The 1,153,433-nt window shown below is 45.1% G+C and overlaps 1 protein-coding gene across 2 annotated transcripts; it reads right to left on the bottom strand.

Annotated features, from left to right (window-relative positions):
- Positions 1-16,313: 16,313 nt before the first annotated feature.
- Positions 16,314-837,917, bottom strand: KCNQ4 (potassium voltage-gated channel subfamily Q member 4). 2 transcript variants are annotated; one of them, XM_085648482.1, is made up of 15 exons: positions 836,005-837,917; positions 346,324-346,414; positions 225,805-225,931; positions 207,605-207,780; positions 206,837-206,962; positions 205,964-206,074; positions 161,134-161,229; positions 153,958-154,046; positions 148,850-149,011; positions 143,157-143,204; positions 83,941-84,158; positions 77,734-77,836; positions 40,663-40,794; positions 28,442-28,580; positions 16,314-16,880 (listed from the first exon to the last, which is right to left on the bottom strand). In XM_085648482.1, exons 1-15 carry the CDS (start codon positions 836,301-836,303, stop codon positions 16,662-16,664), a joined length of 2,136 nt encoding a protein of 711 aa, XP_085504608.1. In that variant the 5' UTR covers positions 836,304-837,917; the 3' UTR covers positions 16,314-16,661. The 2 variants fall into 2 exon arrangements, with proteins under 2 accessions (XP_085504608.1, XP_085504609.1); XM_085648483.1 differs by lacking the exon at positions 143,157-143,204 and having other exon boundaries at positions 16,527-16,880.
- Positions 837,918-1,153,433: the final 315,516 nt, after the last annotated feature.

Consider the following 1,153,433-nt stretch of genomic DNA (forward strand, 5'->3'; position numbering starts at 1 on the left):
CTCCTGACTAGAGGGAAACATTTGTCAGTGGTCTATGTTTTTACTGTATTTTTTATTTACATCCTACAGAGTCACCACCAGACTCTATATAAAGCAAAAGTACAGGTGCACCACACATTAATTGCAAAAGCTAAGAGAATAGAAGTATAATCTGTATACAATGCAGATATTATTTAAGATTTCTTTTTATTCCAATTTTCTTTTAAAAACGTGATCATCAACATAAGTTTTTTCACAGTGATACAGCCACAGCCGACGCATTTCGTCCTACTAGAGGACTTCTTCAGGGCGTTGATAACTTAAGTAGGTCAATCACCACAAAGAGGAAGAGTCAAAGGAATGACCAACTGTCTATATATATTTCCCTATCTAGGTCATGGTTATCCAAAATGCTCAAAATCAAATGTTTAAGCAGCGTTCCTCACGGTCATAGATGTTAGAAAGAGACAGAAAGCAAGGATGTCAATTGGATTAGATGAAAGGGCACCGTCGATTACGCAAGATAATGCGAAAGCGGGAGGGGATTACACCTGGTTTGGTCGGTACTGAATTATAAGCACCATATCACCATCCCCAAAACAGTATCCTGCAGACCCAAGCCTTGTCAGTTTCAATGCAAACTATATATGCAAGTATAGAAGTTGACAGCCGATATTAGACTGATCCAAAGTCTCCAAAACGCCAATCGTCGCGGCAGAAAGAACTCTACTACTTTTGACACTGTTATTTAGGTGGAGTTAGCACTTTTCTATACATATACGCACACCTGATAATATGGTAATATTCTTTACCATGAGACTCTTCTCTTGACCCCCTTGTGTGACCCCTTATTTTACAAATTCCATTGGCTTCCCATAAGGAACATAGCCTGCATCTCGGCTTTGAGCAACAGCATTCTAGTGCCCCCAGCTCTTGACGTAAGGGACACACCCACTAGGCCTCTACTTTCACTGTGGGGCTCGAGCATCAGTCTTTCAGTGAGCACTACTCATCCTGTTGTAGACACGCCCACCGCCAGCTGAGACAGCCGGCGCTGACCCACCTGGAAGATGCAGAGCTACCGTCTCACCTTGGATGCAGTACACCTGCCAGATGTTCTTAAACTCGCTGTCGAGACTATACATTTGCTGCACTTTTGCAAAAACTGTGAATTTTGTCCAATTTGCTTCCCCGATGCAGATCTAGCTCTGTGTTGGCATCCTTGCATCCTGATAGGTCGCTGTGACCTAAAATTCAGAAGGGTGTGGAACCTATTTCTTGCATGTATATCCACCTATCCTTTACTATGGGATCCATGACCCGATGACTTTATCTTGCATGTGTTAGTATGGATTGTGTTGTGGCAGAACACACATTTTTTATAGTGCTATGTTGTGGGGGGGGTGCTCACGCTTGATTTTAATAACACTTTCACCAGGAGTTTTTAACCTTGTACATTCAAATATACACTTTTTCATTTTATTTATAATGCAATAATCCTAAATTAAGCGCTTTATTTGTACATCACTCAACAACAATGGTAAGATGTCAGCTGGCACTGTATCATCCACGCACTGAGTGGGGCTTTGAGTTATAGAGCTCCTCACTCTATTGAGAAGACTAGGTCACATCATATATTATTGGGCATGATAAAAATACCAATAGACCGCTCCATGGCTACGTAATGCATTAAACATGTTGACTCGTTACATAGACCATAGTTCAACAGTTGGTCTATGAGTGACAGATGTGCACTCTCACTTGCAGAGACAGGGACCATTATATCCTATGTTCCTCTGCCTTCTTTTTAAGCTCAACATCAACCAGGGATTTCACATTAAATATTTTGGCAGCATCTGGTTGACAGTTGATTTTTTTTCCACACCATTCACCAATCTTCTCATATTGTAGGACACACCATTCTTTGTCCCACAGTGCTCAATCGGTGTATTTATTAAAAGATCTCTGACAAAGAGCCCTCTCGCGGGGCTCACCAGGAATTGCAGCGCCGGCCTGATGAGGAGCACCACCTAATGATGAAGCATGTCACCTTTGGGTGAGTGAGAACAACTGTTCTATAAAGCACATGCTTCTCAAGGTATCTGCACTCAGCGAGGGATAACTTTTCTGGGGCTGAATCACCTCTGAAGAGTAGACTGATATTTGACTTCTATTATTAAAGGTAAACAATGTGTTTGCACAAAGGTTTGCATAACTATTGCTCATCTGTTCGACCCCATTAGTTTGTTTGATAAAAAGTGTGGCCATCAAGTTGGATTATTGAAAGCAAAATCAGGTCTGCCACTGTACTAAAAAGCATTTATATCTCAGAGTCTGTTTCTGGAAGAAAGCGTGCGGAGCAGGCACTTAATCAGATGCCAGAAAAGATGTATCAAATGTGCTTCGCGGACTAGGTACACTTATTTAATTTTGTTTTCGATAATTTACATAGGGGCCTATGCATCAACAATGCCATTTGCGATTCCTTATTAGCGAAAAATAAGGAATCGCTAATAAGGAATAGCAAAAGGCTATGCATGTAGGAATCGCTATTCAAATAGCGATTCCTTAATATTCCTTATTACCGAATCGGTAATACCGAATCGGTAATAAGGAATACCTACCCATTCATTCCTATGGGCTTGGAGGCCCATAGGAATGAATGTAAAGCCAGTCTGTATTAGCGATTCGGTATTACCGAATCGCTAATAGCGGGAGCACTTTCAAGGGTGCCAGGGTGTCAAAAGGACACCCTGTTGCACCCCTGAAAATGAAATGTGCACATATGTTGCACACACACATGCTCTAAGGGCATGTGTGTGCGCAACATGAAACTTTGAAAAATGCACAAAAGTGCATTTTTCAAAGTTTTTGCAAATTACCATGCAGTTCATCTTCATGGTAATTTGCTCCCCCTATTAGCGAAATGGCTAATTTTTTAACTTTGATGCATTGCATTTAAGGAATCTCACTTTGGGATTCCTTAAATGCAATCGCTATTTAAGGAATCGGTATTTAAGGAATCCCTATTTAAAGAATCGCTATTTAAGGATTCCTTAAATAGCGATTTCTGCTTTTGGGTTGATGCATTGGGATTGGGTATTTTTTCCTTAATACCGGGAGCTATTACCGAATCGGTATTTTACCGACTGGATTTTGGGTTGATGCATGAGGCTGATAGTGTGTGCATCAAAGTACTTTAACAAATACACATTTAAATTGGTTCAGTAATGATGTCAAAAAGTGACAATAAATTATATATATGTTTGGGGCCATTGTCTGCTCCTGCAGATGTTTTCCCACATTGGAAACATTTCTTCATAGTGCTGCTGCTTTTCCTTTGAGGAACATTGGCTGCTGCAAAAATAAAATGCTGGGAAATGAGACTGCAAACCCAGGGACCCAGGGATAGTGGCCTGCTGTCCCTTGCATCCCTGTGTTTGTAGCCAATGTCCATTGGTTGTAAATAGTAATCAGTCTAATGAATATTCTTTAGACAGGTTGTTCTGTGACTCCCTGTCACTGAACATTTTGTTATGAGACATATTAGTACATCACTTAATATCTTTTTGATCCCATGAATCATCGGGCTATCTTTATAATTATGTAGATGACTGATATCTTCAAAAGATGAAATAAAAGTCTTGAGCAGAGAAGCAAATCTAGTCAGACTTCACTAATAGTAATATTTTAGAAAATAGCATACATACACATTTTTTTGGGGTGACCCACAGGTTCTCACTCTATTTAATGACTTTATTTATTGGTACAACCTTTTGAAAATCTGACTTAGAGGAAACTGTCCACATTCAGGAAGACATGCAACATTTGAAATGTTAATTACATCTGTTTTGTGAACAGTGCAGAAGATTCACATGGTCTGGATACTCCTGCATCTAGTGTTGTACTTAGACGTTTGCAAGTTGTTTTTCTTCTAAGGAGTCTTTTGAGTCACGAGGTATATACTGACTCCTCCCTTATCTGGTAATGCACATGGGCAGCAACTCCATGTTAGATTGTTTTTCGCACAGCCAGTGAGAGTACCATGGAGTGGTGAGTACAGAGAGTGAGGTGCTTGTGTATCGCAACAGGAGCTTAAGTAGTAAGGAAAAGAAATCTGTGATCACATTCACTCACATCAGGGGAGGAGTGTGGATGACAAGATTTTACAGAGCCACACGCTGCAAAAAGATGCTAACAGGGTAAGTCACAATTTCCGTACATAGGATGTGTTGTCATAGATACACATGCTCTGCATAGACTGTAAACAGTACCCTCCTACAAGCAGTGGCTAGAGTGTGGATGATGTAGATGTCTGAAATAAGGTCCTGGCCAACCATAGTCTGTTGTCTAGTGAGTTCATCTACACAGTAGTGATTGGAGAACATGTTTGGGGTTTACCAGGGCCCTGCTTTATGTATGTCTTCTAGGGGCATATTCCCTAGGAAGGCCATAGTTGCAGTCTTCTTCTGTGTAGAGTGTGCCCTGGGAGTAAAAGGAAGGGATCTTTTGGCTTTGTTATAGCATGTTTGACTACACGTAACTAGCCAAGTAGCAATACCTTCTTTGAATATAGGCAGACCCTGGTGAGGCTTTGTAAAGGTCACAAAAAGTTGACCTATGGAAAGGCTTAGCCCTGTCAATGTAATACACAAAAGTGCATTTAACATCCAGACTGTGTAGTACTCTCTGTGCTGCTGATTCTGGTTGGGGAAAGTAGACTGGAAGATCGATTGTCTGGTTAAGGTGGAACGGGGATACTACTTTGGGCAGGAATTTAGGGTTGGTTCTCACTACTAGCCAGTACTTATGTGTCTGAATGAAGATGCCCTAAAATGTGAGTGTTTCCAATTTCCTTATGCATCTGAGAGAGGTAATTGCAGCCAGAAAAGCCACTGTCTAGGAGAGGTACCGGAGAGGGCAAAGGTTTAGCGGTTTTAAAGTGGCCACATGAGTGAGTTGAGGACTACATAGAGGTTTCACACTGGAGCAGGGAACTCTGGGGGGTGACTCAATCAATGTGTTAACCAAAGGTATGTGGAAGATGGAGAAGTGCACTCTATCTTGCCTGTAAGCTGCTACGGCAGCAAAGTGAAGGTGTATAGAAGTGTAAGGTATGTCTGACTATTGGAGATGGATTACATAGCAAGTGATACCCAGGCAGCAGGTTGAAGGGGGTACAGGTGTGCAGCAATGCCGGAATGCAGTAGTGGACATATCTCTTCCACTTGGCTCTGTAACATCCTTGTGTAGTTGGTCTACAGGCTTCGCGCAAGATGTCCATGCATTCTTGTGGGAGATGTAGGTAACTGAACTCTAGGACCCCAGGTACAAGAACGCTAAATTGACTTCCTTGGGGTCTGGATGTCTGATATGGCATTGGTCCTGGTGAGAAGGTCCGGCATGTTGAGGAGCTCCTCATGGGGACATTTGGACATTTTGCGGACTGACAAATACTATGTTCCCAGGTGGGGGCTGCAAAGATGGAGGTCTGAAATGTATGCAGCTTCTTCCGCACTATGAATTAACTAAGTGGAAAAGGTGGAAAGCCTAAGCAAATATCCCTGGCCATTTCATTAATAGTCTATTGCCCAGGGGCTGTAAGTGTGGGTACCTGAAGGCAAAGCTTGGTCATTTTGAGTTTTTGGGGGTTGCAAATAGATCGATTTGTGGAGTACCCCAGCAGTGGAAGTAGCTGTGAAGGACTTGTGGGTGGAGTTCCTATTCGTGGACTTGATGGTGCATCCTGCTGAGCAAGTATGAAAGTGTGTTGTTCATTCCTGGAAGGTACTCCACCATCAGATGAATAGTGCCAATTGCCAAATGGTCTAAGCTAGCAAGGAGAGGGAGAGTATGAGTGCTGCATTACTTTTGCTGGTAGTGCATGCTGGCCACTTTGTCCATCCTCACTACTACCTAGCAATTGCTAGCATCTCAACTAGTTGATGTGGAACTCGTGTTGTTGTGGGGCCTACAGTGCCTGTACGGTAGCATGACTGGGATGTTCTTCCTAGCTGAGAGATGTCTGTGGCAATAGTGAACTGCATTGTTGGGTATAGAAAAAGGCCTTTCCTGCTACAGGTTGTTGCTGTTCCGCCACTGCAGAGAGCAATAACACTGGCCTTTACCAACACTAAATTCTCAAATGGACCCAATGCTTATGACCATTGTGTAGAGAGTTGCACTTTCACAATGGATGCAGTTGTAGCTGGGCATGGGCACTACAGCAATGCATGAGGCCAGGAGGTGCATAACAGTTCTGACTAGCAGGCAACGATTTGACGGAAAAGCTAAGGCCTTTTTGCTGGCTGGGATAGACCTTGCCTGTGACTAAGTTTAGTGTTGACAGTGGGAATGGTTGTATCTGCAGTAGTAATAAATGTGACTTGGTGATGTTGAATGTGAGCCCAAGGCTGTGGAGGAGGATGATGGTTGCCTTGGTGTGAGATAAGCACTGAGGCTTGCTTACGCTCTTGAAACACATGTAACATTTGTGGATGGGATGGGTTGGAATGTGAAAGTAGGCGTCCTTGAGCTTTAACACCATTATGAAGGTTAACATGTGGAGGTGTTCTGACAGGATGATGAGTGGCCTGAGGTACAGTATGGGACTGGGGAAGAGGAAGTAGAGAGAGAGTAAACCCCCTTTGCCCTGATGATAGAGTGAACTCTATATCCACCTTTTGAAGGAGTGTTTTGACCTCTTCCTCCAGGAGTCTATGCTGAAACTGAGTTTGTAGCTTGGGATGTTAGGGGTGGGTGTAAGCAGTTCCAGGCAGCAACCATGGTGAACCACTGCTAAGGCCCATTTGTCGAATGTGGTTTCCTATCAATGTGGGAGCAAATGCTGTAGTCTCCCAACAACAGGTGGCATGTGATCAGAAAGGGGGCGGAGGAGTCAATGTTTGGTTTTGGAGGCCCCTTGACAGAGCCGCCTCTGCTCCTACCTCTGGTGTTATTATCCCTGTTGGCACCCCTACCATAGCCTTGTAGAGTGTACTGCTGGTAAACATTCGGCTGTTTTCTCTAATAGGAAGAGAAGTCGGTTTTGAACCGGTACTGCATTGGTGCCACCAAAAGGAGCATCAAGGGATGGAAGTCTGGAGGGCATCAATGGGTTTTGCAGTGTCAGTGTGTTTTTTTCTCTCTAGCATTTGGCCAACCTGGGGCCTGAAACGGTGTTCCCTATCAAAGGACAGGTTGAGCAAATGAAGATGAACTTTAGGCTTAAAAACCCTTAAGATTAAGACACTAATGTTGACACACTGAACAGCGATATCCACAGCATCCTAGGTGCATCTGATGGTGGAATTTGATATGCTTCTACCTTTTGCCACTAAGTCCTCTCCTCTCTACTTAAACTCATCGGGCAGTTTTTTAATGAGATCACTAATTCTCTGTCATACCTGGAAAGTAGGTCGACAGAGTTGGTGACTCTTCGGTGAGTGGTGGCCTCACTTTACACTGCAACACTGAGTTTTTGTATCTCTTTATTGGACTGGGAGCATAGCATGTTTACATGCACCTTGGAGACCCAATGAATGTGGGATAACTTGACCTCTGATGTATGAAGGATCATAGAAGGAGGGTTTATATTTTTTATCTACCCTATGTGTACCCACCCTGGTCTTGACTGGTTACTTGAATGTGTCTGTAGCCGACAATAACATCCCCTTAAACATGGACAGGAATTGCATTGTCCACTCTGATTTCTATAAGGTTTCCACAAGAAAATTGTCCTCCTCATGGAGAACATACATATCGACCTTGTGGAAAGCAGCAGCCCTGTGGATGACCTCATTGGTAGGTGGTTGTGTCATCTGGAGGTGACAACCTAACTGGATAATCATCCAAGTCTGGACCCTCTGTGAGATGGACCTTATAGCTGTTCCACAGGTCTTCCGTGGGCACTGGGTCAAATGGTGTGTCTTCAGGGTCACCTGAGTGAAGGGGGAAGCCCTGTTTGTGAAAGGGATGATGGAAATCCTCTGCTGAATATGGAAGTGGTGAAGTGTAGGGTGGTGGAGGTGGTGGAGGAGGGGACCAAATGGGATAGGGCTAGTGTCTCTGTCCATGCGTTTGTTGTGTTTTGGCACCTGGGGATGCTCCAAGGCAAATTTCTCCTCAAATGTAGGCTTTCTCTTGCGAGGCAAAGTCCCTACCAGTGATGGAGGCAGTCTTGCATAAATCTTACTGGTGTGGGGAAGAATAAGGAAACGTTTATATCTTGCATCCAATTCTTTCTGAAGCCATTGGAGAATAGGCCGAGTCATTTAAGGGAGTCTTTAGCGCCAATGGCTTGGGTGCCAATGTGGGTCTCAGATCCGATGGTGTCTTTGATGCTGATGGCTTGGGCACTGATGGTGGTTTTGGAACCAAAGGTTTTTTGGGCACTGATTACATTTTTTACACCTGTATCGGTGCCCAAGTGGAGGCTGGCTTCAGTGCCCGTGTCAGGATGATCTTTAGCCTCAGAAGCGCATTTGGGCACAAAGGGGTTGTGCTCTTGGGCGAGTGTTGCTTCGGTTCTATGGCTTTCCATCAATGCCGATCGGTGCCAGGGAGCAGTGGGGTCCAAGAGGACTGAGTCTTTGCCAAAGGACTTGACAAGCCAACCCACTTGAGGGAGGTGTCAGCCTTGACTCGAAGGCTTTTGGGAGACCTGATATGCGATTCAATTTCAGCCATACTCATGCTCTGCACCAAGCCCTTTATTCAGGATCCTAAAGGCACAGAGTTGCTGGGAGCTTGGTGGTCTTCAGGTTTGGAATCAGAACAGCAGGAGAAGACGGCTGCTGGACTAGGTGATGCTTGATGGTGAGAAAGGTCTGGGGAAGGACAAACAGAAGGTCAGACAGGACTGGCATGTGTTGTCCTCAAGGTCAGGACACAGATAAAGGTTACACACCTGGTGGTAATCAGGCCATGGAAACTTCGCATTACACTGAGGACGGTTTTGAAAGGGCATCCATTCAATCACCTTGTGTACATTCTCCGCATAAAAGCACGTTGGCCTTCATTAAGAACAAGGTGCACAAGGCCCTGGCGAGGCTGTAGGCCCCAGGATGTGTGGAGTCGATGCTGATCAGTCTCTGGAAAGTAACAGTTGGAGGAGAAGGCAACAGAGGCTGTTTTCCAAATCAGATATCAGAGTCAAGGAATAGACCAGCTGGGCCTGAACGAATGCAAAGAAACTTGTAGAACTCAGAGCCCCGGCTGTGCATGCCCAAACCCAATGGCGAAAAAATCATCTAACGTGGATTCAATGCCTGTGGGCATTTTCAGCTAAAGGGGGAGTCACTATATGCCATGTGACTCAAAAGAATGATTTAAAGAAAAACAACTTGCAAATGTCCACACCCAACACTAGATGACAGAAGTATGCAGAGCATGTGCATATACAGCAATACATGCTACAAACATTATTTTCTTCCGTATCCTCAAATGGCACAACCTCGCAGGCTTATGCCTCTAGAACAGCTGACTTGGCGATGAAAATAGAGAATCATCAGAATGCAGATACAAAGATAATCCAGTTTATTATTAAGAACTATGGGCTACATGTACGCAGGTTTCATTTTGCGATTTCCTAACAGCAAATGTTTGCGATTCGCTATATGAAATTACACCCATGTACAAATGTGTCTTTGACACATTTAGCAATTCCAAATGGGGTTGCAATTGACATACCTCATTAATATTCATGAGGTAGGGCACAATTTGTGGCCCATCGGTAATTGCTAATAATACAGGGGTGGTGGCCTGCTGGGAACAATTGACCACTATGTCTGTGTTTGCTTTTAAATAAAGCAACGTTTTTTTTAAATGCAGCCATTTTCTTTTAAGGAAAACGGGATGCATTTCAAAAAGAAAAATGAAACATTTCAGTTTCATTTTTAAGAGGAGGCAGTTGACAACGCTTCCTCCTGCTTGAAAAATACTTTTCGTTCCCTCTCCTACTCCCCCATTTCCTCCCTCACCTCCTACCTCAAGTACTAGTCACCACATACATTTACAACCTATTTAAAGCAGGTGTAAATGTATGTGGATAAACCCTTAGAACTGGCCATTCAACAGAATCAGTGCTGCTCCACACATCAGAAACTCTAAAATTGGCTTTGGATCAAGGCAAGAATGCAGTACTGGTTCTGTTGGATTTATCTGCGGCGTTTGACACGGTTTCCCACGCTGTTCTGCTTGATAGACTCGCTACCAATGGCATTAACAACTAGGCACTAGCATGGTTTTCGTCTTTTTTAGAAAACAGACGTAGCATTGTTACCCTCGGTCATTACAAGTCGGTAGAAAAACAGCTTCTGTCGGGGTCCCCCAGGGCTCTTCCCTGAGCCCGACACTCTTCAATTTATATATGACCCCATTACTTGTCTTGATTGACTCCTTTGATGTTGAGGCTATTACATATGCAGATGACACACAGATCATCCTCACTTTGGATATAAATTCCACCAGATACGAAGAAAAATTCTACCACTGCCTAACGGCTGTCATGAATTGGATGAAACTCAATCATCTGAAATGTAACAGCCAAAAAACTGAAATTATGCTGTTCGAGAAAACTAATCTTTTCATGCCCAGTCAGTGGTGGCCTGAAAATATGGTCCCTCCACCCAACACTGCCGATACAGCTCGGAACCTAGGAATTTTATTTGACCATTCTTTATCGTTTCATAGTCAAGCATTAGCCGTAGCAGGCACGTGCTTCTACACCATAACAATTCTGAGAACGTTTTTGGACCTATTGCCTTTGCATGCTAGGAAATCTGTTGCGGTAGCTCTAGTGCTTTCACCGCTGGACTATTGTAACAGCTTGTATGCAGGGGCAAATAAATCTATTATAAAGAAGTTACAAGTGGTCCAGAACGCAGCAGCCAGGCTGGTGCTTAGGCTCCCCAGAGGATCCTCTTCCTCAGTAGCACTTCAACACCTACATTGGCTGCCTATACATAAAAGAATTTAGTTCAAAATCTTAACAATTATCTATAAAGCTATTAAAGCATTAGGGCCGACATATCTTCGAACTAGAATTCGGCCCTACACTACACAGCGCCTTTTGCGATCATCCTCAGCATACTATCTGAAAGTCCCTAGTTACCGACTGAAAACAAAAGGGAGAAAAACCATAGCGGTTCTGGGTACAAAAGCCTGGAACAGCTTGCCGCTCCAGTTGAGATTGGCACAATCAGAATGCCTCTTTAGGAAGCTTCTAAAAACATGGATGTTTTCTGTCCCTGATAGCACTGTATTCTCCTTGATATGATAATAGATAGGGACTCATAGCCCAACTCGTTTCTCACCTCTACTCACTACTGCCTCTGTTCTTTTCTCATGGTCCGTTAGCGCCAAGATGCTCCTTGGACTGAACGTAGCGCTTTACAAATAAACTAATTCATTCATTCATTCAATAGCGAATTCCATGTGGGTTTAAACACTGAAACAACGGCCTCACACAGTATTTCCCAATTCCATGGGGTTTAAGTCCTAAATGCAAAGTACTGGGTGGATTTACTACATGCTAATGGTAAATCTGTATTTAAATTTACTGTGAAGTAAATCCGGCCAAATACCGTGCAACTCGTAATTGGGGACCAAGTTGATCCTCAGCACCCCACAATTGCAACAGTCTGGTTGAACATTACACTGTCTCGAAAAAAAGTTACACAATAACTCAAATATTCAAAGCTACGCATTTATTCATCATGGACATTTCTTTTGTCATTTCTTGATGCAAAGGTCGTTGATTTTGAAAATGCTGTCCCTCCAGCAGTTTTACCTTGGTCTGTCCTTCAATTCCATCTTCATCCGCCATACGTACACTCGTCAAAGAAAATATCATTACAACATTTATTGACTAATTTTCCCACTCGCACTCACTCACGCCAATAAACAATCTGAGGAAACCAAAAACGAATCTGAGTCTTTCAACCTTCTACTGAAAATTTTAATGAAACCAATAAGTTAATAAGTTAATAAAGTTATTAAAGTGAGGTACTGGACTGACAAAATCAGAAACAAGTTGCATCATTAATCAAGTTTAGAGTTTTTAGGTTTTGTTTTTGTTCTTCTTTCTCAGTTTGGTGAAGGCATTCCCTGCCTTCGCTCAACACACAGGTAAGACATGGCAGACGGAACCTGGACGGAAGACTTGGTTAGTGAGTTACCTCCTACGATGCAGTCAGTGCAAAATGGGGGAATTAGGGACCTACAAGTGAGGGCACTGTTGGATGCATAATGCGCGTGGTCCATGCATAGAACATGCAAGGCATTCCCATATGGCAGGCGGGCATGGCTCCCACAAGGCATGCAATAATCTGTGTCGTGAGGTGACAGGCAGGCAGAGTGGGACAAAGGGACACCAGTCCCGCTCCATCCCACCGTCTTAAGACGTCATCACGTAGCTCCTTCAATAGGTGAGATGAGGAAAAGTAAATGAGGGTTGTTAGTTGTTTGCCCTCTCAGTCTTCACCTGAGTGGTGATCATAGATAAAGGGTCTTATAGTGTTTCCCTCCCTGAAAAAGGTCTCCACAGGGTTATTCTCTCCCACTTCGAATTGTGGTGGTCAGATTTGACTGTCAGTGTGGTCAACCATAGATCAAAGAAGGCTACCAGAAAAGGTAATAGGCAGAAGAGCTACAATGAATTGAGCAGAATGGAATGATTTAATACATGTGATTCACCTGGTGAGTTTCACAGATTTTCACCTGTGTATGTTCACGATTCCCCTTGTTACACCTATTCTGACCTCAGTCAGATCCAGGACAAGGTTAGAGTTTGAAGCTGGGAGTAACATGAGTGGTCCGGTAGGGCTCTAGTCCAGAATATGGTGGGTTGGCTGCTAGCCATGGGTTGCAAGCCTCATGCATGGAGGGAGACGTATGTCAGTCCGCAGCTAGATTGGGTGTCCGTAAGACTACTGATTATCAAGAATCCAATTGGCGTTTTCTCGCTAGTGCTACTCATGCTGTCTGGTTTTAAACGATTCAATGAACTCCTGATAAACACATGGGACTGAGTCATAGAGTTTTATAGCTGATTGTTGGGAGTGAGTAATGAGAATATTTCAGATTTTACAAAAAAAATCCCAAATTTAAAACTCGGCCCTTCAATATACGGCTGTCTTTCAACACAAGGCTCCCTACTCATGGACTTAAGAATACCTGGCCCTTCCAAAAGGAATTACATGACATCCCAGACCATGGGATTCCTTTGTCATTCCTTGACCAGCCACAGGTGTGTAAGTCAAGGTTAGGAGTCCCTAGAAGATTCTGGAGGTTTCATCTCCAAAGCTGTGTCCACCTTGCAATTCTTCTCCTGACCTTCAGTCCAGAAGTCCACTCTAGAGCAGTAAATTGTCTCTATAGCTGAATCTGCTTCGAATGCCTCAGTTTATTTTCCAAACTGCAGTGATGTCCCCCAAAAGATGCAGTCTAGCTCAGAAGTAGCAGTCATTCTATCTAGATTCTGTCTGTCCTGAGAGCTGTAGTCCATCTTCAGACCAACCGTCTGTCTGCTGACAACAGATTTGCTGTCTGCCATTTCTTACATGATATCAGATCAGAAACCTTGCAGGAACCTTTAGCAGAGAAGCTGTTAAGCACCTTTCACCTGGGAGGACACAGCATCTCACACAGAGCAGTCCGAGGAGCCTGTGACTGATGGCGATGCCTCTAGTATATAATAGATGGACAGCATTGCCTGCGGCATTGTGTTCCTGGGAATTGGCAGAGGCCACTTGTGTGGTTCAATTCTCAAAGCAATTAAGATCTGATGATGTTGAATCCCTAAAAGAAAATGGACATTTGAGAAGGACAGATGGGGACTCGCCCGGTACCATGCTCTTACAAACAGGAATCATTTTTCATAATTGGACTGGCCTATAGGTATACTATGCGGGTATAATCCCGGCTATAGTGGACGTCAGGGAAATGCTTCGAAGTATCTAGATGTCTCTTGTCGTGGAGCTTCATTCACTCGACTAAATCTCATGGCCTACTTCAGAGGTAGGTTTTGCTGTAGGTATGGCCAAGACAGGAAGGGCACTGTTGTGCTGAACTAACCTGCCATCCGGTAATATGCACCAGATACCACATTGTGGGTATGAGGTTTAAGAGGACGAGGAAGGGATTCATCTAACAGATGAATGAATCAAGCTGAATGTCTGGTTGTCAGGTCCTTTCAATCTGTTTTCGGTCTCAATATCACTTTCTGTCCATATGATTTCAATGACAGTAACTCAAATTGATTGACATGATTTTCTCTTCGCATTTTCAATTCAGCAATTATTTCAAATAATTTCGAATTGATTAAAATAATTATGTCACTATCAAGTTGTTTTCAATTATCAGATTTTGTCAGATTTGTTGGCTCTTTCTGTAAATATTTGTAATGATTCTTACGTTACTTCAACTAGATTTTGTGATTCTGCCACTGCTTGCCTTTCTGGTTTTGTAGAGCTGTTGCTCTTTTCTGAGCCTTTGGCTGTGATTTGTATTCATTAAACTCTATCTTGTTCGATTCGGCTCCTTTGTCTGTGGGGCTGTTACCATGACATTCTGAGGTACAATTCTGTAATTCCATCATTTGCCTTGTCAACGAGGGACATCAGGAGGTCAAAACACTGGGGTTATGTGTTTGAGGGAGTTAGCAGCTTTGGCAAGGAGTGAGAAACTAGACAGTGGGTGAAAACGTGTGTGCAAATACTTTCCCTGCTAGACCCGAGACTTTTGGTGAACTTGCTCGGGGAAAGAAATGTCTGGAACCCTCAAAGCACTCTAGAACATGAAAGGCTGAGGCTCGTGCATAGTTAGCAGTAAAAGAGTCGACTACAAAGGTAATATTTTTACCCAGAATTACTGGTTCATTTGTATTGACAGGCGATCCCGGGCAGAGTCACTCAATTCCCCTTCATGGCCAGGGATGCACTGGACAATTTTATAAACCCTTTTGATTCCTTTTCTGAAACGAAGAGTGCCTCATTCCATGAGAAAAGCTTCCGGCACTAGGGATAACATGCCTCTAGTGGAACTTCGGGACAAGCAGAGCCCTAGTCCTGTCTTGAATGACCTGCAGACCAAGCAGTCTTGCTGGTTTACATTTTTAAATCTGACATGGTGAAGATCACCCTGAGAAATTATTCATGGTGAACAGTTTATGCAGAACCAAGAAAGTTACCGCAGTCAGGGTCATTTAAGACAGGCCAGGCTGCTGCTACTGACAATCCTCCTTGCCACAGTGTTTTCAGTTTTGTTTCCTTTGCATGAGTAGATGGTTAAACATTTCAGTTGTTGTTTGCACCTAACACGCCCCGGTGATCGAGGTCTTCTAGCGCATGGACTTGGTCAGAACCCCTGCTTTTATTTATAGTATCCCACCTAGAGTGGTGTAAGCCCACATCATTAAGGTTATTCCTCCACAGCCTCTCACCCTCCTGTCCCCAGACCACCTTGAGGTTTGAAACATGGATGATGAATATACACACAGAGACGAAGACAGGAGGTCACCTGCTTAGCAAAGCACACCTCACAACCATGAAAACACATTCATTTATGTTGCAATGCCCCTTGGTTTTGCTTTGGGGGGTAAAACTTGCATAGCTAAGGATCTCAGCTCTAGTTCCCCAGCGCCCCAACTCACACCGGGTATAGAGCTTATGGCTGCTCCTGAGTGCATAGTGCAGTGGACGTACCGGTATTTTGGGGAGTGACAGGAATCATTTACATTCCTCCAACCACGGTACATTGTGCTTCTCCCATGCCCAATTCCTCCATCCCTCCCTAAAAAACCATCAATATTTGTGCTGTTCTCACCACAGATTTCCAGATGCGCTAGTTGCCGGCTGCAGAGCAGACCAGCAAGTGCACCTGCCCGCAGGACACAGAAAAAGCAAGCAAACAAATGGAGAGATTCCACAGTTCTCTCACATCTAGTCCCTGTTTCGTGCAAAAAAAAACCTTCTCGTGCACAAATGCCACAGAGATGAGCTTGCATCAGCAAATTCTCTGATACTCAAGAACAAATAGTTCACTTTTTTTGAGGCACTTTCAAAGCGGCTTTTAACAGAGTAGAGTGGGCCATGCGCAGAGCTTCTGCTCGCGTTTGTTCATTAACTTCAAGTCTTTTCAAGTACTGGTTTTCACTGCTCTGCCTTGCAGAGAGCGAGGTGCACACACTGTACATTTTGTGCAGAGAACTTTTATTCAATCGACTACCAAGGAGATGATGTCTTTCATGTAGCCAAGTCGTGGTTGCATGCCACTCTGTTCTTCAACATTGAGAACACGTCTTGGACAATTTCCATAGATTTTCTTTTCTTCTTCTGAGGAGCCCCCTCAAACCTCTGTAATTTATGGAAAATGTTTTCAGTAACTCAGCCTGGAGACATCATACTCCAAGGAATCACCATGAGGGACGTCTGCTCACCCAGTACCAACATCTCTCAGGCATGCCATCTGGACTTGTAGATTTCCTTCAATGTTTTATGAGCATTCAGTAATGTTACATTCTTTTCAATAAATATACCCTTCTCTTGTTGTTTCGATCAGGCAGACGTGTTCATTTCTTCCCGAGTGAAGGAGTTTTAGGGAAGCAAGGGGGCCAGACTGCTATCAGCTAGCAGTTTTCAGTCATTAAAAGTGTGCCACATTCTTCTACTTAGCTGGACACCTCAGTCCATGTTTGCACTGGCAGAGCGTGAGAAGTTTAAGGTTTGGGCTGACATGGAGATATCAGCATGGTCTCCAGGGCTCTGATAGTCTGACGTGAGGTCTTGATCAATCAGTGGTATTTGAAGGGTTGCCAGTGTGAAGGAGCTGACAGATCCTTTCCGTAAGCACTGGCTATAGAAGCCCAGTAACAGGTCCAGCTTGTGTTCTATGGACTGCACCTACAGGGAGAAAAATTAGAACTGTTGACAAATGTTGAAAAGTCTGCAGGGCTGAAGCATCAAACAAAAAATGTAGATATCTTTTATAATTTGTCCATCATTTTAATCATGCATTTGCTCTTTTAGGGCAAAGGAACAGGCTACTTACAAAATCCACAACCTATTATAACCCCACTGAAGTGTTAGATCAAGCCATAATGTACTTATAGATTAGGCACACCTTAAATACATGAAATATGGAGGCGGGGCCACGTAGTCTCGAAGTCAGTACTGCTCTGAAATACACTTACCCTCTCCCTTTTCTAAAAAAACACAGGTACCTTCTCTTGAGAAAAAATCAGAAAACTGTATTGGCAATATAAGAATTAAAACCACTTCCAAACAACAGCAAGACTGCAGAAGAAGCACTGGAAAGAGGACTCTTTCCATCAGGGAGTGAGACAGCCCCATCTAAACGTGCCATTTGCCTTATGAACCTATGAGTCACTTACATGACTCATTATGATTTGGTTTATTAGGGTAACAATTCTATATATTTATAGTTTGCTCTGCCGTGGGTATAATGCTAAATGGCACACAATAAATGAATAATTCTCTAGCCACTGAAAAAATCAAAGGTTACAGGGACATTATAGTTAGGCTTACATTTTACCCGCACAAAACCATAGAAATTCAGCAGTTATAGTCACCTGAGCTATCTATAACGTACACCCCGCTATGCGCTACTTATGACCTCACATATTACATCACTCATGACAGGATCAGTGACATCACAGGTGACATCTCAAATGACATCACTGATGACATCATCCAATGAGTGAAAATGTTTCGTAAATGTTACGGACACTGAAAGATGTACAGTAAGCTCCTGTATAAGTTTTATTACTATTTTGTTTGTACTACTAATGAGTGATACTATTTCTAATATATGTCATCTGAGCGACTGTGAGACCATATGTAGCTGTGTGAGTACCTGTATGGGTCTGTGACTAGGTGTGAGAATGTTTGTATGGGTGAATAAGTGGGTGTGTGAGTTGCTGTAAGGGGGTGAGAGTGGGTGTGTGAGTGGCTGTTTGGGTGGATGTGTGTGTAAGTAGCGGTTTGGGTGAGTGAGCGGGCGTGTGAGATGTTGTATGGTTGGGTGAGTGACTGTGTAAATGGCTCTATGAAAAAAAGAGTGGCTGTGTGAGTGGCTCTATTAGTGGGTGAGTGGGTGTTTGAGTACCCAGTGGCTTCGTAGGTCAGTGTTTGGCTGTTTGAGTCAGTGTTTGGTTAAGTAAGTTGGTGCATGAGTGGCTGTATTAGAGATTCAGTGTCTGTATGGGTGAGTGTGCAGTGTGTAAGTAGTTGTATGGATGAGTGAATATGTTTGTAAGTAGTTGTTTGGGTGTGTGAGAGGGTGTATGAGTAGTTGTATGGGGGAGTGCATGACTGTGCTCAGAGGTTGTAAGGGTGAGTGAATGGCTGTGTGAGTGATTGTATAGTTGAAGAAGTGTGTGGCTGTGTGAGATGTTGTTTGGGTGAGTGAGTGAGTGTCTGTGTCAGTGCCTGTTTAGGTGAGTGAGTGAGTGTTTGAGTGGCTTTACAGTTGAGTGAGTGGGTGTGTCAGTGGTTGTATGGGTCTGTCAATGGGTATGTGAGTATTTGTGTGGGTGTGTTAGTGGGTGTATGAGAGGTTATATGGGGGTGCGAGTATGTGTGTGAGTGGTTCTGTGGATGATGTCATCAGTGATGTCATTTGAGATGTAATCAGTGATGTTACTGACCCTGTCATGAGTGGTGTGATATGTGAGTTCAAAAAGCAGTGCATTGCCGGCTGTACATTATAGTTAGCTCAGGTAACTATAGCTGTTGAATTTCTATGGTTTTGAAAGACTGAAATGTGAGCCTAACTATACCGTCCTTGTAACCTTTGTTTTTTTCAATGAATTTCAAAGGTTTTTAAAAAAATGTATTCTCTTAAATGTATTAAATGTTTAACTTTCATTTTTCTTATTTTTTTTAGAAAAATTCAAACCTTTCCAGTAAATTTATTATAACAACACCTTTTTTGGGGGGGCTAAAGTGGGGGGGGGGTTGTGTTTTATTGTTTATATCTACATTTAAAGAATATATTATAATATAATTATATAGTTGTCATTATTTAGGACTTTTTTGTATTTCTACTTTTTTGGGGGATTTCAAATTGTATTCTTTTCCATTTATAGTTTCTTCGTTTTTTTTATTTGTGCAGTTTTAATTTTTTAAAATATATTATTTAAATGTGTTCTAAGAAAAAAATCAGAAAATTGTGAAAGTTTTTGGAGATAAATATGTAGTTATTTTTATAATTTTCTCTACAATTTTTGAGGTCCGCAGGTTCTTCTGTGGTACCAAAACTGAGTCTGGACCGCAAGAACTCTATGATTTCCTATTCCGATCAGGTGATTGGGAATCTTTGATATTTCACAAAAGTAAATTCTTTATATAGCGTTCACTATTTTGGTGCTTAAAATTAATGGAGACATATTTGAGGTCAATAACTTTTGAAAATACATTTCATTATACGATTACTCACTTAATTTACATTTTTTGCGACCTCACAAATCTGCCGAAGGGCACCACAGATACACACAATTACACAGTGAAACCTGCTCATTTCAATGGCCACATAGGGATCACACCTTTTTATGAATAATAGCACACCCAAAACCTGTTATTTGTATTTGGGCAGTTAGGGAGTAGGAAATTCAAATTGATATCTGTATGGGTATAGGTATGGTAGGAGTGGGTGTGAGATGGGTATGTATGTAATCAGTATGGCTGTATCAGTATGTAAGTGGGTGTGAGAGTGTCCGATTAGGTACATAAGTAGATGTGAAAGTTTCTGTATCAGTATGTAAGTGGGTGTGTGAGTGTCTGTATGGGTATGTGAGTCGGTGTGAGTGTCTGTGTGTGACTGGGTGTGAGGTTATGTGTGGATGTAAGAGTGTCTGTATGGGATATGAGTGGGTGTGAGAGTGCTTGTAAGGGTGTGTCAATGAGTGTGTATGGGTGTGAGAGGATGTAAGAGAATATATATATATATATATATATATATATATATATATATATATATATATATATATATATATATATATATATATATATTCACTCGAACTTCGAAGGCTTACGCAAACTTGTTTCCAACAACAAAGCACAGACCACAAGGTATACCAGCAAAGGTTTTATTCTTTCTTCCCCTCGACCTCTACAGCCATGACGTGTTTCAGCCCGGAGGGGCCTTGATCACATGACACGCTCTGTCAGGTGATTGGTTTTTTTCTAGCTTTTTTTTCTCTTTTTTTCTTTCTTTTTTTACGCAGTGCTTTCAACAGTGCTTTATCACGTGCTTAATAGTGCAAGTGCTTGTATCACCTTATAAACATAAATAAATAATTAATGTTGGCAGGAAAAATAATTATGTGTTTAAAACAACTGTTAAAACACGTTATAAATAACTAAAATTGTTTACAATGCAGGCAAATTAAATAAATATTTCAATTTTGTTAAAATGACGTATTTTAGTCACATAACATATTGGTAAGTTTGCAATTGGAGTGTTGTCTGCATAAATGCACTGAAAGTGACTGGCCGTTGGATTGTTAAAAGCGAAGTAAAATTGCAGTATAAATACTAAGGGCCCGATTCACAGAACTAACTTAAGACAAAATCCTAAACTTACTACCATTTTTGTATTCACAGAAAGCACTTACTCATTTTGGTATTCACAGAAGGCACTTACTCATTTCGGTATTCACAGAAGTTAGGAGTCCTAACTTTAGGACTCCTAAATGCCTTCTGTGAATACCGAAAGTCTTAAAATTAGGATTTTTCTCAGTTTAGTAGTAGTACAGTTAGGACTCCTAACTTTAGGACTCCTAAATGCCTTCTGTGAATACCGAAAGTCTTAAAATTAGGATTTTTCTCAATTTAGTAATAGTAAAGTTAGGACTCCTAACTTTAGGACTCGTAAATGCCTTCTGTGAATACCGAAAGCCTTAAAATAAGGATTTTTCTCAGTTTAGTAGTAGTATAGTTAGGACTCCTAAACTGAGAAAAATCCTAATTTTAAGACTTTCGGTATTCACAGAAGGCATTTAGGAGTCCTAAAGTTAGGACTCCTAACTTCTGTGAATACCGAAGTGAGTAAGTGTCTTTTGTGAATACCAAAATGAGTAAGTGCCTTCTGTGAATACCAAAATGGTAGTAAGTTTAGGATTTTGTCTGAAGTTAGTTCTGTGAATCGGGCCCTTTAACTTCAAACCAACAATTCAATAGCCCCTCCAATAGAATTGCAAAGTATACTTATTCAGAAACAAGATGTTACATAATAATTTGCTAAACGGTTTCCTGTCTTTAAAGTACATTAATAAAGTGCAAGTGCCAATTACTGTATAAGATCCCTGAATTTAATAAAAGTGATAATGATAAAACCGTATAAAATACCTATAAAAAACCTCTAAAATCACCCCTATGTGCAAAATAGTAACATAATAAAATTTAGCGGTGTTGGCGGCGGATATGTCTGCTGGATGATTAACATGTGCTGACTATTGTCTAGAAGTGTCATACATCCAGTATCCTATAGGATTGTATCTATTCAGATAACATAGCAAAGTATATGCTACTTAAAGGCATGTATGCAGCTCCTCAGTTGCGTTGAGACCTCTGGGATGTTTTGTATCTAAATTTAGAATGTATTTAGTTTCCATGAGTCTCAACTCTTTTTGTCTGTTTCCCCCTCTCTTGTTATACGGAATAGAATCAATTAAAAAGTAGGTAAGGCCAGTTGGATCAGCGTTGTGTGTCTCATTAAAGTGTCTAGCTACTGGATATAGCTGATCCCTGTTTTTGATTGCTCTTATGTGCTGCAGTCTCCGCTTGTGCGCTTGTAAAATGGTACTGCCAAAATATTTGAGACCACAGGGACACTGCAACACATAAATCACATATTCTGATTTACAGTTCAGGGCTTTAGTAATTAATTTTTCATCATCATTGAAAGGCGATGTGTAAGATGTCTGGTTAAGACCATGTTTGCATGCTTTGCAAACCTTACATCTGAAAAAACCCTTTCTTTGGGCTAGCCAAGTGTTAGTGTTGGTACTGGCAGGGTCATTTTGTACTAAAATATCCTTCATAGATGAAGCCCTACTATATGTGATAGCTGTTTTTTTTTGTCAAAGTATGACCTATGATAGGGTCACTTAAGACCAACGGCCAGTTTTTAGTAATCAATTTTTTGATTTCTTTGTCATGTTTGCTAAATTGGATGATGAATCTGAAAGTATCCTCTTGTTCATTCATCCTATATTTAGCATTTGGTGCAAGCAAAGATTCCCTGGACTTGCTTCTACTTTTAAGAATAGCATTGTCTAGACATTTAGTAGTGTAGCCCCTTTCCTGGAATCTTTTTTTGCTGTTGTCTTGTTCCTTGAAGAGGTCATTGTCATTGCTACAGATGCGTCTCAGCCTAAGCATCTCACCATAAGGAATACTATTGATGAGATGCCTAGGGTGAGCACTGCCCGCATGCAGCGTGGTGTTGCCTGCCGTCGGCTTCCTGTGTAGCCTGGTCTCAATTTTCCCATTTTGGATATAGACTTCAACATCTAGAAAGTTTACATTTGTCTCACTGATAGATGCCGTGAACTCTAGATTCAGAGCATTGTTATTTAGTTGACTCAGGAACTCTTCTGCTTCTGCTTCTGTCTTTGACCCCTCCCAAATTATGAAAAGGTTGTCTATATATCTCCACCAAACTTTGATGTTTTTAGTTACATACTTATTGTATTGATTGGGGAGGACCAGCTCTTCCCACCAACCCATGTGGAGACAGGCGTAGCTGGGGGAAAAACTGGGCCTCATTGATACACCTCACAATTGTTGGTACAGGATATTTTGGAACAAGAAATAATTGTTTTTTAAACGAAATTCCACCATATTAACAATCATAGTGCTATGTTCACTGTATTAGTATCCTTTTTTAGCCAAATAAAAATCAATAGCCTTTAAACCATCTCTATGATTGATTGGCGTATATAGAGATGTAACGTCTGCATTTTGCGATGCAGGGCACACTACTTAAATTCGTTTTATTTATTTAATTGTTTACTTACCTGCAATTATCCATATTCCGGTTTTTAGAACCCCCCACACTGCCCCTCCCCCGCCCCGTCTTTCGGCCCCATGTAACTCCCTCCACGGGCCGCGGCTGGTCAATGGTGACCAGCGCTGCAAAATGAAATAAAGTCCTTTTTAATTTACCGTAATGTGTGCAGCTCAATCCTTTCTCCAGTAGAGAGGTTCTTCGCGATATATATATATATATATATATATATATATTACCTACTGGTGGTCGCCAGTAGGTAGTTATAGTTAGGACCTATTATCCATAGGAAAATCGTAACATTCTATTCCCAATAACTTTGGAGCCGTTTGACGAATCTTTGCAGAATTTTCAAAACTAATGGCACGTTCCAGTCAGCTCCTATCCTGAAAGTTTGGGGGAGATTAGTCAAGCGGGGGCCGAGAAAAAAGGGGGGTCCTAAAACGCATTTTCCGCATGATATTTCCCATAGGAAATTTAAGACATGGCTACAGCCCGAACTGCTGAATGGAATTACACCAAATTTTGCAAAAAGGTAGCCCTTGGTTCAGAAAGTGCCCTTTTTTTAAATGGTGTAAATCCGTTCAGTAGTTCCTGAGAAATTCAAAAAATAGTGGTGAAAAAATCATTTTCACATAGGAAAGTTTAGACACTGTTATAGCAAAAACTGATGAACGGATTTACACTAAATTTGGCAAAAAGGTGCCGCTTGGCTCAGAAAGCGACCTTTTTAAAAATGGTGTAAATCCGTTCAGTAGTTTTTGACAAATAATGAATTAAAGATAGTGATATCTAGAGGCACGGAGGATCCGCGCACCCTCCCGATCACGAGCTTCATGCTAATTGGATGTCAACACTTCAATCCAGGAAGTGTTGGCAGCCATCTTGTGCCTCGGTAGAACCGACGCACAAGAAAAAAACAAACGCGCAAACACGAAAAGGGGGCAGGGTAGAATAACCCTGACCCCCTAGGCCTGATCAGGGGGTCCCACAGGGACAAATCGCGGGATGCACGGAGGCTCCGCGGATCCAGCCACGAAAATAAAAAAAACAAAGAGCGGGCTCCCGCGCTTCGTTTAAATAAAGCCCCCGGGTGGACCAGGTCCTGGGGACAGAAAAAACAAAGTGTGGGTGGGACCCCAATCCGCCCCACACTGCCCTGGGGACCGCCACCCCCTGGGCCTTTGCAGAAAGATTTGCGGAGGGCACATGGCCCCCCAGGAACCCCAGGGACCGCCACCTTCCAGGGCTTTGATTTTTTGTGGGGGGGCATCCAAGCCCCCCAGGCCCCGGGGACCGCCACCACCGGGGCTTTTATTAATACATTTGTGGGGGACCACACAGCCCCCTCTGCCCCGGGGCTCTTTTAAAAAAAAATATTCCTGTGTGGGGGGGCTCGAGCCCCCACACACACCCGGGGACCGCCACCTCCCCGGGGCTCTAATTATTAAAATTGGGGGGTCCGTGATGGACCCCAAGCCCTGGGGACCACCACCCCCTGGGGATTTGCAAATGGTGGAAGGGAGTGCCCACCCCGGGGACACCTGCTGTTTGCTATGGCAGGGCGGGAGTCTCGTGGCTCCCGCTCTGTCATAGCACACTCTGCTTTGGTTTCCCTGCTCTCTCTTCCAAAAACCACAGCCGATTGCTTTTCCACACGGGGAGCTGTATCTTAGCAGCTCCCCATGTGGAAAAGCAATGCCGGCTCTCGCACGAGGCAGGGAGCCGGCGGGACCGTGGGGGGATTGGGGACCCCTCCATGATCCCCAACGGAGAGGGCCAGCCCGGGGGATGGGGTCCCCGGGGCTAGAAGTGGCCCGGGAGGGGGGCCACGCAGCCCCCCTCCTCAAAAAAAAAGCAAAGCCCGGCCCCGGGGGATGGGGTCCCCGGGGCCATAAATGGCCTGAGGAGGGGGGGCAATGCCCCCTCCAAATAAATTAAAAAGAAAAACTGGCCATTCCCCGGGGGATGGGGTCCCGGGGCCGATTATGGCCTCGGGAGCGGGGCCACGTGGCCCCCTTCCAATTTTTTTCACAAAGAAATAATAAAATAGGGGTCAGGCCCTGGAGGATGGGATCCCCAGGGCCAATAGAATAGGAAAAGAAGGGGGGCCACACAGCCTCCCTTCTTAAAAATAAAAATTTTAAAAAAAGACCAACATCGTGCGGGAGGCCCCGCCCCCCCGGCAGCACCCTGCAAACGCACCCCCTGGCACGTGTGCAGATGGGGAACTAATTCCCCTTGAATACTGGGGGTCCCTGGGGGCCAACTAGCCCACCAGGTACGTCCAGTATGCACCAGGGAGGTGCGTTGCAGAGAGGTGTTCAGAGGCCAAGCCCCTTTTTACACCTCTCTGCAACGCAGCTCTGTGGTGCTTAATGGAGGTACCTGGTGGGCTAGTTGCACCACAGGGACCCTCAGGATTCAAGGGGAGTTAATCCCCCAACTTAAAACACGCCACGGGGCGCGTTTGCACAGTGGTGAAGGGAGGGGTAGGGGCCTGAGGTGACATGTGTGCAAACACGCCCTGTGGCGCGTTTTCAGTTGGGGAATTAATTCCTCTTCAATCCTGAGGTCCCCTGGGGGCCAACAATCCCACCAGGTACCTCCAGTAAGCGCCACGAAGCTGTGTTGCAGTGTTGTAAAAAGGGGCGTGGCCTCTGAACATCAGTGATGTCACTGACCATGTCATGAGTGATGTAACATGTGACGTCATCAGCAGTGCATTGCGGGGGTGCGAGTTATAGTTAGCTGAACTAACTATAACGGGGGAATTTCAATGGTTTTGTACAAGTCAAATGTCCAACTAACTATAACGCCCCTGAAACCTATGGCTTTTTCAGTGAATATATATATATATAACACGCGGCGGGTGCCTCTGGGCGGGGGGTGGGTCTGCCAATGTTACACAACAACTACGACAAAGATTCTCGGAGCACTCTCAGGTGTTCAGGTGAGATTTATTTCAGTACATGCATTTCGGCATCGGCCTTCATCAGTACAAAATAAATCCATGGTTTCAACACAGGGTGTGGTTTGTTTAAATATAGTAATATCTTTCCCTATTGGAGGGGCTTCTGACAACTCAATTGGTGGCATCTCTTTCATCGAGGGTGTGTTTTCCAGGGAACAGAAAGGTAATGTCCCACAATGCAACATTCGCTTCCATTCATTGTGTCCCAATCAGTAATTTTTCTTTTACCATTTTTCTGTTCCCTTCCATCTCGCTGCCACTTCAGTCATTCCCTTCATCTCTCACTTGCTGTGTCTATGTCCCTCGCCTGCTGCGTATGGATTTCACAGGACCGCCGCAGGTGTCTCTCACATGGCAGAGCACCATGGATTTGTATAATCCACGTCCTTTCGATCGGCGGTGATCCTGCTGGCAGCAGTTCAGACGGCAAACATAAAACAATTCCTTGCTTCACCCATACCACGAACACGCGGCGGGTGTCTCCGGGCGGGGGGTGGGTCCGCCAATGTTACACAACAACTACGACAAAGATTCTCTGAGAACGCTCGGGAGTTCAGTTGAGATTTATTCCAGTAAATGCATTTCGGCATCGGCCTTCATCAGTACAAAATAAATCCATGGTTTCAACTAAGGGTGGGCGTAGTGGGCGTAGTGGGGCTACGTGAAGCAGCACGTAGTGTGCCCAAATCTACGCACACTACGCGCTTCGCGTAGCCCCACTACGTGCCACCCACCTCCCGCCCGCCCTTCTTTTAAATAATATAAGCATTGAAAAATAAATTAAAATAAGTCGACTTACCCGTAAGCGCGGCGTCTCCGGGGCTCCCTCTTTCTGTTTCTAATTTCTTCTGGCAAATGCGCATGCACGGACGCCCGCGCATGCGCATTTCTCGCGAGAAATGCGCATGCGCGGGTGTCCGCGCATGCGCATTTGCCAGAAGAAATTAGAAACAGAAAGAAGGAGCCCCGGAGACGCCGCGCTTACGGGTAAGTCGACTTATTTTAATTTATTTTTCAATGCTTATATTATTTAAAAGAAGGGCGGGCGGGAGGTGGGTGGCGGGTGGCAAGCAGCTACGCTTCGCCCTCGGCGTGTGCGTAGCGCTGCCCTGCTTCGCCTACTTCGGAAAGTGCGAAGCAGGCAGCGCTACGTACACTACGTGGGCGAAGCGTAGTGCTACGCCCGGGGTTAGTTTCAACACAGCATGTGGTTTGTTTAAATACAGTAATATATAAATATATATATATATATATATAAATATATATACATGTATCCCATACCGAGATCCGTGGATTTATACAGGGGTCACGCTGTGCCCTGGAATGGATCTGGGGGTTTTGCGAGTGACCCAAAAAAAGTTTTGGGGAATTTTGCTGCCCATTAAACATGCTTTCACCTCATTTATAAAATACACAAGGGGCCAAGAAAGCTCTCACCTAACCCCTTCAATTAGTATGCAAGCAACTTTTCAGCCCTAGGGACCGTTTCCTGAGATATAGAATGGCGGCCGCAACTTTTCTGTGAAGGTGTGGCCAACCAATCAGGACCTTGCTTTGGAGCACAGAGGCGTGGAACCCCCGCAGATGGTTTCACAGAGGATCTGCGTCCTACATACACAAAATTCGATTTTTAGTTAATATCTCAAAAACTACTTAATGGATTTACATCAAATCACAAAAAGCACGCATTCTGGACAAAAGGTTGCTTTCTGCTAAATTTGGTGTAATTCCGTCCAGAGGTTCGGGCTGTTGCCGTGTCTAAAATCTCTATGGGAATTAACACGGGGAAAATAAATTTTAGGACCCCCCCTTTTTCTCAGACCCTGCTTGACAGATCACCACAAAACTTTCAATACAGCAGCTGTACTGAGAGTTAAACTAATTTTTAAAGTTTCAAGAAGATTTGTCAAATGGCACCAAAGTTATTGCCAAAACAAAAAAACACTTTTCCTATGGAAAGTAGGTCCTAACTATAACTGCCTATTGGCAACCGCCAGTAGGTAATAATGACTCCACCACATCTTCTTCATTAGAGTCTTTGTAATTTGTGTATGATATGTATGCACCTTCTGCTCACCAGCAACCTCTGGACAGGAAAAGGAAGGTGAAAACAGGGAGCCATTAAGGGCAAGAACAAAGAGGTGGTAGGCCATTACTGGCAGCAATAGGTAGGGGGCTGAGTTACCAAGAGAAGCAGCTAGAAGAGGAAGCACTTCAAGTGACGTCAAGGACAGGGTAAAAGATGAAATAGGAAGCCTGGCTTGAAGTTCAGAAGAGTGAAGAAAGGCAAAGGCAATGATGAAAGATTCATGAAGATCACTTGTGTGAAGTGGCCCAGAGTGTACACCTGATTATGGGAGGACAGGACAGAAGGACAAAAGTAGATCAAGCGAGGGGTCTTGTCTTTCTCCCCATGTGACGCTTGCACCCATTCCCTTGACGTCACCTCATACTCACTTGCTTCTCCACTTTCACCACTCGCCCCATCATGCTCAGCTCATCAGCAGCATCCATATCTGTAGGTGCTGCCTTATCGCCCTTTTCACGTGACTTCTTATCGATGGCAATTGGTCCCCTTCCGATGATCTGGTCCACTCTAAACAACCACCAAAAAGCAAGCAACTTATTACTTGAATTGATTCATTCATTATTACATATATGGTGCACATTATGATAATGCCTCTTGGCACTGATGACACAGTAGTACTAAATGGTACCTGTTTTGTAGAATGATGGGCAGATGTGATCCCCATCAAAAGTCCATCCTTTAACTTCCCTGATAAACACTTCTTGGCAGCAGGTACTAACAATGAGTACCTATGCTTATTCATCTCATCAACCTTCATAATAAATGTTTTGTCTCTGGCAATGTCATATGATAATAATACATTTTAAAAATAGTCATTTGTGAGACAGAGGCATTCATATTGCACAAGTCTGTCTCCTATTTGTACTACACTCTTCCTCAGAAACTCATAAATGCTACATTTTCTCGAGTTGACCTTTTTACTAGTCATACTAAGTATTATGTTCTCCTCTTATTTACCTTATGAATGCAGAAAGCACTGGGCATCCTAGTACTGGAAAAATATTCACTGGATTCTGACCGCCAGAGAATAGTGACCTAATCCCCAAATTCGCCATTCTGGGTAAGATTGTAGAGATCACTGCTATGACTAATCTACTATTATCCAGTGTATAATAAACTATCACATAGATGCCAGTCCTGATTACAATCCTTTATTGTGCTGAAACTATATCTTCCTTTAGTCTTGATAAGCTACTTTCAGCACACAGTGCTGTGGACCCCAGAGTGACCTAAAGGGCTAGTCTGCTGAACTCCTGCTCTGAGCCTCAGGGACATAAAAGGCTCCCCAACAGCTACTGGTTCCAGCTGCCGCAAGTTCTTGACCCCAAGTGATGACTCTCAGGTCCTGGACCCTTGGTGTGGCTCACAGGCTCTTGAAATCAAGCTTTTGGGCACTTTGCGACCACAAACGGACCTGTTTGCACCAAGACCATACTGCTTGCACCAAACATCAGAAGGAGACGCCGGTAGCACATCTCTTCACACACCAGCATCGACAGCACGCAGAGGACAGCCAATGCGAAGCTCCTGCCCGCTCGCCTAAGATGCCCGGCCTGCCCTTCGCACCATGCTGACTACAGCCTGCGACTCTCTCCTTGCTCCCCACGAAACTCTCCGACGTGAACGGGGCTCTTGGTACAAAAGTTGAGAAGGTAAAACTTCAGCTGGACTAATTTGGGACTGTATCTGACCTGCGATTCTTTGCGGTTAGTCTAAACTCTTGACTCAGCCACGATTGGTGTTTTCTGCTTTTAGGTGCTATTTTTCACTTTAGTTGAAAAAAATTTATAACTCAGTCCCACCGATTGGATTTTGTCATTTTTGTCTTGTTTTATTTACATTTTGCTCTATTTTCCTAATGTGGTGAGGGATCTTTTGTGTGGTGTTTTCACAGTGTTACTGTTTGAAGTGTTGCACAAATATTTACACATTGTTTCTAAGTTAAGCCTGCCTGCTCTGTGCCAAGCTACGAGGGGGTTGAGCACAGGTAAATTTGGGGTTTGCTTGTGCCTTACCCTGACTAGGATTATAGCTGCTACTCAATCAGAGCTCACATCCCAGTCAACCAGCAAGCCATTTCCTAACAGACATGAAGAATTATTGCATTTTTGCAGATAGTAGGATTGTTTATTACTTACAAAATCACTTGAGAAGATTCCTAAGCATTTCCAAGCCTACCTCTGTCTCTGCTAGAGTTTCTGACCCTAGGTAATAGTGTCTAGTGAATATGTGGGCTGATCTCCATGTAGCAGCTCTGCAGATATCAAAGATGGGTAAATTCCTAATCCAACCCGTAGTAGCTGCTTTTCTTCTAGTGGAATAGGCCTTGGGTTTACCAGTTAAGGGCCTATTTGCTAGTTGATAACATATTATCGATTTACATGCTCCTAAGTGTCTTGCGATGGATTGTTGAAGTAGCTGGTACTTGTCAAATGAGACTGCAATTAACAAATAACTGTTTTGTTTTTCTGATGCTCTTATATTTGTCCAAGTAAAATCTGAACACTCACCTCAGGGAACATCTAGGCTAGGGTAGACAGGTTAAGAAAACAGGTCAGGAGAGTGATGGTTTGATTGATGTGGAAATAAGACACTTCTTTTGGTAAGAAAGAGGGTTGAGCTCCAAATACAACCCTATCAAAGTGAAAAATAGGACAAGAGTCTTCTGTTGACAAAGCCTGTAATTCAATGACCCTTTTTGCAGACTTAATTGAATTCAAAATATCAGTGTTACATGAAGGATGCTGCAATGTAGCTCTAAATGTGAGTTCAAATAGGGGCCCATTAATATATACACTATTAACTTAAGTTCCCAAGGTGGATATGGTCTTTTTACTGGTGAATAGACTTTCTTGAGTCCTTGTAGAAAAAAAAAAAATTTAAGATCAAGAACTTTGTTTTACAGTAAGTACTTTTTGAGATTAGATTTTTTCAAGTTCGTAAAATAACTCACTTTTGTGCGCAATTATCCACCATTGAAGTCAGCTGGAGAAAACAGAAAAAGACATATAAAATCATACAGTTGGATTTTGAGGTTCACTTCCAGGATTCAGGTAAGTAACATGGCCAGGCCCAATGTTTCACAAAAGGATTCTTAAGAGCATGGGTGCTGAGGTCGTTGGTAGCTGGCGCACCACGAAGAATGGGACCACCTGAAAACACCCTGCACAAGGAGACCTAAAGGTAAGTCTGAGGGGCCCCACTCGTGGGAGTAGGTCACAAGGGCCTCAGGACCACAGGACCACAGGAGCACAGCTCTCCCAGGCCGGACAGGCTGTATGCAGAGCAGATAGGTAAGCTGGGTGGCGTGCATCAAGATGTCCTTGCGGACAGGGGCAGGCAGCTTGAAGAGACGATTTCAGGACAGCTGAGCCACTCATGAAGTGAGTGTCAGGGGTTTCAATGTCCCTTGACAGGTGCTTGCTTCCTGGGCAGTTGGAGTCCGAATTGGATTCTTTGTCTCAGTGGATGCTGAAGAGGGTCTGGTACGTCAGGTATTGGTGCGGCACAGCTCTGGTAGAACCTGGTGCCTCCACACTTGAAGGGGATACAGATTTGATCACACTGGGCTGGTATTGCTGGGGAGCAGCAAGTCGGGAAACTGAATTCTGCAGGTTCAGAGCCTGCAGACTATGGGGGAGTAGTATTTCCACTCCAAAAGTGTTCTTTGGTGATTTGTCATAGGCTGCAGGGTTCCAAGGTTCTTGGAGGCCTCACAGTTGCAGGATGAGCCAGCACAACACGAGTGTCAAGTCCTTATGCAGCAGGCAGGGGTTGGTGTCAATTTTCTGCAGTAGGGCTTCAGTCCTCAGGTCAGCAGCTATTTTAGTCCTTATCTTCTTTGTGTCCATTGAATCTAAGTTGTAAGGTCCAGGGATGCCACCTAAATACTAACTTTAGGGTGTTAAAGGAGGTGACAGGCAGTAGCCAATGGCTACCTACCTTTAGGGTGTCTATACCCTCTCAGTGACCACTTCCTGTGGGAAGAGGCACTACCCTGCCTATAATTGGCTAGTTCCCTCTCATATCAAGATGGTGGAAAATTAAGAGTGGGCTCCACATCAACTGCCCCACCTTAGGTATGGTGCTGGCTGCATGGGGACCTACCTCCTAATTGAACTGATTTTCCCACCTGTCCTCCCGCAAATTGTGGAGCAGGTCAGGGTTGTTGGCATCTTCCACTATCTGGAGATGCCTGGGTCGCCTTTCAAAGGCAGCATCACCTTTGACACTTCCCCCATTGGACTGTCTTCCTGGGGGAGGTGTGAGGCATGTCCACCTACAGCAGGCTTTGTTCCTGGCCTCTGAGAGCGCTGGCTCTCTCCCCATGAGGTCGGAAACATGTCTGGTGGAGGCAGGCTCGCTAAGACTAGTCAGAGACCACACAAGTGCTTGGTAGGTTTTCAGGGGACCTTCTAAGGTGTCCCCTGTGAGCATTTATTAATAAAAACCAACACTGGAATCCATGAGGATTTATTAAGACAAGATGGTTGGTATCAAATATCTTAAGGTACTGTGAAGCTATCATGGAGCTAGAAAACCCGTAATGACAAGTATCCAGCACATGCACTCTTTATGGCTTTCCTGTGCACTTACAATATCAAAGAATGGCTCAGCCATTGCAGGGTCATATTTGCTAATGTAGATATGTCCACACATGGGATACAGTGCACCCTGCCTTAGGGCTGTAAGGCCTACAGTAGGGATCACTTACTTATACCTCATGTAGTGTATGGGGGCATGGCACACTGGGCTGTGTGGCATGTTGACTCTTCGGTTTTCTCTGCACCAAGACACGCAGCCTGCATTGGCAGTTTGCATGGTCTTGATCAGGGGTCTCTGGGGTGGCACAATTTGTGCTGCAGCTCCAGTGGACCCTCTTCAGTCCCAATGCCTTAGGTACCAGGAGTGCTATTTGCTAGGGACTTACAAGGGTTGCTGAAGTTGTGTCAATCGTGGTACGGTTTTAGGCAAAGAACACTGGTACTGGGAACCTGGTCAGCAAGGACCCAGCACACCTCCATCAAAGTTGCATCAAAACACAGGCTAAAAGTGTGTGTGGGAGGTACTGCAACAAGAAACCAGTTCCTCACAACTACAATCTGTCTTGCAATCTTTTTTTGAAAATGAACTCCTTTCAAGAGATTTTTTCCGGTCATACCATCATGTTAGTAATGTTGAGATTGCTATTATTCTGTGAATGTCCTCCTAATGTCCTCTCTTTTGGGACCATTTGTCCTTGAGACTAGATATATGCAGGATTCCATGGATCTTAAGAGTGATGCAACCTGGCAAGCTGATGGTTTGGGATTACTTCTTAGATGATGACATTTTTCTAGACTAGATGACACTATCTCCTCCAAAGGACATACACTTTCATTTTTTGTGTCTACTTTGACCCCCAAAGCATGTGAGACACTGGACTGGCTTCTGTATTGATGAGTCCATGGGGATTTGTGAGCCAAGCTTATTTAGCAGATTTGCAGTCGTTTGGAAGTCCTTTTCTGCTTGTATTTGAATACTTGACTGAAGGCCATTCATCATAATATGGGTAAGCAAATGTTTTTCTTTTTCTTTTGTGGGCTCAAACAACTTCCATACATTTTGAGACTGTTCTGGAAGTGTACTCGTAATTACTTTCTCTCACTGTGAATCATGTCTGTGATAAATTGAGACTTGAAAGTGAAAATAGGTATCATGGAGATTTATAGAACAAAACAAAATCATCCTCTTTTATATGCAGGAAAAGTTGGTGTAGTGTGAGCATCCAGAATTTTTCCTTGAGGATGATGGTGTTCACCAACATTAAGTCTAGAATCAGTTGAAATTGTTGTTACTGACCTTTCTTTAGTACCAAGAAGTATCTTCAGTGCACTTCTTTGATTTTTGATTCCAAGTGGCAGTGCAGGGACAGAATATCGCCAGACAAATTCTCGTGGTCAAGAATATCGATTTTAGGTAAGTAATATTGATTTAATCAATATTGAAGTGTTTAATATCATTTGCAAAAATATAGTTGTTAAAAAGATCGATTTTTTATTAATGTTATGTATTTTAGTATATATTTTATATGTGTGTGATGTTTATTTTTTTGTATAAGAATTGTTTGCATTTTTATTATATGTGTTAAAAGTTTAGTAATTCTTAATTTTTTTATTTGAATTTTGCTTTTTAGTTCCGTAGCGGGTTGTGGGTTTATAAGGGAATAGGGTGGGAAGTAATTTAATTATATAAAGTGTATTGAATAATTTTTATGTATTAATATTTGTTTAATCATGATGTTATAGTGTTAAATGTGTAAATTAATTTATTATTGATTATTTAATAATTAGTTGTTAATTAATTTAAATGAATTAATTAGTAACTAATGATGGTAATTAAGTAATTAATTTTAGGTGTGTGTTGTGGTGTTTATAGGTGTAAATGGTGAGAAGTAATTTATTTTTACTGAAGAATTATTAATTAGTTGTTAATTCGTTTTATTTAATTATTTAGTCATTAATTATGGTAATTGTGTAATTCATTTTAGGTGTGTGATGTGGTGTTTATAGGTGTAAATGGTGGGAAGGGTGGGAAGTAATTTATTGTGTTGTGGATATTATAGTGTCAAAGAATGTGTACTCAATGAATGTTTATTATCTTTTTTTATTAATAATGTGTTTAATTAATTATTAATTATGTTAATTATGGAAATACATTTAAATAAAAATGTTGAAGTCTTTTTCATTGGTGTGGTGTTATAGGGTAGGAAATAATATAAATACAATTATGTTTTAAATAATTTGTTTGTTTGTTAATATTTGCTCCTTTTAAATAAACATTGTTTATAAATGTATTTATTAATTTATTTTATATAATATTTGTACCTTTTTGTGATATGTAATTAACATTATGATATCTGTTCTTTTTATATGTTTAATATATTTAATCGTCTATTTTAAAATATTGTTTATTTATTTTTACATTTATTTAATTTTTTCAATTGTTTAGATGTTATCAGTAATTTTTGTTTCTCTGCTATCCAACACTTTCCCTACTGTTGCACTCACTGGGTTGGAAATAGTAATTTTTACCCCTCCGCTATCCAATACTTTCCCTACTGTTTCACTCATTGGAGTGAGTATAATAATTTGTACCTCTCCGCTATCCAGCACTTTCCCTACTTTTACACTTACTGGAGCAGGAATAATAATTTTTACCTCTCCTCTACCCAGCACTTTCCCTACTGTTGTACTCATTGGAGTGGGAATAGTAATTTTTACCCCTTCGCTATCTAATACTTTCCCTTCTGTTGCACTCACTGGAGTGGGAATTGTAATTTTTACCCCTCTGCTATCCAAAACATTCCTTACTGTTGCACTCACTGGAGTGGGAATAGTAATTTTACCCATCCGCTATCTAGCACTTTCCCTACTGTTGCACTCACTGGAGTGGGAATAGACATTTTTACCCCTCCGCTGTTCAATACTTTCCCTACTGTTGCACTCACTGGAGTGGGAATAGTAATTTTTACCCTTCCGCTAGCCAATACTTTCCTTACTGTTGCACTCACTGGAGTGGGAATAGTAATTTTTACCCTTCCGCTAGCCAATACTTTCCTTACTGTTGCACTCACTGTAGTGGGAATAGTAATTTTTACCCGCTCCGCTATCCAACACTTTCCCTACTGTTGCACAGTTTGGTGCCGATTCCGATCCGGGTCGACCGAGTCGGATCCAGACTGTGTTCCGACCGAGCCGGAGTCTTGCAGTCCGACCGATCGAGTACGATGCGGCCGTATGCTGCCGGACTCGGTTCGGTCAGACTCCCATAGAAGTCAATGGGAGCCGGTCGTACAACGCGTACATGGGCTCCCATTGACTGAATGGGTACGTCTCGCACAAGGGCGCCCCCTACAGTGGGTACGCATCGGTGCCGTACGCACCGTACATGCCTGTGTTGGGGTACCCTTGGGTCTCCCCCTGTGTCCGAGTAGTAGGGCTATGGGTGACAGGGGTCCGACGCGGCCCCCCAAAGGCAACCACCCGGACGTTTTGCGAGCCGGACACTCCGGCTCGCCCCGGCTGTCCGACGCGTGCATCGTACTGGCTCGGTCGTAAATCGCATCCATTGCACGCCACGGTTAGCTTACGACCGAGACGTACGGAGCGGTTCGGACCCGGAAACGACTCGGTCGGTGAATTTCACATAGCTCGCATCGTACTTGCTCGCTCGTACAGCTGTACGAGTTGGGTGGAAAACACGCGTACGGCTCGTAGTTTCCCTTCCGACCCAGATCGGATTCGGTCCCTTTGTAGTGGGAATATTATTTTTTACCCCTTCGCTAACAGCACTTTACCTACTGTTGCAATCACTGGAGTGGGAAAAGTAATTTTTAATCCTCCGCTATCCAACATTTTCCCTACTGTTGCACTCACTGGAGTTGGAATAGTAAATGTCATTCTTCTGCTATCCAACATTTACCCTACTTTTGCACTCACTGGAGTGGGAATAGTAAATTTTACCCCTCCGCTATACATCACTTTCCCGACTGTCGCACTCTTTGGAGTGGTAATAATCATTTTTACCCCTCCGCTATCCAACGCTTTCCCTACAGTTGCATTCACTGGAGTTGGAATAGTAAATTTTATTATTTCGCTTTCCAAAATTTTCCCTACTGTTGTATTTATTGTATTGCAAATGAACGTTTTAAATTTGTTTTAATAGTTTCATGTTTTAATTAATTATAGAATATCTATTTAAATTTTAAATCATTGATATATGTCTATATTTTATTTTTATATAATTTAAAAGTTTAAAATTTACATAAATATAATAGTTAATACATTATTTTAAAGTAAATATATGTATATGTATATATTAATGTTTGCGTATTTTTTATTACGTTTATTTTTTATATTTAGTTAAAATGTATATTACATGTAATTTATTTTGTTAAAGATCATATTCATATTTTATATATTTAATATATATTATTTTATTGATTTATATTTTTTAATCAATATTTTTTACATCTATATTTTTTACTTCGATATTTTGGATTCAATATTTTTGTACTTACCCTTTTAAGTATAGGGAGTCGATATTTTGCATTCTATATTTTTTTTTGATATTTTTTACATCGACGTTTTTAGCATCGATATTCTATGAGTAAACCCAAGGGGCATTAGCTATTGCACGCTTTGCTAATAGTATGCATAACTCCTTTGTTAATGTTGGATTGTAACGAGCTATTGAAGACTTCGGTGTGACAGGTGGTGAAATTACCATTAAGCATATATAGTATCCCTTCAAGATCTTGTTTATGACCCATTTGTCTGCGGTGATTAGCTTCCACTGTTCCAGGTGAGACATCACCGCTCCTCCTACTGGAGTGGGTAACTCAGGAGGGGTGTTGGAGCCTCATTGTAGATTTACAGAGGAATTTCCTCTCTGGAATTAGACTTTTTGGATGGGTGGCTTACATGTTTCTCATGATACTGCTGTCTTTGACCCTGCTCTTAATATTGTTTAGACTGATATGACCATCTCAGGGACTATGCCCTCTGATGAAAGTTTCACCTTTCCACGGCCAAACTGAGAACGCAAACCGGCCCTGGCAATTAAGTTGGACCGGCCATGTGGGGTGGGGGGCTGGATGCTAGTGGGAAACACTGCTGCTGTTTTTGTTTTTTTGTTACAGGGGGGCGATATTGTAGCACTGCTGCAAAACCGGCCCCCAGTAACAAAAAATTGGCCCCACCTCTCCCAAACCAGACCCCACCCTTCCGTCCCACAGGGAAAACACCCGGTGCCCGCTACAGCCAGTCCGGCCCTGCACCTCATGTATGTGTCTGTATTGCTGAATGAAAAACGTTTTTGTCTTCTAGGCCAACAGCATTTAGTTTCTCTGCTTCATTGTTTAGGTGTGTTGTCTGAAAAGGGCAGATTTGCTATTTTGTGTTGCACATCTGGTTTTCGGGATGATAATCGAAGCCATGAATTCCTCCTCTAAGTGATGTCATGGCAGTATCCTGTAGCGACTAATTCTGGGGAGTGCACTGTAGAACTTATTACTCCGTTTGAGATCAAAAAGGCTTCCCACATTATTACTATAAAGTCTTGTTGCCGATGTTTTGGCACAACAGGAAGTAAAGACTGCATGGCATCCCATATTTCTCATTGGTATCTCTCAAGCAGTGCTGTTTTACTGTCATTTTTTAAACAAGCAGATGCAGGGCCACCCATCATTTTGCCGGTGGAATATATCCTCATGCTTTCCCTTTCTGGTGTTACAGATGTCTCGTGGGTAGAAGCATATTCTTTTCAGACCAATGAACAATGACTGAATCCAGTTTCAGGTCTGTCTTTAAAAAAACTGGATCTTCTTGCGGAGGTCTGTACTTTTTCAGTAGGCATGGTGCTACTGCCTTGACTGAAGCACAACGGAGACCGATGGTTGAGGAATTTCTAATGGAATTTTAAGTTTAACAGCTCCTCTTGCCAGTACTTCCTGAAAGTCAAGATTTCATCCCTTGGTGATACTCTGAGCAGAGACTTAGAAGGTGACGTAGATGTGTAAGATGTACGAGACACATCTGTGAAAGAATTAGGTCGGGATTTGGTATATGATCTTGTTTGTCTACCGACAGGAGAACATTAAGGTGGGTTTGTTTTGCTCCTTGTAGATTCTTGTGGGGAAGTAGGCTTGCATTTTCTAATTGGAGACATGGAAGTTGCTTTTGATGATTTCATTGGTGGAGAAAGGTCAAGGGGCAGTAAAGGTGTCTGAACCAGATCCTCAAATGGTATGATTGCCTGTAATGGTTGATAAGGTATAGAAGCTGAACCAGGGAATGTAGCCGTTTACAAATGACAAAAAGATGATATGTTTCCTCTCGCTGTCTCTTTTTTTGGTGAAGACTAAGGATGTTTATCCAAAGTCTATCTGAGTGACTCAGAATGGTTCAAGGAAGGTGATAAAGACCAGACTGCAGGTGGTTCAGGTGGAAAAAAGATCCTTCTCTGTCTCCCCAACATTGACTATGAGGTGGTAGATGTCGATCTTGGTATTTTTCGATGGTGTTAGTGTGTGTCACCATTGATTCTGGTGCTTTCACCGTTGGTAAATATGACATCTTGAAACAGGTCTTATCACTGGAGATTTTGTCACTGATGGTGTGACTGATGATGATTAAGTCCGATGCTTCAAAGAGAACAAAGATTATGGGTTTCGCAACACTGACCTTGAGTGTCTCGACGTCATGTATCGATGGTGATGACGAGGCGACAACGACGGCGAACATAATGGCACTGATGCACTCAACAGTAATGTCAACGCTTCTGTTGCAGCTTGTCTGTGACAATGGGAATGGTGGGGGCATCTGTCTTAGCCACATAATTTTCTCGCACTGAATCTTCCCCTGAGGGAGTCCTTGTCGGGAGGAGGCAGACTTGTTGAAGCAGGCTGGGAGGCTGATCTTTCTAGACTTCGTTTTATCTTTCCTGCCTCTGCCTCTTAATCTGATGCCTTCTTAGTCTTTTAAAGTTCCCTTTGACTGTTATTTTAGCAAATGTTAAATTCCTTGACAGAGTGTAATGGGGAGGGATACTGCCCAAAGCTTATGAAAGTCAGTAACTGCCTTTTTTCTCCCACATGAGGGACACTTTGAGAAAAGAGCACATTCTGACTAATCAATCTTGACAGGATGAGCAGTAAACTGGTACACTCAATGGAAGATGCAACAAGACGTCGAGTGGAACAGTAGAACAGTAAATATTAATATTCTCACTGGATAAAAGAAGCTTAGAGGTGTGAAATCCTCACAGTTGTCCAGTGATCCATGTCTCACAAGCCAGAAGAAAAACTGGTCCCGGGAGGCAACTATCACTACAAGGTATTGTGGGAAGGGGTGCCTCCCAGGTTCTTAGAGAGACAAGCTCCTATTATCTCTACCTGCATTGTAAGTCTATATGGCTGCGTGTGTACCCTAATGCATACATTGTTACTAGAAAATCTTGTATTTTGGATCCTGCAGCGCAGTCTTTTTTAACCTATATGACAACTTTATGAGCACATTCAGGAAACAAATATGCCTCTGATAGACTTCCACTATATTTTCATTATTACATTCATGGACATAGACATTATTTACTGTGGTTTCCATGGAAGAAAACTATGCAAAAAGGTTTCCAGAGTCCACATAAAACAGGAGAATTTTCAAGCATTAATGACTTTTAATGAAGAGCCTACAGTGCAGAGCCATGTAATATCTTTGTGATTTCATCATCTAATGTTTACTTGATTGTTAAAATATATTTGACTGTTTTACTTTGTGTTAGTGTCTATTTTTGAACATGTACAGTGTAGAGACAATACACGATTTCTAAAATATTATTTTAGCAAGAGATAAATAAATGTACAGCAGAGAAAGATCTATTCTCTGCTTCACCTCATAGTTAAAATGGATCCTTCCTGAAGAGAATGAGTATGTCAAGTGAAAAAGCAGACCACTTTCGCCAGGATTATTTACAGGTCCAGGGACCCTTTTTCCACAATGATGACCTTGGGATAACTCCTTCACCCACCATCCTACAACTGAACACCCACCGGCACTGCAGGCTTTTGATGCGCCCCAGCATGTCCAAGTGTCCAGCGGAGTACTGCTCGATCACATCCTTCACATCATAGGGTCGCAGGGTCTCCTTAAACTTCCTCTTTGCCACCAGGAACTTGAGGATCCTACAGGAACATAACATCTCCTATTAGTAGGTTTAAGTCATATGCTTGGAATCAGTAAGACAAAAGTCTATGTTATTGACTGCAAAGAGGGGGCATCAACAAATAATCTGCAACTGTGCATACCCATGCAGGACATATCCACTGATACCGTGCATGCCGACACCCCAGGTAGTATTGTTGATGCATATCTGCATGTCTACACTGGACATTTGTGCTGCTGCCCAGCATGACCATGCAGAATGTTGTACTATTGAAGCAACACTGCATGTCTATACAGAGAATCTGTGTGTCTACTGACAATGGCCACTCTTTACATCTGTGCGGCCTCAAATGCACTTGTCCATGCAGGGTTGCCGTTTGACTTCTACTACTGAATATGAAGACAATGACCTTCGAGCAGATAACATTTGCAGAGCTTTAACATGAATTCTTGTGATCTATTATTGCGGCTGCCTAGATTTAAGCCTGTATTTGATGACACATTGCTCTTGGTGATGACATTACTAGATTACTGCGGTACATTAGTAAAAAAAAAGAAGCTATGATGACGTACACGTCACCCATGCCACCTGTCATGTTTGACCAAGATTTCCTCTTGGGATGGTCGCACAATGATGCACACAAAGAACAGCAAAAATGAGGAGAAGCAAAGCATTTCTCCTCGTTTCCCCATGTTAAGACCAGGTTTTCCCTGGTCTTAATTTTGGCGCTGCCTCCTATTTCCGCCACCCTTGTAAATTGGGGGCAGTGTCAAAATCAATGGGTGTTGCGAGGGAACGCCCACCGCAATACTCATTGCCCATCCCTTTCACACTAAGTATAGTGTGAAAGGGTGCCTTATTTGCAAGGCGGCGTTAAGCCACGTTAAATGGCTTACGGCCGCCTTGTGAATAAGGCGTAGCCCCTATTGCCACGTCCCTGTGGCGATAGGGGCTTGTAAATATTCCCCCATGTCTTCAGCTGTGGTGCCTGCAGACGTCATAGGGTGGCCGCTGCAAGAATCGCCAGCAAACCCCCCCCCTCCCCCCCTCTGACATATGGCCTTCGTGGTGCCTCTGCAGCAGGAACCGCAACAGGCGGCAAAATGTCTAGGTATGCTACTGGTCTTGAGTCAATTGGACTGAGTCTATAGGTAAACAAGAAGCTCAGGATTAGTCTAGAACTCCACTGCAGGAAAGTGGGACTCAGGTACAAAGGCAAGTCCTCCAGAGTTTTGTTCTGGCTGCGCGGTTCTATATATTTGGTTGAAAATGAAATACAAAACCAAGAACAGTTTAAAACAAAGTCTAGATTTACCATGAAAGTTAAAAAAAAAAAAAGAAATTGTTTTAAAAGAAAAAATGTGTGCACTACATTGAATTCCAGTTAGGACTCATAGTTTTATCATCAAAAAGGGGAAAAAGGGAAAAAGACAAAAGGATAGAGAGGCAGGTTAGTAAAGTTTTAAGAATATGAACGTGTGTATGGGTTGAGGTGTGTGGGGAGGATTTTGATCATGTTTCTGACCCAAATGCCAAAAATGGAGCGGGAGGGATGTGGATCTAAGGTGGGAGTAGAAGCAACACATATTATTATAGAGTTTTATATTTTACAGAGTTTTATATAGCGTGAACTTGACCCGAATCAGGAATCAGAGCGCTTTACATAGCACCAGTTGCATTACATGAGGACACATTCATTTTTAGGTCTCGCCTGAGACAGCGCTTTAGCGCTGCACTCGCGAGAGCTTTTGTAAATGGGGGATCTGGAAGTGCAAACGAGTGCTTTCAGGCCTCCAAATACAGTGCATGTGCGCCGGCCGGGCGCGCGCACCATTTGGAGGCCTGAAAGCACTTGTTTGCTTTCACTTTCGCGGGCCGCACGGCCGCTTTGATGTTTGATCGCGATCACTTTCACACAGTGCATGTGCTCTGGGCGCGCGCACCATTTGGCAGCCTGCGTGTACATTTCGCGGGCGCTTTGATGTTCTCAGTGAGCCGCGCGGCCACTGCGAACATCAAAGCGCCCGCGAAATATACATGCCATTTGCCACCCCCTCCCTTATCCCACTTCCTGCTTGTCTTGTTTGACAGGCATCTTCACTTGCTTTTTCGAGTACCCTTGAAGGGAGTGATGCAACGTGTTGATAAAGTAACTTCTTGCGTAACTCGTGCTAGCACTGGCCTCCATCTGCCATAGGTCCCTTTGATGGTACTAAAGTGGTATTTTTCCAACACATTACAGCGTTGGTTTAGGCTTTTCATTCATTTATTCAGTCCAGCTCTGGTCTCCAGCTATGCATGCTACTTACACAAACAAGCATTTGCATTGCAATAGGTCTCGCAGTTACACGAGTTAAAGCTATTGGCATTGTAAATGACAATGCCAATAGGCATTGTTATTTGCAATGTCAATAGCTCAAACTCGCGTAAATGCGAGACCTAATGCATTGCAAATGCTTGTTTTGTTAGGCACGGGGAGATTAAGTGATTTGCCCAGAATCACAGGATGATCAGCATCATTGCCGAGACTCGAACCCAGTTCCCCAGAATCGAGGTCGACCGCCCTAGCCGTTAGGCCAACTACTCTCCCCGATTGACAAACATATGGGTAAAAAAACAGAAAAGAGAGCAAGAAGTTCGGGGGTAAGCTAACCTCCAGAAGAGCATTTAAAAAAACAAAAGTGAAACATCAGCCAGTGACAGGCCGGTGAGGGATGTGGGTATAAAGGGGAAAAGGATAATCCTTGTTAAAAAAAAATACTGAGAACCGCTTCTGGAGATACCTTAAAAACATGTACAAAGCAATTTCATAAACTAAAAAAACTTTATATGAAAAATGATCAATTCCATGTTTTCTATGAAATTAAATACAACACTCTGGCGGGCAGTGATGCCTCAGTTCTCATTAAAACAGCAAATGAAAGGGCTGACCGTTTAATCTTACGAGAACCATGGCAAGTAGGTATGGCATATAAAAAAATTACCACAGCAAATCTCTTTATTTTACAGAAGCCACTGTCTTATTATTACCATAAACATTATTTATGCTGAAATAATTAGCAATTTTGGGGTATAGCATATTAAAAATACTCCTCTAACGAAAGAGAACCAATTGTATTAAATATGTTAAAATGTTTTACTTAACAAACATCTCTTGCAATGCACCTCAATTATTTCCGATAGCACCCTCCACCGTTCCGAAACTGGGATGTCAATACAGGTCTACCACTGAACCTCAAACCTTACCTACAGCACCATCTGAAACAGTAATCTCCTCCCCCAATGTACTTGAATCCTGGCATCCCCTCCCCACTAATAATCTAGTACTAGGGCACACACACAGCTCTGTCAATGGACTTCATTCCTGAACTGCAGCACCTGCTGCTAATTCAGCACTGTGACCCAAATGTAGCTTCAGCAATGCACATCAATCCTTGGAGCCACTCACAGCTCTACCAATGCACCTCAATCCTGACCGGCAGCTCTCAATATTAATACAGCCTTCAAGCCTACACATAGCATGGCAATGCACATCCATCCTTACCTGGAGCACTGGCTGCAACTCCAGTGCTTGGACCCACTCAAAGCTCTGCCAATGCACCTCAATACTAATGTGCAACACCCACTGCTAATACAATGCTGCCAATGCACCTCAATCCTGACGTTCAGCATCCACTGTTGGAGAGTACTGGGACCCACACACAGCTCTCCCTATGCATCTCAATCCTGACTGGCAGCATCCATTGATGGAGAGCACTGGGACCCACACACAGCTGGGACCCTCATACAGGTCTGCCAATGCACCTCAATCCTGACCGGCAGCATTCAATATTAATACAGTCTTCAAGCCTACACATAGCATGGCAATGCACATCCATCCTTACCTGGAGAACTGGCTGCATATCCAGTGCTTGGACCGACTCAAAGCTCTGCCAATGCATCTCAATACTAATGTGAAACACCCACTGTTAATACAATGCTTCCAATGCACCTCAATCCAGACCTGCAGCATCCACTGTTTGAGAGTACTCGGACCCACATACAGCTCTGCCAATGCACCTCAATCCTGATCTGCAGCATCCTCTGTTGGAGAGTACTGGGACCCACACACAGCTCTGCCTATGCACCTCATATCTGACCTGCAGCATCCACTGTTGGAGAGTACTGGGGCCCACACACAGCTCTGCCAATGCACCTCATATCTGACCTGTCGCATCCATTGTTGGAGAGTACTGTAACCCACACACAGCTCTATCAATCAGGGGCGTAACACAGGCCCCCGCATCCCCCGCAGTGCAAGGGGGCCTCAAGCTCCAGGGGCCCCCCTCAGCCATGCTATTCGGCTGGGGAGATCCTGATAGAGTCCATGAGGGGGCCCCTCCACGTACCTTGCAGGGGGCCCCTCAATTATCGTTACGCCACTGCTATCAATGCGCCTCATATCTGACCTGCAGCATCCACTGTTGGAGAGTACTGTGACCCACACACAGCTCTGCCAATGCACCTCAACCTTGACCTGCAGCATTGAATATTAATACAGTCTTCAAGTCTACATGTAGCATGGCAATGCACATCCATCCTTACCTGGAGCACTGGCTGCAAATCCAGTGCTTGGACATACTCACAGCTCTGCCAATGCATCTCAATACTGATGTGTAACACCCACTGCTAATGCAATGCTGCCAATGCACCTCAATCCTGACCTGCAGCTTCCACTGTTGGAGAGTACTGGGACCAGCACACAGCTCTGCCAATGCACCTCATACCTGACCTGCAGCATCCACTGTTGGAGAGTACTGTGACCCACACACAGCTCTATCAATGCACCTCAATCCTGACTAGCAGCATCCACAGTTGGAGAGTACTTTGACCCACACACAGCTCTATCAATGCGCCTCAATCCTGACCGGCAGCATCCACTGTTGATGAGTACTGGGACCCACACACAGCTCTGCCAATGCACCTCATATCTGACCTGCAGCATCCACTGTTAGAGGGTACTGTGACCCACACACAGCTCTATCAATGTGCCTCAATCCTGACTGGCAGCATTCAATGTTAATACAGCCTTCAAGCCTACACATAGCATGGCACTGCACATCCATCCGTACCTGGAGCACTGGCTGCAAATCCAGTGCTTGGACCCACTCACAGCTCTGCCAATGCACCTCAATACTGATGTGTACCACCCACTGCGAATACAATGCTGCCAATGCACCTCAATCCTGACCTGTATCATCTACTGTTGAAGAGTACTGGGCCCACACCCGGCTCTGCCTATGCACCTCAATCCTGACCGGCAGCATCCATTGTTGGAGAGCACTGGGACCCACACACAGCTCTGTCAATGCACCATAATACTGCCCTGTATCATCCACTGTTGAAGAGTAATGGACCCACAAACAGCTCTGCCAATACATTTCATATCTCACCGGCAGCATCCACTGTTGGAGAGTACTGGAACTCACACAAAGCTCTGCCAATGCAGCTCATATCTCACCTGTCTCATCCACTGTTGGAGAGTACTGGAACTCACGCAAAGCTCTGCCAATGCAGCTCATATCTCACCTGTCTCATCCACTGTTGGAGAGTACTGGAACCCACGCAAAGCTCTGCCAATGCACCTCAATCTTGACCGGCAGCATCCATTGTTGGAGAGCACTGGGACCCACACACGGCTCTGACAATGCACCTCATATCTGACTGGCAGCATCCACTGTTGGAGAGTACTGGGACCCACACACAGCTCTGCCAATGCACCTCAATCCTGACCTGCAGCATCCGCTGTTGGAGAGTACTGGGACCCGAACACAGCCCTGCCAATGCACCTCATATCTGACCTGCAGCATCCACTGTTGGAGAGTAGTGGGACCCACGCAAAGCTCTGCCAATGCACCTCATATCTCACCTGTCTCATCCATTGTTGGAGAGCACTGGGACACACACACAGCTCTGTCAATGCACCATAATACTGCCCTGTATCATCCACTGTTGGAGAGTACTGTGGCCCACACACAGCTCTGCCAAAGCACCTAATATCTGACCTGCAGCATCCACTGTTGGAGAGTACTAGAACCTACACAAAGCTCTGCCAATGCACCTCAAGACTGATGTGTACCACCCACTGCGAATACAATGCTGCCAATGCACCTCAATCCTGACCTGTATTATCCACTGTTGAAGAGTACTGGACCCACACCCAGCTCTGCCTATGCACCTCAATCCTGACCAGCAGCATCCATTGTTGGAGAGCACTGGGACCCACACACAGCTCTGTCAATGCACCATAATACTGCCCTGTATCATCCACAGTTGAAGAGTACTGGACCTACACACAGCTCTGCCAATGCACCTCATATCTCACCTGTCTCATCCACTGTTGGAGAGTACTGGAACCCACGCAAAGCTCTGCCAATGCACCTCAATCTTGACCGGCAGCATCCATTGTTGGAGAGCACTGGGGCCCACACACAGCTCTGCCAATGCACCATAATACTGCCCTGTATCATCCACTGTTGGAGAGTACTGTGACCCACACACAGCTCTATCAATCCGCCTCAAATCTGACCTACAGCATCCACTGTTGGAGAGTACTGGAACCCAAGCAAAGCTCTACCAATGCACCTCAATCCTGACCTGCAGTATCCGCTGTTGGAGAGTACTGGGACCCGCACACAGCCCTGCCAATGCACCTCATATCTGACCTGCAGCATCCACTGTTGGAGAGTACTGGAACCCACACACAACTCTGCCAATGCACCTCATATCTGACCTGCAGCATCCACTGTTGGAGAGTACTGGGACCCACACACAACTCTGCCAATGCACCTCAATCCTGACCTGCAGCATCCGCTGTTGGAGAGTACTGGGACCCGCACACAGCCCTGCCAATGCACCTCATATCTGACCTGCAGCATCCACTGTTGGAGAGTACTGGAACCCACGCACAGCTCTGCCAATGCACCTCAATCCTGACCTGCAGCATCCACTGTTGGAGAGTACTGGGACCCGCACACAGCCCTGCCAATGCACCTCATATCTTACCTGCAGCATCCACTGTTGGAGAGTACTGGGACCCGCACACAGCCCTGCCAATGCACCTCATATCTGACCTGCAGCATCCACTGTTGGAGAGTACTGAAACCCATGCAAAGCTCTGCCAATGCACCTCATATCTCACCTGTCTCATCCACTGTTGGAGAGTACTGGAACCCACGCAAAGCTCTGCCAATGCACCTCATATCTCACCTGTCTCATCCACTGTTGAAGAGTACTGGACCCACACCCAGCTCTGCCTATGCACCTCAATCCTGACCGGCAGCATCCACTGTTGGAGAGTACTGGAACCCACGCAAAGCTCTGCCAATGAACCTCAATCGTGACCGGCAGCATCCATTATTGGAGAGCACTGGGACCCACACACAGCTCTGTCAATGCACCATAATACTGCCCTGTATCATCCACTGTTGAAGAGTACTGGACCCAAACACAGCTCTGCCAAAGCACCTCATATCTGACCGGCAGCATCCAATGTTGGAGAGTACTGGACCCACACACAGCTCTATCAATCCACCTCAAATCTGACCTACAGCATCCACTGTTGGAGAGTACTGGAACCCACGCAAAGCTCTGCCAATGCACCTCAATCCTGACCTGCAACATCCGCTGTTGGAGAGCACTGGGACCCACACACAGCCCTGCCAATGCACCTCATATCTGAACTGCAGCATCCACTGTTGGAGAGTACACACGACTCGAACCCTTATAGAGAGCAGAACCCTTATCTACTAACTAGGTAGACTCTCATTATATTTGGCCATATATCATAGGCAATTTTGTCCTGATTGCATATAACACTTATGGTCTACAACACAACCAATTTCCCTTGGTCTTCCATGTTCAGGGGGACAACAAAAGATCGCATTTATTCAGAACAGAAACAGAAATATACTTCTACCAGCAGCATTGTAGAAGGCGACTACAGAAGCCCACGCTCCAATTAGGAAACGTGAAGTGATCCCTATAAAGGATCGTCAATATTATCCCAGGGGCGATTTTACATACCCTCTGGTTCTGGCAGACAAATTTTATGTCTTGATAAAGGTGATTATAAGAAGGAGTTATCACCGAAACGCGTCAACGCAACCTAAAGCGTATAATTCAAGTCTCCAACACCATAATAGATACGCTGATTTGGTAGTGATACTACTCTGGTGTCATTAGAGCGGAGAAAGAATATACAAACCTGTATCCAACAAATGTGTGTTGTAACTGTTCTGTCTGCTTGTAATTGTGCAGGTCGCAATTATATATATTGTCTCAATTTTATCTTGTTTTAGTTCAGGGATTTAGTCTAGTTATCCCTAATGACTGTTTTTTAATATATTCAAATAAATGAACTTTTAACTTTTCCATATTTTGTTGTATGTATTTGTTAAGTTATAAGGCACATTATTTTATACCTGTTTTTATTTGTGCCTTAAGGGAACCCTTTCTCTTACCTAGGGAGTGTACTGGAACCCACGCTAAGCTCTGCCAATGCACCTCATATCTCACCTGTCTCATCCACTGTTGGAGATTACTGGAACCCACGCAAAGCTCTGCCAATGCACCTCAATCTTGACCGGCAGCATCTATTGTTGGAGAGCACTGGGACCCACACACAGCTCTGCCAATGCACCATAATACTGCCCTGTATCATCCACTGTTGGAGAGTACTGTGACCCACACACAGCTCTGCCAATGCACCATAATACTGCCCTGTATCATCCACTGTTGGAGAGTACTGTGACCCACACACAGCTCTGCCAAAGCACCTCATATCTGACCGGCAGCATCCACTGTTGGAGAGTCCTGGAACCCACACACAGCTCTGCCAATGCACCATAATACTGCCCTGTATCATCCACTATTGGAGAGTACTGTGACCCACACACAGCTCTGCCAATGCACCATAATACTACCCTGTATCATCCACTGTTGGAGAGTACTGTGACCCACACACAGCTCTGCCAATGCACCATAATACTGCCCTGTATCATCCACTGTTGGAGAGTACTGTGACCCACACACAGCTCTGCCAAAGCACCTCATATCTGACCGGCAGCATCCACTGTTGGAGAGTACTGGAACCCACGCAAAGCTCTGACAATGCAGCTCATATCTGACTGGCAGCATCCACTGTTGGAGAGTACTGTGACCCACACACAGCTCTGCCAATGCACCTCATATCTGACCTGCAGCATCCACTGTTGGAGAGTACTGGAACCCAAGCAAAGCTCTGCCAATGCACCTCAATCCTGGCCTGCAGCATCCGCTGTTGGAGAGCACTGGGACCCGCACACAGTCCTGCCAATGCACCTCATATCTGACCTGCAGCATCCACTGTTGGAGAGTACTGGGACCCACACACAGCTCTGCCAATGCACCTCAATCCTGACCGGCATCCTCCATTATTAGTACAGTCTACTTCAAGCCCACACATAGCATGGCAATGCACAGCCATTCTGATTTGCAGCTCCTTTCAGTTGTCCAGAATTGCCCCCTTCACCACACACATACAGCTCTGCCAGAACACATCAGTGCTTCGTCCCCCTCCACCCCCATTTCTCTGTAGAAATCCCCGATTGTACATAGTGTGCACTGGTGCTGTCAGGGGCCTGCCACTGACACTGTAGGGAGAGGGGTGCCTATAATTAGTTTTGCATCACCAGCTTGTGTCTAGTAATTAGCTTGGTGCTGGCAGGACAAGGGGCGTGGGGAGGCAGCTCATTATAGCGTCACGGCGCACAATGATGGATAGCCTCCAGGCGCCTCGTCAGCAAACTCAAACACAGCAAAAAAGGTGTCCTTTGTTGCAGGAAACGCTATCTGAGGCGAGCAGGTTTCGGAGGCCCGTCAGGGAATTCCACGAACCTCTCCCCAGCTCCCTCTCAGATTTTTAGCTCATGTTAAGTGGCAGTAATTAGCCATGCAAAGAGCAACTTGCTGACACGGCGCTGTGCCAGCAATAGATGCATATTTCCCACGAACACACACACACAACTGACACCAAATTGCCAGCCTCTCCAACGAGACCAATGTTTGAATGGGCACTAATCTGTACTCCACTCCAGCGACGGTACTGGTGGGCAAGCATTACCTGTGTATAGTGTAAGGAGCCCTCAAAGGCACGCAGCATGAGGAACTGCCTCAAGTGTGCAGTGTAGGAAGTTGACATATTTGGTAGCTGAAAAACATGACACTGATAGCAGTGTGAGGTGCTGGCACTGGAGGGCAGTGTACTGTGCCAGCATTGATGTGTAGTGTGAGGAGCTGGCAGGCACTGGTGCACATCTGAGCAGCTACCGGATGTGGACATTGTGAGAATACTACACTGGTGTGCAATCGTATATTGCAATGCAGAATTGATACAGTGCTGCACACGTTATGGGGCAATGATGCTCATTTTCAGATGGGTAGCCGCGACACCACAGAAGAGTGGGTGGTTGGCAGGGTGTTGCATTTGTTGTGATCCTAAGTGGGAAACATTTTGGTGTCATTCACAAATGACAAGGCAGGTACTCTTATTTTGCCTTGGGGTGCAGAGTGATGGAGAAGGAGGCGCAATAGACAGGTGTGGAAATGTCACTGTACTTACCTAGCGGTTATAATTTATTCTGCGGGTTCCATGTCATGTTTTACACTTTCTGTAATGCTAGAGGCGGGGGAAATAAATGTACGTGGGCGGTCTGTGTTATCAATAGTCCAATTGGGGAGTGAGCACGGGAAAAAATGTATAGACGGCTGCACAGCACTAACATAGTCAAAGGGGCAGAGGGTTCTTTATGCGTCTGAACCACAAAAGTGGGATAGTCAGAGAAGTTTGAGTAATCCATATGGCAATATGTACAGGGCAGAGATGCTGTTAAATAATTACAATGATGCCAGGAATGGAAGGAGGTCTCACGAGCAGTTGCCATGCACCTGATTTGCCTCGCAATGTAAGCATGTAAAGTCAAAAGAGAGCAATGGGTTAAAGTTTGGTTTAACCTGAACTAGTAGCGAGAATCAGCAGTTAAAACTGTCACTTTTTACTGGAGCAGACCATCAGGATTCAACGAATTGTAGTCCATTATTCACTTATGATATTCAGGAATCTTGTTTGACACAACTGGCCCTCGACATGCCTCCTACTACTTATTCTCTTTAAGGGTTACTACTTCTCAAATGCCTATGGGCATTCATTGTCCTGATGAAAACCCTCTAAAAAGAATCCTTAGGTCGAAACATCAATAATTGTCCCAATTGACCATCTTTAGAGTCACCCTTTGAGGATTTACCTGAGCCTTTATTCCTAAATTCATCTAGAGTCTTGCAGGGTATGAAGTTGTTGCCAGCCACTTGCCTTTATCTTTATTCCGTGCTGCACTTCCACACATTCAGTTCTGCACGCCTGACACACCTGAGCATTGCACCGTCACCTACCCTGTCACTTGAATAACTTTTTTAGAATATAAAAGGTTGAGGGCAATAATGAAGCCCTGACAATTTTTGGCTGGTTTGACTGGCATTGGGGAGAGGCCCAGCTCCAGAGACCCCCAAGAAGATGTCGACTCAATTGACTGTTGTCCAAAGAGCATTACTTCTTTTTTGTCACTATTACATTTAAGGCAGTTCAGGACTTCTTTTTGTAATCTGGGTTTAACTTTCTCTCTGCGTTGTTCAGTTATTTATACAGAGGTTTACACTGTGTTTCACATGTTTCTGGTGTCACCAATGGTGGGGTGGGAAGTGCTGAATTTGAGCCGGTTGTTGTAGGTGGAGCCCACCTTCAATCGATTTTGGTAAACGGTACTTATTTTTCCTCATCACACTTTGACCCAGCAGAAGTGAGATAAAAACATAAATGAGAGAAAGGAGGAAACAAAAGAAAAACAGTGACATTGATAGACAGCTGAGAAGCAAAAAGAACCTGAAAGAGTGAGATAAAGGGGTAGGGAGTGTCTGGTGGTGGATGAGAAAGGCACAACTCGGATTCAAGACTTTCCAGCCATGGTACTCAACACCCCCGACGTAGTACCAGCAGGGACTTTTGAGAAAAAAGTTGAATCCCTGCGCAAATTCTTTTACAACTTAAGCACTGGTTTTCCATATAGAAAGAAGTCCTGAACTGCCTTAAATGTAATAGAGACAAAAAAGAAGTAGTGCTCTTTGGACAACAGTCAATTGAATGGACATCTTCTTGGGGGTCTCTGGAGCTGGGCCTCTCCCCATTGCCAGTCAAATCAGCCAAACATCGGCAGGGCTTCATTATTGCCCTGAACCTTATATCTTCTAAACAAGTTAATCAAGTCACAGATTTCTGCGTATCTCCTTTGAGAATGCTCAGAAACAGGCATAGGAGGAAAGAGCCATTTTTCCTTGGGTCACATACACATTGAGCAAATGGGCTAACCATGATTAACAGCCTGCTGTCCTCCATCCACAGTCAACAATGTATCCATTAAACCACATATTTTTCCTATGCTTCATAAATGTATTCTGTCCTTCTACATGCCTTTGGTTAAGAGTTTTCCACTTTATTATCCACTGGTCTACTGTGACTACCTTTCGCTTCCTCCTGTTTTGGAGGTGAGCATTTCAACAGCAAATGCCATCTAAACCATGGTCTACTCCCCTTTACACCTTGGCCTGTGCAGCTGACCTCCCAAATCCTGAGTATTTCTGTCCTTAACACCTTGGCTTTTGGAATTCAATGCCCTAGATCCTGTGGATGTCTGCACTCTCTGGGGCTTATTTACAAGCCCAGTGCACCACCAGAACGTCACTTCTATTGACATTGCAGGGGTGCACTGGGCTCACCCTTATCTACGAGGGCATTGCCTCACTCTGCAATGGGAAGGCATGCACTGGGCATTACGGGGCTTGTTCCCATGAAACACCTATGGCATTTGACACACTCCCAGGTTGACAACATGCTGTAAACCTGGGAATGCATCTAAAGCCTATGCCTCGCCAGGGTGGTGGAAGGGTAGGTTTGTGTGTGGGAAGGTGTGCCTTCCCCCACAAAACAACCTGATTTCAAATGCAGACACCCCTGCTCCATGGTACGAGGGTGCCTGCATTGGTGCATGGCAGCCATTTGTGCGCAAGCGCAGTGGAAGAGTACCGCAGTGCATAGATACGGCACATTCATGCCCTTTTCTTTTGACATAGGGCATCGCAGCAGGAAGGCTTGCAGTGCTGCCCTACGCCAAACTGTTGTAAATAAGCCCCTCTATATTTTCCTTTTGAGAGCAACTTCTATATCCCAGACATTCTCCACCATCCCAGCATGTCTCCAAATCTTCAAGAACGTCGGAAAATTGTCAAGTGTGTGGGTGAATTACATCCAATGCCTGCATCTACAGATCACACTACACGTTTATGAACTTTTTTGCATCTGATATATTTTGAAAAGTCCCCCAACTTTTAACTTTGCAAAAAATTGAACGTTTCCCAATTTTCCTTCCCAAATGCAATGATTTTTCAAAGAGAGAATGGTCATTAAATAGAACTAGCTATGCCAAACATTATGTATTTGATTCAGGCTACAAGTCTACAATGGGCATACTTACATGCTGGAAATTTAATATGTGCTTTTTCTCTGGAAGTTTAAATTTTGCAGAGATTTACCATCCACAATGTAAAGAAAAAGCCTCGCCAAACTAGGACAGCTCTAAAATAGCACAGAATTTGTCTTTAGGTATGGGTTTTTTCAGCCCATATGTCTACAGACCTACTGCTTCCAATATAGTAAGAGAGAGATTTGAGCCTACCAAGTTCTACCATTGGCTTGCTTCATCAGCCCCTTTCAGCCATTGGTTTGAGACTTTGTCAATCACGTCTTGGCTCAGCCCAGTTGAATATTCATCTCTCAACTAGGGATATTTGCTGTGTGAATGTAACCTTCCACCTCCTCTTGAGTGCTTACACTAAACCTCGCAAACAAATATTTTACAACCACAGCCCTCTCAGGTCCACTCCAGTTGGCTTTAACATGCTTATTTATGCAGCATATATTATCATATTAAACCCAAGCCTATTAGCTTTGTCAGTGCTTGTTTCTTCAGTGCTTTATTTTCCTCTCCTTCCAATTTCCTCATTTAGGAATGGGAAGAGTGCGGTTATACAGAATATTTTTTATCCTATATATTATAAGGTTTGAAACTCGTAAAAAAAAACATTCTTCCACATATATTTTACTAGATTTTATCTGGTGCAGTTGGTGCTGGAAGAAATGTTTTGTGTGTGCTAAAATTCCCCACAATATGTAAACTCGATCAAAGTGAGAGTCTGTTTTAGGCAGACCATTCCTCTGCAGAAAAACATTTTCAGTGAGGAATAAGTATATAATATGCATTGCATATTGATGAAAACAGACTCTTACGCGTATGTCCTGAACGGAAAAACTTTGCAAACTACGTGAAATTGCAAAGTTTTCCAGAGGCCTTCCCGAAAATAGCAACAAAAAACTACCCCTAATCTACACCATCCATTCTAAGCTCTCAGTAACTGTACCGCAATGAGTCGCCTCGAGGTCAAATTGGTTAGGCCAGAAAAGCAGGTGACGATTGGCTCCTAGTCCCTCCCAATTCTCTTGAGGTGAAGAACATTCAAAGGGGCCCTTAGACAAGCGCCTACTATCCTACGGCGGCGATAGAGTCAATGCCTCTTCCACCGAGGTTCTTCTTGTGACGTCATCAGGACACCGTTGCCGCTTACTTTCTCAGCAAAAGAGGAGAGTGTGATAAATAGGCGTCAAGCACGTGCTGCTCGCTCACGCCGCTCTTCCAGGTGTGATGGATACTCTAGGGGGATTTTAGGCAGTCTCTCTGCGTCAGCTCCCGGGCAACAGGAAGGCAAGTGTGCAAGGCCAGCAATTCCTTTATTTTGTGCAATATCGCAATATAGACCTGCCAAAATGTTCACGGTGTGAGACGGGGGCGGGGGCTTGGAGGTGCAGGGTTTAGTGCCCAGCACAGCATGAGGCCCTTCTACCAGCTTCCAGTCGATATAACATGCTTCTAATGTACTAGGGGGGTTTCATACAATCATACCCCCAATTGGACTGTCAGGTGGCGCCTCTTTGCAGAGTGGTTGAGAAAGGGGGCAGGGCCTCTGGCGACTACCCCAAAACTGGCCTTTATTTTTTATTGGGGGACGGACGCTGCCCCCTCTGGGCCCATTTGGGTAACGGGGACCCCATACCCTGGGTCCAGCCTTTTTGCAATTGGGGATGTGCGGCCCCATTTCCCAGGCTCATTTTGGCCCTGTGTACCCTATTGCATGGGGCCCGTGTATTAACCGTAGGTGCTCCCATGGCACCCAGTCTGCATTGGAACTGCCGTTGGAGCCTGAAGGCTCACCCGGTCCCTGCCGGCTCCACGTCTCCTGCATAAGCCGGTATTACTTTCAGTCACCGGGAGTTGCTAAACATGCGGCTCCCTGTGTCTGAAAGCAATTTGTCTGTTTCCTTGCTCGCTTGAGAGAAGGAAGGGATCAGACGAATTCTCTGCTTACAGCAAGTGAGAGCATTTCTCCGCCCTCGCTTGCTGGAAGTGGATTGTTTGCTGTGACTTGGAAAGAGCAGTTAAAGCTCCCGCCAAGCCACAGCAAACAGGTATGTCCGGGGGTGGGTCCCCCGGGAAATAGCAGGAACTGATCCCGAGGGGTGGCTGTCCCCAGGGCCATATATGGCTTCATGACGGGGGCTCCGTGGCTCCTCTCCAATGTAAAACTTTGCCCTGGGTGGTGGCGGTCCCCTGGCTGTGGGGGTCCCGGATGCCCCGGTGAGGTAGTGGTACATGGGGCCCCACATGGGCCCCCCTGAAAAGTATTTCACATTTGGCCTTGGGAGGTGGTGGTCCCCAGGGCTCAGGGGTTTGCCCTCATGGGAAACCCCTGCATAAATGAAAAACAGTGCTCCAGGGAGGTGGCGGTCCCTGGGTCTTTTATAAGCCTGAGGAGGGGGGCACCAGTGCGCCCCCCTCCTTTTTATACCTCTTCATCCCCCAGGACCTGGTCCACCTAGATGCTAAAGATTGTAGAAGTGCAGGAGCCCGTGCTTCTTTTTTTAACATTATTCAGTGGGAACTGCCGATCCAGCTTGACTCCACTCCTGCTAAAAATGTTTTTAAAAATGCTTTTAGGCCCCGGTGGAGTCCCTGTGGGACCACCCAAGAGGTCTAGTGGGTCACGGTATTCCTACCCTGCCCCCGTCTCTTTTTTAAAAATGTTTTTGTGGGACTAGGCTGAAGCCTAGCCCCAAGATGGCTGCCAACACATCCTGGTTTGAAGTGTTGGCAGCCAATGAGATCTCAGCAGGAGATGGCCTTCGCGTCTCTTTATATACAAATTTGAATTTCTTCTAATAACTTCGCAACTACTGAACGGATTTACACCAAATTACAAACAGGCACTTCCCTGGACCACTATCTACCTTCCTGCCAAATTAGGTCTAATTCTGTTCGGCAGTCCGGGCTGTAGCTGTGTCTAAAGTTCCTATGGGCATTAACATGGGGAAAATGTGTTTTGGGACCCCCTTTCTTTTGGGCCCCCGCTTGATGGATCACCACGAAACTCTCAAGACAGCAGCTGATGTGAGCGTCGTATTAGTTTCGAAAATTTCTTATACATATATAACTATACCTTGTGAATTTCTGTGGTCTTTTTTAGTTTAAAACGTTAATGTTGTCACTGACATATTCATCTAACTGTAATGTTACTTTAACCTTTGTTTCTTTCAGTTGATATATATGTGTAAATATATATATATTTGTTTTTTCAGTTAACATATATATTTATATATATAAATATATATATTAATTAAAAAAAACAAAGGTTAAAGTAACATTGTAGGTAGATGAATATGTCAGTGACAATAACAAAGTTTTGAACTAAAAAAGAACGCAGAAATTAAACTTGCGCCCCCGTCATGCACTGCTTATGACCTCACCTTTTACATCACTCATGAAATCTCCTATGACATCATTTATAACATCACTCATGACATCTCAAATTACAACATTGCTGACATCATTGATGACAACCTCCAATGAGTGCGTTAGTTTGTTTTATAGTTTACATAGAGGTGAGTAAAACCCATATTACTTTTCTACCTAATTTTGTACAGCCTATGTCCAGCTAATGGGTGTAAGTGTTTAGAAAATGCATATGTTCCTAATGCATCATAGGTGTGTAGAGGTATTGAACACTGTTGGAAGTGGCCCTTTAGACTGTGCTTTCCCTTGACGTTTTTCTTTTCTCCTTCTCAGTTTTCTGCTGATCTGGATGCTAACCGTAGGACTTTGAGCATTTTTGACTCTGATGTGCAGTGCCAAATCGCTGTGCCCGTCATATACACACTGGTGATTGGTGTATATATGATTTGCTGATATGAGTTCGCTGTAAGCCCCTTGTCAAGGGGTAATACATATACCCAGGGCATGTATCTCAATTGCTCCGCACTGGTTGTGCATGAACGGAGGGAACTCATCGATTGTGGCACAGGTTTGCCCTGGTGGGGGCTGTGTGCACAGGTTACTATTACTCGAGTTGGCATTTAAAAAGCTATGTACCAAGGTTTAGCATGTCTCTTGCTATATCAGAGTTCTCCATGGGGATAGGGTGCAGTGCAGGCAAGAAGTAGGCTGGGTGCGGGTTACATGAAAGTGTCATGAATGGCACAAGGTGGTAAATTCGGCACAACAGGGCCTGCTTATCGCATGGGACTAGCATTGGGGTATGTAGGGAAAGTCTATCGAGCAGTATTCCCTATGGGTAGAATAGTAGCAGTATAGTGTTTGGTATTAATGAGTTCATAATGGCGAATCCTCTCGGGTAGTGCAAGTGGGTTTGAAATTACGGTGATGGAAATGTCACTTTGGGAAAATGGACATTTCGATGCTCGTGGCTCCGTGTGCCTGTCGGCCTGTCTCCAAATTAATATTTGGGTGCGGGGGGACAGCTACATCTGTGCATTCCTGATAGAAGGCCAGAACCTAGGGGCTCAAGGGAAACTGCAGACCTCTGCTTCTGAGGTGCCTTCTGGGACAGTTACGTAGGGGTAGAATTGGCACCTGCATTCCAAGGGGCAGATTCTTGGCCCCACTAAACAGAGATCAAACCTCCCTGGGTAGGATGGTAGATAGGACAATATTTAGCGAGGGCCTGTGCTTTTCAAAGGTGTCCTTTTGTACAGATCGTATCTTCAAAGGCCAATGTGGGTATAACTGCTGGGGCTCTGGCCTCTGAAAGTAGAGACGCTTTTGTATTTGAAACCCTACTATGCTGGTTTAATGCTGGGACAGCAACATGAGGAATCATTGGGCAGGAGGGACTGTAACTGGACTATCTGTAGACTTGTGGTGGCCTGGAGCTTGCCCTGCTCCTTTAAGGGGACAATCACTTGATGGATTTTGCCTGGAAGTTCCAGGCCTGCAGCTAAGTGCCAACTGTCGTGGCCTGGGTCCCTAAGTACTCTCCAAGGGCCGGTGATCTAGCCTTCTGTCCACGAGATCTCAGTGACACAAAGGATCTCACCGTCTTTACGAGATCATAAGGCCCACACTGGGTGGGGTGGAAACAGGTGGAAGTGATCGTGGTTGGGACCAAGACCATCCTGACATACACAATCATCACGCTGTGCAGAGGAGTATGTGCATAAAAATCAGCAGCCACCTGAGGTGCCAGGATGTGAGGAGTTCGAGGAAAGTTGGGAAGGCTTGCAGAGTTAAAGGGACCCGTAATTGCAACCAGGGGACCTGTGCTAGCTTGCGCTCCAGAGTGTGTGGTGTCCAATGGGTATTGGGGAAACCTGAGCCGGGAGCTGAGTCTGTCTTTGGCCTAAAGATTGGGAGGATGACAGTGCCTGACATCGAGACCTCTGTCCGAGATTGTTGGTTTCCTCTCCCTGTACCCACTGCTTTGTTGTGGAGAACACTGTGACGATGCCCAAAGGATTTTGTGTGCCTTGCGGGCTGACTGTCGGGGCTACGGCAGATCACACCTCTGCTTGAGAGGAAAACATTTTCCAGATTTGGAAGTGCGTCAGCATCCTCGGTCATAACATTTTGCCTATGGGGGCATAGCGATCCAGCAATCGTTCAGGTGCCACTGGGTGCCATAAGGTCTAATCCTGATGGACAAAACCAAGTAAATGTTTCTTTCTGTGTTAGGTGTTTTCAAGTGTCTAGTCCACGGGGCGCCAGCAGGAGCAACGTGTATCATTGGCTGGTGCCGTTTGGACGTCTCCATTGCTTGGACGCCGAGGTCCCTTCTCGGACTAATCCCGATGTTTGATAACTTGAAGAAACTACTCTAAGCCCCGTGGACTGATCCCGTTGTTTGGCAACCAACCTGCCTACACTGAGAACCTATCCCGTTGTTTGGCTGTTTACGATTCTACTCTAAGTCCAATTTCTAATATTGCGGAATTAACCACCGCCGGATGCCCTTCCGTTATTTAACATAATGCCCCCGTTGATGGCTGCACTTTAAACAAAACTGGACCATTTTATCATTCCCATTGGCCTTCATTTCTCTGTTGTCAGCCACAGACAATTGGTGACCCCCTTCTAACTGTGACGGACCTTATATAATTGATCCACCATTCCCTGCAATTAACTTTGAAGTGGTTTTTGACCACGGACACAGGTATTTAGAATATTGCAATAACCATAGTCCTGATGATGACCTCAACTTATGGAGGTTGAAACGTCGTCGACCAGACAACATTATTTACGGCTAACCACAGGGTCCTGTGAGACCTTCATGTTTATATGTAAATTACCGACTGTATATAACTCTCCTTGACCTTGAATTTATTTAAATCATTTCGCCGTACCGTGTTGTCACTTCCACACTTTTTGTCACTGCGCCGTTCACTTTTTCACTTTTTTGTCAGTGCATATGTGTTAGTTATGGTTATTTTGAATTGTATATACCTTTTGTGTATCTAATTATTAAATCTGTTCTTTCTCCACCTTGGATCTCTCTTAATTCTGCCCTTCCCTCGATTGAATCGTGTATTGATTGGTCCCTTTATTCATTTTCCCTGTTGAGACATTGTTTTTTGTTATTACGTATACCCGGTCTCAACTGGGTTAACGGGCTTGCTCCTGTTTTTCTTGTAGAATGACTGAGGGGCTGGTCATCGAGGCGTAGTCAAAGACCTGTGACTTTTTTACCTTTCTACTAGTGGGAAAGTTCGACAATTGCGTATAACTGTAAAGTGTATATCCAGTGTGTGTTTCATTTTGATTTCAATGGAGAAGTTTGACAATTGCACATAACTGTAAAGTATATATAGAATGTGTATCTCGTTTTTATTTCGGTGTGTGTAATACAAAGACAAGTGTCACCTGGAGGCAGCCAACCCCCACACTGCTAACGGCCTTTGGCCATGCGTGGCATTGGGTTGACTTCAGAGTCTGACTTGCCTCCAGGCCCTCTGCCCAAACACCCAGCATGCAGCCAAACTAAAGTGGCTGCACAGCAAGGGGTTAGTAACAGTATGGCCTGTGGCCACGCCCTGTGACCAACCCACCCAGAGGAAGCAAAGCCCCCTGCAGCCAGCAAATCCCACGCTGCACACAGCATTTCATAGTGTGCAGAGTGGGGTTTGCTGACGGCAGCCACCCTGAGGCAGTCAACCCTTATGCTGCGCATGGCCTTTGGTCATGCGTGGCATGGGGATGGCTGCAAGGTCTAGCTAGCGACCAGGCCCTGTCACAATCACTAGGCCTGGGCGGTAAATTCCGTTCCGCTCGCGGAATTTGGGTAATTTCGCGTTCCGCAGAGAACGCAGAATTGCCCAAAATTCTGCATCCCGCAGCGTCACGGAATTTTTTGCCTGTTCGCGTTCTCAAAATGCGTGTTCACAAGATATTTCCCCCCGAGCACGCAAACAGCGTTCCCGAATTGGAAAAAAGCATCGCGAACAAGCAATTCCGCGTGTTTGCAGAATTTCTGTATGCTCGCTGAGATTTTTTACCGTTTCACGGAGCTTCACTTAGCGCGACTACGCAAATTCCACCCACCACTAACAATTACCCACCAGGCAGCTAATCCCATGTGGCTGACAGCCTTGGTGTGTGTGGCGTATGGTTGGCCTTCGGGCCCCGGGAAACCCATCCACCAGGGTCAGATCATATATATTAAGACGAGGGAGCATGTAGCCTTCCTTCTGAGCCTTAATTGGCCCTAGAGACACCATCGCCCGGAGCGAAATTCAAATAAAAAGGGGAGGGAGCCCCCACATCGAGCCTTAAAAGGCCAGAGGAACCCCATCCCCTGTGGCCAAATCAATTCAACAGGGGAGGGGCGTGCAGCCCCCCTCCCCAAAACTTCTTGGGCCCCTGGGATCCTATCTCTAGAGGCCAAATTCTATGGGGAGAGGGGCGTGCATCCCCTTCCAGAACCTTAATATGCCCTGGGGACCTTATCCCCTAGTGCCAAATGCAAGATAAAATGGGAGGGGGGAGCTGCATGGACCCACTTTCTGGGCCTCATTTACCCCGGGGGCACCATCGCAGGGGGATCAAAGCCAATAAAAAAGAGGAGGGGCCACTTGTCCCCACTCCCCGAGCCTCCATAGCCCCTGGGGCCAAAGCCAATTAAAAGGGGAGGGAGGCCTCGTGGCCTTCCTCCTGAGCCTTATTAGGCCTTGCTAACCCCATTCCCCTGGTCAATTACATAATTAAGAGGAGGGGGGGCATGTGTCCTCCTAGTCCGAGCCTTCTTGGGCCCTGGGGACATACAGCCCCCTCCCCGTGCCTTAATAGGCGTTTTTTAAAAGGGGAGCCTCCCAGAGCCTATTTTGGCTCTAGAGACCCTATCCCCCAGGGCCTACATTAATTATAGGTTGGTGCCCTGGTGCCTACCTGGGGCACCCACCAACCACCATGTTGGGGGCCTTACGTGAAGCCCCAGTCAGCAGTGCTCCCGCCCAGTGGGAGCTGTATTCTGCTTGCTCCATCTGGGCAGGACCAATATCGATATGGGCAGGGAAACAGAACACAAGTCTTTTTCCAGAAGCAGGAGCATCTTTAAATCTGTGCCAGCTGGGAGCAGACTTACGTGTTTCCTCCAGTTTGGTGGGAGATTTAAAAATGCTCCTACCAGATGGGAGCAAACACATGTCTCCCTGCCCATGCTAGTGAAAGTAGGGAAACTACTGTGTCACAGGGGTGGGCTCCCTGGGAGAGTCATTGAGCCAGTCCCAGGCGATGTGGTCCTGGGGCCTATAAAGGCTCAGGGATGAGAGGCAATGCCCTCCCTCCCTTTTAATTAATGTGATGCCCCCATGAGATGGGCCCCTGGGGCCTTGTTAAGACTCGGAGAGGGGGGCCTCCACTTTTTATGAAAAATCTCTTTGGGGATGGGGTCCCCAGAGCCTTTCAAGGCTCAGGGAGGGGGCTGCACAGCCCAACTCCCATTTTCTTTCCATTTCGGCCCCAGAGGATGAGATCCCCGGGGCCAAGAAAGACTCAGGGCTGGGGGCTGCTCGCCCTCTTCCCCTTAATTGATATACATGGCCATGGGGTCCCACATATTTAATAAAGAGAATGGTGGCCACCATTTTCTTTTTTTGTTTTTGCCACAATCCCATGAGAGTCCCACAGGATCATGGCAAGTGCATATAAAAGAAGCAAACAGTATGGCAATACTTAGCAGATGATGAGCACTTGTAAAAACAATAAATAAACAACTACAAAAAATGGAAAGTGGGACGGAGAGTGTAATGGAGAAACACTGGAGACCGGGGAGGGGAGTAAAAAGACAGCTCGTGGCAGGGCACAAAAACAAGCAGATGAGAGAGCATGGAAACATTTGCACTACACTGGAGTGTTAATTGTAAACTAAAGAAAGAGTCCCATCAAGTTAGAATTAGAAAGATGCATCTCATCCATTCAGAACACTCAGACCAAAATGCTCCTGAGGAGGACAAACAGAAGAAAAGAGATGAAAGCCATTGTATCAAAAACACACACCTAAGAAAGACAACACAGCGATTCGCCATGAGCAAGGAGCTGACACAAAGCGAACACTAAGTATATGATATGTGCTGGAAACAAGTCTTACAAAAAGTCATCTAAAGCTGTTAACGTGAACAATGAAAGATGGTGCAAATACCCTATACCCTGATGATCCTTACAGAATGAAAACTGTGTAAACACCCCTCATGCCTGAAAGGATGATGAGAAGAAAAAAATATGTCAGTGTAGTATTTTGTGCAAATGCCACTCTGAGACCACCTTTGGAAGATAGACTGCTCTATCTCATGACACACCGGTTTGCTAAGCAAAAGTGGAAGAAAGATGTACATGGCACAGATACAGCTTGTATACTTTGAATGATGTGGTGATGCCTACTAAAACACAGTGGGCCAGATGTAAGTAGCATTTTACCTGTCGCAAACGGCTGATCAGGCCATTTGCGACCAGTAAAATGTATTTTTCTATGTACCAACCACATTTTGCGAGTTGGTACCCTATTACTGACTCATAAAATTGGGCTTGCGATTTGCTATTAGGAAGGGGCGTATAAAGGGTGTCCCTTCCTAATAGTGAGTCGCATTGGCATGTATGAATGTTTTGCGAACGGGAATGCAGTTGCAAAACATTTGCCGATTACCACCAATTTCAAATTAGTTGGGGCCCCTTCCTCTTTGTGAATGAGGGTGCCAAAATGTTTTCAGAGTAGACAGTGTTCCCACGGACCACTGCCCACTTACCAAAAATGAAGAGAAAACTTTTCATTTTTCTTTTAGAATGCATTGTGGTTTCTTTTAAGGAAAACGGACTGCATTTTGAAAAAAACCTGCTTTATTTAAATACCAGTCACAGACATGATGGTCTGCTGACCCCAGCAGGTCACCATCCATGTGATTGAAGCCATTCCAAAAGGGTTGCAAGTTGAAACCTGCCTCTTGAATATTAATGAGACAGCTCCATTGAGATCCGCAAACAGCGTCTGAGACATTTTTGGACATCAGGTTTTGTGACTCGCAAATTGCGAGTCGCTAAAAATCACAATTTGTGAGTTGCAAAATCTGACAGTCATACATGTGGCCCAGTGTTCAATGTGTGTAGTTTTAACTTAATAGATTGATTGTTCTTAAATGTAGCTTGTATCAGGAATAAAAAAATCGATTTAAGGTCATAGTGGGATAAAAAGACACCATTGGATGATATGTGTCTTCGACCACTGTCGAAGTAAAGAGGGGACTTTAATTCGCAACTCTTTCAGGGAAGGCTTGAAGTGTGAGACTGAATCAGTATGTTCTTTCAGTGTACCTGATTTAGGCAATGCTTAGCCAAGGAAAAGATGAAATCATGAATGGGCAGAACTCCACGTGAGATGGGGTTAATAGAGATGTGTACAATTATGTAATGTTTTGTAATGACATTCTGTGAAATTCCATGAACATTTTGAAAAGTTACTTTTTTATGTTGAAATGTGGTTTCAAAACACAAATATAAAAATCTCCTCCATCAGTGGCGGACGACAGAATTGGTAACCGGGCACAAACCAAAAAACACAACATCTACCACCTTGCCAGAGAGAAACAACCCAGCTACGGGACACTTCTTCATCGACATGTAAGCTAGACAGTCCTGGAGTATACAGCTTCCACTACTGTTGATACAGAAGTCAGTCTGAACAGAAGCCAAATGAACTTGAAGGAAGGAGGTGAAAAGAAGTAAAATATTAGGGGATCAGATGGAAATCAGTAGGTCTGAGTACCAGGATTTAGTTTCCCAGTGTAATAAAATTCAGTCCACAGTGTAGAATCTAACTTTATGCAGAACCAAAAGAAGAATGGGATTTGTGGTGGACATACAATGAAGCTGTAATTCCAGTCCTGAAACAAATGAACAATCAGGACCCCCTTGAGAGGAGATTTGAGCAAGCAAATTTACTTGAGAGGCAAAGAGGCTCATGATTTTAGTAAAGCCTCTACAGCAGCTCCTGTATTAGCTTGAATGGGAGTATGCTCAACAATCATCACAAGCAGTGTCTGAGCTGGTAAAGGAAGCGCCACTTCTTGAGTGATCATCCAGTTCCACAGGTTCATGGTTCTGTTGTGAAGAAGAACCTACACTTTGTCTCTTGATGATAAGTTACTGTATTGTGGAATTGTTATTGAGGCCCCGCACTACTGTTCCCTGCACAAAAAGAAAGAAGACTGCTTGGGCTAAGAATTCAACCAAAGTTCAGGGAAGTTTTTATGATACTGACTTCTCAGAAGTCCTCAGATGGAGAGAACATTGAGAAGACTTCCTTAACCAAGGTGAGTGGTGTCAAGGATTGTTTTATCTATGCCCATGTTTGACAGGCGATTTCCATTGTATATAAGCTCTCAGGTCATTATCACTGTATTTCCACATGTATTTCCACATGTATGCCTGGGAGACCAACTTCAGCAGTTATAAATTCCCATACTTGGCTCCAGTGGCACAACAATCACTGATCCTGAGGTGAATTTGAGAAACACAGAGTAGGCAGAAGGCCATACAGCCAAAGAAAGCAGAGCTCTTTCAGATCCACCTCTCAATCAAAAGATTGAGCACTCAATGGAGTACACACTCTTGTGCAGGAGAACAGATTCCCCTCTACCATATCTCAGACTGTTCAATAATCCAAACCCGCTGACATGTTAGTGGTAATACTTGAGAATGTGGTTTGATAATGCCAGCTTGTGAATTTGTGTACAGCACCAGTGATGATAATCAGCAACAAAGAAAGAAGAACTCACTTTGAACAACCTGTTGTTCAGGTAAAGCCAGACATCATCATGGATGTGACTTTGGTGAACCCTGTCTTTGTTATGGTGAGGTCAAAAGGAAAGGTAGTGAACCAATTGTGTTCTTTTTCCAGGGCAACTTGAGAAAACCCTTGGGTAGGGTTTCATTTAGCTCTAGCCATCTTAGAGCTTCAGGTACACTAACTGGCCCAGAGTTGAAATTTCTGAATCATATGCACAAGAGTCACCATTTTAAAGCTGTCCTTGGAGGGAACCTGATCAAGCAAATCAAACTACGTTACATTGGCAGGTTCATCCCTTTTCTCTCTACTCAGCATTGAAAAAAACTCTAATATCAGATCACAAACAATTCTCTAGGTAGAACTGATTCAATGGCCTAATTCTGGAGCAATGTATGAAGCACTTTCAAGAAGCTCTTCTGAATGGAGGCAAGGGGAAGCTTTTTCAAGAAATTAAATAACTAACTTTGTTGTATTAGCTGCAGGTCATATGGGCCCAAAGACACTTCCTTCCAAGCTCTATGAAAGTAAGACACCTGTCTGCCATCATGGAGCAATGGTGTCATTTGCACCACCAAAGATAATGTCCAGTAGAAAGCCTTAATAAAGTTCCAGATGGCTGTTTATGTCATTCAGTCAAGCCCCCAATAACCACTGCTGTTCACGGAGAGTACACAGTAGAATTCAGAGTCCAGAGTGAAAGGTAAAAACTTTTGAAAACTATCAAGCTCAAGTAAAAGAGTTGCTTATATACACCCATGCATATGTTGAGGTTAGTCCGGTGTAGAATTTTAGGACAGTTCTCACAGCACCTTTAACAACTTGTTTAGCAGACAGCCCACATGAATAGTGCACAGGTCCACGTTTCCTAGTGAAGATTTTACTGGCCAAGCTGTTTTGCCTTTTGACTCCCTGGTGAGGTGTACTGAAGAGAAGGTATCCAGTTTAATTTTGGCTGAGAAGGAAGGAACCACTAAAGTACAGTGTGCCATTAGAAAGTCTGGTACTCTAACATCTTGCCTCCATTAGTAGAGGCAGAAGCTTCATTAGATCACAAGAGATCTCAGAGCATAGTTGGATTACAAGTGTGAGAACACAGGAAAAAACACGCATCCAGGGAAAGCACACAGGATGGTGGAGAGAGGAATCAATATCCAGGGGCAGAGAGACAGCAGAGAAGGAGGACATGTAGCAGAGTGGAATTTGTCCTTCAAGCGAGCACAGAGTCAACAGAGAAGAAAAAGTACAGCCTCACTAATTAGGCGCAAGCCCAACACCCTGAGCCACAGTAGTACGCTCATGGGGTGAGAGCCTCATTTCTTGGAGCACAGTCTCATTCTTGGACATCCTCAATAATTATTAACAGTCTTACAACAGGGATTTTGGTACACAGACTTATTCATTGTTTTTAAGTATTACGTTTTCTTGGATCACAGCCTCACTTCCTCATTGAAATTATCACATCTTACCAGAGGCTGTTCCAAACAATATTATCACATATGGAAAGAATGTGCTACAAATCGAGGGATACACGTGGATCCCTGCCCCTTACCGCAGTGGTAACTGGAGGTCGAGATTAGAGCATTTGGTATCTGACTGGTGATGTGGGTGGGTAGATGGGAAGCTGGGTGGGTGGTGTGGTTCATGTCGTATATTGGTCATGGTAGGCAGTGGTGCTGTGGAGGGATGCGCTATTTTGTTGTTTCTTTAGTATTTTGTACTGAGAGACGCTATCAGGGGGAGGTGCAACACTGCTTGAGGGATCCTGGATCTGTATGTGTATTAGCGCGTGTGCGAACGGAGCCTATCTATAGCAACCACTGCCTTTTGATGTCTACAGAAGTTTAATAAAAAGTTTCTGGAAAACAAATTGTCACATCTTGGTACACAATCTCTCTCATTGTCTCACTTATTTAGTGAGAGTCCCCAAGAATTAGAAGTTAGAAGGTATACAGAGCCAAAATGAAACACCGGAAAGGAGTGAGTGCTCGCTGGGTCTTAGGTGTGGATGAAATGCATGATTTATGTGATTATTGTGAAAATGACGTTTTATGCATGAAATGCATTAGGCTGATCATTTGAATGAGAACTGAATGCAATGGCACACCTCTTGCACAAATGTCATGTGAGATTCAGCCAGGTGTCTGATTCATGTAGAAACAACACATATCAGTTTTACAGCTCCCACAAGCAATTTTCTCTTTAAACAAGTCTTTTGATGGTGAAACTTATGCAAAAAACATTTCCACCCCAGTAGAAAATTATGTAAACTAGAAAGCACACAACCGCGAACTATGCAAACTTACATTACCATTATATAAATGTAATTTGGGTCTAAGTAACGTTTACATGCACTATGAAAGCAAAGCTGATATGCGACTCAAAGTAAAATTTATACTAACAATTCCATATTTTATAGACGTGCAATTTCTAATATGTCACTCTAATCAGCAATTGTACAGTTTTTAACACTGTTGTGTACTTTTAATACTTTATCGCTCCTCCCCCTTCCTACTACAATTCTTCATAAATAAAACCACATCTACCTTGAACAGGGCTATGATCCCATTACCTGTGTCAATCACTTCTGCACTGGCATCCCACCTTTTGATTCATGCCTCACTACCTCTAGATAAACTCATGAAACTATAGAAGCACTACAGTTGCTATCCCACATTGTGGCAATTGTAATTCTAGGAACCCCATAGGCTCACCACTCCTAGCTGGACCACATATTGAGGCCCATTCAGAAACTGCTTTTTGTAGCAGGTAAAGTAGTACTCACATACTACAATAAGCTATTCAGAAACCTATATACTGAGACCTTCACCTCTCTTATCTTTTCAATGCAATGCAGAGATCGCCGCCAAAGTGGTGGAGATCTCACACGTAAGCCTATGATTTAGGTGTAAATGTCAGAATGAAAAGGAAGAGTTGCTGGAAAATGGGAAAAACCTACTACTAAATGGTGGGGTGTTTATTTATTTATTTAAGAAGTTTTATATAGCGCTAGCCTGACCCTAGGGTATCAGAGCGCTCTACAGCAGATACATTGCAGAGATTCACAAAACACAAAGGAAGTTGAGAGGAATAAGGAAGGGTTTATTAATGTGTAGGTAGGGAGGGCTTTAAAGAGGGACGTTCCAATACAAACACCTACCCTTTAGAGTTAAGGCAATAGTTATTCAAAAACCATGCTTATAAAGTTACTACAGCTCAAAAAGTCACGAAACAGTAGTAAATGTACTCCAGCCCAGCCTTGGAGTAAGTGTAGCACAAGACATTGTCACTCACAGTTACTGGAACACAGTCTCATTGAAAATATTGAAGGCAGGGAGATAATATAACACTCAATAGGAAATAATTTTAAGTAAATTAAATTATTTTTAGTTTCAAATCAAAACTTCTTTCTTTCTCTCTCTCTATCTCTCTCTCACTCTATCTCTCAATAGAATAAATGTGATTTTTTATAAAAATGAAAAATGCAGATTTGATCAAAATTAATTTAAAATTAATACAAAAACACAACGTTTGATTAAATTTACTTCATATTAATGAAATGTTAAAATCCTACTGAGTTTAAAAAACATTTTTGATTAAAAATAATATTTCTAAATTAAATTAATGTGTATTATATATTTAAATATTTTATAAGAATTTGATGACTTAATGTGCTGGAACATTTTAATTTATTAGTTCTAGGTTAATAATTATTTTCAATTAATTTACATTTTAATTTTACAATAAAATGTTTTTTTCCCCAAAAATAATTATTGCTTTCTCCTATACTTTACCATAGTGAGATACCCACCCTGTGGTTGGGAGCTCTGCATACATATGAAAAGTTACTAGTAGTAACTTTAACTTCAGAAATTCAGTAATATGTATGTACACACATTGAACTGCAGAGAAGGAGACATGTAGGTTTATACTTAAGTGCACATGTACACTTGGAGAATTTGCCAGTGAAAAAGTGTAGACTCGCATCTAGGTGGAGGAGAAGATTCACATGTGAGTAAATGTACACCTGTAAATTTTCCTTTGTGAAAACAAAGGCACCACAGTACATAATCTGTGCTGTGCACTCATTAACGGGCACCAGCACTAATTTGTGATTTCTTGGAGCTATGTGCTGGTGGAGTCACAAGGTTACTACAAGGTAAAGCCATCTGGTATCTCAGAGCCAGATTTGGGTGCACAATTACACAGTTCACCACAAAGTGTCTCTCTCTGTGCTGTTGTGCTCTTCCAAGGAGGTGGCGAGCTCTCTTTCCCTTAGTTCCTGCGTAACAATTCCAGCGTCTTGACTGGAATGATCTGTTGCAAACACCAAACAGGGTACCCTAGCTGTCATAAAAGATTTGAACTGTCCACTAGCAAATAAACTAATGCAACAAAGAGATTGCCGTTTAATGGTAAGCCAATTTTCTTTTGTAATGTTTGCCATTGGAACATTACACAAACAAAAAATGTATCTATTTAAAATCACAAGATAACATAAAATCCAATCATTTCGTAAGGACACCCCCAAAATAAGCCAATGCTGGATCAAATAAAGACAGCCCTGACATGAAGAGCCTTAAGCGGCGACCTCTCCTGACCACCCACCATATCTAATGAAAATATGGATACTAGTGAAAGAGCACAAGAATTAAAGCCAGGCACAAAATATTCCAGGGACAGTATGTATAAGCATATATCTATGTTCACAACTATTTTAGCCACTTGTAAATCTATTGATTTCGTCTAAAAAGCTGTAGCAATGGAATTTGACTGTCACTTTGAAAGCCATAGCAGAAAATTATCTAAAGAGCCATGTGACTACAGCACAATTCATAGCCATTTCATCTCTAGTTAAGAACCCTAACCTAGCCATAAATGAGACAATCATACGGGGAAAAGTGCCCGACTTGAATACCATGACTATATATCAAATGCTTTAAGGCAGTTGAATGACATCAATTGCAACAGCCTAGTCACGTTCAACCTACTCGCTAAACCACATTAGGGAAGTTTATGGAAGGCCAATATTTTCAGGGGTGGATTCAATATGCTCCATGGTGGGAATATAATGACTCAAGCCTATGACAACTAATGAACGACCTACCATGTCACAACAGAACACAAAGGATATTCTCTCAAAACCACAAGACATCCAATGGCAATCTGACTATCTCGTGGCTACAATTGACATAGTGCGCCTCTACAGTCCACACCTTAATCATAGAGCTGGAACGGAAGCAACATGAAAGGCCCTAGCAACAAGATCTGCAAACTATTTTGAGAGCAACAAAATGATCCTGGAAATGTTAGAATTCTGCCTGATGAATAATATCTTCTCCGTCAACCAGGAAATCTACCTTCAAATAAAACAGACACCTTATGGGAGCAAAATGTGCATCTCAGTATGCTTGTCTCTTCATGGGACAGGCATAGATAAGATGGGTCTAGGATGACAAAATCCAAGAATATACAGCACAAAATATTTGGCAAAATGTCTAAATACTTGAACAATACAAGGAAAATATTTACAAAACAACTTAAACGTCAAACTCACCTCCCATATCTATAAAACAAAGGTTCTTTTTTTTGACCTGGCCATACATATTGAAGACAACACTCCATAGAAAACCTAACCAGTGTATATCATGACCTACTCCTGTCTCACTCCTCAGGCACCTCCTTTGTAAATACTGCTTTCTTTGTCACACCTGGGTATACTCTGCATGCTGGCCAGTACAGTACCTCCCAGTTGCGTCTGGCACCAATCGGGGGTAGGGGGAAATGAAAAAAACATACCTGATTGCCGCATCTCTCCTCCGTTGTCCCTCCGTCGTCTCTCCCGGCCAGAAAAGGAAGCAGGAAGCACTAGGCTCACCATAGCCGATCACAACACTGTAACGCTGCATTGTGATTGGTCTGCGCGCCGTAGTTCGGCGCTCAGACAGGCAGTGGGAGCCTGGGTATGTTCTCCACCTAGGCTGTAATCCATCCTGGGTAGTGAACATGCAAAGTGTGCATGACTGTTTGGCCAGCTCGAGACTGTCGGACAAACATTCATGCACTTGGAGTGAGCAAACTATTCCTCTCCCTGCTCCTGTGTGGGTAGCCCAGCCCCACCCCACCTGCAAAGCTGTCGAAACAGGAAAACATAAATAATAACATTGAGTTATTATCATTTTATGTTTTCTTTATTTCACTGCTGCAAGCAGTGGAGCGACACTCCTGCGCCTTGGCGAAGGAGCCACCACTGGTACATTCTGGATGAATCCGGTAGGGTGTTTGCGTAACATAATCAGAGCTTCTGCATGCCACTGGCTGCTCAACTGATGCCCCGTGGTAGTCTCTACAGGACATTTAAAACAGATGACAGAAGCCAGCGTATGGAGGAGTCTGTTTTTCTGTTGCTCATTGTAGCTGTCAATGAAAAGATTTTTGAATAATATGCAGACAGTGGAACTTTTTTGGGGAGATGCATGACTGATATGATGGATATGATTGTGCCCATCCGAGAATATAGGGACTTTTGATAGGACTTCTTTACCAAGTTCTGCGTGAAGGTGACGTCCTGAATACAGCTATGATTTTTGGCATTGTGTGAGAGAGCCTGTGTTTTTGGAGCATAGATGCGATAATGTTACGGAGTGGGTCACCATTCAGTCACAGACCACCTCACCATCTTTGGCTGAGACACAGAGAGTGGAACATCATCCAAGGAACCTTTGCCATCTTCCTCTTCCTGCTCTCTCCTCTCGGAGCATCAGGACCATGCGGGTAAGAGCAGTGGGGTCGGGATGGGGTGGGGGAGGAGGGTTCGACAGACGCCCAGAAATAATTATTTTTTCCTCGTCGTCTGTTGAAATCCGCCCCACCCGGGCCCCATCGTTCGTACCTGCATGGGCTGCTCCTGTCTTCAATTCCTTAACCTACTAATCACATTCCTTCCACAGCATTGCCCCACTGATACTATGAGGCTCAGGAGCACAAGAGGTCTACTATTTTGCGGCCACCAAGTCAATTGGCTTGACCTGTGGAGCATTTACCCTAGCCGGCTGCAAATTGAACAGAACGAGGGGTTGTTATTTTGTAGCTCCTGAGTTAACACTGTAAGTCACTTTATCCTGGCCCCTTGTGTCTAACGTGTCCCCATGGGTCCTTTTCTTTTTGCAAATGGGTAAGAGCTACAAGCCATTTACTCTGGATTTACTAAACCAAGCAGAGCCACTCAAGGTAAATCGGGCTTAACCCCTCGTGTTGCTTTGCGTCACCTTGCATGATGCCAGGGCAATGCAAGTGATTGATAAGTCTGGCCGATGGTTTGCAGTCTGTCTAACACCGATACTTCTCTCATGACAAAGAGATGAATGTTACTGTTGGAGTGGGGCCTCAGGCCATAGTCTGCTTGATTTGGGACTGGTCACAGTTGTTTGTCTCATTTTGCCTAGAGCCTTTGTGGGTATGCACACCTGATTGTGGCTGTGGCAGCCTGCACCCTGTACATGCCTGACGATTTCCCCTATAGTGTTCCAGGGCAGAATCGAAAGTTCACTATTTATTTATTTATACATTTCTGAAGCACGCGGCTACCCAATAGGATGATCTGGCCTTGAGGGCTCGGAGGAAGCTGACTGTCATGGAAATGCTATTAATGACTGACTGGAACAAATAGGTTTTGAGTTGATGATGTAATGAGAGATGATAAAAAATAAAGTGCAGGGAAAAGAGCTGAGCAGTGCAATGGCTTGCAGTCAGGCAGGAAAAGAGTTGCCTTCCCCTACGAGCTCAGGAAGTCTGAAGACACTGAAGGAGAAAGGAGTTCATGGAACGAGGCAATCTTGGAAACATAGTGTAGCAGCCTCCCATGGAGACAGGAACAACCCGCTCCATGGAGTGCATGAGTGCCCTGGCGAGAGTATCTTTAGTAATGGGAAGCCAATGCGGGATGTCCAGATGATAAGAGATGGGAGTGATCACAGGAAGACTGACAGTGAGACAGCTGCAGGATTTTGCATCAGAGGAATGTGTTTAAGAATGAAGTTAGGAGAGCCTAGAAGGAGGGAGTAGCAGTAGTCTAGTTCGGAAAATATGAAACTTTGAATGACTTCTTGATGGAGAGAGATACGAGGAAGATAAAGGACCTTCCTAAGTGCTTTGGTGATAAAGAAGCAGGCGGGTGGAAATTCATTGACATGATTCTTGAGGGAAGTGAAAAATCAAAAGAATGCCTGGATTATATGCTGAGGCGCTGATAGGCGAGGACCCAGTTTCGAAAGCCATCAAGTGGAACTCCAGATGTTGAGCTCGTTATGAAGGATACGAACTTCATTTATTCTGCCATCATCTCCACTGGGTTAGCAATCAGCCATAACACAGCCGTGCCGTCCCTGATTCTGCTGTGAGTCTCGCGCAGTTTGCCCTTGAATGTGACTGCAGGTGGGTGTTGTCTGCATAAACCATGAAAGAGAACCTAAAGACACGAATTATTTGGGCAAGATGGACCCTATGTAGACGGAAGAGGTAGGTCTTAGTGTGGAGCTCTGCGGGAGACCACAGGCCACGCAACGAAATGAAAAGCGAAAAGACAGATGGCAAACGGCCTGGGAACTATTGGCAAGGAAAGATGTAAACTAGGCCAGGGCCAGTGCTTAATTTTAGCTGGTGGTTTCCGGTGCTCAGCACGGCACTTAATTGGTCTCCGGTGCTCAGCAGTTAGTTGTTTACAGCACACTTATGACAGTCTACCACATGGTGGCACTGTTCATCTAAGTTAGAGATGAGCAGAACGACAGTTGTTTATGAATATAATATGCATTACAAATGACTAATCTTCCACAGTCATTCCTTTAGCTTTGAAGACCTGGAATAATCTGACGCATCGCACGTGCAGAGAGAGGGTTAGTAGTTGTTTTGGCAGCGATAACAGGGGCGATGGGTGGTGCAAGCTGGAGTGGCCTCCTGGTCATTATTTTACAAATTAAGCACTGGTCAGGGCTGAATTGCAGGCACCTAGTGTCGACAAAATTGCGGATTAGTATGTGATGTGCGACCACGTCAAGGCGGCACTGAGAGCCAAGAGGATCATGCACACTTTTTTGTCCATGGAAAGACCAAGATCATCAGTGACGGCCAGAAGAGCAGAATCTGTTTCATGTAGAGGACGAAACCCTGACTGCACTTCAAGAAGTGTGCGGCTGCTTTCAATGAAATGCAAAAGTTACTTGTTGGTCACGGATTCAAACATTTTATGAGGGAAATGGGAGAATTTAGGCATTTCAGAGGGGAGTTGAGATGCACCCACTGCTCTCATGGCACTATACGAATTTTAAATGTAATTTTTCCCCTTACTTATTTCATTTAAAAATGCTAACCATTAGTCCCAGTTAAACTATTTATTCATTTGAAATATATGTGACGGTCTAATCTAATGTTGTTATTTAGCCTGAGTGTTTGGTGATGCAGTAGCTTGTTTTCGTTGTTTATTGTAACACATACGTCCTAGTTCTGACCTGGTTGAGAAAGACTTGTGCATCCGGCATGGAGCTGTGACAGTAGCACCCTTCCACTATAGTTCTGCGGCACCCTTACACTATAGTTCTGCGGCACCCTTTCACTATAGTTCTGCGGCACCCTTACACTATAGTTCTGCGGCACTCTTACACTATAGTTCTGCTGCACCCTTACACTATAGTTCTGCTGCACCCTTACACTAGAGTTCTGCGGCACCCTTCCACTATAGTTCTGCGGCACCCTTACACTATAGTTCTGCTGCACCCTTCCCCTATAGTTCTGTGGCACCCTTCCACTATAGTTCTGCTGCACCCTTACACTATAGTTCTGCTGCACCCTTACACTATAGTTCTGCGGCACCCTTCCACTATAGTTCTGCGGCACTCTTACACTATAGTTCTGCTGCACCTTTACACTATAGTTCTGCGGCACTCTTACACTATAGTTCTGTGGCACCCTTACACTATAGTTCTGCAGCACCCTTACACTATAGTTCTGCGGCACCCTCACACTATAGTTCTGCTGCACCCTTAAACTATAGTTCTGCGGCACCCTTACACTATAGTTCTGTGGCACCCTGCGGCACCCTTACACTATAGTTCTGCAGCACCCTTCCACTATAGTTCTGAGGCACCCTTCCACTATAGTTCTGCGGCACCCTTACACTATAGTTCTGCAGCACCCTTACACTATATTTCTGCGGCACCCTTACACTATAGTTCTGCGGCACTCTTACACTATAGTTCTGCTGCACCCTTCCACTATAGTTCTGCGGCACCCTGCGGCACCCTTACACTATAGTTCTGTGGCACCTTTACATTATAGTTCTGCGGCACCCTTACACTATAGTTCTGCGGCACCCTTACACTATAGTTCTGCGGCACCCTTACACTATAGTTCTGCAGCACCCTTACACTATAGTTCTGCTGGACCCTTACACTATAGTTCTGTGGCACCCTTCCACTATAGTTCTGCGGCACCCTTTCGCTATAGTTCTGCGGCACCCTTCCACTATAGTTCTGCGGCACCCTTTCACTATAGTTCTGCGGCACCTTTCCACTATAGTTCTGCGGCACCCTTTCACTATAGGCCTGCAGCATCACTGACCTGGGGAAACTCTTACAATCAGCATCTTTGCCATATGTGATCAATGTAGCCGACTGGCTGCGCTGTGTTTGTAGAACCTCTTACTGGACACGCAGGCATCAAATGGCTGCTGTTTTAACTCTCACGGTGACAAGCAGCCTAGCCAAATGTGTGATGACTGTCGGAGCTGCTCCAGGGCCTGCTGCCACATCTGCAGAAGACGGGGGCATGTATAATACTCTGCTTACGCTCCCTATCGTTGGCCTCAACAGTGCCAGTAAATACAGTGAAAGTTATTCAAAGTGCTTCTGTGAGATTCTAGGCACTCGTAGCATGGCTGAAGTAAAACACTGGAACTGTGACCTTATTACAACCATCCATGCCTGCTAGGAATGAAACCAATGGAACACTTACATCTGGATAATGTTTTATGTACAGCAAGGGTGACAGAGCAGCCATTTTGGATCAGGCTTTGTTCATCGGCATGAGGTATGTCCTGCTGTAAGCAACAGGAATGTGTAGTGTAAGATGCGTTCTACTGACCCGCCTTCATATTGATACACATGGCACTCACCTCACAGCTCGGATGAGGGTCTTCACTGTTGGCATGATGTCTTCCACGGTGAGGTCACTGTGGTACCCCTTTTCATCCACACTGTCTTCGCCAGTGCCCTCAACTAATCACAGAAAACAAGCGTTAGAATATCCTTCCAGGGAAAGAAATGGTTATTATCCCTCTCCCTAGAGAAGATGCGATCCTGTGGCTAACACGGAAACAGCAACAACGCCAGGGGATCTCCATGACTAAAGGGGGATCCTGAGTGAACCAGCTCATCTATTTTAAGTTCACTTTTCTGATGCAAATGTTTCATGGGCTAAAATAGCAGGACATTGGCATACTGTAGGCAGCAACACAGTAGATACAAATTGCTTGGATTTTAGGAAAAAGACTCGGGGGCATATTTATCAATATGTCGCGCAGCAAGTTACCTTACTGCATTGTGCTGTGTGACAGGGCAGGTGTGCGTTGTATTTTACATAATACAGCGCATTCCTGCCTTTTCCGAGCGCTGGTACACAATGTGCTGAATAGTGCCAATGCAGGTCCTCTTGCCCCATGGTGCAAGGGTGCCTGTGTTGTAAGCAAGATTGTTGTTTTACAAGAAGGGACACCTTCTTGCACAAAAACAATCCGCTGAGACATTTTCATCTTTCTGTGTTTGCATATGGTGCATTCCCAATTTTTCCGCTTATGGTAAATCTGGGAATGCGCCAAAATCCATAGGTGTAGCAAGAGACACACACACCACCCATGGAACACATCCCGGGGACAGTAACGCAATGCGGGGAGAAGTGTAGTCAGTATTTCATGGGGCCTAGTGCAAGGAAGGAAATGGACTGCCTGGTGCTGTGAAATACAGCAATAATCAAGGCCCTATTGCCTCTCGGCTCCGGTGCCACTGCACCTGCGGCACCAATGGAAGCTACACCCCTGCCTGTGATATAGTTTCTGATGATCGCCAGCTGCTCTAAATTAATAGGCCCAGGGACGTGATGCATGCCTCTGCAGACTCTGTGGGGGGGGGGGGGAAGGGGTGGCTCCACTCTTCAGGGAGCCCAAGAGCAATGAATATCTGTGAGATGTGGGAGACTCAGGGGCCCTCACAACAGTCTGCAGGGGGGCCCCATCATTTTCTGTTATGGCCTTGGGCGCTCCGAACATACTGACTTTCGGCTGTGTAGGTTGCTTCTTCACAAATGTATCAAACTCAGAGAAGTGAAAAGCGTTCAAGGAATCTGTTTCTGTGTAAAAGTGTGAGGGTATCGAACGGCCTTATAATCACATACATGGGCTCAGATGTACGCCTCTGTGCCCGTGCAACTGTACAAATGTACAGACACTGAACGTGTTTCCGTATTATGGGCTGTGTTTGAGATACGCCTCTGTCTGTGAGCAGGTACTCGTGTTCATGGGCAGGTTACTACGTCAGTGTGGTGGTGTGCGTGGGGGTAGAGGTATTCATAGGGACCGGAGGTCATATAACTGCCGGTGGGAGTACAGCCACGTCTCTGGATCTAGAACCAGCCTGTGAGTGTGTTCATGCACGTGCGTCCGTGGGTATGCGCTGCTGTCTGTGGGCAGATGCTGGTGGCTGTATGTCAGTGCATTTGTATACAACGATGCGTGTGCACCTATGCCTACTGGCACACATCTATGTCAATGTGACAGAAAAGTGGCGTAATAACCAGAGCTTCTTTTCAAAATCGGACGAATACTTTTAACAGGAACTATATTAAACCAAAAGAAAAAAAAAATAGAGTTACTGTGGGGGCTGCTCTCTGTCAAACCACTGCTTTACTGATGTGTCCCGAATAGAGCAGTATGCAGCACCGTACCACCAGGTGGAGCTCTGGGATTGTTATTGCCTGGCTCGACGAAGGGACTTAAATCAAAAATACAGTTTTACAACAAATTAATAAGTGGCACAAAGAAATTTTAAACGTCAACAAAAATGCATATTTGTAAGTTTATTTTTTACTTGCCTGAATAGAGTCCCATTAAGAATGCGAAATATATTCTGCTTGGGCAAAGGACCCTGACGCACTAAATTGCTAACGTGCCTGTCCTAAACTTCTTATATGAATAAAGTGCCAAGGGCTAAAGTGCTAGATGGCGGTCATGCATTGATCACTATCAAAGAATTTCCAAATTTTAGTGAACTTTTGCATTGCCCCAACTCTTTTGACGTAAGCCTCTTCAAACCTTCTTGTCCTTCGCATTTTATTCACCCATGCGTCAGGGTCCTTTGCCCAAGCAGAATGTCCACAAATCAAGGGAAAAATACATCTTTAATGGGTGAGCAAAGGTAAATTATAACATCTATAACATAAGGATGTCTATATTCGCAATATTAAAGCAATATTAAAGCACTTTGCACTATTAGCACTTTATTGAAACTGCGACTGCAGAAACGATAGCTCTCGGCACTTTCATGTTATTTATTTAAGCTAGAACGTTTGGATACTGTGGAGTAGCAGGGCTGTCTTAAAATGGTTAAAACGTTTATCCGGGATCAGGGGGCAAAGTATAATAACAAAAATAATTACAAGCTTCCGGTCATCACTGCTATATTTTTTAACATCTAGTCCTGTTTTGCACCTTAGAAATTAAGGGGCATATTATCAAGACAGGCAATAATGGGCTTGATATTATGCTCTATGGAATTCCAATTGAAGCCCATGTTAGACGTCCTTCACATTTAACATGGGCTTCAATTGGAATTCCATAGAGCATATTATCAAGCCCATTATCGCCGTTTTAGCGGCAGTTTTCTGCCGCTAAACCAGCGTTAATTGTTAACGCCGTCCTTGATAATATGCCCCTAAGTTACTTGGAACATTATTCTTTTTTCTCTTCTGCTTTCTATCAATATTAATATCAATACTATTGTTAAATGTTATTGATCAAAGCATTTTACTAGATTTCGCTTGATGTTTTTAAAAAAAACTGTTTTATTCCTGATCATTGATTATTGTAAATTGTTTAAAATGCCCATCTGTTCTGCACAATAGAAAAAAAGCGAAATATATTTTTGCTCCTTTGCAAAATATTATACTTCACCTTTTCATAAGTAGGATGTAAAATAATACTACTTGAAAATCTCAACCTGAGGGATGTTCCTGTGGATATTTACCATTTTACACAGGGTTATTTACCCACTTTGGTGGGTATGTTCTTATTTCTTCGAGTACCTACTATGCATAGGTGCCTATAGGGGGCTTTGTATTTGTTGCTGAAAGTACAAGTATTTGGGTGTGTACCTAAGACCATGAGCATGCACCAGTATGCGAATGTAACATTTCAGTGTTGTGGTCTGTACCTCTGGTGTCCATTCATGTGGTTGTAACTATAAATGCATGTAAAAGTATGACATGGGATGCGGGCCAGAGTTATAAGTACTCACCGAGTTTAATTTATGCACTCAATCCATTACTTTTTTTAGAATCTGAGTACGAAATTATCATTGCATTATTTCAAGTCTACACTGCTACATAGGATTTTCTGTTCAAATCTCATCAGCAGACTTACAGGAAGTGCAAGCTGCTGGACTGCAGGATATGATGAGGACAGGTGATAGAGCAGTAAAAACAAGTTTCCGATTGACAGCAGCAGGACTTTGAGGATGCTGACGAGGAATGTCATTTAAGTGTGAATGTTGTCAGAACTGCATAGTCCCTCACTCGTCCACCTATATGCTGCTCTCAGTGAGTGAAGGACCCGCTCCGTAGACCTGTCTGTAACCCACATGTTACTCTTGTCTTTACTGTAAGCAATTAAACATTGTGCTAGTCATCCTGCTGAATCTGTGCTGCTGGGAATGGAAGATTGTGCTTACTGGCTTCTGTGAGAGACGAAAGCTTGCTTCGCTACTGCCGTGCTGTACTTGTAGAAGCAAGCGTTCCCTGCTGCTGCATGAGTTGTGTGTGATGGGGAAAGGCTGCACTGTTGCTTCCCTGGTTGTACTTGTTGTGTGAAGGCGGGACACTGTTTCTACCCAAGGTGTTTTATTAAGAAGGCGAGGAGGTTCCATTGCTGTTCCCCATCATATGAACCAACTGTGAATTGAATGAATGCCCTTGCATAATATTCCCTGTGAGCCAGGGACGGTTTCACAATGTTTGATTCTCGATACTCAGACCGAGGAAGGTGCCTCGTTTCAAAGGAGCTTTATGAAAGCGCGGAAGCATGTTGATGTAAAAGAGCAGCGCGGTGCACTGCTCGGCCACTCTGGTTCTATTTCGTGGTATGGAGACACCAAGACACAATTTTAATAAAGGTTTGGACATTTTTCGAAGGGAGAACATAAATGTCGATATAAGAGACATAACCTCATCCAAACTATGGACCCAATAACTAGAAGTCTATACACCCAATGGGCTGTAGTACTCACTGATGCCTCCATGTGCTGGGTGTGGAACCCATTGATGAAAATAACACACTAGGGGGCATATTATCGAGAAACGGCGTTAAGAATTCCAATAGAAGCCCAGGGTCTGGTGTGAACATGGGATTCTATTGGAATCCCCAAGGACATGTTATCAAGCCCATTATCACCACTTTAGCAGCAGTTTTCTGCCGCTAAAGCAGCGATCATTTTAACGCCGTGCTTGATAATTAGCCCCTAGGTTAGTGATGGTTTGTCATCTTATGTGAGAACATGATTGTATGGTAATTTAACACGACTAGCTGTTCCTTCTAGGGTTGTAGTACATCTTGTATGTTAACGTATGCCTATGGAAAGCAATAAACAGTCTTAACTCCTCTCGTCCCTTAGCTCCCGTGTTGTATCTATTCTGTTTCAGGGAGAGACCCGTGCAATGCTCCTCCTGCTGCTGCCACCTGTGCTTACTCATTCTTTGTGTTAGGGAACATTGTACTGCTGCCGCCCCTTCTTAACTCTTTGTTGAATAGCTTGGTATATACATTTCCAATACATAAAATACAAAACGATTTGCAGTGCCAATGTTTGTTTTAGTGCATGAGGTGAATAAAAGAGTGCACCCTCACAAAATATTTGAGAATAGTTAACTGCTGAAAAAAGCATGTTTTTTTAAATGGACTTCATGACTTGGTAACAATTCAAAACCGAGCTGAGCAGTGGCTTTGTGTCATGTAAAACACCCTCAGCCAATTCAGGCGTTTTAGCCAACAGCGCTGTGCATACTGTTTTTATGAGCGCATAATGACTATTTTAAAAGCAAAACTACAAGCCCTACAATGCAACACGCTGTTGACTGAAAAGGCAGGGATGGCTGACAGTATCATACGTCATAGTGCCATTGCGCAGACTTGTGAAATGTGAAATGTAATCTAGTTCCTGGCGTTCTGTCTTTCTCCTAGTACATACAAGCACTTGGAATGGGTTCTCAATAACGTCTCCTTTTCGGTAATAGCCCTGCCCAGAGAGTAGTGAAGCCGGGCAGAATGCATAATTTACATCGAGAACTATGTGTATGAAGAACAAAGCTATTTTTATCTAATAGCAATTTAACTGTTTTAACTTTTTTAAGAACACATGAATTTTTGCAAATATGTAATTGTTATCTTATCATGATTTTATTGTATTATCTGAAATTTGTATTGCAATGGTTTTAAGTAACTATGCAAATGTAATACAAATTCAAATTCAAATTCAAGTCTTTTTCCTAGTAGGCCATCAAGAGGTAAACACCCAGTGGCTGAGAGAGCTAAGGCAGACTTCCAAGTGCAGAGCTAGTGGGCTAACATTAACACTCACTGGAATAACAAATCTGTGTATAACAATTCGAGCAAAAGAGGGCTAAATATGTACCGGGCTCTCCTCTTTTCCAGAGCCTATCCTCGGCCTACAGGTAGGTGTTTTTTAGATGGAGAACCTTTCGATGTGCCCTTATGGAACAATTGTAGTGCTGCAGATGCTGCCCCACGAGGGCCCCCAGGGTTACAACATGTCAGGGGCAGTCATTTTCTGTACTGAGAGGATATGATACAGACCTTCGGGAGCTGGACTGTCCTTTTTAGGTTGTGGACTACACTGATTTGCATATAATTCATCTCTGTCTGGAGTGGTCTAGGTAAGCAAAAAAAATATAGGCACCCAATGAAACCCAGAGTTTATAATTGGCTGGGATTAATTCATGCACTGGACCTATCAGTTTTGGTATTAAATGGGTGCATGGCGCCATGTCTGAACAGGCATATTGTAACCTCTCCCTTGCATCTCTCCCTTGCATGCCTCACCATCCGCTTGCGGCCGGGACTTGAGCCGAAGCGATGCTCGGAATCGGGTCCGGTCATTGAAGCTCCAGCTCTTCTGCACCTTGGTGGAGTTGGTGGCCTCGGTCATGTTCTCGGCGGTGGGGGAGTGGCGCACATTTGGGGCTAGGTACTGCTTCCCGCGAATCCCCTGCCTCTGCGAGCTGCTCATCCGGAGCCGGTCCTTCAGGCCGATCTTACTGCTAGTAGAAGGGCAAAAGGAGACAGGTAAGTACCAAGGGAAACTTTTGACGGGGGTGGGGAAGGAGTATCTGGAGAACGAAAAGTACCGCGGGGCAGATATAAAAAGAAGAGTAAGACATAGACAACACTTGACACATCACAAAAAACACGCAAGGGCCGGCGCTGAAGAAGTGAGACACACAGGTGCGAGGGTCTTGCCTGTCCCATCGGAAAGGAGTTCTCCGGGCTTGAAGAACAGGTCGCCTTTCTGGGATTTTAATTATTACTTCAAGCATAAGCCACAAAATAGAAAGAAGAAAAAAAGATAACATGCTGTCGCCTAAACATGGCTGCCTAATACCTGCAATACAAATCTAAAAATTTTAAAAATGAACTTTCGCATTTAATCTTAATCAAACACAGTAAAGGGCTGTCCCTAGCAGGCAAGTCAATTCACAAGAAGTAAAGAAACCCTTTCTTAGTTTTAATACACATCTGAGCAAAATATAATTCTTACTTGTAAAAACAAAATATATTATTGCATACATGGACGTGGGAGATTTAAAATAAAAAATCGAGAGAATGAAAATTCCCCATTGACTTCTATTGTAGAAAACGCAATTTCAGGTGGGAAACAGCTAAAATAAAGCCATTTCTGGCTTGAAAAATCGGTAGTCTCCTGCCTGAATCAGATCTATTGGCATGTATGCTATTGGCTTTGAATTACTGTAACCTGAAGACATATTTTAAAAAGACATTCAAAAACAAAAGTATGGCTAAAAAAAAGATATAAAACTGAAAAAAGTTGGCATACCAGCACTAGATCTGAAGCCCACTTTTTTAAAGTGTACCTGTGAGCAAGAAAATGCTGTCACTCACAGTACAAAAGAGCCTATGGCTGAAGTGGAGAAAAATGTGACTGACAGTACTTAACCAGACTCACTAATGAAGAGGAATGACTCAAAGCCCTTATGTGCTGATTACGATGTCGGTCTGAAAGGCTCCGAACGGCATTTGGATTTTCCAACTGCGTGTCGGAACCTATGTTTCCGACCGACTTGGAAACATTTCCAACTGACCGATTTTGATGGAAAGGTAACCATTTGGTCTTTTTGACTCTGTTACGACCGGCATTCGGACACTTCAAGTTGGTCAGAGCTGATTTGTTCAGGTCTATGGACCGCATTTCCGACCAACATATTACAATGTCGGATTAGGACAACCTTTCTGAATCGGTCCATCTGACACGAAACAGCTGTCGGAAACTGACTTTGGGGACCCGTAGCATGCCCCCCTTCAACCTGAGGCCTCTGGTTGGGACCTTGGGGGTACCCATGTGACCCCTCTTTACAACTATTCACAGTGTGGCCGGCACCATGGGGTGCCTGCCACAAGGTGCAAAGTTTTCCGCAACCATCCCTTTTTTCAATGGGAGTCTGTGTTGCCGGTCAAAACACAGGCTCCCATTGAAGTCAATGGTAGTCTGATCGAACGGTGTTCGGAAACATTGTAGTCAGTCGGTCAGAATCCCCGACCCCGAGTCAGTCAGAAACGATTCCCACAAGGAGTCGGTCGGAATGCTTTCTGATCGACATTGTATTAAGTCCCTTAATATTTGAATATATGCAATTTTTTTACCAAGGATGGCACATTTGCAGTAAATGTGTACAGCAAGTAGCAGGTAATTACGTGGTATAATGGTGAAATTCCAGGAATTTTACGTAACAAGCATAACAAAAAATTCCCTAACTAAGCAAATTACACCAGTGTAATGTAAAATTGCCTACGTCTACTTGGGACATGCCATGAGACAGGCCCGTGTTTTGCTTGCTTCAGTCTTCCACACCCTGTACAGTTCAGCTCATGTACATCCATCCTTTTATACCATTTTTTAATACACTATTGTAGCCCCAAAGCTGCTTCAGAACTCTGCAGGGTAGGGAATTGAATAAGAAAGTGAGGGGAGAACAATGTCAGCAGAGACAGCCCCTCGGCAAGCCATTGTCCTCTGCTTGGGAAGAAGTCGTCTTTAAACTATTCTAAAGGCCAGCCAAAAAAGATGCGTTTTCAGAACTTTTTAAAATCCTGGACAATCTGATTTTCATGATAAAGTAGAGAAAGTGTAGCTGGGACGAGTTGGTGCTGACTCAAGCCGCCTGACATGGATTTTATTTTCCACAAGCCGCTTTAACCCCCCATTGCTCATACAAAACGTGTTGTTACCCTCATAGCAAGATATGCTGTTATTCCCATGTGCCTGATGGGCTTTCAGCACCCTAAAGCCACAGCAATGCTGATGAGGAGCTTTAAAAATGTCCAATTCATACCTAGCTCTCCTGACACCTTGTTCCCACCCCTTTCATATTTTAGTGGAAACGTTTCTTCGCAATGTTACTGCCTCCTTTTTTCTACTCCACATGTGACTTTTTAGCTAACATTTTTTGCTCTCATTTGACAAGCTTTTCAGTGGTGACAACAGCAACAAGCATTTGCAATGCAATAGGTCTCGCATTTGTGAAAGTTTGAGCTATTGGCATTGTAAATGTTAATGTTTTTAACTTACTTTTTTTTGCACTGCAGTAACGAAACAGGTAATGCTATTTACATGCAAATGTTTAGTAAAAGTGAGCTGTTAATAAATAAAGGCGCGCTGCCATGCTGTGTTGAGAGGTGGGGGTGGTCTGCTTTGGAGGAAATTCCACAAATAACACTGCAAGCAGACGAATAAAAAGTGAAAGCGGCGCTTTGCACGACCATGCTGTGTCGGAGGTGGGAGGGGTGTGCTTTTGAGGCAAGGCAAAAACTGAAAAGACATATCTGCGCAGTCAATTGATAAATAAAGGTGTACTGTGAGCGCTGTTCGATACTGTGTGGTAGGTTGGAGGGATCTAATTTTGAGGCAAGGCAAAAAAAAAAGAATACGGATGTTGTTAATAAATAAATAAAGGTGGACTGCGAGCGCTGCACAATGCTGTTTCGGAGGTGGGAGGGGTGTGCTTTACAGGCAAGTCAGGAAAAAAAATTCATACAAGCGCCGTTAATAAATAAATAAAGGCACACAGCAAATGCTGCTTGATGCTGTGTTGAAAGGTTGGGCCGTGCTGCTTATGGGGCAAGGCAAGACAAATAAGCATACAGACGCCGTCAAAAAGTAAATAGATAAAGGCGCACGGTGAGCGTTGTTCGATGCTTTGACGGAGGTAGAAGGGGTGTGTTTGATCATTAAGTCTTAATCTTGTATGGCCACATACCTTTGTTTATATGCGTTCGTTACGTGATATTTCGGCTAAAGTTTGATTAACCATGGGGAGTGGAGGGATGTTGTAGTGTATAGTACGTTAAGGTATTAGGCATACATTCTAGGGATTGAGATGTGTTGGAGTAGAATGTTTATGGGCAGTTTGAAGGGGGAGGCGGTTCAGGTGCCCGAGTCGCTTTCAATAATCCGCTACTTACCTGATTTTTGTGTCCAACATCCCTTCACTACACATAACCCAACAGAAACATTCTGAAGGGAATTCTTCCTTGAATTTACTTTTTTGTTTACGTTTTCTAAGTTTTTGCTGTCTTTTTTAACCGGCCAGGACATGAAAATCCACGTCAGGCTGGTAAATTACTAGCTAGGTGGGAACCGTAAACATTCCAAGGAAGGACGAAAACAACCTGACAGCTCCCCTAATGTATGTATCTTCCTTTATAAATTTGTATCCAGCATATTTTTCCCAAAATTAAATAGATTTTTTAAACAACCGAGAAAATGCAGTTCCGATAATCATTATCACAAACGTAAACACTGAAAATGCACGTGAAAGGACGCAGCTTGGTCGATAAGCCTAACTCGTAGATGGGCTGATTCTGTCTTTTGACGCCAGGGAACTTTACTTCATTTACATTGCACTGGATCATGCCAAACGCTGCAAGGGACCGGGAGTGGCGACTGCGAAACCCCCAACAGACGCTATCATGGAGGAGAATTACATAGACGAGGAATACAGCCTCGGATCAAGCTGAGAAGCAAAAAGGGAAGCGGAGGGTGAAAGGGCGAAGTGCAGCAGAAAATGACATACTTACGATGAAAGTAAAAGATCGGATGGTTCTCGGGCAGCTGGTGTGGCTTGAATGAATCAAAGTACACTTAGTCTGACCCTACCTTTGTATCGTATACATACCAGAATACAAATCCTTCACGTGTGTCACTGTCTTCTGACCCCCCAAGGACTAGCACACTGTCTCTATGTGACGGAAAGGCTTGACTTCGTTCTAACCGCAGGTTTCCTCGCTAAACTGTCAGCCAGTATGTAGCGTTAATATCCCATTCCCAGCACATGTTTTGTTGGGTCGCCTCCAGTACGAGGTTTCACTTCCCTGGCAGACGGTGTTCTCAATGTGTTTGTTCGGAACATGAAGAGGAAACAGAACAAGTCAGTTCCCATTCCCCCTTCACTCCACAGATGGCTAATGAAACAAGCACGGAATCGAAACCAGTAGTGTGCGTGCACCACAGAGGAGCAGGGGGTGAGGGAGCACGGCAGCGATGACAACACGCGCTGCTGCACATAACAGACACGAATGGGAAAGGGCGGAGCAAAGGCGGGGCATGCACCCACCTTTGCCCAATTGCGTGCTGGCTTTTTTTTTAAAAAGCACGCAAAAGCCAATGGCAGCCGGCGAAAGCAAAAGCCCACGCACGAGCGTTTGCTCAGCTTTCTGAACCCCCTACATGAGGTCTCGCTCGGCGCGAGCATGGCTGCAGACTGCAACGCTAGGCACGAGACCTAAAAAGTATGTTCTGAGTACATCACCATCATGTAGAGTCCTGGTAATTACACCTTAAAACAAATGTGAGATGCCGCCTTCACTCCCACAGGCATCCATAAGTTGATATATATTGATGGTAAAAAGCACAACAAGATCCTTAGGTGCTGGTGTCTCTCGCTTATTAAAGATGCTTTGATTTCTCAAACTTCGCATCTTTGGACGTTTTCTTTTCCTACAAAATTTGGTTTAAGTTGCACAAACATGACAATATTTGGGGTTTTTTTCAGCAAAATATTAGCTTTTTTATTCTGTAAAAAGTGAATCTCTATTTTCACCATTAAAAGACATTCAATCCAAACTAACATCTTAGATAACATTGTCAGCCGTTTTTTCCCCCCTAACATTTCAAACTTGTAATTACTTACTGAGCCTATACCGTGCTCCACTGCTGCCTTTGTGTATGTTTATGCCATAAAAATACCACATATATAAAGAAACTATTTTTTTAAAACTTCTATTTAAATGGTATACCTAAAAAATGGAGGGCTTATTTTCTGGATCACGACTATTTGCACTCGCTTGACATAACAGGGTTGGATTGGGATCAAAAATAGGCCCCAGTACCGTAAAAAGAAAGTGGTACATATTTGTGGATTGCACCTTTTCGCAAAATACTGCTTCAGTGTGACTGTAAGTAATGTATTCTTCTTCGATTAATTAAAATCATTACATGTCTAAAAACTGTATGTTTGCAATTACATGTAAAAGAAAATGACAGTGAGTACAACCGGCACATTGCTAATAAAACTTGTAAAAGAATGTTGTCAATAATATTTCACAAATAGGGTCGTGACGCCCTCTAAACCAAGTAAAAAAAATTTTTTTTAAATAAGGTAAAAATTAGTTCAGATGGTTTTAGCACCTTTGAGCATGAATGGGAGCATTGAGGATTGTGGAAGGAGTCGAATAAAGTGCAGAGTGAAAGCTGGTGGGGATTTTTGCTGCTTGGGGTTCAGGCTGCTTAGCAGATGGGCATGTCAGAATATTTTAATCTAAACGGGATCGACGGCAAATCCCCAGTAGGCGATAATCGCTAAGATGGTGGCAGAGGCTGGTAGCGGCGCGGCTGGCAAGATGGAGAGCGCGGGGCCTCATGGCCTTGGGGAGCACTGCGTATAGCCCTTGAAGTTGAGAATGCTAGTTGAGTGCTCTCCTGAAAACTGAGTGCCGATCATATGGTGTACAGCCAGGAGCTAATGTCATCCTGCAGCGGCTTCAGTGAGTGAAAGTTGAATAGAGTTCGTAAATTTCCTCAGTCTGGCTAGGGTATTAGGCATGAGAAGCATTGGTCCGAGGCCTCCTTGCAGCTTTTGACACCGTTAGACCAAAACAAAGGGAGAAGGGGCAGCAACACAGCAAATGAAGCCAGGATTCTATGTGGCAGTTGCATAGCCCGCATGAGATTGCCTCCTCTCGATGGACCCAGGTAGGATTAAAGTCTGAGATTGGCAAAGCGATGAGCCTCATATAGAGAATTTTCCTGCAAGCCTAGGCTGAAAGTGCATGTTGAAAATAGAGCTGTGCTTTCCCCAGGGTGTAAGGTGCATCCAATATCTCAGTAGTGGGGCTGGCACAAAGTTTTCGATGTCCTGTTCAAACAAGATTATCACCTGCCTGTTCACAGCTTTGTTCCAGGCTGAGAATGTAATTTCTTGGGTATGCATGCTGGCTGCCCTGATCTCCAGTAATTGCCCTTGCTAGCCATGTTTGCAAAGGAAAGCCCTCCTCAAAGATCGTTTTCAGGTGGTGTTTGAGGAAGGTCTCTGGGGCCCGCAGGACCCTGAGATAATACTTCATCAAGTCCCCTTGACAAACAAGGTCTGGGCTCCCTGGGCCCAACCCCAGTCTCTGCCCCGTTCTTCTGGCTTGCAGAGGGGCTTTCTTATATGCCTTTATCTGAGAATCCATTAGGAATCTGTTGATGGCACCAGGAAAGGACTTGTGGCCTTAGTTGAGAGCCTTAGTTGAGAGCCAAGATCAATTTTACCCTCAAGGCCGTCAGCCTGGGCCCGGCAGTTGAGATTTGTAGGCAATTACTTAGACACTTCAGTATATGATTGACACAGGTAAACTTAGTTCTTAGGTGAACTGCCGGTAAAACGAAAAGCTACCTTCTCATTTTTGAAGATTTTGTAGTGGTCCGTGGGACCACTGTCTGCTCTTTTAAAAAGTTGGCGCCCACATTCAGTTGGGGACACTTTCCCATTTGCGAATGGGTTACCACCAACTTGAAGTTAGTGGTAACTGCGAATGTTTTGCGACCGCTTTCCCACACAAAACTTCTTATCAGTGCTACTTAGTATTAGGAAGGGACGCCCAAAATGCGTTCCTTCCTAATACTGAACCGCAAAAGCAAAATGCGCTTCTGTAACAGAGTCGCATTTTGCCTTCTGTACATGGCTAAATGCATTTTACCAGTTGCAAACGGCCTGATGGGTCAATTGCGGCTGGTAAAATTATTTGTACATCTAGCCCTAGGTGGCTTGTGCTAGATCAGTGATGGTCTCTCATTATGAGTCAACTATAAATGCGCGTCCTCTGGGGGTGGGCACAGTGTTTCATTCCACCCGTGGAATTGGCAGAATTTGGCGCCTCTGCATTACTCTTCTAATGCATAGTTCTGGCCAAATTCCACCAGTCGCTGAATGGTGGTATTTTTTTTCCTGTGAGGCCCCAGAAATACTAGCTGGCGAGTAGGTTTAGTGTCCCTAGTGCAATTTGCGAACGCAGGCGGTCGTGAGTGGTCACGGTCAAAGGGTTGCTTCACGAGTACATTTGCTGCAGATTGAGGCTATTTTCTACTCGAGCACCTGCAGTAAAATTGACTCGAATGGCCGTGCGCTCTTGGTGTCGTTTGCACTCACTTTTCAGCACTGCTCATGCTACTGCCTCTAAATTGCAGTGAGAGCAGCCCGACGTGCATATTGTCCACCCAGTGGAGGAACTCGCAGAGTTTTTATGTAACTCCATGAGTTCTGCGCACCCCTGGTCTCCTCATCTTTTCCTTGGTGCATGATTTCACCTCACACGATGGTGCTTATTTTGCGATATCTTTGATTACCTGTGGCAGGAAGTGCCAACCAAGAGACCACCTGCAACCCTGTCTCTCGTCAGACAGGTAGTGCCTTATAAAATGCCTTTGTCTGTCAAAGCACCTCTGCTCTCTTGTGATGCTCTAGTTGGGTAACTCCTGATCGCTCTCTGAACATAGAAATATCATGAGAGATTTCCAGCTATGAGTTCTGTGTCCCACGTGATGCTTCTTCGGGAAACATTCATTACCACGCGGGCATTGCATCGCAATGCTTTTACATTGCGGGTAATACAACGCAAGTCGTTACAACGACTTGCGCTGGATGGCGCTCTAACCTTAGGAATAGTATGGTTTACTATTCCAACACCTTCCCTACTGTACATAGACTGGTGTTGGAATAGTAAATCATACTATTCCTAAATCCAGCGTCGTCCAACGCAAGTCGTTGTAACGACTTGCGTTGTAAAAACTACGATGTAATGTTTCGCGATCATTTTGATCGCGTTGTAACGTCACATATTCCGTTACTTCTAGGCCTAAGTGTGAATCTGCTCATGCCTTGAAGCATCAGTTTCCCTTGCAGTTATGTCTTTTAAAAAATTCGCAAACCCAAGAAGTGTTGAAGTCCACCCTCCACCGCTTCAAGGCTTTTGCCAACCATTATTGTTGTCAGGGAGGAAAGCGGACTGCCCATTTCGGAAAGCCGACACTTTCACCACAGGCACGGTTATCTGAAAGGAAGGCTGGACTTGGGCAGAGTTAGTTGCATAACTGGCAGAATCTGACTTCTAATTGACTCTGCCCCAACTCGCCACCTACCTGTCTAACAAAGGGCACAGTCTGTTGTGAAATCTCAAACTTTCACTATTGGTCAAACTATCTTATATCCAAGGGGCCACATTACTGATGCAGCTCTAAGTACGAGACAGGTGCTTGACCCCTGGGCTTCATAAACGTCATCAGGCTGGAGAAACAAATACTGTCCTGTTATTACAATATTTCCTGTCTGGCGGAGGCACTGTGATGTCTGGGAACCGAACCCCTTGGTAAGCAGAAAATGTACCCTACCCAGCCAGTTCCTTCCTATTACAAGAAGAAAATTATGCATGTGAAAAGGTAATAGGTCTCGCGTTAATGTGCTTACACAAGCAAACACAAGCATGGCCACGTGCTGTTTGCACGTGTGCGCACACTAAATCCAACCCTTTTGGTTTTGGCAATGTTCGTTTTTCGACTCCTACAACAGTTAATGAATCATGAATGGCGCCCTTTCAGACAAACTCACATACACACCCTCACTCAAAGACTGTGGGAACTGCTAATTTATGCACAGAGCCGTCACATACAGTGGAATGCGCATGTCCATTAACACATGCATGTCTCTTTTATATTGTAGTGTGTAAACATTCATCTAATAATGTACTTTCCTGTTTATTCATTCAATATCAATAAAAATCAGACACACATGCATAACCACATGCCCTTAATTCACACTTAACATAAATGTGCATTTGTTTACATACGCTTTTCATACACATGTTCAGATAGGAGGGTAGCTAACACATTGCTATTAACATAATCAATAAAGTGGCAAGGTGTGTACATGAGCATACAGGCTCTACCTGCCAGGATGTGTACAGTCGCACAGATGCACCAGCTATGCGCGCACACACACACAGCAAGGAAGCCATACAGTGCACACTCGCATGCAGCTACAACATACACACACAATCCAAGACCAGAGATGGAGTGTACACGTTCACGCAATCGTGTACACACACGTACACATCTATAGAGAGTCAACAGATATACAGGCAATCCACATACGTTTTCATGCAGCCAACACATATGTGCACACACATTAGAAGACACTGTACACTTCCATGCAATCACAACAACCAGAATGTACCAACAAATATATGCATGGATAATCAACACAAATAACGACAATTATAACTTCTTATATGAGACCGCATCTCCTCCCTCGCCTCTGTGAGAGAGCCAGGGATGTGCAGGCAGGAAGCACTGCACTGTCTATGCTGTTTGAGAAAGGACTACTTTGCCTCCTATCACCAATGCAAAATGAAAAAGCGAAAATGTGCACAGCTGCGAAATTACATGGGTGGATTAAAAATGTGAAGGGCACATCAGAGAAACAATGGCGGATGAGGCTTCCATCAAACAAGACCATGATTGCAGAAGGCTGACTTCAAACCCCTGCTATATGTTTCTGTTTGTGTTATCATGAGTTGATGGCCTTAGGTCAGGCACACAGCATAAGCTGTCGGTAGCCAGACCTAAAGACAGGTGTAACCTCAGTTGGGGGGCTGGTGGGGAACGGTTGTATGGAGACATTATACCCTATGTGCAAAGAGGTAGAGAGACTTACCACCCAATGTACAAAGAACTGCAGTAGGATCTTCATAGTCATCAATGTCAGGAAATGTTTTTAATGCCATCTTTAAGAAGAATGAGAATCCAACCCCACTTTTAGGTGAAAGAGGGCTGATGAAAAGCCATATCTGATTTCTTACCAATATGCTTTGCATAGATTCATACAAAATATAATTGTACAATACAGAAAAGTGAAATATATGCACGTTCACTTAAATCCTAAGTAATTGCGACTCAATCTGGAACGCATGCCGTTTCCCAAATTTCCTTGAGAGTGATATTGGGAAGGAGATATACGATGTATTTATGGGAATATAAAGCGTCATTCACAAAAAGTAATGTTTTCTATTTCTAAATAGCGCATAATGCTGATTCATTATTTAGAAGTCACAAAATGTTATGCACTATGAATCAATCAATCAGCCATTCAATCAATCAGTATTTGTATGGCGCTACTTGTCACCCATGAGGGTATTCAGGCGCTGAGTTACAGGGCTCAGTCAAAAATACAGGTCTAGAGTCTCAAGTCTCATCCTTAAATCCGCCAGAGATTCTTAAAATGTCCGGTTCTCATGTATGAAGAATGCATTTGGTAAAAGGGGGACACAATTCACAATTCATGCACAGACTTTTACCAAATTAATTTTTATTTTGTGGACTAGCCTATGTACTTATAGGTGGGTTTACAAAATACAGAACACTAGTGGCTTGCAATTCGGCATATCTCTTTAATATGCATGAGGTAGGTTGCAATGAACTACAATTGGCTACAATCACACGAATGGTGGCCTGCTGGGGTCAGCAGACCACAACATTTGTGGTGGCTTTTCAATAAAGCAATCTTTTCTTTTCAGATGTAACTTCTTTCTCTAAAAAGAAAAAAGGGATGTGTTTAAAAAAATGAATATTTTACAATCATTTTTTATTAGTAAGCAATTGGACTGTTGGCCAGGACCTACTCCAAAAAATATTTTTGTAAGTATTTGCAAAAACAGAAAGGCTCCATTGGAGACCCTGGCCTTTTGCGGATGGGTAACCACCTCCTTTGAGTTGGTGGTAAAATATTAGTGTTTAATGACCAAATTTCAGTCACAATACATTAATACATACTATAAGGAATCAGTATTTGGAAGGGACGCCCTTAGCTTGCTCGATCCAAACAGTGATTCCTTTTCTTTTCTAACATTTTATTGCATTTTCAACAAGGAAAGAAAAGATAGGAAAATAAATTATAGCCATACAGTGTGGTACAACCAGACATGAATGACAGTACCAATCCAAAAGCATGACTAGACATAGATGGCACGTAAAATATTAAATGCATTTCAGGTTACATAAGTACCACTCGTATGCAAAGAAATTGAATATTGAAAATTAACAGAAAAACGTACACATTAACCGCCACCCACCCCCATCTAAACTGCCATCCTGAGTCCACGTCTCTGATGAAATGGTATAATAATGGGTGAGGTCCACCTGTGTCAGTAGGTGAGTAAAGGGATTACCATATGTCTTGCATAATTATCAGAGGGGAATGACAGGTGACAGAGTCATGAAGATATTGTCTCCACTGTGCAGAAAGTGATCAGGAGGCATCCGAATATTGAAATTTAAATTGCTCCAGTAGATCATCCCACAACATTGCAATAGGTTGTTTGCACAGCCCACAATACTCCTCCTTGCACAAGGCGTAACTTTCCCCTGGGCTCCAACAGCATACTTCCTAGTGCTAGCTCGCGGCAAGGGGCGCACTAGTATATTTCCAGGGGCATGTAATCTGGCATTTAGCAAGAAGAAGAAACAGTGATTCCTAATCGTTTCTTAAACCCATTTAACAATTTGGAAATCCTTTTCTGAATGTTAACTGAGTTTTGAGCATTTAAAAAAGGGTTTTAGTATTTACAGATTGGTTGGCCTGCATTTAATATATTGCATGAAAGCACAAGCTTTGGCACCAAAGCCTTCTACTGTGCCGGCGGGAAGGGCCATCTGCTCTACTCACTCACTTGGCACCTGAGGTAGACGGTGTACTTAGCATGATGTTTCTCCGGAGAAGTGTCTCCTTAGCATAACACTTCTCTTAGAGGCCCCTAAATCTACTCCCAGAGATATAAGAGAAGACCAAATGAACTGAATACTGTAGAAAGTGAACTAGGCCTTCGCAGGTGTTTCCCTCTACAATCTTTCACTTCCATATTCTTAAATAGTGCTTAAAGTTTCCTGAGTAAAAAGCATTTGAAAAATAAATCATGCAATACATATAAATTGAAATCATCAAATTCAATGTAGAGTTTTGAGATACTTTAAAAGATGTGTTTGCCTTTTCTCCAGTGTTTTGAAATGTTTTTTACGTTGACTTTTTCTAAACAATACTATTGGACCGAGCGGTTTCCAGCTGCATGGGACACATCGAAGCCAGTTGGAATCTCCCATTCTAGATAGGATGAGTATGATACACATGTCTGATAACCTGTGCTCACCGTTGGGTAGCTTGGCACAGAACAATCAAGCTTATCCTCAGGGTCAATGTGTAAAGTATTGGCACAAGACCACCCTCACAACACACTGTGTACGCTACAAAAAGACTCCACATTGTATGTATAAAACACTGGTCTTTATACTACACACACACACATATCGAAATCAACATGATATATACATTGAAATCTTAATGATCTGCACATATGATATATATACTTTATAGTTATATGCCAGCGTCAACCTTTCCAATTAGCAGCAGAACAGCATTATCCTACATGCCCTATTCAGAGGTAATCCCACAAACACAACATTCTCAATATTGCATACTCCCACAATTGCAATAGTCAAGACATCACAGGAGTTTAACTATGCCCCGTGATCCAGCCACTCAGTCACTCAACTACTCCAGCCAATGATACAAATTGAGCCTGCTGGCGCCACGTTAATTAGATTGATGGAACCACTTAAAATGGAAAGAAACAGTTACTTAGTTTTGTCCTTCCAGATTAGAACTCCAGGTGTCCGACGACACCTGCACGAGTGCGGGATCTATACCCCCTCAAAGACAAAAGGTTGTAACCCAGGAAGCTGGTGAACTTCCAAGTCTGGAGAAATGTTTCCCCTCCAGTGGAGGTGCAAGTTGCTTTAGCTCCCGAGAACCGGCTGTAGGTGCCCAAAAGGCATGACAAAACCCCTTGGGCCCTGTCATGATGTTCTCCACAACAAAGTACCTTGTGGCGTGGGTCCAGGGAGACGGAGCCAGCAACCTCAGATGGAGGCCGCAATGTCAGGCACTGTCGTCTTTCCGATCTGGAGGTTGAAGACAGTCTCAGCTCCCAGTTCAGCTCCCCCAACACCCTTCGGACACCACACATACCGGAGTGCAAGCTAGAATAGGTCCCCTGGTTGCAAGCACGGGTCCCTCGGACTCTGCAAGCTTCCTCCACACTCCACAAAATTCTCACATCCCAGCACCTCAGGTGGGCTGCTGTTCTTTACAAGCACACTCCTCTGCACTGTGTGTTGTGATGATGGTGTACACCAGGACGGTCCTTATCTCAACTGACGATCACTCCCATTCATTTCCACCACACATCTGCACAGGCCTTACGATCTTGTGGAAACGGGGAGATCCTTTGTGTCCCTGGGATCTCATGGACAGGGGGCCAGCCAACTAGCCCTTGAAAAGTCCCTGGGGACCCAGGTTATGACATTTGGCACTAGCTGCAAGCCAGCAACATACAGGAAAAAATACCAAGTGATAGTCTCCTTCCTGGAGCACGACAAGCTCCAGGCCACCAAAAGCCTGCGGATAATCCAGCTGCAGTCCCTCTTGCCCTAATCATTCCGTAAGTCTATGACCCAGCATCGAACCAGCAGAGTATGGTTCCAAATCCAAAAGTGTCTCTAACTTCTGAGGTAGAGCCCCAGTAGTTATACCCACGATGGCCTTTGTAGATGCAATCAGTTCAAACGGCCACCTTTGAAATGCACTTGCCCTCTCCAAATTCATTCCTGTCTGCCATCCTACCCTGCGAGGTTAGATCACTATCTTTAGAGGGGCCAAGACCCCGTCTCTTGGAATGCAGGTGCCAATCCCACCCCCACGTAACCATCCAAGAGAGGCCCTTCAGTGTCAGAGTTACTCGGTTTTCCTTAAGCCCCTAGTTTATGGCCTTTTATCAGGAATGCACAGATGTAGCTGTCCCCCCAGCACCCGGATCTGAATTGAAGACAGGCTGACAGGCACACAGAGCCCTGAGCATCAAAATGCTCACTTTTCCACAATCCATAATGAATGAATACACTCGCACTACCGGAGAAGATTCGCCATTACTAACTTAGACCTGGCATCATTGGCGTGGGTTTCCCCTGTATTTTTGCCTTTGCCTCCTGTGTTTTTGCTGTGTGTTGGACTTCGTTTTGCGGGTCATAGGTGTTTGGGCACTTTGCCACTGTTGTTCAGTGCCAACGTGCAAGTGCTCCCTTTGTAAATTGTTGTTATGAATTGGTGATTCCATGATTGGCTGATTTGATTTACTAGGCAGTCCCTAGTACAGTGCACTGTGTGTGCCCATGGCCTGTAAATCAAATGCTCCTAGTGGGCCTGCAGCACTGATTGTGCCACCCACATAAGCAACCTGTAAATGTAGATCAGGCCGGCAATAACAGAGAATGTGTGCAGTCCAGTACTGCAATGTCGAGCCATTTGCCAGGCCCTAACCTTCCCTTTTCTTACATTCATAACTGCACCTGGGAACCAGATAGGAAAATAAAGTTTAGCGTGCCTGAACTCAGAATGTTAAAATGCATCTTTTTGTGGGGGTGATTTTTACATTCTTTGTTCCTCTGCTATGGGGTGTATTGACTGTCTGGCTTTGGAGTTACAGGGGCTTGGGATGTGCAGTTTGTCCAGAGAGTCTGGATGAGTCAGCGCTAGGCTGAATAGGCCTGGTCTGCATTTGGAGCGCTGGAAGGAGTAACACCTGCAGAAGAGTACTGTTAGACCTGGCATCTTTGGCGTGGTTTCCCCTGACTGTTTGCCACTACCTCCTGTATTTGTGACGCTGTGCTGGATTTCATTTTTGCTGGTTTAGATGCTTTGGGCACTTTGCCACTGCTGATCAGTGTCAAAGTGCAAGTGCTCCCTAGGTAAATTGTTATATTGATTGGTTATCCCTGATTGGCATATTTGTTTCACCTGTCAGCCCCTAGTAAAGTGCACTGAGTGTGCCAGGGCTGGTGATTCAAATGCTACTACTGGGCCTGCAGCACTGATTGTGCCACCCACAGGAGTAGCCCTAAAATGGTGTCACAGGCCTGCCACTGCAGTGCCTGGGTGCAGTTGCTAACTGCCATGCTGACCTGACCAGTGGCCACACTGGCCAGGCCTAACCCTTCCCTTTCTGTACACATTGGACACCCCTATGGAAGGCCCTAGGTACCCCCCTGGGCAGGGTGCAGTGTATGTGAAAGGTAGAGCATGTATTGGTGTAGGTGACATGCTCTGGTAGCGAATTACAGCCATTTTCGTTTTTCACTATTGAAAGGCTATCTTGCCCATGGGCTATAATGGGGAATGCTGAGTATAATGTTTACCTGCATATCTTCCCATAGGAGCAAGATAGAAAGCTAAAGTCTGGTATCCCTGAATTCAGAATTTAATAACACATCTTTTAGGAAGGATTGTTTTTAAATCCCGTGTGTGAAAACAGCACTTTTAGAAGGTGGCTGTTTTCCTTTTCTGCCCTTTCTGTGTGCCTTGGCCTGTTTGTGAATTGACTGTCTGGTTTGTGAGTGACAGGGACAGGGGTGGCTCACAGAGGCTGGATGAGTCAGCCCAAGGCTGAATAGGGACATTCCCCTGTAGATGGGTGGGAGGAGTAGCACCTGGGCCTGAATAGGGCTGTGCCTGCCTTCCACAATGCTGGCTGCACCCCTGCAGGGCGGCTGACGACCCTGCCCCTCTCTCTCAAAGGAAAGAAGAAAGCAAGTAAACAGAGTGCTCCAGGACTGGCCAGAACTTGTTCTGACTAGACTAAAGCCCCTCTGCCTTCAGAGGACAAAGGATTTTGGAGTATAAGTATTGGGACCCAGACTACAGAAAATTAGATCATCCTGGAATTAAGAAGGAACCTCTGCCAAGGAGAAAGCTGGAAGACTGAAGAGAAAGGACTGTCCTGCTGTGTGTTTGTGGGCTTACCTGCAGTTGCTTTGCTGCCAAGGAGAGGGGAAGGACTTTGCTGTTGCTGTGTCTCCTGTTAAGAAGTCCCAGTAACAAAAGGACTTCACCCCCAGCTTCCCCCTGAACTCTGCTGAGTGAATTCTGCCCTTCCTAGAGTGTTTGATCCAATTGTGGGACTTCTGGAAGCTGTGCCTGCTGTTGGGAAGCTGAACAAGAAGAAAGAAGCAAAGGATCTACACTTTTTCACGCACAGCCGGCTTAGCGAGAAAATTTCCTTCGCTCCGCTTGTTAGCGGGCAGAATTTTATCGCTGCAAACATGGTCGCAGAGCCTGCTGCCCCTGAGCCGGATCATCGCTGGTGAAATCGTCGCCCCGCTCGTTAGCGGGCCGAATTTTGTTGCTGCGAACATCGTCGCAGAGCCAGCCCAGATACCCGCTCCGCTCGTTAGCGGGCAGAATTTTATCGCTGTGAACATCGTCGCAGAGCCTGCCGCCGCTGGGTGAGATCGTCGCAGAGCCAACCAAGATCATCGCACCGTTCGTTAGCGTGGCAAATTTTATCGCTGCGATCATTGTCGCAGAGCCAGCCAAAATCATCGCACCCCTCGTCAGCAGGCAGAATTTTATTGCTGCGAATATCGTCGCATAGCCAACCCAGATCATCGCTAGTGAAATTGTCGCCCCGCTCATTAGCGGGCCGAATTTTGTTGCATCGTGCCTTAGCGAGTACATTTCTACCGGAAAAGCTACGCCTTGGAATCCATACAAGTATCACCTCACTCCCCATACAGATCGGATTCGTCGCCTATGCCCGCTGCGTGCAGCGGGGTTGCCGCCTCGCCTCCCCAGGCTCTCAGGACTGACGCGGTTGCTTGTTTTTCGACACCTGAGCGCCGCTAAGAACTTTTATCGCATCACCAGGTACTGTTGGCTAAAATTGACGCTAAGGTGAATGATTTTGTCGCTAAGCTAAGAACTCTTTCTGAAACCATATTCTTGAACTGTGTATGTTGGATTTTTGTCGTTTTGGTCTTGTGTAGTTTATATAAAAGTACTTTATTTATCTACACTGGTGTGGAGTCCATTTGTGGTGTTTTCACTGTGTTACTGTGAGTGTTGGTACAAATACTTTACACATTGCCTTTGATAAGCCTGTCTGCTCGTGCCAAGCTACCAAGGGGGTGAGCAGGGGTTATCTAAAGAGTGTATCCCCCTTACCCTGACTAGAACTAAGGGTCCCTATTTGGACAGTGGCAGCCGCGGTCAGTAGTAAGAGGACCTGCAGGGAGGTGACGTGGGGAGGGGGAGGGGCAGGCTGGGGGTAGGAAACTATGGATTACGGAAGTTTACAGGTAAGTTAACATATAAATTATTAAAACGAATTTCGTTGCGTGCACTGCATCGCATTTGGGGATGCAGTGCACGCAACGAAATTTGTTTTATTAATTCATATGTTTACTTACCTGTAAACCTCAGTAATCCATAGTTTACTACCCCCCACCCTGCCCCTCCCCCTCCCCACGTCACCGCCCTGCAGGTCCTCCTACTACCGACCGCGGCTGGACAGTGGTACCTACCTCTGCTAACTAGAGACCCCCAGATCTAACATTGGTGGTCACAGGTGAGGATTTGAACTTGTATTTGTACTTGACCCACAGTAATTGGTGTACATCACTAGTTTAAGTGCAGACCACTACGCAACCACATACTGTATTTTTGCTTCTATTTTTGAATAACTCTTCAAGAGCATCATGTCTCAGAAGGCAACAAGTGAGAGGGCAGAATTGGAGTTTTCCATTGAGGATCTGTATTCATACAAAGCTGAAGAGCTCAAGCAATTCTGCAAAGACCTTGGTTGCCCTGTGAAAAGCAGATCTAGAAAGGATGTGCTACAGAAAGCCTTGAAGGCCTGGTGGGAGGCCCAAGATGGAAATAATGCAAATAGGGGGGATGGTTTTGAACCCCACGATTTGCCTGTGAGCAACCCAGGCTCAAGACCTGGCAGCACCTGTTCCAGTAGGGGTCTCACTCCAGAGGAGTTAGAGGAGAATCAAAGAGTGAGAAACCATGAATTGGAAATAATGAGAATGAAAATGAGGCAATTAGAATTAGAGAAAAAAAGGCGGTGGAGGAGAAGAAATTGCTTCAGGCTCATGAGTTGAGCATGAGAGAACTGGATTTCAAGGCCAAGCAGGCGGAGTCCGGTTCCAATGGTGGCAGTGCACAGCCAGTGCAGGGGGGTAAAGTACATATCCCCAAGGATTTGGTACAGAATTATAATAGGAGTGAGGATATCTATGCCTGGTTTACCTCATATGAGATTGCGTTGAGAATGACTGGTGTGCCTGAACAGCATTGGGGGGCGGGCCTGTGGAAACATTTTGAGGCTTCTGGGAGGAGTGCTCTATAGCCCTTAGAATTAGCAGATACCATGACCTATCCCAATATGAAGGAGGCCCTATGTCTCAGGTATGGACTTACTCCAGAACAGTATAGACTGCAGTTTAGGAACTCCAAGAAGAAAGAGTCTGAGACTTGGATGGAGTGTGTAAATCTGTACTCACGTGCACTGGAAGGTTGGATGAAGGGCAGCAAAGTAACTGATTATAAGGGGTTGTTGCATTTAATTAGTTGGGAGCACTTGAGTAGTCTATGTGTTCCAGAGCTGCGTCAGCATCTTTTAGACAGCAAGCTGACGGACCCCATTGAGCTTGCTAAGGAGGCGGACCGCTGGACCAGTACCAGGGTCCACAGATGAATTGCGGGTACCATGGCCAAAGGTGGGCAGGGTCCCCAGCAAAAGAGTGGGGGAACAAGGGTAACCAAAAGGAGTTCTCTCAAGGGCCCCAAAACAGTTCCCAGGGAAAGGAGTCCCAACGCCCCAAGCCCAAACCGACCTGGCCCCCTAGGGGCAGGCGGGACCCCAGGGGCCCACCTACCTGCTATCACTGCAATGAGGTGGGACACATTGCCCCCAAGTGCCCCAAGAAACCTCCAGCACCCACTGGTGCTCCTAAACCGGGTGTAGTGAGTGTAGCTTTGGGGGAGGATTTAATTTCTAGTGAAGGGGCAGAACCAGCAGTTATGACCCTTGTCTCTTTAGGAGACCAAGAGATGGTCCAGGAAACCTACCTGCCCGATAACACTAAGAAATACGGGCAGTGGGTGACCATCAATGGGAGGAGGGTGGAGGCTCTGAGAGACACAGGAGCCAGCGTGACATCCGTGAGGTGTCAGTGGGTGTCTGAAGAGCAGGTAATTCCCAATGTGCTTCACCGAGTAGTTGCAGCTGACAACTTGGTGCACCTCTGTAAGGTGGCGCAAGTTCCCTTTGAGTGGAGGGGGGTCTCAGGTCTCTTGAAGGTTGTTGTGAGTCTATCCATGCCTGTAGACTGTCTGCTAGGTAATGACCTGGAGAGTCCCAGATGGAAGGAGGTGGAACGCCAGGCTCACATGGAGATGTTGGGTTTGCCTGAGTGGATCTGTGTGACCACTCGGTCTATGGCAGCCAGTCGGGGTGATTCAGCAGACCTGGAGCCTGAAACAGTGGCCCAGGAACCTGCCCAGAGAGGAAGGAGCAGAGGGCGTGGGAAACCAGCCCCCGCCGTTCCCACGGTCCAGGAAGGAGCAGAACCTGAGGGGGATGCCCTGGGACCTACACGGGAACAGGTGGCCGAACTGGGGGCGCTACCTGAGCTGACCCATTGGCAGCAAGAGGGTGGTCCCTCCAGGGAGGAGTTCTGCAAGGCGCAGAAGGAATGCCCTTCTCTCATTGGTGTGCGGCAGCAGGCTGCAGACCAGGCAGCAGGTGGAGAGTCCAAGGATCATCTCATTTACTGGGAAGATGGGTTACTTTATCGTGAGTCTAAGGTCGCTGAGCCCGGTGCAGCCCATGTGCTGGTGGTACCCGAGCACTTCAGGACCTTCCTAATGGGTCTGGCTCATGACATGCCTCTCGCAGGACATCTGGGGCAAGACAAGACCTTCCAAAGGCTTGTCACCCACTTATTCTGGCACCAGATGAAGAAGCACGTTGGTACATTCTGTAGGTCTTGCCAGACTTGTCAGGCAAGTGGTAAGAGCGGAGGAAAGTGCAAGGCACCCCTCCAACCCTTTTCTGTGGTGAGCACCCCTTTTGAGCGGGTGGGCATCGACATTGTGGGGCCACTGGACCCCAAGACAGCCTTAGGCAACAGGTTCATCCTGGTCTTGGTGGACCATGCCACCCGGTACCCGGAAGCTGTCCCTCTCAGGACAATCACAGCGCCCGTGGTGGGCCGTGCATTGATGGGGATCTTTTCCCGTGTGGGGTTCCCCAGAGAGGTGGTCTCTGACCAGGGTACCAACTTCATCTCTAGGTACATGAAGTCTCTGTGGAAGGAGTGTTGGCTAACTTATAAGTTCACCACTCCTTACCACCCTCAAGGAAACGGGTTGGTTGAAAGGTTCAACCGAACTCTGAAAGGTATGATTATGGGCCTAGCGGAGCCCATGAGACGGAAGTGGGACGTCTTTTTACCATGCCTGTTGTTTGCCTTCAGGGAGGTGCCTCAGAAGTCCTTAGGGTTCAGTCCTTTTGAGCTTCTGTATGGCCACCCTGTTAGAGGACCTCTCACTCTGGTGAAGGAGGGGTGGGAGAAATCCCCCGGGAAACCCCCCAGGATGTGTTCAGCTATATGCTGGCCTTCCGCAACCAGAGTACCAGACACTGCGCTTCAGTAAGCTCGCCCAAGAGAACATAGAAGCCAGCCAGGAAGAAATGAAAAGATGGTACGACCAGAATACCACTCTGGTCGAATTTCAACCTGGGCAGAAAGTGTGGGTGATGGCGCCAGTGGAGCCTTGTGCGCTCCAAGACAAGTGGACTGGGCCATATGAGGTGGTGGAGCGCAAGGGCAAAGTAACCTACCTGGTTAACTTGCAGACTCCCAGGCAGCCCCTAGGGGTCTTACATGTGAACTGCCTCAACCCCCACTTCGAGAGGTCTGATGTAACCATGCTCCTAGCTACAGATGCTGGAATGGAAGAGGACAGTGACCCTCTTCCTGACCTCCTGGCAGCCAAGGAGCAAGACGGGTCAGTGGATGGTGTGGTCCTCTCGCCCACCCTGACCCTAGAACAGCAGAGGGACTGTCGCCAGGTGTTGGGTCAGTTTTCCTCCCTGTTCTCCCTGACCCCAGGTGTCACCAACTGGTGCGTCCATGATGTGGACACTGGAGAAAGTCTACCTGTAAAGCAGAAATTCTACAGGGTAACTGACAAGGTCAGGGCCAGCATCAAGGAAGAGGGGTAATTGAGCCCTCCAGCAGCCCCTGGGCAAGCCCAGTGGTTTTAGTTCCAAAAGCTGCTGCGCCCGGTGCCACCCCAGAACTACGGTTTTGTGTGGACTACCGTGGGCTAAATGCGGTCACCAAGACTGACGCACACCCAATCCCCAGAGCTGATGAGCTTGTGGATCGGTTGGGAGCTGCCCAGTACCTCAGTACGTTTGATTTAACATCTGGGTACTGGCAGATTGCCTTAACTGAGGGGGCCCAAGAGAGGTCTGCCTTTTCAACGCCAGATGGGCACTTCCAGTTCCGAGTTATGCCCTTTGGGTTGAAGAACGCCCCTGCCATATTCCAGAGACTGCTCAACCAGGTACTGTCCGAGCTGTAGGAATTTAGCGCCGCATACCTGGATGACATTGCTGTGTTCAGCTTCACGTGGGAGGAACACTTGCAACACCTCTGTGAAGTGTTGAAGGCTCTGCAGAGGGCAGGCCTCACTATCAAGGCCAGTAGGTGCCAGATAGGGCAGGGTTCTGTGGTGTACTTGGGACACCAGGTAGGGAGCGGCCAGGTGGCGCCCCTCCAAGCGAAGATTGATACCATCCTGGCTTGGGAGCCCCCAAAGACCCAGACAGAGGTGGGAGCCTTCATAGGACTCACCGGGTATTAGTGCCGATTTGTCAAGGGATATGGCACCATTGTTGCCCCCTTGACGGAGCTGACTTCAAGGAAGCAGCCCAGGAGAGTGAATTGGACCGATGCCTGTCAAACTGCTTTTGATGCCCTGAAAACAGCCATGTGCACGGCACCGGTGCTCAAGGCGCCTGATTTCTCCAGTGAGTTTGTAGTGCAGACAGACGCTTCAGAGCATGGTGTGGGAGCGGTACTCTCACAGATCAACGACGAGGGCTTGGACCAACCTGTAGCTTTCATTAGTAGGAGGCTACTTACCAGTGACAAGAGGTGGAGTGTGATTGAAAGGGAAGCTTTTGCTGTGGTCTGGGCTCTGAAGAAGCTGAGGCCCTACTTGTTTGGGACTCACTTCCGGGTTCAGACAGACCACAGGCTCCTCAGATGGTTAATGCAGATGAGGGGTGAGAACCCAAAACTGTTGAGGTGGTCCATCTCCCTACAGGGAATGGACTTTACGGGGGAACACCGTCCCGGTACAGAACACGCCAACGCTGATGGTCAGTCCAGGTTTTTCCGCCTTAGCGATGAGAACTCCCAAGAGGGTGGGTAGTTCTCCCAACTTTCAGCTGGAGGGGACACGTGTTAGACCTGGCATCTTTGGCGTGGTTTCCCCTGACTTTTTGCCTCTACCTCCTGTATTTTTGACGCTGTGCTGGATTTCGTTTTTGCTGGTTTAGATGCTTTGGGCACTTTGCCACTGCTGATCAGTGTCAAAGTGCAAGTGCTCCCTAGGGAAATTGTTATATTGATTGGTTATCCCTGATTGGCATATTTGTTTCACCTGTCAGCCCCTAGTAAAGTGCACTGAGTGTGCCAGGGCTGGTGATTCAAATGCTACTAGTGGGCCTGCAGCACTGATTGTGCCACTCACAGGAGTAGCCCTAAAATGGTGTCACAGGCCTGCCACTGCAGTGCCTGGGTGCAGTTGCTAACTGCCATGCTGACCTGACCAGTGTCCACACTGGCCAGGCCTAACCCTTCCCTTTCTGTACACATTGGACACCCCTATGGAAGGCCCTAGGTACCCCCCTGGGCAGGGTGCAGTGTATGTGAAAGGTAGAGCATGTATTGGTGTAGGTGACATGCTCTGGTAGTGAATTACATCCATTTTCGTTTTTCACTATTGAAAGGGTATCTTGCCCATAGGCTATAATGGGGAATGCTGAGTTTAATGTTTACCTGCATATCTTACCATAGGAGCAAGATAGAAAGCTAAAGTCTGGTATCCCTGAATTCAGAATTTAATAACACATCTTTTAGGAAGGATGGTTTTTAAATCCTGTGTGTGAAAACAGCACTTTTAGAAGGTGGCTGTTTTCCTTTTCTGCCCTTTCTGTGTGCCTTGGCCTGTTTGTGAATTGACTATCTGGTTTGTGAGTGACAGGGACAGGGGTGGCTCCCAGAGGCTGGATGAGTCAGCCCAGGGCTGAATAAGGAAATTCCCCTGTAGATGGGTGGGCGGAGTAGCACCTGGGCCTGAATAGGGCTGCACCTGCCTCCGCAATGCTGGCTCCACCCCCTGCTGGGCGGCTGACGACCCTGCTCCTCTCTCTCAAAGTAAAGAAGAAACCAAGTAAACAGAGTGCTCCAGGACTGGCCAGAACTGGTTCTGACTAGGCCAAGGCCCCTCTGCCTTCAGTGGACAAAGGATTTTGGAGTATAAGTATTGGGACCCAGACTACAGAAAATTAGATCATCCTGGAATCAAGAAGGAACCTCTGCCAAGGAGAAAGCTGGAAGACTGAAGAGAAAGGACTGTCCTGCTGTGTGTTTGTGGGCTTACCTGCAGTTGCTTTGCTGCCAAGGAGAGGGGAAGGACTTTGCTGTTGCTGTGTCCCCTTGCTTGAAGAGAGCTCCAAGGGCCTGAGAAGAGCTGGCCTCCTGTTAAGAAGTCCCAGGAACAAAAGGACTTCACCCCCAGCTTCCCCCTGAACTCTGCTGAGTGAATTCTGCCCTTCCTAGAGTGCTTGATCCAATTGTGGGGCCTCTGGAAGTTGTGCCTGCTGTTGGGAAGCTGACCAAGAAGAAAGAAGCAAAGGATCTACACTTTTTCACGCACAGCCGGCCTAGCGAGAAAATTTCCGTCGCTCCGCTAGTTAGCGGACAGAAATTTATCGCTGCGAACATCGTTGCAGAGCCTGCTGCCGCTGAGCTGGATCATCGCTGGTGAAATCGTCGCCCCGCTCGTTAGCGGGGCAAATTTTCCAGCCCAGATCCCCGCTCCGCTCGTTAGTGGGCAGAATTTTATCGCTGTGAACATCGTCGCAGAGCCTGCCGCCGCTGGGTGAGATCGTCGCAGAGCCAACCAAGATCATCGCACCGCTCGTTAGCGTGCCGAATTTTATCGCTGCGAACATCATTGCAGAGCCAGCCAAAATCATCGCACCGCTCGTCAGTGGGCAGAATTTTATCGCTGCGAATATCGTTGCAGAGCAAACCCAGATCATCGCTGGTGAAATTGTCGCCCCGCTCGTTAGCAGGCCGAATTTTGTCGCATCGTGCCTTAGCGAGTAAATTTCTACCGGAGAAGCTACGCCTTGGAATCCATACAAGAATCGCCTCACTCCCCATACAGACTGGATTCGTCGCCCACGCCCGCTGCGTGCAACGGGGTTGCCGCCTCGCCTCCCCAGGGTCTCAGGACTGAGCGCCGCTAAGAACTTTTATCGAATCACCAGGTACTGTTGGCTAAAATTGACGCTGAGGTGAATGATTTTGTCGCTAAGCTAAGAACGAGCAGACAGGCTTATCCCAAAGTCTTGTGTAGTTTATATTAAAGTACTTTATTTATCTACACTGGTGTGGAGTCCCTTTGTGGTGTTTTCACTGTGTTACTGTGAGTGTTGGTACAAATACTTTACACATTGCCTTTGATAAGCCTGTCTGCTCGTGCCAAGCTACCAAGGGGGTGAGCAGGGGTTATCTAAAGAGTGTATCCCCCTTACCCTGACTAGAAGTAAGGGTCCCTATTTGGACAGTGGTACCTACTTCTGCCAACTAGAGACCCCCAGATCTAACAAGTAGCAATCCAGGCACTAATTTCTTCACGCCTGGATTACAGCAACTCTCTATACACTGGCTCCCCTAAAGCAGTTCAAAACAGGCTTCAATTGCAGCAAAACGCCACAGCCAGAACAAGAAACTGCCTTCCCATGGAACATAGAACTAAATATAAGGCACTGTGTCTGACTCGCAGGACAATAATGGCACTTGAGGGGAGAATAATGAGGAACATGCAAGATCTGCCGACTTTGGAGCTGGGGAACCAGGTTCGAGCCTGGGAGTCGGCTCAGCATCCTTTGATTCTGGGCAAATCACTTAATCTCCCCGTGCCTACAAAAATGAATGTGTCCTTGGGTAACATAACTGGTGGTAATGCAAAGCACTCCAAACCTTTGGCCTAGTTTGCGCTATATAAATCTGCAAAGAGAAGTGTGAGCAACTTTCACTGGTGGGCAATGCGAGCTTCTGGCACAGGTGGGATGCGTGAGCTGCTGGCCCTTGTGAGAAGTGTGAGGAGCTGGCACTGGTGGGCAGTCGAAATAGTCCACACTGGTGGGGCTTCAAGCTCAAGCTCCAGCAATGTCAAACTGGCATCTTCAAAATACAAAAATCCCTTCCAATGTTCACACTAACGATGTGCTGTTCTACGCAAGAAGACTAGAAGAAATCACATAACCGGAATGAAATTCGTGCACTCGTGACAGCACAGCAACACTAAAGAGCACTCCATGCCTTGTTCTCAGCATCACTTCAGGAGGAACTGGATGTCACTTCGTGTTTTTAAATCTGAGATCCTTTTACACCGTTTTTTATAAAATCCTCTCGTCTTCAAACTTTCAGGTCCGTCCAGGTAGCTTCACTGATCTCAACGTAGGCAGACCTGGTATCTGATTTCGGACAGTTGATTTCTAATATTTCGTCCCAAAAGCAGTTGACTTGTACACTTTTGTATATTTTTTGAGGAGTTTTGAATTTATGGGGTGACCTCATAAGCAGTGTCCGTTTCCTAAAAATAATTAGTTCCAGAACAAGGGTTTTTCCTTTTGATGTAGGATTGGTTTTCATGGTGTGGAATCCCTTGAGCCAAGAGCCATGTCTGATCTGGAGAGCACTGTGACACGATAAACAATGAGGCAATCTTCCTTCCACAGAGTCCATTATCTTCTTCATAAAAATGCAGATGCATCCCGCTAGTAGCGTTAAAAATGAACTTTTCTGCGGGAATCTTTTTTTTTTTAAGAATCATATACATACATGTTAAGTTATGTTATGTTATCAGTGCTTTTATAACACGCTAATCACTTGTGAGAGTATCCAGGCACTCTGTAGCAGGTCTGTAAGGCAAGCCCTAGGGGCTTACTGGAAAAGCCTGACTGCAGCTTCTTGCAAAAGTCAAGAAGAGAGGAGAAGGCTCTGATGAGCCATACATAGTAATAACAATTAGCACGTCTGGAAACTTCATTCAAGTCATGAAAGACTTCCAAGAAATGAGCATGGGTGCATTCTGCCATACAGTCTAAGTCCTAAGATAGCCAGACCTTCCTACTCACAAGGCGCCACCGTGTGTCACCAGATATCAGCTCTCTTCAGTAAGTCACTGAGTGAAAAGCTGATATCACATGGTGGGAGACAATTAACTGGAAACGCCTTCAGAGTTCTCCACATAATTGAATAGAGGCTCTGCTCAGCCGATGTCCATTACAGTGTAGGAAACCTCCCTGAGAATGATATCGGAGGCAGACTCGCATGGTTTGCTTTTTTTCTGGTGACGGAGCGGGCAATGGGCCGGGTTAAAGTACCGCAGGTTGTTTTCGGCACAAAGCACTCCCACTCCACGGCCAGACACCTTATTTATTTATTTATTTAGGGGTTTATAATCGGCTCCGAGGAGTATCTCTGCACTTTTGTGGAGGCATATCAACTGTACAGCGAAGGCTGTGTTTTTTTTTTTTATTAAAAGCAGAACAAAGTGATTTTAAGTAATTTCCTAAAAACTAAATGATTTGAGCATTCTCTTAGAAAAAGGGGAAGTTCGTTTCAGTATTTCGGTCCGAGGTATGATAGAGATTTCCCTCCTAATCTCGCTCTCCTAATTCTAGGGACCGTCAGTAGATGTTTGGTGCTGGAACGTAAAGATCTCGGGGGTGGTAGAGAATTAATTTTTCTGACAGATAGCTGGGACCGAGATTGAATAGTGCTTTGTGGATGGCACACCTCCTTACACGATTAACATTTTCACAAGTTGGAAGAGGTGGATACTAGCTCCTTGGGGAAATAGTAAATTGGTAACACTACGGGTGAAGGCAGTGAAGATTGGGGCCCAAAGTACACTCAAGAGTACACCCAGTGACAGTACTTAATTTAAGCCGGTGGTTTACAGTGCTTGACACTGACACTTAGCTGTCAACACCGGCACATATGACAGCTGCCACATCGTGGCACCGTTTGTGTAATTTAGAGATGAGCAGAACAACAGTTGTTTATTCATTTAATATACACCAAAAACAACTAATACCTGCAGCCCAAGCCATTCTTATAGCTTTGGGGGCCTCGAACACTCTGGATTGTCACACTTGTAGCAGTTTGATGGTTAGTAGCTGTGTTGGTACTGTCATTGCCAGTGCTGGAAGGGGCAATGGGTGGTGCAAGCTGTGGTGGCCTTGACGAGCGCCCTGGCCCTTATGTTTTTTACAAATTAAACATTGCCCTATGGACACTAGGCTCAACAGAAATTAATGCTTATTATAGAAAACTGGTTGCAACACTCAAGATCTATCTTCAGGAGAAGCAACACATCTCAGGTCAAAATCACAACAAATCAATAAAGGAGGCAACAAATTATCCTTGTAGCTAAAGAAGATCTTCATATACCAGAGGCTGAGAGTCTGCATGGACATAAAATACCAGAAACGTGGTACTTGGATGTCTAATCAAAAGCAGGTAGGTCAACCTACCGAGGAACTCAAATACAGTCACAAAGCAAAACGAAACCTGGACTGTATAGAAATGAGATGCACTTCCTCATTCACCACCCCAAATATGAGGACACTGTGCAGGGCCGGCCCTAAATCAGATTGACTGGGAAAGCGCCTTGGGCGGAACAAAAATGTTGTGTTTGTTGTGGGGGTGGTAGGAGGTTGTTACGTTGTGAAGGCAAGAGGCGTGAGGAAAATGGGAGGAGGGCAGGGGGTTGATGGGGTGAGAAAAATTACTCTGTGGTGAATTATGGGCTGATGACACGTCTTTAACAGGATCCGATTGAGACCAAGTGGGATCGATGAACTACTGTTTGCATGGCATTAAGTCAGGTAGCTCCCTGCTGCGCCCCCCAGAATATTGGCACCCCAGGCCTGCGCCCAGCTTGCCCATGCCCAAGGCCAGCCCTGAAACTGTGAACTGCGACAATGGGGAACTCTCTACAGGAGCACAGACTTCTCAACGCTTGGAGATGATCACAGGATCTCAAAGAAATCCAGAATTAGCAGAAAAGGCAGCAGAAAACTTGTCAGCGTGAGACATTTAAAAACACGTGTCAAACCGTGGGCTATGTTTGCATGCTAGCTAAATGATGCTCGCCGCTGACATTTGTGGTGCTCTCAAGGTGATGATAAATCTCAGCAAAACAGACTAAGGGCCTGATTAATATCTTGGCAGACGGGTTACTCCATCACAAGAGTGACAGATATACCGTCCACCAAAATATAAATCCTATAGGATATAATGGGTTTTATATTGGGGCTGATGGGATATCCGTCTCTGTTGTGAAGGAGTAACCCGTCTGCCAAGATCTAAATAAGTCCCATAGTCTACCATCCGTCCAAGGTCAGTCCATCGAGTATCATTAAATTGGGTTATAGTAACCTCTGTTATTTACAGTGCTTAGAAACAGTAGAAGTATTATCATCAGCAAACCTATTAAGCTTCGACAAAGACTCAAGGTGAAATTAAAGAATGCAGAGTGGCCAGTGGGAAGAGTGCATGCAGTTTAGACATGCTGTACTACGAGTGTATTGAAGAGGAGTAGATGCCAATCCCTGCCTCCGCGGACACCTGAACACCTTAATCTTTTCTCGTAGCGCCCCCAGGTGGGCATAAAGCCAAAGCTAACAAAAAGAGTTTGTTCAACGAGCAATCAAGCAACATGTATTTGTGTCACTTGTTTGCTCGGGCTGTATTATTGCACCGTTGACAACTCCCCACCCTCCCATATGCACAGCTTCCCCTTCCCCAGAGGGCTTATAGAACAATCTCCTGCTCAGCCTTTCTCTTTCTGCCAGGGAGGCAGTTTTCTTCAGTCCCGACCAGGTAAATAGTGCCCGGAGGCACCCGCTTCCCAGCCTCTGCCTCTGCTTCCTACTCAGAGAAAAAATAACAATTGCAGCCCAAAACGAGCACATTTCACATCATTAACAGCTGCACATTTGCTTTTTTGTAGCTCTTTATTTTGACTGCATCAGCGCTCCGTTAGAGGCCGGGAGGAGGGGGCAATCTCATAGAAACACAAAAATAAAGATAATCGAGGGGAAAGCGGGTGGGGGCGCCAGGCCACGCAGTCTGCATTTACCGGCAGCTTAGTGGCGCAGAGCACGAGTGGAGTGTTAGGGAGTAAGTTGAGGAACAGAGAGAGGGAGAAGAGAGAACAATACAGCGGTAGTAAGAGAAGTCAGAGAGAGAGTTAAAGAAGAGAGGGGTACAGTAGAAGAGGGGACAGTGGAAAAAGGACTACTGTAATTGACGATAAACAACCTGGCTCTTAGTCATCAGATACAATCGCTCTGCGACATTGTGGACAAACGCAAGTTACTATGCATTGCACTACGGGGAGGCTACGGCCCAAAAAGACACTCAATTCAACAGTTAAAGAGGGAGCAGAGATATAGTGCCTTGGGTTTTCCAAAGACCCCCTAATGTCCTTTGACAACGAGACTGTGGTGATCCAGTAGTCGATTTGAGCTACTCTGGGCAATTTAACCGCACTTACCCTTCATCCACCACCTCATAATGGAATAAAAACACCGAACTCCGGGGCATATCAACAACAACCGGCGATAATTATATCTAAGCGCACTTAGCGCTAGGATAATTATCGCCGGCTAGCGTGAATTTATATCGCTGAGATAGCGTGCTATTAGCAACGCTTATCTCAATAGCGATAAAAATCCTCACGCTAACAGGCTAACGTGAGATTATCGCTGGGAAACCCAGCGATAATCTCACGTTACCTTGTTGATAGGGACAGGCAAACTTAGCCATGATATCCTCCTTCCATAGGATATCATGGCTAAGTCAGAAAAATACCAGACGTAAAAAAGCAGCGTTAACCGCGGTTAGCGCTGCTTTTTTTGTCTCTAACAGGGTTAGCGACATTCTTGATAATAGGAGAAATGTCGCTTAGCGACATTTCTCCTATTATTTTACTCTGGAACGCCCCCTTTGCATCTCATTAGAGATGCAAGGGGAAGCGTAGAGTAAAAGGGTGCTAACATGCAAATTTGCATGTTAGCACCCTGTTGTTGATAGGGCGCTAGTTTTATCTCTGCTTTTTTGGCTTTTAAAGCCAAAAAAGCAGCGATAAAGCCCTTGTTGATATGCCCCTCCGAGAGGCCCCCTGTTCAGGAATATTACAAAGACCCTTAACACCTCATCCTCATGCAGGGTGTAAACTTCACGGCCCACAAACTTGCAACTACAATGCCTCTCTTGAAGAAGCCAGGAACAGACTCCACAGTAATCATCTAATGGCCATTTCCCATAAACATTCCAGAGTTAAGTTCCTTTCTTCACTTCCTGAAGACCCACAAAGACAAATCAGGAGTAATGTATCCACCACATGCCAAAAATCACCATTCTCTAGACAACCAGCCAGGCACCCAACTTAATTTCATCAAAGGAAGTGGTGTCCTGCCCACACATGAGGTCAGCATGGAAAAACGCACATGATCTGGTAAATCCTTGGAAGGCGCTGGAACCCATCCTTATCTGCAAATACCTGGCACACGAATCTTCCCAGATCTGTAGATCATCTCTCCAAACATTCCAAATGCAGTAGTGCCTAGGTGTGAAGACCCAGGAAAAACGACACAGCTAGATAAAGCATGTGACACAATGGAGGTTTGTGGCATTGATGCCAGGTAACTACATCCAACACTACCACAAGGATATGAGCTTCTGACAATCACCTGGAATTTAGTTGAAGAGGGAAGACGTAGCATTTTCCAGCATTAATTAGGTAGAGATATTTGACAAATATCACGATAGCCACCAGAAAGACAGGAACCATTATATTCTATAGAATTTAAGCAAAACGTAGACAATGCTCACAATTAGTCAAAACGCCATTACTTCATCATTGAACAGATAATACATAAACGCATTGGTGAATTTACTGTTGAATTACTACACGTGGTATGACTCCTGTATGCTTTTGTAAAAAAATTCCTTTGAGAATGTGCTATACCCACACAATTTCCATGAATATCTCTCTGAGTTCCATCAAATCACTGTCTCAGAAACACAAATCTCTAAGTGCCCTCTCTCACTAGACCAACAAACGCTACATTATTCTGTAGAGCAAGTCTTTCTCCATGAAGAAAGAATTAAAATACTTCCACAACTAACATGACAACTTGACTAAAAACTGGGGAACAACCTTTACAACGCAACTTTTACAACGCACTACACTTACAACGCATTTTTTACAACGCAACATCCACTACAACGCATTCCATTACATAGCATGACACTACAACGCATTTTTAAAAACCACCTTTACAACGCATTCCATTACATCGCATACTACCTTTACAACGCATACCATTACAACGCATAATATTACACTACACTATCCAACACTTACCCTACTGTTGCACCCCCTGGAGTTAGAATAGTAATTTTTACCCCTATACTATCCAACACTTACCCTACTGTTGCACCCCCTGGAGTTAGAATAGTAATTTTTACCCCTATACTATCCAACACTTACCCTACTGTTGCACCCCCTGGAGTTAGAATAGTAATTTTTACCCCTATACTATCCAACACTTACCCTACTGTTGCACCCCCTGGAGTTAGACTAGTAATTTTTATCCCTATACTATCCAACACTTACCCTACTGTTGCACCCCCTGGAGTTAGACTAGTAATTTTTACCCCTATACTATCCAACACTTACCCTACTGTTGCACCCCCTGGAGTTAGAATAGTAATTTTTACCCCTATACTATAAAACACTTACCCTACTGTTGCACCCCCTGGAGTTAGAATAGTAATTTTTACCCCTATACTATCCAACACTTTCCCTACTGTTGCACCCCCTGGAGTTAGAATAGTAATTTTTACCCCTATACTATCCAACACTTACCCTACTGTTGCACCCCCTGGAGTTAGAATAGCAATTTTTACCCCTAAACTATCCAACACTTACCCTACTGTTGCACCCCCTGGAGTTAGAATAGCAATTTTTACCCCTATACTATCCAACACCTACCCTACTGTTGCACCCCCTGGAGTTAGAATAGTAATTTTTACCCCTATACTCTCCAACACTTACCCTACTGTTGCACCCCCTGGAGTTAGAATAGTAATTTTTACCCCTATACTATTCAATACTTACCTTAAATGCAATTTAAAATTATGCGTTGTAATGGTATGCGTTGTAAAGGTAGTATGCGATGTAATGGAATGCGTTGTAAAGGTAGTTTTTTAAAATGCGTTGTAGTGTCATGCTATGTAATGGAATGCGTTGTAGTGGATGTTGCATTGTAAAAAATGCGTTGTAAGTGCATGCGTTGTAAAAGTGTGCGTTGTAACGACATACATCCCTAAAAACTGCATGGCTATGAATACTCCTTATGAGTGACATTATTACGAATATTATTAAGCACCCAATAAAATGAGTACAATAAAACCAATATCAAATATGCAATCTGCACAATATTTCAATAACAGCCACGAGAATAATATTACAAATACGTGGCACTGTGTGAAACAGCATGACACATTTATGTTGGACTAGATGGCTAACTCCCCTGACTAAGGGACTGATATAGAATTTGGCAGACAGGTTTATCCATCACAAACGTGACAGAAATCCTGGCTATTTTTACATATGCATTATGTCCTATGGCACTTTGAATAAGGCAGACAGGTTTTAGTCATGTTTGTGAGAGGATAACCAATCAGTCAAATTTTAAATAAGGCCCCCACTGAGTAGCGTACTATATATCCAAAAGCACTTCAGACTCTCATCAGCTATAGGGACTACATAAATGCCAGTACCTCAACACCACAGTGGCACATCAAACTCGTTGAAGGCAGGGCCATTTCTAGGTGTTTTGCTGCCCTAGGCGAGAATTGAAAGATGCCGTCCCCTCCATTTTACAATTATCACTCTGTCCCCCTGTCATCCAGGCCTCTGCAGTTTCTCACTCTCTATACACTTTCATTCTTTCTCTTCCAACAAAATCGTTTAGCACTTGTTAGAAGGTGGTTCTGACACTATGGCCCGCCTAGATTTTTCGCTTTTTGAGCACCTAATTGTTGAGCTTTTACTGTGGGGGAGCCTCATAAGTTGGGACTCACCCACAGTGAACTCAGGATGTAAGAGACTGCATGGGGATTTTACTGGTGTTCCCCTGACTTGACCAGGCCACTGTTCAGCAGCTGGAGTAAGAGACACTGGGCTGGTTACAAGCAGACACCTGTGTACATGCGTGTGCACACCTGTACGGGCTGCGCAGGGGAGATTCCTAGCATGCGCAGTCCAGGAGCAGCTACAAAGTGAATGGTGTGGCAGGACTTATGCAATAGTGGGTGGTGACATGGAATAGGCTTTATACACTGGAAAGAAATATGCCAGGGAAAGTCAGTGTGTCTTACTGTTTTTTCACTTCATTATTCCCCTATGGGACTGTGGAACCAGGGGCTAGATTAACTTCCATTAGGCCTACAGATTCCAGACACGCACTTAAGTCCAATGTAGCAAATGTGAAAAGAAGTATTCTGCAGAGTCCAAAGTCATATTTGTTCTGCTTTTGGGTCATCCAGAACTGTCATATTTCTCTGAACCAGCCATGACCAGACCCAGGCTGAGGGCTGACCTCAGCTGGATGGATTGATAAACTTTCTTCCACAAGCTAGGGCCTCCTCTCCACGAAGAGAAGATGGGTGGGGCTCTAGGCCAATCCATCAACTGCTGTTGCTGGGTGCCAATCACCAGGCTGCACCAAGGAGGGAAGGCAACGTGGGCGGAAGGGGCTTCAGACATGTGGCCAGAGACACTGGACGACGCCATTTTGAACAAGCCCATAGGCTAGACAAGAAGGAGGGAGCAGGGGTAGGGACGTGATGTGTCGCTGTTTGATAGGACCAACAGAGACTTCCTGCCAGCCCCCTACTCAACTTTTAAAAAGTGCTTGCACAGGAAGAGAAGCTCTCTCTGGGGTGTGGTCTGCTGAGGCTGAAGGTGCTGGAGCCTGGCGCAATGGGCAGTTGGAAGGAGAGACTCCCTGACTGCCCACAGGACCCTATAAGCACCAGAAGAAGAGCCCAGGTCTGGTGCACAGAAGCAGGGGCCTCTGCGCAGGGAGAAGAGAGGCCCAGAAGGAGAGCCTGGCGAAAGGCTGGCGCAGGGAGCCAGTGAAGACAGCACACTGCTGAATCTACCCTCTCATAGACCCAGAGGACAGAGGAGAGTGTTCCCAGTGGCTGGGGCTGGTAAATAGGAGCATGAAGCGCCCCATAATGCCTCGCCAGGCATTTGGAAATCTCCCGTTATGGTGCTTTGTGGCCCCCAGAGGAGGGGGGTCACCCTCACTTGTGAAAAGGTGCTGGGGGGAGCTGCTGGAGAAGCGCAGTCTTTCCCCCCCCCCCCATCACGAAGAAATCTGCCGTTTTGGTGCTTTGTGGCCCCCAGAGGAGGGGTGTCACCCTCACTTGTGAAAAGGTGCTGGGGGAGCTGCTGGAGAAGCGCAGTCTTCCCCCCCCAGGCACAAAAAAGGTCCCACCCTGTGTGTCATGGGGACCTAAAGGAAACTACCCCTCAAGGGTTCAGCTGGCATTTAAAGACATTCTAGGCTGGAACTTTTGTTCTACAGCTGAGGGTGTGTGGAGAAGTGCATCATGAAGTGAAGGGCTGAGTTGGGGATGTGTGAAGAAGTGCATCCCCTGGAGGTGAAGTGGTGTAATTGCACCGAAATGCATTTACTATTGGTTATTTCTTTTTAGGTGGACTGAAAGTCACATGTGTAAAGTGAAGTACCTGTGTAAGGTGATGTTAAGCTAAACTGAGTTATGTTGCTGGACCTTCCTGCTAGGGGGTCTGGCTGTATTTACGTAATCCCATGCTTTTACCTGTGATTCCTTTTAAAGTGAAGAGGTGCACTGCAGGAGAAGTGTAGTTGCCAGGAGTACTTCTTTTGAAGGGACTGTAAGTCACATGTGTAAGGAGATGTCATAAGCCAAGTGGGGTTATGTTGCCAGACAGTCCTGCTAGGGTGTCTGGCTGTATATGCGTAATCCTGTGATTTTATCTGTGATGCCGTTAGGGGCTGTAATTGCAATGCATTCAAATGATCAACCAAGGTGATGAGTACTGTCATTCTAAAGTGTGCGTAATCATGGATTCTTGCTGCTGCGCTTAGGTGAAGACCCCAGACTGCTAGCCCTTAAGTATAGAGGTGCATGCTTTATGGTCAGTAGAAGATGCTCAGTCAGGGTCATGTGTCACCAAAGCAGGTTTACCCCTTTTTAATGCTTGTTGAGGTAATGGGGTGGGTCGCCATTGGTATGGTGCCAGTGCGCAGGGCCCTCGCTCCAGGTTATGTTCAACTAACTGCATTGGGGGCAAGTTGATGTGCATACATGGGAGTGGTGGTACTAGACCCCACACACCCTGCGGGAGGGGTGAAGATGTTATGCAATGTCACAAAGTAATTCCAACAGCTTATGTATATTTGTACATTGGTGCATAGTATTGAGTAGTGTGTGTGTTTAATAAATGTACTCTTACTTTTATAAAGCAAAGTACAGACTGGACAATCAATTATTGAGTGTTATTTTTGCGCACCTGCAAATGGCGATTACTAGCCCACACCACCTCCCTTGAGTAAGCCTCAGACTGCTCTGCAACGCTACCCTCTGAGAGTCAGGCGCTACAATTGGGTGTTTGGTTCCCAGTGAAGGACAAATGTAGTCATGTTATTTGTGCAGGCCTCACAGATGCTGCCTCGTTTTCCAACAGCACTCTTTGAGAACTTCAACTGCAAGTTACAGTGGCAACTCTGCTTGTTTTGCTGCAGAGTAGACTGCCCTGGTGACTGACCTATCCCTATACCAGGCTGTCATCTCATCATCTTCCATCTCATCAAAGGGTGAGCTCAGGAGCCTCTCTGACCTCACTCGATCCTGTGACATGATGTGAGAGGGTACAGAGAAAAATCTAGAAGTGAAAAACTGAACTCTGGGCAGTGAAGTCAGACAGATGTCAGCTTTCAGTTACCTGCCTCAGAGCCTGAGCCTGGAAGTTACTGCATGCTGCCCGAGGGTCCATGCAACAGCAGCTGAGGAGCAGTAGTGGACTGATGTTGGCAGCTGAAGCCAGGGAAGTTGGAGAAAAAAACTGCCTATGTGTGAGAGAGACTGTGAGTGCATGTGCGTGTGTTTGTGTGTGATAGTGTGTATGTAAATGTAAATGTAAATGTATGTATCTTGTAAAGCGCACTGCTGCCCTGAGGCGTCGTGGCCCTGTAGATATGAGAGACAGAGAGAGAGAGAATGTGTGTCTGTGTGAACATGTGCGCACGTGTGTTTGTGAGTGGAAATGACACATTTCTGTGAACATGTGCGCACGTGTGTTTGTGAGTGGAAATGACACATTTCTGACAATGGCATATGTAAAGTAGTTCTTGGCAAAATTCTGGCACTGGCATGCTAGATGTAATTGTTAACATGAAGGAATACACCCAATTCATATTAGGTGCACCAATTGACATAAACAGTGTATCCACTGCACATTTTGTATAAATGGAGTCCACGCCTGGGGAGCGTCAGGCTGCACTGGCTTGGCACACCAATGGCTATTGATCAAATCAGTGTAAAATCTGACCCCATATCATTCAGAATATTCCCAGTGGAGAATCTCCCTGAGCCCTTATAGCAGAAGTCTATGAATATGATTGAAACCTGCACTGCTACCATCAATGCTGTTCCTGATCGCTGTGACTTTTGTACATAGTTGTGCCTTTTCATGTGGTGCTGTGGCTGGTATTGAGGCAGTAACTGGACATTGGGGCTGTAATTGGACAGCATAGCACAGTCATCTGGATATATATGCCCAGGGGTATATGATAGCCACATCCTTGTTATAATTGCAGATCTATTGGAATATGTATAATAACTCTAACAGACTTGTACCTCCTTTGGCATTTTTGTTATTTTATTGACCAGGGATTTAATTTTGCTCTTCAGACCATAAGTTGCCGCTTATTGCTCACCTGCTGCTGAGCCAACATATGCCAGGTCTCATTCATATTTTATGCAGAGGTTAGTAGGGAGGTCGTCAAGGCACTGGCTGTTTATTAAAGAAGGCCATGGCTCCTTAGCCGATGCGGTACATCTTAATTGAAGCGGAACGTGTAGTACCGAGTTCAGTTGGCACCTCCCTAGGGCCATGAAAATAGAATTTGAAGCTATTATCTTTATCGAATCCGACGCTGTCTTGATACGGCACCTTTAGTTCCCTCCTGGGACCACTGTTATTTTTTTCCGATTCCGTCCACTGGAGCCGACTGCCCCCAAATAGCAGCGTTTATTCGGAGTGTCAGAGCTGTGATGAGCCAAACCATAATTTCAGAGACACCAAAGATAAACAACAGTAACACAAATGGATTGTTGCTCTCCCTTTACTTTAGAAACATCTTTGGGGTGACAAGACGGGCTGGTATAAATTTCTCTTCCACGGCATCCCTAAGCTGTTGCAAGAAAGTGACAGGCGATCTCAAACTCCTGTTTTTTGCCGCCCTCCCCCTTCTGCTGCTCCCTAGTCTTGCCTAATGGCAGAAACGGCCCTGGTTGAAGGTTAGCAAGCTGCTCTGATTTTCCTTGATCTCTCACAGCAGCTTCAACACCATCGGACTTACCACTAATCAAAATTAACAAACCATTCATGAAGTATAGAAGTATTTTAAAATGGAATAGTTTCCTCTTCTGTGGCCAAACTCAAAAAGTTTGAATGTAGCTTATAGGATTATCCTCACCCGTATTACACTGTGGTGTTTCTCTAAGTTCTTCACTCTCCCCGCTAATGTGTCATAACATGCTCCTCAAGTCTCACTTCTGAGTTCAATGAAACATCCATCTCCAGATGTGCGTTAATAACACTCAAATCCATATCCATTAAGAAAATAACTGAGTGTCTGTTCTTTATCAACATCTACTTAGTTCACATCCAGCAAGTGATGAGAGAAAGAGTCCTATGCCAAAACAGAGACAAAACTGGAACTCTAGTCTGAGGAGGTCATTACACCGCTTCACACCTTTCCAGCTGGCTAGCAAGCCAACAACTTGCTTCCTCCACTACTCAGAAAGCTGCATACTTGGTGATCATCTTTGATTTGGTCCTCTCAGTCACCCCAAAAATCAATGCTGTGGCTACGAGTGTCAACATGTAACTCTCCTTACACACTGGCCATCTGTCCATCAGATGGAGCTACCAAGATGTCTCATCATGAGATGCCTAAACATGATCTGTAATATTGGCCACCCAAGGCCTCTTAAGATTTTGGGAACGTTGATGGCACACACTCGCACGTACACACACACACACACACGCACACACACACACGCACACACACACACTTTAACATTCATTCTCTACCCACTCGCAGCCCTGCTCCCAGCCTTTACATTAACTCACAGGAACAGTTTCGAGGAAATGAATTTCACATATTTAAATAAGACTATTTCCATGTACTTGAATTTACTACAGCTAGGAACAGTTAGAGATCTTTATGTTTGAGCAATTTCTTTCTTCACTGTTACTTATTTTTACTATTATTGCTATGTTTTAGTCAACTGCCGTGTACGGAACATTGTTGTTTTGTGCTCTATAAACCCTCAGCAAGATTTGCATGGCACAAAAATCAAAACAGATAAATAAATGAATAAAAATACTCTCGGGAATTGGGCGGCTGTGTAGAGATTCAGAAGTCTGTGTACACGGATTGGGAACAGACACCAATCATCTCTACCAGGCTTCCTAAAAAGAAATGTAATTATCGCTGCACTCAACAAAACTAATTCTGTAAAACTTCAAGACTGGATTAACTCTACCCAGCCCTCTGGCAATTGCAGACACCAGTGATCACTAGGAAATGTCAATACACAAGTTATGGCATCAGAAATGTGCCCGCCTGTGACATTTCAAAAGATGGTAGACAACAGTCTATATTTTATGTTTTTATCGAGCATGTGCCCGAGTTGCTTCCGAATTTTAGACCTTGTTTGAAACCATTGTTTCGCGAGCATGGCAGCTGGGTTTCTGGCCTGCGGCCTCAACTAAAAGCATTTCTGTGGTGAGAAGCAATGTTCTCATTTGTTACCAATTACCAGGACGCTGCACATTGTCATTGAACTCGCGGCTGAGAAGCAAACACTGGTGGGTTGCAGCAGAGACAGCCAACCACCACCCAGAGAGAGCTTCCAGCGCGAGGGCAGTGTGCTTCCTGGGTGACAAATCCTGCTCGCTCGTGCGCGCGCTGGATGCACATTAGAAGGTGCGCCCTGAGCAGCCGCTCTGCCAAGCTGGAGGGACGCCAGGTAAACAGCTCGCAGGAGGGGCTAAGTGACATTAAAGAAGCCTGGCCTGAGCGCCTACGACCATCAGTTTGCTAGGAAAGAGTGCGTCACAGACTTGCAATGATGTACCTGCAACGATTTCTCGACAAAAAATGGTTTCGTTATGGCTAATCGAGTTTCATCATCCTCCGAGAATATACTCAAATTTGCCAATCTGCCTTTTACGCTATGAACATAGCACTGATCGCAGGTTTAAGGTCCTTGTGTAAGTACACATATTCTTGTGCAATTTTGCTATGATTTTGCGTAATTAGGCAACCACAACTAATTATGCAAGTTATGCCCACCACTACTTTAGAGTAGAAATAGCTCAATAAGAATCACTGAAATTAAATATTTTCTCCCCAAATCAGCCTTCTAACATTATTTTTCATGACTTTTTGTGCACAGAGAAAGGTTACTTGAGATACTGGCGCATTTTATTCCATGCAATGTACGTAATTTCACAAGAATTTCATATATATTATGGGAAGAAATATAATAAATTTCACACAGTACTAATCATAACTTGCAGAAGTCCAGCTTAAAAGAAGAAGAAACAGTATGACAACTGGAGATCTAAATGTGTGCATGAATATACATGGCATAACCTGGAGGAATATATTGAGGAAACGTAATGACTCTAAATGAGCCCCCTTGCAGCTGGAATGGAGAAACTAACGACATCATGTAGAGATTAGGATGGGCACATTATGTTCTTGAGAGAGTATTTGTTCAGGGATCAATTCAAAGTCTCAGACCAGATTCTCGAAAGGAGCGACAGACTCAACAGTGGGGGAGGAGGACAGGTAAATAACATTTAAAACAGAAGCACCAATCAGGGAGCAGGCAATTAGACCCTTGTTCTGAATTTTTAAAAATCAGTCATTCCCCATTTTGACATACAAAGCTCAGAATAGTGAGATGAGATCGCTCTTGAGCAAAAACAAAACATTATTTGTATCACGACACTCAGAACGTTGTTGTTAGTGTACAAATGTACATGAAGTAGGATTGAGTGAAGTGGTGTCGAAAGTAGCAATTCTTTGGATCACTGTTGAAGAAGTGAAGAAAGGACTGGTTGGGCTGATGACAGGCTCTGGGCAGTGCGTTCCACAGATCACGGAATAAATGATGGCATTTAAAAATGCTTCCTATTCTCCTTAAATTAAGGTTACTTACATTAAGGTAACTTAAATGTTGTTCTATTTTATATATACTCTCAATATATAAGTGAATTTGTGGTAGTGAGTTCATTATGATGTACCTGTTATATTTTGTGTATAATACTTTTCTATGGTATTATTATAGGATATACATATATTTTTCTTTTTCTCTCCCTCCCCCCTTCTTCTCCCCTCTCCTCTTTTTCTTCTTTCCTTATTATATATAGCCTATTTTCTATTTGTATTGCTTCTATATGCTAGGTTGTATTATTGATGTATCTTCTGCTTATATTCAATAAACTTTCTTTAAACTTAATAAAAATGCTTCCTATCTAGTAATGGTCTTCAGGAGCTGGTACTAATGCGGGTATACAACAGACAAGGTTCCAGGGCTGTCTTGCAGCGGGAGGAGGGTCTAGTTTTAAACTGATGGGGAAGAGTGCTCCACAAGGCAGGGCCTGCAATAGGGAAAGCTCTGCAACCACTTCCTTTAAGCTTGTACCTGTGGACAGTAAAGAGAACAAGGTGCTGACTATGCAAAGCACAACTAGGGACATCAGACTTGACTACCTGATGTAAATAGTACAGGCCCAGGCGATGACAGCAAATAAATATTCATGAGGCTAGTTTATAACTAAGCCTTTCAGCAACGAGGAGCCAATATAAGGAGTTTTTACAAGAGATATTTAATCCCACTATCTGAGATCTGCTATGGTATACACAGTAGCATTTTGGATCTGAGTTCCTTTAGACACTTGGTCACCGCCGTGAAGACAGCGGCACTAGTCAACCCTAGAACTGATCCCAGCCTACCAAGGTCTTGAATTTTAATGAGAGTAGATTTTTTGCTTAACCGGTCGAAATAAATTCTCACTGCTTTGCATATTTTTGGCCCCAGGACATCCCAGAATTGATTGCAAATTCTAGTTTCTTTACCTTGGAGGCGAAAGCTAGGGTCTGGTTCAAGAGATCAGGAATATGCATTGCTCTTAGGGAACCTAAAAATGTTCTCACAAGAAATGACAATTTCGGTTTTTAATATTATATCGTACTTGATCTAATGCTTCCATCTATGGACCCTAGATAGAATGTCTTGCAGAAAATAAAGGGCATTGTGATTATTCTTGGACACCCCAGTATACATTTGTGCATCTCCTGTAAGCTCTGGACTCTATTGGAGAATCAGTGAAGGGATGAAACAGGAGTTCAATGTGGCTTTTAGACAGAACTAGAGATAAGGGAAAGCTTTGAGGATCCCCAAACACCATTGAGGCTCTTGGGGAAGGCAGAAATTATCCTAAACACACTCTCTAATATCCATGTTGTCAGAAAAAGGACCTAAACCAGCAGTCAGTGGGCACGCCTGGGCCATCTCCCTTGATCATGTGAAGTAATATGTGATGGTTCACAATATCAAACCCTTCAGATAGGTCCAGCGTGACAAGAGCCAGGCCGGTTCTTCATCTGCCCATCTCAAAGTGTTTGTTCATACCTTAACAATGCCTTCTCTGTCGGATAAAGGAACATTTGTTACTGCATTAAGGCTCATGTAGCTGCTGGACCACAATTTCTCCAATACTTGTCCAGTACAGGTAAATTGGTGGTCAGCTTTGAATTTGCAAGCAAGGCTGAGTCGAGGTCAGGTTTTTTTTAAGCGCAGGGATAGTGATGCTGTCTTTGAGTCTGGGTGGCATGAACGCTTCCTCGAATGACTGGCATGCTAGGATCTTGATGAAAGGGGCACAACCAGCGGCAAAACCTTTCCAGAGCCAGGCTGGCACTGGACCCACAGGTGAATCAGTGGGTTTAAGCCTGCTGAGGATGCTTTCAATGTCTTTTAAACTAGGCGTAGAGAGATGGAAAGAGGAAAATGGAATCCGGGGAACAGTAACAGAAACCCTAACAAATGAAGCCTTATCAGCTGCCCCCCGTTTAAAGGTATTTTTTTTTAAATGAGTTAGAACGACCGAAGTCAGCGCCTTTCAAAGCTGCTTGGCAGAGGTAACTGACAGCTAGCTGAAGCATGGTGATACAGCTTATTTTATAAGGTTACATTAGGTGCTGGACGTATTTGTATTTTTAGATATTTCGTTTGTTCAGAAGGGTTTAGTGACCTTGATTTTATAGAGAATATTCACTTTGTCATATTAAATGAAATCTTCACTAGTCTTATGTTTTCTCCATTTGTTCCCAAGTCTGTGCTTTATGGTTTTAACCATTTTAGTTATATATTAAACCATGGAGTGGTATGAGATTATAGCCTGGAATTTTGGTCTCGAAAATTTGAGGTGAGCAGAGTATTGCAAGAAGGCCCCAAATCCTTAATGAGAACTTTATAAGATAAAGCAACATTTTTCAGTTGTATCAATAAACTCGAAAGAGGACTGTTTAGGACTGCCGGGTTAATGCCTCTGATCGCCTCAACATTTGGAATTTAGGAGACGGCAAGGGATGGGGATGAAAAAAACATGTAGAAGGAATTCATAATAACGGGGTCATTCAGATCACATGGGATACTTTCCTCACAAATGCATTAACATGTTTTAAATAAGACTGCATCAAACATATGACTTTTGCAATGAGGTGGTTCAGAGATTATTACTGTAAACCCAAGACCCTCTGCGTAGTTAGAGACCTTGAGGAGAGGTAGATAGGCCATCCCAGATCCTGAGCGCTGGTACTTTGCGGCGCAGGCCCCTTATGCCAACTATTGGATCTTCCCAAAATATCCGCTCACCTCCTGATTGAGAGGAACCAGGTGGATAGCGACTGCCTATACATTATACTCACGGTTTCGCTACCACGGCCATTAAATACATAGAGTCTGTGCAATGTACTAGCACGGCGATGTGGTTCTTGGCAAGGCATGCTGGGCTATGGCTAATTTATTCCCCGGCTACGCCACTCCTTGAAAATCCATCTCTAACCCCAACAATGGACAGGTTTACTTGTGCATTGTTGCGACGTTTGGGTATTCTCACTGTTTATCTAACAAATTAGGGAGTTACTGTTCCTATCAGGCAAGGAATGTAAGGTGGGACGCGAGGTAGGAATGCTAGGGATTACTTCTTGGTGCCCTCACACATTGCTGGGGATGTCATGATTTATCATAGGGCATGCACCTCGTAGGACCAGCGTTGTAATAGTCTACGGGCCCCATGAAGTGCTGCTTGAGAGGAGATGTTTTTATTGGTTTGCTGTATGATGAATTGAACGTACTTACGGGCGCCAAGCGTATGTGAGGTGGAGTGAATGTGTGTAGTTAAGTGAGGGCTGTTAAAACTGGCTAAGAGATACCCAATTCGAATTTAAAATGGTGGCTATCTTTGCAAAGTAAAAAAAAACATGATAAGGTTAGGGCTACTGTAGGCAGATGATGTACCTCGGTTGTCTAAAACAGTGAGTGTGGTCAGGTTGACATGTTTTGCATCAGGTAGCCCAAAAGGATTCACAACACTTCTTTAGGACCTAAAAGAAAGGTTATGTGTAGCCGTACCCCACACCTAACATGTGTTGATTAGTATTGGTATTTCCCTAGAAGATATCTGGTTCAAGGAGAGTAAAACCGAACCGTCCACCCCTCTGAATTGGTCAGGATTGTCCTCTAAGTCAAGAGGCAGAGGTTAACGCACAGCTGCTAAGTGGTGTTGGAGTGGGGGGCGCATATAACCAACCCAAGGACCCTTACAATATACGTAGTTTGAAGAGCATTAAAAACTCACAATTTTTGCTGGCACTATGATGTCAAGGGGTGTACATTTTTTTTTATAAGTAACTCATTCACTCACTCCTCTCCTCCTCTTCCAAAAGGCCTATCGTCATGTAAAATCAGATACCCAGGAACCATTATGTTGGAAGTGGCCCCACCACTACCGACCTGGGTCAAAAATCAGACAGGAAGATGATCAGACTTATTTAGAGGTATTAAGCCATCTACCGTGCGCTTTGCAGTTGAGTGTGAATTCAGTAACAAGCAGTAGAGCTCCCTTGTAACTGTGGTGGCAACAGAGATGTAAGACCACAGTGTCCTTACCCACGGTACAAGAATCACTGTGTTTATAAAACACATGCAGTTGTCCCAGAGGAGATACCACTCAGGTTCCAATAAGTTTGCTTCCTTAAGGCCCACACCCTTCAAAAGGACAGGCCATTCTGTTCTTTTCAAAATGCCACAATCCTTTGCCTACTCTATCACTGGAAAGCGAATATACCTAGTAAAATATACTTTACATTCAATACCTTCTCTGGTAAAGCAAGCTGGAGTTCAAATTCTTCTCAGGATGACTCCCAAGGAGGACAGCCAAGCTTCAACCTTCAACAAACTACACAAGAAAACTAACAAAAAACACAAATGCATGGGGGAGGAGGCGGCTCCTGAACATGTGCGATGACATCAGCACATCTGAGCGTGCAGAGCGGGTTAGGACACTGGACATTCCTCCTCCAGACCACAAAGAGTGCTGGGAGCGGTAGTACGTACTCCTAGTGTGGTATCAGTCAGGTTATGTCCGCAGTCTCTGCCTGATGTTACCCCTGGCGTGGGTGATGTCAGCCAGGTGCCTCGCACTATTGTTTCCACTGGGCAGCACTGTAATTCTTCCGCATGGAAAACCAGTTTGCTACACATTACAGTTGAGGCCATTGTGCTGACAGATGCTCTTCTATAAAAAGCAACACAGGAACACATTTTTTTAATGAGAAATCCACTTTGTACAGGGCATGACCACAAGAGTGTTAAGTTTGAGGTTATTACAACATAAGGATGAAGGTATGCTTGCGGGATTATTGTTTTGAAAACGAGAAACACCATTGGAAGAAGAAATTTAATAGTGGAGGGCCTTTGGTAACTGTGTTCTGTGTTACATGCATTAGGTCCTTGCTGAGAGCTGCAGTTTTGATAGCCGTTGACTTCCTGTAGTGACCAGGAAAATACCAATGCCATCCGTAAACTACCCTCTACGTGGTGAGTCAGGATATTTCATTGGCCCCTGAAAAGCTGATGTACAAAAGGAAGAATCAGCCACATGTCAGTCAGGTGATGGTGACTCAGTGAGGCTAGTGGGCCAAGCTTACACAGAGCTGGCCTGGCAACCGGGCCCTTCGGGGCGCTGGCAGGGTGGGGGCCAGTTTCACTGCCATAGGGGGTGGTTTTGTTGCTGGGGACCTGCCGGCCACAGTCCTACTTGATGCGCTTCCAAATCAAAAATAAATAAATAAATAAGGGGCACATTATCAAGGACGGCGATAAAAGTATCGCCAGTTTTGCGGCAGAAAACTGCCGCTAAAGCGCAGATAATGGGTTTGATAATATGCCCTGGAGTATTCCAATAGAAGCCCGTGTTCACACCAGAACATGGACTTCTATTGGAATTCTCAAGGGCATATTATCAAGCCCATTATCGCCGCTTTAGCGGCAGTTTTCTGCCACTAAACCGGCGATAATTTTTAACGCCGTCCTTGATAATATGCCCCCAAATGATTTTCAAGTGTTCTTTAAAACCATTTTTTTGCACTGTTTATTTCGAATAAAACGCCCAGTAGCTAGTCCAGCCATGCTTGTTAATGCGACTGCACTACTACAATCTGCTGACGTTTAGAAGGCACTGCTGTGTATGAAAAGTGACAGTTTCGCTATCACAGTGTGGTACCAGAATGCTCTAAACAGAAAATCATCTTACATAAATGTTGTGTCCTAAATATCATTCATAAATATCTCCTAATAGGAGTTAATAGAAATCTACACCCAATGGGACACTGTAAATGACATTTAGAACTATTTATATCAGACGATATTTCTGACGATAATATTGTGATATAAAACCCTTGTCACTCAAGTCTGCCTCTGTGTTTTTTATCAATATTGTTCAGGAACAAGAGAAAGTACACATTTCATTAACTGCAAATCTTTGAATCATTGCAGGAAAAGAAAGAACGGTTCACCAATCTGTGCATGGCTAGCTAAAAAACGGACGTAGAGGTACCTATGCTGGACCACAGAAAGATCAGAATTAGTTGTAAGAAAAATTACGTGTCTCTGCTTCTAATGCCACATTACTCAAGTAATTAAAGGCCTATTACACAGAGTGTTCTGCTACGATAAGGTAAACATTTAGAAGCCCTCAGCAACTATGAGCGGGAGTCAACCCACTAGTGTTAGCATTAACAACGCCCTAAATCCATCTACAAAACAATCATTTTGTAAAAGAGATCTCTTACTCACAGATCATCGCAGTAGCATGCTTCATCATAGAGTTCTTCCCGATACTAAAATGTATCACGACATGCTTACAGCCTTGACCACAATGTAGCACTGATGTGATGGGAGGGATCTTGAAATATAAAATTGTCTACATGGTACCTACCCTAGTCTCGAATTTTAATATGGGCCTGTGTAGCAAGATTAACAAGCATTGGCATAGCCAATAGGTCTCGCTTTTGGGACCTTACAAGTATTTAGCTATGCAGCACAATATCCTTGGTGCAACAACTTTAACTGTCGCATGGTTAAACACTTATAAGGTCCCAAAGGCGAGACCTATTGGCTATGCCAATGCTTGTTTTTTCAGACAGGCTTGCCCAGGGTGGGGGGTCTTATCTGGAGGGAGAGAAGGGACAGATAACAGTGCTGTGTGCTCACTTGTCAGCGCCAGGCTCAATGGGAGCCGCAGCCGGGCCTTAATGACCCACACAAGAGGCCATTAAAGGCTGCGGATCGAGGTGACGGAAAAGCTACACAAATGATGCTTTTATGGAGGCATTTTGAGCCACTGCACAAGACAGGCAATGGGCAGAGAGGGGTTATCATCATACAGGCGCACAGGAAGTGAATGGAAACCGGGGAGATACAGGAGAGAGGGGATGACTAGAAGCGCATTGGAAACAGCCGGAGGCACAAGGGAAGTGTGGGCGAGACCACTGGAGGCACAATGGAAGTGCGAGACCACTAGAGAGAGAGAGGCACAGGGCAAACGCAACCATCACACTAGGCATACGGGGGAATAGGGGATATCTGAGGCAAAGGGTAAATGCAGGAGAGGTCACTGGAGGTACAATTAACAGCAAAGGTCATAGGTGACACGGGGGAATAACAATGGCGCTCACTGAAGGTACAGGAGAAATCAAGAGGATGACGGAAAAATCCAGGCGAAATCACTGGATGCACGGGAGAACCAGCAGAGATCGCAGGGGCGCGAGGGAAGACCAAACGAGACAATCGTAGGAGGGGGAATCATTGAAGGTACAGGGGAAAAGCAGGAGGGAACCCCGAAACATGGGGTTGATCGATAGAGACAGAGGGAGAGATGGCGTAGGAGCCTACAGGGAAACAGTAGGAATGACAGGGGAACACAGGCGCGCTCTCCGGTGGCGCGAGGGGACACTCGATGACGGTGCAGGGCAAATAACAGACCCCACCCAGGGGCTTAGGTGAGATTGGATTAAAAAATAGGGGGTCGGAGAGACGGTTGGCAGCTGGGAAGCGGCAGCAACTGCCGGTAAGAATGTGTGCAAGAAATCTGGTAAAGTGTGGAAATGTGGCACATGTAGAGGGCGAGAGAGGATCAGCAGTGAATGAATGAGGGGGCGGAGAGGAGGCTCTGAGGGAGAGAGACGGCTAAAGGCCAAGAGGAAAGCCAGATGGCGCGGCGCGTGAAGTTGCTGGTGTGAAAGAGCAGCAGGGAAGGGGGAGGAGAGGAGGCTCTGAGGGAGAGCGACGGCTAAAGGCCAAGAGGAAAGCCAGATGGCGATTGCGCGCGTGCACACGCGCGTCACCGCAAGTGCTAGGCCAGCAAAAGCATGTGGTAGCACTTTGACAACCCACTTACTAAATGTCTCACCTGAGACAGCGCATGCGTTGGCTCAGACGAGACCTAAAAACAGGAAGTGATAGCTTCGAGGATCTATTACTCAAACAACTATTTTAGTTTATATGTTTCAGACACCTTTTTCGCCAACTCATGTGGCTTTCCTTTAACCCGTTCAAATCCCCAGGTTCCCCAGAATCTTTATGTAGTCATTTATTTGACCAAATGCATGGACTTCTTGTGATCGTATCACTCTCTCGCTCCTAAGGGTGCCAGAGATGGGCATGCCTTGTGGTCACACATTCATCAAAGGATCATGTCCTCTGGTCCACCTAGTTTCTTTCTCCAGCCTGGTGGGTTGACTCCCTGTCTTCATTGTTGATGTAACACTGGGAAGCTGATTCAACCCATGTAAATACTGCTTCTCCACTCCTGTAAATTGATTTAGCTAAGCCTATTTAGAGGCCATCCTACGGATCACTAAACACCACAGCTTAACCCTCTCATCCTCCCTTGTTTACTGTTCGAGATTTGTGGAGAGCTCTACAGATTCAGCAGCCATAGGGGAACGCTCCCTTTATAGAGCTCAAATATTATCAGCTTTTTCACTTATAAACACCCTTTTTACAGGTGATTCGGATTTCTGCACGGTCCATCCTCTCTTAAAGGTACATATTGTGTTATAAACAAAGAGGAAATCTTGCACAGTTGTTTGGAAGTCTGCATACACACACATCATCTTTGTCCTCTAAATCATGGATCTAACAGCCTTGATAAAAGGTAAAAGACTGTATATACACGAGAAATGTGTTTCGTCTCGCTACAGGGCAGAAAAAAATGTTACTTACATGTAAAAAGTGAGTTTTCAGCTGGATATCTGTGACATTCCTTTGCCTTATTCTGCCATTTAATGGTTGGTTTCAGATTCGTCTATGAAAGTTTTCATAAAGGAATAGCTCTTTATGGTTTTTAAAGCCTTCAGTTCTGCCATTGTTGCATCATCTACTCTATTTAGCATCCAAGAGAAATTGGCTCCTTTCTCAATTATTTTGGATAAACACTAGGAGTTCAATAATTTGATGTATATGGAAGTCCAAAATTAGTTTTGGAAACATAGGATGTATTCCTGTGAAACAACAGTCAACATGACAGTCACTCTTACACCTTATCCGCATTTCAGGAGTATCATTGTGCTTGAGTATCACGGGGAATACATGAGGCTCTCAAATGTATGCTGGTCTATAGACCCCGGCCGCAGCGCCCATCTCTTTGTAGGAAACTGATACCCATACTCTTGCTTGCACCATATGTTGCTCATTTTGGTTCTGAAATATTTTTTGTCAGAAATGACTTTAAGGCTGCACAGCTTTGCTGCTGGTGAGTTATTATAGGACAATTGATGCACAGTCTATTCTTATCTCCCCCAGGGATGCTTTAGATGAGAGCCTAGTCATAACAATTATATCAAGAAACAAAATCCACAATTACTTTCAGTAATCGCTGCCGAAACTGGATCTGATTGTCAAGACCTCTGTTCACGGCAAAGTCAGAATCCTGCCAGATCAGCTCAAACTAGTCTTTGAAGGGGTCTGCTGCTCTCAAACCCCATATCCATTTTTTTACAAATCCAATTTTTTCACAGCTACTTCAGTTTTGGACCAAATGTGATAGTCGTCAAATGAATATGAATATGGCCTGGCGGTCAGCATCTCGTCATTCGTCACAAGGTGTTTTGATTTCTCATCCACCTGAGTAGACACATACTCCATGGGGCATCTTTTCTTTTAGGGAAAGCTTTCATATCTAATTCTCGATCCAGGCATTAAATGGCAGGATTTTGCAGAAGATAATAGTGCAACAGAGTTGCACTCATAAAAACACAGCAGGGTATGCATGCCTATCTGAAAATGTATAGCTCAAACAGCATTACAAAAAAAACATATTGCGTTTACAAAACCTACAGTGCTGGTAGAAGACGCCATTTTCTTCCCATGTCAGTTGCTGGGAACATGCACGCATCCTCTTGACTGTGCTTGCAGGTGAGATAGTGTTTGTATGACAGTCTGCTCAAAATTCCTTAAGGACAGGAGGCAGGTTTTTTCAAATGGAGCATACGAAAGTCAGTTAAAATTAAAGCTTAAAGGGTGTGCCATAATTTTGTAAATGAGATACACAGTGAAAGGGTACATTCTAGAAGAAAACAATCTAAATAGGCAGATAGATGGCAGAAAGAAGGCTGTCAGGCACACATTATCTCAACCACACACTTTAAGAATGGGTCACCTAGTAATTCCCCACGCATAAACACTGTCAGGGTAAGGAAGGAACCATTGCTAGTCGTACTTGGATTGCAGGGATATTTGGAATTCCGAATAATGATAAAAAAGCACTGCTAGAACCCCCATTCACAGTCAACTCTCTGATGACATCATGATTTGTCTCACATGAAGGCGCCCCTGCTGGAGAGAATCAGCAATAGTCTTAATTTTTTAAGCCACAACGTTTTAAAAATTTGAGGCTGAGGTCCAGAAGATAACAAATTTGTAGCTCAATAAATGAGATGCAAAGGCACCTGCGACTAACCCGAGACCACAACCACTGTCCCCCAGTTGGGAACTAGAGCTCGATGCGACAGGTCCTGGTGCATACACTGGAACCATGCCACGTTCAATACTGTGATATCATAAGTGTTTTACAATACGACATGCAGAACAACAAACTATGATGTCATCATAGAGGGCTTGCACCATATTTCAGGGTCTTGACAGATAATAAGGAACAGCCAAAACAAGATTTTGCAATAGTATTACAATTATTGACACTCTGGGGATATTCAGAGTTCGGGTTCTCCAAACAGAAGCAACACATTGGTTGGAGTGGACCACTGTTATTTACAGGAGTTTATTCTCATGTGGCACAATAGGAAATGGAGTGAGCCAATAGTTAGGAGGGCGGGCTGCAATCCAATTTACTATTGGCACCACTCTGAAAACGGACTCTTGCCAGCTGGAGAGCAAGCAATTCTCCAGAAAACCTAGACATTCCGAGACACGCCGGGTCCCGGAAGGGCAAGACATGCAGCCCCCATCATTTTGTACAAGATCCCAGTGTGCTATACCTTGATCTCCAGCCGGCGTGAATCCGGAAGAAATTCCGCTTACTATTAAAGATCTGGCTAAAAGAAGCCAAGAGCAAGATACAAAGAGGTTAGTGCCATAGGTGGTCACACAGATTTTGATTAACTTAGCAGTGACTCTTTTCTTACACTTGATTAAAATTCAACAGCGATGTACAAGAGCTGCTGAAATGTGGTGGAAGTCAACAGCTGCTGGGCATGTTAAGCAATGGGTTGTATGTAATGAAGGAAGAATGTAGCTGAGAGACAATCACATTTAAAAACCCAGAGTTTACTATCCACACCATAGTTTGTCAAACAACATAGAAATGCTGGAGCTCAATGGAGTTGTGGAAGGGATGGTATCTATAGATGTTAAATTCATGTGGGAAATTATATTTATGGGCTCCCATCACTTTTCAGCAGCTAGAACAACATTGAATTTCTGCTCTGTAGAATGCTGTCTCCAGAGGTGTGTTGTAATGTATTGAGATTTCTGCAAGGACTAAGAATCTTGCGAGCAGGACTCATTGATAACACATAAAACGTTGGAGTTGATTGGGGGAGAAATGAGGCAGAAAGTGTAGGAGAGATTGATGAGTGAGATGGAATGCAGATGATGCTGTGTGAATAGAAAGAGCATCTTCAAAATCAGTTTACCCGGCTAGGTCCTTGAGCGGTAGAGTATAACAGATGACCAAGCTTAGACACTTGGTTGGCTTGATCGGAAGGTGGGAGCAGGAGTGACAGGGTGGAGACTGAGAGGCAAGGTTAGAACAAGAAGGCCATAAGGCATGTCCTGGAGAGGGTAGGAAATCAAATTGGGGAGTCCCGGTGTAAGAATTAGGGCTCAACAGAGATTAAGAATTTGAGGTAGTTTAGGGGGTAAGATCAAGGTAGCCTGCAAGAGGAACTCTAGCTGGCTGTACGAGACTGACATCTATCATCGGACATAAGAAGTTTCTGCCCTCTGATATGTCAACCAGCTGTATTACACTGATTGATACATATAACTGCTGGGCCAAATAGCTGAAGAGACAGTGGCACAAATTAGAGTGGGGACACATACTTACACTCCACTTCATTTTCCTCTTGTGTGAGAGGGGTGTGTGTAATTCCAGAGAAATGGGAGACTAGCAGCCCCCTCTGGAAGTGTCTGCAGTCAGATCCATAACCAGCTGTTTCTCCCTCATCAAACCCATACAACCGGGGAGGAGGGGCATGTAGCCGAAGAGGGAGAGAGAGTGAATGCCAGTGGAATTGGGCTGGGAAAATTCAAGGATGTCTGGTGGAGAGATTCCAAGCCCACCTCGTCCTCTGACAGTGTCTGCACTCAGACCTCACCCGGTTCCCTCACCCTGATCAATACATTCACCTGTGGGGCCCACCAGCTACAGACAGAGTTGCCATGAATTAAGGCTCACATGCCTAGCTACTATCCCCCTCTAGTTCCCTTTGTGCTCTGAACTCTCTGAAGTTTCATGATTGAGTTAAATTCAATGTATTAAAGAAATATAATCATATCGCACACGTCATTCTTTTGCTACTAGCTATGGTATATTAGCATCGATTGCAGACAGTGATAGGTACCAGCACTTCTAATGATACAGTACACAACACACTCTTCTATAAAAGTGTTGCTAAAGACCCAGCATCATGCAAGACTTGGACACTCCATGTCTATTCTTTGTTCCTCCTGGCATGAACTTCAATTACGTAACAACACTCTGGAGATCAGGCACAAAATGTCTATATCAGCAAATTGCCTTACTACAGGCATCCCTTCCCTAGGCAGGTGTACACTGTGGATCTGAGAAAAGATGTTCTCGTTCAAGTCAAAGGTTTTCGCTGGTGCAGTTATCTATAGTCACTCTGTGGGATAGGCGGTGGAGCTGCCACGGCAAGTTCTGGCTCCCAACCAAGAACAAAGAGCTGTGATATATATCTTGAACTAGGTTAAGTTTCCTCGGATGTCCTCTGTCATACTGCTGTACTACAGAGAATGCTTTGCCTCCTAATGTCAGATCACACGCTATCCTCAACAAATTGCCTTCAGTGCATCTATTCAGGGAGACAACATAACGCAATGCGTAAACATTATCCCCCTTCACGCCGTGTAGCCTTGTTGGGATTCTGTCCTTTATGCAGAAATCCAGTACAATATCCTGCTTGTGCAGAACGTGGATCATATCATATGCCATACACCTCAGACTCCATTCGGCCACACATATAACAGCCAGAATCAAAATATTTTCTACCCAGAAGTGCAAAACAGTATTCACTAATCAATTCTACAAACTGTGGTTATAAGGGATATGCAGTTGTCTTTAACTCATTGCTCTGAATTAATTAAAAGTAACTTTTTTGTTCATGTAGGCAAGCAAGTTGTATGGCTTGAGGGCTGCAAAATCAAAGTCAATAGATCCCCCCACCAGCGTATTGCAAAGCAAATAGATACTCCCGCAGTGAAATCTTCCACCATCACACGTATGAAGTACGAAACTTGGGAAACTCCTGCAATGATGCTGAGATCACATCTGCCTTAAAAAAAAATCGCAAAATGCCAGTTCAATTGAATTGTGTAAGTATTAACTTACTTTCATTAGGTACAATTGCATTTCCTTGGTGCATTTCTTATTATTAATAAAACAACGCCTGCCTCATTTGTACATCTCACTGAGTGCAACAAATATTAACAACTATTCATCTTCTTTTATTGAAATTTCACAATGTAGATGCATTTTTCTTTCATTACTTACTTTATTTCTTATTACTTATGTGTCCACATTTTTCCTTATGAAAAACACAATGAGATCCTCTTTATTATTTACCAATATTAACTAAATACTTTCAAATACCTTTAAAGATACATTTACTACTAAGAACACAATTTCAGCCTCATCTAGTCTGTTTACACTCCCATTTGTCATTATTAACAGGTTAGTTCTTGAAAATCGGCATTGACCTACCACTTAAAAACTAATGATGTAGATCACAAATGATGACTTTCTACGATCAAAGACCTTCACAGGGATCATGAACTATGGAGGCCAGCAGACCAGCAAGTCTGTGATTGCCTCACAATAAGGCAAAGGTTTATTTTTAATGTAGCCCATATCACTTAAGGAAAGAGTACGGGTTTTATAAATACACGTTTTCTTTTTTTTCTTTTTTGTTGAAGCATTGGTTCCATGGACCATTGCCTACTCTTCAACAAACTTTTTTTCACATTCATAAAGGGGAAGGGATCCCAAGGGGCAACCCTTCCCTTTTGCAAAAGGCTCACTTTGAGGTTGCAAAACATTGATACACTACATACCAATTTGGTAAATGAAGAACGCCATTTATCTGAGCTCACTGAAGGAATGACTTGAGTCCTTCCCTAGTAAGTTTGAGGACACTTATCTGAGACTTTTGCTGTACCTAGAATAAAATATTATGAATAAAGCAAACTGCATTGTATCATGTGAAAAGCACCACTGGGATGTATCTCATAACCATGGATTTTTTTAAATCTGCGCATTTGAAATGAAGTGAAAAATGTCCATTATTGTGGATGTAATGTTGCAGCCTGATCTCAGAGGGCCTGTCTTGCAAATTGCTTAATTGGTTTCCGAGGTGTAAATTGCTTAATTCCTGTTTTGATTACATAATAAGGAGACTGCATGAGAGCTCTTTAAATCAGGTGCCTGGAGTCTGAGAGGACCACTTATCGGCAACCACATCCTGTGGGGGATACGGGGAGCCGCCGTGACCGCCGGCGCTTCCACTGCTCAACCAGCTGACAGCAGCAGAGACTATAAGAACCAAAAGTACAGATTGAAGAACCACACCCAAGGCCAAGCCAGTTCACAGATTTTGGAAACTGTTCCAGCTGTATCCACTCTTGCAGTTTAGCCAGGAAGCATTGAAGATTGACTATCATACCCTGGCATCGGCGCGATTAAGCGTGGTTGGTTCTAGGAACATATCGTTAACAAAGGAAACCAACTCTATTCATTCTCTCAAATTGCTCTTATATAGAAGGGTTGCCTACAACATGCACCTTCCAGATACAAAATTGGTATCTATATGCAATCCCATTTTTGGAGTTGGAAAAACATTTGTGACTCCTATAAATGGATTACTACATAAGAAACAGCATTTTAATAGTCACAAATGCACAACTGGAGGATTTGCGGCAGTTAAAAAACTTAGTACAACTGCCCCCAGTTCCCTTTTGTTAAAATTCCTTATTGCACACTGTCATTTTATTATTAGCACAATTAATTCACCCTCATAATTATCTTTCAATAAATTCAGATAAACTAAACAAGTTTTCACTCAAAATGTTCAGCCTATTCTGTTTTGTTACTTGAAATGTTCAACTTTATTCATGCTAATGAAATAAATCGGCGTTTTTGTTGCTTTGATACTTTTAAGTGCAAAAGGTAAAAAAAAGTAGCGTGTTTGATTTTTCTTAACAACGGCAGTTATCTGTACTTATTGGAGGAGTGCTTCCCTTGTAAGTAAGTTTCAGGGAATTTATCTGAGACTTTTGCTGTAGCTAGAATAACATACTATGAGCAAAGCAAACTGCATTGTACCTGGTTATCATTTTATCTGCGCATGTGAAATAAAGTGCAAATTGTTCATTATTATGGACGCAATAGTGCATTTGCAGCCTGATCTCAGAGGGCCTGTCTTGCAAATTGCTTAATTGGTTTCCGAGGTGTAAATTGCTTGTTAATTCATGTTTTGATTACATAATAAGGAGACTTCATGAGAGCTCTTTAAATCAGGTGCCTGGAGTCTGAGAGGACCACTTATCGGCAACCACATCCTGAGGGGGATGCGGGGAGCCGCCGTGACCGCCGGCGCTTCCTTGACTGGCCAACCAGCTGACAGCAGCAGAGACTATAAAAACTAAAAGTACAGATTGAAGAAGCACACCCAAGGCCAAGCCAGTTCACAGACCATGGAAACTGTTCCAACTGTACCCACTCTTGCAGTTTAGCCAGGACGCATTGAAGATTGACAATCACACCCTGGCATTGGCGCGATTAAGCGTGGTTGGTTCTAGGAACAGTAGTTAACAAAGGAAACCAACTCTACTCTTTCTCCCAAACTGCTTTTTTCATCAAAATAACCCAAATTCTGACTAAAAAGAACTACGGATCCAGTGCCTTTTTGTGGATGATTTTTAATGCACTATGGAAAATAAATCAGAATTCTTTGCTTTTTTTAGATGTTTTCCAGGCTGAAGTGCTGGCAGAGTTGCACTTGTCAAAAAGCTATGTGCTACTGTGCTGTTCCTTGTGAGGTAGAAGCACTCAAGCTGCACTAGCATACTGAAAGCATAGACACAGCATCAGTGTAGAAAGAAAATGGGTTGAATATTATAGATCTAAAGGAACAGGCAGAAAACTGGAATACACCTTTTATTTCAGTTATCACCTAAACATGCAGGAACATTTAGGATTTTACCACATTTAAATGGGCGACACTGTTGCGATTTACAGGGAGAGTAAACGTAGCTAATGAAAAATACTCTTAAATTCTACCAGGTTCCTTTTGACAGCACCTTCTTGGTTACTTCTATGACAAGCAACGGAATTGGGTGAACAGATTTCTAGTAAAAGTGAGAAATTCCCTGATAGGTTGTAGACTCTCACATGCCAGAAAGGCAGGAGCAGAGTCAGTCAAAATAAGGTATATGTGAGTGACTATGCGTTAGGTTTCACAGTGTATTGGAATATTTAACCTACTGGTAAATCATCTGATCTCACTGGAAAGTAGAAAATTCTGAATCTCGTTCACCATCAACATATGAGAATTACCTAGCGGTGGGTTGCCTAACAAAATGGGCCGCTATATCCTACCCCTCTCCATGAGCCAGTGTGACATCCATTTTAGGAGTGCTGCTACTTAGAGCACTCAACACAAAACAACATTGGCAGGCACGACACCCTTCTGCATTTATGTGAGTGTGGATGAGTATTTCATTCTCGTTGGATACTAATAGACACGTCATCAACATCACTTAGGGAAATGCATGGAGTCTAGGTAAGTCGCTTCTAAGATAGAACAGATGAGGGGTGCAGAAAATAACCCCCAGATTAAAAATCTATGGTTCAAAAGTAATAAAGCTAAGCAAAGAGTTAAATAAGAGAAACTATGCACATATATAGCATAGTTTTCAAATTTCGGCTAAACTAATTTTTATTTCAAAAATTGCTCTTTCCCTAATTTTATTCTCTTGCCATGATTGCTGTTTTTCTTTCATATTTTTAGAATTCTTGTAAAACATATCTGTGTGATTCTAATCCAAGTTCTGCATTGTTTTCTATCACCAGTGTTCTAGGAAGGTCATGGTGCGTGCTTGCTTCTACAAGACAATGTCCCCAAGCACCTATAGCCATGCCACAGATTAAAGAGAGTGAGTTTGGACAAGATAATTTTTCATGGAGTCTTCAGAGTTTTCGCGATTTAGGAATAGGAATGGCCTAATATTGAAATCAACACAATGATCCTTACAGCATCTAAGCACAAAATACAGTACGACAAACCATTAAGAAACAATAGCACAGATGAGAAAAACAGAAAAGCGCAGATTTGAACTAGAAACAGGGTTAAAAGAGACTAGCTGTTTAGAGATTATTTAAGAAACCCTCTCTGTGCTTTGGGTCAGTTATATATTGACAATGGATCATGGAAAGGTGACATATGTGCAAATGATGGGTTACCTGAGACGCAGCCAGCGGTCGGAGGCATCTTCCTTCTCTCGATGGCTTCTGGTGCCAAAGTGTAAATGTGGTGAAGAATGACCAACGCATGGAGAGGGTGGAAGGAAATGGAAGAGCCAAGAGAGAGAAAGAGAAGCAGATGACAGCAATGACAATGGTGAGTGAAGAGGGCATCAATGCAAGAAAGGAGTGAAGAGATACATGTGCTCTTTATAAAACTTGATTCCCACGATGTCTAACCTCTGAAGTCAGAAGAGTAAACTTCTTCAGATTCATGAGGATAAATTAAAAGTGAAATTCTTTCATAAATGTCAACAATCTACTTTTTCTCAGAAGGCATCAAAATGAACATTGGAATAACTCTAGTTTTAGAGCCTTGTTGTTGTGATGTCAACAGGAAATAGACAGAGACACATGCAATAGTTGGGTGCTTATTTTTAAAGGGGGAGTAACCTGCGTAATTTTGTGTTGGACAATCATGGAAAATTACCTACAAAATTCAAAAGATTATAATCCAATTACATATAAAGAGTACTTCTGTGTTTAGCGTTATTTCTTAGCACAAAAAGTGTCCCTTTGCATCCAAAATGGACATGAGGGTGCATTTTTGCGTTAAGTGCAACAGAATAGCGGCTGCTCGCACTGGCTAAATGTGCTGTTGGTGTAAGATTTTCCCACAACAAAGAAATAGGTCTAAATTAAGCAGGACATGAACAGTGAGCGTGAGCAGCTGCTCGAGGTTGCTAAATATGCTCTCACTGTAGGATTGTTTCTCCCAAATTAGGAATAATCTAATAATTTTCAGTAATTCTGCGTCAAAGAGTAACATAGAATTACCAAAATTACTCTGATTAATTCGGCATAATCAAAATTCTGCCCAGAGCTGCTTATTTTCTCTCTATAAATATTAGGTGAAAGGATGGTGAGGTGGTATGGCTGGAACACAGAGGGAAAAAATGTTTTGATATTGTTTAATATGTGTTCAAATATAGACTGAAGGAAATTGTTGAATGCGGAACGGGCAACATAGTGGCCAGCTTTATCTAGATGCCAGATCCATTAGTTTCCAGAACACTTAGGTTGAATCACGGATTTTACTTTCTTTTTCTAAATAAAAGTCGTGGCAATTTCGGAATGGTGAGTGGAATTAAATGTGCATGTACTCCTGTAGTTTCAAAGAAAGAACAGTTTGTCTTTCAACAAAAGAAGAGCCCTCACTGTATCTGAAGACAAAAGGACAAATTTGGAAGAGATGCAAGCTCATTTTTTACCAGATGGCAATCAAGATGAATGAGTGGGAGAAATAAGCTATTATATTATAATTAGGGTTCTCAGTTTTATGGTATTTATATTTTTGTAATTTCTATCTGTATTTATCCATATTTATTTTTTGCTAATTTTACTTTTATTTATCCATATTTATTATAGGGTTTGTGAAAAAGTGAAGCTGAAATATGTATATTTCTGTATTTATTTATCAAGTTAATGTACACTCGTGCCTGAACGCATGTAAACACTCAGATGATGAACTATGCAATTAGCAATAGATTTGCACAACCTTGATAGTAAAAGGTGCAAGATGTCTTATGTTTAAGGCTCTTTACTAAAGTTCCTTTATGTTTTTATCTCCCTTGCCTGTCAATCCACACAGCTTTTGGCCTGGCAGTCATGACTGACAGTATTCAGAATCACTCAAAAACAACCCAACGTCCGTTTTTATCCACATTTGAAAACAAATACCTTCATGATAAAATTCATTAAAAAATTTCAACACAGAAAAAAAAAATAATAATAAAATACAGACAGGAAAATAAATGGTTGTCTGTCTGTATGTTTCTGTAAAAATACTTAGAAACGGAAAGCAGGGAGCCTTAATGATAATGACTTAGTGGTATAATATTAGATGACCACTTTTGATGTGAAACTTTTATGACATGTATGACGAAAGAAAGTAAGAAAGAAAGAGTGGGTGAATCAAAGTAGACCTTCTTTGGGGGAGTCCACAAACTGCTGTCTTTAGAAGAATGTCACTCTAAAGGCACGTGATGTGACAATTCTGAAGCTATCAAAAACCTCTGTCACCAAATTTTCCAAAGTAATTTTCCATGTGTGTCATTTGTCCTCTTTTATAAACAGACGTTGACTCTTTTAAAGTGTTTGTGGTGCAAAATGCCACAAGAAGTGCCATGGTGGCCATGGATATAGTCAAAATGGATCATGACTGCAAACCCTGCTTCTTTGTTTCCTTTGGCGAAAAGTTGGAATGGCAAATACTTAAAAGGCTTCAGGTGCTGCTCTTCTCAGCAGTACTAGGATACCTGACTGCTTTGGTGAGCAAGGTAATGAGATCTACAGCATTGCCCTTTTGGAGACTTAGCTCATCAGTGGTATAACTTTACTTTTCCTTATAATAGGCAGCCGCGATCCGTGCAGGTAGCAGCGGTGGGGCCGTGTAAGGGGGATTCCGAGGGACGATGTGGAGGGGAAATTAATTATTTATTTAATTTTCCCTCTGCATGGTCCATCGGAATCCCCCCTTTGCACGGCCTCACCGCTGCTACCTGCCTGAACCGCGGCTGATAATAGGATTATTCCCATTTCGAGACTGCATCACAGTCTTTCGTACTGTGATTTTAAATATTGTGGTCTATTTTCCGTTTCTTCAGCATTGCCTTCCCCCTTATATCACTTACAAATGAATCCATTTTGTTCCTGTTAAAAATATGGTGTGGGGCTAAGTCAAGATACGCGAGCGGACTAACTTTAGTACCTTGGGCAGACTATTCAAATTGCACATTTAAAAATTCCAAACAGGCTCTGCAGTTTAAAATTGCATATAGCGACTACTTTTTCGTGGACCTATCCTCATTTTTATCCTCCTGATAATTATTTAACTAATTTTAACCCAAATAAAAATACCATACCAGCAGAGCAAGAAGACGTTTTCTGCAAATTCAGTACAAACTAAACCAACGGGAGTCTAAAAATGTTGGTTTGCAGACACCACCTGGTGCTTGTTTTCAAGTTTCAAAGCACCGCCTTTATCAAGCATCAACTAAAATGTTATCAGCCTCTTAGGTCGTGTGTCCTGGAGGGTAATGGGAGGATTCACGCGAGACCTGGAAAAGGATGGAGGGCCTAACTCCACTCTTCACATTCAGGCAGAGCACTTGGCAGAGAATGACACCTGTCTAGCCACATATTACAATTTTTATTAGTGCTCTCTTAATTAAACCACTCACCATTGGCACTCGATTAACTTGGGAAAACCATGTAAGGTTAGCTGATGGTCTGAATGATGCCACTATGGAAAATTCAAAGCCCATTCATTAGAGGTTCCTCAGACGTAAGTTCCCATGGGATCTTTCAATAGTCCTGCTGTCTTGGTCCAGAACTCCTTTACTTTGTTGTCCCTAGGTGGCTTGGCATAGTATGCCCAGATAGTACTTGTGTTTTCATAATTTGCCTTTATTGAAGTGTTTGTCTTGCTCCGTCTAACCGCATAGAGCATACAATGCTGCCTCAAGTTGTTTCCTAGCTATTACAGCTCTCATTTCTATGTCTTCCTTGGCATGAGCAGGGGCACCTTGGGATATGAGTCACTATGAACCGGGGGGGTTTCCCAAGGAGATAGCCTCTATGATCAAGAGGTATATCGCTCAGTTGGGAGGATAACCAGATGATGATACTGATCACAAAGGTAATTGATGGAAATCCAATCTCTGTCTAAGGGTCCCTTGTGTTGGTCTTGTCTTTTCATAATACTCCCGTTCTTCACTTTTTTCTTTTGCATTTGGTGGCACATTTTTTGAGACCCCCGGTTCATTATGTATTTGTTATGTAGTATTTGGGGAAAAGAACTGAGGCAGGTCGTTAAAATATCCCTTTGACCCTAAATTCTCTGGTTGTTTATGATATGAGTCACTATAGCAGAATGTAAGGCTTTCACTGAGGGTCCACTGTATGTGGTGTTCTGCCTGCTCTGCTACTTCAGCCAAAAGACACACCAATTAGAAGTGCTGAGCATCTGCCTCCTTCATTGTGGGTCTCCAATGGCTGCAGAATGTAAAGCAAACCACCGAAGACATAACCATCTGCTTTACCCTTCACGGGAGTACACGACTTACCGGTCATTTCAAAATATAAAGTCATTTTTACTAAACCCTCTTTTGCCACTAAGGAAACTCTGTGTTTCAAATGTGTGATCACCATAAAGCTAGGTGGGGTGAGACCTCTGGTAAGGCTGGCGAACACAGATTTAAATGCTAATTACTCAAGATATAGTAAAGATTTGCTATTCTGTCCTCGATTTCCAGGCGATTTCAAAGACAACATATGCATATATATTTAAATTAAATAATATTCAATTGAAAGCAAAATTATATAAATAAAAATTAGAGGAATATATTGCATCGAAAGTACACTGTCAGGGTCGAAATTACGCCTATGGATAGTTAGGATTAGGTTCAGAGTTTCAATAAAGGTTACGGTCAATGATAAAGTTAGGGGAGAATCACGGGGGGGTAGGCAAAGACGGGCTGGTGCTAGAGTCGGAATCAACATCAATGTATGGGCTAGTTTTAGGGTCGGGCAGGATAAGGATTGTTGTAACAGTTAGGGGCAAGGTTTTGAGAGTCTGGATAAGGGTTAGATCTAAGGTAGGGCTAGGGCGTGTTATGGATTAGAAGAAAGGCCTTATTAAAGTTGGAGTTAGATGAGTGGGTGGAGAAAGGTTAGACTTACAAATACGGTCTGAGTGTGATAAGGGTTAGGCACTGGACTAGTATGGAAGGTTTGGCTAGGGTGTGGTGCAGGGGTAGGTTTCAGGTAGATAAACACACGCTTGAGAAAAGTATACAGAGCATTATTAAAGAGAGTGGATGAAAAACTGAAAATCTAGAACGTTTTTTAGTGGAAAAAGTTTTCACTGAAAAGGAACTCAAGGTATAACAAAATCTACGTTTTTTATTAAATTGGCTTTCAATGTAATAGTTTCTCTGAAATGTTATTTCTCAGCTAAGTAATGAGATGAAATTACATACAGGTACTGGTTTTTATGATTGTGAGGATGTAATATGGAAATGGTGGTCTATGTTAGGCCTGCAAGACTCAAAGATAGTGACAGCAAAACCATGTCCATTGACGTGGGTTGATGGTCCAGGATCGGTTGTGTCCCACGGAACCTTCTGGAACAATATCAATACATACAGGAGCACTGAGAAGGCCAACACCCTACTCAAAGAAGCTGGAGAAGAGACTACATCCTACGATACATTGATTGATGGAGACGTTGAGCACTTCATTTAGTGACACTCCACAAAGGAAAGGGAAATCCAAAGTTCTTTGACATACATGGATAAAGGAGACAACAAAGTACTCAGTGGACAACAAGTTGCGCACTTAAGGAAGCATACGATTCCCAACAAGGGACATACTTTGACACAGGAGAGACAGGGAGTTCGAGTGATTGTGACTCTTACTCAGAGGAGACAAGAGTGCCTGGAAGACAACGGCACTACAGACACGGAGAGAGTCCAGAGGCCATGACACATGCAGAGGGGCACAATACAGGACTTACACAGACACGGCACTAGAAGTTTCAGGCAGGAGGAGAGTGGTAGGGTGAAGACAGGTCCAGCGGCCAATGCCAAAGTAGGGCTAACACTCACAACAGAGCAACGGGAATGCCCTACCTTTCCCCCGCACCGGGTGCAGGGGCACCAGGCCTCTGTGCGGAGGAGAGCGAGTGATAGTGCGGAGGCGCCTCGTTCATTCTCCTCACCTCGCAGTTCCTAAGCCCCCCGTTGCGAGCACGGCTCGTAGCATGCACAGACTCAAACAGCAGCACCAGCTCTCTAGATGGGATTCAAATACATGCACAGAAATTAAACCTCCAAAGGAATGGATGGAATGAGAAATAAAACCATACAGGTGTGCATTATGGGCAGCTGTTTAAAGACACAGTATTCCACAGAACTTCGACCATGCTAGTGTCAAGAGGACAAGTTTTTCAGGTCCCTCCCACCATCCTGGATATTTGATCTCTCACTCGCTGGAATAATGCTGAGGCAGTACCACAATAAAAAAGCAATAGATGAGTGTTTTGGGGGGGACCTTCCTATTCGGGTTCCTAATTTTCATTTTTGAGCGTTTTTCCAACTTTTCCCCCAATTTATATATTTTAGAAGAAACAAGACCTGCACCTCTTTCTCGGTATTGGAATTTCGGGCTGTGCCAGGATAGTTTCTCAATGGAAAATAACAGTAATATGCAATACTAAGCCTATTATGGTTTAAAAAGGCAGAGTTTATTTCGAAAACATATGGTGGTCCATAATGTATTTGCTGATTGCGCTCACTATGGACTTGGCATAAAACCAGTGACTGGCTCCAGTCATACCCCAGCGTTGCACCATTGATAGAGCACACTCTGGCTTCCCTCATGCTGGACACCGGGAGCCTTTGTGTACCTCTCTCCTTCTCCTCAGTGTATGCTGGACTCCGCTCATCTTTATGCACCAGCCAAGCCGATGCGATGGGATTACCTTTGGATGAAGGTTTGCCAGGAGCAGAGATGCCATCCAAGAGGCAGGGCATTGGTAATAGGAATTAAAGTCACTTGGATCTCAAGGACCAGCCACCCCCAAACTAAGGGATATCTCTTCCAATTACAAACTCTTCGCTCACAGTGACCGCTTTTTGGAAGCAAATGTAACTATCCGTGGAAAGGCTTATAAATGTGACCTGACGTTGTGGTCTTGATGCTTTCAGGTAATATTTATGGAATGATTAGTGTAGGCAAACTACACCTCCAACCACTTCGATTCATGGCTGCGCTGCTAACTAAGAGAGAATGCTGTTTGCCCAAGATCAATCAGAGCGCTAGACTCGGATTCTTGACTCCAGCATCGAGAGGACATGGACCACCTCTCGCCTGGACATGGGTTGCCTTGACGTCTCCCAAGGGGCACGATTCTACAAGTGTCAGGCAATGCTATCCTTCCCTGCGTGGTCCCAGTGCACATAGGTGCTGTAAAGGATGAGGCGAGGCACGAGAGCAGCATTTAAACTTGTGTTTAAGCCTCAGATTCTCACTGCCCCTGTACCATCAGTATTCCATGTTGTCTGCATACGAAACACGCATGATCACCTTTCCACCAAGCATGGGAGATTCAGTCCTCTCTTACTTTTCCCACAGAGGAGACAATATTTGCCACACACAGAATATTTGTTCATGTGGTATTTTCCTTAAAACTGTATGTCTTACCATGTTGTTTTCTTAGTTCACCTTTTACCACGTTGGACCCTACCGTCTCAATGTGACATGACCAACTACTGGCAAAACATTTCTACTTTAGGTTGCAGTAAAAAACATATCTGACAAATCTATGCTACCACAACTCCAAAGTTATCCTGCACAGCCTACTGGATGTTATCCTGCACAGCCCGCTATCACTGCAATGTGATCTGAGCAAAGTTTATCTACAAATTATATATGCCGGGTTCCCACGAGGCACTGTACAAACTGCATAACACAACGACTTCCGGAATACTGTTTCTTTAAAATGGACACTCACCAGGGCAAGCTGCAAATAAATACACAAGAACACAGAACAAAAATCATATGTAAAAAGTGTAAGATGAAGGGCACTTGGTAAATGTTGGAACCACACAGTGCGATTGAAGAACCACCAGCCTCGAACTAGGCATATGCTTTACTCATGTCCTTGGGACCAAGGATGGGCAAAGCTACGGTTGAGACAAATTGAACCTATGTGTAGGAAGTGAAGGGGGAACATTATTTCAGGGCAACCTTGGATACAAGATCTTGCTCAATGACACAGGAACATTTCAAATAAAACAGCAGATACTATCATGAAATGTATAGACAAATATCATGCATAGGAATATATCACATGTCGAGGACAATATGACAAAACATAGGCAAGAAAAAATAAGACCCAATATATGAGAACATATTCAGAAAATGTCAGGAATGTATCATGCTATAAGCACCTTACGAGAAAATATCGCGCAATATAGGAAAGGAATTCCTACAGTGTTTGGGAAATGCTTCCAATGTGCGATGATGTCAAATGATGCACGGAGCTCAGTGTCAGAGAAATGTAGTATAATACCAGAAACATTTCAAGAAAATGTAATTTTTGAAGTGGACATGTCAAATACTGTATTTGATATTGTTATTTCGTGTGTGCGGAAATATAATAATTCCAATGGAAAAGCAAAGAATACATAGTGAACTCACATCATGTTGAGAAACAGTACATGAATATTAGAAATAGGCTGCACTCTGGGGAAGTTTTTGACAATGTGCTGAAAAAGTGGTTCAATTTATGGGAAACACAATTGCATGGTTCGGAGAAATTCACATATTTTGTTTGGAGAAAACCACAAAGTATGACAAATTGTCACGCAATGCACTTGAAAATGTCATGCGTGCCCAGGAAAATGCCACTTAATATTTAGTAAAATGTGAACGTGTAGACAAATGTCATACAGACACATACCATATTTTTATGAGGCTGTGATATATGAGAAATATCATCTAATGCACTCACAAAGTAAAGCAATGTATTTTTAAATGTTCCATGGTGCGTTAGAAAGTACCAAACTATATACATTAGAAATCATATAAAATATCACTGCACTAAATATTGATTGTCACTATGTGTAGCAAGTAGCCAAAACATGCATTTAAGTTTACTGGAACTGGACCTGCAATTTATGACATTGGACGTGACCTTCACGTTGAAAAAAGCTTTACTTTGACTTGGCAAATATCTGAGCCTCATAAAGCACAAAGATGAAACCCTGGGTGTAGAACTCAAAAGGAGTGCAGGGAGTCCCTTTTAAAGGGCTGTTTCCCTCACCCACCCGTACGTGGCATGCTTCATCATAGGGTAACCTTCTCGCACCGCAAACCTAGGCGCAGTGCGGGCTACAACCCCCTCACTGAGAGGGAGGAGCTCAGGGATGTTTTAGATGTAGAGAAGAGATATCATAAAACCTTAAGATGAGCAGGGTGTGGAGGGAATGAAAGAAAGTGAAAAGTGAGCTAAAACTATCTCCCTGGTATGTCAAAACAAATTTTAATAGGACACCCAGAGGTCAGGATTATAAAGATTGAGCTATAACAGGGAAATTTGACCTGTCATAAACTACTAGTGCCTCCACACCCTGCTCATCTTAAGGTTTTAGGATACCCCTTCTCTACATCTTAAAAAATCCCTGAGCTCCTCCCTATCAGTGAGGGGGTTGTAGCCTGCACTGCGACTAGGTTCGCGGTGCGAGGATGTTACCCTGTGAGGAAGCATGCCACTTACAGGTGGGTGAGGGAAACCGTCTTTTAAAAGGGGCTCCCCGCACTCCTTTTGAGTTCTAGGCCCACGGTTTCATCTTTGCGCTTTGTGACGCTTTGTGATTATTTAGAGGGGAGTCGAACCCTGCTGGTCTTTAAACCCATCACGCCTTATTTGTGTGTTTAAAGTATCTCAGCCCCACAATGTCAATATAGGGGATTTACTAATCTATATCATATCCTAGCAATATGGGTTCTAGATACATGCCAAGATCATGGCATGACGAACTTATGGTCCTGTTAATGGAAATGTTTTACGAATGAGAAGGTGTATCTCTGTAATGGTTGTTTGTGTTATGGATATGCATCGAACAAATTATCTAACTTACTCAGATTTCACAAGAAGAAAATCATCAAAATGTGTAGAAAAAAGTCGCACAATGTATGAGAAAATATGGTTTAAAGAATGCGAAAATATGATCCATAAGAAAACTTTAAGTACTGTATAAAAAAAAAGTGGTAGGGGTGGCAGTATGGGGAAATTTCACATAATGAAAATGATTTAAAAAAATAACAATGCCTTTCAAATGTCACACGGTGTAATGTCACACATTGCATGGGAGATATATATAGATATCTCAAATGAAACATTGTATAGGGAAGTGTCATCATAGTGTTGTATTTGGAAAATTGGCACATAAGATATACATTTAATTGTTTTGTATATGAAATAAGTAAGAAAATGTGTAGCATAGAGAAAAATGTAAAGCAATACAAATGTTTACAAATGTATACGTGTGAATTTATTTGCAGCAACAATAGCTTTAATTCCATGATATTTTCATATAGGATTGTGAAATGTATAAGCAAATGCAAAATAACGTGGTAATGGGAAAATATCAGTGACTTTAAACAGAACCGCAATGATGGCGCTAAACACAACTCAAACAATGAAAATCCAGATTGGTTTTTTAATGTGTGTCAACCCAGAGAAGCAGTTTGTAAAATCCAGATAATGTAATGCTCTATAATTGGTTCGGCTAGAAGACCCTTAAATTCTAATTCACAGCCCAGGAATAAGGTCAATGAATGAGCTTTTGGATTGGGGTTGTGTCTCGGCAATCGGTGACTTCAATCGCACTGTGGTCCACCAGTGTTGAATCCATCCCCAACTCCATGTTATTTCCAAGGCAAAATCATCAATGAGGAATGATTTGCAATGGCATGGATCTTAGGGAGTGAGCAGCACAGGGGATGGAGGGTACCAATGAGATTCCTTTTAGGTAAATCTTTTTCATTCTGCCAGCAGCAGAAATGCAAGTCTGAGTCAGCAAGCTGCTTTAGGTATGATGGAAGATGTGTCCATCAACAGTGGGCAGCATGGAGGAGGCTGTATTAGGTCCCTCCCCGATATCTTTGGTATGCGGTACATTTGCCCTCCGCAGACTGTTCCCGCAAGCTCATGGCCTGCCCGGACACCTACCTGAAGGATGGTAGGATGCTGTCATAGTAGTACCACGTAGCGGTCAGATAGGCTCGGCTAACATCTGTTGAATACAAGCGCCAGGCAGCCTGCCAAAAGCAGAAGAAGAGGGGAGGGTTAAAGAGGGCAGATATCAAACACATTTCATTTTTTTTTAAATATCAAAACACTGAAATAGTTTCAAAACTAGGAGTGCTACGCAAGCAGCCAGGAAGAGAGACTTCAACCCTCACTTCATTTTACATGAGGGGGATGTCCCGAGCCAGCACTAACAAGACTCAAACTCACAATAAATAAATGACAACTCCAATAGTCCCCTCCTCCTACACCCCAGTCCTCATCTTGTGCGCCAGGTTCCCTTCCAAAATTATCTACAATATTCCACTTTATAGCCCTTATTGCAGAGTGGACTATTTCGCGCTATTTGAGGACATTTTCTCCCTCACACCCGTTATTCACTGCTGGTTACTCGAAATACCCTTAGCCACGCAGGGCATGTGATTTCCCAATTCACTGAGGCCACACACATCTTGAATATGTTTGTATATGATGCCTACTCTGAATAGTATTAAAAGGACCAATGACCCAATAATATGTTTAGCACTTGCTGCTGACATCTGTGTATTCCCATCTAGTCAAAGATTCAATTTCTTACAATGTCACAAAATGGCAAAAGCGGTAGCAAAAGAAAAGTCATATAGAAAATCAGTTATTAATATTATTCATCAACCACGAGAAAAAAACGTATTGCTCTGAATAAAAAGATCCAAATAACTATAACAGAAGGAAGAGGCCCCTGCTAGACCAGTAGCAACTCGACTGAGGGCCCGCACTGCCTCAACAGTTCTATTCCTGCCAATCAGAATGGCCGACAGACAAGGACTTATCTGGCAGGGGAGGCATCTCTTAGCAGATCTGCCAGCAAAGGCAGGCATCCCTACAGCAAACACCTGAATAGAGGAGAGGAGCCTTCCTACCAACACGAGACTGGCGAGAGACTGAATGCCCATGGTAATCACTTCCCTGGGACAGTGGTCATGTCAGGGCAGAAAGCACACCATCCTAGGAGAGAGAACGGGAACTATGTGCAGGACCACGTGAATTATGCAATTTTGTTTCTGTGGCATTTTCCACATAATTTGAAACTTACTGCACTCACTACATTATCCACCATCTGCGTCATAATTTGCACAATTTGCAGACTGCGAGAAAAGCATTGGCGTCTACGTCAATTGGATCAAAAGTTATTAAAAGAAAGTGCCACACACTGCAGTAGCAGACCTATTGCAGATATCAACTCGTCAACTTTCAGCTGCATATTGTTGTCTTCAGTTGATAAAAAGGGTCCTAATTAGGTAAAATGTTTGCCAGAACCTGTGGGATTAAAATGAGAAAATATAACTAAACTAGAGTGACACAGAGTCTGCCGATTTATGCTGCAAAGCTGCCTTTTCGTCACATTATGTGTCCTTCTTTTGCTGCATAGTACTAGTGTGCCTCGCTAGGGACTGGGTAAAGAGCAGGGCAGAAGGAGACGCGAGAGACCCGCAGTACAGAGGTGGGAAGGTGAAGTGTGGTCTGGAAGCTGGGCACAGAGCCTGATAGGAAGGGACCTGTGACCTGGCTCAATCTGCAGGGGCTGGAAAGGTGGCTGAGGGCAGGGAGCAGGGAAGGATAAAAGCTGGTCAGGTGTGGATTTGACTGAGAACTGGGCAGAGTGGCTGAGAGTTGGGTACAAAGTGGCCATGTGGTAGGCAGCCAGGTCTGGATTGGTCAAATGGAATTCTGGTATTTCCCCAGTTGGCTAAGGGGCTGCCTTTACAGCTGAATTGGCTTCCACAGCCCTAACTCAACAGCGCTTAGCGCATATATATTGGAATAATTCTGCTGTAATATACAGAATTTAGGCCCATTTTGTTTCTAAAACTGTCTTTCTGGGGAACATACCCAACCCCACTGGAGAGGGCAAGGTTTCCTTGCTACGTTCCCCCGCACAGTCCGATGAGGGCTGATTTGAAACCTTGTTCCTATAGGTTTTGGCTTCCAGGGTGGCTTTGTCCCGCAGACATCTGTCAGCTCGTTACAGAGGGCGTAGATGGAGAGATGGCTGTGAGGGTGGGGACTGATAACTGGGTACAGAGGGGCCAGATTGACTGGGTACAGATAAACTGGCGACCTTGAGCTGAGCACAGAGCTTGAGAGAGAAGAGGATGCTGTGAGCTGGGGTCGCAGACGGAGCTCTGGACCCCTGAAGTCCGATTCGACCCCAGTTTCTCTGTGAAAAGATGCAGAGAAATCGTCTTAACAGAAGAAGAAAACTTCCTTCCCTTCAAGCGAGAAGTGGAAGAGCCATTATTTGGCCCCAGCCCGCCTGGAAGAGGCCGACGACTCGACACCCACGTGCCTCCTTCCAGAAACATCCATTACGGCCTCCTGCTTGGTGGGACTGGAGGTGTTTCCAGGCAGACCGGGCTGCCTCCTCAATACACCCCCTCCATCAGATCCAGGAAAGCTCCCTTTCTCGTCAATAAAGCAGGCCCTAACTTTGAGCGTTGGAGTGATAAATCGGCGGCCACCGCTGCTGTTTGGGAACGAAAACAAACACTGTCCCATGGCAACCTGCGGGAGCATCCTCGGTGCCCATACACCGCGCGCGCCGGCCTACGGCTCCACCTGCCAGCGAGGGTGCACGCGCAAATATCAATAACAAAATGTTATGCATACAGTGCTTACTTACTGCTGCGTGCTTAAAGCTCCGAAGCACTTTCACTAAGTGGTGGTGGGTGAACAACTTTACCATAAGACGCTACTTCAATTCAGTTAATGTTTAAACACAAACTCTAGATGTTCCTGCTTCGAAATACAGCAATGTGACATGAAATACGGACTACTCCAGGAACTACATAAAAGAGAAAAGATGAACAGGTGTTGGAACTAGGGTGACGTCACCACCTCATAAAGTTGACTTCTTACGAGGCCTTTCCTACCAACAGGATATGGTCTTTTATAAGGGACCCTGTACTATTTCACAGAGTCGAGCGTTCTCATCACAATCGCTCGGAAAAATTGTAACTAGCTATTGGAACTTTAAATATAACATTTCAAAACCTCCGTTAACTAAACACAGACCTCCAGGATATTGTGACATAGATTAGCAAATTTAGCAGCACAGAAACTTGGAATTTAGCTACATTTTGGGGCAATTGACTTTTGCTACGGTTACACATTGCCTCTGAGTTGTCTGCTCTGCGCCATAGCTGCCGGGGTTGAGCTCACGTTTAATGAGATCCTTTAGTGGTTCACCTTGACAAGGATTGTGATTATTACTCAAGGTGGGTCCTTACCCCCCTCAACTAATACGCCAGTTTCTTACAGTCCTGTTTTGGGTGTAGAGTGGCAGAATGGGGGATAGGGTTGTGGGCGGTGGTGTGGTGGAGGGGGCACTGCTGTCTTGGGCAGGTGATAGAGGATTGGGGCCCCGCTGCAGGCTCCACTTCATTTTGTGTGACAATGTGGTGGAGGGCCTTGGGTGGGAGAGGGTTTACAGCAGCCCACTGCAGCCCCAACTTACTATTGGGCAGGTGGTTGTGTGGTGGAAGGGACAGTAGCGCCTTCGGTGGGGTGATGGTGGCGTGACTTGGGTGGCATCCAAAGCTTGCACACAACTGAACACGGAAAGAAACACTGCTTCTGAAATCTGCTCATATCATGAACAAAGAAACAAGGTCTGTACATCCATCCCACACCAAAAATACTGAAAGAAAGAAGACCTCTGTAATCTGCCATAAGAATAGAAACTGGGCATGTGCACGAATTTTTATTGACTAAGGGAAAAAAGTTCGCACCTTTCAACTTCGAGTTCCTATTTGTGTGTGTGTGTTTTTTTTTTAATCGATTTGTATTTTGTAAGAACAAACGACAAGTACCTATGACAGTCTGGAGATTCAAGGAAGTTTCTTGTTTCCAATAACAGGTGTTCATGCCTCCATTTTATTTAGTTCTTGATCATCATCAAAACTCTGCAAACTACCTACAGAAAAGCGGTTTCTAGCTTTAAAATTCTTGCCATAAGGGAATGTATTTCTGTCTGAACTCCCATACTGATCCTATAATATTCAAATACAGAGGTGATTAAATTGTATCAACTACTGAGGCGAGCATGTCCTAACACTGCATACATTGGTCCTATATATTTTCTTTCAAAATCTAAAATTGCAGAGACAGGCTATCCGCTTTGTGCTTTCATCAAAGGCACCATTGACGGCCCCAGGAGGGACAGAATAACATTCAGACATATTAATCCACATTTGTTAAGCGCAAACAATCACCCGTAAGGGTCTCTAGGCGCTGGGGCCGTCGGGAAGATTAAGCAAGCTATTGACCAGAGTCACATGGTGCTGGGCTTATCTGCCGCCAGCGCCGGGGATCGAACCGTGATCCCCAGATTCCAGAGTCAGTCGCCCTGGCCGCGGCGCCACACCTCTTTATAAAATGTGTTGGCAAGGGTCCGAAAAATGCTGTATTCGCTAGTACCCTTCTTCTGATATACAATTTTCAGAAACCTAGCACTTAACTATTGTATAATTTAATCATCAAATGTCTTGAGTAAAGGAGAGAACCCAAGCACAAGGAGAGGATGTGGTGTAGCAGCCAGAGCTGCTGACTTTGGAACTGAGGAACCGGATTTGATGTCAGCTCAACAAACACACTGTGATTGTGGGCAAATCACTTAATCTCCCGGTGCCTAAAAACTAAATTAATGTGTCCTTGTGTAATGTAACTGGTGCTCATGTAAAGAGCTCCAATACCTAGAGAAGAAAGGAAATAATCTGATTAAAATAGCATGCTAACACTAACTACTAATCCATCATCATGGGTGAAATGCAGCAAGGATATAGTGATAGAAGACTGAGTGAGTGTGCCACTCAGTGTACAAAACTTTGAATGATTCATTCCGCAACTTAGGGGAGAGAGAAAAGAATGTAATTGTGAAACTGTATTCTTTGTTTGTTTGGGAAAAGTGAGAGGGTCAGATGCTGGGAAGGAAGTTAAGCAAAAGGGAGAAGGAAGGCTATGAAGGTACAGAAGGAAAATGGAGAAAGGTGGCAAAATCAAGAACCTGAGAAGAGAGGAATAACAGGAAGGAAATGAGGAAAGGTGAACAACAGCATTGTATCTCTGCCCTCCAAGTTAGCCTTGTCACTCTCTAAAAATCTAAAATGTTTAAAAAAGATTGGGGCAAATAAATCATCCGCAAAAAAGTATCGTCTTCCCTGGGGAAATGATGCTGATGCTAATTTAATGTTAAATGATTGGTGCATTTACCCTCGTTTGGCAACAGGATTCTTTTTGCAGCTAGTGCCGTGTCAATGCCTGGGTCCAGACAAGAGAGGCAGCCTCAATGCACTGACATACCAGCCGATTCACTTGTATAATTCTTAATAGCACCATCTTAAATGTGCTCAGCTCGGGCTACACTAAACTCTTACTGTCACTCGCTCGCACTAGCAAAGGCCACTTGCACTTATACATTTTCAGCTACCGGTGCTTTGTCAAAGTCAAGAGGTGAGAATGTGGCGTAACGGCCAGAGCTGCTGACATGATTTGACATGAGGAACCAGGTCTGAGTCTCTGTGTCGGCTTCACAAACATTCTCTGATTCTGAGCATATCACTTAATCTCCTCGTGCCTAAAATCAAAATAAACATGTCCTTGTGTAATGTAACTGGTGCTCATGTAAAACGCTCCAATACCTTCAGGTCGAGTCTGCGCTATTTGATACGAGTGGTGTGGTGCTGGGCAGCCGCTCGCACCAATGGTTCGTAAAGGTTTTAATACCTTTGTCAATATCTCGCACTATTGATATTTTAACTGTCAAAGGCAACATACCTAAAACATAAGTGAAACGGGGCACTATAATCATTTTCACTGCCTGTACTCTACCCCAAAAAGACAAGTTAAAATGGGACAATTTTTCATACTCTGACTTCGTTTTGGCAATAAGTGGATCTAAGTTATCTTGAATCATGCGTTCTAAACCTGTGTTGATGTAAATACCTAAATACTTCAGGCGGTCCACTTTCCATTGAAAATTATAGCCCAAAATAGCTGCTTTTGTTGTACCCCTGGACAATGGTAGAGCTTCATTCTTATTCCAATTAACTTTGTAGCCAGAAATGATCGAGAAGCGAGAAATGGTAGACATGAGTCTAGGGAGTGAAGTAGGCAGATCAGTAAGTGTGAGCAATATGTCATCTGCATAAAGAAGAATTTTTGAGATCCCTGCTGGTGTAGGAATGGCTGCTATTTGTGAACACTGTCTTATTGCCGCAGCCAGCGGTTCAAGTGCAAGAAGGAACAAAACTTCAGCTTCTTGTTATCGATAAAGCATCCGGGGTCCTTTTGCCTGCATGTTGCAAGGACCCTTTTACTGCAGCTCCCTCCCTACTCTCTGGCTAGTCATCACTTCTTGGGCACCATTGTAGAAAACCATAAATTTTCACCTGATGAAGATCAAATAGCTGATGACTTCTTTTGTTACACTCTCATATTCCTTAGCCTGACTCTTATTCACCTAGTACCACACCAGGAAATATGTTATTGGTGTATAAGTAAATTTGACAATTACTTAGTGTACGTCATGTTGTTTCATTCGTCCCTGATCATCTTGGTTATCTATCTTTGGATGGAACAACCAACCCACCTATGGCGGACCTCCCGTTTCTTACCATGTAGAACATTTAGATGAACTTCAACCTACAATAACTGCCTTCGGAACCAATGTTGAGCCACTGTGGCCGAGCGGCCCTTGTTCAAAGTGTTTCTGTGGATCATCACTGTCTGCATATAATACGCAATGCATTTACCCCCCTGCACATGAACTCGGCTTACCAGCCACATTCCGGGCACCTATGACAAGCACTTTCTCTCAAAGTATCTAAAACTGGAGGTGAAATACTAGTGTGTCCAGAACCAGACTCAACATATTGAGGAAACGTACTCGCAAGACAGCGTAAAGTAGTGACAGTGTTACTCTATGATCTTTTTTTTTACACGTTTTCAATCCTGCAGAAGATAAACCAGCCAGGCAACCCCAGCAGACACAAATATATGCACCCTGCCAGCTTCTGCCATCTGAAAAAGGCAGCACTTGGCCTTCTTACACTCGCCACTCACCTGTATGAGGTTCGCTGCCGGGGTTCTCCTCTTCTCAAAGTGTTTCTGCCGGTGCTGTTCCTGTACCTTCAGGGCAAAGCCGGAACCCAGAATCCCCTAAAACAGGTGGAAGAGAGACTCAGGGTTAGCTGGTGCTTGGTATGTGCGGTGCTTTCTGTGGAGTATGAGCCCAGTCACGGCACTGTGCTCCAAGATGTGTTGGAATTTGCTAGATGCTCGAAATATTTGTTGATCTTTTCATCATCGATATGTAGATAAATGTGCAGAGTAACCGTGTTCCCATCTCAAGTGAAAACTTGGTTAAGTACACAGCTGGGGATGTGGTAAAGTAGTACTACAAAGCAATACCAACTACACACAGCTATTAGCTATCAGCCAGTCCCTACTTGCTCCTGATGTGCAACAATAGACTTCACTTTGTCTTCAGTGAGGCCTTTACTTTCATACACTTCAGTTCTTTTCCTGCACCAATCTGAACATTTCTGATAGAATCTGAGCAGAACGATAGCTTTCATGAGTCTCCAACAAGTCAACAACTGGAGCCCCGTTGACCAGAAGCACACTTTTCCTGGGATGCGATCTCTGGGGCAGATTTACAAGCCCCTTGCGACACTTTTACGACGCCGTTGCGTCACTTTTGTGATGCAGCGGCGGCGTAAACCATGCGCCACATTGCAACTTATTTACAACGTGACGCATCTAGGCAGATTCGTCAGGTTGTGAAGCCCTGCGCCACATAAAACCTGCGTCAGGTTTCATGTGGGCGTTCTGTCGCAGGGAGGGCGTTCCCTCGCAGGAAAGCCCCGTAAAACTGACTCAGTGAAATCTACAAAATTTCACTGAGTCAGTTTTACGATGCTGCTGCGTCAAATCCTTACGCCTGCTTGAAGCAGGCATAAGGAGTGACGCACCACGTGAAGTATGGGTGGCCCCTGTGCATTGCAGGAGTTGCGTCACGCTTGCGACTCCAGCAATGCGCCGCCCATACGCCACAAGATGCGTCACGCATCTTCCCCTCCTTGCACCATGGTGCGCCGCATTGTAAATGCGACGCATCCGTGGTGGCGCAAGGGGGGGATTACGTGACGCATCTGTTCTGGCGCATCACTGCTGATTTGCAGAGATGCACCAGAAGTTGTAAATTGCCCCTCTGTGTTTAACATGCGCCCTCATAAATAGACGGATGAAATTCAGAATTCACTAAATAGGTCAAAATGTAAAAACGCAAGGAGACTGTGTACGAGCCCCGAGCTATAAAACCCTTCCTTAATGCAGAATTTGAAAGGATTCACTTCAAATTCGAAGTGTGTGAGGGAAGTTTGCAGATGTATGACTATAATTTTTTTTCTTACCATTCCAAAATCAGAAGGGAAGGTGAGAGGGAAGGGAATGAAATGAGGGAAGGAATGTGGGACAGGGGGAGAAACGAATAAAGTAAGAAAGACGTGAGGGAGGAATGGAGGGAGTAAAGAAAGAGGAAGAGCAGCAGTTGAGTAGGAGAACAAACATTGGCAATGCTAATAAGCTTGGCAAATAACTGAAAATGCCTTTTCAAGTCACTGATAATTGTAGGCACTCAATAAGTCTTCATACACGCACTGTCATCATCCTTGCACTCATACATCAATTGATCCACCCAGTGGCACATTCTTGCATTCACCAATTAACCTAGCCACTTTAAAATAGACACACAAACTTAATAAGCTCATGGAAGATAAATTAAAAGAACAAAATAAAAAATAAAAAATAAAACACAACCTATAATTAGCTAACGTGCTTCCAATACAAAAATAAAATGACAAATTGCATAGTGTATTTTTGTTTTATCGTTTCAACATAGCTGAAACGTTTGGGAGCAATTTACCGTCCATCTTGTAGTGGTAAAATGAATGATACACCATGAAGTACAGATATGGATGTTCTGTAACCATTGTGCTTGGTGGCCATCCTCAAATGCTGAAGAGTGCAGTGTGTCACTGTCACAATGTTTCTAAATACTGTGGCTTCTAAATATTGTGGCTTTTCTATAATGATAGACAATGGACAAAGTTGGCAGTCCAGTTTAGAAATATTGGCCGCAGAGGAAGCTGCACACTGCAGATAAAAGGAGCAGGAAGCGAACAGCCAGGTAAGATTGTCTAAGGTTATGTAGAAGGCGCGTAGAAGAAAAAGGAACAGAAAATACAAATTTAAAGGGGGCATTTAAAAGGCAAAAATTGAAAAAATAAAAGTAAGGCACCAGGTCAGACAAAGAATTACACTAATTTTCAGGTGGCTGTGCACGTGAACAGATAAAATCCTATACTTCACAGGGCAATAAAACCAATGGCAGAAATGGTTGAGCCCATTTCCCAATGTAGTATGCCATCATTTTGGGAACCAGAATGTGATTGACACTCCAACAGACAGAATAGGGATGACCAAATGACTCTCTGGTCCAGATGTACGTAGATAGCATTTTACGATTCCCTAATTGCGAATCACAAGGATTCGTAATTAGGAAATCTCAAAATGCAATGTATGAAGGTGTATAGTACACCTTTTACGATTCCTAGGGGATCGCAAATGACCTACCTCATAAATATTAATGAGGTAGGGCACATTTTGCAACCCCCTATGAATCGCAAAAATCACGGGGATGGTGGCCTGCTGAGATCAGCAGACCACCATGTCCGTGATTGCTTTTCAATAAAGCAATTTTTTTTTATAAAGCAGCCAGTTTTCCTTAAAGGAAAACGAGATGCTTTACAAAATGAAAAATGAAAGATTTCTTTTCATTTTTTAAGAGCAAGCAGTGATCCGTGGGACCACTGCCTGCTCTTAAAAATGGTTTCAAAAACATTCACAAAGGGGAAGGGGTCCCTTATGGACCTCTTCCCATTTGCGAAATGGGTTACCACCTACTTGAAGTCGGTGGTAAAATGTGAATGTTTTGCGACCGCAATTGCGGTCACAAAACATTCATACATACCAATGCGATTCGGTATTAGGTAGTGACGCCCTAAACACGCCCCTTCCTAATACTGAATCCGAAACCCATTTTGCGATCCGGTAACAGGTTTCCGAATCGCAAAATTAGGTTTGCTGCATCGGAAATGCAATTTTTGCATTTGCAAACGGGCAGGTTCTGTGAATCTGCCTGTTTGCGAACAAAAAAACGCTTGATACATCTGCACCTTTATATATCTATATGAATGTAGACGTTTTTAAAGTTGTTTTTATTAAAAGCGCCTGGCAGATAGCTACAATGACCAGGCCCTTCTAAGAAGATCTAGCTAGGGTTATCAAATTGCAAATCTTCTTCTCAGTGAGTTTGTCAAAGAAAGTAACCAACATCAAAAACCTTGCTTGCTAGAGTAATCTGTGTGATTTCATGTAACTAAATGCCTGCCTACCGACACCAACACAGAGTAACATCAACCCCCTCTAAAAGGCCTGTTGGTGGTAATATATGATTTTCATAAAAGATTATTCAAACTTGTTGTCTTTGTAATTTTTCATAGTAAACAGATCAGGCCTACAGCATCTGACATAACCAATGAAGCCAATAGCCATGATCAACTGGCTCATCTCCACAAACAACTCTGGCCTACGATAATGTGCAGGAGCATTCCTACAAGGCAACCATCAAGTATACAGTCATAAAATCAGAAATATCTATGCAACTAAAGTTGCCAAAAACAATATCCAACCTCTACCTCAGAAGGATTCTCATAATACAGACCTTCAACCACCAGAGATTTGCAAAGACAAAACCAACTTCGGATCATTTGCCCATTATAGTCATTTATGAGAAACCATGACCGCAATACCGATCTACAGGCTTTAACATGGTGCAAAAACAATCGCCCTTAAAGCCTATTAGCTGTTTTTAAAATCAATTTTATTAATTTTGTGCTTGACTGACATGCAGCACAAACAGTTTAGAGGTCGAGTGTATCACTTTTGACTTGGTCAATAAAGACATGATCCGCACTGTAGCACTCAACAAACCAGCACAGAAAAGCAAACAAGGCATAGCCGAGGTCAAGGTCTCTGCATAGTTTATCATCCGAGGGGAAGCATTCAAACTGAGTTTATCATGCTAACTTATGAGCACCTTCAAGTGGATAACAGATCATCTTGGTGTGGTATGGGGATTGAGTTAGAGCCCAATGGGGGTTCGAGGAGGCGTGGCTCGTCCACCGTCATGGTCAGAAAATAGATAAATGAATAGTACACCGCCAAGCTCTGCGGAAGTGCTAAACTGAGAGTCTATGCACGCGCGCCTTCTCAATTCGAGGCAATTTCTCACAGTACTATTATGGAGACCTAGGAGGGTCTGTAATCTTTGTTGGTCTTAGGTGTTACAATCATTGCTTCCCACATTGAGCGATTCACTCCCCCTTGCTTATCGCTGCGATGTAGAAAGGGTGTAGTCTATTTGAACATTTCTCATGTCCCAGAATATATTGATGGAGACAGAGGTGATTTCCAGGATATACCCACCTGCCTCTTAGTAAGGAGCCATGCGAAGCCTGCACATCTATTTCCAGACTCTGAATCCTACACTTTTTCATACAAGCCCTATATAGTCACCGCCAGTCACTTCGCGCGCCATGTTCTGAAGCGACTCCCAGTATAGAGTAAGTTCCGGGTACCTCCTGAACATGGGAGCAATATCCCCTCCAGGCTGATGGAATCCAGGACACTCGTTTGAGCCAGTGGGGCATTTATTTTCTGTGCAATTTATGATGTTTGATGTGCTATGCAAAGCATTTTACATTGAATCAGTTTGAATCATGCATTGCTCGAGACATTTGATGGATATTAAAGCATCATAGCCCATTCTTTCATGTCAATCATGTTATCACAGTTCCTTTAGAGGAGAGGTGACTATCTTAGATTGTTGTATAATACAATGACATTAGGATGTAACAGCTTTCCTGGCTCTGCCATATGTTAGTATATTTTACAAAGGGCCCTGCGTGATGGTTCTGCATTCCCCTTCTTCTAGGTGGATTTTATTTGTCTGGTTAATGCGTTCTATGTTAAAAATTGACTTACAAGCACTTGCGTGTTCCATTGTAGTTAGTAAGACATTAGTAATTTATCATTACCATACAAGCCACCATGTGTGTTTATGTTGGCACAGTTCCAGCTGTCTCTGCCCAATGTCACCCCTATGTTACGTAAGCTGAAGTATATCCACAAGGGAAGTTCAGGGGAGTATGCTGTTTCTGTTTCAGTTCGAATAAGTATTTTTTTCCAGCAGTGTTTGGCTATATCAAGTAATTTCTATCATTGTTGTGATTTGATTCTAGTGTTCATTACTTCACATGCCAGTGTTTCTCTAACCCCATGGAGTCCCATGTATGCCACCTCTGTGTGAGTTCCCCATCCACCTGGCTACCCGCTGCGACTGCGCTGCCAGATAGTAAGATTCATGGTCAGGGGCCGCCACACGTCTCACCCTTCGATCACTGGCAGTTACACAGTGCCCCCTTGATCCTTTGGTCGCCTCATATCAGGTCTAACAGCAATCCATTTATTTCCCTCAAGATCCTGCCAGGCAATACCACTGGACATTTGCAAAGAAGTAAAAGAGGCGAGCAGGATGGCCATTTGGGGTGTAGGGTATTCTAGGTTATTTTTCTGCACCCTTCACAGGCATCCAGTGCTACATTCAAAATTGCACAATGCATATGCTCTTAGTGCTCTTCCCTCTATCCACCCTTTTAGTACCATCGTGTTATGATGATAACTCCTACAGCCTCTAGGTTTTACAATGAACATGAGTTGACCCTTCAAGTGCATACATTGATACTACTAAATTCTGCAATGCTTATTCCCATAGGGCTGCAGTATATATTCGGATCAGTATACTTCTGGGGCGGGCAACACCGGTATATTCAGGATGCAATCTCATCTGCTGTCATCCACGTTACATGTGCACTATGGGCTCATTCTTCTCTCGAATCCTCCTAATCAGTTCCAGCTAATCAGTCAGGGTTTGAGTCCCGAAATGGTGATTGCACCAGGTCCCACTGACTAGCAGTATTTAGTACAATCTGTTTTACTATTTGTCTGGAGGACTTCAGTTGTCAATAGTTTTTCTTCTTCTTCTTCTTTGACCTTCGTGGTCTCTGGGCAGACATTTGGGCACTGTTTTGCCATGACCCAAAGGCCACTGTGTGGATAAATTCCTTGCCTTGCTTGGTTTGGAGAATAGGAGCGCTTTGTCATCCAGTATGTTAAATTTTTAGGAAAAATCAATATGTATTTAAGATCTAGCTAGCAAAGTCACTGCTTGGACAGCAGCCTCAGTATGGATAGGAAAAAAGAAGATTCTTAATTGTTTATTGTTCGTGAGCTCATCCTTCTGGCCAACTGGAGGATAGCATCTTTTTTGGCTGTAATTGAATAGCCAGAATATTACCGGTCATGTCAGTGCACCCAAGGAAATGCAGTGAAAGATCTTGTGGTGCTATCTTGTCAAATATTTAATTTTCCACAGGATGGTGACCATACTGTGGGCTTCTGCTCGTTCAGGTAGACCCACAATTCATATATTGTTGGGGTAGGATTGCCCCACCTCATGTTAAAGGCCTGGTGGCCTTAAAACATTAATTTCACAATAAATGTAAGGCCTACTGCTTTTGTCATAATGTTTCATAATAAACAGATCAGACCTATGGCAGCTGACATAACGTTTCCCAAAAGAACCAATCAAGCTGACATCCGTGTCCCTTGTCCCTTTCTATCTCTGCGTGGATGGCACTGTGCTAATCCTATGCTTAAAGACTTTGATAGAAAAGCAGACATTTGAGGTGAGCAGATCTAGAGTGTCGGTGGTGTTGAGAGTGCTCTATACAGGAGCTGCTTTCGACCTAAACTTGAGAACTACCCAGAGTTCTCTGCTTCATTTTTTGCATAATTCATGTGTCACTCTATGCCTCAAAGGGTATTGTTTTGATTTATACTGGGTGCTCCCTTGTGTCTGGACAAAGCTATATCTCTCTAAAGAGCTCTAAGTAGAGCGAAACACTGTGTCTGTGGTTGCTTTTACTCATTTCAGGTTGGCTTGGTTGGTATTGTACCAATTCACAGCTGTAATACTGTACCTGGAGTAGTAATTGGCTTTTTTCCTTTTACAGCTCGGCATGGACAGCACTGTGCTAGTCCTATGCTTAAAGACTTTGCTGTAGAAGTGGCAAAAGACTTTGTCCCTTTCTATCTCGGCGTGGATGGCACTGTGCTAATCCTATGCTTAAAGACTTTGATAGAAAAGAAGACATTTGAGTTGAGCAGATCTAGAGTGTTGTTGGTGTTGAGAGTGCTCTATACAGGAGCTGCTTTCGACCTAAACTTGAGAACTACCCAGAGTTCTCTGCTTCATTTATGCATAATTCATGCATCACTCTATGCCTCAAAGGGTATTCTTTTGATGTATATATATATATATATTCACTGAAAAAACCATGGGTTTCACACACGTTATAGTTAGGAATTAGCATTTAAAAAACCTTAGAAATTCACTGAAAAAACCATAGGTTTCACACACGTTATAGTTAGGAATTAGCATTTAAAAAACCTTAGAAATTCAGTGAAAAAACCATAGGTTTCACACATGTTATAGTTAGCTGGACATTTTACTCGTAAAAAACCAATGAAATTGCCCCGTTATAGTTAGTTCAGCTAACTATAACTCGCGCGCCCGCAATGCACTGCTGATGACGTCACATATTACATCACTCATGACATGGTCAGTGACATCACTCATGACATCACTGATGACATCTCAAATGACATCACTGATGACATCACTGATGACATCATCCTTGTGATAGAGTGGCAGACCTCCTCTCACCTTAATATAAGCTTTGATACACACATTCAAAAATAGAGACTAAAAATTTCAAAACAATGGACATACCAATACCAGTTACAACAACCTCTTCAGTAATTCTAAGATCCACATACACATCCACTCATTCACCAACAGTCCTATACAGTCACTCATACATGTACTCACTCATCATATGTACTCATACATCTATACATCCTGTTACACAATGCCACTCATCCATAGAGTTACTCACACACATAGTCACTCATGCTAATAAAGAATAAAACATACATTTACTTGCATATACAGTAATACACACACCACCATACTTACTTCTACGGAAACTTACACATACTTAGTCTTTTAAACAATCACTTATAGAAACACATACTTATTCATACAGGAACTCTTTCAATCTCTCCCTCTCACATATACTCACATATATACACCAATAGTCACATATACTAGTTAAAAACATATGTAGTTACTCCTGAAGACACTATTGAGACAGTCATTCACTCACTAACACACCCATACACACACTCATCCACCCATACAGTCCTGCACACATGCTGTCTTCAACACATACAAACAGTGAGTCACTCATTCATGCATCTATGCACTACGTAATACCCCCCACCGTACCATACAGACACTCAGACTGATACTCAAAAAAACAACTAATAACCTATATAGACACCCATGTAGCTACTCACCAACCCATGCAGCCACTTATACACAAAGTGAGAGATACACTTAATCAGTCAGTAACACAATCAATTTTTCAAAAACAAATCATCCATTTAGACACTTATATACCCATTTATTCTTCCATCGACCTTGAGATACACATATATAAAACATATTTAATTTTCAGAAAAACACACATTCACTGGATGATGTCATCAGTGATGTCATCAGTGATGTCATTTGAGATGTCATCAGTGATGTCATGAGTGATGTCACTGACCATGTCATGAGTGATGTAATATGTGACGTCATCAGCAGTGCATTGCGGGCGCGCGAGTTATAGTTAGCTGAACTAACTATAACGGGGCAATTTCATTGGTTTTTTACGAGTAAAATGTCCAGCTAACTATAACATGTGTGAAACCTATGGTTTTTTCACTGAATTTCTAAGGTTTTTTAAATGCTAATTCCTAACTATAACGTGTGTGAAACCTATGGTTTTTTCAGTGAATTTCTAAGGTTTTTTAAATGCTAATTCCTAACTATAACGTGTGTGAAACCCATGGTTTTTTCAGTGAATTTGCAAGGTTTTTTAAATGCTAATTCCTAACTATAACGTGTGTGAAACCCATGGTTTTTTCAGTGAATTTGCAAGGTTTTTTAAATGCTATTTTTTTTTTTTATTCTTCATTTTTTTCAAACATATTTTTAATTTAATTTTCTTATCTTTTATAAAGACTATGCTTAAATTTTTAAAATCCTTAAATATTTTTTTTATATATATTTTTTAAAATAAACATGTAAAATTTATTTCCAGTTTTTTTTTTTTTTTTTTTTTTTTTTTTTATAGTACGCGTACCGTAAGCTCACGGTAAGCGTACGGTTTACGCAACGCCCGTAATCTATCTACGCTGCTTGCGTATAGTTACGTACTTTGCGTAGCCGCGCGTACTGCGCGTGGGACGCGTGCGCGCTTACGCAACACGCGTACGTTACGCGGAAGTGCCGGGGAGTGACTGTTATGCGCATGCGCGCAAGCGCGTGTCTTTTTTACGCGCACGCGTACTTTTTGCCGTAAGCGTACCGTAAGCGTACGGTAGGTCATGTGATCTTGAAACACAACTTTTGATTGGTTGAAACTACTTTCAGTTCTAGAACTCTCCTACACCACACCCATTCCCCTCATTTCTGCTTGTGATCCCTTGGGAGAAGGAGCTGGTTTGTCTTTGGGATACGATGGCAGAACAGCAGAGCTCTTCTGAGAGTGAGGCTAGCACCAGCAGCACTGTCTTGAGGCAGAGAGCGAGGAAAGTAAAGCCTTCTTATGTTTGGGATTATTTTACTTTTCCAGAAGGCCAGCAAAAGGTGAATGCACCCTTAGTTACTTGCAAGCTGTGTAAGCGTGTACTTTCTAGAGGTAATCCTAACAGGAAGTATTCCTTTGGGAATCACACCATGAAGAGACACCTCCAGGAAGTACACAGAAGGACACATGGTCATCTTTTTGGAGGTAACTCTTCAGAAAGACGAGCCAGTACATCCACAGCAGCTCAGCCTGGACCATCACCTGCAGGGCAGACTCCTTCTTCTGCAGGTCAGGTGAGCCCTTCATCTGTGGGGGGAGAATCTCCTTTTGCTGGCCCTCTGGAAATTAACCCTCGGTTTGCGAGGGTTGAAGTACGGTGCGCCACTTGTCACGATCTAATTACTTATAGGGAGACCAGTGTTTCCCTGGTGAACAGTAAAATAGATCAGCACACTTTTCGTACCGTCTAATATTCCCAATCTTTCTTTCCTCTGTCCCTGCATGAACACAACGGTTCTTTTAAGAGCCAACCTTATCTTTCATCTTTTTTTTACATATGTTTTTAAAAACTTTTTTTTATTTTTTTTTACCGTACGCGTACGGTAAGCGTACCTTTTTTTTATTTTTTAAAAAAAACACTAAAAATCATTTATCACATTACAAGGTCCTTGAGAGACTACAATTATTATTATTGACTTACCATACTCACTCAAAAAAATATTTATTCATTTGTTTTTAAAAAAAATAGTTTTTAAAATGGTTGTAGTTTCCAAAAATTTTCTATATCGATCTGAAAAAAAAGAAAAAAGTATTAATATTTTTAAACCATTTTATAATACAGTACACATATTTACATTGCTACACTCCAGCAAGGGCAACCAGCCTTAGTGATGCTGAATGTATTTGCATTACAGACTTAAACCTGAAAACCCCACTCGCTTCTAATTACTGTGCATGACTATACATGGCAAGCACATGGGTGTGTGCTAAGCCTCTGCTTCTTCCCCCAAAAATTCGCTCCCCTTTTCCATCTACTGCAACTGTGAAATCACCAGAGCAAGACGCAATAAATCTCTGCCTATAATTCTTCTATGCACACAGAGTCATGTTTTCACATTAGTGCCAAAACGAAATTTCTTTGCCAATTTGAAAGCACACTTACTGCTCTTTTTTTTTCGGGCCAAGTGAAAATCTCTTTTTACAATTTGAAATCACTTTTACAGACTGACACATTCTGAAACCTTTTTTTTAAATTTATTTAAATGCACATGTCCAAGCTGTTTTTTTTTCAGAGCACCACCGTGTGTATTCTCTGTGACTGCCTACACTCCAGCAGGGGCAACCAGCCTTACTGATGCTGAATGTATTTGCATTACAGACTTAAACCTGAAAACCCCACTCGCTTCTAATTACTGTGCATGACTATACATGGCAAGCACATGGGTGTGTGCTAAGCCTCTGCTTCTTCCCCCAAAAATTCGCTCCCCCTTTCCATCTACTGCAACTGTGAAATCACCAGAGCAAGACACAATAAATCTCTGCCTATAATTCTTCTATGCACACAGAGTCATGTTTTCACATTAGTGCCAAAACGAAATTTCTTTGCCAATTTGAAAGCACACTTAATGCTCTTTTTTTTTCGGGCCAAGTGAAAATCACTTTTACAGACTGACACATTATGAAACCACCATGTGTAACTACAACAAAAACAATTCCCATTTCTATTATTCATTTCTTAAGTTACCACATACATCCCCTCTCAAACTGTAAACTCACCTTTAAAATTAGTTAGTTGTGAAAGAAATGTGACACTCAAACAGCAGATTATCAGAGCCAGGATCTCTGTTGTGTTCACCTCTCTCCTCTCAGCAGAACCAGATAATGGCAAACTTTCCCTCTATTTTTCCACACATATACATGTAAGTTTCAAATCTCAGTGCTTCCCCCTTTTTTTCAAATGTAATGACACATTTCTATTGGTTGAAAACCAACCCTTTTCCAAAAGTACCCTTCCCCCAACTTGACTTCTGCCTAGTACCCTTCCCCCAACTTGACTTCTGCCTGCTACCATAGCAACAGCTCATGGAACACTGCTGTGTGCAGTTAGGTCAGAAGTTCGACACACAATGTTTCAATTCCACAGAGCAAGAGTGCTTGACTTTTCAAACCTAACAGCAAATCCATAGTACTGTTCTTTGGTTACACATTTTTTTGTACCAATACAAAACATGCTTCTATTAATTTTCACATACAGCCTAGTTTTTTTTCTAGAATGGTATGAAACAGCCAATCAGTTCTTTTTGTTTTGTAAAAAATATGTATGCCTCCATTTCCAAACTGTCTTTCTTTTCATATTGCCATTCTACTGAAAGACACCTCCTGAGTGCATCCAGTTCTCCTTTGAAGATGTTCACAGTGTGGATTGTAGGGCACAGCTATGTCTTCTGGAGTGAAAAGTTTGCAGAGAAAACAGATATGGTGAGAGACCTTGCTTTGCCAAATGTAGACATTAAATGGATTGGTCAGAGAGGGTTAAAGTGGCACCAATTGATGCCATTGGTGAAATCCTTCATTCAAATCCAACACCCTGACCTCATAATAGTGCACTGTGGTGGCAATGACCTAGGCACTTTGACTGGGGTAGGTCTGGAAATGCTTATGAAGGACACCTTTGCACAACTGTTTACACTTTTCCCTAAAACTGCCTTTGTGTTTTCGAACATATGCCAAAGGCAAAAATGGAACTGGTCCAATCATTTCTGTCCACAGATTGACAAAGCAAGAAAGCACGTCAACAAATCTGTTTCTGCTTTCCTCCGTGACTATGGTATGGGTGCCATTTACCACAACAACTTGCGTTACGACATGCAAGACATTTATAGAGGAGATGGTGTGCACTTCAATGATGAAGGGAACAGAGTCTTCCTCTTGAACCTTAGACTCTGCATCGGTACTTACTTGTAGGTACCACTAAAAAAATGACTCCATAAACACAACAGCTCTTTTTAGAGCTCCCTAATTTCTAAACTCTTAAATCTGATTTTCATTTATTTATTATTTTTTTTTTTACCGTACGCTTACCGTAAGCTCACCGTACGCGTACCCCGTGATTTTTTTTAAAATCAATAAATGTTTTTTTTTTACTTTTCTGTCCTTCTTTGACCCCCTTACAATTGTTAGGGGGTCTGTAACTCTCCTCATTGCCCCCTTTCCTTGTTTTCACTCTTTTTTTTCAGAGTGAAATACACAAAATGGCGGCCGCCGCTTCCTGGTTTCGGCCGATTCGAATGTTTACTAAGATCTAAGAGCCAATCAGAATCGCGCTCGCGCACGCCACCGTACGCTTACCGTAAGCGTACGGTAAGCGTACCGTAAGCGGGCTCAGATATATATATTGATTTAAAGGCTATTTTCTCAGAATCTACTGAACAGATTTACACCAAACCTACAAAAGGCACTTCCTTGACCTAGGGACTACCTCTCTGCCAAATTTTGAGTAATTCTGTTCAGCCGTTCGGGCTGTAGCTCGTTCTAAAGGTCCTATGGAAAAATGCATGGGAAAAACGCGTTTTGGGACCCCCCTTTTATCTCAGCCCCCGCTTGACGGATCCCCCCGAGACTTTCAGGGTAGGAGCGGAGCGTAGCGCCCCACCTATTTTGAGAAATTCGCGAGGATTCGTCGACCGGCGCCAAAGTTATTCAAAATAGAATGTTGAGGTTTTCCTATGGAAACGTGGTCCTAACTATAACTACCTACTGGCGACCGCCAGTAGGTAATATATATATATATATATATGCCGTATTCAAAGCTTTATTCGAGGAATATACTCATAAAAGCACAAACATACATTTAAAATACATCACATTAAAAATGTTCCTATTTATACATACTGTTAAAACAGTTGTGCATACATAAACAATAAAAATCTTGGTGTACATTTACACAGAGATTACTTGTTACCCCAGTTATATTACATTAATAGAAATTGCCCTCCGTCTAATGGACCATGCCCACCCCAGATACTTTGCTGTACCCAGAACAATAGGCATATCAGTGGTGGTGCAAATAATTCATAGCGCCTCAACACCCCTGGTTGTCCCTAGATTTCTACAAACAGGAGCTAACCAAACTCTTCTCGGGGTGGCATAAGCTTTACACAGGAATAGAAAGTGACCTATATTTTCCTCAGTTGCACCACAAACCGGGCAGCACGAGGTGGTTTAACTCCTCCACCTACCCGTCAGTGATCTCAGAGGAAGGGCACCTGATCTTAACTGGAAGAAAAGCTTCCTATCCCCTGGGTTAGTAATACTGTCCCAGTATAATTCCAATACAGGACACAGTTTGGTTTCTAAGAAACGCCCCGCCATTGTGTCTGATCTCGTTCTACTCCAGAGTCTGCCATCTATCCAGTCCCAATATAAGCTTTTAATTATGTTTTTACTTGGAAAGGGTTCCCCAGATGGATTATCCCATAGATTGGAGAGGCCGAGGTCACCTAGAGCAGTCCTAAGATTTTTTAACCAGACTATTTTATGAAAGGTGTCAGCTTTAATTATGGCAAGGAACCCCTTTGCATAATGCCGTATCTCTGGGATAGTCCAGAGGCGTCTCCAATAGAGAATCGGGCGCAATCGCGCTCGGTCACTAACTGATCTTCTCCCTAAATCAAGAACAAGCGGGATTAATGGTGTACTCTGAGGGAGACCCGTGATTCCCCTGAGGAACCTATTCTCCGATATTTGCAAGGGGAGAAGCCTCTCGAAACCCCACAGCTCAGCCCCATATAGGGCCGACCCAATAGCCTTGGCATCATATACTGCCAGGACTGGTTTTATAGGCTTTGATTTAGACTTTTTGTGTTCCACCCTAAGTGCCCCCGAAATTTGTTGATGCCTCAGGACCACCTTTTCTATATGTTGAGACCATTTTAGATTGTTTGCTATCTGCACCCCAAGGTAGGTAAATACAGTAACCACCTCAAGCTCACAGTTATTCAGAAGTATTTTAGGCCGGGGTCTACGTTTTGGTGAGAAGGCCATCAGCTTGGTCTTGCCCATGTTAACTTCCAGGCCATGTTCCCCACAGAAAAGATCGAAGATGTTTAAAGCTCGCTGCAAGCCAGCCGGTGTTTTAGACAAAATCAGCGTATCGTCGGCGAACATCAGGATCGGAACCCTGAGGCCCGCCAACGAGGGTGCATCGACACTGGCATCCAGCATCTGAGCCACAATTCCGTTAATAAATAGGGAAAAAAGCAGGGGGGCCATAGCGCACCCCTGTCGTACTCCGCGTTCAATCGGAAAGTCGGCAGATGATTCACCATTCATACCCCACTGAACTTTGGCGAAATTACACTCATGCAGCCTCATTATCAGAGTGAGTAACTCAGCCGGAAGGCCAATTTCGCTCAGAACTGCCCAGAGCTTTCTCCTCGGTACCAGGTCGAAAGCAGCCCGCAAGTCGACAAAGGCAACATACAGGCTGCCCTCGCCGAGCACCACCGTCCCCCACTGCAGCAGAGCAAAACGAAACACCTGGTCGACTGTGCTTGTAGCCCGCCGAAAACCAGCCTGATAAGGGGACAGGGCGTTGTTCTCATCTACCCAGTCCATTAGTCGATTTACCACCATTCTCCCTACCACTTTTTGGATAGTGGCAATCAAACTTATCGGCCTATAATTGGCCGGGAGGGACCGATCCCCTTTTTTATATATGGGTATAATATTTGCTCCCTTCCATAACTCTGGGACTGCCGTTCCCTTCGCAATAGCATTTCCCAAAAGGAATACATACCTAACCCACCTCGCCTTATCATTTATAAAAACATCAGAGGGTATCCCATCTAGACCCGGGGCCCTTCCCCCTTGGGCAGAGCATATTGCAACTTCAGTTTCTTTAAGGGAAAATAAATTCCCAGTGGGGAATACAGCTGAAATTACTTCCACATCCTTAAACTCGGTAATCTCAGCATATTGGGGTTTGAAATAATCCACCCAGGCACCCTCAGCGACATTATTGTCGGGTTTATTTGGAGTTCCACCTCTACCCCACTTGACAATATTCAAAAATAACCTGGAATCCTTAGCCCCCGAGGCCTCCTTTAGTTCTACCCAATACTTTTCGTCCCATGTTTTTTTTGCTAGCGATAGGCTAACCTTGTAGTGCTTCCTAGCCTCGCTAATCGCTGCCCTGTCCCTATTCCTGATTGCTCTTCCCAAGCTTAGCCTGGCTTCCCTGCACTGATGATTGAACCATCTAGCTGGTTTGGGTGGTTGTTTCCTATTTATCTTGCGGGACCTCAAGAAATGCGGTTTTAAAAGGGAAAAGAGTTTATTGTGTATGTCCGTTATTTCCCTAGAACCTGGGATTACGGGGTTTGCAGCCTCCATAGCAGCGATTGCAGTATCCACCTCGGAACTTATAAAGTCCATAGATTCTGCATTCGCCAATACACTCGGCCAGTTAAGTCTGCGCATGTCATTAGCCATGATAGGCATTGGGCCGTCACTTAATTGTGGGTTCCCTGATATGGCCATCCACCAGTTATGGGTCACACAGAGGGGATTGTGGTCACTTTCCAGTCTACCCTCGATTTTCATGTCACATACCAACTGCCACAAATTGCGGCTGCAAAGGACATAGTCTATCCGACTTTGGTTATGACCATTGTCGAATGTACAGGCACCTTCCCTATCGCCCTTCATCCTCCCATTTAGGGCTCTCAACCCATGTTCCAGGCAAATGGCATTCAGTTGTAATATATCTTTCGTCCACCGCTTCACAGGAGCCAGATTTAAAGTCGGAACACCCCATTGCGTATCCTCCTCTTGCCCTAAGGGATCATCCGAACTATCCAATGGTTCGAAAGTCCTATTTAGGTCACCAGCTACTACAACTTTGTTACCCAGGGAATGCGATTGCAAAAAAGTGGACAAAGCCTCTAGAATGGGTGAACTCCCAGTGGTACTGCCCCTGGCATAGATGTTGTATATATCTATCCCTCCCCACTTTTCTGAGGCTATTCTTAGCATTTGGATGTCCTTACAACCCAAATCCACCACTTTGATTGTTATTTGAAGACATTGCCTTATCCAGATTGTAAGGCCTCCCATCGGTCGACCCCTAGCGCCTCTACTGGCCGGGATTGAAAAATGTAAGTAACCAGGAAGAAATATAGGATCACAAGCCCATGTCTCCTGGAATAAACAAACTTCAAAGCCATTGACGAAATCCATCCAGTTTTGGGACATCAACTTGCTACTCAGCCCCGCGATGTTCCATGAAAAAAACTTCCCTAGACTGGGGCCGTCTATATATATATATATATATCCAAAACACAGTCTCCAAGCTAAGGAGCCCCCGACCCTGCAGGGCGGCCTCTGACAACAGGCATGGAGCAGCCTGTCAATTCATCATCCGATAAACACCACAAAGAGGCCCAATGCTGGAGTTAAAAGCATTTATTCACTGGCATAGCAGCAAAAGGGATTCCCTATGTCCTTACGCGTTTCGGCGTCTTTTTGCCTTGATCACAGGTGGGGATCATTAGTTGCAAAGTGCATGCATGCGCGCTTTAATAACTCTAGGGTCACATGTCTGTTGTTAAAAAATACAGTTCCCATGGTGCATTTCGCTGGTGTTAAAATAAAGTGCACAGAGTCATAGTGAATCCATTTTCTTTCAGCAATGTTAAAGTTAATTTATATTGCGTGCGTCCATGACAAAGTGGATAGTATTCACTCACACAGGCATGAATTTCAAATCCTTACATAGTGCTTGTATTCCATGTTGGCCTTGTGAAAAATATGAACAAGTTACTCACCTTCAGTAACGCATTATCTGGTTGAGACTCTATCTAGCTGCAGATTCCTTACCTTTGAATTTTCCAGGCGTGAGGCTGGATCCGGCAGCTTTTGCTGCGCAATACCCCTTGCGCGCGCCGTTGTGTGGCTTCATTAGGCTCCGCGTGACGTCGTTGATAGAGTCAGTTATGATGTTGCTGTACCTATATAGGTGCAATCCAGGCACGCTGATGTCAGCAGTTTTTGTTTTTTCCAAGCCAGAAGTGCAGAGCCACAAAGCAACTGACGTAGTTGTGTGCAAACCTAGGGCCCTGAAAAGGGAAGTAACCCTTGTCCTACAAAATTAGTCAGCAAAGCAGGGAGGCATGGGTCGGGCTGTAAGGAATCTGCAGCTAGATAGAGTCTCTACCAGATGATCTGTTACCGAACATAAGTAACTTGTTCATCTGATAGAGGCTTTTAGCTGTAGATTCCTTCCCTTTAAATTAGATACCCAAGCCATCCCATCCAGGCGGTGGGTTGCAGACCAATCCCATACACTAGGAAGTCCTGCAGGACTGAATGGGCAAAATGCCCGTCCCTGCTGGCCTGATTTTCCAGGCAGTAGTGTTTTGCAAACATGTGCAAAGATGCCCACATTGCCCCCTGGTAGATGTCCAGGACTGACACCCCAAGGGAAGGCCGTAGTCGCAGCCTTTTCCCTGGTGGAATGGGCCCTCAATCCCTCAGAGGGTTGCTTCTTGGCCGGGGCATAGCTGATATTAATGCAGAGAACAACTCTGGTCCTTTTCTGCACTGCCCGCCCCTTCTTAGCTCCCAAGTACCCCACAAAAAGTTGGTCATCCACCGTGAAGTCTTTTGTGCAATCAAGGTAGAACCACACCCTTTTTGGATCCAGTCGATGGAGACACTCCTCTCCCTTAGAGGGATGCAGGGGAGCAAAGAAGGTGGGCCAAGTGATGGATTGACCCAGATGGAATGGGGTCACAACCTTAGGCAAGAAAGATGTACGGGTGCGAAGCACCATTTTGTCCGGAGAAGACATCGTGTAGGGAGGTGTACAAGACAACGCCTGAAAATCAGTCACCCTCCGGGCAGATGTAATCATCACTAAAAGGGATGGTATGCAGCTGGAGGGGACATTTGGGTAGAGACTCGAAGGGAACAGGCATAAGATAAGTATGGACCAAACTAAGGTCCAACTGCAGCATAACAAAGGTGTTGGCGTAAACATGTGCACCGGCGCCTTTAAAACCTATTTACAATTGCAGACTTGAAAAGAGAGGGTTGGTCTGACAGCCGCAAAAAAGCAGACAGAGCAGAAAGATAACCCTTGAGAGTTCCCAAAGCACAGCCCTGTTAGGTAAGGGATAGAATGAATAAAAGAACAGTGGAAAGAGAAGCAGAAAGAGGGTCGATAGACCTTTCTGTACAGTATTATATACATTTCTCCCAATGACAGGTGGATACTGTCCTAGTGGAGGGCCGCCAAAGTAATTTTGCATACTTAGGGAGGAAGGTCAAAAGCCATTAACTGCTGATGCTCAATCTCCACATATGGAGGTGCAGAGTTGACAGGTTCGGGTGGAGAACCTCCTTCCGAAGGGGCAGACTGATCGGAGGATCGATTCTCATCTCCAGAAGCTCTGAATATCAGACTCTCCTTGCCTAGTCCGAAGCCACAAGGATGACTTGGGCCCGGTCGCTCTTGATTTTCTTTAGGACCTTGGGCAGGAGTGGTATGGGTGGAAAGGCATACAGCAGGCCTGACCTCCACTTGCCGCGAAAGGCTTCGCCAAGCAATAGCCGCCTTTGGAACTACAGCGCACAGTACTGCTGACACTGCACATTCTCTCCGGAGGCAAACATATCTAACCAACATTCTTCCCACTGATGAAAGAGACCTTGTGCCACCTCCGACTGGAGACGCTATTCGTGATCCACTAGGCATCGACAGCTGAGTTTGTCCGCCCTGACATTCAGAGAACCTGCCAGGTGTTGAACCACAAGGGTTATGCCCTGCTTTTCCAGCTATGCACTAACTTCCCCTTGACAGAGGGAAGAAATGCCTTCAATGCCAACTGAATCGCTCGAAGCTCCAACAAATTGATTTGGAGCCCCTACTCCGGCGGAGACAAGTGTCCCCTGATCTCCACCTCTCCCAGATTGCTGCCCCATCACAGAAGTGATGCATCTGCCATGACTGTGAGCTCTGGTTGGGGAAGGGAGAGGTGTCTGCTGTTGACCCAATCGTGGTTCATCAACCACCACTGCAGATCTCTCACAGTTCCTTCTGAGATCTGTCCCACAATGGTGAGATTTCCTCGATGCTGTGCCCATTGGAACTTCAGGTACCACTGCAGAGTCTGCATATGCCAAATGGCATGATTTACCAACAGGATGCAGGAGGCCATGAGGCCCAACAGTATCAGAGTCAGTCTGACCAAAATCCAGGATAGAGGCAGAAACATCGGAATCATAACCTGAATATCCTGGACTCGTTCTCGGGCGGATAGGCCTGAAACTGTGTTGAGAACAGCTCTGATGAAAGGGAGCATCTGAGAAGGAGTCAGGTGTATATACATATACACACACACACACAAACATACACACATATATATATTTTAAATATATGTATTTCTGTGTTTTAGTTAGGACCACGTTTCCACAGGAAATTAATTTTTGGGTTTACTATTAACTTTGGTGTTGTTCGATTCACAACTTTTCCCCCCAAATATATCTCTTCCACCTTAGCTCCTTCCTGGAAAGTTTTGGAGTGATCCATCAAGCAGGTGCTGAGAAAAAGGGGGGCGTCCCAAAATGTGTTTTCTCCATGCAGGTTTCCATAGGCACTTTAGCTACAGCCAAAATGGCTGAAGAAAATTACACCAAATTTGGCAAAAAGCTGATCTATACCCGGAAAGTGTTCTTTTTGTGATTTGGTATAAGTCCATTGAGCAGTTTTTGATAAATTCAGGTTCAAATTTTGTAAATATCTGGGAGTGCCCATATGATTTGATTGACAGGCAGCAGCTTTTTTTGCCAATAGCTTTGATGCCAAGTGACATATCGTCACAAAACATTCCCAAACCAAAGTTCATCCACCTCAGTTCTTTCCAGAAAAGTTTTTGGGGTGATCTATCAAGCAGGGGCTAAGAAAAATGGAGAGCCCTAAAATGCAATTTCCCCATGCAATGTCCATATTGAATTTTAGACAGCGCTGCAGCAAAACGGCTGAACGGCATTACACCAAAGTTGGCAGAAAGTTAGATCTTTACCCATATTTTTTGTGATTTGGTGTAAATCTGTCCAGTAGTGCTTGAGAAATTAAGGTTAAAAATGTATAGATAGCTGGATGGTTCAGTACTCAAGAGTCTCGCGAGAATCCCCTGGGCACTCAACTTTAAATAATGGAGTGATCTGATTAGCTAGGAGGGCCTATTTTCCCATTGGCCAGGCCATCTCCTTCTCACAGGAGAAAGAGGCTTCCGCGAGCCCCACAACAGCACACTCTCTGATTGGCTGGAAGCAACATGAACAGAAATATTGCAACTTCCATTACATTATTGAGGGACTCGTTCCCTGTGTCCTGAAAGTTAAAAATAATTATGGTATAAGAGGGTAGGAGAGGGATCCTCTGAAACACTAGTCCTTGTGGGGGGAAAACATGAGGGGCAAATTAAAAAATATGCTTTTTTATGACGCCGAGATCCCACAAGAGTCTCTTGGAGCCTGCCTGACTCCATGTGCTACAGAAAGTATTCACCAGTGAACAGGCAGGCGTGCTGGCCCTAGAGAGACTTACATGAGAGTCACAGGAGATTGAGATTTTTTTTTTTTTTAAGGATTGCGCACAGCAGGGATTTGGCCAAACTCGTATCATTGCGTGGCAGGGGACTGACCACTCACAGGGGGTTGGGCGCAAACCCACACCATGTCTTGCCAAATGCTGCAAACAGCGGGCACTTGGCATAGTTACAATGGCATTAAAATCCTACTTTAAGTTTAAAAAAAATAGAAAATCACTACAAAGGGTTAAAGTGACGTTACAGTTTGGTATGGTAATAATATCTCACTTTACATTAAAGAAAAACCTTACAAATACACTTTAAAAAAACAAGTTTAAAGTGTTGTTATAGTTAGGTGAAAATGACAGTTAAAGTCTATCATTTTAAAATGAAAAACAAAACCACTGAAATTCACTAGTTTATACTTAACAGTTATACTTAACAGAAGAAACTAGAACTCATGCTCTCGACATGCACTGCTTATGACCTTACAGATTACAACACTTATGAAATGTTGTATGACATCGTAGATAATCATCATAGATAATATGAGTGATGGCATCTAAAATGGCATAACTGATGCACAACACAATTCAATGTAGGGGGCGTGAGTTATAGTTTCTTCAGTTAACTATAACTTGTGAATTTTGCATACATATGTGTGTGTGTGCATTTATATATTATGTTATGATATGATATGGTTTCTGATAACTTTTGTATAGTATGGTATTCTATGGTATGGTATGGCATGGCATGGCCTGGCCTATCATTATATATATAGTATGGTATGTCCTGTCATTGCGTAGCATGGTATGGTTTTACCTGTAGAGTATGGTATGGCCTGTCATTATTTTAGAATGGTATGATATGGTATGATATGGTATGGCCTATCATTGAACAGTATGGCATGGTATGGTATTTTATAGTATGGTATGGTATGTCATTGTGGAGTATGGTTTGGTATCATTATAGTATGTCCTGCCATTGCACAGTATGGTATAGTATTGTGTGGGATGGCCTGTTATATGGTATATTGTGTTATGGTATGATACGGTATAGCATGTCATTGTAAGGTTTGGTGTCATTGTGTACTATGGGATGGCATTGTCTCATATTTTATGGTATGGTATGGTATGGGTTCTGATTGAATAGTATGGTATGGAATGGTACTGCTTGCCATTGTATAGAATGTATAGTATAGTATAGTATGGAATACCCTGCCATTGTATAGTGTGGTATAGAATGGTATGGTTTGCCATGGTATAGTATGTATGGTATGGTACTGTATAGTAACGTATGGTACGGTAAACTATGATACGGTCTGTCAATTTAGGTTATGGTATGATATGGTACACATTAGTATGTAATGTATGCCTTGTCACTGTACAATATAGTATATTATGATATAGTAATCCCTGTCATTGTATAGTATGGTATGTTATGGCCTGCCATTTTGAAGTATGGTATGGTATAGCCTGACACTTTATATTATGGCCTGTCAGTGTATTGTATGGTATGATATGGTTTATCATGGCATGGCCTTTCATTGTATAGTATGGTACGACCTGTCTTTGTATAGTATGGTATGGTATAGTATGGCCTGTCATTATATGTTATGGTATTTTATGTTATAGTATGGTGTAGTATGGTATGGTATGTTAACACATTATATGGTATGGTATGATATGGTACAGATTCATATTGCATGGCTCGTCATTGTTCAGTATAGAATATTATGGTATGGTATGCCCTGTCACTGTATAGTATGGTTTGTTATGGTATGGTCTGTTATTGTATAGTATGGTATGGTATAGCCTGTCACTTTCTATAATGGCTTGTCATTGTACAGTATAGTATGGTATCCTCTGTCATTATATGGTATGGCCTGTCATTGTATAGTATGGTATGGTATAGTATGGCCTGTAACTATATGGTACTGTATAAAATGCTGCAGCAACACATGGTATGGTATGGTTTGATATGGTACAGATTGGTATGGTATGGCCCGTCATTGTACAGTATAGAATATACAATACAGTATAGAATATTATGTTATGCCCTGTCACTCTGTAGTACGGTATGGTATAGCGTGCCACTTTAAATTTATGACCTGTCGTTGTACAGTATGGAATGGTATGGTCTGTCATGGTATGGTGTGGCCTGTCATTGTATAGTATGGTATTACCTGTCTTTATATAGGATGGTATGGTATCGTATTGCCTGGTATGGTATGGCCTTTCATTGTATGGTATGGTATCGTATGGTATGGTAAGGCCTGTTATTGTATAGTATGGTACCATATTGCATAGTATGGTATTGTATGGTCTGTTAATGCACAGTAAGGTATGGTATGGTATGCTATGGTATGGTATAATATGGTATGGTATGGAATGTTTATGGCTTGTAATTGTATACGTTGGTTTGTTATGGTATTGTATGGTATGTAATAGCATGGCCTGTTATTGCATAGTAATGCACAATATGTTATGGTATGGTATAGTATGATATGGTGTAGTATGGCCTGCCATTGAATAGTAATGTATGATATGGTACGTATGGTATTGTGTGGTCTGGTATGGCATGGTAATGTATCATATGGCATGGTACAATATGGCCTATCATTGTGTGGTATGGTATGATAGGGCATGGTTAATATAGTATGGCATGGTATGGTAATGTATGGAGTGTCATTGTATAATACGGTATGGTAATGTGTTGGCCTGTTATTGTATGGCATGGCATGGTATGGTATGGCAGGGTACTTCCTGTCATTGTGTGGTATGGTATGGTATCGTATTGTAAGGTATCATATGGCATGGTACAATATGGCCTATCATTGTACGGTATGATATGGTTGGTATGGTATGGTATGGTATTGGCTGTCACTGAATAATATGATAAATGCCTTCAATGCCAACTGAATCGCTCGAAGCTCCAACAAATTGATTTGGAGCCCCTACTCCGGCGGAGACAAGTGTCCCCTGATCTCCACCTCTCCCAGATTGCTGCCCCATCACAGAAGTGATGCATCTGCCATGACTGTGAGCTCTGGTTGGGGAAGGGAGAGGTGTCTGCTGTTGACCCAATCGTGGTTCATCAACCACCACTGCCACGGCCTGTCATTCTATGGTATGAAAGAAAAGGTATGTATGGTTTGTCAAGGTATGGTATGTTATGGATTGGTATTGGATGGTATGGTATGGATTGGTATGGTATGGCCTATCATTGTACAATATAGTATATTATGGTATTGTATGCCATGTTATTGTTTAGATTGGTTTGTTATGGCATAGCCTGTCATTGTCTAGTATGGCATGGTAGATCCTGTGAATTATTTTATGGCTTGCCATTGTACAGTATTGTGTGGTATAGTATGGTATGCCATTGTATACTATGGTATGGTGTGTTATGGTGTGGTGTGGTGTGGTATGGTGTGGTATGGGTATAGTATGGAATGGCCTGCCACTGCACGGTATGGTATGGTATCTCATTAAATAGCTTGTCTTGGTATGGTATGGCCTGTCATTATATAGTATGGTATGTTACGGTTTGTCATTGCATAGTATGATATGGTATAGTGTTGTCTGTCATTGCATAGTAACGTGTGATATGGCATGGTATGGTATGTCCTGTCTTTGTTTAGTATGGTATGGAATGAGCTGTCATTGTATAGTATGATATGGTTTTGTGTGGCAAGTCCTTTTATAGCATGGTATTTTCGGTGAGTATGTGTATAGTATGGTATGGAACAATATGGAAGTTCCTGCCTTTGTATTGTATGTTATGATATGGCATGTCATTGTATAGTATCCAATAGTATGGCCTGTTATTGTAGTATGGTGTGGCATGGAATGGTATGCCATTGTATAGTATGGTATGGTCTGTCATTGCATAGTAATGTATGGTATGGTACGGCACGGTATAGTATGTATGGTATGATACATATAGTATGGTTGGCCAACTATTGCATATTAATGTCTGGTATGGTATGGTATGGCACTGTCTGTCATTGTATAGTATGGGATGGGATGGGATGAGGTAGTACAGTCTGTCACTGCATAGCATGGCATGGTATGGTATGATCTGTCATTCTTCTCTGTAAGGACAAACCAGCTGTGCTCCCATGGTCCTGAGGCCCTTGCAACCTGCTCGTTCAAGTGGGACCCCTCAGATTTACCTTTAAATACCCTAGTGCAGTGTGTTGTCAGGGTGCCCACTTTTTCGTAGCGCACAAGCTACCAACGACTTCAGCACCCTGCTCCCGGACGAATCTGGGACACTCTCGAAAATCGCTAGTGGAACATTGGGCCTGGCCTTGCCACCTACCTAAATCCCAAAGACGTACCTCAAAATTCAACTGTATGATTTTATATGCAGTTTTCTATTAGCTCCCATTGACTTAAATGATGCGTACTTGCTCACAAAGTGATTTATTTTGCGAACTTGAAAAATTCATATCTTTGAAAAGTAATTACTGTAGAATCAACTTATCAATTAGAAAAATTATATAAAAATTGGTGTTATTACTATACATTTCTCACAGATTTATTCTTGAGTGTGTGTATCGTTCATTGCCTCTCTGAATACAACAAATGCTTAGTACTACCGTCCGATAAGCCTAACTGCTCGCCCACACTACCACAAATAGAAAGTTATCTATTTTTGCCTCTATATACCAATCTGGGTCTCACTGGACTCTCGGCACAGTGTACTTTACTTCAATTCACTATATTGAAAGCCAGCTCCCTACAACAGCACTCTCAGAGGCGAGGAACAACACTTGCTCTGTGTGGAGGTGCTTCACACCTACCCCAGGCCAAGATGGCCTTCTAGGGAGGGAAGCTTCAAACGCAATGCTGCCTTTGAAATATGACCCAGGCAGCTCCAGCTAGTGAAGGATGCCAACCCCCCGTCCTGCTCCACATTTGGCAGGAGGAGAGGTGGGAAAATTAGTTAAATTAGGAGGCCAGCTAACGCCTCCCTAAAGAGGGGCCGGTGATGTGGAGCCTACTTTCCATTCCTCTCCATCTTGAGTTAAGAGGGAATTAGCCAATTAGGGTCAAAGTAGTGCCCTTTCCCACAGGAAGTGGTCACCTAGAGGGTGTAGACACCCTAAAGGTAGGTAGTCCATTGGCTATTGCCTGTCACCCCTATTAACACCCCTAAAAAAAGTATTTAGGTGGAATCCCTGGACCCTGAACTTGAGATTCGACACATACAAAGAAGATATGGACAAAGAACAGCTGTTGACCCGAGAACAGAAGACCTGCTGTAGACTTTTGGCACAAAATCCTACCTGCTGCTTCCAGGACTCAACATTCTGTGTGTGCTGTCTCGTCCTGCTGCTGTGAGGTCCCCAGGAACCAGGAAGCACCCCCAGCCCTTCACTAATTGCCATAGAACTCAGTTGAGTTAGAGGAACTCCTCCCCTGCAGTCCGCAGGCATCGAACCCACAGACTCTGATTTACCAACTTGCAGCTCCCCAGTGACGGAGACCACACTACCTCAAATAGAGCTTTAGTATTATCTACATTTGCCTCTGTTTACCAATCTGGGTCTCACAGGACTCTGCACAGTTTACTTCATTTTAGTGCACTGTATAGAGAGCCAGCTTCCTACACTGCAGTGCTTCGTCATGTTGCTGGGCCATGCACCAAACTTCAAAAACATTGACAGGGTTCCTGCCAATACTTTAAGGAATGACAGCCTGCATGGCAGCCCTTTCTGAATTGGGCGGGTGGTCCCTCCGTAAGGGTGAAGGAGTAATTTACTCCATCTCCCTCACTGAGAAAGAGGCTGCTCAGGAAACTTCCAGGGGGCATATTATCAAGCACGGCTTTAAAATTATCGCCGCTTTAGTGGCAGAAAACTGCCGCTAAAGCGGTGATAATGGGCTTGATAATATGCAGCAGAGAATTCCAATAGAAGCCCATGTTGACACCAGAGCATGGGCTTCTATCGGAATTCTCAAGGGCATATTATCAAGCCCATTATCGCCGCTTTAGCAGCAGTTTTTCGCCGCTAACGCGGCGATAATTTTAATGCCGTGTCTTGGTAATATGCCCCTAAATAAGGTGCGAAGGGAGGAAAGAAGGAAGAGCAAGAAGGGGAAAGGCCAAAGGGAGGAGAAAGTTAGGGATGAAGCAATAAACATACCAGTCTGTTCCCTTTACCATATATTCCTATGTGGCTCCCAGATGTTTATGCCTTCCACCTACAAATTTTGTTAAGACTGAAAAAATACTCGTGAGATTCAAACCTGAGAGTCCTTTCCATGGAAATGAAGCCAGTCTCTAATGCAGTCAGTTCTGCTGCTCCTCATAAAACTGTCTGGTTGAGATGTAAATATAGTGCTATCAAATTAGGAACACAGGGTCAATCCATCAGCCCTCCTAAAAGTTGAGTTAGCACTAAGTAGCGATAGAGAGCCAAATAATACAGAGGAAGATTGGAACAGAGATCACAAGGAGAATTAACACTGATTTAGTCAGCTGGAGTGCCATAAATCGAACATTACATAGTCTCGTGGAATTCTGGGAAACAGCCTCACTAGTTTGGAATTCTGCGGCCATAAAAAGTAACAGATATGATGCAATCTCAGACTTTTTTCCTGAAACGATTTACTGAAGTTTACAAAAGTAACATGCAGGTCTCTGAAACGTGTCACTTAATTCCAAAAACAGGGTCTTAAATGTCACTGTCACAAACTGACTCACATAACCCATTCTTTCTCAAAGACTTTTCTCTTCTAGCGCTCTCCCACACACATTTTATTTCTCACACAGACCACCCTCGTACGCAAATGCAGAGAGCTATCTCGTGTGCACAAAAGTGCAACGTCGCTTACATGGAGTGGTATCTTTAGATTTCTAAGACAAAATGTACTCTCTCTTAAGCACAAGCATGCAAGTGATAAACTTTTCTTTTTTCACACGAGCTCATAGGTGCTTTCTCTTACACGCATAGAGAGCGGCTTTCAGGCACACACACACACACACACACGGGCAGAGACGGGTATTTTTCAGGCGCACGCCACTCTCTTATAAACACTGTCTTCACTCTTACAAGCAACCACACCTGCCACCTCTCAGACATGTGCGCTCATTACACTTGCTTAATGTGCTCTCTCATGTATGTTTCTCACAGAACAATGAGCCCCTCTCACACAATCACGCACAGTGGTCTCTTACAGACACCCTGACACGCCTGAGGTACTCTTCTTCACCTTGTAATGTTAGACTCCATGTTCTCTTTACATCACACTGCACTCTCAGAAACAGGATACTCAATCTCTTACAACCCCCACCCCGCGGAAACGGCGCTCTCTTTCAAGCTTGTCTAATGTGTTCTCCTCTCATTCTCTCTATCTCTCTGTTTCATTCACATGTACGTGCACTGTGTTCTTGCATCAAACAAGTCGCTCACGTTTACGCATGGCTGGGCGCGCCAACCAATTAAGAGGGAGAGAGCGAGAGACAGCCAAGATTCTTGCTCGGCTCCTAGAGCCTTTGCACGAGCCGAGTCATGAAAACGTTTGCAATGTAAATCATACAACAAACATCACGTATATTAAATATAAGATAACCTCTCAATTTAAAAAAAATTGTATTTCTTTAACATGTGGAAGCTTTCATAATTATACCTCACATTATAGCATTGCATTGAGAAGAACTTATTAAAAGTGATAGTTTTTAAACATAAATCATTAGTGAATTAAAAAGAGAAGACAGTTGTCTTGTAAGCCGTGCATGTGGCCCAGTTTTTTATCCAACAGCATTGTCTGTTAAATCAAGCAATAGATTTTCGTACAACTGGTATTCTGAACTCACATATTTGATAGTGCTTCCATACACGATAGTGAAGAAAAAGGAGTTTTGATTAAATAACATATTTTCTAACATCATTTAATTTAAATGGGGAAGCCACGATTTATCAAGGTTTTCTGGTTTCTCTTTGTACAAATCAGCCACTAAATGGGTATCTACTTGTCTTTCCTTTTTTATTTTAACACTTTGTTTTCACCTCTTTGTTTTTTCTGCAGTTTTTATGAAGCACAAACTCGACCCGGAGGTATTGGAGAGCTTTGGACGATTATCAGGTATATTTCAAAGTTCACATTCATTTTTTTGTAGGCACAGGAGATTACATCATTTGCCCAGAATCACAGGATGTTGAGCTGACACTAAGACTTGAACCTGGTTCCCCAGTTTCAAAATCGGCAGCTCTGGACGCAATGCCAGATCCTGGGTAGAGAAACCGTGGCAGGCAGAAGCCCATGAAAGTTTGACTCGTTATAGGCTTGAGCTTCCAACAGGACCTCAAGCTGAGCTAGAGCCGGGCTTCAGGCTCGAGCTTTCAGTGGCTCGCCAACTAGGGGTTTGGGAGGCATCCGGCCATAGTGCAGTGTGCCCCTTGGAAGCATTGGGGGAGGTGGTACAGTACAGGTGAATGTTCTGGGTTTGGGCTATGTGGGCTTCCTGGGTATTTTTTCTATTATATCCTCACTCATCTTGGGCTATAAGCCAACATTTTGCTCGTGGTGACCTGGTGGCTGGCAGAAATAGGTGTAGGGGAAAAGGTTTGAGTGCATCATGGAGGGGAAGACAAAGTGGTGCAGGCGTTGCGCTTGCTATACGAGCCAAGACGACTTGACGACTCGGGGGCAGGCTCTGGCAGTCCAACAAGCAGAGCCCCTAACCAGGTGGTGGCCATGGTTTGGGATTGCCCCCATCTGACAGGATGGTGGGGAGTGCGGGGGCAGCAGGTGAACCAGAGACAGTGGGTCGCTTTCGAATGCAGAAAGCAGCTCCAAAGTTGAGGGTGTGGAACCCGGTACTGTTGGCTACTGTGGGAGTGGAGGGACACGGAGAGCAGCAGAGGACCTCTGCTCTTTTATGGGGGGAAGGCCGCACTAGTGTTTTCAGTTCAGCAGGTGTGGTGGGTGGTGTCAGGCTGCCCCTACTGAGACCCAGAAGGGAGGCACAGGCCTAGCTTCCACAGGGCTCACGTACTCTGCGAAACAGAAAAGCAGGAGTGGGGGGAGTCGATCAGAGGGTGTGCAGGGCCCAGAAGGCCATTAGGCTAGTGCTGCCAGTGCAACAGCAGGGCAGGCGGGCGAGCTTGCAGGAGCTAATGGAGAGAATTGTGGGGGGGCAGGTCTGCAGGGAATGTCCCTAGAAAAAAAGGCTAGATTTCTTGGGCCCCAAAGGGCCTGGTGGCAGAATGGGAGAGGATGCCCTGGTGTGGGGGGTGGGGCAGAGGAGATCGGAGAGAAGCAGGGGATTTCCTTTTCTCAAAGGGTCATAACATGGGAGAAGGGGAGGACATGGAGAAGGGGCCCACCTCTGCAGTTGTGGTGGGAATGTAAGAGTAGTGTAACTAAGAGGGGGTAGGAATGACAGTCAAGGGGTGTGGGGGTCCAGGGAAAGAGCTGCCAGAGGATCATCAGGCAGTGGTGATGAGACAGCCCCAGTGGGCCTATTCACGGTCGGGAGGAGAAAGGGGGAAATGCCAGCAGTGAGGGGGGGGGACATAAAGGGAGGTGGGTGCCAGATGGAGGCATGCTAGACTAGGTCTGGCAGGTAGACAATCAAAGCGAAGTGATCCTGGTTGGTTGCTGGGCCACAGGCAGCTTGAGGCACGGGGCGTGGTAGGTGAGGTTGGAGAACTCACTCAAGAGAAAGCCAGGGGCAATCACACCAGACTACTCTTTTCCTTTTCAGGCAACAGGAGTTGGCACAGTGGCGGACTCGGATCGGCACAGTGTGGCATGGATACTCCAGAGAAGAACTGGGGCACTGTGTGGCAAGCAGGACGGTGTCATGGGATAAGGCGTTCACTGACAGAGGAAGGTCCGGTAAGGCCTCGTTGGTGCAACAAGTGGGAAGGCTCAGGGCGGTCTCCGGCAAGCAGAGGTACGGGTCAGGAAGACCTGCATCAATAGCACACTCAGGGGAGTTTGTAGCGGTCCCTTGGGACAGTTTGGACCTTTTTTCAGTACCCACAGCCATGGCAAGGAGGTCGCAGCAAGGCATATTTGGCTCCAGTTGGGTGATGGATGATAGCGTTGCAGGGAATAGAGTGCTGACCTGTGAAGAGGAAAGTTTGAAAGAAGGTGAGATAGCAGACAATGCGGTGTGGTTGGAGGCAGAATGGAGGTGATGGCAGCAACACTCACTGGGGGGAGATGTCTGATAAACTTTCCTATTGTTTTTCAGGGTGCTGTTGAAAAGAAGATGGTGTCCGTCAATGTGCAATGGCGATGGAGAGGTGGCTAGTACGTAGGCTTCAGAGCGGGCGCTGACCTTGACGCCAGGTAAGCAAGGGTGGGGGTGTGCATGGCACTACCATGGTCTCCAAAGGTGTGAATGCACTGGTGGAGCAAGAGCAGTGGTGTGAGGTTGCAGAAGGGCCTCATGTAAAAGACAAGGGGGATGGCATGGAAGAGCATCTACAGGGGGACCTCCCACAGATACGAGCAGGACAGATGAAGGGTCCTTGTAAGGCAGTAAAGGCTGGTGTCCCTCCAGCACCGCATGAACTAGGGTCAAATATCAGCTAGGGACCCCTGGAGACAGTACCAGTGTTGGGGCTGGCAAGGACAACTTTAAGGGCGGTATGGGAGAGACAATGGAGGGAAAGGAGAGTAACGAGTGGAAGATTAAGAAGCTGACCTACATGGTCATGACAAAGCCATTATGGGTGCATTTGATGCTGGCCAAGAATAAGAAGATATGGAAAGGGGAGTGTTGTGTAGTTTCTACTAATCCGTAGGAATGCGCATTGTTAAACTAAGGGCTTGATGTCAAGATTGATTCCAGACACCTCTGCAGGATATGTGGGCCTATAAACCAGCTAGCTCACACTGCCACTGTACGCCCCCCTACCCTATCAGGGAGTGAACAGTTTCTGGCAACCACTGAACATGACAACCCTGATTCCTCAGGAATTGCGGAAACTGTACAGAACCTTTTGCTTAGTTACTCGCGCTTACTTGTTTTCAGATAAATATCCAGAGAATACATAGTGGGACGTTTTCAATAATATTTATTGAACCAATGTTATTCTTGCATAAAATACGTGTGCTGCAATGATTAAGACACAGGAGCAAATAAAGGAGATTGCAAGCACCAAAAGATTGATCAGTAGATACATTTCTACCATAGTGCTGAAGCAATGAATATAGGCAGGCATATAGGTAATATGGTAATCTAACGTACTCCTACGATGCGGACCCTACTCTAATTGTACCTTGAGTGTGTGTAGGTTTAGAGCCAAGAATCCCCCCTAGGGACGATCCAACCCCCAATACCTGAGTGGATAGAGTGAGGGCCCCAATCTCGGTCTCGAGTTGGACACCCCTCACGGAATGTCAGACCGGAGCATGGTGATTTCTCGGCATGCAGGCACCTTCGGTGTCAGCAGAAGTGCCTCCTCTACCAATCTATTGAGTTGCCTATTATTAATAATAAAAAGCATACTTTGCGATGTGCGCGCAAGATTAGTGATGTTATGGATATGTAGATAGCGCTGTCGCTCCGTGGATGAAGATAGGACGACTTTTGTACCTAGTGCGTAGAGAAGTCTAGTACCTGATGTTCAGGGCATCGTGATAATGTTGAAGCTGGGTGTATAAGCAAAGTTGTTTCAGAGAAACTAATCCAATATTGTCATGCATGCAAATGTGTGCAAAAGGCCACCGCTAAAATGTTTTTTCCTAGGACAATATAAGGAATATGCTGCCTTGCTCCAACTTGGATATGTTTGAATTATTACACAGGGAGCTCAGGGGTAAGGAGGAGTCGAAGGAAGAAGGATACAAGCTGTCTAAGAGGCCTAGGGTACCAGTGAGCATTGAAAATTGGACAGTGGAATTCTTGATGTATGCTAGTGTTTACTGTGAAAAGTTCCTGAAGTGGAGCATCGCTGTGTTAAGATATATAGACATCATCTGGAAGTCAAAATAACCTATGGTGGATATGCCTGGGCACAGTATGATGATTAATTTTGGTCTTGGAGGGCTCTTGTTGCAGAGGCCAAATGGGGGGAGATCTATTCAGATTTGTGGCAACACATGATGTGGCCCTCAAAGTTTGGGAAAAACATTTTTAATGGTAGCTGTTTTTCCCTTGTATGCAGGCCCTTTCAGGGCTTCCCCACCCAGGGACGGGTGGGAACACTAGTGACATTAGGGGTGTGCAACTGGGGAATGCTGAGATTTCAACAAAGGGATACGCACTAGAGAAGAGAATACTGTAAGTTCAGGCATGAGTGTTCAAAGTGTGCAGGTAGGCATGCAGTTTTATACTGGGGTGGGTCTGTGGGAGGAGCCCAAGGGGGACACACAGGTCAGTGGCAACAGCAGCCTTGGGGACAACCGCAGCAGGCAGGTAACAGTGGGAGGTGTGGGGGGCACAGGGCCTGGCTGGAAAGGTTCTTACACCGGTTAGTTTGGACAGGCTGGAGTACTGGTTGTAGTTTTATGATCAGGATGGTGATACCAGGGTAATCCAGGAGGGGTTTAGTTGGAGGTTCAAGGGTGAGATAGTGGGTGGATAATCTGAAATCAGTCCAAAACATTATTCAGTGAACATGGAAGCACGGCTTCCAGTGGACAAAAAGTTGACAATGCAGTTGGTGTGGGATACCATGCTGCCATAGGGTAAGGTATGCGTGAAGGACATACAGGGGCTACTGAGTCATTTGAACTTTGCTTATAGAGTGGTGAGGGCAGGCAGGAGTTTTTGTCAGTGACTTAATTGTCACTGTCAGAGTTGTCATTACCCCATCACCATTTGAGGTTGTCAGGGAGGGGACAGAGGGTCTGCATATGTTGCATTTTTTCCTTAATTCAATGGCATTCCCGTGCTCAGTTCGGGGGAGGCAGTGTGGGACATACAGATTTTCTCTGATGCAGTGGATAGCATGGGTTTGGGTTTGTATTGGTAGGGACGTTGGTGTGCTGAGGAGTGGCCAGCGGAATAGAAGAACGGGGGCATTAGTATTGCTTTTTGGGACTTTTTTCTGCTGGTAGTCGCTGTCACTCTTTGGGGAGCTGAGTTGTCCCATCAGAAAGTGACTTTCAGGATAGACAACATGGCAGCGGTGCACATTCTGAACGGGTAGTCTGGCAGGGATACCCAGGTGTTGAAGTTCTTATGAGTTTTTGTGCTGGGTTGTTTGAAACATGATATTCTGTTCAGGGAACAACATGTTCCGGGGGTGGACAATGACACTGCTGATGCTTTGTCTCGTTCACAGGGGAGTGATTCCAGGGGCTGACCACGGAAGTGGACAGAGTCAAGACACCAATGCCGGAGGAGCTCTGGACTGTAGGAAACAGAGGAGGTTACAGTAGGTGTTATAGTCTTTGACTGTGTCCACATGGAGTTCGGACACTCAGGCTAGTGTGGAATTTCTGGAATCAGGTGCTCAGCGTAGGGTGTCTGGGTGGCAGAGAACTGAACATTTGGTTCAGTTCCTTTTGTCACTGAGAGAGAAGGGGTTGTCAGTGGTTACCACTGCAGAAAATTTAGCAGGCATAGAGTTCATGGGGAAGCTATGCACCATCGGCAGGGAATAGACTGTTGGAAGGCTTGGCCAGGTAAAGTGGACCGGTGGGTCCTAGAAGGGAGCCGTTGACCTAGCTATTATTGAGCAAGGCCATTTAGATCCATGGGCATCAATGAAACAGATTTGTTTATGGGGATGTTCTTTGTGACCTTTAGACTGTCTGATTTGTTGGGAGGGAGAGGGTGTACTGGGATGCCATGGAGTGATCTGGTGGGAGGTGAGGCCCTGCTGGGGGTATGGTTATGCAAGTCAGACAGATCAGATGGCGGCAGGATGGAGGGGAGATAGGCTGTGGGCCCAAGGGGGCCAGAATGGTGAGGGGATATGTCATTACAGGGCGGGCTGGATGTGACGGCATTTCGGCTGCTCCCGGTTTTGCGGAAAGTTCGGGCCCTGACGGGGGTGTCGGCGAGTGATTATGGGACACACTCTTTTCGGATTGGAGTGGCCACAGAGGTAGCTAGGAGAGATTGGAACCGTGAGAACATTATGCAGTTGGGGTGGTGGTCCTCTGATTGTTACAGGAGATATGCGAGAACAGGGGGTGATAACTTGAGATCGAGGTTGCCTTACTCTTTCTGGTATTTAATGTTTTGTTTTGGTATAGGTTCGGTTCTGGGCCTAGAATGCGACGAGCTATCTATTTGGATCATGGGTAATTCTTTTGTCAAGTGGGCAGAGAGATAACTGGCGAAAAGGGGTCATGGGGCCAATTTGGGTTTTGATTCTCGGCTGTTTCCCATTAGTTGGAATGGCACGGGGGTATGCGGTGGAAAAGTTTGTTGACGTGTCTGAACAAGTTGTTGAAGGGCATGAGATGCCTGGATGTTGGTATGGCATGGAGGTATGCAATGGAAAGGTTTGTTGACATGTCTGAACAAGTTGTTGAAGGGCAAGAGGTGTCCGGATGTTCTGGTGACTCATCTGGGTGAAAAGAATGTAGTGGTTGAAAAGGGTTTGGCACTGTTGCGAGCTATGAAGACAGATTTGAGAGAGATTAAACCACAGGGGGCATGGCTTTGTACCTGTTGCAAATTGAAGAGGTGTTGGCTAAGGCCTGAAACATATAAATGATACAGCGCTCAAGGGAGGTGGGCAGGAAAAGCCCAGGGTTGGGCTTTTTCCTGAGTGGCACTTGGCTGAGAAGTTGGCATGGGTTTTGCTACATTTATTGTTGTTGCCATTGGCGTACTACACTGAAAGGGAGGCTGGGAACAGGCTCACATCTGGATGGGCCAGGATGTGAAAGATTACACTATAGTACGTTTGTTTAGTTAGATGTTAATAGATGCAGTGATAAGAGGTAGGGTAGGTTATAGGTCTAATGGTAAGTTGTTGCATAGTGAAGCATTAGTTATGTAAGGCAGAAGGCCGAGGAAAAATGTGTGATGTGCACCTGTTTCGATAAAAGTGGCCTTTTTAACACAAACCTGGATGTGCTGTTACTCTCTCACCCAATAGGGGTTTGTGGGGCAGTCAACCACGGGGAGGTATGCCCCCGGGGAGGATTGGGGAGGTGGTACAGTCCAGGTTAATTTTCTGGGTTTGGGCTATGTGGGCTACTTGGGCGTATTTTCTTGCTATAGCGTCACTCATCTTGGGCTACAAGACACTGTTTTGCTTGTGGTGACCTGAAGGCTGTCAGGGACAGGTGTAGAGAAAAAAATTCCCTCACACTATACCCCTCACCCCACATAAGCAAATCTGGGTCTGGGGTTTGTTTTCCCGAGGAAAGCCTTTTCTGTTTTCATGCAAGGGTGCTTTTCATTGGAATGGGTGTGCAGGAGTTTCAACATGATGTATAGGTGTCGCTTTGAGACAGGTGGGGTAGGTCAAGAAGTTAGCATGGGTTTAGCTAAGTTTATTGCTGTTTCCATCAGCGAACCAGGCTGATAGGGAGGCTGTGAAAAAGGTCACATTTGGACAGGGCAGGAAGTGGAATATTACACTTTAGCAAGTTAGTTTAGTTAGATAGTAATGGATGCAGTGATAAGAGGTAGGATTGGTTAAAGGTCACAATTGCAGAGTTGGGGGGAGGACATTTAGGGGTGGGGGTAAGGAAACGTATAGGTTAAGTTGTTGTATAGTGAGGCATTAGTTTTGTAAGGTGGAATTCCTAAGAAAAATGTGTGATGTGCAGCTGTGTCCATAAAAGTGACATTTTTAACACAAACCTAGGTCAGTAGTCCATGACGTTCCTCTCTCACCCAAAACTACTTTGAAAAGCAGGCAGTGTGCTCTCATAGGCGCGCTTACCCTTTAACTCATACACATGGTATTTTTCTCTCTTAGATGGCACGCTTGCACACGGTGTTATGTCACACACACTTTCTTTTTTCGAGCTCGGGTACTCTGTTATTTCTCTACCTCAGTCATACCGTGCTTTCTCTCTCACACAAGCACTGTTTTCCTCTCTTATAGGAGAGCAGGGTTGTGTCCCTCTCACTTGCACACACGGAGACTGAGTGTTTTTGTGGGATAGACATTCCTACCGCAGACCAGTCCGGCGCATGCAGCGGCAGTGATGGCACCCACAGGCGCACGTTCTCACACGTAGTCTATTCATGGCCCGCTTTATCTCGGATAAATTAGTGCGATGTCCTTGGTGGGACACCATAGTCTGTTGCCATGGAAATGCTTGGGAAGTCTCAGGATGAGGGATGAGATATAATATTTCTTTGGAATGGTAACGTTCGCTAGAGGCAGCTGGCACGGCCTGAACAAGGCACCGCTCTCAATGCACCCACCCTCCCGAAATAGGCAATGCACGCTGAGAAAACACAGTAAAAGTTATGTTTCCGTCGCTGTGATTATTTTTGGATGTCAGCGTCTGTACGTGCAGTCAGTCTTTTCCTTATTTATACTAGTATGTGTTTCAGGCTTGGACTAGAGGTGATTCAAGAGTCGATGCCCGTGAACGTGAGCAAACAGAGACAGGCGGTGGGCACTGCCCACGGGCACTGTGCCAGTGAAGGGGAGAGCGGTGATCCTCGCGGGCAAATGTCCATGTGCGGGGGAGGGAGGATCCTGCGTAGGCATCAGTCAGTGAGTGATCCTGGGCAGAGAGAAGTTATCACAGCCACATATGAAGAAGTGAGACACATGGGAAGTAGAAGTGGGAGGGAGCCGAGACATAAGTCAGCGCCCCTCGGCACAGACTGTGCATCTGGACCAGAGAGTGAAACCCTGGACCACTTAAGAGAGATTACACCCCAGCGTGCCCTTGTCCAATGATGGGGACAGCTTTATACCAGTCGGTGCCTTTCAGCAGATAGAGCGCGGAGGGACCAGTGGGTGCCACTGTCTCTGGGCTACTGATGGAGAGCCGAGTCCCGAGGGTGGAGGGAGACGGCTCCTGTATACTTGGCGGTGCCCTGGTCAACTCAGAGAATGGAGAGAACAGACGACACCTGGGGTCAAATGAAACAGGTGAAAAACTTGCCAGTCTCCTTAGGCACAGGGCACCGGACCAGTGAGTGAGCACGGGAACTGTTAAAACGCAGAGATACCACCAAATACCACATAAATACAAAACCAGTCAGTGAACCGGGGCAGCTAAAGTGTACATGTAGCCGTGAGTACGTCTCCGGGCCACCAAGAGAGAGCCACATTGCTGCCCAATGTCTCGAGGCCCAAAATGGAGAGAATTAACCTACCAGCCAGCCTCCTGCGGGGAAGTTAAAGTTCTAGAAAACTTCGCTTCTGCTAGAGATGGAAGGCATAAGGCGCTGTCAGAGGGAGAGGCCTTTGAAGCATCCACTGTTTCTTGGAGAGAACTGTCTGTGACATTAAAACAAATACCACAAAATGAATTTTACGTACGAAAAATATGTAAATATGTTGTAGTATGTACAACTGCTTCTTTTCACAGTGCCATATGAGTGGGCCGTGACTGCCTCTGAGCCGTAATGAAACAGCTCTATGAAGTGCCCATGGTGGCAAAAGCTGTCCCTGCTCAGTGTACAGCACAACAAGGAAATGTTGCTGTACAGCTATTGATCATCAGTTCACCAGTGAAACACATAAAAGGTCTCTTAATGTGCAGCACAACAAGGGAATGTTGCTGTACAGCTGTCGAACATCAATTCTCCTGTGAAGCACATAGAAGAGTCATGGTTATGCCCAGATGTGTGTCCTGTGCTCACTGTGCCACTGGAACCAAGTTGCATCTGGCTGAAGAAGCCCAAATAGGCCGAAGGTGGTCTTGGATTGCTTATGTTCCAGTTCAGTGAGAACTCTACTTAGAAGTTCAGACTGGACTGTTTCTATTGGAGCAGGACCAAGGGTAATTAGCATATAACTAGGTCTAATTTGAAGTGGCATGGCAAGCAAAACAAGCACTGGCATAGCCAATAGGTCTCACCTTTGGGACCTTATAAGTGTTTAGCCATGCAACAGTTGATGTTGTTGCAGGAAGGATATTGTGCTGCATAACTAAATACTTATAAGGTCCCAAAGGCGAGACCTATTGGCTATGCCAATGCTTGTTTTTTAAAATATCCAGTGGCCTTTGGCTGCACCCTGTGGAATATAACACACGCCCATCATGCCTGTTAAGTGGATTTTTTATCTACCAAAAAGTACTTCCACTGGAATGCATGAGTAACTCTTTTACTTCAGAAAAAGTACATATATTCATCACGCCACTTGACGTATTCCATTCTTTATGTCCTTTACTTTTTTTGCCACTGCTTTCCTCTCAACATTGGCAGAACCAATAGGAAAGTCTTTACTATAATAAAAAAAATGTGCATGCAAAACACTTACGCAGCATTTTTAAAATGATTGTCCTTCCAATGCGTTGACACGGTTAAGCCAGATCTGTTGGCTTTGCCAATGTTTGTTTACGGTGCGATAGTTGATCTCCCTGCTGTATTCTCCAAAAGCGCTCGTGCCTAGTCTGATTCTTTGACTTTATTATTGTAAATATTACAGATTGGTTGATTACAGTGGATTTTGAAACTTGTTACACCTGCTGCTGGGAGAGACGTCATTAAGGTGCTATTTGGAATGCACAACAACCCTGGCCCTATTGCGGTGGGAAAACTGTCCTTTTACCAGCCTGAACCTTTCACAGCAAAGACCGCAGCTAGGAGTTTGAGTATATGCTGAGGCAAGAAAACGAAGGAGGGGGGTGGGACACACATGCTGTTCCCTGAAACTGGATTTTTGGTGTGTAAATACACTGAGATTAAGGAATATGTGTATCCAGCTCCCGGGAACATCTGCGCATTAGAAAAAGAAATGTGGGGTAAAAAAAAGAATGTTTTACCGACAGCAGTCCTCATCCGCAAATTTCATCAGCCAAATTCTAGTGTGTGTGATTAGACTAACTGTGATTGGGAAAATCCTGGTGGAGGCAGACGTCTTCAAGGGGAGGAACCAGTTTGTTTTCAAATAAAAGGGCAGCAAATCAGTACAAAACATATACACAAAACCTGCTTAAACAATGCTCGGAATTATTGGGGAGTAGGGGGGGGCGGCGGGAGGACGAAAGTGCATTTGTCCAAAATGGACAAGCTTTCTATTCCCAGGATGGGCAAGGGTTATTCCGGGTGAGGGAACATCTGTTTTACTCTACAAAGTTGGCACCGAGAGCCGAGGAACTGAATCCAGCTTGAATGTGCTGAATGAATCGCCATGAGCGAGCAGCCTACCAAAGCGGGCTCCTTGGAGCCCGAAAGCCGACTTCAGGCCGCAGCCTCCCTCCTGCTCTTTGCTGGGAAGCTGCCTCGTCGCCCAGATAAGAAGGATTCACAGGGTGGAGGAGCATCTAAAAGTTACTGAGACCAACAATATGGAATAAAAGTGCAAACGTCTGAAAACATTTGCTAACTCAGTTGAGATGTAATGGGAGAATGGGAGAGCGCAAGGCGAGTGGGTTCCATATTGGCAGATAAAAAAAAAAGACGGCAAAAGTGAAAGCAGGGGTGAGCGCGCGCAGCCCACCGACAAACACGAGATTGGTGCGCGCGCAGCACCGCCAAAAGTGAAAGTAATCACGCTCCAGATGACACCTCGGGCGCTGAAAGCTGTGCACATTCACACTCGCGTGAACGCAAGCTTTAGGCCAGCAAAAGCTGGTGGGTAGCACTTTGAAAACCCACTTACTAAATGTCTCGTCTGAGACAGCGCATGCGCTGACTCAGGCGAGACCTAAAAAATGAGGAGTTGGAATGCTAGCCCGAGCGATTATCAGTGGTTAGACTATTTGGAAGTATTGCTCCTATCACCTTTAGTGTGTTTGCATGTAAAAGTCACCACAGGGTTTAGCACACATTGCTGTAATGCCATTAAACATCAATTTGCATGTGAAACATGCAACATTGGAAAAAGGGTGAAATTAGGTGGGGCGATCAACATATTATGTTAATTAATGACAAATAGGATAAAGATCTGCTTCTACAGAGCCTTGGCCAACATGGCTATGAAACACAGCACTTTCTCTGGATTCACGTGTTGTCTCCATGTTGGATGCTCATAGCTATGAAACGATCTCTATTAACTTGAACAATAGCCAAGCTTTTTAGACTGAACTTGGGAAAAACTTTAAAAAAAAATCTCTATTACTAAATTTCATCCTTTTTGCATATCTTAAGTGGGATCAGGGACTGACTTTAAAGACTGGCTTGGTGGAAAATACTAGGCTAGCAAAACTTTGCAAAGAAACCAGACCCCCAACTGCTAACTCTGTGACCCTTCTTACCCTCCCTCGACGAGTCTGCATCTTGTGTACCAGGATGCAGACGTTCCTTGCTGGGGGTCCTTGTTCTCAACCTAAGGTCATTATGAGGTGGGACACAGCTACGATTCCATGACCACCATGCTCTTCTCACTTGTTATACAAGTAGTTACCCCTTGACAATATGACAATTTCCTTAGGCAAGGGACCTCTGAGGATGAGTGGGGTTGACATGTGGGTGCATACTTTAAACCAACCCCATGCCCCGCTACATCCTAGCAACAAAGTAATGAAGCAGCCTGAAACAACCCAACTTGGTTTTGAGAATTAAACATTCTCAGACTATATGTATTTCCTAAAAGAAACATAAGCAAGATTGTTTGACATTAACACACTTTAAAATATTTACAGCAAGTAGATTGAATATCCATATCAATACAGGGCTAGACATTAAATTTCCTATCTGAAATTTCTCAAAATCATGGTTAACCACGGGTTGGCCCTTCAAACACCATTCTCTTGAAAATGTAACCTGCTTCACTCTCTCCCAGATTCCCCCAAAAGTCTTTACTAAGTACTTGACAAGGCAATCACAGCCACTCCCCATAATTTAGGGCCATCTGGTAAGCTGGATGAAGAACCATGCCAGAGCAACACAAAATGCAATCTCACTGGCACCCATTAGAAGAGAGACCTGGGGCAACCATTCTATGTATTGGTGTAAGTATCATTTCCTGAATCACCCCTTGGCAGTGTTAAAGAAGCACCAGTAGAGAGCCATGGTTGGTTACTGTAGCATCCAAACCCCAGTCCTCTTCCACAATGCTGCTCCACTACCCCTAACTGAGGAAATAATTATCTCCTAATCTAGGATTCTACCGAGTTTTTAGAGTCAGATGCCAAGGGGCATACCTGCCCTATGGCCAACCATCAATTTTTCTCCTTAAATACGACAAAACAGTGCAGAAGACTCCAATAATACACACTTAAAAGTCACACTTATACAACAAAAGCCCAGTTAGAGGAATTGGTCAGTAAAGACAAAGAGACCATTGTCCAGCCGAAAATCCAAACAGGAAGGCAGCACGTGACAACATGGGTCGAGGAGGCAGCAGCAGCCAGCAGCAGGCAGCAGTTCAGCAGTGGGTCAGCAATGTGCCCCTGATTCAGCCCTCCCAGCTCAAACACTGATTGCCTCAGGCTGTGCTACTGCGCCTGGTTGACCCTGTGCCCATCGTGCAGCCAATCAGGCAGGAATGAGTTTGTTTGTGGAGTTTGCCTCTCGCCCACCATCTCCCATTGAAAGTTAGAATATTCACTCTCATTGGAAAGAACTGCCATTGGGCCATGCTGCTGGTCCCCGCAAAACACTGGTGGCTCCAACATGAAGAACCCTGTGTTCAACCCTGGAATAAAATCTTGACATTACTCCTGAGAGTTAGTGAGAAACAAAGAGAGAGAGAGACAAGAGTGGAAGGAGACAGAGACAAATTGAGAGAGAGAACATAAAGAAGATGAGAGAGGGAAAGAGGGGGAAGAACTAGGAAAAGAGAGACAAAAAGATGAGAAAGAAAGGAATTGAGAGGAGCATGAGAAGGAGAGAGGGGGTGTGGTTAGTCTAGTTATCACATGATGATTCCACACAATTCTCATATTATTTAGTTGACGTAGCTGACATTTTTGTAACTAATGTCAAACACTTCTGAAACTACTCAGATTGGAGTCTCAAAGCACAGTTCTCTGTGCCATGGTGCCTACATATGAATGAGCAATGCTGAGTGACATCTTGAGCTGCAGCATACAGCTGGTACCATATGGACGCCATCAGGGCCTGCTGTCCCACTTAACCATCAGACAAAGCTACCATGTGTGAGATCACTTTTGAAGGCTGTTGCACAAGCCTACATGTTAGAGCATCATAAGACACCTGGAGGAGATGTACTCCCATGGGCAGTGGGGTAGGGGGTCAGCCTGATGCCACAGTAGGGTGGTATTTTTTCAGGTTCTTCACCCTCTTTGCAGATGAACCAATCATGGGAAAATATTGTGGTCGTTTATCCCAGAGACGATTTAAGGCATGAGAAAAGTGGGCAATTGCCAGCCCCCCCCCTACTTTGCAAGGAGCCCCCTGTGACAACATAGGCATCATAGGGTCTAAATTAGCAAAAAATGGGTAATACATGTCAAAGTTGTCCCAAACAGGTGCCCCCAAAATATCTCTTGCCCGAGGCCGCCAAAATTCTTAAGGGATCACAGGTTTATCCAGCTAAAAACTATCTGGTTCACCTGATGATTTTTACCATTTTCATTAGGTTTGACGGTCCTGAAAAAAAGAAGTTAGGATAGTTTTTCTGTGGTTACAATCTTGCTGTGCATAAATAGAGACAATTACATTGTTGCATCCGGACAGCCAAGCAATAAGTTTACATGTATGAATACAGGGTCACGCAATACTTTGATACATTCGCAATCACCTTACCTTGACTGTGCCACCTGGCGGTATCTGGTTTACTAAGGGATATTGGTAACTAGTAGAGCAAGTAAGCCACTAACCAGCGGCTAAGGGATCAGTAAAGGCCAGGCCACGTGTGCCTCTGCTCAGCTGTTCTCTCCAATATTAGAAGGACGTGAGAGAGAGGGCTATAAAATAAGCATGTGTGCCTTGGTAGAGTTTACAGCCCGGCTCAGTCCTGGAAGGGGGGACAGGAAGATACTGAGCCCATCACTGCTGCCATGACACCAGAGATATGAGACTCCAGGGAACAACCTTGGGCAGATAACGATAAAAATCATTAAGTGTTGCCTCTGATGTCTGCCCATTCCCAGGCCCAGTAGCATGAGACAGAGAAGCCACAAGCCCCTTGGTGAATGAGATGCATGAGAGAAAGGGCAACAGACGGCATGGGAAGTGGGCAGATGCTCTGACAGGCACAGAGAAGGGCATGGAGTATATGCCCGCTAATGCCACTGAACCTCCGGTCTCTTCTCTCACTGGGCTAGAAGGGTACCTGTGACAGATACAGTAGCCTGGCCTTGAAACCCCAGTTAAACAGGAGCCAGACACTTGCGCCCCTATCCACACGAGGGCCAGCCCCCAGCTTTCAATGGCCTATTTCATGGGTACATTTCACAGCAGCAGTAACTGAGTTATACTCACGGCAGGAAGAGCAAAGAAAGAAATGCCCAGAAGGGCAAAGCCAGCCGCTAGCACTCTGCCCAGCCATGTCCGGGGGGTCTTGTCACCGTACCCAATAGTGGTCAACGTGATCTGCCGTGTGAGACAAAAGAGCAGTGAGCCAGGTCTCCCCACCAAGAACAACCACACAGAACAGCAGCACCCCCTGGAAACCCTACATCGGTGCAACAATTCCATCTGTCCATGGGTCGAACTGGTGACCTTCAATTGTGTGAAATCAGACCTCCACGAGCTTGTCAAATATTCCCCAACCCCCTGTAAGTCAAGCAGAATGCGGCTTCCACCTCCCATCGCACACAGCAGGTCTGCTGGTATCATTGGCTCTTTGTGCCTGAGTGCCTTGTACCTGCTCCAATGGTTGATGCAACGACTCAGACTCAAAGAGCTCCCTCAAGTGCCTTCGCTTTCAGTTTTCAGAAGGAAGAAGTACTAATGCGATTGGGAGAGTACCCCAAAAAATGTATATACCATACTTTGGGCATTTTGGGTTCACTTTTCATGGCACCGGTAGGCCGAGGCAATATCTCTCTGCTCTTTCCAGGGAATGGTGCTGCTTCAACAAGAGAGCTGGACGCTAACAAGAGAGAAGGTAACACAACTGTACAGCACATAAAGTGATGCGTAGAGCCAAGCCCAGAGCCACGCGTTGCCGCACTAACGCACAGTGGCATGACGACAAAGGTAAACATTAAGACAGTGGCATGGTGGAGCAGGAGGTAAAGTTTCGGACCTGGTGGTCGTGCTAAATTGTGAGGGGGTGGCATGCCGGGAAGGGCAACTCTGAGCGAAGCATGGCATCCAGGTGTGAGAATAATGCCCAAAATGTGAACTTACTGTACCCCACCACAGTGAGTCCGCGTAGGTGGCGAAGTCTTGATTGGCATCCTTTTCTGCCAGGTAGACGAGGAAGGAAGCAAAGATGAGCACCAGGAAGCCGATGTACCAAGCTGTGATTAACTCCTGCAGGGAGCAAAGGGCAGAGGTTGCAGCAAGAAGAGTGGTGCAGCTCACATTGTGCCATTCGATAGATGAACACCGCAGGAAGCAGTGCTGCTATCGATATGCCACCACCCACTATCTCCAAGTAAGTGACAGTACAGCCTAAGGGTCTTGTCCATGCAGTGTGGCCCCTAGGAGTCCATATTGTACCACTGACTGCCTCCGCCCTCCAGTATCTCAGCGAGTGCAATGCTCTGACTAGTGCAAGCTTCTGATTGGCTCTTAGCTGTTGCTTGACTGCTGGTCCCCTGCATCTCCATCAATGTTGTTGAGCAGATTCGTCTTCCCCACACCTAACTCCATCCAACCTACCACACCTTTTCGATTCTCAAACAATCCGGTGCCTAGAAAGCCCCCAAATGTTTTGCGCTGCTTTCCCAGCACGAGCCACATTGTGGAGATGGCACACTGCCATCCTCTGCGCGGTGGCGCGCGTTCAAGTCTTCCCCCTCCCCCTCCCCCTCCTCCTCCAAGCCCAAAGCTCCGCGCTCACCCAGTGTTGGCCCTCGCCTGCTGTGAATATCCACGCCCCCTCTCACTCTCACCCATGTTGTTTAGTGGAAAGACTGCACCAGTGTGAACGTGTGACGGCTCACCCCTCACCTTACTGTGCGCATAGACGACAGAGCCGAGCAGCTTCCACGTGCCACCTCGCCGGTCCATGCGCACCATGCGCAGGATCTGTAAGAACCGCATGCTACGGAGGGCCGACGTGGCGAAGATGTTCCCCTGCGTGCCAGCGGCGATGACGGCCAGCGAGGCGATGAAGACGATGAAGTCTGCAAGGAAAGAAGAGCGGGGATAAGGATTCGTACTTCGGCGTAGAAACAGGGTGGCAGAGGGCGTGATGCACAGGGAGGCAAGGCAGTACGTGAAAGAATGAGTGGGTGGATACGAGTGAATTGTAAATTCAGTGAGTGAGCCCAGCGGCTGGAGGGGTTTAGTCAATACCTTTGTGTGAGGTAACTTTTTCACTCCATATCTGATTTATGCTTTCACTATTCAACTTAAGTTTTCTTTTTTTAAAGTATTTATTTATTTCTGGTTAATAAAAAACAAAGGTATATCAAACCTAGAACGGCTATTTTGCAAACATTACATTCAGTTGACACATACAGAATAATATGTGAGTGTATGGACAAACATACTCAAGGGTAGGGTAATGGGGGGGGGGGAGCTTCAGGATGATGACAAATTCGTGGACAGTGATAGCAACGAAGGGGTAACACCTGTAAAGGAGGTCCATCGGATGAGCGGGTACGTGGTTGACACTGGGACAAGAACAGATGCATTAGCCAAACACGTCTTCCAAGGCATCAGAGCCCAAAGTCAAGAGCTATGTAGGAAGGGGTGCCCAAATGTCTTTAGACCTAGAAGTTGGCGACTGAAATGATGCTCAGAGTTCACAAGTGGTATCACAGTACGTCATGTCCTTTAGCCAGTCATCGGTGGTAGGCGTTCTACTGCCACCCCATAAGATGGCGATGCGCTGCCTGGCTAACAACAAAGCCATGGCGGTGAATTGTCTGAGGGCAGGAGTCAATGGTTTAACATGCCCTAAAAGTGCCATGAGTAATTTGGGGTCAACAGTATGTTCTAACATAGTAGAAATCAATGCAAATATAGCCCCCAATATGCATGACTAACAGTACAGTTCCAAGCTACATGTACAAAGTCAGCATTGTCTGCACACAGTTGAGGCAGGGATGTGAGCGTGAGGGGTCTAAGTGCTCTAGAGCCTTCGTAGTGGTGTTTGTTCGATGAAGGTTATTTATAGTGAAACAGTTTGTGCCTACCGTTAGTGGATACTAGTTTGGTTTGTGTGCATCAGTAGTGCCAGGTTTTGACTGGGACGGCGTACCCCAGTTCGAGTTCCCACACTGCCTGTGATGTGAGTGCACGCATTGGCTTTTGTGCTGAGCAGGATTTGTAAAGGCAGGAAACCAATTGGTACTTTTAGTGGTGGATATCACTAAATTTAGGGGAGGGAATTTAGCCGGTTCCCAGGGTTAAGAGGGCAGTATTTTGCATACAGTGCCGTGGAGGCGGAGGCAGACAAATCTGTCCCTGTAAGAAGCGGCCCCGGCAGCCTCGGCTGCAGTGTGCTTGTCCACTTTGCCATTTGTGAATAGATCTCCCATGGTGAGTAGCTGGTGAGTCGAAAGTGTGCGCGGTAACAGTGTCCCTTGGGTAATCGGTAGCCACGGATTATTTATGAGGCAGATGTCCAGGGAGTATAAGAGGTCAGTGCCCAGATACCTACGAGGCTTGGACCACTCCCAGCATGTCGAAGAGTGTGTATATTTGAGAGTTCACTCGGCAGTCCCTGGGGCAGAATCAAGGATAGTGGGTGCTGCTCCACCTGGTCCTACTCCGGTCACAGGTAGGGAAGTCTGGCATCCCTTGGTGATACCAGTAGTAGGAGAAGTGCCAGTGTCCTAACAAATAATTAAATCAGGGATCTGGAACACCAAAACAACCTTTGGCATACAGGAGGGTCAGCTTTTTTCTGAGATGTCAGCCTGCCCTTATAAGACGAGTCAGAAGGCTGCACAAGGTAGTAAAGGAGGGGTTGGTTAATGCAATTGGGATGTTTAAGAACTGATATAGGAAGCGTGGGAGCACTATCATCTTAATGAAAGCAATACGCCCTACAATAGATAGTGGCATCCGGATCCATCCGTCAATCTGAGCAATGAGTCAGTCAATTGCAAGGCCATAGTTTTGGCATTTCACTTCTTCCTTCTGTCAGTGTATTCTTCCTTCTGACTGAGGTATTTAGGAGGGTCAATACATCAGCAAAGAGGGTATTCAAGAGCACATGGGACAAAGTGGTCCATGAGTGGAAAGAGGTCAGATTTGCTAAAATTTATGGAAAGACTGGAAAGAGCCTGATATTGTATTATTTCTCGGAGGATGGGGGGAGGTGTGTGGGGAGGTCCCATACAAATAAGAGGATATCATCAGCATATACCGGTGCCAAGAGTGGCCATTTGTGAAATTGTAACAGTCTGTGCATATGGCATTCTTGCAGATGCAGGATCAGGGGATCCAGGGCTATAATATAAAGGAAAGGGGCACCCTTGACGAGTGCCTCTGGAAAGGACATCAGTGAGTTGATCGTTCACTTTCCGACAGGCCGTAGGACCAGCAAATAGAAGCATAATGAGGCTACGGAAGCCTCTGTTTTTTTCCAATTTAGTTAGGGTCGCCCTCAGTAATGACCATTCCAGAGAATCAAACAGTTTTTCACCGTCAAGGAGGGGAACCACAGCTGGGAGAGTCAGGGAGTATGTTTCAGGACCGCAAATATAGTAAATAAATATAATACAGAGATTAATGGCAGTGAAGTGGGGAGATTATTTGCCCCATGAGCAGGGCCAGGTGTGTTGCAATGAATTTAGCTAGTATTTTGTTGTCGTAATTGAGGAGGGTCAAGGGCCTGTATGAGGTGCAGAGGGGGGCTGCTATACCAGGCTTAAGGAGGAGAGTGATGAAAGCTTCATGTAAGGTAGGTGGGAGAATGCCATCCTCAAAGGCCTCAGCATGGACCTCTACAAGGTTTAAATGCCTTGTATAAGTTACCTTTGAGCCCATCTAGGCGAGGGGCCTTGCACTCTCCCAAGGAGTCAATTGCCTCTGTAATTTCCTCATGTGTGATGGGGATTCCAAAAATTGTTGCTGTCTAACCGTTAGTCATACCATTGCTACCTCGGCTTGGTAAGCACCAATCGACTCAGTTTTTCCCGATGACCGCGTGGTATATAATTTCAGGTAATAAGTTAGGAACATCTGGACCATACTGGTGCTGTCTACAATGGTCGTGCCTCCCTCAGTAAGAAGACTTGTAATGTAGGTGCTTTGGTAGTTAGGGTGTAGGATCCGCGTTAGGGTGCGGCCTGGTCTTTCACCCTCTCCATAGCGGCGGGCACAAGCTTATTTACCTAAATAGGCCAGTTCATGGTCAGCTAGGTCTCAAAATTCCTGTAGCAGAATCAAGCTCCTATGCAACTGGGGGCTTGCGTGCCATCTATTGTGGCAGAGTCAATGAATTGTAGTTCCCTCTCCACTCGCGTCAGGGAATTGAGGATACTCTACAGAACCCCTGCGTGTTTAGATATGCATACATCTTAAATATAGGCCTTAAAGGGCTTCCACAGTGTAGCAGTTTTGGGGACAGAGCAGCCATAATTTAGTTTGAAATACTTGTTAATGGCGTCTAAGAGTTTGGATTTAAATACGGCCCGTGGAGTGCATATTCTGGGAAACGTCACTGTCAGGGTGTTCAATGTTCAGTGTGGACCGAACAAGGGCATGGTCAGATAGGGTGCGTTGCATATGCGTCACATCTGCTAACCAGAGGAGGGCACTCCGAGACATGAACCAGTAATCTATATGGGTCCAAGTATCATGTGGAGCTGAATATAACGTGTACCCCTTGGTGTGTGGATGTTGGCTGAACCAGGCGTCAATATGTTGGTACGTGTCAATAATATCTTGGAGTGCGTGCAAGGAGCAAGGTTTTGTAATAGTGATGGGGCTGGTTAAGTACATGGACAGGTGATGAGCTATATTAAAATCGTCCGCCATCAGAACCAGGTCTGTCTTTAGGCATCCTATCAGGATGGAGAGGAAGTGGTAGAATTTGAGGGTGTCAGTGTTAGGTGCGTAAATGTTTATGAGCAGCACCGCTATGCCGATCAGTGTACCAGAGACAAGTACATATCTACCAACACTGTCGGCAATATGGTCGTTGTTTGTGAACAGGAGAGTTTTATGGATTAGGATACACACCCCTTGAGGGTAAGAGGTATAATAGGGGAAAAAATGGTTAGAGTCCCAAGTGGATGCAAATCTGCAATCATCTCGAGAAGAGAGAGAGGTGGGTTTCCTGAATGAATGCCAGTTTTATGTAATGCCTGTGGAGATCGATTATCACCTGTTTTTCTTTCCTAAGGTTATTGAAGCCTCAAATGTTCCAGTTTATGTACGTAAAGTCTAAGTCCCAGGTGCCCTTAGGGTGGTGGACCGCATGCTGTGTTAGGGAATATCGGTATATATGTGCCAAAACTGTGCAGGTTCAGGATGTAGTGTAGAAACAGCAGCATATAAACCAAAAACAACAATACAACAATAACCCTTCTCCCCTCCCACACCAGTAATACCAAGAACTGGGGAGTCCCAGTCAAACATAGATTGAACAAGAAATCAAACACTCAGATGTACACCTCAGAGGGGTGGCAACGCTTCAGGGGGGTAATACCCGCTCTGAGTTGTTGAAGATCATTAGTGACAGTGGTCCGTAGCTGTTGTTTAGATATGGCAGGCACATGTGGAGAGATGACAGTTCACAACAAAGTAAAGAGTTGAGTTCAGTAGCCTTTCAAACAGTGACAGTTCAAGATGTCATGGTGTAGATTACCTCAGTCTGGTGGGTCATGTAGGAATGCAGAGGCAATAGCAGTAGGCAAGCTATTTGGAGTCCTGTGTCGTGAGGAACCACTGCCTCTGCCATGTTGTTTATAAAACTGGACCACCTCCGCAGGATTTGTGAATCTCTGATGCCGATCATTGACCTCTACACGAAGGTGCACCGGGTATAGCATTTGTTCTTTTGACCTTGCTTTCGAAGGGTGTTTTTAAACATCAGATAATTTGCATCTTGCACAGCAAGTGTAAAGTCCAGGATCAGGGACAGTGTTGAGTCCTGGAATTAAAGGAGGCCAAACTCTCAGGCCAAGTGAAGCGCTGTGTCCCTGTCCTTGAAATTGAAGACAGGTGCTAAAATTGGGCATGGGGGAGGCCTAGCAGGGGCGTGGGCCCAATGACCTGTGTGCTCTTTCCACCACAAAAGTATCAGTGAAATACTGGTGGCTGAAGAGATCGGTAAGTAGTTCCTCCACAAAGATGTCTCGGTATCCCATGTTGGTGGATTCGGTTACGCCTATGATACGAAGGTGATTTCGCCTAGATCTGGCTTCAAGGTCTTCATTTGGTGGTTGTGAGCAGGCGTTTTCCCTTTTCCAGGTGCTTTGCGATGCTGGAAGCATCATCCTCCGTGTCAGAGATTCTACATTCTGCCTCATCTAGACGAGTAGTATGGCAATCCTGGTGTTCCCCCATACTGTCTACGCGGCTGCTGAGGGTGTCAAAGCAAGTGTTGATTGACTGAAACCTGGAATGCAACTCCACCAGGATGGCTTATGGCCATCGAAAGATATAGTAGCAGAGGCTGTATGGGGATGCTTGTCTGTGTCAGATAAGGAGTGTTGACGCCTGGGACCCCTGATTAGGTCAGACACCAGCTTCTTTTGTTTGGGGTCGCTGCGTCCCATTTTGCATGACTGATGAAGAACTGAGAGGGTGGGGCTCTAGATGGTATTCCTTCTCAGGCCAATGGGTGTCAGTGCTCTAGGATGAATCGTGAGGTAGGTCTCAGTTCGAGTCAGAGGGCGCGCAATGTGAACACAGGGCAGTATACAAAGTAATGCAGTATGCAGTAGTCCATCTATGTGTGACACCCTTATTGGCACTCAGACAGGTCTTCCATTGTTTATGGACAGTGAAAAGTCAGCACTGTGGTCTACTTCTCAGGGGTGGAGGGGAGATGCCATGTGTATACTGATAATTCACTGCATGATCATTGCATCAAATCCTATTGTGATTCCAACGACTGTTCTGTGGATACCTTAGGAAAATGCATTCCTTTTTTTTAAGGGGGTTTGATAGGAATATATTGCATGTAAATTATGTGAATACCAGCACACAGGGAAGAAGAGAAAGAAAAAGAACAAGCATTGGCGAAGCCAATATGTCTCACCTTAGGGACTTTGCCAATGATTTTTAGCCATACGCCCCAATGATAAACAACTTTAAATGGATGCAATACAGGGGTGCAGGTCGGGGGAGGGGCATCATGAGGAACATGGGAGAGGGGAAGTGACATGGAGAAAGCAGGTGGCGGAAAGCAGGCAAAACAGGGAGATAGTAAATTTGCGTACTGGGGGAAGCATGCTGGAAAAAGACAGCAACATGGAGTGGGTGGGGTAGAAGCAAATATGAGAGAATCCAATGAGCAGGGAAGTACACGAGGGCAAACTCAACATGGAGGGGGTAGGAGGAACCCATGGGTGACAGAGAGCATCATGGTGTGCAGGGAAGAGAAGTAAACAAGGGAGGCCATTGGAAAACACATGCACTCACATGGAGTGCTTAATCAAAAAGAAAAAAAGCAAACTATGAAAGGATAGACACAACACAATCAAAATAGATGATAAAGAGTCTATGTCCATGGGAGGAAAAAACACAAAACTGATAAGCTGACACATGAATAAGATGCAGGCAAATGAGAATGACAGGAAAGACAACCAATGAAATGAAGTGAGTGGCACCCAAGCTCCTGTATGTTCTTGCAAGTCCACAATATATTTCGCAGCAGGCAGGAAATGTGCTGTCTAGTAGTCGAAACTTAAAAACGCAAATTGTTCTGGCGACGTAGTTTATCGAACTATACGTTGTGGGTTAAAGGAAATAGGCTATTAACAGAATGTACCAAGCAGAGAGTTAGAGGCAAGGATGGAAACCCAGGCATACAGAATAGATGATCTGTGTGGAACGACTTTATAAGCAAAAAAAAAAATATGTATGTACATACATTTATTGAAAAAATAATGAGTAAGAAGCAAAAATGCTTATATATGCAATTCCGATACCTCTTCACGTGTGGGAAAACCATTTATCACAGCTGCGATCATTAGCAGGAATAGGTTAGATAGGAGTCTCAGTGTGCGGAGAATTCCAACCAGCCTTGGACTATGATGCTCTTTGGCACCATGAATTAACAATCTGAGCCCCTAATTTCGAGTTGGTCAGGAACTGTGCCTTATAAGACCATCAAGGGGGAATAGAATTACCAACTATTGCTGTTTTACCTGCAGGCAGTTTAAATGGGCAGTTCCAACGGTGTATGTCAAAAATGGGGATAACCAACAACGTAACTGTACCAAATGGTTAAAACATGTGTTTTCTTACTTTTCATAATTGTTTCCCCACAAAAATGGCTATGGTTGTACCTGGAAAAATGTGTGTGCTTAAATATATTGCATTTAACAGCAGTTTGCGTTGAACTCAAAATGTAAAAATTGGCATAAATACGGTCTCATTCACAGGGGCACTCAGAATGACCACTGAACAGTGTTTATAGAGACACACCAGCTAACTTCTTTAAAATGCTTATTGCACCTTTTCTGAACTTTAATATTCCCGGTCTATGCCCAATCCTATTGTGGTAACTGTCTCAACAAATAAGAAGTGTTTAATTGAAGGTTTAACTGTCCTGTAAAAAAGGAAACTAAGGGGGTGATTATGATGGCGGACGGACTTGAGTCTGTCCGCCATCGTCACGGGAATCAGGACCACCTGGCCATATGGCGGCAGTCCCGCACATGCAATTATGATGCGACCCCCACTGTGGCGGTCGCATTGTGCATGTTTACCATTGAGGCGGGTGCTGCTGGCTGCAGCACCCGCGCAATGGCAAAAAAGCATGTTGTGCATTTCCCTGCACTACGTGGCAGGCACCACTCAGTGCCTGCCCCCTGGTGCAGGGAACTCCAAGTGCACAATTGCATTACCACTGCACAAAGGGGGGCCGCAACGGGTCCCCAAAGTCAATCTCCGCCAACATTTGAATGGCAGAAGAACTGCCATTCAAAGGCTGGCGGAATGTAGCATCCTAATGTTGCGGATGGTGCCTGTTATGGTGGCCGGGTCCAACAGGCAATCGTAGTGATTGCCTGTGTCGGACCCGTGGTGGACAGGCTTGCCGTCCGCCAGCAGTCCGCCCGCCATCCTTATCTGGCGGGAGGAGAATGGTCGCACAATGGCGGTGAACCCACCACCAGCAGGCTGCCTGTGGCAGATTCACTGTCATCATAATCACCCCCTAAGTTATGGAACAGGCTGCTACTGAACATAAGAATTATTGAGAATCATCATTTTTTAGGAAAATTGAGAAAACCTATGTTTAATTGACTCTGCTAGACTTGTGGATGGCAAGCCTTGTTCGTTTACTGCTTTTGTAGGTGATTTCAGAGCCAGGGAGTATCAAGGATAACTGGACGCTTCAGTTTCCTTCTACATTGCGTGAGGAAAAGGTGACGCTTTCCATTAACCACATTGTCATCCAGTATCCTATACCACCTGTGAAAGGATTCTTGTGTCTCCTCAAGAGGGTACCAATTAGTAGGAAAAAAAAATAAAAGTAAAAAAAAAAAAAAACCTTAGCAATTCGATAATGCTTGACTGTAAAATTAGATTTATGTTGCAGAGGATAAACCAGGCACCAAACTCCCCTGATATCTGAAATAGGCGAAGAGCCAAGAAAAATAAAAAAAATGTAATCCAGCTACACAAAGCAAAATTCAGGGACAAAAAATGGAGAACAAGGGTGGGGGGGGGGGTTTGACTCCCGAGCAACATGGCCGCAGCTTGAGCGATCTCCGGCTGTCCGCAACCATTTCCCCCAGTATATCCGTCTTTAAATCCGTTGGTTGCTGCTGTGTCTCCTGGGTTGGCTCAGCTTAGTCCCAGGAGAATCTGACAAGACCCCTGTCTGATGAAAGGTGACGGCTGCTAGACAATAAGTGGCAGGGGCCTCCGTCGTGTATCGCGTCCCAGGCCTAGAGTCGGGAAGAGCCCGCTGGTGTGCCCACATGGATGGACCCTGGGAGATCTAAGCTGCTGTCACAAAAAGGGTGTGAGGTGCCTGGGTTGAGCAGGCCGGGTACCGGGGCACTCCCCAGTGCAGATCCAGCCAAAGCAGCACAAGTGAAGGCCTGCTGCGCTGAGCCCTGGTGGAGAAGGACAGAGCCTGCTGCAGCACCATGATGACCCTCCCCGCCCATCATGACCTGGTGAGGTTTAGTTGAGTGGCGGGGCCTTAAATAACAAAGGGAGGCAGACCTGAGATACAGGCCTGGGCCGAGCGTGACGACTAACCCCCGACAGCCTGCTCCCAGTGCACACAGGGACCGCTAGAAAGACTTGGAGACACCGGGTACTCGGATCAGAGTCCGCCCCTGATGAAACAAGGTACCTTTTAATCCATCTGTTCTTGAGCCATTTTAATCCTATCTAAAAAAAAATAAGCAGGTGCAACCAGTCTACCAGAAGGAACTACAGCTTGGTCATGAGTAAGGGATGTCTCAGGATAATGAGCACCAGCCAACTTATAAGAGAGACTATTTGGAATCACTATTGGAAGACCAATGGCTCGAACTCTGAACAACTGCAATAGCATTTGACCTCTTGAGTTGGAAATGTTTATTTTATATTATGGGCAAATTACGGTTACCATTGTAACTCATTAGGTCAATATAGGCCTTATACAGGGAGCAAGGGCACAATTGATTATTATCAATGCACAAGGAAGGGAAAAAGTGTTGGAGTGAAGCACCCAGCAGGGGTGTCCTCTCTCCCCATTATCATATGCTATGTTTATTCAACCATTGGCCCAAGCCCTGCGTCAAAGCAGACCACTTTTAACAACCATTTCAGGGACTTCTGTAATTAAGTTAAATGCAGACGATGCTGCGCAGTATTTAACACTCACAGTGGATTACATAAACAGGGTCCTGCAAATAATTAAGGACTTCAAATTGTTGGAAGGTTATAAGATAAATGAGGCTAGGACAGAATTGTACTCCTTAATGTCTCCTTAAAATTTATCCAGACTCTTTTCAAAAGGAATTATAGAATGGGTCTAAGAGATATTTAGCTATATATCTCTCTGACAGACAAGAAGATTTTCTTTATGATAATTACAACCCAGTTCTAATGAAGGAGGAAAATCTTTTGGAAATTTGGTGGCAGTTTCCACTTTCGATGTTTGGTAAGATTGATCTCATTAAAATGTTGATTCTTTGTTTGTTATTATTTCTTTTTCTTGCTGTTTCGAGTAGATTAGAAAGTCCTTTTTCCAAGGGTGGGCAGAATTGGCGGAATTTGATTCTGTGGAATTCCATAGAATTCCATTAAAATTCCATGAGATTCTGTGGAATTCACTGATGGAGCAGAGAGGGTGAATTTGGCGCTATTGTCTTAGGGCAAAATGCACCCTCACATCTAAAAACGGATGCGAGGATGCATTTTGTGCTAAGAAATCATGCTGTCAAATACCAAATGCACTGCAGTGTATTCCCCTTGGTGCCCATACATACTCTGTAGTAATCACTACAGAGAATGTAATGGCTCCAAGGGTGATGCGCTGTTAGTGCATTGGTATTTTGCACTGCAGTGTATACCCCTTGGTGCACTTAGATACTCTGCAGTAATCAATGCAGAATATGTAAGGACGCCTTTACATACTCTGCAGTGGTTACTTCAGAGTATGTTAGGGCACCAAGATGTATGCACTGCTGTACATAACTTATGGCGCCCTAACATGCTCAGAGTATATATGTTTTATAAACTCTCAGTATGTAACGGTGTTGAGCGGTAGGCACAGTAGTGCAGTCAGTGGTTTCTAAACAAGGCCAGAAGAGGGAGCTGTTGCTCTATATTTAAAAATCACTGCAGATTAAAGTTTAATCTGCAGAAGTTTTCAAACATAGAGGGACTGTTCCCTCATCCAGTCTATTTAAAAAGCAAATACTGCAGATTAATTCCACCAGCAGAGTAGTCCACCGCATTACAAGAGTAACATGGAATTACTAAATTCCTCCAATTCTGCAAGCAGAAATAAAAATTTCGCCCACCCCTAGTTTTTTTCGGCAAATTGGATCCAATGTTACGTTCATTTGTGAGGGAACCAGAAACACCCCCGAGTTAAACCGAGTATTTTACAGTTGCCCAAGAGCAAGTGCGGATTCGGACTCCCAGATTGATGGCATTATTATCTGGCATCCTTAGCATTACTGCTACACCATCAGTCAGTTGAGTCTTTTTGTTTTGATAATTCGGTTCTCCTCCAGATGTCGAAACCCCTGAATATCAATGATTTATCCTGGTGTGTGAAACCCCCAAACTTCCAAAAAAAGAGAGAGACAAAAAGCTAAACGCCGTTAAGCTTTCACAGTTTTCTGTCACCTGGCTTATCTAAAGTGATTGTGCATAATGTGCAGATTTAAACATAAAGTAAATTTGGGACTTTTTTGTAGGCTCCAGTTTTAAGTCTTCACAGATGCTGTTTTTGAGTGAAACGCTCCACAGCCAGTAGCACTATTTTATGTACACCCAAATAAGAGCAATCCTAGGTAAAAATGATAATATGAAGATTTTTTTAAAGATTTTCTATGGATGGGCATGTGTTGAAAAGGGCTTGTCAGGGTAAAAGATTTCCTTTTTTAGATTGTGATTTATGATCTACAGATACATTTCTCTTGGGAGAGTAATTTATTAGATATATGCCTTCACCGATATGGTATGATACTGTAATCACCTTTTCTAAAAAAAAAAAATACAGAAAAATAGAATTATTCTATATTAAAAATGCTCAATTTGGCTACAATAAGCCATTGTTAACTCATTGCCTTCCTTCATACAGAAAAGATGAGAAGCACCTTCTAAATCAAGCTTCGTGAAGATGCATTTTCTTTGTGTAGACACCAACATGTTCTTAATTAGAGACAAAAGATATTGGTACTTAATTGTAATTTCATTTAAACCTCTATAATAAATCCGAAGACGCAAAGCCTGATCTCTCTTGGGTACAAACAACAAAGGTACCTGAGCTAGTGAAGATGGCAGAATGAACACATTTTGAAAGTTCTCCTCAAGTAAGCCTTCAGTAGCTCCTTCTTTTTTCTGTAAAGTAATAAATATGTCAAAAACGCACAAAAGCACCAGATTCAATTTGAATGGAGCAATAATTTTTCCTACTGGGGGAGTGAGATGACTTCCTTCAAGATGTAAAGACACTTGAGTGACTCTGTCCTATTCAGTGTATGATTTAGGTGTGGAAGAGCTGGGATTTCAGGGCTTTATTCATTGCCTAAACATGTTTGGGTCAGTGGGAAGGTCTTTGCCCTGCAATAAGAGTTAGTCTGTGTGTGTTATTGAATTAATGAATTCTGAATATAATAGCTAAACTTAAAACCATCTAAAACCTGTTTTTTTATGCTAGACCGGGCAGAGAGGGTGGAAGGAGTTAAGTATGTCAGGGTTCATAATCTGGACATAGCCTTAAATCTTCACTAAAACCTTCTCAATAGTTGCTTAAGCTAAAATATGTGATTTTTCATTCAGAAACAAAGTTCTCTTTAAGCAGCTATATTTAGATGAACAGTGGAGCTTGCTAGTGCGAACAAAGCTTATTCTTCGATGTTCTTGGAAAGCTTTTACACATCTGAAGTTCACTGTCAATTTGGCACATTTATTGTTTGTTATCAATGCAGTGATGACCAGGGTCAACATTCTCTAAAGGTCAAAGGGTTGATGCTTCTCAGTACTCGCCACAGTGTAATGCCGGTATCTAAGATCACACTGTGCATGACAGTGGAAGCGCCAGGAGTTTATTCTGTTGACTAAGAGCAAGCCACCAGACTACACCTGCACATGGCATCTGTGCAGTGATGCCTGCCTAAAAAAAAGAATTCTCACCTTAAAATAAGTGGGACAACTGACTAAGCTACGACCGTGGTTGTGTTTTTATTCATTATTTCTGCTCTGTACCTCCTGTGCATGCCAGTCCTCTTTGTGGGCCGTTTTTGCTGTTCTTGAGGTGCGGTGAAAGGCCCTACTATGCAACGTCACTAGCTGGTTCAATCATTTCCTGGGCCCAACGGCTTTCATCATGGTACCCGGCCAAGCCTCCTCATAGCGGGGCCCACGTTGCTGCTGACTGCCATGCCTGGCAGGTGGTCACTCCAGTGTCCAGTTAGTCGCTCCATTATTCCAGTCTGGTAATCTCTCAGAGGTCCTCTTCTTCTTCCACTGTTGCATTCATTCTGGAAGAGACAGCACCAGGCCCGGAGCCCTGCTGAGTGGTCTTTGATGTGCGTGGATTCTGGCACCATCTTGTCTATTCACTGCATTGCTCTTTGATCCAGTAAAATGTCTTGATGTTGTATTAGCAAGAAGTGCCCGGGGCCTCAACCTGTAAGCAGCATTTATCCTCACAAACCTTGAATTTTAGCATTCTTGGAGAGTAGAAATAAACTTCAAATGTCCACTGCCACTTAGTTTATCTAACACAGACACTGACTTTTGCTTTTCTCACACAATACTGGATAGTGCCATTTTTCTGGAATAAAATCAGCTATTTTCAAATTTACCTAGATGGTTTATTGTGTTGTGGCTTCTTGCTTGCATTTGCATTTGCTTCAGTGCTAGTTCAGTGCATGCAGCCGTGGCACACATCCGCTTACACGGTTGTCCTCCTTAGGAAAAATTACGCATAAAATGTGATTGGAAAAACAAAAAATACGTGAACGCGTGTATCTCTTTAATGTCGGAGTATGCGAAATTAATTTTGCGTAAAAAAAATCGAGCAGGCCTTCGTTCAACCCATGAATCCCTGCACCCTTGTAGTAAATCTTGTTTCAAATAGCGAAACACATGTTCAGCCTGAAGATGCAAACATACAACTTTTGTTCTCCGTTTAAGTCTTCTCTTCAGATGTCTTTCGTTGGGGCTTTTTTAAAATGAAGCCATAGTTAGACTTGTTTCTGTCATAAGTTTTTTAATCTGTGCTTCTGCGTTCAAATTTTCTGAGCAGTAGACATATAACCCTCAGCAGTCAAACTGCAAGTTGCATGCATAACAGCAACGTATATTGCCTTATTATTCATATCTAGTATGTAAAATATGTTATGACTTGTTGTTTTATATTATGCTAGCAACCCTAGTACATTATAGCGCCGTGTGCATCCCACAGGCTGTTTCTGAGCGCATGTATGCAAACCACATAGCTTTATCTCACAGAGAGGCAGGGCCCTCTCGAGGGTAGCGCTTCTTACTGTCGGCTCCACTCCACCTAACTGCACGAGGCCTGCGGTGCGTGCCACGATTTACCTCTCCACACCGGAATCTGCTGGAACGTCGCACCGTCATCCTAGGGGACATCCTTCAGTAAGCGGCGCAAGCCCAGTGCTCTATTCTGGCACCACCGTACCACTACGGGAGGGTACCGAATGCTCCCCTCTGGCACCAACGTACCACTACGGGAGGGTACCGAAGGCTGCGAGGTGGGGGTAAATCCCTCCCGTCATGAGAAGCGTACACTCTGGGGAGAAGGGCTCGGAAGTTGCTGAAATGCCTGTTTTTGTGTTTTCTCCCTAAGCAGGTTTAATACAGATAATTCATTACTCTGACAGCACCGGCTCCACGGTGTGCGCACGTGGCCTCCGCCAGCAAACACTGCCCTGCCTCAAACATGCCCCCTCCCCACACCGAAGCAAGACAAAGAGGGGAATGGCTGCCTTACACACCTGGTTAGGCTGGGAGGGGTGGAGAATGAGGGGGGGCTGGATGATGGACTCGCTCGGGGAGGGAATGAGGGTCTCAGAGGACACAAACATCTGTCTGCATCAGCCACCACTACAGTAAGCATTTCTGAAGAATAGAAGGTCAGTGCTGGGAGGAGGCACGCTGGAGGGGGCGAGAAGGGGACAAAGAAGGGATGGGGCAAAGACAGAAGGATATGAAGAGAGAGAGATGGGGGCACGAATAGAAGAGGTGGAGAGAGAGAAATGGATGGGACGCATGAATTGGGAGAGACTGGGGGAGAGACAGCATGGTACGTAAGGGAGAAGGGAAACGGGCAACTCTGAATTCAAAGAGAGCAAAAGAAAGATGTAGCAAGCAACACACATATACACAAGAGACTGAAAAGAAAAGCAGAGACAGAAAAGAGTAAGAGTGAATGGACAAATGCCTGATTATTCAATTTTAAACGATAAAACTGCCTAGGAGAGTCTATCCAGACTAAGATGCAGTGCCTAATGTGTAGAAAAGCAAGCGCCAGGCCCTTCTCAGGAGGCCACCAGTAGCGGTCCGTGGAGGGAGTTCGGTGGGGCAGTGAGGTGGGGCGAGGGAGGGGCGGGGTGGGGAAATGTAAACACCGGAATATGGATGAACGGAGGTAAGTACACATTTAAATAAATAAAACTAATTTTGTGTCCCCCTCTGTTCGTTCTTAGAGCTACTTATCCCACGACTTCCACTATCTTCCACTGTATATCCCACAGTGTCTTAATATGGGTGAGCATTCTTTGTTATTTTCCTGAATATAATACCCCCTTATACTGTGACGGAGTAGTGACCATTGGCTTACTACTTTGCAGGTTGTTCTATCGGCCCTAAGGAAGGCCCCGCAGAAGGTATTGAACCACCTCGTCCACATGGGGTCGCAACGTCGACTTTTTTCGTACTAAAGCGACCTGTACTATATACGTCTGAGCCTAGTGGTGGATAAGCTCATTACTGAATTACACTACCACAACTTGTTGGCCTCATTACTCATTTTCATGTACTTTGCTAGACAGGTCATATCTTTTAACATTGTAAATATTGTATAGGACCTATACCTTATGGTTTTTCCTTACTATTCTTTCACTTCACTCGCACACCCTTGAGCACTTTATGTCACATTATCAACTATGGAGCAACCTTTGCTATATCATGTACTGTAATTGGAATGATACATGTCTACATAAACTGTGTATCGATAACCAAGTTCAACCTGGTCATTTTGAGTTATTGAATTCGGGGCTCGTAAATATCGGGGTTCTGTTGCACCCTCATGATTATTGGCAGTTGGAATTTTGGTTCATGTATCAATATAAAATGCCAGCAATCAAGAGAGATTGAGCCAGTCCAACACAATTTTTTCCTGGGCCTTTATGCAGGCAGCACAGGGCTCAGTGAAAATATGATCAAATGAGATAGGACAGCAACAATTTTGGAGGAGTACAGAACAAAAAAAACAAGATGCTACCAACAACAGGTGCTTGTGTTCTGGTCATTCATGTTGTTCCCATGCCCCGGTAGTAAGATTTTTAAGTGATTGGTCGTTATTCACAAGACCAAGTTAATTTTCCAGAATATCGTATAACAAGTGTAAAGCAAAATCTCAGAAATTATGATAGATTATGGTTTTTTAACTCGAATTTCTCCCGGGCCTTATGTAGACAGTGCAGTGTTCAGAGTAAACATGTTCAAATGAGGTCAGTAGCGATTTCGGAAGTGAACAGAGTTTGCCACAATATTTATGAGGAAGATGCGAAACTGGCTAGAGGGGGAGAGACTCTAAACTGTATATAATTTTGCATTTGTTAGGTCTGAAAAAAGATCCTGAGATTCTAGTTTGACCAATTGCATATGGATGGCAGTTCGACCCTAGCAGAATAGGCCTCGAGTCCTTATCAGGACTTGGGTAGAATTGGAATTGGTAATGTAGCCAAACAGTCAGCATCCATGCTAAAATCAAAATGAGATTACAACTTAAAAGTGGTCTAATTGGCGGGCGGCATGACAGTTCCCGCTGCGGGGCCTCTTTCAAAGATGGTGATGCCTTTGAAAAAGGCACCGCAATGGGAATGCCACACAAGGTTCCTGCACTGCATGAACTTGAAAGTGATTGCTGTGCAGGAACTGGTGTGCATGCACACAGAGGGGCGGGGCGGACTAGTAACGCAGGCACTCGAGAAATAACTGAAGGGCCGGTAGCCGAGTTCCAGCTGTGGGCTGCTAGGATGCCGCCAGTGGCCCAATGGGTGCCTGAGTGGCCTTTCTAGAGGCAGATGTGTGGAGGTATCACTCCCTTTCTCTCGTTGGGCCGGCCCATTAATGTATGCTGATTGAGCGGGGGCAAAGGGGCTGAGCAGAAGTGGTCTCACTTGCATTCATGTGTGGCTCAGCAGTGTGAACTAATCTGTGCATTTTTTTTCTAGGTGAAGTTAATAAAACATGCCTCCCCACCCCCTTTCTTTTCAAGAAACTTCGCTGAAGCAGTGTTTTGCGGAAAGGCAATACGCAAATGTGGGCCATTTTTTGGGGTGTGCCCGGGCGGATTTTTTATCCCAATCCACCCCTTCAGGGGGGCACATGTAGTGCCCCCTGTGTGCATCCACATGCGGAGGAGACACAGGGGTTGCTTCCTCTCCGACACAGTGTACATGAAGTCAGAACTTCCATGACACCAACGGCAGAGAGGAAAATCGTAATAAACTTGGTGGGAGTAGGCGGTCCCACCAAGCATATTGTGGCTTTAGAACCACCGTGCCACATCCAGGGAACAGAGGTTCCCTGTCTGCGTAGGCGGTCCCATGCCAGCCGACCACCCAAGTCATAATGGACTGCCACGCATCCACAAGTTTGCTCCGACTGCCAGACTCGTAATTAGGCCCTTAAGGTTCAGCAGCCATTTTAGAGCCCTCCTGCAATCATAAAGGTCAAAAGAGAAGCAAGATGGCAGGAGACCAATATAATTTACATATAAAGAAAGAATATCGTATTCTTATTTGCGGAATTGTCTTACATCATGAGAAAAGTCTTCTTGTTCTGCAAATAAAAAATTCCCAATACATTCCAATGAACAAAAAATACCTCACCTTATAAAGGGAAAAGCATTTAGAGAAAGGGAAATTTAAAGATATGCAGAGAGAAAGAGAATGAAAGATTGCGGATGAGAGAGAGAGAGTGGAAAAAAGAGAAAAGTAAGTAATAAGTAAAAAAAGAGGAACATATGGAGGGAAAACATATATTCTTGGCAAGTAAAGGGGAAGTGAAACAGATATTTATAAGGGGGAAAATGAAGGAATACAAACATTGACTTCGCAGTTATTTTATGGTTCTGTTTTTACCTATGACACAGAATGGTTTTCTGGCAAACCGGAGGCGGCCCTGCCAACCTCTGTACCGGCAGCAGCAACCGGCAGCCCACACTCGGATGATGTACTCCATGCCGAAGACCACGATCATGACATACTCCTGTTGCAAAACAGAAAGACAAAAAAGACACAAGGAAGGTTAGCAAAGTTAGTGCAATTTAGAAAAAAATAAAACGCATTCTAGGTTAGTTGAGAATAGAACGCGTCAGTTCCAGGATATAAACAAATAGGAATATGTGGATTCCTGCGTACCAGATCTACATTATGGGTTTACAAGTAAATCTGAATGGTAGAGAGTAGCAAAGTTTGAGGCTCGATAGAGACCAGCTGGCAGTAAATTCTAGGTTTTGAGGCACATCCAGGGAAGGACTCCACATGCTTGCTGCTTTCAGAATTCCTAGCTTTTTGGTTGCTGGATGTTCATTTTACAATTATGTTTCGGCTGAAGTAAATGTTGACTTTTCCCCCACACAGCGGTGGAAGTTGTGGTTTACGGCTATGAAGACAAGAAAGATCCCATGAGACCCCAACATAGGCACACTAGGATTGCAATACCAAAGGGGATGATGGACGGAGCGTTTGAGCAAATCAAACACTCACCCCCAGTCAACTGATCTGGGTTTAATCCATCATCATTCTTTAGCTCACTCCACCACCCCAGTTCAGACATGGCCATATGCAAATCAGTCTGACCCTGTGCCTCATAGGAACAGTCCAGCCTGAACTGCCAAGCCATGTCTTCCCTGGACCGGAATCAAGCATCCTGGGACCAGTTTCGGGTTCATAACACTCATCAGCCAGGCTATCTTGAATCCAGTGGCAAAGTGAGCAAGGGACCCATGTCTGGGCATACCCTGCCAACTTAGGGCGAACAAAGCGATACCAAGCGATTCCAAACTGGAATGGCATGGTGAGCAAAAAAGCGATGGATTTAGGCCCAGATCTCTGTACTGGGGTGAATGTATGACATTGTTCTGCATTCTGTCCATCAATAGTTCTTTTTGCATTTGTCACCCCGAGTGGGACGGGTATGCTCAGACGTGAGTCCCGTGCACTCCATGCCACTGGAATCAAGCTATCCTGGCTGAAGAGGGGTGAAACCCTGAAACCGGTCCTAGGATGCTTGTTTCCAGTCCAGGGAGGACCTGGCCTGGCAGTTCGGGCTGGACTGTTCCCATTGGGCACAGGGTCAAGACTGATTTGCATATGGCTGGATCCAAACTGGAATGGCAAGGTGAGCAAAAAAACGATGGATTTAGGCACAGATCTCTGTACTGGGGTGAATGTATGACATTGTTCTGCATTCTGTCCATCAATAGTTCTTTTTGCATTTGTCACCCCAAGTGGGATGGGTGTGCTCAGACGTGAGTCCCGTGCTCTCCATGCCACTGGAATCAAGCTATCCTGACTGAAGAGGGGGGTGAAACCCTAAAACAGGTCCTAGGATGCTTGTTTCCAGTCCAGGGAGGACCTGGCCTGGCAGTTCGGGCTGGACTGTTCCCATTGGGCACAGGGTCAAGACTGATTTGCATATGGCTGGGTCCAAACTGGAATGGCATGGTGAGCAAAAAAACGATGGATTTAGGCCCAGATCTCTGTACTGGGGTGAATGTATGACATTGTTCTGCATTCTGTCCATCAATAGTTCTTTTTGCATTTGTCACCCCAAGTGGGATGGGTGTGCTCAGACGTGAGTCCCGTGCTCTCCATGCCACTGGAATCAAGCTATCCTGACTGAAGAGGGGGGTGAAACTCTAAAACAGGTCCTAGGATGCTTGTTTCCAGTCCAGGGAGGACCTGGCCTGCCAGTTCGGGCTGGACTGTTCCCATTGGGCACAGGGTCAAGACTGATTTGCATATGGCTGGGTCCAAACTGGAATGGCATGGTGAGCAAAAAAACGATGGATTTAGGCCCAGATCTCTGTACTGGGGTGAATGTATGACATTGTTCTGCATTCTGTCCATCAATAGTTCTTTTTGCATTTGTCACCCCAAGTGGGATGGGTGTGCTCAGACGTGAGTCCCGTGCTCTCCATGCCACTGGAATCAAGCTATCCTGACTGAAGAGGGGGGTGAAACCCTAAAACAGGTCCTAGGATGCTTGTTTCCAGTCCAGGGAGGACCTGGCCTGGCAGTTCGGGCTGGACTGTTCCCATTGGGAACAGGGTCAAGACTGATTTGCATATGGCTGGGTCCAAACTGGAATGGCATGGTGAGCAAAAAAACGATGTATTTAGGCCCAGATCTCTGTACTGGGATGAATGTATGACATTGTTCTGCATTCTGTCCATCAATAGTTCTTCTTGCATTTGTCACCCCGAGTGGGACGGGTATGCTCAGACGTGAGTCTCGTGCTCTCCATGCCACTGGAATCAAGCTATCCTGGCTGAAGAGGGGTGAAACCCCGAAACTGGTCCTAGGATGCTTGTTTCCAGTCCAGGGAGGACCTGGCCTGGCAGTTCGGGCTGGACTGTTCCCATTGGGCACAGGGTCAAGAATGATTTGCATATAGCTGGGTCCAAACTGGAATGGCATGGTGAGCAAAAAAACGATGGATTTAGGCCCACATCTCTGTACTGGGATGAATGTATGACATTGTTCTGCATTCTGTCCATCAATAGTTCCTTTTGCATTTGTCACCCCGAGTGGGACAGGTATGCTCAGATATGAGTCCCGTGCTCTCCATGCCACTGGAATCAAGCTATCCTGGCTGAAGATGGGTGAAACCCCGAAACCGGTCCTAGGATGCTTGTTTCGAGTCCAGGGCGGACCTGGCCTGGCAGTTCGGGCTGGACTCTTCCCATTGGGCACAGGGTCAAGACTGATTTGCATATGGTTGGGTACAAACTGGAATGCATGGTGAGCAAAATAACGATGGAGTTAGGCCCAGATCTCTGTACTGGGGTGGTTGTATGACCACCAAGGACCAGCTAACCGCCGCCCTTGCCCAGAGCTCACCCACAGACCCAACCGACCCCCGACGCCGCAGCCCACAAAACCAAACAATGGATCAACGACTGCGCCAACACCCTCCCCCCGCTCAAGAACCCCCCAACACCCACACCAGCAAGAGAGCCAGCTGGTTCACCGAAGACCTCCAGGCCTCCAAGCGAACCTCCCGAAAACTAGAAAAAAACTGGACCCGCGAAAGAACACCGCGAAAGAACACCGGAAAGCTACACAGCCCACAGGAACGCCACCCGCCGACATCACCAACTCATCAGATCCGCCAAAAAGTCTGCCTTCAGAGACCGCATCAACAACAACGCACACAACAGCAAAGAGCTCTTGAGCATCGCTCCAACCCCAGCTCCAGCACCAATGACATCCCACCATCACAAGAACTGTGCGACTCGCTGGCCACCTTCTTCCACAGCAAGATCGCAGATATCCACGACAGCTTTGACGCCGTCACCAACCCCGACAACAGCCGACACCCCCGCTCCCACGACCACCACCTGCACCAACCGCCTGCTCGCCTGGACCAACATCAACGACGACGACACCATCAAGATCATGAACACCATCCACTCCGGATCCCCGGAAGATCCCTGCCCACACCACATTTTCAACAAAGCCAGTAGGACCATCGCACCCCACCTTCGGAAACCCATCAACATCTCCTTCGAGACAGCGACCTTCCCGGAGAGCTGGAAGCACGCAGAGATTCCTTACTAAAGAAACCCAAGGCAGACCCCAAGGACCTCAAGAGCTCCCGACCCATCTCCCTCCTCCCGTTCCCAGCGAAGGTCATCGAAAAGGCTGTCAACAAACAACTGACCAGATTCCTCGAAGAGAACAACATCCTGGACCCATCCCAGTGAGGGTTCCGCAGCAACCACAGCACCGAAACTGCCCTCATCGCCGCCACCGACGACATCAGGATCATGCTCGACAACGGAGAAACCACGGCCCTGATCCTCCTGGTCCTATCAGCCGCCTTCGACACAGTCTGCCACCACACACTAAGAGCACACCTCCACGACTCCGGAATCCAAGAGAAGGCCCTGGACTGGACCACCTCCTTCCTCTCCGGAAGAACCCAGAGCGTCCGCCTGCCCCCCTTCCGCTCCAAAGCCACCGAGATCATCTGCGGCGTACCCCAAGGCTCATCTCTCAGCCCGACGTTATTCAATGTCTACATGGCACCACTCGCCCACGTCGCCCGACTGCACGACCTAAACATCATCTCCTACGCCAACGACACCCAGCTGATCCTCTCTCTCACCAAGGACCCCCACACCGCCAAAACCAACCTCCACGAAGGAATGAAAGCCGTTGCCGACTGGATGAGGAACAGCTGACTGAAGCTGAACTCGGACAAGACGGAGGTCCTCATCCTCGGCTCCACCCCTCGGACTAGGATGACTCCTGGTGGCCGACGGCACAAGGAGCACCCCCTACACCCACCAACCACGCACGAAACCTAGGGGTCATCCTCAACTCCACACTCTCCATGACAAAGCAGATCAACGCCGTCTCCTCCTCCTGCTTCAACACCCTCCGCATGCTTCGCAGGATCTTCAAGTGGATCCCCACCGAAACTAGAAGGACGGTCACCCAGGCCCTCATCAGCAGCAGACTGGACTACGGCAACGCACTCTATGCAGGAGCCCCGGCCAAACTCCTGAAACGACTCCAACGCATCCAGAACGCCTCCGCTCGCCTGATCCTGGACATCCCCGCCGCAGCCACATCACACCCCACCTGAAAGACCTGCACTGGCTCCCCATCAACAACAGGATAACCTTCAAGCTCCTCACCCACGCACACAAGGCACTCCACGACACCGGACCAGCGTACCTCAACAGCTGACTCAGCCTCTACACCCCCACCCGCCAGCTCCGCTCCGCAGACCATGCCCTCGCCACCATCCCCCGCATCCGAAGAGTGACCGCCGGCGGCAGATCATTCTCCCACCTCACCGCCAAGACGTGGAACACCCTCCCCATCCGCCTACAGCAGACCGAAGACCTTCTATCCTTCAGGAGACTCCTCAAGACCTGGCTCTTCGAACAGTAGCAGCATCCCCCCCCTAGCGCCTTGAGACCCTCACTGGTATGTAGTGCGCTTTACAAATGCTATGATTGATTGATTGATTGAATGACATTGTTCTGCATTCTGTCCATCAATAGTTCTTTTTGCATTTGTCATCCTGAGTGGGACGGGTATGCTCAGACGTGAGTCCGTGCTCTCCATGCCACTGGAATCAAGCTATCCTGGCTGAAGAGGGGTGAAACCCCGAAACCGGTCCTAGGATGCTTGTTTCCAGTCCAGTGAGGACCTGGCCTGGCAGTTCGGGCTGGACTGTTCCCATTGGGCACAGGGTCAAGACTGATTCGCATATCGCTGGGTCCAAACTGGAATGGCATGGTGAACAAAAAAATGATGGATTTAGGCCCAGATCTCTGCCCTGGGGTGAATGTATGACATTGTTCTGCATGCTGCCCATCAATAGTTCTTTTTGCATTTGTCATCCCGAGTGGGATGGGAATGCTCAGACGTGAGTCCCGTGCTCTCTATTCCACTGGAATCAAGCTATCCTGGCTGAAGAGGGATGAAACCCCGAAACCCGTCCTAGGATGCTTGTTTCCAGTCCAGGGAGGACCTGGCCTGGCAGGTTGGGCTGGACTGTTCCCATTGGGCACAGGGTCAAGACTGATTTGCATATGGCTGAGTCCAAACTGGAATGGCATGGTGAGCAAAAAAACGATGGATTTAGGCCCAGATCTCTGTACTGGGGTGAATGTATGACATTGTTCTGCATTCTGTCCATCAATAGTTTTTTTTACACTAGGATTGCGGCAATGCTGCAGCTTGTAATTGAATTTTGAAGGGGAGGTGTCAATGCACTATATTTTGGCGAGCACCTGCATTTGGAATGCTCAGGAAATGCCATAGTAAATCCTAGAAAGGATTACCACCTACTCTACTGCAAGAGGGCACTCGTGGGGATGTATTGACAATGTAGCTTAAACAGCTGTGTCCTTTTCACTTTATTGTAACGTTAGCCTAAGACAGAATGTGTGGTCGAAAATAAAGCTCGACAGCAAAGGTAAAGGAGAAAGTAGGGGCATGAGCTTGACTACCATATGAGTGTAGGCAGTCACCCAGCAGTGGGCATGAGCGTTGCCCTGATTTTTATTCTGAGATCCTCTAGCCAGTGCCGGACTGGCTATAGCGGGCACCGGGCATTTCCTGGTAGACCCCAGGGTGGGGGCCGTTTTTGTTACAGGGACATTTTTTCAGCATAGCTGCAATATCAACCCCTGTAATCAAAATCGGCCGAAAGGGGCCCTGGCAAACAGCTCAGCCGCACCCCCACCTCCCCGGAGGGCTGGCCGAGCACTCTGCCAGGGATGGTTTTTGTTCCCAGTCCGGCCCTGCCTCTAGACCAGCCCACTAGCTCCATTCCACTCTGGACAAGCCAGGGATGGAACCAGAGCTGGAGAAGAGAGACCAGAGCAAGGGTAAGATCACAGGCCAAGACAGCATGAAAGGAGTGAGCTAGAGAAGAGAGACTAGCCACAACGGTAAGCTCACAGGCCAAGACAACATGAAAGTAGTGAGCTAGAGAAGAGAGACCAGCCTACAAGGGTAAGCTGACAGACCAAAACAGCATGAAAGGAGTGAGAAAGAAAACCGAGATCAGCCACAAGGCTAGGCTCACACGCCAAGACAGCATGACAGGAGTGAGCAAGAGAAGAGAGGCCAGCAGCTCACAGGCCAAGACAGCTTGAAAGGAGTAAGCTAGAGAAGAGAGACCAGCCACAAGGGTAGTCTCACAGGCCAAGACAGCATGAAAGGAGAGGTGTGGCGCAGCGGCATGGGAAAGTGCACATGGGAGAGGTGTGGCGCAGAGGCCAGAGCAGCTGCCTCGGAGCATGGGGCTCACAGTTCGACCCCCTGGGCCGGCAGCAGCACAGCTTAATCTCATGTGACTCTGGGTAATAGCTCACTTATTCTCCCCGACGGCCCCAGTGCCTTGAAACCTTAAGGGGTGATATGTTCGCGCTCTACAAATATGAATTATTATGGAGAGTTGGCTCAGCAGATCCATCAGTATTGTAATATAAAAGTGCCTCCGAGCACTACAGCTTATTAGCCATTTTCTTCAACATTTGTGAAGTAAAGAGCAACATTCAGCCCCACTATTGTAAACTTTCCTCTGGGAGCTTCAGAGGTATGAACTCCTATATAGCCGCTGTAGGGTGGATTCACTCTCCTCCTCAAAGGAGGTTTTCTGGTCTCACTGATTTCAAGGGGGGGACGGGGACATTTATGAGTAGCGACACATTTGCCTATTTTGTTGCAGATAGCTTTGGGATATCTAGCACGGAAATCTTCTTTATCTGTTCATTCAATGTAGGATTCCTGGTGCAGATGATCTCCTTAGGTTGCTCTGGTGTACTCTCGTACCCAAGCTATCTATGATGACTTAAAGTAGCTCCACAACAGGGCTAACAAACATGGGGAATGGAGCAGAACGCTGTGGGACAATGTTTCGAGCCAGCGTAGGAGTCTATTATTTTGTCCTTAATCTTGACTAGCAGGAAGGAATGTTATGGGAATATAAAAATCTAGTCCACTCTACAGAAATTGCCTAAGTGACCCACTGTTGCACTGATTAAGACCCAATGCTCTACAGATGCGAAATCCATACAGAAATCAGGCAGAGGTAGGAGGAAGGTGTCACCAATTCCATCTTAGAGAAACCAAACATCCACAATGCTCACGCTGCATCCTAAAGCGTTGGTTTGGCCTAAAGGGCAATCAGGCAAGGCCCAAAGGGCTGATGTGACAGGTCAGTGTGTGGGATGTTTTTCTTGTTGCCTGTGCACCTGTTTTTTTACTGATGACTTCCCTGATATTACTATAAACTTTGGTTGCAGAAAAGGGAACGCCTGTAATTTCACTTACCGTGCAAAAATACTATTGACAGTGTCTTCACAAGTTCAAATTTGCCCCGATTTGCACAATATGGGCCAGTTTTTTAGCTTTTGGAATCTCTAATGGGGGGCACATATTTTGGTTCCAGGCCTATTAACATGTCCCAGTCCCACCCTGTGCACCAATATCCTAAACTGTTTGTTGTGAGTATAATGTAATACTATCCTGATTCCCTACGGAGCATCAAGGGCCCTTCATCAGCCACGAAGCTGATGAACAGTCTTCATTTGCTGGCCAATCCGGGAGTGAGTGCACATACATGTCCTCGGAATGTGAAGAGACGCAAGCTACTAATGTCGGTAAATTCTAAGGAGTGGGCGGTTTGTGCTGAGGGGGTACCTATTCAACAATGTGGCTGTCCTGGTACTTGGTACTACAGTGTGATTGCCCTAGTCAATGGTGGGCCAAGAGGGTGTGCCAGCAGCTTGTGTATTTGGTGGCCATAGTGTTGACCATTTATTCTAAGCCAGTGGTTCCCAATTTGTGGTCCGGGAACCCCTGGGGGTCTGCGACTACTTCAAAAATTAAAAGCTAAAGACTAAATTAGTATCCTCAGATTGATTTGTGGGAGCAGTGCAAGTGCATCAAACAGAACATAGTATGGATGATGAGTGTCCTCAATTGAATATAGAAAAGCTCAAACCTTCATATTGAAATTAAAATTGAGATGTTTTTTTAAATGGATATGTGTTTGCAAAAAATATGTAATCATTTGTGTATTTGTTTGAATGTGTTTTTTCTGCATTTTTTGTGTATTGTTTTGCTGTTCAAATCATCAACAATGCTTAGGCTGAGGGAGGAGCCTAGCGCGCAACCAAGATGGCCGCGTAGGTGCGAGGCTCCCGAGGACCTCCGCGACCTCCTGAATAAATCCTGGAAATATCCTGTCCTTGTTAAGGGGACTGTGTCGGGGAACCCGAGCTGAGGCACTACCCGTTTTTTGGGCTCGAATCGGACCCCGAACACCGGTGGGAACATCGACTGAAGGTTGCGGCCTTCTCCTCGCCGCCCCCCCGGATTGGAGTAGTGGCGCGATCCGGGGACAAGGTGAATAACAGCGGCGAGCGGGGCTGGGCGACTCGCGCACCCCGCACTTTCACTTTCGCTTTTGCGCCCTCCTTGCTCTCTGGCGAGGTCGGGCTGCGGAGCGGGGTGCGGTGGTGTGGCCTTGTCCAGGTGCCCAGCTGGCCCGCCGGCGGTGGGTCGACCCGCGGCTCTGTGGTCGCCCCCTTGACACCCGTGATCTGGTGTGACGGCCCGTTTGGAGATCTTGGCGCGACGGTGGAAGGGCCAGCATGGCCACCAAACAAGATGGCGACCGGGCGAAGGTGAAGACGACCCGCCGTGGCACGGCGCACCAGGCCAATAGTATGGACCGCTACACGCTCCAAAAGGGTTCTCCGGAGACAACGCGGTCATCCCCGGTGGGACCGACGGAGACACCTGCCCATCCAGTGGATCTAACCCTCCGGGACGTCATGGGCGCCATCGCTGAACTGAAGGCCTCAGTGGACCAGCGTTTTGATACCTTGTCGCAAAAAATTGACTCGGTCCTGGTGGATGTGGGCCTTGTGAGGGCGGACTTGTCAAAGACGAACGACCGAGTCGATTCCCTGACCCACACCACAACGAGCCTCACGACTGACGTGGTGGCCCTCCAGAAGGAGGTGCGCCGGCTTGGCCAGGCGAGCGCCCTGATGGACCGGCGACTGGAGGATTCCGAGGGTCGCGCCCGGAGGAATAATATCCGCATTATTGGTGTGCCGGAGGGACGTGAGGCGGAGGCGGCGGATCTCTTCGTGGAAGACTTGATCCTGACCCATCTCCAGCCCCGGGGGCTGAGTAAGTTTTTTGCGGTGGAACGTGCCCACCGGGTCCCCGGGGGCCGCCCTAAGACCGGTGCCCCGCCGCGGCCCCTTATTGCCCGAATCTTTAATTTTCGGGACCGAGATGCCATCCTCCAGACCTCCAGGCAACAGGGACCGGTCAGGTTGGACAACATGGACGTAAACTTCTACCCAGACTTTACCCCGGCAGTCCAGAAGCAGCGGCAGAGCTTTATTGGCATCAAACGTCGTTTAAGGGACCTAAATCTTAAGTACTCAATGCTCTTCCCGGCTAAGCTGCGGGTGGAGGTGGATGGTCGCACGCACTTCTTCGACCGGCCCGAGGCGGCTGGGGACTGGTTGGACACCTTGCCTGGGGATCGGGGCCGGGGGGGTGGGGGGAGCGCAGCTGGCGAGGAGGGCCCGCTGGATCAGAATTGAGGGGTGACTGTATTGCCTTACTCGGGACATTGTTCCTTCACCACATACTGCTTCTGTAGGTTCCCCTCCCATGGAGGTCATGTGGGGTCTGCTGGGGGCTTCCCTCCTCCTCTGGGGGACTAGTTAGTATTTAGCTATGGGGCGACAGGCACACTGCACTTTGGGGGGGCTGTCTGGGCTCATGCAGGGGTGCAGGGAGGGGGGAGTTTTGTTGGGACCGGGGGGTGGGGGGGGTGTGTTGTTTGTTCGTACCGCAAGGCAATCCTGCAACTGTTTTGTTGTCTTTAGACTGCTCGGTGGGGGACGACCGATTGTTTCGACGTATGATGGGGGGTAGGGACTTGACTGTGTTGTCATGGAATGTTAACGGCCTGGGGGATAGGATTAAGCGTGGTGTGGTCCTGCAGTATTTAAAACGTATTTCCCCAGATGTTGTCTTTCTGCAAGAGACGCACCTTATAGGTAACACCTTTCATGCAATGAATCGGAGGGGATATCGTTTGGCGGCCCACTCTGGCTTCACCTCAGGCTCGCGGGGGGTGGGTATTATGGTTAGGAACTCGCTCCCGTTGGAGATTGATGAGGTGCACCACGATGAGAGGGGACGTTACACTGCTCTGGCGGGACGTATGGAGGGTAGAGTGTTCAGTTTTGTGTCGGTGTACGTCCCGCCTGGGCTACAGGCCACTACATTTGCGGACCTGGGGCGCCTCCTTCTGGAACTTCCGAGTGGCCTATTGGTGGTTGGAGGGGACTTTAATGCGGTTGTTTCTGGATCTATGGATCGCCATCCCCCTAGGGACCTCCCCCGGGCACAGGCGTGGCTGCCTGGCCTTTTAGACACACTGGGCCTGGTGGATTGTTGGCGCTTAAAGCATCCCGTATTGCAACAATACACCTTCCACTCGGGGGCCCATGGTAGTCTTTCGCGGCTTGATTACATCCTTGTCCCAGCGGCCCATGCGGGGAGGGTGGGAGAGGTGCGCCATCTGGCACGGGGTATTTCAGACCACTCCCCATTGTTGTTGCATTTCGATGTCTTCCCGAGGGGGGATGGCAGGGTGGCCCCGATTAACGCCTGGTATCTGCGCGACCCCACCATTCGTGCCGACTTGATCACATCCTTGCAGCGCTATTTTGAGGAGAATGTGGGGTCGGTCCCATCTGCCATCTCCCTATGGGAGGCTTTCAAAGTGGTTCTTAGAGGGGAGGCCCTCTCCTTTATTGCCAGTGCCCGGCGGCGTGAGCGGGAGGAGGTGACCCGGGTGGAGGCCGAGATTGCGGAATTGGAGGGTGACCTGGGGAACGGGGTAACAGACGCCAAGTTACATGTTCTGCAGTTAAAGCAGGCGGCCTACCGGGCCCTCGTCACGGAGGCGGCCAGGGGCCTTGGTAGAGAGCAGCAGGGGCGCTTGTATGATGTGGGTGATAAGGCCGGTAAATTGATTGCGTGGTTGGATAAGAGAGAGAGAGCGAGCCGAGTGGTGCCTTTGATTGAGAGTGTGGATGGTGCGTGTGCCACGGAGCCGGAAGCCATTGTCTCCTGTTTCGCGGATTATTTCCGCGGAGTCTACTCCCCTGCTTCTCCCTGTTCGGAGGCGGACTCCCGTGCCCTGCTTCGGGATATTGCACTCCCCTCCCTTACGGCGGAAGACAGAGATTCGCTGGACGTCCCTCCCACCTCGGACGAAATTGCCTCGGCTATTCGCTCGATTTCATCCGGCAAGGCCATGGGCCCCAATGGCATTCCCATTGAGCTATATAAGTTACGCCCGGATGTGCTGGCACCCCACCTGCGAGCGATGTTCCTCGCGGCCCACTCGCGGGGCTCCCTCCCGCCGGACCAGCGTCTGGCCACAATTGTGGTAATCCACAAGGAGGGGAAGCCCCGTGAACGGGTCACATCCTATCGGCCGATTTCGCTTTTGAACGCGGAGCCCAAAATCCTCGCCAAGGTGTTGGCTAACCGGTTGGTTGGCGTGGTGGGCGATTTGGTCCATCAAGACCAATCGGGCTTTATCCCACACCGCAATACGGCTCTTAATCTACGGCGCTTGCACGGCGTGCTCGCGCGTGTCCCATTTGTGCGGGAGCCAGCCATCTTGGCGTCCTTGGACGCCACCATGGCGTTTGATACGCTCGAATGGCCATATCTCTGGGCGATGCTCGCGAAGTTTGGGTTCGGCCCGGGTTTCATCAGCTGGGTCAAATTACTATATTCGGGCCCGATGGCGCAGGTGGTGGTGAACGGGCGTGTGTCGACCCCGTTCGCGCTGGGGCGGGGCACGCGACAGGGTTGTCCCCTGTCGCCTCTTCTGTTCGCCCTGGCCCTGGAGCCCCTGGCGGAGTGGCTGCGGTGGCACCCTTCCATCCGTGGTCTCCGCTGGACCCCCGAGCACGAGGACCGCGTGTCCCTCTACGCGGACGATATCCTTTTGTATCTCGCCTCCCCGCGCAAGTCCCTGATCGTCCTAGTTGATGTTTTGCGCTCCTTCGGTCGCAACTCAGGCCTAGTCATTAACTGGGCGAAATCCTGCGTCTACGTGCTTTCCGGGGAGGCTCCGGTCCTGCCGCGGGACTGCCCGATCCAGATTGCCTCCCAGGGTTTCCGGTACTTGGGTATATATATCACTCTTGACCCGGAGGCCCGCTATGAGCGGAATCTGCTGCCCCCTCTCCAGCGTTTGAAGGAGGATGTGGTGCGCTGGCGGCGTCTCCCGCTCTCGCCGCTCGGTCGAGCGGCCTTGTTTAAAATGATGTCCTTGCCGCGCTTCCTCTACGCCCTCCAGAACACTATGGATATGGTCCCGGCACGCTACTTTCGTGAGGTGGAGGGCCTTCAGCGGCGCCTGTTCTGGGACGGGAGGCCGCGTATTGCTCTGGCTAAACTGACGCTCCCGTGGTACGATGGAGGGGTCGCCCTCCCGGACATTAAACGGTATTACTGGGCCTCCCAGCTAGCTGCAATTAATCATGGCCTTTACGGGCCCGCCCTGAACCCGGCATTCGAGATGGACAAGATGCTCCTGCCCGGTGGCGATTACAATCGAGCGCTGTACTCTGGCGCGCCTGACTCCCGTCTGACGGGACCGACGCGTGTAATGGTGCGGGTTTGGCACGCGGCTAATGCAGCTATGGGGTGGAAGGACCGTTTGACCCGGGCGTCTCCACTGTATGCCTCTGAGAGACTGGGCTCCCTGTGGACATCGAAGGGCTTCGAGAAGTGGGACACGATCGGAATCAGCACAGTGGGGGATCTCTGGACGAGGGGGGGATTCAAAACTTTTGAGACGCTGCAGGCGGAGTTCCAGCTGCAGGGCAGTGAGTACTTTCGGTACCTGCAGGTCCGCCATGCGCTGGGCTCCGTCTTCCCGGATGTTGCATCCATTCCGGAGTCTTCCCCCCTGGAGGACAGAGTGCTGGATGGCCATGTCCCGGACAGCACGATCTCCCTCATATACAAGAAGCTGATTAATGATAGATCGTGCCTGTTAACTAGTCTACGCGAGGCTTGGGTGGCCGACGGGCTGGAGCTGGACGACGAGGATTGGATGTCCGCGGTGGCCTCTCCGAAAGAGGTGGCCATCCCGGCTCGCCTTCGTTTCGTCCAGCTCAAGATTCTTCACCGGGTCTACGTGACGGGGCCGAGGCTTCTACGTATGGGTTTTGCCATGGACGGACTGTGTAAGCGTGGCTGTGGTGCGTTGGCGACTTTTATGCATATACTGTGGGAGTGCCCGAAGGTGGAGCGATTCTGGCGTGGTGTGCATGAGGTCCTGCGTGTGGTCACGCGTGTAGCGCTGCTGCCCGAAGCGAGGAGGTGCTTGTTGAATGTATGGGAACCGAATGACTACTCGGTTCCGCAGACGCGGTGGGTGACTCTGGGATACATGATAGCGAAACGTGATATTGCTCAATTGTGGGGATCCCAGAGGCCCCCTGCGGTGTCGGCCTGGAAAGAGCACATGGATTGGTGTATGTTCCGTGAAAGGGTGGTGTATGTGGCGAGGGGTAAGCCTGGGGCGTGGGTGAAAATCTGGGGCCCCTGGAACGCCTACCGTGGGGGCATTTGTGAGCCACCACAGCTGCCGGCTGCCTCGCCTGCTCCGTCTCCCTAGCTGGACCCTCTTGCTCGGCCGCGGGCACGCGGCCCCCCAGTCCTTGATCTCCTCCCATCCCCCTCTTCAGATCTTTCCTGCCAGTCTGGATCCCCCACTATGGAGCAAGTGTTGTCATCTTGAATCTCGGGTTGCCTTGCGGTTGTGGTTTTTTGTTGATGTTGTTAGTCCTTAAAATGAAACCGTACTCTGTGGCAGGACGCCGTGAGGCCTGCACCGTTGATTACTCCTGTGTTTCTACTGTACACCGCTGAGAGACCTTTACTGTCTGTATGTACTATATTTGTGATGCTTTAGCGGCCGGCCGTGCGGTTGTAGGCCCATACCTGTAACCTTTTTATGGATGCAATAAACGGTTTCAAAAAAAAAAAAAAAAAAAAAAAAAAACAATGCTTAGGCTGGGACCCCCAGCTAGCATTCATGACTCAGTGGGGGGTTCCCCGGATTTCAATAATGATTCAAGGGGCAGGGGGGCCTGGGTTCCAGTAATGGTTAATTGGGCGACCTGAAAAGTCAAAACGTTGAGAACCACTGTGGTATGAAGTTAAAGTTAGTGCAAGTGTGGTCTTGAGTTAGAGGGGCTGGCACAGCACGACTAAGCCAGAACTGACAGTATTGAGACCCAGTACTGCCTGCACATTTCAATACTGTCCCATAATAAACCCAATGAAATAGCACTCACTGAGAGTAAACAGACTTTACAACGAAAGATGAATCACGCATACCATTACAACGAAGGCTTTATCAAACATGCATCTTTATGTCACAAGCTTTTACAACGCAGGATTTCACAATGAATATGCATTTATCATGCATTCCTTCACAACAAATTTTGTTGTAAAGGGATGAATGGTAAAGGCATATGTATTTTATATATAAGTAAGAACAACTCTTTAGCGAATGCGAAATATAAAAGGCCCGAGTTGGTTAAGATGAAAACTGATAAGTGAGGTCTTTGCACTTGCATACTGAAATATGTTAGGACACTAAAAAGAATGTAATTTTCTCACAAAATACCAGTCAATCGAGAATCTTTCCACCTAAACAAAACTTTTCCAAATTACTGATAATCTCATAGACGGTATACATGGATATGATGGCAGTGTGTGGTCCCACATTAAGAACCAGAAGGGATTCCTTTTGTGTCACTCACTCTTTCTGCCAGTCACACACACTAATTTATGTTTTGGATGAGTAGATAGATACCAATCACCCTTTACCCCAATGTCTCCACTCACTAGCTCATAAATCAAATTTTTAATCATGATAAAGAAATCCCATAATTAAAATTAGATTGTGTTTTGTCTCGAATTATTCTTAGTACACATACCCTCTCCCCTCATTCTACTCACACTTGCACACCACATGCAGACCTCACTCTTCACGTCGGCTAAAAAGAAAAGAACTTCAGTAAACAGCCCCATTGAGGGACCATTGCGCATTGCAGCGCCAACCCGAAGAGGAGCTGCCTGATGATGAAGCATGACACCCCTTGGGGTGTGTGAGTGCCCTTGCTCCTAAAAGGAGCACTCCCCTGGACTATCCTGGTCTAACCAGGAGACCTAGACTCCCTTAACCCCTTCGCTGCGGCGCGAATTCCACCGCAGCGCTGGGGGGGTTTGGGGTGAGCGCGGCGCCGCCATGCTCATGACGGAACTACGCCGTCATGAGTCACGGGCGAGCTGTGCTCATGACGGCGTGGTTCCGTCATGACTCCACCCACTTGCGCTGATCGCCTGCACAGGCGGGGAAACAGCGCCGCGTGGGCGGAGCGGCCGCCAACGGCCGCAGCATGACGGAATCACTCCGTCATGAGCACACGGCGCCCGTGGCTCATGACGGAGTGGTTCCATCAGAAGCATGCAAGGGGCTAAAGGAACTGCACTCTCCTAATTTCTTGGTTCATTTCTCATACCAGCATCAACTTTTTGCATATTAACAAGGATCTACACATATGCACTTCACTCCAGCTCTGTAGCACCACATGCTTCTCTGCTAATGTGAACAGACCACAGCTCTGCTAGTGTACCTCAACCGTCAATTCCCAGCTCCTGCCTATTAAATGACAAGCCCCACTTGCATTAGCTTCCTGGTCGAAATCTTTTGCTAACAGACAGAAAGTAATCTGATTAGGGCCTTCATAGCCCCCCAGATATTCTAATTTGCCTCTGAATATCAGGCTCTGCTTGACTTGCAGTAATTTCTTCAATCAATAATGTCATGTTTATTAAATCTGAAATAATGTGTTTACTGTGCAGTCTGCAAAAAAAAAAATACAAATCCGGAGACAGGCACGGCTCGGCACCATGACAGCTTTTAACACCACAGGATGAGTGAGCGAGTGCTGGTGTGGGTGATCATATTACCATCTGCACTAAGAAGTCAACATAAGTATTAATTTATGGAAGCAAGCAGGGTGAGACATGCCTATAGTGGAAACTGGCAGTGCCCGAAGGGCTGGCATAACATGTCAGTGTGTGGGCCATTGTTTTATGTTTTTGGGCCTATTTTATGGTCCGCTGGGCTGGTTTTTACTGTTGATTTCCCTGGTTTTTAAACAAACATTGCCTGAAGCAAGCACAAATCCATGCAGTCTTCAGTACCTTGCAAGGTCACAAGCAAGCCAGTCAAGAGGATGGTAAAAAGGCTACTGTCCAGGAGAGGGGGAAAAACAAGATGGACCAGGAAAGCCATGAAGGTGGGCAAGTCAACAAATTAACAGGGAATGTCGAACCAGAGCCAAGCCAACGGTCTGGCTCGGATCTTAGAGTCGGTACACGAGCCAAGCCCTGAAAATATGTGCCATGTTAATAATACAACAACCCATGTAAAATAGGACAACGTCTCTTCTAAGTTCAAAAAACTGTATTTCTTTAACATGTGAAAGCTTTGATAATAATAGGGCACATTTTAGCACTGTACTGAGAAGTACTTTTTAAAAGTGATAGCTGTGTACAACAGGTAGACGGAAATCTCTTCTAAAGTGCTTTCATACCTGATAATGACTAAACATGTGGAGATTTGCCTAAAATCAAATGATGTTGAGCCGGCACCGGCACTCGAACCTGGTTCCCAAATTCTATAGTCAGCAGGTTTGGCCAAAACACCTCGGCTTGCTATGGGCTTGAGGTTCCAACAGGGCCTCGAGCTGAGCAAGGCCAACCTCCAGGTTAGAGCCTGGCTCGAGGTTTCAGTGGCTCACCCACAGCTAGAAAAACATGAAACAAGAGGCATGCAAATGAGGTTGATAACAAAGGCAACAGTAGGCAGGCTCTAAGCCTGTGTAGATTCGCAGACCCAAAAAACGGAAACTCAGCAAAAGCCATCAATTGCCTAATAGAGCTAAAAGATAAAACAGACTTGTGGAGTGTTGCTATGCGAAATAAAAGAATGCATAACATTACACAAAGTCTTACTGAAATACCAGCTGTTGGCCCTTCTATCAAATGAAACATAAGCAAATTGCCAGTTATTTTGTCTGAGAAACTATGGTGTCAACACTGCATGGTCTCACTGTATAAAACATAAGTAGCAAATTAATGGCGTAGCAATGGAAACTAATGAGAGTCATGGAAACTGGTCCCTTCACCCTGGGTTGAATATGAAAGACTGCTTTAATGGGGGCTGGAGTGGATTCACTCCGAACCTGGTGCTGCCGCTCCATTGATTATTACGCAGCAGAGTCAGGGGTTTGAGACTAGAGTGCGCTGGACAAATTCTCACACACGCGGTTTCCCTCCGCGCGCGCGTGCGCACCTTCATGCATAACGGATGATGCTGCCTCTTGCCGTCTCCCAGAGGGATTGGCTTGATGTTCCGTGGCAGCAGCGGCCGTCGGTGCGTCGGAACTCTAATTGAAGTGTCTGCTCATTAGTCGAGACTTTGAGCGATGGTGATTGACGTAATCAAATTTCCTTTTTTTTCGGTCGTTACTGTTTGTTTTTAAGTTTCTTTATTTCTGGTGGCACGTTCACGCTGTGTGTGTGATTTCGTCCCTAGAAGCTGAAGACGCATTCGCGCATGCGCAAGGCAGCCCACCCTCATTAACCACTGTGGCACGCTGCCCACCCTGCCACGCGCTTCCGCTGAGTCTGCGAGTGTGCTTTTAACTGGGTTCTGCTCCAGCTCTGTCACAGCTGAGGGCAGGAGCCGCTAACAAGGCGTCCGCAGAGTGCACCCCATGCTTCATGGCGCTATTAGACTTTGAGGACGAGCCTACCACCGTCGGAGTAGGGTGACCAACTGACATGGGTGCAAATTCAGGACAGTGAGTGTAAAAATTCAGGACAAGGGGTCAAAATTCAGGACAAAAATTCAGGACAGGAGGTCAAAATTCAGGACAAAAGGTACGTTTTACACACACATCAGAGAAGGTTGCGCAATAGTATATAAGTAAGTAAATAGACAACTACTAAAGTACAAGTGAAAGTAAGTTTATATTTGGTTGAGACAATTGTGCACTTCATGGTTTGTCAGTGTGCGCGCAGCTGTAAGCAAATGTGCAGGTCTTTTTGTGATAACGAAACCGCCCCCACCTTTCCAGCTCCCAGAGAAAACGTCCAATGCCCGGTTCGGCCAGTCCGGCCTTGATACCACCCTCCAATGGCGCTCCTCATCTTCACATAGACCCTCTCTCACGTGTATTTAATTTCTTTTATAGTGCTACTCATCCCAAGTATGTGGGGCAGAGTGTTGGAGTGCGTTACAACACACACATATTATATAGAGACAATCACTCATATAAATGTGAGTGTCAATGTATAGGAAATGTTGCTTAAGATAATGGGGCTTACAATGTGTAATCATACTTTCATCCATCATTCAGTCTTTCACCATTCATTCTGTCCTTCCATCTATGTGCCCATCCATGTCCATATTCATCCATTTACAAGCCTATCCATCACGTATCCTTCCATCCATCATTTCACTCATCCATCCCTCAATCCACCCTTTTACTCATCCATTCATCCACCCTTTCACCCTATCCATCTGTACACTCATCCATCCACTCTCCCACCCATCCATCCATCCATCCATTCACTCATCCATCCAGCCATTTACCTATCCAGCCATCCTTTCGCTTACTTATTCATCCATCCAGTCACTCAACCTTCTACCCATTCACCCATTCAATCATTCATTTATCCATCCCCCTTTCTCTTTCAAATCCCCTTTCACTTAGCCATCAATCCTTCCATCCACCCACCCATCCATCTACTCATCCACTCATGAATCCATCCATTGAACCTATCATTCATCCATCCTTTCACTTATCCATCCATCCTTTCTCAACAATCCACCATTTCACTCCTTCACTCATCTATCCATCCTTTTGTCCATCTACCCGCCCTTTCACTCACTCATCCAGCCGTACATCCACCCTTTCACTCATCCGTCCATCCATTCACCCTTTCACTTATCAATTCATCAATTCACCCTTTCACTTATCAATTCATCAATCCATCCACCATTTCACTCATCCATCCACCCATTCTCTCACTCGTCATCCATCCTTTCACTCATCCATCAATCCATCATTTCACGCATCTATCCACCCATCCCTCCACCCATCCCTTCATTTACTTATTCACTCACCTTTTCACATTAATTATGAGACCCATCAGGAACTCCACCCTCGCTGTAGTTCCTAAAGCAAGGGGTGGGGTGGGGCAGGGTTCACTATGCCCCTGCACTTAGGCAATCTGAAAAAGTGGAAGGCATGAGTCATGCATGATGCACAGTGCCTGGACGTGGGGCGACTTTGACATGGTGTTGTTTCCAGAGCTTTAAGTGGGATGTAAAAACTATGGGGGTCTCTCCAAAAGGGTGTTTAATGTAATAAAATGCGTGGCTTTAAACACAAACTAAAAATCAGTGCTTAAAATAATGTGCCGCTCGACTGGTATTTTTGTTGCTTGTGTCATTGCATCCAGATATATAATACAACAAGTGACGTTACACTTAGAACAAGTAACGTTACACCTACAACAAGCCAGAACTATTGGCTTTGTCAATGGTTGTTAGTTGCATAAAAGTAAAAAGCAGCAACCATGGCTGCTATACTATAACTATAATCCTTTCCTTTGATCTTCTTTCACTGCCTTCCTTCATTAACTGGATTCTCACCTAGCAGCAGCATGGGCGTTTTTGCACTTCCAGGTGACAGAATGCCCTGCCCTGGACCGAGGCTGGAGGAGGCCACCACATGCTGTGCCAGCCCAGACTGCCCCATTGTCATTCTGTATGTGGCAACCAGCCCCACACAGAATGACAATGGGCGGTGTGGGGCTGCTCTTGTACTCGGAGGAGTGCGAGGCGGCCCCATCAGGGGGCTGAGGCCTCGCAGGGGAACAGATCTGTTTCCTGGAATGCCTAAAATTACGGACAAAAGGCGTCCGTAAAAAGGATCCTCACGGACAACGGACGTGAGATCCAATTTACGGACTGTCCGTGAAATTTACGGACGGTTGGTCACCCTACGTCGGAGGCGACGTTGAATGCTTGCTGAATCACTTTTTATGAGGAACACTAGCAAAAATTCAGTATTCCTGATGTATGAATACATTTCAGCACATTCTGCTAAAAGCAAAAGATGGGCAGTGATATTGTTGCCTTGAGGGAAAAGGTTTTGCGTGAACGATCTGTAGCAAACAGCAGTGATTAATGCAGTGGGTGCAAGGTGCAGCCATCAAGATTGACAGTGGTGTAAGGCAAAATGAAAGAGCCCCCTGCGGAAGGTACGAGGGGCCCCTGCCACTCCTATACTCTACAGATATTCATCTGCCTTCGACTGAACGGGACTGGGGGGCCCTTGAAGTGTTTGCAGGGGTTGCCTCACATCCCTGCAAATCCCTGCCTGTGGCACCCTGTGCGACAATATTTGTTGGCGCCCCCCAATGACCACATCTACCATGGATTGCCTCTCCACCACCATTTAACAGTGCTCCTCAAGTCTCTATAACCATTCTCTCTCAGACTGATTTAGTTTCATAGTGCCACTCATACCAATGTCAGGTGTCAGAGCACTTTAAATCACACACACATTGGCACAGACCCAAATGAACCCTTTTTACAAGTTTAGGATGTTGAAAGACAGTGCAAAAAGGCATATAGCGCTAGTAGTTTGCATGCAGCTCTTTGATGACAGTTAATAGCTCACTATGCTATATTAGGATTTTAACTTATAAACTGTAACAAAAGTAACAAAGGATTCTTGGGACACAAGCAGTAAACCCACTGACCTATTTATATTATATGTACTTTGTGATCTGTATGGTACACATTCTTTGCAATAGGCACATTAACCCACTGCACTACCTTAGGATGAGTTAAAACTTTCACTAGACAAACCTACGATCTCTCTCCAGCAGGAACATTAATCGCTGGATCTTGATGTTTTTATTGATGGCTGAAAATTGCTGGAAGCAAGGAACGCCGCAGCACGTGCTTTTAAAACAAAAATATGCTTGCAAACAGGGCGCCTCCACCCCAAGTCAACGACCGGTGTGGTGGCCCTTATTGCACCGCCCTAGAGCCGGCCCTGCTGCCAATGGCCTGGTGTAGTTGAGAAACAATCATGCTTGGTGACAACGCAGTGATCAAAGTGAGGAAGCTGAAGGCACAGACTGATCACAGCCTAAATGCCAACATAGCAGCAGAGAAGAGGGCAGCTAGCCACACGCTCACAACTCACAGAGGGCACACATTCAGCACACCACATTGCACCCAACACTCTCCACGTGGATGCCTGCACCACCATGAGTCGCGAGAGAGGTAGAGGTTAGCAAGGGTACACATTGGAGAAACAAAGAGTGGGGCCTGTAACTTCCAAGTGTCCCCAGTAGGTCCACGTGTACTTGCCTGGATTGTAAAGTTATTCACAGCACCTGCTGCGTGGGAAGTGTTTCATACTGTGGCCAAATCTGAGCATCCTCAGCATTGCACACACAAATTAGAACACCTATAAAATACTAAAACAGGAGCAAAATGTAATAGCTGCAGAACAACTTAATAGGTATTTGATTTATTGTCTAACTGATATATCACAGTTGTCTGTTATTCACCCAGACAGTAATCTGCACAAGTAATTACATTTCATGGGTTACATTAAGCTACATCCAAAACATTTGTATGCATGTGTTATTTAAAGAGCGCAAACCTAGTCAAAAAAGCAGTTGAGTGGTGTACATGGTGAAAGACAAGCATTAAACTCAACGAGTAATAGGAGCAGAAGCTGTGCTGTGGACAGTTAATGCATTGTGATGTAGAGTTCTAAAATGTAAGCACAACTATTTTTTTCATAGAGCACAGATGTTGCCCACGTCACCACCCTTGTCTTGCTTAATCCAAGGCAGTGCCCTATCAATGTGGAAATGTAATCCCTCAGTCATTTGTAACTTGTAGCACGCTAATTTAAACAATCAGGAACAGAAAACTAAATACTTCAGTTATACAGTAATCAAGAACCATTTAAATATATAACTATCCAGTAAAAACTTGAAAACACCAGTCAACTCTAGCTTAAAGAATGTGCATATTAAGTGTAATTTCCTTAGGTTAAATAAAGTCAGTTTTATAAGAACCTTAAATAGTTACAAATGGGTAGTTTAATGGGGTGAAACAGGTTATGTTTATAGAAAATATGTCCTTTCCTTTTATCTCTATTCCGTGCTTATGTTTTTAGCAAGCTTTTATATTTTTTTCTTTATCTTCTTCAAAGAAAAAAAATCACATACACAAGAAACATGAAACATACACCTTTAAAATCAACCATAAAGCACACAAACAGAGAAAGAGGACGATCATATTTTGAAATAAACAATAAAATTACACTAGGTATTCAGATACTTTAAAATTTAGCTTTTAACTTCCATCAGCAGCTCTGGGCTTATACCACGCTTCTTAAAATTATATTTGCAAGAATCACATGGTTTAAATTTCGACAGAGTTGTGTGTTTTGTGCTTGGTCATTTGATTTGATTATTTATATAGCTCATAACACAATGTAAGTGATTGCTAGAGACTTTAGTAGCAATACATGTTTTTACAACACACACAAGTTTTCATCCTATTAACCCATGCAGGCAAAACACGGAGACAGCGAGTGCACGTTCAACCCTGATAAGCTTCTGACTATTGACAGATATTTTTTATTACCCGACATAATAGCACTCATTTTATCAACCTCGAGAGGCTGAGTGGAATGGCTGGGATATGAACTTGTGACCATGAGATCAAATACAAGTCCCGGGAGTGGATTAATTATTAGTCTTAATGAGTCATCAGGCCCAGTTTTGAAGTCACATGACACAATAAGCCGCTTCACATAAATGCTGCAGTTTCTGGACTGCTTAACACAGTTGTTATTATTCCTTAGTAAAGGTTTCTCCGTCTTCCTTTAAGATTTGTTTGTCCACACCAGCAAAGTTTGCTTTGAATATGGAAACGAGTGGAAACTAGTCCGATTTCTGGAAACGAGTATGTGGGAAACTGGGTTCTTGTTGCAGTACCCTCCCCCACTTTGTGCCTGTTTTTTCAGGCTACTTTGACTGCGGTGTACTGGGTCCATGCTAACCAGGTTAACAGTACCAGTGTTCTTTCCCTAAAACCATACCACAATTGTCACAACTTCAGCAACCCTTATAAGTCCCATGTAAATGATAACCGTGGTACCTGGGGCATTGGGACTGAAGAGGGTCCACTAGGGCTACAGCACAAATTGTTCCACCGTAGGGACCCCCTCACCAAGACCATGCAAACTGCTATTGTAGGCTGCGTGCCATGGAGCAGAGAAACTGCAGAGTCCACATGAGGTATAGGCTAGTCAACCCTACTGTAGGCCTTACTGCCCTAAGGCAGGGTGCACTATGTCACATGTGGGGTCATACCTGCCTGAGCAGATATGACTCTACAATATGTAAGTCCATTATTGGAAACTCTTAGTGCACAGGGAAGCCATATAGTGTATACAGGTTGGACACATGTCATTAAGAGTTCCCCAGCACCATGATGGCTTCACTGTAGCCAGAGATGTTTGGTACCAAACATCTCATATTAATAAATCCACACTGATGCCAGTGTTCGATGTATTAATAAATTAACACAGAGGGCACCTTAGAGGGCCCACTGAAAACCTACTAAGCACTTGCGTGGTCTCTGACTAGTCTTAGCCAGCCTGCCTCCACCAGACACGTTTTTGACCTTATGGGGTGAGAGCTTATGGGCAAGAAGCTTCAAAGGCTGTTTTTGAAACGCAACCCAGGCATCGCCAGATAGTGGAGGATGTTAACTCCCCATCCTGCTCCACTTTTGGTAGGAGGACAAATGGGAATATAAGTTAGATTACGAGATGGGCCCACATTCTGCCAGCACTACCCCTAGGATGGAACAGGTGGTGTCAACCCCACTTTTCAGTTCCCCCCATCTTGTTATAGTGGGATCCAATTTGTGTCAGGGATGTGTAGACACTGTAAAGGTAGGAGGCCCATTGGCTACTGTCTGTCTCCCTCTGTAACACCCCTAAATGTAGTATTTAGGTGGCACCTTGGACCCTGAACTTTAGATTCAACGGGCCTAAGAAAAAAACAGACAAAGAAGAGCTGCTGAACCGAGAACAGATGACCTGCTGCAGAATTTTTGCATGAAACCCTGCCTGCTGCCTTAAGGACTCAACCATTGTGGTGTAGAAGTTGAAGTTAAAAGCATTTATAGAGCGCACTGTGACCGGGCGGTTTCCTGGCGCTGGAGATTACTAGAGACGGAGTAAGAGAGGTTAAGTGGAGGGGAACGCCTGGGCGAACAAGTGAGTCTTGAGCGCTTTCCGGAAGAGGAGGTAGGAGGGGATTAATCGGATAGTTAGAGGAAGACTATTCCAGAAGCGAGGGGCCAGGAAAGAGAATCTGGTACCACCTGTTCGAGATTTGCGAAATCGGGGAACAGTGAGGAGAGCCTGACTGGAGGAGCGAAGATGGCGGCTGGGGAGGTAATGAGAGATCATGGAATTGACGAAGAGAGGGGCTGTGCGAGCACGAGCCATAAAAACTATACATCCCATTTTGAAAAGGGTGCGAAATAAAATAGGAAGCCAGTGAAGGGTTTTTAGGAGGGGAGAAGAGTGGTGGAATTTGGGAAGTTGATAAATTAGGCGAGCCGCCTGATTCTGAATAGTCTGAAGGCGCCGTAGCTCATAGGCAGGAATGCCAGCATAGAGGCAATTCCCATAGTCTAACCGGGAAAGGACCATGGCTAAGATAATGATTTTGAGGGCATCGAAAGTAAAGAAACGGCAAATCTTACGGATGATCCGCAGGGATAAGAAGCAGGAGGATACTACGGAGATGATCTGAGGATGCATGGAAAGGTCCTGGCTGATTTTGATCCCGAGGGTTCTAACTGATGTTGAAGGAGCCGGAGGGGGATCAAAGCTGGCAGGCCAATAAGCAGATGACCAGGGGCTTGAAGAGCCGCCAGTTAAGATCAGCTCAGTTTTGTCAGGATTGAGTTTCAACTGGTTGTGGGTCATCCAATCAGAAATAAATGTGAGAGTGGTTTGAAATTTGGAGAGAGAATCAGTGGAGGAGGAGAGATTAAAGATAAGTTGGAGGTCGTCCGCTTAGTTGTAAACGGATACCTCCATTCTAAGCAGAGAAACAATAAGAGGGTAGATGTAAAGGTTGAAAAGAAGGGGAGAAAGAGAGGAGCCCTGGGGGACCCCACAGGAAATTGGGCGAAACGGAGCAGAGAAACCAGAGAGCTGGACAGCCTGAGACCGGCCTTGAAGGAATGACGTGAGCCATGAGAGGGTGGTGCCCTGGATGCCCGCCGCCCTGACACGGTTCAAAAGGATGGAATGATCGACCGTGTCAAAGGCAGCGGACAAATCCAGGAGCACCAGAGCTTGGGGGCAGTTGGAGTCCGTTTTACTCTTCAGCTCGTCAAGGACAGAAAGGACCACAGTTTCGGTTGAATGAGCCGGGCGAAAGCCCGCCTGATGGGAGGCCAGTAGCTGGTTGTCCTCAATGTAGGTTGACAGGCAGGTGGTTACATGGCTTTCTAGGATCTTGCCTAAGTATGGGAGCAAAGAAATCGGCAAAGAAATGTGCTGACTCCTGCTGCTGTGAAGCCTCGACAAACTGCAGATGCCCTCCAGTACTTTGGAAATCGCAAGAGAAATCCCTTGGAGTACAGGAACTACTCCCCTGCAGACCCCTAACCTACAGTGTCCAGCCTATTGACTTGCATCTCCCCTGCCCGATGGATGCTGCAGCCACCCAGGAAGAAGTACGCGTGTTCTGGGAGGTTAACTCTGTCTTCCCACTGAGTGGGAAGACACAAGGAACTACTGGAGCCATACCAAACCTATCCACGGAGTACCGGACCACCTGCGACCAACACCAAGAAAAAGAGTCTTATCTGGACTTCCACAGCCCAGGAAGCAAGCTACCATCAAGGGACATCAAGACCCCTGAGACCCACTATGTGAGTGGCCCAGCTGTCTGGAAATTGTCCCTGCAATCTGCCTGCCCCTAACCACAAAGACCATCTTGACGCACAGAGCCCAGCTGACCTATCTACTCTGCACCCAGCCCGCCTGGCCTGGGTACTGACGAACCAGCTGTGCTTCAATGGACCTCAGGCCCTTGCGACCCAATACCTTATTTAGGGTATCCTGGACTTAGCTGTAAGTCCTCCTGTGCAGCCTATTTTTAGGTGCCCCCCTTCTTTATAGCGCACCAGATACCTCAGCACCCTGCTCCTGGCTGAATCCAGGATGCTCCCGATGATCCACTGGTGGAACATTGGACCTTGGCCTGCTTCTACCCTAAACCTAGAAGGTGAATCCCTAGAACCGACTACGGTTTTATATTCATTTATGTGTTTTTCTCCATAGACTTTCATTGTGTGTAACTGTGCACAATACTGAATTCTTTTTTGTACTTTGAAAAATCATAACTAAAAAAGTATGTACTTACCTGTGAAGGAAGTTCTTGGTCTAAAAAATTATATAAAAATCAGTGTATTTTTGCAAATTGGTCTCGGATTTATTCTTGAGTGTGTGTCTCAATTATTGCCTCTGTGAGGACAACAAATGATATCACTACCCTCTGATAAGCCAAACTGCTCACCCCCACTACCACAAATAGAGCGTTAGTATTATCTACTTTTGCCTCTGTGTACCAATCTGGGACCCACTGGACTCGCTGCACAGTGTACTTGGTTTTAGTACACTATATAGAGAGCCAGTTTCCTACAGACTGAGCTTAAAAAAAAGAAAATGGGTATGTGTTGTCTTAAATTAGAAGTTATTAAATTATGTTACCATCCTTTTGCTGGGGGAGAGACACAATATATATCTGTAATGCATGGATTTTCATTGTTATTTTGAATTTCTTAGGTCACGGTATGGTATTGTTTGTTCAACCATTATCTGCCTGGTCTTAGGCAAACTAAGAGTCAGTAGGATTCTTAAGGACTGCTTACCTCTGTGGGATATAATACTTGGCATCGCTCCATTTCTAATTAATCTCAATCCTTTTAGATATGATACCTGAAGCACGAAGCGAGAGAGAAGTCATGTGCCAAGCATCGCTATTTGAATGTCTTATATGCTTATTGAAGTGCTAGTGCCATAACCATTTGCAGTATTTGAACCATGTGTGGACAATATCCTCTCCTCCTGAGGTACAGAGAAATAATTAAGCAGAGCAGGTGCTGGTAGACAGCCTGCCTCAGCTTAAACTCAAAAGTAGACAATGTATGATCTGCCCATTCTTTACCTAAGATTGGAGGTTTTAAAATCTAGTTAACACATTTCCACTTATATCACAGAGTACATTTCATAATCTCCAAAATTGAAAATTGAAACCATGTTTCAATTTTACTAATTTCCTAGTTGCAACCTCTCTTCAACTTGCCCTACTTTACATTATAATACAGTATTCTACTGGGATCATCGATACAGAAATTGGATGGATGATGAAGAACATGGAGAACATATTAAAGGTGGCACATAAAAAAAGATATTGGCAGGGTTATACATAAATCTAATAATGAATTAATCATTTGAGTTGTTTTATCCTGCCCCCTATGTCCATAGGAGAAGTTTGTTTCCCAGAGAAGTCCACAATACTCAAGCATCTTCCGCATCCCAATGTTGTTTATCTTGGGTGAATACCCTAAATGTTGACCAACTCAACTTCTTTCCTAATCTTTGCAAGAACCTATCAGTTCTATTTGTATTCAGGTCTCATATCTGAAAATAAATGGATAGTGTTCCACCCAATAGAAGTCTCCTCTTATATCTTGCTGCTCTTATTCCTTCGGTTCTGATCATGGCATATAAACAGTGTGCCTTCCCATGCATGCTGTATTTGCCTCTTGAAAGTGTTTAACAACAAGCAAGTGCATCAAATCAGTGATCTTCTTTCTCACGAATGTTCCCAGATCTCTTCCATCTGCTCGGGGGGAACCCCAATTTCCAGATATTGCCAGCTCTCAGTTTATTCTCATATATTTCCATACGAATATCCATGGTAACCTGCTTCTTCATTAGAGCACGGTTATTAAAATGGAGGATAGTTATAATTTATTTCTATGGTCTGAAGCTTGGTGTAAATTTTGATCACTCTCCGATCTATTTCACCTTGACCACTCTCCCTTTACGTTTTATGGCCATATCAATTTATATATTCAGCACGGAAGTGTTTCACTCTGTTTTTTGTAGCTCCTCCCATTATGCTTGCTTTGATGATGAAAGCCTTCGCGGAGAGGGCAGCTCCTCTTTGCTGTCTCTCAATGTACCCTCTTGTGGGGTGAAGAAGAGAGCATTGCTCTTCCCCTTATTTGCTTTTTGGTCTAGTGCCCATATTTAAAATGGATTGTAAATGACTGTCTTCAAATAACTGTTGGCTAATCCGTATTTTTACCCCCACTCTCCAGAAGAAAATGAGAGTGAGTTGAAATAAGGGACGTAAAGATTATGTGTTGAATTGATGTCGACTCCCTTTGCCAAATCCAGAGGAAATTGAACTTCTGTTCTTAAAGTTGAGAGAATCGTTCTTGCCCCTTTAGCTATACATTGTCTTAACTTTTATCTCCATTCGCCTGTATCTGATATGGCTACAGCAGTCTGTGGTTTGGTCCAGCCTACTCCTGCCCAGCGAAAACAACAGTTGATGGACAGAATGCAGAACAATGTTATACATTCACCCCAGTATAGAGATCTGGGCCTAAATCCATCGTTTTTTTGCTCACCATGCCGTTCCAGTTTGAACCCAGCCATATGCAAATCAGTCTTGACCCTGTGCCTCATGGGTACAGTCCAGCCCGAACTGCCAAGCCAGATCCTCCCTGGACTGGAAACAAGCATCCTAGGACCGGTTTCAGGGTTTCACCCCTCTTCAGCCAGGATAGCTTGATTCCAGTGGCATGGAGAGCAAGGGACCCACGTCTGGGCATACCCTTCCCACTCGGGGTGACAAATGCAAAAACAACAGTTGATGGAAAGAATGCAGAACAATGTCATACATTCACCCCAGTACAGAGATCTGGGCCTAAATCCATTGTGTTTTTTGCTCACCATACCGTTCCAGTTTGAACCCAGCCATATGCAAATCCATCTTGACCCTGTGCCTCATGGGTACAGTCCAGCCCGAACTGCCAAGCCAGGACCTCCCTGGACTGGAAACAAGCATCCTAGGACCGGTTTTGGGGTTTCACCCCTCTTCAGCCAGGGTAGCTTGATTCCAGTGGCATGGAGAGAAAAGGACCCACGTCTGGGCATACCCTTCCCAATCGGGGTGACAAATGCAAAAACAACAGTTGATGGACAGAATGCAGAACAATGTCATACATTCACCCCAGTACAGAAATCTGGGCCTAAATCCATCATTTTTTTGCTCACCATGCCGTTCCAGTTTGAACCCAGCCATATGCAAATCAGTCTTGACCCTGTGCCTCATGGGTACAGTCCAGCCCGAACTGCCAAGTCAGGTCCTCCCTGGACTGGAAACAAGCATCCTAGGACCGGTTTCACCCCTCTTCAGCCAGGATAGCTTGATTCCAGTGGCATGGAGAGCAAGGGACCCACGTCTGGGGCATACCCTTCCCACTCGGGCTGACAAATGCAAAAACAACAGTTGATGGACAGAATGCAGAACAATGTCATACATTCACCCCAGTACAGAGATCTGGGCCTAAATCCATCGTTCTTTTGCTCACCATGCCGTTCCAGTTTGAACCCAGCCATATGCAAATCAGCCACAATTCACTGGTGTTAGTACGTTTTTAACTTAAAACGTCTGGTAAATTTTCTCTGCAAATCACTAATGGCATGAATAGTGCATCACAGTTCCTCCCTGCCCAGGCCTCTCCATTCTCATCTTCACTCCCAGGCCACCACCTTACACAAGATAGAGGCTGAAGGAATATCACTTCACCAATATCATATCACATAATGCGCATATGATACACAGCTCTTATTATCCTATGAGCGAGGAGCTGATATAGTAAAGCAGGCTTTTTCAGCCTGCATAGAAGAAGGGATGGAATGGATGAGAATTAATCATGCTTACTACAGCACATGCCCACAGCATCTGTGTGCCAGAATGCAGCAATATTATTGAGCAAGAGTGCTTTGTTCAAGTGATGCTCTGTTGATGGTCGTCACTCGCTTTAAGGGGGTTAGGTTAGGAGGGTCATTTTTTTGGTATGAGTCGCAAAAGCTTGGAATCATTTACCATTTCAACTTAGGGATCTGCAGAACGAAAAAGGCTTTTGAAAAAAGCTACAAATACATGCTTTTAGGGGATAATGTTTCCTCGCTTGCTGAGGTTTCCTGTTAGATTGGCGCCAGGACACTCCCCGAATACCTGCGTGCTTTATAAGCTCTTCATTAAGGAGCTAATTATGATGCCTGATACCGTCTCGGTCCTGGGACCGACTGACATCTGATTGTCGGTCTCGACCGCCTTATGAGGATGCGACCAAACATTGTTCAGTCAAATTCCTACATTTCCCTATGGAAGCATGCATTACGGCTGTAAAACGGCCGTAATACATGCTCCCATAGGGAAATGAGAGGTGCTGTTCCTCCCTGCACCCGCGGCAGGCAGTTTAAGCTGGCTGACACGGGGTGCATGGATCAACAGGGGTGGTGCCCCCTCAGCCCCCAATCGGAGGCCGAGCACCCAAAGGCACCCTCCTGGGGGGGCACCAAACAAGCTTTCTGACATGGTTTCCATGTCAGACAGGCCGGCGTGGAAACCATGCCGGACACCCCGCATCAATAATCTCAAGGGCGGAAAGGCCGGCCCTTTGGGATTACGAGCCGGTTCCGACTGCCTTCGGAAGCCAGCCGGCATGACCGGCCGGTTTAGTTTCTGACCACAGCATTGCAATGCGGCGGTCGGAAAGTAAACTGAAGGGCCAGTTACGATGCGGCCCAGAAGGCTACGACCGTCGTTCGGAGCCTTTATGGGCCACATTATAATCGGCCCCTTATTCTTCATTCACCAACGCCACCCTTAGCTGATGGCACACAGGCACTGCAAGCCCACCTTGCTCTACCACCAAGGCACTGCAACTGGCCTCACAGTCAATAACATAAGCATTCAAATGCTGTTCCTTCTAGGCATGTCACACTGCCTGACGTAGCCGAATATGCCTGGTCTCTCAAAGGATCTATTTCTCTAGGGCTTTGCACCATAAGAAATGTCTAGCATCCAACAGGCAGTAGAGAAAAAAACATGACTTTACTGGAATTTCTGGAATTTTAAAGCAAATGCATGGTTGGGCAGCAAAATATGTTTTCTGCTCACCAGGCCCATAGGCAGACTAAGCGCAGATTTTTCTGATCAGCTGTGTGCACGAGTTATGACGACAAAACAATGTACTGGAAAACTCTGCTGTGCCGTACAGGGACGAAGGGCATCGGCGATTTCTCAAACCCCAAAAGAATGACAAATGTTACCACTAACTAAACCTCGGCTTCATGTCACAAGGGCTCAGAAGACAAATATCAAAGAGAGATTTATGTGGCCTGGATAATCCCAAAGGCGTCGGGCTGACAGAACAAATCGCTAAACCTGAAGGTGGCCTCAGATCACGGGTCTCCAGCCAACATTCTGTCGAAAAAGGCCCGACGTGCACTGCCTGGCGGTTGTGGAGAGAGCTGTGAGAGAACAAAGGACCACCAGGCTCCTCCAAATAAGCTCGCTTTTTACCACTCATCCAAATAGCACCTCCTTAGCACATGCGAGCCTAGCGCGCCAGACCCGACCCAGCCCTGAGGGTGCCAACCTCTTGAGTCACCTGCAATGACCTGCACCTGCAGAGACCCTGTGACATGCATCCAAGACTCTGGATGTCCATTGTGCCTAGCTAGAGACAACGCCTTCTGAGCCCCTGGTACAACAATTCATTTAATTTCTTTAGGTTTGCGGTGGGCTTTTCCTGCCCCGTTCAAGCTCACCATGTGACCTTGGAAGGGTGCACATTGGGGCAACTTGTACAGTTTCAGAGGGGAGGTACGGAAAGCAGACTTTCGCAACTTTTACCTTTCCACGCTAACTCATAGCCCATTCAGGAACATACATTTGTGTGTCCCTCGTCTGCCACTTTCTAAATCAAGCTAATTAATACCAAAGATGCCAAAAACGTTAGGCTTAAGGAAACAAGGGGCATATTAACAAGGCGGCGAAATGAAATTCTCGCCGCTTTTGCGTCCGTTTTCGGGTGAAAAGCGGCGATAATTTCATCGCCTTATCAGCAAAGACACGCTATCGCGTGTCTTGCTGACTTAGCGCCCGCTTGCAGCACGCCTCCGATCGCATCGCTAATGAGATGCAAAGGAGGCGTGCCTGACAAGACTCCCTTGGGAAAATATCGCGAAGGCAGCTTCGCGATACTAACAAGGGGGGGTAGCGATTTTTAAAATCGCGTTAAGTATGCCTTAACGCAGGAATTTAACGTCTGTTAAATTCCTGACTAAGGCATACTTAACATGGGGGGTGGATTTTGTGGCTAAGACCACAGGCCCTATCATCTAGGATAACGCCGTTTTCCACCATGTAAAACGGCGATATCCCAACTATCTCTGGAATTTTTATCACCTCGGCGATGCGCGTTGTTAAAACCGCGCAAACCGGGCGATAAATTCCAGAGATAGCCGGCGATAAATATGCAAGCGCTAAGCGCGCTTTGCGATATTTATCGCCGGCCCTTGTTAATATGCCCCCAAATACTGCAATAGTCACATCTTAAATAGTGGCATGGTTTAGTCTGTTTCTGAAAGCATACCAACTTGGAAAAGATGAGAACTAAATCCAAAAGAAGCACATGATTTGGCCAAGATCACACAGTTAGGTGAAAGAGAAAAATCTGGATTACAACTGAGTTATCTGGATTCAGTAGCTTCACCACAATGTCATGGCGACTTATTTAGGGCGATATTAATATAAACAAGAAAACGGTCTACCTGCTAAAATAATATAATCTGTCCAATATCTTGGTAAATACAGGTTAAAAAAACGTTCTTCAACAGCAAATGCATATCGTTAAGAGTTTATGTGTTTATTTATTTTTTGCCTTGTTACAACACGGGCCATTACTCCACATGCCTTTACTCTCCAAGCATTACAACACATTGACGTTTACTACGCATTGTAATACTACAGGCGTTACAACGCATGACTCTACCCTGCATTGTAAAGCTTGGGAGTACCGTAGTACCAAACATTTATCAAAAATATATGTTAAACAAATAAAAATACACTGTAGTACCTAATGTTTTATAAATATAGCGTACTACAGTGCATTTCCTATACTTACCATATTTAAATATGAACAAGAAAGTCTGCGCAATACTGTGGTAATATCTAGAAATTACTACTCTACTTAATATATATTTTTTTAAATGCGCAGTTCTCACTAAATTGCTGGGAATTTTTTTTTTTTTATTTATAAATACATTTTTCTACCTGTTACCACATTAATAAACTGGCAATAGGTAGTGAACAACAATACATCTACTACTGACCTGTATCTAACACCGTAAACCAGAACGCAGCGAAATGCAAAACGTAGCCAGACTGTGCTCAAAATGACATGCTGCCTTTTACCTTTGATAAACACAGCCATTAGCCAATCACATACTCACTTCTTATCCGCATGTACCATGGTATACCGCAAACTTACCGCTGTATACCGTGCACAATATATAACTGCATTTTTTATACTTATATCTTTAACACTACTAACATGTGTCAAACATACTATCATAAATTAATATTTACACCCCACAATGTATATTCCAGACACATTACAACTGTATACATTCACTTGCTTTCACTCTACGTCATTTTCAATTACCAATCTCCACTCTATGACACCCCACTCTATGCCACTACACACTACACTATTACACTCTACGTCACTCAACTCTATGTCACTTCACTGTAACCCACTCCACTCTACTCTAATCCACTGTATGCTACTGCACTCTTCTCCAATCTACTCTACGCCACTCCACTCTTCACTACTTCACTGTATGTTATTACACTCTACATCACTCTATTCTATCACACTATGCCACTCTTCTGTACATCCCTCCAGTCTATGCTACTCCCCTGTATGCTGTTCCACTGTACACAACTCCAATCTACAACACTACAGTTAACACTATTCTACTATATGCCACTCTTCTGTATGCCACTTCACTGTACACCACTCCACTCTACGACAATCCATTGTGTACTATTACACTGTACACTACTCCATTCTAGGTCATTCCACTCTATTCCAGCCCACTCTATGTCACTACACTCTATGCTACTTCACTTTACACTATTCGAATGTACAACACTCCACCTTACACCACTTTACTCCACGCTACTCCACTATATGTTGCTGCACTCCGTAGCACTACACTGGATGCCAGAAATCCTATGTTATTCCACTGTAGACTACTCCACCGTATGCCACTCAACTTTATTCCACTGCACTCTATGCTAATCCACTGCATGCCACTACACTGTACCTCACTCCACTCTATGCCAGTCCACTATACACCACTCCACTCTATACCACTCAGCTCTATGCCACTCCACACTACACCAATCCATTCTGCGCTGTTCGATTGTATACCAGTCCATTTTATCACACGCCACTCCATGCCACTGCACTGTACACCACTCCACTGTACACTATTTGCTTCATGCCACTCTACTGTACAACACTTCAGTCTGCCTCTACACTCTACACCTCTGCACTCTACATCAATCTACTCTAAACTATTACTCTGTACACAACTCCAGCGTATGATACTCCACTCTATGCTTTCCCACTCTATGCTACTGCACTCTACATCACTCCACTCTACACCACAGTACTACATGCTGTTCGTTTGTATATCATTCCACTTTATGCTACGTCACTTAACACTACTCTACACCACTCCACTTCACTCCAGCCTATGCCACTCCACTCTAAGCTACTCCACTCTATGCTTTTCCACTCTATGCAACTCCACTCTCCCCACTACACTCTGTGCTATTCCATTCTACGCTCATCTAATGTATGCCATTCCACTAAATACTATTCCACTCTATACCACTCCCCTGTACACCACTCCACTATACGGTATTCCACGCTATGATACTAAACTCTATGCTATTCTGCTGCATGCCACAATAATATACCTCACTCCACTGTATGCCGCTGCTACTCCACTGTGTGTTATTACACTGTACCACACTCCAGTTCTACTCCACTCCACTCTTCACTACTCCACAGTACATTATTCTACTGTGCGTCCCTCTACTCAATGCCACTACTCTCTACAAAACTCAACTGTATGCTATTTCACTCTATGCCACTACCCTCTATGCCACTCCACTGTACTTCACTTCGTTGTACGCTACGCCACTATAACATATTTCACTGTACACAACTACACTCTACTCTATTCATCTGCATGTCTCTCCACTCTACCCCACTCCTATGTACTCGCTTCCACTGTAGGCTACTCCATTGTACCCCACTGCATTCTAAGACAGTTCACGGTACACCACTCCACTGTACGCTATTCCAATCTACACCACTCAAGACCATGACACTCCAGTGTATGCCTCTCCACTGTATGCCACTCCACTGTATGCTATTTCAGTGTATAGTAATGTGCTGTACACTATTCCAATATGTGCAACTCCACTCTACACACCTCCCCTGTACGCCACTCCAGTGTATGCTATTCCACTCTATACCACTCTACTCTATACCACTCTATTCTTTGCCACTCCCCCATATGCCACTCCACTTTATGCTATTCCACTGTACGCCACTCCACTCTGTGCCTCTCCACAATGCGCTAATCCACTATAGGCCACTCCAGTCTATGACACTCCACTGTACGCTAATCTACTCTACACTGTTACACTGTATGCAACTTCACTCTACACCACTCCATTTCATGCTATTTCAGTGTTCCCTACTCTACTGTACACCACTCCAGTATATGCCACTACAGTGTATGCCACATGACTGTACACTACTCCACGTTATGCTATTCCACTCTACAGCAGCGCGGTGTACGCCACTCAAATCTATGCTATTCCACTGAATGCCACTCCAATCTACATCGCTCCAATATCCTGCTATTTCACTTTAAAGCACTCTATTGTATGCCACTCCACTGTACTCCACTCCACTGTATATAATTCCACTTTACACAAATCCACTGTACACAAATACAGTCAATGACACTCCACTATATGTAACTCCACTGTACACTACTCTACGCCACTCCAGTGTACATCATTCCACTATATGACACTCTACTGTATGCTATTCCATTGAACACCACTCCACTCCACGACACTCAACTCTACACTATTCCACTCTATGTCACTCGCCTGTACGCTGCGTCACTCAACAGCACTTTATGGCACTACATTTGACAACATTATATGGTACTCCACTGTACCACACTGTACCCAACTCTACTCTATCTCACTCCACTGTACAGCACTCTACTCCACTCTATGCAACTACACTATGCTCTACACTACGACAGTTTAACACACTCTACAACACAGCATACCACGCCACTGTATGAGACAAAACTCCACTCTACAACATTCTACTCCACTGTATGCTGTACCACTGCAGTATACTACACTCCAAAGCACTCTATTATAATCAGCGGAACTCCACTATATGGCACTTTAGTCCTCTCTATGCTACACCACTCTACTCAACTACACTATGCAAGAGTTTAGCCCACTGTATCCTGCCCCACTCTACAACACTCTACAATACATTATCAAACAGCCCTGTACAACACTCTACTATAGTCTATGCCAGTGTACAACACCGTACTACACTGTATGCCCCTACACTGCACTGTACAGGACTCTACTCCACTCTATGCCATTCTACAACACTCCACTCAAATCCATGTACCTCGACAACACTGCCCGCCACACCACAGCACTCCACTCCACAACACTACAGTCAACAATAGTCCACTGTGCGGAACTCAACTGTACTGCGCGATACACCACTCAACTCTACAACACCCCTCTACACTCTACAATACTTCACTTCACTATATAACACACCACGCCACTCCACTATATAAAACGTCTCGCCACTACACCCAACACCACTCCACTCTACTGCACTCCACTGTATTCCACTCCACATTAAACTCTATGACAGTTCAGTGAACAACACTGTTCTTTATTACAGTGTATGACACTGCACTTAACCACACTCAAATAAATGGCACTCAACACTATGAACTCAAACACATTTTTGTTTGAAAAATAAAAACTATTTGCATTTAATGCAAAAAACAAAGGTTAAAACTAAGTAGGAGTTAGGAAAACGTTATTTATTCTATATATACAAATACCACAAAAGAGGAGACGAAAAAGTTATAGTTATAACTTACATTTCAAATGTATTCACCACTAGATATAACTTACATTTTGAATTTACACACCACCTTCAATTTACTATATGTCGCAAACCTCTGTACACATTTTTCTCACATTAATTGCAACACTACATTGACTACACTAGTTAATGCAGTGTGGCTAGTGAATTGAAAGCTCTGTGTAGGGAGGTGCACAAGAATGGAGTGTCGTGGAGAGGAGTGTCATCAACTGAAGTGTTACCGAGTGGAGTATTGTTGAGTAGGGTGTAGTATAATGACGAAGAGTGGAGTAGAGTCTTGTAGAGTAGAGTTGCACAGAGTGGAGTAGAGTGGATTGACATCGAGTTGAGTGTCATAGAGTAGAGTGGATGAGAGTGTTGTAGAGTGAGTGTCGTAGAGTGTTATAGAGTTGAGTGTTGTAGAGTGGAGAGTGATCAAGGATGAGTGTCAGCAGAAACGCATTTGATGTGGTAGGAATAAAGAGAATCTGCACATAATCTCACCCGCTGTGTCATCGACGTCCTTGAAGGCTTTTGAGGGGGAAAGGAGCGATATATATATATATATATATATATATAAATATTTTTCAGCTCCCCATAAATTAGAAACGACCAGCACTCGCGTTACTATAAATCTATTGCAGATTTATATGGCGAAAAGAAACCTACACAACAAACACGTTTCGGCAATCCTGCCTTCGTCTAAGGGTGGGCATAGTGGGCATTGTGGGGCTACATGAAGCAGCGCGTAGTGTGCCCAAATCTACACACACTCGTGCGCTCCTCGTAGCCCCACTACGCACCGCCCGCCTCCCGCCCACCTTCCTTTTAAATAATACCCTGCATGTTAAATAATTAAAAGTAAAGAGACTTACCTGAAGGGCGTCGTCTCCGGGGCTCCCTCTTCCTCGTTTCCAACTTATTGTGACAAATACGCATGCGTGGACGCCCGCGCATGCACATTTCTCGCAAGAAATGCGCATGCGTGGGCGTCCGCGCATGCGCATTTATCACAAGAAGTTGAAAACGAGGAAGAGGGAGCCCCGGAGACGCCGCGCTTCAGGTAAGTCTCTTTACTTTTAATTATTTAATATGCAAGATATGATTTAAAAGGAGGGCGGGCGGGAGGCGGGTTGCGGGCGGCAGGCAGCTACGCTTCGCCCTGGTGTGTGCGTAGCGCTGCCTGCTTCGCCTACTTCAAAAACTGCGAAGCAGGCAGCGCTACGTACACTATGTGGGCGAAGCGTAGTGTAACGCCCAGGGTTACCTTCGTCACTGTCGGCGGCCCCATCATCATAACGACCTTTAAACACATGATTCTTACATTAATTAGAAAACGGACAAATACAAACACAATTCTGTGGGCTCCATCTTAGAACATGTTATGGGACACAGTTTTAGACTCTCAGAAACTCCATTACTCGTTAAGATACGCAGTTCATTCAATGAATCATCTCATAAATGCAATCAAAATTAGAGAGTGTAAATAAATTGAATTCAAACGCATCCTATGTGCAACATTTACATTATATACATTAACTGCAATATTGCTATGTACATATTTACACGGTCATTATTATTCTTGCGCCTAGTACGGACCTAAAAACTTAATATTGCCCTGGATGGGCAAATGAATGACTCATGTTGTCAAAATTGATAAGATCCGACTGTGGAGAATAGTTGATATTACACTCCCCTCTCCTAATCCTTAGCATGTCGTACATGGTTTATATACCGCCCTGAATGGGCCTATTGTTGTCAAACAGGATGACACGCTTGCTCCAGTCCCTTCAATACGTTCAATGATTGCCCCAACTAACCGGATAGAGCAGTTACGTCCCTAAATGTACGGCGAGTTCCTCCCACTATTCAAGCCTCCTGGAAATTTGCATTGGAGGTCAATAATGAATCTAGATTCAAGCCTCCTGAGTCTCTTCTACCTGTCCCCTCCTCTAACACCTCTGGGGACATGGTCTAGGCAGTGAAACTGCAGCAACGATCTATCCCTCATATGGTGGCTGGCAAAATGCCGCACCACCAGATAGTTCGTATCATTGGTGGAAATGGCCCTTTGATGTTCCAGGAACCTCATTTTCACCTGGTTGATGGTGCTTCCCACATATCTGAGGTTGCACGGGCAAGTCAGGCATAATACCACATCTGTGGTACTACACGTCATAAATTTAGTAATCTTCTTCACTGTTTTCATCCTGGGCACCTCATATGCCAAGACCCTTTTACTGGTGGCACAAGTCCTGCATTTCCCACAGGGAAAGGAGCCCCGTAGATCACCCAAACCTTGCTGTTGCTTCACTTCCCCCAAGTGACTTTCTACTAGATGGTCTTTGATGGATCTCGATCTCCTGAAAGTGATACCTGGTCTCTCGGGTAGATCTTTCCCGATGACCACATCTGATTTAACAATGCGCCAGTTCCTGTACATGATTGCCCTTACCTCACTAGCCTCATTCGAATACCGGGTAATCATTCTGAAGTTGTTGGTCTCTACACTCTTCTTACTTTTACTCGCCCCCTGAATGAGGACAGTTCTTTTCATTGTGAGTGCCTTCAGATGAACTGCCTGTAGTGTTTTCGTCGAGTAACCTCTCACTCTAAAGCGACCCAAGCGACCCAAGCTCTGAGATGCCGCTTCTAGATAATATTCTGGCCTAGAGCTATTCCTCTTGATCCTCAAGAGCTCCCCATAGGGGATGCTTTGGATCAAATTCAGCGGGAGACTACTCGTTCCATGACGGACCGAGTTGCCCGCTGTCTCTTTTCTATACAATGCTGTATGCAATTTGTTGGCACTTACAAAGACTCTTAGGTCCAAGAAGGTAACTTGTGAGGTGCTCATTTCCCCTGTAAACTCCAGGTTAAGATTATTCTCATTGAGGCTAGAGACATACTGTTTGGCTGATTCCATCGGCCTTCTCCAAATTATGGAAGAGGTCGTCGATGTAGCGTCTCCAGCATACAACATGCTCCACCCACTCTTCTGCCGTTTTGGCCCAGGCCACCTACTTCTCCCACCAGCCAATGAAAAGATTTGCATAACTGGGGGCGAAGCAGGAGCCTATTGCCGTGCCCTGCATCTGTCTGAACCGCAGGTCCTGGAAAAGAAAGATGTTATTCTTTAAACAAAAATGAATAAACTCTTCCAGCATTTTGCTGTGTTCCAGGAACTTAAGGGGCCTCCCCCTCAAGAAGAATCTTACTGCTTCCAGCATATATATATATATATATATATATATATATATATATATATATATATAGAGAGAGTTTAAAAATATATTTTAATGATCTTTTTAAATCGATCTATCTAGCTATGTATCTGTCTGTCTCTGTCTATCTATCTAGCTATGTATCTGTCTGTCTGTCTCTGTCTGTCTGTCTGTCTGTCTGTCTATCTATCTATCTATCTATCTATCTATCTATCTATCTATCTATCTATCTATAGCTATAAATTACCTGCTGGCGGTCACCAGTAGGTAGTTATAGTTAGGAAAAGCTTTTTTTGACTTGCCAATAACTTTGGCACTGGTTGATGAATCTTCACAAAATTTCCCCCTAAAAAGTGTGTCAGTGATTCTCGGTGCGCATGCACATTTTTGGGGTGATCCGTCAAGCTAGGGCAGAGAAAAAGGGGTGGTCAAAAAGGTGAGAGCAGCTTCAGGATTGGCCTGAGTGCCCTCAATTTGCGCTCCAGGACAGACTGTGAGTCTGTGCCTGTTCTCCCCAGCAGCGTTGCTGGGTTGGAGAGAACTTTAACTGCGCACGATGGTTTGGCTGGCCAGAAACGGCTGGCTAAACCGTCAAGGCAGTGTACATACCACTCCTCTCAGTGCCTATTGTCACTATGGCCCCACCCCCAAGCTTCCGGAAAGGAAAATAAAACAATAATAAAACGGGTTTTAAACCCGTTTTATTATCCTTTTATTTTTCATGATTTGGAGGGTGCTGGCGGGGGGGTGGGGGGGGAACGATCCTCCACCATAGGAGGAGCCGCCCCTGCGAACCGCTGGATGGAATTACACCAAATTTGGAGGAAGATAGATTTTGGTACTCAGACCACGCTTTCAGTTATCCAGTGTAAATCCGTTCAGTAGTTATTGAGAAATTTAAGGGAAAGTAAATAATGATATTTGTGGCTGTGGCTAATTCATGACGATATCGCGATTAATGGCGAATGCACATGCCAACTGGAATGCCGTGATTAGCTGGCCGTAACCTGAGCAGAGAGTTGCGGCTGCCATTTTCCCTTATTGTAATAGTCTGAAACCAAATCACAGTAAGTGGCATAAGGGGTCACGTTGCATGTGCTCTGAACCCATAAGTGGAATATAGGGGTGTTTGAGGAACCTCTTATGATTATAATATGTTGAAAAAAGGAGTTTTTTCCCCAGTCGTGATATTCGCAAATTTGTAGCGACAGTTAGCACACCTCTGTGTAATGTCACAAAGAGTTTGCGAACATCAATTAAAAAAATACAAAAAAATAAATGTTTATACACCCACCATCAGTCTCACTTGGGCACTCACACGTCCACTCACAGATGCACTCAGACACTCTCACACCTACTAACAAACCCACTCAGGCACTCATACACCCACTCACAGAACCATTCAAACACTCTCACACCCACTCACAGACCCCTGCAACCACTCACACAGCCTCTCACAGACCCACTCAGAGACTAACACATCCACTCACAGACCCATTCAGAAACTCATGCACTCACTCACAGACTCATGGAGGCACTCACAATCTCACTCAGAGTCCCACCAACAGTGATTTGGACACTCAGGCACCCACTCAGATGCCCACTTAGACACTCACTCACCCACTCACAGACCCACTCAGACACTAGCAAACCCACTCACACACCCAATGAGACATTTATGCAGCCACTCCCACTTCCACACAGACATGTACATACCCACTCATACACCCATTGAGACACTCAAGCATTCACTCACACACCCAGTGAGACATTCATGCACTCACTCACTGTCAAAGGTTACAGCCAGGTTACACTTAGGAAATACAATTAAAAAACCTTACAAATTCACTTATAAAACCAAAAGGTATAGTGACATTATTGTTAGGATTTTTTTTTTTTAACTTAGAAATTACTGAAAAAAAGAAAGATTAAAGGGACGTTATAGTTAGGCTCACATTTCACTCATAGAAAACCAGAGAAAATCAGCAGTCATAGTTACCTGAGCTAACTATAACGTACGCCCCATAATGCACTGCTTATGACCTCACATATTACATCACACATGACATGGTCAGGGACATCACTGAGGACTTCACTGATGACATGTCAAATAACATCACTCATGACATCACTGATTACATCATCCAGTGAGTGTAAATATTTTGTAAATGTTTCTGAGACTTATAGATATATAGGAAGCTACTGCATAAGTTACATTAATATACTTTCTAAACTAGTTATGACTGCTATTGTTTCTAACATATGTCATCTGACAGGGTATGTGACTGTCGTTATCAGTGCAAGAGTGGGTGTCTAAGTGCGGTATGTGTGTGACACATAGGTGTTTGTTATGACCCAAATTTATTCTCACCCAGGTGTCAGAGTTGAGTGGTTGGATGCCAAACAATAGAATGTAATGTCTCCCCCATGAAGGCAGTCAGGATGTGGAGTGTGCTCCCCTCTGATCAATGCACATCATGTGTCCCACGAACTTTGACACTTGGAAACAATTTGGCAAAATGGTGCTTTTAAAAACACAATTTTCCAAACACATTGGCTTTAAGGGAATACATTTCACAGTTGATTCTGGAGCAAACTGTTCAAACTTTTGAGGAACTGGCACAACTATTAGTGCAACAGCATATCCTGTATACATGTGTGAGAAAATTGTTCACCTGACAAATACTGGATGCACACCTCATAGTTTGTGGTACATGAGATGCAGTGCCTGCCTGATAAAGCACGTTTCAGCCAAAGAAATTCTCATCATTAGATTTATGTCAAAAGACATAACATCAAAGTAAAAAACCATAAAGGCAATGCCCTGCGCGACACAGTTTAACTATTCAGTTCCAGACTGCTACTAATAATCGAATGGTGCTGCTCAAATACTCCATATTATCATAAGTGGAAGGGTTGTCAATTACCTGCTGTAGCCCAACACCAGAAACCAGTGGCTCAAATTAAGCACTATTCCATTGTCAAGGTTGTTCAATCTGACAGAATCCTCCTCAAATAGACCAGGCAAGCAGGGCAATCCAGGTGCATGCCAGACCCAGCCTGTAGCAACTCTGTGACACACAGAAAGACCAGATAAAGGAGCTACACAAGGCCCATAACCGGACATGTCGGACTGGTAGAAAAACTAGGGGTGTGCAAAATGCAGGTAATGTGCCTTTGCTGAGTTATGTGAAATTTTGATAACATTATGCCAAATTACGCGTAATTGCATGAAATCTGAAACGAGCAATTTTTGCTAAATTTTAGCATGAAATGCATCATAGATCTGAGGCAGATGGGGACAGGGTTGGATAAGTATTTATTCACATAGCATGGTGCTTTAAATTGTACACGAAGTTCAATCGTCCACCAATAAAGATCGAAGAGCAGGCTGGCAGTGGAGGTAAACTTGGGGGGTGTAGTAGGAGTCTTGCAGTTGCATTTTGCACAACCTGAAGCCGCTTAAGCAGGTCCCTCAAAATGCCTGGGTACAAAATGATAGCATAATCCAGCCTGGCAATGATCAAGGCTTGGATTACGGTCGTTTGGGGTGAGGGAGGAAGACATCCCATAATGTTCATCAGCCATCTTAAAAAAAAAAAACAGGTGGGTGCAACTGCAGTACTTTGGTGACTCGTTGTCAACCTGTCAGTAAGCCGAACCCCTACATTCTTGACCACAGGTACTGTAGTCGGAATAGTACCCATAGCCTCAGGCCCTAGATGAGATTCAACACAGGGGGGGAGGTTGCCCACCAACAGAAATTCCCTCTTATCCCCATTCAGCTGAAGGGAGTTAGCTTTCATCTCGGATGAAATTTGTTTAAGACAGCTGTTCAGGGCCTATGCACTACAATTCTACTGAGATGACAGGGAGACCAGAATCTGGGTGTTGTCAGTGTATGAAAATAGTGTGAGACCACAGTTTTCTACAATATCTGCAAGTTGCCTTATATAGAAATTGAAAAGGGTTATACTAAGGGTGTATCCCTGAGGAACACCAGATGATAAAGGCATTGGACGGTGCTGATGAGTGTGTAACTGGAAAACGCAGTCCTGCAGGAAAGGGCCTAACCAAGACAAGGCCTTCCCCTGTAACCCCATCACCTCAAAAATTTGGGGATGAGTGTTGTAGCTAACTGTGTTAAATGCAGCACTAAGTTCTAAGAGAATTAATGCTGCAGTACCATCATTGTCTAATTGATGTCTTAGATATTCAGTGAAGCTGAGAAGAGCTGACTCCATGCTATGGCCTGCTTTGAACCCTGATTGTGAGGGGTGGAGCAAGCCAATTAGTTCCGTGTACAACGTGAACTGTTTATTCATGTGCTTTTCCAGAACTTTGGCCAGAGTAGGCAAAAGAGAGTTTGGCCTATATTTAGACCAGGTGAGTGGATCAAGATTTGGCTTTTTCAGCAGGGGCATGACCATTGAGAGCTTCCATGATTTTAGGACAATACCTTCTGAGAGTGATTCATCAAGAAGCTGAGTGAGCAGATCTAGAAATTGTAGAGCGAGCTTGCAAAACACCAGAGGTGGACAGGGGTCCAGAGGTGAGCCTGATTTGTTGGCGATGAGATGCGAAGAGATAGTCAGGAGATCCTGGGCCTGAAAAGAACTCATCGAGCAAGGCATGGAAGGATGTACCTGATGGCAATTAGGGTCCAGTAAAGAGGTGAAAGCGGCCTGAATGTCCCCAACTTTATTTCAAAAGAAGGTAGCTAACTCGTTGTACTGAGGTTGTGAGAAGGGGACAACTGGAGCAATGTTCGTGGGATCTGACAATGTTTTCACTCCGTGAAAAAGGGTTTTAGGGTAATTTTGAGAAGAAGTTATTTTTTCAGAAAAGCAAGACACTCTAGCTGACCGACAATTTTTATGATAGATTTTTAAAGCCAGCTTAAACTTCTGTTTGTCCTCTTTATGGTAGGTTTGGTGCCAGACTCTTTCCAAGAATATACAGACCTTTTAACTTTCATGCAAGACATCATTAATCCAAGGGGCAGGGGGAGGATTCTGTGATGCTTCCTGCTCGTAGTGGGAATTAAAGAGTCGAGCGAAGGACCTAATTCAATTGTCAATAATGGGTGAGTCAAATTCCACGGAGTTGCACAATGTCGGCCAATTAGATTCTAAAGTGGAATTCAGAGCAGTAACATTAAGTCTCAAACAACTCCTGCCAAAGAAGACAGGCTGAACCACCAGCGAATGGGGCACCAACGGGATAAGGAGGCAAAAAGGAACAGCTAAATTATCGGACCAAGATAAGGGAATTGGCTGGCTAGCCCGCAGGCTTTTCAGGTTAGAGAATAGGAGGTCAAGCAGATGTACAGCCTCAAGAGTGGGAGCATTATTAATATGCTGGACATCGAGAGCCATAAATTCCTCAATCACAGAGGAGGCAGTTTTACAGGACAGATTGTCAAAATGAATGTTAAAATGACCAAGAATGGTGAAATTTACATATTTTAAGATAAACGGAGACATCGGTAAGGCCAGGTCTCCAGTCAGTTACCTACAGATCCAGGATGGCAATATTTTAGGGCACTAGACATGGTAAAGTTGTTAGATAGAGACAGGGAGAACAAAAAAGCATCACATTCAGGAATTATGAGTTTGTCCATTTTTCATACGCATTGTTCTTTAGAAATAATTGCGATACCTCCACCGTTTCTATCCAGGCAATCCATTCAGAGTATGTGATATTCCGAGGCAGTGCAGCAACAATGTCCAGCACTGAGGCCGCATCTAGCCAAGTTTCTGTTACCGAAACAGCGTCAGGGCCACGATCAGTTAAAAGATTAAAGATATCATATAGATGTTTCTCTAGTGAGCGACAATAGATATTGAAAAACACCAGTCAAAGCTCAGCTCCCTCTTGACAGTGCCTTTAGAGGGTAGGCAATGGCAATTGATCTGTGCAATAGGTGCTGAATGAGGATCAGCTGTCATAAAACACTCCCACCTCCTCCGTGTCTGTATTCCAAGAGGAGAGACAAGCTCCTGGTGTTTTGGATGAAGGACAAGTAGGTGGGAGACAAAGTAAACCACCCTACCTGATGAAAATGGACCAGCATTTCTGGCCCCTGGTCCCATTCGGGGGCGCGGATGGGTACAGATAGGCTTGCCTTTGACACACGCCCACTGCGCATCTATACCATGGCAGCAATTAAATAGGCTGACCGGAAGCAAGGAAAAGGGCTGCGAAATGCTAGAGTGCTAACCGCTCTGTGAAATGGCCCCACAAGATGGCCGCAGGGTGATTTGTATCCCTTCAAAGACAAACTGTTTGCCAACAAATTACACAGCAGGTTTTAAGTAAATTCTACTTCAATTTCCCCTATTCAGTTTGCACATAAACAAAGAACTCAATTTCAAGATTATTTTTTAATATAGCGCAATGTCAAAAAGATCGAGAAATGGCTCTGTAAAAGGCGACAGGCACTGCTTGTATATCGGTCCTGCCCGCGCAACGGCTGCGATTAAAAAGGCTGCCCGGAATCAAGGAAAAGGGCTGAGATGCTATAGAGCTAAATGTTCTGTGAAATGGCCCAACAAGATGGCCGCCGGGTGATCTGTATTCTCCCCCCAAAGACACATTCTTTCCCAACAGATTTAACAACAGGCTTTAAGTAAATTCAACTTCAATCTCCCCTATTCATTTGCACATAAACAACGTACACAGTTTCAAGGTTTTTAAAAAAATACGGCAATATTAAAAAGATCGAGAAATAGCCCTGAAAGATGCCACATGTACCGACATAACAATCATAATGTCAAATTTTTGTAATTACATGAGATTACGGTGGCGTAAGCCGTTTTAGTTTCCAATGTGATTTCAGAAGGTCATGATAATGTCATATGTCCCGTGCAGGCCCATTGTCGTTTTCCCTATGTTAGCATGAGCATGCTGCTGGCTCCTCCGTGTTTGCACACGTTACTATATATTGCCACTCTGTACTTTCACACAGAACATGCTGTTGTTTTTGCATTCTGTTCTTTCCTGTAATTTAGTCTGAATACCGAAGATAAGGTCCGACAACAATGCCCCCTGTTAATCTGTTTTGGTCAGGCTCTAGCACCTAGACAAAACACACAAGTGCAGCTGTTGTTTGGGAACACATACTCTTTGTCATATAGGTATGCACAGACATACAAATACACACTTGGAGAGAAAGTTAACGCAGAAGAGATCACGACTACACCTGGGATGAAGAACTTTCATCTGTGCATGCTAAATTATGGGGTCCGCTGCAAACACCCAGAGATCTTTTGTAGTTATTCTACCCTGTCTAATACCATAACAGCTCCTTCTAAGATTTATGGATTATTTACTATGCTGACCGTATTTGTGTTAGGCATCTTCTTACTTATTGTGGCACGTATACTACGTACTAGAGCACAATAGTTAAAATAAATATTTTAAAATGTTCTCGTGTCTCTGTCAGATCTTATTGTGGACAAGTACGAGAAAGGGTGTGTTCTGTCACCGCAATTCCTGGGAGAGTTAGGCGTGTTATGTCCTGGGGTGTCTAATCACGTGTTCGTCTGTGAGTGAGTAGGAGGGCAAGTGAGATACGATAGCTAGTCAGTCTGGTGCTCATGGGTACTAAGGTGGTGGGATGACTCAGTCCCTGCCTACTAAGGTTCTATGGTCTCAAGTACAGTTCTGTGATTTCGCAGAATCCCTGCAACATGGCGCCACCAGTGTTTGGTCTGCTACTTATTTGCGAAATCCCTGAGTAGCACTTGCGCTTGTCCACAGTACCATCACACCATTTCCCGGAGACATTCGTGGTGTGGGGGCTTTGCCTCCTCAGTTTGTAGGGATTACCTATTGCTGTAGGCCTTTCAAGCTACTGTTTGAATCCCTTCCATCTCTATGTGGTTCAACCTGTTGCGATTCTGGCTCATTGCCACGCAGCAGTTACTCAACACTTGTTACAGCATGTAGTCCCTGATGCAGGGTCTCCTGTTATTTTTGTAGTCGAAGCGGACCCTGCGTACCGCTTCAAAGTTTTTTACCCCTGGGTTATGTTTATCGCTGTTGATGCTATCATAATACTTTTCATTCTTATTCCGTGGCCAATGTTCCTGTGGGTTTTCGCCCATATGCGATCATTGAGCTTCCTCTTACGGCCTAGGAGCACCAAATTTGGTTTAATGGAGCCCTTCCCCAACCTGGGGCTATGCCTCCTGTGCAGGCTCTGCAGGAATGAAGGATTGTTATTAGCTCTCATAATATAAATTCTGTTTGGGCAAACGTCCCCTTAACCGTGAAGACTTTCCGTTTTGGGTTGCTCAAACAAAATTGATCAGCTTGATGCTGTTTTTCCCCCTACGGGTCCTCTGGAAAAGCATCGGATTCTTACCATGTGTTTGCCTAGTGGTCTGTTCCCCCCCTTGGCTGACTGCAACAGCTGGGGAACAGTGTTTGCTACAGTGTATACACTCGATGAGCATTTTTCTGAACGTTCTCAAACATGTACCGAATGAACATGGGGCAGGTTCTGCCTTAGATTTGGGGAGGAAGCTACTAGTTAATCATTCCGGTGGTCTTCAAAATGATTCTTTCTAATGTTAAAAGGGAGGCAGCGTCCTTGATTATATGACAGCGACTTTCCACAGTGGCTGAAGTTGACCAAGTGAGTGAGTTGCCTGTTATTATTTCTGATGTTTATACATCTTTGGGTCATAATAGTTTGGGGTCCAGACCATCTGCACAATCTTTGGGCAAACCTCCTCCTGAAAATGATAGTCATCTGTTTTTTCCTAAGAAGTCTTGGGATAAATCTAGGCAACAACAACAGAAGCCACCACCATCAGACGCTTCCGAGCGATGATATGATTTGTGTGATTCCACTTAAATTAAGACTCCGGAACGTTTTCAGGTTCTTGATCCTCGTTCTCCTCATTCCTTTCAGGAATCATCTGATCAACAGTATGACAGAGGCGGACAAGGCAAGTCCATACAGCCCAAGCGGGACACGCAACACTCTTTTAATGCAAAACTCGGTTACTCTCCTCGACTGATCGGTGGAATTCACCATAGTGTGCCAGACACTTCGCCAGTTTCTGGAGGCGAGAGCAACTGACACCTTTGTTACAGTTGAGACTGCGGATACCCACGTTATACCCCCTGATTGCCTTTATCATTTAGACATTCAGATTGAAGGTGATATTTAACGTACCATTAAGGCTATTTTTTGGGACAATTTGACTTCCTCTTATGACATTTTGTTGGTGGAGGCCTTTGCTCCTACTTATCCACGTGGGGAAGATGTAATCCTGCCTTCCTTTTCGCATCTCGTCCCTGATGACACGAAGCATACTTATGCTTTTGAATGGGCCCTTGCTTTGGCCTGTGCCTTATACCACAAATAGGCTGTTTGGGATAAGGATACTCCGATAAATGTTATTCCAATATGTCCACCCCTCAACTGCAGCGTCAAGATCCAATTAAATGTGATGCTAAAGCATCTGTTAGAGACATTCTTACTCAGCTGGAGTATCAGAATGTAATGAACACTTGACATGGCAAAGGCATTGGGAGCATCTTCAGGAGCCCCAGGGCATTCAGGGGTTACTGGGCTCATATTGTAATTTTTACTGCTGATGTTCTGGGGCTTAACCTTATTAATGCAGCTAAAAACGAGGGCCAAGCACACTCCTGTAGCAAATGAACCTGAGAATGGCATGTAAAGCAGTCCAGGGCTGCCTCAGTGAGGTGGTGTGGGGTTAGAGATGCAGAACTCAATGAAACCTCTAATAACAAGTAATAAATCACTAACTAGCCAGAAGCCTAATTTGCAAAATAAAATACCTTACTACTAACAAACAATGCAATTACATTACATAATCATAAGAGAACATTGTAAGCAATATACCAATGTATTTTAGTAATCACAGTAATCTGTGGGACAATCTAACTGGCAGTCTAGGGTAATGCTCTTTAGCTCTTAGCCCTCCAGGAGGAATCTCAGGAAGCGCTCTGTAGGATAATCTTGTGCCTTTGTTTGCCTTTCTGCCTAAAAGTTCTAGTTTCTAGTCCCAAAAACTCAATAATTCCTCCCCATCTTTTAAGACACAATGACACAATGTGTTTCTGTCCTTGATAGTGGTTTGCACAAGCTGGGCCAGCATCTCTTCATTAGTCAGCAGTCTCACAATTGCAGGTGCATGTGCCATGCATGAACTCACTTGTTCTTCACCTGAAATCAGTTGACATTGGTTGAGGTCCATGGCAGACAAGCCGGCACATGCTAAGCCAGGGGAACGTAGGCAGCACCAGTACCTGTGTTGGAGCAGCTGTGTGGCAATTGTGCTCCTTGCTCCTGGGTGAGTCGTGCTCCTCAGGTTTTTTCTTCGGCCCAGACGATAGCTCCCAACTCAAACAGGGTTAGGGCCCCACACCATTTGCAATGGTATGTCAAGCAAAGTTCTATGTCCTTTTCTGTAAATAGGGGTGCCACCTTTATGGCACAGCTCAGTGCAGTCCAGCCACTCACTACGATTGTTGGTGAACACCTCTTACTTCTAGGCACTAGCCTCTAATGGTGGATTTGACTATCAACCCATTAAGCACTTCATTTGTGAATTCTTCATGATGGCCCCTGACCTCGGGCACTTCCATAAGACAGCTATAGGTGATCTTGGGTCACCCGGACCTCACACGTTATCGTGAGCAGTGCAGGTCTTCCCCGGGCTCCAGCAGCCATAGCAGTTTGCCACATCCTCAGCACCTTTGCTGTTCTCCTGCAAGTCTTCATTCAATGTCCTTCCTCAGCAGGTGCTCTGCTCCTATCCTCAAGGTAGGCTCCCAGAGCAGCTTCTTCTGACAGACTGTCAAACTTCCCCAGGTTCTGGTTCTGGCAAGGGGAGTTGGTGGTGGATACACCAACCCCAGAGCACAAAACTGTTTGTTGGTTACCACTGGTGTTGAACTATGAATTTTGGTAGAAAAATCTTGGGACAGCAGATGGAAGGTTCTGCTCCATCTTTCAAAGTAAGTAAGAACAGTCAGTTATGAGACCAGTTCTGGGCAATTCTGGATTCTTGCTAATTGCACTCAGACTGCACAAGCCAAAGTCATTGTCACAAACTGAGATTAGGAAGGCGGGATGGAGCTGGGAGTCTCCTCTCAGATACCAATAACGAAGGTACAAAAGAAAGGGAGGCTGTCTCATTTAACTACCTATCAATGTGTGGTGGGTTCACCTTACAGAGAGCAATGGGCCAGGAAAGAGGAGGAATACCCTATGCTTCAAGGGGGGATGTTGTCTCCTCATCACAGCTCCCAAAAGTCTTATCCACTGTAAAAGGATCCCTGGAATGTCTTAGAGAATTCACGAAATATATATCTGCTCTGTGGGCTCCAACCCCTAACTTCATTACCAAAATTAATACCAGTGTGGCTGAGGCTACACATATGCTCCACACATTCACCTTCTACACAGACAGACACACAAATACAAAATTGAAGTCGCACATGGATGGGTACAAACCTGGTTGCAGGCGATTGGCAGACAACTTTAAAAAAAGGTGGGAGAGGCAGTAGCCAATTCTAACCAAGAGGCACAGGTAAAAGGCATGCCTGCCCACTAAAATTGGTTCAGCTGCCACCAATGGCAGTCATCTATAGCCCAACGAACTCACAGTGATCACTCTTGATAAGGAGTGTGCACATGGAGTGCCCATGCAAACCACAGAGTCATGCCCTGGGTCTCAATTCATGTCACAAAATATTTCCAGTGCACCTGCATAATCTTTGTGTATGCTGAGGAGGGATGAAAAAGCTACTGTTTGCTATGATGAATTTGAGATAGGGGTGCGAAATCTCCAGAGCCATACGGGGGACCTTTCTCTGCCCCAACATGGCTGGTGCTGGTTTAACTGATAGTAGTAGAGTAAAGGCCTTTTTATCCGCATCTTGCACTGGGAGACTACCTATTGGCTTTCACCATTTAAATATATGTAGTTTGTAATACACAAACCCCTTTATGTGAGTGGGAGTGGTATCTAATAGGAGAGATTGCATGATAAAGTTTAGGGACAGCTATAATCAAGGCCACTGGAATTATGAGATCCGGCCGCTATAGCATTTTCTGCATAATTATTGATTTGCTGCACTTGCCACGTAATCAATTCTGTGCTGCAAAATATGCATAGTTTAACAATACATCTTTTTTCTATCTCAATAAGATCAAAAGTAGGCCTGGGTAAAATTTAAATTAAGTCAACGTCCTTCGTGTAATTTCAGGAGTTCTGTGTTGTGCTATTTACGTGAAATTACAACATTTATGCCATTATCCACCTTCACTTAATTACGTGCCATTCATAATAAAAATTGACGTCAAATGCACTCTTTGCTGTAAAAATGTACTCCAAATGCATGGGAACAACTGAACACAAGCATTTTATTGTTCGCAATGCTTTTGGTTTTTTTATACTATTTTTTGGCGCTAGCCGTGTTCTTGTATCAAAATTTGATGGAAGGATGCATTATGCACTAAAATATAGTGTCAAATGCCAGACTTGCATTTGCAGAATTATCTTTAAATTCATGTCATTTTGCAAATTCCTGAAATTAAGTAAAAGCAAATTATGTCAACTTCACGCTCCCCTAATCAAATGTTACTAAAATGCTGCCATGCATGTGGGTGCTCAGCATAAGACCCTTCGCAAAGGTTAACTGGTAATCTTTTACTTGCTGATTGCTCTACGTAGGTCTAAACCTGATACGAATATGGTATAACTTGCCCAGATAGTGTTAACGTGAACGTGTGGAAAAGACAAAATAATCAGGGCAACTGAAATTACGCAATTATTCTGCCGCGGCCTTTTCCTGCATTATTATGAAGATGCTACACTTGCCACATAATCCATCAGCTGCTACATAAATTGTAGATTTTAACAAAAGTAATTTTGTTTCTAGCTCAAATTGTTCACATCCCCTTAAAGGAGCAGGATGATATCTTTGCGTTCGATGGGTCTGGCCTGTTCCAGCAGGTCAGCCTACTTTGCCTATTTATTTTTATACCCAGCTGTATCATGAGGGTGGTGTCACTGATGCCTTGTGACATCATTTAGTGAGTCAAGTACCGAGAAGAGAAGTAATTACAAAGTGCTGAGTTATTAGGAGAGTTTTGAGTACATTTTTGAAGGTGAGTAAGTAGCACGCACCAGAGGTTGGACGAGGTAACTGAAAGAACAGCTTCCAGTGTAATTAAGTTTGCGTCTGGGGTCACAGCCTGGTGGGTTTTCACAGAGCACTTTGGTAGCAGTGTAGAAGGTTTGCGGATTTTCAAGAGAGGATGTGTTTCTGATAACTCGCACTTAAAACAGGGTTTATATTTCATAGCAGGACAGTTTAGTTGGAAGAGGGAAAGGGAGGCCTTACTCCAGTGCACGAGGTGTTGATTTGTATGGCTGCGTTGTTGTCGGTCAAATGCGTCTGATGGTCAGAGTTTCTTTGACGGGGTAAGAAAGCATTACAGAAATCATTACAGTAGTCCAAATTTCATAGTACATGGGCCTGTGTGGCACGTCTGGAATTGGTACAGCAGGGAAAAAGTTGTTTAGTTTACTCAGCGACTTTGATGTGCTGATATAGTATCCTTCTCCCCAGGGTCGGAGTGGCCCATAGGCAGGGCCTCTGGAATTATGCGAATGTGTGGCAATTTTTGCATCAATATAGATTTGCAGCATTTTGCCATGTAGACCATCATCTGCTGCATAATCTGCAGATTTTAACGAGAAAAAAAATTCTACCTCAAACGGTTCAAAATTTACTAAAAATGCAGCGACACGTGTTGCTTCCTAGTGGAAGGCCCTTTGCATAGCTGCATGGGTCACCTTTCTGTAGCTTATTGCTATATTTTGGTGCTAATGAAGGGCAACCAATGCCCAGAAAGTGTTACCAAGATTACCAAGCATTAGCAAAGCCAATAGATCTTGACAATGCCTGAGCTATTGGCCTTGTCAATGTGAATGTCTTTACTCATGTTGTCTAGCAGCACATCTGCTGTTTAGCATGGCTGAAAGTCCCCGGAACCCCAGAATCACAGGATGTTGAACTAACACTGAGTCTCTTGGCCCCCCCTCCACGTTGAGTTTATAGTCCTGCCCCTCCTAACACAATAGAACTATTACGTTGCTTGCACTGGCTTCATCATAGCACATTTTTTAGTTACTTCAGCCATACTGAACAGCAGATGTGCTGCTAGAAAGCATGGCTATAAGATATTCACGTTGACAAGGTCAATAGCTTGGTCATTGACAAGATCTATTGAGTTTGCCAATGCTTATATGGTGTTGACAGGGTCTTGCTGAACAAATGTGGAAGTGATAGTGAGAAATAGTTGAGGAGCTTTGAAGTGAAGTGAAGATGTGGCAAGGGACCTGGGAAACCAGGTTAAAATCTTGGGTCAGCTGAACAGTTTGTGATTCTGGGCAAATTAATTATGCTTCCCCCTGCATACGACAATAAATGTATCATTGTGTAATGTAACTGGTGAGCACTTAAAGTGCTCAAATACTAGTGGCTGGTGTTAGCACTATGACAAGATGGTGGATGGAACAAGTGCTCCAATATCATTGGATCGTGAAAAAAAAAAAATAAAGGTAGCAGCAACGAGGGAGTTACTGGGGGATTGATCAAGCAGAGGGGGATGGAGAGATGGGCAAGCAATGACAGGAGAGGGCTGGCGGAAGCAACAATGAAGGGGGAAAATACCTTAATTTAAGAAATGCACTCATTTATGTACACACTCATGCATTTTAGCGGTATGTATGTATGTGCGCTAGGGAGATGGCCTGAAAACACAAGTACTCCTTTGAAGTGCTTGAAAATAAAGACAAAAATAGCTCAGGAAATTGGGAGCAGTGTAAAGAGACATATACTTGGTCTATGCACTAAGGGAACGCAAAAGACAAGAAGAGGGCATGACGTTGACATGCCATGACGATTGGCATCAAAGAAAATTAGAGTGACGCTAAAGTTTGCCAATGGTAGGAGACAGGCAGCATGTAAGCTCACAGATAGAACACAACATGTCTTTTCAAGACAGTGCATGCGCTGTCTAGCCGAGACCTAAAAACAATAGATTTTGCACAAGTGAAACCTACTGGCTTTGCCAATGCTTGCTGTCTTTAAAGACAGAGAGATTAAGTATTGTATCCATAAACACAAAAAGTGGAACTGAGGCCAAAGCTAGGGAGATGATATTGCATCCTTTCGGGAGAGGATGTGGCGTAATGGCCAGAGCTGCCAACTATGGGGATGGGATAGCGGGTTTGAGCTTGGTTGTTTGCTTAACATCCTTGATTTTGGGCAAATCACTTAATCTTGCCATGCCTACAAAATTGAATGTGTCCATGTGAAAAGTAACTGGTGCTACTGTAAAGCACTTCAATACTTTCAGGTGTTGGCGCAATATAAAACTGCAGAAAAAAGTACCCAGTGCCAAAATAAAGCGTTTTAATACCTTCGGGTGGAGTTGGCGTTATATAAAAAACCACACAAAATAAGTAAATGGTGCTAATGTAAAGCGATTCAATACCTTCTAGTGGTGTTGGTGCAATATAAAACTGGACAAAAGAAAGTAACTTGTGCTTATGTAAAGCGCTCCAATACCTTTGTGTGGTGTTGGTGCTACATAAAACTGCACAACAACCATTTGGAAAACAGTCAGTGGAGGAGGGGATCTGTGCAACGGAGTTCAGCTGGGGCAAGCGGCAATGGCGGGAGGTGGACCGACAACCCACAGCGAATGCAGGCAGCCACGGAGAGAGTAAGGGCCTGATTTCAAGTTTGACAGTGCAGGGTCGGGACTGCCCCACCACAGCAACACCAAACCTGCATGAGAACCGCCCACCCTTTATTGACTTTTTTTGTCATTGGTGGGCATTTTCTTTGTCATTTCCAAGGCGGTGTCTATAAAATAGGCACTGTTATAGGAACGTCAACGGAAGTTCCAGCATGGCATGGACTGAAAAGTCCATGTGGTGCCGGAACATCTGCACATGCAGACAGGGGCGCACATGTTGTGCCCCCCTGTGTACATCCACAAGGCATGAGGAACAAGGGGGTCCTGCAGGGCCCCCTTTCTTTCCTCAGGCCACTGTTTTCATGAAGGGATGACCTCCATGAAATAAGTGGCAGTGATGAAAGTCGCTATATGCTTAGTGGAATCGCGGCAGTCCTGCCAAGCATATAGATACCTCTGGACGGCCAACACCTCGAGGGAACGGCGGTTCCCTGGTGGAGTCGGTGGTCCCAGAGCAGCACGACTACTAGGGTCATAATGTGGCAGCCGCAAGACCACCACTTTTGCAACACAACAAGTCTGTGTAATCGGGTCCTAAGTTTTTTGGCAGTAATCACAAAATGTGGAACTGAGGCCGAAGCTAAGGAGACAATTTGGAGCTTCTTGGAAGAGGATGTGGCGTAAGGGCAAGAGCTGCCGACTATGGAGCTGGGAAACCAGGCTTGAGTTTTGTCGTCAGCTTAACATCCTTGATTCTGGGTGAATCACTTAATTTGCCATAAATGAATGTGTAAAGTAACTGGTGATAACATAAGTTGTTCCAAGTGCTGTTTGGAGCTATATAAACTGCACAAAAAAGTAACTACTGCTAATGTAAAGAGCTTCTCTACCTTCGAGTGGTGTTGGTGCTACATAAAACTCACGAAAAAACCAGTAAGAATCACAGTCTAAGGCTGGTTTACAGTAGTGAACACGAGGAAATACATCAGCAACCACATTAAAAGGACTACTTTTGCCATGGGCACTGAGGGGCCGGGAGACCTTAACGGCATCAATACTCAACCTTGCTCCTTTGAAGCAAATTCAAGTTAAGCAACAATGTTGCACTTAAACACTTCACCGTGATTTCAGAAAAAGTAATAAAGTGTGTGTAGGAGAGTAGGATCTACTTAACATGGGTACCCCCACTTTTTGCTGGGATTTTACTGTTTTTCGACCTTAGTCTGGCTGTGGCCCTGCTAATCAGGACCCCATCCTAGCTGCTTCCTCTCTAAAATGGTTTCCATGTACATTAGGCACATCTCTAATTGGATTCTGGAGTGACTTATAAGTCCCTAGTATATGGTATACTATGTATACTATTGGTGTCAAACACTTTGGAATACTACCCCCCTGCCAGTTCTGGCGGCGGGGGTAGCATTCCACCCTTCTAGAGGGAGAGACATATACACACTGGCAGGCGCGGCTGGTGACATTTGAAATTAGTGGGGCGTAAAGGTTTGGGATGAGTGGCTGTTGGTGTGCTCGCACGGCGAGCAAGCCCAACCGTCATAAGGTAGAACCCCCCCTCTGCCAAGATCGAACTTAGGCCCTGGCAGCAATGCAGAGCAAAGACAGTCTTAAACATGGAGGCCAACATTACTAGTACCAGCAAAACTGCAAGCAAGCCCACTGACATGCCAAGGAACACAACGCAGCAAGTTGCATGAAATGCCCGACGTTGTACCCTGAATAGGTCTGGTTTCACTCTGAATGTTGCCTTCTAGCCCATGGGGTGCTCTATGTGGGCTCTGCAGGAATCAAAGCTGCAAAGCGTACCACGGAGAGCAGGGCCACGTGAGACTTTCAGGAACCGACAGATTGCACCGCATCCTGACTGAGCCTAGCATCCATCGAGCCCTCAGCCCCCCTCAATCCGGTGCCAGGTGTGCACGATTCGTTCGAAATATTGGGGAGCTGTTGTAGCGCCAGCGCCACCCTCAACTTCCAACATTGGGCTGACATACACAATCCCAGAATGGAAAGGGCGTCTGGTCAGTGTCCACAGAAATGACTCCAGACAAATTAGCATCAGAAATATGGGATAAAGTTACAAATAACACCCCGTCTCGGCGCAAACAGAAAGTTCAGCCACATGCACAGAAAGGAGGGATATAAACTGTGTCAGCAAACATCTATAACTTACCCAAGTGTTAACTCTAAACATGTACTCAACAGCTAAACACGCAGTGGTCTCTGTGTCTGACACAGCGAGGGTCAGAACTCTAAATCAGCCCCTATATCTTTTTTTCAAACGTGAGGAGGAATATTTATGAAAAGATCTGATAACATTTACAGAATGAAAGAAGCCAACATCATTTTGACGCATTTAAACGTCCCTGTCAGGACAGGATAGCCCAGCACTGCCGAGGCGCTAACCCGGCCAGATTATCCAGCCAAACCTGACCAACCCCAACCCAGCCAAACCACCCTAAAATTAAAAAACACTTACCTGACCAGTGACCGCCTCTCCTCCTGGCCCGCGTTGGCGCCTCTCTGCCCCTTCAAACGGTCCGGAACACCACGTGACGCAAGTGACTGCCACCCGGCCCTCAGCCAATCCTGGCGCTGCAGCAGCGCCAGGATTGGCTGACGGCACCGCCTACTCCTCGCCCGCCGCCTGCCCATTAGGAGACCGAGGGGCTCCTAATGGGCATGCGTAAGGCAGCAAAAACACAAGTACGCATGACTGGGCACGGAGTAAAAATTAAGCTCCATGCCCACTCATGCGCACTTGTGCTGCCTTTCCCAAAGGCGTGTGACAATGATGTCAGTCAACATGACGCCGGACCGCCCACGGTCCGACGTCATGCTGACTGACATTCACAGAGGAGGGAGAGCTGCGGGAGCGGGCGCGGGCGGGGGGGCTAAGGCCCCCACGCCCCAATGGACGCACCGCCGCTGCACACTGGTCTAACTGGTAAAGACTTTCTAGAGCCCTGGCATCACAAAATGGATGCCACTGCCACAGACACGGGTCTGGCCTCTTGCTGCTGACCGAAACTCTGGCAGGGGAGGCCTGGACAATAGGTTTCCTGTCACAAGGAGGTGTAACCACCGCCCGAGACAGGCAGATGTGTATTGGGGCTGGGCGGGAGCACTCTCTGGTGCTTTGAAGTCCTGCACTGGGGGCACACTTAGTGTCCCAGTGCATAGTCCAGTTCAAACCGGTTGCAGGGGCTACCTGCCCTGCTCTGGTGCGAAACTGGACAAAGGAAATGGGCGTAACCACCCCTCTTTCCAAACCCTCCCATAGGTGGGTCCCCAGAGTATGTCCAACCCCCTATCTTAGTATAAGTATAGGAACCCAGTCCTTGAGACTTTGGATTACCCTGGACGAAACTCTGCAACATATATTCTGGACCTTCGACTTTCTATTTCGACTATACGACTGAAGAAATCTCCCTTGGGGTCAAGGAGTGACTCCCCTGCTTGGCAAGCACCAAAGAAGCAACTGTCCGGTCTGCAACTCTGAAGCTACCACCGGACGGCGAAGTCTTTGCATCACCAGAGGTGGATTTCCAGTCCACAGCAAAGCCGAGGCCCGTGGCTATCGTGGGTGACGTGGAACCGTGACCCCTGGACACCGTAAACTTTTGCCGGTACATCATCTGCCTGGTCTTCCTCGAAGTTGTGCTTTGGGCTCCGAGTAGCCCCAGCCTTGAACACCAACTGCACCGAAGATCTCTGGCCTCCACTCCACGAGTGACCCGTGGGCCAGTTTCCAGTGCGATTGCTTGAGGCTCCTTCACGATCGCTAGCCCGTTGGCTAGCGGGTCCCCACGAAGGCAACTCCTTTTCTGCTTGGGCTTTCCTGGTTGCTCCAGACGTGCCCTGACTTACCTTTGCTGGGTGAGTCACCCAGACCTTGCTGGTCTGCACCGACGTCCTTCTTCTATTTCTACTTGACTTGCCGTTGCCAAGGCTTGTTGGGTCCATTCTGGTTGCAGACACCGCAGCACTCGACAGACTTCGTGGGACAGCTCAAATCCAGCTCCTGGTTGTTGTCGGCGCCTCCTGGACCTCGTGGCTGAAAAGTCAAGACACCCGTCAACTCACCTGAAGCACCCGACATCTGTGGGCATTGGACTATTGTGCCCTTGGTCACTGGTAAGTGACCCAGACTCTGTCCCCTCTGCTTTCAGGTTCCTTCCATTCTCGATCCAGGCTTGGATCTCTTTGGACACTTCTCTTCACGGCAGCAGCACTTCTTTGCCAGCTTCCATTGAAAACAACGCCGCGACCCGACACCAAAAGACACCTATGCACCCGGCTTCCCTGGGTGAGATAACTCGAGTCATCCGGTGCTCCCGTGGGTGTTGGCCCTAGACACCTCTAAGTCCAAAAGGGTTTGCTTGTAGTCGTCCTCTAAGTGTCCTTAACTTGTAATTTTCCAACCGCGACTTTCCCATAGAAGTTAACGGCGATTCGCGCCTGTGTTCTAACACTGCACGTGTCCCCCGTGGGTCCCGTACGTCACTACCTTGGGTGGTTCCTTGGGGCCCAAGCACTTCTAAAGGCTCTAGGCCTTGTGTCTAGTTCAGCCGTGGTTCTTATACCACTTCATTGGTATATAATTTGGTACGCCCCTAGGGCCCAAACGTGTATATGTGCTTTTACTGTTGAATACTGACTTGTAACTTAAGTACTTCGAACTCCAGCCTCATAAAGAGACTAGAGGGGTGTGTTTTATCTTAAATACATATATTTTGAATATATACCTGGTGTGGTTGTCCTTTCATTTGGTTATTCAAGAGATTATAGACTGGTAAAACAAGCTGCTTTACATTCCTCCAAGACTTAGCCTGAAGGCTGCTCTCCATAGCTACCACTAGGATAGCTTTCAATAAAGGTTGTCTTTAACCTATCACCATAAGGGGTTGTTTGGACTGGTACAAGGTGCCCACTGTAATTAGTGGACAGCATATACCAGGCCAACTTCTCACAGTGTCCCAACAGGAGAAAGTTGAAGAAATAGAGTCCCACCCTATGAAATGAGAATCAACAAGGTGAGATAATAACAGTTAAGTCATTTTGCACAGGAAAAACGTGGATATGCAATTACAGCAGAAGACACAGGTACTTTAGAAACTCTGACATGCCCTGTGATAATGCACACCTGATTCACTTAAGGTCTGATTTTGCAGCTATACATACCATTGCTGAACGACCACATATGGTGTAAACATGCACACACCTAGCCAACATGGTGAAAATAAACAGAGACTACACGTGTGCCAAGTAATAGCAGCCGTGCACACATGCTCCAAATCAGATTGTCAGGTGTACACTAACAGGACATTAAAACGAAGAACACCACAACTCACTAGAATGAAACAGACTACAATGGTGGTTTAAAGCAGTGACAGGGTCCGGGGGGATTTGTGGACAGGGTAAGCACTGGCAGGTGCAAGGCAGCAAGCAGCGACAGAAGGGAGGAGGTGGTGGAAACAAAAAGCAGCAACGATGGGAAAAGCAGTGACGGGAGGGGGTGATCTGAGGGTGTCGCATGAGAGCGGGTGGGAGGAGACAGAGTTAGTAAAAGCATGAGCATTGTGTATGGAAGAAAAATGTAGGTTGTAGGAAAGTGCCTCTTTTGACATGGTTAGCCCCCACATTTTGCCTGGTGCATGATGTGATTTCAACTGAAAGTGCATGGAGGTCCTGCCAATCAGGTCCCCAGTGCCATATCTCTTTCCCTAAAACTGTACCACAGTTGGCACACCTTCAGCAACCTCTGTAAGTCCCTAATTAGTGGTACCCTTGGTACCTAGAGCATTGGGACTTAAGAGGGTCACTAGGGCTCCAGCACCAATTGTGCCACCGTAGAGGCCCCATACCAAGATAATGCACATTGTCATTGCAGGCTGCGTGTCTTGGTGCTGAGAAAGCTGAAGAGTCGACATGGCACACATCCCTGTGTGGGATGTATGACATTACAACGCGTGTCATTACAGCGTGTGCAGTTAGATCGCATGCGTTACAACTCATGCGATGTTACAACGCTATGCCATTACAACGCAAGTCTTTACATCGACTTGCACTAGATGGCATGCTAACATTAGAAAAGTGTAATTTTCTATTCCAACTCCAGTCCACGTAACAGTAGGGAAGGTGTTGGGATAGTAAACTAGCTATTTGTAATGTTAGCACGCCATCTAGCGCAAGTCGATGTAAAGACTTGCGCTGAAATGGCATTGCGTTGTAACATCGCATGCGTTGTAACGCATGCGATGTAAAAGCTGCGTGTGGTAAAAACCGCGTTGTAATGGCTGTTCCCCCCCTGTGTGTCATGCCCACAGGCACCGCATGAGGTATAGGTAAGTCACCCCTACTGCAATAAGGCAGGGTGCACTATATCCCATGTGTGGACATATCTGCATGAGCAGATTTGATCCTACAATATATGAGTTCATTCTTAGACATTGTAAGTGCACAGGGAAGCCTTAGAGAGTGCATGGGCTGGACACTTATCATTACAAGTTTCACAGCTGCATGAAGGCTTCACTGTACCCTAGGATGTTTGGTACCAAATATCTTGTATGAATAAATCCTCACTGATGCCAGAATTGGATTTATTAATAAATGCACACAGAGAGCACCATAGAGGGTCCCCTGAAAACCTACCAAACACTGGTGCTGTCTCTGACTAGTCTTAGCCAGCCTGCCACCACCAGACATGTTTCTGACCATGGGGTGAGAGCCTACCATCTCAGAGGCCAGGAACAAAACCTGCTCTGGACGGAGTCACCTTTGAAATGCAACACAGGCATTTCTAGATAGTGAAAGATGCCCACCCTGCTGTCCTGCTCCCCATTCGGCAGAAGGACAGGCTGGAAAATTAGTTAGATGAAGGGGTGGGTCCCCATTTAGCTAGTACCACCCTTTAGGTGGGACAGGTGATGTTGACTTCACTTTTCAGTTTGCTCATTCTTATTTAAGAGGGAATTAGCCAATTAGGGTCAGGGTTGAGTCCACTCCCCAAAGGAAGTGATCACATAGAGGGTGTAGACACTCTAAAGCAGGTAGCCAATTGGCTACTACCTGTCTCCCCGAAACACCCTTAAAATTTAGTATTTAGATGGCATCCCTGAACATGCAAACTTTAGATTTGATACAAAGAAGACACAGACAAAGAAAAGCTGCTGACCCGTGAACGGAGTACCTGCTGCAGAAATTTGAGCACAAACCCCTGCCTGCTGCCTCAAGGACTCGACAATCATGGTGTGCTGTCTTGCCCTGCTGCTGTGAGACCTCCAAGAACCCCAGACCACCTCAGCCCTTTGCCAATTGTCAGAGAGCGCCCTTGGAGTAGAGGAACTACTCCCCTGCAGTCCGCAGTCACCAAACCCGTAGAGCCTGGTTTACCGACTTGCTGCTCCCTGGTGACTCTGACGCAGAAACCAAGAAAGAAGAGGTACATCAGCTCTGGAGGGTCAGATCTGGCCCCCCTGCGTGAGAGTACACCAGGACCTACGTGAGCTGTGCGGTAGCAATACCTGAGGTACCAGACCACCTGCAACTGACACCGAGATGGAGGGTCCAAACTGGACTTCAACTGCCCAGGAACTAAGCACCCATTGAGGGACATCGAGACCCCTGAGACCCACTTTGTGAGTGGCCCAACTGTCTGGAAATCGTTTCTACAACCTGCTTGCACTTAAATGCAAAAACTGCCTTGACGCAGAGCCTGCTTGACCTATGCACTTATCATCCAGCCCGCCCGGCCTGGGTACCAATGAACCAGCAGTGCTCCCATGGTCCTTAGGCCATTGTGACCCGACCCTTTTTTGGGGTCCCACAGACTTACCTGTAAGTCCCCCTGTGCCCCCTTCTTCATTGCGTGCCAGCTACCAACGACCTCAGCACCCTGCTCCCAGCCAAATCTGGGACAACCCTGATGATCTTCTGGATTAACATTGGACCTTGGCCTTATGCTACCCTTAACTCCGAAGCTGAACCTTGAAAACCGACTGAACAATATTATATGCATTAGTGAATATTCTCCCATAGGTCATCATTGTGCGTGAGTGCGCACAACTGTGAATTATTTATCGAACTTTGAAAATTAATATCTTAAAACGTATTTGCTCTAGAATAAAGTTCTTGCTGTTAAAAATCATAAAAAATTGTGTTATTTTTTCAAATTGGTCTTGGATTTATGGTTGCTTCTCTGAACACAACAAATGCTTAGCACTACCCTCTGATAAGCCTAACTGCTCTCCCACACTACCACAAATACAGCATTAGTATTATCTATTTTTGCCCTGTGTACCAATTTGGGACCCATTGGACTCTACACAGTGTACTTCATTTTAGTACACTATATAGAGCCAGCTTCCTACATAGGTCCTCAAATGGTTTTAGAAACAGGAGCAGGGGACATTTACAAGCACTTGGTCTATGCTCCGGGGTGAGGCCTAAACACAAGAAGAGGCATACCCATGCATGCCAGGGACAAATGGTGACAAAGAATATGAAACAGATGATGAACTGAGCAAATGGGAAGCCTGTGGGTGGGCTGAAACCCAGAGATTAAACACAACACGTCTCTTTGAGGCATCTCCTTTTCTTGACGCATAGGTTACTCAATTCTGCTGCATAATTTGGCCCTCTACTGCTGCATAATTCCAAAGGCCAGGAAGGCTGGTCTGACAGGTTAGTGCATAGACCACTTTTTGGGCTGTTTGTGGGACCAGAGGGATTTTTTTTACTGTTGTTTTTCCTAATATTACCACAAGCATTTCCTGCAACAGACAAAAATGCATGCACTCGCCATACTTTGTAAACCACCTATTCAATGTGTTTGTACAAGCTCAAAACAGCCCGAATTGCAAATGTGGGCCACTTTTTTAGCTATCTGATTTGCTAAAGTGGGCACTTTTATTTTGGTTCCCGGGCTTATATTCTGTCCAGGTCTAACTCTGCTTCTGTCCTTCGTATGTGGGAGATAAAGAAAAGTTGGGTTTCAAAGAGAACACACCAAGAATCTGCCTGCTGACCGACTGCAATGGAAGAAGGTACTGAAAGAAGCTTTTGCTGCAGTAATCTTGTTGCATGAACCAATCATTAGAAATTTTCTTAAGCCATTAAGACATAGGCAAAGAGAATATGTCTGTGGTTGAATGGTATTAAGCAATGAGACCAACAGCTTCAAGTCTTTGAAGCAACAGACTAGGGATTACTGATTAAATTGGGTTGCCTATATTATCTGACCAATCAAAGCACATCACTGTTCAATCCAAATCAGTGCTGTTGAATCTGAAAGAAGTTGCTTTGGACCATGGTGTTAAATGAGGTAGAAAGGTCTAAGAAGGGGCGTATTGAGTACCACAAGTGACAATGTCTGTGTGCTCCACAGGAGCTGAAACACAACTAGGGTCATCCCAGAACATACTGCGCATAGACTTCTGATCTCTACTAGCACAATCATAGGTTTCTTGAAGACTGGGGACCGAACCTATCCAAGAAAAGTCCCCACAAGAAACTGCCTAATCATTCAACAGATGGACTGACACAGGGGACCGAATGAAGACTGCTAGACTTGACATGCTTGGCATAGTTGCTCCTGACTTTTTGCCTCTACCGTCTGTATTTTTTAAATGTGTGATGGATTTCATTTTTACTGGCTTAAATGCTTTGGGCACTTTGCCACTGCTGATCAGTGTCAAAGTGCAAGTGCTCCCTGTGTAAATTGTTATCATGATTGGTTATCCCTGATTGGCATATTTGATTTACTGGTAAGCCCCCAGTAAAGTGCACTGAGTGTGCCTAAGACTTTTAAATCAAATGCTGCTAGTGGGCCGGCGGCACTGATTGCGCCACCCACACATGTAGCCTTCCAAATGTAACTCAGACCTGCCATTGCAGTGTCTGTGCATGCAGTTTGTAACTGCCATATCGACCTGGCTATTGCACCCACTTGCCAGACCCTAACCCTCCCTTTTCCTACATGTAAGGCACCCCTCAGGTGGGCCCAAGGTACCCCCATGGGCAGGGTACAGTGTATGTAAAAGGTAGGACATGTACTGGTGTGCATGACATGTCCTGATTAACCTTGGGCGGACAACTACGCTACGCTCGCGAAGTTTGCGTAGTTTGTGCTACTTCGCGCTACGCGAATTGCGTGTAGCACAGTGTAAAATCACGTAGCGTAGTTGCCATTTTTTGCTCGCTCGCGGTCCTCAACGTCAAGTTGGCGACCACGACCAAATGACATCCCGGCGAGACTTTTTCCTTGTTCGCAATCAGCAACATCAAGTTGCCAATCGCGAGCATGGAAAATAAACCTCCCGGCGAGATTCTCAACGCTGGGAGGTCAGGTTTCTCATTGCGAGTGGTCGCGTATGCTCGCGACAGCTCATGATGAGAAACTACTAGTCCGCGTTGAGAAAGCTGCTGCTCGAGTGAAAATCTACTCGAGCGGCAGAAAACGACAGCGTGCACTGTGCAAGATGCCGTTTTCAATGATTGCACGGTGTGGACAAGCATCCGGCACTGTGCAATCATCGCGAACAGCGCACTATGCAGTTCGCGTAGTGCTACGCGTATCTAGCGTAGTGCAAAGTGCACTTCGCGTAGTTACGCGTAGCGCTACTACGCCCAGGGTTAGTCCTGATAGTGAAATACTACTAATTTCATTTTTCACTACTGAAAGGCTATCTGTCCTATTAGCTAACATGGGTTTACTTTGTAACATCTTACAAGTATAACTTCCCATTGAGACAAGATAGACAAATGGAGTTTAGGCTCTCAGAACGCAGAATTGAATAACATCTTTTTATGGAGATGGTTTTAAAACTGTGTGTTTGAAAATGTCACTTTTAGAAAGTAGACTTTTCTTTATTTAACCACTCTGTGTGCCTCTGCTGGTTTGTGTATTGACTGTCTGGTTTTGGAGTGGGTTGTGCATTCACTGTAGGCAGCCACCGGGAGGGTTGAGGTGTGTCCTGCCTTTCTTGGGTGACACAGAGCTGAGCTGAATAGACCTTGGCTGCATTTAGAGTGGTGGGACGAGTTTCACTAACATCTGAATAGGCAGTGTCTCCTCTGCACTTTGCTATCTCCTCCTCCTGTAGTGATGCTGCACTAAAGAGGACAAAACTGGTTTGGACTGGGCTCAGGGACTCTGGCCACAAAAGGGGCAGATACAAAATGGGGTATAAGTAGTGGACCTTAAACCCCAGAGAATTAGATCACTTCTGGGCTCAAGAGGAACTTTTTACCAAGGTGGAGCGCTGGAGAGCTGTAAGGAGGAGTACTGCCCCTTTGTAGTGTGCTTGCTGGGTTGACCTGCAGTTGCTGCTTCTGCCAAAGAAGAGGACAAAGACTGGAACTTTCCTGAGAACCTGCTTGAGGAAGAATCTCCTAGGTCTTGTGTGTGCTGGCCTCCTCTCCTGAAGTCTCAGGGACACAAAGACTTCACCACCAGCTTCCCTGAACTTTACTGCTGGGAGCGCTGACCTGCCGCGGGGGCTGTTCCAGTTATGGGTCTCTGGAGGTTGTTCCTGCTGTTGAGATTTGGAAGAATCTTAAAGATGCACCGAGGCTAGCCGCACCGCTCATGAAGTGCATGACACACTGCCCCACCTGCACCGCAGCTCCGACGCCCTTTGACGCCTGCAGTTATTGGCCTTGCTGACGCCGGCGCTCGCACCGACGCCGTCAGTGCCTACATCCCATTGTCGCGGAGCTGATAACCGATGAGGGTGACTTCAAGAAACTCTGCGATTCGCATCCCCTCACTAGATCCGATGCCTCACCGCTGTCTTCTCCTGTGCTGGACGCGACACATTGCCTCCTCGTGGACACAACACCTCCCCTCACCCGTGGCAACCAGGGAACCGGCCTCGCCCTCGACACCGAGGCCTCACCTCCACGATGCTGTGCATCATCCATAGACTTTGTTTGCCAAGGTCCTGTTGTTTGGGGCCCATGTATCTCCATGCCCGATGTGGCGCACATCTCCGTCAGCGGCATACTTTGGATTTATGCCTGTCACGATGTGGTAATAGTCACAGGTGGAGCTATTTGTTTCTTCAAGTCATATTTCTGCAAGTAACTGTTTTTAAGTGCTATTTTGATATATGTATGTTTTGTCGTTTTGGTTTTGTTTGGTTTAAATAAAGATACTTTATTTTTCTAAACTGGTGTGGTTTCCATTTGTGGTGTTTTCACTGTGTTACTCTTTGTTTTGAGTACAAATACTTTACACATTGCCTTTGGGATAAGTCTGTCTGCCAGTGCTAAGCTACCAAGGGGGTGAGCAGGAGTTATCTAAAGTGTGTATCACCCCTATCCTGACTAGAAACAAGGGATCCTACTTGGACAATGATACATACCTTGCCAACTAGAGAACCCCATTTCTAACAAAGACGGGCTTATAAGCGCACCAATCTGCATCCAACTCGCCTCCAACTGCGCGAATGTCTTGATCATTACCAAGTTCCTACTCACTGGCGTGTACTAAGGTTTCTACACACAGGCACGTTTTGCTACTACAAATCCCTCAAATAAATACATTTAACTTTTTGGAAAGATGAAGGAGGCCGAGGAGCTGTTGGGGATCACTGGGGGACACAATCAGAGAATGAACCATTGCTCAACTGTGGGACTTGGTCCATGCACATAAGAGATGTTTTTAATGGATTTGATCTGCTTGGCTCTCTGGTGAGTGGACTATGGCAGCGAAAGGCATACTTATAGAGGATGTTAATTGTTAGTGATTAAGGGGGCACAGCAATGGCATATTGGTTGTTGAACGAGATTTTGATATGGATTTTGTTTGGTGATCTTTGAGAATAGGAGGTGTGGCACAGCAAGGTCAACGAATACACTAATAAAATTGTTCTGATTTTAATCTTTGATTTTGTTTATGTAAATAAGGTGCCAGTATTAATGTTGATTTTAGTCGATTTCTAATTTGTGGAGAGTGATTCTTTTTATTTATGTTTGAATGTATTATTTTCTAGTGTTGTATTTAAAGCATTTTTTTCTTGACTCTGAAGCTTTTAAGAAACCGACAATAAAGTTATTTATAACTTTATATGACTTTATGACACCATCAATAAAGTCACTAAAGCATTATGCGTGGAGGGAGACTGGGGGAAAAGGGGTTAGAGTGGAGCAGCTAAGTTAACTGCAAAACTCTATGGTTCTTAGGTTTTAGATCAAAACTATAACCACCCTAAAACCTTTTTTAAGATAGCTCAGGATATGATTTAGCACAGAACTATAACACCCCTTAATGAAAGCTTTTGCAGACAATTTCTTGGGTTTTGTCTTTAACCAGCTGCATGTATCTACAGTATTTCTATAGAAATACTGTAGATACATGCACACATGCAGCTATTCAGATATATTTTGCTGAGTGTAACTTTAACCTAGATTTACGGAGGACAACAGAAACAGCTAAATCAACAGCATCACTGGTGACATTACATCACCATTCACATCACTGATAAAATCACTGATACGGCAAATTATTACTCTTATCTATGTCAGTGGGAACACAGAACTCTACCTTGCTGTGCATCCAGAGTTTGTTAGGGCAGTTAAAGGCTGTGTCTTACAAGCTATGGCACAGGGGATTTAGGACAGGGTGAGCCGGAATGCTAAACCCAATGACCAGAGCAACCTGAATAAGGACAAATGGAACTACCAGATGTACTCTTTGCACAGAGGAATGGGGAGAATGGTTTAAACAAAGGCCATTACTGAAACCTGTGCCACTTCCAACTAATACTGGTCGGCGGGCTGAGCTGAAAACCAAACCTGTGCCCAGAACCAACTGTGACACATGAATGCTGAACCCTATGGTCTCTGAATGAAGGTTGAATAGACACTTAAGGTGGCTAAAGTCAACTTTTTATCTTTATTTTTAACCTTTTGTTTATGTAAATAAAGTGCCAGCATTAATGTTGATTTTAGTCGATTTGCTAATTTGTAGAGAATGATTCTTTTTATTCTTGTTTGAATGTACTGTTTTCTAGTGTTGTATTTAAAGCATTTTTTCTTGACTCTGAAGGTCTCACTTGAACTTCAGGCATATTGCGCACTTCTGCTATCAAATTGTTCTCTATGTACAAAGCAAACGTGTTGATACACAAACATTCGTACCATGAAATGAACATTACATATTAAAATATTTAACATTTATGTAATAATGTAATCTGAGCTTAGCCTTTCTCATCACCTTCAAGAACTGTGTTTAAAAATAATTACTTTGGATTAGTACAATTTCCGTATTTCTCTCCATTGAGTTCATAGCAGTTTTAATATTGTATCAGTGGTTCAGAGCATTTAATGCTTTTCTTGGAGCCATTGATGGACTTAAGTTTAAACCAGAGAAGAAAACATGGTTGTTAGAACAATTTTTATGTTTTGAAGGCGACAACGTTTTTACATATCTACCTACTCTCATATCAGAGAAGGAAGATTAAAGAAATTGTTGAGTATGAGGAAGCAGTAAAAAGACTAGAAGAGCAGTTCTGCAAAGCTCCCTGCTTATTTGGGAGAAGACACACATTATTCTCTAGAGAACAGACTGTGACAGAAACAGCAGATATATATGTGGCATTGTTATGTGTTCTGACAGCCACTTAAGAGTTTGGAAACTTAACGAGAAGCTCAAAAGGGAGCAGCTGGCTACCTATTGCTACAACAAAAAGATCCAAGAAAGATTGCCTACCTTACCTCTCAAAGAAGCAATATACATAGTCAATAGAATTCAAGATGTAAAAGAATCACCCAAGAAACTCAACAAGAACACTGAGAAAACTGTTCTCATTGTCAAAGCGAACAAGAATACTGCAATTAACTGTGATGACTAGGAGATATTTTTCACTTAAAACAATGCCAGGCTCTTGGAAAGAAGTGTGCTAAATGCAGGGTTACATGCCATTTAGCCAGATTGTGTCCTATGACTATAAGGAGAAATAGTGTGAACGTTGTTAGCTGAGCTACAAAACAAAAACTAACCAACTAAATAGATAATTTGCCTAGATTGAATGAACATAATTTTCTGAAATCTAAAGATTCCATTGAAAATGTCATCATTTGTGAAGTAGAAGTCCCTTTAATAACTCATTCCAGTTCCAAGATCACTATCATATCACGGAATAGATTTAAGAACAGAAATCTTAATGTGATTTTATTTAGGCTTGAGCGGAGTTCGCGGAGTTCCACGTAGTGACCAAAAAACTCCACTTTGCTACACGGAGGTCTGCAAGGGGCTGAGTGCATTAGGTTGTGCCGTTTGCACTGATTTTTAGCACCGGATATATATCCCGCACTGGAATATCAGCGCGAATGGCACCATGCACAGCTCAAGAGGGAACTGCTTCTTTCTGCCACTTGAGTAGATGTTCTACTTGAGTGGCAGCATCCTCAAAGCGAACAGAAGGTTCCTCATTGTGAGCGGTAGCAGCCATCCGCGACCGCCCACATTGGGAAATCTCGCCATGAGGTGGTTAGGAGTAAGATTTTCCTTGCTCGCCAACTTAACGTTGGGGAGCGCGAGCAAGGAAAAAATTCTGCTCCACGTAGCAGAGTATTTCATAACTACCCGCACTATGAAGTGCACGGAGTGGGAAAAAACTACGCATTCTCTGTGAGCGGAGCAGAATTTCATGTTCAGGCCTAATTTTATCACCTTCTGTCATTACACCCCAAGAGTATAATGGGGAATAAATTGACTTGGACGGTTCTTTTGAAACAGTTGTAAACTTTAAGGGCCAGAGGTAGAAGATAAAGTTTGTGTTTCAAAATAGATCAGACATTCTTGGTTGGCATCACCAATGTTATTTGGGGATTGTTCTCAAACAGAGATGTGCTTAACAGTTTTAAGTGTGGAATAGAGTAATGTGCAAGTGAATGTGAGCATTGAAATGAAAGAACATGGAATTATATTTTAAGAGAAACTTGGTTAAGTACAAAAGATAAGTTGTGAAAGTTACTTTCCTAGCTTTGCAGTGAACAAGTAATTGAGCCTGTGGAGTCCTCCTACTGATTCTGTCCCATAGGTGTGACAGGAAAAAATATGGTGAGTTAAGAATGTGCATAGACAACAGAAATTGAAATAAGGCCATTTAGGACGATGGACACCCCTGCCCAATTGAAGAGATAAGTGATATCATAACAGGAGCCATTATTATTCCAAAACTCAACATGGGCTCTACCTATAGCCAAGTACTTTTAGCCAAAGAGTCAAGATATCTTACTGCTTTTATAACTCTTTGTGGGGTGTTTCAAATTCATAGGATGTCTTTTGCTGCAGCTGTTTTTCAAAATGTCATAAGGGATGTCTTCAAAGGTCTTGTAGTTGTGCTTGTGTTCCAGGATGACATCTTAGTGTATGGAAAAGATTATAATGAAAATTTTGCTAGTTTGAATGTGGTACTTCTGGCCTTTTAGGAAAACAGGTTAAGGTTAAGGAAAGATAAACACACATTTGGAGTACATGAAGTAGAATATCTTGGACATGTTTTTTCAGGCAAAGGCATTGCCCATTGGCCAGGATTGCTCAAGGCAATTGAGGAGGTACCTACTGCAGAAAACAAGGAACAGTTAGACGCTTTTCTAGGCATGTGTGTGTGTGTATATTTTTTGCAAAATTCCTTCAGAAATTTGCCACAAAAGCAGAGTTCCTACTTGTTTTGTTAATAAATGCAAACTTTGTATGTATTAGTTTGCAAGAGGTAGGTTTTAAAAGAAATAAGAGAGAACTTTCCAATTCCCCTTTGCTCAGCTCATCTATACCAGGATCATCGTTAACTATTACTGTTGATCCCAGGAGCATTGGTTTGGGGATGTAGATTTGTCTCAAAGAAATGGTATGCCTGAATGCATTGTTGAGTTGGCCTCCTGTACTCTCAGGCCACACGAGCAGTCATATTCAGTTATTGAACGTGACATGCTTGCATGTACATGGGCAGTTGAGCGTATTGAGGATTATGTGTAGGGGGCAAAATTTCGCTTATGTACTGACCATAAACCATTGGAACCTATCTTAAGTGATGCCAATATTCATTCTGCTAAGTCCTCTCCTAGGTTGATATGGTTGAGTGTCACATTACTGGAATATCATTTCCATGTGGAATACTTGCCTGGTGGTATAAACAAGAAGGCAGATTGTCCTTCTCATCCTCCATGGTCAGGTGATGATAAGAAGAATATGATAGATGAACAGCAAGATGTGGACTGTCTTGTAGCAAATATAGTATGGAATGGGGAGAACTCTGTCAGTGAAAGCGAATAGAGAAATGCTCTTGCTCAAGATAATGCACTGACAGGAGTCATGAAGTACATGACAAATATATAGCTTAGAGAGGGGAATCTTTCTGTAGAGCTTCAGCCTTTCAGCACAGTATGGACTGAGTTATCGGTTCAGGCAGGGTTGTTGTTTAGAGCAGACAAATTAATTCCTCCAGGTGATATCGAAGATAAATTACTATTTACTATCTTAAACAAGTCATAGTGGTTATCTAGGTATGACTCTCAATAAGAAGAGACCAATGGAGACATATTGGGGCCAGGAAGGGACAGAGATGTAGATGTAGAGAGGTTTGCTGACTGGTGTGTTATCTGTGTGTGCAATGATAAAATTCTTAAATATATCTTCCCACCAATAAAGAAGGTAGGCCAGAAAGAGTGATGAACAGACTCATCTCTGATTTTTTAGACTATTTAAAGTTTTTTCTGATATTTAATAGATTGCTATTTCCCTGCTTATTCACCTATACAAGCAGTTAAGAAATGTGTCCAAGAGACTAACACTAAAACTGTGAATAAATTACTCACTGATGTGTTTGCCAGAGGCTATCCTTCCGAGCTAATTTCCGACAGCTGTGTTTCTGTTTGTCTCATAAAAAAATCCAAGACTTTTTGTGCAGTGTGGGTATTAACCCAAGAGATGCAGTTGGTATGACCCCATTACAATAGTAAGGTTGAGAGGGCAAATAGACTCATAATTGAGTGTATTAGAGAACCGATAATTGAGGGTGTGGATGCTGGAGATGTTGTTCATTCAATATAATGGTCATACTGCAACACTTCTCACAGTGTTACAGGTGTTTTACCTTTTGTAGATCTGAGTGGCAGAATAAATTCACCAAGACCTTCTGAGGCCAGCTTGACTAAGTAGATCACCTAAGGCTACAGTTTACAACAAGCATTTGTAATATCTCAGTAGTATTCCCTCCAAGACTCATCTCCATTAAGAAAAGACTAATGAAAGGTATAATCACAGTAGAAGAACCAAGGCCCTGTGCTTTGAAAAGGGCAATTGGGTTTGGGTGAGTTTGCCAGATTCAAAAGTACCGAAGAAGTAAATGATATTTGACTTGTCATACCAGGTTGAAGAATCGAGTGCAGATAGCTGTGCTGTGAAATTTACTAATAGACAATGGTTGAATGGTGTGTGTGTGGTAAAGGGTATTAAAATTCTAAAGTTGTTGTTGCATTTTCCAAGAGGCATCAACAATAGTACCAAGTTATCCTATGATAATTATCCATGTAAAAAATCTATCTACAACCTTCCAAGGAGATACAAAGATTTTGTTCTGGGTTACATTTTTATTAATATTTTCCTATTATCTTTAATTTTGACAATTGCTTATATATATATATATATATATATATATATATATATATATATATATTACCTACTGGCGGTCGCCAGTAGGTAGTTATAGTTAGGACCACGTTTCCATAGGAAATCCGCAACATTCTATGTTGAATAACTTTTGCGCCGGTCGACGAATCCTTGCGAATTTTTCAAAATAGGTGGGGCGCTACGCTCCGCTCCTACCCTGAAAGTCTCGGGGGGATTCCTCAAGCGGGGGCTGAGATAAAAGGAGGGTCCCAAAACGCGTTTTTCCCATGCATTTTTCCATAGGACCTTTAGACACAGCTACAGCCCGAACGGCTGAACAGAATTACTTGAAATTTGGCAGAGAGGTAGTCCTCAGGTCAAGGAAGTGCCTTTTGTGGTGTAAATCTGTTCAGTAGATTCTGAGAAAATAGCCTTTAAATCTCTATATATATCTGAGCCAGCTTACGGTGCGCTTATGGTGCGCTTACCGTACGCGTACGGTGGCGTGCGCGAGCGCGATTCTGATTGGCCCTTAGATCTTAGTAAACATTTGAATCGGTCGAAACCAGGAAGCGGCGGCCGCCATTTTCTCTCTCGCACTCTGAGGGGGGAGCTGATAAACAAATGCCAAAAACATATAAAGGGGCTGTTTAGACAGCGCCCATGCACATAATCATATTAGTTGAGTCTTCAAAGATCCCCCAAGGCAAAAAACGGTAATTTTTTATTTTTCGAAAATATCGCCGATTACGCTTACCGTACGCTTACCGTACGCGTACGGTAAAAAATAAAAAAAAATAAAAATCCACACTCTCTCCACCCCGTGTGCAAATGGTGGCTGAAGGCCACCATTTGTGCATGGCTTATAAGAGCACAGCATTTCCCAAAAAAATTTCAACAGATTACCTATCACAAGGAAGCGCATAATATGTCCTCCATGTGCGCACGGTGCGCGAAGCGCATCGTGCGTACATGGCCCATCTAGCGTAACGTGGGCACGCGGTGCGCGTAGCGCACCGCGTGCCCACCGTGCGTGCACGGCACTAACTGCGTAACTGCGTAAAGCGAAGCGCACCGCGTGCTCACTGTGCGTGCACGGTGCGCGAAGCGCACCGTGCGCGCATGGAACGAACTTCGTTAAGTGGGCGCACACGCCACGAATGGCGTAAAGTAACTTAGCATTTAAAAAACCGTACAAATTCACTGAAAAAACCATAGGTTTCACACACGTTATAGTTAGGAATTAGCATTTAAAAAACCTTGCAAATTCCCTGAAAAAATTTTACTGATAAAAAACCAATGAAATTCCCCCGTTATAGTTAGTGCAGGAAACTATAACTCACGCGACCGCAATCTTCTGCTGATGACATATGTGTCTTTATGAAAAAAAAATATTTGTAATATATGTATAGCTAAAAATTTATGGAAGAAGACATGGGCAAATAAGTGTCTAAATACAGTATTAGCATCAGCAGAGGATTGCGGTCGCGTGAGTTATAGTTTCCTGCACTAACTATAACGGGGGAATTTCATTGGTTTTTTATCAGTAAAATTTCCGCTAACTATAACATGTGTGAAACCTATGGTTTTTTCAGTGAATATATATATATATATATTACCTACTGGCGGTCGCCAGTAGGTAGTTATAGTTAGGACCACGTTTCCATAGGAAATCCGCAACATTCTATTTTGAATAACTTTGGCGCCGGTCGACGAATCCTCGCGAATTTCTCAAAATAGGTGGGGCGCTACGCTACGCTCCTACCCTGAAAGTCTCGGGGGGATTCGTCAAGCGGGGGCTGAGATAAAAGGGGGGTCCCAAAACGCATTTTTCCCATGCATTTTTTATATATATATATATATATATATTCACTGAAAAAACCATGGGTTTCACACACGTTATAGTTAGGAATTAGCATTTAAAAAACCTTAGAAATTCAGTGAAAAAACCATAGGTTTCACACATGTTATAGTTAGCTGGACATTTTACTCGTAAAAAACCAATGAAATTGCCCCGTTATAGTTAGTTCAGCTAACTATAACTCGCACGCGCCCGCAATGCACTGCTGATGACGTCACATATTACATCACTCATGACATGGTCAGTGACATCACTCATGACATCACTGATGACATCTCAAATGACATCACTGATGACATCATCCAGTGAATGTGTGTTTTTCTGAAAATTAAATATGTTTTATATATGTATATCTCAAGGTCGATGGAAGAATAAATGGGTATATAAGTGTCTAAATGGATGATTTGTTTTTGAAAAATTGATTGTGTAACTGACTGATTAAGTGTATCATAGTGAATACATGGCTTAGTGAGTAATGTTTAAATATGTAAATATCTGTATCAGTCTCTCACTTTGTGTATAAGTGGCTGCATGGGTTGGTGAGTAGCTACATGGGTGTCTATATAGGTTATTAGTTGGTTTTTTGAGTGTCAGTCTGAGTGTCTGCATGGTTCGGTGGGGGGTATTATGTAGTGCATAGGTGCATGAATGAGTCACTCACTGTTTGTATGTGTTGAAGACAGCATGTGTGCAGGACTGTATGGGTGGATGAGTGTGTGTATGGGTGTGTTAGTGAGTGAATGACTGTCTCAATAGTGTCTTTATGAGTAACTACATATGTTTTAAACTAGTATATGTGACTATTGGTGTATATAAGTGAGTATATGTGAGAGTGAGAGATTGAAAGAGTTCCTGTATGAATATGTATGTGTTTCTATAAGTGATTGTTTAAAAGACTAAGTATGTGTAAGTTTCCGTAGAAGTAAGTGTGGTGGTGTGTGTATAACTGTATATGCAAGTAAAAGTATGTTTGATTCTTTATTAGTATGAGTGACTATGTGTGTGAGTAACTCTATGGATGAGTGGCATTGTGTAACTGGATGTGTAGGTGTATGAGTACATATGATGAGTGAGTACATGTATGAGTGACTGTATAGGACTGTTGGTGAATGAGTGAATGTATATGTGAATCTTAGAATTACTGAAGAGGTTGTTGTAACTGGTATTGGTATGTCCATTGTTTTAAAAATTTTAGTCTCTATTATTGAATGTGTGTTTCAAAGGTTATATTAGGGTGAGAGGAGGTCTGCCACTCTATCACAAGGATGATGTCATCAGTGATGTCATTTGAGATGTCATCAGTGATGTCATGAGTGATGTCACTGACCATGTCATGAGTGATGTAATATGTGACGTCATCAGCAGTGCATTGCGGGCGCGTGCGAGTTATAGTTAGCTGAACTAACTATAACGGGGCAATTTCATTGGTTTTTTACGAGTAAAATGTCCAGCTAACTATAACATGTGTGAAACCTATGGTTTTTTCACTGAATTTCTAAGGTTTTTTAAATGCTAATTCCTAACTATAACGTGTGTGAAACCCATGGTTTTTTCAGTGAATTTGCAAGGTTTTTTAAATGCTAATTCCTAACTATAACGTGTGTGAAACCTATGGTTTTTTCAGTGAATTTGCAAGGTTTTTTAAATGCTAATCCCTAAATATTTCGTTTTTGAAACCTATGTTTTTTTCTGAGATTTTGTATGGTTTTTTATATGCTAAGTTATGTATTTTTAATTAAAGATATTTTTTTTTATTTAAATAAAATTACTTTATATTCATTTATATATTATCTGTATTTTTTTTTTAATTATTTTTTTAAATAATTCAATTTGTTTTTTTTTTTTTTATAATTTTTTTAATTATTTAATGTCCTCTTTTTTTTTTTATTTTTTTTTATTTATAAATTCTTGGGGTGCGCGCTCTGAGCGCGCACCTAGTACTATTTCGTATGTTTTTTATGAATTCCGGCGTACGTTATTTACGTACGCAAATATACTTATTGGTGCGCGCTGGGAGCGCGCACCCAGTACGTATGCGTACGTACGTACGCATGCGTCCTACGCCCTCGACGCGGTTTACTTCCGCATACGCTAAAATTACACGCAATAACGGTCGCGTATACGCGTGTTAAACGTATGCGCGCTAGGTGCGCGTATATGACGTATGCACCTGCGCGTTTACGCGTTCGTGCATACGTCATCACGGAGTGCGCGCACGGAGCTTGCGCAGTGCGCGCACCTCGGGTTTATACATAATAAAACAACATTTCTTATTGGTTATCATTACTTTCAGTTTCTAATTGTTTCAATACCACACCCAATCCCCTCATGGCAAGTCATGTGATCAAGAATCATCACTTTTGATTGGATTGAAGTACTTTCAGTTCCAGATTCTTCCCAAACCACACCTACTCCCCTCATTATTAGTTCTGATTCCTTTGGAGAAGGAGCTATTCTGTTGTTGAGAGACAATGGCTGAACAGCAACCTACTTCAGACAGTGACCAGGACACTCTTGAGAGGCAGAGGAACAGGAAGCAGAAAGACAGCTTTGTATGGCAGTTTTTTACTTTTCCTGAGAATGAGAAAAAGGTAAATGCACCAAAAGTTACATGTGTACTTTGTAAAAAAGTCTTATCTCGTGGGAATCCTAACAAGAAATATTCTTTTAGCATTCACACTATGTTGAGACATGTTTACAAAATGCACCCAGCATCTTATCGTCGAGCTTCTGGAGAAAACCCTCCACCTGCTCAGCCGACGACATCAGCAGCAGCTCAGCCGAGCACATCTTCGGTAGCTCAGGGGAGCACTTCAGCTGCGATGGTGCCTTCACCTGTTTCTTTACCTCTTGTTGGTCCACCTTGTTTGGCGAGGTTGTCTACACGGTGCACTGATTGCGGTTCTCTTATTTCTGTGGGGGAGACCAGTCTTGATCTCCTTCAGAGAAAATTTGATGCGCATTCATGCACTAGGCCATAGATGTTTTTTCTTTTTTTGCGTTTTTCTCTTCCTGTTTCCCTCCATTAACTCAAGGGCTCTTTTAAGAGCCACTTATAAACTTAACCAAACAAATTTTTTTTTTGAAAATTTTTTAAAAATTTTTTTTGAGGTGCGCGCACCCTGCGCGCACCCAAGGTTTTTTTTTTTTTTTTTTTTGAGAGACTCCCCCTTTTTCCTACTAATGCAACTGTGAAATCACCAGAGCAAAACGCAACAAATCTCTTCCTGTAATTCCTATTTGCACACAGAGTCATGTTTTCACATTAGTCACAAAACGAAAAATCTTTGCCAATTTGAATGCACACTTACTGCTCTTTTTTGTTGGCAAGTGAAAATCACTTTTACAGACTGACACATTATGAATCCACTTTTCAGATTTTTTTAAATGCACATGTCCAGACTGCTTTTTCAGACCACAAACCATGTGTATGCTGGGTGACTGCCTACACTCCAGCAAGGGCAACCAGCCTTAGTGATGCTGAATGTATTTGCATTACAGACTGAAACCTCAAAACCCCACAGCACATTATCAGAGCCAGGACCTCTGTTCTCTACACCTCTCTCCACTCAGCAGAACCAGATAATGGCAATCTTTCCCTCTATTTTTCCACACATATACATGTTAATTTCAAATCTCACTGCTTCCCCCTTTTTTTCAAATGTAATCACACATTTCTATTGCTTGAAAACCAACCCTTTTCCAAAAGTACCCTTCCCCCTACTTCACTTCTGCCTAGTTCCCTTCCCCCAACTTGACTTCTGCCTGCTACCATAGCAACAGCTCATGGAACACTGCTGTGTGGAGTTAGGTCAGAAGTTCGCCACACAATGTTTCAATTCCACAGAGCAAGAGTGCTTGACTTTTCAAACCTTACAGCAAATCCATAGTACTGTTCTTTGGTAACACATTTTTCTGAACCAATACAAAACATGCTTCTATTATTTTACACATACAGCCTAGTTTTTAGTGTAGAATGGTATGAAACAGCCAATCAGTTCTTTTTTTTTTTATAAAAAATATGTATGCCTCCATTTCCAAACTGTCTTTCATTTCTTTTTACCATTCTACTGAATTACACCTCCTGAGTGCATCCAGATCTCCTTTGAAGATGTTCACAGTGTGGATTGTAGGACACAGCTATGTCTTCTGGAGTGAAAAATTTGCAGAGAAAAGAGGTATGGTGAGAGACCTTGCTTTGCCAAATGTAGACATCAAGTGGATTGGTCAGAGAGGGTTAAAGTGGCACCAATTAATGCCTTTGGTGAAAACCTTTCAACATCTCCCACAGCCTAACCTTATTATTGTGCACCGTGGTGGTAATGATCTAGGCACTTTAACTGGGGTAGGTTTGGAAATGCTTATTAAGGACACCTTTGTGCAATTGATGTCGCTTTTTCCACAAACTGCCTTTGTATATTCTAACATATGCCAAAGGCAAAAGTGGAACTGGTCCAACCAATTTTGTCCGCAGATTGACAAAGCAAGGAAGCACATCAACAAATCTATTTCTGCTTTCCTCAGAGACTATGGTATGGGTTCCATTTACCACAACAACTTGCGTTACGACATGCAAGACATTTATAGAGGAGATGGTGTGCACTTCAATGATGAAGGGAACAGAGTCTTCCTCTTGAACCTCAGACTCTGCGTCGGTACTTACTTGTAGGTACCGAAAAACAAACAATAAACACAAGGGCTCTTTTTAGAGCCACCTTATATCTAAACACTTAAATGCAATTTTTTTTAAATTTCTTTTATTTTTATTTTTTTCCGGGTGCGCGCATGGTGCGCGCACTCGGCGATATTTTTTTACAAAATATTATTCTTTTTTTTTGCCCTACAAGGTCCTACTTTGACCCCCTTACAATGCCTACTGGGTCTATTTCTACCCACTCTGCCCCCTTTTCAAGTGCTCCCCCTTTGTTTATCACCCCCTCTTTATGCGATAGCCAAAATGGCGGCCGCCGCTTCCTGACTTCCACCGATTCGAATGTTTACTAAGATCTAACAACCAATCAGAATTGCGCTCGCGCACGGCAAGGTGCGCGCACCCAGCGCGCACTCTGCGTGCTTACAGATATATATTGATTCAAAGGCTATTTTCTCAGAATCTACTGAACAGATTTACACCAAACCTACAAAAGGCACTTCCTTGACCTAGGGACTACCTCTCTGCCAAATTTCTAGTAATTCTGTTCAGCCGTTCGGGCTGTAGCTCGTTCTAAAGGTCCTATGGAAAAATGCATGGGAAAAACGCGTTTTGGGACCCCCCTTTTATCTCAGCCCCCGCTTGACGAATCCCCCCGAGACTTTCAGGGTAGGAGCGGAGCGTAGCGCCCCACCTATTTTGAGAAATTCGCGAGGATTCATCGACCGGCGCCAAAGTTATTCAAAATAGAATGTTGAGGTTTTCCTATGGAAAAGGGGTCCTAACTATAACTACCTACTGGCGACCGCCAGTAGGTAATATATATACACATATATATATATATATATATATATATATATATATATATATATACGCGTGCCTTCACGTGGGCTGGTGGGAGGAGCAGGTCCTCAAGCACACACACAGTTCTGTCTATCATGATCATGTTCTCACATGGATGCGTTATATTGATGCCGTTTTTATTGTATGGAAAGGAGATCAACAAAGTGCAATTGAATTTGTCAAAAATATAAATATTAATCATGAAAATGTAAAATTTACGTCTAATATAAACACACAACAAGCAGATTTTTTAGATGTTAAAATTTATATACATGAAGGACAAATAGCTACTACTCTGCACAGAAAAATCACTGCTGGGAATTCTACTCTACATGCCAGCAGTGCTCACCCCAGACATGTCATCAACAACATCCCATACGGAGAGCTTCTAAGACTCAAACGTATCTGTAGCACGGAGGAGGATTTGTCATATTGCACTACACAGGCCCTAAATAGGTTTAAAGCCAGAGGTTACAAAGATGCCATTCTAAAACAGGCAATGACAAAAATGAAAACTAAACCTACAGAGGCATTACTAGACACTAATCCCTCATTCACACAAGCAACAGACTCAGAAGCCAAGGGCATGGAAGGCACTCCTAGATTTGTCACAACTTTTAATCGCCAAGAAAGGAAAATTAGATCCATCATTACACAAAGCTGGCCAATACTCTTGACTGATGGGGTTTTAGCCCCCAGATTACCTACAGTTCCAACCATCCCCTATAAGAAAGGACCCTCAATAACCAATCACAACACTGCAATTAAGTTTTGTGATTGGTCTCTGTGCAGTGGATCGGTGCTCAGATGGGTACTAGGAGGGTTTGCATGTTCCTCACTAACCTGTGTAATGCAGCTTGCTGGGGGACTTGCAAAATGCGCAAGACTGCTTGAGGCTGCCCGAGACTGCCAGCCAAGCAGTCCTGCGCACTTCAGGAGTGAAAATCACTCCTTTCCCTACTCCGCCAGCCCAGCCCTGTCCTGCTCGAGAGCCACTGAATTATATAGGAAAAATAAAATGATAATAACAAAAGGTATGATCATTTTATTTTTCCTTTTGTACAGTGGGGTGATGCCACTCCGCCTTAGCGGAGGAGCCACCACTGATGTTGCTACTGCTGGGCGCTCAGGTCTTGTTCTTCTGCTTCTCAATATAAAACATTTTAGGCAGTCATGTTATCATGTGTAATCTGATCCTGAGTCGAAAGAGTAAGATATCAAAAGGAAAAAAGAAAGGTGGGAAAGTCAGGTCCTGTTCACCTTTGTACTCTGCTTAGAGGTGGTTGCGCCCCGTGCAACAATGTTAGTGTGCATCAATGGCTTACTTCTCAATGATTCACTCACAAAATGATCTCTATGATAAAAGCAGTAACCTACTGAGTTACCAACATTCAATGCAAATCTGTGATCTGCACGTTGTACTTTGCAAAAGGCACATTAACCCGCTGTGCTACTTTATTTACAGCAGTACTCAGACTGTCAGGAGACATCCTCAGTTGTATCCCGTGTTGTGGCACCCCATCAGCTTTAACAGAAGTATACTTTTGTGCTTTTTTCTTTGAATTCAATGATCCAGCTCCAAATGGTAAATTAAAAGAGAAACAATACACCCACGTCATTTTGTAGTCGAGCACATTCGATGTGTGTGCGGCTACACAATAACACAGGTGGGCACCTACATTCTTTTTTTTCAATTCTTTGAAACATGCTATGCAGCATCCGAGTTGCTGTTCAACATTGCCAAAAACCATTGCCAAAGCCAATAGGTCCCAAAGGTGTGATCAATTGGCTTTGCCAATGCTTATTCAGTGAGCCACTTTTCTCAAGACGTCAATATTAGAGAAGTGATACCAAAGGGGATGATGGACGGAGTGCTTGAGCAAATCAAACACTCACCCCCAGTCAACTGATCTGGGTTTAATCCATCATCATTCTTTAGCTCACTCCACCACCCCAGTTCAGACATGGCCATATGCAAATCAGTCTGACCCTGTGCCTCATGGGAACAGTCCAGCCCGAACTGCCAAGCCATGTCTTCCCTGGACCGGAAACAAGCATCCTGGGACTGGTTTCGGGTTCATAACCCTCATCAGCCAGGCTATCTTGAATCCAGTGGCAAAGTGAGCAAGGGATCCATGTCTGGGTATACCCTGCCAACATAGGGCCAACAAAGAGATACCAAAGGGGATGATGGACGGAGCGCTTGAGCAAATCAAACACTCACCCCCAGTCAACTGATCTGCGTTTAATCCATCATCATTCTTTAGCTCACTCCACCACCCTAGTTCAGACATGGCCATATGCAAATCAGTCTGACCCTGTGCCTCATGAGAACAGTCCGGCCCGAACTGCCAAGCCATGTCTTCCCTGGACCGGAAACAAGCATCCTGGGACCGGTTTCGGGTTCATAACCCTCATCAGCCAGGCTATCTTGAAGCCAGTGGCAAAGTGAGCAAGGGACCCACGTCTGGGCATACCCTGCCAACTTAGGGCGAACAAAGCGATACCATTGGTGATGATGGACGGAGCGCTTGAGCAAATCAAACACTCACCCCAGTCAACTGATCTGGGTTTAATCCATCATCATTCTTTAGCTCACTCCACCACCCCAGTTCAGACATGGCAAATCAAACATTCACCCCCAGTCAACTGATCTGGGTTTAATCCATCAATTGTTGTTTTTCCATTTGTCACCCCGAGTGGGACAGGTATGCTCAGACATGAGTCCCGTGCTCTCCATGCCACTGGAATCAAGCTATCCTGGCTGAAGAGGGGGTGAAACCCCAAACCGGTCCTAGGATGCTTGTTTCCAGTTCAGGGAGGACCTGGCTTGGCAGTTCGGGCTGGACTGTTCCCATGAGGCACAGGGTCAAGACTGATTTGTAGGCCTGGGCAAAAATTTCGTTCCGTTCGCGGAAATTGCGATAATTTGACATTTTTGCGTTCCGCGGAGAGCGCGAAAATGTCAAAAATTCCGGTTTCCGCAGCTTGGCGATAATTTGTTTCTTGCTCGCGCTGTAAAATGATACATTCTCGCGCGCGCGCGATCGCCTTACCTGAATCCCTGCGTTCGCCGACAAGTTTTCTTGATCCGGTCGCGTTCTCCATGAGATGTTGTATTGTTTTTAGCCATTTGCGCTGTCTCGCGACAGTTCGCGCCCGCAGTGACGTCATGCGTCGCGCGATCACGTCTTTCTTCTCGCGATCATGCACCGCGAGAACAACTCAAAACAAGATGGCCGCGCCCGCAAGCAACCACATGGGTAAGTTGGCGACCCGCAACCATGCAGAAAATCTCGCGAACATGCCGGAAAAAAACTTCCGCATCTTTGCGATATTTCTGCTTGTTTGCGATAATTTTAAACATTCTCGCGATAATTTGCGAAGGTTAATTCCGCAAATTCCGCCCACCCCTACTGATTTGCATATGGCTGGGTTCAAACTGGAATGGCATGGTGGGTAAAAAAAAGATAGATTTAGGCCCAGATCTCTGTACTGGGGTGAATGTATGACATTGTTCTGCATTCTGTCCATCAGTTGTTGTTTTTGCATTTGTCACCCCGAGTGTGACGGGTATGCTCAGACGTGAGTCCCATGCTCTCCATGCCACTGGAATCAAGCTATCCTGGCTGAAGAGGGGTGAAATCCTGAAACCGGTGCTAGGATGCTTGTTTCAAGTTCAGGGAGGACCTGGCTTGGCAGTTCGGGCTGGACTGTTCCCATGAGGCACAGGGTCAAGATTGATTTGCATATGGCTGGGTTCAAACTGGAATGGCATGGTGAGCAAAAAACGTATGGATTTAGGCCCATATCTCTGTACTGGGGTGAATGTACGACATTTTTCAGCATTCTGTCCATCAATTGTTGTTTTTGCATTTGTCACCCCGAGTGGGACGGGTATGCTCAGACGTGAGTCCCGTGCTCTCCATGCCACTGGAATCAAGCTATCCTGGCTGAAGAGGGGTGAAACCCCGAAACTGGTCCTAGGATGCTTGTTTCCAGTCCATGGAGGACCTGGCTTGGCAGTTTGGGCTGTACTGTTCCCATGAGGCACAGGGTCAAGACTGATTTGCATATGGCTGGGTTCAAACTGGAATGACATGGTGAGCAAAAAAACGATGGATTTAGGCCCAGATCTCTGTACTGGGGTGGATGTATGACATTGTTCTGCATTCTGTCCATCAATTGTTGTTTTTGCATTTGTCACCCCGAGTGGGATGGGTATGCTCAGACGTGAGTCCCGTGCTCTCCATGCCACTGGAATCAAGATATCCTGGTTGAAGAGGGGTAAAACCCCGAAACCGGTCCTAGGATGCTTGTTTCCAGTCCAGGGAGGACCTGGCTTGGCAGTTCAGGCTGGACTGTTCCCATGAGGCACACGGTCAAGACTGATTTGCATATGGCTGGGTTCAAACTGGAATGGCATGGTGAGCAAACAAACAATGGATTTAGGCCCAGATCTCTGTACTGGGGTGAATGTAAGACATTGCTCTGCATTCTGTCCATCAATTGTTGTTTTTGCATTTGTCCACCCGAGTGGGACGGGTATGCTCAGACGTGAGTCCCGTGCTCTCCATGCCACTGGAATCAAACTATCCTGGCTGAAGAGGGATGAAACCCCCAAACCAGTCCTCGGATGCTTGTTTCCAGTCCAGGGAGGACCTGGCATGGCAGTTCGGGCTGGACTGTTCCCATGAGGCACAGGGTCAAGACTGATTTGCATATGGCTGGGTTCAAACTGGAATGGCATGGCGAGCAAAAAAACGATGGATTTAGGCCCAGATCTCTGTACTGGGGTGAATGTAAGACATTGTTCTGCATTCTGTCCATCAATTGTTGTTTTTGCATTAGTCACCCTGAGTGGGACGGGTATGCTCAGACGTGAGTCCCGTGCTCTCCATGCCACTGGAATCAAGCTATCCTGGCTGAAGTGGGGTGAAACCCCAAAACCGGTCCTCTGATGCTTGTTTCCAGTCCAGGGAGGACCTGGCTTGGCAGTTCGGGCTGGACTGTTCCCATGAGGCACAGGGTCAAGACTGATTTGCATATGGCTGGGTTCAAACTGCAATGGCATGGTGAGCAAAAAAAGGATGGATTTAGGCCCAGATCTCTGTACTGGGGTGAATGTATGACATTGTTCTGCATTCTGTCCATCAACTGTTGTTCTTGCAGCAACAATTGTATAACATGAAGTAAGCCATTCGAAAAGGTCTTCCATTATTTTGATATGGTACCAACTGGTGATGATGTGTATGCATGACGAAAAGCACCCCCTACACATGCTGTTAACATGTCATAAGTGGTACAACTTCACTTATGAAAATGATTTTAAAATACAGAAATGCCTTCACGCCATGAGTATAAACTAATCACTCATTCACTTCGTAACAGTGCTTTTTTGATGTGTGGTTTTTTTGTGTAAGGATGTTTTGGGCCATGATTTCAATGATTTACTTATTTCGCAGTGAGTCAATCTTTGGGTACTACCTACCCACCACCAGCGGGGGGCAAACTATTGGCTGCGAGAACAGTACATTTATACTCAAGTGCAGAAATGTGGAAGCAAAAATGCATTTCGCCTAGTGTGACAAAAATCCTAGAACCACCTATGTTGGGTCCTATTCTGTATACCCTCCTGAGTCGGGTTGCATCTTCTGAGTGCCCGTGTTACCAATCTGAAAATGTCTTCTGTGTGCGCCAGTTGCTAAACTGAATACACTGAGGTCTCAGTGCCTGGCTCGAGACAGATATCTTAGGGTAGATAATGAAGCTGTGGGACGGTTCTTCTTTGAATACGTATGCACTTCGTAAAGAACATTCTTATCAAAAAGCGTCTTATGAGTTCTTGGCATAGTGCCTTTTAGGTCTCGCCTAGGCAGCACATGCGCTGTCTATTTGAGACATGCTGTGTCTAATCTGCGGGGTTTCACCACACCACTGCTTATCATTCGTTGTTTCCTGTGCCTTTCTAAATTCCTTTTTTAGGTCTCGCCTGACCCAGCGCATGCGCTGGTCTGGCGAGACTTATTGAGAGGGCTCCAAAAAGTGCTACCAGGCCAGCTTGGAGCTACAGTGCATGTGCGCGCGCGCGCCGCGCTTTACCGCGATTACTTTCACTTTAGCGGCCGCACGGCCGCTTTGATGTTTGATCGTGATCGCGACCACTTTTACTTTCGCGGCCGCACGGCCGCTGTGCATAACCAATAGGTCTCGCTTTTGGGACCTTATAAGGTCCTAAAGGCGAGACCTATTGGCTATGCCAATGCTTGTTTTCTTTGGTGAAACACTGCTATTTGTCCCACCTTGGGGTGTGTTTTTCCCTCTCATGGAAACTGCCCATATGACGTGTACTCCTTTGTTTATTTATGGTTTTATTGAGGCCCTCTTTTTTAGGTCTCGGCCTGGCAAAAGCAGCGCATGCGCTGCTCTGCCATGCAGAGACCTTTTGGAATCTATACGGTTCCAGCGTGCATGCGGGGAGAGTAATGAGACAGAAGATGTGCACGCGGGGATTGGATGCTTTACTGGTGGAGTGATACACTGGGAACTTTTTTTTTCGCCGCCAGTAAAGGCAGTCCCCACGTGCACTTATGTCCGTCCAATGGCGGGCCACACTTGTTATTTTTCGCCACCCTTAATGGTGCAGCTAAAGTCATCTGCTTCGAAGTGACATTTTGTTTCTTTCCCCTTTCAAGTTGGAACTTCTTATTTCAAGTGGCATTACCTCATACTGCAGCGCGCATGACTCAACTCGCTGCAAAATTATAAGCTCTGATATTTTTTGAAGAGCTTGTGCGCGTGCGCGTCTGCGTGCCCAAGCTTATATGCGTGTCAGCGTGCGCCGCTTGCAAACGCCCCTGCCTGCAACATGTCACTCGTGTGCTCACCTTCCCCAGGATTTGTGTATTGCCCTCTTATCTCGCGGAAGTGCAGGATGCCTCAAGCTCGGCACTTGTTCATCCAGCACCTTTCGTTGCCTGTTTGCTTTGTCCACCGGCTCAAGCACGCTCTAAGTAAATCCGCAAAATAAATAAATAACATGCTGACCAGTGTCTAACTCTGACATGCAAGGGGTGGTGAACAACCCAGCAGAAAATAGGGTGCCCTACTTGTGGTGGTGTTCACTGCATGGGCCGTGTGGTAGTGAAGTGATCCTAACAAGTGCCAGGCCGAACCTATTTAAAGAGAGAACAGAGCTTATAGAGCTTACGACAACCTTAACAGTACCTGCCAGTTTATTCTGCGTTCTAAAATCTATTCATGAAGCTTCCAAAATAAATGAAAGGGAAAAACTACAAATCCCTCAATGCGCCTGGTTGCTGTTAGACTTTAGATTTGTTTTGTAACTTACCTTTGGGCTAGTGTTGTAACCCAGGTAGTTGGGCGTGGTTGAGAAACGGAGGCCTGAGTTTGCACCGTTGCACCCTGCAGCGCTGCCAGACCCAGAACAGTTCATCTTCATTCATGGGGCATGCGGGGAGAATTCTTAAAAAATTGTTTTGTCTCTTCTGGACTGAAGGCTGGCGAGGAACTAGGACAGAGGTAAAGGCAGATGCACGGAGAGGGCATTGCTCGGACATCGTGTCCTCTGTTCCTTCCTGCTGTACTAGGAGGTGACTGAGTACAGTACAGCCTTGCAGGAGTGGGTGGAGTTTGCCTCCTGCCCTCCCCCGTGCCCTATCCCTTACTTCTTGTTTTTGGTAGCGGGTACAGCCGGGACAGGCGTCTGTTTACACCTCTGCATCCACATCCTCCTCAGTCCTCGCGCCTCCATTCTCCTCAGCTGCTTCCCTGGGACGGTCTAAGGGGTGGGGCTCCTCCTTAACTCACACACTCTACATCCCCTGCCCGGAACTTCGTTCTGGAGTGAAGTATACCTCGGTGGCCATCCACTTTTGAAAACAACAAACAACGTGGCTACTTCAAGTTCTCAAACCAGTAAGGATCGTGATTCTTCTTAACAGCTAGGTAAGGGGGTATCTACCGACCTTCATTGTGCTGTGGTCTTCACCAGTGTGTAGTGTTATTGCAGTTTTTTAAGTGTTTCTTTAAATCGGACAGGTACTGTTCATGGTTGGTATTATACATAGCGCCGCAACGGGAACTGTGTGCTATCGTGAGCAGCACCGTCTCCAGTCTATTCTCTTGGGGGTATCAATGCTCTAGAAGCCTTCTCGAGTTCCTAGGTGCATGAACTAGTGTAATATCCAGTTAACGTTTGCTTTGCATTTTGTGACTTGTGGGCTTGATTTCATAACGCGATAAACAGGTCTACAGTTCCAGAAAAGAAGGGCGCTTGGATTAGAGGTCTCGGTGAGGGAGTGGGCTGCACCACCCCATGAATAATCTGGAAGGCGTTTAAAAGGAAAATTAGCAAAAAATAAATGCATTTCAATTTGATGTTTTTCTTTAGAGGTCACAGACCGCCTTCCCCACTAACAAATCGTTGCTTATTTATTTTAACATGGATCTATATTTACTTTCCCTTTCTCACTTTTGTCTGTAGATCCTAACTACAGTGAGGCGTGTTTACAGGGCGTGTGAAACTAGACTGCACGCACCAGTGTATTTTTAATTCCAACTAATAGCAATTACTGTTTTTTAGGTCTCGGCCTGACGTAAGCAGCGCATGCACTGCTCTGGTCATACGAGGCTTCTTGGAATCGATATGATTCCAGAAGCCTCGTCCCAGCTCCGCCTTCAGCTTTCATTTGTGCGCGTCATTTGGCGTTACTAATTATGCCAAAGGCAGTGCAATGATTGCACCGAAGGGCTGTCAATCCCTCCTTGTTGCCACACTGTCTCCTTTTAGCCACGCCCACCGGGATTGGATATTTGACCCGCGGAGTTACACTATGGCCTTTAATTACTGGGGAAGCACTATTTTTTCCCCTTCCTTCTGTCTCTCTCAGAGACACAGCTGCTTCTTTAACAGTGCATGCCCCTTTCTCGATTTCCTCCTTTTAAATGTACCATGCAAAACGACTATTTATGAAAAATGTTAGCCTATAAACACAGCGATATGGAGCATGGGAAAACGTCATTCTTTGCATCCCTCTAAAACAGCGCGGAAACTGAAGAACCCTGCGTTCATTACAATGTTGCAATATTGCGTTACGTAAAAATGGAATGTAATTAACATAGAGTACATCGTGTTCGGTGTTTCCGAAAATGTCAATAGACAGGTTACCCTTCTAACGTAAAACATGCAGCCCGTTAGCGCTGCGAACTGTCCCAGTGTCCTTGACTTTTTGAGAAGTAAACGACGGCAAGAACCGTGTGATCTTCTTTGAGTTTAGGCGCTAGATTCTAGGGAAGTACTTTTTGGTTTTACGAAAACTTTACGTCCGATTCGGTAATTCTCACTCACCAACTTTTTTACTTTTTTATGAACCAAACTCCTATATCTCCCAACCAACAGAACAAAAACCCTGGGTGTATACCTCAATCTATTTGCTGTCCCTAAATTTCCATTTGATTCTAGGCCCATCTGGTTGTCTCTACCATCTCCCTCTCTCTCCTGCGTCATTACCCTCTCCTCCCAATCTCGCCATCTTCTCTCTCCACCTCTTTTCTACAAGTTCTCTCATAATCTTTTCCTTTTCCCCAACTCTGCTCTTTTCGCTCGCTCCAATTTTTTTATCGCCCCATTTCTGTCTATCTGTCCTTTCTCTCCCCATCTGTCCCTTCTCTATTCCTACTCTAACCCCACTCCTCTTCCTCTGCCCCCCTCAGCCCCTCCCCCCCAAGTATTGCAGCATAGACAGCTTCAGGTCTCTGGGTCTGGTGCCTTCTCGGTGTCAGCCCTGGGGGTGGGTGAGGGGAGTCCCCCCTCCAAGTGCATCAAAATCATCAGCATATAATGAACCTCTCTTTACCAACAAGCACGAGCAGTCTCGGGTGACAGCTGATGCGGGCAGGGATCTGCTCTCGGCCCCGGCAGGGCCTGTTGAGAGGGGGCGTTACCTTACACTAGGAGAGGAGGTGAAAGTGACACCACCCCCCTTCTCTCCCCTTGTCTCCCCCCTCACCTCTGTCTCTCCATACCTCTGTCTCTCCTTACCTCCACTTCTAACTCCCTTCCACCTCTGTCTCTCCTCACCTCCACCTCTGTCTGCCCCCCTCCACCACTATTTCTCCCCATCCTCCACCTCTGCCTCTCCGCCCTCCACCAGTGTGTCTCCCCATCCTCTACTTCTGACTCCCCCTCCACCGTCTCTCCCCATCCTCCCCCTCTGTCTACCCTCTGTCTACCCTCACTCTCCACCACTGTCTCTCCCCATCCTCCACCTCTGTCTCTCCACACCTCCACATCTGTCTGGCCTCACCTCCACCTTGATCTCTCCTCACTCTCCACCTCTGTCTCTACTCACCTCCACCTCTATCTCTCCTCACCTCCACATCTGTCTGGCCTCACCTCCACCTCTGTCTCTCCTAACCCTCCACCTCGGTCTCTCCTCACCCTCCACCTCGGTCTCTACTCACCCTCCACCTCAGTCTCTCGCTCCTCACCCTCCACCTCGGTCTCTCCTCACCCTCCACCTCGGTCTCTCCTCACCCTCACCTCTGTCTCTCCTCACCCTCCACCTCGGTCTCTCCTCACCCTCCACCTCTGTCTCTCCTCACCTCCACCATGGTCTCTCCTCACCCTCCACCTCGGTCTCTCCTCACCCTCACCTCTGTCTCTCCTCACCCTCCACCTCACCTCTCCTCACCTCCACCTCTGTCTCGCCTCACGTTCACCTGTCTCTGCTCACCTCTGTCTCTCTACTCACCTCCACCTCGCCTCACCTCCACCTCTGTCTCTCCTCACCCTCCACCTCTGTCTCTCCTCACCCTCCACAGTGGTCTCTCCTCACCCTCCACAGCGGTCTCTCCTCACCCTCCATCTCTCCTCACCCTTCATCTCTCCTCACCCTCCACCTCTGTTTCTCATGTTAGCATCCACAGCTGGGTCCTAACTGGGACTGAATTATTGTGCAAGTTGCTCATCCACCTACATCTGGGCAATGCCAGTCAGTAACAAGCATTGGCAAAGCCAATTAGTCTCGCCTAGACAAGATTAATTGGCTTTTGTCAATGTGATTTTCATCCATGTTGCACAGCTGCTGATCTAAACGTTGGGTGACGTGGAGCATTGTTGCATCATAGCGCTTTTTAAAATCACTTTCAGACATGCTTGTATAGCAGCTACTGTACAACATGGCAAAACAATCATTGAAAATGCAATAGGTCTCGCCTTTGATTAAGTTAAAGCCATTTGCTTTGCTATACAATACCATTAGCAAAGTAAATGGCTTTAACTTAATCAAAGGTGAGACCTATTGAATTTTCAATGCTTGTTTCTTTAGGCTTGCCTCGTATTTTTGCACATAGTTTACTGAATTGCTCCCATGGTATTTATTGCGAGCCCCCAGTCGCTCTCCTTCCCATCCTGCCACCCGTGCCATTTACTGTGAGCCTCTGGTCAGAAGTAAATTGCTTCCCAGCCATTTATTACTTCTTTGCAGTTTTTTTTTTATATAGCCAAATTTGACCAGTAGGTATTGGAGTGCTTTACATGAGCACTAGTTAAGTTACACAGGGACACATTCCTTTTTGGTAGGCAGGGGGTGATTACGTGATTCAGTATTATGCCTGAGTGTGTGAAGTCAAGGCTGCTCTCGTCACCTTCCTTGATGCCTGCATGACCCCGGGTGCTATGGAGTCCCAGATGCTGCGCGGTTACATTGCAGCATGCCGGGCAAGTTCTTGTCTGGGCCCCGCCCTGATGCAGGCTGCACTGGTGCAACTGCGAGAGGAGCAGCCCTCGGAGCCCTTGCATTTCCTGGTGGAGCTCTTCGGGGCATGGACCAGGGAGGGCTGGAGGTGCCCAGGACTAGGTGAGCGCTGTGGTACCTGCGGCTGGTGCCTTGCACTCGGCGGTGAGGGGGCTGAGGTGTGAGAAGAGCCCAGGTGTAGCAGCCCCAGAGCATGCATTAGTTCCAGTAGCTTCTTAGGGGCGCAATGGGACATGCAGCATCAACGCATAGCTTGGAATATGTGTGTGAGAAGCACAGCTGGGATAAAACTTGTCAACTTGTCAGAGAACAAACGTTTTGTAATATTTTCATAAATTAATACTTTGCTTGTGAAACACCGTCCCAGTCTAGATACTTTATAATGGTAGCCGTCGTGGTAAATCATGACACCCGTCCTTCCAGTCCATTAATGGCAATAAGATTTTCCCTTTGTCTAAGCTACACTGACTCATGTTTCTAAAACGACGAAATATACTTGTCTTCTCTTTAGCAAACTGCAGGTTCGCTATATGTTATCTCTTCTGTATGATGCAGCAGCTCTATGAATTCCATGAACTGCATGCCAGCAAAAGCACAGTTAAGACGTCTAGCATGTGCTTGCGGTATGCAGGTGTCCCGTCAGAGGTATTAAGAGCTATATAAATGCAAAAACCATACTATGCAAATGAGAGGACATGAAGGTGGGCTTGGTGTTTCTGAGAAAAAGGTGTCTGAGAAGGGATGTGAAGCGTTCTGAGTGAGTAGTGCAAAATGTTGCCTTATTTTATTTCAGAGGATGCATTTCTGTATATCGAAGTGGGGTTTTTCTTCCAGCATTGATGAGTGAAGCTAGTTTATTGTTGTATTTGCGTTCTGCAATTCCTTTTGGTTCTTCTGTCATTGTGGTATTTGTTGCTTTCGTAACGTGTTTTTTTAATCTAATTTATTATTTGGGATTTGTTTTACTTACGATACGGAGTCTGTTAGGATATAGTTTGTAATAGTTTCCAATTTGAGTAAAGGTTCCCATATATAGAATTTGGGAAAATCACTTTATATTTACAAGCCAACAAATCCACATATGCCGGTCACATCAACCATCACGCTTTTTAGAGCTATGCTAATTTTCTCTAACTGGAGCCTAGCTGTCTCCTTTCTCAACACAGCTACAAAGTATTCAACTTTCTCACTTTACTCTAGACTCTTTGTCGTTATATTGGTGTTGTTTAGGGGTAAATATGTTGCTGCTGATGGTTTCAAAGGTTAGATGAGTACTTTGAATCCTTTTGGTTATGTTCACCATGGAGACTGACTGTGATGCGTTTACGCCTTTTTTAGGTCTCGCCTGAGCCAGCGCATGCGCTGGTCTGTGAGACATTTAGTAAGTGGATTTTCAAAGTGCTACCAGAGGCTTTTCCAGGCCTCAAGATTGTGTTCACAAGCGCGTGCATGAGCGCAGCCGCCATCTGTCTTTCCTCCGTCACGGATGATCACTTTCACTTTCGCGCATGCTTCTTTCCTCCGTCACGGGTGATCACTTTCACTTTCGCGCATGCTGTCTGAGTGCATAGCAATGATGGCCACTTTTATATCCAGCCCGACAACGCACTGCCTCTTTAAAGCAGCGCTTTAGCGTGGCGTCCACCCTCCCTTTTGGATTTTAAATATTATTTGTTTTACGCGGCCCAGCATCCGCGCTTCAGCATTGGTGGCCACGTGTTATATGCAGCCCCGGGGACGCTGCACTTGTTATTATTTTCAGCGTGCCATGCACACATTCACAATGGCAGGAATGCACCTTTCTTTCTGCGTGGTTCGCTTTTTTCAGGTGCAGCCACAAAGAGCAGAGGCAGCGTCGGCTCCTTCATATGTGAGGAGGTAGGCGGGGCGTAATGCAGCTCTTTTCGCTCCCTCAATTGCAATGCAAAAGGTTTTGTTTCCAAGATGGCGTCTTCCCAGCTCATCAGCACTGTTGCAGATGGCTTTCCTTGAGGTATCCAGTTGTCCTGGTAAGTGTGGGAATCTCCCTTCTGCTCGAGTGAATGGTGTCACTGCCTTCTGTCAAACTGGGTGCGCGAACCATGTCACCTCGATGTTAACTTTTTTCTTTTAGGCCGTTCTCTCGTCACGTTCATTCAGACAGTCTCCTCATTTCCTCTTACCCAATATTTTGACTTGCGTGTACCGAGCTTCTGCCGGTCCAAATGTTTGTAGATCATTTTACATTGAGTTTGCAAAAAGTTCAATCATAAAATCAAACAAACAAAAAAGTAAATGACGTGGGTTTATGCTGGCCACGTTCCCGGGGAGGGTAACACGGATTACTTTCATTCTTTACAGCTTCCCCCAAGAGCGCTATATAAAACCTTCCGACAGACTACAAATATATTTTGCATTCCTGCTCGCAAGAAGCTCCTCTTAGGCCAGGTATAAAACACTAGCAAACGCCCCTGATAATTAACCCCTTCCCTCCTACCTCTCCAAACAAATGAAACAAGCATTGGCATAGCCAATAGGTCTCACCTTTGGGACCTTGTAATTAAAAGAAAACTGAAGTGTAAGACTTCACGTTTACATTTACTGCATCCGAAATACGAAGTAAATGTAAACGTGAAGTCTTATACTTACTTACAAGGTCCCAAAAGCGAGACCTATTGGCTATGCCAACCCTTGTTTAAAATTGAAAGTGAGAAGCTTGCCGCATGACTTATGGAGTAACGGAAAAAGTTTGAATACTTTGTAGTTGTGTTTAAAAAGGCAAAAGATACCCTCTTTGACAGAGGAAATTAGCATAGCTAAAAAGATGGCTATCAGTGCTGGAACCAGCATATGGCCCTTTTGTTGGCATTAAATGCTTCGTTAATTGCCCTAAATTACCTTTTGTGAAGCTTTCTACTGTCCCTGGAACCTAGTTAGAAAGCTAGCAAGTTTGCTAATGTTGGTATGAAGCCACCCTTGCTGTTTTTATTGTTAATTTATGTTAAACATACTATTTGATACAGAAAGAATTACATGATTGTTTTTGGCAACAGTAAAGCAACAAATGACCTGGGTGTGGCCTAATGCTGTCACTGTAGGGGCCTGTGTTCAACCTCATGGTCACAAGTTCAAATCCTGGTGGATAACTCAGCCTTTCATCCTTCTGAGGTCGATAAAATGAGTACCATTGAGTTGGGCAACAATAAAGATCTGTTATTCAGTGCCAAGATACCTGTGGGGGAATGTGCGCTTTACAAATACACGTTATGATTGTGTTTCCTTCAGCAATAAAAAAAATAAATATTTCAAACAAGTCCAATGCTAAGAAAAGTTGTATGAAGATTTTGCGACACATGATGCGCTAAGACACTGTTTAATGAAATATACTTATGAATGCTTAAACTTCAAGTGACAACTACTTCTCATTTTCATATATTAAATGACACGTCACATATTTATTAACATCTCCCTCGTATAACTAATTAAAGGTATGTTATAGGAATTTTGCTGAATTCAAGCTTATCGTTTTTATACTGTCAAGTAATGAGCAGCATAACTGTGATGCCATATAGTAACACAAGGTCCAAAAATGTCCTTTTCTGTGCCTTTTGGCATGATTGTTTGCTTTTATTAGATGCTATAGTTAAGGACGTTTTTCTCCTGAAGCTGTCCATGTAAATAACACAGCATTATATTGAATCATTCTCACTTACCTGCCAGGACAGAGAGAGGTTGTTTGAAACAGACTATTACGATGATTGGACTGCTGCTACCAAAGGACAGAAGGGTCGGATGTAAATAGAGTTACTTCTTAGTCTGCCTCTTATTTATTTTATTATGTTTTTGGGCGAAATTTGTGAACATGTGAAAAGTAATGGCTACAGCTGACGACCTTGGAGTTGGGGGAACCAAGTTCGAATCTCCACGTCGGCATAACATCCTGTGATTAGGGGCAAATCACTTATTACTTTCTAGCTGCCTATTCTTTCTCCATCTTCCTTTCTATACTTTCCCTCCATTCGTGCAGTCTTTCCTTTCCTCCTCTCCTTGCAGTCTTATTTCCAATATGTTTCTTTGTTTCTTTCCTTCATATCTTCTCTTCTTTCTTCATTTCCTCCCTCCTCACTTTGTTTTTCATTCTCTCCTGCGTAACTCTTTTCTTTCTTTTGCCCTTCTCTTCAGCCCCATACTCCAACACCATAGAATACTACTCCACACCATACTACATAATACCACTATAAACCATGACACATAATCCCACACAACCCCACACAAATCATTGCCACACAATTCTGCACCACACAACATAATCACATTCCACATAATACCACTAAGCATAACATAATTACACTACACATAATTACACTCTACTCAATACAACATAAATGCACCCACACATAAGTGCATTCTATGCCACATAGCATTCTATGCCACATAGCAGCAATACACATAAATGAACGACACACCATGACACAGAATTCAAGTAAATATAATTTCATTAAACTGCACACTATTCCACACCACACAATTGAACTCTGCACATTTCAAATACACACCACATAATTCAACACCAAACCACACATTTCAAATACACACATTTCCACAACACACACATACCTCCAATACACACCACATATTTCCACATCATGCCACAAAATGTAACAACACACCACATAAATCAACTCCACAACATGCCACTACACACAATACCACATAATTAACTCCATAACGCACATTCTCACTGTAATTCCAATACACTTAATACAGTTTCATTACTATTGACACAATTCCACGCCATACAATTCCACAACAAGCAATTCCAATACAACACATCTCTCCCTAGAACTTCTACCAACACTGTAATCTCTCCACCACATACCAACTTCCCCTCTCACCTTTCTCTCTTACACTCACACTACTCACTCTCATCTTGCAATACCACTGCCCTCTCTCATGCCTCCCTCACACTACCTGTCTCCTCTCTATTCTGCCTCCTCACACATACTACCTTTCTGTACCTCCTCTTGCTGAGCACTAGTCCACCTCTCGCCTCACCTCCTTTAGGTGCCTCTTCCACTTGTCTCTCTATCTCCCTCTCATACTCTTTCTCATAGATCTCTCTCTCTCACACACTATACCCGCCTCTCTCATGTGGTTAGCTTCAGGTCTTCAAGCATAGTTTCTATTTCATAACTTTTCAAAGTTTCCGTCCCTCAAACCCATGCTCTCCTCCTCTTCTTAGAGTGACTTCTGTGCAAACAAAATCTCCCTCTTTATGCGTCTATGGTCTGCTCTCCCCTTCTTTCTCACATACTATTTCTGCTCCTCTGTCTCAGGTTTATTAACTGCTTTCTACACAAACTACCTATCCCTTTCATTCTTCCTTTCTATTTATTCTCTGCAGCTCTCACCACTATCTATTCACTATGTCACATAATTCCACTACACAATGCACTACACAATACACAATTCCACACCACACAGTTCCACAACAAACAATTCCAAAACAACCCATATAATTCCACTCCGCATCACATGAATCCACTACACTCAAAAAAAAAACCACATAGGTAAAAAACATTATCGTTTACGATGCCAATAGCTCTAACTCTCACAAACACAAGACCTATTGCATTGCAAATGCTTGTTTCTACTGCCAACCATGCTGCACAGCAGCTGTGATGATATACAAGATGTCTAAAACAAATTAGGCGAGACCTATTGGCTTTGTGAACGCTTATTTTTTATTGGATTGGTGGGTTGATGGATGGCTGGAAAAAGAGTAGAAAGAGTGAAGGAGAGATTAAGAGATACAGAGAAAAGCAGACGGGTTTGGTTTCCTGGGTGTCAGCATTGTGTTTTCTCTGCATTGTAACTTTACACAAACAATTCTCTTTTTGCTTACTGGCTGAAAAGTCACCAGCATTTCTTAATTTATTCTGCTTCTCCTGTACAGGAATCCTGACGTCGGCCGTTTCTGCCAGATCGAGAACACTGCATTTTTTTGGTTTCGAGGAGGTGTGTGGGGGGGTGATGATGTTTTTTTTCATGATTTTAAGAGAAATTGTTCGTTCTTCAAAATACCCACTATTCAAGCACCGAAAACCCTCTCTTTAACAAGCATTGGCAAAGCCAATGGGTCGCGCCTATGCAAGATCTATTGCTAATGTGTTTTAGCCATGTTGTACACCAACGTGGCTGCTGTTCAACATGGTTAAAAGTTAGTGGCGCAGAGTAGAGTGGCAGATGTAGCCATCCCTTGATTGAATGTGGAGGAAAAGGCAATTTTTGAAGAGGACATAATGAAAGAAGAGGTCCTTGCAGCACTACAATGCCAGAAAGCAGCTAAAATGCCGGGTGGCAATGGCCTTCTGGCTGAATTTTATCATAAATATGCAGATGTGATGGTTGATAAATTACTGGTGGGGTTCCAGGAGGTGCTCCACTTTGGACGTGTTCCAGAAATCATGCGTGAGGCCCTCAACGTACTTGTACCAAAACCGGGCAAAGATCTGGTGGAGGTGTCATCCTGGAAACCAATCTTGCTACTGAATGTAGATGTCACAACACTGAGTGGACTTTTGATTACCCGATTGCTCCCCTATTTTCCTGCCCTGATTCATGATGATCAGTGTGGCTTCATCTCGCAGAGTAGCACCATGTAGAATCTGCACAGGCAGTTCGATCTCATCCACACTCTGAACCTGCGCGAGGATTCATACACATTGCTGTTCCTTGATATTGAGTAAGCATTCGATTCGGACACATAGGAATACCTTTGGCCCATGCTGACGAAGGTGGGATAGGACCCAATTATATCTCGTGAATTAGACCATGGTACGCTGAGCCAATCATTAGGGTTCAGATGGGTGGTATTGTATCTGCGAGTTTTCAGCTTCGTTGTTGTACCAGGCGGGGCTGTCCCTTATAGCCCCTGTTGTTTGTCCTACTATTGGAGCCTCTGGTGGTGCTGCTGTGCCATACGTTGGAACTCTGGAGGATTCAGGTTGGTGACACTGCACATGTGGTGTCTCTATATGCAGACGAGGCCCTTGTGTACCTGCACAACCCAGAGGATTCAGTTCAGATGCTGCTGGGAGCTTTGAAGGACTTAAGCGCGGTGTCGGGGCTACGGCTGAATCCTCACAAATCACATATTTTAATGTTGGGGGGCCTGTCTGAGACGAACCCTAGTATGCTTCTAATGGTTGGACTGTTGTGTGGTAACAAAGGGATATAATATTTGGGTATCAGGATTGCCTTGGAGAAACAACATTTCTTAGATCTTAATATAGGAAGAGTCCTGGAGGGCCTACATGCGTCAGTACAGTCTGGAGAGACCTGTCTCTCCCGCTAATGGGCAAGGCGTCACTAGTTAAGATGGTGGTGCTACTGCGTTGTTTATATACTGTGCAGAGTACATTTTATGAAATCTCCAGGAGATATTTCTAAGAGTTGGATAGTTTGGTCACAGACCTCCTGTGGGCCACCAAAAGGTAATGAATAGGCCTTGCCATGTTGAAGCAGACATGGGAATGGGGAGGTAATGAACTTCCTAATTTGGAACTTTATTACTTTGAAGCCCACCTCCAACATACAGTCCATTGGCTGGATGAGGGGGATTATTGGGAGAAGAGACTCCTGTAAGGCACTCATGGGGTTTGCATGCTTCTTGAGCTGCTCATGTGTGATAGAGGAGCGCCAATGACGAGGCCATTCATGATCCGGCATTTGAGCCAAATTTGGGATCGGACAGTTATGAGGGAACTTCGTCTCGGAGTAATACAAGCGCGATATGCCAATCTGAGCATTGCGGCCATTCACAGCCATTACGGAGGTGATGTTGGTACAGAAGTGGCATGACAGTGGGTGTGACATCCTGGGTGATGTATATCTCGGGTGGCAAGTGCATTATGCACTAAGATGCGATGGATTTGTTCATGTTTGGGCCAGGGCAATACTTACAGTATGCCAAGATATCGGCTACAGAGCATGACATTTGGCCTTGTTTTCGAGATGAGGCTCTACCCTCACAGACACTGACCAGATTATTGAACATGTTTGGAGGTTGTAGATTAATATCACATGTATACCGGGCACTCTGTGACGATCTGCCAAGGATCATCCCTAGGATACATGAGAAATAGGAGGAGATGCTGGGTGAGGTCCTTCCTGCTCAGGATTGGGACAGAGTATATTTGGGGGTTTGTACCATGAGCACTAATGCACAATTTAAGCTCATACAATATAACTACACACACCTGGTGTACCTCTCACCCCAGACACTACACATTATTTACCCCACTCGGTCATACACGTATCCACATTGTGTAGCTCCGGAGACAAAGTTTGTGCATATTATGTGGAGTTGCCCCCAATGGTGTCCTATTGGGGGGGAAGTGTTTCGGAATTAGAACAAGGCTACAGGATGGGCGGTTCTGTATGGCCTGCAGGAAGTACTGCTGGGTCGGATTCCTGCCCTGTCAGGGAAAAAGCTTAGCTGCAAATTTCTGATGCTGGGCCTGGTGCTGGCTAAGTTGTGGATCGCTATCAGGTGGATGGGAGCTCATCCTCCCAAGTATGCTGAATGGGTACAAGACATGTCTGAATGAGCAGTAGCTGAGGAAGTCAGAATGAAGCATGTCAGATGTGATGAGCAATTGGAGGATCACTAGGCAGCATGGATGAAGATACTGACAGATCTCCAGAGTGATGAGGTGGCTGTGGTTGGCACTGGCAGTCCGGCATAAGGTACAGCACATTATGAGTATACCACAGGTAATATATTGTGTGTTGGATAATCATGTCATAAGTTGTGCACTCCCAAATCTTGTGGGTAGCTCTAGGCTGTCAATGGCACTGCAACTGACTTTAGTGCCAACAATGGGACATGTTTCAGTTCTTACTGTCACATTTTCAGTAGTCTCAATTGAGCGCAATAGATGATTACATAGTGGGAGGTGCTCAGGGGAAGCTCAAGGTAGATGTACGTCATCTTTCGCTTCCAGGTTCCTAATGTAAAGGTCTAAAGTCATAACCTTGTCTCCACTATGTCTATGGTACTACGCAAGGACATATGATTCAGCTTTTGATCATTTTAACAAGATGTGGTACCAGCGGCTATGTGAAATTTCCAGGACATTGAAATCTGCTGCTTGAAGATTATAAATGCTAAATAAATTAATCTGTGCAGGTATTTATCTTCCCTAGCACTGAGCCTACTGCCCAACAAACATGAGTCCGGAGTCGCCAAGACTACGCAATCAACTAACACGGAGGTGGCCCGTATTATCTCCTTCCAAGCCTGCCTGACCACTGGGCACTACCAAACCATGTGGAAAAAACCCACTTTAGGTATGCTGCACCTGGGATCCCTGGAGAGGGAATTTGGGTACATGCATGTCATATGTCGTGGTGTGAGATACGTCTGGTGTAGGAAATTAAATAGCATGTAGCGAAATTGTGGGTTGCGTGAGACCCCTTTTAACTGGTGCAAGGCTTGGGACCATTGCTTATCTGAGAAATGCATCTGAAAGTTCAGCGTCCGGAGTTCACAGACACTGGTGTCCAGTTTGTGGTGATGCTCAAACAAGGCAGGGTAAAGGACCATTATACATTTCTGCATTCCTCCATGTGACAGTGTCATGTGTAATGCTAATGATGTGAGTGGTTCGGCCCTGCCCCCATTGTGATCGCCAGTTGCATGGCATTGTACATAAAATAGTGACCTGCAGATATACCGCAGGTAGCCATTAGCTTCTGAGAGGACTTTAATGCACCCTCCATGAAGAGATCCACATTCATTCTATTCCTGCCTCCCTCCAGCGGGCTTTAACATGGTGATGGCCAACTCCTAGGAGAGCTACCAAATGGGAATCAATAGCAAGTTTGTGGGTGTGGTTTGTTACTGCGTATATATTTGTGCCAGCTTTGGCGTGCTAGTCTCATTTGGTGGGTCTTGTGTGAATGGTGTAGCCTGGGGCTCGATAGCCTGGTGTATATATGTGCTCTGTTGAATAGATGTTAAATGATGGTAGTCCCCGGCTGGCACATTGGGCACTGCAATTGAGCCGCCTCTTTGTCGCATATTATTGTTTGTTTGTAGTTGGGGGCATCAAGCCCCCCTCCTGCATTGGCACTCGCTGTCACCACCTCCTCTCTCCTCTGCATCCGGCGTGAGTCCTAGGCCCCGTGGCCTCCCCCGTTGTTCATGCCACTAGGCTCGCGAAGGAATCACTGGGCCCCAAACATGCTCCTGTGGTGGGGTGAACATCTGCTGGGCATCCACCTGCACCTTTTTAAGCAGGGTAGGCTGCAGCAGGTCCTCAACTGAAGTGAAAGCAGAGATAGATAAAATGAAAATAAATACAAACAGCACCTGTTTGGTATGTTCTTATGTCTTATGTGATTTGCCCTAATTAGGCCTCATGAGTCCAAATGGGTGAGGAGGGATGCCTGTAGTCACACTTTCCTCAAGGCTACTCCCTTGCTCCGGGATTAACCATTCGCCCGTGGCTCCGGTCCGGAGCCACTTGGAGAAAAATTTGACAACTATGAGTAGTAACAGGGATTAACCCCCTTATGTGCTGATGAAAAGCCTTGGAGTAGGACTTGAAACTAGTCGACCAGAGACACTAAGGGACATTTATCCCAGGAGTCTCTCACCATTCCCATTTTTTTAACCATATCGACTAGCGGATCCAATAAAAAATCTTTTCCCCACTAGCCAGATATTTTTAACTTAGTCTTTGTATAGAAACAAACCACCACTCCAATATTGATGCAATCAGTGTAGGTGCATAGGCAAAAACACTAGCAGTGGTTCCACGTATCATTCAGTCGTAGCACACTCCTTTACATAACAGGTTAGTTAAGAAATCTATGATGAAGCATGCCGCCAAGGCTAAGGGTCATTATAGTCTTTTTCACTACAAGGTTGACACTACATTCCCATTACCTAAGAGGGACTCCTTTTGTTTACTTGCTATAATGTTCTGGAGGATGAGTCTAACTCCCCCCTTTTTGATGTTCTGATTTACGGTAGCAGCCAAATATTGGAGTGATCACAAAAGTGTAGGCGTCTAGGTAAAGATAAAACCGTAGTGTAGAACTAGCCATAATGAGAGTGACAAGGTATGAAGCACTTTTCTAGATATTTGTTCTAGTTTTACTCGCAGTGGTGCCTTGGTTAACTGTATTTTAATTTTTTTACGATAGAGGTCGGGCCTCTGTCTTGGTCCGATAGAGTTAACAAGCTGCACTCCTATATACCATAATGATAAGTATTTTTTTTCTGGAAGGATTCTGTTTTAATAATGGATGTTGGCCTGTACAATAGTTTATGTTTTTAGTTAATCTATCATTAAATAAATACAATTCCGTTGGCAGAATTGTTCTTTGAGTTCATCAGTATTGAATTTTTCTTAATAAAAATATAAATTGTATATTCTTCATATAAATCTTGCAGCAAGATTAATAATCTCATATAATTCTGCAAATTATTCAAAGTAAAGTACAGCATTCAAGCACACGGGGGGCCGGGGGTAGTAAACTCCGGCTCACAGCCGACCTGAGTAATGTAATAAATAAATCAAATTTCATTGAGCGTGCTGAAACGCCAAATGGCGATGCAGCGCGCACAATGCAATTTGTTTTATTTATTTACATTTCAATGGTCGGCGGTGAGCCGGAGTTTACTACTCCCCACCCTGCCGCTCCACTGCCACGCCCACCGCCCCGCAGAACTCCCTCCAGGAGCCGCTACTGGTTATGCAGCATCTCTGGTCACACTTGTGCTGCTTCCAAGCACTACTTAGGCAATTGTTACGATTAGTAAGATTAATAATGCTTGATGTATTGGCCTCAAAAGGATAAAAAGCCTTGTTGATCTTATCGGGATTCACAATGAAAAATATTTTTGTTAAAAATATCGTTGTTTTATTTGGTGTTATGTATTTTAGTGTGTATTTTTAATGTATGTGTTCTATTTTTTGGGGGAAGTATTGCATTTGTTTTTAATATATGTGTTACATTTTTAGAAGTTACAGATTTTTTTTTAAGTAAATTTTGCGTTTTAGATCCATAGTGGGATATGGGTTTATAGCGGAATAGGGTGGGAAGTGATTTAATTATAATAAATGTAATAATACTTTTTAGAAGTTATTGATGTTTTTTAATTAGATTTTGTGTTCTTGTTCCGTAGTGGGCTGTGGTTTTATAGGGGAAAAGGGTAGGAAGTAATTTAATTATAATTAATTAATACTTTTTAATAATGTTGAGGTATTTAATATTTTATATTATTAATTGCGTCAATTCATTCATGATTAATTAGTTATTAATTGGTTGTTAATAATAAATATTTGGTAAATATCTTAATTGTGTTATTTTTTTAGGGGCGGGTTGTGGGTTTTTAGGGGAATAGGGTGGGAAGTAATTTAATTATAATTAATTAATATTTTTTGTTACTTAATAACTAAGTATCTAAGATTTTATATTGTTAATTGTGGTAATTAAGTTGTTATAAATTAGTTAGTAATTGGTTGTTAATTATTAATAATTAATTGGTATACATGTTAATTGTGTAATTTTTTTAGGAGCGGGTTGTGGGATTATAGGGGAGTAGGGTGGGAAGTATTTTAATAATAATTAATTAATCAATATGTTTTAATATTTAATTTTTACGTATTTCATATTTGATTTTGTTAATTGGGGTAAATAATGTATTCTTAATTATTTATTAATTGTTATTTTTTATTAATTATGTCATTTGTGTTATTTGTTTTAAGAGCGGGTTGTGGGTTGATAGGGGAGTAGGCAGGAAACTAATTTAATTTTAAAATATTTATTAAAATGTATTTTATAAAATGTATTTTATAAAATGTATTTTCTGTTGTTTTTTAGTGTTATTTGTGTGAATTAATTTATTATTGATTGTTTTTCAATTGTTTGTTAATTATTATTAATTAATTAATTGTTAATTAATTATGTTAATTGTGTTATGTTTTACTACATTGGTGGTGTTATTTATAGGAGATATGGTGGCAGGTAAATAATTTAGAATCAATTCATTGTTTGTTAATTAATGTTAATTATTTTGCTGGAGTGGGAATAGTAAATTATCCCCCTCCGCTATCCAACACTTTCTCTACTGTTGCACTCGCTGGAGTGGAAGTAGTACATTTTACCCCTACGCTATCCAACACTTTCCCTACTGTTGTACTTGGAGTGGGAAAAGTAATTTTATCCCCTGGGCACTGGAGAAGAAGTCCTTCCCAGAGATTTAAACTTTTTAATATGTAGTACTATGAAATACACTTTTTCCTCTAGTTTCGGTAGTTTTTTAATTTTGTTGTAACATCACAATATTATCACATCCCTTTTTCAAGGACTTCAATTCCCAGAATGCAATGTCTAGGGTGAGTTTGTTTCACAAATCCCAAAATACTTTAATCCCATTGCATTTCGGCCTTTGGCAAGACACCTGGTACCAACAAAAGAGTGGTACTTCCATGGGCAACTGTGCCGCACCGTCGTATGCAAACATCTTCATGAATCGCTTTGAAGAAGATAATATCTTGACTGAACAAACATGGAAAACACACCTGAAATTATTTTTGAGATTCATTGACGATATATTCATACTATGGAAAGGTAACACAACAACACTTGAAGAACAACTCAACAAACTCAACCAGATTGATCAACGGATTCAATTCACATATGAAATACAGCAAAACACCATCAAATTCTTGGATGTGAAAATCACCAAAACACCCACTGGATTTGAAACTGATTTATATAGAAAGGAAACTGACAGAAACAATTCTCTCCTCTTTGAAAGCTTTCACCCCAGCCTCTTAAACAACATCTACCATATACACAACTGTTAAGAGTAAAAAGAATTGTGTCCAACCTGGAGAGAAAAGAGGAACAAATAAATAATATGTTACCCAGATTCAAAGCACGTGGATACCCTGATCAAGTATTGGCGGAGGCTAAAAATCGAAGTTCATTAAAAACTAGGGAAGAATTACTTACACCTCGAAAGGAGCAGGTTAAGGAGCGAACCACAGTGGTCTCAAGATACTCCACGATGAGTGCCCCATATAAAAAAATCATCCAAAAACATTGGTCTATTCTGAGAGTCGAACAAGATTTCAACCATATTTTTGATCAAGAACCCATTTTTGCATACACCCGGAGTAAAAACGTAGGTGAAATATTAAAAAGCACTGTCCATTTACCAGCACAAACTACAAATAAAGGCACTATCCCCTGTTGGAATTGTAACAACTGTAACAACATCATGAAGTGATCATACATCACCCACCCAATGAAAGGATATAAAATCAAATTAAAGGTGAACTCCACATGCGATACATCCAATGTGGTATATATGTTAAAATGCCCGTATTGAAAACCTTACATTGGTCACACGGAAAGGAAAATCAAAACATTCATGAATGAACACAAAAGCAATATAAGGGTCAAACAAGCAAAATCAACAGTTGCACAGCATTTTGTTGAAGCCGGCCCCAACATCAGCCAATTAAAGTCTGAGTCTTGGAAATGATAGACAAGCAAGAAGGAAGGGACAATCATAACTTTTTGTTACAACGTGAAAACTATTGGATTAGTCATCTGAACTCTTCGAAGCCCAACGGGATGAATGAACATATGGAATTCCAGTGTTACTTATAAGACGGCACCCACTATTATAAGTGTACCATTTGAGTATCTGTCCAATTCCATAGAGTGACATCATAATTTTTTTCTTTCATGCTTTTTGCTCTTTCAGCAATTATATCTGTTTTTATTACCGCATCGGGACTGTGTAATTTAAATGACTGGTTTCTTTACAACTTCATCGAGACATCATTAGATACAGGTTTTTATTAAGAGTCGGTACAGTGTGAGATATATGGCAGTTTCGATTTCACCATGCGAATCTTTCTACTCTCACTATTTTCTTCACTGTAATTCTTATAGCACTTTGCAACTTTATTTAGACACCATCAGACACAACGTCTTCTTTCTATTTCCATTTCACTCCAAGTGAACGTCAACGTCATTTAAAACCGTACATCCGGGTCGGTCACACTAACCAACTTCACCGCGAAGAACGGTAATTGCATGAACGACGAGCAGATCCGTGTTTCTCACAACTCATATGGGTGTGAAGTTTGTTAACAACATTTAACTATCGGCACCATTAGTCAATTGAGACCGTGGATTAATGTAGAGTACTCTCCACTGTTCTTGGCATGTTATTAATGGCACCATTATCCTTACTTACTATGTCACTATTTTCTGGTTTTTATACACGCTTTTACGGGCAGTCGTTTTCTGTCAGATCGATGCACCAGTGGTCACGCGTATCAGAGAATAACGGCATGTGACACTCCTTCTATTACTCACGGAGTGATTTGTTCACACACATCATTGAGCATCTAGCATGATACTCACTGTCCTTTTCGTGTCACTCTTGGGCTACGATTGTTTATATCCTGATAATCAAAGGCATTCTTCTGTATGAATAGACCTAAACTAGGCAATATTTAATTTGCAGATGATCCCCAGGCGAAGGCCAAGGGCCGTTTTGGGATTTGTGAAACAAACTCACCCGAGACATTGCATTCTGGGAATTGAAGTCCTTAAAAAAGGGATGTGATAAATTATAATATTGTGATGTTACAACAATATTAAAAAATACCGAAACCAACGGAAGAAGTGTGTTTCATTGAACTACATATTGAAAAGTTGAAACCTTTGGGAAGGACTTCTTCTTCAGTGCCCGGAGGACATACTCCATGTATATGGGGATGCAACCTAATTGATATTCATTACACTCTGTTCCGAGAGTGATACCCTGGAGCACGGAACACCCTTACAACTCTTCTACACCAGTGGCTGTGCAAATTCTGATTCCTGTATACTGAAAGTAATTTTATCCCCACCACTATCCAACACTTTCCCTACTGTTGCACTCTCTGGAGTGGCAATAGTAATTGTAACCCCTCCGCTATCCAACACTTTCCCTACTGTTGCAATCCCAGGAGTGGGAATAGTAAATTATCCCCCCCCCCCCGCTATTCAGCACTTTCCCTTCTGTTTTACCTGCTGGAGTGGGAATAGTAAATTATTCCCCTCCGCTATCCAACACTTTCCCTACTCTTGCACTCGCTGGAGTGGGAATAGTAATTTTATCCCCTCCGCTATCCAACACTTTTCCTACTATTGAACTTGCTGGAGTAGGAATATTAATTTTATCCCCTCCGCTATCCAAAACTTCCCTACTGTTGCACTCGCTGGAGTGGGAATAGTAATTTTTACCCCTAGCTATCCAACACTTTCTCTACTGTTGCACTCCCTGGAGTGGGAACAGTAAATTATTCCCCTCCGCTATCCAACACTTTCCTTATTGTTGCACTCCCTGGAGTGGGAATAGGAATTTTTACCCCTACGCTATCCAATACTTTACTTACTGTTGCACTCCCTGAAGTGGGAATAGTAAATTATTCCCCTCGCTATCCGACACTTTCCCTATTGTTGCACTCTCTGGAGTGGAAATAGTAAATTTTACCCCTACGCTACCCAACACTTTCCCTACTGTTGCACTTCCTTGAGGGGAATTAGTAATTTTATCCCCTTCGCTATCCAACATTTGCGCTACTGTTGCAGTTAATGAAGTGTCAAATGAAATTGTAAAAAAATATAAATATTTTAATATTTTAATTTAGTCTATATATAAAACGAATTTGGTTGCGCGTGCTGCATCTCATTTTGCGATGCAGCGCGCGCAAAGGAATTCGTTTTATTTATTTAAATGTGTGTATACCTCCGTTCATCCATATTCCGGTGTTTACATTTCCCCAATCTGCCCCTCCCCGTCCCACCTCACTGCCCCACCGAACTCCCTCCACGGACCGCTACTGGCTGGGCCACAGATTTATATGAACAGGGATCACTGTCTACCTATCTATTGCAGCCATTGAACAAAGACATGGCAACACACCTGGGACTGAGATTTGGTTTACTCTCGGAAGATTAAAAGGGATACAAGTAGACTATGTAGACTGTGTGAGGCTGATGTTGAATCACTAGTGCATATTACTTGTATCTGCAAACCGCTTCTTCCATATAAGGAGATACTGGTTGCGCCCTCTACTGCAAACACTAAGGGGTCTATTATGATGTAGGGCGGATCCCCACCGCCCGCATGGCAGTGGTGATCTGCCCTACATCATACCCCACCCGCCACCCATTTCCCCCCCACCATATTAGTATGGCGGGGGGGACCCCGGCGGATGGAGAGACCGTCCGCCGTTTTTCCGCCGGTCGACCGGGTGGAAAAGGGTCTGGATATGGTGGCAATGTCTGCTAGACACCGCCATCCATATTAGCATGGGAGCGGGAAGCAGCCTTTCCCTGGCGGCATTGCTGCCATGGAAAGGCATGCAGATTTTGCTTTCGGGGGCCCGTTGCGGGCCCCCAGGGTATTGGGGGTGTGAGGGTGCACATGGGGGGTACCTATGGTAACCCCCTACATTGGCATGGACAAGGTGGGAGGCACCACACGGTGCCTGTCACCTTGTGCATGCCAATGAACAACGTGCATTCCCAGCATTGTGGTGGGAGGGGGTGTGAGCACCGCCCGCCACAATGCTGGGAATAGAGGATGCCACCACCACGATAGCGGTGGCACCCTGATTGCAGATGCGGGACCGTCGCACCACTGGCGGCCGGTCCCAGCATCGCTAGGGTGGCGGGCGGACTAAAGTCCGCCCGCCATTCTCATAGGCCCCTAGGTATACGCACGTGCAATGAAGCAATACTTTGCTCCTTTGCTTCTTTTTGCACTTTTATATAGCGCAAACTCGACCCAAAGGAATCAGAGCGCTTTACATGACCACCAGTTGCGTTGCAGGTGGACACATTCATTTTAGGCACAGGGAGATTAAGTGATTTGCCCAGTATCACAGGGTGCTTGAGCCTTCTGCCAAACTCGAACCTGGCTCCCCAACCTCAAAGCTTACCACTCTGGCTGTTAAGCCACATCCTCTTTCGAAGACTCCGCTCAGCTATAAGCATGCTTTGTGAATTTTTTCAGGATAGCGACTCAAATGCTGCTAGCAGTCACAGAAGATCGCCAAGGAACGACCTAAAATAACAGCAGTCAAGCATTGCTCGGTGGATAAACATTGCGAGTCAGCAGCACAATAAACTTTGTCTAAATACTGTGACTGCACGGACCTCTAGCCCCTTTCCATCACTAGCGGATTCTATCACATTTGGGGCTCCAACTGGGAGCAGCGCTGGTTGAGCGACTAATTATGGTGAGCTGCTAGTACATTGCACTTCACAAACCTAGAGGGACACCGAAGAAACGAGTCATTGCATTGAACGCTCAGACCTTTAGTACTATTGAGACCCTAACGGGGAGCATCGCTGGCAGAGAAAATAAACAGGGCGAGCTATGAGCATAACACAGTTTATAAGCTCAGAGTGACCCCGGATCAATGACTTTTCATAGCAAACACTCAGACGTTTATTTTATATACTGTGCGTCCTAACAGGGAGCATCTCTAGTTAATAGTCCAAAGAGGGGCACCGGATATGTAGGGGTAAACCAGGAATAGACATTTAAGACATAAATGGAGCCTTTCGCAGCAATATCCACAACTACTGCCGAAAACTGCTTTTGGTGTCTACAGTGTAAGGGACGTAATTTTATTAATTATTCAGTTTTTTGTCAAGATTGTAATGATTTTAAATAATGGTACATTACATTCTTTCAATCTTTGTTATCACTTCACAGATACTGAAGAGAGGCATGCTTTTGACTTTGTACAGTCCCTGCATTTACACATATGCATGCACTGTAAAAATGCCAGATGTGTTGGTCTTGTAATGATGACATTCAAAGCGTTGATCTTTAAACATGGTTTATTACAATATTCCAACACACATGAAATCAGCTCAGTGTGGTGAACCGGGAGGAGCGTCCGGTCACAGAGGTCATCAGCTGTCTGGCAACATTCCAAGACGCTCAGCTGATGACAGAAGGCAGAGGGGGTAAGGGAAGAGAGGAGGGACAAAAAGGAGAGAGAGAATGCAACACATCTTCCTCTTTACAGAAAGGAAAGGAAAACAGAAGGCATAGTTAATTACATACAAAATCACTGAGTTTTCTTGGTGGAACAACAAGTCGTCCCAATCTGGTTCTTTGGGGTACGTAACCATCATTGATTGTCAAACGCCCATCAGAGCGCATGGAGGAAGCCCGCTGAGTGACTTGGTAATGACCAACATCTTCATCATCCTCCCAGTAATCCCACATCTTTCCCTTTAAACCATAGGGAGCATGACTGCAATGTGTATCATTAGATTCTTGTCTGTCATCGGAACAAGGAAACGAGGGACTACCAGGTTTGCATGCAGATATCCTAGAGAAGTGCCACACTCTACCATCACTCAATAAGGCTGAATTGCAAAACACCTTGTTTACAGTGAGGAGTTTGGACAACTTGTTGTGCCCTTTGGTTGTTAACCCATTTCTTTTTGACACGTACGGCATCACCCACACGTAAATGTACAGGTTTGCAGCCATGTCTTTTGTCATTGCGAGCTTTGCACTCTCCTTGTGTTTTTTCTAAACGGTGTCTCACTTGGTAGGGTAACCAATCAACTCTTTTGGTAGCAGATAACCAACCCACATTGTCCTTTGTCATGGGAGTTCTCCCTCTCAGAAGTTCAAATGGGCTGTGACCTGTGCCGTTGCATGGTGTAATGCGGTATGCCCACAATGCTTTGAACATTTCATTCTTCCACACCAAGTTGTTGTTGTTGGCTAGCTGGATAATGGTTTTCATAACCCTGTTGAAGCGTTCTATGGCGCCATTACCAGCAGGGTGATATACAGATGTGGTCTTGGGGGTAATTTTGTGACTATTTAAGTAGGTAACAAATAAATCTGAGGTGAATTGGGGGCCATTGTCACTGACAATACATTTGGGCAAACCCTCCCTAATGAATACCTCATCAAGAAATTTCACTATGCTGTGAGCATCCGTTTTGTCTACAAACCCAATTTCTGGCCATTTAGAGAAATGGTCAATTAGTACAATGGCAAAAACTTGCTCCTTTGCATGCGTGGGTTCGTATCCCATCCTCGTCGCCATGTTTGTAATGATGACATTCAAAACGTTTATCTTTAAACGTGGTAGTATAATATTCCAACACAGATGAAATCAGGTCAGTGGGGTGAACTGGGAGGAGCGTCCGGTCATAGCGGTCATCAGCTGTCGTCTGGCAACATTCCAGAACGCTCAGCTGATGACAGAAGGGAGAGGGGGTAAGGGAAGACAGGAGGGACAAAAAGGTGTGAGAGAACGCAACATGTCTGTCCCAGTATTTATACAAATAACCATTTAAATATAACTATTTTGTTTTATTTCTTTTATAGTGCGACTCATCCAAATCCAGGGTGTCAGGAGTGCTATTTATCACACTACACATTATACCTTGACAATAAATCATATATATGTAAATCAATGTGGAGGATGTGTTACATAAGACAGTGAGGGTTACAAGGTGTAGGAGTCACAAGTCTTTAATCGCTCACTGTGCAATATTAGAAGGAGTTCAATTTAAGGATCTCCATGTTAAAAGCAGTAATTGACTTACCTATCTACATATAATAAAAATCTATTATCTGTGTGTCACATTATGTGCTTTGAAGGTGACATAATAACCCTCTATGCTACTTTGATTCAAAACTGGGACTAGATAAAACACAGATCTCTCAAGCAAGTGCATTAACCTCCAGAGTTATCTTAACATTATTATTACTCCCTGAGATCCACTGAGCACACAAAGATCTATGCAGCAGGTGCCTTGAACTCATACGATATTTTAAAATGCAGACTTTGCAACCAATTAAGCAGAACAGATTCGTTGAGGCCTTTCTGCTTGTTGCCAATTTCTTTGTGGTAGAGTTTTAAAAAATAAATGTGTAAATTGAGGCACAGATTTTGTGTTAGGGTACTGTCACTTTTTGGGCACAACTCCGATACAAAATCTCATTTGTTAAATATTGTAATGCACTCAAATGTACTCATGATAGATCTGCTAAACATAAGTGTGAGGTCTTAAGAGCTGATGCCATTTCTTGTGAAGTTGTCTCCATTGATGTCGGGTTGTGATGCGACTTCCTGTGATGCCACAAACGATGTCAATCAATCAATCAGCATTTGTGTAGCGTAGCACTGTCACCCCTAGGGGTATCTGGGTGCTGTGGGTGTGACGTCTCGCCAAAACGCCAGGGCAAGATTAACGACCATAGAGTCCAAACTACATTCTGCCCTCCCGGCACATCACCATCAACACCGCACCAGGTGACGCTTCCATAGCGACACCTGGACTTCATGGCAGACTAGTCAACACGCATACTCGGCTCCTGCCTACATGCACATGCCTGCCATAAGTGTGAATATGTGTGACAACACGGGATGCCGACCCCCCCCCCCGGTACACATATCACTGTCATATATATGTACTTAATTATATAACCACATAGCTGTGGGCAATTTAACAGAATGCACACAGAAATAATGGAGCACTGTTAATGGTGATAAAGTTGGAGACAAGATTTTTGGAGACAAAGTATGTCACTATTGGTTAAGCATTATCGCTATTAAGATTACTTGACACCCCATTGATTCTGTATCCCCGTTTTCTTAAGCTTTTTGATGCATATGTGTCATTATACATTTTATCGTCAATGTGATACAATGTAATGACATTGTACTTTTTACTTTTTCTGAAAATCAATAAAAATAATCCAACAATAAAAAGGAAGGCAGGCTTACTGGCTTTGTTCATTGATATATAGTTTGGGGCACTCTGCATGCCTGCAGCAAGCAGTGCCAGTGGGATAAGTGGTCTGTGTCAGTGAGAGAAGTAGTTGGTGTACCCTAAAAAAAGTGGGTATCTGTGTGTATACATGTATTACCTACTGGCGGTTGTCTGTAGGTAGTTATAGGTAGAAACTAGTTTCCATAGGAAAAGCGTTTTTTGATTTGCTAATGGCTTTGGTGTCGTTTGACGAATCTTCGCGAAATTCTCCAAAACAAAAGTCTATCCAGGTCAGCTCCTATCCTGAACGTTTGGGGGTGAGTCATCAAGCGGGGGCTGAGAAAAAAGGGGGATCCCAAAACCCATTTTTTGTGTGTTAATTTCCATAGGAAATTTTTCAGACAGGCTACAGTCTGAACTGCTGAACGGAATTACACCAAATTAGGAAAAAAGGTAGTGCTTTTTTCAGAAAGCAACCTTTTTTTTAGATGGTGTAAATCCATTCAGTAGTTGCTGAGAAATTCATAAAATAAGAGTAAAAAAATCAATTTCCCATAGGAAACTTTATGCAAGGCTACAGTCCGAACTGCTGAATGGAATTACCCCCAATTTGGCAAAAAGGTAATGCTTGGTTCAGAAAGCGACCTTTTTTTAAAATGGTGTAAATCCGTTCAGCAGTTGCTGAGAAATTCAAAAAATTAAAGTTTCGATATCTATGGCCGCGTGGATTCAGAAATCCTCCCGACCACGAGCTTTATTCTAATTGGCTGTCAACACTCCAAACCAGGAAGTGTTGGCAGTCATCGAACCGAGTCACAAGAAAACATAGAATTAAGAATGAAAAACAAGAAAAGAGGGCAGGGTAAAAACACCCTGACCCCTAGGCCTGCTTAGGGGGTCCCACAAGGACCCCCAGGCCAAAAAAAAGCTTTTTTGTCTTTTTAAATCGGCCGAATTCGTGCTGGGTGCAAAAATCCGGACCGAAAATATAAGCCCGCGCTTCATTTTCAAAAAGCCCCTGGGTGGGCCAGGTCCCGGGGGCACTAATAAATGATGTTGCGGGGGCCCGCGGGGGCACGCGCAGCCCCGGGGACCACCACCTCCCCGGGGCTTATTAAATGAAATGCGGGGGGCAAGCAGCCCCCCCGTAGCCCTGGGGACCGCCACCTCCCAGGGGCTTTCAAAAGAAATGTGTGGGGTTCCCAACCCCCCACGCTGCTCCGGGGACCGCCACCTCCCCAGAACATTTATCTAAATTGGCTGGGGTGCCTCGCGGGCCCCTCCCAGCCCCGGGGACCGCCACCTCCCCGGGTCTAAAAAAAAATAATTAGTGTGGGGGGCTCAAGCCCCCCCACACTGCCCCGGGGACCACCACCTCCCCGGGACACTTAATATTGAAATATGGGGGTCCGTAGCAGACCCCTGTGGACCACCACCTCCCCGGGGCTTCACACATGTTGGGAGGGGGGCCGCGCGGGCTCCTACTGCAGCCCTCGATGGCCCTGGGGACCGCCTCCTTCCTGGGGTTAAAAAAGAATAATTAGTGTGGGGGGCTCAAGCCCTCCCACACTGCCCTGAGGACCACCACCTCCCCAGGGCACTTAATATTGAAATATTGGGGTCCGTAGCCGACCCCCGGGGACCACCACCTCCCCGGGGCTTCACACATGTTGGGAAGGGGGCTGCGCGGCCCCCCTCCCGGAGCCCTCAATGGCCCTGGGGACCACCACCCCCCAGGGCCGCCTCCTGCAGTATCCCGGGGTGCCCACCCCCGAAACACTGCTGTTTGCTATGACAGGGCGGGAGCCGTGCGGCTCCCACCCTGTCATAGCAAACACTGGTTTCGATTTTGTAAGCGAGAGCAGGTTTCCTGCTCTCGCTTACAAAATCCAAACCAGATTGCTTTTCCACAAGGGGAGCTGCATGTTAGCTCGTGTGGAAAAGCAATGCCAGCTCCCGCAGGAGGCGGGGAGCCGGGAGGGACTGTGGGGGCATTGGGGCTCCCCCACGGTCCCCAACAGAGTGGCCAGGCCCCGGGGGATGGGGTCCCCGGGGCTAGAAGTGGCCCGGGAGGGGGGCTGTATGGGTTAATGAGTGGATGTGTGTGTACACCTAGGAATCAGTCAGTGCGTATTTAGTAACTGGTATTGGTGTGTCTATTGTTTTAAAAATGGGAGTCTGTATTTTAGAGTGGGTGTATCAAAGGTTATATTAGGGTGTGAGGAGGTACATCAGATTTTCACATGGATGATGTCATCAGTGATGTCATTTGAGATGTCATCAGTGATGTCATCAGTGATGTCACTGACCATGTCATGAATGATGTAATATGTGACGTCATCAGCAGTGCATTGCGGGGGCGCGAGTTATAGTTAGCTGAACTAACTATAACGGCCGAATTTCTTTGGTTTTGTACGAGTGAAATGTCTAACTAACTATAACGTGCCTGAAACCTATTTTATATATATCCAGTTCAACTGCTTTCTTTATCAGCTCCTCCTCGACTAAAGCAGGTGCGGACCACAAAGTAAGTGCTTTAGGTATTTATTTTGCATCGGCCATACCGCGCTTTGGTCCAGCCGGACCTTGATCACATGACAACGCCTCTGATTTTTTACAACCTTTTTAAAGTGACTTGTGCTCATTGCCATTGGCGGTAGCTAATAGACATAGAGGACATACTGTTTTGTAAAGTTTTTTGTGTAATACAATACAGTACTTATTCCTGTAGTGTTAAAATCACACCCGCATTATTAAATATTTTTCTAGATCATGATTTGAAATGTTAAATACATATGACTTATCAATGGGGATCAATATTTTAAAGTCCATTTACATATACACATGAGTGTTAAATGAATCAGTGCATGAGACATTAAAACAGTACTAAATATTAAATACCATAAAAAATATGTATATAATTCTCATATTTTGAATTTCAATGTTTAGAATAGTTTAAATACATAAATAAATATTCATTTAAAAATTCTTTTAAATTATTTTTAAGGAAGCCTAGTATGGTAATATGAACATATATATATATATATATATATACACACGTGTGTGTTTTATTTTTTTTATGACCTAAGAATGGCATCTAAGGTTGAGGTGGGACCCTGGATGTGTTGCCTACTGTACTTGGTTGGTAGACGGTTTAAGAAGGTTATTAAGAGCAGAACATGAGAAGCTGAACCTGTGCTCTGGAGGTGTCGGCAGAAAGAACCCTAGGCAAGGGACCAGCTGCAGTGAATTAGGAAGGGAGCATGTTAAATTTAACAAAACTCCTCTTTCGATCTTCTGTTGGACTGCCAAGATTGGATTATTGCATGAGCTGCACCACAGCCGCTCTAAAATTTCATTACTACTTTTTTGCCATTGGATAATACAGTTTGAATATTAACATTTAAAAATATTTACCATTTAGTTTATTTGTGTAAGAAATTAAACTGTTCTTTCACCCGATCACCAAAGAGGCAGCAGCCTTGCTTGCATAATGGTACATGGTAATCTCCATTTCCGCACACATCTCAGAATACTGTGCACAAAGACACTGCATTGCCGCTAACCAAACAAAAATAATTAGAGGGAACGTTGGTGGGCGGTAATGAACATGAGTTAAGGGCTCCTCCTTACCAGTATTAAGAGTCCCTCGTTGGCCAGGTGCTGATGCTCTGGGATGGTGGAGAAGACGGACAGCACCAAGCAGCTGAAGACCAAGATGAATCTGAGGAGGAAAAGAAGAAGGGGAGGTTAGGAGAAGGCAGTTTGTGGAATACTCAGTGTCCAAGGTGACCTTATATCAGATTTTTCCAAATTGAAATACCCTGGTATTCTGCCACCAAATGATTATTTTCTCCTGCCTGACTAGTCTCTGAAGTAAGCTGGAGTTAAGGGGTAACACCAAAACTATATTCAATTACCTTTAACACCCCGCAGTTATGTGGACCCTCTCGATGTGACCAGACTGGCATTATATTGTGTTGCTACTGAGAAACTTGTAGGTAGCAACATGCAACTATGAGGTCACATACAAGACTCGTCATAGAAGCCATGTCAGTGACATAGCAGTAGGACTAAAGGGGGTTGCTCCTCATGGAGCAGGTGATACTGGTACATTCTCTGCCCATTCTGACCAGTCCCTAGCGACATGATGGTACACTGACTTGACATGTGTTGTGGATACAAAGGATGCTGCAAGGTGGGGTGGTTGAGATACGAGGATATATTCTGGATACAGATAGGAGCGGACTCTTCTCTTGGCCGGCTCAAGACAAAACAGTTGTTAGGGCCAACCGCCTCCCCACATTTGAAAGCCCTCCCACATTCTAACACTCTATTCTTCTCCAGCCCTCGAGGCGCATAGGCGTCCCCGAGGTAAACAGGGCACATGTCCACCTCACTGAGGGCGTGAAGGGCGTGAGCCCAACATAACACATCCCTTTGAAATCATGAGGGGAAGGCCTCCCGGAAGCAAGATGGTACCTTCTTGGTTGAGAGAGTGGGTAACTAGAGGTGGTACTCCGTTTCCTGAGCTGACGAATGATGTGGTTTCAAAGGGAAGAATTGCTGAAGGTGACTGAGTCAAAATCAGGTCTGGTTCCACTGTTAAGGGGCTTTCCAAACTTAAAGGTCCTTACAAGGTTTTGCGCGTGTTTGAATTCTATGTCATTCTGGAGAATGGTGATTGCTGGAATTGGCGCAGAGTTGCTTTATATCAAAGGGGAGGTGACTGTGTGGTAAAGGAGGAGAGGAGGTGTGGTGCTTACATGTTCATGGAAGATGTGGAGTTTGGCGCCTGTGGTCAAAGAGACCAGGCTCCTGCTGTGCCAGGTGAAGCTGCGCTGCCCATGGGCTGTACTGAGAAAGGTGCTACTGTCTGGGAAAGTGTGTGGAGAAGTGTGGTTCAATTGTTAGAGCGGCAGACCCTGATGCAGAGGTCTGGCCCGGGACCAGGGTTCAATTCCAGCCTTGGCGGGTCATGGCGGGTCTTGGGCTCATAATTCCTCTGACCTGATTTCTCGCCTCGGTGCCTATTCTAATCATGGGTCCCACGCTGCAACTCTGGGCAATAGCTTGCTTAATCTCCACAATGGCCCCAACAGCGCTGGGATGCCTGGCTTCACCCTGAGGATGCCCAGGAGTGGACATTTCACAGGGAAAAACCAGGAAGGGTTCCCTAGCGGTATGAGTACAGCGCCGGGAAACCCCGAAATGGGGTAGCTGTGCACTATATAAGTACAAACACACAATCTGATAGTGGTGCAACCACCCCGGATGTCAGAGTTCGTAGACCACCAGTGAATTTAAAGGACTCTGGGGGTGATTACGGTGGCGGGCAGACTCGAGTCTGCCCGCCATTGTATTGGTGCCTGGGACCACCCACCTGTAAGACGCCACTCTCGCAGCACGCATTATGATGCGACCGCCACCGTTGCGGTCGCATCATGCTAGGGTAACATTGTGAGTCGCCACTCTCGCAGCACGCATTATGATGCGACCGCCACCGTGGCGGTCGCATCATGCTAGGTTAACATTGTGGTGGGTGCTGCTGGCTGCAGCACCTGCCGCAATGCTAAAACAGCATGTTGTGCATTTCCCTGCACTACGTGGCAGACACCATGCACCACCACTTCCCCCCAAAACAAGGGGGGCCTGCAACGGGACCCTGAAACCAATCCCGCCAGCCTTTCCATGGCGGTTTCACTGTCATGGAAAGGCTGGCTACAGCCAGCATTGTGATTTGGTGGACGGTGCCTGCTAGGCACCGCCACCATATTACAGATGCTGACCACTCTGCCAGGCAGTCAGTACAATTGCCTCTCGTGAAAGCGTGGTGGGTGGTCTTTGCGACCACTGCAGTCCCCCCACCATTGTAATTTGGCGGGCGGAAAATTGCTGTCAGATGGCGGAGGGCCCACGAGCGCACGGCTGGCAGTGGCGGGCCTTCCGCGTTTGTTATCCCCCCCTATGGTTCTTAAACTATGCATCTACCCTTTGTAGGGCAGGCTTATTTTGTGTATTGTTGCTCCATGAAATTTGCTTTTAATTTCATCTTTATATTTACACCTGTTTTGTTCATCTCACCATATTCTTTATTTTCCTTTCTCTTTTGTATTCCTGGATATCCTTCCTTGCTTTCTCTTACTTTCCTTTGTTCTTCTTTTGGTTCACAGTTTTTGTTTTTAAACGAAAGGGGGGGTGTTATGTTGGGCTCACGCCCTTCACGCCCTCGGTTTGGTGGACACGTGCCCAAGGTTAGAAAACACTACACATATAGAGACGTGTGGTTTTGATGCAACCTGGAAACCAGGAGACGCTGCACACAGTACTACAGGGAAAATGAAATGGTGTGCCTTTGGTGTTTTGGGCACCTGCTCTGCCTTAGCCCATCAGCCCCAAAATGCTGATTTACTTCATCATGATTCTTAAGGCTAAAACACCAATCCATACCTATGAACCTGTGGATATTATGATGTCATAGGGAAACATAATGGAGACATAAAGTGGTTTTGGTGCTGTGAGAGAGAATACTATGGAGTGGCCTAGCTTTCACTAGTGCAAGCAGGTTCAGTAGCACCGGGGCCCTGAATGCGAGGGGTCCATTACACCTCAATTGTAGCTGTTTCACTACAAAACCACGTAAATGGAAAGCCCATTTTCAAGTTTGCATAAAGGCCCGTGACACCTTTGCTATGCCTGATGCTATTATTAATTCTATCGGTTTCTACTGGTGTGTGGTAATGTAAGTCGTTTTCCCTCTTGTTCTTTCTTTTCCATATCTCCTGCCCGCTATAGTGCTTTGATGCAGTCTAAAGGCGGCACCAAGCGCCATATATACTGAGGTTAGCAGGTCTGTACAATGAAAGCAGCTAATAGTCACTTGAAGCAAAGTTACACTAAAGTGACCTGTGCCCGGTGTTAGGAGAGCATTCTGAGCAGTTGTGAAGCACCCACGGTGGCAGGGGCTCAAGGGCCGTTCAACAGGTCAGAGTCAGAATTTGTTTAGGGCCTAGGGGACACCAAGTCTAGTTAGGTTAATTCGGCTCCACTACCAGCATTGCACAACATTTTAGTGGATGCTACCTTAGAAAAACAAAATGTTGTAACTACAATACTAGTCTAAGCTTGTTCAGCTCCAGCCATTGGTCCTGTCACCAAACTTCCCCAACCCAAGGCCGCAGCATGAATAATGTGCGCCTGTGCCAGTAATGGTTTCTGCACAGTCTCAGCCCATTTCTGATTTATCTGTCTGGTCATCAGTTTGCGCACATGCCCTCTGTTGTGATAGGCACAATGCTCACACTACACTTTTCGAGTTAGTGAACATATTTTGAAGTTGTTCCTAACTGAAAATATGGGGGAAACTGTGTCTTGCTTTTTTTTATCATAATCTCAGTTTAAAAAAAAGCTTTATTAAATGTGTACTAACTAATACAAAAATGTAATCTGCACTTCTACACTGACCACATCAGAGGGCTGTGATTATGCACATAAATGAGAGATAAGTGATTGCACCGAGGTGCGCAAGTTAATTAAGCGCATGAACACTTTGCCCTTAAAGACACTGAAGGAGGCGGGAGGTGGAACATATGAAGGAAGTCTGTTCCATGGTGCGACTGTGCGCGACTTAAAATAGTGCTTCAAACCCTTTTCTTCCAGTTATAGTGAGGATTACAATTCCTTCTTTGATGTTCTATGGTCAAATGCGCTCTCATTCATCTCGGGACACCCCATTTATACACCCCCCCATACAAGCCCAAGCATCCCCGCAGTCTCTTAGCTGTGCACACTCACCATGCACGTCAGAGCCTCGCAAAGTTTGCAATTATTGGTCTACATATGGCTTATGGAGTTATCAGCTTTTCCTATGACTATGCACTCATGTAGTTTTCTCTTATGAGTGTTAGTCTCCCGCTCACTAGCATTTTTTATGCAAGTGCATTCCTTGTTTAGGTTTTCTAGTGACTACTCTGAAACTATTTATATGTGGCAAGCATTTTATGTTATACAGGTGAGCATATACTTAGCTTTTCCTGGTGAGTAACATCAACGGCTTTGCCCCACAATAATGATTTTTAAATATCATCCAGCAGAAATATCATTACTAAAATATGACTACTAATCTTACTTGAAAGTCAGTATATAGTATCTATGCCAGTATAAATTTAAAAAACTTAACTCCACATCTATGTACCTTGGACTGGATAGATAGATAGATAGATAGATAGATAGATAGATAGGTAGGTAGGTAGGTAGGCAGGCAGGTAGGTAGATAGATAGATAGATAGATAGATAGGTAGGTAGGTAGGTAGGCAGGCAGGCAGGTAGATAGATAGATAGATAGATAGATAGATAGATAGATAGATAGATAGATAGATAGATAGATAGATAGATAGATAGATAGATAGATAGATAGATAGATAGATAGATAGATAGATAGATAGATAGATAGATAGATAGATAGATAGATAGATAGATAGACATGATACAAATATCCCATATATATATATAATACATATATACATATATATATATATGTATACATACATATATATATATATATACATATATATATATATATATTCACTGAAAAAACCATAGGTTTCACACATGTTATAGTTATCTGGACATTTCACTCGTAGAAAACCAATGAAATTCCCCCGTAATAGTTAGTTCAGCTAACTATAACTCGCGCGCCCGCAATCCACTGCTGATGACGTCACATATTACATCACTCATGACATGGTCAGTGACATCACTGATGACATCTCAAATGACATCACTGATGACATCACTGATGACATCATCCATTGAGTATGTGTTTCTAAACAATTTTAATATGTTTAATATATATAGGGAAAGGCCTGTTGAAGAATGAGTGGGTGTACAAGTGTGTAAATGGATGATTTTCTGTGGTGCGTAACTAACTCTATAAGTGAGTCATTAAATGTATCTTACTGCAGACTAGTGACTAAACTGTGTAAATGTCTGTATGTTTCTGTATATTGGTGTATAAGTGGCTGCATGGTTTTTTGTGAATACCTATATGAGTGTCTATATGAGTTATTGATTGCTTGTCTGAGTATCTGTATGGGTTTCTGAGTGTTTGTGTGGGTAGGGTGTGTGTGACTCTATGCATAAATGTGTGAGTGGGTGATTCTATGGGTGCATGGTTTTAAGAGTGCATCTGTGATGGACTGAATGGTTGAGTGAGTGTATGTATGGGTGTGTTAGGGATTGAATGTATATCTCAGTGGTACATTTGTGACTAACTACATATGTGAAAGGCAGTATATGTGCGTGTAAGAGTATATAAGTGGGTAGATGTGAGAGTGTGTGATTGTGAGAGTGACTGTATGGATGTGTGTGTGCTTGCATCAATGATTCTATAAGAGCGTAAGAATGTGATACTATTTTTATGTGTAAGTGAACTTGAGTGTGTATAACCACATAGGTGAGTAAATGGGAGTGTGATTATTTGCATGACTGAGTAGGTGTGAGAGTACCTCTATGGATCATTGGTAGTGTGTGAGTGTCTATATAGGTGTATAAATGCATATGATAGTTTTGTATGTTGTGACTGTAAGTATGAGTGACTGTACAGGTGAATGAGTGGAGGTGTATGTAGACCTAAGAGTTAATAAGTGGCTATGTAGTTATTGGTATTGCAGTATGTATGGTTTTGAGAATGGAACTCTTACATTTTGAGTCGGTGTATCAAAGGTTATATTAGGGTGTGAGAAGATGTGGTAATTTATCACATAGATGACGTCATCAGTGATGTCATCAGTGATGTCATTTGAGATGTCATCAGTGATGTCTTGAGTGATGTCACTGACCATGTCATGAGTGATGTAATATGTGACGTCATCAGCAGTGGATTGCGGGCGCGCGAGTTATAGTTAGCTGCACTAACTATAACGGGGGAATTTCATTGGTTTTTTACGAGTGAAATGTCCAGCTAACTATAACATGTGTGAAACCTATGGTTTTTTCAGTGAATTTGCAAGGTTTTTTAAATGCTAATTCCTAACTGTAACGTGTGTGAAACCTATGGTTTTTAAGTGAATTTGCAAGGTTTTTTAAATGCTAATTTATGAATGTATTTTTATATTTTTTAAATATTTATTTTACAATAAGCTATCTATATATATAGTTATAGATTAACTTTTTCCTGTAATATGGAATGGCTCAGTTTTTCTTTTTTTTAAATTTGGATAGAGTTGAACAGCATAGTTAATATATTCTATAAACTTATAAACACTTTAAGGGTTTTTGTCCGTGCGCCCATGGTGCACGCACGGTGCGTGCACGGTGCACGCATGCGTACGTACTACGTGTGCGCATGCGTACGTGCTCCACGTGCGCATGCGTACGTCGTGCGTGCTCCGTACGCGTGTGCTCCATACGCGTGTGCTCCGTACGCGCATGCGCACGTGCTCCATACGCGCATGTGTGCGTACTCCGTGTGCGTACGTGCATGCGCGAGTGCTCCGTACGCGCATGCGTGCATGTTCCGTGCGCGTATGCGCATGCGTGCGTGCTCCGTACGCGCATGCGTGCGTGCTCTGTGCGCGCACCGTGCGTGCACCCTGCACGCACGGCAAGTCATGTGATTTAGAAACAACACTTTTCATTGGTTTATAGTAGTTTCAGTTCCAGAAACTTCCAACACCACACCCACTCCCCTCATTATTACTTCTGATTCCCTGGGAGAAGGAGCTGAGCAGCTTTTCCAGTACTCCAGTACTTGAGAATGGCAGAGCAGCAGTCATCTTCTGGGAGTGAGCAGGAGACCCTTGTGAGACAGAGACAGAGGAAACAGAAAGACTCTTTTATATGGCAATTTTTTACATTTCCACAGGTGCGCGCCCGGTGCGCGGCTATAGATATTTATGTGCTTTTAACTGCAATTTTCTCAGGAACTACTGAACAGATTGACACCATATGTGCAAAAGGCACATGCCTGACCTGAGGACTACCTCTTTGCCAAATTTCAAGTAAATCTGTTCAGCCGTTCGAGCTGTACCTTCGACTAAAGGTCCTATGGGAAAATGCATGGGGAAAACGCGTTTTGGGACGCCCCTTTTTTCTCGGCCCCCGCTTGACGAATCACCCCGAGACTTTCAGGGTAGGAGCTGAGCGGAGCGCCCCATTAGTTTTGAAAATTTCGCGAGGATTCGTCAGCCGGTGCCAAAGTTATTCAAAATAGAATTTTCAGATTTCCTATGGAAACATGGTCCTAACTATAACTATCTACTGGCGACCGCCAGCTACTGGCGGTTGCCAGTAGATAGTTATAGCCCGAACGGCTGAACAGAATTACTTGAAATTTGCCAGAGAGGTAGTCCTCAGGTCAGGCATGTGCCTTTTGCATATATGGAGTCAATCTGTACAGTAGTTCCTGACAAAATTGCAGTTAAAAGTACATAAATATCTATATGCGCGCACTGTTCGCGCACCCTTACGTGCGCAAGCGTAATTCTGATTGGTGGTTACATGTCAGTCAACGTTCGAATTGGTCAAAATCAGGAAGTGTCAGCCGCCATTTTGTTTGTTTTGGGTGCGACACTGAAAAAGAGGTGGTGAACGTGAAAAGGGGGCAGGGTAGAGAGTTCCTGACCCCCTAGCCTTTGTCAGGGGGTCCCTGAAGGACCCCGAAGGGTGAAAAAATATATATATATATATTTTTTAAATCGCGGGCTGCGCGCACGGTGTGCGCACGATGAAAAACCTTAAAAAAATATATATAATAATACATACATAACTTAGCATTTAAAAAAACGTACAAATTCACTTAAAAAACCATAGGTTTCACACACGTTATAGTTAGGAATTAGCATTTAAAGAACCTTGCAAATTCACTTAAAAAACCATAGGTTTCACACATGTTATAGTTAGGTGGACATTTCACTCGTAAAAAAATCCAATGAAATTCCCCCGTTATAGTTAGTTCAGCTAACTATAACTCGCTCGCCCGCAATCCACTGCTGATGACATCACATATTACATCACTCATGACATGGTCAGTGACATCACTCATGACATCACCGATGACATCTCAAATGACATCACTGATGACATCACTGATGACGTCATCTATGTGATAAATTAGGTGGACATTTCACTTGTAAAAAACCAATGAAATTACCCCGTTATAGTTAGTTCAGATAACTATAACTCGCGCGACCGCCACTCTATCACAAGGATGATGTCATCAGTGATGTCATGAGTGATGCCACTGACCATGTCATGAGTGATGTAATATGTTACGTCATGAGCAGTGGATTGCGGGCGCGCGAGTTATAGTTATCTGAACTAACTATAACGGGGGAATTTCATTGGTTTTTTACAAGTGAAATGTCCACCTAACTATAACATTTGTGAAACCTATGGTTTTTTAAGTGAATATATATATATATATATATATATATATATCTTCAATGTACATTTTTGTGGATTTAAGAAGAGTGGAGCACACCTCTCTCCGAATTATGAATTGTGAGTTTTTTAGAATAACACATACTTTGTGAGGAAAACATACTATGCCTCTTTGCAGGTCTCTATTTACAGAGTCATGTAGAGACTACAGAGAGAGACCATGTTACAAGCCAGTGATTGGACTTGGGAGCGCACCAGTGTAAGCATGTAGTGTACTTCAGTGTGAGGGGAGAGTACCTGGATGAAGATTTCTCACCTACCTGGAAGCCTTGTTTCCACCAAAATGGTGGTTTCTGTGCTCTGATATACAGTTCATCCCTCAAAGCGTGACTTTCTGTCCATTTTTCCTTCCGAACCAAAAGTACTGATGAAAGCTTTTCCTCAAAGCAGTCAGATGGTACCTTCTGGTGAAAGTACACTGCACCCTCAAAGACAACCAGCATCCCTATTACAAAATATAAAATTGTGTCATCTGAGAAACGAGAGAAGGGAGATGTCTGTTAAAGATATCAGGCCTGCCATAGGAACAGTAAGAATCTTCTCAGAGGCATGAGTTCTTGCCGTCCCAGACAGTAAGAGTCACTCGTTTCCACCCTCAGAAACATGAAGAGAGTCTCCTCAAAGAAGTCAGCTTTTGCCCTCACTGGAGGTGAGTGTATCCTACAAGACTTTCATTCCTTCCCTTAGACACAGCGAATGTCTCCTTAAAGACGTTCATCCCTGTATTCTGAGACATAAATATACTTCTACTAGGGTGAGCAAAATGTGTGTTTTTTGCTTTCACCTAATTATGAAACATTTTGGAGAAATGAATGTCAAATTATGCGGAATTATGTTTGAAATACAAATGCATTATTTAGTGCTATATTTGAACACAGAATGCTTTCTGCTAAAAACAAAAACAGCACGAAAACTCAAATGGTGGAATCGACAGCTGCTTGTGTTTGGGTTGTTCATGTTGTACCCGCACCCCAGTTGTATAATTTTGCCACAAACGGCAGGATAATGTCAGAATGTGGCATAGTAGCATAATTTGAGGAATTAAACGTAAAAGAATAATGCCAAATTCCTGACATTACACAAATTATGCTGCTTTATTTTAAATGCCACCCAGGCCTAGTTTCTAGCCCGAAGACAGGGAGTGTCTCCTCACAGACATCAGGTCTTCCTTTGGGGTCTGCTAGAACTTCTTCAGACTGTGAGCGCATCTTCCCGAAGTTGACAGTCCTGGCTTTCAGACTCAGCAGTGATTTAAACGGGCCCGCACTTTTAGGTTCTGAGTACATGCACGCTTAATTTGAAAGGTAGAGTACCAGCACTCCTCCGCGGGGGGCAGTACTTTTATTCGGAGAGCAATAGCGCTTCCAGGCAGGTAGTATTTTTACTTCCAGGCAGGTAGTATTTTAAATGGGAGAGCACCGGCACTTCTCTACAGAGGTGCAATACTTTTATTGAGAGAGTTCCGGCACTTCTCCGTAGTAAACATATACTCTGGGACAGAGTTCCTGCTCTTGTACATTTCCATTTCAAGCACTGAGATCCAGCCTCTCCCCGCAGACATACAGTTCTCTCCCCCTGTCCAGCACCTCCAGTTTTTACCTCACGAGGCGGCACGTGCTCATACCGTGCTGCACAAATAAGAGTTAAACGCTACAAGATGTTTCTCATTTCAGCACCTCCGGTGGGAAAAGCCTCTGAGATGAGTGCAGTAATATTAGTGATGACTGCGCAGCACTGTGGGGCCCTGGGGTAAGCTGCCGCGGGGAGTCGCATCACCTGACAGAAAACTGCTGCGCGGAGGCCTTCTCTGCGCGTGGTCAGAGCTGGGGGAGGGGTCTGGCGGAAGTGCCCGGGTTAGAATACGATGGCGACGGCGGAGGGCTTCTACGAAAACAGGCGACGCCAACCTCGCACTTTCAGCCTCTACCACAGCAGCCCCGAGGGTCAGAACAAGGTCTGACCAAATTTAAAATAACTTATTTGGCATCACGTTTCACACTACCCGGAACCTGGGTTTATACACACTCTACAGACTACACCATAAATGAATGAATACATAAATGAAAGAATGAATGAATAAAGGAATGAATAAATTAATGGATGAATGAATGAATTATGTTATTCCTGGTTGTACGTACGTCGAACGTGTATCTGTCATAATGTGCATCACCAACCAAAAAGCATGCTACTGGTTTAAATAACGTTGGAATGGAGAGAAATAAAATGAATCCTGTTTGATGCAAGTCTGTGACCCACAGGTAAGCCACCATAATTATGTGCAATGTTCTGATCCCTAAAAGCTTCATCACTCCATTCAGTAAAAAATAAGAACCAAAAGATAAATATTACTAAAATTAAAACCATTAAAATTAAAACCGTTACTAAACCAAAAGACTTCTGTCAGTCTTTTACTTTGAAATGCAGCATTGATACAGCCCTCAAAATCCACCATGTCACCCCTCAAACCCATGCTGCTTTAAGCCTCAAAAATACTATCTTTATTAAAAAAGAAGAAAAAAAACAATGTTTGACAACGACATTCCTGAGGTGAAAGAGCTACAATGGCGTCCAATTGAAGCTCAAGTCAGTTTCAGATTGGTTTGCCTCATTTCCAATGCGATTCAACTTAAACGCCCAGAACGCTCCAAGACGATCTCTGGTGCAATGAACACAGTGAGGAGTGGCGATCATTAGAGAGTGGGAACAAAGAAATTAAATTTTCCATTCAGCTCCATCAGAATCATTTTGAGGGGCAGCTCGAGCTCAAGTGTGAAGAAGACCTGCTTTAAAATAAGATTACACTCTCCCGTTCACACACTTTCTTGCCAACAAATCACTAGGCACGCACATCTGTTTCACGTGCCACTTTTCTTTCTCCTTGTGATCCTAAAAATCCTGTCTAGCTGATTTCTCAACAGTTCAACTTATTCCCCCTTAGTTCTTCTTTTCGCCTACCCGAAATCTCTTTTCTCGTTTTACCCTGTTTCCTATCCATGTAATTGGTTGCTTTCGACTCTCGAGGTCTACCAGTAGGATTGACCTGGCAGTGAAGACTGAAACTTTCATCCTGCTCAGTTGGATAAAAGAAGCAGCACTGAATAGAGTATATTTGAAGCTCTACTATACGACAACAGCTACAATTGCAAGTGTCACGTTTGCTGAAATATTTTCATAAACAACGTCAATAGAAAGTTTTAGCCACAGCATAGTTATGCACCGGGAGCAGCACCCCTAACAAGTGGGGTCAGCAGTGATAGAAACTGATACGGTGGGATTATACTGAAAACACAAAGACAGAATACTGTGCAGTTATAAGTAGACTGAGCGTGTGTGTTCTTGGCAAACATACTAAATTCAATTGTATCCAACTAAATATAGGTACTCTGATGTGCCACAAGCCCCATCTTGCACACATGCAGAGGTTCATGTCTGTCACTGCTGCTTCTAGGAATGTACACGACACGAGGTGCATTTCTGGCAGATGCTCAGATGAAGAAGCATTGTCGAAGCCAATGGGTCTTGTAATGTGAGAGATATTGGCTTAACCAATTTCTTTTAGCCATGTTGTACAACAGCATGGCTAAAAGTTTGTGACATGGTGTATCACGTAGAGTAGAGTGGCATAGAGGAGAATGGCATACAAGCGAGTAGAGTGGAATGGTGTGGAGTGGAGTGGCATCGAGTAGTGTGAAGTGGAGTAAAGTGGAGTGGAATGGAATAGAGTGGAGTGGTGTAGGGTACATTGGCATAGAGTGGAGTGTCATAGAGTACAGTGACATAAAGTACAGTGGTTTAGAGTAAAGTAGTGTACAGTAGAGAGGTGCATAGTAGAGTGGCATATGTGTAGAGTGGCGTAGAGCAGTGTAGTGTGGAGTGGAGTGGTGTAGAGTGTCGTAGAGTGGCATTGTGTGGAGTGGAGTGGAGTGGTGTGGAGTGTTTTAGAATGGATTGGAGTGGAGTAGAGTGGCATAGAGTGGCATTGCATGGAGTGGAGCAGTGTTGAGTGTTGAAGAATGGAGTAGAGTGGTATAGAGTGGTGTGGAGTAGAGTGGCATTGCTTAGATTGGCATAGAGTGCAGTGCCATAGAGTGTCCTATACTAGGGTGCATAGAGTGGGGTAAAGTGGTGTACAGTGCTGTGGAGTAGAGTGGAGTGTGGCATAGAGTATAACAGCATAGAATGGAGTAGAGTGGAGTGGAGTGGCGTAGACTGGAGGGAAGTAGAGTGTCAGAGGGTAGAGTGCCATAGAGTGGCATTGTGTGGCATAGAGTAGAGTGGCATGGTGTGGAGTGGAGTGGTGGAGAGTAGCGTAGTATAGAGTGGTGTAGAATAGAGTGGCATAGAGTGGGGTGACAAAGAATGGGATGGAGTGAAGTAGAGTGGTGTGATGTGGAGTAGAGGGATGTGGAGTGGCATAGAGTGGGGTTGACTGGAGCGCCATAGAGTAGAGTGGTGTAGAGTAAAGTGGCATAGAGTGGAGTGTCATAGAATGGAGTGGAGTAGAGCGGCATGGCGCGGGTAGACTAGAGTGGTGTAGTGTTGAATGAAGTGATGTATGGTAGAGTGGCTTAGAGTAGAGTGGCGTAGAGTGGAATGGTTTAGAGTAGTGTACAGGGGAGTAGCTTAGATTAGAGTGACTTTGAGTAGTACAACTGTGGGCGTAAGTAAATTAAGTGTCAAGTAATTAAAAAAAAACATAAATAAGAAGCTGTTTGCCTGTGTTAAAAGTAGAAAAGCACATTACACATCCTGGAATAATACCGAAATGCTTATAGCATTAAAAACAAGCATTCCAGTCTACGCCACTCTACTCTAAGCCACTTTACCATGCAACAGTTGCATAACTAAATACTTATAAGGTCCCAAAAGCGAGACCTATTGGCTATGCCAATGCTTATTTCTGTTTATTACTGCTCTGTAGTAATGGCGGCACCCGTGCTTCAGCTTAAACATCTTAAGCTAAAGTCGGGTGCCGAGATTGCTTCAAAAGTAAAGAATTGTCCATTTCTTTACTTTTGAAGCAATTTCAGCACCCGACTTTAGCCTAAGATATTTCAGCTAAAGCACGGGTGCCGCCATTACAACATAGAAGTAATAAACAGAAAAAGCAAGCGCCCGCTTCAAGAAATGACTGCCGTGGCGGGGGACAAATGCTACCGCCGGCCACAGCTTGCAGTGCATGTGCGCGAGTGGTGCGCGGGCAGCAGTAATCACACCATATGGCGCCTCTGCTCAAGCGCATGTCTCCGCACATGCACTGCAAGCTGTGGCAGGCAGTAGCATTTTTTTAAGCCCTTACTTTAAGTCTCGCCAGACCAGCGCAAGCGCTGTGTCAGGCGACATCTAAAACTACTGCATTGCAAAAAGACAAGTAAGAACAAATGTACTTGGTCCATGTTACAGAGAAGAGCTAACACATGAAAAGAAGGGAAGACTAGGGGACCTAAGCAATTCAAAGATTGAAAATGAGAGTAACAATGAAAAAAAACAAATGATATGTTGTTGGTGGGTTGTAAGCCCACTGAATTGTAAACATGCGCAATGTCGGCCAGACCTAGAAATTGGGCTCCCAAAACTTGTAAACACTAAAATCACATGTGCTTTTTAAAGACCATTCCACAGATTGGTGAAAACCTTGTGGTTACAAAGCTATCAACAAAAGTTGTTTATCTACAGGACTGTTGAACAGTACATTTGACTCAAAGAACCTGTCTAAAACATGTCAATTCGAGGATAATGAACGGGATAGACTTCACACAAAAAATATGCTTTGGGAAATTTCGTAGCATATTCCTACTGCAGATACACAAAGGCAGTAGTAACGGGTCACCACTTTCTAAAGAAGTATGTAGATCCCTAAACTTACCGAAGACTGGTGTAGTTCACTTTGCTCACCCTACGTTCCATTTAGTCAGATGTCCCATCCAGTATCAACAGGAAGTTATTCTGTAGAGTAGCCTGTTTCCACACTGTCTCCTGAGTGGCACCAGGTAAACATAATAGCTGCAGTTTATTAAACACACAAAAAGTTGTAAGGTAGATCACATGCAACTTTGCCCATTCCTAGTTACGGCTGAAGTCTGAAGCTTGAAATGCCTGGTTTTACCTCATCGTGGCCCTAATTCCAAGTTGCACAGTACTGGGGCGACTGTAAAATCACATGTGATTTCAACATTTCTGGATGGTAAAATTGACTAAGTACCGTGCAATTACAGTTTGAGCCCCACCAAATTGTGAATTTCTGTGTGGGACCACTTTTCAAGCAGAAAGCCACATGGAATACACCATAGCACCATCATGGCAAAGGTCCCCCCACACAAAGCATGAATGCCCGCAAATAAATACACACCACACAAGTTTATACTTGGGAAAAAACTGCTGCAGGTTTATTACATACAACGTTATGTAATCTGGTGGGTTAGCTTACGGGCGATCCAAGAACAGGCAGCCTTCTCGCCACCTGCCTGCCTGATGAGCCTAGCAGCACCGTGACAAACCAATTTGTACTGCACCTTCTGGTGATCCCCTTCCCGGATCACCTGACCACCCTAGGTCCATTATACTCACGCCCATTCTGGCCGTAGCGTAGCTAGGCAAGCCCCCGGTTGCTCAGGCCCACAACCGCCCGAAGGACTAACGGGGCGCCAACATAGAATCCGTGAACCTCCCATGAGGCTTCTGGGTTCGGCTCTGGCACCCGTGTGTGCCGCGCAGAGGTACCGTTCTGTACCCGTATGCTTCCAGATCGCCCTGTAACTCTGCCACAGCCGTGGAGGCGGCCAACCGTCGCCGCCGGGGCCCTCCACCAACTGCTCTAGTCTATTACCTGCAACCCTTTAGTGCTAGCGCCTCCTCCAAGTCTAACAAGAACAAGTCCATCTCCACTGGAGTGAGGTGTACTCTGTCAGCTTCGAAGTATCCTTTGACCCTTTCCTGAATCATTTTGTGTCTGATGAATCCCAGGCCCCTCTGCTGAGTGAACTTGCGCATGGAGCTGTTCATCCGTCTCCTGGACCGCTCCATCGCCTCGCCAGACTTAGCACCCTGCCAGACCCTACGTGGCACAATCTCTGACCACCAGAGTTCGCACTGACCTAAGCGCTTGCTCAGTTCCCCCAAGTCAGTCTTCATAGCATGCAGGAGAAAGGTCCTCCCAGATGCAGTCAAGTCATTGCCCCCCCAGGTGGATCACCAAAAAATAGGCGGGGCACCAGTAGCGGCCCGTGGATGGAGTTCGTGGGGCAGTGAGGCAAGGCGGGGGAGGGGCAGGGTGGGGAAATGTAAACACCGGAATATGGATGAACGGAGGTAAGTACACATTTAAATAAATAAAACAAATTCCATTGTTCGCGCTGCATCGCAAAATGCGATGCAGCGCGCGCAACGAAATTGGTCAGGTGGAAAGGTGCAAATCTGTCTAATATTGGAAATACCAAGTCTGAATCTGCACGTAATCACCAATCACTGCATGTTATTGGTAATTCCAATGTGGTATCTCGTAAATACTCGGTGTTGGTGCAAGAATAGCACGCAATAAGAGTGATACTGCAGCCGGTATTACCAGACCCTCTGTACCAAGCCACTCTCTGTGTCCATATCGGGAGTGCTTACAATTAGGATAAATCATAAATGTGGACATTTACCCTTTTTCTGACACCACGATGAGACACATGGTATTCCAACAAATGGCCATAAAGTGGATGTATTTATCTACAGCCATCAAGAAGGTCTCATAGTTCTCATGGGAGTAATCCTGCCAAGTTCCTTTGAAGGCCATAGTAGGGGCGGGCGAGGGCTTCTGGGAACTGCTGGGCGATACGTTTGGGCAAGAACTGGAAAGAATTACTATGCATGATGCTTTTAATGCTGACACTCGGGTAGGATGAGACACTGAAGTCAGAGTCATGGCCACACGATTCCCCCCCCCCCAAATTATTAACCATTTGATTTTTAATCTTTAACAATTTGTGCACCTTAGTGCAAATAACCTTAAGGACACTACAACTCATGCCGTGACATAACATACATTCTAATTGGGCCATCAACACACTTGAAATGTGGAGCAGCAGAACGCATATGGAGAGGGGAAGCATTTTTGTAAAGTATTTTGAGTGAAGAAATGGAACCCAGTGTGACATGTTATAAACAAGACAACCTCGTCATCACGTAGGATGTTAATAATGTCATCACACATCATGTGTGGCCGCCAACTGAAATTGGGGCAATATTTATTAAAAATCGTAACAGTATTGATTTTTTTTATGTATCGGCAGCACATAGCTGAAAATCAATGTAAATAGTTATGATTCTCTCTGCACATTGGCAGCGCGTAACAGGAATATAATACTTTGTTTTCATTTTGAGAATTTGAGAATTGACAACCCCATGAACTCTAAACGAAAGCGGCTGCCTGACATTGGAGCTTGGAGCAACTGAAAACATCGAGTGTTCATGTGAAGTGTACCCAGAGAAAGAAAAAGTAGGCCCTTTTGTAGTTGCTATAATGGGACAAGAGTAAGGGTACAAGTAATAGTGTTGTGCTCCGTGTGAGTGAACAATGTAGAAAAAGGAGGGACAAATAAGAAAGATTAACCACTTGGAAACAGGGGTTTTTAAAGGACATTGAACAAAACAAATGTAAAGCAATGAGTTGGCTGTAAGCCCGCAAAGTATATTCAACATGTCCTCAAGAAACAGCTCAAGCGCTGCCTAGGCTCACCCTAAAAAGTAAAAATTGCGCCTGTGCGGCAAGCTGGTTGGTTGTTTTAGGAAAACGAAACAAAGTCATTGTGCACACTTACAAGCTGTGAAGAACTGGATAAGTGTAATCAGGGCATAGAATTCCAAGATCCACTGTGGAATCCTCCTTTACGGGCTTTGGTCCTCGGTAAAGCAGTGCCAAGCAGGAAGCTAATAGTGCATGAGCCAGATTCAGGTCTGTCATTCCACTGCAGATGGACAGTTACAGGTAAGAACTGTACAAGAGTAAGCAATGGAACATGGGCTAAGTGTTAAAAGCCTGGCCTGCTGGCTTTTCCACTTCTTCTATAAAACAGGGAGTGTTAGGTAGCCAGGGTCAAATATCCATTATGCCAGCGTAATCTCAGGTAAATTCAGTAACTTCCGTTATGAATGTTACGTGAAATTCCACGAATTATACTATTATGCAACATTGTGTAATTATTTGCCATTCATAGAAAATTAAATATGAGTACATGGGAAAAATGTGAATGGCCAGAATGCAAGTGGCTTCTGTTCAGGCATCTGTATCTTTGGTGCTATTTTTTTGCTCAAAATCGGTCCTTGTATCCAAACTGGAAGTGAGGACTTAGTCGGTAAACTGTAGTATCAAATGCTGATTTTGCATATCAAGTAATTAAAAGCAATTTTCCAGAAATACAGCTAGTCTTGAGCTGCTACAACTGTCCATTCACTGCAGCAGTGCAGTTAGCACAGAACCCATACCAGGCTCATCCCAGGGAGGGAAGAGGGGGCAGCACTTTTTGACTAAGGCATATCTCTACTTTTTCAATAAATACTTAAAAAATAAAAATTCAAGCCTGACCTGATCCTCTGTAGTGCAGAAAAACTGACAACAGCAGTAGGTGGCGATGCTAAGCATGTTTTCGTTTTACCTAGTGTAGACTTCAAATGCCAAAGCGAGACCCTTGAAAGTTACTCCTCCACAGCCCCACAACAGATACTGGCAAGGTCGTTCTGTATATTTACCACCGGCAGTGGCGCCTTTCAGCAGAGCCCTCCTTCTTGTAAGCTTTAATTGTTGGGAAAATGGGAGTGTAAGGTGAGGTGGGGCAAAAGAAAGTAGAAAAACAGACTTCAAAAGATTGTTTAGTAAACTTTTCTTTAGAGGCATATTGGAGGGAGATAGCTGCAGGCTGCTCCTGCGCCCTTCTGAAGGTTGGCATCCCTGGTGTGGGCCCAGGAGTGGGCCCAGTTCATCCATGCTAAAGGCCAAACTTGCCTGTCAGAATTTCGAATAAACCCTAGGTGGCTGCAAGGCTGTCGCTCACAGGTATGAGGCAATAGTGTAGTTAGTGACCACTGACACAATATAGAGGTAAACAATATTGCTAAACACCAATATCATGTCAAAACTGTTTGCCAAAATATTTTGTCATTCCTTCATAAGACTTCCTGATTATTCTTTCGAGTTTCTCTGGCACACTGTAGTGGCAAAGGAGTTTCAGTGTCTCTCTGCCCATACTGTTGAATGCCTTCTCAAAGTCAATTACGTTGACGTAGAGGGGGGAGTACCACTCCATTGACTGCTCAATTATGATGCACGGTGTTGTCATCTGGTCTGTGCAGGATATTTCTTTGTGGAAGCAGGTCAGTGACAGGGTAGTGTCATAGACAAACAAGGCGGCACAGACACCGACGTCAAGGCAGGAATCAGAAGATCTGGCGCTCCAAGGACCTACCAGTGCAAACCAAGATCAAGTTTTTAACACCAATATAAAATCAGTCCTTCCGTATGGAGCAGAAACGTGAAGGACAACAGTGACCACAACCACTGAAGTCTAGACCTTAATTAACAACTGTCTGAGGACAATCCTCCTTATCCACTGGCGAAACACCATCAGCAACAACAACCTACAGCCGATGACTTTCCAACTCCCTCTCATGAAGAAATCATGAAAAGATGCTGGGACTGGATCGGTCACACCCTCTGCAAGCCCGCATCAAACACCACTAGGTAAGCTCTGAAAGGAACCCTCGAGGGAAAAGGAAAAGAGGAAAGCCAAGAAACACCTGGTTCCGAGGCCTCGAGGCTGACTGCAGGAAGATGGGTTACACTTAGAGTCAGATTGAAGAAAAACCCAGGACAGAGATGGCTGGAGAGCCCTGGTTGATGGACTATATCCCAAGTGGGGTACTAGGCATAAGTAAGTAAAATATCATGTCCCTACACTTATAATGGTAAGTACAAAACTATTGGAAATAAAATATCTATTCACAATAATATTGTCCAAAAACATGCAAAACTATAGGTTTTTAAACATTTTATATATAGTTTAAAGCCAGTGTTTGAAGTGAAGCATCCTGACTAGAGGCCTCTTGAATTGCAGAGTGGCAATGCTCTTTATCCTTTGTCTATTTGGGCATGTGCTTGCAAGATAGTTGTGTTACTGCCTTCACTGCAGTAAATAGTCGGTGATATGTGCACCTTGATCACATGATCACAAAGTTGGCAACTAATTACAAATAAACTAACTTGCTACACACTCCAATGCTAAAGGAAAATATATTGATTAGTGCAATAATAACGTTTGGGGTTGACTATGTAGCAAGACAGAGCTAGAAGGTTCTGTTTTTCTTTAGGCACGGTATATGTGCAATTTCATGAAAGTTCCAGGACATTTAGCAACATTTTAAAGAGGAATGTAATCGAATTTTGTACACTCATAATTGTGGTTCTGTATTCCTTTTAATGTGTAGTTTTCAGCTTATATGTATTCATGTACTTTTCTTTTTATAAAATCCATGCTCTCCTTGGGCCTGCATTTATTAAGACTTTTTGAATTGTTTTAAAGGTGCTTTAAATATCTAAACCCTCTTGAACTCCTTGATTAAGTTTTAAAAAAATCCAAAAATATATCCTCTCACTGTGGTTTTTGAGGTCTACAAGGAGCTTCCCAGCATCCATCTGACAAACCTTGGAGAACTGATTCCTCAGCACATATACAACACCCAAATATAGCTTAACATCTCCATGAAAGTTGACATCAACCGAATCAAGTTATGCCTCATTCTCATCCAGTCATAGTTTAGTTTACTGAGTGCATCCTCTTCACCAACAGCACTAAGAGCCCTGATGTAGTTGAGGATGTAAAGGATACCCGAAATGCATACATCTCTATGTTTTGATCACAGACTACAATTTCTCCTTCATGGCCCACATTATCAAGTATGTGAAAATTGCATGGCACCAGAGCTTGCCCCTATTAAATAAATGAAACCATACATCGCTGGGCAAACATGTTGACATCATAGTCACCTAGCTCCGCCAGGTCTCCTGTAGATCCAAGGAAGCATGTCCCCCACATCACCACAAGATTGCTTTAAAGCTTGAAAGCATATGATTGTTTCACCCAAACCTGGCAGTGCTCCAGTGGCCCCATCTATAAACCTGAATTGGTGTCAAAACTTGGTGCATCACCTTCACAGTAGCAACAAACAGAATACCATACTAAAGAGATGGAAAGCACAATATATCAGAAGCACAAGTGTAACACACAAAGTCATGACATTGTAAGATTAGAAATCAAAAGGTGAATCAGGTATAAAAAACAAGAAGGCGAGCCTTGTGGGGATATGAACGTAGGATCATAATTCAACTCCTTTCCTAGATCAAGCTTGCTACTTCTCTCCTCCACTGACGGAAGAAGCCAAAAGCCCACTAATTTGCATCTCATCGACTGTTGTTAAAGTCTAGGGGTGGGCGGCAAACTCCACTCCACCAGCGAAATTTGCACAGTTTTGCTACTCCACACTCTGTGTAGAGCACGGAGTTTGGTAAACACTCCACCAACTGCCAGTGGAGCAGAGTTTACCGGAGATCGCCGCTTACCCAAACTATTTTGCACATTTATACAAACTGTTTGGCATTGCTGAACAGGAGCATATATTGCACTGCACTGTGTGCTGCAGGTTACACTCAGTTTAGCATTGCTAAACAGCACCAGAAATTGCACTGCTCTGTGTGCTGCAGGTTACATTACATGCTGTTTGGAATTGCTTGCACAGCATCATGCGCTGCACCTCAGCTGTTGGCAATGACAGTAATGCCTTCAGTTGAAGTGCTGTAGGCATTGGCTGCGCTGTCTCTGTGCTGAAGTGCTGTAATTGGACAGTGTCATTATGTCTGTGCCTTACTTGCACCGTGGGAGGCACTCTTTACTGCTGCTGTGCTGCTGGTCAGAGGGCTTACATGGGACTCAACAAATGAGTCATAAACATCATATGCACATGCAGACTCACTCCACTTCTGAGAATTTCGGGATTATGTGCAGCAGTCTAGGATTGGCTAATTTGCTGCTAATTCTCTAATCCTAGGTCACCTTCCATAGTAAAAGTTCCTTCCACACTCAGAATGTATTCAGATTAGCAGCCAAGATCTTTGCTGTCTTGTGGCCTGTAAGTGTTGAAATATGGATGGGTTGTGGAAGTTGCAGGCGGGATGCAACCTTATCCTAGACGTGTAGTGATTGATATAGTACTTCCACATCCACAAGAGCTGAAGTGCAGAGTCGGCATATGTAACTTTGTGAGTATCCTCAACGCGCAGACAGTGATGCGTGACAGGGCCTGCATAGGAAGTCTAGTGACTGAGAGCCAGAGCCCACCATGAAAAGAATCAAGAAGCCCTCTTGATCCACAAGACGAATGTGGTCTATAACGGACACAGGAGAAGTGCCACACCGATGCAGAAGCCGTATACTCTATACCTAAACCACGGCATTGGTGCACCGAGGAGTTGTACACCTATTTGAGGGTGCAGGGCTTTCAGGAGTTCAAGGGGTTGTTAAGAGGTGAGCAGGTAACTTGTGGCATTAATTATGTTATTATTATGTTGCATTACTTGTGTTCCACCAATTTTAGATTTCCTTTCCAAGATGGTTGGGTTGGTGTGTCTTAGTTGTCTCAGTCAGTCGTTCACACACTAGGAAGTAACATTTGACCCAGGCAGAGACAGTCTTGTGTCCACGCAAATTCTAAAGTGCAGCGATCACAACAGCTTCACACTTTAAAATTGGGTTGACACTAGAGTGGAATACAGCAATACTCCACCTGCTCACTAAACTCCGAGGAATTTGGTAGAGTTTTTCGGCAACTCCGTGGAATTCCGCAGAGTGAAAATCCACGAGAACTGCCCTGTCATATTAAAGACCGTCAGGCTCCTCTCAGCCATTGGGCTCACCAAGAAGGTGTTGCTCGAAAATGAATTTACCTTGAAAGAATAAAGGGCAAGAGGCATTTGGAAAACAGTAACAGTTAGTTTAATTAAACACAGTGGCTGGATGAGCAAGCAACAAAGTCGGGGTCTAAAGACTGTTTCAAGGTACATTGTTTTGGATGTTTTATGATACATTTACAAAATGCAACAAAGCAATGTGTGCATTCTTTTTAGAACATGAATCTGGGCCTAGTAACAGAGTCATAAATCTGGTCACTTGATAAGAAATGCAGGGGGGTCTCGACCCTGCATGGAAACAATGCTGTGCTAGTGGGTACGTGTCCAGATGTCTGACATGGGGAGTGCATTTGCAGCATGTAGTGTGCATGCTGTGTTCTGATTCACTGATTGTTCCTAACTTAGTGTGGCATCTGACTTCAAGGTGTTTTGGGAACACATGCCCCTCCGGCTATATGTGTTTTATTCTGGGCCAATCTGCTGAGACTATTGTGGTGTTGTTGCCTATCTGTGGGATCGTTCCGGTTTTCCTGTGCGCTCGTTCGTCTAAGGGTTACATGTCGCCCCACCTGGGATCTGTCAATCAGTTGCTTCAGGCCTAGGTCGCAGCACCTCCCTGACCACGTATTTCTGATTCGGGTTGGCGGGGGGAGGTCATATCGTGCGAGTTCAACAATTGAGATGCGAGTTCGTTATTATACGAACATATATCATGGTGTATATCAACACCATAATTATCAATATTAATTAAAGGCAAGATCTTCTCACAATCCCCATCCTGCATCATGCCTCTTCTCTACCACATACTCCACTCACATACAGTGAGTGACGCAGTCACTCTGGAATACATAACAAAGGCATCAAAGTTAGTTTGAGAAGTGTGTCAGCACCAAATTCTCAAGACGTACGGCTGTAAATGGCCTTACTTCTAGCCACTATTCTTCTGAAGCCTATCAGTAATGTTGTGCACAGCATCTTTGCAAATTAGTGTCACCTTGGAAGTTCTTACCATGGTTGTGAGTGTATGTACAAAACATGGTGGCTGGCAGTTCTAGTTCGATAGTGTTTACTCTCTTAATGTAGGAATGATGAAGAGTTGCAAAAGACAGCCCCATGGACACTGTATTTTGAAAAGATTTAATTTATTAAGGAAAGTGGTGAGTGAAGACATAGTCCTGTCAGCCGCGGACTGTGCAGGTAAGAGCGGTGGGACAGTGGGTCCGAGTTGGGGGGGATTCGACATTCGACCATGAGGGAAAATTAAATAAATTATTATTTTTTCCTCGTCGTCGTCTGTCGATATCCCCCTTTTACCCAGGCCCAACACAACACCCTTCTTACCTGCACGGGCTGCGGCTGAGTTCTGAGTAGTCCCTTGGAGATGGTGTTTTTTTATTGACTTTCTGTTAGTATGAGGGTTGTCACGTACAGGTTGACGTAGGGAACTCCAAAAAGATGACAATGAGCCATTAGGATAAACTTCCCCATCAAACCAATTTTATTCCCCTTAAAAGGAAACTGAAATGTTGTACCCACAGAGGAAATCTAAAATTATTTCCAAATAGGAAACCGAGCTAACGCCTCCAATATGAAATCCAAAATATGATATCAATATGAAATTAAATGCACGTCCCCATTTAGAAACTGAAAATAAGTGACCATTAGAAAATATAAACATTTATATCTTCAAAGTGAGTATTGTGTACATAAATCACAAAATTTGATGAAAGCCAGAAATTAACTTAAACACTGGGCAGAGTTAGACCCTAAAATTGTTTATATTTCTGTTCTTCCGTCGCTGCCCGCAGAGGGATATTAAAAAACGACCCCACACAGACGTCACCAGAGCTGCCCGTCCCAAGTCAGATCTTTGTAATGCAAATACTGACAATTCTCTGTTCAGCAATCCCCACTGAACGCCACCCGTGAGTATCTCTTACTCAGTACTGCTGAGCACAAACAAAAATTAAAACTAGCCTCTGCTTGCCAGCTCAGTAAACTTCCAAAGTTGGGCAGTGTTTTAAATATTTGATGAAGAGATACACACCCGGCTCCCATGAGGGAAATGATGAAAGAACGAGAGGCCAAGACGCTGGGGCCTGTATTACTATTCTAACTGGGGGAGGCAGCTGAGATACTGGAACGGCTGGGCCTGTATTTAAGCAATAATGATGGGGAGACATCGAGGGGCTTGGCTTGTGAAACCCCATCGTGAGGGGGAGTGGCTGAGTCACTAGGTGGAGAGGAGCCTATATTAGAGCCATAGTGATTGGAGGGTGTCAGATGCAGGGAGGGTTGGGGTTTGTATTAAAGCTCCAATGATATGGGGGGCTTGCAGAACCCTCTGAGACACTGGAAGAGTTTGAGCCTGTGTTAAAGTCATAATGATGAGGGAGGACAGTAGTACAGATAGGAAGAAGAAAGATGAGAGGAAAAAGAGGAACTGGAAATATACTGGCACAATTTCACGTAACTTTCGTCATTTGACGTTACAAGTGTTTGTAGAAATGCCTAAGATCATGACATTATGACAACACGTAATTGAGACTTAGGGGCATATTTACAAGGTCTGGCGCATCTCTGCAAATCAGCAGGGATGAGCCAGAACACTTGCGACAGGCAAAACCACCCGCGCGCCACCACTGATGCGCCGCATTTATAATGCGGCACGCCATGGCGCACGGATGGGTAGATGCCTGTCGCATCCACTGTCGTAAAGGTGGCGCATTGCTGGAGTCGCGTCGCAAGCGTGATGCGGCTCCAGCAAGGCTCAGGGGAGCCCTATGCCTAACATGCTGCGTCACTCCTTGCGCCTGCTTCAAGCAGGCGCAGGGTTTTGACGCAGCATGGCCATAAAAGTGACTCAGTGAAATCTTTTAGATTTCAGTGCGTCACGTTTACAAGGCGTACCTGCGAGGGAACACCCACCCTGCACCGTAACGCCCACATGAAACCTGACGCAGGTTTCATGTGGCGCAGGGCTTTACAACCTGACGCATCTCCCTAGATGCGTCACGTTGTAAATAGGGCGCAACGTGTGCAGCCGCGGCCCGTGGAGGGAGTTCCGTGGGGCGGTAAGGCGGGGCGGTGGAGGGGCAGTGTGGGGGGTTCTAAAAACCGGAATATGGATAATTGCAGGTAAGTAAACAATTAAATAAATAAAACGAATTTCGTAGCACGCGCTGCATCGCAAAATGCGATGCAGCGCGCGCTACAAAATTCGTTTTATTTATTTAATTGTTTACTTACCTGCAATTATCCATATTCCAGTTTTTAGAACCCCCCACACTGCCCCTCCCCTGCCTTACCGCCCCACGGAACTCCCTCCACGGGCCGCGGCTGCACGTGGCGCAAGGTTTACGCCGCCACTGCATCACAGAAGCGACGCAACGGTGGCGCAAATGAGGCGCAAGGGGCTTGTAAATCTGCCCCGTAGTTGGAGTAAAAATTGCATTGTGGAAGCACAGGAAGAACGCAAATGAACCAAATGCGAGGGGTTGTGTTTTCACGACATGTCTGATTTTGCGCTCTTTTTTTTTTTAGCACAAAATGCGTTCTTGAAACAAAAATGTACGCAAGAACGCATTTCGGTTTGAAAAATAGTGCAAAATGCAGAAGCTGGCATTTCTTGTAATAAAGCATAATTTCACATATTTGTAGGGAATGTTGTTGGATTTCTGCAAAGGAACTTATGCAAATTATTTCCCAGTACAAAGGAGAAGGACAGAGGAAGAGAGACAATGGGGCCACAGATGATAGTAAAGAGATTTGAGGGGAATGAATGCATGAAACACAGAAAAAGAAAGGGAATGGTGGAAAATACGGGACAAAGGAAGATTATCAGAAAAAATGTTAGTGAAAAAAGCATAACAAAAGTAATACAAGAAGTGCAGAAGTTGATGGCAAATAATTTTTAGACCAAGAGCTAAAGAGCTCGAAAACTGTGGCTGACAATAAAAGAAATGGAGGAATACACTAGGAAGGTAAACAGGAGGGTAATGTATGACAATAGTATGTCAAAGAGGAAGAGACATTGGGAGCGGCAAGAAGAAATGATATCACAAGAGACAGGAACAGAAAGTGACATGAACTTGGGGAAAAAGAAGGGCAGAGGTATGGAACTAAAGCCTCCTTCAGAACCTCCACGTGCTCACAAAAGGAATGAAGAGAGTTTCAGAGATCTCATAAATCCCTGGCTATTAAAATCAGAATGTAAATACTGCGAAAGTCCTCTCCTTTAAGATTTTGGTGAGGACATCCAAGAAGTGCTCGCTTCGCAGACGGTAGGTCAGGAATCTCACAAGTAATTCTTCATCGTAGAATATTTTGAAAAAGAAAAATGTAAGCAGGCAGGGTGGCATTTATGGACGTTGATTTTGAGATGTTTTCTGGGATGATTACATTATGTGTTTCAAAAATGCAAGAAGTTTTGAAGCTTTCAGCAGGACGTAAACCATCAGGTGTATCACTCTTTGAGTAATGGCCCGGTGTATTTAAACGTACACAAATGAGCTTTGAGATAGCATCCTTTTACGTTAAATCTTAAGTATATAACATCACTCTGGAGCAATCGCATTTCATAAACATTGATAGAACACAATTTCTAATCACATCAAAAGTGAATAATTTCCTCCCACTGTCATCTCGTATTTGAAAGGCTCACAGATATTCAGCTTACAGCTTTCCCACAAGTAGCAATATGTGCTTTGGGATTTTAACAATCATTCTATGTGTAATTGTAATTATTGTATGCACAATGTTTCAGCATATTGCACTCTTACTATGGGGGCTTGTGTATAATGTCCTTTGATAAGAATGTTTATCTGATTTTTGCTAAAGGACTGTCTGTATAAATGATGTTTATTTAATAAAATATGCAATAATGCTGGGTAAGTTAAAGCACATTTGGTACACTGGAGGCCTGTAGTGCATGTGTTGAGCTTACAAGACATGAAGGCCCTCATTACAAGTGGCCCATTCATTCCGACGGGTACAGTCACCAGGCTCAGGACTTGGCTCAGTTTTGGGCACAGGTCATCAAAGCATACCAGCAATGAAGGTGAGAATGCATTACCACCTTTGTATGTGCACATGAGACTCTTCTCCACTCCTGTTTGAGCACCCCATGTGATTTCGTTAGTTACTGTCCTATGAAAGGATTAGTAAATACAGAGTGATGCAACACAGCGCATAGCATTGTCCTGCGTTCAGTAAGTGTTATATGGATGGTCATGGGAATTCCCATGCATCCACTGATGTATTTTGACACAAACCCCAATTTAAAAAGATTTGGAAACCTGGGCTTGTGCCAAAATGGTTTGCCTATCTGACAGAGGCATAACAAGGAGAAATAACTGTATTTCTTCTTGTTACTTCCTCTTTCCATGTGTGCTAAATTCTGCAGCACATATAGAAAGAGGAATAAGTCTCTAATGATTGTTTTTGTGTAGGAACACAAAACAACCCTGCCTGTAACACAGGAACCCCTGCACTCTGATGCTACGGTACCTACGTTGGCAGTCCACTGTGCCACATCGCAGAGAGAGAGCAGAAATGCTCCATATCTTTGTAAATATGGAGAATTTCTTATCTCTCCTTTTCCTGCAATGCAAAGCAGCAAGTTACCTTGCTGTGCCACTTTGTGTGAAATAATAGTAAATGTGCCGCTTAGTGTACTACTCGAAATGTATGTGTAGTTCAAAGAGTGGCGAATGCACCCATATGTAGGGATATCTTTACAAGTTCAGATTTACTGTTTACTTTGTGAATATAATTTCTAAAAGGGCAAGCAAATACACAAAAAATAATATATTCTTCCCTCCCTGAATCGAGTTCTCTTTTGGAAAGGGCTGCGAAATTACACCTGTTTTATAAGGGTTGTGTTTGCATGCTTGGGACTAGTTTCCACTACAGACGTCTGCCCAGAGCTCACAAGAACTGTAAAGAAAATTAGAGGTCGATTCAGTTCTGGCTTTCCTGGTGTAACCTACTGTCACACTTCCTTGTTTCTGTTCTCATTAGTCATCAGTCATAGCTCAAAACTGTTATCAAAGGCAACTTCAAGTTGCAGACAAAAAAACAAAAATCAATAAGACATAAAATGCAAAAAGTAAAAATGTACAGTTAATTACTATAACAGGTCGAAATTCTTATAGGCTTATACCGTGTACAAGATGAACCAAAAACAACAATCAGCAACGGGACGTTAACAGACAGTAATCCTGGTGGAAGGTACTTATTTTTATGCTTTTTAAACCTGAGAGGGATGCGTGTGCTTTGAAACTGGAACTGACCTCATTGCCCCAGCACTGCCAAGCATTAACTCTTTTGGACTTGGCCCTTTTTGCAGGGTTATGCCCAAACTTTTTGCTTCTTCCTCCTATTTTTTCCTGACCTGTTGCTGTTGGTTTTAGGACTCTGGGCACTTTACCACTGCTAATCAGTGTAAATTGTTATTATTATTGGTTCTCCCTGATTGGCATATTTTGATTTACTGGTCAGTCCCTAATAATGTACACTGGGTGTACCAGGGCTGGTAAATCAAATACTACTAGTAGGCCTGCAGCACTAATTGTGACACCCACATAAGTAGCCCTTAAAAGATGTCTCTGGCCAGCCACTGCAGTGCCTGTGTGCAGTTTGCTATCTGCCATGTCGACTTGGCAAGTGCACCCACTTGCCAGGCTTTAACCTTCCCTTACATATAGGACACCCTTATGGTAACATAACATAACAGGTGTATTTGTAAAGCGCACGATTACCCGTAGGTGTCCTGGTGCTGAATAACAGATGTTTATTGTTACCCAACTAAATGGTACTCATTTTATCGACCTCAGATGGATGAAAGGCTGAGTGGACCCGCCGGGATTTGAACCTGTGACCATGAGGTTGAACACAGGCCCCTTTAGTCCACTGAGCCACCAGACCCGGCAAGGTGCCCCTCTGGGCAGAGTGCAGTGTATGTGAAAGGTAGGACATGTACTGATGTGTTGAACATGTCCTGATTGTGAAATACTGCCAATTTTGTTTTTCACTATCGAAAGGCTAACTTGCCCATTTAGGACAGAATGGGGAATGCTTTGTAAGATTTTAGAAGAATATCTTCCCAGGGGATAAGATAGAAAATTTAATTTTAGGCTTTCTGAACTCAGAATTTAATGACACATCTTTTACTAAAGATGGTGTTTAAATTGTGGGTTTGAAAATGCCACTTTTAGAAAATAGTCATTTTCATGTTTAACCATTCTGGGTGCCTCTGCCTGTTTGTTTATTGACTGTCTGGTTTTCGAGTGAAATGGGCTGGGGTGGTGCACTCTCTCAGACAGCCACCGGGGGGGGGGGTTGATGTGTGTCCTGCCTTTCCTTAATGAGTCAGGGCTGGGATGAATAGACCTGGGCTGTATTCAGAGTAGGGGGAGGAGTTCTCACTAGCACCTGAATAGGCCCGTATTTGTACTTGTCGTATTTGTATGCCTACCTACTGTGATACATTGAAATGCCAATAAAATGTGTGTTTTTTTTTTTAAGTTACTTTATTTTTCTAAACAGGTGTGGTGTCCATTTGAGGTGTTGTCACTGTGTTACTGTGAGTGTTGTTACAAATACTTTACACATTGCCTTTGGGATCAGCCTGTCTGCTTGTACCAAGCTACCAAGGGTGTGAGCAGGGGATATCTAAAGTGTTTATTCCCCTTACTCTGACTAGAAGCAAGGGTCCCTATTTGGACAAAGGTACCTACCTCTGCCAACTAGAGACCCCCATTTCTAACAAACTTCCTTCCCCAGGCTCCAATTTATTCAAAGTTCACTCACCGCCTGTGCTCTAGGAGGGTGGAAGGTTGCCCAGAGTCACAACAGACACCGCATGCCCACCCCACCCACCCTCGGATCGGATACTCTGAGCAGCTTCTGATGGGGATTTGGGTGGAATATGATTTTAAAGACACTGCGCTGCTCTCAACTTTAGACATATGTTGAGATGCCATGACAAAATACCCGCAATGCATCAGAATGTATGTCAAGGTAGGACTGAGCTGAGGCATTTCTACGTTTGAAGTATTTTGAACGGATATATGTATGTATATATATATAGGAAGAAAAGCCCTAGAACAACTGTGTATGTAGGTATATATATTTATATATACCTACATACACAGTTGTTCTAGGGCTTTTCTTCCTTCCCGAAATAAAGATTCCGAAATAGACACAAAAACAAGTGGACTGAATGTAAATATAGGGCATATAAAGGGTCGATTTGAAAAGAACACAGAGCATCTATTTTAATGATAACGGTGCTTGTTCTCAGAGAACCTGCAGGGTACGCAGACAGGCTGGTGCCTTTGAGATGCCGCTAAGTCTGTGGGGAGCCAATTGTATGCCAGCAGTATACTATATGACCAACACCCTCCCCCCATTGCCTAGCAACACTAGTGGCTTATAAGAATTCTTCTGTATCATAATGTTCTGATTGGTCTTTTGCATCTGGGAGCAGTCGGTTAGTTGAGCCATTATCAAAAGTGTGGAAGGAGAAGAGGTGGAGGTAGCCCTGCCACAATGTTTGGACCAACACGTGGCACACGCAGTACCCTCTAAACTCTCTGACCTTTCTGTCTAAGGAGGAGTTAGACTTTCAACAGTGAGACCACTCAATCTATTTCTGAGCGTTTATGGAGATTGCTATTAGCCTGAGGGGGCTTGCTCACTTTCAGTCCCAAAACAGGACATATAGGGAGAATCCCTTAGCCCCCCCCCCCCACCTTGGATTCCTCAATATTCACTGGCATAGATAGCAAGTTAGAAGACTTTTTATCTGGTTTGGCTTAACTCACCCTGTATAGCCAGGCAACCACCCAAGTGTCGAGTACAGCTGCAGGCAGTGAGGGTGCATTGCAACACCAGTGACAAATATGCCTCTGTGAGGGAAGAGGCGGTGAACAGAGGCTTCTGATGTTAAAATAGATCAGGAATATGAATCTGTCCAAAAGAGTGGGCAGGGTCAGTAACCTGGTAAGAAATGGTAGCAGAACTTGGAACGTGGCTAGGGAGAAATTAGAAAGCCTGGAACACTGTCTAAAAGTGCTTACGGAACCTGTAACCTTGTTAGTAACAGACCTGGAAATCTGGAAGCTGGGCAAAAAGAAACCTCAGTTAATCGAATTTGTTGAAATGCTCTGACCCTGGTCAGAAAGGGACCAGGGATTCTGCAACCTGATTAGGAGCAGAGCCAGAGCTTGGAACCTGGTAACATACGAGCAGAAAGCCTGGAACCTGCTCAGAAAATGACCACAGAGCCAAGAACCGATAGCCAATATAAGGTTTAGTGAAGAGGGAGGAGCAAGTCTTAGAGGAGTAACAGTTTGGTGGACAGAGAGTAGTTAAAACACTCAGGGGCAGATCTATGAGGAAGTGCCGCAGCGTGGCACCACAAGCCCTTCGGCTGCGCCACACTGCGGCACTTCTGAAGCACAGGGATGCGACATATTTACAAGAATGTGTCGCACCTCTGTGCTTCCCCCTGCACTGGTGCATAAACGGCAGCCATGCGCTGGTGCAGGCACCCTTGCACCATGGTGCAAGGATGCCTGCGTCGTGGGGAGATAGTTTTTGTGCAGGAAGGGGCACTTTCCTGCACAAAAACAATCACTACAGGCATTTTCCTCTTTCAATGCGTGCTGTAGAATGCAGCATGCAGGGCCGGACAGGCCGTAGCGGGCACTGGGTAATCCACCGGTGCGCCGCATGGGTGGGAGCCGGTTTTGGGACCCTGGGGTCCGTTTTTGTTACAGGGCCGTTTTTGCAGCGTAGCTGCAAAATCGGCTCTGTAACAAAATCGGCCGAAAACCGGCCCTGACAAAGGGCTCGGCGGCACCCCCAAGCCCCGAGGGAGGTGGGGGGGGGGCGGCCGAGCACTTTGCCAGGGCCGGTTTTGGTTCCCAGTCCGGCCCTGGCAGCACGCATTGAAAGAGGAAAAAACGAGGAGAAATGAAAACATTTAGGGTGGCATAGCATTCAGATGCATCTCCAGATTTACGATTTCTCGTAAATCTGGAGATGTGTCTTGCTCCATGGGTGTTGCGTGGGAACACCCACAGCAACACCAATGGAATGCCCCTTCAACTCAAAGTGCTGCGTGTGAAGGGGCCGTATTTACAAGGAGAGGAAAAGTCATGCAGGGTGGCTTTTCCTCTCTTTGTAAATATGGAGGAGCCCCGTGCGCCACCAGTACGTCATGAAAAGTGACGTACTGGTGGCTCATGGGGCTTGTAAATCTGCCCCATAGAATTGACAGTAGTACACACTCATTTAGCTATTGTGATGAAGGGAAACAGGAAGAATTTCTGTCTTGCAGGGACACCAAAGTGGTCCCATTAGAATGTTATTTTTGTGCCAGATTGGCTCAGTAAATGTTGGAGTGGTTAGAGAGAAAGGGGGAAATGGTGCAGCTCAGGCGATTGAGCAAATCCTTAACTTCAGAAAGAAGCAATTGAGGATTCCCAATGAAGCTACGATCGCTTAATTTGAGGGTTCGAAATCCTCCCAACCAGAGGCATAGGTTATGGGGATCTCCACAACACTCCTCCCAAAAGAAAGAGCAGAGGCCACATAGGGGAACAGTGGAAGCTTTCTTTATTCAAATTGCTCGGCGAATGCATTTTGGCCTGTTCCGGCCTTCGTCAGCGCCATGATATTTCAGGAGGCTTTGCGCTGTGCATTTTAAAATCATCTTGCCACACTACGATTGGTGAATGTCCGCTCTACCCCTTTGATGATGTGCTCACCATTCACAGTTCACGCATTTCTTGTGGACCATGATTCCCAGGATGCATCTTGTGGCTCCCAGGTAAGTTATGAGGATAAATCAGAAATCAAGATCTGGACACAATTTTTCTTCAAGAAGCAATCTTGATGCAAAAGGGCCAGTTCCACATTAAGCTCTTCATGATTCAAGATATTAGAACCAAAGAGTATCAAGATGTTTGTGTCAGAAAGAGGTTGGAATTATGGAGACTAGGATGCTGGCAGTTAATGTGACAGGTTAGTGGTCTAATGGTTTAACACAGTAGTAGGAATTAGATTACCGTTGATTGTTGCTTCTGGGTCTGCGCTAGTACATCTGCACACGAAATCTAGTAATTCACTGCTCACAGCCTTGGAACTACAATTCCCTGTGATTTTTCACTACTTCTTAAAGTTTCTCACCTTTTCGTCCTACATGTTTTTTTCTTTCCCCTTTGCTTGTCCCTCAGTTTCTCTTTCCTCCTGCTTAGTAAGACAGGTTGTGTGGCTGTGTGCTGTCTCCACTTCTTCCCTCTGCTGATAGTGGCTTTCGTCTGGTTGTTGGGAATGTCTTCTGCAGTGATAATCACAGCCTTATCAGTGGAAGTACCAAGAATCGGAAAATTGTGTTGCTTCTGCTATTTCCTCAGCGTGCAGGGCAGTGAAATGTGATTATTACCTGAGTTTTGGGGTACTGTGTTACAACGACTATGAATTTACCCCTTGAACACCGTCCGCCACGAGGAAGGGGTCTTGATACCATCACGCCATTAGTCTAGATATGAGAGACAGTGGAGCAGCTGTGTTACCTTTCCCTCTCTCTCTCCCTTCCCAATCTCACTTTGCTGTCCTCTGTGTTGGATGTGTATATCGGTGACACAACAGAGTAGGAAGGATAGATTTGCATCACATCACAATAACCTGGTTCCTGACAATTTGAGCCGTCAGTTGAACTAATTGCTCATTTGAGAAAACTTTGAATATAAGAACAGATTGGCATCAGTGAAGTAAAATGTTCATGACACTTACATAGAGGCCTAGCACCAAGCTCCATCCTGCACAGGTGTCGGTACATTAAGTCAATCCGTGTCTGGCAGGGCTGAGCCCTGGCAAGCTAAAACAAACATTGGCAAAGACGTTGTGTCTGAGTTTGATTCATTAATGCATGCATCATTATCTTATTAGAGCGAGACACATTGAAGGGAGCCAACAGGAGACAACATTGAGGGCTATAATTGTAAAGGAATCCCTTGTTCAGTTCAATGCAAGCACTTAAGTGGAGGAGGAAGGATACACCCAAAAAGCCAATAGCATTAGGGACGGGAATAAATAACCGTCAGAGTTGAGCCAAGACTCGATTGACAAATCCTCAAGGCAATGGCTAGAAGAGGCTGGCTGAAAAAAGCCAATGCTGAATTGGGTGAACCCAAAGCCAGCAACTGTATACTGTTATGCAAGAGATCTGCTTAAACAGTTGAGTTGTCAAAACCCAAACCTAAACAAGCATTGGAAAAATCAATAGGCCTCACCTTTGTAACCTTTTTGCTTTGCCAATAGTTTTTAGCCATGCTGCACAGCATCCGGAATGCAGTGCACAGTGGTTAAGTTAAAAAAAACACAAAAGCCTTTGACGTGGCCGCCCGTGTCATTTAGTAGCTGCCAAACCATGCACGTGCATTCCTACAACAGGATGCAGGACCATTTTAATTTGTTACCAATTCAAGCTGGATCGGTAACTACAAATAAAATAAAACGCTTGAAAGTACTTTTTCATTTTTGAAGCAGGAGAGCGGGAAAAGCAGCAGCATCCAGGGTGGAGAATCAGGGATGGATTGGGATTCAAACTCGCCCCGGGCACGCTAAAAAAAGTGGCTCACATTTGCATATTGCCTCTCCTCAAAACACTGCTTCGGCAACATTTTATTAAAAAAGGGGGGGATACAAAAAAATGCACAGATTCTTTTACACTGGTGACTGAAAACAAGTGAGGCCACTTCTGCTCAGGCCCCCTGCCCTGCTAGGTATGCATACATTAATGGGCCGGCCCAGCGAGAGCAAGGGATTGACACCTCTGCCTGTTGCTAAACGGGAGGTAATGAGCGCCCATCTGCCTCCAGAAAGGCCACTCAGACACCCGCTGGGCCGCTGGCTGTATCCGAACAACAGCGACACTGCCCAAATATGCCCCCCCAGACTGCTCCAAAAAGCAGCCCACAGTTGGAACTCGGCACCGGCCCCTCGGGCATTGCCCGAGTGCCGTGTTACCAATCCGACACTGTGGAGAATGGGACAACAGTGAAGCAACATGGAGAGGGTGAGGAATCAGCGCTGAAGCAACGCGGGAAGGAACATGAAAGCAACTGGGAGGGGGCTGGAGGGGACAGAAAAGCAACAGAGTGGGAGGGAGGCAGCAAAAGCAAACATTGGGGTTGGAAGAAAGCAACACTGAGAGCACGGGTGGAGGAAGCAATGGGGAGACGCACACAGGCAAGTGCAAGAGGGAGATGGGGAGAAGCAGGCAGGCAACAGCGAGCAACATGAAGTACAGGGGGTGAGAGCTCACGGGGGAGGCACCACACACGCATGTGACCTCTAAAGCAGTGCTCCACACAAAAAAAGAAAGTATTGCTCGAAAAGCAAGCAGTGGAAGCAGCGGTGCCAGCCAAGCAAAGACATTGTTAATAGGCAAAGCTCCATGAGACGGACAAACACAAAATTGACAAGCAGGCGCACCAATAAAAAGAAAGCAAATGAGAGTGATAAGAACCAATGGTAAACAAACGGCTGGCTCCAAGTCTCTATTTTATTGGTAAGTCACAGTATGCGTGGCTGAAGACAGCACGTGTTGTGTAGTATGTTCGACCTAAGAACAGACATTGTTCTAGAATATTGTGGGATCCCTATTTCTGTCCTTATCAGGATGAAGAAAAACACCTAGCTGCTGCACGCTGGAGCCACAACACAATGTAATGAAAGTTGTGGTGCGTGGTCAGTGTCGATTACCTCTGGCATCTCATGGGCTAAGATGCCATTTCATTTTCATTCCAAATGACTAACCCTGTTGTCTACTCTTGTACTCTCCAAGAGTAGGTATTGTAAGCCACCAGGGAGCTACTTACTTTTACGTTTACGCCATCAATTGTTTTCTGGGTTATGGTGCTAGATAATGGCGCTATATATAAGGCTGTTAAATAAATGACTTCTTATGCCACACCACTAATAAAGCCCCGCCTTTCTCGTCCAACTCCGCCAACCGCGGAAGAACTAATACCTGTTCCATCTTCGGGGTACGGGCGTCTGGCAGGGTACAGATTTCTACTTTGCCGTACCCTGAACTAGGGCCCAGCAGCCAGCCACAGAAACGCCTCGCGCGCAGACGGTGAAGCCTGCTTTCTTACATAAGCATTTCCGGAGGGAAAAGCAAATAAATGAAAGTAAAGCCACCTGAAACGTATCTCCAAATGTCCTAAAATACCTTTCTTTCGCCTGACGCAGCAGGTCTAAATTTGGAATGTCCCGGCTCGTGCGGCGCGGTCATGTGATCCCAGGCAAAGGGCCAGCCATCCATCTAGTGCCAAGCACTCCCGCATGGGGGTGCAAGAATTGAAGCACCGCACAGCTCTGCTTCTACGCTCGCTGCGGAGCGAGGAGCCCCTCCCTCACACCTGAGGCTGCAACCCTCCCCCTGGATTCTACTATAAGGCCGACAATGTATGCCATGCGTCTCTCCCCATACTCTCTCTCTCAGTAACCCATCCGTTCTTTTAGCTCTCAGTCATCCATCCATCTCTCCTTTCGATTCTCCCCCAGCATTGCCTGGATTTCTCTCCTTCACTCTCTCAATACTCGAACTATTATTACTCTCACCACCTCTAACGCTCTTTCTTCATATTCGCTTTTCTATCTCTCAATAATACAACAATCTCTCTCTCTCTCTCATTAAGTCATCCGTTTATAACTCCACCTCTCCGACCCCCGTCTTTTCTCCTTACTCCATCTCCCTGCTTTCCCTCTGACCCCTTTCCATCTGACCCCCTCTCTCTTTCTCGCATCTCTACATCAATCTCTTCCTTTCCCTCTCATTATTCGACCCCTCTCCCCTTCTCCATTGCTCAATCAGTAGCACCTCTTCTTTCCCTTTCCTGCATCTCCCTTCCTTTCTCTGATTCCGAGTACAGAGCTCGGGATCAGAGGCTCCATCGCCCCCCCCTACCCCCCCCCCCCCACACACACACACACCGCTCCCCGCGGGAAGCAAGGCTGGGCATGTAGAGGTTCACACCCAGTCCAAGGTGTGGACCTCTGCAAAGTGCTTGCACTATCAGTCCATAGGCCTAGTGCAGCAAGGGATGGCAGTGCATTAGCAGTGGTGCCTTGGCCGAGCCAACCCGCGATCACCAAGGTTCGAACTGGCACGTATTTATCTCAACTGACGCAGGCTCCAGCTGCGCTCTGTGTGGAGCACAGGTGGCTATGTGCATACAACTTCCAGCGCAACTCGCAATCTTAATAAAACTTCTTATTAAAAGCAAGCTGTGCTCAGTATCAGCCTCAGGGCTGTGAATCGTGACTGCCAGTAAAAAGTAAACATGGAAGCTGGCTTGATTTCTTTCATTTCCCAACAAAGGGAGAGTTGACAGTGTAAACATAACTACACTGGATGAGCGCGCAGGGCGGATCTGTGGATTTGTGTAATCTTTCTAGATTCATTAATCACAGGGCCGACCCAGCCGTGGTTACAGTTTCCCCTCCATGGCTCCCAGGAGCAGGGTTCTACCACAAACCAAAAGACAGGAGGAACCCAGGAGCATTTTCTTAAGAGTCACTTTAGCTATCTCGAAGGTCAGCAGGCCAGTGACTTGGACGCCAGCAAGGCAATCCGTTCCTCATGCCCACCCTGTTGTAAAAGTGAGCTGGTGACACAATCATGATTTTGTTTATAAGGATTTTTAAAATCCACCAATCCGAGTTACAGATTTCCCAAAATAATACCAAATTAGGACTGCGTCATTCGAGGATCCTGTGCTCATAGCACCTCATGCAGCATAAAGAGTGACAGAATTTTGGGAACTGGGCCCCATTTAAGCCAAGACAGGCATAATTTCAGAATGGTGTATGTGGAGGGGTGTCGGTTCCGACAAGCAAGAATGACCAATTCCTCTCAACCCGTTGGAATAAGGAATTGTTGGAGTCAACGCGTTCACTGTCTCCAGGCCATACAAAGCGTCTGGTAGCTCATCCTCTGCAACAGGCTACTTCTCCTGGGGAGCGGGCGCGCGCTTGCACCAGGCTTGCTTCCCACCATGGAAGGACAGAGAGAAGCTTCCAGGTCTAGAGTGTGGGGATTCTCTTCATCCAAAAGGAATCGCTGCAGGAGTCATTGTCTTCTTTTTGTCAGTGGAAAGGAACTGTTGTTTTAATTGAAGCCAATTAAAATTTGAAGTTGATTTTAACCCTGATTCCTCATATATCATCCTCTAACTGTTATGAATATTAAATCTGTTTTGTCTGGATGTAAAGTTCCTTGTCTAACAACAATTTTGAATTATATATTTTTTTACTCCCCACCTCCTCTTGTTGGTTTAATGAAAACAGTGATTATGATGTACTAGCTATGACCACGCTCGTACCTTTTTACAAAGAGCTGGCGCTGGCACAGTGGTAGACTAGAGCTCATAAGTGGCCTGTTGTGCTCCATTTAGGTCCTGCCGGGAGGATACCTCATGACTTGATAGTGAGTTGCATGGGAGCGTGTATGAAAGCGGGAGCATGGTAATTTTCTATATCTTCTTACATTGGGTGGTATGTTAGTGCTAAACAAAAACTAGGCAGAGTGACATTTTTATTACATTATTGTTGCAAAGTGACTGTTTTTTGGGTGCTCACCACCAGTTTTTAATTTTTGGTGTATTCACCTGCTGATAATTTTGAACTTTAACACTGGGACATTGCTATCCAGTGCCCAGTATATGTGATCCGACCTATAAAACAAAGTTGAAATTGGCTTAACAGCCCTTTTGCCATATTTAATTTTACTATAAGGCCATTGTATCAGTTGTAAAAACTACCCATAAAGCATCGAAAATTAAATGTTAAACGTGGACTGAAGCACTATATCGTCCCATTCCTAAAGCACAATATTGAGTCAATTTCTGACTCTGAATACATGACACAGACATCCATGGAGGCCTGGTCCCATGCAGCCTTCACCCTCTCATATTTGCAGACAGACCTGTAAGAATACATTTTTTTAAAGGCCTAAAAAGCTACTTTTAAGTGGCAAGTAAGTCACTCCAAAAATTAAGTTATTCAATATCTTTTTCTGTCTTTAAAAATCCGATTACTGGGTAAAGTCATTTTTTCTAACTAATGAAGAAATAGAACTTTCAGAAAAGTTATATTTACTTGCCTGAACCACTATAGACTAAATAGCCTCGGTCTGCAGCAAGTGGCCAGCCCTCCCTGTAACGAAACGTGGAATTCCTTCCATGTGCTGCACAATAGACCACTTTGATTGACAAGTAGACCTGAATCGGCAGTGATGACCTATATGAGCACAACAGAATATTCAGGGTGTTGTCACAACAGTGTCAAATCCTACATGGAAGGCTGAGGCACATGCAACACGTTTGCACCCTTGAAAGGGATGAAGCAGGGCCAGATCACAATTCTTCTGTACCCCCTGCCTGGTTACTGATCGACCCTACTTTGTCTTAGTACATTTCTGTCTCATTTTCCGTTGTGGGTGCAGGGCCTACTTCAAGTTGGGTTTTAAAGTTAGAGGAGAGAGGAAACTAGAAACCGCCATAGGTCACTCTCCTACACACCACTAGCTCTCAAAGCCTAAGTTTAGTGCGGCTAAAGACTTTACTATCTTGGATTTGCTGTGACGCATTGCATTTTGGGCCTATTTGCAGGAAGGTAAACACGAACTACTGAAAAGTAGGTAGGCCACAGCCTGGGAACAATTACTCCATTGCTCAAACAGAGGATATATGAGTGTCTTAGAATGTCTCCCTCTAACATCCTGGTAAACTCCACAAAGGGAAAGGATGTGGTCTCACAGTGAGACTGCCGACCTTGGAGCTGGGAAACCAAGGCTCGAGCCCTTGGTTCGACTCCACATCCTGTGATTCTGAGCAAATCACGTAATCTCCCCGTGCCTATCAAAATAAAAAAATGAATGTACCCTTGTGTAACGCAACTGGTGCTCATGTTAAGCGCTCCAATACCTTCAGGTCGAGTTCACACTATATAAATCTGCAACAACAAAAAAAAGCTGATCCCTAACCTAGCCTCCCTTAGAAAACTGCTGGACTTGTGAAAGGATATGAGACAGACTGAACCTACTGCACTTTACATCTGTGACTTATGAGAAGGACCTCATGAGGTTGGACCCCCTTCCACTTGAACTCCAAGAATAGAAAGAGATCCAAGGATCATAAAGCAGATCCCATGGGTGGTACTAGGGACATAAAAAAGCTGAAGAGAACATTCCTATGAAGAATCCAAGTAGACCAGTGGCAAATGGATCAGGACTGGACTTTGCTGTTAGCCTCTGCTGAACATCCTGAGGGGCCTAGAACTCTGTTCCTGTGATTGTTTGGGATCTAGAAGAAAGTTTAGAAACTTTTGAAAACTTTTTCCGCAGAGCTCCTGTGCTTCAGCGGGACCCACAGGAAAAAAAATCTGACTGGCAATTCCACAGCAACAAACTGGATTTTAGCTTTGTCCCTTAGAGAGATATTCACACCTCTGGAAAAAATGACTAAGACCCATTAAGAGAAGTACTTTAAAAGGCACATTTCTTCTTCCCCTTTTGTCTTCAAAAATCTCCCATAGCAACTTTTTGGCATCCTTTGATTGCATGTATTAGTTCTGTTACAAGCTCTCAAGTAAGTGGTTCTATCATTTGACAATTGATTGTAGGTAATATGCCTCTGTATACATTATTTTATTAATGTTTATTTTTTTTATGTTACTCCTCCCCTTTCTTTCCCCCCTCCTCAATTACATATAGCGTCTTCTCAGGCTCATATATACTAGGAGTCCTGATGATGATCCCGTCTCAATAGAGATCAAAACGCCATTCACTTACTGGGTGAATCCAATGAAGTTTATGTCTTAACTTGTTCTCTGCATCGTCTATTACGAACATTTTGCGATATACAACTATTTTTCTATATCACATGTGTGATTCACTCTGCCGAGCACCAAACACAAACACTTTTGCACTTCACTGTACATTGTGGTTTATTGCTGAATGAAAATTTGTAAAGATATATGATTATTTAATCATAAGAAATAATGATTATTTGATTTCCTTTACATTTTGTTGGCATTAGAGATAAATGTTCCCTCCTTTAATTGACACCCCAAGTTCTTAGTGCTTTAAGGGCTTCCCTTGTTTTAAGTGTAGGCTAAGTGCAACCACAAGATTGCCAGGGTTTGTCATTTTCTGACTACTCCTCCAAGGTAACCCCTTTCTTCCCTAATCACCAAACAAAACAAAAAAACAGGCACGTCTATTATGTCAGACTTCACTCCACCATACTCAAAGGAAGACTGCAATAATGAACTTTTAAATGGCCCCTCAATTTTGAACTGAAACCGCAATATCATCCGCAACACCAAAAAACAACTTACTGGAACTGTTAGAAAAATGTCTGAAGAAATATATTTGTATGCAACTCCTGGTAAAAATACTAACAGAATACCTTCGGGCAGACACAATTCCCCTACGACTTCAAGTAAAAAATATTCCAGGTAGATTCACCTAGGCTAAGAAAACAGGTTTCAGTCACATTTGAGTCACACAATCAAGACACTGGATGGTCTTGGGCATTGACAGAGCTCTAAAGCACTTCAAAAAGCTACTAGAAGAAATCAAAGATTTAGAGAGACAGATCAGAGACTCAGATCTGACAACTGACACCAAAGCCACTCTTGAGAAAATGAACAAAATAATAATTGTGTTTGACAGGATTGAACAAGAAAAAAAAACAAGAAAGACATAGATTGAGAAGACTCACCCAGGCCTCATGGAAGACTTCTATACTAACAGAAGTTTCTTTTAACACTTAACAAAATTGTCAGTGAGGTAGGATGAATAGATTAAAAAAAGTTGTGTCTTTTTCTGACACTTCTAAAGAGTCAAGTGACAGAACTGACTCACTGGAAGGTAATAGCAGTGATACCACACACAAGGGTTTTTTGAGAGAAGTCAGTCTTGCAGACCAAGACGAGGAAGAGGCAGAGGACAGAGAAGGGTTTATGATACACTGGGGCAATGACAGACTAGACACACGTTCTACCAGTGGGGACCACCTCAGTAACTCAGATAATGGATTTAATTCCATTTCAAAACACAGAGAGGCTTGCAGGCATACAAATCCCAGATAGACACACACTAAACCAATCTTTAAAATATCCTCACAAAATATGTCATCAAGAGAGGTAGCCCTTCTAAGTAAAGGCTTTTCATTTGTGCCTACAGAAAGGCTCAATTCTTTGAAACTTACAACTGAATAAATACGATTTTTCCAACATATACAGGTTGGACATTTTTTAATTATCATCCCACAAATTAAAAAACAGATGCTATTGGACTTAGACTCCTTTAAGCATTCTCAAATTCCTCTAATCCTCTAATACCACTCCAGCAGACATTCTCACCTCTGAGAAGTTGGTCCTTTAGGGCATTGCCTACTTACAGAAAGAACATCTTTTTACCCCTTACAATATCACACTCCAGGAAAGGATGGCTCTGTTTAGTTAAAAAACTGTATCCAAAATCGTCATTAAACCTGCTGACAAGGGGGCGTGGCCAAGATGGCGGGGTGAGCGGACGCTTCCTCCCGTAGCTCCTCCGGCCCGGCCGAGCTTGAGCCCTTTTCTTACGCTTTTCTCCCCCCGCTGAGGCTCAGCGTGTGAGAGGAGCGTGGCGGAGCACCTGGTGCGCACATTGTTGCCGCTTTGGTTCGGATCGCCTCGGGGAAAGTCCCCCAAAAGGTCCGATCGAGTTCGAAGAGCGACGGAGGCCTGGGAGGCGGAGTGCATCGGAGTGCTGTCCGCGCGCCTCGGCTGGGCCTGGTGCTGAAAGTTGCGATCTGGAGGGAATCTGGCCCGTCGCTCGACGGAGGGTGAAGGAGCCGCGGGAGGGGACCCGACGGTGCGGGAGACTTAGGACGGGCACTTTGGCACTCAGTCTGGTGTCGGCGACACTTCGCACTGCGGGGCCCCTGTCCCTTGACCGAAGTACGGCGGACTTTCTGATGGGGGCGGCCCGTCTGGGCCCTTGCGTGTGACAGACTGGAACCGGTGGCGGAACCTCTTTGATTGCTGTGCGTTTTGGGGGCCCCGGCGGTGTCGCCGGGCCTGGTCGTTCTGCCTTGCCCCGCCCTGCCGCCATCTTGTCCCCGAGAGATCAGTGGTGTTGGCCTTCACTGGAGCCCTTGCTGGTGGATGTATGTGATCGCCGCTGCTGCCGGGCTGACTTTCTGGGGGATGTGCTGAAGAGGAGCCCCCCACTGTAGTTTCCAATGCTGTCTCGGATGGGCACCCGCGGCTGGCGGTGACCGGAAGGGACCACTATTTTGTCACCTGTGACGCAGCGATTCTGCTTGTGGGGGGACACCCACGTCGAGCGCTTGCCAGCAGCTGGGCATCCCTAGGGCGGCTGGACCTGTGCCCGACCGCAGTGCTTGCGATGTCTGGAAGAGGCGGCTCGAAGAAGGGGGACCGCACCCTGCCGGACATGCTTGGCAGGGCCCAGCAACTGCGGGACAGAACACAGCCTTCGCCGGGGTCCTCCCGGGCCTCGGCGGATGTGACTGGGGGGGAGCCACCCGTCACGAGGACCTTTATGGAGGAACTGTTCAGCTCCCTCAGGGAGGACTTCCAGACACTGAAGCGGGAGGTGGCCAGCGAGGTCCGGGAAGTGCGCAGGGAAGTGGAGGGCCTTGGCGAGCGCGTGGAAACGGTGGAGACGGAGGCCCAGCGCCGGGAGGAGGAGATAGTCCATCTTCAACAGGACGTTCTCCGCCTCCGGGAGCAGTGTGTTGAGCTCCAGGCCCACTCTGAGGACCTTGAGAACAGATCACGGAGGAACAACATTCGAGTGCGTGGTGTGCCGACTGCAGACGAGGGGTCCGATCTGGGGGGCTACCTGCGGGACCTGTTCCGAGAGATACTGGGGGAAGCTGCGGACTTCCCCATTAGCATTGATAGGGCACATAGGGTTGGCCGGCAGCGCCAGTCATCGGCACCTCCACCGGACATTTTGGCCTTCCTGCCCGACTTCCCGCTGAAGGAACGCATCATGACTGAGGCCCGCAGGAAACAGCCCCTGACTTTCCGGGAGCGGCCGGTGGCGCTTTACCAGGACCTCTCCGCCATCACGCTGCAGAAACGCAGGTCCTTCAGGATTGCCACTGACTTTTTGCGCGAACACGAGACGCCGTACTCTTGGGGACATCCCTTCCGCCTGATCTTCCGGTGGAATGGGGTGCTACACCAGCTACGCTCCTTGCAGGACATTTGTGGAGTCCTGGGGCTTACGGCGGCGGAGGAGGAAGGAGCTACACCGTCGTGGAGGCCCTCGGAGAGACGGAGCCGGCGGAGGTCGACGGGGCGACGATCAGCGGCCAGCGCAGGGCGTCCTGATTCCCCTACCATCAGGGCGGACATGGCCGATGCTTTGAGGGCGGCGGCCAGGGACTCGGCCGGCTCCACCGGCGTGGCCTTTACGGCCTAACACTCACTCCGGGGGGAGATGCCTTTAGCTTCTTTAACTGCTGGGTACGGGGCGGGGGGGTCGGGGGGGAGCAGATGGAGGTGAGTGGCTGGACGTCCACTTCGTTCTTTTCTACGGACTTGCCCGTTTTGGGGCTTGACTGGGACAATGGGGTGTTTGAGTTTGCGTTTGGCTAGTTGCCAGGGTTGTGTTTTGGGTGGGTGTAGGGGTTGTTCTGGGGTTGGGGAGGTCCCGTCCGAGGTTGTCCATGCCCACGCTTGGTCTGTTTTGGCTTGTCCCGCGCGGCTGCCCCGCGTGCCCTACCCGCTGATCCACTGCCCATTGCACGACGTTCCCGATCCCCGAGAGGAATGTCGGCCCTAAAGGTGGTGACCCTTAATGTTCAGGGTCTGAATAACCCCGTGAAGCGCAGAGCGATCTTATCTTTGCTGGAGGGGACGCAGGCGGACATTTGCCTTTTGCAAGAGACCCACTTATTGTCCCGGGACTGCCATAGGCTGCGCTCTGCTAAGTTCCCTACCCAGTTCTTCTCCTCTGCAGCGAACAAGACGGCGGGGGTAGCCATTCTTCTAGCGAGCTCCTTTAGGGGGAGGTTTTGTATAAGTGTGCTGAACAGAAGGGGAGGCTTCTGGCGTATCGCATGCGCTTAGGAGGCATAGCGTTTACGGTCGGCTCCGTTTATAGCCCAAACGACCACCAAGAACGTTTCCTAGACTCCGTGTTGGTGGATGTCACTGCTTCTCCCGACCGCCACGTCATTTTGGGGGGAGACCTTAATATTGTCTTCGATTCTGTGATGGACAGATCGGCGCAGCGCTTCCCGCAGACGGGGGAACTGTCCCAGGCTGTGAAGGCCCGGATTACGGAAATGGATTTACACGACCTTTGGCGCTCCATGCACCCCACGGATAGGGACTACTCTTACTTTTCACACGCACACCGCACCTACTCATGGCTGGACTACCTTCTGGTGAGCGGACCGATGCGTGCTGCTGCCACGGCGGCGGACATCGGGGTCCTGACCCTGTCTGACCATTCACCAGTCACCGGCGTTTTCCAGTGGCCGGCGGCCTCCCCCTCTCGGGGGGTGTGGCGCCTCCGGGATACCCTTTTACACAAAAAGTCTGTAGTGCAGCGCATTGGAGAGGTCATACAGGACTACCTAACTCACAATAGCAACACCGACACTTCGCAGGCGACACAGTGGGCGGCATTGAAGGCAGTCCTCCGGGGGGAATTTATCTCTATCTCCGCAGCCGAAAATAGGGAGCGGCAACGGAAGAGGGACGAGCTGACCGTTCAGGTCCGGGAGCTTGAGCAGGTCCACCGCCGCACGGGGGCGCCCAGGGTGTGGAGGCAGTTGAAGGCTGCGAGGAAGCTCCTGTCGGCACTGGATCTGGATAGGGCGGAGTATGCCGCCCTGCGCTTGAAACATGCCTTCTACACTGGGGGGACAAATGTGGCAGGCTCTTGGCACACCGGCTCCGGGTCACGCAGCAGCGTGGCGTCGTGAAGGAACTGGTGGGCACGGACGGGGTGGCCGTCTCCGGGGACGCAGACGTAGCGGAATCTTTCCGCGGCTTCTACGAGGCGTTGTATGCTGAGGAGCCCTCCTCGCCACGGGATGCCACAGACTACCTGGAGTCGGTGACCCTTCCGGTGCTGGATCCGGTTCAGGCGGACCACCTGGAGCGAGATATCCATGTTGAGGAGGTGATTTCTGCTATCGCGCGGCTGAAGCATGGTAAGGCCCCGGGCCCGGACGGGTACACGTAGTTGTTTTACAAGACTTTTTGCACGGCGGTGGCCCCTGTCCTTACTCGGCTATTTAATTCCTTTTCCGAACCGGGAGCCATCCCACCGGACCTCCTGAGGGCGACGGTCGCGGTAATCCCGAAACCTGGGAAGGACCGGGCCCTCTGCGGTTCGTATCGACCCATCTCGCTTTTAAATGTCGACCTCAAGTTGTATACAGGGATTCTAGCGTCCCGGCTGGGTCCGCACCTCCCCGGATTGGTGGAGGCGGACCAGGCTGGCTTTGTGCCCGGCAGACAGACGGTTGACAACACCAAGCGGGTGACGCATGTTCTGGAGAAGGCCTCGCGGATCCCGGGGGAGTGGATGTTGCTGTCCGTTGATGCGGAGAAGGCCTTTGACAGAGTTCACTGGCCGTATCTCGAGCTGGTTCTCAAGAAATTGGGAATCGGGGATAGGTTCCGCACCATGGTATTCAACTGTTATAAGCATCCTTCGGCGTCGGTACGGGTCAACGGGTGTAGCTCCGGCGGATTTGCCATCGAACGCGGCACGAGGCAGGGCTGCCCCCTCTCGCCGCTCTTGTTTGCCCTCTACATGGAGCCGTTTGCTCAGAGGATTCGCGATAACCCGGACGCTATTGGGGTCCGGATGGGCCAGTATGTCCACACTGTCAGTCTTTACGCGGACGATGTCCTGTTGACCTTGGACGACCCTAGGAGGTCGCTGCCTGCTTGCCTCCGGGAACTGGACGCCTTTGCCTGTGCGGCCGGCTTCAAAATGAATATGAGCAAGTCAGTGGCGTTAGACGTGTCCCTGGCTGCGGACACCAGGAGGGACCTTCAGCGACTCTTCCCCATGCAGTGGTCCTCATCCACGGTGCCATACCTGGGGATTCTGCTGGCGCCCACATTGCCGGAGATGGTAACGGCCAATTATGCCTCCCTCAGCAGGAAGATCAAGGAGGAGCTTGGCCGCTGGAGCAAGGGCCTACTGTCCTGGTTGGGGCGAATCGCGGCGGTTAAGATGACGGTGTTGCCCCAGATAATGTATCTTTTCCGGGCCCTCCCTCTCCAGCCCCCGGTGGGCTGGATACGACAAATGCAGGCTGACATCTCCCGCTTTGTGTGGCAGGGCCGCAAGCCACGAATGAAGAGGGTCCTCTCCACGCTTGCTCCGGAGGCGGGGGGTCTCGGTATTCCGGACCTCCGTAAGTACTTTCAGGCGGCACAGCTGCGTTATCTGGTGGAGTGGAGCAGGTGGGAGTCCGACAAACACTGGCTCTTTCAAGACCAGGCAGTGGCGGGCCGCACCTTACAAGAGGTTCCATTCTTGCGCCGCGCGCATCGCCCCCCTAACCTTTACGCTTCTTTCGTTACGCGGGTCCCCCTGCGGGTGTGGGATGCAGTCTGTGAGGCTCAGGGCCTCACCACCTTCCCTTCGCCGTTCACACCCATAGTGGGCAACCCGGACTTTTCCCCAGGGATGGAGCCGGGAGTTTTCTCCCATTGGGTGCAGGTGGGCTGCAGGGCGCTCTTCCAGGTCTATGGCCCGGAGGGAGTGATTCCTTTTCAGCAACTCCGCCAGGAGTTCGGCCTGACGGAGCTGGACAGATTGCGCTACATGCAGGTTCGGCATTGGGCCCTCCAGCCCCAAGTGCGTGACACCGCCGCTCGTCAAATTACACCGTATGAGAGGTGGCTGGCCACCCGGACATCCGACGCTAAGCTAATTACCGATCTGTATAAGTACCTACAACCCCCGCCGTTTCACTATTACAACCCGGGGAGGCAGCGCTGGCACAGGGAATTGGGTAGGACACTCAGCCACAAGGAATGGGACAAAATTGCGTATCGGGCGCGGCACTCTGCGTACCACACGGGCCTTACGGAGACCTTTACCAAGGTGTCCACTTATTGGTACTACACCCCGGAGAGACTGTATGAAATGCATGAACACACTGACAAGGGGTGCTGGCGGGGCTGCGGGCAGGAGGGTACCCTCTCACACATTCTTTGGGGTTGCCCCGTGCTGACCGCTTACTGGAAGGAAGTTTTGGACGAGGTGGATAAGCACTTTGGGATAGAGCTGCCGCGCTTCCCGGCGTATGTCCTGCTGGGCCTCCCCAATGACCTAATGTACCCACTGAAGTCCCGCAGGGGCAGGCAGATCGCGATTGCGCTGGGGTCTGCGGTCCAGAACATCCTTATCCACTGGCGCGCCACCACTGTCCCCTCCATCACGGGCTGGTTGCATAGGCTTTGGCATGTGCTGGGAATGGAGAAGCTGTCGCTTACGGTGGCGGGGGAGATAGACCAATTTGAAGAGCTGTGGCAACCCTTTCTAGCGCTGCTGTCCACCGAATTCCGGGAGCTCACCTGCCCGAGGTATCTTAGGCCTCTCAGGTTGACGCCGCCGGTGATCCCGGCGGACTAGATCACATGTGAGACGGGGCCCTCCGGGGGGGGGGGGGGGGTGCGGGGCCTTTTGGTGAGGACTAATCTGGAGCGGGACCATAGGACGGGGGGGGTGGGATATTGTTTTTTCTTTCTTACTTTCTTTAATGGGGGGCTTGGGGATGGGGGGGGGGGTGGATTGTGCCTCGTTGAGTTGATGCTGGCTTTCATTGCTCAGATTTGGGGTGTTGGATATGCACGCAGGGATTCCACAGATTGCATTTTTAGCCTTTCATTTATTGTGCTTTTCCCCTGGCCCATCGAGCTATCCATCGCCAACCCTCTTGAGTTGCCCCCTTTTTCTCTGATTGTATTATATGTACCCTAACCTCCTATCCCCCTCCCCCATGGTTTGTTTTGTTTCAATAAAAACGTTTTAAACATAAACCTGCTGACAAGGGGGCAGAATTGCAGTTCAAGATAGAACTAGCTATACATTAGCTTTCCGCCACCAGCTATTCAATACTAAACACTATAGGACACTCTCTAAGGCCTGCACCAAGGAGATCCTTAGATCACCCTTGAAGGGAAGGAATCAGTATTTTTAGCCAAAATGAATTCCTCTTTCTTAAGAACAAAAACCCACATACTCCGGTGTTCCATAATTTGCCCAAACTTCATAAGAATAAAGACTCTCCTCACTACTGTCAACCCATGAGAATCACTTCACTTGATCACTGCATAATTGTTTCTTTTGATGGAAGTTGCGCACTTGACACGTCACATGATCACTAATGCTTCCTAATCTTAATATGACCTTCTGTTGATAGACTTCTATTGGGGCATGTAATCATGGACCCGAACGATGTCTTGTATGCAATAGCATGGGTTTCCACAGGTTCAAGTGGTTCACTTGAACTGTGTTCTTTTTTGAAAACTTGTCACAGTGGGTGTCTGCCAAAGGCTTTAATTGTCTCATACCCACTATGCTCATAATATGTATCCTGTATGTTTCTTAGCCCTGAAGAAGTCGCTGTTTACTCATTTGGATGCAACGAAACACGTGTTGGCTAAGGCTTTGAACGAAAGTGCTCACGAGAGGAACTATAAATCCAGGATATAAATCAAGCAGTGGATGAAGAGTGTCTTTTACATTGTCATTAATTTGTTCTGTATACTAGGAGAGTGTGCAGAGGAATTTTGTGTTTTCTGTTAGTGGTTTACCACAGTTTAGGGAGAGGGGTGGTTCTCCCTACCCCTTTGTACCGCATTTGCACATAACTACACCCAAATAGTGCCTGCGTACTGCCTATGAGTGCTATTATCCTACCAAACAACCACTGAACGTGTAACATCTCCACGGTAGACCAATTGTGTCTGGTTGTGGGTCTATATAAGAATCATCTGGTCAGTATCTAGATTGCTTTATTAAAGAAGTTGCTGCCTTCACAGAGAGTTGAGGGCTACTATGGATTTCTTTTACTTAGTTGAGGATCAGCTCTTTGATGTGACCACTTCCGTATTGGTGACGTTAGACATAGAGTCACTAAACACAAACATCCATCAGAACGATGGAAAAGAGGTCACTCATAAACACCTCAATACAAGACCCAGACCACATCAAGTTCCTACTTCATTCACTATTGAAGATATCCCTCACTAAGAATTTTTTCATGTTCAAAAATGAGTTTTTTGCTACTGATAAAGGATACCTCAAAGTGAGCTGTCTTTGGCACAAAGTTTGCGGTCGTGTTTATGGATGACCTTATAAAAAAGGGAAAAAAGTACCCCCTAAGAAAATTGTTGGTTAGTCTAGGAACAGGGGGAAAAAAACAAAGTAATGGGCAAGAATTCACACTTGACCTATATGCTTTCCAAGCTAAGCTCTCAGCGCCTAATAGTCTCGACCAACAATCACTTTGATATAAAATTGCTTTATTTTCATTTGAAATCATCTTTTCATAGTTCATTTTTCAATCTTGTATGTTTCAACTCAGCAGACATAAATACAAAAGATTCACAATTTCATACATGATATATATATATATCATGTATGAAATTGTGAATCTTTTGTATTTATGTCTGTATATATATATATATAAATATATATATATATAAACTTAATGATGAACAGAACAGAAATTATTGTATACTGAAAAATACAAAAATTAAAGCACAACATAGACTGTACATATCCCCAAATCTACACTCACTCACTCACTCACTATTTCTGACTACATACTAACACATTCACACTACAATCTAGAATTGAATTGAATTGAATATTTTTTAATTTGAGTACACATACACATCATAGTGAATCCAAGATTATTCTTTTTATTGTTTTGAACCGGGATTCTCCAAAATACAGTCGACGTACGTTTATGTGGTATCAAAAATTAGGGAACCACCTTCATCAGGACCACACAAAATGTATCTCAAAATATGTTGAGACAAAAGGGGGAAATCAATCTTTCCGATTTGTTTTTGCCGAAGCGCCACCTGCACAAATTCTTTTTGTATAATAGGGGACGCATGGGTGTGTATTTCGTCCAATGCCCTTTTTTTAGATACTAAGTTAAATCCTGTGGATATCCATCCATTAAAGGTACATCTTAGTCTGTTTTAATAGATGCCTATCGATTGTCCGAACTAAAGGAGAGGAGATGCCTCTGCCTATTCCAACTCTTTATCTTGTCCCTGTAGCGAGAGAAAAGTGGGGCTGACGCACACCAGCCCCAGCACACCACTGTTGTGCATGAAGCGCCTCCCAAGAAAAATGGATGACCTTATATCTCAAATTATTTTGGCCCAATCCAATCCCTTTCTTGACCACATTCTATTGTGGAAACAGTTCATAGATGATATGTTCATGATTTGGCATTTATCCCCGACACTGTTGCAAGCCTTCCATCGTTGGCTCAATCAAAATTCCCACTATCTCAGATACCCTATACAACATAGTGACAGTGAATTGGATTTTTCAAGACCTCTGAGTGAAGGATGAAGATGGAAAGTTATGCACAACCCTCTTCCGTAAGCCCACAGACAGAAACACATTACAAGAATACTCTAGTCATCACCCCAGATCCTCAAACGACTTTTTACCTACAACCAATTTTTAAAGATCTAGCGTAATTGTACCCATAACAAATATTTCTTTAAGGAGGCTCAAACATTGGCACATACACTATTAAATAGGGGTTACCCCAAACAGCAGAGTAGACAATCCCTTAAAAGAGCCAGGTACTGCATAAGAGAGTCTCTAATGGTAACCAAGTCTAAAAGAAAACCCTAGGAGAATGATATGCATCACACCAATTTCTTCAGTCATTAACATTGTTACAAGAAGTATTAAAAAGCACTGGCATATCCTAAGAGCAGGGGACCTTGCACTGGAGACATCAATGTTTGTCTTTAAAACAGCAAAAACCTTGAAATACCATTTGGTCCGGCTGTATTACCAAGTAACAATACCCCCGTACTATTACTGTCCTCTGGGGAGTCCCTCTATTGCTGGGACACTATAAATGCAGCCACTCACGTGTCTGTCCCTTTATGATTTAGAGAGAGGAGTGCTCACTAGGAGTAGGTGGAACTCACTGAGTTTTACTCTGTATATTTCTGTGCAGTTACACAAAAACTCAGTGAGATTTCACGGAGTTCTGTGAGAGGCGGAATTTCAGCACACAGTAATGCTTGCACTGATTTTTAGCAATGTGAGCTTGTTCTGCGCTGTGAAATCAGCATGAATGGCACCACGCATGGCACCAAATGCAAATAGTGGCGACGCAAAAGTGCAATCAACGCAAAAAACAAATTCCAAAACGAGGAGAGGTGGGAGGAGAGGTAAAGGAAAAGGTAACAAAAGGAAGACAGACAGAGCAGGAGAAAATGACATTGAGACCAAAAAAACCATGAGTGCAGCTCACGAAAGAAATTATGATATTACAACTTTGTTTGATGCCAGTGTGGAATATTCGAAGTTGGAAATTATTAATTTATCGAAAAGATCTATAGATGTTGATGAGCACAGTCTATTATGTAAAGGTTTGGGATTTTGTCCCACACAATCAGGAGATTTATCAGATGTACATATTGATTTGTTTAAATTCATAAGAACACTAAAATTAAAGGAGTACTTTAGAGATCAAAGATATGGTGTGTCTGTTGATGGAGAGAGTAGAGAACTGGTTACACATAGCATCGAGGATGTTCGGAACATACAATGTCTCCTTTCTATTGAGGCAGGGGTTGAAAGGTAGATGGAATCTCTCTTACAAGATCTTGATATCTCAGAAAATATCGATATAGATAGTCGATTAAGACCTAAGACCAAGTTTGTACCTATTATGGGCTACCTTCCAAATATTGACAAATTTCATGAAAAGGTGACCGAAGATCCATACAAGTTAGAGAAATCTGAGAAATAATTGAAACAAGATAAGCTGAATTTGACTAGAAGTGAAAGAGAGGCATTGAAGAGGCTAGAGAACGATATTGATATAGTTATCAGGAAAGCCGATAAAGGCAACAATGTCGTTATAATGAACAAAGCTGATTATATGGGAGAAATAGATTGACAGCTAAGTGATCAGACATGTTATGAAGTATTGAAAGGTAACCCCATAACTGAACTCGCCTCACAGATAAATCTCAGACTTGGAGAATGGAAAGAAATATGTCTCCTAAGCGATCTAGATTCCTAAAGGTGAGCAATCCACGCTTTCCTTGTATCAATATACTACCTAAAACACACAAGAAAGCAAAATTCCCACCAGGAAGACCGATAATTTCGGGAGTAGGTTCACCTACCGAAAAAATGTCTGAGCTCGTTGACCAAAAATTACAAAGGTACATGTTCAACTTACCATCATTCTTAAAAGATAGTAAAGATGTGCTGTCTAAATTGAAGGATTTTGCTTGGTCAGATGAGCTCTTATTTGTCACTTGGGATGTTGTTAGCCTTTACACCTGTATTGAGCATAAATTTGGTCTTTTGGCAATACAGTCTTTTTAGACAAAGATGGAGCTGATATCTTTGAGCACAACAGGATGATCTTAAATATGATGGAACTGATATTGACAACTAATGTTTTTCTTCATGATGTCAAGTGGTATCGGCAGCTGCGCGGTACAGCAATGGGCACCAAATTTGCCCCTTCATACGCATGCCTATTTATGGGATGGTTCGAGGGGTTCCATGCATGGGGCTGAGATGCCTCCCCTTGGACACAGCATATAGTGTTCTGGGGGAGGTATATAGACGACATCATATGCTTCTGGTCTGGTTCCGAAAATTGTCTACAAGAATATTTTCATTATCTTAATGATAATTCGTACAATGTTACGTTCACAATGACTTACAACAGAGATAAAATAGATTTTTGGGACTTACATCTGTATGTGAAAGATGGAACAGTACAAAGTGCTTTATATCAAAAAGAGACGTCTTGTAATGGAGTACTCCATGCCACGAGCGCTCATTCGAGATCTGTTATTAAGAATATCCCTTATGGAGAGATGGTAAGGGTAAGAAGGAATTGCTCAGAAACAACAGTCTTTGAAAAAAATATTTCAGAGACCAGCACTAGTATTTTTGCAAAGAGGATATGATAAAGGACATGTGAAATCAGCTATTTCAAGAGCACATCAACTAAGTCGAGACTCCACATTGGAGATATGTACTACGAAGAGGCAAACTCATAATGAGAAACCTTGATTTATAACTAAGTACACCTCACACAGTAATAGGATTTTTAGAATCCTGAAAAATAGCTGGCATATGTTGCTGGAAATACCCGCTTTTAAAATGACTCTTACCAAAAATCCAAGTGTCACCTATAAGAAAGGGACAACACTGAAAGATAGACTATGCCCTAGTTATGTGACCTCATCAAGAAATCCTGTAACATGGTTACCTACAAAACCGGTGGGATTTTTCACATGTAGCTCCTGCAACATGTGTGATTTTGGTAAGAACAAGACGAAGGAATTTGTTTTTAACACTCAGAAACAATATAGGATTAGAGAATTCATTAATTGTAAAACCTGTTACGTGGTATATATTTTGCGTTGTACATGCAACCAAATATACGTAGGAAGAACAACAAGAAGCTTAAAACTGAGAATTCAAGAGCACAGAAGAGCCATAGTTGGGGGGGACCCTAGGTACCCTATCGCCGAGCATTATAAAAACACTCATGCTAATGACCATACTTTTTGGTTTTTTGGAATTGAACATGTGGCAGCATGTAAAAGAGCAGGTGACAGAGCACTCACCTTGAGGCAACAAGAGGCTAAATGGATTTGTAGATTACAAGCAATTAAATATGGCCAAAACACCGACAATGAATTTCATTATTTTTTAAATTAAGATACATTATAACCAAGTAATTGTCTAGACAATGTCTTGTCTCTTGCTGAGTTGAATTAAGTAGATGCTCAGTTTAGTATCTGCTTTTATTATAAACTTGTCTAGAAATAACTTAATCTACTAATGATTGTGCTTGTCCTATTGTTGTCCTCTAAAAATACATTAATAACCTGTGCGAAGTTGATTGTACAAAATTTATAATTAAATGTAATGCTAGTAGATTGCTGCCTTATCCAATCTGATAGCACGAAACGTGGGGCTGTTTTATGAGTGTTAAGCTACTACTGCTTACTTCAAATAGAGCCAAAATGAACTACTCCCTCATGGGAGTCTAATGTTTGTGCTTGTCTTCAACGTTGCCTTTTTAATTAGTCCATATATAGGGCATTATATTTACAGTCTCATTAGCGGAATACTATTTTACTTGAACTGGCACAAAATTGTGTGGCTATCAAGTGTCACTTTGCTGGCTTGGCCAGCTTTACGCGTCAATTATAGTGGTATGGAGTCATTTCCTCATAGACATTTTTATTTTATATAACAATATAGTCCGCTCTGCTAACATGAATATATTTCATCTAATACTAGTTATACGAACCCTAGTTTGATGTTTACAATTACCATTTGTGATTTTTTGAATTTACATCTCTAAAGGTATATTCACTCTTCTTCCTCCTCATTAATCAATGACCTGTCAATGCCTAAATAGAGGCTTATCAATGAAATTATGTTTGTTTTTATATATGCTGAAAAGACATTTCAAAATGGCCGATTTTTTACTTGCAAAGAGCGTTTACCGTATAGCTGATATTATTATATCGGCTTATACTTTTAAGGTTTAAATTACCTCTTTCTTTACCCAAATATTCAATTTTTTCCGTTACTGTAGGATCATAGGATTAAATATTACATTTTGTGAGTCTCGTTATATGTAAAACAGACATCTCTAAATTGCCGATCTTTCAGTCGTAAATTGCGCTAAACGTATTGTTTATATTACTACACTGGTATATATTCTTACGTTCTGATCACTTTTTCATTTTAATAATCATCTATATGATATTGGATGAATATATGATCTAATACTATATTCTGCGGGTCTCTATATATTTGAATTACAGATATTCCAAAATGGCCGAATCTTTTTACAAATGATCTTCCATATCAGCGAGGCTGTCTCAATGTGAACGTCTCTTCTCTATGATGTCATTCAGCATGCGTCTAAGACTTGAGACCAGGTGCTTCTAATTTTGACAACATAGACGAGTTGTATTTAAACAGCGCCAAACGGTCATGGTGTTTGTCGGTAAATCGGAGAGTGAGAAGGAATCGCTTATCAAGGTATTTTTTTTAAATAGAAGTTTAGTTACTTGTTCCGCTTGTTAAAGTACGTATTTAGGGGTGAAATAGTCTTAAATATTTCAGAGTGTCAAGTTACACTTGTGTTGTTATGTTGGGAAATCTTGTCTCTACCATTAATGTATCTATATATTTTTACTCTCGTTGCGTGTTTTGGTATTGCTCAAAGTGGTTATTAAAGCCCTTTAAGAATTAAAAAAGGATGACCCTTCCTCTATCGGTCAGTATATTATGCGTTCGTTTTATTAATTAGTATAATAAGTTTTAAGGTTACTGTTTATTAAATATTTTAGACTGTCATGTTATATTTGAGTTTTCATCTTGGGAAACCAAGACTTTATTATACATGCATCTATATATTTTCATTTCCGGTGAGGGTTTTTGGTACTGCTTAATGTGGTTACTAATGCCCTTCAAGAATTAAAATTGAATAACGCTTTCTTTATCGGTCAGTATATTTTGCGCTCGTTCTATTAACTTGTATAATATTAAGCTTGTGGTTATTGTTTAGTGTATAATATGCATGTCCAAATTAACTCTTAATTTTAGTTTGGATATCGATTGACAATTCCTGTATACTTACCTGTTATAAGAGATATTGATAATAACTTATTCGGTTCATAGGATGAATTTGATTACGTTATATGTACATAGTAACAAATTCATGCCTCTTTTCCATCTATCTTGTTACACTAGCCATTTCCATGCTACAAATGTTTCTTTATGAATCTGTATATATGTATACAGAGGTTTCAGATAGCGATTTGCTGATTAGATATTTTATTATATAGTATTTTAGGTGAATAATCAATGCTTCGCATTTATCAAACTGAGCGACTATCAATGCAAATTAGCAACTCCATTAAAACTTGTAGGAGCTATTCAACAGGTGAGACCTAAGCTAACAATTTAAAGTGGTATAATCTATTAAAAAACTGGGTTATGCACTGTTTCTGTTTATTGCTAAAAATGAATTCTTTGGGTTTTCTGCTCGGTCTCTCTTTGAAACGGTTATCGTTTTCGGACTTTATGATTCTCATATTTCTTTTTCTGTGTCAATATGTGGAGATGAGAGAATAAATTTCATTATTTCTAAATTATAATAAATGCTGAATTGTTATATAATTTTTATCTAACATACCCACAATATTATGATTGAGTATTTTCTTCTTTTTAATTTCAGATTTTTATCATAAATCTGATAGTCCAATTTACAAAGGGCTTTTCATCATTAAAATGAATCAATGGTTCTTTATATATATCTAAACCATCACCGACCGACGTCTAAAGGTGAGATATGTAGAGTTATATGATTTAATTGACATGTGCCGCTAAAATTTGGGTCTTGCTTATTTGGTTTCTTTTGCCTCACATTTCAGTTAATTTGGATCTCTTATACATCGGGTATGAGATGCCGTCCATCTTTCACTCTCGAATCACCAATATAAAGTTTGAACTTGACTTGCTATCAATTCAAGGTGAGACAGTAGTCTTTATTTTGAGTTCTAGCTTTAGTAAATAAAGTTAGATTTTTTCAAATTTTTTACAAACTTGTCAAGAAGAACATTGAAGAATGTATGGTGTCTTGTGTATACTATGACTCTTTCTTTGTGCAGTTTAGAATACCTTTAAAACAATTGAGTACTATTTGTATAATATTTTAAATTTTTGTAAACATGCGTTAGTCCGTAATTTTTAATTAGTGTTATAAAAATGTTTTTTCTATTTGTTGCAGCCCTGAAGAAGTTCCGTTAAAACTGTCTTTACAGGAACAAAACGCGTTGGCTGTTGTTGTGTATCTATCATCTATGAAATAAAAGTCTAACAAAGAAAAAGAGAAATATTTTGGACTCTCTATTCTATGTTTGGTGCACCTTCATTTGTTTTAAATACATTGACAGATCTGTTTACAGAGGCACCATCAGGTGAAGGGTGCTGGAGCTTTAGTGCATAAACAGCCCGATAAGGCAGCAGCATTATAAAAGTGAGGTGCTACCATTTATGTCCGTCACCTTTTAGTTCTTTTTTTATATCAAATAGTGGCGACCGCCCACATTGAGAAATCACGGGTGGGCTTGTCTTAGCCCGCAATTTTTCTCGCTCGCCAACTTAATGTTAAAAACTCTACCACGTGGTGGTTCACAGAGTTTTTTCAGAGCTCTGTGCTCCAGCTAGAACGCGGATTGGGCAATACTCTGCAAACTAATCCATCAAAGCAGAGTTTACTGCCCACCCCTGGTTCTCATATGACGATAAGAGGATTGTTTGGAAGAATTTTTAGATTCCAGCAACATAGAATATGCTATTCCCTGTCCATGCAGACTGGCTTATATATGCCAGACGACACAGAAATGAACATTAGAATCTGTCAAATCACAATAGATTCCGATGGAACATCCTTTATGCGCCTCTTGTTGAGCACTTTTCGGCAATGCACCACGCGGAAAATGACATACATTGGCAGATGATTTCTGTCCTCTCAACACCCCACTCCAAGAGGAAGCAACGTCAATTAAATTCTGAACAAGGATGAATTGAAATGGATACTTTGACTGAACACAATAAACTCTGAAACTCTGGACTAAACAGGATGGGGGACTGGACTATACTACTTTAACTCCTGCTGGATTGAGACTGTACCTGCTCTCCTTTTTCAAATTAAATTTCTGTGGTGCTTCGCTAAGACTTTACTTTTTCTTAATGCCTTTTTTATTCAATCGCTCAACCACATGAATAGGACATGCCACTTTTAATAGCAAATGCCTTTCTTTTTAAAATTATGCTCTTTTTTGTTCTTTCTGCTTTTGTGTGTGCTCCCCCACTACCAACTTTACACCAATAACAGAGTCTCTATTAAATCCCCTCTTTCTTTGTTTACCGTTTATTATGCTGTTGTGTCTGCTCCATACTAGCTCTACTGCAATAATGCAGTCTCTACTATATACTAACTTTTTCATCTTCCACTGTTTTTTTGATATAACCCCTTTTGTCTGGTTTTCAATGGTTCCTCCATTAAATCAGAATTACTGCCTCAACTTTATTTTGCCAAACTTGCTCCAATAACACTAAGATGGCTGCCCTGTTGGGTTTGGGTATTTGAGGAGAGTCATCTTTCTTTGTTTTTCCTTTCTTATGGCTGTCATTTTAACTACTTGACTTTGGTTTAATGGCCGAAATGCCTTTTCACACATTGTTGGTTTCTCCTTTTGGGAGAAGGTGCACCATGACCAAGCGCCTACCAGCTGTGTGGGCTGCTGAAGCTATGCCTGAACTTCTACCCACTCAGTGGTTGATTCAGATATCTCTTGAGGGAGTAATTTATTCCCACCTGCACCCCATGGTTTTTGCCTTGGTCCTTAACTGAGATTGTGCTACTGACAACATTTTGCCCATAATCATCCTGCCCTTTTCGGGCCAGCGCTTCAACTGAGCCAAAACACTACTGATTCAAGTATTTATTTGTCTATGCTCCTTAGATTCCCCCTCACTGGCAGTAGTTTACCATGCCCATTACTTCTCCCCTTTTTTCTTCATAGATCTTCCACAGCAATTTGTTGGCATCCTCTGAAAGTAGTGCTAATTTTGTTACATGCTCTCAAGTGAGTGGTTGTATATAATGATGGTTGACTATATACAATGTGCCTTTGGGTATATTATTTTATTCATGTTTCCTTTTTTCTATGTGACCCCTCCTATTTATTCTCCTCCCCAATTACATATAGCACTTTACCGGGCTCAAATATATTAGGAGTCCTGATAAAATTCCTGTCTTCTATAGGGATCAAAACGCCATCAATTAATTAGGTGAACCAAATTGAATTTGTATATTAACTAGTTCTCTAAGTCATCTATTCAGAAAGCTTTGTGATACACAACTATTTTTCTATACCACATGAGTGAATCCATTTCCGGAACACCAAACCAGACACTTTTAAACCTCACTGCACATTGTGATTTATTGTTGGATCAACAGTTGCAAATATATACACTTATTTAGTTATAAAAATAGTGACTATATTTAATTTCCATTATATTTTGTTGGTATTAGGGATTGTTGTTCTCTCTTCCTTACCTGACACCCCAGGTCCTTAATAATCATAGAGTTTCCCTTGTTTTTTAATATAAGTCCCTTTCTGAGTCTCAAAAACTCAAGAGCGCCAGAAGAACCAATCTGCTTCAGGTATCTGGCCTTTGTTACTACTGCAGTGGCTAAAATTTCACTTGTGTCCTGCACGGAAAATACTTTCCTTCTCAAAACTGGACAAGGTCCCATTCTGCATTGGGACTTGGAAAGCATTGCAACATTTTCATTCAAGAAAGTACCAAGCTCCCTTTCTGCTGTTGGACTACAAAACTTTTTTGAACTTTTTGACTTCCAGACTTTCACCGGGACCATTTCACTAAGAGCCAAATTCTGATTTTTGGCAGAGCAGCGGCCGCCCACAGGACTTTTAAGTAGTCTGGTAGGCGGGCAGCGTGATGATCCTGCAGCAGAGCCTCTTTCAAAGGCAGTGGTGCCTTTGAAAAGGCACCAAAATAGGACTTCACAACAAGATTGTTTCACAATATGGACTCGAAAGGAACCTATGTGCATGCACAGAGGGGGGCATATATTATGCCCCCATGTGTGCATGTACATGCAGTGGAGGCACAGGGGGCCCGTAGGACCCCTTTGTTTCCTCTGCCAGTGGAACCGGAATGAAAACCCTGGTGAAGAGGAAACTCGTAATATGTTTGGTGGGACCTCGCAAAGCAACGCTGTGCGGACCTTGTATTAAGGACATAAGGTACAACTCCCAGCGGGCCAAACTCTGTTCTATCCTTGGTCTGCACTCCGTTGCACCCAGTGTTAACGTTTGACTTTGTCCCAGCCCAGTTTGACCAGATACTCACAGTTGGCTCTTTCTGCTTCTTTGCGAATTTTCATTAAAGATTTTAAAAATTCATAACTCTGATTCTTTTGACTGGAGTTAATTCATTTTGGTGTCATTTTATGTATTATAATTTACTCTATTTTTGTAAACTAGTGTGGGGTTTTTCTTGTGTTGTGTTTTCACTTTATTACTGTTTGAGTGCTGCATACATACTTTACACATTGTGACTAAGTTAAGTTAGACTGCGTTTGTGCCAAGCTACCAGAGAGTTAAGCACAGGTTAATTTAGTGACTTTTTGTGGTTTCTTTAATTCTTTAAAAAATCATATCTCTGGTTCCCCTTATTAGATTTTTGTCTCATTTTCCTCATAAAATCACACCCTTTATTTTAAATTTGGTTGTGGAGTTTTATTGTGTTTTGTGTGACTTTTTCTACTGCTTATGCACTACTTACATTCTTTACACATTGCCTTTAATTTGAGCCTGAATGCTTTGTGTTACATTTCCAGGGATTTTACCAACCCTTAGCAAACACTTCAGTAAAGGCACCTGCAAACTGTTCACGGCAGCAACTCCCTTCACCTTGATAGGCAGCTCTTGACAGATCTCTGCTCCGGTCAGCGAAAGAAGCCTTGTCTCGTTTGGCAGGAATTCACCTCAGCAGAACATGATACTTATCCCCACCTTGTGGTTTAGGCAAAAAAAAACCACGAGGAAAATGTTAATAGGTGCAGATTTGTGAAGTGTACTGCCATTGCCAAGAGCACAAGAGAAACCGAGGAGCGTCCTCGCTACTTAAGCTCACGGCACACAGGCAGGATTGCATGAGACTGTGCATAAACTTAGGTAGCACACACTTCATACTGCATTGTCTCCTAAATAATTGATGATATTAACTATCACCTAACTCACTGGTCCTTAGTTGCAAAATCTAAAAGGGCAAATGTCTGAGTCAGGCCTTGCCTGGATTGGAGCTGGTAGGTTACAGCTCAGCAGTCAGCCCTTACCGCGATGAATTGTCTTTAAAATAAAAGGCACCCAAAGTGGTAGTCTGCCCTCGCTCACCACCAAATAACCACAACTAATAATTCAAACTTTGGTCAAAGTGCACCAGTCCCAAAGACTGATGCTTCCTTAAAACTTGCAGATTAAGTATGCAAGCCTAGCACAGTTCTTTAAATCCAATCTATAGTGCTGATAGACTTAGCTTACTGCAGATGGCAGCTATCTTGATTACACCTTACTATATCTCTCATCTTAAGCTCAATAACACTCAAAAGCTGCAATCAGTCTATCTCGACACTTTATTGACTTTGAATAATCCCTCACAACATCCATGTCATCTCATAGTCACTGACAGCTTCCATCCCATCTTGCAATAACTAACAGCTTACACCACATACCATATTTGCTGAGAATCCCCACCCTCACACTTGCTGCTTTCATCACATCTGACAGTCACTCAGAACTTCAAGTATTCTATGCTCCTGTCCCTGTGTACTTGTATGCAGGGGCCTAACTGTCGAAGAGCTTGGGGTGCGACCCCCTAAAATAAATATATTATTGACTTGCTATTTCGGTCTGGGTGCTTTGTGTCGGGTCTGCTATGTCTGTGTCAGTTTTTCTTGTCATCCTGCTTTCACTAAGAGGGTTTAACCAGTTTATTTTTTTGGATCAGGAGCTAAAAAAGTTCTAAGCACATATTTACAAAGAGTTTGCATTTGCGTAGCGTCACTTTTTTGATGCAGCCCAGATGCAGACTCCTTTTTGATATTTACAAAGCACGCAAATGTTTACGAGGCCTCACAATGCTCTGCGTGGTGTTACTTTGAGCAAGGCAGGCATTCCATGGGTGGTGCATGGGCGTTTCCATCTATGGATTTGACGCAAATCCATATTTTAGTGACATGAATCTGTGCCAAATTATGCTCTTATCCTGAGGCTGGAGTAACGAGGAGGAATATCGTTGTTATTTCCTCTTTGCATGTGCACTGCATTCTGCAAGCTAAAAAGCCTCCAACGTTAGTAGCTGTGCAGAAAGGTACCCTTCTTACACAAAAACTATCCTGACCATAATGCAGACACCTTTACACCAGGGCACAAGGATGCCTATGTTGGCACAAGGTTCCAGCATATGGAGAGAGCAGTACTATGCCATTTCTTTTGAGATGGCTGTTCTGCTCTCTTCGGGTGATGCAACGGAGTGCAGCAAGTTTGCTTGCTGCAGTGCTTTGTGCCACTTCTTTGTAAATATGCCCCTTAGTGAGTGGTTTACCAAAAAGGTAGCAAATCTGCACCCATAGAACACTCCTTGAATGAATGCAAATTTACTAAACATTGGCAGTGGCAGACTAGGAAAGCTACAAGTCTTAGAATTCCAGGCATACCACTGGCAATCAAATAGCCAAAGGTTGATGGGATGAATGCTTGCAAATAGTCTTAACCACTGGCAATCTCTCAGGGTAGCATTCTAAACCACTGTTTTCACCCACTGTACCACTCTAGACAGAGGCCCTGATTTAGGATTTAGCAGACAGAGTGACAGAGGACGTTAACTTTTACCTGCCCACCAAATTTAGAGAAGTTGGCCAGCCCGGTGAACATCTCTATACATTGGCAGAAACCGTTGTCATGCTGGTTTCCACTAATGTAGTGAAAGTTTAACGGACGGCTACGTCAAACATGACAGCAGGCCTTCAAACTTTGTCAAAGTTTTTTATTTTTCTCAAAAACAAACTCAAAAGTGGAAGTTTGTTTTGAAAAGGAAAAACGAATGACCCCACACTAGTTTTCTTCCATGATATGAGAGCCATTTTTATTTTTTTTACTGTTCCTAACTGCCAGGATATACCTGACGATGACACTAGTAAAAATAATCTGACCATCCACACTAAATAGGGTGAACAGTCTGATGGATGCCTTACTTCTGATGGCACCTGCTCTCTTGGGCTGTCGGAGGAACTTTTATATTGGCAGAGTAAGTTTGACTCATTCTGCATTGAACGTATGATCTGCCTGACTCAGAATTGGGTGGGTGAACCTTGAATTTGGCAACTGATTACTCTGTCGCAACAGAGTTCCTGTTCCCCAAACTCTAAATCAGCCTATGAGCCCCACCAAATGCGAATCAGTACTAACCCTGCTTCCGAAAACAGTCCATCCCGAATCTTGTACACTTCATACATTCACCCAGTGGCCCTCTACTTTTTAGTTGGAAAATTTGAGATTCACCCATCTCCGACCCCTGAATCTCACTGACTAAGCTACGGCCCTGCTAGTGTGCCTACGGGCCTGTTTGCCGAAACGTCTGTGCACCTGCGCATCCTTGTATATGTCTGTGTGCCAGTGTGTCTGCACCCCATGTTCATGTCTTGCTATACCTGTGGGGCCATGTTTCTGCACATCCAAGGGTGCTCCCGTCTCTGCATTAGGCTTCTGTGTCTCCATGACCTGCTTTCATGAATTCAGATGGACGGAACTAAATGCTAGCTCCCCAAACTTTCATCAACATTTAAAAAGTGGAGAAAACTTCAGTTCTTACTTTCTTTATTTTCCAAAGACAGTAGAAACAGACTCCGGTGATTTTTTTAAGGATGACTGCACTTTCGGTAAATACGCCTCGCATGAATACAGTAGGAGACTTGTTTGAGCATAAAGTGTCTCTTTGTGAGATATTTTCTGCAAGAAAGCATCTTGAGCAACGTGAAAATAAATCAGGAATAACATGACTTATGCCCACGTAATTAAAATTTCTCTTCACTCAGTTTGCCCTAAATGTTGAAATCATGGAGGAGTGCTATGTTGTACATGCTCCTGCTGCAGTAAACATGTTTTGATAAAGTGTGCTACTTCATCTTGTACTATACCAAATGCCTAAATAAAGGAGGCACTCGATACTGTCCTTAGAACACGTGTAAAGTCCTCTCCTCTTAGGTAACTGGTCCTAACAAGGGAATGTACCACAACTTGTTCATCCAGACACTCGATTCTAGCACCCCAAAGTACTGGCCACCAGTAAGGAAAGTCCTCTTTTGGATCAAAAATGTGACACTCCTATGTAGCTGCACAGATGAAGACCTTAGTAGAATCCTTCGATCAGAAGAGTTTCCTACCAGGCTACAGTACCGAATCCACAACACTAAAGAGACCATAGGTTTCATAATAATGAGAATAGCTACCAAAGTTACAGATGGTCACTCATAAATGCTGCACTGAGGAGGGAGAGTTACCTGACATCCTTCTGCATTCACTCCACATTGTTTAATCCTTGGATAACTGAACTTGAATCTTTTGAGGGATTTGAGGTTCTTTAGTCTCTCTTCTAATATTTACATATATGTAGGCTTCACCAGTCTCACACTATATACTGCCCAACGTATCACTGTCAACGACATAAAATGTATATATGTTTTTACAATCCTTCTTTACTATACAAAATATTAGGTCATGAGTGATGTAATATGTGAGATCATAAACACAGCATTGCGGGGGCATAAGTTATAGTTAGCTCAGGCAACTATAACTGATGAATTTCTATGGTTTTGTACGAAAGGAATCTGAGCCTAACTATAATGTCCCTGTACCTTTGTTTTTTTTCACCGAATTTCTACAGTTTTTTAATTTTGTAATCGTAACTGTAACCTGTCACCTTTGAGAGTGGGTGTTTGAGTGGCTGTGTGGGTCTGTAAGTGGGCCTGTGAGTGCCTATCTGAGAGTGAGTGGGTGTGTGATTGCCTGTGTGGCTCTGTGTGTGGTCTGTGAGTGGGTTTGTAAGTTCCAGTGTGTGTCTGTGAGTGACTGTGTGAGTGCTTGTGTGGATCTGTGAGTGCCTTTGTGAGTGTCGGGGTGGGTGTGTGAGTGACTGTGTTACTCTGTGAGTTGGTCTGTGAGGTCCTGTTTGGTCTGTGAGAGAATGTGTGAGTGACTGTGTATGTTTGTGAGTGGGTGTGTGGGTGGTGCTATGCATTTTGGGCATTTGCATACTTAGGGTATTTCAAAAGAAGAATCATGGACTCTGCTCACAGCGGGAGACGATGAGAAAGAAATTAATCATCACAGGCACCCCAGATCAGATTGCGCTCCAATAGATCAACAATGCAATCACTTCCATTAAGGATTTCAGACTGTTTTTTGTTGTGGTTTTTTTAACTGTATTTTTATTTTCCATCTGCTGCAGAAATGTAAAACATATACATAACAATAAAAACAAATTGCACTTACACCATACATGTTTGCTTGGTTTACTCATTTCTGGTGACCATCTAAGCAACGTGTTACATAACTAAATCAGAATTACCGCCACAACCCCAGCATAAATTGGAATTAAACTGTATCCCCCAAATCACTCCCCCCCATATCTCCTAGATTCAACAAGCTCATTTTAGTCTGGTGTCAGTGTTATGGCCGTTTAAGGATTTCAGATTGTTTTTCAACATGGAATACAAAAGGAAACACACTTGCTTTGCTTTAGCCAAGAGCAAGAAGGTAGGATTGTTTCTGCTTTACTGAAGTTGGGCTTCCACTGGGGCACCTGCTATGTTTATGTGTGTAAATGCTTCCCATTGAGGTTCTATTTCTGTGAAATGCGCACCAAGGTCTGAACGAAACCTCATTTTTTCCAAGAAGAGTCCCTCAGTTTTGCCGAAAATGTCTACCCAACTGGAGTAATTTCATCTGGTTAATTAGTAAGTCCTACCTCGTTGGAAAAATGTCTTGTGCATATTCTGCAGCTGCATAAAGGACCACGAGGAAATGTTTCCAGTGACCTTGTGTGCATGTAATTTTAGCAATGTGATTGTTCCTCGTGCATCTTCAGCCAATAATCTATAATTAAAAAAATAGACAGAAGGGGCTGTGTGGACTCCCCCCTGGTACCACCACCTCCCCAAGGGCAGGCCCTTGAAAAACAAAGGAGGGGGGCCTGGTTGACCACTCCTGGAGCCAAATGTGGCCTTGGGGAGTAAGGTATTTAAACATCTCTCACTAGAATAAGCATATCACATGTGTATTTAAATATCATTCTCATAGCCGTTCTTGTATTTATAGTACTGGGGCAATTAAACGCCTCTCCCATATCCCATCTCTCACTCCTTTAGTGTATTTATATCACTGGGGTATATAAACATCTTTCTCATATCCTTTTCTTAGCTCCTCTAACTATTTTTATATCACTATAGTATTTAAACATCTCTCCCTCTAATTCCCCTTTCTTTCCCCTCCAGTATTTATACATCACTGAGGTATTTCCAGGTCTTTCTCATAGCTGATGACTGGCTCCTTTACTTGCATTCATAAAATTTAGATTTTTAGATGTTTTTGTCAAACTCTCCCCCCCCCCTCGCTCCTCTACTAAAATGATATAATTTGGGTATTAAACGTCTGTTCCTAGCTCCTCTCCATAACCCTTCCTCTATGTGTATACTACTAAGGTTTTAAAAATGCATCTACATTAACTCTTACCAGTCCGTTGTATTTTTATCATTCTGGTATTTATGATGCCCCTTTCAGGACACTTCTCTCCCACCTATACTGTATTTACTCACTTTCTGTTTTCTACAGCCCCTCATACCTTTCATACACATTCCTTGCCTCTCTCCATGAGAGTTCACTTATGCCATCTTGGGAGCTCCCTCCGGATAATTCAGCAAACTACCTTCATCCATCTTGAGATATGGTCTACACCAGTGAGTATAATACTCTGGGTGTGGCCTCGTTAATGAGTTAAACAGTGGTTAGGCAACACTCTTTTCTGGTTTGTTAACCCGTTGCCTGTGTTCAGCAATGCTCCACTGGCTCCCGCTCAGCCTTTTTACTCTGTGAATATTGAGGTCACAACATTTGGGAAACTCCTGGTGTCTCTTCTGTGGAATGGCGGCCAATAGTCTTTCTACATCTTGACAATCTGCCGATGTGCAATATGCACAATTTGAAATATGTAAAGCTTAGCTGGAATCCCGCTCTATAGTATATTCTACAATTAATCTTGTCAACAGTCAAAGCTATATTTTAGGGTTTAAAAGCTTCCTTATTGATAATAGTCTTCACAATTGAGACATTTTTATGGCATGTCCATTTCGTGATAATTTACTACCGGCATTGTATCTAGAGCTTGTACTAGACATACGCATGCAAAACCGTGAGACTACTCAAAATCAATTGAAGCTGTGTCACATCCTATACAAGCTCAAAACATATTTTTTATAGAAAAAGCAGAGCTTCTATCTTTGGCACACCCCTTCCATCATATCATAAAATCCCTTGCATATTTCGTAACCACTCTATATCTGTCACTTTTGATCAATAATCAGTTCCACCATGTCTTAAAATCAAAAATATCTTCTGTCACATTGTGTGATCGCCTATTGTATAAACTATAATAATTTCCATCAAATCATGTAATCAGTAGGGGTGTGCTAATTGTCCTATTGCATAATTGCCAGAAATTTCGGAAACATGATTCCAAATTAATCGTAGCTTCGTAAAATGCTAAACTGTCCTTTGTTCCTGTGAAATGCGTCCTCGCGTCCACTCTGGATGTGAGGATGCATTTAGTGCTAAAAAAAATAGTTGTGCAAAAAAACAAAAACACTGTGAACAGCGGCTTGCTTTCTGTTGTTCGTGTTGTTCCTGTTGTTCCTATGCATTCACAATACATTTTTACCACGAACAGCACGCAATTACACAGTGTGGCGTAAAAGCTGAACTTTGCACAACGAGAGTTATGCAGAATTATGCTAATGATGATGACGTTACGGAAATTTTGCTCAGGCCTAGTAATCAGTCACTTCTTCCATGGCATGTTGCAACCACTCTAGATACCTTCCACATTTTAGAAATGCATCCTCATGTTAAAATCATTCAATGTTTTTTTCACATCACATGAACCCTCTAACACCAGCCAGACAATCAGACAGCTCTTTCATCTGTTCATGTAATTTTGTTACCTTTAAACTCTTATTCTACATTAATGGATGTCAACTAACAGAAATCAGCTTAATCAGTTGCTGCTTCTGGCTTGCTCTTTGGTTTATGCCTTTTCCGCCCCATGTCTTAGTGATCATGGAGGGAATGATATGCAGAGATGGCAAATAGACTAGAAAGGGGTCTTTTTAAAGTTTTTATTTCCTTAGTTGTTTTTCTCCTAACTCTTCTCCACTTCTCCCTGAGCTATAAATAGGAGGCTCTTGGGAGATTAAGGGCGGGACACTGAATCAATACTGTGATGCACTGGGGGTCAAAGGCATGTGTGGAGTCAAGTCCACTGTCTCAGGCATGACAGCGACTGAGCTTCTACGGCCATACCTTTCTGTAACTGAACACCGTGGTCTCATTGTACAATTGCTATAATCCTTTGTTCCAATTCACAATGGCCCCGTTCTTCCTTCGCCTTTATGCAACTCTTTAAGCTAACTTCTCCATATTTAATCATTCAGCCTTTATTTCAAAACTTAGTCTAAGTCCACTGTTATGTCTCGCTATTACCGTATAGTGCCCCCATTAGTTCTTGAATGGTCACTTTAATCATTAAATCACCATAATGCTTACATAAAGTATTTGTAGATCTCTCTCCACGTTTAACATAACAATGCAGTAACCGCCCTTTCTCACTCTAACAAAACAGGTACCTCTCCAATTACACACTGACTGTACTAGTGATAAGTATTTATTTGTATTTCGAAGTGTTTGTACAACTGAATATCGACCCCGAGAATATTGTGGTACAAGAATATTGAGGACAGAATATCAAGGGCCGAAATATCAAAAGGTAAGTGCACATAGAGATGTATAGATTTACTATTCCTAATTCCACATCTGCATACCTTGATGATATAGTATATGTATATATATATATAGTGAGAGAGATAGAGAGAGATAGAGAGATCCATCCAAAGTGCATATGTGGCTTTAGGTATAGAAAATGTACATTTATTTCCCTGTAGATATTTTATTTTTCATACTTTGTCCTTAATATTGTGTTCCATCAATATTCTGGTGTCAATATCCAGGGGGCAAACTTTTAGTTAATTTATTGAATGCACGTACACCAAAATTCCATGGCACTGCCTATATCTTTACCTTCCACATTATTCAGCACTCCACTGCCTTTCAGGGTTATCAGTGATTTACAAATTCCACTTACATACCGAAAAGAATATAAGGTTATGGCTAAGTGTTATGGGAGGCCAGATCGACAGGGAGGCATCCTTTGATGATCACATTGGCATTATTATAAACCCTCTATATACATAAAATATTGATCACAATATTGCTTTGTTGACTTGACGACTCCCTGATGTTTACAGAGGAATTCTCGAACAATTTGGGTCTCATTCCAAGTTTCGGGGAAATGCTGATTCGGGGACAAATGGCAGTTTGCACCTTAATTGGAATGTCAAGATTTGCTGGAATTATCAAACCCTGGAAGTGTTTTGCCCAACTTAATATAGACCAGGTTAAAATTCTGTCAGGATTAGTGTGGGTTTAAAACCACACCAATCCAAAATGCTAACCTTGGAACTAGGAGAAAACGTGGTATTAGTGTATTATTCCACAGTTTGAGGTAAAACACTCAGATTTATGTCACAATATGGTGCTAGAAGAATATTGAATTTTGTGGTGTTGGTATTTACATTTGGGCCATTTGTATCATTTTTTATAATAAAGTAGGCAAGTAACAGGGGAGGAATGTAGTGTTTTTAAAGAGCATGGAAGAATTAAGAATAACTAAAACAGTATTGGTCTAATTGTTTTGTTGCCATAGATTACTGTGGTAGAAACAAATCCAACTTTTAACCACTTTAAAAAAGTTAATTAACGTTTGAAACTGTAACAGTAAGTGTGGCTTTTATAATAAAAATGTATAAACAGCACCATAAATTATATACGGAATACTAAATGACTCAAAGTTGTTTCAAAGTATTCTAGTGGTCTATATTGCTTTTTTACTTTTAACTTCCTGGCAAATTAAAAAAGAGTTATTACACATATTGATTATACCATTATTTTTAAATGTTATAACATTGAAATTGTTACTCAACATATTTAGAAAAGTATTTAGAATTCAAATACACTAACTTCAAACAGTGAGGACTTATACTATATGGCAAAATCTAGCACCTATGGGGCAGTATTTCCCAATATTTGAATTTTTTCGCTTTTTGATATAATTTGCCCCCCCATAACTGTAAAAGCCTCAATTAGGATAATAGATATCTGCCTTATACTTTCAATCAATCAATCAGGGTACTTGTAAAGCGCGCTACTTACCCGTGAGGGTCTCAAGGCGCTGGGGGGGGGGGGGGGGGGGGTGCCGCTACTGCTCGAAGAGCCAGGGCTTGAGGAGTCTTCTGAAGGCGAGTAGGTCTTGGGTCTGTCGTAGGTGGGTTGGGAGGGTGTTCCAGGTCTTGGTGGCGAGGTAGGAGAAGGATCTGCCGCCAGCGGTAATACGTTGGATGGGTGGGACAGCTGCAAGGGTGACGCTGGCGGAGCGGAGCTGGCGGGTGGGGGTGTAGAAGCTGAGTCTGCTGTTCAGGTAGGCTGGTCCGGCGTTGTGGAGTGCTTTGTGTGCATGGGTGAGGAGCTTGAAGGTGATCCTCTTGTCGATGGGGAGCCAGTGCAGGTCTCTCAGGAGGGGGGTGATGTGGCTGCAGCGGGGGGCGTTGACGATCAGTCGGGCGGAGGCATTTTGGATATGTTGTAGCTGCCGTTGGTGTTTGGCTGGGATTCCTGCATAGAGTGCGTTGCCGTAGTCCAGTCTGCTGCTGACGAGGGCCTGAGTCACTGTTCTTCTTGTTTCGGTCGGGATCCACTTGTAGATCCGGGGGAGCGTGTGTAGGGTGTTGTAGCAGGAGGAGACGGCGTTGACCTGCTTGGACATGGAGAGGGAGGAGTCGAGGATGAATCCTAGGTTGCGTGCGTGGTCGGTGGGTGTCGGTGCTGTCCCCAGAGCGGTCGGCCACCAGGGGTCGTCCCAGGCTGAGGGGGTGGGTCCGAGGATGAGGACCTCCGTCTTGTCCGAGTTCAGTTTCAGACGACTGCTCCTCATCCAGTCGACGATTGCCTTCATACCTTCGTGGATGTTGGTTTTGGCGGTGTGAGGGTCCTTGGTGAGGGAGAGGATGAGCTGGGTCTCGTCGGCGTAGGAGATGATGTTGAGGTTGTGGTGGCGGGCCACTTGTGCGATGGGGGCCATGTAGATGTTGAACAGCGTCGGGCTGAGGGATGAGCCCTGGGGGACGCCGCAGATGATGTCGGTGGCTTCTGACCGGAAAGGTGGGAGGCGGATGCTCTGGGTCAACATTTGCCAACATTTATCTGGCTTGGTATGCCAATAATATAATTTGCATAACACAGATTATTTACTGTGTTCCTGATTTTATACTTGCTCATCGGTTCCTGGAAGTCTAATAATATAGTGCATGCTTCACATTCTATAATTATATTAGAAGCTTCTATTTCATCTTAATTTCACTCAGAATTGTCATCACTTCATCTATGCCCTCAGAACTTTTATCTCCTCCTGTGCACACATCACAGAGGTTGAATTTCTTTGATTTAGACCTCAACTGAGGTCAACAAATACATGTTTAGAGAATGATAAAACAGTTATATTATTCGATATTAAAACAATTTTTTTTAAACTTATATAAGTTATGACAAGTAAATTAATCTGACGGAGATTTACAAAACTCAATTATATTTCTTGCAGATCTGAGGTTATGTTTGAAACAAATAGGCCTTATATGCTGGCACTGGGCGTTTACCAGAATCAGGTTTGGACAAATTAATAACATATGTACAAGATCCTGCCATCCTCCATTACATAAATCGCAAGTTTCTATAGTATTATCCGATTATTCCCATTTGAAAGTCACGGTCTTTAAGGGTAGGATCTCTAGCCTTATTAAAATTATGATACGCGTGACCCTATGCTCTAGTGAAAAACGTATATACTTTTGTGCTGTTTTATATTGGAGGCTATCTGCAAAGTGTGTATAGTGTTTTAACCGAGAACAATAATCTAAATCTAGCTCATAGCTTAATCTTGACGTCAGGTTCTTTAGATATAGCTTCAGTTGTAAGGGGGTAATAGATTTCAATAGTGCAATCGTGCAACCAGACTGAATTAATGCAGTATTTAAGTCCCTTTTAAAAGTGTGCTGGGCTGCATCTTCTCTGAAAGTTTCCGATTTCAGGACATACCTTATGGTCCCTTGGTCGGCATGTAAAAGATTATAGGCCCAGCGGAGTATATTTGTAATAGCTTTTGCATGCAAGCTGTCTATAGATAGCTCTAGGCGAACAGGTACTGACTGATTGACTCTTAACAATTTACGTAGCAGAGTACCTTCTTTCACATTCAGTCGGTGCCATGCCTTAATCGGGATATATTCCAGAGCATATAATAAAATAGACAGTATCTTTGAACGATAGACCTCAAGCATATGAGCAAAGTGTCTATGACCTAAAGAGGAATAAAATCTCAATAGTCCACCAATGTGGACTTCAGCCTTTAGGCTGATGTGTCCAAGGTGGGGCAAATTTTGTAAGGTCTGAGTGAAGATTCTCCCCAGGTATACATATTCCTTGACAACCTTGACACTACCAGCCTGATTCATAAAAGACCTCCGCACTCATGGCTGAGGCCTCGCAGTAGTTGCATGGGGGTCGCACTTGTGGCAGAACCTCTGAACTGCAGTTACTCATTGCGGAGGTCCACAACGAGTGTTCAGCCCCCGCAATGAGTGCAGGCCCTCCACTACGAGTGTGGGCTCCCGCCTTCAGTGTGGCAGCCCTTTGTGAATAGGGCCCTCAGTTGTTGCTTTACTTGTAATCATCACTAAGGGCTTCTATCTCATCGTATAATCTTTATGAGTTTATCTGATGTGTTAAACTCACTCAGTTGTTGTATTACATCTTATAATCACTCAGAGTGCCTATCTCTTCTTATATTCACTCAGATTTTCCATGAAGTCTTATGCACACTCAGCTGCCGCATTACATCTTATAATCATTTAGAGCTTCTATCTCATATTATACTCATTAAGAGTGTATTTGATGTCTTATACTCTCTCAGTTGTTTTATTCAATCCTGTAATCACTCAGAGTGCCTATCTCTTCTTATATTCACTCAGATTTTCCATGAAGTCTTATGCACACTCAGCTGCCGCATTACATCTTATAATCATTTAGAGCTTCTATCTCATATTATACTCATTAAGAGTGTATTTGATGTCTTATACTCTCTCAGTTTTTTATTACATCTTATAATCACTCAGAGTGCCAATCTCTTCTTATAGTCACTCAGATTTTCCATGAAGTCTTATGCACACTCAGCTGCCGCATTACATCTTATAATCATTTAGAGCTTCTATCTCATATTATACTCATTAAGAGTGTATTTGATGTCTTATACTCTCTCAGTTGTTTTATTACATCTTATAATCACTCAGAGTGCCAATCTCTTCTTATAGTCACTCAGATTTTCCATGAAGTCTTATGCACACTCAGCTGCTGCATTACATCTTGTAATCATTCAGAGCTTCTATCTCATGTTATACTCATTAGGAGTGTATTTGATGTCTTAAACTCTCTCAGTAGGTTCCTTACATCTTAAACGGACTATGAGCTTCTATGAAGTCCTATACACACATTCGGTTGTTGCATTACATCATATAATCCTTCTATCTCATTTTATACCCACTCAGAGCTTCTGTTATGTCTTATAATCACTTGGGTGTTGCATTGCCTATTACATTTACTCACAGTCACATATGATAATCACACAGAACTTTATCAGATTTGCAATCACGTAAAACCCATACAGACACTTTTTAAAATTAGTTTGCACCATGTAGCTTTCCTCCAAGAGTATATTTCGGAATGTTATGGGTTTCACAAATATCGCAATAATTACTCATGAAAATGTGTGAAAATCATAGATTTCCTTGAGGGCCTCTGATGCATCGCAATGACTTGCACTGATGCCCAGCAGGAGGACAGTCCACATGAGTAAAGAACGCGTCCATGGGCATTTCATTTTCTAAAGCATATTGAATATGGCTGGGGGGCAATCCTATACCCATGCTAGTACACGTTTTACTCTAGCTTTTTGCAGTACTTTCCTAAGTACCCCATAACACATCACTCCTCTCTTTTTCACTCCTCAGTAAGGCATACGTTTTCCAAGTCTAAAAGTGTACTTTGCCAAATTAGCAAGTGGGGGTTCACTTGCAAAGTGTTCAAATAGTTTTTGTTTTGTTATCAGAACTTGAATTTTTTTAATAGCAGTTCAACTGTGCAAGATATTTAGTCAATTGGACCCACAGAGCTTCCATCTCATTTTGTAGGGAATGATTGCTTGTATGGAGTTTTACAACTCAGAAATTCGATCATATCCTATAATCAATACACATTTGAGCTCTGATTATGAGGGGGTTGTTGACAAGGTGTTATCTATCCCACCTCATAAATAATGATGCCTTCGAATGTGTTATTTATTTGGTGCAATAAATAGAGCCTGTTACCAGCTTTTGGGGAATTGCATGCAAATTTTAGTAAATAACACACCAAAATCCGAATGATATGGAAATACCAAATACTTTCCCCCTGTTAAATTCCGACACATCAAACCTGCTGAAATGAAACAAAGGTTGAGGTATTAAACGTATCTCATAATTATCAGATGTCTTAAATACAACCAAACTCGACATTCCAGGCCTCTCATAATGAGGTCATCATTATCTATTGCATCTTATAACTTGGAATGTGTGAAATTTGTATAACTTGCTTTCACATAATTACATAGAATTTCAGGAAAATTACACAAAATTATGCGCAAATTCTTTAAATGCAAATCTGTAATTTAGCCCTACATAATAACACAAAATTTCCTAGCAACTTTGTGTTAAAAAAGTTGGCGAAAACACAAGTGCCATGAGCAACAGCTACTCGTATTATGGTCGTTTTGGTTGTTACCGACCACTCATGGTAAACTTTTGCTGCAAATGGCACAAAACTTACGATGTCGTGTAATGGCTTCATTTTGGGAATTTTGCATAATAGGCATGGAGCAAAATTCCCATAAATAATCAATTTATGCTGCCATAATTTAAATTTCACCCAAGCCTACTTATAACTACTCAAAGTGTCCATTATGCTGGCCGATGCAGCCCATTCTCACACCTTTGCTGCACCTATCCGACCAGAAAGTAGAAGACTGTCAGGTAACCCTAGTTTAAGTATATTGTGCATTCTGGCTCAGACATTATATTATTTCTGTCTAAGATGACTTTGTGGGCCAAAATTTAAATGTGCTGATAAAGGATATATTTACAGTTGTGGTCTGTGGTCTGTTGTGGTGCGGCCCCTCTCGCTCTAGAAGACAGGCCCAAAGAACAGTATTTGCATCTTCACAGTATGTCAATCAAACAAGAGGCAGTAGATACACTGCACCCATCGGGCACCAGGCCCGCAGAGAGACAGCGTCCACCAGATGGCGAGCAAGCAGAGATGCTGGGCCCGCCGAACAGCTGGCCAACAGAAACACTGACCACCGGCCAGCAGACCAGCAGAGACACTGTAACCACCAGACAGGGGCCAGCAGAGATACTGGGGCTTTCAGACTCTAGGCTAGCAGATACACTGTGCCCACTGGATAGGAGGCAAGCAGAGACATTGTGACTTCCATACTCGAGGCTAGCAGAGACAACTAAACAGCAGACTAACAGATTCACTGTGCCCACCAGACAGGAGAAGGCCAGCAGAGACACTGAGGCTTTCAGACTATAAGCCCCCAGAGACACTGTGCCCACCAGACCCGGTAAAACAAACAATTGATGGACGGAATGCTGACAATGCAGACATTCTCCCCCAGTCAAGAGATCTGGGTTAAATCCATCGTTCTTTAGCCCACTACACCACCCCAGTTTAGACATGGCCATATGCAAATCAGTCTTGACCCTGTGCCTCATGGGAACAGTCCAGCCCGAACTGCCAAGCCATGTCTTCCCTGGACCGGAATCAGGCATCCTAGGACCGGTTTCTGGCTATCAGCCGTCATCAGCCAGGATAGCTTGACTCCAGTGGCGTAGTGAGCACGGGTCCCACGTCTGGGAATACCCATCCCACTTAGGGCAAAAAGCGTTAAAACAAACAATTGATGGACGGAATACTGACAATGCAGACATTCTCCCCCAGTCAAGAGATCTGGGTTAAATCCATCGTTCTTTTGCCCACTACACCACCCCAGTTTAGACATGGCCATATGCAAATCAGTCTTGACCCTGTGCCTCATGGGAACAGTCCAGCCCGAACTGCCAAGCCATGTCTTCCCTGGACCGGAATCAAGCATCCTAGGACCGGTTTCTGGCTATCAGCCGTCATCAGCCAGGATAGCTTGACTCCAGTGGCGTAGTGAGCACGGGTCCCACGTCTGGGAATACCCATCCCACTTAGGGCGAAAAGCGTTAAAACAAACAATTGATGGACGGAATGCTGACAATGCAGACATTCTCCCCCAGTCAAGAGATCTGGGTTAAATCCATCGTTCTTTTGCCCACTACACCACCCCAGTTTAGACATGGCCATATGCAAATCAGTCTTGACCCTGTGCCTCATGGGAACAGTCCAGCCCGAACTGCCAAGCCATGTCTTCCCTGGACCGGAATCAAGCATCCTAGGACCGGTTTCTGGCTATCAGCCGTCATCAGCCAGGATAGCTTGACTCCAGTGGCGTAGTGAGCACGGGTCCCACGTCTGGGAATACCCATCCCACTTAGGGCGAAAAGCGTTAAAACAAACAATTGATGGACGGAATGCTGACAATGCAGACATTCTCCCCCAGTCAAGAGATCTGGGTTAAATCCATCGTTCTTTTGCCCACTACACCACCCCAGTTTAGACATGGCCATATGCAAATCAGTCTTGACCCTGTGCCTCATGGGAACAGTCCAGCCCGAACTGCCAAGCCATATCTTCCCTGGACCGGAATCAAGCATCCTAGGACCGGTTTCTGGCTATCAGCCGTCATCAGCCAGGATAGCTTGACTCCAGTGGCGTAGTGAGCACGGGTCCCACGTCTGGGAATACCCATCCCACTTAGGGCGAAAAGCGTTAAAACAAACAATTGATGGACGGAATGCTGACAATGCAGACATTCTCCCCCAGTCAAGAGATCTGGGTTAAATCCATCGTTCTTTTGCCCACTACACCACCCCAGTTTAGACATGGCCATATGCAAATCAGTCTTGACCCTGTGCCTCATGGGAACAGTCCAGCCCGAACTGCCAAGCCATGTCTTCCCTGGACCGGAATCAAGCATCCTAGGACCGGTTTCTGGCTATCAGCCGTCATCAGCCAGGATAGCTTGACTCCAGTGGCGTAGTGAGCACGGGTCCCACGTCTGGGAATACCCATCCCACTTAGGACGAAAAGCGTTAAAACAAACAATTGATGGACGGAATGCTGACAATGCAGACATTCTCCCCCAAGGTGGTGTAGTGGGCAAAAGAACGATGGATTTAACCCAGATCTCTTGGCTGGGGGAGAATGTATGCATTGTCAGCATTCCGTCCATCATTTGTTTGTTGTAACCCACCAGACCCGGTGGCATAACAAAACCTGAGGGGGATCCCCTGCAAAGTATACGGAGGAGCCCCCCTACAGGGGCAGGGACTGTGGGGGCGGGCGGGCTATGTTACACCAGTGACCAAACCGCATGCTAGCAAATACACTGTTCCAACTGGATTGGACACTTGTAACAACAGGAGAACCCTACTCACAACGGAACCAGGGTAATGGTTATATATGGAAGAACAATGGTTCCAGTGGATAATAGAAAAAATGATTTAAGCAATATATACGCACAATGGCAATAAATTTGAAAGGACTTTGTAATGTCAGAGGACAAAATGGAATCTCTACACAGTTGAATCAATACAGTATTTTATATAAAGCAGTAAATAGTATATACACTTCTTTTAAATCACAAACGTAAAGAAATTTTTGTGCATAGTGTCCCCAAGTGAAAATTGGAACCAAAAAGTGACTGTACAAAGCCAAAATGTTTTTTAGAAAAGTGGGTTTCCATAAATAAGAAAAGAAAGAATGACCATGTCAATACACTTTGTCAACAGTCTACGTATGCAATGATACAGGCTGAATTGTGGTCTGTTCTATATGCCTGTCGACGGCGTTTCGACCCTCCTGCGAATGCGGGGTCTCTTCAGGACTAACGATGCAGGGGCATCTACAATAAATTAATAAAAGTAAGCATGAGGCCCGTGTACCGGCACAGATGCGAGAAACTATACTGAAAGGCTAAGCTGAAGGATGGTTACCTGGATGTAGAAAAAGGCGCAGCCTGAGTGAAGTGCCTTTGTGAAAAGTGAAACAAAAAAACTCACGTGAGGACCCAGCCGGGTTCTACAATGATAATCACAAGGGAGAAAGGAACTGTTTACTTATTGTAAGAATAGTATGGTAATTGCAAAGAAATGAAGGTAATGCTTAGCTGTGGACAGTATGAGCCATGATTGAAAAGACAAAATGTCAGTTTACCTCACGGAATGGGCGGCCGGCTCTTTAAATTGGAAAACAGGGCTTAAAAGGCTCCTCAGATGTATTGCTACAGCCGTAGCAATTGGATTCCCCTTATCTCATCTCAGCGTTCAGGGGTGTAGAATGAGATGGTCACACAGTGAAAGGCTATGGAGATAATAATAGCAGGTCGGTATGGGCTGAATTACCGGAGGGTGAATAAGTGAAAGGGCACTGTTATGCAGTGCGCACATGTACTTACAATTAAAGACGGACCAATCACCGCGTATGCCGTTGCAGCGACCAGGATATGCTGCAGGAAAATGAGCGTGCAATGCGCTCTTGGTGTAATAACGACGAGCAATAGTCGTCCGCTTTGTTATAAACATGAGTTGCCGCCAATACGACCTGCCGCTCATCACGTAGCGTTGTGGAGCGCTGATTCATCGTACTATCGGGAGATCGGTGTGCCGATGTGATGGAAACTGAGGAAAGACTTAGCCCCGTGACAAAGAATACTACGGTGCAATGCGTGTAGCGTAATACTAGTATTCTTGGCAGATGGAGTGACATCTATTGCTAATATGAGCGCTTGGCTACTTAGTGAGGAGACTTAGAGCATATAATGTGGGTACTCCTTGTACTATTATGACATAAAATAAATTACAGTACATACGGACAATTATAGTTGCATCATGGGCGCAATATCTGTCATATATCCTCCAATGAAGGAAATATGCTCACATTCTTCATATTAGAGTCTGGGCCACCCTAGGTAAGATATGAAGGAGATAGAAATAAAGTCTGTGGAAATGTTATTGACATTGTTATCATAGCACTGCTGTGAACAAGGACCTTCAAATGCTGTGAACATTGGTGTGATGGATGTAATTAGCGTGATCATATGATGTAGTGCCTTGTGAGAGTACAGCATGCACGGGCACTGTCCAATGCACAGGTACTGGATAGATGGAACGTATGTCATTACTGTAAGGTGGTTACATAGCCTCTCCATTCCTCCGCGGAATTCAGGCCTTCTTCTATCGAATTGACCTTATCTATCCATCTACATTCTATGCGTTGTAGCATGTTGGTTATGTCGCCACCTCTTTCTGGTAGAGAGGCGATATCAATCACTTGCCATTTCAGTTCGTCGGCCGTGTGGTTTTTTTCATTGTAGTGAGCGACCATGGGGGCATTTAGAACGGATCTGCGAATACGGCTTTGATGCTGGCAGATCCTGGTCTTCACAGGTTGTTGGGTCTGACCTATGCATGGGAGGTTACAAGGGCACCAGACGCAATACACGACATTGCATGTGTTGCAATTTGAAAAGTTTTCTAGGGTGTGTTTGAGACTGCCAGGCTCAAAGGTAGAGGTGTTGAATGTAAACTCACAGGAGACACAGTTACCACATTTGTGGTGTCCTTTTATTTTGGGTAGACCCCACGCATTTGTGAGAGTATTGGGTGAATTCACTTTCTTGTCCGTGGCTGACCTAACAAGATGGTCTTTTATGTTTTTCCCTCTTTTGTAGGCGAAAAGTGGTGTCTCGAAGGATGGATCTATGCTTCTGATAATGCTCCAGTTTTTGGTAATAAGGTTGCGTACTTGATTGGTATGCGTGCCAAAAGTAGTGACGCATACTATTTTCTCCATCTTGGGTTTTTCTTTGGTTTTCAGAAGTTCCTCCCTTGGACAGTACCAAGCCCGTTTGAGTGATCTTTTGACTAATCTATTGGGATAGCCTCTGTTGACTAGTTTGCCTCTGAGTATATCCGCTTCTCTCATGTAGTCTTCTCTCATGTAGTGCAATTGCGGCGGATTCTGAGAAACTGCCCAAATGGTAGGCCATCTCTGAGGGCTCGAGGATGTTGGCTACGATATGATAGTAGTGTGTTCCTTTCAGTGATCTTCCTGTGAAGTGAAGTGTATAGTATACCATTCTCATGGTTGATGTTGAGATCTAGGAACGCTATAGTGGACGCATGTGTGGTAGATGTAAATGTGAGATGCGTCTGGACAGTATTAAGATGTGTAACAAAATTACTGAAATCAGTGGCAGTACCTGTCCAAATAATAAAAATGTCGTCAATATAGCCCTGTTTTCCAATTTAAAGAGCCGGCCGCCCATTCCGTGAGGTAAACTGACATTTTGTCTTTTCAATCATGGCTCATACTGTCCACAGCTAAGCATTACCTTCATTTCTTTGCAATTACCATACTATTCTAGCAATAAGTAAACAGTACCTTTCTCCCTTGTGATTATTATTGTAGAACCCGGCTGAGTCCTCACGTGAGTTTTTTTGTTTCACTTTTCACAAAGGCACTTAACTCAGTCTGCGCCTTTTTCTACATCCAGGTAACCATCCTTCAGCTTAGCCTTTCAGTATAGTTTCTCGCATCTGTGCCGGTACACGGGCCTCATGCTTACTTTCATTAATTTATTGTAGATGCCCCTGCATCGTTAGTCCTGAAGAGACCCCGCATTCACAGGAGGGTCGAAACGCCGTCGACAAGCTTATAGAACAGATCACAATTCAGCCTGTATCATTGCATACGTAGACTGTTGACAAAGTGTATTGACATGGTCATTCTTTCTTTTCTTATTTATGGAAACCCACTTTTCTAAAAAACATTTTGGTTTTGTACAGTCACTTTTTGGTTCCAATTTTCACTTGGGGACACTATGCACAAAAATTTCTTTACGTTTGTGATTTAAAAGAAGTGTATATACTATTTACTGCTTTATATAAAATACTGTATTGATTCAACTGTGTAAAGATTCCAACTGGATTGGAGGCACGCACAGGCCCTGTGACTTCCAGACACCAGGCTAGCAGAGACAGTGTGAGTTCCAGACACCAGGCTAGGAGAGGCTCTGTGACTTCCAGGCTAGCAGACACTGTGCCCACCAACCAGCAGACTAGAAGACAAGCATTTACAATGCAATGGTCTCGGCATTGTTAAAGTTAGAGCTATTGGCATTGCTCATGACATTATTTTTGTTTATGTTTTTGTTTTTAAAACATTTAAAGAAACTGCATTGTTCTTTACAATGTCAATAACTTAATCTCTCTCAAATGCGAGACCTATTGCATTTGCACCCACACACAGAACCACCCACACACAGAGCCACCCACACAGAGCCACCCACACAGAGCAACCCACACACAGACAGAGCCACCCACGCATAGAGCCACCTAAAAAAAAAAGCCACCCACACAGAGCCACACATACAGAGGCACACACACAAAGCCTCCCACACACACACAGAGCCACATACACAAAGCTTGTATATTATTGAAAAAGCTTCCACTTGAAGCCCTGGTGAGACCACAACAGTGTTGCTGCTCCTGAGTTTCAAAAAGTGAAGGGAAATCCAGAGAGAAAATTACTCTCTCACCTGGCATAATGTCATGCCGTAACTTCTCCACCAGTGAGCAGTGAGCAGTGTGAGCACATGCACATCGATGTGCCTGCTGTCACTGCAGTCCTGAAAAAAATGGACTGTCTGTGCCAGGGTAGAAAACAAAGACCGATAGAGACCTGTTTAGAGGTCTCCTTTAAAAAACTGCCTGTACTCAGACGCGGTGAGACCCGGCCCACTTAAAGCCCTCACCAGTGGGCACTTTTATTTAAAAAGAAAGACACAGAGTTAAAACGAAACATTTACTGGTTGCTGAATTAGCTTGCTTTCCATACGTGGTGAAAATGTGCCTCATAAAACGTCAATGTTTGAACAAAAGAAAACAGGGAAGTAACACTTTCATTTTCTTTGAACAAAAGGATGCTGGTAATCTTTCAAGTTCAGTAAGAATGCGTTTGTGACAAGGCAGTTCAACAAGAAATGTACGTTGTGCATTTTGTACACTTTAGCGTTTTTTAACCTCCAGAGAACGAAAGTTCCTTTCTAGCAGCAGCATTATCGCCGAGAAGATTAAAGCATATGCATGTGTCAAAACACTGACGCGGAAGGTTTAAGAGTTAACTCTGAGAACTTAATACAAATGTGGTAAAGGCAAATTGCATACTGGGTCTTTTTCTGACATTTCAATTAAGGATAAGATATTGCTAGTTATTTTGGAAATGTGAGAATGTAATGGATTGGGAACCATTTATTGTTACGTTAAAACCATGACGCAGTGAGGACCAAAGGAAATCTGTTTAAATGCTGGATGGAAAGTATTGTGACTGTGTTCCCCTATGTGTCTCTGAACACTGGAAATATCCGAGGAAGAAGGGAACTTAAAGTGCCTCTGCAAATTCAGGACGAATTGTAAGGGATTCTGCATAGCGTGGTACAGCACATAGAGGAGCACCGGCTGGGAGGGGTTGTGCGTTAAACGAGGGATTATGATATCTTCTCGGTCAGGTTTCTTTTCACAGTCAGGATAACAAAATTAAAGAGCAGTTTAATTGCTCTGTAGTACCTGAAAATCCCATGATTGGTGTGCTGTTCTTATGCACTCTGTGGCCTGCCGAAGGAAGCCACCATGGTGACCCGCTTTGCTTACGCACAACATGGTTACTGACGCTGTGAGTGAAGCGCAAAAAATTGTGATTACATCACAAATAAAGAAACATTTGTGAATGTTGTGAAAGTTGAGGCGGGTCTCCCTCTCTTCCTCACAGGGCCTGGAAAGTTTACGAAGAGCTGGGACGTCTCTAGGTCGCAGTAAGCGCAGAGGCCGGTGACCGGGTCCTACCTCAGGATCCGAGGCCTCGGGGGTTATGGTATCCGCGGCCTTCCCCGGGTGCGGCCTGAGGCCACCTGTCGGTCCGTCCCTCCAGGAAGCAGCTGAGGCCTGCGCAGGGCCGCCCGGCGGCTGGGAGTGTTGTGTCCAGGCCGCCTCCTAGGGTCCAGGGAGGGAGGGAGGGAAGAAGAGAGGGTGGACCCAGGAGCAGAGGAGGGGGCCGAGGGGGTGGGGGAGGCCGGGCAAGCAGCTGGAGCAAGGAGGCGGCCAGCCAGGGAGGGGGTTATGGAGGGCTGGAGTGGTGGAGCGAGGGGAGGAGTGTGTGCAGGGGGCAGCTGGGGAGGGAGAGACGGAAAAATAGCGGTGGAGGCGCGATGTTACGGGGGGTGAGCAGAGACATGATGCAGTAAAAGAACAGGAGCAGGAGGGGTTTCCGCACGGAGCACATTCGCTGAGACACTGCCGGCTTTGCTACTGGAGTGCTGCTCTAAACTGATGCAATGTGCTTTGAGTTCTGGGTCCGAGGTGTGCTGACGGTGAGTTACAGGCTGCGATCCGCGTAGTTGCACTGCATATGGTATCGCCAGGCAAAGAGCTGGACATGAAACGTATCTTTACACACTACAACAGGCATTCTAATCTTTAAAGAAACAACACTGAAGATTGTCACCTTACCCACGGATGTGTGCGCGAGTTTAGCTTCAAAGCTCAAGTAGGCTTAGCGAGGCGTGTAGGTGTTGTGTTTTGGTATTGTGGTTGTGGGCAGAGGGACCCAGGAAGGGCTTCAACTGCCCTTGGAACAAGCACGCACCTAATGAGAAGATCGCGACCTGGCAATTAACAAATGCGTCCGGACGCCGGGACACCACCGCCTTTCTCCGAGGCAGGCAGAGCAGAAATGCCTCGGAGAAAGGGAGCCTCATTTTCGGATTTGGGGGCGTGTTTTGCTGTTGTCTCCTCCCTGAGACTTCTCGCAAAAAACACGCCCCCCGATCCGAAAAAGACGGGGCTTCAACGGAGTGACTGGACCTCTTCTCCAGTGGCTGGCCAGCATTTAAGAGGCCAGCCAATGGAGAACAGGGCAGAAGAGGGGCGGGTGCAAGCCCCTCTTCTCAATGACATTAAATCTCCGGACTTCCGGTCTGCCGACCAGATGGTCCCGAGACCTAATAAACTGTGGCTACTAGGACAGGAGGCAAGCAGATACACTGTGCGAACATGAGAGCAGGCAAGCAGATACACTGTGCCCACTGGATAGGAAGCATGCAGAGATACTGACGCTTTCAGACTCCAGGCTAGCAGAGACACCGTGCCAATCAAACAGCAGACTAGCAGATACACTGTGGCGTCTGGGACAGGAGGCCGGTAGATACACAGCCCACATGACAGCAGGCTAGCAGAGACACTGCACCATTCATAGGAGGCAGCAGAGACAGTACTGGATTCAGACTCCAGGCTAGCAGAGACACTGTGCTCAACTTGTCTATTTTAGCGTGCACATTTTTCATCATGAGTATTACATTCTAGCTAAAGCGTTCATATATCCAGTCGCTCCCTTGTATAAAGAATTAAAATATTCTATTCTGAAGCTGGCTGGAGCAGGCTGGGGTAAGGCCGGGGCATGAGGACATCTTTGCAGCACCCTCCTTCTCCGCTGGGTGGCGACGCGCTCAGCTCTTCACCATCCTTGCCACCAGGTGGGTGCTGGCTTCATGGTGGCCTGTTAGAGTATGCCCCCCTCCAAGGCACCCTGTCCTTCTGCAGTCGGTACGGTTTGAGCGTCCCAGTTTCCTCGGCTTTGGGGGGTGAAAGGCTTGTCTGTTGCACTCTGAGTCCTGCTGCACCTTCTCCCTTCTTCGGACTTATCCCACAGCGTCTCGATAGTGAGCGCCTTCATCTATTCACCACTTGGCTTTTATCATTCGGTTTATTTAGGACTCTGCCAGATCTACCACTAGGCGGCAGGAAGTTTTACATTTTTGGCGGTAGAGAAGTTGCTGACGTTCGGGCCAAAATCAGCGAGCTGGACTGGCTGCTAGTGGCGAAGAAAATGTCATTGAAACGTCTTTTTTAATGCATCATATAACATTGCATCATATATTCAGCCCAGCTTCTCTTCCCTTGGTGGCTGATAATGCTTTTGTCCAAACCTAACGTGACGCGAACGAAACAGAGGGGATGGTCCTAACTCTAGAGAAAAGGGAGGAGTTTAATTCTCTCTACTTTAGAAGAAAGATGAAAACCCGCCAGTATTATTTAACAGGCTGTAGTATCTTTCGGTCTGCTTCTATAACGGAGATTGACACACGGAGGACGGGTTGCCATACTCGGCGGACCTACGTCTCGCACTAAGAAGAAACGGGGGCACGATATTTGGGATAACGACAGAGAAGTGTTTGTACACGAACACCTCCTTGTTGTTGCTGTGTTACTCCTCGTTTCCACGTACCGAATACAGAACCCCTTGTGGGCCGGAATTATAACCACAATCAAAAGATTTCACGGATACCAAGAAAGCCTTGAGGAAGTCGCGGGTTCACATTCCCGATGCGACGAAACACGTGTTGGCTGTAATCTCGACACTTCACCTGGAATCGTCTCATTAAAGAAGACAAGAAAGAAATTGTACTCTGTTTTTTCAAAAATCAAAAAGAAAATATGTTTTATGTACTCATATTTCATATGTATATATACTTAAACATCTATATTTGTCACGTGTGCTGAGGCTTCAGCAAGATGCTTCTATAACGCCGCAAGATCCTGGAGGGGGGTGGGGGGGGCATATATATATATCTCTTCCCAATATTATGATAGTTTACATTTTGGCCACACATAATGGCAGGACAGTATTTTGGCATTCGATATTATGACTTACAACCAATTTAACACAAATAAGACGGATACAAAATGTTCAGAAAAAGAACCTATTTTGACACCGGAGCACACCTCACTACGGATTATGAATTGTGGATTTTGTGAGAATAACATATGTTGTGAGGAAAACATGCTATGCCTCTTTGCAGACCTCTATTCCCAAAGTCATGTAGAGAGAGACCATGTTGCAGGCCAGTGCCTCGACTTTTGAGCGCATCAGTGTAAGCGTCTAGCGTACCTAGCGGAGGGTGGATGGTCACCTGGATCCCTCGTCAAGGAACACTTTTTTTCACAAGTATCAGGTTCAACTGTACCCTCATCTGACCTCTGTGAACACCATCCGAAGAGAGACCCTTTACTTACAAGTATGTTTTGCTTCCAAACCCCGACTCTGTGCCCCACCAATTCTCCTCTACCAAGCTCAGTTGCTTTCAAACTAGGTTTGCGCCCTGCAGGTATGCGTACATACATGCACAAGTGTCCATAAACATGTAGATCGAAAACATTGGAACATGAAGGTCACATGTTTAATTCCAAGCACAATCAACTCGCGCTATCAGTTTTGAAATGTCAACTGCAATGCGCCGCCTTATGATGCACCGATATGAAATAATGTGGTGTGTGGTATGTACTACTGATGCACAGATCAGAGGTTTATACACAACAAATAATGGACACTCTACAACTCCAGATATACAAATGTTTTGATGTGGAAGTTAAAGCACACACAAAGAAGTGTGCACTAAGCTCCTATAAATGAAAAGTCCAGGGACAGTCAATATAACAGAGTGAGTGGCCTAAACACAGGTAATTCCTCATTCTAAGGGACAGCCTTTAGGACGCCTAGTCCTCACCCATTCTAGTTAAAAGGAAGTCTGTGAGGACTGAGACCCACTGAAAAGTCCTAATGAAGTGTGACAAGATAAAAGAGACAGGCATTCTCGCTGCTCTAATACTGTGCCAGAGCAAGACCGCCGCCTAACTGCGCAGACACTGACTGTTGTGTAAATGTCCCATTGCAAGAAGATGAGTGTGTGTTTATTACAATCACAAACGCTGTTTATGCAACTAAAGTGGGCCCAGCTCACTGTAAACAGTAATTTGCAATAAAGTAACATTTCTGCTATTGCTGGAGCGCTCTGCAGCTGGCTGGTTTTCATAGCGATTCCGCCACAAAGGGCAGCCTGACATGCTTTGGAAGGTTGGTAAGGGAGTCATGCAGCAGGGCGACACAGTCAATGCCATACATTGGCACATGTGGTCGCTGCGACACACACTCTCCCTGCTACCCCAGCAAAGAAAAATACTTATGCAACTTAGTCCAGTGTATGCAGGCATATGCATGTGTTATCCGAAGAAGAGGTCCCCGCTGGCAAGACGTCTACAAGGGAAGATATGCCTTATAGCTTTGTGGGGGTGTTCTCTCATGAATGTGTATTCTGCAGAAGAGAAGGTGATGTCATTGCATAATGGAAATGTAGTTTAATGATGAGTAAACATTATATTCATGGGAGGCAGTATGCTCTAACAGAGGAGGCGATAAGCGTGGAGTACATGTTGCATTGCTGGATGTTGCGGTAAAAAGGAGGTGCTGATCTGATGAAGATTTAGTAGTTTAAGGGAGGTGACATGGTCTACTGGAAGGCGTGATATAGTTGGAAGTCAGTGAGGCATCTCTGGGAAGCAGTGTGATCTACTGTAGGTAGCAAACTAGTTAGCAGTTAAAGTAGTATTCACAGAAGGTGGTATATTCTACTGGAAGTGGTTATCTAGTGAGGAATACATTTGGTATTGCTGGGAGGTGGTGTGATCTTCTAGAGGATGTGATCTAATGAGTAGTGAGTGTGGCATTGTTGGGAGGTGACGTGGGGTACCATAGATAGAGATCTACTGAGGAATAAGTGTGGCAAGAGTGGAGTTAATCGCTGAAATGATAATATAGTTAGGAGTAAGTGTGGTGTTGCTGGTGTAGAGGAGGTGGTGATTTAGTTAGCAGTAAAAGTATCATTGGAAAGCTGTGTGATCTTCTGGAGGTGGTGGTGTAATTAGAAATGTGACATTACTGGCACGCAGCGTGGTCTACTGCAATTGGAAATCTAGCGATGAGTAGGCCTAGGTATGCTGGGGAGTATTTTGGTTTGATGAAAGTAGCGTTTCTGTGAGAAGCAATTATGACATTGTTGGGTGGTGGTGTGATCTAGTGGAGGAGGTGATAAAGTGAGGAGGAGCAACTGCTGCACTGATGGGGTATGTGTACTAACGATGGCAATCTAGTGAGGAGTTACTGTGCATTTTTAAGCATGGTTGGTCTTTCGGTGGCGGTGCAGTAGAATACCATTGCTGGGAGGCGGTATAGTGTACTTGAAGTGTTGCTCTAGTGAGAGGCATGGCAATGCTCGGTGGTGGTGTTGTGAACTGGTGTCCTAATGAAAAGTAAATATGGCTTTGCTGTAACCTGGCATGGTCCAATGGAGGTGGAGATTTAGCAAAGGCAGTATGGATTGCGAAGCGTTTGTGTGATGTGCCGGAAGCGGTGATCTACTGAGGAATTACTGTGCCCTCGATGGAAGATGATGTGGCTTGGGAAATAGTGTGGTGTATTGGAGGTGGCAATCTAGTAAGGAGTGCATATGGTATTGTTGGGAGGCAGTGTGTTCTACTGGAAGTGGTAGACTGTGGAGAAATGTAGCAATGCAGAGAGGTACTGAGCTCTAGTGGAAGTAGTGACCTAGTAAATATTAAATGTGCCACTTCCAGGAGATGAGGTTGTCTACAGTAGATGATATTCTACTGAGGACCAAGAGTGGTATTGTTTTCGGTAGAGGGTGATCCAATGAGTGATTGGGGAAATGGCATTACAAGAGGCCACAATCGCTGTCTTGACCATCCAGAGGTGGGAGGGAAAGGTGGAGAGAAACAGGTTGGGAGTAGAGTGACTCTTGGGGGGGGCAGCGTTTGCATTAGGCGATTTGTATTTTGGATGTGAGGTAAACCAATACAAATATTTAAAAGCAAAGAGCGATATTTCTGAGATATGGTGCAAGTTACTAGGGTAAACATCGTTTACCATGCATGTGATACAACGCATGCCATTATAATGCAGTCATTACAACGACCGTGTTGTTACATCACATACCATTACAATGCAAGTCGGAAAAAACAACTTGCTATAGGGTGCACAAGGTGATGGATTTAAAATCCAACACCTTCCCTACTATTGCACAGACTGGAGATGGAATAGTCAATTATACTATTCCAAAATCCAGCGCTCCCCCTACAGCAAGTCGTTGTTCCGACTTGCGTTGTAATGGTATGCAATGTAACAACGCGGTCGTTGTAATGGCATGTGTTATAAACGCATGCGTTGTAACGTGGCCTATTCGTTACTAGAGGTGTTGATTTAGGGCCAGATGCACATCACAGGTTGCAAAAAGTGGTCGCAAATTGTGTTACCTATTTCTTATTTTGCAAGCCAACCCGTGTGCTTATAGGTTGCATTGCGGGATAGCGGGTCACCATCTCTATGTTTACATTCACAAACGGGAAGCATTTTTCTGTGTTTTAAGTAGCTCATGTTCCTTAAAGGAACCAGTGCTGCTTTAAAAAAAGGGATGCAGTCTGTGGAAACCTTTGAGGAAGCAGGTAGTGGTTCTGTGGACCACCACGTAGTCTCTCCGAAGTCAATCAACACCATTTATGAAGGGAAAGGTGTTTCAAAGGGATGACTTCCCTTTGTGAATCAATTACCACCTCCTTTGCAGTATCAGAAACTGATCGATGGGTAGCAACTTAAATTAGTGTTGCAAACCATTGATACATGCCATAGTGAAGAGCAGTTACAAAGGGGAGCCAATTTCACACCTCTTCCTAATTGTGATTTGGTATTGGTCACTAAACCTACATTGCAAGTCTGAAAGGATTCTCCAAGATGCAAAATATGTTTAATTCATATTTAAAAGCAATTTTATGGTTGCAAATCCTGAGTTTATGATCACATAATCGCTTTGTACATCATGTCTCTAGTGATGGGTAAGTGTAGCATTGCTTTGAAGTGGTGTGGTGTATTGGGCGTGGTCATCTGGGAGCAAAAGGATGAGTAACTGTGGCAGTTATGGTATGGTCTAATGGGGTTGTAGTCTTGTGAGAAGTAGTCTAGGATAGGGCGTGGTTTAAGGGAGGTTGTGATCTAGTGAAGAGTAAGAGTGGCAGCGTTGGAAGATAATGTGGCCTGTGAGAGGTTGTGATTTAGTACAGAATAAATGTGACATTGTTGGGTGAGCTATGCTCTGATAAATCAATGGCTTTGGAAATCAAAAATATGAGGACTACAAATCACATGGTTTTGCTTGCAGCAAAGTGTTTCTTGTGGTATACCATTATTCCATGGCACCTCACCGAACATATTAGATCTGGAAGGCTATGGAACCAAGCTGTCACCACTTTAACTCCCTGCTTAATCCCAGTGTGAGGTATTATATGAATAAATCGTGAGGTATTTACTTCGGTCAGTCTTATTGTCCTAAAGATGGCCCACAAATTAACACAAAAATTGTTTGCAGCTTTCACCAGCTCAAAACGTGAGAACAAGGGTAGTTTTTCTAAATCATTGACCCCTTGAAATGGAAATGATCTTCTTAATTCATGATATCTTTTAGATAGTGGAAAAAAGTAGAATTATCTATACTTCTAAAGGCCCTTGGGGTACACAAACCAACACCACTGTGTGGTAACCATAATTCTATCTACCTCACAAGGCCTTTCAAATGGAGGTGCAATCTGACCTCACTTGTCTTGTGGTAATCAATGTGCGCTCAACCACGCAAGGCCATTCAAAAATAGGCGCTGTCACCAACTTTTGCTTAACGACCTTCACACGAAAGTCTACACCTGGCAGAGTCCTTCAAGTAGAGGTGGGGGTATTATATCAGTCTGCTTATGATATCTGAGATGGTGTCTATTGCCCAGAGAGAGGAAAAAGTATAAGAAGGTATGAAAGGCAGAGATAGTGATAGGGACAGCTGTGAACCGGCAAGCATCCATGAAATTTACACACATCCCTGTTGTACAAGTAACATTCAAACTTGGACACACATAACTTTCAATCACTGGTAGTTAAGAAAAAACAGGTTCCCGGTTACAGGTGACTGCTGGATTTTGCATGGTGGTCACAGCTGGTAAGATTGGTTCAGCCATGACATATTCTCCAAAACACAGAAAGAAGTGCCTCCAATTAGTAGCATCTGGAAAGGTAGAATTGGGGAAAGGGCCTACCCTTTGGAGACATGATTAAAATTATACTTTTGTGGTCACACTATTCGTAATAGTAGCATAGAGTTAGGAAGATGGAGGAACACTGGAGCCTGTGTTCAAGTTGTAACTTAGATTCTGGGACCACTGAAGATTTCAAATAGATACTGAGTAAACTAGTAGCAGGGTGGGAGAGTCAATAGTGACAGCACTGGCCTTCCCACAACACACCCATAATGAATTTGCCTACATAGCAGTGGGATCAAAACTTTACAAGGAGGAGTGTTTTGATCTATAGACGTTCGAGTTAGGTTCTTCTCCTCCACTAAGGTACCAACCCCTACAGAGTTTATTACCAGGAGCACCTGGACAGGCTTCCTCTACAAAGACAGCACATGACGCTAAGCTCTAAATGAAGGTTGTGACACCCGAATAGTTTACACTTCTTCTCCAGATGCAGTCCTGGGGACAAATGCCAAGAAGAAGGAAGGAGGGAGGTTTAATAGAGCAGCTCCACATCTCTGTCATACTCAGAGCTGGCACCAAGTCCCAAAAGAAAAGTTTGTTTAACACATGTTTCTTCTCTAAAGGCGGTACTGGGAACCAACTGAGATGGATTTCAAAGTGTGTTATTTAAGCAACCCCTCTCCAGCAAGCTAGCACTGACACCTAGTTTTATTGAACCTTTAAAGAATTCACGTAGTAAACTGCGTTGTCTCCTAAATAATAGGTATTGTTATTGCCCAATTCAATGACACTATCATTAAATAATAGGCATTTTTATTGTCCAAGTCAGTGACACTATTATTAAATAATAGGTATTGTCATTGCCCAATTCAGTAACACTATCATTAAATAATAGACATTGTTAATCTCCAATTCAGTGACACTATCATTAAATAATAGACGTTGTTAATGTCCAATTCAGTGACACTATCATTAAATAATAGGCATTGTTATTGCCCAATTCAATGACACTATCATTAAATAATAGGTATTGTTATTGCCCAATTCAATGACACTATCATCAGATAATATGCATTTTCATTGTCCAATTCAGTGGCACTATCATTAAATAATAGGCATTGTTATTGTCCAATACAATGACATTATCATTAAATAATAGGCATTTTTACTGTCCAAGTCAGTGACACTATTATTAAATAATAGGTATTGTCATTGCCCAATTCAGTAACACTATCATTAAATAATAGACATTGTTAATGTCCAATTCAGTAACACTATCATTAAATAATAGACATTGTTAATGTCCAATTCAGTGACACTACCATTAAATAATAGGCATTGTTATTGCCCAATTCAATGACACTACCATTAAATAATAGGCATTGTTATTGCCCAATTCAATGACACTACCATTAAATAATAGGTATTGTTGTTGCCCAATTCAATGATACCTTGTTTGCCTGGACTTCGCCGTGGGCTGTTCCCTGCACCTGTGGTGTTTTTCTTCTGCCGCAGCTCCTCGCCGGACCCGCTCTGCGGGTCCCGCTTCGCGGTGTGGAGAGAGGCGCCTTGAGCATAGAGGGGCTCTGATCTTGGACACCGGACTCTGGGCTTTGGCAGGCAAGTACAGGGCTGCGAGCGGACCCGCAGGGACTCCAACTCCCAGGAGCCCCTGCGTGAGGTCAACCCACAACACCTGGGTCGCTCTCCCTGACTGCCACGCCCCCGCCCTAGCACTTGAAAGCAGCCCCCTTCCTGATCGACGTGGGATACCTTGTTTGCCTGGACTTCGCCGTGGGCTGTTCCCTGCACCTGTGGTGTTTTTCTTCTGCCGCAGCTCCTCGCCGGACCCGCTCCGCGGGTCCCGCTTCGCGGTGTGGAGAGAGGCGCCTTGAGCATAGAGGGGCTCTGATCTTGGACACCGGACTCTGGGCTTTGGCAGGCAAGTACAGGGCTGCGAGCGGACCCGCAGGGACTCCAACTCCCAGGAGCCCCTGCGTGAGGTCAACCCACAACACCTGGGTCGCTCTCCCTGACTGCCACGCCCCCGCCCTAGCACTTGAAAGCAGCCCCCTTCCTGATCGACGTGGGATACCTTGTTTGCCTGGACTTCGCCGTGGGCTGTTCCCTGCACCTGTGGTGTTTTTCTTCTGCCGCAGCTCCTCGCCGGACCCGCTCCGCGGGTCCCGCTTCGCGGTGTGGAGAGAGGCGCCTTGAGCATAGAGGGGCTCTGATCTTGGACACCGGACTCTGGGCTTTGGCAGGCAAGTACAGGGCTGCGAGCGGACCCGCAGGGACTCCAACTCCCAGGAGCCCCTGCGTGAGGTCAACCCACAACACCTGGGTCGCTCTCCCTGACTGCCACGCCCCCCGCCCCACCTCCTTCTCTTTTATTTTTGCACTAGGATCCCGCTGCGCGGGAGCGCGCGGGAGGGCGCCGGGAGAAGCCCGGGACAAGGGCGGGGCCGTCTGTGGCCGTCATAGGCCGGAGTAGGCCGGGCTGGGCCTCCCTCTTGGTTCTGCCGTTTGCCATCAAGTCCCTAGCACTACAAGCTGATAAATTGCCACATAGCTATCATCACACTCTAAGATACCATGCCGTCCCCGGTAAAGGAATGTACCCCCATAAGGCAGGCAGGAACAAAAAATATGACCTTAGAGAATTACTTTCCTCGGGCGGGGGGAGATGGGGACAAGGAGAACACATTAAACCGGCTCAGAGCTGAGCGGAGACGCTCTATAGATAATTTGAAAGGTAGACCTCTAGGAGACTATCCTCCCACACCTAGCGAAGACTTGACACTAAATGAAGATGTTCCGATCCTGCTTAGGGATGTTACAAAAACGCCCCCAGTGGTACTTATGAGCTCAACCCCAGTGAGTAGCACAAGCCCAAGTAGGGGGACGATTGACTTAATTTCTCAACCGCCCCCAGCATCAAAGTCTAGGAAAGCCAAACCTAAAATAGCTGTAGCACAAGGGGTTTTTGGGCCCCCACCAAACAAACGTAGGAGGAAGTCGAGGGGTGCCCAGGCTAAAAACAAACCAAAGATCCCTCATTCTGATTTTGGGAAGTCATCCAAACCCTCCATATCAACTGTGACAACGGTGGCTGACTTACATTCTAAACCCGCTGCACAGGATGGTGTGGCTCCCGTCCTGACTAAAGAGACGGCTAGCGACATTGTTAATGCCCCCCTCTCTGTTGCTCCGCTGGGTAATTTGGAATTCCTGCTTAGGTCACTTTTGTTACCAATTAGTGAAAGCATCAAAAAAGTGGAAATCAGACTAACCATTCTTGAGGCTACACTAAGCAGTATGAAAAATCCGGCCAATTCTCATGAGAGGGCTCCTAAACCTATTGCCACCCCAACAGCTCCAAAAAGTGTTATGCATCTTGCTCCCTCACAGGTTGCAACTGCGGCCGCCCCACCACAAACCCAGAGGAATAACCCTGCCCCAAATAAGCCACCTAACCCCATAGGACCTATACCCCCTGCAAATGCTGTTCCCCCGGTACAGCCCCCAGATAGTGTTGCACCTACTCCACTAATGAAGCTTCCCCCCAGGCCACGTAGACCCAATTTACCACCAGAGGCGAATGACTTTACAGTAGTCATGGCGGGCGTCCCACCACTAGAGGCAGGTGAAGCCGAGGATTTCTGTGCTCTGAAAAGTAGGGTGATTAAGTGGCTAAATTTGAATAGACCCTTACCCGTACACTTAAGCAATGAGATCATAATGGTCAGAAGGGTGCCTTGGATAGGGAGAACACGCAAATCCATCATAGGGGATTGCATATTGGTGAGCTTCAGGGATGCTGGAACAGTTGCTCACATATGCCAGGGAAAGAATAGATCACAGGTAACAACAATTCAAACACTTCATGTGTCTTTCTTCTTTCCCCCCACCCCAGCCCCTGTACACGTGACCCGTTCATATGACAACTGGGAAAGGGTGGGTCGAAGGGGTGTTCATCACGAGTTCAATCCCAGGCCATTATTTAGCCGCCCAGAGCTACCCTTCCACACATTCAATCGGTTCCACTGCCTGGATGGTCTTGAGGGGGTAGATTGACAAAGAGATAATGGTATATGGGGTATAGGGGGTAGAGGGGTTCCAAATGCTGAGTGGGAGAAGCACAGCCCCGAGGCAAAACAAAAGTCATCAAGTTGCGCCCGGAGTTATGTGCTGGATGAACCTAGGGTTGTAGATATTGCATGTATAGGTGACGCACAGGGACCGGAATTGGGAAAACAAGTGCGAGAATCACCTGGTGGGTCACAGGGAGGAGGGGTCCAGGGGGGTGAGGCACTAAAAATCATCTCATGGAATATAGCTGGCCTGGCTGGGAAATTTAATAACAAAGAGTGGCTTGACTATATCAGAAAATTCCATGTAATTTGTCTGCAGGAGACCTGGGCCCAGGAGAATAATTTCCATCTGCAAGGGTATAAGTGTTTTTTTGTTCCTGCTCAAAAATCAAGATCAGGGAGAGCCATGGGAGGTTTAGCTATTTATATAGATCTGAGCCTTCCGGGAAGTTACACTTGCCTTGATTGGAATTCCCACAGGATTCAGGCAGTCAGGTTCACTGGGAAAGGTCTTAGATTTGTTGCAGTAAACCTTTATAACAACGAGATAGCGGGATCTAACATCTCTCTTGTTACTGAATTAGATAATAGGTTGGGCCAGGTCATAACAGGCCAAAAAAATGGGCAGCCACATGGGTTGGTGGTTATGGGAGATTATAATTGCCACTTGTGCCCGGTACTGGTCCAAATAAGCACAGATTGGTCCCGATGCCCTATGGAGAAGGGACCGCATTTCTCTCATACGCCGTTGGGCTCAGCTTTCAGAATCTTACGGTTTAAATATGACCTTGAACACACCATTAATATGGTAGGGATGCAGGAGGATGGCACACTCCCCCCCACATTTAAGGGTAGAGGATGCTCTTCCTTCATAGATTACATTCTGGTCTCAAGGTCCTTAATTAATAAGACAACTAGTGTAGGGATCGAATGGAGTGGCTTTAGTGACCATAACCCTCTTGTTTTGGAGCTGCAGTATATGGTGGGTCTAAGTATTAGAGTTCAACGCACCTTCACTGAGAGAGCAACAGACCAAGGCAGGAGACTAAAATGGGCTAAAATAGACGGGGAAAAGTTCTACAAGGGCCTGGTGGACGCAGGCATACTTGCTATTAATGATTGTTTGGACACAGAAGTCCGCGGACCGAGGATAATGGAAGCTTTCGACCAGATCGCTAATCTGGTCGATGGTTTGCTAAAGACTAGTGTCCCATTTAAGAACCACGGGAATCCCCGATGGTTCGACAAAGACTGCTCTAAAGCTTTGAGGGAGCTGAAAAGCTGCCTTAAAACTAAACCAAGGGTCCCCCACAAAGTTAAGGTGTGCAGAGAAATTTATAAAAAGGAAATTAAGAGGAGGAAACTTGCCTTGCAGGCGGAAGCATGGGCAGATTTACGAGAAGCGGGGGAAAGAAAGGACCTAGCAGGCTTTTGGAAAATAATTAATAACCCAACTTTCCAGGAAAAAGATACCCCGGATATAGGGGCCAAAATTCTCCCAGAGCAGTGGGTCAACCACTATAGGGGCCTGTACAATCATGAGCCTGGTTCTACTGTAGACCTACCGGCCATTCCAACTGAGGCTCCACTGGTAGAATTCTCCATTAAGGAGATCATTGCAGGGATTGAGGGCCTGACCAAAAATAAAGCTCCGGGGCCTGATGGAATCCCCCCTGATCTTTTTTTGAGTAACATCGAACTCTGGGCTCCCCTAATGACAAGGGTTATTAATACTGCTATCATCTGTGGCCTGCCCCCGTCTTGGTCCACGGCAGTAATTGTGCCGATTTTCAAAAAGGGCAACAGGGATGACCCAAAGTGCTACCGCCCGATCTCCCTGATTGATGTGTCAGCAAAACTTTTGGGGAGGGCAATTCTTAATAGACTGTCCGAGTGGACCGAGGAAAAAAACATCTTCTCGGACACTCAATACGGATTTAGGGCAGGGAGGTCCACTAGTGACCAGTGCCTGAACCTTTATTTGCTGACTGCCAAGTATACCATGGCTAGTGATGAATCCATTTACATGGGTTTCATGGATCTGGCAGCAGCATTCGATCACGTCAATAGGGAAAAATTGTGGGGCATGATGCTTAGTATGGGGATAGAGAGTGGTCTAATTAATATATTGAGGGAACTGCACAGTGACACCACCGCCAAAGTCCGCTTTAATAGGGAGGGGGGGCTGACTAGTTCTTTTCCCTGTAAGAGTGGAGTCCGACAAGGCTGCATTCTTGCTCCCTTTTTGTTTTCCCTTTATATTAATAATTTGGAGCAGTTTCTGTTGGGTCTGAGGGCAGATTGCCCAAGGGTTGGGTCGCGTCATATTCCTGTTCTGCTTTATGCAGATGACGCGGTACTGATCGCACGGACACCAAGGAGCCTACAAATCCTGATTGATGGTTTTGTTAGGTTCATGAGTGCCCTGGACCTTTCTGTAAATCTGAGTAAATCCTATGTGCTCCTGGCGGGGAAAAAAACCACCTCTAAATTTACATACAAAATAGGGAGCCACATTGTGGAAGAGGTCAAAACGTTTCCATACCTTGGTGTAACATTCGATGGTGCCCTGCGGTTTGATACCCTGGTGGAGGAACGTTGTGGTAAAATGATTGCATCTAACGGGGCAATTGCTAGCTATGGCAGGAGGCTAGGAAGATGGTCCCCGGAACAGGTGATAAATCTGTACAGCTCAGTATCATGCTCCAAGGTAATTTACGGGGCAGAAGTATGGGGCTTTGTCAATACCACTAGTATCCAACGTGAAGAAAATAAATATCTGAAATCACTCTTGAGGGTACCACAAAGTACTGCTGGTTTGATTGCCCATAGGGAGCTAGGGAGACCATATATAGAAGATTTGATAAAATTGAGGCCTATTATCGCTTGGTTAAAAATCTGGTACAATCCTGATGCGACACTTAGTAGAGAAATCTTATCGGACTGCCTAAAAAGGGACAAGTGTATGCGCATCCCCTGGCTCCTTTATGTGAAGAATACCCTGGAGGAGCTATGTTTTGGGAACCTCTTTACTCATCCTGTAACTATTGTAGCCCAGAATAAACTGCATGTAGGGAGAATTTTTCTAGAGCGGAAAAACCTACGCAGAGATGAGGCTGAAGGGTGCAAAAAGACAGTGAGGGCCCATCACCTAGTGAAGAGCGTGGAAGGTATGGAGCCATACTTGTTCCTCATGTACAATGCACAGGATAGGTTCCTGATGTGCCGTTTCAGATTGAACCTTCTCCCATTTATGTTGGCATCACCAGCGGGGTTTGCTACATCAATAGAACAGAAGGGGCCCTGCGGCTGCGACAACAGGTCTCCGCAAGACTCCCTTCATTTTGTTCTACTCTGCCCCTTTTACTCAATGCCCAGACGCAGATACCTTGTAAATATTTTGAAAAATGCTAATTTGGTCCTCGCTAGGGAGGCACTTGTATTCTTACAGAAAGCTGAGGAACCCCTAACACTGTGTAGTATTATGAACTTTATCAAGGTAGCACTTCGTTTAAGGCTTACTAGAGGAGAAGACTGAAATGTTTTTACTTTAACTTTTAAGTGTTAAATATGGCTATATTGTTGTATTTATGTTTTGTTAATTCACTGTACAAAGAACCCTGAAATGTTTAATGACTTTTTAACATGTAAATATGAGTGTGCTTTTATGGTGTTTTTTAATCACCGAATAAAGATTCTTTGACTTGACTTGACTTGACACCATCATTAAATAATAGACATTGTTGTTGCTCAAGTCAATGTAAATATTAGGCATTGTTAATACCCAATTCAATGACACTATCATTAAATAATGCACATTGTTATTGCTCATTTCAGTAACACTATGATTAAATAATAGGCATTGTTATTGCCCAATTCAATGACACTGATGATACAATTCTAGATCAGCCTTGTCATGATCTGAACCTGTGATCTGTAGGTCACGCCCAGGGGGCTTTCCCGTCTGAATCCTCTGAGCTATTGCACTGGTCAGTGGAGGCGCCGGGCATACTGCAAACTCTGCTTTGAACGTGAACTCTTGTCAGCCAAAAGCTATTTGTCTGACAAATTAGCCCTGTTGTGTTCAATTGGGCACTTAAGGGCTTTAAATAAAAGCGTAATTAGCGACTCTCTGTCGAGCAAGCAAAAAGAATAAATAAAAAGCGCAGATAATCTTTTCCAGGAAGAGCAGATCTTAGCCAGAAGCAGCTGACACCCGCCCAATAACTACAAGTCTTACAGTATTGAAAAGTCAGCTTTTGGGATAACTGTTCTCACTGCTCTCACTGACAACATTTCACCACTTAACGTCTGGGGAAAATCAAAGTTAAAGGAAAAGTAAAATAGACATGCTTTTACATTTGATTGTGTATGCACTTTCAATATGTTACGCTGACAACACTCTGGCAAAGTTGCCTCAATTTATTACATATCAGGAAATTCTGAATGAAACCTAACACTATAGATCACTGTTTATCGAATTATTACATTGTTTATTTGGCTCTATTTATACGTAACTATGTTTTCCATAAAACACACCCCATTGCATTCCACATTTCACCTGAGTGATGATTTAATAAGTTGCAATTTGGTAAATGGCAAATATCATAATTACTTGCAGCATATTTTGAGCATAAACTTATATAGAAATGTAGATGACCTGCATGGACTCTTTGGATTTGCTACATTCCGCATCGCCTTTCTATTTTTCCAAATATCCCAATGTGTGTCACGAAAGATAAACACAAATTCAGACATTTGTCCAATGTGCTCATTAAGATGTATGTATGTACATTCAAGACAATATCATATACGTTGATATTATGGTGATATGTTTCAGTCCTTGATTTTTTTTCAAACTTCAATCTGAGTACTGCTAGTTATTAAAGTACAAAAATAAAGTTCTGCAATGTGCTTTCTGCCAAAGAACCCAAAACACAATGTACATGACTGTTTATGATCACAAGTTATAGACCTTTCTGTTCCTAATAGATACTAGCTTTCAGATTTCTATACCTCAATATATTAAAACATTGCCCGCTTGACTACTTCCTTACATGGATTTCCTGACTGTTCTTGCAGAGGAGGTCAAATAACAGCCCTTTATAAATGGTCTCAGTTAATAAAAATAAGTCCCACTCATTAAACATCATCAAGGTTCCTGAACATCTTCTGTCCCCAAATCATGTTTATTCAAACACCAGTTTTTCCCAGGACTTTCTTTTCCCCATCATTAGATACTTCTAATCTAAAACTCCATTTGACTTAATATTCTGCTGGTGACCTATTTCCAAATATGGACGTACAAACATGAATTAAATTACAAAAAATTAGGCTTCATCAAACTAAAGTCAATAATATCAAAGCAACTAGATTTGATATTTTACAGAGAGTGGGCAATATTTTCAAGGCCCACCCCAACCTAGAGCGGAGTGCCACCAACTCACCCTATTCGCTATACCCTATGAAATTCTCACTAATTTGAAACCTCATTCAAGAGCCACTGTTTAGCGCGCAATCAAAGGTAATACCCTGAAAATAGAATCCATGCACCGTTAATTGCGCTGAAAGAATGATAATACAAATCCAATTGAATGTCTGGACACCATCAATCAGGAATACAGAAATATTGCACCTCAAATCATGAAGCAAGGTAGACAAGAAGTCTGTCTTCTATTTTACCTAACGCCATAAACAAAAATTTTTACAGTAATAGTCACTGCTGTGTGTTCTGTACAACATTTTTCTAGGTACTAAAAGATGCTAAAATTCGTGCTGAAACACAAAACATGCATTTCCTCTCCCAGAATTACTGATGCTGCAATACTGCTGGAAAACATTTTCAAGCCAACTTATAATGGTGTCTATACTGTGAACGTTTGAGTTTAGATCCCTTTCTTTAATAGCTGCAATCTAAACAGTGTAATCATACCATTAACCTCTTCTTTTCATTAAAGGGAAGTCTATCTGACACATACCCATCAAAGGCATGGCCCTGTAGACCACAATAACCTTACGAAGACCATCCTAGGCCTGAATTTTATGCATAATTCATCCTAGAAATTGTTTTTAAGAAAACCACTGCAAGCAGTAGAACAATTATATACTAACAGTAAAACAGTCAAGCTTTTTAAAATGCGTTTCTCCGACCCATTTGCATGGGCTCCCCAATACAGCTTGAATATTAAACAGGCAATCTATAACCCATTCATGTTTTACATCAAAACCCTGCCAATAACCCCCACTTCCCAATACTCATCCATACTAAGAGACCATGTGCAGAACCACAGCTAAGCAGTCAACATTCCAACGAGCCCTACAACACCCACGACTAAACTAATCTCAGTAGCTCATAAAACAAGTCTTGGCATAGCCAATAGGTCTCGCCTTTGGGGCCTTATAAGTATTTAGTTATGCAGTACAATATCCATGGTGCAACAACGTCAACTGTTGCATGGCTAAACACTTATAAGGTCCCAAAGGCGAGACCTATTGCCTATGCCAATGCTTGTTGTGATTGGGGTCAATTTGTCTGGAGCCTGTCTTGTTCGTACTTTCCACAGTCAGCTGCACAGCCAAACTGTACAGGTTTTCCAGATGTCCGTTGTTGCAAGGCAATTCCATGGATAAGAAATTTTTACCCTACGTAGCGCCGATTTTGCTAGTAGAGTGCCTTCGTAGCGCTGTCACTTGTCATGCAAACCATGTCCTTTCGAGTTTTCAGCTGCGCTCAAGACAATGACCGTTTGTTCTAGTCCTGCACACTGGTGCGGTGCGGGGCTAGGCTGTTCATTGGATTAGCATATACAAGGGTCATATGTGGTTACTGTGGATGGTTTGAGAGGGAACTGACATCCCTTGTTGGCGGGTGTTTGGAGATAATGGGGTTGGTGCTATCGAATTTTAAAAAGTGTTGGGGGGCTTTAATATGCCCTTTTCTAGTGGTTAGCGGTAGTCTGGGCTTGGTGGTGTTTTCTTGTTCGCAGAACTGCTGTTGAGAGCTGTCTGTAAGTCCTCTCTGCGCAGGTTTTATATGTAAGTCGTGTGTTCTGTCAGTTGGCCTCTGTTGTTGCAAATGTATATTAAACAGTTTTGGGTGAGAAGGGAGTTCTGCCGAATCCCAGGTTAGTGCCTATTGTATTACGGGGGCAACTGGAAATTGCATTTATATAGCACTTACTACCCCTGATGAGTCGTTGGCGCACTTTTCGGCAAGTGGTCAGATCCGACTACCATCGTGGTTGGCTATGTTAACCCCGGCATTCGATGGCAACTGTATTACTAGTTCTCTTTTTGTAATTAAAATGATAATGGAATCGATTCGTCGTTGACTGCGAAAAGCAGAATTTGTATGATTTCCAAAGTACCACCCCCCCCTAAAGAACTTTGTAACAGAGAGGTTTTTTTCTCTCGACAGTACAATTAAATGGGTGTAAAATCCCCATTTATTTAGCTCCGATGCATTATCTGCTGCAGAAATATCCTAGTGCAGATTGATTTGAAGCCCCAAGCGGCTGACTAAGACGTTCGTTCTTCTGTACTTCGGAAGATTTTCTTTCTCTTTTAAAGGGGGCGAATATATCTTTTACGACCCATACCCACTTGTGGGTACATTGCCTTCCTGCCCAAAATCCCATCAGTGCTTGATTTCATTGAATAAGTTGAACAAAGGGGTTCAGATAAATGTCTGTAAATACGCAATATATATATATATATATATATATATATATATATATATATATATATATATATATATATATATATATATATGCAGGAAAGAGATTATCAGCTTTACTTTGAGTCCCCTTCACCGCACCTTGGTGTAAAGGTCACTTCCGGGGTTGTGGTGGTTTCTTTCGAGCTTGTCATGCCGCGTACTTGGCTCTGGAATCTGCTAGAAAAGTCTGGGGTGTCTGGGAGAGTGAGTGAGTGGATGTGCGAAAATTAATGCATGCTGAGGCCTCATCTGCGGCTGTGCCATGTGATCTTGTGCATGCCCATTGCCCACTCTGACCCCTGTCAATTGTGCATTCTCGCCATGGGCTTACAAACGGGCTAATTTTTATTTGACCAGTGCGTCTGTGTGTGTGGGGGGGGGGCGGGACCTGGTCCATAAAGATATTAATAGGATTAATACTTTTATTGCAAGTTTTCAATGAATTCCTGGGCTAAGAAACTAGCTTCGTGGTAAGGCGACGTGTGATCTTGGGCACTCTAACTTGAGGGTTGAGTTTGCCAGTTAGGTGTGTCCTTTAAGGGATCAACCCATGACAGAAAACAATATTTGTGCTTAATATTCTCCTGTTGATACCCATGGTGGTACTTTATTGCAGCATTTATATACTGCCTAATACCCCTATGTGGGGCATTGAAGCAGACCTACGGGGATGTTTACTTGTGCCATTGTCAACACTAATGGTTGCTGTGGACACGTCACCGCCGAGTTCATAAATAAGCCCGATGGGTTTTGCCTCGTGGTCAGAAAAGCACTATTCATCCTGTGTCAGAGTGTGCTTTAATATATTGTCGGGGGGACCTAGCACGCACGAGAGGCCAGCAACTCAACAATTGCGGATATTATTCATCCAGTGGCTGCTTTCAGATCTTCTCCTCCTTCAACAGCTGGTACCACTGTAAACCACAAATACAACCGTTTGTAAGTCCTCATGTAACAAGCAAGACGAATAAAACGCTCCATTACCGTCGGGTCGAGTTCGCGCTATATAAATCTGCAAAAAAGAAACCGGCATGAGAAACGAAAGTAAATTCTCGTAGGAACTGCTGACGACACAAGTAGACCTAGAAAAAACACTACCCAAAGAAACCCGGTACCAGCGTGTACGGACAAATAGATCCCAGCACAGGAAAGAGACAATAAAGACAGGGAAGAAAAGCAGCCGTACGAGGTGCTGCATCCCAGATCAGTCAAACGGAGCACTCGTGAGTGAAGGGCAGGAGCAGAAATGGAGGACGGAGGCGTTGCATCGACGGTTGGCTTCATCGGGGCAGGGAAGATGGCATATGGGATCCTGAAGGGGATACTGCAGACAGGTAAACGCTGCTATTTCAGATCTGTTATACCGCTGATCAATCACAGCCAGGTAACGTGCCTTAGAAGTGGTCAAGACAGACTGTTCAAGGGGTGAGACAAGCCCGGGGTCCGGCCTGGCCCTAAAATAGGATTCGGTCCCTAAAACAAGCGCTGAAAGACAAGCGCAGCCTCGCGGTCACGAAAGTTAGAGAGTACTCGTGCATGCAGAGCGTTTGCCAGATGGCGCCGCTGTTTGCTCCCGCAAGGCAAATGCTCTGCATTCACGAGTACTTATTGGAAACAGTGCAAAACATGCACGAGTTTCCAAGAAAGTACAGAGCAATTCCAAGAGGTCCCCTCCTACGCAGCACTTGCGCGCTGCGTAGGTGAGACCTAAAAACATCTGATTCAATCATACAGCACACAATGTAACCTCACCCAGAGACTACAGGGCAGATTCTCAACACTTTTATTACATTCTTTACATGACTGCCCATAATAAACTATTCTCTGTTACAAAGTAGGCTTTGCCTACCTTGTCTAACTGCAGCAATGATACTAGTGCAGTGGCGGTGCGTCCATTGGGGGCGTTGGGGCCTTGCCCCACTAATGCCACAGCCCCAAATTCTTCATTCTACTTGACTACTTCTCCAACGCTAATTCCAATCAGGACTCCTGATCAGAATTAGCATCTCTGCATCGGAGAAGTAGATCAAGTAGAATGAGGGACGCTGGGGTGGGGCAGGGGTGGGGCAGCAATCAGGGAGTTGAGTGACAGGCCAGCAGCGCACAAGAGACAGTCACACAGTTGCAGTCCCAGCAATAGTGCAGTGAGCATGTTCATTTTTGGGCTGATCATTTTTACGATCAGCCTAAACATGCGCACTCTAGGCTGCACATTAGGAGACTGAGGGATTGATGCCGCAGCCCCCCGGTCTCCTAATGTGCAGGGAGTATCCCTGTCCTCAACCAATCCTGGCGGCGCTGCTGGAGCTGCGTCAGTAGAGGGGTTGGCACTGCAGTGACTTCGCGGCTGTTCCTGTTGCTCCTGGTCCGGGGTCCCGCGCTCTTCAACAGTCGTGCAGAGGCGGCACGGACCGGTAAGGAATGGTAAAATATTTTTTGCAATGCTCAACAGACAAATACTGCATTCGATGTCTTTCCGTGTCGAGATGTGAAGTGGTTGTTGGCGTTTTTTTGCTACCTGTGTGTTGTTTAAACACGCGTGCTCTAACACTATGGGATGTGTGGATTTCTTCCCATGTTGTGATGTGAAGTGGTTGTTGGTGTTTTGGGCCACCTGTGTTGGTTGAACTCGTGTGTCCCAACACTTTGTCGAGTTACTGTACTGTTTATATTCAACAATACTGTCTTAATTTGTGAAACGAGTGATTAAAGGGATCGCAGATATGCGCATCAACCTTCGGGAGAGTCTGAGAGATGTGCGAGTGTTTCACCGCATTGAAGTTCTTTTGGTTCACTGGCAATGTAGTCTTTGTAACCTTTGCTAAATATGTTCCCCATAATATTTTTCACTTGTAGGTATGTAGGTTTACTGCCAAGTAGTTATCCATATTTGTTAAAAATACAATACAGAGTAATTGTTCAGATCTGTAGGAATGCTGTAAAGTAGATATTCTGCAACAAGTGATTGGATCACCTTGCCGAGTATTATTGATAGCTTAGCAATTACATGAATACAAGCATCGTGAATATGGATGTCTGGTCTTAGTGTCAGAATTGATTTGCGGCTACAGGAGGTTTCCAGGCCTCTGCAAACTTGATCGTTGTGATTGTAATATGGTTTTCTGTTTTTTGGCACAGCGCGAAAATATCATAGGCCACTTTTGATTAACTCGTTAATGATGCTCTTGTTTGATGAAACACTAATCACTCTCGCTTGCTTTGTTGTATCGTTTCTGTCCATCTACGGGAGACTTTTGAGGTCAGGTGAGGCAGCTCGCGGTGATGTGTAGGGAACTGTAGACCTCTTAAAGGGAATTGGACATGTAGTGCGCGTTTTAGGTATACATAATTTAAAAGTCCTCGTCAGAGTGTGAACCAGTCAGTGAGAAGTTCAAGTGATGTGGAGATTAGACAGTGACGTCACCAACGTGACGAGGACCGAACAGCATAAAATGTAAAAGAGCAGATGAGATTATCGCCACTCACCTCATAAACAAAAATGCAAATTCATAAACGTGCAACTTCCCAAAAAGCCCGGAGTTTAAATCCGGCCTAGAGAGTCCCCACTTCCAGTTCCACATGGTCTGCATTTTGTAATGACTGTGGGGCGGACTCTCAACCTTACTGTGTGCTCACCCCGTCCTTTCTCTTCCTCTTTCTGCTTCCCTCTTCTTTTCTGCTGTCTCTCTCCTTCATTTTCTGCCCTTCTATCTCTTTATCGGTGCTGGGCCGTAACTATGCGTCTCACCCTATCTATCTCCTTGCCCTGTCCTTTCTCTGTCTTTTTCTCTCTCTCTCTGCTTGTCCCTCTGTTCCCAATTCTCTCCCCAATTGTTCATGTCTTTCTTAGCCTCCCTTTCTCATCTTAGTCCCTTTCTCCTGCGGCCCCTCTCTCTTTTTCTGCTCCTCTGCACCATTTGCCCACTCTTTTTACAAAATTTTCTCTGGGGGAGGAACCCCCCTGAACTCCCCCGTAGGTGGTTCGAATCCCTCGCTGCAGTGCAGTACGATAATAGTTTCACGCCCCACCACTTTCAAATATCACCAGCCACCACTGTACTAGTGATACCAAGTGAAGGATATTTTTCCTTACTTGTCTAGTAGATAGGTCATAGATACAAATATCACCAAAACTAACCAATCAGTACCTAGTGGACAGTCATTACCAGAAGCCTCAAAATTCTGATATGCCATCAGTGTATTTCATCTGAAATCCAACAGCACTCACTGATCAACACTCATCCCATTTATCAGCATTTTAATAGCACCTACCAATGGTCATTGTCAGTTAAACATTCCGTAAACAGACCCCTTTCACCATCATACTCCAAAGAGAGCCATATAGTTGGCAACGCACTCCTAAAACAACAGCACTGTAGCAGCTAAAGGTGATCAGAGCTGCAGCCACACTATGCACGCTTCCAAATCACATTACACAAAGAAAGAGAGCCCGGCACCGCCGATGGGTTCATTATCTTTCAAAGGCTCATTTAGCTCCAGGATGTTATCTTGCATTCGGTTAAGAGAGCTCTTACACATATCAAGTTACACTCTTTTGCGGAAAACGTTTAAGTGAACCACAATAGGGCTTGTGAGATACACTGGTGTGATTATGTTCAGCAAGTTCAGCACTTCCGGATTGGCTCAGGGTGAAGGTAGTTAATTCTCGAAAGAGTTAGGAAATTGTATTTAAGAAGTGAGGTTCCCATTCCTACATAAACGAGCTAACTGTGACGTTAAAGTATGGTGTAAATTGGTCAGGATGGGGGGGCAAAGCTATTAAGAACATGCAATTGGATTACTAGACATCACATCATAGCCTATACTATAGCATATAGTACTGTATTGTGGCAGATAGCCCAGTATACTACTGAATTCTACTTTGCTGTACTTTATAGTGGTGCACTGTATAGTATTGTCTTGTACTGACTATAATAAACTATGTTGGACATTATACTGCACCATTGAACAATATAGTTCTGCATGATACAGAAATGTGCTGTAGTGTACCGTACAACAAAGTATAGTATTAGCTTCACTACTTGAAGTGTAGTGTGTACAGCAGTGTGCCACTGGACTGTGAAATGCCATGGTACTCTTCGGTATTGCATAAGAGGTACATAAAGCACTAACTCACTGAAGTCAAAGTTTCTTTTCAAAGCGTTAGAACTTTGGAGATTGCTGCAATCCCACATATCAGAGAGCAATTCTCAAACTGCTCACATAGGAGCTCTTCTAAGAGCACATAAATTGCATTATAACCGGGGCCGATGAAAAAATGATTTTACAACAGTTAACATTTACCACCCTCCACCGCACAATTTGCAGATTTCAATAAAAGAACATTTCTAGCTCAAAATAGTTAAACTTTCCTAAAAGTAATATAACACGCTTGGTGTAGAACCCTGACACACACTTGGAACAAGTTAACCAGTCACCTTTAAGTAGTTGACCGCTTTATTCCGGTATTATAGAGTAGTAATAATGTGAAATGTTTGCCCTGGCGGTATAAAAGACAGTGGGTTTGTTTTTTGTTTGAGTATGACAGAAAATTCTGATTTTCCCCTGTCTTTTTGCTTCTGGCCTCCTGATTTTGATTGTGTGCTGGCCTTCATTTTTTCTGCTGTTTGGACTCTGGGCACTTTACCATGGCTGACCAGTGCTAACGTGTATGTGCCATGTGTCTAATGTGTAATGGCATTTGGTTTCTCCATGAGTGGCATATTTGATTTACTAGTAAGTCCCTAGTGCACGTGCCCATGACCTGTAAACCAAATGCTACTAGTTGGCCTGGATCACTGATGGTGCCACCCACATGAGTATCCCTCCAAACGTGTCTCGGGTCTGCCAATGCAGAGCCTGGGTGCACAGTTTTTAATTCCATGACGAAATGGCAAGTACACTTACTTTCTGGGCCCAAACATTCCTCTTTGCTACATGAGAGGCACCCTATGGTAGGCCCCAGGTAGTTTCAGGGACAGGGTTCTGTGTATTAAAAAGCTGATACATGTACTTTTAAGTTTAACATGTCCTGGTAGTTAATTTGCTTTTCGCAACACGAAGGCGTATGTCTCCTATAGATTAGCACTGGAGCTGCCCTGTAGCATTTTACACCGGTATCCTCCAATTGTAAGCTGATAGAAAATTGGAGTTTGGTGTCTCTGGACTTACAATTTAAAAATACTTTTAGTGAAGTTGGTTTTTAAATTGCAGGTCTGAAAATGCCACTTTTAGAAAGTTGATTTCTAACAACTACAATATCCAGAATGCACAGCATAGACTGACCTTTTCTCGAAAATGAGTCCTAAAGCCATTGGAGGCATGATCCGGACTACAAATCCCATGATTCATTGCTGAATATCTAAAAAGTTAAATGACTCTAACAGGAAGTGCCCCTGCTGGTGCTCAAGCGGAGGAATATTGACATAGATTGCCCTACTACACAAAAGTAAGCTTGTAAGCTCCCTTGGCATTTAAAACCAACGTTTCCTTACACAGACGATTTGGTGATAATTCGTTATGCGCTTGTCTTCCAGAAAAGCTAAATTTTTCCAGAGATCGAGATGGCGCCAAGTCGCACCTAAAGTTCAAAGAAGTACCGTTTAAGGTATGTCGTAGAAGCCATAGCGAGCAATTATATTCTCCCCAAAAGTTCTCGACTAATGAGCTGATTGACTAGTAACTTAATCGCGTTTTTATTTCAGAACGTGTTGCAACACGTCCGAGCTTGGAATTGTGCCAAGTTGCGGTTAAAATCAAAAGAATCATACTGTAAGGTACGTGTCAACTACTGCAGCTAAATAATTAGAGTGAATTCCTTAGTAAAAGAGAGCTTTTCGTAATGTTCATCTCATGAGAAAGCAGTAGAGCTTTACCGACCCTACAGCCAAGGTAGGCTTTTCACAGCTTGTGTCCATATGCTTGTTGAAAAACTATGCGCAAACGGATTTGATAATTAGTTTTTTATCCAAATAGGGACAGCTAGATCTTTCCGTCATTCAACTAATACGAGCAAGTTTGATGGAGGAAACTCCTTCCATCAGGTAATTATTCCTTCCATATTTTGACTCTAGAGCACGGAGAATATGGGAGTAGTTTTAAAACTAGTAACACGTTTGTTTTGTGTTTATTTGTTATAGATCACACCAATGTTTATAAATCAGAAGCCCTGATGAGAGCCCCTGGAGGTCCCCCGGGTCTCGGAATGCGTCAGCATTTCACTTAACGCTGAGGAACCTTAATGGATAGATTTATGTATAGTTCCAGGAATCTGTATTAAAAGTGGTATCTCCATCTGGTTGCATAAATCGCTCCCAATGTTTGATAGCCCTTCTCCTGGTTTAAAAGAAATGTTGAGGGGGAAAGGGTTTATCAATTGTTGAATTAATATTGGTGGATGAATTTATTTATGTTTTTGTGGTATATGTTGTATGTTGTAAGTACATGTAAATTGTTCTAAATGGTTTTGATTATTGTATGTCTCTCTGGAATGAATAGGTGTTCCTATTCATACATTTATGAATCTACATAAATGCAAGAAAAGTTTTCCAAAGAAAAAAGGTTTAATAAATAACCAGATCATATGGAAATCTTATCCTTTGATCTTTGCTAAAAAAGACTGAAGATAACCAGATCCCAATTATTTTCTACATATATTACGGCCCTACCTGGTATCTGTCCTTTGGACCAAACCCCCCTTGGTACCAACTTTTAGAAAGTTGGCATATTCATACTTTAATTATTTAATCATTCAGTACCTCTGTCTGTTCCTACAATACACATCTGGGTTGGATGACAGTTGGGATTTGTGAATTCACTCTAGACAGCCACACGCAAAGGAAGCTGAGAAGTGCCCTGCATATCCGGATGGCCCATCACCAGGCTGATGGGTCTTCCTGAGCTAGAGTGGTGGAAGGGAATGTATGAATGAATAAGGTTTATTGTTTAGTTAATTAAAACCATAACAATCAGACAATAAATCACACCATGTGATGTCACTAAAATCCATTTTAAAAACATTATTAAAAGAGAAAAACAAAGAGAAAAACAATTACTATCACAAAAGTTTGTGCTACATTCTATTACAAATTAACAAATCATGTGATAAGTTTTGACTAACACATACCCTAGTATCTAAGGTGCCATCGTGCAGCTCTATTAACATTATGAGGTAATGTGATCAACGATAGTTAAATTATCGGTTACACTTGTACTGATCTAACTTAGTTTTATTTTATTTATTTTGAAGGTTTTGGATAGCGCGAACATGACCCTTGCGGGTATCAGAGAGCTTTACAAGGTAATTGTAGGTGATGGACATAAACAAATAAATCATATAAGGTGTACTAATACATAAGTAGAAACTATTTCGATGCAGTTACAGAATGGCAGATATATACGCGATTGTTTAAAAGAAAAAATTCGAGTGAGGGTTAGTTGATAAAACATATACATAAGAATACTAAAATTTACAGGCTCGCAAATATAAAAGTGTCTCTGTGAAGAGTTCAAGTGAAATTGGTCATGAGAAACGCTTGCAATTCTTTTTTGAAGAATGCAGCAGATGGGTTCTGTCTCGTTTCTACGGGCAAGGCATTCCAAATCCTGGGAGCCATTCCTGAAAAGGTACGGTTGTAAGTTTTCTTCTTAGTAAATCGTTGAGGTTTCAGTAGAAGATTGGAGGAGCTCCTAGTGGTTCTGTTACCACCCGATAGTTCCAATTTCTCTGCTAGGTTTCTCGGGGTATTGTGATGCAATGCCTTGTGTGTCATACAGGCGATTTTCAGATGGATTCTGGCCTCAAAAGGTAGCCAGTTGAGGCCACTAAGGTCCGGGGAGATGTGACAGTTCCTTTTAGAGCCTGTGATGAGTCTGGTGGCTGCATTGATTGATGCTCTTAGAGTGGCCGTCGTCAATCTGGGAAGGCCGCAGAGATCGACACTCCTATAATCCACTCGGGGGGTTACTAGAGCTTGAACTGCCTGTTTGAAGTCATTTGCAGGTATGAAGGGTTTCATTTGTCTCAGGGTGTTCATCTGGAAATGTACTCCCTTAGTTGCAGCGTTGACATGATTCTGCATATTTAGCTTACTGTCCAGAGTAATTCCTAGCGATTTTGCAGAGTCAATAATAAGAGGTTGACTCTCGAGTGCTGTTAGATGCTTCATCCACTCACGTATGATGGTAGTTTGGTTGGGGTGAGCGATTAGGAGAAATTCGGTTTTGAGTATGTTGAGTTTTAAGTGGTTTTTGGCCAGCCAGGTCTGCGTTTTTTGTAGCGTTTAGTTGAGGGATTTGATGTCCTCAAGTGAGTTGGCCTTAATGTAGAGTTGAGTGTTGTCAGCGTACATGTGGCAGTGGACGTTTGAGGAGTTAAGAATTTCTGTGAGTGGTTCCATGAACCGATTGAAGAGTGTTGGGGAGAGGGAATATCCCTGGGGTACTCCTAAAGAGACTGGGGTGGACTTGGATAGAGATTGATTGATCTTGAATCTTTGAGTTCTATTTTGAAGGAAGGAAGTGAACCAGTTTAGAACCGTTCCCCATAGTCACATTCTATGTTTCAAAAGGTCTAGTAAATTGTTGTGTTTGAATGTGTCAAAGGCTGAGGATAGGTCAGGCAGGATTAGTAAACAGGCTTCATTTTGGCCTAATATTTTTAATGCTTAGTGGACAGAAATTCTGGTCGTTTTGCTACTAGCCTTGTTTCAGTTCCTCTTTGTCATTAGTTAAACATTTTGTTAAACAACAGTTCAGCTGGGGATCTTCTGGATCGAGACATTTCAATATTGCAGTTCTACAGGAACGAATTCCTCTTGCGTTGAATGGTCCCTTTAGCAGATTACAGCGATCCTGTCTTAAAGCCGGGCAGATACAAACTGGATGAATAAAATCCTGGATCGGTGATCCACAAAGATTACATGACTTTAGGCCCTCATATTTACAACTTGGCTGATGTGCATTAGATGTAAGTTTGCCAAAACATATTGCTAAAATCTTGTATAGGATTGCAGAACCATCCATGCGTGGGCTCACTTACTTAGGATGGCTTTATCCTCCAGTAGTGAGTGTTGTTTTGATTCCTTCTTTAAGATTTTCTGAAAGGTGGAGTGAAGGAGTGGTGGAAGGGGCTGACACTTGCACTTGAGTAGGGCTGTGCTTGACCCCACACAAAGAACTGCATACCCCCCTGTAGTGTGTCTATAGTCAGGGCCAGGAAGGGCAGGGTCTTCTGCACTTGGTTTTTGTCACTTTGTGGAGTTCTGCGTGGTGGTACTCCGCGAACTCCGCTCAGGCTTAGACTTCACCTGCATCTTGCTACCAGCACCTGGGCTCCTCTGCTGTGAGTCCTGTCCGGCCAAGTGATGCCAAACTCAGTTCCGGAACCCAGGAGGTGATTCTGGTGTGGCAACCAAGAAATTGACGCATTGACTCCAAGCTTCACTTCAGACCAGCGCATCCATGCTAAATCAACGCATTGCCGCTGCCTGCACCGAAGCCGTGGTTTCCTGCTCGCTGAGTGCACAACGCAATGACCGCAACTTACAACACAAGCCCCGACAGTGCCACAGCACCTCCTAAGTACCGCTGCTGCATGAGTCATGAACACATCTTCACCGAAGTCCGTAACGCACCACTCTGACCAGCGCCTGCAGCCTGGTGGCTCGACATCGACACCATCGAATCAGCACACCGCGATGTGACATCGATGCATCATCAACACCCCATTGCTTACAGGACCCGAGTTCTTGCACCTGAAACCAACGCATTACCTCCTCTAAGCCATGCATTATCTTCGGGCTTTAGCTACTCAACGACCCTGGACCGCCTCCAGGAACCTTTGCATCACTTTGCTACAGTCATGCCTCACCTCCTTTGTGCAACGCATCATCTCCGAGCACCAATGTGCCAGTGATCTGCATAGCAGTAAGGAGCCGACGCTTCACGTGCCTTCGCGATGCCTAACCCCACTCTGTACATCACATCGCTTCTGACGTTGTGACGCATCCAAAGTACTGTACTAGGGTCTTTGCGACTCCTGTAGTTGGCAAGCACTCCATCACAGTCAGACTGAACTTGTGGATTTGTTTTGGTCAAGTGCAACCAAATAGCTCCAATTGGAGCTACTGTTTTCTAAGTGCGATAACTGCATTTAATATTGAAGGATTCATATCTTGATTTGCGTATGTTGCATTTTTATTGTTCTGGTCTTGTTTTACTTAGATAATTATTGACTATTTTTCTAAACTGCTGTGGAGTACTTTATAGTGTTTTCACTGTATTACTGTGTGTGTGCACACATTCTTTACACATTGCCTCTTTAGTTTAGTCTGACTGTTCTGTGACTAGAGTGTGGGTCCCTACAAGGACTGGTGTAAATCACTGCCAACTAGAGGCCCCATTTCTAACAGTTAGCTTTGTTATGCATGCATGTTTATGCTGCACCACAGATATTGTTCTCAAGAAAGCACTTAATTCAAGAGGGCACATAGGGGCATAGTTACAAGGCCCCTGCGCCACCGGAGCATCGCTTTTTTTGGCACTCTGGTGCCGCACAATGCTGAGCAATATTTACAAGGCAACGCAAAGCCATACTGCATGGCTTTTCATGACTTGGTAAATATGGCTCCCTTTCATTCATTACTCTGTGTGAAAGGGGCATTCCATGGGTGTTTCTGTGGGTGTTCCCATGCAACACCCATGCATTCTGACACATTTCCAGATTTGCAAGGTTTCATAATCCTGAGAACTGGGAATGCGTCAGATTCTAACGCCTACCGAGGGGAGGCGTTAAAGTGGAGCAACAAGAAGAAGTACCTTAATTTCTCCTCGTTCTTTGCTCTTTCTATGTGTGCTGCAAAATGCAGCATACATATGAGGAGGAAAACACTATCAATGATTGTCCCTTCCTGCACAAAGACAATCATCCCTGCAATGTAGTCACGCTTGCACCATGGTGCAAGGGTGCCTGCGCTAAAGGTAGGCAGTCAAATTGTGCGCTAGCATAGAGGAAAGCACAGGGATGCGCCGTATTGCTGTAAATATGACACATTCCTCAACTTTCCTAATGACGCAGCTTGGCACAGCAAGATGGCTTGCAGCACCGCGCTGCCTCATTTTCTAGTAGATATGCCCCATACAGTGCAAAAATACCAAGCATTTCAGTTCTGGTTTCAAGGACTGTTATCTTGAATCATACAGGGTCTCCTAGCAAGACATATACATAACAAGATGTAATGTAAAAATAAATAGTTTCAAATAATGCAAAATTCTTTATCTTCCAGAAATTACTTTTATTCTGCGAGTTAAAAGGGAAAAGATTAATAAAATTGTATCCATGTGCTTCTACGCAAGAAAAAAACATTACTGTTGAATAACATTTTCACTAAAATCTACTGACCCTGCATTCCTTTTTTCTCAGGTCACCTTTGTATTCTGCACAGTGCTGGAATCCTCTTTCTATCAATATGTTAGTTAGTTAGAGGTTTTGTAAATTGCGTGGCTGCCCGAGGGCATTCCAGCGCTGGGTGGTGGAGCTGCAGCAGGGAACAATTTCTGTTATGGTTACTGGGGGAATAGCCATGACTTAAGAAGTTTCCTAAATCTGAATTTCACCTCTAGCAGTCTTAATTCGTGGGGCAAGTCATTCCAAATATTAGGGACCAGATGTGTAATAGATCTGTGGGGGCATGTGGCAGGACCAGGCCTCAATTTTTAGGGGGACTTTGGTTGTTTCTGGCTTTATGTATCACACAAAGGGCCTTGAATTAGATGTTTGCATTGACAGGAAGCCAATGAAGCTGTTTCAGCTGCTCCCTTACTGATTTGTGATTTGGAATTTTGCAAAGAAGCCTGGCTGCCGCATTCTGCATGGTTTGGGGTCGCTTTATCATATATTTCGGAGAACCCAGATAATGGGAATTACCATAATCTACGCAGTGGACCGTCATGGATTGGATTACCGTTTTCCTTAAATACTCTGGGATAAACTCCAGGAACCTCGGGATCATTCTGAGTAGTCCAAAACAAGTGCCCGCCAGCTTTTTTGCTTGTTTGTCTATTGCTAGTGCTTTGTCCATCCATATTCCCAGATTCTTAAAAGAAGAGTTAGGGACTGGAGAGTTCCTCAGACAACTTGGCCAGCTAGGCAGAGGCCTGAGGACAGCATTGTTCCCCAGAATCATCAGCTGTGTCTTGTCACCATTTAGTTTCAAGCTGCAGTTAGTCATCCATTTAGCCACTTTTTCCAAACAAGGCACCAGTTGTTGGTATTCAAGGTTTGCTCTATTGTCAAACAGCTGTGTGTCGTCTGCATAGGCAACCATGGACAGGCCGAACTCCTGGTCAATTTCTGCCAGTGGCTGCATGTTAATTTTCAATAGAGTAGGGCTAAGCGATAAGCCCTGTGGTGCTCCACATACCGATGGCACACTGTCAGAAAAACACATGGATTCTATGACTTGGAAGGATCTATCTTTTAAAAAAGACGCAAGCCACTCCAGGGATTTTTCTTGGATCCCCACCTCCCTGAGCCTGTTTAACAGGATAACGTGATCTATAGTATCAAACGCAGTGCTCAGATCCAAGAGCAAAACTGCGGCTGAGCCACTCTGTCAAGTATGCTCATGAGCTCCCCAGTAACCACCAGAAGGGCAGATTCAGTGCTACGCTGAGCATGAAAGCCCATCTGTGTAGGGTAAAGATAATGATTGTCTTCCAAGAAAGCAGACGGCACCTGATTTACATATTTCGCTAGGAGTTTTCCTATGAAAGGTAACAGTGAGATAGGATAGTAGTTATTGCGCAATGTTGGGTCTAGATGTGGTTTCTTAAGCAGCGGTCTAATAATTGCATGTTTCCAAATTTTTCGAGACAGTTCCTGAGTCTAATGAGCGATAGAGAATTTCGACTATCTATGGGAGGATGGCCTCCATGCCTTTAGATAGAACATGTGGGGGGTGGGCGGATCTAAAGGAGATCCAAATTTAGTCTCATTCATAAGGGCCTGTGCAATGTCTTCATTCAAAGGCAACAAGGAGGTTAAATGCACCAGTTGCACCACTCAGAGCTGAGTGGTGTCCCTCCTAAAGCACAACCAATTGTGGGCGACGATGTCGCAAATCCAAAATAAACCAAAAGTTTGAAGAAATTTGAAGATCACAGTACACTTTCCCTTCTCACTGTTTATAACGACAGAAGTCGATGGCCACCGTGCAAACCCTCACGAACTAACGGCAGCACGTGGAACGCTGTCCTCATTCACATTAAGGTATGCTTTCTTTAATTTCGGGCTCACTTGTTACTTTGCACGTAAACTCACATTGAGTTTAACTATTTTGGGCTATTGGTGTTTTATCTTCTTTCACACTTTTCCAAATCATAACAATATCGGGTGACATCTCAATACGTGAATAAACTAAACGGTTTTATCATTTGGCAGCACATTGGTGTTTTCTGTCACGGGCAGTTGATATTCTTTTTGCCCTTGATTCAACTGGTTATTTTCCTTCCTTTTTCATTAATCCACACGATCGCGTTTTACAGCTTCAAGGCACCAATCTGACTAACATTAGTTTACTTTAAACGGTCGCTTCAATTCACTCCTACCTTTATATTTTTTCAGGATTTCTCCTCCTGATGAAGGGTAATTTAATACCCGAAATGCATTGGGGTTCATTTTCAGCTGCTTTAAATAATCTGAATCTTTGAAACTACAAATCTTTGGAAAATCTCATGATTACAATGAAGATGATTCCATGATGAACCATCAACAATAAAATATTGATCTTCAAATTTCTTCAAACTTTTGGTTTACTTTGGATTTGCGACGTCGTCGCCCACAATTGGTTGTGCTTTAGGAGGGACACCACTCAGCTCTGAGTGGTGCAACTGGTGCATTTATTATTACGTCTTGGTTTAGAGGACGACTCCTCCCTGCACGCCCAGAACATTTTGATATTCTATATCTTAAAAACATTTTGAATAACTTTTCCGAACTGTTGTGCGTTGTACATCACATATTGAACAAGGAGGTTAAAACAGAGGGAGTTGGAGCCGCCATAAAGTCATCTGCTTGACTTGGATCTGTCCCTATACCACCTTGAAATGAGTCACAGATGTCTACGACCTTTTTCTGGAAGAATACCGCTATCTCATAGCATCTCTTCTTGGAGGATTGTGGAAGGGAGTTGCCCTGGTTTAGGGTTGTCAAAGCTTTGACAACTTTTAAAAGGCCTTATGGGGAATTTGCAGCCTGGTTTCTCTATTTCTCAAAAGATTTGGCCTGGGCTTATTAAATGTCATTGTGGTACAGCCTAATGGTCGATTTATATCTAACTTTTAAACATGAATCATAATCCTTCCTCCATTTCCTTTTCAGTTTCTTACAGTCCTTCCTTAGGGAAGCTAGATGGGTGTTCAACCAAGGGACTCTTTTGGTATTAGTTTTAGGCTTTGTCGCCATTTTTGGGATACACTCATCTAATGACTGAGTGATCCTGCTTTCCCAGTGAGTGTACATCTCATCCAGATTAACTTTTAGATTTGGAGAGGAGGTTTCCAAAATTTGAATCCATACTTCTGGGGTAAGTTTAGACCAATTCTGCACTTGATTGTGGGGAATATTGGGATATTTTTTGGCACCTGTATTAGTCAATGTGAAAGGAATAAAATGATGGTCCGACCATGGCACAGGGACTGCGGCGGAGACTTGAATCGTAGGATCATTTGAAAATATAGGATCAAGTATGTGCCCTTTCATGTGGGTATGGGCGGCTACGTGTTGTATTAATGCACCACCTCTAGTTCCTGCAACAATCTTTTAATGTAAGGAATGTTAGATTTGTCGAAAATGTATATCAAGGTCGCCTACGATGGTGATGTTTTTTTTCCTCACGGCTAAGCTGTCAAATTGTCTGTAAAATTTGCACTTGTGCCTGAAGGTATACAGATTAAGGCTCCCGAAAAGGTGCATATAGGGGAGAATGAGATGGCGAATTGAAAGTTTTCGCAATCTAATATTGGAAGAGGAGTAATAACGCATTTGAACTCCTCCATTAGTATAGTGACAATACCACCCCCTATCTTTCCTATATGGTCCTGTCTGTGTATTTGAAACCCAGATGGAAGGCCCATTAAAATATACCGGGTGGAGCTGTAATTAAGCTAGGTTTCTGTGACCAACAGGACATCCAAATCTCCCTCTTCCAACATGATTCTTATCTCTATTTATGTCTTGGAAGAGATCGACTGTTGATTAAACCTAGCTTCCAGAGTTCATTTTTGATTTTTAAAGGTTGCTTTATGCTTTTCTGCCTTTCTAGTGCTGAGTTACATTGTGCACATACCTCATCTCCCTCATCCAGGTTATTCACTCTAAGCGAAGGGGCGCATTGTGACTCAGGCGGTAGCCTGAGCGACAGCAGCTGATCCATCCGCTGTGTATTTTAGTTGTTTGGGGCACCTTTGGGCAGGGTTCCTGGCCCCTGGTCCCATTCGGGCATGGACGGGCACAGACAGGCTTCCTTTTGGCGCGCCTTTGGTGTGCCAGCGGCACGCTCTTCGCACGCCCGCACCCCTGCTGCCATATGAAGACGTGGATAGCTAACAACTAGAGCCCCAACCTCCGGCTGCTATCCTGCACTCTATGATAGGGAGGGGTAAACACAACCTCTCTATAGTTGTGGTTTGTTGCAGCCCTAAAGGATAATCTTCCCCCAACAATATCAGCAGAAATAAAATCAATGAATGTTCAAGTTAAAATCGTTATTCAGGCCTAGGCACACTAAAGGGGAAACTAGGACACAAATTCAAATAGTGACAGATGGGAAAAATCATTTTTCACACCACAGTCTAAACCATAAAGCACAGGCCATTAAGAGCACCATTTTTATTTAAAAAAAAAATTTAATTCATATTGTCGCCCTGTTGAGTTTTATATTTTGTCTCATTCTTCAAAGGCTACAATACATCCTTTTCAATTTAATTTGCTCTGTGTTTGTTACTCTTAATCCGTCTCCCAGATGAAAAGTATAATAAGTAATTTCATCAAGCTATCTGTTAATGTTCCTAATGTACGATTGTAGCCTATTGGTGATGCCCCCTGGTGAGTTAAATTAGAGGGCAAAAAAAAGCAAAATATGCTACTTCTTATCACAAAGCACATATATTTACAATAAAAATGCAAAATAAAAACAAAATTAATAACCACAGAATTTGTGGGGGTACTTTTTAAAATACAGGCAGAGAAACCTTATTTAATTTAAATGCATATTACAAGAACATGCTATTTATATTGGGGCATGAGACAGTTTAAACACCCAAGAATTACTGAAAATATAAAAAAAAGGAAAATGAAAAGTCACATTAAGGTCCACTATCCATAGTACAGAAGTGCTCTTCTTTTTAGGCAGTTGTGCAAATGTGATCAGGAAAAAGAACCTATGGCTCAAGTGGACTTACCACCTGATACACTCTGTATGTTTTGGTGGAAGGAAAAAAACTGTGGATGACAGTTGAGCGGACCAGTGGATTTAGTGGTCTGACCCAAAGCTTCTCAATGTGTTATTATGTATGTATTTTTATTTATATTTTTAATACATGAGTAGGTGAAACAGCCATGACTGTTACTAGGCTAGACCTTAAATAAAGTCAGATTGGATCTCATAAGGTGAAATAGCACCAAAGAGAATTATTTCCGGAAACAAAAGGGTATGTCAGGTAACTAAATAACATGGATTAAATGTAGGCTTTGGTGAAATTTAAATTCTGCCGTGTAATTTGTGAGATTTCTGAAATTTCATTTTATGTTTGTCATGTGAGATTCCCGAAATGATGACATTAAGCCAATTTGTGTAAATGCATGCCATTTGCTGCAGAAATTTAAAGGTAAAAATTTGCCTCAAACGCCATGTAGGAACAACAAAGCAGGAGTAGCTGTTATTTGTAGTGTTTCTGTTTTGGACTACTTTTGAGTGTAAAATGCACTATTATTTCAAAAAATCACATATGGATAGATTTTGCTTTAAAATAGAGTGCAAAATGAAGAACTTGCATTTTGTGTAATTACGAATAATTTTGTTGACATTTTACATAATTACAATAAAGCAAAAAACGTGAATTTCACACACCCCATAAATGGTCATGACTTTTGTGTAGCATAGAACAGATGCCCAACAAGTCCAAAAATATAAAATAATTAGGAAAAACAGGATGTCAGAGAAGTTCCCCAGGACTTTACTCTGAGGTCAAAGGCTGTCAAAGAAGCTATCTGTAAAATGCTGCAAAGATGCAGCTGCTAGATAAAGTTTAAATTGTCGGCCTGTAAACTTTTCTGCAAGTGGAGCATGTTCACAGATACCCACACACTTTTGATTGGTCGTATGACTGTGTGCATCAAGCAATACAGCTGTCATTCTCAGGAATGCCAGAAATGTAATGTCGGTTTTCAAGATTGCTTTAGGGCTGTGGGAGTTGGGACAAGGCAAAACATTCCTGGACTGGCTCTAATTTAGATTGTCAGCCCCAAGGAACAAGTGCCAACAAGAGCTTGACCCCAAATGCCAACTAGAGCTTGATTGATCCTTGACCCGATCCACGATTGAGCCTTTGTTGATTCGCCCGCTAGTAGTCTACATAGATGTACCCATGAAACTTGGAGAACGCAGCCCCAGCTAGAAAGCAAAGTAGTACTGTACAAGTGTGGGTTCTGCAATTTCTTTGGAAGGAGACATGTAGGATATACATGGGTCTAATGCTGACGAGAGAGAGGAGTGGGAATCTGATGGGATATGTGAGGTTTTTAAATGGGCGTGGTTAAGGTGGAAGGGTCATTGGGAGGGACTCTCTTCATATGGGGCTGGACTAAGCCGTTGCGCTGTGACAAGATCTCATATGAATGGATTAGGATATAAGCATTCATTTTAAGCTGCGGCAAAATTTTTAAATTGTGCCGAGTAATTTCAATTATTACTCACTATTCTAGTGATGTGAAATTACCCACATTTCATGATTGTGCCAGCATGAGTAATTCAGAGTAACTTGGGGCATAAATCCTGCCACAAGAGCACAGGAACAACAAACTAAGAGAGAGCGAACTGCTGGCTACTACCGTCTGTCTCCTGTAGCATTTAGTGCTAAATTTCTTAGCACAAAATACATCTTCAGGCCCATTTTGGACACAATGGTGCACTTTGCACTAAGAAAATAGCGGTAGAAGGAGGATTATGCTTCTTATGTAATTACACATAATTACGAGTAATTTTGTGATAATTGCGAGCAATTACGCTAGAGAGAATTTTGCCAGTTACTCTCACCCGTAATTTATTTCTCAAAACAGTTTTAGTCACAATTTAGAGCAGAGTCAAACTTCTTAAGAAATACTTTAGACTCATATCGGCTGCTCCTGCTTCTGTTAGCATCTCAGACTCCACATGATCCATTCAGTTCTGTCCCAGAGAGGGCAAGCAGGGGTATCGAAGGATGGCGGTCACAAACGGAGAGTCTGCAGCACAAGGCGGTGGGGTAACAGAGGATAGAGTTTGGTGGTTAACCACAGAGGAAGAATCTATATAGGGAGATGTGTACTAATCATAAGTCATCAACTGAATTTCACCACTTTCAATACAGTCAGCCACCAGGCCCAGGTGATATTGGACAATGTTTTTACATGGGTGTCGTCCACATGAACTGCATCCATGATGTGTTCCCATATACAACATATGTGAAATACCAACTCAATCTATTGCCAAAACATTTATGACATTATGGGAACAGCACGTGGCAGCAACACACATCAAGTTTCATTATTCCATGAGGACATTTTCAACCCAAAAATCCTTTGATTGCAAAAAGCATAAGTGTAAGAAAAATAGAAATTATGCGTAGAACCAATGATCAGGACTTTTGTGATAATACACTTGATTAAGAAGAAAAATTACCTTCTCAAGCTATGCGAGCAGCCCAGCAAATTGCCAAAACAAAGCTTCTTGGGCGGATAATAGCACATTTGAAATTTGGCTGATGTTTTTAGAGCGTGGCCATTTGATGAACTATTGCTTGGAATCAATAATGGTAATGAAGCGAGTGTCTCCATTTGGAATGTTGCTATCCATGGGTTTTGCTCGTGCCTTGGTAAGGGACCATAAGCAGGCACATTCCAAATTTGTAGCGCAGAAATTTCTCGAGAAAATGTTAATTTCTTAGTTCATCACAGGTTTCCTAGGTCCCTGCAGATTCAGTGCATTTTGCAAATTGTCTGCAGATTTAGGATATTTTCGGAATTAAACCCATATTTGTTGCCTCTACCTGCATTTCCAAGAAGAAAGAGTGTCAAAAAATCAAAAAAGAAGAAGGATTTGACTGGGGCCAGGGTAGAGGAGGCGCAGAGACCGCTAGTGACATAGACTAGCACCAGGTCAGGCACTGAGTGACAAACTCACTCATTTTAATATCAGTTCCGCGAGATTGCAGCCTAGCTGGGCTGAGGTTTGACCTGCAGAGTGAGTCTTGGCTAATAAATATCTCAGCCGAAACCACTCAGTCACTGGTGACTCATATCTGCTGTAACTGAATGCAGCATGCATGTTTCGGTTTGAATAATTACGTATTTTTTTGGACAAATTTCACAAAATTGTATGAAAATTTCAAGTACCTCTGCTTCCATAGCAAACTGTGGTTTGCAGTGTCTCGTGCGACTTCGTATAAGGGAGTGGGCACCTGGAGTAAAAAAAAAAAGACGTGCAAAGCCCCAGCGACAGAATCAGCAGAAAATGGCTCTCAGCAAGACATTTAAGCAAGAACCAGTCTCACACTGGTATCTCGCAAGACATTTTCATGTGAGATGAGTGCTCTCGTGTAAAGAAAAAAAGAGTTGTGTGAAATCAAATACAAATGCAAATTTTCAAGAAATGTCACGAAATTAGTTTCAGAATTTCGCCTGTGTAATTAAAATATTGCGCAGAGCTACATGCAAGGAGCTGATAGAGGTAAAAACATGCAAGAGAGGACGAGGAACTGTATGTAGGGCTGCTGATACTTTGGCTTTAGAACACACAAAGGTTGCCCACGAATGTACTAGTCTCATTATTTCTAGCAGGGATTTATGAAACATTGACATGATTTTTCCACTTTAGTTTTTCACTGATTTTACCACAGTTTCTCGCAGAAATGTTGAATATGTCCCTATTCACATATGTTCCCACTCTTTAGTGGCAGGGGGCTATTTGTAGTGTATATTATCACCGGAAAATGGTTAAATTATTCTGCGTTTTTCACTGAAGATGTCTGGTGCTATTCACCCGTTAGTCTGTCTACGCATGTCCACTGCCTTCAACAGAACAAAACCCACCGGCGATTGCTCAACACCTCCACGAGATGTCAGCTGTGGTTGACAGTCGTGTTTGCATTGAAACTGCTTTTAGATTATTCTGATCCTTGTTTAGCATCACGGTTCAAACTACAAACCCACACTTTTAACTTCCGTGTTAGCTTCTCTTAGTTAAAGATTCCTTCAAACCGAGTATTGCCATAGACTACTTATACCCTATATTTCTGCTGATGTAATAGGGAAATCAATGCAGAATTCCCTGTAGACAGCAGCACTGAGGTGGTCATCCAACTAGTAATTTCCACATGCCAACGGATCCAAGTGCAAGGATGTTCACAAATAAGGGAACATTTTGATTTTTCTGTTCGAGCACTCCTATTGCCATAGAAATAAGGTCATATTTAGTCCATGAGTTTGAAGCTTGCACCCTCCTCTGGTTTTTTGGTGTGCTGCTCAAAGGCACTTGGCTACAATGATTGTAATGCATTACTGACCCATTGGGTACCACCACTCCAGACAACTACCCCATAAGACCATACATCCAAGGGGTGACGTGTGCTTCCCCTGACATCCATGTTCGATTGCCAGGGACGCCCGACCTCTTCTGCATGCCTGAGAAGTTGTGAGTTCAGAACTCCACACCGGAAAGGGAAAGCGGCTGATGATCTTACCACAAAATGTGTTTCTTGGCTCCCAGCCCAGCAAAACAAAGTGGTTCATTTAGAAAGCGATCAGGAGCTAATCAGATTTGTAATTGCTTAATACATGCACTGAGTGTACAATTTGTTTGCAAAATGCCGGAAGAGCTCTTTGTTCAATTCAAACAGAGAAACACTGAGTTTTGTTCAGAGTATAAACCCAGTACAACAGATTTCACTCACCTCCCGTGTAAGGCTCTATGGAGCCCCAGGCAAAATGATGTGTTGCCATTTGGACACTTGTTTCTGCAACGTGAAATTGACGAGCTGCAAAGGGGGAAGATGTGTCCAACATGGAGAGTGTGCACAGAGAGAGACGGAATTTGTATGGATTTGAGGAGGGAAACAGCACATGAAAAAGAGAACTTAAATCCATGCACGCCTATTGAGCAAAAGAAACAAGCATTGGCATAGCCAATAGGTCACTCTTTTTTAAACTTTTCTACATGTTTAGCCAGAGCTATTGGCTTTGACAATGTGTTTCAGCTATGTTGTAGAACAGCAGTGAATGTTACTATCCAACTAAAGAGTAATCAGTTAATCGACCTGAAAAGGATAAACAGTTGAGTTGACACAAACTGAATAGAATTTGTATTAAGTACAGAAAATGCATTAAGAAACTGGACTACACGATCTGAGGAAAACCCAGAAAGGCCAAATTCGCACCACTGCCTGCACGTTATACATACTTCATTGAAGTAGGGTCTCAACCTACTTACTATGCAGCCAACTGCTCGACTGTCAAAAGGCTAATGTCTTGTGAGACATGTACGTCTATTACTGTGTTTTTAGCCAGTGGTACACTTCACTCTGGGATTTGGAGTTTCTCTTCTAACACTGGAAAAAGTGTTAAAAAATGCAGGCTTTAAAGTGCTGTTCGGCGAATTGGTCAGGAGTTGCAGGAAATGACCAACATGGCCTCGGTCATTTAGCAGCTGTGTAAGTACTATAGAGTTGCTAACTCTGTGCACTTTTACAAGACACTATACTTTCTAGCGCTCGGCTTTTCGGTTATAAATACTTTGTTTTCTAACATGAGTACATCCAAGTAGCTTAATTAAAGTAGTTCCCAGAAAGCATTAAGATGTCAAGCGAAAGTTCAACATGGAAACCATGGTGCCAACATGGAACAAGGTGAAATGTTAAAGTACTTTATAGAGGATAAACGTGCCTGCTCCTTAGTTGCAAATCTGCTTTATATTGCCTAGAAAGTCTTTGTTCAATTTTTTTAATTAAAGGCTATACAAGAAAACAAAAAGCAGATGTGGTGAAATAGTTACTGCATCTGACTTTGAATCTTGGGTGCCGAGTCCTGTCTCTGTAGGTGGTTTAACATTGTGGCATTTATAGCAATTAACTGTAGACCAACCTGTTGAGAAGGTATGCAAATGCTGTTTGCCTCTGTGATTACTATCTCTTGGATACGCTAATTTACTTCATTCACTCAAAGCAGACTACTTCAAAACCACTGCCTGAAGGGGTTTTCCCCCTCAGTCCGTGTGTGAGTATATCCTTTTGGCGCTTTTCACCAGAAAACGTCTGAGCATTTGCATACTGATGCTATGTTGTAATGGTTGTACCCGAGTTCATTTTAACAATAAAAGGAGTGGGGTATAAACACAGGAGTTGAAAGCGCTGCACAATATTTAGCTTTTGCTAAATATAGAGAAGTGTAAGTACGAATCTGCTCGTTAACATTAAAAAAAGGCAGAGGAGCAGCCTTCCCATATTGGTGCAAACACCCCGCAAGATGGGTGTTTTTAATTTTAAGTATTCCTCTCCTGTGCTCACACTCCCTTGAGCTATATAAAAACAAGCATTGGCATAGCCAATAGGTCTCACCTTTGGGACCTTATAAATATTTAGTTATGCAGCACAATATCCTTGGTGCAACAACATCAACTGTTGTATGGCTAAACACTTATAAGGTCCCAAAAGCGAGACCTATTGGCTATGCCAATGCTTTTCTATTGAGCTTCACTTGTGATGGGCCACTGAGGCCCTGTGGATATGACCTGAGGAAGACATTGTTACACACTGACATAAGCAACGGATGCTGTATTTCTGCTAAAAGTGAAGCATCGAATAAGGACGAAACAGTCCGTGGGCCCATGCATATTCTACACATGCATAGTACACATATACACTACACACATATGTTACAACACATATATATTACTATAAACATATATTACTACACATATATCTCTAAGCACATTTATTACTACACCGAGATCAGTTGCTTTTAAATCTGCCTCTCATGGGAAGGATAAAATGTACCTCTTGAGCTGCGTCCTTTGTCATCCCCTGCTTCTGTAATCCCAAAAGTCCTGTCTTAAAGGGACCCCTTAACACTGCGGGCCATCTCGTGCTGAGACAAAGTATGAACACATTGGCACTGTATGTGTGCGATACGATGGGCCCTCCAGGTACACTAAGAAGGACCTATTCCACATTTAGAAAGACACATGCCACTCATGTGTAACGCGCTACAGACCCAAAAAAACGCCATGTAAATGAGTTCTCTCTGAAATCTCTACAGTAATACTTTCATTCTGGAGCAACTCTTGGGACATAATTACCAGAGGTCCAGAGAGGGTGCGAGGTGTCATACTAAATAAAATCTGAATGTACTGGATCAGATAAATAGCACATCACGTTTTTCACGGTCCATGGGGTCAAAAAACTTGGGGCCACTCATGAGTACATTAAGATGGCTATTAAGTGTTTATCACACCTGTACAGAAGCTGAATTCATTGTCATTTAAATGTCAGCACATTTGACATTATCGAAAGAGAGAGGAGAATTAAAGTGCTATAAAGTGCAATCATAATGAGACATATTAACCGCTAATGCCCATAACATTGTAACAGCACCGACAAAAATTGTACAGCCATCTTGAAAAGATGGTTCTATAATCCAGGCTCCTTGAAGTAGTGCATCTTCAATTTAAGACATGTCCCTTCAAGATTATTAGGCAAGCCAGGAAGGCTTTCCGCTTAAAGTATTATTCATTCGGTAACATTGAACTAGAAACTTTTAGTTTATGCTTATCACTGCAGGCTTTAAATATGACCCTTTTTGGAACTGGAGCGGTGGAAGTAAAACGAGAAAACATTTACAACAAGGGCAGGCTATACTTGGCTCGGGCATAATATGAATTCGAATTCAGAAACAAAGCATAAAGTTTGTCAAAATCGTTTAACGGTATGCATATATTTACTGTGCCAGAAATGCAATCCCAATAGGACATAAGACCGGAATGTAAGTCACATGCAACTGCAACACTCAAGTCAAACGACTAGTCATGAAGGCACACAATTGCTGCTTTGACTCACTGTGCCCACATATATAACCAGTGAAGTAAATGTTATAATAAAAGTACTTGGGAAAATACAATACTGGCAAACAGATATTTATTGTATTTGTGTATGTATAGGAGCATCTGTGCACAATCAAAACACATATGTGTGTTTTCTAAACGTCCTAGACAGTTCTTCAAATAGAAACACAAGTCAGACTCAGCCTCTGGAATGTGCAAAGTAAGTCAGACACAGCAAAACAATCCATTTTGATAATTATTGGATTTCATCATTGATATTACGCCAATTTCTCTGCTCTTCAGAGATGTAAATAGAAAGAAAAGAGCACGAGAAAAAAGAGTGGAGAAAACCAGGTGTGAAAAAGAAAGAGAAGAATCAAAAAAAAGAGAGAGAGAGAGCGCCCGGGAGTAGAAAAAGGAGTGGAGAAAACCAGGTGTGAAAAAGAAAGAGAAGAATCAAAAAGAGAGAGAGAGAGCGAGCGCCCGGGAGTGCAGCGCGCATTCTGCTGTTTTTTGAAGCACATACTCGTGCTTGTGGCGCGCTGCTGCGCACTCCCGCAAGGTGTATGCCGCCACACGCAGCAGTATGTGCTTCGAAAAACAGCTGAACGACGGCTAAAGGTCCTCCTAAGCAGCGCATATGCGCTGCATAGGCGAGACCTAAAAAACAGCTGGCCCACCACATCAATATTATAGCGTCCAGCTGAAAATGGGCACATACTGCACCCAAACGTTTTGCAAATATAGCCAGTCAGTATTTACTTCATCTAAACAAACTTTAAATATTTACTGTAAAAAGGGCGTGGGTGCTTTAAAAACATATTTATTTTTTAGCACAAAAGGTAGAAGCACACTGCATTTGCTAAAAATGCATCGCGCTTCTACTTCATAAGCAAAAATACAAACATACCCTCCAAAGTGCGCACATGCTCCCATAACACGTAATAAACACAGAGTTCTCGCAAGTTTGCAAATAAAAAGGCAAAAGGAGCAACTGTGTGAGCGCAGAGCATTCCTATTCTGCCGGAGAAACCTCGCAGTACAAAAGGGGGTGGTGATGGACGGAGTATCAGAACCAATCAAACACTCACGCCCAGTCAACAGATTTGGGTTTGATCCATCACCGTTCTTTAGCCCACTCTGCCACCCCAGTTCAGACATGGACATATGCAAATCAGTCTGACCCTGTGCCTCATGGGAACAGTCCAGCCCGAACTGCCAAGCCATGCCTTCCCTGGACCGGAAACAAGCTTCCTAGAACCGGTTTCTGGCATTTCAGCCGTCTTCAGCCAGGCTTGCTTGAACCCAGTGGCACAGTGAGCAAGGGACTCAACGTCTGAGCATACCCTGCCAACTTATGGCGAACAAAGCGGTACAAAAGGGGGTGGTGATGGACGGAGTATCAGAACCAATCAAACACTCACGCCCAGTCAACAGATTTGGGTTTGATCCATCACCGTTCTTTAGCCCACTCTGCCACCCCAGTTCAGACATGGACATATGCAAATCAGTCTGACCCTGTGCCTCATGGGAACAGTCCAGCCCGAACTGCCAAGCCATGCCTTCCCTGGACCGGAAACAAGCTTCCTAGAACCGGTTTCTGGCATTTCAGCCGTCTTCAGCCAGGCTTGCTTGAACCCAGTGGCACAGTGAGCAAGGGACTCAACGTCTGAGCATACCCTGCCAACTTATGGCGAACAAAGCGGTACAAAAGGGGGTGGTGATGGACGGAGTATCAGAACCAATCAAACACTCACGCCCAGTCAACAGATTTGGGTTTGATCCATCACCGTTCTTTAGCCCACTCTGCCACCCCAGTTCAGACATGGACATATGCAAATCAGTCTGACCCTGTGCCTCATGGGAACAGTCCAGCCCGAACTGCCAAGCCATGCCTTCCCTGGACCGGAAACAAGCTTCCTAGAACCGGTTTCTGGCATTTCAGCCGTCTTCAGCCAGGCTTGCTTGAACCCAGTGGCACAGTGAGCAAGGGACTCAACGTCTGAGCATACCCTGCCAACTTATGGCGAACAAAGCGGTACAAAAGGGGGTGGTGATGGACGGAGTATCAGAACCAATCAAACACTCACGCCCAGTCAACAGATTTGGGTTTGATCCATCACCGTTCTTTAGCCCACTCTGCCACCCCAGTTCAGACATGGACATATGCAAATCAGTCTGACCCTGTGCCTCATGGGAACAGTCCAGCCCGAACTGCCAAGCCATGCCTTCCCTGGACCGGAAACAAGCTTCCTAGAACCGGTTTCTGGCATTTCAGCCGTCTTCAGCCAGGCTTGCTTGAACCCAGTGGCACAGTGAGCAAGGGACTCAACGTCTGAGCATACCCTGCCAACTTATGGCGAACAAAGCGGTACAAAAGGGGGTGGTGATGGACGGAGTATCAGAACCAATCAAACACTCACGCCCAGTCAACAGATTTGGGTTTGATCCATCACCGTTCTTTAGCCCACTCTGCCACCCCAGTTCAGACATGGACATATGCAAATCAGTCTGACCCTGTGCCTCATGGGAACAGTCCAGCCCGAACTGCCAAGCCATGCCTTCCCTGGACCGGAAACAAGCTTCCTAGAACCGGTTTCTGGCATTTCAGCCGTCTTCAGCCAGGCTTGCTTGAACCCAGTGGCACAGTGAGCAAGGGACTCAACGTCTGAGCATACCCTGCCAACTTATGGCGAACAAAGCGGTACAAAAGGGGGTGGTGATGGACGGAGTATCAGAACCAATCAAACACTCACGCCCAGTCAACAGATTTGGGTTTGATCCATCACCGTTCTTTAGCCCACTCTGCCACCCCAGTTCAGACATGGACATATGCAAATCAGTCTGACCCTGTGCCTCATGGGAACAGTCCAGCCCGAACTGCCAAGCCATGCCTTCCCTGGACCGGAAACAAGCTTCCTAGAACCGGTTTCTGGCATTTCAGCCGTCTTCAGCCAGGCTTGCTTGAACCCAGTGGCACAGTGAGCAAGGGACTCAACGTCTGAGCATACCCTGCCAACTTATGGCGAACAAAGCGGTACAAAAGGGGGTGGTGATGGACGGAGTATCAGAACCAATCAAACACTCACGCCCAGTCAACAGATTTGGGTTTGATCCATCACCGTTCTTTAGCCCACTCTGCCACCCCAGTTCAGACATGGACATATGCAAATCAGTCTGACCCTGTGCCTCATGGGAACAGTCCAGCCCGAACTGCCAAGCCATGCCTTCCCTGGACCGGAAACAAGCTTCCTAGAACCGGTTTCTGGCATTTCAGCCGTCTTCAGCCAGGCTTGCTTGAACCCAGTGGCACAGTGAGCAAGGGACTCAACGTCTGAGCATACCCTGCCAACTTATGGCGAACAAAGCGGTACAAAAGGGGGTGGTGATGGACGGAGTATCAGAACCAATCAAACACTCACGCCCAGTCAACAGATTTGGGTTTGATCCATCACCGTTCTTTAGCCCACTCTGCCACCCCAGTTCAGACATGGACATATGCAAATCAGTCTGACCCTGTGCCTCATGGGAACAGTCCAGCCCGAACTGCCAAGCCATGCCTTCCCTGGACCGGAAACAAGCTTCCTAGAACCGGTTTCTGGCATTTCAGCCGTCTTGTTTCCGGTCCAGGGAAGGCATGGCTTGGCAGTTCGGGCTGGACTGTTCCCATGAGGCACAGGGTCAGACTGATTTGCATATGGCCATGTCTGAACTGGGGTGGCAGAGTGGGCTAAAGAACGGTGATGGATTAAACCCAGATCTGTTGACTGGGTGTGAGTGTTTGATTGGTTCTGATGCTCCGTCCATCACCACTACCTTTTGTACCGCTTTGTTCGCCATAAGTTGGCAGGGTATGCTCAGACGTGAGTCCCTTGCTCACTTTGCCACTGGATTCAAGCAAGCCTGGCTGAAGACGGCTGAAATGCCAGAAACCGGTCCTAGGAAGCTTGTTTCCGGTCCAGGGAAGGCATGGCTTGGCAGTTCGGGCTGGACTGTTCCCATGAGGCACAGGGTCAGACTGATTTGCATATGGCCATGTCTGAACTGGGGTGGCAGAGTGGGCTAAAGAACGGTGATGGATTAAACCCAGATCTGTTGACTGGGTGTGAGTGTTTGATTGGTTCTGATGCTCCGTCCATCACCACTACCTTTTGTACCGCTTTGGAGAAACCTCGCAGGGCGTGTGTTTTCTATTTGAACTCTTCGTTTTCTGTGCTTACCCCTCCTCCTACTTCATCTCATGAAAAGACTTAGGCACTACATCAGTAACATCCTCCGTCTACAAATTCCAACGCCTTAATAAATACAATAAAATATAACACAGTGGAAAACAATGCTGCAGCGACACCTAATTATAAAGCAGCGCTAAGTTCTGTTCGGCTAATCAAAATGAAAAAAAAGAAAAGCATAAGCTACAGCATATAAAAACGATACAGAGGTCAAACATTCACCTGCTTTTATGACCCCGTAGCACACTGCTCACATACCCTTTCCTCCAGACTGTGTTTACTTGCTTCATTTGCACCTCCCATTTCCCACGTACTCACGAAGTTTCCTTTGATAGCAACATAATATAAATGAGGCCAGCAGTGCACACCCGCGCTTCAGAACGAAAGGTGGCAACGACCCGAAGGGGCTTGCAGTCTGTTGTTGGTTTGTAGGAGAAGAAATGCTGGTGGAGATTAACACGAGCATGAAAAATGAGTTGACGGCCTCGGACCCCATCTCAAGCGCTCCTTCCCTCCAGCTAAAGCTCTGTCTTAATAAGGAACAAAAGGGAGTAAAGGGTTAAGGGTGGGTGTGCTAGGAGAGTGCCTCAGAAAACGTAGATAAGATAAAAGGCCAAAAAATGCCGCTCCTTATTCTGACAGGATGTGCATGAAACGTAGAGCGGCCGACTTGGGAACTGAGAATCAGGGTTCGAGCCTCTGCCTAGGCTACCCCAGTGCATTAAAAATGAAATCTAGGGAGCAGTGACGAGGTGATGAAAAGAAAAAGTAGCGCACAGAAATAAAACATATGGCCACTAATAAAAGGATCCGAGTAGCCAGGAGGCAGGACAGATGTGCACCATTAACCAAAGAAAGCAATGGAATGCCTGAAGGCAGACCAAGCATTTACACTGCAATAGGTCTCGCAATGACATTGTTTTGAGCTATTGGCATTGAAAATGCTATTGTTTTGTATTCCCCTTCTAGAAGCATTAATCAAGTAAAGGCAAATGACAATGTCCTTTACCCTGTGTTGACCCCCGCAAAGCTCATCAGCATGTGCCGTCATAAAAAGGAATATCTGACAATCGCATCTTAAACATTTTGCAACAATTCTATAGCTGTGTCAGGTGTCCTGAGCAAAGGGGTGTAGCTATTACTAGTGCAGCAGGCACAGTGGGACCGAAACCTAGGGGTCTGTAAGGGGCCCTTTGTACCTTAATTAATGGTTGTCTATTAGTATCAAAACAGAGGATGGGGGAGCAAATCTCATTTCTTAAATTATTTAATTAAAAATTAGCCACTGTGTCACCAAAAAGCACAGATGATAATAAAACAGCTTTATGAAACACTTTTTTTTATACCATTCACTGCTTGGCCGAAAGGATCTTTGGCTGAGAGAGGGGAGGGTTTTATTAGCACAAATTAAAACTGTGAGACTTGAGCAGTGAGGGATGACAGCTCCTCTCCTCAGTGACGCGTGTAAACAAACGCCTGCATCACAGTGAGGCTGCCGGTGCTTATTCTTAGAGTTTTGAAACTAGACAGCAGCTGCATCCTTCTGGATTGCTGGTAGTGTCTTCCTACTCCGCCTGGGAACCACGCAAAGGGTGCAACATAACGGGGGTGGCATTTTAATGAAACGTTACAGGAACAGGATTACTGACTTGAAAACCATATCCATTGCAGGCAGCTGCGAGGAGGCGGGCACTGTTACATGCTGCAATCGGACACCCCACTCACTACCTTCATTAACAGTATCACTCCTAGAAACATGCGCAAATACAACGTGCAATAGTTCTTCCCCTACTTTTTCCTGTGCCACCCTTTCGTAGGAGAAGCGGTCCCTTCCGAACACAGCGTTCAGTATCTCTGCAGTCCCAAACTGATTCATAAATGGCAGCAAACTGGTGCGGCACCAGAATGCAGCATCCGCTCAGAAGCTGCTGGGAGAGAGCGGGGCCTCGTGACATCTGGGAAGGGAACCGGTTTTTGGACCGCCAGATTAAAACCAGTGGTTAGCCTCCGTGTTTAGGTGTCACAGTGCTGCTTCCTCGTGCCGCTGTCACCTGGTTTATGCCCCCCCTTCGCCTGCCTCACGCCCTTGCATGACAGGCAGCAGATTAACCCAACCATATGGGTGCTGGCCAGTCTATGCGTTGTGCAACATTTAAAAACCCATGGCAGTGTGTACAGTGTATGGAACCATAATGCATTCTACTGTCGTGTTAATTCCTCTTTTAGACGAATTTTCATCACTTCGTGCATAGGTGCACATGTATCAACATAAATAAAAGGCAATGTTTTAGATGCATGCTTTTACGATAGAAAGGTCGAATCGATTTTTAGTAGAAGGGTCATATACAAAAAAAAAAACTTTTGTAGGGTTTTGCAAGTGTGTGGTGGTGTTTTGTAGGCTCGTCCAACGCTTGCACAGCTTTTTTTTCTCTTTGACTCAAGCAGAAATGAGACTCCGTTCAGCGCAGCCAACAAGGGAAGCTGAACGGTTCGCATTATAAACCTCCATTTCACCGGAGCTCCGCGTTTGTAATTGATGCAAGGGCAATAAAGAGTGTGTGGGGCATAACTTTAGCGTGGGGGGAGGCGGGAAGCCCCGTGTTTTCCCTGTGTCTCGTGGCAATGCGCCATCTCCCTGACAGACCCACACAGAAAAGATGGTAGATAGCCATCAAGAAATCAACACTCAAGCACGGGCGCCCGCCAACTACAGCCTTCGCAGGGCTTCCAGTGCACGGAACTCGCCCTTGAACATGCGTTCCAACACAATCCGAGCGGAAGCAAAAGCCATAAAAATAATTTTCGGAATATGTACTTCATTAATAAAATTATTACAACTAAAAAGCGTCCTTTCCCCGCTTTCGCTTTGCAGCCTCCACCCATCCCTGAAATAAACAAGTGGGGAGCCCCCTCACCTTTCGTTATGCTGCTGCTCTGTCCGCTGCTCTCTATCCATCTGTCCCCTGAGCATGTTCTGTGTATCCTCATGTTATGTTATGTTATGTTATACTCAATTTATAGAGCACACGTACACCAGGTTGGTTTCTTGGCGCTACTCTGACGGTGTTGGACTGAGATGTTACTCGTATGCCTGTCTAAATAACCATGATTTTAGAAGTTTACGAAAAGTCATGAGGTCTGTGCAGGATCTGATCTCCAGAGGTAGGGAGTTCCAATATCTGGGACCCAGTGTGGAGAACCTTGTTCCACTGAAGCGTTTCAGCTTAAAGGGAGGTATAGTCAGGAGGTGCATATGGGCAGATCGCAGGTTGCGGGTCGGAGTGTACCTTTCGATCAAGCTGTTGATGAATTTAGGGTTTCTGCCATTCAGAGATTTAAAGATAATGCATCCCACCTTGAAGGCACATCTCTGGGTTATAGGGAGCCAGTGTAGCTTCTTTAGAAGAGGAAAAACATGTTGGCGCCTGTTTTCCTGAAGAATCAATCTGGCTGCCTGGCTGTGTACCAGTTGGAGACGATGGGTGAGATAAGCCGGGATGCCGAAGTATAGTGAGTTGGTGTAATTGATGTGGGATATCACCATAGCAAGTACTGCCTGTATTTTCGCTTCCTGTGTAAGGAACCTGCTGATCTTTTAAATTTTTCTGAATTGAAAAAAGCATGTTGAAATTACGGATCCTATTTGAGTTTTCATGGTAAGATTATTATTAATTATGACTCCCAGGGTTTTGACAGATGTGGGAGGCTGCTGTAAGAATCACTTCCGTTTTGTCTGGGTTTAACTTCAGATGGTTGCTGCTCATCCAGTCACGATGAACAGCATCGTCATCTGGAATTCGTGGACGGTGGTAGGGGTGTTATTGATAGGGAACACTAGTTGGAAATCGTCTGCGTAGTTGAAAGTTTGAACTTTTCTTTCTTTCAGGGCGTGGATCAGAGAGAGAAGGTATAGATTGAATAGATGAGGGGAAAGTGAGGATCCCTGGGGAACACCACATGTAGTTTTAATCTTGGGGGTTGTGAAATGGCCAGGGCGGACCGCCTGAGATCGGTTTGTTAAGAAGGAGCTGATCCATTCGAGGGCTGTTCCTTGGATTCCCGCATCCTTGGCACGGTCGACCAGGATGTTATGGTCGACTGTTTCAAATGCAGCGGAGAGATCCAACAGCACCAGGGCTTGCGGGGAGCCTCTATATGCCTTCTCTCGCAGAGTATCTAATACTGACAGTATCACTGACTCTGTAGGGTGAGCTAGGCGGAAACCTGCTTGATGTGCGTCCAGATAATCGGACTGCTCCAGAAAGGCAGATATGCTTCTGGCTACATGGGCTTCGAGTAGTTTGGCCAAGTAAGGAAGCAATGAGATCAGTCGGTAGTTGGTTAGGATTTTAGGTTCTGCTCCTGGCTTCTTTAGCAGGGGGATAACAGAAGCCTCCTTAAAGGTATCAGGCACATAACCCTGGGACAATGACTCGTTTAAAAGGGTCATGGCTGGGCTTGGGCAGGCAGTAAAGGCTTTCCTTTGGCTCCAAGGGGGACAGCAATCCCTAGGAGAGACAGATTTTACTTTTGTCAGTAGATCTGTGAATATTTCTTGATTTATCACTGGAATCTGTTCTAACCTGTAAGAGTTCTTGGGTATTGTTGGACATGCAGGAGTCTAGCATATGGGGATACTTGCTTTAATGGTTTTGATTTTGTCAATAAAGAAGTTGTTCAAGGAGTCGCATAGGGATTGTGAAGGTGTTGATTTTAATATCACTCTGTCAGGGTTGGATAGTTTGTTAATTATTGAGAAGATGTCTTTTGATCGATTTGTGGAAGTGATGATTTTAGATGAAAAATATTCGGCCTTTGTAGCCAGTATAGTTTTTTTGTAAGTTCTAAGTGCTGCTAGATAGGTGCTTTCGTCATCAAGCAAGTATTTACATCTCCACTTCCTTTCAGCTTGACGCAGAGCAAGTTTTAATTTCTTTAAGTCAGAGGAAAACCATCTCTGGGCTTCATGGCGACGTGCTCGATGTACTTTCCTAAGTGGGGCATGTTTATTGCTGGCTATCAGAAGCTAGTCCGATAGGTTTTTCTCACTCTGATCGATGGAGGATTGGATAATGGGAGTTGTGTTGGTTAAAGTCTCTAGGAATTGGCATTTGTCAATAGTGTTCCAACTCCTAAATGATCCAGGATCAGGTAGTGATGTTTTAGGTCTGATGAGATTGTTTATGGAGAATTTGATGAGATGGTGATCGGACCATATACAGGGAGTGACATCTGGATTAGTCATAATCAGGTTGGTAGACCATGCCTGGTCTAGTGTGTGCCCTTTAATGTGTGTGGCGGTGGTGATATGCTGACTGAGGTTAAGCCCCGTAAGTAAGCCAATCAGCAGTACTTTTGCATGATTTGTTATGAGATGTGTCATCTGTTCACTCAGAGACTGTGGGAACTGTGGCATGCTCTGTGGTGGTCTGTAGTGTAGAACGCAGACCAAAGGGGCAAAGTCAGATTCTAGTTTAATCACTAGGTTGTCTACATGTGGTAAGTCGAGGGAAGTAATGCTGTGAATTTAAAATCTTGGTGAACTATAGCTGCCTATTGTTTAGGGGAGCACATTGGTTTTATCAATTATATTCACGTTTAAAATGTACTTCTAATGCAACCAGGACATTCCTAATGCTTTGAGTGGCCTGGAGTTGTCCAAACTGTCACATTTATAAGAGTGTCATTTTCAGTAGGGAGTGTATAAACTGACATGTCTCAGTTCCAGTCAGCAGTGTAAGCTGCAGTGGACTCCTGAGCAGCACTCTGGAGTTGGCATTTGTTTATTTCTAAATTAGGCACTGTTCCTTGGGACTCATATTAACAAGAAGAGGAAGGAAATCCTTTGAATAAGAAACAAGAAAATGAGATTGACTAGAAAGTCAACTTATGATGATCAATGGGTTGACCCAAAGTTAACTGTAAGTATTGTTGTTGTTCTCTTTGACACAGACAGCTAAAAGCTGTCTTTAGCGCGTTCCTAAACATTACCAGCATCAGCTAAACAGCTGATGCCCACAATATTTAGAGGAGAAACAGTCACATAACGATAGTTCTCTGTCACCAAAGGGGGAGTGACAGGTAGAAGGCAGTTTACCACCTAGGCTATGGCTAAGGAGGCATTGAAGACTCTCTAGTCCACATGCCTCGCTCATGGACTCAGTGATCGTTAGAATCAGGGACGGCAAACTGGAAGAACCTGGTAGACAACCACATGGGTGGTATGTAGGGATGTAATATAGAGAGAGCATTTGGGAAGAGACAAAATGAGAAAAGTTAAGGTGGGGATTGTGAATATCAGAAGACATGTGTAGTGTGAAGAAGGAACACTGGGACATCTACACACAGGGCTTGGAGGTATGCTGACAGTCTGAGCTACAGAGAGTGAGAGTGGATGGACATTCTGGAAACAGGAACAATGGCACAATCATATTGAGTTTGCAAGAAATAAGCTGGATATGCGCAGCTGCAACTAGTTAGTGTTCCATGAAACAGCAACAGTGTGACATGACAAGAACAGCTCGCCCTCACACAATTCAGTGTAACTACTGAAACTCACACCTACATAGATGACACAGATGATAGGTAAAAGGGCTTTACTCCTATGGGGATGGCCTTCCAGGACATAAAACATGAAAATACCTCTGTGACTGACACAGGTGAGGCCGGATGTCCCAATCCTCAATGCGAAACACACCTTGGGGAAACCCTTGAAATGTATTACAAGGACATAAGATTGATAAAAAGGTTGTAAGACCCATCCCTCCCAGGAGCACCACTGTGGGGAAAACACTCACCATCAACACCATGTCCCTCACGCTCACTCGAGTCAGGGACAATCAATGAAGACTTAAGTGCTTGTATGTCGCACCAAGAGGCCAAGTACATGGCATTCACTGGCAGGATAGTTCTGCTGGAAGTAACTCCTTGTCCACCCTGCTCCACCAAACAAGCACGGCACAAGCTTGTCAAGCACATCATAAAAGATTTCATCTTGCAGAATTTAAAGTGCTGATCATGACTGAAGAATAACACGTGCCAAAATATTATTTCTAGAAATGTGCACATTTGCAAAATGTATGTGCATTTAGAGAAAGATTTAAACAATATCCAGGATGCAGAAATAATGTCAAGGAACAAGCAAGTGTTTATTAAGAAGCTTTGAAGCATGGCCTCCTTTAAGCTTCCATCTTCAATGAGCGACGATGCAGTTCCCTTCTGAGAGATGATGACAAGGTCAAGGGCAAAGGCCTGTACACTCTTAACTTTCAAACCCCAAGGTCACTGGGAAAACGAAAATCTATGGTAAAGATGAACAACCAATAGTGCCATCACCTCACTACCAGAATAAAAACAGCATAGCGTTCAGAGTGGGAACATTGCCTTCCAATCAAGAAGTTTGTTTTGCCAGCATGTAAAGTCAACCAGTAGCCAGACTAGTACTCAAACTCCCATGCCGAGCCCATCACACCACACCATAAAGAACTCCACTGGCTCCTGATACACAACTGTGCATACTTACACTTACAGACCTTTCCACAACACTGGCCATGCCTACCTGAACAGCCGCATTCACTTCTACCATCCTGCCAGACGCCTCCGCTCTGCCAGTCTCTCACTAGCACACACCCCACATATACACAAAAGCAGAGCGGGGGACACACCTTCTCGTTAGGCCCCTAAAGCCTGGAACGACCTCCCACAACACATCAGAACCTCCTGCTCTCTTTTTGACTTTCACTGGAATCTGAACTTGGCTTTTTGAGTAAGTCCCCAAGCCTGGCTCACACACCTGCCTCAGAACACCTGAATGCCCTCCAGGGTGATTAACGTGCTATAAAAACACTCATAACATCACATAACATAACATTGCATAACATAACACCATATAACATAACCTTTGGACATGATGTGCAATTACGCTTGCTTGCTTGAGAGCTCATAAATTGTGTTGCCTGAACATTTATTCACATGGAGCAGCAGACGCAGTTTGGATTGACAGCCAAGGCCGGCCTCCTGCTTCTGGCTGGTGATAGGCTAATGCTTGGCATTTGTATACAAGAAGCCGTGCATTTGCCCATGATGCTAAGTACACTTCCGTCCATTCATTGGGACAGCCCAACCCCTCCAAAAGGTCCACATCTGGAACTGTGGTGCTTCCTCATCTCAAATTGGACAAACTACAGCAGCTGTCCACATTTTTATAAAAACATTCAGGAGGACTGTGAAGTCTGCTTATCACTGAGGAAAACTGAAAAACACTTGGGTTGTAAGACCAAAAATGCAAGCATTGGAAAAGCCAATACGTCTCAGTTATGAGACGTATTTGCTTTACCAGTGTTTTTTAGCTACGCTGTACAGAATCTCAGCTGCTGTGCAGAATGGCTTAAAAAGAGCATGATGATGTGGCCCTGCGTAATTTTATAGGCACGTTCATGTGCTCAATACCGAGGCGCATGCCTACAAAATGACACACATGAAAATTCTATCTAAACTGTATGGCAGCCTAATATAGACTCCACCACTGTCCTCGACAGCTCCTCAGGCCAAAATGTGTGTAGTAAGTCTTATTTAATTAATTTATTGCAACTGAGGCTCCTGGAACTAGAGCTTCATCAATTTAAGTTTTTATCTAGAATTCCAAATTCAAGAAAAATGTTTGCTTTAAAGCGAACAATAGGTCAAGGTACTGATGGTTTTGGAGATTGACGCAGCATTAGAAATATTATAGGAGATATGAAACAGAAAGAGGAACTAGAGGAAAGAATTTGCAATGGGGATACCATAGAAAATGCTAAAGCAGTCCCAAACAATTGTCAGAAAACCATAGATTAGTTCATTCTATCAACGTTGGCAACAAAATAGACAAAGTGCAAATAGATTTTTCCAACCATAACAAAGAGAAAGTGTACCCCTAACTGCGGAATTAATTATTTGCCCCGTACAAACCAAGCTACCAAGATAGAGAACTTGATATCATAAAAGGTTAATAAAAAGTAATATTCTCAGATCCTTCAGTCCGATCAGAAGACCAGAACAAACAATTAGTTTAAAGAAACAAGAGCAACTCAAATGTCATGGGTATCAAGTTTACACTTGGAACTCATTTAGAAGAACAAAATCAAACAGCTAGGGAATCCTGTATTGAATTTGAGGGTTGAAGAATCCTTGGTATGAGAGAGACATTCTGACATGAATAAGTCTCAGCACAAAATTACTTACAGTTAATCAGTATTTGTCTTATTCAATTTGTCTGAATTTAATTGATTTCCAAAAGTCAGATAGAATATACAAAACTGTTAGACTTGGCATCTGTTGGCGTGGCTCCCCCTGTCTTTCTACTTCTGACCTGTTGTTTTTGTTTGTCGGCTGAACTTCATTTTTCCTGGTTTTAGGGCTCTGGGCACTTTTCCACTGCTGACCAGTGCTAAAGTGCGTGTGCTCTGTGTCTAAATGTAATGGCATTTGATTTCCCCAGATTGGCAAATATGATTTACTAATTAGTGCCTACTGCAGTGCACTACATGTTCCCAGTGGTTGCAAATCAAATGCTACTAGTGGGCCTGCAGCACTGATTGTGCCACCCACGTGAGTCGCCCTTCAAACGTCTCAGGATTGCCACTGCAGAACCTGTGTGTGCAGTTTTAAACTGCCAAGTCGACCTGGCAAGCCATAACCTTCCCTTTAATTACATGTAAGGCACCCCTGAGGAAGACCATAGTTATCCCCATGGGCAAGATGCAGTGTATTTAAAAGGTAGGACATGTACTTGTGAGGATACAGTGTATTTAAAAGGTAGGACATGTACTTGTGAGTTTTACATGTAATGGTAGTGAAAAACTGCTGTATTCCTTTTTCACTACAGCAAGGCCTTTCTCTTGTATAGGTTATCATTGGAGCTGCTTTGTAACACTTTACAATTGTATCTTCCAATTGGGAGCAGATAGAAATTGGAGTTTGGTGTCTCTAGACTAACTTCAAAAACACATCTTTTAGTGAAGTTGGTTTTTAAATTGCGGTCTGAAAATGCCACTTTTAGAAAGCTGGCATGTTCTTACTTCAAACTTTCTGTGCCTCTGCCTGTCCCTAGAAAACACTTCTGGGTTGGATGACAGTTGAGCTTTGTGAATTTACTCTAGACAGTCACACACAAAGGGAACTGAGGTGTGCCCTGCATGTCCTGATGGCCCCTCACCAGGCTGATGAGTCTTTCTAAGCTAGAGTGGTGGGAGTAGTTGACACTTGCACCTACAAAGGTGTGCCTGTCTCCACACCAAGAACTGCCTAGCTCCCTGTAGTGTGTCTGGAGCCAGGGCAAGAAACGGCAGGGTCTTGTGCACTACGAAGATCTTTCCTTAAAGTTTCCCTGCTTCAAAGGCTAAAATAGATATAAGTACTGGGCCTCTGACACCATATACTCAGAGCACTTTTGGACTGAGGACATTCTGCCAGAAAGAAGAGCTGTTGTGCTGTAAGGAGGGACTGCCACTTTGCTGTTTGCCTTGCTGTGTTGGCCTGCTGCTTCTGTCCAGGGAGTGAGACGACTGAACTTTGCTCTCTGCATCCTGCTTTCTAAAGTTTCTCCAAGGGCTTGATTTGAGATTGTCTCCTGTTGGAAGTCTCAGGACCATCAAATACTTCACCTGCAGCACCTGAGCTCCTCTACTGAGAGCCCTGCTCTGCCAAGGAGTGCCAAATCCAGTTCCTGGGCCCTTGGAAGTGAGTTTCTGTGGCTAAAAGAAGAAAATTAGCACATCAACTTTAAGCACCACTTGGGAACCAGCACCGCTGCCTGTACTGAAGCTGTGGTCCCCACTCAATGCAATGACCACGACTTACAATGCAAACTTTGGTGCCACCGCAGCACCTCTGAAGAACCGCCACTGTGTGAGTCTGGAATACCGCATCACGAAGTCTGTGACGTCCGACTTTGACCTCGCAGCAGCACCTCTGGCCCATGGTGTGACATCGACATCACGAAGTCGACGCTTTGCAGCTTGAACCTCGATGCTTCATCAACACTGCATTGCCACTGGAACCGATGCCTCTTCGCAACTGCCGCATCACCTCCCCTGCACCTTGCATCGCCCCAGGCGTCAGCGGCTTAACTACTCTCCACTGCCTACAGGAACTGATGCATCACTTGCTTCAGTGATGGATCACCTCCGTTTTGCAACGCACTGCCCTGAGCGCCAACGACTTGCACGTCAAAATTGTGTTTCTAAGTGCTATAACTACATGCATGTAATCTTGATACATTCCTATCTTGACCTGTGTATGTTGGATTTTTGTCATTTTGGTCTTTTTTACTCAGACTAATATTGGCTATTTTTCTAAACTGGTGTGGAGTACGTTTGTGGTGTTTTCACTGTGTTACTGTGTGTGTGTATGTGCACAAATACCCTTACACATTGCCTCTTTAGTTCAGCCCTTGTCATGACTCGAGGCCTCACAAGTAAGTGAGACAGTGAGTGTTGCAGCCTGCAAAGTGTGTTACTTTAGTAATGTGAAGTTGGCAATCGCAACATTGGTTTCTGAATGCACGTGCTTTGCTCCACTTTTAGCAAAATAATTGCCTACTACATGTATATAAACTTACTGCCAATTTGTTCATTTTAAAAAGATGGGTGGCAATAATTTCATGTTGGGCTACCAGATGCGAGTCTGAATGAACAGTAGTTCTAAAGCACGTCATTACATTTCAAAATGATTCACATCACTGCGAAGCCATGTGCATCCGAGGGAAATACCCACTGAGTAGTAGACTGGCCTTTACGGAAACCTGTAGATCGAGTGATAGAAAGACCAGTAGTGGACTTTCATTCATTCCCTGCCTTGTGACTGACATGGGCTGCCCCATCCCCTTAAGGGCAGTGCTTCTCCACAAGCAATTAGTGTGCTATGCCACATTACTCCGCCCCAGTGGCTCTGCCCGTCAGAAGGACTGCCTGTGAAAGGCTCGGTGGCAACTGGCTGGTCAGGTTCCATCTCCTATCCTGCTTACCCTCTCTAACCCGCTCTTCTGTCTCCCCTGTCTATGCTCCTACCCCTGTTGTAAGTACACTGACCAGGTTGTTGACGTATGTGCCCAGCCCACTCCTTTCTCCTGACCTCGACCCACCCTCACCTGCTACTTTCTGCCCCCTCAGTATTTCAGAATTTATATACAATCCAGTAGAAAATACTTCCTTCTTCATTTGCATAACGTGCTAGACAGGTACCAACGAGCCTACAATGGATCGTACGAAAACTATAAATATGAAAACGCTATTCTAGGTCAGTTTGTGAGCTACTGCTCATCTTGCCTCTTAGATCATTCTAGACATGTGTACTTCCCTCCTCTTCTCAGTTGCTGCTAGCTTTCCAGTTTCATGTTTCTCCTCAGTTGTGGAGACGCTCCTGCAGCGAACATCCTTGTAAATGTGGTGGTGCTGGGGAAACCACCTAGTGGCCTCAGTTTCTGGTGCTTTGCAGCAGTTTTAAGATCTTTGTGTTTCTCGTTGTTCAAATGGGTGTAATTTCTGATATTTATATGTTTCCCTTGTTTTCATTGCTTGATTTTTGCTCTCAACAGTGTCACTTATAGTTACAGTGAAATTATGACAATGCCGCACATAAGCAATCTGAAACCTTGGCAGCTATGTGCATTATCACAAATGATTCCTTTCAAGGCGAGTCCAGGGCCCTCCGAAGCGTGCTGCAGTCAGGCCCTAGAGTCTCCAGGGCTTTCACACTCTTTCCAAAGGCCTCACATGTATGCTCTCCTGGCTAAGAGGAAGGGATCTGAGGACCGTGAGAACCCAGAGAAAATATGAATCTAAAGGGCAACAACAGATGTAATCTCCTGTTAAACCACATCACCCGCTAGGAATTAGAAGAGAACAATCTCCAGAATAGGAGGGCCTCCTCGCCAGCACCATCTAATCGCCTCTGTAGGGGCCGGGCTGTGCCAAACTAAATTATTTGTTAATGGTGACCAGGATTTATGTTTGTGGGGAATTAAAAGTGTTAAAGAGCCTGGGAGACTTCAGCTTAATGACAGGAAATGGGACTGTGGGGCCACAAACAACAAAGTACAATGTACGCTAGAGAAGCGAGCAGTGCGTGTTAGCGTTCAACACTGACACCACCTTTGAAATTTGACTGTCATCGGCTTCCTTACTTACAGTATTGTCGTGGAGATAGGGGATTGTGGCGCTCGGTGAGCTACTCTTTTACATACCAGCGCCTGGATACCCTCTCGTTTGATGAGTGCACTATACAAATCAATATAACATACCATAACAGATGCGTGAGATAGAATGTTTCAAAAATGACAACTTTTGGGTAAAACTTTTAGTACAGAATACAAAACAAAGAAAAGAGCACTTACACATTTGTTGCAAAAAGATATTAGAATGAGTTTAATTGAAGTCATAATGTGGAGAAATAGAGATATATTCCTATACTTTCCAAAAGTGTGCTCAAATTAAACGTTGCCATAAATATTTGCTTTCTGCTCATGCAGAAAAAACAGAACAAACTGCGGTTTTATTTATGATCCATGTCCTGTTTTTCCCCTCCACTGTTGGCTCTGGCAGCAGGCACCATGATGCCGGAACTCAACTGTAATAAGTTATTACAGCTGAGCGGCTATGTCAGTTCTTTATCACAGGCAGCTGGGGGCGTCACAAGTCACTTACACAGGAATTGCAGGATCCTGGGTTTAAATTATTATACCACAGCACCACTGTGACTGTAATCTGCAAGATAGGGAGCTTTCCAGTTTGGTAAACAGGCAAGGCTACATTGTTACACTACTGCACTGTGAATTGTCATATGGTAGAGTGGGAAAGCTACACTGTTCCGCCCCATCACTATCATTATAGGATGCTTGGACTGAAGGCTACCTTGTTACACAACAGTAATGTGGATGTCTACAGCAGGCCAGACTGATAAACTACATCGCTGGACCACATCACTGTGAATGTAAGATCCAAGAAGGCTACATTGTTACACTACAGCACTGTGAATTGTCATATGGTAGAGTGGGAAAGCTACACTGTTCCGCCCCATCACTATCATTATAGGATGCTTGGACTGAAGGCTACCTTGTTACACAACAGTAATGTGGATGTCTACAGCATGCCAGACTGATAAACTACATCGCTGGACCACATCACTGTGAATGTAAGATCCAAGAAGGCTACATTGTTACACTACAGCACTGTGAATTGTCACATGATAGAGAGGGAAAGCTACACAGTTCTGCCCCATCACTCTCATTATAGGATGCTTGGACTGAAGGCTACCTTGTTACACAACAGTACTGTCGATGTCTACAGCAGGCCAGACTGGGAAGCTAAATCGCTGGACCACAGTACTGTGAATGTAAGATCCAGAAGGCAAAATTGTTACACTACAACACTTAGTTTATGAGAAACTAAACAAGAAAAGGTACATTGTTCCTCCTTGGAGGGATGGGCAATCAAGAACCTTTGATCGCAGCAGCCCTTTTGCAGCCCCAGCAGACACCTCTCTGGCTTGCTGCAGACATTGGCTGGCGCCAGGGACAGACCTTCCCTCCCTTATGTATTTATTTTGGGTACCTACGTGTGCAGTCCTTGCCGCGCAGCAATGGATAGCAGCTAGGGATTCTGTGCCTTTAGCTGACGCACTGCAAGGGACTCTGCGCCTTTAGCTGACATTTACTGCAGGCTCCTGCCCGCCCTGGAATCCTTCTGCCAATACATTTTCACCATTTGAGTGCTGTATGAACATTATAACATTTTTGAAAGCGTTCCAGATGTTGCTCAGTGACACCTACACATCCCAGTAGTTCTTCGAACTAAACCTTTTGCACACTACGCTTCTTTTACTGGCCCATTATGTGGCTTACTTTTGAACAGCAGTTCCACAGTTTGGCATCAACAAGAACTGCAAGACCTATAGTGAGAAAAACAACCTGGTGTTTGCTGCTTGGTAGAAACCTGGCCGAAGCCCCAGTACTGTATTGGCTGTTTCCAACTTTGACCATTAGCAGTCCTTGATTATAAACACAAGCTACAGGGATGGGGGAGCGGTGCTGCCAATTTCTACAAAGATATCCTCTCTCTGACCACACCACACATACAAGACTTTGATATAGATTGTGAATGTCCCCCATAAGGAATATGACACTTTACTCAGCACGCGTTTACAACGTGTGCCATTACCCTGCATTCTTTACTCTGCAACAACTTTTACAACGCAGGGCTGTACACCGCAAGTCATTACAATACATTGTCCATTACAACGCAATTTACTATTCTAACTCCACCGGGGCGTTGTAATGGGGAATGCGTTGTAATGGCTTGCGTTGTAAAGCCCTGTATTGTAAAAGTTGCTGCGGAGTAACAAATGCAGGGTAATGTCATGCGTTGTAATGCAGTCATTGTAAAGGATGTTTACCCCCATAAGCACACCTCCTCTTGGCTGCTGTGCTAAAATGTAGGCAAACAATCAAAATGTACTGAGTAGTGTATTTATCTGTATCATACTCACCCATGGAAGTGTTAGGGAATTTTATCCTCAGGTTAGAAGGACTCACTAGCACTCTAGTACTTTTCTAACTGCACTACATGATACGTGTTTTGTACAATTAGTTAAGGAACCCACATACTTTAAGGGGGATACCCTGGATGTACAATTCCCAAAAATGCCAATGTTTCCATCTAGAGTAGCCTTCTTAATAACTAGCTTAGCAAATACATTATTTACTTCCAGCTCTCATTGAATGCCAAACCACCTGCCCCAACTAGGCCCAAAGTACTAATTCTTAAACAGCCACACAATGTCATCACTGAAGAGACGAACCGTCATATTAGGGCATTGCAGACTGAAATGGAAAGTCATGATGAGGCATGTAACCCTGTCTTTAAGATCTTTGCCTCCTTTTTGCACAGGCTTATAATGTATTCAACCAGCACATCATATACCCTGGGTACAAATTCAGTATGAACCCTGGCTTAACTGTGATTTGAAATCAATGAAATGACGTGGTACCAAAATAAAGCAAACAATATATTGTTTGATGGAAATATTGTGTCCTAAATAGTGTTTACAAAAGGAAGTTGTACCATTGGGAGATAATAATAGAAACTACTCCCATTGTAGTGATATTTTTGTAAACTGTTCTATTCTGATATATAGCACAATGAAACTAATAAAATGTAGTTTACAGAGTGGAGGAAGCACCAGTCATCTACTGACAAGTCCTTCTGCATTAAAGCTATGAGAAATCACAAAGTCGCCATCAATGAAGCAAAAAACAAAGAACGTTGGGCTAATTTTATATCAAAGGCAGAGAAAAGACTATAAAACTATTTAAACTAGTCTCACCCCATTACATTGTTTTACTGAGACAGCCCCTACTTAGCAACTTGTAGTTTGTAGGATTTTTTTATTGATACAATGCAACAGATAAAGGTGAGACTGGCCACAACTACCAGTCTGAGCCACTTGCTCCCAGCACCACATTGCCCTGGCTTTCAATGTGCATACCACTACCCCAACAGATAACAAAGCCAAGTGGATACCCCTCTAAACCAACAGATTATATGAGAAATCCAACTCCAGCATCTATGCTAAGTAACAAGGACCCACGCTTTTGCGCCTTGTTAGGGGTGGGTAGAACTCACTGAATTTAAGTTGGGTTATTCAAGAGGGATTCATCACAGTCCAACTGAAGATATTGATAATAACCCCAATATTAAGAAAAACAACTTGAACCTTTCAATGTTTTCCATCTTTTTACCCCTCACTCATGTGCCTACTGTAGTTACGTTTCTGAGGGGGCTCGAAGTGGGTATTGCAACTCAACTTCCCCAACATCTGGAAGACAATAATTGCCTATCTTCAGTACAATTGGGTTTCTATCCAAAACAAGGAACTGAATACTTGCCTAAGGTTTTTAGAATTGTGTCCACAAGACGATGGACCAGGGAGCAGGGTGCCTACTGTTAATGCTGGATCTCTGAGAGGCAATTAGCACAGTGGGGTCTCTAGTTGGCAGAGATATGCACCCTGTCCAAGTAAGGACCCACACTCTAGTCAGGGTAAGAGTAACACACACTAAAAGTAAACCTCTTCTCACCCACAGGTAGCTTGGCACAGAGCAGTCAGGCTAAACTGAAGAGACAATGTTTAAAGTATTTTTGCACACAGTAACACAGTAAAAACACCACAAAAGTACTCTACACCAGTTTAGAAAAATAGTCAATATTTATCTGAGTAGTACAAGACCAAAATGACAAAAACCAACATACACAATTCAAGATAAGAATTTCTAAAGATTAAATAAAAAGACAGTGTTTAGAAATCTATATCTCTAACTGGGGCTCTCTGGTCGTGCTTCACTGGGAGAAAACAAAAAGTTCAGTCCGACTGTGATGCAGTGCAGGCCGGATACAGGAATCACACAGATGCCCTTACAGTACCTTGGATGCGTGTGAAATCAAAGATGATGTGTGGCACAGAGGAGGTGAGGCATTGAAAATACAGGTGAGGCATCGGTTCCTTAAGTAAGTACAGGGTGGCTGAAGCTTTGCCACTCCAGGGTAATGCTTTGCTCAGAGGAGGTGAGGCTTGTGTGAGAGCTCGGTTCTTGAAGGCGACGTGGTGTCAATGATACATCGAGGTTGAAAGCATGCTGTGTCGATTTTTAAGCTTTGATGTCGTACCGCTGGACTAAAGGTGATGCCTCGGGCTGTGTCAGAGTTGAAGCAGGGCATCACAGACTTCGGTGAAGCGGTGCTAGAGACTCACTCAGCTGCTGTTCTTTGGAGGCACTGCGGCAAAGTCAGGGCTGTGTTGAAAGTCGAGTTCGGTGTGTCACGCACTCTGTGATTGGTGTCCACGGCTTTGGTGCAGGCAGCGGCGATGCGTCGAATTCACAGGGATGCACCAGTGCCGAAATAACGCTTAGAGTCGATGTGTCTGTTTCTTGATTGGAGCACCAGATTCACCTCCAAAGGCCCACTACTGGATTTGGCACTGCTTGGCAGGACAGGACTCATAGCAGAGTAGCCCAGGTGCTGATAACAAGATGCATGTCATACTTAGTAGTATCTGAGACTTCAGCAACAGGAGGCAAGCTCAGTCAAGCCCTTGGAAAACAGTAGCTGCTGGCATGGATCGGGGGTGGCGGGCAGGGTGTGGGAGGGCTGATTTAGGGGATTATAAAAAAAGAAAAAAACGTACCTTACCACCGCGTCTCTCCTCGGGAATGGAACAGGAAGCATGCAGCCAGGCTACCCTGACCAATCAATCACAACGCTGCAGTGCAGTATTGTGATTGGGAAGCACCCAGGCTCACCTGACCAATCACAGTGCTGCAATGTAGCATTGTGATTGGTCTAAGCGCCGTGGTTTGGCGCTTAGCCAGAGACTGGGTGCCTGGCCATGCTCTCCAGGCAGGCTGTAATGCAGCCTGAATGGAGAACATGTGAAGTTCGCATGACTGTGTGGCCAGCCCAAGAGTACTGGCCAAACAGTCATTGCGCACTAAGTAGAGTGCTACAACTCCTCCCCTGCTCTTTGAGCAGAGCAGCCGACCCCCTCCCCCCCCCAAAAGAAAGCTGCCACATCAGGACAAAATAAAATGATAATAACATCACGTTATTATCATTTTACTTTTCCTTTCATTCACTGCTTCAAAGCAGTGGGGTGACGTGCCTCCTTAGCGGAGGAGCCACCACTGTTGGAAAACCTTAGTAAGCAGGATGCTGAAAGTCCTCTCACTCACTGGCAAGATGCAACAGGCATCAGGCCAACACAGCAAAGCAAGAAGGAAAGTGCCAGTCCCTTCTGGCAGGAGAACAGCTCTTTTTCATGGCAGAATGTACTCAGTCAGAAGTGTTCTGAGTATGTGGTGTCATAGGTCCAGACTTCAAAGAAAGTTTTGGTAGTGCACAAGACCCTGCCCTTCCTGGCCTTGGCTCCAGACACACCACAGGGGGGATGGTATGTAGCTCTTTGTGTGTGGAGAGGCAAAGCCCGATTCAGGTGCAAGTGTCAGCTCCTTCCACCACTCTAGCTCAGGAAGGCTCATCGGCCTGGTGAAGGCCATCAGGATATGCAGGGCATGCCTCAGCTCCCTTCGTGTGTGACTATATAGAGTGAATTCGCAAAGTCCAGCTGTCATCCAACCCAGACGAATATTCTAGAGATAGACATAGGCATAGAATAGTTAACGATTTAATTGATTAATCATTGCCATTGTATTTTAAAACAGACAAGACCGCGATGTTATATGTTCTGTGTTTCATGTCGTCTATGTAAGTGTATGGTTTGTCCATGCTGTTGTCTAGCATTTATGCAATAATCGGGAGTCATTTATGGCTCTTGGATTTAATTTGTTTCTTTTGGTTTTGTGGTATATTGTGCTAATATGTTCAAATATATGAGAAGTAAAAATCAATCAATTCCATGAATAAATTAAATACATTTTCTCGAATTAAATTAAAAGAGGCAGTCATTATTTCATTTATTGGCGCCTTTACCTTTTTGGTGGTTAAACAGGCATCAGCATTGGCAATGTCGTTGTTGTTTTTCTTGATTCAAGGCTCAGCCTTGCTGATTAGAGCAAGACCCTGTGTTGTTAGACAACATTCTAAAAGTGACATTTTCAGACCTGCAATTTAAAAAACTATTTCACTAAAAGATGTGTTTTTAAATTGTGAGTCCAGAGACACCACACACCAATATTCTGTCTGCTCCCAATTGGAAGATACAAAATTAAAGTGTTATAAGGCAGCTCCAATGCTAACCTATGGGAGAGATAGGCCTTGTAGTAGTGAACAATGAATTTAGCAGTTTTTCACTACAAGGACATTTAAAACTCTCAATTACATGTCCTACCGTTTAAATGCTCTGTACCCTGCCCATGGGCTAAACTAGGGCCTACCTATGTGGTGCCTTACATGTAATAAAAGAGGGAGGAGTTGGCCTGGCAGGTAGGTGAACTTGCCAGGTCGAAATGGCAGTTTAAAACTTCTCACACATGCTCTGCAGTGGCAGGCCTGGAACATGTTTGAAGAAACACTGAGAAGGTGGATTAATCAGTGCTGCAGTCCCACTAGTAGTATTTGATCTACAGGCCCTGGGTACACACAGTACACTGTATGAGGGATTTATGAGTATATCAAATATGCCAATCATGGAGAAACCAAATGCTATAACATTTTAGACACACAGCACATGCACACTAGCACTGGTCAGCAATGGTAAAGTACATAAAGTCTTAAAACCAGCAAAAACAAAGTCAAAAACAGAGGAGGAAAAAGGCAAAAGGTTTTGGGTAACCCCGCAAAAACAGCTATTTTCAACATTGGCCCAATTCCTTCAGCTCAAGATGCTGTCTACAGTGGTCCATGCTGATGCAGACTCCATAAGGTGGTTTTAATCCTTTCTGAACGCAAGACAGAAAAGCTACGGCTGGGTCCCTTAATTTCAGATGAGAGTACACCATCCTGTGGTTTCCTTCAAGGGTCTTCTCTTTGATCTGGTTCTCTCTTACAACATCTTCTAAGCCTCACATTTTGATATTTATCAGAAAATTCAAGTTAGTGTAAAGTCATGCACATAAGATACTTAGAAGTATCTGAAACGTTCACAGGACCACTCCTCTATAGACGTTTTTACTGTAAATCAAAGACTGTATGGGTAAGAATATCCTCCAGTTGAGCAGCTTAAACCCTGAGAACAATACAATCTGCATCAGCCACTGTGACCCTCAAGACACATATAGGCACTGTTGTAGAAAACTGCTTCCATCAAATTGCCATGCTAAGACCTTTGCCATCCCTGATGTCTATGGCTGATATTGCTATACTGCTGCTAACTGCTGTCAATGTGTATGCCTCTATGTGGGACTACAGGACTCTGGGTTTAGAGCATGGCGGTTCAACGCCCCATATGTTTTGCCTCCTTTATTTTCAAATCAAATAAAGTGAACCCACCACTACAATTGGTTTTTGCAGTATAGAACTTTGTCTTTCACGCTGATTGAGAATCTGGCAGTCACATCATTGGCAGGGACATGCACTGCTTCGCTTGTGCCATGTCACACATTTTACAGGGCTTTTCAACTTTCAGCCCGACTTCAAATGCATGCCAAAGCGGAGGGCCACTCCTCCGCCTGAGGTGTTCCACCCACGCTGATTGAATGCCTCCGGGCACTTCAGGCTTCAACCTGTTTTTCCTGAGGCTGTGTGTCAATCACCAAATGTGCCCCTTTAACAGCTCATTACAGGGTGGGTTGGATCAACAAGCCTCACTGAACCCACCCCTCCCTGAGACAAACTGGGGAAGAGAAGGTGGGATTGGAGGCATAACTGTTTATTAGTATTCATGTCAATGGCGTCAGTTTAGCAAAACTTGTACACTGTATCTGAACATCAGAATCGTTAAGGACAGTAAATATGTGATCATCTATACTGCAGTACTAGTGGTTTACTCTGATGGACGGGCCTGGAATGGCACACATCGAGCAGAGGCTCCAAGGAGACTACCATGTGTTCGGGGCAGTGGAGATTACTCACTCCCCAAAGTCAGACACAGACATGGCAGCACACAGTCTGCTGTCCATGTCCTGCTGCGGTCTGACGGACCTTGATTATGACAGAGTGCAAGTAGAAGTATGAATAAAAAAGGAATTCTTCCTGCAGAATTGGCAGGATTTGGAGACTCCGCGCTACTCTTGTAATGCAAAGTTCTGGCCAATTGTTGCATAGTTTCATTTTTTTCCTGTGAGGCTCCAGAAATTTGAGTAGGCAAGCAACATTTTGGGGTCCTAAAGCACAATTTTCTAACGCAGACAGTTGCTGACAGTGGCGGTCAGAGGGCTGCTTCTCGAGCAGCAGCAAAATCACCTCGAATGGCTGCGTGCTCTTGTGCAGTGCATGATCCAGTTTGTGAAGTTTTTCAGTGCTGCTCGCCCTAACTGATCTAAAATGCAGTGAGTGCGTCCAGCATGAGCAGCATATTTTCCTTTGGCGGAACTCCACGGAATCTCACAGAGTTTTTATGTAATTCTGCGGAATTCCGATGAGTCAAATTCTGAGAGAGCCATCTAAGCCTAATTCCAAACGAGTTACTCTCGTTAGTTCTGAAGAACAGTGAAAATCTCCATATATTACAATTCTGTTGTCAATCATTTTATCAGACAGAGCTAATTTGTCTGAGAATACTTTTAACTTTAAAATCAAATGTCTATCTCTGTCTGATACGTACAACTTGCACAAAAAATATTTGTATCAACATATTTTACAGAGGCGTGCTAACTACGATGAACATTTGGTCTTTGACACATTTCTAAACCCAATTCAGCCTATTTCTATTATATCAGTTTCCTTTGCGTGTGTTTTTCTTACATTGTGTGGCTGCTGCAAAATACTGTTTTCAGCCACAGTCCTCTCCTGTAGCACGTGTTTGAGAGCTCATCATGAAGCGTGAGGATCCTGGTGAGAGAGGCAGGAGGATGGAAGTAAAGAGTGAGAGGAGTGGGAAGGAGATAAAGGAAGTTGCCTTGACAGAAAAAAAGTAGAAAGTAAAATTGAGAAAAGGTGTGAAAGAAGTGGGAATAAGGGGGAGAATTGATCAGGAAAAATAACAGAAACTTAGCTTGAGACATTTGAGGGGCAAAGACGTGAAGCTGTACCATATTACTGGTATAAGTAATTTGGGTTTGCCTAATTCTGGTACTTGGAGTCTTGCATTTATATTACAGATGCCAGAATGCAATGAAAGCATAACTGGATAAACTATTCATTCCTTATGTAGGGCAGTTTGAAACCTTCAGTGGGAGAGAGCCACATAGAACAACAAACTGGGAAGAGGTAGAAGAAAGGTACTGAATAACACAAGAGAGGGAGATGATATGGGATTATCTGAAATCTTTGAGGAAAGAGGATATGAGGAACAAGAAAGGACACGGAAACCATGAGGGTCTGGATGGCAGACGGAGCGGACTGGGTAAGGACAAGTAAGGGAGGAAAATGGATGGGATAGGGAGAGGACAAAAGATGTGGAGAAAGATGGAATGGAATTAGCTAGTTGAAGAGACTGGCACAGGGAGGGAATGAATGAAATAGATGGGCATAGAAGGTACAAAAGAGGGGGTGGCATGTCAGAATGTCAACCACATAAATATTGTGCTACAGGTTATCGACAGCCAAAATGTAGTGAGGTAAGTTTATATAGGTAACTATAAATAGACTTATTATTGTTAGTTCCACTTCTATGTACCTTGAACACTCCTGCCCCACTACCCCCTCTGCCCCTTGTGACAGTTTTGCTCTGGAGGCTCCGCTCGCACAGTCTAACTCAGGATTTGGTTGCTGCCCTACCACTTTCAAAATTCACCAGCCACCACTGTCCGTTGCTTCCTATCAAGGATCTAGTGCATTTTAAACCGAGATGTTGGATATTCAAAGGCATTCACAAGTAAGCATCTCAGTACATGGTTGAACAGTTCACTCCCTATTTACCAGTAAGGAACAGAAGAAACCTAGACAAACATGTTCTAAGTTTCCCACTGGTGATTGCTACCTGAAGAGAAGTAGAGCTTTCTCAGTTCAGAGTCCGTATTTTTGGAATGAACTTCCACCACACTTGAGAAGTTATCTCAGCTTAACCATCTTTAGGAAGTGACTGAAAATGCACCGCTTCTCAAGGGAGTCCCATTAAGACCAGTGCCAGGAGACATACCAGCAGTGTGCACAACACTCTCCTGAGTTGCTCAGCTCTCCAGCATCCTCCGGTGGCGTCCACGGACATGTCGGTTTCACTGGATGGCTTCTCTCTGGGTCGCTCCTTGTCTTCTCTGTCTTCCTCTTTTACGGTTTTCTCCTTGCTCTCCCTTCATCCTGCTGTTGTGTACTTTTCTCCTTCTCCTCTCCCACGGGATCGGTCCTTATCGATTGTACCTCCTCCCCTCTGTCCAAAAACATAGTAGTCCTTTATTATTGTTGTTCATCGTTGTGTTTTCCCTGTTTCCATCCTTTCTCTCTTTGAATTACAGGTGTTACGAAGTTGTTGGGAGTCGGCGGTGCAAACTCGGGGACCTATGCATGGTAAATAGGGGGTTCAGGGCCTACTTCCTCACAGGTCCACAATTTCACAACATAAAATACACTCTCAGCTTAATGTCAGAATCAAATTAGAAACAATATTAAACATAAGGCGTGTGATAATCTAAAAAATATTTTTTAAATAAAATGTAAATAAAATAATGGTGAAATATTTTGTAATAAATTTGTGCATAACTGTAGAAATCCCTAAAGTCTCAAAGGAGAATAATGTCAGGACCAGCAAATAAGTTTATATGTGTAATAATTGCAGATAGATGCAGATCCCATTAATAAATGTTTCATTTTCTTCTTAATCTATTCATTTTGGCAAGGCCAGATGACCAATAACACTCAACACTGAAATCAATTATATGAAAGATAAAACATGGATTGTTGCCTAGACTTAACTATCAGACAGTGTTGCCTACTTTCCAACATAGAATATTTCCTCCTTAAATGCCAAGGGAGGTTTCCTATAGACATGATCGGATGAACGTTCAGTCTTAGCCTTCAATAGCATTTGAAAGTAGGATCTTGAAAATTGAAAATCCGGCACAAAGGCCACAAAATCTAGATGCTGGACCAGTCCCAATAAAATTTAACATGACCATACCTAGGGCTTGCCCTCAAAGCAAAGCTCTCTTTGCAACGCAATTGAATAGATTAACTTCTTATGCATACATGACATCTTTATAGAAATCGAACTCCAATTATATATCTAAACCAAGATCCAAATCACACTTAATTACTTGAAAAGGGATATTAGAGAGTAGGCCCTATCACTTCGCCTACCTAAGTGATCTCGCTACCCACTTGGAGTCATATTTTTTGAATTTTTGACACAAGAATGAATTTTGCAATTAATTTATAATTCACATCAAATGTTTTACTTTTGTTGAGTTAAATAAACTTTTTCCTACACTTTACCCCAGGGACACTCCAGAGTCGGGTGGAGATGTCCCTATGGTAAAGTATAGGGAAAAATGCTAAAATGTTGATTAAACTTCATAATAAATTAAAACCAATGTTTTATGTTAAATATTATTTTAACTTACGTTTACATAATAATTTTAAATGTAGAACCTAAGAGAAAATACTACAACACTATAAACCTAATTTTAAATTTAAAAAACTATAGTACATTTTAATATTTTTAATTAAATTAACAATGTTTTTACTGAAGTTTAAATTAAATTATAAACTTTATCATTAATCAAAAAGTTAAATGTGTTTATCATGCACTTATAGCTATTAAAAGAGATGTGTAGAATTATTTAAAATTAGCTTCATGCTAGTGTAATAAAAATTAATGTTACAATATTTATAAATTAGAAAGGTTGTTAAAATAGTTCACGATTAAATAATATATATCTTTTATTATCATATTTTTTAACATTAAATTCCATTTATTTATATTTTAAACTATGTTCAATAATTTAAGATAATTTTAAATTATTTGCTATGGTTTTTTATTGCCTTATTTCCATTATTTTGTAGGGAGAGTGTTGCCCTATCAATAGTGAGTCATGTGTGGGGCAGGAATTACTACTGTTTTGGCAATAGCAACTTACACTCCTAAATTTGTCTCCACACCCTTTTTCAGGGAGTGGAGACGTGCATGTCTACCCTTTCGAGTAACTTTATACTCAGATTTTGTGAATATAGCCAAAAGTAGTAAAGTTACTCAAAAGTGAAAGAGTTAATTACATGTGTAAATTACTTGGACGTGTAAGTTACATTTGTGAATAGCCTCGTAAGTCTGTAAGCAAGCCCTAAAAATACTACATAAAATTACATTTGGGAAGGCTTTGCAACACATCAAACACCTAGCACAGACAAGTGCAAAGTTCAGAAGAGCAAAAGTTATTGTTTTTGTATTCCCAAAAGGACACTACGGTGATCACCAAATGTCTGAGTGACAGCGTCATGTGATGACAATGAACAACTATTTATAGAGTGTGTTGTAGCCAAAAAGGTTTTCCTCTCGCTAAACACAGCTATGACTCTGCAACTTACAATACCCTTCGGAAACAGAGACCCTGCCAAGTGCACTTTAGTTGAAAGGTCCTTTGAGCACACGAGTCACGTGACTCCTCTAAGTCACGGCAACTTCAACGCAAATGTGGCTGTGAGATTTCAGGAGAGGCATGCAATACAGGCTAAACTTAGGACTGTAACATTGGTTCAGGAATTACATCACTCGTGGGCCTCGCAGAGTTTTCTGGTGGAAAGAAACACATTACTGTGCGAGAAACAAACTCACTGTACGCTGAATGCTCTTTGGCACCACAAACGACAGCACAGCACCTGAGCAAGCACAAAGCTCAGGCTGCCCAGCCGGTACCATAAAACGTGCCCAGAGACTCCAAAACTGCCCAAGTGGCACACGAGGCCGCCACACTTGGGGGACCAGCAGTGCAGTGAGGATTTGCTCTTGAGCTGCACATGCTGTTTTCGTCTCTATTGTTTCAACATTTGTGGATCTAAGAAATAGAAGGCTCCCTGTCCAGTATTCAATACGGTAAAGTCCGCCATCATTTTAATAATCTTTTGGCCTCTAGTGACGCGCGCACGAGGGTGCGATGTGTTGATGGGATGTTCATGGAGATGGAGAAGGAAGCATGGAATGACTCACTGCATTACCATGGCCTCCCTCGACTCTTCCAACACTGCTGCAAACACGTGCTGCTATGCACTGCTGTGGAAGCATGTCAGTGTCCGCTGCAGTCTGCATAGGGCACGTGTGGAGTAGCATCCATTCTGCAAATAAGTCCTGTTTTGCTGGGGATGCAACTCACTGTATCTATTGCTCTAAGGATGGGGCGGTATCCATCATGCAAAAGAGTACTCCTAGAGTTTTGCTATGCAAGCATGACACAGTTACTACTGCTGTAACTAGGGAGCGAGCGTTGTGCAACATCCATCCTGCAAACCAGCGCTGCCATTGCATTTCTGAGGACGCAAGTCATGGTATCTACTCCAATAAGCTTGGAGAAGGCTTGATGAAGTGTCCATTCATTGGAATCCTTGTTATGCAAATGTACGCTTCTACCTCTTGACACAGACGTGGTCCCTCCCTAGCACCAGGGGCTACTGCTTGTTTCAGAGTGCAGAGGTGGATGAAGTCTCTGTTCACTCTAAGGAGCTGCGTGCGACTGGTGGACAGAGTGCTCCAGGGTTAAAGATGATGAGAGCTCCATGCAGGATGAAGAGGCAGACCCTCCAGACAAAGCCAAAGATTGTCCTAACTCATCTGGTAAAGGCCAGTAGTGGCTGGTGTGCGGGCGCAGTGGTGGGGCTGGGTGGGGGTTAAGGGGTGACAGGGAGGTGGGGTGAGTAAGGGGAAACAGATAACAAATAAACATAAAAAAATAAAATAAACAGAACTTGCCTTCCGCCTGGCACTCTTTTCTGTGTCCTCGCTGCAGCGCAGGTCCTCAGCCTCCCATGCAGACAATCCTGATGTTGCTTTCATGTTTGAAAGCAGCTTAAGGATTGGCCGGAGCGCTGGGAGTTTGTGCTCTCAGAGAGACTGGAAGCCTGTGCTTTGCTGTCTCCAGCCCAGCTACGCGGCTGGGTTGGAGACAGCTCAGTGGCATGTCAGTTTGACTGGCCTGAGACAGCTGGCCGAACTGACGTGCACTGATCAAAGCGCGACCACTCCCTCTGCCACTGCCCTCGCGATGGCCCCGCCCCCAAGACTCACCCCGCCCTCAGAACCTTGAAAATAAAACGATAATAAAGCTGTTTTATTATCATTGTATTTTTCAAGTTTAGAGGGTGGCGGGGAGGGGGGGGGGGCAACCGGAGTAGCCGCCACTGGTAAAGGCAGTGCTATGCATCTGGCTCTACTGTCCAACTTTCCACCGACTGGTAAACTTCAATGCCCATTCATACTGAAGTCTGACATTTTTGTTATTAAGGCCCATCCAGCGCAAGACTCGTACTGACTCTGTGTGGGGTGTGTATGTATGTATGCATGCATGGATGTTGCATTTCAATAGTGGAAACTTAGCCGAATGGCAGCAGTGCACTGTACAAGGTCAAAGACAAGATTAAGTCAATAAGTGATTGGCGAGGTAGCTGGATTGTGGATGGTTTAAGCATTGCAATGGACTGCTCTTTTAAGAGGTGAGTCTTCAAATCCTTCCTAAACTTGCTAAATATGCTCTTGTGGTAGGATTTCTCCCGCCAATATGACTCTTAACTACAGGAGGAGGAGTAACTGTGCAATTATCGGTGATTCTGCGCAAAAGAGTAATGCAGAATAACCAAAACTGATCTGATTACTCGGGCATAACGAAAAATCTTTCCAGGCTTAGTCATGAGGAAAGTATTATAAAATTTAGCTCATGAAAAAATAGCATGTTATGGTATCTAGTCCAAAGTCCACTAGCAGCAAGATCTTTATGGTTGCTAACCACACCTCGGGTAACGTGTCGACTTTCCCCTATTTGGGGGTCCTATTTGATGCTAAAAATAACTGGAAGCTGTTAATTGAGGCTAAGCTCATTAAAAGTATGGGGAAGGTTTCTAGTTTTGCATGTAGGCTAGGTTCCTGGTCACCAAAGGTCCTTTTAAAAATCCATCTGGCCAAATGTGTGTCCCAGCTACGGTATGGTAGTGAGGTCTGGGGTATGCAAACTTGAGTAAGATCCAAACCACAGAAAATCAATTTCTATGCTAGGTAGTGCAGTTTCCACATTCCATCCCTGCGTTTTCAGTTCAGGTGGAGCCTGGCCTTGGTCAAGTGGCGGACATGGTGGTCCTCAGCTTCCTACTGTGCTGCATCAAGATATGGACCAGACAGGAACTAAACCTTAACCAGTTGATTCTCGTAGAGTTTCTGGCCCTTGACCTGGCTCACAAAATCTCGTGGATAGCCAATGTGATGGCAGCTTCAGCCTCTTTAGGGAGGACTGATGTCTTTGATAATCCCATTTCTTTTTCCTCTTGAGAATTGGCATGTGTTAGGAGGTTGTTTCTGGATCGAGCTCTCCTGGATAGAGAGCAGTATGTGCTGCAGAAACGTGCTACTGAAGACTGTCCAGGGCACGGAGAAGTATTTAGCCCAAGTCCACCATCAGCGAGATAGGTTTCTCTTGGCAAGGTTCAGGATTAATTTACACCATCATCTCCTGGCCTTTCCATGCAGTTGGGCCTTGCCCGATGCTAGGCTGCCCTGCGGCTGCGACAAGTCTCCACAGGATACCCTCCATTTCATGAAGTTTTGTTGCTATTTTAGTAGACCTAGGAAGTTGTTTTTAGTCCCCCTGCTGAAGTCCTTGATTTTCTCAAGTAAGGCTGGTCTTGGTTAACCTCCAGATGCTCCCCATTGAATGTGCTGTGTTTACTGTTTTAACCTTTTTATGAGCTGCCTTGGTGTCTAAGAGATCGAGAGTTAACCAGATTTTTAATCATTGTAATTTTTATCTGGAAATAATTTACTGAGATGATTTTTATATGTGTCCTTTGTATTCTTTTATGGTTGTTTTTGTCAACAGAATAAAGATTTTATGATGATGAAATGGCATACCCATTTCCAATGCCTGTTTTTGCTTGTAAGTTTGGAGAATAACTATGTCACAGTTTGAAAGGTGGGAATCGTTGCAAACTATAATGCGGACTGTTATTCAGAAACCATGTGAGGCTCTGCATTTAGTACACCTTCGGTGTTGGGGTGAGACCTTTCGTTGGTAGCAGGCTTACATTTCTATGGGCAGATTGCACTTCCGAAAGCGATTTTGTACAATCACTCAAAATTTGCCACAGTTTTGTTACAGCGCTCAGAAGCATCAGTAATTGCAACAGCAATGTATTTACTTGTAAAGAACCACATATTGGAAAGATGCAATACAGTACATGTTTGTGTCAGCACAGAAACCATAGCCAGTGGAAGAAACACTTTATCAGCACAGATATCAACTGGGACTCATGCGAGAAGAAAGGTCACTCTTTTCCCTTTTTGTGATATGAAAGGTAATGCTTTTGGCATTACCTATGTTAGTTAGGTTTCATTAGACCATGCGTGGCAGGAGAATATGTCCATCAGGATTACCACACCTTACATTTGTTTGCCTATAAGGGTGATCAGTGAATGTCTGCAGAGCATACACACTAGTTCCCCAGGGTCAAATATATGAAAGGGTTTTAGCCATCACAAACCCTCTGATTCAGCAAATCAGAGGGTTTGAGAACTATTAAACTATGCTCTAATGCATTGAATCCATTTGGGGTCAGATGTATGAACACGTTTTCCCATAGACACAGAATGGGTAAAACTGTTTGATACATCTGGCCCTTAGTGATTTGGAAAATGCTTTTAAGCGTAACGTTGATTTAGAAATGAATACTGAAAAGCAGTTTGGAAGGGTTATTTTTAGGACGTTCCTTCCAAACTGCGATTACGACCCTTTGTATTAAAGATGTTCTACCTTAATTGCACTAATTGGGCATAAAAGCAAACATGGCATACCTATTTACTGAGCACAATGGAAACCTGCCATCATTTGTAAACTGGGGATCATGAAAAATGTCAATGATGAGCAAAGCAGGACAAACATGCTGGAAGCACTTAACGCGGTGAATAATGGCAATATGCCACCCTCTATATATTGGGTTTAATTACATGGATATGTAAATAGAGATGCTGCAAAAAGCAACATCTGAAAATAAACGCTAGCGGGAAGCAGACAGCCTGTTTGAATTTATTGAACAGTCTTACACAGTGCAGGCCCGACTTTAAAATGGGGGCAGAGACTCCCTGCAGGTGAGTACAGTAACTGACTGCACCCTACTGCAGCGGTATGTCTGGGAGGGTATCTGGGATAAAATGACCGCCGGGGTACTATGCGGGTGTTTATAGTGAGAAAAATGCATGGCCCATTGTCAACCATGTGCCAGTTTCTAGGCAGCTATCACCAAATCTTATAGGGGGGGTATACACTCAAAAGAACAGTCACATCGCATTCCCATGCGATGCATGTTCAAACGCTTTATGTTCACTCCTCCCCTTCCTCATATGTTCAAACCCTAGTTTACTGTGTTCCAGTACTAGGAATTTGCTTAACAATTTAATGCATTCTGGGAGTTGTAGTCCTGGCTCTTTATTTTTGACCCATTTCAATTAAAGATTAGAATTGAGAGGTTTGTAGAGTGAGTAACTGGAGCACAAGACGGCCCTGGGGACGGAGGGTCATGTGGTGACTTCCAGACAAGGGCATATAACCCAATGGAGAATTATAGTCTATGCTTAAGTCGCCACAGGAGTGGTTTGAATGCAGAGAAAGATGAGAGGACTTGACTCCATAGAAGCTGAGTATGTTCTCCTCAGACACTCAGTTTTTAAGGACTACCATTAACAAAGCTGCTGCAGCCTCCTGCTTTGTTCGACTTCCTAGTGTATGCCTCAGACTACCTTGTTGCAGTGCAGGGGAACGCTGGTCTCCAGGAGCGGCTCATGTCAAGGGAAAGAGGTGGGACAAGGAAAGGGTCAGGAGCTTGTGGATGGGGGACGACGGAGAAAAATAAAAAAAATAAAAGAACTTACCAGCCGCCCCCCAGCATCCCGCTCTTCTGCTCCTCTCCACTGCAGGTAGGCACAGGCTCCACGACTGCCCTGCGGCCAATCCTGAAGCTGCTCTCATGCATGAGAACAGCTTCAGGATTGGTCTGAGCGCCATGTATTTGCACTCCCAGACAGACTGGTAGCCTGTTCCTACTTTTTCCAACCTGGCAAAGCACCATGGGGTGGAGAGAGCTCCAGTGCGCATGACGGTTTGGCCACCTGAGATGCCCCGACAAACCATCATGCGCACTGATAACAGTACCCACCACTTCCCTTCCAGTACTGCCACCCTCCCAGGCCCCGTCCCCAAGACTCGGCACACAGTCACCTAGAAGAAAAATAAAATGATAATAAAACAGGTTTTAAACCCGTTTTATTTTTCACGTTTTTGAGGGTGCTGACAGGGAGTGGCGATGCTCCTCCGCCATAGCAGAGGAGCTACTGCTGGTCCCTCCAGCACTGGCAGACAAGTGAGCTTTGGAGCACGCACAAGGCTCACTAACGCATAATGGACGACTTCTCCTCAAATTAGATGAAGAGAGGGATCTGGAGATCTCTGAATCAACAAAAATAACCAATAATTCATCCCTGGTTAATCCATCTCTAAATGAAACAATCCAATTTACAGCAATTTTCGGATCATAATAAAATAGTAGTAATGTTCCAATATGCTGGAAAATATGAGATTCACCACTGAAAATACAATGCAGTTGCACTTCTGCCATCTGCCCTTCTGCTCCTCCATAGACCAGCAAAGTCATGTTGGATATCATCCCCCTTTACATCTCCATGAGTAAAATGAAGTGATCATTTATTTTCCATCATGGTACCTGCACATGTCTTCTGTATCTCTCATGACCATCAAGCCTTATATTAAATTGAATATAAATCCACACAAGCTCCCACTTTGTGTGCCTATATTTTCCTTTCCATGTGCTGTGTGGGATACTTCCATTTATTAGAACTTCTACCGCATGTGGCTTTTGTTGTCATTTCCAGTCTGCACTCAGCTTTACTAAAAGAGCCTTCTTTGGTTTCAGTGGTTTCAGGAGTCAACTTTCATGCCAAGTCAGTTTACTGCGGCCTGAATTGATGGGGCCTGAAACGCTGCTTAATGTCCAATGTTGTGCCTTCTGCCCTTGTCAAGCCGACATTGACAATCCTTGAGTGCCTGGCAAAAGAAGAAAGAATCAAGATGAAATGTTTCTGTACAGTGCAAACAGCAGACTGGAGGAAAGGCCCAGTTGCATAGTCAGTCGTGTCCCCTAGTCCGCATCCCAGCCTATAATCTCCAATCTGCACTGCACGTCATCACTCAATGAGCAATCGAGATGATAAAACATAAATGCAGATCTGCATGGGCTTATCGCAGTAAGCCTGACCTTTGGGCAGAACCCAACTATATACACTGCAGGAAACTCCTAAAAAGAGAGACATTCTGAATAATCTTGGAGAGTACCTTAGGAAAGATGGTAATGACTCGGATAATGGATAGGAGTCATGCCCAGCTGATAACTGGACTCCTGCTACTCCACAATCCTGGACTTTAATTCAAACTGTAGGGTTCTCTGAAGTATTCTTGGGGCAAGGTAGACAGCACCATTAAACATCCACATGCATGCAAACATACATACATACATACATACATACATACATACATACATACATACATACATACATACGTAAATACATAAATAAAGGGCCTTCAGTTGGTGTCGGGGACAGCAATGCCAATCCAACAGCATGTGCCCCCTTCAAATATAGAAAACCTAACCTGCCTCTCCTGACCTGGTCACGTGTGATATCAACGACTTGGTGTACCACACACTTGTTGTGTTATATCCCGGTCCATGTCTCAGACCTGCATCTGTGGCAGGGTCATGCTGGCAAGACACCTGGGCAAGTTACTTGGTTAATACTTACAGCTAGAGTGACATGCAGGACAGGAGTTTCCATCCTCGCAAGGACAACTGAGCATGTTATCCTTTCTAAGTCAATAATTTGAGTACCATTAGTTGAGTTGGTAAAGGTCCCAGATGTTGATTGATTATAGAAATGTGAAAATGTGGTAATAAGCGTTATAAAAGAAGCACGTTTTATTCTTTTTTTCAGTCCTTAAGCTACTTTTTCAGCAGGGGGGTGTCTACCAGTCTTTGAAGTATTGTCCATTTTAAAGAGTCACTCCATAAGCCTTGAAGCAGGTGGTTAAAAGTGTCTGCACCACATCATCCAGACAAGCAGACAAGGCCAGCGAGGCAAACCTAGGCCATCACCGAACGGTGGCTCCAACTACAAGAAAAGAAAGGAAAACAGCCTTTTTGTTAATTAGACAAAAAGGAAAGCACTCCAACAGCAAAATGCTATTTTGCCTCGAAAGCTAAAATTCTCTGCACCGTTCAAGCTTGTGGAGATCCCACATCACTACATGTGCACCGGGTCTTTCTTTTAATGCTGCCCCTCCCTTTTTATTGTTTTTATTCTTTAATATTTAGTTCTAAATTGCCAGGGTTTGCGGGAGGGATTTTGGTGAGGGTCATTATGTCCCTGCTTAAAGAAGCAATGATGATAAAGCTGTCAGTTTTCTCTTGTCAGAGGCTGCCACTGTCTGCCTCCCACACACAGTTTCCAAACACGAAGCAAATGTGCTCCCACACAGGGAATACTGATGTGAATATCGTGATTATCCCTGAATGGGAAACAGGGCAGGCCAGGGGCTGCTCTACTTCCTGACCCGCCCCTTACCCTTCCTCTGAGTTTCAGACAGTTCACTCATAGGAGAGATGGTGGTTTCTAAAATAGAGTGCAACATGGACCATACCTGAGCTGCATCCTGAAATGAAATAGAGTAAATGGAACTCACAAAAGCAGAGCGGGTAGCAACTGCCAACGTCAAAGGCCCAACAAGTACCGGAAGTACTTCCAGGATGCCACCTATCCCAATGTGGCCATCGAGGGGAGCTGTAGGAACTCTTGGGAGGTTTCAGACACAGCCACTCAGAGTACCTGACCTAAACCATCCACAAACTATTCCTCACTCACGGGGGCGTTCGGCACAGGGAGCGCGGGCTGCTTTAAAAAAAAGAAAAAACCTTACTTTGCTGCTGCCGGGGCCCGCGTCTTCTCTCCTGCTCGCCTGTGTCCGACTCCAGGTTGAAACAGGAAACAGGCAGCCAGGCTCCCAACCCTAAGCCAATCACAACTCTGCAATGCAGCGTTGTGATTGGTCTGAACCAGGGGCTGGAGGGGTGGGCATGTTCTCCATGTAGGCTGTGATGCAGCCTACATGGAGAACAGGGAAGTGTGCATGACTTTTTTGGGCGGCCCTAGAGGGCTGACCAAACAGTCATTACTCACAGGAGTGTTCTACCACTCATCCCATGCAGCTCCGCCCCGCACCCTCATGCACTGCTGCAGCAGCGGGAGGAAAAAACAAAATGATAACATTCCGTTATTATTTTATTTTTTCCTTTCTATACTGTTCCTGGCAGTGGGGCGACGCTCCTCTGTCTTAGCGGAGGAACCGTCACTGCTCACTCACATATGCTGTCATTCATCTAAGCATTCCAACTCCACCCAGAAACATAAACAGATTTGTACCCCAGAAACATTTGGCCAAAGCTTTATATGAAGATATGAAAACCTACCCCAGGGCTAGTAGGGTAGACATAAAGGACAGAGTAGGACATTTTGAGAAACCTTGTAAGCATAGCCTCCTTCCTACATGTACCTCGCAAACACTGGGGTGTGAATCCAGGGTATATCACACCGTATGTCACACCCCTGCACCCCTCCACCATAGTCACTCTGAAAGGGAGAGAGAAACTAGGGGAGAGTAAACAAACCAGGTGAGGAGTATGAAAAAGATTTAAATGTAGAGAGGGGCAAGAAGGGGTGAGAGGGGAAGAGAAGGGGTGGGAGTGGATTTAAGAGGCGGGAGGGAATGATAAGGGGTGGAAAGGGATGAGAAAAGGGTGGTAAGGGATTAGAATGGGGTTGGGAGGGATGAGGAAGGGGGTGGGAGTGGATGAGAAAGAACCAGAGAAAAGACAAGAACGTGCTCCGTGCGATGGAAAGTGCAACCGTACCTAAATTAATCTTCATTAGGGCTTGCGAAATGTAACAACCATATGCCGCTGTCTGCCCCGCGTTGCTGCTAGCTAGAGGTACCATTAGGAAGAGGTGTGCGGCAGATAAAGGAGGCGAGGGAGAGTACACGGTGCTGCAGAAGAGCAGCTGCAAGTGTGGGGTGATGATTAGTGGCCCGGGTGGTAGGCATGGGTGTAGACAGCAGAGAATAGGGGCAAGGGTAGACGGGGCACTATTGGCATCTGTTGGTTATTATCAGTGTGAACAGCAAGGTGGGCAATAGGCATGGGCAGTGTGGGCAGCTGCCAAGGGCCTCGGACTCATCCCACTAGTATGGGGCCTCGCACCAGTGGGTCACAACCAGGCCAGGGCACACCGGTCTTCTTGTGCCCCTTGCTGATCCAATTGAAAGGAAGGTGTCTCGTTGCAATTGGACCCACAGGAAGGAGCCGTGCAGCCATGGTGCAAGGCGAGGGCTAGGGGAGGGACTCCCTCTATAGTCGTAGTTGCAGACACATTCTGCAGGTTTGTCCTTGCATCAGGCCTCCAGCCAAGCTGACCCTACAGAGGCACACGGGGCACTGATTGTCCGCAGTTTAGCCCTCCCAGACGAGGAGCAACTCTCACACCTTCAGCCCTTTATGATCTGTAAAACATGTGCTTGTAGGTGGCTGAGAGGGAGAGCTGCAGCCCAGGAAGGGACTGCACAAAGCGGCTTCAAGAACAGGGTCATCTACTGAGATGCAAACAGACCTGAATGTACCATGTTGCATACAAATCAAAGGGGCCTCCCACATTCCCTTTCTGCCAGGGGCCCCAAAATTCCTAGAACTATCCCTAGTGGAGAGGACTGGGGAGAAAATGGTTACATGTGGGCTCTAATTTTCCCTCTATTTCTTGTGTATGGCAATGGAATGTTGGTGTGTGCACTTTTCTTACTGTGTGCCACAGCAGTCAGTGAAGCTGAACACTTTATGTAATATGCGGGTGGGTTTGCATATTCAAATCCAGACTTTCACATCCCTTTAAGCAGGCAAAAATATTGAAATTCCAATTTCAAAGTCATGATTCAAACATTTAATTTCACTTATGAGGAAATATTGCCAGTTTGCAGGGAAATCTGTACCACAGTATGAACGAAGGAAACGTGAGAACCTTAGCAAAATATGCCAGGGCTAATAATCAGGATTCATGCTAGGCTTGGCTCACATTATTTACATTTTGCTCACCTTCTGTGTTGGGGAGCCCCAGTCAGAGGCACTTTCATGAGCAGATTGAAAAATCGATTGCTTTATAATATAAATGACAGAAAAATCTACATTTTAATTCACTTTCCAACTCTATAAGATAAAATGGCATAGGTTTACTGACACCTGTGAAACCTGTTAGAAAGATCCCACAACTCTTCAAGATTAGCCACAACACTCAGAAGCATCAGTCATATGCAAAGAGCAACACGGTCGCCAGATGCAATCCTGAACTTGTTTGTGTCACCACAGCACCCATGGCCACTGGAGAAAAGTCAACACAGATATCAACTCGACTCATGCAAAAAACAAAGTCCCTCATTTTACTTTTTCTGATAGGAAAGGTATTGCCTTGGGCATTCCATATGCCAGATATGTTCTATCAGAAGATGTGTGGCAGGAGACTATGTCCATCAGGATTACTACACCATTGCATTTGTTTGACTACTACGGTGATCAGTTAATGTTCACACAACAAGAGGGGAGAGAGGTAATGGAGCCTAGCCTTCAATCCTCCCTTCATAACTGGAAAATAATACAAAGGAAGAATAGTTTTGATGAATTGAATTCTGAAATTTTAACGCCAATTCATAAAAGGAAGTAGTCCAAAAGGAACCCCCATCCCTTTAACAAATTAATTACCAACCCAGTTTGGGACTTGGTAACTTATTGCCGTTTTTTCAATGGGATTTACAGTCGCTAACCACTGATACATAGGGAACCGAATCACATTTTGCAAGGAACGGCCTAAACTTGCCCCTCCAAATTGTGATAAAGTATCCATTTCTGAAACCATTTAGAGATTCAAAAACGTTCCCCAATCTCCAATTGTTTTTAGTGCATTAGAAAAATGGTATTAGTGTTTGCAAGCCATCCAATCTACTGAATTTAGGGGTTTGCGAACGATAAAACCCATTCCTACATCTGGCCCTCAGAGTAAGTAGGCAGTTATCAAGAGGACCACTGCCAACTCTCACTGAAATGTTTTAAAAAAACGTTTAATGTTCTTTGAAACAGCCCATTTCCTTTAAAGAATCAAAGTGAATCACAATTTGCGATCTACCTAACAAATAATAATATTATAGGTCAGATTGCAACTCACTCCTATTCCTTCTTTTGTCAACCAATGTATTAGCACACAGCTCGGTTGCAAAATAAGTTCCTGTTGCAAAAAGCTGGTGAGCAATTTATGGTTCAAATCTATTTTTTGGTTTTCAATACAAAGAAAACATAGCATTACCATGAGCTTTTATAGCTCATCCTTCATAGCACAATAATCATAACAGTTCACAAAACACCCTCCACCCCACCATTGGAACCATAGTGCTGAAGAATATTGTGGGTGGGGCAGTCCCACATGTCATGCCGTGTCACCCCAATTAGTACTCTCTTGGTGGGAATCAGTAGTAGCGTCCGTCTGGGGGAGAAGGTGAAAATATTTGGGCCAAGTAAGTTCTCGGAATTCCGAAGAGAGTAAGGCGATAAAGGGACGCCCGTGGACGGACTGTTGGTTGCATCAGCCAGTGCCGAATCTGGAGGTAATGCAACCTCTCTGGTTTCAGGTATTGCATAGTTGGAGCAGAGTTGATCAAAAGCCAGGTGGCCCTCTTCATGAAACAAGTGGCCTATGGACCAGCATCCAATTCATTGCCAGTGCTGGAACGCTATTGGATTCAGCCCTGGGGTAAAAACCACATTACCAAATATCTTTGTCAACGGGAGGGGGAAATGAAGTCAGGCCTCTTTGCTCACTCACCCGATCCCAAACGTCTGAAGAGGTTTTGGTGATGGAGGACAAATAGAGGCTCCTTGGTCAGCTATTCTAGTGCAATAAGGGGATTCTCCAAATGTGTTCATCCACCACTGTTCTATCCATAAAAAAGCAGTTCTTTTCAGACTCCTCCCAAGACCATCCAAGTAGAAACGAGGCTGCACCACCTGGTATTAATGTAAAAGTTGCGGAATGCCCAAGCCTCCCTCACCCAGAGGTCTATCACTCTGCTCCTTCCACATGTGGGCATGGCTCTGGGAGGAGCGGGGGGGAAAGGGTCGATTTTCAGGGTTGGCGCAGTTTTAGGCTGCCGAGTGGGGGGGAGCTAGGTCGGGGTAGTTTACAGGTGTAGAGGACAGTTTTTAGGACTCAGGGCGGGGGGCTGAGGTCGGGTAATTTCTAGGACGTTTGGTCAATTTTTAGGGCTAAGTGTGGGACTAGGGAAAAGGGTCAGTTTTCAGGGCTGGGACAGGGGTGCGATTTTTACTACACATGTCCCTTTACCAATCATGCCTTTGCCAAGAAATTGCGTGGTAAAGGTTTGCATGGTAAAGGCATGTGTGGTAAAGACGTGGTCTAGGTTCGGACCGCGTGGTTCAGGCAAGCGTTGTTTTGGCATGCGTTGTACCATTATCATGCTACCTTTCAGAAGAGGTCTACCCTGCAGAACTGGTAATTCAGCTGTGAGGATGGGAGTAGTAGCAACCAAAGCATTAACAGGGGCTTATTGCGCTCCACTACCACCTCCATAAACCCATATTAATGCTGACCAATAGGACAATGCAAGAGTACAATGGACCCATATCATCACAAGGAGCAAAGGCAAGGAAGCCCAACCAGGGACAAGCAAAAATTAAACTTAGTAATTAACAGAAGCCTATTCTCCTTACCACACTACAAATGCAAGTCCTCAATAATTCGTTGAGTTTTTTACCAATGCCTAGAAGTGACATGTTCAGTACTATGAGATCCAAACAGAGGACCCTACCAGCAGATTATTTGGAACCATCAAAGATACGGTGCAATATATGGTGACCTTTGGTTGGATCACTACAGCAATCAAAATTCCTTAAGATGAGGAACCCACATTGTCCTTACTTCTGCACACTTCCAAAATACATACACAACAGAGACAGAGATCCTCTCCTGGCAGACCCACCATGTCTGGGATTGGCTCTGTTTTGGCGCCATTGTCCAGGTTTTGTGGCTGGCTTCTTCTTCCCATTGTAAGTGCTTTGCCTTTATAATTGAAGGATACTAAGGATCCTCATATGTGACATGACTTTTTACACCAACGCTGAAATCCTGAAAGACCTTGACAATAAAGCGCTGAACACAAGTATCCCACAGGAACAAACTTTACAGATGATCAAATCTATATTTATAGATATAAATTGTGACTACATAACTTGGAGACATTTTGTGATGGAGTGTCCGAAATTGACCTTCACCATAAAGTTCTCTGAACATGAACGCACTATATACCATCAGATACAGGGCACATAAATGTGCAGTACTTGTGTCTCTATTGTTGGATGCTTATAAGCACATGTTTGAAAACAACTTCATCTACTCTGACGATACTCCATACAGACCACTCATCAAGCTGTGGTGGCACTACATTTACAACATTCTGACAGGGTCCGAAAATCATCTAGGCACATTTTCTGCTCTAATCTGTGTGCCACTCAAGCCAGTCCCATGCTGCAAAAAAGTGTGTGAAATTGTGGGCAGAAATAATATAAAAGTGAGTGAATTACACAAATTATGTAGTGTAAAGGAACATTTTGCACGGGTGTTCCCCAGACAACCCAAAGTCCAGTCAGTCTACCTGACAGAAAAGCATTCCCTCTAATTCCGATATTCACCTCGATTCTTGCACCTCTCCTCAGAGAATCAAATTGGAACCAGGGCCGACCTGGGAACCCAAAGAAGAACTGGCAATTTTGTATGACCAGCCCCCCTAGCAGGCATGAGGGTCGCAAGTGTGAAGCACTGCTGCTTTTGTTACTGGGGGCCTATATTGCAGCACCACTGAAAAACTGCCCCCCAGTAACAAAACTGGCCCCCACTGCTGCAAAACAGGCCCCCACACCCCCATCATCCTGGGGGACATGCCTGATGCCCGCAATGGCCAGTTTGGACCCTAAATGTTTACAGTAACCATCCACTTTCCCCAAAATTATTATAATTATCCCTAATCTTCTTTAAATCAACATATAAAATGAGAATGGAAAATGCTGTCAAACACGAATAATTGATGCAAAATTGGAGGCCTGTACGATGGCGAACAGAGGCAATAGGAGAAATGGGCTCCCAGCCCTTGCTGTGCTGCAGATAATTAGGTTTCTGCCTCTCTTTCAGCACTTTCTTCAGAAACAATTACCTCCCGGCTCCTTTGTGGGCATTCCTATGTCCTAAGATTTGACAGTCCCAGGCTCGAGAGGCTGAAATGCCAAGTAATTAGGGATCCGGTAATTAACCTGCATCATCACTTAATAATCAGCACCATTCAGGTGTCTGTCAAGAATGCATGCACCATCTAGCACCCCGTGTCCCTCCACAGGCTCCACTGCAGAATGGCGGATGATGCTGGCGTATCCCTCGCTGACCTTTCAGGCAGGAGTACCTCTCAAGTGGGATCAGACGTATGGCCTTTTAGAACCACTGATGACAGGCTGCATAGACATGACCACACACATTAATTTGGAGAAGGTAACCTAGAGGTCAAGAACCATGGAGACCCATTCATAAAAGCTATTTTCGGTCATAAACTTTTATGGTAGCCGATGGCTAGTTCTACACCTAAAAGGCATTTACAAAAGATGACTATGCAGGCTTGGATATATTTACTCCTGTTTAATATTATCCCAAGTTTGTGTTAGTTTATGCTGGAGTAAATGCCAAACAAGCTGTTGGGAGGGAGCGAATCAAGCTATGGTTTTGCCTTGAGAGATTGACAATGCCCAAAACATGCCAGTACTGGATGTGCAAAATTCACACAATTTCCTTTTGCGTAATTACTCAACATTTTGGGGAAATTATCTAAAATACAAATCCATCCTTCTGCACTAAAAAATAGTGTGAAAAACAAAATTTCCACAAACAGCCTCTTGCGTTCTGGATGTTCACGACTTTCCTGAGCTCCTGCACTACATTTTTAGAGCAAACAGCAGCGTAATTACGCAGCTGGCAAAATGACATCATTTTGCAAATTTCACCTTAGAAGCCTAATGCAAAACTCTCAACACTACATGAATTAGGCTGGAATAATTTAAATCTCATCTTCATTGAAGCCTGGGCTTAATTCCATTCAGTCAGGGGCCATATTCACCTGGGGGCACTGTAGCTTTCTTTTCACAGCGCTTAGAGACGTGCCGGTATTAAATTATAATTCACAATTAACATTAACATCTGGATTTGGAAGCATTGGTGAGGAGTCACTGTGGAGTTTGTAACCACTTATAACCCCCCTTTGATCCTTTCCCACCATGTAAAATGTCAGAGATTTGCACCCATCAAGGGCTGGAGTCCGTCCCTTTCCACGGTTGGAATGGGAGGTAAACTCGCCTAAGTTTCATGAGAGTGTACAAAAAGGTTCAGCCCCAAAGGCATTGTTTTTCCCCAAAGCAGGTACAAAATAAAAAGAAAGAAATGTGTACCTACCCAGCTGCACCTTTTTCCTCCATGGGCAATTATAGTATGCGTCTGATCTGGTTTAGAGGAATTGAGAAATGTACCTATTTGTTATAAGTTTGCTCTCATTGTAGGAACACTTGGTTATGTTTATTTAATCTTTAATAAAATAGTTCATTAAAAAAAAGTTGCTTCTACAGTCAACTACCTGAAGTAGTTAGTGTGTCTGCGCACGGCTGGCTGATTGCTTCGTGTCACTGGAATTCCAATTGGCCACCACTAGTTTTCAGTTTGAAAGTCATTGTAAGCAGGGGTTCAAATCAAGCTAACCAACACTGCAACTTACAGAACTCAAATGATAGTCCACAACCAGTGCTTGGAATTGACTAAATGTGCCCTGTAAACTCATGGCAGTTGCCTAGGGCCTTGAAAGACACAAAAGAAGATGGCACAACATGGCGCATGGCAGCTAATAGGGTGCCTGGCAGAAATGTACTTAAGAATACCCAGCATGTCAACACTACAAACAGTCAATGGACATCTGATGAGGGCTGCCATAGTTTTAATGTTCTAATACCCACTGCTTTTCTAGTAATGGTTAGGACTACATATAACTCTTTCATTATGCAAGCGTAGCTTCACTGAGATCCCAATAATTGGTTACTCGTAGCTTGCGTAATTCCCTATGCTTGAATAATTCAACAGAACTTCACCCACCAGTATTTCCAAGCAGGGCTGTTGTACGTGTAATTGCCCGATGGCTGCTATATACGTAATGCCATTGCTCAGTTTGTAACAATATAAGTGCAGGTCCTTATAATGTTCCTGAGGAGATAATGGTTGCCCGACTGATAAGCCTCAACTAGTGCTACACGGGTCTTGGGTTGATTATGTTTCCGTTCAGAGAGGGCCTGGCCTGGCAAATTAGTTTGGACTGTTCCTTTCGGAGCAGGTTAAAGTCTGATTTGCATTTGGCTGGGTCTAATCTGTGATAGCATTGCAGTCAAAATAATGATGGACTAGGATGCAGCCCTGAGCAATTACCAGTGGTTGAGATTAGTTCAAGCATCCCATCCACCATTATATTGCATACATCACGGCAGCGCCCTAAGTGCAGCGGGTATGCCCAGACATTGGTACTGAGCTCACATTGCCACAGAAAGAAAGTTGCACTAGACGGACGAGCCCCAACTAAGACAAAACCGGTCTTGGGTTGCTGGTGTTCCAGTCCCGACTCCCGAGAGGACCTGGACTGGCAGTTTGGGCTGGACTGTTCAATGCTGATTTGCATATGGCTTGGTCTAATCTGAGGTGGCATTAAGGGGAAAAATACAATGGACTGTGATGCAGTCCCCAGTAATTAACCGTGGCTGAGATTAATTTAAGAATCCGACCCATGGCTTTTTTGTGTACTTTGGTAGCCGGTGGGGTGGCAAGCTTTACATGCACCCCAGCATCACTATACCCCTTAGCCTCCAACCACCAGTGCATTCTGTCCACCCGGCTGGGAGACAGAGAGAGTGAGAGAAATAGTCCCCTGCTGATTTCTATTTTAGTTCAAATACATAGAAGAAGGGCTTCCAATTCACTGAAATTGTGAAAGACCACAGTAAGGGATTCCGTCTTCTATTTCTAAGGCTTTTGAAAATAAAAGGAGGACTAATATTCTGGTTCCTCTGCTCAGACAGAGACAGTACCGGAGGTGGTAATGAGTCCCCAAAAATGAGTGCCGGTTGGACTGTCCCTGCCATTGTCAGCATCTTTTTGTATTTTTGCTAGGACAATAGGAGCACTTCTTAGTAAGCCTCCTAATGCAGCCGACCCTGTCCTTCTCTGGAGGAAGTAGATATTTATTGCGTTCTTAATTACATTCTCTCCTCCCATTTGTGTCTTTTTTTAAATCAAAGAAACAACGATGATGCAAAAGGTTAATGTTACACATCACATTTCAGTTTTGGGACAGAAGAGATGGATCAAAACCAAATTCAGTTTGGTCCCTGCCCACGCTACTCAGGAATCCTCAACAGGAAGCACTCATGAGCGTCCCACCGTGGTCTGAGCCCCTCTCCGTGTAATACGCGCCACAGAATTGTTTGACGAACACAGCTGTAAAAAGTCCACCCCCGTCACCGGCGTCAAGTGTGTTGCGCTGCCTCCGTCCTGGGCAGCGTTCCCTTCAATGCTGACAATAGGTGACGATCTGATGTGTACTTGGCAATTCATATGTTTTCCGTGACAACATATCTAACTCTTAGACATGGCCTCGTGATCTTTTTAAACCTTTTGTACAAGAAAACAGATCTATGTCTGGGGAGGCGCCTCTTTTCCTGCAGTATTTGCCAGCTAGTGCTGTGCCTGCAGCCCTGTGCCCACTGCACTGCACACTCCAGACGCATCCATCTTCATCGGAGTGACAGGGGACACTGTTAAATGGGACAAGTATTGTACGGAAAAATATTCTGCTCTTAGCTCCCGCATTTCTAACAATCACCAACAATGGGCATTTAATAAAGTTCCTTTGAAGAACCTCCTTGAGTTTTGTTTTTAATTGCTTGCGACACCATGGTCTTTCTAAAGGCGGATGATGAGTGCTGGAACCATATTCCAAGGCATTCCATTCCAGTGACAATACTGCCCATGCTTGGACGTATGCTGGCCGCATACACAAAACACTACGCAGGGAGACAGATACCTGCCGCAAGGAAAGAAGGTAAGTCCTGCAGAAGTCTATTGTGACAGGAATCTGATGCCACAGGAATCATGGGAATCTAGAAAGGAACCCACAAGAACAGGACTGCGGTAGGCAGAGCTCATCCAATTAAAGGAGTTGGCCTCCAGCCATTCACATTATCCAACTCACCAGATACTGGGCCGGGAAGTAACTCATCGGACAAGGTAAAACTCAAATCCCACTCTTAGCTACATTTATGCAGATCACATGAAAGAACTCCAGTACATGTGTTGGTGCACAGGTCAGCAAGGACTCTTAAAAACAACAGATATCCGTCCTGAGCTGACTTGAGCAAGAATAGAGGGGAAAGGGACATCAGCACCCACTGTCAATCAACATGCTGAGACAACTCAAGATGTAGTCTACGTATGAGTTAGGTTGGAAGGATAACCCTCGTCATCCAACCCACACCACCACTGCTTACTCAGGCTTGGGGACAATGCAATGTTATCCCCGCGAAGAGATTTTTCATTCGGTAAACCCACCGTTGTCAGAGTACGCGCACCACACTAAATCATCCAGGGGACGAGAAATTGACAATTGACACACTATATGAAACTGTATAAAAACAACATATGGTAGCCCAGGCCATGCATTATACTTACCCTATCAATTAATGAGAATGTAAAGAGTTGCATGGGGCACTTATATCATCTTGGTCATGGCCTAGTTCAAGTGTAATAAAGATCATGTTCAGGGTGGTTAATCAAACTAATACTTTCTTAAGACGAAGATAGGTGTGGAAGATATCTCCAAGGACAACCATGGATTGGGTAGTAATACAACACGAGTTATGCAGCAGGTTGGGATTGCATATACAACCATCTACTGGGACAGAGATACACGCACACCCATGCAATAGGACAGGGCAACAAATAAATCAAAGCAATAGGCAGGAATAGGAGTACATTCCTCTGCCTGAATAGAGCAACATCTAACAGTGGGCTTGTGAACAGATGAATCCAATAGGTACATCCGGCCACTGGAAAAGAACCACAAGTACATCCATCCACTAAGACAGTGCCACGGATTAATCCATGCACATGGATACATAGACAAACAAAGCTGTGCACTTGGTTAGGAAAGAAAGCTCATCCATACACTGAGGCATGACCACAAACACAACCATGCAGAGAGACAGGACCACAGACACATGCATGCACAGAGATAGGAACACAAACACATGCATGCACAGAGACAGTACGACAAACACATGCATGCAGAGAGACAGGACTACGGACACATGCATGCAGAGAGACAGGACTACGGACACATGCATGCACAGAGACAGTACCACAAACACATGCATGCAGAGAGACAGGACTACAGACACATGCATGCAGACAGACAGGACCACAGACACATGCATGCACAGAGATAGGAACACAAACACATGCATGCACAGAGACAGTACCACAAACACATGCATGCAGAGAGACAGGACTACGGACACATGCATGCAGAGAGACAGGACTACGGACACATGCATGCACAGAGACAGTACCACAAACACATGCATGCAGAGAGACAGGACTACGGACACATGCATGCAGAGAGACAGGACCACATACACATGCATGCACAGAGATAGGAACACAAACACATGCATGCACAGAGACAGTACCACAAATACATGCATGCACAGAGACAGGAACCCAAACACATGCATGCACAGAGACAGTACCACAAACACATGCATGCAGAGACAGGACTACGGACACATGCATGCATAGAGACTGGACCACAAACTAATCCATGCACTGGGACAGGCTATAAGTACATCCATGTATTGGGGCAGAGCAACAAGTAAATCAACGCACTCACTCGTCTGCAAATTAACCAAGCCCATTGGCAAAGAGCTACAAGTAACACTTTCGCTAGGACAGGAGGGCTACACTTAGACATGTCTGCTTGTGGGACTCCTATTCCAATTATGTCTAAGTCATTAATAAACCGTACCCATGAGTATAGTGTAAAGACTTGTATGACAGATACGTTTCATGCCCCCATATTTAACTCCTTGATGGCCACAGGCTACATTTTCTGGAACAGCATTCTGAGAAGAACATATTGAATTACTGAGAGGCAAACATCTATTTTAATTTTTTTATTTGATTCCTGGGAAGCGAAATAGGTTACAGGAATCTAATTGTACTCCTTAATTTGAGCAGGTGTTTGGCAGGACTCCATGCCATAACATAGTTTAGAGGCGCACTAGAACTTTACTGAGGTGCTTGTGTTCATGACTGCACTAACAGTGACTCAGCAAGGCAGTGGTATATTTTGCATGAAAGAATCACCACTGACGCAATGGCATTGCTAATTCTGAGTGACATGCACCCTTTTCTTTCTAATAATAGAACCACTGCCACAACAAAAGGGTAGTGGCATCCATGCCCCATGAGACCCTCTTCAAACTCCACTTCCCCCGGTAGGAACAGCCCTTAGTCCACCTGTGGTAGGCTGGTTCTAGACATTGTGAGTCAGGCTGGGGCTGATTCTCAAAAGAGCTTAGTTGCAGCACGATTTGTACGCTGTAGTGCAACCTGCCAACCTTTGCACTGCGAGCGATGCTAAAAGCCCTTGCAGTGCAAATAAACTTTTTCCTAAGACGAGTATGCTGCTTGTTTCAGGAATTTTAATGTGGCAGTAATTTCCCTGAGACTGGGAGTGAAAAATTGCTTATGGTGTTTGTTGGTGCCAAACGAGGGGATTCTAACCTTGCTACTTTCTTGAATTAGAGCCCCCAGCACCCTTGCTAGGCCTCTGCTGACACTGTCTGTGGGACTGCATCCTGCTCCTTTTGAAGTTATGATGTTCCAGCCCACAGAATCAGAGTTGGATGTGAAATATGAACAGCTTACACTTGGAGAATGCTTAGCGCCTACTGTTGGCAGTCCTTAACCATTCCATACTTTGTGACCATAAAAACGGACACTTTTTGAAACTCAAGAGAGGGTGAATTCCCTTTTGCCTCTCCTTTTCACTTGTGATTTGCAAGGGTTTGCAATGCGTGCTTTGTTTTTTAAATCTTAATGCATTAATGAGCATTGCAATTTAGAACTTTTCATTCGCAGTTTGTCCTAAAATCATTAGATTTTTAGATAAATGTGGATTGCTACTTATTTGAAACAAATAGCAAACATGCAGCGTGTTTTAGAATTGCTGTGGCGCTGTACAAACCTAGCCAGAGCAACTGGAATGTCATTGAAACAGGGCAGAAATCCTAGGGGTGGTACTGATGGGGCAATCTGACACTGCAGGAGGTGGGAGGCACCAGCACTCTCCCTAGAAAACTTTAGTGTCAAGGCACATTCTTAAAAGCACTGACAAAACTGCTGTTTTTACTCACAATTCAAGAGACAATTGAAGGGGCATTTACAGGACAAAGCATTTTCGTACTGGGAAATGGAGCCGGTAGTCGCTGCAAGAAAAACTTCTCCAAAAATTGCACACTTTCTGAGCTTTTATGATGCAGGGTCAAGGACTTCAGGAGATTAAATGTGCGCATTTAAGGGAAGCCCATCTGCTGACTTCCGGGTCAGGTGGCTAGCCTATGAAACATGGCGTGTGATAGGTTTCTGGACACTAGACATTGGAACACAGTAAAACAACCAATCACCTGTATGTATATGAGATCCAGTGCCAGCTGTATACCCGACGAAAATAGGAGTTTTGGGACCGCAGAGCAACCTTTGACATTATAAAAAATGTCTCTATTATCTAGCATGTGATTCTCCTGAAAACTACCTACTTTAAGCATGCTACCAAGGGGGCTGTGTTTGTGAAAATTGGGGCTTTTGCAATGCTTGTCATTATGACAATACCTTTTCCACCACCAGAATAAATTATCTTGTGTTCTGTCCATCACAGTTGTCCATTAGCAAGACATTTCTGCTCCAACCGACTCTCCCGTGAACGCTGCTCAGGACATATCGTCAAGGTACGTTGATGTAGAGTCAAGAAAGGTAGATCTATACTTATCCATAAGTACTTACCTTCATATAATGTTGTAGTCAAGAGTTTGGCTATGATATTTTGTAGCATGAGGTTTAAAATACCATCTCATGCTAGAATACCTGCAGAAAGGGCATGGGACTTCAAAGCTGTTAGTAATCCAGGGAGTCCGTGAAAATGTTCTTGACATGAAACATTTATGGAAATGGATGCAAACTGACGGGCAGTTTTCCAGACATCTTCAATAGGTCTGTCTGGTGGCTAAAATTGGAATTGAAAACCTTGGCATGGCTTGAATCCCAGGATAAAAAGTAGCACAGTGATCTATTTTCAAGGTAAAAGTGCTACATCTACTGAGCCTTTCTCCGAATTGGGTTTCTACTTCACCTGGGGAAACTTGTACGTTTTCTTATCTGTATCATATATTTTATTTCGGTCTGCCTTTTTTTCTAAATAGTACATTTACAGGTGATTTATTCAAATGAAAACTATGTTTGCATTTTGTAAACCTTGAGTTTTTTGGTTCCTGCATTATTTCCCTAAATAAACCCGTGCAACAAAACTGTTATTATAATTATTTTACTCTTCTATAGAGTGCACTGATAAAGACTGGCATGAGTGTGCTCCCTATTGACACACTACAGGGATGCTCTAAGTCTAACTCCCAGTTAGGCAATGACTGCTCTTAGGGCCTAATTATGAGTTTGCCGGACAGGGTTTCTTAATCACAAAAGTGACGGATATCTACTCTGCCAAATTACAATTCCATTATATCCCGTGGAACTTGTAATTTGGCAGACGAGATACCCGTCACGTTTGTGACAGAGTTTTCCATCCGCCAAACTTGTACTCAGGCCCTTAGAAGGGAGATGAGTGTGGTCTAGGCCACTAGACCATCACACAAGGAGATCATACAAGAGCACAGGTAAGTCCAGACTTGGGCAGCAGAATTTAAGGAATATCCCAAAACTTGAAATTAAACATGTATACTTGGAAATCTCAGGCACAGCAATGGATTAAACGAAAGATGGAACGACCGTGGCAAATATAAAGCAATATTCTGCAGTAGCTCAGGTCTTTTGGTTTCTGCCTCAGAACAAGACAGACCCCAACATCATTCTTATGTTACAGTATATATCACACATCTTCAGCAGTAAATCCAATGATGCCCATATCTCCCTTAAATGGATACAATTACCCCAACTCTCAACTCCTATTAAAGGTCTCTCACATGGAAATAATTGCATTTTTTCTTCCTCACATGGATATAAGGATTTTAAATCTTCCTTACAGAGATGCAATTATCTTAAAATCACTCTACCACAGATATAATATTGCTAAATTCCCTGAATTGAAGAAATCAAATCTCTCTTTCAGAAACCTTAACCTCAAACTACCCACATATCACTGAATCAGATCATTTTTTAAGAAAAGAACATTACATTGATATAATCTTCTCCTAATTGCTGCAGATAAGATAAAACAACTTTACCTGTTCCCGGAATAGATCAGTCACCACAAATGATCCTGAAACTATTGAATGATGGTACAATCATTCTAAAATCAGTAAAATCAAACCTTATTTGTTTGATTATCCTCAAATCTTTTTTCCCCTCCTAAAATAAACCCAAAACACCCTGTCATCGATTATATTAATCCCATGTTTCACTAAAACAGAAAACTCTTCTATATGAAAGTCCTTTGTAGACGCATTCTGGAAAACGCACATTTTGCATCTCAAGTAACCAACAATAATTCTTATTACATACGGAGGACAGGACTGTTCGTGTTGTGCGCTCATTAATTGACCAAAAGTATCATTGTAGTGTTCTTGGAGCACAAGCGATACCACAGCAATGGGCTCTGCTTCATGGCAAGATTTAAGGTCTATCGATCTAGTCCCTATGGAGAATTTTTGAAATCTTCCAGCAAGCTGGTCTGGCGTCTGACTCTGCCCTAGTCTTATGGGAGGAGCTGTTAGCAGGTCATTCTCTATTGCAAATTCTCCATGTTTCCTACAGCACAGCCAGCATCTGACTTTAATAGTTATCTTTGATAACGGACGCTTGCAGGGGTCAGGCAGTCTCTCCGCCTCGATCGCCCCAGTGAAGTTTCCCAGCACCTTCCAATGCTGTTTTTGGCACGAAGACTGTCCATGCAACCAAAATGGACTCAAATAACATTCCTGGCCAGATCCCAGGCCGTTTCTCATCATGAAATGGCACAAACATGGCAGGATGGATGACAAGAGGACTGTTTAACTAGGAATGCATTACTCTACGGGATAACATGTTCGAGAAGTAAACTACATAATCTGACATATAACTGTTGACTTTGTATTTTCTAGCAAATGTAATACCAGTTAATGTCTCACTTAAGGGAGTTGGTGCAAAGAGAGATTGGAGTGGGGTTCCTTGTGCTGAAAGTAAGGAAACCTCAGGTCAGCTTTGAGGTCCATCATCAGATCTGCATGCTGAAATGTAAAGCGACCTATGTTGGAGACACTGCAATAACTACAGCTACCTCAAAAGCATTAAAATAAAATATACTGCTACTTTAACCCTGCTGCATAATGCTGTGAACTTTCTGTAACTTTGATGAACACCATACGTTTTGGCAGCAGTTTGCAGAGTTATCTGCAGTGCACTTGATTTTCACATTAAAAACAGCACCTTTGTGTCCCTGATATGCGGTTTTACCGAAAAAAACAAGCATTGGCACGGCCAATCTGTCTCTAATTTGAGACTTATCACCAATGGATTTTAGAGATGGTGTATAACATCCCCCATGCTGCACTGCATGGCTAAAGAAGAATAAAACAAATGCCTATGGCACAACATGGAGGGCGTGGGTAAGGGGAAGCAAAATGGAGGGTTCAGGTGGGGGTAGAGAACAGGAAAAGGGCAAGAGAGAGTGCACCGTGGAGTACGAGGAGAGAAAAGCAAACAGGCGGTAAAGAGCAAAGTGGAGCTTGGGTTGGAGATGTACACTGGCTAGAAAGCAACATGAAGGTAGAAGCATACCAGGGCGAATGCATCACAGAGGGGTTGGGGAGAAGCACACGGGTGACGGAAAACAACACACAGTGCAGAGGGCAAGAGAGGCACACCGAGGAGACGGAAAACACATGCAGGCTTCTGGAGTGCTTAAAACAAAGAAGAGAAAAGAAAAGAAAAAGAAAAAGTAGTTCCCTAAAAGTACACTTCACAAACAAAGGTAGCCCGTTAATCAGAAACTATGGGCACTTACAATTGGGTAATAAAACGTCATCCACACCTAGGTGGAACATGCATCTAGTGAGCCTTACGTGCCTACTTTGTGCACGGGTTTCAGGCAAATGTCCTTCCTTGTTTAAAGCATCTCAAACATGTAATTCTCACAAGAATTATGTATATTACACAAGTGAGAAATGTACGTTTTTGCCTGTTACAACCTCCATTTCATTTTCCACACATTTCTGTGGTTCCCAGGGACAATCTTCAGGAGCAAGCCAAGACTATAACCCATGTGTGCCCGCCAAGTGGAGCCCTGGAAAATGTATTTTCTATGATTCCACTCCACTCAGAGAGGTTATAAGGCGTGGGTAAAGTGGTCCCTGGCCCCAGCCTTTCAAATGGCCTCCTAATGTAGGCAGCTCTATTCTGCAGAGAGTTTTGCCCTGATGACCTCAACTAATTCTTAAACAGATTGTTTTAAATACCATTTTCCTTTAATTTATTTTTACTATGGGTTATGTGTGAGAGTCTATGACGGACGTTTTGCAGAGAAGTGTGTTTGTTTCACGCAACATCCAGAAAATAAGTTTCATTTAGATCAAAACAGGACCTCACATATGTGAAATGGGAGGGTGTCACAGAGATTAGTTGTAGTAATAATATTGAGCTGCTGCTGTGTTACAGTATTGAAAACACACCTCACTATCCCTAAATATTAGATGTAAACACATTTAGAATTTGGACCAGTGTGTCAGTTACCTGGCCAAAGAGGGCATGAAAGAGCGGAAACTGGATCATAAATTCAAAGCAGTTCCAAACAGGAGCCCCAAAGATACCTTCAGCTGAGGGCCCCCCAAATCCTTAAGATGACCCTGACTCCACTTACAATTCGTAGTTCAGACTCCAGAGTGGGGGTTCGCTTTAAATCTCAAGCTTTGCAGTGGCACCAGCAGGCATCATGCTTGCAGCGCAAAGTCGATTTTACAGCACGTGCTGAAAGTGACCAAATTATCAACTGAGCAAACCAGGTGACATGATTCCTAATCCTGGCTCCCCAGGTCCCCTAAATTATGTGGTCCTGGATTTGCCACTTTATCTCAGTGTGCCTTAGGTAATAGTGTTGCCTAAAAATGCGAAGCTTGTGGAAATAGGCTGAATGGCAGCTCTAATGTGTCAAGAAGCAGGCCCATGTACAATGATGGTAGGGCTCCACATATAGTGTTCAGTAAACCCAGTGGACTTGTTCCGGACAAGGCGATGTTTCCTCTCTTGTCTCTTCCTCTCCATTTCTAATTCTTGCCCATTATCTTTTGTATATTATTGTGCACTGCCAAGGCCCCATCCCAAAAATAGTCTCTAAGTTCCTTGTAGTAATCATCTGCACATCTTTGGACCCTAGAAGCCTGCTAATAATGGTCTGGAAACTGATTCATATCTTTCTCGTTTTTGTGATGCGAGTTTCCTACAAACACTGAGCAGTTCTGTAAACGCTGTCCATTTGCTCCACTGAGAGAAGTGAATGCAGTCAACCTTTGTCCTCCTGACATGGAGGTGAATTTTGATTTTTTTTTTTTTTTTTTGCATATTTATATAGCGCGAACTCGACCCGAAGGTATCGGAGCGCTTTACATAGCACCGTATTTACATTACACATTCAGGCACGGGGAGATTAAGTGATTTGCCCAGAATCACAGGATGTGGACGCGACCTCGAGGCTCGAACCCTGGTTTTCTGCACCAGAGGCGGCAGCGCAGCCGACGGACCACATCCTCTACCCTACTTGAAGATGATCTACTTTGCAGGTTGCCTTGGTATGAGGAAAAGGTTCTTAAAATAATCTAAGTTGGGGATGCAGCAGTGCATTTGACTTTCCACAACCAAGTTGGTATAGTCTGACTCATATAATTTCCTAAGAGATGTGCTACAGAAAGCAAACAGAATTACAGGAGCCTCTGAAAGGCTGGCTAGGAAGAAATATAGTCACTCACATGTCAGATGAGAAAGTGACATGTTCCAGCTTTGCCCAGCTCACTCTTATTTACCAGAGACATCTTTAGCACAAAATGACCAGTCAATTTCTGGTGTTAGAACTAGGGGTGGGCGGAATTTGTGAAATTCACTTTCGCAAACTATCGCGAAAATCCCGCAAACACGCGGAAATATCGCGAAGACGCGGAAGTTTTTTTCCCGTCCTTTCGCGGTATTTTCTGCGTGATAGCGGCGCGCCAACTTACCCATGCGGTTGCTCACGGGCGCGAGATCTCAATCATCTCATTCTCTTGCGGTGCATGATCGTGAGAAGAAAGACGTGATCGCGCGATGAATGACGTGATCGCGTGACAAATGACGTTAATGCGAGCGCGAACTGTCGCAAATGGCTACCAACAATCCAACATCTCGTGGAGAACGCGACCGGATCGGGAAAACTTGTCGGCGAACGCGGGGATTCAGGTAAGGCGATCGTGCGCACGCGAGAATGTCTTTTTTTACAGCGCGAGCAAGAAAAAAATTTCCTGTAAGATGCGGATTGCGGAAATTTTTACATTTTCGCGTTCTCCGTGGAACGCGAAAATGTCAAATTATCGCAATTTCCGTGAGCGGAACGGAATTTTAGCGCAGGCCTAGTTAGAATTGGTGTCCCTAAGGATAGGGAAGCTTGCAAGCGTAGTCGAAAATCTAGTTGTCGGGGGATGCCCCATGGTCCTTGATGAAGCAGACGTAGAAAGCAAAACAAGCAGGTTTTATCTGAAGGTATTGAAGCACTTATTGCACTAAAACTAGTATTGCTGATTGTTTAATAAAGTAGGTTTAAAACATGACCTGGTCCTTTGAATAACTAGAAGAAAACAGCACCTGCAAAATCATCTCGCTCAGTTCATCCTACCTACTACAGAATGGATGTTGGGCCTCACCTTCGACAAACTGCCAAAACTCATACTAAAATATGCTTTGGCTGAACATATCTTAAAGACCAACTTCATGGCAGCAAGATTTATGAAAGTCAAAGATGCTGAATGAATTCCCCTTGTAACATACATTGACAAGCTTTATGCATCTTAAAAAACATTTTGTGGGTCCGTTGGCTAAAATTACGAAGAATTGTGTTAATAACTGTTGAATAATATTTTGAACATTTAGCATTTACTAATGTGATAAGTTTGCAATGTGGCAAGAGAGCACTATAAAATACTACAAAAATAAATAAATAAGCAGCAAACATTTCTTGTAAAAAAAAATGTACTTCCTAAATTGTATCTTTTAAACTAATTGATAGGTATCACATGGCAGGCCATGGCAGGCCATGGCAGACCTAACCGGTTGCCCAGGGGAAACTGGTGGAGCAGTTTATACATTTTTGTAGCACAAAAGAGTCTTCCTGCTAGGGATCGTCTTTACTGTGGTTTGCTTTGTTCGTATTTACAGTCCCTCAGTCTCTGGAGGCCATACCTCGTTCTTACCTGCTCAGCAAAGGACTTGGTCTGGTGGCTGCTGGTTGGTGAGCGCATAAAGATATATTGGTCAGTGTCTTTGGTGGCATCTCTTCATCTACAGAGACGACCACACTCCTCTCCCACATGGACCATGCATCAGCTTGTCACAGTCTGTACTGGTGAAGGGTAGCCTTTCGGAGATGAGTCCTTCAGGACAGGAGTTTATGGTGGGTACAGCCTTTGGGCGAGGGCAGATTTTAGTGGGGTCAGTAGATCGCGCTCTTTTCTAACACAGAAAAAAGGTATGTACAGGACTAATAATTGCCAAAAAACAGTATGTTACACGCACAGATTCATGCCAATAACCCAGGACATAGACAGCAGTCCCACGGTGCGTCACTCCAGGTCACAGATCCATTTCTGGTTCTTGGCATTATCATGGACAGGCCTAGCCATGGACAAACACTAGGTTAGTGTGATAAGTTTGCCGGTAAAAATTAGAATACCAGATTCACATGGGGCTGGGTCACTCAGAGTAGGAGTACATGCCCTTATACCATGCAGGAGACATTCCTGTTCCAAGAGCAGATGTTTACATGCATTCAGTCAGGGTATTCAGTTTATTAATTTGTCGAAACAGCATTTGTTAAATCTCTACCTGTGAAGTTGAGCAGCTTCTGGAAAAGCTGCCTATGAGAAGGCAGATTAATGTTTCCCACTTTGACTTACACTTAGTTAAACCCCCTTGATGTGGCATAACTTCTTGACCCAGGATGTGCCATGGCTGAGCATTGCAGTGGAGAGAATCATTGACTCGGGAGAGGGCCAGGCATGAGTCACCGAAGGAGGCGTCTCTGGATTTTTGGCTGGGTAGGTCATGTTTACAAAGAGATGAGGGAACTCCTTTCGAGCTGCACCAGTTGAGCCATTGCTCTGTGTTGTTTTTTCATGCATAACTACCACTAAAGATGTCGCTCTTTTTTAAATTTTCACAAGGCTGGTGAAATTCCCAAAAACAAATTGTAAATTAATAAGTAGCTCGACTTTGCACATTGGCATGCGCCTAACATGATTCCAAAGTCCCTGGTGATGAGGTCTGTGTGAAGATTTATTTATTTATTTGGGAGTTTTGCAAAGTGCCGGTCGTCATCTAACAATGCCTTTGTTGTACTGAATCAGGTTGCAGTGCTCTAAGACATCTAGCTCAAATCTGGCTGCATCGCTCAACCCAACCAAAACAGAATTCCAATCATTTGCAAGAAAAACAAACAAGAAACAGTTCAAACATGGCTGAAAGTCATGAACCTTAACAGCTTCGAATGCCAACAGTCACCGAATGTCAAGTCACTTGGATTCGCCCTGGAAACAAACCTCACCCTCAAGAAATTCACTGTCAGTACACCTCTCGACTGACCTCTGCTCTTTCAGTACTGGCGCCCACACACACCTCCATCAATGCCACTCACTGCAGACCTGCAGTGCTCTCAGATCACCCAGCAGAAGGACCCCCCAGGCTCTGCTAGTGCACCTTAATTCTGATGCACCTTCACCTAGTAGAGTGTCTGGGGTGCAGCTGCCTGTGCACCCCACTCCTATTTGACAGCTACCTTGTTATTTTAGTACTGAGAGCCAAGCACGGCTCTGTCAGTCCATCCACCCCTGACCTGCCGCTGCCATTGTTAGTTCAGGAAAGAGAAATACACACAGCTCTGCCAGTGCACCTCTCTCCTGGCTTCATGTTGTCTCTGCTAGGACCACACATATCTCTGTCACTGAGCCTTCCTTCTGACCTGCAGCTCCATTTGCTGTCTGATGCTGAGGCCCACACACAGCTCTAATGATGTACCTCAATCCAGACCAGCAGCACTTCCTGCTACTCCAGTATTGTGATGCAACCACCACAGCTCTACTAGTGCACCTCAGCACCGACCTGCTGCTGCTCCTGCATTTCTGGTGCTGTCATTCAATTGCTAATGGACCTTTCTCCTGACGAGCAGCTCCCCTTCTGCTTCAGTACTGGGATCCGTGCACAGATTTATCAAAGTGCCTCACCCCTGACCTGCCTCAGGCTCTAATGGGCTGGTGCTGGGATCCACCCAGATCTCTAGTGCATTGTTAATGCATCTCAGTAAAGGCAGACAACATCCCCTGCTAGTCCAATACTGGTACCCACACACTGCTGTCAGAGTGCGCTCCACTCCCGACTTGCAGCAACCCTTGCTAGTCCAGTGCTGCTGCCCACACACAGCCTTGTACAGGTGACTCAATCCAGATTCACAGCTGCCTCTTTTCCCAGTACTGGGCTCCCCATACAGCTCTGTCAGTGCACTTCACTCTTATCCTGCAGCTACTCTGCTAGTCCAGTGCTGAAACCCAGGCAGAGCTCTGTCAAAGCTCCTCACTACTGGCCTGCAGCTCGTCCTCTAGTCCAGTGCTGATATCCACCCTCAGCTCTGTCGTAGCACCTCACTCCGGGCATACAGCTCACCTTCTAGTCCAGTATTAAAAACCAAGACACAGCTCTGTCAAGGCATCTCGCTCCTGATCTGCAGCTTGCCTTCTAGTCCAGTGCTTATACACAAATATAGCTCTGTCAAAGCACCTCAGTACTGGCCTACAGCTCGTCTTCTAGTCTAGCGCCTATACCAACATGCAGCTCTGTTGATGCACCTCACACCTGGCCTGCATCTCATCTTCTAGTCCAGTGCTGATACCTACACACAGCTCTGTGGATGCACCTCACTCCTGGCCTGCAGCTCGTCTTCTGGTCCAGTGCTTATACCCACCCTCAGCTCTGTCGACGCACCTCACTCATGGCCTGCAGCTCGTCCTCCAATTCAGTGCTTATTCCTGCACACAGCTCTGTCGATGCACCTCACTCCTGCCTGCAGCTCGTCTTCTGGCCCATTGCTTATACACGCACACAGCTCTGTCGATGCACCTCACTCCTGCCTGCAGCTCGTCTTCTGGCCCATTGCTTATACACGCACACAGCTCTGTCGATGCACCTCACTCCTGCCTGCAGCTCGTCTTCTGGGCCAGTGCTTATACCCATATTCAGCTCTGGTTATGCACATCACTCCTGGCCCACAGCTGCCTCTACCTTTCTAGTGCTGAGATCCACACACCTCTGTGCCATTGCATTTCTGGCAGCAGTGAGAAGGAATTTTCATTTGTATCGCTGAGGTCCACCATGCAGAGAAATGTATTGAATAAAGTGCTAGATTGTTGTGTAGATGGTTTCTCGAGCTGACGTCTATTTACAGACATCGCTTCTCCAAGTGTAGAATGTGACCCATGACATGCCTATAGGGTCACATTTATAGCTCCACTTGTCAGCTATCTCCTATCTCAACAGTTGCAGAAACAATATTTAATCTACTCAAAAAACTTCCACCCTCTGGCCTTTTTGCCCATTTGGTTTTAAATTACCAAACTTCAAGCAATTTCTCATGTATGATTTACGTCTGCTAGTTTCTATTTGGACTCTAAACAAATCTAAGATGAAGACCCAACAACAATCCATATTCTATTGCAGTCACCGAGACCCTGACCCGTATGCCTATGCAGAAACCAGCAACCCTATATACCAGGTGACTTTCAGTGCTCTCTTTAGGTATGGTTGGGGTACTTTATTCCTTATAATACATAGTGTCACTTTTGTATGCAGATGTCTAGCCTATGGCGCCCTGTTGTAAGTCCTTAATGCCAAGTGTTATGTGACTGCATTTTAATGTACAGTATGGCTCTGACCTCAAGTGGGCTATTAAGATCTGGTATATACGGTACTCCTATCACCGCACACATTGAAATCATAAGTTTCACAGTTATTATCGTGTCTGTCCAATTTCCCAAGGCTAATTTCCCCAGGTCAATCCTGTTGAGGGAAATACCTGGTAAAAATTGACACTTGCATTATTCAGTGTGATGTAACAAATGCTGTGCCTCATAAACAGAGAGAATACTCAAAATAATAACTATTTACCACTCCCAGTAATAACCACAAAGTTGGCATTTACCGGGTGTGGTGAATACCGCACCCTCATTCTCTCCTCATGTGGCCCGGAAGTATATGCAATGTGACCCCAGAACCAAGGCGCTGATGTATTCTTCCCATATGTAGTTTTAAACCCAAGAAAGCAAGGCTCTCCAGGTCACATGCCATTCATTTAGAAAGCTTTGGAAACTTTGAAAGCCAACAAGGAATGTGACTCGCAGAATGCACACATTTGGTAAATAAGTCCAGGACGGAAACAATGGTACCTTGTTGACATAAAGAGACCTCACAACTAGGGGTGTGCATAACTCGCATAATTCTATTTTATTCTTTTCAATGCCATAGACTGCCTGACTCTTTAGGGACAGCTCTTGAATAGGGGTGACAGAACAATGGGGTCACCCAAAATAACCTGAAGGACCCGGGTAACTTATGAATGGAGTTGCAGCTGCCAGAAGCCTTGTTTCCGACTTCGTTTCAAAGAGGATGCATTAGTAGCAGCTAGAAGCTGCAGGGCCTATGTGATTAACTCCATTTTGTATGCCCCAAACTCCAATTGTGGATTTTTTTCTAGCCATGTCCAGTTGAGTGGAAGCAAGGCTGGACCACACGGATAAGTTGAATTTGAAGGCTTCTGTTCCCCCCATTATGGTCACTGTTACAACCATATACTAAAGTTGAGATTGTTCACCCATCAGAGTGGAGCCTTTGGGCCCTTCTGCTTCATGGAATTATCCAGGTCTATTTTCTCAGTTGGATGATTTCGGCATCCAGGTCGCTCCTTCACCTTCTTAGTCCTGATGAAGACCCGCGCTTTGGGCATTCAGTCGCCCCCTTCCCCTCCCCAGGTGTCGGGTCGAAATGTCACCGTTCTTTCATTAAGCCTGGATCGTTTGGATATCTGTGCAGAGTGGCAATAGTAACTTAACAACTGGACCATTTCTAGATGCGACATATGTAATATAGAAACCGTATACCAGACAGGCTTACATGTATGATAATATGATTTGTGAAAAGGGCTAAAGGACCCCCTCCTTTTTTCTTTTCCTTTTTCTACCCCTTACCCATATGAGTACATTCTCTGAGCACTCACCTTTATTACTTTTTCCATTTGTGGAGCTAAGAGTTTTTGATACAATGTGTAAATAAGAATGTTGTTTGAGACTGACTTATAAGTGATTTATCTAAACTTTCAGAAATGCAATTATGTGTATGTGTCTTAATCTTCTGTTTTTTTAAATCTCGTCTACTGCCTTAACCTCATAACTGTGGATTGAATGTACGAGATTGAGCTTCTTTTCCATATAATAGTAGGAGTTCCTTTGATATATTCAGTTCTCCTTTGCCTCTTGTTGCTTTTTCCGATCGGACCATTGTTGAAAATAGCACTAAATGCAACACAATATATACAGCAGAGCAGCTACTATCACTCACTAAAGGTGCTCTTGCTGTAGGATTTGAACACCCAAATTACCCTTAATTATGCAAGCGGGTGTAAGTGCGTTATTTTCTGTATTTCTGTGTCTAAGAGTAACACAGAATTACCTAAATTACTCAAATTACTGCAGCATAAATACAATTTATTCTAGGCATACTAACAACCCAATCACTTACATAGAGAAAAACAATAAGTCATTACTGGGCAGATCCTTAGCAGGAGATATATTGAGAAGCACCCTCGCCTAACTGTGTCAACCAAGCCCTAGTCAGTGTTGGTATATGAACTTGTGGGGGTAAGTATAAAGGGTGGTGCAAACTCCTGAAGTCAAATCACAAATTCAATCCAGACTGCAACTCACAAAGCCAACTCGCTTCCAAGTGAGCTGGGACACATTATAGTCATTGAATAATGTAACTATGTGTGGTACTATATGTATTTGAACTTGTAATATTTATTTCATTATTATAATAGGGACTAAATAGGATGGTAAAACCTTATAGTGGATATAACTATTCCTCTGGATAATAACACCCCGATTCAATGTTACTGGTATGAGGCGTGGCGTGCAGTGATATTAGTACCGAGTGATTTTACACATTTACATCTGTGCACTCAGACTAATTGTCTTGCTGGTGGTAATGTGACATACTTTTTGCTAGCTATGACGTAGTGCTAGCAGATACTATGAAACTCCATCAAAAAATTAAGCTTACTGCTAAAGTTAGGCAATGGGTATTATTAGAATATTTTCTAAACCCCTTGCGAGGCGAAGAGTGCAATGACACACCTGAACAGTAAGATTTGCTTGATTTACATTTTTGCACATATTTATGTTTGCACTGCTCTAAATATGGGCCAGTTTGTAAATCAAAGGGGTTGTATGCCAATAATACAAGAGGCTTGCATTTTCTATTCCAAAATGCAGTGATTTTTGTTGATTTGCTCTTTTTGATTTTAAATGAAAATAAAGGATGTTCAAAATTCAGAAATAGTTGGCCATATAGGTAAACATAATGCAAAGGTTTAAATAATGCATTAGAAGACTATAGGACTGAATATGAGTTTGGCGGACAGGTTTACTCCGTCACAAATGTCTGCCATATTCCAATTCCTTTATATTCTATGCAACTTGTAATTTGGCGGACGGGATATCCTTCACGTTTGGGATGGATTATCCCATCCGCAAAACTCGTAATCAGGCCCTATGTGCCTCATTTGTGTACACTCATCTGTTGATACATTTTGATGCACACAAAAGAAGCACATGTGTTTTTTTACGCATCTCATAAATACATTTCCATCCTGTAGTCTTCTCATTTCACCCATTCTCCTGCGCCACAGGAATAGCATCTCTGTGTTCAAGTTTTAAAATGTGCTCACTTTGCATTCAGAGAAAAGAAGAGAAAACAAAGACGTATGTGTCAGAAGAATGCATGAAAACACGTCAAAAGCATTTGGTGGGTGATTTTTCAATTTACTCCTCAGGTAACATCTAGGGATGCTGCAGCACCCAATCCACTCCCTGGTCCTGTGACTCTGTACTAGCCTTTTATGGGTCATCACTGATAATCAAGTTGCCAGGGCTGCTGATTGTGCCTGGGGGATGCTCCCTGTACCGGTGGGTGATTTGAAAGGATGCTGTTGTTCCTCATGGTGCTATGTCTGCTCAATAATACTTCTTGCCTTGGTCACTGATGTGCCTAGTTCCTTTGAGTTTTGCACGTCTTTTGTTTCCCTTTCCACATAATGAGCTCTACATTATTAGGCCTGGGCTAAAAATCCGTTCCGTTCGCGGAAATTGCGATAATTTGACATTTTCGCGTTCCGCGGAAAGCGCGAAAATGTCAAAATTTCCGCATTCCGCAGCTTAGCGATAATTTGTTTCTTGCGCGCGCTGTAAAATAATACATTCTCGCATGCGCTCGATCGCCTTACCTGAATCCCCGCGTTCGCCGACAAGTTTTCCCAATCCGGTCGCGTTCTCCACGAGATGTTGGATTGTTGGTAGCCATTTGCGCTATCTCGCGACAGTTTGCGCTCGCAGTAACCTAATGCGTCGCGCGATCACGTCTTTCTTCTTGCGATCATGCACCGCGAGACAAGTGAAAACAAGATGGCCGCGCCCACGAACAACCGCATGGGTAAGTTGGCAAGCCGCGACCACGCAGAAAATTCCGTGAACGGGCGGTAAAAAAACTTCCGCATCTTCGCGATATTTCCACGTGTTTGCGGAGATTTTTAACATTTTCGCGATAATTTGCAAAAGTGAATTTTGCAAATTCCGCCCACCCCTATACATTATGAAGATTTCGCAAAAACAAAATATCCGTTCCCACCTCAGAGGGATCAAAAGCTGTTATAATCCTAGGTACCGAGTTCACGTCTGTCGCTCCTACTCGTCACCGCTCAGATATTATTGCTGTTTTCAAGCATTAAAGAGGTGATCATTTTGCCCAAAGCATATTAATATCACCTAATAATGGGCGAGGCAAAGGGTCTTTTTCTGCAGCCAGAAACAAAATATTGCGCTATTAAATGCAGTCGAAATAGGTTGAACGATTATTGTGAAGAGAATACTTAGTTTACCTTTGTATGTAAACATGTGAGGTTTACATCACTGTGTGCTTAAAGCACACAGTGATCTAAAGCACTTTAGAATAATAAATAGTTCTAAATTCTGTTGTCTTTTATCTTAAGTACCTCCTGGTAAGAATGTACATAACAAATATATAATATTTAACAATGCTCTGCAGAGGCACGTATCAATGGAATGAGGTGCTTCCTGCCAGAGGCACTAAATTGTACATTTTAAGTAAACAAAACTATGAAACTTGGTTTAAAAGCATAACTGAAATGTGTAGACAGTGCTTAATTTGTATAAAAATAGCGTGCCAGGGCTCTCGTCAGAAGGCCACTGCAACTTGCACCACCCATTGCCCCTGCCAGCCCTACCAATAATAGTAACAACACAACTACTAATCATCACACTCCTACGGGTTTGACAATTAGGACTATTACCGGCTCCAAAGCCATAAGTATAGCTTAGGCACAAGGTAATAGTAATTTTTAATGTATATTGAATTAATAATTAACTGTTGTTGTGGTCCTCTCTAAATTAGCCAGATAGCGCCATCTTGTGGCAGTCTGTAACTAGTTCTGGGGTTGACAATTAAGTCCCAGATCTAAGCACCGGAAACCACAAATTAAGCACTGTCAGTGTAGAACAAAAGAGGCATACCATTCATCAACAATCCATCCAGCACCCAGCATAACCATTTAGAATCGTTCTCCTGATTGTTTCCTTGCCTCCCCTGCTTAGAGAGCTTCTCACTATATAAACGTCACATACATAGACACAAGGATTTTTAACATGTAGTCTTGTTATCAGATAAGTATGTTATTGTATACGTTGTATACAAAGGCTTTGTTAGAACGGTTAATCGAATGGTGTTTCTATGCTTCAACGCAAGAGAAAAACAGTTTGTTGGTGAACACGTTGCAAGGATCTGCTGATTATGTATTTTCCTTAATAAAGTTCTGCCTAAATTTAATCGGTGGAATACATTTTGTATCATATCTGTGCTAATCTGTTGAAATAGCCATATGAAAATGCCTCCACACGTGTTTGATATTTTGCTTATAATCACATTTTATGCTCCTAAATGTTCTTTCTCTTTTTTGCACTATTTGATTTTGTCGTTCATTGATGTATAATTCCAGCTGCACTGCCTATTGCCCCCAAATGACCTATTTTACAAGTTCAGAAACCAAGCAAAAGTATCTATACGGTTCCAGCTGCTTCCTTGATTGCAGTGTCGAAACTTGTAAGTAAAGGACGCATTTCCATGCCAATGTCCTCAGTGTTCCCAGTTAGCTTTACAATAAGACTATAGTAAGCTTAAAGAGCACAAAGTAGACCTGAAAGGTATTCGTGGAACAGTAGAGGTAGGGAAAAGTCTGAATTTAGAACATAGGGTCAAGACAAAAGAATGAAATGTCATGTGGTTGGGCTTTTCCTGAACTCTGGGTAATTGTCCCTCTGTTAGATTGAGCGACAGGACATTCCACAGTTTGAAGTTCGACACAAAAGGCCCAACTGCCAGCTCTGGAATGTTACTTATGACTGCCATGCCAGTATCCACGCTGTCCCTAGCATGGAAAGTGAGGGAAATGGCCCTTTTTGAACTGTTACCCCAAACATTTTGCCTTCTTCCTCCTCTTTTTTTTGCTGAAATCTTTTTGTTGGCTTTTGGACTCAGAACTTTACCACTGCTAACCAGTGCTCAAGTGCATGTGCTTCTCTCCTAAACATGGTGACATTGGTGTACACCTGACTGGCATATTTAGTTACCTGTAAGTCTGTTGTAAAGTGGTATACCATATACTCAGGGCCTGTACACTAAATGCACAGTTGTGCCACCCACACAAGCAGACTCTCAAACCTGTCTCAGGCCTCCCTTTGCAAGGCCTGCATGCGCAGTTTACAGCTTCTTGGACTGAGCATTCAAAACCTTGCCAAGCCCTAAAACTCCCTTTTTACTACACACAAGTCACCCCTAAGAGACCCAAAGAGCAAGGTGCTGTGTAAAAGACAGGACAAGTACTCTTACGTTTTACATGTCCTGGCAGTGACAAACATCTACATTTGTTTTTCAGTGCTGTGAAGCCTACTCCTTCCATAGGCTACTTTGGGGATTCTTTAAAATACCTTTTACACTCTAATTCCTGATTGGGAAGGAGTAGCTACTTCACATTTAATATCCTTGCAATAGTGATGTTAAATCCTCTTTAGTAATAAAGTTTTCATTTGACATTACCATTGTAGAAACAGCATTTTTATAAAGTGGACATTTCTCTGCTCTTAACTTTGCTCTGTGTGTCTGCAGCCTGCCTCCAAAACACGTCTGGCCTAGGTGACAGCTACACTTTGTGCATAATATCTAGACAGCCACAACACAAAAAGGGCTGGGTGTGACAGGGGATACATCCGAATTCAGCTGCATACTAGTAGTCTTCCTGGGCAGAGAAAGGGAGAGGTGGTTCACACTTACATCTGAATAGGTTGTATTCGAAACTCACACAAAAGGCTGGTTTACTGCCTAGTGGTAGTCTGGAGCCAGGACTGAGCTGAAAGGGATCCTTTTGCACTTCAGAAGGTTCTTTTGAAGTCAACCCCAACATTAAAGGCAGGTTGGAGTATAAGTATTAGGGCTCTGGCCCTATCAAGTCAGTACACTGCTGGACCTAAAAGAAACTCTGCTGGAGTAAAGGCTGCTGCGCTGGAAGGCTTGTCACTTTGCTGTGCCTGACTGTTATTACAGGAATTGCTACCCTGCTTTGTTGAGTTGCCCTACGGCCTGCTGACCTCTGCCCTGGTTGAAGGACTAAAGACTAAAAACCTCAGAGTGACTTCAAGGGCTTGTCCCTGTTCTTCACAATGTCTCAGGGATATCAAAGACCTCGCTATCTGCACATTTTGAATAGCCCCCATAGTGTAAAAGTTGTTCTGTAAAGACAAGTGCTCAGTTTGTAGGAGCATATCAGATTACCCGCTGGTGCAAGTTAAGAGGGAGAGTGGAGCTTCATTTCCCTCCCATAGTCCCATCCTTCAGTTTGGCACCCTGCCGAAGCAGGAAGCTCACCGACAGGGAAATTTGCACTTCACCTCCCCTTGTAACAAGCGGCTCAGAGAAACTGTGCTCGTGGCTGGAGTTAAGCTTGAGACCTCGGGGCGACGGACAAGCCGATACACCCCCAGCGTGATTACCCATACAACTGGGAATGCACCGCGATGTCACACAACCCCAGCTCTCCAATCCTGCCGTCAGTTGTGAGCTGTGCTGCAGCGCGACTCCTTACACAGAGATGCGGGTCAGTGACTGAGGCCCGCCAGCACCACAAGAAACTTATCCCAGTTTCACCTTTGTCTTTGGAGCTGTGCAGGAGCACGGTTCCCATTACAGCACCGCGGGCCTCGTGTGCAAGACCCACCTACATCTCCAGTGGCTGTAATCTCCCTTAGAGGTGCGGGGGTGTAGGGACACGTTAAGTCCTGCTTTTCAAACCTCGTCATTGTGTCACTGTAACACAGGAGAACTACTGTAGAGACACTAGAAGGAGCCCAGTTGATTAGAGCACTGCTTGGGCATTTATATTTGTAAAAATCATATCTCGTGATATACTGATTAGATTTTTGTAATTTTGGTCTTATTTTATTTACATAAATATAATCCCTATTTTTCTAAAGCTGTGTGTAGTCTTTTTGTGGGGTTTTCATTGTACTACTGTGTGTGTGTGTGTTGCACAGATACCTTACGCATTGCCTCTTATGATTAACCTGTTGCTTTGCGCCAAGCTACCAGAGGGGGAGCACAGGTTATCCTAAGAGTGTATCAAGCATACCATGACTAGAGTGGTGGGTTCTGCCTGGCTTAAGTGCTTCCCCTAGCCAACTAGATGCCCCATTTCTAAAGCGGTGTGTAGTCTTTTTGTGGGGTTTTCATTGTACTACTGTGTGTGTGTGTGTTGCACAGATAACTTACGCATTGCCTCTTATGATTAACCTGTTGCTTTGCGCCAAGCTACCAGAGGGGGAGCACAGTTTATCCTAAGAGTGTATCAAGCATACCATGACTAGAGTGGTGGGTTCTGCCTGGCTTAGGTGCTTCCCCTAGCCAACCAGATGCCCCATTTCTAACAGAAAGCAACTTTGACATAGTTAAGGCCAGCACCACAACATGTAAAGTACCAATTACAGTATGTTTAGATTTGTAGGCCCTACTCTCATTATCCATGCCTGCATTCAGCGGAGGTAAATCACCATTGCACGTAAGCCTTTAGAATGGAAACACCATTACCTTCATTCTAGTGTGTTTCGAGTATCTAAAGCATCATTGTTATCTTTTAAGTTTGGCCCCAGATTGCAAAGTACCATTGTCAAAACGCCCCCAATATCTACATTATCTGACCCTCTGCCCTCACTGGATTGTCAGTACTGTCCTGTTCCTTTAGAGCTGTGTGTTTGTGAAGAGAAAACAAACAGGTGGTTTTGTATCATAGCCAACCACATAAATGCCTCCAATGGTGGCTAATGTTGTATCATATATGCCCCTCTGGGGAGTTCTGCTGTGTATTATTATCTCTAAATCCTACATATGGAATAGATTGAAAATATAGTTTAAAGTGATGATGTTAGAACTGAACAATATGTCTTCTTGTGAAGTTAGTATCATTAATGTTTATGGAAATTTCAGGAGTGGTCGAGCTGTGGAGAGAGATGTCTGTGCACATTGAGTCTGTTAGCAGAAGGTCATGTAAAGTAATTAATCCAATTCACACGCTGGCCTATGGCTAGATAATTGACTGTGTTGTATTGTAGGTAGCCCGACAGATGATTCCTATGTGGGCGTGGGTTGGTGGATAACCAGTTTTGCACCATAGGTAACCTCCTTCAGAGGCTGGACGATGGCTGATGTTGTAGAACATGTAGCCCCATTCATACACTGAATGTTTGCACAGGTTGGATGATGCGTGGAGATAGCCCCATTAGGGGAGGATGACTGAATGGGCAGAATGTAGGGTGGCCAACTTTGCAGTTTGTTCAGGTTTGTACCACATTTTGGTGGTTTGTAAAGTTACATGAACTGAGCTGATGTGGAATGCCAAAGGTCTTACTTTTTGCTGCTCACAGCAAGCTGCTTAAAGAGACTTTAGGAATAGGCTGGCTTCCTGGCAGGATGTCCACATCTCATTATTTCAGCCATTTATGAGCTGTGACAGAGGTGTTTGAGAGTCCCGGACTGAGAAGATACAGCACAGGAGGGATCATGCACAATGCAGCTTCAGTGATAAGCTGACCTTTAGAAAAGCAAGAAGGGGATGTGGAGGCATGCAATCATCAGGAGCATCACAAAGCACCCTGCAGCCCCTGCAGAGCAAGGAGCCCCAACCCACCAGGGGGGGCCCCAGCACTTAAACAAGGGCCCCTTCCAGCCCAAGGACAAGGAACATGTGTGAGACATGGAAGACTCAGCAGGCTCATCACATTCTGCAAGGGGACCCCATCATTTTGTGGTACACCACTGCATGCAGTTAAACAACCTTGAATGCCTGAATGAAATCCATGTTGGGGCATAAGCTGGGACGATGCCCTTTGTGTTTATTTCTTACATTCAGCCTCCATTAAGGTGCACACATACTCATGGACAGAGGCACAGGAACAGTATGACTTTCCCACTATCACACGATGTGGTAACGTTGGAGACTCAAGATCATAACGCAATACCGGTCTTCCAAAGGTTAATGCTTTCCCACCATATTATGTTTTGGTAACTGGACCATGGGAGTGAGCACTGTTTTTTTTAACCAAAAACTTACTAACAGATTTTAGTTTAAGTCGAAATGCATCCAATCTTGAAAAAGCAATGGGGGCAGGGGAAACATTCATATTGTGATTGCCCACAAGCATATAGCTAAACAGACAGGTCATGATTAAAAATCGTATCTTCTGTCCACAGCCACTACTAGCTGATTAAACCAAAAGTGACGTGGCACTACCAAGGCGCTACATTCCCTAGGAAATTTCACTGTGTTGAAGGTTTCTGCCCAAATTTATAATTCAGTTTTTATTTCTAGCGTGTTCAGGGAAAGTCCTAAACCCAGGATGAATTGTTACGTATTGTGGTCATGTCTGCCTTTCCCAGTAAACTGCCCACTCTTAGGGTTCCTGTTAAAGTACTTCCCTTTTTACAGCACTCACTACCTGTATTGTGATCACTTCTAGGATCTTCCCCCAGATATTTTCATATAATGGACAAAAGGTAGAAGCTGATGTCTAGACCTTGACTTCAGGTCCTGGGGCAGTAGGTGGTTGCTGGGCAATATCCATGATGGATACTGTTATTTGCTATTGGTGTGTCAGGTCTCAATGCACTTTCTTTGCACTTGGAGGAGGGATTTATTCATTTTGTAAACTATTCTCTCTAGCAGTGCAAGTAGTGAGCAGTTAAGGCATGCGCCAGGAGGTAGTAAAGGGGTTGGAAATACTGTATGATACAGTAATCAGACTGAATACAATCAATTTCTGGCAGAGGGATATCTTTTAAAAGGGCCTGATTTATAAGAGAGGGTAATGTAAGTATGTGTAGTGCAATTATGTGAGTGCCGGGTCTGGTGGATCATTGGACTAACGCGTCTGCTGCAAGAGCCTGTGTTAGACCTCATGCTCACATGTTCAAATCCTGGCAGGTCCACTCAGCCTTTTATCCATCTGTGGTTGATAAAATGAGTACCGTTGGGTAAAAATAAACATCTGTTATTCAGCGCCAAAGTTAGTGCCTACGGGTGAATGTGTGCTTTACAAATACACGTTATGTAAGCAAATCCCCCAAAATTTGATCCAGACTCACAATCCCCTCTGTCCCCAGCTTCTGTCTTCTGATGTGTATGTGTATTCAATTTCTCTTTGCATCCACAAAGCGCCTCCACACACACAAAGTGCCTCCACACATTTAAAGTGTCTTGCAATGTTTATTTTTTATTTGCATAGTTACTGAAAACCATTGCAACATTTTCCAAAACAGCGAATAAAACTGCTGGTATACGCCGGTAAAACCAATAATACACATAATAAAATGCTGTACAGTGCGTTGATGACTGTGGTTAAAATAGCCGGTGAAGAAGTTAAAGTGCGCCAATAGTACACGTAATAAAGTGCAGTGCAGTCGTTAAAAAACATCACAAAAATCAGAAATACACGTGTTAAGGTGCCGTACAGTGCATACATATTTGATAATGGCACCTAACGAATATTGCACCAGCTGATATTTTATACATGAAAAAGATGCTCTTTTGTTATTGCCACAGAGAGATGCAGCGACCAGCTTGTAAGCCAATGTCTACACAGGCAGCTTATTACTAACATTGCGGATATTGGATTGTCATATTAGGCATTTTCTGTCCGGCCAGCGTAAGAAATTTTACCATTCTGCAGTTCAGTTGCATGGCCCCCAGGTCAAAGCATGCCAGCACCGCTTGCCTTCTAGTGCGAATTCCTTTCTGTTTGAAGTGGGCCTTTAGCAGCTGTGCCCTCTCTCGCTGCAGCTTCTTGCATGTGCAGATTAAGTGCTGAATGTCTTTTTGTTTTGTATCGCACAGACTGCAACTGCTTTGGATCAATGCCCTCAGCGGGGGGGTGGGGTGGAGGGGGGGGAGTTGCAGAGTTCACGGAAGAATGCCCAGTCTATGCCTTAGGAATTTTATTTTTATTGGTTTAGTATATTTGAGGTGCGAGTGTTTTATAGAAATTTAGGGTCATTCAGGCATGGGATCTGGCTGAGAATGTTGCCTTGTCCTCCACCAGTGAGAGTTGTTTTACGCACTTCCAGACCAATTTTTGGAAGGTTAGGTGATGGAGCTGTGTGTTCCAGAGCTTGGTGAGCTTGGCAGTTTCCAGAGATTCCTGTAAGTAGCTTCTTGCGCAGGATGTTTCCCTGTGCTGGAGTTCTTGCCATAGCAGTTGGTTTCAGAAGTGGAGGCTCTGATCTTATTCTAGCAGATAATGTAAGTGCCATGCCTGGCCAGGGATTGTTTTAGTAAGCCAAACTCGAGCCTTATTTGAGCTGGTGAGGTGTAGGACGGGAAGCTAAGCATGGTTCTGTATGCTTTAACTAGAGTGTTGTCCAGTAAGTTGACATCTCTACCCCGCATTGCTTCGCTGCCATAAGTTATCGTAGGGAGTAGGGAGTAGTTTGGCTTGTACTACCTTCAGGAGAGGGCTGAGTGTAGGCCCCATCAGTTTAGATGCAAGCTTTTTTATCGATATTGCTATGATCAACCCTCTCCTTCTGAATTCTTCTTTCTGGCAGGTGAAGGACCCTTCTTTGTCAATGATGATTAGGTATTTGTATTCAGTTGTTGGTTCAAGCTGTGTGCCTCCCAAGTGCCATCTCCTCTGCGGTTTTCTTTTGTTATTTACCATCATTGTCTGTGTCTTACCAAAGTAAAATTTTAGGTTATTCTCTGTAGCATAATTCTGCATTTCGATGAGTAGATGTTGAAACCCGACATAAGTATGTCTGAGCAGCACTACATCATCGGCATACATAAGATTGGTCAATATTTTGCCTCCTAGTCTGGGTGCATGTGAGTTGCAGGTGTTAAGAGCTTGCGGAAGGTCAGCCATGAATAGGTTGAACAGGGTGGGTGCAAGCACGCAACCCTGCACCAAACCTTTATTTGCAGGGACTTTTGAAGAGTGGTGAGTCCCGCCACCCAATTTTACTTGAATCCAGGTGTCTGTGTGCAGGAGTGACAAGGTGCTTAGGATGGCCTGTGGGATTCTCCAGCCTGCCAGCATCCCCCACAGTCTTCCCCTCTTAACGTTATTGAATGCAGGACTAAAGTCGATGAAGCATAGATGTAGTGGGAGGTTGGCGGTCTTGGCCGCGTCGATGTGTAAGGACATTGCGAGTATATTTGTTGTTGTGCCAGCCGTTTTGCGGAAGCTTGTCTAATTTAGCGTTATTATCTCATTGTCCTCTGCCCAAGCTGTGAGATCCTCTAGGACAGTGCCCGCAAAGTATTCTGCTTCATTATCGATCAGTGCTACCAAGAGTTAGTTGCTAGGCTGGGCCTTGTCGCCATTCTTATAAATTAGAACAATTGTGGAGCCTCTCCATGATTCTAGTAGTCTGTTTAATAGCCTGCCTTACAAGAAAAGAGATTGCAGGATGTTTGCCCAGTCAGCTGCCTTAGCTTTGAACAGTGCCGATGGGATGTCGTTCTGGCCCGGCGCCCCTTCTTTTCTCCCTTTTGACATCTGCTTTTCTATTAAGAGTGGCGTAGGGTCGCTGGCTTTGTGTGCCGGTATGTCCTCAAAAAGCAATATCAGGCATGTTTGGCGCTGGCATCTCATTGGGGCCTGCTCCTGAGTGTTCTCCTGTTAGCCATCTGTTAGTGTCTGATATGAGGACGCCTCCCTGTTGATAGTTGAAATGCTCAGTTAAAAATCCAATCCAGATTTTTTCTGAGATATGTGATAAAATTGCCTCATAATGAGGGTGGATTATAGCGTTCACCGTTTTCCAAAAGGGCGTACTATCATTATGGTTTATGTCATGAAGAAGCTTTGCCCAAGTTGCCATTTCTTGCTCTTTATTAATTTCCCATTTTCGTTTTTTGAGTGAGTTCCTTTGATTCCTCAAAAGTGAACGGGCGCTTAAGGCCCCTGGCTGTCTTCTCAAAGCGCTTAAGGTGCTGTTTACTGATTTTTTTAAGGAGCTTTAGGTGGTCTCTTTGTGCTTTTAGGATCCTATTTCACTGTCTCAGAGCCTGGGAGTGATCTGTTTTGATTGATGTTGCGGCTAGACAGTTTAATAATGTGGCAGTAAAAAGTTCCCATTGGATTATTTGGTCATTTGAGCCTGTTGCTTGTGACTTAAAGAGCTCAATCGCTGCCCCTGACAGGGGCTCTGTATTAGGCGCTGCACATTTGATCCTCAGATGTGAGGTGTAGATGGGCCCCAGGGCTAGTTCTCACTGGATGGAGATAGGTGAGGTGGCTAGTAGCAGAGTTTCTTGTGGGCGGTGATAGCTCTCCCCCTTGTCCCCCAATCTGAACCCCAGGATGTGTGGAAACAGTAAGAGGCTTGCAAACATGTAATCTAATATGGAGCTTGTTGTAGAGGAGTAGGATGATGGAACAGGAGGCGAGTCTTCGGGAAATCTACCTTTGAGAGCTCTGAGGTTTAGGTGTTCTAAGTCTTCCAGAAGACAGCTTTTCTTGTGGCTCTTGCTTCCGCGTGCTGGTGCGCACTGGATCGGAATGTTAAAAATTGCGGATTGGATACAAACCTCCTCGACCCCCGATGTACCGAAGAGGTATTGGTTTAGGTCCGGCGACAGGATATAGTTTGAGGTTTCCATCTCAGTTACGTAGTTTGTTACTTGAATCTTTGTTTTGGGTGAATGCATGTATTAACTAAAACCACCTATGTTTGATTGCCCTGGAGAAAGATGGTGGGTTTGACTGCTGTGGTAGCTGCTGAAGTAGAGCCCACAACCACTGCCAATGTTATGCTCGTTGTGGATACATATGTTGCCAGCTCTGCAGAGCGGTGTCCAAATTTGCCTCCCTTTACGGCTGGTGTGGGGAAGCACATGAAACCTTGTATGTGATGCGGGTCTGTGAGCTAACTTTCCTGCAGCATGATTATGTCAAAGGGCTTGACGTATTGCAGGAATTCCGGATCCAGAATTTTTGTAGATAGACCGTTAATATTCCACGAGAAAAGCGGAGTGAAATGTCCTTAGCTCTTGTTCCGCCTTCATTCTGTGTGAAACGTCAATACACCTCCGCGGAAGTGGTTATGGTCTGGGTGATTGGCCCAAAATGAGAAGATCTGCTCTGAGGTGTTGGTGCTGCCGAAGCTCTGTCTTGTAGGTCTGCCAGAGCCCCTCTGAGCAGCGTGATAATGGAAAGTTGGCCACCTGTTGTGTCCATCATGTTATATGTTGGTCCTTTCGTGTACTATTCTAATGGAACATGAAATCTGGAACAGGGCAGTTTCTACATAAGTGCAAGGGGAGTTGACTCCCTGACTCCCTGCCTGCCTGCCAGCAAATATATTGCTCAGATTATGCCGGCAGACAGGAGTGTATTGCTGAATACGTGGTTTACATGCCATGAACAGCTGGGTGGGGCTGTGTATCTGAACTGCGCATGTCAGTTTGCAGGTATTTTGCCTGTGGCCAGCCCAACATGCGCAGTTCAGGCTTTCCCAGTCATCCGTGTTTGTGAGAGGGGGAAGCAGACAAACAGCTCCATCGGTCTCGGCTGGAGCGCTGTGTTCATCCGTCTCAGCCAATCCTCACAGAGCTGTTTACTATTATAAACAGCATGAGAGCACTGCTTTAATTGGCTGAGGTGCTTGGAAGTTTTCCCAGACACAGCATGCAGAGCTCTTCAGTTCAGCAGACAGGCAGCATGCTGAATTTAAAAGAGTGGTCCCGGTGTAAAAAAAAGATATGGTAAGGTGATTTTTTTTTTAATACTTTGAATAGAGCGTAATGTAGATGTAACTAGTGCTCATGTTAAGCACTCCCATACTGTCAGAGATCGAGTTTGCGTTATGTAAATACCTGGAAAAACAATAGCGGTGTAGCAGCCGCATGCTTCTAATGGAATTGTGACATCAAAACTGCCATATTTTCGATGTCGCAAGGCCATTAGAAGCATCATGCTGCTGCTGCACCTCGATTGTTTTCACCCCGCTATTTACATAGTGTTAACTCGATCTCTCAGAGTATGGCAGCGCTTAACATGAGCACTGGTTACATCTTCATTACGCTGGCCTCAAAGTATTGAAAAAAAAATCACCTTAACTTATCTTCTTTTCACACCGAGCCCACTCTCATGTTAAGAGCTCTCCTACGCTGGGAGATCGAGTATTCACTATGTAAGTAACGGAGGAAAAGGTATCCTATGTGTGCCTCACCATTTTCAAGTAACACCAGCCGCCACAGATCTGGAATGTTCTTTGAGCAAGGCACTGTCAGTCGTATCTGCTGTCCTGGCATGCCTGTTGTATGTCTGTAAGCTAAAATAAAGGTGAAGCTAACCTCACTTGAAGCTCTTGTCTTCCTTTCACTATACTACCTGGATGACGCCGGGTGTTGTGTTGTAGATATCCCCATTTACAGACTGGATGATTGTATGCAGCGGATGACGAGTAGTATTGTATCACAGGTACCCAATTCATGGACCAGATGATTGCATAGGCTCTATGCTCACCAGGGTTGCATGGTAGGTATGCCTATTCACGGGCCGATTGATTGCATGGACTGAATAATGAGTGAGCTAGTACGATAGATACCCCCATTCACAAGCCGATGATAGCGTGGACTGGATAAGAGGCAGTATTACATAATAGATACAACTTCCACAGCAAGGTGATTGCATGCAGTGAAAGACGTGTGGTGTTGTATCATAGGTACCCCATTTAAGGGCCGGATGAATGCAAGGACTGGGTGCAGTGGCGTACAAAACTTGACAGGACCCCCCTGCAAATTACATTGAGGGGGCCCCCTACGGACTCAAGCAGGAGCTCTCAGGCCAGGATAGTGTGCTGAGGGGGGCCCCTGGAGCTCCAAGGCCCCCCGCATAACGGGGGCTGCAGGGCCCTTTGTTACGCCACTGACTGGGTGATGAGCAGGGTTGCATGATAAGTGCCCCATTCACGGTCTGGGAGATTGCACGGCCTGGATCCTGAGTGGTGTTGCGTCATAGGAACCCCCATTCACAGTCTGGGTGATTGCACGGACTGGATCCTGAGTGGTATTGCGTCATAGGAGCCCCCATTCACAGTCTGGGTGATTGCACGGACTGGATCCTGAGTGGTCTTGCGTCATAGGAGCCCCCATTCACAGTCTGGGTGATTGCACGGACTGGATCCTGAGTGGTATTGCGTCATAGGAGCCCCCATTCACAGTCTGGGTGATTGCACGGACTGGATCCTGAGTGGTATTGCATCATAGGAACCCCCATTCCCAGTCTGGGTGATTGCACGGACTGGACCCTGAGTGGTCTTGCGTCATAGGAGCCCCCATTCACAGTCTGGGTGATTGCACGGACTGGATCCTGAGTGGTATTGCGTCATAGGAACCCCCATTCACAGTCTGGGTGATGGCACGGACTGGATCCTGAGTGGTATTGCGTCATAGGAGCCCCCATTCACAGTCTGGGTGATTGCACGGACTGGATCCTGAGTGGTCTTGCGTCATAGGAACCCCCATTCACAGTCTGGGTGATTGCACGGACTGGATCCTGAGTGGTCTTGCGTCATAGGAGCCCCCATTCACAGTCTGGGTGATTGCACGGACTGGATCCTGAGTGGTATTGCGTCATAGGAGCCCCCATTCACAGTCTGGGTGATTGCACGGACTGGATCCTGAGTGGTATTGCATCATAGGAACCCCCATTCCCAGTCTGGGTGATTGCACGGACTGGACCCTGAGTGGTCTTGCGTCATAGGAACCCCCATTCACAGTCTGGGTGATTGCACGGACTGGATCCTGAGTGGTATTGCGTCATAGGAGCCCCCATTCACAGTCTGGCTGATTGCACGGACTGGATCCTGAGTGGTCTTGCGTCATAGGAGCCCCCATTCACAGTCTTGGTGATTGCACGGACTAGATCCTGAGTGGTCTTGCGTCATAGGAACCCCCATTCACAGTCTGGGTGATGGCACGGACTGGATCCTGAGTGGTATTGCGTCATAGGAGCCCCCATTCACAGTCTGGGTGATTGCACGGACTGGATCCTGAGTGGTCTTGCGTCATAGGAACCCCCATTCACAGTCTGGGTGATTGCACGGACTGGATCCTGAGTGGTCTTGCGTCATAGGAGCCCCCATTCACAGTCTGGGTGATTGCACGGACTGGATCCTGAGTGGTCTTGCGTCATAGGAGCCCCCATTCACAGTCTGGGTGATTGCACGGACTGGATCCTGAGTGGTCTTGCGTCATAGGAGCCCCCATTCACAGTCTGGGTGATTGCACGGACTGGATCCTGAGTGGTCTTGCGTCATAGGAGCCCCCATTCACAGTCTTGGTGATTGCACGGACTAGATCCTGAGTGGTCTTGCGTCATTGGAACCCCCATTCACAGTCTGGGTGATGGCACGGACTGGATCCTGAGTGGTATTGCGTCATAGGAGCCCCCATTCACAGTCTGGGTGATTGCACGGACTGGATCCTGAGTGGTCTTGCGTCATAGGAGCCCCCATTCACAGTCTGGGTGATTGCACGGATTGGATCCTGAGTGGTCTTGCGTCATAGGAACCCCCATTCACAGTCTGGGTGATTGCACGGACTGGATCCTGAGTGGTGTTGCGTCATAGGAACTCCCATTCACAGTCTGGGTGATTGCACGGACTGGATCCTGAGTGGTCTTGCGTCATAGGAACTCCCATTCACAGTCTGGGTGATGGCACGGACTGGATCCTGAGTGGTCTTGCGTCATAGGAACCCCCATTCACAGTCTGGGTGATTGCACGGACTGGATCCTGAGTGGTCTTGCGTCATAGGAACTCCCATTCACAGTCTGGGTGATTGCACGGACTGGATCCTGAGTGGTGTTGCGTCATAGGAACTCCCATTCACAGTCTGGGTGATTGCACGGACTGGATCCTGAGTGGTATTGCGTCATAGGAGCCCCCATTCACAGTCTGGGTGATTGCACGGACTGGATCCTGAGTGGTCTTGCGTCATAGGAGCCCCCATTCACAGTCTGGGTGATTGCACGGACTGGATCCTGAGTGGTCTTGCGTCATAGGAGCCCCCATTCACAGTCTTGGTGATTGCACGGACTAGATCCTGAGTGGTCTTGCGTCATTGGAACCCCCATTCACAGTCTGGGTGATGGCACGGACTGGATCCTGAGTGGTATTGCGTCATAGGAGCCCCCATTCACAGTCTGGGTGATTGCACGGACTGGATCCTGAGTGGTCTTGCGTCATAGGAACTCCCATTCACAGTCTGGGTGATTGCACGGACTGGATCCTGAGTGGTCTTGCGTCATAGGAACTCCCATTCACAGTCTGGGTGATGGCACGGACTGGATCCTGAGTGGTCTTGCGTCATAGGAAACCACATTCACAGTCTGGGTGATTGCACGGACTGGATCCTGAGTGGTCTTGCGTCATAGGAACTCCCATTCACAGTCTGGGTGATTGCACGGACTGGATCCTGAGTGGTGTTGCGTCATAGGAACTCCCATTCACAGTCTGGGTGATGGCACGGACTGGATCCTGAGTGGTCTTGCGTCATAGGAGCCCCCATTCACAGTCTGAGTGATTGCACGGACTGGATCCTGAGTGGTCTTGCGTCATAGGAACTCCCATTCACAGGCTGGGTGATGGCATGGGTGGATCCTGAGTGGTATTGCGTCATAGGAACTCCCATTCACAGTGACTGGATCCTGAGTGGTGTTGTGTCATAGGAACTCCCATTCACAGTCTGATGATGGCACGGACTGGATCCTGAGTGGTCTTGCGTCATAGGAACCCCCATTCACAGTCTGGGTGATTGCACGGACTGGATCCTGAGTGGTCTTGCGTCATAGGAGCCCCTATTCACAGTCTGGGTCATTGCACGGACTGGATCCTGAGTGGTATTGCGTCATAGGAGCCCCCATTCACAGTCTGGGTGATGGCACGGACTGGATCCTGAGTGGTCTTGCGTCATAGGAGCCCCCATTCACAGTCTGGGTGATTGCACGGACTGGATCCTGAGTGGTCTTGCGTCATAGGAACTCCCATTCACAGTCTGGGTGATGGCACGGACTGGATCCTGAGTGGTGTTGCGTCATAGGAACTCCCATTCACAGTCTGATGATGGCATGGGTGGCTTACGGTAGTGTTGTACCAGAAGTAGCCCCATTCCCAGGACACCTGATGGCATAGACCTCAGTATTTCAAACGTAAGCCCGTTCGTTTGAGTGCAGCGTGTTTTCAAGGCGGTGATCTTTATATACGTGTGGGTGACAATCTTTCTTGCAATGCCCCCGCCCCCTCGCTGGCAGGACCAGGGCCGGTGCTGTAGCCCCATGCATCAGCAGGGTAGCAGCTGCCAGCTCGTGTAACGGGGCTTTTCCCGTGCATAGGATGCATGGCGGGCGCTCTTGTAACTTCGCTGGGCTTTGCCAGGCTGACCTTCACAGATTAAAAAAATCCCTAATAAAAGGAAGGCTGGCTGTCTGGCTCACGAGATATAAATACGTGCGCCTGCAGGCTTTGTTTTCGCCTGTTGCCATGGGGAGGGTCCCCTCACTGTTTATATTCAGAGCTTTCTTGTAACAGCACTCGGAGCAGAGTACACAGAACACGCTCTCCCTACTCCACAAATTACAACTCTTAAGGCCAGTGAGGGGACACGGCAGCAACTTTCAGCGGTGTCTCTTTAAATCCTCTTCAAAAGTCTCCCGTCTCACATCTAGGTATCGCCTTTCTCATCATCACACGTCACAGTACTCGCACTCAAATATTCCATTCTCAAACAAAACATGCCCCCAAATTCAAGAACCCCCTTTCTTACCGCTAAATGCTCAAGTTCGTATCATAAAATGCTCGTTTTTTCACCAACAAATACTATATTTATTTCTCTTGTTACAGTTTTCACTCCAAAATATCCCATTTTCCATCATCGAATTCAAAGTTTTTCACTTGTTCGTCTATCCGATTTCTCATACTCAGATTGTCTATTTACCAATTTTATACGGTCCACTTCTCACCTGCAAAATGTATTTTTTTCCCCTTCAGATGTTTTATTTTGTACCCTCAAGTTAGAGATCAGCAAAGCATCAAATGTATAGAAAGGGGCAAGAGCAAAGACAGAGCCGAGCTATAGGGGTCTTAGCCCTACGAGCCTTCTTAAGGCCCATTATGTAAAGCACGGAGCAGATGCCATGTAAAATACACCAAAGATGCTTAGGAAAAAATGATTATTTATCTATCTTGATTTATCTCAATTTAACACATTACATTAGTCCACTGTACTGTTTGAAATGTATTATTATTTGTCGTTTCTAAACATTTTGAAAGATTTAGGAAGGAATGTGTTGGTAAATGAATTTATCACGAGTGAGACAAGAGGCTATTGCATTTTATCAAGGCTTTAAGTGGGCCGGGTCTCACCGGTGCTGAGCACCGGCAGTTTTTTAAAGGGGGACTCGAAACGGGTCTCTATCGGGCTCTCTTGTCCGGATTGCAGTGACAGCAGGTACAGCGATGTGCGCGTGCTCACTTCTCACTAGTGTAGAAGTTACCGCATGACCTCATGCAAGGTGAGCGTTGTACGGCAAGGGAAATCCTTTAAAGAGAGTCATTTTCTGGATTTCCCGTCTCTTTTTGAAACGCAGGAGCAGCAACATCGTCGTGGTGTCACCTGAGCTTTGAGTGGAAGCTTTTCCCATATTATAAGCAACAAGCCATAGTTGCTGCTTATGTATTTTATGCAACTAGCAACCTTTGACAAAACTAATAGTCCTGGCTTGTTGTAGGTATGATGTTACTTATTGTATCATATATCTGGATGCCATGACAGAAACAGCAAATTACAAGTTGGGCGGCACACTATGCTAAACACAGATTTTTAGCGTGCATGTTTTTAGGCCACACCCTTAATTACAGTGGCCACGCCCCTTTGAGAGAACCCCCCAGTTATTTCATCCCCCTTAAAACCCTGCTATTATACAATTAATAAATAGTCATACGTAATGTGAAGCAATAGGGCTGTTTCATCAGTGCTCCCAAACTTCATAGTTCAGGACAATGAAGTAAAGTGAGAAAGTCTTTTACGCAGGTTCACACTATTTGGTCTAGTTTAGGTTTTGACAGAGAGGGAGGAACTCCATAAACTGGCTGTTCTCCTACCTAGCCAAATCGGTGGCTTTTCCACTCTACTTAGAGCCAAGGAAGCTGCCAGGTTAATTCAAGCTGAGCCTCCTCTGGCTTTGCTAACTTAACCCCTGACCCGGTGCTCCTGCCACCACATGCTCGGTGCTTCTGCCACCACAGGCTCTGTGCTCCTGCCACCACAGGCCCGGTGCTCCTGCCACCACAGGCTCTGTGCTCCTGCCACCACAGGCCCGGTGCTCCTGCCACCACAGGCTCTGTGCTCCTGCCACCACAGGCCCGGTGCTCCTGCCACCACAGACCTGGTGCTCCTGCCACCACAGGCTCTGTGCTCCTGCCACCACAGGCCCGGTGCTCCTGCCACCACAGACCCGGTGCTCCTGCCACCACAGGCCCGGTGCTCCTGCCACCACAGGCTCGGTGCTCCTGCCACCACAGGCTCTGTGCTCCTGCCACCACAGGCCCGGTGCTCCTGCCACCACAGGCCCGGTGCTCCTGCCACCACAGGCTTGGCGCTGCTCCTGCCACCACAGGCCCGTTGCTCCTGCCACCACAGGCTTGGCGCTGCTCCTGCCACCACAGGCTCGGTGCTCCTGCGACCACATGCTCGGTGCTTCTGCCACCAGAGGCTCTGTGCTCCTGCCACCACAGGCTCTGTGCTCCTGCCACCACAGGCCCAGTGCTCCTGCCACCACAGGCCCGGCGCTCCTGCCACCACAGGCTCGGTGCTCCTGCCACCACAGGCTCGGTGCTCCTGCCACCACAGGCTCTGTGCTCCTGCCACCACAGGCCTGGTGCTCCTGCCACCACAGGCCCGGTGCTCCTGCCTCCACAGGCCCGGTGCTCCTGCCACCTCAGGCTTGGCGTTGCTCCTGCCACCACAGGCCCGGTGCTCCTGCCACCACAGGCTCGGTGCTCCTGCCACCACAGGCCTGGTGCTCCTGCCACCACAGGCTTGGTGCTCCTGCCACCACAGGCTCGGTGCTCCTGCCACCAAAGGCTCGGTGCTCCTGCCACCACAGGCTCGGTGCTGCTCCTGTCACCACAGGCCCGGTGCTCCTGCCACCACAGGCTCGGTGCTCCTGCCACCACAGGCTCGGTGCTTCTGCCACCACAGGCTCGGTGATGCTCCTGCCACCACAGGCTCGGTGCTGCTCCTGCCCCCACAGGCCCGCTCAGCCACAGTGAGGGGCAGTCCATCCTAATGAAGGCGGATCTACATCATTCTTTCTCCCATCTGCAGCCACAAGGCCTCGAAAAAGTTACATTGCCACCACACACTGCGAAAAAACTCCCTGCCCTTCGGACCATTTGTGTTTTGTTCAGAGAAAAACAAACTCCAAAAAAACAGTTTGCCAGGCAGGCACTTTAAACATGGTGCTCACTGGGCCAACCTTCGGTGACGCGAAGAGAGCGCCATGACAGCAGCTCCCGTCAAACACAGCATCACACCTGAGAGGAGGGGACCGCTGAGTACGGCACATGCTTCTGAACTGAAGAAAGCCGGTCACTCAGTAGTTGAAAAAGACAAACTGCCACATAACTGCGAAATAACATTTATTTTTACATTAAAACCGTAAGGGGGTATATGTCCACAATCTAAATCAAATGAATTTGCTATATTCTCCATAAAATGATTCAATGACAGAGAAACAAACTACTCTTTGGCATTATCACATACCTCATATTAATTTGTCATATCGGATAGTTTATGTTTAGCGCATGCTCTCCTTTCTACTGGTCCCTTAGAACCTAACAGAGGGTCTCGATTCTCCTCTACTATCCCAGGAGAATGACCGAGACCGGAAGGAGTTCACCAAAATACCGACCCTTGCATAGGTTAAAGCTAGAGCTCCATACAGATGCATCAATATCATTGCTAACCAGATAATAAGACATGTCATAGACCAGGGCAAGCTAGATGGCAGCCCACTCACTCAGATTTGTGTTTACATACCAAATGATATGCCCATGGTGGCACTGACCAAACGTATCACTGCGCTGGGTACACATCCATTGACGTCTATGATGCCGGGAGGCAAATTCTCCTCCGATGTCACACGGGACTGATCATTTCTTCCACTCCAAGGGTTGCCCGTGGCACAGGATTTAAGCAGCGAGGAATAGATGCGGCCTACATTAGTCGCAGGGCCCATGTCAAGAGGCCACTGCAGCTGGTACAACGTATTGCCTCTGCCAGCTTGCTAATGACAGTGCCAACACAAATCCTACTTCCCCACTCCTATAAGTGTGACAATTCAGACTATTCCAGGTCCCTAAAGCTGTAGGAATGGCTTGGGTGTTAAGTATCTGTCATTTTTAATGCATAACCAAATAATAAACTGTTCTTGTGCTAATCTTTAAATTTGTGTGGCTGACTGTCATAAATGCCGGTGTTGAAAATTAAAGGTTGGACTAAGCACCGGAAACCACTGGCTCAAATCAAGCACTGGATATGTGATACCTGGAGGGACTCTCACCCTTCTGACAAGGGGTCGTTCTTCTATCCATTTGCGTGTTGGTTACTCTGTAGACTAGATTTTTTTTTTGTATGGAACAGCTTCTGGGGTGGTTCTGCAATGTAGAATATGTAGGCCGGACCTGGGTCTGACGATTCTCCCCAGCTGCTGTCAGAGGCCTGGAGCAGGTTCCCTGCTGGTACACCATCACAGAAGTTGCAACCTGTTTTCTTACAAGACACCGTATTTGGAAATACTACTCATGATACCATGGTGAATTATTTTGAAGAGAATGCTGGCTGGGTTGGTGACAATGTTGATGAGTTGGAGGACTTTAAAGGGAAATGGAATCGAGGTAGTGTGTGTGAAGGCAACCTTGACAAAAGCGATCCTGGCTCAACATCCACATCTAAAACACCTTAAGATTACAATGTACATGATAGAACACTAGCACGTGCCCTACTAAAGAATAAATAGAAAGAGGCCACCTTATTAGAGATGCTGCGATTCATCGACTTTAGAGAATACGTGGCAACAGTACACAAAGAAGGAGACAAATCTGGCTGACTGTTTGCTCAACTGTTTAGGGCCGAAAATTAAACCCTGGTGCTAAATGCCTAGAACAAGCAGTTGCTGCTCCTAGGTCCTCACTTGAGGTCTTTATTGGTACAAACGATCTGGTAAACTTCTTCCGATGGCAAGATAAAGCATTGAGGTGGGGATTCCAGAATTTGACTGAGACCTCCAGGAAAAAAAACATTTACCTTTCTATCAAAATTAACACCTGACTATTAACCCCTTGGCTGCGGCAGGAATTCCGCCACAGCGCTGGGGGGGGGTTTGGGGGCAGCGCGGTGGCGCTGTGCTCATGACGGAGCCACTCCGTCATGAGTCACGGTTGAGCTGTGCTCATGACGGAGTGGTTCCGTCACGACTCCGCCCACTGCGCTAATCGCCCGCACAGGCGGGGAATTAGCGCCGCGTGGGCGGAGCGGCGGCCAACGGCCGCAGCATGACGGAACCACTCCGTCATGAGCACACGGCACCCGTGGCTCATGACGGAGTGGTTCCGTCATGAGCGGGGAAGGGGTTAAATTCTTGTGACAAAAAACAGTAAACAGGCTGCTCATGGTTCATCAAATGATCCCAAGTTTAACTTCAGGACAATGCTGCATTGCAGCATTGTGATTGGTCAAGGGAGCCTGGGGGATTACCAATCACAACACTGCATTGCAGCATTTTGATTGGCCGGGGAACCTGGCTGTGCTTCCTGGAGTCCGAGATGGAGGAGAGCAGGAGCAGAGACGCGCAAACCCAGGAGCAAGGCCCCGTGCCCCCCCAATTCTCCCCTCCCCCGCTGTCCCCCACCCGCCCCACTACCTGTGGGCCATGCCGGCCGACACTGCTTGTCAATGTTATAAAACAATAAATGCATTTGTTCAGTGTTACTAAAACGTGTTCCTGTATTGCCATGCTGAATAAAATAATTATTTGTTACTAAATAATAATGTGAATAGGATCTGTTGATGGTGTATATGTGTTTTCTTAGCATCTTATGCACTTTTTAGTACTGGAATCCCCATTGCATCGGGATGTTAAAATGTCAAAAATAGATAAGCCATAATGCTACACAATGTGTTGCATACTTTAACTTTAATCAACTAATATGTAAACTTGTGGTTCCTTGAAACCTAATATTCCTTTCATTAATAATCAAAGAAGCCACTCCTCCCTTGTACATTGGTTCTGCATTGCCCTAAATTCCAGTGCTCCTGCCTTTAAGGCAGCTTCCCTCCCTATGGATCCAGCATTACCTAGAGGAAGCAAAGGCTGAAGCTTCACACAGCCTTAACAACCGTCTGAACTCACACCAGTCCACCTGAGATCACGTGTGTCAGAGGTGACATGATATTTGCAAGCGCCAATAACATTATCATAGTTGAAGATGCCAAAAAATCAAGGCAGCATAGTATTAATTTCACCTCATGCCTGGTTAATTCTGTCCCTTTATCTCATCTTCTTTTCATCCCTGCTTTCGACTTTTGTCACTCTATTCTGTCTTTCTCTTCCTCCTCCTTTCCCCTTTTATTTTTTCTCTCTCTCTAGCTCTGGATCAAAGTTTGTTGAGAAAAAAAATTGCTGCCCCCAAAAAACGGGTGCCGGTGGGCCCGACCTACAACCAGTGGCAAAGCTACAGAGGGGGGAGTGTTTGGGGTGTGACACCTCCTAAATAAAGGCTTTCTTTCCTTGGTACTTGTGTCTGAGTGCCCTGAGTTGGGTCTGCTTTGCCTGTGTTTCTTTTTCTTGGCATCCTGATTTCACTCAGAGCCTCTAACTTGTTTGTTTTTTTGGATCAGGAACTAAATCATAAATAGTTACTGGTTTATCAAAAAGTATTAGAGCTTCACCCATAGAACCATACTTTTTGGAATTCACAAACATTGGCAGTAGAAGGCTCAAAAATTGCAACAGTCTCAGGATTCCAGGCATTCTACTGCAATTAAACACTGAAAGGAGGATGGGACTAATGCTTGCAAATAGTCTAACCACTGTAAACAGGTGGCACTATGAACCATCTTTGTTAGCCCACTGTATTGTGCTAGATAGAGGGCCTGATTTAAGGTTTGTCAGATGGAGTAAAGGCAGACAAGGTGGTGGAGGATTTTACATCTGCAACTCTGCCTTTACTCCGTCTGCCAAATTTCGAGATGTCTACCGACCCCATGAACATCTCTATACACTGGCAGGAAGCACTGTCATGGCGGCTCCTGCCAATGTAGAAAAAGTGTGATGAATGGCTCTGTCAAACAATACGGCCAGCTGTCAATGTTTTTTATTATTCAAACAAAAACAAAACTGATGACCCTGCGCATCATGGGAGTTTTCTTCCATGATGTGGAGGCCATTTATCTTTTTACTGTCCCTCATAGCCAGGATATACCTGGTGGTGGCAGATTGTAAAATAATAAGTAATCCAACCGTCCGATCTAAATAGGGCAGATGGTAAGAAGGTGTACCTCCGATAGCCCCTCCATTGCGCGTCGGAGGAAGTTTTACATCATCGTTAGCATAAAACTCGCAGTCCGCCCAATTCAAAATCAGGTGGGTTGACCTTGAGTTTGGTGTAAAAGGTAATTCGTTGCCATTGCATTGGAATACCTGTCCTCAAAACTCAATATCAGCTGCATGGGTCCTCAATATGCAAATCAGATCTGACCCTGCAGCCCACTACTTTTTATGTGTGCAATTTGAGATTGATCCCCCTCCGTCTCCCTCAAATCTCACTAACTAAGCTGGGCCCCTGCCTACAACCGCTGGCTCGATTTAAACTTTGTCTAAGGGCTCACAATATGAGATTGTGTGTAGGGGCAGGGAGGTGGTTGCTCAGGAATAACACTGGAAACTTTCCTTTCATAGAAAGAGTTGAGTAAAGATTCGTGGCAGACGTCCAGAAGATGTAGTGGAAGATAACAAGTAGATGCTGTCAAAAGCCATGAGAAACACGGAGGGAAGGCCTAGCACTAAGTAATCAAGGGGATAGTTGGAGGCCACGTGGGGTTTGAGAGCAGGAAATAGGCAGACCCCACGAGCAAAGTCAATGGTCTCTACTAACCCTGCCCTCACCTCCTGGAAAACGCTGCGTTCTGGTGCTCTTTGCAGCAGAGACGTTTTAAGGCATGGGCAAAGTGGGCTCTGGCCCAGGGCCCCAGCCTTTCAGGGCCCCCCTAATAGAGCCAGCTCTGTTCTGCAGAGAGTCATGTTCTGATGACCTTGAATAATTCTTAAACATATTGTTTTAAATAGTTGTTCTTTAATTTGTTATTAATGTGGGTGATGTGTGAGCATTTATAACAGACATTTTGCAGAGAAATGTGTTCTTGCTTCATGCAACATTCATTAAAAAAGTTTCTTTTAAATCAGAACAGGACCTCACATTTGAGAAATAGGAGGGTGTAACAGAGATTATTTGCAGTAATATTAATGAGCTGCTGCTGTGTTACAATATTGAAAACACACATCTCTATCCATGAATATTAGATATCAACACATTTAGAATTTGGGTGAGTGTGTCTGTACACTGTCACAGACACACTCTGTGTCAAAGAGGCAATAAAAGAGCTAAACTGGATCATACATTCAAAGCTGTTCCGAACAGCGACCCCCAAAATACGTTTGGCCCAGGGCCCCCAAATCCCTTAAGATGTCCATGCTTTGCAGACTGATGACTCTTCCTTTGTAAGTTTGGATTATTTTCACAACCCCACCGGGAAGAAAGCTTTTCGGCTACAGTCAGTGAGGGTCCCTTTAGCACTGCTGTAACACAGAAAGCTGGAGCTTACTTGTGCATCTATCTGTTGTCACAGAGCAGAGTTTCTATCCCTGCGCGCGTCTCTACTAGGGAGTGCTTTAAATGGAAATCTAGAACTGCATGTACTCCCTACCCAAGTCAATCAGTCAATCAATCAGGATTTGTAAAGCGCTGCTAATCACCCGATGGGGTATCCAGGCACTTCCTCAGAGTACCTGTTTGCTCCTGTGAAGTGCCAGTTCCTTCCCATTAAATGTGCTGTACCAGTGCTGAGAAGTGCAGGAACTCTCCCCTTCAAATTAAAGAAGTGCAGGTACTCAGATCTGGACAGTACCTGCTCACTTAAAGCACTACTCACAGATTACAGGCCTCTGCAAGATAAAGTAATGCTGTCAGGTCATGTGCAGCACAACACGTACCCTGAACAGAAAATCAATGGGACTGCGAAAGGTTTTGAGCGCTATGAAAACCCCCAGGATTCCCATATATAATCGGTAAATACTGTGCCCCGTTACCAAGCATGTTTTTTTTGCAAATGTTGCAACTTCATGAAGGTTGCAAAATGTTGCTCTCTATACCACATGTACATGAAGATCATATGGCCACATCATGATGAGCTGCGCTGGCAAAGCGCAGAGCTGAGTACCTGTTTTTTGTGCCAGATGCTTCTAAAATTCATACATATACCTCGGTATTCAATAAACTTTAAATAGAACAAGCTGGTAACAGAAAGCAATCTCTGGTCACCATTCCCAACTTCTTGTTCCTAAAGTTCATCCTGTGCTGAGTCACTGCACCTATGGTCATATCATGATGTCACTTTCAGTGCTGTGACTGCACAGAAAGAGTCTGTGTTTCTTTTTGGTATCTTCTGTGTATGCTTTAACTTGAAACATCTCCAAGTTATTGCATGTTTTGCTGACTGCGGAACTTGGAAACACAAAGAGTCAATGACTGCCCTGTGTTCCCGAGCTTTGGTGTCACCTAACTTGAAGATATTTCAGATGCCAAACAGAAGGGGCATATGACATACACCATGGCGCCGTGCAGAAAATGGGATCATGATATGGCCGGTGACTTTTGAAAAACATTATCTTGCAAAATGAAAACTTTCTAACAAAAAACAATTTCAATGAAACACAGAAAAACCCTGTAAAGTGTTAAGATGCAGAAAAAAAATTCCACGCATTCATCATTACTGAGGGATGAGTTTGAAAATTACATTGTCAAAATGAAATTAACTTGCGAAGAGCAGATAAACTATACAAGGATAAAGATGGATTTTGCAAACTTCACAAAGAGTAAAAATGGAAAACGTCACCGGCAAAAAATTGAACACCCGAGAAATATCTCAAAGTAGGATCAAAGGTCAAATATTACTGGGTCCTGAGCTGCAGTGGTAAGAGACTGGAGGGAGCCTGGAGAGAAAAGACAGTTTCCCAGCCCTTGCTATGCGGAACATTGGATTGGACAGCTGCAGTAACCGAGCTGACCATAGCCATGTCTGCCAGCAATGACCCAATGCAGTGAGCGGTCTTTGAAAATCAAAAATGAAGCAAGATCTGCGTATTGTTTTGCTATGATCCAAGCCAAGGGCTGTCTATAACTATTAAAAACAGGGAACAAAAGGCACTGATGATATATAATATGTATACACTGGTAGCAGCAAGGAATGTGTGTTAAAATGATAATTCGATTTGGAAGACTGTTGAATTATTTTTCCAAATGCGAGAGTCCCAGTTAGACACTGATACAGTTAGTTCCTCAGCGTGTACTTCTAAAGCTGGCCTTAAAAATCTACTCAGACTTAACTTGGTTTCTTCTGGTAATATTCTCTTGGCTGCTAATTCATCCTTTCTCAATTCTACAGACAGGGCCTTCCCTTGGGTGGAGGTTTTGAGAAAAAAAGCTGACGATCTGTGCATGGCGCACCAATGATGGATGATCAACAGATCGATCCCTTTAGTGAAGCTGGAACCCTTCTATCCAATCAACATCGTACTTCATCCACGATAGACCTTCAGACCAAGAATTAACACAAAGTTCATATTTTTTCTGGGCAAATCATCACGGATGAGATTCTCAGTGTTATCATCCCATTCTCTCACCATTGGGATGACGTCACTTTGTACTAAAAAGGGGAGGATACATCAGATGACAGCGATCAATTAATAGCTCGAAATCTACCTAAATTTCATTATAAATTGTCAAGCTGGGTGTAATTCAATTTGCCTTACCACTGAGATATTTTGCACCGTTATACAAAGATCTGAGCATTCTTGTTTGCTGGCCAGAAGACTGTAGCCCATCGCTGAAGTAGGCAGTCCCAGATGATTGAGACAACCGACTTTTTCAGAGACCTGAGCCCTGCCTTGCTGCTGTAATGTGTCGGAAGGCCTTGCTGGAGTGGATCATAACTGATTACCTGAGAAAGTGATTGGTGGAAAGTGCTACATTTTACAGGACTGCCTAGAGAATCCTGAACTCTCTCGCGTTTTAGGTGACCCAGTGCAATGGTCAGTAACTTTGTTTTCCAATATCCAGTTATGAAAACATGTAAGCTAACACATTTAAGGGACTGAAAGTTCACAGACTTTGGGGTTGCAGGAAAGAAATCCTGCCAAAAGACTTTGTCATTTACAAAACTCCATCAAAAGTAAGGGACTAAAGCTACATCCAGCAAAGAAGGGTCCTTCCTGGGAAAGAATCAACCGCTTTGGTTGTCTCAAGGGTCTCCTCACAGAATTAGCTGTTCCTGCCAATCAGAAGCAATGCTTACGTTATGCACGTGAATGCAGGTGATTAGCACTAACACTCATTTTTTGAGACTGGGACATATTTTTCATCATCAGACTTTCACCCAAAGTAGAAAGGAAGAAAAGGGGGAAAGGAGAAACAGAAAGATAGGACAATCGTGAAAAAATTCTGCAAGAATGCGCTAAAGTGTCAGACTGGTAGAAGATTTAGTCGTTTTTGATGTAACGTGGGTGGGTCTACAAAGAAAACTGAATGTTTACCACAAGAAGAAACCTATTATAAACTTGTAAAAAATAAATACCCTGGTATTTTGGAAGAGTTGCAAGCTGTTTAACTGGAAATCAGGAGGAATTACTGTAAAGTAATGCTCTTCCTATAAATATCTGAGGGTAACATTTAATAGTAAGTAGCAGTGGAAGCCGCACCTTGAAACCTTAAAAACTAGGACGTTAACCACCGTGGCCTGAGTAAATTTAAAAGGGATTTTGGAGGCTTCTCGCAGAAGCCCATCCTTACAACTTACAAAGCCATGGTAGCCCAACAATTGTTATATGGTGCCGAGGTCACAGGGTTAGAATTTAAGAATAGTTGAAAATAATTGAAAGGAGCGTGCTTAAAACAACTCCTGGATCTTCCTATAAGCTCCAATGATCCAAGCGATCAGGACATAAGCAACATTTAATTCATGGAAAACCACCATGTCAGTTCTTTGTCTATGGTTTTGGCAAAATGTAATATTTGAAAATAATGTAACGATGTCCACTCTAAGTGCCAAGGAAGTGTGTGGCAGTGAGGGAGCTGGTGAAGCTGTCCTCTTCTCTAAAAAGACCTAGGATACAAAGTTGATGTTCCTCTACCGATATTGAAAAGGGAAATGAGGAATAAAGGGGCATTGGAATCTAGGAATGGGGATCTGGAGTACTTAAGCACAAATAAATCTTCCATTTATTTAGGGGAATATTGGGCCCAAGCTTCAGCTTTTCCCTATTTGTCCAGTCTGACTTGCCCGGCAACGGGTTTGGCAGTTTTTGGACTCTGGTTGGGACTGAACCCAGTTTATTCAGGGAATGTGGGGGAAATGGGGTAATGGGACGAGGAGAGAGTTTGTAGGTGTGGGTTAGGAATTGCTGCTTATCTGTGCATATTTTAATTTACTCTCTATACGTTTTATACTTAACTCGTTTTTTAAAACCTGTTTTTAGAAAATATGGAATTCGAGTAAGAGTTGACGCAGTAAGGCTTGTCTTCGAAATGGAATCTTTGGAAGTAACATGCGGTGGGAAGGTTTTTAATAGCACTAAAGAGGCAGGTTGGATTGCAATTGTTTTTAATGCCTTTGTGTTTTTATGTCATGTTAGAGTTTAACAAACCGTTGGTTTAAAAAAACGTATTTTCTTCTTCTACTACTGGCAGTCTGGTAGATGGAAGAGGCATGAGGTAGCATCAAGAGTAAGAAGCCTTGGTATTGGCAACCCATTTATCAGGCAGCGCTAACATGAGGCTCATAAGTTAAACTTTGAGCCCCTGAACTTGTCCTTCTTTTTTGTTTTTCTTTTTTTACAAATTAACGGTGGCTCAGAATTATTTGACGGAGAGCGCTTGCTGTATCCCTTCAGTCTCATGGAGTCCTGCAAGGACTTCACGACCTGCATGTATTTGGCTACAGTGGACATCATTGTACTAAGTGAGGAATTTAACTGCAACAGCCATGCACCCACTTAGCCATCTTTCACACCCCGAGCATTTCTTCATCCTAACCTTTGCCCCCCAACTTGTGGCTCACACCAAGACTAATCAAGGTAGGGAAATTCCACTTAGCTAACACCCACGCAAAGCCCCACAGCAAGAACAACGATGGAAGGCAACTATTCTCACTGAATCTGACTTCCTATCGTAGGCCCATCATGTTCACTCGCAGTCCTTCTTTCTGATCCCGATCCCATTTTATCACATTGTTATATTTTTGCACCACTTACTTTTTCCATAAACAATTATGGTCCGTCAGAGATTTCTTGCTGCCTCTAGTGTAAAACAATTAAAGACTATTTTTAACATTTACTCTAATTCTGTTTCCCAACCTTTAGTGCGTTTAGCTAACGGGTTACTTTTCTTTGAAAAAATGGATTTGAATTTAACTGCCTGTACTGACTTCCAGTTGTGATGTTCGAATTCTGCTTCCTGGGGCGTCTCAGACAGAGTAACGCCTCTGACGTCAGTGGTGCTACTACTGTTGAGCTAAGGGCCTTCAATCTTGCCAGTATCTGTAACTTTCTGGGTCTGGCCACTGTAGAAGCTCAGCTAGCCCATGTGAAACCTTAAGGGTCTGATTTAGAACTTGGCGACGGGTTACTCCGCGGAAATCTAAATCCCATTATATCCTATGGGATTTAGATTTCGGTGGACGGGACATCCGTCAACGTTGTGATGGAGTAACCCTCCTACCGAGTCCCAAATCAGGACCTTAGTCACTCCAGCTCCTGAACTTCTAACCCTTTCTCAAACTCCATGTAGAACCAGGTGAGAACACTCATATGGTATGCTTCCTTAACAATGCATCTTTTACCACGCAACCCCATTACCACGCAGTCTGTATCACACAGGTAAGCACCATGAAGCTTATTTTAAAGCTCCATTTACAATTCTATACTTTATTATGTCAGGTAAGCTAATTATTTCAATGACAGTACACACACATGCACATGCAGGCATGCACACGCATGCACCCACACACACACACCCTGTTTTATTTATTTATTTATTGTAATGTTTTATAGAGCACGAACTTGATCCGCAAAGGTATTTACACGGTTAACAGAGGTAAACAAACAGAAAAACAGAAAAGTCTCAAGTACAGAAATATACAAAGGTTGGGGCGGGGTAGGGTTGCTGGGAGCATAGGGAAAAAAGGGGACACAAATGTGTGGTTACAGTTAAAGTTAGAATCAGTAAAAAAAGAGGCCCCACATGTTCTCGGCGGGGTGAGTTGGTGATCTGAGGAAGAAGCAATAGTCTTAGATTCGACAGGCACATTGGTAGTGGTTGAGAGCAGGCCTTAGACCAGGAATTTACCCATGAGGAAGGTTTTGGCCTCTTTCTTTAAGCGTGCTAGAAAAGGGATTTTTCTTATGTCGGTTGGGAAAGAGTTCCAGATTCTTGGTGCTGCCCCGGAGAATGCCCTATTGTAGGCCGCCGCGTCGAGGCAGGCTTTTAGAGGTGCCAAGGAGATCTTGGGTAATCCTGTGAGGGTGGAGCATCCATATTCCAGTCTAGAGATGACTAGTGCTTGGACTGCCATTTTTAAGTCAGGAGCATCGATGAAGGGTTTCAGCTTCCAAAGGTAGCTCAGGTGGAATCTGGCTGATTTAGCCATTGAGTTAATGTGGTCTCGCATGTTCAGGTTACAGTTGAGGAATAGGCCCAATGATTTGGCAGAGTCCACAATGGTCGGCGGGCAGTTTAAGGCTGTGATGGCCTTGATCCACACCTGTATCTCCGGGTTGACTTTAGGGGGGGAGATCAGGAGAAATTCAGTTTTCTTTGCATTTAGTTTTAGTTGGTTAGCGGCTAGCCATTGGACAGTTAGTTTCAGGGTCTCGTTCAGGGCGAGGATCTCCTCGAGTGATGCAATATTGATGTATATTTGGGTGTCATCCACGTACTTATGGTAGAAGATGTTGGCGGTACGAAGAACTTCAGTGAGTGGCTCTAAGTAAAGGTTAAAGAGGGTGGGTGACAGGGTTGAACCTTGGGGGACTCCAACCGTGACCGGGGTGGGAGCTGATAGGTTGCCGTTAATGAGGAATCTCTGAGATTGGTTATGGAGGAAGGACCTGAACCATTCTAGGACAACGCCATCCAAACCCATCCCGAGTTTAAGGTGTTCGAGTAATTTTTCATGATTGACCGTATCGAAGGCGGAGGATAGATCCAAGAGGATTAGAAGGCAGGTTTTGCCTTGGTCAAGGGCTTGGAGGGCGTCGTCCACGATGTGGAGCATAGTAGTTTCCGGGCTGTGCCCCGGTCTGACACCAGATTGAAAGTCATAAAGTAGGTGGAAGTTGTTGATGTGCTGATTTAGTTGCTGTTGTACGCACTTCTCTAAAACTTTGGCTAACAGAGGTATATTGGAGATAGGTCTGAAATTGTCAGGGGAGGCAGGATCCAGCGATGATTTTTTTAAAATAGGGAGGACTTGGCCGGCTTTCAAGCGGTCCGAAATCAATCCCTGCTGGAGAGAGGCGTTGATTATTGCAGTCCAGAAAGGAACAATGGCTTGGGAGGCTTTTAGAGATGGAGTCTTCGTCATAGTATTCGAAGTCGGTCCAGCGAGCTTGTTTTTTAGGTGAGGCCAGTGAGGGTAGTGTGGAAAGGGGGGGGGGGGCGTCAGGAACAGGTTGAGAGCAAGTGGCGGTACTGAGTTCGATTCCTAGTGAAGTGATTTTATCAGCGAAGAAAGAGGAGAATTCCTCCGAAGATATTAGAGACTTAGGGGATTCTTTTGGGGTTTTAGCTAATTTATTTGATTGGTGTTTGACCAGTTCAAATGCTTGCGGGGCCTATTCTTGGCATTCCCCAATTCCGATCCGAAGTATTCTTTTTTTGAGTTGAGGATGTGCTTGTTGTAGGAGTTTCTCGCCTGACGGAGAAGTTTAAGGTGCGCAGTAGAAGGGTGCTGTCTCCAGATTCTTTCAGATTGCCATAAGGATCTCCTCTCCGAGTTGAGGGAAGCAGAGAACCAGGGGTTTCTGTCTTTGATTTGTGATCTTTTAAGTTTCAGAGGGGCAAGGTCATCCAGAATGTTCGATATAGACCCTGAGTAATGTTCATTGAGGTCACTGACCGTAGTTATGTGCGAGGGGGGGCGGAGGTCAGATTTGCAGCGAGCCTCCAGTTTCATAAGGTTAAGGTTTTTAGTGTCTCTGATCCAGCGTTTGGGAATCACCGGTTGCGTTGTCTTTGTCTTAAGTGTCCCAGGTAAAATGAAGGAGATGGAATGGTGGTCGGACCAGTCACAAGAGTCTATGGAGATAAGCTTGACTGAGGATTCCTTAGAGATGACCCAGTCAAGAGAGGCTCCTTTTGAGTGAGCTGGCAGAGAGCAGGCTTGAGTCAGGGCTTGCTCAGTTAGGAGGTCTTTGATGGCGTTTACGTAGGGATCTTTGGGGTCATTCCAATGCAGGTTGAAATCACCAAGGAAAATCTCTTTGGAATTCGAGGAAATCTTAGTTGTGATGAATTCCAAGAGCTGATCGGTGAAAGAGTTGTTTGAACCTGGGGGGTGGTAAAAGATGTGCAAGTTGCAAAGATGTAATGAGTTGCTGGAAATGGAGAGGGCGAGGTATTCGCAGGAGTCAGTGGTGTCCGCTACGAATTCCATGACCAGGAGGGAGGATCGGTAGATGCAGGCGATGCCTCCACCTTTCCTGCTGGAATGCCTGTCTAGTCTAGCAATGTTGTAGTTAGGAGGGACTAATAAGTCCAGGCAAGGGGAAGAGTATTCATTGAGCCAAGATTCGGTTAGTATAGCTAGGTCTAAATTTTTGTTCAGGATGAGGTCAGAAATATCAGCGGCATGCTTAACTGCCGATCGGCAATTGATTAAGAGACCAGATAGGAGGGGGTCTGGGGGAGTGTCAGGGGTCTGGACGGATAGAAATACAGGCGCGAGGTTGCTTTTAACCACACTTCTGTTATGGAGGGTAGCTGGCCTGTTGGGGGTTGATGGTGACCGTGCTGATGGGGTGTTCAGGACTCGCACCTGGTGTGCGAGGGATGACTTGGGCAGAGTTGTGGTCATGGAGGATGGCTAGGATTTCGTCTCCCGTGAGGTCCAGTAGAGTAGGGGTGGCAGTGGAGGGATTGTAAGTGAGTGCAAGAGCTCGGAATTCCTCCTCTGAAAGGTGGCAGGGTTGCTTGCGCAGGCGAAGATGTCTCATAGGTAGCGGAAGTGGGTACTTGGGAGACTCAGCGAACTGTGGGGGGAGGATTGAGGTGGCTTGAGGTTAGAAAGGGAGAGATCGGCAAGGTGCAGGAGGTTCATAAGATCCAGAATGGAGCTATGGATGCTCTGGGTTAGATTAGCCGCTCTGGATTGCAGAGTTTCGAGATCAATATAGGCTGGGGGTGCTAGCGGGGAGGGGGGCAAAGGTTCAGGTGCAGTGCAGGTGGCATATAAAGGTAGAAGGGGAGAGAGGATAGCTTGAGCCGACTCTAGTGTCTTTGGAGGCGTAACAGGCTCGCGGTTATGGAAGATGGCTGGCGGGGAGGTGAGCAGAGGTCTGGGGGCAACTCTGTTGAGGGTGCTGGGGGCAAGCTATAATGGTTAGGGTGATCAGTGTTGGGGGCCGGTGAAGGGCTGTTTGAACTAAGTGAGGGGTCTTTGAGAGTGTACCAGACTCCCATTTGTTGGGGGGCACTAGGTGGGAGGGGATCAAAGGTGTAGGGGAGAGTCCATGGCCAGGGTCAGTAGATATGATCGGGGGGGTAGGATGAACTGTGATGGAAGCCATAGGGGGGTATGCGGGTGGCTAGGCACAGTAGGCTGGAAGGACAAAGGGTCATTGGTGCGGGAGTTAGTTACACTATCCGTGTGGTGTGCATGGTTTCTGAGGAGGGTGAAATGGTCTGCGAATTTATTAAGGTTATTGGTTGAGGCTTGGATCAGAACAATGCCACTTTTGTAGAGGGTGATGATGAGGTCTGCTCTGAGGGTAGAGGAGGGGGCAATTGTGAGTTTGGTGCCATATGGAATGTTTCTGGTTGAGCAAACGTTAAGAAGGTGTGCCAAGGTTTTACGCCAGGCAGCGGTTCTTTTAGAATAGAAGATAAGGTCATTTATGCAAGTGCCACTGTCCGTGTTGAAGCGCAGGTCGGATATCAGCATCTCAGGGTGGCTTTTTAGGGTGGCGTGCTTGATTGATTTAGCAGCGGTTTTGGAAAGGTTGGGGGGTAGACCAAAGTATAGGAGTTTTCCCCAGTCCCCGTCAGGACAGGACGAGGCATGTTGGTTAGGGTAGGGCACTAATGTAAGCAAAAGGGTAATAAGGCAGCAGAGGGGATGGGTCTCCCGGTAAACAGACGTGAGGGAGGCAAGTCTCACAGGAGTGTTTCTCATAGGTCACCAGGGCGAGGCGGCTTCTTGGGCGCGCATCAGCTATTTAACTGGGCAAGAAGTGTAGTCATCCAAGAACCAGATATTAAGGTGAGCAAGCATGAGTCAGGAAGGACACTAGTGTAGTTGAGAATAACTACAGTAGACTATAGAAGGCACTAGTGTAGTTAAGAACAATATGAAGTTGTTGCTCGCAAGTTAACAGGTAGACGAGACTTCAGGTACTGCAATGGAACATTGATGTAAAACAGCAAAGTTTAGAGGCAGCGCTATCTTAAGGTCAGGCACTGTGAGGCGAGTCGAGGATGTCTTGAACGGTCGCCATTTTGGAGTCAGGCATGAGTTTCGGACAGAGTTTATGAGCTGTACAGGTATTTGTTGGACCAACACATACTTAGATGGCAGTAATGTACTTTAATTTAGGGCAATTGCAGAGATGCCTCATTAGCGGTATGGAATCAGGAGCAGTGAGGATCCTCTAAAAGGTTAAAATGTCAAAGGGGTTATGTTAGAAAAACCCCACTCCCACACCGGAAAGGGTGGTGGTAACGGGGTCTCCCAGACATACACTGTGGTAGCTTGGCTCGAGTGGTCAGGAATCAGGCTCCGTGCTAAGCATACGACATACCCATACAATAACCATGCGTGCATCCGTTCCAAAAACGACTCTACACCGTAAAAATTATGAAAATATCTTTCTTTATCTTCTTTTTCTCTTAGTTGCTGATTAGATAAATAAATAACAATCACAATATACAAACTTTTTAAATAGTGCAGGTCAAATAAATACTGGCTTAATGATTCAATAAATAGGGGTGATCATAAATAATGAAGGCATAAATATAAGTGCAATACATACAGGCAATTAAATATTCTGAGGCAATAAATACTGTAAACCAATAAATATTGTGCATCAATAAATACTGTGGACCAATAAATACAGTGAAGCAATAAATAGGTTAAATACAATAAATACAGTGCCCCTAATAAATAATTAAAAGCTGACAGTGACACTCATAGAATCAGATCACATTTGAATTCCTAAGGGCTGATTTGGCCCAGGCACAGCTTGTGGGGATGTGGAAGGCTTGAGGGTGTCTACTCCCTGGCTTGGACAAGGCTGAGGCCTAAACTGAGGTAGATCAAGGGGGGAATACCAGAGACCTGGCTCTCTCACTCCACACAACCTCTCTAGATTAGTCCCAGCTCACCCCTGGCACAGTCCAGCTGGTTCCAGCACCTCTCTAACCCCTAGAGTAGTCTCTTAGGATTCCACAGGGCCTTTGGCGCCCTCTATTCCACTTACTGCCCTTTTTCTGATGTTCCGACGCCGCTGGAGTCGTGTCGACGCCGTGAGGCGGATCCGGTTCGACGTCGGCGGCCTCGGCACAATGTCAGTTCCTGACGACGCCGGTAGGCGGCTCCGGTTCGATGTCGGCGGCCTCGGCTCGATCTCGACCTCCGATTCGATGGCGTCGGGCAGTCTTGACTCGATGTCGACTTCGGGCGGCTCCGGTCCGATGGTGACCTCAACTTCGATGACGTCGGCCGGCCTTGGCTCGATGTCGACTTCCGGCGACTCCGGAGTGCGATCCTCACTCCCGACCTCCGGTGCTCCTCTCCTCAGGTTTCCGGCGACTCCGGAGTGCGACCTCCACTCCCGACCTCCGGCACGATTCTCTCAGGTTCCGGCGACTCCGGAGTGCGATCCTCACTCCCGACCTCCGGTACACTTCACCTCGGTCTCCGGCGACTCCGGAGGGCGGACTTCACTCCCCCGTTGACACCGCTCACTCGACCTTGGTTAACTTCCACCTCGACCTCTGGTACACCTCACGTCCTCCGTCGGCGCCCTCTCACGATCTCTGGCGGCTCTGGGCACGACGTCTGCTTCTCCAGTCAGCGCCGCTTCTCCACCTCAGGCTCCAGGTCTCCAGGCTACTCGACGTCCGGCTCCAGGGAAACCAGTATCCAGGTCAGGATCTTACTGTTCTTGGTTTCTAAGGCCTGTTCCTGCTGTCCAGGTCCTTAAGATGGTTTTTCTTCCTTCTTCCCACACAGGGCTCCAGGCTGGGCTCAGTCAGTAGGGACTAGTATCACGGGTGGGTTTATGGACCCCACTCCAGGCACAAGTTTCCACCCCTGCTGCCTCACTCCTTCCTCCTTCAGGTTTCTGCTGCTCACTCTTCACCAGTCAGGTGCCAACTGCCAGCTCCAACTGCCAACTCTCTGTCTTAGCTTCCCAACATTCTAAACCGCCTCCAACGGTCACAGGGTTCTGGAATGTTCTGGAAGGTGCTAGTAGGTTCCAGTGGATGCTGGTGATGTCACAGGTGGCCACCATTTTGTGCTCCAGGCCCTCAGACAGAAGTTTCAGGGGTAGCTAAAATGGCTCCCTGAATCTGCAGCAACACGAAAAAGTCTGGTGGTTCCCAAAAAGGAAAAATTCAAATAGGGTTTGAGGCAAAAGTGGGACAAAATAAATAACGATGAGGAGGGACCACCCAAAGGGCTGACAGGTCTAACACGCGTCCCCCCCAGCTGAAAGTGGGGAGAGCTACCCAACCCCTTGGGAGTTCTCATCACTAAGGCGGAAATACCTTGAGAGACCGTCTGCATTGGCGTGGTCCACTCCAGGCCGATGTTCCACCTGAAAGTCCATTCCCTGTAGGGAAATAGACCACCTCAACAACTTGGGATTCTCCCCCTTCATTTGCATCAGCCAACGAAGGGGTCTGTGGTCGGTCTGAACCAGGAAGTGCGAGCCAAACAGGTATGGCCGCAACTTCTTCAGAGCCCATACCACTGCAAAGGCTTCACGCTCTATTGCACTCCACTTCTGTTCCCTGGGAAGTAGTCTCCGGGATAGGAAGACCACGGGTTGATCCAGACCCTCTTCGTTGAGTTGCGATAACACTGCCCCAATGCCATGTTCTGATGCATCTGTCTGGACAATGAACTCCTTGGAAAAGTCTGGGGCCCTTAAGACCGGGGCCTCGCACATGGCTTTCTTCAATCTCACAAAGGCTTGCTGACAAGCCTCCGTCCAGACTACCCGTCGAGGTTGTTTCTTGGACGTGAGCTCCGTGAGGGGGGCTACGATGGTACCGTACCCCTTCACGAAGCGGCGGTAGTATCCCGTGAGGCCCAAAAATGCTCGGACCTCAGTCTGTGTCTTGGGGGGTTCCCAGGCCATGATGGCCTCGATCTTCGCCTGTAGGGGTTGCACCGCTCCCCTACCCACCAAGTGTCCAAGGTACACTACCGACCCCTGCCCGATCTGGCACTTGCTGGCCTTGATCGTCAATCCAGCTTGTCTCAGGGCCTGGAGAACAGCTTGCAGGTGACGCAAGTGATCCTCCCAGCTGTTACTGAAGACGGCTATGTCATCCAGATAAGCAGCAGAGAAACTCTCCATTCCGGTGAGGATCTGGTTTACCAGGCGCTGAAACGTGGCAGGTGCGTTCTTGAGCCCAAAGGGCATTACACAGAACTGGTAGTGGCCATTGGGCGTGGAGAAGGCTGACCTTTCCCTTGCTCCATCAGTCAAAGAGATCTGCCAGTACCCAGAAGTAAGGTCAAAGGTACTTAGATATTGGGCAGCTCCCAGCCGGTCAATCAACTCATCCGCCCTAGGGATCGGATGAGCATCAGTTTTGGTCACTGAATTCAGTCCCCGATAGTCCACACAGAACCTCAGCTCTGGTTGGGCACCCGGTGGTGCAGCTTTTGGTACTAACACCACCGGACTGGACCAGGGGCTGCTAGAAGGTTCGATCACTCCTAGCTCCAGCATCTTAGTGACTTCACTATGAATGCTGGCCTTCACCTTGTCTGACATCCGGTAGATCTTGGACTTCACAGGTGGGCTGTCTCCTGTGTCCACGTCATGGACGCACAGGTGAGTCCTACCCGGGACAAGGGAGAACAACGAAGAGTACTGCCCCAGGACCTGGCGACAGTCCTCCTGCTGTTCAGGAGTTAGAGATGGGGAGAGGATCACTCCCTCCACCGACCCATCCTTCTCTTGAGACGCAAACAAATCAGGGAGAGGCTCGCTTTCCACGTCCTCTCCTCCGTCAGTCACCATCATCAAGATGACTTCGGGCCTCTCGTGGTGGGGTTTGAGGCGGTTGGCGTGCAGCACCCGTAGGGGCTGACGAGGGGTCTTAAGGTCCACCAAGTAGGTAGCCTTACCCTTCTTCTCCAACACCTCAAAGGGTCCTGACCAGCGATCCTGGAGGGCGCTAAGCTCTCCTGGTTCGATCACCCACACCTTCTGGCCAGGCTCCAACTCCTCCGGGTGAGCGTTGTGGTCATACCACGCCTTCATCACTGCTTGGCTGGCTTCCAAGTTGTCAGAAGCTTGCTTCCACAACTTAGCCATTTGGCTCCGGAAGGCCAGCATGTAGCTCACCACATCCTGGGGAAGCTTTCTGGGAGTTCTTTCCCATCCGTCTCTCACCAGGTTGAGAGGTCCACGTACAGGGTGCCCATACAGAAGCTCGAAGGGGCTGAAGCCCACTCCCTTCTGTGGCACTTCCCTGTAGGAAAAAAGTAAACAGGGTAGGAGGACGTCCCATTTCCTCCGCAGGCTTTCAGGCAGACTTCTGATCATGCCTTTCAAGGTTTTGTTAAACCTCTCCACCAGACCATTGGTCTGGGGGTGGTAAGGAGTGGTGAACCGGTATGTCACTCCACACTCCTTCCACATCGCCCGCATGTACGCTGACATGAAGTTGGTCCCCCTGTCGGACACAACTTCCTTGGGAAAACCCACTCGGGTAAAGATTCCCATCAGGGTCCTAGCCACAACAGGTGCTGTTATGGTCCTCAGAGGTATTGCCTCTGGGTACCGTGTGGCATGATCCACCAAAACCAGGATAAACCTGTGACCAGCTGTAGTCGGTGGATCTAACGGACCCACAATGTCGATGCCCACCCTTTCAAAGGAGGTGCTAACGACAGGAAGTGGTTCCAGGGGAGCTTTCAGCTTCACCCCTGTTTTCCCACTGGCTTGGCAAGACACACATGTCCGGCAGTAGGTATCGGACGACACTTTCATCTGAGGCCAATAAAAGTGTGGGACAAGACGGGCGAAGGTCTTGTCTTGCCCCAGGTGTCCTGCCAATGGTATCTCGTGAGCCAACTCCAGAAGGAAGGCTCGATAACGTTGAGGGACTACCAAGGCTCGTGACGATCCGTGTAGAGGTGCCTTGGGTTCACTGTAGAGGAGGCCATCCTCCCAGTAAACACTGTAGTTCCCTTCAACGTTCCCTGCTGCCTGGGCTTCGGCCTGTCGCCTCAGCCCCTCAAGGGTAGGGCACTCCCTCTGGCCCTGGCAGAATTCCTCCCTGGATGGGCCTCCCTCCACGTGCCACTCGGCCGGGATGGGTAGGTCCTCCAGTTTGGTAACGTCCCCCACCGCAGACTCCTGGTCCACCACCTCCGGTGGCCTATCCGTCCTACGGGGTGGGGACGCCGAGGCAGGCTCCTCCTGTCCTCGGTTCTTCCCTTGACTGGCAGCTGGCTGGGCCTTTGTTCCAGGCTCCAGCCGAAACGAACTCCCACTTCGGGTAGTCGCGGACCTTGTGCTAACACAGGCCCAGTCAGGTGTACCCAGCATCTCGGTGTGAGTCCGGTATTCCACCTCCTTCCAAGCGTTGTGCTCCATGTCATTCCCCAGCAGACAATCGACTGGCATGGCAGGGCTTACGGCAACTCGAAGTGAACCTGCAACCCCCCCCCATTCAAAGGGAACCTCGGCCACTGGATAGTGGACTGTTCTGCCGTCAGCCATCGCGGCTGGGTGGAGTACATCGGGAATTACCTGCTCTGGAGACACCAGTTGACTACGTACCATAGTCATACTGGCTCCTGTGTCTCTCAGAGCCTCCCCTCTTTGGCCGTTGATGGTGACCCACTGCCCATACTTTGCGGTATTTGCGGGCACCTGGATCTTAGGAACCATCTCCCGTTCTCCCAAGGACACTAAAGTGACACCCGCCCACTCCCTTCCCTTAATTAAAGGCATCTCCTCCCCGAGCACTACACTAGCTACTCCGGGGGTCTTTCCTCCAGTGGGAGGGGGTGGTCGTTTCAGGCACTTCGGATCTCCTTTATAGTGTCCAACGCCACCGCACTCGTAGCAATGGACAACCCTTGGCTGCTGACTCTGGCCAGGATTAGGGTTTCTGGGTGGGTTAGCCCTAGGGGTGAATCCTGTTCCCTTCCCTTGGAAATTATTTTGGGGGCCTTTGGAGAACTCCTTTTTCTTTTCCCCTCCCTCTTTCTTCTGGGGGGCGCCCTGTCCGGCCTTTTGAGTTTCCCCTCCAGTCCCCCTTGTGGACACCCGGGTACTAGCCAAAATGTCCGCCTCCTCAGCAAGCTTCCGGGGACTGGTCAGCTTGCTATCCACCAGGTGTTGCCGCAGTTCAGGGAAACATTTCTCAAGCAGGTGTTCCTTCAGTACAAGGTCAAACAACCCCTCGTAGTTCCTCACTTCACTGCCCTGAATCCAACCCTCTAGTGCCTTCTTTGCATAGTCCAGGAAGTCCACCCAATTCTGTGTGCCCAGTTTGTGACTACCCCTGAACTTCTGTCTCTACTTTTCGGGTGTTAGTCCAAACTTTCTTATGAGCGCCAGTTTCATGGTGGGGTAGTGGGTCTGCTCATCCTCTTCGAGGGCCAATAAAGCATCCCTACCAGCTGGAGGCATGTACTTGTACAATCCCCCTCCCCAGTACTTCTCTGGAACCCCATGGGCCCTCAACGAGACCTCATAGGCTGCTAGCCACTTGGCGGTATCATCACCCACCCCATAGCTAGCTACTATGTCCTTTGGCAGGTAGGGTTTGGGTTCTCTGGTGTACTCTCGTTCTTCGCTGCCACCGTTAGGTACAGGGTGTGCCCCGATTCTCAGGATCTGAAGATCTATCTCTTTCAGCCTTATCTCATGAGCCATCCTCTGTTCCTCTTTCTCTTTCTCCAGCCTTGCTAAGTCCCATGTGAGCTGCCTTTTCTCCCTCCGGTCTGTTAACTCCACTTCAGACAAGCCACCGCTAGAGGCACTGCTGCCCTTCCTGGAAAGTGTCCTGGGCCCCGCTGACAGGTTCCCCACCTCCGGTTGGTACAAACCAGCTCCCTCACTGTCGGGCTCTCTATCCCTGTCCTCCTCCTCAGCCTTGCTTTCTCGGCGTGCCTCCCCCCAAGCCCTTAAGCTGGTTTGGAGTGCACCCTTCTTTGCTCCTGGGGGACAATACACCCCCTCCCGCTGGCAAAACTCCCTGAGTTGGGCCACAGTGTACGTTTCTAAATTCTCCAGTACAAACTCCATCTTGCCCACTCAGGTCAGAGGACAGTTATTTGCAGTAACAATGCAGGGGGGTACCTTTAATAATACCTCCTCCCACCACCAGAGTAAATTTGGAAAAAACAAAAACCCACAATTAGGAAGGCCGCTTTGAGAAAACTCCCGGTGTAGGCCTATGGACTACCCACAGTTATTGTTGAGTATACGTAGGCACAGCTCTATCCCACCGCTGAACACCAATTTATGTTAGAAAAACCCCACTCCCACACCGGAAAGGGTGGTGGTAACGGGGTCTCCCAGACATACACTGTGGTAGCTTGGCTCGAGTGGTCAGGAATCAGGCTCCGTGCTAAGCATACGACATACCCATACAATAACCATGCGTGCATCTGTTCCAAAAACGACTCTACACCGTAAAAATTATGAAAATATCTTTCATTATCTTCTTTTTCTCTTAGTTGCTGATTAGATAAATAAATAACAATCACAATATACAAACTTTTTAAATAGTGCAGGTCAAATAAATACTGGCTTAATGATTCAATAAATAGGGGTGATCATAAATAATGAAGGCATAAATATAAGTGCAATACATACAGGCAATTAAATATTCTGAGGCAATAAATACTGTAAACCAATAAATATTGTGCATCAATAAATACTGTGGACCAATAAATACAGTGAAGCAATAAATAGGTTAAATACAATAAATACAGTGCCCCTAATAAATAATTAAAAGCTGACAGTGACACTCATAGAATCAGATCACATTTGAATTCCTAAGGGCTGATTTGGCCCAGGCACAGCTTGTGGGGATGTGGAAGGCTTGAGGGTGTCTACTCCCTGGCTTGGACAAGGCTGAGGCCTAAACTGAGGTAGATCAAGGGGGGGAATACCAGAGACCTGGCTCTCTCACTCCACACAACCTCTCTAGATTAGTCCCAGCTCACCCCTGGCACAGTCCAGCTGGTTCCAGCACCTCTCTAACCCCTAGAGTAGTCTCTTAGGATTCCACAGGGCCTTTGGCGCCCTCTATTCCACTTACTGCCCTTTTTCTGATGTTCCGACGCCGCTGGAGTCGTGTCGACGCCGTGAGGCGGATCCGGTTCGACGTCGGCGGCCTCGGCACAATGTCAGTTCCTGACGACGCCGGTAGGCGGCTCCGGTTCGATGTCGGCGGCCTCGGCTCGATCTCGACCTCCGATTCGATGGCGTCGGGCAGTCTTGACTCGATGTCGACTTCGGGCGGCTCCGGTCCGATGGTGACCTCAACTTCGATGACGTCGGCCGGCCTTGGCTCGATGTCGACTTCCGGCGACTCCGGAGTGCGATCCTCACTCCCGACCTCCGGTGCTCCTCTCCTCAGGTTTCCGGCGACTCCGGAGTGCGACCTCCACTCCCGACCTCCGGCACGATTCTCTCAGGTTCCGGCGACTCCGGAGTGCGATCCTCACTCCCGACCTCCGTTACACTTCACCTCGGTCTCCGGCGACTCCGGAGGGCGGACTTCACTCCCCCGTTGACACCGCTCACTCGACCTTGGTTAACTTCCACCTCGACCTCTGGTACACCTCACGTCCTCCGTCGGCGCCCTCTCACGATCTCTGGCGGCTCTGGGCACGACGTCTGCTTCTCCAGTCAGCGCCGCTTCTCCACCTCAGGCTCCAGGTCTCCAGGCTACTCGACGTCCGGCTCCAGGGAAACCAGTATCCAGGTCAGGATCTTACTGTTCTTGGTTTCTAAGGCCTGTTCCTGCTGTCCAGGTCCTTAAGATGGGTTTTCTTCCTTCTTCCCACACAGGGCTCCAGGCTGGGCTCAGTCAGTAGGGACTAGTATCACGGGTGGGTTTATGGACCCCACTCCAGGCACAAGTTTCCACCCCTGCTGCCTCACTCCTTCCTCCTTCAGGTTTCTGCTGCTCACTCTTCACCAGTCAGGTGCCAACTGCCAGCTCCAACTGCCAACTCTCTGTCTTAGCTTCCCAACATTCTAAACCGCCTCCAACGGTCACAGGGTTCTGGAATGTTCTGGAAGGTGCTAGTAGGTTCCAGTGGATGCTGGTGATGTCACAGGTGGCCACCATTTTGTGCTCCAGGCCCTCAGACAGAAGTTTCAGGGGTAGCTAAAATGGCTCCCTGAATCTGCAGCAACACGAAAAAGTCTGGTGGTTCCCAAAAAGGAAAAATTCAAATAGGGTTTGAGGCAAAAGTGGGACAAAATAAATAACGATGAGGAGGGACCACCCAAAGGGCTGACAGGTCTAACAGGTTAAAAATGTCTTGGCGAGGATTGACATACCTGGCGCGCATTTTGAAACATGCGTGTGTAGGCGGTATCCCCGTTTGAATTCTGTCTTCCATGTGGAGGGGACTGGGGTGGCAGCATCAGGGGCTCGGCGCCATGGCAGGCTGGTGCTGGGCAGGAATTGCGGCAAAAATGAGTACATTATTATAGATAGTACACACTGTAGTATACATGATTACCACTATGCAGTTATAGTTAGGTCAGAGTTTCCATTGGAGGAGCATTTTTTGTTTTACTAAAAACTTTGACGAATCTTCACAAAACATTACAAGAAAATAGTTCAGCCGCCTCAGCTAAAGTTTTAGGGTGAACCATCATGTTGGGGTTGAGAAAAAGAGAGGTCCCAAACATTGTTTTCCCAGTTACGTCCCAAAGGACATTTTGGTAAGCATCCAAAAAAATAGGTCTCGCATTGGTGAGTTAGAGCTATTGAGATTGTAAAGGGCAATGTTTTTTACCTACACATTATATTTTTGGAGCGAATGTATGTAGTGTGCAAAATCCCTTGGAAAGGTCTTGCACTTCGTAATAGATATATTGAAAAAGACGCAAAGTGTGGATTGTGTCAACAATTGCTTGACCCGTATCTCATAAGTGAAGTGCCGCCACACATGCACACCATGGTGCTTTACTAATGTGAAACTCATTAATAAAAGTAGTGCTTACAGACTAACCAACGCGATCGGAGCATGTGAATCCGAATCACGGCTTCTCTTTTATTTTCTAGACCATTTGACTCACTCTCCTGCGTCTTGGTTATCCCCCAAACACTGGGAGGCAATGAAGTTTGCCAAGGGGGCGGGGGCAGAGGGGCAGAGGGGGTACCTGAAAATATATTCATTGCCTAGTTGTCAAAGGTCACCCGGTGCTATTAGTTAAAAGTGTGCAGATTTCATTAAGATATTAAGAGTACTTTACTCGCATCTATGAGAAAATCAACATTAACTAAGCATAATGCCAGAATGCGTGTCAGTTTTCACAGTGTTTTAGACAGTACTGGTTGCTTAGTTTCATTGCATTCATTTTTTGTATTTACTCTTTTACACAGCATCCAAAGTAGGTTACCTAACCCCAAAGCCCTGAGTTGTTAAATGACCCATAGAAGGGAGTGTTTTACAGTTGAGCAAATGTGTCCAAATGTAATTTTGGTAGTGCCATAGAATGATTAGCCAATGAGGTACTCAATGAGCAGGTATTTAACTACACGTTCAAAACATACGGTATTGTTGCTGTTGTTTGTTTGTACACAACCACCTCTCTGAATATATTTATTAACATAGCGCTTCATCTACCAGACAGTGCTCACAGAGGGGCGACTAAAGCACGGAACAAAATGTATTAATTTAACCTGAGTGTGAAGGCACCCGGAAGGCTTAGGTGCCCGCCCGGAGAGGCTAGGGATCCCAGCGCTTCTACAGACTCTGCCGTGCTCCTCTGCCCCTGCAGGGCACAGCTCAGAATCTGCTGCTGCTGCTAAGAATAGGTGAGGGGGATGAGGTTGGGGCATGTGGGAGTTGCCAGCAGATATCCAGGTTATTGAAAGTGATGATTCTGACGTGAGGCAATGGAGACTGACTTTGTCTGTTTGTCTGCACCAGTCTATTTCTCTACCATCTACCGGGCTCACTGTCATGTATCCATTCATCTCTCTTTGTTAGAGGTGCGCGAGCCAATATATTAATTAACAGGTAGAGCCAGCCGGAGACGAGCCAAGCGTATACGAGCCAGTGGGCGAGCCGTGAAAATGATCGGCATGTTAATCATACAGTAAACATGATGTAAATGTGCATTAATCTCTCTTCAGAATTCAAAAAAGTGAATTTTTTTAGCGTATCACCTCAGTACACAAGATTATAGCACTGAATGGAGAGGAAGTTATAAAAAGTGCTTGTTTTAAGCATGATTTAAAACACTGCTGCTCCTCCCGCCCAACAACAATGTCATTTGTGAAATAAGAGGCGTCAGTTGCCATGCATACCCCGAATGTTGCCTAGAGTCTTATTATATTTAGAGTAACATTAAAATCTAGTTAATTAAACACGAAAAGTTTTTGTACCGCACGCATCTTGAACTTGCATATTTCAAGGTGGCAATAATAAAGATGAAAACGGAAGTGCCGGCAGGCAAGAAAACATGAACGGGAGGGGGGAGGCAGGGGAGGATGAGAAGTCACAGACTGAGGGAAGGTGCAGTGGGGTGGGGAGACAGGGAAGAAAACAGTGTAAGGAGTAAAGGGGCCAATAGCAGTGGAAGGATACAAATGATGAATGAGGAGGGACTAACAAACCTCAAACCAATCGGAAGGCAGCATTTAAGACAAAAGCCAATGGGCAGAGAGTGGGCGGAGCTTCCACGAAGCTTCCACACTACAGTATATACTGCATGTCTCGCAAAGCGATGGCAGCGCATTCGCGCTGCAATGCTAGGGAGACCTAAAAGAAAATAGTGTCAGGAGTAAAGGGGCCAATAGCCGTGGAAGGATACAAATGATGAATGAGGAGGGACTAATAAGCCTCAAATCAATCGGAAGGTAGCATTTAAGACAAAAGCCAATGGCAAAGAGTGGGCGGAGCTTCCTCAAAACTTCCACACTACAGTATATACTACATGCCTCGCAAAGCAATGGCTGCGCATTCACGCTGCAACGCTAGGTCGAGACCTAAAAAAGCAGCTAAATTCAATTATACCAAATGTGGCAGAAAGTTAGACCTTACTCAGAAAGTGTGCTTCTCGTAATTTGGTGTAAATTCGTTTAGCTGTTTACGAAAACTGTTTTCACAGAGGTGCTCATGGGGGTCATAATAGGGACAAAATAGTAAATATATCTTGACAGGTGGTCCACTAGGATTCTCATGGTACTGGAAATTTAAGAAGTAAGGATTTCTGATTGAATGAGAGGGCTTTTTCTCTCGTTGTGCCTCCTCAATCCACAGTGTTGTCATCAATGATGTTATTGCAGATGTAATCTGTGATGTTATCAATGATGTCATAGAGCATGTAATGAGTGATGCAATGTGGGAATTTATAATCAGTTCATGGCGAGGGCGCAAGTTATAGTTAATTCAGCTAACTATAACTGGTGAATTTCCGTGTGGTTGTTTTAATTTTAGGTAAGCTATTATTACAAGACCGAAATATAACGTCACTTCAATCTTTGTTGCTTACAGTGAATTTCCGATTTTTTTCAGTGTAAAGTAACGATATAAAAAAATATAATTTTAAGTAAGACAGACATACTGGCTTTGTCAGAGGGTCAGAACACCAAAATAGTCTAGGCTGGCCTATTGGCTGTCACAAAGGGTTAGCACATCAGCCTATATAAAGAGACTGATTGGCTTTGTCAAAAAATCAACAAAATAATTTATCAGTATATACAGTTTCAAAAATATTTTAAACAAAGTATTTTTATTCAGAACTACCATAAATATGTGTCAAATCATTTTTACACTTTTCAGACCACAAAATACAGTCTTAGAATCAACCACAAGGTGCCCTGCACTGCAGCTGTAGTAGGCTCTCTTGGAACATGTATTTAATGACCCGCGAGACTAACTGTAACTTTTTTTTTAATGTTCCTAGAAGGTTGTTACTCTTCTGGCTGCCCCCAACAATATTAACAAAAATGTTTCATGGTGCTCTTGCCCCTTCAAGGGGCACCACACAAATATGCAAATAAATGTAAATAGCCCTTGCAGGGCATTATGGGACACTCCCTGACAGGGGCAGTGAATACGAAATGAGCGGCTGTTCTCATAATTTCATATTCATGCCCTATGATTGTTTTTCGTTTTTCTTTTTGATATTTTGTTGGTGCCCCAGTTTCATCTGTGGCACCCAAAACATCAAGAATTGTTGGGGCCTATGGGGAGGACTCATGGTCCTCCAAAGCGAGAGGATGGGAGAGGATGGTTACCCGCGAAGCTGGGTAACCAGGTTTGAGTCTTGGCAAGGGACGCTCAACATCTTGTGATTCTGGGCAAATCACTTAATCTCCCCATGCCTAACCAAAATGAATGTGTCCTTGTGTAACGCAACTGGCGCTCGTGTAAAGCGCTCTGATATTGTTGGGTCAAGTTTGCGCTATATAAAACTCTGGAAAAAAAGGCCCTGCTGGCTCCTCTGCCAGCACCCATCCAACTGTTTCCTCCCATCCGACAGGAGCAGCTTTTGCTTCTGCTTGAAGCTGAAGCGGAGCAAACCTATGCTGCCTGCCCAGGATATCGCGGGCAGTGGGTTACATTTCTGTTCCCTGCCCATGCTCTCTTGGGCAAGAAACAACAGTGTCCCAGGTAATATATATACACGTGTGTATTAGTGTACATATCTCTAAATATACCATTATGTATAAATATATACTTATGTCATTGAAAAAATAGGTCTTAGAGGTGGTTGGGGCTAATGGGTAGTAAAGGGTTTGTAGGTTTTTATTGTTCAGCGATGAATGGGGTAAACGGTAGTAAGAGTTTTGTTAGGTTTAAGGGACGGGTATGAGTAAAGGGTGGTAAGACATTTTCAGGGTTAAAGGATGGGTACTAGTAAAGGATTTTAGAGGACTTTAAGGTTTAAGGGATTGGTAGGTCTAAAGGTTGGTATGGGGTTTTTAGGATTCAGGGATGGATATGGGCAAAAGGGATAGAAAGCGGTGTTTACGAGTAAAGAATGAGTAGGGGTACCAATTAGTAAGGGTTTTATAAATGCCTTTCTCTTGTGAATTAGAACTTAAAAGACAAAACTAAGAAAGTAAAATCTTTGACAAGGACAAAAGTGGTTAGTGTATTCAACCTGCACTCCAGTGCATCAGCATCAACTTGCACCTGGGTACTGTTCTACTGGAACCATTGACTATCATTGCCAATTTGCAATTTTTGGTGCTATTTCCAATTAAAATTTTAGAAAGTCATATATCATGTTCCCCTTATTGGATTGTTGTCATTTTGTTTATAAAGTTTTTAGATTTTTGTTGTTTTAGACGTTTTACTGTTTCAGTACCGCACACATACTGTACACATTGCCTTTAAGTTATGCCCTGTTTATCCTATGCTGTATCTACCAAGGGGGTTGAGCTCAGGTTAATTTAGTGACTTCGGTAGTTCACCCTGACAAGGACTGTAACAATAATCTGAGGTGGATACTCACCTTCTTCGCATAGTAACCCAATTTCTTAATTTTTTTCTGAGATTCTAAATTTGGATGCTCCACTTTCTTTTGAAAATGTTTTGCTATGTAGCCTCTTCAGCAATTGATTTCACACATGCTGTTAATATTTTGAACCATTTCACAGCTACTGCTTTTATACTAATAACTCCTTTTTTGGAAGAATCTCTCAAACATATTCTTTCACTCCTGGTGAAACTTGATTTGCAACAACAACTATTGGGTTTAAACTTTGGCTTCTATTAGTGTTAAAAATGAGATTAAATTGGATTTGCTCTGGTCACTAGTTACTTACAAGTTGTCACCTAGATCTCCTAATGCTTCAACTGAATAACTTTATTTATGTCTATGCATCCCTCTTGTATTACCTTTTCTCTTCTTATTCTTTTACTTTTCTATTTTTCTCTGATCTTTCCTTTCCTCTTTCATTTTATTCTGAATTGAACTTATTCTCACACATTAACATATACAATTTAGTATATTTTACTGAATTGTAATTGTTTTCTTTCTTGCTTTGAATTATTTGTTAACATTAAATTACTTTACATGCATATTATGTATTCAGTTGATTCTTAAATGTATAGTTATACGTATGTTTTATTTCTATTGCGCAAAAGGAGCCAAAAGGTAACAGAGCTTTATACAGAGCAGCAAGTGATAGAAGAAGGATCTGGTTTAAAGACTGATAATCCATTGTGGTGCAGTGTTCTTAAAAACATGTGTTTTAAACTCTTTCCTACATTGGAGCAGGATTGGGGCAGTCTTGATAGTTATGGGAATATTGTTCCAGATCCTTGCTGTGTAGATGGAAAGTGTCTTAAGCTTTGGTTTTTCTATTTGACACTTCTTAGTCTCCCGTCTGATGGTGTACTGGCTGTAGGTCTACTGAGAGCCACAAGAGATGGTGAGCTTGTGCAGTGTGGAATCTGGGAGGCCATTGAACTGGGCTTTACCACCATCCAGGTGTAAGAGTATGTAGTCTTAAACAGATGTTCTGAAGTCAATTTCGGAAGAAATTGTTTCACTTTGTTTTAAAGAGAGAGCTGCAACCAGACTGTCTTTGTTTTTTTGGGCAGTGTTATAGTTAAGAATGAGGTTGGTATCCAGGAAGAATCCAAGTGACTTGGCATTCAGTGAAAGTTGGGGATTGAAGCCATCAAATGTAATGTAATTGAGCCAGGGTTGTACTGCTTCTTGTTTGTTGCTCTTGGCAAATAACAGGAATTTGGTCTTGGTTGGGTTGAGCTTTATTGAGACAGAAAAGTCCTTTGCGTGGTGATGGATGTGCCCCTCTGACCTGAGTGCTGTAACTGTAGGGGTTTCTGGATTTCTAATGCAGAATTTTGTCATGGTTGAACATGGATCACACGTGTGCAACATGTCATTAACCTTTCTCACGGACTGCAGTCTTTCTGGACCGAGAGGAGCTCCCAAAGTGCTACCCTCACAGTAGTTAGGGGCTACTGCCTTTGCCAGGAGTTTAGCAGCATGAGTGCAGTGGTGGCAGCATATCATGTAGTGATAAGAAGTAGGAGTGAACAGACCTTTTTATATGTGACACTGGAGTGAGGCCTACAGTCTCACTCATTTAAAGTTCTGCTGCGGTATGCTTAATGAACCCTTGGCCTACATCGGTTGTATGCGTAGTGCTGCACAGTACATGTGTGGTATACAAGTGCTCAGTGTATATGTACCTGTGTCAGGACCCCTTTCAGAGGCCACAAGCTCGCAAGGGACGTTGGGACCAGCAGTGGGGGTTGAAGCCTTTTACTCTTGATTTCCAGGGCCTCGACTCACTATGCATTCTGAGTTACTGGGCTAAGTACTCCTTGTGCACTTTACTCTCAGGGTATGAATGGCCCGAGCAGTCCAAGGCTCCCAAGGGTGGAGGGGTGGATACAGCATATTGAAGATGGCCTCACAACTCTAAATGTGTGCAGCAGCAGCAATAAATCATTGTCCAGCCAAATTATCACAAACAGGAAAAATATGACATTCACAAACAATCACATAATTGGCCCTGAGGTCGGAGCTCGAGTGTTTCTTTGGCCGTTCCCTGTTCCACTTACCCCTTGTGTTAGGGATTGCGGTTATTGCCTATTCTCTATTTGTAATATCTGGGTTATGCCTCATTAGTAGTCAGAGTCTCAAGAGTCCACTATGACAATAACCTAAAACCAATAGGGTCCCACAGCTATTGCTCTAAACCAGCAGCAAGTTCCCCTGGGTCTGAAAGGATCAAAACCAGTCTTACCCGCACTGTCAGATCTGAAGCGTTAAGACTTACAGAGTGTGCCCCGTCCACGGGCACTCACAGCAGCTGCAGCTAAGTTCAGGTAAGACTGCTGCACGCAGCCCAGGTGGTTGCACTCAGCTGGTGTAGAGTCTCTTACTCATGGTCGTGCTCCTGAAGCTTTCTGTGGATCCTCCCGGGGTGTTCGTTCACCTCCCGATGGGAGGTGGTTATGACAATCCTGTCTTGGGTCCCTCGTATGGGTGATGGTGTGCAGGTGCACCCACAGCATCCTCACTTCTACAGTGGGGGGGGGCAGAATTAGTCACAGTCTTTTGGGCTCCCGATGACCCCCTCTTGCATATGGGGTCACCACAACTCATTGTCCACGGGCTCCAGCCCAAACAGCACTGTGAAATTCTCCACAGTGGCCCCTCCTTGCATAAGGGGTTGCTCCATTCCTACCGCACAGGGCTTACCATACGGTAGTCATTTGCATGGCTGCCACTTCTGGCATATGGGGTTGCTGCCTAGCGACTACACATGGGCTCTGGTCTCATCGGCGCAGAACTGCACATAGCTAAATTCTTGCTAACTCGCTCCTGGCATATGGGGGTCACCAACTCTGTCCTGCCCACAGACAAGGACCCGATCAGTGCAGAAGCCATTCCCTCACCCCTTCCACAGGGAATCCACTCATCAGGTCTCCTCACTGGACTTCACTCCCTCCAATGCTCTCTTCTCCCTCACAGGACACGCTGGTCTTGCCAAGCAGGCAGACGCTGGTGCTCCTGGCTTTAAGGCATTTTGTCTCAAATTCCCTGGATAACTTTCCCTCACCAAGCAGAGAGACTAGCAGGCCTTAACCTCCAGTCCTGGCCACAAGCAGATGTCTTGCAGAGCTTCCCCTCCTCACATATCCTTTCTGGATGTTTGGCAGATGACATGTTTTGGGGTCTCAAATTCCTCTTCTTAAAGTTCATTTCCAGACACCAAATGCGATTTATGGACTGACCCATTGAATTTTTATGGTGGGGTTCTGCTTCTTTTGCAGTGTCAAATCATCAGCTCCCTTTTCCGCTTGAAAAGCTGTTTTCACATCAGGATTGTCTTCAAAGATAATAGTCCTACAACACAGGCCATGGCAGTGTCTAGAGTTCACAGCCACAGTGATATATTAATCAAAAGGTTAGCCCAGGCTCTATACCATACTCTTTAAGATTTTCTTATCAGCCCATCTCCTTCCTGAGATGTGCCCAGGCTCCTTCCTTTTGATCTCTGAAGTGTACAGAGGAAGTCTCGCTATCCCCTCCCCAGTGTGTGTCCCACACAGCTTCCAGGAATACAGCAATACACAAATATGTCTGGGGGGATTTCTCTACCTTCTCTCCATGTTTCACCATGCAGGCCTGGGTCTCTCAAAATAGAACCTAGGGCTCTCCATCTATTGCACTATCCACAGGCACACATACACTCAGTGCATGTATACAGCATATAAGCACTGCACAGTACTGTATCCCCCAGATACTGTACCACTCTAAGGCACACCTTTTTCCTGTGACCAGTACTAGGGGCAAGGTCTGCTAGTCTCCCAGTTGGGTGAAGGGACATTGCCCAGGAAATGCAAGTCCCCTCCCTTGGAGCACCATCATTTGCCAGGACCAGTGTACGCCATGAGGAAGTGGAGAGCGCTGGAGGCAGAAAGATCCAGTGGGGGAATCCTGGCGAGTGGATCCTCGAAGCAAGGTGTGAGGAGATAGCTGTTGCACAGATTGGGACAATGCCCATGTGCAGAGAAAACTTGCTGACCCTCGTATGCGAGAGGAGAGCTGCTGTGAAATGAGCTGTGGCCATTGCTGCATCAAACAGCTCATCGCCCATGCACAGATTTAAGTCAGCAACCCCATATGCCAGGTGGGGCCACTATATGAAGATTGCTGCAGTGCCAATCGGGCCATAGTCCATGTGCGATATCATGTCGATGACCCCGTATGCCAGGTGGAGCCACCGTAAAGATTGCTGCCATGCCGATTGGGATGTAGCCCATGTGTGGTATCAAGGCAACAACCCCCATGCCAGGTGAGGCCACCATGAAGACTGATACTGTGCCAGAGCCCATGCGCAGAGGAGGAACAGTGACCCTGTATGCAAGAGGGGGACATCAGAACCAAGCAAGAACCGTGGTCTGGTTCAGTCCATCGACAGGAATCAGGCCACTGTGGTAACCCTGGCGGGCCAAAGTTGTGACTGAAGACCAGTACCAGAACGTTGCACTTACCTGTGGGAGAAACTGAAGAACTTATCCAGCATTGAAGGAGCATCGAGAACCCCCCAGCCATTACGAGAAACTAGAGGACAGCTGACTGGAGCCCACCTGGGCCGAGTATGAAAGACTTATCGGAGACAGCCACTGCAGCTTCAGCGCCCACAAGGGATCGTCGCCCTGATCCTGCTGGTGCGGGTAAGACTGATTTCAGGCCAGACAGTCAAGGGGGATTTGCTTTCCAGATAGTACATGGGTGGTGGATCACTTAATTAAGGGTCCGAGTGGGAATCCTGAGACTCAGACTACTAGTGGGGTTTGAACTGAATGTTGCTTACTGTGAATGGGGAATAAACACTCCCGCTAACTTGAGGGGAGTCAGACTCAGGGAACAGCCTATGAAACACGAGAGCCCTGACCTCACGGGACTGTGTATATTGTTTGTGAATGTTGTATTTTACTTTGTGGTCATATAGACATACTCCTTTGTTCATAAAAGCTAGACTGGACAATCATTTATTGCTGCTGCAAGTGTTTTGAGTTGTGAGCCTGTGCTCACCTCCCCCTCCTCTGTCTACCTCCCTCCCGGAAGCCTTGGGCTGCTCAACCTGTGTCACCACTGAGAGTCGAATGCTGAAGGGGTACTTGGCACAGTTGCCCAGGATACATTGTAGGTCAGGGCCGGAACATCAGGCATGAAAGGCCTCAACACCTACGGTTGGGCCCAGTAACCCCAGCTTGCCCCGTGGTTCACTGAACGGGGTTCTGACAAGCGTCAATAAAAATAATTAGACAAAAGAAATTGACAAACAAAATAAACGGGTAGGTACCAACACAAGAATAGGGGTGGGCGGGTATTTTTAATTCTGCTGTCGGAATTTCAGGAATGTATTAATTCCGCATTACTCATGTAACCTGGAATTACTAATAAATTCTGTCGCTCCACTGACAGAATTAATAAGTACTGTAATTCATTTTTTAACAGGGCTGGAACAGGGAGCAGTCCCTCTATGTTTAAAAAACACAGCAGATTAAACTTTAATCTGCAGGGATTTTAACATTAAGGGACTGCTCCCTTTTCCAGCCGTGTCTAAACCACAGCAGTGCAGTGCCTACCCCTCGGTGTCCTTACATAAATATGTAAGGGTACCAAGGGGTAAGTACTGGAGTGGAACCTCCTTGGTGCCCTTACATACTTATGTAAGGGCACTGAGGGGTATGCACTGCATTGCATTATGCACATTTCGCTTGTTGCTCTTACATTAGTATGTAAGGGGACTGTGGGGTATGCACTGCACTGAATTGGATTCCTCTCTGTGCCATTACATAATTATGTAAGGGCACCAAGTGGTATGCACTGCACTGCAGTGCATGCCCCTCTGTGCCATTACATGCTAATGTAAGGACACCAAAGGGTATACAGTGCGCTGCAGTGCAGCACATACCCCTGGTTGTTATGTAAGGGCACTGAGGGATATGCACCGCACTGGAGTGGATACCCCTCAGTGCCCTTACATAAATATGTTAGGGCAACCACGGTTAAGCACTGTACTGCACTGTAATACATACCCCTCGGTGCCCTTACATAATTATGTAAGGGCGCTGAGTGGTATGCACTGCAGGGGATACCCCGTGGTGCCCTTACATAGTTATATAAGGGCACTAATGGTAATGGGTATGCACTGCACATTGCAGTGCCCACTTTGCCCTTTCATGAACTCCATAAAATCTCATGGAATTTGAATATAATTCCACGGAATTAAACTCAGCCAATTTCGCCCACCCCCACTGACCAGACTAATCAGCTTTGGCAATGCTGAACTGAACACAATGTTTAAGACAGCAAGCCAGTGACAGTAGGAAGTGCATCAAAGCAAAAGACACAGCAAAGCATCCTCCATGCCACAATGCATAACATGCGTTGAAATCTTTGGCAAAGGAAGGAGCTATGCACCTTTGCAAGAATCCAGCCATATGAGTATTTAAGGGCTGGGGGAAGCTGCCCATGTGAAAGAGCAAGACAATTCATGCAATTAATGAAAAAGAACAAAGGATTTTTCTAATTACGCGCAGTGGAATGATACAACTCAACCAATCAAAAGGATGGGAAAGGGGTTCTGCTCCAGGTGAGGAACAAACACCAAACCAATGAATAAGCATCAAGCAAATGAGAGTGACAATAAAACTGATCGATAGTAAGCAGTGGGTGGAGTCTAAGGCAGTGGTTCCCAAACTTTTGACTCCTGAGGACCCCCATTGAGTCACCACTGGAAGTCGGGGACCCCCAAGCAATTTGCAGGATTTAAATTTCAAACATTAAAACAGTAATTCGAAAAAAATAAACACATGTGTGCACACAAAACAAATACTCGAATTACTAAGGATTTTAGGGGCATATTTACAAGTCCCTATCGCCATGGGAACGTCACGTTTTGCGATGTTCCTGTGGCAATAGAGGCTTCGCCTTATTTACAAGGCAGCGTTAAGCCACTTATTGTGGCTTGACGCTGCCTTGTAAATAAAGCCCCCTTTCACGCAATGCTTAGCGTGAAAAAGGTGGGCAGTGGGAGCAGTGGGCGTTTCACTCCAACATCCATTGATTTTGATGCTGCCCTCTATTTACAAGGTCAGCTTAAATAGGAGACGGGACCAAAATTAAGACCATGAAATACCTGGTTTTAACTTGGAGAAATGCCTTATTTCTCCTCGTTTTTGCTTTTTCCAACGGAAAAAGTAAAACACCTTTGATTGTATATGTTCAGGAAGGTGACCCTTCCTGCACATAAACAATCTTTAATAAAAATGATGTTTTGTAACTTCCATGTGTGCTGCATTAGGCAGCACACATAGAAGTGAGAAAACAGCATTACAAAATTGTTCATGTGCAGGAAGTGGGAACATAGCAGCATCAGGATAATGATAGACTGGGAATAAACATATGTTGCTAACTTTTACCATGCAGTTTGCAAGCAGCTCTTTGATGACAGTTTATAGGACACTACTAGATTACGATTGTCCCTTATGAATTGCACAGTGACAAAAGAATCTCTGTGACAAAATCAGTAACCCACTGACCTATGCACATAAAATGTTTTTTAAAATGCATTGTACACATTCTTTGTAGTAGGCATATTAACCCTCTGTGTCACATTAGATAAGTCAAAGCTGCCACTGGACAAAACTCTCATCTCTCTCCAGTAGGTACATTAATCACTGGCATTTTGTTGACACATTTATAGTTGTTCGAAAACTGCTAATTTTACAAGGAACTTTGCAGTGCTTTTATAACTGCTGCCTGCGGACCCCCTGGGAATGTGCCACGGACCCCTGGGGGTCCTCGGACCCCAGTTTGGGAAACACTGGTCTAAGGCAATGACAGGTCCTTCACAAACAGACAGCTAAAAGCTGTCTGGTAGTCGAAACCAAAAAATTGAAAATATACTTTGTGACAATAAATATTTGAATGTCTCAGTAAGTGACCTTTCTCCCTGCTGCGAACATATGTTGGTTCCCCAGTTGCATGCCTCCATTTTCAAACTCATACCTTGATTTTAAAGCCCTTCATTTGCAGACATGTATAGTTGCTGTATATGTTGTAGCGCAACGCATTCTGAGTTGAGCACCTACAAAAGATGTTTGTTTCGCACTGCACTTCCTGTTCAAGGCCTCTCCCGGGGCAGTAAGCGCTATAAAAATGCAGCTCATACATAAGGCTATTAAGTGTGCGACCTCTCTACAGAAAAACGCACGTGCTTTATGAGATATTTCAGAGCAAGAGGCCATGAATAGGAACTGAAAGTGAGAGTCGGGCTATAAGAATGGTCTCATGACCACTGAGTCTTACTTTAATTACCTAAAACTAATATGTAAAAAGTAGCACACGGCCTGGATTTCACTAGAAAATCAGAACTTATGCAGTGCCTATAAAAGAACAAACTCCTCATTTTCACCATTTTGCTTATAAGCGTCATTTCGTGCTCCCCCCAAGTGTCAGGTAACCCCCGAACAAGAGCCGCATGCAGTGTGCGCTCATGTGCAAAACGCTGAATTTAAAACTCCCACATGGATATTCTGAGCACGCAGGGTAACAGAGTGAAGATAGAAGTTACTTTGTTGGCGGGGGCATGTTTTACTGCGTGCATGATTTCAGGGTTTGAAAAACCATGCTTGGATATATCGAGAACAGGAAACCAAGGGCCTCATGTAGGTAAATAAATTTTACCGGTTCTTAAATACCGAGCCGTACCGAATCGTTAAATTAGAATCGGTAAGTTATATGTAGGTAAAAATTCGGTAACAGTTACCGATTCGGTAACATTCGGTAAATACGAATCGGAATTCACCAAATCGGTAAATACCGAGGTGATAATTACCGATTCGGAAAATACCGAGGTGGTATCTACCGAATCGGAAAATACCGAGGTGGTATCTACCGAATCGGAAAATACCGAATCGGTACGTACGGATTCGGTAAATAACATCACATGACTTGACGAAACAGCTAATCCTGTGCAACGACAGCCCACCCAACCAGGAACTGCCCACACCCAGGCAGGTGTACACAATTAGCCGAAGTGGCCACACCCAGGCAGGTGTACACAATTAGCCGAAGTGGCCACACCCAGGCAGGTGTACATAATTAGGCGACCCTGGGGAGGCTCGGAGTGCAGAGGAGAGGCAGGGAGCAGTTGCATGTGCGAGCGGGAAACGAACAGCATGTCCAGCCAGAGCACACAGAAAGACGGAGGGGAAAGGAGGAGGAAGCTCAAATTCAGCCCCAAGGAACTCCAGGTGCTGGTGGAGGAGGTGGTGAAGCAGCACCAGAAGCTGTTTGGGAGGCAATCCCTGCAAGTGCCTGAGGCCGAAAAGCGCAACATATGGCTGGCCATCCAGGCGCAGGTCAATGCTGTGGGAGTGACCCACAGGGAAATTGAGGTCCTCAAAAAGCGCTGGTATGACCTGAGGATTGTGACCAAGAGGAAGATGGGCGACATCCAGAAGGAGGCCAGCCAGACCGGAGGTGGAACCAACAGGGCACCTGCCCTCACCGAACTGGAGGAGCTGGTGGCGGCCACACTCGAGCAAGAGAGCGTCGTGGGTCTTGGGGACGCCGACAGCTCTGCCAGAGCCGCAACACACCAAGGTAAGACGAAAGCACAGCAATGTAGCCGCCCCTACCCCTATCCCACATCCCCCATTGTGAAACGAGAATCACACTGCAGTCCACACGTGTCAGTGCAGACAGGCAATGCATTCCGGGAGATGTAGTCAGGGCAACACTAACCATGACGTAAATGTCACAGGGCAACAAGGCATGTCACGCACTCGAGGCACAAGGAGACAGAGGACAGATTGGAATGTGAAATGATTTATTGTGACGCTTGCAATGCAGCCCTTCGGGGACACTGAGCCAATGTTGTTTTTCTGTCCACAGATGTGACATCATGCAGTACAGGGCATGCTGCAGGGGAGACGGCACACCGGCCACAAAAATCACCTCTAGCCACCACGAGTTCAGACCAGGGAGCAGGCCCACTTTCAGCCGCACCACCTACGCAGCCAGCTGCGCCGCACACAGAGCCACCATCACCTCACCGAGAGCCAGCATCACCACCACCAGAGCCAGCATCGCCACTCATGTTCGATTCACCGGCCACATCTCCGCTTGCAGGTGTGAGAATGAGGAGGCGTCCAGCAGCCAGGCTACGAGCCTTAGACACCTCGTCAGACGACAGCATGGGCCCAGAAGACCGCACCGGGCCCCAGGAAGGGAGCCATCCCACTGTGCCCCACACCTCACAGGCAGCACAGACGGGAGCAAGAGGGCGCCGCAGGTCGCGTGTCCAGAGTCCACCAGCACCCACTGACGGCCATGGTGTCTTCTTGGGGCTCGAGGGCCAAATGTTGAAGCAACAGCGCCTGCAATCAAAGGCAGTAATGTCAGTCCAGAGGCACATGCGGGTGATGAGGACAAGCTTAGTCAACATGGACACAAACATTGGCGGCATGGCTGCGGGCATTCGGGACATGTCCCAGTCAATCCAGCAGTTGTGCAGCAAATTAGATGCTGACATCGAAGCACGGCGCCGGGAACGCCAGAAAAGGGACACTACCAGCAGGGCACTCAACCGTCTGGCAACTGCGACTTCCCTACTTTGCCGGCGCTCTGTGACGATGCAGGAGGGCCTAACACAGTGCTGCAGCGACCTGTCACGGGGGATGGTGCAGGTGACAAGTGCACTAGGGGTGCTATTGACTAGTCAGGCGTCGACAACTGCTGCAGGGGATGCTGCGGAGAGCATCGACACCAGCAGCAGCATCACACCCCCCGTCCCAGAAGCACGCAGGAGCAGCAGGCGGCTTGGGGTTGGCTCTAGTGAGGATGCACAGGCCGTGCAATCCACCACTGCAGCGCGTATGCGCAAACATTGATGTGGCCCTGCTTATCCACTTGCCATTGGGTGACGTAACCCTGGACATACTCATTGTATAGATGGCATATTGCCAGATTGGCCTGTTCATGTGTTCATGGCGTGGTGCCACATTAAACTACGTCATGACTTCTCACAACTCGCTGTGTCCCCTCACTTACTCAGAAATAGTTGCATGTGATCTCTGCCCGTCTCTCTCTCCCATCGATTGCAGTTGGCACTCTAGCTGCGCTGCCCTCTGGCTGGCCTGACTCATCCTCGTTGTCCTCAAAATATGTTAGTTCCACATCTGTACCTTTTTTCGTGGCAAGGTTGTGCAGCATTGCACAAGTGGCAATTATCTTGCAGCAGGTGATGGGTTTGTACTGGCGTGCGCCTCCGCTCTTGTGGAGGCAGCGGAACCTGCTCTTCAGCAGTCCAAACGTGCGCTCCACCACATTGCGTGTAGATTTGTGGGCCACGTTGTATCGTCTCTCACTCTGGGTTGCTGGGTGTAGGTAGGGAGTGAGGATGAATGAACGGCATGCATATGCACTGTCGCCTGGATGAGTAAAAGGGAACCATCAGTTACATGCTTCTATACACTCTGATTTGCAGGTTTCAAGGGGCGTCACTGTTACTTACCCAGCAGGTATCCCTCTCCGAATTCTCCGGCTCTCAGTCGTGTGTAGATCCCACTATTCTGGAAGATGTAAGAGTCGTGGGTGCTCCCAGGAAACTTTGCAACAATATCTGTGATGATGTTCCCTGCATCACAGATCACCTGCACATTGATGGAGTGGGTGGACTTCCTGTTCCTGTAGATGTGCTCTGTGTCAGCTGGAGGACAGATTGGAATGTGTGTACCATCAATACAGCCGATGACATGGGGGAACTGTGCCATGTGATAAAAGTCTGTTTTTGTTTTCTGCAGTGCAGCCTGTGTGTTTGGGAAGCTTATGTAGTGGTGCATTCTCTGCATCATGGCATCCAGGAACTTCCTGAAGAAACGTGACAGGCAACTCTGGGATACCCCACCCACCGCAGCTATCACCACCTGATAACTGCCGGATGCCAACAGATGTAGGCTGCAGAGCACCTGCACATGTGGGGGTATGGCGTGCGCCCTTCTTATTGGCTGGTCCAGGAGTGGGTGAAGGTCCCTGATTAAGTCCATGATGGTTTCGGGGTGTAGCCTGTACCTCTCATGTATCTCTGCATCAGTCAGCTGGAATAGTGTGATGCGCTGTCTGTAGATTTGTTCCTCCCGTCGCCACACCCTCAGTCCTGCTGCCTGTAGACGTAGGCGCCTTGCAATGACGTACATGGCGGCCATGTTGTCCACGCAGTTGCATTTTGGGATTGCTTATGTGCATTGTTGATGGTTACCACCTGCTTTCCATCCGTGTTAATTACCGACTCTTATTTACCGATTTTCCTGGATTTCTTAATTACCGACTGCTCCTACATGTCATTTTAAATTTTTACCACTTCATATTTACCACTTCATATTTACCGATTCGTTAATAATGTATTCGGTAAATATGAATCGGTATTTTAGAAATCGGTAACTATGAATCGGTATTTACCGCCTCATATTTACCGAAAAGTGGTTTTTGGACTCCTACATCTCACTTGTCTGAATACCGGTCGGTAACGGCATATTTACCGAAAATCGGCCGTTACCGACCGGTATTTGGCTACCTACATGAGGCCCTTAGTGCGGTAAATGAACGTCAATATTCGGCAATCAGGCAAATCTAGGCTTGCCTGAGCAAATCATTCAATACTCAACTGTGAGTCCCAGGAGAGACCATAAGAAGGGTGGTAATATCACTGACCCATGGTTCAACAGAAAGGGGACAGCAAATTCAGAACCAACCACCCCCCTGCGACAGACACAGAGCGACATTCGATGTAAAAGAGGAACGGCGGGAGGCAAACAAGATGGTGCCTGCTGTATGAATGTAGGTTGGAAACCAGGCACTGGTTATCTGCAGTCAGTGTCTACACACAGGCTCAAACTCTGAGAGAAAGAAAACTGGGTATCCCTTGGTTATTTTACCATAACTTGATTACTACTTTGCCTAAATGCAAATGTATTCCTAGAAGCCAAGGAGGTCCCCATGACGCCGGCATAATCCTATCTATGCAGCCCGGGGAGAGGTGCAAACTCTGTCGTCAATGTAACACAAATGACCACAGATTCCCCTCACTTGTGAGCTTGCCCCCAGTAAGTGCACCGGCCAATTCTGAAGCCAGATCAGCGCCTCTGAAATTCCAATAGGGTTGAGGCAGATACCTTCATATGCCAAACATAGCGTATAGCCCCGTTGGCTGCTGCACCATGCATGGTAGATGCAAGAGCATGTAACTGTGATAATGGTATAGCTTTCTCATCTGTAGCACAGAAGGAGGCAGTTTGCTTGCACGGGGCTTGTACATGGGACTAGCAGATGGGCCAGGAGGGTCCCTCATATGATACACAATATGTCTATAATGTGCAATCTGACATTCATCTTCTGCCACATCTACTCGCACAATTACAAACAGAAGATGCCAGGACCCAAAAAACGTATATTTCTCTGGAACAGCAATGCAGATGCATTTTACTACCAAAATCCATCTGTTTCCAACAAAGAAATTCTGCTCGAAGGACTCATGCTTTCACAAGAAGGCACTTGGAGGCATTTCAGGCAGAGCTTAATTTGTACAAAATTAAGTGCCAGGGTTCTAGTCAGGAGTCTACTGCAGCTTGCACCACGGGTTGCCCCTGCCAGCGCTGTCAATCATGGTAACAACACAACTATTAACCATCACACTTCTACAAGTGTGAAAATTCAGACCATTTTAGGCCACCAACAATGGAAGAATTACTTGGGTGGCAGGTAATAGTAATTTTTTTAACTATATTTAATTAATACTTAACTGCTGTTGTGGCCATCCCTGATATGGCCAGACACCGCCACCTTGTGGCAGTCTGTCACAAGCACCGGTGCTGACAATTAAGTGCCGGTGCCGAGCACCGGAAAGCACCGGCTCAAATTAAGCACTGATTTCAGGTACAAAGTTGGAGGCAGTGGTAAAGGGAAATCCAAAACAGAACAATCCCCTCAATGTCTTGGAATTTTTTAAGTGTGCCAAATCCATGTTTATGAAGGTTAGAAGACTATAAGAGTCAAAAAGGGAATTTAGAGACCTACATTTAACTCTAGAGCCCTTCAGCCACACAAAACTACCGAAAGACAGATACCAGACTCAGGGCCTGAGTTAGATCTTGGTGGGACTCCCGTCATCCCTCTGTGACAGTGGTTACAAGTACTCTATCGAGCTGACGGATTCCTCACTGAGGTATTTAGATGTGGGCTATCTGACCCGCCGTTTTTCATCAACAGACTGTTTTCCGTCGCATAAGTGGCTCACCTCCTTTGACGATGGGGACTCCTCTACTGGCTAACATTACCCCACGTAATGTCAGGGTGGCGTGTTTGCGCCGAGCCTATTTGGATTTCCCAGTTGTGCTGCATTGTACTAGCCATGGATTCCTGATGAAGTGACAGAGTGTGTCCCTTGCAGGAATTGTTCTACATTGTACTATTGATGTGGGTTGTGAATGGATGTTAACATCAAACACCTTATGTGCTTTTGCTAACTGTTGTCACCTTCATACCTCCTAATGTCACCTGGAGGCCCAGAGGACTGGCGGTGGTTCTCCCAGCCCCCGCACATCACTATATCCCTGGGAGAAGAAGATCTTGCAGATCCTACATAATGAGGCCCTGACAGCAATCCCTAGTGGAGTGGAGACTGGTAAGTAACACTTTTTATTGTGTGACTGAGCATACTAAACATACATGTAGCATTTGTTTGAGAATTAGTTGTTGCTGTGTTTTGCGTTGTTACCATAAAGCATAGCACCCTCCTCACTCACCCCAGCCTCCCAACCAACCCAATTCCAAACTCCCTCCCCAATCCCAAGACCACTCACTTCTTTGCAGGCACCCACTTCAACAGACACAAGCAGCACAATCACACCAACCACCACAACCACACACTCATCAAAACCAACACATTTACACAAAAGCACACCTATACACAACACACCACCAACCAAAAACAACCACACACTCACATCACACCAAATGATCAAACACCAGCCATAAGCACACATGCAAACCTACACAACACACTCCAGACCCATATACAACTGCCAAACATACAGACACAAGCACATCACCCTCTCTAGCTCCCTCTACCTCCAAAGGCCACTACCCTACCACCCCTCCAACCCTTACTCCTTTTTTTCTTAATTTGTTTTTGGGTAAGTCTAAAAAAAGTACATGCTAGAAATATCTCACTTATTTTTTATATATTTTGACTTTTACAATTGCATTTTTTTAAGTGCTAGTACAGGTGTGTTGATTTTACCTTAATAAGTTGTAAAATGAACACGTATGCATGACACATATGAAACAAAAATGCACGTAAGAGAAATTTAAAAGTGCACTAGTCGAGTGAAATGTAATCATACGATTCATAGGAAAACAAGTAAAAATAAGCTTTCCTTCAATCCTGGCGAAGATGGTGTTGATTTTCTTCGTGGTTAAGTAGCAGCAACTAAGGACTTGGACAATCAGGTTCAAGATGGAAAAGGAAGTGGAAAACAGAAAAAAGTATATTTTTACTTCACAGTGGGGGCTAGTTAACTTTGAAAGTGGTGAGGCGTAAATACCTTCTTCAAATTTGAACAAGCAAGCAAACAAAGTTGAAGAGCAGAGCCTACTACAAGGGTTCTCCACTGCAAACATTTTGTAGAAAAATATGGACAAATTGTTCATCTTGGTGCCCAATCTCCACATCAATTAGCATGAAATCTAGAGGTTTTGAAAAGACACTGATGCATATTTGAATATTTTTGTGATGTGCCAGGTAAGCTTCGCCTTTCCTAGGTATATTCAGCAGCGGTTCCTCCTGCAGGGCGGAGGAGCGTCACCTCACCTGCCGGGAGTGCAGTAGCTGCAGTAATTTGATTCAGTAACATGCACTAACTGCCTCATCTTGGAGAAGGGGCAATTCCTACTGCTCACTGGCAGCAGGAATTACTTGCCTAAAGTCTAAAGTGCGCTTTTCAGATTGACCGGCTGTCTTACGACAGCCAGCCGACATGCGCACTTCAGCTTCCACCTATGTATTAGCTGGGTGAAAGCAGGCGGAATGTAGGCACAGGCTCTTAATCTGAAAAGGAGCACTGTGTGAAACTGCTCCGTCCAGTCATGGAGCTGCTCTCATGCTGAGAGCAGCTCCAGGATTGGTTATGCTCTTCACTTCAGGCTCCGTGCGTTTCTTCTGGGAGCAAGAGTGGACTGCTGATTCCAAGGACACCAACCAGATGAACTGATGTCTTCAGTAAGTACTTTTGATGTTTATTTATTTAAAGTACATGATTACCAGTTCGCAGGGAGGTGTGCACAGCTTCATGCTGCTCGGGGTCACAGCTCTGTACTTCATGACGAGCTGCACCAGCACAACAACGTTTTACTGAGACTGCAGCTCAAACTCCCCTTTGAGCAAGCTTCAGGACCAGTGAGTTTGCATGAAGCAGACTCTGGTGCAGCTTGCCACTGGAGCTCCTCGAGGGAAAAACATTCAGCCTCTGATTCCCTGCAGAAGCTGGCACCAGCCACCCGTGGCCCATCCCTGCCTCTATCGAGGTACAGGGTACAGACTCTTGTAAATGCAAAAGGCCTGGAGCTCCGGACAGTCGTACTTAGCGCTGGGAGGTGAAACAGGATAGGAACTTCAGAGGGTCGCAGCCAACACAGAGAGGCCCGGAGTTCCAGAGGGTTGTAGGCAGAGCCGAGAGGCCTGGAGCTCTGGAGGGTCGCAGGCAGGACTGAAAGGCCCAAGAGGCCCCACTCTGCTGAAATGTTGTAGTTCAAGACAGAAAAGCTTATTATTATAGTGCAGCTCTAATACTTACAGGCAGGTAGACACTTATTTTCCCTACATATATTGCGCACCAGGGAGCACAGCTTTCCAGGCCAGGAGGACAGATAAACACTTGAGCCTCACTGCCCTGGAGAGTCTATGGGGTGATGGGTTTGGAAATAAAGGGCCGGAGAGGGAGAAATTGCAGGTTTGAGGTGATACAGAGAGGGTGCAGGTTTGAGGTGATACAGAGAGGGTGCAGGTTTGAGGTGATACAGAGAGAGTGCAGGTTTGAGGTGATACAGAGAGGTTTCAGGTTTGAGGTGATACAGAGAGAGTGCAGGTTTGAGGTGATACAGAGAGGGTGCAGGTTTGAGGTGATGCAGAGAGGTTTCGGGTTTGAGGTGATACAGAGAGGGTGCAGGTTTGAGGTGATACAGAGAGAGTGCAGGTTTGAGGTGATACAGAGACGGTGCAGGTTTGAGGTGATACAGAGAGGGTGCAGGTTTGAGGTGACACAGAGAGGGTGCAGGTTTGAGGTGACACAGAGAGGGTGCAGGTTTGAGGTGATACAGAGAGGGTGCAGGTTTGAGGTGATATGTTTGTAAACAAAGGGCCGGGGAGGGAGAGACTGCAGGTTTGAGGTGATACAGAGAGGGTGCAGGTTTGAGGTGACACAGAGAGGATGCAGGTTTGAGGTGACACAGAGAGGGTGCAGGTTTGAGGTGACAGAGAGGGTGCAGGTTTGAGGTGATATGTTTGTAAACGAAGGGCAGGGGAGGGAGAGAGATCAGCGATCTGTCTCTCGCATCTGTCTCTCCCTCTCTGCATCAGTGTCCAGTCTCTGTGTTCTCTCTTTCAGTGTGCCATGTCTGTCTGATGTTCTTGCCTCTGTAGAAAGATGGGCACATTCTGTTAATGGAGAAAAAACTCTTCATGCCCGAAAGTTTCAGTGCGGCATTAACAGAATGGGCAAGACGGTGGCAGTGGGGACACGCACTTCAGGGTCGATCGAGGCACTCTCTTCAGAGGGACTCGCATGAGTGGATACAGCTCCAAATGCTGCTGTTTTACCTCCTTTCGCCCACTCTTCCAGGATTGTAAAGCTGCGCCCAATACCCATGTCTATCCCATATAGAACAGAGTCCGAGAGAAAGAGAGCGTGATTTGCCCGTGATTGACAGGGCTTGAAACAGGGAAGTTGGGATTGCAACTCTGGCCCCCTGGCTCATTTCTTATACGGCTTGTGTATGCACTTCTGGGCTTTATTCTGTAAGTGTGCTGATGGCATGTGTTTGCCATACCCTGGTGTAGTATAGAGCAAGTCAGGTGTCCTTTATGTAGGGCCTTTAACCCGTTTCTAAACTCTGCATTGTTGTAGCTAAAAGATTGGTGTAAATGTGGCAATTAATGTGACAATTGTGCTTTAAGCCCCGCCCACCTCCCCACTGACATACATTGATCTTCGCAAGATCACACAGCTTTACTCAGGTGTGAGGCAGCCACGACTTCTGATTGCACAGCAGGTGACACCACCACTGAATACCCAAAGTATGGAAGAGAGCAGAGAAGGAATGTGGCTGGAGAGTCGGGTTCAAGAGGGGGTGCGAGGAGAATCTCCGAAAGGCTAGCTCAATTTGGTTGTGTGTAAATTCATGAGTAGCTTGAGGAATAAATAGGGTTCCAGAAATTGACTCTACCAAAGTAATGGTGCCAAGGAGCCCACGGGTGCTTTTGTGGATGGATGACTGGGTGAACAAACTTGTAGAGAAGGGTCCTGTTATTCGAATGACGTCAAGCTGCCTTCTGTTTCTCTTGTGAATGGATGAATAGGCTAATAGTGAATGAGTCTATTGACTGAGTCACCTCAGGGCACCCAAGGGCTCTCTTGTGAATAGATAAATGAATGGGTGGATGAATAGGAATGTAGAACACTGTTCTGTTAACTGAATCGTCTCAAGGTGGTCCCTGGTCCTCTTATGAAAAGGTCGACGAATGACTGAATGAATAAACTTTTATAGAATGGCTATGTTAAGTGAAGGGCTCAGGGTGCACCTCTTCTGAATGGATGAATACGCTTGTAGAGAATGACGCGATCCAATTGCCTTAAAGTGCCTCCAGATTTTCTTGTGAATGGATGGATGGATGGGTGGCTTATTAATTTATAGATTGCTTTATAAACGTTCTTGCTTTCTCAAATTTGCTTGAAAATGCACCATTTGCACTTTTTCCCCCAAACTATTCCCAGGGAAAGAACTCCCCGAACCCCACTTATGGTTGGCCTCGCTCACTACACTAGCTTGCCATAGGGCACTCAACCCTTCCCCCCACCACTTTCAAATGTTAACAGCCACCACCGGGTATTTTGAGACTCACCTGTTACATTTGGTTTCACCAAATGCATCACATTACCGTTTTGCCTTCATCATTCACTAGATTGATTTATAGCAGGGCTGACTTAGCCCTTCAGCTGTTTGAGGATCTAGCAAGGACTGTTCTGCATGAGTTGGAAGAAATCCCCCCTAGCACTGCACTGGTAAATAGTAAAAACTAAACGTTGGTGAATCAAAGTTAGAGAAATAAAATAAAATAGGCTTAGCTCTCTAAAAGGTCAAGTGGGGACACTGCAGAGGCAATGCCGACTGTAATTTACAACACCTTACTTTCAATAGAAAAAGAAAAGCAACTTTTAACATGATTTTTTAAATTTTCATGCGCCTAAAATGAACGGAAGTTAAACTAATCCGAACTCCACCTTTGCAGTCAACTTACTGCAGGCCAACTTCTTCATGGATCCCCTCCTCTGATTCTTCGGGCCTGACGAAGCCATGTGTCTGGATATCAGGAGCTGAATGCTGAATGTCAAACCAGAAGGCAGGGTACGACTGGGGGCTGACCCTTCTTCACTCTGCTGTATTTGACAGGGCATAGGGGCGACTGTGTCTTAAGATGTGCTATCTTAAGACATGCTGCACTGCACTAAGCATGGCAGAATGTCTAATGCCTTGTCAATGTGAGATGGGAGCTGAAATGAAAAGCTCTCCCCACATGCGCAGTCCATCTGGACTTCTGCTCTTTCCTGCTCTGTGCGTTGACATGCGCACTTTAATCTGTCAGGAGTGCAGGCCTGAAAAATTATTGAAACATTATAGAGACGAACTGAGAAAGGTGTCAATCTGTCTCCGTACTGTCCTGCCGCCAGAGCTGCAGTGAGCAGTTTCTTTTTCTGTAGATGATAGTGGGATGCCACTCAGCACCCCCTATCTACTAGCCACCTCTTCTACCACAGATCCCTTTGATTCCGCCAACTTAAGTTTGGAGCAGCCATGGCTCATGCAGGTAAGATCAGTGGGGCGATGGATCCGGGTTGGGGATTTCAACAGACGATGAGGGAAAATGAATTATTTCTTTAACTTTACTCGTGGTCGTCTGTTGAATCCCCCACAATCCTGCCCCATCACTCTTACCTGCATGGGCCGCGGCTGGTTTGGAGATTTCCCCGCCACAGTTTCTTCGATGGAAAGGCACTTTGAAATTGGACCAGCGGTAATCTTGGCTGGAACCATTCCTCCAACAGCCGCTTTAGCCTATCGCACCGTCGATGCGGGATGAAAATTCTGGCAAAGATGGCGGTACTCGTACGGACTATCGGCCATAGACTCGCTGGCATCTAAATTGAGCAGGCAGACTGCCTATTTGGGTGCGGAGAAACCTTAGGAAGAGTTACGGTAGGACCAGTCCAGCCAATATCTAAATCAGGCCCTCAGTCGCAACAGAAAGTGCAGAGTCAGTGATCTCCCCCTGTGGCAGTGTTCTGACTGAGCAGCAGAGGTTCTCATCAAGACAATCACACAGGTCAACAAAGCAGACAGTATTTAGTAGCCAGGGCCCTTGGTGAAACAAGAAAAGATTCAATACCACTCACATTTTATGCAGCAGCGGCCTTTGCAGGTAAGAGTGGTGGGGCAGTAGGGCCGGGTTGGGGGGGTCTCAACGGACGATAACAAGGGGAAAATAATAATTTATTTAGTTTTCCCTCATCATCGTCCGTCAACCCTCCCCCCCCCACCCAGCCCCACCACTCCTACCTGCACGGGCGGCAGCCGATTTTATGAGGTTTGGACTGCCCAACAATCTAAGCACTAAATACCTGTAAACTGCTCTCCCCACACTGACATGTATCTTGAAAGATGTCAAATACAATACGCCAACTAGAGAACATCACACTGCAACCCAAAAAGTAACCTACATCTCAATATCTATATCCTTCTTCAGCTACCAAAAAGTCAATCAAACCGCACTCCAAAGCTTATATGCTTTGTCCTATGTCAAAAGTAAACCTGAGTTAACACTCACCCCCAAATAAAAAAAATGAACCTGCACTTCCAGACTCATTTTGTTATTTGTCAAAACTAAACCTAAGAACTAACACACAACGTGAAGAATAAAAAAAATGAGCTGCACTCCAACACTACACTCCTAATATCAGACAATCATCTAAAGCTCGGAAACTGCTTTTCTACACTCAGACTCTTCTTCCAAAAACCAGTGATCAGCTGTCACTTCACCTCTCAGGTCAACTTCACATACCAAGAATAAACCTTCGCTCAAACAAAACAGATACTTGTTTCAATAAACAAAATAAGACTAGCACACAGGCCTTTTTCAAAAGACCCTCGAACAGTCCAGTACCCAGACCTTCATCAAGTAGCAAAAATAGACCTACAATCCCAATGGTCAGACCCTCGTTCAAATATTAAACACCAACCAAAAGCCAAACATCCAGACAATAAAGTACCAAGAACAAAGTAACACTCAAACCCAGACTCTACAAATGTAAAAAAGAGTAACTATTTTATCGTAAACAGCAAAAAGACTACGGTTAGGGTATCCGATAGGAAACCCAAATCCTGCTGTTCTTGGATACTTGGTAAATGAACAATTGGAGAACTGCGTTACCTAAAACTATGTAGGTGTTTGGTCACCTAATGTTGGCCCTGCATGTTATCCTCCAGCCTAACTGAAAAGTAAGAATGACTCTCTAATCCTGTGGCACTGTAGATTGAATGCTAAAGTATTTTGCCCCTCAGCCATGGCCATAGTGAAGAGAATTAAAATAAAGCATCTCCCTTTATTAACCTATGAGCTGTGTGCCTCTCACACTAAATCCCTGTCGTGAGAAAGGTCAGTGCTAGATTATGCTGACAGTCTTCATTACAACTCAGTCTACACTTAGGACTGTTAAGGCAAGAGTTATGGGCTGAGACTAGAAGGGTGCACACAAACGGACGCACTTTCTTTAATCAAACATTTGGGCCTATTTAGATCAAGATGCAGATAATTCTTTAAATCCTCTGCTAAATGTGCAAACACAGACGAGGAACTGCTGAAGCACGTGAGATCTGGGATAGTATGCAGACACTGGCGGGCTTTAACGTTTCATAAGATCCCACAAACAGGAATCCTGCAAGCTCGGCCCTGTTTATCCTGCAACTGTGAGGCGCATAATCTGAAGGTGTAAACCACTGGAATCTGAAAGAAGCTTTTGGTGAAAGTCAATCCTTGTTAAGGGTGGTATAAGGTTCTGCAACAGAAGTAGTGAAACTGTGCAAGAGCTGACAGGTGTTTGTCTTTTTCTCAGCAGTGGTTAAACATGTTCATACTCTTGGAGGCATAACACTGCAAGATACCAAGTACAACCACTCACCACTCAATCATTTTGTTTTTAACACCATCTTTTCCGTTTTGGGTTTTGTGTAATAGGGCCGGGTAAAACGGGTTATGTATATGGCTGCATTCGATATGGCAATATCAACCGCTATATAAAGCCACTTATAAAATGAGAGGAGAAAATAAGGCAGTGCAATGCACCACCTGGATTAATATCTATTTTATATTCTGTGTTGAGGGCTGGCACAGACTGAAAGAGTGTGGATCAAGAAAATGGATTGATATTTGTATATGTTGTTTTTATGTTGTATAGAAATGTACTGATTTTAATTCATCTAAAACACAAAAAAAGTTTCATTGCTCACCTTCAAATGTCATGATTCAGAATGTGTTTTTTAACTGCTCCATGTGTCCCTCTCCATTGGACATGGTTAACTCTTAATACTGCTCATCAGATGTGCTGAGAAGCAGGGATTCACCCCAACAGTTTCACTTCTTATAAACCAGCACAGCACCATCCCCTCCCTTCTTCAGCCGGGGGTGTGCTCCACGTCCATTGACCAGTGCCCTCAGGCTGCCGGGTCTCTGGCCTTCCTTGGCTCAGCCTCTCGCACAGACCCCTTCCTCAGGCAGCTTTGTGGTTTCTGCTCCCTGTCTTCTTGTGCTTAGGGCTGGCACGTGCACCGTGGTCATTGGCATTTTAATCACTTGATGTACACCAACTATTGGTCAACTGGTTTTATATTGATTGCTTAAATATATGTTGCCATATTCCATAAAAACACCATTTCTATTTCTCATTCTATAAACAGCATAAAACACATGAAATATATTCCCTGCAGTTTTCCATCGCAGGGACTGGGCATGGATTACGCCTTCCCATTGGTACAATTCCCAGTGAACTCGTCTTCCCGGTTGTGATTTCTCCTGAGAACTCTTCTGCGTGCTCATACATTAAACTTGCGCTCCTCACAGCAGACACAAGACTCTTCCTGCAGTGTATGCAGACAGGTTGTATTTGTAGAGCGCTGACCGAGTCAAAAAGGCAGAGTTGTACAGGAAAGCTTGACCACCTGGTGGTCACGGGATAGGAGGACTGGAAGGGCAGGGAGGATTAGAAGGACCAAAGGGCGAGGTGAAAGGCTTCCTCCTGACCAGACTCAGTGACCATTATCTTGGTGGTCCAGTCCTGGAAGCTCAGCCTTGTTGAGTGGTGGGGACTTCCTCTTTAGAAGGAAGCCACTCTCTTCCTAGAAAGACATCTGAAGGGGTACTGGCTGTCTTTCAGCCTGTAGAGACGTGCCTACCTTCACACCACCTATTAATTTTCCACCTTGCTTTAGCTATTATAAATCTATTCTCAATATCTTACTTTCCGCACACTCCGTCCAAAACTGCACTCTCACTACTACTGTTCCCTAGTCACCTTACCACTTTCTCACAATTCCCCTTCCTTTTTTTCATTATTGCTCCTACCTCAGCCTCTGCTTCGTCGCCCTGCACTGCCTCCAACACTGGTCTCTCCACAACCTTCCACCAATCAAATGTCAGCACCTACCACTGCTCCGCCCCGCACTGTACAGAAACAAAAAATGCCCTGTTCAGCACCGCCATTTCTCCACCCAACACTACCTGTCACACCACCCTCCATCGAGGGGCGCACTCTGGGCAGCACTTGCTGGTCATGGCCTCGTTATTTCCACGTGTCCTCTGAAACGTCGTGGCTGAGATATTGATAGCGGGGTCATCAGTAACTTTGGGGAGCAGAGTTATTGGGGATTACAAATGGGAGCCTGAGGATGACATTTCGGAAATACTGGCGCTACGGTTTGCCATTGTATTTCCTGGTATTTCCACAGAAACACCACAGATCCGCGGAAGTATCGACATTGATTAGGGCAGTAACGCTTTGTTTAGCGACTAAATCGAGATTAAAGAAGTCCTCGTAACGATGGATTCTCGCTTCAGACACTGGACAGCTCAGTCGTGTTTCTGCGATGTGACGAGGGGCGTTAAAAGATATGATGTAATATACTACTCCCCTATCATGAAGCTGAAAACGTAATGTTACCACGCTCCACCCAGCTGCCACAGTTCTCCTCTCCATCACAACAGTCCCCATGAGGTGTTCGTAAGCGACTGGCATTCCACGATCACTCGGTGGAAAATCTCGCATTCTCTAGTGAAACGAGTTTAACGAGTCGGCTTCCAGATAATAAACCTGAAATGATTTAAACTTTTCATTTTCCAGATAAGGTACCTGGCAGCAGCGACTGTACCTGCTCGGGGAGTGGGAAGAGGGGATGCGGGTGCCAGACCGGCACTTTCACTTGTCAGGGGTGACCCCCACAGAGCGATTGGGGGGGCTGTCGAGTTCCGCTAGAGAGGGAAGCATAAGCATATGGAAAAATACATAGGAAATATTGATTGTTTTCCAGCAGACTGCCTCCCCGAAGGAGTGAGAAATTAGCCGGTATCAATCATGTCTGGAGCAGGTCTCTGTGCGGGAACCCCCCTCGGGCGCGGTATTGGCAGGTGCAAGCGGCGACACCGCTCCGTCATAGCCAGCAGCCCACGGACAGCTGGAGTCTGAGGGGGCGGGGCTTGGGGAGTGGCCACAGTGGAGACAGGAAGGGCTTGGCAGTGCTGCAGCATATAGGAATCTTTGATTATATCATACACATACCTGCCAACTCACACTTTGCCACCCTGTCACCCAGAGAAGAGCCGAAAGCACACCATGGCAGGGAAAATGAGCTGAAAACCAGTGTATATAGTAGATTTTCATCTCGTTTTCAGAGGGTGTAAGCAGCGGATGCCCATTAAGAGGTGTGAAAACATCCCAGGACATGGGGACAGCCTCAGTGACCCTTTGTTTTTGTTTGTCTGAGAGAAGCGCGGGGAGGAGGGGCCTTATTTAGGGGCAGAGTCCCTCTTAGGTAGTTCTCAGCATGAGGCCCCGCCCTGCCCCTTCAAGGCCCCGCCCCCTCCTCACAGGTAGCATTAATTTGTAAATTGGCAGGTATGTATACAGCTATAAAACATACTTAGCTATCAATGACTCTGTCTGCCAAACGGTCACCCTCACGTTTCATCAGCAGGTACATTTGGAGGGAAGCGTTACAAAACTTGATTTTCAAGTGATTTTTTAGGAGAATTTTTTTTTACGTTTCTGAGTTTCATCTTTGTCGTTAGCGAGGTGGAGGTGTCTTCCTCTGATAATTTTGAAGTTTGCTAATGTTGTGACCGGATTTGACACGGAAAGAGTTCACAGACCTAATGAGGTTTCTAAATAATCCCCCTCTCCTACTGCCCAACGAAAGCCCATCCCTCTCACCACGGGATTTATCCAAAGTAACTGTTTGTGTCTCTGGTTAGCAAACACCTTAGAGAGGCAGGCATGGCATCAGGAAAGGAAGAAAGGTGTGCCCATCTTAGTATGAATCAGCAGTTGTGGTCGAATAACACCTCCATCAAATGCTGAGATTGGATCCTAATATGTTTAAACAAAGGTCTTGGTACAAGGGAATATTGCAAGTTCAGGCACAATAGCTCGAAGTGCACAGGAGGGCATACTGTCGTGCACTGCTACTGGGCAGCAGTGGGTTTCCAAGGGCAGCAGACAGGCCAGTGGGCACAACAGCAAGAGTCCGGTGGAGCACACCATAGCGGTCAGTACCCAGGATTTCGGGGGTGAAGGAGACACATGAAGCAATGGGAAATGGCTCATAAAGCAATAAACTAGGATCGTCAGGATTTTTGGTTGGCGCAATACTCATGCAGGGAGGATGCAAGGCTGTTGAGCAAAGGATTTCGTTGGGGTTTCAGGTTGGGATATGAGGGCCTGAGACTGCGGAGGTGGGCCAAGAATCCAAAATCTGCCAAGATGCATAAACAGGTGGTTGGAGACAAACTCCAAAAAGAAATTCAGGAGGGGTGGATGGCGGGCCCCTTTGAGGATTGGCTGATTGTATCACCCATTGATGTAATATCCAAAAAAGAGAAGTGCCAGTTTCGGCTTATACAGAATCTGTCATGGCCGGAAGGAACCTCAGTAAAAGATTTCTTAGCAGACGACGTCGCCTCGGTGTCCTATTTGTCATTGGGTGTAGCAATGTGGAGGTGGAGGAAAAGGGGCGCTCATGGCCAAGAGTGACAAAGTCTGATTTTAGGCTGCTGCCAGTACACCCGATGATTTTCTCATTCTAGGAATGTAATTAGATGGTCAATAGCATGTGGATAAGGCATTACCCCAGGGCTGTTTAATATCATGTGCACTGTTTGAGCATTTCAGCTGTTTTCTACAGTATTTGATATTTTGATATTTGTGGGGTATTTATAGAGCGCAGCGTTCGCTCCGAAGGGAGCATCTTGGCGCTAAAGATCCTATGAGAACCAGTCCAGGAGGATTAGATAGCTGCTTTGGAATAGTTGTCCGGGAGAGTGAAAATCCAGGTTTTAAGATGTTTTCTAAAAGGTTTTTCCTGGGTGAGTTGTCTGAGGGTTTTGGGCAGTTTGTTCCAGGCTTTGGTAGCAAGGAAACTGAGGGTTTTTCCACCTTTGGTTATCAAATTATATTTGGAAGGAAGAATGAGATTGTCATCAGTTGAGCGAAGGTGGCGACTAGGGGTGTAGTGGGGAAAGCGCCTGTTAAGGTATTTAGGGCCTGTTTTGTTGTAGGCCCGGAAGGCTATGATCAAAATTTTAAAGAGAATTCTTTTGTGAAGAGGTAGCCAGTGGAGGGATCGAAGCGCTGCGGTGATGGAAGATCTGCGGGGTAGTCCAAGGACTAAACGCGCGGCTGTATGTAGTACGCTCTGTAGTTTCATGATCGTGCTCTTTTTTGCCCCTGCGAGCAGGCCATTACAATAATCCAGGCGTGAGATTATGAGAGCCACTGTCACCGTTTTTCTGGCGTCGAGAGGGAGAAAGTCGAAGAACTTTCTGAGGGATTTGATCAATCCGATGCATTTGCCTGCGACAGTTCTGGCATGCTGATCAAAGGAGAGATCGGAGTCGAAGATTACGCCAAGATTCCTGGCTGATGACACTGTCTGGGGGGGGGCAACTGAATTGTCTGGCCACCAGAGTGCAGGGCAGAAGGAGATGTTTTTACCGATCGGAAGGATCTCCGTTTTACTCGAGTTGCATTTTAGGTGATTGTTGTCCATCCATCGGAAGACTTCGGTCAAGCAGTGTTTAAGGTTGAGTTCTGCTTCAGTAGAATTAGCCTCTAGTGGCACAATGAGTTGAGTATCATCGGCATACGAGGTGACAGGTATGCCGAATGATTCAATCAGGGTCAGAAGGGGGATAAGGTAAATATTAAAGAGGAGGGGGCTCAGGATGGACCCCTGCGGGACACCAGAGAGTACTGGCTTTTCTTTGGAGTGGAAGGGGCCCAGAGCGACAATTTGAGATCGGTCAGAGAGGAAGGATTGTATCCAAGATAGGGCGGAATCGGAGATGCCAATGTCCATGAGTCTACTGATAAGGATGGGGTGGGAGACGGTGTCAAACGCTGCCGTTAGGTCAAGAAGAATGAGAATGGAGTTTTTCCTCTGATCTTGTAAGGATTTTATGGTGTCTGACAGTTCAATTAGCGCGGTTTCGGTCGAATGTTTAGGCCGAAAGCCCGATTGTTGGGGGTGAAGAATATTGTTGTCGTCCAGGTAGCGTTTTAGCTCACTATGAACTAGTTGTTCCGATATTTTTCCCAAGGCTGGGAGCAGCGAGATCGGGCGAAGGTTGGTAAGGTCTGTCGGGGGTTTGTGAGCCTTTTTCATAAGGGGTTTGACTATTCCCTTTTTCCAACGGCTGGGTACTAAGCCTGTGCTGAGCGATGTGTTGATTAGATTGTTAATGGTCGGGTTGACCACGTCAATTAGTTGGTGAAGTATTTTGGGGGGACAAGGATCGGACGGGGAGCCCGAGAATGGCTTCTCTAGTTTGGTCTAATGTAACCGGGGAGAAGCTGCTAAAAGGGCCGCCTTGAGGGTCCGGTGGGAGGGGCACAGGGGGGGTAGCTGGGGGGGGAAAGTTGATTTGAATAGAGGCAATTTTGTCCTCAAAGTAGTCGGAGATTTGGTCGCAGAACTTCTGAGAAGGGGGAATTTCAGGCAAAAGTGCCTTGGGCTGCGTAAATGATTTTACTATCGCGAATAGTGCCTTTTGTTTATGGCAGGAGTTTTTGATGGCGTTTACGTAGTAGTTTTTTTTGGCCGTTTTGATTTCAGAGAGATAGTTTTTCCTTGTCGCGATATATGAAAGACGATTTGTCGCCTCGTATGTCTTTCGCCATTTACGTTCTGCCTTTTTGCATAACAAATGAGCATTGGCTAGCTCAGGTGTAAACCAAGGGGCATTTGTTTTGGTTTTACACCGGGAGGTGCGGAAGCGTGAAGGTGGGATTCTGGAAGTCATTTCCTGTGTGATCCAGTTGTGGAAGAGGTCTGCGTCGGTGTCGATGTTACCAGATAGAATGGGAGCTTGAGTTTGTATTGGAGGTTTAAGGATGAGGTTATCTTGGACCTTTTTCCAGTTGATGTGGTTGTTAGGGAAGGAATTAGCTTTACTGCAGGCAGACGGATTTGTACTCGTAATGTAGAAAGGGATTAGGGAGTGATCAGACCAGATCTGTGGCGAAGGGGGCGATATGAATAGTGAGGAAGAGTTAGTACAAACTCCGTCAAGGGTGTGACCCAGGGAGTGAGTGGGTGAAGTAACAAGTTGCCTAAAATTGAACATATCAAGGGTTTGAGTGAAGTTAATAGTTTGTGCATCGGATTTTGATTCGAGATGTAGATTGTTTACTTGGTGCACTGGGCACACAGCAGTGACACATTATCTGGATGACTTCTTTTTAGTGGGTCAACCCAGTTCTACGGACTGCCAACAGCAGTTGGTAAGTTTCCAAGAGCTTATGTGTGACCTCGGGGTACCTTTGGTACTGGAGAAGACTATCGGACCCAGCACAGTCCTATCTTTTCTGGGAATAGAGATGGATTCCAAGGCCATGGAAGCCCATTTACCAACCAACAAGAAGGTGACTATGGTTCTGTTATCGAATGCAATGCTGGCAAAAGACAAGGTGACTGTCAATAAAGTACAAGTGTTGTTGGGGCACTTGAACTTCACATGCAGAGTAGTTCAAGCAGGCAGGACTTTTTGTAGGTGATTGGGACTATCACTGGCGGGTCTGTCACAGCCTCATCATCATGTGAGGTTGTCCGCAGGGACATGTAAGGACTTGCGCCTGCGGAGCAGATTTCTTGAGGAGTTTAACTATATTCCATTGATGGCACTGAGAGAATGGGAGTGGAATGGTCACATTTACTTGGACGCAGCAGGTGGTATAGATTTTGGTCTATACTCACAGGGTAGGTGGTGCGCAGAGGAATGGCCCACGGTGAGGAAGAATGGGGGCGGAGTATTGCCTTCGTGGAATTCCACCCATTGGTGGTGGCAGTTTCCCTGTGGGGGACAGAATTGGCACACAAGAAGGTTTTATTCAGGATAGACAATGTGGTAGTGGTACATATTGTCAACAAACAGTCTGCCAAGGACATGTAGGTATTGAGGCTTTTGCGAGTGTTTATGATGTGCTGATTGCGGTATGACATCCTGTTTAAAGCACACAATGTGCTGGGAGTGGACAATGACACTGTGACACTGTGGACACTTTGTCTTGTTAGCAGTGGGAGAGGTTCCCTGGGCTGGCCAAGGAGGCAGACCGGGTCAAAACACTGCTGCAGACAGTTCTGTGAAGTGTAGGTGACAAAGGATGCACCATCTGGTGGTAAAGTCCTTGGCAGTCTCAACAAGGCATTCTTACACACAGGCGTGGGAGGTGTTTTTACTTTTTGGAGCACAGCAAAGGCTGATGGGTTGGAACAGGAGTGAGGATGTGGTGCAGTTCATCTTGCCTTTGATCGAGAAGGGCTTGATGCGAGGGCCATTATCCAGAAAGTTGGCAGACATTGCATTTATTGGGACATTTTTCTGGGGGTACGCCCCATCAGCGGAGGAGCTGGGCAAATGAATGCTTGAAGGTTGGGCAAATTTGTGGAGGTAGGGGAAGGAAGCCGCTGATGCAGCAGTTGTTCGGTAAAGTCCTGGAGGCTTTGCTGAGGTTTACAATTGGGAGAGTGAAGCCAAATTGTTTTCCACATTGATGTCGTGGATATTCTTCAGAGCTTTTCTGGTGTCAAAGTTGCTGAGGGGGGGCACGGTCCAAAAGGGGTAGCATGGGCAAATGTAATGAAGTTGGTGGGGAGTTTGGAGCCTAGTCTGAGCAAGTCCAAAACTGATCATCAGAGGGAGCAGGGGAAAACAGTGTTGTTGCAGGAATATCCAGCCAGGCTCTTGTGCTTGGTATGGTGGGGTGAGAATTTGCGGTTCATGACAGGGGAAGCAAGAGGGGAGGTTTTTCGCCATACATATTGCTCCTGGGGACGTCATTTCAGCTTTTAGCCATGTTGTTCAAGACCCCATTGTTGCCAGGGGGGAAGCTGTGTGCGTATGACACTCATTCAACAGGATTAGGGTGGCCACAGAGGGACAGGAACAGGATCATGGGCTTGGGTAGATGTTCATCTGACTGCTTCAAAAATATGTGAGGTTGAAAGGGGAAATTGTTGATGACAATATTGGTATTCTATGTTGCTTATTCTTGTTATCTTTTCAGGTGCCGTTGTCAGCCTAGAGGTTAACACTTTGGCCATTTGGATTGTGGGCTACTAGTTCATAAAATGGTCAGAGCGGCAAGATGACAGAGAGGCCATGGCTTTAATCTGGGGTTCACCGACTGTTTGTTTAAAGTCTCTTAGTATGGTAAAGGGGGATGCGCTGGAGGGCTATTGTTGCACTACTTGAATAATTAGCTTTGGGGTAACAGCTGCCCGGATGCATTGGTGCTGCATTTGGGGAGAACGACTTGGTTGTTACTAAGGGCTTGGCCATGTTGAAGAAGATGAAGAGGGATTTGAGAGAAATAATACAGCTGTGGGCAGGGTGCCACATCATCTGGATGGATTTTATAAGTGAATGGAGAGGGGCGAGACAGCCCCAAGTCATCTATAGAGCTAGGAGGAAGATGAACATGGAGGGGCAGTATTTCTGCAGGGACGAAGGCATGGGCAGAGTGTAATATTCGGAATTGAGATATGAAAATGCAGAATTTTTGGGGGGTTATGGGGTCAATTTGTCTTGATAAAGGGTGGCTGTACTTGTTGCAAATAAAAGAAGCCCTGGCTAGAGCTCCACATGACTAGTTGAGATGATTGGCCCTAGTTGAGGGCGAAGGGGTGGAAAAGGGTGTGGTAGGGGCACTTTTTCTGAGTGGCGGTTGGCCTATAAGTTGCATGGTTATTTTAGATATAGTTTGCTGTTGTTGCCAAAGAGAATCAGTATAAAGGGGAGGATGTCGAGAAAGGACAACTGGATGAGGCAGGAAGTTACATTTATGTTGTAGGATTTTAGATAGTTAGATGTTATTAGATGTAGGTTAAGAGTTAGGGGAGGTTAAAGGTCACTATTTCAATTATGCAGCAGGGTAGGAGTTAGGTAGGTGTAGGTTAAAGGTGGGGTGAGATAATGTTAGGGTTGGGGGTTAATAATCATAGGTTATTTGTTGGATAGTGAGGTTTATAATTTGTAAGGCAAAAGGCCTAGAGTTGTTATGCAATGTACATCTCTTTCAACAAAGTGGCCTTTTTAACACCAAAAATAGGTGTCTGTTGTATGCTCCATAGCCTTCTCACCCAATTGAAGAATGTTTTGTGCAGGCATTACAAAACGTTGTTCACCTACATGCCTAGTTTGGTGAAATGTAAAGCAGGGGCATGCACACCCCAAGGCAGCTTTAGTGACCATATTAACACAGCTAGCAGAAATTGACAAGTGCTTTTGGGGGAAGAGGAAAAGTTGGAGGAGATGGAAGGGCAAGTAATGAGGTGCACCCACTGAAGGTGCCCTGTGGTGGTGGGAAAGATGAGGCGATGTTTGTCTATGAGGGCAAGAGATACGGCTAAGTGTGTTAAGGGTAGAAGTTGGGACACTGTGTACAAGAGGGCGTGTGTGTGTGGGGGAGTGCAAGAGAGAGGCAGCAGGAAAACAGGCGTCAGTCTGTGTGTTTAAAGAGGGCCAGGAGATTGGCTCTTTATATGTGTTGATGAAGCCTCTATCTATAAAGGGAGAGATGGGGATTTGTTGTTTGTTAACAAATGCCTCCGGTGCGACTGTGATAGAATGGCTTGTTTGTGATAGAGTGGTGATGAAGTGAAGCATGCTTGTGATTGGTGCTGCAGTGATATGCTATTGACACAGTCCTTGATATGCAGATACATGCGGGTGGTTCAGGCAGTGATTGGTGATGTATTAATACACTATTCTGTCTGCGCCTTTTCTTACCTAGTGCCAAGAGGTGGTTCACCATATGCTTGTTACTTTGTGAGGGCCACCACTCATTTTCTTTGGAGTGGTCGGCTTCGAAATCATGCCTTGAAATGATGATTTTGGCCCTGGTAGTTTGGGGCTAGCCCAGTGTAGGATGGCTGGACACCAGGCAGCCCAGGCTGGTGAGAAAGAGCCAGGCAAGGGGCATTTGCTTGTTATGTTATGCAGATTTGTAGACCGCACTATCACCCAAAAGGGTATCCTGACGCTGAGCAGGTGTGAGTTTAGGCACACCAAGTGTCTAGTGGGAGATACTACCCAAAAAGCCAGGACTGCAGCTTCTTTTGAGGAATTCATGAAGTGAGGAGGGGGCTCTGATGTGTAACGGCAGGTCGTTTAATGCTTTAGGAGCAAAGTAGAAGGCAGCTCAACACCCGTATGTGGTTTTCCGTAAGTAAGGGATTTATGCAAGGAGTCCAGTTGAGTGGAGGTGTCTGGAAGGATTGTGAAAGCCTATATGATTGTTGAGGTATGTTGGGCCAGTGTTATGCTGTACCTGGAAAGTCTGGGTGTGGAGTTTGAATTGTGCTTGTTTTTGAATGGGGAACCAGTGGAGCTCCTTCAGGTGTTGTGTGATGTGAGTGCAGCGTGTGAGGTTGAGACTGATTCTGGTAGCCGAGTTCTGAATGTTCTGCAGCCTTTTGGCAAGATTTTTGTTGATCCCAGCATAGAGGGCGTTCCCGTAGTCCAGCTTGCTTGTGACCAGAGTGTGCTTGACAGTTTTCTGGGTGCTGATTGGGAGTCATTTGAAAACTTTCTGCATCATCTTCAAGGGAGAAAAACAAAGGGGGCCCTACATGGCCCTCTGGTGCCTCCCGCCATGTGGATGTACACAGGCATAGGCACCACCCTGGGAATGCCGAAGAACCGCCTGCCAGACATGGGAAAACCACTAATCTGGTGGGTGGATCAAACATGGGTTCGGTGGTGCGGGAGCGGGGCAGTCCCGCCCCCGCACCGCAAAACTCACAATAAGGCTCTTTGTTCTATTCCTGATCATGTTATGCTATGTAGCCTCTCGCTGCCCGGTATGTTGGTGCTGTTTATCTCAATTCTGTTTGTGATTTGCAACTACACATTTGGGTTAGTTGTACATATATTAAGCAAAATTTACGTAATTTCTGTGAATGACAAATAATACAAATGCAGGATTCAGATGACAGTTTACTTGTGAGCTCAGCTTGTGTTTTGGTTCTGTGAGTGTGGGCATATTTCCCTCTCCCCAGTGCTCTGTGGGTGTGTGCATCCTTCTCTCTCGCTCACCAATGCTCTGTGACTGTGTGCTTATCTCTCTCTCAGTGATCTGTGAGCGCGTTCATATCACCCTCCCAGTGCGCTGTGAGTGTGTGCATATCTTCCTCTCTCACAATGCTCTGTGACCATGTGTATATGTATATTTATCACACAGAGAATCTCAAAATGAGCATTTTATTCTACCAAAAAATTTACTGCTCCCACAAGAACAATATAACACACTAATTGTACGTTTGGTAGTATACTGAAAGAGCATTTAGCTGTTAAGGACGAGAACCCTCACTCACCCGAAAGTGACATGCTTCATCATAGGGCTTCCTCCTCACACAAGGACCTTGTGTGGGCTACAACTCCCAACTACCCTGGGAGGAGCAGAGGTGTTTTTCGAGGAGCAGAATACTAATGTAGATGAGTGGGGGCAGAGTGCAAAAAGAAGGGAAACATACTATCTCAGATCTTAATATGAATACAGGATTGAAAAAGAAGTCTACTTTTCATTCCCCTTTGCATTTAGTTCCCTCAGAGATGGCTACCTTTGAGAAAGCTGTGCCTAAGGATTTTGAAAATTTGAAGGACAATATGAAAATCCGTTTTTTAACATCTCACAAGAAAGGAGACAATGTTTGAAGCATTTGGTATCTGACAAAGATATTGTTATCAAGCCTGCGGATAAAGGAGGAGCGACAGGTATTTTATACAGCCAAGACTTATCAAGATGAATGTTTATGACAACTGAGTAATACCAAATATTACAAACGTATAACTAAAGATCCAACAACTAGGCTAATGAACAGGATGAGTAAGTGTTATCGTCCTTAACATCAAAATGCTCTTTCGGTATACTATCAAATGTACAATTAGTGTGTTATACTGTGTGTATATCTCCCTCTCTCCCACTAATCTCTGGGTGTGTGCATATCTTCCTCTCACAAAGTGCTCTGTGAGTGTGTGCATATCTCTGTCCCAGTGATCTCTGAGTGTGTGCATATCTCTCTCCTAGTGCACTGTGACTGTGTGCATATATCCCTCTCTCTCAAAGCTCTGTGAGTGTGGCAAATCTCCCTCTCTCCCTGAATATGTGTGCGACATGCTCCGCCCCCAATGAGATGACCTAGGAGCTCTCTACCCCTGCCAGTGTGCTGTAGAGCACAAGCCAAGGAGCTCTGCTGTAGGTACTCCTGGCCTTCGGTGTCATATGGTGGAGAAGTGTGGCTCAATGGTTAGAGCGGCAGCCCCTGATGCAGAGGTCTAGCCCGGACCTGGGTTCAATTCCCGCCTCGGCGGGTCTTGGGCTCAATTTCCCCGGACCCGATAATTCTCGCCTTGGTGCCTATTCTAATCATGGGTCCCACTCTGCAACTCTGGGCAATAGCTTGCTTAATCTCCACAACGGCCCCAACAACGCTAGGATGCCTGGCTTCACCTTGGGGGTGCCCAGGAGTGGGCACTTCACAGGGAAAGGCCAGGAAGGGTTCCACAGCGGTATGTGCACAGTGCCTGAGAGACCCTTTTGGGGGTGTGCAGAGTGCTATATAAATGCACTACATTTACATTTACATGTGTAATCTCATCACTTCTACCAGTCACCGACTTAGGGAACAGATCCCTTTAACATGAGTTGTTACCTCAAGTAGCACAAAGCACTCTGAGCTTCACACAAGTTAAAATAACCAACCAGGGCATCATATTTCATAAAAGATCACATATCTCCATCGCCTTGTCCACCAGCAAAGGCCAGGCAATGTCTTCAGGTTTGGCCGGGACCAAACCATTTCTGCTTTCCAGCCACTGCGGCCAGCAGCTTTATGTCTCAACTCAAGTGTTTTATTTCCAAGAATCCTGCTTGCCACTGCTCCAGGTGAACTTTGGGCTCAGCCTAATGAGCTGCAGCCCATGGATTGCAGGCTCAGCCTTGAAAAGCTGGCATAACCAACTGAAAACTATCCACAGCCTTAAATGGAGATATTATCCACTTTTTATGTAGTTGAAAGGTAAACCAAGAGGCCTAGCCTAAAATATCGGCTTTCCCACTCAACCACCTTGTGCAATCCATGGCACTGCCACTTGCCAAGTCAGTTGCTACATGGGTAGCACTTCTAAACAGGACAGAAGAGTAGTAAACCTAAGCACTGTAACCACAATACTTAACACTTTTTAAATAGTCGCTTTTTGCAGGTTTTATGGATTGCTAACACTAAAATATTTTTAGTTTGAGGCTGAAAAAGAAACACGTTTTAAAAGGAGGCTTAGGTCTTCCTTGGTTGTCTTGCACAAATAACTCCTATTGAATGTTGCTTAGGAACTATTTTCCCAACTCTTAAATGTATTTGTTGACATGAATGTTGATTTTTTTAGCCCTGTATAACAGCGGCGGCTCCTCCGCAATTGTGGAGTATCGTCGCCCACTGGCTCAGAGCCAGCAGCTGAAACATAAAACAATATTTTACTTTCGTTTTGGTTTTCAGCTCCCGGCTCTGAGCCAGTACGAGTAGGGAGGGGTGCGGCTGGGCCATGGGAGGGGGAGGAGGAACGTTGTGCACTTCTAAGTGCGCATGTCTGTTTGGCTGGCCGTACTAGGCCGGCCAAAGAGAAATGCACACTTAGGTGTCTCTAACCTGGCTGTATTATACAGCCAGGTTACCGAAAGGCACCAACCCGCTCAAGCCAATCCCCACGCTGCTTTCATAGTATGAGAGGAGCGTCTGGATTGGATGGGGAGTCTGTTGCCCCAGGGACTGCTGGGAGCAGAAGAACTGTAGAGCACCGAAGCATGAGGCGGCCGCAGGAACAGGTACTTTTTAATTTATTTTTATGCAACCCACCTGCTCCCCATCCGATGCTCCTGCTGTCCTGCCACCCCACCACTTCACAGTGGAAGTAGCCGCGACTGCTGTATAACATTCTTGCTTTACTAAAAGAAATGTCTCACAAATCCTGTGAGGTTTCGCACTTTGTATGCCATTTGAAGAAAGGGTTGTTTCAAGTTTCTAGAAACGTATTTCAATCACACATCTTTCTAATCATGTAACAGCAGCTTACTTTTTGGCTGATTACCACGATCCAAATGTTAATGGATTCTGTGATCTCTAGTACTTTTGTGGATTGGCCCTAATTTACGCTTTTTGGGTTTGCATTGCCCTTCTTCATTTTCCCCTTTCCCCTCCAATTTTTGAATTTTTAGGTAATTCCCCTTGGCCAGGCCCACGTTTAAATGTTCATAGTTGTTTTTTTAGCAGATTACTCATAAAGGCTTCTGATTTTTCAATGCCGAAGAAATAAAGACTGTATGTTTCCGAATGGCTCTTTCTGAACGGTCATTGATTGCACCATGCTGCAGCAATCCTGTAGCACTATTTCTCATGCTCGTTAAGGGCTCTGTGAACCGGGCCCAATATGAGCAAGACATTCCAGACTAGACAGCATCAATATTGTAAAGCAAAGAACGCGGTGCCAGCAATTAACAGTTTTTTTTCCATCCAAACTTCCAGCACAGATTTATTTACAAGCTGTTTTTAAAATAACAAAACAGTTATTTAAACAAATGCTAAATAATAATAAATAATCTGGTAAGCAGTATTATATGTATCATTATAACTATTACTACTGTTTATATAAATACTGAAAACAGATTTTTTAAGCACTACGTAAATATGGAATGTTGCACTTTCCTTGTACGTGAATGGTTGGTTGGTGTATTTTTTTTTTTAAAAATGACTCGTTCAATATGGCTACTTACTTCAAAATCGTAAATCAGCCCATCGTTGGGAGGTAACATCCATCTAGATTAAAAAAGATCAGTGTGTAACGTTCTCTCCCATTATGCGCTCTTTCAGCGTGGGGGAAAAATAGAAAATGATTTGAGTGCACAGAGATCCCCCTGTAATACCACTTCAACAATCTTCCCATGTTGCATTGCGCCAAAAAAGACAGCAGCACTCTTCTCTTGAGATCTTTTGGCAGTGGTTGACGTTGAGATAACCAGGCCCAGAGACTCTGTGAGTTTGGTGATCCTGGGCCAAATCAGCAAACCAGGAGGTTGACCACACGCTGGACAAATGTGAGCACAATCTACAGGCCAAAGGTTCAAAACTGGATCAATCTCGAATTTTTCGAAGTCAGCAAAACAAGCATTATTAGGTTGAGTGATAGTACCGTGTGATGGGCAGCAATACACAGACAGACCCAATCAGCGCCACTGAAAGCATTTCATTATTATGGGTGCCTATGGTACCTGTCACCACCCGAGAGATGATCTCACAGCCAGGATACAGCCACGTGCGGGGAATATAGAGCGGCAGGGATCCGGGGCCCATGTCCGTTTAACTCGAATAAGCACACTTCCCACTCCTGCACTCCTATGACGTACACCTGCTGGTGCGGGGCAGTGATGGCTTCAGGCCCGGTTCTAGAATGAGCCATGGTCCTCACAGTGAATGCACAACGATAACAAAAAATGTACCGATACTTCAGGTGATTTATGATCCTGCTGGAGAGCAATCATTGTGTCTGTTGGTAGGTTTTTAAATGCAGATAAACTGAATTGTATGTGGATTGTGGATAGCTCAGTGGGTTACTGCCTTTGTCAGAGACTCTGCATGTTCCCCCTTCTTCCTACCTCCTGAACAATCAACAGGAAGAGGCCGTTTACGTCATAAATGGGGTTCAAAGTGGGAAGATTTGCTTATCAAAAGAAAGTCGAGGCTTGTGTGAGACCATACAACACAGTGGACTTAATAGTGAGGCAGTATAGCCGATCGTGTCAATGTGCCTGCTGCTGCTGTGTGCAACATTCAGCTTAGACGGACATTCTTACTGGACCAACTTTGCCTTTCATCCCTCTGAGTTTGAAATGAACACTGTGAATTCGGGGTGATATGTACCCACAGATGACCTAGTCCTGTATGGTCATCCCCTGAGAATGAGTTACAATGTGAAACAATACCGTGGCGCGCACCTAAATCCTTCTAGACTGCACTCCGCATTCAAACCAATATCATTTTAATTTCAAATAAACGCAAAATTCACTGCACCACTGTCCCCTACAGGTACAAACAAACATACAAAAATATACACAAAAAACAATAACTTTTGACTTTTTACAAAGTCATGCAATTGATAACACATATTAAAAACATTTATTTGTGTTTTTTACCCAGGTACTTTCAGTTCAGAAGTTTATTTACTCAGTGCTTTTTATTGGCATGCTGCACCTATCACTTCACACCCAACAAGCCCTTCACAACCAATGGCAGGTCGGAACACTGATGTGAACATGCGGGGAAGACATAAATTAGGGGCAGTCATGTCCATTCATTGCATGGCCTATGTGCTGGAAGCCTGCACAGTGGGTGTGTCTTTTTAAGTGCTTACTGGGAACGGGTGGCAGACAGGGTCTGTCTGAAGGACAGCCAGAGGGTTCACACTGCAGAAATGCTTATTTTCTTTTATATGGTGCGCATGTAGTCCGAGTTGACGTCAGAGCCCTTTAATAAAGGACACAATAGACACTGTACATTATGTACATTCAGAGACGAAATACCTACATCAAGATGCCTCATCAGAAGTAGTAAGTGGTATATAAATAAAGTGCCATTCACACGTGTCCTCATTACAGAAGTGCTCTCTGGATGAACAAAGGTTGTGAGTGAAGAATTTGAAGACCGACAGGACGAGGGAGCGTCATGGCCAGAAGAGGCGCGAGATTTAAAACAGCCATTTCCAATGCACTAGGTCTTGCATTTGCTAGAGTTTGAGCCATTGGCATTGTAAATGACAATGCCTCTTATTTATGTGTTGGTTTTTAAAACATAAATAAAAGGCATTGTCGTTTACAATGCCAATAGCTTAAACTCTTGCAAATGCGAGACCTATTGCATTGCAAATGCGTGTTTATTTAATTATCATTTGGTCATTAGGGCAACTGTGGAACATACTTTAAAGTGCGTGCTAATTATATTTATTGCTATATTCAATGTTTCAAGTTTGGAGGTGATTTTACTAATGTTTTTTACCGGGAATAATGAAAGTGTAACCGGATCGTGGCTGGTATGGGTCTGAGGACTAAGGTCAGCTGTGAGATAAGGTGCACTGGAGGGGGTGGTAGAAAAGTGGATAATCAAGCCTGTAAGTGAGTGCCCTGCAGAGTCTGGGGTCAGGTGGAGGTAGTAATGAAGAGGGATTCTCCATGAAGGCTCGCACCGAGGGAGCCCGAGTAGTGCCACTTGCCCGATACTCCCACCTCAGAAACCTCCTCTTCCCATCAAAGGGACATTACATGGAAAAAAGCACTTTTTGAGAGTGATAACATTTAGAAAGAGATTTGGAAAAGAGTGCGTTTTACTGGGCCTTGTAAGACTAAAGAGAGATAAAGGAGGGCCCTGAAGCAGGCCTGGCTAGATATAGAAGCGACAAATCGGGCCCGCAGTGGCCCACCCTAATGCACCCTTAGTCCACCCAAATAAAAATTCCTGGAGCCGGGCCTGGATGGCTTAGGGAACAGGGTCGCCATTTTGCTTCGGTAACTTGCCTGCTGGGGGCTGAGGCCCAGGTCACTGAGTCCTCTCCCACACCCCGACCTTTTTTGTTGCTCCGGAGCTGGCAGGAAGCAGAGCACTCCCTTGTATCACCTCCACCCCCTGATCCCACACAGAGAAATGGCTCCTGCAGATTGTGGGGCCAGGAAGCGCAGACCTCTTTTACTGTGTTGCCCCTTCCAGCTGTTCCTTGATGAAGGCCACCGGCGAGGGGAGGAGGGGGCGGGGTGGGGGAGGTAGCAGAGCTTCTCGTGGTGTTTTGCTGCCTCCTCCTTCCCGCTGTTCTTGTGTGAAACGCACCTGCTGAGCAGACCTGAACATTGCCGAGTCTGCAGTTTCCTCCGAAGATACAAACAGAACTGGACTTCTTACGCTTGTCACAGAGGAGGCGGGCACTGCTGGAAGTGCATAGGGAGGTGGGCTGGGAGGGTGACCTGAGGCCTGCTGTTGTACCTGTAGCTACTGCTGCTCATACAGAGAGGGACAGCTTTAGGGCAGTGCAACCGCACTCTGCGCTGACCTGGGGAGGGGGGGCTGACCTCAGGGGGGGTGCTGTGTTTAGCAATAACTAGGATTTAAAAACACCATCAGCTGAGTTCCTTGTGGTCCAGTTTTCAGGCAGCATTAAAATTGTCAAGATAACTCTTGTGATTAATGAATGCTCCTGCTAGAGAGAGGGATCAGAGTTTTGTCTAGGGACAGTTTTGACTCGCCATAAAGAAGCACAGAGGGTTAATATGCCTGCTGCAAGGAACGCATAGCGTGCAAATCACAGATCTGTATTTTATGAGGATAGCTTGAGTGGATTACTGCTTTTGTCACAGAGATCCATTTGTCGCCGCAGTTCATGAGATACAACCCTAAAATAGAACAGTGCCTGTTACGGACTGTCATTAAAGAGCTGCATGCAAACTACATAAAATAGATTAGGACGTTCTCTCCCCCCCACCCCTCAGTCTTTTATTATCGATTCCTAAGTTTGCTGAAAAGTGTTTGTTTGGGTAGATATACATTCTTATTAGTAAAGTCAGCCCTTACAAGTGTTTTAAAACAAATGAAATGTATGTCAGAGAGGTGCTATAGAAAGACAAGGGGCAATTTTGCCTGTCGTCGTGAGGGAATCCGAGTAGGTGGTCATGGGAGTCGCATCAAAAAGGATTGTCACACCGGGTGCCAACAGTGCTAAAGCCGGCCCTGCTTACAGAGAAGCAGAGCTCAGGAGCCACCGCCACACAAGGACATACAGTGCTCTTGGAATCTCTCCATTGTGTCCACGCCCCTTCCCTAGGGCCCCAAAATGATCTCCTTTCACATCTGCTGTATGCCACCAACATACTTTGTTTGCTACTATTTGGATTTAGCTTTCTAGTAAACATTTAACGTTTGCCAAACGAATCAGAAACATGTAAATGGATCCAAACATTTAGCAAACAAAAACGGTGCCACAGCAAAACTCTGCAATATTGCAATGCATCAACACTGGGAAGAAAGAGAAGTTTGGGATAGTTAATCCACCTGTATTGCCCTTAATATAACACTTAAACACATGTGCTCTGTGAGAGTAAGACACCTCCCTCCACACTGCACTACAACCACATATGGCCTGTACTCACCACCTGCCCCGAACCCATATCTGTCCGCTAAGCTACCATGCCCACAATGCAACATCTTGATATTTGTCAACTAGATAGCACCCACAACAGGTATGTCCTTTCATATCGGCAGCACGAGCCACAGTGCGCTATCCCCACCATAGTCCTCTACACACCGCTTGCGCCACCCACAATATCCCACCTTCAGACTTGTCTGGAACAGGTTAGCTGCACCCAGTGTTTATTCCCACATATTTCCTCTACACGCCACCCTCACTAGCCACCATGCTTCAATTACACATCTGTCCACTACACCACGAGTCTGTGAAGTTCAGATACTCGCAACTCTATGCAAGTTATAAAGTACTGGCGCTTCATACAGCTTGAGGCTCCTGTTTTGAAAAAACATGAGAGGCATCAGAAAACTGGTCCTGTGTCCATGAGGGACCATCAAGGACAGGTACGCATCTGGTGTCGGTCAGCAGCCACCGCCAGTCCAAGCTGTGTGCTCCACCCATCCCCAGAGCAAAGATTTCACAGGTACAGCCCTTCCTCAAGCCCTCACCACCACTGGCAAAGTGCATAAACCCTGCACAGAACACCTGCCTGCCTCCCACACACCCCACCCCAGCACCTACCATTGATCATGGAAAGGTGCCTCATGCTTAGACACCATTCCCTGCTAAAGGATGTCATGGGACCTGTAATGGTCATCTGTGGATGGGGCTGTATTTTATTTTACTATGACTCAAGCCCTCTGGTAAAAATATGAAAACTGCAGTATACATCACAATGCTCGAAATGTTCCTATTTCAGCCAGCAGTGTGAACAGTCAAAAATTGTGTCTAAAAGTATTCTACACATCACCTGCATTAATAACGATGCACAGTTTACTAATCTGTGCATAGTCTGAACACCACCTGCCTCACCAACAGTAGACTTCATCCATATCTTTCCTCTCCGTGGATGCTTCCCTAATTGTATGTGAGTACAGGACCGTAGCTTCAAGAGGGTGTTTGGGGTGCTACACCCCCCTAATAAATGTATTTTCTGATCAATAGTCGGGTGCATGTGCTTTCGGTCGGCTATGGGGAGGTGTCTGTTAAATTTCACCTGGGATTTTGCATGTACACATTGGCAAAAACACAGAAACGCACTCTCTCATATCTCTGTTTTGAAAGCTGAAAAAATGTAGATAATTTTACAAAATATTGTGTTTCTCTCACTTAATACTCCTATCAATCTGAATACTTCTCCTTTTTATCCCTCTCATGCACCCTGCTTGTAGAATAATGTATTTTAACATGATATGTCAGTGTGATTGTTTGGGAAATCTGAAGCTCACCCCCCAATCTCACTGACCAATCTATGCCACTGGGTGAGTAAGAGTAAGTAATTTCATACTCTGCATTGGTGAAAGAATGAATGAAAAATATATATTTTCAAGGAGGGAAGAAGTAGCCTTACAGCTAAGTTACTACTGTTGCAGGAATTCTGCTCATGAACAGAACTATGCTTGGGACATTAGAACATCAGTAGATAGGGACTGAGTCACCATACCGATTCAGTACCATGACTAGCTATAGCATCTCACTTGCCCTCCTACTCATAACTAGAGAGACAACTGAGTTAATAACCCAGAACACAACACTCCCAACCCTCTCAGGGATCGCCGTGACAAGACACTCCCTTTCGCTCACACACTCGTACTCATCCCCAATAAAATATGAAAGAGACACAAAGGCAGTTTGAAATGTTTATTTTAACTACCGTGCTCTAGAATACAGTATACGTGCCACAATCAGAAAACAACTGCCTACCAAAAATACCATCAGCATTGTCAATAAATCGTATAGTATGAAAATCCCTATCATATCATAAGACAGAAGCGATCTAATGTTACAGCAAAGATCTCTGGGTTTAGCTGTGTATCCCGTTCCTTAGCATATACAGATGAACGTTCTACATCTCAGATACAGCCTATATCTTACCTCAGGATATATCTGTCTCTCTTTGTGTGTTTCATTACTATGCGTACCTATATGGCAAGGTGTACATGTTCATAAACAACAGCTGCATTTCTGTGTTGTGTCTAGGTGCGAATGCCTGACCAGAACAAAATAACAAGGGACATTGTTGTTTGACCTTGTCTGCTGTTCAGACTAAATCCCAGGAAAGAACAGAATGAGAAAACAACTGCAGCTGGAGGTTCTGTGTGAAAATATAATGTGGCACAAAGCAAACATGTTTATATAGTACTGTGCAAAGCTAATGCGGCCTGTGCCATGTACAGCTAGGCTAACATAGAAAAAATCTACAATGGGCCCTGAATAGAACACATCACACTATCTTGTATCCTGAGGTTCTTGGCTTTAACCCCAGCTTTGGCACTTGGAATTTCAAGGAAATAACTGTCTTCCTGTGCTCCATTTTTTAAATGTGTAATAAGTGAAAACTAAGGGGATGATTTCGATCTGGGTCGGAAGGGCACCGAACGCGATCCAGCCGGAAAAACTACGAGCCGTACGCGTGTTTTCCAGCCGACTCGTCCAGCTGTATGAGCGAGCCAGTACGATGCGAGCTACATGAAATTCACCAACCGAGTTGTTTCCGGGTCCGAACCGCTCCGTACGTCTCCGTTGTAAGCTAACCGTGGCATGCAATGGATGCGATTCACGACCGAGCCAGTACGATGCAGGCGTCGGACAGCCTGTGCGAGCCGGAGGGTCCGGCTCGCAAAAGCTCCCAGAGTCGGACTTCGGGGGTCCGCGTTGGACCCCCGACACCCGCAGCCGTACGACTCGCACACAGGGGGAGACTTATGGGTCTCCCCAACACAAGCATGTACGGTGCGGATGGCACCGATGCGTACCCACTGTAGGGGGTGCACTTGTTCGAGACGTACCCATTCAGTCAATGGGAGCACATGTACGCGTCGTACAACTGGCTCCCATTGACTTCTATGGGAGTCCGACCAAACCGAGTCCGACAGCATACGTGCGCATCGTACTCGCTCGGTTGGACTGTAGGGGTCCGGCTCGGTCGGAAAACACACCGGATCTGACACGGTCGGAGTGCTTTCCGACCCGGATTGGAATCGGCCCCTAAGTGTCACAATTGCATATCCCCCCCCCCCAATCCCCATAATACTTTAGTTTCTATAAAATGGATGTTTCAACCTGATGCACTCAACTGTTTTATTTGCAACTCCTCATGTTTAGGGTGCTGCTGCTACAATTAAAAATATTATCTATAAATTGGGTAGGAATATGGAAATCAAATTCCTAAATTAAAAAAAGAATATAGCCTGGCACTGAAACTGAATGCCCTTGAGGCAGTTTATGTTCAGAAGAGAGTGCGCAGAGGTTTTGGAAAATATGATTTTGACTTTTGTATCAAATTTGTTGAAATATACATTCAGAGCATGGCCCGGATTCACTTAAGCATGATATAAACGTGGCAAGGAGGCAGTATAGTCAGGGCCACTGCAATTATGCGGCAGGGGAGTGCCAAATTATGCAGCGGGATTTAGTAAATCATGCTTAAAAAAAAGGCAAATTATGTGGCATAATGCAGCACATTTTGTGATAGTATTACTTCATTATTTTGTTATTTTTACACTTGTTAACACCATATGGGCATTGGCTGCACCTCATTAGTACCAGTTTAACACCCAAATATAGCAATAAACAACAGAAAGATGAACAGTCAACCTTTGCAAAGATTATTCAAATGTATGTTTAGTAACTTTTGAACTGTTTTAGCTAGAAACAAAATTTTGTTGTTTGTAAAATTTGTAGATAATGGCTTATGTGAAAAATGCAGCAATTCTATACTAATGTGAAAATCGCAGCACCCGCATAATCGCATAATTCGAGTGGCCCTGAGTATGGTAAACTTATTTGGCAGGAGAAGAGGCCCAGAGATTTTTGTCTGTTGAGGGGGTTAATGTGCGGTATATTGGGTTAGTCAGCAGTGAAATACATGTCGGGTCATCAACCTAGGTATCATAAAAAGAGGTTGTCGTTGGAGGACACATAAACAGTATCAGGAGCGGCTCCTCTGTAAAAAAAAAATTAAATTCAGGCCGGCCAAACAGACATGTGCACTTCTATTTCTCCAACCTAGCTGTGTTTCACAGATGGGTTGGAGAAATGCGGCAGGCTCCCAGTCAGTGTCTGAGCGGCCAAGTGGGCCACCCTGACCAATCCTAGCGCTGCTCTCATAGCATGAGAGCAGCGTCTGGATTGAAGCACTGAAGCACTGAAGCGGCCGTCAGCGTCAAGGCAGCAGATGGTAAGTATTTCTTTTAAATATTCTTTTTTCGCTGAATTACCCCTCCGTCCTCCCACCTCTCCACCCCCCCACTTTCATTGTGCAGTGGCCGCCACTGAATAGTATGGCCCTGATTATGTCTTAGGTGGAATTCTACACAGAGATTCCCAGCAACCAGAAATATTGTTACAGGCCAGTATCTCTGCATGGAATTCCACCTATTTTGAGGTAAATCCCTTGGAATTAAAGTAAATGTAGACATGGAATTACCATACGGTATCCTATACTGAGAGGAACTGCTTTGAGCAGTAGGTAATTGTGTGCTGGGCCTTCAATGTGAGTCATTGTCAGAGGGACGAGGGACTAGGGTAACAAAAGGAAAGGATTGTTCTGGCAGGATAGAGCATTGCATGAGAAAAGCGTTTTCAGGGACGGGAGGATAAGGTGACCACTCATCACTGACTGTCCGTAAATTGGTCCTAATGCCTGTTGTCCCTGATGGATGTCTTAAAGGATGACATTTGTCCATAAGTTTAGCCTCTCAGCTAAAGGACAAAAGTTAATTCCCACAATTGAGATTCCCCAGCTGAAGTGGAAGGGCGGGAGTCTCCTGTGTTGTGTACCCAAGGTGGGTGGGAGTGGGACGCACAGATACACACGAAACAAGTCTTATTGCCAGCATGCCTGCTTCCCCAAAAGAAATCCAAATGTATGTAATTGTAAAGGTTGTGGCAGACGTTAATTGATGGAGTCACTTGAAGCTTTGTGATGAAAAAGATATTTTATTTTGAGAGAGTACTGAAAGGATATTCCAAAATGAGCAGTGGAGTGACTGCTTTTAATGGACAGTTATAAAACATGTTTGTACTAGGTATAACCTGCATATTACTGAAATGTATACTTTAGAAGCACTTTTAATCTTTAACCTAAATGTAAATGTGCATTTAGTGGCAGCCTATATTATACTGTGTATAATGCACTTTAGCAAATGACTTAAGTATTCACAGTGCTTTCAGGGACCTCTTAGCACTAAAAATACACAACCTCCTAGCACTAAAAATACACACTAAAAATACACAAGTCACTTTTCCCATGTTGCACCAACAGGATTCAATTCTGTGGGCCTCTGGATGCACACATGTACATCTGTAGTGATTGCATTAACCAATAGAGGTTTCATAACATAAAATAGTGCATTTCTCACTGATTAGTTTAACATTTATTATTTCCAGTTAAGGTGTGTGGTATTTTATGTGTAGCTGAGAGATCAACAAAATAGTTACAGAATATTTTGCTATATTTAGCCATGCCTTTGATTCCTCCTCCACGATCACTGACCCCGTTCCCATGGCAGTATCCATACTGTTTTTTAATGCACTTCAATGACTGTATTAAATAGTTTCGAGGTGGGTGAGTCAACAAATTAACAAGGAGAGCCGAGCTAAGGATCTGGCTCGGATCTTAGAGCCCGTGCACGAGCTGAGTCCCGGTATGTTTGCTATGTAAATTATATACCAAACATCATGTAAAATATGCTAAAGCCGCTTCAAAATACAAAAGAAGAGTTTTGGTGAAGTAAAATATTTGCCTACAATCACATAATTTAAGCAGGGAAGCCATGATTTATCCCTGTTAAAACTGTTTTGTAATTCTAATTTAACATGTGCAAATCAGCCTGGAAATGGGTTTTTATTTTTCCTTATGTTAAGACTTTGTTTTTACTACTTTGTGCATTTTTCTGACATTTTTATATAGCGTGAACTCGACCGAAAGATAGTGGACCACTTTACATGAGCACCACTTACATTACACAAGGTTAGATTCGTTGTTTATAGGCATGGGTTTGCCCAGAATCACAAGATGCCGAGCTGATGCCACGACTTTAACCTGGCTCCCCGGTTCCAAAGACATAAGCCCTGGCCCTAATGCAACATCCTGCGTAGAGGGAAGGAGGCAGCCAGAAGCAAAATGAAAGCTCAGCTTGTTATGGAGCACAGCCATAGCCAGGCTTCAGGGCTTCAGGTTCGAATCTGGCTCAAGCTTTCAGTGGCTCACCCAGCTCTACAATAGCTATATAATGTCTAAAAAGTCAGTGATATTAGCATATGGTGTCCTGCCTTCCATTACCTTCATTATGGTCTTTATTTGTTGTTTTTTTAGACATTTTGTCTGATTAACCTGTGATCTGTATTTATTTAACACATTATGCAATTCATCTTACAGAAGAACTGTACAAAAACACTGTCTTCTGATTTTAAAGAGAGTTGACAAGAATAAATTAATCTAGTCAGTGGCTTAAGTGTGTGACTGAGAGGTCCGGGTTCAAAACTTGGATTTCCTGCATGGCTGGTACTAATGAGGTGCAGCCAATGACCAGGCAGTGTTAAATTAAAAAATGACAAAATGATAAAGTAATAATATCACAAAATGTTCCAGATTTTGCCACAAAATTTGCCTTTTCTTGTCACAGACAAGACCTAGGGACGTTCTCTTGCTCCTGAGGCGAAAGCCGGGAGCTAGTCAGCTATTGTAACACATTTTAAATTGTTTTGCCTGTACTTTAAAAAAACAAATATTTTACCTGCTTATTTGCACCTGACGTTTGTATGAGTGACTGAATACACCCACCGAACGCCGCACCCTTTGGGGACCTCTTAGTTTCCTCGAGCCGAGTTGGGCACTCTGTTTACCGGGACCTAGAGGGGCCGATCCACTACAGCGGCCATCTTGGGGAGGACGAGGTTGCCGCGCTAGTTGCTGGGAGGTAGGGCTGGACACGACGCGAGAAAGCACATAAATTGAAACGGTCCATCTACGCGCTAGCGTACGCGTTTGCGGACGCGCCTTAGAGTGCCGAAGGAGCGCCTAAGGAAAGCCCGTCTGTGCCAGGCCGGACTAGGACGGGGCTCAGGGCCATATTAATGGAATCCCCACCTCCTAATACCCTCAGTTACAGTGGTGATCTGCTAAGGGCTCTTAGAGGTGATGTGAGGTCCATTTGTCCGATAGAGACCTTACCAGAGGACGTAATATTCTTCTGTCCCCATTGCAAGCCTTTAAAGCTAGTGAGAGCTAATATTACCCGTTTTACATTCGCCCTGTTAAACTGCAGATCTCTCCCGAGGCACGCCATGGAGATCCATTTGATTCTAGAGGAACGAGGCCCAGACGTACTCTTTTTAACTGAGACTTGGCTGACCGAGTCATCCGAACCGGATATAGTCCAGGCGCTCCGGTCCAATTATTCGATCATCAGACAGGATCGTCTAATAGGGCGGGGAGGAGGTGTGGCAATTATCGGCAATTATCTATAAGAACATCTTTAGATGTAGAACCTCTGAGAGTCCACTTACAGAATGTGAGAGTCTTGGCTTCTCCATATCCTTTTCGCCCATGTGTACTTTTTCAGGGATTTTGGTGTATAGACCCCCGGGTGATTACCGTGACTTCTGTAATAACCTTCTAGATAAGATCTCTCTCTCCATTAGCAGTGCCCCCAATTTCTCCATCTTGGGCGACCTCAACATTCACCTTGATGAAGTCGATGCAGCCGCATCGCAATGTCTGCTCGATACCTTGGGAGTAGTACACTTGGAACAAATTGTGACAAGCTTTACTCATGTAGCCGGGCATCTACTAGATCATTGTTTTACTAACCTTGCGAACATTGTGTGTGATCAGCCCTACTTTGTTCCCTGGTCAGACCACGCCCTACTCTCCTTTGTGTGGTCTCCAGAAATACAGAATCATAGGGTTACCCTTTCAAAGAAAGTTGGCCGAGTTTGGTCTAGATTACCGGTCAGGGACTGGGAGGCAGCCCTGAAGAGGTGTCCACCTATTCCCCATGAGGATCCAGTGGTTGCTAATGAAGCCTTTGACAACTGGCTTAATTACACCTTAGATGCCACCCTCCCAAAAAAAGAGATGCGGCATCGGGAGGGTCATAATAAACAACCGTGGTACTCTGGAAAACTTAAGGATCATAAACAACTGTGCAAACGAGCAGAAAGGAAGTGGAGAAAGGACTTTGCACCTGTTGCAAAAACTGAATATAAAGCATCCCTCAGATCATACAAAAAATTATTGAAATCCACGCAAGCAGCATATTACCAGGGTAAAATCTCGGAAGCAGCCAATGCCCCCAGAGAGATTTTTAAAATCTTCCAATCTCTGGTTGCTACTCCTAGGGCTACCAATCCTGCTCTGGACCCTCAGAAACATTGCGAGGACCTAGCCGTTTTCTTCGCGTCCAAAGTGTCCAACATCTACTCTAGCTTTGTGACAACTCGATATACTCCAGACGAAATGGAGAGTGGTAATGAAAGGTCGGAGGGGGGAGCCCCTAACTTATTTGGAGATCTCAAAGCCTTTCCACTGTTAGATCTTGCTATTGTTGAAAGGCTCCTTAACAACTTAAAATCGGGCTCTCCTCAGGATGTTGCTCCTCCGACGGTTCTTAAGCAGGTTTTGGAAACAGTATGCCCGGTGATAACGCAGGTCATCAACGCGTCTCTGGCCTCAGGAGTAGTACCTCCCAACTGGAAGAAGGCAAAGGTCCGGGCTCTGTTAAAAAAACCTAATCTGGACCTGGAAGATCTGGCTAACTATAGACCTATTTCGCTGCTTCCGAGTCTCAGCAAAATAGCTGAAAAACACGTTAATCAGGCCCTCTCTTCATTTGTTGAGTCTACGGGCTCATTACATTCAACCCAGACTGGATTCAGAGCCAAGCAAGGAACAGAAACAGCTCTGGTGGCGGTGGTGGAGGCGACTAGGGGTATTGTGGATTCGGGAGGCTGCGCTGCGGTGGTCCTATTGGACCTCAGCGCAGCCTTCGACTCTGTAAACCACTCTCTCCTGCTGCATCGGCTACGTCTTGCAGGGGTCTCTGGATTGGCCCTTAAATGGCTCCATTCCTTTCTATCGGACAGATGCTTCTCCGTTTTTGAGGGTGAGGTGTCATCGAGCCAGCTGCAACTGAGTCACGGCGTTCCCCAGGGATCATCACTCAGCTCCACGTTGTTTAACATTTACATGAGACCTTTGGCTGAGGTGGTGCTTCCCTGGGGAATCCAGCTTATCACCTACGCCGATGACACGCAGCTGGTTGTTTCTTTGGTGAGGGACGATGCCTTACATCAGGGGATCAACAATCTGACCCCGTGTCTCACCAAAGTCCTTGAATGGATGACCTCGTCTTTTTTAAAGCTAAATGGGGCCAAAACGGACATTATGCTGCTGGGCTACAAAGCCCCAATTAACCTGGACCCCTGGTGGCCGCATTGTCTGGGACCTCCTCCGGTGCCCAAGACCAAAATAAAAAGCTTGGGGGTCTGGCTGGACTCCGCCTTGAATTTCCAACATCAGGCTAAGAAGGTGGCCGCGACCTGCTATGGATTGATGCGAGTTCTAAAAAAAGTCCTAGATCTTCTTCCATTTGAAGCCAGACGCGTATTGGTCCAGTCGTTGATTCTTTCGCGACTGGACTATGCAAATGCTATTTATATGGGGGCACTAGCAGCTACCATAAAAACTCTGCAATCTGTGCAGAATTGTGCAGCTCGCTTGCTTATGAAAGTCCCCAAACGATGTTCAGCGAAGGCCTCAATTCGGTTGCTTCATTGGCTACCAATTCAGGAAAGGATTGTGTTCAAGACTATGTGTTTGGCACATAAGTCCATCCACAATGTTGGCCCGTCCATTCTGGTCTCCCTGTTTCGTCGCCATCAATCGGTTAGATCTCTTAGATCCAACCAACGAAATCTGCTTGTAGTTCCCAGGGTGAAGTTGGCCCGGATGGGCGGCCGCCTGCTTTCTGTCCAAGCGGCCAAAGGATGGAATAAACTCCCCGACAACATCAGGCATGAATCCAATCATCTGGCTTTCAGGAAGCGACTAAAGACATTTTTGTTTCAATAATGTCTTTTAACGTTCTCTGGTCTTACAGCGCTGGGATGCTCTAGGGTAGCCATGCGTTATACAAGAATGTACTCACATAATTTACTCAACTTTGCCAAATAATTCCAGGGGCCCTGATCATATGTATGTAAATCAGTTTATAGGAAATACTACATAAGACACAGGACTACAAGGTGTAGGAGTCACATGCTACCCATACCGGTAGGCAATATACTTTGAAGTTGAGTGCTCGGTTTTGAGAAGTACAAACTCAGAATTTCAAAAGCAACACCACGGTTGAGGGTTGTTTTACTAATAGGAACAGTTTTCTTACCAAAATAAACCTTTTTTGCAACATTAGAATAATGAATGACTGCGGGGGAAATTATAACACTCTTACCTTTACCTTGCTGTTTGCATGCAGCTCTTTGTTGACAGTTAATAGCTCTCTGTTCTACATTTGGATTGTATTTATAAACTTCAAGTAATAAAAGGATCTCTCTGACAAAAGCAGTAACCCACTGGATAATTTACATCATATGCACTTCTCTGATCTGAATTGTGCATGTTCTTTGCAGCAGGCATATGAACCCTCTGCACTGCTTTATTAGTCAAAACATCCACTAGTCAAAACTCCAATCTCTCTCCAATAAGAACATATATCTTGATATATTTATTGTTGCCTGAACATTTCTGGAGGCAAGGAACATTGCATCAGGTGATTTAAATGCATTATGTATTTGAAAACAATGCTCTCTCTTAAGTCAGCAGCCGGAGTGGTGGCACTGGTCGCACCCCTCAAAAGCCAGCCCTCTTCCCCAGGTACACAATACTTTCTGATACTGGCGGCGGGCCCAATTTGTCTGATTTAGGACTTGTCCTACCTTGCATTCCTTAATCCCATTCTACGTGGCTTCCTGCTTTCCCCTTCAGGTGGCGAATATGTGTCTAAGGGCTTTCTTTCCAGCAGCCAAGGCCACCCATTTAACCCCACTCCATGTAAACCCTGCCTATGAATTTAGTGCAGTTCATATGTCTTACAGCTGTCCTTTGGTTCCCACTATTTGAGCTAATTTCTCTCAACGTTTTATTACTTCCCTTTCTAGCTGTTGTTGAGTGTTCTCCTGTTCTGTCAGTGCGTTTTTTGTGTCTTGTTCTTAGCAACAACCCTTTGAATCAATTGCTGTGAATCTCCCATCTGATCTCGATTTCATCCTGCTCTTTCCTTCTATTTGTCTGATATTCTGGGCTCCTAGTTCTGAGTTAAATGCGGAGTCCTGGAAGCACACTATAGTGCTGTGAGACAACATACACGTTGTGGGTACCTCACATCTTGGCATTAGGTGTGAGACTGTCGCCCACGCCATCTGCTGTGCCTCATTAATTGTTTTTAAGTTTAACGTTGACTGGAGTTTGAGGTGAGCCAGATGTTTTTGCTTAACTTGTTTAAACTAGCAGATGGTCACTTACCATAATGCTTCTAAAACTGTTTGCCATAGGTTTTACAATGTTTAGAAACACAATAAAAAATGTGCTGTTGTTTCCTCTACAAGAAAGTTTGGGTTAATCTGGATATGGCTGATGCCCTTGACACTGTGCTCAAGGGCATTAATTTACTATTGAATAGGAGCATAATATGCCCAGTGGCGTAACACAGGCCCCCCGCAGCCCCCGCGGTGCCGGGGACCTCCAAGCTCCAGAGGGCCCCCTCAACCCAGTACTCTGGCCGAGAGCTCCTGATTGAGTCTGAAGGGGGGCACTCCACGTACCTTGCAGAGGGGTCCCCTCAGGTTTTGTTACGTGAATATGCCACCTGGTTGTAGCATACCTAGAGGCAATCACTTAAAAACCATAGTGTATAAATAGTGCTACGTAGAAAATTGTAAATAAACGCACTGAGAAAGTAGTGGATTATGCCTCTCCTTGGATGTTACCATAAAATGTACCCTTTGTCCTGAATTTTTTTTCTGAATTTCGACCTTTTGTCCTGAAGTTTTTGACAGTACTGTCCCAAATTTGCCTCTAAATCAGGTGGTCACCCTACTGGAGGATCAAAGCATCCTGCCATTTTACTGGCAGGAATTACCAGCCAGTAAATTCAGATTCGGGACACCTGCACCTGAAAATAAATGGTGCAGTAAAACTAGGCCAGTGGTATTTAGGTGGGGCAGTATCCTCTCCTGGGATACCACTTCATCTGACTCATAATCAGGGCTGTTAAGGTAAAGAGCTCTGGCAACAAGAGGGAAAATTGAGAAACTTCCCACTAGACGTGGCAGTAATTGGAAGAAACCAAGACATTTAAAGTAATTTATATTGTTAAAAAAAGATAGACCCAAAGAAGACAGGAATGCTGCAAATATTTTAGTGCCTGTGCGATTGATTTCCAAACACCAATACAAGCATTGGCAAAGATAATAGGTCTCGCATTTGAGACCTATTGTCTTTCCCAAGGCCTTTTGTTGTGCTGTACAGCTTCAGGGAAAATGTTGATGCTGTACAGCATAAACAAAAGGAGAAATAAAATAGAACTGAGCAATGACATGACCACTGCCATCCCTGTCATTTTGTAAGTGAGTGCCTCCATGATAGCATGTCCATTTAGGTGAGTCAGTATTCAAGAGCGTGTGTATGAGCAGGCACTTGCGTGCCTCCAAAATTATGCGATCATCTTTTTTTTTAACCAATGAAATAGATCAGTAATTTGCTTTAAAGAAGCAGCGTGAAAGTACTTTTTTATAGACCGTTTTAAAAAAATGCTATGAAAAATAGGACTGCAGAGGATGGGAGGCAATGGAGGAGCATGCACAGGTTGGAAACAACAAAGTATGGCATAGGGGGCAAAAAGCAGCCCACCAGGGAGAGCAAAATGGAGAATGGGGGAAACACACGTATGAGAGAGAACAACACGGAGCATGGGTGGAGAGAAGCACATGAGGGAGACTGGAAAACACATACACTCTCATAGGTAGTAGTATGAACATGAGCAGAGGCAGGACAAAAAGAAAGAGGTTATGCTCCAGGGGAGGGACAAATACAAGATAGACAAGGCAAATCATCCAATAAGAATCAAACAGTCAAGAGTGACAATGAACATATTTAATGGTAAGCAAAACTCACTGTAATTTCCTGCTATACTGACAATAGGCCTTTTCCAATCAGACAGTCATGGTGTCTGGTAGACTAACCCTAAACATGTAGCACTTCTGTAGCAATGTAACTCTGCTAATAGTTGGCACTTCAAATCTGCTACTTTAACTTGCCTTATGAAGTGCCGGCCCTGTGACAATGAAGATCTCACACAATCATTGAAAGGTAATTGAGCAGGAACTCCTGGTGCATGTTTTGCAGGCCACACTCTAGCCGAGAAACACAAGCAGGGGTGTGAATCCTTTGTTGGCTTCTTTGAGGTGTCATCCCCGAATTTTAGGGGCATATATGGTTATACAACTCACCAAAAGAGAGATAGTCCATACAAAATGGGCAATTGGAACAGCATGCAAGCTGGAATTAGCACTTCTAGTAAGACTGATGTATTGAGTATGCTATTGCTTTGCAAAGCTGTGTGCTGTGTTATCATTGTAATGTTTGTTTTTGTGCCTGGACAGCAGCTGGATGGTGGTGATGTGGTAGCTAGGAATTTCTGATTTTCTCAGGTTCCTAAATCTAGTTGAAGTCCATCAATAGGACAGTAGATCATGGTATTTGCCTAGTTGATGGTTGCTTTCCTTATCAATGGTGATAACAGCTTGATTGAGCTTGGGTGGAACAGAACCTTTTTCGGAGGACTGATTGGCATGGATTTTACTGAGTCGGTGACTGGTCCTGCATTGGTGAAATGATATCTACTGTTAAACTGCATAATATTAACATCTGTTAATAGCAGCCATGAAGTATCAATCAATCAGGGATTTGTAAAGTGCACCACTCACCCGTGAGGCTCACAAGGCGCTGGGGGGGGGGGTTCGGACAGCTCCAACTCATCAGAAAGTCCAGGTATTGAGGCTCTTCCTGAATGCTTGCAGTGTGGGGGGTTTGTCTGAGTTCGTTCTAGGTCTTGGCCGCGATGTAGGAGAAGGCTCTGCCTCCCATTCAGGCTCTGCAGATGCAAGGGATTTCGGCCAGAGCAATGTAGGTGGAGCGGAGGTTTCTCTTGGGGGCATAGAAGGAGATTCTTCCATCGAGGTATTGGGGTCCAGTGTTGTCGAGGGATTTGTAGGCGTGTGTGCACACCTTGGAAGTCACTCTCTTTTCGACGGGGAGCCAGTGGAAGTCTCGTAGGGTACTGGGTGATGTGGTCTTGTTGTGGGATGCTGAGGATGAGTCAGGCTGCGGCATTCTGGATGATCTGAAGTTTGTGGTGTAGAGCTTTGTTGATTCTGGCATAGAGGGTGTTCCAGTAGTCCAGTCTGCTAGTAATGAGCGCATGGGTGACTGTCTTTCTGGATTCGGGGTGATCCATCTTTAGGTCTTACGGAGTATGCGGAGGGTGTTGAAGCACATGGAAGATACGGTGTTGATCTGTCAGTTCATGGTGAGGGAGGAGTCGAGTATGATGCTGAGGTTGCGGGAGTAGTCCGTGGGTGTGGGAGGGTTGCCGAGGGCGGGGGGCCACCAGGTGTCGTCCCACGTGGAGGGGGTGGATCCAAGGATGAGGACTTCCATTTTCTCAGAGTTCAGCATCAGGCAGATGCTGCTCATCTAGGATGTGATGTACCTCATTCCTTCCTGGAAACTGTGTCAGTGATGTTGGGTTCTTTGGTGAGGGAGAGGATGAGCTGGGTGTCGTAGGCGTAGGATACTATGGGGCCATGTAGATGTTGAAGACCATGGGGCTGAGTGAGGATCCTTTTGGTACTTAGCATCTGATCTCTGTGGGTTCGGAGAAGAAAGGGAGAAAGTCTGATTCTTTGAGTTTGGCCGCCGAGGAAGGAGCAGATCCAGTCTAGGGCTGTTCCCTGTATGCCGGCGTCGTGGACTCTGGCGGCTAACCTGCTCTGGGAGATGCTGTCGAGGAGAGTGCAGATGTCATCCGTGATGGCTAGGAGGGCGGTCTCAGTGCTGTGTTTGCTGCAGAATCTAGATTGAGATGTGTACTTTATATAAAACAATGTATAATTGTACTAATTATTACTATTATAATGGCAGAATGTAATATTCATCTAAACACTGTATCCAAAATGTCCTAATTCACGTTTACTCAGATGTCAGAATGCACCACCTAAAGGAAAACTACTTTACTACTCAATTGTAAAAGCTTAATTCAAGTCAGTAGTGATGTGTGAGCAGATGCGAACTGCGCGCTGCGGGTATTAAGGGCATTGTTCTTTCTACTCTGAAGGAGTGAGCCTGTACACACAGCATGGCTGTATGTTATGTATGTAAGCACACGGCATGTGGCAGCGCCAGAGTCTCTTCTTGTTATTCTTGGTAGACTTGCAACATCTTTATAATGTAAAGTTTAGAGTACATTACATTATCATTATTATTGTTATCATCATTGTTAAATTAACTCACAAGCATGTTGTTCTGCTCACTTGTACTCAAAGAGTGCTGTATTTCTTTTCAAAAAGGCAGTTCCTAACTATATCAATTTGATGGCAGATGATTGCACTAAAGAGTGATCTGTATTGGAAGGAGATGGGTACAGATCATGGTGAAGACACCGAGGAAAAGAAGCTGGAGGTGTTAAATAAGTCCTGGGGTCCTGTGTGGAGTGCCCAGCAACATGAATGCCAGGACCAAGCATATCACAAAGGTGTGCAGCAGTCGCCGCCACTATGAAGCACCCTGCTGGGATTGCACGGTAGAGAGTCAACGAAGATATAAATGGGAATCATAACTCTACAGGCTCAGTGTAGTGTGTGAGTTCACCACAAACACCTTACCGCTTACTTATTAAGTGCACCGGTCTGCACGGTTCCCTCCAGGACAAGGATATCAAGATCCGTGGAGTCTGCACATTTCCCTATAGGATGAGGACACTGAGAGCCCATCGAGCCTGCACATTTCCGTGTAGGGTAAGGATAAGCAGATCCATGGGATCTGCACTTTTCCCTGATGGACGTGAACTCACGGGTCTATCGAGTGAACACACTTTCCCATAGATTATGGACATGCAAGTTCAATAATTGTGTACAGTAGCGGGTGATGTAAAGTCTTCATGTTGTCTTGGATAAGGACACATGGTCCCTCTAGGATGTACATTTACCTTTAATAAAATTCTTCAAGGCTACCCCTCCCCCATGGCCACATTTCCCTGTAGGATAAGAACCTCAAGTATGCACTTTTTTATTTAGCATAAGGGCCCCTGTATTCCCGCCTTCTACACCGCCATACACTCCACATTATTATCTGAATTTCAAATAATTTATTATGACTGGATTTTGCCTACTGTGTCTTACCTGTGAATTTACAGGAGTATGGTCACTTACTCCTTGGAGAAAGAAGTGTGAGTCAATCCCTCAGCATCCAAATAGTTGACCTCTCAGTTCTAAAATGACGCCCATTTATCTGTCTTAGTGCTTCCTGAATGCTGTTACTGGTATTGTGCCAGTTTTTTGCTGAAAGCTGTTTCCATGATTGTCTATCATTCATAATATCAAGTTTATGTCATCATACTACCATAAGATCAAGGAGAAATTACACCAACCATAATATCTAGACCAGGGTTACTCATAGTACGGCCCGCGGGCCGCCAGCGGCCCGCAAACCTTCCTCGGCGGCCCGCGGACCTTGCAGACATCCATCATGTGTTTTAAAAAATAAATTAAATAGTGTTAGCAAACACTGTCGGAGTGTCGGGTGCAGCATCCCAGACTCTGAGACTCTGCTCTGTGGGGGCCGGGGGATTCCAGTGATTGTCAAAGTGGAGATGCAGGGGCCTAAGAGGTCAAATACAACAAAGCTTTAACATGTAAATGGTCTTTTAAAGACCTGTGAAGTACTCGGGTGGGGCTGTGTGTGAGCGCTGGGAAGCTCTCTCAGTGTGGCTGAGTGTGCGCGCGCTGGAAAGCTGTCTCAGCTGGGGCTGAGGGCTGACACACACACAGGGTGAGATGACAGAGGGTGACTGAGGGAGGCAGAGGGAGGGAGAGGAAGAGAGACAGAAAGAGACAGAGAGGGACGGAGGGGAGACAGAGGGAGGGTGACAGAGGAAGGGAGGGAGAGGGAGACAGAGGGAGAGGGAGACAGAGGGAGAGAGACAGAGGGAGGGAGACAGAGGGAGAGAGACAGGGAGAGATAGAGGGAGGGAGACAGAGAGAGAGACGGAGGGAGGGAGACAGAGGGAGGGAGACAGAGGGAGGGAGACGGAGGGTGGGAGATGGAGGGAGGGAGACGGAGGGAGGGAGACGGAGGGGGGAGATGGAGGGAGACGGAGGGAGAGGGAGGGAGGGAGAGGGAGAGGGAGGGAGACAGGGAGAGAGACGGAGAGTTACAGAGGGAGGGAGACAGAGGGAGAGGGAGGGAGACCGGGAGAGAGAGAGGGAGAGATAGAGGGAGGGAGACAAGAGAGAGAGACGGAGGGAGGGAGACAGAGGGAGGAGACAGAGGGAGGGAGACAGAGGGAAGGAGACAGAGGGAGGGAGACGGAGGGAGGGAGACAGAGGGAGGGAGACGGAGGGAGGGAGACGGAGGGTGGGAGACGGAGGGTGGGAGACGGAGGGAGGGAGAGAGAGATGGAGGGAGACAGAGGGAGGGAGACGGAGGGTGACAGAGGGAGGGAGGGAGGGAGAGGGAGGGAGAGGGAGACAGAGGGAGAGAGACAGAGGGAGAGAGACAGAGGGAGAGAGACAGAGGGAGAGAGACAGGGAGAGAGATAGGGAGAGATAGAGGGAGGGAGACAGAGAGACGGAGGGAGGGAGACAGAGAGAAGGAGGGAGGGAGACGGAGGGAGGGAGATGGAGGGAGGGAGATGGAGGGAGGGAGATGGAGGGAGGGAGGGAGACGGAGGGAGACAGGGAGGGAGGGAGACAGGGAGGGAGGGAGACAAAGGGAGGGAGGGAGATGGAGAGGGAAGGAGAGAGGGGGAGGGAGACACAGAGGGAGACAGAGAGAGAGGGAGACAGAGAGGGGGAGACGGAGAGAGACAGAGAGGGAGAGAGACGGATAGAAGGAGAGAGGGAGGGAGACGGAGGAGGGAGGGAGACGGAGGAGGGAGGGAGGGAGATAGAGAGAGGGAGAGAGAGAGATATGTGTATGCCGGGTCCGGTGGCTCAGTGGACGAAGGTGTCCGCTGCAGGGACCTGTGTTCCACCTCATGGTCACAGTTGTTTTTTTTTTGCTCTAGCCTGCCCCCTCCCCCAATGACCCTGCCCCCAAGGTGCGGCCCTCGGCCACAAACCACACTGTAAATTTGGCCCCCAAGAGAAAGTTTGCGAGTACCCCTGATCTAGACGGTAAATATATACAGGTAAGTGTAGATTGTATGTTCTTCACCCCACATCTATGCACCTTGAAGATATATATAGAAGGTACACTGATCTGGTATTTAGACGCGTTCCTTCACATTACATGTTTTTGTCATATCATTATTTGTCCTCATGTCAACCAGGTGCAAAATTCTCCAATTGTCAGATTTATGTGAAATTAATTGAATCGGTACACAACTATACGGAAATCAGTGACAGCTTTGTGGCCTATTGCTGGTCCTCACAGCTCACTAAACATAAACAAAAGAACAGAGAGCGAGCAAGTGGGCTCACGCAGAACCTGAGGCGGCCTTTAACCCCTGCGGATGCCGCCTAGTCCCAGCGAATGGGAGATCAGACTGATGGACTGCGGCAAAAAGTGATATTTAGGGACCTTCAACACCTCACTGAGCCCTCCTGAGCCTCTGGCAAATCTACTTTTCAAGGGGGATCAAAACATTCAACGATAGATTAAGCACTATGTCCGCACCCTTTAGGGCTGGAGCTTTGTCGTTTAGGGTTACTCCAGAAATAGAAGCGGCGTGAAGGCAAATCCTTCATTAGAAGAGTGAGAGCTGGAACATGTTACCCTAAGAGATCTAAAGCAAGGAAGAGGGTCAAAGCTTCAGATGCCCAAGTAAAAGCAAGACATGGGGGAGGTAAAAGACACAGAGGGAAGATTGGACCGGCAGTCAGGATGACACATTTGATAAACATGCAAGATTATCTGGTAATAATACTGCATGTCACATGAAACAAGGTGGAGGGCTCATACCATGGGGGCACGGCTCTCCTGTCTGTGTAATTCCTGCCCAGAACCCCACTCATTCTGCAGGCTGCAGAATCTTTATCACTAACAGACAAATAAGTTGCTAACACTGGCATCTCCTACTCCAACTCGCTTCAACATCTGAATTCTAGCCATAATCCGACAAGGAGGAGAGCCTCACTGTGTTCGGTTTTGTTTGGAATTGTGTTCATCTATATGCACAGAGACGTGAAGCATTCTGCAGCAAACCTGTTTGCTGCAGTGGAAGCTTGTAGAACATGATATGCTGTATGTAGAACAGAATGCTGAATTGTATCTTATTGACAGTACTTGGGGCCCATGTCAAGAGCCACTGCAGCTCGCACAACCCATTGCCTCTGCCAGAGCAGCCGATGACAGTACAACACAACTACGGCAACCACACTCATACTAGTGTGACAATTCAGACTATTCCAGGCCGCCAAAGCTTCAAGAATGGCTGGGGGGGAGATGGGAGTCACGTATCAGTCATTTGTAATGCATAATGAATTAATAAACAATTTTTCTGGTGCTAATCTCTAAATTAGACAAACAGCGCCACCACGTGGCAGACTGTCATAAGTGCTGGTGTTGACAATTATATGCCAGTGCCAAGCACCCGAAAGCACCAGCTCAAATTAATCACTGCGTTGTTGAGACCACATTACAGAAACCTGAATGTGATTTTTAAAGAGGGGATGTCATTGGATAACTACTAGACACACTATCTACTGCTAGTTTTTAGTAGATGTGTGCGTAATTAATATTTCATTTTCTAAGTTTGCTTAGTGTGAAGTTTTGTCAAACCTGGAAACCTTTGCTGGTTGGCAGAAATTCCTTCAAAAAAGTTTTAGAAAAATAATCCCCTCCCCCTCTTAAAGTGAGGTTTTCCTCCTAAACTTACTTCTCCAGATCTTTTGCAGCAATTTATAATTGTTACAACTTCCCAGCCTGAGTGAACTTCATAAAGGTGTGAAGTTGTACGAAAAACTTAAAAACATTTGTTAGGTAACAACTTAACAAATTTGCCCATAGCCAATTTTATATATTTGCGTTGCAAGCATGTAGAATTCGAGGTAAAAAGACATCAAGAAGATTGGTTTCGGTAATGTGCAGAAGCTGGTAAATAACCGAGATCCCCAGATGCCAGGGTCAACATTACAAAAGACCACGTCTCCTTCCGCCGCTGTGCCGCTGCTTTCAATAATGCTTTGGAGAATGCTGTGGAAGGATTGCATGGAAGGTGGGGGTCTCATTTTCCAGCTTTGTAAATTTGTATGCCTCTCCCCAGAGTTGTTAGGTAATAGAACTGAATGATTTCAACTGTTATAACTGTTTTAACTTTAGGTAGACAACTCTGGAGAATGCCAAAGCCTGGCGTAACATACACATTTGACATGCTGACATATACTTGCAGTGTAAAGTTAGGAGTATGAGTGGGTTTACCTTGCCCAGTTAAGAGTGACCAGGGGAAGAAGAGTAAGCTTGTGAAGCTGGACATCTTCAGAAGCTCTTACAGTGTTTCTGGGCAGGGAGCAAAAGTAGCTGAACTTTTGCCACAGGCCTGAAAAGACAACGCAACACCAATGTGAATTATTTGCCAACCTTATCATGTAACGCACATGGAGGAGAGAGCAGAGGCTACAGGTTGCCCATACACAAGAAGGCAAGCCTGGGAAGTGTTTAGTGATGTCAGCCCTGGCAAGCAAGCGTCACTCTACACACAGGCCTGGTTGTTAGATGTCACTCCAATCAGCAAGACCAGGGGAATCACTCACACAAACAGAATATGGGCTACATAGCACTGGTAAACTCACCCCCACTAACCGCGTGCACTTCTGAACTCCTGCAAGAGTCCCTTTGCATCAGCTCCCGTGATTTGCAGCAGACACCGGCTACAACGCCTACTCTCATCGTGTATATGAACTCAAGCAACGCCAGCGGCTACAACTATCACCCGCTTCTTAGTACAACAGACTCCACTTGAGGCTACAACACACGTCGTGGACAAGGCAGATCTGATGCCACAGCACCCCAGCCTCTCGATGTGCAGAATCAGTACAGAAAATAGAATGTGGTGGTAAATCAGCAGACTGGGCAATATGGGGTCCTGGAAGTCAACGCAGTGAGTCGCAGGGTGACGGGCGTCACACAGGGCCCCACATCCCCCGCGGTGCGGGCAGCCCCGAGCTGAAGGGGGGGGGGGCTTGAACTTTCGTTACGTCATCTCTCTGTGACAGGATTTTGAGTCACAGGGACAAAGAACACACACACTAGGCAGGGAGGATAGAAACAGGATGCTGTGGCAAAGATTTGTGAGAGGTGCCCTGCAATCACTGCAGTGGGAAGAGAGAGGAATCGGGGTGTAGGCGGGACGTGTTTTATGCTGCTTTTCACCTATTTGGTGCGACCTACCTGCTTTCACTTTGTAGACCCTGACTTGCTGTCCGGCTCCTCACCTGTCCTTCGTGTTTTCATCCGCCGTCTTCAGCTCCGAACATCTCTCAGGGGCGGACAGGAGACGAGCCCCCTGATTCAATCACATCTCAGAATTACCCGAGTCTGCTTCCTCACCTCTGTGAATATTTCATAGGAACCATTTTGGCTGAGGTATTACTTATGCCAGTGCATCAATCACAGAGGATTACCTGCTCAAATGTCCTCTCTCTCGAGGGGAATTAGCCTCTCCCCACTACTGGGGGAAGGGATTCGGAATGCGCAATAGTAGACTGGACATTAGAAAGATGTATCCAGGCCACAAGGTCACAAATCATCAAAAAGATGCTTCACTCAATACAGAGGAAAGGGAACTTGGACCTACTGCAAAAAATAGATTGGGAAGAGACCTAGAGAGACCAGGGAATAACAATGTTGTGAAAAGCACTGGGAAAAATAATGCACGGCAGACATAGCTGCAAAGCAGCACTGTGTCAGAGGTCACATTTCAAGGCAGTCCTGACTTCTCAGGTAACAGTCGTCTGCATTCTGGGATTTGTGGTTCCGTTCTTCATACTGTAGGTATAGTAGTATAGGTACGAAAATCCCAGCATGCAAAGTTCATTAGATATAATGGCTCAAGGTGTTCCACATAACCTGGGGACAGTTGGCAGTTTCATGCAAAGAACTGGTAGAGTCCATTGCCTACAGTGAAGCGTGAAAACAGACTCCCATGGAGAGACCTCTGAGGGCACCTTCAATGCAGGACATATGGAGTCCGAACCTGCACTTCACAGGGACGTCATTGCCACTGCAAGGAACTGAAGACTCCACTAGAGAGCGAGAAGAGCCGATCCTACAGTGGGAAACAGTCCAAAACGCACTGTGAAAATAGGTAGGCCAAGCCCAACACAGAGGCCAAACCACACTTCAGCGAATATGGAGAAACCATACTGAGGAGAACAAGTAGGATAAAACCTACTGCAGATAGCAAGAAAACTGGACACACTACAGGGTGTAGGAAAGGCAGGGCTTTAAGTGGGCCGGGTCTCACCGGGTCTGAGCACCGGCAGTTTTTTTAAGGAGGCCTTGAAACAGGTCTATATTGGGCTCTGTTTTGTGCCCTGGCACAGGCGGTCCGTTTTTTTTTCTGCTGCAGTAACAGCAGGCACATCGTGGTGAGCGTTGTAGAGGAAGGGAAATCCTTTAGAGAGAGTCATTTTCTTTCTGGATTTCCCTTCTCATTTTGAAACTCAGGAGCAGCAACATTGTCGTGGTGTCACAAGGGCTTTATGTGGAAGTTTTTTCAATATTATATACAAGCCATAGTTGCTGCTTATTTATCTTATGCAACTAACAACCATTGACAAATCCAATAGTCCTGACTTGTTGGTATGATGTGACTTGTTGTATCATATATCTGGACGCAATGACAGGAATAGCAAAATACAAGTCGAGCGGCACACTGTGCTAAACAGCTTTTAGGCTTATGTGTTTTTAAGCCACGCCCTTAATTACATTGACCACGCCCCTTTGAGAGACCCACCAGTTTTTTCATCCCACTTAAAGCCCTGAGGAAGGGCAACATCACTTCACAAAACATACGGGCCTAACCACCTGCAGAGACCATGTGATAAAAACAAACTCTCCATGGAGAAGAGAGTCACCTTCAAACTCCTCACTCACGCCTACAAATGCCTACACAACAGCGGACCCAAATACCTCAACGACAGAATAAACTTCCACGTACCCAAAAGAAAACTCCGATCTTCCAACCTCGGACTGGCCGAAACCCGGCATCTCCACAGTGCCAGAGCAGGCGGAAGATCGTTCTCTCTCAAAAAAGAGAGTTTCCCAGGGACCAGAAAGGACTGGGTGTCAGATATTTATCAAAAAAGATTCCTTTCTGTGTATTACTCTTTTAGTTGGTGACCATGAGGCCTACACATTTAGATCAATAACCTTTGATTTTTGACTGTGACACTGGACAAATATTATTAGTCCAGACTAGAATATACTTTTTGTTACTCTCAAAATTTATTTTTCATAGGAAAACACTTATATTCAATAAAATCATATTTTAAAATTGCATTCAATATATACTCTGATTGGGTGCTCTGGTACAATCTTATATATGCTATCTAACAATTCCGTATTACGGTATCTATCTCAGAGTCACACACAGTTCAAATCATGTACTTTCAAAATTGCAAATTAAATACTACACAAATACATTTCATATACTTTAAAAAGTCCCACTGTCGACGCGTTTCGGTGCATAGGTTACAATAGTAGCACCTTCCTCAGGACGGACGAAAATTTAAAACCAAAGTTTTGTTCTTCTTTCTAAAAAAGAGAATGCATATAATTAATACCATTTCCCTATGGAGAGTTGATTCTAGTTCTGGGCTATGCTGTTAGTGTCACTATTACATGTTGTCTGCCCTTACTTTAAGTGTAGGGGTTGAAGTCCTTCTGTGGGTGTTCAGGACGACTTTATCACCTCTCAACTTTTGTGATTTTAGACCACTTGCATCATAGTCAGTGGAGTCATAGAATTCTACAAAAAGAGCATGGAGTTATTTCACCATACTTTTTGAGCCTATTAGCCTATTCTCATGCTGTTAAGCAAAACACTTACTTTTAAAAAGTCACGTTGACACATGTTCAATAGTGTCTTAAAGCAGGTACGTCTTTCGATATGCACCGCCTGTATTCAGTTGTTTAGCTGTGCCTGTAAGGTACATAGATAATGCTATATACTTCAAATAATGATGTCATGGCACTGGTGTTTATTCTCAACAAATACATCCATATAACTACCAATAGGTTTTTCGCCTAATGTTTAAGTTCAGGCTGTCCTTCCCTGCACCTTTTCAAGTGGTGTCCTGATACCTGTACCGGAATAACATGACGTTCAATTTAAGTGTACAGTTATCCATAGATCATGGCTTTAGACATCTACCTATCTCCTACTCCTTCTAAATTAGAAAGGGGTTCAGTACATACCAGTTAGAGCCTGCAATATCTTGTGGCAGCCTGAATCTTGACAACGCTGTCTTCTTTTCTTTAAGCGCTGTCAGCCCACACTGTAGGTTTTCTTGGGGGTGTTTTTACTTTTACTCCCAACCTGTGAATTAAAAGTCATATTGGAGGAGGTTTTATTTAGATCCTCGCATAGAAGAATCTTCTTATCGCATTCCCCAGATTTTGCCAAATTTGCTAATTACAAGTATGTCCTCTACTCTCATTGTCACTTATGCTGTTTTAAAGCAGTGCTGAGGTGTACTTTAATATTTCTTTATCAGAGGTAACTAACAGAAACCGTGCCCTGTTCGCTTTGCAGTGCTACAGCGTTCAAAGCGATTGTCACAAGCAGCCCCTCCCTAGAGCACTTGCTTAATGACCCTCCCTAGAGCACTTGCTTAATGCAAGCTGATAGACTATGGTCTTCAGAAAAGGAGTACCACAACTTTCCCCCTTTCCTAGGATTTCATTCTTGGAATCCTGCATAGGAGAAAAGAATCTCTCCCTCACTCTACATACATTCGAGTGCCCAATGCTTACTCAAGTCTTCTATCCATCTAGTTTGCACCAAAGCGGTCCTTACCTTTAAAAATCGGCGAGCCTGCTTGTCACAACATCCTGCTTCCACCGCAACTGGTGAATGCAGTCGTTTGTGCAGGCTTTAAATACCCCTAGGCATACTTAATTGGATGCCTATTACCTGCCAAATTGGTATTTAACATTCAATTAAGGTAGCCGTCTATCGGCGCCATTTTAGTAGTTTTTTGCATTAATCCCTTAAGGACTACAGGTCCATGGGTTCAATTCCGGGTCCTCCTGTTTGCCGAATTTTAAGCTGGTGACTATTATTATTTCTGATTTATTTATAACACTGTCCCCTTTTCTTTTAATATTGTAAACTTCCTCCTGGGCACACCGGTTTGTTCAGACCGAGTTTCGATCGTTTTCGGCCGCCATTTTCATAGTTTTTAAGTCTTATTTGTGAACTACAGAACCACGGGTTCGATCCCCGGTCCCCCCGGTTGTTGATTTTCGAATTTATCCAGGTTAATATTTCTACCTTGCTGGTTACAAGTTCACATTAAATTCACGCCAATTTTGCAGTTCAAAAGAAGAAGATCGTTCTCTCACATTGCAGCCAAAAACTGGAACGAGCTACAGGCAGACATCAGACACGCCCCCTCCTTGAACACCTTCAGGAAGACTCTCAAGACCTGGCTCTTTGGCTGAATGGATCTGCGTACCCCCCATCAGCGCATTGAGACCCTCACGGGTGAGTAGCGCGCTTACAATTTCCTGATTGATTGAACAGGGAGACCAACCCACAGAGCATGGAAACTGGACACATCGAAGAGAAAGGGGATCATGAACCACACTACAGAGAATTAAAAGGTGTTCAACCGACACCACAGAGAACAGGAAGACAACATTCTGCTAGAGAGACCTGGGAAGCAAACACCATTTCAGAGAATAGAAAATTGGAAGGCCAACTCTCTGTGTAGAGAACAGGAAAGCACACAAACGCCACTGAAGGGAACATGAAGGCAAAACTCAGCAGAAGTGGAAAACCAAAAAGAGACAAAACCCCAATATACAAATCTAGAACACTAGAGAGGACGTGTAGACCAAACTAAACTGATGAGGACAAGAGGCATGTTCCACTGCAAAAATTTGGGAGGTCAACAGTACCATCCGTAGAGAAAAGGGAAGAAAACAAACTGCAGAGAATATGAGGCCAAATCCACTATCGACTATGGAGGAGCAAATCCTATTGAAGAGAAGAGGAGGACTTAACATCAGAACACAAAACGAGGGGGCAAGCCCCAGTTTATAGAGAGAAGAGGCTAAACCTCATGGAAGGAAGCAGAGAGGTCACATTCTACAGCATAGAGTAGAAAGTCCAACCCATACTCCGTGGCCTCAACTTGGGTCCACTGCAAAGATCGAAGAAGTCAAAACCCACTGCAGAGAGAAGGGAGGGCGAATGCTTCAAGGAACAAAGAAACTAAACACCATTGCAGTGAACAGGAAGTATAGAACCCACTGCCCTGAAAGGGAAACCAAACCCCAGAAACCAAGAAACCCAGATCCACTAAAGTAAACTAGGGTACAAGAGACCAGGGTGCAAAATCTATTGAAAATATAATGGGGTGTTGGGGTAACATCCTATTGTGTATAACAGGGAGAGGAGGCACTATGAAACAAAGGCTGAACTCTTATGTAAACATTGAGCGCAAGCAAAACTTTAAGAAGGAACAAAACTGACGATAGTATGAGACCGATATACAGCAAAAAAGGAAAACCATGGTAATTACTGACAATAGTGAAGAATCAAAGAACCTGATTTAGAGGTTGATGGACAGAGGCAGTCAAGCTAAAGTTGGACTTTACGTCCACCATCTTGCCTTTACTCTGCTTGCCCAATTTAGAGTTCACCGCCAGCCCTGTAGTGAACTCAATGGGCTTGTGTAGATGAAACACTATCACGGTAGTTCATACAAAGCCATTTAAATGGTGACAGACACTTAATCCAAACGCTTTAAAGTTTTTAGCTTTCCCAAAACATCTCCCAAGTTGGTTTTTGTGTTTGGAAAAGTTAAAACTAATGGCCCCAACAACATGGGAGCTTTTACCCCATGTCATGGGGGTCTTTTTTGTATTTTTACTCTCCCTCACCTCCAGGATATTCCTGGCGGTGATGGACAGTAAAAAAAAACCATCTGACCGCACACTTTACATATGGATTACTTCCTCAGGCTATCAGAAAAAGGCTAATGCCAACAGAGTAAATTGTCCTCTGTCGGCGTAAACTTGACAGTCTGACCAAATCAAAATTGGGCAGTCGGATTGAGAGTTAGGCAGACAGGGCACTCGGTCACTATTGCGACAGAGTGCCCTGTCTACCCAACTCTACATTGTGCTATAGGACAAGAACCACAGGCTTTATTGACTGCCTTACAAGCAGTGAAGCAACCACAAGATTTAGTGGCCATAGTAAAGAGACTGAAAGAATCACATAATTCACTGACAGAGTCACAGGAGTCAGTGGTCATAGTACAGAAACTGAGGCACAGTAGGATTCAGAAGCCACCAACCACACCTTGATCAAATCACAGGCTTCAGTGATCAAGCACAGAGGCCGAGAGAACAACAGTATGGAAGGACCATGCTAAAACGGATGACTGACCAGAGCAGAAAGCTGAGTAACGGAGAGCCAGTCCAGTGAATAATTCAAGGGTATTGTCAGAAGGCCTAGTCTCTAAGTGATGAATATTTCATGGCCCATTTGCTTCTGATGCGGATGCTTTATGTGAACAGCCTCGTGGACTGGGTCCAAAAATAGGAGCCGCGGAGACCGCTCAAGGCCAGAAGCCCAAGGGTGGTGCTAGAAATGATCAGGTAGATCTCAAAGGAACCCTCGCTTTGGCTAGTGACTCCTATGCGCTTCATTGAAGAACGTCAGTTCACGAGGACCGTCTCACTGCCCAACGCGTATTGGCCCTTTCGGAAATTTGGAGGTTTCGATCACATCGGGCCTCCACATTTGAAAAACGATTATTGTCGGGGTGCCACCAGATACGATCAGGTTCTGTTTGACATGAGGCTGGCGGTACCCCAGCCCTATCTACCTTTCAAAGCTGTGACTGTCATGTGAATGTTTCTATAGTTGTTGCCTTCTTTCAAGGAAACAAGTCTCATCTATGCAAGCTTGATGTTTTCGAGTCCCGTATTCCCAGTGACATAACACAAAATGATGGGGCCACCCTGCAGAATGAGATGAGGGGCCCCTGAGTCTGCCATGTCTCAGATATTCATTGGCCTTGGGCTGTATGGGGCCCGCTGAAGGTTTGGAGGCTCCCTGAAGGGTGGGGGGGTACCCTGCGCTGCAGGTGCTGCAGAGGCCTGCGCTACACCCCTGCTTGTCAGTCCCCACCATCACAGGGAGCCCATGCCGCTGCGGACGCTGACAATTTATTAGGAATAGATGTCCTCAAAAAATACTGTAGGACACGCTTAAGCCCGGCCCTTGGCAGCTCCGATTACTCTGAAAGGAAAAGGTGCCTGAAGTTGCAGACTCAAATGGTTAGCAAATGTCCAAACTTCACATATTTCACATTTTAGAAGGGAAGCTGCAGCGATCGTTTGCATCAGTGGAAAAAAGCTCCCCACTGATGACATGGGCTCCAGGGGTCAGCGGAGAGACTGGTGCTGGTCCGCAGTCCTCGCCCTTAAGAGTGATCTTTGTGGGCAGGCTAACTCACCTCCAGTCAGGGCCACATTTGTAATTGGTGGCCAAAGCTTTGCTCTGAATCCCGCGGCCAGAACTATTAAACTTCAGAGCACCGAATACTAGTGCCTAGTCTTCAGTCCACCTCTTTAATGCACTATCTGACACTGCTTGTCCCTTGCTCTCACTCTAGCAGTCTCTGCGCTCTCCCTTTGTGACAGCCTTTCCGTCCAATTTTTTTCCTCCTTCTTTCCGAGTTGCTGCGTTTTCCTCTCTTGATCTAGGTCAATATCATATTAGGAGAAATTAGTGCGATCGCCAAAAATGTGTGCCATTGCCCCACACCGGCAACCCCTGTCTCAAATTAAGCACTGCTTCAACCCCTCCCACCAAGCTCTTTCACACAAGGCTGCCATTCCAGAAAGGTCCCTTTTCTGCTCTATTGCTCCCAGGTGCTCTCCCTGACAGAGACGTTCCTGTCTGTTTTATTCATGACCTCTTACAACTCGAAAGCAGCCAAGGTTAGGGTGGACAGGCCCCAGGTAGGAAAGTTTTGCATCAGCGACGTTTGAAACGTGCATTTGCTTTGTCCATGTGAAGTTGCGGATTTCGCCTGGCTTTGCGGTTTACATTTATCTGCCTTTAGTTAAAATAAAACTAAGAGAAAACACTTTTCCGTCCTCTACTGGAAGGCGCTCCCTTCCGCGTGCGCTGAAGACAGGGCAGCCTGGCTTCAAGCCTCAGAGCGCGGCTTTCGCTCCTGCGACTCGGCAAGAACAATCTACAATCGACTCCAAAGCAGGAGCAGGCAGCGTCGGACTGCCAAAGAAAATAGTCCCTGGGCCCAAAATAAACGTGCTCCCCATCAGCGAATTGGATAGCTAAAAAAGCGGTCCATATTCTGCAAGTGGCAGCTTTGAACTTGTAACACACTGTGAAGGTGTTTTGGAAAGTATGGCGTGCATTTGTGCCAGCCCAGGCAATGTTGTGATATTATCAAGGACAACAATAGTAAAAACCTGACCACCAAACCATAATACAGGCCCACAAACAGCAAGGAAACGGCTCACACGTAGACCTGTCAGACCAGTCCTTCGGGCACTGCCAGACTGCCCGAGTACCCAATCGAACATTTGTAGCAGGGTAAGGTTACAATTCCATCAAAAACATCTGAACATTAAACACAGGAGCAGTGTTGAAACACTAACTGCTGCAATTAAATAATGGGACAACCCGTCGTAACAATTCTGAACCTAAGCAATGCCCATACAGAAAGGTAGAACGCATTCCACATCAGTTGAGGCGGCGTGGTTCCTGCATACTCTAATGTACACGTGGGTAAAGTATAGCTATATGAGTATATGAGTACAAATACAATACAGCCCAGGGCTGTATTGTATTTGTACTCATTTCTGTAGCACCTGACATTGCAACACCACCTCTCCCTCCCCTTCCCACTCAGGCGTAGTTTCTCGAAGGGCACCCCATGTGCTCCACCTGAACGGTGCTATGTACCCTTGAAAACCATGTGACTCGCCATTTCTTCCCCTCTCATCTCCTAATGCATTTCTCATCCCCTCAGCATTCCACCTGCTTCTAGCCCCCTACTCTTGACAATCCGCCCCACCCAGTCGCCCCATACCGTAGGCACAGCCATACCAATTTCCCCAGTGTTTCTACCATTCCTCGTACCCACCACTTTTGTATACGCCATGTTTGGCCCACTCTCCCCTGCACTACCACCTCTGTCCAGTTCCCCCTCCTGACATCACGCTCCTGCATCGCCAGTTCACCACCACTGCTCCTCAGTTACCACCACCCCCAACCACTACCACCATCACTAGACACCTCTCCTCTTCCCTGTTAATACCCATTTACCCCCACCCTCCACCTTCACCTGATCACTACCAACCTGGGGAAATTCACTAAGGGAAATGGAGAAAAGGAGAAAGAAGGTGAGCAGATCAAGGTGACGAGAGGAGACTGTACTTGCATGGATTAAATGACACAGGATCACGCGTCACGACCACAACACATCCCTGCAGATCACAAACTTCCAAACACGCACACGATATAGTAAGAGCTATAGAAATTCTACAATACAAACAACAACTGAACATGGTATGATTACCGCCCAACCCCCCAGAGCTGCCAAGCGAATTTGTGGTTGCGTCATTTTAATTGTAAGTACACCAAAGATAAAGATATTTATAATTATAACTTACGATGAGCAACAACCAGATCAAATGTGCTTACTGGCTTATCGGGGAAAATACTAGAGTCATACTATTTCCCCACTTTAAAAACTCATACTTTTGTAACAGATAGTGCACTAATGCCATCCAGGCCAGCTCGCGCTATAAACATTCGTAAAAACAAAACAAAAACAATTATTTCCACAAGGTTCAATCATCTTTAATTTGCTCCTGTCCGGTTCTGCCCCGATAATGGCGTCTCCCCGTCGGGAGGTGCATTTTTCGCTGAGCAGGGCTTTTGGCGCTCGCTGGGGCTCAGTCAACACAGCAGAGAGCGATTCCGATTGGGACATGGGAACACGCCTGATTAAACCTTTATTAGACGAAAACAAGAACCCCTGTGCAGAGAGAGGACCCCCACCGGGAAGGAGGCTCAGGACTATTAACTTGTGAACAAAATACGAGGGAATACAAATGGATTCCCCTTTCGGTTACCTGCTGGCACCTCGGCGCGAAGCAGGCTTGCGGTCTATGGGCCGAGCTTCTTCGAAACCCCTCCAGGCTTGAAGGAAATGTAAACAACTCTGTCACATTGCAACTTATTTACTACACCCAGTACTTCAAAATTAATGTACAGAAACCGCAGACGGTTCAATTCGAGGTTAGAATTGCCATTTCTATAAGTAAAACTGAAGCAATAAACAAGCACTGGCAAGGGCTATAGGTCTGTCCTTGGTTGCATGTTTTATGGCTTTGTCAATGCTTGTTGTGTTTTGTAATGGTTTTTGTAGAACATTATTTTTGAGAGAGCTGACAAGTCCATGTCAATACAAATTTGTTTGGGCTAAAAGCTAAATTATTCTTTAATCTCAAAAAAGGCCCATTGTCTTAGTAGTTAGTTCTTGGCACTTAAGGGAACTATTTTGTCTGCGGTTGTGCTCCTTGCGAAAGGGAAAAATGCTATCACTCACATTGTAGTCAGCCAATGGCTGAAGTAGGCTGACCCTCTGCACCATTCCAAATGCTACAGTGGACGGAAGAAAAATGTAAATGGCACACTAACAGACCACTAGAAGAGGAAGGCTGGCTGAAAGCCACGTTAAGGATATGATAAATATAATCTTTGAAAAATCAAATGGTCTTAGCTAACTCCATCAGAAGAACCCACCCAGCAGAAGTACAGTCAATAATCACATTAAGAACATGTTTGTGTTTCTTTAATAACACTTTATTATTAGGTCTCGCCTGACCCAGCGCATGCGCTGGTCTGGCGAGACTTATTGAGAGGGCTCCAAAAAGTGCTACCAGGCCAGCCTACAGCTACAGTGCATGTGCGCGAGCGCGCGCGCGGCGATTTACCGTGATTACTTTCACTTTCGCGGCCGCTTTGATGTTTGATCGCGATCACTTTCGCGGCCGCATGGCCGCTCGGCATAGCCAATAGGTCTCGCTTTTGGGACCTTATAAGTATTTAGTTATGCAACTGTTGCATGGCTAAACACTTACAAGGTCCCAAAGGCGAGACCTATTGGCTATGCCAGTGCTTGGTTTTTATAAGGCACAGAGCAATAACTAACAAGGCAGATCTATTCAAGTGGTCCCAGAATATCTATATATATCTATATATAGATAAACAGACTTGAGTTTGATGTACAGAAAGTTGGCATCACCAATCACTGCATCATGACTTGGTGCTAATCTGTGATATTTGTGTATGCACCTCCACCTACTGGCAGACTGGCCACAGGGAAACAGTTAAATTGTCCAGCAGGTCAATGCTCCTACAAGTTGGGTAACTAACTGTGGAGCATTCGGTGAGACATGACTGACATGTGACTGGCACTGCCCTGGGCATATCACCCTTTTTTCAGAGTCGGCAGAATCCATTCTAAATTTCCATACACTTTAGTCAGCCTCCTTCTCAGAAGAGTATCACCAATTTCAGCTCCCACTCTGTCTTTTTTGTCACTGGTTTGCTCTTTGAGGGCGCAAGCCTTCTGGGTGTCAGTTAGGTAATACAGTAGGTGAGTGGGTGAAGGTGTGGGGTATTGTGCGGCTGCATGCGATGACAGAAGGATAGGGAGTAGTTATTCAGAGAGAACAATCTCTCGGCCCTGTACCTTCACCTAAGGTGGCACTAAGCTATTAAGTATAATTTCATGTATGAAGTATGTAGAACACAATGATAGCCAAGAGGCAATGGAGTGCTGAACAATGACGAAGGCAAAGATACCGTCAATGAGTGATTGGAGAAGTAGTTGGGTGCTGGGAGTAGAAATAGACGGTTATTACATTGTGATGTGCTCATGCAAATTGTAATGAAAAGCTAATCATAATGATCCTTTGAAGATCACATTAAATCATATAACACTGATCGTGAACTATGCAGTGCTTATGCTAAGCTACAAGTTTGCAGCACACCTCCAAGCCGCGTGAACAACAAAATACTTCCCACATTAGCAACACTATGAAACACACAACCTACCAACCATACGCAACAAACTGACCAACTCCTTACTCAAACATCCAAAAACACTTTGGGGCCTCCTTAACTGTAGGAGAGACCTATAACAATGTTACATTGCAATAAAATATGTAAACTGAAATAAGTAAATTTGATAATTTTTGAAACAATACTGTCCAAAATAAGCTGGGAAATGAAAATGCAAAGACCTGTTTGTTTTTGAAGAAGTGCATACACCTACATGATCACAATGCTTCAGTCTATAACAAGAGATTACTAATTTATAGAATTGGGAGAAAATGGTGGGTATTCATTTGAAAAATATTCGACTAACTTTATTTGTTTGAGTGCAGTTGCATTCTCTTAACTGGGGGTGCCAAACAACACGGCAGGGGCTATGTGGGAGATGAAGCCGGCTTCATAAAGGCTGTTCTGCTCTTCTAGGAGTAAAAGGAGAAGAGACATTTCTGTCTGTAGCTAGGCTGCTCCTAAGTGCAGTAACACTGCTCCTACTTCTATCAGCTGTAAACTACTTTATAACACAAAGCGGGACAGGAGATGGTGGGCTTTGTGCAGATTCTACAAGGCATGTATCGGAAGACTTTCTGAGTAAGTGCTGTCCCTTCAATGGTTGTAGGAGATCTCCACTGTGTTACAGTCAGACCCTGGATGTCCTGCATATGATCAGTTCATATCTGATGGTCACTACTTGCCTCTAAGTCTCATTTGGCTGTCTCCCGGGACCACCATACAGAATGTAGCAAAACAAAGATGGGCGGGGTTCTTCTATTCTCTGCATAAGTCCAGGATACTGGATTCAAGGACTACAGTGGTTATCTAAGACTCCCTTAGCGGTACCTGTGGTCAACCAATCGAGGATTACTCAGAAGACTTGGTGTGATGGTAGGGACCAACTGCAGTTTACAAAGGTTCTTATAATCAATATAGGTCTATTTTCAGTGAGAGGCATTGTTTCTAAAACTGACACAGCTTATTTCCATCTGGGGCAACAATGTAGCAAAATGGTGAAAAATTGTGAAAACTAGAAGCCTCTGGCATTTAAGGTGGCAGGTTCACAAACTGGAGTCCGTCAGAATTAGGCAGCGCCTTGATGGCAGATAACTACATTGCCTGGGTTCAGTGGACATTTGTCGTGCTGAATGGCAGTTCACTTACATCCCTGGCAGCTGCTTATAGGTCTTCATTGAATGGGCCTGAAGTTCTTAGCACCGATTTAATGCGCTTAGTGTAGAGGGGGGTGCAGGCTATACAGGCCTCTGCTTCAAGCTAGTGTTCCTCTCTTCCAATCCTCCCAGGACGAGTGCTGCACGTGAGCGCTGCCCACAAAAAGTGTTTTCCCCACCCACCCATGCCTTTTACTTATTGGATTGGTGAGGTGTTTTTTGTATGAGGTAGGAACATAAATGAATGTTACTCCCCTTGTTTTTCCACTTTTTTCCCCCTTTGGTCATACTAGTGAACATGAGATAGGGGAGGCGGGGTAGCAGCACTCTAGTTATTTTATTTATTTATTTTTAACATTGCAAGGTATGGGTATTCGAAGATTAACAACTGCCATATTTTACCATGTGTGGGCTGTGGGGTACAGTCTACTTTTAATGACACGGGGCTCTTGCTCTATAGCTCCTTGACCAGCAACCTTTACAGTCCATGCAATGGGGGGTTGATCTGGGATAGAGCGTCTAGGATGGTGGTCTAGGATTGCATTCTCAAATGGGTGCTTAGAGCAGAAATGTTAGGATGCAGTTGTTATCTTCAGTGATCTGTGACTGGGGGTGAATGTTTTGCCAATGTGCAACATTCCGTCCATCATCTTGTGTGTTTGCTGTTCGCCCTATGTGAGAAGGGTATGCCCAGACATGGGTCCCGTGCTCACTACGCCACTGGAGTCAAGCTATCCCGGCTGAAGAGGGGTGTAACCCCGAAACCGGTCCTAGGAAGCTTGTTTCCGGTCCAGGAAAGACATGGCTTGGCAGTTCGGGCTGGACTGTTCCCATGAGGCACAGGGTCAAGACTGATTTGCATATGGCCATGTCTGAACTGGGGTGGCGTGGTGAGCAAAATAACGATGGATTAAACCCAGATCTGTGACTGGGGGTGAATGTTTTGCCAATGTGCAACATTCCGTCCATCATCTTGTGTGTTTTGTTATCTTCAGTGTTTGCCTGGTTTGGACCGTCATCTTTAATATTCGCCAGTTTTCTTGAAAATGTCTCCACTCTAACCGTCAACTTGAATGGATGATTTCTCAATTTAATTGTAGTGCACTTTGTAATAAATATGGCCCAATGTGTATCCATATATGGGTTGTCTGAGTATACCTCCTTTGGGGTACAAAGCCTTGCCAGGTCCGCTTACTCAGGCTCTCCAAGTATGACCCTGAACACTTTTAATATAGCATTACAAATCAAGATGGCAGCTATCACATTAATGGGGCTATGTTAACTCATGGGTGAGCTTTGCGAAGCCCAAGAGGCACTTGGTTACTAATTGTCTGCACGTTTCTAGTTATTACTGATGGTAGACAGACAGTTTTGTATTTGGTAGATAGTATTGCTAAGAGAAGAGGCAAAATATAGGAGGTGAAATTCATGGGGTGTGTTAGACCCAGCGAATTCGGGCATCAAAGCCAGTCAGAATCCACCATTCCAAATAGAATGAGTATAATACACTTGTCTGATAGCCTGTGCTCACCCTCTGGTAGCTTGGCACGGAGCAGTCAGATTTAACCTCAGCGCTCGAGTGTAAAGTATTGGCACAACACCCCACCACACAGACTGCATATGCCACAAAAAGACTCCAAACTGCATACATAAAAACAATTGTCTTTGTATTACACATACTGAAATCAAAATGAGATATGCATTATATAAGCACGCTACAGTTATGCACAATTGTCAAACTTCTCTATTGAAATCTAAATGAAACACAGATTGTATACACATTTTACAGTTATATGCAATTGTTGGATTTTCCCATTGCAAAAAGGTCATACAGTCATCAATCTCTAACTACATCTTGTGACCTAGTCTTTCAACTCCACCAGCCAACGATACATGATGCCCCGGCTGGCCCCCTGTTGAATAGACAGTCAGAACCACCTAATACAGAAAGAAACAGTTACTTAGAGCCACATGTATCAAAAATCCATTTTACATTCCTTAAATAGTGAATTTTAGGTAATCGCTATTTAAGGAATGTAAAATGGTATGTAAGAAAATAGCGATTACCTAATAATGATTCCTAAAGAAACGCAATTGCAAATAGGTAATCACTATTAGCTAATAGTACTCCATGCATTCCTATGGGCCTAAGGCCCATCAATGCAAATGGTTTTGCATTACCTAATTTGAGATTACCAAATTGGTAATCACAAATTAGGTAATGCAATACCAAGGGTGCTACCCTGAAGCACCGCAAAACAAAAGTGCACATGTAAAGCGCACATATGCCCTAGGGGCATGAGTGCGCTACATGATACTTAAAAAATGAATTTTTGTGCATTTTTCAAATTTTGCACATGGTTGCCATCAACTTGGAGTCGATGGCAATAGCATTTCCTAAAGGCATAGTTTGCATTTAGAAAATGCTTGGTACATGTGCTAAGGGAATCGCAAATTGCAATTACATATTTGTAGTCGCAATTTTAGGTAATGGCAATTTTTGTGATACCTAAAATTGAGACTACAAAGCCTTTCATACATCTTGAAAGACTATTTTGCATTCGCAAACAGCCAAAATTACATATTCGCACTGTTTTCGAATGCAAAATTGTTTGATACATGTGGCCCTTAGTTTCGTCCATCCATATTGGACCTCCAGGCCCCCGAAGGCACCTCCACCAGTGTGGGATCGCTAACGCCTGGTAGACAAAAAGTTGTGACCTTGGAAGGTGGAACGCTTCCCCATCTGAAGAAATGTTTTCCGCCTAAGCGGAGGTGAGACCTGCAGTAGCCCCCACCAGTCAGCTGCAGAGGCACACAAGGCACACAAAGCCCCTTGGGTCTCGTCACAGTGTTTTCCAAAACAAAGCACCCTGTGGCATGGGTCCAGGGAGAGGGAGCCAACAACCACAGTCACAGAGGCCGTGATGTCAGGCACTGTTGTCATCCGTTCTGGAGGCCGAAGACTGTCTAAGCACCCAGTTCAGGTTCTCCCAACACCCTTCGGACACCACACGATCTGGAGCAAAAGTGAGCACAGGTACCTAGGTTGCAAGCACGGGTTCCTCAGACTCTGCAAGCTGCCCCGGTCCTCCTTAAACTCCTCACGTTCTGGCACCTCAGATGGTTGTTGATCTTGTGTACACACTCCTCTTGCACAGCAAGATGATGGTGTATGTGAGGATGGTCCTTTTTCCGAACCATAATCACGTCCACCTGTCTTGCACCCAGTGTGGCCCTAACAATCTCATGGAGACAGTGAGATCCTTTGTGTCCCTGGGATCTCGTGGACAGGAGGACAGCTCACTGTCCCTAGGAGAGTACTGTGAGGCCCAGACCACGATAGTTGGCACTTATCTGCATGTCAGTAATGCCCAGGCAAAACCCACCAAGTGATAGTCCCCTTCCTGGAGCACAAGCTCCAAACCACCACAAGTCTTTTGATAGTCTATTTGCAGTCCCTCCTCCCCTAATGATTCCTCGTGTCAATGTCCCTGTATCGAACCAGTGTAGTATGGTTCCAAATCTAAAAGTGTCTCTACTTTCGGATGTTGAAGTCACAGTAGTTATAACCACCATGGCCTTTGAAGATACAATCAGTTCAAAAGGCCACCTTGGATATGCACAGGTCCTCTCCAAATGTTGTCCTGTCTTCCATCCTACCCTGGGAGCTTTGATCACAATTTTTATTGGGGCCAAGACCCTGCCCCTTGGAATGCAAGTGCCAATTCCACCTCCACGTAACCATCCCAGAAAGGCCCCCTCAGAGTCAGAGGTCCACAGTTTTCTGTGAACCCCTTGTTTATGGCCCTCTATCAGGAATGCACAGATGCGGCTGCCCCCTAGCACGACCTTATGAATTAAAAGACAGGCTGCCAAGCATACAGGCGCAAAAGTATTGAAATGCCCCCTTTACCAAAGTAACATTTCCAGCACCATAATGTCGAACCCCCTCCCACTACCGGAGAGGATTCGCCATTACAAAGTCATCAGTACCAAACACTATACTTTTACTATTCTGCCTGTAGGAAATAATGCTCAACAACCCTTTCCTACACCCTCTCATGCTAATCCAGTGAGAGAAGCTGGCCCCATCGTACTGAATACACCAACCAGTGTCATTCACGACTCTTGCAGGTAACTCATACACACACCAGCCCAACCTCTTCTCAACACTGCAGCCTGTCACCAGGGAGAACTCTGAAATAACAGGAGACATGCAGAACCTTGGCAAGTAACTTTTTAAATGCAAAACCAAGTAACAGTAAACCATGCACATAGGCCCCACCAGGGAAAACCTGTGGCACAATCGATGAGCCACCTCTGTGGATGGCACAACCAGTGTGGCAGGCCCACGGAGGCGCATTTGAGATACATGCCTCTGGTATAGGTCTTACCCCATGACAAGGGACATACAGCTAACTTGAATCAGCGAAACATATATACACACCAATCCACACTATATATATTATGAGCACAGAGATTTTACACTGCACAGCAGTGCCAAGCGCGTAGGTCCTAAGGCTAGCCTCCAGGTCCGAGGAAAACTGGGAAGGAGAAAAGCAAAAAGTCAAGTGAAAGCACCCTAGAAAGGGCCATTTCCAACACTACCCCCTCCCAGTCAAAAGACAGGAGAGTTTACTCAATACTTTGACAAACTTTCCTGCACAGAGCGATAGACACTGGACAGTGGCCCACCTTTCCTAGTGGAACCTGCCAGTCTTATGCCCCTTCACGGAACCTCATTCGATCTGCTCCAGCGACTCCCAGGGCCAATTAAGCCTACCCTGGGTATCCCCACAGGCTCAACCCAGTGCCACTGTTAGCCCCTGTGGTCTGACTTCTGTCCTAACCCCCTATCGACCTAAGTTCATATGTAAATAACCCAGAAAAGGACACTGACAGCTACCAGTGTCCCAAACCAGGATCCTGCCGACCCCAAGCCCTCCGACTTGGGTGGTTCTCCACAGGGGGGGTAGATTGACCATGGGGCAGCACACTCGTTATCCACACTTCTCTCCCCCTCTCACCAGATCAGAGATATTCTCCTGAGCCTGGTCCCCCAGCATGGGGTCTCAACCCTGACACTGAATAGGGATGATCTTTTTTGCCCCGGTTCCCTTTCTCTGGAGTTCCGCACCCCCATTGAATAGGGGTACCCTCTGTTTCCTGAATGGGGTGTGCGGTGTTAGCTGCCCTCCTCATGCTTCCTCCACCAGGGAAGACCCTTCTGTTCATGGCAATTCTGGTACTGCCCTGGCTCCTCCCCAGGTGCTCCCACCTAGAGTACACCACACTCTGGTGCTGAGTAGTAGGCATTCTGGACTTCAGTCCACCACTACCCACCCTTCTTTGTTGAAAAGAGATAGAACCCCCCAAAACCACCCAACTCTGCAAGGAATTGCCCACGCTTATCCATACTTCCCCCGCCCCTGATGAGGGATCACCTGAGCCACCCACATTAGGTTCCTCTCCTAGTGCCTGTCCAGCCACCGCGCAGGACCCAGTAGACATGCGGCCAATACCTGGGCCGGACCTAGCCCTCTTGGATTGGAAATACAACCACACCCCATTCCTCCAGCTCTTGACTCTGGAAAGCCTCAAGAGGTAGACCCTATCCTTCATTATTTACAACCTCACTCTTCTCTGAATCCCCATCGGTGCTCCTGGCCTCCAGCCAGGCCCTCTGTGATTTTTGCAGTGCCCCCCCCCCCCCCTTCCCCAGTGCCTTTAAAAGATCACCATAGGTCTGTATGAAGTCCTTTGAACTGGGACACCTCCCCAGTTTCCCATTCCTGCCCAAATTCCCCCGCATCAAGTACCACTGCTGGCTCTCCAGACTTGTTGTGAACACAGAAAGGTTTCCAAACTAGAGTGACATACCACAGCAAAACCAACAACACTTTAAGGAAAGAAAATGATACTGTAGATCGGAGTCATAGCGAACCACTGTGTTGCTAGGGTTTGTGCCGACCCATGTCCTATCCACACCGCTGATCATCAAATGTTAGACCCAGCGGTTTTGAGATGGCTAAGACACATTGAAGCTTGTCAGAATCCACTGTTCTAAATAGGATGAGTACGATACCCTTGACCGATAGCCTGTGCTCATCCTCTGGTAGTTTGGTACCAAACAGTCAGGCTTACTGGACTCGAGTGTAAAGTACTGGTGCAATACCGTCCCTCGCAATACAATGCATACGCCACAAAAAGTCTCCACACTGTATGTATACAAACACTTGCTTTTGTAGTACACATACACTCTGAAATCAAAATGAGGTACACATTTTATATACACTCTACAGTTATAAACTACTATCAAACTTTTCTATTGAAATCAAAATGAAACATACACTGTACGTACACTTTATAGTTATATGTAATTGTCAGACTTTCCCATTGCAGAAAGACAAACAGTCACCAGTCTCTGACTATGCCTCGTGACCCAGCCCCTCAGTCCTTCAACTCCCCCAGCCAATGATACAGGTTGACACGGCTGGCACCCTGTTGACTAGACTGTCAGAACCAAGTGATCCATTCTCCTTGATTATTAATAGACTGTCAGAACCACCAAACATGGAAATAAACAGTTATTTAGTTTTTTACATCTGGATTAGACCTCGAGGCGCCCAACTGCACCTGCACCAGTGCAGGATTGCCATCTCCCCAAAGACAAATGTTTGTGACCCAGGAAGTTGGCACGCTTCCCCATCTGGAGAAATGTTATCCCCTCAAGCGGAGGTGTGACCTGCTATAGACTCCCAACAGCCAGCTGTAGATGCCCACAAGCCACATGAAACCCCTAGGGTCCCATCACAGTATTTTCCAAAACAAAGCTCCCTATGGCGTGGGTCCAGGGAGAGGGAGCCAACAACCCTGGCACAGGCCGCGATGTCAGGCAATGTCGTCCTCTTGATCTCGAGGCTGGCTCAGGTTCCTCCAACACCCCTCAGACACCACACGCTCTGGTGCGTGAGTGGGCACAGGCCCCTTGGCTGAAACATGGTCCCTTGGACTCTGCAAGCTCTCCTCCCCCCCCCCAGTAACCGCTTTGGTCTCTTCGTATTTGGTGTGCCGACCTATGATTAGGGCTCACTGGGAGCCGAAACACTTCAGGTGTCGCTGTCCCCTTGATGTTAAATAAAGCACCGGTGCTCCAAGTAGAGTTTCGGCGTCCTCGCTTGTTGAAATATTTATATATATATATGGTCCAGTTGAAGGCAGGAGCCGAAACGCGTTGACTGTCCACACTTGCACAAATGGTGTACCAATAAACACTTTATTGGTTTAAAGTACCTGTGGGTTCTCTCTCAGGTGCCATGGAGCTCTCGTCGAGTGGAGGTGTGGAGTTTTGTTGAAGATATATATATATATAGAAAAAAGAAAATTATCGCACATTAGAAAAATTAATGTGACAAGAAACAGCTAAATGGTGGGAGGCTAAATCCCTCCAGAAATATTTGGATGCCAGTAGAATACCGAGGGGGCTAAGAATCACGTTAGCCCCTAGTTACGATACCCCCAACCCACGTATGATGGCAGAATATGCCGAATGCAAACTTGACTCCTCCCGCAGGTCAGTTCAAATTCTTGTAAAATATGCGGAGGTGGATCGGGTAGAGCTTCAAAGCAAAATTGAGGCTCTGAGTGCAGAAATAGAATTACAAGGGGATACACAACAAAGGAAAAAATACCATGAGGAGATGACATCAAGGCTAAATAAGGAAGAGGATAAGATAAATACGATGCCTACAGAAACAAACCAACTAGGGGCAATAGATTCTTGCATGAACGCAATGAGGAACAGGGAGAAGCGATCTCTACCTCAGCACCTGACCTCAGCTCGGCCATTGAGAGTGAAACAGAGGCAGAAAACATAAGGGGAAGGCCAGCTTTGGGAGGAATAAAACCATCCCTAGGAGAAGAACTGGACTACCTGAGAAGAAGCCGCAGGGAGACTCTCAGACCGAGGGCTGCCAAGCTGTCAAAAAAACGAAGACCAAATAGCAGGCGGCAGAGAAGGAGGGCCGCAAGAGAAAGGTGGCAGCAGTGGAAACACAAAGCCGGCAAGAGGACGGGGGCAATGGAGAAAGAAATAGAACCAGGCCCTAACAGCCACGGGGCCACTGAATCAGACAGTATAACCAATGTGAATAATACCATTATCAACTTACCAGATATTCATCTAGACGCATCAGAACAACAAATCCTCTCATTAGGACTTTCAAATTGCCCCGAAACAGACTTCGATTACACCAATACTCGTGCAGACGTCTAGAAGTATGTTAGAAAATTGAAATTTGACAAGTTTCACAAACTGAAGGCTAGATCACAAGGGACAACACAGGCAATGGATGAACATAGTCAGCCAATGATCGGGACTGGAGACCGAAGTTTAACAGTGGCAGATCTTAGCGCATTAAAAGATTTACATAATTTAGGCAATGAGGGCATAATTAGTGATGACTCAAACACAGATCAAGGAGAAAGTCCGGAACTTGAAACACACGATCTCCTATCCCCTAGATACCTAGACATGAAACATGTGCAAAACCTATCACCAACTTCAAGGACAAATCTTAATTTATACCCATTATGCCCCGTGACTCCCTAGATCTATTTAATGAACATGTAGTGGCAGAAATAAAACATCTATACGTGGAAACCAACAAAACCCAACGCAAAATCAAGAATCATAAACAGAAATACCAACAACTGGTGGAAAAAATCAGCAATAACAAACAGGTTGTAGTAAGAAATGCGGACAAAGGGGGTAATGTAGTGTTATGGCCCTTAAAAGAATACATGGAGGAAGCAGCCAAACAACTCAATGACGTGGACTGCTATTGAAAAAGCTCAATGCAGAAGTTCAAACAAGTTCAGGACAACTTCTTTGGGAAATTATTGGCGTGGAAAAAATGGGCTTGCTGAACCTACAGGAGTATAAATATCTTAAGAAGGAAAATCCAACTATCCCCCGCCTATATTTTGTTCCTAAAGTGCATAAATCAATGGAAAAGCCGCCAGGCAGACCTATCATCTCAGCCTGTAATGGACCTCTTGAGAATATGTCGGTTTACATTGACTTATTTTGCAGGAACATGTGAAAAATCTCCACTCATATGTGCAAGATACCAGTGACTTCATCCGAAAAATTGCAGAAATTAAATGGCAGGAGGGCTATTGCCTTAAAGTCCTTGATGTAACAGCCCTATACACCTGCATAAGAAACAATGATGGAGTAAAAGCAGTGGATCATTTTCTGGCCAAAAGACCAATGAGATATGCCAAACACAATCAGATGTTAATTGATTTATTGACATTTTGTTTAGAGAATAATCTGTTTTTATACAAAAATCAACTGAACCAACAGATACAACGTGTGGCAATGGGGGCCAGCTTCTCCCCAAGCTATGCCTGTGTCTTTATGGGTCGGTGGGAGGAGCTGGTCCTCATGAAACAATATGCCCACATTTTCTCTGAAAAGATAATTGTTGGGTTAAGATTTATTGATGATCTTTTTGTTGTCTGGAATGGGTCAGTTCAATGTGCACAAGAGTTTAAAGCAGACATCAACACAAACAACCTGAACTTAAAATTTACATATACCATCAGTTGTGAAACAATCACATTTCTAGATACACAAGTATACATTTCCCACAACAGTTTGACAACCTCACTTCATAGAAAACCAACTGCAGGAAATTCGATACTGCACGCATCTAGCGCACATCCACCGCACCATATACATAGCATCCCTTACGGGGAGATGCTAAGAATAAGTAGAATTTGCAGTGAGGATCATGACACTCAAGTCAAACAATGTGAATGCAAAAACAGATTCCTCCAGAGAGGGTACAATACTCGAACCATTGAAGAAGCAATATCTAAATCCAAGTGTAGGGCGAGTCAGGATTTGCTTCAATACAAATCTAAGCCCAAAGCTGCAATTGGCACAACCCCCAATGAACCAACTAGGCTGATATTAGGATACTCCAGACAGGAAGGAAAAATAAGGGCCATTATACGCCGCAATTGGCCAATTGTACTGGGGGACCCCGTCATAGGTGGCTCCATGCCTAAAAAAACCTGCTGTCACTTTTAGAAAAACTGCAACCATGGGTATTGCTCTGGTGAAAAACAATCCAGAGGACGTTGATTCCAGTACATGGCTAACGTCGAGGACAGGCTTTTTCAAATGTGACAATTGCAAGGCGTGTTAATTTGGCATCAATACTATGTCGTACCAAACACCATTTAGCCAAAATACATACTCCATCAAGAAATATCTGTCTTGCAAAACTGAGTTTGCCGTGTATGTGTTTGCATGCAGCTGCAATTTACTCTATAGCGGCAGCACTAAACTTGCAGTGCACAAAAGAATTTTGCAACATACAAGTGCTATTGTTAACAATGATCCGAGCTAACCTGTGGCAAGGCACTTTAAGGAACATCACCAAAGTAGTCTGAAACATTTCAAATACTATGTGTTAGATTCTGTGCCTGCTAACAAAAGAGGGGGTAACAGGGAAGCCAGACTCAGACGCTTAGAAACTAGATACATTCAAGAGCTGGACACCAAGCAGCCAAGGGGTTTGAATACTAGTGAGGACATGTATACATATTTCTGAGAATTTCTACTAAATAAATACTTATTTATTTATTTATTAAGAGATATCTTCATGATTTATTATCTGCTGAACATGGGTTTCCATCCACATTTATTTGTTCATTATTAGTCATGGATATGGTGCTATGGTCTCTAGGAACATGTCAGGCCTATCCATCAGAGAGATAATGTTGAAAATTGACCTACTCTACTTATGAATAGCAATCACTACCTTGTGATAGAATATAATGATTTTTAAATAATTTTATAAATCATTACCATTATGAGTTTTTAGCTAATTTATTGGGATTTTAGGTTGAAATGATTTTATACAATTTGTATATTGTGTATTCATTTGTGGGAATCAATCTGAAGACTTTCTCAAGCATTAGCCTATGAACCTCATCTCCTTTGCAACAAATAGTACGTCTTATTAATTCATAGGCAACAAGTATTTTGGCCCGCACTCAGTAATAGGCATTCGTATTTATTATGTGGCTGCTGGCAACTTTTTGCACATAGGACATATTTTGCACATTTAAGGCACTGGTTTGCACAAATTTGGAGCTTTTTTAGAGGGACTTGCACTTAAAAGGAAAAAACAAAAAATAGGGGGACTCATATTATGCACTTAGCTACTTTTTTATCACTGCAGCAGCAATATTGACTTAGATCCATAAAAATGATATGTAAATTTGCATTAACAATGGATATTAGATGTATTTACACAAGTATTTATTCCTTATTTTAAGAACATTGAATTTTAGGTTAATGTATTTTATTGTGATTTGTATTTCTAAACATATTACGCGTTATTTTATGCATTATGCCATAAATTATATCATCAATGTAGTATGTTTACTATGTCTATTGCTGCCATGACTAAGCATTTGCACTTTAAAAAGAGGTAATCCCACCCTAGGTGCTGACATGTGATCAAGGCCATTCTTTCTGGTCGAAACGCGTCATGGCGACATGGTGATTGCTGACTGCTGATTAAATCATCATTGCAACGAATATGGGTCTACTCTTGCCTTATTTCATGCGGAAGTGAAGTGGCGGGCAAGCTTGCAGTCATATATATGTATCTATATATATCTATATCTATCTATATCCATCTATCTATCTATTCATCTATCTATCTGTTTATATTAAGAGTTTAATATTAGTTATAAATTAATAAGGTTATGTTTCATATATGTTATGTGTTTCAAGCGAAGTACTTTTCCTACTGCTGCATAGACTGAAATGGGAATATTAATTGCTATCCCTCCACAGTCCAACACTTTCCTTACTGTTGCACAGACTGGAGTGGGAATAGTACATTTTACCTCTCCAAAGTCCAGTGATTTCCCTACTGTTGCACAGACTGGAATGGGAATAGTACATTTAAGCCCTCCAAATCCAAACCTTTTCTTACTGTTGCAGAGACTGGATTTGGAACAGTAAATGTTATCCCTGTGAAGTCCAATACTTTACCTACTGTTGCACACACTGTAGTGGTAATAGTAAATGTTACCTCTCCGGAGTCCAACACTTTCCTTAGTGCTGCACAGACATGAATAGTTTATCTATTGTTCCCAGACTTTAATACTTTTTTTTTAATATTGGGTAAATATATGTAATGATATTATTTGTTTAATTGTAAATATTTATATGTGTACTACTTTCAGTAAAAAAATATATTTATTTAATTTGGTAATTTATTTACCATTTTGCATTTGATTTACTAATATTTATTTACATTATATAGATATATATATATATATATCACCGACTTCGCCTCACCACATCCAGTGTCCCCGGAACAGACGAACGCGGACCCAAAGCTATGGTGCAAAATTGATTTATTTACTGCCCTGCACCACAGCCATAACGCGTTTCGGGCTCCCAAAGGCCTTGATCACGTGACGCGTTGCGTAGTGCCTTCGAATATTTAAAGTGCTAGTGCAAAGACTCGTGATCTCACAGGTGAAGCGGTCATAGACATAGAAGAGCCAGGAATGGATTATAACATCAAATGTACATCATACAAAACAGTCCCATTGTACAGGAAATTACGGATTTCAGCTTAAAATTAATCAATATTTCAAAATCAATTAAAACATTAAATTAGTTTGAAAAGCCAGTGCATTTGACAACTGGAAATATGTCATGCAAATACAACAATCCGCTAAAACCTGCATAGCAAAAAACGGTGCAATAAAATCTGGCATATGTTAAAATATTGAATTGGTAAAAACAAAGCTCCTTGTCAGTGCAAAATCTTGGTTACCTCAATTTTCAGTGTCACACATACCTCCACTGTTTCTTAATCTTTTGCTATGTATTCATAATTTGCTGGTGCTAGTAACTTAAGCCCTTAGTGGGCCTTGAGTGTCTCCCATGTCCTTCTGTGATAAAGTGCAAGTGTTCTAAAGTGTCACCCCGTTGAATCAACAACGATTCTTAAAGTGCAAAGTGCTAATTCTATGAAGACTAAAAACCATGTGACTGAGGTGCTGAGTTGTTTAAAAAGAATACTAAAACCAAAATGTGCAATCTTACTGAGGGAGAGTCCTAATCACAGGCAAGTGTAAAAATCTTCACTTGCATTGAGCCCAAATAGTGCCTTAGTGTCAAGCTCCAGAATGTACCTAGTTTCCAGCAGGCGTAGTTGGGCCTCACGGTTACCTCCCCTTCTGAGAGGTGGAATTGTGTCCACGACAAAGTAGTTAAGGTGTTTCGGATTCCCGCCGTGAGTTTCCCCAAAGTGTCTAGCCACTGGATACGATGGGTCACTGTTGGTGATAGCCCTTATGTGCTGGAGTATCCTCTTATGTACTGCCAATTTGGTACTGCCTATGTAGCGCAGGCCACAAGGACACTCCAGCACATAAACCGCGTATTCCATCTTACAAGTAAGCCTTTTCTTGATGGGTACAGGGTCTGATTTGAATGGGCTTGTGTAGCATGTCTTACTATTGGCAAATCTATATGATTTACATGTGGGACATTTAACAAACCCCTTACATGAAGTGAGCCAATTCTTGGTTCCCCTCAGTTCAGGACTGCTTTTTACCAAGGTGTTACTCACGGATCGTATAGGCTTTTTATAGTAGTAAATTATAAAAACATACAAAAATGTATGTAATGTAAAATGTATTTGCTTAATGATAGTATCATACATATTTATATATAAACATACACACACCTATATATTTATGTAAGTATGTTTCTATAAGCATACATTTGAATATAATATTTCAATTTCAATTGAGTATTTATATATAGTATTAAATGTTACTTATTTTTTTTTATTTATATTAATGTTATATATAAAATATGTAATAGTTATTATTTTAATCTATATATTAAAAACAATATTGTGTATGTTTTTTAATAATAGTGGGAAACTATATTTTTCAAACTATTTTTAAACCTACCTTTATAAGCACAGGGAAACAATATTTTTGTTCACAATATTTTTTACACAATATTACTGTATCATTATATTGTTGTGATCGATATTATGTCAGTGATTCAGGGTAGAGATTAGAAAAGGCTCACAATAGCCACTGGACAGTCTTGCAAAACCAGTAAGACATCAAATCCCGTACTCAACAACACACAGGAGGTAAAAGTACTCTGCAGTAAAAGTGAGAAAGCAAAGACGGTTTAGGGTTCTAGGGCTGGGTAAGTATATCCACGAGGCAGAGAGACTAATCAGGACTGTCACATTCACTTGGCATTGTTGTCTTCAATACATTTAGTTCTTCACCATAGTTCAGTTGGTCCTCATTAGAGCAGATCAGGATCCTAGGTAGGGCAGGCATGCCTGTATGGGGACAGGCTGATGTCCACCTTTTGTTTAGGAAGGGTTCCAGTCCAAAGACAAGCACACCAGGCAGACAGACACTAATGGCCTGATTGCGAGTCTGGTAGTCTGAGGACTACCAGACATGTGGTGCAGCGGCAGTGGTGGACCTCTGACTGTCACTTTATGACCCTAGTGGTCGTGCAACCCTGGGACTGCTGACACGGCCAGGGAACCGCCGCGCGGCAGTCCAGAGGTACCTACATGCTTGGCGGGACCGCCGTGGTCCCTCCAAGCATATTACGACTTTCATCATCTCCACTGATTTCATGAAGGTCTTACCTCTATGAAAACAGTGGCAGTGAGGGAAAAAAGGAGGCTCTGCAGGGCCCCCTTGTGCCTCACACCATGTGAATGCACAGAAGGGGGCACAACATGTGCCACCTGTGTACATGCACAGAAGTTCCAGCATGGCATGGACTTTTCAGTCCATGCCGTGCTGGAACTGCCTTTTAACATTCCCATTATGGTGCCTATTTTATAAGCACTGCAGTTGGAACAGTAAAGGAAATGCCTGCCAGTGACTGAAAAAGTCATTATAGGGCAGGTGGTCCTCACACTGGTTTGGCGGTGCGGCAGCAGGACGGTCTCACCGCCGCACTGTCAAATTCGTAATCAGGCCCTAAGTTAAAATACAAGGAGGCAAAAACGAAGGACAAAGAGCAGGCGGCAGAGAAGGGGGGCCGCAAGAGAAAGGTGGCAGCAGTGGAAACACAAAGCCGGCAAGAGGACGGGGGCACTGGAGAAAGAAATAGAACCAGGCCCTAACAGCCACGGGGCCACTAAATCAGACAGTATAACCAATGTGAATAATACCATTATCAACTTACCAGATATTCATCTAGACGCATCAGAACAACAAATCCTCTCATTAGGACTTTCAAATTGCCCCGAAACAGACTTCGATTACACCAATACTCGTGCAGACGTCTAGAAGTATGTTAGAAAATTGAAACTTCTCAAGTTTCACAAACTGAAGGCCAGATCACAAGGGACAACACAGGCAATGGATGAACATAGTCAGCCAATGATCGGGACTGGAGACCGAAGTTTAACAGTGGCAGATCTTAGCGCATTAAAAGATTTACATAATTTAGGCAATGAGGGCATAATTAGTGATGACTCAAACATGGATCAAGGAGAAAGCCCGGAACTTGAAACACAAGATCTCCTATCCCCTAGATACCTAGATATGAAACATGTGCAAAACCTATCACCAACTTCAAGGAAAAATCTTCATTTATACCCATTATGCCCCGTGACTCCCTAGATCTATTTAATGAACATGTAGTGGCAGAAATAAAACATCTATACGTGGAAACCAACAAAACCCAACGCAAAATCAAGAATCAAGAACAGAAATACCAACAACTGGTGGAAAAAATCAGCAATAACAAACAGGTTGTAGTAAGAAATGCGGACAAAGGGGGTAATGTAGTGTTATGGCCCTTAAAAGAATACATGGAGGAAGCAGCCAAACAACTCAATGACGTGGACTGCTATTGAAAAAGCTCAATGCAGAAGTTCAAACAAGTTCAGGACAACTTCTTTGGGAAATTATTGGCGTGGAAAAAATGGGCTTGCTGAACCTACAGGAGTATAAATATCTTAAGAAGGAAAATCCAACTATCCCCCGCCTATATTTTGTTCCTAAAGTGCATAAATCAATGGAAAAGCCGCCAGGCAGACCTATCATCTCAGCCTGTAATGGACCTCTTGAGAATATGTCGGTTTACATTGACTTATTTTGCAGGAACATGTGAAAAATCTCCACTCATATGTGCAAGATACCAGTGACTTCATCCGAAAAATTGCAGAAATTAAATGGCAGGAGGGCTATTGCCTTAAAGTCCTTGATGTAACAGCCCTATACACCTGCATAAGAAACAATGATGGAGTAAAAGCAGTGGATCATTTTCTGGCCAAAAGACCAATGAGATATGCCAAACACAATCAGATGTTAATTGATTTATTGACATTTTGTTTAGAGAATAATCTGTTTTTATACAAAAATCAACTGAACCAACAGATACAACGTGTGGCAATGGGGGCCAGCTTCTCCCCAAGCTATGCCTGTGTCTTTATGGGTCGGTGGGAGGAGCTGGTCCTCATGAAACAATATGCCCACATTTTCTCTGAAAAGATAATTGTTGGGTTAAGATTTATTGATGATCTTTTTGTTGTCTGGAATGGGTCAGTTCAATGTGCACAAGAGTTTAAAGCAGACATCAACACAAACAACCTGAACTTAAAATTTACATATACCATCAGTTGTGAAACAATCACATTTCTAGATACACAAGTATACATTTCCCACAACAGTTTGACAACCTCACTTCATAGAAAAACAACTGCAGGAAATTCGATACTGCACGCATCTAGCGCACATCCACCGCACCATATACATAGCATCCCTTACGGGGAGATGCTAAGAATAAGGAGAATTTGCAGTGAGGATCATGACACTCAAGTCAAACAATGTGAATGCAAAAACAGATTCCTCCAGAGAGGGTACAATACTCGAACCATTGAAGAAGCAATATCTAAATCCAAGTGTAGGGCGAGGCAGGATTTGCTTCAATACAAATCTAAGCCCAAAGCTGCAATTGGCACAACCCCCAATGAACCAACTAGGCTGATATTAGGATACTCCAGACAGGAAGGAAAAATAAGGGCCATTATACGCTGCAATTGGCCAATTGTACTGGGGGACCCCGTCATAGGTTGCTCCATGCCTAAAAAGACCTGCTGTCACTTTTAGAAAAACTGCAACCATGGGTATTGCTCTGGTGAAAAACAATCCAGAGGACGTTGATTCCAGTACATGGCTAATGTCGAGGACAGGCTTTTTCAAATGTGACAATTGCAAGGCGTGTCAATTTGGCATCAATACTATGTCGTATCAAACACCATTTAGCCAAAAGACATACTCCATCAAGAAATATCTGTCTTGCAAAACTGAGTTTGCCGTGTATGTGTTTGCATGCAGCTGCAATTTACTCTATAGCGGCAGCACTAAACTTGCAGTGCACAAAAGAATTTTGCAACATACAAGTGCTATTGTTAACAATGATCCGAGCTAACCTGTGGCAAGGCACTTTAAGGAACATCACCAAAGTAGTCTGAAACATTTCAAATACTATGTGTTAGATTCTGTGCCTGCTAACAAAAGAGGGGGTAACAGGGAAGCCAGACTCAGACGCTTAGAAACTAGATACATTCAAGAGCTGGACACCAAGCAGCCAAGGGGTTTGAATACTAGTGAGGACATGTATACATATTTCTGAGAAACTCTACTAAATAAATACTTATTTATTTATTTATTAAGAGATATCTTCATGATTTATATCTGCTGAACATGGGTTTCCATCCACATTTATTTATTCATTATTAGTCATGGATATGGTGGTATGGTCTCTAGGAACATGTCAGGCCTATCCATCAGAGAGATAATGTTGAAAATTGACCTACTCTACTTATGAATAGCAATCACTACCTTGTGATAGAATATAGTGATTTTTAAATAATTTTTATAAATCATTACCATTATGAGTTTTTAGCTAATTTATTGGGATTTTAGGTTGAAATGATTTTATACAATTTGTATATTGTGTATTCATGTGTGGGAATCAACCTGAAGACTTTCTCAAGCATTAGCCTATGAACCTCACCTCCTTTGCAACAAATAGTACGTCTTATTAATTCATAGGCAACAAGTATTTTGGCCCGCACTCAGTAATAGGCATTCGTATTTATTATGTGGCTGCTAGCAACTTTTTGCACATAGGACATATTTTGCACATTTAAGGCATTGGTTTGCACAAATTTGGAACTTTTTTAGAGGGACTTGCCCTTAAAAGGAAAAAACAAAAAATAGGGGGACTCATATTATGCACTTAGCTACTTTTCTATCACTGCAGAAGCAATATTGACTTAGATCCATAAAAGTGATATGTAAATTTGCATTAACAAGGGATATTAGATGTATTTACACAAGTATTTATTCCTTATTTTAAGAACCTTGAGTTTTAGGTTGATGTATTTTATTGTGATTTGTATTTTTAAACATATTGCGCGTTATTTTATGCATTATGCCATAAATTATATCATCAATGTAGTATGTTTACTATGTCTATTGCTGCCATCATTAAGCATTTGCACTTTAAAAAGAGGTAATCCCACCCTAGGCGCTGATATGTGAGCAAAGCCATTCTTTCCAGTCGAAACGCGTCATGGCGACATGGTGATTGCTGACTGCTGATTAAATCATCATTGTAACGAATATGGGTCTACTCTTGCCTTATTTCATGTGGAAGTGAAGTGGCGGGCAAGCTTGCAGTCATATATATGTATCTATATATATCTATATCTGTCTATATCTATTCATCTATCTATCTGTTTATATTAAGAGTTTAATATTAGTTATAAATTAATAAGGTTATGTTTCATATATGTTATGTGTTTCAAGCGAAGTACTTTTCCTACTGCTGCATAGACTGGAGTGTGAATATTAATTGCTATCCCTCCAAAGTCCAACACTTTCCTTACTGTTGCACAGACTGGAGTGGGAATAGTACATTTTACCTCTCCAAAGTCCAGTGCTTTCCCTACTGTTGCACAGACTGGAGTGGAAATAGTACATTTAAGCCCTCCAAATCCAAACCTTTTCTTACTGTTGCAGAGACTGGATTTGGAACAGTAAACGTTATCCCTGTGAAGTCCAATACTTTACCTACTGTTGCACACACTGTAGTGGTAATAGTAAATGTTACCTCTCCGGAGTCCAACACTTTCCTTACTGCTGCACAGACATGAATAGTATATCTATTATTCCCAGACTTTAATACTTTTTTTTGATATTGGGTAAATATATGTAATGATATTATTTGTTTAATTGTAAATATTTATATGTGTACTACTTTCAGTAAAAACATTATATTTATTTAATTTGGTAATTTATTTACCATTTTGCATTTGATTTACTAATATTTATTTACATTATATAAATATATATATATATATATATATATATCACCGACTTCGCCTCACCACATCCAGTTTCCATGGAACAGACGAACGCGGACCCAGAGCTATGGTGCAAAATTGATTTATTTACTGCCCTGCACCACCGCCATAACGCGTTTCGGCCTCCCAAAGGCCTTGATCACGTGACGCGTTGCGTAGTGCCTTCGAATATTTAAAGTGCTAGTGCAAAGACTCTTGATCTCACAGGTGAAGCGGTCATAGACATAGAAGAGCCAGGAATGGATTATAAAATCAAATGTACATCATGCAAAACAGTCCCATTGTACAGGAAATTACAGATTTCAGCTTAAAATTAATCAATATTTCAAAATCAATTAAAACATTAAATTGATTTGAAAAGTCAGTGCATTTGACAACTGGAAATATGTCATGCAAATACAACAATCCGCTAAAACCTGCATAGCAAAAAACAGTGCAATAAAATATGGCATTTGTTAGAATATTGAATTGGTAAAAACAAAGCACCTTGTCAGTGCAAAATCTTGGTTACCTCAATTTTCAGTGTCACACATACCTCCACTGTTTCTTAATCTTTTGCTATGTATTCATAATTTGTTGATGCTAGTAACTTAAGCCCTTAGTGGGCCTTGAGTCTCTCCCATGTCCTTCTGTGATAAAGTGCAAGAGCTCTAAAGTGTCACCCTGTTGAATCAACAACGATTCTAAAAGTGCAAAGTGCTAATTCTATGAAGACTAAAAACCATGTGACTGAGGTGCTGAGTTGTTTAAAAAGAATACTGAAACCAAAATGTGCAATCTTACTGAGGGAGAGTCCTAATCACACGCAAGTGTAAAAATCTTCACTTGCATTGAGCCCAAATGGTGCCTTAGTGTCAAGCTCCAGAATGTACCTAGTTTCCAGCAGGCGTAGTTGGGCCTCACGGTTACCTCCCCTTCTGAGAGGTGGAATTGTGTCCACGACAAAGTAGTTAAGGTGTTCCGGACTCCCGCCGTGAGTTTCCCTAAAGTGTCTAGCCACTGGATACGATGGGTCACTGTTGGTGATAGCCCTTATGTGCTGGAGTATCCTCTTATGTACCGCCAATTTGGTACTGCCTATGTAGCGCAGGCCACAAGGACACTCCAGCACATAAACCGCGTATTCTATCTTACAAGTAAGCCTTTTCTTGATGGGTACAGGGTCTGATTTGAATGGGCTAGTGTAGCATGTCTTACTATTGGCAAATCTATATGCTTTACATGTGGGACATTTAACAAACCCCTTACATGAAGTGAGCCAATTCTTGGTTCCCCTCAGTTCAGGACTGCTTTTTACCAAGGTGTTACTCACGGATCGTATAGGCTTTTTATAGTAGTAAATTATAAAAACATACAAAAATATATGTAATATAAAATGTATTTGCTTAATGATAGTATCATACATATTTATATATAAACATACACACACCCATATATTTATGTAAGTATGCTTCTATAAGCATACATTTGTATATAATATTTCAATTGAAATTGAATATTTAAATATAGTATTAAATGTTACTTAAATGTTTTAATTTATATTAATGTTATATATTAAAATATGTAAGATTTAATATTTTAATCTATATATTAAAAACAATATTGTGTATGTTTTTTAATAATAGTGGAACACTATATTTTTCAAACTATTTTTAAACCTACCTTTATAAGCACAGGGAAACAATATTTTTGTAACACAATATTTTTGACACAATATTACTGTATCATTATATTGTTGTGTTCGATATTATGTCAGTGATTCAGGGTAGAGATTAGAAAAGGCTCACAATAGCCACTGGACAGTCTTGCAAAACCAGTAAGACATCAAATCCCGTACTCAACAAAACACAGGAGGTAAAAGTACTCTGCAGTAAAAGTGAGAAAGCAAAGACGGTTTAGGGTTCTAGGGCTGGGTAAGTATATCCACGAGGCAGAGAGACTAATCAGGACTGTCACATTCACTTGGCATTGTTGTCTTCAATACATTTAGTTCTTCACCATAGTTCAGTTGGTCCTCATTAGAGCAGATCAGGATCCTAGGTAGGGCAAGCATGCCTGTATGGGGACAGGATGATGTCCACCTTTGGTTTAGGAAGGGTTCCAGTCCAAAGACAAGCACACCAGGCAGACAGACACTAATGGCCTGATTACGAGTCTGGCAGTCTGAGGACTACCAGACATGTGGTGCAGCGGCAGTGGTGGGCCTCTGACTGTCACTTTATGACCCTAGTGGTCGTGCAACCCTGGGTCTGCTGACACGGCCAGGGAACCGCCGCACGGCATTCCAGAGGCACCTACATGCTTGGCGGGACCGCTGTGGACCCTCCAAGCATATTATGACTTTCATCATCTCCACTGATTTCATGAAGGTCTTACCTCTATGAAAACAGTGGCAGTGAGGGAAAAAAGGAGGCTCTGCAGGGCCCCCTTGTGCCTCACACCATGTGAATGCACAGAGGGGGGCACAACATGTGCCACCTGTGTACATGCACAGAAGTTCCAGCATGGCATGGGCTTTTCAGTCCATGCCGTGCTGGAACTGCATTTAACCTTCCCATTATGGTGCCTATTTTATAGGCACTGCAGTTGGAACAGTAAAGGAAATGCCTGCCATTGACTAAAAAAGTCATTATAGGGCAGGTGGTCCTCACACTGGTTTGGCGGTGCGGCAGCAGGACGGTCTCGCCGCCGCACTGTCAAATTCGTAATCAGGCCCTAAGTTAAAATACAAGGAGGCAAAACTTTGCAGATATTTGGTACAGATAGAGAGGAATTAGAAGCACAGCACTCCAATATACAGGAAGCACTCTTCAGGCTGAGAGAGGTCTTCAGACTGTAGATCTTCCAAGTCCATGTGCAGGATAGGAAAGAAGTACAAGGTTCCAAATCCAAATCAGTAAGGAATTTCATTTGAAATTCTAGTTGGCCAGTGACTCTTATAAAGGGTTCCTTTCATTGGCTGCAGTGCACAGTAAATGGTAAGGAATTGGATTGGGATGGCAGGATGTGTATTAAAGCCCAAAGCCAGACATCTGAACAACAGCTCCTTATATGTTCACATACAATGTTGTCAGTGGCTCCAAAGGAAATAGAGGTATCCGGTCAATAGGGCGAACTAGTGGAGCATCACAATACTCTAAGGATGCATCAGTTGAGTAGAAATGTCTTTGACAAAGTCCTTCCTATCACATATGTGAATAGGGAGGAAGGTTCAATTATGGGGGATGGCAGCGATTTTTACAATGGGTTTGCAGGGGTTGGAATACCTCTCCTTCTGGGGCACAACAAAAGACTGCACTCCAAACTACAATAGGCATGCCTGCCAACTGGCAGCCTACCCCACTGTAGAGTGGAACAGTGGAACACATTGGGAACACACTTAGGTCAATTAGAATCTAATCTCTGCATGGGAGCAGGTAAAACTAATAGTCAGAAGGTCTATGGCATTAGCAGAATAAGTAGATCTTGCACTTTGGCTTTTTCAATGTTTAGCAGGAAACAAATTGGCTATGCTGATGATGTACAGCAATTAGAAAAAAATCTCCAGTGTGATGATGTACATATGCGCTTGCATGTATGCCTCATGATGCTATGCCGGAAGCAGTGTGATGTATATAAACATGGATGCATGATCATGCATGTAGAAGCATGGGTCAAGATGCTGTAGTGGCCATTGCTTTCTTTTTATTACTATTCCAAAAAGCTTCATTTGGAGCAGTAAACAAAAAAAAATCTATGACAATATAAGAAGTGTGCAAAAGTTCATTATTTATAAAAAACATAAAGAAAAAAGGACATAGCCAGGAGAGACAGGGAGCAATGGTGGAGCAAATGGAATGTTGGTGAGAGTACCTAAATTGACAATAGTGGCGGGAGCAATGAGGAGTCAGAGGTGAGCTGCAACAAGGGTTGGGTGATAGCAGTAACTTTAACTGAGGCATAAAATGGCTGCAAAAAAGCAAAGAGGATTGGGGTGGCAGGAGAAGCAATGAGCGAGCTTGTCGCAGGAGGCAAAACCTTAAGCACATAAGGGCAGATGGAATTCAGTATATGAAGGAGAAAGAATGAAAAGAGATGTGCTAACATGGAGTGCTGAAAGATTAAAATAGTTACTTGATGTGGAGCTCTGGAAGAGGTCGAAAAGTCATGAAATAAAGACAAGCAAATGAGATTGACAAGCAAGTCAGTCAATGGTAATTAATGGGAGTACAACCTGTGGTGGTCTGACAGGAGGCTTCTCACTGCAGTAGGCCTCAGGCTGGCACTCGCATTTACGGCTGTTCCTTGTCTTTTTTGGATGAATTAATGTTTGCCTGTGAACTAGTGTCATTTTCCTTCTTTTAAACACAAATCTATATTTCTTATGTTTTCAGTGACTTTATAAAAACAGTACAATCTCCCATAACCAGCAAGGGCCTCATTTTGATGTCAGCTAGAGTTGCCTCCAACAGACATCTCTGCAGTTGTATAACCAACCGACCTCTGGTCGGCGGTCCTAAAACCACAATTACAATGCAACCGCACTCTATGGGACCTTCTAAGGCAGTCAGAAACTGGCCGCAGCACAAGCTCCCATTGAGCGATTGGAATTTCTGTAAATCTTGGATTTCCAGGGGGTCACCATATGTGGCAACCAGGCCCACATCAGTAGGCCCAGGGGAGAAGGGTGCCCTGCTAGGAGCCCCATAGTGTCTTTCCGACAGGCTTTCCATGTCGTAAAGCCCTACATGGAAAGCATGTCGGAAACCGAAATCATAATCCCGACTGCGGAAACGCCGTTCGTTAGGGATTATGTGCGGTTTCCAACTGGCTGACGGGCTCCTTGAGCCCGTCGGAAGCTGGTCGGATTAACCGGCCGGTTTAAACTCCGACCCACGTCTTTGTAATGAGGCGGTCAGAGTTTAAACCTTAGATGTCAGTTGGAAAGCCTAAATCATTCCTAAAATATATATTCCACTGACAGTAACTATGAAATCTTCCACAAACGCACAGAACACATACTGCATTGGTAACAAAAGTGCACACCTCACACAAAAAGGGCAGCATCTGCTAAAGATTCTGTGAAATGTGACTGGCTCCTCTGCTGCCATATCATCTTCCAGTCTGTCAGGCCTTCACCAGGCGCTGCAGCAGGTCTGTTAACCTCTCAGTAAGCATCAGCCCTTTCTTTCATTGCTACCTGGGCTGGCTGGAGCAAGGCCATTGAAAACCCATGCACACTCCTACAACAGAGACCTCACCACAGCATCTAGGACTGGGAGTAACAAAGAACGCGGTGCACCAGTTTTAAGTTTTGGTTTAACAGCCTAATGCATTCAAGGATTTGTAACGCGTACTTGCTTGAGTTACTCTAATTGGTCCCACACGCCTGAAAACAAAGGTTTGTTTAAAAAAATTGAGGACTGGAGCATTGCTTCTTTGGTGATATACAATCATCTGGTAGACGTGCATAGGAGAGGGGAGAGGGAGAGAGAGAGTGAGAGAAGTGGAGAGAGAAGGGCAGGGGAGAGAGCGAGAAAGCGCTAGCTGGGGAGCAACGGAGGCAGCTCTGAACAATAGAGGGGCGGGGGGGGGGGGGTTTATTCAGGTAGCAAAGAACCAAAACGTTGAAAAACTATTTTATTTATTTCTGAACTAAACGAAACACCCCCTTACCTAGGCTCAGCTTCCTTCACCTGGGTAACCACACTTCCGCCAGACCACCCCCTTCTTTACCCTCTAGTCCCCCTCACCCAGCTCGCATGGGGCTCACCTCTGTGCTCTTCTCCGCTCCTTCTCACCTCCAGCCCCTTTCGCACTTTACGGTGCCCTCGCGCCACTCCCCTCCCCCTTCTTCATCTGGCTACTTGCCATCTAAGCCCAGCTCTGTGTCTCTTTGCTTTTATCTGTTCTTCCTTTTTCTCTAAGCGGAACCGTGTGCCGCCGCTGATGCCTATGAGCGCGACCATAATTAATGATGGTATTTCACGTTACCGTCTGTTTTCCATGCAAGGGGTACCTCCGCCTCTTCCTATTTTTGTTATGTATTATAGCGCGATGACACTGTGGTGTAGAATAGCAATTTTTAAAAACTCAAATATAAAGTCAGTAAAAAGAGTTGTCAGCTTCTTTCTGAATTGCAGGTGGGCCTTAACAGTTCTGTCGTCGAAAAGGAATATTTCCAGATCCTGGGTGCATAGATTATGAAAGTGGGTTTTCTGTTTTTTCCCCCTGTTATCATCACGTTTACTCTGTGCCCTCAGAGACACCTCGTTGGGATGGATCCAAAGAAGGTTCAGCTCCTCGTGTTTGCAAAGTCTGCAGCCATCCTACAATAATGCACATGAGATAGTCCTGTTTAAAAAGACGACGATTTTAAATGTGAATATATACCTTTTTTCAGTAATAAAAAATGTTTCCTTCATTACTGTTACTGGGTTAAATTCTGCCAGTTTATAAAGCAAAAACACATATTTTTCGTAAGTGTTAGTTTCCATTAGGCTGGCCTCTATTTTGATAACTACCTTCAGATTTTAAAGTGCTAGAGTGGGCAGTGCAATGATCAGAACTAGGAGCAGTGTGAAGAGAAGAAGAGCACTTCCCAAAGGTAGGTGAAACACTTTATACAGATCAGACCTAACAGGAGGAGACGGCCAACCGCTCCCAGCCAACTGAGCTGGGAGCTAGCCAGCCAACTGAAGCTTAGCTTACCTAGAGTGACGCTTATCTGTACCCTAGAGTGAAGCTTATCTGTACCCTAGAGTGAAGCTTATCTGTACCCTAGAGTGAAGCTTACACTCCCCTTTTGCCTTGAGGTCAATTTCAAGGCACCCGTTCTCTAGAAAATTAATCGTATAACATGCCTGGGGCATGGAGTGACGAGTGAGTTTTCCAGATACCCCATACAGTGAAGCTTTCAGGCACTCTGGCACCATTTTCTACAACTTCTCACTGAACAGTGACTCCTGTCTTTCTGAATGTAAGCCTGGTGCCCTCAGCTGCCTCCCAGACCCTGCCACGTGGAACAGGGGGAACGCGCGGCTGTGGTCAGAGTAACCCAATTAAGAGAATAACGGCAGATTCCGATGATGCGCAGTCCCCGTGCAGCACAGGAAGCAGGTGCTGCGTGATTTATGATCGGGCGCTGATCGGCTGAACGCACGAGCTACACGTGGCTCGTGCGTTCAGCCCATCAACGCCCAATCACAAGTAACAACCACCGGGTAATTACTGGGAGAGCCGTCATAACCAGCCTCCCAGAGTGCACCGCTTTACCCCAACATCACAACTGAGGAATCAGAAGTAAAGAGTGCGCTGATGTCTGTGCTGGTTGTGTGTCACTTCCCTTCCCTGCACCCCACCTGGCACCACAGACCATTTAACAGCATCCGAAACTGTGTTGGGAATGGATTGTTTTTACTCAGGAAACCCATAAATTGGAGGTAAAAGGTGTGGCAGAGGAAAGGGGGTGGAGTAACAAGGGGAGGAGCTTGAAAAGCAGAGTCTGAGGGTCAACTATGACTTCTAATTTTTTTTTTTTTTTAATCGGCTGCAAAGAAATTATCAACAAGGGCATATGTGACGCCAGATACGTTCTAGCTTGCTTAATTGACAACAAAGAAGGTGCATTTTCAAATATCTTAACGAGTTAAGACGCATGCTTCAGATATATTTGTGTACCCAGCACATTTGAGGGGATTGTAATAGTGGCAAGATAACTGTAGAGGTAACACAGTTCTGGAAGAGTTCTGTGTTTTGTCCAGGAACAGTTTTGACTCATAAATTAGAGTAGAGTGTCAATGTGCCTGCTGCAAAGCACATCTTGCAATGTGCAGGTCGCTGATTTATATTTTATGTAGACAGGTAAGTGGGCTACTGTTTTTGACATTATTTTGTAACTTCCACTTCATAAATTGCAATCCTTCTCATATAGAAGAGTGGTCTATTTAAGGGTCTATTGACGGGCATCAAGGAGTTACATGCAAACTTTCATGGGTTTATAACCTACAGTTTTTTTCCTCAATCTGCTGTTATTCTAAGATTGCAAAGACGTTTTCCTTTGAGAAGTAATACATTCTTGTTAGTGCTGAAAATCACAATCTCTATGTTACATTTTATACCCTGACATTGTGTTTCTCCTGACTATTCACTCAACATATAATGTCTACAAGTATGGACAAAATGTGATTCCTACTCCTTATAACCCTCATTGTCATATGTAAGATTTCCTTTACATTGCTTTACACACTTTTATAATTTATTGCGCCTCGGTGTGTGATGTAAAGAGCTTGGACACCCTACACTGGGTTGAGGAGCCCTGTTAACAATATCTCGTGAAATTGCATGCTTTGACATGTTTGAGCCAGAACCATAACTCACTTTTTGTGACATATAAATCAACACTAAGGGGCCGATTACGATCTCACTAGGAAAGCCTTCCATGCGACTCTGATCCAGGGGTCTTTCCTAGAGAATTGCGCTCCGCGAGTACAGGCTACCGGTTCCGATGCACCCGTATGGTGACGGACTTGGTTTGCTTGGACTTCCATTGAACTCTATGGGAGCCTGTATACCGAACGTGTACACAGACTCCCATAGCAAAAAGGGGTGGATGGGGAAAAGCGTACACTCTGTGATGGGCACCCCATGGTGACCGCCACACTGTGCATGCATGGAAAGGGGGGACCCCTGGGTACCCCCACAAAACTGATTTGGAGGGCCCCGGGTGAAGTGGGGACTGCTTCAGTCCCCTGAAGTCCAATTCCCACAGCCGTTTCGTCTCGCTGAGCCTGAGCCAATACGGCTGTACAAATCCTGCATCGTACTTGCTCGCTTGGAAGCTGGCTCCATTGCGCGGCACGATTCGACTGCGAATGAGTCGGACTAACAGGATCATGTTCGAAAACGAATCGGCTGACATACTTAGTCGTTCAGAACGGGGAAGATTCGGTCGGAAACATAGGCTCCGAATCGGAACCCATCTGGAGACTTTCCTAACGAGATCATAATCGGCCCCTAAGTAGTTCTGGTTCAACCACACTTTCCACAGAAAGAGCAATTTTTCATACGCCTATGACTGTTGTCCATATATAGTGATCTGCACTGTATTTATCACTCACTCAGCATTTCAACGAAGGCTAACATGCAAAATGTCACCCAATCCACTCCATCCAAGTGAAAAAAAGTTAAAGGGTATCTGTTTGTAGGCCTGAGTGAAATTTAAATTGCACTGGTATAATTTGCATAATTTGGGAATTATGTGTAATGCTTGGTGCGTGAAACTGCTGAAATAATGCCATTTCATGTAATTATGCACTATTCATGCAAAAAACTTACAGCAAATGTGTCATTCGTAGTAAAAAGTTACCACAAACACATTGGAACAACAGAATGCAAATTACTTTTTTGCACATTTTTTAAGCCCAGAATGCACCCTCACATAAAAAATTGATGGAAGAACACATTTCGTGCTAAACTATACCATGAAATGACAGATTTCCATTTCACATAATAGTGCATACTTTTGCCAAAAGTTTAGGTAATTTGCAAAAGTAAAAAACACACACCACTACTGTTTTTCCATTTAAGCTCTAATAGGACATTTTTCTCAATGCTATTTTAAGTGCTGATAAACGGATTACACCACAATTATTATAGCGCTTCACTCTGCAATCACTTTTCTTGCTTTGGTGTAAAGCCATTCGTTAGTTTTTTTTTTTTTTAGATCTTAGTAAGTAAGAAATGTGCTGAGGGGGCTTAAGAGCTATACACGTTTGTATATTTAGGCCATTCAAAATTGTGATCTTCGAAATAGTGAATTTTTGGTCAAAATTATGATTTTATTATTCTGGTGAAAAAAAAATCACAGCAATGGGGATGTACTATGAGAGATGACAGACACCAAAGGAGTGCTGGGGAAGTCAGAGGTCTGGAAATTAGGTAAAAACAGGAAAAAAAAATTACATCTTTGCCATTGTAAAAAAAAATCTGATAATTGCAATCATGTAGCCATCCCATCATGTTTAGAAACATTCACCATAAATTATGATTTTCTTTAAAAATCACAAGTTCTTAATTTAAAAACATAAAAAGGTATGGTATACAATGTGGGTTGTCTGCCTGTGGGTGTTGGGTGAATACCCTATCCTCCGGCCTGTCCAATATGTTCGACCAGTCCATAAGGCCAACCATAGCCAAGGCCATGCACTGCGTGAGATGGGTGTATGAAGGTGAATACAGTACTTCAGGTAAAACAAGAAGAAATTCACCAATAAATCCACATTTAAAGCTTAGATATGATTGAGCAAGCACAAACCCAAAAAAGCAAAGACATTTGCTAATCAACCTTTAACTGTAAGGATAGACGGATAAATAGATAGACAGACAGATAGATAGATAGATAGATAAATGTAAATGTTGTAAGCTTGTAAAGCGCACAGCTGCCCACCAACGGGGGCATCCCGGCGCTGTGGACCGCTGGGGAACCCGTCCTGGCTATCCCTGTGAGATGGTCCCTTTCTGGGTATCTCCAAGGTGAAACCAGGCATCCCCGGCGTCTGTGGGGGGCCGTTGTAGAGATGAGGCAAGCTTAATGCCCAGAGTTGCCGAGTGTGTTCCTGGTTAGAGTAGGTACCGAGGCGAGAATTATCAAGTCCATTTTGACCCTGGTCCACGACCCTGCCGCGTCGGGAATTGAACCCTGGTCCATGGCCGATTCTCTGCTTACGGGTCTGCCGCCTCTACCTAGTGAGCCACACCTCTCCATAGATAGATAGATAGATAGATAGATAGATAGATAGATAGATAGATAGATAGATAGATAGATAGATAGATAGATAGATAGATAGATAGATAGATAGATAGATAGATAGATAGATAGATAGACGGTTAGACGGTTAGACGGTTAGACAGGTAGACAGGTAGACGGATGGATGGATGGATGGATAGATGGATAGATAGATAGATAGATAGATAGATAGATAGATAGATAGATAGATAGATAGATAGATAGATAGATATTACTGAGTGGAAGTCGCTACAGTAAAATATATCTCAGCCACACTTGCCATTGAAAAGGCATTTCATTTTACTTGCCTATGATTTTGTTCCGCCTGGATAGATCTGCAGCAAACATTGTATTTCATTATTATATATAGTTACAGAACGGCATGACACGTTTTGCGCAGTTATGTCTATTTTAGCTCCCACAGGAAATTTTACTCACTCCTACAGCAAATATGATAGAATAACTTCTACTAATCTAGGCATGATGGTATAACTTCACATGCTTTGCATGGTTTGGTGTAAAGCTGTTCTGTATTGAGTGAGATATTTGCATTTAAAAAGGGGCTGTTTGAGATTAAAGTAGGGGCGGCCGTAACTCCTCTTATATGCTGCATTGAAATTGCGTGAGATTACAGCAAAATTCCATGAATTTACATGGAATTCTGAGAGGAGCGTAGCATAGCATTTAGCCTATTTTATTAGCACAAAATGCACCCTAGTGTACAAAATGGTCCTGAGGATGTATTTTGCGCTACAAAATGCAGCAGAACATGAAGAGCAGCCAATTCATGCTTTTTAAATTTGTTTTTGATGTGTGCCTGTAGTATGATTTTATTGTGCCAAACGACTCCCAAGTATGCGAACGGGTGTATTCGCGAGATTTTCTGTAATTTCACATCAAAACAGTTATGCAAACTTACTCCGATTACTCTGACGTGATTAAAACGTTCGCCCAGGCCTAACGCTGTCTTGGTTTTAAATCGCGATTTCCAAAAATATGATTACTCTCAATAACATTTGAATTTTTCAAGAATGTGACTGGCTAATGAAGTGTATTAATTTTCAATCGCCATCTTGAAAATTGTTATTTTGATTAAAATCCAATGATTTCACCAGTAGTTTGAGGCACCATGGGAGGTGCTTTACCCAGGGGCATGTAAAATCAAAGTAAAAAAAGTAGAATTTTTCAAAAAACATTTGATTTTGAAATAAAAAGTGAAACAATCAAGGGTATTTTTGGATAAAGTCCCTGGTAGGGTGCATGGGTGGGTGATGCCCAAGTCGCGATCAGTGTAGAATGGATATGTGGCAAGTGAATGAACTACATCATAAAAAACATAAATTCACAAAAAAAGACAACTAACACAAACCCAAAAGTGCCCTGAAATTTGCTAATTATATGCAATGCACAACACACTTCATAACTCAGGCCGCCTGCATACTCACTAGATAATTTTTGCCAATAACATGTTTAAAAAGCTGGTCTATCGATAGCAATGCATAACTCCCGATAGCCGCATGCTCACTGCACCATTTTGCCAATGGCATGTGAAAAAAGCCTGTCTATCAACAGCAATACAAAACAGACATGTCAATAAATATGTGGAATTTTGCCAGCGTAAAGTAAATTTTGTCAGGCCCTTCTGTGCATGTGAGGGAAGCTGTCACTCATATTGCTGCACTGCTTTTTAGGTCTCGCTGGCTATCGCGTAAGCGATCGCTCAGCGAGACTCTAGTAAAGGGGCTCCCAAAAGCGGATTGCATGGCGAGCACGCGCACAATCACGTGCATCGTGCCGCCATGCAATCCGTTTGGCATCCTACTTCAAAGGGTCCGCTCCACCGTCTGGAATGCGCTCCCCCGCCCCCGCCAAGCGCGTGCGCCACGCTCCGCCGGGCTTGTTTCATTAGGCAGCAATACACTGCTTGTGTTCACCAAAAGGGAATCGAAAGTACAACCTCCCTGACGGAAAAGTAGTGAATATGACCGTCCTTTTCCATTAAGATGTTTTCATAGCTACTGTTCCAAGAATTTAAACTAAATAATATCGCATCGGCAGATTCAAACCATTTTGTTGTTGCTTTTGTAACTGAAGACTTAGATAGATATCTTGCACACTGTGATACAGAAAACCTACAGAACTCACTGTGATTACACCATTCTAGAGGTGCCTTCCACAGGTGAGTGCTAGGGGATAACGCGCATCATTCCTGGTTTGTCTCCACACCACTAATTTGAACACCTTTCCTCAGACTTTGCTATCAGACAGCCATTTGTGTTCATGTTAATATAGAACTCTGTGGCTGCCTCTGCCTTGCATGAAAGACAGTAATGAATGCGATCAAAGGCATGCTTGTTTGTGTTTATGATTAAAACTGCATTGGCGCAGTTTTGTATAATGTGGCACTGCGTCCTATATTTACTGGATTTACACGGTGAACGTTGTACGAGTTTACGATTCACTTTCTCTTTAAATATATAGAAGGCTTTGGCACAGGCAAATTTGCGTGGCCTGCTGTGTGTTAAAATCTGAAAAGTGTGTTGAAACTGAGGGCTGGGAGCTTCATCATTGTGTTATCCTGGACTCCCTGTCTTTTTTTTTTCCCCCTTCTTTCTTTCAACAACATTCAGTGGTCACGTCTCCTGCTCTGCAGTTGTCCCTCCCCCTCACTTTCTTCGTCTGTCTCGCTCCTCCTCACTTGCTGAAAACTCTAACTTCAACAAACACCTCTTTCCCTCTCTTTCCTCTGCTTTCCTTGCTTTGTCCCCCTGTGAAATAGATCCAAAACATCTTGCTGCAAGTGTCGACTTTTCCAGACATTTTTCTATTCAAAAGTGCACCTTCGGCGCTCTGAGAAAACAAGAAAAAGTTAAGAATGAAAAAAAAAATCAGTAAATGAAGCAAGGTATAGTGGTCGCAAAGTGGCCAGATTGGTTTTATTCACAACCAAGGTAAAGGTAAATATATTGTTCCTGCTTACATTTCAGATGCTTTAATCTCGCATTTCCTCTGAGTGTTTGCAGTTTACAGGAGGTTGCCATTTTTTTCAAGGCAGCATATTACTCGTCTCCCCTCCCATATCACCTATTTCTCATTTTCTAGTTCTCCAGTGCCGCCAGATCATAGGAATGGCGATGTGGATATGAAAATATTATCACTCCACTGCATACAAAAAACCTGAGGTAAAAAACATTGTCGTTTTCAACACCAAGAGCTCTAGCTTTCACCAATGCGAGACCTATTGCATTGTAAATGCTTGTTTCTGTTCTGTACTGGAGTGTTTTGTGTATAAGGTAAGAGGTCACTGCTGCTGTCTTAGGATGTATTTGCTGTTGATGTGGGGGGGAGCAGGCATTCAAACCGTTGGCCCTGCTATTTTCTGTTCTGTACTGGAGCGATTTCCATGTTAAGGAAAAGTTCTGTGCTGCTGCAGATTGTGCAAAGTAGCACCTCTTAACCATTGGTCCGAGAACTCATGGGGGTCCACAACGTCTACTCAGGGGGTATGCAACTAGTTGGAAAATTAAATGATAGCAACCGGTTAACAAACTGTTTATCAATAAAGAAGCAAATTGTAAATTGAAAAATTTAAACATTCTGTACTTGTGAAGAAACTTAAAATTGGAGGCTAAAAATGAATTGTTGTCCTCAGATTGATTCATGAGAGCAGTGCAAGTGCATCAAGCAGAATATAATGTGGATGATGGATGGCCTCATTTTAATTTAGAAAAGCTCCAACCTTCCAATTTAAATTAAAATGTTGATGTTTTAAATTTGTATGTGAATTAAATAAAATATTTAATATCTGCATTTGTTTGATGAATGCTTGCTTCTGCAACTCATATAATCAAAATTGCTTGAGCCAGGGTCCCTGGCTTCCTGTCAGTGGGATGGAAGAATTATGGGTGAATCCAGAAGATATTACACCCACTACTAAAACTGCCATTAAATCAGCATACTGACAAAAAATATGTGTTGACACTATTTTAAAATGTATCTCAGCTATGAGGAATCGATTGACAAGATTACACTGCCCTTAGACCGGAAACTGCTCTTACAATTTAGGTATCAGACTCTCCATATTAGGGTATTCTGTGCCAAGTGGGACAATGAAAAATGTAAGACCACGGAGTATCTGGCATGTAGGGGTCCATCTGAAACTATAGAACATTTGTTTTTCTTCTACCCTGCCTATGGTCCCTAGCGGAGGAAATGGCTAGTGCCTTTTTGCAAAAAACTGGGTACCAAGAGGCACATGGATGACCTAGGGATCCTAAGGACTGATTCTACAAGGTTGGTGGTTTTCGCTGTTGCGAGATACTTCCAGGCAGTATGGATTTGGCGATCCAAGTGCATTTGAGTTTCTGTTGACAAAGACAATAAGGAGAGGCAAGACAATTGGAAATTTTTAATATTGTAAAATCTTTTACTACACTGGAGGTGGCGGCTAAAAGGGCTTTCCATCAGTCCCTGGCCCAATGCACTAGCTTATCTGATTTATTTGATGAGAAGATTCAAAAACTTTATTCAACATTCTCATCAGAAGACTGTTCAGTAACACCTTTGATACCGTCTGAGAGTCCAGCACCTGCTTTATTGGAAATTGACCCAATTTCCAAAAAAGGCACTCTTGATGAGTGACTAAAGTGAAACTCTGGCTCTCCAGAGGATCATTGTCCTCCTCAATTTCTTAAACTAGCTGCCCTTACTGTAAATCCTATTCTTAATGGGATTTGGAATGCTTCATTGAAATCTGGCTGTTTTTCGGCTTTGGGGAAACAGCCATTCTTACTAGATTACTAAAGTAGCCTAATGCGGACCCCAGGGTGCTTTGCAATTTTGAGCCCATCTCATTGCCACCTGCACCTGCCGATATTTGGAAAAACTGGTTTATAGCGAGTTGTCTGCCTATGTTGAATCTAATGTTCTGCTTCATGATTTTCAATCTGGTTTCTGTGCAGGCTATAGCATGGAGAATGCTCTTCTGGAAGTTTCTGAGAAGGTTAGAGAGGCTTTGGATGGCAGTGCATCCGTTATGGTGGTGTTGCTGGAACTATCGGCAGCATTCAACATGGTACCACATTCTATCTTGTTGGCTAGATTATGTCATTTTAGCTTTCGGGGCACTGTGCTGTCGTGGATTTGTTCTTTTTAGAAGATCAAACTCAGTGGGTCTTACTTCGCCCTTTCTCATCATCACCTAAGCCTTTGGTGTGCGAGGTGCCACAGGGCTCTGCTATTAGTCCGATGCTATTCAACCTTTGCTTGGCCCCTTTGGCCACCCTTATTGAGACCTGGGGAGTGAAGGTTGTTTCATATGCATATGATACACAACTTGTTTTTTTCAAATGTTTTTTAATCATTTTTCAAAAAGAGTACGTTTCAAGTTGTTGTCATTCATTGAATATAAACATAATACAATCGTGCATATGTGGCATTGGGGAAATTTGCACGTCTTCAGTGATTTACACAAATTTCTATGCAGGATTTTTTATGGGGTACATTTCCGGCATCGCCCGTCCCCCACATAAATATACAGGGGTTTCCCATCATATACAGTTAGGTGCACCATGTAAACATTTACATAATCTAGACACATCTCATGGCATCTAGGGTTTTGTGGTCCTAAACTAGGTTGCGCTCGTTCCATCTCTTCTACTACACTTTTCTCTTCATGCTCTGGTTCCTCTGTGTGTAGGGTTTCTATTTCGGTGGAAGTCTGTGTCTTACTGTGCAAATATGCTTTAAATGGTCCCCATATATCACAAGGTCTACTGCGGATCGGCCTCAGAGGATTGCAAGTGTCAGTGTTCATGTTGCAGTAAGTCATGTCTGCCCCTCATCCAGTGCATAACTACTCTTCTCTTGGCCATCAGCATGCCCATTGCCACTAGTTTCCTATATTGTTTTGGAATCTCAGAATCTAGTCCCAGTAGTGCTAATGTTGGGGATTCTGGCACCGGCTCTCCCAACATTCCATGAAGCTCTGCCGTCACCTATAACCAGAATGTATGTATTTCAGGGCAGAACCAGGCCAGGTGTTCGAACCCAGCACTTTCAGCGCCGCATCTTGCACATCTATCCTCCTCACGCAAGCCGTACCTATGTAAGCAGGCTGGGGTATAGTACACTCTATTAAGTGCACTAGAAGATGCCTTCCGTTTTGCGATATGGTCTTTGTGATTGAGCAGCAGTACGTTCATTGTTTGTCCGTGATTGTTACACCTAAGTCTGTCTGCCATTCAAGCTGTGCCTTTCTACTAGCTGCATCATCCTTATGCCGCATAAATTTGGCAGGGTATGCCCAGACGTGGGTCCCTTGATCACTTTCCCACTGGATTCAAGCTAGCCTGGCTGATGAAGGGTGTTACCTTGAAACCGGTCCCACGGTGCTTGTTTCCAGTCCATGGAAGACCTGGCTAAGCAGTTCGGTCTGGACTGTTCCCATGAGGCACAGGGTCAAGACTGATTTGCATATGGCAATATGCATATGGCTGAGCCTGAACTGGGATTGCAAAGTGAGCTAAAGAACGATGATGGATTCAACGTAGATCTGTGACTGGGGGTGAGTGTCAGAATAGTTTTAGCACTCCATCCATCATCTCCTTCTGTTTGCTTTGTTATCTCCATAAATCTATACAGCGCAGAGGTCCCGTGGGCTGGGGAGGTTGCTAGCAGTAGGTGTGTCACAGTGGTTAGTTCAGGTGGTTCTGCTCTGTCCGCACTTAAGTGCATACACAGCGATTGGTGTGCCCTGTGGCAGTTATATGTAACATTTAGAGGATTCTCCGATTTTAATTCTAGAACCTCACGCTAGGGTCTCAGGATTCCATCTTTGAAAAAGTCCCCCATATTATATATTTTTGACTGCTTTAATGCATGCACTACCACCCCATCAGTATTCAGTGGGAACCAGGTACACCATTTTATGGGGAGTTTTGGGGAATACAGTAAGGGGGCCTGTTCTTCATTAGCCGTTTTTTGGGAGAAGATAGCTCATAGTGCCTATAGGGTCAATTATTCGGAATTAGCATCGCGCTGTGGTTGGTAGATAGCGTGGGAGCGAAGTTGGGGCAGTGGCTTCCATTTCCAGGTGCAGATATGGGAGGTCTTGCGGTCCATGAAACCAATAATATGTGTGCTTTATCCGCGTAGCTCTGTAGTATGTTTCTAGATCGGGGACATCTAACTTACCAAATATGTATGGGAGGGAGTGCTATGCGGCCTAGTAGCAAGAAAGGCAATAGTATCCAGTGTTCTATAACTTCTGTCAGTCGCTGCACTGCTTTATCATAATTCTCCCTTATTACTATGTCAGGGTTCGAGTGCACCTGTATTCCTAAGTAACGCATTAGCTAGTTGGTCCACATTACGGGGAATTCAGTTGGAGTTGGAGTAGTAGATGATGTGAACGGAAATATCAACGATTTCCCCCAGCTGACTTTCAATCCCGAGTGGCCACCAAATCATACCACTTCTTGTAACACTGGTGCTAAGTTTTTCTGTGGGTTGCTAACGTATAACAAGATGTCATCTGCGTATGCCAAAATAATAAATTTGTAGTTTGGGAACCGTATGCCCAGATGTGAGCAATATTTGCGCAGATCGCATGCCAGGGGCTCCGCTACCAGTACGCAATCCTTTATTTTAAATGTCCTCAGACAACATGAGCACCACTAACAGTGCATATAAGAGGGGGGAAAGTAGGCAACGCTGGCGGGTGTCGCATGTAATAACTATAGGAGCAGATAGCGTCCTGTTCATGTATATACGCACCATTAGATTTAAGTATAAGACTTGTATTAATTTATTGGATACCCCTCTCACACCCACTCGTCGTAGCACCGCCAGCATGAAGGGCCACTCTACAGAATCAAAAGCTTTTTCAGCGTCTAAAAACACCGCTGCCTCTTTAACCACCGGATCAATTAGGGTGACAGCGCCAAACAGAGTTCTAAGGTTGCTGGTCAGTGTTCATCCAGGAACAAACCCAGATTGCTCAGGTGCTATAATGCGTGGCAGTAGAGGGGCTATTCTATTCACCAAGATTTTGGCTAATAGTTTTGTGTTGGTGTTTAGTAATGACAGAAGTCGATAGGAATAGCAGTGCATCTCCAGTTTTCCTGGCTTTCTTACTGCTATCAGCATAGCCTCACGCATGGTGACAGTCCTAGTGCCTTCTCGGCCATCTCCTCAAACAGATTTACTAGGTGGGGAATCAGTTTATCTTGACATGTCTTATAGAAGGCCACCGTAAGGCCGTTCATTCCAGGAGCCTCCTAGTTAGGCATCTCCTTAAGCACCGCAGTTATTTCTGTAGGGCGGAGAGCTGCTATCAGCCTTTCTCTATCCTCATTAGTGAGCCATTTCATTTTGATATGGGTTAAGTAGTCAGCTGTGTCTTTCTCTGTCATAGTGGGGCGAGATATGTGAAGGATGGAGTAATATTCACAAAATCTGTCCACTACTTGTGTGGCTGCACTAATGACTTCGCCTATGCTTCCCTGCACTCTGAGCACTTTGTTTGCAGTTCTGCTTGGTCGAGTCAGGGCTGCTAGTGTGGCGATAGGCCTCTCTTCCTCCCCATACTCCCTGACAGTGGCATACTTTCCCAAGTGTGTGATCTCGGTCTGGGCTCATTGTATCTGCCTAGAGCAGTTTTAATCTGTGCCTGCAAGTCCGGGCTATGCTTTTGCGTCTGTTCTAGTTCTAGTGTTTTCAGAATCACCTCTAGTCTTTGTAGCCGACCCCAAATTGAGCGTAGCACTCCAGCATGCTTGGAGATCGTGATACCACGAATATATGCTTTGAAGACCTCCCAAAGCATGGACATTTTAGCCACACTTCCTGTATTAATACTGAAATAGTCGTCGATGGCTTGTGCAAGGTCATCTCGAAACACTGGGTCTAGGAGCGAATACTGCGGAAATCTCAATGGGATACATTTAGGGTGCACCTCTAGAACCCGTAAAGTAAGCAGCACTGGAGAGTGGCCAGAGAAGGTTCTGGGAAGGTGTTCACAAGTCTCCAGGTATGGCAGCAGGGAGTTGGATATGAGCGAATAATCAATGCGCATGTGAGTGTCATGGACAGTAGAATAATGTGTGTATTCTCTGCCGTGAGTATTGGTTTTACACTAGGCGTCCACCAGTCCACCGGACTCTGCTATAGTAGTGATGGCACGGGTATGATACACAACTTGTATTTTAATTTAAAGAGTATTCTGAAGCTGCCTTTTTCAATTTCAAAGAGTGCTTAAAGGGCATTGTCAAATAGATGGACATCCATTCTCTGAAATTGAATTCTTATCTTCAGCCAGATGATACCCCCTCCATCTGGTCTTTGGTGGCCTACTGAATGAAATCCACCACCTATACCGGCGACTTTAACTTGAAACATAGGGATTATGCTGGACTCTGACCTTTCTTTCACCACCCAAGTTATGCAGATCTCATTGTCTTGTTTTCTGAAGTTAAGATCAGTCAGGAAACTACTGCAACTGCTGCCGGTAGAGACTTGAAAGATCGTAGTCCATGCGCTTGTGACATCGCGCTTGGATTACACCAACAGTTTATATTTGGGACTTATGGCATTCCTGACTCATAGAATCCAATTAATACAGATTGCAGCAGCTAGGTTGATTCAACGGGTATGCTTTCGTCATCATATGTTTCCCCCCATCTGAAGCAGCTTCATTGCCTTCCGGTTGCTAAGAGGGTTGATTTTAAGTCCCTTATATTAGCATTTAAAGCCATTAGGGGCAAAGTGCCAATATACCTGAGAAACCGGGTTAGTCAGTACCAGCAGATGAGAACCTTGAGATGTAATCACCTGTGACTTGTGCGTATAACCAAGGTTTGGCATGGTTCGCCGAAGGTGGAAGGTCTTTCTCAGTACTGACGGCCAAGCTTTAGAACACCTTGCCTATGTATCTTTGTATGGCCAAGTCTGAACACTGTCAGAAAGGAATTAAAAACATGGCTCTTATATTATTCCGGCGGCCTACTTCCGGGAGGTGGTGAGCTTACAGAGGAGGCTTGTTTGGGATGGTCGTGCACGTATTGCTCTTGCAAAACTGACTCTCCCCTGGTATGACGGGGGCATTGCGCTCCCGGACATCAGGAGGTACTATTGGGCCTCCCAGCTATCTGCTATTAACCATGCAACGTACGCACCTGGTCCGAATCCGGCTTTCGAAATGGATAGATTTTTGTTGCCTGGTGGCAACTTTAACAGAGCGCTTTACTCTCGATCGGCTGGGAGGAACTTAACCGGTCCCACTAAGATTGCTGTGCGCGTGTGGAGGGCTGCGAATGTGGCCATGGGCTGGAATGAGCGTTTGACGGGTGCGACCCCTTTGTTTGCGTCTGAAAGATTGGGAAGCCTCTGGACGACGAAGGGCTTCGAGCGTTGGGACACGATTGGCATCAGTAGAGTAGGTGACCTTTGGGTGAAGGGTGCGGTTAAATCCTTTGCTGCGTTGCAGAGTGAGTACGAATTGAGTGAGCGGGAGTTCTTTCGGTACGTCCAGGTTCGGCACGCCTTGCTCTCGGCCTTCGGGGCTGGGACTGCAGTCCCTGTGTCTTCGCCACTCGAGTACCGCATACTTGACGGTCACTTGCCCGACAGTACTATTTCTCTTATCTATAAAAAACTAATAAACGTGCGGGCGGATCTCCTCGTGCGCCTTCGGGAGGCGTGGACCGGGGATGGTGTGGAACTGGACGATGAGGACTGGCAGTCTGCGCTGTCCTCCCCTAAGGAAGTGGCCATACCCGCGCGTCTCCGTCTTGTCCAGCTTAAAATTCTCCACCGTGTCTACGTGACGGGCCCTCGTTTAGTTTTGATGGGTTTTTCTGAAGACGGGCTCTGTAGGCGCGGCTGTGGGCTCAGCGCCACTTTTCTCCATGTTCTCTGGGAGTGCTGTGAGGTAGCGGAGTATTGGCGCCGGGTGCATGCTGTCATGGAATGCGTCACTGGGGTCGCTTTGTTGCCCGAGGCTCCCCGATGTTTGCTGAACGTGTGGGAGCCTAATGACTATAATGCGGCTCAGACTCGGTGGGCGGCCCTTGGGAACATGATTGCTAAGAGGGACATCGCACAGCGTTGGGGTTCCCGACGGCCTCCCACCGTGTCAGTATGGAAGGAGAGCATGGATTGGTGCATGTGCAGAGAGAAGACTGTGTATGTGTCTCGGGGTAAGCCGGGGGCGTGGGGTAGAATCTGGGGTCAGTGGAACGCGTACCGAGGGAACATCTGCACGCCCCCCCTCGTGGACACATCTGATGCTGCCTTGTCCCCCTGATCCTGAGGTTCCCGGACTATTACATTTTACCTGTAGACGGTTGTGGCTCTCCCGTCGCCCCCACCTCCCTCTTGCTCATCCTCATTGTCCACCTGAGGGTGGAGTATGTATTGTGTAGTTCCCCGGATGTGGTTAGACGCCCCCTTTTTCGATGGTTTCCGCCTTGCTTTTTGGTGTTATTTTCTTTTTCTTTGTTTGTATTTCTAAAATCTATGTATCCTGATAATCTGTGAGGTGTACTCAGTAACTCGTTAATTCGGCTGGGCCCCAGGGGGCCTGTTGCTGCCCTGATGTTGTTGATCATGTACATATTAGCGGCCGGCCCTGGTGGTTGTAGGCCCATGTTTGTATTGATTTTTATGTACAATAAAGGTTTTTGCAAAAAAAAACAAAAAAACATGGCTCTTTGATCAAGTGTAGATATTAGTGGCCGAGTCTGTTTGTCAGTCTTGCTTTTGAGGTTCGGGCCGCCTCGGTTGAGGCAGCCGTAGGCTGCACAAATGTCTTTTGATTGATTGATTGAAGGCTACCATCCTTACTTATCAATGCAATACACTCACATTAGAACTCTCCTTATTTACCTAGGTTTTATATTTGTAAGTCTTTTTTAAATCCTGATTGTTGCTGTTCTAACATATTGCTTTGTGCTGATAATTTTATGAATCTTTCATGAATTTTGCATTGGCTGTTTTAAATCTAGATGAACTGACACTTTACATGAATTTTGTGGACTAAAATGTCCAATACTTGCTTTCAAGGAAATCTGTACCTGTGTTTTTATGATCTGTTATGGTCAAAAGAAAGCTATGATGATGATGATGTTTCTGTTTTTGACTCAGTAAATGAAGCCTTTACTGTTGCTGCCCATGTTCTGTATCTGAGTTAGGGAAGCTTGGCTGAAGTGACATGTGCAGTGCAAGGTGTGTGAATAAGCATGGTTTGGTTTGGGATGAAAAGTATGGTAAATTCTACATTCAAAAACACTTCAAGCAAATGTAAGTTTGATTGTGTGTTTTAACTCAGTACTTACACAAGCACTAAAAAATATGCACAACAAAACCAACCCCATTAAAACATGACGTCCTGTTTTCTACCCTTCCAGCCAGTGGTCTGCCGAACTCCTGCCTGTCGCTCTCTGTGGACTGTGCGTCCATTTGGGTATTCTTTGTTCCCTCGATCTCACCTCACTCCCAAGTGAACATGTTCTCTAGTTCACTGCCTGACTTCAATTTGCATTTTCCAGGTAAACAACATCAATAAAATCTTTGAAAGTAGGCCTAAAAAAGAGTCTGGCATCCAAGGGCAGTAAACAATTACACAACACTTCCACCTTGTGTGCAGGGAGGCAAGAGACTGACCCTGCAGAACACCAGGGCCCTTATTACAGAAGTGCCCTGTGGGCACAAAGGGCTTTGGCGCCTGCTTTGTGTGCAGTCAAGCACTTTGGTATTACAGAAGGGACAGCAGACGCTTGTGAGGCCCCTTCCGTGATAGAGATAGCTCTGGCACACATATTGCGCCAGCACTGTCTCAAGAGGGCGTTCCCTCAATTGCACGGGGGTGTGGCCCCACACAAATGAGGGAATCTCTCTACCTCTGAGCCTGCGGAGTATTATGGACGTGGGCGCAGAGGTAAAGAAGCGGTTAGGAGGCGCACGGACAGTGTGTCAGAAAAAGGTGGCACACTGTCTATGCGTCCCTTGATGGCAGCCCTCTGGAGGGAGTCAAGGGGGGTCCAATGGACCACCCAGACATCCCCTTGCAGGCAGGTACAGTCACTCACTCCACCATCCTGCAAAGGGATGTCTCTCCCCTCTTTGAAGTGCAGGTGGGTGCCATCTGCACAGTGAAACATGGAGCGACTCTGAAGCAAGCGCTCCATATTTCACTTGATTGCGCTGCCCCCAGGGCAGCACGGGTTTGTGTCCGCCCTGAAAACAGCGCATTCAACCTAATGGGGCAGACTTTCCCTGTTTGTGCACCGTATACCTGCTTGAAGTTGCGCCATGGCGCAAACATGGAAAGTAAACCCTATACGTTATAGGGCCCAAGAACATCTAACTCTGAGAAGATGAGGAATTTCACCAAGTTACTACTTTTCAGCTCAATTTACCCTCCACACTCTCTACGTTCTGACCTTCCTCTTCCTCAACCCCAGAAGGATCTTTTAGGCCTTTTTGCTTTTCCCAAGGGAGATGCAGGTCTTTCAAACAAGCACTGGTAAAGATAGTAGGTCTTGCCTTTGCGATCTATTGGCCATGCCAATGCCTTTTAGCCACGCTGTACAACAAGGTGCTGTGCAGCATAGTAAAATGTGTAAAAAGAAAAAAAAATGCGATGACACAACGGTATTGTTTTGTAAGTGTGTGCATGCACTACCTTGCATGCGCACCTAGAAAATGAAGCAGTGTAATTTCGTTTTTCATTTATCAATCTGAGGTGGATTGGTAAAATAAAAAAGTACTGCAAATGCACTTTTAAAGCAGATGAGTAGGGAGCAATTTACTGCCTGGTCCTCCGCATGAACAATAAAAAATTAATTTAAAAAAAAGACTGTGGGTGGTAGACTGAGCAGCAAAGGTGAGTGGGACGGTGGGAAGGGAAGCAACACTAGAGGGAGATACACATGAGCAGGAAAGCAAACCGGCAAGGGAACAGCACAAAAGTGTGAGCACAACAGAGAGGCTGGGGAGAAGCAGATGGGTTACAGAGAGAGCAACACAGAGTAAGGTGGAGGGGAGAGAAAAGCACACAAAGGAGACTACTGAAAAAATACATGCAATCTTATTGAGTACTTAGCCAAAAAGAACAAACATTGGCAAAGCCAATAGGTCACACCTATGCAAGAGCTGTTGACTTTCCCAATGTATTTTAGCTATGTTGTAAACCAGCGTGGCTGCTGCTCAGCATGAATAAAAGTTAGTGGCATAGAGGAGAGGGGCAAGGAGTAAACTGGAGTGCTTTGAGTGTAGTAGAGTGTACAGAGTGGAGTGGCGTTGGCTGCTGTGGAGTGGCTTGGAGTGGAGTAGACTGGCGTAGAGTGGAGTGGAGTAGAGTAGAGTGGTGTGTTGTGGAGTGTTGATCAGCAGCACGGAGTGTTCGTGGAGTAGAGTGGAGTGATGTAGAGTGGCGTAAAGTAGAGAGGCGTAGAGTGAAGAGGAGTGAAGGGAAAGAGTGTCATAGAGTGCTGTGGAGTAGAGTGTAGAAAAGAGTTGTAGAGTGGAGTAGAGTGTTGTAAATTGTAGGGTCATAGAGTGGAGGGGTCTAGAGTAAAGGAGCATATAGTTGGGTGCAGAGTGAAGTAGAGTGTCATAGAGCAGAGTGGCATCGATTGGAGTAGAATGTTGTAAAGTGGAGTAGCGTGTCATGGAGTGGCATAGAGTTGAGTGGCATAGGGTGGAGTAGTGTCATAGATGGAGTGGCATGGTGTTAAGTAGAGTGTCATAGAATAAAGTGAAGTGTCGTAAAGTGTGTAAAGAGTGTTGTAGAGTGGAATGATGGAGCATGCCATAGAGTAAAGTGCTATGGAGTGGAGCGGACTGGAGTGTTGCAGAGTGTCATGGAGGGTCATAGACTGGAAAGTCATAGAGTGGACTGGCATGGAGTGATGTAGTGTGGCAAAGAGTGGAGAAGATTTTAGTAGAGTGGCATAGACAGGAGTGTCGTGTAAAAGAGTGAAGTGTGGTAGAGTGTCGTAGAGTGGAGTGGCGTAGAGTGGCATAGAGTGGCGCGGCATAGAGTGGAGGGGCATAGAGTGGAGAGGCGTAGAATTGAGGGGTGCTGAGTGGAGTGTCATTGAGTGGAGTATTGTGGAGTGTTGTGGAGTTGAGTGGAGTGCTGTAGAGTGGAGTGGCATAGAGTGGAGTACAGAAGCCTAAAGTGTATTTGCATAGAGTGGTGTAGAGTGGCATTGTGTGGAGTGACTAAGAGTGAGAGTGTCGTGGAGAAGAGTTTTTCATAAAATGGAGTGGAGTAGAGTGGGGCAAAGTATTGTAGAATAGAGTAGAGTGGAGTAGATTGGAGTGGCGTAGAGTGGAGTAGAGTGCCATAGAGTGGAGTGGAGCATCGTAGAGTGGAGGTTCATAGAGTGGAGTGTGAGAGTTGAGTGTTATAGAGTGGTTAGTAGTAGAATGCAGCAGATTGGCATGGCATAGAGTGGAATATTGTGGAGCGGAGTGGAATGGAATGGAGTGTTGTAGAGTGGAGTGGCATAGAGTGGAGTACAGTAGCCTAAAGTGAATTTGCATAGAGTGACATAGAGTGTTGTAGAGTGGCATAGAGTGAAATAGAGTGTCATGGAGTGGAAAAGAGTGTCATAAAGTGGACTAGCGTGGAGTAGAGTGGCGTGGAGTAGAGTGGCGTGGAGTAGAGTAGAGTAGAGTAGCGACCCTTGACCCTGCTCTCAGGCAGGTCGCTCCCCACGTCGCACAGCACCACCTGTGTGTCACTGCCCCCGAGCCCGCTGCTGCCGCTTGTTGAGGGTACTAGGTCATAAGGACGTATGCTCTTGCACTCGCTCTGACCCTTTCTCCCCTGGTAGCGTGATAGTGCTGTCTGCTCTTGCATTCCTGTTGTATTTCGCCTTATTCCTTTTTACTGTTGTTTTGTTACTGTGCCCATTTTTTGCCTTCTGTACCCCCCGCCCACTCTACCCTCTCGCTCTTCCCACCGCTGCATCCCCTGCGGCCCCGCCCCCTGCTCGCCTATTCACTGCCCCGCTCCTGCCTCCCAGCTGCTCCTCCCTCCCACCTCCCCTTATATGGCAGCCGCTGCGCGGCCGCGCCGCTGGCGCGACAAAAGCGCGCCTAAGGCAAGCTTGTCTGCGCCCGTCTGCTCCCGTCTGCACCTGGACCGCGCCCAGCATCAGATCCCCTGCCAGGACACCCGACACCGCTACGACACCAACACCCTCCACGCACTCAACACTGGACGACCGCACACCTGCTTCCTGGCCGCCCCGAAGTGCACCAAAGGACCCTTCTCCTGCCGGAGCTGCAGCTTCACCAGTCTCCGAGCCACCAACCCGCCCACCAGGACAGGATGCAACCACCTCAGATGCATATTCCTGAACACCCGCTCCGCACGCAAACATACCGTTGAACTCTGGGACCTGCTCGACACATCCTCCCCGGACGTCGCCTTCCTGACAGAGACCTGGATGAACGACTCCTCAGCACCCGACATCGCCATAGCCATCCCGGACAACTACAAGATCACCCGCAGAGACCGCACCAACAGGGTAGGAGGTGGAATCGCCATCATCCACAAGTCCACCCTCCAGGTCTCAACCAACTCTGACGACACCCTCAGCACCGCCGAACACCTGCACATCCAGATCCACACTGATCCCAACACCACCCTCAGAGGAACTCTGATCTACGGACCCCCAGACCTCGGCCTCAGTTCAGTGACTACTTCGTCAGCACGCACGCCCTCACCTCCGCGGACTACATCCTCCTCGGAGACCTGAACTTCCACCAACAACACCAACTCCACCACCCTGATCGACAACCTCGCCAACCTCGGACTCAGACAGTTCGTCACAACGCCCACCCACTCTGCCGGCCACATGCTCGACCCCATCTTCTCCGCGAGCTCCCACGTCTCCTTCAGCCACACCACCAAACTCCACTGGACCGACCATCGCTGCATCCACTTCACCTTCTGGAAGCCCACCACGCACCACCGCACCCAACAGATCCCCAGCCGCAGCTGGAGCAAAATCACCGAAGACCAGCTAAACACCGCCCACGTCCGAAACCCACCCGCCGACCCCACCAACCCCAACGCCGCCGCCAGCAACCTCAGGCATTGGATCGACGACTGCGCCAACATTCTTGCCCCGATCAAGAAACCCTCCAACAGACGCACCAACAAGAATGCCAGCTGGTTCTCCACAGACCCCCAGACCTCCAAACAAACCTGACAAAAACTAGAGAAGAAATGGCACCGCGAACAGACACCGGAGAACCTCATCAGATCCGCCAAAAGGACCTCCTTCAAGGACCGCCTCGACAACAACGCACACAACAGCAAAGAGCTCTACAACATCATGAAGGAACTCTCCAACCCCAGCTCCAACACCAACGACATCCCCCCATCGCAAGACCTGTGCAACTCCCTTGCCACCTTCTTCCATCGCAAGATCGCAGACATCCACGACAGCTTCGACAACCAGACCACCACGACAGCCAACGACACCTCAGACCCCATGGCCACCACCCACAGCGACCCCCTGCTCACCTGGACTAACATCGACGACAACGGCACCATCAAAATCATGAACGCCATCCACTCCGGCTCCCCGTCAGCCCCGTGCCCACACCACATCTTCAACAAAGCCAGCGCCACCATCACACCCCATCTCCGCAAGGCCATCAACATCTCCTTCAAGACCGCGACCTTCCCGGAGAGCTGGAAACACGCCAAGATCAATGCCTTGCTCAAGAAACCCAAGGCAGATCCAAGGGACCTCAAGAACTTCCGGCCCATCTCCCTGCTCCCGTTCCCGGCAAAGGTCATCGAGAAAACCATTCAACAAACAGCTGACCAACTACCTCGAGGAGAACAACATCCTGGACCCGTCCCTGTCCGGGTTCCGCAGCAACCACAGCACCGAAACTGCCCTCATCGACCGCCACCGATGACATCAGGGCCCTGCTGGACAACAGCGAAACCACAGCCCTCATCCTCCTGGACCTATCAGCCGCCTTCAGCGCGGTCTGCCACCGCACCCTGCGCACACGCCTCCACAACGCAGGGATCTGAGACAAGGCCTTGGAATGGACCACCTCCTTCCTCTCCAGCAGAACCCAGAACATCCGCCTCCCCCCTTTCCGTTCCGGAGCCTCCAAGACCATCTGCAGCGTACCCCAAGGATCATCCCTCAGCCCGACATTATTCAACATCTACATGGCCCCGCTCGCCCACGTCGCCAGACTGCACGACCTCAACATCATCTCCTACGCCGACGACATACAGCTGATCCTCTCCCTCACCAAGGACCCCCTCACCGCCAAAACCAACCTCCATGAAGGAATGAAAGCCTTCACCGAATGGATGAAGAACAGCCATCTGAAGCTGAACTCGGACAAGACGGAGGTCCTCATCCTCGGCTCCACCCCCTCAGCCTGGGACGACTCCTGGTGGCCGACCGCACCCTGGGAGCAACACCCACACCCACCGACCACGCACGCAACCTGGGGTTCATCCTCGACTCAACGCTATCCATGACCAAGCAAGTCAACGCCGTCTCATCCTTCTGCTTCAACACCCTCCGCATGCTCCGCAGAATCTACAGGTGGATCCCCACTGACACAAGAAGAAAAGTCACCCAGGCCCTCGTCAGCAGCAGACTGGACTACGGAAACGCCCTCTACGCGGGAGCCCCGGCCAAACTGCTGAAACGACTGCAACGCATACAGAACGCCTCTGCCCGCATGATCCTCGACATCCCTCGACACAGCCACATCACACCCCACCTAAGAGACCTGCACTGGCTGCCCGTCAACAAGAGGATCACCTTCAAGCTCCTCACCCACGCACACAAAGCACTTCACGGCAGCGGACCAGCATACCTCAACAGACGACTCACCTTCTACTCCCGAACCGCCAGCTCCGCTCTGCCGACTGTGCCCTCGCTACCATCCCCCGCATCCGAAGAGCTACCTCTGGCGGCAGATCGTTCTCCTACCTCGCCACCAAGACCTGGAACACCCTCCTCATCCTCCTACGGCAGACCCAAGACCTACTAACCTTCAGGTGGCTACTCAAGACCTGGCTATTCGAGCAGTAGCAACACCCCCCCATCGCCTTGAGACCCTTACGGGTGAGTAGTGCGCTCTACACATTTCCTGATTGATTGAGTGGAGTAGAGTGGAGTAGAGGGGGGCAGAGTGGGGCAGAGTATTGTAGAATAGAGTAGAGTGGAGTAGAATGGAGTGGCGTAGAGTGCCATAGAGTGGAGTGGTGTGTCGTAGACTGTCATACAGTGGAGGGTCGTAGAATGGAGTGTCATAGTTGAGTGTCATAGAGTAGTTAGTCAGAGAATGCAGCAGATTGGCATAGAATGGAGTGGAGTAGAGGGGCATGGAGTGGAGTAGAGCAGCTTTGAATAGAGTGGAGTGGCGTAAAGTGGAGTAGAGTGTTGTAGAGTGGAATAGAGTGTCAAAGTGGAGTGTCATTGAATAGAGTGATGCAGAGTGAAGTAAAGTGGAGTAGAGTGGCATAGAGTGGACTAGAGTGGACTGGAATAAAGTGTTGTAGAGTGGAGTGCTGCAGAGTGGCATAGAGTGGTGTGGAGTGGAGGGGCACAGAGTGGAAGGGAGTAGGGTGGAGTAGAGTGGAGTGGAATAGAGTGGAATGTCTTAGAGTGCAGCAGTGTGGCATAGAGTGGAGTAAAGTAGCATTGAGTAGAGTGGCATAGAGTGGAGAAGAGCAGCATTGAGTAGAGTAGAGTGTTGTTCAGTGGAATATACTGTCAAAGTGGGGTGTCATGGAGTAGAGTGGCACTGAGTAGAGTAGAGGTAGCCCATGGCATGTCCTGAATATTCAGATTGGTAGGTTATGGAGTGGGTACTCACAGTGGAATAGTCCACACACTATTTATTTGGTCTTCTATATTTCTTGACTTAGTTGAAATGAAGTTCCACAGATAATTTGTACAGGGCAAAGCATGTTTCTCTATCATTAGGGAAGAGCCAAGACTTTATTTTCTGTATTAAATATTTCTTGTCTTTGCTGGGAGGGATCTTTTTAATTTTTCCACTTATACAGAGAACACAGTTCCACCAATAATGTTCTTATTGCAGGGTAGTATTAACAAATGTGGAGCTAGTTGAGAATGCAGTTTTCTGTATTCTGTGTATCTTTGGAATATAACTTGGATGAACCTTAGGTCTTTATGTTGGACAGCCTCGTCGACAATGCAGAATGCCTCAAAGTGAAAGCATTTGGCAAGAAGGTACCAATAAAGTCCATAGAATACTGTTCTTATGGCTTTTAATGAATGAATATGCAAGAGCTATTTTGCTGCAGGGTTGCTGACCTTTGCAATTCGCAAAGTAGAAAGCGTGGAGTCAATAGGCAGTGACTAGTTCCATAGTTTACTCATAACATGATGAGGCGGAGAGTAGCTTGCACTTTTTGTTGATAGTTTATGTGTCGGATGATGTATCTGAGTGTATGCATTGTTTAGATGGGGCTTCTTGTGACTTTATTCACCTACAGAATCAGGGAAAGGTTGGAGTACATAGACTCACTGAGATAATTATGATAGTGGGGTCTCTACTTTCTTGTGTCAGAAGATTATAGGCTAATAGTTTCTCAGTTTTGGAAGGTTAAGTAAAGATGTTTGCTCAGCATCTATTTGCCAATTGCACTCAGACTTTGGTGTATAGAATCCAGCCCTCCTTAGTCAAAACTCACTGTGGGCTGGAAATTTGTCCTGACCTATGTGTACAACTAACTAACTACACACTCACACTGTCCTCAAGGAGGCAGAGGGGATTTTATGATTAAAAGTGGACATCATAGAAAAACCTGGGCCGAGAAGTCCTTCCCCACCCCCAAACCTCTGGGAGTTAAGTTCACCAAAGAAAGGAGCAGGCTGCAGTGCCCCGTATGACTATGCTCTTGTGAAGCTGGTGGATGAATGAGGTTGGTGAACACAGGTTTGCCTCAGGCGTCCTCCCACATCATTGAGTTGGGGAATGAGTGGCAGACAGTGGCTGAGGCTTTAGGAGCCGAATGTGAGGCAGCCAGGCATAGCCACAGCTAAGGCACAAGATAAGAGAAAATTCTCACTGCATGTTGAAGCATTAGGCTCCGATTTATATTGGGCCGGACGGCCTCTGGTTCCGCCATGGGAGCGGAGTAAATTCCTACATCCCTATCGTGGAGAAGCCACTCACCTAATTAATAAATGACCGGCAAGCAGGTCATTTATAAAGGCATTGGTATGGAACCACTGTTGCGCTTATGCATTTTACTATTTGCTACGGGGCTGCATGAGAGACCGCTGCCCAGTTCGGTTTGGACTGTTACCATGAGGCACATGGTAAAGATTGATTTGCATATGGCTGGGTCCAACTGGGGTGGCGTAGTGGTGAAAAGAACAATGGATTTAACCGAGATCTCTTGACTGGGGAAGAATGTTTGAATCATTCAGCATTCCGTCTGTCATTTGTGGAAGTTACACTTTTTATCCTAAGTGGGATGGGTATGCCCAGACGTGGGTCCCTTGCTCACTGTGCCACTGGATTCAAGCTAGCCTGGCTGCTGAGGTGTGACATACCCCGAAACCGGTCCCAGGATGCTTGTTTCTGGTCCAGGGAAGACCTGGCTTGGCAGTTTGGTCTGGACTGTTCCCATGAGGCACTGGGGCAAGGCTGCTTTGCATATGGCTGGGTCCAAACTGGGGTGGCGTAGTTGGCAAAAGAAAGATGTATTTAACCCAGATCTCTTGACTGGGGGACAATGTTTGAATCATTCAGCATTCCGAACATCATTTGTTGCAGTTACACTTTTTGCCCTAAGTGGGATGGGTATTCCCAGACGTGGGTCCTTTCCTCACTGTGCCACTGGAGTCAAGGTAGCCTGGCTGATTAAGGGTGACATACCCTGAAACCGGTCTTAGGATGCTTGTTTCCAGTCTAGGGAGGACCTGGCTTGGCAGTTTGATCTGGACTGTTCCCATGAGGCACTGGGTCAAGACTGATTTGCATATGGCTGGGTCCAAACTGGGGGGGCGTGGTGGGCAATAGAACAATGGATGTAACCCAGAACTCTTGACTTGGGGAGAATGTTTGAATAATTCAGCATTCCGTCCATCATTTTTTGCAGTTACACTTTTCGCCCTAAGTGGGATGGGTATGGCCAGACGTGGGTTCCTTGCTCACTGTGCCACTGGATTCAAGCTAGCCTAGCTGATGAAGGGTGAAATGCCCTGAAACTGGTCCCAGGATGCTTGCTTTCGGTCCAGGGAGGACCTGGCTTGGCAGTTCAGTCTGGATTGTTCCCATGAGGCACAGGGTCAAGACTGATTTGCATATGGTTGGTCCAACTGGGGTGGCGTAGTGCGGAAAAGAATGATAGATTTAATCGAGATCTCTTGACTGGGGAAGAATGTTTGAATCATTCAGCATTCCGTCCATCATTTGCTGCAGTTCCACTTTTCATCTTAAGTGGGACGGGTATGCCCAGACGTAGTCCCTTGCTCACTGTGCCACTGGATTCAAGCTAGCCTGGCTGATGAGGGGTGACATACCCCAAAACCGGTCCCAGGATGCTTGTTTCCGGTCCAGGGAAGACCTGGCTTGGTAGTTTGGTCTGAACTGTTCCTATGAGGCACAGGGTCGAGACTGATTTGCATATGGCTGGGTCCAAACTGGGTTGGCGTAGTGGGCAAAAGAACGATTGATTTAACCCAGATCTCTTGATTGGGGGAGAATGTTTGAATAATTCAGCATTCCGTCCATCATTTGTTGCAGTAACACTTTTCGTCCTAAGTGGGACGGGTATGCCCAGACGTAGGTCCCTTGCTCACTGTGCCACTGGATTCAAGCTAGCCTAGCTGATGAAGGGTGAAATGCCCTGAAACTGGTCCCAGAATGCTTGTTTTCGGTCCAGGGAGGACCTGGCTTGGCAGTTCGGTCTGGACTGTTCCCATGAGGCACAGGGTCAAGACTGATTTGGAAATGGTTGGTCCAACTGGGGTTGCGTAGTGGGGAAAAGAACAATAGAATTAACCGAGATCTCTTGACTGGGGAAGAATGTTTGAATCATTCAGCATTCTGTCCATCATTTGTTGCAGTTACGCCCTGTAGCAAACAGCATTCTTTTTTCCTTTTCAAAAAGAAAATCCGTTTTAAATCCCAAAAGGGATTTTCTTTTTTAAAAGAAAAAAAGTATTGCTCCGCTCACCTAGGGGAGGCTTCTCCTGTGGTGCGGGGAGCATTATAATGGTTTTACTGTTCCTTACTGCCAATTTCTACATCTAAATTGGATGGGCAGAAATGTAGCCATTTCTCCAATGGCCCTTGGGAGATCTTTTGACATGATTAAGACAAAGTAGTGTCCACCGTGACCAAACTTAAGCCCCACCCAAAATTGCATTTTGTGTGTCTGGCAACTAAATGAGTTGGGAGGGAACTCCATCACTATGGCAATGGAGTACCATTTGCACCAAATTATAAATCAGGCCGTTAGTCCTCTATCTTCAAGATGGAGGCCCTGCTTAGTGGTTTTTGCAACACCCCCTTAGAACCGCTGAATGATATCCCATATAGTGGCATAGCTCATCAAGGGCTCAAAGAAATTCGACCATATTAGCCCCAATGTGAAAGACCCACACTGGTTCACCTTTCCAGACCAATTCATCTTCAAGATGGGCTGCATTACTTATAAAGCTGTCAATAAGAGCTCAGCTTATCTGGCAAACAAAAAAGACAACTTCAGTCCAGGAGCCTGAATATCCCCACACTGAAAACAAAACATTGCAAGAAGGAAAAGAAACAGAAGGCAAGCCTTTTCTCTTTATGCTCTGGGGACCTAGAAAAGAACATCAGATCAGCACCAACTCTCCTACAATTCAGGAAAGAACTGAAGACATGCCTCGGCAGGAAGCAATACATCTGAGCTGACAATATATATTGACCTTCCCCAATACTTGTGTATTCCGAGGGCCATGCCCTCTGTCCAGTGCTCCATTGATATAGAGATAGGTTCACCCTCTACAAATCCTAACAAATGTATGCAAGCAAAGATGCTACATTCAGTGCTGTTGAATGGCTACTAAGGGCCTGATTATGAGAGGTCCTGGTTGGATGCAATTATTATCGCTTCGGATAAAATCTGACACCAAGGCATTTGGAATGTATTGGAAGTGATGATAAACACCTATTCTGTCTCTTTGGGGAATAACGTTCAGATTTTGGTCTGTATTGCAACTCAATCTGAATGTCCCAGTAAATATTGGGCCTTCCCCCTCCCCCCGGTAACTTATGCAGGTATGCCATGTCTAAATTTGACAAATCTTGTAAACTTGATGACATCTGGTTGTTACTGGGAGCAGTAAAAATCACACTGCGTATAATTCCTAATCCTGCGCCAACAGGTGTTTCATCAGGGATTGCAGTTTAATGGGCGACTCGTTGCCAGGATCTCACAAGTAAAACCCGAAATGAAGCAGTCAAATCTGTACAGTGTTATGAAATCTTAGTACACAAACATACTTGCAGGCATGTTAAAATAGGCCCATGCTCTTATCCACATGCCTCATCCATAGTCTATGGCTGTTTTTCCCAAATCATTGGACTGAGCTATAATAATGCTTGAAAATGTACTTTACTACGATAGCATAAAGCTTTTTTGAGTCTCTTCTGCTTAAAAAACATGCTTCCTTAGCTGCTAAGAGGAACCCTGAATCGATCCTCTTTTTGTAGAAAAATAATCAAACACATTTTCTGTTCTGTAGACGTTTTCATTCTCTGTCACATATTCGGTGTTTCTCTGATTCTTCCTACTGCCGAAAAACCTTATGGGTGATTTCTGAGTTCTAGAAAAAGTGATATAACATAACTAATTGGCAGTCAGACACAAGTGGAGAACTGTATGTGTTATCCAGAGTAACCACCTATGTCAATACAGGTGCATAAAGGGCTTTTGAGTCAGACTTCTTCTGCCATTGTCATGTCTTTTTGTCATTTATACTCTGCTTCTATTCATAACAGAGTACTGTATGGGGTAATGGTTTAGTCAACATCCGTCATTGGCTTACTTTTCCTATTAATAATGGCGGTTTCTGACCACATGTGCGCATCCATCTGAAAATGAGTGTGGTTCAGTGTCAGGGCTGGTTGGTCAGTCTTTTAGTTTTCAATACATTTTCTCCTTTAATAGTTTATTTGCTAATCCTCTTTTTTTATTATTTTTTCGGCTATTGCGACTTTTTATCAGGTCAATTGCTTGACGTTCATTTAATCTGCAGTGTGCTGCTTTCCACATGGACACTTCTTCTAAACCAGGTGACCTTTATGGAATACTTCTGTCCATAGTGTTTCATCATTTTTACCATTCCACGATGACCAACAGATTGGCTCTAAACATCTCAACTTGGAACTTTAAAACAACAACAGACTGCGCACAATACCTCTGCAAGAAGGACACTCGCTGCTATGTTTAGTTTCGTTATTGCAAGCATATGCCTACTGTGTTTCAATTACAGTACATTTTTGTTTTTCTAATTGGAGTCTTAATTTATTTAAAATGTGTTGTTGAGTGTGTGTATTTTGTTGTGGTTGTGTCAGAGTGTGAATGCAAGAATGAATCGGCGACTGAGGAATGGATGCATGCCTGCAAAGATGAGTGACAGAGAGCCTAAATGATTATGTAAAAAGTGCCTAAGACCATCAATGACACAAAAAGCTTTTTCATTCATAAACCAGAACTATTTGCTCTGTCAATTTTTTTTTACATGTCCTCCATATTTAAAGACCAACTCTGTGCAATCTGTAATTTTCACTGTGACTCTGAAAGTTGTGCGGATGTTTGGTTACAATTAGTGCTTTAACCCAATTTCGGCAAAAGTTCACATACTCTTCGGAATACTTTTATAATTAGCAGTTTAAGGGGATGCATTTAATCGAGTGGTCATTAATTGATGACACAAAGAAAAAGATCGCATTAGTTTACAAATGCAAATTTTACACAAACTAAAGTGAAGTGGGTGAGTGTTGACAGTGTTTATTTTCTAGCTTCCAAGTTTTGATCTCACAAGCTTTTCTAGTAAAAATAATAATAATAGAATCCTGACAATAACTATGAGTTTCACCTCTTTCATAATATATTTTATTGGTTGGAAACTCTAGGAGACAAACACCAATGCACAACAACCAAAAAATGATTAAATATATTCTGTTTTACCGAGCAGTAAAATGTGCCATTCGATGCAATCTTACAGTCTGGTCATCAAAATCTTCACATTAAAGTATTTACAACCTGAAGTACATCTCTGTTTATTTAGAAAACACCTTACATGGTCTGCTTATCCTGGGGGTGGTACTACTTTTTAACTGTTGAGCTTGCAAACTTATTGTACCACGAGATTCAGCACCTTTGTTTAAGGTCTAAGGTAGTAGTATGTATGTGCATCTAATATTTACACTGTATTCTGAGAGCTTGGGCTGCAGAACATGTGCACGTGTACCCCGTCGTGCAGCTTTGCGTTCTAAAATTTGGGCTTGTATAGTTCATGTGTCCTGAGGTATTATGGCATTTAAGAGTTGAGCAGCATATAGGATCTGTGTGTCTTTGAGGTATACGTCAACATTCAGAGAGTTAAACCGATAGGATTTGTGTATAACTATGATTTTAAGGCTTGAGTCTGTAGAATTTGTGTACCCACGAGGGATAATGCAGCAACATAGAGTTTGCGTCTAAAGGGTTTATAAATCCCTGAAGTATAACTTTGCCTGGCCTGAGTCGGTTTAGTTTGTGTTATTTTGAGGGCTGGCTCTTTTGTGCATGAAAGGAGTCTTTAAAATCTACGTAATCTCAGAATTAGCAATGCTGTGTAACGTCTCCCCATGAAAGATCAATGTCAACTGGGAATGGCTCTGCTGACTAAGACATGGATGTGAGCTTTATTTACTATCTAATATTAAAGCCTTGCTGTCTGAGGCTATTATGAGAGAGTACATAACTCTTGAGCAATACCTCTATGAAAAGTAAGAAGTAATTCACAGCATCAGAGCCCTGTTGCAATGCAGCTGAAATCAATTTTCTGGTTATTTGGGAGATCTCACTCTGTCGAAGGATGCCAGGAAAAATGGCTAGTTATATGGTCTTCGACCATAGGGCCTGATTCACAAAGGGCCTTCACACTCATGTCGGGGGCCCGCAGTCGTGGGGGAATCTCCGCACTCGTGGCAGAATCCCCTCAATGAGAATTCCCATTCTAGAGATTCTGCTCCGAGTGCAGAGACTCCTCGCGACTGTGGAGCCTATGCCACGAGTGCAGAGGCTTTTTGTGAATCAGACCCACAGTGTGCATCTCTGCCCTGACAGGATCACTGAAAGGCTCTGCTCACAGCTCTAGATGTGGGTCGGACTGGGAACCGAAACCGGCCCTGGCAAAGAGCTAGACCGGCAGTGCGGGTGTGGGAGGATGGAGTTTTGTGCCGCTTTTGTTGCAAAACCGGCCCCAGGGGTCTAAAAGCGGCCCCCACCCTGGCAGTCCACTGGGGAAATGCACAGTGCCCGCTACGGCCAGTCCGGTCCTGGATGTGACTCTGGAACAATAGCACTTACTGACTACAGCCGCACTGAGCTTAGACGAAATGAGGATCTGCTGACGTGTACAGGCTCACCTCACTGGACACAATGCCAGGGTTCCATTCATTACCCATTTGTAATTCTACTTAAAGCACCCAGGGCAACAGCCCAACATCTTATTAAACCTCGAAATGTTGCAATGAGTGAGATGGAAAGAGATACCCATGTCCTTTCCTTGCAAGAGGAGCAGATTCATTAAGCGGGTGCACAGTGTATTTACCCCTGGAACAACTAAAGATATTTTATGTGTTTACAAATTCTATTGTCTGATTGATAATGAAACCAATCACAGTTTGGAGGCGAGACCAATCTCTTCTGGAGACGATCTTGCCCAAAGTGACCATGCTCTAGCCACAGGGAACTAATGCACTATTTTTATACGCTTATCAAAAATTAGTTTCCAGAGTTCAAAAGACTGAATGTATCCCAGCAAAACAGCATGGTGGGAAGGTGAACCTTTGCTGGCCTACCCTATTTCTCTTTCTTATGATTACACCAAGAAGCACGCGGAAATTCTGGATGGTGGACAGAGAGTTACTCATGGTTGACCCTAGAACACATATGAATCCTCACTTGAAGCCCCTGCACTGGCTCTCGGTGCGAAAGAGGGTAAATTTCAAAGCCCTGGTGCTGGTATTTAAGGCCTTCCACAACATAGGGGCTCCTTACATTAGGAATAGAATTCAGCCCTATGCCCCATCCAGAACCCTGCGGCTGTCGATCGTGCCAAAGTTTGTGCATTCACGGATGGGGGGGACGCTCCTTCCGGGTGGCAGCCTCTAAGCTATGGAATAGCCTGCCGCCCTCCCTGAGACAGGTACAGGATCTCCTTAGTTTCAGGAGAAATTTCAAAACTTGGCTCTTACAACATTAGATGATGAATACCTGCTGTTGTGTGCACTGTCTCTTCTGTCAAGGGTTTCTGCTAGCGCCAGGACACTCTAAGGAGTATCCGTGCGCTCTACAAATACCTAGTAACATAACATGTTAAAAGTTACAAGACTGTGCCATTAATGTTCGAGCATGGGAGTGCAGGTGTCCCCTAAGGGTCCAAGCCACTCCACTGCACTATTGTCTTTAGTCGTCTTTTATTAGTCCTGTTTCCATGAAGCACTTCATCCTGTCATTTTGGTGCACTTTCAGGGCTCTGGAACATAGGAGTCCAACTTCACAGTCCATGTGCTCTGGTAAGGGCTGTGATGGCACGAGAGTGCACAGCATTATTTAGGTGATGAATGGCTGCTGTGAATGCTCCTGCTTATTTCCATATTGTGAAAATCTAGATACAGTTTGGTAGAGGAGGGATGACAACTATTAATCTATCCTTGCAATGGGGGTTGGGAGAGGTGTTTGGCCTGTCTACTGTTAATTTAGCCTAGCAAAATAGAGTGTGGCTTACTGTTAATTAACCCTAGCGACATGCAGTGCAGCCTACTGCTAATTTACCATAGTGACACAATGTATGGCTTGCTGTTAATTTACTCGAGCAACAGAGGGTGAGGTTTGCTGTTAATTTATTACATAAACTGGGGTGGGATGTTTGATAGACTGCGTGGGCAAGGCTTGAGCGTGTGGTCGGCCAATTGAATGAATGGCTAATCTAATGGTTGCCAGAATGCATTGAGAGAGTGAGCAAATGATGCTGAGCTATTGTCCTAGAAGAGGGATCTTCCAGGGTGCTTAGCACCTCTAGGGTACTATTCTGGGGGGCTATTCCTGGAAATGGCTTCAGGAAAAGGGCTGAGTTTCTATCCAGCAGGCACTAGGCCCATCTAGAGCCACTAGCAGGTGTTTTAGTGGAGTAGTGTGGGCCAGTTGATAGCATGACACCTTGTACTCCAGATAAAAAGCCATAAGTAAACTAGCATGATAGATCCTCACATTATGGCCACCAACCTTGTGAGTAGATAGTGACACCAGAGTCCTCTTTGTAGTCCCCCTTGTCCTGGCCTCATGTTAGTTGTAGGATGACATAGATCGTGGAACAACAGCAAATGCAGTGTATGCCTATATCAATTTCCTTAGAAATTGAAGGTTAGTTCTAGGACCAGTTGAAATTCCGCTTAGTGCGGCTTGTTAAACAAAATACGTGAGATTACATCATTATACCATGTCTTGTAAATGAGATGTAATTCGGGTAAAAATCCTACCACGGAATTACAGAAACAACATGAACAAACAGAACACGAGTGGCTGTTGATTTCCTCACATGAGATTTTTTACTTTTTTTAGTGTGGAATGCGTTCCTGTACCCAAAAAGTACACGTGGATGCATTTCATGCTAAAAACAGCACAAATGTCCCGTAATTTCGCATAATTTCTTGGCCGTTTGCATAATTTCATTTGGGGAATTTCTCCTAGGATTAGTTTGTTCCCTTTCTATGTGGAACCACAGGCCAACAGTGCTCATCCTAAGATTACTTCTGCTCTACCATTAAAGTTAGAGAGGGACACAGTAGGGGTGGTGCAAAGATCTCAGGTAATGAGTCCAGGATGCCCCACTATGACATGGACTTACTCCGCAGCCTGCTCTGTCCAAGTGCCGCTATTTTATATTCTACATGCATAGAAACAATTAGTACTCAAAATTGCGTGTGACTCCCAGTGGTCTGTAAGTGTTGTGCACCCAGGACAATTTCAAGGAGGTCTAAGGAATCCTCGTTCTACATTGACAAGGTCCAAATGTATCCATGTATGTATTTTCCAGGCTGTAGGAGTTTGGCACACAGTGCAGAGTCTGTCCTCACAGGGGGTGAATTTGGCACCATTTCTGAATTGTTAAACTTCAATTGGAGGCACGGCAGTATATCGTTTGTACGAAGGAGCTACAATATATGGGACATCACATCCATCCACCGTCCATCTGTAGGTAGGTAAGCCCACTCCTATAAGCACAGGCTGCCTCCGCCTATGTAACACTATGAGGACGAGGATGTTTAGCAAGGCCACATGGCTATCATTTCACTTAGGGAGCTTTGGGGTAGTGGGATGTAGGAAGACTAGAAAGGAAGTCAGGCGCAGCAAACTTGGGGGGTGGTAGTTTTCCGACTGGCATCCAAATCTTGTCTTCTGTTTCCACAGGTTGCAGCTTCACCACACAATCATTTCACTTCCTTAACAATGGTTTTATGTGTTCAACTTTTAAAGTCTAAGAAAAGAGGGGATAATTGCTAGAATGCCAAGTTCAATAACAGTTCCACGGTGACGTCAGAATTGTTTGTCTGCAGGGAGGCTACAGAAGCAGCCGGACATGGCACCCGTAGATAATACAATGACAGAACCATTACCCACATATAAGCCTTGAAGTATCTTGGAGGAAATCTGGAGAAACGTACGTTAAACGAGGGATGAGGAGTGCTAATAAGCAGTGGCAAAGTCAATAGTTGTCACCTTGTTGACCGATTGCCTTGCCAATGCTTTTGCTGATGCTGTGCAGCATCGTCAAAAAAGAAAGAAAAAAGGGTGCAATGACATTACTGCAGCTGGTGGCTACGTCATACTGTTAGTGTGCACATGCATGATGTGTGTGCACGACGGCAGCACCATGCATGTGCATACCTATGGATGATGAGGCACTATTTTGTTTCTTTGTTTTTAATTTAGTGGACTAAGATGGCGAACACCACTTGGATTGATCATTTTAAAAAAGTGAAAATGTATTTGTGCAAATTTGATTTTTAGGTAGCAAGTCCACAGCAAATGGTAGCGGCCGACCTCTCCAAAAAAGGTCAAATTAAAACAAGGTGAGCAACAAAGGAGTGTGTGAGCTAAGGTGAAGGAGTAGGAACGGGGACAGGTACTAGAAGTGGTTAAAGTAGCATAAGAGATGGCAATAGGAAATATGAACTCCCATGGAGTGTTTAATGAAAAAGAAAAAAAATAGTTCCCAAAATGTGAGCAGTAGAAGGATACAAGTCAGGAGTCTAAAGGATGGTAAAGAGAATATGCTCCAGGGTAGGTACAAACACAAAAAAAGAGAAAGACAAGCCATTAAATGAGAAGCATGCAAATGATAGTGAAAATATAGCCAACCAACTCAGACCATTGTTAAGCTTTTGATATGGTCCAAATTAAAAGAGGTTTTTCGCAAATAGTCTGTAGGCTAGACCTAAAAGTGAACTATCCGACAGGCGTTAAGTAACCTTGAACCAGCACAGGACATACCCCTCCCGCTCTCACTAATGTTCACTACCGTTTGACTCTCTTTCAAAAGTATTAACAGATGATCATCTTACCTCCACAATTCATTTCTTAAATGTATGCCTTTGCCTACTTGCAGGACCAATGACATTAGGAGGCAGAACATGACCAAATTATGCAGCAGAGATGACTAAATTATTTTTAAATGTGCAATATGCAGCATATTATGTGATAAAGACAAATTACGTTACAAATTGTGTGGCGCTCTTGTCTAGCGTTCATAATACACTGATACAAAACTAATAGTACTGCTATAAATAAAGAAACAGGCTTCTTAAATTGGTTAGCTATGTTCATGCTGCACATCCTTTTGAAAATATTATATGGCAAAGCGAAAACTTTTGTCCTGCATGGGGGATTAGGAACAACACTTTATCACCACTGTCCTTTCTGTATCCTAAAGCAAAATAGACTGTGTAAAGCATACACTATATTGTACTTAGCTAAAAAAAAAGTCCACATGACTTTTTGTAACAAAAGGTGTTTCTCAATTTATTGCATGCATCTCACTTGTGTTCTAAATTTGCCTAGGGGTTCACTGTGGTGAATTCCTTCTCACTGTATTTTTAATTCTTGATTCATTAATGTATGTCATCAAAATGCTCGTGTGTAAATGTGCCTGGTCTGCACTTCCACAAGGCTTTGTAAGGCAACAGCATTAGAATGCCAACTAGTGGTGTTACCAAATTACTACAAAAGGCACTGTATATTGAGTTTTTCAGTGTAATGGCGTTCTCGGCTAGCACACTGCTATTTCATGTGAGGCTCTCAATTTCCCTGCACTGTCCTGTACGAGTCGTTCACTCAGCAATAAAATAATAGTGCATTTTAGTACACGGTTCAAAAGAGAACACAGACTGTGGTATTCATTATATTAGTACTGAAATTGTATTTTGATTTAGGGAATTATTCCCCTCTCCAGAAGAGCACAGGGTTGCACCTGAAAAGTGCAAACACCTCCTGTGTCGGTGGCGTGTGTAATGCAACAACCTGCCCTCAAGAATGAGAGCATATTTATGAATTAGGGAACAAAATTCCAAGTGAGTTGGGCACAAGTCTTTGAACGCTGGTCACATTTCAAGGGAGTGGACACACATCTTTGAGCATTGGTCACCCCCTGAATCAGGTGAGAACAAGTCCTTGAGCTGTTCTCGCACCCTGGGTGAGGTGGGCACAAGTACTTGAGCGCTGATCACATCTCAAGTGAGTGGGAATACACTGTTGATTATCAATCACACCATGAGTAAGGGGGACTAACTGTTTGAACACTGGTCACACAGTGAGTGAAGTGTGCATAAGTCCTTGAGCGCCGAGCACACCTGAGTGAGGTAGATGAGCGCCTATTACTCGAGGACTTCCTAATGCAAAGAAAATGCCATATTAGGCCTTCTTTCAGTGTCCACATGTCAATTAGTCCTTTTATGACTTACTGAATCCACCGGCCAACATAATAGAGCCTTTTCGCCCGCCATCTTGCTCAAAATTTTAGATTTAAATTAAAGACCCAATACTAAAAGGAGTCAACTGGTTTGAGATTAATCGCTTGAAATATTAAAACAGGATTAATGACACCATTAACTTTATATTTATATTGTCTGAGCCTCTCCTGTAATCCTAGCGCTGCATCACTCGCCTGGACCCACAGAAGACCATTGAGGTTTCCTCATCAGCAGAAGGTGCCACGTTGGTAAAAAGAAAGGTGATAAGTGCTGGCCATATGGAAAATGGTGGTCGATGTTCCTTCTTTATGAGTGTGCCATCAAGGAAGTCCAGGTGCTTCTGAGGTGCCTGGCACAAGAATAGACGCCCCTGAAAGCCCTACAGTCAATGAACAAAACCAGCTTTGTGTGTGTTCCATGTCTTTTCCCAGCATGGATGCAGAATATTTTGAACAATCTGTTTGCTCGAACTCACCACGTTATTTCAGTAATCAGAATGACTCAAACATAATGCCATGGTGCAAAAAAGACACAGGCAGACAGAATGCTAGGTGTTCCATACCAGAATGTAAACCAGAACCTCACAAGGGTTAGCCTCACACGTGGAAATGTCTACTCACGCTTACATATCAACAAGGTCAAAGGAATTTTAAAATCGTGAACTTACTTTAAACAAAAAAAGCAGAACTGCAATGTAAAGCTAGCCTCATACACATGTTCCCCTGAATAAAGGAATAATAGGACAGTTGCCACAACAGCTATTCCTGTTGGAATTCTAGTTCTATTTTTATTTAGAAAAAACATTGCTTCTCAAATTCCATGTAATTTTAAAATAAATTCTTCAAATCGCAATATGTCACTTAGTGCTACACCATGCCTACAACAGGAGCTTTTGCGCCAGCAGTTGACAGAAAACACTTTAAATACAAATAGCCCAACATAACTGAGAGATTAACTGTCACTGCAGTTTATCACTCAGTGCCTTTACAATTCAACCACATGATTAACTCAAGTGGAGATGTCAACACAACTTGGGAATCCCTAGAAACAGCGACCAAATGTGCCAGAGGTGCTAATTAGAAGCACAATTTCACTGCCAAAGAAACGTACAGACAGGAGCATACCACTGCACAGGCAATAATACCAAACCTTCCAACACTTATGCAAACGTTTGCCACCCAACCACCATAGTGACAATACATACGCATTCAAGATTATACAGCCGCAGTGCAAATCAGCCAGTGCTGCAAAAGCACATACTTGAATGAACTTCCTGAAGGGCTCATAGCTGGGATGCACACAATAGGGGCAGGATCTGCACTTCCTCATCATTTCTGACTCTATACATAGACACCACTGGGACAATACATACACCTGCCAGACAAGGGGCCTATAAATCAAGCCACAGACCTCTTAAAACAATCCGCCATTGACATGCAATCAGAGGCGTGGAGAGGCAGAGGCGCCACCCTAGTGCAGGATGCCTCTAGCAGTGCAGTGTTGTGTTTGCTTATGGGTTTGGTTATAGATGTTTGGGGTTATGTTGGTCGTAGAGTGGAGCAAGGTGTTTTACTTGGTTTTAATTAATGTGTGCCAAGTCTTTCTTGACGTCAGAGCCGTGCACACATAATAGAAAACAGTAGCTCGAACAAACCAGTACATTCTATTACAAAGGATTACACAAGAAGGCAAACGTTGCTGAAACTCATGGTATGCACAAATATGTGTTTAAGTGAGTTGCTAAAGGATGCAAAGATCTAGCTTTATGCAGATTAGGGATACGCAAACTGATCTCATTGGTTCACGCCGTGCCTAGGGTCTTGTGGTACTCCTACAGCTGGTTTAAGATTCCCAGCCGCGGTGGCTCTTTCCACATGCTAAAAGAATAGACATGACAGATATGGAAAACCAAACTCCACGGAAGCCGCCTGCAAAGGCAATGCGCAAAACTCTATTAAACGTACCTCTTTAGTGACCTTATGAACGTGTTAGGCCACACTTGTTTGAGATGTCACACCAAGACGCATTGTTTTCACTCATTGTATTGCAAAGCCAGGCTCCCCCACAGCTGCACCACCAGCCCCTTGGTCATAAAACCCAGGTCCTGTAAGTCCTTACTCTTGCCATTACCCCAAACAATCCTGAGGTCTTACACTCTGCAGGTCCAAAAATAATTCTGTGTGCTAGAAGAATATCGCACCTTTTTCTAACCCAAATCTGCACATTTCCTGGAGTAATACGTATTTTGGCAGGCTTCTTTTAAGAATTTTGCAAACTTTCTAATATAGCTATGCGTTGTGTTAAGAATTCAGTGCACTCATAAAGAACGGTGTGCACAAGGGCAACAATAAAGGATTTAATTATTTTAAAAATCTAAAGAAGGAAATGTATGTGCTTGACTTAATAAAAGTCTGAATACTTATTAAATGAATTGTATATACTTTTTAGAAATATTTTTTGTACTTTAAATGAATGTTTGGTTTAAAAAAATCGACAAGAAGTGACCTGTTCTGGAGAGGCCAATGGGCAGGGCCACCGTTCATAGCAACTTACAAGTATTTTCTTTCTTTCTTCAAGTAAATGATTTGTGCTGCATTCTTCATGTTCGAGGCTAAATTATCAATGTTATAATGTTGCATCTTGTAGGAAATGCCCTCCCAAGGGCCTACGCCCCGTATGCCCAGGGCAGTCCCTTCCAAACAGGCTCCCTCTTCTGTGATGGGTGCTACCGATCTTCAGGCGTCCCATCTGCCTCCTTTTGAGCAGAGGCCAGAAAGAGAGCGAGAGAGCAGGCTGATTCGAGCACTTTTTGCCAGAACTGCATTTGGTTTCCAATCCAGCTTTCACAAGCTACACCTTTTATATAAAGTGCTTACACGCTACAAGCATGTGTGAATAAACGCCATTCACATGCAGCATTATACAAGAAATGGTCATGTGCCCTTCACAGTTTCTGATCAAAGTGTCCTTGCATCAGGCTGGTTCTGGTGACAGATGTACCCAGGAATAACGTTGTTGGTGGCAATTGGCCTGTAAATACAACTGGGTTCTGACAATGCCCCCTGTCAGAGCCAACAACTAATTTTCTTCAGAATAAGAACAATTGGAAGGAACAGGAAGTGAAGGGCACTCGCGTAGCACAACCGATTCCTGGAGCGCCAGCCTCTGTTCACAGGACAGGGTACCAGAGACATGGAGCCATGAACAGTAAAACGAACGGGGTCACAGCTCATTACTGAGGGAAAGCAAATAGACTTCCAGCTTTATAGCAAATGTGCGATTAATTCCAGGCCCTACCCGAAAGCTTCTGCTTTCTATACCAATAACGTTTATTTCAGGGGTCAAAAGGAGACTTAGGTTGATGGTCTAAAGCTCTGCTACTAACATACTCCTTAGACTACCGGGGTCCAAAATATGTCCAGGAGGGTCCGATCGATGCCAGAACAGCAGGGCGACCAATGGCTATGTAAATGTGTTCCATTTAGAGTAAATGAATGTACATTTACTTTATATGGAAATCATGAAAATGTGACACAGATTCGACCCACCTGGGCACCCTCGCCTCGGACTTTTGAACACCACGCCAAGGGTATAAGCACTATATATGTATGCATTCACATTTACTTTTCTCGGAGACAGCATGTGGCGTGAACGATGCAGGCAATTTAAAAGGAAATCCGGCTGTCCTCAGAGAGCAGTACATCTCCTTGTTTATGTCTTGACATCACTTAAGCAAGCTGCACAACCACATTTTAACTAAATGCAGATTAACTACGGCCTGATTGGAAAGCCCATTAAGTAACCCGTTAGGAACAGAGACCCAAATAACATTGTTCTTTCTTCTTAGGCGATGAAAACATTAAGTTGAGTTTGGCAGATTTTTCTCAAGCATTGGGTTTGCAGTTACGTTGCACCGTGGTGTCGAGGATATGTGGAAGTAGGGTGAATTCTGTAACTATTCAATACTAGACCGTTAACTTTTCTTTTCTTTTTCTAATGAAGGCCTTTCTCAAAAAACCAAAATGGCTCAAAACAACAGATGCAGAATAGATCCAAAATGAAGGGCTTTGTGGTGGCCAACTGCCATCAAGTTCTCAGTAAGGATGGCATAGCTGTGATGGACACATGAGTGAGCGGTGGGTGGGAGAGTGAGGAAAACACAGCAGTGGCCAAATAGGGAGAGTGAGGAAACGGGAGGAGGACACCGGAGTGGTGGTTGAGAGAGTGAGAAGGCCATCAGAGTGGCTAAATGGAAGAGCAAGAAGGACAGAGGAGTGGCAGACTGGGAGAGCGGGAAGGACATAGGAGTGGTGTTCTGGGAGAGTGAGAAGGACACATGAGTGGTGGACTGGTAGAGCAGGGAGGACAGAGGAGTGGTGTACTGGGAGAGTGAGAAGGACACATGAGTTGTGGACTGGGAGAGCAGGGAGGACAGAGGAGTTGTGTCCTGGGAGAGTGAGAAGGACACATGAGTTGTGGACTGGTAGAGCGGGGATGACAGAGGAGTGATGTACTGGTAGAGTGAGAAGGACACATGAGAGGTGGACTGGGAGAGCGGGGAGGACAGAGGAGTGGTGTACTGGGAGAGTGAGAAGGACACATAAGTGGTGGACTGGGAGAGCGGGGATGACAGAGGAGTGGTGTACTGGTAGAGTGAGAAGGACACATGAGAGGTGGACTGGGAGAGCGGGGAGGACAGAGGAGTGGTGTACTGGGAGAGTGAGAAGGACACATAAGTGGTGGACTGGGAGAGCGGGGAGGACAGAGGAGTAGTGTACTGGGAGAGTGAGAAGGACACATGAGAGGTGGACTGGGAGACCGGGGAGGACAGAGGAGTGGTGTACTGGGAGAGTGAGAAGGACACATGAGTGGTGGACTGGTAGAGCGGGGAGGACAGAGGAGTGGTGTACTGGGAGAGTGAGAAGGACACATGAGAGATGGGCTGGGATACCAAGGACACAAGGAGGATACTGGAGTGGTGAACTAGGAGAGTGAGGAGGACACAGGAGTGATGGACTGGGAGACCGAGGGAGAAACAGGAGTGGCGGACTGGGAGACCGAGGGAGAAACAGGAGTGGCGGACTGGGAGAGCAAAGAATACACAGGAGTGGCGGACTGGGAGAACGAGGACACAAGAAGGATATAGGAGTGGTGGACTGAGAGAGCAAGGAGGACACAGGAGTGCTGAACTGGGGAAACAAAGAGGACACAGTAGTGATGGACTGGAAGGGCAAGGAAGACACAGAAGGGGTGGACTGGCATAGCAAGGAGAATATATGAGTGGTGGAGTGGGGAAGCGAGGAGGACATAAGAGTGGTGGACGCAGACAGCGAGAAAGACAATGGAGGGGTAGACTGGGATAGCGAGTAAGACACAAGAGTGGTGGACAGGGAGATGTGGAGGACCTCGGAGTGACACACTGGGAAGAGGAGGACAGAGAAGTGGCAGACTGGGAGAAGGAGGAGGACACATGAGTGGCGGGCTAGGGAGCCAGAACATAGGAAAAGCGAGAGTCTTTTAAATTGAAACGTGTGAAATGACAAAGTAGAGTAGCCAGATTATTGGTGAGTATTGGGGACGCCTTGTGTCTCCTCTCTAAACATGTAATTAAAACATTTTAATGACAAAGGTCACTCTTTTTACCAACTTTTGTCACTTTTACACCAGACAATGGGAAACGAAATCATAAGGGGGTTGGGAGTGGATATCATTTCATGTGACTTTGTTCTAGCAGATCACAGGTGTTAGCTGATGATAAGGGATGTGAACAGTTTTCATAACGTATGCAACATTTTGCAAAACTCTCAATTTCTGGTCTTTGGGTATTTTGTGAAGTCTCTTGCGTTCGCGTTGCCTTCTACTTTGCTTTATCCATTTTTTCCCTTAGCATAAATATAAACATATTCTGCATACAGAGTAGCTAAAACTGTTTCCCCATGGTTGGCATTTCTTCTCTACTATATTGACCCGATTTTTGAAGTTGACGTTTGAGCTGCTTAATATCTTCTTGGGAGCTTTAGTATGGTGCCCTTTCTCGCAGTTTTGCTGTGAACTCTGATGTACTCTACATTTGGTACGTTTTCCCCAAAGCTTTGCGAAAGTGGAAACATGCAAGATTAAACGCAGCCCAAAAGTTAAAATTTTTAAACAAACAACCCCACGAGCATGCTTATTTTTTTGATGCACCTTGACATGTCGGTAACGGCCATGAGAAAAAACATTTTGCAACTTCACATTTTTCTACCGCAGACCTGCTAACCTTTAGGGACCAGAGGAGGGGCGGGGCTTAGGGTCCAGCCCCGTATGAGCAGACACTATGTCTTCCTAATCACTAATCTTGGCGTCTGACAGTGCCGCCCATGTCCTGCTGAGGTTGTGAACATTTGACCGATGTTAAACCTGCAATGTCTTCATCCATGAGCTAGAAACCCCCACTGTGCAGAGGTTTCCAGCTCACCTTGCCTTTCCCTATGTGATATCTGCTCATTAGCGGGTGACCGTGTGTACAGAGCCAGAATCCCGTGGTACATGATGGCACTGCGTGAGCTGGGATGTCTGCTGGTGATAATGAAACATGTAACAGTCACTGTTCTGGTTTACATATGAATGACTCTGCCCCGGCCCCACTGACCTCGAAGAGGCGGCAGACTGTTACAGTTTCTCCCAGGCTAGTTTGCACTCTCTGCGGTCGCACACCAGTTTAAAGTCCGTGAACTCGGCGAACCCCTGTCATGCTCTGAGTTGATAGCTGCGCTGTCGCATGGCCCAAACCTCTAAAAAACCCCAAACAGCAGTCAGCTCGCCCCACAGCACAGGAAAGCTAAAGAGACCTTTCAGACTTGAGATGAGTTTGGCTGGTGGTGACCGCCAGCCGCAGTGTTTACATCGCGATGTCTGGCCCTGGTGTCACTGATGGGGAAAGCCTCGCTGACACTAGGCAGGCCTGCTGCCTGTCTCTGGTATCGCAGGCAGACAGTGGAATGTAAACTGCCCGCCTCACCAGTCACATGTACACACAACAGCAAGGCTAGCGCGCTCCCCGCCCTTCTGTCCATCAGCAGGGCCACGGCACCACCAGGACTTAACGGGGAAAAACATCTCCATAATTAGCGCATGTCTTGGAGAAGCGGAAGTGGCAGCGCCCGTAAACATGTCATAGTATTCTGAGCTATTACTCACAATTGTCTTCCGTTGAAAATGTGTAGATTTGTACTTATCGTTTTTGTAAGATGTTTATTTATTATTTTCATAAAGCATAAACGTGAATGAGCCCTAGAAGGCAGGCGGTGCATGGTGGGAAAAAATAACATATAAAGAGGTTGGTTTTAGTCCACTCCATATGCATGATGGAACAGGCAGATCTTGAAGCTTCTGGAAAATATTCAGTTGTATGTCACTGATGGACTAGCACAGGTTTGATTGGGGTTAAAAATCGCCCGGGGTAAGCTAAAAAAAGTGGCCCACATTTGCATATTACCTTGCCTCAAAATACCCAAGTGTTTTAAAACTAGACATACAAACACAGGACCTCATTACGATGGTGGGCAGACTGTCACCGACAGGCTGTCGGTGGTGGGTAGATCATCATCTAGGGCATCGATACAACCGCTGCATTACAATGCAGCCGGTCGACCGCAGAGGTAGGGGGTAGGACTGCCGCCTCCGACAGGATCAGAAATCTTGTCTGGATGGCGGTCAGATTTCTAATCCCTACAATGGTGGCAGTGCCTGTGCAGGCACTGCCATAGGGATTAGGACACCACTTTCTGACTGGCTGGTCATGAGGGTTCCAATGCCATGAACAGACAGTCGGAAAGGGACTTTGGGGGCCCCTAGCAGGGCCTCAGTCCCCCCTCAGCCTCTGCTATGTGGCCCCCCCAAACATCCATGCACCGTGTGCCAGGCCCCTTTTCTGGGCCTCAACACAAACCATATTTAAAAAAAGGGATGTTTTTAAACATCCATGTGGTGCCTGGCACACGGTGCATGGATGTGTGTGGTGGCACAAAAAGGGATGTTTCCGACCACCTACATGATGGTCACACCCTAATCTGGCGGGTGGGACCACTGACTCTTGTTGGCTGCTCCCAGTCCCTCAATGATGGCGGTCGGACACTCATCCGACCGCCATCGTAATGAACCCCTTAGTTCAGTTCATTTGCATCAGAGGAACAATTTCCAGAGTGGGGGTACTGGCATCAATGGCACATCACTGAAGTAATGGGGATTGTGAACAGTTCTAGCTTCACGCAAAGGGTAGCAAATGTATTCAGCAGGGGAGTGGTAAAAGTGTGTTATGTAGTTGGTGGTACATTTTGTAATACAGTGTTGCAAATATATTACTAAAGCACCGTGTGGTAGCACATTGTCATTTACAGACAGCAGACCGCACATTTCCATTGAAATGACCTCTAGATTTGCACAGATAAGGAGGAAATTGGATTTCATTGAATATTTCTCATTATCATTTGCGCATTGTTTTGATCCTGCGAAAATCTTTGTTTCCATCACACTTCAGTTTAACAAAAAAGTGCTTCATTTTTATATTTTTTGCTTTACAGTCTTCCTTTCACACTCTCGGTACTCCAGCAAGATGTCACATAGTTCACTTAAAAAACTCCTTTCACTTTGTAGTTGTAGTCAAAGAAAGAAAAGTAAACACCAATCCCCAAGTTGAAAAAATAAGCAGCAATTTGTCAGAATATATATTTAAACTCTGTCTCTGAAGCACAGCAAATGTGACAAGATAAAAACAAAATGCAAAGGCAGCTTTTTTTATAGCTCTTTCAGGACCACCAGAAATCAGTTGGCAACCTACAAATGGGTCATGGGTCATGACCCACAGTTTGGTAAACACTGATGCCCTAAAGAAAGACTCATTCTCGGGGTTTAGAAGGGGAAGAAACAGTATTTAAGGTGGGGAGACAGTATGTGTATATATTTTCTGAAATGCAAACAGATCCACTGGTGAATAACACAAATATCAGTTGAAAAATATCACAATTTTATTGTACAGTTAAAAAAAAAAAAAAAAATCTCATTGCTGTACAGTAAAAGAAACAATTAAAACAAGGATACCCGAGTGCAGCACATGACGAAAGTTACACAGATATTGTCACATTTATTTTTGGCACCAAAAAACAAAAGTGTAATGTGCAGAGAGTAATGAAGGTATGTCCCATGGTTGCTTCAAACCTTATCTCCGGGCGTTCTGCAAAGTGCAGAGTGCTGAGACAGTTCAGAATTGTCCTGCGATTGACTTTAAAAGATGCAAACAAGGTGGAAAATGCTAGTGTGAACAGGGCAATTATCCTAGGGTGAAATGACGAAGGCACAGAGATGTGCCAATCAGAAGTCATTTTAGGATATTATGATATTAATTTTTAACAAAGAAAAGGACAATGCAAAGTGCAGAGGGCAGTGAGGGAATTTCCCTTTGTTATTGCAGCTGTTGCCTCCTGACCATCCGCAAGAGTTCAGTGTAAAGAGACGATAGAGAATTACCTCTAGGTTGCCTCAGGTGTTGTCTCCAGCACTCAACAGCAGATCATTGAAAGACTCCCAACAAATACCCAATGTGCTCGTGCGAGCAGCAGAATATATCAAGCAGAGACACAAGCCTCAGATTAGCCCCGAAGGGCCTCAGATATTATGTTGGTACTGTGCCTTGACATTTATCGAATTTTAGGGGTTGAATTTTGTGGCACAGATGCTATTTACAATACCCAATTTTGCTGCGGCCATCCGGAGAAATTTGACTCTTTTGATATTTATTATGGTATTGTCTGGGTTCAGCCTAGCAATTAATGCCAGACGACAGGTTTGGACTACTAGGCAAACAAAATCTCTACGGTGAAGAATTTTCCTTTGTTATAACAAGGAGGGACAAATGCATAAAATGTGAATGATGGTTTCCTTTTCCAGTCCACAGTGTTGGCAATTACATCATGGAATTCTGTGTGTTGTCATGCCAGGAGGTAAGTGCGCATGTTCCATTCCACCAGTCTAAGACCAACTATCCTTGCTTTACTCCACAATGGATAGGTGAAGGTAATATAATTCTGTTGTTTCCTGGTCATGTAGGAGTTAATTAATGACCAAGTGTGGGAACGCTTGCTCAATGCTGCATTGACAACTTTTTTGTGGCAGCTGCTGTGAGCTTTTTCAATGCCATCTGCAGAAGGTGTTTTCCCCAAGTCTCTGTAAGTGAGAGTTTTGTTAGTTTGTCATCAAGGTAGTGCTTGTAGGTGGATTGAATTCCGAGCTTGCTAAATAGAGCCAGTTTAGGCCATGCATTGAATCTTGCAAAGCAGATCTAAGCCTATGACAGGAGATTAAAATGAGCCGCTTCTGGCCCAGCGCTGTTTTACTATATTGAACTCGAGCTTCATTCATGCCCGGGATGCTCGCTTTGGCAAATGAAGTATAGCTTTATAAATTCAAGTGATGTTATTGTCCAGTGTGGTGGCCTCCCTGCCCAGAGTGACTTTGCTGCAGCAAAAAGTGTGGGAATTTCCTTTGCTTTTATCACCTCGAGTAGGTGGTCTAGACTTGGACCCAGCAATTTCTGTGCAACAGTTGTGAGTTCAAACATAAGGCAGTTACCTTTGATTTTCAAAGAGCACAGATGGGTTTTGAACAAACCTTGGCTGTCCAGGTAGATGCCCAGATGTTTATACTCTGGACTATGCTGGAGCCATTCTCCATAGAGATGGCACCTGCTACTCCAAACTTATTTCTTCCCAACAGTGACTGTCATGGTTTTGTGTTTTTTATCTCGAGCCAGTTCCTGACAGTATAGGAGTGTAAGATGGATTATTGATACTGAAGGCCAATCTTGGTTTGACTGAGCAGTACAGGGCCATCTGCGTATAGCATGTGAGACATGCGTTGGCCTCCCAGTTTGGTTGGGTGGGTGGCAGTTCACTTTATCTAAGGTCTCCGACAAATCAACAATAAAAATGATCACGTGAAATAAATATTGTATCAAAATTGTCACTGCATAAATATTGTGGAACAGAATGGCAAAGGTAACAATAGTGGGGTTTTTTCTTTACCTGATATCATTTTTAAAAACATCATATTAAATTTTGTTTACTTTGATACAGTTGTAATAAATGTATTTGTTAATTGATTTTATATTTTTTAGTATGTACATTTTAAGTGTTAGTATTATTAGTATGATTAGTATAACTTTTTAAAAATATATAAAAATATGTCTTTCTAACTGTATATGTCATTTTCTTTAAATGTGATTTGCAGTTTATAACAGTAGCGGGTTGTTCCGTTTGTACTGGAATAGGGTTGAAGGTTTATTGAATTGTAATTTATTGACTTTTAATGTTGATTAACTTTTTACATAAATTTGATATAATTTCATTTACCTAATTTTAATGTATATTTCATTTCTTCTAGTTTAAGTAGTCACTTATAATTTAGGAGCTGGTTGTTGGGTTTGCAGGGAGATAAGATGGGAGACGGGAAGGTTCCCTCTGAAGTCCAACACTTTGGCTACTGTTGCATGGATTGGAACGGAAATTGTGAAATGAATCCCTCCAAAATCCAACACTTTCCCTACTGTTTAGACTGAAACGGAAATAGTTAATATAACACCTCCAAAGTCCAACACGTTCACTGCTGTTCCTCAGACTGCAGTTGGTATAGTAAATCTAAACCCTCCGTCCAAACTACCCGGCTGTTGCTTAGACTGTAGTGGGAATAGTAAATCTAACCTAAAGCCCCTACTTTTGTTTAGGTGGGAGTGGAAATAGTAAATCTAACCCCTCCGTCCAACACGTTCCCTACGGTTGCTTTGACTATAGTGGGAATAGTAAATCTAACTTCTCTAAAGTTCAACACTTTGCTTACATTGTAGTAGGAATAGCAAATCTAATGCATACAATGAGTAACACTTTCCCTTTTTTCTTTAAATTGGAATTATAATAATTATTTTTGCAACAGATGTTTATTTTAAATGTTTATATATTTTATTTTTTTGCTAATGTTCATTATTTAATGTATTTTTTAAATGTAAAATTAATTTTATATTTTTTTTATTAATTTAATTGTTATATCTGTTTATGTTTTTTCAATTTTTATTTCTTAGTTACTATGAATCTTATTTGTGTACATTTTTTAATTGTTAAAATATTGTTGGCTTTTATGTTCATACTTAGTTTAAAGTATTAAATATTACTATTCTTATATGGTAAATTGAATATTTGAATTAGGTGTATATATACATATCTACATATATATATATATATACATATATATATATATTCACTGAAAAAAACATAGGTTTCAGGGGCGTTATAGTTAGCTGGACATTTCCCTCGTACAAAACCCTAGAAATTTCCGCGTTATAGTTAGTTCAGCTAACTATAACTCGCGCCCCCGCAATGCACTGCTGATGACGTCACATATTACATCACTCATGACATGGTCAGTGACATCACTGATGACATCACTGATGACATCTCAAATGACATCACTGATGACATCACTGATGTCATCCATGTGATAAATTAGTGCATCTTCTCACACCTTTTGATATACTCAATCAAAATTTCAGACGTCCATTCTCAAAACCATAGATACTCCAATACCAATAACTACATACCCACTCATTGACTCTTAGATCTACACACACATCCACTCACTCACCTGTACAGTCACCACACTTACAGTCACTCAATACAGGACTATCATATACATTTATGCACCTACATAGACACACACACACCACCAATCATCCATAGAGGTACTCTCACACCTAGTCAGTCATGCAAATAATTAATCACACACCCATGTACTCACCTATGCAGTTATACACACACAAGTTCACTTACTCATAAAAATAGTACCACATACTTATGCTCTTATACAATCACTGATACAATCACACACTCATCCATACAGCCACTCTCACAATCACATACTCTCACATATACCCACTTATATACTCTTACACACATATATACTGCCTTTCACATATGTAGTTAGTCACACATGTACCACTGAGATATACATTCAATCACTAAAACACCCATACATACTCACCCAACCATACAGTCCATCACAGATGCACTCTTAAAACCATGCACCCATAGAATCACCCACTCACACATGTATGCACAGAGTCACACACACCCCACCCACTAAACACTCAGGCACCCATACAGATACTCAGACAACCAATCAATAACCCATAGAGACACTCATATAGCTATTCACAAAACTATGCAGCCGCTTATACACCAACAGACAGACAGATACAGACATTCACACAGTTTACTTACTAGTCTGCAGTAAGATACGTTTAATGACTCACTTATAGAGTCAGTCACGCACCTACTAAATCATCCATTCACACACTGATACACCCACTCATTTTTCCATAGGTTTTCCCTATATATATATTAAACATATTTAAAATTTACAGAAACACACACTCACTGGATGACATCATCAGTGATGTCATCAGTGATGTCATTTGAGATGTCATCAGTGATGTCACTGACCATGTCATGAGTGATGTAATATGTGACGTCATCAGCAGTGCATTGCGGGGGCGCGAGTTATAGTTAGCTGAACTAACTATAACGGGGGAATTTCTAGGGTTTTGTATGAGGGAAATGTCCAGCTAACTATAACGCCCCTGAAACCTATGTTTTTTTCAGTGAATTTCTAAGGTTTTTTAAATGCCAATTCCTAACTATAACGTGCATGAAACCTATAGTTTTTTCAGGTGAATTTCAATACCTAACTATAACGCCCCTGAAACCTATGGTTTTTTTCAGTGAATTTCAAAGGTTTTTTAAATGCCAATTCCTAACTATAACGTGCATGAAACCTATAGTTTTTTCAGTGAATTTCAAAGGTTTTGTAAATGCTAATTCCTATCTATAACTTATCTCTAAAGATATCATGTTTAATGATTTTCATTGGATTTCTATATTTTTCAATTTCAGTGTGTCAATTTCATTAATTATGTTTTTTTGAAATACTATTTTATCACCATTTTTTTTACTTATTTTTTCAATTAATTCTTTTAAAAATTAAAAAATATTATTTGTTTTTATTGGGTTTTAAAAAAAATATTTTTTTATATTTTAAAAAATATTTTTAAACTATATTTTCAAAACGTTTTTTTTTTTCTTCCATTTTTCCTTGGATCCGCGCACCCAACACGAGAGAATCCGTGCACCCAACGCGGTAGGACACGCGCACCCTGCTTGCATTTCGCGTTAAAAAAAAAAAAGGGGGCCCCAGGGGGTCCTTCTGGGAGCCCCTAAGCACCTCTAGAGGGTCAGAGTATTTCCACTCTGCCCCTTTATATGTTTTACACACTTATTCCCCTTGCTTCTTCAGCCTCGCTTCTACCGAGGCAGAAAATGTCCGCCAACAGTTCCTGGTTTCGAATGTAGACAGACACTCGACAGCCAATTAGCATTCAGCGCGCGATCGGGAGGGTGCGCGCTCGGTTCAGGGAGGGTGCGCTTACGGTGCTAGTAGGGTCCGCGAATCCTCCCCGGCCATAGATATATATGTACCTTTAACTCTAATTGTCTCAGGAACTACTGAACGGATTCACACCATTTATACACAAGGCACGAGTCTGAACTGAGGACTACCTCTTTGCCAAATTTGGTGTAATTCCGTTCAGCGGTTCGGGCTGTAGCTGCAACAACAGATCCTATGGGAAATTGTGTGGGGAAAACTCGTTTTGGGACCCCCCTTTTTTCTCAGCCCCCGCTTGACGAATCACTACAAAACTTTCAGGGTAGTAGCGGAGCGTGGCTGGCCAAAAGTTTGGAAAATTTCGCGAAGATTCGTCAACCGGCGCCAGACTTATTGGGAATAGAATGTTGCGGATTTCCTATGGAAAATAGGTCCTAACTATAACTATCTACTGGCGACCTCCAGTAGATAATATATATCAGCTCCAACCTCATCTCCAAGAAACAAGGACGACCACACACAACTTTCAGGGGAAATTCAATTACTTTATTTCAACTGAGCTCATAAAGGGGGACATGACGCGTTTGGGCATTGCGCCTTTTTCCACTGTGAGTGGGGACGAGAAAAGGTGCATTTTTTTAAAGAATAAATCATGAACATCATTATTATCATTAACATAGAAGAAGGACAAACCTACTGCCACAATACTTTACGCCATCTGATGTTAGAGAACAAAATGTCATTTAAATAAAGATTTCCAATTTCGGTTAAAAACATTATTGCGTGTTCATGTTTCAATTAGACATTATTAAGCTCTGAATGAGCATTTCATTATTTGACGAATCAATAATGTATACATATATTTACATATCGGTCTCTGTTACAGCTCGTCGTACGTTGTGACTAATGCAGTATGCCACATTCAGTTAATGGTGGCATTTTATTACATTCAAAATAAGAATATATTTTAAGAGTTTCCTAGATTCATTGATGAAAATATATAAATGCACAAAATAATTATAAAAATAGGGAAACTTATGACGAGACCTTGATTTGGGCAGACAGTTCTGCAATGTACCCACATAATTGAGCCATGAATGGGCAACAGTACTCAGCAATTTATCAGACTATTTGATAGTTCGTAATCTAGAGTATGCTAGAATAAAGGTTAGAAGTCAGCATCTCAGGAATTCTAATCATCAAAACATTACTTCAAATCAACACTTTTTGACTGTTTGTCATCATATATGGCAAATCACATCAAATCAAATCAAATTGGCTAGTTCATTCTAAATCATCAACTAACCAACTAACTGTATGTGTATGAGTCTTCTGGGGTTAAACTCTCACAGGTGAATTGCTATCTCTTCTTCTGTATTTAGTCCCCCTGGGGCTTTAGCTTGTAAGTCCACTATATATCGGGACTCCAATCTGCGTAATTTTAACTCTCTATTTCCCCCTCTTTCGTGTGCCGCTACGTGATCTATACAGAAAAATCTTAGTAAATTCCTGTCACTGTGATGGAATTGAGCAAAGTGTCTGCCGACAGGATATGAAAAGTCACGTTTTTCCATGGCTCTAGCGTGTTCCAAAATCCTTTGTTTGGTGGGGTGGATCGTACTCTCAGCGTAGATCTTTCTACATGGACACACTAGACAATAGACACAAAATGGGGTGGTACAAGTTAAGAATTTGTTGATGGTCGGGTTTTCTTTCCTATCTGGGATTTCATAGGTAAGGGTTTTTGGACTATTTTTGCAGGCCTTACATTTGGAAAATGGAAAGAATCCTGTAAGGTTACCTATTCTTGGATTTTGGGTGATCCCTTCAAAGTGACTATGTACTAAAATATCCTTGATGGATCGACTACGCCTAAAAGTTATTTGTGGGTGTTCGGCTAAGTTCTTGCCTATTATGGCATCCGATTTAAGAATGTTCCAATTGCATGACAAAATAGTTCTAATATCGTTAGAGTCGCTCGAGAAAGTTGTTATAAATCTCGGTGTACTGCCTGCTTCGTTAATTTGATGTGGTTTGTCTTTTAGAAGGGTGTGCCGGGAGATTTTTTCTACCCTACTTAAGGTATGATGTAATAATGTGGGGGCATATCCTCTTACCATAAACCTCTCTATAGAATCCTTGGCTGCCTGTTGAAAGTCCTTCTCATTTGTACAGTTTCTCTTATGCCTAAGGAGTTGCCCATAGGGGATACTATTTTTGAGAGATTTTGGGTGATTACTGTGTGCCTCTAGAATCGAATTGCCTGCTGTTTTTTTTCGAAATAGTGTAGTGCAGATTGACCATTCATGTATGAAGACATTTAGGTCTAAAACATCTACTTCAGTTGCACTAATGTGACCACTAAAGTGAAGGTTCACTGTGTTGATGTTGAGTTCTCTGATGTATGCTTCTGCTTCTGAATGTGAGCCTTTCCAAAGAATAAAAAGATCATCAATGTACCGATACCAGCCTACTACAGACGAGACACAGCAGTTGTTACACTCAGCCCAGGCCACCTGCTTCTCCCACCAGCCTACGAACAGGTTCGCATAGCTGGGGGCGAAGCAGGTGCCCATCACTGTGCCCTTGATCTATCTGTAGAGCTGTCTTTGGAAGATAAAGATGTTGTTTGTTAAGCAAAATTCAAGAATTCAATCATCATTTCATTGCGTTGAGAGAATTTTAAGGACCTGCCTTTCAAGAAATATCTGACTGCTTTCACACCATTATCATGATCAATACAGGTGTACAGGCTTGTTATATCTAAAACGATCATTAGCATGTCTGGTTCCCATGAAATATTTGAAATAGCTCTTATAAAATCTTTAGAGTCCCTTATATAAAATGGCAACAGTTTTACATATTCAGCTAAAAAGAAGTCAATATATTGTTACATTGACTCTGTTAGACATCCTTTAGATGATATTATGGGACAACCTGGAGGTGTCTTTGAGTCTTTATGTATTTTTGGTAAATGGTAGAATGTGGACAGTACCGGATGTGAACATGTTAAGAACTTTAATTCATCCATGCTAAGCATGGATTTCTCAAACCATTTCTGGATGAGCAAATTATATTCTGATATACTGTTGTTATATTCATCTCTAGATATTTTTGTATAACAGTTGACATCAGATAACTGTCGCAAAGCCTCATTACAGTAATATTCTGTTGTCATCAGGACAATATTTCCTCCCTTATCGGATGGTTTGCAGACAATTCAGGAATCTTTCTTCATACTTTCTAACGCTCGTTTCTGGTCCATTGTTAGGTTCATATTTGTTTCATTCTTTTTTGCACATTTTTGCTGTCGTAACTTGATTACATCTTTGGTTACTGTTTCTTCAAATACATCGATATTATTGAAGCTCATAGGTGGAATAAAAGGCGATTTTGATTTAAAATGAGTTTTTACTGTCCTTTGTGTGATGCTAAAGCCTTCAATAGCAGGGATAGAAACCATGCCTTCTTCGGTATCTTCTATGACCATTTGGCTTTCAAGTGCTTGCAACACTGGCAGATCTTCCCCAGTAAGTTCATCCCGAGACTGATTGTCTGCAATTGCCAATTGTGTACTCATATTTGGTCCATGTAGTTCTCTCATTTTAAAGAACTTAAGAAGTTTCAGCTTCCGGGTAAATAGATAAAGATTTATCCTTGCTTGCGTATATTCAAAGCCCTGCGTGGGGCAAAAGGTCAATCCTTTCTTTAAAGCTGTCTCATCGTTTCGTGTTAGTTTCCACTGTGTCAGATTGATAATTGTGAGATCGTCGGGGCAAATTATTTTCTTGCGCCTCTCTTGCTCCTCGTGTATGAGGCGACTCCCTGATTTCCCACTGTTGCTGTCCCCCATCTTGTTTTTCTAGATTTCCTTGCGGACGTCTCTGTTCTGAGGGCCTGCCTCTCCCGCCGCGTTGCCGCGACTGCCTCATTAGCTCGAATTCCTCGTGAAAATGGGACCTGCTGGGGAGCCTTGCTTGTTAATCCATGTTACTATCATCAGATTGTTCATTATCTGTTGTGATATCGGACTCAGAGATTTCTTTTGGTTCAGTTGCTCTGCGATTTACATTGCTGCGCAGGGCTTTGCGAGGTGCTTCAAATTTACGTGAAAAAGTTAATATTTTGCCTTTTTCATAGTCTTGGGCATCTCTGTTAAATTTTGTGTTTCCGTTTTTTAATTTTTTCCTCGTATATTAAGAGGCATGCTTTCATTGCCTCCCTAAGTTCTCGAAACAGTGTTGCTTAAACGGCGCCAGTGGCCTCGCAGTGCCGGTGCCGTCGATGGAAGCAGCCACCATCCAACCATCATCCAAACTCAGAAAGTAATATATTCATTCAGCAATAGAAATTAAAGAAGACAGCACACCAATTGGGTTTGCACAGACCTTTATGTGCAAAAGGAACGACGCGTTTCAGCAATAAAAATGTTTTTACCGCTGAAATGCGTCGTTCCTTTTGCACATAAAGGTCTGTGCAAAACCACTTGGTGTGCCGTCTTCTTTCATTTCTATTGCTTACTGAATATTGATTTCTGATATATATATAAATATATATATGGAGATTTATTGATGATGTTTTTCTAATTTGGAAAGGAACCAGAGAGTCAGCAAACATCTTTATAGATGAAATAAACAAAAACACATTGAATCTTAGGTTTACTTCAGATATAAGCAATATTGCAGTACAATTTTTGGATGTTGAAATCTTTATTAAAGAAGACACATTACACACTAGAATGCACAGAAAGGTAACAGCCGGGAACTCTGTATTACACGCTAAAAGCTCTCATCCTCGGCATCTGATTCGTAGTATCCCCTATGGGGAATTTTTAAGAACCAAACGGATTTGCAGCCATGAGGAAGATTTGAAAACTTGTCAAAATGAGACGTTTGAGAGATTTCTAAGGAGAGGGTATAAGGCCTCTGACCTACACATAGCTCGAGACAAGGCAAATAATACAGCGCTGGTTGCTTATCAACACATTGCTCCTAAGGCCCAAGAACAGATAAGGCCCAGCATGAATGATACGGACTCCACTATCCCGGAATCAATAAGTAACATTAGGTTAATAACTAACTATTGCAGGCAAGAAAGACAGATTCGTAGAATCTTATATAAAAACTGGCCAATAGTTAAGACGGATATCACTATGTCTCAAATTTTGCCGGAACTTCCCCTATTGACATTTAGAAGGGCACCCTCAATGAGGGATGCTTTGGTCAAGAATAGTCCAGAGGTAGTAACTTCCAATACTTGGTTAATGGCCAGAAATGGGTTTTTCAAGTGTAATTCTTGTCGCGCTTGTAAGTTCGGAAAAAATGTCTCAGAATATGTCACAGCATTCAGTCCTGAGCCAATTAAGATAAAAGGACATCTAACTTGCAGAACTGAGTATGCAATCTATGTTTTAGAATGCACTTGCCATCTATTATATGTGGGCAGTACGAAGTTGCAAGTTTTCAACAGAATTCTTCAACATCTTAGAGCTGTGGTGAATTCCGATCCTACATACCTTGTAGCGAGACATTTGAAATTGGTACATAACAACAACCTCAATGACCTTAGATATTATGTCATTAGTGCAATATCGAAAAACATCAGAGGCGGAAATAGGGAGAAAAGATTGAGACAAGTGGAGTCTGAATTCATAATGTTATTAGATACTAAGATGCCAAATGGGCTTAATAACAATGAAGATCTGCATAATTTTTTATAATGAATTGTTGAATTCAAGGATGTTGAGGAGTTGATGAGTTCCTGGTTGCTTTTTAACTGACGTTTTATGTTTAATTTTACCAATTTTGTCTAGGTTCTAGACTTTGTTTGGTTTTATTGGATTTTAGTGTTGGTTTTAAGCTTCCAGATTTTATTAATTTTAGACATCTATTTAAAGCTGTGCAAACTAGGTGTGGTTTGTGTCTGTTAACCTATGATCATTTAATGATGTTCACTAAACTATGCACTTTATTTAACTTTTCAAGAGTCCAAATATCTTTAGATATGTGTCCAAAATCTAATTTATAAAAATATTTTTTTGACTTCCTCAGTTTTATCAGATGCCATCGATAAGAATGTTTTGGAGAAACTGTTGCGTGCTACTGTATGAACATTCCAATTTTGAATATTGAAACATGAAAAGAATTTGGAAACGTCAATTACAAGCTGCTATGTATTATACATTGATCATATTTATATATTTATAAGTTTACTTTGCTATGCACTTTAATATCAATTATCACACTATTTTGCACTTGTTTTTACAAATCATCGCTACATATGCCAAATATAATCTTTAAAGAAAAATATGATTTAAAGATGTACTGTATATATAGATCTAAAACATGGGCAAATGAGTTAAATTGTTAGATGCCAACTAAAAATGCGTTTTTCCTACTGCATTTGTGAATCGTAAAAAACGAATGAACACTATGTTCTTATTCAAAATGTATTTGATTGACAAAATTAGACAATACAATATTATATTTTGCGCATCGTGAGCACTATGCTCTGACTGGATGTTAAAAAATGTTAAAAAACTACATGTCGGATGATGGTCTAGTTTAAAACATTTCTGCATTTAACAAAGGTTGGCAAACATATTGAGTTATAGCTCAAAGTGAAGTCCCATGTTCATGTTTAGTAGAAAACTGTGTTGGCAATTGTCGAAGTGATGATGTAATTGGTCGGCTTATATAAGGTTATACATTGGTCCTGCGCGTCATGTGATCAAGACTGCCGTGGGCAGTCGAAACGCGTCAGGCTGAGCTGAGCACTTGCTTGAGAATGCACTATGCACTTTAATTTGCACCATCAATAAAAAGAAAACTATCTCCACGAAGTGGTCCGTACCTGCTTTCTTTGGATCCTATCGGATTGTTCCAGGACTTGTGGTTGTTCCATATATATATATATATGAAATTTTAAATTTGTTACTGTTAACTTTAAGTTTAATGTATTTAAAAATATGTTTAATGTTTTTATTTTTGGAAGCATATATATACATTTATAGACATATATATATATATATATACACACACTTAAATATAGTTTATATTTGTTAAAAAAACAATATTCCTACCTTTTTTGGGCGATATTTTGTTCCCGATATTTGACGCAATATTTGGGTGGTTTATATGCAAAGTGTGGAACTCGATATTTACGTACATGATATTTTTATTAGGATATTTCTGTAATCCGGTACAGTTTTACTAAATATTCTGTCATTCAACCAGACCCACTTTCTCAAGGCTCTTCTGGTCTCATGCCTGTTGACCTTTATGTATTAAAGAACTATGGATAACTACATGCACCTTTTTTGCTCAGTGCTTCATCTCACTCTCCAGCAATTCTTACGCGCTGTAAACAAACATGTTTTACTAAGACCCTGTTTTTCTGTACTTTATTTAGCTACTCATATCTGATGTCAGTTGACAGTATTTAACTTCATGAGCCACAGCTGTATTATTAGAGAAAATTGCAGAACAACCATATGAGCTGATGAATGTATGAACTCTCGAGGAAACAACAACATGATGAATATCAAGTTGAAGAGACCTATAGGTCAAAAGAAAGACGTGGTGAAAATTAAAAATGAACAAAAATTTAAAATGCCAAAATGTAGGTATGTATGTAGTAGTGCTTTTGATATAGCACAACCCTGCGCTAATCACTGGAGCACTGATCACTAATTGGAGTTTGGGGGTAAGAGGGTCTGGAATATTTTACTGCCTGTGTACATCAGTGGGAGATTTACATATTTGAATTGCAAAATTACATTACATTTCACATACTTGCTTTGTCTTATATTTCACACATATGCAGGATTGTAGGGACAGGGAGATTAATCGATTTGCCCAGAATCACACTATTGCCAGTCAAGTGGCGAAGCTGGCAGTTTAGCCTCAAGACTACATAGTGACACATACTGACTGTGAAAGGAAATCGCACCTGGGGCAACCGAAACAACTATGAGACCAGAATCTCTGCATGAGGTCAGGGCCAGAAAGGCTGCGTAAAAAAAGAGCAAACTGGAGGTTAATGGAGGGTAGCAAGAGAAACAAGAAAGGGGAGAGGGTTTGGAGAGTTCTTCCCCATCTTGTTTACAGCTGAGAGAGGAAATGGAGGAGCAACAGGAGAAGGGGGATAGCGTGTCAAGGTTTAAAAACATTTTTAAAAGGAGGAAGAAAGGAATGAATCAATGTGATCTTTATGGAAAAATCACTCTGTGAAAAAGGAGTTGCGGGTTACTCCTCCTGGTACGATGGATAGCTACTCACCAGTGCATCGCATAATCTAAGTGAGGGAAGAAGGCTAAGACATATATAACACATTATTAAAATCCAGCGTCGGCTCCTCCACTAAGGCGGAGTAGCTTCACCCCACTGCTTTAAGAGCAGTGCAAAGGAAAAATAAAATGATAATAACAGAACGTTATTATCATTTTTTTTTTTTTAGTATTCTGCTTGTAGTTGCAGTTAGGTTAGGTTAGGGCAGGGCTAGGCTCCAATGACCCAGAGGAAGGAGAAGTGGTTGCTGCACCTTAAGTGCGCATGAAGGTTTGGCCAGCCGTCTTGGGCCGGTCAAACTGTCATGCGCACTAAGCATGTTCTCCACCAGGCTGTATTGCAAAGCCTGGGTGGAGAACATGCACAGGCTTCCAGTCCCTCTCTGAGCGCTGAACCACGGCACTCATACCAATCACAACGCTACTGTAAAGTAGCGTTGTGATTGGCTAAGGATTTTGGGTGCCTGTGTGCATCCTGGTTCCTGCGCCGGGAGGACATGGCAGGTTCGCGACCAGTAGGTAAGTTTTCTTTTTTTTTTTCTAAACCCTCATTTTCCCCCTCCACCATTCCTCAGCAGCCACCACTGTTAAAATCAAGACATAAGAGTTCAATGAAGGCAATCTTTCTGAAAGGAGATTAAATTACTTTTTCTGAAATTAAGTTATAGTGATATAACTAGGCAGATTTTTGTTACTGGAAATAAATGACAAAAAGATAAGCAGGAAATCTTCAACGATTCTGTGTGAACCTGAAAAGACTGGTTCTAATGGATCTTTATTGCTGAACCATTAATGACAATTTATTCTTCAAGATTGGTTTGCACCAGGCTGACAAAATCAATTTGATGAAAGTTCTTCTTGGTGAAAAATATTTTTTTTGTTGCTTTTTGTGCCTGTCTTTTTTTGGGAATGGGGGTTCTCCTTCTAAATCAACCAGCCCTTCCGTCCCTTTATCTTTTAGTTTTTTCTGTTTAATTCTCTTTATGGGGAGGGGGTTGCCACCCATAACACTCACCACTGGCTCGTTCTTCCACCCACCTTCCTGAAAATTATCATTTGCCCCTCCACGTCCACTTTCCCATCACTCCCAGTGTAATGTGTTTTTCTAAACTGGGCCCTCTAAGCTAACCCTCAACCGATCTCAGCCACTCCCATCATCAATTTCCACTCCATTTTCTCTTTCATTTGCTTCTTTCTTCTCGTCCTTTCTTCCTGCAATAGTGCCCTCTTCTTTTGCCCTACCAGATCATGCTAGATATAAAAGAAAGTCTACCACAAACCTACGTTTTTAAAATAACCATTTATGTTTACGATTCTTATTATATTAGGAATGGCACAACGTTTTTTTTCCAGACCTGGGATTTAATCCCCCCGGTATACCTTTTCTTCTATTTTGTAGAAAGAGTATTTCGTCATTATGACTTTTCTCCAAAATCAAGTTTCATTAGCCTGATGTTATCAGGCTGACTTTCTTCATTTTGGAATTCATCATGATGACGAAACACCATCTTCATCACCAGCCTCTAAAATACAGCCTCATTTTTGTGGTTCTCTCCACCAAAATGACTAGGGGCCTTATTTATAATTTGGTGGATGGGATACTCCATCACAAAAGAGGCAGATGTCCCGTTTGCTATGTTACAAGTGCATTATAGCCCATGGCAATCGTAATACGTCAGACGTAGCACCCTTCACATTTTGAGAGAGTATCCCATTCGCCTTAACAAGGCCCCAGTAAGAAAATAAATGTTCTTTTCAGGGGGTTAGCCATGATTTGGCTGGCCAGATCTCAGTCTTCCTTTCTCAGCCGAGCCCTGTCCTGACTATTCCAGTTCAGCCCCAAAATATTGTCCCTATCTTCCAAGCATTAGATCTTTGCCTTGCCCATCTCCAATCAGCTTCAGACTGTGGTCCTGCTGTTCCCAGATCAGTCCCAGATTGGTTCTTCATCTTCCTTGGTCAGCCCCAGTTCCTTGCCCTTATATTTTGGATTCAACCTAAAAGCCTTGACCTGACATTCCCACTTCAACACCAGAGCCTTGCCCTGGCCTTCTCCCTTCAACATCAGAGTCTCGCCCAAGTGACCCTGACTCTACTCCAGAGCTGTGCCCTGATCTTCCGGAACCATTCACAAAAGCACTAGGGCCTCACTCAAAGTTCCCCAGTGAAAGGATTCTGTAATAGCACTCATGTGGTTACTGATACCTCTCGATTTATTTTTTTCCATGTGCAACATTACCGTATCATTTTAATTTTGCTGGTTACAATAGGCGATCCAGCGTGTCCTGCAACTTCTAAGATTTGAAACAGTTAGTCTTGTCATTTTTCTCTGCATACACTTTGCCCTGTTTTATCTAATAGCATTGAAGAGGGCAAATCACCTGGACTGTGCGGTATTAAGTGCAAGTTGTAACATTGAATTGGAACAAACTCATATTTGCTCCAGAATCAGGATTGCTGGGACCCTCAGAATTAGGCTCTTAGTTGTTTTTCAGAATTTTTAATTTTTAATAGTTTCTTTTTAACAACTGCTTCATTGACTTCCCGAAAAATGATTGTCATATCACCCGAACATTATTCATTTTGAATACAGGGTGGGAAATTAATACCTTAATTTCAGTACACTAATCTTTAGTTAATACATTCGTCCTATTGTTGTAATCTCTATGGACATTTGGGGCCCATACTCCTCTATACCTATAAGAAATCCTTTAGATTTACTAAAGTCATCCAATGCTGTTCCATGAAAAACTTTAAAGAGCATTGTTCTGTTTTTAAGAGTCATGATTCATTTGAGTCAACAATGCATGACATGGCAGATAACATCTTTGACAGATGTTTTGTTTTCACTTTACCTCTGAAAAGTACTTAACATCCATAAAATGCAGCTGATGTGATTCCTAGAACCTAGGGAGATGGTTATGCATCGTCAGCACATATCTGGAAAAGAGATTCACGAATACAGCTGATCGTCCACGGAATGTAAGACAGAGCTATGCATTATGTTTTTCAAATGTTTGCATAGCTACACTGTTTGAAATGGGATTTCTGGTTGGCTAGGGCATGCGCCTAAGCCAGGCAGAAACCACCACTCTAGTAAGGGCAAGGGAGTTACACGCTGAAGATAAACCCTGCTTACCCCTTGGTAGGTTGGCACGAGCAGTCAGGCTTATCGCAGAGGCTATGTGTGAAGCGTTTGTGCAACAGACACACACAGCAGCAACACACTAGGCACACTACAAAAGAAACTCCACACAAGGTTATATCAAAAATAGCCTTTTTATCATCATAAACACATTAGATCATAACCACATATATACACGGTGCCAACTGGCACCAGGCAATAATTTACAGGGGATTATATACACATGACAGGGCCAATCGGGCCACTGTCAGAACCATCACAAGCAGAAGTAGAAGAGATAAAACACAACCAGTCACCACTGGTACAATACTGTACTTAATCTTATCACCTGCAACATAACACATCATGTCTGCATCACTTTGGCATAAGACACATTATGCAACAACCATATTAGGCATTCCCACATTATGCATAAACCTCATAGCATAAACACATTATGCAATATCAGTAGGCATGAACACCTTATGCATAAACACCCTAACATAAACACATTATCAAAGTAGGCATAACATTGGGCAATCGGCATCATAAGCATGGACATATTATGCAATAACTAACAAGCATAAACACATTATGCAGCTGTGTAGAGCCTTGCGCTTTACCAATTACACCCAACACAAAGAAAATGACCCTGGGCCAACTGGCCTTTCACTGGGGCTCAAGGCCCTTTGTCCCTAATGTCAGGGCTTACTCCTGGGCTTTCCAATTAGCCCTCTGGCTGCCAATACTGCAAGAACCACGGTGCACAATGCGCTGAGGTGTGGGGTGCATCTCAGCCCCTTCTCCTCTTGAACACAAAATGCCCCCGTGTTGCAGCTGAGTGCAAAATTAGTCCGGGCACCACTGTGCCCTTGAAGCCCCACTCCGGGACTCCTTAATCACCAAATTGCCCCAAATTCCACTCCGGGACTTCTCAAAAAAGAAATGGCCCCAAGCGTTGCAGCTGCCGGCTGTCTGGCTGGGCAGCTGTGGGAAATTAGCCCTGGCACTACCGTGCCTCTTGCCCCCAGCGAGAAACCACGGTGCCTCGGGGAGCGTCACCACTGCTCCGCTCTGACCCTACTCACCAGGGCAGATCTTTGCTGGCTCCAGGCACCGACAATGTGCCTCTCCTCACTTCCCTCTGGGACACCACAGCATTCTGCAGGGAACCCGCAAGGCTCCGGTCCACCATCGGCGTTGGGGGAAGCTCCGCCTCTGATCAGGCAGACTTGCCTGATTTTCGGCCCGGGCCTGGGCCAACCTGGAGCGAAGTTTCCTGTTCTTGGCCTCCCTCTCTCCTAGGCAAACGCAGGGTAGGTTCCCGCTAATCACTGGGTTTAGTGAGCCTCCGGCGATTCCCAGCTGATGGGAGGCCGCTCGGCTTGGCTACTTCTTCCGCTTGTGATTACGGTGGCGGGGTAGGCTCCCGCCCTCCTTCCTGCGCTTACTCTTCCTCGGCCCGCCCACCACCAGGCAGCTTGCCTGGCTTCCGGGTTGCCACTTGTGGTGCGGCTGCCCTTTTCAAATGGACGCGACGCAGGGGAGGCTCCAGCCTTTAAAATGCACGCAAATGCGGGGTGGCTCCTGCTTCCTTAAAAACAGCTGGCAATTGTGGCGTGGGCTCCCTCTAATTAAATAGCACAAATGTGGGGTCGGCTCCCGCTTGGCCCCACAGGTGCACGGGGGGTCCCCACGCCGGGATTCCTCCACCAGTCTTCGCAGCAGCAAGCTGCCAGGCATCAGCGCTCCTCTAGGGCTGGCAATAAAAAGATAGCGCTCACGAGGCGCTAGAGTCCTTAAATGGTCAAGGGGCACAGCTGGGCCAGGCAGGCCAGCCCACAGGGCCCTCCAGCAGGGAGGAAGTCCCTTGTGGCAGTTCCTCCTGGGGCCCAGCAGCAACACGTCGCAGGGAAGCACAAAGGCACCACCCTTTCATGGGGTCACAGCCCCAGTACTTATACTCCATTTCTCCTTTGTCTGCCCTGGCACCGGGCTTGGGGGAGCCAGTCCTAACTGGTTCTGGTTACTATTCCAACCATACCAAACTTGACCACGCTGCTCCTCTCATATCGGGAATTATCACTGAAACACTTAGCAGGGAATACACAATGAATTCCTAGGAGAGGGCAGCCTCACAGCAATGAGAAACCAAAATGGTGGTTTGTCACTACCAGGACATGTCACACACTTAAGGTACATGTCCTACCTTTTACCTACAATTCACCCTGCCTATAGGGCTAACCAGAGCCTACCTTTGGGGTGACTGACATGTAGTAAAAGGGGGGTCACAGACATGGCACACACTTTAGGTGCCACGTCACAGCGGCAGTAAACTGCGTGTGCAGGCCCTGCAATGGCAGAGGCCTGAGACAGGTTTGAAAGGCTACTTTGGTGGCTGGGGCAATCAGTGCTGCAAGCTCACCAGTAGCATTCAATTTACCAGCCCCAGGTATGTGAGATACCACTTTACAAGGGACTGACAGGTAAATTAAATATGCCAAACAGGTGTAGACCAATCTTACCATGTTCACCACAGAGAGCACACGCACTTTACACTGGACAGCCGTGCTAAAGTGCCCAGAGTCCTAAAACCACCAAGACCAGGTCAGAAAAAAGGCCAAGAGGAAGTCAAAAAGTTCAGGGCTAACCCTGCAGAAAGGGCCAAGTCCAACACCCACATTATCCAATTTCTTGTCCTCGAGCTACTGTATGATCTTATGTGCTCAAACATCTCTGTAGTGTCTGCAATGTGGGCTTATCCAATGAAAAGTCTGTGGGCAAGTTGAGGGCTGGGCATTCAACCTTCCCATGGTCCAGGTAAGTGAGGCAGATGTAGTTTGTAGGTGGAAAGATTTGCTTATGGTCGAGTTGCATCGGGGGGCCATGGATCTTACTACCTTCCAGCCTAACTCAAGCTATTGATTTATTCCAGGGGGTGCGCTGCAGAGGAAGAGGGAAGGAGTTTGGTTCATGTATCTTGACCCTTTTAATAAACATTGTTAAGTATGCCAACGTTGCTCGTATGGTGGATTCAGGGGCATAGCTGTCTATCATTAAGCAGGTTCAGCAGCTCTAGTCAGAAGGGTTCACTCCACACCAATTATGTTGCACAACCAGAGATAGGGGCACATATCTTGGCTTGCATTAAAGGTCAAGGCATCCTTACTATGTTACTTTTGTGGGGTGACAGATCTTGTAAATGTCTAAAAAACCTGAGTGGTCGCTAGTCATAGTCTTCACAGCACAGTGTATTCTGTTTCTTGTCTAGGGTATCCCCTTTGCTGATCTAGATTCTAATGGGTGTATGTGGTCATGTGTTCTTATTTCTTCCTAATACAAGGAGTGAAAGATTGAGCTATTCCTGGGTGCGGTGCTGGGAAGCTGGGAAGGTTGGGCAGGTGTGTGTATGTGTTGCCTGCAAGAGTTGTGAATTACACCGGATGGCTTCTCGCATGGGATTAGCACGAGGGAATGTAGGGAAAGGCTGTCTAGCATTATTTCCTACAAGCAAAATAGTGACAGTACGATGTTTAGTATCGATGAGTTCATAATGGCTAATCCTCTCCGGTAGGGGGAGTGGGTTCGACATTACGGTGATGGAAATGTCACTTTGGGAAAGTGGGCATTTCAATGAGCATTGCTCTCTGTGCCTGGTGGCATGTCTCCTAATTCACAATTGGGTGCTAGGAGGATAGCCACATCTGTGCATTTCTGATAGAGGGCAATAAACTAGGGATTCACGGGAAACTGCAGACCTCTGTCTCTGAAAAGCCTCTCTGGTATAGTTATGTCGGGGTGAAATTGGCACCTGCATTCCAAGGGGCAGTGTCTTGGCCTCACTAAAGATTGTGATCAAGCCTTCTGGGGTAGGATGGCAGACAGGACAAAACGAAGAGAGGGCCTGTGCATTTCAAATGTGACCTTTTGAATTGATCATACCTTCAAAGGCCATTGTGGGTATAACTACTGAGGCTATGGCCTTTCAAAAACAGACAGACCTTCGGATTTTGAACCATACTTTGCTGGTTCTATACTGGGACATTGACACGAGGATTCATTAGGGCAGGAGGGGCTGCAACTGGACTATTTGCAGACTGGTAGTAGATTGGAGCTGTTGTGCTTCAAGATGGGGACTATCACTTGGTGGATTTTGCTTGGACATTGCTGGCCTGCAGCTAGTGCCAACTGACGTGGCCTGGTCTCGAAGTACTCTCGGAAGGTCAGTGAGCTGGCCTCCTATCCACCAGATCCCAAGGATACAAAGGATATCACTGTCACTACGAGATCATAAGGACTGTACTGGGTGCAGCGGAGACAGTTGGAAGTGATCTTGGTTGCGACAAGGACCATCCTGACATACAGCATCATCTTGCTGTGCAAGAGGAGTGTGTGTTCAAAGATCATCAGCCATCTGAGGTGCTGGGACGTGAGGAGTTCAAGGAGTGTGGAGCAAGCTTGCAGTGTCCGAGGGACCCATGCTTGCAACCAAGTAGACCCGTGCTCACTTGTGCTCCAGAGCATGTGTTGTCTGAGGGGTTTAGGGAGAACCTCTGCTAGGAGCTGAGACTGTTTTTGCCCACCTGTTTGGGAGGATGACAGTACCTGACATTGCGGACTCAGTCCGGCTTCCTCTCCTTGAACCCACACCACAGGGTGCTTTGTTTTGGAAAACATCATGACGAGACCCAAGGGGTTTTGTCTGCCTTGTGGGCATCTGAAGCTGACTGCCAGGGATCTATGGCAGGTCACACCTTTGCTTGAGGGGAAAACATTTCTTCAGACGGACAGCGAACCAGCTTCCTGGATCACTACCTTTTGTTTACAGGGGATAGCGATCCCACCTCATACAGGTGCCATCAGGCATCTGGAGGCATAATCCGGATGGAAGAAACTAAGTAACTGTTTCTTTCCGTGTTAGGTGGATCCGGCTGTCTAGTCAATAGGGTGCCCGCAGGGCCAACGTGTATCGTTGGCTAGTAGAGTTGAAAAACGGGGGCTGGGGCATGAGACGCAGTCAGGGACTTGTGAATGTCTGACCTTCTGAAATGGGAAGGTCCAACAATTGGATAGAACTGTGAAGTGTATTTACAATGTGTGTTTCATTTTGATTTCAATAGAGAAATTGACAATTGCATATAACTGTAGAGTGTATACACAGTGTGTATCTCGTTTTGATTTCAGTGTGTGTCTAATACAAAGACAAGTGTTTTTATGCATACGGTGTGGTGTCTTTTGTGGCAAACGCAGTATGTTGCGAGGGGGGGTGTTGTGCAAATGCTTCACACTCGAGCCCTGAGGATAAGCCTAGCTGCTCAGTGCCAAGCTACCAGAGGGTGGGCACAGGATAACGGACAAAATGTAAATGTCCTTGCGGTGTCGCCTTTGCGGTTTCCTGGCGCTGATACTCATACCGCTGTGGAACCCCTCCTGGCTTTCCCTGTGAAGTCTCCACTCCTGGGCACCCCCAGGGTGAAGCCAGGCATCCTTAGCACTGTTGGGGCCGGTGTGGAGGCTAAGCAAGCTATTGCCCAGAGTTGCAGCGTGGGGCCCGTGATTAGAATAGGCACCGAGGCGAGAATAGACAGGTCCGAGGAAATTGAGCCCGAGCCCCGCCGAGGCGGGAATCGAACCCTGGTCCCTGGCCAGAACTCTGCTTCAGGGTCTACCGCTCTAACCATTGAGCCACACTCCTCCACTAGTGTATTATACTCATTCTATTTGGAACTGTGAGTTCTGACTGGCATTGATGTGTCTTAGCCAGCCTGAAACCACTGGGTCTAACAGTATGAGTCTGTTTGTCTCTGTGTCCCCTATATGTGAGTCGCATTAGCCCCTTGGAATCTCTGTACCATCACAGCTATAATCTCTGAGGTTCCCTGGCTATGTTATGCAGATTTGTAGAGTGCACTACCATACAAGAGGGTATCCTGGTTTAGAGCATGTGTAAGCCTAGCCTAGTGGGACTGCTCGAAAAGCTAGATTATCAGCTTCTTGCAGAAATCAAGCAGTGAGAAGTGTTGTCGAAGATCATTACATGCTTTAGGAGTGGTGTAAGAAAAGATTTGACTGTGGGATATGATTTTCCATATGCATCGGATGTGTGCAAGCAGGAGTCCGGACAAGTGGAGGTGTCTGGAAGGCTTGTGAAGGCAGATGTGCTTATTGAGGTATGTTGGGCCACTGTTATGTAGTGCCTTGAAAGTGAGTGAGGAGTTTAAATGTTGCTTGTTTGTGTATGTGGAGCTAGTTCAGGTGTGTTTTTGATGTGGTGTCAGTGAGGCATGAGAGGTTTAGAGTGATTATGGTTGCCGATTTCTGACTGGTTTGCAGATTTTTGGTGAGTTTTTTGTTGATCCTGGCATAGTGGGTGTTACCATAGTCCAGCTTGCTTGTTACAATGGTGTCTGTGATGGATTTCTGATTTTTGATTGGAGCCATTTGAAAATCTTCCTCAGAATCATCATGGAATAGAAGCATGAGGCGGTGACAGCATTGACTTGGGTAATTATATTGAATTTGTTGTTGATGATGATCCTGAGGTTATTGGCGCATGTGGTGGGATGGATGTCAGTCCTAGCTCTGTTGGAATCGAAGTGGACTCCCAGGGTGAAGTGCTCTTCCCGGAGATCACAATTACGGTCTTGTCCGTGTTCTGCTTTAGACCGTTGGTCTTCATCCTGTGGGCAATTTCAGTCATGCAGGCAATGAATCTGTACTGGATGTCATGGACGTGTGGCTCCTTGTTCCCGCAGCCACCCATTATTTGAGGAGGTATGTGTATTCATGCAGATGGTTGGTGGGAATAGTTCATGAGGTGGATGAGATAAGGCATTGGAAGGTTGTAGGGTATGGCTTTCAAATAGGGATAGCTTGTGATCTTTGAGTTGAGGTGTGGGTAATTTGTAGAAATTCAATGAAAAACATTAAGGCAAACATTATGCACATGACTTACAAAAGACTGTACTCCGAGAGAAAAGTCATCAAAAGAATGGAAAGTAAGCAGAGGGTAATTCTAACGAAAAAAATGAAGAAGCATCAATCTGATGTTTTAAAACAAGGTCAACATTTTCATGCAGGTTTTTAGCAACATTGAATAGACCTGAGATAGCATACACTCATCATATAAGTCATGACTGGTGGAAAATACATTTATATCAAGACAATTTCTGCAAGTTATATGCTAAAAGGAGTTTGCCCTCCCTGCTGGTCCCCTGCCACCTGCAATGTCTATGTCTGTCTCATTTTACAGTTAGGTCACAATTAATCTGTGCATTACTGCCATGTGGCTAGAAAACACATTAATGAAAGCGAAAGACCTTCAAAGGGATAGGAAGAGGCACAGTGGCTAGGCACAGAACTCTAATGGAGAGCACAGGAATGAACCTTGGGTGTTACTCCATAGTGTATCGAGTGAGCCTGATATGGCTAGGAATGACTGAATATAAATCACAGCCAAGTGAGAAATCCCAGCTACGTCCCTAGGCGAATCAATAAAATAGAAAGGTCTGGAGGGACAAACGTTGGGGAATGTCTAAAAGGACAAGGAATGTTGACCCACCATGATCTCAAGGAGGCCATGGACCGTACTCAGGTAAAGAAATGTGTTTCTTCTACCTCATCCTACGAGTCATCCTCAGGAGGAACTCTTCTTTCTGTAAATCTCAATATACCATCCTAGCAGGAAAGTATGTCCCCTTTCTCTTGGTGTATCTCCAGCCATCTTCTTTTATTTGCTCTGGGATGTGCCACCTTCGAGATGAAGTGCTTCCATTTCCAACTTGCTCCACCTGTCAACCTTGAGCATGAGGAAGCCCATCTTGTCGTTTATTATTGGTCCTCGATGCTAAGTTGGATTATAAGGGCAATAAATGTACAAGCTTTTAGTGGGCTGCCTGGGTTTATTTCCATTTTAGACATGATTTTACCTTGGTCGTTTTATACTATAAGCTTTTTGTATAGCACCTAAAACCATCAGTATAGCACCATGCATTTTCTTGTCTAGTCAACGTTTTCCTAAATTTGTGGGATTTCTATCAATAAGTTATGTAACTTGATTGATTGCATCGGATTGTGTATGGTAAGTAATTAGTAGAATTGGTGTGACGGAGGCTTTTGCTGTTTTTCATTCACCTGGATGGGTGGGTGTCCTTTGCCCGGCCAATAAGGATTGAACTATAGAGAGCATTGCCAGGCAAGGTATTAGCAGTGATGCAAGGTTGCACCAGTGATTGTGTGGTATGTTTAGGGTGAAATGTTCTGAAAAGTTCACAAATGTTTGCTGGTGTATTGCAGGGGTAGTGCCGTTGTACAGGCCACGTTTTGCCAACTAAATGGCTTTGCTGTAGTGTTGTGCATGTTACCTTATGCTTCTCTGCATTGTGCATTGCTCGCCTATCTGTTTATTTCTCAGTGGTTTAGTTTCTCTTGGGCAGAGTCATGCCGCTTGTAATTTTGGTTTTACCTGAGTAAGTACCTCCAAGGCAGGGGGTGGATATTCAACCTGCTGTTGGAGTGACTAAACGGCGGCGGCGCGCGTGGTGACTTGCTGGCAGTTATCATCATCCCAACTTCATGACCCCCAACTATCTCCTTCAGCTTGATGGAAATGCATGTGGTGGAACGAAGTGCACAAGCCTTCTGAGCTAGCCCACCAGTTTCTCGTTTGTTGTTGCCTTTCATGATGACAATGTTCTACTGTGTTCCGTATTAAATCGTGGTATGCTGCCTTCGAAGCTTCTCTTGGACCAGCTGCCAAAATGATGTCAGATTGTGGACGCTCTTGGCGACGGCTCAGCAGACAGCGACCTCACCACGTGCAGCTGATGCTCGTCTGCCACAGCAGACCAAAGTCCACCAGGGAACATAAATCGTTCCAACAATAGATAACAAAAGTCAATTTCTTTACAAGCACTTAAATGAAAGACACGAAAACAAAACATAAGCAATAAAAGAGAAAAATTACAGAGGGAGGGGTGGGGAGTAAAGCAAAAGGGCAACAAGTAGAGACAAGCAGGGAAACCCAAGCCCCTATATAGTTTCAGCTCAGAGTGAGCCCTATACGTAAAACATAACGTGCCTTTTAGTTGCTATGATTTAGTTTATTGCAGACATGGAACTCCGTTGCAACGGAATCCCCTCCCTGCCACGCCTATGCTCCACCCACCCCATTTAAATTCAGGAGGACCATAGTTTGACAAACGCAGAGACTATGCTGCCTTCACTGTGGTGAAACTCTTCTGACGGCCCACGGAGTGAGGACAGCCTAAGGTGTGGCTATATGTCCACCTGCCTAATTTAGATGGACGGATATGCAGCCCTTTTTTAATGCCTGTCCCTGCAGGCAAAACCTGGCTGTGAGGGGCACTGAAAAGTGCCCCATTCCCCCTTGACATGGAAGGGAAGTCTCCTGGTGAGGGGAGACATTTTTTTCTTTTTCGTTTAAAAAACTAAATCCTGCTTTGGGATAACCTTTTTGAAAAAGAAAGAAAATGTAGCTTTGACGTTTGTAGGAGTCTCTGGCAAAGTTACAATGAATTGTCAGGAACCGCCATGACAGCGGTCCCTGTCAATGCTTGAAATGTCTGCTGGGTCACTGGCCATTTCATAATTTGCCCGGTAGCACCTCCATCACGGCGGTGTAGTAATTTACTCCATCCCCCTGGTGGAAGACGGCCCTCCGCCAAATTATGAATTAGGCCCCAAGGCCGTTCCTTCTTGGAAAGCAGTTGTGTCACTAGCTGCTAATAGTGCTACATGAATAATAAATGGCATGCGACCATGTCATACCCTTGAGACTACGATTCCGCTTGGCTTCCTCCAACGTCACCGCTGCATACAGTACCGGTAAGGCACCATGGTACAACATAATATTGATTCTCTGCAGTATCCTCACTACTAAAAGTGATTTTTAGCACTTTGAAGATAACTTTGAACATTATAGGCACTATACCGATAATCTATACCATATCCTTTAACACTGTGATTCCCTCCACACTACTGTATGAAGACTACAAAATGTAACTATTGAAAGCAAAAAAAAAAAGAAGCAGTTTGCCTTTTAACGTGTCTCAACATACAAAAGGAAGTTATTAAGGCCTCTCATCTATCCAGTGAGAGGAACAAAAGTCATTCCACTTTCATGCTCGTGGTTTTGAATTCATGAGATCACCGGGCGAGGTAAACGATTTGGAAGCACCTGGGGGTACTTTACCATGTATTTTATTGATTATTAAAGTGAACAACCCCATGAATGTGTAAACATTTGGAAAACAGTTTAATGTGCCAGTGATGCGCAAAAACCACTGTGCCTTTCAGTAAAAACACTCGCCCACACTGATGCATTGGGAGACCGGCGCAACACCGGCCTCCGAGGTCATGGAGCCCTCTGCAGTGTGCAAACGCGCTGATCTCAGAAACATTAGTGAAGCTAAGTTTGCACGCGGTAAAATGCAGTAGCTCAGTGGGTTGAGTATGCATCGGAAAGGCCTGGGCATAGCCTGTAGGTTACAAGTTTCTGAGATCGATAAAATGACTACTACAAACTGTAGGATGCTTTACCCATAATTGGCAAAACTAATAAACAATACCCCATAAAAAATTGATAATTCTGTCTTACGGCTGTAGCTCTCATCAGCTGATTAGCTCCAGTTAATTGGCTTCCTAATTTCCTCACCCCGGCTTTCCTCCTCACCGATCAATTAGTCCCTTTTCTTCTCTCAGAATAAACATAATAGTACAACAATCAATGAGATATGAAACTGGAAACGTGAAGGGGAAAAAATACCTAAGTTATCATAAGGCTTCCCAAACCTTTTGAATAATGATATCCTATTTACTTCACAACACAGTATCCCTAGCCACTATTCTAGTTCCTTTAGCCCTGTGAATTAGTTTATCGTGCATTCCCCGAGAAGAACACCGCCCAGGTGTTCACTACAGCTATCCTGCATCGCAAACTTCCAGCTGGAAGCAAAAGTGAGAAAGACACGACCAGCCTCTCACAAACAGCTCAATATTCCATCTCTGCCTTGATTAACATTTTTTCGAAGTGTGCGTGAGTAGTTACAAACCCCCTTACCGAGACGCATTTTGAACAGCCAAACCTACATCACTCAATTAGAAGAGACAGACAGACCTACCTACCCCTAATGCCAGGGGCTCTTTTAACATCATAAACCACGAGGCACAAGGCCGTGTGCTTTACAAAATATATCACAAGAACTCCAATATAGCAATAGAGGACAATATGGCCCCTTATTACTCTTTATGCGTTTTTTATTATTACTTTAGGAATGCTTCATTGAATGGGGTAATTTTTTAATGTTAGGAACATGTTATCAAAAACAGCAAGACAAATACTGGACTACCTTGTTTTGTTGTGGATAGAGAAAAATAAGTATGTATTTAAGATTGGAGAATATTACCGTTTGCTTTATTAAGGATTGGACAGAGATCTCAAGCTGTCAGCCTTGCACCTAACTCCTCAGAAGTCCCCAAACTCATCTGCTGTATGCCCTATGATTCATTGCTCAGCCTCACTCTCTTCAACACACCCGTGTGCCCTCTGACCACCATCATCCACGCACATGACATTCTCACCTGTGCTGACACAACTCATTCTCTTCCTCTTTGACAAAACCCACAAAACACAATAAACAAAATTATCGCCCACATAACTAAAGTCACTAACTGGATGAAAGCCGACTGTCTCAAGCTTAACACTGACAAGACAAAAATAATTATCTTGAGCAAGAACACCTCATAATGGAACTCTAACTCATGTCCAGCCAACTTGGAGCCACACCATGAACCTCAGAAGCATCATTGACAGCAAACTGGACATGACAGCATAAGTCAACGCCATCACTGCATCCTGCTTTAACACCCTGAAGATGCCAAGTATGATATTTAAATGGCTCCCAAGCAATACCAGAAAAAGTGTCACTCACTTCCTAGTGACCAGTAAATACACCCCTATAGGATCACCAAGCAGCTCATCAGAAGACTACAAACCATCCAGAACTCAGCAGTCAGACTTATCCTCAACCTCCCAAACAGAACATATATCCCACCACACCTTCAAGGGAATACAAAACTTAGGCCCCACCCACCCGAACAGTTGCATCTCATTCCACAAACCACTCATACACCTCCACTTCGGAGGGCTTCACTCACACACATTCCATGCATACACAGAAACAGATCAGGAGGATGGACATTCTCTTACATTGCTCCGAAAGCATCGAACAACCTCCACTACCTATGAAAAACCCGCTTCTATCTTTATGTTTTGCAAAAGAAGGTGAAGACTTGGATTCTAAATTAACCAACTTATACTGGTCATGGCTAGGAACACACACCTACTCAGTGCCAGGATAACCTTGCAGGTGATATTGCTCTTTGCAGATGAACATAACATAACATTACATTTCTGGAGGTAGAAGGGAGAGATTGTTAAAGGTGTTCTCTGTAATGTTTGCCTAATAGCTGCACTGATTAGTATTAAAATATTCCGGTTTTGTTTATCTATCATAAACCCAAAGATTATTTAACGCTGGGCAACAGTAAAGGTGTGGGAAGTTATTTGAGGCTGTTATTAAATCAATGAAAACCATGTTTCACAGGGACCCATGACATACGTTCCACATTTCACAAGGGCTGAGGAAATATTTCCCATATTTGAAAAGAAAAAAAACTATAGAAATAAACTGCAAAAGTAGCGAACTTCCCAGACGCACCTAATTGGAGATGGTGCCCACTCTCCTCCATATATTTCAAAAGAGGTCATTACATTAAATAAATAAATATAAATATATATATATATATTCACTGAAAAAACCATAGGTTTCAGGGATGTTATAGTTAGTTGGACATTTCACTCATAGAAAACCATAGAAATTCCCCAGTTATAGTTAGTTGAGCTAACTATAACTCGCGCCCCCGCAATGCACTGCTGATGACGTCACATATTACATCATTCATGACATGGTCAGTGACATCACTGATGACATCTCAAATGACATCACGGATGACATCATCCAGTGAATGTGTGTTTCTATAAAAATGTAAATATGTTTTTTTATATATATGCCAAGGTGTATTGAAGAATGAATGGGTGTATAAGAGTCAGGATGGATGATTATGTAGGTGTGTGACTGACTGTATACATGAGTGATTAATTGTGTCTTACTTAATTCATGTGTTAGCAACTGATACAGACATTCACACAGTTTAGGTTGTCAGTTGGTGTGTAAGCAGTTCCATGGTTTGGTTAGCAACTAAATGAGGATCTATATGAGCTATTGATTGCTTGCCTGAGTACCTGTATGGGTGCCTGAGTGTCTGTGTAGGTGGGTAGGGGTGTGACTCTGTGCATAGATGTGTGAGTGGATAATTAATTGAGTATATGTGTTCAAGTCTGTATCTGTGAAGGGCTGTATGGCTTGGTGAGTGTGTGTATGAGTGTCTTGGTGAGTAAATGGATGCCTCAGTGTTACATGTGTGAGTAACTCCATATGTGAAATGCAGTATATATGAGTGTTGGACTGTATACATGACTATATGTGAGAGGGAGGGATTGTGAGAGTGCCTGTATGGATCAGTGTGTGCTTGTATTAGAGTGTAAGTATGTGTTAGTATATGTTTAAATAAGTGATGTGGTATGTGTATAACTGTACAGGTGAGTAAATGAAAGTGTGATTGATTATTTCCATTACTGACTAGGTGTGTGGATAACTCTATGAATGAGAGGCAGCGTGTGAGTGTCTGTATAGATATGTGACTGGATATGATAATGCTGTATTGATGGCTGACTGTATGTATGAGTGACTGTATGGGTGAATGAATGGATGTGTGTGTAGACCTAGTAATTAGTGAGTGGATATGTACTAACTGGTATTGGTGTGTTGATGGTTTCGAATATTATAGTCTGTATTTTAGAGTGAGTGTATCAAGTGTTATATTAGGGTCTGATAAGGTGCATCAGATTTTGACTTGGATGATGTCATCAGTGATATCATTTGAGATGTCATCAGTGATGTCACTAACCATGTCATGAATGATGTAATATGTGACGTCATCAGCAGTGCATTGTGGGTGCGCGAGTTTTAGTTAGCTCAACTAACTATAACAGGGGAATTTCTATGGTTTTCTATGAGTGAAATGTCCAACTAACTATAACATCCCTGAAACCTATTTTTTTTTCAGTGAATTTCAAAGGTTTCTTAAATGAAAATTTCTAACTATAACGTGCCTGAAACCTATGGTTTTTTCAGTGAATTTCTAAGTTTTTTTAAATGCCAATTTCTAACTATAACGTGCCTGAAACCCATGGTTTTTTCTGTGAATTTCTAAGGTTTTTTAAATGCTAATTTGTAACTATAACGTGCCTGAAACCTATGGTTTTTTCTGTGAATTTCGAAGGTTTTTTAAATGCTAATTTCTAACTATAACGTGCCTGAATCCTATGGTTTTTTTCAGTGAATTTCAAAAGTTTTTTAAACGCTAATTTCTAATAATGATGTTCATTAAACCTATCTTCTTTCTGTGATTTTTAATTATTAACCCATTCTCAACTTGGTGAAAACTGCAAATCTCACCACTCTTCCATCGGTACCTTACGCCAACAAAATCGCCACAAACGAGAGCCACAACTAACGCTAGTGAAATGCAAAGTAGGCATTCCCGCGCAAAAAACCCCACAAAAAAACCACTTCCCCATATTTTCAACGACCAGCCAAATCTGCAATGCGAACCAAAAAGCAGGCGATAAGCCGAGTTAGCAGTAACAAATTAACATCAACCTTTAACTGGATTAAGGACGTTGACTCCGTGAGTTGGACCTAACTCACAGCCACATCGAAAGACCAACACGTGATAGAGCTACTGATCATGCAGGTCCAACACGGAACAAGACCACAACACCCAGCGCCACCACCACCAGAACCTCCCCCCTGCAGCACCCCCCTACTACCACCAAGGCAGCGCAAAACAGGACAACGGATCTTCCCAATACACCATGCCCCTCAGCCACACAATAGCTGAACGTTGGGAGATGTGGCAACCAACTATATATGAAGGAGGCAAGTCACCCTTCAACAATACAGCACACAATGCCAAGTGTAACACTGATGTTCTGCACAGACCTCACTATGCAAAGCACAAACCTCTCCATGTGGAGCTGTACTGTTGATACTTTTACAACAGTGGATGCAACCATGTTATCTCAGGCAGTGGGGAAGATCTTGGTCATGTAGCTGTGTTGTCCCCCCTGGAAGCTGAAGCAGAGTGGGCTGCTCCAATGTACGCCACTCCAGCGTAGCAGTATGAATAAATAGGCCAGGCCCTAGGCATGGTTCACTTGAGGGAAGACCAACGAGTCTGTCACAGCGGCAGCCCTCACCCTGGCACGTGGCTGCCGCCATAACCGCAGGCCTCCCCGACACAGGCCCCCTGTGAACCCAGCGGCACAGCACCGCAGACTTATGCCTGTACCAACTACTGCCTTCGATCTACACAGCGGACAGCAGCGCTCACAATTCAGATGCAGTGGCGATTGCAGATGTCACAGTCCAGTTCGCAAGATGCTTTGCTTCCAGTGCGGCCCGCCCAGACCACGCATCATCGCATGGTGCGCACACGCTGTGTGCTTCAGGTGCTACTAACTCACTGCACCATAAATCATCGCCATGTAGCTGTGCGCCCATCCTGACCGCTGCCTCCGCCCTACACTGGGGTTACATGGTTCACAATTCAAGATTAGTAGCGACGCAACTTGTGTAAGACACTATAATGGGTTAAGAAGACCACATGCACACCCAATCTGTGAAGCTCAAGTCAAGGTCACCTGCCTGTGGGCCTTTGCTGACCGCTTCCTCCGGCCTACACTGTGGAAGACCGACGACAAGTGGTGCCAACTAACCCTGTTCAACACAAGCTGATCCCACATGTGTAAGTGTGTCCCAAGTCCTGAATTGCAGCGACCACAGCACCAGACTCCCTTCGATCAGTGAGGGGTATTTCCATATGGAAGGCCGGCGACACGTGTTGCCACTGAACCTGCACTACGCAGGCCGGTGGGGCCACCAACGTATGCACGTGGCTGTGGGCCCTTGCTCACCGCTACCTCTGGCCTAGCCTGTGGAAGACCGGCGACAAATGGTGTCACTAACCGTCTTGAACACAAGCTGATCCCACATGTGGAACTGTGTCCTAAGTCCTGAATGGTAGTGACTCTAACTCCATGAGACAACCACAGCACCAGACTCCCTTCGATCAGTGAGGCATATTTCCATATGCAACGGCGGCGACACATGGTGCCAATAACTCTGTTCAACACAAGCTGAACAATCCCACATGTGGAACTGTGTCCTGAGTCCTGAATGGCAGTGACCCCAAGTCCATGGCAGCGACCACAGCAGCATACTCCCTCTGATTAGTTAGGTATATTTCCATATGCAACGGCGGCAACATGTGTTGCCAATAACTCTGTTCAACACAAGCCGAACAATCCCACATGTGGAACTGTGTCCTGAGTCCTGAATGGCAGTGACCCCAAGTCCATGGCAGCGGCCACAGCAGCATACTCCCTCTGATTAGTTAGGCATATATCCATATGCAACGGCGGCGACACGTGGTTCCAATAACTCTGTTCAACACAAGCCGATCCCACATGTGTAACTGTGTCCTGAGTCCTGAATGGCAGTCACCCCAAGTCCGTGGCAGCGACCACAGCACCACACTTCCTTCGATCAGTGAGGCATATTTCGATATGCAAGGCCGGCAACACGTAGTCCCACTAACCCTCTTTAATGCAAGCCAATCCCACATGTGTAACTTTGTCCTGAGTCCTGAATAGCAGTCACCCCAGGTCTGTGACAGCGACCACAGCACCACACTCCCTTTGATCAGTGAGGGGTATTTCCATATGCAACTACTGACTCCAGTAGGCAACTAACTATCACAGTCCTACACCCTACATATTATCCTCGCTTCAAGATTTTTTTTTATATCAGTTATAGCTTTACTACAATGACCAAATTAATCTTCAAATGCAAACTAACATGGAATAGCAGTCTACACTACAGGCAGTACAGCTCGCAATTCCAATTTTAAATGCTAATTTCTAACAAGATTGTACTCAGAATATACAACACTTCGTCAAAGTATTCTATACTTATTTCATCTTTTCATCGTACGCCTACACTGCACTCAGTAGGGCTCACAATGAAAATTATTTTTTCATTAATTAACTACAGAGTCCACTAGGCAAGTAACTATTACAGGCCTCAAATCTACATAATATCCTTTTAGTATCCTTTCTTCTTGAACATTTTTTATATCAGTTATAGCTTTAGTATAATGACCAAATTCATTTTCAAGTACAAATGAACACTCAGCAGTCTACACTGCGGGCAGCAGACCACACGATTTGAATTTTGGACTCGTGGTGCCAACTAACACTGTCCAACACAAGCCGATCCCACATGTGTAACTGTGTCCTGAGTCCTGAATGGCAGTGACCCCAAGTCCGTGGCAGCGACCACAGCAGCATACTCTTTGATCAGTTAGACATATTTCCATATGCAAGGCCGGCAACACGTAGTCCCACTAACCCTCTTTAACACAAGCTGATCTCACATGTGTAACTGTGTCCTGAGTCCTGAATAGCAGTCACCCCAAGTCCGTGGAAGCAACCACAGCACCAGACTCCCTCTGATCAGTGAGGCATATTTCCATATGCAAGGACAACAGCACATGGTGCCACTAACCCTGTTCAACACAAACTGATCCCACATGTGTAACTGTGTCCTGAGTCCTGAACGTCAGTGACCCGAACTTCGTAACAGCGACCACAGCACCACACTCCCTTCCATTAGTGAGGGGTATTTGCTTATCGAAGGCCGGCGACACATGGTGCCACTGAACCTCCACTACGCATGCTGGTGGGGCCACCAACGTATGCATGTGGCTGTGGGCCCTTGCTCACTGCTACCTCTGGCCTACACTACGGTCTGCACGCCTCACAATTCAGATAGAGTTGTGATTCCACATGACGCAGTCCAGTAGCCAAGACACATTGCTCCCAGTGCGGCCCGTCCACACCAAGCATCATCGCAGACTCATACAGTCTCAAAACTTCTGGTGCCACTAACCCTCTTTAACACAAGCTGATCTCACATGTGTAACTGTGTCCTGAGTCCTGAATAGCAGTCACCCCAAGTCCGTGGAAGCAACCACAGCACCAGACTCCCTCTGATCAGTGAGGCATATTTCCATATGCAAGGACAACAGCACATGGTGCCACTAACCCTGTTCAACACAAACTGATCCCACATGTGTAACTGTGTCCTGAGTCCTGAACGTCAGTGACCCGAACTTCGTAACAGCGACCACAGCACCACACTCCCTTCCATTAGTGAGGGGTATTTGCTTATCGAAGGCCGGCGACACATGGTGCCACTGAACCTCCACTACGCATGCTGGTGGGGCCACCAACGTATGCATGTGGCTGTGGGCCCTTGCTCACTGCTACCTCTGGCCTACACTACGGTCTGCACGCCTCACAATTCAGATAGAGTTGTGATTCCACATGACGCAGTCCAGTAGCCAAGACACATTGCTCCCAGTGCGGCCCGTCCACACCAAGCATCATCGCAGACTCATACAGTCTCAAAACTTCTGGTGCCACTAACCCTCTTTAACACAAGCCGATCCCACATGTGTAACTGTGTCCTGAGTCCTGAATGGCAGTGACGCCAAGTCCGTGGCACCAACCACAGCACCACACTCACTTCAATCAGTGACGCATATTTCGATATGCAAGGCCAGCGACACGCAGTTCCACTAACCCTCTTTAACACAAGCCGATCCCACATGTGTAACTGTGTCCTTATTCCTGAATGGCAGTGACCCCAACTTCGTGGCAGCGACCACAGCACCAGACTCCCTTCACTCTTATTTGTTGTTCTTTTCTTTAAATATTTTTTTTAATATGTAAATCTGTACATGACTAAGATTCTTCTTTGTCCAACCACACAGGGACACTTCCAGGCCCAAGAAGGTTGTTGGGGGTATGATGGTAATGTGGGAAGAGGGTGCGTTGCCTGCTGATGTGGGGAGAGGCAGCATCAAAGGGGTATCTATCACAGAAAGAACTCCGATATGTTTTCACAAATGCCTCGGACAAATGCCAGCTGACGGACTGAATCACAAAATGGTTTTTCAATGCTTTTGTAGTGTGAGTTATAAACAGTTCACACCCAGGCTCGCAGAGGGCCAGCTGCGACCCGTCTGCTCAACTCACAGACGCAGTACTACGAGCCATCTGCGTTATTGTAGCTATCCCTGCCCTGTTCCGTCGTACTCCACGCCATACCACGCCACTGCGATTATGTTCTGACGTTGGCCCCACATAGCTACCTGTCGCAGGTGTACTCGCTGTCGGTGTGCAGGTCAGTGGTCCAGTTCTCAACATCTCATGGCCACTCCCTCAGGGCAGGTTTGCACACAAACCACACCCATCCGGCACATGCATCAAAGGCCATGTGACCACGCAAATATAATAGATCGACAACGTCACATCCTTTATTGCCGGTGCTGACTAGATGCCGGATGGTCCACGTGTCTCAACCATAAAGAGTCTTTCAAAACTTCTGCAGAAGGTTACTTGCACCCTAATCTGTATAGCCCTCAGGGGCCTACCACCCCCTTGACGCGGACTTCAGATGTACAGGTTTAGTGCCACCCGAAGCTCATATGGCCATCAGGGGCCTACCACCATGTGGCATGAACTTAACTTCCCCAGGCTTAGCCGCCCCAAAAGCAGATGTGGTCTCCGCCATCGACGACTCAGGACTCAGCGACATGTGTGAGATCAGCTGGGCCGCGGAGAAGCTGATGTGGTCTCCACCATTGATGACTCAGGACTCAGTGACATGTGTGAGATCTGCCAGGACGTGGAGAAGATGATGTGGTCTCCACCATTCATGACTCAGGACTCAGCGACATCTGTGAGATCCGCGGAGAAGCCGATGTTGTCTCCGCCATTCGTGACTCAGGACTCAGCGACATATCTGGGATGCGTGGAGTTTTGACGGGCACGTGGAGTGCCCACTGCTGCACACTCCGGTGGCACCAGGTAATTATTTGCTCATGGATGCGCAGAGGCGGCAGTGTCTGTCTCTCGCTCTCTTCCTTCTTTTCCTTCTATCTCTCTCTCTTCCTTCTCCCTTTCTCTCTCCCTTTCTTTCTCTCCCTCTCTTTTTCTCTCTGGCTTTTTTTTCCTTCTCTGATTCTATTTGCCACTCTCCTTTGATATGCTCATTACACACGTCCTTAATTTGTGCTTTATTTTCCAGGCTCTGTCGTCGACATCCATGGTCCCCACAGGAGTGTTCCGCCTTCTTGTTTTCTATTATTTTTGTTGCATTTGGTTTATTAGTTTATCATTTATATATATGTTAATAAAAAATAAATTTTGCAAATAGTTTTTCGTTTATCGTTTATATATATATTTATTAAAAAAAGTAAAAAAAACAAAACGTTTTGGGTTGTTCTCTTCACTGCTGTGTGACTCTTTCTTGTTCTTATTACTTTTATTTGATGGAGTCCACCATGGTGTTACATTTTGAGGCACTTATCGTGGGAATATTGGTGATGTCTGCAGTTTGAACCAACTTCTGAATAGTGTGTTAGATTTATCTTAACTTTACTTCCATTAAAGTGCTGACAATGAAATGCAGACTAGCCGTTCCCATACAAAAAGACACGAGGTGCACCTTTGTGATTTATTCTAAATACTAAAATCCTGTATTGAATTGCACTGAGGTAGTGGATGCACTTACAGTGTACACACAAAATCAATTAAGAACTCTCATTGTATTTATATTGATTGGGAATAGTGCGTCAAGTGCTGGATCTTGACGAGATACACTGCTCAGTTCGTATATTGTTCTGCACACGAAAAAAATCACATCACAAATTTCACACCAACTGCAATGCGAAACAAATTCCAGCGATAAGCCACGTTAGCACCAGGTATTTTACACCTGCTTTCTGCTGGTGTTAAGCAGGACGACTACCTGCACCATGAAATGGAACACAGCCAAAAGCCACACCAGAACACCCACAGGTGCCATAGAATCAATGAGCATGATGCAGGGATACCCATGAGGGCCACAAGACTCATCGCAACAACTCCAGGACCGTCAACACCCCCCAAACCTGCATCTGAGCAAGTGTGTTCCTGTGGTCATTGTCTTAGCATGATAGGCACGAGGCCTGCAACATCACAGTGTGCTGTCACCTCAGCGTTGGCAGTGAGCCTGAACATGTAGCTACGCACGCATCCTCCTGCATGCACAACTGGCATGTGCTGGTCCGGAGTACACAGGTCAGTGCAGGGGTGTGCCTCTCCGGCAAGGAGAACAGGGTGTCTCGGACATGTCCGTGTACATGAAGTGCGGTAAGTGTGTCTCTGTGTTCTGGTGTGGCCTGCAACAAAGGCCACAGTACTCGATGTTGTAAAGTGCCATGCTCCACCTCCAAACGGCACTATGATGATGTAGTTTGAATGTAGCAGGACATGCACGAATAGGCATTACAATGGTGTGCCGTACGAGTGCACGAGATACAACAGTGTACCATAGAAAAGTGTGGGGGATCATGTGAGGGAGAAGCAGCTGTTTGGCAATGTAACACACAGTGAACTCGCCCATGTGTCACGTGCTGGGCATCACATCCATGATAACCACGCAGACATCCCACAACACCAACGACCGGCCTTTGTACACATCCTGTATGAATGCAGCATGGTTTTCACTTCTATGCTCGTTCAGTGGTGTGATGTTGGCAGGTTGTGTGACTTGTGCTCCTTGTTAGTGTGTTTTATTTTGGCCATTGTTTGTCTATACTTGTGTTGTACTTAATTGTGCATGTGTGCCAGTCTGCCCATCTCCCCTGTCCCCCCACTCCCTGCTTCTTCCTGGTGCTGTTGTGTCTATAATTTTGTTGCTCCTCACATAAACACATGTAAAGAACAAATTAGAATAGTTCCTTGATTCTTTTAGGTTTCAAAACATCTCTCTATTGGTTTCTTTTTAATTTTCCATATAAACCGTTTTTTTATTATTCAACAACACATAGAAACCAGAAGTGCAACGTATTCTATCAACACACTTTCTAGAACATTCTACAACACGTGCAGGTTAAAAGTTCATCAATTTCTTTAAACTTAACGATTTTTTTCGCAACATTTTCTTGAACATTTAACGGCACGTGCAGGTTAAAAGTTCACGATTGTTTTAAGTTCGAACAGTGCCTTCCAAATGCAAGTAGCAGCTGTGGTTCAGTTGAGCAAATTTTATCCTATGATATGTACTCAACATTGAAACTGCTTTTTCTTAACCAATCACAAAGATGCTTTTCCACAAAACGAATGTGCACCCTACTTTTAAAAAAGAATGCTTTACAACTCCCAATCATGTATTGTTTTGTATGGCAAAACAAAGTACTTCCCCATCTGTAAACATATCTGTTATTTTACCAAGGAACTACAGACATCTTTCCATACCTTCCAACCATACCTTCAAAATGCTAGTGTGGATCGTAGGACATAGCTATATTTTCAGGTGCAAGAGGTATGCAGAACACAGACGTATTGACTTAGACCTAGGTTTACAAAATGTGGACATTAAATGGTTTACACAGAGAAGATTGAAGTTGCACCAATTGCTACCTTTGGTTAGAACCTCTTTGCATCTTCCACACCCTGACCTCATGATTGTGCATTGTGGTGGAAATGATCTAGGCACATTGACTGGGGTAGGTTTGGAAGTGCTTATGAAGGACACCTTTGGACACCTCAGCTCAGCACCATGTGACTCTGGGCAATAGCTCACTTAAAAGCTCACATAATTTCCACGCCGGCTTCAAGGGCCTTTAGACCCATAGGGGTGAGTAGTTTGCGCTTTACAAATACCGTATTGATTTGATACGTGCAAATTTACCTTTGCACTCCCTGTATAACCCCATACACAAGTTACAATGTTCAAAACAAAAGTTCCGTCAAGTAGGTATAACTACATGCTGACACTACTTGACAGATGTGGCACAGCGGCCAGAGCACATGACTTTACAGCATATGACACACAGTTTGGACTCACGCTTTCATCCCCGACTCCGGCAGCACCTCAGCTGAGCACCATGAGACTCTAGACAATGCCTCACATATTTTCCGTATTCCAGGACTTTCAAACCAGTAGGAGTCAGTAGTTCGTCCTAGTAGGTATAAACACATGCTGACACTACTTCCACAGGTGTGCTGCAGCGGCCAGGGCACATGACTTCACACCATAAGACACACAGTTTAGGCTCACGCTTTCATCCCCGACTCCCGCAGCAGCTCACCTTAGCAGCATCAGACTACACAATACCTCACTAACTTTCCGTACCCAGCACTTTCAGACCGGTAGGTATGAGTAGTTCGCTTCGCACCCCCTCTATAGCACACCCTAAACACCCCACAGAGGTTACAGTGCTCCTACCCTCCTCTTTCCCACATTTTTCACCCTTTTTCCCCCTTACTCGCTTCAACGGAATCACAAAATGGCGGCCAACACTTCCTAGTTGCAAACGCTCACAGGGCTTGCAGCCAATCAGCAGCAAGCTCGTGCTCATAACGCCTCAGCCAATCAGATGGCAGAATTCCCAAATATTGATATCTGTAAATTTCGCTACTTCTCAAAAACTACTGAACAGATTTACACCAAATAATCAAAAGCGTGCTTTCTAGACGCTACTCCCTGCCAAATTTGGGGTAATTCCGTTCACCCGTTCGACCTTTAGCCTTGTCTAAAGTTTCCTATGGAAATTAACACAATTGGCACGAAAGTTATTGCGAATAGAATGTTGCCCATTTCCTATAGTAACTAGTCCTAACTATAACTACCTACTGGCGACTGCCAGTAGGTAGTTATAGTATAATATATATATCACACCACACTTTCCGATGGAAAAGTAACGCACGGACACCTCGGAGGATTGCAGTTAAGTTGATTTATTGACTGCAAACACAACGCGTTTCAGCTATCGCCTTGTTCACGCTTAAAATATACATATTTATATACACACACCTAACAAAAAACTATGGTTATAAGGATGTTATTGTTAGAAAATAGAATTATAAAAACCTTTGAAATTCACTTAAAACCAAAGGTTGCAGGGATGTTATAGTTATGAAATACAATTTAAAAAAACGTAGAAATTCACTTAAAACCAAAGGTTACAGGGACGTTATAGTTAGGAAATAGAATTTTTACAAAACTTACACTAAAAAAAACAAAGATTACAGTGACATTACAGTTAGGAAATTGAGTTAAAAAAACCTTAGACATTCACTGAAAAACCCAAAGGTTACAGAGATCTTATACTTAAACTCAGATTTCACTTGTACAAAAACCAGTGAAATTCAGCATTTATTGTTACCTGAGATAACTATAACTGATGCCCCCACAATGCACTGTTTATGACTTCAGGTGGGTGGGTGCTTGAATCTGAGTAGATATGGAAATGGTTGCATGAGTCTCTGAGTGGGTCAGTGAGAGGGTGCATGAGTGTGAATGGGTCTGTGAGTGAGTGTGTGAGTCTTTTAGTGGGTTTGCAAGTGGGTGAGGGGGTGTGTGAGAGTCTCAGTGGGTCTGTAAGTGGAGGCATGAGTCTCTGAGTGAGAATGTGAGTGGATGAATAAGTCTGAGTGGATCTGTGAGTGAATGTGTGAGTCTCTGATGGGGTCTGTGAGTGGGTGTACAAGTCTTTGATTGGGTCTGTGAGTGGATGCACCAGTGTCTGAGTTGATCTGGGACTGGGTGAGTGAGTGTCTGAGTGGAACTGTGAGTAAGTGCCTGGGTTTCTGAGCGGGTCTGTGAGTGGATGCATGGGTGTCTGAGTGGGTCATTGAGTGGATGTGTCTGTCTCTGAGTGAGTTTGTGACTGGAGGAATGAGTATCTGAGTGGGTCTGTTGACTGGGGGTGTGAGTCTCTGAGGGGGTGCATGAGTGCCAGAGTGGGTTACCAGCTGAGCTGTGATGTGTATGCTTTTTTAAGAGGTGTAACACAGGCCCCTGTGCTGAAGGGGCTGCAGTGGCCTGTGTTATGCACCAAACTATTCTCCACTGATCCAACCAGAATTCAATTCTGTGGGTCTCTGGTTACATAACAGACCTCTGCTTTTTTTAACAGGGGTGGGGGACCACGCAAAAAAACACCCTCCCTGGGCCAATTTCGGCCTCTGGGACCCTATCCTCCAGGGCCCGGCTTCATTATTTAAAACATTTAACGGGTGTTGTTGTGCGGCCCTTCTCCCTAGGTTGTTTTTTGCCCCCAGGGCCCAATTTCCGAGGGCACAGCCAATGAGGAGGAAGGGACACGATTTCGGCCCGAGGTCCCCATCCCTGGGGCCTTGCCATAACCATATGGGACAGGGGTGCCACTAACCCCCCAGCCTAATTTGGACCCAGGGATACTATCCCCTGGGGCCTGGCCTTTAAAAAATATTTATATATTAGTGGAGGGGGTCATGCGACCATCCTCCCTGGACCAATTTCGGCCCCAGGGACCCCTTGCCTTGGGTCCCAACTATCTCTCTTGGGTGCCCCCAGGGCACCCATTATGCAATAGGACTGCAGTATGAGGCTCAGGGGGGTGGCGATCCCCAGGGTTATCCATGGCTCTATGAGGGGGCCACAAAGCCCCACTCTATTCTAGTAGTTCCTAGGACTGTGGGGGGAGGGGGGAAGAGTACAGACCCCCCCCCTCAATTTGAATGGATTCGCCCTGGGAAGGTGGTGGTCTCCTGGGTGCAGGCAGGCCCAGCTGGCCCCCCTGGATATTACTTTTAAGTGCACCGGTGAGGTGACGTCACTGGGGCAGTGTGGGGAGCTGCAAGGGGGGCCAGGTGGGACCCCCTGCACTACTTTACTGATTTTCCTTGGGGAGGTGGCGTTCCCTTGGGCCATTGGGGCTGTGTGGGCCCCCCTGCACTACTTTACTTATTTGCTCTGGGGAGGTGGTGATCCCCAGGGCTGCCAGGACTAGTGGACCCTCCCACATACACATTTTTAAGTGTCCTGGGGAGGTGAGGTACACAGGGGTGGGGGGGCACACTGCCCCCACACACATTTATTCACTTATACAGCATTGCCCTGGGGAGATGGTGGTCACCAGGTCATGGGTGTGCAATGTGGGCATCCCCCGCATACATTTAAAGCAGTGCCACAGGGAGGTTGCAGTACTTTGGGCTTTTATAAGCCCTAGGACGGGTGCCCAATGTGCCCCTTCCTTATAATTCCTCATGCCACAGGACCTGGCCCACCCAGGGGCCCATTTCAAAACAAGTGCACAACACCTCACTTGGTTTTTCTCCCAATTTTTCCTCAAATCCACTGATCCACCTGCGAATTTGTGGTAATATTAAAAAACATATTTTTTTAATCTCCAGTCCTCTGGGACCCCACCACCACATATAGGAGGTCAGGGTATTCCTACCCTGCCCCTTTTCTTTATTTTAAACATTTTTGTGGGACTCAGCTCAAGCCGGATCCCAAGATGGCTTGCAACACTTCCTGGTTGAAGTGTTGGCAGCCAATCAGATTAGAGCATGTGGACTGTCGGATCCGTGTCCCTATATATACAAATTTGGATTTCGGTTAATAGCTAGGCCTGAGCATGAAATTCCGCTCCGCTCACATTTTTTCCACGCTTGAGCTCTCCAACGTTAAATTGGTTAGCAAGTAAAATCTTACTCCAAACCACCTCCTGGTGAGATTTCTCAATGCTGGAGGTCATGGATGGTCGCTACTGATCGCGTTGAGGATGCTGCTGCTTGAGTATATCATCTACCCGTTCGGCAGAAAGAAGCAGCGCCCTTTTGCGCTCGTGCTGGGACAAACACCCAGCGCTAAAAATCAGTGCAAATGGCACGACGTAATGCACTCTGCCTCCTGCGGAACACTGCATAGTGCGGCAGAGTTTTAGGGTCTCGTTGCAGAATTCCAACTCCGTCCAGACCTATTAATATCTCTAAAACTTCTGAATGAGTTTAAGAAAAATTATAAAAAGCATGATCTGTGGAATAAATCTACATTTCTACCAAATTCGGGTTGTAGTCGTGTTCAAAACTAACATGGGGAAGACGAGTTTTGGAACCTCTATTTTTCTCAGGCTTCACTTGATAGGCCACACCGAAAATTTCCAGACACAAGCTATATATATATATATATATTAAACCAGTCCTGAATTCAATGCGCATACAAATCCAGGCGCTGACTCCGTGGGATAGTAAATCAAGGATATACTTTATTTCACGAGGATGCCAAGACGCGTTTCGACGGGAAGACCGTCTTCTTCACTACATCTGGTCCCTCTACAGTTTTAGTTTATATCTCCAAAACGAGGCACATTCCACCATGGTTGCCACAGCAACTGTATACATGGACATAAAAGAAATAACAGGTATGTCTCAACCATAAAAAAAAAATTCACTGTTAAATTGGAAAACACATCATAATTGTTACTTGTGAAACAATAAATGCATTTTTGTAAGAGGAACACTGTAGTTTGGTTTGACATATAATTAAAAAACATGAGTCATAATATTTCAATGATTTGTTGAATACAATTGAGTCAAATGCAGTATTCGTTCTTACTTTAACTTTTGCTTTCAGAATAAAGCCCAAGTGGGCAGACAAGCACAAAAAAATAAAATTAAAACGTGTACCTAAATGGTGTGTGTGCCAAGAAAAATTAAGGGATTAGGAGAAATCAAAAAGAAGAAAAAAGGAACCTTATGTTAAGGATCAGATTTAAGGAGCGGGATGCGTGTACAGTTGGCATTTCCTAATTACTAAAGATGTACATTAAGTGCTTCATCAGCATGCATCCCATTGGGGATCTTGCTGTCCAGAAGAATAATGTATTTAGATTCCAGCCGTCTAAGACATAATTGTCTGTTGCCTCCCCTGATGTTTTTTGCAATACTGTCAATGACAAAATAAGATATTTCTTCTATTTTGCCCTCGTGGTGCTGATTGATGTGTCTGGCTACCGGATATGTCGGGTCATCATTAGTGATGGCCCTGAGGTGTTGTAATATCCGGACATGTACTGGATGTATCGTACTCCCCACATACAATTTGTTGCAGGTACAACGGAGAACATATATTGCAAAATCCGTTTTGCAAGAAAAACTCCCTCGGATCTCAAATGGGGTTTTTCTAAGGGGAAGGGAGATGGTTCTTGTGTTCACTCCATATTTGCAGGCTTTGCATTTGGAACACTTCTGAAAGCCCCTCTGGGGTCTGAGCCAAGTGCCCCCTTTGGTGTGTATAGGTGCATTGTTGACCAGTTCCTGATGCATGCTTTTTGCTTTTCTGAACACTAACTGAGGGAATTTAGTACAGATTGGTCCTATGGTGGGGTCATTTTGTACTAGGTGCCAGTGTCTGTAAAGACTTTTTCTTAGATTTTGATGATAAGTATTGTAACCTGTGATGATTCTAGGTGTATAATCTGTTGTCCTCTGTGATTGTTGTGTGCTATCCTTTAAAATAAGATCTTCCCGTTTGAATTTCTCACTTTTATGTTGTGCTGATCTGAGTGTTTTGGTGTCATAACCTCTATTCTTCAGCCGTGTAAAGAGACTATCTGTAGATGTCTGAAGACTGGCTGGGGTGCTGCAGTTTCGTTTCATCCTTAGGCATTCTGCATATGGAATACTCTCTACGAGTTTGCGAGGATGGAAACTGTCAGCATGAAGGATAGCATTCCCTGACGTTGGTTTCCTAAACGTCCTAGATTGTATTTTCTGGTTCTCTATATACAATTCAAGATCTAAAAAGACAATAGATTTTTTGCTAGTGGTACATGTGAACTTGAGGTTAAGAGAGTTCTCGTTAATGTCAGACACAAAATCAATCGCACTCTGTTCAGTACCCTTCCATAGGATAAAAATGTCGTCTATATATCTTTTATATAGAACTACATTGTTAGTGAAGTGGCTTGCGTATTTTTTCATAAGTACCTGCTCCTCCCACCAGCCCATATGCAAATTAGCATAGCTGGGGGCGAAGCAGGTACCCATAGCAGTCCCTTGTGTCTGCTTGTATAGTAGCCTGTCAAAGATGAAGAAGTTATTGTCCAGACACCACTCGGTCATATGTAGTAACATGACCGTGTGGTGATGTAACTGTATGGGTCTGGTGCCTAAATAGTGTTCGAGTGCATTGAGGCCATCTTTGTGCCTGATACTAGTGTACAGGCTTTGTACATCAAGGGTCAGAAAAACAAAATTATCATGCCAAGATAAATCATAAATTTTGGTCAGGAAATCGCCAGTGTCTCTGATGTATGCTGGAAGTTCTTTGACGAAAGGTTGCAGAAAAAAATCCACAAATCTGCTAGTATTTTCGAAAAGGCTGCCAATTGCAGATATGATTGGCCTGCCAGGAGGATTTTGAGCATTCTTGTGTATCTTTGGAAGTAGATACAGTTGGGGCGTGATAGGATAGTCGTTCTTCAAGAAGTCAAATTCGGCTTTTGATATGAGACCTCCACATTTCCATTCGTAAAGGCACTTATGATACTTTTCTTTTATACTGATGATGCCTGTGGGGCTAATGCGGTTGTAACACTCTTTGTCTTGTAACTGACTTAACGCCTCCTTATTGTACATTTCAATAGGCCAAAGAACCACATTTCCTCCTTTATCAGAGCAGCGCACTACAATGTCAGTTCGTTTTTTGATTTTGTCCATTACATTTGTGTATTCCATTCTGACGTTGTGTTTTGTTTTGATAAAATCACTGCTGCTCTCTTTAGCCAAATCCTTAAGATCCTTAGTCACCCTTTCTGCAAAGATGTCAATGCCGTCCTTAGGCATGAGCGGTGTAAACACAGACTTAGGTTTAAAAGGCGTAGGTGCAGATTCCAAAATATTCAGGTCAGATCCAATAGCTGCTTGCGTGATAGTGAAGGGGCAGCTTTCTTGCTTAAATGCCAATTCGGTAATATCCCTGAGAATATTCATATCAGCCACATTCAGTCCTTCTGATCGCGAAGCAGTTGGTGTCTCCGTGCTGGCCAGAGTATTACTGTTAATGCTATTGAAGAAATGTTTGCGTAATTTCAGTGTACGTGTAAAATTGTACAAATCAATCCTGGTTTGTGTATAATCAAAGTTTGTGTTAATACAAAAGGATAGACCAAGGGAAAGAATTCTTTCTTCTTCTGTAGTTAACGCCATGTCGGTTAGATTTATAACTGTGTTCTGGTTGGCTGTATCCATGTTTATCTGCGTCTGTTTCTCCTGTATGTGGGATTGCCTGGTCTTTGTGTTATTTTTGCCCCATCTCCTGTTTTTCCTTCGTCTCCTTTTGGAATTTGTCCTTTTGTTGTTTGGTCTTGGCGCATCGGTCTTGGTCTTAGACTCATGATGCGCTCCATGCGTAAAAAACCGAATTCTTCAACAGGTGTTGGTGCATTGCATGTGTGGACGGTTCCACCGGTGGCATCCGTGTCTGATTCAACCTCCGAGCTTAGTTCAGACTCACTTGGTACAGCCAATCTAGTTGCGCTAGTGCCAGCTGCAGACATTTGTTGGCGGCGAATATTTTCGAATTTCTTTGAGAAAGTGTAAATTCTTCCTTGTAGGTAATCGTTTCTATCTCGTTGGAATTTCACGGCTTTACGGTCTTTGATAATTTGCTCGTGTTTCATCACTCTCAGTTTGATTTCATCCAAACACTTGTTCACTTCCTCTTGGTCTAGTTGTTTCAACTCGTTGTAAATTTCCTCAATTCTGGCCATCATTTTTTCTCTGTCTGTGGTTGCGTATTTGATGAGGATCTGTAGCATGTTCCTGGAGGACTGGGCATTGTTCTCTGCCCACTCTTGCAACATAGCCGGGTCTGGGTTATCATATGTCGGAGCTACTAAGATTCTTAGCCCCCTCGGGATGCGACCCACATCGAGGTAGCGTTTCAGTGAAGTGCACTCCCACCACTTGGAAACTTCGTGCTTCCGTAATTTTTCCAGTTCTGCCGTGAGTCTTTTGAGATTACTGACTGCCGGCGCTGATGGTATGCCACTCCTGCTCGGCTGGATCGTGACATCAGTAGTGTCACTGAAAATGTCCGCTGCTGCCGCCTCCCGCTCCTTAATCCAATCCTCGGCCATCTTTGCGAAATTATGTTTGTCCTTGACTCCCACTGCCCGTACTGCAACTTATTGCTGGACTACCTCTCCCATCAGCCACCTTGTTTGACTCGAAGAACCGTTACCAGCAAACAGTGAGCTTACCTGGAACCTGGATCACCCTCCGGCGGTCTTCAGAGGCAGGATACTCACAGTTCGCCGGCTTCGGTCACACTTTCGGTCCGGGATGTCGGCTGCGGGGGGCTCTCCGTTTTCCTTGTTCAAAGGACTTTGCAAACAGGTACCGGCAGCGAAGAGCACCAAATCGAGGAGGGTCAGCGTAGAGATTCCGGAGACGTCTCTGTATATTAAACCAGTCCTGAATTCAATGCGCATACAAATCCAGGCGCTGACTCCGTGGGATAGTAAATCAAGGATATACTTTATTTCACGAGGATGCCAAGACGCGTTTCGACGGGAAGACCGTCTTCTTCACTACATCTGGTCCCTCTACAGTTTTAGTTTATATCTCCAAAACGAGGCACATTCCACCATGGTTGCCACAGCAACTGTATACATGGACATAAAAGAAATAACAGGTATGTCTCAACCATAAAACAAAAAATTCACTGTTAAATTGGAAAACACATCATAATTGTTACTTGTGAAACAATAAATGCATTTTTGTAAGAGGAACACTGTAGTTTGGTTTGACATATAATTAAAAAACATGAGTCATAATATTTCAATGATTTGTTGAATACAATTGAGTCAAATGCAGTATTCGTTCTTACTTTAACTTTTGCTTTCATATATATATATGTATATATATCAAGATCTGTCCAATGGTGCCAAAGTTATAGGCAACTCAAAAAACGCAGTATCTCTAGAACTAGGTCCTAATATAACTATCTACTGGCATATACATATATATATATTATCTACTGGCGGTCACCAGTAGATAGTTATAGTTAGGACCGAGTTCCCATAGGAAATCTAAAAATTCTATTTTGAATAACTTTGGCGCCGGTTGACTTATCTTCGTGAAATTTTCAAAACTAATGGGGCGCTCCACTCAGCTCCTACCCTGAAAGTCTCGGGGTGATTCGTCAAGCGGGGGCTGAGAAAAAAGGGGGTCCCAAAACGCGTTTTCCCCATGCATTTTCCCATAGGACCTTTAGTCGAAGGTACAGCCCGAACGGCTGAACAGAATTACTTGAAATTTGGCAAAGAGGTAGTCCTCAGGTCAGGCATGTGCCTTTTGCATATATGGTGTCAATCTGTTCAGTAGTTCCTGAGAAAATTGCAGTTAAAAGTACATAAATATCTATATGCGCGCACCGTGCGCGCACGGTGCGCGCACCAAATGTCCGCGAGCGTAATTCTGATTGGTGGTTAGATGTCAGTCAACATTCCAATGGGTCGAAATCAGGAACTGTCGGACGCCATTTTATGTGTGACAGTGAAAAAGAAAGGTGGAGAACGTGAAAAGGGGGCAGGGTAGAGAGTTCCTGACCCCCTAGCCTTTGTCAGGGGGTCCCTGAAGGGTGAAAAAAACATTTTATTTTTTTTCAAAAACATCGCGGGGTGCGCGCATGGTGCGCGCACCCCCCAGCCGCCAGTTTGAGTTTTAGAGGCAGAAGAGAGCTAAAAACACAAGTGGAGAACGTGAAAAGGGGGCAGGGTAGAGAGTCCCTGACCCCCTAGACCTTCTCAGGGGGTCCCTAAAGGACCTCGTAAATAAAAAAAAAACATTTTGTTTAATAAAAAAAATTGCCGGTGCGCGCACGGTGCGCGCACCGTGAATAACCCTTAAAAAAATATATATACATTTTAAACTGTTTATAAGTTTATAGAAGTTATTAACTATGCTGTTCAACTTTATCCAAATTAAAAAAAAAGAGCTGAGCCATTCCATATTACAGGATACAGTCAATCTATAACTATATACATAGGTAGTTTATTGTAATATAACTATATAAAAAATAAAATAATACATACATAAATTAGCATTTAAAAAACCTTACAAATTCACAAAACAAAACATAGGTTTCACACACGTTATAGTTAGGAATTAGCATTTAAAAAACCTTGCAAATTCACTGAAAAAAACATAGGTTTCACACATGTTATAGTTAGCTGGACATTTCACTCGTAAAAAACCATTGAAATTCCCCCGTTATAGTTAGTTCAGCTAACTATAACTCGCATGATCGCAATCCACTGCTGATGAGGTCACATATTACATCACTCATGATATGGTCAGTGACATCACTCATGACGTCACTGATGACATCTCAAATGACTCACTTATAGAGTCAGTTACGCACCTAGAAAATCATCCATTCACACACTTGTACAGCCACTCATTCTTCCACAGGCCTTTCCTTATATATATTATACATATTTAAACTTTACAGAAACACACACTCACTGGATGACGTCATCAGCAGTGGATTGCGGTCGCGCGGGTTATAGTTAGCTGAACTATAACGGGGGAATTTCAATGGTTTTTTACGAGTGAAATGTCCAGCTAACTATAACATGTGTGAAACCTATGGTTTTTTCAGTCAATATATATATATATTCAGCATTTATTGTTACCTGAGATAACTATAACTGATGCCCCCACAATGCACTATATATGTATATATATATATATATATATATATATATATATATATATATATATATATATATATATATATATATACATACATATATAGTGCATTGTGGGGGCATCAGTTATAGTTATCTCAGGTAACAATAAATGCTGAATTTCACTGGTTTTGTACAAGTGAAATCTGAGTTTAAGTAGATCATCCCTGTAACCTTTGGGTTTTTCAGTGAATGTCTAAGGTTTTTTTAATTCAATTTCCTAACTGTAATGTCACTGTAATCTTTGTTTTTTTAGTGTATTTCTAAGGTTTTTTTAAATTCTATTTCCTAACTATAACGTCCCTGTAACCTTTGGTTTTAAGTGAATTTCTAAGGTTTTTTATATTGTATTTCATAACTATAACATCCCTGTAACCTTTGGTTTTAAGTGAATTTCAAAGGTTTTTATAATTCTATTTTCTAACAATAACATCCTTGTAACCATAGTTTTTTTTAAGTGAAAATTTATATATATAAATATATATATATATATATATTTATATATATATATATATTCACTGAAAAAACCATAGGTTTCACACACGTTATAGTTAGGAATTAGCATTTAAAAAACCTTGCAAATTCACTTAAAAAACCATAGGTTTCACACATGTTATAGTTAGCTGGACATTTCACTCATAAAAAACCAATGAAATTCCCCCGTTATAGTTACTGCAGGCAACTATAACTCACGCAACCGCAATCCTCTGCTGATGCTAATACTGTATTTAGACACTTATTTACCCATGTCTTCTTCCATTAATCTTTAGCTATACATATATTACAAATATTTATTTTTCAGAAAGACACATATGTCATCAGTGATGTAATATCTGACGTCATCAGCAGAGGATTGCGGTCGCGTGAGTTATAGTTGCCTGCAGTAACTATAACGGGGGAATTTCATTGGTTTTTTATGAGTGAAATGTCCAGCTAACTATAACATGTGTGAAACCTATGGTTTTTTAAGTGAATTTGCAAGGTTTTTTAAATGCTAATTCCTAACTATAACGTGTGTGAAACCTATGGTTTTTTCAGTGAATTTGTACGGTTTTTTAAATGCTAATTTATTTATGTATTCTTTTTTTTATATATTTATTTTACAATAAACTACGTATTAAAAATTATTATTTTTTTTTTTTTGGTTTTCACCCTGCGAATTATTTTTTTTTTTTTGTAAAAAAAAAATTTTTTTTTTGTGTTTTTCAGGGTGCGCGCACTGTGCGCGCACCCCCGCGATTTTTAAAAAAAAAAAATTTTTTTTTTGCCTTCGGGGTCCTTCAGGGACCCCCTGACAAAGGCTAGGGGGTCAGGAACTCTCTACCCTGCCCCCTTTTCACGTTCGCCACCTTCCTTTTTCACTCTCGCACTGAAAACAAACAAAATGGCGGCCGACACTTCCTGATTTCGACCGATTCGAACGTTGACTAACATGTAACCACCAATCAGAATTACGCTCGCGCACGTTAGGGTGCTCGCACGGTGCGCGCACGGTGCGCGCACCCTGCGCGCATATAGATATATATATGCTTTTAAATGCTATTTTCTCTGGAAATACTGAACAGATTTACACCAGACCTGCAAAAGGCACTTCCTTGACCTTATGGCTACCTCTCTGCCAAATTTCAAGTAATTCTGTTCAGCCGTTGGGGCTGTAGCTGTGTCTAAAGGTCCTATGGAAAAATGCATGGGAAAAACGCGTTTTGGGACCCCCCTTTTATCTCAGCCCCCGCTTGACGAATCCCCCCGAGACTTTTAGGGTAGGAGCGGAGCGTAGCGCCCCACCTATTTTGAAAAATTCGCGAGGATTTTTCGACCGGCGCCAAAGTTATTCAAAATAGAATGTTGCGGATTTCCTATGGAAACGTGGTCCTAACTATAACTACCTACTGGCGACCGCCAGTAGGTAATATATATATATATATAAAACAAGGATCCGTCTTATCCGGTTGCAAGACATTTTGAGGACTGCCACAAATCTGACCCCACTCTACTTAAATATTTTCTGATAGACAGTATCCCTCACAAGAAAAGAGGAGGAGATCGCGTGAGAGCACTTAGGCAATTAGAGACCAGGTATATCCTAAACTTGGATACTAAGCATCCTAACGGCCTAAATCAAACTGAAGACTTATACACCTGTCTATGAAATCTTATCAAGTCTCCTTGCCTCTCCCTCTTTCATTTAGACTTAAAGGTAACCATAGCTTTACTTACACTTTGTCATTTGCTAAACATGTAAATTTACATACCCTACATGGAAAACTTAAAAAGCACAGAATATTTAATGGAATACTATGTCCATATTCTGTATTTCCATATGCCGCTGTGTATATATTTTATTCTCAATCTATTCACATACATCACGGGTTTTTTTGAAATTTCTTAAAATTTTGGAACAAGGTAGTATTCATTCGCACTAAGCACTTTAACAAAAAAAGTTTGTTTTCACTTGCACAATTCTACATGCACTTATCGAGTCAAATGTTGGCAGACACAATTTTGTAAAAATGCATTGAATCCACTGCAACGTCCATAACAGTCAAACCTATTGAGACTCAACAACAGGGTATTTATACCTGGATGTTGCATCTGACAGATGTCAGTATAAGATTTCCTTTTAACAAATCAGAGATATTTATTGGTTAATTTTAATCTTATTTATTGAAATGAGGTTGCTTTTTAATCATGTCTGATTGCTAGGGGACAACACCTATATACTTCACATTGATGTATATATATCAATTGGATGTAAATTTAATTTAGCATTGTAAAACAAGTTTTAACATTGGCTATTTTGCACATTTATGTAGTAACAACATGAAACCGGTCTGCATTTTAAGGTTTCATCTGTGTCTATTACCCAACTGAATTTTTGCGTGCATGTCACTTTAAGTCAATAGCAAAAAAATGCAATATAAAGTACCGTGAGATGTATGGGCGCGTCATGTGATCAAGGTCCTTCCGGGATCGAAACGCGTCATGCCGACTGTGTTTGCTGTGGCTGATTAAATCTCAGATGGTAACACAATTCTTGTGGTCTGCACTCTGCTTTATGACAGCGTAAACGGCGACTGTTCACGGAGACAAGGCGATATATATATATATGTATATGCCAGTAGATAGTTATATTAGGACCTAGTTCTAGAGATACCGCGTTTTTGAGTTGCCTATAACTTTGGCACCGTTGGACAGATCTTCACAAACATTTTACAAAATAGTGCTGTTCTCTGCAGACCGTTTTGGGGGGGTCCATCAAGCAGGGGCTGAGGAAAAGGGGGGTCAATAAAAGTGCATTTCCCATGATAATTCCTATAGGGATTTTAGACAAGACTACAGGCTTAACTGCTGAACAGAATTACACTAAATTTGTCAGAAAGCTAGGTCTTGGTCCTAAATGCGACGTTTTTGTGTTTTGTTGTAAATCCGTTTAGTAGTTTTTAAGATAGTAATAGAAAACAAAATTTGCATATGTGTAGGCTCCAACCCTCCGCCAATCTTGATAATATTGTGCAGAGATCTGATTGACTGCCAACATATCAACCAGGAATATTGGCAGCCATCTTGCGTCTCACACTCAGCCAAGTCCCAAACAAAAACTTTAAAAAAAGAGAAGTGGGCAGGGTAGGAATATCAGGAACCCCTAGGCCTGGTAGTGGGGTCCCCTAGGGACCCGATATGGGCCACAAAGTATTTACTGAATTTTTGCAGCGAAAATCAGGATGGATTTGTGAATTTGCTGCAAAATAAAAAATATAAAGACAAGCACAGTCTTGTGCGCTTCTTTAAACATTAGCCCCCGGGCCTGGTCCTGGGGGCTTCTTTAAATGTATCAAATGTGGAGGGGTGCATGTGGCTCCCCTCCCATGGCCAATCTGGACCACTACCTCCTGGGGGCTTTATTTAAAAAACAAAAAGGAATAGGAGGGGGCGCGGCTCCACTCTGTTATCTTTGAGGGCCCCAGGGACCACCACCTCCCCTGGGCCACAAAATAACTTTTAAGGGGGAGGGGGTGCACAGCCCCCTTCCTAGGCCATTCTCAGCCCTGGGCACCAGCACCTCCCCCGGGCTGGCCCTAAATAAAGGAAGGAGGGTTCCTAAGCACCCTCTCCTGGAGCCATTAATGGTCCTGGGGACCCCATTGCCAAAAGGCCGGCTTACTATGTCCAGTGGGGCCTACCTCTGGGACATAGATGTTTGCTTTCACTGGCTGGGAAGTTTGACATCTCCTGCCAAGCTAGAGCCAACAGTTACTCCACTCCCAGTGGGCGGGAGCAGGAAAACTGCTCTCCCTCGCTGGGAGCGGAGTTTTCATCTCTTTTTCTGCCAACTGTTAGCAGTAAAACAGATGAAAGAATTGCTCCCACATGCAGGGAGCAGCATTTTTAGCTATTCTCTATGTAGGGGAGCAATATTGTCTCCCGCTGGAGCCAGGGAGCCAGCAGGGACCGCAATGGCATTGAGGCTCCCCTACGCAGTCCCCAATGGGATGTGGGAAAATGGGCTCTTGTTGCAGTACCCCCCTACACTCTTTGCCTGGTTTTTGATGCAACATTGACTGTGGTGTACTGGGTCCTGCAGTCATCAGTGATGTCACTGAGCATGTCATGAGTGATGTAATATGTGAAGTCATAAGCAGTGCATTGCTGGGGCATAAGTTATAGTTAGCTCAGGTAAGTATAACCGCTTAATTTCACTGGTTTTGTACGAGTAAAATCGAAGCCTAACCATAATGTCCCTGTAACCTTTGTATATATGCGTTTAACAAGCCCAAAGGAAAAACAAGGAGCAATCACAGGATGACATTCCAATAGTTATTTCATGCTGGTTTATGCGTTTCAGCTTTCGCCTTCCTCAATACTAGCAATTCAGTGATGTAGTATTGCAATCATGCTTTTCACTTCAGTTTGAACATTTCCATTGGCTATTTAAAAGTTACACGCACATTCACTATTCATGTCAGCCATGTCTGTGTGTGTTTATTTCTTTATCATTTCCAATGACAGCATTCTGCCAGTTATTTAGATTATCATCACAGATTGAATTTGAGATAGTTAATTTTGCCTTCAATGGCTATCAGATGCACCTAGAATGTTTGTTGTTAAAAATGTCACATATATATTAAAAATACACAGTCCTCTTTGCTGCAAGGAGATTCCCAATCTTCTGCATGATGCTTTAAAAAACAATAAAGGAATTTCCTCTCTACTGCCGTGATATCACAATTTTACGTGCACCTCTCTCGTGGGAATCAGACCAATGCCCATATTTCCACCAATTTGTATACCTCTCATTTAGGCGTCCGGACTTTCATTAATTAGAAGTAAGTTTTTAATGTGAGGATCTCTTTTGTATTAAAGAAAAAAGCTAGAGACACACTTTTGAAGGTTTTAGTCTGTGTTTTGTGCTGTTCATCGCTCTTATTGGTTGATGAATGATAGCAAACCTTGTTTGTTTTTTGTTGCTATGTACAAATGCCTCGTTCTTCCTTTAAAAAAATGATTGCATTTAACCTTTATTGCATTTTAGTTAATGTAGTTCAGTGGGTTACTGTCCCTGTTGTGAAGATCGTTGTTTGACCTCTTAAATTGGAAGGATTGGGCATGGCATTCAGGACAGGTATTTATGCCTTCACCGCTATTAAATGTCACCAGCCGCCCCTGAATATTTGCAATGTTGGTAAAACTGTGAAATAAAGATGTATACATTGCAATGGTGCTTACTAACTGCACTTCACCGGGGAAATGTGTTTGAGCATTTCCCAAACATGCAGCTACTATGAATTCTCTTCGAACTGATGAGATTCTCAGGTAGGACATTTACCAAGAAATGACTGCAATAAACAAAGAATACAGTGCAAAATGTTGGAAAGTGAAATCAGATCTTGGAAGTAAAAGACGGTATAATATTTGTAAATGAGCAAGTACCAAAGATAGTACTCATTCTGGAAACGCATTCGTCAGCTTAATGGCGCTTCTCCAGGAATTAATGGCATACACGAAGAGACTTGGGAAAAATATGTATTACAGTTGTATTATGCTGAAGGAAAAATACACAGAGATGCAATTGTTGGCATGGAAGAACGCATTAGCTGTTACACTATAATGGGTAAACGATGGAGATAAGAAAGAGTCTTTGGGCCAGGAAAAGGTTGGTGCAACCCATCCCATGGGGAAAAGCAGATATAATCAAAATCATGTCTACCATGAAAAGCAACAGGGCACCAGGGCCGAACAGGGTCCCGTTGGCAGCATTTAAACAAGACTTCACACAACCCTATAGGCAGCTGATCACACTGACTATGAATACCGGGAATTCTTGCCACTTTCAAGGGCCAATTTACAATGAATAGATTTATTTGTTATTGGATAATTGTAATATTTGCCCTTATTTTATTATCAAATTTCATAGTATACAATAAAATCTACATCATAGGAAAGTAATACTGTGGCACCATGTTCCAGAGTGAAAAAAGGTAAGTATGACGTATTTTGCTGCCTTATGATACTTGGGTTTTAATTCAAAATATGAGGAATTCTCGTTAACTCCACTCCCTCAACTTTCACCCACCCCCTTTCCCAATCTGGCCAAACCTGATATCCAACTGCCAAGGTACTATAAATAAGTAAATATCTGTCGATATTTGTTATAAATGTATGCCATGAATTGTATGAGTTTCTGTCACTCCATAAAAAAACTTTCAATGTAGTCATGCCATTTGAAACACTGCTCCAGAAGTTTATGTACCGCACCATTCTAACACCTTTTTTACCTCAATTAATGCAAAAGCTCCACCATAAATGATCTAGATGCCTGTTGTATTACCTGAGTAACCACCCTTTTTAGGTCTCCCCCGGCGAACGCAGCGCGAAAGCGCTGTCGCCAGCGAGATCTATGGTTGCTGACTTGCCTCGGAAGTGGGACAGGAGATGGGCACACGCAGGGCTTTTGGCGGATTGGAGCCTGTGTACACGCACGTGAACATGTACGTTCACACACGCGATGTGTACATCTCCTGTCCCCCTTCCGACCACATGCCATCCCCGTTGGAGCGGCCCGCTGCAAGACGGGGCCGCTCAGATCAGGTCCCAACAATAGCCCACATGGAGCCCCCCAGCCCTTCTTCACTCACCGGGCTGCTCTCTTCTGGTGGGGGCTCCTCCTCGCAGCGGCAGCACTTCTCTTGCGGGGCTTCCCTGCACTCCTGGGAGCCCCTCACTGCCGTGGGCAGCCTCGGCTGCCCGCACTCTTCACCCGGGCCCCCTCCAGGGACCCGGGGCTTTTCTCCACTCCGACCGCCACCGCGGGGCTCTCCCTTCAGCATGGGAGCCCCGCGTTAGCACGGCACGCCGGTTTCTCTTCCTGCCAGAGCAGGCCCCACCCACGTTCCGGGCAAGGGCGCCTGACTTCCGGTTCTACCAAACAGGGCCGCGGCAGTGAATCCTTCTCTGCGGCAAGAGGGGTAGGCTCCCTCGAGAGTTAAAATAAATGTAGAAGTGGGCTGGGCACATGCTCAAAGGATTTTCTCTTGTGTAATGCTCTTGAGCACCTTTGAGTTGCTTGGTACAGTTAATTTGCATTGTCTTCTCACAACATAACAAGGGTGAAAGTGGCCTGTGGTTTGTGCAGCTAACCTAAGTGTGGGGCAATGCGTTGCTTTGCACACATTGTGCAGTTGCTTCTTGTCACTTGATTTCCTAGAGGCATCAGTGAAAGGTTGGCATCCGTGGCTATTCAGAAAGTGTTTTCTTCATTTGATGATGGGGTCTCTAATTTCTTGGCGCTTATGGTTATAGGTTGGAAGTTTCCCCGTTGCCCACAGGTTAAAATCTCATTTTTGAAGGAACTGTTTAAGATGGTTACACAGCATCCATTCATCTGTGGCATGCAGACTATGGTCAAGTCCTGATGATTTTGGGCTCTTTGGTTTTCCTAGGTTTACCGTGGTCTGTATGTCGTCAGTGACATTTTAACAGGTAAAGTTGAAGGATATGAGCTGGTCTAGTAGGGGCATACACTTAAAGTTGAACAGGAGTGATTAGACGATGCAGCTTTGGGATGCTTCAGTGTGCAGTCAAAGGACTTGATATTAACAGATAGTGGACAATGAGTGCTATGTCTGCCTTGGAGTTAAGAGCGGATGCAGTTTGATACTTCCCTGTTTGCAACCGTAAAATATTGTGATTATCAATAATTTTTAGATTTTGGCAAGAGTTTGTTATTGGCATTGTAAATGACAATACCTTTTATTCATCTATTTTAAAAACAACACATAAATAAAAGGCATTGTCATTTACAATGCCAATAGCTCAAACTCTCATAAATGCGAGACCTATTGCATTGCAAATGCTTGTTTAATTATGTTCTAATATCTTAACAGGATCTAACATCACATGTTGGAGGAATTGCTTGTATGTTCCCCTGGTTATTAGCGTGGTTATGGAAAGACTTAAAACTTTCTCTGTTGAATCTTTTGGTTGCTACCAGGCCATAATAAAGGTTCATGTAGGATAGGCCTGATTTAAAATGTGCTTTGATGTAGAAAATGTAAGGTGGACGAATAGAATATGGGATTTTCATCTGAAAACAAGCACGTCTTCACCTAAAAGTCTCAAGATTAGGAAAAAATGTCTCCCTAGGGCGCTCCTGCTCTGGAAATGTTCCCAGGATATGTAAATTCTGGCCAGTCAAAAGCAGATTACCTCCAACACCGAGTGAATTCATAAGTAAACTAACGAACCGCTCTCTAACCTTTCACCAAAAACACCCAAAAGTGCTCCTAATTGCACAGGAACACGTATCAACCATGAACTATTTTCTAACCTAGCGTAAAAAGATAAGAGCTTCTAAGTGCATCAATCAATCATAAACGCTATTCAATTTGACAAGCAAATCATAAAAGCACATAAATAACAATGCATTAGATAAAAATATGTCATGGAGTAGAGATACATAATTTAGGTAAAATACTCAAAATCATTAATAGGATGCTGAATCCAATAAAACCATAAGAAATGCAGACAAGTTAAGAAGTGAAATGGCAACTCTATAAGACTATTCCAGTGTACGTTTCTTGGCAATTCTGTTATACCCTCAAAAGAATCCCATTCCCAGCCTGCAAGAGAGATAAAGTGCAAATGCAAAAAAACACTACAGCATGCGCTACGATTTGATACACTCAGTTATCCATAGCGTTTTCATATTATGAGGGTCCCTCTTATAGAATTTAATACAGCAAAACAAATATCAAAGGAATAGAGTGACTATAAGTGACTAAAACCTTCTCTAAAGGTTCAAGGGCAGCATAGCCTCGGTGTTGGAAGCACAAATTTGGATCTCAAATGTTTGTACAATGCACAAAACAGAGCATCAGTGTAGATTGTTTTTCAACATTATTACATGGGCAGGGCAGAAGGTAGCCATGTCAACCACCTTGATTGAGAAAGTCTACCAGAAAGTACAATGTTTACAAGAAATCTGGTTAAATAAAATCCATGTTGAGGTTCCAAAAAAAAAGATAAAAGTAGGGTTGCATCTGCTTGCTGGAAAAACTATCATTGCCCATGCTGAAGACTCTTCGCTGATTTAATTGCTAGTTGTAACATGCACTGTCAATTTAATAATGTAAAGATTTTATTAAAGACTTCGCGTGAGAAGGGATATTAATTATAGGGGTTATTAAAGAACTCTATTACACCCAATTCACTAAATGCACGTTTCAGATAACCGAGCCAGGGAAAACTCTCCGTATTGGCCATGGAAAGACAATCCATAAAAATGGATCTTGAAAAATCTAGCTCCGGTGTACGCCAGATCTTCTCCCATATTAACAAAGGGGCAAGTCCAATGCGACCAATATAGGCCCAGTTCTGAGTGGCAAAAGATGTTGAAGGGCTCTTGGGACCATCAAAGGCTTCCTGATAAAATTATTTTCCACTAAGTGGAGTTTTCCACAATTTCGGAAACCCCAAACTCCAGCCCCATATGTAGCGATTGAGATGCATTTAGTTTTATAGAGTGTGGTCATTTCTTTGATAGGCTTTTCGCGTAATTTTGCTGCAAAACGAAACAGTGCCTCAGTGATTCTAGTCCTTTGATTCTAAGTACATGTGTGTCATGGGACGCCAATTGAGGGCTGACATTGGATCTTCACCTAGGTGCTCATTGAGCTGTAATAGTAGTAATGCTCTGCCGTGTGAACTGCCATTATATGTTGTCTGGCTATATTCATCCCATTATGTTTTTGTATATGTTGTTTGCCTCTGTTTTCTGCTATTATGTTATATGCTTTTTGTCTTAAAATGTATCTCCTATTGTAAAGTGTGCTGACTCCCTGGATAGAGTCTATCTAGCATGTGATATAGAAAAACAACCTAAGTGAAATATACCAAAGGATTCCCACCCTCCCTCACGTAAGAGTGGACTGACCAGTACATGTAGCAGAGTTTCTTTATCCTACAGCATCTAAGGATTTGTAACTACAATCATCTAAAAGAAGACTTGGGGAGAGACGTTTGACAATCTCCATATGCATGTTTCTGAAAAAAACTCTCCAGGGTGCTACCAGGCGCGAGGACTGTCCACTGCAGTGTACACTGTTGCTGTACACCAGCACACATGCATTCAGAGAATGCTACAACTGATGCAAGGTTATATGCTGCCCTAGTTGCACCGCCACTAAATAAACAAAGAAACTCTGGACCATTTGATGCACAGCATGGCAGGGTAAATAAATGGCATGTGTTCTTTGTAAATATGATGTTGCTTATGTCCTGAAAAAGGCCTGGGTTACGAACTGATACCCACGGCTGAAACATATGTCAAACTTTGATAACTAGCTTGCTGGAAACCAATAACCTTTTGCTGACCAGTAAATCAGAGGGGCTCCTGATCAACCCAGCTTGCGGTTACCCTGCGTCAGCGGCGGGGAAAGCTCCAGGTTTGCAGTGGCCGAGCTTCAGCTAGTTCTGCCTTCGGAAATCTTTGACCGGTATCCCGCACATCAGGGGGCCATCAGTCTCTGTATATTGCAGTCACACTGAACACCTATGTCTCTGCTTTCAGCTACTTCACAGTGCAAATTATTACTTACACTATGCTGATCTTGTGCGTGTGCTGCCCATAAAATCCGGTCTTTATTTTTAAATATGATGTTCACCTTTCAATGTTCAAAGAAAAAATATTTTTACACTCTCATTTATGGTTTTCTATCCAAATTTCTCACACTCTTATCTGAAACTGACAACGAATAGCAAGCTCCCCTTTTTTCTTAACAAACTTGACCGGCCTCGTTGGGTCCGGTTCTTGGGAAGTGTATTCTCCTTCTGATAATGATATCAGTGACACGAGATGAGTATACTGGGTGCCAGTCTAGCTAACCTAACTACATTATGCAGGCTGAACAGTGACTTCAATCAGTGGGTCTGCCCGTATTGGGTACATTATGGAAAATGTGCTGTGTTAACAGCCTGTGTCTATCTGAACAATGCACATGATACAAATACTGTGGTGTTTCTAGTTTGTGTGGCTTTTGTGGAAGAACACAAAGTATTACACACAAAAATGCAGTATTTACAATCTATACTATCTAAGCATCTCCATTAATAAAACACAGATACAAATGACAAAGCACCTTATTATGACTTTGGCGGCCCTCCAGAGGCACCTCCACAGTGACATCTGCTGGAGGACCGCCAAAGCCGGTGCGCCCATCTGCTGGATCACAAGTTCAATCCTGGTTGGGCGGGCGGTCAGTGGCAGCCCTCAGAGGGAGTGCTGTGGGGCGGTGGGGCTGGGAGGGGCAGTGTAGGGGTGGTAGTGGACTCGAACATACGACGGAACAGAGCGATGCAGCGAGCACAAGGTAAATAGATTTATTTATTTACTTACTTAACTCTGTTCCGTTGTATGTCCGAGACGACTACCCCCCCACCCTGCCCTTCCCCCGCACTGCTTCACCGCCTCACAGCACTCCCTCCCAGCGAGCCACCACAGGGGGCTGTGCTGAGGCGGTCTCACGCCGGCAGGCTGTAAGGCTCATAGGAGAGCCTTACATGCAGCCTGCCACTGTGAGAGTGCTGACTGCATGTTCCTGCATAGTGTGGCATGCATGCCACACTGTGCAGGAACAGGGGGCACAAATCCAGGGGGCACAACATGTGCCTCCCTGCATGTATCCCCAGGCCCAGTAGCAGCACAGGGCCCTGCTGGGCCACATTTGTTACCTCTCCACCACCCATTTTTTTATGGCTGGCTCACCGTCCTGAAAGGAGCTGCAGAGAGATAACTCGTAATATGCTTGACGGTACCACTGCGTCACCACCAGCATATTGCAGCTCCCTGACCACTGCGCAACTGCCGCGGGATCTTGGATCACCAAAGGACACCGCAGTCGTGTGGCGGTCCAACCACCCAACTCATAATACTGTGGGTGGACCTGCAGTGTGGCAGTAGTCAACCGCCACAGCAGGTATGACTGTCCTGTGGACCACCGTATTCGTAATAAGACCACCAATAGTGTTTATAGTGTGCCTGTCCTCATTATGTGGAGACTTTTAAAAGAACGACCCTGACACCTTTGTTTTCTCTTAGCCTATTGGTGGGAGGGCGGCAGGGGAAGAGTGGGTAGCAGGGGCCATTTGTCTGGAGGCCAGCTATAATATGGGCAAGGGAGCTTTCAGAAGTCCATTGACTGATGGCCCTGTGATGTACGGATATTGGTCAAACATTTCCGAAGGCAGAACTGGCTGAAGCTCCACCACTGCAAACCTGGAGCTTTACCCACCTGTAAAAGAGGCAGGGGAACCCCCAGCTTTGCTGGGCTGGAGCCCCCACAATTTACTGTGGCATTCCTGCTCTTCCAGCCAGGATCAGATTGGAATCACAATTAGGCCCAGGCTCTCCCAAAAACAGTGGCCTACATTCCCAAATGGTTAGTATTTTTTTTTGTAGCTTTATATAGCATGAACTCAGTCCAAAGGCATTGGAGCAATTACCAGGAGCACCAGCTACATTGCACAAAATCAAATTAATTTCTATTTTAGGTAGGGAGATTAATGATTTGCCCTGAATCACTGGATGTTGCGCTGAAGCCAGAACTGAAAGGTACTTCCACAGTTGCAGCATCAGCAGCTCTGAGACCATAACGCTACATCCTATGTTTTTATCCTCTGGGAAAGTTGACCCCTAGCAAGGCCTATGCAAACACTCCCCCACCCCTCCACCAAAGCCTAAAAGAGACCGAGGCGACCACACCTGGCCCCTAACGAGGTCACTTCTCCTACTAACCCCCTCGCCATTCCATTATAGCCTCAGGGTATGACGTGGCAGGGGAGGAGGGGGTCAAGAAAATCTCACGGCTTATGCTGTTACTCCAGGGGGGTTTAGATAAGAATAGCCCCATCCCTCCCACATGAGGCCCCTGCATACTCCCACACTCCCCACACCAGCCATAGCTTGAAATTGATGGCCCAGCGTGACACTGCTCACTGGCCAGGCCAGCCACACGTTGCAGGGACAGAGGTGAGAAAGTCCTAAAGGCTAGAACAAAATCTGTCCCCCAGCCACAGTATGACAGCTTTTCAGGGTAATTCCCATGATACTAGCAACACTTTATAGGGGTCTGGCGGGGACCGGGGAGGAGAGTACGTTTCGGTGGGCTGGTCTACAGTGGCCCTAAAAAACTAGCCCACAGATGACCCTGAGGCAGCAGCCCATTGCTCAATGCCAGACTGCCCACGTTCCCAAACCGACCTTCCTGACAATCTTAAATGAGGTCCTTGTCTCCACAAACTTTAAGCAAAATGAGTTAACAGAGCGGTACAATATAGTTATTTGGCCGCTCTAGGTGAATGACAAAATTGTTGCTACGTTTATAGACTGTCTGTCTAGTTTGTATAAGCCATAAAATAAGAGTGCAGTGTGTATCTTCTGCATGCATGGCCACATAAGTAGTATGAATCAAAAAATATGCTTGATTAAAACTACATAAAAAATAAAGCGATACCTAGTGTCAAAGCTTGCTTCTATTTGCTGCTCTGTTGGAATTACGGATAGATTTGTTCTACCTGTGGAGCTGGGAGTCATACTTTTTTGCATTGTACAAAGCTGTTAAAATTTGAAATGCCCTTCCAATTAGAAGGCCAGCACAGTTAACTTGCAAAATATTCAAACATCATTTAGTTGGGCAAATCTACAGAAATGTTGAATTGTAATTTCAGCAAACTATTTTCTTCACATTTTGTTGGATCACGTTCCTGTGCAAGAGCAAGTAGGGGGTACTGGGCCCAATAGTGGGGTTTACAGTTATATGGTGGCCTAAGGTTCTGGTATGACTTTTCAAACTGCGCCATGCACAGCCCGTTTTGCACTTGGCTCTCAAGGTAGTGAGGACGACTTGAATGTCCAGCCCAGTTATAGTATTTTGGTTAAAAAAACACAGCACTTTAATTATATAAGAACATTAAATACTACACAATCCAATGATTAATACAGGGCTGAATCCCTGGTTACATTTTTCAAATGATGACATTCCCTTCCATTCAAATGTCGTTTCACACCCAGGGAACTTCTAGGTGATATAGTCCCCAATACTGGTGGCAGAGGCACGAATTAGACAAAAGTGCAAATAACCACAATCACTACACATTGTTGTTGAGAGTGTAACACAGTCACTCTATCATACCATGGTCTCCTTCAGGTAGCAAGTCATAAGTGTTTTTTGGCGGGTAACGTTTTCAGCAGCTCAGTTTGTGGGGAAAGCATGCATGCGGACTCTCGTAGGTCGCGTGCAAAACCCGGCACTGTCCATGCTCACAAGGACCGCAGTTGCAAGGGGGAAGTGGATGATGGCACTGACAGAAGGCAGCATGGGTTCATAATACTGTCATGTCCATTAAGTCCGTCTCTCCCACCTGACATATGTTCTTTGGTGGTGTACCAACAAAGCCTCTCAAGCTAATCTGATATTAATTAGAGAGGTGCAGCTGTGGATTCCTAGGCAGATCAGACTTTCAACAGTAAGGTGCTGTTGTGACCTCCCAGGTGAATCTATCGCCCAAAAGCTAGGTACATTTGTGGACTCCCAAGCCAATCAGACAGACAACAGCAAGTTGCAGTTGCGGCCTCCACTGCTGATCAGGCATTCAGTAGTGAGGTACAGCTCCACCACATGGTTTATGCCCGAGTGGATATCTGGTAAGGCCTAATCCAGCTGGGTACAGCGTTTGGGTAGGTTCTTGGTCAAGAATCCCATACAGAGACCAGTGGGACCCCTTCACAATATGGATAATTCCTGGCCGCCCTCTGACAGCATCTGCTTTCTCCGTGTGCTCCTCACTCGGGGAACACACTGGGCTTCTTCTTTTTGACAGCACCTTCTCCTGCAGGGTCAGGGACACTTCTTCCCTCTCAGCAGGCAGGCAGGCAGGCTTCAAGACATCAGGGAAATCCTTGGTTCCTCCAACAAAAAGTTCAAATTTGTGGTGATGTACCCTCACCTCTAGAATACTGGCTGGCAGGCAAGCACCAGCCTTGGTTAGACAGCATTTCTTTGAGTACTCTGCAGAACACTCCCCTCCTTGGTCATAAAAGATTTGGAACTGGAACAAAGTGGGGTGGTTTCAATCCCACTTTTAAACACATTTTCTAGACAAGGAATGAGGTCCATTGTGTCAAACTTTGGAACCAGTTTGTGGTGGTTCTATTGCAAGTGCCCTTCTTAGGCTGCTTCCAGACACAGGGACTGATTACGATGTCGTCTGGAAACTTGGTTTCGGAATCGTTTCCAGCCGAATTGAGTTCTGCGAGTCCTACCGAACGATTACGTTGCTTCCGGATATCGTTCGGTCGGACTCGCATTGACTTCAATGGGAACCTATGTTCCGAACGAGAACACAGGCTCCCATTAACAAAAGGGTGGTTGGGGAAAACCTTGCACCCTGTTCCAGGCACATCATGCTGCCTGCCACAATGTGCATGGGACCCATGGTTACCTCCAAGGTCCCGATATGAACCCACAAAGTCAGATTCCAACAGCCGATCTGTGTCGGCACAACAGATTCCGAAAGGCTATCCAAATCTGACATCCTAATCGCTCGGCTAGAAATGCGGTCCGTAGACCGCTATGATTCGGCTCCGACCGACTCGGTTACTCCCAATGTCTTTTGGAACTGAGTCGGACAGCTCGAACGCTTTCCAGCCATCGTAATCGGTCATTGGGTAACGTGTCCGAGTTGGTCGGAAAGGCGGGTTCCGTATTGGATTCAGACTAATTGAATGCTGTTCGGAGCCTTTCTGGATTACATCGTACTCGACCCAACAGCCTTTGTGAGAAGAGATGCTACTCACAGAAGTTAGAGTACTGTGTATGTCTCCAAGCAGGAACACTCAACACATGGGCACAATGAAGTGTGAGACCTCTGTATCTGGCTATCATCAGCCTTTGTACAGCAGCAATCGTGAACAGACAAAAAGAGAAGAACGACTGAGAAACCTCCTTCCTCACTTTTAACAACAGAAACAGCAGTCCCACCCTGTAACTCTACCATCAACCAAATGGCAGTGCTCAGGAAGAATTAATCGGCAGTACTTTGCTGAGAAGGTTTTCATGGAATATCTAATGGTAGCTCTGTCTCCAGCCATTTCACTTCAGTTTCTGTCTCTCCATCCCCCAACAACAAAAATACAGACTTGTTGTAGAAGCTATCATCATCTTCTGTCTTGTGCCATGCTACACTAGGGTCATAAAAAATGGATTTCACTTGTGCCTATCGAAACCAGGAGCATCCAAAATAAATCTCACTGACTTCACTAACTGCTCAGACTAACACACACAGAGATTCCTACTACCACACTTGTATTGTCAGCGCGGGGTTCTGGGTGTCACATAACAGCGGAACTTTACACAAAAGAAGTCTGTAGGCCATACCCCCGCTGATACAGATTTAAAAAAATAGGTCTGGTCAAACTATAAATCAAAGAACTTTGTAAGCTGGCATGATCCCTTTATGTGCTAAACGCGGACAGGGCCAGTAATCCTCCGTCCACTATGACTTCACCCCTCCAGGTCATGTGATAGGCCGAGGCATCTGCACACATGCTAGATTAGTGTGATACATTGTTTCAAAAAGCTTCAAAAACAGAGATACTGACAACAAATGTCAAAATTGTCTTGGAGGTAATCAAATCTGCCTGAACTCGAATCATACTCCCTGGATCCTCAAACTTTCTCAAAGTATGAAGCTCAGTGGTCAATAGTTCATCGCCCAAGTGAATTAGAAAATACAGTTGATTTATTTATTGTACCACTTGATGGCGGGGTCTCACTTGCCAATTTTGTTTTTTTTTGCCTCCAAACTGATGGAAGGGGCTGGCCACCGCAGGGAAGTTTCATGTCCCCTCCCCATCTGACCCCTTCCTTCAGGAAGAGTAGGGCTGCAATACCAGACTAGTGTAGCCAAAATATCTTCTATCAGAAATATTGTGTCCTAAATATACAAAAATATTGATCCATAGGAGTTATTATTAGAAACTCTTCAACAAATGGGACAATATTTTTCTACATTATATTTAGGGTACAATATTTAATTCACACTATATTTTTCCTAGAATATTCTGACATAAGATAAAACCTTATCCAGCTTTTTTAATTACTACAGTATATCGCTTACCTTTCTTCCAGTGACCAATGAAGCACACGCTCATCCTGTTCAGGGTTACAGTATATTTACTATTTCTGAGGCGCAGTAAATTCCACAAAGTAATTTAGAAGAGATGTTTCTAAGTTAGAGTTGAGTACATTTAAAGGAACTGCTTTACATAGTAAGAGGTTATCCTGTAGCTATGGCTTGGAACGAACCCTTCCAACCCTACCCAGGGGTGAACACTCACGTTATACGCTATTTCTCTAGCTATCTTAAACAAACTATGGGGCAGGCTGGGCAGGAGTCTTGTGTGTGGATGCAACAACAACTCCACCGGGTAAGTAAATCGTTTTGTTGGGTAGCAGGCAGGTAGATATATCAATAGTTGACAGACTACCTGCATGGTTGCACTTCACTCCTCTTCTGATGCATAGTCACTTTACTATATTCATGGACATGATGACGTAATTACTATGTCGATAGACAACCTGAACTGAGAAAAACATAACAGGATGGGACTGCAGAAGTTAAAGCAACTGAAAACACGTGAGGCAAGCAAGAAAAGACAAAAAAGAAACTACCTTCCTTAGCACTTGTGCTGCTCCAGGCCACGCGTTTTCTTTGAATTCTGGGACTTATAGTTTTGTTTTTTTAATGCAATAATTAAGACTACAAATCCTTGAATTCAAAGACAAAACCTGGGTTGGAGCGGCTAGAGAAAATTGTGAGAGTGTTCAGAAAAGTTAGACTTCCCCCCGCGATTCCTAGCGGAGTCTCCTGAGACTCGCCAAGGCAGGAGCCCTAAGTATGTCATCAGGGAGGAACGGTAAGTCAGTTTCAGCTCGGCCTAACTCAAGCCGGAGATGTGCTAAGTCCTCACGTTTCCCGGGTCCACATCCAGTCCAGCTTTTTTTTTTGTCATTATACTCTTGGGTTTCCTGTATTTTTCGTCCAGGTGCTAAATCAAGACAACAAGTCCCAGAATGCAATGAATAAACTGGATTGAGTGCACGAGTCTCGCATTGAACCCAGTGACCCGAGAGCTCGGAGTTCTGAATTTAACCGTTTGGTTCCAGTGATATCGTGGGCCAAAATCCTGTAACCCGAGACCGTTATAACATTAAAGTTCAACGGTTCCATTTAAGGAGCAAGTCAATGCGCTTCCCTGAAAGCAGAGTCTGAGGCCATCCTTTGTGGAAGGATCAGCACTGGCTGCCTCGCGGGAGAGGCGTCAGATATTGGAGAGTGCACTGCACGTTCAGAAACCACGATCTTAGAATAAAACCCACGAGACCGTCACGTGATGCAGCTCACTCCAACACCCCGGGAAGAGCATTCAGAAAAAGAAAGATGCCGGTTTACCAGCGGTCACAGTCCCAGAGTGCTTCACAGACGGACCATAGTCCTCTTAGCGGACAGGGAGGTTCCAGGAGCTGGATAACTGGAAATGCCGCTGACCGCGGCCCCCGCAGGGGGCCACTCGGCGGTCGGCGCCTTAGTGGCCCCGGGGCCCCGGTCACCCCTCCCCACTCCCTCCTTCGGGGGGGGCGGGGGCAGGGATCCTGATTGTTGCCCCCCCTCCGTGTCGGGGGCCGGAGGTGACGCGCAAGGCGCGTCACTTCCGGGCCCAGGTGTGAGGGGAAGGCTATTTAGCCTTCCCCCACCCTCACTGGCGACCTCTTTGTCGCCCACCTCGCCTGACCTTACCTCGTCAGCATCGGTCCGCCGTCCGCGCCTCCTCGTGCTCCGCAGGCCCCCACGGCTTTGGGTTCGTCGCCTCCACGCTTTCTGGTGAGTCTTGCAGCACCCGCTCCGCCCCGGCCCTGTCCCTGGGCAGTACCAGGTCGACGGGGCCCTGTGGCGAGGATTGCCACGGGCGGAGGGGAGGCAAGATTAGGGGCGGGGGTTTGGGCAAAAGAGCGCAATGATTTTCCTTTCCCGGACCGTTGCGGGGTATGGGGAGCGCGGGCCGCGCAGGGGCCAGTTTCCGTGCCACGAGTGGCGGGCTCGGCTTTGGGTGCCGATTAGAGAGCTCCACGGCTTGCCTACTCCTGGGCATCGCTGTTGCAGAGAACTCGAGAGCAGCAGTGCAGGACCCGGGGCGGGTTAGCGCCCGTGCCTGGATGGGTAATGTAATTACGGTGCTTTGGAAAGCACTCAAATACCTTCGGGTCGAGTCCGCGCTGTAATGAGTCACTGTGGCAGAATGGTCAAGGCCTGAGACACTTACGTCCAAGGTTACAGGTTCGATTCGTTCTGTTCAGGTCTAGAAGAGAGCTTGTTCATCCCCACCCTTGCACCCCGCGTGCACACTTCTCTATAATAATAAACGGCACAGTCAATCCACAGCGCACCTCTCCACACGTGAGGGCCGTGTGCGATCTTGGTCATATATACGGCTCTTTTGGTGCTGCGGGAATTGAAATCTTTGTACCAAATAAAGAAGGGGGTCTGGGAGTTATTAGGCAGCAGTTCATAATATAGTGAGATGTCGGTCGGTCGTTTCCTTGTGCTAGTGCCTGCTCCGAGACCCCTGGGCCTGCCCCTCCCACCCACCTTCCCAGCCATGGTTGTGGCAGCCTTGGGTCGTGGCTCGGTGGCCAGTTGGTAAGGCTTCGATCTCGAGTGACGATGTGGCCTTGGGCAGAGCTGCGGTCTGTGGCGCTGGAACTCACCGTTCGAGTCTCGGCTTCGGGGCTGCATGGGGTGATTCTGGGCAAATCACTCAAATGCAACTTGGGGAGGAGATGGGGTCCGTCGGCTGCGCTGCCGACCTTGGTGCAGGCAACCAGGGTTTGAGCGAGGTCGCGTCCACACTCTGGGATCCTTGGCATATCACTTCATCTCCCCGTACTTGATTGGGTAATGTAATTACGGTGCCCATGTCCAGCGCTCCAAACCTTCGGGTCGAGTCGCGCTAGTTAATAGATGTAAAAAATAATTAAAAAAAAAAAAAATGCTTCTGTCTGACCCGAGGAATGTCTTCCCCCCCCCCCCCAAAGGCTTCAAGATTGCATATGACCTTTGTGCGCACTCAGTTTTCTCGAAGCTCACGGGTTCGGACCCCGTCCGAGCCTCTATGTTGGCTTTGGGACGCGGCAAGTGGGATTCTGGCGCTTCTCTCGCGCTTTGCGAGTAAGGGAGAAGAGTTGGCTTAACGGATAGGGCGCTCTAGCACAGACCTGGGGACCGGGGTTCGAGTTCGGTTTTGACGCTGATCCTCCTGTGATTCTGGGCAAATCACAATCTCCCCGTGCCCAACATAATATGGAAGTTGCGTCCCCATGCAACGTAGCTGGTGCTATGTCAAGCGCCCTGATACCTGATTGGATCCCGGCAAGTTAGTGCTTTACACAACTGCACTATTACAGATATAACAAATGCAAGTTTTCGGCTACCCTACATGCTTTCCTAAGTTAGAATAAACTTTCATTGCGTCAGTGTCCGGGCAATTCACCCCTCCAGTAAACGGTATCTAAAAATTTAAGTTACCACTGGCTAGTGGCAGTGATGCGACAGCTGCTTAACACTTGGTTTGTTTTACAGAATCGGGACCAGGCAACAGCAGACCATAAAGGGGGTCGCAGTTGAGTGACAGCGGGGTCGATATTTTCTAACGCGCACCAGTGTCTGGTGTGTGCCCCCTGGAGGGCGACACTCGGAGGCCTCCCTTCTCTTAACGTTTCTCTTAACGGTTGAGGCCCGTGCCTCAATATGTATGTAAATACGGTGCTACGGGATATATGCATAAAGAGCGAAACGTATACAAGGACCGAGGCTCAGGTCCTCAATCTCAATCTGGTTGGTGTTTCGCGTCTCGGGGGCCGCATTCTGTGATTCGGGGCACATCACTTAATCTTAATCCCCACATTAAATAGGGTAAGTGGCTACTGAGCTCCCCGTGCCGGGCGTAATACTAATACGGGCTCATGTAAACGCGCCCGAGGTCGGTTGCTTAATCTTTCTGTGCCCTGAAAGGGGTTTTAGAACTAACTTTCAGCCGTGCAAACACTTTCCTGCGACATAAAACAACATGTCACAGGATGCAAGGTGTTAGCGGCTTAAAAAGAATGACGCGCATAGTGCATAGCGACGGCAACCGGCCACTCGGCGGGGTGAAACATGTGACGGGGTGAATCGGTGTAGTTGGCCTACGGGCTCAGGCGGTCTTTATAGAATGGGGGGACCCGGTTGCAAGCCTCGGCAATGGCGCTGTGCAACCCAGTGATCATGGGCAAATCACTTAATCTCCCTGTGCCGGATATAAAAGGAATGGTGTCCGCAACTGTGCTCCGCCTCGCTATGATACCCGATGTTCCTCCAAGCGCCTGAGCCCACCCCCACTCACTGCCTTATAAGATCTCATCTCACGTGGCGATAAAAGATGTAGTTAATAAATAGTGATTATTTGGCATATATCCTTTGTAAAGACCTAACTAAAACGTCAAACCTGGTAGCTAGAGGGCCTAGTGTTCAAACACTAGTACCATCAAACATATAAGGCGCTGAAAGGGCTGTGCAAAGGGGGTGACCAAGGATTGCCTGCATAGAAGGTGACATCGCTGTAATCTTTCTTGTCAACTCGGAACCCAATACACTTTAAATCTGCATCTGCACATGCATAATATTCAACTTTTTATGATGTGATGGTTGGACGCTAAGATGTACATTTTTGGGTCGTGGGTGAAATCAACAGTCTCTACTTTGTGATTTAATGCAGACTGTTGACGAGTCAGCCTACAAAGGGACTAGTAGAAGTAGTAGTTATAGTTTATTCGATCATTTTTTTTTTTTTTTGACCATTCCATAAAAGCAAATGAATCAGGGTGGTCCGCATGGGGGCCATGCCCATCCTTTTATGCCCATCTGCATTCGTGGTGCGCCCCATCCTTGGTGATTTCGGCCAGTATGACACCCCCTGCTCCGGAATGGGCGGTGCTAGTGCCCGGCGCTTTAGGGTTTTCGCGCACAGTACAGGTTTGAAGGAATTTCGGTATTCCACGCGGCTGGGGCGAGCGGGGGCAAGGGGTAGGCGTTGTAACCTGTGAGTTGGCTGTTGGTTTAGGGTAACCAGTCCGGCCCGCGGGGTTGCGTCCGCATTCGGCCATTACTATACCCCCCGCACCTCACTGGATAATCGGGTGCGGTGCTCGTGTTATCTGTTACACTCGATCACGTAATATTGTATTTTGAATTAAGCGCCCAGTGCCTGGATGTGTAACGTAAATAGGGCACCCATGTAAAGCGCTCCAATACCTTCAGGTCGATCTCGCGCTATATAAATATGCAACATGTAATTGCGGGCTGCCTATATAGGCAGATCCATGATACCAGTACATGCATGGCTCGCAAGATTTTGCTCCATATACTCGAGCACGTAGGAGACTAGCGTGGGTTCACGGCCCCAAAACACCAGCACTGCACGGCTGGGAGCTGCCTGGGTCCCCGCTGATCGCGGGAGGTGCAACACATGTGGCGCTCCCTGGTTAAGGTTATCGCCCCCCCTCCCGTCGGCTACGCTGCCGTTGAGGGTGGGGGGGCATGCAGTGGGCTGCGTGCGGCAGGCGCAATGGACCTGGCACGGGGATCGTTTAGTATGATACGAATCTTGTAAGCTCCCCGTGCTTGAATGTGTAATGTAAATAGGGTGCTCAGGTAAGGCGCTCCAACACCTTCAGCTTGCGCTATATAATTATGCAACATGTATTGCTGGCTTCCTATAAGGCAGATAAATAATACAAGTGCATGCAATTTTCACATACGCGATTACTGGCATTAATAAACCCCCCCGCACCTCAATGGAGAATCTGGTGCGGGACTCGCGCGGTTCGGTCGGGGAGCGGGTAATATGGTATGAATGTCGTAAACACCCCCTGCCTGAAGAGGTAATATAAATACGGTGCTCATGTTAAAGTGCTCCAATGCCTTCCGGTCAAGTTCGCGCGATATAACTATTCATCATGTAATTGCAGGCTTCCTATAAGGCGGACACATGATACCAAGACATGCACTGTCCACATCACGCGATTACGGGTATTACTAATCCCCCCCGCTCCTCAAGGGTTAATCTGGTGCGGTGCTCGTGTGGCCGGGCACGGCGATCGTGTTATATGGTACGAATCCCCTATTCTCCCCGTGTCGGCTTGTGTAAGTACGGTGCTCATATACAGCGCTTCAATGCCTTTGGCGTCGAGTTTGCGCGACACAAATATGCAACATGTATGTGCTGGCTTCCTATAAGGCAGATACTTGATACAAGTGCAGGCATTGTTCACAAAATTTGCACCAATACCTTTCGGTCGAGCGCGCGCTAGATAAATAGGCAACATGTGGTGGCTGGCTTCCTATGATGCAGACACATGATACAGGTACATGTATTACTCACAAGAAGTTGCTCGTGCCCACATTCGCGCGCATTAGGCGATGCCGGGAATTACGACTCCTCCTGCACCGGAACGGGTTATTTGGTCGGTGCTTGTGTCCGGCGCTCTAATTATTTGGTGCGCAGTACGGTTTGAGCTAATCACTAATCGACCGTGCCCGAATAAGGTATGTAAATACGGGGCTCATGTTCTGCACTCCCAACACATTCGGGCGGGTCACGCGGTGACTCTGGCCAGATAATTATTATCCACGTGCCTGATGATGTATGTATATACGGTGCTCATGAACGGTGCGCCATTACCGTCGGGTCGAGTTCGCGCGACATATAAGGGCTAATTACAGTAAGGGTCGCGCAGTCCGATCCTGACCACACGTGACCACGTGTCGCTCGTCTCCAACCTTTTGCTGAAAGGGGGCTTGGGTCGCTTGTCATTGTTGTTGTCTCGTTACCCACCCCCATTGCTTACGGCCTCGCCCTCCCAGGTGCATCAGTCCTTGGGCAGGGCGGACCAGTGTGGGGATAGTCCTAACGTAGAACTGTCATTGCCATGTTAGTAACAGTTAAACACGGGTCGCTGCCGACAGTCTAAAAGAGGTATGCTTAAGCCCGCAACTTGGCCCCGCCAACATGCTTATGTGGGCCGCCTTCAACGGTCACTGACATGGGGAACTCACACATATCTAACTGTAACCTAGACACCCGGGTGGGTGCCTAGTCGGGCAAGGCAACGCAACCGAGATAGAATGGTAGTTATTATCTAATGCTAAAGGAAGTCTGGATTGAGCCACTAGATGGGTTAGATATGGGTGCAGCTCAGCGCCCCAATCGCATTGAATTCGGGGACGCACTGACATAGCGGCAAAAGAATAAGTGGTCACCACATAGCGCATCACTAGGGCCTAAATCACGGCACAAGGTTACCGGCGTGATTGTCCAAGTGGTTGCGGGTGCGCCACTCGCGAGCGGATTGCAACCCGTGGTTTACCTCTGTCTCAAATCGACCGATAGTTCATGGTTAAGCCGATTGGCCTGCAGAACACTGAGCTGGGCACCATAACCAAGAGTTAGGCCTGCAGGAGGAGTAGCTGAAGGAACCATATAGGAATAGGTCCAGATGTACTTTGGGGGGCATTCCCCTGCAACCAAAGACAGATTTCGGTTTGCTTCGATGAAGACCTTCCACCCGGCTGGTGGGTGGTATGGTTGTTATATAGCAAGTGTGCGGTCGTTCAAAGTTTGGTAAAGACCACGTAGAGCCCCAGGGCATCAGGGCATTATTGACCGTGCAGCACTCGCTACGCTCAGAATAGGGCCGGTATTTGCACCAAAGTTTCCGGTTGGTTCCCACAGACTTGTCTGCTCCCAAGGTTATCCTCTAGGGGTAGAACTTGAGACTAAGGGGGCATGGCCTGCTTCGGCGGCACAAATAAGCGATAGCTACGCCGGGATGGAGTTACCATGCAGGTCCTGCCACCACTGGGTTCCCCCCAGGTGATGGGATCAAGTTAGGTGGGACCGCGAAGTCTACGGTTCTTGGGAAACTCCCTGCAGCAGGGCATTTAGCAACAGATAAGGTATCAGCGTGTGAGTATCAGATATCTGCTTTCCAGCAGCACCGTGCCCTGGGAGCACACGCGTTGCCCTAACTCTGTGGCCCTCCCACAAGGGAGCCGGGTAGCAAAACAAGTGAATAGGCTCCTTAGGCGGGCCTCTGGCCTTCAGCTGGGTGTAATCACCATCAATTGGAGAGAGGCCCAGGTAAAAATGGGCTTTCCGTAATGCTTGGAGGACCATTGCGGTTGGTGGCACTCCCCACCGGAATCACTGGTCGCGTACGGCAGCTGCAGGAGACTGGTGCTGCTGTCCCAATATCTGGGGTGTCAGCGGGGCAAACACAAGGGGACATTATGACCGCGCGCAACGCTTAAGCCAAACAGATTCCCGTAGCTGGTATGCCTAAGGGATCATCACTGAGGGATCCGTAGTGGCATAATTCCTATAAGGTATAAGGGATGGTGGGCAGGGGCAAGAGTCGCCCCTTGCCCATGGTCACGCGCTGGCAGTGAGGTGCACTCCCGTGCCCCAGGTTAACTATCGGAGGGGACTGTACAAATGTTAAGTAACCCTTCTCGTCATAATAGTCAAAGCGGGCAGGCCCAGGATTGTGAATAGGTGTAACCTTCCCGCTGGGGGGCGAATAGTTATCGCACATCTTCACAGGCCCCTCTATTTCAACAGACCCTATCCGATTGGGATAGCGTCTAGGGATTGGGGACATAGATGGGGCCATCTACAATCCAGGAGCTATAGCTCACTGGTATGTCTTGGGCCTGTGGTTATAAGGGATCTCACAGGGTTTGAGTCCCGCGAGCACTGTCAAACTGTCTTGAGGTGGCAGAATGTCAAACCCTTCTGTCTGCAGGGATGGTTCCCTTCCAGCTAGTTGCAGGAAGCCCTAGATAGGAGAGGTGCTGGTAAGACTATAGCGGGTTGGTGGGGGGCCCTGGCTGCGACGGTTAGCCGCCTCCAGGGCTGTGGCGGAGTTACAGGGCGATCTGGAAGCAGGCCGGTACAAAGGGTACCTCTGCGCGGCACCACGTGGTGCCTGAGCCAAAACGAGGAGCCTCCAGAGAGGTCCCGGAAGCCGGTCGGCGCCCCGCTAGGCCTGCGGGCGGTTGTGGGCCTGAACAACCGGGGGCTTGCTATGCGACGCTCCGCCCCGAGAGGGGGGGTGTGAGTAGAATTTCAACGGCACGTGATCGAAAAAAGAATCACTTGGGGGGCAGCACTTGCGGGTCGTTCCCGTGCTGCCCGGCTCATCAGGCGGGGCAGGTGAAGTAGATGGCCGCCTGCCCTTGGATCGCCCGTAAGATAACCCACCTATCACATATCCTGGAATTATGTAATAAATCCTGCAGCATTTGTTACCCATTTACAACTGTTTCTTGTGTCTTCTTTGGGTAACCTAATTTGGGGGAGGGGGGAAAGCGGGGTGCCCCTGGGGGTACTATGCCGCTGACCGCGGCCCCCGCAGGGGGCCACTCGGCGGTCGGCGCCTTAGTGGCCCCGGGGCCCCGGTCACCCCTCCCCACTCCCTCCTTCGGGGGGGGCGGGGGCAGGGATCCTGATTGTTGCCCCCCCTCCGTGTCGGGGGCCGGAGGTGACGCGCAAGGCGCGTCACTTCCGGGCCCAGGTGTGAGGGGAAGGCTATTTAGCCTTCCCCCACCCTCACTGGCGACCTCTTTGTCGCCCACCTCGCCTTTTTACCCTCCCTACCGCTTACCCGGCGTGGTGTGGTGGGGTGGGGTTTTTGGCTGAACGTTTTAATGTTTTTCTTTTCGTTGCAGGCGGAGTTACAGGGCGATCTGGAAGCAGGCCGGTACAAAGGGTACCTCTGCGCGGCACCACGTGGTGCCTGAGCCAAAACGAGGAGCCTCCAGAGAGGTCCCGGAAGCCGGTCGGCGCCCCGCTAGGCCTGCGGGCGGTTGTGGGCCTGAACAACCGGGGGCTTGCTATGCGACGCTCCGCCCCGAGAGGGGGGGTGTGAGTAGAATTTCAACGGCACGTGATCGAAAAAAGAATCACTTGGGGGGCAGCACTTGCGGGTCGTTCCCGTGCTGCCCGGCTCATCAGGCGGGGCAGGTGAAGTAGATGGCCGCCTGCCCTTGGATCGCCCGTAAGATAACCCACCTATTACATATCCTGGAATTATGTAATAAATCCTGCAGCATTTGTTACCCATTTACAACTGTTTCTTGTGTCTTCTTTGGGTAACCTAATTTGGGGGAGGGGGGAAAGCGGGGTGCCCCTGGGGGTACTAAGGGAGGACACGAAACACGAAGCGACAATAAGCAAACTTTTTACGTTTTGCAGTTTTTGACAACGCGAGCTCTTGTCAAGGGCTACATAGGAGCGCTTTACATGAGCACTACTTACAGTACAGGGCATAACAGTGGCGTAGCTAGGTCTGGGGCACCAGCGGGGGTCGAATGGGTCGAATCTAAGAAGAGAGGTGGTGGGGGGGGTTTGCTGGCGATTCCTGCGGCCGCCGACCAGCGACGGACGCAGGTATGGGGGGGGGGGTGGGGGGGGGCATATGTTTTTTCTTTTCTTTGCACGGGGTGATTAAGTGATTTGCCCAGATTCCAAGGGTGTTGAGCAGGCGCCGGACTCAGATCTGATTCCCATGATCTAAAGTTGGTAACTCCGGCTGTTAAGTCACGCCTCCTCCACTACTCTTAACAGCGTTGTATCCGTGGAGAACGCACCGCTGGAGAACAGGAGCACCAGGGCCCCGTGACAAAACCAGGCCAGACCTGGACTCCCAGAGCTCCTACGTCTCCCATAGTCACTCACTCCTGAGTAGCTCATCCAGACTGTCCAGTGTTCGTGTTGTAGTCTAGGATTTGTTTTGTTGGTCCTGTTGATTCCATAATAACCAGTGGTGGCTGGTGACTTTTCAAAGTGTTGGGGTGTAACAGTTAGGGGCGAGCTTAACTTTGACTTAGCAAGTGAACCCAACTGACATAAGGGCAGGGGTGGGGGAATTCTCCCCCTGAGAAACGTTTGAAAGAAAAAGTGGCAAAGGCTGCATTTAACATTTTTTTGTTAAATAATTTGTTGAAAAAGCAAGAAGAATCTAAACCACATATTGAGTGCACATTTGTCTAGTTCACTAAGGGCATTGTTGTAAGGGGGAGGCCGAATGTTTTTAGTAGGTTTATGTTCAAAAACTTCCACTTTTAATAAATGGCACTCGATGTAGTATTATAATCGTTCTGATGTACTGAGGTGAAACCCCTGGGCATGTTAAAAAATGCACATTTTTGATTTTTGAAAAGGCTACGTGACATGCGTTGGATGATTTACATTGTATTGCGTTGTGTTGTAATTGGCAATTACTCTACCGATGAGGCTTTGAAGCACTTTATGACTTCACAGAAAATAAATATGCACGCATATATGTCATCTGGGTGGGCAGGTTTCATGAGGCATAGTTATTTTAGAGCTATAGTGCACATTTTATCCAAACATTGAGAAATGTACAGCAAAACACTGCACTGTGGATGGCTATGAAAGTCGAGATATGTGTCTGATCGCAGCTGCTTACTCACAAAGCAAACATAACCAATCAGTGCATGCTTCCCTAAATACAAAAAATGCCAGCACTATTGCAAAGTCCTGGATTCTTTACATAAACACAGTTTGTGATACTGAATGGTTAATTTTAGGAATAAATGAATAGTATCTCAACAAACAATCTTGCACATATTTAGAATAAGTACAGGCCAAAGAGTACAAGAATGGGTGGATCATTAGAGACACATTACAATAAATGCAGCACGGAACACATAGGCAGATATGGTTAAGATGACTTCGAGGTGTCTATGGCTCATAATCGGTAACTGAGCACTGTAAAAATAAAATGGAAACTTACTCTTTCAAACAATTCAAGTGTGTGAGAACCACCCACACATCAGCTACCTGCCAGCGAGTCAGGTTAGTGAAGACTAGGGTGAAATATGAACGCAGTCATTTATAGAGCGTTTCAGTGTCTCTACCAATACTTCAGAGCTGTGGAATTCCAATGTTGTTTGGAAGTGCATCACCTGTCTTATAGATAAATTAGTCATTTTCTTTAAAATCCACTGAAATAAACCAGCTTTTTAGTTTTCATCTTATTACATCACTATTACAGGAAGACCAGTACTTTGTTATTCTGCATTCTTGTTGGTTTAGACAGGTTCTCCACAGCTTGCTTCAGTCGTACACCCTGATTCCTGTATACTGAAGATTCTCCCCCAGGCACAATCAACTTTAAGAAAATATTCTTAGCACACTTCTAAAGTGAAACCCTTGCACCTCATGCATATAGCAAGTGTATCTCGTGGAGTTAATTTTGGTGAAATGGCGCTGAAAAAAGACAGCCGCGGGAAGTGATGCAGAACAGTTTTGTACATTGTTCTGTCTGTAGTGATGCTAAATTAGTGTGAAGAAACTGGGTACATTCACCACAAATATGAAAAGTAGCACCCTGAATTTAAACACCTTGAAGTGGCCCTTAATTTGCTTCTTAGACTTATTCTTAGCCCCATAGACAAGGCTTGCGAACCAGGCACTGTTAATTTCTTCATTCATTCACACTCGCAATCCCCACGGCCGCGGTGGGGGGAAGCAGGGGGGTCGCGCGGGGGTGGGGGCCGGGGGAATTTAAAATAAAAAAGAAAACTTACCTGACCGGTCCGGGGTCCGTGCCGCTTCTCGGCCGGGTCTGCGTTGGCGCCACTTCAAACCGGATTAGCACAGGAGTGGCGCTGGCAACATCCCCTCAGCCAATACTGCCGCTGCTCCAGCAGCACCAGGATTGGCTTAGGGCATGGTTACTCTTTGCCCGCCTGCCCATTATGAGACCGAGGTTTGAGCGTTTGCTCAACCCTCGCTCTCCTAATGGGCATGCGCAAGCCAGTCCAAACACAATTGCGCACGACGGAAAAATTTGCCGACCTTCCCCACTCATGCGCACTTGTGCTGCTGCCTGTCCCTGGCTGGTCGGACAATGCATGTCAGTCAACATGACGCCGGACCGCCCACACCCCCTTCAGACTCTGAAGGGGGTGTGGGCGGTCCGACGTCATGCTGACTGACATGATTGTCAGTTCTCCTTCGGCGTCTCTGAACTTAAGTTAACTGACTCAGTTTACTTAAGTTCAGAGACGCCGAGGGAGCTGGGGGTGGGGGGGGGGCAACGCCCCAACGGACACACCGCCCCTGATTATAACATGGGGGATACAAGTCTAATGCAAAGCTAAAACTTGGCCGGGATCAGCTCTTTACGCTTGTGAACTTGGGAAACCTGAGAGCTCTAGAATCGCATGCTGGCCCCACACAAAGAACTGACAATAAATAGGTACCCCATTCTTTCCTGCCTTCAGCACTGTCCCCAGGTTCCACCTTCATAGTGCCCTGGAGCTGCAAGAACTTTAAAAGAATGGTCAATGGAGTGAATGGGAGGAAAGATGTAGGAAGCTGAGGGGTAAATAAAGATGGGAGACAAAGCAGAAAGACAAGGAATGGAATTAAAGTGAGATGAGTGAGTGAAGATGGACAAGTAGGAATGGACATCAAGAGAGGAGCGCAAGTGGATAATACAGGGTGGAATGGAAACAAATATAGAAATGAAGTTAAAGTGACATGGGTGTGAAGAATGGACGTATTAGTGGGAGAGGGAGATGTAATGGAAGTAAAGAACGGTGAACAAATGGAGAGTGATTGGAAGGAATGGAAGAAGGAACTGGGAGACCAGACAGGAATTGAAGGAAATTAAAGATTGGGAGAGCGAGTCGGGAGGAAAGGAAGCTGGCAGAGGAAACCAAAATGGAGGGAGAGGAAAGAGAAATTCCTGAATTCACGCCATCACACCACTTCAAGTAATAATGCCCCATTGAGTGTAGAAATTAACCACAATTAATATTCATGATGAAGGTTTACCACCAAAACACGTGAACAACAGAAGGCAAGTGGCTATTGTGTGTGGTGCTTTGTTTTGCACTAATTTATTTATTGTGAAACGCGATCTCACACCACAGATTTATGCTTGAACGTATTTCATGCTAAAATATAACTCTAAGGGCCATATGTAGGTACCTAAATACCGGTCGGTAACGGCCGAAAATCGGTAAATATCCCGTTACCGACCGGTATTTAGGCAATTTAGATGTAGGTGGCTGGATTTCAGGATTCGGTAATTTACCGAATCGGAATTTTAAGAAATCGGTAAAATACCGATTCGGTAAATTACCGAATCCTGAAATCCTATGTAGGGGGCACTCAAGTGAGTGCATTTTTGGTTTCTGGATTCGTTATTTACCACCAACAACAAGTTGATGGTAAATAACGAATACCTTTTAAAAAGCAATTTTGTGCTTTTTGAAAAGTGCCATGTGGCAGACATACATGCCCTTAGGGCATGTATGTGCGCCACATGTGCACACATGCACGATTCAGGGGTGCAACAGGGTGTCAATGTGACACCCTGCCACCCATGAATATGCTCCCCCTATTACCGATTCGGTATTTACAGAATCGGTAATAGTGAATGGCTTCCCATTCATTCCTATGGGCCTCCAGGCCCATAGGAATGAATTGGAAGGGATGCATTATTACCGCCGAATCAGTAATACCGAATATTACCGATTCGGTAGTAATTACCAAATGTTTACCTACATTCTATTTACTGATTCATAAATACCGAATCGGTAAAATTCGGTATTTATAAATCGGTAAATTGAATTTATCTACATATGGCCCTAAATGACAGATTTAAATTTTGTCTAATAATGCGTTAATAGATTCATGTTGCCAAAATTTCTCATAATTGTGCAAAATCAAATTATGGGAATTTCTCACACCTCTAAAATCGAGGAAGAATTGAAGGTCAATATACAAAGAGTGAGTTGGGAATACAAGGTAAGACATAGAAGTAAGTATACAAAGAGCTTGTTGATGGGTACAGAGGAAGAAATGGAAGTAAAATGCAGGGGAGGAGCTGGGGTAGAGGGTAAGAAATGGAAGGAAAATTAAGCGAGTGTGTTGAGGGTTTGTAAAGAGGAACGGATGGATTAGATTTGGGTGACATTGTAATGATGCCAACGAAACTGAGAAATTTGCTAAATTTCACCTAATTCGATTTCATTACAAAAATATATAAGCGAGTATGTATTGCATAAAAATGTCTTGTGCGATACAAGAGGATGACTCATTCGTTAGGAAACTGCACCACTGTGAGACATTTTCTACCTGAATCAGCCTCTTGATGGATCTTGCTGAACTTTATTACGTTAGGTGCAAACTTGCTTAAAAATAATAAATAGTCATGCGGGATACCAACGAAACACCTTTTGCTCTGGAAGTGTAATTTCATGAAACAAAATGCACAATTTTGCTCACCCCCAGAAAGATACAAAGAACACAGAGGGAGGTACGATAGCTGTAAGTATGCAGCAAGCGTAAGGAGAGGCTAATTCGTGGGAATGTCCATAAGGAAGCAGAGTGGGTTGAGGGGTGAGCAGAGACAGTAAATGTGTATTCATTCATTCATTTATTTCTGCTTTGAACTAAGAAGTCGCCTTTCAGCCAAGCAGGAGCAGACTGCGAGTCTGTACAAGGATGTGGACACAATGACAATAGCCAAATTCAAGAGATGCAGACAGTGCCTGCACTCAGCGGTCCTCAGGACGTAGGAGCGGGATTAAGGCACACTCATGCTGAGGGGGTGGACATCCCCCCCATCCCTATAGTGTTGCATAGAAGAGCCCCTGGAGCCGTCCATCGGACGATCCCTGACTGCTGCGGACAGGCACACTTCACAGTGGCCGGAGACCCAGCAGCTCTTGTAGAGCAGAGCCTCCAGCTCCCCTCACTCATGACTGCCCGGAGCGCAGGAAGGCTGCGCGCGGTGGAACAGGGTGGAGAGACAGCCCTGCTGCCTAGAGCAGCGCACGCTTTGGTACAGTTAACCTATTATGCATCGTTTACATTGCTTCAATAATTTAAGAGATTTGCCTCTCCTTACCGTCCCTTGGCATCAGTGCACCATGAAGGGCTCAGTGCTGCTTTGACTTTTATGATATTGGGGGCCAAGCTTAGCTGGGTATTTTGTTAGCACCTTTTACAGTAGTTATAGAAATATTGCTATAGGGTGTTTTGAAATTAAAGGCATTACAGTGTTAGAACGCTTATTGCTTTTGCATGTGCACTACTGTGGTACCTCTCTTACACCCTTTTTGTACGTCAACCCCAGATCACAATGTAATGTCAAACCAATGCCAGCTTCTGTGCTAGAAAAATGCCAAATTACAAATATTGATACATATTGGATAACCATGTATTAAGGCTGTTCCCTGCAATCGAGGGGTTCTGGTGACATCCCAAACCACAAAATGGAATAGTAAGTAGGATAGAAAGTAGTTAGTAAATGTCACCAGAATTTGAGAATGCTGTTTCTTATACCTTATCCATTATGCATTTGTTTATATTTTATATTTATTTTGGAGAAGTTAGCTTAAAAACAATGATTTTTCGAACAAGTGACTGTTTATTGGAAACAGTACCTGAAATACTAGAGCATGCTGTTTTGTAGCCTGTGTTAAAAAGGAGGGAACGGTCAATTATGCAGTTGAGAATGCATAATGTTAAAAAAAACATGTTTTGCTTAGTTAAAAGAAACCTTTCTGTCTGTAGAAGCTCTTCTCTGCAGATTGCACTGAATAATGGGTACTGATTGGAACTAAAATGTTTGGGTTTTCTTTACCTTTCAAGAATAGAAAGTTGATTTAGCAATAGACAATGGTAAAGCTCCGCACAGTAGTTTGGAGCAGTCATCATGATGATGAAATCCATATTTCACAAGAAACCATGAAATAATGTCCATATTTCTGCGGTCCCTGTGAAATATAGGTTGTTATACCACTGCAATTAAAGCACCCAAACATGTTAGTGTTTGTAATGAGCTACAACATATTGTACATTGATTATGGTTAAACACACCTGTCTATTTACAACTTCTATACATGGAAACAACAGCATAGTGTAACTATGTGACATCAAGACATCAGAGGGGACGAGGAATCTGAGAAGCAGAGACAGCCTTCCCCTTTAGTCTGATCCTCTCGGGATGCACATTAGTCCTTCTCTGGAGAGGCCTCCAGCGCTTGGAGCTGTCTGCCCACTGATATCAGACCTGCCCCAACCCTACCTCCCTTCCGGCGTCTGTTACGAACTCACCTGTGTAAAGTATACCTGACCCAGTAATCCCTTACAGTGCTCTCAGGATCAGAACCCAGCACCCCTCACCGTCACAACTGATCGATCTGATCTACTTACAACTTTCAGCCTCTGCCCTCATCTCACCTGCCTTTACTTGTACTCTTCCTTCCCCCTATGCAAGTCAATTCCCTCCACCACCCCTCCTCAATCCTGCTGATACTACAGCCTCCTCTAGTTTCCCCTTCTCCTAGCTCACTAACCTTCTCCCAGCCTACCTGCATCCCACCTCTGTCCCCTGCTGCCTTTAAACATTCCAGGTTATATTCAGACCTGTGTCGCATTGCTGTTTACTAATTACCAGTTCTATGTAAGGCCTTCTGTCACATTTACTGGTAGCATGTAATGCACGACTATACATTGAGTGGCCATGTGCGATAGGAATCTGCAAAATAAGATGTATATCAGCCTAGAGGACTATACTATATACTAATAAGGTTATTTGTAAGAGAGCTCCACTTGTTCCTGAGGGTACAAAATGACCAAAAATAAACTATTTGTGCAGCGTATCTCAGGAATACTGATATGCAAATAGAATTTGCTATTATTTGCAGATTTTCATTTAAATGATGCCCCTGAAAGGTACACGCGCATCTCTCGATTCATTCAACTCAATTCGTCTTTGAAATTTGTGAACACGGTGTAAAACGGCAGCGGAAGTCTGCGGACGGTTTACTCCGGGCACTTCTCACATTGTTCCCGATGGACGTTTTGCACACATCACCAGATGGCTGGTGTAAGTCTGGCGCGTTTGACGCATCTCCCATCAGGATCAGGCTGGAAACCAAAAGCAGCCCTGGCTCACTTCCCCTCTTGTTTACTCTTTTTCCCTTGCAACCTTTCTCTGTCTGTTTAGTCCCCCCTCTGTCCCCCCCTCCAGCTGTGGCAACTACCGTAATTCTGGGGAGATAGAGTCATCAGGCCATCAAAAACTGGTCTTCAAGGGCTCCAACCCCACGATCCAATGCCAGTGCTTAATTTGCGCCGGTGGTTTCCGGTTCTTGGCTATGGCACTTAATTCCCAAAACCGACACTTGTGATAGTCTGACACATGGTGGCACTGTTTTTTTAAATGAACCAAACAAAAATTGTTTATTAATTTAACATACATAAAAATGACATACCTGCCACCCAATCCATTCATATAGCTCTGGGGGCCAGGAATAGTTTGAAGTGCAGGTACGCTGTACCACAGTACCTGCTTGTTTCTGAGAGGTGCTGGTATTTTCCAATTCAAAGTATTACGTCACTCTTGAGAAGTGCCGGTACGCTCCCTCTCAAAACAAAAAAGTGTCGGTACTCCGTACCAGACAGTACCTGCCCATTTAAAGCACTGCTTGTATGAATGTGATGTTAGTAGGTGTGTTTGACTGTCACGGGTAGCTCTGGCTGGTGCAAACTGCAGTGACCTCCTGACAAGGTTCCTGGCACTTATTTTATGTATTAAGCACCGGCCAATGCCAAATGGGATACATGGCTAGTCTGGTCTTGCTCCCCTTACTTCATAGGACCCCCTGCTGTATCAGTCCAATGACCTTCCACACCTTGTTCACAAGAATCTCGAACAGGCGGCTTGTCTTATCCTCCTTAAGTATTCAACAGGACATTCGGGCTGTTGATGACACAGCCGGGTGGGGGGGAAGGGTGGGTAGGGTGTAGACAGAAAGGCGCTGAGTGTTTTGGGAACTATATCTAAGTTCATGTTTTAAAATGATAGGTAACTTCTTTACAGAGTGAAGCGGATAATTGTTGCACTATGAACTGGTCAAACTTGGGCCTGCCCTCTGCATGGCAGGGCACTTTTGAAAACAAAGTGAGTGAGTGAGTTTTCACTCCTGTGCCAATGCACAGCATGGCATACGTCACACTCTATAAATACCACATGCAGAGCATACGCCAAGATAGTGGCTGGCATTAAACTCCATGTTGTGACAATATATTCTGTATTTAACTTCCGGTGCCTAGCCTTAGAATGGAGCCGGTCTCAACACATGCCAAAGCCCTTTCACGCTTGTATAGCGGGACAGTGTAAAAAGTGTGCTTCTTGTGTGTACTGTGTCAAGAGTGAGACCTTGAGCTGGACTGTGTAAAGAGTGAGCTACGTGTGTGAACTGTGTCAAGAGTGAGCTCCTGAGCTGGACTGTGTAAAGAATGAGCTCCGTGCGTGGAGGGAGTCTAAAGTGAGCTCCTGAGCTCGACTGTAAAGACTCAGCTTCGTGTGTGGACTGTCGAGAGTGAGCTCCTGAGCTGGACTGTGTAAAGAATGAGCTCCGTGCGTGGAGGGAGTCTAAAGTGAGCTCCTGAGCTCGACTGTAAAGGCTCAGCTTTGTGTGTGGACTGTCGAGAGTGAGCTCCTGAGCTGGACTGTGTTAAGAGTGAGCTCCGTGTGTGGACTGTGTCAAGAGTGAGCTCCTGAGCTGGACTGTGTAAAGAATGAGCTCCGTGCGTGGAGGGAGTCTAAAGTGAGCTCCTGAGCTCGACTGTAAAGACTCAGCTTCGTGTGTGGACTGTCGAGAGTGAGCTCCTGAGCTGGACTGTGTAAAGAGTGAGCTACGTGTGTGAACTGTGTCAAGAGTGAGCTCCTGAGCTGGACTGTGTTAAGAGTGAGCTCCGTGTGTGGACTATGTCAAGAGTGAGCTCCTGACCTGTGTAAACTGTGAGCTCCTGAGCTGGACTGTAAAGAGTGAACTTTGTTTGTGGATCGTGTCCAGAGTGAGCTCCTGAGCTGGACTGTGTCAAGAGTGAGCTTCGTGTGTGGGCCGTGTCAAGAGTGGGCTCCTGAGCTGGACTGTGTCAAGAGTGAGCTTCGTGTGTGAACCGTGTCCAGAGTGAGCTCCTGAGCTGGACTGTGTCAAGAGTGAGCTTCGTGTGTGGACCGTGTCCAGAGTGAGCTCCTGAGCTGGACTGTGTAAAGAGTGAGCTCCTGATCTGGACTGCATAAAGAATGGGCACTCGCAAACATTTCCCCGGGGGCCGCAAAGTCATGTCTGTGGAATGTTCGAGGGACGCACCGCTGCCAGCAAGGCAAGGGTCTGCGTGATGAAAGGTGGGCATAAAGAGGTCACGAAGCAGTGCATGGTGGGTCGGGGTGATTAAAGGTGGCTGTAGGGGAACGCAAAGCAGTGCAAGGTGTGGACAGCAAACTGAGCCTTCACATGACTTCTGTCTGCCACCGACGCTCTATTTCCATGCACCAAGAATTAAAGTCAACACATTACCTTAGATTGTTAAAGTGAGAGGGGAACGAGATACTCATCTGGTGGCTGAATTGCTAAATGTGAAACTAGAAAACCTGGTAGCAGTCCTGGCTTCCCCACTTGATGAAATTGTGTGATCCTAGGCAATTGATTGATTTCACTTTGCCTCCTATTTCTTCATTACCACATACGAGAGCCCCTTAAAATGTACGAGTTTGGGATGTGCTATGCAAAACCTTCTCTTGTGTTATATTTAATAAACTATAATGTTGGTCCCATTATATAACAACCAGTGCTACACACAAGGTGCACCTGCAAATGACTTGCCTCTTGGTTCACAAATTGCATTGTTTTCAGACTGGGGGTGACATGAATGTTTCTATGATCATGTTTGAAAACTATCACTGCTAATAAATGCCTCTCACTGTAGTGGTATGATATGATCTACTAAGGTAAAACACTCATGCATGTTAATAAAATACACTCATGTTTAGTTTACAGAGAGTTTATAATGTTTTTATATGTTTAGTGCAAGTTGTATTTAAAACTAAAACATGTTCCTAAAGGTAAGTTGTGTAGGACTCCGTCTTTTCTTCTTTACCATTACTTTAGTTAACTAAAGTATGCCTGTTTGTTTCACAGCTTTCTGAATATTTCTGCTCTGTCAGTTAAGCAGGGGGTCACAAGTAAAGGTCAGGAAGGCTGCATGCAGCCCCAGGCCCTACTTTGAGTATCCCTGGCGTAAAGCGTGAGTTCCTAATCTGGACTGCGTAGAGCATGAGTTCCTGATATGGACTAGGTAGAGCGTGAGTTCCTGATCTGGATTGCATGGAGCGTGAGTTCCTGATCTGGTCTGCGTGAAGGGTGAGCTCCTGATCTGGACTGCGTAAAGCGTGAGCTCCTGATCTGGACTGCGTAAAACATGAGCTCCTGAGCTGGACTGTGTCGTGGCTGATCCTGATCTGGACTGTGTAAAGAGTGAGCCCCTGAGCTGGACTGCGTAAAGCTTGAACCCCTGATCTGGACTGTGTAAATGTTGAACTCTTGATCTGGACTGTGTAAAGAGTGAGCCCCTGAGCTGGACTGCGTAAAGCTTGAACCCCTGATCTGGACTGTGTAAATGTTGAACTCTTGATCTGGACTGTGTGAAGTGTGAGCTCCTGATCCGGACTGTGTGAAGTGTGAGCCCCTGATCCGGACTGTGTAAAGGGTGAGCTCCTGATCGGGACTGTGTGAAGGGTGAGCTCCTGATCTGGACTGTGTCATGGCTGAGCTCCTGATCTGGACTGTGTAAATGTTGAACTCTTGATCTGGACTGTGTGAAGTGTGAGCTCCTGATCCGGACTGTGTGAAGTGTGAGCCCCTTATCCGGACTGTGTAAAGGGTGAGCTCCTGATCGGGACTGTGTGAAGGGTGAGCTCCTGATCTGGACTGTGTCATGGCTGAGCTCCTGATCTGGACTGTGTAAAGAGTGAGCTCCTGAGCTGGATTGTGTAAAGCAAGAATCCCTGATCTGGACTGTGTAAAGGTTGAAAGCTTGATCTGGACTGTGTGAAGTGTGAGCTCCTGATCCGGACTGTGTGAAATGTGAGCTCCTCCTGATCCATGACAAGAGAGTCACCTATACCCAGGGCACTAGTCAGGGGTACACGCGGGTGGACGGCGTCCACCCACTTTATACACAGGGTGGACGGCATCCACCCTGCCAAGAAGTCGGCCCTACTGATAAGATGCTGAATTCGTCCTGGTGTAATTTCCAAACACCAGGACACTTTCAGCAGTGCCTGCTTTTGATCCGCAACAACGTGCAGGCAGGGAAGGGATGAGGCTGTCTTTTTTCGGACTCCTGCTGGGCCCATCACAAAGGCCGAATCTGAGGGGTCATCAGGCCTCCTTTCCTTTGAGTCTCCTGGCTGGCGGAGTCAGGAGACTCACACCTAGAAGCAAATGCAGTGGAGGGGAAACAAAGGCTCACACCTTGTTAGCACTTCACACATACTTAGGAGAGGCAGCTTTTCACTTTGTTCAGTCCCTGTTCAGGAGATATGCAGGCACTGTAAGAAGTCAGATGTGTTGATCTTTCCCAGTATTTTCACAACATAAATAGCATTTATATAGCGCATACTACCCCTGAGGAGGCGTTGTAATAATTTAAATATCACTATTTTTTCTTTTAAAGCACTATGGGTAGAGGAAGCTTTACACTTACAAAAGGCAACAATGGTTTATGTGAAGCTTTCAAAAGTGTGAATCTTCTGCCTAAAACAGGGGGGTTTGCAAGTATACTTGAAATGTGCTCAAATGTACTTATGATAGACCTGCCAAAAATATATGTGAGGGCTTAAGATCTGATGCCACTTCTTGTGATGTCACGTGCTGTGATGTCACGCACCGCGATGTCACTCGCCGCAATGTCACGGGTCGTGATGCTTCTTCCATACTGATTAATTAGGTTAGTCCCCCCACTTCTTTTTTAAGGACTTGTGCACTGCCTATGCCCCACAGAAGTGCCTAAGACAAGTTGTAAAGTAAATCTCACCCCACTATTCTCAGGCGTCACCCGACATAAGCATATGCTAGTATCGTGATGGTCCCATCCACAGCAAAGGGCACTATGTGCCATTGTGGCACCAACGTGTGCCAAGCCTCAGGCATGCCTCTGCCAGGTCTATGTTTGGTATATCACCCCCTCTCACAGGACTGCCCCAAAAAACCCACGCTTCTACCCCTCTCCAGCATTTAGTAGGAGAACTTGAGATGCCGGTTTTTACAGACTTAAGGACCAGATTTCAGGTGTCTAAAGGGGGCCCAGTAATGGCACCTGCTTCATGTCAACAGGACCACCTCTTCCCAAACATGCACCATTGACATATGTCCCTGCAAGACGTTAGCAGTGCCAGGTAGTGACGTTCACGCAAGCCTTTCATGGGCAACAAAAGGTAACCGTGTCCCACAGTAACAAACACGCGTCAGCTCGAAGTACTTTCAGGACAGGTCCTAATGCGTCCCTGCTCCAAACACACAGGACCTGCCATGAATGTGTCAGTGGCAGATATCGGGGTGGCACCTGCCCCCGAAGGACACTGGCCCACTTGCAGGTGTAAGAACTAAACAATTTAGGGAGGGATGAGGGGGAATTAACCCCTCACACTCAGCCCCCTCAAGCTTCCAACAATGTCAAATATAGAGGACACCGGTTCTTACGCATGCAGCCCCAGCCATCCATCCAGGCATGGGTCCGTCTAAGGCATTCTGGACCTCTGTGTGTACTCACACGACCCCTCGTCCCCACCCTCACCGCACGCATGCCTCAAGACTTCCTGGAGCCAGAGCATACCCACAGGGCACCGAACTTCCAGTCTTCCACCTGTCATTTTTCAGGCCGAAGCCTTGGGGCGCCTGCCCATACTCACATGAAGGCGTGGTAGATGAACGCCCAGCCCCGGGGTCTCTCTAGCACGTTGTACAAATAGTTCTGTAATCTTCGGTAGCGCTTGTTGGAGGCAGCGTTCCTGGACCCCGATCCTGGGGGAGCTGGTAACGGGGTCCCCAGCAGTCCCAGTCGCTTGGGACTGCCTGGGTCGCTGCGGACGGTGGTGAGGGCAACAAACTCCACCCGGCTATCCTGGCAGGAAGAGCTGGGGGCCAGTGAAAGCGTGGAGAGACGTCCATTGTCGGTCTGGGGTGATAAGGGGTCTTCCTCGGTGATCATGGTGGGGGGCACTTAGCGGGGCCCAGGGGGCAGGCGGGCCGGAGAAGAGGGGTCCCCTGTGCTCATCCCCGCTAGGCAAATGTTTTTCCAGGCTGCCTTCAACCAACTTCGCATTCAGGTGACGTCACTGTGGTGGGGGGCACTTAGGACCCCCACTCCTAGAGCAATAGCGAATGGGCAGAATTACAAATGGCAAACGTGCTTACTGCCTTGGCACTGATGTGGCACAATGCTGCTTATACTGGCACGGTTTGGACTACAATGTCTCCTTTCCTGGCACTGCTGCACTTTCTATTGCATCCCTGGCACTTACAGGGCCAGAAAGCCTTTTCCTGCTTTTTTGTGATCACCCAGTCTCTTCGTCGTCCTCTGGCCTGGCACTGATGGGATAACAGTACGAAGTCCTGCAATGTTGGCACTGGTAAGGTCAGGGAACCACCTCTTCCTTTCCTGGTGCAGCTAACATTACCGGGCATTCTACTGAACCGGCAACAATATCTCCATCACTTTCTGTTGTTCCAGCATCAATCGGTCCAAAGATGTATTCCTTGTCTGCTGCCGTCAGCGCACCGCCTTAGCGTGCTGAGACTTGTGACTGAGCGCCCCACTAGAAGCACAGAGCGCCCTGTTCCTCTTCTGGCATGTGTGAGGTCCCAGGTGTGTGCCACTCACCCTGGAGTCACGCTGCCTGCCATAGCACAGTGGGCGCGCTGCAGTCTTCCTCTGGTGGGTCACTTTTTGCGTCAGGCAAAGCCTTGATCTGACATTTTTATGGTGACCTTGTTTTCATGCCGGCACATGACTTACAACAGCTTCGCCTCTGGCAGTGTCAAGGCCTTGCCTGGTTCCTCTGGGGTCACACGTCTGCTCCCTGCCTTGCCACGGGTTAAAAAGGCACCTCCTACCCTGCAACAAAGGCAAGTGTTGCCTTCTCCTTCCTTGGCACAGGTTGGTGTCTTCACTTCGCTTTGCCTCGACACAGACTGGTGTGGTGTCCTGTCCTCTGTCAAGTGTGCGGCATGTCTTAGTTGTCGTGGTAGAAGTTGAGTTCAGGCTCCATGCTTAGCGCTGCTTCGTGTATTGCTTTATACCCTGGCACAGGTAGGAGAGGTGTCTCTTCCTGTCCTTGCACGAGTTATGTTGCCTTTTACTGCCCTAGCACATGTACGTGCGGCGCTTCTTGCTGTCCTGGAATGCGTTTTGCTGTCTCCTAATGCCCTGTCATAGGTGGGTGCAGTATCGCTTCCAGAGCTGGTACAAGTCGGTGTGTTGTCTCCTTCTGTCCCGGCAAAGGATGGTGTCTTCTTGCGCCCCCCTGGCAAAGGATGCAGTTTGGGCTCGCTCCGCCCTGGCACACAAGAGTTTCCCCTCGCGGCTCTGGCACAGTTACTATTGCATTTCTTGCACTGAAATCCTTCGGTATTTTCTTTTGCCAGTCTGGTCCGGACAACGTCACTGCTGGCCTCTCGTGCCGTAGTCGGGTGTTTGCTACTTCTCCGTGCTCTGGCACTGTTAGGGGAGTTGTCTCGTGCTTGCGGGATCCTCCTCTTGCTGAAGTCTTGACCCGCTCTGCCAGCACCCCGGTGTAGAGTCTATGAGCGCCTTCACTACAACAGCTGCTACTCCCCCCCTGGTTTGCCCACCGCTGGCTCTCCGCTGCTGCCGGACCCTGGGCGGGCACAGAGAACGACCAACCAGAGGGAACGAAGGCTCCACGAACCGGCTGCTGAGGAGGCTCCCGCGGGGGAGGAGCCCGGGCTCTTTCCCGACTCTACGGGATGTGTAAGTGACATGGGAGGTCTGTGGATCGTCAGGAGCCCGACTCTGCCCCTATGTCCTGCCCCCTCAGGCGTTCTCTCGGATTCTTCTGCCCCTCCCGGACTGCAGCCCGAGTCCCCCCCTTCTGCCTGTAATACAGCCTGCTCTTTATTTCTGCGGCCCCCTCCCCTTCTGCTGCCGTCCAGCTCCGAGACTGTTCTTTACTCACTCTTAGCATTCTCACTGTCCCACCTGCCTACAACCCCCCACCCCTTCTCCCCTCCCAGCAGCCCCCGCTTCCCCCTTCCCTGCGCCCAGCCCTCCACCGGAAGACTTTTTACTCTCATAATAAAGAAGCTTCACTTTTACACACACAGCGGACCGACCCTCGCGTCTCTGTCCCGTTCTCACTTCCTTCACTTTCTGCTTCCTCCTCTGATACCACCCGCCTCCTTACCCGCTTCCAGAAACCCTCCTCTCCTTCCCCACCCTCCCCACCACCCTCATTCGCTGCTCCTTTTTCCCTTCATTCTCTCTCTTCCCTAACATCTTCCCCATCTCCTTCTTCACCCACAATGTAGCCATTCACTTTATGGCGCTCTGTGTTCCCTCACTCAACCCCCACCCCCTTTCTTCCTTGCTCTCCCATTACCATTAGGGGTCTCTGCAGTTCACTCCCTCCTATTTCTGTAACAACCCCCTTCTGTCTCCCCTGACCCCGTTGCTACTGCCCTTACACCGCTCTCTCCAGTTTCTCTAGGTGCAGGCTCTCTCTCCTACCACTCTCTGGGAGCTCACCTTGCTGCAAACCTACCCCGTTCTTTCTCAAAAGTCACTCCCTTCGTTCACCGCCTCTTCCTTACATCCCGTTCCTACCCATTCCCCTCTTTCTCACCCTTCGAAGACAGCCCCTCTTTTTATGCCTCTTTCTTAGCCTAGCTTCGTTTCTCCTCCTTCGACTACCCCACCACCCCCCAGTGTCAGATTCCCATTCACACTCGCTGAAATGCACCGAATCCGTTCTCAGCACATTCGCCTGTCCCCTGAGATGCCCCCGTTCTCCCGCATCTCTCAGAGGGACCGGCGCAAACTTTGCATCAGCATCATTCTATTTTCTAAAAAAGTAGATTGAATACGAAATGAGTGCCGAGAACAGAGGCGGGCTCTTATGAGTGCTGAACCAGCCTTTTCTTGGAGCGAAGCAAAAGGCATGGGAGGCGACGCGCCTCTAGGCACTTGAGTGGATTTATCGGAGATTCGAGAGCTGGTGACATGTGCTGATGATTGTTGCCGGGTACTTCTCTGTCCCGACTGCCGACTTCTATCGCGAAGTGAAGTCCGGAAGTCCAGGCTAAACAGAAGTAAACTGCCTGAGTGAGGGTCCAGGGATTTCCATAGCGCATCCCAGGGCTGACCAAGTACCCACGTTAAAAACTGCCATCACAGACATACCGATTTGGTTCTTGCCATAAGACTCTAAGGGCCTTATTTGGAGTTTGCAAATGCGACAGCGTACCCTGCTCAGCAACGCCCGGTCTGCCACCTCATTTTAAAGTAGGTATGTGCGAAATTCATCTATTTGTGTAAATAAGCGACATTTCAGAAAAAAAATTACACACAAAATTGCTCGTAATTATACGAAATGCAAAACTGGCATTTGGAACTGTATTGTATGTCAAAGTGCGTGGACACAAGGAGGCACTTAGAGCTAAAAAGAAAGTGCACAAGAAACAAAAGCACAGTAATAAAAGCTGCTCCCGCTCTGTCATTCAAGTGGTACCCATGCATTCGTGGTAATTTGCTTTTTTACCACAAACGGCACATTCACAGTACATTCTTATTGCAAATGATGAATAATTATGCATGTGGCCTAACAACAGAATTTCCGGAGCTTCGGGTAATAAGAGAAATGTCTTTTCATCAGTTGGGAGGTGAGAGACAGTCAAAATTCAATAATGACCCCACACCCGGGGTAAAATCTCTCCGGGCGTGAGGCTAATTATTTTTTTGTTTAACAAAAACAAATTCTGACTTTGGGAGTTTGTTTTTGAAAGCAAAAGCTATCGAAAGTTTGGCGTCCCGCAGTTAAAACCAATGGCTACCACATTCCAGACTTAGTATAATGAAAGGAACCACAGTGACAGTGGCTCCTTTCAATGCATATAGATGACTGCATGGCCGGCAGTCATTTCTAAATTTCGCCCGTGTAATACCCTCGGGATGACGTAGGTACTGTCCTCTGTCATCTAGATGGACACTCCTCCATCCTTAAACTCAAAATCACATCCAGACGGCCTTTTTTAGACTTTGAAAGATGCGGGACATCCTCTTAAAAGTATCAGATGTCATTATTGCCCTATGTAGAGCGCATTGGTGTCTATTCACTCTAAATAGGGCAGCCGGTACACCTGCTGTTATTTGGGGATATCCTGCATCTGGCAAACTCAAAATCCATCAGTCTATTTGAGAATCAATGAAGGGATACTCTAGACACACAGAAGTCAAGAGTTGAGGTCGTGGTTTCAACAGTTCTTTATTCGATTTCCATTACTCCAATTTTGTACTTTCAATTATTGAAATTGGACCTATTGGTAACCTACACCTTCTGTTGTACACCTCTGGGGTATAACTTCCTCTCATTGTATAACCCTGCAACCCATTAACACTTTAAAAACGCTGATATAGATTTCCCTATCTAAACCAAATTAACATGTAAATCCTCTTCTGTGTTGAGTCCAGAAGGGATCTTGGTGTTAAACAGCAATATCTATTTTGACTCCAACTGACGCAGCCTTAACTCACGATTTCCACCTCTCCTCAATTTCGGTACATGATCGACTGCATAATACACCAGGTCACCCATATACCCCTTGTGGACTTCATTGATGTGTCGTGCGACTGGATAATTTTTGTCGTTATTTTTGAGTGCCATTCAGTGCTGTAAAATGCGAACGTGAACTATATGAATGGTGCTGCCAACATATCCGTTAATCAGCCTCGTTTGATCACCTATGTCTCTTTTCTTTTTTTTATAGTGTTTACCTCTTTTGGTCGAAGTAGAGTTTCTATTTCAATCTTGTTCACCTTGTGTAGTGCTTGGTCCAGGACCTCCAGACTATAGCTTTTTTGGATAAATCTCTTTGTTAGGCCATCCTGTGCTTCTGCTAGTCATTGGGTCTCTCTACAGTTGCGTTTCATCCTTAGATGCTCAGCGTAAGGTATGCTCATTTTTAGCCTCTGAGGATGAAAGCTCCTGGCCTGCAGGATGGAGTTTCCTGCTGTTTGTTTCCTGAATGTCCGGGTGTGCCCTGACTGATCTTTAATGTACACTTCTATGTCCAGGAATGACACTTGTGACCTGCTAATGGTGTCTGTAAATTTTAGGTTCAAGCAGTTGACATTAATCTCCTGAACGAACTGCTTAGCTGATTCCTGTGTACCATCCCACACCAAAAACAGGTCATCGATGAATCGAAACCAAGCCACTATATTCTCCTTACATTCCTTTGCATGTTCGACTCTGAGCACCTGCTCCTCCTACAAGCATTGCTTGAAAAAGTTGATCTTCATTTCCTTGACGTAACGGATAAAGCTGGATGAACTATGCAAATAAAATTTGGATGAACTTTGACAAAATTATTAAGTACGTGTAAATATTTCCCAAATGTGCAAAAAGGCTGTGTAACTCACTGTGACACGAAAACTTGCGTGTCACAATCCTGGGATGAATATTTCGACACACGTTTTGGAACGGAGCGTGAATGAGTGTATGCACGCCAAACTTAAACAAAAGCAAAGGAACTAAGTTTGGAAAAACCAGGAGTCCTTCAGACCCCTTGCAGTGTTATTAGAAATAATAGGTCTGCCAGATGGGTTTTCTTTATTCTTGTGGACCTTTGGAATGAGGTAGAGGATTGGTGTAACAGTCTCCTCTACTCTCAAAAATGAATATTCTGCCTGTGTTAGCATACCTAGGCCTCGCCACCTTGACAAATCTTTGAAGTATTTGTTTTTCACTTCTGTGATGTTAGTTTGCGAGACTTTCAAATAGCAAGTGTGGTCCCTCAACTGTGCTCTTGCTTCCTTGTTGTAAAGATCAAGTGGCCAAAGGGCCACATTGCCCCCTTTGTCTGCCTGTCGCACTACAATGTCTTTTCTGCTTTTAATTTTTTTTACTAGTGCATGGTACTTTTTATCTTGATGGCAACCACTTTTCATAAAATCCTTACTTGATGCCATCGATAATGCTTTCAAATCTTTTTGATTTCAAAAATATTTTATTGGTTGTTTTCAAATAAAGCAAACATACAGTACTACAAATGAAAAGACATAAGGAAGTAAAGTATGAAATAAACACAATAGGACAATAAAAGCAAAAAAAAGCATTAACATTAAATATTCAGATTGAGGTGGCAGGAAGACACTTTTCATATATAGGTGAAGATTGGTCTAGAGTTGTTAAAGCTATCAAGGTAGTATCATTGGCTAGAAATGTATCTGCTGTAATCAGCAAGGGGGAGTATAACAAATTTCATAGCTCAGAATACAGAGCATCATAGGTATCGGTATGTATCAGCTGTCTATATTGTCTTAACATTAGCGTATTGCAGCGAACACTTGTGAGAGCATTCCATGGGGGGGATGGTTTGTCAGGCCCCTGTTATGACTCATGGCGGTTTGTGTGAGTTAAAGTAGAAATCAAGGCATTCCCACATGTGTCTAATGGGGTGTTTCCATGGTGAGTTCTGGAGAGCTATGTTGTCGGCCCCCCTTAGATTAGTGACCCAATTTAGCCAGCATTTAAAGGATGCCTTACGTGTGTCCTTCCAGTTGTTTAGAATGATCTTAACTGCAGCCGTTAGAAGAAGGTCTAGAAGCGCCCCATCTTTTTGATTCAGTGACTCTGCCCTGAGGTAGCCGAATACCAGTGTCGATAGTTCCCTGCTAAAGGAGTGGGAGAAAAGTTTAGATATGAAGTCGAAGACCTTATCCCAAAAGGGTACCACACACTCACAATGAAGCAGTAAGTGTTCCAGGTCCCCCGTTTTGTCATTACAATTCCAGCAAACAGGGTCTTCTCGAATATTGTGTGAGTGTAGTCGGGCTGGTGTCCAGTAGGCTCTATGTAGTGGCCAGAACTTCGTCTGGGAGAGAGCTGGAGTAATCTTATTCCTCGCGAATGAATTCCAGGTTTTGGACCAGTCAGCTTCCAAAATCGGGGAAGAGGAGTGTGAATCCCAGAAGGATGTGAGTTTCCTATTGAGGGTAGAGTGTTGTGGGCGGATTAGCTTATAAAACCAGGAGACCCGATGTCCTAAATTATTTATTTTCGACATATATTGTGGAAGGGAAGGAAGTAGGGGGGACAGTTTGGCTTTTGTCAATGCAGCCTTTATTTTCAGGAAGTTGTAAAATTCAGGGGGATTTAGATTGTACCTAGCCTGTATTTCTTTAAAAGTGAATGGGTAGGTTTAGTTGAAAAGTTGATGGGGGAAATAAATGCCCTTGTTAATCCAGGTTTCGTTATGTAGAGTATTCCCTTTATATAGGATTTTACAGTTATCCCAATGGGATTCAAGGTTAGATCATCTAATGCTAATGTCTAAAAGTTTATCCACCTTCAGCAGAACCAACTTTGTGTTTTTAAATATGGGTTTTGAGCAAATGGCTTTGGTGAGGTTTGCTGTTAAAAGGGCTGCTGGGACAAGATTTTTAAGAAGTGATTATTCAATGTCAAGGCATACTGGGGTGTATTCCTCCGGTGGCACGAGCCAATACGAACCTTGTTTTGCCAGGAATGCCGTCTGATATAGTTTAAAATCAGCCAGGTTGACCCCTCCCAAGGATTTGTTTAACCTGAGTTTTTTCAAACTAATTCTTGCTTTTTTCCCTTTCCATAAAAGTTTGAAAGTAGGATGTCCAACTTCTGATGAAAATCCTCTGATAACATGAGGGGGAGCATAGTTATTAAATAGTTCACTAGAGGCGTGATCATCATCTTGATGGTCTCAATCCACGCATCAAGAAGAGTTTTCATTTTCTCCAGGGTGTTAGCTTTGTTTTGTTGGAGTGTCTCTAATATAGTGCTACCAAATTCAGTCCCCAGATATTTGATGTACCCTGGTTGCCATGTGAGGCCAGAATCTCCCAGTATTTCTCGTGTACAATGAATGTTCAGGGGCTTGACCTCGGACTTATTTCGATTTAGTTTATATCCGGAGTGCCTAGAGTAGATTTCTATGGTATTCATCAGGGCCTTAATGGATAAGCTTGAGTCTTCTGTGACAATGAGAATATCATCCGCATATGCGGCTAGTTTCACGTGGGTGTCGACGAAGATTATTCATCTTATTTCATTATTGCGTTTGATATCCTGAATTAGTGGTTCCAGGGCGAGGAGAAATAATGAGGGGAAAAGAGGGCAGCCCTGCCTGGTACCCTGTTCTAAGGTGAATGCTTCCAAGAGGGTTCCGTTGATTGCTATTCTGGCAGTAGGATCTGAATACAGCGCCATAACCATGTTAATGTATGGATCACCAAGATTAAAGGATACCATGCAGTGTTTCAAGAATGGCCATGATACTCTCTCAAATGCTTTTTCTGTGTCCAGGGTAATGGCGACAGATGGGGCAGGAGTTATCTTTGCTTTCTCAAGAATATGACATAATAGTCTAGTGTTGTCATTAGACATGCGAAATTTGAGGAACCCTACCTGCAAATTACTGATTAATTTTGGAAGGATCGCGTTTAGTCTAGTGGCAAGTATTTTTGCATAAATCTTGCAGTCCACATTGATTAATGAGATTGGTCTATAGTTTTTTGGCAAAAAAAGGGTGTCTTTCCCTTTTTTCGGTATGACTATGATGTTGGCTTCCTTCATTGACTGAAAAACACATCCCTCCTTGGCTATGGACTTAAATACTTTTAATAAGGTTGGTTGTAACGATTTATCAAACTCCTTATAAAAGGAGGTCGAGAAGCCGCCTGGGCCCGGGGCTTTATTGTTCTTGAGTGATTTGATAGAGGAAGATAGCTCTTTTTCACAAATAGGATTTCCTAACGCTGTTTTATCTGTCTCTGATAGTCTTGGCAGGTTTAGCGAGTCCAAATATCTGGTGCAGTCTCCTGAGTTTACTGTTTATTTGTTTCTGTATAGATCCTCGTAGAAGAAGTGGAAGGCTCTCAGTATCTCTTTTTGTTTTATCTGGATGACATTATTGGAGCCTTTAATTGAGGAGATGGTGAACTGTCTCTGTTTGTGTTTGAGATATGAGGCAAGAAGTTTGCCCGCTTTGTTTCCTACACAGAGCTTGAGCGCTTTTCCATGCTCCCCCCAAAAAGATGGCACTTCAATGATGAGGTACTCTCTGACCCAGCAAACTAAATAAAGATCGAAGCTGCTATTAAGGACTACATTAAAGAAAACGACCTCCCAGATACGGACACAGCCACACTATGGGATGCGCTCAAGGCGACCATCAGAGGGGTCATTATTGGTATTAAAGCTAAGATCAACAAAAAACTAAATTTAGAACTCGAGTCACTGGAGAGAGGAATTAAATAACTCGAATCAACACATGCTGAGGCGTTAGAAAACAAAGATATCCTAGATCTGCTAGTTATAAAAAAATATGAATATAACAAAATTGTGAGTAAACGAGATGGAGTGCTTTCAAATCTTTAATAAGCAAATCTGAAAAAACATCTATGGCATCCTTCGGGGTGTTGGGTGTAAATGTGGATTTTGGTCTGAACATGGTTTAGGTACTCTCATGAATATCTAGGCAAAAAATATCCGCAGTATCACTCAGAGTCCCGACCATCAATTGACCCTCACATTTTTGCTCCAAATGGTACAGTTCATTCAGTACCTCCAAATCTCCAACTTCTAAATTTTGAGTCTCACCAGTCACCACCTGTTTCTTTCCAAGTCGGACTTTCCTGCTGAAAAAGAATTCTTTTAGTTTCAGCTTAGCTTCCTTACAAATTTAAAGAAGTCGATACGGGTCTGAGTGTAATTAAAATTTGTTTTTGAACAGTAAGATAAGCCCAATTAAAGTATCCATGACTCTTCATTCAGATACAGATTTGTCAAATTAATTATCGTTGCCGGATCATCAATTATTTCAGTTGGAAGGGTTCCTTCACTCTTGCTCCTGATCGCAGCTCCATGCCCGTCTCGTCGTTTTTTCGCCTCCTTGATGTTCTTTTCTTTTTCGTTGTTGATTCGGCCTCACATGTTGAGTCCTGTTCAGCCATACAAAATGAAATTCTTCGATCACAGATGGTTCAAGTTGATTTGCACCTTTATCGTCATTTCTATTTCCATCCTCCGACCCAGTATCTACTTTCGAGCTCATCGCCGAACTTGCTTCCGAACTGTAATCAGCTCCTTTCGGTCGCTCCCCAGTCTTCCTTTTGTCAATGCTCATGGGGTTAGACAATCTTTGTCTGTGGATGTTGTCGAATCGTCTGGCAAATGTAAAAATCTGTCCTTGCTGATAGTCGAGTCAATCTCTCAGAAACTTTGTGGCTTTGCAATCCCTTATTGTTTGTTTGTGTTTCCTGAGTCTGGACAGCATATCCGATTCAAATTTTAATGCCACATCTTCTTTTGCGACCTTCTTTAGTTCGGTTTCCACTTCTTTTATTTCTTAAAAAATTTTGTCTTGATCTTTTTTCGCATACTTAACCAATATTTTCAACATGTTTTCTGACGATGTTGCGCTGTTTATAGCCCACTACTGTAGGATATTCGGGTCCGATTCTCCGAAGGTCGGTGCTTTGAGGACTCTTAGCTCACGCAGGCTTCTTCTGACATCTAGGTATTTTTCTAAGGGCTTAACCTCACACCATTTTAAGACCTCCATGCGTTTGAGCTTCTCAAGCTTACGCATTAGTGACTGTATACTGCTGTCGCTCGTCGAGGGTTCCGGTCCTCGGGCTTGAGCAGTTGGGTTCAAAGCTTTTTCATTGAACACTGTGTCTGCTGCCTTTTCTTTTTCCCTAATATGGGTATCCATACCAGTGTTATTTACTTCCAGGAATGCTTGCTTACACAAACTGTGATATAGCCAAATAACCACAGAAACCCTAATCAAGCTCCGCCGGGTTACCTCCCCGACTCCTCTCCCTGTCTGTCATATGCCAGACTCCACCCTCTCCGGTGATTCTGTTTCCAGTCTACAGGTGTCCTCCGACCCACTGCACCCGGTCGCTCCTCACCTGACGGTATAAGTCCACACTGCTATTTGAGAGAGGCGTAAATGCCGAAACGTGTCTGTCTGTTTTTTTTTTAACGTATCAGCAATAAAAATCTAATAAGGATATTCCTGGTGTGCACCTCATTGTTTGTGGTTGTTACCAGACCACCATTGTGGAATATAGATATGTATATAGAGAGAGATTTCACACACACAAAACCATAGAAGTTGAGTAGATATAGTTATCTAAAGTAAACATTACTTGTGCCCTAAGATAACTATAACTTGCCGCTGCCATGCACAGAATTGTCATCAATAATTTCATTGCAAATGTTGCAGCGATATTGTCAATGATGTTATAGAAGATGTGTTGAGTTATGTATTATATAGGGTAATTAGCAGTTCATGGCGAGGGTGTGATTCATAGTTATCTGAGGGCACACGTTATATTTACTTGAGATAACTATAACTGCTGAATGTCTGTGGTTTTATGTGTGTGTTAAATCTGAACCTAACTATAACGTCCCTTTAACTTTAGTTTTTTCAGTGAATTTCTACGATTTTTAAAATTCTTTTTCCTAACTATAATGTCCCCGTAACCTTTGTTTTTTTAGTGAATGTCACAGTTTAAAAAATATATAAATTGTACTACTATTTGACCAATTAGTTCCATTTACAAATATACATTTTCACAAGTTTAGAAATACATTTTATTCACACGTTCAGTCTTGTATATTTTAAAACTAAAAATTTAAAAATTAAGGTAGGAAAAATAATGGAGCCTTCTATAAATGCAAAGCACCACGTCTTTCTACTTTTTAAATTTATTTTATGGATCAGCAGATTTGTTGCAAATCCTTGTACAAATAAGGGAGTTTGCCCACATTCAATACTAAAACAACACCACATTTAATACAAATATATGCTGTTGCTATTTCTGTAAGTGTATCACTGCCTGTGTGAGGGTGTGTAAGTATCTGTTTGAGTGACTGTGTGAGTGGTTATACAGGTATGTGAGTGGGTGTGTAAACGGGTGTGGGAATAGCTTTGTGGATGTGTGAGTAGTTTTGTGGATATGTGAGTGGGTGTATGTGTGGCTGTAAGGGTGTGTGAATGGTTGTGTGGGTGTGTGAGTGGCTATTGGGTTCTGTGAGTGGGCATGCAAGTGGTTTTGTGGGTCTGTGATTGGGTGTGTGATGGCTGTATGGGTATGTGAGTGGTTGTGTGAGTGGCTGTAAGGGTGTGTGAGTGGTTGTGTAAGTGGATTTGTGTCATGCATGAGTAATTGTGTGGATCTGTAAGTGGGTGTATGTGCTTTTTTAATTGGGGTCTGGATCCACAAATCACAGATCTGGGTGGATCCGCGGATCCTCACGTGCTTAAAAAATGTTTTGGACAATTTCTTGCCCACAAGGGGCAATCACAGACCCCTCCATCTGCTCCATAGGGTCAAGGCACCTCTACCCTGACCCCTCGTATCACATTTACACTTCATTTTCCCCCTAGGAAACATGTTCTGATGCACAAAACAGCAGCTGTAATTTCCTCTCTGGTTGCAACCACCCAATCACAGCCTTGATGTTGACACATGGATGTGAGGATCTACCCTGAATCTGCCACCATACATCTGCAGCTCTGAATATACATGAATTATTTTACTTTAATAATTACCAAACTACTTAACAGATTTACATCAAATAACAAAAAACACTCTTTCTGGACCAAGATCTAAGGCAAAAGAGGGCAGAAAAACAAGCAGAAAAGGCAAAACAGAGGGCAGTAAAATGAAAAAAGGAAAACAGAGGGTAGAAAAATGAGCAGGAAATGTAAAACAGAGCAGAAGAGGGCAAACAGAGGGCAGAATAACAAGCAGAAAAGGCATAACATAGGCCAGAAAAACAAGCAGAAAAGGCAAAAAAAGTACAGAAAATGGCAAAACAGAGAGCACTCAGACACTCACACACCTACTCACAGACCCAATCAGACTCTCACTCACCTACTCATAGACCCACTCAGGCTCACAGACCCACTCAGAGACTCACATTAGCATGTTTATGTACGTTGTATATACCTTTTCAAAATGGATGCCATTAATACGTTCACCTCAGTTTGTACATACCTTTCCAAGATGGATGCTATTATTTACAGCCCATTGGTTGAACGCAGTCCCATTTCTGTTTCTATGTCCAGGCTTTTGGATTAACTTTATCAGTACAGTTTTTCATTGTAACTCTACACGTAAACAAGGCTGTCGCCGAAACGCGTTGTGTAGGATTAAATTTGGATCACCACTCTTGATTGCTGTCTGGTTTTTCTGAGAGCGTACTAACACGAACTTTTGATGTTGGTTGGATATTCTTTACCGGCACGCTCCGCCGGAGTGTACGCCACCTTCCCATGGGGCCCAGTATTCCAGTAGGAGCTACGTGACTTTTGTATATGGAAAAGGGGTCCTAACTATAACTACCTACTGGCGACCGCCAGTAGGTAATGGTGATAGTGAGTAAACAAACGTGCATTTGAAGAAAAGGGTAGGTTGCCCGTGAAGGTGAATGCATGTCAAGATGGGTACCTTCCTTTTCTCCTACAAAAGAAAGAAAAACATGATTAACGATAAAATTGTTGTGTACGTACTGTGCACAATATCAACCAGAAGGGCAGCAAGTAAAATATTACATAAAAGGTCAATGATATTGTTTAGCTATACATAGATAAGGGAGAAAAACACCGTATAACTGTAAAAGGACTGAAATTATGACCCAACTTTAAGATGAATTGATAATTCTTCATCTATGTTTAATCCCCCAGGGCTCTTGGTTTGAAAATCTATGATGTATTGTGATTCACGCTGTCTTAGATGGAGTACCCGATCACCCCCTCTTGGGTTTTTAGGAACATGTTCTAAGATCAGAAAACTGAGATCTGACACATTCGAGAAATACTGGTAGGTATATAATCCATGCCCAGAACTACCTGGTAAACAAGCAAAATTTGTCAGCAGAATCGATGTTAATACAACTCGTGGAACACATTAGCATGTTTATGTACGTTGTATATACCTTTTCAAAATGGATGCCATTAATACGTTCACCTCAGTTTGTACATACCTTTCCAAGATGGATGCTATTATTTACAGCCCATTGGTTGAACGCAGTCCCATTTCTGTTTCTATGTCCAGGCTTTTGGATTAACTTTATCAGTACAGTTTTTCATTGTAACTCTACACGTAAACAAGGCTGTCGCCGAAACGCGTTGTGTAGGATTAAATTTGGATCACCACTCTTGATTGCTGTCTGGTTTTTCTGAGAGCGTACTAACACGAACTTTTGATGTTGGTTGGATATTCTTTACCGGCACGCTCCGCTGGAGTGTACGCCACCTTCCCATGGGGCCCAGTATTCCAGTAGGAGCTACGTGACTTTTGTATATGGAAAAGGGGTCCTAACTATAACTACCTACTGGCGACCGCCAGTAGGTAATATATATATATATATATATATATATATATATATATATATATATATATATAGATATATCAACACTAACGCTGTACTCCGTCAACTCCTTTGACAAACAGCAGCCACGGACACCAATAAGCTTCAATACAATCCTTTATTTGTGCAATGTAGCAACGACAACTCAACGCGTTTCGGGATGACCCTTGTTCACGAGTGTTGATTTATGGAGGATAGCCACCTCGCTGCGGACCACCATCGCAAGTGAGTAGGGGGAAGGCTAATTACGGCGTTCGCGCTGTGTTTTCGGTTTCGATATATATATATATATATATATATATAAATACTGGGTCTTTTTTTTGTTAAAGTTTTGTTGCGTAGTTTGGAGTGCTAACTCCTTTAAATGGGCACTCTTCACACACATCTCAATGGCCCTGTGGAAGGCTAGTGCTAAAACGCATAGACCATTTCACGCTGCTGCTGCACTTGGTGAAATGAACGTAATGCTTGAATTATAAAACCTGTTCCAGGAAATCTGTTTTAGATGTGCCGTGGTCTGTTTTCAGTGCCAAACAAAGGTGATGCTTGAAGTTTGGGCGTATCATAAACAGACTGATTATGTATATATAGAGGTTCGAGGACGCACTAGGGACTGAGCGTTTTTTCTCCGGTAAGCCAGTTCTTCACTCTAACTTGGACAAATTGCTGGTGAAGAGATGGGAATTTAGTTATTAGGTACCTATATATAAATTCAGCACCGCTGTGCATTATACCAAAAATTACAGATTGCCAGCAACCATGTCCACAGTAGACATGCTACGAGACCGCGAAGCTGCGGCTGAAGCTCTCTTTTTAAATTTACAAGAAGTTTGAGAACAACCAAGCGGACTCAGAAGTAAATCGATGCATAATGATGTGAAATCCCTATTAAAAACTTTAGAAACATTTCACAGAAATGAACTAACAAAGTGGTGGGAGAAGAAGTCCCTAGAAAAATACAGGGATGTTAATAAAATACCTCGTGGACTGAGAGTCATGATAGCACCCACCTTCGAAAACCTTCACCCTACTATGTTAAAAGAATGGGCTACTAACAACCTACAAGCATCCATGAATATGGTGGAGATCCTTATAAAATATGCTGAAATTGACAGAGGTAAAATCCTGTAAGATATCGACAAAACTATTGGTCTTTTGGATGAACTTGACCAGAAGGATACAATAAGAAAGGGTCGAGGAGAGATAGAGGGGCGCCTAAAAAATCATGAAGATACCATCAAAGCGTGCAAAGTCTTCAAATTTGGGATTATGAAACAGGAAGGTTTTTCACATTTTCCAAGAAATTCGATACTACAAGCTTTTGCTAATAAAATGCCCACTGTCCAACTGCCATCTCACAGTAGTATTGGTCCTGAATCTATGAGTTCGGATGCTAGTTCAGCATGAAGCAGCAGTGAATCTGAGGACAATAGAGATCCAGGTTCAACCACTCAGTTAACCATGGCTGCAAATCTAAATCCAGCCGAAGAGCTGAATTTTTTGTGACAGGACTGGCGTCAGACGCTGCGACCCTAGAACCCTCATTTAAAACAGGGAGAAGGAGAAACCAGCGCAGGAGGGAAAGGCGCAGGGTACACAGGCAAAACCAGAGGCAGGGAACACGAGCGAACAAGTGGGCACACTAATGACCCCCCACTGACAACACATTCATCAATCTATCTGATACCATCCTAACTACAGCTGAAGTACAATTGCTCTCTCTCGGCTTAACATACTGCCCCGAAAGCAATTTTAAGTACAATCAATCCAGGGTTGACGTATGCAAGTTTATATGCAAATTGAAGCTTCTTAATTTCTACCAAGAATTCATCGACTAGTAACATGCTTCTCCCCTAGCTATGCATGTTTACATGTGGGCTGGTGGGAGGAGCATGTCCTCAGAAGGCAACATAAACAGATGTATGACTGGTGTATAACTGTGCAGTTAGCTGTACTTGGGTTTAGATTGCCTATACAATGCTGTACTTGTGATGCTACTGATTGTTCTATCACAAAATAATAAAATTCTGTTGGCAAAAAAAAAAAAAAACAGATGTATGACACCCATGTCCAACATTGGTGGAGATTTATAGACGATGTGTGTGTGGTGTGGAAAGGTTCCAAAACATCAGCAATTGACTTTGTTGACGCTATTAACACTAACACACATAATCTGAGGTTTACTGCGACTATCAGCAACACCAATGTGGAATTTTTGGATGTACAGTTATACGTTGAGGAAGGACATGTACATACCAAACTACACAGAAAGAGCACGGCGGGGAACTCTATCCTCCATTCTAGGAGTTCCCATCCCAGTCATTTGATTTGCAATATTCCCTATGGGGAATTCTTGAGAATCCGCCGTATTTGCAGTACAGGCAGGGAGTTAGAAATTTGTTAGAATTAAGCAATTCCGCGTTTCAAGGCTCGGGGCTATATGAGCAAAGACCTGACTGCAGCCCCCAAAGCGAATACACTTACTAGAAACACTTGCCTTAGTGTCAAGACTGATGTTCCTGTTGGGAACTCCATAGTCCGGAGAGAGAGGATTGACCCTTCCTAGGAAGTTAGACTCATTACCGCGTATAGCAGGCAGATGAAGCAGATCAGAAAGATCATCTACAACCACTGGACCATCGTTCTGACAGATCTAACTATATCTCACATCTTACCGCAACTGCCATCATTGACCTTCAGACGTGCACCCTCGAAGTGGGATGCACTGGTCAAGAGCCGTCCCGAAGTTAGCACCTTCAACACATGGTTGTCAACTAAGTGTGGATTTTTTAAGTGTAGCTTGCGCTGAGCTTGTAAATTCGGTATTAACACTACTGAGTACACCACTGCTTTTAATAGTGAACCCATTAAGATCCAAGGGTCCTACTCATGTCGCACTGACTTTGCTGTCTATGTGCTTCAAGGCACGTGCAGACTGAAGTATGTAGGGAGCACCAAGCTCCAAGTATTCAACAGTGCAGTGGTGAACTCTGACCCCAACTATCCAGTGGCGAGACACCTTAAACTAGTTCATCAGAACAACCTCAATGATTTAAAATACTTCGTGATGGGGCTGTTCAAAAATTAATATGAGGGGTCAATAGAGAAAAACAATTGGACAACTTGAATCATTTTTTATCTTATAACTTGATTGAAGATGCCCGAGGGGTTGAACACTGGGGAGGATTTACACAATTTCCTATAACACATCAGCATCTAGTTTACCAACAGCTCAGTGTCTGTCACCTAAGCCTGGGCAGGGCTGGCGGAGCGGCAATACGCGGAGGTCCACGGAGTTGGGCACCAACTGTGTGGAAACTCTGCTCCGCTGCACCGCCCGCCTCCACCCCCCTAGGAGAATTACATTAAATATACTTTAAAGGTTAAAAAAAACTTACCTTAACTGCGGCGTCCCCGGACTGCCGTCCTCCTCTTCCTCGGTTTCAAGATGATCATCCACATTTCTAGCAAGGAATGCACATGCACGAGCGCGCGGACAGATCATCGTGAAACCAAGGAAGAGGAGGACGGCACAGTTAAGGTAAGTATTGATGTTTTTTAACCTTTAGAGTATATTTAATGTAATTCTCCGGGGGGGGGGGGAGTGAAGGCAGGGGCTGGGCAACTCCGCTCTGCCGTGTAGTGTGCCAAGTTGTGGCTACTCCGCGTTCTCTGCGTAACACGGAGTAGGCACAACTTCCCACAATCCGCGAGCGGAGCGGAGCTCCCCGCCCACGGTTACTGTCACCCTTGATTCTGCAGTTTGTAGTGTTATATCTGTCTTTATCCTATTATTTACATTGGCCAGTAACTCAATATCCTTGTTCAGAGCCATACATTTACGTTCTAAGAGATTTCTCGATCAATACTATGGTTCTCTCATGTGTAGTTTTGCAGGACATATAAAGTTTTATTTACATCTTGAATACTGTGATCCATAGCTGTTTTTACCATCTTTTACTGGTGTTTATTGTTTGTTACTGCTGTGTACATTTGATTATGTCTGCTTTGCACTCCCACTTTAACTTTTTGAAAGTTGTGAGATTTCCCGGGGTTCCGGGATACTTTGTTTTAGATTTATTTAGTTAGTGATTTTTTTACACATATTGCACTAGCACTTTACTTCAAGCACCTCAGCATCTAGTACTTTTTGAACTTTGTGCAATATTATAACACCAGCACTTTAAACCATCGTACTGTGAGTTGATGTTTACACATGCGCTTGTGTATTATAAATGATATGATCAGATCTAGGACCATGTGCATATTTTGTCACAATGACAGTATCTTATTGCGCTATGTATTAATTGCAGCAGGTCTCCGTTCAATTTTGAGACAGATCTTTTTAAACCTCTTATATTTAATTCTGAGTGGTTTTTAAGTATTTATTTACTCACTGTACACTATGGATTTATGCAATCGTATTGTAGTCTGTTGTCTTTATCTATTGCCAAAGAGGTGTCTAATTGCTTAAAAGTGTATTATTTGTCACTATTTAAAAGTATTTTACTCGTTAGCGTGTCATGTGATCAAGACCGTGAGGTAACTGTCAAACCGCGTCATGCTGGGCACAGGCCAAGGATTGACCGGTTGCTATGTGAACTGATACGTCAAATAAAGCACTGCATCACTGAATATTTCCAATTTGTGGTCCGTACCTGATTTTGCCTGAGCAAGTTTGTGGCAAGTCGGGCTTAATTTGTATATATATATATATATATATATATATATATATATATATATATATATATTATCCACTGGCGGTCGCCAGTAGATAGTTATAGTTAGGACCGAGTTCCCATAGGAAATCTGAAAATTCTATTTTGAATAACTTTGGCGCCGGTTGACGAATCCTCGCGAAATTTTCAAAACTAATGGGGCGCTCCACTCAGCTCCTACCCTGAAAGTCTCGGGGTGATTCGTCAAGCGGGGGCTGAGAAAAAAGGGGAGTCCCAAAACGCATTTTCCCCATGCATTTTCCCATAGGACCTTTAGTCGAAGGTACAGCCCGAACGGCTGAACAGAATTACTTGAAATTTGGCAAAGAGGTAGTCCTCAGGTCAGGCATGTGCCTTTTGCATATATGGTGTCAATCTGTTCAGTAGTTCCTGAGAAAATTGCAGTTAAAGGTACATAAATATCTAAAAGCGCGCATCATGAGTGATGTCACTGACCATGTCATGAGTGATGTAATATGTGACGTCATCAGCAGTGGATTGCGGGCGCGCGAGTTATAGTTAGCTGAACTAACTATAACGGGGGAATTTCATTGGTTTTTTACAAGTGAAATGTCCAGCTAACTATAAATGTGTGAAACCTATGGTTTTTTCAGTGAATTTATATATATACATATGATCAATGATCTTGCAGCGAGCGAAACGCGCCATGGAGGGCACTATGCCTGACTATTTGGTGATGATTTCTCATCAATAAACGTTTGCACTGCTTTCAATCTTCTTTCTGAAGTCTCCGTGATGTGCGCTGGGTGCGCTGAGGTCCGTGCCTGTGGATTCCTGGTGTGACTGCCAGGTCAGGATCTGAAGTTCCACATAAATATATATACCTATATATAAAATGAACTGAAAAAGACAAAGGTTACTGGGATTTTATAGTTGGGCTCAGATTTCACTCAAACAAAAACATTGCATATCAGCAGATATAGTTACCCAAGATAACTAGAACTTACGCCTCCGCAATGCACTGCTTATGACCTCACATATTACATCACTCATGGCTGACCTCACTGATGACATCATTGATGACATCATGCAGTAAGTGTAAGTGTTTTGTAAAAGTTTATGAGAGTTAAAGATATATAGTAATATACTGCATAAGCTAAATTACTGTTCTTCTTGTACTATTAATGAGCGATACTGTTTCTAATATATATCATCTCAGTGGCACTATTATTGTCTGTATGAGTGTGGGAGTGGGTATCTGAGTGGCTGTATGGGTATGTGAGTGGGTGTGTGAGTGGCTGTATGGGTGAATAAGTGTGTGTGTGAGAAGCTGTATGGGTGAGTGAGTGACTGTGAGAGTGGCTGTATGGGTGGGTGAGTGTGTGTGTGAGTTTCTGTATCAGTGATTGTTGCAGCTGTCTGAGTGGCTCTATGGGTAGATATGTGTGTGTGTCAGTGGCTGTTTGGTTGACTGAGGGGCTGTGTGAATGGCTCTATGGGTGAGTGAATGGGTATATAAGTGAGAAGCTGATTGCCTGGGTGTATGGATATGTGAGTGGGTATGCGAGACTCTGATTTGCACAGTAAATATTTATGTGAATGGCTGTATAGATGAATGAGAGGGTGCACACATGATTGTAATGATGTGTAAATGGGTTTGTAAGTGTTTTTGTGGATGAGTGAATGGATGTGTGAGTGCCTGAATGGGTAAGTGAGTAGCTCTGTTAATAGCTGTATGGGTGAGTGAGTGGCATTATGGGTGAGTGATTGTCTGAGTGGCTATGTGGGTGTGTGAATGGGTGTGTGAGTGGTTTTTTTGGGTCTGTGAGTGAGTGTGTAAGTGGCTGTAAGTGTCTGAGTGGTTTTGTGGCATTATGAGTAGCTATGTGAGTCTGTGAGTGGCTGTGTGAGAGGATGTATGGATGAGTGAGTAGTTTGAGTGGCTGTATGAGTGAGTGAGTGTGTGTGTGTCAATTGTTGTATGGGTCTGTGAAAGAATATGTGAATTTTTGTATGGATGTGTGAGTGGGTGTATGAGAGGTTGTATGGCTTGAGTGGGTGTGTGAGTGGTTCTGTGAATGATGTCATGAGTGATGTCATCAGTACTGTCAATCGTGATGTCTTCAATGATGTAATCAGTGATGTCTCTGACCATGTCATGAGTGAGGTGAAATGTGAAGTCATAAGCAGTGTGTTGCGGGTGCACAAGTTATAGTTAGCTTAGGTAAGTAATACTGCTGAACTTCACAAGTTTTGTATGAGTGAAATCTGAGCTTAACTATAATGTCCCTGTAACCTTTATATTTTCAGTTAATTTGTAAGGTTATTACAAATCTTTTTCTTAATTATTTCCTTTAATCTTTGTTTTTTTTCAGTGAATTTCTGAGATTTTTTCAATTCTATTTCCTAACTATAACTTTCCTGTAGCCTTTGTTTTTTTGTGTGAATTCCTATGGATTTTAGTGTAATTTTCTAACTATAACATCACTTTAACCTTTGGTTTTTAAGTGAATATCGAAGGTTTTCTCTGCGATGCTTCTTGTACTTGCTAAGCGCAGGTTGTCCATTCACTGGGGGCGCAGACTGGAGCCCACGGTGCAGGCTTGGTTGGGCGATGCAACCCACTGGCAGGCTCTGCTGGGTGAATTTTGGGAGCTGATGCCAGTGGCCAGCAGACCCCAGGACATATGGGCTTTCTTCATCTCCTACCTGCTCCTATTGACTGCCATAGATGACACACCACCCAACCCCCCAGAACTAACATACATGCTAGGGACAATGTTGTTGGACCTGCTCCCCCAGTGCCTCTCCTGCTGTGCCTTGATCACCCCCTGCCTGGGATTGCACTGTGTGTTATGCTTCTTCTGGCCTGCCTTCCCTTCTTTAGACATGAGCAGTACATGTGGTGTGCATGAGATTCCATTTTTGTCATAATAGTAAATCTGCCAAAGTGGCGTAATGCAAATGTTTGTGCTAAGTGAGACTGCTGTACTGTCGCAATAACAACCTACAAAGTGGTAAGATATCTTTACAGGCCGTCATCCTCTTCTGACGTTGGAATGTATATATACGCGCACATGTGACTGTAATACTGCTGCAATGATAACTTGTAATGTACAGTGATTTCTTTCTCAATACAGGTTTTTGAAAATTTCCACCCAAAAATATCTATGGTTTTAATTTTTTTTTTCCTAAATGTAACCACTAACATTTGGCAGTGATTGTGTGAGTGAGTGCATGAGTGTCTCAATAAGTCTGTTATTGGGTGTGTGAGCCTCTGGGTGTGTGTGTGAGAGTGTCTGAGTGGGTCTGTGCATGGGTGTGTGTGTCTGAGTGCTTTCTGTTTTGCCCTCTTCTGCTCATTTTCGGTTTTCTGCTCACTTTATTTTGTTAATTGCTGACTTTTATTTTGCCTATTTCTGCTAGTTTCTCACTTTTATTTTGCCTCTTTCTGCTCGTTGCTGGCCTGCCTCTTTCTGTTTGTTTCTGGCCTTTATTCTACCTCTTTCTGCTTACTTCTGACCTTTATTATTCCTCTTTCTGCTTGTTTCTGACCTTTTGTGGCCCTCTTTCTATTCCTTTCTCACTTTTATCTTTTCTCTTTCTGCTTGTTGCTGACCTTTATTCTTTCTCTTGCTGCTCCTTTCTGACCTTTATGCTCCCTCCTTCTGCTAATTTCTCACCTTATTTAGCCTCTTTCTGCTCATTGCGGACCTTTATTCTTCCTCTTTCTTCTCATTTCACACCTTTAGCTTGCCTCTTTCTGCTTGTTGCTAACCTTTATTCTGACTTTTCCTGCTTGTTTCTGACCTTTATTCTGCCTCTTTCTGCTCCTTTCTCACCTTTATCTTGCCCTTTTCTCCTTTTTTTCTCTCCTGGGACCGCGGGGGGAGTCTTAAGGCCCCTGTGGTCCCAGCTGGCTCCCCACCTCCTGCGGGAGCCGGCATTGCCCTCACAGACAGTTAGCTGCTAGACATACAGCTCCCTGTCTGTGAGAGCATTTGTTTAATCTGTTTCTTTGCCCCTTGACAGCTAGCAGGGAAACAGACAAAACTTCTGCTTCCGGTAAGCAAGAGCATTTTGTCAGCTCTCACTTGCTGGAAGTGGAGTGTTTGCTTGACTTGGCGGGAGCTGTCAAAGCTTCCACCAAGTCACAGCAAACAGCTATCTCCCAGGGGTGGGTACCCAGGGACATATCAGGAACCAGCTCTGAAGGGTGGGGTTTAGCAGGGTCATTATTGACTCCAGGAGGAAGGCCATGCTCTTTTCACTTTCATGGGCCTCCCCCGGGGAGGTAGTGGTCTCCCGGACTGAGAATGGCCCGTGAGGGGGGCCACATGGCCCCCCTCCTTCTTTAAATAAAAAGAAAGCCCTGAGGAGGTGGTGGTTCCCAGGGCGCGGGTCAGGAGTCCATGTGTCCCCACTCCATATTTAAGTGTGTCCCAGAGAGGTGGTGGTCCCCAGGGTTTGGGGGTCCGTGCTGCCTCACCAGCATTTTTTTTAAATCCTGGGGAGGTGGTGGTTCCTGGGGCTTTGGTGGGTCTGCAAGGCCTGCCCAGGCATTTAATATGTAGCCCCAGGGAGGTGTTGGTCCCCAGGGACCAGGGGGTCCACGCAGCCCCCACACCTCTTAATGAAATTAGCCCTGGGAGGTGGTGGTCCTCATGATTCAAAGAACCACAGGAGGGGGGCCCTGTGCTCCCCTCCTTGTTTAAATAAAATTCCTCATGGACCTGGCCCACCTGGGGGCCCTTTTCAAAACAAGTGCAGGAGCCCATGCTTAATTGTTTGCTGCAAACTGCAAATTTCACAATAATAATTTTTTTCTAAATGTTTTTTGGCCTGGTGGGGTTCCTCTGGGACCCCGTGACCAAGTTTAGGTGATCAGGATATCCCTATCCTGCCCCTTTTATTTTTTATGTTTTTTTGTGGAACTTGGCTGGAGCCGAGTCCCAAGATGACTGCCAACACTTCCTGGTTGAAGTGTTGACAGCCTATTAGAGCTCTGCATTTCCCTGCATTAGCTTGTTATTGTTCGCAAATTAGCTATGGCCTCAGATAACTATCTTGATTCTCTCAAATTTCTCAACAGCTCCTGAATGGATTTACACCAATTAACTGAAAGCGTGATTTGCATAACCAAATGTACCTTTCTGCCAAATTTGGTGTAATTTCATTCGCAGTTTGGGCTGCAGGCGTGTCTAAAGAGTCTATGGGAATTAACATGGGAAACACACCTTTTTTTGACCCCCCTTTTTCTTGGCCTCCACTTGACTGATCAACCTGAAACTTTCCATGAGCAACAAGACTCACTATAAAAAATCTTTTTCCACATTTTCGTTAAGATTTGTCAAATGCTTCGAAAGATATGGACAAGTCAAAAAACAATTCTTCTGTGGAAACATGGTCCTTGCTAAAACTATCTATCTATCTATCTATCTATCTATCTATCTATCTATCTATCTATCTATCTATCTATCTATCTATCTATCTATCTATCTATCTATCTATCTATCTATCTATCTATCTATCTATCTATCTATCTATCTATCTATCTATCTATCTATCTATCTATCTATCTATCTATCTATCTATCTATCTTTCTATCTATCTATCTATCTATATTCAATGAAAAAACCATAGGTTTCAGGGACGTTATAGTTAGTTGGACATTTGACTATAAAACCAGAGAAATTCGCCTGTTATAGTTAGTTGAGCTAACTAAAACTTGCGCGCCCGCAATGCACTGGTGATGACGTCACATATTACATTACTCTTGACACGGTCAGTGACATCACTGATGACATCTCAAATGACATCACTGATGACATCATCCAGTGAATGTGTGTTTCTGTAAAGTTTAAATATTTTTCATATATATCTATGCCAAGGTGTCTATATGGGTTATTGATTTGTTCTCTGAGTATCTGTATGGGTGCCTGAGTGTCTTTATGGGTGGGTGCGGGAGTGTGTGAGTCTGTGCATACATGTCTGAGTGAGTGATTCACTGGTTGTATGGATTAAAAACTGCATCTGGGAAGGGCTGTATGGGTGAGTTAGTGTGTGTATGGGTGAGTTGGTGAGTGAATGAATGTCTCACTGGTATATGTGTGAGTAACTACATATGTTTTAAGGCAGTATATGTGAGTGTTGGAGTATATAAACGACTATACGTGAAAGTAAGTTATTTGAAGAGTGGGTGTATAAAAGAGTGTCTGTTTCTATCAGTGATTGTATAAGACAGTAAGTATGTGTTAGTATCTGCATAAATAAGTGATGTGGTGTGTGTATAAATAACACAGTTGGTGTGTATAACTGTATACATGAGTAAATGCCTATGTGATTGATTCTTTGCATGACTGACTAGGTGTGTGAGTAACTGTATAGATGAGTGGCGGACTGTGACTGTATGTATAGGTGTATGAGTGCATATTATAGTACTGTATTGATGAGTAACTGCATGTATAAGTGAGTGGATGTGAGTAAAGACCTAGGAAATAGTGGGTGGTATGTAGTATTTGGCATTGTTGTGTGTATGGTTTCAAAAATAGTAGTCTGTATTTTACAGTGCGTGTATCAAAGTTTATATTAGGCCATCAGTATGTGCATCAGATTATCATGTGGATGATGTCATCAGTGATGTCATCAGTGATGTCATTTGAGATGTCATCAGTGATGTCATCAGTGATGTCACTGACCGTGTCATGAGTGATGTAATATGTGACGTCATCACCAGTGCATTGCGGGCGCGCGAGTTATAGTTAGCTCAACTAACTATAACAGGCAAATTTCTCTGTTTTATATGAGTCAAATGTCCAACTAACTATAACGTCCCTGAAACCTATGGTTTTTTCAGTGAATTTCTAAGGTTTTTAAAATATTAATTTCATATTTTAATATTTCTAAAACCTATATTTTTTCTATTTCCCCCCAAAAAAAGTATGTATATATATATATTTTTTTTTTAGCAAACTAGACTCCCGTACCGGTAGTGTACCAAGCTCCATCACCACGCGAATCCTATCCGCGATATTGCGAAACTCATTAAGGATGCGCATTTCTTATCCAATGGCTTTGTAGCACCGTGTCCCGCCTAACATCATATATGCATATGGTCGCTCCAGCTCCTAGTTTGGTATGCGATGACTGCGCAGTACCAATACACGCGTTACAACATCTACGTATAGGGTCGCGTCGGCTGCGCATTCCGTATGCGACGAGTGCACGCTGCCAGGCCCTGTGTTACGTCATAGACGTATGGTATCGCGCCGGGTATGCCATTCCCTCATTAATTTTTTTATGTCTCAAAACTATATTTAAATAAGTTTAAAGTGTATATGAGAGCAAGCGATAATCTAAAATATTTTCCACATTTATATATTTCTAACTGTAATAAACTTATATTATGATAAATATATTTTCTCGGTGCACGCTTGCCATGTGACCTTAAAAAAAAGCTTTGGTTTGGTTCATAACATTTCCCATTTTAACAGTTGGAGGACCCCACCCATTTTAGTCATTCTCTCTACACCGTTTGATGAGAGACACCTCTTCTGCTTACAGAGCTTTTTTGAAAACTGTTTTCCTGTGTACACAATATATCTTATAGTACACACAACATGCAACGATCATCTTGATCAATAATCATGCCCTGTACAGTAGCCTTCCACGTGTGATACCCATGCATCTGAAACGTTACATCAAAAAACAAATGTGTGTTACACGATGCCCCTGGTGTGTGTGTCCGCGCATTATTGTGCTGCCTTTCGGCCTGGTTATTGGTGGCGCGAAGGGGTATCATCAGCCACGGGCAGAATGCACATCCTAGATCACATGTGACAAACAGTAAAGAGTAATGTGTAGATTTGTGTTGCAGTATGCTCTGTTGTCAGGCTTTACCAGTATAGTAGTGTGTCATATGTGAGACTTTCAGATTCACATTTGACATGCAGTGCTTAAATGTAATGAGCGTTATCACTGTGTATGACGTAGCCTCACTGCTGATCCTCCCTCCATCTGAGAACATTCACATGTGTGCGCTTCGCGATAGCAACACTTTCAATAATACCGCACACCATTGACATGCGTGTCTGCGCATATCCACAAGCTTGACAACGACATGTGATGTTGTCCATTCAATGTTTTCGGATAGCATCTCATTAGCCATAGTTGCTGCCCTCCCGGTACATGCTACATTAATGTAAATTGCGGATTGTGTGAGGTCAAAACTGCAACAGGGGCACACACATAAGTACACTTCCTGCCCAGGTCCCCGGGATAATTATTCACACCCCTACGCTGGCCTGGCGTACGCAAGCCCAGCCCACTTTGCGTACGTATAAATGGGATAACGATGACTTCACATGTCCCAGTTCTTCCACACTGCTTCAGGTGATATGGCAGCATCCACCTCGCATATCACAATGCGCAATAAAAAAAAGGGATCCATGAGGTGTACATCATCCTGGCAATCAAAACTCCATCTGAATTGTGAACCCTGCTGGACGTCGTGTTTGGACACAAACTAATAACAGCAGGTGAGCAGTGGGGCCTGGGTGCACAGGGGCTGCAATTGAGCGTGTTGCGGCGGGAGGGATGGGGTGCATCAGCCTGGGTGCACAGGTGCAAACAAGCGATATTACCGTGCTTAATGATGTGATCTCTGACCTCATTCAGTCACATCTCTGTCTCATTTAAAGGACCTGCTGGATCGTACTGTAGGTCTGAGCCAGCGGGCAGCGCTGCCCTACAAACACGTGGCGTTGGCTTTTGGTGCACTGTAGTGAGCTAATTACTAAGCGTACGTGCACACAGACTTCCCCAACTGCATTGCATGCACACATTAAGCTTCTAGCATGCGCTCTGTTCCTTTGCATGTGAACGTTGGCATAACATATTATTATATACCCTTGTGTATTCTCGTGCACTCCAACTCCTCTTTGAACCACGATTACCACTAACAGTTGGTAGATCGTACTTCAAGAAGGAAGGATGTTCTCAACTGGTGTTCTCTCTTAAGCTTGAAATAAACCTTCATTTACCTTAAGACGTTTCCACCATTATATTATTTCTTTCTTTTCAGACACTGAGTTAGTGGCACCATAATCGGCAGAGCGGATGCTCAGCCCGTGATGAGGCCCTGGGCATTCTGACGCCTTCCATTGTGGTATCAAGACAACGTCCCCGACCGGAGACCTGCTCTGCCACCCTAAGAGCAGCACCCCGGAGTTGGAGCTTGCACCGGCACGTCGTTGGACATACCGGTTGTGGCAGGTGAGTAGTGAAGGATTATTGCGCAGGAGCTGCAATTGAGCGCAGTGCGGGGGAAGGGGCTGGGGTGCAGCAGCCTGGGTGCACAGGTGCTGGCAAGTGATGTTGCTGTAGATAATACCATAATCTCTGGCCTCATTCATATCTCTGTTTCATTTGAAAGACTTGCTGGACCGCACTCTTTCTCGTGGACCTCAGCGTCCCAGACACACGGGTGACAGGAGTTGAACAGTGAGGGTTGGGTGCAGTAGGCCGACGCTCTATCTCCTCCTCCCTCTGTTCTTTTGACTCTCCCTCCCCTTCTCCCTTCCACCCACTCGCTCTCTGTCCCATCTGACTACATTTCTTTTTAGGTCTCGCCTACGCAGTGCGCATGCACTGCCTACGAGACCTTTCGTCGTCGTGCAGCTCTTTTTACAAAGCACATACTTGTGCTTGTGGCGGCATACGGCTTGCGGGAGTGCACAGCCACGCGCCACAAGCACAAGTATGTGCTTTGAAAAAGAGCAGGATGCGCGATCACGCACCCGCTCATCGCCAGCGCACTCACTCACTTAAATTTTCTTTTAGTGTGTGCACGCACACAACTCCCGGGCTTGTTATTTCTTTGTTTTTATTTTGACGTTTTTAGAGCGCCTAAGTGGCGCCTTACGAGAACTTCAGAGCGTGTGATGCACATTGCCTCTTTTCTGATGCCAGCTCATGAGCGCAGCTAAAGGCTGCCTCTGGTCTCATGCGGCTAGCCACTGGTGGTGAGTTTTAGGGAAAGGAACCTCATACTGTGAACAGGAGCCAGTGTCACTGGGCAGGGTGCCTTGGGTCAAAGGGCAAGGAGCCTTTAGTCTCATGCAGAGGGCTCTTGCTTGAAACGTACAGTGCGCAGGGCTTTAAGTAGGTCGAGTCCCTCCTGGTCGTAGACCTGCCAGCAATTAACAAGCATTTGCAATGCAATAGGTCTCGTATTTACGCGAGTTTGAGCTATTGACAATGCAAATAACAATGCCTTTTCTTTTTGTTTTCGTTTTCAAAACATCAATAAAAGGCATTGTCATTTACAATGCCAATAGAATGAATGAATGAATGAATGAATGAATGAAAAAGCTTTATTCGATTACTATAAATAAGAATCATAAAAGCATCATAAAAGCACATAACAGATATTATATTAATATACACAATTTGTACAAATAAAAAGAAATCACGTTTATACGGTAAAAAAAATGACTACTTTTTAGAGATCTTTCTCAGTCATATTATAATAGATTTCCTACATTTTACCACATTTTTCAGAAAATTAACCAAACACCAAATAACAAATTCATTATTTAAAAATTGTAATGCTAAAAACGCTGGTCGGCATTTTTTAAAATCTAGTTTCTTTAAAATTGGTAACAGCCATTTTTTTCTTAGCAAGGTATAAAGTGTACAAAAAAATACAGTATGGGTTGTGGACTGTTCTGAGGTGTCATCACAGGGGCATAATTGCATCTCTCGTGTCCATTCCTTCACTTTTGGGAAGCTTATCATACGATGGAAAATATCTAATCCAAATCTGGCTAACAGTAATCTTTCGTATTGGCTGGGTACAAGGATAAGGTAGGGTTGCATTGTATATGTAATCATTGTCAATTGGTGGTGCACCACTGTAGGCTTTACTAGTTCTTTCGATAGCCGTTGTGATTCTAGTCGTGCCATACATTTTCTTTTCAGCTCTTTCCTGGATATCACTCTCATGGTACACGGGTCATTATAAAGATTAAGATAACCTAAATAATTCAAGAAGTCTCGAACATATCTTAACCATTTCAGATTCATTTCATCGGTCATTCCCATTACGTCCTTAAAAACATCTTGATTTACATGGGTTTCCTCATTTGTCCACAGCCTGTGCCACAACATCACGGGCTATGTTTTAATTATATCTGTTAAAAATGGGACACCCAATTCTGCATGGCAGATGTACGATGATGTACTTCTAGGGAGTGCCAATATATATCTTAAAATGTGTTTTCTATCAACTGGAGCGGTTTAATGTTACAGTGCCCCCATAATCCAGAGCCATACGTGGCTGTCGATATACATTTAGCTCTGTAAATTTGTAGCAATATTTGCGGGGGCCTTGTGCCTAGTTTCGTTGAGAAGTTGTATAGAGCGACGGTTGTTTTGATAAAAGCAAGTCTTCTCATTTGGACCGCTTGGACCCATGTAGAATTGTGGTCAAATAAAATACCTAGGTAGCTAAAAGTATTAACAAAATTGAATTTGTGGTTATCTATAAAGATGTCTCTGCACTTTTTACTCCCTCTACCAGATCTCATAATAAAGGTTTTTGACGTATTTACCCTTAATCCCAACTCACGCATGAAAACCACATAGCTGTCTAATAATCTTTGCAACCCCACCTGAGTTCAACACATTAATACTGCGTCATCCGCATACATTAAAGATGGAATGGTGCGACCATTAATTACTGGGAAGTCTTGACCTGATTGGAGCAAAGCTTTTTCTAAACCATTTGTGTTAAGATTAAAGAGATAGGAGGCCAGGACACAACCTTGCCTGACCCTCTTCCTTATTGGAAAAAATCTTGTACACTCTCCGTCATTACCATAGCGTACTCTAGCCTTGGCATTCTGGTTCATCTCTTTCAGAAAGTCTATGATGTTACCATTTACCCCTATTTCATAGAGGATCCCCCACAGCCTCTCGTGTACCACGCAGTCGAAGGCTGCGGTTAGATCTACGAAGGCTAAACATAGCTTTCCTTTTTTTAGGTGAGCATACTTCCCAATTAGAATGCTCAAATTAAGGCTTTGTTCAACGGTTCCCAAACCTTTACGGAAACCGTATTGCAGGTCTGACAGAATTTGTTTGTCCTCTCCCCATTCTTGTAGTCTTCCTAATATGACACGCCCTACAATTTTCACAGAGGAATCCAGTAAACGTATTGGACAATAACATGCCGGGTCATGTCTATTACCCTTTTTAAATATTGAGACTAAGATTGATTCAGTCCAGGTCTCAATGTAGTTTGGGGAGCAACTAGCCATTAGTATTTGTGTCAATATAGGGCCCCATAACTCTACATTTGTCCTGTACAGATCAAGAGGGATCCCATCGGGGCCAGGTGCCTTGCCCCCCTTACTTGCCAATATTGCCATGTTAACCTCTTCTAATGAAATTTGAAGATTATTTATATGTGCTCACTGTAAGGGATTGGATTTGGCACCTTCTTTAGCTGTATTTTGCATCTGATTTCCAAAGTCATGATTACTAAAGATTATGGCAAAGTGTTCAACCCATTGATACTCCGTTATGGCTATTTCTATTTTTGGAGTGTCGACTGGGTCCAAAAAGGGTGCCCGGACAGTCCTCCAGGAAGCCGCCCCGTCCTTAGACTTGGCCGCTTCCTGTAGGGTTTGCCAGTGCTCTTCCTTGAGTTCTCTTTTGCGTTCTTTTATTGCGTTCCTATAATCCTTCCTTGCCTCCCTTAATTTAATTAGATTCCTGGGGATTGTATGGGTCTCTTTTTTCAGTATAGAATATGCTTTAGTGCACTTTGAATCAAACCTGCCTTTGTCTTTTTTTCACAGAATAATTACTAGTTCTCCATAACACTTCATTTATTACTCTGGTAACCTCTTGGAAGGATGCCAGGACTGTCCCATTCGTTGCATTTTCCTTTAGTATGGCTTCTATTGATGAATTGCTTTTTACCACTACTTTATGTGTTGTTTCTAGTGGGTCGTCCAGCTGCCATTTTAATGTATATCCATTTTTCCTGTTCATTTCCAGTTGTTCAGGGGGGTAGATATTATTAAGATCTTGGTTATCTTTACTGGTCAGCAAGTTCAGCGATAAACTCAAAGGGAAGTGATCACTCAATGTAACATCATGAGTAATGAATTGATTTGTTTTTGACGCCAAATTTGAAGAGAGTAGAATATAATCTATCACAGTAGAGTACCATCTCCCATGAAATGTTCTCTTAAAAGGCGCCGAGTTTTTACTTAGTTCGTTCGCATAGCCTAAATCAAGCTCGCATATCAATTCATTTAAAACATTCCCATATTGTGTATGAGTGAAATGAGTTTCACATTCATCGACTTGGTTCACAATCCCACAGATATTGGTACCATTTTTTGAACATAGTGCAATATTAAAATCGCCCCCCCAGATGATGTACATATCCCCTCTGGCTTCTTTTGCAAATTTTACTAGGGCGTTTAGTAGTTTCGTAATAATTCCGACTATTTTATCTGGCGGTGCATTATTATAGAAATTTATCAGCATCACTCTTTGCTTACTCCCCAAAGAGTGATGCTGATACATATCTCCATCAGTTGATAATTCACATCTTAGGGTTTCACTGTGATTTTCCCTATACTTAGCATGTTAGACACATAAATAGCCAATCCTCCCTTTGCCCTCCCATGTTTTCCTCCAACTGCGGGCATATGATAGGAGCGATAACCACTCAGATGTACGGGCTCCTTTAACCACATTTCCTGCAAACATATAATTTGAAACCCGTCTACAAAATTACGCCACTCTGTGATTTCTAACTTAGTTTGTACGCCTGCCACATTCCAGAAAGTCACTTTTAACAACTTATTATCATCAGTACATATTCCATCTAGAATATCTGCCTCATCCATTGAGTTAGTAACCTTAAGTTCTAACGCAGGGCAACCATTTGCCGATTGTTCCAGAGTGGACACATTTAGACTTTGTGATTGTGGTGCTCTATTTTCTTCAAGTCAATCTTGATCTTCTAAACTATATAGACTTTCAAATCAATTTGTTGCGGGAATGTTATAATGAGAATTTATCGGGTAAGCCCAGTTCTTAAGTTCCCGCTCTATGGGCGGTTTATAAAAATACCCCAGTGGAACCACATTTATACCTTGGGGGTTTATTAAAAAGCTCCCAAGACGTTCCAATATTGTTTGTACTAAGTGGGTTGAAGCAAATGTTAGAACTATACAATCCCCTACTAGATGTTTAGGGGTTTTCCCCACCCATGCTATTCTTCTCGCCATTTTGAACTCCGAAAACAATGCTCTAGCCAAATCTGTCCTTATATTTAGCCAATGTAAGGATTTATTTCTCAGGGTCTCCCAAGATTCTCTTTCTTGACTAGTTAACTGCGGGACATTTATTAGAATTATAGAATATGGGGTTGCCTCTGGAGGGAGTTCTAAGCTGTTTATATTTTGCCCGTTATTGGTCTGTATAGGGTATGGTAAGGGTTGGCTAACTTGGGGGTTATGTGTGGTAACTTCTCTGAATTCGGTACTCGGCAGATTATTCCTGTCATTTAATTGTCTCGTAATGTACTGCGGCGGGAAACTTTGGCCAGTTGGAATTCTTTGGGCCTTATTACCTTGGGGGTCATAGTGCCTTTCAAATCCTAAGTCACCTCTTTCTCTCGTGTCTGCATTGTTCTTATTTACTAAGGTGCTTGTTACTATCAAACTCGTTGTTGCTATTTCATGCCATCTTGGTCTCCTTATAATCTCATTTTTACTGTTCTCCTGTTTATTACATACTATATTTTTCTCCTGAATCTTCTCTAAGATTATTTCGATGCTTTTTAATCTTTCATCCATCTTACTCAGTGCTTCTTTAATTACCGTTTCTAATTCCTTCATCAGGGATGGAAATTCATTTGCCTCGCTATTGTTATGACATGGCTCCTTCTGTGTGAGTTTTTTCCCTATCTGTCTTTGTTTGGGTTGAGCTGTTAACTTTTTCCTTTTTGGAGTTTTTTTCTGTTGCATTGTGGACGTTGTTTAGAATCTCGAAAATCCCCTTTTTCAGACCCATTCCCACCCTCAGGATTTTTCATAAGTTTTGAGGGAGATTGATATCCTTCCTCGTCATCGTCACTAACCCGCACTTGATCTGTTGTTAGTTGGGCACAGCCATTTCTAGGCGGTGTTTTCATTGAAAATTTCTCTACTTGTCCCATTCCGCCCTGAGTAATTGATGTTTGTGTCTCTCCTCTGGCTTCTGCATTAAGTGTCTCTTCCACTGTTCTTGTTTGCTTTTCAATTGCCCCCACGGCGCCCGTCAAATAGTTCAGTAATGAGGTACAGTTTTTCGGGTCCTTTTTTGGGGGTTTCCCTTGCGTTTTACCAGATTCTGTCTTTTGTTTCCCCATGTTAGTAGAGAAAATGGGTAAAAAAACTATAGTACTTTCAATGGGTCAGCAAGCTTTGGATACACCAAATTACCAAAGTAGCTTCTTAGAAATCCACCACTCAGATTTTCAACGGACTACCAGGAGCGAATGGCTTCCAGCTAGTTTTGCCGAGTTGGTTTCAGGTACTCACCAGACCGGACCGTTCACATCCGTGGGCTTGTATGACAGGACCAAGGGGGGTGGCCCAGCCCGGCCTCCTCCTGTCTCCGACGGGCACAGACGGGCCCGCCCTTGGCCTGGGCTTCGCCCGGCACGCGCCCGCGCGCATCCCACGTAGCGGGTGCTGCAAGGTGTTTATAAAGGGCCATGTTTTGTCAGGGACTTCTGGTTCCTGTAGTCCTCGCCCCGTGACAGCAAACAGACGAACAGGCTCCCACAACGAAGCGGCTCCCACGTAGGGGGTGCCGCGAGGTGTTTATGAAGGGCCAGGTGGTATCAGGGACTTCTGGTTCCTATAGTCCTCACCCCGTGACAGCAAACAGACGAACAGGCTCCCACAACGAAGCGGCTTCTGAACCGTTGATGGAGCTTCCCTCTTCAGCTGATCCAGACACCGGTCTTATCTGCCACACGCAAGTACTTCTCAACGCAGAGAGAAGAAGGGGGCAAGAGCATCCATCCACGAGAAGCCCAAGAACAGCGTTGTGTATCCTCTCCTTTCAGGTGAACGATATCACAGCCGTAACCACTTTGCCCGTGTTCTCTCAGGAATCCTCCCAATGACGCCTCAGCCTCCGCCTTCACCTCAACCTTCGCTGCTCAGGGGAAAGTGCCAACTTCCAGTAAGCGAAAGGCTCTCTCCCGCAGAGAAATTCCAGAAACATGAAGACCCGAGCAAAAACACAGAGTGCACATTCAATTCACGGCACCAGTGTCAATCCAAGCTGAGAGAGAGCCAGAAAGCACTCGCCCTGAAGCAGTAAACCAGAGCCGCCAGAGCAGCCGCCATCTCCCACTCCTTGCTAGAACTCTCTCTGCCAGCACTGGCCACACCCACCTCAGTCAGGGAGCATGACAGGAGCATATAGCTTAAACTTGCGTTAATGCGAGACCTATTGCATTTCAAATGCTTGCTCTCTTGGACATGGCACACATACTTATGTTTCTTTTTTCTCTTGAAGGTTATGCTGCTTCCAGAGGAGTCCCACCCACTTCTTTCATGTTTTACTGAATAAAGTTCCGTTTCCATTTATTTGTGTTGTTTTAATAAAAGTTATTTTTTTTACCAATAAATAAGTGAGTGTATGGGTCTTTTTCTGACAAAACTTGTCTGTAGTTTATTGTGAAAATCGGCGGTTGATAGTAGGTTATGAGGGAAAACATTTTTAATTTTGCAGTGCACCTACCAAATATACGCCAACAGACTATTACATAAATGAAGCCTGGGTAATTCTACGACTGCAGGGGTTCTTTTAGTGTATCACTTTATAACACCATGAGTACTGCCCGTGTGATTTCAGAACCAATATGGCACTGCCTAGGGCCCACCCTGCATATTTAAGTAAAGCCCCGGAGGTTGCCGATCCCCGGTCTTGAGTTGGCCTCGAAGCCCCTGAACAATTCTTAAACAATACCCGGGGAGGTGTCGATCCCCTAGGCTGCGAAACGTCTCTGTGCCCTCCTGCGCCTAATTTACATGTGAGATTAAGGTCCCCAGTGCTGCAGAGACCCCGCAATATAATAATAGGATTGGCCCCGGAACATTACCCATCAGTGGGCTCATTTAAATGAACGAGTGAGACCCCACTTCATTTTTTTTCTCCATTTTTACCATCCGGACCTGCTTTATTGAAGCAATACGAGGTTTTCCTCCTCTCTCTTCAACGAGGCAAACAATAATTTACTATCAGAGGGTAGAAGCAATGCTCCCGCCCTGTAATAGCAAACATAAATGTCCCGCGGATGCACACCCCGGGACATTGTATGAGCTGCGCCTGGGAGGTGGCGCTCCATAGGGCCATGATGCACTGGTTACTGCATAACTACAGAATTAGTATAAACGCATACTGACACTACTTGCACACGTGTAGTACAGCAACCAGAGTGTAGTGAAGAGGCAGAGGAAGCCCAAAATCAAAAAATATAAATCCTACCAGAGGTAGGATCACATAGTTTGATCAGCCGACGACCCTGGGATGAGTAGAAACAGCTTCAAGAAGAAAATGGATCTGCCTTCTTTTTACCTTCTCCCGCTCGTCGCCAAATGTATGTAGTGAAGAGGCAGACAGCAGTGGATCCGATAAGTAGATTTATTGCAGGAAAAGAAGACAGCTTAAACAGCCACCAACAGGAGCAGACAGCAAGGCAACCGCCTTCTCCAGCACCGTGTACAAACTCCCCAAGATTCCCCTCATGACAGCCCTACATTCTAACATTACATACTTACATTATAGTAGCATTGCATACTAACATTCTACTATGACTTACATTGGAATATTACACAGAGCACATGACTTTGCAGCAATGAGCTCATAGTTTCATCTACGAGTCTTGAGACCGGTAGGGGTGAGTAATTCGCTTCCCACTCCCTGTATAGTATAAACACATACTAACACTACATACACAGTTATACTACAGCGCCCACAGCCCATCACTTTACAACAATCAGCTCGGATTGATCCCCGACTCTTCACACCGGTAGGCGTGAGTACTTTGCTTCCCACTTCCGGTATAGTATAAACCCACGGTAGAGGTCAGTAGTTCGCTTCCCACTCCCTGTATGGTATAAACGCCTATTAACACTACTTCCACAGGTATGCTACAAAGACCAGAGCCCATCACTTTACAGCAATGACCTCACGGTTTAGGCTCTCGGTTCCATACCCGAGTGTAGCAGCATCTCATCTCAGCACCATGTCACTCTGAGCAACAATGCACTTTCAGTCCGGTAGGAGTGACTACTTCGCTTCGCACTCCCCCACAGAGGTTACAGTGCTCTTATCCTCCTGTTTCCTACTCTTTTTGCCCTTTTTCCCCCTTACTAATTTCTACTGAATCACAAAATGGCTGCCAACACTTCCTAGTTGCAACTGCTCGCACCGCTTGCAGCCAATAAGCGGCAAGCTTGTGCTCCTAACACCTCAGCCAATCAGAATTCCCAAATATCGATATCTGTAAATTTCGATATATTTTCAAAACTACTGAACGAATTTACACCAAATAAACCAAATAAACCAAATAAACAAAAGCGTGCTTTCTAGACCAAGACCCTTCTCCCTGCCAAATTTGGGGTAATTCCATTCACCCGTTCGACCTGCAGCCTTATCTAAAGTTTCCTATGGCAATTAACATGGAGAAAACACGTTTTGGGACCCCCCTTTTTTCTCGGCCACCCCTCGACAAATCACCCCCAAACTTTTAACATAGGAGCTGATATGAACCAAGAATTAGTTTGCAAAATTTCATGACGATTCATCAAACGACGCCAAAGTTATAAGCAAAACAAAAAATGCTCTTCCTATGTAAACTTGGTCCTAACTATAACTACCTACTGGCAACCGCCTCCGAGACAGAAACAGCAGCAGCGGCAGGAACCAGTGATGACTCGGCCAACTTTCAGAACGGGGCCTCTGTACCGTGTCTCCGGTTGACGCGCATAATATCACCAAACAACTCCTCCGATCTGAAGAATCAGAGGCCACTCGGGGAAATACTGCAGGAAGCTCTTTATTGGACTGAAATGGGCATGATGCATTTCGGCCTCCTCAGCCTTCGTCGGATGCCTCTGTGTCCAGGTTGCTCTCCCACCCACATTTTCAAACGACCTGCACCTTTCCCATTGGCGGGAACACGCTCCACCCAGATTGCTTGCTTGTACACCAATTGCAGCAGATGTGGACTGCAACTCCCAGAGTTCACTGATCCAGGTAAGTGTTACATGGGGTTTAAACTATAGTGCCTCATTAGGCTGGCGAAGTGCAGGGAAATAAACGCGATGTGGCCAAATGTTAAAGTACCGATTGGTATGCAGTCCTATGGTTTCCTCGTGTCCCCATCACGTTGTAGCCCAAAATTCAAGTGTCCGCCAGCCCAGGGCAGGAAAATCAATGTATCCTACCACTTTGTGTAGTCACGAACTGCGATGCAGCAGCCCTTGCTTTGCTTGCGCTGTGAGGCAGGCCGGGTCCAATCCAATCCCTTGGAGAGACAGAAACAGCAGCAGCTGCAGGGACCAGTGACGACTCGGCCAACTTTCAGAACGGGGCCTCTGTACCGCATCTCTGGTTGACACGCATAATATCTCCAAACAACTCCTCCGATCTGAAGAAGCAGAGGCCACTCGGGGAAATACTGCAGGAAGCTCTTTATTGGACTGAAAATGGGCATGATGCATTTAGGCCTTCTCGGCCTTCGTCGGATGCCTCTGTGTCCAGGTTGCTCTCCCACCCGCGTTTTGAAATGACCTGCACCTTTCCCATTGGCGGGAACACGCTCCACCCAGATTGCTTGCTTGTACACCAATGCAGCGGATGTGGACTGCAACTCCCAGAGATCACTGATCCAGGTAAGTGTTACATGGGGTTTAAAGTATAGTGGCTCATTAGGCTGGCGAAGTGCAGGGAAATAAACGCGATGTGGCCAAATGTTAAAGTCCCGGTTGGTATGCAGTCCTATGGCTTCCTTGCGTCCCCATCACGTTCTAGCCCCATAATTCAAGTGTCTGCCGGGCCGGGGCAGGAAAATCAATGTATCCTACCACTTTGTGTAGTCACGAACTGCGATGCAGCAGCCCTTACTTTGCTTGCGATGTGAGGCGGGCCGGGTCCAATCCAATACCTTGGAGAGACAGAAAAAGCAGCGGCTGCAGGAACCAGTGATAACTCGGCCAACTTTCAGAACGAGGTCTCTGTACCGTGTCTCTGGTTGACACGCATAATATTACCAAACAACTCCTCCGATCTGAAGAAGCAGAGGTCACTCGGGGAAATACTGCAGGAAGCTCTTTATTGGACTAAAAATGGGCATGATGCATTTCGGCCTTCTCGGCCTTCGTCGGATGCCTCTGTGTCCAGGTTGCTCTCCCACCCACGTTTTCAAACGACCTGCACCTTTCCCATTGTCGGGAACACACTCCACCCAGATTGCTTGCTTGTACACCAATTGCAGCGGATGTGGACTGCAACTCCCAGAGTTCACTGATCCAGTTAAGTGTTACATGGGGTTTAAACTATAGGGCTTCTTTAGGCTGGCGAAGTGCAGGGAAATAAACGCAATGTGGCCAAATGTTAAAGTCACGGTTATATATATATTACCTACTGGTGGTCACTAGAAAGTAGTTATAGTTAGGACTTAGTTTCCATAGGAAAATAATTTTTTGAGTTGCCTATAACTTTGGCGTCGTTTGATCAATCTGCATGCAATTTTCCCAAAAAAGTGTCAACCTAGGTTCTGTGTGTCATGGAAAGTTTAGAGGCGCAAAATAAGGGTGTGTTTATAATGTTAATTCCCCTAATGAAAGCGTTGTCGAACCTACAGCCTGAACCTCTGGGCGGAATTAGACTAAATTTGGTAGAACAGTAGATGTTGTTACGCAGATTGTGCTTTTTGTTATTTGGTGCAAATCCATTTGGTAGTTCTTGAGAAATTAAACTCAAACAGTATAGTGATATTTTTGGTAGCGGATATTTTGCAGTGTTTTTGCGTGGATCGCGGTTAAATCGTGAGGAGTTCGCGAGGAGTTGGAAGGGATTGCGGTTAAATCATGAGGTGGCCACGGTAAACCATGAATGCACGCACCAACGGGGATGCTCTGATTGGCTGGACACAACATTAACAAAAAGTTGCGGCCGGTTTGCTGTGCTTGCGGTTACAAAACAAGGTGTTCGAGGTGAATCGCAAAGACGTGCCAACAGGAATGCTGTGATTGGCTGACACAACCTGGATTCCCCACTCTCCCACTTCTCCCCAAATAACCTAAATGACCTAAATACCGCTAGGACACTCTCTGCCCAGGCAGAGGTTGAAATACTACATTCTGAAATCACTCATGCACTGGATCAGTGCGCTCCCAAGATAGGAAGCAAACCTAATAGAAAAACACCATCGGAGAAATGATATTCATCTGAATTGAGACAAATGAAAAAGAAATTTAAAGTATTAGAACATAAATGGAGACTGACTAAAGAAGCTAACGATAGACTGCTCTTCAAAGGGGAGCAGAAGACCTATCACAATATTCTTAAAAGCGTTAAATAACAATACTATGCAAAACGAATAGATGACAATCATAACTTACCTAAGGAATTATATAAAATTGTGAAAGAACTATGCAAACTTACCTATATGTCCCACACTATGACCCCTTCAAGTGACAACTGCGAGACAATTAACAATTTCTTTACTAATAAAATCTCTAAAATCTACTCCTCTTTTAAAACCCAGGCCATCTCTGACAAACCAGATTGGAAATTTTAGCTCCACACCCTGAAGCACACATCTACTTAAGCACCTTAGCCTCTTTCACTGAAGAGCAGTTCACAAAAGCCATGACCGAAGTAAAATCAGGATGCCCACTTGATCCATGCCCCCACTTCATCTTTCCTCAACTTGCATCAGTCCTAAGCCCATTCGTCACACAGATTTTCAATAAATCCCTTATTACTGCAGTATTCCCAGACTTATGGAAGGAAACTATTATATTTTGACGACTAAAAAAAGCTATGGATATCCATAAACCAGTAAACTACCGGCCAATTTCCCAACTGCCATACCTGTCAAAAGTATTGGAGAAACTGGTCAACAACCAATTGGTTAACTTTCTAAAAACCAATGATCTTTTGAATGCATCCCAGGCTGGCTTCAGAGCCTTGAACAGTACAGAAGCCACCCTACTTGCAGTATCAGACAACATCTGATCCTTGGTGGACCAGAGCAAAGCTGCCACTCTGATCCTCTTGGAGTTATCAGCAGCTTTTGATACCACATCCCATGATCTTTTGCTGAGAATCCTGCACGAAAAAGGAGTACATTCGAAAGTCCTTCAATGGTTCAACCCCTTCCTCCTCAATAGAACACAACATTTCAAATGGGACCCTACTCTTTCAGCTCTAAAAACCTCAATTCTGGTGTCCCGCAGGGAGTCTCTTTAAGCCTGACTCTTTTTAATGTATATGTCTCTTCATTTGCTAAGATCAGCAGGAAATGGGGCTTCAGCATCTGCTCCGATGCAGATGATACATAGCTACTAGTTCTCTTCGAAGAAAAACACGAGGACACCAGAGATAACCTAGCCAATTGCCTCTCAGAAATAGCAACCTGGATGGTAGAGCACTGTCTGAAGCTGAATGCTGAGAATTCCGAAATCCTACTCTTCAGAGGGGCTCACCTAATCTGGAATGATACCTGGTGGCCTCAGTTACTAGGAGCTGCCCCGGAACCTAAACGTGTTGCAAAAAATCTGGTCTTGCTGATTGACAATGCATTAACCATGCAAGACCAAGTGCAAGCACTACGCAGAAAAAGTTTTGCTGTGCTAAAGCAATTAAGAAGACTCTTCTCATGGATCCCTCTAACCTGCAGAAAGACTATCACCCATGCCTTACTCTCCAGTAAACTGGACTACGGGAATGCTCTTTATGTGGGCATGCCTGAGTATCTTTTCTCCTAACTGCAGGTGATAGAAAATGCTGCTGCTAAGCTGGTTTGCAACAAAGGCAAATATAGTTCAGCATCAGAATGTTTGAGGGAGCTCCACTGGTTACCCGATCGTCAAAGGGCCAAGTTTAAGCTTCTGTGTTTTGCAAACAGAATGCTACACAAATGCGTTCCCTGAATACTGCAGGACAAAATTAAATTTTACATTCTCACACTAAAACTGAGGTCCTGCCACCATGCCCTGGCCAAAACTAAGCGTATTAAGAAAGCTAGGGCAGGGGGCCATTACTTTTCCAATCTGGCTGCTGTCAATTGGAATGAACTTCCTTTAGACCAGGGGTACTCACAAACTTTCTCTTGGGGGCCAAATTTACAGTGTGGTTTGTGGCTGAGGGCCGCACCTTGGGGGCGGGGTCATTGGGGAGGGGCTAGAGCAACAAAAAAAAACTGTGACCATGAGGTGGAACACAGGTCCCTGCAGCGGACGCCTTCGTCCACTGAGCCACCGGACCTGACATACACATATCTCTCTATCTCCCTCCCTCCCTCCTCCGTCTCCCTCCCTCCTCCGTCTCCCTCTGTCCTCCGTCTCCCTCCCTCTCCCTCCGTCTCCCTCCCTCTCCTTCTGTCTCCCTCCGTCTCCCTCCCTCTCCTTCTGTCTCCCTCCCTCTGCCTCCGTCTCCCTCCCTCCTCCATCTCCCTCCCTCCATCTCCCTCCCTCCTCCGTCTCCCTCCCTCTCTCCTTCTATCCGTCTCTCTCCCTATCCGTCTCTCTCTGTCTCCCCCTCTCTGTCTCTCTCCCCCTCTGTCTCCCTCCCCCCTCTGTCTCCCTCCCTCTCTGTCTCCCTCCCTCTCTCTCCCTCTCTCCCTCCCTCTCCGTCTCCCTCTGTCTCCCCCCTCTCTGTCTCCCCCTCTCTGTCTCCCTCCCTCCCTGTCTCCCTCCCTCTCTCCCTCCCTCTCTCCCCCTCTCTCTCTCTCCGTCTCCCTCCCTCTCCGTCTCCCTCCCTCCCTCCCCCTCTCCCCCTCTTCCCCTCTCTCCCTCCCTCTCCGTCTCCCTCCCTCTCCCCGTCTCCCTCCCTCTCAGTCATGGTTACCTTTTTCCTTTTACACTCATTATTCTGAAATTAATGAGTGCTTTTGCATGAAAAGGTAAGGCCATGACTACAGGGCCCGGAAGGGACCCGTTTCAGTGCCCATTGCTTATATTCTTTCAAAACATAGGCAGTATGGTTTAAAAAGACCACATTCGTAAACACACAGTCGCTGTACACATTTTGTTTTCCAATTCACCCATCAAGCAGATATTTCAGTACCTCCAGGCAAGGTGCACTTTCCCACACAGGAAAAACTATGTTGTTCATAGAGAGAGGAGTAAACAAAAGTATCACTTCACTGGCAAACACTGTAAAGTGGCACTAATGTGTTTAGGTGTAAATAAATCAATCTGGACATCTTGCAACCACTCTGTCTTGCTTTAATTAGTTATTTATTTTTCACATTTGGAATGTTTTATTTCTCTCCACCCGGAAGCTGCACTTGTGTCAGAGAAAGACAACGTTTCCAGCAAAAATGTTATTCTTTTTTGGATCCATTTCACAGGGGAGCAAATAAACGAAAGGAGGAAAGAGAGGGTAATACCCGTTTCTTGAAGTCTCGGTTTTCACTAACTGAAGAGCGAGACAGAATGAGAGGGAAGACTCTGAGGCTTAGATGCCGTCACCGTGGTGTGCGCGCACAGTTTAATTTATGGGGACTTGGGGAGGCTGAAGAGGATTGCTTCCAGGCGCAGCCGTCTCCCACACTTAGAGTGAGGGGGCCCCTGGAGCCTGGGGGCCCCCTGCACCGCGGGGGCTGCGTTATACCCCTGGCAGCTGAGGCAGCTTCCCTTCCAGGGCACACACACAGCTCCACCCGAGTAATTCACAGGTCTTTAAGAGACCATTTGCATGATAACGAGGCTTTGTTGTATTTCACCTCTTAGCGCCCCAGCAGCTCCACGTGTTTGCTGACACTGTTAAACAAACACCGGTACGATGTCTGCAAGGTCCGCGGGCCGCCAAGAAAGGCTTGCCGGGCCGCAGGTGGCCCGCGGGCCGTACAATGAGTACCTCTGCTTTAGACCTTCGCCTAATGAACGAATACTTACCATTCAGGCAGAAGCTGATAACATGGCTGTTCCCAGAATATAGATACTAGCACCTGCAGCCCCTTAACATAGCTCCCTCTGCTCCTAGATGAGGAGTACTCCACTACCACCACCTCTTTTTGAGGAAAACGCTTCCAAGCACCGTGATATCCCTCAGGATGAATGCTGCACTATACAACTACAAATACAAAGATGCAACTGCCATTTTATGTGTCAGGGACGGTTCCTGGGGCTGAAATTTATTTTTAAAATTGACTTTTGGGGTCATGGTAGAGGTACTCTGGTCCCATGTTCGACAAATGGGAGTATTAGTGACACAAGTTATATATATTTTTATACTTGTGCAATATTCGTGATGTTGCTGCAACTGGCAGCGTGGCCCCCGTGTACCATCACGGGTATCGATGTATTCGGGATGCCTGTAGTCACTGCAAAAAAAGAAGTCCGATTTTTAAGATGAATTGGATACAAACTACCTTGAAAAATATGATTTTAAACAATGCACTAATAAATCCCTAGTGTCTACAATACTGTAAAATGAGTGCATATATGTGTTTTACAGTTCATATAAAACGGCGCTATCATCGCGGTTGCCGAAGTCTTCTTGATACTCAGAATGCACACAAACATGGAAACTTGGTTTAAATTGTTTCTGTTCAAAATCCCCATAAAAATATGACTTTAAACAGTGCAGTAATAAACCCCTAGTGTTTAAAATATTGTACATTGTGTGTACATATGTGTCTTATACCTCTTAAAAAACGCTCAATTGTTGCAGTTACTGCAGTCATTGCAACACTCGGCGTAATCACAGACTGGAAGTAGGGTTCAAACACAGTTTTTAAAAAAGTTACCACAAAAATATGTGTACAAACATGTTCTTTAAGTTAGTAATGTGTGTATTGTAATAGTTAGAATTCATTCTTTAAGTTAACATTTTTTAATGTGGAGGTGGTCGTTGAATGTCTGCCTTTGTTTTGCTATTTCGTGACGGGATCGCGATCATTGTGATGTGTTAGTAAATTAAAAATAATCTAAAAAAAAAATCTTTAACAAGGAAATGAACAAAATATTGGACTCTTGGGTGGCTCAGACAAGAGCCTTTGAGTTGAGAGTGCCTATAAGACAACTACAGATAAGACTGTATGCAGAGTTTCAGGTTGCTTAGAAATACCTGTTCCCTTCATTTGTAAAGTGAACTCCATCACTTCTATAGATTCCATGCATGTTAAAATGCAGGTTTGTGTTGTAGATAGAGCCCATGTTATGGTCTCTGCGGAAAGCAGAAACTGTTTTATTAACATGTTTCCTGGCTTTGTCAATGTGTGAACAGAATTGATTTGACCACTTCCATTTCTATCTTTGGCATATATTAGAGTACATATAACACAACAGGAATCCTGGGGTCTAAAGGTAAAGGGAAATAGGTGGTATGTGGGGTGAGGAGAGAAAGCCTAATGTACGTAGTGAAAATGGAGGAAGCTCCAATACCAAGGTCATGTAATCACCGAGGGTAGAACCCCATCACATGGGATTTTCATCCCAAAGAAAATCTCAAAATCTCCCAGGGCAGGCAGCGCCCTTATGTGAGATGTGAGTCCTTTGTGCTATGATTGATATGCACCAAACAATGGAATAAATCAAAAATGAGCCTAAAGTGAGTGGGGATTGCAGTGCTAGTAGTAGTGAAAAAAGTAGGTGTATTAAAACTAGTGACGGGACGGCCAGAGGACTTCTGTTAGACAATGCCGTCCCGATGTTAGATTAAAAAGAAGTGGGGGCAACACTAATCTAGTCTGATCAATGAAGCAACTTGAAAGAATGTGGTCGACATGTTTCAGCCATAACGCCTGACTAGGCTAGGCTTTCATCAGGACCTAGAAGCTACTGCAGGGAAAAAAAAAAAACGTGACAAAGGATATGGTATGCACCCTCAACTTGATTGTAGAGTGCAAGTCTCTTCAGCGAAACATACAGCACCTAGATAACAGATAAAGAGGAGACAGTGTGGAAATAGAACCAATATGCTCAGTCGTGATAAATAGGAAAAATGTATAAATATAGACTTGAAGCATGGTCCAACTCACCCGATCAAACTGGGTGGTAAGAGGACCTCCACCTGGCAACCGCTCAGGAAGGAACACCGCTCTGGAATGGAAATGTAAGGACTGGTGAAGGGACTTTACAAAAATTGAGCAAGTGTCAAAGAGGTGGGAAAAACAGCTGAAAACTAGGGAGAACTGCCCGGGGCAGAGTCTGCACACAAAATGAGCTCGGTGAGATCATTGTGACAATTAAAACAAGGCTGCAAAAGGGCAGATAGTCAGAGTGATCACGGATAATGCAGATCCGTACAGAGGCAGACCAAGATTGAGGCGAGGAAATACCATGCTAAAAGATAAGCGCCTTTGAATGAACGCAAACACCGACAGCGTAGGAGCCTACCTGTCCGTCGGGGAACCAGGCTGGAATGAGCCTGCAGCCGGAGGTCCCGTGTGATTGGACGGAGGCGGAAGAAATGAAAAAACTGCCGGTGGAAGGGGCCAATGGCGTGGCAGGTGTAGTACACATGCTGGAGTGGGAGCCAATACAAAACGCTGTCACACGCAACTGGCTGTTGATGGAAATGACAGGGCAGGAATGACGCTGTCAAAATATCGCTGACTCGATACACCTGGGGAGTCAGGGAGATGACGCGGTGCGCTTGAGGAATGCGGAAGCCGCCGTCAGATTTAGAATGACGGCTCTCAAGGCACGTGTTGCTCTGAAAGGTGCGAGTCATCTTGGGGAATACGGGCGGAAGTAAAGAACACCAAAAAAAAAAAAAAAAAAAAAAAATGCTTGTGTGTAATGTCCCAGGGAGGCCACGGGCTGTGGGGCAGACGGTTATGGAACAAAAATCACGGCCAAAGGTGTAAACGCCAGTGGATGCGGGGGGAAGAAAGCAAGGATATGATGTGGGCTGGATCACGAGTGTCCCACTCAGAAGTATGAAACAAGGTCAAAAGGACAGGCTAAGTGCGTTTATAACGATAGCCAAGGGATATCGTCATTAAGTCCCCGAACATGTGTTTGTAGTTTATACACCCACCTCTGCTCTCGTTTAAAAAGGAAAGCGGAGCTGTCTGTAAGGTGTGGTGGTATGTGGGGTTTGTCAATGACGGTCCAATGTAAGTCATCAGGGGCATGTTTAACCTCCAAAAAGTGGTTAGTAAGTTTGGTGGAGGTGCGGCCACACCGTATCGTGCTCTTGTGTTCCAGAATACGGGTTTTAATACGGCGGGTGGTCATGCCGATGTATCTCAACTCGCAAGGGCAGGTGATCAAATAGATCAGATGGGAGCTGTTGCAGTTCGTATGGCTCCTCAAAATCCAGGGTCGGCCAGTGCCAATGTCAATCTCCTTGGTCACAGAGGTAAGGCTGCATGCAGCACAAGAACCGCAAGGGTAATGGCCCACAACTGGAGGGAGACCCCACAAGGTAGGTTGGGTGCATCTCTGATTAATGCGTGGGCGGGTATGTACCAATTGGTCCCTGATATTGCTGCTGCGTTTAAACGCAAAAAGGGGTTGGGGTAGCCCAACCTCACCTATATTAAGAATCTTCCAATTGGAAAGAATGATTTTCTTGAGTTTATTGGAAAATTGGCAATAGGTGTGGACACACGTGAGTCTGTTTTCGGATGCTTTAGGAGTCTTGGGTTCTAACAGAGCCTCTCGGTTGTTGTTAGCAGCTCGTTTAGAAGCCCTCCGAATGAGATGTTTAGGGTAGTCTCTAGCCTGCAATTGCTTAGAGAGATTGTTGGCGTGTTCCTTGTATTTGTCGCTAGAGGAACAATTCCGTTTAAGGCGCAGGAATTGGCCGAAGGGCAGATTGTCACGCAGAGCTCGTGGGTGAAAGCTGTCATACTTTAAAAGAGCGTTCACCGCCATGGGCTTTCTGTATAGCTCAGTGCCCAAATGCCCTTCCGATGGGGTGATGAGGGTGTCGAGAAAGGGTAAGTGAGTCTTGGAGTACTCGCAAGTGAATTTCAAAAAGGGGTCACAGTTGTTGAGCCAGTCTTTGAAGGCCAAGAGGGAGGACAGGGATCCCTGCCACAGCACAAACACATCATCTATGTACCTCTTCCAAATCGTGATGTGATCCCTATATGGGTTGGTAGTATTGAGGACATGTTGTTCTTCAAAAACATGAACGTACAGGTTCGCCAGGCTGGGAGCAAAAATGCTCCCCATTGATGTACCTGATACTTGCAAGAATAGCTGGTCCTCGAATTGGAAGAAGTTCTCTTTCATTGCAAGTCTGGCACATGACATGATGAAAGAGACTGGAGTAATGGAGTCAGGAGGATCTGCAAGCAGGAGAGATTCAATGACAGATAAAGTTTCATCCTGCGGGATACAAGTGTACAGCGACTCCACATCAAATGATACAAGAAAGTCAGTAGTGCAATCAAAGGACAAATCCGTAAGGAGGATGAGAATATCCTTGGTGTCCTTGAGGTAGGTAGGCATCTTCGACACTAAGGGACGAAGGAAATGGTCAGTAAAAGCCGACAGGGGTTCCAGTAAGGACCCCAGCCCTGAGATGATAGGGCGGCCAGGGGGAGGGTGCACCTTCTTGTGTACCTTGGGTAAAATGTAGAAGTACGGTATAGTGGCAGTGGAATTAACCAGGTATTGTGCTTCATTAGAAGTGATCCAGCCGTTGGCACTGGCTTCATTGACTAAGATCCGGATCGTCTGAAGTAGACGGGTGGTGGGATCTTCGGCAAGGGGTTGATAGAAATTGGTGTTACCCAACTGTCTTAAACATTCAGAACGGTAGGCAGTGGTGTCCATCAAGACAGTGGCGCCACCCTTGTCTGCTGGTTTGATAATTATGGTATCATCAGAAGTGAGGGAGTTTAATGCCAGGCGTTCTGACTTGGTGAGGTTCTGATATTGGCGGTTAGTGGAGCCGCTGAAGGAAGATACTTGAGAGGTCACTGCTTTCTCGAAGGTGAGAACCTGTGGAGGAATTTGGCTTGGCAAAGGATTAAAAGAGGATTTTTTTTTTCTTTTAATCCTTTAATCCTTTAATCCTTTGCCAATATCAGAACCTCACCAAGTCAGAACGCCTGGCATTAAACTCCCTCACTTCTGATGATACCATAATTATCAAACCAGCAGACAAGGGTGGCGCCACTGTCTTGATGGACACCACTGCCTACCGTTCTGAATGTTTAAGACAGTTGGGTAACACCAATTTCTATCAACCCCTTGCCGAAGATCCCACCACCCGTCTACTTCAGACGATCCGGATCTTAGTCAATGAAGCCAGTGCCAACGGCTGGATCACTTCTAATGAAGCACAATACCTGGTTAATTCCACTGCCACTATACCGTACTTCTACATTTTACCCAAGGTACACAAGAAGGTGCACCCTCCCCCTGGCCGCCCTATCATCTCAGGGCTGGGGTCCTTACTGGAACCCCTGTCGGCTTTTACTGACCATTTCCTTCGTCCCTTAGTGTCGAAGATGCCTACCTACCTCAAGGACACCAAGGATATTCTCATCCTCCTTACGGATTTGTCCTTTGATTGCACTACTGACTTTCTTGTATCATTTGATGTGGAGTCGCTGTACACTTGTATCCCGCAGGATGAAACTTTATCTGTCATTGAATCTCTCCTGCTTGCAGATCCTCCTGACTCCATTACTCCAGTCTCTTTCATCATGTCATGTGCCAGACTTGCAATGAAAGAGAACTTCTTCCAATTCGAGGACCAGCTATTCTTGCAAGTATCAGGTACATCAATGGGGAGCATTTTTGCTCCCAGCCTGGCGAACCTGTACGTTCATGTTTTTGAAGAACAACATGTCCTCAATACTACCAACCCATATAGGGATCACATCACGATTTGGAAGAGGTACATAGATGATGTGTTTGTGCTGTGGCAGGGATCCCTGTCCTCCCTCTTGGCCTTCAAAGACTGGCTCAACAACTGTGACCCCTTTTTGAAATTCACTTGCGAGTACTCCAAGACTCACTTACCCTTTCTCGACATCCTCATCACCCCATCGGAAGGGCATTTGGGCACTGAGCTATACAGAAAGCCCATGGCGGTGAACGCTCTTTTAAAGTATGACAGCTTTCACCCACGAGCTCTGCGTGACAATCTGCCCTTCGGCCAATTCCTGCGCCTTAAACGGAATTGTTCCTCTAGCGACAAATACAAGGAACACGCCAACAATCTCTCTAAGCAATTGCAGGCTAGAGACTACCCTAAACATCTCATTCGGAGGGCTTCTAAACGAGCTGCTAACAACAACCGAGAGGCTCTGTTAGAACCCAAGACTCCTAAAGCATCCGAAAACAGACTCACGTGTGTCCACACCTATTGCCAATTTTCCAATAAACTCAAGAAAATCATTCTTTCCAATTGGAAGATTCTTAATATAGGTGAGGTTGGGCTACCCCAACCCCTTTTTGCGTTTAAACGCAGCAGCAATATCAGGGACCAATTGGTACATACCCGCCCACGCATTAATCAGAGATGCACCCAACCTACCTTGTGGGGTCTCCCTCCAGTTGTGGGCCATTACCCTTGCGGTTCTTGTGCTGCATGCAGCCTTACCTCTGTGACCAAGGAGATTGACATTGGCACTGGCCGACCCTGGATTTTGAGGAGCCATACGAACTGCAACAGCTCCCATCTGATCTATTTGATCACCTGCCCTTGCGAGTTGAGATACATCGGCATGACCACCCGCCGTATTAAAACCCGTATTCTGGAACACAAGAGCACGATACGGTGTGGCCGCACCTCCACCAAACTTACTAACCACTTTTTGGAGGTTAAACATGCCCCTGATGACTTACATTGGACCGTCATTGACAAACCCCACATACCACCACACCTTACAGACAGCTCCGCTTTCCTTTTTAAACGAGAGCAGAGGTGGGTGTATAAACTACAAACACATGTTCGGGGACTTAATGACGATATCCCTTGGCTATCGTTATAAACGCACTTAGCCTGTCCTTTTGACCTTGTTTCATACTTCTGAGTGGGACACTCGTGATCCAGCCCACATCATATCCTTGCTTTCTTCCCCCCGCATCCACTGGCGTTTACACCTTTGGCCGTGATTTTTGTTCCATAACCGTCTGCCCCACAGCCCGTGGCCTCCCTGGGACATTACACACAAGCATTTTTTTTTTTTTTTTTTTTGGTGTTCTTTACTTCCGCCCGTATTCCCCAAGATGACTCGCACCTTTCAGAGCAACACGTGCCTTGAGAGCCGTCATTCTAAATCTGACGGCGGCTTCCGCATTCCTCAAGCGCACCGCGTCATCTCCCTGACTCCCCAGGTGTATCGAGTCAGCGATATTTTGACAGCGTCATTCCTGCCCTGTCATTTCCATCAACAGCCAGTTGCGTGTGACAGCGTTTTGTATTGGCTCCCACTCCAGCATGTGTACTACACCTGCCACGCCATTGGCCCCTTCCACCGGCAGTTTTTTCATTTCTTCCGCCTCCGTCCAATCACACGGGACCTCCGGCTGCAGGCTCATTCCAGCCTGGTTCCCCGACGGACAGGTAGGCTCCTACGCTGTCGGTGTTTGCGTTCATTCAAAGGCGCTTATCTTTTAGCATGGTATTTCCTCGCCTCAATCTTGGTCTGCCTCTGTACGGATCTGCATTATCCGTGATCACTCTGACTATCTGCCCTTTTGCAGCCTTGTTTTAATTGTCACAATGATCTCACCGAGCTCATTTTGTGTGCAGACTCTGCCCCGGGCAGTTCTCCCTAGTTTTCAGCTGTTTTTCCCACCTCTTTGACACTTGCTCAATTTTTGTAAAGTCCCTTCACCAGTCCTTACATTTCCATTCCAGAGCGGTGTTCCTTCCTGAGCGGTTGCCAGGTGGAGGTCCTCTTACCACCCAGTTTGATCGGGTGAGTTGGACCATGCTTCAAGTCTATATTTATACATTTTTCCTATTTATCACGACTGAGCATATTGGTTCTATTTCCACACTGTCTCCTCTTTATCTGTTATCTAGGTGCTGTATGTTTCGCTGAAGAGACTTGCACTCTACAATCAAGTTGAGGGTGCATACCATATCCTTTGTCACGTTTTTTTTTTTCCCTGCAGTAGCTTCTAGGTCCTGATGAAAGCCTAGCCTAGTCAGGCGTTATGGCTGAAACATGTCGACCACATTCTTTCAAGTTGCTTCATTGATCAGACTAGATTAGTGTTGCCCCCACTTCTTTTTAATCTAACATCGGGACGGCATTGTCTAACAGAAGTCCTCTGGCCGTCCCGTCACTAGTTTTAATACACCTACTTTTTTCACTACTACTAGCACTGCAATCCCCACTCACTTTAGGCTCATTTTTGATTTATTCCATTGTTTGGTGCATATCAATCATAGCACAAAGGACTCACATCTCACATAAGGGCGCTGCCTGCCCTGGGAGATTTTGAGATTTTCTTTGGGATGAAAATCCCATGTGATGGGGTTCTACCCTCGGTGATTACATGACCTTGGTATTGGAGCTTCCTCCATTTTCACTACGTACATTAGGCTTTCTCTCCTCACCCCACATACCACCTATTTCCCTTTACCTTTAGACCCCAGGATTCCTGTTGTGTTATATGTACTTCTATGGGGGAATCAATCCTGTGCGGTCTCTAAACTTGCTCCCTCCGACCCTCTGGTGCCCAACCGTTTCTTATTAGATATATTAGAGTACACCAAGACAGTTTGAGGGAAAAGCGACATTAGTTATGCAAAGGGATCCAATGGGCAAACCAACTAATCTCCACTTTTGTCAAACCAAAGTCCCTGTCAGTACCTCTCTTTTTTGCAGCCTCTTTAATCCAATAGACATAGCTGTGGCCCACAATCCACACTCAAAGCATTTTGAAGTGGTGCAGCAATAGCAGTAAGGATAAGACTGGAGCTGAATGATGTAGTTTTCCTAATGGAAATCACCATGTAAGTGAATAACATTGGGTAGTGTGTTGGATGCATTGGCAAAAAGTCCTATTAATGGCTGTTGTTTATAAAAAGAAATATAATGCCGACATGGATATGCTTTTGAATCTGTGGAGTAAACCACATCTGCTGTATCTCTTTTTGAAGTAGCATGCTCCTTCTAGAATATGTTGTGAACTTGTGACCTACTGGTTCCACTTGGTTGGTAGGTACACTGAGCTAAGAGTGTATTGGTGGGAAAAAGTGTTAAAGAGTCAGAACATTTTTAAAAAAGTTGAGTTATAACCAGTAGCGGCTCGTGCGGAGGGAGTTCGGTGAGGCAGTGAGGCAGGGCGGGGGAGGGGCAGGGTGGGGAAATGTAAACACCTGAATATGGATGAGCGGAGGTAAGTACACATTTAAATTAATAAAAGGAATTTCGTTGCGCGCACTGCATCGCAAAATCATGGGCCTGATTCACAGAACTAACTTAAGACAAAATCCTAAACATACTACCATTTTGGTATTCACAGAAGGCACTTACTCATTTTGGTATTCACAGAAGGCACTTTTCTCAGTTTAGGAGTAGTAAAGTTAGGAGTCCTAACTTTACTACTCCTAAACTGAGAAAAATCCTAACTTTAAGACTTTCGGTATTCACAGAAGGCATTTAGACGTCCTAAAGTTAGGAGTCCTAACTTTACTACTCCTAAACTGAAAAAAATCCTAACTTTAAGACTTTCGGTATTCACAGAAGGCATTTAGGCGTCCTAAAGTTAGGAGTCCTAACTTTATTACTCCTAGACTGAGAAAAATCCTAACTTTAAGACTTTCGGTATTCACAGAAGGCATTTTGGATTCCTAAAGTTAGGACTACTAACTTCTGTGAATTCCGAAATGAGTAAGTGCCTTCTGTGAATACCAAAATGAGTAAGTGCCTTCTGTGAATACCAAAATGGTAGTAAGTTTAGGATTTTGTCTTAAGTCAGTTCTATGAATCGGGCCCATGGTTTTTAACTTATATGACCGTTTTGCATATGTTTAGATGGTGAGATTTGTTTTTTCTGGTTGCAGATAGTTATATGTACGATGAGATCCTTGAGTTTAATTAAAGATGTAGAAAACTATATATTTTTGGAAAGATGGCCTGAAGGTGTATATCTATTATGAAATCACATTTATGTTTAAGGCTGTTGAACATTTCATGAGTATGATGAGGGTGGTGCGTTTCTTTAAACATGCTCGGTTTATAATTGAGGAGGTTAACAATGCAGAATGTCTCTTGAGAGTTCTAGTGCTAGTTTCAATTGGTGTGTAACTTTGCCTTGAGAAATGATAAATATATATTTTAAAGGCACAAGAAATATTTGAGAAATAATGTAGGTATGCCATTAAGAAAAGGATTTATGCTTTGAAAAAGTGAGAATTTCTGTTTTCAGTTTTAGAAACGTACCAGGGCAGGTGCACACTGAGTAACAGAGAGAGCAATTTATGTCCCTAGAGAGCCACGTATCCAATTATAAATCAAGTGTGATATATAGACTTTACTCACACATAGCTCAGTAAGAAAGGATAAATACACTAAAACAGAGAGTTTCATACTGACAGGTTGAGTTAAATAATGAGTCATAGATATAGTTACAACTGTTATGTATCTAACAACAATGGAGGTACTTTCACAGTAAACCAGTCACTAATTAGGCACTCATCCAATCAGTCAGTCACTACTAAGGCATTCAATGAATCCCTTATGCACTGTCTAAACACATATTCATTTACCCAGGCACTACATATGGACTCTTACAATCACGCAGACACTAATTATGTAGTCATCGAACTATGCAGTTACAACTCATGCATTGATCCAGTCGCCCAGGCACTAACCATTCACTTATACAATCACCAAGGCTGTACCTATGCAGTCAATCAAATACCCAAGCACAACCCATGCATTCATCCAAACAACCACTTACAACCTATGCACTCATCGAAATACTGAGGAACGGCCTATGCACTCATTCAATTACGCAGGCAGAACCATTGCAGTGAACCTATCACCCATCCAGTACCTATGCACTCGTTCAATTACTCAGGCAATACTGTTCACTAATACAATCACCCCAGAAGCACACTTGCTTTCATGCAATCACTCAGACTTTAACAATGGACTCATGCAATCATTCAGGCACTAGTCATGCACATATCTAATCAGCTAGGCAGTACTAATGCACTAATTCAAGTATCCAAGCACAACCCATGTTCTTAACACCCAGGCACTATCTGTTAACTCAACCAAAAACACTTCAACAGCAGCCATGTACTCATCCAATCTCTGAAACACCACTCATGCCCTCATCCAATCTGCAAGGTGCTATGTATGCACTTAAACAATCACGAATGCACTATCCATGCACTCTATAAATCACCTACATACTATGCATGCACTACTGCAATCATCCAGGCACTGGATTTGCACTCATTTAATCACCCAACCACTATATATGCATGTGTTGAATTATTGAAGCATTAGTGATGCACTTTTCTAATTATTCAGGCTCTCTTCATGCACTCATCCAACTCATACTCATGCAAAAACACAGGCAGTAACTATGCAGATATGGAAGGACCCATGGAGTTCTCACATACTCAGGGAATCATCCAGGTATTACCTGCCTCCTCAGGGAATCACCTAAGCACTACCTATGCAGTCAGTCAATCATCCTGGGAGCATTCATGTATTCAACCATAAATACATGTATTTATAACTTTTAGTGGGGAATATGTAGCCTTTTAGAACCATCATGTGTATTATATATGCAACCTGTCACACACTCTTTGCATGTAGTTAGAAGAGTTAGTGAGCTTCGCAACATGTGATACATTTAAGTAGAAAAGTACTACGATACTAAATATACCAGCGCACAGTGGTAGAGAGGCACACCCATAGGTCTAATGTTATGTTTTCAGGTTTACAGTGTAGAGACACTGTATGTACTTCTACACTGTGGTTGATCTTCATTTTAAAATTTACTATTGAAGGGATAAACTGGGTTTTCAACATGTAGAAGTGAGAACTAAGAAATGGTGCAGCTGTATTGTAGGAAAGGGGTTTTGGTATATTGAAGTAAGTGCATGTAGTTATAGAGATAGGTTCATCCGTAGATTTTAAACTGCAAGATAACATAAAAACAGTTTTTATATTATGTGTAAGTCAATAGTAAAGTACATTGGTTAGAGTAAAAATTAAAATATACTTTTGTTTACACAACAACATATACATAACTACAGACAATTAGAATGGCTACAAATGTTTGTAGGAAAAGGCAACAGAAGCAACTACAGTATCTCTGCAGAACTGACAAAAGGCGAAAAATGCAGAAAAAGTGGTGAAAGAAAAAGCAGCTACTAGTAACAGGAAATTTCTTACAAATCTATCTGGACACCTGCAAAGATTTGAAAACAATGTAAGTGAAAACCAAACTATGAGAAACAATAGGATTGGACACAATCTATATTACAAAAACAGGAAAGACTGTAACAAAGATGGACACACCTTAGCCAGGAGAGATGTAGCAAACATCAGAGCCAAACTGTTTCGAAGCAAAGTGGTTGTAAATGTACTGAGAAATATGAAGAAGTATAGCAGAAGGACAAACGCACTGAAACAGAAAGAACAAGTTGAGGGAGTAGTTGATTAGGCCTTTGCTTTGAAGAGGAAGCTTTTCATTTTGATTATAAATAGAATGAAGACTTTTGACAAAATTGTGTTGTACATAAGGAGGCATTAACAGAAAAAAAGATTAATCAACAGAAGTAACTTTTATACAGTTTTTAGTGGAGAATGGATACATACTTCTACTACAGAGCCTTTCTTTAATGAAGAAAGCTTTCTCCAGGGTAACACATTAGTTCATGCTATTGATGAAAGAGGATGATGTTTTGAAATGAAGAATGGCACTCCTATAGCGGAAGAGGTGATGGTATCTAGAAATGTAGACTAAGTTATTGCAGAAGAAGAACAGGGAAGGCATAGTCAGGCCCTGGTTACAAATTGTATTGTAGTAGTGTTTGTGGTATTTGACAATAATCCATTGATATTCTAAAAAAATAAATTCTACATATCTTTCGAAGGTGAAGTTTAAAACACAAAATAAATACTTTACATGGATTGGATTCTTGCAAGGTTAGAAAGCACATACATTTGGAGGGACACTCAATAACCTGTTTATCAAAGATATTGTGGCAAAGCACCTTTCATCATTTTAGGATGTAAGCTGTACACCTCTCAACAATGCAAAGTTTAGTTGGGAGGTTGTGCTATGTGAAAATTCCTGCTTTATGTTTAGAAGAAATGAATAGAACACCTTTCTATGATATTGTGGCAGAGGCTGAAAAGGTTTGTGATGATGTGCAGTTTCATTTCGTTAGTCCAGAACAGGGTCTATGGAAAATGAAGAGTTAATAACAGGAGGAGTTGCAGAACAGGACACAGGTTTTATAGTTGATAACTTTGAAGAAGAGATTACAAAATGTAACACAGTGTGCTCTGAAGAAAAAGAGTATGTTTGCATATGTTGTCGGCACACTCACTACAAGATTGAAACACAGACTGTAGACTTGTATGTAAAAAGTGAAAAAGAAAACTGAGAACTGGCAAACGTTTGTTGTGTACTTATTTGTTGAGGAATGCTTTGTCTTGTCCACACAGTAATTTATATGTAACAACTGTTACAATAAGTTAGAGGATAATGAAATGCTAGCTACAACTGTGCCTAAAAAGTCAATACTGGTTCCTATTCCAGAACCACTTCAAGGTTTTAAATATTTATGAGACCATTCTTCTCCAAAGTATACATCCATTTCAAGCAATAGTCTGTATGGAACCACAGACAGGCAAGCTAACACCAACAGAGCTGCAGAAAGGTCTAAAAGGTAAAGTACTGTACTGGATTAGTAATGTTTTCTCAAAATGTTTAGCAGGATCCTCAAGAATATATCATGGTAATGCTAGGACTATTAGAGGAAGAGGATGTGAATATCAATGAATTATTTGGTTCAAGTTATAAATGGAACAATAATGGTGATTTCTCTATTTGATGTTACCAGATTGTAAAGCTGTGGCGTTTGAAAATGTAGCCAAAAAAGTCCATCAAGATATGACCTGTCCAAACTGTAGATTAGAACTTATGTGTACGTTGTTAATTCAAATGTATGGGAATATGTCATAGTCATGTTACAATGATGCAGAGTGGATGGTAGTAAATTAGAAGCTGAAATTACAAACTTTGTAGCTGGACACATTTTCATTTCAAAAAGAACTTTCACAATTCTAACAAACATATTTCACGAGGCAGCTAATATAATCTCTACACACTGCACAATATATTAAAGATGTCAAACAGGATGGAAAGACTGCAATGACATAGATATGTCATTCAAGACAAGACTATGTAAAAAGCTAACAAACCTATATTTGTTATGTCTGGAACCAAAGTTTTTAGGATAATTTACAATAAAATTGGTTTCTGTGTTGAAATGTATATGAATTATGAGTTTCAGGGACATTATTCAGCCTATTAGGAATATTATCTATAGCATGGTATTAGAAATGAAAGGCTATTTTTAACTGAAGGAAATTAATTTATAAAATATTACAGGACTACATTCTGTTACTACAGATAAAAATGAAACCGAGTTACTATAAACCAGCAGTCTTAAGTTTTATCCACTTCAGCATTGTAACTTGTTTTGGTTGCCTAATGTTCAAAATCAAATCCTAACAATTTTTTTTTGTTTTTTTGTTTACATTTTTTCACAGTGCTTGAACTGCTGCAATAAAAGAAGAATACAAATTAACAATGATTTAATTCTGGTGACATTTCACTGCATCTTCTCTCCACTTAAGTTGAAACATTGTTGTCAGGAGCGGGGGCTGGAGGTCTGGAGGTTGATGATCCATCTCCTTTTTTTCTCTGTGGAATTTTAAATTGCTTCTTGTGGTATGTTTTCAAGTGGAAACCACATGAATACTTTTTTGCAGTACTGAGAGATAATGTCTTGTCACATATACTACACTTCACCAATTTAGGTATAAAACTGTGTAAACCAATGACATTTCTTTCTTTGGTAGTTATATTCTGTTTGTGAGTTCCAATGTTAAAAGTTATTTTTTTGAAACTGTTGTTAAAGTTATATCATTATATTACCAAACAGCTAGACTCAAATATTCTGTAAAATGTATCTATATATCTGTTTTACACTCTGTCAGTTGTATTTGTGACGACTGATGTCATTGTGAGCTCCAATGTTGCTGTGAAAAAGGAAAATTCATTTTTGATGTAGTTACTTTGACAAATGAATACAAAGGGGAAAGTTAAATTTGTATCTTACTGAATAGCTGCACTGAAACTTTGTGTAAAATATGTCTATATATGGGTTTTATACTTTGGTAAAAACACTCAGTATTCACAGTGTATCCTTGGCAATTGCACTCATTGAATCACACAGGCACTACCTATGCACTCATACAAACATCCAGGCACCACTCATGCACTTACGTAATTGCCCAGATATTACACACTCAGTCACAGACCCTTACAGCCACTCACACAGCCAGTCACTGACCTATACAGCCAATCACACACCCACTCTCAAAGTTTACAGGTTACAGTTAGGAAATAAAATTACAAATACCTTCGGAATTCACTGAAAAAAACAAAGGTTACATGGACGTTATAGATAGGAATTAGCGTTTAAAAAACCTCAGAAATTTTCAGAAAAACACAAAGGTTAGAGGGCCATTATAGTTAGGAATTTGCATTTAAAGAACCTCAGAAAATCACTGAAAAAAAAGCAAAGGTTACAGGGATGTTATTGTTAGGCTGGCATTTCACTTGAACAAAATTAGAGAAATTCAGCAGTTATGGTTAGCCGAGCTAACTAGAACTCGTGCCGCCTCAATGCACTGCTTTTAACTCACATTTAACATCACTCATGACGAGTGAATTTCTAAGGTTTTTTAAAATCTATTTCCTAACTATAACGTACCTGTGACCTTTGTTTTTTTTCAGTGAATATGTATATATATAGACCTATATATATATATATATACACACACACACACACATATATGTATATACACACACACATATATATATATATATATTTAGGAATCAAAGAAAACCATGGCAATCCAGTGCAGGGTGCAATATCGAGCTGTTGTTTATTGCTCAGTTACAGAAGAAACATCAACGCATTTCTGTGCTCATGAACCTTGGTCACAACTCCAATTGTACTCATATTTGGCATTTTAAACATTAATTGATTTCCATAAAGAACATAAACAAGGGACAAGCTCATGTCAATGACTGGCAGTGCCATTTTACAGTGAATAAGAGCTCAATACAATACTATGATCCCATTCTATTTCATTTATCTGTTTGTACACATATGGACTATATCCTTGAAAACAAGTAAAAAATATCAAAACATAGAAAACCTAATATACTTAAAATCAGAATGCGCTTAATAGCACAAACCTCGTGGTTAAGGTATCATCAATTATGGGGCATGGAAAGCAAGTTCCATAGCATTATTGAGTATCTATCCCTATGGGGTATTCATCATGAAGTAATTTACTCACGGTTTCAATTAATTAACCACCCTATCCTGCCCCTTTGAACTAATTGAAAATGTATGGACTAGCGTAATACATTTTAAATGCTTTCACAAATATCCTTTGGTTAAATCAACCCCACCAGAAATGACATACCAATATCTGGGCATTGCTAGATACCTCACCTGTGGGGTAATAAAGAAAACATTTTTTATCAAGGCTTTCAATATTTGTAAAACTTCTCTTGCCCCCGTGGGATACTTTTTGTTTCATGTCCTTCAGACTGATAACATTGTCATAAACTAATTTCTTAATAATGTGAACTAAAAACTAAACCAGCTAGTTCTGCTTAATTTGGGAGGATGGCAGGGCTGGCTAACTCTGCTCCGCCATGGAGGGGAGTTTTTGCCTAAACTCTGCGTTTAGAACAGAGTGCGGAGTAGGCAAAAATCCACAAACTCCGTTGATGGAGAGGAGTTACCTGCCCGGGGTTAGTTTTTATTGGCATTTAACATCAGCAAGAGAACATAGTATCACATTCAGCATGATGACAGAATAGAAACATATCAATATACATTCAGCAACCCAACCAAAGCCCTACATGCCCATATTCAGTCACACTACAGCATAATGGAACATTATGTTATGTGCACAAGTTAGGCCCATATTGGAATGCTGAACATTTTCTTACATTGTCCTCTTTTCTGCACAATATCATTATTGCTGTGACCTTGTGCACATATTTGCATGCATGACAGTGTTGGATAAGTTTCTCTGAAACCTCTTTCCTTATACACCTAGCTTTGTGCACCATTATCATGATGCCACAAACACCGAGTACAAGGCCTTTAGGTCAAATGTATAAATGTTGTTCTATCTTCATCCACGGGGCGAAAGGGCTATCTACATATCCATAACAATGCTAATTTGCGTGTACATTGCAAAGATGCATTTTATTATAAATAAGCATTTCCAGGGGTTGGCAGAGGAGACACTTCTGCTGACATTGAAAGGTCCTGCATGCTGAAGCCTCACCAAGCAGCTGTCTGACTCCATGAGGGTAGTCCAATTCGTGAAAGTATGCATCTCCTGTAAGAATGTTACTGACATCCCATATCGATGTAAACAATGAATACACCCTTCTCTTTTTTTCAGACTAGCGAGGACCCTATCTCCCAGGGCGTTTTTCTTTAATGGGGAATGGTGTGTGTGGTTCCCCTCCCTGAACAACGTTGGGCCTGGCAACCCATCCCTTGGGATCAAATGATATTTGTAAAGGGGAGGGGGCATGTGGCCCCAACTCAGAGCCTGAAGGACACCATCCCCAGGGGACAAAACATATATGTTAAGTAAGCCTGGGCAAAGCACTACACTACGCTCGCATAGTTTGCGAAGTTCGCGTTACTTCGCACTACGCGAATTGCACGTAGCACAGTGTGAACACGCGAAGCGTAGTGTTGCGTAGTGCTGCGGTCATTTTTTGCTTGCTCGCGGTCCTCAATGTCAAGTTGGCGACCGCAAGCAAGCAAAATGACATCCTGGCGAGACTTTTTCCTTGTTCGCGATCAGCAACATCAAGTTGGCGATCACGAGCATGGAAAATAAACTCCCGGCGAAATTCCCAACGCGAGGAGGTCAAGTTTCTCATTGCGAGTGGTCGCGTATGCTCGCGACCGCTCGCGATGAGAAACTACCAGTTCGCGTTGAGAAAGCTGCCACTCGAGTAAAAATCTACTCGAGCAGCAGAAAACTACAGCTCGCACTGTGCAAGATGCCATTTTCAATGATTGCACACTGCCGGTTGCTTGTGCGCACTGTGCAATCATTGAAAACGACATCTGGCACAGTGCGAACAAGGTACTACGCAGTTTGCGAAGTGCTACGCGTAGCTCGCGTAGTGCGAACTGCACTTTGCGTAGCTTCGCGAAGTGCTACTTCGCGAACTACGCCCAGGGTTAATATTAAGAGGAGGGATACACACAGCCCCCCTCCCTCAGTCTTAATAGGCTGCTGGGACCCAGTTCCCCAGGACTGAATTCCCTTTATTTTTATAATCTTGATTTTAAGCTAAAAAAACAAACATGCAATACAAAGTACTGGCTCTACTGAGGAATGCTATGGGATAAGATATTCAGCGTAAGGAACAAATACCAGAGGCAGGCTACCAGAGAATACCTCGGCATCTCTGCTACCATGAACCCAGAATTAAAAGAAAGGAAAGGAAAGGAAAGGCAATGGCTAGGAACATTGGAATGGGGGGCAGCCAAGGAGAAGGTGTGCAATGCTGGGAGAACCTGCATGCGTATGCAGGGAGCTCCAACGATCCTCAGGGGAGGGGGGGGACCACCTGTGGTGGGGTGAGGGGCACAAGTGGAGAAATCCATAATTCCAGAGTCAAAGTGCCCTTGGCTAGTCTCCATCCCGTCAGGTATCAGCAGTCAGAAATGGGGCTTAAACTTTCTGGTAAATGTCTAGCTTGTTGGCAAGCATGTAGATAATCTTCTCCTAGGATGCCATCTGAAACATTGTTGTTAGCCATTCCATGTTGGTAGGTAGATGTCGGGAGTGCCAGTGTTGCAGGGTATACAACTTCACCAAGGTCAATGCCGTGACTACAAAATGACATTGGTGGTGTGTCATCGGGGAGGCATCTGAAAAGTCATGCAAAAGCATTTGTCAAGATAGTGGGGAAGGAAGAAGCAATGTTCAGCTTAGCATGGTCGTCACCACTGTCTATAGCCCTTGGATGGCAGGGCAGTCGTGCAGAATATGAGGCATATCGCAGCCCTGTTGATCGCACTACCACCAGTGAGAATGGTGTAAGAGGACAGCCCGCTCCAGTTTGGAGGGTGTCCAGTACTTATCCTGCACCGCTTTGAAGAGGAAGAATTTCATTCTACACCCTATAGCCCAGGAACTCAATCCATCCTCCTTATCATACTCTGCGTGAAGCTTCATCTACCAAAACGCTGTCAGGAATTGTGATTGGGGCAGAGAATATTTATGCTGTATCCTAAGGTTTTACAGGCTTGACATTACTCAGCGGAAGCGGCCTAGTACTTGCAAATAGGTGACTATAGGGGAGGACACCACATGCCCCAGCTGTGTACCTAAGCTGGCATGCTATGGAGACAGTGGCAGAGTTGAAGGTATCATTATTGCTGATGCGGGGAAAGGTAGAATTCCTGCCTGAAGGCTTCAAAGGACTTGAGTGCGCCATTGTCCACAACCTGAGAGAGTGTTTGGATATTTATCACATTCCAAAAAAGTAAGGGACGAGAGGTAAATCAACCTTTCCTAGTCCTCCCTAACAAATTCTATAAACACACACAAAGAAGGGAAGGCCTCTAAATTTTTGTTAGTTTATCATAATCTGCATATCAGGAAAACCCACAGGGTTTTAAATACTGCCCTCACCCTCTGGTTAGTGGCATGCTTCATCATTGGGCCGCTTCTACACCCTGCTGCAGCCAACATACAGGGTGTAGCGCAATATTTTGTTGTTGATAAAAACACTTTAGGGATCTATTTGTGCAGAGGCAATGATTTCATTAAAACTATCTAGGTGTTAAATGGTAGCGGCAGTTTCAGTCGATAACCTTCCAAGTATTTGCCCGGCGATAATCGCCTCTCATACCACTCGATAATTTACCAATAAAAGAGGCAGGCGCCGGAGACTGGAAGGCAGGAAACAAGGTTTTATTCCGTCGGAGCAGAACACATCAGATCAGACAGCAAGGTATCGTCACGAGGTGCTCTAACCGCATCTCTGAGACCTGGTCTCTTATACACTGGTTTATTGCTTTATTACACATAGTACATTCTTGAGATTCTTTTGAAGTACGGGGGAATATCCCCTGGAGCCCCGGTTCAGATCCGATCCCACACATAGATACAGTAGAAGTTCCCACCCTACCCGCAGTGGGAGATGGCTATCGCGCAGCAGGGAATTCCGCTAATTCCCGGGGTGTGTGCAACTGGCCGGGTCTCAGGGGGTAGGGGCTTTGATCTACTGTAATCCCTTTGATGTGGGGTGTTTCCCTTACAGTAGGGGCAGTAAACTGCATCCGCAGGGCTAGGTGATGGCCTGGGACCAGTTCAGACAATGGGGCGCAGAGGAAGGGGGTTATCAAAGGAGAGGCATGACCATGTATGGGTTGTCGGTTGGAAGTGGTTCCGTAGCAGGGTCGCGCAGAAGGAGAGGGTTTATGGCTTGTATGAGAGAGCGGGGGTGGCCAGCGCGCGGGGGATGCTCGCAGCGCCAAGGGGACCGCGCTGACGATTGAGAGTGAGCGGAGAGAGCGGGGTGCCTAAAATGGCGGCCGTGCATTCGTTGCGCGTGGTGCTGGGGAGGGGCAAGATGGCGCAGATAATGTTCAGTTTGCGAGCTAAATTTCCACAGTCCTCCCTTTTAACATATCTCGCCAGCTTGTCCGGCCAATATTCGCCTTTGTCAGCCTTTCAGTTACAGTATCGTCAATGTTCGTCACACATTTAAAGATACAGAGTCTTTAGGGTAGGCAGGAGTAATCTGACACATTTGTACATTGTCTCATACAGTTTGATGAAGCAGGCGAGGAGGAAGTACATTCAAAGTTACAGTATAGTTGTGTACATGGCTGGTGTTGTATGAATGTTACTATACAAAGTTACATTTTCTTAACTTCTCAGTGTACAGTCGGAAGTGATTGATGCAACATCATGAAAACTTGATAAGAAGATAGTTAATATAATAAGGTGGTTGGGAGAGGATTTTCAACTTTGACATGGGTTCTTCTTTCCAGTGTCCTTGTTTATAAAGAGCTATCACTGGTAAGCTCTCATTGTTGTTCTTCTTTCGTTGGCACTGTTGAGCACCGGCGGTGGAACTAAGGTCCAGCTCAAATCCGATTTCTTCACGTGGCAGGGTGTGACCACTCACTGTTCTTTGATCACAGTCCTGTTCCTTAACACGGTTCACCACAGGTACTTTTGAGACAGGGTGCCGGCCTTTTGTTCCTCGGTAGTAGGTCAAAGTCATAGTCCAAATGAAAGAGGAAGAGAGAATGGGGTGGCATGGGATCAGATCAAAAATGCGGACCAAGGAGAGCAGAATCTTTTCAGCACTGGGCCCATCAATCGGGCCCGACGGGTTAAGACTTCAGGCACGCTGGTCAGTGAGCAGGGGCCTCGATGTAGCCCTTCGCGCTCATCGTTCTGATAATGGTGCCTCGTCTCACGCTCTTGTTGCTTCGTCGCTTCCCCCTTGGTCGATGTCATAGATGTTTTATGATCCGCAGCCAGACTGTGCGTCACATCCGACCCCTCTCTTCCGATGGCTGCAGGTTATCCTTGAATAGGTTATAAGAAACGAAAGTCTTAGAGATCTTGGCAGGGAAGACATTTACATACTTCATTCTCTCTCCCAACCACCGAGTAGTTGCGGAAATGCTCTTATCTGTTACTATATGATTGGTGTCTATTAACTCTGATGTTAAGGTGCGTGTTACTAATCTATTAATTACTGCTGTGGTGCAGGGTTCTGTGGGTGTCCCTGTCCATCGTCTGGCCTTCTAGGTGTCAGTTTCTGCGCCCTATAATGCAAGGTTTGGTAATACCTGTAAGTGCGAGGTGCTATGGTCATGCGTTCACGAGCATCCTTTTCATACAGTAGGTGACCCTTTATCAGTTTAAAACAGGGGCCATCAGCTGTTTTATTCGGGATACTTCTGAGACGGCTAGTATAGGGCTGGAGTTATCTTTGGGAGAACAGGGTGCTTTAGACATTTTATTCCGGGCCAATTGGTCAGGGGTAATTCTGGGTGGTGGAGATGGTGTCCGTTAAGAACAAAAACCACTGACATATAGTCCCCGTGTTGTGGGTCAGATTGGGAGACATCAGTCGTCTTACCTGTCCTTTCCTTCTCAGCCGATTAGGCTTAATGTTTGTAAAAAGGAGAGGTAGTAACGTGGTAAAGTATGGTCGTTGTTGTTTCTATCAATTTGTTCGAACACCACTGTGTTCAGGCCAATTATACACTTACCAAAGAGGTGTATGTCGTTAATTTATTCAAGAAGAAAGAGGGCAAGAAAGAGCCTTTTGCGAGGGAGGGGGAGAGAGAGAGAGAGAGAGAGAGAGAGAGAGAGAGAGAGAGAGAGATGGGTAAGATAATAGGTCACTTGGTGCACACACAACATGGAGTAGCATGGGTCTGTTCCATGTAAGAAAACACAAGCGGGGAAAAGACATAAATTCGATGATCACGTACACACAAATGCCGGATAGGGTGTGACAGTACATGCGTCAAGACGGAGACTCAGGGCTGCGTCGAGCACGGGGACCTCTCCTTCCCTGTCCTCTATTCCTATGCATGCTGCGTACCTTCAGTATTTTGTAGTTCATCCTATGGGTTGTCTGACCCTTTATTCTCCTCCCTTTGATCGGTGGACGCACACTTCAATCATACAATGACGCTCTCTTCAAGTGATCCGAACATGAAATGCATACACATTCATATCGTATAATCGTAGTACACACGCACAATCATATCATACAGTTTTTCATGTTCTCAATGGTGGTCTGTAATTTTACACACTGTCTCACAACGTTTGTCTATGTTTTCCCTGATGTTGAACTTGGTGCGGTCCATGTCCACTCCATTCTTCAGTCGGAACTTCGTCGTGACCTATAGAGGGGAAATAAGAGGGGAGGGGAGGTGCAGTATTCAAAATACCCCAGCGCGCGCAGACACGAAAGGTTCTACCTACCATGTACCAGGCTAGCCGCAGGGTTGGGTAATACCACGGACCCATTATTCTTTAGTTTGAGGCAAAGATGCTCTAGTTCATTCATCTCCTAAATTCGCGTTCCCTGGTCGTGCATGTATTTCTCAATTGGTCGTGTATTATGGTGCAGGATACCATACCTTGCATGCGACATATACCTTAAGTTATAGTTCATTATTGATTTGACAATTCTTGGAAAAAGGGCAGGCGTGATGGGTACAAATTCCGTTAAACAAAAAGATTTTTAGGCAAATTGTGTCTGTATTATCCGTATGCTTTCGCTTAGGAGTAACGATCATTTATTCAAAAGAAAAACCTTCAACAACCTAGATGATTAGTCATGACACTGAGTTCGTAATTCCTTTTTAAGAAGCCCTTTATTTAAAACAAATGTCAGTATGGAAATACGGGCCTACAGCCGCCATAGACCGGCCACAGTGTGAGAGGCGTCGAGCAACATGAGCAACACTGGATTAACATAAAAATCGGCCCCCCCCCCCCCCCCCTCCCCCACCGCCATGTGTGGAAGCATCGCATACATGTATATATATCTCTTTTTAACACGAATGTCACGTGACTGGAACGCCACAAGGAGTTGTAGGCCACTCCTACATCAGCGCCATCTTAGGGCGGGGTCGGGCTAGTGCACAGTCTAAGTCTTTCCATGAATTAGCAGTTGAACCAGAATCCCTTTCGGTAGTTCGAGAACTTTCGTTAGCGTCAACTTTGCGTCACTGCAACCTTGTAGCAATGCCACGGTTTGTTCTTAGGGCGGGGCAGCAGGCGGGTTCTTCCGCCGACGCTTTACTGTCTCACTGTATCAAGCGGAGGCAAGGTGGCTGCCGCCCGGGGGCAAAAAGGGCAATGGTGGTGGTTTTGTCCTTACCGGAAGTCCGCAGGAGTCGAATGTCGAATGACTCCAACCAATTCTGCAAGGCTGAGGGGAGCGTTCTGTCAAGAGTGGGGCCCATGCCCTAGCAAACAAGCTTTCGAGTCCAGAATTGTCTCACGGTGGGCCAGGCCTGGAACCGGAGGGGTCAGCCGCCGGAGTTCAATGGCAGCAGTAGCAGCAGCTCTTCGGTACAGTCACCGGAGAGGAGCCAGCAGCAGTAACAGCAGCAGTTCGGGTGGTGCTGCCACCGGAGTGGCATCAGTTGCAGCGACAACAGCAGTCCGGAGGACATCATCATCGGAGTGGGCCCCTACTTACTTGGCTGCGGGGGCCCACTCCCCGCGTCGGGTGCTAGCGGCAGTCCTGGTGAACCCTGTCCTTGGGTGGTTGCCTGGCGGCCGCGTGCAGGGGTGCCGGCTTGGCCGAACGGCGAATGAAGTGGCAGGGCGCAACCCAGCTGGCCGACGTGTGAAAGGTGTGGTTTGGGGTGCCCTCATCTGCTGGCGAGCCTCCACCTGGGGAGGTGGGGGAGGTCCGTCCGCGTCGCCTCCCCCCGCCAGGGCACCCTCCGTTATTGAAGGAAGAAGTGACTGGGAAGACCCGCACAGCGTGCCAGGGTGAAATTCAGCAGGCCGATGAAAAAGATGGCTAGGTGCAGCTTAGCTGGCCGGTGAGTGGAAGACGGTTGGGGTGCCTGGCAAGCCTCCACCTGGGGAGGTGGGGGAGGTCCGTCCGCGTCGCCTCCCCCCGCCAGGGCACCAGCCCTCCGGCGCTTCGTATAGCCTCCGGCCTATTCGCACAATCGGCCGCCACTGATGTCAAGGGATTCCTGCATGGCTTTTATAGCCCAAAATCAACTAAAAAGGACCGCCCAAAACAGGCCAATGTTGCAACTTCGAGGAAGGAGAGGCGAGGACGGTGTCACGTGGACGAAAATGCTTTGGGATGCAGGTCGCAGCAGACTGTCATGTAAATAGTTGTTTAAAACATGTTCTAACCTGTTCATTTTTGCCGGAATGTTGTTATACTTATAATTTATTAAAAATGTTTGACCATACTATTTTGCTGGAGCGTTGTACGTATCAGCGATCTGGTTAGCGTATTCGGCGTTTGCTCGATTGCACGTGATCCTAATCAAGTGTGGTGACGTTGATGGTGGGTATCAACAAACTTCCGGTTGTGTCTATTGGGGTCCCTATTTTTGTTCAGTTCCAAAAGGACCGGGCACTGGGATTTCCAGTGTCCGAACCCTCTACAGAACGCACATTGGTTCCCATCTAAGTCTCTCCGTCCGTTGTAGGGTGTAGGTGTATGGTCTCTAGGGGGTAGCTTTCTAGGGGCGGTTGGTTGGTAGTTCTCCTTCGGGGGTTCCCTTCCCATTGTCACCCCTTGCAATTGTGCTATCATCACCCTCTCCTTTAATTCCTTTTTCTTCTTCTCTGACGCCCTATCGTTCTCGTTTTTCTGGTTTTCGTAGTATTGGGCCATCTGGAGAATTGCTGCGGGTTTGGAGGCTGCCCAACTACTCTCGCTGGTCTGTAGTTTCTGGGAAACTTCTGGCGACAGACCCTTTACATAATTCTGGACAAAGAGGTGGTGTCCGGTTGCGGTGGTCATGTCTTGGCCACTGTAGTCGGAAAACACAGTCTCGAATCGGGAGAAGTATTCAGACACGTCTTCCTGGGGTTTCTGGCGGCAAGCCGTCACTATCGACCAGTCTACCTTTCTTTCAGGGATTAGAGTCTTCAGCTTTTGTACAATCTTATCTGGGAGCTCTAGGATGGCTTTCGGGGGTTTCTGTCCTGGTTCTCGCTGTTTATCTATGGTATCGAGTTGTACCCAGGTATATCCGAACGGCTCAGCGTGGTCAACTTTCCGGATTTGTTTCCACACATCAGCCGGCAGACATAGCCCAAAGAACAAGTCGATATCTGCTAACGTCATTATCGTTGAGCCTAAGGCTGTACCTAATTCAGTGTAGAAGGCAGTCGGGTTCTTTCTTAAGTCGGGTAGGGTCTTTCTAAAGGTCAAAATATCTTGCCGGTCCCACGGCTGGTAGACCCAGTTATATACAACCCTTCCCTTCGCATCTTGGTGGTTGATGTCGTCGTGTGTTCCCTGACCCCGTGGGGGGACCCAGTAGGGGGCAGCTTCTTTAATGGGCATCATGGCATCGGCCCTTCCTCCCTGGGGTTTAGTTGCTATGGGGGTTTCTGTTTCGGTTGTTTGTCCATGTTCTTTAAGATGTCGGTAGACCTCGAGTGTACGAGTGAAGAGGTTCGCTACATCGCCCTCTCTTTCTTCCCCGATGTCTATCTTTCTATATAGGGCCGCTAAGCCTTCGGGACCTTTATCGTGGTACCTATCCTCATATGCATTCAGGGCGTGATAACAGAGCCGTACGACAAAGTGTCGTCTGCGGTTGTCGGCATACGATTTATACACGTCCGTTATATACTCCTCACTTTCTTTTCGCTCCACCAGCGTCCCTACTATCTTGTCAATTCCTGCTCGTTCATCTTTAGTTAATCGATTCATTCTGGTGGAATCGTTCTTTCTCATCTCATGGTCATCTAGCGTTGTAGCCGACGTTGGGTTCAGTACAAGAGGCTCAGCCGGCGCGGAGGCCGTGAGGGCCGAGGCCCCTGTACTGCTTTCGTTCGTGTTCGGGGGTTGTGGGTGTTGCACTACTGATTGGGAGGGTGCATACGGAGGGGGCATGTAAATGGTCGGGGGACCTAACAGTAATTCGTCATTCGTTTGCTGCTTGGAGGACAACACAGGGTAGAGCAAAGAAGGGGTCCTAACAGCGTACTGGCCTGAGGTTTCGGGCTCCTGTCTTAGTTTAGTTTCCCTTCTCTCTTTTATGTCTTCTTCTAACTTTTTAGCGGCAAGGTGAGCTGCCTTTCGTAATTCCTTTTCTGCTTTTACTTCTTCCCTCTTTTTCCGTTGCGTCGCTTCTTTGCGCCACATGCCAATACTGTCAAGCATAGTAGGCGTCGTCTTATTGCTACGCAGAGCTACTTCTAGCGCTTCTATCTTGCGGTCGTCGAAGGATCCCATCAGTGGCCACTGACTTTCGGGCTCCTTCTTGGTATATTTATGCCACAGCTTGCTATAAGCCACGGCGACTAGTCCATATTTAGTGAACATGTCCTTATTAGGGGTGCCTTCCAGTGGAGCCGGGTGGTTCACCTCTAATAAGCGGTCCGGGCAGAACCAACTACCAATCAGTGGGGAGAAGATAGGCATGACGGGTTTCAACGGGGACAAAAGTCAGCACTACCTATCTTTTCACTGCTTGCAAAGACTAGACAGAATATCTCTATTCCTCGTTATTTGTAAGCAGAGAATACCTCCAAAGAACCAATATCGAACAACTAGTGTTCGGACAATCAATCAATCAATCAATGGGGAGATAAAGATAGGCACGACGGGTTTCAATGGGGACAAAAGTCTGCGTTACCTACCCTTCACTATTTGCAAAGACTAGACAGAATATTCCTATTCTACGTTATTTGCAAACAGAGAATATCTCAAAAAGCACTATTCTTCAAAACAATCAATGTTCGGACAATCAATCAATGGGGAGATAAAGATAGGCACGACGGGTTTCAATGGGGACAAAAGTCTGCGTTACCTACCCTTCACTATCTGCAAAGGGAGAGAGAGAGAGTATTTCTACTCCTCCCCGTTTGTAGACAGCGAATATCTCAAAAAGAACAATCAATGAGCAATACTAGTATTCAAACAATCAATCAATTATTTCGCACTTTTGTCGTGTTTCACGACCTTACCCGGACCGCATGGACAGTTTCTCGTCTTCCGCCTCCAGCGCCCGATCGTCCTCTATTCTCCGTATTTGCCGCGGCACTCCTGATGGTTCCCAGTCAGGACCGTAGATCACTCGAGAGAGGTCTGCTCGGAACCAGTGAAGTTCGGATGATCGGCTGCCAGACGAGGGTCTATTGGGCAGGAGCTCTCCCGATCGTTGCAGTCGTTCACTCTGTCGTCGGGACCTCTCCCACTGGATCCACGTGTCGCTGATGGGCCCCACGTTTGGGACGCCAATTGTTAAATGGTAGCGGCAGTTTCAGTCGATAACCTTCCAAGTATTTGCCCGGCGATAATCGCCTCTCATACCACTCGATAATTTACCAATAAAAGAGGCAGGCGCCGGAGACTGGAAGGCAGGAAACAAGGTTTTATTCCGTCGGAGCAGAACACATCAGATCAGACAGCAAGGTATCGTCACGAGGTGCTCTAACCGCATCTCTGAGACCTGGTCTCTTATACACTGGTTTATTGCTTTATTACACATAGTACATTCTTGAGATTCTTTTGAAGTACGGGGGAATATCCCCTGGAGCCCCGGTTCAGATCCGATCCCACACATAGATACAGTAGAAGTTCCCACCCTACCCGCAGTGGGAGATGGCTATCGCGCAGCAGGGAATTCCGCTAATTCCCGGGGTGTGTGCAACTGGCCGGGTCTCAGGGGGTAGGGGCTTTGATCTACTGTAATCCCTTTGATGTGGGGTGTTTCCCTTACAGTAGGGGCAGTAAACTGCATCCGCAGGGCTAGGTGATGGCCTGGGACCAGTTCAGACAATGGGGCGCAGAGGAAGGGGGTTATCAAAGGAGAGGCATGACCATGTATGGGTTGTCGGTTGGAAGTGGTTCCGTAGCAGGGTCGCGCAGAAGGAGAGGGTTTATGGCTTGTATGAGAGAGCGGGGGTGGCCAGCGCGCGGGGGATGCTCGCAGCGCCAAGGGGACCGCGCTGACGATTGAGAGTGAGCGGAGAGAGCGGGGTGCCTAAAATGGCGGCCGTGCATTCGTTGCGCGTGGTGCTGGGGAGGGGCAAGATGGCGCAGATAATGTTCAGTTTGCGAGCTAAATTTCCACATAGGAGGGTACCCTCTTTATTACTTTATTCCTGGCTCTTTCCTGATAGGATTAAAACATTTAAATAGTGGGTGTACTTGGGAGTTTAGCATCCCTGTTACCCTCTCTGCTTTATATTGACATGTTTCTTGCCTGGTTCTGTAGCCCACTAGGGGTCTGTGGCATTCCTCAGGATATAGATCCCGTTTTCTCACCTCCAAAAATGCTTCATTAGTGAGGTTTTTATTGTATACTTACCTGTGTAGTTTTAGTAACTCACCAGGAACTTCCTATAATAAAATGATAACCCAATTAGTTTGTATCAATGTATGCCATTTAACAGTACATTGTATCGGTTAGCTCACCTTACCCCTGTGAGTTGCCTCATATCTAGGTTATCCATTTTGTTTTTTACATCGTGCTCATCTCTCTAGTATGATTTCTGTGCTCATATTTTACTCACACACTGTGTCACCACCCATTTCGGGATTGTGTCTCTGGAAGATCTAGCGTAAAACAGCACTTACGCGAGTTGCATTGGCTGCCTGTGGCTCAGAGAGTGCAATTTAAAGCTCTTACTCTGGCGCACAGAGCGTTGCACTATCTTGAACCTATGTATATCAGGAAGCGTTTTGCTTTCTATGTCCCGAATAGATCGTTGCGTTCAGCCACCCACCGACGGATGGTGATCCCACGTTTCCGCAGAACACGGCTGGGGGGCCAGTCTCTGTCCGTCAAAGCAGGTATGGCATGGAACTCCTTGCCCCATGAACTACGGATCACTCAGGATCTCAGACTTTTTAAAAAGCAACTGAAAACTTTCCTCTTCCAGTAGTTGTGTTAAAGTTTTGTTCCATCGGGTCACTGGTATTTTGCGTGCCAGGGCACTCTTGAGTATTTGTGCACGGTATAAGTCCATTATAACATAACATAACATTTATTTCTTACACAAATCGATTTTAATGGACTGTGTCATCATGCACCCCAGTTTTCTTATTATGGAGATGATGTAACCCTTACTCGAGTTTCACATATCCAGTCCAGGAATCAGGGAGAAAGTGGGAAGTCATCCTGATGACACATTCTAGGGGAAGAGACGTAAAATATACCAGTTGTTATGCTTCTCATGTATAGAATATGAGCACAGAAACATGTTGATATAAAGCAGAGAGGGTGACTGGAATGCTAATCTCTCAAGTACATCCACTATTTAAAATGTTTAACCCTATCAGGAATGACCGAGGAATAAAGTAATAGAGAGGGTACCCTGCCAAATAGTTTTTATGGATTGACTGCCCCAGAACGAATAGATCCCTAGAGTGGTTTAATTTTTGCGCTCCACCCTGTATGTTGGCTTGCAGGAGGGTGTAGAAGTGGCCCAATGATGAAGCATGCCACTAACCAGTGGGTGAGGGCAGCATTTAAAACCCTGTGGGTTTTCCTGATATGCAGAATGTGATAAAATAACTGCAATTTTTTAGAGGCCTTCCCTTCTTTGTGTGTGTTTATAGAGTGTTTGGATACCCACTATCCACCACATAGGCCAGTCAGGGTTCCACCAGAGGGGGGCCTCGTTGTGCAGATATGGATCCATCGAAATGAGAACATGAACCTGTTTCCAAGCAGAAACCATTGCCTGGAGCATAGGATTAGCAGGCTGCTGCTTATGGGCTCAATATATTAAGAACAAGCTGAGGCTGGATGGGCTGCAGGCTAAACTCCATTCAATCAGGACCCGGTGGGGGGGGGGGGTCCACCATCCCCTGTTGCCTAAAGATGAGCTGTGATAGTTGGAACGCCAGGGAATAGTGCTTCACCAAGGGTAAACCCAGTCCCCCATGCTTCCTGTGAGTGTCCTGCTTGGATATCACCAGTCTTGGCCTGGCAGAACCCCATTTCAACCCGTTAATGAGCCTTTTGATGGATAGAAGCAGGGAGATTGGAAATTGAAGTGGCAGCATGCCTAACACATATATGAATCCTGGAAGAGAGACCACCTTGACTGGCTGTACACACCCCCAAAGCTAGAGATTGAGATGCATCCATTTAGCAAAGTCTGTACGCGTCCATTCTAGGAGGGGCTCAATGTTGTTTCTTGTCATATGTGACAGTCAGCTACTTATGTAGATGCCCAGTTATTTTACACATGATGGCGGCCAGCAAAATTGGTAGCCGTGAATGGCAGCTGCCACTGTGGACTGGAAAAGGCGTTTCCCCAATTGATTCTGTACCCTGCAATCTGTACAAATCTGTCTCTGCGGGTCAAAAGAGCCAGAAAATATCAAGAGAGGTCCTTGAGCATCAACAGGATGCCATCGGCATAGAGAAGGATGGAAGAAGGGCCCCCCGGAGTAAAAATGTCCACAATCTCCAGCGACTTGGAGATGACCATGGCTAAAGGTTCTAGGGTAAGCTGGAAAAGGCGTGGGTAAAGTGGGCACCAATGCAGTATCCCCTGTTGCATAGGGAAGGGGGTGGACAGGTAATCCCTACAATTCACCTGTGCCGCGGGGTTATCAGAGAGCCAAAGGACATGTGATGTAAAGTCGTCTCCTGACTAAACTTGCAAAGGGCCACAAAGAGGGATCCCCACACTATGCGGTAAAACTCCTTCTCAGTGCCTCCCCTGACATGTCTTTAACCAGCCTGAGGACATGATCCAGGGTCCTCAGGTGATTGCGAGAGGTCTTGCCCAGGACAAAACTGATCTGCGTGTGATGTACCAACATGGGGAAACTTTCTGGAGCCAGGTCACCAAAACACTGGCCAGTATCTTAACATCTTCATTTAGTAGCAAAAATGGGTTAGTAGCTGTCACAGGACAGCAGGCCCTTGCCTGGTTTGGGGAACACCATCATGAGGGCCTTATTGGAAATAGGTCCCAGACCGACCAGCTCCTCCTCCTCCTTATAAGCTGCTTCATGAGATTCCACCACATAGGTGAAGGGCGATTTGTAAAATTTTGATGGGAAGCAGGGAGCTTTGCTGTATGGACCAGCAGAGATCGCCTGCACAATTTTCTCCTTGATGATTGCCCTGGAGAGGAGGGCCCTCCCTTCCCTCCTCATTCAGCTGTGGGAGATGGACTATGCAAAAGAAGTGCGCAATGTGTGGCTCATTGGTGGTGACCTCCAGAGTGTAGAGGTGTCTGCAGTAATCCTCAAAGGTGTTAGATATCCCCTGAGGGTACAAAATGAGGTGGTCCCTAAAAGCCAGGATTGCAGTAGCTACCTCCTTTTGCTGAAGCGGAACCATGAGCAATCTGCCGGCCTTCTCTCCCTGTTCATAGTGGCAGCATCTGAGTTTCTGGAGCGCGTGTTCTGCCTTAGAGGTGAAAAGATCGCTAAGCTTCATGTTTGCCTTCTCCAGTTGTTGGCGAGTGGAGTCTGTAGGGAGGGTGGTGTATAGCCGGGTCAGATCTGGATGGCTGCTTCCAAGGCGACTTGTTGCGCCATCCTTTGCTTGTTATGGAGAGCTGAAATCTCACATGATCTGGCGCCTAACCATGGCTTTTGCAGCCACACAGAGTGTCCACGTTGATGCTACCGAGCCTTTAATGACGGTGGGATGGCAGGGCAGTACTAACAGAATATGGGATGTATCAGAGGTGAGAATGGAGGTACTTCTTCCTCTCAGTATACCCATAGTAAGAGATGTTAAACCTCCAAGGCTTCTGAATTGGGCGTGTCAGTCCAGGGTGTAGCTGAAGACTGACTGGGGAGTGATCAGAGAGGAAGCCTTCTAGGACATGGGCATCCAACACCATTGGGGTATGGGAGTAAAAGACAAGAAAGAAGTCCAGCGTGATCTGAGTGCCATGAACTGGTGACAGGTATGTGTAGGGCTTATCGGTTGGATGAAAAAGGTGCCAGACGTCGATAAGACCATGGTCCTCCCAGATGTTACACACAGTGGCTCTGTGTGCATTGTCCACTCTATCTATCAGGCCCGTTCAGTTGAGTACAGCGTCCACAGCTATGTTACAATCACCACCCAGGAGGACTGGCGCAGAAACCAGCTCTGTGAGGGTACATTTGAGGTGGAGGAAGCATAGATTGACCCCATGCATCAAGGATCCTAAGGCGAACAAAGAAATATCTCGCCTCTGGATCGGTCCATGTCTTCAAAATGGTGCAGGGGAGGGATTTGCACATTAGCATAGCCACTCCACATTTGCATGGCAGAGGGGTATCCTTGTGTAGTCGTAGGTTCAGAGCTATGTACGAGGTCTGAGGGCCTTGGATGTTTTCAGTGGGGAGCGGGATTTGTCTGTGCTTGCTTTCTGGGTAAGCTCCATCACTGCTCTCATAGCTCTGTCCTTTCTGCTGTGGGAGTGCAATTGTCGGCTCCTCTCTCATGGCCTACTCAGCCATTGAGACTATCCAGAGGGATTGGACGAAAGGACATTACCATCGGGAACCATGTGGGGCCATGTCCATGGTTCCCGATGGGAAAGTTCTGAGGTCTTCTGGATCCAGGAAGTCTCTGGTTTTGCCATCAATGGTGATCCACATGCAAGCCGGCTCAAGCAGACTATATTTTATCTACCATTTGTGCATGTCCTGGCGCAGGGCCAAGAAAGCATGTTGCTTACCATTGGTCGCCCTGGGGGAATCTCCTTCCATGCAGATTTCCTGTGCTTTGTAGTTATAGAAGCTGTGTTGGTGGGCCTCGATCAGACATTGCTTGGCCTGTGGGTGTCATAGGAAACATGCTATCAGTGTGCAAGGCTTGTAAGCATTTAGTGGCCTGCAGGTTCGAATGTGGTGGGCCTGCTGGATCTCAAAGGGGGGGTGAATAACAACCCCACAAGGCATGGTAGGAGATCACATAGGAAGCGTCCCAAGTCATCCTGCTCCACCTTCCTTGGGAAACCGAAAAAATTGATATTAACCCTCCGACATCTGTCTTCTAGGTCAGTGACCTAGTGGTGGAGGCGCCAGAGCTCAGAATGCTGGTCTTCAGTGGTCGTCACCCAGGACTCCAATAGGGTGAGAGAGGTCTCCACTCCATCCAGCCTGTTCTGGAACACCCTGATTTTCAGAATGACAGATTTTGTGTCTGTGGTGAGAACCATGATTTTGGCATCCATTAGTTCCAGCTTGTAGCACACCACTGTGATTTGATGCAGTGCACCAGATCGCCCAAGTGAACCAGCAGTGCTGACCTGAAGGGCTTATGTTGGGCCACAGCCTCTGAGAGGAGCAACTAGCGGGACACTTTCCCGGATGCCTTGAGCCGAATGTGGCAGTGGGGAGGACTCCATCTCTGTCAGGTTACCCTCAGTGAGACCGTCGTGAAATTTTAAGACAGATTTGGGACCCCTTTCAGGCTGGCTATGCATAGATCAGGGGCCAGCTCGGCAGCAAGGCATGGAAAGAATGCAGATTTCAGAATATCCGGGGAGTCCTTGTCCAGGGGGGGCTGTAATAGCTGGCCCGGTGGAGTAGCTGGAGGTATGTGGGGTCCAACAGGAGCAGGTGTTTGGCTCAGCACTGGTCAGAAAGGGGGTCCACCTGACAATGGGCGAAGGTGAGCCAGAGCAGGGCATGCCAAGGCAGGCAGATGATGCTGGGCCAGTCAGGGCGATCCCCCCTCTCCAGTTTTGCAGGAGGAATGTGGAGAGATTACAGACGATGGTCCATGGAGTAACGGAGGCGGCGAGCACAAGTAGGCCACTCAACTCATTCTGGTGCTCACATCAATCTGGCAATCTGGTTCAGCCCCTCGCGCCTAGTTCCAGTCAATGTAAAGAGGAAGGCACCCCACAAGTAGGTGGCTAGCGCCCAGTGCCTGCACTGCATCAGCAATCATGGACTTCCCCCAGATACAGTGGGAGACCTAGGTGCTGTGAGTTGTGGCTCGTAGCCGTGAAAAGGTGAGGGCAGAAAGGCAAACTGCAGTGAACTCCAGGCCCCAGGCCCTGTGAAGATGGCCCCACCCCAAGAACAGCTTAGCCACAGCTGCAATGAGGGAGTCTCTCCAATCCATAAGAAGGATGTGGGAAAGGGGTAGTGTGAGAGGCTTCAGCTGGTGTTACTAGCTCTCTTCATCCAGGATGGCAGCAAGGTGTCAGGCGCAGGCAGGCGATGCAGCCAGGGCAGGCCGATAGCGAAGGCTGCAAGGGCCCTCAGTGGGATCTAAGCCCTGGCCAATATTTGAGCGCCAAAAGCAGGTTCCAAGGCTCTTAGACAAGGCAAGTTAGGAGGCAGGGCTGATCCTCTAGGCAGGCAAAGCCCCTCTACTGGCTCCCCTGTCAGAAGTGCTGCAACCGACCGGGCCTGCTGACCCCACAGAGATCTTTGAGGGGGCTGTTGGGAGGCACCCTGGAAGGTGGGGGGATTTAGTGCTGCAGTGTGTGGCTGGGCGGCCCTCGGAAGGCACAGCAAACTCTCTTGTGGCAGACGGGAGCTTCATTTGTAGTTGGCAGTTTATTGGCAGTTAAGCTCCATCCCCTAGGGCCGATTTCCAACAAATAAATTAGAGGGTCAAGCCCACTCCACTGCCCACTCCACTGCCCGAGCCTATTGTGGCTCTCTGGACCCCATCCCCCAGGGCAAGTCTTAATTATAGGTGGATGCCCTGGTGCCCACATGGGGCATCCAACAAGCAGCAAGTTGAGGGCTGGAGAGGGAAGGAGAGGGAGCCCCTGGACCCCTATTGACGCAGCTGGCCCCCTCATACTGAGCTGGTATTGCTCTGGCACGGTGAGAGCAGCTATTTCTGCATGCTCCCATTGGGTGGGAGCAATCAGTGTTTCCCTGCCCGCAGGAGTGTGGGCAGGGAATCAGATGCCTGCTCCAACCCAGTAGGAACATTTGTAAAGCTCCAGCCAATTGAGAGCAGATATGCCTTTCTTGCCTGCGCTCAGGCATGTCTACTTCCACCCGGGAGGAGCTTTAAAAATGCTCCCACCAAGTGGAAGCAGACATATGCTTCTCAGCCCGTTGTGATGTGAGCAGGGAAACTACTGTCCTCCAGGGGTGGGCTCCCCGAGACACTGTCTGTGAGCCGGTCCCAGGGGATTGGGTCCCTGGGCTCTTTAAGGGTTGCGAGTTGGGGTTGAGGATTGCGCTGGCCACTCCCCAGTTTTTTTTAAAGAATTTGGCCTTAATCGTGGGATCCCTAAGGACTAATAAGGCTTGAGGAAAGCCTTGGAGTACCCTCCCCATCGAATATAGAATTCGGTGTCTGGTAATGGGTCCCAAGGCATACTAATTTCCTATGAAAAAATGAATGCCGCTTGACAGATGCCCTCGAAACTTTCAGGTTAGGAGCTGCAGTGAAATTTATTTTTGGGAAGATTCGTCAAACAACAACAATGATATAAGCCAAAAATGCCTTTCCTACGACATTGGAATCACAATTCTAACTATAACTACCCAGTGGTGACCACCAGAGGGTAAAATACATAAATATAAATATTACAATTAAAATCTGAACCTAACTATAATGTCCCCATAACCTTTGTTTTTTTGTGAATTTCTAAGATTGTTTTAAATTCTATCTCCTAACAATAATGTCTTTGCAACCGTTGGTTTTTTTCAGTGAATTTCTACAGTTTTTTTCAATTCTATTTGCTAACTATGGCATCCCTATTACCTTTATTTTTTCAGTTAATTTCAAATGTAAAAAAAATGTTAATTAATGTTTAATTACCATACGTTAATCCCACTGCCGTCTAGCATGACCTTCAGCCATGCGTGGCAGGGGTTGGCCGCAGGGCCTGGCCTGCAGCCTGGCCCTGCAGCCAATCCCTAGCATGCAATAAACCACACGCCACTCACAGTCTTCGGCTGTGTGCAGGGGGGTTGGCCACAAGGCCTGTACCTGTAGCCAAAGGCAGCCAACCCCCGGAACTCCTCCCTGGGCAACCTTCGGCCTCAGGGTCCCAACCTCTGGGAATCACAGCATCTTTTAGGGAGAGGGAGGCACAGCTTATCCCTTCCTGGACTACTTTTAGCCCCAGGGAACCCATCTCCTTGGCACACCATTATATTTATGGGGGTACGCAGCCCCTGTCCTGGGGCAATTTCGGCCTTGTGGACCCCATCACCTGCGATCCAGCCAAATTCTAAAGAGGAAGGGAGCATGCAGACCCTCTCCCCAGGCCGATTTTGGCCCCAAGGACTACACCCCCGGGCCTGGTGCATTTTGTGAGGGAAGGGGGCACATATCCCCCTCCCAGGGCTGAATTAAGCCCCATGGACACATCCCCCAGAGGCCAGTGCATTTTTTTAGGAGAGGGGGTAAGTGCCCCCCTTCCCAGGCTATTATTGGCCCCGCAGACCTCATACCCAGACATCACCATTATGTTTATGGGGATGTGGTACACAACCCCCCTCCCTAGTGCGATTTTGGCTCCAGAGATCCCCAATCACCTGGGATCTAGCCCTATTGTAGAGGGAGGAAAGGGCACACAGACCCCACTCCCTGGGCCAATTTCAGCCAGGGGTCCCATCCCCGGAGCCCTTCACATTTTGCAGTGAAGAGTGGCACATCTCCCCCTCCCTGGACCGATTTTACCCCCGGGGACCCCATAGCCCAAGGTCCAGCATTATATTTATGGGGTAAGGGGCACACAACCCTCCTTCCTGGGCTGATTTAGGCTCCAAGGACCCCCATCCCCCCGAGGACTGCCCAAAGTTAATAAGGGTGAGGGGGAACCTAGCCTATATATATATATATTATCTACTGGCGGTCGCCAGTAGATAGTTATAGTTAGGACCGTGTTTCCATAGGAAATCTGAAAATTCTATTTTGAATAACTTTGGCGCCGGTTGACGAATCCTCGCGAAATTTTCAAAACTAATGGGGCGCTCCGTTCAGCTCCTACCCTGAAAGTCTCGGGGTGATTCGTCAAGCGGGGGCCGAGAAAAAAGGGGGGTCCCAAAACACGTTTTCCCCATGCATTTTCCCATAGGACCTTTACTCGAAGGTACAGCCCGAACGGCTGAACAGAATTACTTGAAATTTGGCAGAGAGGTAGTCCTCAGGTCAGGGAAGTGCCTTTTGCATATATGGAGTCAATCTGTTCAGTAGTTCCTGAGAAAATTGCAGTTAAAGCACATAAATATCTATAGCCGCGCACCGTGCGCACGGTGCGCGCACCCTAACGTGCACGAGCGTAATTCTGATTGGTGGTTACATGTCAGTCAACGTTCGAATTGGTCAAAATCAGGAAGTGTTGGCTGCCATTTTGTTTGTTGTGGGTGCGAGAGTGAAAAAGAGAGGTGGCAAACGTGAAAAGGGGGCAGGGTAGAGAGTTCCTGATCCCCTAGCCTTTGTCAGGGGGTCCCTAAAGGACCCCGAAGGGTGAAAAAACATTTTTTTTTTAAATCGCGGGGTGCGCGCACGGTGCACGCACGGTGAAAAACCATAAAAAAAATAAAAAAAAAATAAAATTAGCATTTAAAAAACCGTACAAATTCACTTAAAAAACCATAGGTTTCACACACGTTATAGTTAGGAATTAGCATTTAAAAAACCTTGCAAATTCACTTAAAAAACCATAGGTTTCACACATGTTATAGTTAGGTGGACATTTCACTCGTAAAAAACCAATGAAATTCCACCGTTATAGTTAGTTCAGATAACTATAACTCGTGCGACCGCTACTCTATCACAAGGATGATGTAATCAGTGATGTCATGAGTGATGCCACTGACCATGTCATGAGTGATGAAATATGTGACGTCATGAGCACTGGATTGCGGGCGCGCGAGTTATAGTTATCTGAACTAACTATAACGGGGGAATTTCATTGGTTTTTTACGAGTGAAATGTCCACCTCACTATAACATGTGTGAAACCTATGGTTTTTTTAAGTGAATATATATATAAATATATATATCAGCTGCATCCACACACCAACTCGATGCACTCTCGGGCGGGTTCTTCCTTACGGGGGTGTTCCCGCATATATAATAGCTCTGACTCCTCAAGGGTATTCGTACCTAAAATAAGGCAAAGCACTCCCAGGCAAGAGTTCCGTTATATTTATTCAGGAACGGTCTCTCGGCCAAACAGACGCATTTCAGCTGACACCTTCTTCGATGTTTGTGAAGAGCGCCTGTGTCGCCATTATTTGAATAGATTGACAGTTCATTTCCGCTGACAACATTGAAAACGGACCAAAAGTGCAACTACTAATGGTTCCTCCATTTTGACACTGTGTAAAATATTCAATAAGTTACATGTCACAATTTCTATAAGTCTGTGTACCAAAGATCAATATTCATAAACCACAATTCATTTAATTTTCCCTTTGAACAAATATAACTCTTTGGGTTTGAGTGCTGGTTTTTGTACTAACAATTCAAATTAACATTCCATTATTATTTACGCCTATAGTGGGCCCCTCATTGGAGACCATTGTAACGATTTCATATTCATGCACACCATCGGAATAGGAGCGATATCGTAAATACAAATCATTCCGTCATGATGACTTATTTGGATTCCCATAATTCATGATATACATTGCATAATACATTGCAAAATACATTATGCCCTGAATGGGCATCTGAATAAACATAAAAAATCACTGTCTCCAATGAAGCGAATATATCCTCCATTTTTGCACTATAAATTACCCCACAAGTTGTAATATTTTCTGATCACAAGAAATCCTGCATCACAGTAATGGTATTATATTACACTTGTAAATTAATTTTGCCCTGAATGGGCTGGTTACTTGTACTTGTTGTCGGCGTGTCCACTATTTTATTCAATGACCTCTTCCTGATTTGGAGGGGGTCTCCAGTGAGTGCGTGGACCTATTTTGAAGTCCTAAACTCCAATTCTGTCAACTGAAAATTTACAGGAGAGGTCATTTCACACACAGTTAACTATCTAGACCTTAAGATTTATATCTCTGATGGAAAATTGTGTACATAACCACATAGGAAAGAAACTGCTGAAAATTCGACACTCCATGCGTCAAGTAGTCACACGTATTTATGATATCGCTCCTATGCCGATGGTGTGTATGAATATGAAATCGTTACAGTAGTCTCCAATGAGGCGCCCATTCAGGGCGTAATTAATAATGGAATGTTAATTTGAGATGTCAGTACAAAAACCAGCACTCAAACGGTCACCGAGAGGCGTGTTTGCAGAGTGGAGGAGAAAGGGTGCATGGCATTTGACCACCTCTCAGCAATCTAGCTGTGTGGCCCTTACTTGAGGTAACAAGAGGTCTTGTTGGCCCCTAGGGCCTCTCCGCAGCCAAGGGGACATTTACCCCCCAACCAGTTGTGCGCAAGGAGGCATGTTTGCACAGTAGCGGAGAAAGGGGGCGGGCCTCCAGTGACTTGTCTTTTTTTTTTCTTTTTTAGCAAGGGGGGCTGTGTGGCACCCCTTCCCTGGACCATTTTGCTCCCCTGGGACCCCATTCCTCGGGGCCTGACCCTTTATTTTTTTTATAAATAAAGTAAGGAGGGTCACGTGGCATCCCTTCCCTGGGTCATTTTTGGCCCCGGTGACCCCATCCCCCTGAACCTGCCCCCTTTTTTATTTAATTTATTTAATTTAAAAGGGTAGGTGTGCCAAGCAGCCCCCTCCTGAGCTCAATTTCGGCCCCCAGGGACCCCATCCCCCGGGGCAAGGACTTTATATATATATATATATATATATATATATATATATATATATATATATATATATATATATATTTATATTTATTTAAAGGGGAGTGATGTAATATGTGAGGTCAAAAGCAGTGCATTGTGGGGGCATGAGTTATAGTTTGCTCAGCTAACTGTAAAAAGCTGATTTTCTCTTGTTTTGTACGAGTGACATGTCAGTCTTACTATAATGTCTCAGTAACCTTTGTTTTTTTCAGTGAATTTCTATGGTTTTTAAAATGATGATCTTATTAGTATATCAATTTTGTAAGCTTTGGTTTTTTAGTAAATTACTATAGTTTTAAAATTATGTTTACTACGTATAACATCACTCTCCTTTTTTAAGCAATTGTTTTTAATTTTTTAATTATCTAGTACATTGATTACAGGAGTTCTAGTACAATAAGAGTCAGTGTCCAGTCACCTGGAGTACTATTAGTTTACACAACATTGAATAAAGAATATATATCTAGATGCAAAATTTGACTAAAAATTGTGATAGTATTACATTTATATAAAAGTACAATGAGAAAGTACTGTAAATAATGCAAAACAGGAACATGAATGCAGTGACAATGATGCAAAAAGCTAGGAATTGATATAGTACATCAAAATAGATGTCAGAGGACGAACAATGATAGTAAAATGTAATTAAGAATAGTAAATTGGTTTTCAAAAAACAATTGAATACTGTTCATATTTTCTATTTATGTATTATAACTGTTTTTGTTTTTTTAAATAAAAATTTCAAATCAGCGCATTTCTCGCGGACCACCGTACAGTTCCAACTCCAACTTCCAATCATGTGATAGAAGCGAACACGCGGATCCGATTTACGGATTTGGCAAAATACTACTCAATTATTTTAGTGGTCTATGACCTTTGCAGTTATTTTATAGTATAAGGCTGAACAAATTTTAAACATGTTTTAACGTTTCTTATCAATTTCCTATTAAAATTAGCTATTTTATTATTATTACTCGAATCCGAGGATTTGTCTTGGAATCCGCGGACTCTCTCGATAATCAAAACCCAAAGCTTTATTTCTATTGGTTCTTCTTGAACCACACAGAATGTTTGGAAAAACACACCCAACGTAGTCACTTTGATCCTGGCTGTTGGTGGAGAGAGCTGCAAAGATATCTGATCCTTCCATTATAGCTGAGGCAAATCTATCAGCTGCTGTACCTGCACATGAGTATGAACAAGGAGTGGAACAAGAAGAAGTTACTTCCATTCAAAAGGAGTGTGATGGCTGGTACAGGTTCATTGTGCCATCTGGAGAAAAGAAAACCACGACCAGGTTTGTTGAATGCAAGTTGTGTGGGAAGCAGCTTTCAAGAGGTACTATGAAAAAGTACACTTATAGCACCTCATTGATGTGGAAGCACATCAAACGTAGCCACCAACATGCATATCTTAGAAAGCTGACAGAGGAAGCAACATGTTCTACTGATGCAGGAGCATCAACATCTACATCCAACTAACCTCCTGCGAATGTCACCATTCCCTGACTTGCACAGAATTTAAAGAAATGGTTGTGCATTGTTCTAAATGTCAAGAACTTGTTCTATATGAAAATTATGACATTATCGCCATATGGGAGAAGGTAAAGGCACACCTTGTTGATTTTATTCTTTATTCTCTTTTGTTGTAAAAGCATAAGTGTGGGAAAGTAGGATCTGTTTCTATGGTTATCCCCACTTTTTGCCTGATGCTAAGCTGTTTTAACTAGTCTGACTGGGATCCTGCTAATCAGGACCCCAGTCTATCTGCTTTCTCCCTAAGCTGTTGGGTTCAGTACTTGGGTACATCCCAGATTGGAAACTGGGGTACCCTTATAAGTCCCTAGTATATGGTACTCGGGTACCCAGGGAAAAGGTACCCCACAGGTCCCCCATGGGCTGAAGCATGTATTATTCCACCCATGAGAGACCATTCAAAATAGAACTACAGGCCTGCCTTTGGAGCCTGTGTAAGCTGGTGCTAGCACCACTTACTAAAGATATAGGTTTCCTACATCTAGGGTCACTGCACTTAAAACCTATAAGTCACCCCTATAGCATGCATTTGCAATCCTGGAAGCAGGGTGCTTGGTTCTGAATGAGAGGGTGCCCCTGCATGAGCAGGTCACCCCTGCAGCCTACGGAGTCCATCCTCTTTGGTTGTCAATGAAGCAGCCATATACTATATAGAGGGGCACCCGTAATCACCCAATCGCCATCTCAAAAACAGCTGCAACGAATCCTATCATGTTTGGTATCAAACATGTTGGAATCATACCCCCACACCATAAACGGTGTGGGAGGTATGATTCCAAGCACTGGAAGAACCCTCCGTTAGGCTTTCAGTGTTCCCAGTACCAGCCTTCCTGATACCAGACAGCACAAATTGGTTGTTGCCGAGACACAATTCTGCCCTTCTCCTGCTGAGCCAAGCTCGAGCAGGGGAAGGCAGAATAATAGGCATCCTGTCACAGGGAGGTGTGACCACCTCCCAAACAGAATTCAGTGTATTGGGATGGGTGCGCTTGTCAGCACCACTCAGTCTGCATGAGGGGCACATTTGGTGTCCCTGTGCATAATCCAGTTCAAACCAATCCTGGGAGACATTGGCTCCCACACTGGCATGAAACTGGACAAAGGACATGGGAGTAACCTCCCATGGATCCCCTGCATCTTCCCAACCCTTTCCCTAGGGTACTTAAGGGCTTACCTGGGTGTAGATCCCTAGATTAACCGTGGGATAAGATTCAAATCAAACACTACTGCTCTTCTACCGTCTGGGCACTCTGGACTTTGCTGTACTTCATCTAGGCCTGACTTTGTCTCCCTTCCAGTCTGCTGTATCGTCTGAGCCTGTGCATCATACAGGAATCTTCCAAGACCTGTGAAGCATCAAAGACACCTGAAGAAATCTCCCTTTGAGTGAAGGAGTCACTCCCCTGCATTCGCAGGCACCGCCACTAAGTTGAGCGGTCTGCTGATCCTAGGCTCCTCTGGACTCCGAAAGGTTCTGCAACACAGGTGGTGGTTTTCCAAAGCTCCCGAGGCCTGCCCTCTCACCAAGTTTGAGGCCAGTATCCCTCGTGGAGGTTGCAATAACCAAGCCCCTGTGCACCATGTCAAGTTGCAGTTTCCAAGGCTTGTTGACTTCTTTCCACAAATATCTTCAGGCTCCAAGTAGCCCCAACCTCTAGCACCTCCAGTGACCAGAACCTTCAGCCACACCTCATCATGTGCATCGTGGCCCGCATCTTTTGGTGAGCAGCTTGAGGTCCTCTCGCGACTCCAGTGCCTCTGGCCTGTGGGTGCATTTGAGGGTCACATTTGTTTCTCTTGGGCTCCCCAGTTTGCTCGGGCCTGCTCTGACTCCCCTGCTTTTGGTGAGTTCCCTGGACCTTGCTGGTACCGACGTTATTCCTACTCTGATTCCTGCCTTGCTTGCTTTTTCCAAGGCTTGTTGGTGCTCCCGCAGGACACTGACCCCTCAGCACTCGACCGGCTTTGTGGAACAGCTCGTGCATGGCTTCTGGTCCTCCTCAGCATCGCCTGGTCCTCACAGCTGCAAAGTCAAGGTCATCGACCTCGTCCTGCAACACCAGACATTGGAGGGCATTCGTCTTCCATGTCTTCTGGTCACCCCTGAGTGACATTAGCACTGTCCCCTCTGCTTGCAAGTACCTCCCATCAAGAATCCATCTTCAGATTCCACTGGACACTTTCTCCTCTTCCAGCAGCGGCACTTTCCTGAAGTCCACCATTGGGTTCGACAGCAGTTTCCGACACCACTTCACATGTATCTACCCGGCTTCCCTGATGTAGGTAATGTGGGTACTAGGGTATCCACATGTGGGGTGGCTCTCCAACCTTCTGTCTTCTACGAGGTTTCTTCAGGGTCCACTGGGAAGGTTCCTTAATATTTAAAAATCAAACCACGACTTACACATAGAGTTCTACAGAGTACCCGGTCGTGTTCCCATGCTACACACGCTTACAGTGGGGTTTCTATCTACTCACCTTGGGTGGTTCCTTGGGCACCCAGCACTTCTACATCCTCTCAACACTGTCTTGATCTGAGTCGTGGTTCTCATACCACTTTCTTAGTATATGGGTTCGTCCCCCCATGGGTCCAGTGTGTATTTAGTGCTATTTATTGTGTTTCTTTGCTGAAGTATTGTGTGCATTGTGCATATCTCTGGGTAGGACATATTCTGTGTGTTAGAGAGTATCATATAATAAATACATATGTTTATAAATACTTTGTATGGTTGTTTTTCACATAATCTATACTAGAAGATTGCATTCTGGTAAAACAATCTGCTTTACACTCTTTCTGGACTAAGCCTGAAAGCTTTTCTCCACAGCTACCTCTTAGAGAGCTTTCTAAGGTTGTCTAAGGCCTCTTAAATCACCATATGGGTTTTCTGGACTGGTGCAAGGTGCCCACTTACATTAGTGGACATCATATCCAGGCCAGCTTCTCACATTGTTGGCAGCGGTGGGATTCAAGCCTGCATTGTTTGAATAGGACACTTTACCCCACATTTTTAACTCCGCATGCCATTACCCTGCATTTTTTACTCCGCATTAACTTTTACAACGCAGGGCTTTACAATGCAATCTGTTACTACGCAATCCCCATTCCAACGCTATTACTATTCTAACTCCGGGGGGCGTTATTTTAGGGAATGCGTTGTAACAGTTTTGGGTGTAAAGCCCTGCGTTGTAAAAGTTAATGCGGAGTAAAAAATGCGGTGTAATGGCATGCGTAGTAAAGCATGCGGGGTAAAGGATGTTTCCCGCACTGTTTTACCAGATAAATGTTTGTGTTGATTAATTGAAAAAACATCACTATTACTAGGCACACATAATACAAGCTTAGAATAAGTAAGTTCTACTGACCTTAAGAATTGGGTAGTTAAGGGTATAGCACACCCTCAGAAAATTTAGTTCCCACTAGGATAGGTAGCTGCAGCACCACACCACACTTAGTATGTCTTCCAAAGGAGATGCCAGTGGCTCTCTGACTACTAAATACAGTGAATTTCGTTCCAAGAACTGAAAGCACTGTATGCCTCTAGCAAGTTGAAGGCAGGGAAAGGAACCAACCATCAACGCCTCCTAGAGGTATTACTGTTGGATAACCTTAGCAAAACCACAGGATCAGATGAACAGGAGAGAATGGGTGGGGCAGGGCATGAGGATAGGACAGGAGGGGAGCCCCTCTTTGACCTAGAATCTAGCCCTGACCTGGTGGAGACTGTAGACTCCCACATGGATAATTCAGACCTCTCAGAGGAAAACACAGGTGGCTTAGAGGATGCCCCCTTTGATCCTCCTGAGAAGGTGCAGAGTAGACCAAGGAGGTCTATATCCTCCTCTGCCTAATCCAATTCCTCAGGACAGTCAACTGTGACCTCCATTTCTAATATAAGGTGGAACTCTTTGGATACGGGGTACCAACTCCTTGAGCTTGAGAAAGTTAGGCTTAGCCTCAGGCAAGGGCGTTGGCCTTTGATAGAGAGACCCTAGAAGTCCAAAGGGCTGGTAAGAAGTTGGGACTAGAGTCCCCTGGTGGCAGCAAAAGTGTCCCTAGAGTTAAGGAACATTCCTTTGAACATAGAAACCTGAACAAGATTGTCGATCCCTACAAATTGGGAATGAGAGCAGTGGGTTGCTATCTTGTGACTCTCCTTTGCTGACAAAGGTAGAGATAAGCTCCTCAGTGTTAGAGAAGAGGCCGCCCTCGACTGGATCCAATCCTCCCTCTCCGGCAGAACCCGACTCCCTCCCTTCCTCTCCAACCCCACGGAAAGCAACTGTGGAGTACCCCAGGGATCTTCACTCAGCCCCACGCTCTTTAACATCTACATGGCCCCTCTCGCCGCCATCGTCAGACAGCATGGGCTCAGCATCGTATCCTAAGCAGACGACACCCAACTCATCCTCACAAAGAATCCCGATGACATCCGACTATGTTTCCAGGAAGGCATGAAGAACGCGGCAGCCTGGATAAAGGACAGCTGCCTGAAGCTAAACTCAGAGAAGACCGAGGTCCTCATCCTCGGTCCCTGCACCGCCGCCTGGGACAACACCTGGTGGACCTCCACCCTTGGGAGCCCACCCACTTCTACAGACCACGCTCGGATACTCTGTATCATCCTTGACTCCTCTCTCTCTCCATGAACCGTCATATCAACGCCGTCGCCTCCACTAGTTTCAACTACCTTCGCATCCTCCGTAGGACCTTCAAGTGGATCCCCTCCGACTGCGGAAAGACCGTCACCCACACACTCATTACCAGCAGACTGGACTACGGCAACACCCTCTAAGCCAGAATCAAAAAAACTCTCCTGCACAGAATCCAGACCATCCAGAATGCCGCAGCCAGACTAGTCCTCTGGACACCGCGCCATGAGCACCTGACCCAACACCTACGAGTCCTCCACTGGCTCACCGTCGAGAAGAGGGTCGCCTTCAAACTCTTGACCCACACCTACAAATTCCTCCACAACATCGCACCTAAATACCTCAACGAGAGAGTATCCTTCCACGTACCCAAGAGGAACCTCTGCTCCGCTGACCTTGTCCTGGCAAAGGTCCCCCGCATACGCAGACACAGATCCAGCGAGAGAGCTTTCTCCTACATCACAGCCAAAACATGGAACGAGCTACATGTGAACATCAGACGCTCCCTGACCCTGCACACGTTCAGGAAGGCCCTCAAGACCTGGCTCTTCGACTGATCCAGAGCCGCATCCCCCCCCAGCGCCTTGAGACCCTCACGGGGGAGTGGCGTGCCATATAAACCCCTGATTGATTGATTGATGCTGATAATTACTCAGTTTTGAAAAGTGCTCTCATTGATGGGTTTGGCTTAACCACTGAGCAATACAGGATTTGGTTCAGAGACACCCAGAAGGCACAGACCCAGGACTGGGTAGATTTTGTGGATAGTGCCATTTAGGCTCTGGAAGGTTGGTTACTTGACAGCAAAGTGCATGGCTATCAAGGATTATATAATTTGATTTAGAGGGAGCAGATCCTTAATAATTGTCAGAACCAGCTTTTGCATCAGTACCTGGTGGACTCAGATGTGACTTCTCCCCAAGAATTGGGAAAGAAGGCAGATAAGTGGGTCAGAACCAGGGTTAAGCAGAAGAACCAGAACAGTGGTAGTGACCAGAAGAAGCAGGATGCGTATAAAACTCAAAATATGGGTGGGGATAAGGGCAAAGACAAGAAAGAGTCTTCTCAAGGGCCCAAAAAACCTGCATCTGGGGGTGAGTCACAATCCAACAAGAAAAGTAAGAAGAATCCTTGGTGTTACTTTTGTAAGGTAACAACTCATTGGACAAAGGATGCTGATTGTCCATAAGCCAAGGAGAACACACCTACAACCACTGCCCCTAAGGCAACTGCGCCCCCAGCACAGGTACAAGTGTTGGTACAGGAAACAAGGGATTAGTAGGGTTAGCCTTGAGTTCGGAGATGTGTTCTGACTTAGGTAGAACTCTAGCTCAGGCTGTGTTGGTCTGTGATGGTGGCATAGATCTTGCCACCTTACTTGTCTGTCCCAGTAACTTGGGCAAGTACTGGCAGCAGCCTTTGATACATGGAAAAAAGGCCATGGCCTACAGGGACACAGGTGCAAGTGTCACTATTGTGACAGAGAATCTTGTGTCTCCTGACCAGATCATATTTGGACAAATGTACCAAGGGACCAATGCTAGCAATGTCAGGACTGATCATTCCTTCCTCAGGAGGTTTTAACTGACAGAGGTACACTTTTCATGTCAAATTATATTACTGCAATGTGGAAAGAGTGTGGAGTGAATTACAAATTCACCACACCCTACCATCCTCAATGCAAAGGGTTAGTTGAAAGATTCAACAAAACCTTAAAGGGTATTATCATGGGCCTCCCATAAAAGCTTAGGCGAAAATGGGATGTCCTGCTACCTTCTCTTTCCCTACAGAGAGGTCCCTCAGAAGGGGATTGGCTACAGCCCTTTTGAACTTCTGTTTGGGCATGCAGTTAGGGTTCCCTTATGTTTGGCGAAGGACGGATGGGAGTTACCGCTCAAACCTGAGTGGCGCCCAACTAGGACTGCTTCTATTCACGGGGCCTCTCCTGCAGTGCGGCGGCCTCCCGCGTATTACCAGAGCGCGGCGGTAGCCCCCCGGCCTTGACCTAGGGCCAGACAAGGCTTCTGTGGTGCCCGATTGCTGGCGGTGGCCTGCCCGGGGCCTGTGGCGTGGGTCCAAGACACGGACGCAGCGGCGTCGTAGCTCCACACTGTGCTGGCGACATGCCACGGCGCAGCTGAGGGCAATCTGGTGTCCTCCTGGCGGCGGACCGTAACTGAGGAGGAGGCTGCTTCTACGCTCCTGGGCCTGTGGGATCACATCGGGTACTCTTGCGGATCGGGCCTCCCACAAGGTAAGGGTAATGGACTCTTCCTGCCTGCGGATTCCTCCTGGCCCCTTCTGCACTTACCTCCTGCTGGCGAGGTCCGAGACCAACACCCACCGGGGATTACCCAGTGCGGTCTGGTGCGGCCTGGTGTGGCCTGGTGTCCTCCCGCCCCCCTCAGGTGAGGCCTTAAGCGCGTGACCAATGCATGGCCTGTGGCGCACTGTGGACTGAGGACACGGAGATCACAGGTACAGGGGTGAGCCTGGGGGAGCCCTTCTGCTGTGAGCATTGCATTGTGACTGGGGGGCCTGCAGTCCAGTTACCTGGGATCGACTTGTGGGGCCCTTGGGGGTGACAGCGGCACCGTTGGGGACTCTCTGTGACTGCCTGGCCTCTGCTGCACACCCAGCGGGTCCTGAGTGAGGGGGTTCCCCAGCGACTCTGAACCCTGCTGTGGATTTGGCCCCTTGCAAGGACTGGAGGCTCGACGGTGCCTTCGGGTCATCCGTTACAGAGCCCAGGATCTGCTCCGCCTCTGGCTGCCCCTGAGAGCCTCAGGGACTCCTTGTCTGCCGCCTGCCACTGGAATACACCGGAACCTTGCCAAGACCCGTTGGGGTGCCAGCACCCCCGCGGAGTACCTGGGGTTGCGCGACGCTGCTCCTGGGGGCTAGCGTGCTTCCTCCATCATCTGACGGTCCCCTGGTGCACACAACTCCTTTCCTCTGGAACGCTACCAGGTCAGGCCTCTACGATGGCTACTGCCAAAGCCAAGAAAGAAAGATCCGTTCGGGACCTCCTCTAAAAGTCTGTACGGGATGCCTCAGGATCTAACTCGGCGCCAAGTGGTGACGGCCCGGATGCTGTAGTCACTAGGGAGTTCTTGGAGGCGCTGTTCGCTTCTCAGAAGGAAGATATTATGGCCTTTAAAACGGATTTACAAGCTGACCTGCGGGAGGTGCGGAGAGATGTCGATGCTGCTGGGGAGTGGGTGGCCTCCTTGGAGGACTCAGCAACTACCAGAGATAAGGAGATAACGGCACTTCAGCAAGAAGTGTTATGGCTGTGTGACCAACACTTGGACCTCCAAGCGCTCACCGAGGATCTGGAGAACAGGTCGAGGAGGAACAACGCTCGCATTCGAGCGGTCCCAACCGGGTCAGAGGGAGAAGACCTCGTGGGATATGTCCAGGACCTCTTCCGAACAGTCCGAAATGCTTCAGCAGACTCCACCGTTAAGATTGATCGATGCTACCATGTGGGCCTGCCGCGGCGGTCAAACCTCCATCCTGCAGACATCTTGGTGTGTGTGCACGACTTCACGGTGAAAGAAGAGATCCTCAAGGAGGCTCATTCAAGCCAACCTCTACACTTCCGGGACCACTCTCCCCAGCTGTATCAGGACCTGGCCGCCAGTACCCTGCAAGAGAGAAAGGATTTCTGCCCCATTACCACTCATCTGCACTCTCAGCAGATTTCTTACGCGTGGGGCCACCCATTCCGCCTCATTTTCCACTCCAGCGGGAAACTACACCAGGTCTCCTCCCTGACCGACACTTGCAAGGTGCTGAACCTCTGGCTCGACAACCTGCCTTCCCAGCCAGACGCCCTGGAGCCGGGCACACAGGGATCTCTGGGCCACGGGCCTCTGGGGAGTCGAGGCATGGGTCGTCTTCGCCCTGACCCCACCACAAATGTTAAAGAGCGGTCTGCTGTCCTGCGGACCCTAGCCAGCACAGATGGGGACAGCCTATACTCGAATGATTGACTGTGATACGTCTATGGGGCGGTTTTACCCACCTTTGACCCGGTGGGAGCGGGGGGAATCTTCTTTTCTCTTCTCTGGATAGGAGCGTGCTTGCTCCCTTGGCGGACCCCAAACTTTACTGACTAGCTTTAAGATGGACCTTATGGGTTTGCTTACTGTTCTGTTGTTTCAGGGTTTGTTTTTCTTTCTATGGGAAGGGGGGGTCCACTCTCCAGTGAACTTTTTCTTTCAAGCCTTTTTGTCAGGCTATGTCCGATTGCTTGTGCCCAAGGGGCCCCCTTCGTGCTTTGGTCCTCAGCGCATGCTTAGCAGCCTTAGTAGCAGCTTTACATGGTTCGTTTCTCACGGATAGAAGTCAAGGTAGTAAGCTTCAATGTTTCAGGTCTTAACAATCCTAATATTCGGAAGGCAGTCCTCTCCTTGCTTGAGCATTCAGGAGGTGATGTGTGTCTTCCTCAGGAAACCCACCTTCTCCATAGTGACACTCACCTTATGCATCATAGAGACTTTCCTCAGCAGTTTTGGTCTTCGGGGAAAAGTAAGCGGGCGGGCCGGGGTGGCTCTCCTGCTTTCAAAATGCTTTAGGATTCCGTGGTGGGTCCTGTCGCAGAGATTAAGGGGCGCCACCTAGCACTGTGGTTCCGTATGGGGTCCTTTCACATAACTATAGCCTCCATCTACTCCCCAAATGAACACTAAGAGAAATTCCTGCTGGATGCATTCGCTAATGTCCTTCAAACACCTGATTCCATGGTGGTGGTGGGGGGTGACCTAAACCTAGTTATGGATGCTGGGCGGGACCGTTCTGGCTCGTGGTCCGGGGGGCTGGAGCTATATCAGTGAGTGGTAGTGAATGGTTGAGCAATGGGGGGATTAAAGATGCCTGGCGCTGCTTACTGGCAGTTGACGCGGAAAAGGCCTTCGACCGCGTGCATGTGGGGAGGGGGACCCGACAGGGTTGCCCTCGCTCCCCTCTACTTTTTGCCTTATACATGCAGGCATTTAGCCATGTCTCTGGCTTTAAAATAAACATGCAGAAGTCTCAAGTGCTACATCTTACAACTGCACAAGAGACGGTTGACACCGTGCAAGCCCAAAATCTTGCCATGCCAAAAGGCTGTCCTGAGTGTTTATCAGCCAGGTCACAATGTGTGGGTGTTGGAGCCTGTGGCCCCAGCAGCTCTCCAGGACAAATGGAGTGGACCCCACACCATACTTGAACAAAAGGGTGAGGTCACCTATTTGGTGGACCTAGGCACTCCCAGAAGTCCCCATAGAGTACTTCATGTGAACAGGCTAATACCTTTTGCTGACAGGGCTGATATGGGCTTACGAATGGCAACTGATGAGGGACAGGAAGAAGAGAGTGTCCCTCTCCCTGATCTCCTCTCCCAAAACCCTGATGATGGATCAGTTGATGGAGTAGCCTTGGCAAGCAGCCTCACTGATCAGCAGCAGATTGATTGCAGGAAGGTCCTCAATCAATTCAGTCTCTGACTCCTAGTCAAACCACCTGAAGTGGACACAGGGGAGTCTACCTGTTAAGAATAAAATCTACAGGCAGCCTGACCATTTCGGAGATTGCATTAGGATAAAGGTCCAAAAGATGATGGAGTTGGGAGTAATTGAGGCCTCAGATAGCCCTTGGGCTAGCTCAGTAGTCCTAGTACCCAAACCTCACAACAAGGGTGTAAAAAGTGAGATGAGGTTTTGGGTAGACTGTAGGAGACTCAATGCAGTCACTAGGACTGATGCTCACCAAATTCCAAGGGCATATGAGCTTATTGAGACTTGCCTCAGCCAATTTCTAAAGTACATTTGACCTTACTGCTATTGGCAAATCAGAGTAGCTGAGGATACCAAACCAAAAACAGCATTTACAACCCCTAGTGGGCATTATCGAGTTATTGTGATGCCCTTTGGCTCGAAGAATGCACCTGCCACATTCCAAAGGTTTGTGAATAAGGTTCTCATAGGCCTGAAAGCCTATAATGCAGCATATCTAGATGATAAAGCTGTCTTTAGCTCCACCTGGGAGAATCACCTGGTCCACCTGATGAATGTTTTGGAGGTTCTGCAGTAAGCAGGCCTCACTATCAAGGCTACTAAATGCCAGATAGGGCAGAGCAAGATTGTGTACTTGGGCCACCTGGTAGGTAGAGTCCAAGTTCAACCACTACAGATCAAAATCCAGACCATAATGGAATGGGTTCCTCCAACTACCCAGACTCGGGTCAGAGCCTTCGTGGGCCTGACTGGGTATACAGAAGATTTGTCAAAGGATATGGGTCCATAGTGACTCCCTTGAACAATCTTACCTCTTAGAAAATGACCAAGAAAGTTCAGTGGACAGTTAGCTGTCACAAGGCATTTAATGACCTTAAGCGGGCCATGTGCACTGCTCCCATTCTGCAGAGTCCTGGCTACACTAAAACATTCATTGTCCAAACAGATGCATCTGAGTTGGGGGTAGGAGCTGTGTTGACACAACTTAATTCAGAGGGTCAGAATCAACCAGAAGCTTTTATCAGCAGAAGGTTGACCCCCAGAGAGAAACACTGGTAAACTATAGTGAGGGAGTCCTTTGCTGTGGTCCGGGCCCTGAAGAACTTGAGGCCATACTTGTTTGGCACTCCCTTCATTGTTCATACAGATCATAAGCCCCTCTTATGACTTAAACAGATGAAGGGTGAAAACCCTAAACTTTTGAGGTGGTCCATTTCCCTACAGGGGATGGACTATACAATAGAACATAGACCTGGGAGTAACTATGCCAATGCAGATAAACTTTCCCGATATTTACACTTACAAAATGAAGACTCAACTGTGCAAGGTTAGTCTCATCTCCTTAAGTCTGGGGGGAGGTGGTTTGTATAGGAAAGTAGTATCTGCTTCTATGGTTACCCCCGCTTTTTGGCTGATGCTAATCTGTTTTTGACTAGTCTGACTGGGATCTTGCTAATCTGTAACCCAGTCTATCTGCTTTCTCCCTAAGCTGTTGTGTTCAATACTTGGGTACATCACAGATTGGGTACTGGGGTATCCTTATAATGTTACATGCCTAGTTTCTTGCATCTAATATTAGTCTCTCAGCCCCCTACACTACGAGTACCACAATGCATCTGGGTGGGGGAGTAGTTTCTTGCATCTAGTCTTAGACTCACAGCCCCCTACACTACGAGTACCAGAATGCATCTGGGTGGGTGAGCAGATTGTGTGTGATCCCACGCTGCCTGAGGAGGTGTCAGCTGACCCTGTGTTTAAATGAGACCCGCCCCTAACACTAATTGCTTGGCTTCTTACTACCGTTGGAACCTGCCTGCCCTGAATCCTCGTGCCCCTCTGGCCTCCTGATCGCCTGTGCCGAGCAGAACACTCGTTGGGATTTATTCATCGTTTTCGCATACCGCCTTCCGTGCGCTAGGAAGCGCCGACTTGACAAGCCTCTATTGAGCGGCTATTGAACTTTTGTTTGGAACGTTGATTTCCTTCTCTACCGGAGAACGCACCAGCCTGTTGCGGAGAGAAAACTAATTGTCATTTGTCGATTTGCGCGCTCTCCTGGAGGTGTGCTAAAAGCTTCTGCCTCCCGGAAATATTTGCCTCCCTGCTGGTTTCAATTAACCTCGCTCCGTGCATGAAGACGCCTGAGCTTCAGAAAAGCTACGCCCGACAAAGCCTTCACTTACTTTTCTTTTGTTTGCGCTAGGAAGCGCTAACTAACGGACATAATTCCTTGTATAGAGAAATAAGGAGACTTCCCTGTTTGTTGTGGGATACCCTGAGTCAGCCAGAAAGAACGGATTAGTATCTGGATGTGCTGAAAGAGAAAATCATTTACGAAAGCTGCTGCTGTTTATTTTTGTACTTTTCAATCATACTGAGACAGAAATTCTCCAGCAAGGGTGTTTGCTTCCTCTTACTTTTGGACGGCGACTTCTCATATACGCGAACCCCTTCCCAGTTTAAGGTGAGTGTGAGACCACACACAATCAGAGATGCATGAGAGTTTAATGATTAGTTTGCATACATTGTATTGCTGTAGTAGTATCTTATTATTCGTAGATATCAGAGGGGAGGGAATAAGAAGCAGTGATCCATCCGGCTTCCAATGGTAATACAAAAAATCAAGTTGGGGAGAATGGATCACTTGTCCTGTAATATCTGCGTACCGACTGCTCTTTTAGACAAACACGCATTCTTTTTGACAAACACGCACTCTTCTGCTTAATATTAGACATCATAACACGAACTTGATTCCCGCAGATTCGCCTTTCACATTGAAACAAAGTGAGTCAATGATTTACGTGCATTACTTAACTCACTAGATTTGACATGCCAACAATAAGCTACCGAAATTAAGCCTATCGGCTACATTTAAGACATCCCTCCTCTACTGGCCCACTAGCAGGCCTCCCCTAGACTGCTCCAAATGAATACAGCGCCCTTTTTCCTTCTGAACTGCTCAATTGATAGCACCATGAATAACGAACTATGTTTTCACTGTCATAGCCTCATTAATCATATAGGACAAATGGTCACTATATCACTAATGCTGAATAGAGAGTAATTATAACAAATGCAATCAATTCCTTTCTAATTACAGAGACAATAACTCTTCAAAGGAATCAAACGTACATGCGATCACCTGATCACTCAACAAAAGGCGGCATAACGGGCCAACTTTTTAACTTTTTTACACCCCGGTCCTGACGAAAGCCTTAAGAATGAGCGAGAAGGCTGAAACATGTTGACCCTATTCATTGACTTTACTCATTGATGTAATAGACCAGTAACACTGTCTATTATAACATCATTTTTGTTTTAATTTCCCACTCCACTCGTATTCTCAATAAATGTTTGTAGCATTTTTGAGTGCAGTAGGGAATTTTAACCTCACCACTTTGAGCACTGAGCACATCCCTCTCTTCTCCTTTTTTGATACCTGGACGCTACTGTAAAAATCAGTGGGTCTACCTCCAGGTGGAGGACAGCATACCAACGTAAGAAACCCAATGATGATGCTGTGACGGTACACGAAGGCGGAGAATCAAGATATACCGCCCCCGACCTGTGTACTCATATGAGGGTTATCTTATACAGTTTCCTAACATCGAAGACCCTGATATTACAGGACAAGTGATCCATTCTCTCCCAACTTGATTTTTTGTATCTTATTATTCACCTTGTGTTTCTCTCCTTTCTCTGTAAAGTTTAAAAGATTCCCTTTGTACTAATTCACATAAATAATACAGATACTCCTGTGGTATATTCTCCAGGAGGATTATCACCTATGGGAGTGACTACCAAGACCGGATTAGTTGACCAATGGGATTATGAAGAACCAAAATACAAAAGTAAAACCAACAGATTTCAACAGAAAAAGGGGGGATTTTTTCCAATTATAACACATATGATCAAATACACATCAGTAAAAAACAACAGTAACATATGTAAAATAATTTCAATAGATCAGTATAAATTTTATTAAAACAATAATTGTATAAAAACAAGGCGCATCACAAATATACACAATAAAAAATAATCACAGGGCCCTAAAGACAATTTTTCTGTTTTTACACAGAGAAGAAACAATCTATCTAACAAATCAAATCAAATGGAAGGAAAAATTGTATACAAAGGCACACAATCGTGCTTTGACAACGTTGGTTTGTATACCCTATGGATCAGTTAACACCAGGCTAACTGTACACAAGTGCTTGGCAAACTTGATCCCAGGACAAATACAACTCAAATTCTGAGCGTCGACGCGTTTCGGTGGAGAAAATTTTTAGAACCACCTTCTTCAGGACGAGTGATAGTTATCTCTCCTTTCTACCATGCAGTCTCTACACCTGAGTCCCCTTCCTGAGGCAGAACAACGTTGTGTCTTTCCCTGGAGGTTCTGAGTTGTCTCTCCGCTCCCTAGGTGTATGCGTAAGCCTTCCTGTTGCTCTATGAGTAGGGGCTGACAGTACCCTAGGGGAGAGGTGGGATCTTATCTTCGCTCCTGAGGATAGCTGGTGGTGGAGACACCCCATAGACCTGACAGAAAGCCAAGCCCGCATTTACTCTATCCCCCGAGCGAAGATGGACAGGGGTGCTTCTCTTGATGCACTTTTACAAGGTGCTGCAGCCCCTGTGGCGTCGGAACATTCCATGGCAGAACTCGCTGCTTCTGTAGTCAGTCTACAGGCGGAACTTAGAGAGGTGAAGACAGAAACCAACGCCTGGTCTTAGAAATGGATGTATTACGAAGTCAGAAACAACTAGAACCAGGAGGTAGTCCCATATATAAAAAGAGCTATATCCAACCCGCCCGCTTTCATGTTCCCTCCTTCGCTGGCCCCTCTTCTGTAGAGAACCCTACGTCTACCCCTGTGAATGTCACAGTGGTAACACCACCGCAAACCCCATTAGCCATGCCAGAGAGGTTCTCTGGAGACAGCAACAAATATGCTGTGGTCATGAACCAGTGTCATCTGCAGTTCTTGAGCAGAGCAGCCTCTTTTCCTGATGATGCTGCTAAGGTGGCATTTATAATATCATATTTGACGGGTAATGCGGACATGTGGGCTGTTTCCTTAGTAGAGAATGACGACCCCATGCTTTATGATTTAGCGCAGTTTAAAGACAGTATGAAACGTCTGACCCCTGCTTGAGCTTCTGGGGCTCAAGCAGGGGTCAAAGGATTTATTAACATACATAACTACGTTTAACAGACTTGTAACCGAAACGCAATGGCCAGAAGCCAACAGAACGTCTCTGTTTTACAGAAGTTTAAGAGATGAATTAAAAGACATTTTGTCTCAAATCGTTGACCCCCCGGAGGACTGCTCGTCTTTCATAGATCTGGTGGTAAAACTAGAACATCGTTTACAGGAACGAAAAGGGGAAAAGATAAAGGTAGATTATCCCCGTTTCCCAGTACCAAGGATGGAAAAGAAAGAAATAAAAGATACTTGCGAGCCTATGCAGATAGGAGGGATTCGAGGGCCGTTGACACAAGAAGAACGGGACAAACGTAGAAAACTGAATCTTTGTCTGTATTGTGGAAAAAGTGGGCATTACGCCAAAGAGTGTCCTGTCAAGCGTAAAACAGGGCAAAAACCGTCCATAAGTAAACCTATATTGATGTTGCAGGCGGAAAACTGACAGACTTGGAAGACTTCGAGACCAATCTTCCAAGTCCCTCTCTCTTTCAGGTCTCACAGTTCCTGGCCAATACCTTCTCTCCAATCCCAAAACATCTGACCATCTCTGTGGTGCTCCTCCTGTCCTCTCAACATAGAAAGTCTTTGTCTATACTGGTGGATTCCGGAGCTACACAAAACTTCCTAGACATAACCCTATCCAAGTCCTGTGGTATTGATTTTATACCAAAATCCCAACCTGAAAAAGTCAGAGCAGTGGATGGGTCAGAACTATCCTCAGGCCTGGTGACCTACCATACCCCTGAACTACTCATTACTTGTGATAATGGACACACTGAAAAGATCATTTTTTACTTCATTGACACCCCAAACTTTGGAGCAATATTAGGGGTACCTTGGTTATAGCAGCATAACCCCATTATAGATTGGGTTACCAGGAAAATCATGTTAAGATCTTCGTATTGTATGGAACATTTTTATCAAGACATAATTCAAATGCAAATTCCCTTGTATTGCGCGGTAATAACGACACCCCGTTCTGCTCTTCCTATAGAATATCGAACCTATGCAGATGTGTTCGATGAAGTAAAAGCGGTGGCTTTGCCCCCGCATAGAACATATGATTGCAGGATAGACTTGGTTCCTGGGGCTGAACTACCTGTTAGTCGAGCCTATGCTCTTATGGAGCCCGAACCTAAATATCTATATGAGTATCTTCAAGATATGCTAAAGAAAGGGTTCATTCGTCACTCCTCCTCGCCGGTATCCTCGCTCATCTTTTTCATCCCTAAAAGAGAAGGCCTGGACTATTGCGCCTTAAACAAGGTGACGATAAAGAACAGATATCCTCTTCCACTCATCTCCAACCTCTTAGATCAAGTGCGCAAGGCCAGAATCTTTACCAAACTAGACCTTAGAGGTGCGTATCATTTGATTCGCATTCGGGAAGGAGATAAGTGGAAGACTGCATTCCGTACCAAGTTTGGCCTATATGAATACTGCGTAATGCCCTTCGGCTTATGCAATACCCCAGCCGCCTTTCAGTTTATTATAAATGAAGTCTTGCGGGAATATCTAGATGTATTCGTAATAGTGTACATCGACGATATATTGATCTACTCTCAAACTGAACAGAAACATATCAAGCATGTAACAACAGTTCTCCGATGTTTACAAGACAATCATTTGTTTGCCAAATTAGACAAATGTCTATTCCACACCACCAGAGTTGAGTTTCTAGGGTTCATCATCTCCCCTGAAGGGATACAAATGGATCCATCCAAGGTGTCAGCCATAACCAATTGGTTGAGTCCTCAGACTCTGAGAGAAGTACAGTCCTTCTTAGGTTTCTCCAATTTCTATAGGAGGTTCATTGATCACTTCTCCGACCTCATCAGTCCTATTACTAGGCTCCTTAAGAAGGACGTCTCTTTTGTGTGGGACGACGCTGCAGAACAAGCCTTTCAAACATTGAAAAGCAAATTTACTTCAGCCCCCATTATACGTCATGCTGACGAAACACGACCTTATTTCATTGAAGCAGACGCCTCCCAATATGCGGTGGGAGGGGTGTTGTCTCAAAGAGATCCAAAGACTGGGACGCTTCACCCCATAGCGCACTTCTCAATGACTCTTATGCCAGCAGAGCAGAATTACACTTTAGGGGAAAGAGAACTCCTGGCCATTAAATTGGCCTTTCAAGAGTGGCGTCATTATCTCCTTGGTTCCCCTCATGTAATCACGATCTATTCTGATCATCGAAACTTGCAATTCTTCAGATCGGCTAGAGCCCTTACTCCAAGACAGATGCGATGGGTTTCTTTCTTTTGTGAATATGATTTTGTCATCTCATTCCGTCCTGGAGCCAAACATGGGAAGGCTGATGCCTTGTCTCGGCTGGGGAAAGAACAGAAAAACACAGTGGACACCCCTTTACCCATCATCCCTGACAGTAAAATAGTAGCGATAGGAGACCTGCAGAAAAGGGTGTCTGACTCGTTTTTCGAAAAACTCTCTGTAGCATACTCTGCATTATCACCAGAGGACTGGTTATCTGACCCCCTTAATAAAATCGAGAACAACCTGTATTACCATGATAACTGTATATATGTACCTTCAAAGGAACTCCGTAACCTCATCATACAATGGTGTCATACACTACCTTTAGCGGGACATCCTGGGAAGGACATGACACTTCAAATGTGTAAGAGGTGGTTCTGGTGGAAGGGAATGGCGCAAGATATACACGCGTTTGGGGGGGCCTGTCCCACGTGTGCCCGCCAAAAACCGTTACATTGTGCACCTGCAGGGTTATTACAACCACTACCTGTTCCCCCAGCCCCCTGGTTCTATATCAGTCTTGATTTCATCACTGACATGCCAGCCACAAGAGGCTATACCACGATACTAGTTGTTGTAGACATGCTCTCCAAAATGGCACATTTCATTCCACTAAAACAGGTGCCCAAGGCCAAAGAACTCGTAGAGGTGTTTATAGACCAGATTGTGAGATTACATGGTTTACCTTCTGTCATAGTGTCAGATAGGGGTCCCCAGTTCATCTCCAGGTTCTGGCAAGGGTTGTGTCAGTCTTTACAGATAGATCATCGTCTTTCAACAGCCTACCATCCGCAAACGGATGGCCAAATAGAAAGAACCAATCAGACACTAGAACAGTACCTCAGGTGTTTACTAAGCACCCTCACTAGTGATTGGGTTAAGGCACTGGCAGTAGCGGAATTTGCTTACAATAATTCCACACATTCTGCTTCCAAGGTTTCTCCTTTCTTTTTCTCTTATGGATATCACCCTAGATCCCTACCTCTTCACCTTCCATCCTCTTTGGCTGAAATACCTGCTGTTTCAGAACACCACACCCATCTACAGACTATATGGAATCAGGCTAAAAAGGAGTTGCAAGAGGTGAAGGACTCCATGAAGACACAAGCTGACAAACACAGACGTGAAGTCCCTGGGTATAAAATAGGAGATCAGGTTTGGTTAGCCACCAAGAACATCCGTCTAGCAGGGGCCAGGAAATTACAGCCCCGGTATATTGGTCCATATAAGGTTGTACAACTCATTAACCCTGTAGTGGTGAAACTAGATCTGCCCCCCGAAATTCAAGTGCATCCTGTCTTTCACATTTCCTTGCTTAAACCGTATGTCACCCCTTCCTTTCCTGGACCTCCACCCCCTCCTCTCATAGTGGAAGGGGAAGCAGAATATGAAGTGAAACGCATAGTAGATGCCAGAAGACATAAAGGTAAACTACAATACCTCATAGATTGGGTAGGTACACCCCAGATGATAGAACCTGGGAACCAGCTGAAAACGTACATGCACCTTTGTTAGTACGAAGATTTCATGCCTTACACCCCGAGAAACCACGCCCGGTTAGGCGACCTTTAGGGGGGAGAACTGTTACACGCATAGTTTCTTGCATCTAGTATTAGTCTCACAGCCTCCTACACTACGAGTACCACAATGTATCTGGGTGGGGGAGTAGTTTCTTGCATCTAGTCTTAGCCTCACAGCCCCCTACACTACGAGTACCACAATGCATCTGGGTGGGTGAGCAGATTGTGTGTGATCCCACGCTGCCTGAGGAGGTGTCAGCTGACCCTATGTTGAAATGATACCCGCCCCTAACACTAATTGCTTGGCTTCTTACTACCGTTGGAACTTGCCTGCCCTGAACCCTCGTGCCCCTCTGGCCTCCTGATCGCCTGTGCCGAGCAGTACGCTCATTGGGATTTATTCATCGTTTTTGCATACCGCCTTCCGTGCGCTAAGAAGCGCCGACTTGACAAGCCTCTATTGACCGGCTATTGAACTTTTGTTTGGAACGTTGATTTCCTTCTCTACCGGAGAACGCGCCATCCTGTTGCGGAGAGAAAACAAATTGTCCTTTGTCGATTTGCGCGCTCTCCTGGAGGTGCTAAAAGCTTCTGCCTCCCGGAAATATTTGCCTCCCTGCTGGTTTCAATTAACCTCGCTCCGTGCATGAAGACGCCTGACCTTCAGAAAATCTACGCCCGACAAAGCCTTCACTTACTTTTCTTTAGTTTGCGCTAGGAAGCGCTAGCTAACGGACATAATTCCTTATATAGAGAAATAAGGAGACTTCCCTGTTTGTTGTGGGATACCCTGAGTCAGCCAGAAAGAACGGATTAGTATCTGGATGTGCTGAAAGAGAAAATCATTTACGAAAGCTGCTGCTGTTTATTTTTGTACTTTTCAATCATACTGAGACAGAGAGTCTCCAGCAAGGGTGTTTGCTTCCTCATACTTTTGGACGGCGACTTCTCATGTAGGCAAACCCCTTCCCAGTTTAAGGTGAGTGTGAGACCTGACATAATCAGAGATGCATGAGACTTTAATGATTAGTTTGCACACATTGCATTGCTGTAGTAGTATCTTCTTATTCACCTTCTGTTTCTCTCCTTTCTACCCTGCAGTCTCTACACCTGAGTCCCTTTCCTGAGGCAGAACAATGTTGTGTCTTCCCCCTGGAGGTTCTGAGTTGTCTCTCCGCTCCCTAGGGGTACGCGTAAGCCTTCCTGTTGCTCTATGAGTAGGGGCTGACAGTACCCTAGGGGAGATGTGGGATCTTATCTTCGCTCCTGAGGATAGCTGGTGGTGGAGACACCCCATAGACCTGACATATAAGACCCTAGTATATGGTACTAAGGTACCCATGGCATAGGTTCCCCAGAGGTCTCCCATGGGCTGAAGCATATATTATGCCACCAATGAGAGACCATTCAAAATGGAACTACAGGCCTGCCATTGCAGCCTGTGTAAGCTGGTGCTAGCACCACCTACTAAAGATATAGGTTTCGTACATCTAGGATGACTGCACTTAAAACCTATAAGTCACCCCTATAGCAGGCATTTGAAATTCTGAAGGCAGGGTGCTTGGTTCTAAGTGAGAGGGTGCCTCTGTATGAGTAGGACACCCCTGCAGCCTATGGAGTCCATTCTCCTGGGTTGTCAGTGAAACAGCCATATACTATATAGAGGGGCACCGCATAATTCAGCGATGACAATCTCGAAAACGTCTGCAACGAATCCTAACTTGTTTGCTATCAAACATGTTGGAATCATACCCCTGTGGTAAATTTAAATTACCTGGACTTAATTTATGCGGTAAAATTCAATAAGAATAACTCAGTAAAAATAAGAGGCAGAATCCGTGGTATTTGAGGTTTTAAAAGGGGGTTTATTCCTTACAAAGGAATTGGTTCGAACCAGGCAATCGGATTCCGTCACCACGAAGGTTCGGGAAGGGATAGAGGCAATACTTTATTGACAGGTCATCATATATATAGTAAATGCATTACAGTGAAGACATATGCAGAAGGCGTGACAGTTGAGAAGAGAGATAAGAATACACATACGTAATGAATCAAGGCGTTACAATAGGCGTGTACTTAGAAACGTCATTATGAGGATGTCACAGGTGGGTGGATCCATAAGAGAATCCTGCAAAGTCAGCAGAAATACTTGGCAGAGATGTGCGCGCAGTAGCATGACGTGTGTTTGACGTGTAACTGGAGGGTGAAGGGGACTTGACATTTAGCCCTGCATGAGGAGACAGAAGTCTGGGATGTCAGAACAACCTAATCCCAAATCGTATCTAATATCTTGTGTTTAAGGAACTGTATTATCTGGAAGGAAAGGTCTCTCAGGCAGAGGCTATCCTATACTAACTACTAGTGCGTGTATAAGCGTCTACGTGTCTAAATGAGATGCGAGGGGGCATGGGCCTACCATGGCAACAAAAGCCATGAATTACTTGCACGGAGACAGTAAGGCCGGGCCCTTTGCTCTGTAGCTGGAAGGATGTTTACCTAAACTACTAGACAGGAATGTATTTCTCGAGGAGCTGAGCAGATAACTTGAAGGCTGAATGCAGTCTTTGGCAGGCAACAGGCCGGGCCTGGCACCGTTAGTCGCGCAGGAAGTAAGACAAAGGTCATGGATGCAGATACAGGTCCAGGCTAGAGCATTCAGAGGCAGAAGGCAGGAAAAGCTCGGTGGCAGAATTCAGGGCCTACCTTGCCAGAGCTGAAAAACATGAAAGGTACACCATATAAAGACGGTGGCAAGGCATACTTAGGAACGGAATATTCGACCCATTCATGGTGGATCTGAAAGAGGACATGTTGACGTTGGACACATATGGATTTGCGTCTTCATAACTTGAAGTGGAGGGAACATACATGTACTTGTAGCATGCACATGGAGCCGTTGGGGTCTAAGATAGGGGACACAATCGATCATAAAAAATCATATTTCCTCATTCCCTCCTTGTCCCCTACGGACCCTTCATGAGATATCGATCCTCAGGAATCCATCAATCTGTTCATGTAACATCATTTGCTCTTCTTTCTTCTTCCGGGATTTTGAACGAGAACTTGAACGTGGAATACATGATGTGGCACACAGGCCGCAAATCGCTGGTCCACATTGTAGACACAGGCAGCAACTGAATACTATGAGAAGGCCAATACCTAGGAAGGATAGGACTTTCCATCCCCAGGCTGACAACACGCTCCAGAACCAACCGGACCATGTCCAGGTGCCTGGATTCTGATGTATCTGGCTTGCAATCTTATGAAGACGAGTTATGGCTTTATATACGGATGGCGCGTTTTCTGGAATGAAAACACAGCAACTTGATCCGATGACTCTACAGGCTCCGCCCCTATCGGCCAGGATGACGTCAAGGACAAGACGATTTTGGAGAACAACAATCCGCATCGCAGACTGCTCCTCTGTTAAGTTGCCTAGGGCAGAGGTAGTTTCATTCACTACTGCTTCAAGGGTTCTTGTTAGTCTGCGTATCAGTTTACTATTAGAGACAACACCTATGTAGGGAAAGAGGCCTTTATTGAAGTCTGTATATTGTTCCCATGCCGTTTCAGTGTAGTCGACAATCGGGAGATCTCTCTGGGGTCTATTGTGTACTAGATGGGTATTTCTATGATAATCAGGAGGGGCTAGGAAAACAGGTGGCAGAAGGAATGCAATGTAACAGGTACCATCCCAATCTAGAGGTAAGCGTATATATGCGGTATGACCACAAATGAAGTAGGAATGACGGGAAGCTCTAAATGTAGACTTGCCTTTATCACTGAATCCGATCACAGTAGTACATATACTATGACCCAGGTGTACTGAACCATTCTTTCTTATACATAATTCACCTTTGACTGGTAATACGGACATAGCAGGCAAGACTGATGCAGCTTCGGATTCAACATTCAGAATCATGAGGTTAGGTGTAAAGTTACCTAATCCATATACTTCATTTTCTAGGTCTGTTCCTGTCCTTTTGGGAAGTCCCTCCTTGTTAGGGTAGCAGGCTTTAAGCAAAACTAAGTTCAGGTTTCCCCATACCCAGTTGCTCTGGTAAACTACAGTATTTGAATCTAAAGAATTAATCAAACTAAACCATGCGCCACAGGAACCATTGTGTGTGAATGGATACGGAAAGAGAGGCAGAACTCCCTTGTATTTCTGATAGGGAGGGAGTCGGCCACATATCCAACAATTAGTAACGTTGTTGGCCTGGTGGAAGTGTTGTAACATACTAATGAATGTGTTGTTGCGCAGCGCAAGTCTATAAGGCAACTCATGTGAAGGTAATTCACTAAAAGAATGTTCGGCAGTAACATTGTAAGCAGAATGAGCACGCTTGAAAATAGGATAGTATATGTGCAACAGTATACTTGCAGCAATAATCAGAAGATTTAGAAAAAACATAATCAACAATGTCACTATACAGTGACTATGAAGTAATTTACAATATGCACGTTTCTTGAGCTGTTTCTGTCTATCTCTCTCTCGATTCCGGTCTAGAGGATACATGTCAGAGACTAATTTAACCGATTCACCTAGGAGAGGACTTAAACAATCAAATTGTCTGACTTGCTAGACCTTAGTTTCAGTTTATAGTTTTGGGCAGCAGTGTTCTCGACCAGGGGGAGTTTTGAATCAGTCTGTGGAGAGGGGCAGGGCTGAGAGTTCAAATCAGGAGGTAGTCCATGAAATTTCTTGATATGGCTCGAGTGTAGCCAACCCTTGCGACCCTCAATCTTCACTGCTGTCCTCGTGGTCAGGAGTACTAATTTCGGCGTTTGCCAGCGAGGCTCCAGCGGGCTCCTCCTGTCGAAATTTCTTATGAAAACAAAATCTCCGGGAACCACTTCATGGGGCTTCACCTCGGTGTTGTCGGGAAAGGCTGCAGCTACCTGTGAACGGCAAGATTGTAGTGCAGACATCAAGGAAGCAAGGTAATCTGTCAGCATATTACAATCAACATCAGTGATTTTACGAGGTATGGGCGTCCCCCACATATTTGGTGGCCTACCGAAGACCACCTCGTACGGGGATAGCCCTGTTCGAGAATGTGCTACCATTCTCATGTAAAAGAGTGCAACTGGTAAGGCTACTATCCAGTCGACGCCTTTCTCTCTACAGATTTTAGAAAGTCGAATCTTTAGAGTCTGGTTATGACGTTCCACGAGACCTGCTGCCTCGGGATGCCGGACGCAGTGGAATTTCCATTGATAACCTAACAGGAGTGAAATGTGTTTCATTAGCTCGGATGAGAACGGTTGGCCATTATCTGAGTACACGATACGGGGCAAACCATACCGTGGGAAGAATTCACGAACCAGCTGCTTGGCAGTGGTCGGGGCAGTGTAATCTGAGACTGGATATGCTTCTGTCCAACGGGAAAGAGCGCATACAACTACGAGGACATATTTGAATCCTCGACATCGTTCCATCTGGATATAATCCATCTGGAGGACTTCAAAAGGGTGATCGGGAGGTTGAAATCCACCTTGCTCTACAGGTACGCCTTTACCTGGGTTGAACTGACAACAAATCATGCAAGTACGGACTTTCTGTTTGGCTGCAGCTCGTAAGTGTTTATTAAACCAAATGTTTTGAATACTGTCTAACATAGCTTTCTCTCCTAGATGCGCTGGACTATGTATTGTGTTAATGATAACTTGAACCATGGAGTCGGGGAGAAACCATGTAGATTTTCCCTTCGTCATCCATCCCTGATCTGTTTGGATCCCTCCTAGTTCAGTCCATTTCTTGATTTCCTCTGGTGTAGCATGTGTCTGTATGTCGATTACATCAAGGGCGGGATCCTTAACTGTCATGCAGTATGTCGATGTCGGAACTATTGGCTTTGTCAAGTCAGTTGCATGAGTCCGATTCTGTGCTGTTTGCTTAGCCGTTCGGTCTGCTAGGTCGTTACCCTGGGAAATGATATCGGTGACTTTTGTATGAGCCTTGCACTTCATGATAGATATCGAAGTAGGCAGATGTATTGCATCTAACAGAGCTTGAATAAGGGGACCGTGTTGAATGTTGGCACCGTGAGAAGTCAAATAACCTCTCTCTCGCCAAAGGACTCCGAAGTCGTGTACAACTCCGAATGCATAACGTGAATCTGTGTATATGTTGACTCTTTTATTTTTTGCTTGAATACAGGCTTGTGTCAGAGCGATGAGCTCTGCTGCTTGAGCTGACAATGTGTCAATACAATTTGTTTCAATAACTTCGGTGTCTGTCGTGACTGCGTAAGCGGCCACTAATTCTCCTGTACTTGTTCTCATGCATGAACCATCCACATAAAGTGTCAGGTCTGGATCTGATAATGGAACGTCTGTCAAGTCTTGTCTGGGTTTCGTCGTAATAGTAATGACTTCAATACAATCATGTGCCAATGGGTCTGTTCCACTTAATGGCAAAAGTGTGGCAGGATTTAATGTACTACAGCGTCTGATTTCTATGTGTGGCTGAAACAATGTTAATTCGTAACCTGTCAGTCGTGCTATAGTCAAGTGCTGAGTCTGAGTTCTGTTTAAAAGAACTTCCACGGAATGTGGAACTTGCACTGTCAATTGATGTCCTAATACTATGGAATCGCTTTGTCTGATTGCTAAAGCTGTCGCTGCGACTGATTTCAGGCATGTAGGCAGAGCCTGAGCTACTGGATCTAATGTGCTAGAAAAGTAAGCACACGGCTTGTGTGAACCTGCTTGTTCCTGAGTGAGTACTGACAAGGCAGTACCTTCGCGTTCTGTAACGAAAAGTGTAAAAGGCTTACTGTAACATGGTGTCGCTAAAACAGGTGCTTGACATAAGGCTTTCTTTAAGTCTTCAAAAGCTTGTGTATGTGCCTGAGTCCAAGGGAGGACAGTCGAAGTCGCTGCCTCCTGGGTTGTCAACCGAATGAGTGGCTTTACTAGAAATGCATATTGGGGAATCCATTGTCTACAGTATGAAGTGAGACCTATGAAGGCCCGCACCTCCTTTTGTGTCTTGGGTGGTGGCATGTTTATAATTAACTGGATGCGATCAGGTGTGAGCTGTCTCCCCCCCTTGGACAGCAAGTGCCCAAGGTACACAACTTGCTGAACACAGAATTGCAGCTTCGAAGGGGACACCTTGTGCCCCTTGTCGGCCAGAAAATGTAAAACCGTCAGTGATGCTTTTTCACATTCGGGTTCGCTTCGGGCGGTGATCAGCAGATCATCAACATACTGAAGCAGGGTAGTGTTAACAGGCATGTGGATACTGTCAAGTTGTCTTTTCAGTGCTTGGCTATAGATGCTGGGGCTTTCTGTGAATCCTTGAGGTGCGCGTGCAAATTTGAAGCTTCGTCCATTTAAACTAAATCCAAACAAATATTGGCTTTCTGGATCAATTGGGACGCTAAAGAAGGCGTTCTTGAGGTCAATTACAGTAAAGAACGTTGCTTCTGAATCAATAGCTGTCAATAATGAAGAGATATCTGGAACCACGGGGTATTGTGGTACAATGCATTTATTTAATTCGCGCAGATCAATAATCAATCGATAAACTGGGGGTGCTTTTGGATCAGTTCGTTTAAGAATTGGAATAATAGGAGAATTACACACATTGGAGTCGGTTTCCACAACCACTCCTTGTGCAATGAGCTCGTCAATGATTTGCAGCAAAGCCACTACAGCATCTGGAGGTAACTTGTATTGTCGGATTCGTGGTAATACCACTCCTGCTTTGAGTGTGACCCGATATGGTGTAATATGCATACAACCTACATCAGTGGGGCCTTGTGCCCATAAATGTGCAGGGACATTCTGTAACCTGTGATCCATGTCTCTAAATACATAGTGACCTTTAAAGTCACGCAAAAATAATCGTACCCCCTCCGGGGAACAACATATTACAGCTCCTAGAGCTTTTAGTGTCTTTATACCTAACAAGTTTTCTGGGCATGATTTTGTAAGCAATAGATCTGTAGTCCGTGTCAATGGACCAACTGCAAGAGGCAGAGGTTGCGATACTTCATTAACAATAGGCTTTCCTGAAAATCCAAGGGAAATATTCTGTGAGCCTGAGAGGGGTGCCCCTGGAACCTCGTCGTGACTTATAGTTGTTCTGCTTGCCCCTGTATCAATTAAAAACTTTCTGTCTTTCCCTAATACTTGACTATGTACATAAGGACCCTCTTGATCTACAGGGACCTCAATAAGGGGTAAGCCAACTTCCCTCTCTAGGCTGTTTCATGTGTATCGCTGATAATCGGGATAGTCATTTTGTGCATACTGGTACATCTGTTGTGCCGTGTTCTGTGTTGCGGCAATAGGCTGTGACTGTGGGACCGCTACGGTCTGTTGTGCAGCTTGCATAGGCTGTACATTCTGGGGAACTTGTTGTTGGATCTGATCCTGTCTGGGCGGACGTGGTCTCTCCTTGGTTTTACCCGTAGAGATATTATGTTTTAGAACTGCACAATCGTTTATATAATGACCTGGCTGTTTACAATAGTTGCATGTCCCTTTAACAGGAACTGCTGAATTACGGGACTGTGTCGCACCCTTTTTATGACTGTCAGCTGGAACTGACTGGGCGACGAGCATTTTCATTTTCGTGTCTTTCATACGTCTTTGTTCGTGTTCTTGTTCTTCTCTAATTCTATTCTGATGGTACTGTAACATTTGTAACATTTGTGACGGGGTGTTAGCTTGCCAAGAGCTCTCTACCTTTAATACTCTGTTCTTAACCTGGGGCAAGGAATTCTCGACTAATTTTGTTACAAAAAGATGTGGATATGAATCGCTACTTGCTTTCAGGCCGCTATTAATACCAAAACATTTTTCGAATCGAGAATAAAAATCACTAGTGTCTTCATCGGGTTTCTGTTTGCAAGCTGAGATTGCTCCCCAGTCTTCCTTTTTCGTAGTTAACAATCGTGGCAATACTTGTACTAATAATCCTGGTAATGCTTTAGTTTTGTCTCCAAGCCCTAGGCCTGCAGTTCGGGTATTTTCTTCGTTTTCTAATGCTGTCCAATCTATCTTTTGTTCTCCCACCTCCCACTCTTTTTCTTTGAGTTTCTCGTAAATACCGGCAGGCAATAATACTTTCAATATTTTCATAATGTCAGGATAGGTATAATCACCCATGAGTAACATGTCTTTTATTTCACGGTGAAAACCTGCTGGATCTCTGTCATGGCTGGGCACTACTTTTTTCATTTCCAATAGTTCTATTTTAGTTATAGGCGTGTACACGAACACGCGTCTAAAAGTATTATCATCGTTTCTAACTGGGTGCACTTCGCGTAAGGGATTCTGTCTGTCTATGTAATACGTCTTTCTTTCCATGGAGGGAGCTGGATCGTGCTCTGGACACAGAAAGGCACTATATCTGTGTCGATGTTCTAGAATTACTTTAATTAGATCTGTACCTAGACCTCTCCATTTATTCATGAGTAGTTCTATCAGTATATCAGGTAGGGGACCAGGATCGGAGTGTTGGCCTTTATATAATATAAGGAGATGTTGTATCATGTATATACCAGCTAATCGCTGTTCGTCTGGTGAAAGATTCAAAAACGTATGTGCTAGCGCATCATCACTATATTTATCAGAACTGTCAGCCCATTGTACTGCTGACCTGGCTAATTCTTGTTCATCCATAGAATCGAGTACATGGTACCCCATTCGTTCTTGAAGTATTTTATCAGTAGCCTGAAATAAGTGTTCAGGGGTCTTTGGGTTTGACATGGCTGCTTGAAAACTTCTCTTACTTTCTGGACGTATCGGACGTATTGGATTATTGAAGGATCTTCCTTTTCCTACATAAGCTATCGTTTCTCTAGCTGGTAATTGTAATTGTCCTGCTGTCATTTCTAGTTGTTCCTCATCCCCTGAGGACTCGGTTTTATCTGCATCTGTTTCTCTTTCAGGCTGTTCTTTTTCACATATTTGTTCTACTTTTTTCCTGATCCTTCGGTACATACTTTCTATACTATTCTGTTTATCATGTTTTCCGTCTGCTATATTCTGGCCCCATTTGTTAAGGGCTCTCATTTCTTCCGCGTCTACACCTGGCCTATCTCTGTGTCTTATCAGGCAGTTTATGAAGAAGCGTAACAACAGTTTCTGCGTGTCCACTTTCTGGTATGCCATGGCCTCGCCAATACTTTCAGGACCTAGCCCTGTTTGGACAAAGTGATATATTTTGTCTAGATGATCAATCATTCCTGGTAGTATCATTAAATAGTTCGCAACTCGTCGTAGACGTACTGATGATAGCATAATTCTGTCGTCTTTACCTGGTACTGGATCATATCTACAATCTGTGAGAGGCTCTTTAAGTATGTCATAATTCGCTGTTTGCGGTGTACGTTGGTGTGCTAAATCCCTATAAGTCAATCGACGCACTGATGGCGGCGTATGAAAACTTCCTGTCGCACCTCCTGAGGTGCTAGGTCCAAAAGGATTCGTTGGGTGTAAGGTAGGAAGAATAGATGCAGGGAGAAGTGAAGGAACGGGCGGAAGGTTTTGAACGGACGGAGGAGTATGTTGCTGCGGGAGTGGGGACAGATTTTCTCGGGGTCGAGCGCCATTAGCAGGCGGTGTGCGTGGCGGAGGGTTAACATATTTGGGGGCTACATCATCTAAATAGGAAGAAAGGAAAATGTCCTTTGCAGTCTTGGGGTGCAATTTAGTCGGAAGCAATGGAGGTGGCAGATCTTTCGGTACTTCCGGGGTGGCCTTAGGTAAACCCTCGGCCAGAAGAGGATACATACCACTCATAAGAGTGTTTCGTTGCCTGTCTACTTGTTCTGCTTTTACTCGGATACCTTCCTCAATCAATACGTTTTCTCGGGCTTTGTCTGAATCCTCCCTACTTTTCTCTTCTTTTCTGAGCGCTTTCTCTGTGCGTCTATGCGATTCTTTACGCCATAATTCAATGGCATCTTTCTGTGACTGTCTGGCTTTCTTTCTCCATAATGCTTCTTCTACTTTCATGATGCAATCTGCATCCCATGTCCCAACCACGGGCCATCTCTGTTTCTCTGCTAAATCCTTGGTGTAGTCTACCCACAATTCGAGATATAATACGGCATCTAGGCCATGCTTATGGTACATAAAGTACCCTGGAGTGTCCCTAGGTGGAATGGGAACGGCTTCCTCGAGTATCCCTTTTCTAGTTTTTATCTGTCTTAATTTCGAGAATAACGGCATCTTGAACCTTGCTACTTGGTTCTTACTCGGACTTGAACACAATTAATACAATAAACACAGTAATGAAGGTCGAACAATCACTCATACCACGACATTTAAAACATATTAAAACATTTTAGAACGAACAATAATAATTAGAATAAAACTAGTTAACTGCATAATACTAGATATACTGCTAAACAGAACAGATACACTGCTGAAACAGTGCAGACCAGGTCTGTGTACCCAAACCCGTCTTGACCGGCACAAACCAATGCGCACGTCTAGATGCGTCCCCAGCAACGGTACTCACCGGGAAGCACGGAACGGAACAGAAGGCCTCGGAAAGTCTGGTCTGGACTAGACCAACCTGGACTGGACTCGACTCGTGACTTAGTTACTTCGGAACTTCGGAATCTGGTGGGCCTCTTTATACCTCGGATCTTGCTCTCTCAGCTAGGCTCTGGTCGGGATCCTCCGCACTCCTCACCGCCTCGTCTGGGTGTTGATCGCAGCCTCAGTCACCTCCGTTGGCCTGAGGGATGTACAGGAAATCCTGCGGGTACGCGTAGTTGTCCGTCCGGCTGTGGCAGGAGACCGGGTCTGCAACGCACCTCCGGCGCGTGGGGTGTGAGAGGTGTCCCTATTCGGGCGCCAATTATGTGGTAAATTTAAATTACCTGGACTTAATTTATGCGGTAAAATTCAATAAGAATAACTCAGTAAAAATAAGAGGCAGAATCCGTGGTATTTGAGGTTTTAAAAGGGGGTTTATTCCTTACAAAGGAATTGGTTCGAACCAGGCAATCGGATTCCGTCACCACGAAGGTTCGGGAAGGGATAGAGGCAATACTTTATTGACAGGTCATCATATATATAGTAAATGCATTACAGTGAAGACATATGCAGAAGGCGTGACAGTTGAGAAGAGAGATAAGAATACACATACGTAATGAATCAAGGCGTTACAATAGGCGTGTACTTAGAAACGTCATTATGAGGATGTCACAGGTGGGTGGATCCATAAGAGAATCCTGCAAAGTCAGCAGAAATACTTGGCAGAGATGTGCGAGCAGTAGCATGACGTGTGTTTGACGTGTAACTGGAGGGTGAAGGGGACTTGACATTTAGCCCTGCATGAGGAGACAGAAGTCTGGGATGTCAGAACAACCTAATCCCAAATCGTATCTAATATCTTGTGTTTAAGGAACTGTATTATCTGGAAGGAAAGGTCTCTCAGGCAGAGGCTATCCTATACTAACTACTAGTGCGTGTATAAGCGTCTACGTGTCTAAATGAGATGCGAGGGGGCATGGGCCTACCATGGCAACAAAAGCCATGAATTACTTGCACGGAGACAGTAAGGCCGGGCCCTTTGCTCTGTAGCTGGAAGGATGTTTACCTAAACTACTAGACAGGAATGTATTTCTCGAGGAGCGGAGCAGATAACTTGAAGGCTGAATGCAGTCTTTGGCAGGCAACAGGCCGGGCCTGGCACCGTTAGTCGCGCAGGAAGTAAGACAAAGGTCATGGATGCAGATACAGGTCCAGGCTGGAGCATTCAGAGGCAGAAGGCAGGAAAAGCTCGGTGGCAGAATTCAGGGCCTACCTTGCCAGAGCTGAAAAACATGAAAGGTACACCATATAAAGACGGTGGCAAGGCATACTTAGGAACGGAATATTCGACCCATTCATGGTGGAGCTGAAAGAGGACATGTTGACGTTGGACACATATGGATTTGCGTCTTCATAACTTGAAGTGGAGGGAACATACATGTACTTGTAGCATGCACATGGAGCCGTTGGGGTCTAAGATAGGGGACACAATCGATCATAAAAATTCATATTTCCTCACCCCCACACCAAGTTATGATTCCAAGCACTGGAATAGCCCTCCATTAGGCTCTCAGTGTTTCCGGTACCAGCCTTCTTGTTACCGGACAGCACAAAATGGTTGCTGCCGACCAGAGACACGATTCTGCCCTCCTGCTGCTGAGCCAAGCTCGACCAGAGGATGGAAGAACAATAGGCATCCTGTCACAGGGATGTGTGACCACCTCCCAGACAGAATTTACTGTATTGGGATGGGTGCGCTTGCCAGCACCACTCAGTCTGAATGGGGGGCACATTTGCTGTCCCTGTGCATAGTCCAGTTCAAACCAGTCCTGGGAGCCGTTGACTCCTGCTTTGGTGCGAAACTGGACAAAGGACATGGAAGTAACCTCCCCCTGTTCAGACCCTCCCCTTGGAGGGTCCCCTGAATCTTCCCAACCCTTTTCCTAGGGTATTTAAGCCCTTACCTGGGCGTAGGTCTCTAGATTTGTCGTGGGATAAGGGGCCAGATGTACGATGGAAAATTGTATGCGCAAATGGGTTTGCGACCCGTTTGCGCATGCAATTTAGTCTGGGCCATGTACTTACACTATTTTGAGACCTGAAAATAATTTGTGACCTGCATAATAGTGTATTGCAACTCGCTATTAGGGTGGGGCATTCCCTTCCTACTAGCATCGCAGAGCCATGTATGAATGTTTTGCGACCGCAATTGCGGTCGCAAAACACTTGTAAATTACCGCCCTCTTCAAGAGGGTGGTAATGAAGTTGCAAATGGGGAGGGGTCCTCAGGGGACCCCTTCCCCTTTGTGACTGGCTTCAAAAATATTTTTTGGGGCCAGGCACTGGTCCCAGGGACCACTGCCTGCCCTTAAATACAAGCTGCATTAAAAAAAACTGCTTTATTTAAAAGCAATCCCAGACATGGTGATCTGCTGAGCCCAGCAGGCCACCATCCCTGGGAGGGCCTGTCATTCCCAATGGGCTCACAAATTGCGAAAGGCTCATTAATGCAAACTAGCGCCTCACAAATTGCGAGTCGCAAAAGACTCGCAATTTGCGTGGCGCTCTTTTGCGCGTTGTACATCTGGCCCAAGATTCATATCAGACACCATTGCACTTCTACCGTCTGGGCACTATGGACTTTGCTGGACTTTGTTTGTGCATGACTTCGTCCCCCTTTAAGTCTGCTGCATTGCCTGTTCCTGTGCATTATATAGGAACCTTCCAAGGCCTGTGAAGCATCAAAGACACCTGAAGAAATCTCCCTTGGAGTGACGGAGTCACTCCCCTGCACCTGCATCACAGGTGGTAGTTTTCCACAGCTCCTGAGGCCTGCCCTGCCCTCTCACCAAGAAAGTGTGCCACAATTACAAGGTGTCAAAAATTCCACATCAGGTGGCTCTACACTGCCTAGTAAATGTGGCGAAGCACGGTTTCACATAGTAAAGTCCAAAATAGTGATGGTCCTGTTGTGAGTGACAGTGGCTTATAAATATGCCAGAGCTAACATTAATTCCTCATCTGCTGTTTGGATGTGTGCAGACTCTGAGGACCCACAGATACAATTTCAAAGTAGTGTGGTAGGAGTCCAGCGTGAAATGACAGATCAGGTGTGAGCCGGGTTGGCGAGTCAGTTGGAGAGAAAAACACAGCAGCGGCAGTGAGAGGCGCTGGTAATTCATATTGCTTGCTTATTGGATGGCTGGTTGAAAGGGTGGATACTGAATGAATGGATATATCGATGGATATATTGATTAGACATTTTGATGAAAGACTGGATGAGAGAAAGTAAAGCTTAAATATTGAAGGCTATAAGTATTTGACTATAGAAGAATGAAAGGCTGAATGAGTATTTGGTTGGATGAAGAAACAAGGGAGCTCTTCTGGAGAGGGGCATGCCCACCTACTTTCCTTACTTGGCTTTATCAAAGCTATGGCTCAAATTGGAAGGGGTATTTACATTTGGGGTGTACTCCCTTGACTCACTGTATTTGTTAAGCAATGCAAATATGTATCCCACCCAACATCATTCATTCCCTCCCTCCCTGCCCATTGCATTTTGCCACCCATGACCTAAGTGCAGCATCATGACTGCAGTGCTGGCTGTGTGGAGTCAGGGTAGAATTTGAAAGGCTTGTGGAGAAGATGAGCAGATCCATTTGAATTAAAGTAAGATAATTGTCCATTACAGCTGCCTCAACTGCAAATTGCCGAGAGAGTAGCAAAGTGCCCGAGTGCTGACTAGCATGCCTCCATTAATTTAGCTCAGCAACTTGTACTCCATGGTGCATAATGCCTTACTCATTAGTGAGAGGTAATTCATTTTTATTTTTCCGCACAAAGTGTCTGTTTAGCTTTTTACTAGGAAAGCCTTTATAAGAAAAAAAGAAAATCCCTCTGTTTTTTACATCAGTGTTATTCTGCCTTCATTCTTTTCATCCAGACAGTCGGTGCTTTCTATGTGAGGCATGTGTGGGTAAAAAATTTCTCTGTGACTCTCCTAATCACATCAAATTTCAGTGGCCCTAGGGGACCAGCAATATACTGCTACTTTGCCACTATTTCATTTTCATTGTAAAGAAGTGTTTGCACAAAGCATCATTTACAATTTGTCTTTTGTCTCTTTTTTTTTTTCTTGATATAGCTACTCCTGCTAGTTCCCCACCACTACAGACACAGCAGGAGATAGTGGCTCGGCTGTGGTGGCAGAGGCTGGAGACTATCCACACAGAAAACCACTGGCTGGTGGCCCTGGAGGAGGAGGCGGAAGCATCTGCCCCGGGCCGTAGTTTATCCAGCCAGCCATAGCCCCACAGCCAGTTAATCACCAGGGGCCCGAACTACCACAGCTGCCCCCTCCTGCTCGAACCACCAATTCAAGCACTCCCTCCTGCAGAGGATGGACCAATTTGAGAGCAGGATGGCCAAGATGGAGCAGAGCCTTGATCGCTACCAGACCCACATAGATGACACCCTCTTTTAGCCCTTTTTACATTTTTTGTTGTGGTGGGAGGGTGTTTTATTGTGGGTGGAAAAGGTGGGAACTATGAAGAGGGTTGGGACCAGGAATTTGAACTTTCTCAGGCAGTTTTCTTTGGATATTGTTTGGGATGGAGTGATTTGTTTGGTTAGAGGGGGCCTGCTGTTGGTATTGAGGGTGGTTTTTTTGTTGTTAAAATGTAAAAGGATTTTTTTTATCATACTTTACGGGTGCAATAGTTTTTTGTGTTTTACTTTTACTTTGCACTGCTGGCTTTTTGTGCAGCCTCTTGTTTTAATCCACTTATCAGAATACATACTGATTACTTATTGGGAATCATATACCCTTGTCTTACTATCCTATGTAAGTATCTTGACCACTAGGTGTGTATGCTGCCATGACCTATATTGCCTACAACAACCTATACAAAAAACTACTTATCAGTAGTAGACGTTAGTTACTTACTTACTAAACTAGTTCACTTCACTCCATTGTTATCTTAGTTCAACAGATGAAGTGATGGCTGTTACCTCTTCCAAAACCTTAGTTACGGCAGGCTTTCCTAAGGTGCCGCTCTTAATGGTAGTGCTAGTAGTAGCAGGCTAATGCGCTAACAGGAAAGGGATCACAAGCGAGGTCCCTCAACCGCTTAGGTGAGCTCCAACTGTAGGATTGTGTATCACAGGCAACTAAATTGAAAGAAAAACACAGATTTATTGGGTTATATTTATATCATAGCTTTACATGGCTAGAGACCAGATTACTACCACCGAGAACACCTGGTAATATAACACAAATATTAATAGTAACTTCTTTTGAGCATTGAGGAGCTAGTATTAAACTAAAACTAAAGTAGATTCAAAGTCTGGGGTTGACAAGGTTAAGCGTTTATACAACACAGGGCTGGAATGATGATGCTGATGAATGATGTTCTTCTATATCTAAAATATGGATCATTTTTATGTGAGGGTGGATAAATGGGGCCAGTGTTGGCTATTGCTCAGGTAATTGAACATCTCATAGTGAGCTGGTGTCACTTTCACCATATCCACCCCAGCCGGTGTGGAATCCATTTATGGTTTAAATTAAGTAACACATCAATAAATCACACAGCCCAGGGAAGGAGGGTTGGGGGTTTGATAAATGGATGGGAAACGGGATTTGGGGAAGGTGTGACAAAGATACATATTACACAAGGACAATTTTTATCTGGACAATGAGCAGCAATGCATCATCATCATTCTGTTGTTAAAGGAAACAAAGGAATAAGTATGAGACAGTACAGTTAAATGCATTGTAAACAGTCCTTCTTCCCCAGAGACCTAAGTTATTAGATGTATAAGTGTTCTAGGTTTGAAAAAATCAAGTTATGGAGAAGTGAACCCACCTAGTTCTAAAAATATGATTGTTTAAAGAAAATGTATACTATATTGCAAAATTAGGTGGTGCATCTGTATTCTCCGCTGGAATGTCCATCACTCATTGGTACCTGTCTGGACTGGTCTGGTAGGTAAGCAGGAGCTCAGTTTTCGTTTTTGTTCATGTTGGAGATGAGAAGGCCTATGGATTGTAAAACATAAACTGTATTTTACAGTCAAGGAGAAGGTCTGACGGAAAGTAAGCTTTATGAGGAGTGTACCAAGAATACTCAGAGGCACAGCAAGGACTCAGAGTTTCACTTTTGCCAACATTGCAACACATACACCATTTTACAAATCAATGCAGCTCTCTCCATTCCACAGAGCTGAGCTCTAGGCCTGAGAGTAATGGTTTCCCTTTGAAGCCGATAATTTCTTTCTTCTAGTTGTTGATAAGGTAGTCCCTCACTGAGTTCATCCATCCTCCTCCTCCTGACTGCGAGTAAATCCATCCCAGTCCCGACCCAAGTAAGATAGATGTGTAGTGCACTGCTGTTGAAGAACAAGTAGAGAAACCGAATTGCAGTATTTTTTTAGGATTTTGTTTGTTAACTGAAGCGACTGGTCTGGTCTCTGAAGAACCAGAATAAAGGAGTGGACCCTGCAAATAAATCTGGCTAAGTAAGAAAGGACCAATCACCTTCAAGAAAAATGATTGCTGATCATGCAGGCGCCAGACGTTGCAAATCATCTCAATCAAGTTCCCAAATTACAGTGGAACACCCCCTCACTGTCTGCCACCACATGAATCATCAATTTATCACTCACAATCAATCAATAATATATCACTCATTGGTGCAATGGTTACCTGTTCCAATCCAAGCATGTTGGTAGGTACAAAATTGTATTTCCTCTTTGATGCAAGCAACATATTGGAATTTGGCATTCTTGTAAATGAAATGATCTTCAGGGGCAGCCATTTTAGGTGATGAGATAAAGAAGGATCATAGGAGTGGACTGTACAGCTTAATTGTTACTAAGTAAGTTTGTAAAGAAAAGCCAATCACCTGCAGGAAAAAATTATCACCCATCATTCAGGCCTCAAACATTGCAAATCATCTCAATCAAATTCTCAAATTATAGTTGAACACCCTTCCTCAGCGTCTTCCACTATATGAATCATCAGTCATCACTCACATTCATCTCACAATCACACAATAATATATCACTCATTGGTGCAATGGTTACATGTTCCAATCCAAGCACAGTGGTAGGTACACAATTGTATCTCCTCGTTGATGCAAGCAACAGATTGTCATTTGGCAGTCTTCTAAATCAAATGATCTTCTAGGACAGCCCTTCTAGGTGATGATAAAAAGAAGGACTGTAGGAGTGGAATGAACAGGTACATTTTCGCTATGTACATTTGTAAAGGCCAATCACCTCCAGGAACAAATAATCACCTATCAATCAGGCCCCACACATTGCAAATCATCTCAATCAAGTTACCAAATTAAAGTTGAACACCCTCACTCACTGTCTGCTACACATAAATCTCTCAATCATCACTCACAATCACTCACTCACTGTAGTGTTGCAGGGATTCTGCTCATGCACTGAACTATGCGCAGGAAACCAGGACCTCAGTTAATTGCGGTGTACCAAAAACTCACATCAGTACCCAGAACCCCTATCCGACTAGCATCAGTGTCTCATTCGTTCTCCGTATCATCTCGAAGCTACCAATGATTAGACAACCCAGAACAAGCGACTCAGAGTACTCTCAGTAATGGTGGGAATCAGAAACACCTTTTCGTTATTATTCTCATATCAGTCCACAACAAGAGTAATCAGAGATACGGTAAAGTTTAAAATGTTTATTTTTAACTACGTGTCTTAAGATGCAGTACTTTGGCTGACATAAGCAGACAAATGATTAAAAACAAAACCATCAGCATTGTTACAATCCATAGAAAATGAAGGGAGAAATCACATTACAAATGATAGTGGAATACAAACTCCCTCCCTTCACAAGTAAGCTAGTTTTATGAAACTAATAGAAGGTCTCTAGGCTTGAATGGGGAACCCCATACCGTAAATATCAGCTTAGGTGAATCACATCACAGGATCAGCTTTGCTCTGTGTTTGGAAAAGGTTTTCTCCAAGTGCTTGAATCATGCATGCAAATGCAATATTAAAGGCACACGAGTTTCAGATATTTGCAGCTGTGTGCGTGTTATGGCTAGAGCGTGGGCCGATCAACCTGAATTCAAAAGCATACATTGTTATTTGACCTTGACGGCTTCTGCACAAAGTGTTCAGACTAAGGTCGCGGTGCAGGTCTAGGGATGTGAACAACAGACCGTTCTCATGTGAAGAAAAAGCAAGCAAGCAGTTTTTCTTGTATTAACAACTACCTGCAGTGTTGTGTGCAAAAGCAGCAAAGTGGCAAGATGGCGTTTTATATCTAAAGCGCTTATGATAACATAGCAATGTGTGCACATAGAACTCTGTCTCCACTACACCCTTCCTTGATCGGACCACAAACAAAATAGGGAAGCACTGTAGGAACGCAGAGTTCAAGTTCGATTGAGACAGAGCCAAGTTCATGTATTGCCAATCCATATAATTGGTAGTGACAGTTCGAAAAACCTGTTGGAAAAAGTAAAAAAATATAACATCTCGCAAAGGCATGACAGAGCCTAGTGTGGAGTAGAAAAAGGAAAAAAATTAAAAATTTGGGGTCGGACGTTTGGAAGATGGACAACTCCCAAGTTAATACATCAACGTGTAAGCATAATAAGTAGCAACTGCCTCCAAGAGGAAGTCATTATAATGTTCAGTAAAAGAGTCCGCCATCCATTCAAGCAAAGTAAATGAGCATACATGTTTTTCAAAAACTGGAGCCACTAGCACAATCAGAGGACAACTTGCGTGTTCTTCATGATAACTTCTCGCCAAGAAGTAATATGCTGCTGTATATATATCCCAATTCCCTAGGACCCCATGTGCCGCTCCACAGGCCATATTCCCGATGCCAGAACAGTCCAACTCATGAGCCACCAAGGGACTCATTAGTCGATCATAATCTGTGGCAGGAGACACAGTGTTCGAGTGGCACAAATCCAGAGCCCATTCGATTGGACAATCTAGGCAATGGAAAACAGGCTGCACACAGGTAAAGTAAGAGAACCGGAAGGATAATCCATAGGCCACGCTTAATGTGACCAGCGGTAATGTTCCATAGTATTCAAGCATCCGGTCGCGTAGCTGAAACAGCCGTGGCGGGTTGTCGTGTGATGCAGACCGTGCAGCCATTGCGGAGCAAACAAACCAACAGGAGCACACCAGCAGTCAGTGCGAGAATCAATGGTAGCCCGCCGAAGATGCTGGAAAAATTAGAATGAAAAAATGCCGGTATCACACCAAATATTGTTTGGAAGGAGTTCACGAGGCCGGAGCCCACAACTTTGAAAAAATGCACTAAGCCCGTTGTTGACAAGGCATTGAATATAGAATGAATCAGAGCACTGAAATGAAGGGGGAGATCAGTATTTAAAAGCGCATGCACCTCGGTGCGGGTGTTTGCCACGTGAAGGACGAATGTTTCACGGGAGGAAGTCAGAGCGACTTCTTTTTAAGACAATAGAGCCCTTATTCTGCTCATCTTGAAAACTCTGCTTTCAAGGTTGGGATAGAAGGCCAGATGGATACATCTAGTCTCGCGTGCGGGGGCGGGATAAGGACATTTTTACAGCATACTACGCGTTGTGAGACAGTCACAATGTACGGAATTCCCACCAGCACCCCGCAGCATGCCTCGTTATTTAAAAGCAAATAGCTACCGTTATCTAACAATGTAAAAGTAGGCGTAATTGCTGGCACAGGATTTCCCTTCAGAATGCAAGCTAAATTCGGTGCCTGAACGTTGCAGGTGCCATGCAATTGGATGTTCCTACAGACTACTGAGTGATCAGGTGTCGAAGTGCATTCCTCTCCTTTTAAATACACTTCTTTACCCTCTCTCATGCACCTGAGTGTAAATGGGAGTGACCAAACTTCATGCAGGAAAGCACTACCCAATGGTTCATCTCTGCCTAGGGCATAATGTTTCATACATGAACTGAACTTAAACAATGGAAACGGCAAGGTGATTAAACCGTGGATAAGCCACACAGCTGAGTTCGATTCGGCCACAGAGAAAGGTAAGGGTTCCAACTCTTCAATATGCAGTAATGAGTATGTTGCATCTTTCATGGACATGAACTGTTGTTTTGCAGTCAGATTGAACGGCAGGAATAAAGACGATGCATTCATGTAGTCCATGGGGACTTTCCCAGCCTTCAAGGTTTGCAAAATCCATGCAAACTGCATTATGGAACGCAATTGATTTTGACCATGGTACAAAACAGACACATCATCCTGTACAATATCCACAACAGCGGAAACAATATTATCTAATGTGTAAATTCTGGAAGAAAGGGTGTTAATGCTATTACCGATGACAGCTAGCACTTTTTCCAAATAAGGTTGATCAATAGCTCTTAATCTGGAAGCAGCTTCAATTTGAGATAATTTCCAAACCTCGTTATAAACAGCATACACCCATCTTTTGGACCTGCCACCCACAGGACCCTTAACAAAATCATTTAAATCTACTTTGTCATTTAATTTTGATAAATGAAGTTTAACAGATACCAAGGTGGAATGTTACAGCCAGTTCTGGCATAACTTCCTGACAGAATAGGTAGTATCAGAATGGGAAGACTCAAATCGGGGGTCCACTCTGACCTGTGTATAGCCAGGATATAGACCCAGAAAACGATGTTGACAGTAATCAGAGCTCCTCTGCCATATCAACCATCCCTCAGGATCAAAGTTGGAAATGGTGAAGGAGGTATTCGTAATAAATGACTGCAATGCATCAAGGGACACATCTGTGTGATTATTCCATTTTGGAAAAGCACCCAGATCAGGAATAGAGGGGGAATTCATCTTTTTAGAAGTAGCCAATCCAAAGCAAGTGGTTTGAAAAATGGTAGAATTCAAAAACAAAATGTGATTTGGGATAAGGCAAGCACGATGCAGAGCTTCCTCACCTTGTACCTGCCACGTTTTAGAACCCCAAACAGATTTAAGATCAATGATATCTTTCCACAGCTCATAAACCCCTATAGGCAATTCATCCATGAAGGACTTGGAATACAATAATTTTGTGTGCGTCAGTCTAACTTTGGAAGCTGACTCAGCAGCCACCTTAAAATAAAAGGCTTCAGGTTTAGACACGCTGCAGTAAGTAAAATATGTAAATTTGTTCACTAGAGTTTTGGAGCTGCCTTCAATGGGCGCTGGGCAATGTTCCAATTGCGTATAATTGACAACATTTCAAAATGTATTTGCTTTATGCAGGAAATGATTGCAATAGTGTTGGTAGCAAAACAACTCCCCATAATTAGCCGTGTTTAAATACAAATCTTCAGCATCAAAAGCAGCATAATATTTCAAATCAGAAAAAAGAGCCTCTATGTTCTAGACATCCCAATCATCAGAGCGAATGTTTTGTTTCACAAAATCCCCAAAAGAAACACGAAGTACATTGGGGACATTAATCACTTCTGTGGGACCATGAATTTGAAATTTAACAGCATCCCATACAATCCAATCTAACACAGGCCAGGCAGTAATATTCACAAATGTCTGGTCCCTCTTCATGATGTGTGACGAGGAGTGGGGTGACAAAGTTCCATCAATTAATCTAATTGTAGATCTTTCGGTGAGATAGTGTCCATTTATTAGACGAAAAAATACGACCACAAATCCAATTGAAATAAACAAAAAAATAGTTATGAGCACCAGCCAAATGTAAGTCCAAGGGGGAATTAAAAAATGTCTTTTAAACCAAGCAGCAAAAATAGAAATTTTCGATGGGGCATTGGAAGTCATAGATCTAGTGTCGAATGAAAAATGTGACTGGTCACTGCACTTGATTGTAAACCAGGCAACGACACATCTGTGGGATAAGTATACTCAGTATCTTCAACTGGACCACCAGCCGGTGGAGTCAATAAAGGATCAGTTACTGTATGCATCTTGATGGCAATGTCAGGCCTGTTGGTTCTTGCCGGAGCCAAAACAGAATTTCTCAGCATTGCTGGACAAGAGACCAGAGACAGTCTTGCAAAGGAACACTTGCCCTCCACAACTGATGCTGCGCTTCAGATTCCGGTAGTTGGCTGGCTACCTCGAGTTGGTGACCTGGTCCGTGAGAAGGTGGAGAACAAGAAGGAGTTCAGCCCCTCTTATCGTGCTCCAGTACCAGTGCTTGGCGTGCAGCATACAAGAACAGTTATTTTACCTCCACTTCCTGGTCGCAAGGATAACAGGTACATCTCCATTGACAATGTCAAACTACAGCGAGTGGCCGATTCTTTTTAGTATGACTTAAAACCCTAGCTGTCAGGGATTTCTTTAAGTCACAGTTAATTTGCACCACAACACTATTGCCCTCATGCCGGTATGGAGACGAAAATTTGACTTGGACCCCCAAACTTCCCATGGCTTCTTTGTACGCCTTAGAGGCGAACACAGGACCATGGTCAGAATGAAGGGTACCACATGCGAAAATTCCTGATGACAGTTTGAGCATCAGCACTCCATTGTGGCCAGACCCAAAGAAAACGTTTGCACGAATCCACTGCAACTAAGATGTACTTATTCGCAGTATCAGAGGAGGAAGGACTGCAGTGATCTAAATAAATGCACCCAAGTGATTTATTAGATATGTACAACTGTGTTTGAGGTGGGCGCGCAGCAGTTGAAGGTTTTATCTGCTGGCAGATGTCACAATCAAGAACATACGCATGAGTTTGTTTATACAATCCGCGCCACCAATAACGTTGTTGTAAGAGAGTAATAGTCGCTGAAATGCCGGCATGGGCAGAAGCCATACCATTGTGAGCCGCTGTTATCAAGCAAAGTCTGCAGTCCGCGTTGGGAATCAATCTGTCACCAACGTTGTTAATTCTCACATAGGGAACTTTATCAGGACTTAAATGATAAGAGTATTTAGAAGGGAAACCTCTAGGGTAATCACTTCCCTTCTCTGTTGCAGCAATAGCTGCCAAAATGTCATCATCAATCTTACTTTTGGATCTTGTAACTGCTGCTACTAGATATGTTGCCACTGCTGTTTTCACTGCTTCATCAGGTAAGCTGTTTCTGACAGCGTGGACACTTACGCGCTGGTGCCCAAGAGTATGAATTACATTCACGAGCAGCAGACGTTATTTAAGGTCTGCGATTTGAACCCAAAGCATTTTATGCTTGATTGTGCTACCTTTGGAATCACGATTTTGAGACCAAAAGAATAAATTGTCGTTGAAAGACTGAACACAGTAAAAAGAGTCACTCACTATAAGAGTAGTAACTCTAGGATCAGCAAACTCCAGTGCAAGCACCAGAGCATGTAGCTCTGCCAACTGAGCGGTACAATCACCCAACGTCTGCATATGCATGACGTCAGATTTGAATTCACCATTCACGAAAGTACCAGCCACGATTGCACAGGCTGCTGAATGAGCATGCTTAGATTCCGTCGCCGGTTGCGCCGAACCGTCACTGTAAATGACACAATGGTAATCCTCAAGCGGGCGAAAGGGCAGAAGAGCTGGATAAACAAATTCATACTGCAAATACTGCTGGGTATTACCATGAGGCATCAAAGATGTAAGTGACATCCAGTGATGTCAAGGAAGTGGCCCATTGTATCCAACGTGGATGCAAAGCTTTAGAATTAGGTACACTGGCTTTCGTTACCGCCTCTAGAGCAGGATACGGTGTGACAACCAACATGCGTTTCCCCTGCGACAGCGCTTTCTCTCTCAGAATCGCCATCTGCACTGCAGTCAAAACTTTCTCGACAGTGGAAAAGCGCATTTCAGCCGAAGTGTACAAGTGTGATTTGTAAGCAATGGGGACTGTGTCGCCCTCATTGAACGTTAAGTACGTGAAACCCACTGCGCCAGCCACAATTCTTATTACCAGGTTAGTGTGGTTATCCCACGTCAGTAAGTATTTCGAAGCAAGAGGATCAGCTTGCAAAGATTGCAAGATAGCTGAATGTTCTAACAGCCAGTTCGATTTTTAAAAAGTAGGTTGTACCAAGGCATATAGCGGCTTGATACACTGGGCATAATCGGGAATGTAAGTACGCCAGAAATTTAAAAACCCAGCAAAGATTGTAGTTTCTTCAGTGTTTTCAGAGCACGCAAACATGCGCACATCTCCAGGAAGTGAGGAGCTAATACTCGACCTTCATTGTTGAGTTCATAGCCCAAAAACAACACAGTATACTCTGCAATGTGTGACTTTGCAAAGATGAATTTGTAACCGAAGTCCGCAAACATGACAATGATGCGGTCAACGCGACACAGATGCGGCCATAATTCGTGAGATAGATATCAACAACATACGAGTACGTATCAGGGTTAATGCTCTCTAACAGAGAGACAACACGAGCGGCAAAGACGCCTGGACTGTTTTTGTAGCCCATGGCTAATCTTTTAAACTGGAATTGCTTGCCACCGGAAGTAAAGGCTGTCCATTGACTACTAATTGAGGACAGATTATGGCTATAAAAGCCATTGGAGATGTCAAGTGTGGTCTTAAACCTTTTTCTCACGAGACTATCAACGAGGGCAGAACTGTGGGTATTCTGTACGGCACAGGTCCGACAATGAGAGTTCAAATGCCGGTAATCCGAAACTAGGTGGTACGACCCATCAGGTTTGGTTACAGTGAATAGAGGATTATTCATGGGTGACACACATGTTTCAATAACACCTTGATATTCCAATTGTTCAAGGATTTCTTCAACGTGAGATCAAGCTTTGCGCGCATGGGATATTGGGGTTGCGGCTGGGGCATAGACCGTAATGGAATCTCATGGCTGGGCGACAACTTATCCCACCCAACCTGAGTACAGTACAACGCTGGAGCAATTACCTGATCCCACTCTTCTGCAAAGTTCTGCGCCTGATCCTTCAGCACAGTGTGCGCGAAAGACGGGAGGATTACCTCCTCCTCTCTAGGAGCGGCCAGAACAAAAGCTGGAGGCCAGTCAGCCTCTGCTAACAGAATGTCATAGGTAGAGGTCAGATTTTCCCACAAAATCCCTTTATGGTACGTTTTATGTCACCTTCTATTAAAAGGACTATGTCATTTAGTCGGTCAGGGGGAGCAACACTAGTATCAGCAGTTTCTACAGTAATGAATGTGTCAGTTGCTGTCGCCTTCAGATATGGACGCAGTGCTTGCCGCACTACTGTAACCTCCGCCGCGCTGTCGACCAGCGTTAGTGCCCATGTCTGGTTCCAAAGCTGCGTTCTCACTATCTGTGGCATACCTCGCTGTTAGTGCATCAACTTTCTTCTTCTGAAACGGGGGTCGTTGGCGTGCAAACTCGTCCTGCTTGCCTTTACCGTCAGTCTGGCGGGGCTGCTCATGTCCTTGTTGGGCACCCCGGCCTATGCCACATTCTCCTCCACCGGACTGTGAGACCGATGTGTAGGATCTGCTTCACATGGGTACCCCCCCTTTTTGCTGATGTTTCACTGCTTTTCGACCTTAGTCTGGCTCTGGCCCTGCAAATCAGGACCACAGCCTAGCTGCTTCCTCTCTAAAATGGTTTCCATGTACATTAGGTACATATCTAATTGGATTCTGGAGTGCCTTATAAGCCCCTAGTGTATTGTATACTATGTACCTAGGGCATAGGTACCTCAGAGGCCTACCGGGGGCTGCAGCATGTATTATGCCACCTCTGAGAAGCACTCCAAAATGGCACCACAGGTCTGCTACTGCAGCCTGGGTAAGGGTGTGCTTGCACCCTTTACTTTGGTATAGGCTACCTATATCACTACCCTCTACAGACACATGTAAACCTATAAGCCACTCCTATGGCAGGCCTTGACAATCCTGAAGGCAGAGTGCTTGGTTTTGTGTGAGAGGGTGCCCAAGCATGTGCTGAGCCCCTCTGCAGCTTTCGGAAATACTTCCTTATGGCTGTTCTGTGATACAGCCATACCATATACTCTTAAGTGCATTATAACCTCGTGGTAAATGCTAACTTTGGGATGGCTGCATCAAACATGTCGTGTTTGGTGTCAAACGCTGGCGGTGGGGGTAGCATTCCATCCTTCTAAAGGGAGAGACATGTTCACACTGGCTAAACCCGGTAGGACTTTCCTGAGCCCTGGCATCACAAAATGGATGCCTCTGCCACAGACACAGGCCTGGCCTCCTGCTGCTGACCGAAACTCCGGCAGGGGAGGCCTGGACAATAGGTTTCCTGCCGAGGCGAGGTGTCCCCACCTCCCCAGACAGGCTGATGTGTATTGGGGCTGGGCGGGAGCACTCTCTGGTGCTTTGAAGTCCTGCACTGGGGGCACACTTGGTGTCCCTGTGCATACCCCAGTTAAAACCGGTTGCAGGGGCTACTTGCCCCTGCTCTGGCGCGAAACTGGACAAAGGAAATGGGTGTAACCACCCCTCTTTCCTGGCCCACCCATAGGTGGGACCTTAGAGTTAGTCCATCCCCTAAACTTAGAATAAGTATGGGAATCCAGTCCCTAGGACTTTAGATTACCCTGGACTAAACTCTGCAACATATATCCTGGACCTTTGATGTTCTACTTTAACTAGAAGACTGAAGAAATCTCCCTTGGGATCAAGGAGTGACTGCTTGACAGGCACCAAAGAAGCAACTGACTGGTCTGCAATTCTGAAGCTCCCACCGGACGCTGAAGTCTCTGCATCCCCAGAGGTGGATTTCCAGACTTTCCCGAGGCTACCCTGAGTCCACAGCAAAGCCGAGGCCCATGGCTATCGTGGGTGACATGGAACCGTGACCCCTGGACACTGTGAACTTTTGCAGCAACACTATTTTCCTGGTCCTCCTCGAAGTTGTGCTTTGGGCTCCGAGTAGCCCCAGCCTTGAGCACCTCCTGCACTGAAGATTGTTGGCCTCCACTCCACGAGTGACCCGTGGGCCAGCTTCAAGTGCAATTGCTTGAGGCTCCTTCGCGATCACTAGCCCGTTGGCTAGCAGGTCCCCACGAAGGTGACTCCTTTTCTGATTGGGCTTACCTGGTTGCTCCAGATGTGCCCTGACTTACCCTTGCTGGGTGAGTCCCTCAGACCTTGCTGGTCTGCACCGCAGTCCTTTCTCTGAATTCCAGTGACTTGCCGTTGCCAACGCTTGTTGGGTCCATTCTAGTCACCGACACCGCAGCACTCGACAGACTTTGTGGGGCAGGTTGAATCCGGCTCGTGGACTTCGTCAACGCCTCCTGGACCTTGTGGCTGAAGAGTCAAGACACCCATCAACTCACCTGAAGCACCCAATATCTGTGAGCATTGGTTCATCCTGCCCTTGGTCACTGGCAAATGACCCAGACTCTGTCCTCTCTGCTTTCAGGTTCCTTACATCCTAGATCCAGGCTTGGATCTCTTCGGACACTTCTCCTCTTCACGGCAGCAGCAGTTCTTTGCAGGCTTCCATTGAAATCGACGACGCGGCCCGACACCAAAAGACACCTATGAACCCGGCTTCCCTGGGTGAGGTAACTCGAGTACTCCTGTGCTCACGTGGGTGCTAGCCCTAGAACTTCTTAAGTCCAAAAGGGTTTAGTCCAGCCTCGATTAGAAGTGACCCTGATCTTTAAATTTCCAACCCCGACATTACCCATAGAAGATAATAGGAACCCGCGGTTGTGTTTACACACTGCATACAGTTCCCGTGGGTCCCCTGTGTCACTACCTTGGGTGGTTCCTTGGGGTCCCAGCGATTCTAGAGGCAATAGGCCTAGTGCCTGTTCCAGTCATGGTTCTTATACCATTTTTAGGTCTCGCCTGACCCAGCTCATGCGCTGGTCTGGCGAGACTTTTGGAGAGGGCTCCAAAAAGTGCTACCATGGCCAGCCTAGAGCTACAGTGCATGTGCGCGGCCGCTTGGCATAGCCAATAGGTCTAGCTTTTGGGACCTTATAAGTATTTAGTTATGCAACTGTTGCATCACTAAACACTTATAAGGTCCCAAAGGCGAGACCTATTGGCTATACCAATGCTTGTTGTGGTATATGGTTTAGTACGCCCCTAGGGCCCAAACGTGTATTTGTGCTTTTACTGATGATTGCTATCTTGTAACTTAAGTACTTCGAACTCCAGCCTCATAAAGAGACTAGAGGGGTGTGTGTTAACCTAAATACATATATTTTAAATATATACCTGGTGTGGTTGTCCTTTCATTTGATCATTCAAGAGATTATAGACTGGTAAAACAGGCTGCTTTACATTCCTTCAAGACTAAGCCTGAAGGCTGCTCTCCATAGCTACCACTAGGATAGCTTTCAATAAAGGTTGTCTTTAACCTATCACCATAAGGGGTTGTTTGGACTGATACAAGGTGCCCACTAGAAATAGTGGACAGCATATATCAGGCCTCCTTCTCACATTGGTGTGCAGCGTGTGGGATTCTAGCTTGCTATTGTTTTACCAGATAATCTCAATTGAATTGATCAACTGAAAACCACTAAAGGGACCTGAGGTACATATAAAATCAAGTTTAGCTACAGTAAGTTCTACTGAACTTAGAGTTGTGTGTTAAGGGATAGCACACCCTTTCTACAACTCAAGAGAGTTTAGTAGGCCACACTAGTGTAGGTAGTGCAATACACCACACCACATTAGTAATGTCTAACCAGCCAGGAACCACTGGGTCCCTACCAGGAACCAGTGAGCTCCTTCCCTATAAATATGAGGATCTCACCTTTGCTCAGCTTAGGGCCTTATGTACCATTAGGAAGCTGAATACAGGCAAAAGTCCATCCACCCAGCATCTCATAAAGATACTGAAACTGGATGATATCACAGGGCCTAGACAGTGTGGGTGGGGCAGCACCTGAGGGTGGTTCTAGGGGTGGAAACTCCCCTGACCCTCACTCTAATTCTGACCAGACTGGTGACAATGACCAGACGCTGGTGAACACAGACCATCAGGATGAGGAGGATGACAATAATGCCACTTCCTTTATTCCTCCTGGTAGGCCTGACAACAGGGCTGGAAGGGATAGATCTCTGTCAAGGGAATCTGTCCAGTCTAACTCCTCTATATGAACCTCTGTTTCGTCTCACAGAGGGAGGGAAACCTCACAGGAGAGGAGAGAGAGACTGCTGAAGTATGAACAAGACATGTTCCACCTCAGAAAGCAGCAGAGGGCCCTAGATTGGGAAGCCCTGGAGCTCCACAGAGCTAGTAAAAAGGAGGGTCTAGAGTCCCTTGGTGGCAGCAATTTCCCTAGAGATAGGGAGAGGTCTTATGACCATAGAAACCTAATTAAGATTGTCCCTCCCTACCAGAGTGGGGATGACATCCACAAATGGATAACTGCCTTGGAGAGGGTCTGTAAAGTACAGAAGGTCCCTCAAGGTCAGTGGGCAGCAATCTTATGGCTCTCCTTTGCAGACAAAGGTAGAGACAAGCTCCTCACTGTAAGAGAAGAGGATGCTGATGACTACAAAGTCTTGAAAAGTGCTCTAATAGATGGGTTTGGCCTAACCACTGAACAATACAGGTTAAAGTTCAGAGACACCCAAAAAGCACAAAATCAAGACTGGGTTGACTTTGTTGACTGTGCTGCTAAGGCTCTGGAAGGTTGGTTATTGGGCAGTAAAGTGTGTGACTTCAAAGGATTGTACAATCTGATAATGAGGGAGCAGATTCTTAATAACTGTCAAAATCAGCTGTTGCACCAGTACCTGGTAGACTCTGATCTGACCTCTCCCCAAGAATTGGGAAAGAAGGCAGACAAATGGGTCAGAACCAGGGTGAGGCAGAAGGTACAGAACCAAGGTGGTGACCCAAAGAAGCAAGATTCCAAAAACTCTGATAAGGGTGGGGACAAGGGCAAAGACCAGAAGTCTTCTCAAGGGCCCCAAAATTCTTCTTCAGGTGGGGATTCAGAGTCAGGAAAGGGTAAAGGCCAAAATAAACCTTTGTGCAAAATCTGTAAACAGAAAACTCACTGGACAAGTGATGCACCAAGGCCAAAGAAAATACTCCAGCCCCCACCAATGCCCCTAAGGCACCTGCTCCCCCTAGTGCAGTTACAATTGGTGGTGGGAATACACAGAATAAGGGTGTAGTAGGGTTGACCCTGAGTTCTGAGATGGACTCTGGCGTAGTCAGAGTACCAACTCAGGCTGTGCTTGTCAGTGATGGGGGCATGGATATGTTCCCCTTTGTGAGCCCCAGTAACCTGGGCAAATACAGACAGCAGCCTTTAATTAATGGAGTGGAAGCATGGGCATTCAGGGACACAGGAGCAAGTGTCACAATGGTGACAAAAGATCTTGTGGATCCTGGGCAGATTATACCTGGTGAAATGTACCAAGTGGCCAATGCTAGCAATGTCAGAACAGACCATTCTCTGGCAGTTGTTAACTTCTCCTGGGGAGGGTTAACTGGCCTTAAGAAGGTTGTGGTAAGTGCAGACCTACCAGTACAGTGCTTGCTTGGCGATGATCTAGAAACTTCAGCTTAGGCTGAAGTGGAGCTCAGGACACATGCAGAAATGTTAGGGATCCCTGCACATGTCTTTGCTGTGACTAGGTCACAGACTAAAATGTCTAACACTGGACAGGTGCTGGATTCTGGAATAATGGACCAGGTACTTCACAAGAGGAGGATCAGTAGGGTTAAGGCCAAGCCTTCCCACCTGTCTCAGGAAACTGATCAGTCTCCTCAGGGAGATGATCTTGAGCCTGAAGAAGGAATTGTCCCAGAGGAGCTTGAACCTGACCAGGTTGAGTTCTTGGGGGCAGGGGGCCCTTCCAGGTCTGATCTGAGCCAGGAGCAGAAAACCTGCCCCTCTCTTGAAACTCTCAGACAGCAAGCTGCTGATGAGGCTGCTGGGAATGCTAGTGGCACCCATAAAGTTTATTGGGATGATGGACTCCTATACTCAGAGAGTGGAGACCCCAAGCCTGGGGCATCCAGGAGGTTGGTTATACCTCTGAAGTTTAGGGGTTTCCTATCGACACTAGCCCATGATATTCCCCTAGCAGGACACCTAGGCCAGAACAAGACTTGGGACAGAATTGTTCCTCACTTTCACTGGCCTCACATGTCTGAAGACACAAAGGAGTTTTGTCGCTCCTGTGTAACCTGCCAAGCCAGTGGCAAAGCAGGTGGCACTACAAAGGCCCCCTGATACTACTACCTGTGGTGGGGGTTCCCTTTGAGAGGGTTGGGATTGACATTGTTGGTCCCATGGATCCTCAAACAGCATCTGGGCACAGGTTTATACTGGTGGTGGTGGATCATGCCACCAGGTACCCAGAGGCAATTCCCCTCAGGACCACTACATCACCTGTAGTGGCAAGAGCGCTCTTGAGTGTGTTCTCAAGAGTAGGCTTCCCTAAGGAGGTAGTATCTGACAGAGTCGCAAACTTTATGTCAAGTTACTTAACTGCTATGTGGAAGGAGTGTGGAGTAAATTACAAATTCACCACACCCTATCACCCACAATGCAATGGTTTAGTTGAGAGATTCAACAAAACCTTAAAGGGCATGATCAAAGGACTCCCAGAGAAGCGTAGGCGAAAATGAGACCTGCGCTTGCCATGCCTTTTATTTGCATACAGGGAGGTGCCTCAGAAGGGGGTTGGCTACAGCCCATTTGAACTTCTGTTTGGTCACCCTGTCATTTGGTCAACCGCGACATTACCCATAGAAGATAATAGGAACCGCGGTTGTGTTTACACACTGCATACAGTTCCCATGGGTCCCCTGTGTCACTACCTTGGGTGGTTCCTTGGGGTCCCAGCAATTCTAGAGGCAATAGGCCTAGTGCCTGTTCCAGTCGTGGTTCTTATACCACTTTTTTGGTATATGGTTTGGTACGCCCCTAGGGCCCAAACGTGTATTTGTGCTTTTACTGATGATTGCTATCTTGTAACTTAAGTACTTCGAACTCCAGCCTCATAAAGAGACTAGAGGGGTGTGTGTTAACCTAAATACATATATTTTAAATATACAAGTTCAAGTTTATTGCATAATTAATAAAAATTATTACAATCCACATTTAATATAAAAGCAATACGTATTATAAAAACTTGCATTCATAAATAATTAATTTCATCTCTCTCTCTCTTTTTTTTTTTTTTTTTAAACCATGTCACAGGGTCCCCGAAAGATTGTTCTTTTAATTTCTGAGTCTTAGTCCATCGTGTTTTGAGGTAAAATCACGTGGTTAAACATCCGGCCTTAATCACTGTTTACCTCTTGATTCTAATGTGGGACTACTCATTTGCCCGGGAGTAGTTTTTTTGCTTCTGTCACAAATTTGAGTCCCCGACAAGCTAAAATGGGTGAGGAACCACTCAACCAAGATATTATCGCTTGCTGACATGTTTTTATGTTCAGGTTGATAGTACGTAAATATTTCCTTCTTAATGTCATTAGCGCTGGGAACACACAAAACAGATGACTTAGAGTTTCGTTGTGGTATCCGCATAGTCTACATTGGAGACTTTTTTTCTGATGTTTCCAAGACGGTCTTAGGTCTTTTGAGTAGTGCAAACCCAATCTGTAGTCGATGAAGATTTTTTTTAAGTATTGGCTAAAGTGGTTTGCTAAGTAAATCTGCGGTTTCTGATAAGTGTATATATCTGGTGTGGTTGTCCTTTTATTTGATCATTCAAGAGATTATAGACTGGTAAAACAGGCTGCTTTACATTCCTTCAAGACTTAGCCTGAAGGCTGCTCTCCATAGCTACCACTAGGATAGCTTTCAATAAAGGTTGTCTTTAACATATCACCATAAGGGGTTGTTTGGAGTGATATAAACAAAGAGGGGGACACAGGAGCTAATAAAGGTCCAGTATCCATGCTCCATATGCCAATATCAAAACCAAAGGGGGGATACTGTTCCTATTGCATGGTGCAAATAGTCACCATTGCATCAAGGTGCAAAACGTCACCTATTGATTAAAAGGGAAAAATGAAAGAAGTAAAGGAAAAGGAAAGAAATCCTAGGTAAGGGGGACCCACCAGTGAAGTGAAAGGACACATGTAGTCCTCTGTTGCCCTCACACACCCTAAGGTTTGTCATGCTTCATCATCGGGCGTTTGCTCCTCGTGGGGCCGGCGCTGCAATTCCCCACGGGTCCCCCGAAGGGTCTCTTTGTCGGAGATCTTTTAGGACTGCCGGATGGTGCATGCGGGTGTGTGGGGTGGGGGTCTAATGAGGGTCAAGGTAGTGCGTGCATAGTGATGAGTCGGTGTATAAAGGGTAAACGGGCAGTGGTGGTAAAGATTGTATACCCTTCACAGACTAGACTCCTGTGTAAAATCTTGCCCCTGCAGCGTATTATGCCTGGGTGTGAGCAAGGTCGTAGATCAACATGTTTCGCGCCTTTGTCGCCCATGTGGTCGTTGGCGCTTCCTCAGGACCAAAACTGTAAAGTGCACGTGAAATAATAATTAAAATGCCCTCTAAATAAGACAGGGCGGGCAGTGAGCCTGTATACCTATAAGCTGGCTGCAACTGCATGATGTATACCGCTCCTGGTCGATGCCTATAAGCTGGCTGCAACTGCATGATGTATACCGCTCCTGGTCGATGCCTATAAGCTGGCTGCAACTGCATGATGTATACCGCTCCTGGTCGATGCCTTCCACTGACAAAAGTAGTTTTTCTCTGGCTCGAGCTATGGACGCCCGCGCAATGTCGGGAATTTTTGCCGGGATGTTGACTCCTGTCCACCTACCCCGTCCAAGGGACGGGGTAGGTGGACAGGAGTCAACATCCCGGCAAAAATTCCCGACATTGCGCGGGCGTCCATAGCTCGAGCCAGAGAAAAACTACTTTTGTCAGTGGAAGGCATCGACCAGGAGCGGTATACATCATGCAGTTGCAGCCAGCTTATAGGCATCGACCAGGAGCGGTATACATCATGCAGTTGCAGCCAGCTTATAGGCATCGACCAGGAGCGGTATACATCATGCAGTTGCAGCCAGCTTATAGGTATACAGGCTCACTGCCCGCCCTGTCTTATTTAGAGGGCATTTTAATTATTATTTCACGTGCACTTTACAGTTTTGGTCCTGAGGAAGCGCCAACGACCACATGGGCGACAAAGGCGCGAAACATGTTGACCTACGACCTTGCTCACACCCAGGCATAATACGCTGCAGGGGCAAGATTTTACACAGGAGTCTAGTCTGTGAAGGGTATACAATCTTTACCACCACTGTCCGTTTACCCTTTATACACCGACTCATCACTATGCACGCACTACCTTGACCCTCATTAGACCCCCACCCCACACACCCGCATGCACCATCCGGCAGTCCTAAAAGATCTCCGACAAAGAGACCCTTCGGGGGACCCGTGGGGAATTGCAGCGCCGGCCCCACGAGGAGCAAACGCCCGATGATGAAGCATGACACTCCTTGGGGTGTGTGAGGGCAACAGAGGACTACATGTGTCCTTTCACTTCACTGGTGGGTCCCCCTTACCTAGGATTTCTTTCCTTTTCCTTTACTTCTTTCATTTTTCCCTTTTAATCAATAGGTGACTTTTTGCACCTTGATGCAATGGTGACTATTTGCACCATGCAATAGGAACAGTATCCCCCCTTTGGTTTTGATGTTGTTTGGAGTGATACAAGGTGCCCACTAGAACTAGTGGACAGCATATATTAGGCCACCTTCTCACACGAAGTTTCCTGTGAAGAACGAGGAGAACGTTGTTCAGGAACCTGAAATCTATCAGGAGACCTAATCCTAGTGCGATCGCGCAAATCATATGTGCGTTCAGTAGTCACTTGGACTGGCGATGCGGGGCGAGACCCCTGTTTCTGTTGCTGCTTTCACTGTTTTTTAGCTTTCCAATTTTGTTTCAGAAATGCTGGACGGTCGTCTTTAGAAGATGTCCTTGTCTTAGTTTGCGGTTGTGTAGTTGTTGTCTGAACAAAAGGCTTAACCCCCAAACTATTGTGGCCAATGGTCTTATAAGCCTCCGCAATAATCTTTGGTAACTGCCAGGGTTTATCGACGTCAGCGATGAGGCACAGCTCATTCGACACTTGAAAGTTAACCGCATCTCCCTTGACGTTAGCAAGGATGAGCGTGGCAACTACATCGATCACGCTGACAAGCCTCATTCCTAACTTGACCGCACCCTCCCGACCATTTTGATCCTTAACACGTTTGATCACGGAGGGCAGTACAGCCATAGACGGGGTGCCGAAGCACTTCGAGTAGACTGCTGCAAAAACTTTACCCCAGTTGTCACAATCAGCTACTTCTGGGACCAAGTCTTTCTGCGAACTAATGGTAAGAAACCTGGGTTTTTCCACAGGAGTAGAATTCGGAAAAACTGCTTCCAGCTGGTCAAATTTCTCAGCAAGCCAATAAGGCATATTGTCCTTATTTTGGGGGCTCTTTCCCATTACCGAATTAACCATGACGAGACTAATAGTAATCCCGGCTGGGCCAGCTGGTTGCGCTGCAACCAGCTGGACATTGCGTAAAACGTATTGCACTAAAGCCCTATGTACTGTAATCAGGGTGGTATGGAGTTGACGAAACTCATCCACTGTGGCTTGCAAATAACGTAGATGTGGTGTTAACCCGGCCAAGACTGGCCAAGTGGCCCCTGGAATGGATAAGGGACCCAAACGAACCGGTGTAACCGTGTGGGGGAGGGTACCATTGAACCAAATATGATGCTGCCAAGCGGAATTTCCTGCGTCCTATATGGCGTGTAATTTGCCGGGACGGCCGTAGGAGTGTATGAGTGAAACGTACCATCATCCGCATTCACCGCTGGCAAAGTAACCCAAGAGTAAAACAGCTCATAGGGATGCGATGCATCGACACTCACTACAAAGATAATAGACATCCCATAGTCAGGCACCCTGAACTGCGTCAAATGACGCCGGAGAGGTGCGCAACTATGCGCTGCAATAGCGACTTCAGCCATAAGGACACAGAGGAGAAAAACAATCGATATGAACAGTAGCACAAAAAGGGTATAAGATAAATCAAAACCTTTTTAATTGTCAAGCTTGAGAGAACCTATATATTAACCAAGTAGGTAGGATTAAACCGTCACTCCCGCTAACCGGAAACAAGAGTGAGGGTATTGTGGACTAATATAAGCACTACTAAGGCGTCTCAATGATAAGACCAAACGTTAGGTGCGCCATGTTGCAGGGATTCTGCTCATGCACAGAACTATGCGCAGGAAACCAGGACCTCAGTGATTTGCGGTGTACCAAAAACTCACATCAGTACCCAGAAACCATATCCGACTAGCATCAGTGTCTCATTCGGTCTCCGTATCATCTCAAAGCTACCAATGTTTAGACACGGAGGCCAATATTATGCACGTTCAAAGTGCATTCAATACATTATCAATTACATTAGACAATGGTTTAAAGTAGCAGCTTTTAAACATGTTTTCGTTAGACCAATCGGCTGCTCTTAAAATATCTTGTAAACTTCCTCCTAAGGTGAAAGCTTTTGAGGCTGAGGCACCTCTAAGTGAATGAGCTCCAAATACAGATATGTCTACACCCCCTTCAGACATGACATCTTTCACCCATCTAGCTAAGGTAGCTGGTGAGACGGCTTTGTGAGGTCTTTTATGAGATATAAGAAGTTGTGTGACATCATTCCTCAAGTTAAGGGTTCTCCTTTCATATTCTTTCAAACATTCCACCACACACAATCTAGGATTAACAGGGAAGTAAGGGTAGAAAATGGTTGAGGAAAGTGTTTTAGTTCTTCTTTTAATATAGAAGCAAACTCCTTCAGGTTGATAAACTTTACTGGTGACATCTAAAGCTCTAACATCAGATGTACGTCTAAATGAAATGAGACAAAGGAGGGTTGTGAGTTTATAAGAGAGTTTTTAAAGCGACAAAAGGTGATTATCACCCCATTTGTCTAAAACTTGAAGGATCCGTTTAACATCCCAAAGTGAAGTGTACTTAGGTATCGGAGGTTTAAGGACCCTAATGCTTCTCATAATCCTCCTTGTCAAGGTATTCTGGCCAACAGGAAGTTCGTCCAGCAGAGATGGCTGATCTATAGATATTTACTGTCCTATAGGATAAACCAGATTCGAATAATTCTGTTAGGTAATTGATTACGTAGACTACACCAGTTGAAATGGGATTGATATCCCGTTGAATACACCAGCAAATCCATTTATTCCATGCCAGTCTATATGCCTTTCTTGTTCCAGAAGCCCACGACTCAGATATGAGTCTGAAAGCATCTGGCGAAAGGCCAGGGATTTCTCACTGTCTCTGGAAATCTTCCATGCCATCAGAGTGAGGGAGCCTTCTTCTTCTTCCTCGAGGCCCCAGGAGTAGGGTTTTGAAGTGGGATATTAGTAAAGGGAAGTCTATTGACATTTCTAGGATAACGGGAACCATGCCTGAGATTTCCAAAGGGGGGTTACCACTACTACGGTTTCCCTGAGTCTGCGTGTATGTAAGAGGAACCTGGGTAGCATGACAAATGAAGGGAAGGCATATGGTCTTAGACCTCTCCAGTCCTGTAGGAAAGCGTCTACCCCAGCTGCTTGAGAGTCTGGTTTCCAGCTGAAAAACTGTGTCAGCTGAGTATTGAGCCTGTCTGCAAAGAGATCCATGTCAAAAGGTCCTCATATGTGATGTATGTGTAGGAATATCTCTCTGTTCAGTCTCCAATTGCTGGAGTCCTTGAAATTTCTGGAGAACCAGTTGGCTACTCCATTGCTCAGTCCAGGAATGTGTTGTACTACAACTGAGATTCCTTTGCTTAAACAATAACCCCAAAAGTTCTTCGCTAGTTCCGCTAAGTCTATGGAGTGTGGACCTCCCATCTTGCTCACATAGCGGACTGCGGAAATGTTGTCCATGCGAAGCATTACACAACATTTCATCTTTTCTTGAGTGAAGCTCTGGACTGCGAAGGAGCCCGCTAGGAGTTCCAAGCAATTGATGTGCATGTTCCTCTCTTGCTCCGACCAACGACCCCCTGTTGAAGATTTTCAGCATCTCGCTCCCCAACCCTCTAGGCTTGCATCTGAGTCTATCACTAATGCGGGTTCCTCCCCGAAGATTACTCTTCCAATCCAAACTTGTGCGTTCTTGAGCCACCATTCCAATTCCGCCCTCGAGTCCTGATCTAAGGACAAGGTTTGAGAGTATGATTTATCTTTTGAAAGGCATCTCTTTTTTAACCTTTGAAGGGCTCGATAATAGAGAGGTCCGGGGAATATGGCTTGGAGGGTGGAAGATAGGAGACCCAGGATCTTCGCTAAGTCTTTCAGCGTAAGAGACTTTGCTAATAATGCTTTCTTTATTTCCTTTCGTAGATTTTTTAGTTTGTCTCTGGGTAGGCAAAGCTCTGTGCGGAGGGTGTCTACGACAAATCCCAGGAATTGTGCGTCTTGTGTTGGAGTTAGTGACGATTTCTTTAGGTTTATGACAAATCCTAACTTTTCTAATATCTCTATCGCCCACTGAGTATGCAGGGATACAATATCTTTGGATTGACCCATAATTAGGATGTCGTCTAGGTATATAATTAACCTTACACCCTTCGCCCTGAGCCATGCTACTACTGGTCTGAGTACCTTTGTGAAGCACCATGGTGCTGAAGATAGACCGAAAGGGAGATTGGAGTATTCCCACATTTTGTTTTGCCATGTAAAGCGAAGGTATTTTTGATACGGGGGCCAGATGGGGATAGTAAGGTAGGCATTCTTGAGATCTAGTCTTGTTAATTAATCCCCTTTTCTTAGTATGTCCCTTAGGAGGTATATCCCCTTCATTTTGAAGTGGCGGTAAACCACCCATTCGTTTAACTCCTTTAGGTTTATTACAGGCCTCATATCTTTGTTCTTTTTCTCTACCAAAAAAATGTTGCTGATGAAGCCAGACTTTGGATGAGTTGTCTCTCTGATGGCACCTTTGGTCAGAAGGTCTTGAACTTCTTTTGTTACCAGTTTTGAATGTTCTTGAGAGAACATGATTTCTCTAGGGATTTTGATCTGGAAGGGAGCATGTGTGAACTTGATTCGGTATCCCTTGACCGTTTGTAGTACCCAGGGGTCTGTGTCACTAGATTCCAGTTTCCAGAGAACTGGGCTAGTCTCCCTCCCACCTTTCTAGGAGAAGGTAAAGGGTCTTTGAAGTGACCTCCCTGAAGAGAATCCGCTTTGTCTTCTATCACCTCTGTTATTTCTGAAGCGACCTCCTCTCTGTCTTTGTGGATAAAAGTTGGAATGGTTATAGGTTTGGAAGGACCTATTGCCTCGTGCCATGTGGGGTCTGTAGGAATTCGATCCGTGGCCTGGGAACCGACCCCTTGTTCGCCCGGCCCTTCCAAAAATTCTATCATTGAAGACTTTTCTTATTTCTTTTTGCGACTTCTGCGCTGAGCTAAAGATTCCAACATATTTGGCCATTTCTCTAATGAAATCATCCCCGAAAAGTTGTCCTTGAGAGGAGGCTCCTCCTTCTTTATTTGCAAGCTCTATGAGCTTGGGGTCCAGTTTTAAAAGGATGCTTTTTCTCCTTTCGTTTGATATGGCCGTATTGGCCTTCCCAAGGAGGAACTCTGTGTCCATTCCTGTAGTTCCTTGGGGTCAACTTTGGTGTCGCTTAGGTAGGTAGATTCAGCCATCTCGAAGATCTTAGTGAGTGTGCCAATTATGTCGAGGAGTCTGCCTTGCCATGACTTTAGACCTCTGTCTAGGCCTCTTCTAGGGTCTTTTCCGCCCTTATTAATTAAAGACACCACTTTGGGTCGTGTTCGGGAGACTTAGCTATCATATCTGGTAGGGATGGGCGAGGGCACTCTGATCGTAAACGCGATCTAACCTCTTTAGGTATCTCCCTTCTTAGCCAGAAGGTAATATATTTGGCCACATGTTGTGAGGGGGTCCATTCGGGAGAGAAGGGATGTCTTATCATTAATGGGTCGAACATATTATCCCCAAACGGGTCAAGAATCTTAGACCCAGAGGCCGAAGATGCCTCATCACATGTCCCTTTTTTTTAAGTGGGTGTATCATCATGATCAGAGTTAAACTATGAAGAGCAGGACAGATCAAGTTCTGGCTCGTAATTTTGATCTTCATCAGAGTCAGTATCTATAGGGACAACCGGGCCGTCATGCCCATCCGCAGTGTCGAGCACACTGAGTCTATCACCGGCGTCATCCGGTACACCCTCTTTGGCCCCTTTTGATTTCTTCGATTTTCTTCGATTTCTTATGGGGTACTCACCCGATGGTATTTTGTTCTGAGATTTTTCTTGCCAAGTAGAGCAACCGGGATTGTCACTAGGTTGATTAGAGAGGCTTTGTATTTTTTTACTGATAGTGTCATCTAGCGACCCCATCAGTCTACCTAGAGCCCTATTTACAATATCTTCTAGTCTATTCTGAACTAATGAGTCTAGCTCCTGATCGGACATTCTTTTTTGAATTTCTTTTTATATTATTATGAATTAAAAGTTAATTAAAGGATTGGCTATATAAGGAGGGATAAAAATTGTAGTTAATTATTCATAAAAAATAAAGGTCAGAAGGGGGGGTAGTGGCATTAATGAAGTCTTTTTGCTGGGTAGGATCGTGTGTTCAGAAGGCTTCTCAACTGTCGAATAGGTATGTATTAGAGCTGTTGCTACTAATGTTGGAAGGTACTTTTCCTCTAATTTCTGAGGTTTGACTTCCTGGTTTGTGGAAACCCTCCCGGTGCGGTCGCATTTTGAGCTACGGCCGCAGCGGGATACAGATAAGGAGTATTCTGCCCCCGGGGTTCCCCCGCTTTACGCGCTCGACATTCGGGTAAGTTAAAAGCTAATAATTTCTTTCTCTTTTACCGCGTAAGCATGCGCGAGGCATACACGGGCGAGAATCGGTTCAGGCTCGAGCTGGTGAGAACGCGCGAGGTCGCGTTAGAGAGAGCGAGGCTCCAGCGCGATATTTGAATCCGGGCCTGAGTGCAGTGATATTTTCATGTAGAGGACGATCGTTAAGGGGGTAATTAAACGCGTTAAAAGGTAACACGATGGTAAAAGAGAGAGCGCGCTAGTGAGAGTGAGGTCTCATGGGGTTAATTAAGTCCGGTATAAATATTTAAATCCGGTGTAAAAGTGGTGAGCGGCGGAATTTTCAATGAAGAGAAAGGGGGGCTAACGAGGTTAAATAAACGTGTTAGGTGGTAACGCAAGGGTATTATGAAATACAGTAATCAGTAGGAGTAAAAGCAAACATTAAAATTGCATTCAGTAATACTAAAAAATTGTAATTTCATTGGTGAGCCATAAGGGTTAACCCAGAAGAAGATAATACAACAATATAATTGAAGTATAGATAATTTTAACGTCTCGGTAACAAGAGAAGAAGAAAAGGTTACTTATCTTGTGAGCAGCAGCAATAAAAGAAGGAAGATGGCTGCCTGTTACTAGTCTATATAGATGTTCTGAATGTTTTGAAAGTTCTAAGTTCTCACTAATTGTTGCTGCTGTGTGAGCTGGCAATAAAAGGAGATTGCATAATATTGGCCTCCGTGTCATGCCATAAAATCATATTACAAATGATAGTGGAATACAACCACCCTCCCTTCACAAGTAAGCTAGTTTTATGGAACTAATAGAAAGTCTCTAGGCTTGAATGGGGAACCCCATACCATAAATATCAGCTTAGGTGAATCACATCACAGGATCAGCTCTGCTCTGTGTCTGGAAAAGGTTTTCTCCAAGTACCTGAATCATGCATGCAAATGCAATATCAAAGGCACCCGAGTTTCAGATATTTGCTGCTGGGTGCGTGTTATGGCTACAGCGTGGGTCGATCAACCTGAATCCAAAAGCATGCATTGTTATTTGACCTTGACAGCTTCCGCACACAGTGTTCAGACTAAGGTCGCGGTGCACGTCTAGGGATGTGAACAACAGACCGTTCTCATGTGAAGAAAAAGCAAGCAAGCAGTTTTTCTTGTTATAACAGCTACCTGCAGTGTCGTGTGCAAAAGCAGCAAAGTGGCAAGATGACGTTTTATATCTAAAGCGCTTATGCTAACATAGCAATGTGTGCACATAGAACTCCGTCTCCACTACAGTAGCAATGGTTGTAATTACCTCTCCCAATCCATGCACGGGTAGGTTAGGTAGTAGGTACACAATTGTATCCTTGTGGCAGGCAACACATTGGAATTTGTGTTGGCACTTAGCAGGGCTGCCCCAGAAGATCATTGAGTTACGTAAATCAACGATCTTCTCAGGCAGACCTGTTAAGTGATGCAAAAAAGCATAAGCATACGAATGAGGCAGGCATTGTCTGAAGTGTCATGAAGGAATTGTGGAGGTTGGTCCAACTGCAATCCGGAAATATATGTGACTAAAAATAGTGATAAAAACCTAGTGTTCCAATAGCTACATTTATTTTACAAAGAAAGATGTTCAACGAGAACTAATGTAAAAGTTCTATGGTGGCACTGGAATACTCAGTCCAGGAAGTAGAGTTCTACCTCAAACACAGGTTGTTCATTCATAAATTGGTCAGTTAACAAACTTGAGTCCGACCAATCCTCTTCTTCTGCTGTTTCAGGAATGGTGTAAGTGTATGGTACAAAATGTTTGTTCCTTTTTATCATAGTCAATCTCTGCACATTTTCAGATAAAAGACTGTCCCTTCTAACAGTAACAACTGCACCAGCTGCACTGAATACACACTGAGCAGATACCCTGCCTACAGGATAAGTTAGATACTTTAGTGCCAGTCTGCTGAGCTCTGGCAATTGGCGCATCTTCCCATACCAATACATCAATGAGTTTTGATCCACATAGACCTCTTTTGGATCATCCATATACACCTGGGACATCCTCTGGATGATCATTGGTGCTGCCACTTACTCAACCTCTTTTGCCATTGCCTCTGCATTGGACTTAAGCCCTACCAATAGATACCAAGACAATGCAGAGGTTGAGTGCGGTCCTTCTATTGCTGTTGCTGCTAGTGTTTTGGTTGATAGTGTTGTTAGCTGCTGTGAGACAAGACTGCCCTATCTGGAAGTTGAAGGCAGCACCCCAGAACTGCAAGGTGGGACTCTAAGTTCCAGCCATTGTTCTTCAAGGTCTCTGGTCTTATCAACAATCCACCTTTTCTATTTTGAAACATCCCCTCAGAAATAGGAATGAAAGTGGGAAAACATTTTTTGTACTGTGGATCAAGTAGTGTGGCACAGGTGTACTGTTTGGACAAGATGATGTTGTCTTGCAGTCTTGCATTGGAAGCCAATTGAAAGAGTAAACTCTGTACCAAGGCATGCACTTCTGTGTTTTCGTTCACACCTGTAGGGCCGAACCTTTCAGACAGCTTCTTCAGTTGGTCCTGTAGCAAATGCAAAAATAGGATAGCTTGGTCCATCGTACTGTCTTCCTTGCTATCTTCCTGTGTGAAAACCTCCAAAGGGAATAGCATCTCTGTCAGGCATTTGACTAGGCCCCATTTCTCCTCATCCATGGCCATAACTTTCACAACTCTATCCCAGGCTCTTTGAATGACATATTCATTGATCAGTTTGTACTGCTCAAACAGACTTTGCAACATATAATAGGTCGAGTTCCAACATGTTGGCACCTCCTGTTTCAGGGCTTTAACTAGTACTCTGTTAGCATACTGAATAATCTGCAACTGCTTCCGGGCTTTAACAGAATGGCTGAAATGAGTACAGATTCTTCTACAGGAGGTCAATATTTGCTAAGTCTTCTTTTTTTTTGGAAAGTATTGCATCGCCAGGTTGATGCAATGGGCCAAAGGCAGGACCCTGAAAAAGCCACCGTCTTCCATGACCTTAAGTGTGTTACAAAGCAAACACAAGGAAATGATGGATGGAGCACTGAAACTTTTCAGACATTCACCCCAGTCACAAATCTGGGTTGAATCCATTATCGTTCTTTAGCTCAATTCGCCACCTCAGTCTTGCCATGTTTAAATCACTCTTGACCCTGAGCCTCATGGGAAAAGCCCTGCCTTGAGTGTATTACTGCCATTGTTCGTGGCAACAAATCCAATTCTCAGACCTCTGGGCCACAGCCATTCAGACACCTTGCGGTTAAATTCATTCAAGATGTTTACAGCTGTAGGTGATTTCTCCATGGTGAACATGACCACTGTTGCAGGCTGCTGAATGCTTTTAAAACTTTCTTCAGGGCCAAGACCTGTAGATATCTTTTGCTTTACCCCCACAAAAGAGATCCAGTGTGCAGTGATGCACATGTAATCAGTCGCCTGACAACTGGTCCACAAGTCTGTCGTCAGGTGGATAGTGTGAACAACACTTTGCTACAAAGCGTGTCCAACCAATTGCAGCACATCATGATGCAGCGCTGGAACAGCAACTCTGTCAAAATAGATCTGATTGAAGCCTTCCATTTCAGGCAGATGGCTGTCCCAAATTCTAAGATTCCCACTCCTTCTACAAAAGAATAAGGGAAGAGGCCCAGCGCTAACTTTTTTGCTAGTATCCCATTGTTTAAACATACTTTTGGGTGATTGCGGTATTAGGGCCCATCCTGCCTAAACATGCCTGTAATAGTAGCCTGTATCTTTTAATTCTTTCCTGGAGCCACTGATGAAGGTGACTTCAATCAATCAATGAATCAATCAATCAAATAAACTTTATTCGGTATCACTTCGGAAAACCATAAAAGTTACAAAAATTACATGTACCTAAAAACAGTAATACATTCAAACATGATTTAAAAAGTAAAACCCCCATATACAATTTATAAATAGAACCCAATGCCCAGCCTCCCAAATTAATCAGTAACCATAAAGTGCAATGTGCCAGGAGAACATGTCTTCCTATTATATTTACTTTATGGCGCAAGCTAAGCCTTTAAAACTAATAGTTCCTACATAGATCATCCATTATCTAAACATCCATACAGGCCCTGGATTTCACAGTAGATTTTAAAAACCCCACTATGAAAATAATACAATCCTCTTTCAACAGTTGGAGATACATAAGCGCAGGACGGGCCTGAATAAAATTCATTCTTTTTAAAATGGGAACCAGGAATTGCCTTCGAGGGGTGTAATAAAACTTACATAAAAACATGAAGTGCAGCAGATCCTTTGGAGACTGTCCGTCGTAGCCACAGGGAGCTAGCACTTGACCTCTACTGCATCCAATAGGTCTAGCTAACAGGAGGTGAAAAAGGTTAATCCGAAACCTAGTTAATAAAAACCCCATAAGATAAGGTTCAGCTGTCGGAGTTGTTTTGAGGATTAAAAACATACGAACACTTGGTTTCAACATCTTCTGCGCCTCACTGTCCAATTTCCTTGAGGTTAAGAAGGCTACCCTAATTAATTCCACATCCTTCTTAACAATGGATTCGGGCTTAAAAAATAAATCAGCGCGCCCAACCCCTTCAAGGCTACTTTTAATGTAATTAAGCCAAGGAATTCGGGATGCATTATCAAGGGACATACACTCTCTTAAAATTAAATGGTTAAGGGTTAACTCCTTTTTCAGCCAGCACTTCAACCAAAACACAAGAGGGCGCAGAGCCAGGACATCACTTAGATAGGGGAACCCCAATTCCTCATGGGCCGCTAGGTTAGATATTCCGCGCGGAACACACAACAGGTGCTTCAAAAAGTCATTCTCGGCCACCTGGAGGGAATCCGCAGTAACGTGTCCCCAAATTTCACTTCCATAGCTAGCTATGGCCATGCTTTTGGCTTGATAAACTTTCAACATGGCTCCAATTGGTTTCTTCCCTATTTTTGAGGTGAAATTAAAAATTGCCGCATTCACCCGGACCATGTCCCCCGTTTTCCTCAAGATTAATGGACCCCATTTTAAATGATCATCAAAGAGAAAAAGACATTAACACGGGGGATTTTAGCAGGGCCAACACTAAATTGAAAACTTTTTTGGGGTCGTTGCCCCACTTGCATTATATAAGATTTAGAATTATTTATAGCCTAAACCCGATCCGTCATAAATTTAGAAAATGGCTTTAATAGAAATTGCAAACCTAGTGCAGTCCGCATAAAGCAAGACGGGGATGCTACGCTGCCCTACACACGGGTAGTCTACCCCGGTGGCTCTTAATGCAGTATCCAGATCGTTAACCCCTTCCATGCTCATGACGGAACGGTTCCGTCATGAGCCACGGTTGAGCTGTGCTCATGACGGAACCGTTCCGTCATGAGCCCGCCCGCGCTCGAACCCTTCAGCACCGCGGCGGAATTCGCCCAGCGCTGAAGGGGTTAATATAGAGATTAAATAAGAATGGGGCCAAGATGCAACCTTGCCGTACTCCCCTCTTTGTCTCCAGGTCCCTAGTGACCCGAAGGTCCTGAGAAAACCTGACATTAGCCTTGGTTGACTTGTGCACATCCTCTAAAAAATGTACAATACTGTTATCCACCCCCATTGCCCTCATGGACTGCCCCAATTTGACCCTGTTGACACAGTCAAATGCAGAGGACAAGTCCATGAAGGCAAGGTAGACAGCGCCGGGGCGGGCAACCGTACATTTGCTCAATAACATAGATAAATTGAGACACTGAGCAACGGTTGAACGTCCCGACCGAAATCCAAACTGGACATCCGACAGGATCTTATGCTCCTCCGCCCAAGTGGATAGTCTCTGCAAGAGGATACGTCCTACAACCTTAACCACTGAGTCAAGGAGGGAGATTGGCCTGTAACAGTGAGTGCTAGTCCTGTCACACTTCTTAAAGACAGAAACTATACTGGAAGAGGCCCAAGACTGAGTACAACCATTCTTTGCAGCTGCGTTAAACACAGCCTCCAGTACCGGAGCCCAGAATGAAGGATCGGACTTAAACAGGTCCGGAGGAATACCATCTGGGCCCGGCGCTTTATTAGTGGATAGCCCGGCAATGCCTGCCACAACCTCACCCTGTTCAAAAATCATTACAGGGGCATTAATATCCCGACCTTCTTGGCAAGTGTGCTCCAAAGGGCTGTCAAACATAGATTTAAAATGGAGCACCCATTCCTCCTCAGTGATATGCGAATCTAAAGCCCCCACCACTTCCTGACCAAAAAGGGGGCGATTCACAACACTCCAAAGTCTAGAGCTGTTCCTGAGAGTGCTAGAATCAATCAGCTCCCTCCAAGCCTCCTCCTTTAGGGCACCCTTCCGACTGACCAAAACTGATTTATATTCTTTACGGCATACATGTACCTCGATTTGATTTCCTGGTTTGGCCGACAGAGCTTCCCTCAACTTTTTCGCCGCCCGAGAGCAGTGAGAGTCAAGCCATCTGGGGCCGAAAGTAGTCATTCTACCAGCCGGGACACTTAGGATTTCACCGACTTTACGCGCTATGGATTCATACGCGTCAATAACTTCCCTGGGAGAAGAGCCTGCAGAAGTGCATAGTGCTAACTCAGGAGCACAAGATACATTTACTTCACTATAAAATTTGTCTGGGGTGATCTGGGACCATTTAAGTCATCATTTGCCATCAGCTGGCCTAAGTAAACCCCTGCTTGTTACCTCGCAAATTCGTGCTGATAATGGGCCCTGCATATGGACACAAAGTGGGTTATGGTCCCTGTATTCGGTCTAAACAATGTTAAAACCATGAAATAAGGTTTGTAGGGAAGAAGTAATTAAAATGAAATCTATGAACGACCCCCTACCAGTCCCTTTAACCCCTTTGCTGCCAGGCCTTTTCCCCCTCCTGTGCCACGACCTTTTTTGGCTATTTGGGGTAGTGCGCGCTGAGGCCCCTGTAACTTTTTGACCACATAAGGTATCCACGCCAAATTTGCATCCTTTTCTTCCAACATCATGGGGCTTCGGAAGGTACTCAGGGTTTGTGGATTCCCCTGAAGGGGTCACAGAAATGAGCCAAAATACAGCAAAATGTAGGATTTTTTTGGGAAAATGGGAAAAACGGGCTGCAAATGAAAGCTTCTGGGTTTTTCCCTGCAAGTGTTATCAAAAAAGGGTTTGTGGGGCTGACATCACCGTTTTCCCAGCTTTTAGGGGATACCGGACTTTTGTCAGAAACCCAAAATTTTTTACACAGTTTTGGCATTTTTCTGGGACCTAGCCTATTTTTGCTATTTTTTGTGTTTTCGACCTCCTTCCAGTTAATAGTAGAAATGGGTACAAAAGCAATAATGGATCCTGGAAAGCTATACATTTTAAAGAAGTAGACAAAATTCTGAATTCAGCAAGGGATCATTTGTGTAGATCCATCAAGGTTTTTTTTATAGAAACTAACAGTTAAATATAGGATAAATTGAAAATTTGTTGAAAAAAAAAGCCTTTTGTGTCAACGTTTTCACCTGTAACTTCTTCTAATTATGACAGCTCTTTGAAAGCAATATACTGTTACATCCGCTGGACATTACTGGTTGTGGGGATATATAGGACTTGTAGGTTCACCAAGAACCCGATGAACCCAGAGACAAAAACTGAGCAGCAACTTGCAATGTTTTTTTATTATGTACCGGGTATATAGTAGTTATTCTGTAAAAATATGTACATGGAAAAATCAGTATGAAAGACACCTATGTATTTCTGAAATGGGAACAAAATATAGAGTTTAGAAACAGTAGATATTTGCACATTTCCGAAATTGGGAATACTCATACTAGCATGAGAATTATCAGTCATTTTTTAGAATGACTTCTATTTTACACAATGTCTTTCATTTGGAAGGCAGAAATGCATCGAAAGTCAATAGGTAATAACAGTTCCTTCACAAATCTGAATTACCCTAAGTCTCCTGATAAAAACGGTACCTCACTTGTAGGGGTAGGCATAGTGCCCACGACAGGAAATGGCTCAAAACCCAACGTGAACACACCACATTTTCACAATGCAAAATTACCCTTTTTTAGCAAAGTGACTAGCTGTAGTTTTTTAACCCTAGCTCTGCCGGCACCTAGGGAAACCTAACAAACCTATACATTTTTGAAAACTAGACACCCAGGGGAAGCCAGGATGGGGTGACTTGACTTCTTCCCACCAGGTTCTGTTACCCAGAATCCATTGCAAACCTAAAAAAATTGCCAAAAAAACACTTTTCCCCCCATATTTATCTGGTGGAAGGTTCTGGAATCTGCGTGGATCCACAAATTTTCACCCACCCCGCGTTCCCCAAAGTCTTCTGTGAAAAATGGTACCTCACTTGTGTGGGTCAGCCTAGTGCCCGCGACAGGAAACGGCGCAAAACATAACATGGACACACCTCAATTTCGTAGAGAAAAATGACCCTTTTTTGGCAAAGTCCCTAGCTGTAGTTTCTTAACCATAGCTCTTCCGGCACCTAGGGAAACCTAGCAAATCTATACATTTTTGAAAACTAGACACCCGGGGGAATCCAGGATGGGGTGACTTGACTGCCTCCCACCAGGTTCTGTTACCCAGAATCCCTTGCAAACCTCAAAAATTGCCCAAAAAAAACATATTCCCCATATTGCTGTGGTGGAAAGTTCTGGAATCTACTTGGATCCCCAAATTTCCACCCACCCAGTGTTCCCCAAAGTCTTCCAAGAACAATTGTACCTCACTTGTGTGGGTCAGCCTAGTGCCTGCGACAGGAAACGGCGCAAAACGCAACGTAGACACACCTCAATTTCGCTGTGAAAAATGACCCTTTTTTGGCAAAGTGCCTAGCTGTAGTTTTTGAACCATAGCTCTGCCGGCACCTAGGGAAACCTAGCAAACCTATACATTTTTGAAAACTAGACACCCAGGGGAATCCAGGATGGGGTGACTTGACTGCCTCCCACCAGGTTCTGTTACCCAGAATCCCTTGCAAACCTAAAAAATTGCCAAAAAAAACGAATTTTCCCTACATTTATCTGGTGGAAAGTTCTGGAATCTGCGTGGATCCACAAATTTCCACCCACCCCGCGTCCCCAAAGTCTTCCGAGAAAAATGGTACCTCACTTGTGTGGGTCGGCCTAGTGCCCGCAACAGGAAACGGCGCAAAACGCAACGTGGACACACCTCAATTTCACAGTGAAAAATGAACTTTTTTTGGCAAAGTGCCTAGCTGTAGTTTTTTAACCCTAGCTCTGCCGGCACCTAGGGAAACCTACTAAACCCACACATTTCTGAAAAGTAGACACCCTGGGGATTCCAGGGAGGTATGGCTTGCATGGATCCCCCAACGTTTCCTTACCCAGAATGCCCTGCAAACCTCAAATTTAGCTGAAAAAATCACCTTTTTCACACATTTTTGTGTGGGAAAGTTGTGGCATCACCGGGCTGACACAAATTTCCTACCACCCAGCGTTCCCCCAGGTCTCCCAATAAAAACGGTGCCTCACTCGTGTGGAAGACCCGAGCCTCCACCCTAAATAAAATCCATCACCCTACAGAAAATTGCGCGAAAAAAATCCCTGGCGTCAAGTGGGCTTTCCGCCCCCCCCCCCCCGAAGGGGCAGATTAGGGGCCAATGCCCCATCTGCCCCACGGGGGGGGCAGAAAGACTGTAATAATTGGGGGGGCATGGGCCTGCCTGTTTTGGGCAGCCCCCACCTCTATTTTTTTTGTTTTTTAATTCCCTGGTGTTTAGTGGGCTTTTTGCCCCCCCGGGGGGGGGCAGATTGGGGGCCGATGCCCCATCAGCCCCCAAGGGGGGGCAGAAAGGCTATAATGGTGGTGGGTGGGTGGGGGCATTGGCGTGCCCGTTGCGGGCAGCCCCCACCCTAAAAAAAACTAAAAACAAATCCCTGGTATTTAGTGGGCTTTCTGCCCCCCCGAAGGGGCAGATTAGGGCCCAATGCCCCATCTGCCCCCCGGGGGGGCAGAAAGACTGTAGTAATTGGGGGGTGGGGTGGGGGCATGGGGTTTTGGGCAGCCCACACCCCTATTTTTTTTTTTTTTTAATTCCCTGGAGTCTAGTGGGCTGTTTGCCCCCCCGGGGGGGCATATTTGGGGCTAATGCCCCCATCTTCCCCCCGGGGGGGGGGAAGAATAAATTGCGCCAAAATAACCTGGGGGAGCAAAGGCCCTTGCCCAAGGGGCCGCTCCCCCCTCCCTGGTGTTTAGTGGGTGGATCCCTGCTTGGGGATCGCCCTCCTGTGGCGATCCCCATGCAGGGATCCACTGGGGAGGGGTACCATTGGAAAGGGGAGATTCTCCCCTTTCCAACGATACCTCTCCCGTCTTTCTACGTGCTCAGGGGGCTGAGATTGCCCCCTGAGCACGTAGAAAGGGAAACTGAAATGAGCCTCTTGGCTCATTTCAGTTTCACTTTCACTGTAATGACGTCGGCGCAACGTGCGCGCCGATCGTCATTACAGTGAAAGGAGGGGGGGCCTCGGGAGCTGGCGAAGCTCTTCCCCAGCTCCCGAGGCTATTTTTAATTAAAGGGATTCCCCAGGGAATGCCTCATGACGAGCTGGACTCGTCATGGGCACAGCGCGACTGTGCTCCATGACGAGTCCAGCTCGTCATGGGCACTGGAGGGGTTAAAAGTTGGCACAGGAAATCTAGTGTAGGGGGCAGTTAAGGACAACAAGGCCATCATATCCAAATAATTTAACAAATTAGTCAGCGATTCCCCCTGGGCATGATGTTCAAAGTGAAACTCCTTCATTCTGGGACAGCCCAACTCAGATATGCAGGATAACATTGGATTTCCACATGGATGAATGTTAAAATCACCAAAAACCATAAGGTTATGCAGAATAGAACCTAAAGACTGTCTAATAAATGTGCCCAGAGTGGTGATGTTACAGGCGCCATATGGGCAGGTCACAGAGTTGTAAAAATTAATAAGTCCCCATCTAGTGTCTCCCTTTTTGGCTATCAGTGCCAGTATTCCTGGGTTTGTGGTCGGCACAACCTGAAACTGACAATCGACCGCCAAAGATATATATACAACTAGACCTCCCTTGGGTCTTCCACTCACCGAAGGAGTAGCTGGGACAAAGAAAGCCTTGTGACCTTCCAAAAATAGATCACAATCCACCGACCATGTTTCTTGGAAACTAATTACAGGGAATTGCTTCACAAATTGCACCCATAATGGGTCTCAGAGCTTATTTGCCAACCCTGCAATGTTCCAAGATATAAAATTATTGGATATTTCACCTAAGCTCCTCTCAGCTACCTCTATTTGGATCTCGGTATGTGTAGCAAGCTCAGGGGGCATAGGGATCCTTAGTCAATCATACTCCTCCAACCCTGTTAAAACAGAAAATCTGTTATTTAATTCCAGCGAATGACAGGCGCCAAACTGACCATCTGTTGCAAATGATGAATAAACCATGGGAATAGGCTGTTGTCTAGGTACTGGTCTATTTGACCACCCACCTCCAGGAGCTGCCAAAGGGACATTGTGATACATTTCTCTAGAAGAAAGGGGTTTATAAAAGAAACCCAATGGAAAGACCCTGATGACAGAGCCAGAGTTAAAAAGAGCAAGACAAGTGTCCCTAGATAAGATCCTGCCTGCAGTATGTGGGTTATCAAAGTTTACAATGACACAGTCACCCGTGCCCGTTTTACGCGAACTCCCAATCCAGCTCACCCTACGGGCCATAAGAATGTTTTTGGCCACACGGGCACCCAGAACGGTATTATGTGCAAACCAATTAGTTCATTTATTTTTCAGCTACTCGAAGTCCTCACTAGCCCCTCGGGGGAGAGAAGGAACACTCCCCAAAACCCCTACATAAGGAGTAGATTCCAGTGGCAGGTCTAGTACTGGGAGACTCGTTGGCTGTATCTCCCTATTCTCCAACCTCCCAACCCTTGAAGGCATAGAAGAGCTTGCTCTTGGGGGGACTGGCCAGTACAGGCTGGGATGTTGACACTGCAAAGCGCAATGTTACTGGAACTAGTCTCGTCTGATGCCTGTCTGCAGTAGAGCTATCAGATAAGCCCACCCCTGTATCTATCCCCATGATATTTGATGGATCTGCGCTAGGCTTCAAGCTAGCTGCTAATATAGCCGGGGGTTTGCAGCTAACCAGCTCCTCCATCTTTAATAATCTGACTTCTACAATACTTATTTTTTGCAGGATAGGTTCCAGTAAGGTTGACATCATGGTTTCAAGCCTGCCCCCGAAGTTCCCCTCCTGTGTGCTATCAGCGAGCTGCCCTGACGCCATGTGAACCATGCGGTTAGGGGGGCCTCGTTAGGTTCACTTGCCGTAATAGCGGGTAGTACTTTCTTCCCACTTATTCTCTGGGCTGGTTTACTTTGTTTTAATATTCCTCGACTCTTCCTTTTTTTAGGTAGGGGTTCATTAGTACAATCCGACCTAAGTTTAGCTTTCTGCCCTCTGGTCATAACTTTAGGTCTAACAGGGCTAGATTCTAGGTCAGTAGATTAAAAGGAGACAATATCTGTCACTGGATCCAAAACAACATGTGGAGACTGACTAATCCGGGATGGGGATACCTCAAGGTTTGTCACCGCAAAAGATTCAGGGATTGCAGGAGTTAAGGAAAGTCTACTCTGCAAGGGTAGGGGCTCAATGGATAGCCTTCGCTCAGTAAGCTTAACCTCGTTAATGAGGGCTGATTCTGCCCTCAATAGGAAAGCATCTAAGGTCCCTACCACACCCTTACCTATACTAGGCTAACGCTTACTCATGTTAGCCGTATATATACACACTATTATATTAGCCAGGCAATACAATACTGTTCCAAAAAAACAACCTGTGACCAAGTTCTTAAGAAGTTAGCCCAGCCCCGCCTCTTACGGGCACAGACAGACCTGCCCTCGGGGGTTTGAGGCAGCGCTTTATAGCACGATGGTCGTGCCTCACCCCACGGCAGCTGATGGAGATTGGAGTGACGCAGTGCTGTGCACCCTGGGAAGCCAAGTCCCACCAGGGTCTCACAAGGGCTGTAGTCCGTGCACCGGTAAGTCCCGCTGGCAAAGAGTCAAAGAAATAGCCTACAGCACAAACAGCCTTGGTTCCCACAATGCAAGAAGCCGGATAGCACGTCCAGTCAGTCCAAGCTAAATAACAAAAAAAAAATTAAAATATTCCCAATCAACTCGACCACAAGGTGTACAGGTTGGTTATATCCAAGTTAAAGTGCAGCTACAATCAAGAGTGGGGCGCACAGTACCTTTCAATTGGCTCCTGATGCCTGATACACTCTGTGGATCTGGGGGTTAGGGGGTTGGCCCTGCCCTGCCTCTTCCTGGCAATGATGGGCAAGGACGGGCCCGGGCTTTGCTCGGGCGTGGCTGTGCGCGTCCCGCGCTGCAGGAGGTGGGCGTGACTTTTATGGCGCCTCCGGGCACGAGTACAGCATCAGGGTGGCGCGAGGCTGCTGGGGGATGTAGTTCCAGCCGTTCTCCTCATGGCACATTGATGGTAATGGTAGCCGTTCCCCTCACGGCAAAATATACCAGGTAAGAGCCGTTCCCCTCACGACGGTGATATGGACAAGACCTGTCGGGAAAACAGCTTTTGAAACGTCCCGCGCTGCGGGAGGTGGGTGTGACTTTTATGGCACCTCCGGGCGCGAGTGCAGCATTAGGGTAGCGCAAGTCGGCTGGGGGATGTAGTTCCTGCCGTTCCCCTCGCCGGCGCGTTGATGGTACTGGTGGCCGTTCCCCTCACGGCAAAAGATACCAGGTAAGAGCCATTCCCTTCACAGCGGTGATATGGACAAGACCTGGTGGCAAAACAACTTTTGAAACGTCCCTGACTTTTGAGAAGTAGGTGGTGGTATACTCAGTGTGCGTTGAGGTGGGGCAGTCAATGTATGCTGTAGTGTCTCCATCTGACTCCGTGTCTTGTGCCATTGTGAAGTCGCTGAGGTGGGTGATTCTGCTGGTGCACTGCTAGGGACAGGTCTGATTTGCATGAGGATGTCACCCTCTTCTTCCTCATCATAGCCTCCCACCGTGATTGGACTTGCAGCTGATGTTCCCTATCTCTTCTCACCTTCACCACCACAAACACGTTCAGCAATTTTTTTAAGGCGCTCCTCGCACCGGATTGCATGGTGTTTTGTCATATGGGTCGTTTGACATCCAGTACCAATGATTGTATACTAGATATACGTTGAGGAAACATTTGTGTGGCAAATGGTGCATACTACAATGTGTCCCCCCTCTTTGCTAACCTCAAAGAAGTCCCAAACTGGGGAGAAGTACTTTTTTACGGGGCCACTACCAAAGCCTGAAGGAGAACTGGAGGTAGGTGGGCGTGTCCTTGTTTGACTCTCTGCAGTGCATACTTTTACTGAGGTAGGGATAAGTGCAGGTCTCAGCTGTGGCTTTGCAAATATGGGAGCTGGCCGTGCAACCTTGCATCAGGTTGAAAAGCAATGTAGGACTCCCCTGTGTCACCTTCCAAAGTGACTAGCTCATCGTCGTCATCCCCCGCATCACCCCCTTCCACAATTCCAAGGCTTTCAGGAACTCGTCTTTTCCCTTGCCTCTCCTGGCATCTCCCAATTCTGCCGGGGCCCACTCCATGTCCCTATCATTATCATCATCATCAGAAGTGGTGCGTGGAGAAATAGGTAGAGTAGTACCCTTCCTTTTCCTTGCTGGAGATCTTGTTCGGCAGGAAGCTCAACCTCCTGTTCTGCTCCGACACCAGTAACATGTACTATTGCGGCTGCTGTCCATTGGGTACTACTATGCCAAATGAAAAAATCCAATTTAACGTCACTGCCCAACTGACTTGTCATGATTGATGTGGCTGCCTCACTGACAGATATGGTCTTAGGTTTAGGTTGGAGTGGTGCTGTTTGCACAGGAGTGCTGCTCTTAGCTGGCTCCCCAGAGGCCAGTGCAGCAGGAACATGATGTGGCCATAAAAAGGTTTGGGTCGACACTCCACTGGTGGGAAGCTGTTTCCTCTTACTGACCACTTTCTTGGAATCATCTTTCTTTGGGGCCATCTTAAAGCTTTCAGTTGGCAGTTTCACTAATTTGCACGAGCAGAAGAGATTGGAGGACTGATGTGTGATGTCACTGTAGAGGCCTTCTGTTTGGCAGCACTGTGGATGATATCTCTTCTCTTATGCACCTAAAGGCAAACAAGCAAGAAAAACATTAAGTGAAACATGGCATTGTTGCAATTTGAGTCAGTACAGACAAAGGAAATATTAATACGGTTGGTTACTTGGGTAATAATAACCACTTTAAAGTCAAACCACAACACCATACCATATAATGTAATTCCCCATTAGGATAACACACACAATATGCAGATAGAGATCTTTCCTTTATGTCCATATATTCTAAAGGAGACACTTGTGGCACTCAGGGAACTGCATGGGTAAATATAATTTAATCTTCTTAAAATGCAGGTAGGTTTGTGTGCCATCAATGGTGAGGCGGCCTCACTTAGGTCCAAGGTAAATGGAACTGGGACACTCTCTATAAGGGGCTTCAGCATTATGGATGATCAAAAAAAGAAAGTGGCTAAGCCAATTGAAACAGAAGAAGGAAAAGCACCAGTTTGTACCACATTGTGCAACAGTTTTACCACATCATGTGTCAGGTCCCCTTTCCCGCCAGTGAACAGTGCCTGCTCTGACTCCGGAGGCGGCTGGGAGGGACTGGGAGTCATAAAGCCACATTCAGGGGGTTGGCCTCATCCTTTGCGGTTACCCTTGCAATCAGCCAGTGTTCGAAGATCACTGCGGAGTGGAGAGCAGTAAAGTGTTAAGGATCGGGCCTCCTGTTCACCATGGGGCTGCAGCACGGAGGCTTGCTTGCTCCCTTCCGCAGTGCCAGTAAGCAGCAGTGACTAGGCATCCAGGGCTCAGTATGGGCAATTGTCTGAATTCTCCCTTCTGCACAAATCAGTCTGACCAGGCCAGTTACAGGGAGGGAACTGACCAGGAGCCACTGCCGCCGTAGGAGGTACAAACTTGAGTCCTAGACTTGTTCTAAAAACACTGGGAAGATGGGACTATGTACGGCGGACCGGAGTTCCACTACTCGTGGAACTCATTGGAATTTTGTAAAATCGTTAGGTAACTCTGTCGAAATCTGTGGAGTAAAACTCTGCAAGTTCTGCCCACCCCTAATCAATACCATAAGGTGCAGTGGGAGAACAAACAACAAAGTAGGATTAAGAACTGAATATGGAATCCATTTGGCTCCTGAAATACCCATTGGTAAGAGGGGGAAAGTATATCCACAGTCTCCCAGCTATGCAAAACATCGAACGAAAAGACAAGTGAGCTTGTCAATCATAATGCAATTCAAGTAGAGGACTTTAATTTAGACAAAGGACTGAAGGGAAACAGAAGCATAGAAAGAAAACTAAATGAAACCTCAAATATGAACATTGACTGGTGTGCACTTTCGAGAAATAACAAAAAGCGCCCAATAGGCCAACTGTAGGGAGGTGTGCCACTCTGGGAATTTGGGAACAATGGGCCTCATTTATGAGAAGTGACGCATCGCTGCGTGAAAGCGATGCGTCACTTCTCAGTGCGCCCTCCTTGCGACATGATGGATGTGTCATATTTACAGTATGACACATCATGTCGCAAGGAGTTACAGATGCGTCGGTATTTCTGACGTATCTGTAGGCGCAAAAGTGACGCATTGCTGGAGTGTGTCACAAAAGTGACGCAACTCCAGCAATGTGTCCTTTCACATGGGGCAAGCCCCATGTGAAAGGGCCTGCGTCAGTCTTACGTCTGCTGTGAGGCAGGCGTAAGATATTGACGCATTTGCACCCTAGAAGTGGCGCCGTGAAATCTCATAGATTTCACTGCGTCACTTCTACGATGCTTACTTACGTGGGAACACCCACCCTGCATACATTATACCTGACGCATGTATAATGTAGCGCAGAGGTTTACAGTGACGCATCTACCTAGATGCGTCACTTTGTAAATATGGTGCAACAAGCTCCAATTTTTACACCACTGGTGGGTCACAAAAAGTGACGCACCGGCGGCGCAAAAGTGACGCAAGGACTCATAAATGAGCCCCAATGGGTCTTCATTCATACTGTTCAACCATTGGGCTACATGCCCAATACATATGCAGCCATTTTATAATTGCAGGCACCTTTTTGGTGGGTGACATGGTGGCCGTTCAAGCACTTGGTGAATTTTGTGTCATCAGAGTAATTGAGGATTAGAACCCGGGCCGGGTAGGCGAAGCCGGACCCAATAGGGGCCCGGGCAAAACGCCGTCCGGGGGCGGCGCCCCTCCCTCGGCCACCCCCCTCAGGCATTTACATAAGGGCTAGGCCGACGGGGGCCAGGATTGGCCCCCCGAGGGCGCGAGCGAGCCCCCCCCCCCCCCAATCAGGGGTCGAGCTCAGGGGCCAAGGGGGGGAATAAAAGGGGGTCACCGGGTCCAGTGACCACAAATCCCCCCCCCGGGCCAAGGGCGAAGAAAGAAGAATCGGCGCGGGCTTACCTGGAGGCGACCGGCGGCGTAGAAAGGAGTTTTGGCGCCTAAATCCAAGCGGGTCGAGTATTCGGAGGATCCAGCGAGGAATCAGCCCACGCTTCGCCAAGGCTCGGGGGCTTCGGACACATAGAGGGAGCACACGCCTTCGTCAGCCGCAGAGCAACGAGCCGGCCACCAAGGGACATGGGACGGAGTCCCCACCAGCAGGAAGGCAGAGGAGCGGGGCCGCCCCCAGCGCAGGGGGAAAGGCACACGTAGCGTCGACGGCCGCGGGGAAGACACAGCGGCTGGCAACGGGCACTGAGGGAACCCCGGGAGCAGCGGAGGCAGGCATTCCCCCCCTCGCAAGACGAAAGAAAGTAATGCCAACCAGAGAAGAGGACGACTTCCACCTCCACCTTGTCTTGCGGTGGCTCGCAGAGCAGTGATGTCAAGCAGGCTAACCAAAACCAGCAGTGAAGAAGGAACGGAAGTCCACCTCATCGCACAGAAGAAGGACGAAGGCAGAGAACGAGAGGAATGCCGGGGAAGCTGACCTACCTGACCGGAGAAGAGGACGACACGAGGACACTATGTGGCATTTCGCGCCTTTGGTCGGAAGGCAAAGTGCAGCCTTCACCCCCGCCCCACCTGTTGTCGAGGGTAGGGGCAGGGACCACCACAGATGCAGGACTCACGGGCACTTGCAGCCAATACGGCGGTGCCCAGAGCAGCAGGAGCAATGGCCGGTGGTTTACCAGGAGTTGTGCCAGGCGATCGAGGCCGGGCAGTATGCCGGTACCGCCACCTGGATGCACCTAAAGCCAGAACAGCGGTGCTCACGACAACCAGTTCCGGGGCGGCTGGCGGGCTTTGCGCAAGCAACTGGGGGACATGAAGGCAAGGCACGAACCACGCGGTGGTCGGTGCGGGTGGCGGTGCCCCCGAGAAGGGGAAGGCCGGTGCGGGCGGCAGTGCCCCCATAGCAAGCCTGGAAGCAAATTAAGCGAAAAAAGGTAAGGAGCGGGGCTGCGCGAGGCTAGGGTACGGCCGACTCAATTTGGTAGGGAAGGGTTGCGGCCAGCGTACTCAAAGGTGTTAAAGAACCCCCACCCCAGCATAGAACAAAGAAAGAATGTAACCTTACGTTTAGTGCGTCAACCTCGAAAGGGCGGAACAGGGTTCGGATCCCAGTACACAGTCCGGTGCAATACTCGGTAATGAGCTCAGCCAAGCGGTGCCAGCGCTGCGGTGAGTGGGCCACGTCCTCTGGGGAATCAGTCAGGTATTTTCCAGGCTACCGTTAGGGGAGAGATGTTCAGCGATAGTTGACCCGTCTGTATCAGGGTGGGCGAATTTGTGTATCCACTAGAAAGTACCATGGAGAAGTAAGGCGACTAAATAAAAATTGCTCGACAATAAACAAATGGCCGGGAGGTAATAAAGCTGGGGTCCAGGAAAGTGCTCCGATACCTGAAATCTCCCAAGACGCACGCCTCTGGGTAGTAGCGTGCGAGAGACACAGCGACGGCGGTATTCTCCTCCCAATTAGAAAGATCGGCGTGTAGGGTGAGAAACGCGCAAATGGCGATTTCGAGGGCAAGGGAAATGACTTTTAGGCCAAATGTAGATCGGAACATGAGGGGGGGTCTTCTATCCCCCTCAGCGGTACACCTTCACACTATGTGTGTCTCGGGGTGCGAGGGAAGAGGTTCACGCAGCGTTGGTACGACCCCGGTTCGCCGCTTCCACATTCGGCAGTTGCGGCGGGTAGGCCGCATGAAACCTCCCACATTGGCCACATCTGCCCCCACTACTTTGTATCCCACGGGATCAGGAATACTTGGCCTCGGGCCAGTACCAGGTCTTATATTCAGCCTGGGTTACTTGTACACATCTTACCACTTTACGAAGCCCACGCATGAATGAGATCAACAAGGGCCAGAAAGTCGGGGAAGGTCAACGAGCATCCCCCTTTCGGCAAAGGAAAGGTTTTAAGAAGTTACGAGATTTCAAGGGGAAAGGTTCTAATCAACTAAGCGAAAGACCGCGAAGCAAACGTAGCGAAGGTCACTATGGGCTGAAAAAAGCACCCACGTAGATAGGCGGTAGAAGGGAAACAGCCAACACCGGTACTGATTAGACGAAGTGCCACTAGCAAGGGCGCTCGTAGCAGGTTCAGGGAAACCTCACGCGACACATACAAGACCACGGGTCTGCCTTATGACACCAGTGCGGAGGCCTCTCGCAATCAGGGTTGAAACGGGAATGCGCTGATAGACCAGTAGAGCACATAATCTGTAGGATATGGGTTTCATCTAACTACTAGATGGCAGACGTTACACGGCAAATTTTCTGTTCTGCATCGCGGCCCAGGAGTAAGATAACTAGACACTAGTGGACTCACGGGAGAAGAAAGTAGAGTTTGAGCACCTCTACATAGGGAACACGACAGTCAATGTTAAACACCGGGGCAAAACATTGTAGTGCATTACTTGGGTTTTCGATACGGCGCTTTCTGCACTCCATGCGAGGCCTAAAGTATAGAGCAGCCCCCCCCCCCCCCCCCCCAACTACCAGTAGGGGCACTCCAACTATCGGCAAATAGCGCTGGTACTTTTGATATCAGGACCGCCTCGGCACGTTTCGCAGAGCCAAGCAGGGATCACCCATGTCACAGGAGTCGCCTGTCACGTGTAGCTAAGCGCTCGCTGCCCTTGGCCCATCCAGTTCACCTTCGGCTCATAATGTCATCCAGCACTTCCTTTTCCGGGTCTTGCTGTAACACTCGCGAAACTAGTACAACGACATTACTAGCAACGTTCGACAGACGTGACAGGCGCTAGGGTCGGTAAATAGGGAAACAATAATAAGGAAGGCATGCCACTGTTGACAGATGTCACAGGAACTGTTAATAGATGTCACAGGAGGAAGTTATTCGTATAAACAGAGGTCAGCGCAGTGATTGGACTGACGGTCACAACCTTCATGTGGCAGTATTTTACAGTGTCTTCGGGGGAAGGGTAGAATCTGCTTGTGGACAAAACACCCAGCCCAGGCAGTGCCTAATCGAGCTCTGGGTCTGGGTAACAAGCTTGCAACCCATATGTTCCCTTGGCACCTTAGCTGGGGTGACCGATAGGTGGTGAAGTAGCATTAATCTTGCTGTGGCAAACATTAGTCGGAAAGTGTACCGAGTGCATGGGTACAATGTAGTTGCTGACAAATGCCCACAAAACATTAGACTGGGATTAGAATATGGCGGGTGGCACGATGCTTGGTGGATTGCCATGCTGTTAGATGCTGGCCAATCAGGCATTGACGAAGGACAGTCCAACCACTATGAGCGACACCACTTTTAGGAGCAAAAATCAAACAGTAGACAAGGGAAACATGACTATCGGTGGTAACACCCAATATGACCTTTTTGAGGTAATTAAAATGCTATCTCGCTCCCTCTCAATGGCGGCAGGCGTCACTTCGAGTGACGGCATGATGCCCTTTCCCAAAGAGCAGATCAGCCCACAAAATAGGTGCGGCGATTCTCGCTTGCAAAATAAAAGGTGCGTGAAAATCCTGAAACATCTCAGGTACCCTTTCCCTGCAGCATCGTTTAGGTAACATGCGTTTGATGCAGGCTGGCATTTCCCTGAAATGGTGATATGTGGGGAAAGCAGAGCAGCCGGTGGCAAGAAGATGAGGGGAGATGCAGTTAAGCAAGCAGTGGAAAACCCAGTAGGTCCAAAAGTGGATGCAAAGAGGGGGTACACATCCTGGGAATAACAACGGACATGTCCCGCCGAACAGAATGGGGATACTGGAATGAATAGTTGGCAAGTAAGAGCTTGGGAAGAGGCCGGGCAAAGGGGGGGGTGCTCCCTCCGATCGGGAAACTGTAGGAATCATGGCAGAATAAACACAAGGAAGTTAGGGAAAAGAGAAGAATCACTAGAAGGTAGATGGAAGGCTCTCACAGTGTCCTTGGGATGCCTCACGGCAGGGGCACTGGGGGAACCGAGGGGCGGCGTGCCGCCACAGAAGGAGTAGATGTGGTGCTTCCGCAGGACCCTTAGTATACCTCACGGCAGGGGTACCAAGGGAGAAGATGGCAAGGACTCAGTCTCAAGAAAGGTAGAATAAATGCTCAAGTAAGGTCCTTGAGATGCCACAACGGCAGGGACCGACCCCCGGGGAGAAGGGAGGGTACCCAAAAGGATTACAGGGCGAGCGGGACGGCACCGGCAGCCCGGGCAGGTCCAGACGGACACCCTCCAAATCGGTAGCAAGCTGAAGCCTAGAACCGTGAATCGAAAGCCCAGGGGAAGGGCTCCCTCCCCTCCTGGGGGCGGTGGAAAAGTCTAGGAAGAAACTCAATATTACTATGGCAAAAGTATGCAAGGCGAATGGCTGGGGTTTCGTACGTCACGGGTTCATAAACTTCAGATCCCCGGGGTATCACAGCGAGGACGGAGTTCACCTCACAGGGGTGGGGATGGTTAGGTTCCGGCTGAACATTGTAGGGGTTCGGGAGCAGAGGGGTTTCCTATGACAGTCAGGCAGGGTAGGAGTCGGCTAGGGGGGAGCTCCCTCTGATCGAGAAACCATAGGGAGCGTGGCGGAGCTAGACGGACTAAAATTAACAAAAGAAAGGGGAGAACCCATTAGAAGATAGAGGAGAGGCTCTCGCAGTGCCTTGGGGATGCCGCACGGCAGGGGCGCTGAGGGAGCCAAAAGGGCGGCACGCCGCCAACAAAGATTAGAGACAATGCTCTCCCCATGACCCTTGGGATGCCTCACGGCAGGGGCTCAGAAGGAGACAAAAACAAAGGACCCAGTCACAAGAAATTAAAGTAGATACACAAGAAAGGCCCTTGGGATGCCAGCCGGCAGGGGCCTCTGGGAGAAGGGAGGGCCCATTTAAGGACACAGGGCGAGCGGGACGGCACTTGCGGCCCGGACAGGTCCAAACGGAGACCCGCCCAATCGGTAGCAAGCTGAAGCCTAAACCCGGAAGCAGGAAACACAGAAAGGGTTCCCTCCCCTCCCAGGTGATGGAGAAAGCTGGGGCAAGAATAACCATGCAATATGTACATAACCATGAACAATGTGTTAGAATTGTATAAAGTTTTATTATATGAATAAACTGCGACCTTTTCAGGCACCCAACAAAAGTTGTCAGTGGTGATTTGAGGTAGCAGAGCATAGCAGGATGGTACGAGGGGGGGGAAGCAGGGAGGGGAGATCCGCCGCCTGGATGGGGTTAGAACCCGGGCCGGGTAGGCGAAGCCGGACCCAATAGGGGCCCGGGCAAAACGCCGTCCGGGGGCGGCGCCCCTCCCTCGGCCACCCCCCTCAGGCATTTACATAAGGGCTAGGCCGACGGGGGCCAGGATTGGCCCCCCGAGGGCGCGAGCGAGCCCCCCCCCCCCCCAATCAGGGGTCGAGCTCAGGGGCCAAGGGGGGGAATAAAAGGGGGTCACCGGGTCCAGTGACCACAAATCCCCCCCCCGGGCCAAGGGCGAAGAAAGAAGAATCCCACCCACCCACACCTAAGTGTCAGGCGTCGCAGCTGCAAGGCGGAGGGTAGCGGAGCTAGACGGACTAAAATTAACAAAAGAAAGGGGAGAACCCATTAGAAGATAGAGGAGAGGCTCTCGCAGTGCCTTGGGGATGCCGCACGGCAGGGGCGCTGAGGGAGCCAAAAGGGCGGCACGCCGCCAACAAAGATTAGAGACAATGCTCTCCCCATGACCCTTGGGATGCCTCACGGCAGGGGCTCAGAAGGAGACAAAAACAAAGGACCCAGTCACAAGAAATTAAAGTAGATACACAAGAAAGGCCCTTGGGATGCCAGCCGGCAGGGGCCTCTGGGAGAAGGGAGGGCCCATTTAAGGACACAGGGCGAGCGGGACGGCACTTGCGGCCCGGACAGGTCCAAACGGAGACCCGCCCAATCGGTAGCAAGCTGAAGCCTAAACCCGGAAGCAGGAAACACAGAAAGGGTTCCCTCCCCTCCCAGGTGATGGAGAAAGCTGGGGCAAGAATAACCATGCAATATGTACATAACCATGAACAATGTGTTAGAATTGTATAAAGTTTTATTATATGAATAAACTGCGACCTTTTCAGGCACCCAACAAAAGTTGTCAGTGGTGATTTGAGGTAGCAGAGCATAGCAGGATGGTACGAGGGGGGGGAAGCAGGGAGGGGAGATCCGCCGCCTGGATGGGGTTTAGGTGTAGGATGGAAGATGCTGGGGTGAAGTAAGCCATGCGCCACCTAGCGGAGGCAGGGTTCATGGATCTACTGACACCGGGCTCCTGAGTAGCGGCGGGCCTGGCTAGGCGTGCAGCAAGCGATACAGAGGTGGCAATTTTAGAATGCTTGCTAAGGCTCAGGGCAGTCTGAGGAGGTGCACAATCAGGTGAGCTCCAGGGAACGCTCAAGAGGGAGGAAAGTGGGCCCTGGGGTGTGCGATGCTTGCGTGCTTCAAGAGGCACGGTGCGGGGTGCACGCTTGAATTTATGGATGGGGAGGGCTAGAGTCCTCAACGATGATGGAAGGCTCAGGGGCACAGAAGGTGGTACATTAGCCATGCGGATGAATAGGTGAAGAGCCTCGAAGTGGTGCAGGCTAGAGGCAGGAGGATGCATGCATGCCTGAGAGGAGAGGGGGTAAAGGTGGTGGTGAGAGCCCTGTCAAGGTGCAGAAGGGCGATAGTTCGGGCCTGGGGCCTGCATACAGAGTAAAGTATCTGCAAGTAGGAGGCAGACAAGTGTCTGGGGGGCCTGCAACCTTTCACAAAGAAGGAGGGGGATACAGGGAACGTTGCAGGTCACATGCAGGAGGGAGAATAACAGGATGAGTTTACAGGGAAATGCCCCCCTGTGTCGCTGTCCGCAGAGGTATGGTTACAGAGCACCCAGGTAGTGCAGGCACAATGGTCAAAGGAGGTAGGGTGTGTCCAGGAGGCTGCCTCAGTATCATGCTTGCTGCCAGGAAGGGAGGCTTTAGAGGTGGCAAATAGAGATGCCTAGGGTCCCATAAAGGGTCCAGCATCAGCTTTAGCGGAGGCCATGCTGGAGTTGATTGACGACGGGTAGCAAGAGGGCGAAGACAAGGAGCACAGTATGTGGAGGTAGAAAGGCTGAGGGTTGACATACAGCCCCTTCTAAGGGTATATACACGACAGGGTATGGAGAGGGGCATCACACCAGTGGCAAGGAGAGCACTCAGTGGTGTTGGGTGGGTCAGGGCTGGGGCCATGGCCACAATAGGGCTGCACGTAAAGGGAGGTGAGGCAAACGTGGTAGGTAGGCAGGGACACTAGGGGCCTCTGGATGTGGGCGCCAGAATAGGTTGTCAGTCAGGCAAACATGGACGCTAACTGCGGCACCCCGGACCTTCCTGTTATGTATCAGGATAAACATCACAGCGGATTTGCTGACTCAGAGCTTTGTGCGGCTCACAGACCCCGAGGGGAAGAGATGGCAGGGTCTCGGGCGGCCAGCTGGATGCCGACGCTACAACACAGCCACACGAAGGTCTGGTGTGGCCTCAGCAGTGCATCAACCAGGGCGACGTAAAGCAGCCCTGGGGCAGCGGCTAACAGGAGGTTGGGGCTCGGCCAGAAGGGCATAACATGGTGCTCTGGCTTCCTTTATGTAGCGCAGTATGGTTGAAATCAAATGTGAAATGCAGTGCGGATGCACAGGTCATGGTGCCCACAGGGCAGTAGGATGTAGGGGAGGATTATGCACAGTTGGATTATGAAGAAACGAATTTGGAAGGTGGTGAAGTGGTGTAAATGAGGTTGTGCAGGTTGTGCAGGGGGAGAAGGAAGTTGCAGGAAAATACATTGAAGGAGAGGTTTGTATTAGGCCTGGGCCAAAATTCCGTTCCGCTCGCGGAAATTGTGATAATTTGGCATTTTCGCGTTCCGCGGAAAGCGCGAAAATGTCCAAATTTCCGCAATCCGCTTTTCACCGGTAAGTTTTTTTCTTGCTCGCGCTGCAAAAAAATACATTCTCGCGTGCGCGCGATCGCCTTACCTGAATCCCCGCGTTCGCCGATCCGGTCGCGTTCTCCACGAGATGTTGGATTGTTGGTAGCCATTTGCGCTGTCTCGTGACAGTTCGCGCCCGCATTAACATTATTTGTCGCGCGATCACGTAATTTGTTGCGCGATCATGTCTTTCTTCTCGAGATCAGGCACCGCGAGAGTATGAGAAGATTGAGATCTCGAACACGTCATTCTCCACCGCGAGCGAGAGCGTGAGGACGCGGGCACGTCATATCGAGCGCGAGCGGGCAGGACAAGTGAAAACAAGATGGCCGTGCCCGTGAGCAACCGCATGGGTAAGTTGGCGAGCCGCGATCACGCATAAAATACCGCGAACAGGCAGGAAAAAACTTCCGCGTCTTCACGATATTTCTGGTGTGTTTGCGAAGATTTTCAACATTTTCGCGATAGTTTGCGAAAGTGAATTTCGCAAATTCCGCCCACCCCTAGTTTGTATGCCAGGGTAAATAGAGAGGCAATCATAAGGAAAGAAGTATGGGGTCAGCTGAGTGCAAGCTGAAGGGGTAGTGGGACAGGTAGCACAAACAGTGGCTAAAGGACAACAGGGCATGCCACCAAGGAAAGGAGAAGGGGAGGATGGACCAGATAAGGCAGGAGTGCAGGACACAGGGCAAAAAAGAGTAAGGAAATTGCCTTATATGGGGGCGAGCAAGTTCTTTGGTGCTCATTTAATGTTGGCAACCAAGAAGTAGATATGGAAAGAGGAGTACATAGAGATGCTGAAGCTCCTCCATAGAGCAATTAGGGCAAAGGAGTATTCCGAATAAAAAGAATTTGAGTTGTCAAAACGGCCTTGGGTTCCTACGACAGTTGGAAATTGGACAGCAGCTTTTTAATTTTTGCAAGCGTCTATTGCAAAATATACCCAGAACAGTGCTTTTCATGATTCAAATGTATGGACGTGATCTGCAGAGCACAAATCATATACGGGGTACGCCTGGGCATATTATGACGAGGAATTTTGCTCCCATCTAACATGGGATCCTGAGGTAAAATAGGGAGGGATTGACAGCGATCTCTATCTGCAGATGATGGGTTCGGTAAAAGTTGGTAAAACCACCTTTACAGCGAGTGGCCTACCATTGCTATATTGGTCCTTTCAGCCCCACCCCACCTGGAGAGGAATGGGGACGGTGGCCAAGACTCAGGGTGGAGTACTTGGGACATGCTGGTATTTTAACAAAGGATTATATTTGAGTGATTACTGTAAATTCTGGCGCAAATGCCCTTGTGCAGTGCTATGGGGTTGGAGGTAGTAGAAAGGAAACACAGGCAGGCACATGGATTCAACATCAAGGGGCATAAAGCAGGCATCAAGGTACTCAGGTGACCGGAACCGGGGTGGATGCAGGACACATGGATATGTGGGCAAAGGCTCATACGCCAATTGATGGGGAAGAATCCAAATGTTGTTTGGCACATTACCATGACAAAAGGGATGAAAAGTTGTTGAGTGAGAGTTTTGGAAAGGATTTTGGCTGGGGTACAAGGGCCTCAGAGTTACAAGATGAACTTAAAATCTGCGCTGTCACATAAGCAGGTGGTACGGGTGAAGCTACAGAAGCATGTTCAGGAGGTCAGAATTGTAGGGCCATTTGGGACATGCCCTATGCTGAATTAGATCGTATCACCCATTGGGGTAGTGCCAAAAACGGAAAAAAAGGTCAATTTTGACTTGGACAGCACTTGTCATGGCCAGAAGAGAGTTCCGTCAATGATTTAATTCCAGGGGCGGCTACAACGGTAACTTCCCCTGGAAGGATATGTGGTTTGGCCTTCGTTGGAGACGATGTTGAGGTCGTGTGATCGGACGATGCTGGCGAGTGGTGTCATGTAGATATTGAAGAGGGTCGGGCTGAGGGATGATCCTTGGGGTACGCCACATGTGATCTTGGTATCGCTTCAGATCGGAATTGGGGGAGGCTAACTCTTTGGGTTCTTTCGATGAGGAAGGAGGTGATCCAGTCCAGGGTGTTGTCGCGGATTCCTGCGTTGTGGAGGCGTGTGTGCAGGGTGTGGTGGCAGACAATGTCGATGGCGGCCGAGAGGTCTAGGAGGATGAGGGCCGTGGTTTCGCCATTGTCCTGCAAGGTCCTGATGTTGTCGGTGGTGGCGATGAGGGCGATTTCGGTACTGTGGTTGCTGTGGAATCCAGATTGGGACAAGTCCAGGGTGTAGGTCTCTTCGAGGAAGCGGGTCAGTTGTCTGTAGACGATCTTCTCAAAGACTTTTGCCGGGAACAGGAGCAGGGAGATGGGCCGGAAGTTCTTGAGGTCCTTTGGGTCTGCCTTGGGTTTCTTGAGTAGGGCGTTGATCTCAGCGTGTTTCCAGCTCTCCGGGAAGGTGGCGGTCTCGAAGGAGCTGTTGAAGATCTTCCAGAGTTGGGGTGTGATAATGGAGCTCGCTTTGTTGAAGATGTGGTGAGGGCAGGGGTCTGACGGTGAGCCAGACTGGATGGTGTTCATGATTTTGATGGTGTCTTCGTCGTTGACGTGGTTCCAGGAGAGCAGGAGGCCGGTGTAGCTGGGGGGCGGTGGGTCTGTGCCTCTGCGGTGTCAGCGGCTGACTGGGGGTCTGAGTGTTGAAGCTGTCGTGGATGTCTATGATCTTGCGGTGGAAGAAGGTGGCTAGAGAGTCGCAGAGGTCCTGTGACGGCAGAATGTCATTAGAGCTGGAGCTGGGGATGGCGAGTTCCTTCACGATGTTGAAAAGCTCTTTGCTGTTGTGTGCGTTGTTTTCAATGCAATCCTTGAAGGAGGTCCTTCTGGCGGTTCGAATGAGTTGGTGGTGCCTGCGGCTGGCGTTCTTGAGGGCTGCATAGTTGTCCGGTGTCTGTTCGTGGAGCCACTTCTCGAGTCTTCGGCAGGACTGCTTGGATGCCTGGAGGTCAGTGGTGAACCAGATGGCCTTCTGTAGGTGTGTCTGTTTGAGGGTTTCTTGATTGAGGCGAGGGTGTTGGCGCAGTCGTCGATCCACTACCTGAGGTTACGGGCGGCTGTGTCGGTGTCGTGTGGTCGATTGGTGGGTCTCGGGTGAGGGTGGTGATTAGCTGGGTTTTGGCGACTTTGTTCCAGCTGCGGTGGGGCATTCGTTGCGGGTAGTTGTGTGTGGTGTTTCTTGAAGGAGAAGTGGATGCAGTATTGGTCGGTCCAGTGGAGTTCGGTGGTGTGGCTGAAGGTGACACACTTGCTGGCGGAAAAGATGGGGTCGAGCGTGTGTCCGGTGAAATGTGTGTGTGTGTCGTGAGAACCTGTTTGATTCCCAGGTTGGCGAGCAGGGTGGTGGAGTTGCTGTCATTGGCGTTCTCGAGGTGGAAGTTCAGGTCTTCGAGGAGGATGTAGTCTGTGGAGGCCAGGGCGTGCGAGTTGACGATGTTGGTGATGGAGTCACTGACATTGGTTGCCAAAGGTCTGCCTAAAGTAACGATAGTTGGGAAACTGGCTAGAATTGCCTTCATGGGCAAGCTGTTCTGGGGTTATACACCATTGGCTGGGGAGCTGGGATGGGGAATGCTAGATGGATGGGCAAGGGAAAGGGGTCGCTGGTGATAGGTGAGGAGGCCTTTATCTAGGCTTTTGCTAGGAAAGGTTTTGGTTGTGCTGCCAACTATGAGTAGTTAAAAATAGATGTTTTTTCCCCCACACTGATGCTGTGGATATGTTTCAAGGTCTTTAGGGTCTCTGAACTACTGGGGAGGAAAGGGGTCTCCGGGTTGGATTGGTGGATGTGGGAGGTATAAGTGGCAGTATGGAGTTTTGTATTTGTCAACAGGGAAGTTGGGGTTGCTCCAGCATTCCCAGTCTTGGAGATGTGTCTTGTACATTGGTGATCAAAGTGGAGGGTGATTAGTGGGGCCACAAAATGAGCTTTTTTTTAACCATGCTGATGGGGCTCGGGTAAATGATTACCAGCTGTTGTGGGTAATGCGGAAGGCAGCTCAGAGCTGTTGGGACAGGGTTAGGATTATTTAGTTGGGGTGCCAGTTTTCGGAGTACTTTCGGCAGTGTGTGCACATGGAGAACAGGGGATGTTTAAGAGTCATTTCATTTTGGTTGTGTCTCTCATATGTTGTTCTTTTCAGGTGTAGTTGCTGGGCCAGCAGCAATCGAATTGTCAATATGGTCAGTTGGATATTCATTTATTAAGTGTGTGGAAAGGCATGAAGGACAAGGTGTTAATCTTGGGCTTTGTGACCGCCTCTTTAAAGTGACTTGTCATGGGAAAGGTGGTATGAGGTGGTGGGATTTGTTACAATGCTTGAATAAGTTTCAGAAGAGGCAACGATGTCTAGATATTATTGTTTTACAACTGTGGTTAAAATTATTTGGTGGTCTGCAAAGGTCTGGCTTTGTTAAAAGAAATCAAGAGGGACATACTGGAAATTAAGAGGCAGTGGTCAGGAGCTTTTGTTGTCTAGATCAAAGGCGACAATTGAGAGTGGCGACGAATCCCGCCGCAATTGATAAGGCCAGACACAAATTTAAGAGAGGCAAGCACGTTTTTTGTAGGGCCGAAATGTTTGGGTCGGTAGAGCATCCAAAGTCCATTTGTCACAGTGCGGGTTGGAGCTTTATTTGTTGCAAGTAAAAGAAGTGCTCAAGAGAACATTGATGGGGAACAGGTGTGACAGAGGTTCCTGGGGGGGGGGTACAAAGTTGGGATTAGGCCTTTTCTGAGTGGCAGTGGGCAGTATCAGTATCAGTTGCCATGTTTATGCATTAAGATCATCATTGTGAACATAGGGGAATAAGGACAATAGGGTGTGGCAAAAAAGTTAAATCCGGAGGAAGCAACAAATTAAAAGTTAAAATTTAGGATAATTAGATGTTAATAGATGTAGGTTAAAGTGTTAATGGATGTAAAGGTTAGTAGTTCAATGCCAGGGCAGGAGTTACAGTTCGAAGATAAAGATGTTAAGGGGGGATGGGAGTATTGGGGTTTGGGGTAGGGGGAAGAAATTTTATAGTGAGATGCAGTTTTGTGAGGCGAAGGCCTAGGGTTTTGGTTGATGTGATGTGCACCTTTCTTCAATAAAGCGGCCTTTTTCACACACAAGCTAAATAGGAAGGGCATAAAAAAGGAGCTTAAGGCTTAGCTCCTCCAAAACAGGAATTTAAACCCTTCTCATTCTTTACAAAAATGGGAAGATAGTCGATACATTCCCGATGTCAAGACAACCACTTCAAACCATTATATAACCAGAAAGCTGAAACTAAAACTAAAATAAAGGAAAATTCTACCTTAACAACAGAATTAGCGCTAGTGGAGCAGGGAGCTGAGACCTTGGGAAATCTCAAAGGCCAAAAACCATCAGTAGCAACTGGATGTTAGGGCCAGGTCACTCAAATAAAGGGCTCCGACACTCCAACAGAGGTAGCCCATCACAGGGAAAGGACAATTGAACAATTAAGCCAACATTAAAGATGATAGGGCCACCTATACATATTGAGCTCAGAAGTGGGTAAACTAAGGGGTTTGAACACCTTTTTGTGGCATCAAGTACCCCTTAGGCCAGGAGGGAAAAGTTAAAATAATAAAAACAACATTAGAGGTTGAGCTCCACCAAGTTTTCCCCACCCTGCCCAGTGAATGAAGAGAAGATAATAAAGATCATCAAAGCTCTGCTGGAAAGCAACAACTCTGGAGCATCATAGGGACCAGGAAAGGGATATAAAAAACATAACATTATACCTGGATACTCCGGTTGGAACATGCTTAATAGACAAAACATAATAGGATTAGCTTCCAAGGTGCCAGGATTAGAAACACTGTCCTCAAACAACACCATATATGTGGCTTTTAAGGTGCCGGGGTGTGGTGAAATTAATAAACGTATGGAGATAGGTTTCAAGGAGTAGCCATTTGTCCAAAGATTCTTAAGCAACAAAATAAAATTCTCTAAGTGGGGAATTAACCTGATTTGTAATCAGTCAGACAGATACCCTTTGATAATTAATCCCTCCATATCATCTATATGGCATTTGCCCAGAGGAGATACATCAGACAAAAAAATCTCAGTCCATGTTGAGAAATGCAATAGGGTACCGGTGGATGCTCCAATATAAAGTCTATGGCAAAAAGTGATGGAAAACACACATCAACCTCAGAACGTAGAGAAAGGGAAGGGGAATGTGGCACAAAGGGCAAAAGGGAACAAATTGCCCCTAACAGAACATATAGCTCCAAATATGTACGTGAATCCGACATGATCTCACAATCACCATGGCATCCAAAACATAAGCCAGAAGGGGTCCACACTCCCTGGGAGGAAGAACCCATATGATTAAGGATGGAAAATAAGATAAAAATGGAACCTGGAATGTCTTGCCAATTTAATTGGGACTGGCTAGCTAATTCCTTAAATCAATGCTCCTAATGTTGGAAAAAGTGCTGTGTGAGGGCACTGCCAAAGGAGGTCAAGATTTGCTTCCGCAATGCAAAAAGAATTTGAGATAATGAAGATAAAATAAAGGAGCTGGATAAATAAACTGTGAATGACATTATCTGTCTGCAGGAAACTTGGTGCTTGGATCCTGAGCTCCTTCCAGATTACATAGAATTTACTGCTCCTGCTCTGCCTTCTCAGTGTGGTGGACACCCAAGTGGTAGAGTTTCCACCCAAGTAAAAAGTGATCTGGAAGTTAACACCTCTATTATCTGGGCTGGAAAAGGTGATTTTTGTAAAAATAGAATTGGTAAAAAACCAGCTAAAAGAAATAATCTAACCATTAATTATTGGTACAATCGATCTACATCCATCTACAAAATAGAAACATGTGTCTGCAGGGATCTTGGTGGACTTCCTAGAAGATCTAATGTCAGAATTTCCAAATGCTGTATTGTTGACGAGAGGTAAATTTAACTGAAATCTATTTCAGAATAGTAATGTAGAGGAGTGGAAAGATATGGAGGATGCATATTGGAGCATTCCTACTGTGAACTCCGAAGGCAAGAAAAAGGAGAAATTTGAAAAAAATCTAGCTAACTCTCTAGAAGACTTAGGGGCATATTATCAAGCACGGCGTTAAAATTATCACCATTTTAGCGGCAGAAAACTGCCACTAAAGCGTCGATAATGGGCTTGATAATATGCCGCAGAGAATTCCAATAGAAGCCCATGTTGACACCAGAACATGGGCTTCTATGAGAATTCTCAAGGGCATATTATCAAGCCCATTATCGGCGATTTAGCAGCAGTTTTCTGCCGCTAAAGCGGCGATAATTTTAACGCTGTTTCTTGATAATATGCCCCTTAGGTTTGTGCTGCCTGAATGTCAGAACAAACACAGATAGCCCAGTGGCATTAATGCATATCTCCATATTTAGATTTGCCACTCTAGACTACTTATGGACCTGAATAGAGAATGTTCATAGAACTGACGACTTTCTTACTAATCCAAAAATTTAGAGTGACCATGCAGCTCTATCAAGCCAGATCAGCATAATATTAGAAAGGTCCCCTGAATTCCATCTCATGTACTAACAAAGCATTATCGCCCTGATAAAAGGAATTGGTTGGAAACTGGGAGAGTCTCAGATAAATAAGCTGAAACGTGATCATGGACTGAACAATTTCGGAAAGGAATTTAAGACAAATAACGTCTCTTTGAACATCTCTTTGAAACAGTTGGTCGCACATGTAAAACAATTGTACCAGGTTACAACAATTTCAATACCACTCTTTTCCTGTAAGTGGAAGACCAACTAAGCCTGGGGAAATACCATCCGTGAATCAGAGCTAATCTGCAGATTCTATCAGAAGGCAACAATACAAGTTCAAGTGCTCTGGCCCATAAGACATGATGGGCTTACCAGAAGAGATGGCAGTAACATGCAAGATACTGGAATTTCTTGGTGAAAACACAAATCGCCTTAGGAAATACAGGTGGGCAAGACCCTGAAAAGATAAGAGTTGCAGGAGCTCCTTGCCCAATTGCCCTCCCGGCAGCACTATTAAAATCTGACCCGAGCCTCCGGAACCCTATTCTCTCTTCCCTTTTTTCCAAATGTTATTCCACGTGCACAGTTCCGGATAGCTGGTGAGGTTCTATACTGGTGCCAATACATAAGAGATGAACCAGATAGTGTCCAGCAAAGTACTGAATGATTGCATTGCTGGATACTGAGGGGATGTATTATGCAAGATTACTGAACAATGAATTGGAAGCCTGGCCAAAAGATAAACAGCTGATCCCATGGTTTCACACCAGTTTTCAGAGGAATAGTTGTATTTAGGATAATCTGCTTGCCCTAAGTGGTGAGCCTTTACTCCCTAAAGCATGACCCCTTTATGCAGCCTTTATTGATTTTACAAATGTATCTGACAATATACCAAGAGGCCGGCTTTGGGCTCAGTTGAGCAGGTGGGGAATCCTGACTCTGCTATTGAAGGCTATTGAGTCACTGTACAGTAACAAGTGGGTAAAGGTCAAGATAGCAGCTTGCTGGGCTACTTCAGAAAAGATTTATATAAATAAAGCATTCAAACAGGGCTGCTTCCTTGCCCTCCTGCTTTTTCATTTATGTATGGCAGATCTGGAAAGCAACTTGGCCTCCCTCAGGATCTGCCTGCCACGCCTCGCAAGGAGGAAAATACAAATCCTACAATATGCAGGAGACACAGTTTTATTAGACTGCAATCAAGTGGGTCTTCAGAGGTCATTAGAAGCCCTCACCCGATATTGTGTAGACAATTACATCACCATTAATTTAACCAAGATGAAAATGATGATCTTTGGCAGTAAGTTCATGAAAGGTGTCTGGTTTATTGGAGAAACATATTGAAAGAATAACAAGTTTTAAATATCCAGGTGTGGTGTTTGACAAAAGGGGTGGTAAAAAGGCACTGTTAGGCACCATAAAAGTGACTGTCAAGCACTTGATATACAGGATGGGAGAATTAAAGAGGAACCTGGCCTGCCAAAACAACAAGGCTCTGTTGGTGGTGGTTGCAAACAATCTGATGCTAACAATTTCGTATGGTGCAATGATGTTAAAGGATCAACTATTTGAACGGCTGTATAACCAACAATGCTCCGGTTATCACTGCTTATTTGTCCTCCCTGATTGTACCAACAAAGCATGGTTAGAAAGGAGTTCAATCTAACAAAACAGGATTTGGTTATGCGAGCAAAGCTTGTTTCATACTGCCATAAACTGAAAAACACACCGAACGGCACAATGAAACAACTCCTTTGGGAGAAAATTTTGATTTTTCAGTCTGGTGGACAGAAAATCTGAATTTTATCAAACACACGCAGACTAAGATTATGCAAATCTCCTTTATTGCCAACTCACAGCAGCAACAATTGAAGAATCTAGAACTTCAATATTATTCCAACAGGTTATAAAATTCTCTTCTCCCTTCTTTGACGTTGCAAGCAAGTTAATATCTAATACCTTTAACTTTCAAATGAGAGAGCTTTCATCACTAAAAAGATTTTATTGTGAAAAATAAAAACAAATTCAGTAAATCTTTCTCCTCTATGGAGGGTATCTTTGCGGAGGGATAATCTTAGCCTCTGTGTCTTTAATAAAAATCCAAATTTTCTGCCCTCCAGGCTTTGAAAATCTAAATTTTTTGGCACGGCACGGAGGCTAACATTATGCAAGTATAAAGTAAATTGAACACATTGTCAATTGCATTTGTAATAGGTCTAAAATAGCAGCTTTTAAACATACTTTCATTGGACCAATCTGCAGCTCTAAGAATATCCTTCAGGAATACCTTCCTAGTAAGAAAGCTTTGGAGGCTGAGGTGCCCTTAAGGGAATGTGCACCAAACATAGTAGTGTCTATGCCAGCTTCTTTCAATACTTCTTTCACCATTTTGCTAAAGTGAGATAGAAAACTGCTTTATGAGGTGATCTATGAGATATTGGCATTTGTTCTGTATTTCCTCGCAGACTCACAGTCCTTCTCTCGTGCACCATCAAGCATCTCACCATGCAAACTCTTTCATTTTGTGTAAAGAAAGGGTAGAAAACAGAGGATGACATGGTCTTTGTTCATCTTTTGAAATAAAAGCAAACCCCTTCGGGTTGGGAGGCCCTGCTGGTGATGTCTATGGCCTTGATGTCTGAGGTCTGTTTAAAAGATACCAGGCAGAGCAAGACAGTGAGTTTGTAGGAAATGTGTTTTAGGGATAACATAGAATTCTCACCCCAACTTACTAAGACAAGTAGAACATCTCTTACATCACATAAAGCAGCGTATTTTACAGTAGGTTGGTTTAATACCTCATACTTCGTAAGATTACTTTTGCCACTAAGTATTGACCCACAGAGACTCTATCTACAAGACAGTGATCTGCGGCAATAGCTGATCTGTAAACATTAAGGGCCCGATTCACAGTACTAACTTAAGACAAAATCCTAAACTTACTACCATTTTGGTATTCACAGAAGGCACTTACTCATTTTGGTATTCACAGAAGGCACTTACTCATTTCGGTATTCACAGAAGTTAGGAGTCCTAACTTTAGGACTCCTAAATGCCTCCTGTGAATACCGAAAGTCTTAAAATTAGGATTTTTCTCAGTTTAGTAGTAGTATAGTTAGGACTCCTTACTTTAGGACTCCTAAATGCCTTCTGTGAATACCGAAAGTCTTAAAATTAGGATTTTTCTCAATTTAGTAGTAGTAAAGTTAGGACTCCTAACTTTAGGACTCCTAAATGCCTTTTGTGAATCCCGAAAGCCTTCAAATTAGGATTTTTCTAAGTTTAGTAGTAGTATATTTAGGACTCCTAACTTTAGGACTCCTAAATGCCTTCTGTGAATACTGAAAGTCTTAAAATAAGGATTTTTCACAATTTAGTAGTAGTAAAGTTAGGACTCCTAACTTTAGGACTCCTAAATGCCTTCTGTGAATACCGAAAGCCTTAAAATTAGGATTTTTCTCAGTTTAGTAGTAGTAAAGTTAGGAGTCCTAACTTTAGGACTCCTAAACTGAGAAAAATCCTAATTTTAAGACTTTCGGTATTCACAGAAGGCATTTAGGAGTCCTAAAGTTAGGACTCCTAACTTCTGTGAATACCGAAGTGAGTAAGTGTCTTCTGTGAATATGAAAATGGCAGTAAGTTTAGGATTTTGTCTTAAGTTAGTTCTGTGAATCGGGCCCTAACTGTTCTATAAGAGAGGCCTGATGTGATTAATGCAGATACGTAGTTAACTACATGCACTAAATCAGTTGAAACAGGATTGTAATTCCATCGAAGACACCAACAAACCCATTTCTACCAAGCCAGTCTGTACGCTTTCCTTGTGCCAGGTGCCCATGACTCCAATATGAGCTTGAAAGCGTCTGCCGTAGAAATCCTCCAGGCCATCAGTGTCAGTAGACCCTGCTCTGCAAGAGGGTGTAATTCCCCTTCTGGATCTGCAATTATTTCTCTGAAAGTTGGTATTAAGATTGGTAAATCTAAACTCATTTATAGTAGGATTGGGAACCATGCCTGAGACCTCCAAAGGGGTGTTATCACTACTGTGAATTTTTTTGTTCCTGGGAAAGTGCAACAGTAGTCTTGGTAGCATGCAAATGCAGGGAAAGGTGCAAGTCCTCTTCAATTCTGAAGGAAGGCATCTACCCCCATGCCTGAGGGTTCGGTCTCTAGCTGAAAGATTTAAATAGTTGAGTGTTCAGTCTGTCTACCAGGAAGGGACCCCATATCGAATGGACACTGAGGAAGATTCCCTTGTCTAACCTCCTATTTCTGGAGTCTATGAAATTCCTGGAGAACCAATCCACAACACCATTGCTTAAACCGGGGGTTTATTCCCCTACTACCAAAATGCTCCTGTTCAGGAAGTAACCCCAGAACATCTTGGCTAAGTCAGCAAGACCCTTGAAGTGAGGGTGACTGCAAATGCGTTGTCCATGCGCAACATCACAGAACACTTTATTAAGTCCTTGGTGAAGCAGTGAATTTCAAATGAACCTACCAGTAATTCCAAGCAGTGGATGTGCAACTCCTTCTCTTGTTCTGTCCAGCGTCCCCCTGCTGATGAGTTGCCACATCTCTCACCCCATCCTTCTAAACTTGTGTCTGATTCTATCACTATCTCTGGTTCTTCCCCAAAAATGGCTCTGCTGTTCCATGCCTCTGCATTCTTTAGCCACCAGAGTAGCTCCTTCTGTGAGTCCGGTCCAGAGATAGCACTTGGGAATAAGATTGACTTGTTCTCAATGCTTTGGCTTGGAGACTTTGGAGAGCTCAGTAGTATAAGCTGCCTGGTTAGATTGCTTGGATCATTGAGGATAGGAGCCATAGGATCCTTGCTAGAGCTCTCAAATGGAATTCCTTTTTCCCTAATGTTTTCCTCAATTCTTTGCAAAGGTTCCTAATTTTTTCTCCAGGTAATTTCAATTCTGCCCGTTTTGAGTTTATGACAAAGCCCAGGAATTGCATTTCCTGGCTTGGAAGCATGCAGGACTTTGTCTTGTTTATGACAAAATCCAAGTGTTCTAGTAGGCTTTTGGTAAGGTCTGTGTGACGTAGGACCACATCCCTGGACTAGGCCGTTATCAGGGTATTGTCAAAATATTGTATTAGTCTCACTCCTCTTAGCCATCCTGCTACAAGACGAACAACCTTGGTGAAGCACAAAGGGGCTGAGAAAAGCCCAAAGCGGATACTGCAGAACTGCCAGAGTTTGCCCCCCACCCCAGGTAAATTGGAGACATGTTTGCTATGGTGGCCAAATAAGGATAGTTAGGTATGCGTCCTTTAGGTCTAGCCGGGTTATCCAATCCCCATTCCTTCGTGCATCTCTTAAGAGGTGCACCCCTTTCATTTTGAAATGGTGGTAAATCACCCATTTGTTCAACTCTGCCAGGTTTATTACTGGTCTTAACCCTTTGTCCTTATTTTCTACCAGAAAGATATTGCTGATGAACCCTGACTCCATGCCATCTTGAATTGCCCCTTTGGTTAATACGTCCTATTCTTCTTGTTCTACTAGGACTGTATCTTCTTGGGGGATTTCCCTCTGTCGTGATGTACCAATATGTTCGATCTTGTAGCCCTTGACTGTCTCCAGGACCATGGATCTTGTGTTACCAAATTCCAATTTCCAGAGAATTGGACCAGTCTCCCTTCCACCTTTATAGGGGTATGTGAAAGGTCTTTGGTAGTTATTACCTGTGGAATAACCTCTTTGTCTAAGCTCACCTCTGAAGCCTCTACGCATATTTGTTTTTCTGGGGGAAGAAGGTGGAGTTGAAAGCAAAGCTTGGATGCATAAATCTCTGGCCACGTCCCATGTAGGGTCTTGAAGAGCTTTGGTCATGGCCGAGGAACCAACCCCTTGTTCTCCTGACCCGGCCAAAATCCCTATCCTGACTTTTTTGATGTCCTTATGGGACTTTTGGATTGGGCTGTATATCGCTACGTACTTTGGCCATGTCTCTGATGAAGTCGTCCCCCAAGAGTAGGCCCTGGTAGGCGGCTCCTCCTTCTTTCGTGGTCAGTTCAACCAGCTTTGGGTCTATTTTTAGTAGAATGCTTTTTCTTCTCTCATTGGAGAGTGCAGTATTTGCATTTCCCAGGAGGCAAATGGCTCTTTGCACCCATTGGCGCAATTCCTTGCGGTCAATGAGGGTGTCATCAAGATAAGCTCCTTCGAACATTTCGAACATCTTTGTAAGTGGGCCAATGATATCAAGTAAAAGGTCATGGCAGTACTTTAGCCCTTTATCAAGACCTTTCCTAGGATATTTTCCTCCTTTAGTAATAAACACCACCACCTTTGGGTCTAGTTCTAGGGTTGAAGCAACTTTATCTGATAGGGAGGGGCGGGGGCAATTGGATCTTAGGCGGTATCTGACCTCTTTTGGTATTTCCTTGCAAAGCCTAAAGGAGAGATACACTACAATATGCGGAGATAGGGCCCACTCCGGAGATAGGGGGCATTTGATTAGGAGTGGGTCGAACATACTTTCCACAAATGGGTGCACAATGCCCTTTTTTGACCCAGAGGCCTTTGGTGCCTTGTCATTGTTTCCATAGTTCTTTGTTCAACCTCCTCAATATCTGTATCCAAGTCAGGGGAGTAAGAGAGGTTGAATATATCCTCCAAGTCATCATCACTGTTGATGGGAATAGTAATGGAGCCTTTTTCTTGCCCGTCTTTAGTGCCCAAGGCACTGTCCGTGTCACCGCCAGTGCGTGATGTCATCTGATTTGAGGGTTCCGATTTTTTTAGTCCCTTAGGCATGTTATCCACTGCAGCTCTTTTTCTTTGGCCCTTGGTCACCCCATCTGCCTCTTAAGGGTGTCTAGTGCCAGCAACTAGCCAACATTTTTTTGGAGAGAGCCTCCAGTTTTTTTCTTGATTGTGTTATTTAAAGCTTTGTTTACAAGCCCTTCCATCTTATTCTCAGTATTACTTACTGACGGCTCAAGGGACGTGCTGGGAGGTAAGTAATTATCAAGGTTGCTGGGCTCTGCACGAAGAAGCAGCTGTGGTCACAGGTGGTTGGACTACAGCTGCCAGAGTTCAGTTAGTTTGTCCAAGGAATCAAAATGGCTGTTGTAAAATTGAGTGTTGTATCCCAATCTATTAAGATGGCCACAGTGTGGCTGTTCTATTCCTAAGGGCTTTTCCTCTAAAGTCCTTTCTCAAATACAGTGCTCAAAATATTCTCACTGTTTAATTCTCTAGATGGCCTCGGCGGGTGATAGCTTCCGCAAGTCGGTCATCAGTGATTAAGCCAGCTCACTGGGCTGTTTTGGAGTGAAGTCCTATTGCTACGGCAACAGGGTGCACTCTCTGTTTTCTTTTATAGGAGTGCTGGTCACAGTGAGGGACAAGAGCGGTATCCTTAAAGACGACCGACGTACTTTAAGTAACCGAAAGAAACGTGTTGGGTACGATGCGGAGGATGGAGGACCTCCGACTTGAGGCTTTAAGGAAAAATGTTGTTAAATATAAGAAGGGACCACCCACCTTCCCCAACATCTTTGTGGTCTTCTAAGTAATCTTAAGAAATTAAGGCTTGAGTATTAAGGAAGACAAAGCTACAATAACATTTTTGGTTGTGGGAGAGTAGGGTGGGGTGGTACAGGTAAAAAGTAAACAGGCATTCAGCAGAAATACCAGAGTAGTTAGTAAGGGCTGTACCTATCTGTGAGTAGCAACAACAAAGAAGGGAGAAGACTATGTGTTGGAATGATTTTATAACCTGTTGGAATGTTCTTAAATTGTTGCAGCTGTGAGCAGGCAATAATGGAGATTCGCATAATATTAGCCTCTGTGTAATGCCATAAAATTCAGGGGTCAAGCTCAGCATGGGATCCCTATTGTCATACTATCAGCGTGCTGAATGAGGAGAGACTACCCAATAATGTACCATGTAAATTGACAGAAAAATTGAAAACCCACAAAGATAATGTGAGATGTTGGCCTGGAATATGCTGTTCACTAATGAAAGTGGGCACCTTGCACAAGTACAAACGACCCTTTTGATGTATGAGGTCAAAGATAATCTTTAGAAAGCTATTCTAGTGGTAGCTGTGGAGAGCAGCCTTCAGGCTCAATCTTGAAGAAATGTAAAACAGCTTGTTTTACCAGAATATCACCTCCTATATTGACTAAATGAAAGGAGAACCACACAGTAGTTATATAAAAATATGTATTTATTAATATAACACTCTCTAGTAGCCTCTACATGAGGATAGAACACAAAGCACACAATACAAGATCAGTAGAACAGTTGTAGGTAGCACAATACACAGCGGGCTCCAGGGGGAGACCAAACCATTTACTAAAATAGTGGAATAACAATCACAACTTGAGTCAAGACACAGTCTAGAGCATGTAGAAACGCTGGGACCCCAAGGAACCACCCAAGGTGAGTAGATAGGGACCCCAAGGAGGACGGGTGTAGTGTGCTAACACGACCGCAGACTCCGTACAATTCTATGGGAAAGTCGCGGTTACAGTTTTAAAGTTTAAGGACCCTTCTCGGAGGACTTCGAGCAAATCCTTTGGAACTTAAGAGTTTGGAGAGCCATCCCACCCATGGATACCATAGTACCCGAGTTACCTATCCCAGAGGAGCCGGGTGCATAGGTCTGGAGTGGTGTCAGAAAGCGCCGTCGTTCTCAATGGAGGGCTGTGAAGAAGTACTGCTGCCTTGAAGGTGAAAAGGGTCCAGAGGAATCCAAGCCCGGATTCCGGAAGGAACAAATCTGAAAGCAGAGAGGACAAAGTCTGGGTCACTTCAGAGTGACCAGGGGCTCGGTAGACAAATGCCCACCGAAGGCGGGTGCTTCAGGTGCGACGAAGGAATGCTTGACTCTGCAGCCACGAGGACCAGAAGACGTTGAGGACAACCAGGAGCCGGAGGTGAGCTGTCCATTGAAGGATGTTGAGTGCTTAGGGGTCGGTGTCCGGCGGGAGCACCAACAAGCCTCGGCAAAAGCAACCCACGCAGGAAGGTCAAGCAGGTTACAGTGTGAACCAGCAAAGTCCAGGAGACTCTCCAAGCAATGAGGAGTCGGGGCACACCTGGAGCAACCAGGAAAGCCCAACAGAAATCAAGATGACATTCAGGTGGACCCACAGGCCAATGGAACAGGAGTCGCAAGGGGACCTCAAGCAAGAGTGCAAAGTACAAGTCCAAGGAGCACTCGGTGTAAAGAGGCCAGAGTTCATTGGTGCAAATACTGCTCTGGGTCAGACCTACACAGAGTCCAATGCACAAGCTCGGGAATTCCAAACAAGCATATGCAACTGCAAATGGAGGCAGTGCACAGGGGTTCGGGTTATGCTGTCCACATGAGGGATACTGGCATCAGACGTGCTGAGAGGGCAGATCAACCTTAGTAACCTTTGAAAACCCTCCTCCTGTGCTGCTGAAATATTTGGAGTCTGCAGCAGCTCAGGAACAGCAGACCAGTCAGTTGCGTTAAGGTGCCTGCAGTTGCAGGGGAGTGACTCCTTCACTCCAAGGGAGATTCTTCAGTTGTTCCCAGTGCACCACAGGTCCTGCAAGGAGCCTGTATTAAGCAAGGGCACAGACAAAGCTTTGGACGGAGAGGGAGACGAAGTCGGGCCCAGTCGAAGTCCAGCAAAGTCCAGACGGTCGAAGGTCAGTGGTTTCTTCTTGTAGAATCTCGTCCACGTAAAATCTAAATTGTTACAGCCAGGTAAGCCCTTTCCTACCCACGGGAGAGGGTTGGACAGATTTGGGGTACCCTCCTAGGGGAGGGTCAGGACAGAGGAGTGGTTACACCCATGTCCTTTGTCCAGTTTTGCACCAGAGCAGGAGCCAATGGCTCCCAGAACATGTTTGAGCTGGACTATGCACAGGGACACCAAATGTGCCCCCAGTGCAGAATTTCAGGCACTCTCAGAGTGCACCCACCCAGCACCAATACACTAAATCCCGTCTGGGAGGTGGTCACAACTCCCTGTGACAGGATGCCTATTCTGCTGCCTTCCTCTGCTCGAGCTTGGTTCAGCAACAGGAGGGCAGAAATTTGTCTCTGGTCGGCAGCATCTATTTTGTGCTGTCCGGGTTGAGAAGGCTGGCACCAGAAAGACCAGTGACCCCACGAAGCTCACTTATGAAGGGTGGAATCATGCCTCCTACAATGGTTACTGGTGTGGAGGTATGAGTCCAAGGTGTTTGATACCAAACACAATATGTTTCTATGCAGCCGTTTTAAAAATAGCATTTACCATGAGGTTATAATGCACCTCTACCTATATGTCCAGCTGAGTCACAGACAACACAGGAGAATGGTCTCTGAAGGCTGCTGAGGGGCTGTGCTCATGCAGGGGCACCCTCTCACTACAAACCCAGCACCCTGCCTTCAGGATTGATAAGGCCTGCTATAGGGGTGACTTATATGTTTTAAGTGTAGTGACCTGTAGATATAGTGAACCTATATCTAACGTAAGGGGTGCAAGCACCCACTTACACAGGTTGCAGTAGCAGACCTGTAGTTCCATTTTGCATGACCTCTCATGGGTGGCATAATACATGTTTCAGCCCATGGGAGGCCTCTGGGGTACCTAAGTCCTGGGTACATGGGTACCATAGACTAGGGACTTATAAGGGTACCTCAGTATCCAATCTGCAGTGTACCGAAGTACATGGATCTGCTCCCTCATAATCAAATTGTACAATCCCTTGAAATCATTCACTTTGCTGCCAAGTAACCAGCCTTCCAGAGCCTTAATGGCACAATCTACAAAGTCTACCCAGTCCTGAGTCTGTGTCTTCTGGGTGTCTCTGAAGTAAATCCTGTACTGTTCAGTGGTTAAGCCAAACCCATCAATGAGAGCACTCTTCAGGACTTAATAGTTGTCAGCATACCTCTAACAGGGAGGAGCTTCTCTCTACCTTTGTCAGTAAAGGAGAGCCACAAGATAGATGCCCACTGATATTGAGGGACCGTCTGTACTTTACAGGCCCTCTCTAAAGCAGTTATCCATTTGTGGATGTCATCTAACCCTGGGCGTAGTTCGCGAAGTAGCACTACGCGGAGCTACGCAAAGTGCACTTCGCACAACGCGAGCTACACGTAGCACTTCGCGAACTGCGTAGTACCCTGTTCGCACTGTGCAATATGCCGTTTCCAATGATTGCACAGTGCGGACAAGCATCCGGCACTGTGCAATCATTGAAAACGGCATCTTGCACAGTGCGAGCTGTAGTTTTCTGCCGCTCGAGTAGAATTTTACTCAAGCGGCAGCTTTCTCAACGCGGACTGGTAGTTTCTCATCGCGAGCGGTCGCGAGCATACGCGACCACTCGCAATGAGAAGCCTGACCTCCTTGCGTTGAGAATCTCGCCAGGATGTTTATTTTCCACGCTCGCGATCGGCATCTTGATGTTGCTGATCGCGAACAAGGAAAAAGTCTCGCCAGGATGTCATTTTGCTTGCTCGCGGTCGCCAACTTGATGTTGAGGACCGCGAGCAAGCAAAAAATGACCGCTGCACTACGCAACACTACGCTACGCATGTTTGCACTGTGCTACGTGCAATTCGCGTAGTGCGAAGTAGCGCAAACTTCGCAAACTACGCGAGCGTAGCGTAGTGCTTTGCCCAGGCTTAATGTCATCCCCACCATGGTAGGGAGGGACTATCTTGCTCAGGTTCCTATGGTAATAAGTATACTCCTTAACCCTAGGGACACTATTGCTGCCACCATGGGACTCTAGTCCCAATTTGTTTCTAGCCTTCTGGAGTTCTAAGAATTCCTTATCTAGGGCTAATTGCTCTTGCCTGAGCCTAATTTTGACTTTCTCAAGCTCTAGAAATTAGCACTGTCTTTCATAAGAGTTATCTCTCTTATGAGATATGGAGATCCCTATAGAATGTCCTGAATGGTCAGATTCTGCAGAGGGAGATCTAGATCTCATGGGTAAACTCTGCACTTTTCCAGGAGGAGTAAATAGAGGGCCACTGAGACCTTCTCCACCCTCTTCCTGAAGATCTAAGTTATCCAGATTGGAATCATTTTGATCCTCATAGCCAGGGTTTGAGTCTAGGTCATAAAAGGTGTCACCTTCTAAGTTCTGACCTGTCTTCATTCCCTGCCCCACCCATTTTTTCTACCTCATCTCACCCAGGTGTCTTTCTAAGATCATCCAAGATTAACATCTCTATGCGACGTTGGGTGTTGGCATTTCTCCCTGTCTTCAGCTTCCTAGAACCACACATGGCTTTCAATTCTTGAAATGTAAGATCATTGTACCTGGAAGGCAGAGAGCCACTGGCCTCTCCTTTAGAAGATATAACTAGTGTGGTGTGGTGTATGCACCTACCTAATCTAGTGGGAACTAAACTCTCTTAGGTTGGAGAAAGGGTGTGCTAGACCCTTAACTACCCAACCCTAAGTTCAGTAAAACTTACTTATTCTAATCTTTAAGTATTATATGTGCCTGAATACTTTAGTGGTTTTCAGTTAATCAATAAACAGAAATTTATCTGGTAAAACAATGCAGGCTTGAATCCCAACCGCTGCACACCAATGGGAGAAGTTGGCCTGGTATATGCTGTCCACTAATTAAAGTGGGCACCTTACACCAGTCCAAATGACCCCTATGATGTATGAGGTCAAAGATAACCTTTTAAGAAAGCTATCCTGGTGGTATCTGTGGAGAGCAGCCTTCAGGCTTAATCTTGAAAGAATGTAAAGCAGCTTGTTTTACCAGAATATCACCTCCAATATTGACTAAATGAAAGGAGAACCACACAGTAGTTATATAAAAATATGTATTTATTAATACAACACTCTCTAGTATCCTCTACACGAGGGTAGAACACAAAGCACACAATACGAGATCAATAGAACAGTTGTAAGTAGCACAATGCACAGCGGCCTCCAGGGGAAGACCAAACCATTGACTAAAATAGTGGTATAACAATCACGACTTGAGTCAAGACACAGTCTAAAGCAAGTAGAATCGCAGGGACCCCTAGGAACCACCCAAGGTGAGTAGATAGGGACCCCAAGGAGGACGGGTGCAGTGTGCTAACACGACAGAAGATTCCATACAATTCTATGGGAAAGTCGTGGTTACAGTTTTAAAGTTTAAGGACCCTTCTAGGAGGACTTTGAGCAAACCCCTTGGAACGTAAGAGGTTGGAGAGCCACCCCACCCATGGATATCGTAATACCCGAGTTAACTATCCCAGAGGATCTGGGTGCATAGGTCTGGAGTGGTGTCGGAAACCACCGTCGTTCTCAATGAAGGGCTGTGAAGAAGTACTGCTGCCGTGAAGGTGAAAAGGGTCAAGAGGAATCCAAGCCTGGATTCTGGAAGGAAGGAACCTGAAAGCAGAGGGGACAGAGTCTGGGTCACTACAGAGTGACCAGGGGCTCAGTAGACGAATGCCCACCGATGTTGGGTGCTTCAGGTGCGAAGAAGGGATGCTTGACTCTGCAGCCACGAGGACCAGGAGACGTTGAGGATGACCAGGAGCCAGAGGTGAGCTTTCCCACGAAGGATGTCGAGTGCTGAGGAGTCGGTGTCCAGTGAGAGCACCAACAAGCCTTGGCAAAAACAACCCACACAGGAAGGTCAGGCAGGTTACGGTATGGACCAGCAAGGTCCAGGAGACTCACCAAGCAATGGGGAGTCAGGGCACGTCCGGAGCAACCAGGAAAGCTCAACAGAAATCAAGATGACCCTCAGGGGGACCCACAGGCCAACGGACCAGGAGTCACGAGGGGACCTCGAGCAAGATTGCAAAGTATCAGCCCGGTGCGAGGAGGCCAGAGGTCTTTGGTGCACATACTGCTCTGGGCCAGGACTACACGGAGTCCAGTGCACAAGCTCAGGCATCGCCAACAACATATGCAACTGCAAATGGATGCGGTGCACTGGGGTTCGGTTTATGCAGTTCCCACGAGGGATACTGGCCTCAGACTTGCTGAGAGGACAGATCAACCTCAGGGACCTTTCAAAACTCACCTCCTGTTTTGCTGAAGTCTTCAGAGACTGCAGGAGCTCAGGAGCAGCAGACTGTTCAGTTGCATTAAGGTGCCTGCAGTTTCAGGTGAGTGACACCTTCACTCCAAGGGAGAGTTTCCAGTTGTCCTTAGTGCACTACAGGTTCTGCACGGAGGCTGTATGGAGCAAGGGAAAGACAAAGCTTTGGACGGAGAGGGGAATGAAGTCATGCCCAGTCGAAGTCCAGCGAAGTCCAGAGTGTCCAGACGGTCAAAGGTCAGTGGTTTCTTCTTGTAGAATCTTTTCCACGTAAAATCTAAAGTCTTACATCTAGGTAAGTCCTTTTGTACCCACGGGAGAGGGTTGGATAGATTTGGGGGACCCTCCTAGGGGAGGGTCAGGACAGAGGGGTGGTTAAACCCATTTCCTTTGTCCAGTTTTGGGCCAGAACAAGAGCCAATGGCTCCCAGAACTGGTTTGAGCTGGACTATGCACAGGGACACCAAAAGTGCCCGCAGTGCAGACTTTCAGGCACTATCAGAGTGCACTCACCCAGCCCCAATACACTAAATCCCGTCTGGGAGGTGGTCACACTTTCCAGTGACAGGATGCCTATTGTACTGCCTTCCTTTGCTCGAGCTTGGCGCAGCAGCAGGAGGACAGAAATGTGTCTCTGGTCGGCAGCATCCATTTTGTGCTGTCCAGGTCGAGAAGGCTGGCACCTGATAGACCAGTGACCCCACGAAGCTCGCCTCTGAAGGGTGGAATCATACCTCTCACACCAGTTACTGGTGTGGGAGGAATGATTCCAAGGTGTTTAATACCAAACACAATATGTTTCTATGCAGCCATTTTTGAGATAGCATTTACCGTGAGGTTATAATGCAGCTCTACCTATATGTCTGGCTGAGTCACAGACAACCCGAGAGAATAATCTCCGAAGGCTGCAGAGGGGCTCTGCTCATGCACGGGCACCCTCTCACTAAAAAACCCAGCACCCTGTCTTCAGGACTGATAAGGCCTGGTATAGGGGTGACTTATAAGTTTTAAGTGTAGTGACCTATAGATATAGTGAACATATATCTAACGTAAGGGGTGCAAGCACCATCTTACACAGGTTGCAGTAGCAGACCTGTAGTTCCATTTTGCATGGCCTCTCATGGGTGGCATAATACATGGGAGGCCTCTGGGGTGCCTATGCCCTGGGTACATGGGTAACATATACTAGGGACTTATAAGGGTACCTCAGTATCCAATCCGGAGTGTACCAAAGTACATGTGGAACAGTTTAGAGGAGAAAGCAGATAGACTGGGGTCCTGATTAGCAGGATCCCAGTCAGACTAGTCAACACAGTGAAACATCAAGCAAAAAGTGGGGGTAACCATAAGAAGCAGATCCTACTTTCCTACAGATAATATCTGCGGAGCATGACTTAGAGGACTTAAAGGGCAAAGCCTATGGTAGCTGGGCAGTAGATCTTTCCACACCGGGGGTACTCAAAGAATACCAGTGCTTTCCTCTTCGTAACCCAGCAGAGTATCATCTTATAAGATTGTGCTTTGGTTTGATTCCGCTAAGGGGTTATTGGTATGGTCGAATGAAGGGTTGAAGATTACACACTTTGTAGATGGTGTGACCAAGCCGTTGTGTCCCTAACTCATGTGATCTGCATATTTGAAGGCCTAAAATCCCTGAGGCGACTAGAGCTTCGACCAATGTTTGGGGTTTGAATGTGCTGAACCGCATGGCAGCGGTTCTCCTAATTTGAAAGGAGAATCGTGCCAGCTATCAGGCCGTTTTTTTAATTTATGAAAGAAGCAGCAGCATTTCAAAAAGCAAGCAAAGAGCATATCTCAGGTGCTCTTTTTCACTCCTTATCTATCAGCATTAAACCGTCACTAGGCTACTCATTTCGTGGGGACTACCAGGTTGGAACCAAAGTGATAGCCCGAAAACCAACATCAGACGAGGTCATCTTTGCATTATGAATTTTTGTTCTTTGAGGACAGTAGACTGGAACCAAAGAGGTATGGGAGTGTCAAGCCATCTTTGCATGATGGAGTTTGGGTCTTTAGGGAACCAAAGATGGAGCCTGAGCGTCAATATTAGATGTAATCCACTTTGACATTGGAGTGTCACGGCACTACAGCAAATTGCACTTAGGGCCATTTTGATTGCTCATGAAAATGCTGTAGCAGGAACCAATAGTGGTGTGAATGGAACACAGCCATATACATAGTCCTTTGGCATGGAGCACTTTCTTGCATGAAGCACTTTGTGACTCTCAGGAGAATAGTGGGGCTGCGAGCAATATGGGTGTTGGTACGAAGATGGCCTTAATAGTGAACAAAATAATATAGGTCAGGTAACACTCAGAGGCATAGCCTTCTCGTATGAAGCACTTTAGGCAGGAAGCGCTTTTGGACTTAGTGGCTATTGCAGAACTATGATCCGCACCGGTCCTGCAAGAATCAAAGTAGTCACGTATTCTTGGGATTTGTTTTGGGAGTGTGGAGGAACACACTATTTTTGATGTTCAGGTTTTGGTTGAGGTAATGTTTTTTTATCATACTGTTTTGTGTTGTGATGTGATGATTTTAATTAATGTAATATCTTTAGGTTTTGGTTGAGGTAATGTTTTTTTAAATGTACTAATGTTTTATGCGGTGTTTTTAATGATTTTAATTAATCGAATATCATCAAATATCTATCTATCATAGGGCAAGGTGACTTTCAGATCCTAGAAGACACAAGTACCACCTAGCAGTGTCAAAAGTGAATTTACATTTTTTCTATAATGACCAGAATTCTGGGTACTCATCCAACACCCCCTTATACTCTCCTGGACAATATGATCTATAAAGCATGGAATAACTCATGGTAGGGGGAGTGAAGGTTTATTCAGGTACCATGTAACATAGTAATTGCAGTCATAATACAGATGAAGCCCAAAAACAGTTATGTCTTAAAAAGGAACACATTTTTAATAAACACCTTCAAATTGTAGAACAATAAATATTGACAAGAATGAAGGTGGATTGATGTTCCTAGCACAAACCATTCATATGTTAAAATCAATATTAGTTTTTTAGGCAGACCCTTATTTTTTAGCTAATTTATTGTTGTTGGTGTTTCTCTCACAGGAAACAAGAGGGAAAGGTAATCTCACTGTGTTTCAGCACCGTGGATAGCACTGGAGCGGTCTAGAGCACTGGCATAAATTAACAAAGGAGTCTAATTGCCACTGGGGCACTTATTAAATAAATACTCAGTTGTTGGTATTAAAAGGTGTCCATGGGAAACTTACAAAAAAATCTTCCTCTAAAAGTCTTGACGCCTTAAGCAGTTCTTGTGTTAAATAAGCCCTAGTCTAAAAATCAGAGTTTCAAAGTCAATTCCATTTGATTTAAGTGCCATTTATCGTCCAGTTACTTTGATTTTAAGAGGTTGCAGTGCAGTTTTTACTGAGTATCCAAGCCAGGCACTTCTTTGGAGAAGGTGGAGTAAGGGATGGAATGACACTTTGTTCAGTGGGCACAAGTCATCACATCACACCATATCACAACACTCCACACCAACACCATTACACGTTTCATGAGGACAGCGGAGGTGCCCCAAGGTCGGGAAGGGGGCAGCACTGCACTTTAATTGGAGAGCCAGTAGGCCTCAGCTTTGGGGTGCACCTCAAAAGAAACTGTAATTCCACCTACATGAAACCAACTGTATTGGGTTTTAAAGGGGATATTCCAGCCCACAAGCAAAGTCCCCCGGGAGCCCCTGGGTTGTTGTTTGAGTGACACCTGTGATTTAAAATGAAAAATGCAATTGAACATCTAGAGACTAGTGGAAAATAATGGCACTGTGGGACAGTCAGAGAACACAGCACAGACTTGTGCGACCCAGGAGGCTTGCCAAGAGCTGATTACATTTCTTCTCAATAGTCATAACTTACAGGAGTCGCCTGCCCTGCGCCTTTTATTTTGTACACACAGTAAAGATGTGCAGTATAGGAGGAAACACAATAATAAAGGGAAATAGAATTCCAACACAAACAGTACCTGGTAGTATCCCATAATAGTCGTCTTTGTCGGCGTTACCAAATGACACATACAGTGCATATATTTACTAGTAAACAAAGTGTATATTTAAGTTACATTTTAATATGTTTATCCCAAATCTTCAGTACGAGGGTGTGTCTTCATCATGCCTGAAATCCCAATACTACACCTGACTAGGGGTATGGCTTGCTGCTTGTCGTTAAGGAGTCCACGTGAGAAATGTCTATAACCTACCATTCCAAATATGGCAGCACTGATGGAAAGGTATTGTTAATTTTGGGACACGATCTTCCATTACTATAGCAGCACTGCAGCATCTTTTGGTAGTCTGAGTTTCACTCTGTAAATGTTTTCATGGCAGTATATAGCCTGCTTCAGTTCATAAAGGTGTGCTGTCGATCAGTTATGGTGAGTATGTCCAATTCAATGAGCTGTGTTTTTTTTTTATGGGATAAGCTGGAGGAATGACCCAAAATGATTGTAAAGTACAAACAAATTCGCTTCTAAATTAATTTCCAATTCACTATGATGTTATGAGATCCAATGTATCCCAACATAGGCCTAGGTAGATGCACAACCTTTTACCTACATTTGTCCAACCTTTCTCTAAATAACAAAAGACACACATTTGATGGACGGAATGCAGAACCAATCACAATATTCACCCCCAGTCAAGAGATCTGGGTTAAATCCATTAGGTATGCGCCAGGTATGTCCAGACGTGGGTCCTGGGCATACTGTGCCCCTGGAATCAAGCTATCCTGGCTGAAGAGGGGTGAAACCCCGAAACCGGTCCTAGGATGCTTGTTTCTGGTCCAGGGAGGACCTGGCTTGGCAGTTCGCGCTGGACTGTTCCCATGAGGCACAGGGTCAAGACTGATTTGCATATGGCCTGGTCTAAACTGGGGTGGCATGGTGAGCAAAAGAATGATGGATTTAACCCAGACCTCTTGACTGTGGGTGAATGTTTGGATTTGTTCTGCATTCCGTCCATCAATTGTGTGTCTTTTGCTTTCTTGCCCTAAGTGCGCCAGGTATGCCCAGACGTGGGTCCTGGGCTCACTGTGCCACTGGAATTAAGCTATCCTGGCCGAAGAGAGGTGAAACCCCGAAAGGGGTCCTAGGATGCTTGTTTCCGGTCCAGAGAGGATCTGGCTTGGCAGTTCAGGCTGGACTGTTCCCATGAGGCACAGGGTCAAGACTGATTTGCATATGGCCAGGTCTAAACTGGGGTGGCGTGGTGAGCAAAAGAATGATGGATTTAACCCATATCTCTTGACTGGGGGTGAATGTTTAGATTTGTTCTGCATTCCGTCCATCAATTGTGTGTCTTTTCCTTTCTTGCCCTAAGTGCGTCATGTATGCCCAGACGTGGGTCCTGGGCTCACTGTGCCACTGGAATCAAGCTCTCCTGGCTGAAGAGGGGTGAAACCCCGAAACCGGTCCTAGGATGCTTGTTTCCGGTCCAGGGAGGACTTGGCTTGGCAGTAAGGGTGGCCGGAAATTGCATATTCGCGTTACGCAAATCTTCGCAAAAACATAAAAAATCTCCTCGAACACGCAGAAATATCGCGAAGACGCAGAAGTTTTTGTCCCGCCTGTTCGCGATGTTTTTTGCGTGATCGCATTGGAAATGTGTCACCAACTTGCTCATGCGGTCACTAATGGGTGCAGCCATCTTGTTTTCACTTGCCCTGCCCGCTCGCGATGCTATTTCCTGTTCCTGGTTGCGCAATGCATGCTCGCGCCCGTTTGCGATAGGTATTTCCTGTTCAGGAACGCGTATTACGTGTTCGCGATGCTTTTTGCATGCTCGGGGGGAAAATATCTTGCAAACTTGCCCATGCGGTCGCAATGGGCGCGGCCATCTTGTTTTTCACTCTATGCTATGGTTCTGGGGCCTGCTTTTCCATCCTCCCTCTATCTTTTCAATCCTTTGTTTCTAAAAACTTTCTTTTGATCTTTTTTATTTATTATCTCTCTCTCTATTTTCCTGATTCTATATTTTTTGTTTTTGTCTACTTTTTGTGTGTTTGTTAACTAATTTTTCACTTTTTTTCTATTACCTGCTTTTTTCATTTCTTTTACTTACTTTTTAATTTTTACCTTTTCTTTTCCGCCCCCGCCTACCCCAGAACCATGGCAAAGGGCCACAGGGCGCATCACAGCCAGAGCCGCGACCGCCTTCCTTGCAGAAGGCGGTGCCCACAAGGGGTGCAGGCACGGGCCTTATTTGGGGAGGTGGAGTTGGCCGCACTTGTTTTTTTTGTGCAGCGCCACCTCCCCTTAATCCTGGCTGCAGGCGGCAGGCCTGGGTCCGGGTACGGGCTCCGGGAGCGTCGGCAGCGTTGGGGAAAGGTGCGCCGGGCAGTGTTTTGCTGCTCTGGTGTCCGGCGCAGCCAGAACCAGCTGACGCACCGGTGGTTCGATATCCTTGACCGGGAGCAGGACCTGCTGGACCTGCTAGGAGTGGAGGTCCCGGGTCTTGGTGAGTAGCTATTTAATTATTACTACTTTGTGTCTGTTCTTCTGCTCTGTGTTATATATTGCGAATATATTTTTTTTCCGACCAGCTAGAATGCTGCTGCTTACATTACAGGTAATTTACGTTTAAAAGTCTTCTGTGATTGTTATGACACAGGTGCTCTGCGCTACTAATCTTGTTATTTGCAACTTTGCGTTTGCGCTTGTTTTGCGTGATTATGTAAGAGTTTATTTTAGAAAACTTAAGTTAGGTAATGCTAGAGTGACTCTAGTCCTTCCCTTGTCCTGTCACTAAGAGATAGGGGTGGATTGATACTTAGGTTTAGTTACTTATTATAAATTTTTAATTTTTTAGTGGTCTGCGACGCGTGACGCCCCCTCTGTTATGTCACGTGCTGCTGAGTGCTGCTAGTGCTTACCACAGTCCTTAGTAGAACCTTTTGTAGTTTGTTCAGTGAGTGGTAATAGGCTTAGCACTAGCAGAACATCAGCATCAACCAACCAACAATTTGGTGTATGCAAAAATGCAGGCATATGTCCTCCATTTATGCATTTTTGAGGACTAAAAGAAGTGGAAATGCTTACTTAATGTACAATTGGCACGCCTGGAATAGGTGGGCTAGGTCAGATGGTACGTACTACTTAGGCTTAGTTAGTATTCTGGAATCAGAATGGAAGACTGGATTAGTGTAGATAAATAATAACTAGTCGGTCCGCGAGTCCCCAGATACTACTTGTCGACCAGATTAGATAGGTCAATTTTATTGCAATTGTTGTTTACACAAATGTTTTTTTGACAGTCTTATAAAAATATGTTATTTGTTTCACACCAATCATCAATGTTTGTCCCTTTCTTTCTTATATCTTTCATGATCAGCACCCAGGGGCAAGAAGATGGGGGCAGAGTAGGCGGGAGCAGTTCCAGTCGGACAGGAGGACCAGAACGAGGGCTCCTCTGCTGGCCCCAGTAAGTCTTCCTGTTTTTAATATTAATAATTCTTATTCACTAACTTTTACTGCACCGTATTTTTTTTCCCGAACTATTGTTTCCTAATGCTATTTTTTACCAACAATTATCCTTCGATCTGGACTATCTGTTTCTAAAATCTTGTTATCCCTACCTCTAACTGCCTCTGCTATGACTCTCTGTACTATTACTATTAGTCTGTCTGTAGCTAAGCATGCCCATTGGCCACTCTTTATTTAAAAGGTTTTAAATAAAACTCAGATTCACCAGTAGCTTCGGGTTGTCCTCTTGTACTCCTACTATTCTTCTTAATCTTTGAGGCTTTATTAATCTTGATATTTTTCGACAATTCCCACCAACAAAATGCCTAACCAGATTTTACTATTTTGATAGGATATGACATACTACTACTGTTGAAGCGATTTTCCACATACAGAACTTTGCACAAGAAAATAGGATGTTGGTGATGGGAGGTTGGACCTTCCTCACACTTCAATCAGAACAGAACCCACCACAATCCCCTGCCCGACTAGTTATAATAGTGTTTCATTACTATTAGCTCTCCGAACCCCCCCCAAGATACCCAATGAGTAGACAACCCAGAACATAACACTCCCGACCTCTCAGTCGTGGAAGCAATGCACATTCACAGTTGCACAGCCTTCCTTTCGCTCGCTCACTCAGTCAGTCATAAAGTCTTTATTCGGTTTTAGTGCAAACCATAAAAGCATACTACAATAAATACATGTTAAAAACAGAGATTTCATTATTAATAAATTACCAACATTAAAAAGGGTACAGTTCATTTCTTCAAGGTACGAATTACCACAGTTAAAAAACTTGCAATGTTAAAGGTTTCCCAGACATTGTTTAAAAGCTGTAAATACAAAAAAGCAGGTCTCACTTGAACAAAGCCTTTATCTTTTAAAATTGGGATTAAAAAACGTTTCCTGATGTCAATAAAGTGCTCACAGAAGAAAAAAAGGTGTATAATGTCCTGGGGGGAAAAGTTATCACAGGAGCAAGGGCCAGGGTCCAACGCCCTTTTCCATTCTTTCTTAGCTCCGATCAATGAGTATAGTTGGTTCAATCTAAATCTGGTTAAAAGAAAACGAGGATTTGGGTTAGTTACATATTCAAGATAAGGTTCCATAAGAGGTGTTGTTTTACAGAGCTGGTGGCTCCTAACGGAACCCTTGACCAACTCCTTCTCTTCCCTTGCCAAAGTGGATATGCAACTATAACTTTCTTTGCACCAGATGATGTCGCCTTTTACCAAGGTCTCGGGAGAAAAATACAGCTCTGGTCTCCCGAGTTTTTTAGCCAGGGTCCAAATGTATTTCAACCATGGTATATACAAACCATGATCAAGCGAGAGACAATCCTTCAAAATGGTGTGGTTCAAGTGTAAATCCGGGTTAAGCCAGATGCTAATCCATTTCAGCATCGGGGCCAGGGCAATGCTGTCTTCAAGATAACCAATGCCTAGCTCCTGATGGACAATATAATTAGCAGTACAAATCGGTACTGAGAGGAGATTTTTTAGAAATCTATCCTCAACAGTCTGAATGCTTTTAGCGTTGTTAATGCCCCAGACCTCAGCTCCGTACAAGGCTATAGAGAGACACTTAGCCTTGTACACCTGGATAAGGGCCTTCAATGGTCTGGCTCCCAGTTTTCTCGCAAAACCCAGGACTCCTACTGTAGCTCTTGAAAACACAATCTTTTTTGCCTGTATTTGGGTTACCCCAGAATCTCGATCATCAAAGAGGACACCCAAATAAGGAAAAGAAGAAACCCTCGATAATTGATGACCCCCACATAAAAAGGTTTTAGATTTGGCAGATTTAGGGCCAATGACCATGACGTGTGATTTAACAAAATTAACAGATAAGTCCAAATCCTTCATAAAATCAGCAAAAGAATTTAACAGTAGCTGAAGGCCCACTCCCGTTCTGGCGATTAAGGCAGCATCGTCAGCATATAAAAGGGCAGGGACCGAATATTTCCCTGCACGGGGGATATCTTTACATGAGGCGACAAGGGTGTTGTCCAAATCATTTATATATAAAGTGAAAAGGAGAGGTGCCAAAATGCACCCCTGCCTGACCCCATAAGATATGGGTATATCTTTGGTACAATTTCCCTTTTGATCATAACGAACTGTGGCTATTAACTCTCTATGTAGGTCCGCCAAAAAATGAACAATCTCTTTATCAACACCAAGTTCTAGGAGCATAGGCCATAGTTTTGATCTATTTACACGGTCAAAGGCCGAGGACAAATCCATAAAGGCAACCAACAAGGTTCCTTTTTTGGCCACCGTGTATTTACCAATTAAGAGTTGTAGGTTTAAACATTGGTCTATGGTACCCATCCCTTTCCTAAATCCATACTGGACCATAGAGAGTTTTCCAGATTCCTCTAGCCAACCATTTAGTTGGGCGAGAACAACCCTCCCCAAGACTTTCACTGAGGAGTCTATGAGAGAAATTGGTCGATAACAGCTCGGGTCGCCTCTGTCCCCTTTTTTAAAAATAGGGACTATGACTGATTTTGCCCATGTTGATGGGAGGCCCTTTTGGCATGCATTTATAAAAACATTAAAAAGAATTTTAGACCAAAGTTTAATATCTGATTTGAAAAGGTCAGCCGGGACTCCATCGGGTCCCGGCGCCTTATTACTTGTCATTTGTAAAATAGCATTTGTCACCTCTAATTCTGTGAAGGTCAACGTATAATTGTCAAAGTTAAGTAAGGGCCCCGCCCTTAAACCATCACCATCATACACCTGTTTAAAATGAGCATACCAAACATCCTCTTGGATGCCGCATTCAAGCTCGGTGTGACTTTTACCATTAAAAAAAGGTTTATTTACAATGGACCAAAATTTCGCACTATTATTAATGACATCAGTAGACAGGAGGTCATTCCATGCATTTTCCCTAATTTCGGTTTTACGTTTCTTCTGGGCCGTTTTATAGGCCTTCCTGCAAATGGCAATTTCCGCTCTGTCAGGTGGAACCGCTTTAAGAGCTAACATAAGCTTCCGTTGGGAGGATGAGCAGCTGTGATCAAACCATTTCTCCCCAACTTTGGGTTTATCCTTGCATGCTTTTTTAAGATCACTGTTCACCTGACAGCAGATTTTTTCATAAGCTGTCAAAACCGCGTCACTACAAATCCCGTCCTGTGAACATAGAAGTATTTCATCCCCGACCGTCTCCCCCAAATTTTTGGTGAAGTCCTCTGGGACCAACTGACACCATTGCAGGCGTCGCATTTGGTCTGTTGGCCTTATGTCCAGTATACTGACAGTAGGTTTATCCACTATTCCTTTTTTAAGATCATCGGTAAGAATTAACTGGACGGGATTGTGGTCACTAAGAGTAGACCAATTAACCTTATAATCACTTACATTACCAGCTAAGTTGGATGTAACAAAGATGTAGTCGATAGTGGATCCTATTCCACTTCCTTTAAAGGTCGGGGTGTCATTTATGTCATTTACGGGATAAACCAAATGATTCCCCACTAGAAGCTCGTCTAAAAAAGTCCCCTGTGGTGTGTGTTCAAAGTGTAAATTACCTTGATCTTGTGGACCTAAACTGTCCCATATAAAACAATTTTTAAAACATGGATGAACATTAAAATCACCAAGCACAATAACCGAATACGGATTTTTACAAAGTTCATTATACATTTGTAAAAAATCAAATAGACTGCGTAAATGTTCATTAGGCATATTCTGAATAAATGAATTATAAAAATTTACTATAAGCCAGAGCCCATTTAAATTGGAATGAATTTCAACTGCTAAACAGTAAGGCGAACCCGTTTCCACTTTACTGTATTTGCCATCAATGGTTAGTGCAATAAGGGTCAAAAGACCACCTTTAGCCCTTCCCCTATTGGAGGCCACCGCTGGTGACCAAAAAGCACAAAATCCGTCCAGTAAAAAGGTGTTTTCAGTGTCCCAAGTTTCTTGTAAGCCGATGATTTCATGGCCTAATAGAGTGTCCCTCCAGGTAGGGTCGTGGATTTTATTATTTAGTCCAGCTATATTCCAACTAAGGACACTTGTGCCAAAAGGCATTTGAGAGGCACTGACAGTCGCATCCACTCTATCATCATTGACACTCCCCGATGCGGACGTATCATTTTGTGTGGCCTCTCCACATGTGGCTGGTACAGAACCACCTAATGCCATAACCTCTCCCTCCACAACGGATACATTTTCCATGCTAAGTCTTAAAGTGCCTCCATCAGGGTACAGTCAATCATTAGAGTCTAAATTACTCAGAGCCTGAAAGCGATTTGAGATGGCAAAACCTTGAGAAAACTGGCTTTCAGGATGACTTACTCTAAACTCCCATGGAGCACTGTGGGGTAAATTTTTCTGTTCTTTATAGAAATAGCCCAGTGAATGCAGGGTAATACCCTCGCCAGTGTGAGGGAGCAGGGTGGCTTTTGATAAGATGTTATGCACTATATGGGGATTACTAAAGTTTATTATTACACAATCCCCCTTTATATTCTTGCGTGATCGCCCAACCCAGGAGACTCTTCTCGCGGTTAAAATCAGATGAGATAGATATGCTGGAAAACCATAATTCTTATTTAGCCACGAGACTGATTTATTTTTGAGAGATTCATGGGTTTCAAAAGAGGAATTCTGGGCAACGTCCTTCAAAGGGGGAACATTTTTTAGCACAATAACAAAAGGGGCGCAGTCAGGGGGGAGATCTGGTTTTGCACCTCCCAAGTGGGTACTTACTATTGCGTTATTATCGCTTAGGCAACTGCCAGAAGGTAAAATATTCTTCTCGTTTACTGGTGGAACAGCTACCAAAGGGGCTATACTGTTTAGAGTATCCTTTGGGGACCTCGTAATATCAACAGAGACAGGTAGGCCCTCTGCGACTTTAGTCGAATTCTCAGAGGAAATGGTCTTATTTGCCAAGAGATTACGTAGGCCTTCAATCTCAACAGATAGTTCGCCAATTTTGGTAACTAGGGGTTCAACAATTTTCAGGATTTTAGACTCTACGAGGCCTAACAAGGAATCAAGTTGATCGGGATCTAGCTTGGCCATAAGATGGTTAGTGATGGCTGGTTCCTTAGTGGCCTGAATGATTGGCACAGGACCCGTCTTTTTATGATTACTTCGTGTGGAACCCTGTTTAAGATGAGTCCGTTTACGGGATCTTAACACTCTCTGGGATGGCCGGTCCGGAGAGTCTTCTACAATCTCATTAACGTCAGTTGCTATATCTCTATTCACTTCAAGTGATTCCTGTTCGCTAGGGAAGTGATCATCCAAGTGTGCTAAATCATTCTTTTCATTTACACAGTTTGTGGCGTGGGATGAGGTAGAGAGTACAATATCTGTATCATTTAACAAAGGACCAGTGGTCAATGAGTTTGAACCCTGACCTAGTGATTTACGTCTATCGCTGTTGATTTTAGTGACGACTTTAACTAGGTAGTTATCCAGCGTTGAAATAGTTGCTAATTTACCTGCTGCACTCGCTTTAGCCATATTTTGTTATACCCCTGGGAGGGCCTAAAACATCAATTAAACTTTCACAAATGCGGCAACGCCAACATGTATGATGATGCCTAATGAGACTTATTAACCACGCGGAGGAAGCAACAGAGTTTTAAGCGCCTCCGGGCGCGTGCTTTGCGTCACCAGCCGCTGGGGCACCTGGGAGCGGTAGTTCCCCGCTGTGGGGCCGCGCTGTGATATGGCGGCGAAAGGAGCCCAGGCGAACAGCTATGAGGCTACAGGTGAGGTGGAGAGGGCACCAACAGCTCCACGACGTTCCCTCGCAACAATGACTGGCTTCCCCGCTCCACCGAGGGAGCAACAGAGTTTTAAGCGCCTCCGGGCGCGTGCTTTGCGTCACCAGCCGTTGGGGCACCTGGGAGCGGTAGTTCCCCGCTGTGGGGCCGCGCTGTGATATGGCGGCGAAAGGAGCCCAGGCGAACAGCTATGAGGCTACAGGTGAGGTGGAGAGGGCACCAACAGCTCCACGACGTTCCCTCGCAACAATGACTCGCTCACTCGTGTAAGTCCATCCACACCAAATACCACCGAGTCTATGTAAGTTCAAAAATTTTATTTGCAACTGACAAGCTCTGTACGTTGTTCTATAATACAGCACCAACAGCAAAATGCATAAGATTACAACTATAAACATTGTTACACTTAGTTACACATACAACAACTACAAGTCCATAGAACGAAGAAAAAAATGCGAAATCATGATAACTGAACAGTGGTGGAAGCACCACCATCCCCTTTGTAGGAATATAGTTTATATAAAATTATAAATGAAGATCTCTGAGCGAATTCTGTGGACCCCTCACCTTAGAAGAAACAAGTACTGGTTACATCATAAGCTCTGCAAAGCTCTGGTTCGTAGAAGGGAATATTCCGTCTGTTAGGAGAAAAATGGTGCGCGTTAGTATATTGCAAGCATTTGTCAGTCGTGCCAAAAAATTTAGCATTTTGGATAAGCAATATGGACTAACACCAGAGCTCCATAACAAAGTGGCTTGTTTTGTTTGACCTTGTACGCAGCGCTTAGACAGTAGCAGTATGAGCTCATGTGGGCTCAAAGGCGTCACTCTTTATACAACAAGCTGCGAGGTAACAACGCGTGTGCAAAAATAAAAGACACAAAGGTAAAAAGGTAGCATGGCTTGGGCTAACTAAGCAAAGACTAGAATGACCCTAGGGACCATATAACTACTAGTGTCTACTCTACTACTACCTGATTTGTACTAGTGATGTATGTTGTATATGTATGTATTACCATTAACTCATTTTTCAATCTTGCTAGTGAAAAATAGGGGGAGGTGGATATGACACCTAAAAAATGTGTAATGTTTTTTCAAGGCGCACTACCAACCACCAGTGCCGGGGCCAGCGGTGAAGGCGACGTGGCTGCTGACAGAGTAGAGGCTGTGGCAGGAGGAGCTGCAGGGCGTGAGTCAGCAGCAGTGGCGGGGGGTGGTAAGTTAGATTCCTAATCCTTACTTATTGACATTACACTCACTGCATGGGTGTACTGTATAATACTGTACAGTTGAGACTTACTAAGTAAGAAGTTGTGAACGGTTGAAGACACCCTTTACCTAGCATTAGTAAAAGCATTAGTGGCGGGAGTGTTGAGTAACCAAAGGCCTCTTCTTTATGGAGAAGACTAAAAGTCAGATCAGATGACCTTGATGGATGGGTTGAACGAAAAGGGAAAGAAGAGTGGAAGGAAGAAGGACGGGCGAGATTTAATATTTATGACTGGCAGAGAAGGAATTGTGGGATGCATGCAGCATGCATAGGTGGCTGATAGGAATCAGATGCATGGTTGGTTGAAAGCCTGAAACTCCCACAAATGATAAAGTCCAAGAAAGTGGGAGGATAGATATATATACCACAAATGTTATGTACTGTGCTTGCTAGTGCTACCGTGACACTATGTGTAGAAATAATTTGTCTTACTGCTTTGCTAAGAGTATATTTTACAATAGTCTTGTTTTTATCTTCTTCATATATAGATACTCCTTCCAAGGGGAAACCTGACTGGAAAGAGTTGGCAGCCAAGGCCCGGCGCCGGAAGCTGGAGGCCATACAGACTGAATATCGTCGGCTGGTGGTTCTGGTAAAGGAGGAGGAGGAGGAGGCGGCAGCAGCTGCAGCCTCCTCCAATGCCCCGGACCCCAGCCACTGCCCTCCAATGGTACGGCGCTACCATCTGGCAGACGCCCCCCCTCCATCAGTGCTGCCCCCCGTGGATGTGCAACTGCCGTGCATTGAAGCGCCGTGTTGCCGCATGGAGGAGCAGGTTCGTGTCCTCCTGAGTCAAGCCCACCGAACTTAGACCCTGTTTATTGCCCCTTTTTAAATTATTCTTTGGGTAAGTGGGAATCAGGCATTGGATTTTATCTTTTGGACAATTGGACATTTTCTTTACGGACATTGGTTGGGGTTAGGGAGAGGGGTGGGTCATGTGTTGTGGGATTTTTTTACATAGTTTATTTTTGTTAGGGTATTAAATAATATAATTCTACTTTACATACGATGTTGTTAATGTTTTCTGGGTGGGGTTACTGTTCTACATCACACTGTATCCTTCTTTCCTTGCTGGTGCAGGGCCGCCCACAGCCAGGGTTTGATTTTAATAATTGGATGACTTTGCAAGACAGAAACAGATAGATGCGGCACCCCCCACTGAGTGACTTATCCTACTAGTACTGTCAGTCTCTTCTACTCTAGGCACTCTGCAACTGGACTCAAAGGGGTGTGTGAAATTGAATTAATGAAAACATGTCCATTATTAATTATGCCTCCCCCAAACTTCTCTTACCTTTGCTTGATGTTCAACTTAGTCACAGCGATGGCTGCATGGTGATGATGGTTTTCTTTCCTAACATGCCATGGTTGTGGTGGTGGTAGTAGTAGTAGTAGACACTGGCAGCAGCATTTGCAAAAAAAGAAAATGAGACAGTCAGTAGTCTGAAAGAGACTCATCGAGGAGTAGTGGAATGAAGTACAGTACAGAACTTACTGCCAAACAATAATATGCAAAAATACAACAAAACATAATGGTGGTGGGGATAGCCTAGTAGTACACAGAGTTATAAACTCTAGTTGTGTCGAGTCACTTGACTAGGCCTACGGTACACTGGGCACAAGCGTAACTGTTAGTGCTGTGTAGGAGGATGACAGCAAATGAAATCCATTAATCCAATCAATGCCGGCAATTAATGCTGATGTATTAGGTTCCTTTGGTAAAAAAATTACCTCACAAATACACTGCTAATGGGTAGGCAAGCAGAAGAAGATCCCCGCCCGGCCTTGGAATTGAAGAACTGTTACTTTTGCCACATCGGTCCCAGCAAGCGTGTGATAAATTATTGGTGTACACTTAATGTAGTCATACCTCAATAAGTCACACAGCCTGGGGGAAGAGGGTTAGGGTTTGTTGAATGGTTGGGAAGAGGGGTTTGGGGAAAGGTTTGAGAAAGAAAAACAGTACGCATGGACAAACATCAAACAACAGAATCTTTGTAGACTACCATATCCATATCAATATGTTAAGGGAAAAAAAGGAAATGCATGCATGATGATGATAAGGAGACCCGGATTACATACAGTTTGTGTTCAGTGTTACCGGGCTTACTTTTACAGATAGCAAACACAATTTTTAAATATCTGTAGGGATGAATTATAGACAGAGAGCAAACCTAATAATAATAGTAAGAACAACAAGAACACACTGTTGTAATGATTGTAGACAAAAAATTGAATCGAATTATTTAAAAGATGATGAAAGTGTTATCCTGGTCAAATGGGGAGTTGAATTTCAGCATTCCTCTTGGTCCTCCCTTCCATGGATGCTCCGTCCATCAATCTTGGGTGACGCCTCTGACTGCCTGGCAGATGTAGATTCATTGGTAAGGTAAGTGTGCATTGTTGTATAGCACAGGGTAAGGCCCGGCCTGTAATTGTAGATGCAAAAACAAAGGGGATATTGAGAAACCAAGTTGAAAAAAATGGACAAGTTATGGTGTAGTGCAACAAGAACACTTTCCAAGGCGGCATGGATGCATCATCTTTACTCTAGTCTGTTTCCAGCATTAACCTACAACACCAACAGGACAGAGCAGGCCCACGGTGAAGGCACCCTTTGCACATCCTCCATTTAGCGTACATTTGTTTAAAGAGTTGGACAAAGCACATATCCAGCAACATAGCATTTTACAATTTAAGTGACTAAATCAATGCACCGCAGTCATACCACCGCTACACTTGACTCCACCGCTACACAGATATTTAGGTCTGCTGTGGTTGTTGTTTACTTGTTTACCTTTTATGCCTCTCATGAAACGCCCTGACTTATTCCATCAATCATCTCCGATCTGTGTACTGAGTGACTGTGAAGATACTATGTCACTGTGGTCATCATGATGGTGTTGTTCAACTCAGTCTGCAGTGTACCGATTGAGTCACCTTCCTATATTCAAAATGCAATGTATCAGTCTGCAGTAGAAGTACAAATTTGTTATTAAAAATACAAGAAGGGAAAAAGGACTTGAGTTACTTTTAGTGTGTAGATTATTACATAAAGTACACAAAGAAGTAACTTCATACACAACAAATAAAAACAAAATCACTCAGTCAGCGTCCAATGTATGGCATCATTCATTACCTGTTCCTTCTCATCTTCAGTTAATGGGCTGTCTCTCTCGGATCAGAAAGGAGGATAGCTATAGTAGTCATCATCAATCACGTACCACTTCTTTTGGAGGGACTAGGAAATATTTTCTTTTTTCTTCTATTTTGCATCATCCAATCATCATCTGTCTTCTTGAGGGCAATGGATTTAGGGAGATTCAGGAGGATGGAGGAGCAGTGTACTGTGATATGCAGACAGCCGAAACTTGTATATCGCAATAAAACAATTAGAAGACGGTGGTGATGGATTTGTTGTGATTCAAAGTTTCTAACCAGAAAGACAGACACACAAATAAAAGAAAATAAGGGAGGAAGACAGTAAGAACTGGAAGTGCAAGCCTAACTGTCAGGGAAGTATAGCTTGTCCTTAAACTCTGGGGGTTCAACCAGAAGTAGGTAATTATCATCTAACACACCACTTCCGTCACCTGAGCCGCCATCCTCATCTTCCTCCCTTGATTCATGTATTGTGTAATTCGGTGGTATAAAGTGCTGATTCATTTTGATCATTATTAACCTCTCCACGTTTTTGGGCGAGAGACTGGTCCTTCTCAATGTTACAATGGAACCAGCAGCACTGAAAACACGTTCCGAAGAAACACTTGCGACAGGGCAAGCCAGATAGTTTGTCTCCAGCCTGCTGAGCAGTGGCCATTGGCCCCTTTTCCCATACCAATACTGCAATGGGTTTTGATCAATGTACACCTCTGTTGGGTCGTCCAGATAGGCCTGGACCATCCGCTCAATGTTCAGGGGTGCCAAACTTTTTTTAGGCACTTTTCTCGTTGCATCAGCACAGGACTTACCAATGCCTTGCTGTAAATACCAATCCTGTAACGATTTTACTGGGCCTGAAGATCCAATTCTTGCTGTTGTCGATAGTGTTGGAAAGTGTTCTGAGCCAAACGCACTGCCCTCAGGCTCCGAAGTTGAACTTGACGCCGGATGCCCTGCTGCAGTACTTGTTGTGGGTTTATCTAGCGGGCTTTTAATTAGCAGCCGTTCATTTTCCAACTTAATCGCTGACTCAGCTATCCAAGTTTTGTATCGGGCAACATCCATTTCTGAAAAGGAATTAATGTCTTCCGTGCCCATTTTGTCCGTGGATCCAGAATTGTGGCACAAATGTAATGTTATTGGGACAAAATTTTATTTTGCACCCTTGTATTGTCAGCTTAGCGACGGGCTAAGCTCTCCACCAACTCATATGCTTATTTTTTCCCACTACATCTTTGTATGCTTCAGACACCTCCTTCAGCTGATGCTCTAGCATTTGCAACAATGGGATAGCTTGGCCCATAGTACAGTCCTCCTTGCTGACTTCACGTGTGAAGACCTCGAAAGGAAGAAGCATCTCAGTCAGGCATTTAACTAGGCACCATTGGTCCATCTGAAGGGTCATGCCTTTCACAGTAGCATCCCCTCTTCGTATGACATATTCATTGATTGGCCTGTACTGATCAAACAGACGGTCAAGCATGTAATAAGTTGAGTTCCTACGTGTTGCCACCTCCTGGATGAGTGCTTTGACTGGCATTCTATAGTCACGTTGAATGATCCTCAGCTGCTTCCGAGCTTTAAAAGAATGGCTGAAATTAGTGCATATTCTTCGGCAGGTGGTCAGTAAGTTGCTGACTATGGCTTCTTTTTTCAGAAAGTCTTGAACAAAAATGTTAATGCAGTGCGCCAAACACGGAACTCTGAAATAGGAACCAAGCTCCATGGCCTTAAGTACATTACTGCCATTATCTGTGGAAACAAAACCAATCTTAAGCCCTCTTGGGCGCAGCCATTCAAAAACCTTGCTGTGAAACTCTTCCAATATGTTTACAGCAGTATGAGATTTCTCCATGGCGAACATGGATACAGTTGCATGTTTCCGAGTAGCTTTAAAAATCTCAGCTGGGGGGGAGGAGCCTAGCGCTTGACCAAGATGGCCGCGTGAGCTCTGAGCTCCCGAGACCCTCGCGCCCTCCGTCGACTATCCTGTCTCTAATCCTGTCGGTATGCATGGCATCGTGTGGATGACCTGTCAGGGAGGCGATTGATGCTACCCGCGGTCGGATCGCCCACCGGGAACCGGACTTATGCCTGGCGGAAGATAGCGGCCTATCTCCGAGGGATGCCAGGGGCTAGAGTTGGCAGGATGCCCGACTTCTAGTTGAACAACAACGGCCAGGCCAGGTGTGAACTGTCGGACGGAGGTCCCCGTCCTTTCACTTTCGCTTTCTCTCCCTTTGTCAGCCCTGCCCCTGGAGAGCTCTTGGTGGCTTTATTACCCTATGGACGCTCTGCAGGCTACTCTGGTGGCCCACTGCAGAACTGATCACTCCTGATTCCTTTCATTGAGAGGGTCCCGTCTTATCTGAACCGACCTGCTTGGTATCAACCATGTCGGGCAAAGCAGAGGTGGATCGGCTGAAGGCTAAGTCTACCAGGCGGGGAGCCTATACCCAAGTCAATAGTATGGACCGCTATGCTCTGCAGAAGGGATCACCGAGTGGGTCGGGCCAGTCGCCGGATACCCAGAAGGCGGCCTCGCCTTTGGCCCCGGAGCTCTCACTACAGGATGTCATGGGCGCGCTCGAAGGGATGCAGACTTCGATTGGGAGACAGTTTGATGCCCTGGCGCATAAGGTGGATGCCATCTTGGTGGATGTTAACCTGATTCGTGCGGACTTGGGCAAGACGAATGAACGGGTTAGGACCCTGGACCTCAAGACCACGGGCCTCACCGATGATGTCACGGAACTGCAGATCGAGGTTCGTAAGCTGAGGACCGAGAGTGATCTCGCCGCCCGCCGGCTGGAGGACTTTGAAAGCCGGGCCAGGCGCAACAATGTGCGCGTCATCGGGGTCCCGGAGTCCTCGGATGAGGCTTCGGTTGACCTGCTTGTCGAGGACTTGGTGCTTAATCATCTGCAGCTTAAGGGTCTTGGAAAGTTCTTTGCGGTTGAAAGGGCCCATAGAGTGCCGGGTGGGAGGCCCAAGGTGGGTGCCCCACCGAGGCCGATCGTCGCTCGGCTCTTTCATTTTCGAGATCGGGACGCTATCCTGCAAGCATCGAGGGTGATGGGCCCGGTCCCCTTCCAGAACGCGTCGGTGAATTTCTATCCGGACTTCACCCAGCAGGTGCAGAGGCAGAGACAGGGCTTTCTGGGGGTGAAGAGGCGGCTCCGGGAGAGGGATCTGAAGTATGCCATGCTCTTCCCTGCCAGACTACGTGTGGTGCACGAAGATCGGACATTCTTCTTTGACTCTCCTGTTATGGCCGATGAATGGCTGGACGCTTTGCCCCGGCGACGGACGGGGGAGGACATTGCCGAGGATGGGGACAGTGGCCGGGATGGGCAGGGCTGATTTTTCGGAGCCGGTCTGACTCGATTTGGCTATATTTGCAGACTTGAATAGAGTGCAGTCAATGCGGAGGGCTGCGGGAGGACGAGGGGTGCTCTTTTCCTCCCTTAGGGTACTTTTTGTAGATTTTGGGTTTTGTAGGGCGACAGGCACACTGCAAGTTGGGGGGGCTTTGTAAGCTGCAGCAGGGGTGCAGGGTGGGGGGGGTTTCTGGGATTTTGGGGTTGTTGTTGGGGGGTTTATTTCTGCAAGGCATGGTGATTCTTTCCAGGACTGTTCCATGGTGGCTCTTCGGGTGTGGGGTGGGCCTCTTTACGTTTGAGGATGGGGGGTAGGGGTCTAAGTGTTATAAGCTGGAATGTTAATGGTTTGGGGGATCGCATTAAGCGTGGGATTGTTTTGCAATTCTTGAAACGGTCAATGCCGGATGTTGCCCTGCTGCAGGAGACGCATCTTATAGGTAATACGTGCTACGCTCTGAATTGGAAGGGTTATAAATTCACAGCACATTCGGGATTCTCCTCTGGGTCCAGGGGTGTGGGCATCCTAGTCAGAGCCTCGCTACCATTTGAGGTGGACTCCACCATTGTTGATGATAGGGGGAGGTTTGTGGCGGTGGCGGGGCGGTGGGAAGGAAGAACTTTGGTTTTAGTTTCGGTTTATGTCCCGCCGGCCCTGCAGGCCTCCACGTTCACAGATCTGGGTAGGGCCCTGCTAGATCTCCCGGGGGGTATGCTTGTGGTGGGAGGTGATTTCAACGCTGTTGGCTCCGGCCTGCTGGATAGGTACCCGCCCAGAGACACAGAGGGGGCTCAGAAGTGGCTTCCAGACTTCTTAGACACGCTTGGCCTGATAGACTGCTGGAGGCTCCGGCACCCCACACAGAGCCAATACACGTTCCACTCCGGGGCACATGGTAGTCTTTCCAGGATTGATTATCTACTCACTCTGGCTGCGCATGCCTCATTGGTCTCCGAGGCGAGGCACATGGCGCGTGGTATATCTGACCATTCGCCAGTGTGGATCCGGCTGGATCTAGGTCGGGAGGGAGGAGGAAGGGTGGCCCCAATCAACCCGTGGTATTTCCGAGACCCCAAGATGCGCAGCGCGCTGGTAAAGAAAGTAGATAATTTTTTCAAGGACAATCAGGGATCCGTGGACTCGGCAGTGTCGCTGTGGGAAGCATTTAAGACCGTGCTCCGAGGGGAAGCCCTCTCCCTAGTAGTAGCTGCCAAGCGGCGGAGAGATGGCGAGGTTCTGCAGGTTGAGGAGGAGATCGCGGCTCTGGAGGGAGTGCTGGAGGAGGAGGTTACAGAGTCCTCACTGCATGAGCTTTGCTTGAAGCAAGCTGAGTATAAGGACCTGGTGACGAACGCCGCTAAGACCCTCAGTAGGGAACAGCAGGGCCGTTTGTATGATGTTGGTGACAAGGCAGGGAAACTCCTGGCTTGGCTGGACAAAAAAGAACGGGTCAATAGAGTTGTGCCAGAGTTGACGGGAGAGAGGGGAGAGGCGATTGTGGAGCCTGAGAGGATTGTAAAGTGTTTCTCGGACTATTTCCGTAGGGTTTATGCCTCAGTGTCGGATAGGCCGCCCGAGGACTCGTGTGACCTCCTCCGTGATATCGAGTTGCCCTGTCTCTCCGATATAGATAGGGACGATCTAGATGGTGACATAACGGTTGACGAGGTGGCGGGGGCTATCCGCGCGTTAAACTCGGGCAAGGCCTCGGGACCGAACGGCTTGCCGGTCGACCTGTACAAGCTGTTTCCAGATAGGGTCGCCCCTCACCTGCGCGCCATGTTTGTGGAGGCGCGGGGGAGTGGGACCCTCCCGTTGGACCAGCGACTGGCGACGATAGTGGTTATACACAAAGAGGGCAAACCCCGAGATAAGTGCGCCTCATATAGGCCTATCTCACTTCTTAACGCAGAGCCGAAAATTCTGGCTAAAATCCTGGCGACCCGATTGATTAGGGTACTCGGTGACTTGGTCCACCCGGATCAATCCGGCTTCATCCCGCACCGAAACACAGCGTTAAATCTTCGGCGCCTTCATGGTGTAATCGCCAGGGCTGGCACGCTGCGTGAACCAGCTATTGTGGCGTCTCTTGACGTCACGATGGCCTTTGACACGGTGGAATGGGCATATTTGTGGGCCGTGCTGACCAAGTTCGGCTTTGGCCACGGTTTTGTGAGCTGGGTGAGGTTGCTGTATGAGGGGCCACTTGCGAGTGTGGTGGTGAATGGTCGGGCGTCGACTCCGTTTCAGCTTGGGAGGGGTACTCGGCAGGGTTGTCCCCTGTCGCCTTTGTTGTTCGCCCTCGCCCTTGAGCCGCTGGCTGCGTGGATACGTTGGCACCCGGATATACGGGGCCTTAGATGGTCGCCTGAACACGAGGACCGTATTTCGCTCTATGCCGATGATATCCTGCTGTATCTTGCCTCACCCAAGAAATCACTTATAGTGGTCTGTGACGTACTCACATCTTTTGGTAGGAACTCGGGTCTTGTTATCAACTGGAGTAAATCGTATTTGTATGTTCTTAGTGGCGAGGCTCCACCGATCCCTAGAACATGTTCGATACAGGTCGCTCAGCAGGGCTTCGTGTATTTGGGGATTTTTATCTCCATGGACTCTGCTGTGCGATATGAGAAGAACCTGCTCCCCCCCCTGGAACGCCTGAGGCGGGATGTTGAAGGCTGGCGGAGGCTGCCGCTCTCCCTCGTTGGGCGTGCGGCCCTGTTTAAAATGATGTCTCTTCCCCGCTTCCTCTACGCACTGCAGAATACCTTGGACTGGGTTCCGGCCAAATACTTTCGGGAGGTCGAAGGCCTCCAACGAACGTTGCTTTGGGATGGGCGGCCGCGAATAGCTATTGCAAAGCTGACGCTTCCATGGTACGACGGGGGCATTGCGCTCCCAGACATCCGACGGTACTATTGGGCCACCCAGCTGAGCGCGATTAATCATGGGTTTTATGGCCCTGCCCTCAGCCCTGGGTATGCCATGGACAGGTGGTTGCTGCGTTGTGGTAACTACTACAGGGCGTTGTACTCGCGGTCCCTAGACTCGTCCCTCACGGGGCCCACTGGTGTGGCAGTGCGTGTGTGGAAGATGGCAACTGACTCGCTGGGCTGGAAGGATAGGCTCACCCTCGCTACCCCGCTGTTTGAATCGGAGAGACTGGGAAGGCTTTGGCACACAAAAGGGTTTGATAAATGGGACCTGATTGGCATCTCCAGGGTGGGAGATGTGCTGAATAAGGGGAAGGTGAAGTCCTTTGAAGAGTTGCAGACGGAGTACGAGCTGGGGCCCTCCGAGTATTTCCGATATATTCAGGTGCGTCACGCCCTTCGATCAGTCCTCGTAGAGGGTGAGAAGGTGCCTGAGTCCTCTCCTTTGGAGGACCGGGTCCTTGATGGCCATATGCCCGAGAGCACGATCTCGCTCATCTATAAGAAACTGATCAACGTCCGGGCGGACATGCTTCTGGGGCTGAGGGACCAGTGGACTAGGGATGGCCTCGAGTTGGATGATGAGGATTGGCAGTCGGCTGTTTCCTCTCCTAAGGAGGTCGCGATCCCGTCGCGTCTGAGGCTGGTGCAGCTTAAAATACTGCATCGAGTGTATGTGACGGGGCCAAGGCTGGTTCACATGGGATTCTCGGAGGACGGCCTATGCAGGAGGGGATGTGGTATGGTGGGTACTTTCCTGCATATCATTTGGGAATGTGGTGTCATTACGGAATTCTGGAGGAGAGTCCATGCAGTGATGGGGGAGGTGACGGGCATTGTTATGCAGCCGGAAGCGCGGTGTTGCCTCCTGAATGTCTGGGGGCCCACTGACCACGATGAGGCACAGACCCAATGGGTGACTCTGGGTAACATGGTCGCTAAGAGAGATATCGCGCGATTGTGGGGCTCCGCGTGGAAAGAAAATATGGACTGGAGTATGTTAAGGGAGAAGACGGTCTATTGCGCTAGAGGCCGCCCCCGGAAGTGGCACCCCATCTGGGGGCGGTGGAATCAATACAGGGGGGGAATATGTCTTGCCCCGGATCTGGATCCTCCCGAGGAACAGCTTTCCTCCTAACCTTCTTTCCAGCTCAGTATGGTTTATGGACTTTTTTGGCCTCTACTGTCCCCCTTCTTCCTCTTTACACTGTACTGTAACTGGTAGATGAGTGGGGTCCGGCCTCCCCTGGGGGGCTTCACCATGGGCTTTTAGTGTTATTGCCTTGCTGGGGTTTGTTGTGTGTTTTTGTGTTTACTTAAAATTGAACCTTTGCACTTCTCCTTTCACGGTACTGGGGACGCATCTCTGTTTCTATATATCGATGCTGCCGAACCTCCGGGTTGTCGGCTGAATAGCTGTGTCCTGACTTTTGAAAATAAAGGTTTTAAAAAAAAAAAAAAAAAAAATCTCAGCTGTGTCAACAGCACCTACTTCAGATAGCTTATCTCTAACCCCCACAAATGAGACCCAGTGTGCAGTGATACAGATGTAATCAGTGGCTTGGCAACTGGTCCACATGACTGTTGTTAGGTGGATATTGTGAACAGCACTCTGCTGCAAAGCTTGTCCAACCAATTCCAGCACATCATGATGTAGTGCTGGAACAGCGACTCTTGCGAAATAGGACCGGCTGGGATCCTTCCATTTAGGGCAGATGGTTGACACAAATTCAAGGAAACCCACCCCTTCCACAAATGAAAAAGGGAGAAGGTCCAGCGCTAACATTTTAACCAGCTTTGCGTTGTACAACCGTGCCGTTGGGTGGTTGCGTTGGTACTGCCCCTCCAACCTAAGCATGCTGTCAATGGTAGGCTGGATTATTTTCCTTTGTGGTGCAGTCGTTTTCTTTAACCCAGTTAGGCTCAACGACGCACTTTGTTTCATTGCAGTACTACTCGGTCGTCTTGGTGTCTCTGACTCTTACTGCTTTGCCACTGAGATGTTGCTAAGGAGGATGTGGGCGGTACCACAACACTACTGGGGACAGGGCTAGAAATGTCTCCCTCTTGTTCACCTTCCATCGCGATAATATCGTCCCCTGATTCTTCATGCCCAACAACAATGGGTTGTTCTAAGCGAAGTAGGTGAGCCTCCCACACGATAGTGTGGTGTATTTTGAGATGACTTGTTTGGCCTCCGGTACCATAGTTTGTACCAAGCTTACCCCGCCTAACAGCATGTCAACAAATTGAGCATAAAGCAATGTTCTCCTCCTTACTTCTATCCGAAAAGAAGTCCCAAACTGGGGAGGAGAACTTTCTGGTGCTGCTGGATGTGCCACTTTCAATACCAGATGAACTGGAGGGATATATGTCGTTACAACGAACACTTTTACAACGCATGCACTTACAACGCATTTTTTACAACGCAACATCCACTACAACGCATTCCATTACATAGCATGACACTACAACGCATGTTTAAAAACTACCTTTACAACGCATTCCATTACATCGCATACTACCTTTACAACGCATACCATTACAACGCATAGTATAGGGGTAAAAATTACTATTCTAACTCCAGGGGGTGCAACAGTAGGGTAAGTGTTGGATTGCGTTGTAATGGTATGCGTTGTAAAGGTAGTATGCGATGTAATGGAATGCGTTGTAAAGGTAGTTTTTAAACATGCGTTGTATTGTCATGCTATGTAATGGAATGCGTTGTAGTGGATGTTGCGTTGTAAAAATTTCGTTGTAAGTGTAGTGCGTTGTAACAGTTGCGTTGTAAAGGTTGTTCACCGAACTGGAGGGTGTGCTTGGAATGTGACTCTGTGCAGCTACACTGTGATTTATACCACTACCTACTGAGGTGGTGGTTGAGCTGGATGTAGGTCCCTGCCTTTCCTTTGCAAATGAAAATATGGAAGCTGGAGGTCGTGGTGGTGTTTCCTGTGTTGAGTGTGTACTACTTTGCGATAATTACATTTCAACATTGCTGCTCGTTAGTAGACTGGCTACCTCTGCGACACTCATGGGCTTGGGCCTAGGTTGGTGGGGTTGGCCCACTGGTGCAGGTGTGCTGCTCCCAGCTTGGTTCCCGCCGGACAACGCTGCTGCAGGTGTGTGTTATTTGGTCCCAAAAAACACATTTGCCGGCAACCAGTCATGGTTAGTGCCTCTTGCTTTTTCCGTTCCTTCTTCTTCTCACCGGCAACTTTCTTGGTACTGGAGGGCCTGGTACCTTTCTTTGGGCCCATTTACTTCAGAGGTCAGACAGGGCGCAGGTGCACAGGTTGCAGAGATGTCTGTGGTCACAGTTGGATGTGATGTGGTGAGCAGCAGGACTTCTGTCTGGCAGTACAACGGGTGATGTTGTGCACCTAAAAGCAAATAAGCCAGGAGAAGAACATCAGTGAAATGTTGCATTTGTTGTTATGGTTCAATTACTACTAGCACAAACAAACAAATACAAGATATAGTGTAGCCATTTGTAAGACTTTGACAACAGAGGCTTGTCAGAACTCTCAAACATTCTTACCTGGTAGGTGCTTGAAGGTGTTTACGCTATGAGCCAACTTCCAAGAGTTCCGCTAAATAACCTATGGATTTTTAATTACACTAGGCTACAGAATAGAACCCCGGGAGGAGGGCTGGATAGTGGACGTTGGTGATGTCCTGTTGTCGACCTGCGAGGCAACAAGACATTTGTTTGAGACTACTGCCCTATGTTGTCTTTTAACGTTCTTTTTAAGATTCTTAGGGGCATATTATCAAGGTCCGGCGTTAAAATTATCGCCGCTTTATCGGCAGAAAACTGCCGCTAAAGCGTCGATAATGGGCTTGATAATATGCAGTTGTGAATTCCCATAGAAGCTCATGTTCACACCAGAACATGGGCTTCTATTGGAATTGTCAAGGGCATATTATCAAGGCCATTATCGCTGCTTTAGCAGCAGTTTTCTGCCGATAAAGCGGCGATAATTTTAACGCCGGACCTTGATAATATGCCCCTTTGATTCTACAGTTTAAAGTTTCAAAGAAAACTTCCTACCTGCGATCTTTAGGAATTGGGAATGACGTCCAGCAGTCTTGTGATGGTGAAGATACGATTCAGTAGTCGTGTCAGCAGTAGGTGTAGTCAGGATTATACCAGTCATTTTTCTAGAACATGAAAACATATGAATAAGTTATTGATTTCTATAATTGTTAGGCTACAAGCACTAGAATCTGACTACCACCCTTACTTACTTCTTTCTGACTCCCCTATGTCTGTGTACCATCAAGTAACACTAAAAGAAAACAAATATCATGTAACATATTGAAAATGCTAAGTACTGAAATCACTGAGTCCTTAAATATTCTTGATTCCTTCAAAGCGTCTTTGTAAGCAAATGTTCCAAAAATTGTTCCTTTAAATTATTAAAGATTGTCTTCCAAATCTGTGCTTTCTTGCGATGGGCACCAGAAAATAGAAACTTTCACTTAGCTTTCTTTCTGCAGCTTTTCCTTAGGTTTTCCTGTTATGCTAGGCTGCCATATAGTGGATCCCAGAAGGAAGAAGAATCATCGCCGAGAATCAGGTGATTCCTCAATCGAAGCCGGAAGGCTAAGCAACGTGTTGCTCTGGGTGTGGCATTATATACTTGTTAGAAATGGGATTTCTGGTTGGCTAGGGCTTGCGCCAAAGCCAGGCAGAAACCACCACTCTAGTCAGGTCTGGGGAGTTACACGCCAAAGATAACCCCTGCTCACCCCCTTGGTAGCTTGGCACGAGCAGTCAGGCTTATCCCGGAGGCGATGTGTAAAGCGTTTGTGCGCGCACCCAGCAACAACACCCAAGGCCCACCACAAAGGAAACTCCACACAAGGTATTATATAAAAAGGTGCCTGGCTTCCTGTTCCACCCGGCCGCGGCGGTGATTTCAATCCGGCGGCAATGTGGGGTGGGCTCCCTCCTTCCTCCTTCTTGCGCATATCAAGCGGGGTAGGCACCCGCGAACAACGTTACAAGCGGGGTGGGCACCCGCCAACGGTGAAATACAGTCAGCAACGGGGTAGGCTCCCGTTTAAGCACATAGACGCGGGGTGGGCACCCGCTCGTAATTACAATAAGCCGACAGGCGGCAGGGTAGGCTCCCACACGGTGCAGCTTCGCGCCGCAGGCCCCCAACAGTCCTCCTGGGGCACAAACCCAGTGCTCTACACCAGAAAGGAAGCGCTTTCAAGGCGCCAGGATGGGGAAGGTCCAGAAAAAGGGCTCTAGATGCAGGGAGGCAAAGACTGGGCCCAGGGGCCAGCTCACAGGGCCCTCCAGCAGGGAGGCAGTCCCTAGTGGCGGTCTCTCCTGGCGCCCAGCAGCAGCAGGCCCCCCCTCAAAGTAGGATCAGGAAGAACATTTTTCTTGGGGTCACAGCCCCTTCTTATACACAGGATTCCTTTGTCAAGGTGCAGGGGAGGGGCGAACCAGATGCAACAGGTTCTTGAGCACTTTGTTTTGCTCAGCCCCTCTCCCTATTCAGAGAACAGGCCAGGGTCATCAGTCGCACCACAGGGGGCGGAGCCAGCATTGTGTGGGAAAAACCCAGCCCTATTCAGGACCCAGGTGTACTCCTCCCACCCATCTAGCTGCTGATCTCCCTATTCACCATTGGGTGACTCCTCCTGACTCTGAGGATTCCCTAACCCGTCACATGACCTCAACCAGCCAATCGCCAGACAAGGTACACATTTCATACTGCACACAGAAGTGCCCACTTCTAGAAGTGGCACTTCCACACTAGGTACATGCACGCCGCACACATCATCGCGCAGCATTCAATCACACGAGTCTGCACATACCAAACTCGAGCCTGCACACCCCACGCATCAGGAACTACCAGGGACATATACATTCCCCATGCATTCCTATGGGAGGGCAGGCCTATCTCACCACATGCACTCAGAATGCGCACGCACTTTACTCTGGGACACAGGGAAAGTGCGCAGAAACCAAAAATCATTACCACCAGGTCACCAGTAAAAGCTAAAAGTTCAGGGGTGAACCTGCCAGGAGGGCCAAGTCCAACACAACCCCCTTCCAGCCAAAACGCAGGGCAGACCAATCACCACCGTGATGGACTTCCCTGCTTGGGGCGATAGAACACGGACGCGGGCCCGCAACTGCAGGGACACCCTCCGGTTCTACGCCACGGTGAACTCATGGAATTCCTTCTAAAACCACTGTCTGGACCAACTGGGCTACCCCACTGGTACTCCCAAGCTGTCCGCGGCCAAGACCAGGCCCTAGGCCACCCAGGTGCCACCGGTCCTTGCCTAATCACAGAGTGGGGGGTAGTAACCCCTGGCACATAGCGGCCATTCTCCACTCTTCCTCTCTGCAAGACAGGACTAGACTGCCACTGGTTCTCCAGCCTAGGGTCTACACCCTCAGGCGGACCAGGAGTCTCAGGGAAGGCTCTCCTCCCCCTACCTCTTCTCCTAGTGTTCCTCCTCCTCTGGCGAGGGGTACACCTAGAACTCCATTCCATCCCAGGGTTTAACCCCTCAGGTTGCACCGGGGTCAGAGGTGAGCTCTCCCACCCTCTGCACCCCCTTCCAGAGCCCTGCTCCCTACCAACTGGGGCGGTACCTCTGGAAGAAGAACCAGTCAGGACGCTGGTTACAGACGTCCCACCCTTCAGGTCAGGCTGATCCTGAACCTGGCCTCCCAACCTCCAGCCTAGAACCTTTGGTGGAATAATTGCCTGGCACTCCAGGACTTCTGGGGACTTACACTCCATCCCCCTTAGGCTAACAAACGATACATACGTCGAGTGACTGTCTGTCTGGTGCTGATCTCCCGTCCCCTGTCCACCTGACAGTGCGCAGAGATCCCTCAGAACAGAAGTGGTGTCACCCTGGACACTACACGGGATCCTAGCCCAACTGGGTAGTCCCTGACCCACCGGTTCTTCCACTGGGCAACTCATCCCCCAATCACTCCTCACGCTGGACTCTTGTACCCTCCCTACCGGAGCAGTACTGCCAGACTCTAGAACCACAGGAGCCCTGTTTACAGGCGCTCCAGGTCCTCCACTCACTAAGAGATCTTCCTCAAGTGGACTAACAGGACAGCCTAGGTCCCCAACCTGGTGTTCCCTCAAGAAACCATCCAAGTCCTGAGGCAGGGTTTCGTGCATCTGGGGACCCTCGGTCACCCTCTTACTCCCGCTCCACTGAGCCAGGCAGTAAGCCCCTAAACCCTCCTCGCTATCCTGGGACCTAGCTGGGCTACACTGAGCCTCCTCCACCACGCTGGGCTGGAGGATCTCTGACCCACTATTGTTGGAATCACTCACTAATGACTCTAGAGAACCTCTAGCGCTTTCCCAGCGCTCTGCTTCATCCGCAAGCTCAAATGGCTCAGACAATCCACACCCCAACAGGTGTTGGCGCAACCCCGGCACACAACAACTGAGCAGGTGTTCTTTGAGAACCAGATCATACAGGTCGTCATAAGTACGTTCCGAGTTCTGAACCACCCAATCGGACAGTGCCTCATTACATCCCTCCAAAAACTCCTCCCAAGAATGGTGAGACAGCTTCCTACTGCCCCTGAACTTCAACCTATACTCCTCCTCTCGGGAACAAGGTACCACACTCGGGGAACTGGGAATGGGAGACTCTGTACTGCACTCTATATCGCTGCCACCACTGGACTCTACCCTCACTGGGGAATCCAGAAAACTACCACTATGCTCAGGGGACAGGGAAAGGGATGAGGCGCTGCCTCTTACGCTGGGCCCAGCAAGGGACTCCCTACCTACGGGGTCCTCACTCTCTTCTGGCGTCCAGGTACTGTCATCTTCTTCGGAGTCTTCAGAGCTCCCCCCAGACCCACCACCCTCCTGGTGTGAGGCCCGGGCCCTTTCTTCCTCACTGCGCTCACGTTCCCATTCATCTTTTTGCCATCCTATCATGTGGTTCCTCAGTTCATACACAGTGTCTGACTCTCTCACCCCTATGTGTCTCTCTCTACAGAACCTTTCCAACTCCTGCATACTGTAATAAACTAGATCACTGAGATCAAAAGCAGGCTCCATTCTGGCGGACGTTCTGGTGAAGAGATTACACAGGGAACCTATGGGTCTGAGCTTAACAGGAGTACACAATTCACAAAAAAGGGGTTCAGCAAGCTCTCTATCCCAGAGAACTCACACTCACTTGCCTAGTGCCACACACCATTCATCCACACACAACCCTCCCCTCGGACTGGTAAGGCAGTTTCTACCACCCCTGACCACAAGTGACACAGGTACCAACTCTGGGCGCAGGGCGGGGAACAAATGTACTGGACACTATTATGCTGCCACCACTGGATCCCACCCTCTGGTGAATCCAGAAAACACAATGCACTTAGGGGGATGATCTACCCTCCCGAGTTAGGGACACCTAACTCACAGTGCACAAAAAACACATTTTCACAGAAATGACAAAAACAAACTTAGCACAATAATCCCTATACCATGTGATTATCTAAATGCAGAGTTTTGTAGTGCGGCCAGTTGCCGCTGCGGTACAGCGCAAACGCAAGTCCAAATCCCACCGCTGATCACCAATGTTAGAAATGGGATTTCTGGTTGGCTAGGGCTTGCGCCAAAGACAGGCAGAAACCACCACTCTAGTCAGGGCTGGGGAGTTACACGCCAAAGATAACCCCTGCTCACCCCCTTGGTAGCTTGGCACGAGCAGTCAGGCTTATCCCGGAGGCGATGTCTAAAGCCTTTGCGCGCGCACCCAGCAACAACACCCAAGGCCCACCACAAATGAAACTCCACACAAGGTATTATATAAAAATAGCCTTTGTATAATACCAAAACACATTAGATAAAAACACACACTTTACAATGTGCCAACAGGCACGGGCAGAATTTACAAGGGATTATATGTACAGGGGACAGGGCCACATGGACCACTGTCAGGAATTAGCACTTTGTAGAAATTAGCACTTAGAACATAGGATATAAAATTACTGTAGCACAAAATAACACATGTAGCACACTACCAGTAACTACTGGTAACAGGTAAGTACCAACTACGCAACCCTAACCACCTTAGGAAAATATTACGCAGGGAAACATGAACACACTAGCATAATTACTACTAGTAAAACAATCTCCAATGCATAAACACAGTTTAGGAAGGAACATATCAATAAGACATTGCGCAGGCGCAAAAGGTCATATATAAAAATCACCAGGTGCCCTAGGGGAGGGCACAACACAGCAGAAACTGTCCCCAGGCCAACTGGCCTCTCAGGGGTGCAGAAATGGCCAATATCCAGTAATGTCAGGGCCCGACTGCGCAGGCTGCACAAGCCAGCGCGCACAAGGCACAACCTAAACGTTGCAGCTGCCCACTAAGTGCTGGGCAGCTGGAGAAATGAGCGTGGGCACCATTGTGCCTGTACACAAAATATAGCATACGTTGGGGCCTCTCTGGGCTCTGGGAAAATAATTCCCCCGACGTTGGAGCCTTCTAGGCTCTAGAACAATGTGCCTCGTTGGAGCCTTGTGGGCTCGAAATGGATGGTGCCCCCAAAAACGTTGGAGCGGCCCGCTGCCTTCCGGGGCCGCTCTGATCACAGGAAAAATGCCCCCGTAGTTGGAGTCCCTATGGACTCTAGGAAGCACTTGTGCCCCACAACATTGGAGTCCTCCGCAGGGACTCGAGAGAATAATGGCCCCAGACGTTGGAGCGCCCCCCCTATTAGGCAGGGGGCCGCTCAGGACACAGACCGGTCTCCCACAACACCCGCACGGAGTCCCCCAGCCCTCCACAACTTACCGGGCTGTTCTCTGGGGACTCCCGCGGCGTCTCCGCTCTCTGGCTGTTGGCCGGTAGCATTCCGGCGGGGCAGCAGCGTCTTACTGCCTCTCTGCCTCAGTTCCTTCTTCTTCTGCAGGTCACCCGGGGCTCTCCCTCGCTCTTGGGAGCCCCGGGGGAAGACACCGGCTTCTTCCGCTTCACGGCCAGACGGCCGGAACTTCCTTCGCGCTGGGCCAAGCCCCGCCCACGTCTTCTCCGCAGCTGCCTGGCTTCCTGTTCCACCCGGCCGCGGCGGTAATTTCAATCCGGCGGCAATGAGGGGTGGGCTCCCTCCTTCTTGCGCATATCAAGCGGGGTAGGCACCCGCGAACAACGTTACAAGCGGGGTGGGCACCCGCCAACGGTGAAATACAGTCAGCAACGGGGTAGGCTCCCGTTTAAGCACATAGACACGGGGTGGGCACCCGCTCGTAATTACAATAAGCCGACAGGCGGCAGGGTAGGCTCCCACACGGTGCAGCTTCGCGCCGCAGGCCCCCAGCAGTCCTCCTGGGGCACAAACCCAGTGCTCTACACCAGAAAGGAAGCGCTTTCAAGGTGCCAGGATGGGGCAGGTCCAGAAAAAGGGCTCTAGATGCAGGGAGGCAAAGACTGGGCCCAGGGGCCAGCTCACAGGACCCTCCTGCTGGGAGGCAGTCCCTAGTGGCGGTCTCTCCTGGCGCCCAGCAGCAGCAGGCCCCCCCTCAAAGTAGGATCAGGAAAAACATTTTTCTTGGGGTCACAGCCCCTTCTTATACACAGGATTCCTTTGTCAAGGTGCAGGGGAGGGGCGAACCAGATGCAACAGGTTCTTGAGCACTTTGTTTTGCTCATCCCCTCTCCCTATTCAGAGAACAGGCCAGGGTCATCAGTCGCACCACAGGGGGCGGAGCCAGCATTGTGTGGGAAAAACCCAGCCCTATTTAGGACCCAGGTGTACTCCTCCCACCCATCTAGCTGCTGATCTCCCTATTCACCACTGGGTGACTCTTCCTGACTCTGGGGATTCCCTAACCCATCACATGACCTCAACCAGCCAATCGCCAGACAAGGTACACATTTCATACTGCACACAGAAGTGCCCACTTCTAGAAGTGGCACTTCCACACTAGGTACATGCACGCCGCACACATCATCGCGCAGCATTCAATCACACGAGTCCGCACATACCAAACTCGAGCCTGCACACCCCACGCATCAGGAACTACCAGGGACATATACATTCCCCATGCATTCCTATGGGAGGGCAGGCCTATCTCACCACATGCACTCAGAATGCGCACGCACTTTACTCTGGGACACAGGGAAAGTGCGCAGAAACCAAAAATCATTCCCACCAGGTCACCAGTAAAAGCTAAAAGTTCAGGGGTGAACCTGCCAGGAGGGCCAAGTCCAACACAACCCCCTTCCAGCCAAAACGCAGGGCAGACCAATCACCACCGTGATGGACTTCCCTGCTTGGGGCGATAGAACACGGACGCGGGCCCGCAACTGCAGGGACACCCTCCGGTTCTACGCCACGGTGAACTCATGGAATTCCTTCTAAAACCACTGTCTGGACCAACTGGGCTACCCCACTGGTACTCCCAAGCTGTCCGCGGCCAAGACCAGGCCCTAGGCCACCCAGGTGCCACCGGTCCTTGCCTAATCACAGAGTGGGGGGTAGTAACCCCTGGCACATAGCGGCCATTCTCCACTCTTCCTCTCTGCAAGACAGGACTAGACTGCCACTGGTTCTCCAGCCTAGGGTCTACACCCTCAGGCGGACCAGGAGTCTCAGGGAAGGCTCTCCTCCCCCTACCTCTTCTCCTAGTGTTCCTCCTCCTCTGGCGAGGGGTACACCTAGAACTCCATTCCATCCCAGGGTTTAACCCCTCAGGTTGCACCGGGGTCAGAGGTGAGCTCTCCCACCCTCTGCACCCCCTTCCAGAGCCCTGCTCCCTACCAACTGGGGCGGTACCTCTGGAAGAAGAACCAGTCAGGACGCTGGTTACAGACGTCCCACCCTTCAGGTCAGGCTGATCCTGAACCTGGCCTCCCAACCTCCGGCCTAGAACCTTTGGTGGAATAATTGCCTGGCACTCCAGGACTTCTGGGGACTTACACTCCATCCCCCTTAGGCTAACAAACGATACATACGTCGAGTGACTGTCTGTCTGGCGCTGATCTCCCGTCCCCTGTCCACCTGACAGTGCGCAGAGATCCCTCAGAACAGAAGTGGTGTCACCCTGGACACTACACGGGATCCTAGCCCAACTGGGTAGTCCCTGACCCACCGGTAATTCCACTGGGCAACTCATCCCCCAATCACTCCTCACGCTGGACTCTTGTACCCTCCCTACCGGAGCAGTACTGCCAGACTCTAGAACCACAGGAGCCCTGTTTACAGGCGCTCCAGGTCCTCCACTCACTAAGAGATCTTCCTCAAGTGGACTAACAGGACAGCCTAGGTCCCCAACCTGGTGTTCCCTCAAGAAACCATCCAAGTCCTGAGGCAGGGTTTCGTGCATCTGGGGACCCTCGGTCACCCTCTTACTCCCGCTCCACTGAGCCAGGCAGTAAGCCCCTACACCCTCCTCGCTATCCTGGGACCTAGCTGGGCTACACTGAGCCTCCTCCACCACGCTGGGCTGGAGGATCTCTGACCCACTATTGTTGGACTCACTCACTAATGACTCTAGAGAACCTCTAGCGCTTTCCCAGCGCTCTGCTTCATCCGCAAGCTCAAATGGCTCAGACAATCCACACCCCAACAGGTGTTGGCGCAACCCCGGCACACAACAACTGAGCAGGTGTTCTTTGAGAACCAGATCATACAGGTCGTCATAAGTACGTTCCGAGTTCTGAACCACCCAATCGGACAGTGCCTCATTACATCCCTCCAAAAACTCCTCCCAAGAATGGTGAGACAGCTTCCTACTGCCCCTGAACTTCAACCTATACTCCTCCTCTCGGGAACAATGTACCACACTCGGGGAACTGGGAATGGGAGACTCTGTACTGCACTCTATATCGCTGCCACCACTGGACTCTACCCTCACTGGGGAATCCAGAAAACTACCACTATGCTCAGGGGACAGGGAAAGGGATGAGGCGCTGCCTCTTACGCTGGGCCCAGCAAGGGACTCCCTACCTACGGGGTCCTCACTCTCTACTGGCGTCCAGGTACTGTCATCTTCTTCGGAGTCTTCAGAGCTCCCCCCAGACCCACCACCCTCCTGGTGTGAGGCCCGGGCCCTTTCTTCCTCACTGCGCTCACGTTCCCATTCATCTTTTTGCCATCCTATCATGTGGTTCCTCAGTTCATACACAGTGTCTGACTCTCTCACCCCTATGTGTCTCTCTCTACAGAACCTTTCCAACTCCTGCATACTGTAATAAACTAGATCACTGAGATCAAAAGCAGGCTCCATTCTGGCGGACGTTCTGGTGAAGAGATTACACAGGGAACCTATGGGTCTGAGTTTAACAGGAGTACACAATTCACAAAAAAGGGGTTCAGCAAGCTCTCTATCCCAGAGAACTCACACTCACTTGCCTAGTGCCACACACCATTCATCCACACACAACCCTCCCCTCGGACTGGTAAGGCAGTTTCTACCACCCCTGATTCCTCAACCTGACCACAAGTGACACAGGTACCAACTCTGGGCGCAGGGCGGGGAACAAATGTACTGGACACTATTATGCTGCCACCACTGGATCCCACCCTCTGGTGAATCCAGAAAACACAATGCACTTAGGGGGATGATCTACCCTCCCGAGTTAGGGACACCTAACTCACAGTGCACAAAAACACATTTTCACAGAAATGACAAAAACAAACTTAGCACAATAATCCCTATACCATGTGATTATCTAAATGCAGAGTTTTGTAGTGCGGCCAGTTGCCGCTGCGGTACAGCGCAAACGCAAGTCCAAATCCCACCGCTGATCACCAATGTTAGAAATGGGATTTCTGGTTGGCTAGGGCTTGCGCCAAAGACAGGCAGAAACCACCACTCTAGTCAGGGCTGGGGAGTTACACGCCAAAGATAACCCCTGCTCACCCCCTTGGTAGCTTGGCACGAGCAGTCAGGCTTATCCCGGAGGCGATGTGTAAAGCCTTTGCGCGCGCACCCAGCAACAACACCCAAGGCCCACCACAAAGGAAACTCCACACAAGGTATTATATAAAAATAGCCTTTGTATAATACCAAAACACATTAGATAAAAACACACACTTTACAATGTGCCAACAGGCACGGGCAGAATTTACAAGGGATTATATGTACAGGGGACAGGGCCACATGGACCACTGTCAGGAATTAGCACTTTGTAGAAATTAGCACTTAGAACATAGGATATAAAATTACTGTAGCACAAAATAACACATGTAGCACACTACCAGTAACTACTGGTAACAGGTAAGTACCAACTACGCAACCCTAACCACCTTAGGAAAATATTACGCAGGGAAACATGAACACACTAGCATAATTACTACTAGTAAAACAATCTCCAATGCATAAACACAGTTTAGGAAGGAACATATCAATAAGACATTGCGCAGGCGCAAAAGGTCATATATAAAAATCACCAGGTGCCCTAGGGGAGGGCACAACACAGCAGAAACTGTCCCCAGGCCAACTGGCCTCTCAGGGGTGCAGAAATGGCCAATATCCAGTAATGTCAGGGCCCGACTGCGCAGGCTGCACAAGCCAGCGCGCACAAGGCACAACCTAAACGTTGCAGCTGCCCACTAAGTGCTGGGCAGCTGGAGAAATGAGCGTGGGCACCATTGTGCCTGTACACAAAATATAGCATACGTTGGGGCCTCTCTGGGCTCTGGGAAAATAATGCCCCCGACGTTGGAGCCTTCTAGGCTCTAGAACAATGTGCCTCGTTGGAGCCTTGTGGGCTCGAAATGGATGGTGCCCCCAAAAACGTTGGAGCGGCCCGCTGCCTTCCGGGGCCGCTCTGATCACAGGAAAAATGCCCCCGTAGTTGGAGTCCCTATGGACTCTAGGAAGCACTTGTGCCCCACAACATTGGAGTCCTCCGCAGGGACTCGAGAGAATAATGGCCCCAGACGTTGGAGCGCCCCCCCTATTAGGCGGGGGGCCGCTCAGGACACAGACCGGTCTCCCACAACACCCGCACGGAGTCCCCCAGCCCTCCACAACTTACCGGGCTGTTCTCTGGGGACTCCCGCGGCGTCTCCGCTCTCTGGCTGTTGGCCGGTAGCATTCCGGCGGGGCAGCAGCGTCTTACTGCCTCTCCGCCTCAGTTCCTTCTTCTTCTGCAGGTCACCCGGGGCTCTCCCTCGCTCTTGGGAGCCCCGGGGGAAGACACCGGCTTCTTCCGCTTCACGGCCAGACGGCCGGAACTTCCTTCGCGCTGGGCCAAGCCCCGCCCACGTCTTCTCCGCAGCTGCCTGGCTTCCTGTTCCACCCGGCCGCGGCGGTAATTTCAATCCGGCGGCAATGAGGGGTGGGCTCCCTCCTTCTTGCGCATATCAAGCGGGGTAGGCACCCGCGAACAACGTTACAAGCGGGGTGGGCACCCGCCAACGGTGAAATACAGTCAGCAACGGGGTAGGCTCCCGTTTAAGCACATAGACACGGGGTGGGCACCCGCTCGTAATTACAATAAGCCGACAGGCGGCAGGGTAGGCTCCCACACGGTGCAGCTTCGCGCCGCAGGCCCCCAGCAGTCCTCCTGGGGCACAAACCCAGTGCTCTACACCAGAAAGGAAGCGCTTTCAAGGTGCCAGGATGGGGCAGGTCCAGAAAAAGGGCTCTAGATGCAGGGAGGCAAAGACTGGGCCCAGGGGCCAGCTCACAGGACCCTCCTGCTGGGAGGCAGTCCCTAGTGGCGGTCTCTCCTGGCGCCCAGCAGCAGCAGGCCCCCCCTCAAAGTAGGATCAGGAAAAACATTTTTCTTGGGGTCACAGCCCCTTCTTATACACAGGATTCCTTTGTCAAGGTGCAGGGGAGGGGCGAACCAGATGCAACAGGTTCTTGAGCACTTTGTTTTGCTCATCCCCTCTCCCTATTCAGAGAACAGGCCAGGGTCATCAGTCGCACCACAGGGGGCGGAGCCAGCATTGTGTGGGAAAAACCCAGCCCTATTTAGGACCCAGGTGTACTCCTCCCACCCATCTAGCTGCTGATCTCCCTATTCACCACTGGGTGACTCTTCCTGACTCTGGGGATTCCCTAACCCATCACATGACCTCAACCAGCCAATCGCCAGACAAGGTACACATTTCATACTGCACACAGAAGTGCCCACTTCTAGAAGTGGCACTTCCACACTAGGTACATGCACGCCGCACACATCATCACGCAGCATTCAATCACACGAGTCCGCACATACCAAACTCGAGACTGCACACCCCACGCATCAGGAACTACCAGGGACACATACATTCCCCATGCATTCCTATGGGAGGGCAGGCCTATCTCACCACATGCACTCAGGATGCGCACGCACTTTACTCTGGGACACAGGGAAAGTGCGCAGAAACCAAAAATCATTACCACCAGGTCACCAGTAAAAGCAAAAAGTTTAGGGGTGAACCTGCCAGAAGGGCCAAGTCCAACAATACTCATGCCACACTCAGAATGACTGTTACGTTGCTCGTGCAACGTGGTGTGTGAGCTGCGTCTTCTTCCTGATCCCGGTCGAGAACCGGATCGGTCTTTCCTAACTAACGCTGGAAGCAGCGTGCAAACTGCTCAGAGGGAGTGTCCAATACTGCTGCTCAGCGTGAGTGTCTAATGTTGAAACAAAGCTAAACAGACATTGTTCTCAGGTTACAATGAAAACGCTACCAATTCGCATTTATAAAATAAAACGCTCAGAGGCAAGAAACTATAAAAGCATTGCTAACTGCAAAAAATACAATCATGATCACAAGCATAATGAATAATACCAAGTACAGTTAAACACCTAAGCACATAAACACACATTCCAATGGAGTGCTGGTTAGCACAGGACAGGGGAGGGTTTCAAATGGGGAAAAATCTTGTATTGTTCAAGATGACGTACATGTCATGTTATATCAAGCATGATGAATATTTCCTACAGCAGTACAGGAGTTTAGAGGGGTGTTATGGAAACATAGAGCAGGGTTGGGAGTCATGACAGTACTCCCCTCTTAAAAGCCCCCATAAGACCAAGGGAATTGGTTTTTGTTTGTCAGGGTGTCTACTATGAAATAGTTTCACAAGTCACGGAGCATGTAGAAGATTAGCGAGAGGCTCCCACGATCTTTCATCAGGGCCATAACCCTTCCAATCCACTAAATAATGTTATTTTCCTCTGATTCTCTTTGAATCTAGAATTGTTTGAACTTCAAATTCGGGTTGACCATCAATTTCAACAGCGGGGGGAGGAGCATTTGCACAAGTTTGTGGATGAAATGGTTTTATCAGAGAAACATGGAAAACAGGATGAAATCGGTACTTAGATGGTAGTGTTAATCGTACACATACTGGATTTAAAACCTTTTCTATAGGAAATGGTCCAATGAAGCGAGGACAAAATTGCCTACTGCTTTGAATTGTTACGTTTTTTGTGGATAACCATACCTTATCTAGGATGACTTACGAAGGCTGTAAGGAACGATGCGTATCTGCTCTTTTCTTTTGAGTTTCTTTAGCAACTGCTAAATGATGTTGTGCTTGTTGTTGAATGGACACCAAATCTTGCACATAAGCAGAGACAGAGGGAGTTAGTACAGACTGAATTTTTTGACCTGGAATGCTTATCGGATGAAAACCATGAGCACAAAAGAATGGAGACATATCAATGGATACATGATCGGAATTATTGTATGCAAATTCTAAAGCCCACAATATGTCTGACCATTCTTGTCCACAACCATTCAACATTCACCGTAAGTATTGCTCTATGGTTTGATTCGTACATTCTGTTAAACCATCCGTTTGTGGACGAAAACTAGATGACGTGCGGATCTCCATGTGTAAGTTTTTTCCCAATTGTTGCCACCAAAAATGAGAGATGAACTGAGGGCCCCTGTCAGAAATAACAACCGAGGGAATTCCATGCAGTCTAACGATTTCCTTCATAAATACCTGAGTAAATTCTTTGGCTGTGGGTAATTTCTTTAAAGGAACAAAATGGGTCATGCGTGTAAAATGATCTATGACAATTAGAATGGTAGTAAAACCTGTTGACGTACGGGGCAACTCTGCAATACAATCAAGAGATATTGTATGCCATGGTTGTGGAGGTAAGGGTAAAGGTTGTAATAAACCACTTGGAGGTTGATGCATTGCCTTGTTTTGAATACAGATAGCACATGTTTTTACAAAAGTTTGTACATCATTAAACATTGACGGCCACCAAAATTATCGATTTATTAACTGATAAGTCTTAGTGACTCCTGGATGCGCAGATAGAATTGTATCATGATGTAGGTGAACAATCTGGTTTCGTAAAGACGAAGATGCTACAAACACCTGAGCATTCATATACTAAAGATCATCTCTCCATTTTAACATTGTTTTTTTTTTTCCAATCCTGAATTTCCTTTGTCTTTAGTTCTGTTTTGATTTCATGTATGATATCATTATCAATTACACCAACATGAAAACATTGACCAGGCAAAATAGTCTGTGGTTGTTCTTGTTTTACATTGCAATCGTCATTAATTCCAATTCATGATAAAGCATCTGCCTTATTATTTTCTTTTCCTGGCCGGTATTTAATGACTAAATTGTAATCAGTAAAAAATATTGTCCATCTTAATTGACGAGCAGAAAGAGCTTTGGCAGATAGTAAAGACTGTAAATTGCGATGATCTGTATAGATAGTGACCGGGTGACAAGCGCCCAACAAGTAGTGGCGCCATTCTTCGAAGACAGCCTTTATCGCCAGTAATTCTCTGTCGGCTATGGCATCATTTTGTTCTGTGGAAGTTAGTTTTCTGAAATAATATACAATTGGATGCATCTGTCCGGTATCTTTGTGTCTCTGGGACAAAATGCCCCAAATGGCAAATTGAGAAGCATCGGCTTCAACTATGAAAGGTTGGGATGGATCAGGATGCATCAAAATGGGGGCTGTAGTGAATTTGTTCTTTAGGTACTGAAAGGCCAGTTCTGCTGTATGATCCCATTCAAATTTGGTGTTTTTTCGTAGTAATTTAGTAATCGGGGTTATAAGCTTAGAAAAGTCATGAATAAACCGTCTATAAAAGTTAGCAAATCCTAAAAAACTTTGGATATGTTTCACAGATGTGGGGCTAGGCCACATAAGGATAGACTGGATTTTCTTTGGGTCCATTTCAATTCCAGATGGAGTAATTATATACCCCAAGAAGTCCACTTTGGTAACATGAAACATGTTTTTTTCCAATTTTACAAACAGAGAATTCTGTAAAAGCTGTTGAAGAATGGCTCTTACTTGTTTCACATGGTCTTCTTTGTTTTTTGAATAAATTAAAATGTCGTCGATGTATATCACACAACAGATGTCCAAATAATCTCTTAAAACCTCATTTTTAAAAAACTGAAATGCTGCTGGGGCATTGCAGAGTCCGAAAGGCACGACTTGGTATTCATAAAGACCGAACTTAGTTTGAAAAGCGGTCTTCCATTCATCGCCCTCTCAGACTCGTACAAGATGATACACCCAGCGCAAATCAAGCTTCGTGTAAATGGTGGCGTCCTTAATTTGATCCAGCAAAGTTGGTATTAGCGGTAAGGGGTATCTGTTCTTAATAGTCACTTTGTTAAGGGCGCGATAGTCTATGCACGTGTGCAATTCACCCCCTTTCTTCGGTATGAAGAAGAGAGGCGAAGAGACCGGGGATTTAGAATGTCTAATGAAACCATTCTCTAGATATTCGTCTAAATAAGCTCTTAAATGTTCATTCTCTGACTCGGTAAGTGCATAGAAGCAGCTACAAGGTAGAGTGGCCCCAGGTGTTAGGTCAATTCGGCAGTCGAAGTCTCTATGAGGTGGTAATGTGTTCGCTTTTTTTTTATCAAACACGTCCAGAAGATCTGTGTATTCAGATGGAAGTCCCTGTATGGCTAATACAGTTTCCGAAGTCTTGGGGAAGTTGTAACCTTGTATTAGCAACTCAGAACTATGGTGTTGAAAACAGACTGACTGACAATGTTCGGATTTGAACAATAATGTTTTTTGTACCTAGTTTATCTGTGGATTATGTTGAACTAACCACGGGATCCCTAAAATTAGGCAAAACTGGGGAGCGTCAATAACATCAAAGGTAATGTTCTCAAAATGCTGTCCAGAACAAATCATGAGTAGATATTCTGTATGAAATTGTATTGGGCCTGAGGTTAATTCTTTGCCATCCACTGCTCTTACAATTTCTGGGTTAGTCTTTTGTAATTTTTTAAATCCCAATTCAAGTATAAACTTAGTGTCAATAAAATTGCCTGTGGCTCCGGAGTCTATTAAGGCATCCACGGACCATGACAAGGCTTTATTGTCGAGAGATTGTAGGGTCACCTTTATGCTAAGATGGTTAATTGAAACCGTAGGAACAGTAGAGGCCAAACTTGACTGCCCATTCGACAAAGTGGCCTCTGTCTTTGTCGAGCGATCAAGTTTTCTGACTGGTCTAAGGCAGCCACTTCATTGCCTTTCCCTTTTGGTTTGTTTGGGCGTGTAGGACACTCCTTTACAAAGTGACCTGATTTCCTACAGTACAAACACTGATTCATTTTCCTTCGCTTCTCCTTTTCTTCTTTAGTAAGTGGACCTCTCAAGGTTACGATTTGCATTGGTTCCCCCATATCTACCTTAGGAGATATGTCACTCTTTGGATTAGATTTTTCTTTGAATATAAACATCTTATGGTCTGTTTTTCCTTTCTCTCCCTTTCTTTCACTTAACCAGTGGTTTAGTTTCACTACTAAATCTATGAATTCTCCACAATCTTCTGGTGGGTCCAAGATCTGAGTTACCATATCTTTTAAGTCGTCTCTTAGACCTCTATAAAACAGAGAGACTCGTTTTTCTTCTGACCATTCAGCTTCTATGACTAATCGATTGAACAAGGAGATGTAATGAATTAAATCAGATGATCCCTGCTTCAAGTTAAGAAGTGCATGATCGGCCGACTGAACGAACACATGTTTAGCAAACAACTTTTTCATTGTTTCCTTGAACAGCCTGAAGTCATATAATAAAGGATCATTACATTCCACAATAGGTACTGACCATAGGGCTGCATCTCCCCCTAAATAAGACAAGATGAAAGCTACCTTTGAAGAATCATCAGGAAAAGCAATTGGTTTTGCTATAAAATGAAGATGGCATTGATTCAGAAAAATAGGGAATTTTGCACTATCTCCATAAAACCGTTCAGGAGGAGCTAAGGGCACTGTAACTGGAGTTACCACTTGAATTTGCGTTGGGGCTGAGGCTGAGGCACTATGTAGAGTTTGCATGTTTGGTTTGAAACTAGGTGGTTTTAAAATTGGCTTCTCTGCCGAAGGTGACCCCCAAGGGTTGGAACTAGATTTAGGGGTTGCTTGCATATTGGTTTGCAAAGCTGAGATATCTCTACGCAATGCTGCTTTCTCTGCTTTAATATCAGATAGAATCGCAGCAATATCTTGCAAGGAGATCTGTGGATTTGGATTCATAGCGTCTGGGCGAAACTGTATTCGTGGGCTTAGCCTTCTGTCAGAACTCTCAAACACTCTTACCTGGTAGGTTCTTGAAGGTGTTTCGCAGAGACGCTATGAGCCAACTTCCAAGAGTTACACTAAATAACCTATGGATTTTTAATTACACTAGGCTACAGAATAGAACCCCGGGAGGAGGGCCAGATGCTGGACGCTGGCGATGTCCTGTTGTAGACCTGTGAGGCAACAAGACATTTGTTTGAGGCTACTGCCCTATGTTGTCTTTTAACATTCTTTTTAAGATTCTTTCATTCTACAGTTTAAAGTTTCAAAGAAAACTTCCGACCTGCGATCTTTAGGAATTGGGAATGACGTCCAGCAGTCTTGTGATGGTGAAGATACGATTCAGTAGTCGTGTCAGCAGTAGGTGTAGTCAGGATTATACCAGTCTTTTTTCTAGAACATGAAAACATATGAATAAGTTACTGATTTCTATAATTGTTAGGCTACAAGCACTAGAATCTGACTACCACCCTTACTTACTTCTTTCTGACTCCCCTATGTCTGTGTACCATCAAGTAACACTAAAAGAAAACAAATATCATGTAACATATTGAAAATGCTAAGTACTGAAATCACTGAGTCCTTAAATATCCTTGATTCCTTCAAAGCGTCTTTGTAAGCAAATGTTCCAAAAATTGTTCCTTTAAATTATTAAAGATTGTCTTCCAAATCTGTGCTTTCTTGCGATGGGCGCCAGAAAATAGAAACTTTCACTTAGCTTTCTTTCAGCATCTTTTCCTTAGGTTTTCCTGTTATGCTGGGCTGCCATCTAGTGGATTCCAGAAGGAAGAAGAATCATCGCCGAGAATCAGGTGAGTCCTCAATCGAAGCCGGAAGGCTAAGCAACGTGTTGCTCTGGGTGTGGCATTATATACTCATGCCACACCCAGAATGACTGTTACGTTGCTCGCGCAACGTGGTGCGTGAGCTGCGTCTTCTTCCCGATCCCGGTAGAGAACCGGGTCGGGTCTTTCATAACTAACGCTGGAAGCAGCGTGCAAACTGCTTAGAGCGAGTGTCCAATACTGCTGCTCAGCGCGAGTGTCTAATGTTGAAACAAAGCTAAACAGACATTGTTCTCAGGTTCCAATGAAAACGCTACCAATTCTCATTTATAAAATAAAACGCACAGAGGCAAGAAATTAAACAAACATTGGTAAATGCAAAAAATACAATCATGATCACAAGCATAATGAATAATACCAAGTACAGTTAAACACCTAAACACATAAACACACATTCCAATGGAGTGCTGGTTAGCACGGGACAGGGGAGGGTTTCAAACGGGGAACAATCTTGTATTGTTCAAGATGACTTACATGTCATGTTATATCAATCATGATGAATATTTCCTACAGCAGTACAGGAGTTTAGAGGGGTGTTATGGAAACATAGAGCAGGGTTGGGAGTCATGACAGGGCTATGGTATACTACTTACTGTGTACAGTGTACACACTACACTCTCAGGAAGGATAGGAAAGAATAAGAACAACAACCAAAATACAAATGTAATGGAAGGGAGCTGCTGCTGGCAAAGGGGATGGATGGAAGCAGTAAGCCAATAGGAAAACCATGCAGGCCCATATTAACTCCCATCAGAAAATGCCACCAGCCACATAGACACTCACAAGCAACAAGCAGGAGGCCTGGGAAACAATGAACTGCCAAAAGGCCTATAAAAGAATCCAGCCAAAAGATGCATGCTAAACCATACTGCTGTGCCTTTTTAATGCAATAAAATGCAAAAACGAAACTCCACAGGGCAAAACAAGGTCTGCAGGGTGCACTGCACACACCAACACACCAGGCACACACAACAAAGGCATTTCTTTAACACACACCCAAAAACAGAAATACCCCCCAAAAAACACATTTTCCAACTCAATCCAATGCCATCCATGCCCTAAATGATGTTTAAATTCAACAGAACACACAGATAAACACTTGTTTAATGCACCTGTGGCTACCTGCTCTGAGCCTACAGGATGAAAGCAGGCCCGTGGGCAGACAAGGCCACACAAGCTTGCAGGCCTAGGCTTCAAAATGGCCACCAGCCACATGGCCAGGCCCACTCAACTACAAGAAACAGAAGACAGACATTGCGGGCCTGTTGCAAAAAACACACTGCCTGCCTTTGAAAATGGCCGCCAGCTACATGGCCAGGCCCACAAAAAGAAGTCTAGGCCACAAAGGAATACCATGCAGGCCTATATATGGCAAAAGCAGCACACTAATAACTCCCACCAGAAAAGGCCACCAGCCACATGGACACTTCCAAATCACAAGCAACAAGCAAGAGGCCTGGGAAACACTGAACTGACAAAAGGCCTATAAAGAAGCCAGGCAAAAGATGCATGCTGAACCACACTGCTGTTCCTTTTTAATGCAATAAAATGCAAAAACTAAAATCCACAGAGCAAAACAAGGTCTGCAGGGTGCACACCAACACACCAGGCACACACAACAAAGACATTTCTTTAACACACACCCAAAAACAGAAATACACCATCCACAAAACACATTTTCCAACTCAATCCAATGCCATCCTTGCCCTAAATGATGTTTGAAAAACATTCAACACACACCAAAGGAACAGTTGCTTCATCATGCACCCACCCATGACTAGCTCTGGGCCTACTGGCTACCCCCAACAATTTTAAAAAAAGAATGATAAGTACCAAAATTGTAGTTGCAGCAGCTGCAATGCCCCCAATCAAACAGACACAACACCAACTTACTTGTAAAATATCAAATTCAAAAGTCCTCAAATCCAATGATAATGATGCAGCAGGCACAAAGAGTGATCCTTCCAGCTGAAATCCAAAGGCAGAATGAACAGGAGATGGACAAAGCAATGGGAGGAGCCTGATGGACAGGAACAGGAAGTTGGAGACTCTGTGGCACTTCCTCCCTCTCCCCCCAAAAAGTTTTTTAAAAAGAAAAGGACTCTTGCACAAAAAAGGACAGCCAAATGTCAATCTGAGGAGTTTTTTCCATCCAAATTATCATTTAGAGAAGGTTTTATGCAGCTAGAGTTAATATTATTCTCCAAATCGAAAATTTGGCGTTTTCGCGATCGCGACCTTCACCACACTTCCGCCGGATGTCGATGGCGAGTCCAAAATGACGTCATCGCGATCTCATGCTCTTTGTCGTGGTGGAGATTGACGTGTTTGCGACCTCATGCTTACTCTCGCGGTGGAAAATGACGTGTTCGCGATCTCAGACTCTCGCGGTGTCTGATGGCGAGGAGAATGACGTGACCGCGATCGCGAACTCTCACGGGATAGCACGACCGGATATCCACATCTCGTGGAGCCCGCGAACGGATTGGAAAACTCGTTGGTGAACGCAGGAATCCCGTTAAGGCGATCACGCGCGCGAGAACGCATTTTCAAAGCCTGAACATGAAAAAAATCTTCGCAACGAGTCAAATAGCGGAAACTTTGGCATTTTCGCGCTCTCCGCGGAACACGAAAATGTAGAAGTATCGCAAACTCCGCGAGCGGAACGGAATTTGACACCCACCCTTACTTGGCAGTTCAGGCTGGACTGTTCCCATGAGGCACAGGGTCAAGACTGATTTGCATATGGCCAGGTCTAAACTGGAGTGGCATAGTGAGCAAAAGAATGATGGATTTAACCCAGATCTCTTGACTGGGGGTGAATGTTTGGATTTGTTCTGCATTCCGTCCATCAATTGTGTGTCTTTTGTTTTCTTGCCCTAAATGCGCCAGGTATGCCCAGATGTGGGTCCTGGGCTCACTGTGCCACTGGAATCAAGCTATCCTGAATGAAGAGGGGTGAAACCCCGAAACTGGTCCTAGGATGCTTGTTTCTGGTCCAGGGAGGACCTGGCTTGACAGTTGGGGCTGGTCTGTTCCCATGAGGCACAGGGTCAAGACTGATTTGCATATGGCCAGGTCAAAACTGGGTTGACATGGTGAAAAAAGAATGATGGATTTAACCCAGATACCTTGACTGGGGGTGAATGTTTGGATTTGTTCTGCATTCCATCCATCAATTGTGTGTCTTTTGTTTTCTTGCCCTAACTGCGCCAGGAATGCCCAGACGTGGGTCCTGGGCTCACTGTGCCACTTGAAACAAGCTATTCTGGCTGAAGAGGGGTGAAACCACGAAACCGGTCCTTGGATGCTTGTTTCCGGTCTAGGGAGGACCTGGCTTGGCAGTTCAGGCTGGACTGTTCCCATGAGGCACAGGGTCAAGAACGATTTGCATATGGCCGGGTCTAAACTAGGGTGGCATGGTGAGCAAAAGAATGATGGATTTAACCCAGATCTCTTAACTGGGGGTGAATGTTTGGATTTGTTCTGCATTCCGTCCATCAATTGTGTGTCTTTTGCTTTTGTTGGCCTAAGTGCGCCAGGTATTCCCAGACGTGTGTCCTGGGCTCACTGTGCCGCTGGTATCAAGCTATCCTGGCTGAAGAGGGGAGAAACCCTGAAACCGGTGCTAGGATGCTTGTTACTGGTCCAGGGAGGACCTGGCTTGGCAGTTCAGGCTGGACTGTTCCCATGAGGTACAGGGTCAAGACTGATTTGCATACGGTCAGGTCTAAACTGGGGTGGCATGGTGAAAAAAGAATGATGGATTTAAGCCAGATCTCTTGACTGAGGGTGAATGTTTGGATTTGTTGTGCATTCCGTCCATCAATTGTGTATCTTTTGCTTTCTTGGCCTAAGTGCGTCAGGAATACCCAGACGTGGGTCCAGGGCTCACTGAGCCACTGTAATCAAGCTAACCTGGCTGAAGAGGGGTGAAACCCTGAAATCGGTCCTAGGATGCTAGTTTCCGGTCCAGAAAGGACCTGGCTTGACAGTTCAGGCTGGACTGTTCCCATGAGGCACAGGGTCAAGACTGATTTGCATATGGCCAGGTCTAAACTGGGGTGGCATGGTGAGCAAAAGAAGGATGGATTTAACCCAGATCTCTTGACTGGGGGCGAATGTTTGGATTTGTTCTGCATTCCGTCCATCAATTGTGTGTCTTTTGCTTTCTTGCCCTAAGTACACAAGGTATGCCGAGATGTGGGTCCTGGGCTCACTGGACCACTGGAATCAAGCTATCCTGGCTGAAGAGGGATGGAACCCCGAAGCCGGTCATAGGATGCCTGTTTCAGGTCCAGGGAGGACCTGGCTTGGCAGTTCAGGCTGGACTGTTCACATGAGGCACAGGATCAAGACTGATTTGCACATGGCCAGGTCTAAACTGAGGTGGCATGGTAAGCAAAAGAAAGATGGATTTAACCCAGATCTCTTGTCTGGGGGTGAATGTTTGGATTTGTTCTGCATTCCGTCCATCAATTTTGTGTCTTTTGCTTTGTTGCCCTACGTGCACCGGGTATGCCCAGACGTGGGTCCTGGGCTCACTGTGCCACTGGAAGCAAGCTATTCTGGTTGAAGAGGGGTGAAACCCCGAAACCGGTCCTAGGATGCTTGTTTCCGGTCTAGGGAGGACCTGGCTTGGCAGTTCAGGCTGGACTGTTCCCATGACGCACAGGGTCAAGACTGATTTGCATATGGCCGGGTCTAAACTAGGGTGGCATGGTGAGCAAAAGAATGATGAATTTAACCCAGATCTCTTGACTGGGGTGAAGGTTGGGATTTGTTCTGCATTCCGTCTATCAATTGTGTGTCTTTTGCTTTCTTGCCTTAAGTGGGCCAGGTATGCCCAGACGTGGGTCCTGGTCTCACTGTGCCACTGGAATCAAGGTATCTTGGCTGAAGAGAGGTAAAACCCCAAATCCAGTACTAGGATGCTTGTTTCCGGTCCACGGAGAACCTGGCTTGGCAGTTCGGGCTTTACTGTTCCCATGAGGTACAGGGTCAAGACTGATTTGCATACGGTCAGGTCTAAACTGGGGTGGCATGGTGAAAAAAGAATGATGGATTTAAACCAGATCTCTTGACTCTGGGTGAATGTTTGGATTTGTTCTGCATTCCGTCTATCAATTGTGTGTCTTTTGCTTTCTTGCCCTAAGTGCGTCAGGAATGTCCAGACGTGGGTCCTCCTGGGCTCACTGAGCCACTGTAATCAAGCTATCCTGGCTGAAGAGGGGTGAAACCCTGAAACCGGTCCTAGGATGCTTGTTTCCGGTCTAGAAAGGACCTGGCTTGGCAGTTCAGGCTGGACTGTTCCCATGAGTCGCAGGGTCAAGACTGATTTGCATATGGCCAGGTCTAAACTGGGGGGGCATGGTGAGCAAAAAAAAGGATGGATTTATCCCAGATCTCTTGACTGGGGGTGAATGTTTGGATTGGTTCTGTATTCCGTCCATCAATTGTGTGTCTTTTGCTTTCTTGCCCTAAGTGCGCTAGGTATGCCCAGTCGTGGGTCCTGGGCTCAGTGTGCCACTGGAATCAATCTATCCTGGTTGAAGAGGGGTAAAACCCCAAAACCGGTCCTAGGATGCTTGTTTCCGGTCCAGGGAGGACCTGGCTTGGCAGTTCAGGCTGGACTGTTCCCATGAGGCACAGTGTCAAGACTGATTTGCATATGGCCATGTCTAAACTGGGGTGGCATGGTGAACAAAAGAATGATGGATTTAACCCAGATCTCTTGACTGGGGGTGAATGTTTGGATTTGTTCTGCATTCCGTTCATCAATTGTGTGTCTTTTGCTTTCTTGCCCTAAGTACGCCAGTTATGCCCAGACGTGGGTCCTGGGCTCACTGTGCCACTGGAATCAAGCTATCCTGGCTGAAGAAGTCTGAAACCCCGTAACCGGTCCTAGGATGCTTGTTTCTGGTCCAGGTAGGACCTGGCTTGGCAGTTCGGGCTGGACTGTTCCCTAGAGGCACAGGGTCAAGACTGATTTGCAAATGGGCAGGTCTAAACTGGGGTGGCATGGTGAGCAAAAGAAGGATGGATTTAACCCAGATCTCTTGACTGGGGGCGAATGTTTGGATTTGTTCTGCATTCCGTCCATCAATTGTGTGTCTTTTGCTTTCTTGCCCTAAGTACACAAGGTATGCCGAGATGTGGGTCCTGGGCTCACTGTACCACTGGAATCAAGCTATCCTGGCTGAAGAGGGATGGAACCCCGAAGCCGGTCATAGGATGCCTGTTTCAGGTCCAGGGAGGACCTGGCTTGGCAGTTCAGGCTGGACTGTTCACATGAGGCACAGGATCAAGACTGATTTGCACATGGCCAGGTCTAAACTGAGGTGGCATGGTAAGCAAAAGAAAGATGGATTTAACCCAGATCTCTTGTCTGGGGGTGAATGTTTGGATTTGTTCTGCATTCCGTCCATCAATTTTGTGTCTTTTGCTTTGTTGCCCTACGTGCACCGGGTATGCCCAGACGTGGGTCCTGGGCTCACTGTGCCACTGGAAGCAAGCTATTCTGGTTGAAGAGGGGTGAAACCCCGAAACCGGTCCTAGGATGCTTGTTTCCGGTCTAGGGAGGACCTGGCTTGGCAGTTCAGGCTGGACTGTTCCCATGAGGCACAGGGTCAAGACTGATTTGCATATGGCCGGGTCTAAACTAGGGTGGCATGGTGAGCAAAAGAATGATGGATTTAACCCAGATCTCTTGACTGGGGTGAAGGTTGGGATTTGTTCTGCATTCCGTCTATCAATTGTGTGTCTTTTGCTTTCTTGCCTTAAGTGTGCCAGGTATGCCCAGACGTGGGTCCTGGTCTCACTGTGCCACTGGAATCAAGGTATCTTGGCTGAAGAGAGGTAAAACCCGAAATCCAGTACGCGGATGCTTGTTTCCGGTCCACGGAGAACCTGGCTTGGCAGTTCGGGCCGTACTGTTCCTATGAGGTACAGGGTCAAGACTGATTTGCATACGGTCAGGTCTAAACTGGGGTGGCATGGTGAAAAAAGAATGATGGATTTAAACCAGATCTCTTGACTCTGGGTGAATGTTTGGATTTGTTCTGCATTCCGTCTATCAATTGTGTGTCTTTTGCTTTCTTGCCCTAAGTGGGTCAGGAATGTCCAGACGTGGGTCCTCCTGGGCTCACTGAGCCACTGTAATCAAGCTATCCTGGCTGAAGAGGGGTGAAACCCTGAAACCGGTCCTAGGATGCTTGTTTCCGGTCTAGAAAGGACCTGGCTTGGCAGTTCAGGCTGGACTGTTCCCATGAGTCGCAGGGTCAAGACTGATTTGCATATGGCCAGGTCTAAACTGGGGGGGCATGGTGAGCAAAAAAAAGGATGGATTTATCCCAGATCTCTTGACTGGGGGTGAATGTTTGGATTTGTTCTGCATTCCGTCCATCAATTGTGTGTCTTTTGCTTTCTTGCCCTAAGTGCACAAGGTATGCCCAGATGTGGGTCCTGGGCTCACTGTACCACTGGAATCAAGCTATCCTGGCTGAAGAGGGATGAAACCCCGAAGCCGGTCCTAGGATGCCTGTTTCCAGTCCAGGGAGGACCTGGCTTGGCAGTTCAGGCTGGACTGTTCCCATGAGGCACAGGATCAAGATTGATTTGCATATGGCCAGGTCTAAACTGAGGTGGCATGGTGAGCAAAAGAATGATGGATTTAACCCAGATCTCTTGTCTGGGGGTGAATGTTTGGATTTGTTCTGCATTCCGTCCATCAATTTTGTGTCTTTTGCTTTGTTGCCCTACGTGCGCCGGGTATGCCAAGACGTGGGTCCTGGGCTCACTGTGCCACTGGAAGCAAGCTATTCTGGTTGAAGAGGGGTGAAACCCCGAAACCGGTCCTAGGATGCTTGTTACTGGTGCAGGGAGGACCTGGCTTGGCAGTTCATGCTGGACTGTTCCCATGAGGCACAGAGTCAAGACTGATTTGCATATGGCCAGGTCTAAACTGGGGTGGCATGGTGAGCAAAAGAATGATGGATTTAACCCAGATCTCTTGACTGGGGATGAATGTTTGGATTTATTCTGCATTCCGTCCATCAATAGTGTGTCTTTTGCTTTCTTGCCCTAAGTGCACTGGGTATGCCCAGACGTGGGTCCTGGGCTCACTCTGCCTCTGGAATCAAGCTATCCTGGCTGAAGAGGGGTGAAACCCCGAAACCGGTCCTAGGATGCTTGTTTCCGGTCCAGGGAGGACCTTACTTGACAGTTCGGACTGGACTGTTCCCTAGAGGCACGGGTTTAAGACTTATTTGAATACGGTCAGGTCTAAACTGGGGTGGCATGGTGAGCAAAAGAATAATGGAATTAACCTAGATCTCTTGACTGGGGCTGAATGTTTGGATTTGTTCTGCATTCTGTCCATCAATTGTCTGTCTTTTTCTTTCTTGACCTAAGTGCGCCAGATAAAGCCAGACGTGGGTCCTGGGCTCACTGTGCCACTGGAATCAAGCTATCCTGGCTGAAGAGGGGTAAAACCCCGAAACCGGGTCCTAGGATTCTTGTTTCCGGTCCAGGGCGGACCTGGCTTGGCATTTCAGGCTGGACTGTTCCCATGAGGCACAGGGTCAAGACTGATTTGCATATTGCCAGGTCTTAACTGGGGTGGCATGGTGAAAAAAGAATGATGGATTTAACCCAGATCTCTTGACTGGGGGTGAATATTTGGATTTGTTCTGCATTCCGTCCATCATTTGTGTGTCTTTTACTTTCTTGCCCTATGTGCGCCAGGTATGCCCAGACGTGGATCCTGGTCTCACTGCGCCACTGGAATCAAGCTATCCTGGCTGAAGACGGGTGAAACCCCAAAAGTGGTCCTAGGATGCTTGCGTCCGTTCCAGGGAGAACCTGGCTTGGCAGTTCGGGCTGGACTGTTCCCATGAGTCACAGGGTCAAGCCTGATTTGCATATGGCCAGGTCTAAACTTGGGTGCCATGGTGAACAAAAGAATGATAGATGTAAACCAGATCACTTGACTGGGGGTGAATGTCTGGATTTGTTCTGCATTCTTTCCATCATTTGTGTCTTTTGCTTTCTTGCCCTAAGTGCGCCAGGTATGCCCAGACGTGGGTCCTGGGCTCACTGTGCCACTGGAATCAAGCTATCCTGGCTGAAGAGGGGTGAAACCCCGAAACCGGTCCTAGGATGCTTGCTTCCGGTTTAGGGAGGACCTGGCTGGCAGTTCAGGCTGGACTGTTCCCATGGGGCACAGGGTCAAGACTGATTTGCATATGGCCAGCTCTAAACTGGGGTGGCATGGTGAAAAAAGAGTGATGGATTTAACCCAGATCTCTTGACTGGGGGTGAATGTTTGGATTTGTTCTGCATTCCGTCCATCAATTGTGTGTCTTTTGCTTTCTTGCCCTAAGTGCGCTAGGTATGCCCAGTCGTGGGTCCTGGGCTCACTGTGCCACTGGAATCAAGCTATCCTGGCTGAAGAAGTCTGAAACCCCGTAACCGGTCCTAGGATGCTTGTTTCTGGTCCAGGTAGGACCTGGCTTGGCAGTTCGGGCTGGACTGTTCCCTAGAGGCACAGGGTCAAGACTGATTTGCAAATGGCCAGGTCTAAACTGGGATGGCATGGTGAGCAAAAGAATGATGGATTTAACCCAGATCTCTTGACTGGGGGTGAATGTTTGGATTTGTTCTGCATTCTGTCCATCAATTATGTGTCTTTTTCTTTCTTGCCCTAAGTGCTCCAGGTATGCCCAGACGTGGGTCCTGGGCTCACTGTGCCACTGGAATCAAGCTATCCTGACTGAAGAGGGGTGAAACCCCGAAACCGGTCCTAGGATGCTTGTTTCTGGTCGAGGGAGGACGTGGCTTGTCATTTCGGGCTGGACTGTTCACATGAGGCACAGGGTCAAGACAGATTTGCATATGGCCATGTCTAAACTGGGGAGGCATGGTGAGCAAAAGTATGATGGATTTAACCCAGATCTCTTGACTGGGGGTGAATGTTTGAATTTGTTCTGCATTCTGTCACACAATTGTGTGTCTTTTTCTTATTTGCCCTAAGTGCTCCAGGTATGCCCAGACGTGGGTCCTGGTCTCACTGTGCCACTGGAATCAAGCTATCCGGGCTGAAGAGGGGTAAAACCCCAAAAGTGGTCCTAGGATGCTTGTGTCCGTTCCAGGGAGAACCTGGCTTGGCAGTTCGGGCTGGACTGTTCCCATGAGTCACAGGGTCAAGACTGATTTGCATATGGCCAGGTCTAAACTCGGGTGCCATGGTGAACAAAAGAATGATGGATTTAACCCAGATCTCTTGACTGGGTGTGAATGTTTGGATTTGTTCTGCATTCCGTCCATCAATTCTGTGTCTTGTGCTTTCTTGCCCTAAGTGCTCCAGGTCTTCCCAGATGTGGGTCCTGGGCTCACTGTGCCACTGGAATCAAGCTATCCTGGCTGAAGAAGGGTGAAACCCCGAAACCGGTCCTACGATGCTTGTTTCCGGTCCAGGGAGGACGTGGCTTGGCATTTCGGGCTGGACTGTTCCCATGAGGCACAGGGTCAAGACAGATTTGCATATGGCCATGTCTAAACTGGGGTGGCATTTTGAGCAAAAGTATGATGGATTTAACTTATATCTCTTGACTGGGGGTGAATGTTTGGATTTGTTCTGCATTCTGTCCATCAATTGTGTGTCTTTTTCTTTCTTGCCCTAAGTGCTCCAGGTATGCCCAGACGTGCGTTCTGGGCTCACAGTGCCACTGGAATCAAGCTATCCTGTCTGAAGAGTGGTGAAACCCCGAAACCGGTTCTAGGATGCTTGTTTATGGTCCAGGTAGGACCTGGCTTGGCAGTTCGGGCTGGACTGCTTCCATGAGGCACGGGGTTAAGACTGATTTGCATATGGTCAGGTCTAAACTGGTGTGGCATGGTGAGCAAAAGATTAACGGATTTAACCTAGATCTCTTGACTGTAGGGGAATGTTTGGATTTGTTCTGCATTCTGTCCATCAATTGTGTGTCTTTTTCTTCCTGCACTAAGTGTGCCAGGTATGCCCAGACGTGCGTTCTGGGCTCACTGTGCCACTGGAATCAAGCTACCCTGGGTGAAGAGGGGTGAAATCCCGAAACCAGACTTAGGATTCTTGTTTCCGGTCTAGGGAGGACCTGGCTTGGCAGTTCGGGCTGGACTGTTCCCATGAGGCACTGGGTCAAGACTGATTGCATATAGTCAGGTCTAAACTGGGGTGGCATGGTGAGCAAATGAATGATGGATTAAATCTAGATCTCTTGACTGGGGGTGAATGTTTGGATTTGTTCTGCATGCCGTCCATCAATTGTGTGTCTTTTGCTTTCTTGTTCTAAGTGTGCCCGGTATGTGCAGACGTGGGTCCTGGGCCCACTGTGCCACTGGAATCAAGCTATCCTGGCTGAAGAGGGGTGAAACTCCAAAACCGGTCCTAGGATGCTTGTTTCCGGTCCAGGGAGGAGCTGGCTTGGTAGTTCGGGTTGGACTGTTCCCATGAGGCACAGGATCAAGACTGATTTGCATATGGCCAGGTCTAAACTGGGGTAGCATGATGAACAACAGAATTATGGATTTAACCCAGATCTCTTGACTGGGGGTGAATGTTTGGATTTCTTCTGCATTCCGTCCATCAATTGTGTGTCTTTTGCTTTCTTGCCCCAAGTGTGCCAGGTATGCCCAGATGTGGGTCCTGGGCTCAGTGTGCCACTGGAATCAAGCTATCCTGGCTGAAGAGGGGTGAAACCCCGAAACCAGTCCTAGGATGCTTGTTTCCGGTCTAGGGAGGAACTGGCTTGGCAGTTCAGGCTTTACTGTTCCCATGAGGCACAGGGTCAAGACTGATTTGCAAATGGCCAGGTCTAAACTAGGGTGGCATGGTGAGCAAAAGAATGATGGATTTAACCCAGATCTCTTGACTGGGGTGAATGTTTGGATTTGTTCTGCATTCCGTCCATCAATTGTGTGTCTTTTGCTTTCTTGCCCTAAGTGCGCCAGGTATGCCCAGACGTGGGTCCTGGGCTCAGTGTGCCACTGGAATCAAGCTATCCTGGCTGAAGAGCGGTGAAACCCCAAAACCGGTCCTAGGATGCTTGTTTCCGGTCCAGGGAGGACGTGGCTTGTCATTTCGGGCTGGACTGTTCCCATGAGGCACAGGGTGAAGACCGATTTGCATATGGCCATGTCTAAACTGTGGAGGCATGGTGAGCAAAAGTATGATGGATTTAACCCAGATCTCTTGACTCGGGTTGAATGTTTGGATTTGTTCTGCATTCTGTCCATCAATTGTGTGTCTTTTTCTTTTTTGCCCTAAGTGCTCCAGGTATGTCCAGACGTGGGTCCTGGTCTCACTGTGCCACTGGAATCAAGCTATCCTGGCTGAAGAGGGGTGAAACCCCGAAAGTGGTCCTAGGATGCTTGTGTCCGGTCCAGGGATAACCTGGCTTGGCAGTTCAGGCTGGACTGTTCCCACGAGGCACAGGGTCAAGACTGATTTGCATATGGCCAGGTCTAAACTTGGGTGGCATGGTGAGCAAAAGAATGTTGGATTTAACCCAGATCTCTTGACTGGGGGTGAATGTTTGGATTTGTTCTGCATTCCGTCCATCAATTGTGTGTCTTTTGCTTTCTTGCCCTAAGTGCTCCAGGTCTGCCCAGACGTGGGTCCTGGGCTCACTGTGCCACTGGAATCAACCTATCCTGGCTGAAGAAGGGTGAAACCCCGAAACCGGTCCTAGGATGCTTGTTTCTGGTCCAGGGAGGACGCGGCTTGGCATTTCGGGCTGTACTGTTCCCATGAGGCACAGGGTCAAGACTTATTTGCAAATAGCCAGGTCTAAACTAGGGTGGCATGGTGAGCAAAAGAATGATGGATTTAACCCAGATCTCTTGACTGGGGTGAATGTTTGGATTTGTTCTGCCTTCCGTCCATCAATTGTGTATCTTTTGCTTTCTAGCCCTATGTGCGCCAGGTATGCCCAGACGTGGATCCTGGGCTCACTGTGCCACTGGAATCAAGTTATCCTGGCTGAAGAGGGGTGAAACCCCGTAACCGGTCCTAGAATGCATGTTTTCGGTCCAAGGAGGACCTTGCTTGGCAGTTCGGGATAGACTGTTCCCATGAGGGAGAGGGTCAAGACTGATTTGCATATTGCCAGGTCTAAACTGGGGTAGCATGGTGAGCAAAAGAATAATGGATTTAACCTAGATCTCTTGACTGGGGGTGAATGTTTGGATTTGTTCTGCATTCTGTCCATCAATTGTGTGTCTTTTTCTTTCTTGCCCTAAGTGAGCCAGGTATGCCCAGACGTAGGTCCTGGGCTCACTGTGCCACTGGAATCAAGCTTGCCAAGCTGAAGAGGGGTGAAACCAAGAAACTGGTCCAAGGATGCTTGTTTCTAGTCCAGGGAGGACCTGGCTTGGCAGTTCAGACTAAAATGTTCCCATGAGACACAGGGTCAAGACTGAATTGCATATTGCCAGGTCTAAACTGGGGTGGCATGGTGAGCAAAAGAATGATGGATTTAACCCAGATCTCTTTACTGAGCGTGAATGTTTGGATTTCTTCAGCATTCCGTCAATCAATTATGTGTCTTTTGCTTTCATGCCCTAAGTGCACCAGGTATGCCCAGACGTGTGTCCTGGGCTCACTTTGCCACTGGAATCAAATTATCCTGGCTGAAAAGTGATGAAACCCAGAAACCGGTCCTAGGATGCTTGTTTCTGGTCCAGGGAGGACCTGGCTTGGCAGTTCGGGCTGGACTGTTCCCATGAGGCACAGTGTCAAGATTGATTTGCATATGGCCATGTCTAAACTGGGGTGGCATGGTGAACAAAAGAATGATGGATTTATACCAGATCTCTTGACTGTGGGTGAATGTTTGGATTTATTCTGCATTCTGTCCATCAATTGTGTGTCTTTTGCTTTCTTGCCCTAAGTGCGCCAGGTATGCCCAGACGTGGGTCCTGGTCTCACAGTGCCACTGGAATCAAGCAATCTTGGCTGAAGAGGGGTGAAACCCCGAAACTGGTCCTCGACAGCTTGTTTCCAGCCCATGGATGACCTGGCTTGGCAGTTCGGGCTGGATTGTTCCTGTGAGGCACTGGGTCAAGACTGATTTGCATATGGTCAGATCTAAACTGGGGTGGCAGGGTGAGCAAAAGAATAATGGATTTAACCTAGATCCCTTGACTTGGGGTGAATGTTTGGATTTGTTCTGCATTCTGTCCATCAATTGTGTTTCTTTTTCTTTCTTGCCCTAAGTGCGCCAGGTATGCCCAGACGTAGGTCCTGGGCTCACTGTGCCACTGGAATCAAGCTATCCAAGCTGAAGAGGGGTGAAACCAAGGAACTGGTCCAAGGATGCTTGTTTCTGGTCCAGGGAGGACCTGGCTTGGCAGTTTAGACTGGACTGTTCCCATGAGGCGCAGGGTCAAGACTGATTTCCATATGGCCAGGTCTAAACTGGGGTGGCATGTTGAGTAAAAGAATGATGGATTTAAACCAGATCTCTTGACTGGGGGTGAATGTTTAGATTTGTTCTGCATTCCGTCCATCAATTGTGTGTCTTTTGCTTTCTTGCCCTAAGTGAGCCAGGTATGCCCAGACGTGGGTCCTGGGCTCACTGTGCCACTGGAATCAATCTATCCTGGCTGAAAAGGGGTGAAAACCTGAAACGGGTCCTAGGATGCTTGTTTATGGTCCAGGGAGGACCTGGCTTGGCAGTTCGGGCTGGACTGTTCCCATGAGGCAAAGGGTCAAGACTGATTTGCATACGGCCAGGTCTAAACTGGGGTAGCATGGTCAGCAAAAGAATGATGGATTTAACCCAGATCTCTTGACTGGGGGTGAATGTTTGGATTTGTTCTGTTTTCCGTCCATCAATTGTGTGGTTTTTGCTTTCTCTAAATAACAGCTCTGGCACTGACCGTTTACCTAGTATGTGCGGAATAAATGTTGTGTGGTTTTCTCAGAAAACTATCCTCATTTATTATGCATGTTGATTTTTAGCATTTAGCAGGATTACAATCTTCTGTATAATAGCTCTGTCCAAATGTCACCCCTATTGTCATCCTTGAAGGATAGGTCCACAGTACCATTCTAGGTAGACCCTCTGAGAATACCTTTTGGGTATATAAGCACCACATCTTCGCTGGGAAAACTTGAGTAGAAGCTTCCATGCTGACACGAGACACTGGAGTTCCTACATGCAGAAACTGCAGCATGCAGTGGTCTGAGATTCCTTACGAGGTGTGCAAACAAGACCAGGACGGGGTCCTTGGTCCTTCACTTCCCATCGAAAACAAGACCAAGACGGGGTCCTTGGTCCTTCACTTCCCATCAGGTCCATGTTAGGTACAATCAGGTACACATAACTAGGGTTCGCATCTTAAAAGTACGCTTCATTATTGCTATGTATCTACATGCACCATGGTGGAATTCTACTTTTTATTCACTCTGTCGATGCTTGCAATCATATAAATCTGATTCTGTCTAATGGTTGCCGCAGCACACATATTTTATAGTAGAATGCAATGGTTCAATAAATGCTTATTGAAAACGCCCCCATCGTTTATTCTGTATAGCTCTCTGAGAAGTGAGCTCAAGTAACAAGAATGAAAATTACTGTAGTGTTTCCACAATCCCTGAAGGATCAAGGATTGTCATGTTCGATAGTTGCCGAAATCTATTCGCTCCTTGGTAGGGTTAGGGGGCTGATAGTGTCATTATGGGCTAGCTGGTCTAAAGTCTAACATATTATCTTGGGATGTCTGGAATCAGTCTGGACACCAATCTCTTAGTTTATGTTGTCTAAAAGTGCAGATTCTATGTACTATTAGGAACTACACGACATAGCGCCACCAACGTTGGTTTGATTCCTATTTAATCGTCAAGTCTGAGTAGTTCAGTCGTGCTTTCTCAGACACCCCTACTCACATTCACCCAGAGACGTCTGGAGTGGGGAGGTAAAATCTGCCACAGCTGAGTAGTCATACCCTATGAATTGGCTAAAGGTTTATTTAAGCTTGAAGGATTTTAGTTCCCACATTGTGCAACATCTTATCTCTTTTTCAATAAACCTCCACCCATAATGTCTAGTAAGTGAGTAGGAAAAAGCTTTTAAAGTGCACGAATGCTGTGGCGTCTTGGCGCTTGAGGAAGCAAAGAAGAGCAGAGGGCGAGAGTCATGGTGCGCTTGAAAGCTATAAGGAGGGAAAGAGCCAGGTTTTGGCCTGTTTCCTGAACTGGCACCTAGATGGAATTGACCGGATGTTGAGGGGAAGTTGGTTCCAGAGTCAGGATGCCATGAAAGAGATGCATCTGCCTCCCCATCTTGTTTTGTTCACTCTAGGAACATGGGCCAAACTTAATTGGCCGATCTTAAGCTTCGAGGGGGGGCGTCCATTGAAATCTTTTTTGCTAATCATTAGGCCCACTCCCGTATATGGCTTTGTGGACCAGGCAGAGTGCTTTGAACTCTGTTCTCTGCTTGACGGGGAGCCAATGTAGTGTTCTAATGGCACCAGATTTATGACCATATTCCGGATTGTTTAGCAAAGTGCGCGCCGCTGCAATCTGTAAAGATTGAAGTTTCGAGAGTTGGCGTTTGCCAATGCCGAGGTACAGGGCATTACAGTAGCATATGCGGGAGAGAACAAGGCCCACAACAACTGTTTTTCTCAGGTCCATAGGTAAAAAAAGGCAGGATTTTAACACAGCACCTTTAAAAGAAAATAGCAAGCAGATCTAAATTGGTTAATCTGAGCTGAGAAATCAAGCTTAGTGTCATACAAGAAGCCAAGGTTTCTCACTTTGGAGGCTGGGGTCGGACAGGGTCCCACCAATGCTGGCCACCAAAATTGGGACCAGATAGGGGGACCCTTCTAAAATTCCATGACCTCAGTCTTATCGGTATTTAATTTAAGGTATTTCTTATGCATCCAATTCATGATGTGGTTTAGACACCTATGAAATCTGTGTGCTACCGAGTTGTTCATGGTTGAAATGGAGATAATAATTTGTGTATCGCACGCATACGATACAAGTGAGAAGCCATGGTTCCCGATGAGTTTGGCTAGCGGAGTAACATATATGTTGAACAGAGTAGGAGAAAGGGCGGATCCTTGTGAGATTCCCCCGGGTAGATAGAAATTTCCTGATGCTAGGTATTCCAGCACACCCTCTGTTCTTTAGCTGAGATAAAGGAGGTAAGAAGGGTGAGCGCAGAGTCCCCAACTCCCACTGCCTCCAGCCGTTGCGTAAGTACGGTATGGTTTACCGTATTGAACGCTGTTGATGGGTCAAGTAGGATTAGGATGGCCCTGCCCTCCTTATCAATTTGCTGGTGAATTTCCTCAGTAGCCATGACTAAGGCAGACTCCGTAGAGTAGCCAGAGCGAAAGCCATGTTGTGTTGAATGGGGAGGATTATTGGTGTCTAAGTATTCCATGAGCTCTGAGTTAATGGCTTTTTCCAGAACTTTTGCTGCTAAGGGCAGATATGCAATTGGGCGGTAGTTTGTAACTTTGAGAGGGTCCAGGGAGGGTTTCTTTAGAATAGGTCTGACACATACTTTCTTCCAAGACGTTGGAAAGACACCCGTATTAATGACATTGTTCAGGAGGGGGGCGAGTCTAGTAGTTACTTTGTTTGAGACCCCATGAATGATGTTTGGAGGGCAGGGGTCAGTTGGGGAGCCTGACTTGATCGCCTGTAATAGTTCATTTACCCCATTGATATTCAGTGGGGAGAAACAGTTAAGGTGACAGGTGATAGGTGGAGGAATTTCCGAAGCAGAGGGCTGGGGTGAAGAGCAGCCAGCATAGAGCCTTTCTAGCTCCTGGTATATTATTTGGACCTTGGACTGGAAAAAGGTGGCTATTTTATCAACAAGCCCTTGATCAGGAGAGAACCCATTGCCCTGTTGAAGTTTGGCTAGTGCATTAACAGACTTGAAGAGCTCTCTAGCTGAGTTTTTGGACCCCTCAATTTTGCTAGTATAAAAGTTCTTTTTTGATCTAATAATGGCTACTTTATAGTCTGTCAGTGCTAGATTGTAGTTTTATTTAACCAACAAACTATAGTCCTTTCTCCATTCCCATTCTAAACTTCGACACATGGATTTGAGTGTTTTCACCTCAGGACTATACCATGATGCAGTAGGCTTCTTCCTTCGTTGTTTCATTAATCTTTCTAGGTCCAATTTATTGATAGCTGACCTGATCCAGTCATCATAGGTCTCGGCTGCCACATTGGAATCAGCAGTTAAGGTGGGCAAATTGTTATCCAGTAGTTCTGTTAGCACCTCAGAACTACCGTTCAGCGCAGACACTGGTGCTTGTGGTACTAGTGGTACTAGTGGTACTGGTAAAGAGGATACTGTGCAGGAAGGTGTGATAACCATTTTGGAAAATTGCAGAAATGAACTTGCTGTAAAATTAGAACATTTTTGGTCTCTCAGCATTAGGCGGGACCTTTACCTTCGTGATTGAGTCACTCGAGGCATTCAGAATAGAGGTATTCTATTCTTGGGTTAACTTCCCTCAAGCAGATGTCCGTACACATACGTTTCATTCTTATACTCCGGATGAAATACCTGATGAATACTGTCCATACGAGGACATAGAACTCCCATTAACTCACCAAGAGCATATTAATTGGTTTAAAGACACCCTAGCTCCCCCATACCACAGATAAAGTGAGAGTCGGTTTGCTCAGCAGAGACGGAGTGACTTGGCCGGTCCTAGCTGCTTACACACCACATCCAGAGATTGATACACTGCAAGCAGCAGACTTATGTCAAATTCACAAATAAATGATAAAACTTTGCAGAAATCTTACAGAGTTTGTAATGTGAACACTCACACTTCAACCTACAAGGGTCACTCCGGCTGGTCAACTACAATGGACCGCAACAAACATTACCCCACAAACTCTGAACGCGATTATGGGAAGAATGCCTACTAAACGTGAGCAAATGCCATTCTGGATAGCACAGAAAATAGCACAGCTTGAGGCAGTTTTTCCATACACTGGCCCACAAGAAAACCACAGAATACTAACAATTTGCTTGCCAACAGGGATAGCTGCCCTGATAGAGGATTGTACCACTTGGAGTACAGTTTTCACTGCTGTTCATACCAGAATGCATGGTACCCCCTCAATAGCAGTGATTCTAGAAGTATTGAAGAAATACAGAATGATTACAAGGTAGAACCTGCCCTGGACTTAGGGATGAAATTGCTAGGCAATTTTGCCCAGGTATCAACAATTATGTTGGCTAACACAAAAGGGGAGGGTGCAGCAGTGGCTATATGCCAACGCCTGAGGGAATACACTCCTGCACAACAGGAGTGAGCATTACAAAAATTTATCGAAGATACCTGTCCATCACTAGGTAGAGATAATTTAGAAGCTATACCAGTGAAATCACAATTGATGGGTAATCCTGAAAAGGATACCTCAAAGCAAGCACCCGATTCTTCTAAAAAGAGATGGGACAATAAACAATCAAAAAACAAAACAAGCAAAATGCATCACAATCGCTGGGTGGGTCTTCTCCATACAGCAGGGAGTGGACGGAGTAGGTGCTGCGATGTGGTGGCACTTCTGATGAATGTGTGACTATGAAGGCCACCACCCCTCCTTCTGACCGAATCTTTGGTGTCCCCTAAAGTCTAGATTACATGACGTTTTGCCTATGAGAGTATCCCAGGTAGAATTCACTTGGGAACACTTCAGGTGTACTCCCCCACCTTAGATTATAGGGTCTGAGGGGACACCCGATTTGCACTATAGTAGGGACCTGAAAGTCCTGACTAATGCCCCAGACCTTTGTGGCTCCTTATGTGGGCAGAAACATGTTAGGTCACTGAAAGATGGACTGGAGACATCTTTTTCTCTAGGTTCCACCGACACTTTTGGTTTTAGCCTACCTCGGGTCCTCACGAATAAAGGTGATAACCGAGGAACCTAAAGATATTTTTAATTAACTGGATCCCACTTTTGTCCTGTTAAGTTTTATGTAAGAACTCCCTCCCACCGCCAAAAGTCTTTGCAGAGGTTGTAGTACCATCTTACTAGGGTGGGGAGAGGATGCCTATGATGAAGCATAACACAATGTTGTGTGTGAAGCATCCTCTTCCATTAAGGATGACCTCCTAGACCGTCTTAGACTACACATGACTTACAGTGAGTAGACTTCTCTAGTCAACCACATTTTCCTTACTCTTTACATTTAGTTTTGTCAACCTACTTCTTTTGTGGTTATTATTATTTCTTGTCAACAGGAGCCTTCTGGCAGGAAACATAACCTTGGAAACCGTGACAATATTAAGAAACCTCACTGGTATCAGGATACTGATACAAATTCCTCTAGTTCCTTTCACGGTTGGTCAAAAAACTCAGAAAGGGAAGGATGGTCAGAACACAGATCAGAAGAGCGAGTCAAGCCAAGAGACACACATCGCACTTCAGACTACGTTATCAAAAAAGAAGATAAACCCATATGTAAACCTCAATTTAAAAAGAAGAAGGTAGCTGGCCGTAAAATAAGGAATGCTCAGACTACTGTGGGCTCAACTATTAAACGATTGATTGGGTTCTATCTACAAATCTGGTGATCCGTGTAGTCGTAGGTCAATCTGGTTACACCTACCGCACTTTCAATTAAGGCAAAACAGTACCCATTGCATACAAATCTCATCTGTACATGGATACCCCTTCCTGCAGGACACATTTTCCTCAGGACTCTCAAGGACTGCGCATGCGCAGTCCTCGCATGTCCTGCAGGAAGGGGTTCCATTTTACAACCCATTGGAGCCCGGAGCTCTCAGGGACCGCCAGCTGAGTATAGGTGAGTTCATTGTGGCGACAGCAGGAGAGAGCGGAATTCCACTGAGTTTTCACACAACTCCATGGAATTCAGCATAGTGCCACTCCGCCAACTTCACCCACCCGTATTATGAATACATCATTTACACTGACGGATCTGCCCAGTCTGCTGTTGTAAGTAAACAGCATTACAGCGCAGCATGTGCAATTGTTAAGGGACATATGCAAATTCTGTCCTAGCAATACGCAGATGCAGCCTCTAGGAGATTGCAAGCAGGGGTGGGTGGAATTTGAGTAGTCGCGCTATGCAAAGCTCCGTGTAACGGTAAAAAATCTTAGTGAGCACACAAAAGTGCATGTTCCGCCCGTTAGTGATGCTTTTTTCCTGTTCGGGAATGCTGTTTGCGTGCTCGTGGAGAAATATCTTGCAAACACGCATTTTGAAAGCGAGAAAACGCAAATAATACCGCAAAGATGCGGATCGCTGAATTTTTTGCAATTCCGCCTTCTCCACGGAACGCAAAATTACCCAAATTACGCAAATTACGCGAGCGGAACAGAATTTACCGCCCAGGCCTAATTCCAAGGCACAACTGGCAGAACTAAAAGCCCAGATACTGGCACTAAAAAAAATGGACCGGGATTTACTCACACTTATTGTGTGCGATTTGTTTTACTGTGTACAGTCATACAATAAATATCTCCACTATTGGGCCAGAATGGGCTCAGAGATTCCAAAGGTTGCACAATAAAGCACAAGTTGCTTTGGGAGCAAGTGGCAGAGCTGAAGAAAAGCTTACCACAGGCTCATGTAATTCATACGTTGAGTCATCAGTGTGTTGGCATTCATGTTAAAGGGAATTCATTGGCTGATGAAGCAGCCAAGGCGGCAGTGAGAACTGCTGCCGTTGCTGCAATCACTCATTCTAGTACAAGGATAGACGGACAGATAATGAAAGCTGTGAATGCTACTCGTAACAACAGCTCAGCCTTGACAAAAAGTTTTCCACTCAAGTACTCCTACAAGTTAGATGCTGAAAACATTCTATATGCTCAATTTCCGGGTGGGGGGTACAGTAATACCAAATATGGATCACAGATTAGATTTAATTCTAGCTGCACACGAGGGTCTGAGTTCAGCACACACAGGTATTACTGCAACCATTTCACTACTACAACAACAATATTGATGGCAAAGTCTTACCAAACAGACCAAAGGTTTTGTCCTTAAGTGTGACATCTGTCAGCAGATGAAGGGTTCCACCATAGTACGTCCACCACAAGCACCACTACTGACATCAGACAGACCTCTCGCAGGTGTCTATTTGGAACACTGCACCCCCTTACAATCTGACAGGGCTTACAGGTACTTTCTGGTGGCAGTGGATTCATGTTCTAGATTCATGTGGGTTAGGCCACAGCGCTGAGCTTATGCTCAAAACTGTTATAAAGGATTTGCGAGTTATTATAGGGACATACGCAATTGCACATTACATTCTGACCTTGGCCCTGCATTTAGCTCCCTGACTTACAAAGAAGCCATGGGAAGTTTGGGTGTGGCCTTGCGGTACTCCTCTCTGTATCATCCAGAGGCAAATTTGATTGTGGAGAGGTGAAAATGAGACTTAAAGCAATCCTTAACAGCAAGAGTATTAGGCTCAGGTTGCAGTTGGGTCAATCACCTATATAGGGTCCAGAGGGCACTTAATAACTTGCCAAGAAGTTCACTGGGGGGCTGGACCCCATATGAAGTCCTGATTGGAACTGGAATGTGGTTACACAATCTCGGTTTTGGCAGCACAGGGACAGATGAAAAACCATTTGACATCAATGATGGTTTGGCTGTTTTACCGGAACTCGATGAATTCTGGGTATTACAAAGCAGCATCCAAGTAAAACGCACCATTACTGAGGAAGTAAAAGCTGTTCAAACAAGACCTCCCTGAGTCCCGAAGATTGGGGACCTGGTGAGAGAAAAAATTGTAGAAAAAAAAGTATTCGGGCCATCTTACAGAGTATCTGTACCTGTCCTGTCTGTTGAAGGAACAAGAACAGTACTTCTTCCTCCCCTTGGAAGCAAGAAAGAAAAGAGATTCATCTCCGTTAATCTGATCAAACAAAACAATGTGGCCGATACTGAATAATAAGCTGCGTGGGCTCCTGGGTAGCCACCGATCTCTTCTTGCTACAATACAGGAAGTTCAGACCAAAAGATCAATAACCTCCGAAAATCCTATTCTACGAAGTGACGGAGTAACCAACAACGGAATGGAACTTGTGTCCATTTCCATTGAACAGCAACAATATAATACAAATGAAACACAGATCTCAATTCAGCATAATACCGACATCTATGTGAATATGTCTTGAAACGAGACATCTGCCAGTTCTGCAAAATCTGCTGAGCTACCAAAGATAGATCGAACTGTGTCTGGCTACTTCATCGATTTTGATACATTCTCATTGGCTCCAAGTGAGCCAGAGTCACCGCCAGCTCCTGTTTCCCACAAACAGAAACTATGTGTTTTCTTGTACCTTTGGCTGAAAAAGACTTACTTTGTTTCTGCCTGGCTACAGCTATGGATTGCAATTGGTCTTCTTTACCTAGTCCTTTGGATATGTCCTGAATGGACATTATCTCCCGGAAGGCTCCTCCGTACAACATGTAAACTTGGTCCTGAAACTGCATGCCTCATCACACCATGAACAGAGAGACCTGTCCTTCGTGAACATTACAACAGTTCCAGTTCATAAGGGAATAGTTTGGAATAGGGTTGCATATGATGTATATGATCCAACTGAAGTTTTGAAAATACCACACTTGTTTAAAATTTCTTTATGTGAGATCATCACCTCCAGTGCCTTCTCTGATGATTGGGACTTTGAAATATATTTACTATGCTGTCAGATTTAGAACAATCTGCTGCATTTTCAAGTAATGAGTTGTATGATGATACATCTGATTTTGGCACCATGTATTGTTACCAACACATCGGTCATCCTTTTCTGCACAAAGCGAGTATGCCATGTAATATTTTTTCTCACCATCAATGAGAACATTGTCCGACACCACCTAAATGTAGTTCACAAATGTTTGCACTAAAGTTTGCTTATTTTTTCTGGGTTTAGCACTTCAGACCCTAGATCTTATTATTATGCTAACTAACATGAAACAGATATATTGTGCTTACTTTATTTTCCAGCTGTCTTTACAGGGTCAGCTTTTGAAGGGACACCATAGACACAAAATCTGTCTGGGGGACCAACGTTTGGCAAGTTAGGGAACTAAGGTCCTATTTAGAGCATACCTCATACCACAGCAAATTATCTTCCTCAACAACACAGTGCAACAGACTTCCTGTCTTGGACTAACCAAGATAAAGGACCTGAACACACCTCGACTTCCCTTACACACACACTTTGATGGTGGCGAATTACATTCTACATGACGGTTCATATAATTCATCAGACCCCAATAGGAAGGGATGGCTGGTTTGGCCTATTGACACAAATAGGTGTCAGTCAAGATTCAGGGATACCACTGAAGGGTTTAGTATCCATAGGTCTGACCAACACTACATACAAACAGAACACTCAGGGGTGGTGACATCTTGCAGTGTTGGGAAGTTATGTCTAGAGTGGTCAGAACCTAAACACTGTTGCAGGTGAAACAACACTTGTCCTTACTCTCAGATGACATGGATCTTAGGGATTTAATTTACAGGCCCTGGGTATATTGTATACCACTTTACAAGGGACTTATAAGTAAATTAAATATGCCAAAGAGGTGTAAACCAATTATACCATGCTTAGAGGAGAGAGCATATGTACTTTAGCACTGGTCAGCGCTGGTAAAGTGTTCGGAGTCCTAAGGCCAACAAAATGAATTTAGCAAAAAGAGGTGAAGGACTCTGCCTGGAATGCTACCTTTGAGTATATTTACATAACCCAAGACTTTCAAGTAATGGCTTGACAAAGTATTCATGTGAACTACAATGACTGTTTCATAAGTTTCACAACAACCAAAGAATGTCTTCTGATGCTACATACTCAGAGTATTCCTTGCAACAGAAAGGGAGTGAGATGAAAAACGTATTTTGTGCCATGTTACCTATGCAAAGTTACATTATACAGAAAAGGATAAGAGCTCAAAGGAGTCACCCGGAAAAGCAAACTTGGAAATACCCTCCAAGCTCAATGATAATGAAAACTAGTGCTGAGGTCATATAAATACTATAACCAGAGACAGTGGTGGTTCCTCCTTAAGGGCTATCTTGCCATGGCCAACTTAAAATGCACAATTACAACCTCTGTCTTGGACGGTTTGGTATACAGCAGGCACCGGCCTCCATGCCTGTAGGTTTGTTGAGCCAGCCCACTCTATCATGCTGCTTAACATTATTAAAAGCATGAGAGCAGCATCTGGATTGGTTAAGGGTGTTGGCTGTAGGTCCTCGCCTCAGAGCCACAGACTGGAGAACATCAAGGACGTGCTGGTACCTGCTGCAGGCTGATAAGGTAAGGTAAACATTACATTTTTCTTTATAACATGTTTTTTTAGGTAACTAATGTGATATAACTGGTGCTCATGCTAATCTTTGAAATACCTTTGGGTCGCGTTTCAATGGGTGCTACATATTTTTAAAAACCCTGCTCTTATAGTGCCGCACCATTTTCATATATCACCAACCGCCACTGCCCTGAGAGTATGATGACCAAATTGCCAAAAATAGAGATACATGCCAGGATGTTATGCAAGGCCAATTCTGCCACTGCTGGTAACTAGAGGTCTAGTCAGAGGACAGGTCAACAGACTACAAAGGCTTAATGTTAGAACAATGCAAAACAATTCTTAACCTTGACGATAACTAGGCAGACTAGTCAGGGACAAAAATTGCAATTACTCACTGGCTGAAAACTCCTCTTCCACCAAACAATAAGTGTAAACATGGTGTTGGCAAGCATTTTCCCTACCTACTTAATAACTCTTAATAATTTCAGAGGAGTGTGATAGTTAGGGGTGTGCAAAATTTGTGTAATTTACTGTAGCATAATCATACAAAATTACTGTAAAATTATGCATAACTATGAATAATCCATCGCACACTGAGACGAAAAAAAAATACCCGAACACCACGGGTAAAAATTAAACTGAGAATGGTCACTTGTGTTCAAAGCACGACCACTCATGTTTGGATTTGTAGTTCTGTGCTTAAAAAGTCTCCAAACAGCCATCTCAGTTAAAAAATGTAACTAAAATGTTTGTTGACCACCCATTATAAAAGATCTGATGCTCACATTCAAAACATTGCCTCTCAAGTTTGGTTTTGTAGTTTTGCGCTCAAATATTACTTGAGCCACACACACAGGTACAGGTATAAAAATTAGCCCTGAAATGCCGCTTGCATTCAAAAATCACTTGAACAGTGCATCTCATGTTAAAATGTCTCCCTGAAATTACACAATGTGGTGTCATTGCATAATCGTGGTAATTTAATGTAAATTTTCATTACCAGAAATTACCGAAATTATACCAATTACATTGGGATAAGCAAAATTTTGCCGAGGCCTGATGATAGTCTTTATGTGTTGACATCACAGGCGAATCCAGAACTCCCTCTGTGAGACAATGGATTATTAGCTAGGGTGCATGGGAGCCCACCATAAGAAATATTGGCTCTTTTCTGCTTAGGTCAAGTAGTGTTCTGAAGAAGGTGCCTAGAGGTGCCACATTTATGCCTGGCACTAGCCTGTGGATGGAGATGACTGCTGACCATCCCTACCCAATAGGCAAAGGTCCTGAGGGGTAACCCTACCAACTTTTGCAGCAGTTACTGTGTTCCCTAGTGCAAATATACGACATTGCTCCTCTCTATCTAAATCCAACATGTCAAAACCTTTGTCCCTTGGTGCAGTGCTATTTTGCCCATCCCAGTGGTGTGGCCAGGTAAATAAGGAACACCTCGTCTGTGGTTATTTAAAGAACGGTTCTCAGGGCAGTTCCTCTCCCACTGGGATTGGTGTCAAGCTGACTAGAAGGACAAACAAGCATTGGCAAAGCCAACCGGTCTCGCCTTTGCAAGAGCTATTGGCTTTGTCCATGTGTTTAGCCATGTTGTACACCCGTGTGGCTGCTGTTCATCAAGGCTAAACATTGGTGGCATAGATTAGAGTGGTGTGGAGTAGAGTGTAATAAAGTGGTGCAGAGTGGTGTGGCATGGAGTGTCATGTAGTGACATAGAGTGAAGGGGAGTGGTGTAGAGTGTTGCTGAGTGTCTTGGAGTGGCATAGAGTATTCTGGAGTGGCATAGAGTGGAGTAGGCTAGAGTGGAATAGAGTAGAGTGGAGTGTCATAGAATAGAGTGGCGAAGAGTAATGAGGAGTGTCATTCAGGGAGTCGGTGGAGCAGAATGGAAGGGTGTAGAGTAGAGTGGCATAGAGTGTCATAGAGAGGAGTAGAATGTTATGGAGGAGAGTGAAGTGGAGTGGCATGGAGTGGATTAAAGTGGTGTGGAATGACATAGAAGGAGTTGCATTCAGTGGAGTAGACTGCCATGGCATAGAGTGGAGTAGATAGTCACAGAGTGGAGTGGCATAGAGTGTTGTGAAGTGAGTAGAGTGGCATAGAGTGGTGTACAGTTGAGGGGTGTACAGTGGAGGGGCATAAAGTGGGGTAGTGTCATGGAGTGTCATAGAGTGTTGCAGAGTGGAGTGGCATAGAGTGGAGTAAAGTGGTTGGAGTGGCCTAGAGGATGTTTTGTAGAGGGGAGTAGAGTGTGGAAGAATGGAGTGGCATTGAGTGGATTGGAGTTTCACAGTGAAGTGTCATAGAGTAAAGTGTCATTGAGTAGAGTGAAGTGGAGTGGAGTGGAGTGTCATAGAATGGAGTGTCGTAGAGTAGAGTAGAGTAGAGTAGAGTAACGTAGAGTAGAGCATTGTAGAGTGTGAGGTCATAGAGTGTCATGTCTTAGAGTGGAGGAGCATAGAGAGGAGAGGGGCAGAGTTTGAGAGGTGTGTCATAGAATAGAGAGGTGTATCGTAGTATGGCATAGAGTGGAGTGGCATAGCATGGAGTGGCATAGAGTGGAGTGGTGTAGAGTGGATTGGCAGTTTGTAGAGTACAGTGGAGTGGCACGTAGAGTACAGTGGAGTGGCATGTCGTAGAGTGTTGTGTGATGTCATAGAGTGTCTTACAGAGGGGTGTATGGTAGAGTGGATAGAGTGTAGTGCGTGTCGTAGATTGGAGTTGTGTGTCATAGAGTGGAGTGGCATGTTGTAGAGTGGCGTGGAGAGGTGTAGGGTGGAGTGGAGCAACGTGGAGTGGGATGTTATAGAGTGGAGTGGAGTGTTGTAGAGTGAAGTGGCATGGTGTGGAGAAGAGTTTCAAACAGTGTCATGGAGTTTTGTGGAGGTAGTGGAGTAGAATGGAGGACTTTAAAGTGGAGGGAGTTAGAGTGGAGTAAAGTGGCATGGAGTGATGTACAGGGAGTGGAGCACATGTCATAGAATAGAGTGGCATTGAGTGGGCTGGAGTGTCGAAGAGTGAGTGTCGTGTATTGTTATAAAGTAAAGTGTCATAGAGTGGAGCAGAGTAGAGTGGCATAGCATAGAGTGGATTAAAGTGTTGTAAAGTGGAGTGGTGTAGAGTGGCACAGAGTGTATTGTAGTAGAGTGTCATTGAGTGTTGTGTCATAGGGTGGAGGGGCTTAGAGTGGAGCAGCGTAGAGTGGGGAGTGTAGACTGCAGGGTGTGTTGTAGAATAAAGCAGTGTTTTGCAGTGTGGCATAGAACTGAGTGTCATACAATGCAGTGGCATAGAGTGGAATTGAGTAAAGTGGAGTGATGTGTCGTAGAGAGGTGTGTAGTAAAGTGTCTTAGAGTGGAGGGGTGTAGAGTGGAGTGGCGCAGAGTAGAGTGGCATGGTTTAGAGTGGAGTGGCATGTTGTTAAGTGAGGCCTTCTTCCAGGCCATCATTATTTTGCATACTCATGCCACTGGAACCAAGCCAAGTTATACCTGGCTGATGAGCTCTAATAAGAGTGAAACCAGTCCTGGGTTGCTTGTGTTCCGGTTCGAGGAGGACCTGCCCTGACAGTTCGGGCTGAACTGTTCTACTGGGAGCAGGGCTAAGACTGATTTGCATATGGCTGGGTCCAAATTGAGGTGGCATAGTGTGGTAAATCATGGAGGATTGGGATGTGGCCTGAGTGATTATCAGCGACTGAGATTAGGTCAAGCAATTCATACATCACTTTTTGCATACTTCAGTGTGCTACCTCACAAATCGATGCAGAAAGTGATTTTTTTCAACCAGCCAAGATAAAAGAAGCACACAGGCCAGCTTAATTTCTCAGACTCTGCTGATTGTTAATGTATATGTTCTTCCCAATGCTTGTTTGAAACAGAATCATTGATAAACATTTGGCATTTTATTAATTTTACACTGTTCATGTATCATTCTAACAAGTGATTTCAATCTGGAATCATCCTTGAATCATGAGTGTGATGAGGCTGTTAGTCTCACAGACAAACTTGGGAAGAGCCCTCATAGTAAAACGCCAATTCACGGTATAGAAAAACATAGCATGCGTTTACACACTTCTTTGCACTCAAGCAATTTAAGGGCCCTTGAATGGCAGACGTAGGGCCTGATTTAGAGTTTGGCAGGTGAGTTACTCTGTCCCAAACATGACAGATTACAAGTACATCATTTCCTATGGCCCTTTGTAATAAGGAGAATAGAATATCTGTCATGTTTGTGCCAGAGTAACCCGTTGCGAAAACTCTAAGGGCCTGATTAAGACTTTTGTGGTGCGGTAGCGGGCAGCCATGCTGCCACCCCGCTCGTGCACCACCAAAGCTCACAGCCAGCCGCCCACCAGATTACAAGTTTTTTTGAAGTCTGGCGGGTGGTCCTTTGTAGTTCCCTTGGCGGTGCCTTTCAACAAAGGCACTGTAATGGAAACATCAAAGGCAGTTCCTGCACTGCATGGACTATTAAGTCCATGCAGTGCAGGAACAGGGGGTTCATGCACATAGGGGAGCACATCATGTGCCCCGCTACATTCATCCCCAGGCCCAGAGGTACAAGGGGGCCCTGTAGGGCACACTTTGTTTCTTCACCACCAAAATTTCACGGCTGGCTCACCGCTGTAAAAAGTGAGGTGGGGAGGAAACTCATAATATGCTTGGCAATGCAGCAGTGGCGCCACCAAGTATATTGTGCCATCAGGACCACCGTACCACTGACGGAAATTGCGATCCCTGTCGGTTGCAGCGGTCCCCTCAAGGTCCGCCAGCCTCATTCGTAATTCGGCTGTCGGACCACTGAGAATGTAGGACCATTCACATAATCGAGAGATCATGCAGGTCAAAGCAGGGTAATAAATTGTAACATTAGAATCTCATATCACTGCAAAACCACCATCAAGATTTCTAAGTTGGAGGCCCTGAAAAGGATTAAAAGGAATTTTCCAAAGATGGAAGAAGTAGCAAAAAGGAAGGCCCTGCTTAAAACTAGGCCCAGGCAGAATATTTATTCCACAAGCAGAATTGGAGAAGTCTTGCGCGTCTCGTCGTATTGCAGAAGATTTTTTCCATATGAGCAATGTGATGACAACAGGAACAACGTGAGGCTTCAGAATGGGAGCTGGCTGATAACTAATGTTTATCGTATTTGTGAGACTTAAAATGGCAGGAAATGTTGGAGATTGATTGCTCATCGGGACAACTCAAAAACTGCACTTACTAGCAATTCCTACTTTCATTGGGATGGATCAAGCATATCAAAGAGTTATATGTTGATCTATTGTAAGTTACACTTCCTCTGAGGCGAATAATGGGTGTCTTGATTAACAAGAGTAGAGTGGATAATGCAGAGTAGCGTAGAGTAGAATGACATGGAGTGGCGTAGAGTAGAGTGGAGTGGCATGGAGTAGAGTGGCATAGAGTTGAGCGGCAAATAGTGGAGTGCAGTGGTGTTGACTATAGTACAGTGGCACAGAGTAGTGTGGCATACAGTCAAGTGGAATGGAGTAGAGTGGTGTGGAGAAGAGTGGCGTGGTGTGAAGTAGAGTGGAGTGATGCAGAGTAGCGTGGACTAGAATGGCATAGAGTAGAGTGGAGTGGCACATAGTGCAGTAGAGTGGGTAGAGTGGAGTAGAGTGGCATAGAGTGGAATGAAGTGTCGCAGAGTAAAGTGGCATAGAGTAGAGTGGCATAGAGAGGGGTGGCATGAAGTAAAGTGGAGTGTATTGAATGCCGTTGAGTGCAGTGGCATAGGGTGGCATAGAGTAGAGTGGCACAGAGTGATATGAAGTGACATAGAGTGGAGTAGCATAGACTAGAGTTTCATAGACTAGAGTGAGCTAGAGTTGAGTGACGTAGAGTAGAGTGGCATGGAGGGGAATGGTGTGGAGTGGAGTGGAGTGAAGTTGCTTATGGTAGAGTGGTTTAAAGTGGAGTAATGTAGAGTGGTGTAGAGTGGAGTGGCATAACTTGACACAGAGTGGAGTAGCACAGAATAGATTGCCATATCGTAGTACAGTTTTGGGTGTATGTAACTAAAACATTAATAGAGATGGCAGATAGGGTGAAAGCAACATAAAAAAGAAGCTGTTTGCCTGTGTTAAAACTAGCAAAGCACATTGTATGTCCAAGAATAATATTGAAACTCTTATAAAATAAAAATAATAAAATAGGCATTGTAAAAAGACCAAGAACAAAGACTGGGAAGAACACATGTACTTGGTCCATGCTCCAGGGATGAGCTATTGCAAGAAAGGAAGGGAAGCTTACGGGAGCTATGCAAGTGAAAGATTGCACATGAGCGTGACAATGAACCCAACTAAGGGTATGCTGTGGGCGGGTTGTAAGTCCACTGAATTGTAAACAATGTGTCTCGCTGCGCATACGCTGTGTAGATGAAAACTAAAAAGGGTGACGAGTAAACTCGGAAACAATGGGAGAACACAGAGATGAAAACGAATCTGCAAAAATGAGACAAATAAACAGGAATGGATGGGTGGTAGAAGAGAGAGCCATGAGGTGAAAATCAAGACTAGGCAGCCTTTGTTATTCAGCAGCCCCTACATTCAGCAGTGACAGGTGCGAGATGCTAAATATACTTTAAACTGTAAAAATAAATAATAAATGAATAAAGACTGCTCGTAGCAGCTCGAGGGTTCTCCGAGGTGACGCTGAGCTCCAGGTGGATGAGACTGCCTTTCCCGCTCTCTGTCTATTGAAGATTAATGGGCACGTAGTTATTTTTAACCGCAGAGAGAGGAGGCCTCCCAGATTGCAAGCCCTTAAAGATCCCGCCACGGCACGGAGCGAAGGACGACGACAATGGGCGGTATCAGGTCTCCCAGGGCCGCAGCGAGCCGTGTGCGCGGAGCTTCCCTTCCTCGTCGTTGCCGAGCAGAGCGTGTCTGGAGGCCGTGCCGCCCAGCCGCTCTCCGCGCCTCTGTGGAAAACTATGAGGGACTGAATACATCCTGCCGTACCAGAAGTACTGATAGGAAACCTAGCGGTAAAACTCCTCGTTGGAGGAGGTTTCCTTTCCCAGACTTGCAGTTTCTCATCAACGTAGATACAGTAGTTGACTCCATCGTCCTCTGGATTAAAACCTCCCCAGTAACCCAATCTGTTTACATTTGTGGCCCATGAGTTTCTTTGCAGGCAATAGTACGATCAGCGCCTAGAGAACGCCTGGACGTTGAGTTGTTCTGCATAAATGTCACTTTTAGGACATTATTTAAAGTTTGGGAGACGGGATACTCCAGAACTACCGAATATCCGACACCAAACTCTAAATAAAGATCTTTCTTCTCTTTAATAATATCCATGTCTTCAAAACTAAAGGATGAAAGGTGGAGTCACTCCGGTGGGAGATGAACTTGGGGCTCAAAAGGTGCAGGTGGTGCCTTGAGCCAAAGAGCTACCTTACTGGCAAGTGATGCACTGTTGTAAATTTGCGTGCCTGGGGCGTCTTGGGATGGTGGCAACCATGACAGTGGACCAAAGTGCATCAAGGCACGTCACTTGACAATTCCAGGGAGGAGGTGAGGGCAATTAACAGGTGCATGAGGCACGAAGGAATGATGATGTAACATAAAATTATGGGGCATATTAACAACAAACACGTAGCGATAATTATCGCTAAACGCGTTTAGCGCGTTTTTTTCTATCGACGGCTATCGCTGGATTTTATCGCCATGATAGCGCTGTATTAACAACGATTTGCGCATTGGCGATATAAAATCCAGCAATAGCGTCCAAAAACCCATTCAACGCGAGAAATCCGGAGATAAATGATCAGCGATAATGGCAAAGCTCGCTGATACTGAAGTGTGGATTTAACTTCACAATCCACCTCCCATAGGACATGATGCTAAGTCTGCTTTTTTGCAGACGTTAAAATCAGGCGATAATGGGGGCTTAGTGCGAGTTCAGGCATCACTTTGTGGGTCCGCTGCCGGCTTGTTAATTTGGCAAAGCCGTGTCAGCGCGTATTGCAATGCTGTTTTCCTCAGGAACGCCTACTTTGCATCTAATTAGCGATGCAAGGCGAGGCGTTAGGAAAACTGCTGCTAACATACGCTAATGCATTGTAGCGGCGCATTGTAAATATCGTGAAATTATGATTTCTGCTTTTCCGGCGCTATGCGCCAGAAAAGCAGCAATATGTCCGTTGTTATTATGCCCCCTCGTCCCTTCCCCTCCATAATTTGTAAAGGGGGATCTGGGTATCCCATATTTCACAGATATTCATTGACCTTGTGCAGAAAGGGGCCCCTCTGAATGGCTTGGTGCAATCTGCCCCACTATGTGCATATGTGGTCCTCCTCTCTGTGCTCTATGGTAAAAGACTAAAAAGACTAAAAAGGAAATTGCCATGTTAACCGAAGGCAGCACAAGTTGTTTCGAGGGCAGGCTCTAATCCACAAGGGCATACCTTAAGTTTTTATCATTTAGAAGGTTGATGATGTTAATGACTAGTATGATGTTGTTGCCATTAGCATCCTATGCACCACACTTGAAACTGTCATTTGGCCCTAAATGAATGGGATTTTAGGAACCCATATGGGGCCAAAGGTTTAGTCAGAACTGCCAGAATTCCAACCTGTGAATGCAGGTTACAATGGATATCTGCAACATGCAAAAAACCGACTGAGCTATTTTACACTGGTCAAGGAAGAACCTCTTTGGGAGGTAAATGGAATGAGCAAACCTTTGTCAATCCTTCTCCTTCAGTGATCTCCCCTTCACTTCCAGCCCTTGGTTGCCTCTTTGTCATCTCCATCAATGTACCTACTGCCTTATTGTGCATAACACCATCTTTTCCTTTCCTTCAATCTGTGCCTCCATTTTGTTTGTCTCACTTGCAGAAACCTCTTTTCTCTTATTAATTGCTCTTCATATTTGCTATACATGTCATTCCGGGTCTCCGTATTTTTGTCAGTAGGAGTCTTGCTCTATGAGGAGCCGGTCCTGGCTAGTCGGTCCATTTCTAATTTTGCCTCTGGAGCAAGTGGTTTATATCCAGACTCTAGATAAGGGACATGCCAACTTACTAATATCCTACAATCAAGTAATTGCTCCTGTTTAAAACAAGCATTGGCAATGCCAATCGGTCTCGCCATTAGGATATTATATGTATTTAGCTATGCAGCCGATTAGCGTGGGTGCTGAATCACTTTCGCACTAGAAGTCAGGGTAACTGCGTATGAATAAGGATGGCGCTTTTTGAGGCAGCAGAAGCCCTCTGCAGACATCAGCTAAAATGCTGAGCGTCTAGCTCCCCCTCTGCTTATTTGCTGTACAGCTAAATACATATAAGATCCCAATGGCGAGACCGATTGGCATTGCTGTGGAGTGCATGCACTGTATTTCAAAATATCTTCACTACCGACTCCACTTGCGATGGGCCTGGGGCCCGGAGTCACCGGATGTTGAGCCTATGAGGGGACTTGAACCTGGTTTATCATCCTACAATCGGCAGGTAAAGTTATGCCCCATCTTGTTAATATAATTAGGTACTGTGTACCCATGAGGACGTGTCATGGGCACCTGCCCACACACCCACAATGACAACTTGCTTTATCCGGCAATGTGCACAGACCCTTGAAGGATGAAAGGCTGAGCTGCGCTGCTTTCCCACGAATAATAAAGCTTTCTAATCCAGCGAACCGTATGATGAAAGGCGGGGTTGCACTGACCACATGGGAAACACAGGCCGGTGCTTTTCAAATGTCATGGGGTGCAACAGACACCTGCTTGCACATGCCTAATACAGTCTTATCCGAGGACATTTATTTTGGGAGTGTGCCAGTCTGCACATCAGCCTAACTTTCTATCATGTGTCCTAAGTAACGCCCACACTCCAACTACTCTCTATGGGACCCCAGTGTGTCCAATGTTCCCATCCTTCGTATCCTATTGCTGTATAGGAACGCCTTACGCACATGCCTGTATTCTTTTTAGGTGAAGCTTAGACCGGCTAGACAAGCTTTAATAAGCACTCGGCCCCCTCGAAAGTGGCGCAGGATGCCATGATTATGTGTGATTATGTGTGATAGGCTACAAGCGGAACTCAAAGACTGGCATGATACAATCCTTTCCTTTGATGGGTGCCCCTGAGCTAAACCAACCACCTGCAACCGCAGATACAATCGCATCAGAGTCCGGCGCTCAAACTTTAATAGGAGTTATTAAGTGAATGATAAGAAGCAACCCCTCCAAAAGACCCATACAAGGGATGGGCCCCTTTGCCAAACATTGCAAATGTGCTCAGGACATTGGATCGCGTCCTCCTTCCCCCGTCCTGCCATCGTTCAATCTACCGACGATGTACTTTCTAATTACAGTCACAAAACATGGGGGCGGAAGTTATCACGGAAGGAAGTTGGCAAATAAATGGCAATTTCAGCACCCCTCCTGGTAAAAACATCAAAGCCTACTTAAATAAAAGAATAAACTTAATGACTTTTTATTTTAATGATGGGTAATTTCGGTCAATCCGGGCATCGAACCCATGACCTCAATGCTATTAGCAGAAAGCTCTAACCAACTGAGCTAACTGGTCGACACTGAAACATTTGTCAGTCATTGAGAGATGTGTGCGTTATCGTTACACTGCAGGCGCAGGGAAAGATGGATTCGCATCAGCTGCAATTATCTAGGCCACTGTTGGCGGCTAAACTGTAGTAAATGATTTTAATAATAACTCCTTCCGGCTAGCCTGCGTTTCGTTTTCGTCATCAAAGAGCTTGGTGTTCAGTCGGCAAGCCCTCCTGCCCGCAAGAGCTTGTAGGCACCTCTGTGTATGTCGGAAAGGCAGCCAGTCTCCCAACGCGAGCTGCCCCGATCGATTCTTCTTGGCCCCAGGCAGGCTGCTCCTGTTGCATCCGGGAGGCCCGCCCGGTTTTGCTTTCCTCATTGCACGTCGAGTGGCAGCCGCCAGTGTTTCTGATGCTGCTCCTGGGCACCTGTCTCCCATTACAGCTAGGGGGTTCCGAGAAGTTACGGACTGTGTGGGGGGGGGCGGCGGGGAGGGGACAAGACATGGGGGCGGAAGATATCACGGAAGGACGTTGGCAAATAAATGGCAATTTCAGCACCCCTCCTGGTAAAAACATCAAAGCCCACTTAAATAAAAGAATAAACTTAATGAGTTTTTATTTTAATGATGGGTAATTTCGGTCAATCCGGGGATCGAACCCGTGACCTTGATGCTATTATCAAAAAGCTCTAACCAACTGAGCTAACTGGTCGACACTGAAACATTTGTCAGTCATTGAGAGATATGTGCGTTATCGTTACAATGCAGGCGCAGGGAAAGATGGATTCGCATCAGCTGCAATTATCTAGGCCACTGTTGGCGGCTAAACTGTAGTAAATGATTTTAATAATAACTCCTTCCAGCTAGCCTGCGTTTCGTTTTCGTCATCAAAGAGCTTGGTGTTCAGTCGGCAAGCCCTCCTGCCCGCAAGACCTTGTAGGCACCTCTGTGTATGTCGGAAAGGCAGCCAGTCTCCCAACGCGAGCTGCCCCGATCTATTCTTCTAGGCCCCAGGCAGGCTGCTCCTGTTGCATCCGGGAGGCCCGCCCGGTTTTGCTTTCCTCATTGCACGTCGAGTGGCAGCCGCCAGTGTTTCTGATGCTGCTCCTGGGCACCTGTCTCCCATTACAGCTAGGGGGTTCTGAGAAGTTACGGACTGTGTGGGGGGGGGCGGCGGGGAGGGGACAAGACATGGGGGCGGAAGATATCACGGAAGGACGTTGGCAAATAAATGGCAATTTCAGCACCCCTCCTGGTAAAAACATCAAAGCCCACTTAAATAAAAGAATAAACTTAATGAGTTTTTATTTTAATGATGGGTAATTTCGGTCAATCCGGGGATCGAACCCGTGACCTTGATGCTATTATCAAAAAGCTCTAACCAACTGAGCTAACTGGTCGACACTGAAACATTTGTCAGTCATTGAGAGATATGTGCGTTATCGTTACAATGCAGGCGCAGGGAAAGATGGATTCGCATCAGCTGCAATTATCTAGGCCACTGTTGGCGGCTAAACTGTAGTAAATGATTTTAATAATAACTCCTTCCAGCTAGCCTGCGTTTCGTTTTCGTCATCAAAGAGCTTGGTGTTCAGTCGGCAAGCCCTCCTGCTCGCAAGACCTTGTAGGCACCTCTGTGTATGTCGGAAAGGCAGCCAGTCTCCCAACGCGAGCTGCCCCGATCTATTCTTCTAGGCCCCAGGCAGGCTGCTCCTGTTGCATCCGGGAGGCCCGCCCGGTTTTGCTTTCCTCATTGCACGTCGAGTGGCAGCCGCCAGTGTTTCTGATGCTGCTCCTGGGCACCTGTCTCCCATTACAGCTAGGGGGTTCTGAGAAGTTACGGAATGCGTGGGTGAGGGGGGGGGCGGCGGGGCGGGGACAAGACATGGAAGAAAATAGTGCTGGGGGGAGTGTTTAATGGGGCAGGAAGAGACCACGTCATCGGGCCGTTTCAGCTGCTGCGGGTGCTGGTGAACGCGGATCACATGATGCTGCCTTCGGTAAAGCCGGCCAGGAAGAGACCACGTCATCGGGCCGTTTCAGCTGCTGCGGGTGCTGGTGAATGCGGATCACATGATGCTGCCTTCGGTAAAGCCGGCCAGGAAGAGACCACGTCATCGCGTGCACATGGTTGTGGTTAGGCCCTGCGCCAGAAGAAAGTGCGGTGAGTAAAGGGGGCAGTAGCCTTGGAAGGATACAAATGACGACATAATCGTCATGAGGCGGGACTAACAAGTTTTAAACCAATTGGAAGGCAGCATTGAGAGTGGGCGGAGCTTCCATGAAGCTTCCACACTAAAGTGTATACTGCATGTCTCGGAGAGACAGCGCAAGCGCTGTCTAGGCGAGACCTAAAAAATAAATCTTTATTAGTTTTAATAATTTCCATGTATTACAGCGTTTACAAACAACTGAAAGTAATTGCTCCCTTAAAAATGAAGCTTGGTACCTACAGGGCGGGCTGGCTATAGGGCAGTAATAATAATAATAAAATAATTTGTAAAGCGTTTGGTTACACCACAACGGTATGTCCCCGCGCTAGACCATAGATCAAACTCGAAGAGGGGAACCCTCAAAGGAAAACAAGAGAACAGAAGACAGCGGACCTGATTAAACTTGATCAAGATTTCTAAAAAGCAATTTTTTCAGATTTTTCCTGACGTCTGTTCCCGATGGGGAATTTCTGAGGGTCCGAGGAAGGGAGTTCCATAATTTAGCTGCTATGTAGTCAAAAGATTTAGCTCCCATTCTCGCCTTCCTGATCCTCGGGATAGTTGAGAATCAGAGGATCTGAGGTTCCGGGTAGGGACATGGGTTTGAACCAGAGACTGAAGGTAGCTTGGACCTTGTTTCTTTAGAATACAGTGGCATATGCAATGAGCTTTAAAGCTGATTCTTTTAGTTACTGGGAGCCAGTGTAGCTGGTCGAGAGTGCTATAAACTGACGATCTTTTGGGGAGATTAAGAATCAGTCTAGCTGCCGCATTTTAAACTCGTTGCAACAGCCTGAGATTCCCTTTGAAGGCACCCAAGTAAAGTATATTCCCGTAGACCAGCTGGGAGGTAATGAGTGCATGAACTATGGTTTTCTGCAATCTGGTAGGAATTAGATTGAGGATATTCCTCAGAGTCTTTAGAGTGCAACCTGTGCAGCCACACCTAGCAGTGACCTGGAGGGGAGCCATAGTTGGAAAAAGTAGTGACATCAGCCTTGTATGGGGCAGAACTGTGGGGCCACTGCTGATTGGACGCCCTAGTGACAGCGGAGAGCAAGCTACTGAAATCCATTATCTCCATTCCACTGAGCACACCATCTGTACCAGTGTGGTTGGACACGGGTTGTAAAAACATCAAAGATCAGGCCCAGCTTCGCCCGCTCCTGCTATGGACACGAATCTGGAGGGGTGAAGAACTAAAATCCTATGCTGATGCCCTGGGGGAAATAATGAGTCTGGGGGGTTGGGCTAAGATAAGATGGTTAAGAGAAACTAAAACGCTTCTGGAGAAGATCGGTCTAGGAGACTGTTGGTCATCACGTTCAGCCCCTCCAAAAGAAGTTGTCAAGGCGCTTTACTGGAAATGGACTGCGGAGCGTCTAATTACAAACCCTAACCACTGCAAGTCCACTGTCGCCTTTTTACAAATCAAAGACATTGTGGCTTTTGAACCCTACCTGGACCTGATCACCCTCCCCTTTGACCGAGCCCTTCATTTTAAATTTAGAGTTGGATCCCTCCCCCTAGGTGCTGTGGTATCGAATTGGACATCAGCGGCCCGTACTTCTCCAAACTGTGCATGTTGCCTGAGTAGGGTTGAGTCCATTGCGCATGTCCTATTTGAATGCCCGGATTATGCAAGGCCTAGGAGTTTCTGGTTGAAACCTCTTTGTCGAAATATGGGCACACGTAGCCACCTAGTAGCCTTGCGTATCCTAACCACGGACACTTCCCCCCCTATAGTGTGTGGAACAGCAAAATTTTTAAAGCAGTTTTGGCTTATTCGTTGTAAGAGATTGTCAGTAGCTGTTTAATTCCTTTTTTAGCTAATTTAGTAACGGGCAATTCATGTCCTTTTATCTTTTTTAATGAATTTTATACTGGCTTCTTGTAGCAATGCTTTTTTGTACACTGTAATGATTGTATTCTAATTGTGCTTATAAGATATCTTGCATATCGAATAAAAGCTTATGATGATGATGATGATGATGATGATGGAAATAAAACTGGTGTAAAAAGCATCTGCTGCAGAGTTTCCTGTGTGTCCAGCAGTTTTCAGACAACTATGAAAATGAGAAGATAACCCTGGTGAATAATGTTTCTGATGGAGAGAGAGTTTTGTCTTGTGGCAGTTTCCCCTCATGATAAAGTAGTGCAGAGGGTTAATATACCTGCTACAAGGAACATGTACCACTCAAATCACCAAACTGTATTTTGTGTGGATCACTATGTAGGTTACTGCTTTTGTCACATAGATCCTTTTGTTACTTACAGTTCATAAGTTACGACTCTAATATAGCACAGCAAGCCATGAACTGTCATCAAAGAGCTGCATGAAACCTCCATGGTATAGGTTAGAACATCATGGATTTTTCCCCCAGTCTTTGATTATCCGAATTTTGCTTAAACAAGTTAATTTGGGTAGAAATACATTGTTATCAGTAAAGTCAACCACTTTGGTGCATTTTAAGTCCTGAGTTTGTGCTTCTCCAGACCAAACACTCTGAACATATACTGCCTACTAGTATTGGTGGCATATCGCTCCTACACCATGTTATCCTCAATGTCTTATGTACCATTTCCTATGGACAGATTTACACACACATGATTTGTTGGCTCTCTATAACGTTTGTATGATGTAAAGTGCTATAAAACAAACAAAATGCTTGTGAGAGAGGCTTTGGAAAGATGAGGGGAACTGCTGGAGCATGGCAGTGAGGGACTTCGTGGTGAAGGAGGTCTTTGTTTGGGGGGCGTCAAAAACGATTGTTGCACTGGGCACTACCAGTGCTAAAGCCAGCCCTGGATACCTATACTCTCCAGCTGTTTTGCACCAACACCTTGCATGTAGGTCACACCAACCCATTCTGAGGGTGGAATGATGATTGAGCTCCGCGGGTCAACAAGTATAATCACAACACCCAAGAGCCTGCATGCGGAATCCACAACTGAGATATTCATATTGTTAGTTTGATCCAGCATGCTGTGTGCAATGGGGAGAAAAGAGGCTGATCCCTCGCCTCCTGATGCCTTAAATGCCCCTGTCCATGGTGCTTCCTGGTGATGTCACCACCTTCCTTCATGGCGAAACACAGACAACGGACTCCTCGCCGTGGCTCCTGCCAGTGGCTCCAGTAATGGCGCCCCTTCTGCTATTTGCAGGGGGCGCCTTGGCAGTAGCACTAGGCAACCAGGAGGGGCCCTATGGTCGCAGTTCTGATTTAAAGAAGGCCCTTCACTGAATTCTTTTACAGGAGTTATTAGCTGCAAAGAAAGTGTAGGTTGCAACAAAAAATGTATAAAAATTAGAATACCCGTGTAAAAACTACCTTTGACAGTGCTTTTTGGAACGACATCCCCAAATCCATCAGGACCGCCCCATCCATGCTCCAATTTAGGAAAGAGGTATATAAGTAACACTACATCACGAAGAAGTAACGGTCCCCTTCCTATGTCGGGCACCTCTCCCTTCACTCACTGACTGTATCTTTAACTTTTGAACATGTACAAGGCCCTTCTGCTGTACACCTACATTTGCGCTATACAATCGCACCATGCATACATATAATGAATATAGCATTTCCTTTCAATTAAAAACATCTTATCTCAAACCTCCAAAAATAACAAATCAAATTACTGGAACACAGCAGCTCACATTGAAGACTGATCCATTCAGTGCTTAATTTGATCTGGTGGTTGCTTATGGAGGCCACCGGCACTCATTTTTATTTGAACTCATCAGACATTTCCGGACAGCAAGAGAGGGAGAAACACGCAAAAGCGCGACGAGGAGACACACAGAAAAGTGAAATCCCGTCAAAGCAGGAAACTGCAAGAGCAGATAACCGGACAGGGAGCATTTGGTTGTGGATTAAAGAGACAATGGGGCATATTATCAAGAACGACGTTAAAATTATCGCCGCATTAGCGGCAGGAAAAACCTGGGCTTCTTTTGAAATTCTCAAGGGCATATTATCAAGCCCATTATCGCCGCTTTAGCGGCAGTTTCCTGTTCTTGATAATATGCCCCACGAGGTGGGGATAAAGACTACACAGCCTTGGTATTTGGCACGCTGATATTTAATAGCGCCCGCAGAGGAGTTCTGAGTAGTGCTTTGGGGCCGGCACTCATTCTTTTTCAAATTAAGTACTGGATCCATTCATCCCCGAGGAGCATCATTTCAAGCAGCTGGAACCCCCGAAGATCCCTGCATACACTTTGCCAACCTTTATTACCTCGGTGTGTGGGCATTGCTCCAGATTCGATAATATGCACATAGGAATATAGGACGTTTTTTCCACGTTGTTATTTTGCATACTGTCGGAACAACGACTTGCTTCTAGGGGGCGCTGGATGTTGGAATAGTATAATTTACTATTCCAACTCCAGTCTGTGCGGACACTAGGGAAGGTGTTGGATTTTAAATCCAACACCTTCTGCCCCCTAACGCAAGTCGTTATTCCGACTTGTGTTGTAACGGTATAGGAAATAACAACCCAGTCATTGTAACGACCGCGTTGTTATGGCATGCATTGTTTAACATGCAAACTAAACGCTGTTTACCTGCACATAGTACTGAGCAGAAGCAGAGTTGAAACTCTGTAGGATTGCAGAGGTCAGCCAAGACTGGTAGCTGGGGATGATCAGTCAGTGCTTACTCAGAGGCGTTGATGTGAAATAGAGAATTATAAGGCATTATCACAACAACCAGCAATGAAGGTTAACCCCTCTCAGAAGTAATGTTAAAAAACACCTATTAAGGTTTAGAATAATTGTGCAATTCTAATTGTGAACAATGATGGGTCCCGTTGAACAAGGCCAGACTTAAATGGCATACCTTAACCAACAAGGGTCTGTGTTAAGTGGTGGGACCTGGTCCACAAGCACCAGGAGCACGTGCATCTGCTGGAGCAGAGTTTTCTGTTTGAAAATTCGTTGGTTGTTGAAGCTCTGGTATGTCTATTTGTCATATTAATTTATTAATTACTAATAAATTAATTATTTGTCTTGTGCAAGTGTGTTTATATTAATCAATCCGTTTGTCCTAATAAGAGAGAGTTACACGTGGGTACGCATAAATGTGCTGTTTAATAATAACGTGCGTGTTTTCATGTTTAAACGTTGCTATGTGCTGCTTATTTTTGAGCACAAAACGCTTTTCGAATTAATGCTTTCCTATGTTGCAAGTGCTAGATAGATACATACACATAAGGGTATTAGTGGGATTAGCACTGTTTAATCACTATGCTGTGGTAACGTTGTTTTTGTTTCTTTTAATTAAGATGGTCTATTGTGGCCTATGGTGGCCTAGACAAAGATGGCCGATTTTGTAAGCCTGGCCTCGATTTGAAAGTAGAAAACCGTGATGGGAGAGAGCCCTGCTGAATATGGTCCTGAAGTCAGCTGACCACAGTCCTTGCTTTCCTTGTTAAAATTTCCGTGAGGACAGCAGCAGCCTGGGTAATCTCTAAGTGAAATGGAATGTCCTTGGCAGCCTTGGGAAACAAAGGAGCCTTAGAGAAAGACTCTGAACTATGGTCTCATTGCTGAGGAGAAGTAGAACTAACAAGATACATTTATGTTTCTTGGTTCCTGTTCCGTAGTCTTTATTTTGTGATTTTTCCTGAGCGGAGATTTTCAAATGTAGCAATGTTACATCCTTTCCTTCTCGCTCTGCTCAGCGGTCCAGCGGACATTACAACTTTTCTATGTATCTTTCCTTTGTTCGATTCATTATAAGAATTGTTAGCCTAGAGAGGCCACTTGCCACTTGCCATTTGCCTTTGCCGCGTACCGAATCTGCGTTGCTGAGGATTGATGCTGAAGGGACTTCGTCTTGAGAGACTTTACCGAGAGACTTGTCCTGACCCGTTCTGACATTTAGCTAGAATAGGTAACTATGAGAAAAATGATTTATTCTGATTGATTTCCATTTTGACTAATTTTAGATAAAGCAATATAATTTGAACATGGTGTTGGATATTATTTCTTTGTCAATTATTGAGTATTATATTTTGATTATTGCCGTATAGGTTGTATAGATTATGTTTATGGACAGTCATAATAACCAGGTCTTATCGACCTCGATATAGATGCAGGGTGACTAGGAGATTTCTTTCCACAGGTTTATTGCTGGTTGAGTATTTGAGCGTTTGTTAGTGAAATGGGCCCTAGCGTATGATGAATGTATGTGCGTGTAACTGTGAGATTACTCTATCTGTGGTAGTGGGAATATTATACACACCCTGATCTCTATCAATTTCCTGGTAGCAGAGGATGGTTATTGATGATTGTCTTGATCTGATAAGATTGCTTGTACATTAGCTTATTGATTATTGATTATTGGTTGATGTTGGTATATGTACTAATACTATATGTTGGAGTCGTAATGTTGAGTTATATGTAGTGCTTCTGGAACTTGGGAGCTGGTAGCAGTTCCGTAGTAGGGCAGAGGGAAGTATATGCTGCTCTCGGGAAAGACGGAATTGTAAGGAATAACGTGTGACAATTGAAGTTGCGCGTCACATTGTCTGGGTTCGGAATCAGTGACATTGTCGTATGTTACTATTAGATATTTCTGGTATATAAGGAGTGTGTATGATAGTGAAGGTTATCTGTGAAACTCTGGTCTTAAGTCCCAGGGATCCGTAAGGATTACCGTTAAAGCTTATCGCGGGAGAAGTAATAGGTATTCTCTGAGCTTGTTTGAGAAACTGGGCAGAGGAAAGCTGTTTAGTTGATGTATGTTATAATTCTGTAATGGGACAGATTGTTCGCTGTTCTCGGGAAGCAGGATTCTGTGTGTATGTACTATATTTTCTTGTATGAATGTGCGTAAATGTATATACATTTAATTGATTGTAAGACTCTTTGGACAAGTCCTAGAGGAAACAGTTAAGAGATGTATGAAAGTTTGTTGACTCTTGAGGAATAGACTTTCTTTTACTATTCTGTGGTTAGCGAAGCAGACAATGGAGATGTTTTTATGTTGTAACTAATAGATTTTGTAGAAATTTTGACACAAAGTCTACTGAGAAGATTTTGTAAAGGAGGGGTAGACGAGTGACAGAAGACAGGAGACAAGCGACTGCAGCGACTGTTGACGTCAGAAAGACTGCGCTCTGATTGGATAGTGGATCAGAATAGTGTTCGCGCTAGGATTGGTGCGTTGGTGTGAGCCGCGCAAGGATTGGAAGAGCTATTTAGTGACGTAGACGCTCCAGGATTGGTGCGTTGGTGTGAGTCGCGCTGCTATTGGTTGAAAATTCGTATTGTATATTTATAATACGGAAAGAGTAGAGAGTTTTTGGTAAACGCTAAAATGTATTACCAAGAAGAGAAAAAGAAGAAAACATTTTTTGGTAAAATTAAAAAGTGGTTTAACAAGGATAAAGATGTTAAAACGAGAGAGGGTGAGTTGTTACCTCCAACGAAAACACCTGCATCCTTCATGGCTGCGAAATATGGGTTTCATACCTGTATATGGTTGGAGAATTGGGTTAGGTATACTAAAGAAGATGGTGTTCTAGCATTTCCAGAACATGGTTCATTTAATCTGGCCGTGTTGAGAAATTTACGGGAAAAGATGTTATGTCTAGACCCGAAACCAAGACCTACACAGTTCGAGGCTTTAGTGGAATGGGAAGAGGAAGTACATGAGCGAGAAAAACAGAGATCTGGAGGGTACTACAGGTATATGTTTGGGAGGAGACATGATCGTGAGACTCATCATGATCGAATGAAAAGGTGGCGAGATGTTAGTATGTCAGAGGGATTATATCCGATGAGAACAGTTGAAGGAGGAGCAGAAAGGGTTCCTGAGTCAGAAATGAGAAAATATGGAGTTAATGAGTATGAGGATGAGGTCTTGAATGACATGATTTACAAGAGACCACCTCCATATAGACCAGAACCGGATAAGTGTACACCAGTTGTTTCTCCGATAAGAGATACAGTTTGTGTCAATGAGACAGAAAATGAGACACCTGAGTTAAGAAGTGATCACTACCTTGATGAGAATGCCAGACAATTAGCCAGAACTACAACAGAGTTGACTGAGAGGATTAGGGAGTTAACGAAGAATCTGGAAGCTGTTACGGTGCCTGTAACTATAGGTCCGGTTATGCCTGTGTTTGACAAACAGAGGACAGGTGAAAATGGACTGGTGATTCCATATGTTGGGAATAATTTGACAAATTCAGTTGGTCCTTCAGGAGATTCAGGCAAAAGAGCAGAAAGAAGTGACCTGAGACAATCAAGACATGACATATGTAGTGAAATATTGGATACTAGTGAAGCTAGTTGTTCAGGCATGCCAATTTTAGAACCGCAGAAGAGAGTGGTTCCAGTGAGAAAAACTGCTGAAATAACAGTTGAAGATTTGAATGATTGGATGAAAGTTCTACAGAAAAAGGATAAAGATTCACAAGTAATTGACGTGGCTAGGTTGCGTGTAGAACTAGAAGAGCTTGTTACAGGAACAGTTCCAACAGAAATTCTGAAGAGTCATCATGATGGTGAGTTAATGTTTATGTGCAAGAACATTACCTGGAGAGCAAGAAATACACATGACAGGCTAAGAGCAATAGCGAATGAGCAGGGAGTTGACATTGATAAAGTGAAAGCTTTACAAAAAACCTACAGGATGGATTTTACAGAGAAGGATATTGAAAATTTGAATGCTACTGGTAGAACAGGACAGATTAAGGAAATGGTAGCATTATTGCGAAGATGGGGTGATGTAGAAAAGTGGAAGGATAGGTGGTATAAGAAAAGAGAGGAAGCTGAAGATAGAACAACTTATTCAGCATTTCCAGTGAGAGAAAAAGAGAAACCGGTGGATAATTATCCTATGAGAGAAATACCTGGAGGAGGATATGTACATGTTCCATGGACCAGACAGGATATTTTATCATTCACAAATGATTTCCCTCGATTGAGAGAAAAGCCCGTCGAGTGGTATAGGCAGGTAGATAGGTTTGTGAAATTGTCAAAAGTGCTGTGGGTTGACCTGAATAGTCTGTTTGATATAATTGTTCCAGCAGACTTGTGGACTGAGTGTAAAATAGTTGTGAGTTGGCCTACTGAGGAATATCCAAGAGACCCAAGAACAGGGGCACCAGATCCAGAGGTAATGAGAAAGTATGATCAGGTGATGGTATACCTGAAGAGTAAAGTTCCTGCAAAAGAGACAGACTGGGTAAAGATAGATCGAACACAACAGGAAGCGAAAGAATCAGTTCATGCTTTTTACGAGAGGCTGATACTAGCATTTAAACAATTCAGTGGAGATGAACACCTGGGTGACAAGGATTTGAGTCATTTTGTATACAGATTTGTATATGGCCTTAGACCTGAAATTGGTGAGAGAATTCGTGAGCATACAGTGGATTGGCAGAGTAAGAAAGTAGATGAGATTCTGAGACATGCGAAATACTTCAGTGATGAAATTGAAGCGAAACAAAGAAAGCTGAAAGAGAAAGCAATGTGGGCACAAGTGAAAGTTGCGGAAAGACAGGAAGCACAGTTAGTGGAACAGGCGAATAATCCAGGAAACAATGCAGGGAATAGACCTAGATATGCAGGGAAAGGAAAAGGAAGTCTTGAGGAAGCGAAAAAAAAGTTTCCTTGTCACAACTGTGGCCAATTGGGGCATTGGAGATCAGAATGTCCTAATCCACCATTAGTGAGTAATGAGAATAAATCCTTAAATCAACAGGTGCAGAATGAAGGAAATAATCAACAGCAGCAACAACAGAAAGTTGTGAGACAGCAGAGTCAAGAGCCAAAACCGCCCTTGCCGCAGAATAAAGGGTTACAAAAGTATAATCAGGATTCAGGATTCTACAATGATGAACAGGTAAACAAACCAAGACGTTCAAACAAGGTACAACAGTACTTGTTAAAGAGTGAAGGGAGTGATTCTGAGGGTGATTATTGACGGTGCCGAGGAGAGGAAGAAGAGTGCATACTTGGTGCAACTCTAGAAATAGACCAGGCAGGACCATTTGTGGATGGGAAAATAAATGAGGAGAGTGTTACTTTTTTGGTAGACACAGGTGCGACAAGATCAACTGTCAGGTCAACAGATGTTAGAAATCTTCCTCTCTCGGATGAAGCAATCCAAGTAGTTGGTGTAGCCAATACGCAAATCAGAACACGTCTTACTGAACCAGTAAGAGTACAGATAGGGAAATTTTCAGACATGCACAGATTCATTGTCTGTGACACGAGTCCAGTGAACCTGTTAGGTAGGGACTTGTTGTGCAAGATGAACTGCACAATTTTTTGTACACCGGATGGAATAGCCTTTGAGACACCAGATGAGGATGTTTTGTACCGAGTGACTCTGGAGAATAGAGAAAGTGAGTTAATTGGTGCATTTGCTGTGTTTAATCCGGAGGATTTGCCTCGAGAGCTGAGAGACACAGTGAAAGGGACAGTTTGGGATTTTACTGGAGAGGATGTGGGATTGATGAATAATGTAGATCCAGTGAAAATTGCAGTAAAAGAGGGAATTACATATCCTAACATTCCTCAATACAAAATGACACCAGAAATAATTGAAGGAATAACTCCTATATAATTGAGAAAATGATTCAGCAGGGAGTCCTGAGAGAACTACTGAGTAGTCCGTGTAATTCACCGATAATGGGACTAAAAAAGCCTAATGGGAAATTTAGGATCGTACAGGATTTGAGAAAAGTTAATCAAATTGTGGTGGCATGTTGTCCTATCGTGCCAAATCCATCAGTGATCCTGTATCAAATTCCACATGATGCCGAGTGGTATACAGTAATTGATTTGTGTCATGCGTTCTTTTCAATTCCATTACATCATGATAGCCAGCCGATTTTTGCATTTAGGTTTGGCCAGCGTATTTTAGCATGGTGTCGTATCCCACAGGGGTATACGGAGAGTCCTTCGATATTCAATCAGTTATTGAAGAAATCGTTGGAGAGTTTGATCATGCCTGAGAGCTCAGTACTAGTGCAGTATATTGATGACCTACTTGTGGCATCAAAGACACGTGAAGCTTGTGAAGTAGATACCATAGCTTTACTGAATCATCTGGCCGATGGAGGGTTAAAGGTATCTCCAGCTAAATTGCAATTTTGCAAGAAAGAGGTGCATTATCTTGGACACAATATTGAAAAGGGTCTGAGAAAAGTGACGGATGACAGGATCAGAATAATCAGAGAAATGAAAGCCCCAAAAACTCAGAGGGAAGTGAGAATGTTCCTGGGTATGGTGGGTTATTGTCGTCAGTGGATAATTAATTTTTCTTTGATAGCAAAGCCACTAATTAAACTGACAAAAAGTGAGATGACAGACCCATTGGATCTAGATGCAGAACAAATGGCAGCATTTGAAGAGCTCAAAAGTAAAATGTGTGAGGCTCCAGCTTTGGGTATGCCTGACTATGAAAAGGAGTTTGAGTTGTACTGCAGTGAGAGAAATGGATGTGCACTTTCAGTGTTAATTCAGAAGCATGGATTACTGAGAAGGCTTATTGCGTACTTCTCATCGACACTTGACCCTGTAGCTGTGGGTTTACCAGGTTGTCTGAAATCTGTGGCTGCAACATGCAGAAGTCTGGAACAAAGTGAGGGAATCATAATGGGATATCCTGTAAGGGTATTCGTACCTCACAATGTGGCAATTCTTTTGACAAGAAGCAGAACCCAGTACATGTCACATAGTCGGTTGACTAAATATGAGAAAGTGATTCTAGGAGCATCAAATGTGACTCTTGAAAGATGTGTGAATGTGAATCCAGCGACACTTTTGCCGGATATTGAAAATGTGGGCGTGAAGACAGAAGATGATCATGATTGTTTGGATGTGCTTGAGTACTGTACAAAACCGAGACCAGACATAAGGGATCTTCCCTTGCATGAGAGTGATCATGTGTTGTTTGTGGATGGATCATGCCTGAGAAATGATAATGGTGTGTTATGTGCAGCATATGCGGTGTGCAAAGTTTCAGAGGTCATGGAAGCATCACCATTGAAAGGAGTGAAATCTGCGCAAGTTGCTGAATTGATGGCATTGACAAAAGCTTGCGAAATTGGGAAAGATTTGAGGACAACTGTGATGACTGATAGTCAGTATGGATTTGGAGTTGTGCATGATTTTGGCCAGCTTTGGCTACAAAGAGGTTTCTTGACATCGAGTGGAACTCCGATAAAGAATGCTGAAATGATTGGTAAATTGCTTGAGGCGATACAGCTGCCTAAGGAGTTAGCAGTTGTAAAATGTGCTGCCCATGGACAAGGAGAAGATTTTATAACGGTCGGAATCCGTTACGCGAATGATGTTGCGCAATACGGCGCCAAAACAAATCAGTCCATTAATCGGGACCGAGAGGGGGAAATGTCTTTTCTCTCTGTGATGTTTACTAATGTCTTAGAAACATGGGATGAAGTGAAACAGTTGCAAGATGAGGCAGGAGAGGAAGAGAAAAAAGATTGGATTAAGGCAGGATGTGCTCCAAGAGAAACAGACCATGTTTGGGTCTACAGAGATGGCAGACCAGTAATGCCTAACTCCATTTTGTCGTCAATGGCAAGAATGTATCATGGCCAGGGACATTTGGGGAGGGATGCGATGGTTAGGTCATTTAAACAAACCTGGTACAATGCAAAGTTCAGGACAATTGCAGAAAGCATCTGTCAAAGGTGTTTGGTTTGTCAGCAATTTAACACTGGGAAAAAGACAGTGGTGAGTCTGGGAACAATAGGCAGAGAAGGAGGTCCTTTTACAAGAATGCAGATTGATTTCATTGAAATGCCCCAAGTAAACAGACTGAGGTATGTTCTAGTGGTAGTCTGTTTGTTTTCAAGGTGGGTGGAAGCTTACCCGACTAGAAGAAATGATGGAATAACAGTGGCAAAGTTACTGTTAAGGGAGTTGATTCCTAGGTACGGGTTTCCAGTAACAGTTGAGTCTGATAGAGGTGGATACTTTCAAAATGAACTCATGGGTTTGATTTGTGAAGCATTGAAAATACAGCAGAAGCTACATTGTGCATACCGACCAGAGGCTTCTGGTGTGGTTGAGCAGATTAATGGCACAATCAAGAACAGGATTGGAAAAATGTGCTTAGCCACTGGCATGAAATGGCCAGATGTTTTACCTCTAGTGCTGATGACTATTAGATCTACTCCAGATAGAACTACTGGCTTGAGTCCGCACGAAATAATCATGGGACGTGCAATGCGCCGTGCATTTGTGCCTGTCAATAAGTTGGTGACAATAACTGATGACATGATTTTGGATTACTGTAAAGGCCTGGCTGACGCAGTTCATTCTGTGTTTCACCAGGTTGGAGAAGAAGCTACCACACTTGAGAAGAAGCAAGCCCATGATCTGAGTCCAGGAGACTGGGTGAGGATTAAGGTACACAGAAGAAGAAATTGCTTGGTTCCAAGGTGGGGAAGGCCGAGACAAGTTATTCTGACTACGACAACTGCAGTAAAGTGTGCTGGAGTGAAACACTGGGTACATGCAAGTCATACTCTGAGAGTTCCAAACCCAAAAGAAGGGACTGGTAAAGAGTATTTTGAAGAGTCAGATTCCAGTGATGATGAAGATACAGAATCAGTGAGGAAAGAAGCAGGAAAAGCTTCAAATGAACCACTGCGAGTATCAGAGAAAAGATCAGATTCTGTAAGAAAGCCTGAAGTTTCAAAAAGCAGTGAAGGAAAAAGAAAAGAAAAGAGAAATTTCACAGAGACTACTCCTGAATCAGAAGAGGAGGAGATTGAGGAACCACTTGAGATTATACTTGAAGAAGTAGGGTCAGAAGAAGATAGAGAGGGAAAGATTGCAGAAGACCCCCGAGGAGGTGTAGGGAACATTCTTGATGAGCTAGGTGAAGGGACAAGTAGACAGCAAGAAGATTGCGTGTCGGAGACTCGAGGAGGGACAGAAGTAGGGAAATCTCAAACAGTGGTGAAAGAATCTGTGGAAAAGAAGAAAACTGCTAGAAAACGAAAACAGAAGGCACTTGAAGCAGAATTGGATGATGAGAATGAACAAACAGAGGGTCGAGTTCTGAGAAAGAGAACTTGGATTGGAGAAAGAAGTAATAAAGAAATAAAGCCGAAAAAGGTGATAAAAGGAGATCGTTGGCCTAACAACAGAGTTAAGAGGCTGAGATACAGAATAATAAGAGCAAATACATCAAAAGCTGAACAAGTGAATGAAGTATCGAGTCAAAGTTCAAAAGCTGAAGGAGAAGAATCAAAGGAATCAAAAGAACCAGTAGAAATAAAAAGAGTAAGAAGACCCAACCAAAAGTACAGATCACCGGAATGGTCTTATGTGGCACTGTCTGAAGAAGGAAAAGAAGAAACAGTGACTCGAGATAATCCGGAAGAGATCTTGAGAGAAGTGGTTGAGGAAGATACTGGTGAAATTCTGAAAGTACTCTTGACTGACATTGGAGAAGAGTCAAATACTGAGGATTTTGATGTTGGAGATCTAATACAATTTGATGTTGAAGAAATTGAAGTGAAGAATGACAAGTATCCAAACTGAATAAAGGAAGGATTCACTTGGATTAAGTGAACGAAAGGATCATTTGGAAAAACTGAGGAAAAAAAAAAATTTTTGGAAAGAATTGTTGAAGAATTTAAGAGTTCCAATTTCAGTAGTGGAGTAGTAGAGGCTAAATTAAAGTAGTAAAATGGCTAACATAGAGGATAATCGAAATAGATGTGCCTTCTTTAAAAGGTGGTGTAGAATGTGCTGCTGCTGTACTGGATTATTAATGCTTCTATGGGGTGTTTTAGTTTTATTAGTTACTTTTAAAGTTGAGTTTGAGATGCATACAGAGAATGTGACAAATGTAGAGAAGAATTCGCAAAAAGTAGTTCCGATTAGAATTAGTAATACTTACATACACAAAGATAGGTCAATTAATAACTTTTCTAGTAATGTTTTTTCAAAATTGTTATATGAATATGTGAAAACAATGGAAGTGAGGGATTGCTACGTTTGTATGCAATTACCTGCATCCGTTTCAGAGGGTGTTACTTATCATCATTTACCAGCTACATATGGTATTTCTTGTAGTATTTTAAGTAGTGTTTTTTATTTGTTAGGGAAAGTAGATTATAAGATGTCTAACAGAGATAGTATTTTTGGGCATTTGCCAATGAACGAGGAGCTGAATCCAGCTAAAGAAGCTAACACTTTTGGTGAAATTTTTATTGAAGAAAAAGGATTAACATTAGATTACATTTTTAAGAATAATTTAACTTGCAGTCTGAAAGGAGAGGAGAAAGCTTTCCTGGATATGGTAGAGGAAAGGAGATTGAACATGCAGGAGAAAGCAGGAAAATATAAAGTGAGTGAGACAATTTGGCACATTGAGATGGGAAAAGAGTTGAAGAATGGGGCTAGTCCAACTTTAGCTTTAGATGCACCACAGAAGGGTAAACTTTGCATTACAAGAAGGAAATCCCAATATGATACATATTTTGTTGGGACTAGTGAGTGCCATGATACATACTTCATTGCAACAGGTTGGGGTTTCAGAGGTGGAGAAGATACAATTTTTCCAGGAGTATACTATGTTTGTGGGAACAAGGCTTATTACAAGTTGCCTGACCATTGGTATGGCACGTGTTATGTGGGCCTGGTTTTTCCAAAGATTTTTCATATAGATAAGATAAGAGATGTGGAACATATTAATTTACTAATGCGTTTTAAGAGAGAAACTTGGTCTGAAATAGTGGGTGATATTTTTGGAGTTTTGATTCCAGCAGTGGGAATTTCTTTGAATGCTTATGGAATTCGGAAACTGTCCAGAGTGGTTGATCGCTGATCGACAAATACCGCTGGAGGGTTTCTTTTGGTGAATACGGAATTAAGTGCCGTATGTGCCATGTCTATGCAAAATCGACTTGCCCTTGATATTCTATTGGCCAAGGAGGGTGGAGTCTGTGGAATGCTGAAAGTTCAACATTGTTGCACTTACATTCCAGACGAAAGTAAAGACCTGAAGGTCTATATCAAAAATATTACTGATTTGCATGAAGAATTAGTACCACTTGAAGCTGAGAATTTATGGACTAAAATAGCTAATAAAATGATAGCTGTTAAGGATTTTATTGCAAAAATAGGTAGTACTATTATAGGTAGAATATTGTTTCCTTTAACTTGTATAATTGTTGCTTTATTGATACTGAGATTAGTGTGTGTGTGTTGTAAAAACAGGGGAGGGAAGAAGAAATTGAATAAAGAGAAGAAAAACAAGAGGTTGAAAAGAGAACCGCAAGAAATTGAATTGGAAGAATTGAGGGAGAGTGTTTACTTAGAGACAAAAAGGGATGATGAAAGAGTGACTGGTGTGTAATGTTGTGTAAGGGGAAAAAGACATTTCCGATTTCTCCTAAAATGGGACTACATTTTCACTAATTTTGTTTTTTTTGGGGGGTTTATTTGGTGATAAAATCACCAAAGGGGGGATTGCTGGAGCAGAGTTTTCTGTTTGAAAATTCGTTGGTTTTTGAAGCTCTGGTATGTCTATTTGTCATATTAATTTATTAATTACTAATAAATTAATTATTTGTCTTGTGCAAGTGTGTTTATATTAATCAATCCGTTTGTCCTAATAAGAGAGAGTTACACGTGGGTACGCATAAATGTGCTGTTTAATAATAACGTGCGTGTTTTCATGTTTAAACGTTGCTATGTGCTGTTTATTTTTGAGCACAAAATGCTTTTTGAATTAATGCTTTCCTATGTTGCAAGTGCTAGATAGATACATACACATAAGGGCATTAGTGGGATTAGCACTGTTTAATCACTATGCTGTGGTAACGTTGTTTTTGTTTCTTTTAATTAAGATGGTCTATTGTGGCCTATGGTGGCCTAGACAAAGATGGCCGATTTTGTAAGCCTGGCCTCGATTTGAAAGTAGAAAACCGTGATGGGAGAGAGCCCTGCTGAATATGGTCCTGAAGTCAGCTGACCACAGTCCTTGCTTTCCTTGTTAAAATTTCCGTGAGGACAGCAGCAGCCTGGGTAATCTCTAAGTGAAATGGAACGTCCTTGGCAGCCTTGGGAAACAAAGGAGCCTTAGAGAAAGACTCTGAACTATGGTCTCATTGCTGAGGAGAAGTAGAACTAACAAGATACATTTATGTTTCTTGGTTCCTGTTCCGTAGTCTTTATTTTGTGATTTTTCCTGAGCGGAGATTTTCAAATGTAGCAATGTTACATCCTTTCCTTCTCGCTCTGCTCAGCGGTCCAGCGGACATTACAACTTTTCTATGTATCTTTCCTTTGTTCGATTCATTATAAGAATTGTTAGCCTAGAGAGGCCACTTGCCACTTGCCATTTGCCTTTGCCGCGTACCGAATCTGCGTTGCTGAGGATTGATGCTGAAGGGACTTCGTCTTGAGAGACTTTACCGAGAGACTTGTCCTGACCCGTTCTGACATTTAGCTAGAATAGGTAACTATGAGAAAAATGATTTATTCTGATTGATTTCCATTTTGACTAATTTTAGATAAAGCAATATAATTTGAACATGGTGTTGGATATTATTTCTTGTCAATTATTGAGTATTATATTTTGATTATTGCCGTATAGGTTGTATAGATTATGTTTATGGACAGTCATAATAACCAGGTCTTATCGACCTCGATATAGATGCAGGGTGACTAGGCGATTTCTTTCCACAGGTTTATTGCTGGTTGAGTATTTGAGCGTATGTTAGTGAAATGGGCCCTAGCGTATGATGAATGTATGTGCGTGTAACTGTGAGATTACTCTATCTGTGGTAGTGGGAATATTATACACACCCTGATCTCTATCACATCATCACAATGTCTACCTGGCCCTTAGGCTTCAGTTCTTCATCCGAACCACTACTACTGCTCAGTATTTGGCGCAGTCAGAACACCAGAGGGGCTTCAGGGAGGCAGGTAGTATAGGTGGCAGAGTCTTGCTCAAAGTAACCCTGACTGGTTTACTGTCCTTGGAGGCCCCTCAAGGTTTCATCACTAGCAGGAGGGGGGTACAAATGGTGTTCTTTTTCCGTGTGTGTGACCAGATTCAAACCAAAGTTAGTGTACCTTTTCACTGCCCGACTGAGGTCTGGAAAGTGCCTCAAGTGGCAAGTGTCTTCTGGCACTCTTGCGACAGAGGTCGGTAGAGAGTTTCCATTCCCTTGCATGTGTTGCTGGCAGGGGTAGTGTACTATCCAGAGGCATAACACAGGCCCCTGCAGTTCAGGGGGAAAGGGGCAACCTTTCAGGGGCCCCACAAACCCTTAAGTGGCATGCTATTTAGACCAAGGTGAATGAATATCTCTGAGATATGTGAGACTCAGGGGCCCATCTTCACATTCTGTAGGGGAGCCCCATCATTTTACGTTATGTCATTTGTGCTATCATATGGAATGGGCAGCGAAGGAGGCACCAAGCTCACAAAACATTTGGTGCAGGTTAAGTTTCAAGCCAGAGGGATAGCTATTGCAGAATCCCCACTTTCAATAGGCATCTGGTCTGCTTGATGAGGCCTTTAGTCCCATAGGGTAGCACGTTTGAGGAGTCTAGAATTGCTCTTTGAGCTAGGTATGGGTTAGAAACTCAAGTATAGAGCCACACCATTAAATTGCATGTAATGGAGGGCCGTGGCTATGCTGGCAAACATGGTGGATTTATGACTCATGACTTTAATAATATCTTAAATCGACCACCCTGACACCAGTAGAGTGGGATGCAACCTAATTTTAGGAACCATATTAGGGAACAATGCCGGAACTTCCCTTAACTCCAGCGGCACTTGGGTACAGAGGCTACATACCGGCCAAGATCAGCCTTTGGTTTTGACGAAGGTGGGCAGATTCCCCGAGTCATGCTGTCAGCGGAAGATGCAGCAGTGGTGTCGCTATTTGTTGTGACTGAGTTTCACAGAGGCTTTCCGTACGACATCTTCAGTTTCACTTTTGACCGCAGCATTTCAATGTCAGTTGAAAGTGAAACCGGACAGTTATCCCAGCTGGATTCCATCAGGCTAAAGGAGCCCGTCGGCCAGTCAGAGGCCCCACCATAATGCCTGATGACTGCATTTGCACCATGGAAAGCCTGTCAGAGAGTGACTTTGGTGGCCCCTAGCAGGGCCCCCATTCCTCCACAGCCTCCGGTTGTGTGCCGAGGGGGCACTTAGGGTGCGCCCCCATTAATCCTTGCACAGTGTGGCAGGCACCTAGAGGTGCCTGCCACGCAGTGCAGGGACTAACGTAATTTCCCATTTCTCTATGGGAGCTTCTGATGCGGCTGGTTTACGGCCACAGCACAAGCTCTCATGGAGAAATGGTAGTATGGGGGGGTCACTTTGTAATAGCGGTGTAGGGACCGCTGACCGGAAGTGGGTCAGTCCCGAGACCGTGGCGATCGCCCGACATCGTAATCAGGACCTTAGTTGGGACATTGATCTCACTGAAAGAGCGGACTCCCAGATGCCACATGGGCCAGTTGTGGCTACCTCCTTTTTCATCATAATAAGGGGAAAGCCGGGTTCCCTTCGATCCCTGCACATGCATTCTGTAGCACAGATTGAAACCTGTTAGGTGACAGTGGCCTCCCACCAGACAAACTAAATAGAATTCTGCTGGCTATCAATAACACTTGTGACTTCCTTGAATCGAAGATCAACGTCATAGACTTGAATTCAGTCTGAGAGGACCAACGTAGATTGATAGAATGCGTTTTGCAGGCAAAGTCCTTGCTGTAAACTTTGCAGCCTCAAACTCAGGGCCACCGATAGCAAGTGCATGAACTCACTGACAGGAAACGTTTTGTAGGGAGACGCATGGAGGATTCTGAAGGTAGATCCCAGAGGAGCAATGTAAATAAAAGCAATGAAAACCAAACTATAGTGGCTTATTTGGTGAACTGGTTCCAACGGTGGTGGCCCCTTAAGGTCTAGCACAATTGTTTCAATTGAGAGGGAGCCCAGAGTGCCGGTACACCACTCCCTCACCCCGGAGCAAACACCAAGACCAATGTTGCTTAGTTACTTCGGGGCATATCAACAACAACCGGCGATAATTATCTCTAAGCACACTTAGCTCTAGGATAATTATCGCCGGCTAGCGTGAATTTTTATCGCTGAGATAGCGTGCTATTAGCAACGCTTATCTCAATAGCGATAAAAATCCTCACGCTAACAGGCTAACATGAGATTATCACTGGAAACCCAGCGATAATCTCACGTTACCTTGTTGATAGGGACAGGCAAACCTAGCCATGATATCCTCCTTCCATAGGATTTCATGGCTAAGTCAGAAAAATACCAGACGTAAAAAAGCAGCGTTAAACGCGGTTAGCGCTGCTTTTTTTGTCTCTAACAGAGTTAGCAACATTCTTGATAATAGGAGGAATGTCGCTTAGCGACATTTCTCCTATTATTTTACTCTGGAACGCCCCCTTTGCCTCTCATTAGAGAGGCAAGGGGAAGCGTAGAGTAAAAGGGTGCTAACATGCAAATTTGCATGTTAGCACCCTGTTGTTGCTAGGGCGCTAGTTTTATCTCTCCTTTTTTGGCTTTTAAAGCCAAAAAAGCAGAGATAAAGCCCTTGTTGATATGCCCCTTCATTATTAGCACTGGGATTTCATCCTCTAGGCTATCAGGAAGGCAGGTCACTTGATGGTGGACGGTAAGGCGCTAATTTTTGCCTAACTACACCGTGGCTGCTCAGGGTAAATCTTTTGTCGGGGTTAAGAGCTAGCTCTGCAACATTAGGGTCAACTATGCACTTTTTTTTCCTGCTGAACTGAAGGTGATGGCAGAGCAGAAAACATGATGCTTTATATCCCCAGAAGCAGCCTAGTACTGTACCGAATAGCTCGACCAATCAGTGCACCCTTTGTCATCCAATGTGTGGACGCAACAGAAGGAAAGACTCAATTGACAGAAGAGGATGGGTCACTAATGACCTATGGTAAGACGCCTCACAATTGCTCCCACACATTGGCAATAGGGGTGGGCGGAATTTGCGAAATCCACTTTCGCAAATTATCGCGGAAATGTTAAAAATTATCGCAAACACGCGGAAATATCGCGAAGATGCGGAAGTTTTTTTCCCGCATGTTCGCGAGATTTTCTGCATGGTTGCGGCTCACCAACTTACCCATGTGGTTGCTCGCGGGCGCAGCCATCTTGTTTTCAGTTGTCTCGCGGTGCATGATCGTGAGAAGAAAGACGTGATCGCGTGACGCTGTCGCGAGACAGCGCAAATGGCTAAAAACAATACAACATCTCATGGAGAATGCGACCGGATCAAGAAAACTTGTCGGCGAACGCAGGGATTCAGGTAAGGCGATCGCGCGCGCGCGAGAATGTATTATTTTACAGCGCGAGCAAGAAACAAATTATCGCCAAGCTGCGGAATGCGGAAATTTTGACATTTTCGCGCTCTCCGCGGAACGCGAAAATGTCAAATTATCGCAATTTCCGCGAACGGAACAAAATTTTCGCCCAGGCCTAATTGGCAAGCCATGGAATCCAGGGATGCTGCTATAGAAGAGGCAACATGCTCCCCTGTCCCTTCTCTTGACCACAGCGGTCTCTAATCCTGAACATCTCTCGCAGACTACTTCACAGAGTGCAGATGAATACATACATGATTCTTGTACCTCTTGAGGTCTTTTGGGGCGGGGTATGAAAACATATCTTAGTCTTAAGAGACGTATGTTGGCTACTTTTTGTGTTAAGCTTTCTCAGCAGCAGCAATAGTTACCCATCATAACTTCCACTAGGTGGAATGGACCAACAGTTCTTATTAGCTCTCAGAAATAGTTTGACCGTCACATGCTAGTTATATACAATTGTCCCATATCACTGCTCCATGATTGCTGCCCTCTCTGCAACATCATTAGAAATAACTATATTAACCTCCTCATAGCACAGACCATTCTTCCGGTCCCGCCAAGGATATGTATGTTGGCATACCACAGACCCTCAAACATGCACTATATGTTTATTGATTCTGGGCAAAATGTAGTTCTAAGCCTAGCCCTGGGCAGGGAGTTCCTGTTGGGTTGACCTGTGGTCTCCTGTAAGTGGAGATCTCATGACATAATGGGGACTTTCCTCCAATCCTAATGGTTAGATACAATTTCCTTACTTACAATGTAATAGGACTTGATGTAGTGACCTGGTTCCATAGGTTGATGTGACACACCAGACGTAGCCAGTATATATCTTTAGGTTATTTATTAAGATAGTAAAGTCCATAGTATAGCCCCACCAGGAGCAGCCTGCTAGCTGCTCAGCCCATCCTCTCAACTGTCTCACACCACACCAACATTCCAGTCACGTCATCATTCCACATGGAACACTCACACTGGCTGAGCAGCTAGTTACAAGATACAGGAGAACAGTTAACCTTATATGAAGATACTACACTAGACTACCTCAGCAAAACATACCAAGTGCATTCATTACTTTGAAGAATCAGGTCCACCTGACAGAGACATTAAGCCTGAAACTTATACATAAATAGAAAGGCAAGTTATTCTTACTACCTAGTCAGCCTATGCCAGAGATGTTTTGTTGTGGGTGAAACTGGCCATCCCATTCACTCCGACAGTACAGACAATAGATCCTGATACTTGTTCGTTTCAGCCAGACTAGATGTAGGGAGCGCCATATCTTGCCACTATATGCCCTCCATCAGGGTGAGACAGCCTTTTTTGACACATTATCTGATGCGCTGACTGCAGAGGACCAGGGCCCATTATTGATAGGGCAGATTTTAAAATGGTCCTGAATGTAGATCAGGACTGATTGCCCCATCCATTGGCAGGGGCCTAGACTTGGAGGACAACTGAAGCACTCACTACTTTCATGTCAAACTGGGGGTTGTTGGAAATTTGGAAAGCAGTCTATCCTACCACCAAGGAATTCTCTTATTACTCCCAACTTCACACACTACATATGTGCATTGATCTATTTTTTTTACCACAATGCATATACCTGTCTTGGGACATGCTACGGAATGTCTAGCTAAGACATTATCGGATCACAATTCTGTATTTTTGACGGTTGCACAACAAACAGGTATACCCACTTTGAGAGTACAGCTCACTGTTTTATATGATGCCATTTATAATGACATCATTACCCCCTTCTTTGACATTAAAGCAGATTCCACTGAGAATGCAATTATAGGTATTAAGGCTTTGAAGCTCTGTATACGGAGCACCTGTAAAAATATCTGCACTGGGGTTCGAAGAGCACTTCATAAGCAGTTATGGTCTCTGGAAAGCAGAAGAGACAGTGGGAGAATGTCTTTATTGACTCTTGTGCTGACAGTGCCTTCCTCCTCAACAAATGTCGTCAACACTTAGAAGCCCATGCCAGATTAAGTTTCCATGAATATACGGTATACATAGCTATGATATATTTAGAAGAAAATAACTCAGGCAGGCTTCCAGCCCAATCGGCCCAATCTTCGGCATCACCAAAATCTATTACAGTGATAGACATCCTCAGAGATATATTCTAGGTTGACAGCCCTACATTAATTCAGACTTGACCTTAAATCAAGATGGCCAGGATACTACATAATCCAGTTGGCCGGCCTCTCGAAACTAGGTGTTGAAGGCTCCAGTGTACTGGAGGTTTCTCTCCCACTGCCTGAAATGGAGGTAGAAATAGCCAATTGGCTACAGGCAACACACCTGGCACTGATGTTTGTAGAATTTTATGGAGTTATCAATCTGTGCTAGCACCGCGTTTTCCTCAACTCATCTTGACAGCGTATGACATATGAGTACTTCTCCCTACCACTAAACAGGCAATTATTACTATGCTACCAAAACCAAGTAAAGATGATTTGGACATGGATAAATACATATCACACGTCCTGAAATTAGGACAAATGTCCCTTTCCAACCTCCTCTGCATGGATGACCTGGTCTTAATAAGCAAAACCCCAATCGGATTACAGCACCTACTGGATACTACTCAATTTAAGCATAACAAAAACAATGGCAATAAATGACACTAAAAAGAAAATGCTGCACTGGTATTGATGGAGCGGGTTACCAGCTTGGGTTACTCACACATATCATATACTCACCTGGGCCCATAACATTCATACAAATAAGCTAGTAAAAACCCGCTGTCATCAATTTTGTGATTTACCAAATCTTACCAACTCGATCTCCTTGTCAATACATTTCTTTTGCTCAATAAATCAGGTTGCTGAGTTAGTTTAAAGTAGAAATTACATTAACTTAACTTTTGAAATAACCACAAACTCAAAAACTTTTAAAATCTTTATCTAATCAATAATTTTGTGAGTCAAATCAAACACAGCTCAACACCTTTATTCTTCAAGAAGAATTTAAAGTCAAATAAAGCAAAGTCACAAATAAAAGATCAATGACGATGGTACCTGGAGAGGGAAGAAAATAGAGAGCAGTACAAGGACATACTACACAGATCTATAATTACCTAGGATAGTGCGATGACCGAACCCCTTGGCCTAGGAGTCGGGTGAAGGTCTCCCAGACAGAACGGGAGATGAAGATCAAGACAGGTTCAAGACCAGGGAGATGACCTCTTCTAAGTGCAAAGCCTGCGTCGCACCCCTCTCTGGCACTACTCTCCTCGAATAGTTCCTCCACAATTCCCCTTCTAGATGATTGGATTATCGATCAGTATTTCGGTCTTTTGAGCAGGGTCTCTGGCATCAGAAAAGTCTGAGACAGCGTCTTGATCAGCGTCTGTGGCAGCATACGTGTTGGGTCTGAGTCTGCGGTCTGCGTGACAGGTCTGCGGCAGTCTGCTCACTAACTAACTAACCTACATCAATTATACTATTCTGTGTTCCTGTACCCCCCCTCCAATGTTTCAATATTGTGTTTTCTCCTATTCTGATTGGTTAGGGCAACAAGGTGAGTTCATCACACCATACTAAAAGTAATATTTTTCCTATTTATTTATTTATTTTATAAGCTTATAAAGCACACAGCTACCCCCTACGGGGGTGTCCCGGCGCTACGGACAGTGGGCAGTGGTTAGTGTCTCAGTGTGGCTAAGGGTTGGAGAACAGCCACGTTTTTAAATTACGCCGAAACAGACATTCAGATTCAATCATACGAAGAGATAGTGGCAGGCTGTTCCATGCTTTAGCAGTAATCACTGCAAAGGTTCTGCCCCCCATTCTGGAGCGACGAAATCGGGGAGCGCGCAGGAGGCATAGATGATTAGATCTAAGTGATCGATTGGACTGGGCAAGCTTGAGTCTGGCTCTGAGATATGCAGGCCCTTGAACTTTTATAGCTCTAAATGTCAGGACCAGTCAATCAATCAATCAGCGGCATTTGTATAGCGCACCCGGAGGGTCTCAAGGCGCTGAGGGGGGAACGTTACTGCTCGAACAGCCAGGTCTTGAGTTGCTTCCTGAAGGCGAGATGGTCCTGGGTTGTCCGGAGGTTGATGGGGAGGCAGTTCCATGTCTTGGCCGCTAGGAAGGAGAAGGATCTTCCTCCGGCGGTGGCTCTGTGGATGCGTGGGACGGCGGCAAGAGCGAGGCTGGCGGAGTGGAGCTGGCGGGTGGGCTGGTGGAAGGTCAGGCGGTTGTTGAGGAGCTTGGGGCCCAGGTCATGGAGGGCCTTGTGTGCGTGGGTGAGGAGTCTGAACGTGATCCTTTTGCTGACAGGGAGCCAGTGAAGGTCTCTCAGATGTCCGGAGATGTGGCTGTGACAGGGGATGTCCAGGATGAGTCGAGCTGAGGCGTTCTGGATCCGTTGGAGTTTCTTCTGGAGTTTGGTGGTGGTGCCGGCATAGAGGGCGTTCCCGTAGTCCAGCCGGCTGGTGACGAGGGCCTGGGTGACCGTCTTCCTGGTCTCGGTGGGGATCCAACGGAAGATCTTTCACAGCATGCGCAGGGTGTTGAAGCACGAGGACGAGACGGCGTTGACTTGTCTGGACATTGAGAGGGAGGAGTCCAGGATGAAGCCCAGGTTGCGTGCGTGGTCTGTTGGCTTGGGGGTGGCGCCCAGGGCAGGGGGCCACCAGGAGTCGTCCCAGGCGGAGGGTGATGACCCCAGGATGAGAACCTCCGTCTTGTCTGAGTTCAGTTTCAGGCGGCTGTTCTTCATCCATTCGGCGACGTCTTTCATCCCTTCGTGTAGGCTGGCTCTGGCGGTGTCCGGGTCGTTGGTGAGGGAGAGGATCAGCTGGGTGTTGTCGGCGTAGGTGATGATCTTGAGGTTGTTTTGGCGTGCGATGGCTGCAAGGGGGCTCATGTAGACGTTGAAGAGGGTGGGGCTGAGCGATGACCCCTGAGGAACGCCGCAGATGACTTCAGTGGCCGCGGACCGGAACGGGGGGAGGCGGACTCTCTGGCTTCTTCCGGCGAGGAATGAGGTGATCCACTCTAGGGCCTTCTCCTGGATTCCGGTGTTGTTCAGGCATTGTACCAGGGTGCGGTGGCAGACAGTGTCGAATGCTGCGGAGAGGTCCAGGAGGATGAGGGCCGCTGTTTCCCCGTTGTCCAGTAGGGCTGCTATGAGGGCGGTCTCCGTGCTGTGGTTGGCTCGGAAACTGGACTGCGAGTGTTCAAGGGAGCCGTTGGTCTCAAGGAAGGCGGCTAGCTGTCTGTTGACGGTCTTCTCGATGACTTTGGTGGGAAACGGGAGGAGCGAGATGGGGCGGAAGTTTTTGAGGTCGGTGGGGTCTGCTGTAGGTTTCTTCAGCAGGGCGCTGATCTCGGCGTGTTTCCAGCAATCCGGGAAGGTGGCGGTTTTGAAGGAGGCGTAGATGATGTCGCGGAGTTGGGGTGCGATGATGTCGTCGGCCGAGTTGAAGATGTGGTGTGGACAGGGGTCCGTGGGGGATCCGGAGTGGATGGTGTTCATCGTGCGTGTTGTGTCTTCGGTGCTGACCGGGGTCCAGGTGCGTAGGGTGGCGGTGGGGGGCATCGGTTCGGTGGTGAGGTTCGTGGTTGGAGGGCCGAAGCTGTTGTGTATGTCGGCGATCTTGTCGTGGAAGAAGGCGGCGAGAGAGTCGCAGAGGTCCTGCGAGGGAGTGATGTCGTTGTTTACGGCGTCGGGGTTGGAGAGCTCTTTGACGATGGTGAAGAGTTCTTTGCTGTTGCAGGTGTTGTTGTCCAATCGTTCCTTGAAGGCTGTCTTCTTTGTGGCGCGGATCAGTTGGTGGTGTTTGCGGGTGGCGTGTTTGAGGGCCGTCATGTTGTCTGTGGTCTGGTTGGTGCACCAGGTATTCTCCAGGGAGCGGCAGTTCTTCTTGGAGGTGATGAGTTCATCGGTGAACCAGGAGGTTTTCTTGCTGCTGTGTCTGCTGGGGGGGGTTCTTCAGTGGTGCAAGGGCGTCTGCGCAGTTGGTGATCCACTGCGTGAAGTTGTTGGCGGCTTCGTTGGGGTCCAGTGAGCTGGTGGGGGGGTTCTGGCTGAGGAAGGTGGTGAGCTGGTCGTTAGTGATCTAATTCCAGTTCCTTCGAGGGGCTTGTTGCGGGTGGTGGTGGGTCGTCGTTTTTCTGAAGTTGAAGTGGACGCAGCTGTGGTCAGTCCACTGGAGTTTGGTGGAGTGGCTGAAGGCGACGTGCTTGCTGGATGAGAAGACTGGGTCAAGCGTGTGGCCGGCGTAGTGGGTGGGGGTGGTTACCAGTTGCTTGAGTCCGAGGTTGGCAAGGTTGTCCAGCAGGGCGACGGTGTTGCGGTCCTTGTTGTTCTCCAGGTGGAAGTTGAGATCCCCTAGGAGGATGTAGTCGGTGGAGTTAATGGCGTGTGGGCTGACGAAATCAGTGATGACTTCGCTGAATTGTGTGCTTGGTCCCGGTGGTCTGTAGACGAGGGTTCCCCTGAGCGTGGTCTTGGGGTCGGTGTGTATCTGGAAGTGGAGGTGTTCGGCGGAGGTGAGGGTGTCATCCGAGTTGGTCGTGATGCGGATGGTGTTCTTGTGGGCGATGGCGATGCCACCTCCTGTCTGGTTGACGCGGTCCCTCCTGGTGATCTTGTAGCCGTCCGGGATGGCTATGGTGATGTCGGGCGCTGAGGAGGCGTTCGTCCAGGTTTCCGTCAGGAAGGCGATGTCTGGTGATGTCGAGTCGAGGAGGTTCCAGAGTTCGACGGCGTGACGGTGGATGGAGCGGGTGTTGAGCAGGATGCAATTCAGATGGTTGTTGCTGGGGCTCGGTTTGGCTGGTGTGGTGCGGGGTCGGAGGCAGGAGAAACGGCAGGCATGGCAGGAGAAGGGTCCTTGGGTGCGTCTCGGGGTGGCGTGGTGGCAGGCGTTGTTTTGTCCGGCGTTGAGTGCGAGGAGGGTTGTAGCGTCGTAGGTGAGTCGGGTGCGCTGGCGGCAACGAGGACCAGGGGGTCTGGCGCTGGCCGTGGTCCAGGCGCGGACGGGCGCAGACGGGCTTACCTTTGGCGCACCTTCGGCGCACATTCGGCGCTCCCACTGCGCGCGGACGTTGTGTGGACGCTTAGGGGGCGTCATAAGTAAGGAGCCGGGAGGGAGGGTCAGCTGGGTGGCGGGAGCGGGGCGGCGAATGGGCAGGAGGGGGGGCGGGGCCGCAGGGAGGCAGTGGCGGGAAAAGGAAAATCCGGCGGCAGGAATCGGCGGGAAAAGAGGAGGTGGGTGGCTCAGCGAAGGCTGGGTCACCCTCGAGGAGCAGCGGCAATCAGGCGCAATCCGGGAAGCAGGTCAGGAGGCAGGAAGCAGGAGGCAGTGGAGCGTGGGGCGACCTCGCCTTTGGGGAGGCTCAGCGGTTTTGAACTGTATGCGGCTAGTCACAGGCAACCAATGTAGCTTTTTTAGATGAGGAGCGATTGAGTGACGATAGGGGATATTGCATATCAGCCTTGCCTCGCCATTCTGTACAATCTGCAGGCGTTTGATCAAATAGGCTGGTGCGCCGACATACAGACTGTTTGCATAGTCCAAGTGTGATGTTATGAGAGCGTGAATGATGGTCCTACGTGAGTCCATGGGAAAAAAAGGGAGAATTTTACGAATCATGCAAAGCTTTCCAAAGCACGCAGAGGTGACCTTATTTATTTGAGCCTTGCAATACAATTCATTGTCGAACTGAAAACCCAGATTCCTAGCTGAGTTCACCGGAACCGGGGGAGGATTCAACTCAGGAGGCCATCAGAGTAAGGGTAGAGGTGGGTCTTTTTGATTAAAAAACAACACCTCGGTTTTATCTGAATTGAGCCTGAGAGTGTTGAGTGCCATCCAAGATGAGATGTTGCTCAAGCAACGTCTTAAGTTGGAGAAACTAGCGTCCGAGGGATCTCTAAAGGAAAACACAAGTTGAGTGTCGTCAGCACAAGAGATCACTCTGACCCCACATGATTCAACCACCCTAGCCAGCGGAGATAGATAAACATTGAAAAACAGTAGGCTCAGGGCAGAGCCCTGAGGGACACCGCAACTTAGTGTTTTTTTCTCTGAGACAAAAGGTTGAAGGTGAACCGGTTGAGTACGACCACTTAGAAAGGATCTAATCCAGGCCAAAGGGATACCCTGAATCCGGAGATGATATAGTCTTTCGATCAATATGGAATGGGAGACCGTATCGAAAGCCGCGGACAGGTCGAGAAACACAAGCATAGCCGCCTCGCCCGCGTCCACGCACTCGCGAATAGTCTCAGTCACCTCCAGGAGGGCAGTCTCGGTACTATAACCGGACCTAAATCCGGATTGCGAATCATGTAGCAGTTGTCCAGACTCAAGTTAGCCAGCAAGTTGTTCTTGCACTACTTTCTCTAATATTTTGGCTGGTTTAGGTAAGAGGGAGATGGGCCGGTAGAAGGATCGGCTTCAGGTTTTTTCAAAATAGGGATCAGCATAGCCTGTTTCCATGGAGTGGGGAACCGACCAGTTTGTAGTGAGGTGTTACAGATCGAATTCAATGAGGGAATGATGAGAGGGGCAAGAGTGCTGAATAATTGAGCAGGACACGGATCCAAAGGGGATCCAGATTTACATGACAGCATTTTTTTCAAGAATGTTTCGGTCGAGATAGTGTTGAAAGACATAAAAGCCTCCTCCATGGATATCCTGGAGTCAGGGGCTGGAATAGACAGAGGCTCGTTGAATGCAGCATAAATGTCTATGATTTTTTCGTGAAAGAAGTTAGATCGACTGTCGCAGAGGCTTTGGCTAGGGCAGGTCGGACTGGATAGTGCAATAGGTTTAGAGAACTCTTTCATTATTTTGAACAGAGTTTTGGAGGAGTTTTCAGCCAAACTGATTTTTCCTATGAAGTACTCTCTCATTATGGTACGTTTAAGTTTATGGAATTTTTTAATGGCGGCTCTATAGGAGACTTAAATATATCTGGATCATAGGATAGTCTCCAACTACGCTCAAGCTTTTTACATTTGCTCTTCTCAGCTCGCAAGGCAGGGGAGAACCAGGGTGCTGAGGGTTTTAGCCTAGAGGAAGCTTTAGGTCGCATAGGGGCAATAGCATCAATGGCTGAGGATAATCGGGCATTGAAATTTACGACATCAGTGTCCAGGTCCCCTACTGGCTGCCAGGAGGAGCTAGCGAACGTGGGGGCTAGTGAGGCACAGGTGATTTTGAACCATTTCCCACCATAATCTCTGGCCTTAACTGAAATGTGGGTGTGAAGGATGGAAGCCAGACTAAATGGAATTAGAAAATGGTCAGACCAGGTGAGAGGCAGGGGAGACATAGTGGTCAGACCTGGATGATTAGTGAACAGTAGATCAAGCGTATGACCAGCCCGATGTGTGGCACCACAAATCAGCTGGGTAAGATTGAGGCCCTCCATAGTATCCAGGAGCAGTCCTGCTTTGGTGCATGAAGTATCTTCTACGTGCAAGTTAAATTCTCCTAAAATAGTAAAATGAGAGTGCTTAAGCGATAGGTCGGCGACCGTGGTGTATAGATCAGTGAGAGATAGGGGGTAAGAACCAGGAGGATTGTATACAAGAATACCCACCAAGATTGAATTTGCGGCTTCCGAGATGCTAAAATAAATGGCTTCAAGAGAGCCAGTGTTAGGAAGTTTTCTAGAGACGATCTTCCAGCCTGGGCGTAAGACCACGGCAATCCCCCCTCCTGCCTTAGAGCCAATACGGTTAACCCCCACAAAATGGTAGTCCAGGGGAATGGCAAGACTGAGGTCAGGATTATAGGAATCTTTAACCCACGTCTCCGTTAAAAACATAAGGTCCCAGGAATGAGTGAAAAGGGAGAGACAGATATCTCCCGAATGACGGGGTAGCGATCTACAGTTGAGCAGGCATGCCTTAATGGAATAGGGAGGGCCAGAGGGTGCGACTGCCGGTCCAGTGCAGTGGAGAGGTGTTCTGGATGGAGCAGTAGGGTACATGTTAAAAGGGCAGGCGCCACAGCTAAAATGGTCATTAAAAGACCCGGACAAATTACAAAGTGACGGGGTGATGCACCCTTTATTTCTAAATGTCAATAGTTGGGACCTGGACCAGCATATGCGCTCCCCGGGGGAGCAACCGGCAGCATAGCTGTCGATGGTCGCGGAACAAGCGCGGACGGGCGAACACGGGCTTGCCTTAGGCACGCCTTCGGCGCGTCCGCTGCGCGAAAGAAATGACATGTCCCTTAAGTAGCAGTGAAAGTAATAGCGCTAGAGCGCTAACCCATAACTCCACCCCTCAGTAAACCAGAAGTGAGAGTCCGGTAGCCCTCTCTACCCTCGACAACAATCGGGCAAGCCCGTGGTGGACAGGGGTAGGGGCTGAAGCAAGGAAGGTGTGAGGGTGCGTGAGCGTGTGGCCTGGAGCAGAGCAACAAAGCAATGTGCAAAAAGCAAGTAAGACCATTGTTCTATGTTCCCGCCCCTTAATTTACTTTCCCAAAGCTTTATTCCCACCCGCATTTCACGTTATGATCAATACATTTTGAAGCATTATTTAAAGTTTCTTCCTTTGTCCGCGTCAATAGGTTGAGTTCTCAGGTGTCTCTGTCCAGTGTGGCCTTGGCTGTGTTTCAACTGTGCTATCATGTTTTCCGGCAGGTTTCTGTGCACCTGCGCGCTAGTCAGGTGGGGTAGGGATTTCAGTCACCCTCCGAGGCCCAAATCTGAACTAATAATAAAGTCAGAAAAAGATACGTTAGAATAAGGAAATAAATGATTTCACTGTATACCACTTATCTCTACTCTATCCCCATTTACCTATTTTAGTCTTTCACATTAGTGTTTAGTAGAACTTATAAGGATTAGTTTAAGCAATAGCATGCGCATTAACATGTGAGTTTCAAGCGGCCATTTTAAATGCTATTGCGCAGCTGCAAACGTTTCCCCCAAGCATAGAAGACATCATACTACGTAGATGCAGTAGACGCATGCACAGTGAAAATCCCGCGTTTTTAGCGGCCAGTTTAAGCACTTGGGTTACTTGTTAGTAATACACATATAAAAGCTTCCCGTAGATACAGTATGTCGTGTGTAATGCAATATTTGTTTTTACAAAACAGATTGGTTACGTGATTACATGTTAATTGAGAGGATTGCATACAAGCAAGTTTCTTTTGTACGAAACCTTGCTCCATCAGTATCTGGACGCGCATCGCCCAGAACCAGTAACTGAATATAAATACCTTGGAATCTTACTAGACAGCAGGGTCTCTTACAAACCCCAGATGGAGGCCCTGCGGCAGAAAGGCATCACAACAATAGCCATGAAGACTCTAAAACATCACTACCAGACCTGACCTTATATCCACTACTTCAGGTGCTCCAGGCCAAGCTACTGCCAATGTAAACCTAGGGAAGAGACCCATTACGAAGGGGGACGCAATCAGTTTGAACAAATTCATCATCAGTGCCTATCGAACTACACTTCCCCAGCCCCAATATGGCTACAATTTGGCTTTCAGAAACAGACCATGGCCAGAAGTGGGAGCTCATAATAATCTGGCATAAGAATAGGGGAGCAGAGCAAGGCTCACCAAATTCACACCTCTGGGATAAATTGTCACATCGAGAAAACGCACCAGCCAAGACTACCTACTAGACTCTGTATCAAAATTAGGCCTGACAAATCAATGGGAGATCCCTGCAACTCACCTAAGCTTAAAAAAATCAGCAACGAAAGCCACATAAGCGATGTCCTTAATCCAAGACAAAGCAACTTTGGCGAACAGGGCACACGGCTGGTCTGTTCTCAACAATTACTCAGTCATCAAACGACAACCATACCTGAGTGCAGGTTTCAATATTATGACAAAAGCAACATTTTTAAGACACCACTGGGGCATACTTCTGATACTCCTGCACCTACCACCATGGAAAAGGAAACCCGGAGAGTACACCTGCCGCCTTTGCGGAAATAAAACTGAGGATCTTGGGCACATAATCTGCATCTGCCCAAGCCTATATGACATCAAATGAGCAATGCTCTGCCACATATCAAATCAAAAAGGCATTAGGTCCTGCAGACAGGCAGTGAATCTCTGCTTCAACACAACCGCCACTCAACTAAACTGCAGCATCGCAAGATTTCTCGGCACAGCAGCAAGGAGACTTGCCCAAACACCACCTTTCAATGAAGCAATAGACAAGTAAAATAACAACTGGGCCACGAGTGATCTTCACTCTCTAAACATGACAAAGCCAGACCTCTACTATAATTTTTTAATCCTCGAGAAAGCCATCACTCTATAAAATATACACACTGAACACCCACCCAACAAACCAGGATAAACTAACAAAACTGGTAAATCAAATAAGCATTCACTAACCACAAAGCAATATAAAAACTTAACTAAAGGTCTATTCTGCAATGCAAACTTTGCACAATGGACTCTTTGCAGCCAGTATTTTAAGACTGTTTTAATCCTTTTTTAAATATCTTTTTTCCTGTTATGTAAATGAATTCACAAAGCGACATGTGTATGCAAACGGTTTTTATTAATCATGCATAATAAACGTCTTTGTACCTCTTTGGACATGTCCTCCTATTGACAACAGGATCCTGGGTAAGGTTCTTTCTAATGGATTGCAGTCCATTCTTACATAGTTAGTACACAAAGATTAAAATGGGTTCATCCCAAAGCGCAACATTTCTACTAGTCTCCGTAGCCTTTTCCATGTTTTGGACCATATTCCTGAAAGAGAAGCTTATGCAGTGATGGTGCCTCCTGACATAGAGAAAAGCTTTGTGTTTATTTATTGGAATTCGTTTTTTCATGCACTGTGATCTATAGGAATAGGTGATAAGTTAACCTCTTGGGCAGTGCTTAGTTTGTAAAAGAATGAGTTCTGATGCCCAAAACTTTGCTCAGAAACCTGGGCCGGTGCTATTAAATGTTAGTGTGCCAAATATCAAGGCTATGAAGGTTTCAATCCACCTTCTCTCTTTTTAATTTAGTACCAGACACTCCCTTCCTCTTTAACTCACTCCTGCAGGTTCCTGCTTTCTACATTTGTGATGTTTTTTTCAGTCTTTCTTTTCCTACTTCTTTCCCATTTGTGTGTTTTTCTCCCTCTGGCTCTTGGGAAATATCCATCCGATAGGGAAAAAAAATAAGTGCCAGTCCAAACAAATTAGTGCCGATGTCCCCCAATAGGAACAGCCAGCTCAACTGAAGCACTGCCCAGGTTAAGACATGTAAACTGATTTCTCATCAGTTTCAGATAGAGTGTGGGATATGCTGAGCATGCTCCTAGTCCCCATTTTTTTTTCTTTTTTAAGAATCTTTTTATTGTATACAATAAACAACAACACAGATTCACATGATACATTTTCCAAATCTCATTGATGATGTTATCGTGGAACTTTATGTTTAAAACGTTTTTATTGATACAAAACAAACCATGGGGGAGGGGGATAGGAGGTTAGGGTACACTTAATACAATCAAAGAAAACAGGTGCAACTCAAGAGGGTTAGCGATGGATAGCTCGATGAGTCAGGGGAAAAGCACAATAAATGAAAGGCTAGAAATGCAAACTGTGGAATCCCTGCGTGCATATCCAACACCCCAAATCTGAGCAATGAAAGCCAGCAGCAACTCGACAAAGCACAATCCACCCCCCCCCATCCCCCATCCCCCCAGTAAAGAAAGGAAGGAAGACAAAACAATACCCCACCCCCCCGTCCTATGGTCCCGCGTCAGATTAGTCCTCACCAAGAAGCCCCGCACCCCCCCCCCGGAGGCCCCTGTCTCACATGTGATCTAGTCCGCCGGGATCACCGGCGGCGTCAGCCTGAGAAGCCTAAGATACCTCGGGCAGGTGAGCTCCCGGAATTCGGTGGACAGCAGCGCTAGAAAGGGTTGCCACAGCTCTTCAAATTGATCTATTTCCCCCGCCACCGTGAGCGACAGCTTCTCCATTCCCAGCACATGCCAAAGCCTATGCAACCAGCCCGTGATGGAGGGGGCAGTATCGGTGCGCCAGTGGATAAGGATGTTCTGGACCGCAGACCCCAGCGCAATCGCGATCTGTCTGCCCCTGCGGGACTTCAGTGGGTACATCAGGTCATTGGGGAGGCCCAGCAGGACATACGCTGGGAAGCGCGGCAGCTCTATCCCAAAGTGCTTATCCACCTCATCCAAAACTTCCTTCCAGTAAGCGGTCAACACGGGGCAATCCCAAAGAATGTGTGAGAGGGTACCCTCCTGCCCGCAGCCCCGCCAACACCCCTTGTCAGTGTGTTTATGCATTTCATACAGTCGCTCCGGGGTGTAATACCAATAAGTGGACACCTTAGTGAAGGTCTCCATAAGGCCCGTGTGATATGCAGAGTGCCGCGCCCGATACGCAATGTTGTCCCATTCCTTGTGGCTGAGTGTCCTACCCAATTCCCTGTGCCAGCGCTCCCTCCCCGGATTGTAATAGTGAAACGGCGGGGGTTGTAGGTACTTATACAGATCGGTAATTAGCTTAGCGTCGGAGGTCCGGGTAGCCAGCCACCTCTCATACGGTGTAATTTGACGAGCAGCGGTGTCACGCACCTGGGGCTGGAGGGCCCAATGCCGAACCTGCATGTAGCGCAATCTGTCCCGCTCTGTCAGGCCGAACTCCTGGCGGAGTTGCTGAAACGGAATCACTCCCTCCGGGCCATAGATCTGGAAGAGCGCCCTGCAGCCCGCCTGCACCCAATGGGAGAAAACTCCCGGCTCCATCCCTGGGGAGAAGTCCGGGTTGCCCGCTATGGGTGTGAAAGGCGAAGGGAAGGTGGTGAGGCCCCGAGCTTCACAGACTGCGTCCCACACCCGCAGGGGGACCCGCGTAATAAAAGAAGCGTAAAGGTTAGGGGGGCGGTGCGCGCGACGCAAGAATGGAACCTCTTGTAAAGTGCGGCCCGCCACTGCCTGGTCTTGAAAGAGCCAGTGTTTGTCGGACTCCCACCTGCTCCACTCCACTAAATATCGCAGCTGTGCCGCCTGAAAGTACTTACGGAGGTCTGGAAAACCGAGGCCCCCCGCCTCCGGAGCAAGCGTGGAGAGGACCCTCTTCATTCGTGGCTTGCGGCCCTGCCAGACAAAGCGGGAGATGTCAGCCTGCATTTGTCGTATCCAGCCCACCGGGGGCTGGAGAGGGAGGGCCCGGAAAAGATACAGTATCTGGGGCAACACCGTCATCTTAACCGCCGCGATTCGCCCCAACCAGGACAGTAGGCCTTTGCTCCAACGACCAAGCTCCTCCTTGATCTTCCTGCTGAGGAAGGCATAGTTAGCCGTAACCATCTCCGGTAATGTGGGCGCCAGCAGAATCCCCAGGTATGGCACCGTGGAGGAGGACCACTGCATGGGGAAGAGTCGCTGAAGGTCCCTCCTGGTGTCCGCAGCCAGGGACACGTCTAACGCCACCGACTTGCTCATATTCATTTTAAAGCCGGCCACACAGGCAAAGGCGTCTAGTTCCTGGAGGCAAGCAGGCAGCGACCTCCTAGGGTCGTCCAAGGTCAACAGGACATCGTCCGCGTAGAGACTGACAGTGTGGACATACTGGCCCATCCGGACCCCGACCGCATCCGGGTTATCGCGAATCCTCTGAGCAAACGGCTCCATGTAGAGGGCAAACAAGAGCGGCGAGAGGGGGCAGCCCTGCCTCGTGCCGCGTTCGATGGCAAATCCACCGGAGCTGCACCCGTTGACCCGCACCGACGCTGAAGGATGCTTATAACAGTTGAATACCATGGTGCGGAACTTATCCCCGATTCCCAATTTCTTGAGAACCAGCTCGAGATACGGCCAGTGAACTCTGTCGAAGGCCTTCTCCGCGTCGACGGACAGCAACATCCGCTCCCCCGGGATCCGCGAGGCCTTCTCCAGGACATGCGCCACCCGCTTGGTATTGTCAACCGTCTGTCTCCCGGGTACAAAGCCTGCCTGGTCCGCCTCCACCAATCCGGGGAGGTGTGGACCCAGCCTGGACGCTAGAATCCCTGTGTACAACTTGAGGTCGACATTTAAGAGCGAGATGGGTCGATACGAACCGCAGAGGGCCCGATCCTTCCCAGGT

The sequence above is a fragment of the Triturus cristatus genome, chromosome 3_2 (genome assembly GCF_964204655.1).
Source record: "Triturus cristatus chromosome 3_2, aTriCri1.1, whole genome shotgun sequence".
Classification (NCBI taxonomy): domain Eukaryota; kingdom Metazoa; phylum Chordata; class Amphibia; order Caudata; family Salamandridae; genus Triturus; species Triturus cristatus.

Excerpts from the sequence above, each read along its gene's own strand:
- KCNQ4 (XM_085648482.1), bottom strand. The coding sequence starts at position 836,303 with ATGATCACCGAGGAAGACCCCTTATCACCCCAGACCGACAATGGACGT. Across the intron at positions 207,781-225,804 it reads AAAACCATTCTGTGTCATAG|ACTTCATCGTCTTCATCGCC; the intron begins GTAAAAACAGAA and ends CTTTCCTTGCAG. Across the intron at positions 149,012-153,957 it reads AGCATCCTACCATCCTTCAG|AGAGCTGGTGCTGCTGTTTG; the intron begins GTAGGTGTCCGG and ends AATCCCATCTAG.